This window comes from Typopeltis vanoorti, chromosome 10 (assembly GCF_054136105.1).
Source record: "Typopeltis vanoorti isolate ZY-2024b chromosome 10, IOZ_Tvanoo_1.0, whole genome shotgun sequence".
NCBI classification, from domain to species: Eukaryota; Metazoa; Arthropoda; class Arachnida; order Uropygi; family Thelyphonidae; genus Typopeltis; species Typopeltis vanoorti.
Window position 1 is genome coordinate 90127796 of NC_143558.1, and position 1153433 is coordinate 91281228.

Here is a 1153433-nt window from a genome sequence, read left to right on the forward strand (position 1 = left end):
GGCAAGACAAGATATTTAGTGGGATGTTTCTACAAACAAAGGAGCACAAAGGGTGGGGAGCAGGAGATGTTTAGGCAGTTGAGCTTGGCAAGTGCAAGAAGAATGATTGTTATGGTGGAGATTTTAACTACAGCAGTATAAGTTGGGAAGAGGCAAATGCATGTAGTAATAAGGGAATGGAATTTCTAGAATTGTTTAGGGACAAATGTCTTAGGAAACATGTAATAGAGGGAACAAAAGGTTCAAGAGTTTTGGATTTGGTCAAAGCATCAGAAGAGCTGATAATAACTGAAATGACATCTCTCCCCCCAGTTGGAGAGAGTGACCATGTGGTTTTGAAATGGAAGATGAATAGATATGCAGGAGTATCAAAGAAAAGGCAACGTATGTAGAATTATAAGGCAGGTGATTATAAGAGTCTTAGATATCAACTTGGGACAGTTCCATGGAGGGCAGAATTGGAAGGCCAGAATATCATTAGTGCTTGGGAAATTGTGAAGCAATATTTGTTAGCAGTAATAGTAAGCTGTATTCCATGAGCGAAGAAGAAGAGGACACAGTTTCGTGTAAAGTGGATGACAAACAATATCAAACAGGAACTGCTGATGAAAAAGAGGTTTATGGAAGAGAGATATAAGGAGAGCAGATGCATGAAGAATATAAGACTCAGGCCAGGAGAGTGACTAGTATGGTAAAGAAGGTGAAACTGGAATATGAGAAGAGATTGGCACTAAGATCCAAAGAAAATCCTAGGGAAATTTTTGCTAGTAGGAGGAGAAATGGTTGTTTCAGATGAAGTGGATAGCAAGGATTGTGAATGATATGCTGGCTGAAATGTGTGAGAAGATGGGAGTACAATTTGTTAATGTGTGGAATGAGTTTGAAGGAAGAAGTGAACTGTATGGGAGTGATGGACTGCATTTGAGTGGTTATGGTGTGAGTCGCTTGGAGAGACTGTTGCTGGAAGGTAGAGAAGTGAGTAGAGTGAGAGAGAATGAATCAGATCAAGCGGGAAGTGCCCTTTACTAACTTTTCCCATAATCTTAGCTGTCACTCCGGAGACTGGTGCATGTATAATTTGCATTCCCTGTCATTGAGCTTTTCTGATATACATTGAACTGGACTCTGCCAGTTCAATGTATAAGAGAGACTGCAAAACAGGGATTGCAAATTATAGACCTGCCAAAATCTCTGGAGTGATTGTTAAGAGTTTGGGAAAAGTTAGTTAAGCCAAGCATTTAGTAATATTATACTTACTCTGTGGGGGAGAAGAATATTTAACTTAGAAATAAGTTGAGTATTTACCATAACTGAGTATTCAGGAATTCATGTAGAGCGTGTAAAAATGAATTAAAAATATATGGAAAACTAATATAAAAAAATTTCTTAGCTTCTACAATACAAACGTATTATAGGTTGACACAAAAATCTTTCGAGGGTGGAAGCTAAAGAGAAAGGGCACAAATCCACTGTTTAGACAAGTGGCAAGTGAATTTTCAGTGTTGTTCTGAATGTATTCAAAATAAATTGATTTATTTTCTATACATAATTTACACTTTTTTTTTTTTTTTAAATGTTAAAGCATCACATTCATTCAAGTTATTTGATCCTGAGTGGCTTCCAATGAATATAATAAAGCAGTTGTACTTTCAGCGAGGAGATAGTATGTTTTGTAATTAATTTAAAAAGTTCATTCCTTCATAAACTATTTTTATCTGGTGTTTACCAGATTCCTTGTGAATATAGCTATTATATCTTAAGACCCCCCCCCCCACGGACTCATCTAGCAGGTCCCTTTGTCATACATACAGCTCATCAGACCGTGCCTTAAATACATTCAAATTCTCTCCAGACAACATGCCCTCAGGCATTACATTCTAATCATTTACAACTCTCCATGCAGAAAACCTGCTTCTCACTCTCTTGTTCACACCCTCCTTATACAGCTTCAGGGACCTCTTGTTCTCCCCTAATCTTCCACCATTTTATAAAAACCTCTTCAATATTAATCCTATAATAACTCCTTACCAACTTGTATGTCTCTATCGTATCATCCCTCTTCCTCCTATCCATTAGACTGCAAATTTCATCGTCTCAATCTTTCTTTATATTCAGCATTCCAGAGATCAGAAATTATTTTGATCAATCCTCTCTGAACCCTCTCCAATATCTCTCCATCCTTTTGAAGACCAGCTACTTGTCGTTGCCATAATTCATTGTGGAATTTTAACAGTTTTAACAATATGTCCTCTAAATTTTAGATCCTTATCCACCATCACTCCAAGACCTCCAACAATATATCCCTGCCAAGAGTAAATTCTACATTCCATCTCTGTTTTCCAAATTTTAAAATCTGATATTTTGCAACATTGAACTGGCATCCCCACTCCTGTGCTATTCACTCAGTTTATTCAAGTCTTCTTGTAAGGCCAGAACATCTGCAAACAACTGTATATCCCCATTCAAATATTCCTCAATATTATTAACATACAGGTTAAACAGCAATGGCCCTAAAAGAGACCCCCAAGGCACACCACTAGTGACATTCCTCTTCTAGGATATTGCTCCTCCATACACAAGTTATTGATATCTATCAGACAGCAATCTTCAATCCAATGCATTAGTCTAATATCCAACCTCCATCTGCTCTAGTTTTGACTATCAACTTACCATACGATAATATATCAAAAGCCTTTGCAAAGTCTAAGTATACTACTGTGTATCCATCTCCCACATCCAGTGCTGTTGTTACCTTATTATATTGGGTTGTCAAATAAGTTCGTTCCGTTTATGCTTTAGTCCAAGTTTACGCCGCTTTGCTGGTCGCTATTATTGTGCTACCATGCAATGCTATTTCACATAACCTTTCAGTGAATTTTCATTTGGCCTACTTCAGTTGCGTGTGTGTAACATATTTTTAGAAATGGAACGAAATAACGTACATTATGGCATATTTTGCTTTTTTTATTTCAAAAAAGGCAAATGAGATGCGGAGGCCCATAAAAAATATGCAGCATATATGGGGGATGGTGCCTTAACAGAAGTATACCAAAAGTGGTTTGCCAAATTCCGTTCTGGAGATTTCGACCTCAGTGATGCGCCGGTTGCCCGATGGAGAGATTGATTCGAGTGTTATTATTATTATTCAGGCTTCCATGGAGTCAAAAGACTCATCATGGCAGGTCCTTCCTAAGAACATAAAGTCTGTCAAGACCCATCGAGGGGAGGTCCCCCCCCAAGAAACAAAGTCTATCATACCTGCATTGCCTGATGGAGTGGTGAGAGTGAGGATCCATGGTTCAATCACCCTCCATGCAAAGAAACCACTCCTCACCCTCTTGCTCACAGTTTCCTTTCGAAACTTCCAGGGATGGCCTCTTGTCATCACTCCTTCCCGCTGTTCAACCAAGCGAAAGAAGGTTATGAAGGATATTGTCGACAAAAATCCATCACAAACAGTGCAGGAACATTGCTGCAGTACTGAACATATCCCATACAAGCATTGAAAACCATTTGCACAAGCTGGGATATGTTTCAAAACTCAATGTTTGGGTGCCGAATGAATTGACCGAGGCCAATATGACTGTTCACATATCCATCTGTGATTTGCTGCGACGTCACCAAGAAAACGCCCCATTTTTGAAGCGGATGATTACGGGAGATGAAAAATGAATCGTGTACGATAACATGGCATGTAAAAGATCATGGGGGGCACAAGAGCAAACAACCTCGAAAGCGGGATTGCACCCAAAGAAGATCATGCTCTGTATGGTGGGATTATAAAGGTGTTGTCCACTACGAGGTGTTACCATCAGGCAGAACGATTGATTCAACTGTCTATTGCTCACAGTTAAGGCGACTGGCCCATGCAATTAGCACAAAAAGTCCTGAATTGGCAAATTGGAAAGGAGTTGTCTTTCACCACGACAACGCCAGACCCCACACATCGTTAACAACTCGCAGTAAATTGTTACATCTTGGCTGGGATGTTTTGCCGCATCCTCCATATTCACCGGACCTGACACCTTTCAATTACCACTTGTTTCGATCGTTGCAGAATTCTCTGAACGGGAAAACCTTCACTAATGAGGAGCTTGTCGAAAGACACCTGGATCAGTTTTTCGCCAGTAAACCTCAGGAGTTTTATGAACGTGCCATAATGAAGTTGGTGGACAGATGGCAAGAGGTCAATGATAAAGAGGGTCAATATATAACTGAGTAGTATGTATTATATATATTATATAAAATGTGTTTCATTCCACTCTGAAAAACCAAATGAACTTATTTGCCAACCCAATAATAAGTAGATTACTAAAAATGACCTTCCTTTAGCAAATCCATGCTTTCCAACAAAGATAATATCATTGTTGTCAATCCATTTCTGGATCCTGATTCTCACTAGCTTCTCCAACATTTTAATCATAATACTGGACACACAGATTGGCCTATAATTGGTGCTTGAATTCTGTCACCTCTTTATGAAGTTATGTAGTATTGCCTTTCTTTCACTCCTTTTGAACCTGACCTAAAGTAAGACTCACATTAAACAAATGTGTCAAGGCAGATGTCAACTCCCTGGCACATTCCTTCAAAATATGCGAAGATAGATCAAGTCCCCTTATTAACATCTAGTTTGCTCAACTCCCCATATACTTTGTACTCATCACAGTCGGTGTCTCCTTATCATCCACTGCTCTTGAGCTGTCCATGATGTTACACTCACAAGAAAGAAAGACCTTTATTATTATTATTATTACCACCCCAAGACCTCATGGAGTCAAAGACTCATCTGGGAGGTCCTTTTATCTCACACACAGCTCATCATACCATGCCTTGAACACATTCAAACTCCTTGCAGACATCACACTCTCAGGCAAGGCATTCCAATCATTCACAACTCTGCACGAAAAAAACCTGCCTCTCACTCCCCTACTCACACCCTCTTTATACAGTTTCCAGGAATGACCTCTGGTTCTCCCCTGATCTCCACTATTCTCTGTAAAACTTCTCCAGCATTGATCCTATAACAACCCCTTACCAACGTGTAGGTCTCTATCATATCTCCCATCTTCCTCCTGTCCACCAGACTCTGCAAATTGCATCTTCTCAATCTTTCCTCATACTCGACATTCCAGAGGTCAGAAACTACCTTAGTCAGTGTCCTTTGGACCCTTTCCAACATCTCTTCATCCTTCTGAAAATCTGGTGACCAAATTGGGGCACAATAGTCCATGTGTGGCCTAATTAAAGCCTTATACAATCGAACAAGAATCTCCCTACTTCTACATGTCAGTGTCCTCTGCATCATTCCAAGAAGCCTTTGTGTTGTCTTCACAATTTTGGCGATGTGTCCCCCTAAATTTTAGATCCTTATCCACTATCACCCCCAGATCTCTTATTTCCTCTACCTCCAACAATATATTCTCACCAAGCATAAATTCTACATCACATCTTTGTTTTCCGATTTTTAAAACCTTACATTTTGCAACATTGAATTCACATCCCCATTTCCCTGCCCAATCACTCAATCTATTCAAGTCTTCCTGTAAGGCCACAACATCTTCACTACACTTCATGGTTCGTCCCAACTTTGCATCATCTGCAAACAACTGAATATCTCCATCCAAATCTTCACGTATATCATTAATATACAAGTTAAACAGTAATGGACCTAAACCAGACCCCTGAGGCACTCCACTAGTGACTTTCCTTTTCCTGGATATCGCTGCCCAATACACAACTTGTTGATACCTATCAGATAGCCACTCTCCAATCCAATGCACCAATCTAATATCCAACCCCCATCTGCTCTAGTTTGACTGTCAACCTATCATGAAGTACTCTATCAAAAGCCTTTGTAAAATCCAAATATATTACTGTGTATCCTTTTCCTCTGTCCAAGGAAGCAGTCACTTTATTGTAATAAATAAGTAGATTACTAAAACATGACCTCCCTTTAACAAATCCATGCTGTCCATCAACTCTAGATCCTAGTTCTCACAAGCTTCTCCAGCAACTTAACCACAACACCTGACACACAGATTGGCCTATAGTTTGATGCTTGAGTTCGATCACCTCCTTTATGAAGTGGCACAATCTTGCCCTCCTTCCACTCCTTAGGAACTTGACCGAGTGCAAGACACATATTAAAAAAATATGTCAAGCAGGTGTCAACTCCCTGGCACATTCTTTCAGAATACGTGGTGATATATTATCAAGTCCCACAGCCTTATTAACATCTAGTTTACTGAACTCCCCATACACCTCTTGCTCACCTACAGTCAATCTCTCCTCCCCAAATCAATTGCTCTGAATCCCTCCATGAAGTCACATTCACAAGATTGAAAGATCTGAACTGTTCATTAAGTATCTCCACCACACGTTCTGCATCAGCTGTCTTTATACCATTTTCTCCAATCAATGTCATCCTTCCATAATTATTCTTTCTTTTGCTGGCTACATATCGAAATAATTCCTTAGGATTCTTTTTGACTTCATTAGCCAACTGCTGTTCATACCTCTCTTTAGCTACCCTCACCAACCAAATCACCCTCCTTGCTTGGTCTTTGTAGACCTCATGGAATTGGTTATTTCCACTTCTCTTATCTTATGCTGCCTCCACAATGCCCTTTTTCTCTGTATCGCATGGTTTATCTCTTTATTCATCCATGGAATACATTTAGACATTGCATCTACTAGACAGTTTTTGAACCCCCCCACTCCAAGCTGCATTGATTTCTTTTCCAGCTAACTCCTCATTCCATGCTACACCCGCATGCTGTCTCCTGAGCTTTTCATAATCACCCCCCCCTTGTAGTCCCACGTATACCTTTTTCTCACAGAGGTCCTCGCACTGCTGGCAACTACCCAGGTAATCACTTCATGGTCACTCTCACCAATTGGTGGATTATTTGACACCTCATTTATAATTACATCCTCTGATGAGATGACCAAATCCAAGACCCTTGATCCTCATGTGCCCTCTGTTACATACTGTCTGAGGTAGTTATCCCTCAAAAACTCAAGAAACTCATTTTCTTTACTTCCAGTTGCTATCTCATCATTCCAGTCTATATTGCCATAATTAAAATCAACCATAATGATCACCCTTTTTCTTATTTACTTGGCTAATTTGATTGTACATTTCATTATCACCACCATCCACATTACCTGGTCTATAACAACATCCCACCAAGTATTTGATTCCATTGATCTGTATCTCACACCATACTGCCTCAAAATCACTGGCACTATTTCCTTCTTGCATCTCTACTTTATATGGACATAACTCCTTCTCCATCATCAATAGCACTTTCCTCTCCCTTTTTACCCCCTCTGTCCTCATGAAACACATCATACCCTTCCATCTCTATTCCTGTCAGGATGTCATCCTCTTCCAACCATGTCTCACTTGTTCTGACAATTTTTGGGTGAACAGATGCAATTAGTGCAACCATTTCATCTGCCTTGTTTCTTATACTTCTAGCATTGGTATACAAACACAACAGCTCATTTCTGGATCTACAGCTAGTTCCACTGATACTACTCACTTGATGTGATCTCTCTATGCTCGACTGGGGCCATTTCCCTTTCTGCTTCTTCATTTAGAACCCTTTTCAATTCCAACTGTTTCCTCTTGATCCCTGATCATCCCATTCCTTTTCTGCCTACACATGCTCTCACCTCCTCTTGGAGCATCCACTTTTCTCATGCTGTGTACCCCCTGTCCACCCTGAGCCTCCCCGTTTCCCTGCTCCTCTTGCACACCCATTCTCTCATTTTCTATACTCATACCACTCACTTTCCCTTTCATAACCACCTCTTCAGTCTCTCCTGGCTTACTCTCCCGCTCTTCCACATCACTTCCCACTCGATCTGATTTATTCTCTCTATTCACTTCTCTACCTTCCAGCAGCAGTCTCTCCAAGTGACTCACACCATAACCTCTCAAATGAAGTCCATCACTCCCATACAGCTCACTTCATTCCTCAAACTCATTCCACACATTAACAAACTGTACTCCCGTCTCCTCACACGTTTCAGCCTGCATATCATTCATAATCCTTGCTCTCTACCTCATTTCACCACAGTCATACCTAGGCAACACGCTAACTACCCTTCCTGTCACACTGTTCTCTTTTATCCTTCTAAGCAGCCTCCTGATATCCATTCTAACACACTCTTTATCCTCTCTCAAATCATTTGTACCTATTAATACTGTTAACTCTTTTGCTCGCTCCTGCCTCGTATCCAATGCCTCAATCACTCTACTCATTTTAGCGCCTTTAAAACATACCTTGTGCATTTTATCCTCCAGCATACCTTTAATAATGTAATCGTCATACAACACCACTCGCTCATCTTTCGTTAACTCTTTCATGCTATCGTTATTTATTTTAGTAGTTTTTACCCGAATTTTCTTAATTTCATTCCGCATCCATTTCATTTCTTGCCTCATCCAATCCATTTCAACTTCCGAATCCATTCCACCTTTATGGACTGCTTATTAAATATCTCAATGATATCCTTTGTAGCATTAGGCCTTATACCATTTTGTCCAATCAGTGCCATCCCATCATAATCATTTTTATTTTTTTCTGCAGGCTACAATCAAAAAAAACTCCCCACGATTTTTTATTGCTTCATTAGCTAAATGCTGCTCATACTTTTGCTACCCTTACCGACCAAGTCACACTTCTCATCTGTTCTTTGTATTCCTCATGGAATTGATTATTACCAGTACTCTTATATTGCCCTCGTAATGCCTTTTTTTTCTCTGTATCACATGCTTAATCTATTCATTCATGCATTTCACGCCTGCCTTATTTAACCTTCTGACCTTTGAAATACATTCAGACATTGCTTTTACTAGATAGTTCTTGAATATCACCAAAGCAGCAATGATCTTTCCACCCACCTTCTCATTCCATGCTACAACTGCAAGCTGTCTACTGAGTTTCTCATAATCACCAGCTTTATAGTTCCTTTCCTCACATGGTTGGCAGCCACTCAGGTAATCACTTCATGGTCACTCTCACCAACTGGAGGGAGATTTGACACCTCATTTATAATATCCTCTGATGAGATGCTCAAATCCAAGACATTTAATCCTGGTGTGGCCTCTGTTACACTCTGCCTGAGGTAGTTGTTCCTCAAAAACTCCAACTCATTTTCTTTACCTCTGGTTGCTATCTCGTCATTCCATTTGCTATTGCTGTAATTAAAATCATCGATAACGGTCACCCTTATCTCATTTGCTTATACATTTCCTGGTCACTACTTTCCACATTACCAGGTCTATAGCAATATCCAACATAGTATTTCATTGTATTCACCTTTATCTCGCACTATACTGCCTCAAAACTACTATTTCTCCCTTGGATCTCTACCTTGTATGGACATAACTTTTTTTTCAGTTAAATTTGACATACTTTGAGCAGAGAGATCATTCTGTGGAAAAAATAGTTAATGAAAACATTGATGCATGAAACCTCATAAGTCTGGTTTGGCATAGCATACTATTAACACTGAACACAGTATTTGGCTCTTGTTTTAATGATTGTGGAGGAGTAATAGTGGCCAATAATTACCAGAGCATTGAAGTATCTAGAAGAGGCATAAGGCAGAAACTGAATGTCTGCGAGAGAGAGAGGGATCATTAATTAGCTGGATTGCCCTCTTCTGGATAGAATTGAGCAATCTTAGAGAGGATTTTGGTGCACCACCCCAAAATTGGGAGCAGTATTCCATGGCTGGGCAGATTTGGGCTTTGTATACAGTTTATACACTTTTCATGCAACATTAAATAGTGATATTAAATTGATAAATTAAACTTGTTTTTATTATTATTATTATAATCTAATGTCCATGGAGTCAGAAACTCATTGTGGGAACTACACAACTCTCATCCAACTGTACCTTAAACTAATTCAATGTGCCTGCATTCACAACACACTCAGGCAAACCGTTGCACTCTCCATGCAAAGAACCTGCTCTTCACTCCTCCTCTCCCATTCTATGAAAAAAAAACCTCTTCCATGTCAACTTGTTAACAACCCATGACTAGCTTATATGTCTCAATCATATCTCCCCCCCCCCCTTCCTCCTATTCATGAGGCTTTGCAATTTACATTCTCTCAATCTGTCCTTGTACTCCACATTCCAAAGACCACTGACCATCTTTGTGAATCTTCTATGGAACCTTTCCAACATATCGTCACCACGAAAACCTGGCAACCAAATCTGTGCACAATAACCCATATGAAGCCTGATCAAGGCCTTATACAATGGCATCATAACCTCTCTATATTTGAATGATTTTGAGGTGAATAAACTCGATCAGTGACACCATTTCATCTCCCTTATTTCTGATATTCTGCCATTTATAAACAAAGAGTAATTCAGTTTTAGGTCTATATCCAATCCTATCCAAGCCACTTGGTTGTGATTTCTCTACCACACTTTCCCAATCACCTTTATCACCACTTATCACATATATCTGCTCAGTTTCAACTTCCCCATCCACATCGTAATATACTCCATCTTCATATACACATTCATTGCCACTTTCAACATCCACTTTCCCTATGTCTCCCTGTACACCTGGGCTCCCCCTGTTTCCCTGTTCCTCTTGCATTCCCATTCTCTCTTTGTCTCTCACACTACTACTGTTTTCACTACCAATCATTTCTGTCTCTTTAATACCACTCTCCTGATTTTTCACTTCATCTCTTGCATGCATCCTACACTGTACTTCCATGCAGCAATACTTTCTCCAGTGCACTCACTCCAAAGATGCAATCCATCACGCCTGTATAATTTCATTCTTTCCTCAGAATTTTAGACTGAATACAGCAGTAAGCATATTTTTAGTCTAAATCTGTGTACTTGCTTATGTTTGTGTATTCTGTTATGTACATATTTTTGACCAAAATAACATAGCTGCATTTGATATAGCAGTTGTTTGTGAACTGTCTTTTTTGTAAAGAGTATATATGGAATATGTTTGACTTTTAACAGGTATATTATTATTTTATTATACATGGAATCCAGAGGCTCATTGTGGGAGATCCACACTAACTTTTATACACACATAAGACTATCATACCTCTCCTTAAGCTCATTCACTGTCAGGGCACATGAAACTAATCCATTCCACTCGTTCAGCACTCTCCATGCAAAATATTTAGTCAGTACGCCAATACTAACCACACTTACACAACTTCCACAGATGACCTCTAGTTCTCTATTTGTCATATATTAAAAAGTATCCTTCGTGTCAGTTTTATAAAACCCCTTCAATATATCGTATGAGTTTTTATCGTGTTCCGTCATGTGTGTACATCAACTAAACTTTGTACTCCACGCATCTTCGACCTATCCTCATATCCACAGACCTGTCACCAGCTTGGTCACTCACTTCTGGATTGCTTTCCACTGCCTCTTGATCCCCAGGAGACCAAATCTGTGCACAGCAATCAAGACATAAGCAAAACATAGCCTTATTATCCCTATCTTTACTTGTTAGCATGTTTTTCAACATTCAAATAATTCTTTGAGTTATTTTACCAACTTCTGCATGTCATCTGAATTTCAACTCTCTGTCCACCATTAGCCCCAAACTTCCAGCCACATCAGTTTCCTGCAGTACAGCACCATCAATGTGATATATATGTACAATATTGTAACCTTTTATTTTGTAACATTAAATTAATAATCATTAACAATGGCAATTTAATTATCTTGCAAGATATTTACATCATTATCAACTTTTATCCTCCCCAGTTTTGCAACATCAGCAAACAACTAAATACCCCCCCCCCCGTAAATCTTTCCCTATATCATTGATATACAAATTAAAGAGTAGAGGCACAGAACCCTAAGGCACCCCACTAGTCACTCATTCTCCTAGATACCACTTCATCATACACTACTCCATAGTGTCTTTCTGTTAGCCACTCCTATCCATGCTACTAACTCCATATACATTCCCATTTGTTCTAAATTTTGTGATAGTGTTCCATCTGGTGTTTTGTCAAATGCCTTTGCAAAGTCTAACAGTATCGTAGTGAAGTGATTTCCTTTATCCAATTCCACTGTATCTTTATTATAAAATGTGAATAAATTACTGAGACAGGACCTACACTTTACAAAGTTGTGCTGTCCACTATTAGAGTATTGCATCCCTAACCTAACCACCTGTTGGAATTTACCTTTAACCACTCTACCGGCCAGGACGTATATATACGTCCACATTATTACCATGGATGCGAAGTGCATATTAAAATTGTAATACCATTGATATTACATTGAAATTTATGATGGATACGAAGCTTTTGAGGATGCGTATTTGATCTTTAATGGCTGGTAAGGTGGTTAACCAACTTTACAGTACTTTAACAACCAGTCCTGAGATATTAATTGGTCTGTAGTTTGCTGTCTGTCTTGGAGCCACCTTTATGTAATGAAATTATCTTACCCTCTTTCCACTCCCTTGGAACCTTGCCATATTGAACAACTTCATCAGAGTCAGTGCCAATTCTCTTGAATATTCACATAGTGCATGAGCTGAATGACATGCCATCCAGTCAAACTGCTGTATCACATTGATATTTTTCAATATATTGAACACCTTCTGTTCATCGACATCAATTTTCATGTGCTTCTTTGTCATATCAGCAACTGCAAAATCCTCAACTGGATGGTACACTTTTCAAAATGATCATTCAGCAAATTAACTATTTCTTTGGCCTTTGTCACCATCTGTATTGATTAGTCATCCTTCCATAGATGTTTTTCCTCTTACTTGCTACATAATGAAAACAATGTTTTACTTTGGTCTGCTTAGCAAATTTTCACTCATCTGATTGGCCATTCTTCCCATACTAGTTACCCTTCTTACTTGCACTTTGTATTGCTCATGAGCATGCTGATCACTTTTTTCTTTATATTCCACCACAGTGTTTTTTTCAGCTCTTGCTTTATATATACTTATCCACTTAAACCCTACCTGGTTTATATTCCTGACCTTGGATATGCTGTGTAATATGACTTCTCTCAAACAATCCCTGGCCACATCTCACACACTACTGACATTCTTTCCTTGTAGCTTCTCAACCCATGGCATTGCTCCAAGATGCCTCCTCTGTCATAATTACCAGCTTTATAGTTCAATGTGAACTCTCTTACTTGACAGAGAATTCCATGTTTAGCAACTTCCCAGAACAAGAATGCATGGTCACTGGTTACTCTCCCTAATTGGAGGTAGAGTATCTATCCACCTTGGTTATAGATATATCTTCTGATACTCTTATCAGATCCAGGCACCTTTCAAACCCCTAGTCCCCCCCCCCCTCTATAGTAAATTTTGAGTTGTCAAAGTATTGGAAAAGCTGGTCAAGAGCAAAATATAGGAATGGATAGATAGAAATGGGATACTGTATGGGTCAACATGTTTTGTGAAGGGTTTAAGTGGATGAGTAGAGTCATACCTCAGTAACTTGTTCATGTTTTATAAGACAGTCACAGCTAAATTGGTTAAAGGTAATGGGTTTACAGTGATACTGCTGGACTTTGCAAAATCTTTGACAGGATATCACATGGAATTCTAATCAGTAAACTGCACCACATGGAGATAGGGTTGGTGAGGTGAATAGGGGGGTGGTTGATGGAGAGATATCAGAGTAGTTTATTCAGGAGTATTTAGAGTCTAAAAGAAGCCTGTGACTAGTGGTGTGCCACAGGGTTTTGTTCTCAGACCACTACTGTGTAATTTGTACATTAACGATATAGGAATGGATCTGAGAAGAACTGTTCAGTTGTTTGCTGATGATGCAAAGTTGGGTAGATCAATAGTTGATACAGATGATGTCAAAATTTTGTAGGATGATTTGGATAGATTGGCAGACTGGACAAAGGAGAATGGATGTCAGTTTAATGTGGCAAAGTGTAAGGTTATGCATTTTGGGGTGAAAAGATTATCAGCAGTATACCACATTGATGGAACTGTACTCCAGGAAATTGAGGAAGCCTGAGACTTGGGTGTGTTAGTGGATAGTTATAAAATAGTTATAAAAAATGTTTTTTATAACTTCACAACTGTCAAATAATTGAGAAACCAGAATACAAACATCTAATGTGTGCGTAATTAATCGTCAGTAAGCTTTTCTTGTGTAAACCTTTTATGTACTATTATCCCTTTTATGATGTAAGTCTTACAATGCATGAAACTTGTTGGTTGTTTAATTGTTTATTTTTAATAAACTCTTTATATTACTTTGTGGTCTCGATATCAAAAACTACCTACAGAACTGCTTAACCACAAAAATCTATGTCTACAAAAAGTTAGATTGTTATTATTCACCAGTAATTACGCTTAAAAATGGGAAGCAGTTGTTAAAGACAGTATGCAGAGAGGCATACTGTAAAAATACAGTAATGTTGATGCAAACAATAGTGTGTGTTAAATAGATGGCAGTAATTTAAAAAATATATATATTTGGTTTTATCCTTTATCCAAGTGTTAGCAAACAAAGTTTGAACCTGAAGTACTTTCAGGATTGGGCAACTCGAGGTAAAGGTGGTATAACTTCTCATCACTTGCCTCAGTATACATAATGCAAAGCACATCTCCTTGTGGACATGTATATGCAAGGAGATGTGCATTGCATTATGGGAGATACTAAGGCAAGTGATGAGAACTTATACCACCTTTACCACGAGTTACCCCCAGTCCTGAAAGTATTTCAGGTGTAAACTTTGTTTGCTAACACTTGGATAAAGGATAAAACCTAATATATAATTAGTAGCATAGCCAAGTGAAAAAAACTTCCATAAATATATTAAGTGGAATTTAGGTCAATAAAGCCTTTTTTATTTTCATTTATTTATTATTATTATTATTATTTGACACTTCCACAGAGTCCAAGGACTCATCGAAGGAGGGCACCTGCTCTACAACTCTGGCTCCACTACTCAATCCACCAACCTGACCGGAACTAAATCAACGCCATCTACTGCCGGCCACCACCACTAATATTTCCACAGACACTCACAAACATTCGTGCCCACGGCGGAATTTATATTTATTTCTTTTTGAATTAAGTAGAAATTCAATCTAAGCAGCCTGCGTTCAATTCTGTACCTTAGAACACAACTTGTGAAGCTTTCTTTAATGCAGTTAAAAGTATACAGCGAAAAATTTTTGTAATAGTTTGGGATTCCTTTTTGAGTAAAGCCGTACGTTCCATCTTTCCTGCAAGACACTCAAAGTTGTGATTCTTCATTAACCTAAAAAGAAGGTTACTGCCATTTAGACATTTTATTTCTGGTTTCTTTTGTTTCATATAATTGAACTTAAAAGGTAAGTATTGATTTTTACTTACAGCCTGAATGATTACTAACTGTAAGTGCGGATTATTTTCCTATTCCGCTAGAAACAATAATAGTTACAAACAAAAGCATCCTCGTAGAACGATAAGAGTATCTTAATCATATTGAGTATTGCTTACATTTGATGAGTTGAGCAATTGAAAAAAAAAAAAAAAGCAGCAAGAGAAACGCAGGAAGCAATAAAACGAATTTAGTATAATATAATAAACGCAGTACAGACGCATGTATTTGGATTTTAGCATACATGCTGCAGTAATAAAGTTGGGAGAACGATAGACTGAGGCCGCACCACTAATCATGCTGAATAGTTTCATTTTTATGAATGGATGTCACCGTATGTTGGATGTTACTGACTGGCACGTTTCGTAACCATGTGAGTAGACTCATCGAGGGAGGGCACCTACTCTTCAACTCTCTCTCCACCAAAGAGCTAAAACTGCACCAATGCCATCTACCGCCCACCACCACCACTATTTTCATAGACGATCACAAACATCCATGTCCACGGCAGGATTCGAATACAGCCTTTTGGCTAGACAATGGATACACTGACCACATTATCAGCTAGGTCAGCGATTATTGTGCGATATCCCTATAGTGCAAACATTTAATTAATATGATGTAATCATTTTGTATTAATGTTTCTCTTGTAATAAAAACAAAATAGCAATTGGAGATTTTCTTATATTTTCGTCTTATAATCCATCAGCGGCGATATTTAATTGTTTGCCTCAGATGCGATCTAATCTGGCGACGGCCCCGTTTACGGTAGTTGTACTTTCAAAATAAAAACGCTACTCCCGTTTACTACTCGTTGTTTATTACATTATCTGGTAGTAAGCACAGAAACTACTGGTTTTGTACTTTTATAACACTGTATTAAGTTGATTATTTCTGCATAGCATTTTTTGGGTGTCAATCAGCTAACGCCTTTTATTCTCCTAAAGCAGCGTTTCTCAACCTTTCTAAGCCCAAGGACCAGTAAAGTGCTTAAAAAACTTCTACGGACCATTAAGATATGTAATTTTTTTAAAAAACCTATCTGGGGGTTACCAATATTTGGGAAAAACTTTAATTTATAACAATAAATCTAAAATCATTTTGAATACATATTCTTCTTCTTCTTCTGCAGCTTCTCCCACTTAAGTGGGGTCACTGTTTGTAATGAGTCTCCTCCACACCTTCCTGTCTTGGGCTATCACCACATCCAAGTTCTTCATCTTCAAGTCCTCTTCTACCAGCTCCCTCCTCTTCTTTGGCCGCCCACGCTTCCGCCTTCCTTGCACATCCATCTGCATGACCCTTTCCACATATTCGTCCTCCCTCCTCATCACATGACCAAACCATCTGAACCTTGCCTCCTGTATTTTCGCTCCTAAGTTCGTAACTTTCACTGTTCCCCTGACATAGTCATTTCTCAGACAATCCTTTCTGGTCACACCGCACATCCACCTAAGCATTCTCATCTCTGCTACTTTCATCCTGCTGATGTTATTTTTCCTCAGGGTCACAGTTTCTATAGCATATGTCATAGCTGGCCTCACTACTGTCCTATAAATTTTGCCTTTCAGATTGATCGGCACCCTCTTATCGCATAACATTCCAGCCATCTCCCTCCAGTTCCTCCAACCCGCTTGTATCCTGCATCCCACTTCCTTCTCAGCTCCATCTTCTTCCACTGTTGAACCTAAGTAAATAAAGTCCCACACTTTCCTGATGACATTTCCTTCCAGCTCCAGATCTGTCTCCTGGCCGCCACCGCCCACTGCGCAACACATATACTCTGTCTTATTTCTGCTCGGTCCCATACCTCTCTCTTCCAGTACTTTTCTCCATCTTTCCAGTTTAGTTCCCGCTTCTTCTCTTGAATCTACACACAGCAAGATGTCATCTGCATACAACATTGTCCAAGGCACATCTTCTCTCTCCTCCTCTGTTACCACCTCCATCACAATATTAAACAGAAACGGACTTAATGCTGACCCTTGATGCAAGCCAACTGTTACTTGAAAATTTTCTGTCTGTCACAAACAGGTCCGAACACTTGTCTTCACATTTCTGTGCATTTCCTGCACCAACCTGACATATTTCTCCGGCACCTTCTTCTCTCTCAGACACCTCCAGACTTCTTGCCTTGGCACTCTATCGTATGCTTTCTCCAGATCAATAAATACCAGATGTAGCTCCCTTTGTTTCTCTCGATATTTTTCCATCATCTGTCGTAACCCAAAGATAGCATCTGTTGTTGATCTACCAGGCATGAAGCCAAATTGTTCCTTTGCAATCTCCACCTCCTTCCTCAATCTACCATCAAGAACCCTTTCTAGGATCTTCATTGTGTGGGACATCAACTTTATTCCTCTGTAATTTTTACAGTCTTGTGCATCCCCTTTACCCTTGTAGATGGGAACAAGAGTACTCTCCCTCCATTCCTCGGGTATATTTTCCTGTTGGCAAACTTTCATGAACAGGTCCCACAGCAGGTCAATTCCCTCTTCCCCCAGTGCCTTCCATGCTTCCACTGGAATTCTGTCGGGCCCACCGATTTTCCATTCCTCATCCTCTTCATGGCCTCTGTCACTTCCATTCTACTGATGTTCTGCACCATTCCCTCAGAAGGCTGCCCATCTCCTCTGTGAGTCCTTGCATTTTCCTCATTCAAAAGTCCCTCAAAGTATATTTTCCATCTGTTTCTTATGTCTACATCCCTCCATAATACTCTTCCTTCAGCATCTTTGATCTGCCTCACGTAAAATGTCCTTTGCTGTTTTATTTCTACATTTCGCTAGTTGGTAAATTTTTCTCTGTCCTTCCTTTGTTTCTAATTGATCATACAGATCTTGATATGCCATGGCCTTTGCCTGTGCCACAACTCTCTTGGCTTCTTGCTTTCTCTCTTTGTACACCTCTCTGTCTTCTTCCACTCTTGACTCATCCCACTTCTGCTTTGCCTTCCTCTTAGCTGTCACTGCCACTTGTACATCATTATTCCACCACCAACCCTCCTTCTGCTCTCTAATCTTTGCAGATGTCTCACCAAGCACCTCGATTGCACAGCTCAGGATTACTTTTGAATTATGTTTCCACCAATCTTGTACACTTTCTAGTTCATCCGATATCCTCTCTAACACCTCCCTAAAACGGTTCCTCACACTCTCTTCTTTTGAGCGAAACATTTAATTATCTTCCTCCCATGGCCTTCAAAGATTCTTATCTTCGACCTTATTTTAAAGTCTACGCACAGCAGCCGATGTTGCTGCGCCACGTGATCTGTTGGGATTACCTTACAATTTGTCACAAACTTAAGATGTTTTCTTCTAGTCAAAATGTAGTCAATTTGTGAGCTGTTGTTACCACTCCTAAATGTTATCAAATGTTCTTCCCTCTTGTAGAAAAACGAGTTCACAATTGCCAGATCAAACGCTACTGCAAAGTCCACAACCCTCTCTCTCCTTCCTGGTTCATCGTTCCCACTCCGTGGCCACCATGCACCCTTTTACAGTCTCTATTCTGTCTCCCTATGTGTCCGTTCAATTCTCCTCCGACAATCACATCTCGTTTTCTTCCAGTTCCGTCATTTCTTCATCTAGCACCTTCCAGAACTCATCTTTTTCCACTGCTGTACAACCAACTTGCAGGGCATATACACATAATACGACCATCCGCTCTTCTCCAAAACCCAATTTCATTCGCATGATCCTGTCGTTCCTTCTACCCACGTCCAGTACTTCACCCTTCATTCTGCCACACACCACAATTCCTACACCATTTCTTCCCTCGTTATTCGCTCCAGAGTAGAACAATTTATATCCATCTCCCAGTTCCTTTGCCTTTCCCCCTTTCCACCTTGTCTCCTGCACACATAAAATGTCCAACTTCCTCTTCCTCATCATGTCTGCCACCTCTCTTCCCTTTCCAGTCATGCTTCCAACATTCAGTGTTCCCACTCGCAACATCCTCTCCACCTGCTGGGCTCACTTCTTTAACCGCACCCGCCCTTTGATGCGGTAGCCCTCGTCCACTTCTCGCAGCTGTAGGGTGATGTGGCTGCGCATCGCTTAAGGGGTACGCCCTAGCCCTTATATCATTTTCTCTTTGACTCATAATCATAGTTTGAGTTGGCACTGAAGTTTTCCGACCGGATACCCTTCCTGACATCAACCCTCGCATTTATCCGGGCTTGGGACCGGCACCTATTGAGGCTATCTTGTCTCCTTCGGTGGCTGCATAAGACGAAATGACTTAGCAAGATAGGAAAGACTCATCCCTAGCCCTCGAATACTCTAATAGCATCAGGGGGAAGGAGGAGAGGAGAAAGAAGCAAAGAAAGAAGAGGAGGGACCAGTCTACAGAATAATATAACAGATATATATTACATGAAGTAATGCATGGTCCAGCGGGTTTGCCATGCTCGTACTCACTAAAGTGAGCCCTTGAGGTTATCATTTTGAATACATATAAAAACATAATTAATTAAATTGGAAGTAAAGGATTATCATCATTGCATCAAGCGTATCATCATTGAACAAAGTTTTAAGTTTTATTAAACAAATGAATAATATGATATAATTATGTTAGTACTTTTAATGAGATGTGTGAGCTTCTCGGCCCTTGTAGAGTTGCTGGATATCAGGCTCAATATTGGTCAACTTTACTCGAAGATCGGCACACACGCACTAAGACTATTTCTGTATTTTGTTTTTATTTGAAGGAACAATGAAAATCATTTCTCACAGAGATAAGTTGTAGAAAATCGCATGATGATTTTCAGTGCTTCAGAAAATTCACTTCTCACTGAAGGCAAGATCCAGAATCCAGCCAAGATCACGGAATTGCATTTTAAGCCCACTGTCACTTGAAAGCCCAATTAACTGTTTATTTGTTTGTTTTTCTCCGATAACGAAAGGTCGTTCTCGTGACTGTAAGTCTGAAATGGATCGCGAACTCACAGAAATTTCTTATAAAAGTTATTCGAAAAATATGTTTCAATATTCTGTTTCAGAGTTTTCAGGTGGTCAAACCCTTTCCAGAAACTCAGAATCAATAAAAATATCATTTTCCACTAAAAAGGATTCCAATGTTGGAGGTGCATATTGTCTGTCTTTTACATAACTAATTCATAACACCCGTTTTATCTCGAATGCCTTTATTTTGTCGTAGGCATCAAGAACAGTTGAAGAATTTCTCTGAAGGAAGAGATTTAGTTCATTTAATATCGAAAAAATGTCTGGAAGATAGGATAGTGTTGATATGCATGCTTCGTCCACAAGGAATAATGCAAAATCAGAATCATGTTCGTTTACAAACAAAACTTCGTGTCTTAATTGAAATAATAGTTTTAGTACTTTGCCCCTGGAAAGCCAGCAAATTTTAGAATGAAATCGCATACTACTGAAAATAACTTGTTATTTAACGGTCGAACTTTAATAAAATTAATTAGGTTTACAACGTTGTATAGCACAGTTTTAAATTCTTGTGGCATTTCTTTGGATGCTAACGCTTACCTATGTATGAAACGATGTATCCAATTCATATCCGGAGCTATTTCCTTGAATTTAGAAACAACCCCATTATGCCTACCTGTAAAGGCGCGAGCTCCATCCGAACAGAAGCCCATACATTTTCCCCACTGAATCCCTTTGTGTATTATGTAATGATTGAGAGTGTGAAATATCTCTTCCCCAGTTGTTCGCGATGACAAAATTCTACAAAACAGAATATCGCCAGGAATGTTGTTATCATGCGCATATCTTATGTAGCATATTAACTGCACATCATTTATAACATGATTAGTCTCGCCTATTTGTGCATAATAAGGACTCTTAACTCTTTCGATTAACTGAGATTCTACGTCACCTGCCATAATGACACATGTCATTTGAAAGAGGAATCAAATCAACATCTTTTAGTAGCCAAACATAGTTTTTACCACATTTTTTATAACTGGAAGCAACAAAATTTTCCCCCGATAGAATGAGGTTTCCCTGTTTTAGCTATGCTCAAACTTAAGAGATAGGATGCGTCCAGTGCCTTGCTATTAATCGAACCCAGGGCCGAACAATATCTTTCCCATGATTTAATGTCCCTAAGCTTCGCTGAAAAAAAAATCAACTGGCTTATTTTTCATATCACAATGTTTAGTTTCTAAATGTCGGAATTTCGCAAGTTTCATGCACTCGTTCGACAACACTTCATGATACAAAACACATTGAGGTTTCTGTTCACTTTTATCTCCACACCAAGTCAACCCGAATTCCAAATATGAACTTTTGTGTTTCCTACTCTTTGAACTGCTTGTTTCTTTTACTTTAATAGTATCAGATTTACTCGGCGTTACAACACATGTATCGCAATTAGGGTTAGTATTACCTGTTTCATTTGATTTTCTTTTCCATGTCCTAGTTCTAAGCTACTTTTCCATTATTAAAAAACGTTTCCGCCAAATATATAAATATACTGGGGTTAACTCACGACATGCTTTGCCCAAGTCACTTAACATTTCTGAAGATATATCGAGCCTTGGTTGAAGGTGATAAACCTTTACTAATAAAAATCAATAAACAACAAGAAATTGGTTGAATTATGGATAACACATGTTTACTTCAAATTTGAGAAAACAGCAAGGGAAGGCGGAAGCAATAAAACCATATTGTTCTTCACTTCACTCCTTTTTTTATTAGTCGTCATTCTGCCGCTATTTTTATTTTAAAGTATCCATTTTATTTCAATAATTTTTACTTACGTATTCAATTTTAATTTGCTTTGTTTGGATAATTAAATATATATTTATTTTATTTAATTTAAGTCTGCCTGCAGACCATAGATTGAGAAAATTGCCATATAGGGACAGGCGAGACCGTTTTTGCCCTATTTAACTTTTGGAAACTGAGTGGAGAGTTCACTCTTCACTAGTAGCCAGTCAGAGATAGCTGGCTAAAGGCTATCATTCATTTAATCAGCACGCAGTGAGGAAACGGCTAACAAGTGGCACCATCTGGTGGATCCTATTCATATAACAATATTTTTAATGTCTGAGGTAGTGTGGGGGCCTATGGTCAAATTTTTGAGTTTTCGGGAGTAGAAAACCCGCTTGCCATCTCGAGATCGACTAATTCGGGAAGCTCTCAAAAAAGACTTAGAAAAACTCCCTCTAGTCGGTAACTGGAATCTAATTCCCAACACGCTTTCTTCGGGCAGTCAAGTGCTGGGGAGTGCAAACAGCTCTTCCACTGAGCTACCCAGGCTCTTCAGTATAACTAGTTCACAAACCCAAGAGCTCGGTTTATCTGCATTTATCAGTAACTTCAAACGAAATAACTAAGTAACTTTGACATACCCAAAACATATTCCCAATATTTTATCAAAATCGACTCTGCCTTTTGTTTTGTACCCGAACATAGTGAAATCATTTCAACTTTCTTTATATAAATTGCCTAGTTTAGCACCTTCGGAAATGTTGGTTTTTGTCACTGTGTGCTTGTGTATGCAATTTTTGGGAAAGACAGTTAAGGTTTTTTATTCAGTAACCGAGGAAAACCGACTCAGAATTTACACTTCAGATAATAACATGTTAGTCGGTGTTTAGCAATACAAGATGGAAGCAGTTGTCTGTCCGTACTCCCATCTTGATATGTTCAAATGATTAGTAGTCCTGATTTCAGCTACCAACTACGACTAATGGTGGTCCACTATTGGTGGCCAGCTCCTCGCCTACGTATTTCCAAAAGTTGGTTATGGCTAAACGAGGCCTGCTTCCTTTGAGAATAAAATATGTTGATGAATTTATTTTTATATATACAAAAGACAGCAGAAAATGAAGGGAAGTGAGCTACTAACGTATGCAAACCAGTACTTTCTAAAGTTTCTTTATCGCTCCGTAATTCTCTAACAGAAATATCAAAAACTTTGTGACACTGTTCGTTAAAAAAAAAGAAAAAAAGAAGTAAATGTATATTATAATAAATAAATAATAATTTGCTATTTTTTTTTCGATTGAAAATACAAATATCCAAATGAAATAACTGTCAGTGAGAATTTTGATCTTCAAGTGTTTTGCAGATTTATTTATATTTTTAGGTCTGAATTTTGATGAACACTTACATTTTCTTATACATTTTTAGTCAAGTCCTATTCTTTGTTTTACATATTCCCCATACTAGAAAAATATTTTTTTCCATATTTTTTTACATATACAGAGTGGACTATAAGTCATGGAAAATGCCGTAGAAAGTTTTTTTAACATCAGATTTGCTTTTTATTAGTTAAAAAATCTACAGCACGTTCTCGTGTAGATTTTCATTATCAGCTTCATGAATATGCGCACTTTATATTGATTGTTGCATGACTTATGGACCACTTGGTATATACTGTAGGAAATTATAACGAATTTTGCAAAACTTTCTTTGCTATTCTATAAAAAAATCAAAAGAAAGTATTTATTTTTGATATATTTGTTTTTGATATTTAAATTTCATAATTCCGTTATCTTCAAATCACTTAGCTTATGAGAGAAAAATCGCTAGAATCAGTAGAAATGAAATATTCTAATCTAATTATATTTTGAAATACATACATTAGGAAATTAAAGATTAAAATTTTTTTCGTCATATTTAAGTGATCACAAATTACATTTGAAATATTTTAATTTTATTTAAATAAAATTAAATTTTATTAAAGCCTTTTAATAAAATAAAATTAAATTACATTTTACTAAGCCTTTTTTTCTACCGGTTCGCGAGTTAGTCGATCTCTAGTACTGGCGAGCCGGTTTTTTCTCCCGAAAACATCGACTGTAGCATTCACACTATTTTCGGACAGTAAACTTGTCTGAAAAAAAAACGGGGGACAAAGAGATGCGGCATTTGAGGTCGTCTCTCTTCACAGGATGCCATGTATAATTACTGATAGTCTTGGGCCAGCTATCTCTGAATGGCTGTCGGTGGAGAATGAATTATGAATTGCCCCTCCTCAGTCTCCAAAAGTTAGATGGAGCTAAAACCGCCTGGGCTACTCCCTATACATACAGCAGTGTTTCTCAACGTGGGGCGTACGTTTCACGGGGAGGTTTCAATTTGAATATTTGGGGAAAATTAGAAAATGATGTTGCATTCGTCATCTCATCACTGACATACTCAAAACACTCACCATTGTCGGTGAGGGGGGGGCATCAAAATCTTTGAGGCATCGAGGTGGGGCATGATCCGAAAAACGTTGGGAAATACTGAGCTGATTTATTTATTATTTATTATTATCATTAAGAGTGAATTCCTGTCTATCATGCACATTCGTGAATTCCTTCACGCTGCTTGCACACACACCGTCCGATGAGAAAAAAATCTAGCCCTCGCCCTTTTCATAGCAAAATTCATTCTCAGCTTCCAAAGATGCACTATTGTCCTCTCCCCACCCTGCATAAAATGAAGAATTCCATTAACTAAAATCCTGCATTACCCTTTCAGTTGTTTGTACCTCAATCATATCACCTCTCTTTCTCATGTTTGCTAGTGTCTGCAGTCTACAAATTCTCAATCTGTCTTCGTAATCAGTATTCCACAAACCTGATATCATTTTTAACATTCTCCTTTGCACTCTATACTATGTCAGAATCACAATGGAAACCAGGAGATCAGACCTAGGCACAATAGTCTAAGCGAGTCTTATCAAGACCTTGTAAAGAGGAAAAATTACATCCTTATCTTACATGCTTACGTTCGGTTCAGCATTGAAATTATCTTTTGAGTTGTCATAGTCTTTGCCACATTACCCCTGAACTTCAAATTCCTATCTACTAACACTTCAAGATCCCTAGCCTCATCAGGGATCTTCTAGTTTCTTCGAGCATTATCCCACCAATATTGGATATCTAATCATATCGAAGTGAATGACTTTACATTTACTGACATTGAACTGACACCCATTTTCCCCTACCCATAATTCCAGCCTATTCAAATTATTCCGCAAGTACTACATATCAGCAGCATTCCTGATTACCCTATCTATCTTTGCATCATCAGCAAATATCTGTATGTCACTTGCCAAATCCTTCCCAATCGTATTAATGTACAAAACGGATAACAGTGGACCAAGGACTGCTCCTTGCTGTACATCAATAGTTACCTTAAATCTTGCAGATTCACATCCCTCATATACCACTTTTGATACCTATCAGTCAGCCATTCTCTTAACCCCGCTAATGTTTTGTAATGCAAGCCCACATTCTCCAATGTGAGCTTGCATTACAACTTTGACAGAACACAGCATGGAAGACTGCTGTGTTCTGTCAAAGTTCTTACCAAATTCAAAAGTATCATGGTGTATCCATTCCCTTGTCTAGTTTAATGGCAACATTACTATAGAATGTGAACAAGTTGCTAAAACATGACCTTCCCTTACTGTTCCCATGCTGTTCGTTGCAAAGTAGAGATTCACTCTCAACCCATTTCTGAATGCGAACTTGAAACAAGTTCTCCAAAACTTCATCACCAGTCCTGAGATAGTGATTGGTTGATAGCTGTATACATTAGTCTTTGAAGCACCTTTGTGCAATGGGATTACCATTCTTTTCATTTCTGCAGAATCTTCCCTATTCTGAGACTCAAATTATATAGCCTGGTCAAGGAAATAGCCATTTCAACTGAACACCCTTTTAGGCCCATTCTGATATCCCAAAACTCTATTGCGGAATTCAGTTTGTGCAACAGCTCTAAAGAATGACGAGTACCCATTTTGCTAAAAGCTGTCAACCTGGTTTATTCAAAAATAATGTCACTGTTATCTCATAAGTTTCCTGAGACGTATCAGTGACATCATTTTTGGATACACCAGGTTGATTGGACATTCAGCATTCTTTCTTTAACTTGCAGAGCCAGTTTCTTTTCATACCCAGACTTACCTTTCCATACAATAATTATCACTTCTCTGGTCTGCTGCGTGTAATTTAATAACGGACATCATCTTTCTGCAGACAGTATTCCTTCCACGTCATCCATTTCTGACGAATATCCTGCTTAATATGATTACACATCCATCTGACTCATACCCTGTTTATTCTTGGAACTCTCGGCACACATTTTGATATTGCATCAATATGTAGTTTTTAAATACTTCCGATCCAGCAACCGATACCATTCTGCTGAACTCAGTTGGTCATAATTTCTTGATTTGTAGTTCAGCATGTAACCTCTTCTGAATGGAACATTAAGAAGGAGACAGAATAGTTATGTCTTTAACTGAACTTCCTTCTGACACTATAATCAAATCTAATACTATCTGACCTCGAATGCTTGAGCAATTCGCAACAGCTCAATAAATTCAGTTTCATTCTTCTCATGAGATTTAACTTCTACCCAATCAGTATTTGAATAATTAAAGTCTCCTATTATGATTATTCTTTTCGCGCCCATCGCTTCTATTTGGTGCATTTCTTCATCACTAACAACCGATCCACCAGGTCTCTAACAACACCACTCTATGTAATTGATATTGTTTAATTCCAAATCACACTAGATGGCTTCAAATTCACTACCAGATGAAATATTGCTACTAATACAGTATTACAATTGTAATTCTCAACATTAATCGGATTCAAGTCATCCGATATCATTAGCAGCATTCCCCATCCTTTCCTATCCTGTCTATCTTTTTCTAAAAATTCTATACCCTTTACACTCGATACCAGTTAGTATGTCTGATTCTGATAGCCAGGTCTCACTAATGCCTACAGTCTGAAATCCCAACATATTGACCAAGGCACCAAACTAATACTCATAGTATTCGTACATAGACATAATAAACTACCTGCATGTTGTTTTGTATACTCTTGTCTGCAGTCGGCATGACACAGTTGGACAACTTGCTGATCTCTATTGTTCTCTATTGCTTTATACACTTAGACATCTTTGCACCTGTTTGTTGGGTCCGAACCGGACGAACACAAAGTCGAAATCGTTCTCTTCTCGTAATCATTTCCATGATAATACTCATTCCCATTTTGCACAATTATATAACATAATGTCGCTCCTAAACAATTCTCACCATTTCTGCTATTATAATTCAGTTTCCCATGTCTCTGTGTTAGTTCTCACAGGAGTTATTCGTTTTTGAAGAAACCCGATAACAAACGCATTCAGGTGTAGGCCATCCCTGTTATACAAATCTAATCTTCCCTCAAACTCACTCCACACATCCAAAAACTCGCATCCATTCCTTCTACACAGCCGATGCAGTGAATTGTTTCCCATCATAGCCATTTTAATTCATTATCATCATATTGTGATAACATACTTATTATTTTCACTTTCTCACTCTTCGCTCGCCTCTCCAGACAACCATTTCATGTCCTCTATCATACTGAACTTATCACTAGTTAAGTCATTAGTATCTAATACAATTATGGTCTCGTTTACTTTTCTTTTCTGTTTTTGAATTGTATGTGCTATATTTTTAATTTTAGCTCCTGGAAAACTTGACGTTATAACCCGTTCATCAACATCATGTTTTATGCTAGAGTTGCCATACGAAATAACACCCTTCTTTTTACAAACAATTTTACTTGATTTTCGCTTACTGACTTACCTGATTCCATGTTTTGTTGTTTCTTATTTTGATGTTTATTTTTATTTTCCTCATTCAAATGCGCCTTGACTTTCTGTAATTCCCGCGTCGTCTTTCTGATAATCTGCTTTAATTTCGCTATTTTTGAAGTTAATTCATTTTTAATAACCTGCTCAGCGGGGCAAGTCTTCTTGTATTCGACTTCGCAGCTCTTCCTAGCGTTACGTTTTTTGTGCCTCTTTGGCATTATTTTGAACTATATTTATTATAGCAATATCTTACAAAAATATGTTATAAAACACTAAATACACGAAAATTTACTCTAAAATATAAGGGGGAAACAGTGCCGCGCCGTGGGTAGGCGCCCTTGTGCAAAACCTTTTCAGCGTCCCCATAAAATAAATTTGCATGAAAAATTTTTTGAAAAAATTTTACTTTGTTAAAAGTACAAAATACTTTATGCATGCATAAAAATAAGTTTTATTTAACAATAGTAAAACATTGTAATCACTAAAATTCCTTAATAAGGAATTTTTAATAAAAAAAATTTTCAAAAATATGTATTTCGTTAATATATAAATCAAAACATATATAAATAAACAAAAATTACTTTTATTTTAATATAAAAATAAATATTATTACATAACAAAGATAATTTTGAGATATGTTTTTAACTATATAACAATTAGGATAAATGTAGATTTATTTTACACATTTATCCGTCTTACTTTAGTCGCCACAAAAATTTTAATAATATCTTTAATGTCTAATAAATCCATAATATTATTTTCAATTGATATAATTGATAAATCCGTTACACGCTCTCCAGACAATGTTGACCGCAAATAATTTTTTATTAGTTTCAGTTTTGAAAAACTTCTTTCTCCTGATGCTACGGATATTGGTAATGTTAAATAAATACGCATTACAATTTCAGTGTTGTATAACGTGTCGGTTAATTTATTTTCGTATATATAATTTAAAACATCGTGAGGAACCGACTCTTTTTTAATAAAACATTGCAAAGTTTTTAATTCCTCAAATAAAGTCATACCATCAATATCGCGATTGTGAATTTTGATTGTCGCTCAGTTTTAAGTGCAAATCTATACAATGTTTCATTAAATCTTCATCGCTCCAATCTTTTAATTTGCTAATGTCTCTTATAATTTTAAAATCCTCGCTATGTTGTTTTAAGAGTATGAATCTTTCTGTGACTGAAGTTATTGTCGTGTCTAAAATCGCGAAGAAAAATTTATTTTAAAATTTTGTTTAGGATCATGCGTTGTCTCATCTGATGCTTCGTAACCAAACAATGTTGTTTTTGTTCTTTTGTGAATGTCTGGAAAAATAGGTTCAATATTAAGATCGTTTGCTACTTCTTTTGCAGTTCTAATAATATTTTCAAAATATTGGTCTGTTTGGCGAGTATTTAATTCTTGTATAACATAATCAAGATTTTCTGTAATTTTTCCTATATCAAATGTCGGATTCCGCATTATTTTGCTTGCAACATTTACGAGACTTAAGATTTCGTACCAAACATGAACAAAGCAAATAAATTTAAACGAATAAATCTTTGAAATTAAGTTGTATGCCTGAACTCTAGAATCGATATCTTTAGTTTCTATAATAAATTTAGTTTAATTCTTTAACATTCAACATCTTTAGTTTCATCTTCCGTAATATCAAAAAGAGCCTGGTAAATTTCCTTGATATTATTTTTAAGTGGCTTTATTGCTTCTACCCTACTTTCCCACCTTGTAGCAGAAAGTGGTTTGAAATTTAAAACACGAATATGTTTTTTTAATATAGCCCAACGCTTCACAGATATTGAAAAATAATTATATAATTCCTGTATAACTCCCCCAAAAATTTACAGTTTCACAGGATATCTTAGCTGCATCATTAACTACCAAATTTAATGAATGAGCAGCACACGGAATAAAAAAAAAAGCCATTATATTTATTGCAAGGATTTTTTTTTCAATCCTTTTTCCAGTGGTGTACTACTATATTTAATTCAGGATATTAGATGTACCAGTAAACAAATTTATTCTGGAAAAGCGTGATTTGTTGGCCCCAGGGTAAAGTAAGCATTTCTCTACAATACTAGTGATTTATTTAGTTATTTATTATTTTATTCAGATATTTATTGGAAACAGATACTCTTTGAATCTATTCAATGGATTATTCTGTAAAATGTGCAATTTTTAAAAATTAAAATAATAATGAGTGAATACATAACCAAATTTTGACTAACACATATTCCTGATAGGTACTCCATTTCTCAAATAAATTTACAAGCAGTACAAGCTATAAATGTAAAATATTTTTAATTACAGAACTCACATTCTTGTTTCAGTGTGAAGATTGTGCTTGTTTAGCTAAACACAGCATCTTAATGTCTAGTTTCAATTGACTTAATTTGAATCTTAAATCGGGTTCAACATTCAATTTATTCCTGTACTTGTTTTTGATATAAATGAGAGAAGAAACCTCACATTCTCAAAGGTAAGTAGTTGCAAACAGTAATAGAAATTTTACAACTTTTTCTGAGATCATTGGGTATTCATTTCTTCTTGCCAACCAGAAGTCTGTTAAATCCATCCTCTTGATTGTTTGCCTAGACTTCCGTCGCAGGAGAGCTCGATCAGTTTAACGTTCTTGGAAGGAGTTAACGTTTCTGGCAAGGTGTCATCAATGGAAAACGGCTCTCTAATCCAAAATTCTGAAGCCAGTTTTTCAGGGAAGTATTCCTTGAAATCTGTGATTAGACTCCCAAGATGCTTCTTTATATTCACTGCCAGTTCACTATGAAGAAAAATTTCATTCTGAGTTAAGAAAGCATCCAACAATGGAAAGTTTAATGTGTTTCTAGTATCGATTTCTTTAATGATGAAGCCAAGTTTTTTCCTAAGAGCTGCAGTTTTATCCTGTACCAAGAATAAGAAAGTACGTGTTCAGATGGTTGAGGTGGGAAAATAAATCTGCCAGGTAAGCCAACCTGGAAAGCCACAGTTCATCAGTGAAATAATTCAAGCCCGAGTCTGAGAAATTGTCAGAGAGAAAAATCTGCACTTCTGAACGAAGTTCAAACAGGCGGCCTAATACATTTCCCCTCGACAGCCACCTAACTTCGGTGTGAAGTAAAAGAGAATCATGTTCAGCACCCATTTCATTCCACAAAATGGAAAATAATCGTGAATTCATAGCTCTAGACTTCATGAAGTTAACAATTCTCACACTTTCATTCAAAACTGTCTCCAGAGCAACAGGCATATTTCTTGCGGCTAAAGCCTCGCGACGAATGTTACAATGTACAAATTTTGCTTGTGGAGCTACTTCTTTAATTATTCAATGAATAATTTTCATTTTTTTAAAATAAAAATTTACCTATGTTTATTAATTTAAACATAGGTAAATTTAAAAAGAATTTATAATAGGTAAATTTATATTAAAAAAAAAATGAAAATTATTCAACTACACAACAAAAATAACAGTGATTTACACTTTATTTTATTATTATTTTTTAAATGTTATAAATGCTTTTCCTGAAAACTAAAGGTTCAATTAAAATCAAAATTTATTTTGGCTGGTAAATTTTACCGCCCTTTTCATTTTAAAGTCTCACCAAATGCTTACTGTCGAAAACAAATTAATTATGTTATAGTTTCTTACCTTCCAAATCTGAAGAACAATGTCACTGTTTCAGTCACAATCACATCCACAAAGGGCAAAGCACAGCGTAAGAATGAATTTACGGTCTGTCTTAAACTAATAATTTCCACTAAAAATATAATAAACAATCGAGAATATTTATACAATTTTCGCTGAGTCGATGCTTACTCTGTAAAATAAAATCTGTGGTAATATTGATACCGTTTCACTTCAAACAAATTATAATAAAACTGGTGATGGATTAAGTTAAAAATATTGTTAGTTTATTAAGAATTCAATAATTTAAACTGATTTTAAATTTCATTTTTATTGAATTAACTATAATTTGTTAGTATAGAATTGTGTTACTATTACTGTTACTATATAATTATGTAATTTATATAGTACGATATAATTCAAGAATAAGAAAATTTATATATATTTTGTATTATTTCCCATGGTGAAATGACACCCCTCATCTTCAAGAGCCCTTTGCTGGACACAATCTGCACAACTGCACGACGCGGCCCTGGGGGAAAAACACAATAAAACAGATAAAAACACCCTTTTACACGAGCTCTAAATTCACCAACCTATTTTATCCAGTCTAATCCAGATTTAAACCAGTTTTATTTTATTTCTCAACGGACAAATTTCCTCTCAAGATAATAAACGTTTCAAGATATTAAACGTTTCCTTATTATTACTTGAATGCTGCTATTCGTATTTCAAATACACCCGCCAGATAAGAGAGTTTTAATTAAAATTTTCCGCTACTAAGCAAATCAATCAATCAAATCTTTTTGATACAGAAACTCTTTTAAAATGATAAAATTCCATTTTTAACTTGTACCCGACCTTTTGAAAGTCAAAAAGTTTCTGTATGAAAACGATTTTCATGATGTGCAGAAACAGGGAAACTAGAGCTGTTAGGGAGGGTGTGGACATGCAGACATCAGTGAGGCAGTTGAGTGTAAGAATGTGTATAATATGCCTGAGTTAGGATGAAGGATAAGAAACCAAAATGGGATAGTTAATATAAGACGTCAAAATAGGGGTGGGGCTAGAGGACTTCTGCACTTTATGTATATCAATATCAGGAGTATTCGGAATAAGAAGGAGGAATTTTTGCCCTTGGTTAGTTCTTCCTGGCCACAGGTTATTAGCATTAGTGAGACATGGCTAATAGAAGATGATATAGTTAGTGGGATAGAATGTGAGGGATATAGTGTGTTCAGGAAAGACAGAGAGAAAATAATGGGGGGATGAGTGTTATTGATGATAGCTGATGAACTGCAGCCAAAGAGAATAGAAGATCAACTTCAGGATAGTGAAAATAACACATTTGAGACTATCTGGTGCGAGATTGAGGTCAGCAGAACAAAATTTACAGTTGGGCTGCTATAGACCATGCAATGGAATAGATGATGGAGCCAATATGCATAGGCATATAGACTCAATGAGTGGAGGACAGGTAATTATTATGGGGGATTTCAACTATGGGAACATTGATTGGAGGAAGGAGAGGATCAATGGGAGGAAGGAAATGAATTTTATGCAGTTAATAAGGGATAACTACCTGAGACAGCATGCAATGGAATATACTAGGGGTTCGAGAGTGCTTGACCTAGTAATGGCATCTGAGAAATTGACTGTTATGAATATGACCATATTGCCACTCTCACCAATTGGTGAGAGTGATCATAAGGTCTTGACCTGGGAAATGGCTAAATGTGTGGATTTTTCAATTAAGACAGGGTACATGTGGAATTACCGGACTGGTAAGTATGACAAGCTTAGGAGATTGCTTAGATCAGTGGCATGGCATGTTAAACTGCAAGTGCTGGATGGCAGTGCATGGGAAGTGGTTAAGGAGCGTTTGAGGGAGGTGATGGCTGGCTGCATACCTAGAGTCTAGAGAGTAAATCAAGTGACAGTTAAATGGATGGATAACACCATTAAGTTTGAGCTGCAAAAAAAGAAACAATTGTTGATGAAATTTAAGGAGAAAGGTGACCTGCAGGCACATGAACATACAAAGCACAGGCCAGAATGGTAACTAGTGTGGTAAGAAAAGCAAAAACAGATTATGAAAGAGATTAGAAATCCAGGCTAAAGTGAATCCCAAACAGTCTTACGATATGCTGCAAGTAAATGAAAAAATGTATATAGCGAAATGATTCTAAGGAATGCCGATGGCAGGGAGGTAACTGAATCAGCTCAAATAGTAGAATTACAAAGCGAACACTTTGCAAGAGTATATAATCTAAGCTGTGACATTCCAGGAATGAGGGAACGAATGGTTGAGTCAGGAATTGAAGTGAATGAAATGGTTGAGTCAGGAATTGAAGTGAATGAAATGGAAGTGAATAGTATATTATATATTGCAGAACCTTAATGTAAATACATCTGTGGGATTGGGTGGTATACCAGATCAAGTCTTACATGAAGTGGCAAAGAAATTGTCAGTTCCCTTCACCATATTGTTTAATTTAAGTCGCAGCTCTGGGTTAGTCCCAAGGGGGTGGAAAGAGGGGAAAATAGTTGCATTGCATAAAGGAGGTTCCAAGACTGCTGTTGCAAATTACCGACCGATCAGTAATTTGCATATCAGGAGTTGTTGTCAAGGTTTTGGAGAAAGTACTCAAGAGCAAAATACAGGAATGGATAGATGATAATGGTATACTTTATGGGGAACAGCATGGTTTTGTGAAGGGTAGATCATGCCTCAGTAACTTGCTCATGCTTTATAACACAGTGACGGCTGAACTGGATAAGGTAATGGATTTACAATGATACTGCTGGACTTTGCTAGGGCCTTTGACAGGATACCACATGTAATTCTAATCAGTAAACTGTAGCACATGGGAATGGATATAGGATTGGTGAGATGGATTGGAGGGTGGTTGATGGAGAGATATCAGAGAGTAGTTTATATTTATTCAGAAGTGGAGTAGAAAAGAAGGCCTGTTACTGGTGGTGTGCCACGGGGTTCTTTTCTTCAATCACTGCTAATCAACTTGTTCATTAATGATATAGGAAAGGATCTGAGAGAAACTGTTCATTTATTTGCTGATGATGCAAAGTTGGGTAGAGCAATAGTGAATGCACATGATGTCAAAATTTGGCAGGATGATTTGGATAGATTGGTATTCTGGGCTAATGAGGATGAATGTCAGTTTAATGTAGCAAAGTGTAAGGATATGCATTTTGGGATGAAAAAATTAGCAGCAGTATATCACATTGATGGAACTGTACTCCAGGAGGTATGCTAGTGGAAAGGAAGTTGAAGTTTAGGTGGCACATAGCAAAATTGGCTAAATTAGCTCATCAAATTACTTGGTTACAAAGAATACTTTGACGAGCAGAGATAAGCAAGTTATTGTTCCTCTTTATCGAGCCTAGATAAGACCCCATCTTGACTACTGTTCCCAGATCTGGGCCCCCCTTGGGGTTCTTCTTGATGGGGAGGAGGTTGATAGGATCCAGAGGCGACTGAACAAGATGATGGCTAGTCTATGGAATGAACCTTACAAGAACAGGTTGAAAATTTGTGGTTTACAGAAATTGGTTGATAAGTGGAAAATGGGGTGATATGATTTGGGACATTCAAATTACTGAAGGGTTCCTCTGAATTAATCTCGTAAAAAGTTTTTACAAGATTAATTCAGAGGAAAAATTTCAGAATAGGTCTGGTGATGGGAGAACTAGTGGCTATCCATGGAAACTGAGCAAAAATGTAGTTAGCAAGGGTGTTAGAACTAGTTTTTTACTTGCAGAGTGGTAAATGAGTGGAATAAGCTGCCAGAGTCTGTTGTGGGTGCCATGACTGTGAATGAGTTCAAAGCAAAGTATGATATATACTGTGCGAATACCGAATAGTTGTTCTTGGTATAATGTTTAGGGCCTCCCTCGATGAGTCTAAGGACTCCTTGGAATTGCACGTAGTTTTATTTTATTTATTTATTTTTTTTTTATTTTAACATTTTTATTATTTCTCAGATAAATTACATACATTATAGGAACACAATTATGCATAACAAATTCTTTCTCGTACATAAAGTTTTTTAAATTATTATTATTATTATTATTATTATTATTATTATTTTAACGGTGTCTCCATGGAGTCAAAAGACTCATCGCGGGAAGACCCGACATTGACACACTGACCATTATTTACACAATACCTGTCATACCTCTCCTTAAATTCATTCACAGTTGAAGCATTCACAACCACCTATGGCAAAGCATTCTACCCATTCACAACCCTCCAAGTAAAAAATCTAGTCCTAACACCTTTGTTAACCACACTCTTACACAATCTCCAGGGATGGCCCCTCGTTCTCTTACATCCTGCATTGGTCTTAAAAATATCACCAGTATCAATCCTGTAAAATCCCTTTAACAATTTAAATAACTCTATCATATCGCCTCTCCTACGTCTATCAGCTAGCTTTTGGAGCCCACAGATCATCAATCTATCCTCATAGGGAACATCCCACAGACCTGCAACAATCTTTGTAGCCCACCTCTGAATCCTCTCCACCACTTCCGCTGCACAGAAATCCTGGCGACCAGATCTGTGCACAATAGTCCAAATGCGGCCTTATTAATGCCTTATAGAGTTACAACGTACAGTATATTATTATAATATTCATAATGATGATTATTACAGATGTTTCTTTGTAATTTTGCACTCTATATATACAATATCAATGGATATAATCACTCTATATTGCATACTTTTGTTACAGTTATTACATACATTACATACATTTGATTACATATGATACTTACATTACATACATTGGTTTACATGTGATACATATATTGCATGCATTTCGTTACATGTGATACATCTTGGATGAGAATTAATTTCTCTGCTTTCATCCTCGAAGCTTATATGTAAGCTTATCTGAGGTGACACCAGTTGGTTATTATTTATTTATTTTTTTTTTTTGCTGTGTTGGGAAACTACGAAATCTATGATTGTTAATTATTAATTATATTATTATTAATTAATTATTATTATTATTATATATATTGTATAATAATAATAATAATAATAATAATAATAATAATAATAATAATAATAATAATAATAATAATATATATATTTTTTTATTTTACATTTTATTATGTCTCAGTATAAGTTACATACAATAATAATATTTACAGTATTTACAATAAGGATTATACAGAATTTTTTTTTTTTTTTTTTTTTTATGTCTCAGATGAATTGCATACATAGTTGCTGTAGTAATTATATGTATATAATATTTATAACGCATTACAAGTGTGTATAACAGATACTTGCAAGTTAGTAATTTTCTTCCTCGAAGCTTAGCAGAGCTTATCTGAGGAAGATAATAGATGACAGAGGGTGGTGGTTTCATGGTTGTGTTCCTATAGTGGTCACAAGCCAGGTGATGATTTTACTGTTTGTTGGTATGTGCTTGAAAGACTTCGTCTGCTATTACAGTTTAACTTTTTTTTTTTTTGTGCAAATAGGGTTGGATTTAGACATGGTGTGTTTGTTTCTTTGTGTTCTTGTAGTGGTAGTTTTTTGAGAGGGGGGGTTGTCGTAGGTTTGTGTGTGTGTGTGTGTATGTGTGGTGGGGGAGAGAGAAACAGGAATTGCTCTAATTTTCATTCTCGCTTTAATATTTATATAGTGTCTGTTTCACCTCTCTGTATGTTCCTAGGTTTCTGTCGTCGAACGGCAGTTTGTTTATCATGTCAGGTACGTAGAAGTTTCGGGTGGCTTTGCCGTAGTGATTGTTGCACTTATATGTTATGTAGTTTGTTGACTGTGGTCTTGTTATTTGATATGTTGTTCTGGTTACTCTATATGTTGGGCTGTAGTAGTGTTTTAACATGACTGTGTAGTGGCGTAAGTGTTTCACATTAAATATTTTGTGTTTTGTCCATGCTTCCTGCATAAGAGTGGGTTGTTCCCAGAATATCAGTTTTATCATTTTATCTTGCAACCATTGTAGCCTGTTAAGTCTGTAGTCTGCGCAGAATGCGTATGATGTGATTGCATATCTTAAAATATTTTCACATAATGCTTTATAGATTGGTATTTTTATGTGGGTTGGGGCAATGTCTTTTAATCTGTATAGTTTGCTTGCTATTATCCTAAACTTGGTATGTAGGTAGTTTGTATGGCTATTCCAACTTTGATCTGCATCGAAGTGAAGTCCAAGGTAACGTGTTGTTTTCACCTGTGTGATGGTTGTGATTTTAGGTTCTGCACTTTGTGTATAGGAGGATGAATGTTTGATAGTGAGATATTTAGTTTCTATGGGCAGGGTTTGGGGATTTTTGAATATCATTAGCTTTGTTTTTCCAGGGTTTATATATATGCCGTTTTCGGTTAACCAGTTAGTGATTTGATTGATGTCGTGTTGCATATTTTTGTAAGCGATTTTTGCAGTGTTGTGAATGGATACTATGGCAGTGTCGTCTGCATACTGGAAGATTTTACTTTTTTACTTTTTATTATTATTATTATTATTTTACAATATATATAATAATAATAATTAATTAATAACAATAACAATAACAATAATAATAATAATAATAATAATAATAATAATAATAATAATAATAATAATAATAATAATAATAATATTATTATTATTATTATTATTATTATTATTATTATTATACAATATATATAATAATAATAATTAATTAATAATGCACACCAAGACAATACACATGCAATGTCCCACAGAAGAAAAACGACAGAAAACAATAATAGACGAAGAAATAGTCAACCACGAAATAAGAAAAACAGACTGGGAACACCTGGCATCAAATTCAGCAGATATCTTATACAACAACATTAAACTCACACTGGAGGAAATATATAAGAAAGCTACAAAGAAAGTCCGAATTCGATCAAAAACAACACAAAATCCTTGGATAACACAAAACTTATTCCTAGAAATACACAGAAACGACGCTTTATGAAAAGAATTAAAGCGATATCCAAATAACACAACCTTAAAAACTGAATATAAGATAACAAGGAATCGCCTTACAACACAAATCAGAAATGCAAAAAATAAGCTACTACAGAGACAAACTAACCTCCCACAAAACAACATGAAACAAACCTTGCATCTGATTAATGAGATGCTAGATTCTGTTCCCAACACCACTGCCTCCGAAACCATAAAACACAGCTTCATGAAAGACGCAAAACCTATCCAACAACTACCAAATGACTTTAACCAATACTTTGCAGACTCCATCCAAGAACTTCACAGAAATATTCCCCCAATCACAAAACGAGACCCTCCACTTGGACCGCGATCAAAACAAACATTATGGTTCCCAGCCATAAAAGAAGCAGAACTTCTCTCAGCAATACATCAAATCAAACCAAACAAAGGCCCAGGAATAGATGGTATCAGACCTAAAGATATAAAGCAACATGCAACTAGTTTAAGTCCAATCCTGCTAAAACTAATAAATAAAATATTTAAAACAGGACAGATACCAAGTATGCTAAAGACCACCATAATTACACCCATATACAAACAAGGAAAAAGAAATTTAATAAGCAATTACAGACCCATAGCAACATTACCAATTATCAATCAAATTATGGAGCGGATCATACTGAAGAAACTCACACCATACACTGAGATCTTTAATATTATCCCCAAAACACAATATGGTTTTCAGAAAAATAAGGGAACAACATCTCTCGTGGAAGACTTTACAGACGTAATTAATACCGCCTTAGACAAAAACAAAATAGCCATGGTAGTCTTTATAGATCTAACCAAAGCATTCGATACACTTACACATCAAACCTTGTTAGAAAAGCTGAGGCATGTTGGAATAGACGGGCCTCTTCACAGGTGGTTTACAAACTACCTCCAAAATAGAAAGCATATCACACGTATCGGATCAAACCGAAGCAGAGAGCTACCAGTAACCTGTGGAGTGCCACAGGGAGCTGTACTCTCCCCAACTCTATTCAACATTTACACTCACGATATTAATCAGTTACTACTCAAAGGTAAGATATTCCAGTACGCAGACGATACAGCAATAATATCCATCCATAATAACGCAAGCATAGCCCAAACAAATATGCAACATGATATAAATCGGATCACAGACTGGCTCACGAAAAACTCCATACACCTAAACTCAGAAAAGACAAAATTAATGATATTCAGAAATCCACTGACTCGACCAGTTGATAACAAATATATAACTATCCAACATCCACTTTCCAACACAAAAAACACACAGAACAGCAAACCACTACAATCACTCAAGTTGAAACAATACGATACCTTGGAATTTACCTCGATGCAGATATGAACTGGAATAGCCATATAAAACATCTACACAACAAACTCCGAACAATAAGTGGCAAACTCTACAGATTAAAAGACATAGTTCCCATACGCCTAAAAACACTAATATACAAAGCACTATGCCAAAATATACTAAGATACGCTATAACAACGTATGCTTTCTGTGCACCCTACAAATTAAATAGACTAATGCCGTTACAGTACAAAATGACAAAACTGATCTTTTGGGAACAAAGAGAAAATCACGACCTTATAAACATTGCAATGGCAGAACACAAAATACTGACAGCAAAACATTAATGTCACTATGTAGCCTTGCTAAAACATTATTTCGATGCCAACTACAGGACAGTTAGAAATACATACCGTATAATAAGACCTCAGGCTACTAATTATATCACATATAGTTACAATAATCACTACGGAAAGGCCACGCGAAACTTCTATCACTACAGAAAGGCCACGCGAAACATCCCAGACATGATAAATAAATTACCTTTTGAATACAGAACCCTTACAAACTACAACCTGAAAAGAGCTCTAAGGACATACTACGAACAAGAAACACGCACCCAAAATACCATACAAACTTAATGAAACACAATATATTCGCTCAGGCTTCCAGTTCAGCGACGCATCAGTACATTCCAATTTATTGTGTGTGTGTGTGGGGGGGGGGCGATGTGTGTGCGTGTGAGTGCGCGCGCGCGAATTTCTCAATCATAGATTCCGTAGCATCCTAACACAGCAAAAAAAAAAAAAATACATAATAACCAACTGGTGTCATCCTCAGATAAGCTTACATTTAAGCTTCGAGGATGAAAGGAAAAAAAAAATAGTTCTCATCCAAGATGTATCATATGTAACCAAATGCATGTAATGTACATATCACAAGAAAACCAATGTATGTATTATATGTAAACCAACGTACGTAATGTAAATATCACATGTAAACAAATGTAATTAATGTATCATATGTAAACAAATGTAATTAATGTATCATATGTAAACAAATGAATGTAATGTATATAATAATTGTAACAAATGTATGTAATGTATATAATAACTGTAACAAATGTATGCAATGTAAAAAAAAAAAAAATAGTAAACCACAACATGTAATATTATACAACATATGTAACTCTGAACAATATAATTGTAAATTATTATTATGATAGTTATATAAAAAAAAAACTGTTATCATCATTACTATTTAAATCTCATTATATGTAGCAAAAAGTGCTGAACCTTGTAAAATAATATACTGAATAGATGATCATTGTACATATGTAAATATTTGAAAGAACAATAAAAAAAAAATTATTATTAATAATTCCCCCGAAGGAACACGGCCTTGTCGTGGACGTGGGGCTTGCATGCTTCAGTGATGTTGAGAGCTATTCTGCCGGTAGCATAGCTGCCAACAGGGCCACCCTTGTCAGACAGGTCTCAACTGAGGAGCCAGACTAACAGTGTTCCATCCTAATGTTCCATCTTAATGGTGAAAAGGAAGAAGAGATCTATACCGGATCAGTCGACGCCCAGGTCATCAAGGACTGCGTCAGATGTTGGGGATATCCTGGGCATCAGGCGACAAGTGTGCTACAGGACCCAGTTTTCCTTGCTGGGTAATTAGGGCACGAAGATGAAAAGCGACTGGAAGAAATCAAACGCAAAAAATGGACTGTAGAAGAAAACAGAGAAGTTATGAAATGCTCTTGCAGATCAACACCAGAAAAACGAGGCTTCAGAAAGCATATGCATTTAATTTGGAAACAAAAATTCCGAATATCTGCAATAACAGAACAAAGACTTATGGACGAAAAGAATTTCATTTTCCGTAACAAAATATTTATTGAACTTGAGCTGCAAGAGTTACGTAATAAACCGACAACTCCAGTAACAGCAAATCATCAGGAGGTAGCTATATCAAACTTTGGAATTCAACTCAGTAAACAACAAGCTGACGACATACATCAGAATGTTTTGACAGAAGTGCAGTGTAAAATGAAGTCAGGGATATTGGAACATATGAACTCCATACATGATCGTATAAGGCTATCACCATTAAAAGCTTTACAACAATCTAAGCTAAAACAGCTCCTCTTAGACGCAAATGCTGTAATTAAAACCATCATCACCAACAGTATAAAGGAAACAAATCAGCTCCTATACAGCACAGCCTATATCATTTCAGTGAAGCTTGGTTGCAAACCGAAAGAGCAAAACCCGAGGATGAAACAATCTGCACCATGGAAAATTAGAACGAAAGGTCGACAAACTTCGAGCTGATCTAAGCAATTTAAAGAGTTTTAAAGGACGGCTGAAAAATAATAACATCAAAAACAAACTGATTAACACATATAATTTGGCCAACAAAACAATTGCTGAAGTTACCGAAGAGCTAAAAACAAAGAATTACAGTGACTGCACAGAAAATTAAGAGATATGGAACAAGAATAACCCAATATGTACAAAATATGCAGTTTCGACAGAACGAACGTCAGTTCTTTCAGTCTCTTCAGAGGAATACAAGTGCAAACCATCATTCACCAGGAAAAGAAGAAACACTCAAATTTTGGAAGTCAATCTGGGATAATCCTATTGAACACAATAAAGATGATTCATGGATTAAGAAAATAGAATTAGAAATGAAACAAAAACAAATGCAAAATGTCATTATCACTAAAGAAATGGTCAGTGCTCAAGCTAGAAAATTAAAAAAACTGGAGTGCACCTGGCAAAGACGAACTACACGGATTTTGGTTAAAATATCTAACCAGTCTACATGATCGAATGGCAGAACAATTTAATTATTTGTTGCAGTCAGGCTCAGTGGAAGACTGGATGATATCTGGGCGCATTTTTCTCTTCATGAAAGATAAGGATCAGACCCCAAGTTACTATCGTCCAATAACATGCCTGCCAACTGTGATTAAGCTGTTCACTGCAATCATAGCAAATTCTATATACCACTACTTATCAGCTAATCAGATTTATCCGATTGAACAAAAAGGCAATTTTCAAATATCTAGAGGAAAAAAAGACCAGATCCTTATTAATAAAATGATTCTCAGAAACTGAAAAAGACGAAAAACCAATTTAAAAATGGCATGGATAGACTACAAGAAAGCATTTGATTCCCTCCCACACTCCTCGATCCTAAAATCACTACAAATATTTGGAATTAGCAAAAAAAACAAAACAAAAACATATGTTCGTTTCTGGCTGCTGCTATGAAATCATGGAAAACAACATTAATAGTGAACAATGAACGATATGGAGATATCAGCATTAAAAGTTGAATTTTTCAAGGTGATTCCTTGTCACCATTACTCTTCAACATTTCTTTGATACCTTTATCTATGATTCTGAACAAAACAAAACTTGGTTATGAAATTCCTAAATGTAATATTAAAATTTCACATTTGTTGTATATGGATGACTTGAAGTTTATGGAAAATCGGCCCAGCAAATAGATTCTTTATTGAACACAGTTCGTATTTTCAGTCAGGACATCAAAATGGAATTTGGATTAGATCAATGCGCAATTTTATCTATTAAACGAGGAAAAATTAATGACACTAGCACTTTTAATTTTGATCAAGAGAAATATATAAAAGTAATTTCAGCTGACGAACACTATAAATACCTAGGAATATTAAAAGCCAATGATATTCTACACTCGAAATTTAAACAATATGCAGCATCAGGATACATCAAAAGAGTTAGAAATATTCTGAAAACAAAACTAAATGGATTAAACACAATTAGAGCTGTGAATTCTTGGGCTATATCAGTGATCCCGATACACAGCTGGCATAATAGATTGGATAAAAGAAGACCTGGACAAACTGGACCGCAAAACTAGAAAACTACTGACTATGCATCATGTATTACATCCACGAAGTGATGTTGACCGGTTGTACCTACCAAGGAGAATAAGTGGACCCCCGGGGTCTGCTGCAAGTGAGACAGGCTGTGGAAGAAGAAGAAATTGATTTAAGAAATTACGTCGACAATAGCTCTGAGCCAATGCTTCAAGCAATTACACAAGAGGGCGTTATGAAAGCAACAGGAAACAAATTCGATTACATAAAGGAACAACAAAATAAGCGATATGTGCGCCTGAAAAATAAACCGCTGCATGGCCAATTTCTTCGAGATACTAAGGACAAAATTGATGTGAACAAGATATGGCAATGGCTACAACACGGATACATTAAAAAAGAAACAGAATTTATTCTAATAATAGAATAAATTCTGTTTAAAATAGAAGAATTTATTCTAGCAGCTCACGAACAGGCATTACAAACTAATGCAATCAAAGCAAACATTTTGAACATCAATAATAACAGCAAATGAGGATTATGCGATCAGAAAGATGAGACTGTAGAACATCTAATCAGTGCCTGCGACAAAATAGATCAAACGGATTACAAATACCGTTATGATCAAGTAGCCAAAATAGTTTATTGGCATGTATGCAAAAAAATATGGCTTCCCTACTTCTGATAACTGGTGGCAGCATAAAATTGAGAGTGTATTGGAAAACGAAACAGCAAAAATTCTCTGGGACTTTAGAATACAAACTGATCGGCATTTGGAACACAATAGACCTGACATCACAATTATCGAACATCGACAAGTTCGGATTATTGATATTGCAGTTCCCAGTGATAACAACATTAACAACAAAGAACTGGAAAAAATTACTAAATATCGAGATCTGGCAATCGAAGTTGGCCGACTGTGGCTTAAACACACCAATGTCATCCCAACAGTTATCGGTACACTTGGTGCAACTTCAAAGAAGCTATCCAACTATTTACGGCAATTAAACATCAATGAAGTGACCCCATATGACCTGCAAAAAACAGCAATACTTGGAACAGTCCATATTTTACGACGCTACCTGAAGGACTATTCTTATATTCTTGGGTAGAATCTGAATTGTTCTGTATCAGCAGTCAAATTTTTGTTTATATGATATCTTGTTTTGACTGTGTATCAACTATGTGAATAATAATAATAATAATAATAATAATAATAATAATAATAATAATAATAATAATAATAATAATAATAATAATAATAATAATAATATTATTATTATTATTATTATTATTATTATTATTATTATTATTATTATTATTATTATTATTATTATTCCTGATACCTCCAAGGGGTCCGAAGACTCATCGCAGGAGGACACCTACAACTGTCTCAACCACTACACCGAACCTCTACTACGAATCATCTCCATCAACGCCATCTACCGCCCACCTCCACCACCACAACTAGTATTTTTTGTCTGTAAATTGCGAGTGTTCTGAAGGGCCGATCTGTCTGTATGCAAGATGAAAAACCCGAGTTTCCGGGAGAAAAAACCCTGCTACCTCCGTATGAGATCGGCTAACTCACCTTCTAATAATGATTAGTGGACTAAATAGTCGTGAACAGTAATGATCTCGTATTTAAAAAATTTATTTCTTATAGGTTTCTACAGAACAAAGTTAAAACCATGTTAAAAGTCTTCCTGGTGAATAAAACAATGTCCTTTCATTTTGATTTAGTAGAAATCTGACGAAACCTTTTTTTTTTTTTTAACCACTGATTTTGCACCATCTGCGCAAATTAATTCCTAGCTAGTTATCAAGTTATCACATGATAACCCCATGAATTTCAGTCTTTTAAACAATTAAACATATTCACCCCTCTTGTTGTTGATGGAAAATCGTAACAACACAGAAACTAGTTCAAGAATTAAAAATTAGTCGGGTCCTCTTTAACAAAATTCAACACTCTAAACATCAGCTGATTCCTCGATTTAGATGGCAAACATCTGATTGCTTTTGCTACTTTATTTTATGTAGTTCTCGATGTTTTCTGACGCATCTTGGATGTTTCTGCAAATTGTATTGTCAGCTGAAGTTTTTTTTTTTTTTTTCATCTTGTACAAAATTCTACATTGGGTACAATATAATGACAGTACTATTTTCTTGCAGAGAAAGATTCATGTTTGTACTAACTTCGGACGCTATATATCTAACTAGCATTTTTCAGAAATTTTAAATTTTTTTAACAGAGAATTTCTTCAAGTGTAGGTAGAAACATTGCTTTCTTCTAAATGTCCTCCATGAATGATAATGTAGAAATACCTGCAGTGCTTACATATTCCTCGGTAGTTTCTGTTACTTTTGTTAATTACAATTTATCCATGGTAAAATTTATTAACTAAAAGTATATTCAATTAAAAATTAATATTGCTACTAAGGAAGGATTTCAATCTACCTGATTTCATCGTTTGTAATGTATAGAAACACAATCACAAAATTTAATTTATGACGAAGAAAAAAAATTAAATACCTCAATGAAATCGAACGTAGAACTCATGCTATATCAGACTCCCTGAAATTCAAGAGATTTGTCCTTACAATCCACATTACTTTAGTAATGTATTATGTTAGGGATCATGATGGCGGCAACCGTGAGCATAAACCTCAAAACAGGATGCCCTTTCATACTCAATGATAATTTGTGCATTCTGATTGGCTAAGGGTGAAGTATTACTGCACGTCAGTCTCAAAACGTTAAGGCTAAAACAGCTCCGCTCCATTTGTGGATTAAAAGGTGTTGGCATATATAGTTATTTATTTATTTAGCGTATGACATAATAAAAAAAGACACATGCATCAAAATATATAATACATATTTGTGCAGACAATTAAAATCAGACAGGTAGTGTACATATACAAATAGCAGGTAAAAAAATCACTGAACTTTTCAGTCTGGTTCAGCAAGTCATTCAAGAGCTTTCCAAAAATTCTCTCAAGTTACCAGGATAGGCTCTTAAGTTATAGTCCTCCACAATGTGCCGGATGGTTTGGTTTATGGTCCCACAGTCACATTGGGATGAAGGTGATCTTCCCCACTTGTGTAAGCTGCCTGCACAGATACCATGTCCTGGGCGTATCCTATTTAAGTTTTACCATAGATGACGTGGAAGCTCAATCACTTTCGAATTTTGGTTGGGAAGGATATACTATACTTGTTTAAATCTTGTGGCGAATTTTCTTTCCAAGTTTTTAGCTATTTCGAATTAACATTGAAATCGCTATTTACTAGTTCTTTAGCATGTATATATTAGTGGAGGGGCTAAGATTTAAGGCGATTTCTACTTATATGTGGGGAGTCTTCATGTATTTGTAGCAGGGGATTGCTCTTTATTATATATTTTTTTGTACTCTTTTACGAGAGCATCTTGTCTGCGCAGGTTCGGTGGTGCAATGTTGCTCAAATTTGGAAGCCAGAAAAGGGAAGTGGATTTGACACAGCCTGTTATTGTCTTCATTGCGGAATTTATTTGCGTGTCGATTTTCTCGATATGAGGACTGCTTAGACATACTGGTGAACAATATTCTGCTACAGACTAGACTAGGCTCAACGTGGAGCACATCGCATTGTAATTGCAGAAGAACCTCATGTAGAACCACACAGTTTTTTATTATGTTATTACAGGTTTTGATCTTCAAAAGATATTTTCAAGATGTCTTTTAAAGGGTAGTGTTTTATCAAAGTTAACACACAGATATTAAGGGAAATCCTCATGCCGCAGCGTTGTGCTCTTAAAGCTGATATGAAGTTTCCTATTTGCCAATTTGATGTTTAGGTGAAAAGAGCTAACTCGGTCGTATTGAGGTTTGGTGTGTGGTGTCAAGCAGATATAGTGTAAAGTACAGGGACAGCAACAGTTGCCTGTCGTACTCTTCCTAGGGTCATCATCATCATCATCATCATCATCACGAAATTCCTGATATATACCCTCAAGGAGGTGTACACGATATGATAGTGCTACATGAAAAATTTACATCATTACTACCTTCCTATCTACAATTTTTCTCCAAATCAGTCTGTTACCTGTCAAGATTCCATTGTTATCACGTCTTATATTTATGTCTTCTACGGCACTTTTAATGTATCAATCCACCTATATCTTGGTCATCCTCTGGGTCTTCTTCCTGCCAACCTGGTACAGAACACTTGTTTTGCTAATCTTTCCTCTCCCATTCTCTTTAAGTGACCATACCATCTGAGATTAGCTCTGATAATGCATTCCTGGATGCTGGCAATGTCAAGTTGTTTCGTAATATCCTCGTTTGTAAATAATGTCAATATCATAACGAAATATCCTCATTGTGATATTGACATTGATGCCATCTGTTCATGCCCATAATCTTTCTTAAGACTCTCATATCCGAGGTCTCTAGTCTTTGGTCAAGTGTTTTACTTCAAATCCAGCTCTCAGATCCATGTTAAAATTGGTTTGAACACTGTCTTGTATACAGCTCATTTGGTGTTTTGGCTAATTTCTCTCTTTTTCCATATAAATTTATTCAGTTGACTTCCTATCATGCTAGCTTTGTTGATTCTCTTGTCTGTTTCCATAATCTTTATCATCTTCACAAAAAATCGTGCCTAAATAGCTGAAATGTTTTACTTGTTCCACAGGTTCTCCATTAACAATGCAGTTGATATTTTAAATGTTTCTGCTTATTTTCACTGTCTTTGTAATGCTGACCTTTATACCATATCTATTACAAGTTATTCAATTTAGTCAAAGAAACTTGTAGACTTGCAGTGGATTTATTTAGAAGTATAACATCATCTGCTTAAAGCAAAGAGCTGAGATTAACATCTTCCATTTTGATATCAGGTTTAATACCACTTTCCTTTATGATGTGATCCATATAAATAATGAGTAACAGAAGGGATAATGTACATCCTTGTCTGACACCAGATTTAACATTAAACCACTTTCCTGTACTTCCTTCAATACTAAATTCTGACTTACAACTTAAATAAAGACCAAGTATTGACTGATATAATGCCCATTACTGTAGGTTTCTGAATAACTGCTCTCTCTCTCTCTCTCTCTCTCGGCACCTAGTGATATGCCTTTTACAGATCTACAAAACTTAAATACAGATCTTGGTTATATTCCCATGATTTCTCAACTACCTCTCGTAAAGTAAAAATCTGATACTGACAGCCTCTATTTGTCCAGAATCCGTCTTATTCTTCACCACGCTTTTCTTCCACAATCCTTCTTAGCCGTTTCTCAAGTATACTTGCATATATCTTACCAGGAACACTCAGTAATGCCTCTGTAATTCTCACATTCAGTTATATTTCCCTTCTTATATGGGTATACTATCAGAGCTGTACTCCAATCATCTGAAATTCTACCCTCTATCCAGGCCTTCTGAACTATGCAGTGCAGCCACTTTAAGACTTTTATACCACCATTCTTGAGCATTTTTGTTTGAATATTATCTACTCCTGCTGCGTTTCCACATTTCAGGGTTTTGATGGCTTTGTCTACTTCAAGTATGGATATGTATTCCTGACTGAATGCCTGTTGAGTGTTTTTTATCACTGTGTTGACATCACTGCTTGTTTCATTTAGCAATTTTTTGAAGTAATTACACCATACTTCAAGGATATCTTTTTCTCCTGTTTTCATGTCACCTTTATCATCTCTAACTCCTTTTACAGTACTCTTTCCACCATTTCTAAGATTCTTTAACAACCTCCAGAATATATTGCCACCTTCTTGATATTTATTTTCTATGTTCACACCAAAGTCTTCAAATGGCTTTTGTTTAGCCAGTTTTACACAGTGTTTTGGCTTTCTTACATTTGTCTTTTTATTCTCTAAGCGCACAGGCTGACTTATTTGTCAGGAACTTTTGATTATGCTTTCTTCTTTCCTTCACTTCCTGTTTAACTTCGTGTTTCAGCCATAGAGTTCTGATTTTTATATCCTTGGGCGGAAGCTTACCACATGCCTCTCTGGCTAAACCAATCAGTGTTTTCTTGAGGGCTTGCAACTGAATCTCCAAAGTTTGGTTGCTGTTCTCAAACTCTCTTTCATTTTTTTCTTTAATAATAATTGTGTATTTTAGTCTACATTTCACACCTGAAAGCTGCTCAACTTTTATTCGCTTTAAAACTTTCTTACATGTTCTTCTGTTCAATATGAAATTCAATTTCATCCTGCTCAAAACTAAATGGTGATCACTTTCAATTTAAAATCTTCTGTATACTCTGGTGTTCTTCACCAGGAAGAAAACATCACTATCAACAATAACACAGTCAACGAGACGTTTCTTATTCCTTGCCTCTTCTCTCCATGTGAATTTGTGCACATTTTTATGTTGGAACATTGTTATAGTAATAACCAGTCCATGTCCTGAGCAGAAATCCAAAAGGTATTTTCCATTATTATTATTAGCTTTGCTCTTTTCTCCAAATTTTCCGAAAATATTTTTGTATGTCTGACAATCATTTCCAACTCTGCTAATTAGATCCCCAACAAGGACCAACGTTTCCTTTTTCATTGTGTCAGTTGTTTTCTCTAAAGCCTCTAAAAATTTCTCCACTTCTACCTTAGTTAGAACCATCTGTGGGACCATAGGCAGAAATATGTCTCATTGTCCGGTTTCCCATTCTGATATTTGCCACATCACTCTACTTTGCCTTTCAAGAAGATTAGGCTTGTATTTAGTGTTGAATACTATGGCAACTCCTTTTCCTTGATTGTCATTGCCTGAATATAACATTTTGTATTTATTGCTCAGAAAGATCTCACTAGTTTTTGCCTTGTTTGTTTCATTCCCCCCCATTATGTTGATCTGGTACTTATCGAATTACCTTGTAATTCAGCACCTGGTACTCAGCTAACTCCGTTTTTTTTGGAGTTAGCTGAGTTCACATGTCAATATAAGAAGCCATTCAGAATTCTTATGTTGACAGTACCGATCCTGAACTCTGCTGATATTGAGTTGGGTAAGTTTTAGGATTTGTTCCAGTAGCTGACTTTTTGCTTTGCCCTGGTTCCCTGGCAAAAACAACGGGGGCGTTTTTCAACCCAGCGACGTCCCAGCAGACAACAAATTCTGTCATGTTTTACCATCATCAATTTTGGTTTAGGCCGATAAGAATTCAATTTGGTCGGCTAAATCCCAAATTGACAGCCCAACCTGAACCGTTCAGTATCCAGGTAGATACCTAACAGGGTGCACCATGAGAAAGTGAGGATTGGACGTTAGGTCTGAAGCCCTGGTCGGTTTCTCCACATTCCTTTGAAGGCTATGTGAAGTTCTCCTCTCAATTATATAACTTTGGCCATTAAGCACCCTAGGGTGCTGATTGAAATTATTGATAGTGGGTCCCATTGGCCGAGTGCTTAGTGTATCCACTCTCCAGCCATAAGACTGCGGTTCGAATCCCGTCATGGTCATTGACGATTGTAATAGTCTGTGGAAATACTAGTGGTGGTGGTGGTGGTGGGCGGTAGATGGTGTTGGAGATAGAGTTGTAGAGTAGGTACCCTTCCTCCATGAGGCCTTGGACTCCCTGCAGTTGTCACGTAATAATTATAAACTTGGGCCAGATATGATTATATAATGGTGGAATTTGGCTTTTTCCCAGTTTCTTAACCTTAATTAGGGCTAAATGTTCTCACTTACTCCATTTGAGGGACAAAAATATTGGGAATTTGGTCAAGGGAAATTACAGGAATGGATAGATGGAAACAGGATACTGTATGGGGAGCAATATGGTTTTGTGAAGGGTAGGTCTCGCCTCTAACTTGGTCACATTTTATAATACAGCTACAGCTAAGTTGGATAAACACAATGGATTTACAGTGATACTGCTGGACTTTGCAAAGGCCTTTGAGAGAATAGTGTATGGAATTCTGATCAGTAAACTTCAGCACATGGTGAGGGATATAGGACTGGCGAGGTGGATATGAGTGTAGTTGATCGAGAGATATCAAAGAGTAGTTTATTCGGAGTAGAGTCCAAAAGAAGGCCTTTGATTAGTGGCGTTGCGCACAGTTGTTTTCGGACCGCTACTGTTTAATTTGTACAATAACGATATAGGAATGGATATGAGAAGAACTGTTAAGTTGGAAATGTTGCCGATGATGCAAAGTTGGGTAGAGCACTAGTTAACAGAGACGATGGCAAAATTTTGCAGGATGATTTGGAAAGATTTGCAGACAGACTGTGCAATGAAAAACGAATATCAGTTTAATTTGGCAAAGTGTAAGGTTATGCATTTTTTGGGGGGGAAAGATTACGTTGTATACCACATCTGTGAAACTGTATTTCAGGAAATTGACGAATCCCGAGATTTGGGAGTGTTAGCGGGTAGGGAGATTATTTAATTACTGAAGACTACTTTGAAAAGTAGAGACAAGCATATTGTTGTTCCCCTTTATCTTCATCGGGCAGTGATAATGTCCCATCTTACCTACTGGGCACCAGGGTTTCTCGTCGATGTGGAGGAAGGAGTGCAGAGGATCAAGAGGCCAGTGTACAAGATGTTAGCAGGTCTATGGAATGAACCTTACGACAACAGGCTGAAGATTTATTTATGGGTTACATAAACTGGCTGATAGGCGGAATAGGGGTGATATGATTGAGAAATACAAATTACTGAGAGGTATTTACAAGGTTAAATAAGAGGAAATTTTTCAGAACAGGTCTGTTGTTTGGAGAATTAGGGACCATCCATGGAAACTAAAGAATAATGTAGTTAGCAAGGTTGTGGAAACTAGGTTTTTTTTTTTTTTTTGTTGGAGAGTATTGAATAAGTGGAATAGGTTGTTAGAGTATGTTGTGGGTATATGATTGTGAATGTGTTTGAAGCAAAATATATTGCAGATACTGGACAAACAGTTGCGTAGTTCTTGGCATTATGTGGCCTCCTTTGATTAGTCTAAAGAACTCCTTGGAATAGCGTATAAGAATAATAATAAAAGGTACTGGCAGATGTTTAGTTTAACAAACTTTTATTCCTATATGATTATGCTAGATGGTTTTAGCCACATCTAACTTTTGGCGACTGAGTGGAATTCTAATCGTCACCAGTAGCTAATCGGAGATAGCGGGCACAAGGCTATCACTGATTATACATGGCATCTGGTGAAAGAGGCGGTTGACAAATGCCGCCATCTTATGGTCCTAATACTAACAATGTGTTTACTGTCTGAAAATAGTACACATTCTACAGTCGATTTCCTTGAGTTTTAGGAACTCGCTTGCCTGTGCCCATAATCAATTCGGGAACCGGCCGAAAAAAAAAAGTTTAGTAAAAATTGGATGACACAAGCGACTTCCAATTAGCTACACATGATATTTTGTCGTATTTCTGTTAAACAGGCATGTCTAAAGTCTGCATGTTCTGCAGATTTTTAACAATCAGTAATAATGCTCATCTTCGCATTAGTTATTGATAAGCAATTTTTAACTCCAGTGTTAAATACACATATGCTATCGACCAATAACTGTCTGGTCACCCCTGTTATTGAACATTTCAGGTTTGTTAATATAAAAATCTGGCGTACAGATAGTAGGAAGCAGCATTTCATTGTAGCAATTGAATACTGGTGTATAGCAACTCGACGTTAAATCAGTGACTTTGAGAGAGAGGTGTCAGCGTGGGCTGTCACGTTGGTGGCATGTACAGTTGTGCCCTTTCCTCACAATTGGAGCATATAAAATCAACGGTTGGAGATATGATCAAGAAATGGATACGTTCTAGCATCTCTAATGCTGGAAAACATTAGTGGCTGGCAGAAATTTCTCTCACAGGGACTGGAGGGTGCTAGAATCGGTACAGACCATCCGCGATGAGTTCTAGAGCGCTAGTAACACCATGGCGAGCACCAATACTGCACAAAAAGAACTCCATTTACTAGGTTACCACGGAAGAGCACGTTGTGATGTTCAGCAGCATACAAGCTGAACATCACAACAACGAACAAGGTGGATTGTCCGGCCTGGCGCAAAGAGCGTGTGAACTGGATAATTGACTAGTGGAAAACAGTACTCTTCCACTAGTTAATTGTCCAGTTCACACGCTCTTTGCACCAGGCCAGACGAGCCACCATAAATCAAGGTTTACATGTTTTCAGTCTGATCGCAGGGTGTGAATGTGGAGGAAGTCTGGTGAGCGCTTGTTACCACAGTGTGTTGTACCCACAGTAAAGTTTGTTGGAGTAATGGTGTGAGGTGCATTCAGCTGGTTTGGAGTGGGACTACTGGTAGTTGCCCATGGTTCCATGAAGCCAGCTCGGCTACTTTGATATTCTGGATCATCAGGTATACTGCCCACGTTGTGAAGTTTTTATGGAAGGGATCCTCGTTACTATGAAAATGACAAGGTCCCATGCCACAAATCTGCAGCTGTTATGGAATTATATGAAGAGACGAACGCTAAACCACTGCCCTGGCCTGTGCAGAGTCCTCACCTCAACTACATCGGACACCTGTGCGATTGCATGGCCTCGCTCTGTCGCTGAACTCAGTGCTGCTTAGGAAGAAATGGAGACAAATTCTACCTGTCTGCCACACACACACATTGGTGAACCCGATATTGAGGTTCACCTGTTGCTATCAACTGTAAATTGCTGAAGTGTCCAGATAATTATTAGTAGATAGTCTGTCTGACTGAGAACAACACCAAAAAAAAAAAAAATGCTTTATTTATATTTCATAGAACATAAAATTGTAAAGGTAGTATTAACATTTGAGGTAGTACATTGCTTGTTTTGTGGGTTAGCTAAAAATAAGGCCGAGTTTGACGGATTCTTATTCACTGTCGTAACGACTGCCTTTTGTGTATATTAAGATACTCGTGATGGCATACTGCCATATAGTGTAACAAAATATATTTAAGTTATTAATCAGAATATTTACAAATAGCATTCAGTGATTTTCTTCTAACTTACTATGCAATTTTTAGTTCTAAATAATGTATCTTATCAGGAATAAATAATACCCGAACTTCGCAGATTGAAAAATATTTGTTTATCCATGAATACGTTAATGAATAAACAAATATTTTTCACAAAATAGGCTATATAGCCATAAAAATAATAGTTAATATTTAAATTATAAATTTGGTCACACCCCAGTTAAAGAACTCTAATATAAAACAGCTCTGTAGCTGAACCCTTTGGTTGGAAAGTCCAGGGTTCGTATCCCATCTAAATGACATGAGGAATCTTTATCAGGTATTATTATTATTATTCCTGACACCTCCAAGGAGTCTGAAGACTCATCCCGGGAGGACACCTACAACTGTCTCAACCACTACACCGAATCATCTCCATCTTCCGCCCACCTCCACCACTAGTATTTTTTGTCTGTAAATTGCATGTTCTGAAGGGTCGATTTGTCGGTATGCGGGATGAAAAACCCTGCTACCACCGTATGAGATCGGCTAACTCACCTTCGATTGAAATCGTCCAGATAAAGATTCCTCCCGTCGCGACGGGAGGAATCTTTATCTGGACGATTTCAATTAATTTTTTCAATTTCGATTGAAAATACTGTAGCGCAGTTGGAAGAACGACGGTACATTGCGCCCTTCGATTGGAATCAAATGGCGAGTCACCTAGTCGCATACGTATTTGGGGCATTTTCATCATTAAAACGGGCATCCCGCCCATGAACACAAATCTGGAGCTTTAATACACGACCTTAGGGGATGCAGCAGAGGAATGACAGACTGCATTAATTTGCCTTAATTAGAAATTAACTAATTAGTTGATCCACACCCACCCTTCCAGATTGATAACTGATGCTGATTCTTCGAGTGTCACGTACAGTGGCGACCCATACATAAGCACTGCGACACTGCAGCGCCCCCAAAGAAAAAAATGAAAAATTTAAATTTTGTTTATAAATAATAATGCTTACCACATTATATAAATGCAATACATGTTAAAGGTTACAGCTAATGTTTTGACATTGATTGAATGGCTAATAATCGGAATTGTTCGATTAACGCTTTAGATTACGAAACAGATGCACTGTGATCTAACACATATTCGTTTGCGCTTGTCGTTGCACGTAACGTTATTCCTACACTTCCCAAACGGCAGTGTATTTTTAGTATCCTTATCCTTACGCACCTTATTTTTGTGAGATATGAAACGTCTATTATTGGTGAGTTTGCGCGGCGAACTATTTTTTGTAAATCTTATTTTATTAAAATAACATTTTTATTTATTATAGATAAAAGGCTGAATTATGACGAGTGTCACTGTTGAAAATATGGAAAGAATTATATATTTTCAATTATCGTTACATGAAACAAATGCACTGCGACCTAACACCCATATTCGTTTGCGCTTGTCATTGCTATTGATACGAAACTTTTATTATTGGTGTTTGTTCTTGGTGAGGATGAAATATTTTTAATATGGAAATTTATTTATTAATAAATTCGTTACTGATTAGAAATTTTTTTTTTTGTATATGCAGTACCCCCACTTAAAATTTTCACCGGCCGCCACTGGTCACGATGTCTATTGTGGCCAATATATATGGTTTGCATTTTTTTAGAACTGTGCTATGGCTAAGTCACTGCCTCTTGCAAAAAAAAGCACTGAAGATATAAAGTTGATATAATAGTTCTATGATATTGAGTAATTCGTTGAATTCACAGTTTTTCACAATAAACAAGTTATTTGTTATTAAATAGGACTAAAAACAGGCTGTTTTAGTTGTAGCTTAACTTCTGTGTACATTGTCTGCCTGAAGAGTATAATACTGTTCCGATTACAGTTTCACTTCTTGTTTGTGCTGCTAGTTGACGTAATTTATATAACGTTTTACTTAGAGGAAGTTGGAAGTTTTTTTCACTTGGTTATACTACAAATTAAAGATACCAAGAAATTATGGTTTAAGGAAAAGTCTCCCCCAGCATTTTGCCCCCTGTAGATAATGAGTAGGTTACAAAAATATAAATACAGTCAAATCTCGATAACTCGAATTTTTAATGAAGTCCCAGCCCCTTTAAGTGAAGATTCAATGTTAAACTCTCTCGATTACTCGATCCGAAAACTAACTTTTCCGAACAAATTTTTAAAATTACATTCGTGTACAAATTGTCACGTAGCTTTTAAACTAATTTCTCCCCTTTTGTATGTCTTCAGGGTTCTCTTTCCATTGTGAAAGTATTAACTGTAACTGTTAATCCTTTCACAATGGAAAGAATACACACTCGACCAAGAGGGTGATAGTCACGTGGTTAGTGACGGACATGGGGGGAAGGGAACAGGGGACAGCCCGCTGCTGTTTTCGCCGCCTCATTATCGGCGGTGCATCGCGTGAACAAGCTGAGCGTCACAGGCAGTGCAATATCTACATATTACTTTTGCATCTTGATTAATCCTACAATGGCAAAAGGTGTTCCGTCAATAAGAGGCAAAAGAAAATTGGTAGATGATGACAACCACATTTACGTGTTTTCAAAGAGAACTGTAGATGAACAACATGGAATCTGGGTTTGGAGTTGTGAAATTCGTAACTAAACATAACTATGCACCTCAAGCTGCAAGGTCCATTGCAATTGATTGGTCAAATACGGCAACATGCAACAACCACGAACGAAGCCACAGCAAATTGTTGCATCAGTAATTATAGAGGCTCATGCCAATGTCACAGCATTACTTCCCATAAAGGATTCACTTACACGAACCATTCGTCATGTTCGATGCAACAATGGTATTTCTACTTTACCGAGCAATCTCCAGAACCTAGTAATTCCACAAAATTATTATCGATGGCAATGTACAAGTTTTTGATGTATAATTCTCAGAACGAACTGCTCCCAAGTCGCATGCTCATTTTTTCCATTAGTAACAATCTTCAGTCATTAGCGCGTAGCCAAAATGCCTAGAATCAAAACAAGTCCAAGATTTTCAAAATCGTAATGTAATCGATTACCTTATAGGCATTGCATACGAGTTTTAAACAATAATAATGTGCATTTATTCTATTAAAAAATTAGGTGTATTATTTACATTTTTGTAGCTTACTCATTATCTACAGGGGGCGAAATGTGCTGAGGGCGACTTTTCCGGATCCCAGAACTTGGTTTAATCCTTTATTATCCGAGTGTAAGCTAACCAAGTTTGCGCCTGAAGTATCTTTCCGGATCAGTTTCGACCTTTATTGAGGTCTCTTCAGTGGGAGCCAGACCCAGAGGTAATACTAAGATTAAATGGAGAAGTCATATCATATACTGAAGAGACCTCAATAAAGGTCGAAACCGGTCTTGGGTAGTGACCCTTCCCATAATGCATAGCGTTATACATATTCAAAAGGATATATGCTTTGCATTATGGGATACTAAGGCAAGTGATGTGAAGCCATCAGCTTCTTTATGAGTTGTCCCAGTCCTTAAAATAGTTCAGGTGCAAACTTGTTTGCTTACACTTGGATAAAGGATTAAACCAATATATATATAATTCCTTGGTACCTTTAATTTAACGTTTCATTTAATCGCTGATAATACGATGAAATGAATCAAATCTAAGTAAAGCACTGCCATAATTTGATTGCACATTGGCATTACTATCATCACTGGATTAATTTCAGTCAGTGAATACTCATGAATTCTTTTAATTGTCATTTCCTTTACATAGTTTTTTTTTTTTTTTAAGCTGTTGTTGCAATAATCCGCTATCGCCTTTTATTCCCTAAATCCCCAAAGGAGAATAAAAGCCGTTAGCGGACAGGAGTCTGCTTTGATCATAACTTTTCGGAGACTGATGGGGGAGAGCCAGTCGGAGAGGTTATCAAAGACTGTCACTGATTTTAACCATCAAGTTTAAAGAGAATGGAAGACAACTGTCGCAACCTCGTGGTCTCTCATGCAATATATTATCAGAAATCAGGCGGAATTTAAGGTCGATTTTCGTGAGATGAAAACCAGAAACTGGTTTTCATCTCACGAATAACCAATATAACCAATTCTCTAGTTACCAGAAATCTGCTAACTAGAGAATTGGTCGAAGAAATGCGACTAGAATCGCTCGCTCTTTCGAGAGGCACAGTATTTCCTCATGCCTCTGTTGCAAATTAAATAAAATAAATTCTCTAAATGCTTTATTGCCATAGAGGGAATAGGCAAAATACTCAAAGCATATCTAATATTTAGGCGAAATTACGAGATCGTTTTTGATAAGTGGGAAGGGTTAAAAAAAAACAAACAAACCCTCATTCTTCCTGGATAAAAAGCCTAATTAGAAATGGACGAAGTTATGAACATCGTGAAAAGAACCCAAATAAACTTCCTCTTGTTAGTAACGATTGTTTGTTTCCAACAATAGTCCGTTAATGCATCCTGGTGTAGTTTGGCACACGTTTATCATTTTGTTTGCAGTATTTGTAATTTTAAACATTTTTATGCGATTTAAGTGACAGGGTGTTACTTGCAATCACCAAGTTCGTACTGAATATCAATCGTTGGTTTATTTGGTATGAAACTCAGTTTGAGTTTATAATTGTTCAGAACTCTGAAATTGTCTTTTCAAAGTGTACGATAACTATTTCACCATCGAACAGTTACTGTCGACCATTGTAGCATTCACAAAACATAAATAGAAAAGGAAAAATGTGAGATGTGTTTGTTTTAATAAAATTTCGATTGTGAAAAACTTTTCTGTCTACAGAGTATTTTTATTTCTTGAAATCCCTGATATAATGTGATGCTTATATCAGGTACTTAAATATTCAAATGATTGAATATTTAAGCTCTAGTCAGACAACTAAGGCTGGTTAGTGATTACTGATTTTGTAAACTTCAAAATGTATTTCAGCTTCTGAGAAAAGACTGAGTGCAACCATAATCCTCTTTCAGAAGAGGGTTAAGTGTCTTTATAACTCAGATGAAGCATTTCACCCCTAAGTCTACAAGTGTAGTAACACACTAGTAGATTTAATTTTAGCTATCTGAGAAAATAAAAATATATGTTGTTACTGTTTAACATACTCTTATTCTAAAAATAGGATTAAGTGGATAGCTTAAACAACTGAATACAAAACTATGCATATTTCAATTAACAGCAATTCCAAATAACAGTTTTTGCTATTCTTTAAAAGCAGAATATTATTAAAACAAAATTGGAATTTCTTTTTATACATAAAACATAAGCAAAATAATTGCATTGAAATGTGTTCAGGGAAACAAAAGTTTTATTAAGACTTTGAGGGTGAAATATCAACTTTCCAGTGAAGCTTTTCTGATTTTTAAAAATTATAACCATTTCTTATCATAGAGCAGGAAATCAGTGAACATTAAAAAAGAAATGGTAGTTATCTTTGCAGCTTAGAAATTTAGTCTTGTTTTCTGAATAGTTTATTAAATATTCAACCATTCATAACATTACAATTACAAGAAAATAAGTTCAGTGTATGCAGATTATTACATGAATCCCCAAAGTAATCTTAAGCTGAATTATCATATTACAATAATTCAAGCATTTCAAGAAATAAAACTAATCTATACACAAGAAAGTTTCTATTCAAATTCGAAATTTTGTCAAAATGAATGCATCCCACACTCTTCCCTTTCTATTTATGTTTTTTCAGAATTTCAGTTAGAGTTCTCAATAAAACTAATAAATTGACATACCAAAGAACCGAGTTTTACATGAAACAAAACATAAGAATTGACATACCATACAACCTGGATGAATGCATATAGTGTACTATACTTTTTGAAATCCCTGAATATTGCAAGGTGATCATTAATTCGGCTTAAGATCACTTTTTTGTATGTTTACATAATAATCTGCATACAATGAACTTCTTTCATGTAATCATAATGAATGATTGAATATTTAAGAAACTCACCAGGAAATAAAACTGACTAGTGATTACTGATTTTCTAAAAATTTCCAAATATTTTTGAAAAGTAAAAACAGTAATAAGAGGAAGAAATCGCACAAGTAGTGAAAACTATTTTGTTACGTATTGAATCCATTTGTACTAATGCAATAAGGTATTTGTAAAACAACTCTGCTTGTAAATTTTATATACTATGTGGAACAGAGATTTCGTATGTTGTCAAATTTGAAAAGTAAAAACGATAGTTTTTACTTTTCAAATTCTTTCATTGTGTGGCCAGCAAGAGAAAAAATGACATTGTTGGTTAAAAATAGAAGTAGAGTGACTGATGCAAAGGACACAGTAGAGTAATTCAATGAACACTTTATTAGGATATTTTATCCTACAAAAGTAGGTTTAATACTAGAGATGAGAGCTCTAACAGTGAATGAGCTCAAAGAGTGGTTTGATGGACTTTGCTGCATTTTTCTAGGATGGGCCTCCCACGATGAGTCTTGTGACCCCATGGAGGTCCTGAATAACAACATAAGCAGCACATATCTCAAATCCAAGCTGCCCTCTCTTTCTCAATGTTCACTCTCACAGTACTTCTTTTAACCATCCTATTTGTTTCTCCTAACAGTTATTTATTTATTATTTTTTAATGCATTTGCAATCTTACATTCTAGTCATGATGAGCAGAATCTTTATATATGAACTTTTTCATACTGGAAGTGTGTGAATTTTAAATGGAGGTAAGAAACCACTCTTCTTGAAACTTGGTTTTTTTTTTTTTTTGTCCGTTTACAGCCAAATCAGCAGGGAATACAAAAAATACCATGGGATTGTGCATGGATGTAGAATTAAGTAATGGATACAGTGGGTTGTGTAGAGCAGTCCTGCAATGCGTTTCTGGAGGTTTCAGGTAAGTATAATCTATACTGCATGATTCCCTTATTGATTTCTATCCTATTGCTTCTCTTACACCTATTCTGAAGCTCTGATTAAGGATTATGGACCACCTTCTCTCAATCTGTCCTCATATGTGCAATTTCATAGAGTAGTATAAATAAATAAAAATCTAATCAAAATCCAAAAACATTAACAGTACAAAAATGTTTTCACATCCACTTCAATGTTTGTGGCCTTGACAATAGCTAAGGTTCTATTCCTAATAGAACCTTAACTAGTAATCTCAACTATTACTACCTTCCCTCTATGTTTCTGCATTAAATCAACTATAAAAGATAATCAAATACATACTACAGATTATATATATATCCATATATAAAATTTCCCACAAAAAAGCAACAAATCACAAAAACTCAGAAAGGCCAAAATACCAAATCTTTCTTTTAATGTTACCCAGTGATCAGTGTTCATTTTGATAATTTATAGAGACAAGGTTAAGAATAACTACTTTAATATCTCTACATTTTGACCTACATATTAAGATCATCATCTGGAGTATTCACATAGAGACAAGTTATTTTATCATTCAAACAGTACGTTAAATTGAGTGATTTGATCAACCATTATTCTACTGGCCTGACCTCAAGTAAGATGGAAAAAATGCTACAAAGCTATATCATATTTTTTATAATGTAGCCAGAGGGCAATTCATATCTTTTAATACAAGAAAACAGCAGTGGTCTAATCAACAACTTAAGTATATGTCAAGGCTAAGATCCTGGAGACCTACATTCCTAATTATAATTAACTCCCAGAATAAAAGGTAATGTGGCCAAAAATATGTACCATCCATATTCTTTGGATTTTTAGACCATCACTATTGCTAATACAGGGTAGTTAATTAGAATTTCACAGGGCTCCTTAAATTTACACTCATACCATGTTTTGATAAATGAACAGGTGGCTTTCCAGTCAATTCTATGTAGAGTATTCAGGACATGATCAAAGGCAAGATTTACTACAGTTATTAAGCTTCATGTGGGGGAATTTCAGGAATTGCATATCCATTTGGAGGCATCATCTATCTCATTTACAGATTCTCAAAGATTTAACTAAATCTAAAGTTCTAATATCACAAGTACGTTCCACCATGTGCTGCTTAAGGTAGGTTCTCTCTCTCAATAATTCTATAAATTACTTGCATTCATCCCCCAGTCTATATCTCTACAGTCTTTGTAATCATAAGATTTCTGTTTATGCCATTTCCAGATGATCCTGGTCTGGAGCAGCAGCACCACCCAAATGAGTATTGTGTTGTTACCCCCCCCCCCCCCAATCTCACACCAGACTAATCTATTTCCTGTATTATTCATACTATCATCATCACCCTTTACCAGGAATGACACAAATGATTTATTTGCTCTACATCAGAAATTAAATTGTTGCGAACAATTTAATTTCTGAGGTAGAGCAAATAAATCATTTCCATGTTTTTTGGATAGGCTGTAATCATTATACAGTCGATCACCAAAAACGTTCTAAAATTAAACACAAAATGGAATTTAGTTGTATGAAAATTATAACTGAAACTGGATCATCTACAAAACTTATATTAAATTTCATGATTAACAACTGAACATTTTCACAATGTTAATCTACACATTGCTAAAGAAAACCCAATGAATTTTTTCTAAAAAAAAATTCTGAGCATATATTTATGAGATGACGTCTTCTTTATAAAGGTTTCCAAACCTCACCATAATTAAATTCTAGGACTCCGCACACTCTCCTATGTCTATGGCTGGCCGATGACACCTAAGCAACTATGTACTTTGTTTCCTCTACAAAAACAATCCTGAAGCAATTTTAAATATTTTCACAATATTAATCTACATATTATTGCTAAAGAAAATCCAATGGATTTAAAAAAAAAAAAAAAAAAAAAATTCTGACCATTTATATATATATATATATAAACCAAGTAGGAATTAAGTGAATGACTAGTAATATAAAGCAGGAGCTGAAAAAAAAAAAACATGCAGAAGGAATACAAACAAGGTGATCAAGCATGCCCATGAGCAGAAGTATAAGCAAGAAGGGAAACTGTTATGGTAAAGAAAATTAGCTAAGCAGGCCAAAATAAATCCAAGTTTTTTTGTTACATAACAAGTAAAGGAAAGAATGATTATGGAAAGCTGCTAACTTTATTCAGTGCTGATGGCAGGAAAGTTACAGAAGCAGAAGAAATAGTTAAGTTACTAAGTGATCACTTTGAAAGGGTATATCATCCAAATGGTGACTTTGCAGTGGACAGACTGATGTGAACATTGAGGTAGATGAACTGGAGGTACTCAGTATATTGAAAAATATCAATGTGAATACAGAAGTAGGCTTGGATGGTATGTCTGCCATGAGAATGTGCAAGTGAACTGGCTGTGCCTCTGATGAAGTTGTTTAATCTAAGTTAGCTTTGGCAAGGTTCCAAGGGAGAGGAGAGAGAGGGTAACATAGTTCCATTACATAAAGGTGGTTCCATGACAGAAGCAGCAAATTATAGACCAATCAGCACATCCAAAGTGATGGTTAAAGTATTGGAAAAGCTGGCTAAAAGTAAAATTCAGGAATGATACTTTACTTTATAAGGGATGACATAGCTTTGTAAAAGGCAGGTCCTGCGTAAGTAATTTATTCACATTTTATAATAAGGTGACAAAACTGGATAAAGGAAATGGCTACACCATGATACTGCTGGACTTGGCAAAGGCATTTGATAAAATGCTGGATGGAAAACTATTACATATGTTGAAGCAAATGGGAATGGATATGAGGCTGGTGGCATGGATGGGGGGGGGGAAAGATAGACATCAGAGGGTTGGTTGGTTTCTAGTTTATTTGGTACAAAAACTACAAAGGTCATACTGTACCATACTAAAGGTTATAAGCATTTACAGAAAAATAATTTCATAAAACAGCATCTCTAGGTAAACACAACTGCTGCAGAGGGCACAGCAACACACAAGATCAGAAGTTATTACAGTAGTGCAAAAATAGTTAACAATATAAGTTAATACATAAAATATGAAACACTAAGCCAAGGAACACAGTATCTACATATATGTAAAATTATAATAGATGCCTTTATAGCAGTACAAAAATAGGCAAAAAGGGATTATTATACAATATGCATGTATGAAAATTAAATTTAGTAATGCAGCAGAAACAGAATTTAGAATACATATAAACAGAATTACTAGAAAGTACACAAATACGTAAGATGTCCTACAGCATTACATGATTATTCGAAAAATAAAGCAATAAATAAGATGCATACACAAAATAATTATCTATTTATGTACTGCTGAAACCCCTGCAGTACATAAATAGATAATTATAGGTTAACATATGTATATACAAAACAAGTCAAGGAAAGCAGTGTCTACATCTAAGAAGATTACAACAAACATTATTATACTAATAAAAGGAATTATTATATACAGCATTGATGCATAAAATTTAAGTTTAGCATTATGGTATTTACATATTAACAAAATTACAGCAGAGTGATACAAATATACAAGATCAAGGCCTATGATAATACATAATTGGTCAGAGGGTGGTGTATGGTAGAGTGGAATCAAGGTGACTAGCGTAGTGCTCCACGGCTCTGTACTAGGACCACTACTCTTTAATTTGTATATTAATGATATAGCAGAAGATTTGAAGGAGGAGGGATATTCAGTTGATTTCTGACGATACAAATCTAGAGAGGACAATAGTTGATAAAGGTAATGTAGATATCTTACAAGATGATTTAAATAAATTGGCAGTGCGGGCAAAGGTTGTCAGTCAATGTTGTAAACTAATGAACTATGGGATGAAAAGATTGCACACTTCGTATCATAATGATGGTACTAGTTTACAGGAAATTGAGGCTAGGGATATGGGGATGATGGTAGATAGAGATTTGAAATTCAGATAATGTATTGCAAGAGTTGGCAAAAATAGCTCAGAGGATTGGATACTGAAGAGAACATTGACAAGTAAAGATAGAGAAGGTTATTATTACTCTTTATAAGACTATGATTTGACCACATGTTGACTACGGTGAACAGATTTGCTCACCTGATTTTTTTCAGGAATCAGGAGGTTGTGAAGAGAATTCAGAGACGAGGAACCAAGCTGGTGACAGGTGAGGATGTGCTGCAGAGTTTAGCTGACAGACAGAGCAGAAGGGATATGATTTAAATAATCATAATACTGGAATTAACTCATGTAAAATATTATTTAATAAAGGAGATATGATAGTAAGTTATAAGTTACTAAAGGAATTCTATAAGACTGACACAGAAGAAAAATTTTTCAATACATGGGAAGTTAGGAGAAAACAAGGAGTCAGAAGCTAAGAGTGTACAGATTACATTCCTTTCTTTGAGAGTGGTGAATGATGACTGTAATGCAAAAGCACCCCAACAGTGATGGAGATGTATGACAGGTACCGTGTTAATGAATAGAGTGGGTCACCAGTGATGAGCTGCTTGACTCCATGGAGTGCCCATATAAATAATTATAATTTCCAAATGAATAGTTAAAAGACAAATGCACATGCATGTTTTTGGTGTTTGTTTGGTATCTATTTATTATGAATCACTCACATTTGAATATTGTATGATACCTTATCTAAGATAAATGACCGAGTACCGCATTAGCGCAAACTCCCAACAGGATACGCTTTGGTTAGTGTATCCTCTCTCCAGCCAAAAGGCTGCAGGTTCGAATCCTGCAGTGGGCATGGATGTTTGTTATTGTCTGTGAAAATACTATTGATGGTGGGAAGTAGATGACATTGGTGTAGTTGCAATTCATTGTAGTTGGTGAATTGAGTGGTAGAGACAGAGTTGTGGAGTGGGTGCTCTCCCTCGATAAGTCTTTGGACTCCCTGGAGGTGTCACATAATAATAATAATAATAAATATACCTTTTAATTACACTATGTTCTAGTTTTAGTCAGTGTCCTCTTCTGGCTTTCTCTTAATGAACCAGAAAACAATACTATTCTTATTTTTGAGGACAGCAATATAAAAATTTGTTTGGTTTGTTAAGTGATACCAAACAGATAATTTTAATAGTATGTGCTAAACTGGGATGAACGTGTTGTTAAAATTAACAATGTTTATTTCCATGTTACACTTCACTAGAATAATTTACAGCAAAAAAGAGAAATAATTAAACAAGTTTAATTGTTTCAATATTTTATCTCAGTCACAGAGATAGATAGCATCAGGAATACAATGTTAAAATTCTAACACACACACACACACACACAAAAGCATACAAGAAACAGTAAGTGAAAGAAATTAGATAGAATAAAGACCTCTGAGGAACACCCTCTGTGGGTGCTGTTGGTTAGCCTAATAATTAAAATTTCCCAAATTTTATGAAGTTTAACACAACCATATTAATTATGGATATTATTTCTGGGAAAACTCCCATGCTACTCCTCTTAACAAACTATTATATTTACAGCTATTTTGCCTGCTTCTGTTTAGGAGTGCCCCTGTTTAAATGTCATTGACTTTTTTACTCACGGATTCTTAGGGCATTGTAGACGTATATTTACCAATAAATATATGTAGCATAAAGGAAGAGAAATTTACACATGCCTTTTTCTGGGTGTTGTGTTTCTTCTTTCTGCGATGTCCAAACTACTGCGTGTGTGTGTGTGTGGTGGTGGTGGGGGGGTTAGGCAATGTGGGAGAATTAAAATAGAAATGGAAAAAAACCCGGGTCTTTTGAATAATATATATAGAGATGGGCGGAGCATTTTTTTATATTTATATAGGGTGGAAAAGGGTGAAAAACAGCAACTGATTTTTAGAGGGGATGGTTTACAGGAGAAACAGAAATAGCTGTTCATGCCCTTGAACAAAAACATACCCTGCAGATCGACAAGGCGATCATAGTAAAGACAGACAAGACAATGCTTAGAATATCAGAAACAATAGCCATAAAATGTGATGCAAACTCTATCAACGTCCACAGGCCATATATAATCTCTGAGGTTTGGAAGCTTCACAACATAAAATTGAGGTCACAACCCCGACCAATAGGCGATAACACAAACACTTCAAAAGCAGAAGCACCTACCCGACCTGACGTAGCATCCACTTCCTCCATGTGTTCAGACGACGACCAAGCATAGTTCAAACCGCACCCCCCCCCCTCTAAAAATCAGTTGCTGTTTTCAATCCCTTTCACCCTATATAAATATAAAAAAAAAAACTCCGCCCATCCCTAATAATATAATATACAGGGTGTTCGGGATAAATTTGACAGTTTCGTAAGGTAAAAGAAAATCTTCTTTGTATCTATTAAATTTAATGAATTGACAAAAAAACATTACAGGCAGAGTTAATTACAATACTATCAACAAGATTTACTCAAAATAACCACCATTAGCATCGATCACAGCTTCAATTCTGCTTCGGAACCTCGAACAAGCTGATGCTACAGTCTCCCTGGGAAGGGCCGCAAAAAATGTTTTAATTTTATCCATTAACTGGGCTTTTGTATTACTGGAAGTGCGATTGGTGTCTTTTTCAACTGCGCCCCATACAAAATAATCCATGGGGTTAAGGTCTGGGGAGTTTGGAGGCCAAACATTTGGACTGGTGAAGTTGTAGAAATTTTCAGACAACCATTTTTGACTTTTCCCAGAGGTGTGGCAAGGGGCCGAATCCTGCTGCCATACATACGGCCTACCATTGGCTACCCTTGTTATCCAGGGCTTGACTACAGTTAGCAACTCCACGAACAAAGCCCGAATTCCAATGCCAGGGTTCTTCAACACCTGTTCCTGCAGATTTGCGAGGAATTCTGCTGTACGAACGCAATCAGATCGTCTGCTAGGGATCTTTCTTCTTGCTACATCCTCGTAGTCACCATTGCAAGTCTCTAGTTCATGCCTGATTGTTTTTACTGTATTCAGGGAGCATTGGGCAGCAGTCGTAATATCCTTATTTTGATGGCGGGCACGAATCATCATGATACAAGTTATTCTCTTCCATGATTCAGGTGGGTTCCAGCTATCCATCCTTTCTGACATCTTGTATATGAATGAAGAAGGGTCCAAACTTTTAAATGAAGAGAAGTGTGTGTTAATACATGTAACTTACGGAAAAATATAATTAATTATAAATATGTCAAATTTATCCCGAACACCCTGTATATGTGTATATATATATATTATTAAAAAAAACCCAGGTTTTTTCCATTTCTATTTTAATTCTCCCACATTGCATACCCCTCCCCCAACACACACAGTAGTTTGGACATCACAGAAAGAAGAAAAGCCACAACACCCAGAAAACGGTATGTGTAAATTTCTCTTCCTTTATGCTACATATATTTATTGGTAAACATACATCTTCAATGCCCTAAGAATCCGTGAGTAAAAAGGCAATGACATTTAAACAGGGGCACTTCTAAACAGAAGCAGGCAAAATAACCGTAAATATAATACATATTAATTATGATTAGGCTAATTTTTTAAGTCTACTGAAGATTCTGAAAAGAATCTTTTAAGTTTGTATTTGCTGCAATGGAGCATAGTGGTTTTCTTCCATCTGATTCTGTGCAAGGTATCCAAGGCATGGTCTGCTATTGACCATATTTATGGTGGCAGATCTCTCAGTCTGACCATAATATGATAATTTGCAAGAACAAGGAAACTTGTAAACATCTGGAATAGAGAGGAGAGGAAGCAGATCCATAAGAGAGAAGAAAAGGAAAGCTAGCTTCAAATGAGGTTTGTAAGAAGTGCAGAGATTAATTTCTTCCCTCTCACTCCTTCCGGCCAATTTCTACATGGAGCAAACTCTTAATACTACCAGTCTCAAACCTTCTATTTGGTTAAAATATACAGATGTGTTCTCTATTTGGCAACATGGCTCAGACACATTACTCTTTCCTCCACCACCTCAACAGTCAATACCTAAGCATCACATTCACTATTGAAAAAACAGCTTGCCTTTCTTACATACTCTAATCATGCACCTGCCCAATGATACCCCCCCCTTGTCAACAGAACCTGCAACCTGTTCCACCAAAGCTTCCCTTACAACAGAACTTGTCTTTATTCATCAAATCACCCTGTCCAATGGTTACAATGCAAAAAATAAATAAAATAAAATCTACAAATGATTTCCACTTAACTTCCACCTCCCTCTCAACATAAAGATTACAGTAATGCCATTACTATTCCCTATATCTGAGGCAGTTCAGATAAAATAGCCAGAATTTTGAAAAACAATCTCTGCTGCTTTCAAATCTCATTTTAAGCTGGTTTCTCTTCTCTGCTCTCTTAAGGATCTGCTTCCTCCCCCTCTCTATTCCAGGTGTCTACATGGTTCCTCGTTCTTGCAAATTATCATATCATGGTCAGACTGGGAGATCTGCTAACATCTACCTAATCTTATTATTATTTAATGTGGTTACCACCTATGAAAGGTTATTACTAAATCTATAGTGCATTTCTACTATAGTGGTACAAGGACCCTCTCCCCATTTTTGTCAATCATATATATATTTTTGTATTTCTTTTTATTTATTTATTTTTACATGGTCTGGAAATCCTGCTCGAGGGAGCAAACATGGAATTTTTTTCAGACCTCCAATAAGCAGGGCAGTGGTCTTACACCAGGCGATGAAATTTATCTTCCACTTAAATGAATATAGTTGTATTAAATTAATGAATATTCATTTAATTTGGGATGACTTCCCAAAATTAGGAAAACTTTAATTCTTAGGGCTCCTGCCCAACATCTAAGGCTAGCTAACAGCACCTATAGAATACACTCCTATAGGACTTTCGTCTATTCTATTTCTTTAATTCACTTATTGTTTGTGTTTTTCCACATGAGTTATTACAATTTTAACATTGTATTTCTGATGATGTCTCTGCAACTGAGACAACATACTGAACAATTAAACCTGTTGTTTAATTATTTCTTCTTTGTGCTGTAAATTATTCCATTAAAGTGCAACAATGCACATCAAGTACTATACTTCAGGAAAGCATGAAATATAAGAATAACAGAGGGAAATGCAACTATAATGAAGTCAATTAGGATTAAGGAAATTAAGCAGTTTTGATATAGAGAAGTCAGTTCTTTATGTATATCTTCTTCTACTTTTAATAAAATAGAAGATATACATGGAAGACAAAACATAGCCTACAAAATATTAAAGAAATTAAACAATAAAGAAAGAGATACAGCACAAATCAACATAATAAGAGAAACAGTGGATAGAACATGTACTGATATCAATTAGATTAGAAGAATTAAAAGAAGCAATAAAGGAACCAAAAAACAGAACAACTAGATAAGATGGCATGAATACAGAGCTTTGGAAATATGGCAGAGAATATTTAATCACAGATTCTTAAAATTAATAAATAACTGTTGGAGAAAATGGAAGGTTCCATTAGAATGGTATAAAGTTATATCTATATTTAAGAAAGACAGATGATTGTGGAAATTATGGAAGAATAAGTTTATTAAATACAGATTACAAAATTTACAGTAAATTTTTTTCATAAAAGACTTAAATTTGCAAACAATCTACAATCAGAAGAGCCAAATGGTTTCAGACATGAATTCTGGGTATAGACAATATTTGTGTTAAAAAAATTATTGAAAATAAAATGAGATTTAATTTAGTCATCTAGCTTTTATAGATTATCAAAGTTTTGCCACAATAGATTTCATTACGGAATATAATGAAAAAAAAAAAAAAAAAATAGCCATTACATCTGGTACAAACTATACAAAGTTTATGTTATTATTACTACCCCAAGACTCATCTGGGATCCTTTTATCACACACACACACACACACACACAGCTCGTCATACGTGTCTTAAACACACTCAAACTCCTTGCAGACACCACACTCTCAGGAAAGGCATTCCAATCATTTACAACTCTACACGAAAAAAAACCTGCCTCTCAAGCCCTCTTTATACAGTTTCCAGAGATGACCTCTGGTTCTCCACCCTGATCTCCCACTATTTTCTGTAGAACTTCTCCAGCAATGATCCTATAACAACTCCTTGCCAATTTGTCTCTATCATATCCCCCTTCTTCCTCCTGTCCACCAGACTCTGCAAATTACATCTTCTCAATCTTTCCTCATACTCGACATTCCAGAGGTCAGTCGCCTTTGGACCCTTTCCAACATCTCTTCATCCTTCTGAAAACCAGGTGACCAAACCTGGGCACAATAGTCCATATATGGCCTAATCAAAGCCTTATACAATGGAACAAGAACCTCCCTAATTCTACACGCCAGTGTCGTTCACATCATTCCCAGAAGCCTTTGTGTTGTCTTCACAATTTTTGCTGTGCTCTAAATTTTAGATCCTTATACGATATCACCCCCAGATCTCCTATTTCCTCCACCTCCAACAATATATCCTCACAAACATAAATTCTGCATCCCATCTTTGTTTTCCAAATTTTAAAACCTTACATTTTGCAACATTGAACTAACATCCCCATTTCTGTGCCCAATCACTCAATTTATTCAAGTCTTCTTGTAAGGCCACAACATCTTCACTACTCTTCATGGTTTGTCCCAACTTTGCATCATCTGCAAACAACTGAATATCTCCATCCAAATCTTCACCAATATCATTAATATACAATTAAACAGTAATAGCCCTAAAACAGACCCCTGAGGCACTTCACTAGTGACTTTCCTTTTCCTGGATATTGCTCTCCCATACACAACTTGTTGATACCTATCAGATAGCCAGTCTCTAATCCAATGCACTAATCTAATATCCAACCACATCTGCTCTAATTTGACTGTCAACTTATCATGAGGTACTCTATCAAAAGCCTTCGCGAAATCCAAGTATATTACTGTGTATCCTTCTCCTGTCCAAGGAAGCAGTCACTTTATTGTAATAAATAAGTAGATTATAAAACATTACCTCCCTTTAGCAAATTCATGCTGTCCAAAGATAATACCACTGTTGTCAACCCAAATCTGGATTCTAGTTCTCACAAGCTTCTCCAACAACATAACCACAACACCTGACACACAGATAGGCCTATAGTTTGATGCTTGAGTTCGATCACCTCCTTTATGAAGTGGCACAATCTTGCCCTCCTTCCACTCCTTAGGAACTTGACCGAGTGAGACTCGTATTAAAAAAATATGTCAAGGCAGGTGTCAACTCCAAGGCACATTCCTTCAGAATACGTGGTGATATATTATCTAGTCCCGCAGCCTTATTAACATCTAGTTTACTCAACTCCCCATACATCCCTTGCTCATTTACAGTCAGTCTCTCCTCCCCATCATCAACTGCTCTCAATCTCTCCATGAAGTCACATTCACAAGATTGAAAGACCATATTGTTATGAACTGCTCATTAAGTATCTCCACTACACATCCCACAACAGCTGTCTTTATACCATTTTTTCCAATCAATGTCATCCTTCCATAATCATTCTTTCTTTTGCTGGCTACATATTGAAAGAACACCTTAGGATTCTTTCTGGCTTCATTAGCTAAACTGCTGTTCATACCTTTCTTTAGCTACCCTCACCAACCAAGTCACCCTCCTTGCCTGGTCCTAGTGGAATTGGTTATTTCCACTTCTCTTATGCTGCCTCCATAATGCCCTATTTCTCTGTATTGCATGCTTAATCTCTTTATTCATCCATCTCATACCCACCTTATTTAACCTTCTCACCCATGGAATACATTTAGACATTGCATCTACTAGACTGTTTTTGAACCCCCCCCCCCAAGCTGCATTGATTTCTTTTCCAGCTAACTCCTCATTCCATGCTACACCCACATGCTGTCTCCTGAGCTTTTCATAATCCCCCCCCCTTGTAGTCCCACGTATACCTTTTTCTCACAGAGGTGCTCACACTGCTGGCAACCACCCAGGTAATCACCTCATGGTCACTCTCACCAATATAAATATACCAATATGTATAAAAACATACAAAAATACAGTTAAGTAATAAATTAACAGAAGAGATTGAAATTAAGCAAGGTGTTAGAGAGGGATGTCTATAACAGAACAAGATGCATTTGAGATCTTTGAAAAAAAAAAAAAATTCTCAGAAACGTCTATGGACGCATAAGAAGACGTAACCAAGAACTACATTAACTCTATAGATCCCTACTTATAGTTGAGATTCGAGAAAGCAGGTTGTGATGGCTTGGACATGTGGAAAGAATGGCGAAACAATCATTGGGAGAATAATACCTAATAAGACTTATCTGAGATGGGAATTAGGATGAAAAAACTTAAGACAAAAGGAATGGAAGAAGCTGGTGCATGCAGCTAAGAACCTTAGAGGTTCACTTAGCTAAAGAAGAAGAAACAGAAATAAGACAGGGATGTAACTTATATCCAACTCTATTCAAGATATATATCATATTAAAATATGGAAAACAACAATGAAACAAGTCATCTAGTTAACCACAAGAACTGTTATTAATACAATGCTGTATGGAGATATTCAGATTACATTACAAGACAATGAATTGACTTTAAAAAATATCAGTTTATATATTAAAGAAAATAAGCCAACAAGACAATTTAATAATTTCACAAAAGAAAACAAAACTCATGTCATTTAAAGGTCGAGATCATGTTAGATCAAGAATAGCCATAGAAAATAAAATAATACAAAGGTGACATCTTAATTATTTAGGCTGCACAATAACACTGTCTGAAAGAAAAAGACATGAAAAAAATAAAGAAATTTCAAACAATCTGTGGAAAAATTAAAAGGACACTAAATAAATAAAAAATAAACTCAATAAAAATTTTATAAAGTAACGGCCACTCCTACTCTTATTACATGGTTCAGAAACACAGACTATTATAATGAGAGTAAACTACAAGATGCAGAAATGAGATTTTTAAGAGCAGTTAAAGGATGCACAAAACTGGATCATATCAGAAATGAAGGCATCAGAAGAGAGCTAGATAAATTATCATCCTAAAGCCCATGGAGCTTTAGGATGATAATTTGAGCTGCCACAGACTCATCTAGGAGGCCCCTTTTGTCATACACAAGCTCATCATACCATGCCTCGAATACATTCGAATTCTCTGCGCTCTCAGGCAATGTATTCCAATCATTCACAACTCTCCATGCAAAAAACCTGCTTTTCACTCTCTTGCTCACACCCTCCTTATACAGCTTCTAGGGATGACCTCTTGTTCTTCTCTGATCTTCCACCATTTTATGAAAAAGCTCTTCAATGTTAATCCTACAATAACTCCTTACCAAGTTGTACATTTATCACATCACCCCCCGCTCCTATCCACTAGACTGTAAATTGCATCGTCTCAACCTTTCTTTATATTCAGCATTCCAGAGATCAGAAACTATTTTGGTCAATCACCTCTGAGCATGCTCCAACATCTCTTCATCCTTTTGAAAAAACCAGGTGACCAAGATCTGTTATTTCCTCTCACTCCAACAATATATCCCCATCAAGAGTAAATTATACATCCCATCTTTGTTTTCCAAATTTTAAAATCTAATGTTTTGGAACATTGCATCCCCACTCCTGTGCCCATTCAAGTCTTCTTGTAAGGCCACAACATCTGCTCTACTCCTCACAGTTCATCCGAACTTTGTAACATCTGCAAAAAAACTGAATATCCCCATCTTCAATATCATTAACATACAGGTTAAACAGTAATGGCCCTAAAACAGACCCCCAGATGCACACCACTAATAACTTTCCTCTTCTGGGATATTGCTCTCCCATATAAAACTTGATATCAGATAGCCAATATCCAATCCAATGCACTAGTCTAACATCCAACCCCCATCCACTCTGTTTGACTATCAACTAATAATGCGGTAATCTATCGAAGCCATTGCAAAGTCTAAGCATACTACTATGTATCCATCTCCCACATCCAATGCTGCTGTCACCTCATTATAATACCTCCATTAAGCAAATCCGTGCTGTCCAACAAAGATCATACCATTGTTGCCGACCCAATTTTAGATCCTGATTCTCACCTGCCTTTCCAACACCTGACACACATATTGGCCCACAATTTGATGCTTGAATTTTGTCACCTCCTTTATGTAGTAGTACAAATCTTTACTTCCATTTGCTCCTTTAGAACTTGACTAAATGTAAGACTCATATTACACACATGTGAAAGCAGATGTTAGCTCCCAGGAATACTCCTTCAAAATATGCAGTGATAAATCAAGTCGCATAGCCTTATTAATATCAAGTTTGCCAAATTCGCCATATTCCTCTTTCTCTTTTACAGTCAGTCTTTTCTCCTCATCCACTGCTCTCAAACTTTCCATGATGTCACATTCACAATGATGAGACCTTTATGAATTACTCATTAAATATCTCATCTATGGCCTTGCAACAGTTGTCCTGATACCATTTTGTTCAATCAGTGCTATCTCCGATGAATATATACAACGTAAATGAAAAGATCAAGGAATATGGAGAGAAATGGAAATAGCATCTATTTAGGATAGAAAGATATTGGTTACCAAAAGAGGTGGATAAATATGGACCAAAGGAGGGGGGGGGGGAGCAAAGCCAGAACAGGCAAATGCCCAATCCTTAAAGAGATGAAGAAACAAAGATGCAGAAGCAAGTTACCTACTTTATGGAACTGGCTTTAAGCCAGGAATGAGCGCAAGTTGAAGGACTTAGTAAAGGTTATAACAGACTTAAGTGGTGAGATGATCACAGAGTAAAAAGATGTTTCCATGACTTGAAGGGACTAACCGTGTGAGTATATGGTGAGACCACCATCTCGCGAATTGAAATGAAAAGCTTGGTGGGCCAACAGACGATAAGCCTTTGAACTGATGATATTTAATTTCCTGGCTAAACTACAAGGAAGCGACTACACAACAATATCGATAAACTAGTAATTAAACATTTACTTCGTAGGTCATCCTAGTTATGCTGGAGTGGGTCAGTCAAAGTGAGTAATGCTGAAATTTTAAGTCGCGTCTTATCACGTTTTGCATAATTAAAATTTTGCAATCTAGAATTAAACTGTAGTTAAACGTATATGCAACGAAAGAACAGAAAATTAACTGGGCAAGAAATATATTCCGTCATTTTCTAAAACCACATAGGAGAGATCATTGCAGAATATTACGAAAAAATGATAAAAGAAAAATTCGATAACTAAGTACAGAAATATTATTCATCTTATCCGACTTTTTAAAATTTTTGATAAGAACAGCACTGAATTAAAAGGAATTACTTAATACAGTTAAGATGGAAACCTTTTTTTTTTGTAGCAAAACCAAGACGTTTAATTAATTGATAACATATGTCGTAACATACCGAAATTTGGACATAACCACCGAAGCCATTAGAGAAAAAATACATTTTATATTTATACATTGCAGTATATGATCAACACCAATCATGTAAACGTCGACAATACATACCTCTTAAAAACACCCAACCTATACAGCACGCGTTCTCATTTCGACTGACCACTGCAACTAGTCAGGAAACAGATGACGCATTGCAGGTACATGAGAGCCAATCATACTTGCGTTAGGAAGAATCGCTGGGGATCATAGCCCGCGCTTTCGGTAAACAGAGGTGGAGATGCCTATGTGGAATCTTTGAAAAGTTACGCAGCAAAACCTAGACCACACGTTTCTGTTCCCATAAATGATGTTTAGAGAATTTACTTATCATTTGCACTCATAGTTTTGTAACATTACTTTAACAGTTACTAATAAATAGTTCACACATCTCTGTATATATTAATCTTTATAGCAGTGTGTCTGTATACATATTATTTGCAGCGAGGATTAATACACTACAGCACGTTGCATGATTGTCCGCGTTTAGTTCAGTTGCGTCCAAACCGTTGCGGGATCAACTATTTCTAAGTGATTGTCATAATTCTTATTCCATCCACCATGGTATGTAAAAATGAAATTCTGTTTCGGTGATTTAAGCAATATAAGAGAAAACGTGAATTATGTTTTCACTTATTTTGTTTTGCAGCCGATTTATTTTATACTAATGAAAGTAAAATCTTGGTTACATTAGGGAAGCGTTATTTGAGAACCTACGTATTGTCACCTAGTTGATTTTCAAAATATTTGCCGAATAAAGATAACAGAATCTGTGTTTTGACTTATTGTCAACATTAAAGATTTGTAAATGCACACAAGAACCACTGTTGACATATCTTGTGGGTAACTGTTTGACATACGATTAGGCTTAAGCTAGTCTGTATAAAGATCTTTTCTGACCAATTCCAGACTAGGTATTTTTTTTGTTGTTTTTGTTTTTTAAACGATAATTAACAGAAGAATTTCGGCTTTGAAGTTTAATAACTTAAACTCTTCAGTAAGATATGGCATATGAATTTGAATATTAAGTTATTAATTTTTTACGATTTTGGACATGGAAATATACGGAGTTAGAGCCATTTCTTACTAAATACACATTTATTTATTTATTTATTTTACATCCGTTAATTCACGCAATTGTGTATCCCTAGTCGATGAAACTATTTGTTTTCTTTACTCAATAATTTAATCGATTACACTATAACCATGCATGTTATTAGTCCTTGTGTTGAAAAGCGCATGTATGCCGGTGTGATTATTTAAATATAAAACTCGCAGGGAACCATTTTACTAAGTCAAATTCTTTTATTTTTCATTTAACAGATTCATGTTAACTTACATTCATGAAAAAACCCCTTACTTTCTTAATTCTATTCTTTTCCTATTATGTTTTTCAGTATATGTAATGACCATTTTGCTCAGCTAAATCTGTGGATATAATCTTATGACTGATATACCATAGTTACTGTAATTGTCATTTACACTAATCATTTTATGAAAAACTATAAAGCATGAAATACCAGAATGTTACAACTAAGCAGTCAAGCCAAAAAAATGAGTGAACAAAAGGATGCTTGTTAATTTGTCCTCCTTATTAATAGGATATCAATGCAACATTCTGATAACTTGCAGTAGACTTTCATGGACAAGTGTTGCATTTGCACATTTTAATAAAGAAGTAGCTGTTGATCTGAGTATTGTAAATATTTTTAATGTCATTATTTACCACCTGAAGATATTCACAAACATTGGTGTTGTGGTGGGATTCTAACCTGTGGCATATTAGTTGGAGAATGCAGATATTGCTTTGCCTATCAGTTTGTCTAAATGCTTGTATCAATTTAATGCCAGATGAATTAAATGAAAAGAGGATTGCATTGATCAATCCATGAGCTTATTAATTTACGCAGAGAAGGTGATAAAGTAAATTTTAGTCATTAAAATTTCAACATAAAACAAGATAAAATATTAATTTTTTGAAAACTGTTATAAATGCAATGGCTACATATGCAGGATGTGTGTGTATTATTAGACATTATCATCCATTGTATCACTGGCCTGTCTTCACACATCCTTTTCAGGAGAAATTGCTCTAGCTTTGGGATATGGGGGTGTTTAATTGTGACTGGTGAAACAACACAACTAATGTAGATAATATAATTTGTCATCTCCTTTTACAGGTGGTTCCAGGTTTTTGCTTTTGGTCAAGTTAAAAATATGCAGTTAGTGAGAAGAAGCATAGCCTGATTACTCTTTTGAAGACAAGTCACTTTTTTATTGTTCTGCCCTGAGTTACTGCTATTGGACCAGTTCTAGACAGTAGATATATTTGAGAATAGAGTTTTGTTCAGAATTCTATTTCACCTCGAACTGTGCCAGTGACACACCACATCTCCTGCAACCTTCTACCAGAAAGACCAAAGAATCTTGAGGACCCATATATACCAGAAAAGCCTTCTAGGTGTAATGGTATCATCCCCACTTGTACTTAAGAGGTGTGCTCCTGAATTAACACCTGTCATTTATCATCTCAGCATGCTGTTATCCTCTGTTGGCATCAATCCCCATGGCAGGTAAGTCCATGCTGAATTCATTCAAAGAAAAAAAGTGGAGTAAACTGTCCTCCCACAAAGTACTTGGAAGTGTCATGTAATAATAATAATAAACTGTCAACCTGCCACTGGCTTGGATTCTGTGAGTTAAGAACAATAGCAGATTTTGCCTATGATATCTAACTCTGGACAAGTGCTGTGAAAGTTAGCAGAAACCTCTACTTTGCACTTGATGTTTCTAAGGCATTTGATACGGTTTATGATAGAGGACATCACAGCGAATTACCATCTTATGGTTTGCATTCCACCACTTGTAATTTGGTCAGTGAGGCAACTTCTGTTTGTGTACAATTAACCTAGTGGTTGAAGACATAAAGATGTAAAAAATCAAGAATATAATTTTTCAAATATAGTATGCTTTTCTACCCAAGGGACAATGTTATAATTTACACCAATATTTTTAGTGTTTTCCTTATTTCAAGTACTGCATTCAAATACATTAATTAATAAGTACTTTTATTTAGTATTTTTTTATTTCTTTGAGAGCTGAATGGACTTGGACCTTCTAGTTGCATATTCACCTGTGCCTTAACTTGTATTGGATTATAGCATATTAGATCTAGGATTAAAGAATTCACTCTCATCAAGTAACACAATCTCTGCCAGAATGTAAATTAAAAAAAAAAAAAAAAAAGATTATGCACTACATAAATGTTTACAAATAAAAACAAGATGCAAATTGCATTTTTAAAGGAAATTAGTTTCACATTCATACAGCTGTTAAAAATTTAAAACATTAATGTTGAAAGTTTATTTTTCACTTGGTTAGAGTATAATAAATTTAGTTTAATCCTTTATCCAAGTGTGAGCAAACAAAGTTTGCGCCTGAAAGTATCTTCAGGACTGGGGTAAGGTGGTACAACACCAGGGCACTCCTTGCAAAGGTGGAGCAAGCCACCAACACTCCTATCTCAGTATCTCCCATAATGCAAAACACATCTCCTTGCAGATATGTCTAATGTTATGCATTAAGGGAAGGGCCACAACCCAGACTAGTTTCGACCTTTATTGAGGTCTCTTTAGTGGGAGCCAGGCCCAAGTGGAGATACCAGGCAGAAGCATTAGCAGGTCATCTCTACATATAGGAGTTGCCAAATAGTGTGCCACCCTTTTTTTAATAAATTACTCTGGATTTAGAGAAAGATGTTGAAAGTTTATTTTTCACTTGGTTAGAATATAATAAATTTAGTTTAATCCTTTATCCAAGTGTGAGCAAACAAAGTTTGCACCTGAAAGTATCTTCAGGACTGGGGTAAGGTGGTACAAACCTTACCCCAGTCCTGAAGATACTTTCAGGCGCAAACTTTGTTTGCTCACACTTGGATAAAGGATTAAACTAAATTTATTAAAACATTAATATAATACCACTTATCTTTGTTTCTCAAAGTGTAGCATGTAGTGCATGTTCTGAGTACTTATAAATACACATTTTTTGCATAAATACTTGGTACAACTATTTTTCAAATCACAGTAATACAACACGATTCCCCCCCCCTCCATTGCTATTGCTAATAATCATTGCCAGATATTAGGCTTAAACACACAGTGCAGGTTGCAAATGGTTGTATGAATGCTGATGAATTAACCAGTTTGTACAGACATTTTTAATTTTAAAAATATTGTTAAATACAGAGAATAAAATCTGGTAACATTATTTATACACCAGCTCAATGTAAATGAAGCATGGCACATTGAAATGAAATGACTTACCGAACAATATTTTCTCATATAGGCACCATTTGGAGAATATAGTAAAACTACTATGCACAAAAGGAGAAAGGTGATTTAATGTGCTAGACCTGATATGTTGGCAGATTTTCCAGCTTCTTCATAATATGCCAACTTTGTAAGTACGTGAAAATTTGTATGCCTCGAATTGAGAAGAAAAAAGTTGATCTTCTGGGGAGCAGATAAGGATAATAAGCTTGATTTGGAGGTTTGGAAGTTGTTGGAGTAATTGCCTTGTTATAGCTGCCAGGATAATCCATACATTCCACTTCCATGCACATTTCTTGCTTCATTATCTAAATTATTTTATTTTGTGACACTTCCAAGGAGTCCAAAGACTCGTTGAGGGAGGGCACCTACTCTACAACTCTGTGTCCACCAACTACACCCAACTTCTATTACCATTGTCTACACCAATGCAATCTACTGCCCATCACTAGTATTTTTTGTCTGTAAATTGCATGTGTTCCCAAGGCCAATTTGTCTGTATGCAGGATGAAAAACCTGAGTTTTTGGAAGAAAAAACACTGCTACCTCCGCATGAGATTGGCTAACTCACCTTCAATTGAAAAAAACCTATATTACGATTTCTCCCATCATGACAACAATCGAACTTCAGGTGCAACTTAATGTTCTTCCAGTTGCGTTACAGAGGCACTTGAATATGAGTAGATGATACCTTAACCTTCCATCTGGCTAGGATGTATATACACATCCAGCAAAACCTGTATATGATTCAGACCACCTGTTGAAAAGACATGGATATGAAGTGCAATTTGATTGTCATGTCAATTAGAAGGTGTGATAATCCTTCATGCTGAGGAAAACACTTAACCAGATTATCTCTGGTACAAAGCTACGTTCAGTTACCTATAGCATGAAATGCAGTTGCTTGCTGTTTGCTCAGTAATTGGAAGTTATATTAGACTGAATACCCACAAGTCATATTTATTTTTTGCTACTTGTTTTATCGTGTAATTATAGTTTTTATAATCCTTTCATACTTTTGTCACTTAATGTTGTATCACTTTGGAAGATCAATGTCATTATCAGTTTGTTTGCTAATTATCTTAGTCTGCAATACATTTTATTCTCCCAAAACTTCATTCAAGATAATTATTTCTGTCAAACAATTATTTTATAAATTCATGAAAATCCGAATCTTAACATAAATGCAGCCTCCATCAGTTTCAAATTAAGTTTTTATTTTTTTATTCATAATCTTAGCTCGAAGGTTAGTTCACAGATTGCGTGATGGTTCGCAATTTTGCTTTATCATCATCATCAAATTCCTGCCATGTACACTCAAGGGGTGTACAGGATATGATAGTACTACATGAAAAATTTACATCATTGCTAACTTCCTATCTACAATTTTTCTCCAAATCAGCCTGTTACTTGTCAAGGCTCCAACATTATCAGATCTTATATTTCTATTATCTAAGGCACTTTGTACCGTATCAATCCACCTATATCTTGGTTTTCCTCTGGGTCATTTTCCTGCCAACCTGGCAGAGAACACTTGTTTTGCTAATCTTTCCTTGCCCATTCTGTTTAAGTGACCATACCACCTGAGATTAGTTCTGCTAATGCATTCCTAGATGCTGACAATGTCAAGTTTTTCCCTAATATCCCCATTTTTAATATGATATTGCCATTGATGCCATCGGTTCATCCCCCTAATTTTTCTCAGGACTCGTATCTGCAGTCTCTAGTCTTTAGTCAAGTGTTTTACTTCTGACCCAGCTCTCAGATCCATAAGTTTAAATTGGTTTGAACACTGTTTTGTGTATAGCTAATTTAGTGTTTTGGCTAATTTCTCTCTTATTCCATATAATTTATTCAGTTGACTTTCTACCATACCAGCTTTGTTGATTCTGTTGTCTATTTCCATATTTAATTACCATCTCCACTAAAAATCATACCTAAGTAGCTGAAATGTTTTACTTGTTCTATAGGTTTGATATTTTCATTGTCTTTGTCTTGTTACTGTTGACCTTCATATCACATCTATTACAACAGTTATTCAATTTAGTCAGAGAATCTTGCAGATGTGTATGTAGTGGATTTATTTAGAAGTATAACATCGTCTGCATAAAGCAAAGAGCTGACATTAACATCTCCAATTTCGATATCAGGTTTAATGCGACTTTCCTTCATAATGTGATCCATATAGATAATGAATAACAGAGGGGATAATGTACATCCTTGTCTCACACCAGATTTAACATTAAACCATCTTCCTGAACCTCCTTTTGCTTTGATTTATAGAGAATTATATGTAAATCTTGAATCATATCACATAATGTATAATCTTTATAATGTAATCTGTCATTCTTTGCACTTCAACTTTCTTGTTTTTTTTAATCACTCACTAGAAATCGAAATAAACGGTGGTTATGAAGTCAACTTATGTACATATTTTCGGCTAATTTTGATATTAAGCGGCAGTTATGAAGTAGCGAAACGTTCCCTACATTTTATCATTAATACAGAAACATGTATAAGTGCATAGGTCAAAATGAAATTTCATTTCCAAAATTTTCATAATAGAATTACAGGGTGTTCGGGATAAATTTGACAGTTTCGTAAGGAAAAAGAAAATCTTCTTTGTATCTATTAAATTTAATGAATTGACAAAAAAACATTACAGGCAGAGTTAATTACAATACTATCAACAAGATTTACTCAAAATAACCACCATTAGCATCGATCACAGCTTCAATTCTGCTTCGGAACCTCGAACAAGCTGATGCTACAGTCTCCCTGGGAAGGGCCGCAAAAACTGTTTTAATTTTATCCATTAACTGGGCTTTTGTATTACTGGAAGTGCGATTGGTGTCTTTTTCAACTGTGCCCCATACAAAATAATCCATGGGGTTAAGGTCTGGGGAGTTTGGAGGCCAAACATTTGGACTGGTGAAGTCGTAGAAATTTTCAGACAACCATTTTTGACTTTTCCCAGAGGTGTGGCAAGGGGCCGAATCCTTCTGCCATACATACGGCCTACCATTGGCTACCCTTGTTATCCAGGGCTTGACTACAGTTAGCAACTCCACGAACAAAGCCCGAATTCCAATGCCAGGGTTCTTCAACACCTGTTCCTGCAGATTTGCGAGGAATTCTGCTGTACGAACGCAATCAGATCGTCTGCTAGGGATCTTTCTTCTTGCTACATCCTCGTAGTCACCATTGCAAGTCTCTAGTTCATGCCTGAGATTGTTTTTACTGTATTCAGGGAGCATTGGGCAGCAGTCGTAATATCCTTATTTTGATGGCGGGCACGAATCATCATGATACAAGTTATTCTCTTCCATGATTCAGGTGGGTTCCAGCTATCCATCCTTTCTGACATCTTGTATATGAATGAAGAAGGGTCCAAACTTTTAAATGAAGAGAAGTGTGTGTTAATACATGTAACTTACGGAAAAATATAATTAATTATAAATATGTCAAATTTATCCCGAACACCCTGTAAAATTGTATTTTGCCTTTGGCTAACCCCATCCCCCAAAGTATCACACACATACAAATATAGCTAAGTTTCTTGTGCACTTTTTTTTTTGTTTGTTTAAATTCATTATTTTTCCAAAGTAATTGTACCACATAACTTTTAATATTCTGATACTGAAATTAAGTTCTGATTATTAGAAATTAGCAAATTTTGTATATTTTCTCATTTATATTATTTCCTGATAACTATATATCATAGAATTATGTGATATTGGGGAAATTAATGTTTAAAAAAAACATTTTCATAAAAAACAGTGTCATCCTACAAAAGCATTATCAGATTAAAATATTTCGAATGTAAATCAATCAAAAAGGTGTTAAAAAAATTTCTGTGTGTATTTGGCTGTTTTAAGGACTTTTTAGTGTGTCTACTGGATGTGTTCTTTCCTCACTTTCTCAATAATTTTCATTAGCTTACAGCTTGTTACTCAAGCAGAAAGGAATATTAGCAAGTATATCTAAGACACAATTCATTTTTGAGATGGCAAGTAGTAGCATCAGTTTTGAAGTACTGATACTTTCCCTTTTAGTGATTCACTTATCTTCTGCACAAAAACGTCTAAACTACATGCAAAATCGCTATCTTCGTAACTAGAAATATTTCCCTCACCAACATCAGTAGAGTAAGAGCTACTTGAAAGGAAAAGACTCCAACTTTTCTACATCTCCAAAACTTTTTTTACCCCATACAAACAAAATTCATGTATAAGTGCTGCGCTTCAACTGATGATGTTTTCAAAAGCAGATTGAAATGTAAGCAGTATATTCTCCCAAAGAAAGCAAAGTATGGGATAAAAAAAGAAAAGTTCTGGAGATGCAGAAAATTGTAGCTGTTGCTCTACTGATGTTGATGAGTTAAATTTTTTTAGCTGTGAAGATAGCAGTTTTGCATGTTAGACATGCCTTCATGAGAAAAATGGGTGATCGTCACTAAACATATACCAGCTTGTCCACAGTTTCCATTCATAGGTGAGCCAGGAACTACTGAAGATTTTGACATAGCAAAGTTTAGGCTTTTTCTGTCTATTTCTAAATGATGATATTCTTTCTTTCATAATGGAACAGACTTATCAACATCAGCAAGTTGAGTACAGTGAAAAAGCCAACTCTCCAAATGTATTTCTACATTTATTTGTAGAAAAAACGTCTTTTTGGTGTTCAGCCATGTGTATTTCTACAGATCTTCCTGTCTGTCCTACGTAGCAAATCCCACAAGAGCAATGGATTTTGTAGACGCCTGGTTTTTTAAGAGGATGATGAGGTGGTTTTTTCTACAAATAAATGTAGAAATACATTTGGAGAGTTGGCTTTTTCACTGTACTCAACTTGCTGATGTTGATAAGTCTGTTCGTCACTGAGTGATCGTCACTAAACATATACCAGCTTGTCCACAGTTTCCATTCATAGGTGAGCCAGGAACTACTGAAGATTTTGACATAGCAAAGTTTAGGCTTTTTCTGTCTATTTCTAAATGATGATATTCTTTCTTTCATAATGGAACAGACTTATCAACATCAGCAAGTTGAGTACAGTGAAAAAGCCAACTCTCCAAATGTATTTCTACATTTATTTGTAGAAAAAACCACGTCATCATCCTCTTAAAAAACCAGGCATCTACAAAATCCATTGCTCTTGTGGGATTTGCTACGTAGGACAGACAGGAAGATCTGTAGAAATACACATGGCTGAACACCAAAAAGACGTACAGTACAAAAGAGAACAAAAAACGGGTCTTGCTTTCCATACCACTTCCACTGGACACGATGTACTCTGGCAAAAAACGACGATGTCATACATAGAAAACAACAGTTATATAAGAAAATTTAAAGAAGCTGCTAATATGCTGAAAAACCCAACCCAATGTAATAAAAACCAAGGTTTAATTCCCCAAGTGTGGTCACCTCTAATAAAAAAATCTACCTCAATCTGAGCTCGGACTGTATGAACGAGAACAAGAGACATCGTCCAGTATTGTTCAACATCAAACGTTTTATATCTGCATTCTGCTATTTGAGTTTATGAATAGCCAGACGGTTATGATTTGTATTTATTAATTCTCTTGTTTAAACTTTAAGTTATACTATTTACCCCCCTGAAGATTTAAATCCTACGATTTACGAAACTTGTCGGGAACTATTATTTCAGTATTTTGTATAACTGAATAATAAAAAATGTGGTGTAATCACCGAAATATATCTTTTATAATAAATTTAGTTTAATCCTATCCAAGTGCAAGCAAACAAAGTTTGCGCCTGAAGTATCTTCAGGACTGAGGCAACTCGTGGTAAAGGTGGATCAAGTTCTCATCATCATCATCATCATCAAATTCCTGCCATGTACCCTCAAGGGGTGTACAGGATATGACAGTACTACATGAAAAAATTACATCATTACTAACTTCCTATCTACAATTTTCCTCCAAATCAGTCTGTTACTTGTCAAGACTCCAACATTATCAGATCTTATATTTCTATCGTCTAAGGCACTTTGTACCTTTTCAATCCACCTATATCTTGGTCTTCCTCTGGGCCGTTTTCCTGCCAACCTGGCAGAGAACACTTGTTTTGCTAATCTTTCCTCTCCCATTCTATTTAAGTGACCATACCATCTGAGATTAGCTCTGCTAATGCATTCCTGGATGCTGACAATGTCAAGTTCTTTCCTAATATCCTCATTTTTAATATGATATTGCCATCTGTTCACGCCTCTAATCTTTCTCAGGACTCTCATATCTGCGGTCTCTAGTCTTTGGTCAAGTGTTTTACTTCTGACCCAGCTCTCAGATCCATAAGTTAAAATTGGTTTGAACACTGTCTTGTATACAGCTAATTTAGTATTTAGGCTAATTTCTTTCTTATTCCATATGAATTTATTCAATTGACTTCCCACCATACCAGCTTTGCTGATTCTGTTGTCTATTTCTATATTTAGTTTACCATCTTCAGTAAAAATTGTGCCTAAGTAGCTGAAATGTTTTACTTGTTCCACAGGTTCTCCATTCACAACACAGTTGACATTTTCAATGATTCTGCCTATTTTCATTGTCTTTGTCTTTTTATTGCTGACCTTCATACCATATCTATTACAACAGCTATTCAATTTAGTCAGAGAATCTTGCAGACTTGTAGCGGATTTATTTAGAAGTATAACATCATCCGCATAAAGCAAAGAGCTGACATTAACATTTCCAATTCTGATATCAGGTTTAATACCACATTCCTTCATAATGTGATCCATATAGATAATGAATAACAGAGGGGATAATGTACATCCTTGTCTCACACCAGATTTAACATTAAACCATCTTCCTGTACTTCCTTCAATTCTAACTGCTTACTCACAACTCAAATAAAGACTAAGTATTGCTTGATATAATGCCCCATTGACACCATATAACTGCAGCGTATTGAATAGCTTCTCTCTTGGCACCTTGTCATATGCCTTTTCCAAATCGACAAAACTTAAATACAGATCTTTGTTATATTCCATGCTTTCTCGACTATTTGTCGTAAAGTGAAGATCTGATCCTGACAGCCTCTATTTGGCCTGAATCCAGCTTGTTCTTCACCAAGCTTTTCTTCTACAATTCTTCTCAACCGTTTCTCAAGTATACTTGCATAGATCTTGCCAGGAACACTCAGTAGGGAAATACCTCTGTAATTCTCACATTCAGTTTTATTTCCATTTTTTTATATGGGTACTATGAGAGATCTACTCCAATCATCGGGAATTCGTCCCTCTGTCCAGGCTTTCTGAACTATGCAGTGCAGCCACTGTAAGACTCTTATACCACCATACTTCAGCATTTTTGGTCGAATATCATCTACTCCTGCTGCCTTTCCACATTTCAAGCCTTTGATGGCTTTTTCTACTTCAAGTATGGATATGTATTCCTGACTGCATGCCTGGTCAGTGTTTTTTATCACTGTGCTGTCATCACTGCTTGTTTCATTTAGCAGTTTTTCAAAGTAATTACTCCATACTTCAAGGATATCTTTTTCTCCTGTTTTAATTTCACCTTTATCATCTCTAATTCCTTTTACAGCACTCTTTCCTCCATTCCTAAGCTTCTTCAACAACCTCCAGAATATTTTGCCACCTTCTTGATATTTATTTTCTATATTCTAGCCAAAGTCCTCCCATGACATTTATTTAGCTAGTTTTACACACTGTTTAGCTTTCTTACATTTGTCTCTGTATTCTGTAAGAGTAAAAGATGACTTATTTGCCAGGAACTTTTGATATGCTTTCTTCTTTTCCTTCACTGCCTCTTTAACTTCCTTTGTCCACCAGGGAGTTCTGATTTTTTTATCCTTGCACACAACCTCACCACATGCCTCTCTGGCAGAATCAATCAATGTTTCCTTCAGAGTTTGCCACTGAATCTCCAAGGTTTGATTCCTGTTCTCAAACTCTTTCATTTTCTTTTCAATAATATTTCTGTATTTTAGTCTACAGTTCACATCTGAGAGCTGCTCAACTTTTATTTGCTTTAAAACTTTCTTACATGTTATTCTTTTGAATATGAAATTCAATTTTATCCTGCTCAAGACTAAATAGTGATCACTTCCAATTTCAAATCCTCTGTACACTCTGGTGTCCTGCACCAGGGAGAAAACATCACTATCAACAATAACATAGTCAATGAGACTTTTCTTATTCCTAGCCTCTTCTCTCCATGTGAATTTGTGCACATTTTTATGTTCGAACATGGTGTTAGTAATAACCAGTCCATGTCCTGAGCAGAAATCCAACAGATATTTGCCATTATTATTAGCTTTGCTCTTTTCTCCAAATTTTCCCAAAATATTTTTGTATGTCTCACAATCATTTCCTACTCTACTATTTAGATCCCCAAGAAGGACCAACTTTTCCTTTTTCATTGTGTCAGTTGCTTTTTCTAAAGCCTCAAAAAATTCCTCCACTTCTACCTTAGTAGAACCTTCTGTGGGACCATAGGCACAAATAAGTCTCATTGTCCAGTTCCCCATTCTCATATTTGCCCACATTACTCTACTTGAGACTGACTGCCATTCAAGAAGATTAGCCTCGTATTTTGTGTTGAATACTATGGCTACTCCTTCTTTTCCTTGGTTGTCATTGCCTGAATATAACATTTTGTATTTATTGCTCAGAAAGATCTCACCAGTTTTGGTCTTTTTTGTTTCAGTCACCCCTATTATGTCGATCTGGTACTTGTATAATTCCTCCACTAGCTCCATTTCTTTGCCATTCAGGCTTCTTACGTTGATAGTACCGATCTTTAACTCTGGTGATGTTGAGTTGGGGTTTGTTTTCAGATTTGTTCCAGTAGCTGACTTTTCGCTGTTCACTCTGGTTCCCTGGCGAAAACAACGGGGGCCTTGTTTAACCGGGCGACGCCCCAGCCGGCATGAAATTTTGTCATGTTGTACCATCATTTTTTATTTTGGTTTAACCAATAAGAATACAATTTGCTCGGCTAAATCCCAAATTGCCAGCCCATCCTCGTTCGTTCAGTATCAAAGTAGATACCCAACAGGGTGCACCACGAGAAGGTGAGGATTGGACATTAGGTCTCATCAGTATATATTAAATTACTCTCACCAGAGTAATTTAATAATAAGGTGAGACACCTTTTGGCAACTCATATAGGTAAATATGACTTCTCCATTGCTTCCACCTTAGTATCATCACCTCTGGGTCTGGCTCCCATTGACGAAACCTCAATAAAGGTCTAAACCAATCTGGGTAGTGGCCCTTCCCTTAATGTATAGCATTATACATGTCCGCAAGGAGATGTACGTTGCATTATGGAAGATACTAAGACAAGTAGTGATGAGAGCTTGGTCCACCTTTACCAAGAGTAATGGTGGACACCTTTAACATGAGTTGCCTCAGGCCTGAAGATACTTCAGGTGCAAACTTTGTATGCTTACACTTGGATAAAGGATTAAACTAAATTTATTATAGCCTTAACAAATTTTGCATGAAAATCAGCAATATAGACCAAAACTGTGAAAATAGGCAGAAATACTGAACATATCAGCTTCGTTCTGAATAGAGAGTGTATAAACAAGTAAAATATTTCAGCTATTTAGGAACAGTGTTTTAGTTAAGATGGCAAGTTAAATCTGTAAATAGGCAACAAAATAAGCTATGCTGGTATTGTGGGTAGCCAACTGAATAAGTTTATATGGAATACAAGAGAAATTAGCCAAACACCAAACTAGCAGTACAGAAGACAGTGTTCAAACCAGTTTTAAGTTATGGATCTGGCAGTAGGGTTTGAAATAAAGCACTTGATCAAAGACTAGAGACCACAGATATGGATGTTCTGAGAAAATTAGAGGAGTGAACAGGTGGCATCAGTGACAGATGATGCCATCTCTTCACTCCTTAAAAATGAAGATAGTAGAAAGGAATTTGCCATTGTTAGCATTCAAGAATGTGTGGGCAGATTCAATAGTGTGCTTGCCTGCAAGGGTTAACAGTGTTACAGTAAGTCTTCCACCCCACAGTCTGAGGTTAGTACCCAAATCTTGCTATGGTGCATATATAGCATCTGGGGGAGCCCTATCATTCCACTCCCAGGTGCAGTCATTGCTTACTAGTCAGTGTGTGTTTATGTGTGGCTCCATGGTGGGTGAGATGGCCTGATTTGAACAAAAACCCTTTAAGCATGAATTCTTCATTCTCAAGGAGCCCTAACAAAGTCCCAACCAAATACTGATACGTCATTTACTAAAAAAGTAAGGTAAGAAAAGATGCATAATACCAGTATAAACGTACCAGTGTTTTTGATCATCCACACAACAGGTGAAAACCAATAAGGATAATGTCACCCTTTTTTTTTATTCAAAAAGGTTTAGAAGGATCCCAAAACAGTTAAGAAAGTGCGTTCTGGTGATTTCCTTGTTGAAACATCTGTCAGCAACACCCAGAAAAATAACTAAAGACTACATAAATGGGTGGTATACCAATTACAGTGACACCTAATAAAACACTAAACTTCTAAAAGAGTGATATCAGAATGGGATCTCCTTGATGTTCCAGATGAGGAGATAGGTTTACAGCTTGAAGATCGGGGAATGATAGGTATGAGGCACATTCTGCTACTTAGGATGGTCACCTCATTCTTACGAGGAACATCATCATTAATTTTGATACACTAAACCTCCAGCATCTGTAGAAGTAGTTATCTCTACCACCACATCCGTGCTGAGAAGGTGGCAGTCAAGAAAACATCAGGAGCATCTCAAACTCATGTATTCCACCATCTGATAATTTCACCGTATTTAAAATTTATGATTGTGAGTGCTTCTCTGTTGAGTGCATCAATTAGTCTCACTTTAGAAACAGTTCCAAAACTGGTTCCATTCAATGGGAACCCAATTGTAAAAAAAAAAATTCTAGCAAGGATATCACTTAAAGATAAACCACCAGACACTTCCACAGAAAAAATGGATACTTCTGTATCTACTGAAAGTCTGAACATTTACCAGCTGATCCTGACACATCAGATAATGTATTGAATATTTTTTCAGAGGAAGAGATGGACACTGGTCATTCATATTCTCAAAATCAGTTTATAAATATAAACCTGACAAAGCTAAGCCCTCAACCTCCTGGAAATCATACAAGTCCACAAAGCCAGAACAATGGGAAAGTGTTTGGAACTGTTGTGGGTTTTACCAGAACATCGATGAAATCAAGATTTAAAACCCAGCGAAGACTCCAGTTGTCCTTCATGAAATCCCTTGAGAAATTTCATGAAGGACAACTGGAGGTCCTACTCATGGTGAAGTAGCTGTCCTAGTGGGCAGTCATTCCTTTCCATCATGTCCAGTTTAATACTGCTCTCAAAGCAGTGTTTCACCTATCTGTGGGATTTCTTATTACTGTATGTTCAATTTATTTGCCCCTGGGTTCTACTGCGATTGATTTGGATGATTTTATCCCACAATTGCCTAAGACCATGCTTCTTATGGATGACTTTAATGGGTACAACACTCTGTGGGATAGTGGCGACACAAATGACGTGGTTCATTATTCGTGTTCATTGATGAAATGAATGATGTATCATTGAATGAATCCATGAAAATAATGACTTCTTCCTATTGACTCAGTACTTTCTTCCATATGCCTACACTCTCATATTCTGCAATCGATCTTTCACTCTGCTCTTGCCATTTTTCCACTGCTCACATAGAGTGATGATGAGAACATATATGGAAACTATTAATTTTACTGTCATTTGGACAATGTTTTAATAGGAACTATATTTCATAGATTCCCTCATCATATTAAACTTCTCCTACATTGATGTCTATGTGGAAAATGGACCAAGCTGACTGCAATACTTTTTCCCATCCTGCAAACTTTAATGCTGATGCAGTTGGTTATACATAGTGGTGAGCTATAAGGGGCTCAGCCTGAGCCCTTTGTTAAATTTTTCTCAAATATGCGAGCCCTTTGTTCTTCTTGTTTACTTTTTTATTTTTTCAAAAAAACAAAACAATTTTTTGAAATATATTAAACGACAAACTCATACAGTAACCTAAAAAGTGATTTTATTAAATAAAATATTATAGTTACTGTTACCACCATTTTACAAATAAGAATTCACTTTTGGTAATTGCATATAAATAAATAGGACTATAAAATAATGCCCCTTGATTGGTACCATTGATTATCACTTGAAGTATAAAAAAACAAAAGAGAAATATAACGTACTTAGATATTATTGTGTTTAGATATTTATTTATTATTTATAGATTGTCATAAAAAATGACCACAAAACTTCTATTGCAAACAAAAGAAATTTATTTTGTTTATCAAACATGCGGACTATTTCATATGTGCAATTATAAAAGATTTTATTCTTATTATATTTCGATAGTTAAATAATGTTTTTCTTATGTAAGATAAATTAACACAGATGATGTGTGCAAATATTTCATATTTAGATCATCAATCAACCTTTACAGGTTGATTGTCCCCTCATACTTTTTGATTGGCATTTATACACAAGCTGTATTAATGAACGTTTTTGTGTGAAATACGGCTTTTTTTTTTTGCTCGACGATGCGAGCCCTTTGTTAAAATTTCCATAGCTCACCACTGGTTACACCTATCAATAAAGTATGTAACAGACTGCATTGTCCAGGCAGCAACAGCCTCAGTTCTAAAAACATCTTGATTTCCACTTTATCCAAAGCTTTGGTGGAATCCAGCCAAATAAGATAGACACAGAGCATAGGAGCATATTTCATAGATCCCTCATCACATCAAACTTAACAGCTCTATGCACTTGGGCCAAAGCCTGTTATGTGATACGTTAAGTACATACAAAACACACTGTCTATCTTAAACAATAATGGATGTGTTGTTGCTGATCCTAAAGCTACTGCAGACACTTCTAGGAGAATATTTTGCCAGAATCTTAGCAACTGCTTCATATCATCACATATTTTTAATATTGAAAGAGCAAAGCTGATTAATTTTTCTACCAATGGGATTGAGCTGTACAATAATCATTTATTAAGAAGTAATTAAGAAAAGCTCTTGTTCTCATTTTATTTTCTCATTGCAATAGGTCCATCCTGATGGCATCCATCATGAAATGATAAAAGATTTTCCATCATCTTTCCATCTACCTCTCTTAATATACAACAGAATACTTAGAGGACGAGTTTCCAGATTCTTGGCATAAGTCGGTTGCCGTTGCTATCCCAAAACCAGGAAAGCATCCAACACAAGCAAACAATTATCTACCTACTGCTCTGACCAGCTGTCTTTGTAAGCTATTAGAGAAAATGGTTAATGTAAGACTTCTCTGGTATTTAGAAAACAGCGATCTTCTCTCCAATACACAGTGTGGCTTTTGTAGACATCGTTCAACTTTCGACTATTAGTTCTGTTTAGAAACTTGTATTCCTCAAACTTGAATCTGGTTTCAGTATTATTTGACAAAGGCTGGAGATATGGTATATTAAAAGACCCCTATAACCTTGCTCTTAGAGGACACTTACTGTATTTATCAAAAAGTTTGTTTAGACAATCTTCCAAATCAGACTGGGAAGTTCACTCTCTCAGCGATATCATGAGCAGGGTGTTTATGAAGTCATCTTTCTTGATGACTTCATGATTTACTATCACTCATAACATGAGGGTAATTGAAAGACAACTTCAAGCAGTTGATCTTCTCTCATGGGCTCTTAGTAATGGGTGCAAGTTCTTAGCAGAAAAAGTGTCTACACTGTTGGCAGAAATGCCTCTTGAACCAGATCCTGAGTTAAGAATTTGATAAAATGTTATTACAATAACTGCAAAAGTCAAGCTTGGGACTCACCTTTGACAGAAAACTGACATTAGTGGTGCACATTTTTCAACTAAGAGAAAAGTACAAGTGCATATAACCTGCTATGCACTCTATCCTCTACTGAATGTGGTACAGATTGATGATTTTCATTGCTTTGTGTTTATCATGCACTTTACATGCAGAACTGGATTGTGGGTCTCAAGTCTGGTTTTGCAAGGCAGAATAGCCTATAATGGTTGGACCCCATCAGAGTATATGCATAGCTACTGGCCTTTCTCAAATTGCCTACTCAAATTTTTATTTTGAAACAAATGAGCTAGCTCTGTCACTTAGATGAAAACAGTTTTCTTAACTAGACCCTAAGAATAGTCTCTTCCAGAGCATCCAATGTGGGCTAGTCTCTTTTCTCTACACTGGGAGGCTCAATATCTCACACATCAGAATACCATGTCCTTTTGGTAGGTATGCTAGAGATTATGAATGCTCCCAGTTGATTGCAGCATTCTTCATTATGTTTAATATATTTAACATAATTATATAGCAAAGTTGCCTGCTGTGCAGCTTTCATTTGTGCATATAAAAGAAAACTGCTACCAAATGTGTGTAATTTAATTGCTATACTGTTCTTGTGTTAAAGTCATGTAAGTACTATATATATATTAGCAGCATTTCTGATTGCCTTTGCCTGTCTTAACATTATCACATCTCCACTCACGTCCTTCCTAATATCATTAATATATAGGTTGAACAACAATGGTTCAAGAACTGATTACTCACCTTAAATCTGGCAGATTGGCCATATACCACTATATACCCCATATACCACTTGACCTGTCTGTCGTATTCACTTTCCTAGGTCAGTAGTTTATATTCTGATTCCATATCTTTTAAGATTATTCAACAGCCATTCATATAGTACCTTATGAATGTCACCAAGTTTTAACAGCATTGTAGTGTACTCATTCCTTTTATCCATTTCAGCTGTACCATTATTATAAAAGATGAGCAAACTGTATGCAAGTGCTTACAAACTTCTTTAAAATCCAACAGCTGTGGTGACTGGGTGGTAGTTACATCATTTTTGCACCATCCTTATACAATGGGACTATCATACGCTCTTTCCACTCCTGTGGGATCATTCCTGATCAGATACTCAAATTATACAAATATATCAAGAACCTAACCAGATTGCGTGAATATTCCTTTAACATGTATGTTGATATTCTGTCTGTCCTTATTGCTAAATTCTTATCCATCGTATGAAACAGCTCTATAATCTTCTCATGCACCAGTTTCTCTTCATCCATTCTAGTGATAGCACTGTATGCTATGTTGTCATACATCTGATAGCTATATCTTACTGAGGTGAACACTCATTTATTTGAACAGTCACATCTCCTGTCACAGGGTTGCCATATGCATTCATCGAAGTTATTCTTTCACATTCATTTAATTGCTGCATAACAATAAAACTCTTTTGGGTTGCTTTTAGCATACGCAGCCAATTTCTTTTTGTAATCCAAAAGAATAGCTTTTCTGTACAATACATGTAACTTCTGGTCTGCTCCTTGTATATTTCATAAATTCTCTCATCCTTATTTTCGTGATATTCTTTACGTATATTGTTCTTATTGAACTCTTGCTTAATAAGGTTGCACATCATATAACTTCCACTCTGTTTTTTTTTGAACTAGGAATACATTCAGATACTGCATAATTTGAAAGTTTCCCATGCACTTCTGATATCCTTTCCATTCAATAACTGTATTGAATGGAAATCCTAATTGTCTTGGCATTTGTGTATAGATATGTTACCTCCTGGTATTTTTCATTGACTTACATATGCAGTCTTGTACCAGTAGGGCAACTTTATCATTCTCTCTTTCTCTCTCTCTCACACACACACAGAGTCCAAACCCGAAACATACAGGTCCAACCCTTCACCAGATTAATAATCATGCCCATTGACATCATCAAATTCCTGTCAAGTGTCCTAATGGGATGTACAGAATATATTATGGTAGTACTAGTTAAAAATTTGTATCCTTACTAACTTTCTATCAACATTTTTTTCTTCAAATCAATCTGTTACCTGTCAAGACTCCAACATTATCAGAGCTTATATTTGTCTTCTAAGGCACTTTTTACTGTATCAGTCCACCTATATCTAGGTCTTTTTCCTGTCAACCTGGCAGAGAACTCTTGTTTTGCTAATCTTTCTCTCTCATTCTGTTTAAGTAACTATACCACCTGAGATTAGCTCTGCTAACACATTCCTGGATGCTAACAATGTCAAGTTCTTTTCTAATATCCACATTTTCAATATGATATTGCCACCTGTTCATGTCCCTATTCTTTCTCAGGAATCTCATATCTGTGGTCTCCAGTCTTTGGTCAAGTCTTTTTTTTTTCTGAATAGGCTCTCAGATCAATAAATTAAAATTTGTTTGACCACTGTCTTGTAGAATTTAGTGTTTTTACTAATTTCTCTCTTATTCCATATAAATTTATTCAGTTGACTTCCTACCATACCAGTTTTGTTGATTCTGTTGTCTATTTCCATATTTAGTTTACCATCTTCACTAAAAATATGTGCCTAAGTAGCTGAAATGCTTTACTTATTCTATAGGTTCTTCATTCATAATGCAGTTGATATTTTCACTGTTTCTGCCTATTTTCATTGTCTTATGTTATTGCTGATTTTTCATACCAAATTTATTACAACATTTATTACTTTCCTTCATAATGTGATTCATATAGATAATGAACAACAGAGGGGATAATGTACATCCTTGTGTGACACCAGATTTAACATCAAACCATCTTCCTGTACTTCTGTCAATTCTGACTGCTGACTTACAACTCAAATAAAGACTAAGTATTGCTTGATATAATGCTCCATTGATACCATATAACTGTAGCATTTTGAATAGCTTTTTTCTTGGCACCTTGTCATATGCATTTTGCAGGTCTATAAAACTTAATTCAGATCTTTGTTATATTCTCATTATTTCTCAACTATTTGTCATAAAGTGAAAATCTGATCCTGACAGCTTCTATTTGGCCTGAATCCAGCTCTTGTTCTTCACCAAGCTTCCTTTCCACAATCCTTCTCAACTCTTTCTCAAGTATACTTGCATAAATCTTTACCAGGAACACTTAGTAGAGAAATGCCTCTGTAATTCTCACATTCATTTTTATTTCCCTTTTTTGTATATGGGACATATGAGAGCTCGACTCCAATCATCTGAAAGTCGTCCTTCTGAGGCTTTTGATGGCTTTTTCTACTTCAAATGTGGATATGTATTTCTTGATTGCATGCCTGTTGAGTGGTTTAGTTACCACTGTTTTGTCACTGCTTGTTTCATTTAGCCATTTTTCGAAGTAATTACTCCGTACATCAAGGATATCTTTCTCCGGTTTTCATGTCACCTTTATCATCTCTAATTCCTTTTGCAGCACTCTTTCCTCCATTTCTGAGCCTTTTCAACAGCCTCCAGAATATTTTTCCACCTTCTTGATATTTATTTTCTATGTTCTTTGTAAAGTCCTTCCATGACTTCTGTTTAGCCAGTTTTACACAGTGTTTAGCTTTCTTACATTGTGTCTGTATTCTCTAAGAGCACAAGCTAATTTATTTGCCAGGAACTTTCGATATACTTTCTTCTTTTCCTTCACTGCCTCTATAACTTCCTGTGTCCCCTATGGAGTTGTGATTTTTCTATCCTTGCAGACAACCTCACCACATGCCTCTCTGGTTGAATCAGTGAATGTTTTCTTCAGGGCTTGCCACTGAATCTCCAAGGTTTGGTTACTGTTCTCAAGCTCTTCATTTTTTTTTTAATAATGTTTGTGGATTTTAGTCTACAGTTCTCATCTGAGAGCTATTCAACTTTTATTTGCTTTAAAACTTTATGTTCTTCTTTTCAATATGAAATTCAATTGTATCTTGCTTCAGGACTAATTGATCACTTCCAATTTCAAATCCTCTGTACTCTCTAGTATCCTGCACCAGAGAGAAAACATCACTATTAACAATTTTTTATGTTGGAACATTGAGTTAGTAATAACCAGTCCATGTCATGAGCAGAAGTCCAACAGGTATTTGCCATTATTATTATTATTAGCTTTGCTCTTTTCTCCAAATTTTCCATTAATTTTCTCTAAAGTCTTTCTCTCACTGGCAATTATACTATTATTGTGTTTGCATACTTTAGCTCAGTCCACACATTCTCACCATTCCTTTCATGAAGAACTTATTTTTCCTGACATTCTGAATTAGGTATCACCTTAGTATATAATTTCTTAAGGTTCCTGGTTCCAAGTGTACTCAATAGAAGCCACACCATCTTATACAAGCCTTCTCTACCATCAAGATGGTTACTCCACATGTCCAAAAGCTCACATTTTTTTCTACATAGCTTTTCCATTGAATAACCCTCATTAACTCTGTACTGTAATATCTTGGTAGTATCTTGTTTCTTCCAGAAATCCTTCCTCTTTCTTACTCAATTTATCACTACATAAATCATTTATTTCTATGTGAGACAGTTGATTCCACTATTTTTTTCTGTTTGATTGCTTTCATCGCATATTTTTTTTTTATGTTGAAGCAGTACACAAGAGGTCAAGGGGCGTGTTGTAGTTTGAGAATATTTCATGATGAAGGCTGTTCCAGAGGACAGAATAGAAGCAGGTTCATTATGTTTGCATTTGCATAGTAAACAGATGTAATAACAGGTGAACAGAAAGTGGAGGAATGACGGTTGCCAATTCACTGGAGTAGTGACCATGGGAGTATCTGTAGAATAGAGACAGTGCAGAAAAACTGCACCTGTGAGATAGAGGTTGAAGTGAATCTGTAAGAGAGAGATCATCTATGAGCCTAATTGTTTGCTTCTAGATGGTGTCAAGAATTTTAAAGGAATTTTTAGGTATACTTCCCCAAACATGTGACCGGTACTCTAAATATGGGCAGATTTGGAATTTGTGTATGGTTAAAAGTTGGTTGGGTGTAAGGTTCTTGAACAAAAGAGAATGACAAGTTTCTTGGATGCTGAGGAAGTTATTAATATAATGTGTTTATGCCAGGAAAGACTGGAGATAAATGTTAGTCCAGGCAGAGATCTTATATTGTCTGGTGATTTGTGTATTATTGATGGTGAGGATAGGTGAGCAAACTCACAGTTCTATGATTCCCTTTTCGGAATCTACTACTAATCTTCCAATTAGCGTTTCCTCGAATGTTCCTTTTAAAACATCTATAGCAATATTTTCTTTTATTTATCAATACTTATTCCACTTTGAAACTTCATAGTTCCACGATTCCTTTTTCGGAATATATTATTAAATTTTCCTCCGACTGTCACATAAAAAAACTAAATTTTCTCCCAATCTAAACATCTGTCGGCAGCCTGTGTTCTAATTTTCTTTCCAAATGCTCTCTTGTTTACTCCCGTTACTTCGATACCGAACACTTTCCTTGTCAGCTGTCAATCGCACATAAAACTTCCTGGCGAGCATGCGCACTCCTTGAAAGTGGCAAGCGAAAAAAAATAAGTATAATGGCTGACACGCAGATTACATTAGCGACAAGAGAATGTCTTCATAAAACACAACTTAATATTTTTAAACTACAATAAAATTGTTTAAAGTAACACAACTATTCAAATCTGGTAAGTACATAAAATTTTTAAACTTCTTTACATTTCATTTTGACAAAACAATTTCAATAACGGGCACATCGCAAGTGTCGACAATGCGTGTTATGAAACTAAAACTAATAAACATACTGTGGAAGTTACTAACAAACTAAAACCTTTTAACTCTAGACCTTCCTCCCGATTATACGGACTTCCAAAAATACATAAGCAAAATGTGCCATTACTTCCCATAGTGGATGGCATTGATTCCCCCACATATAAATTAGCCAAACATTTAGCCAAAGTGCTCATACACACTATACTGGCAACACACCATCATGCATAAAAAACTCGGCCCACTTCAAAGCTAGTATAGAAAACCTCTCACTCCAAAACACTGACATAATGGTCAGTTTTGATGTCTCCTCCCTATTCACAAACGTCCCACTCAAGGAAACCCTAGAGCTCATCCAAGCCAAATTTCCACCCAATATATCAGCTATTTCAGTTCACAATGAACTCGGGCTATTTTGTTTCACAAGGAAAATTCTACAAACAGATAGAGGGGACATCCATGGGTTCACCACTTTCCCCACCCTTGGCCAACCTCTTTGTGGAGACCTTTGAAGAGAAAGCCTTAAACTCTGCCCCACAAAAACCCACTATTTGGCTTCGGTACATGAATGATGTGTTTGCTATTTGCCCACATGACTCAGATACACTCCACTCCTTCCTAATACACTTAAACAACCAACACCCCAGGGTCTAGTTCATCTTGGAAAAAGAAGAAAACAATACCCTCCCCTTCCTAGACACTCTAATCACTCGCCAGTCTGATGGATCTTTGGTTTTTTCTGTTTATAGAAAACCCACCCATACAGGCTGGTACATTCACCAGCAAACCCTCCCCCCCCCCACAACAATATGGGGTTATTAAAACACTATATAACAGGGCAAAATTAATCTGCTCAGATGACGATGCCCTAACTAACCACTGAACTAAACTACATCCTCAACACTTTCTTAGCCAATGGCTACAACTCCCAAAAAATACTAAAACCAGTACCTCCTCCCCTTCACAATAAAGATTACACTAAATATATCACCATCCCCTATATATGGGGCACCTCTGAGAAAATAACCAATATCCTCAAAAAATGACCTAACTTCTTGTTATAGATCATATAAAAAGTTGGCATCGGCATCCCTTATCTGCTCTATCAAAGATCAACCACTTCCCCTAGACCTACCTGATGTATGCCAGATCCCTTGCAACTGTAAATTGTCCTACTTTGGCCAAACAGGCAGGACAGCGAGTATCAGGATTTCAGAACACAAAGACTACATCTGGTTTCACCAGTACGGCCACTCTGAGCTTGCAGACCATGCCATAGATACCCGCCATAAAATTTGTTGGAAGAAAACTAAAATAACACACTAATAAAGTAATGCATCATATTACGACAGCAATGCCATGACTCAACTGCATTGCATCAGCCAATGGTGCAATAGCTCCTTGGAGTGTTGTGTATGATTGGATAATGCAGTATGCTGTAATCATTAGATTGAAATACTGCATTGCCAAATGATAACTATGTGGACTGAGTCTCTCTTAAACAAGAGCCAAATTTTATCACAGATTTTATCGTCATTGTCATGTTCAGCACATCGAAATTAGTAAAGAATCGCTATTTTCATTTCAGAGGCAAATTGTGTGTTGTCCAGTGTTAATCTTTATTAAAGTTTTCCATTCGTCTTCTATATCTTCACTGATTTGGGCTTCTTTTAGGTAATCTGTTAATCGTGATTGATATAGCATTCTAATGCTTCCTTCTTGTAATACATATGCTTTGTATACTTTCTGTTGTTCTTTCTTATTTACTTCCTTTCTCCATTTTGCAAGCATTTCTATTTGAGACTATTGAGTAATGATCTAAAAAAATTTCACTTCCTCTGTAAACATGTACATCTCACACATGGATTTAGTTTCTCATTAGTAATGATATTATCAATTATAGATCTTGTTCTTCTGCCATTCCAATTATATTTATATTCTTTTTTTTTAAAAAAAAAAAAACAAGTATTGGATTTTTTAAAAATTATTGAAAGTACAGAAGTCTGATAGTTCTTGACCATTGTTATTTCTTCATAATTTCTTAAGACATTTGGGATTGGGTTATTTCCAACTCTAGCATTATGATTTGCAGGATTGGAACTTGCAGCCTTTTGGCTGCAAGTTCCAGTCCTGCGATGGGCATGGATGTTTGTGAATCTCTGTGAAAATACTAGTGATGGTGGTCAGTGGTAGATGGCATTGCTATAGATGATGAAGGTAGTTGAAGTTCGTTGTAGTTGGTGAATTGAGTGGTAGAGATTGAGAGTTGTAGAATAGCTGCCCTCTCTCGATTAGTCTTTGGACTCCCTGGAGGATGTCACATAATGATGATAATAGGAAAGGATCTGACAGGAACTGTTTCAGTTATGTGCTGATGATGCAAAGTTGAGTAGAGCAATATTTAATACAGATGATACCATAATTTTGCAGTATAATTTGGATAGATTGGCAGACTGGACAAAGGAGAATGGATATCAGATTAATTTGGCAAAGTATAAGCCTTTTGCATTTTGGAATGAAAAGATTACCAGCTGTATACCACATTGGTGGAACTATACTCCAGGAAATTGAGGAAGCCAAAGACTTAGGAATGTTAGTGGAGAGGGAGTTAAAGTTTAAGGGGCACATAGCAAAAGTGGCTAAAGCAGCTCATCAAAATCACTTGGTTTCTGAAAAATACTTTGATTTCCAAACCAGGGTTTCTTGGTGATGAGGAGGTGGAGAGGATCCAGAAGCAAGTGACTAAGATAGTAGCAGGTCTATAGAATGAACCTTACGAGTACAGGTTGAAGATTTGTGGGTTGCAGAAACTGGTTGATGAGTGGAAAATGGGGGAGGGGGGCGAGGGTGATGTGATTGAGACAAGACAATTTACGAGATTAATTCAGAGGAAATTTTTCAGAACAGATGTGTTGTTTGGAGAACTAGGGATCATCCATGGAAACTGAGTAAGAGTGTAGTTAGCAAGGGTGTTAAAAGTAGTTTTTGCTTGGAGAGTGGTGAATGAGTGGAATAGATTGCCAGAGTCTGTTGTGGATGCAAGACTGTGAATGAGTTCAAAGCAAAATATGATGGATACTGTGCAAATGTTGGATAGTTCTTGACATGATGTTTAGGGCCTCCCTTGATGAGTCTAAGGACTCCTTGGAGTTCCCCATAATGATAATAATAATAATAATAATGATCTCCTGCTATTAATATATAGTAATTTTTATTACAATTATTTAACTGTTTTTGTAGTTCCTTATAAAATTGTTTGGAATTCTCTTTTCTACCTTCTTTAGAGGCATATGCTCCTATGATATTTAAGCAGCTTTTATTTGTTTTTAATTTAACTGTTATAATTCAATCATTTATAAAATTATACTTTCGTATTCTATTTTTCCATTTATTATCGATTAAAATGGACACAACTTTAGAAGCTCTGATATGTTCATCCACTCCTGTATAAAGCTATAGTAAAACCAGAATGTTTTTAGTTGCCAATTCTAATTCCTTTGTTATGCTTCGCACATTCCACATAGCTACTTTAAAAATGTCTGAGATTTCCTAATAGTTTACCTTTATTCTTTCTTGGTCAGTTTCTATTGTTTTGGTCCAGTGAATTTTCCAGTTCAAGCATCTGAGTTATAGAAATTTTTTACTTAGTAAAGTAACTAGCCTGCACAAAACTCCCAACCTGGAGGTCCAGGGTATCTCACTTAGTCTGGCTCCTACCTCTCAACCTGTTCAGCTAGGGAGGCATGCCCATTAGCTTAGTTACAATTTGCATAGCTCTTGAGGTTATTGGTGCATGCAAGCCTCTTTTCTGTGTCAAGTTGGAGATACCATTATGGATGATAAGGAAGTCGTTTTGCCTCTTTACAAGGTCTTGATAAAACCTCACGGAACTATTGTGCACAGGTCTGGTCTCCTAGTTTCTGTAATGACCGATATGTTTAGTGGAGAGAGTGTTAAAAAATTATATCAGGATTGTGAACTACTGATTTTGAAGACAGATTGAGAATTTTTAAACTGCAAACAGTGGAAAGAGGTGTTATGATTGAGAGTTATAAACTTCTGAAAGAGTCATACAGAATTTTTCATTTTATGGATGTTGGGAAAAGGATAATAGGGCATCCTTGGAAGTTGAGAATGAATGACATCATGAAGGAGTTGAGAGCTATGTTTTTCTCTCATAGAGTGGTGAATGACTGGAATGAACTGCTATTGGATGTTTGTGTGCAAGTAGTGTGAATAAATTCCGAAACAAGTATGACAGCTGATGTTGTTAGTATGTGGCTTCCCTCAATGAGTCCCTAACTTATAGATCTCTCTCTCTCTCTCTCTCTAAATAATAATAATTAAATACATTTTTTCCCACTCTTGATGTTGTTTAGAGAAGAGATTATTAATTTCCATTTGTTTTGAGATTATCTCTATTAAGATTATTTTTATATTCCAAGTCCGATTGTTGCAATGACTTTTAACTGTTTCTTTTAGAATCCGGAAAATCAGTCTTTAGTCAGCGAGTTAAAAGTCATTGCATTAATCGGAATTGAACCCTTGTGTAATAATAAACATTCAGAATAAAGAAAATATCTTAATAGAGATAATCTCATAACAAATGGCAATTAATAATCTCTTCTCTAAACAATGTCAAGTACTTTTGGCTTTGATGCTGGCTGTGAAAATACTTTTATCACTTTTAGTTCTTGTATCTACTGCAGTTTCTGAAATTTCATGTTCTGTTCTTTTTTGTACAAAAAATGTTCTTGTATCAATACTGAAATTATTAATTTTCTTAAGTAGCTTCTCCATTTGGAGGTTAGCAATCATGATATGCCAGAGTATCCATTCCTCTGCCATCCTTTTGCTTTCTTAATAGCCCTTGTTACCTATCCATTTCTTTACATCATCAACCCAAGAAGTTCTTGGTCTACCAGGAGATCTTCTTCCCTCCAGTATTTCCAGAAATATTTTCTTTGCTGATCCTCTTAATGCATCCTGCCATCTTGCACTTTCACTTTATAAAGTCTTCCACGAGTGCTCTTTTGGTTTCATTAACTTAAATACCTCTTCATTTCTACATCCATAATTGATTGTGGACTATACATTGATAGGATTTTATTATTCCAAATTACTTCTTTTGCATTAGGTGTTCTTCATTTTATTTCCATAACTGCTGTTCCATCTTCTGTAATCATTATTCCTAAATAATTTTAAGGCTTTACGTTTTGAAGGAATCCTGTTGAAATTCTTAAATTTGTGTTTTGTTGCTGTTTTTTGCTTATTACCATATACTTAGTTTTAGCTGTATTTAATACTAAGCCATAACTTTTTTTAAAATTAGGATTTCAACTGTATTTTGTAATTCTGTTCATTGGGAACAACACATCATTAGCAAATCTAAAATTGTTAACTGTATTGCCATTTATTTTTATTCCCATTTCAATTTTGTTCATTATCATTTAACAGTATATATATTGAAAAGTATACTTATTATTAATTTTGTTTATAATTTGTGTCTTCAGATTCCAGTGTAAATCTGTTATTATTCTGAGGTCTTTTGTATCAGTTTAAATGTCTTTTAATATATCTATTAACTTTTCATGGCTTACTGTGTCAAATCCTTTTTGAAAATATTTATGATTTATTTCTGTTAATCTTCCAATAGCAATTTTTAATTCATAAATTGTATTGTACTTTTTCTTGGCATGAATCCTTTTTGTTGTTCACTTATATGGCATTAATTCTAGAAAACATTATTTTTTTATTATTTTCTGTATTTTTGAAGCATGGGATATTGATACTAATTGTTCTAAAATCTTTACATTCTGCTGCATTCTTTTTTTGGTATCAAAATACAAATAGATATATGAAGTCTTTTGGAAGTATGCATGTATCATGTATATTCTGTTTTATTTCTGTTAAAAAAAATGTTCCTCTTCCCTTATGCTGCTTAGCTTATGCTTAAACACAAAAAAATGTATAATTTACAGATTTAGCAGTTTTACATGTAGTATATTCTCTTGTTTACAATATGCATTTGGTACTTTTTTCAAATACACAGATTATTAAGGTATAGAAATATATAATAAAATAGTTTCACTAGGGAAACAATTTACATCAATAAGTTTGTTTTTACCCTGTATCACCCCCCCACCCACTGCTAGGTAAAGGCCTCTCCCATTGTGGGAGGGTTGGGTCGTCTTCTTCCATGTGATCCATTCTATCTTGGGAGAGTGTATATATATAGTTGTATGAATGATTGTATGACATTGAAAGACAATCATAAACATCCATGTCCACGGCAGGATTCGAACGTGTAGCCTTTGGCTGGAGAGTGGGTACACTAACCACTCGGCCAACCAGGCTGGCTATCAGTACATTATTTTACTATAAAATATGCCAATTCATTCGTATTCCCACTCTGACTTATTACCACAAATACAAAATCATTAACTTGTAAATATTTGGTTTTACTGACTTATCTTGATTGGCTTCTGAACCATTCATATTACATTCTTCTTTCATTTAGTCAATTTTAGAGGTACATATCTTTCAGTTTAAGGCTGTGGTTAAAAGGAATCATGGATCCATCTTAAATTATCTGTTATTCATAAAAATTGCAAAAGTGTAACAGATAAAAGAAATGAAGGGTAGATAATACCACACACACAGTCCACTGTTCTAAGAATAATGGGTTTGTAGGTACTGATCTTGATAATTCCTGACATCCTAGATGATAGCTGTGTTATAACATCAGCAGACTGCTTCATTACCACCCATATATATGTATATTTCTGAATAAGAACTCAGAGTATATTTGTCACAAATCAACAGGATATCACTTGTACAAAAAAAAAATTAAGTTGTCTAAGAACCTTGTATGGACCAGTGTTTTTGTCTGCTTCTGACTTGCATCTTTCAGCATCAAGTTAGACCGTATTGACCAAACACATTTTGGCCAAATTATTCTCCATCACCATCACAGTTAAGTAATTTTTTATTTTATTTATTTATTTATATATTTATTTTTCTTTATATATTTCTTCTGCATCTGTCAGATGGATCTGAGTCACCTACTGTATGTGCTGCTATTTGTCTTGATTGCATTTCTTTCCAACACAGTAATTACACTGCTAACTTGTACTGCTTAGCTTACACATGAACACAAAAATGCATAATTTACAGTCTTAGCAGTTTTACAAACAACATTCTCTTGTTCACAATTTCTATGTGGTATTTTTTCAAGTACATGTTATGTCATGTAAAATATCTTCATCTAGCAATTCATTGTACATCCCATTCTCCATTTACATGGTAGATTGATTCCAGAAAAAAAACAGTTTAAAAAAACGAATACAGTGCATATGAAAAAAATAAAAGAACGGTTCCAGATGTGAAAACTTGAAACAAACATAAGTTATTTGGCTTTTCATCAAACATAAGTTATTTTCAGACAAAACATGAAAATCATTCAATAAAACTATTTAATTTGAATAGAGTATTTTTTTATTTTCAATAATTAAAGTATATACATATGTATATCTTAAAGAAAATAGTGTCACTAATAAAACAAATTCGAAAAGGCCCAAATTCCAACTTGGGAATTTGGGCCTTTATAACCCCCGCATGTGGTTATTAGATAAATTTCATTCGCCGCCACTTTCTGACAGTAGCTGCTTTCTTTTGTGTGAGACTGGAATTAAATCACTTGAAAACTTTGGCCGTCCTGTTCATGCTGCAATGGCAAAACATTGCTTCAGTAAAAGGAACTAAATTAGCACTAATTTCCAATAATTCTGAAGGTTGATTTTTTTTTTTTACCACAAACTCTGTATAATCTATAAGATCTTTGTATAATTCTTCATATTGCACCATACATGACTTCAGTTCACGTTTAAACTGTTCGGTTTTTACTCTATTTGAATCGTGTGTAAGAAAATGACTTTGCAGTTTACTAGCTATTTATGTAATAATTTTTTACTACATAAATTTCATAATTTATGATATTATGCATACAAAACTTCAAAATTTAATACATACCTGTATAACTATTGCATGAACAAAACACAAGACGTGTAAACATTTTGAATTGTAAACAAGAAATTAAACAATTGTTTAGCAAACAGCGTAACTCCTAAGCAGTTTTATATAGGCGGGCTTCCCATAATGGACCAACTTAACTTTGGGGAATCGTAATTAAAAAGATCTAATTTTTTTTTGTCACCACAATGTCTTCATTCTGTAGCATAGGTATATTTAAAACATTGAGTGGGGGGGGCGGGGGTTCACCAAAATTCAAGTTTAAGTACATATGTACCATTCTAGGAAACGATAATTATAATGGAAATACCCTTTTTAACAGAACTGAATTCAAACAGAGAAATTTTAAAAATAAACACCATTTGAACTGTGTTAAATAAAATATACTGTGTAAAAATAGAATTGCTTTTGTTTTCTAAACCATGTTATTTTGAAATTGTGTTAAAAAAAAAAACGTAAAAAGAGCATGAGCTGTGTTGTTATCTTGTGGCACGTTAATAATGGACAAAATGGGATTTGGCTGTCGGGTTAGCTCCCATCTTAACTAGTTACTGCTTCTTAGTTCCCTACAGACAACCATTAAAAGAAAATTTTAGACATGATTACTCATAACTCCTCTAGCCATACTTCATATTCTAACGATTTGCCGCCACTTAAAGAATGGCATTTATTGTTCAATCAGTGTACTTTGACTAAGCCATATACACCCTCTGTACAAAAAGAAACCGAACTTTTCGAAAATAGAATAAACTAGTGGAGCCACCTGTTGTATCTTTTTGTTATCGAAAGCAGCAACCTTCATTAGTGTTATGACATTTGTTTCATTAGAAGCCGAGTTATAGTGACAGTGTGTTTTGACGGATGGTCGAAAAATAGTTTTGAACAGAGCTGCGATTGACTTGTGTTAAACTTGGTAAATGTTTTACCGAATGTGTCGCTAATAAAACAAATTCGAAAAGGCCCAAATACACCCCCGCTTGTGGTTATTAGATAAATTTCATTCGCATCAAATGCTTCAAAAAAGCATATGGTGATGAATGCTTATCCCGTACTCAAGTTTACAAGTGGTTTAAGTGATTTCAAAGTGGTTGTGAGATGCTTGAAGACGGTGATAAGCCAGACTGTCCAAAAACTGGACTGAGCGAAGTTAACATCCAAAAAGTGCACGATTTCATCAAAGAAAACCCGAAATCATCTTTGACAGAGGGACTTCTTTCTCTTCCCTCGATTTCATTTACCGATGAAAGGGTGTACATTCAGGAAAGGATTCTTTTTGGTGCATATAAGTTGTATGCAATTAACTTTTTATAGAGAATTTATATGTTACACTACCATTTCCCCCCCCCCCCCTATCCATGTATTGAAATCCTTTTAGTGACAAATCTTATGTTTTTTTATTTTTATTTATTTTGCATATATTTAGCACCATTAATTGCCTATTTATTTTACCTCGTGTACAGGTTTAATCCTTGGCTCAGTGGAATATAGCCTGTGTTGTGCACTGTACTGACATATTCAACTTACATTAACAGTATGTTATAAAAACATTAGCTAAGAGAGTCATTGATCTATTTTAATGAGGCATCTCCTGCAGGTGAACTTGAACTAGTGTTGCACCATATCTGGCTATAATTCCATCAGAATTAATAATTGAAGGCATCCTTACAAAATGCCAAATCCCACAGCTACCTTAAAATACAGATTATAGCAATGCCATCCATATTATGGATGCCTCAGAAAAATATAACTTCAAAGACATCTTTATATATTTTGAGTCCCATATTAAGGTTATTATTTTTATCCGGGGGCGTGTTGCATATATGTGAAACTAAGATATGGGAAATAGATTTCAGTCTTTACAACATCCAAGGCCATTGACTATCTGTTGAAAGAAAACCTTAGTTTTCTTTCAACAGAAAGTCTTAATAGGGTGGATGTAATTGTGACTGCATATCTAAAAGGATTCCCTTGTAATGAATTTCATTATTCTTTTATATTCAAATTCACTGTTCTTCAACATGCACTGTGTTTTGTGAGATGTAGAGTGAAATTTTTTTTTTTTATGTCTGGTCCACACATGAAAGGCTACAAGACCTATAGTACATTGATGTTGTGTTTGGACAAGAGGAATAGAAGAAAGGAGGAGACCACATATTGCTTGAACAGCTGAGGGTTTGTATACTTTTCCGCACAAGAGGAGGCAGTGAAGTTGGTTCGATGAGTTTTAAGATGGACTGTAAAAGGGTGTTGGTTAGTAGTGACTCTTGTTTTAATGATTTTGGGGAAGTGGAGCAATAATAGTGGCCAATTCAGCATACCATTGTCCATGAAAGTATCTACAGAAGAGGCACTAGGCAGAAACTGAACGTCTCTGTGAGAGCGAGATGATTAATTAGAGAGAGAGAGGATTTTGGTGCACCACCCCAAATATGGGAGCAGTATTCCATGACTGGGTGGATTTTGGCTCTGTATAGAGTTAGTAGCTATGAAGTAGTGTCTTGTGCGGAAAAGTATACCAAGTTTTTTGGTGGCTCCAGAAGCTATAATTGAAATATGGTTGTGCCAGGAAAGATTGGAGGTGCAAGTCAGTCCAAGAAGAGAAATCAGATAATGTTTGGATATCTGTATTACTGAAGGTAAGGAGAAGGATGAGCTCTTTCTTGCGAGAGATCGGACAGAATTAAGTTTTGGTGGCATTGAAGTTTGCAGAGTTGATCTTTCCCCACTGGGATCTGAGTTCAGGTCCTTGATCTTGAGGATTCTATACTTCAGCACTATAAGGTTTGTTTAATGTAAAGGAGGAATGGAGTGTACTGTCATCAGCAAAGCTATGGATAGGATTGGAAGTCTGTCGTTTATATGCAAGAGGAAGAGAGTGGGTGAAAGTACAGAACCCTAGTACTCCTGCATTGGTGGGGAAATCTGAGGAGGGTAAGCAGTCTATCATGGCAAGTAGTGAGCAGCCAGTGAGAAAGTTGGCGATCCATTTGCAGAGTGGGGAAAGCAGACCATAGGATGGCAGTTTGGTGAGTAGGCCCCCTGTGCAAACCCAATCAAATGCCTTTGAAATGTCGAGGGCAGCCATGTGAGTTTCTCCAAATTTCTCCATGATCTTCATAATTTTGGAGAGAACAGAAGTGAGAGCAATTGAACGATAGTTTGTCGGTTGACTTTTATCACCTTTCTTTGGGATGGGCTGGATGTGGGCCTGTTTCCATGTTGTCGGGGAGATGCCAGTTGTATAGGATAGATTGATGGGGAAACACAGGATAAGTGTTAGTTCTGGGGAACAATTTTTTTAACACAATAGGTGCAATACCATTAGGACCAGATGCTGTGTTTGTGTTCAGGTTATTAAAGATTCTTTGGATTTCTTTTTTGTCAGAAGACTATGGGAGACATTAAGTTATCTGTTCTTTGTGGTGGGAACTTTGCCAGGTCATCAATGCAGGAATTGGAAGAGAAGAGTGATGCAAGTAAGTTGGCTTTGTCTTTCAGTGAGGTGATGACAGTACCATCGGGATGTGAGAGCGGCGGAACCCTGGGTGGGCAGAAGTTGTGCCCAGTGACCTTCGCAAGGGACCCGAAGGAGCAACTGCCATTTGGGCAGGAGGCAAGTTTGCAACATTTAGCCTTTTCAGTCTGACTTAGATTCAGTAATGATTCTTTTACAACTGTTACGGGCTGCAGTATAGCAGAAAGGGCAGCTGGAGTTTTGGTCTTGAGCCAATTGTAGTAAGCAGAGGTTTTTTCTTTAATAGCATTGGCACACTTTTTTGAAAACCAAGGCTTGAATGGTGGCTGAGAGTTTGGACTGGAATAGGGGATGAAAGCGCCCTCTTTCTTGTGAGGATGACTTCTTTTATTTGTTCTGAGCCATTGTTTGTGATCAGAAGAACTGAATTCAGTAGTTGGACCATGAGAAGGAGGAATAGAAGTCTTGGAGGTCCTTATAGTAACACAGGACACTAGAGTGAAATGGTGGGTGTAGGTTGTTCTAGCAAAATAGACTTGTATGAGGTTGTGATCAGAGTTTCCAAGATGAGTACCAACAACCACAGTATACCTGGAAGGGGAACTTGTTAGGAAGAGGTCAAGTGTGTTAGCAAATTGGAGGGGGATTATCTGGTATTCTTTTAGGAAGATTGATGATCTGAGATAGGTCATTGCTGATGGCAAACACCTCAGCATCTCTGCCTTCTTGACCAGTGAAACTGGAGAATGGGAGCCAATATGAATTGTGGATATTGAAGTCCCCCAAGAAGAATGACCTCACTATTGGGGTACTTAGACTGCAGACAGTCGAGCTTTAGAGAGAGAAAGTTGAAAAGGTTGGAGTGGCTGAGAGTTTGGAAAGCGATAGAGGGAGCATATGAAAAGGACAAGTTGATTTAGTAGAGAAATTTTGAGCCCAAGCAGATCCAATAGTGGGGATTCAAGGATTTGCAGGTTGGTTCTCATGAATGCACAAGTGCCACCCTCATGATTGAAAGAGCTGTGTCATGTGTACAATTGCTGTTGGGGTTCTGAAAGGAATAGTAGTTCTGGTTTAGATGACTTTGGTGGTGGTGCACATCATTTATATTACTGTTTATGCTATGAATGTTGGTGAAGTGGATGTGGAAACTTTTTTTTTTGGTTAGAATTAGTATTGGTGGGTTGTCTGGTCAAATTTCTGTTGCTTTTTTATGACTTTTTTTTAGGAGTTTTGAACTATTTTTGAGATCCACAATAAAAACACGTCTTTTGGTTGTGGTTCATTGTTTGGTGTGGAAGAGATAAAAAGGAACTTGGGCATTTACAGACAAACATACTGCCCACACAGTGGAGAGTCAGTCTCCTGTCCATACATAACCTCGATAGTTCCCTTTCAGCCACATTATTTGGTCTCCCTCCAATCACGAACTGGCAAATTACGTAGTTGCAGGATTTTTCACTAGCTGATTGGGAAACTTCCAGGTTTGTTACTAGCTGGTTTGGTCCTCTGTAGTAACCAGTGACTGGCCTGCAGAACCGTTTTACTGAGGATCTGGGACCCCCCCCCCCTCTACAGTGAGATTATCTCACCAGAGCCTCGTCTGTAGAAACAGGCCATACCTCTGGAAGGTGAAGATGACTTGACTGTGACATGCTACATATTGTGCATCGACAGCCCTTTAATAGCTCATGTGATTAATAAATTAATATTTTACTGTGGCATATTTATTGTGTAAATATTTTTACATGTAAAATTGTTGATGAGAAATTATATTCTTGTTTTAATCCTTTACCCAAGCATAATCAAAGTTTGCTGCATTGATGTATGTTCGTGACTAATCTATTTGTATGCAGAATCTGTTGATTTCACATCACTTGTCTCAGTATAACTTTCCATAATGCAAAATCATGGAGGTAGTTACTGCCCAGATCAGTTTTTACCCATTATTTAGTTCTCGTCAGTGGGAGCTGGACTTGGGAAAGATAGCAAAGTTAAATCAGTGCAGGAGTCACATTTTCTATGCACAAGTTGTGAAGATACTTCACATGCAAGCTTTGTTTTCTTATTCTTTCTTTTAAGGTTACACACTTGTCAGCATGTTGGAGTAATTACTTTACTTATAATTATAGAAAATAATAATTATTAATCCATCATTCTTGTTTATCAGATGATGTTTCAGCATATCACGGGTTTCTTTGAACTTTCTTTCAAACTAGGTTTTGAAGTGCGGTGTAGGGACCTGGTGCCTTTCCAGTTGATTCTGTGACATGTTTTACCATAGTGGAAGAATTTAATGTGGTGTTTAATGTTTGTCTTTTCTTATTGGGATGGTGTGCCCTGTTTTCCTTATGTAGGGTAGGTTGCAAGTTGTATTTTAGGCAGGCCAAAAATTCTGGGAGTGCAGGCATAATGCAGTATGAACTTTTAAATTGTTTCCTCTGGCCAAGTGATCACTAACTTGAATAATTCTTTCTTTTTGATGTGGGTTGTAGTTAAACATGTAGAAAGGCTTGTGTTTGTCGTACATGCCGATTAATTTTAAAACACAGACTGATAAGAAAATTTATAAACTTTTTGCTGGTATTCTTCTATCTGGCATCTTCAGAGCACAAAAACAGTTTGTTACAGTACGCGAAACAACAACAATTCTGTATAACAATGGGGTTAGTTTGAACAATTGTAACGTGCAACACAAAGACTAAAGTCCTAATTAGGCAGCATCTATGTTGAAAAAGAAAAAAAAAACAGAGAGAGAAAGCAGGTATAGTTAGAAAAACTAAAAGAAGGGCATAGTTAGGTCTTGTCTCCCAAATCTTGGGCAAATTTCTACAGCCATACTTGTTGAGGTTGGAGTGTGTTTCAAGGCTTCTGTTGATTCCAAGAAAAATCTGACTTATAACAACTTCTATGCAGTACTTTTGTTTTTTTCCAATTGATCATGTGTGCAGGAGTATGGTCTGCTAGACCCGACTTTCTATAGCGATAGAAGAGATTCTGTTCTTCCAGGAACTGGACTCAGATGAATGGATGAGAGTTGCCAATTTGACATATGGTTTAAATATTGCGTGTAGCTGATGTTTCTTAATCCCTCTAGATATCTTTTCAGATGTGCTTGAATGTATGGGAATGCGACAATTTTGCTGTAGTCCTCTGTGGTAGACATTGGGGGGGGGATTTCTGGGGAGCATTTAGTATTTTGTCTATCTTATGGGGATTATAGCCATTGGCTAAGAAGGTGTGACGTGAATGAGTTGGGCATTGTCATTGGAAGAAATCGCTCTAGCTCTGTAGGTTAGTGTTTTTAGGATACCATACTGTTGTGGTGGGTGATGGTGTGATTGTTTGTGCAAATAAAAGCAAAAACTTCCATATTTAATGTAGCATCTCTATTTATATAGTATGTGTGAGTTTTCTATAATAAGAATATGATAATGAAACATTTGGAAGATGTGTGATTAGTGTATCAATGAAGTGCAGACAGTCAGCTTCCAGTTCCATTGTGAAGTGAATTTTTGGGTGTTGGCTATTTAAATATGCTAAGAACGTATCCAATGTGTCTGGGCTATGTGGTTAAATAGTCAGCGTAGCCAAACACTAGTTTGAGAGTGGCTGTGTTGATAGCTAACTTTTCCAAATGTTCTATGCAGAAGTTGGCTAAGGGCAGGGGTGGGTATGGGGGGCCCCATTGCTGTTCCATCTAATTGTTTGTATATTTTCCCTTTCCATGTAAAATAACCTGCCTGTACTGTGAATTTAAATAGTTGAAATGATATTATATGGGGGGGGGGGGGTAAGTAATAGTTAGACTAGTGGTTCTTAACCTTGGCGGTAGTGTCCCCCGGGGGTGCTGTCAATGCTGAGGGGGCGGTAAGCATTATAATACTACTAATATAATAAAAGCAAAAAATTCCATATTTAATGTAGCATCCCTATTTATATTGTATGTTTGATAACACTGTTCTGAATTATTTTTTTAGAATTTTTACATTGAAAGTTAAGTAATTGGGCTACTTTTTTGGTTTGAATTTTCTACATTGATAATAATTAATTTGAGCTATTTTTAGCAGAATCCACTACTTTTATAAGCTTTATGTACTACTTTTTACTAATGCCTATCTGTCAACCCTGGTTTGCAGTACATCTAGCCCTTGGTATTGTGTGGTGTACTTCATTGATATTGTGTAACACTGTAGCCCATTAAAGTGAGTGAAAAAAGAAAGTGGCATCAATATTCATTGAATATTTAAAATATGGAGTTATTCTGTCTATAAATAATGAGCAGTTGCCAATGTGTGCTTAATATGTGAAAAAACTTTCTCAAATGAAGGAATGAAACCTTGAAGAATGATTGAGCTTTTAAGAACAGAGCATGCAAATAAAGGATGCGGAGTACTTTCGCGAATTAAAGACTAAATTTAAAAATTGGACTTAAAGGGTTGGTTGCAAAACAAAGTAACCAACAAGAGGAAGGGACTTGTTGCATCTTACAAACTTTCAAAATTACTTGCCAAAAGTTGAAACCACATATTGTTGGTGAATCTCTCAAGTTAGGCCATAAATGAAGTTTTAGATATGATGATTGACCCAGGTAAAAGTTATATGATGTCAATTCCTCTTAGCAATAGTTTAGTCTCAACAAGAATTGACGAAATGGCAAAGGACATTGGAAAAAAAAAAAAAACTTTGCTGTGATTTAAAACCATAGAATTTTCTTTGCAATTCGATGAGACAACTTTACGTGATGACAATGAAGCTTTAATGGCCTACGTGCGTTATATCAGTGCTTCCCAAACTGTGGCCTGCAGCCCTCTTGGGAGCCGTGAAATAATGAAAACAAATTTAAAATGTTTTAAATTTGTTTTCATGGAGTTATTAAGACATTATTCAACAGGGCAAAAATAATCTGTTCAAATGATCAAGCCCAAACCACTGAACTAAATCACATCTGTGACACTTTCTCAGCCAATGGCTACCCCCTCCAAAAAATCCAAAAAATACTTAACCCAGTTATCCACAACCCACCACCCCCTCCCCTTCACAAAAAAGATTACTCTAAATCTATCACCATTCCCTACATCCGAGGCACCTCCGAAAAAAATCAATAAAATCTTAAAAAAACAGGACTTGACCACTTGTTACAGACCACATAGAAAACTGGCATCCCTTATCTGCTCCACTAAAGACCAACCACTTCCCCTAGACCTACCTGGTGTATACCAGGTCCCTTGCAGCTGTAAATTGTCCAACTTTGGCCAAACAGGCAGGACAGCAAATATCAGAATCTCAGAACACAAGGATTACATCCGATTTCACCAGTACAGCCACTCTGGGCTTGCAGACCACGCTCTGGATACTCGCCACAGAATAAGATGGAAGAAAGCCACAGTAATACACTGCAGCAAGTTCAAGTATGAAAGACTATTCATGGAATCAGCCTCGGCTCTTAGGGAACATGCCAAACCTCAACAAATTTGGATGCATGAGACTGTCCCAAATTTGGGAAACTCTTATCAGAAGAACTTCAGCCCAAAGGCCAAGAACTACCAATATAACCTGCCAGGGGGCACCATCAGGACTTAAGGAAAACGTTAGCTTCCTAGCTTCAGTCTCATTTGCTGTTATTAGTACTTGTGTGCACGTGTCTTTGTATTAAGTTCCCAAGAAGATGGCAACGTGATGTTTGCCGAAATATCGGAAAGTATATATTAAAGTTAATTTAATTTATATTTCTAGTATACGCTGTCAATTCCTTAAATATTAGTTATACTGCTATGTTAATTATGAGGTTGGGCTGAAAAGTTCTCATCCTAACAATGAAAAAACGAATTTATAATTTCAAATTTAATTTTATTTTTCAACATAATTTCCCTTAAGACTAATACATTTATTCCTACGATGTTCCAGCGCCATTATCCTGTCCCTATAGTGGTTCTTGGTAAGATCTGCAAAATACCCTTCTACAGCTGCAATCACCTCTTGATTCAAAGAAAAATGCTGACCAGCGAGGAAAGTTTTGGTTTTGGGAAGAGATAGAAGTCAGAGGGAGCCAAATCTGGAGAATAGAATGGATGTTCCAACAATTCATAATCCAGATCCCTTAATTTTCTCGTGGGCAGGTGCATTGACCTGATGAAAGATGATTTTTTTTTCCCTTCTGCAAACCAGGTTTTTTCTCACGAATTTTTTCATCTAGTCTGGTTATAAGATCGGAATAATATTCCCCGGTTATTGTTTTACCCTTTTCAAGATAAGTAATAAACAAAATGCCTTTAGCATCCTAAAACACTGATGCCATGACCTTTCCTGCTGATGGAACCGACTTTGTCTTCTTTGGTGCCGAACAACTGGCTTCTGTCCACTTTTTATGACTGCTGTTTGGATTCTAGCATGTAAATGGTGAATCCAAGTCTCATCCATAGTAATAAATCTACGCACAAAATCAGTTTTATTCTTGTTAAAACGCTCCAAGCACTGTTCAGAGATTTTCATGTGAGTGCTTTTTTGATCTGCAAAAAATTGCAGAGCTTTTTCATTTGCAGTTCTTCATGCAAAATATGTCCTATATGTTCTTTTGAAATGCCTATAGTCTCAGCAATTTCACTCACTTTGACTCGCCGGTCATCCAATACCATATAGTGCACTTGATCAATGATTTCTGGTGTTGTTACACCTTTTGTATATCCTTTACGTGGATCATCTACAAGGCTGGTAATGCCACATTTAAACTCAGCAGCCCATTTCTTGATTGTTGAAAACGAAGGAGAAGACTGCCCATAAACTTTTATGAATTTCTTTTGAAATTAAACCTTCTTTTGCAAAGAATTGTATAACCACACGATACTCAATTTTATCCATTTCAAGGGATACAGACAATACTTTTACTTCACACGGCTGTATAAAAACAAACTACTTGGTAGAATGACTTGCAATTTCACATGGATGTTTATGACACATGTACCAACTTAGAAAAAAAAAAAAAGATGGCAACACTTTCAAGATTTATGTTCGAGGCCAAGAACTTTTCAGAACATCCTGAAACTTCTTTGCTTCTATTTTACTGTAGCAGCAGATGTTTAATCACTTTGAATGGACACCTAGTGTATGACATTAATATAGAAGAGTGCTTTGTAACATAGTTTTAATTATTCTTTGGATGTGCCATACTTTTTTTTAAAATTAAAACAGAGTTCCAGTTTTCAAATGGTAAACTGGTTAGTTGCTGTGTATTTTATCGAATGACCTGCTAATTTGATAAATGAGCATGTCCATTGGATCTTATCTCGAATTATGTTTTCCTTATTAACCCGTTAACATACAAAGACGTCTGTGACATGTCTTTTGTTTATTGCACCAAAATTGATTTTGAATTTTGGTTTCACATATAAATACAAATATAGATGCTAGACAATCTTGTGCCTATTTCCTTTCAGGCGAGAAAAGTTGCCAACAGCGTGTATCTGCTATTTCGTTTGCATTTGCACAAATTCATCATTATTTTTCAAATAATGATGAATTTGATCCAGCAAATCACCCTCGCCCAAAACATTGGCAGAAAAACGAACGCTTTCTGATTTTTAATTGGTACGTTAAGGGGGTTAATGATTTGATTAGTCATTAATTTTTCAACATAAAGGATTATTTTCTTAATTAAAGCTTGATCCCTTAATGTGTTAATGGATCAAGTTTTATTTTAAACTGACCTTTGCTTGAAGAAATACAGAAAATTAAACAGGCTGAGTTCACTTTGGCTTAATAGAAAAATTAATGCTAGAAAAAAAACATGCTCTGTTAAAAATCAAGAATATCAGAAACTTTCTTATTCTCACAAATACACAAATTTTCTTTCACATCATTAAATGATGTGAAGGAAAATATATTAGCAATACTTTTGATTGAAGAAATGCAAAGAAAAAATATATATGATAGCAAGAAATGTTTTTGCAAGGTACTACATTCTCTTAGCAATCTTCCCAGTTTTTTCTCATGAAGTTGTTCACCATAGAATGTGAGATGTATTTTTAATTCACTGTTTTAAAAGTTAATAGATGATATGTAGAACAAGTAACACATTGTTTCTTATTAGAAATTGAGGCCCACTGATATTGCAGTCAGAGGTTAATTGGAGTAGTGGATGCCACCATCTGAAGAACCTGATTTAAAAATGAAAATTCTAAAAATGAGTTTACTTAAATATTGAAGAATGTAAGTATTGCTAATCTGCAGTGGTATGGGCATTGGAATATATCAAGAAATGAAAAGTCAAGGTGTAAATAACTGATTAATTGGATCAGTCCATTTATACATTGATTAGATGCCATGTTTGTTTTCTTAGCATAACATGAGCTTTGTTTTAAGTATAATATAAATGGTTCTAATTTATATCTATTAATACATTTTTAAAACTTTTTAGGCAGACCAGTTAACTGAAGAACAGATTGCCGGTAAGCGATATTTTGATCTTTATTCTTGAAACATATATTGTGATAGAAGTTCACAACTTGATTATCATAATTATTTATGTTAGCAACTTAAAATAACAAAATTTAATATTTCATATTTTTTGAAATATTTTCCAAATGTTATCAACTTTTCTATTTTATCTTTCTTTATTTCACTTGAAAGTAAATGTCAGAAGAAACTGAGGGTGAGAGTGTATTTACTACATTAGAGGAGATAGCAAGAATGTGCTGTGCTATATATTTTGCATATTGCCTGCTTACTTGACTGTTTTCCTTCTGAATTTGGTGGTTGATTTTTAGCAGATCATCCACATTTACAGGATGTCACAATTCTTATAAAATTTTCATCTAAAACTTTGTTTCGGTGAAACAGAGTTATGATACAAAACTAAGAATGCCGGGAAATCATGTTTTAGAGGGAGTTCTTATAGTACCCATATATAAAGCAGAATAAAACGATGTGAGAATTACTGAGCAATTTCCCTACTTAGTGTTACAGATAAGATTTTTTTGCAAGCATACTTCAGAAAAGAAAGGAAAAATTGAAATCAACTGGACAATGAAATCAAACTTGGAAATAATGTGATTTAAAAATAAAATGGCAACTAGAAATGTAACAGTGTTGAATCAAAAAGATGAACTAATTAAAAAAATGAAATAGTAGCATTTATGTTGAAAGTAAGAAGAAAGAAATACGCAAAATAGAATTTTGTAATAGCATGCAATGAACTAAGAAGGAAAGAGGAAAAGTGGGAGTAGCCAAAATATTACATGAGCACTAGTTAAATATATATATCCATTCTATATATATAAAAAGATAAGCTGAAATTTGAAACGTTTTTATGTCACGTTTTTTGTCTCTTCATTGTTTTGAGCCGAGTTAAGTTTACCAGGGCTTACCAGCCCGAAACACAGTGGGTTGGGCACACCGGGGGGGGGGGGGGCTAGTATATATATATAAAGTTAATAAATAACTTTAAAAATATTGTTAAAGAATACATATTTGAAAGAATCATTCACATATAACTAAAGATTAATGGGCATTTAACAATTTCATCAGTGTTTATAGTCCTGAAGAGGGGGAAAAATTCATTTTACAGGTAATTATAAGAAATTCTGTAGTATAATAGAAGTAGCAGAAATGGTCATTATAGCTAGAGATTTAAATTTGTGATTTCTAAAAAAACAAATAGGAGATAAATTTAAGATATTACAGTGTGAATTTAAAAAAAAAAAAGAAATAAAACAGTTCCAAACTTATGGAGGAATTAATCTAGTGCAAACCCCCTTGAAAATACTTATAAAGCTTATTCAAGAAATTATAATGGGTCTCTATTAAATGACCAAGATTTTAGATCTACAGAGAAGTATTTCATTTCTCATAGATTTGCCAAAAATATATGAAAATATTGATTTTAAAATAAAAACAAATAAACAAACATCTGAATATGTGATGAATTCTAAAAACTTAGGAATACAGATTAGCTTGAAAGAACAGAAAATGAAGTAAAAGTGCAAGTCCTTAAAATTGAAGCAATTGGCAGCCCTTTCAGTATGTGTAAGGATGTTCTTTGAAATGAATTTCTAAACTTAAGGAAGTCCTATCCTTTACAAGTGCAGATGAAAAGCAAAAAACAAGAAAAATAAATAAGATGATAAACTTGAAAGAACAAGCTGGTTTCTGGCCAAATATGGGTTGCCAAGCCATGATCAGATTTTTATTTTAAAATAAGTATAGTAATTGTGATAATTTTTTAATCTAGAAAAGACATATAATAAGAAAAGGGAATGGCATAATTACATGGTGTAAATAGAACATTGTAACATTATCAATGTATAGCCTATATTTGTGAGTTAGAATTGAAAGGATGTAGATTTGTTGTAAACAAGGGTGCATGTTAACTCCACTGTTATTCATTATGTATATTAAACTTGAAATAAGATCTTAAACTGACTGCAAATTCATGTGTTAAGGCTTAAGTGCTGGGAAGAACTCGTAAAAGTGTAATGAAGCGAAACAGCACTAGGAAACGATTAAAAATAGTATTTTATGTTACAGAGACATCATCAGGAAGTACGAAATGAGAATTGTAACACACACACACACAAAGGCAGCGCAAAACTAACTGAAACACGTGGACGAAAGACTGAGAGTCTTAACTAGGTGGGCATCCTCTGTGGACACCTGTCAGTGGCCTAAGATGTAAATTGAGATCTTGAAGTATTTGCGTTTTCCATATTTTGGGAAGTTTTATGCAATCATATTTATTTAAATTAGGCTGAATTTTAAGAACAGCAGCAGATTCTAAAAACAGCTAATGGTTGCAATTCCCATAATATCAAAACAATAATCAATGATTCTCCCAGTCTATGACCTTCTCTTCAGAAGGATTTTATTAATGCTATCACCATCCCCCGTGTCTGAGGAGGAAGAGGGAGAGTGTGAGAGAGAGTTCAAATCCTGTCTAGGATGTGAATTATTTAAAGGTAAGTTAGCTTGTCTTGTATGAAAGTGGAAAGGGTGTTTTATTCTGAAAGACAGAACTAAACTGCACAGCTGCTTTGTGAAAACCTAAACAATAATATGATAAGATAGTTAATCCTAGCTAACTATGCTTAAGGTGCTTGGCCAGGATAGGCCGTTGAAGTTGACATGTTAAGAAGATATTTTAATTGAATTTTAAGATCAGGCAGGAATTAGGAAAGTGTTCAGTTGTAGAACATGGGAAGGCCTTTTTTGTCAAGTTACACACGTAACTAAATAATTCAGATATTTATAAATTAAAAGTTTAAAATATCGTGTGTCCTTTTCTACATCTGTAGTGTGTTAGAAAAGTGCTGGTTAGAATTCATGTTGAATGTTTAATGGAATGAAAACTGCACAAGAAACGAATTAAACACCTTCCATTATTGTGTCTTTGTGACAGACAAAATATTCAAAGTATTTAACTGTTTAATTCATTCCGTTTAACATGAACCTTTAATTTATTTTGTACCACACTACCCAGATTCTAGTATATGCAGTGACAAAAGCACAAGATAAATGGTTTCTCTGCTGTTGATCATGGATTTCTTTTGTGTAATGGCAGGCAGTTCAGGAACTTAATAGTGTGAAAAGTTGTAAAATAAAACAATATTTTTTTTTAAATTTTAGTTTACTGGCTCATCTTTCATGATTTTATAACTGTTTTTAAATATGCAATTTTAATTCTTATTTTCTCAATTTTATATCTTGAATGTAATATTCTGATGAAAGAAAGAGGACTTGTTCTCAATTTTGTTAGGTTAGGTTTTGTGTAAGGCTTACATTGCAGTATTATCCTACCTTTTGCAATTAAATTGCTGTAGGGTTCAAAAAAAAAAAAAAAAAAAAAAAAAAAAAAAAAAAAAAAAAAAAAAAACCTGATTATGGTTGTCATGATTAAAGTTGGCCCAGTATGCTAATATTTTAAATATGCTGTTGACAACTATTGATGTCTGAATACTTTTCAGAGTATAGTGTGCTGTGAAAAATGCAACACTGGGACTTTTTTAAAAAAAAGTAAATAGTTTTTTTATTTATTTTTTACAGAATTTAAGGAAGCATTTTCATTGTTTGATAAAGATGGAGATGGCACAATAACAACAAAAGAATTAGGCACAGTTATGAGGTCTTTGGGTCAAAATCCAACAGAAGCTGAATTACAAGATATGATAAATGAAGTAGATGCAGATGGTAAGTAGATATTTTGTATAACTTATCAGACCAATCCTTACAGAAATTAGCATAAATGAATAAGAAGTGTTTTGAATATCATAGTAAGAAATAAATATCAAAGCTAACATTAGTAGTAGTGTCATACAAAACTTAAATACAATTTAAAAAAAAAAAAAGCACAGTTTTTGCAACTTTTCCATTAAAACCATCGAGTAACAAAGTGACATAATTCCTCTTTCCTTTTAACTTGTTAAAATGTCTACAAGTAGTCAGTTGCCCAATTAATTTGATATTCATTGGAACACAAACTTTTTGCATATTTCCTTAGTTATTTCCTGATTGATATAGCAGACATGACTTACTATGATCACAGGGACAGTCACTTTTGATAACAATAACCAGCTGATAACATTAAGCAAAGGATATAAACAATTGCATCATTTATTACAATTTATTGTTATGAACATTATTTAATTTGCTATTAACAACTTTTTAAGAAACAACAACATAAGATTTATTTTAAAAACTTATCTAATGTTGTCTGCCATATGTTTGAATCAAGTAGTTCATGCATAAATTGCTGATACTCATGATGCCTTTTGAAGTTTGTTGCTATATGTTGTACACTGCTACAAAGTATTCGTAGAGCTTCTTGCATCTGGGCATTGGTTGAAAGTGCTTCTAAAATTTGTTCTTCTATACTTGTTTTAGATTCACTTTCTTCTACCAGTTTAAAGTTCTCATCAGAAGCAGCTTGACCTATTTCTGACACTGTCATTGTAGCCACCACTTCAATGTTGTTATCAATACTCGACCAATTTTCAAATTCTTCTTTTGACATACCGTCTCGGGTTTTATCAAAAAGTTCATTTGTAAAATATTCAAATTCTTTCGAAGATGGAGTTTCAGAGTTTTTAAAAATACACCTTTTTGGAAGCAGTTTCCACTGCTCTTCTCTAAGGCTTGCTTCCATGACATTGCTACCAAATGCAATGCATCAAGAATGGAAATCTGTTTTGCAGTTGCACTTGATCAAATTAGTCTTTTATTTAATCAAGTTCAGCAATTATTCTCACACAAACTTCCCTGCAATAATAAACTTTAAAATCTCTTATGATGCCTTGGTTCACATGGTTGAATTAATGATGTAGTGTTCAAAAGCAAGAATATTACTTTGATGTTCTTTAACAATAAATTGTATGTGCAGTGCAGTTGTCTACTAACAAGACAATTTTTCACTTTAACTAAAGATCCCACTTAACCAATTGTTGAAAATGGCATTAGTCATCCATGCATTTGCACTAGAACAGTAGTCAACAGGCAAACTTTCGACACCTTTAAAACGCTGATGATTTTTACTTTTTCCAGTCACCAGGAGCTCTTGTTTCTCACCTTTCATATTAGTATAGCAAAGAACTGTTATTGGTGCTTTTGAAGATTTAAATCCTTTAGTACTTTCATTTCGTGCTCAGACATTGCACGAAAATAGTTTTGTATCGCAAGTATCCTTGGGAGAATATTCAGCAATTTTTGGCTACTTGGTCTTAATCCACACATGAATTGATAAAAATCAGCACTTTTTTCTTCACCATTAATATGCTTAAGGGTCAATGCTGTATAACTGAGAGGTGACCTCCACATAGCCGTTAAAGGAATGTGTTGAACCGACCAGGGCTTCTGACCTAATGTCCAATCCTCACCTTCTCGTGGTGCACCCTGTTGGGTATCTACTTTGATACTGAACGAACGAGGATGGGCTGGCAATTTGGGATTTAGCTGACAAAATTGTATTCTTATTGGTTAAACCAAAATAAAAAATGATGGTACAACATGACATAATTTCATGCCGGCTGGGGCGTCGTCCGGTTAAACAAGGCCCCTGTTGTTTTCGCCAGGGAACCAGGGTGAACAGCGAAAAGTCAGCTACTGGAACAAATCTGAAAACAAACCCCAACTCAACATCACCAGAGTTAAAGATCGGTACTATCAACATAAAAAGCCTGAATGGCAAAGAAATGGAGCTAGCTGAGGAATTAGATAAGTACCAGATCGACATAATAGGGGTGACTGAAACAAAAAAGACCAAAACTGGTGAGATCTTTCTGAGCAATAAATACAAAATGTTATATTCAGGCAATGACAATCAAGGAAAAGGAGTAGCCATAGTATTCAACACAAAATACGAGGCTAATCTTCTTGAATGGCAGTCAGTCTCAAGTAGAGTGATGTGGGCAATATCAAAATGGGGAACTGGACAATGAGACTTATTTGTGCATATGGTTCCACAGAAGGCTCTACTAAGGTAGAAGTGGAGGAATTTTTTGAGGCTTTAGAAAAAGCAACTGACACAATGAAAAAGGAAAAGTTGGTCCTTGTTGGGGATCTAAATAGCAGAGTAGGAAATGATTGTGAGACATACAAAAATATTTTGGGAAAATTTGGAGAAAAGAGCAAAGCTAATAATAATGGCAAATATCTGTTGGATTTCTGCTCAGGACATGGACTGGTTATTACTAACACCATGTTCCAACATAAAAATGTGCACAAATTCACATGGAGAGAAGAGGCTAGGAATAAGAAAAGTCTCATTGACTATGTTATTGTTGATAGTGATGTTTTCTCCCTGGTGCAGGACACCAGAGTGTACAGAGGATTTGAAATTGGAAGTGATCACTATTTAGTCTTGAGCAGAATAAAATTGAATTTCATATTGAAAAGAATAACATGCAAGAAAGTTTTAAAGCGAATAAAAGTTGAGCAGCTCTCAGATGTGAACTGTAGACTAAAATACAGAAAGATTATTGAAAAGAAAATGAAAGAGTTTGAGAACAGGAATCAAACCTTGGAGATTCAGTGGCAAACTCTGAAGAAAACCTATTGATTCTGCCAGAGAGGCATGTGGTGAGGTTGTGTGCAAGGATAAAAAAAATCAGAACTCCCTGGTGGACAGAGGAAGTTAAAGAGGCAGTGAAGGAAAAGAAGAAAGCATATCAAAAGTTCCTGGCAAATAAGTCAGCTTTTACTCTTACAGAATACAGAGACAAATGTAAGAAAGTTAAACAGTGTGTAAAACTAGCTAAACAACAGTCATGGGAGGACTGTTGTTTAGTTAGTTTTAAAAGCCTGAATGGCAAAGAAATGGAGCTAGCTGAGGAATTAGATAAGTACCAGATCGACATAATAGGGGTGACTGAAACAAAAAAGACCAAAACTGGTGAGATCTTTCTGAGCAATAAATACAAAATGTTATATTCAGGCAATGACAATCAAGGAAAAGGAGAAGCCATAGTATTCAACACAAAATACGAGGCTAATCTTCTTAAATGGCAGTCAGTCTCAAGTAGAGTGATGTGGGCAATATCAAAATGGGGAACTGGACAATGAGACTTATTTGTGCCTATGGTTCCACAGAAGGCTCTACTAAGGTAGAAGTGGAGGAATTTTTTGAGGCTTTAGAAAAAGCAACTGACACAATGAAAAAGGAAAAGTTGGTCCTTGTTGGGGATCTAAATAGCAGAGTAGGAAATGATTGTGAGACATACAAAAATATTTTGGGAAAATTTGGAGAAAAGAGCAAAGCTAATAATAATGGCAAATATCTGTTGGATTTCTGCTCAGGACATGGACTGGTTATTACTAACACCATGTTCCAACATAAAAATGTGCACAAATTCACATGGAGAGAAGTGGCTAGGAATAAGAAAAGTCTCATTGACTATGTTATTGTTGATAGTGATGTTTTCTCCCTGGTGCAGGACACCAGAGTGTACAGAGGATTTGAAATTGGAAGTGATCACTATTTAGTCTTGAGCAGAATAAAATTGAATTTCATATTGAAAAGAATAACATGCAAGAAAGTTTTAAAGCGAATAAAAGTTGAGCAGCTCTCAGATGTGAACTGTAGACTAAAATACAGAAAGATTATTGAAAAGAAAATGAAAGAGTTTGAGAACAGGAATCAAACCTTGGAGATTCAGTGGCAAACTCTGAAGAAAACCTATTGATTCTGCCAGAGAGGCATGTGGTGAGGTTGTGTGCAAGGATAAAAAAATCAGAACTCCCTGGTGGACAGAGGAAGTTAAAGAGGTAGTGAAGGAAAAGAAGAAAGCATATCAAAAGTTCCTGGCAAATAAGTCATCTTTTACTCTTACAGAATACAGAGACAAATGTAAGAAAGCTAAACAGTGTGTAAAACTAGCTAAACAACAGTCATGGGAGGACTTTGGCAAGAATATAGAAAATAAATATCAAGAAGGTGGCAAAATATTCTGGAGGTTGTTGAAGAAGCTTAGGAATGGAGGAAAGAGTGCTGTAAAAGGAATTAGAGATGATAAAGGTGACATGAAAACAGGAGAAAAAGATATCCTTGAAGTATGGAGTAATTACTTTGAAAAACTGCTAAATGAAACAAGCAGTGATGACAGCACAGTGATAAAAAAACACTGACCAGGCATGCAGTCAGGAATACATATCCATACTTGAAGTAGAAAAAGCCATCAAAGGCTTGAAATGTGGAAAGGCAGCAGGAGTAGATGATATTCGACCAGAAATGCTGAAGTATGGTGGTATAAAAGTCTTACAGTGGCTGCACTGCATAGTTCAGAAAGCCTGGACAGAGGGACGAATTCCTGATGATTGGAGTAGAGCTCTCATAGTACCATACATATATAAAAAGGGAAATAAAACTGAATGTGAGAATTACAGAGGTATTTCCCTACTGAGTATTCCTGGCAAGATCTATGCAAGTATACTTGAGAAACGGTTGAGAAGAATTGTGGAAGAAAAGCTTGGTGAAGAACAAGCTGGATTCAGGCCAAATAGAGGCTGTCAGAATCAGATCTTCACTTTACGACAAATAGTCGAGAAAGCATGGGAATATAACAAAGATCTGTATTTAAGTTTTGTCGATTTGGAAAAGGCATATGACAAGGTGCCAAGAGAGAAGCTATTCAATACGCTGCAGTTATATGGTGTCAATGGGGCATTATATCAAGCAATACTTAGTCTTTATTTGAGTTGTAAGTCAGCAGTTAGAATTGAAGGAAGTACAGGAAGATGGTTTAATGTTAAATCTGGTGTGAGACAAGGATGTACCTTATCCCCTCTGTTATTCATTATCTATATGGATCACATTATGAAGGAAAGTGGTATTAAACCTGATATCAAAATTGGAGACGTTAATGTCAGCTCTTTGCTTTATGCAGATGATGTTATACTTCTAAATAAATCCGCTACAAGTCTGCAAGATTCTCAGACTAAATTGAATAACTGTTGTAATAGACATGGTATGAAGGTCAGCAATAAAAAGACAAAGACAATGAAAATAGGTAGATTCATTGAAAATGTCAACTGTGTTGTGAATGGAGAACCTGTGGAACAAATGAAACATTTCAGCTACTTAGGCACGATTTTTACTGAAGATGGTAAATTAAATATATAAATAGACAACAGAATCAGCAAAGCTGGTATGGTGGAAAGTCAATTGAATAAATTCATATGGAATAAGAGAGAAATTAGTCAGAACTCTAAATTAGCTGTATACAAGACAGTGTTCAAACCAGTTTTAACTTATGGATCTGAGAGCTCAGTCAGAAGTAAAACACTTGACCAAAGACTAGTGTTAAATTGTGAATGAAGCTATGTTATGTAATTTATTATTTTTCATTCACATTTAACATTGCTTATTAAATATTAATCATGGTTCATATAAATTTATTTATTATTCTTTAATTAAGAATTACTAATTAAATATTTATTCAAAACTTGACCTATTATTAGTTTATAAAATAATATGTTTAGAATTTTGTATAACTAAATATATGTGGTGTAATGTAAAATGTTAATTTATATTTAACTGTATACGTAATCAAAAAGTTAAAGAAGTAGCTTAAATATTCTGTTGTTTTATTTTGTGAAATATTTAATGTTATGTAATCACTCATGAATAATAATAGACCATACATTACATTAGCGAAATGTTTATGTGCAGTCTGTTGTCATGGCGACGCACGCGTAAACAACCACGAGTGGAGTAGAGCGTGGCGTTCGAACGTAAGGTGGGAGTGAAGGTCAGATAGAGGTAGAGAGATATATGGAGAAGAAGGAAGGTCATAGATAAGGGGGATATAGAGAAGAATTATTATTAAGAAGGAGGAGAGAGTTTTGCGGAACCCAGATTATATAATCCTCAGGGCAGAAATTTATGAGTTTAGTGTTTGGAAGTGAACCTATAAGTAGTGAAACATAAAGTTTAATGTTATAAGCGAAATCTGCTGTTGTTATGAAGAAAGGTTGATGTCGTAATCAGATAAAAGGAAACTGGACAGTCAATGCGAAAATTCTGATTAGTTCTAGTTAATCTGGATTACGATTAAATTCTATGTTGCCCTAGGAAAAGGTTATATTGATTACTTGGAGAAAAGTGAACAGGAAAAGATATTAGTACCTAATTACTGTTGTTTGGAACAGTGAAGTGCGACTTACAGTAATACAGTTTAAACTATGGAGAATATTTGTTATGTGTGTTCCGCTAATGTTATTTAAGTTAATTCATAAGTGCTCTCTCAATAATTTGATGTATTGAAGAATTTGTCTGGTAAGAGTAGTTGTATAAGTTTGTCTATTCTAGCATTAACTGTAATATATCTCCGATGCTCAAGGTCCGGGAATATATTTGCTTGGAATATAGCTTACGTAGTTTATTGCCTGCTGTGAATATAAACATTGAGCTGATAGATTTGTGAAGACTGAATTAAATGTGAAATTGTTATATTAACTTGAGATAAGAAGATTTGTGTTTTTGAGACTGTGAATAGTATATGAAAGTTAGAACATTGAATTAGCGTCAGTGACCTAAGGAGATGTGTTAAGTTAATTGTATAGTTCCATTTCAAAATAGAGTTCTTGTATTTTCTTAACCATATCATATATTAAATATTTTATTTTGTTGATCTAAATATTGTGTTTGCCTGAATTCCTTATTATTGCACCGTTCATAAACATTCGAATCTTGCGGGAACCCCAAGTAAAAATGATAATAAATGATTCGGCCTAATGAGATGACTGTTAACTTAATTTAGAACTGATCCTACTATTTATATTGACTAATCTAAGAATAAGGTGGCGCAGTATAAATATAAATTTCCCTACTTTTGGATCGGTGATCATTTCGTAATTAGTTGTATTATTCATAAAAGTGACTTGAAACTAGATAGATTTAGAACACGACAGAAGGAGTCGTCACGACACTAGAGACCGCAGATATGAGAGTCCTGAGAAAGATTAGAGGCGTGAACAGGTGGCATCAATGGCAATATCATATTAAAAATGAGGATATTAGGAAAGAACTTGACATTGTCAGCATCCAGGAATGCATTAGCAGAGCTAATCTCAGGTGGTATGGTCACTTAAATAGAATGGGAGAGGAAAGATTAGCAAAACAAGTGTTCTCTGCCAGGTTGGCAGGTAAACGACCCAGAGGAAGACCAAGATATAGGTGGATTGATACGATACAAAGTGCCTTAGACGATAGAAATATAGGATCTGATAATGTTGGAGTCTTGACAAGTAACAGACTGATTTGGAGGAAAATTGTAGATAGGAAGTTAGTAATGATGTAAATTTTTCATGTAGTTCTGTCATATCCTGTACACCCCTTGAGGGTACATGGCAGGAATTTGATGATGATGATGATGGTCTTAATCCGCACATGAATTGATAAAAATCAGCACTTTTTTCTTCACGATTAATATGCTTGTACACAATATTCTCTCGCTTTTTCCACCTGTTAAGCCATCCATCAGTTTCATTGAAATTTTCTTTGCCCTTTGTTTTTGCAAGTTCTGTTTTTTGACTCATCATTAATCGAAGCATTCTTTTCACGAACATTACTAAACTAAATTTTTAATGCTGATTCAACTTGCATATCCTTACCAGATCGGGCTGTCTTCTGATCAGTGTTCTCATTAGTAAGAACTGAAGTTTCAATGTTTGATATGTTTTTAAAATATTACACAAGAGTGGTTGTGAAATTTTTAAATGTACAACCGAACTACGCTGACTCATTAGCACTCCAAAACTCTTTACTTTTCTTGGAAAGATAAATCTTTACGTTTTTTACTTGCTTCTGTCATAATGCTAAGGACTTTTAATGAGTACCCTAGTCAAATTCACTTACTGAAAGAGCACGAAAATAAACTTAAAATCACAATTTGACTGTATTTATACCCACCTACATTTGCATGGAAGATTTAAGATTTACAGAAGATTAAGATTAAAAAAAGATTAATACATTTCAACAAATTATCTTTGTCAAATTTTCTCCTGATTAACCATAAAAGTTCTTAAATCTGAGATGCAAAAGGCTAAACATTTGAGGATTTTGATAACTTTGATTATCATCATCATCATCAAATTCCTGCCATGTACCCTCAAGGGCTGTACAGGATATGACAGTACTACATGAAAATATTACATCATTACTAACTTCCTATCTACAATTTTCCTCCAAATCAGTCTGTTACTTGTCAAGACTCCAACATTATCAGATCCTATATTTCTATCGTCTAAGGCACTTTGTACCGTATCAATCCACCTATATCTTGGTCTTCCTCTGGGTCGTTTTCCTGCCAACCTGGCAGAGAACACTTGTTTTGCTAATCTTTCCCCCTCCCATTCTATTTAAGTGACCATACCACCTGAGATTAGCTCTGCTAATGCATTCCTGGATGCTGACAATGTCAAGTTCTTTCCTAACATCCTCATTTTTAATATGATATTGCGATTGATTTCCCACCATACCAGCTTTGCTGATTCTGTTGTCTATTTCTATATTTAATTTACCATCTTCAGTAAAAATCGTGCCTACGTAGCTGAAATGTTTTACTTGTTCCACAGGTTCTCCATTCACAACGCAGTTGACATTTTCAATGATTCTGCCTATTTTCATTGTCTTTGTCTTTTTATTGCTGACCTTCATACCATATCTATTACAACAGCTATTCAATTTAGTCAGAGAATCTTGCAGACTTGTAGCGGATTTATTTAGAAGTATAACATCATCCACATAAAGCAAAGAGCTGACATTAACATCTCCAATTTTGATATCAGGTTTAATACCACATTCCTTCATAATGTGATCCATATAGATAATGAATAACAGAGGGGATAATGTACTTCCTTGTCTCACACCAGATTTAACATTAAACCATCTTCCTGTACTCCCTTCAATTCTAACTGCTGACTTACAACTCAAATAAAGACTAAGTATTGCTTGATATAATGCCCCATTGACACCATATAACTGCAGCGTATTGAATAGCTTCTCTCTTGGCACCTTGTCATATGCCTTTTCCAAATCGACAAAACTTAAATACAGATCTTTGTTATATTCCCATGCTTTCTCGACTATTTGTCGTAAAGTGAAGATCTGATCCTGACAGCCTCTATTTGGCCTGAATCCAGCTTGTTCTTCACCAAGCTTTTCTTCCACAATTCTTCTCAACCGTTTCTCAAGTATACTTGCATAGATCTTGCCAGGAATACTCAGTAGGGAAATACCTCTGTAATTCTCACATTCAGTTTTATTTCCCTTTTTATATATGGGTACTATGAGAGCTCTACTCCAATCATCAGGAATTCGTCCTTCTGTCCAGGCTTTCTGAACTATGCAGTGCAGCCACTGTAAGACTCTTATACCACCATACTTCAGCATTTCTGGTCGAATATCATCTACTCCTGCTGCCTTTCCACATTTCAAGCCTTTGATGGCTTTTTCTACTTCAAGTATGGATATGTATTCCTGACTGCATGCCTGGTCAGTGTTTTTTATCACTGTGCTGTCATCACTGCTTGTTTCATTTAGCAGTTTTTCAAAGTAATTACTCCATACTTCAAGGATATCTTTTTCTCCTGTTTTCATGTCACCTTTATCAACTCTAATTCCTTTTACAGCACTCTTTTCTCCATTTCTAATCTTCTTCAACAACCTCCAGAATATTTTGCCACCTTCTTGATATTTATTTTCTATATTCTTGCCAAAGTCCTCCCATGACTTTTGTTTAGCTAGTTTTACACACTGTTTAGCTTTCTTACATTTGTCTCTGTATTCTGTAAGCTGACTTATTTGCCAGGAACTTTTGATATGCTTTCTTCATTTCCTTCACTGCCTCTTTAACTTCCTGTGTCCACCAAGGAGTTCTGATTTTTTTTATCCTTGCACACAACCTCACCACATGCCTCTCTGGCAGAATCAATCAATGTTTTCTTCAGAGTTTGCCACTGAATCACAAAGGTTTGATTCCTGTTCTCAAACTCTTTCATTTTCTTTTCAATAAACTTTCTATATTTTAGTCTACAGTTCACATCTGAGAGCTGCTCAACTTTTATTCGCTTTAAAACTTTCTTACATGTTATTCTTTTCAATATGAAATTCAATTTTATCCTGCTCAAGACTAAATAGTGATCACTTTCAATTTCAAATCCTCTGTACACTCTGGTGTCCTGCACCAGGGAGAAAACATCACTATCAACAATAACATAGTCAATGAGACTTTTCTTATTCCTTGCCTCTTCTCTCCATGTGAATTTGTGCACATTTTTATGTTGGAACATTGTGTTAGTAATAACCAGTCCATGTCCTGAGCAGAAATTCAACAGATATTTGCCATTATTATTAGCTTTGCTCTTTTCTCCAAATTTTCCCAAAATATTTTTGTATGTCTCACAATCATTTCCTACTCTGCTATTTAGATCCCCAACAAGGACCAACTTTTCCTTTTTCATTGTGTCAGTTGCTTTTTCTAAAGCCTCAAAAAATTCCTCCACTTCTACCTTAGTAGAACCTTTTGTGGACCATAGGCACAAATAAGTCTCATTGTCCAGTTCCCCATTCTCATATTTGCCCACATTACTCTACTTGAGACTGACTGCCATTCAAGAAGATTAGCCTCGTATTTTGTGTTGAATACTATGGCTACTCCTTCTTTTCCTTGATTGTCATTGCCTGAATATAACATTTTGTATTTATTGCTCAGAAAGATCTCACCTGTTTTGGTCTTTTTTGTTTCAGTCACCTCTATTATGTCGATCTGGTACTTATCTAATTCCTCAGCTAGCTCCATTTCTTTGCCATTCAGGCTAATAGATTATTTTTAATTAATTTTAAATGGTGTTTTGGGGTCGACTAATTTTGATGATAATAGCAGATTGATAATATTCACAATCACAATAAGCAGATTCTACTATATCTTCTTTCTTTTCAGATATCTGAAAAGATATTTAAATCTGTCATGATAAGATTCAAAGAAGAAAAATTTTAACATACACTTATAAACAAGTGTTTTTGATTATGCAGTTTACTTTTGTTGTGTCCCAATTTACGATTATTATCCTATCTAGTGAAATTATGCTTATCTATGTTCAACTATTATCTATGCACGAGATATCACCCAAAAATACAAATATTTACGTTATTTCTCCCCTTAGTGTCCCTAATATTTATATTATGCTGCGCCTTTTGGGACATTTAGTTTGAGATATTAAATACAAAAACAAGGAGCAATTACTAAAATATGTCTGAATGTGAAACAATATTGCAGCCGTGACACTTTATCTAATTTTTTAACACATTAATTTCCCACGTGATTAGGTTCATACGTTTTTCAAGTGGTGCATTGGGCAGCAATTTTAGACAACTGTTTTATCAATGAACAAAGGTTTATTAAACTCATTAGCATGGTACAATTCAATTTCTAATATAAGTCAATTCAATACTAAGAAAATATTTACAAAATAACATTAGCTTATCACAAGTAATTTGGCTATGATCCTATATGGTTATTGCGATCATGCCGCCATGACAAATTCAACACATCCAATCATATGTATAATTCTAGATCTAATTAACACCTTAGTTAACCCTATATTACTCGGAATATACGCTATATGCTGTAGCACATGGACATATGTAATCAATTCACTCTATTTAACTATCCAAAACTGTGTAGATTAAATTTTCCTTTCACTGTACTAACACATAACTTTGACATTTAAAACTTTCCTATAAGTTACAATACACCTGCATAAATATCAGGACACATAATTACTTATATAATATTAACAAGCATACTTTCATTATAATCAGTCATGCACTAAAGTCCTAGTATAACTTTCCTTAGTCTCTTCAACAGTTCAGTAATAGAATAATGATAACAATCACAGACGATTTTCAGTTAACACGAGATTTTTACAGTACCTTTTTCTCTTGAGTTTTCTATATTGGCCTCTACTCTTTTCCGATTATTCTATCCTGGTATGATCTCTCTTATAATCTGTTCTTCTAAGTTCTTTTGGCATTAAACTGTGCTTACGCGATCATAACTTTTCGTTCTTGAATTAAGGACACACTTTGAATCATCTATACAATGGCTGTGAAACTCACCATGTGGACACAGACTTCTTTACAGATTTCCTTTTTTCGTAGTTGTCACTGGATTATGAAACACATAGATAATACCTTCTTTCCTTTAGCTAAATGGCATTCCTCGTTTCTTTCCATAGGAAATACGGATTCGAAATCCCGCTCACTTTTGTTTCCTTGTTGTGACGGCAGAGATTAACTCCAATCCTGCCACTCAGGAAAACCACGTGAAACCTATACGAAGGAACTCGTGAAGAAACTATCTGGGAAAAAAAGCCCCTTTGGGGTGGGGGGTCTAACCCTTTTATACCTTGACTCCTAACGGCACCTTCTTTAATTTCTTTTCTCTGCCCCTTACTTGATTCGACTTCACCGACAATTAGGGTGGCGTTTTCCTGCCAAACATCCTTTGCTCGGCGAGCTCGTAACGATGTCTAAAATCCGGGAATTGACCCTGAGCGATAGTCTATTGTTTTTTTATTTTTGCTAGCCTCTAAATTAATCCCCCTTCCAAATTTTTAAGAATTTACTTAATATTTTAATCTCTAGCCTCTCACATACAATTTCTTATGACTAATCCTTTCTGTCTTACTTAGCTAATATTTTTTTTTTATATCAGAACACTAAAATATTCCTTCTTTCCTTTATTAGTTAGTTCAACAAACACCCTTTTTTTTTGTATATTACTTGGATGCAAGGATATTTTTCTTTCTTTTAAATAATTCATCTATTAGCTTTTATACAGGGGTTTTATTTTATTTTCTCTTCATGTTACACCATGATAGCTGGGAATTCTACATTCTTAAGGTATCAGGGTGTAACACTTTTTAATCATAGAGAGGATTAGAATTATGATATAAATTGGGAGGAAGAAATCAAAAGTGAAAAATATATTGTGAAGACTTAGGATACTTTGTTTGTTTACTTTACAACAGTACAAGATGACTGGGCTAAAATATGAACTCTCCATTGAATGTAGTGTTTACATCAAATATTTGTCTTCTAAGATATTTAGTAGTGAATTTGAGTTTTTTAACTCTGAACCACTAATGCCTTTTTGCTTATTATAGGCCTAAAGTGACATATCAAAAACTTTTTGGTTCTAGAGTAGGATTCTAGATTATTACCTAGCACACTCATGTTACAACTGATGCAAATGTTTGAGAGTACCTGTGAGTAGGTAAACAGTATATAATTTCATTTAAAATAACAGTAGCAATTCAAACAAGGCAGAATACAACAGTTGGTTAACTTATAAAGGTAGGTGGTGGTCAAGGAATAAAAAAAAAAACAGTTTCCTGGAGGGGGGGTGAGGGAGAGGGGGATGGGACAGGACCCTGCCACTACTATATACGATGGTATGTGCAGTTGCCTTAGTGAAAGGATGACATCATGCAATTGAAACTAGAATCAAAAAATATATTTGTTAAGGATGAGGATCTCCTGTACTTCAGAAATGGATAGGCTATCAATCAGATTTAAATGTATTACGGCTTCAGAGCTCTTTGGATTGATGTTAATTTTAAACTGCTTCTTTGAACTAGGCATGTATTTCATTTCATTTCATGTATTTTTCCAGAGGATTATGTTTGGTGCCATCACTGTGTTGTGTAGGTCCAGAATTGATACTGTTTTTTCTTCATTGAGCAGCTAGTTTATCAAAAATGACTTGCAAGGCCTGATAAATGCATTTATCTTCACTGATATATCATTATTTTTAATAGATGATATCTGATTACTTGTTTATGCAAATTATATTTAACAAGAAAGTATAGAAAATTGAGAAGTAGCCATGTTCTGAAGTATATCATCAGGACTAGGCTACTTTTATGGCTGACTTCACATAAACTTGCTTCAGAAGTAACCCATTATGTGCATGCACACACACTATGTTATTACATGTGTTATATCATAGGTCTGGCAGTTAAATTTTTGATGAAAGCAGACCATACTTAATGTAAACTTAAGCCTTGATTTTTATTGCACTGTGTAGGGATCCTAAGTATTTTGTTTAGGCTTCTTGCGAAACAGTTATTAATATATGACATTTTTGTTTGTTGTCAGAGTACTTGATGGCCACTAGTGGTTGTGTGGAATGCCAGGCCTGATTTATGCTCTTTTTTTTTTCTCCAACATCTTTTACATGTTCTGATCTCTCCCAACCTTCCTGTCTGACCTACCTAACAAATGCCACAAGAGCAGTGAATTTCATAGATGCTTGGTGTTTTCATGGGGTGATGTGGAGGTTTTGGTGGATGTAGGAGTCTAGATATTTTTTGTAAATGTAAAAAAAAAAAAAAAAACGTTGTACTCGTGGAGCAACGCAGCCACTTTGTCCATGGCATTTTTGATGTAAGGCGATGTGATTGAATTATTGAAATCTTTAGTAAGGGAGTTGCAGGAGATGTATTAAGAATTTTTCTGATTGTCTTGGGTTCAAAAACTATTAAGTGCGAGATTCTGTGTCAGGTAGTCAGTTCTTAATTTTTTTAATTGGTGTGCTAGATCTATTGTATACCCTGTCTCATAAAGTTTTAATTATGCCTATCTTTTGCAATGGATGGTAGTGTGAAACGGCATTTAAAAATCTTCCCATTGTGGTAGGTATTCTGTATATGGAGAAGGATAACCTTTTCCCCCTCTTTGTTTACTTTGATAAGGATATCAAGGAATGGTAATTTTTTGTGCTGTTTTAGTTCAATAGTGAATTTTATATTGGAATGCAAGTTGTTCAGATGATCTTTGAAAGTAATCAGTTCATCCACTGTTCCCGACCAAATGACGAAAATGTCATTGACGTAACATAGCCAAATGTTTTTTTTTTTTTTTTTTTTTTTTGTTTGATAGGTTTTTAATGCATTAGTTTTGAAATTTTCAATAATCAGGTTGGCTAGGGCTGGAGAAATGAGGGAACCCATGGCAAGTCCTTGTTCCCAATATTTGTCGTGAAAAATGAAAAAGGTATTTTCCATGCAGTGTTTGAATAGCCTTACAATGTTCTGTGTGAAAAGATACAAACTTCGGCCTTATTACTAAAATGTAAAGTACCATATAGAAACTTACCTAAATCAGAATTCTTGACCCTTAAAGAATTAAGATGAGATAAAAACATAGTAATAATCAAGACAGATAAAGGAAATGCGACAGTACACAGAAACCTACGTGTAATCTGTTATCTGTCAAGATTCCAGTATTATCAGATCTTATATTTCTGTCCTTTAAGGCACTTTTTACTGTATCAATCCATCTACATCTTGGTTTTCCTCTGGGTCTTTTTTCTTTTTCCTGGCAAAGAACACTCGTTTTGCTAATTTTTCCTCTCCCATTCTGTTTAAGTAACTAGACCACCATTCCTGAATGCTAATAATGATGAGTTCTTTCCTAATATTTCTCATTTTTAATGTAATACTGCTATTGGTGCCATCTGTTCACTCCACTAATCTTTCTCATAACTCTTATATCAAAGGTCTTGGATCAAGTGTTTTTTTCCTAATCCAGCTCTCAGATCCATAAGTTAAAATTGGTTTGAACACCTTCTTTGCAGCTAATTTAGTGTTTTGACTAATTTCTTTCTTATTCCATATAAATTTATTCACCTGAGTTCCTGTTATACCAGCTTTACTAATTCTGTTGTCTATTTCCATATTTAATTTGCCATCTTCACTAAATATTGTGCCTAAACAGCTGAAATATTTTACTTGTTCTGTAGGAGTTCATAATTCAGGATAAAGTTGATGTTTTAAGTGTTTCTGCTTATTTTCATTGTCTTTGTCTTTTCATTACTGATTTTCATACTAAATTTATAACAAGTTATTCAATTTAGTCAGGGAATCTGCAGACTTGTACTGGATTTATTCAGCAGTATAATATCATCTGCATAAAGTTGAGAGCTAAGATAAACATTACCAATTTGCTTCAGTGAAAAGAGGACTCAGAAACCTATTACTTTAGATTAAAAGATTAAAAAAAAGTTATTGAATTTAGTGACATTGGTGCATTGAATACTGTGATAGACTGCAGGCTCAAATTCCAAATGGATGTTTGTGGTTATATTTAAGTGGGAGATGACTTTCATGACCGAGTGCGAGGCTACTGCTCTTCTTATTGGAGGCCTGAAGTAGCTTGAAAAAGTTCTCTGTATATTCTCTATAGCAGGGTTTTTGGATTATGTAACAAAATTTAAAAAACTGTGTTTGTAATTGAAAAAAATAGAAAAGAAAATCCTTAGCTTATCCGCAGTACAAATTGTACTATAGGTTTATTATTATATGACAGTTATCCGAAAACATCATCCAATTCCTGCCATGTACCCTCAAGGGATATACAGGATATGATAGTACTACATGAAAAATTTACATCATTATCAACTTCCTATCTACAATTTCCTCCAAATCAGTCTGTTACTTGTAAAGACTCCAACATTATCAGATCTCATATTTCTATCTTCTAAGGCACTTTTTACCATATCAGTCCATCTATATCTTGGTCTTCCTCTGGTTTGTTTTCGTGGCAGAGAATACCTGTTTTGCTAATATTTCCTCGCCTATTCTGTTTAAGTGACCATACCACCTGAGATTAGCTCTGCTAATGCATTCCTGGATGCTGACAATGTCAAGTTCTTTCCTAATATCCTCATTTTTAATATGATATTGCCATTGATGCCATCTGTTCACGCCTCTAATCTTTCTCAGGACTCTAATATATCTGTGGTCTCTAGTCTTTGGTCAAGTGTTTTATTTCTGACCAAGCTCTCAGATCCATAAGTTAAAACTGGTTTGAACACTGTCTTGTATACAGCTAGTTTAGTGTTCTGACTAATTTCTCTCTTATTCCATTTGAATTTATGCAGTTAACTTTGTACCATACCAGCTTTGTTGATTCTGTTGTCTATTTCCATATTTAATTTACCATCTTCAGTAAAAATCGTGCCTAAGTAGCTGAAATGTTTTACTTGTTCCACAGATTTTCTGTTCACAATGCAGTTGACATTTTCAACGATTCTGCTCATTTTTATTGTCTTTGTCTTTTTGTTGTAGACCTTCATATCATATCTATTACAACAGTTATTCAATTTAGTCAGGGAGTCTTGCAGATTTGTAGCGGATTTATTTAGAAGTATAACATTGTCCGCATAAAGCAAAGAGCTGACATCAACATCTCCAATTTTGATATCATCTTTAATACCACTTTCCTTCATAATGCGATCCATATAGATAATGAATAACAGAGGGGATAATGTACATCCTTGGCTCACACCAGATTTAACATTAAACCATCTTCCTGTACTTCCTTCAATTCTAACTGCTGACTTACAACACAAATAAAGACTAAGAATTGCTTGATATAATTCCCCATTGATGCAATATAACCGTAGCATGTTAAATAGCTTCTCTCTTGGCGCCCTATCATATACCTTTTCCAGGTCGACAAAACTTAAATACAGATCTTTGTTATACCCCCATGATTTTTCCACTATTTGTTGTAAAGTGAAGATCTGATTCTGACAGCCTCTATTTGGCCTGAATCCAGCTTGTTCTTCACCAAGCTTTTCATCCACAATTCTTCTCAACCGTTTCTTAAGTATACTTGCATAAATCTTACCATTAACACTCAGTAGAGAAATACCTCTGTAATTCTCATGTTCAGTTTTATTTCCCTTTTTATATATGGGTACTGTGAGAGCTCTACTCCAATCATCGGGAATTCGTCCTTCTGTCCAGGCCTTCTGAACTATGCAGTGCAGCCACTGTAAAACTTTTATACCACCATACTGCAGCATTTCTGGTCAAATATCATCTACTCCTGCTGTCTTTCCACATTTCAAGCCATTGATGGCTTTTTCTACTTCAAGTATGGATATGTATTCCTGACTGTATGTCTGCTGAGTGTTTTTTACCACTGTGCTATCACTGCTTGTTTCATTTAGCAATTTTTCGAAGTAATTACTCCATACTTGAAGGATATCTTTTCTCCCGTTTTCATGTCACCTTTATCATCTCTAACTCCTTTTACAGCACTCTTTCCTCCATTTCTAAGTTTCTTCAACACCCTCCAGAATATTTTGCCACCTTGATATTTATTTTCTATGTTCTTGCCAAAGTCCTCCCATGACTCTTGTTTATCTAGTTTTACAGTGTTTAGCTTTCTAACATTTGTCTCTGTATTCTCTAAGAGCACAAGCTGAGTTATTTGCCAGGAACTTTTGATATGCTTTCTTCTTTTCCTTCACTGCCTCTATAACTTCCTGTGTCCCCTATGGAGTTCTGATTTTTCTATCCTTGCAGACAACCTCACCACATGCCTCTCTGGCTGAATCAATCAGGGTTTTCTTCAAGACTTGCCACTGAATCATCAAGGTTTGGTTCCTGTTCTCAAACTCTTTCATTTTTTCTTCAATAATCTTTGTGTATTTTAGTCTACAGTTCACATCTGAGAGCTGCTCAACTTTTATTCGTTTTAAAACTTTCTTACATGTTATTCTTTTCATTATGAAATTCAATTTTATCCTGCTCAAGGCTAAATAGTAATCACTTCCAATTTCAAATCCTCTGTACACTCTGGTGTCCTGCATCAGGGAGAAAACATCACTATCAACAATAACATAGTCAATGAGACTTTTCTTATTCCTAGCCTCTTCTCTCCATGTGAATTTGTGCACATTTTTATGTTGGAACATGGTGTTAGTAATAACCAGTCCATGTCCTGAGCAGAAATCCAACAGATATTTGCCATTATTATCAGCTTTGCTCTTTTCTCCAAATTTTCCCAAAATATTTTTGTATGTCTCACAATCATTTCCTACTCTGCTATTTAGATCCCCAACAAGGACCAACTTTTCCTTTTTCATTGTGTCAGTTGCTTTTTCTAAAGCGTCAAAAAATTCCTCCACTTCTACCTTAGTAGAACCTTCTGTGGGACCATAGGCACAAATAAGTCTCATTGTCCAGTTCCCCATTCTCATATTTTCCCACATTAGTCTACTTGAGACTGACTGCAATTCAAGAAGGTTAGCCTCATATTTTGTGTTGAATACTATGGCTACTCCTTCTTTTCCTTGATTGTCATTACCTGAATATAACATTTTGTATTTATTGCTCAGAAAGATCTCACCAGTTTTTGTCTTTTTTGTTTCAGTCATCCCTATTATGTTGATCTGGTACTTATCTAATTCCTCATCTTGCTCCATTTCTTTGTAATTCAGGCTTCTTATGTTGATAGTACCGATCTTTAACTCTGGTGATGTTGAGTTTGGGTGTGCTTTCAGATTTGTTCCAGTAGCTGACTTTTCGCTGTTCGCCCTAGTTCCCTGGCGAAAACAATGGGGGCCTTGTTTAACCGGACGACACCCTAGCCGGCATGAAATTTTGTGATGTTGTACCATCATTTTTTATTTTGGTTTAAGCCAATAAGAATACAATTTTGTCAGCTAAATCCCAAATTGCCAGCCCATCCTCGTTCGTTAAGTATCCAGGTAAATACCCAACAGGGTGCACCACGAGAAGGTGAGGATTTGATATTAGGTCAGAAGTCCTGGATGGTTCTCTGCATTCCTTTAAAGGCTATGTGGAGGTCTCCCCTCAGTTATATGGTTTTGACCCTTAAGCACCCCTTATCCGAAAACATGACATTGTTATTGCCAAATCCTAGTAGCAAGGCTTGTATGTTGGTCAGACATAACTGGTAATTAGTTTACGGAATTAACAATGCATATAAAGTATATTAATTAAAGGTAACTTTAATGAATAACTTCTGTATTTCGGCAACATCACATTGCCATCTTCAGGAAAATAAAGATATGGTATGTGCATGCAGGCACTAACACAAAGCAAATGAGGAAGAAAGCAAGAAACTAGTATTGTTCCTAAAGTCCTAATGGTGCTCTCTGGCAGGCTAATTTTGTAGTCTTGGCAGTTGGGCTGAAGTTCTCATAATGTAAGTCTCCCAAATTTGGGGTAGTTTCATGCACCCAAATTTGTTGAGGTTAGGAACGTTTTTTAGAGCTGCTGAAGATTCTTTGAATAATGTTTCGTATTTAAACTTGCTGCGATGAATTATTTTTGTTTTCTTCCAACGAATTTTGTGGTGGGTATCTAAGGCATGGTCTGCCAGCCCAGAGCAGCTGCACTGGTGAAATTTACTTAGATACCCTTAGATACCCACCATAAAATTCATTGGAAGAAAACAAAAATAATTCATCGCAGCAAGTTTAAATACGAAAGATTATTCAAAGAATCTTCAGCAGCTCTAAAAAACGTTCCTAACCTCAACAAATTTGGGTGCATGAAACTACCCCAAATTTGGGAGACTTACATTATGAGAACTTCAGCCCAACTGCCAAGACTACAAAATTAGCCCGCCAGAGGGCACCATTAGGACTTTAGGAACAATACTAGTTTCTTGCTTTCTTCCTCATTTGCTTTGTGTTAGTGCCTGCGTGCACATACCATATCTTTATGTTCCTGAAGATGGCAATGTGACGTTGCCGAAATATAGAAGTTATTCTTTAAAGTTACCTTTAATTAATATACTTTATATGCGTTGTTAATTCCGTAAACTAATTACCAGTTATTGCCAAAATAGAAACCTTACACCAGAGTAGACTACAGTGGTTGGGTGTCCATTTCGGTTGAGCATGCTGTAGTGTTTCTCATACAACCTGTGCTACAAATTTCACGTCATTTGACCATACGATTGCATTTTTATCGATGTATGAAAGTGAATAGTGCTTTATTAATAATTGTAGGATAACCTTGAATACTTTAATTTATCAATTAATGGTAACCAAATCTGCATGGAGTAGAGGACAGTGTGTTTGTTTTAAGATACATTAGAAAACCATGATGATAGAGAATGCTATACTTGGTTGGTATATTTGAATTACTCCAAGGTGTAATTTGGAAGAGGAGGACGATGCTTACCTCCTTCGACTATAATCATACAATTCGCAAAAGCTCTGGCAGAAAATGGAACATTCAGTAGATCGTTGACACTGTTTCCCATTGTAAATATGGGCAAAAAAGTTAAATTATTTATAGAAAATTATATATTAAAAACTTGTCTGTATCGGTGTGCTAAGCACGTCAGTTCACCCTTGATGCACACAAAACGTATGAAACTCAGAAAACAAAAACAGCAACTCATTACAAATTACAACATTTAATTGGATTCGTTCACACAATAATCAATCACAGACTGATTTCTTGCTGCTACTGTCTCAGTGCACACCCTACCTCGCCTTGTGGGGTAGTTTACAACCACTGGAACAGTGGTTGTAAACATTACAAATTTGACCCAGTGCGCCATCTATACATCTGTTCAACTGGCTCGAAGGTGTCCATTTTTATGACCACACATCAGGGCTATTAATATGAATGTGATGCCTTGTTTATACAAAGAGAAGAAAGTGTTCTCTTCATGAAACATTAATATATTAGGAATCATGCAAAGCCAGGAAACAATTTTATTTTATTCCATCATATGAATGTGATGGATATTTTTAGGGGAGTGTTATTAAAGATATAACAATATAACATTAACATGTAATCTCTTATTGTTGAAGCACTGAATACAGACTGATACTATCAATTAATTGCAGAATTATGTTATTAAAGTTAAATTAAAATTTAATTATTTAAAAACTGTCATCTTGGTAACCTTCACTGAACACCATCAAGTGCCCTCAGGGATATACAAGATAATTATGATTGTAATAATCTAAACTTTTCATGTGATACTAACTCAGTATCAACAGCAGTCCTTCAAATTAGTCTATTATCTGTCAGGACTGGCCTGGTTGGCCAAGCAGTTAGCTTATCTGCTCTCCAGCCAAAAGACTGCAGGTTTGAATCCTGCCATGAGCATGGATGTTTGTGATTGTCTTTTGTCTTCATACATTCATTCATACCACTGTATAAACACTCCTAAGATGGAATGGGTCACCATGGGAGCAGTAGACCCAACCTCCCACAATGTGAGAGGCCTTTACCCAACAGTGGAGAAGATATAGGCTGAGAAAAAAAAATCTGTTGGGACTCCAATATCGTGAGATCATATACAGGGTTTCCACATTGGACCTCCCCTAGTTTCAAAGAACTGTAAAAAAATCAAAATGCGAAAATATGTAAGGTTTGGGTTGTTCAAAATTCCTGGAATTGGTGAGTGTTCCCTTCTCATTTGTTCAATTTTAGCACCATGGTCCATACACTTAAGTAGTAGTAACATGTTGAAACCAGGGCAGTCCAATGTGGACACCCTGTATTTGATTTTCTAAGGCAATTTTTACTGCATCAGTCCATTTAGATCTTGTTCTTCTTCTGGGTCATTATCCTGTTTCTGTACCTGTTTTGCTAATATTTCCTCTTCCATTCTGTTTAAGTGATCACACCACTTGAGATTAGCTCATTACCACATTGCTAAATGCTAACAAAGTTTCTTCCTAATATTGTCATTTTTAATTATTCTGCTACTTATGCCATCTGTTCACACCCTTATTTTTCTCAGAATTCTTATATCTGTGGTCTCCAGTCTTTCATCAGCTACTTCATTTCTAAGATCCATAACATAAAACTGATTTGAACAGTTTTATTCTTGTATCGTGATCAATTAATGTTTTAACTGTATAGCAGTTTATTAACTTCCCACCATACTAGCTTTGCTAACGTTTACACATCAAAAGTGTCCTCTTAATGAAGCATTAGTATGTTATGTTTAATTTTAGGAATTATGCAAAGCCAGGAAATAATTAGGGGAGTCTTTAACAAGAATAAATGCAAAAATATAATATCACTGATATTGCTATTCCATGGGTATGCACTGCACACCTGATATGCCCCCTTGACTGATGACCAAACTGGTTGGCGTGTTCCCTTAAGCAGAGCTATTCATGAATAACTTTTGTATGTGAAAATAATTTTCACATACAAAAGTAAAAAGTGTCGCTAGTAAAAGTGTCATGTTACTGGAGTATGCCTCTACTATAAAATTTCCCATATTTCAGACTCAAAATACCCGGTTTAAAAATGCAGATTTTGTGTAAAGCTTCCCAATTCTTTATTTTACCTATTTATCTCATGAGATATACTTGCTAATCTTCTAGTATTAGCCATGCTTTTCTTGGGAATAAATTCTGAAACTAAAGTAATTACTTTATTGGGGTTAAAGAACAGAAGGAATGGATGTATGGTCATGAAATTCTTAGAAAAAGAAATTATTTTTCCATTAATTTTGAAATAGGTTTATAGAATATTTTACTGTATTTATTTCTATTATTCCCTATTCAGGAATAACTCATTTGCAAAAGTTATTCTAAATTTTTCTTTATTCACTATACTATTTACAGAAACTATCATTTATAAGATCACTTGTAATTCGTTCCCTATCATTGCAATTTATTTCATTATCCGATATCATTGCAATTGTAAATTGATTATTTCTTTATCTGTAACACATCCATTTGTATCCATACCTACTTTTCCTTAAACTTGACATTCTTGCACAAATGGTTCATATCTAATTTAATGCAGGTTGAAATATAATTACTAATATCTCTTAGAAATTTAAACATACCAGCCAATTATAGGCTGGCGTGTTCTGTTACTAACAGTTTTGTTAGTAACAGTGGTCAGGAAAAGGAAGTAGCTAGAATATTTGACAACAACAAAAAAAACCTTGAACGACAGGCAATTCAAGTAGAACAATCTGAGCACATTTCAGAATTGCAAACTGGACAATGAGAATTACTTAGCATAAGTAAATACATCATCAAATTCTTGATATCTACTCTCGTGGTGGTGGGGTGGGGGGTGTACAGGATAATTATGATCATACTACATGAAAAAGTTACACCATTGGTAACTTCTGATCAATTTTCCTTGAAATTAATCTTATCTTAAAACTCCAATATTATCAATAAGTAAATAGTTAATCCACATTATCAAATTCCTGACATTAATCCTTAGGGGATGTGCAGGATATTATGATAGTACTACATGACAAAGTTACATCATTACTAACCTCCAGTTGATGCTTTTTTGACTCCCACTGATGAGACTTCAGTGGTCAAAACTGTTCTAGGTAGTGACCCTTCTTGTAACATATAGCATTATACATCTCCTTAAGGAGATGTGCTCTGCATTATGGGATACTAAGGCAAGTGAAGTGAAATTAACCTCTATATACGAGTTGCCCTGTCCTGAAAATACTTCAGGTGCAAACTGTTTGCTTACACTTGGATAAAGGATGAAAACAAGAATATAATTTCTTGGCATCGTTAATTTATATTAGAACCAAGTGGAAAAACTTCCAACAATAAGGTAACCAGCTTTCTGCAAAACCCCAACCTTGGAGGACCAGGGTATATCTCTCTCTTAGTCTTGCATCTGCTTCTCGTTCTATCCAAGCTTGCTTACTGCTGGCATAGCTCTTGAGGTCATTAGTGTGTGAAAACCTCCTTACTGTATCAGACTGGAGATACCATTACGGAGGGTAAGTAGACATAATTATACTAAACTACAGATGACATATGAAAATTAATAAGATTTTCATCCATGTAGCAGCATTGTCAGTACAAAAAAAGGAACAGAATAATATACAACATAAAAAAATGGTATGCTATGAAATCTTTAGTTGGATAATAATGTTAATTCCTACATAAAAATGATTAAATAAAAAACATGCATGCTCTTTACCATAAGATGGTAAGCATAGGCTATTGGACATGTTCAAATTATGATTTAATACTGCTTCACGGCTTTCTTTATAAAGTTTCTCTTAAGAATTCTACTCTTGTGCAGTATTTTAGTGTTTTTGTTCTTGCAAAGGAACCTTTGTTTAATTTCCACTAAACAGAGGGTCCTTTGGAATTCTGCTGTGTTGATATTTGTGAATGTTGATGCACATTTTATGATCATTGCAATCTTGCAATCTTTCAAAATAACAGTCAAACCTGATAAATTTTGCACAATATTGGATTTGCATCGTCAGAGATATGAGTTGCATTAATTGGTGGGGGGAAAATATAGAGAATTTTTACAAACTTCAGCAGTTTAGTCCATATTGGATTAAACTGTGCATGCAATTGAACAAGCTAGTTATTTCTGTCATGTTATTAAACCCTTGTTTTTGTTACTCTCTCTCTCTCTCTCTCTTTCTGTGTGTGTGTGTGTGTGTGTGTGTGTGTGTGTGTGTGTGTGTGTGTGTGTGTGTGTGTGTGTGTGTGTGTGTGTGTTGAGAAGTAGTGTGGAGCATTTATCTGGCTTCTTTAAATTTTCTTATACGGCAGGTATACCAAAGTTAGACTTAAACATGCACTCCATTCAGCGAAAAGCAGATACGATATATAAATGAACAGAAATGGCTCTGGTAAAAGAAAGAATTGTAGCAACAAGAGTACAACTTTAAATATGGATCAGATTCATTCTCCTTACTCACATACAGAATTAGTAACATTGCTACAAGCAGAATTATATTTTAATAGAAAGAAATTTGGGTTAAACAAGAAGTTCATATGGGTGCAATATTATCATTATTATGCGACACCTCCAGGGAGTCCAAAGACTCATCGAGGGAGGGCACCTACTTCACAATTCTCTGTCTCCACCACTCAAATCCACACCAACTACAACTAACTGTAGCTACACCAACGCCACCTACATCCCATCATTAGTATTTCCACAGATAATCACAAACATCCATGCCCATAGCAGGATTCGAACCTGCAGCCTTTTGGCTGGAGAGCGGATACGCTAACCACTCGACCAACCAGGCCGGCATATGACAAAGAAAAACACAAAACGTCTAGATCACTCAGAAGTCATAATCCCAAATTCACCTTCAAACAAGTGCATACCATGATATATTTTTTCTTAGTTTAGGATTAAGCATTATGGAATTCCATGGCACAGGAAATGCACTGAGCATAAATCATTGTCAGACACACTTATCAAGTATGGTTTTAAATAATTTAATATATTTCACAATGTGAAATATTCATTTAATATTTCACAAAGAAAATATATTATCTTTGTGAAAACAAAAATGAATGCATTGTGCAGAAACAATGGTGAATACATTGTGAATGCACAAATGATGTATACAGGGAAAGTTTGTGTTTAGCACTAGGAGATAAAACTGGGTGTGACAGCCAGTTGTGCAAACTGTTTGAAGGATGCAGTCATTGTGTATTTACCAGATGATTTTACATTTCTGTAATTGTTGCAGAATATTTGGAAATAAATCGCTGAACTGTGGGATCACTGATAGTATGCTATCGTTATGGGATTATAAAAAACCCTATATAACAGGGAAAAATTAATCAGTTCTGATATTAGTGCTCTAACTACTGAACTTGACCATATTCAACACTTGTAGCCATTGACTACAATCTCCAAAAAATATTAAGACCCTGTAGCTCCCCTCCCCTTCAGAGTAGAGAGCACAAACTCTATCGCCATTCCATATATCTGTGGCACATATGAAAGAAAGATTAGCAAAAATCGTAAAGAAATAGAACCTTACAACCAATCGCCATTCCTTATTTGCTCCACCAAAGACCAGCCACATCTCCTAGACCTACTAGATGTCTAGCAGGTCCCTTGCAGTAGTAAATTCCTATTGTGGCCACACAGTCAAGACAGCCAATATCAGAATTTTTGAACACGACTAAATCCAGTTCCACCAATACAACACTCAGGACTTTCTGACCATGCTTTGGACACCCACCACAGGATACACTGGAAAAAGGCCATTCTACTACACCACAGCAAATGCCGTATTTACTCGAATAATAACTCGCACCCCTGATTTTACTTTACAAAAAAAAAAGAAATTAAAATATTTTGCATATATCTCGCATACTAAAAAAAATGTAAACACATTCACGTTGGGGCGATAGTAACTCGTTCCCTGTGGTAAACAACACGGCCTCCCCAACAGCCACTATATAGTTTTATTGTATCACTGAATAAGGTACAGAGACATTTGCAGTCTGTGTAATATATGTCTCAACAAATAGTGCAATTAGAAACAAGTGGGATAAAAATGGCACTAACTAATGAATCACATGTCCCCTCACAGAAACTGTGCTTATAGACTCAAATAGAACCATATGTTGCACCAGCAAACAATATATGACTGAAAACTATTATTTTTAGTTAGATGCGAGTCTGCCCAGCTCAAACGCAAAGCAGCAGTAAAATTCAACCGAATACGTTAAAATTCGTAAACATGTTAAAACTAAGAAATATATAGGAATGTTGTTATGACAGTTTCAGATATTATGAAATTATCTTTGGGTTGCATGATCTTTTGTATAGATCTTTCTACCATTGCTGTGTTTTGTGCTCTGCTTTCACTTCTCATTAATCATTTGAGAAGGATTGTTCATTACATATCTCAAGTCTTGTAAATTACTGGTAATTTTTGCTCGAAATAATGGGAAAGATGATGCTATTTGGGTTGGATGCACACAAGGAAAGTTTTTTTCCTGAAAACTTTAGTTTTCGAAAATTCCCTCATATATCTGGCACCACAATTTTTTAGCTTTAATTTTGGGGAAAAAAAAAAGTGAGAGTTATATTTGAATAAATACGGTACAAATGAGTGGCTATTCCTAAATCTGCCTCAGCCCCCTGAGAAACTGTCCAAACCGCAATAAATTTGGGTGCATGAAACTACCCCAAGTTTGGGAAGCACTCATCCTCAGATCTTCAGCCCAACTGCCAAGACTACCCAATCTCTCCTCATAGGGAATGCAATTTAGGACTCTAGGCCCAATTTTGGTTGCCTATCTTCAATCTCATGCCTGTGCACATATCATTGTTTTTGTGATCTCTAATGATAGCAATGTGACATTGCTGAAATCACAATCTCATTAGAATCACAGTACTTGTTATGTATATTAAACAAATTTGGAGATGTTGAGCAGAATAGTAACAGATGCTGTAGGAAATTTTGGATGAATATTGGATGTCTATGTTAATGGAACTTGAGGCCCACTATTTTTATTTCAAATAACACTGAAATAAATTGTGCTCAAAACCTGGACAAAATATGCAACCATAAGATAGGCAGCCAATTTCATCCTTATAGAATTATCACAAATATGTAGTAGTGTGTAATGTTAGCTAATAAAATTTCCATTCTTTCAGGAAATGGTACAATTGATTTTCCTGAGTTCTTGACAATGATGGCAAGGAAAATGAAGGATACAGATAGTGAGGAAGAAATTAGAGAAGCATTCAGGGTTTTTGATAAAGATGGTAATGGCTTTATCAGTGCAGCTGAATTACGTCATGTAATGACAAATCTTGGAGAAAAGTTGACAGATGAGGAGGTTGATGAAATGATTAGGGAAGCAGATATTGATGGTGATGGGCAAGTCAACTATGAAGGTAACTGTTTTCCTCTAACTAAAAACATTTAAATATTTTTGATGATATATGAGATTTATATTATCTTAATAAGGATTAATACTTTAAAGCCCTAATTCTTAGAGTGGCGGGGAGGCGTCTTCTTATTTTTAACGCCTTCCATACAAGTAATGAAAACTTGAGTATTACAAACGGTACAGAATAGATCGTTTCCTTAGAAATTTCACATTTCCAACCTCTGGACAATGAAAGAACAAAAACCACCAGTTTTCCTTTAAATTTATCAAACTTTGAAAATTACATTCTTTTTTAGGTGTTTGATTGGCTGTGGAAGGTGATGACTTTTTCTTCTCAGGTGGTGGTGTGCAGCACAGGTTGCCTTTCTCTTTTGGCTACAGGTGAAATGTGATGCAAAAAACTACTAGAAAGCATGCAGAATTACTAAAATTGCTATTAGAAAGTGGGGATTTGTTTTTGTTTTTTACAAGGATATGAATAGGCAAAAAAAAAAAAAAATGCAACTAGAAAATATATGAAAGTAACTTCATACTTTTATCTTAAAGCAAGAATTTAATTAAATGCCTATCCATATCTCCCTTATAAAATATATGAATTGAATTTCATACTTTCTAATAGCATATTAATAATTCTGCATAATTTCCAGTTGTATTTTCCTCTAAATGCATATTCATATCTCTTTTTTAAAAAAAAAAAGTTGGGAGTAACTGCATATTTCACATTTTTACATGATGCTGAACAGCTAATTTCATCCTCTGTGTTGTACAATGCCAGTTGAGTGGTGGAAGACGCTGCCATCCACAGGATTCTATGATAAATCAACACCTGAAAGGGTACACTTTTCAGGGTTAGGATTTCTTTACAAAGCATGCTAAGCACCAAAAAGTTTTTTCTCTTTCAGTCTATTCCAGTGGTAAAGAATTGTTTATTAAGAAAACTTTTAATTTTTTTTTGGGGGGGGGGGGCTATTCTGCACTAATATTCTGGTGGCAGCTAGCATCCTTGTCATTGTTTGATTAATACACAAGTTTCTGATTAAAAATAAAAAATGCAGTTACATTTCAAAGCATTACGAGGACTTTCAAGGATTTTCTGATGCATTTCAGAATATTTTTCTTTAAAAGTAAACAAGAAATGAAGACATTAATGTCATCACTTAGAATGTAAAGGTTTTCTGTGATGCATTGTATGGAAGTGGTTAAGTGATTGATTTCAAAATGTATGTTTGGAAATTGCATGAATATTTAAAAACTTCAGCAAAATTTGGATATATTGCGATCAATTTTCAGATATTCAGTAATAGAAGCAATTTAACACTGAAACTGAACATTGTGAAGAAACGGCAATTTATAATATGCTTGCAAAATTATAATAGAGAAACATCAAGTTATAACTAATGTTTAGTGTTGCATGCATTAAATAACATGCTGTTATAATGATATTATAATCAGTAAACCTTAATGTCAGAAGCATTTAATTCCATTTATATGCTGGTTTTATGTGACATGTCATATAGCCAAATATGGTGACACTAGGGCAAACAGAATGAAGATTGAGTGATATTCTGCCATTGATATATGATAATGTGATGAGCATTTAAATTCTCATCACATTGTCATATGTCAGTTCTTCTTATTCTTAAGACTATGATTTTCTGACAAGCTGACTTGAGAACATAGTAATTACAACGAACCACCCAAACAGTTGGGCAGGTATTGAAAACCTCCATAACTGTTGTCCACTCTAAACTTAGTATGTTTAGTCTACAGCAGAGGAACAATGAAGTTTTGTACAATTTTTGTGGTCCTTTGCATGTTTATAATGCTAGTTGTTAGTTTAGTGGTTAGATCATTTGCAATGTAGACAAACCAGTGTCAATGATCAAGAAAAGCGGACAACCTAAGGTAGCTAGTTATGTTAGTGTTTTTGGAAGATCATAGGAATTATTTTGGACTGATTTGCTGTCATTGTCAGATCATGTTGTTGTATGGTGTGACGTTTGTGTGCTACCATCCATATTTGCTTCAGGTGCATGCTTTAAGGTAGCCATAAATGTCTTAGAAGTTTTTCAAGAAAATGTAAAATTGTTTTCATACACATTTAAATGCTGTGATCCTTGGGCATCATTGATAATGAAAGATTTGGGTTTAATGAGATTCTTTAAGGTAAAATTCACCATTTCTGCAAAAGTAAGTTACGTGACGACAGAGCACATCTGGACTAAGCTAGATTGCAAGAGTGAAGTAATTGCATGTTATGATGGGGAAGGGAAAATCAAAGTTGAAACTAAAGCCAGCAAAGAATAAAGATAAAATTGCTGCTTAATTTTCAGATTCATCAATGACAGCATAAAAATGATTTTGATGGATACAGTATATTAATCCAATATTTTTCAGGATGCTTTCTTTTTAATACCACATAGCATGTTTGTGTCCATAAATAATAATTACAATTTAAGAACTTTTTATTATTGGTTGTAATTTTTTATAATGTGCTTATCAGTAGAAATATCCATCTTTTGAAATGGGGATGCTATATCAAAATTGGTTATGCAGAATACAGATAGCTAAAACCTCCAGTATAGCTTGGCTACATAAATATTTAAAAAAAAAAAAAAAATTAACTTACTGGATTTATTTTATTGGATTCAGAATTTATTAGGTTATGAAGTGTACGTTTAGCTTCATTAAAATGAATTTATTTTATTACATTTGTTTAGATATTTAAACAGTGTTATCATTATGCCAGCATATGTAGTAAATATTCAGTCACCAGTGCGTGTTCGTGTGTGTGTGTGCATGCCCAAAGCATTTCTTTACTAATTTGAGATATTGATGAGCAAGCCATCTACTATGGAATTTTTGATGTATGTTGAGCATTTGTAGTTTCTTTTCGCAGGAAATTTAACTACTCATCTCTCGATATAACAAACTTTGTTATAACACTACTCTTCAAAGTAAAATTATCAAAAATTCCTAACCAAAGGCTCAAATCTATTCTAAAGGAAACTCACAAGAATAAACTATTTCTGTGGTTCCTGCACACTTGCTATAGTGAGAGTTAACTGTATAAACAGTGATGGCAGCCTTCTTGAAAAACTATAAGGATAGTAAACTAACTGATAGAGCAGATTAACAACCTAGTTCAGAAAGTTTTTATGATTGACAAATCACATATAAACACATTCTAGTTGTGAATATGCACTTTATAAGAACTACTTCATTGTGACAAGACAATATTAAGTGAAAATAAAGACTACAAGATGTTGTGAGGGAAAGAGAAAAAAACATACACTAAAACTAATTTCTGCCAGTGGTTTATGCATGTGCGGACACTGGAAAGCAAATGTGTTAAAGGAAATAAAACAGTTAAAACAATGTGAGAATTAGAGGATTGTCCCTACTGAGATTTCCGACTAAGATCAGAACAGACTAAGAAAAATTGTGAGATAGAAACTTGGAAGAATGTGTGGAATTCAAGCCAAAATAGAAATTGCAACATCAAATTTTCACTTTAAGACAGAGTTAGAAATCATTGGATTATGAGAAGGATCTGTATTTAAGTTCAGTAGTCTGGACCAAAGTGGCAAGAGAAAAGTTATTAAACAATTTATTATGAGAGTAGTACATAGTCTGTTAAGTTGCAGTTCAACAGTTGTAATTAAAGAATGTACCAGAGGATGACTTGATGTCAAATCACATGCAAGACTTCATTAGATCACATTTTGTAAGTTAGTGGCATTAAACCTGATATTAAAACTGGAGATATTAATGTTAGCTCTATGTGTAGAAGATATTATAGTCTTAAATTAATTCATTACAAGTCTGCAGAATTCCTTAACTACATTGAATAGCTGCATGAAAGTCTGTAGTAAAATCTGACTGAAAATAGGCAGGGCATAGAAAATATAGACTACATTCTGAATAGCACATAAAATATTTCAGCTGTGTTAGGCATATTTTTTAGTGAAGACGGTGAATTAAATGTGGAAATACAACAGAATAAACAAAGTACTGTAGTGGGTAATCATTTGATGCATTTATATGGGATAAGAAAAATTAGCCAAAGTTGATAGATATGTTTGATCAGTGACTAGATTTTACAAATTATAAGAGTTCTGAGAAAAAATAGGATGAACAGAAAGACTATTTAAAATAGCCTGACAAAATCATATTAAAAAATGAAGAATTTTAGATAGGGATTTGACATTAGTAACAATCAAGAACATGTGAAGAGCTAATCTAAGATGATTATGGTCACTTAAAACACATAAAAATTTAAGCACATAAAATATTTCAGCTGTGTTAGGCATATTTTTTAGTGAAGACGGTGAATTAAATGTGGAAATACAACAGAATAAACAAAGTACTGTAGTGGGTAATCATTTGATGCATTTATATGGGATAAGAAAAATTAGCCAAAGTTGATAGATATGTTTGATCAGTGACTAGATTTTACAAATTATAAGAGTTCTGAGAAAAAATAGGATGAACAGAAAGACTATTTAGCCTGACAAAATCATATTAAAAAATCAAGAATTTTAGGTAGGGATTTGACATTAGTAACAATCAAGAACATGTGAAGAGCTAATCTAAGATGATTATGGTCACTTAAACAGAATGGGAGAGGAAATGTTAGCAAAACAGGCGTTTCAAACTAGTGTGGTATGGAAGAGCATTAAAGATCAAAATATAAGATCTGACAGTATTAGTTATGACAAATAGATCAATTTAGAGGAAAATTATCAGCAGGAAATTAGTATTGATCTTATAAACATTCAACATACATATCAGGAATTTGATCATAAACAATATATTTATATTGTATATGGGTCATTATACAGAGCAGTAGATGTAGATATATGAGGGTGGTCTGAAAAGTTCTCAGCCATGACCATAGATGGCAACACTATCGGCAAGATTTTTTATTATTTTTTTTCTAAGCTGGTACATCTGTCATAAACATCCATGTGATACTGCAAGCCATTCTATCAAGTAGTTTGTTTTTTTACAGCTGTCTGAAGTAAAAGTGTTGTCATCCATGTGATACTGCAAGTCATTCTATCAAGTAGTTTGTTTTATACAGCTGTCTGAAGTAAAAGTGTTGTCATCCATGTGATACTGCAAGTCATTCTATCAAGTAGTTTGTTTTATACAGCTGTCTGAAGTAAAAGTGTTGTCTGCATCCCTTGAAACGGATAAAATTGAGTATCGTGCAGTTATACAATTCTTTGTAAAAGAAGGTTTAATGCCAAAAGAAATTCATTCGAAGTTCATAAAAGTTTATGGACATTCTCCATAAAGACCCAAATAATACCATTATTTGGGTCTTTATGAAACCTTCGTTTTCAACAATTAAGAAATGGGCTGCCGAGCTTAATAAAGTGGCCGTACCAGCCTTTCAAGTTATCCAATACCATTGATCAAGTGCACAATATGGTATTGGATGAAACTCTTTCTTGCTGGTCAGCATTTTTCTTTGAATCAAGAGGTGAATGTAGCTATAGAGGGGTATTTTGCAGATCTTACTGAGAACCACTACAGGGACGGGATAATGGTGCTGGAGCATCACTGGAATAAATGTATTAGTCTTAAGGAAGATTATTTGAAAAATAAAAATAATTTTGAAATTATAAATTTGTTTTTTCATTGCTAGGACGAGAACTTTTCAGACCACCCTCGTAGTCTCTACTTTAGTTAGAATTGAATGAGAATAGATGGTTTGTGAAACTTTTGGGTGTAAAACCATCAGACGAAGTGACAAAGGTGCATGCTATCTCTACTGTTATTCATCTGTATAGATCACATTATGAAAGAAAGTGGCATTGAACCCTAATATTGGGGAGATATTTAATTAATTATGCAGTCTGTTCTACACTAGTGACATAGCTCTCTAGTTCAGTCATTAATGGCAGTCTCCTTTGGTTTTAAAATGAGGTTTGAATCCTATCTAGGATGCCAGAAAGGTTTTCAACTGAAGGTTAAGGTAGCCAGTCCAATACATGCATGACTACTAACTCAGTGAACTCAACTCTTTCATTTTGCAAGATTAATTGAAAAGAAACGCACACACTCAGTAATTGAAATAAACCCAGTGTCTCCTAGAATAATCACAGCCAAACTTCAAGCAAAAGAAAAAGGTCAAACAATTAAAACAATCCAAATATATGTACCAGACAGTACTCCATTCAGAAGAAGAAATAGAAAATTTCTATGAAGAACTACTACAGGAAATAGATAATCCCAAAAATAGAGAACTCATGATAGTGATGGGAGATTTTAATGTTAAAATAGGACAGCTCACAGCAGACAAAAAAGACGTGATGGGGAAATTTGGATACGGAAAGCTTAACGACAGAGGAGAACAATTATTCCACTTCTGTAAAGCAAACGATCTAATGATTACAAACACATTGTTCTATCAACGTCCTAATAATAAATATACATGGACGTCCCCAGGTGGTAATATAAATAACTGCATAGACTATATCATCATAAACACAAGTGGAAAAGATCAGTAAATAATGTACGAACATTAAGAAGTTTTGATTTCGACACTGACCACGAAACATTAACTGCCAAAGTGAAGATAAAATTCAACAGGAAAAACACTATCAGAAAAGAAGAAAACATCAACCTATCAAAACTAAAAGATAGCTCAAGCAGAAGTCGATTTTTAGAACAGAAGTGCTTGAAATTAAAACCCTACATCTTCCAGAACAGCGGAAAATACTGGATAGAAGGAAAAGAAACAGTGTTATCAATTGCAAAAGACACTCTAGGTACCAAACCCAAAATAAACAAACAGTGGATAACCCAAGAAATCGTAGCTACAATAGAATTGAAAAGAGAGACCAAGATACTTGTAAACCAACAAAACAATGAAGAGAATAGAGAAAAATACAGAGCACTAAAAAATAAAGTTGATAACCTATGCAAAAAAAAAAAAAAGCCAAAGAAAAATGGTTAGAAGAAAAAGCTAAGAAATGCGAAGAAGCATACCAACAAAACAACCTAAAAGTCTTCCATGATACTGTAAGAGAAATTACAAAGGAATTGTCAGCAAAAGCAGTAACAATGATAAACAACAAGATGACTGAAACCGTGAATACTGAAGATATAAGAAAAATCTGGTCAAACCATTTTAAGACTATCTTCCACCAAGGAAACAAAATTACAATGCCAACAATAGAAGAAAATAATGACCACCCAAAAATTTTACAAGAAGTTAGATACGCAAAACAGATGAAAAGCAATAAAGCACCAGGCATTGATACTATCCCTACTGAACTGTGGTCATATGGAGGCAGCATATCAATAGAATATTTAACAACCTTATTCAATAAAATACTACAAACAGGAGAGATCCCAGATGACTGGAGAACTGGAAAGATCATCCCAATATACAAGAAAGGAGACAAAAGAGACTGCAGAAATTACAGACCAATCAATTTACTCCCTCACACCTATAAAATATTCATAAGAATTATACAAAATAGATTAAAAAAACACATATGAAGAAATGATAGGCATAGAACAGGCTGGTTTCCGAGGAAACTATTCAACAATAGACCAAATTTTAACATTGCACCAACTAGCAGAGCTCAGCTCGGAAGAGTTTTTTTATTGCTTTGTGGACTTTAAACAAGCTTTTGATAGCATCAATAGAGAAATCCTTCTTAAAATTCTACTAGAAAAAGGAATAGATAAATATATAATAATATCTAGAAGAAGTTGTAAAGAAGGCAATAGACAGTGAGCCTGGAATCAATATCAGTGGTTTAAACATAAATAATATTAAATATGCGGATGATCTCGTCCTTCTTGCAAGAACCCCAAATGATCTGCAGAAGTTGATAAACAAGCTAAACGAAACCTGTAAAACATATGACATGACAATAAATATACAAAAGACAAAAGTGATGAAAATAGGGAGGAACGGAACTACCATCTCAGCCACCCTAAATGGAGAACAAATAGAACAAGTAGACAACTTCATATATGGATTAAAACTAACAGAAACAATAAATGAACTCAAAACAATCAAACACAGAATAGCGATAGGATGGACCACCATTGGAAAATTACAGAAAATCTGGAAAACGAACAAGATATCTAAGCAAGCCAAAATCAAATTATATGAAACAATAATTATACCAACAGTCATCTATGGAGCAGAAGCATGGACAATTAAGAAAAGAGAGGAGAAAAAACTGCTGGCATTTGAAATGAAATGCTTAAGAAAAATAAATAGAACAAGTTGGATAGAAAAGAAAACAAACATCACAGTCAGACAAGAACTATTGTATAAAAAGACAATAATAGAAAAAATTAGAAAACAACAACTGAGATGGTTTGGCCACACTGTATACGCAGACAGACTTCCTAACTTCCTAATCAATACTTTTCCAGCTGAAAAAAGACCTGGAAGAATTACCTGGCTGAAATTAATAAAGAACATCTTGGGATGCAGAACATATAGGAACGTTTTCGAACAGCAAGGAATAGAGAAGACTGGAAGATCCTGCTTAAAATGAAGACTCAACCCGTCTTAGATGGAAAAGAAGAAGAAGAGTAGCTGGAGAAGACAAACTGTGATAGGTATAGCAGACCGATAAGTGGAATAATAGCATTATTTGGGTCTTTATGAAGTCACTTGGTTTCTTTTTCATCTAGTTTTCCCCTAACATCTTAGGCTAAATAGTCTATCACAGCCAAAAGATACTAAGTCACTTGGTTGTGATAGACTATTTAGCCTAAGATGTTAGGGGAAGATTAGATGAAAAAGATGCTCTACTCCTAAATCTAGTATAGGTCTTTAGGACTAAATTTTCACAACTCTTCCAGTAATTTTTCTATTGAATATGAAGCAACATGATGCAAATCATCTGAATTTTGAATGAAGAATCTAATACTAAGGGAAACATTATTGCCATTTAGGGTCAGTGTTCAGTGTAGTCTGATAAATATGTGGCAGAGTTTTTTTTAAATTTTCATCCCACAAAACATAGGCCTAATAATTCACAGTTTTTAGGTATAATCCTGTTGCAGTTGGATTAACTCGCACTATTGTAGCATTAATGTAGTTTGACAACGTCTCTTGGTCGTGAGACCTTTGAGTATATCTAATATATGAGGGAAATTCAATTGTTTATTTATTTATTTTTTTAATGTGTCATAGTTGTAAAATTATGTATTGTAAAAATAACATGTGACATGAGTATGTAATTGTTTAAGCAATGCTGCTTTGTTACTCTGACCAGTTTTCAAGCGTTGAAATATGAGTGTGTTATCCATTGTTTTTTCATGTATACAGTGGTCAGTTGTGCATTATATCGTAGAGCTTGTGGAAATAGTTCACACATTTCCTTATATTTGGTGGTTTCATAGTGAAAAGAGGCAGCAGAGAGTGCAGAATTTTCTAAACGTGAATATTTATACATGCACCAACTATAAGCAAAAAATTTACTCTGTGTGTGTGTGTGTGTGTGTGTGGATCAGTTGAGGAAATGGGCTTTAGAGTAATTAGAAGTCCTTTTCAGTTATTTTGGTGTGTGTGTTATTCATAGTTTTTAACTTGACCATGTTTAGGCATGTTCTTTTACCGAAAAAAATGCAACTTTTCAAATGGGGTGTAGAGTTTGCTGACACATTTAATTTTTATTCGAACAAATGCAACAGTTGTTCTCGAGGAATGCCAATGTCACTTCAAACACAGTGATGTCTACTGGACTCTGAGTGGTATATGAAAATGGAATGTTAATCATCAAATTCAAAATAACGTGCTCTGTGAAACACAATACAGTCCTGTCACAAGTGCTTGGTGAATATTTACATATTCACCAAGTACTTGTGACACCTTGAAATTCACCTTGAAATTCCTGGTAGTTGTCACTGTTTGGAATTTTGGCAGAGGTTATGAGGTGTGTTAATTGTGTGTTTCTTTCTGTTTGGTTTGTCTATTTTGTAGGATTACAAACCCAAGTCTTAAAATTCCAAATCAGTCATCTGGCAGGTGCCACACACACAGAGCTTTTAATATACCTATCATTTGCAGGAAGTATAGAACATAATTTTTTGCTTAACCAATATGTAATGCTCATGCAACAAACAGAATAGATGACTTTTTATAACAGATTCTGTTTTCTATAAGGTATACTTGTTGACAACAAGTCTCTTGGTCGCGAGATCTTTGATTATATCTAATGTCTAAGAGGGAAATACAATTGTATTTTATGTCCTAGTTTTAATGTGTCATACGTATAGTTGATTGGCTTTAATACCTATACCTTCACTACCAGAATGTAATGCAATTGGCTCATTATGTTCAACTTCAGCTGCTTCTCTTTTTGCAACATCACTGACCAAGCTGGATGTTATGATGAAGTAGTTGCTATAAGCAGTGGCCTAACTCAAGTCATATATCTTCCAAAAAAAGATTCCTGATAACCCACCCCTCTCCATTCTCCTAAATACCCTTGATCTTTTCTGTTATCGCCTCTCCTTTCAGATATACTGTGAAGATGACCGTCTCTCGGTAACTAAGATTGCAATCTTTTGAAAATTTCCTCTCACAGACTGCCTTCCATCCAGTCAGTCCTAACTTCATGGCATTTAACACTACTAAGGTTTTTCAAACCCCCAACTCAACATCACCAGAGTTAAAGATCGGTACTATCAACATAAGAAGCCTGAATGGCAAAGAAATGGAGCTAGCTGAGGAATTAGATAAGTACCAGATCGACAAAATAGGGGTGACTGAAACAAAAAAGACAAAAACTGGTGAGATCTTTCTGAGCAATAAATACAAAATGTTATATTCAGGCAATGACAAGCAAAGAAAAGAAGGAGTAGCCATAGTATTCAACACAAAATACGAGGCTAACCTTCTTGAATAGCAGTCAGTCTCAAGTAGAGTAATGTGGGCAAATATGAGAATGGGGAACTGGACAATGAGACTTATTTGTGCCTATGGTCCCACAGAAGGTTCTACTAAGGTAGAAGTGGAGGAATTTTTTGAGGCTTTAGAAAAAGCAACTGACACAATGAAAAAGGAAAAGTTGGTCCTTGTTGGAGATCTAAATAGCAGAGTAGGAAATGATTGTGAGACATACAAAAATATTTTGGGAAAATTTGGAGAAAAGAGCAAAGCTAATAATAATGGCAAATATCTGTTGGATTTCTGCTCAGGACGTGGACTGGTTATTACTAACACCATGTTCGAACATAAAAATGTGCACAAATTCACATGGAGAGAAGAGGCAAGGAATAAGAAAAGTCTCATTGACTATGTTATTGTTGATAGTGATGTTTTCTCCCTGGTGCAGGACACCAGAGTGTACAGAGGATTTGAAATTGGAAGTGATCACTATTTAGTCTTGAGCAGGATAAAATTGAATTTCATAATGAAAAGAATAACATGTAAGAAAGTTTTAAAACGAATAAAAGTTGAGCAGCTCTCAGATGTGAACTGTAGACGAAAATACACAAAGATTATTGAAGAAAAAATGAAAGAGTTTGAGAACAGGAACCAAACCTTGATGATTCAGTGGCAAGTCTCGAAGAAAACCCTGATTGATTCAGCCAGAGAGGCATGTGGTGAGGTTGTCTGCAAGGATAGAAAAATCAGAACTCCATAGGGGACACAGGCAGTGAAGGAAAAGAAGAAAGCATATCAAAAGTTCCTGTCAAATAAGTCAGCTTGTGCTCTTAGAAAATACAGAGACAAATGCAAGGATGAATGAATGATATAATCACGTAATCACAAGAAAGATATTTATTTAACCAAATATTTCGGTCTGGAAATTGCAGACCATCGTCAGTGGTATTACAAGAACAGTTTAAAAAATACAAGCTAGAATACTAACAATAGATCGTTAAAATTAGAACACGCCACGTGATGTTATATCACTAAGTATGAAATGGAATATTTTGAAATAGAAACATGATTGAATTTGCTATTAAAAAAAAAAAAAAAATTAATGAGTAATCTTAATTAGACTTTCCCAGATTTGATATAGATTACGATTCAGGTTGAGGCAATGGAGCAAGGCCTCCACATTTTCCTTGAACAAAGGTTCGAACCTATAATGGGATCTATGTAAGAGGCAAGTCCTGGACCAAAGGATGCTGTGGTCAGTTTCAATCCTGTGTTAACCAATCCAGACTTTTCAGGTTTGTTGTGAAGAATGGATGATTGATGTTCTTAACGGACTCGCCTCTTACATAGATCCCGTTATAGGTTCGAACGTTTGTTCAAGGAAAGCGTGGAGGCCTTGCTCCATCGCCCCAACAACCTGAATCGTAATGACTGTATATCTATATCAAAAATCTGGGAAAGTCTAATCAAGATTACTCATTAATTAATTTTTTTTTTTAATAGCAAATTAAATCATGTTTCTACTTAAATATTCCATTTCATACTTAGTGATATAACATCGCGCAGCGTGTTCTAATTTTAATGATCTATTGTTAGTATTCTAGCTTGTATTTTTTAAACTGTTCTTGTAATACCACTGACGATGGTCTGCTATTTCCAGACCGAAATATTTGGTTAAATAAATATCTTTCTTGTGATTATATCATTCAGTCTTATGTTGCAAGTATCCTTGAAACAACAAATGCAAGAATGCTAAACACTGTGTAAAACTAGCTAAACAAAAGTCATGGGAGAACTTTGGCAAGAATATAGACAATAAATATCAAGAAGGTGGGAAAATATTCTGGAGGTTGTTGAAGAAGCTTAGGAATGGAGGAAAGAGTGCTGTAAAAGGAGTTAGAGATGATAAAGGTGACATGAAAACAGGAGAAAAAGATATCCTTGAAGTATGGAGTAATTACTTTGAAAAACTGCTAAATGAAACAAGCAGTGATGACAGCACAGTGATAAAAAAACACTGACCAGGCATGCAGTCAGGAATACATATCCATACTTGAAGTAGAAAAAGCCATCAAAGGCTTGAAATGTGGAAAGGCAGCAGGAGTAGATGATATTCGACCAGAAATGCTGAAGTATGGTGGCATAAAAGTCTTACAGTGGCTGCACTGCATAGTTCAGAAAGCCTGGACAGAGGGACGAATTCCCGATGATTGGAGTAGTGCTCTCATAGTACCCATATATAAAAAGGGAAATAAAACTGAATGTGAGAATTACAGAGGTAATTCCCTACTGAGTGTTCCTGGCAAGATCTATGCAAGTATACTTGAGAAACGGTTGAGAAGAATTGTGGAAGAAAAGCTTGGTGAAGAACAAGCTGGATTCAGGCCAAATAGAGGCTGTTAGGATCAGATCTTCACTTTACGACAAATAGTCGAGAAAGCATGGGAATATAACAAAGATCTGTATTTAAGTTTTGTCGATTTGGAAAAGGCATATGACAAAGTGCCAAGAGAGAAGCTATTTAATACGCTGCAGTTATATGGTATCAATGGGGCATTATATCAAGCAAATCTTAGTCTTTATTTGAGTTGTAAGTCAGCAGTTAGAATTGAAGGAAGTACAGGAAGATGGTTTAATGTTAAATCTGGTGTGAGACAAGGATGTACATTATCCCCTCTGTTATTCATTATCTATATGGATCACATTATGAAGGAATGTGGTATTAAACCTGATATCAAAATTGGAGATGTTAATGTCAGCTCTTTGCTTTATGCGGATGATGTTATACTTCTAAATAAATCCGCTACAAGTCTGCAAGATTCTCTGACTAAACTGAATAGCTGTTGTAATAGATATGGTATGAAGGTCAGCAATAAAAAGACAAAGACAATGAAAATAGGCAGGAGAACCTGTGGAACAAGTAAAACATTTCAGCTACTTAGGCACGATTTTTACTGAAGATGGTAAATTAAATATAGAAATAGACAACAGAATCAGCAAAGCTGGTATGGTGGGAAGTCAATTGAATAAATTCATATGGAATGAGAGAAATTAGTCGGAACACTAAATTAGCTGTATACAAGACAGTGTTCAAACCAGTTTTAACTTATGGATCTGAGAGCTGGGTCAGAAGTAAAACACTTGACCAAAGACTAGAGACTGCAGATATGAGAGTCCTGAGAAAGATTAGAGGCGTGAACAGATGGCATCAATGGCAATATCATATTAAAAATGAGGATATTAGGAAAGAACTTGACATTGTCAGCATCCAGGAATGCGTTAGCAGAGCTAATCTCAGGTGGTATGGTCACTTAAATAGAATGGGAGAGGAAAGATTAGCAAAACAAGTGTTCTCTGCCAGGTTGGCAGGAAAACGACCCAGAGGAAGACCAAGATATAGGTGGATTGATACGGTACGAAGTGCCTTAGACGATAGAAATATAAGATCTGATAATGTTGGAGTCTTGACAAGTAACACTGATTTGGAGGAAAATTGTAGATAGGAAGTTAGTAATGATGTAATTTTTTCATGTAGTACTGTCATATCCTGTACACCCCTTGAGGGTACATGGCAGGAATTTGATGATGATGATGATTTACTCCACTACGCCCACTCCCCCAGAATATACGGGGTCCCGAAAATACACAAACAAAATGTGCCCCTTCGACCAATCGTGGAAGGAATAGACAGTCCCAATTACCACTTAGCCAAGAAATTAGCTGCAACACTCAAGGAGTTGGTAGGTCATTCCCCCTCCTACATAAAAAACACACAACACTTTATAAACAAAATTAAAAATATAACACTCGACAAAGACAACTTATTAGTCAGTTTTGACGTTTCTGCCCTTTTCACTAATGTCACCATCAATGACACAATTCTACTACAGAAGAAATTTCTGCCCGACATTACGGCCCTCTTTGCCCACGTACTAAAGTCCGGGTACTTCATGTGGCAAAACAAATTCTACCTACAGAAAGAAGGTACAGCCATGGGCTCACCAGTATCCTCCCCAATCACTAACTTCTACATGGAAACCTTTGAGGAAAGGGCGCTTGATTCCGGCACGCTAAGACCGACAGTCTGGCTCAGATACGTTGACGATGTGTTCACGATCTGGCCGCACGGGCGAGAAACGCTAAACACATTCCTTAGCCACCTAAACAAACAACATGAACGCATACAATTTACCATCGAAATCGAAAATCAAAATTCGCTCCCGTTCCTAGACACACTAGTCACACGTCTTCCTTCAGGCAGTCTTTCCTTCACAGTCTACCGAAAACCGACACACACTGGTCAATGCATACATGCGAATTCATACCACCACCCATCACAAAAATATGGAGTCATTAACACCCTTAAAAACAGAGCTACAACAATTTGCTCTAACCAGCAAGCCCTGAAACAAGAACTAAAAATCATCAGCAACACATTCATAAATAATGGCTATAACAAAAATACTATTAATAAAATACTCCATAAACAACAACAAAAACGAATCTAGATTACCGTAAAACCATAGCCATCCCATACATTAAAGGGTTATCAGAAAAAATCAATAGAATCCTACAACATTATAACCTCAATGCCACCTTTAAACCACCCACCAAACTTAAAACCATATTCAACTCCTCTAAGGATCCTCTCCTCCCATTAGCACATCCTGGAGTCTATAACATCCGCTGCACCTGTAACTTACCGTACATTGGTGAAACAGGACGGACAATCCCTATACGCCAGAAAGAACACATTAAATATAACCATTATGGTGAAGCAGGCCTCTCAGACCACGCGCTCAACTCCTTACACCAAATCAACTGGAAAAGCACCCGCTCTTTACACCACACAAAAACCTGGTATGAAAGGAAATTCAAGGAAGCCTGCGAAATCTTGATAAACCATCCAAATATCAACAACAAAGAAGGCAGCATAAAAATTCCAAGGATCTGGATGGCACACATTCAGCCTACCTAATATATAAGATTCAGCATAAGTCAGGACTCTAGCCAATCTACAACTGTTATTAGAAGCCATTCCATACCAACAGGCTGGAATGTACAGGCATAACATGTTGTTATTATATGTATATAGATAGTTACTTGTTGTTGCGCCCAATGTATTTCTATAACCAACAGATAATACTAATAATAGGACTCTAGCGTTGATGTATAATTTTTTTATTTTTTTTTTTCACCAGAGGTCAGGCCAACAATTGTTGTAGCGGTTGGTCAGTATCTTTAACAGACCAGTTTGATTGTAGTGTAGCTTGTTTTCTGTGTACAGGGGTTATGCTCCAGAAGATGACTTTGACATAAAGGTCGAATTGTAGATTTTAGTTATATTAAACTAAAGTTTTCATTCAAACACGGTAGTTGTCTCCATAATTTTCAAAAATGCAAGAATAGATGACTTTGCATTGGGGAACAACAACATTGGGGAACCCTGGCATTAGTTTGAATGGTGAGAGGATAAGGAACTGCCTACCATCACATATAGTGTGTGTCCAGACAGAAAGCGGGTAATCCAATTGTAGAAGTCCTGACAGGAACCAAATGATAGTAGCCTTTATGCCAAGTGCAACCGCTTGACATTTGCCAGACTTTACCATGGCATTTGTCCAGAGATGGGTGATATATGTAACTACATCTCCTGTTGATTGGCAGCAACGGAATCCATACTGGTGGTTGTTTATTAGCTGGGTACTTTCAAGTTAGTGTAGGAGTTGGGAATTGATACTTTTGGTTTGTTTGTAGCCAATGTCCAACTGTTGTCTCTGTTTCGGTGTATTTCTTCAAGTTTTCTTCGAAGATGACACCCTTGTTGTCTTTGGGCAAATGTTAAGTCAGCTCAAGCAAGTATCTGCAGACAAAAGTGTCCTTGTACTATTAATCGCTATTATTAATTTGAATGTTCTTGTAGGTGTGTCAGATTACTTTCATGAGACATGGAAAGTTGTTGTTCCATCCTTTCTTTATTATATAGGTCCAAAAGGATGGCACCTATGATATTTCTAGAATTGAAGTTGCATTCTCCTGCTAATTTGCTGATGTCTTCTTTAAGTGATTTACCATTTTCCATCAGAAAGTTTAAAATAACAGGTTGGATCTCTTGTTTTTGGCCTTGATTAAGTCGCGGAGTTCGTTAGCAGGTAAGAGTGCACTTGCATTGTGCCGCTGATGAGTAGCTTGAGCTTAACTCCCAGTATTCAGATTTTGGAAGAGAAGGTTTCACTATAGCAGGGTTTCCCCAAACTGTGTTCCACGGAAGGTGAATAAGTGTTCCGCGAGAAGTTCTCCTGGAATTTGTTATTTTAGTTTTCTAAGCATTTTTCATGAATAAATATTTTATAGTGGAAATATTCTGAGGAGAATAATATTTGTGAATATGTCAAAGCTCAGACCCAGAACACCTAATAGCATCTGCGAATCGTTAATTTTCACACATCGAAATCTTTCAACATTTGGGAAAGGGTATACCGCCGTTTATGACCGGTCATAAAAATTACCTGCAAGCGGATTATAACAATGGGTAGCATATCCTCTGTTCTCAAAACTGAAGGAAATGACATCTGTGTAACAAATGTCAGTGACCAAGCGGCATATTTTTAAACATGGAAATATTCATGAATTGTTAATTTTCACACATCGAAATCTTTCAACAATCGGGAAAGAGAATACCACTGTTTATGACCGATCATAAAAATTGCCTGCAAGCTGATTACAACAATGGGTGGTGTATCCTCTGTTCTCAAAACTGAACGAAATAACATCTGTGTTGCAAATGTTAGTGACCAATCAGCAAGGAAGTATAAAGAAAATTTTTCCACTAAAATTGAAGATCAGGGTAGTCTGTATCCGGTTCTCAAATCTAGTAATACTGTATACTTTCTTCGCAAGTTCGTATTGTAGGTGAAAGTGTTTGTTTTGAAACTGTAGTGCTGTGATTTTTTAAAAGTAATAGGCCTGCAGATTTAAATTTTAATATGAATAAGAGACAAGGAACTTTGTTTAATTTTGGTATTAAGAAATTTCTCATTGAAGGGTTTGTGATGCAAAAGAGAATAAGTCATTCACCACCAGCATACAAAGCGATCTCCAAGATGTACAAAAGGAGGGGAAAACTTCCAGTACACAGGAGAAAGTCTGCATTCACTCATAAATTTTGGGTGATCAGAATGGGATATGTCAATGAAAATCAGCATAAATTAATTTAATGCTGTTTAATTAGTGATCAATTATTAATTAATAAAAAATCAGCTAAATTAACAATTAATTGTTAATTAATACATTAAAAAATAACCAAGGTGTTCCGTCAAAATTTCAGGATTTGTGAAGTGTTCCATCGTAGGAAAAGTTTGGGAAACGCTGCACTATAGTATTAGGTTGTTGTTCGAGGTTTTTGACTTGTTTACCTAAGTTCAGAAGCTGTTTTACGGAAGAATGGCACAGTGAACAGAAAAAGGGCTGATTGCGATCGATAAATAGCTTGTGTGGCGATTCATCTGTTTTTGCACAGGAAGCATATAGCCAGTAGCAACAGAAATCACACACTATACCCTTTTATTTATCGGTAACATCGATTTTACAGCTGTGGCACTTTATTTTGTCATTGGGTTTGTCAACGATTGATGGTGCTATGCTGACGAAACTGGGTGCTCTTTCATCATCTTTGTTGCCACTGTCTTCATGATAGGCATAGAAAGTGCTTCCATGTGACTGATTTTTAATTGTAAAGGCAACTGATTTAATGCACTATAAGTACTTACCAATTATATATTTGATTTAATCCTTTATCCAAGTATAAGCGAACAAACTTCCAGTGCGAACAAAGTTTGCACCTGAAGTATTTTCAGGACTGGGGCAACTCATGACAAAGGTGGTATAACTTCTCATCACTTGCCTTAGTATCCCATAATGCAAAACACATCTCCTTGCAGACATGTATAATGCTGTGCATTAAGGGAAGGGTCACTACCCAGACTGATTTCGGCCTTTATTGAGGTCAAAAGGGATCGAGTTGCCCCAGTCCTGAAAATACTTGGTGCAATGTTTGCTTACACTTGGATAAAGGATTAAATTTAGCCAATGAAAAAAAAAAAAAATCCATCAACTTATCTCTAACCCAGAGAATTTTAATAATAAGGTGTGACACCTTTTGGCAACTGGTATATGAAAATATGACTTCTCCATTACTTTCACCTTAGTATCACTACCTCTGGGTCTGGTTCCCACTGATGAGTCTTCAATGAAGGTCGAAACCGGTCTGGGTAGTGTGACCCTTTTCCTTAATGCATAGCATTATACATGTCTGCAAGGAGATGTGCTTTGCATTATGGTATACTAAGGCAAGTGATGAGAAGTTAATACCACCTTTGCCAGAGTTGCCCCAGTCTTGAAAATACTTCAGGTGCAAGCTTTGTTTGCCTACACTTGGATAAAGGATTAAACCAAATATAATTGGTAGCATAGCCAATTGAAAAAACTTCTGTAAGTACTTACAGGTTGTGCAGAAATAATCAGCTCCTTAGTCCACTGGTAAGATTTCCATTTATTAATTTGAATGAAAAACGCAATAACAATTAAATGTGGGAGCATAAGTTTAGAGTAGCTTATTCACAGGTGCCACCTAGCATACCCTCCAAAGGTACCAAGTGGGACGAACTCTGGAACTTCACTCTTCCCTTTCAGTCAGACTACTGCTTTTGATTTGCTGATCCAATACATGTCCTGAATGGATTCACAGAAATGATCTGAACCAGTATGAAGGCCTTCATTGCTCCATCCACTCAAAATTTCTGTCCATTTTCTAAGTTTTGGTTTAACAAAAGGTTTGCTAAATTAGTTAAAAATAAATACTCATGTAAATTCTTCCATTTTCTTCTGTTTTTTTTTTTTTTTTTTTAATGAAATAATTTCTTTTTTAAATTTTTAGAAAATGGAAAAATTTACCTTTTTACAATTTTAGATTTGGAATCCTGTTGATTCCAAAATGTCCACAGATTAACAATCTGTGGACATTTTTGATCAAACTCATCTGATTTAGGAATAAAGAATAGCACTGCATGACAGTTTTCGTAATAATGTGTTGTAGCATTACTTATAGAAATTAACCCAAGATCATTAAGAATGCCATAAAACTAACAGTGCTGGGTGTGTGTGTGTGGGGGGGGGGAATCAGTTTTATTATTAACAAAAGATGCTTTATAAAAGAATATTTATTTCCTTTAATAGTTTTCAGCTAATGAGAATTTTCTTTTCTTTTCAGAATTCGTTACTATGATGACTTCAAAGTGAAGCTACCACATCTTCTGTAATTAAAAGTTCTTTCCAATTTCATGTTTTGGTGTTTAATATTAGCTTTACAATTGGTCTGTCACCCCTGTAAAGACTTTTGTACCATATTCCAAAAATACAAGCTTGCATGATTGTGTATTGTCCTCCATACTTTGTCAGTGTTGTCACAATAGGGAATTCCTATGCTTTTGTAAATTTTCATTCTTCATTAAACTTTAGTCTCAATTGTCTTGTTTCAAAACAAAATATTAACAGCATACAACTCAGTTATTGTAGATGATACTTTAGAATAAAGAATATTTGTCTAATAAAAATTCTGAACATAAATTGCACTGTAAACATTTATTTTCCATAAATGATTAACTGATAGAGAGCTAATTTTATTTGTGCATGCATACTTTTTGTAATTAGTTATCATTGTTAATCCACTTAAGTTTCACTACCCGAAACATAATTAGGTACAGAAGCAAATATAGTGTTTTACACCTATCTATCAGCACTATAACACAGTATAAAATGTGTCTTGGAAAGTAAAATTCCCATTCATTCCATAAATACTGATACTATATATTTTATGCAAATATATATATATATATATAATATAATGTAATTTTGAGGTGGGGAAAGCAAGGAATGTTGTTTGGAAATTAAAAATATATTTCATTGTATATTGTATGTTTTAATTATTTGGTTTCTACAAAGTTTTCACTCTTTTCTTTCTTTCAATTTCATTTATAATGAAAATTAAATCTAAGCAATTCATACAGTCAAGAACAGTAATTAAAAAAAAAAAAGGTTTTGGTTCATTATTGTATCATAAGTTTGAATTCTGTGCTTTTGGTCAGATTCCAAAGAATTTAAAGTGAAACAAGCTGGATTTAAAAAAAAAAAAAAAAAAGTGTAGGTTTGGGAGGCTATTATATATTATACACTGTAGTTTTAATGGAAGATATCGTAACCACTATGCAGCCACACAAAGAACATTCATTTCATATATATAATTATCAAGTGGCTTGTGAACCTCTTTTAGAGAAATGGCAAAAGGTTATGTAAGGATGTATGCAAACCAATGTTAAACTGAACTTCAATAATCTTATTATCTAAAGGAGCAATATGCATGAAGCCCTTGGGGTCATTTTATGAACCAAAAATTTTTTTTAATATGCATGTAGATAACCGAAATCTGATAAAGAACATTATATTTACCAGTTAATGTTTAATGCTTTTTTTCATCGTGAAACCTGGTTAATCAATTGAATCATCAGTTGAAGAAAAATGTTTCCATATTTACTTCTCACTTCCCTCAGAATTTCTGAAGGAAATAAGAAAGGAAAGCTGAGCAGATTTTTGGTACCTTCATGTATGGCAAGAGACTGTCTCCATGATAAATTAAGAATTGGAGTAAATATTTATATGAAGTTTATTACATATTCTTTTGTCTATTCCTTTAATATAACTGTCTGACCTTGACCCTCTTTACAAGCTTTTGGTACTGTGTCAGAATTAAGACTTAAAAGAAACCACGACACCAGAGGTACTTCCATTACTGTATTCACATTGAGATTTTACAATATCTCTGACCTTCATCTCATCCACCTCTGTTCTTTCATCTTTTCTTTACACAGTATCAGGCATTATATCATTTCTGCTTGGATGATACATATTGATAAATAAAGTGATAAGCGAGTAACTTATCTATGAGGGGGCGTCCAGAAAGTAAGTTCTGATGGGCTGTCAAAGAAACAAAAATATACTTACAAAAAAAACTTTATTTGAAATTAAAGTAGGCATCTTTCACTACTTTTCTACTTAATTTCTGTCATTGTTCAGGCACTTATTATAATAGGGCACCAAGAGTTGTATGTATACCTTCATCATAGAAGGTTGCCGCCTATGATGTAAACCACATATTGACTGCTTCTTTGACCTCGTCGTCTTGAAACTGCAGGTCACCAAGGAAAGATTTCAGATGTTTGAACAGGTGAAAGTCGCTTGCTGTGAGGTCAGGACTATATGGAGATGATGGAATTGTTCCCAGCCAAAGGTGGCGAGAAGTTGTTGTATTATGGCGGGCATTAGTCCAAATCGTCGGTCACTAAAGATGGTTGCCTGCTCTGTTCATCATCGTGCACACTTATCCTTCATTAAAAAGGATAGGTGTGCATGATACCCATAGATTTTAAATGTGACAGATGATTCGATTTTCTTAGACATTATAAACACACACACACCAAGAAGTATACACACTGCGAGAATGTCTGAAAATGGCACCAACGCCTTGCTAACGAATCAACAAACTCAGCACACCATTGTGATCGTAGTGCTCTAGTGAAAATATTTAAAAATGGAACTTACTCTCTGGATGTCCTTCATACTTCTATTGTGGTTCCTTTTCTGTCACGTGCATAACCCAGTGTATTCATTACATAATAATGGTTTGGTTTCCAGATCTCACTAGGAATTTCTTTTAGCATGCATAGCTTCTTTCTTCCCATAATTTCACTTTTTTCACTTTTCTTATGCTGTTCATTTGTTTCTCACTTGATTAATCCTTTGCACTAGGAATAATATTGCTTCCTCTCTTCTCCCTTCAAAATATTCTTGGATTGTTTGTGACTATTGGAATTTTTTTTCTTGCATTTCATTCTGCTGTTTTACTCTAAGCTTACAATTTTCTGCGCTGTTAGAGTACTGTCTGTTAACTTGAGTGTGTTCTGTAACTGGTTTGCTGGTTTAATAGAATGAAACCTGAAATTGTGAAAGGGGAAATTCTGCTTCAACTGAAGGATAAATTTCACATTATCCTTGTAATTGCTTTGTGGAGGTAATTCACATGTAGGGGTAAAGACATGATTTAAAATAATAATAAAAAAGAAAAAAGTTCGAAGTATGAGTACTTTATTTTCAACTGAGTTTCTTAGGCATCTTCAAAACTGTAGTTACAAGTAAGTGGAATAGAAGAATCTTATAATTAATTAATAATTTCAGAAGCACAATCGGTGCACACTGGGTATGGACATTTTTGACTGTGCATTAGCTTTCTTTGTACATATACATTCTTCTAAGATAAGATGTGATTTGTTGAGATGCCTGATAGTATCTTACATAATCTTGATGTTTCTTTAAGCAGACAACCTGCCTGCTGATATTTGCCTAATGTTGGACCATACAAGTAAGGCATGTGATAAACTCCTGTCTGCAATAGCAGATCATGTTTGTCTTTAATAGAATAGGAAACAAGCTACACATTATTATCCCAAGACTTGTAATTGTTTCTGTATGTTAGAATTCTTAGTTTGTTTTGTAACCATGTATGATCAGCAGTTTCTATATGCTGGATTTGAGATTGACTAAATTAAATATTTTCTAAACTAAACTATGTTGTTTAGTTTAGAAGATTGTATTGTGGTTAATTAGATTTAAGTTAAAATTTTTATTTAAATCTAGTATTTCTGCATGATAAATTACATAGCTTACTCACACAGCACTGATGCAAAGCAGAACAATAGTGTCCAAGGCATCATTGTTTAAAGAATTCAACGAGAGGAACTCCATTCAATGCAATGTCTGTGAGATGTATGCATTACTGAAGGTGAATGGACTTTGTTTGAATGCAAATTGATAGTTGTGGGGAGAGTGCTGAAAATGCTATAAAAGTGAGGGTCAAATGGAGCAAATGCATTTTGTCTGACAAGTGGTTCAGCTGATATCAGAAAGAGAGCAAGAAAAGAGAAAGGAATGTTTGACTAAGAAGATCAAGTTAAGGAGAGAGCTTTGTATGTTGATTCTATCATAAGAGATGTGATTGGTGAGATTGTGACAAAATTGTGCTTCCCAAGTGCAAAAATTAACGATGTTAGCAAGACTATTAGAATGCAAAAGGATAAAATTAGAGTTGATTGTTTTGGCTGGGATGAATAATTTGAAAGGAGAAAAGTATGGTGTGATGGAGAACATGAGAAAGTTATTGAAAGTAGCAAACGAAAAGAGTTGTGGTATGACAGTTCAGCTGAAGAGGACAACCATTATAGCGAATGAGTCAGTGCATAGGTTATGCAGGAGGTATGATGGAATTTGTGGATATGGAGTGAGTTGATGAACAAAAGGACTTATGTAAGAAGGATGGTTTGCATCTGAATGGATTTGGTGTTAAGAGTCTGAAAAAAGTGGTGGTGCAGAATCAGGGAAGCTGTTGAGCAAGTACAGATACCAGGGAGGCAGTTGAGTGTAAGAATGTGCATAAAATGCCTAAGTTAATGCCTGCTGGTAACAAACCAGAATGGGATAGTTAGCATAAAGTGTCAGGATAGTGGTGGGCCTAAGGAGCTCTTGCAGTTTATGTACACTAATGTCAGGAGCATTTGGAACAAAGGGAAGGAGTTTTTGGCATTGGTTAGTTCATCCTTGCCAAGGCTTATTGACATTGAGACATAACTGACAGAAGATGATATATTTAGTGGAATAGAATGTGAAGAGTATAGTGTGTTCAAGGAGAATAGAGAAGAATGGGGGGGAGTATTATTCATGATTGCTGATGAACTTAAAGTAGTCTAACTGCAGGCCAGTCAAAATAGCACATTTGAAGAGCCATCTTGTGTGAGATATTGGCCAGTAGAACAAAGTAATGGGGATGGTACATCAGCAAATAAGTTCAATGAGTGAAGAGCAGGTAATTATTATGGGGACATAGATTGGAAGGAGCAAAAGACACTTAAAGTGTCTTTTGCTCATGGAAGGAAGGAAATGGTATTTACGCAGTTACTAAGGAATAATTACCAGAGGCAAAATGTGATGGAATATTTGGGGTTTGAGAGTGTAGATCTAGTAATTGCATCAGAGAATTTGTCCATAACCAATATGACAACATTGCCAACAGTTGGTGAGAGTGATGATATGATGGCTAAATGTGTAGAATTTTTTAAGAGGGGGTTGGGTGGGGTATGTGGAATTACAGGACAGGTAAGTATGACAAACTTAGGCTATTGCTTGGATCAGTCATATGAAATTACAAGGGCAGCATGTTGATAGTGCATGGGAAGTGGTAAAGGAGTGTTTCAGGAAGGCAATAGCAAATTGCATACCTATAGTCAGGAGAATACATCAACTCTGAGTTTAAATGGATGAATGCCATCATTAAGCTGGAGCTACAAAAAAAATTGTGAAGAAAATTCATGGAGAAAGGTGACAGCAGGCACATGACACAGGCCAGAAGGATAACCAGTTCAGTATGAAAGGAAATTAGCAGTACAGGCCAAAGATAATCCTCGAGAATTCTCTCAATATGTTACAGGTAAAAGGAAGAATGTTCATGGCAGAATTATTTTAATGATTGTTGATGGTAGGGAGGTAACTGAATCAAGCGGAATAGTAGAATTAGTAAGTGAACGCTTTGCAAGAGTATATCATCCAGATGGGGATGTTGCAGTGAGGAAAAGGCTTATATGGAATCTGAGGTAAATGACTTAAGTGTCTAGCATACTTAGAACCTTGATGTGAATACAGGTGTAGGATTTGATGGTATACCAGCTCGAGTTTTATGACAAGGTGCTAGAGAATTAGTGTTTTTGACAATGTTGTTTAATCGAAGTTTTGGCTCTGGGTGTGCAAAGAGAGGAAAATAGTTCCACTACATAAAGAAGACTCCAAGACTGATATAGCAAATTACCAATCAGTTTAGTCTTAAGGTATTGGAAAAGTTGGCAAAATACAGGAATGGATAGACAGAAATGGGATAATATATGGGAGGGGGGAAGCAAGATGATTTCGTGGAGTGTAGGTTGTGTTTCGGTAATTTGCCGACATTTCATAATACAGTGACAGCTGAAGTGTATAAAGGTAATACAACATGGAATTCTAATGAATAAATTGGAGCACATGCGAATGGATATAAAATTGGTGAAGTTGATAAGAGGGTAATTGGAGAGATGTCAGAGGTGTTTATTCAGGAGTACAGTCCAGTAGAAGGCCTGCGAGTAGTGGTGTGCCACAGGGATCTGTTCTTGGGCTGCTACTGTTTAATTAACAATATAGGAAGGGATCTGAGAGGAGCTATTCAGTTTGCTGATTGTGCAAACAACCTGGATTGGCTCGAGCAATAGTTAATAAAGACGATAAAAATTTGCAGAATGCTTGCTATGCAACACACATTAACCATCGAGGGTTGAAGATTGCAGATGCCCTGTTCTACATTCACCATGATTTCTAGTTTTGGAACTTGGGTGTAACGGCAAAGTTATGACCCAGACTGAGAGGATTCTTAGCTTCTTCTGTAAGCACCTGTGACGATAAATTTATGACTATGCAATCTCATCAAAGTTGTGGCTAGGTTGTAGTAAGTTGGCGCTGTTATACGAGTTTAGCTTTCTTTAGACTTTTTTTTGCCAAAACTTCCCAGATGGAAAAGACAGTCTGCAATTAAGGATTTAAAACATTAATTAGAGCAGTTATAGAACTGTTTAACTTAGTAAGTTCTATGCTAGTAGTGGCAATTTGTTCCTGTAGGATTGCTAAACTTGCCTATCGGTAAATACAATGTACCGTTGCCGAATTTAATACATCTAAAGAAAGCTAAACTGTTATACGAGTTTAGCTTTCTTTAGACTTTTTTTTTGCCCAAACTTCCCAGATGGAAAAGACAGTCTGCAATTAAGGATTTAAAACATTAATTAGAGCAGTTATAGAATTGTTTAACTTAGTAAGTTCTATGCCAGTAGTGGCAATTTGTTCCTGTAGGAGTGCTAAACTTGCCTATCGGTAAATACAATGTACCGTTGCCGAATTTAACTTTTCTTTAAATCTGAGAAAAACAGGAATAATTTCATTAATAATGGAAACACGTATAGACCATAGTAATAACTTTAATTAAATAAAGGTAGGTACAAATATTTCGTGCTGAAAGTAACAGTACATCCTCAGTACAGAACAGTCAGATCACCAAATAAATTGTTGCGTGCCAGAAGATTAATTACTAAAATATTATTAAATAATTCTTTAAAGATAATTATTTCATTGATGGTTGCATAAAATCCTCCCAAACTTTTGGGGGAGAGAGACAGTGATTTCGATTTAAATTCGGCCGATGTAAGAGGGCTTCAACTTTCTTTAAAAAGGCGTTCATATTTAAACCTGCATCTGTGGAGAAGACAAGCTTTATCCCACTGGATATTATGATTAGTGTCGATGCTATGTTGTGCTAGACCAGACTTATGAGGCTTCTTGTATTCGATATAATATTGATGTTCCTTCATTCTTTTTTTCCACAGAATGGCCTGTTTGTCCAAAATATGATAAATTGCATTCACATGGTATCTGGTAAACACCAGCCAATGATAGAGATGACAGTTTGTCGTTTGTAGATGGCAACAAGTGAGAAATTTTGTTGATAGGAAAATACGTGGGAATAAGATGATATTTCTTCAAAATTCTGCCTATACGTGTTCCATTATTAATTTATTATGCCACAGGTACCTCTAAAGATTAGGAATAATTTCACTGTTATGGCATCATTTGAGGAAGGCTAACCAATTTCAGTTTCAACTTACTGATCTGTTGCACTTTGTATGTATACAATATCATCTCTGTGGAAAATCAATCCAATACACAGCTTAAGTGTTGAATGCTATGCTATTCATAACTTACATTTTGAAAAATTATGTTGTACCATTTCCAGTGGTATTCCAGCTGAGATCATTTTATGTAGCAGTCCATAATGCCAGATTTTATCAAATGCACTGGCTATGTCAAGGAAGACAGCACCCGTGCATTGGTGCCAGTTATATCCCGTGGAGATATATTCTACTAATCTGTGTATCTGTTGGGTGGTGCTATGGTACTGGCGGAATCCAAACTGTTCTTTAGGGAGAATGTTTAGGTTGTGTACAGAGGTTTGGAGTCTGGTGGGTATAACTTTTTCTGCGATCTTACCCAAGTTTGAGATGAGGCTGATGGGCCGATAATTTTGAGGTAAGCATGGATCTTTTCCTGGTTTATGGATTGGGATTATATCTGCCACTTGATTATTTTGTTGCTGATGCCATCTGGACCAGGAGCCTTCTTGTTCTTTAATTTCTTGATTATGTCATATATTTCTGCTGGGGAAGTGGGTGTAATCTCTTTAGAGCAGCTTTCGGAGGGTTTTAATGAACATCGGATGTGTCGATATGATTGATGTCTAGATGTTCATATGAGGGTTTACACTGCTTGTCTAAGTTTTCGGCAATTGCTTCTGCTTTATCTGCATCAGAGTGGATAAGACCCAGGTCTGTCGAGAGGGGGGGGAGGGTTTTGCTTTTGATGTTTCTTATCAGTTTCCATATGGAGTGATTGTCAGGAGTGATAGAAGTCAATCTTTTTTCCCAAAGTTGATTTCTATGTGCTTTAAGGGCATCTCTCACCTCAGAGTTTAATCTGTTCGTGATACTAAGGCAGAAACAATGGAGAAGTCATATTTACCTATATGAGTTGTCAAAAGGTGTCTCACCTTATTAAATTACTCTGGATTTAGAGAAAGATATTGGAAGTTTTTTTTTTTTTTCCCACTTGGTTAGACTATAATAAATTTAGTTTAATCCTTTATCCAAGTATAAGCAAACAAAGTTTGCACTTGAAGTATCTTCAAGCTACTTTGTTTGCTTACACTTGGATAAAGGATTAAACTAAATTTATTATAGTCTAACCATGTGGGAAAAAAAACTTCCAACATCTTTCTCTAAATCCAGAGTAATTTAATAATAAGGTGGTACACCTTTTGACAACTCGTATAGGTAAATATGACTTCTCCATTGTTTCTGCCTTAGTATCACCACCTCTGGGTCTGGCTCCCACTGACGAGACCTCAATAATACTTCCGGTGCAAACTTTGTTTGCTTACACTTGGATAAAGGATTAAACTAAATTTATTATAGTCTAACCAAGTGGAAAAAAAATTTCTAAGATCTTTTGTCCATTACCATTTGAATTTAATCTAACAGATAAGCTTAGATGTTGATGATTATTCATGACTTATTTTTAACGATATTAACTACAAACAATTTTATTAAAAGATATTTTATTAGCTGCTTGTATTTCGCTGAATTTCAAATCAGTATCATCAGAGCACAACACAGAGTAAATGAAACTGCAACTGTAATGGACAAAAGATCTGAAGTCCTATTTTGGCATCCTCTAATATGTTAAAAAAAAAAACATTTACAGCTATGTGGGAGTTGATCTTAAGATAAGTCTCCCAAATTTTGGGCCAATTAATGATCATAGTTGTTCACTTTAGAATTCTGGCTGACTCAAAATAATCTTGCCAGTCCTGACTTGCCATAATAATAGTAGTGAATGTATTTTTTATGTTCTTTAAAGCAGATGTTAACTGATCTTCCTGTTTGCCCATAGTGGGCCAAGTCACAGTTACAGGGAACTTCATACACTCCAGGACATGCTAGAGGGTGAAGTTTATCCTTAGGTGAGTGGGTCATAGTTGCTAGTTTAAAATGAGGTTTGAATGTGGTACAAAGGCTATGTTTCATCAGTACTTTGGCTATTTTTTCTGCTGTACCTCTAACATAGGGAATAGAAATGGTAATGTTGTGTTCTTGTATAATAGGAGAGGGAGGGATAATGGGGCTATGTAGTATTTTATCTATTTTGTAGGAATTGTAGCCGTTGAGCAAGAATGTATGGCACAGATATTTGAGTTCTGTGGATAGAGTTGTATCATTAGAACAAATGGCTCTGTGTGTAAGTGTTTAAAATGCCATACTGTTGGACTGGATGAAGTTTATCCTTAGATGATGTAATTGTTTATGTAGGTGTTTTCTTGCATGTTTGCTTTCTGTAAATGGAAAAAGATGATGATTCTTCTGAAAGGCAGGTGATTAATGTTTTGGCTGAGGTTTAGCCTGTTCCTCTGAATGAACCTACTGCCTTTGGCACTTAATATTCTTAAAGTATCCACTTTTCATCACTGGTGGCTATGTGACTTAAAAACAGAGATTGAATTTCTCAAGAATTGAAGAGCAATGCAGATTTTATGTGCTCTATTCGATTGTTTGTCAGTTTGTGAGAAAAAACTCCTTGCCAAGCTTAGACACTATTCCAAGTTCTTGCAAATGGAAGAACTTTTGCAAGGTTGATGATGATGAATTAAGAGCTTTTGCTAAATCTTCAACAGGTTTGCAGTAAATTTTCAATAGCTGCATTGGCATTTCTTGCAATAGCGACTTCCAGCATATCATTATCATTAGAGATAAGGTGCCTAGAGCGAGGGGAGTCTTTCAAGCTAAAGTCCCCTTGTCGACATTTTTGGAACCATCACTGGCACTTTTGCATATTCAAAATTATTGCTATACACTTCTTGCACATTTTTTATAGTGTTAGCAGCATGGTGTGTCTAATGTGCTCTTCAGTGACACCTCCATAGTAATAAAGGATTATTTAAACAGTAACTTATGTATGACGTTCTTGCAAGGTGGAATTCCTTAGAATGCAGCTGCCTCAACTTAGCGATACTTATAAAGCTTAAAAAAATTCATGTTTAGATAAGCTGAGACACGTATGAACAAGTACAGTATAAAAAATGACTACTTTTGGGATGACTTGATATCAGCTAGTTTTTGAATCCCACAGACCCTCAGTCTTTCCTCATAGGAAACATTCCACAGACCTGTAACATCTTTAACTTGCCTGTGGATCCTCTCCACCATTTCTTCAACAGAAGAAATGGTGAATTTATGAATGTTTTAATCATGCTTTTCATCTTTCATTAATAAGTCGATTATCCATTTCCCTAGAGGATTATATTTTATGATTATTTTAAAAAAAATTATTTTTCAGTTGGATATTTTGATAAGCATCTCAAATGAATTCAGTTTCCAAATTCTAAGAAATGATAGATATTTAGTGATGGGCATCAGGTGGATCCCTCTAGATCTTATGTCATAAGGCAATAAATGATCAACACTTACTCAACGTATACAAACAGCAACAAAAACTGCTATAGAGTATGGTTTGAGAATCTAACAGCTGAACTATTCAGAATAACTTTTTCGTTTGTGAAAATTAGTCTCAATTTTTTGTTTGCATGTATGCGATGCTAATAAATGCTTTATTTACATCCGTTATCACATGTGACTGCTTAAAAATTATTAAACCATTATATGCATCTACAAGTGAGGTGGTGGTGGTGGGGGGGGGCAGTGATTCACTGTACTCCAGCGGTCGCTTGGAACATGCCTGTGCATGTATTTTGAACTACTGATTCATTTGTTTTTTTTCTCCCTATCAGACTGCTGAGATGAATGTAATGAGATTCTAAGCACCATTTAGTCTGTTGGTTAGCTTGATGGGTCATCTTTTGCCCTTTTTTGGTTTGAGTTGGTGCCTTCACAATTCCAGTGGCTGATAATTACTTTCAGTTGATTTTACATGACTGCTTTTTACCATTATCACATATAGGACACTGATGTTGCATCTTATGATAATGCCTTTCCCCCCCCACCACATAATATTGACATTGCATGAATGTAGAGTTCAGAGTAAGGGCTTATGTTTGCTTCATATAAAATTAATTTTGTTCCTCACAATGAATAGCTATACATCTTTTAGATTGACTAAAGGAAAATTGTTCACAGGTGCAAGGAATCGGATAAACAACGGGGATGCTAGTGAGGAATATGTCCTTTATCCTGCAGAGAACTTAAAAGTAAATCTTTGATATAGGGTGGAATGCCAAGAATTGCATTATTGCAATACATTCAGATATACTTTGAACATAGAAATGGCGACATAGGCCTCTTGTGATGGTCCAACAAACTACTTCATTAGTTCGATAAGATTTCATTGGAGTAAAGAGTGAACATGTTGCATAAAAGTCATAGTCATGGATAAGATTGAGTGAATTCAGAAATTGAGACTATAGTCCTCTCATCTGGTTGTCAAATAAAATGAGGTCCAAGTAAGGGATAGTGAGGTGAGACTGACAGTAGCCTGCCTCCTCATCGTTGAGACATAAACGAAGCCATGTGACCTAGTAGGTGAAACATTGGTGAACTCACTGGAAGTGATCACTCAGGTGACTGATGCACTTTCATGCAGAAGATTAGAAACCACTGTGCAGCAAATTTCAAAAAATCCAGACACAAAAACATGACATCATTAAAAAACATAATAGAAAAAGCAAGCAGACAAGCAACATATTTCAGTTGCTAATAAGACATAATTGGCTATACATGTAAATTACATAATGAAATACAGAATTTAATATAAATCACTAATATTTTGTGATGAGTATTTTAATCTTAATCAGAGTGAAACACATGAGCTATAGGAAGTTACCGAGAGCAGCAGAAGGGAAGCACTTTGTAACCATTACTCATTTCTGTATCTTGTATGTTTCACTGAAAATGTGATGAAATATTCATCACAAAATATTAGTGATTCACATTAAATTTTGTATTTCATTTTGTAATTTACATGTATAGTTGGTTAATTCACCAACATATCAAGATTTTTGCTTATGCATTAATGAACCTCAGGAATGCTTTGTGGTGGTAGGTGAGTTGTGTATTTTTGAGATAGGGAGCAAAAGAATTGGGGGGGGGGGGGGTACATTAGGTTAGTTCCCAAAGGCCATAGAGCAGAGGAGTTTGGTTCTTAGTACCTGCATCAGGTTTACATGGTCAGTTTAACTCTCTGAGGACCGCTAAGCCCTGAGTTTAATCTGACCATTTTAATTCAGTGAAATGAACAAATCACCACCCTAAAACATGAAAAAATCCAATACCAGAAACACAGGCATCAAGAACTGAACACCTCTGGCCTGCAGTCCTAAAGGGCTAACCTAATGTATACCCAACTTGCTCTCCTCTTAAAAATGCACTTGCCCATCTCAAAAACACTCACCCTGCTTGCCACCCCATAAAACCACAACATTACCTTCCACCTAAAAAACCACTTGTCCAATTTCATCTAAAAAAAAAAAAAAAATGCCCCACTTACAAAAATACCAACATTCACCACCATATCACAATATAAACTTATATATATCCTAATATAACATGGACACACCAACTGTAGATGAAAGAAAACTCCACAAAAATAAATATATATTACAAGAATGCAAAAATATTGCAATGATCTAATTTTCAACCCTACTAAGAAAAAGCATGTAAAAAACAACAAATGAACTTTTAAAAAAAATTACTTGCATAATTGTTTCATTTTTTCCGTATATAGTAGCTATCAGGAAGCAGGCTACCATCTCACTTTTACTGATAGTGATTACATTTCATTTGAGCATGAATTGTATGGCTGAAGAACACTGATATGGATAAATTCTTGGAGCTCAGTTATCAAATGTTGAACAGTAAAAATATCAATATGTGTACCACATTGAAAGTATTCTTCATGTAGCTTTCTCAGTGAGAGGGTGCAGCACCATGTCCTTCCAAAGTTCCAGTTCTCTCTGTTGGTGGCTTTACTTTCTGTTTCTGCATAGCCATGTGATCCTGTCCGTGATCTTATATCTTCAAGCCATGTCCTTCATTTTTTGCCTCTTGATCCTTTTCTCATAATTTTTTCTTCTAAAACTGTTAGTATCCTCTGTCCTACTGAACCTCACAGTATATGTCCTGCCAATCTCATCTTTCTCTGGATCATTTGTTGTAATAAAGATCTCTGCAGGAGAATGAGAAGGCATCTTTAGCTATGGCTGTTCTTATTTATTTATCTTGCTTTCCATCTGCAGTAAAGTAGGTGCTTAATGTTCAATTTGTCATGTTCTGTCCATGAGATTTAAGGCCATTATCTATTGTCTTACTCTACTTGAAAACTGGCCACACTAATGTTCTTATCATTCTTTTCTTTGTCTTGATACCCACAGAACTTCTGAGCAGATCTTTATTTTTCCAGAAGGTATCTTTAGCTATGGCTGTTCTTATTTTTATTTCTTTATTTGCTTTCCATCTGCAGTAGTAGGTGCCTAAATATTTGTATTCTGTTGTATGTTCAATTTTCATATTGTTTATGAATATTTCTGGCTCGGATCTGTTTTCTTTTGAGATTTTGATAAATTTGGTCTTCTTTGCATTTATATCTGATCCAAACTCTTTACTTTCTTCAGTTAATAGCTGCAGTGATTTGATTAATTTGTTTCTGTGTTCTGCTATTAGAATGGTATCATCAGCATATCTAAGATTGTTGTATTTTATACCATTCATACTAATTCCTAATTTTTGTTTTTCAATCTTTTTCATCACTGTCTCACTATAGATATAAAATAGATTTGGTGAAAGGATACAACCTTGTCTAACTCTTTATTTTCACTACAAAAGCCTCAGAGCTACACAGCTGCATGTTCTGTTTGCTGTAAATCATTTTTATAATCTTAAGTACATGATCTTTTATGTCTGATTTATCTAATATATTGAACATTTTATTATGCTTTACCTGGTCAAAGGCCTTCTGAAAGTCTATGAAGCATATGTAAATGTTCCTATTTCTTTCAAGTGATCTTTCTATTAGTATTTATAGTTCCAGGATAGCATTAATGGTTCCCATTCCTCTCTGAAGCCTTTCTGTTGTTCACTCAATTCACCGATTAAGGCTCTTTCAATTTGTTTGTTAACAATGGTTAAAATAATTTTAGATGCATGGGATATTAGGTAAATAAACTGTATCAACAGAACTGTACCAGTTCTGTTGGTACAGTTTATTTTGATAGCTAAAATAGCCAGAATGCATTCACAAAATGAAGCAGGTTAACAGTATTGATAGGGAAATCCTACATATGAGTTCATCCTTGTAAACAAAATATTACTCATAGTTATTGCTCCATTGTTTTTTTATATATATACATATTGTTTAGGAGTTGTCAGCATAACCTTAATCTGAAACCTTCATGGGTTTAAAATGGTTATATTGCAAACATGTAAAGCATAAGCATTTCAAGACTTCTTCAAAATACTAGCTTAAAGCTAGTATTTTGAAGAAGTCTTGAAATGCTAATCCATCCACAGGCATCCAAGCTGTCTGCTCTTCAAGTACTCCAAACAAAGTGTGTCCATCTTAATTAACTTTGGAAGATTAACAAGCATTGATATGTTCTACAAAAATTGACAGATAAGTTCAGCATCATGTCAACGCTTTATAGAGAATTTTACCTTGACAAACATATTTTATCAAATTAAAAAATGTTAATTTTCTTGACCATAACACTTATAAAAAGACTTCTAATGGGACTATATTGATCAAGTACGTATAATATATAATATAATAAACAACTATGCTTTACCAACTAAGGCTGTTGGCATCTTCAGGGTACATAACTGATGTAAGGCACTAAAAAGTAAAAAACTGTTACAAACTATAATCAACCGATTCAAATTATATTAGACAAAAGAACATAGCGCGTACAAAACATGCATTGAGCATGCATGATCTCACTTGTTACACTTGTTATTTAGGAACGTTCTATGGTTGGCACTGTAATTCAGTTCTAGTGAGTTAAGAGTTCTAATAAGGGTCTTCCAGATCACGCGCAAGATTAGTCCTTGGTTCCTGTTAAGGTTTTGTGCACAGCGGGCAACTGCTGTGGCTTCTTTAATCGGGAGCAGAAATCCTCCTCTATGTATACATAAGGAATTGTGCTTCTATCCCACTCTATGACATGGTTCGTTCTTGAGAAGTGAAAAGCTAACCTTGATTTTTGTTCTCTGTTATTATTGACATCACCAATGTGTCCTTTTTGCCTAATTTCAAGGCTCCTTGAAGTCTGGCCGATATAATTCAAGCCACATGAGCAGGGTATGTTGTAAACTCCAGCATATTTGAAGAAAGGATGGTTATCTTTTGGAGATCTTAAGAATTGTCTAATCGTTTCTGTAGGTTTAAAGGCCACTCTTATTTTATGTTGTCTAAGGAGTCATGCAATCTTATTTGAAACTGTCCCTAAGTATGGAATGATGATGGTAGAAATATAATGTATGTCATGTCGTCAGAGAAAAGTATCTTGTGGACGAGTCTTCGAGGAAATACATTCATGGTAAGGTTGTTAGATATCAGGGATAGTTCTTCCTGGAGGTCCTGTTGCTCTGTTTTAAGGAGAGAAGCACGGTTCTTCAGCATGTGCACAATGCTAAGTTTCTGAGAAATGTGGTGGGATTAAGTGAAATGTAAATAACATCCTGTATTGGTAGGTTTGCAGTAAACTGAGAGGTTGATACCACCATTCATTAGCTTCTTAATTAAAGTGTCCAGAAATGGTAATTGGTTATCTTTTTCAAGTTCTAGAGTAAATTTGATTGTGTGGTGTAAAGAGTTGATCTTGTTTAGGAAGTCTAACAGGTCCTTTTTTGTGTGGTTCCAAACAATAAAAATATCGTTCACATATCTCCACCATACTGTGGGTTTAGGGTCTCTCCATAAAGAGATCAGCACAAGATGGAGAGAGATGGGGGGGGGGGGCTACCCATTGAAAGGCCAGTCAATTGCTGATATATGGTTTTATTCCATGTGAAAAAGTTTGATGTTAAACAATGACGGAACAGAGAAGTAATATCTTCTGGGAGCAAACTTCCTAAAATGTTGATGGCTTCCTCCACAGGGATGTTAGTGAATAGAGATGTAACATCTAAGCTGGCAAGTAGATTAGATAGAAACCTAAGCTGCACGACCTTTCTTCCCACATACTCTTCCTCCATCCTCATCACATGACCAAACCATCTCAACCTTGCCTCCTGTATCTTTGCTCCTAAGTTTATAACTCTCACCATTCCCCATTACGTAGTCATTTCTCAGACAATCATTTCTGGTCACACCGCACATCCACCTAAGCATTCTCATCTCCGCTACCTCCATCCTGCTGATGTTATTTTTCCTCACGGCCACAGTTTACATAGCATACGTCATAGCTGATCTCACTACTGTCCTGTAGATTTTGCCTTTTAGATTGATCGGCACCCTCTTATCGCATAGCACTCCAGCCATCTCTCTCCAGTTCCTCCATCCTGCATCCCACTTCCTTCTCAGCCTCACCATCCTCTTTCATTGTTGAGCCTAAGTATCTAAAGTCACTGATCTTCCTGATGACATTTCCTTCCAGCTCCAGATCTGTCTCCTGGCTGCCATCCACTTTGCAACACTTATACTCTGTCTTATTTCTGCTCAGTCTCATACCTCTCTCTCTCTTCCAGTACTTTCCTCCAACTTTCTAGTCTAGCTGCCACTTCTTCTCTTGATTCTGCACACAGCACGATGTCATCTGCATACAACATAGTCCAAGGCACGGCTTCTCTCACCTCCTCCGTCACCCTTGATGCAAGCCAACTGTCACTGGAAAACTTTCTGTCTCTCCCAGGCAGGTACGAACTCTTGTCTTCACATTTCTGTACATCTCCTGCACCAGCCTGACATATTTCTCCGGTACCTTCTTCTCCTTCAGACACCTCCAGACTTCTTGCCTTGGCACTCTATCATACGCTTTCTCTAGATCAATAAATAGTAGATGTAGCTCCCGTTGCTTCTCTCAAAACTTTTCCATCATCGGCTGTAACCCAAAGATAGCATCTGTTGTCGTCGACCAGGCATGAAGCCAAAATGCTCCTTTGCAATCTCCACCTCCTTCCACAGTCTTCCATCAAGAACCCTCTCTAGGATTTTCATTGTGTGGGACATCAACTTTATTCCTCTGTAATTCTTAGTCTTGTGCATCCCCTTCACTCTTGTAGATGGGGACAAGAGTACTTTCCCTCCATTCCTCGGGTATATTTTCCTGTTGATAAACTTTTATTAACAGGTCCCACAGCAGGCCAATTCCCTCTTCCCCCAGTACCTTCCATGCCTCCACTGGGATCCTGTCAGGGCCCACCAATTTTCCATTCTTCATCCTCTTTATGGCCTCGTTCACTTTCACTCTACTAATGTTCTGCACCATCCCCTCATAAGGCTCTCCAACTTCTCTGTGTGTCCTTGCATTTTCTTCATTCAAAAGCCCTTCAAAGTATATTCTCCATCTGTTTCTTATATCCACATCCCTCTTTAATATCCTTCCTTCAGAGTCATTGATCTGCCTCACATGTACTCAGATGTCCTTTGATGCCTTATTTCTACATTTTGCCAATCGATAAATCTTTCTCTGTCCTTCCTTTGTTTCTAATTTATTATAAAGATCTTGATATGCCATGGCCTTCGCTTGTGCAAAAACTCTCTTGGCTTCTCACATTTTCTCTCTGTCCTCTTCCACTCTTGACTTGTCCCACTTCTGCTTTGCCTTCCTCTTAGCCGTCACTGCTTCTTGTACATTATTATTATTCCACCACCAACCCTCCTTCTGCTCTCTAATCTTTCCGGATGTTTCACCAAGCACCTCAATTGCACAGCTTAGAATTGCTTTTGAATTATGTCTCCACCAATCTTGTACACTTTCTAGTTCATCCGAAATCCTCTCTAACACCTCCCTAAAACGGTTCCTCACACTCTCTTCTTTTGAGCAAAACCATTTAATTATCTTCCTCCCATGGCTTCCAAAGATTCTTATCTTCGACCTTATTTTAAAGTCTATGCACAGCAGCCGATGTTGCTACGCCACTTGATCTGTTGGGATTACCTTACAATTTGTTACTGCCTTAAGATGTTTTCTTCTAGTAAAAATGTAGTCAATCTGTGAACTATTGTTGCCACTTCTAAATGCTATCAAATGCTCTTTTCTCTTACAAAAAAGGAGTTTACAATTGCCAGATCAAATGCTACTGCGAAGTCCAAAATCCTCCCTCCTTCCTGGTTCATCCTTCCCACTCCATGGCTGTCATGCAGCCTTTCACAGTCCCTATTCCATCTCCCTATGTGTCCTTTCAAGTCTCCTCCGACAATCACCATCTCGTTTTCTTCCAGTTCCCTCATTTCTTCATCTAGTAAGTTCCAGAATTCATCTTTCTCTTCTGCTGTACAGCCAACTTGTGGGGCGTATACACATAAGATGACCAGTTGCTCTTCTCCAAGACCCAGTTTCATTTGCATGATCCTGTCATTCCTCCTACCCACTTCCAGTACTTCGCCCTTCATTCTGCCACACACCACAATTCCGACACCATTTCTTCCCTCTTTATTCACTCCAGAGTAGAACAGTTTATACCCGTCTCCTAGTTCCTTCACCTTTTCTCCCTTCCACTCTCTCTCCTGCATGCATAAAATGTCCAACTTCCTCTTCCTCATCATGTCTGCCACCTCTCTTCCCCCTTTCTGGTCATGCTTCCATCATTCAATGTTCCCACTCACAACATTCTCTCCACTTGCTGGGCTCGCTTCTTTAACCGCACCCGCCCTTGATGCGGTAGCCCTCGTCCACCTTGCAGCTGTAGGATGATGTGGCTGCACATTGCTTAAGGGGTATGCCCTTGCCCTTGTATCACTTTCTTTTTGACTCATTTGATCATAGCTAGAGCTGGCAGTGAAGTTTTATGACCGGATGCCCTTCCTGATGTCAACCCTCGCCATTTATCCAGGCTTGGGACTGGCACCTATTGAGGCTAGCTTGCTCACTTCGGTGGCTGCATAAGGCAAAATGATATAGCAAGATAGGAAAGATTCACCCCTAGCCCTCAAATACTCATAGCATTGGGGGATAAGGAGCAAGAAGAGAAGAAAGGGGGGGGGGACCAGTCTACAGATAATATAACAGATGTATATTACATGAAGTAAGGCATGGTCCAGCATCAGGTACCTCGGAAAAAAGTATGCATTCATTATTAGTATTTCTTATTTCTAAATTTAACAATGTTCATGTTGAATTAGACACTAGGGAAATTACCAACTCTAAATTTAAACTTGCTTATCAATAATAATAAAATTAGGATTAGAAAGAATGTCAAGGAGGAATTCTTTAGGAGGAATTAAAAACAAATGAATATCACAACTGGCTGAAAACAAGAACAGTATAATTCACTGTGTTGCAATTAATAATATAAAATGTCAGAAATTTATATTCTGTTCATATTTGAAAAAAATATAGAAATAACATTATGCATGTTATCTGCCTGGGAAAAATTAAAATTATTTTATCATATGATTATAATCATAATTGTCTTATCTTTTACTGTGAGGAAATATGTCATGAATTCTTAGTTTTTGAAACTTAGTTCCAAATTTTGTAATTGATCACATTTTGAATAGGGACAGATGTACATTGGAGTTACAGCCAACAATGGAATTAAAACAACCAAGAAGTCTTTCATTAAGTTTCATCTGCTAACTCTTTGTGTTCTATAACTGGTTTGCTTGTTTTATAGGATGAAAACCTGAAGTTGTGAGTGGAAATTCTTCTATATGAGACTAACTTATCTTCATTGGAAAAGTCCTTATAGAAATGGCTTCCATTTAAAGCTGAGGTTTTTGAACTGAAGGACAGATTTTGCATTGTCCTTATGATTGTTACCTTATGAGATAACCAAAATATCTAGGGTAATGACATGAAAAAAATAAAAATAAAATCAATTCAACATATGATATAGATATTTTATTTTCAAGCAAAATTTTCAACTGAGTTTATAAGTCTAGTGAAGTACTAGCTTTATGAAAGCATTAAGTTTATACATAGGACGTTGCTATGTCCTGCATGTGAATGCGTGAAGTCCTACGTGTAAGTTCCAGTTCATTTCACAGATGATTTCCTTCGGACATAACTAGAAGGAGCGAAAACAGGAGCTGTTCTTGGTAATGTGGGAGAGTAATTTGTCATGGCTATTAATGCAGTATTTGGAAAAGGGGGATTGCCTTATTTGGGTGATGTGATGGTACATAAAAATAATAATTTATGACTGCAAATCCTTTTACAAGTGATGTTAGAATTCTTAGTTTCAGTTTTGTAACTATGTATGATCAGCACTTTGTGTGTGCGGAATTTGAGATTGGTAAATGTAATTTAACAATTTATTAAATATTATTAAATTATTATTAATTTAATAATAAATTATTAAATTTAATAATTTATTATTATTAAATTGTACTAACCAGAGATCTGATGTTATAATTTATTTATAACATCAGATTATTTCATGGAATTCATCAATACAGTTTTTTATCATGAAAACATTTTCATTTTGCTATAAACAATGTGGCAACTGTTACTTACTTTTGCTTGCTGTCTAGTTATTGAACAGTATTGCATGTGAAACAAAGATTCATTTGGAGATTGACAGCTGGGCTCAGAGAGCATCAGTATTCAAATGACAAATTAATAAGTGAGAAAATTAAGAACAGACACCACAGGATTCTGTTTTGGAGATCTGTATAAGACTCCAACTAGAATAGTTATAGGCACCTCTGAAAAGAAATTTTAAGCAGAGGTGAATTCTATAACTAACAGATTGGTAGTGTAATTAAATGAGTATTAAGAGAAATAAGACAGATGAAAAGCCAACGGCTCTTTACAGAAATAAGACACTCAACAGACACATTTCAACATTTAAAAGAATACTAAAAGGAGGGATTTTACTCTCTCAAGGATAAAAGCAATATAAATGGATTATTATTCAGAAACGTGAAGGAGGTTAGACCATCTCAACTGTCAAGTAGCAAATAAGAGCTATATTTCTCCAGTACATCCTTTTTGTAAGACATTAAGAAAAATTGTTTTTAGTGATAAAAGAAAATTTGATGATATTTCCTAATCTTACATTACTTGAGGTAGAAGATATACATTCAATGGACAAAATATTAGAGATAGGGGTGATGGGAAGTTGACAACTGACATCCCCCATGCAGAGTTAAATGTACTCAAACCAAATGCAGATGGTAAATAGGCAGAAATTGGGGCTTCCCAACAGTGTATTGCAATTGACAAACATGGGTAAATGTGGTAATCTTAGCGACTTTGATCGTGAACATATTATCAGCACAAGACAGATGGGTCATTCTATTGCCCTAGGGTTCTCAAGGTAACTGTATCAAGGGTCTACTGTGAATATACCATCAATGGACATGCCAGTGCCCAGCGAGCAAGTGGTGGTGGCCAACTACATGCCACTGATGACTGGAGTCAATGTAGACTGTCCATACTCGTACAGACCAACAGCAGCACAAATCACATCTAGTTTCAATATTGGAGGTCCAAGCAGCATAAGCAAATGGTATGGGGTATCCTGCATACCACAGGCTACAGGAGCTGATGCCTTAATCATGTACCACTGTTGACAGTTTGTTGTTGGGCATAGCACCTGAACTGGTGTCAGGACCATCAGAACTGGACCTCTGCAGAATGGACCACATTCGTGTGGTCTGTTGCATCCCATTATCAGTTGTACAGATCTAATGGGAGGGTGCAGGTGTAGCATCGACAGCATGAGGCCATGGCCTCATTGGGCCAGTCAGCTCTGTTCAAGGAAGTGGTGGCTCTGTGATGGTTTGGGGAACCTTCTCATGTGACACATTAGGTTCCTTAGTGTGTTTAGAGGGGTGCTTAAACATTGCAAGCTACCAGAATGTGCTGGCTGATCACCTATGCACTTTCACGGCCTTTGTACATCCTACAGCCAATGTCTGTTTCAGCAGGGCACATTGTCCTGCTGAAACAGACCAGCAGTCCTATCAGGCTACAACCACCAAGGCATGGTGGTTGTAGCCTGATAGGGTGCTCTCTGGGAACACTCAGCTGAGTTTGGGACAATCCAGTGACTCCCAGGATCTACAGATTTAAATCTGATCAAATCTCTCTCTCTCTGGGATGCCATAGAGCGAAACATCAGATCCATATATCTGGGATCAACGTCTAAGGTGCAGTTGTGGACAATGCTGCAACAAGCATAGCTGGAATTATCTCAGGCATCTGGCAGAATCAATCCTCAGAGAAGCATACTATTAGGTAGGTATCTCTAATGTTTTGTCCATTTAGTGTACATACACATATATATATATCATATATATGCTGGGTGAAGAATTACTGAATTATTATTATCCCAAGATCTATGGAGTTGCAGACACATCTAGGAGGTTCCCTTTGTCATAAACACAGCTCATCATTCCGTGCTTTAAACACATTCAAATTCTCTGCAGAAACCATGCTCTCAGGCAATTCATTCCAATCGTTCAGAACTCCATGCAAAGAAAATGTACTTCTCATTCCCTTGCTCACAACTTCCTTATACAGCTTCCAGGGAGACCCCCCCCCTCCCAATAATAATCCCTTACCAAAATGTATGTCTCTTTCATTTCACTCCCCTTTCTCCTATCCACTAGACTCTTGCAAATTATATCATATCAACCTTTCTTCATATTCAGCATTCCAGAGATCAGAAACTATTTTGGTCAATCACCTCTGGACCTCTCCAACATTTTTTCATTCTTTTGAAAACCAGGGAACCAAATCTGTGCACAGTAGTCAATATGTGGCCTAATCAGAGCCCCTACAAGTCAGTGTCCTCTGCCTCATTGCCAAAATTTGTTGTGTTGTCCTCACAATTTTGGCAATGTGTCTTCTAAATTTTAGATCCTATCTTCCTCTTTTTCTTTACTTTTCTTCCCATATTCTTTGCTCTACTTTTATTATTATTATTATTAACATTTGACCTCCATGGAGTCAGAGACTCATCGTGGGAGGTACTCACTATTGCATACAATGCTCATCCAACAGCGTCTTAAACTGATTCAATGTGTCCACATCCACAACACACTCAGGCAATGCATTCGACTCACCAACCACCCTCCGTGCAAAGAACCTGCTTCTCACTCCTTTGCTCACACCCTCCTTATACAGTTTTCAGCAATGGTCTCATGTTCTACTCCCCTCTCCCATTCTATGAAAAATCTCTTCCATGTCTACCTGATAACAACCCCTGACCAGCTTATATGTCTCAATCATATTCCCCCCCCCCCTCTTCCTCCTATTCACAAAGCTCTGCAACTTACATTCTCTCAATTTGTCCTCATACTCCACATTCCAAAGACCACTGACTACCTTTGTGAATCTTCTCTGTACCTTTTCCAACGTATCCTTGTCATTATTTTAGAGCAGTGATGGTAAATTTCACTTTCAGTTGTATTTTATCTTTTTTATCTGTGCTTTTATTCTCTGTACACTGTACAGAGTAACATAGCAAATTAAAATAATGGTTCTTAATGCAACATTGCTTAACCCATATTGCAATAATCTTGTTAACTTAGGTCTGGTTGGCCAAGTGGTTAGTGTATCTTCTCTCCAGCCAAAAGGCTGAGGGTTCGAATCCCACCATGGGCATGGTTGTTTGTGATTGTCTGTGAAAATACAAGTGAGGGAGAGTTTGTTGCATTGGTGTGGTTGAGTGGTGGAGATGGAGAGTTGTAGAGTAGGTGTCCTCCCTCGATGAGTCTTGGACTCCCTGGAGGTGTAAAATAATAATAATATCCCTACCAAGAGTAAATTCTACATCCCATCTTTGTTTTTCCAAATTTTACAACCTTATGTTTCACAACACTGAACAGAAATCCCCACTCCTGTGCCCATTCCCTCAGTCCATTTAAGTTTTTTTGTAAGGCCACAATATCTACTCTACTCTTTGTAGTTCATTCTGACTTTGCATCATCTGCAAACAACTGTATATCCCCATTCAAATCTTCTCCAATATCATTAACATATAGGCTAAACAGCAATAGTCCTACAAAAGATCTCCTTAGACACACCACTAGTGACTTTCCCCTTCTGGGATATTGCTTCCTCATACACAATTTGATATCTATCTGACAGGCAATGTCCAATCCATTGCACTAGTCCAGTGGTTCTCAAACTGTGGGGTGCAAATAGCTTGAAAGGGGGGGGGGCGAGGCATACTTTCCTACAGATAAAAATTAAAACTGCCCTAAATCAGTTTTAAAAATAACAACAAATAAAAATACAGAAAGAAAAACTTTTGATGATATAGGTTTTAATTATCATGAATTTCAAAATAACTAATAATTATTTTCTTCACTCTCACTTATAAAATGCATGCGCCAGAGGCAGTGTTGATAGTTCGACAGTGGCTGTATCCTCTTCCAGGCAGCACTATACATGCACAGCTGAACTTAATGACATCTCATTAAGGGGGGGGGGGGGGCTGATGGTATTTTCTCTTGTCCGGTGGAGCTCAGAGGTAAAAAGTTTGAGAACCACTTCACTAGTCTAATATCAAACCCCATCAGCTTTAATCTGACTATCAACTTATGCAGTAATCTATCAAAAGCTTTTGCAAAGTCTAAATATACTACTGAGTATCCATCTCCCAAATAAAATGCTGTTGTCACCTTATTGTAATAATTAAGTAGATTATTAAAAGATGATCTCCCTTATTATTATTATCCCAAGATCCCATGGAGTCGCAGACTCATCTAGGAGGTCCTCTTTGTCATATACACAGCTCATCATACCATGTCTTAAACACATTCAAATTCTCCCTTATTATTTTACATCATGAGAGTAACAGGTGCCCCTACAGAGAGTACCCCTTTCTGTGGGGCACCTGTTAGTGGTGGAGGGGACCACCCAATGATGGTACTGGCCCTTTTCATTCTTCCTTTTTTTCTTTAACTTTTCTTTCCATATTCTTTGCTCTACTTTTATTATTATTATTATTAACATTTGACCTCCATGGAGTCAGAGACTCATCGTGGGAGGTACTCACTATTGCATACAATGCTCATCCAACAGCGTCTTAAACTGATTCAATGTGTCCACATCCACAACACACTCAGGCAATGCATTCGACTCACCAACCACCCTCCGTGCAAAGAACCTGCTTCTCACTGCTTTGCTCATACCCTCCTTATACAGTTTTCAGCAATGGTCTCATGTTCTACTCCCCTCTCCCATTCTATAAAAAATCTCTTCCATGTCTACCTGATAACAACCCCTGACCAGCTTATATGTCTCAATCATATTCCCCCCCCCTCTTCCTCCTATTCACAAAGCTCTGCAACTTACATTCTCTCAATTTGTCCTCATACTCCACATTCCAAAGACCACTGACCACCTTTGTGAATCTTCTCTGTACCCTTTCCAACATATCCTTGTCACCATGAAAACCCAGCGACAAAATCTGTGCACAATAGTCCATATGAGGCCTTATACAATGGAATCATAACCTCTCTATTTTTGCATGTCAGGGTTCTCCGCATCATTGCCATTATTCCATGTGATGTCTTCACAACTTGTGCAATGTGGCCCCCTGAATTTCAGGTCCTTGTCCACCATCACTCCTAGATCTCTCATCTCACTGGGTTTTCATGGTGACGAGGATATGTTGGAAAGGGTACAGAGAAGAATCACAAAGGTAGTCAGTGGTCTTTGGAATGTGGAGTGTGAGGACAGATTGAGAGAATGTAAGTTGCAGAGCTTCGTGAATAGGAGGAAGGGGGGGGGTATGATTGAGACATATAAGCTGGTCAGGGGTTGTTATCAGGTTTTTTGCTTGGAGAGTGGTGAATGAGTGGAATAAGCTGCCAGACACTGGCAGCTTATTCTACTGTGTGAATGCTGAATAGTTTAATAGGCCCTAAACATCATGTTCTGGACATGATGTTTAGGGCCTCCCTCGATGATTCTAAGGACTCCTTGGAGTTGCCCGTAATAATAATAATCTCCTATACTTCTGTTAAAGTTTCCCCACCAAGTGTATACTTTGCATCCCATTCGTTGCTTACCAAATCTCAAAACCTTACACTTGGCAACAATGAACTAACAGTTCCACTTACCTGTCCATTCATGCAATCTATTCAGGTCCTCTTGTAAGGCATTAACATCAGCCTAACTGTGCATTGCTCTCCCCAGTTTTGCATCATCTGCAAATAGCTGGATATCACTAGTTAAACCCAACCCAATATCATTAACATACAAATTAAACAATGGCCCCAAAACTGACCCCTGCGGCACACCATTCGTGACCTTTCTCTTTCGAGATACTGCACCCCAATATGCAACTTTCTGATACCTATCTGACAGCTAGTCACTGGTCCAGCACAGAAGTCTGTTATCCAATCCCATCTGTTTCCATTTATTTAAGAGCTTGTCATGCAGCAGTCTATCAAAAGCCTTTGGAAAATCCAAGAACACCAGTGTATATGCATCTGCCTTGTCCAAGGTATTTGTCACCTTGTTATAGTACATAAGTAAGTTAAACATGATCTCCTCTTAACAAACTGATAACCACAAAGAATACTGCTGTTATCAACCCATTTCTGTATCCTACTTCTCGCCAATCTCTCCAGGACCTTCACCACAACTCCAAATATACAGACCGGCCTATAATTTGAAGCTATAGCCTTATCACCGCCTTTATGCAGTGAAACAATTTTACCCTCCTTCCACTCCCTTGGAACCTGTGCTGTTGCAAAACTCTTATTAAACAGGCATGCTAATGCTACTGCCAGTTCCCTGGAACATTCCCTTAAGATGTGTGGTGATATGTCATCAAATCCTATCGCCTTATTAACATCAAGGTTATTTCCTCAAATACCTCCTGCTCACTCACAATTAAGCTATCCTCTCCTTTGTCCTCTATACTTAAGTTCCTTATGATTCCACCCTGATCAGGATGAAACACCCTTATAAATCGATCACTGAATACCTCAACAATATCTTCTGCAGCAGTTACCATTCTACCACTTTCATCCCTTAACTTCATCTTTCCATGATCATTCTTCCTTCTACTTGCCACATATCTAAAAAACTCTCTAGGGTTTATCGTAGCCTGATTTGCCAATTTCTTCTCATACTCTACTTTTGTTTTCCTTACTAACCGAGTCACTCTCCCTGGCTTGTTCTTTATATTCTTCATGCGACTGATTACCATTATTCATCTTGTACTTCCTCCAAAGTACTTTCTTTTTCCAAATTTCATGCTTAAGCTCCACATTCATCCATTTTACACCTACCTTATTCAGCCTTTTGGCCTTTGGAATACATTCGTACATTGATGCTGTTATGTATTTCTTTGTAAGTTCCCATGCAGCATTTATTTCCTTACCACTCAACTCCTCGTTCCATGTTATAGCTCGAAGTTGTCTCGTAAGCTTGTCATAATCACCAGCCTTATAATTCCACATATATCCTTTCCTCGCAAAAGTCTGCATATGACTAGCCACAACACAGGTGATTACTTCATGATCACTTTCACCAACTGGAGATAAATGTGAAACTCCTCTAACAATTACATCCTCTGATAAAATGATCAGATCTAGAACTCCTGATCCTCGCATGCCTTTCTTTATGTGCTACCTGAGATAGTTATCTCTCAAGAAATTAATTTTCCTTATTCCCAGATGCTATCTCTTCATTCCAATCTATACCACCATAATTAAAATCACCCATAATAATTACCCTTCCTTTGTTGACTAATCCAAGTTGTTTGTACATTTCTTCATCACCACCTTTCACATTCCTTGGCCTATAGCAACATCCAACAAAATATGTCTTCCTCTCAATCTCCATGTTACACCACACTGCCTCATAACCATTGTCACTATATTCCCCTTTCATGTCTACCTTATGTGGACTTCATTCCCCTGCTTTCCTGAGTCTTTTTTTACTATCCTTTCTTCCAGACCACCATCAGAGGGATCCAGTGCCCTGCTGTTGTGTTTGCTGTGCATTGCTACCCATTGGCACCCAGAAAGGGAGTCTTGCACTACTTTGGCCTCTACTTCGTCAAGACAGGTCGTCCTGGATGGTCCAGCCATTATCAATTGGCTAGTGGGTTTGCCCGTTAGAGTCAACAGTGTTGCATTAAGTCTCTCACCCCATTGTCTGGGTTGGGATCTGAGGCTTGCTGTTGTGCTGGTATATCATTCAAGGTAGCCTTGGCATTTCATTCACAAGCACAGTCATTGTTTGTTTGTTGGTCAGTAGGCATCCACGTGTTGCTTCATGGTGGGTGCAGAGCTCTGGTGCTGAACCAAAAACTATTGAGCATGAATTCTTCATCCTGAAACAGTTTAGTGGCCCTAAAAAAAGTCTCAACCAAGTACTAATACTGTATATACAGCATGTGGTAACAGAAGTAAGAAACAAAAGATATATGATACTAGTATAAATGTACTGGTGTTTTTGATCACCATGCAACAGGTGAAAAGCTAATAGGGAAAATGTCGCCCTTCTTTAACATTTATAATGCTATGTATTATGGGAAGGAAGGATCACTACCCAGACTGGTTTCGACCTTTATTGAGGTGCTGTTTAAGTAAACACCTCTCTAAAAATTAGGCAGTCCCCCAGACCATTCCCTATGAGTGACCGAAGGACCATCCAACTCAGCATTGTTCCACTTAGTGACAGGCTCACCCTGTCACCGAGAACTTCTCAGTGTTGGCTCTACCCAGTGGCAGGCTCACCCCACAACCAGACAGAGCCATAATCTCAGTGGTGGCCCCACTCAGAGACAGGAGAAAACCTACCCCAAGCAGAGCCTCTCATACCTCAAGGAAAGGGACCACTTCCATGGCAAAGCACATCAGTGGGAGCCAGAACCAGAGGTGGTGATACCAAGGTTGAAGTAATGCAGAACTTATATTTACCTATACGAGTTGCCATTAGGTGCTTTGACCTTATTAAATAAAAATCTCAGAATGAGAGAAAGATATAGAAAGTTTTTTACCTTGGGTGTACTATACATTAAAGATACCAAGAAATTTTATAAACTTGGTTTTAATCCTTTTTTCCCAAGTAAGAAAACAAGCAAGTAAGCCAAGTTTATGCCTGAAATATTTTCAGGTCTTTTTTCAAAGCACCTTGTGGCAACTCGTATAGGTAAATATAAGTTCTGCATTACTTCAACCTTGGTATCACCACCTCTGGGTCTGGTTCCCACTGACGAGACCTCAATAAAGGTCAAAACCAGTTTGGGTAGTGACCCTTCCCATAATAGATAGCATTATACATGTCCATGCCACCTTTACCACGAGTAGCCTCAGACCTGAAAATACTTCAGGCACAAACTTGGCTTACTTGCTTACTTGGGAGAAAAAGGATTAAAACCAAGTTTATAAAATTTTTTGGTATCTTTAACGAGATTTTTATTTAATAAGATCAAAGCACCTTGTAACAACTCGTATAGGTAAATATAAGTTCTGCATTACTTCAACTTTGGTATCACCATCTCTGGGTCTGGCTCCCACCGACAAGACCCCTAAGGGTCTCGTGAGTGGTGCATCTGTGAGAACTGTAGTAAGTTTTGATTTACAGTGCCACGGGGATGAATGAGAGGTGGAAGCATGGAAGGTATGAAGTTACATTACAAGAAGTTAACCCTTCTCATTCCTAGAACGGATGAGAATGGTTAATTTTTATTTGACCAAGAGAAAATTTTCTGCATCTTTTTTTTTTTGGACTACTTTGGCACTTGCTGGCCAAAGCTTAGATAGTCAGGATTCTTGGTGAAATGGGAGATGAAGGCCTTCCTTTTAGTTTTTTAGAATTTCACATTTTCACAGCACTTATTTGGATCAGGAAAACATATACAGTAAATCAGACCATGAAGGAGTATAGGTCATTCCACTTGGTACAGTGGTTAAATTCTAAACGAATAAGCCTCGGGGGCCCTTAAAGTAAGGATCATAAATGTGAGGCTATTACTTGATTGCCACAACATTTTTATTTTATTTTAATTATTTATTTATTCTGGTGGAGTTAAAACCATCAGGCCTTCTCTTCCACACCACCAGAAACATTAAATACAAATACAAAATTACAAATTAATATAATACTTCTAACATATTAAAAGATAATTTAAGAAAATATTAGGTTATATGAGCAATGAAGAAACAGTAGGCCTATTCAGCTTGTTACATAAATGCAGAAAAGACAAAAATGTAAATACAATAATGACAAAATAAATAACTCAAATTCCTTAGTAAATTTCTAATTTAACTTATTTAGTCTGTAGGAACATTGAATTCATTCAAATATCAATTATTGTCTTATTGACATTTGAATAAATATGCTGTAAAATGTAAAATAATACTGAACTTTTTAAAGATAAAGTTAGACAAACATATGCGTTTATTCATATCAGTAAATTAAATTTACTTTGAAATATAAGTAGTGAAATGTACAGGAAAATGCACAAAAATATTGGGGATTACTCTTAGTTAACAGTTGCAAGAGGAGATCTACAATAGTTTCCACAAGGTTTCCTTCGATTTGCCTGTCTCTACATCGTCTCTTTTTACAATAACCAAGGGAACTGTTTCTTCCTTGGGACATCCTGCGTTATGAAAGAGGAACCCACCGGGAAATTGGTGGACCGCAAACTATTTATTGTCAGCAAAGATGAGACATTTTCAACCATGAGCGCATTTCTTGTTAACAGATCTTTCAATTCTTGTTCACCACATAGTCCACAGCAATATCATCCGACCAATACTCATGTAAAACTACTTTCATTATTTCTGAGTACTTTGTGTCCTCATCTGTCATGCACCGACTTGTCAAATTTGCAATTATACTCTTATAAAATTGTCCTTTATTTATTTCCACTGTGTTGTTCCTACCCCCAAATACTTTCAAGGGAACTCCTTTGAATGGATTTGCTTCTATAGCTTTCTGAACTTCCCTCCAGTGAACACCTCCTCTCTCTTTGTGACCTTTAAATACTTCTCTTGTTCTGTGCAGGAGTTGGTTTGCTCTAGGTAATGTCACAGTTTGTTTTTGCAAAGATCCTGAGAGGCAAGAAAGCTCAGATAATACATCCATCATTATTCCTAAATTGTTTATGAAGTACATTTCTTCAAGTTTACTAGCTAGCACTTGAAATGTTGCTCTTTCTTTACTATCTTGATTTACATCATGAGCTGCATGTAAAGAAACTGTGCAATGATGCATAATTATTCCAAATAGAATTCACAACCCGAAAACTTGATGAAACCCAACGAGTTGACAACATCTTTCCCACTTTGGTGAGACTGCAGAACAACTGTTCTGCACATTTCCTTAGTTCATGTAAGTTCTTTGGAGACATACTAAAAGTTGAATATAACTTATCAAGAAAAACCACAAAACGATTTGTTGTTGTAACATTTTTCATTGAATCGTGCACAGCAAGTTCTAAGCGATGATTTATACAGTGGCATGTTAAAATTTTTGGAAACTCTTCTTTCATCAATGTTACGAAACCTGCTCGTTTCCCTAGCATAACTGAGGCCCATTCGTATATAATCCAATTAGAATTTCCTGCAGAATTTCTTTTTTCAGACTGTGCTTTTCAAAAAACTTCACAAGTGAGTTCTTAATGTCCATTGCTTTGGTGCTTTCTAAATGAATTAAATCAAAGAATAGCGTTGTAACATCACCACCATTTATTGCGCCCTGTATGTACACTAACAGAACAGTCTGGTTAGATATGGATGTGCTTTCATTCAGAGTAGTAGAAATTTTGGTTCTATGGTTTATAATGCTATCTGCAATTTTGTGTTTCATTTGTTTTGCGATATGATTCACTATCTCAGTGCATGTCACATTACTATGTAAAGCACATCCCACATCTAGCCTATTATGAACCTGAAGATCAATTAATTTTGGGTGAGCTACAAAAGGACGATTATGCTTTGCAATATGATGCGCGGTGCAAAACACACAGCACGTGATTTCGTGAGCTAAAAGTTCTGTTCTTCTACAATGTGTCGTAATGAATTCTCACTTTTATTTCTAATAATTGCTTCTGCACTTTTGTGAGATTTGGTATTTCTATGTTTGCAAATTTTCTTTCTGAGTTGCTTTTGTTGGTTGTTTAGACCCTTCCCCTTTAATACGTGTTAATTCATTTATCCACTCTGACTCTAAGTGAATACCCTGATGTGAAGAACTTGCACCTAGGATCTGTACCTCTGCACATGTTATACACCCCAAACCTCCGTCCTTACAAAATAACCAATTGTATTTACCTTTGAATGCTATCCACTAGTTGAGTGTCCAGCAAGTCAGCAAATCTTTCCTTTCGTTCAACATATTAATATCGCAATTCAACTGATGGCAATCCTGTGTTTCTGTGGATTCGTTACAGACTTCTTTCTCTTCAGAAACTCTATTTCCATAGAATAGCATATAGCAATTCTATGGAAATAACCCAGTTAAGTATCAGCATAATGCATCATGCCATGCCACAAGTATTGTATTGCAGTGACATTTTTTTTTGGGGGGGGAGGAAATCTTAAGGTTTGCTGAAGAGGTTTTATAGAATAGCTGCAATAGTGTAGATGGAAGAGAAAAAACAAGGGATTACCCTTTAAAGTTGAATAAAAGTGTGAATTGTGATTAGGTTTTCGTTTGTACTCGAACGGGGTTGGGTTACTGGAAATGTTAAAAAATGGTGGTTGGGAGTGTGTTTTCAGTGAATGGGTTTAAAAGAGAAGTGTAATAAGCATTTGTGTGAGGTTAACATATACCTCCCACAATGATGCTTGAGACTCAGTACAAATACCTGTTTTATAATACTAATAGGCTAAAGTGTTCTAAGCACAATGTGTTTCTGCATCCAATCCTATTGAGCACTTTCAATTGATGAAGGAATTAATTTGGTGGAGGAATGAGCTAAAATATTTGTCTATACATTAGCATTCAGTTGAAAGTCTATCCAGGAGAGTGGCATTTGTATTTACATTTAAAGCTAAAAGTAAGCTCATATATTGAGACTTATGGATATAGAGAGCTGTAATACTCAGCTGTCTGCATAACTTTTGCAACACAGTGTATGTTTCATTTTCAAAGTTGATAAACTAAAGTTCCATTGCATCATTCACTCATGGAATCTTAAATCTGCTTCATTAATTATAAAAAAAACAAAAAACAAGGCCACTTTGTAAAGTGGCCATACTAGTACAGTACTGTACATGTAAGTCAAAACTAAAGAAAAGTAATCCATTTTGAAAAATTATGGAGACAATTACCAAGTTTGAGTAAGACTTTAGTTTAATATAAACCAAAATCAACGCTCGACGTTTCGACCTTCATATCAAGGTCATCTTCTGGAGCATATACACTATATACAGAGAAACAAGTTGCACTACAATCTACATGGTTTGCTAAAGTTACTGACCAACCGTTACAACAATTATTGGCCTGACCTCTGGTGGAAAAAAAAAACCTTGACTACATCAACACTAGAGTCCTATTATTATTATCTATTGGTTACAAAATTACATTGGGCTGGAGAGCAACATGTTTATATATATATATATATATATATATATATTAAAAACATGATTATACATATAAATTTCAACCAATGGGATGCTTAAGGGTTAAATCTGTATAACTGAGAGGAGACCTCCACATAGCCTTGAAAGGAATGTGGAGAACCGACCAGGGCTTCTGACCTAATGTTCAATCCTCACCTTCTTGTGATGGGTATCTACCTGAATACTCAACGAACAAAAATGGGCTGGCAATTTGGGATTTAGCCGACCAAATTGTATTCTTATTGGCTTAAACCAATATACAAAATGATGGTACAACATGACAAAATTTCATGCCTGCTGGAGTGTCGCCTGGTTAAACAAGGGCCCCTCGTTGTTTTCGCCAGGGAACCAGGGCGAACAGCGAAAAGTCAGCTACTGGAACAAATCTGAAAACACACCCCAACTCAACATCACCAGAGTTAAAGATTGGTACTATCAACATAAGAAGCCTGAATTACAAAGAAATGGAGCTAGCTGAGGAATTAGATAAGTACTAGATCGACATAATAGGGGTAACTGAAACAAAAAAAGACAAAAACTGGCAAGATCTTTCTGAGTAATAAATACAAAATGTTATATTCAGGCAATGACAATCAAGGAAAAGAAGGTATCCATAGTATTCAACACTAAATACAAGGCTAATCTTCTTGAATGGCATGCAGTCTCAAATAGAGTGATGTGGGCAAATATGAGAATGGAAAACTGGACAATGAGACTTATTTGCAAAAATACTATTAATAAAGTCCTTCATAAAACTTCATCAAAAAAGAATTTAGATTACAGTAAAACCATAGCCATCCCATACATAAAGGGTTATTAGAAAAAATCAACAGAATCCTACACCATTATAATCTCAATGCCACCTTTAAACTACCTACAAAATTAAAAAACATTCAACTCCTCTAAGGATCCTCTCCTCCCATTGGCACATCCTGGAGTTTATTGCATCTACTGTACCTGTAACATACCTTATATTGGTGAAACTGGACGTACAATCCCTATAAGGAAAAAAGAACACAAAAGACACATTAAATATAACAATTTTGGTGAAGCAGGCCTCTCAGATCATGCTCTCAACACGTTACACCAAATTGATTGGAAAAGTACCCGCACTTTACACCATACAAAAACCTGGTATGAAAGAAAATTTAAAGAAGCCTGCAAAATTCTGATTAACACCCTAATATCAACAATAATGGCCGCATGAAAATTCCAAGAATCTGGATGGCACATATTCAGCCTACTTAATACTTAGTATCCAGCATACTTTAGGACTTTAAGCAACCTTCAGCTAGTATTAGAAACTATTCCATACCAATTGGTTGAAATTTATATGTATAACCACGCTACCGGCCAAGACGTCTCTAGACGTCAAGTTTATCATGGATGCGAAGTGCATATTAAAATTGTAATACCATTGATATTACATTGAAATATATGATGGATACGAAGCATATGAGAATGCGTATGTGATCCATAATGGCCGGTGAGGTGGATAATCATGTTTTTATATATATATATATAGATAAACACGTTGCTCTCCAGCCCAATGTAATTTTGTAACCAATAGATAATAATAGGACTCTAGCGTGATGTAGTCAAGGTTTTTTTTTTTTTTTTTTCACCAGAGGTCCAATAATTGTTGTAATGGTTGGTCAGTAAACTTTAGCAAACCATTTCGATTGTAGTGCAGCTTGTTTCTCTGTATATAGTGTATATGCTCCAGAAGATGACCTTGATATGAAGTGCGAAACGTCGAGTGTTGATTTTGGTTTATATTAAACTAAAGTTTTACTCAAACATGGTAGTTGTCTCCATAATTTTCCAAAATGTATTCTAATCACCGTAAGTCTAAAAGAAAGGATAAGGAAAAGTAATACAGGTATCCCTTGCTTAACGTGGGATTTGATTACTGCACTGAAATTAATTGCGGCAATCCCTTGATATATGCGGCAAGAGTTTTGATTAACGTGCCTTTAACCCTGTAGAGCTCGCAGCTGATCTGACAGATACATGCAAAACGTTTAATATAAATATTCTTACACAATTCAGTGTATAGCTTGGAGGTCATGAGTAGCTGTGCATTCATATGTTACGAGTGATATTCCGCACTGTTTTTTTGCTGTCAGATTGGTTTAACACATGTTATGTAAAGGTTTGTGATATTTGACAGTAAATTGTATCTGAGAGATATACCGTGACTTCCGATGTCAATATAGTTTTTTTTTTTTTTAATTCTTTGTGCAATAGTTTCTAGATTGTAACTGAAAATAAATAAACCATCATGTATTACTGAAATAGAGAGCCAAAGGCTTATTTATCATACATGTCCTCTAGGAGATGTGTTTTACATTTATGGAAAATACTAAGGAAAGTGATCTGGAGCTTACTCCACCTTTTCTACGAGTTGCCCATAAGGTTGCTTATGCTTGCATCGGCCGAAACTTTTAGTTTCTATATATTCGGCACAAAACTCTTGTAGTTTCTATATTCGGCTATGAAATAATGTTTGATTCAATATCCACTTAATTTGTACCATCATGTATTATATTTGCAGTGGTTTTTCTTTATGTTTTATTGCTTGTTTGCGAAGTTCTGGAGCGTCATTTTGCTTGTTATCGTAGAATTTATGCCAATAAGAAAAAAAAACTAAAACTGTTCAGACGACTCTTGATAACTTCTTTTGATAAAAAAAAAAAAATTGCAGTAAATAATGTAGGTACAAGTATTTATTAAACATTTACTTTGCATTCATTTTTTATCTTTCCTAAAAGAGTACCATATAAAACGAATTGTTAATACAGTAATCGATCACGGACGAATTGTAATATTTACCATTGATTATTAGATTTGATTAACGCAATTTTGATATACGCGGTAACATTGAGGGATTAATTAACCACGTTATTCGAGGGATACCTGTATTTTTAACAGGCAATTCTGTGACAATATTTGATTCAAAACTGATAATTCAAATCTTGAGTGATCATATATGTTTATTGATGATTGTTAGTAAGTTTAAAATATGCTTCATGGACTCTCTGGAGGTGTCACTCAATAATAATAATGCTTCATGATAAAACTTTCATATGCTTCATGGACTCTCTAAAGGTGTCAAATAATAATAATAATGCTTCATGATAAACTTTCATGCTGAAAGAAATTAACTTATCCTGAAACTAGGTATTTCAGTTATTTCTTTATTTATAAAAGTTTTGACTATAAATTCTCTGCTACCATTCAGATGACTGAGTGCAAAATCCAAACACTTTGATATATACACAAAAACAGTGGCGTAGCTAGAGCTTTTGCCACCCCTCTCAATACACACGAAAAATACTACAAAAAGTCAAAACGACGTAGGGAAAGAAATTAAAACACTATGTTTATTTTAGTTGTAAGTATAGTTGTTGAAAACTAATTTTTATTAAGTAATAAAATTACTAAGTTAACATACATAGAATAATCGTCGAAAAATAAAATTGTCTCACATGAAAAGTGCTGCTCCCTCTGCCCCCCCCCCCCCCCCCCCCAGCTACGCCACTGCACAGAAAGCAATGCAAATGTCAAGTTTTATTTAATATTCAAATGGTAATATAACTGTATTTTCATAGGTACTGCATGATTCATGTTGAAGTTTCTGGAATAAAAAAAAACTACGTGGAACTAGAATGAATATTAATAATTTACGAACTAAAATATTTCAATGCTGACATTTCACCAGCTGAAGTTAGCATTATCAAAGTACACACTCAGTGATGACTGGGAATCAGAAACAGCCTGATTTGAGACAGGATCTGTGCTGTAGCCTGGCATTCTTCAACCTGATGAAATGCTCTTCTTTCAAGGCATGTCATGCTAGTCGGCTTTTAGGTTGCTCATACCAAATATACTTTTCAGGTTCTTTTCTTCTTACCAAGAATGGTCTATCATGTCTGTCCAAAATATTGGATCCCACATTGAGAGGAAATGCTGTAGATACCTGGAAGGAGACTATATTCTAATTTTGTATGGTTTTAGGAGGGGGTCCAATCTATCTCTTGAACTTTTAATGTTGGGCACTTATATGATTTATGGAGGTGTTTTAAGAATTTTTTTAAGGAGTATTCTTTTTAAGGATACATTTAAATGCTTTGTAACTAAGGTATCCAAGAAGGCTAGAGCCCTTCTTTTTCCTTTTCAGCAGAAAAAGTAATTTGGACCATGGGGCCAAATGGCAAAGACATTCTCTATATCTCTCAGCCATACTTTGAGTTTGAAGTATACAGAAGGAATTTAGTGCCAGAATTTCAAAAGATTCCAATTGCTACATCTTCTTTGTTTAAAGAGCTAGTTATCCTAGATAAAATACCTCAATTTAAAGCGGTGCTTAAATAGATCAAAATGCCAGGGAAAGGGGATATTTAGGAAAGGAACTTGAGTGTATCATCCACTGGAAACATTTGAGAAAAGACACAACACAATACAGCTAACTATGTGCTTATTTATAGCATCCACAATGGGAAATAATTGGAGCTCCAGGATTGGTGTGAAAATTTTTTAATTTGGAGAAAGTTTTTCATCAGACTGTAATATTATCTAACAAAAATATGGTTTTATTTTTTGTAGATGGTGTGGTGTCCTTCACTATTGGAATATATGTTGATGTATCCAATAATTCTTTTTTATCAGAGTCTTCCATATTAAGGTTCACTGTGGCCTTTGTCACAGTTAAAAGTTAGCTACCGGAACAAGCTCCAACTCAACCTCTAGAACAGTTGGCAACTTTTTTAATATGAAGAGCACAATATAAAATTTAAAAATTACAGAGGGCTCATGACATCAGGCATTTTTTCTCTCATTTCAGGCTTAGAGATTCTATTATTAGTTGTTTTTAAGAAAAAAAAATTGCACAGCTGATAAAATGGCTTTTTTTACTAAATTTATTTGAGAATTATCATTTACTTTTTGACAAACCGTCTAATAAATCCTGAAAAGTTAAAATACATTTTGATACACTCAATTTGAGAACATAATAGTTTTGAAGTTGTTTAGTTAAAATAGTTACATACACCAGCTATTATATAATAAACTTTATTATATTAAGCATAATATAATAAATAATATTATATTATTATATACAGTAATAATCCGCTTAATAAAATTTTAAGCAGATTATATATTGCTGGTATATCTACGTGAAAATCTTCAGCCCAGGATATGTATACTCTGGGTAGTGACACCCCACACACTCACTCACATACATGCATACCAGATCATATATACATATTTATTTACATATGAATAGTTACAAATTAGTTAAGAGAAAAATAAACGTATCCTACTGATATTCAACTTAATAATTTAAAAATAAAAATATTTAACAATACTCAAGTTGAATATAATGAAGTTTTGGAATATAAATATGTCTGAATTATAAGGGAAAAAACTTTATCCTGATGAGTTATTGCATCATTGCATTCCAGTTTATATCATAGAAAAAAGGATGAGATTTAATATCTTCTACACCGTGTGGTCCTGATCCAAGCCTCTCTGATGGACTGAAATGTAGCAGCTTCAAAAAAATAAAAATAAATAAAAAATAAAATAAATAAAACAGTTAAAAATAATAATACATATTTATACACACAAGAGTATTCACACTTAACATGCTTGCACCGAAAAAAAAATTCATTTGTTTATAATCTCATATATATAACGAATATGATTCATGCAGACAAATTTTACTACCATAAACCAACTGGTATCATTTGAACAAAATCCTGAAAAATAAGCTGTAATGAAATCCCAAGGTAAGAGAAATTTTGGGTCAAGTGATGTTTGACAAAAAAAACTTCTGTTTCTAATGGCATTCATTGGAATTATTATAATGTAACATTTGAGAGTTAAGCATGAATGACAAGGGAAAAGATTAAACTATGGAATGAAATAATAGAAGGCACTCTTCTATTCTATTCTATACATGTGTATTATGCTACCAGGATAACAAGAAGCCTGGGAATATTCAAATATTTTAAAAGAAAATGGTCTCACTGCATTTTTTCAGCATTCCTTCCTGTTTTACGCTTATGTGGCTTGTTGGTTGGCCTATTTTGCAGAATCATTTTGATATTACCATTTAAATTACTACAAATGAAAATATATAATCAATTTCAGTCTTTTTGGAACATTTATGTCCATTAGACTTATCCTCTGTAGAAAGGTCTTTACCAGTAATCCTTAAAATTATCCTATTCTGTCAGTGGTTTCTTAGTTCATATGTTTTTAACAGGATTGCTAATTTTATTTTCCAGTCTGCTACAACTGGCATATCAACATACTTGAACTCAATATGAATACTGCTTAATGCTATGTTGTAGCAGTATAAAAGTGAAGCACAAAGTCCAGCTTATCAACAGCAAATCTAGTGGAATAAGTTTCTTTTCTGGAGGAGAGCGAAGAAGTTTCTTAACAGATGCATTTAGCTGATTTAATCTAACATGCTCTTTTATCATCAAAAACCTCAAAATAATTTGATTGTTTCTGCATTTATTTGTGTTGCTTTGATTTAGAGTGCTCTCCAGCCATTATAAATGCTATGTGTCGGTACTAATAACATGATCAGCTACTCATACCCTCTAACTTTTCTCTTATGTAAAAATTGAAGGAAAAAAATTCTGTGTCTATACTATATGAAGTCTAAAAACAAATTCTCATTACCTAAATGAAATAGTAATTAGTAATCTTCAGATCATCCTTTAATATAATGAAATACATATATCGGCCACTGAATTAGAAACTTTTATTTAATACCACGTTGGACCTCTTTTAGCCTAAATTACAGCACATATGTGGTTTAGCATAGATTCCACAAGGTGTTGGATTGTGTCTATGATACATGTATACCATAAAAGGCAGTCCTTAAACTGGTTCATATTTGTTGGAAGAGGACTTTGCTTCCAGATCTGTTTTTCTAACATGTCCCATACATTCTCAATGGGGAGGGGGGGGTCCAGGCTTTGCAGTGGCCAGGAAAGATGGTGGAAGTTGCTGTCATGCTCGATGACACCACTAAGAACTGCTAAGTGATTCTTGCACAAAAGTCAACATTAAATGATGGAAATGATTAGCAACAATGTTCTGTATTCCTTGGAGGACACCTGACCTTCCAGCAATATCAGGGGACCCGTTTTCTACCAACAGAACATGTCCCACACCATGATATCGCCTCCAGAACCTTGAGTTGTGTTTACAAGTCAAGCTGGGTTCACTGCTTCATGGAGCTACCACCAAACCCACTGCCTACCGTTGGTAGAGAAGAAGGTGTAGTGTGACTTATTGGACTACGACTTTTTCCAGTATCCAATCACTTTGTTCCTTACACCACTGTAGACGAACTCTCTGGTTCTTTACAGAAATTAGTGGTTTCTATATAGGCATGCGACTGCCAATACGATCCTCTTCAATTTCCTGCACATAGTTCAGTGAAACATAGGTTGAGAACATACCTTGTCCATACAAGCCTTCTCAGATGATGGTGATCTCATTCCCAACAGACTGTCTTAGGACTAGAGTTATACCTCTTAGACAAGCAATGTAGGTTATTTTTAAAATGATTAAACACCTGGGATATCTCACCTTTCGAGAAACTAGTCAGCTCAGCTGTTTTCAAAATCATGGCTCCAGCCAGACAGGCACTCACAATAAGCCCTTTATTGAACTCCAAAAGATCCTTGTTTTTTTCCCATTGTGATCAATATTATTGATGATGATGACCAGCAGTATTCTTAAATGGTTGTCTAGAACACATGGTAATGCATCTGACCAAGAATTTTGCATATATGCTGTGTAAGTAATGTTTACGTACATCAGCATAAAGAGTTCTAATTCAGTGGCTGGTGTGTATACTACCTCAAAAAAAAAAAAAACCTCATGTTCCAAACAAACATTCTAAGTAGCATAGAATTTGCCATTATTCTGTAAATGACTTAAGGTTTAATGCTGCTGTCCTCCTTTTATCACCTTCTTACCAAAGAGCAACATCACTTATTATTATTATTACAACATAACACTTCTAAGGACTCATCGCAGCAGGACACTCTACTATACTCCACTACATACATCTTGCTGTCTCCCCTGCTACTTAATTCTATAATTACAACACAATTACACTACTACCACCTATGCAATCTTCTGCCCATCACCAACGGCAGTATTTTTTGTCTGTAAATTGCATGTGTTCTCATGGCTGATTGCCTGTATGCAGGATTAAAAAACCCTGCTACCTCTGAAAGATATTGGCTAACTCACCTTAATTTGAAAAAGCCCATATAAAGATTCCTCTTATTGTGATGAGCTTCACTGTTCTTCCGACTGTGCTATGGAAGTGCTTAACTGGCATATCAACAATTAGAAAAAAAATGCATTATAATAATTAATTTGAAAAGAAACCCAAGCATCATATTAGAGGTGTAATGGAGTATTAACAGTACTAAGAATGGATTAAAAACTATTTTAAAACATCTTCAAGGAGTGCAAAATGAACACTAGGTTGGGTGCCCTCTACGAGCATTTGTAAATCAAGATCTCTGAGAATTAATATTTCTCATATATTGGGAAGTTTCTTGCAACTGTATTTATTTCAATTTAGTTGATTTCTGAGTGCAGCTGCAGATTCCAAAAATAGTCTTTCTTTCTTTTTTAGATTTACTGTGATGGAACGTGGTATTTTTTTTTTTCCCCAGAAGATCCTGTGAGTGGTATCCAATACTACAAGACCAGACTGACCACAGTCATGATTGCAGATGTACGTTTTGTGTTCATCTATGTGGATGGTGGCTGATCTGTCTGTCCAAAGTATGCCAACTTGGAGGAAGAGGGCACTTTATATACTCCAGATACTGAGAGAGGAGGGTGCTAATCTTTAGTGAAATGTATAAGGGTAGCAAGTTTGTGGTGGATGTTAATCATTCTGATTCCCAGCACTTAAGCCTTAACACACAGAAACCACATCATCATTATCCTCCAGGCAGACAAAGGCAATGCAACAGTTATCGAGAACACTACTATTGTTTTTTAAAAATCTGGGCACTGAAAGAGGAGGATGCTCATCTTTAGCGGAATGGATAAGGGTAGCAAGTATCCAGTGGATAATAGTCATGCTGATTTCTAGCACTTAAGCCTTAACACACAGAAACCAAAGGATCACAATCTTCCAGGCAGACAAAGCCATTACAATAGTTATCAGGAACACTATTATGTTTCAAAGATCTCATGATTGTAAACTATTCAACCTACTCCACCTGAAGTAACAAGCAAGTTACTTCATAGCATGCCAAACTGGTCAATAGACTTAAAATGAGAACTCAAGTCTCTTCATCCTCCAGATTCAAGATCATATGGTTTGCCCAAGATTCATAAGACTGATGTTTCCTCTGCAGCATACTATTGAAGGAATAAGATCATCTACTTATTTATTATCCAATATCATATATCTTGCTGGATTATTAAAAAAAATATTAGTCACTCAGATGGGACAATAGAAAGAGTGGCTTTAGCAATAAAGAGAGGGCATGAAGCAGACAAGATGATAGTTATGGTGGGTACGAATGACCTGAGAGGTAGTATAAATCGGGTAGGAAAAGATTTAAGAACATTATTAGATATTGTGAAGAGGAAAAGTGTCAATGGGAGAATAGTGTGTGTGCTACCTCGTTTTGACAATTAAAAGTTAAGTAGACGAGCAATGATAATGAATGATATGATTGCAAGAATGTGCAGAAAAAGAGGTCTGGTGTTTGTTGATGTTTGGAGTGTGTTTGAAGGAAAAAGGCAGTTGTATGCTAGAGATGGACTGCATCTTAACATGGAAGGACATAAGCGATTGAAGAAGTTATTGTTTTCTGAACAGGTTGAAGTTAGTGGGCAGGGAAACTAATATTGAAAAGGTTGAGTGTAAGAGAGAGAAACTTTAGCACTGATTGTATATTTATTGATCCTTATAGGCAGAATAAATTGCAGAAGAGAGGGGATAAAAATCGGCATAGGACTACGGTAGTTAGTGACTTATATATCAGTTCTAAAGCCGGTACAAGATCTAGAGGGAATCTGCAATTTTTGTATACCAATGCTAGAAGCATTCGAAATAAGAGAGAAGAATTTTTGGCATTAGTCAGTGAAATCTCACCAAAAGTTGTAGGCATTAGTGAAACTTGGCTGTCAGCAGAAGATGTGGTCACTGGAATTGAATGTGATGGGTAAAGTATTTTCAGGGAGGATAGAGAAGATAGAACAGGAGGAGGAGTACTGTTGATGATAGCTGATGTGTTGCAGCCAAAGAAAGTAGTATATCATGATGATAGACATGTGAATGAGAGTTCATTTGAGGCAGTCTGGTGCGAAATAGTGACCAACGCAACCAAATATACAGTTGGATGCTGCTATAGGCCAGGGAGTACGGGGGAAGATATTGAATTCATGCATCAGCAACTTAGTGCAATGAGTGAAGGCTTAGTGATTATTATGGGGGATTTTAATTATGGTGATATCAATTGGAAGGAGGAAATATCACGTAGCAAAAAGGAAATGGAGTTCATACATCTTCTACGAGATAATTACTTGAAACAGCACGTAACTGAAGGGACACGTGGTGTGAGAGTGTTGGACCTGGTTATTGGTTCAGAGGTTATATGCATAAGTAAGGTGTCCTCGTTACCTCCAGTTGGTGAAAGCGATCATGTGGTATTGACTTGGGAGGTTGCAAAATCTGTGGATTTTTCTATTAAGAAGGGGTATGTACGGAACTACAGGTTAGGCAATTATAACAAGCTTCGGAGTGAGCTTGCAGCCATCCCATGGCAGAACATATTGCAAGGGAAAGATGTTAGCAGTGCTTGGGATAAAATCAGCGAGTATCTGAGGAAAGCAATATCAGATTGTGTCCCCATGGTCAGGAGGTCAAACAAGGCAGGCATTAGATGGATGAGCAGTAGTATCAAGCTTGAACTGCAAAAAAAGAAAATGTTATGGAGAATTTACAAGGAGAAAGGCGATCAGGACACCCATGAGCAGTACAAGGCTCAAGCTAGGAAGGTTACCAGCATAGTAAGAAAAGCTAAATCAGATTATGAGAAGACCTTAGCCAAAGAGATCAAGGGTAATCCCAAAGAGTTCTTCCACTATGTGGCAAGTAAGAGGAAGAATGACTTTGGAAGGATAACCTTAGTGGGTGCTGATGGTAATGAGGTGACAAAATCAGATGTAATAGTCGAGTTACTGAGTGATCACTTTTCAAAAGTCTATCACCCAAGTGAGGATATCTCTATACCTATAGCAATACCTAATGTGAGAATTGAAGCTAAAGAATCAGAGGTATTAAATATATTGCAAAACTTAAATGCAAACACTGCGGTAGGCTTAGATGGAATATCAGCTCGGGTGTTGCGTGAATGTGCAAATGAATTGTCAACCCCTCTTACCTGGATATTTAATTTAAGTTTGAACTCTGGTATGGTCCCTAGGGAGTGGAAGTTAGGCAAAGTGGTTCCTTTGCATAAGGGTGGCTCTAAAACAGCGGTATTGAATTACAGACCAATCACCATCTCAGGAGTAGTGGTAAAAGTATTGGAAAAGTTGGTTAAAGACAAAATTCAAGAATGGGTGGATCAGGATATGATACTCTATAGAGGCCAACATGGTTTTGTTAAAGGTAGATCCTGCCTTAGCAATCTATTAACTATTCATAATAGAATAACATCTGAGTTGGACAAAGGAACTGGCTACACAGTGGTATACTTCTGGATTTTGCTAAGGCTTTTGACAGGATACCCCATAGAACACTGTTACGCAAATTGGAGCAGATTGGAATGGATATTAAATTGGTGATATGGATAGTAGAATGGCTCAGGGAGAGATACCATAAGGTGGTGTATGGAGGAGCCGAGTCCAGAATGAAGCAGGTGACCAGTGGTGTGCCTCAGGGCTCTGTGCTTGGGCCAATGTTGTTTAATTTGTATATAAATGATATAGGAAACGGCTTAAAGGGAGATATTCAGTTGTTTGCTGATGATGCAAAGTTGTGTAGTGCATTAAAAAATCAAGCTGATGTTGAAAGTTTGCAGGAGGATTTAAATAAGCTGGTAAAATGGGCAAAAAAAATGGATGTCAGTTCAATGTGGAAAAGTGTAAAGTCATGCATTTTGGGATTAAAAGATTACCAGCTGTGTACTACATCGATGGAAAGGTACTCCAAGAGATTGATGAGGCTAGGGACTTAGGGGTATTGGTAGATAGGGAGATGAAGTTCAGAGGACACATTGCTAAGGTGTCCAAGATTGCACATAGGATTACTTGGTTGTTGAGGAACACAGTGACATCCAGAGATAAAGAGATTATTATTCCCCTTTATAAAGCATTGATACTTCCACATTTGGATTACTGTGCTCAGGTCTGGTCACCTGGATTCCTTGGAGATGAGGAGGCTGTGGAGAGGGTTCAGAGAAGAGTGACCAAGTTGGTGAGTGATATAAAAAATGCTCCCTACATTGATAGATTGAGAGCTTGTGGATTGCAGAGATTGGTTGATAGGCGAAGAAGAGGGGATATGATAGAAACATTCAAATTACTAAAAGGTTTTTATAGGATTGATGCAGGGGAAATGTTTCAGCTGTGTGATAGTGATGGAAGAACAAGAGGTCATCTCTGGAAATTAAAGAAGTGTGTGGTTAACAAAGGTGTCAGAACAAGGTTTTTTGCCTGGAGGGTGGTGAATGAGTGGAATTCATTGCCTGACTTAGTTGTGAGCTCTTCGTCTGTAAATGAATTCAAGAAGAGATATGACAGATATTGTTTTGCTAGTTTGGGTCTCCCGCGATGAGTCTACTGACTCCATGGAGATACCCGTAATAATAATAATAATAATAATAATAATAATAATAATAATAATAATAATTCCACATCAAGAATTCAGTCCATTTTGTTCAGAAACTGTCAGATGTTTCCATCTGACTGTTATGATATACAAGAGGCACAATCTTGCCCACCTTCCACTCCTTAGGAACTTGACCCAGTGCAAGATGCGTATTAAAAAAATATGTCAAGGCCAGCATCAACTCCCTGGCACATTCCTTTAGAATACATGGTGATATATTATCAAGTCCCACAGCCTTATTTACATCTAGTTTGCTCAACTCCCCATACACCTCTTGCTCACTTACAGTCAGTCTCTCTTCCCCCATCATCATTGTGAATGTGACTTCATCTCCATGAAGTCACATTCACAAGATTGAAAGACCTTTATGAACTGCTCATTAAGTATCTCCACCACACCTTCTGCAACAGCTGTCTTTATACCATTTTCTCCAATCAATGTCATCCTTCCATAATCATTCTTTCTTTTGCTGGCTACATATCGAAAGAACTCCTTAGGATTCTTTTTAGCTTCATTAGCTAATTGCTGTTCATGCTGCCTCCATAATGCCCCTTTTCTCTGAATCGCATGCTTAATCTCTTTATTCATCCATTTCACACCTATCTTATTTAACCTTCTCACCCTTGGAATACATTTAGACATTGCATCTACTAGATAGTTTTTGAAAATCCCCTAAGCTGCATTGATCTCTTTTCCAGCAAACTCCTCATTCCATGCTACACTCGCAAGCTGTCTCCTGAGGCTCTTCATAATCATCACCCTCTTTACAGTCTCTGTTTACACCAATGTACCTGCTGATAGTGTAGAGCCATACTGAAAAGCTCTTCTCATTAGATGCTGCAAGACTGTTTAAGCACTGTGACCTTGAATCCACTTCTTTAAATGGAAGAGCCTTTCCAAGCAATGGCCTGGCTATGAGGATTCTTTATCTCTTCTATCTGCTAATCTTTTCATGTAAAACTGAAAATAGTTTCTTTTTCAAGCTGACCAAAAACCAGTTATCTGGTGGAGATATGTTGAGGACATCATTACAATTTGGAAACACAGTGCATTCAATTTAAAATGTTCGTGTCAAACACATCACGCATTGTGTTGTCCTGTACTTGTCCATGGGATGGGATGACAAATCATCTTGTACTTCCAGCTTGCCATCTGTTGAGCATGGAACAAATTGTTATGTATGCTTTCTACAGATACCAAAGTTATATTAGAAGGGAAAAGACTTTTTGCTTTCTGGTTGTATAGTTCACCAATAATCAAGAGAAATTCTATAACTGTTTGTCTTTTTAAATTTATAAAAGTGTAGGTATACTATGAAGACAGTTCACAAATATGAGTTGTACACAAACATTCTACTGAAAAAAATTTGAAATTGGCATATCATACGTATTGCTGATTGTGTAACATGTCCTAAACATAGACTGGCGTGAAGGTGTTAAATAACTGCCTTCATCTATCAATTTCTTTTTTTCAATTCTGACCTCTGGAATGTTGAGTATGAGAAAAGATTGAGAAGATGTAATTTGCAGAGTCTGGTGGATAGGAGGAAGAGGGGCGATATGATAGAGACCTACGAGTTGGTAAGGGGTTGTTATAGGATCAATGTTGGAGTAGTTCTACAGAAAATAGCAGGAGATCAGGAGAGAACCAGAGGTTATCCCTGGAAACTGTATAAGGAGGGTGTGAGTAGGGGAGTGAGAGGCAGGTTTTTTTCGTGCAGAGTTGTAAATGATTGGAATGCCTTGCCTGAGAGTGTGGTGTCTGCAAGGAGTTTGAGTGTGTTTAAGACACGGTATGATGAGCTGTGTGTGTGATATAGGGAGACCTCCCAGATGAGTCTTTGACTCCATGAGGTCTTGGGGGTAATAATAATAATAATAATAATTTGTTCCATCAAAAATTTTGATTCACTTTAGAATTAAGAATGAAGGTAAACAGGTAAATTACTTTCTCTTGATGTTCTAATCTCAAAAAAAAAAAAAAAAAATCCAAGAAGGCATTTTATTGGACATTTTTTGAAAGCCCACTCAGTCTAAATATTATTTTCATGCTTCATTTCCTTCCTATATCTCCCAAAAATTAGACATAATTCAAACTCTAATATGTATATAAAAGAAGAGCATGCAATTTTCATTTTAAAAGGTGAAGTAGGCTAAGAGAAGAACTTTAGTCTCTTCTTCTCTAATTTGTTCTTAATATATATTCCAAGAACACCATCCAGAAGATACTATTTTGCGATACTCCTTCCCACTAATATCTAGCATTCAGTATAGAGACTGTTTCTATCTTCATTAGTAATCTTTCATCAAGATTGCTGCCCTACTCAAGAGTCACAACTTTACAGTAGCCTACAAAACTCTCCATTGGCTTGTTAAATTTCTGAAAGCCAACAATCCTCTTCTCTTAGTGTAAAATGAATCAGTATTCATTTTACACAAATTATGGACCCTACAACCGTGTTATAAATAATTATTTTAATTTCCCGATATTTAACCGTTGATCAGATCGTCTCTTCAGTATACTATATGAAATGTAAATTAGTATATATATATGTGTATACATATATATGTTTATATACTCTCTGTATATATATATGTGTGTATACTCAAGATGATGACCATTTTATGAAGGTAGAAATGTCGGGAAATTAAAATAATTATTTATAACATGGTTGCAGAGTCCATAATTTGTGTAAAATGAAAGTCAACAATTCTCGTTTCTACAAACATCCAAATGTTTATAGAATTCCATGTTCTTGTGGTCTACCTTATGCTAGTCAGACAAGGAGAAACTTAGAAAAGGAAGATCTTACTGACATGGAATACGGAAGTGAACATCACTGATCTGCCATAAATCACAGCACTGATTGGGATACAACTACCATGTTTTATCTAGAAGCCAACTTCCTTTCATGTTGAATCAAGGAATTCACTGCAACCATTCATTCTCTCAAGAGAAACCAGAGCCTCATCTTATATGCTGTCTGGAAATCATTATTTATATATCTCAACATGTTTGAATTCAACTTTCCGCAGTCATCTCCAAACTATCCAAAAGGACAGCTGACACATGCCATGCATCACTGGTGCCTTGTTTTGAGTTACCGTTCTAATACTGTTACTGTTCACTTTTGTTTTAATTTGTAGTCTACCATCTTAATCTACCATCCCAAAGAAGCTGCTGGTTCTTAGTATGCAAAATTAGTTGGTATATAACCTACTTACATAATACTAATGACTATTAAACTTAGACTTGTTTCACCATCAAATGAATTTTTAATTTGTTATTTATGTGTTCTCTGACCAGCTTACCTCTTTTGTGTGAGGGAAAACTTGCCGGCTTGGTTGGCTGAGTGGTTAGTGTATCTGCTCTCCAGCCAATAGGCTGTGGGTTCAAATCCCAACATGGGCATGGATGTTCATGATTGTCTGTGAAAACACCAGTGGTAGTGGTGGAGAGTAGATGCAGTTGGTGTAGATGATGCAGTTCACTGTAGTTGGTGGATTGATTGGTGGAGACGGAGAGTTGTAGAGTAGGTGCCTTCCCCTCGATGAATCTTTGAACTCCTTGGAGATGTCATGTAATAATAATAATAACGATAAAAAAAACAACACAAAAAACCACCAATCTCTCTCTTTCCAGGATTTACTTTCTATTGAAAAATCCCTAATAAAGGTTCCTAATATTATGATGAAATCAACTCCAAGATGTTTTTCAAACAAAAGAAAAATGTTGCACAGTTTATCTGAAATGACTGAGGATTACTGCAGTTTTTAACTGAATGAAGGACAAGCTGTTTTGGGGAGATGGTTTAAAAGCTAGTGTTAATTTATAAATATTAAGCATATATTTTGCCATGTAATAAAGCAGACCTGCACCAGGCCTCTGCTAGATTGGCTGGTCAAATGGATAGCACATGCATTCTCCAACCAATAGACTGCTAGGTTGGTTCAAATACCTGTAGGTATGGATGTTTGTGAATGTCTTCAGGTAGTACAAAAATTTCATGACCTGGTGTGAAATCATCATCCTGTTTATTGAATGCATGAATTGACTTGAGAGGTGCATGTTTGATCTTACAGTAGGATTTCCACACATGGTACTAATATAATGTATGTTCACAACCTTTTAAGGATGAAGATTTGTACACGTAGAAAAAAACAGGAATTGTAACTACATCATTGAAATAATTTTATTATCGAGTTTGTTTTTGTTTAGAGATTTCTGAATTTTTTTAAAATACAGTCTCTTTTGTAGCTAATATTATGGAAAGACTTGCCAGTCCCAGTCATTCAGATGATGGTCCAGTGTTTAACTAACAGACAGAGCTGGGGAGTCCCTCTTCCCACGAAAAAAAAAAAAATCTTGTTTTTGTATTATTTAAGAGTTATATAAAAACAATCTAGTTCAGTGACCTGATGAATGGAAACATGTAGGGCCTATGTGCTTCCATACTTTTGTATTTGGATAATAAGGAGAATGAGATGGTTCATGGTGGTACCTTCTGATGTGAGTGGGCTTTTTTTTTCTAAATATAAAATGATTAATTCCCAAATGGATTTCTTTGAACATCATTGTATGCTCTTTGTTTTCCATTTCTAATGGAACCTTCATATATGGGATGTTATATTATTTGAATTATAATGTATTTCCCACTATCAGACCATTGTTATACATACATAATCTTCTTATCAATGTGTCCTGTGGTAATGATACTTCAGTCTTTAATTTGCTTAACATACATTCATAAGTAAAGCTCAGAAAAGAAAAACTGAAAAAGCCAGCTAATCTTTGATATTAATATACTAAGAAATTATTTCTCAGTACATGAATTACAAAGAAATTATCATTTCCTGATAAGTACTCACAAATGCTTTACAAGATACCATGAATTACTAAGTTTATTATTACTAGTATCCTATAAACAATTTTCTTCTAAATGCATCTGTTGTTTGCCAGATCTCCAATATTGTGAAATCTTACATTTCCATCTTCTAAATCAATTTTAGATCCATTACGATTATGCATTCTTGAATGCTAAGAATGTCAAGTCCCTTTTGAATATCTTCATTTTTAATTTACCTTGATTCAGCCATTGATGCCATCTGTTTAATTCCTTGTTTTTTCTTACATCTTCCATATATGTGGTCTTTGTTCTTCAAATCTACTGTTTTATTTCTAATTCAACTTTCAGTTCCACAAGCTTAATTATTATTATTATGTGACACCTCCAGGGAGGCCAAGGACTCATCATGGGAGGACACACTACTCTACTTCACTACATCTCATCCTCTCCACTACTACTCAATTCCCCAACTACGACACTACTACCATCAACGCCATCTATCGCCTATTGTCACCAATAACAGTATTTTTTGTCTGTAAATTGCGTGTGTTCTGAAGACCGATTTGTCTGTAAGCGAGATGAAAAACCCCGAGTTTCCAGGACAAAAAAACCCTGCTACCACCATATGAGATTGGCTAACTCACCTTCAACTGAAAAAGCCCATATAAGGATTCCTCTCATCACGATGAGAATTGAATCCAAGTCTTTTCCAATCAAAGGGTGCAATGTTCGCTATTTCTTCCAATTGTGCTACGGCGGGTGAGTCACAGTTCAAACATCATTCTGTATAATACTAATTAAATGTTTTGTATAACTTTTGTCTTAATCAACTGGTTCTGCTTATTTTATTATCTATTTTTTTCTTCATAGAGAAAGCAGCGGATGTTTTCCATGTTACTACCATGTTATTTTCAAAGTGAATTTTTTTTTTTTTTTACTGTTTTCATTCTGAATTTGTTACATTATTATTCAATTTACTTGAAAAATTCTGAATTGCAGTGGATTTATTTAGGATATAACATCATCTGAATAAAGTAAAGATGTGAGTATAATATCTACAATTTTAATATATGAGTTAATGCAACATTTCCTTCATAATAAATCCATAATGAATAACAGTGTGAATAGTGTGCACTCTATCTTGGACAGCCATCAATATTACTGTTAACATACAGCTTAAGTAAAGGTTACATATTTCTCTGTATAAAAGATCCCTTTAAATCAAATAATTGTAACATTTTGAACAGCTTTTCTCTTGGCACCTTATCTTTTCCAGAGCTACAAACTTAAATGTAAATCTATAACAAGGATTGTTATATTCCAATTTTCACCTATTTCTTTTAAAGTAAAAATGTCTTAACAATCCTCTATTTGGACCTAACTTGTTTTTCTCCAATTTTCTTAACCTCTTCTCAAGCATGTCTGTATAAATTTCACCTGAAACACTAAGTAGGGAAATTTATTTCTAATTTGCATGTTTCTTATTTTCTGGACATTATGAGAGTGGTATTCCAATCATCTGAAATTCAAATTTCTGACCAGATATTCTGAACCATGTAATGTAGCCACTATAAAATTGCCATGCATCAATATTTGAATATTTCTGGTTATATATATGGGTGTCACTAGTGTCATGAGTGAACATAGTGGTAGATTTGAGGTGTGCCAAAAAAGGTGTTTTTAATCAGTGTATATTGTGGCTTTTTATCACAAACTGTGCTGCATTTTTCCAGTTTGGATACAAGTGTCCTTTAATAGTGTTGTTTATGAAATTTTTTGTACTCATATTGTATTTTGATACTTGTTTATTCGTACTGCTTCTGAAAATGGCATCCATAAAGAAAAGCATGTTGGTGCACATAAGGCTTCAGTATGAAGATCAACCTCTACCTCAGATTTTTCACAATGGATACATTGCTAAAATTGCTATATATATGCACCGTAAATTGTGAAAGATTTGTGGACTGATTAGGTAAATGAGAAGAAGGAAATCATTAACATATGTGAAAAGTGTCTTAATAGATTAGAAAGATTACAAATAGGAGCAAGTATCAGAACCATAGTAGAAGAGCTTAGGCAAGAGTTAGTGAAAATGAAAAGTAAAATTAACATGTGGAAAGAAGATATTAAACATCTAAAGAAGAGACTGGCAGATGAGAATGAGAAAGTTAGCATTATGAAGAAAGAGTCAAAAGATAGTTGTATATTATTGTATGGGGGACTTGATCATTAGAGGTGTGATGACTAATAAAGTGCATAAAACATGCTTTCCTGGTGGAACAATGAAGCAAATAACTGATGTGTTGCAGAAAGGAAAAGACTGGGAGTCAGAATTAGTGGTATTTGTGGGCACAAATGACTTAGTTGAGGAAAAAAAAAGTCGATAGAGGCTTGAGGAAGTTGTTACAGCAGGTAAGGAATAATAGTGTTGTTAGAAAAATTGTGTGTTGCTCAGATATGACAACAGTGAATTGAGAAGGAGAGCATAGATAATGAATAGCAAGATGGCCGAGTTGAGTGCAGTAAAGGGGGGTCAATTTGTAAATCTGTGGAGTGAATTTGAAGGAATGTTGGAATGGCTTAAAGTTGATGGATTGCATTTGAATGGGTTTGTATTGGGCATTTAGAAAGTCTATTGTTTTCTAAGAAGGCACAGAGCCAATAAGTTAATGTAGTAAATGATCAGAGTCTTCTTGTCAAGAAAGATAGTACAAATAAATGGATTATATGGCTGGAGAGAGATGGATATGAGGTTGAAGATGTGGTTGCAACAGCACAAGGTGATGGAATGCATAAAGGTGAGGATGAGACAGGTAGGAATGGAAAGCAGAGTCAGGATCAGAGAAACAGGGGTGGCCCGATCGAAGAGAGGTATGGTATAGCAGCTAGAATAGAGTATGTTGGGGCTGGTAGAATGGCCTGAAGGACATAGAAATTAATATGTTTGTACAAAACGTAAGGAATATTTGAAACAGGAGAGCCAAGTTTGTTGCACTGATTGAGTCAGTATGCCCAAAGATAATTGAAAGAAGTGAAACTTGGTTGTCTGAGGAAGATGTGATGTCGGGAATAAAAAAGAAGGATATACAGTTTTCCAGAAGGATAGAAATGTGAAAAGATAAAAGGGAGGGGGGGGAGAGTGCTGTTAATGATTGCAGTGGAATTAAGTCCACAAAATGTGGAAGTCGATAGTGCATGCACAGATTTTGAATCTGTGTGGTGTGAAGTTGAAATAAACAGGCTAGTATATCTGATCGGATGCTGTTATAGGCCAGGGAATGCAGAGAAAACTGATTGTGAAATATTTAGTCAAATTAGTTGGGCATGTAAAAACAAAGTGATCTGATGAGCGACATTAATTACAGGAATATAGAATGAAAGGAGGAAATAGTGTATGGGAACAAAGAGAGTGAGTTTGTTGAATTTCTGAGAGAGAAATATCTTCAGCAGCATATGACTGAAGCAACTGGAGGCTTAATATTTTGGATTTGGTGATAACTTCACAAGATGTAGTTTTTAATGAGGTGTTGACACTGCTGCAGGTTGGTGAGAGTAACCATGAGGTACCTGTTTGAGAAGTGATGAAACAGGAAAAATTTACTTCCAAAAATTGATCTATGTGGAAGTATAAAAGGAGTGATTATAGGAAGTTCTGTATTTAGCATCAGTACATTGGGTGGATGAGATGAGCAGAAAAATGTTGAATATACATGGAAAATCACAAGGCAGTATCTGACAAAATCAATGTATAACTGCAACTAAGGATTAAGTGAGTAAATAGAGTAGGAGTGAAATGGATGAACAGTGAAATCAAGCAGGCTATGGTAGAAAAGAAAATGTATGTAGGAGGTACAAGACAATTGGTGGTGATTGGATCCATGAAGAGTATAAAGTGCAAGCTAGAAAGGTGAAGAGTATGGTAAAGAAAGAGGTGCAGTATGAGAGAAGAGATTGGCTAGTAAGGCCAAGGTTAACTCAAGGAAATTTTTCTGCTATATGGCAAGCAATAGAAGGAATAAATATGGCAGATTGACACTGGTGGACAGACATGGCAGCAGAATAACAGTTGCAAAGCATATAGCAGGATTAATGAATGAGCAATTTTTATCAGCATATATCATACTGGTGTAAATGATGCAGTTCAATATATAGAAGGGAGGCAAGTATTAGGAGAATTGGAAGTGAAAGAAACAGAGGCATCAGGTGTTAGTTGGGTTAGATGTTAATACGGCTGTGGGAATGGATGATATATCATCACATATTCTTAAGGAATGTGCACCACAGTTGGCTATGCCCTTGTTTACTGCCAAAATTAGTGAAAGAATCAGAAGTGTATCAGGTGTTAGTTGGGTCAGATGTTAATAAGACTATGGGAATGGATGACATATTATCACATATTCTTAATGGAATGTGCACTGCAGTTGGCTATGCCCTTGACCTGGTTATTTAATGAAAGTCTTGCAGTGAGTAGGGTATCCACTTCTTTCCACTCCTTAGGTGGTACCTAAGGAGTGGAAAGAAGGCTAAACAGTACCACTCCACAAACATGGTTTTAGGACAGATGTGTCAATTATAGACCAGTTTATATAACTGTAGGTGTGGTCAAGGTGTTGAAGAGATTGGTTACAAATAGAATACAAAATTGGGTTGATGGACATAGCATTCTTTATCATGGTCAGCAAGAATCTGTAAAGGGTAGGTCCTGTTTTAGCAATTTACTTCCATTTTATGGTAGGGTAATGAGTGTGTTAGATAAGGGAGAATCATATATAAAGATATTCTTGGACTTTGCAAAAGCATTTGATAGATTACCACATGATAAGTTGGTGAACAAGCTGCAGAGGATGGGAATATATATTATACTGGTTAGATGGATCAGAGATTGGCTCTCTGAATGAAACCAGCAGGTTAAGAGAGCCAATCTCTGATCCATCTAAGATTGGCTCTCTGAATGATACCAGCAGGTTGTGCATGATGGAGCAGTATCTCAAAAAAGGAGGGCAACCAGTGACATGCCCCATGGTTGTGTTCTTGGGCCACTGATGTTTGGGAAGTTGGGAAGAATTATAAGTAGCACTGCTGATGTTAATTTCCTTCAGAAAGATATGAATAGACTTTTTACTTTGACAAAGGAGTGGGGTTGCAGTTTAATAGCAATAAGTACAAGGTGTTGCATTTTGAAGTGCAGAAATATAAGGTTATGTACTATATTTGACGGTGCCGTACTTTAGGAAGTGAATGAGATTAGAGATTTGACGGCGATAGTTGACAGTAGACTGAAGTTTAGAGGGCATATTGCTAGTGTTGCAAAGGCTGCACATTGTAGTGCTGCTATGATAAAAAGTGTTCTAACATGTAAGGATAAGGAAGTGGTTGTGCCACTTTATAAACCACTGGTCAGACCACACTTGGACTACTGTGCTCAAATCTAGTCACCTGGTTTTCAGTGTGATGTGGAGACATTGGAGAGGGTCCAGAGGTGAGTGACTAAGACAATATCAGGATTTTGGAATGCTGGCTATGGAGAGAAGTTGAAAAAAATGTGGATTGCAGAGTTTTGTGCCAAAGAGGAAAAGAGGTAATAGGATAGAGACATTTAAGTTAATGAGAGGATTTTATTGGGTTAATCCAGATGAGATTATAAAAAGAGTAGAAGGCAAGGGGGGGGGGAAACAGAGATCATTCCTATGCAGGGCCGCATTTATACTTTTGGAGAACCGAGGCACAACATCATTATGAGGCCCTCAAAAATAGGCTTTTTTTTTTTTTTTTTTTTTTAGTTTATTGAAAATAAAAGTTAACATTTCCATAATAACTCATTTTAATAACACAATACAACATTGGTATACATATATTTGCATTTTAAAAATGTATAAAAATAAATCAGTTCAAATTTAAATAAAAAAATTAATAAATAAAAAGCTTTTTTTTTCTGGCTTTGGTTTTAGCAAATATATCTATAATATCATCATAATCAATTGAGTCCATTACATCTGATTCAATGCATAATAACGACATGTCGCTTGTTTTTATTTTGGTGCAAGTTGCTTCTTAAATAATTTTTTATTCGTTTCAACACTGAAAATGAGCGTTCAGCACTTGCATTTGAAATAGGCATCGTCAAAAATATTTTAAAAATTGTTTGTAGGTTCGGAAAAGTAGACCTTAACCCATCGTTTATAAATTTGTACATATTTTTAATTGAAGAATTTTCTTCCTTTATCATTATTAAAAATTGCTTAACTTCATCAGTAAATTTTTCTGGATCAATATCAGTCCCATAAGTTTGTAAAATTTTATCAATACTAGTCTTGTACTTGTCTTGATCTATATCTTCCTTCAAAAAAATGTCAAACATATCTAATATGTCAAAATAGCTTTTTGTTCTTTCATTAATTTCCAAACTTAATTTCCATGTAATATTTTGGAAATAAATTTCCAAAATATTACATGGGAAATTTTCTTTCCCATGTAATATAATTTCATTGTTAGATTGTGAAACTTCGTCACTCATTTTTTCCCCGTTTTTTAACTCTTTCCTTTTCATCTTTAAATTTTGTCTCATCTGTTAATAAATTTGCTTCTTCATTTACAGCAGCAAAACTATTTCTTAGCGATGAAAGTTTTTTTTTTTTTAAAAAGAATTTAAATGCAATCAAATTAAGCTTGCTAATCAAGGTAAAAATTGGAAGTTTATGAACTGTAAAGTTCAGATATTCTCACTAAAAATAAAAATTTTGAATTTATGGTAATAAAAATTATAGCAAAAATCATCATATTTATGGAATTACAACATTTATTTATTACAAGATTTATTCAACTCCAGCTTTGATTTTTTTAAGTTGCACTAATAAGCATAATAATTCCAGCTTTAGTTAAAACATAGAGGCAATAAATAGTAACGATAACTTGCTATGCTCACTAACATCCACTTTTTTTACTCAACATTTTACCCTAAAATGACTAGAATCTTGATGCACAAAAAATGAACTGAAAAATCAATTTAATTTATTAATAATAAATATAAACTTGAAATTCAAATGCTCTATTTATGTGATATAGAAACTGCTCTTACCCAACTAATTAATACAAATAGCAGCAGCACACAAAAAAACCTCTGTTGTCTCTGGAACTTGTTTCAAAATGATCGCAAAAACTTTCTTTAACTCAAAAACTTATTTACTCAGTTTACAATTTCCACTTATTAAAGTTCTAGTATACTTGCAAAGAGGTTAGCTAACTCTCTAAGATACTTTTACAAACTGTATACAACTTCAAATATGCCAATAGTATCTCTTAATGACACTTCTTGTTACTGTTAATCTAAATCTTAATTGTCCAACTAAAACACATTATAAGAGGAATTGTACAAAGGTATATGACTTACAAAAGCTCTGTATCACACATTCAGTCAAAGGTCTTGCACAAAAAGTTCTAAGGCAATTCTCTCATCTCAGATCTTGAGCTTCCTTCAGGAAATCTGACTTCAGAAATATCTCATCGGGAAAACAGCGGACTGTGAACTGCGCCCTACGATACTCATATACAGCTCCGGCAAAAAGTTATTCTTCCATGGCGAACAGAAAAACTTCCGAGCGAAGGTGCTTCGGGTAATTTGTCTCGCCTTTTCTTCTCTGCTTGGGCTCGCCAAAAATGCCTGGATGACTGCCTCCTTTTTCTGCCACGTCCACTAACTCGAATTGCTGCCAACTGTCAACCAGGATTTCTCTATGGCCTGGAAGCTCCTCTCTGGCAACGTCTGGAAATGGTAAGCCCCCCCCTCTCTCTCTCTCTCTCTCTCTCTCTCTATAGCAACTTCTGGATCCAGGAAGCCCTATATGCTTGGCTCTGTCTCCTTTTATTATGCCTTCTCTGAGACCTCACACGAAGTTTGTAACCCCCCTGATGAATTCGGCATGATTCTTTCATTTTAAGTTTCAAGTTCGGCCCGCTCTTTGTTCTCTTCTGTGCCTTCTTTTGATTGTAAGTTGCTGACCATCAGAAAGTTGTTTGAACCTTTCTGACTGACTTTGGAGGTGTTTACATACAGAGCTTGTAAGCCTTTCTCATACACACAAAATGTAATAAACAACCTTTCTAATGCTGCCATGTAGATCTATTACATACAGCTCTGGCAAAAAGCATTGCCTTTGTTTTTAACACTGTAACATATTCTTATTAAAGAAGTATATACAGTTAATTTCCAAAGGGCTATTTACAAAAATATCTAATCCAAAATATAAGGAGACAAACAAGGTTATTTTTCACAACATTCTTATGGGACTTGACCTAAGTAAAAAATCGATGTAACATGCTTTGGAATATTTAAGCTACAATCGAGTTTTTACATTATTGATATGAACAATAGTCTAAAAGTTCAGGTAGTCCAGCGAAAACCATCTGGGATAAAATGGAACTAGTTTATTTATTTAAAAACACCAAAATACAAATTTATTAAGTATATCTTTATAGAGTTCATAATTAAAAGGACTCTAATAACAACAATAATAATAATAGTTTCTACAGATGTGTCTCATCTTGTTTTGGTATTATCAAAATTATCAAGTTATTCTGAAGCATTATGAATTTTGCTATTTTATTATTTTGTTGCTAATATTTCTTCAAATGCGGCACTTTTTACAGCAAAACTGGCTAAGTTATGTTGAATATATCTGTTCACAAATATACTCAAAAATCCCTTTGACGTAATAAAAAGTCAGAATGCTGATGAAACTTCATCAGCATTCTGACTTTTTAAAGGAGTTATTTATAACACGGTTGTAAAGTCCATAAAGTTCATTTCATTTAGAATGCATGGTAATCAGCATTCTAAAATGAATGCTGATCACCATGCAACACTAAAAGAAAGAAAAACAAATTACATAAGTTTCTGCCTTAGTTTAGATGAATTTTCACAGAAGAATTGCCAAGCTATGCTACTCAAGAAGTTGAATGCCAGTTTATCATGAACTTGTCATATTTCTATCAATGTCTGACTTTGATTTTGGAACTTTTATAGGTGTCTCAGCTGGCTAATGGTCTTGTCTTTCACATTCTGCTGTAGAGATTTTCCTTGCAATGTGCATGATTTTTTTGTTTAGCTCTTCATAACGAGGATGGGAGCAGTACATGTGAGCATGTTGTGCATCTTTTCTGCAAGCCATCTAAAGGGTGTGGTGGTATCAACACACACACACACACACACACACACACACACACACACACACACACACACACACACACACACACACACACAATGGATGTACAATAGGGATTGTACATCCAGTTTCCCCAATATAAGGTACTTTACAGGTGAAATATAATGCTACTGAATGAAAGAGATGCAATAAACTCCAGGGTGTGCCAATGGGGGGGGGAGAGGATCCTTAGAAGAGTTGAATATGTTTTCTAATTTTAAAGGTGGTTTAAAAGTGGCATTAACATTATAATAATGTAGGAATCTATTAATTTTTTCTGATAACACTTTAATGTATGGGATAGTTATGGTTTTACTGTAATCTATATTACTTTTTGATGAAGTTTTATGAAGAATTTTATTAATAGCATTTTTGCTATATCTGTTATTTATAAATGTATTGCTAATAATTTTTAATTCTTCTCCTAAGTGACACTACATGGCAAACATCTATGTGGAAGAGTTACCTATGTTATGTCACAGCTTTATAGTGTGAAAAATAATTTTATATTTGGAGAGAGTGGGAAAGAGAGAGAGAGAGAGAGAGAGAGAGAAAGAATAAAAAGACTGTTCCTTACTTTTTTCAGCAAATCCACACTTTCAGGAGACAATTTATCGGGGATGTTCAGAAGTGTGTGGCTAGTTATTCCACTTGGATAGCAAGATCCTAATGACTATTAATAAAAATAGTATTAAAGGAATGATTAAAGGAAATAATTTTTAAATATTTATTTTAAAAGAAAAAACTTTTCATCACTTTAATTCAAAAAATACAAGATATATTCACATATATAAGTTCTGCACAATTATTAACTGCATCTATTTCCAAATTAAATTTTCTAAAAAGAAAAAGTGAGCACATTTGGGTTATGATATAATGCTACTGAATGATGTAAGAGTGCCGATTTTTAAAATATCGAATAAACAATAAACTTTTGGACATTTGAAACAAAATGGATGGAACATGATGAGTTTTCTGAGCTAAAGTGCCAGAGGAGATGACAGAGAGAGAGAGATGTGAAGAAATATTGCAATACTATAAACACATTTTAAGGAATACAACTCAATAAAAAGAAGGAATTGATGTCATTAATGGATTTTGTTTTTAATAATTGCTAACAGGAAATGCAACAAAATAAAAATCTGAATAAAATGAAATAAAAATATCTGGTTATTCCCATTGTATTTGTGTTGCATTAAAGCATATGCAGCCATAGTATTGTAATAAAGTGTACTATTACTTGTTATTTATAAAGTCTGCTTATAGAGCCTGTTCGGTTACTGCGCCTTTGAAATACCATTATTCTAATTAGCAGTGCGTGCTTTCTCTCTCATAACCTTTCTTGCTTATACTATTGCGTACTATATTTATCTACCTTTCGCACTATGAGTCTTATGCCTATGGATACTAGAAAATTTATTTTTATTGAGACTGCGCCACTAATATCTTTTAATTGGCATAAAACTCAGTAATGCGGCTGGTTGATTTCTCTCTCTCTCTTTCTCTAACACAAATTCCTTCAGTAAAACTTTACACAAACAGTCATGGTCTATTTGCACTTAACTATATGCTTTGGCTAACTCACTCGGTTTCCCGCTCACACGTCCGATTTTTTTTAGGAACAGTGCATTGTAAAATAAACAATCAGGCGGCACTCTATTGACATACAATAAAAACGCATTTATTTACATTAAAAATAAAGTACATTAAATAAGCGATAGGGAGATTACTTTTCTCTCTCTACCTATCCTTTTGGTATAAAGAAACAAACTTTTCCTTTTCAATATTAAATGACTAAACAATATATTTACTCTGTTACTTCTCTGCTTAAAAAACCAAATTGCCGAGACTAATTTATTCATAAAGAGATTAACTAGCTATGGCAAGTTATCTTACAATTAATATTCCAGTTAACAACAATTCAGAGGACTCTCTTATAGATATTTCTTATTACTATTTCTTATCAGTCCATCTATGACATATCTCCTAGATTACAAAAAGAATGTACATTAAAGGTTAGACACAAAAAAAAGGTATGGAGGCTCTTTGTCATGATACCTTCCATAGGTGCTGCATCAAAGTCTCTGCGATTTTTCTTTCATCTCAGGCCTTGCTTCAGGGAGCATTTCATTGGTGTATTAGCAGTTCTTGGACTGCAATTTTCCCGGTACTCAAAAGCTCAGGCAAGAAGTTTCAGCATACAGGCTTGAAGATTGTTCTGCGGCTTTTGGCTTCAGTTGACTTACCAATTTTTTTCCTCTGGCGTGGGTTCACCGTAAAGTCTGTTTCTCTGGGTCAGTATGTTTCTGGTTCTCCACCAACTGTCTCTGGCTCTCTTCAGTAACAGCGTGTTGTTTTTCCTTCTGTCAGCAACTGGATCTCGACTGCCTCTGGTTCTCTGCCAGAGACTACCCACTGATGTTCGGCTCAGTCCTCTTTTATTTTTGCCTTCTTGGGACCTTGCACCAAGGGTTGTAAACCCCGAAGAAATCGGCAGTTCTCCTTGATCCTTTTGTTAAGGCCTGCGCCCGTTCTTTTTTCTCCTCTGTGCACTCTTTTTTTTCTTTGTCTTGTTGGGCAGCAGAAACTTCTCTAAAACTTGTGGACCTCTTTGATACTAGCTTTGAAGGTGTTCATGCACAGAGCTTACAAACAACTTTCTAACACACTTAATCGTAAACAACTTTCTTGTGCGTTATACATAGCTATTATACATTATACAAAGTTCCGATGGCAAAGCATTGCCTTTGTTTTTGACATTCTCAAAACTTCAGTTAAAACTGTAAATACAATCAATTCCCATAGGGTTATTTACATTAATATTTAACGAAAATTACATAGAGAAAGACAAGGCTATTTTTGTAACAGTTCTCATGAGACTTGACCTTAGTAAAAATTGATGTAAAGTGCTTTGGTATTTCTAAGCTACATCGAGTTTTACAGTATCAATCATCCCAACAGTATGGCATCCTCAAAACACTTACACATACAGCCAGGACTATTTGTTCTAATGACAGAGATGTTGCCACAGAACTCAGTTTTCTTTGTGACACTTTTTTTTGGGAGGGGGGGGGGGGACAATGGATCAACCCCTATAAAACAGACAAAATACTTCCATGTCCACCATCCCCTTCCACACCTAAAACCCAGGATAACAACAAAACTATTTCCATTCCCCTATATCTGGGAATGAAAGTTGCCAGTTAGGAAAGCAAAAGTTTCTTTGTAAATAAAATCTCCAAACCACTTTCAAATCATACATCTAAGTAGCAACCCTCATCCATACTCCCAAGGAACAGCTCCAACTTAGTGCTTGCAACTTAGCCTACTTTGGACAGACCAGTAAATCTGTTAACATTTGCCTTGAAGGACATAAACTATATTTGCTACCATCAATGTGACAAGATAGAAATAAGAACTATGCTCTGGATACTCCTTCACACAGGATTACATAGAAGAGACAACTGTACTGCAGAGACGTAACTACAGGTCAGAAAGACAATTTTTAGACGCGTCATCAGCAATACACTTATTCGCCATATGTTTATCAGGCTGCATTAATTTGCTGAAGATTTAGGAAACAGTCATTCTAAGACTTCCCTTAACTTGACTTCTTTGAATTAACTATGTTTTACCCAGTGCCCAGAGAATAACATGACAGTTACAATATGAAGTGTTTTTGCAACAACCTAGTTGAATGCTATGTGTTTTACAATAGTTGTAATTTGTGTTGAAGATGCTGACTGGAAATCCTGTGAAATATTTAGCAACTTAATAAATTATTTATTTTCATTATTCTGGTATTGGGAAGGGGATTGTTTATTTAATTTTATGGTTGTGTATGCGAATATTTTGTGGTTGAGCACAGTTATGGAGAAATAAATATGGTTTTAATATCTGTAAAAACAGACAAACCAGTCATTATACATGGTTTGAAGTGTTGAACTACTCAACATCTCAAGAATTAATGATGAGAATGGAATACGTCACTATCAACATAATTTTCTGATCAACTGCACTGCACAAAAGACTGTAGTACATTGGGAAATAATGTGGACTTTTCCATTATATCCATTTTTTTCTTTAATGCAAGATCTATTTATGTAAAATCCAAACTACACATAATAAGACAATCTCTGCTTTGTGCCACAAAATCATTAAAAATGTATTGTAACACTATGTTCCTTTACACCATTAGTTGCCACCAGAACGTGTTCAATGTCTCTATTTCCTTGTAGCAGGAAAGATGTAAGCTCAGCACTTTAATACAGTGCAGGAATAAGGTTCCCCCCCCCTCAGATTAAAGAGTAAGTAAGCAAGAGAGTTGGCAGTAGTCGTAGTAGGAATGAATAATTTGATTAGTTACAAAGATAATGTGAGAATGAATATCAAGAAGTTATTCAGGAGAGTAAAACTTAAAAGCATAATAGGAAATCAGTAGTCAGTGAATGTTGTCCAGGTACAATACTGATACCTGAAATGATGAGTAAAAATCATGAATGGTATGCTGGTAAAAATGCAAGAGGAGGGGAGTAAGAAGTACAGTTAGTGAATATGTGGGATGAGTTTGAGGTGCAGATGAAATTCTATAGGAGTGATGGACTGCATTTAAACAAATTTAGTGAGAGTCAACTGAAGATCTCAGGAAGTAAAAAGTGATAATGAATAATAAGACTATATAACATTCTGCCTAAACCTTATTATATGGTAGTGAAACATAAACCATAAAAAATGAATGAAAAACGGATTCAAACAGCAGAAATGAAATTACTCAGAACAATAGCTGGATATAACAAGAACATGGTGTTTGGATAAATTTTTGGATATTATTATAAATTCATTGTTTTTGTTAGCACACTGATACAACATGGAGATGACAGGCAAATGATTGCAGAGGTCAGCGCTGGATTTCTTAAAAATTGTATGATGCTGTTAATGTAGTATGTTTGTGTGGGAAGATGTTATGGTTATTTATGTAGAGAGGCTGAGTAAAAGAAAAGGACGAGTGTGGATATGTAGGAAATGCAATATTCTGATGGACCAAAGGATTTCTTAAATATGAATAGGAAACATGGCATCGTAACTGACATGGCAGGTGAAGATTATGTGAATGTTCAGAGAGTGTATGTGGAAGTGATAGTGAGGAAAAAAGTTTGATTAATGATAAAGAGGGCAAAAATGACATCGAAAAACAGTTAAATTAATGATATAAAGTGAGCAATAACGATGTTGAAAAACACAGTGCATTAACGGTAAGGTGGCGAGCGGGATTGACGGCCAAACAGTGTGTGACTGACAATAAAATAGCGAGAGTGAATGAATCCAAAAAAAGGACACAAGATTTGAAAGCTGAGTTGGTAAAGATGAGGCAAGAGATGAGGTGGATGTGGAGTGAAATGAAAGAATTGGAATATGCATGAAAGAGGAAAGAAGAAAAAACAAATCATCTCAGTATGAAAAAGCTAATGAAAGATTTGTGAATGGCATTGTATGGTGATTCGATTATTAGAAGCGAGATAAACAAAAAGATGCACAAGGTTTGTTTTCCAGGAGGTAAAATAAACAGAGTGACTGAGGTGTTGGATAAGAGGAGTAAGTAAGCAAGCAAAGAAGTTTGTAAGGACAAATAACTTGCCTGGGAACAAGGAGAATGTAAGATTGGATATCAGGAGGTTGTTGAGAAGAATAAAAGATAATAGTATGACAGGAAAAGTAGTCAGTGTGTTACCCAGGTATGGCAGTGATGAGATGAGGCTGAGAGCAAGAATTATTAATATGTTAACAGAAATATGTGAAGAGAAAAGAGTGCAAGAATTATCAACATGTTAGCACAAGAATATTTTAATATTTGGCAAATATTTCAGTCTGAAATTAACAGACTATCATCAGTGGCTTGATAGGAACAGATTTTACAAGGTGGAATACAAACAATTGATCATTCAAAAGTAGAACGAGCCATGTGATGTTACATTGCTAAGCACTAAAGAGAGGTAGATTTCATTAGAGTGATGAATAAATTAAATTATAGGTATCAATTCACGATTTCATACAACAATCTTAATTTATAAATTCAATTAAAAAAAAAACAGTGTGTTATATGGATTAAACTTTCCCATATTTTTGACAAGTATAGGCAATCATTTTGATTCAAGTTAAGGTGTTGAAGTAAGGCTTCAGCACTCTCTTTGAATAGGCATTCAAATTTATAGTGACATCTGTGCAGAAGACAAGTCTTGGACCAGAGAATGTTGTGGCTTGTCTCTCTATCTGGTGTTATGCCAATCCTGACTTATCGGATTTGTTGTGAAGAATGTACAATTGATGTTCTTGTATTCTTTTTTCTATAGAGCGTCTGGTTTGTCCAAAGTACAGATTGCAGTTACACGGAACTTGATATACACCAGGCAGCGACATTGAGCGTTTATCTTTAGAAGGGGGGAAATAGGTGGATATTTTGTTAATAGGGATAAAAGAAATAAGAGTCATATTTCTTCAGAATCATGGCTCGTTCTACTTTTGAATGATCAACTGTTTGTATTCCACTTTGTAAACACTGTTCCTATCAAGCCACTGATGATAGTCTGTTAATTTCAGACTGAAATATTTGGCAAATATTAAAATATTCTTGGCTAGCATGTTGATAATTCTTAATTTCATGTCACAAGTGTCTCTCAAGAACAGAAAGGAGTGCAGTTGGTTTATATGTGGAATGAGTTTGAAGTAAGAAATGAATTGTATAAGAGTGATGGACTGCATTTGAATAGTTTTGGTGTGAGTCATTTGGGCAGACTGCTGCTGGAAGTGGGAGAGAGAAATGAGTGCAAATAATCTGAGCAAGTAAGTAGCAACGTGAAAGAGTGGAAAAGTAAGGAAGGAAAGATTGGAGTAGTGCTTATGAAGGAAGAAGTGGGAAGTGAGAGAACACCTCTTCCTTCATATAAGGATGTAGGGAAAACAGTTGGATTTGAAAACGATTCTGGGATGAGTAAGGAGAAGATGAAATGGCTCGAGGAAAATATGGAAAAGTCACATCTAATAAGTGGTATCAGTGAAACTTGTTATAGATCCAGGAATGATTGCTATGTTTGTATATAAATGTTAGAAGTATCAGAAACAAGAGTAATTAAATGCTTGCATTGATTAAGTTTATTCACTCAAAAATTGTTGGAATAGGTGAGACATGGTTGGGTTGAATGAGGATGATATCCTGACAAGAAGAGATGGAAGGGTATGATGTATTTTGTGAAGATAGAAAGGGTAAAAAGGGAGGTGGTGTGCTACTGATGACAGAAAAAGAGTTATGTCCATACAACAAAGGAAGAAATAGTGGTAGTGGTTTTGAGGCAGTATAGTGTAAGAAAGAGGTGAACAGAATGAAATACTTCGTTGGATGTTGCTATAGACCTGGTAATGTGGAGGATAGAAACCAGAAAAAATTATAAGCAAATGGGAAAAGGGTGATCATTATGGGTGAGTTTAATCATGGCAAAATATACTGGGATGACGAGATAGCAACTGAAGTAAAAAAATTAGTTTCTCGAGTTTTCGCGGGACAACTACCTCAGGCAGTATGTAACAAAGTACCCATGAGGACTGAAGGTCTTCGATTTGATTATCTCATCAGAGGATGCTATTATAAATGAGATGGCAAATATCCCTCCAGTTGGTGAGAGTGACCATGAAGTGATTAACTAGGTGGTTGCCAACCATGTGAGGATTTCCAGGAGGAAAGGAACTACAAGGCCAGTGATTATGACAAGCTCAGGAGAGAGCTTGCAGCTGTAGCATGAAATGAGGAACTGGGATGAAAGGAGATCAGTGCTTTTTGGGTAATATTCAAAAACTATGTAGTAGAAGCAATGTCTAAGTGCAGTACAAAGGTCAGAAAGTAGGTGCGAAATGAATGAATGAATGAAGAGATTAAATATGCAATACAGAGATAAAAGGCATTATGAAGGCAACATAAGAGGAGTGGTAATAATCAATTCCATTAGGAATACAAAGAACAGGCAAGAATGGTGACTCAGTTGGTAAGGTAGCAAAAGTGCATTATGAGTAGCAGTTAGCTAATGAAGTCCCCCCCCCCAAAAAAAATCCTAAGGAGTTCTTTCAATATGTAGCCAAAAAAAAAAAAGCTTATGGTAGGATGGCAGTGATTATAGCAAATGGTATAAGGACAACTGCTGCAAAGGTTATAGTTGAGATATTTAATGAGTATTTCATAAAGGTCTTTCATCCTTCTGAATGTGACATCATGGAGAGTGGATGACGAGAAGAGACTGACTGTAAGTGAGCAAGAGATATGTAGGGAATTGAGCAAACACAATATTAATAAAGTTGTGGGATTAGATGACATATCACTGCATATTCTGAAGGGAGGCCAGTGAGTTGACATCTGCTTGTGTATTTGTTTAATATGAGTCTCACATTGGTCAAGTTCAAAAGGAATGGAAGGAAGGCCTCATAAAGGAGAAGACAGAATTCATGCATCAAATCATCTGCATGTCACATGTTGTGGTTAAAGTGTTGGAGAGGGTGGTGAGAATCAGGATCCAGAATTGGGTTGACAACAATGGTATTACCTTTGATGGACAGCATAGATTTGCTAAAGAGAGGTCATGTTTAGTAATCTGTTTACTTATTGCAATAATGTGACAGCAGCATTGAATGCTAGAGATGGATACACAGTAGTATACTTAGACGTTGCAAAGGCTTTTGATAGATTATTGCATGATAAGTTGATAGTTAGATTAGAGCAGATGGGATTGGATATTAGACTAGTGCATTGGATAAGATATTGGCTTCTGAAGGATATTAAGTTCTGTATGGGGAAGCAATTCCCAGAAGAGGAAGGTCACTAGTGGTGTGCCTAAGGGGTCTGTTTTAGAGCCATTGCTGTTTAACCTATATGTTAATGATATTGGGGAAGATTTGAATGGGGATATACAGTTGTTTGTAGATGATGCAAAGTTGGGATGAACTATGAGGAATAGAGCAGATGTGGCCTTACACCAAGACTTGAATAGATTGAGTGAATGGGAATGAGAGTGGGAATGTCAGTTCAATGTTGTGAAATGTATGGTTTTAAAATTTGGGAAACAAAGATGGGATGTAGAATTTACTCTTGGTGGGATATATTGTTGGAAGGAAGAAATAAGAACTCTTGGGGTGATGGTGGATAAGAATTTAAAATTTATAGGACACATGTCCTTACACAATTGCGAGGACAACATAATGAAGTCTGGCAATGATGCAGAGGACACTGACTTGTAGAAGTAAGGAGATTTTGGTTCCGATGTATGATGCTCTGATTAGGCCACATATGAACTACTATGCACAGATTTGGTCACCTGGTTTTCAAAAGGATGAAGATATGTTGGAGAGGGTCCAGAGGCAATTGTCCAAAACAGTTTCAGATCTCTAGAATGTTGAATATGAAGAAAGGTTGAGAAGATGCAATTTACAGAGTCTAGTGGATAGGAGGAAGAGGGGGTGATATGATAAAGGCATACCAGTTGGGAAGGGGGGTTGTTATAGGATTAATGTTGAAGAGGGGTTTTTCATAAAATGGTGGGAGATCGAGAGAGAAAAGGAGGTCATCCTTGGAAGCTGTATAAGGAAGGTTTGAGCAAGAGAATGAGAAGCAGGTGTTTTACATGGAGAGTTGTGAATGACTGGTATGAATTGCCTGAGAGTATGGTGTGTGCAGAGAATTTAAATGTGTTTAAGGCACGGCATGATGAGCTATGTGTATAACAAAGAGGACCTCCTAGATGAGTCTGTTATTCCATGGAATCTTAGGATAATAAAATTCTACCCCATATATATAAAATGAGAAGCCTTTTTATATCACAAGTTTATTTTTCACTTGGTTAGACTATAATAAGTTTAGTTTAATCCTTTATCCAAGTAGTGAGAGCAAAACAAAGTTTGTGCCTGAAAATATCTTCAGGACTGAATATGGTGTTGTACTATCTTACCTGGGTAAGTAGTACAACACCAAGCAACTCATAGCAAAGGTGGAGCAAGCTACCAACACTCCTATCCCAGTATCTCCCATAATAGAAAACACATCTCCTTGCGGATATGTATAATGTTATGCATTAAGGGATTGGTCACTACCCAGACTAGTTTTGACCTTTATTGAGGTCTCCTCAGTGGGAGCCAGGCCCAGAGTTGGAGATACCAGGCAAACTTTGTTTGCTCTCACTTGGATAAAGGATTAAACTAAACTTATTATAGTCTAACCAAGTGAAAAATAAACTTTCAACATCTTTCTCTAAATTCAGAGTAATTTAATAAAAAAAGGTGGCAAACCTTTTGGCAACTCCTATTGGTAAAGATGACCTTGCTATTGCTTCTGCCTGGTATCTCCAACTCTGGGCCTGGCTCCCACTGAAGAGACCGCAATAAAGGTCGAAACTAGTCTGGGTAGTGGTCAATTCTTTAATGCATAACATTATACATATCCGCAAGGAGATGTGTTTTCCATTATGGGAGATACTGGGATAGGAGTGTTGGTAGCTTGCTCCACCTTTGCTACGAGTTGCCTGGAGTTGTACTACCTTACCCCAGTAAGGTAGTACAACATCATATTCAGTCCTGAAGATATTTTCAGGCACAAACTTTGTTTGCTCTCACTTGGATAAAGGATTAAACTAAACTCATTATAGTCTAACCAAGTGAAAAATAAACTTTCAACATCTTTCTCTAAATACAGAGTCATTTAATAAAAAAAAGGTGGCAAACCTTTTGGCAACTCCTATAGGTAAAGATGACCTTGCTATTGCTTCTGCCTGGCATCTCCAACTCTGGGCCTGGCTCCCACTGAAGAGATCTCAATAAAGGTCGAAACTAGTCTGGGTAATGGCCAATCCCTTAATGCATAACATTATACATATCCACAAGGAGATGTGTTTTGCATTATGGGAGATACTGGGATAGGAGTGTTGGCATCTTGCTCCACCTTTGCTACGAGTTGCCTGGTGTTGTACTACTTACCCAGGTAAGATTGTACAACACCATATTCAGTCCTGAAGATATTTTCAGGCGCAAACTTTGTTTGCTCTCACTTGGATAAAGGATTAAACCAAACTTATTATACTTTTTATGTCACATTTGCATGTCACATTTTTTGAAACATTTTGAAACTCAGGGGCTACCCTGAGTGTCGAGTCTTCAAAATTCGAGTCATCAGAATTCAAGGAGAACCGGCCTACCAGTCCGGAACACAGGGGTGGGGTGGGACCACAGGCGCCGGGGGGGGGGGGGGGCGTAGTCCCCCTAGTAATACTATAAAAAAAAGTAAACTAATTATTCTAAGAAATAAATAATTAAACAGATAAAAATTAAATTTTTCACAGGGAATTAAGTAAATTTCCGTATAACGATATGTAGTTTTGAGCCCCAATGATAGCTGAACTAACCTAAAGGCTTAAGTTGTCATAATAAATTACAGAAATAAAGGCTATTAAAAAGAATAATAAAAGTTTTTGAAACTATTTAAGTTTCAAATTCAGTCATATGGCTAGAAAATTAAACATGGATTTTCAGTGTCTTATACTTCTATAATTTACTATGCCAAATTAAAGCCTTTAGTCTCTATCTTCAACTATCATAATTTGGCAGAGTTCACTTATGCAAAATATAACTTCTTGGCATGCCACTGCTACTGTAATCAAAAGACAGTTTTTGCCCTCCTAACCTGGTCTCTGATAAGAATCAACAATTCAAAATAATTGTCATCTCAGCAAAAAACCTTAACTTGTGGTTCAAGGCTACATTGTGGGTGGATGGTGTATTTAGTGCTTTTGTAAAATTGGTGATTTTTATACATTTTATTGTGTTTTTTCCTGAGAAAATTAATGTTTTATAGTATTTAGTGTTTTTTTTATAACATATTTTATTGTGATATTGCAATTAAATACAGCTATGAAATGGCACCAAAAATGCACAAGGCATGGAAGACTAACAAGAACAGCAGAGTCGAGAACAAGAAAGCTTGCCCTGCTAAAGAAAATTGAAGAGGATATCGAAAATAACTGAAACTTTGATATTGCAAGGTTAAAGCAGATTATTAGACATGACGATGCAGAATTATAGAAGGTCAAGCAGCATGCTGGCAAAGGTTGGTCGATTGGTAGAGCCTCTGCTACTAATGGCTCAGTTAAGTAAGTTTGAGCACGGTTAGTAGTTGGAAGGGGACCAATCGTTCGATGCTGTTGGCACACTCTCCCTCAATGAGTCTTTGGACTCCCTGGAGGTGTCTAATAATAATAATAATAATAATAATTTAAAGGAACACAGAGAATAAGAAAGTTAAGCAGTAAAATGAGAAAATACAAAGCATGGAATCAGATAAGTCAGTGCATAACGAAAGGGTAAGTCAGGTTGATTGTTAAAAGAAGAATGCTAATTTATATGGTGACTCAATATAAAACATGCCAATGATGAGTGGATTATAACTTCAAGTTTTCCCAGAGCAAAAATTAAATATATAGCTCATGCAACTGAAAAACAGAAAAGCAAAGCAAAAGAGATCATAATGGAAGTAGATACAAACAAGTTATAAGTTTGGTATGAAAGCGAAAATATTAAATATGAGGGTGGTCTGAAAGGTTCTCGGCCTAACAATGAAAAAACCAATTTATAATTTCAAAATCTCCCTTAAGACTAATACATTTATTCCAGCAATGCTCCAGTGCCATTATCCCATCCCTGTAGTGGTTCTCAGTAAGATCTGCAAAATACCCCTCTACAGCTGCAATCATCTCTTGATTTCTAAGCGAGGAAGAGTTTTAGTTTTGGAAAGAGATAGAAGTCAGATGGAGCCAAATCTGGGGAACAGGGTGGATGTTCCAACAATTCATAGTGCAGATCCCCTAATTTTCCCATTGCCAAAACACTTTTGTTTTGGCAATGGGAAAATTGTATTTTAGGGTTTCACGAAACCCTAAAATACAATGCACCTGCCCACTTTTGTGGGCAGGTGCATTGTCCTAATGAAAGATGATTTTTTTCTTCTGCAAACCAGGTCTTTTCTCATGAATTTTTTCGTCTAGTCTGGTTAAAAGATTGGAATAATATTCCCCAGTTATTGTTTTACCCTTTTCAAGATAATTAATCAACAAAATGCCTTTAGCATCCCAAAACACCGATGCCATGACCTTTCCTGCTGATGGAACTGACTTTGTCTTCTTTGGTGCTGAACAACCAGCTTCTGTCCACTGTTTGGATTCTGGTGTGCAATGGTGAATCCAAGTCTCATCCATAGTAATAAATTGACACACAAAATCAGTTTTATTCTTGTTAAAATGCTGCAAGCACTGTTCAGAGATTTTCATGCAAGTGCGTTTTTGATCTGCTGTGAGCAAGTGTGGCACCTATCTTACGCAAGCTTTTTCATATGCAATTCTTCATGCAAAATATATCCTACACGTTCTTTTGAAATGCCTATAGTCGCAGCAATTTCACTTTGACTCGCCAGTCATCCAATGCCATATCATGCGCTTGATTAATGATTTCTGGTGTAGTTACACTTTCTGGACATCCTTCACGTGGATCATCTTCAAGGCTGGTACGGCATGTTTAAACTCTGCAGCCCATTTCTTAATTGTTGAAAACGAAGGAGAAGAGTGCCCATAAACTTTTATGAACTTTGAATGAATTTCTTTTGGCATTAAACCTTCTTTTACAAAGAATTTTATAATCGCACTATACTCGATCTTATACATTTCAAGGGATACAGACAACACTTTTGCTTCAGACAGCTTTATAAAGCAAACTACTTGATAGAATGAGTTGCAATTTCACATGGATGCTTATGACAGATGTACCAACTTAGAAAAAAAAATCTTTCCAATAGTGTTGCCATCTATGGTCGAGGCCTAGAACATTTCAGATCACCTTCATATATTACCTAGATATGATAGCAATGGATTAAGAATGGCAAACAATTCGATGCATAGGATGTGTAGAATGAGTTTGAGAGAAGAATGGATTTGTATAAGAGGGATGGCCTACACTTGAATGTGTTTGGTATCAGGAGTCTTGAGAAATTATTATTTGGTACGAGACCTAACACAGAGAGTCAGGGTAACTAAATCATAATGGGCAGAATATTAAGAATTTGTGCGTGTTAATGAGTTAGCTGTGAATTAACTGTGTTAATGATGGGAATGGGCATTATTATGGAAATGATTATGAGGAAAGAATGGTTTTGTGTTTGTCCAGTTCAGATTTGAAAGGATGTCAGCATAAGTAAGGCACTAACTAGATAAGAACAGAGATCTGCAAGTTGGCCAACTGTGTCACGCAAGCTACAGAAAAGGATATAAAAAGCATGCAGGTAATTTATGTCTATACACAAATGCTAGAAGAAAAGCATAAGAAACAAAGGAAAGGGGATCACTGTAATGTATTAGATCAGAGTTTCCCAAATGGTGGGTCATGAAAGCTATATGCCGGGTCGCCTAAAAAAAAACTCTCGAAAACCTAGGTGTTTTGTTTTTTAGTTTTCTTTTTTTTCACGAAACCCTAAAATACAAGTAAACAGCATTTAATCGGTACTAATGAATAAATAATTTAATTAATAGAGACGAAAAATATGCTCCATCCGCATCCGTGTTGTCATTTCACAGTCTCTTTGTTCGCGGTAAAGTAAATCTATGAACATTCAAATCTGTTTTATTTTACCTATTGGCCATAAAAATTTTAGTGGGTCACGAAGATGAAGTATTAAAATAACTGGGCCACAGAAAAAAAAGTTTGTGAAACATTGAATTAGATGACTTTAATCCAGTTAAAGTTAAAACCTATGACTGCAATACCAGGAGCAGTTTTTCATGTTGTAGTGAGTTTGAAGCCACCTGGTGTGAGGTGAAGTCTAAAAAGATCAAACACATAGTGGAGGTGTTGTTACAGACATGCTGAATTGATTGCTAGTGTCAAAGAAATGCATTACCAAATAAAGATGATGGGTGAGAAATAGTAATCACAATGAGAAACTTTAATTATCTAAATCTATACTGAGTTGCTGTAAAATCCCATGAGAAGAATGAAACTGAATTTAAGGTTGTTACGGAGTCACAGAAGGAACTCGAGGTCAAAGAGTGTTAGATCTGATTATAGTGTCAGACAGGATTATAGTTCAATATGTAACTATTCTGCCTCCGAATGGTGACAGTGATCCTATAGTACTCACTTGGGAATTGGCTAAGTTTATGAATGTCCATTCAGAAAAGGTTAGATGCTGAATTAAAAAGCAGGAAATTATGACCAACTGAGGAGTAAATATGGTAAGTTCTATCCCATGGTATCTGTGGCTAGATGGGAAGGATATTGGCAGAATATATTGAATCATCTAAAAAATACTTAAATGATGTAAAATTGGAATGTGTCTCCAGAGTTTAGAGAATAAATATGGTAGGAGTAAAATGGATATGTAATCTTATTAAGCAAGAGATTCTTAAGAAAAAGAAGATTATTGCATAAGGATGATGTCAGTTATGAAAATTATAGCAGCAGGCCAGAAAAGTCACAACTGTTGTTTGGAAAGTAAAGTCTGAGTTTGAGTCTCAGGGAAGATTCCACAGGAATGGAAAGAATGTATGGTAATCCACACATGTATATATGGCACAGTGCAAAGACTGATGTATTCAAATCAGTACCAATGAAGTGGTGATGAAGATTTTGGAAAAGTCGGACAGGGCTTGCATACAGAAATGGATTGACAGAGAAACTATACTTTGCAATGAATAACATGGGTTTATTAAGGGAAAGTTATGTTTGAGCAACTTGCTTACATTCTATAATCATTAAAATAACTTTCATTGCTTACACATGTAACAATAATTATATAGAATTTTATTCAAAAATTCCAATATTTTTCATCCAACATTATGAAGACATTATAAGGAAGACAGACTGTTAACTTGATTCAAGAAATGAATCAAAAGAATGATTCATCAATCATGCATATATTAGCTAATGTCTTGGTCGCAGCTGAAGCACATAATATTACACTATTAGAGTTCATTATCAATTTTCTGATATCTACCCCCCCCCAAGGGGTATTCAGGTTACTATGGCAGCACTACATGATTACATTATTATTAATCTCCTATCAACAATTTTCCTCCATATCAATCTATTACTTGTGAGTATGCCAATATTGTCATATCTAACATTTCATGCTTCTAAGGTACTTCTGATTGAATCAATCCAACTAGACAATGGTTTTCCTCTGGGTCTCTTTCCTGCCATCCTTGCATCAAACATCTGTTTTCCTAACTTTTCCTCACCCATTCTTGAATGAATGCTAATAATGTTAAGTTCCTCTCTAATATTTTCATTTTTAATATGTTCTGCCATTGATTCCATAAGTTGACTCCCTAATTTTTCTCAGAATCCTCATATATGTGGTTTCTAGTCTTTGATCATGTGCTTTATTTCTAACCCAACTCTCAAATCCATAACTTAAAACTGGTTTGAACACTGTCTTGACTTGTATACTGCTAGTTTGGTATTTCGGCTAATTTCTCTCTCTTATTCCATATAAATTTATTCAGCTGGCTACCCACCATACCAGCTTTGCTTATTCTGTTGTCTATTTCCAGATTTAACTTGCCCTATTAGAGTTTAAAGGAAAAATTGTAAAAAGATGTGTAGATAAAAAATAATTATTAATTAAAAAAAAAAACACTTATGAACAATTACTAGTGATTACTTCGTAAAACTTGGATACTGGTATGCAGTCTGATCCATTGAGGTGCAGACAATTTGGTAGCATTTCATATATTTCAAGGAAAAGACAATGGAATTTGAACATGCTGAAATGAAGAAGTTTTGTCTGGTTCCAAAAACTTTGTGCCTAATGTCAATAATGTGAGAAGCAAGACAAGACTTCGGACAAGACAGCGGGCACTAGTGAGCCAAGCGCTGTGGACGTGTCTAAGAAGAGCTCCTGATTGAGATAAGTTATTCTAGGAATAATTATGTATATATGTATAATTGTTTGACTAAGAGCAGCTGTAAACGTTGTGTGCTACCGGTATTATTAGTGTGGGGGATTTTTCTTGCCTAAACTTAATTACGAAATCGTTATTATTAGACCTAGTAACCTGCAGGGGAAAAAAAAAAATGGTGAAGGCATTGTCATTCCATGACTTTAATTTAGATTTCAGTTGTTTCATTAAGTGTGAGGTCTGTTATATGTATTCTTTGATTACATAAATGATTTGAGGATGTTTAGAGCAGATGGAAGAAGAGTGTGTGCGAAGTGTGACCTGAACGAGGAACTGATGAATGCAAATATGAAATTGATGACAGAAAGTGTTAGTAGCGAGAATTTCATGGGAAAAATGAGTGCACGTTTGAAAGAGAAGGATGGTGAGAAAGAGATGCGAAAAAATGTTAAAAAGTCAGTAAAAAAGAAAAAGAGTGATTTGAAAACCGTAGCGGATGTTAAAAGGGACGAAAGTGAGGCGAGAGTGGTGGAAGGAAACGAAATTGAGAGAACGAATGAAATTAGAAATGGCATGACACAGAAATCGAAAGTGAAAAAAATCGAAAGAATAAATGATAGCGAAAAAAGAATGAATAATGGCGAAAGTTGGACTGAAAGTATGGAAACAAAGAAAGATAAATGAGAGTGACAGTGAGAAGAACGACAGCGAAAGTTGGACGCATGTTAGACCGAAAGTACGGAAACAAAGAAAGATAAATGAGAGTGAAAGTGAGAAGGACGATAGTGAAAGTTGGACCGAAAGTACGGAAACAAAGATGGATGAATGAGAGTGAAAGTGACAAGAGGGGGTCGAGAGTTAGAAAGATCGAATGATAGAGAGAATGTGTCGCGAGATTTGGAAGTTGAATTGGATTGGATGAGACAAGAAATGAAATGGATGAGGAATGAAATTAAGAGAATTATTAATTTTTATTAATTGAGGAATGAAATTAAGAGAATGAAATTAAAATAAATCATGATGGCATGAAAGCGTTAACGAAAGATGAGCGAGTGGCACTGTATGGCGACTTCATACATAAAGGTGTGCTAGAGGATAGAATGCACAAGGTATGTTTTCCAGGTGGTAAAATGAGTAGAGTAATTGAGGCAGTGGATATGAGGCAGGAGCGAGCAAAAGAGTTAATAATATTATTTGGTACAAATGATTTGAGAGAGGGCAAAAAGCGTGTCAGAATGGATATCAGGAGGCTGCTTGGGAGGATAAAAGAGAATAGTGTGACAGGAAGAGTCAGTGTGTTGCCTAGGTATGACTGTGGTGAAATGAGGCGGAAAGCTAGAATTATGAATGATATGCAGGCTGAAATGTGTGAGGAGATGGGAGTACAGTTTGTTAAGGTGTGGAATGAGTTTGAAGGATGACGTGAGCTGTATGGGAGCGATGGACTGCATTTGAGTGGTTATGGTGTGAGTCGCTTGGAGAGACTGCTGCTGGAAGGTAGAGAAGTGAATAGAGAGAATGAATCAGATCGAGAGGGGGAGTGATGTGGAAGAGCAGGAGAGTAAGACAGGAGAGATTGAAGAGGTGGATATGAATGGGGAAGTGAGTGGCATGAGTATAGAAAATGAGAGAATGGCTGTGCAAGAGGAGCAGGGAAACAGAGAGGCTCAGGGTGGACAGGGGTACACAGCGTGAGAAAGATGGATGCTCCAAGAGGAGGTGAGAGCATGTGTAGACAGGAAAGGAATCACCAGGGATCAAGAGGAAACAGTTGGAATTGAAAAGGGTTCTAAAATGAATAAGCAGAAAGGAAAATGGCCCCAGTCGAGCATGGAGAGATCGAGTGGAATAGCTGTAGATCCAAGAATGAGCTGTTGTGTTTGTACACAAATGCTAGAAGTATAAGAAACAAAGCAGATGAAATGGTTGCACTAATTGCGTCTGTTCACCCAAAGATTGTCGGAATAAGTAAGACATGGTTGGGAGAGGATGACATCTGACAGGAATAGAGATGGAAGGGTATGATGTGTTTCATGAGGATAGAAAGGGTAAAAAAGGGAGGAGGAGGAGTGCTATTGATGATAGAGAAAGAGTTATGTCCATACAAAGTAGAGATGCAAGACGGAAATAGTGCCAGTGGTTTTGAGGCAGTATGGTGTGAGATAGAGATGAATGGAATCAAATACTTGGTGGGATGATGTTATAGACCAGGTAATGTGGATGGTGGTGATAGTGAAATTTATAGTCAAATTAGCCAAGCAAATAAGAAAAGGGTGATCATTATGGGTGATTTTAATTATGGCAATATAGACTGGAATGATGAGATAACAACTGGAAGTAAAGAAAATGAGTTTCTTGAGTTTTTGAGGGATAACTACCTCAGACCATATTTAACAGAGGGTGCATAAGGATTGAGGGTCTTGGATTTGGTCATCTCATCAGAGGATGTAATTATAAATGAGGTGTCAAATCATCCACCAATTGGTGAGAGTGACCATGAGGTTGATTACCTGGGCGTTTGCGAGAAGCGTGAGGATCCCTGTGAGAAAAGGGTATATGTGGAACTACAAGTAGGGGTGATTATGAAGAGCTCAGGAGACAGCTTGCGGGTGTAACGTGGAATGAGGAGTTAACTGGAAAAGAGATCAATGCAGCTTGGGGGATTTTCAAAAACTATTTAGTAGATGCAATGTCTAAATGTATTCCAAGGGTGAGAAGGTTAAATAATGTAAGTGTGAGATGGATGAATAAAGAGATTAAACATACGATACAGAGAAAAAGGGCATTGTGGAGGCAGCATAAGAGAAGTGGAAATAACCAATTTCATGAGGTCTACAAAGACCAGGTAAGGAGAGTGACTTGGTTGGTGAGAGTAGCTAAAGAGAGGTATGAACAGCAGTTAGCTAATGAAGCCAAAAAGAATCCTAGGGAGTTCTTTCGATATGTAGCCAGCAAAAGAAAGAATGATTATGGAAGGATGACATTGATTGTAGAAAATGGTATAAAGACAGCTGTTGCAAAATGTGTGGTGAAGATACTTAATGAGCAGTTCATAAAGATCTTTCAATCTTGTGAATGTGACTTCATGGAGAGATAGAGAGCAGTTGATGATGGGGAGTTGAGTAAACTAGATGTAAATAAGGCTGTGGGACTTGATAATATATCACCGCATATTCTGAAGGAATGTGCCAGGGAGTTGACACCTGCCTTGACATATTTGTTTAATATGCGTCTTGCACTTGGTCAAGTTCCTAAGGAGCAGGAGGGCAAGATTGTGCCACTTCATAAAGGAGGTGATCAAATTCAAGCATCAAACTATAGGCCTATCTGTGTGTCAGGTGTTGTGGTTAAGTTGTTGGAGAAGCTTGTGAGAACTAGGATCCAGAGTTGGGTTGACAACAATGGTATTATCTTTGGTGGACAGCATGGATTTGCTAAAGGAAGGTCAAATTTTAGTAATCTACTTACTTATTACAATAAAGTGACTGCTTCCTTGGACAGAGGAGAAGGATACACAGTAATATACTTGGATTTCGCAAAGGCTTTTGATAGAGTACCTTACGATAAGTTGACAGTCAAACTAGAGCAGATGGGGTTGGATATTAGATTAATGCATTGGATTGGAGACTGGATATCTGATAGGTATCAACAAGTTGTGTATGGGGGTGCGATATCCAGGAAAAGGAAAGTCACTAGTGGAGTGCCTCAGGGGTCTGTTTTAGGGCCATTACTGTCTAACTTGTATATTAATGATATAGGTGAAGATTTGGATATAGATATTCAGTTGTTTGCAGATGATGCAAAGTTGGAACGAACCATAAAGAGTAATGAAGATGTTGTAGCCTTACAAGAAGACTTGAATAAATTTAGTGATTGGGCAAGGAAATGGGGATGTGAGTTCAATGTTGCAAAATGTAAGGTTTTAAAATTTGAAAAACAAAGATGGGATGCAGAATTTATGCTTGGTGAGAATATATTGTTGGAGGTAGAGGAAATAAGAGATCTGGGGGTGATAGTGGATAAGGATCGAAAATTTAGGGGACACATCGCCAAAATTGTGAAGACAACACAAAGGCTTCTGGGAATGATGTGGAGGACACTGACGTGTAGAAGTAGGGAAATTCTTGTTCTGCTGTATAAGGCTTTGATTAGGCCACACATGGACTATTGTGTCCAGATTTGGTCACCGGGTTTTCAGAAGGATGAAGAGATGTTGGAAAGGGTTCAAAGGCGACTAACTAAGATAGTTTCTGACCTCTGGAATGTCAAGTATGAGGAAAGATTGAGAAGATGTAATTTGCAGAGTCTGGTGGACAGGAGGAAGAGGGGAGATATGATAGAGACCTACAAGTTGGTAAAGGGTTATTACAGGATCAATGGTGAAAAAGTTCTACAGAGAATAGTGGGAGATCAGGGGAGAACCAGAGGTCATCCCTGGAAACTGTATAAAGAGGGTGTGAGTAGGGGAGTGAGAGGCAGGTTTTTTTCGTGCAGAGTTGTGAATGATTGGAATGCCTTGCCTGAGAGTGTGGTGTCTGCAAGGAGTTTGAGTGTGTTTAAGACACGGTATGATGAGATGTGTGTGTCTGATAAAAGGATCTCCCAGATGAGTCCTTGACTCCATGAGGTCTTGGGGTAATAATAATAATGACTTCTTGGATTCTAAAAATGTAATATAGTCTTGATGTTCTTCAATTCTAATCAAGACAGAATGGCCAGTCTGTCCAAAATAGCAAAGATGACATCAGCAGGGTACTTAATAGATATCAAATAATGAAAGAGGTGGTGTCGTGACGTTCTATTTTCATGTTATGTTCTAAATCCGCCATCTTGGTTCAAGTCACTCTTATCAATATAACAACTAATTGCAAATTGATCACCGATCCAAAAGTAGGGAAATTTATAATTATACTGTGCCACCCTATTTTTAGATTAGTCTATATAAAATAGTAGGATCAATTCTTAATTAAGTTAGCAGTCTCCTCATTTATTTAGGCCGAATTATTTACTATTCCACTTGGGGTTCCTGCAAGATTCGAATATTTATGAACGGTGCAATAAAAAGGAATTCAGGCAAACACAATATTTAGATTAACAAAATAAAACATTTAACATATGATATATATAACAAATACAAGAATTCTGCTTTAAAATGAAACAATACAATTAACTTAATACATCTTGCTAAGTCACTCATGCCAATTCAATGTTCTAAACTTTCACATACAATTCACGCTTCAAGATCACAAGCTTTCTTAACTCAAGTTAATAAAACGAAACTTCTTATTTAATCAGTCTCCACATATCCATCAGCTTTACTTAATGTTTAAATTCACAGGAAGCACTAATCAAGGTAGACAATATTCCAAGCAATCTTATTTCGGACTTTGAACTTCGAAGATATGTTAATGTTAGAATAAACAAACAAATATGACTACTCTTACCAGATACAATCTTCAATACATCAATTAATTGTGAGCACACTTATGAATTAACTTATTTACGTTAGCGGAACACATTAATAAAAATTCTCCAATGATTTAACTGAACTACTGTTAATTGCGCTTCACTACTCAAAAAAAACACATCAATAAGGCACTGATATCTTTCCTTGTTTACTTTTCTCAAACTAGTTAATTTCAATATAATTCTTCTCAGGGCAACATAGAATTAAGACGTAATCCTAGACTAACTGGAACTAATCAGAATTTTCCATTGAATGTCCAGTTCTTTATTTATCCGGATACGGCATTAATTTTCCTATACAACACAGCTGATTTCTCTTGCAGCTAAGTATATGATTCACTATGTTTTGGCTCACTTCTAAACACTATTCTCATGAATTTCTGCCCTAGAGAACTTATAATTTTCTTCCACTTCCTTTGCTTGTATCCTACCTTCCTTCCCGCTCCGCAAAAACTTTCTCTCTTCTCTCTAATTAAAAATCTTCTATATCTTTTCCTCTCCTTTCAGTCCGAAGGTCATGCTCTATTCGACTCGTGCTTGTTTATTTCATGCGTCTCCATGACAACAAATGAACGCAAACATTTCGCTAATGTAATACAATACTCTACTACTACATGAGTGATTACATAACGTTAAATTTTCACAAATAAGAATAAACAGAATATTCAAGCTACTTAATCAGCTTTTTCATTACGTATAGAATTAATTATAATAATACTTTTCGTTACATCTTATATATTTTAGTTATTATAAATTCTGCACATATTATTGCTTAATAAATTAATAGTAGGTTAAGTTTAGAATAAACATTTAAATAGTAATCCTAAATTAAGGAATAATAAATAATTTTTATACAAATCATGATTAATACATAATAAGCAACGTTAAATGTGAATGAAAAAAATAAATTACACAACGTAGTTTCATTCACAATTTAACAGTGGTAATGTATTCTTTGTAGATGGTAGGAAATAAGACAGTTTCCAAGCTGGTGTGAAGGAAGCATATAGATTGAATTTAAGAAGAATCCTTGCTATTTGTTCCAAAGTTCCTTTAAGGTAGGGTATTGAAATTCTTTAAAATCTGCCAGAAGGATGATAATTACCAATAACATTTTGAATGGTAGTTTTGTCAGATGTCTATCAAGTATCCTGCTCATGTCATCTTTGTTATTGTGGACAAACTGGCCATCTGCCTTGATTAGAATTGAAGAGATTTAGAAATTAGCACAATGGACCTCAACAGCATTATGTCAGAAACAGCTGAATACCAACCAAGAGAGAGACAAGTAGCATGATCCATGATCATGGGAAAAAAAAAAAAAAAAAAAAAAACCTGCCTCTCACTCCCCTACGTGCAGCATGTGAATGAGAATCTAAAATTATTGAGTGCAGTAGGGCTGAAAGATGGTGTAGTTTTGGGAGATGATGATGTTGAGAGAAAGAATGTCAAGCGAGAGTCAGTAGCTTGCAGGGAAAGATAGATGCACTGAAAGAAGTGAAAGAATGAGGTATGAGTTCGGAAGCATGAAAAAAGATATTAGTCGATTGGAAACAATGAATGTGAAGCAAATCAGAGTAGGAGTTAGAAAAAGTTATGGGAATAATAAAAGGGGAAAGAATAGGAGACAGTGCAGGAACCAGGTATAAGAAGAGGAGAGGATAGCAAGTAAGCAAGATAACAAGGAAAGAAAGTTCATATTTATGAATTTAGGGACACAAAACACACGTGTTGAAAAGATTATTTTACTGATTAATAATAAAATAATAACTTGACGTTTCGACCCCTGTATTAAGGTCATCATCAGAAGGATACATGTGTATAAGAACCTGTAATTTACCTGTATAGAGTGCAACAGTATGTTGCACTCTATACAGGTAAATTACATCTATGTTGTTAATTAATCTTTTTTCTTAGCATGCCCTCTAGTGATAAAAAAAAAGTAACATACCATACATAGGGGAAACAGGGTGCACCATCCCAATCAAGAAGGATGAACACAAACGACACATAAAATGCCTCCATTTTGGAAAAACCAGCCTATCTGACCACGCACTCCAAACATACCACATAATTGATTGGAAAGGTACCAAGTCCCTACACCTTACCAAAACCTGGCTCGAGCAGAAATTCAAGGAAGCATGTGAAATGTTCAAACATGATCCTAATCTGAATAAAAGTGATGGTCTAACCATTCCAAGAATGTGGAGGAATCATCTGCAACCTTAATAGCAACCACCAGGAAAAATCTCAATACAAGAAGCCTTGGTGAAGTGTTTTTTTTTCTCTTTTTTTTTTTTTTCTCCTGAACATTCAATAGCAACCTGTATGTACAAATCCAGAAGATAATCGTAATATAGCAATATGAACTGTATAATTCCAGAAGAATCCTAGTACGTGAGGACTTTAGCAGAGTTTAGTGTAGTTTTTATTGGTAATTTTTTATATTAAAAAAAAAAATTTTATCACTAGAGGGCAGGCTAAGAAAAAAGATTAGTTAACAACATAGATGTAATTTACCTGTATAGAGTACAACAGCATGTAGCTTGGTTCTTATACACATGTATCCTTCTGATGATGACCTCAATACAGGGGTCGAAACGTCAAGTTATTATTTTATTATTAATCAGTAAAATAATCTTTTCAACACGTATGTTTTGTGTCCCTAAATTCATAAATATGAATGCTGATCACCGTGTAACCTTAAAAGAAAGTGTCAGAGGAGAGAGTGAGTGAGGGATGCAGGTGAGCAAGGAGGAAACAGAGTGGTAAGAGGTGTGATGTATGGAAATTGTGGTGTGAAAGACAGAATACCAGAGGAGTGTTTGCCAGGAGGAACAATAGATGATGTGACTATGATAATTAAACGAGGTGAAAAGTGGATGAGAAGATTGTGGTGGGCACAAATGACTTGAGAAGCAGTGTGAATTGAGTGGAGAGAGGTTGAATCTGACGTTGTAGAAGAAGACTGAGAGCAGAGAGAGAGAGAGAGAGATAGTGAGTATGTTGCCCAGGTATGATAATGTATAGCTGCAGACAAGAGCATCAATAATAAACAGTAATGATAGCCAGAATGTGTCGAAAGAGAGGATTGGATTATGCGTGCTCGGAAGGCATTTGAGGACAGAAAGGAATAGCATGCAAGAGATGGCTTGCATTTGAACGAGAAAGGATGAAGGCATCTGAAGAGAATGTTGTTCTTCGAACAAGTCAGTGTATCGATGCAGTAAAACTAGAATTATCAGAATGGATGGTAACGGGGGGGGGGGGTTGGCCATGGTTGGCACTTCCAGACCACAGGTTATTGGTATTAGTGAATCATGGCTGACTGTAGATGATATAGCTAGTGGGATTGAATGTGATGGGTATAGTGTGTTCAGGAATGACAGGGAGAATAAAATGGGGGGAAGGAGTATTGTTGATGATAGCTGATGAGCTACAGCCAAGGAGAATAGAGTTGAATTGCAGGATAGAGAAAAGAGCACATTTGAGGCCATTTGGTGCGAGATTGTGGCTAGCAGAACTAAATATACAATTGGATGCTGCTATAGACCAGGTGATGGAAAGAGGATGGTGACAGTATGCACAAGCAAATAGAAGAAATGAGTGGAAGGATGGTAATTATTATGGGAGATTTCAACTATGGTCGCACTGATTGGAGCGAGGAGAGGACACACGGGAGGAAGGAATTGGATTTTATGCGGTTATTAAGGGATAACTATCTGCGACAGCATGTAATGGAAAATACTAGGGGTCAGAGAGTGCTTGACCTAGTAATTACATCTGAGGATTTGGCTGTAACAAATATGACCACATTGCCAATTGGTGAGAGTGATCATAGGGTCTTGACTTGGGAGGTGGCTAAAGGTGTGAAATTTTCAATTAAGACAGGGTACATGTGGAATTATCGGGCTGGAAAGTATGACAAGATTAGGAGTTTGATTGGTTCAGTGCCATGGCATGTACAACTGCAAGGACTAGAAGTTGATAGTGCATGAAAGGCAGTTAAGAAGCAATGGCTGACTGTATACCAAGAGTCCGAATAATAAATCAAGTAGGGGTTAAATGGATGAATAACACCATTAAGCTTGAGCTGCAAAATAAGAAACAACTATGGAGGGAATTTAAGGAGAAAGGTAACCGGCAGGCACATGAACGGTATAAAGAGCAGGCCAGAAGGGTAACGAGTGTGGTAAGAAAAGCAAAAAAGGATTACGAAAGAACATTGGCCATGCAGGCTAAAGAGAATTCTAAACAGTTCTTTAGATATGTAGCAAGTAAAAGGAAAAATGTACATGGCAGAATGATTTTAAAGAATGCCGATGGTAGGGAGGTAACTGAATCAGTTGATACAGTTGAGTTACTGAGTGAGCACTTTGCAAGTATATATCATCCAGGTGGTGACATTGCAGAAACGAATAAACCAGTAGATTATACGGGAATTGTGGTGAATGAAGTGGAGGTGAGTAGTCTATTGCATAACCTCAATGTCAATACATCCGTGGGATTGGATGGTATACCAGCTCGTGTCGTACGAGAAGCAGCTAAAGAATTGTCAGTACCCTTGACTATTTTGTTTAATTTGAGTCTCGGGTCTGGGTTAGTCCCGAAGGGGTGGAAAGAGGGGGAAAATAGTTCCACTGCATAAAGGTGGTTCCAAGACTGCTGTTGTACATTACCGACCGATTAGCATATCAGGAATCATTGTCAAGGCCTTAGAGAAATTAGTCAAGAAAAGAATACAGGATTGCATAGATGAAAATGGGATATTGTATGGGGGACAACATGATTTTGTGAAGGGTAGATCATGCCTCAGTAACTTGCTCACGTTTTATAACACAGTAACGGCTGAACTGGATAGGGGTAATGGGTTTACAGTGATACTACTGGACCTTGCCAAGGCCTCTGACAGGATACCACATGGAACCCTAATCAGTAAACTGGAGCAGATGGGGACAGATATAGGGTTGGTGAGATGGATAGGAGGGTGGTTGATGGAGAGATACCAGAGAGTGGTTTATGCAGGAGTGGAGTCTAAAAGATGGCTTGTGACTAGTGGTATGCCACAGGGCTCTGTTCTTGGACCACTGCTTTTCAATTTGTTCATCAATGATATAGGAAAGGATTTGAAAGGAAGTGTTCACTTGTTCAGCTGATGATGCAAAGTTGGGTAGAGCAATTGTGAGTGCACAGGATGTCAAAATTTTACAGGATGATTTGGATAGTTTGGAGGACTGGGCTAGGAAAAATGGATGTCAATTTAATGTGCCAAAGTGTAAGGTTATGCACTTTGGGGTGAAAAGAATAGCAGCAGTATATCGCATTGGTGGAACCGTACTCCAGGAGATTGACGAGGCCAGGGATTTGGGAGTGTTGGTGGATAGGGAATTGAAGTTTAGGGGGCACATTGCAAAAGTGACTAAATCAGCTCATCAAATCACTTGGCTTCTGAAAAATACTTTAACATACAGAGACAAACAAGTTGTTGTTCCTCTGTATCGAGCCTTGATAAGACCCCCATCTGGACTACTGTGCCCAATTATGGGCACCAGGGTTTCTTCGTGATGGGGAGTAAGTGGAGAGGATCCAGAGACGAGTGACCAAGATGATAGAAGGTCTGTGGAATGAACCTTATGAGAATAGGCTGAAGATTTGTGGGTTGCAGAGATTGGACGATAGGCGAAGGAGGGGTGATATGATTGAGACATTCAAATTACTGAAGGATTTCTATAAGATTGATCCAGAAGATATTTTTGAAAATATGACTGGTGGTGGGAGGACTAGGGGCCATGCATGGAAGCTGGGCAAGAGCGTGGTTGACAAGGGTGTTAGAGCTAGGTTTTTTACTTGGAGAGTGGTGAATGAGTGGAATAAGCTTCCAGAGTCTGTTGTGGGTGCTATGACCATGAATGAGTTCAAGGCAAGGTATGATAGATACCGTGTCAATGTCGAATAGTTGTTCTTGACATGATGTTAGGGCCTCCCTCGATGAGTCTGTCGACTCCTTGCGGTTGCCCGGAACAACAACAATAATAATAATAAAACTCTCAAAAACCTTCTTATTGGTCAGGCTTGAAGTCCATGGGATTCTTAATAGTCTCCTCCACATCCATAATTCAAATTAATCAATTTGCTTTCTCTCTGGCATCTTAATAATTCAGGTTTTCACATCCATATATCACTACTGAAAATACCATTGCTTTGGCAATTCTAACTTTCTTGGCTTTACTCATACCCTTATCTTTCATAATTTTTGTCAGGTTTAACAGAGATTTTTCCTCCCCATGACTATCTTTTAATTTCATCTTCACATTTATCATTATTTCTGATTCTGCACTCCAATAAATTATAACTTTTAACAATTTCTATTTTATCTCCCTCTATTTTAAGTTCATTTAAATTGCAAAAAGCCATCACTTTTGTTTTGCTGATATGTAAATTAGCCCACTTTGTTACTTTCCCTCTTAACCAGTAGAATTGACAACTCCAGATCTTCCTTAGTTTCTGCTATGAGGGTTGTATCATCTTCATGTCTTAAATTATTTCTTTTTCTGCCACCAGTCTTAATTCCAACTTGATCTTTATCTATGTTAGCCATTCTCATAATATATTCACTATAAATATTAAAAATATAGGGTAGTATACAACCTTGTTGCATCCCTTTTTCCACTTGAACACCGTCTGTTTCCCCAAAGACTGATTTTATCGAAGTTTCTTGGTTTGTCATACAGCTCTCTCAGCAAGAGAATTAGATGCACAGGAAATCCCACTGATATCATTACGATCCATAGTGTGTTGTGATCCATGCAATCTAAAACTTTTTTATAAATAAAACAGATGACTACTTCCTTCTGAAATTCTCTTGTACTTTTCATAATCCATCTCATGTTTGCTATTTGGTCTCTAGTTCCTCACCTAAAGTCTGCCTGCTCTTGGGAATTTCTCTATTCACATATATTTCCAGCCCTTGTTGGATCACTTTCAGCATAATTTTACTTGTATGGGAAATTAAAGCGATAGTTATATAATTCTCAAAATCTCTGGGATTTGAGTTTTTTGGAATTAGGATGAATACTGATGTTTTCCAATCACTAGGCCAGTATATTTTCTTCCAAACCTGATGACAAATTTCAGTTAATATATTTACTACTTCATCCCCAGCTGCTCTCAATAATTCCACTGACACTCCATCAGCTCCATTTGGCAGCAGTTCCATTGCTGATATCGCTTCACTTTTCATTATCATGGGTTCCTCAACAAATTCTCTTTCAATATTATTATCTTTCATGTACAAATCCTCTACATACCATACTCTTTCCATCTTTTTTTCGCTGTTCCTTCTTCCATCAGACATTTTCCCAAATTACTTTTCACAACTTGTAATCTAGGGATAAACTTCCATGTAACATCATTTATTTTTCTAAACGGATCTCTTGTTCTACCCATAATGTTGCTTTCTTCAATTTCCTTGCACCTTTTGTTGCAAGAACAAAACAAAAGATGATAATAATAAATTTAATTTAATCCTTTATCCAAGTGTGAGCAAGCAAAGTTTGCGCCTGAAAATATCTTCATCTTCAGAACTGAATATGGTGTTGTACTACCTTACTGGGGGTAAGGTAGTACAACTCCAGGCAACTCATAGCAAAGGTGGAGTAAGTTACCACCACTCCTATCCCAGTATCTCCCATAATGCAAAACACATCTCTATGCGGATATGTATAATGTTATGCATTAAGGGATTGGCCACTACCCAGACTAGTTTCGACCTTTATTGAGGTCTCTTCAGTGGGAGCCAGGCCCAGTGTTGGAGATACCAGGCAGAAGCAATAGTGAGGTCATCTTTACCTATAGAAGTTGCCAAAAGGTGTGCCACCTTTTTTTTTTTTTTTATTATTAAATTACTCTAGATTTAGAGAAAGATGTTGAAAGTTTATTTTTCACTTGGTTAGATTATAATAAATTTAGTTTAATCCTTTATCCAAGTGTGAACAAAGAAAGTTTGTGCCTGAAAATATCTTCAGGACTGAATATGGTGTTGTACTACCTTACTGGGGTAAGGTAGTACAACTCCGGGCAACTCGTAGCAAAGGTGGAGCAAGCTACCAACACTCCTATCCCAGTATCTCCCATAATGCAAAACACATCTCCTTGCAGATATGTATAATGTTATGCATTAAGGGATTGGCCACTACCCAGACTAGTTTTGACCTTTATTGAGCAAGTTGTACTACCTTACTGGGGTAAGGTAGTACAACTCTGGGCAACTCGTAGAAAAGGTGGAGCAAGCTACCAACACTCCTATCCCAGTATCTTCCATAATGCAAAACACATCTCCTTGCAGATATGTATAATGTTATGCATTAAGGGATTGGCCACTACCCAGACTAGTTTCGACCTTTATTGAGGCTCTTCAGTGGGAGCCAGGCCCAGTGTTGGAGATACCAGGCAGAAGCAATAGCGAGATCATCTTTACCTATAGGAGTTGCCGAAAGGTTTGCCACCTTTTTTTATTAAATTACTCTGGATTTAGAGAAAGATATTGAAAGTTTATTTTTCACTTGGTTAGATTATAATAAATTTAGTTTAATCCTTTATCCAAGTGTGAGCACACAAAAGATGTTTAGATGATTTTCCTTATCTTTACTACTTTACTTAGTCTTCTTTGCTGTTTCTATGACTGTACAGTTTGTTTCTTCCCACAGTTCTTCTAATTCTCTTCCTGTCGTCTCCAAACTTTTTACTTTCTTTCTGACTTACTTCCAATGCTTCATTTATATGATTTAATTCAAATCTGATACTGTCCTTAATTTCAATTTAACTTCAGCTATCAAACATTCATGATCTGTCCCACAGTTTGCACCATGTAATGTTTTTGCTGCTTGGATAGCACTTCTCCACCTTCTGCTGGCAACAATATAATCTATCCGATTTCTGTATTCACCATTAGGTGAAGTCCATGTGTACAATCTTCTTTTATGTTGTTGAAAGCAACTGCTCTTGACACAAAATTCCAACATCCTTTCTCCTGGTTCATTCATCCCAAAACCAAATTTTCCAGATGCCTTGTTCTTCTTTTTCTGCCACGTTTACATTCCAATCACTTAATATCAAGAGAAAATCTGTTTTCTCAATACTGTATACTAATGTTGTATGCAGCTGTAAAATTCTTCTACCTCATCTTCACTTGAATCTGCAGTGGGTGCACACCTGTATGAGTGTAACATTCACTGGATATGCCTTTATTCTGATTAGAATTAATTAGAATTATTTATGTATTCTCTTCTAACTGTGAATGCTACTTCCTTTCTTCGAAAGTTTCAAGAGTAATACATCATGAAATCATCGGTATCAAAGTGACCCATTCCTGTCCATCTCAGTTCACTAATTCCTAAAATCTTAACTCAAGTTCTTATTTCTTTCTTTACCAGTTCCAGTTTTCTTTAATACATGCTTCTTACATTTCATATTCCTATTTTATGTAAATTAGTAAAGTGGAAGCACCTTCTTCTGAGACTAACTCAACCAGAAGTTGAACTTCAGAAGACTTTGATCCACTGTCATCATTCTTGTTAACTTCATTGGAAGTTCTTCTCTGCTCTTCCCAGTATTCATTTCAATGCCTTCTAACCTGGGTATTCCATCTTCTGTCACCATATTACAATAACTTATTCCTCTGTTCATAAGGTTTCGTTAACTACAGCAGTATAAACTGGGAAGATTAAACTGCGTGTAGTAGTACTAGGGGAATGGAATTTTTGGAATTCTTGATGGAAAAATGTTTCAGGCAACATGTAATAGAAAGAACATGAGTTTAAGAGTTTGGAAATGGTCATAGCATCAGAAGATCTGATTATAACAGATGGCATCTCTGCTCCCAGTTGGAGAAAGTGACCACATAGTTTAGACTTGGAAGATGAATAGACATGCAAGAGTATCTAAGAAAAAGGGATGTATATAAGGCAGTTGATTATAATAATCTTAGAAATCAGCTTAGGTCAGTTCCATGGATGGAGGAATTGGAAGGATGAGATATCATCAATGCTTGTGAACTGGTTTAGGAATATTTATTAGCAGCAATGGCAAGTTGTATACCAAAGAGAAGTGTTAAAAATGATATCAGGATCGTGAAATACTGATTATGAAGATAGACTGAGAATTCATAGACTGCTGATACTAGCAAACAGGAGAAAGAGGGATGACATGATTGAAACTTGCAAACTTCTGAAAGGGTCATACAGGAATTCAGTAGATGGAATTTTTTATTTTATGGAGGGTGGGGAAAAGATGCGAGAACATCCTTGGAAGTTGAGAATGAATACTGTCAAAAAGAGGGTGAGGGCTAGATATTCTCTCATAGAGTTGTGTGTGATTGGAATGGATTGCAATTGGATGTGATTTGTGGCCTCCTTTGATGAATCCTTGACTCCCTGGAGGTCTCTGTTACTACTACTACTAATAATAATAATAAAAATAATAAAAGATGAAGACATGGAATCGTGGGCAGAGGCTGTGTTATTTAAGTAATGCAATACATTGGCAAGAGCCTCCATAGCTCAGTCGGTATAGATGAAGCCCTTTGGTCGGAAAGACCTGGGTTCAATTCCTGTCCAAGACGTGAGGAATCTTTATCTGGTCTGTTTTGGCTAAATGTGAGTTAGCTGGTCTAATATGGAGGTAGGGGATTTTTTCGCCCAGAAACTCGGGTTTTTCGTCCCCCAGAACAGGCAAACCGGCTCCGCGAACACACACATCTACAGACATACCAGGGGGTATAGGGCCAACCACCTTACCCTCGAGATAGTCAGGGTTGAGAAGTCTACAGCTAAGAACCTCAATGGTTCGTGAAAGCTTAAGAAGAAGAATATATTGGCAACTCTGATGCTGAAAGTTGCATATAAACTCTCTGGTCAATTCTGAAACATTTTAAGTTTCAAATTTAATTATTTGCTATGAAATAAAATTTTAAAAATGAAAAAATTTTTCATTTTTGAATTTAGGCCACAATTTCAACAATTGTTTAGTATGAACTATATAATTATATATTATATAATCTCTAGAATATGAGGTTGGTTTTCTTCATAAAAAAAAAAAAAATTGATAAAAGTAATAATTTAAAAATAGTAACATAAGATTAAAATCACTATTTAATGCAAATGATATGATACATACTCTCCCTGTAAGTAATTCAAATAGTAATGCACCAAGACTCCACCAGTCACATGCAGATGTCACTGGAAAAATGCTACCAGCCTCTGTAAGGATAAAAAATAAATGTATTACAACACGAGCCTGTTCAATTATTTATTCCAAATTAGAGGTGATTCCTTATTCAACTAATGTTATTTAATGCCGGAAAAAAAAATATAATTAGACATCCTGGTGTTTAGGCTTATACATTGATTCTCATGCATTATGTTGTTTCAAGAAATTGACAACATAGGCTAGATAACTAAAAATTTTAATTACTTTCTATATTTCAACAAAGTTGAATTGCATCTTCAGGGATTAATACATCAGTATCCAACATGTGCATGCAGGCACACTTCAGTAACAAAGACAGAACAGGAGATATTCAGGCTGGCCTAAAGTCCACTAATTATGCCACCTATTGGCTTTGTATCCTGCAGCCGCAACAGTTCCTACTGTGGCCAAACAGGCAGGACAGCCAACATCCATATATCATAACACCAAGACTAACTCAAGTTTCACCACTACAGCTACTCAGGATTAATAGACCATGCCCTGGATACCTGGCACAGAATTCATTGGAAAAAAGCCACCTTACTTCAACGATGCAAATTTAAATCTGAGGGGCCTTTCCTCAAATCTCCTGCAATTCTTAGCAAGTTTTGTTTAGGTTGGAATACTTACTAAGAATTGCAGGAGATTTGAGGCTCAAACTGCCTCTCATAGGGGGGGGGGGGCTCTCAAAGTGTGACATTTGTATTCTACCAAACACTATGCTCAGTATTTTTGGCTTTTTATTGTAGTATTAATGCAAAGTCAAAACTGTCCCTTAGATATGCTTGCTTTCTATTAAATGTTTCAATTACAATTTAAAATAATTTTCATTATTATAACTTTCTTGTAATGAATAATGAATATCAATATTAAACTGAATCAATTTCTGCTAAATATAACAAGCATAATCATGATAAAAATTCCTGATATGTACCCACAGGAGTGTACACGATAATTATAATAGTACTACATGAAAAATTAATGCCATTACTAACTTTATAACAAGCATATATTATAAAATATTGTTAATAAAATTAGTATAATTAAAATGTCAAAATCAGTTTAACTTAATATTTATTTTGATTTTTCATTTGACAAAAATAAAAATTAATTCATAAGTTCTATCAAAGTGAGTACACAAAGAAAATCATACTAATTAGGTGGCATTAATACCCACACACATAATACTAAGCATACTTCTCTTTGTATAATTGCAAGCAAGCAATTATAAAACTTTATGTTCAGGATACGGATTTAAAACAATTATTATTATTATTGCATCCTCTATGGAGTCAGCAGATTCATCATAGGAGGTTCATTGAACTCGCAACATATTTATCATATCGAATCTTAGAATCCTTAACACTCCTTGCATTAACATCACATTCTGGTAATGCATTCCATTCCCTGACAATTCTCCATGTAAAAAATCTACTCCCCACACGCTTACATAACTTTCAGGGATGACTTCTAGTTTTTTCTCCTCTCACCTTCAACTCTTTTTATAATCTCATCTGGATTAATCCAATAAAACCCTCTTCACTAAGTTAAATGTATCTATCATATCAACTCTTTTACTCCTATCCACCAAACTCTGCAATCCAAATTTTTTTTCAATCTTTCTCCATAGCTGGCAGTTGAAAGTCCTGATAATAGACCTCTATTTGACTGTGTCAAAGTCGCCTCGTCTAAAGAATATTACCGAGCTTATTAAGGTAGCAAGATTAGAAAAAGAGCTTAAAGGTAATGGACCATATACATTTTTTGCTCCAAGCCAGTGTGCTTTTGAGAAGTTGCCAGCTGAAGAATACAAAAGATTACAGAAGGATCCTAAAGCAGCAAAAGATTTTCTTTTGCGTCACTTGGTGAAAGGAACACTGTATACAACAGGAGTTGAAGATGAAATGATAGTCAAGGCAGAAGATGACAGCAATTTACTCCTAAATATTCTCCCAAACTGTGTAACAGTGAATCGTGCAAATATTCTATATGCTGATATAACTACAACCAATGGAGTCCTACATATCACAGATAAAATCCTGTAAAGTGATCTGAATTTTCTAAAGGTTACCAAGGAAAGATAAAACCTAAGAGTGGCAAAAGGAACAGATTATAAAATTTACGTGACTGAGAATTAAGTTACACTGAAATGGTACATAATGTCAAGTGAAATTCCTAGATATGCAATGTACAAAGACTTTCTTCTTAAATCTAAAAAAAGTAACTTCAGAGATGTAACAATGCCAAAGCACAGCAAGGTTTTGCCGTGGGAATGAATCCAAAGAATGGAGCCCAAAATTTTTTTATGTTGTCTTGTTTAAATCATTTGCCTTGGTGCCTACAAACTGAAATTATGCCTTGGGATTTGATAATGTTTGGCAAAGAATGTAAACAGATGTGTATTAATTTAATACTACATATTTGTTTCAATAATGTTTAAAGGTCTACAGTTCTAAACTATGGTTCCACAGATCTGCATTTTTGATACATAAAACAGCATAACATTAAATAGAGAGAGAAGAAACCTTCTAGAAAATAGGTATAATTGTTTAAATTATACTGTATTTATTGTGCCCAGTGAATAAAATTAATTAATAAACAGTGACAAAAAAAAAAAAATAAAAATATCTATTTGCTTTCCTGGACACACCAGATACAAAGGAGGAGCATACTGGATATTTAACAACAGCCTACTAAAGGATACAGAATATCTCAGAACCTCTAAAATCTATATCGAAACTCTCATCAGAGATATACCTACTTCACAATCAATTTCCGAGTGGTGGTCGCTTTTTAAATCCAAAGTTAAGGTATTCACCCAAAAATATAGTCACCGAAGAAATTTGAATAAGCATTCAGCCCTTAAAAATTTGCAACAACAACAGCAATTGCATCATCCAGAATCTGAGGAATACCAGTCCCTAGAAGCCACCATATGCTCACACCTAGAGCACTCTGCAAGAGGAGCACTAATAAGAGCACGACGCAAACATATTAACTTCGCAGATGCCCCTACAAAGTATTTCTTTTCACTAGAAAAACGCCAACAAGAGTGCACCACTATATCTGCTATTAAAACAGATAATGGAAACCCCCCCCCCCCCCCACCCCCCCCCCCCCCCACCCCCCCCCCCCCCCACCCCCCCCCCCCCCCACCCCCCCCCCCCCCCACCCCCCCCCCCCCCCACCCCCCCCCCCCCCCACCCCCCCCCCCCCCCACCCCCCCCCCCCCCCACCCCCCCCCCCCCCCACCCCCCCCCCCCCCCACCCCCCCCCCCCCCCACCCCCCCCCCCCCCCACCCCCCCCCCCCCCCACCCCCCCCCCCCCCCACCCCCCCCCCCCCCCACCCCCCCCCCCCCCCACCCCCCCCCCCCCCCACCCCCCCCCCCCCCCACCCCCCCCCCCCCCCACCCCCCCCCCCCCCCACCCCCCCCCCCCCCCACCCCCCCCCCCCCCCACCCCCCCCCCCCCCCACCCCCCCCCCCCCCCACCCCCCCCCCCCCCCACCCCCCCCCCCCCCCACCCCCCCCCCCCCCCACCCCCCCCCCCCCCCACCCCCCCCCCCCCCCACCCCCCCCCCCCCCCACCCACTCAATTTCAGAACAATAGTCCAAGTGTGGGGTCAGCCCACACTTGGACTATATAGTGCTTTATATAGTGGTACCACCACTTCTTTATCCCTATATGTTAGAGTACTTCTTATCAAAGCAGCATTACGATGTGCAGCCTTTGCGGCACCAGCAATACGCCCTCTAAATTTCAGTCTACTGTCAAAAACTTCCTGCACTATGGCACTGTCAATATAGTACACAGCCTTATATTTCTGCGCTCCAAAATGCAGCACCTTGTACTTACCGATATTAAAATTACAACTTCAGTCCTATATCCAAGTCAAAAATCTATTCAAATTAACATCAGCAGTGCTACTTATTCTTGGACTATCTATATAGATAGCAAGCATACCTAAGGGTCTATCTATCTATATAGATAGACCTTGGACTATTGTCCTCAATTTCAGAACAATAGTCCAAGTGTGGGGTCAGCCCACACTTGGACTATATAGTGCTTTATATAGTGGTACCACCACTTCTTTATCCCTATATGTTAGAGTACTTCTTATCAAAGCAGCATTACGATGTGCAGCCTTTGCGGCACCAGCAATACGCCCTCTAAATTTCAGTCTACTGTCAAAAACTTCCTGCACTATGGCACTGTCAATATAGTACACAGCCTTATATTTCTGCGCTCCAAAATGCAGCACCTTGTACTTACCGATATTAAAATTACAACTTCAGTCCTATATCCAAGTCAAAAATCTATTCAAATTAACATCAGCAGTGCTACTTATTCTTCCCAACTTTGCATCATCAGCAAATGGCTGAAAATCTCCAGTCAATAGACATGATATATCATTTACAAACAAGTTAAACATCAGGGGCCCAAGAACAGAACCCTGTGGAATAGAAGTGGTTACCCTGCTTTTCTGAGACTCTGCTTCATCATACACAACCTGCTGGTAACGTTCAGAGAACTAATCTCCGATCCATCTAATAAATAAACTATTTATTCCCATCTTCTGCAGCTTGTACATCATAGTTTATCATAAACTATCATGTACGTCATTATACATGATAGTTTACTTATCATGTGGTAAACTATCAAATGCTTTTGCAAAGTCCAAGAATATCACTGTATATAATTCTCCCTTGCCTAACACACCTGTTACCCTACCATAAAATGAATGTAAATTGCTAAAACAGGACCTACCCTTTACAAATTCATGCTGACCATTATACAGAATGCTATGTCCATCAACCTAATCCTGTATTCGTAACCAATCTCTCTAACAACAACAGTTGTTGAATAACGAAATTCAACAAACTCACTCTCCTTGACCACACCTGCCGTTATATAAACTGGTCTATAATTGACACTTTTGTCATAGAACCATGTTTGTGGAGTGATACTATTTAACATTCTTTCCACTCCTTTGATACCCTACTCACTGTAAGACTTTCATTAAATAACCAGGTCAGGGGCATAGCCAACTTCTAAATATACTGTACTGCGTTATTTACACCAGTATGATATATGCTGATAAAGTGGTTGTTCATTAATTCCACTATATCATTTGCAACTATTATTCTGCTGCCATGACTATCCACCAGGGTTCACCTGCCATAGTTATTCTTTCTCTTACTTGTCATATGGCAGAAAAATTCCACTGAGTTAATCTTGGCCTGACTAGCCAATCGCCTCTCATGCTGTACCTTTTATTTCTATACCATGCTTATCACCTTTCTAGCCTGCACTTTATACTCTTCATGGATCCTATCACCACCAACTGTCTTGTACTCCTCCATAACATTTTCTTTTCTAGCAAAGTCTACTTGATTTCACTCCTACTCTATTTATTCATTTAATCCTTAGTTGCAGTTATACATTGCTTTTGTCAGGTCTTGCCATGTGAGTTTCCATGCATTGTCAACATCTTTTCTGCTCAGCTCATCTGTCCAATGTACTGATGATAACTGACTACAGAGCTTCTTATAATCATCTGCTTTTTACTTCCACACAGATCCATTTTTGAAAGAAACCTTTTCTTGTTTCATCACTTCAAAACAAATACTTCATGATCACTCTCACCAACTGGGAGCAGTGTCAACACTTCATTAAAAACTACATCTTGTGAAGTTATCACCAATTCCAAAACAATAAAGCCTTTGGTTGCTTCAGTCGTATGCTGCTTAAGATATTTATCTCTCAGAAATTCAACAAACTCACTCTCCTTGTTCCCATACACTATCGCCTCCTTCCATTCTCTATTCTGGTAATTAAAGTCTCCCAACAGGATCGCTTTCTTTTTATATGCCCAACTAATTTGATTAAATATTTCACAATCAGTATTCTCTGCATTCCCTGGCCTATAACAGCATCCTATCAGATATATTATCCTGTTTATTTCAACTTCACACCACAGAGATTCAAAATTTGTGCATGCACTATCAAGTTATACACTTTGTGGACACAATTCCCCTGAAATCATTAACAGCACTTCTCCCCCCCCTTATCTTTTCACATTTCTATCCTTCTGGAAAACTGTACATCCTTTTTTTTATTCTCGACATCACATCCTCCTCAGACAACCAAGTTTCGCTTATTCCAATTATCTTTGGGCATACTGACTCAATCAATGCAACAAACTCAGCTCTCTTGTTCCAAATATTCCTTACTTTTGCAGAAACATAATAATTTCTATGTCCTTGTGGACATTCTACCCCCAACATACTCTATTCTAGCTGATATGCCACAGCCCTCTCTTCGATCTGACCACTCCCATTTTTCTGATCCTGACTCTGCTTTCCATTCCTACCTGTCTCATCTTCACCTTTATGCATTCCATCATCTTGAGCTGTTGCAACCACATCTTCAACCTCATATCCATCTCCCTACAGGCATACAATCCATTTATTTGTGATATCTTTCTTGACAAGAAGACTCTGATCATTTACTACATTAACTTATTGACTCTGTGCCTTCTCAGAAAACAATAGCCTTTCTAAATGCTCAATACCAAACCCAATCAAATGCAATCCATCAACTTTAATCCATTCAAACTTTCCTTCAAATTCATTCTACAAATTTATAAATTCAATTTGCTTTACTTCATGCAACTCAGTCATCTTACTATTCATTATGTGCTCTCCTTCTCATTTCACTGTTGTCATATCTGGGTAACATGCCTATAACTTTTCCAACAACACCATTATTCTTAACAGGCCATAACAATTTCCTCAAGTCTCTATCAAGATTCTTTTTTTCCCAACTAAATCATTTGTGCCCACAAATACCACTAATTTCGACGGTCTTTCCTTTTCTGCAAAGCATTAGTTATTTGCTTCATTGTTCCACCAGGAAAGCATGTTTGCACCTCTAATGATTGAGTCCCCATACAATAATATACAATTATCCTTTGACTTTTTCTTTGCAATACTAACTTCCTCCTTCTCATTAGCCAATCTTTTCTTATTCTGCAGATCAGCTTACAGTACAATGAACTGAATCTAATGAATGAATAGCACATATCGAAATTTTTAGCTCAGATAGCAAATAATCCCTATACTAGTCTGAATTCTGTACAGGAAGTAGCAATAACATATTGGAGCACCACTGAGAGACCACCATTTACTAAGGAGAGTAAGAAGAATTTTCATGAAGAATTCATCATAACATATTCTATGTCCTTTTCCACCTCAATTTATATTTATTTATTTTATTTTTTTCAGGATTCTCCATGGAGTAAGAGACTCACTGTATGAGTTCTACATAAACTACTGCTCAAACAATACCAAGCATACGTCTTCTTGTTTTTCAATGACAAAGCTTTCACAATGACAGAGGCACCACTTCAACCCATTTACTACAATCTCCAGGGATGATTCTGTTCTTTCCCTTTCTGTCATGTACTGAAAACTTTCTATTCCAACAATCCTATAAGTTAAAGATGACACGAAATTATATTCTTGGCTTCATCCTTTATCCAAGTATAAGCAAACAAAGTTTGTGTGTGAAATAACTTCATGACTGGTTTACATGTATATAGAAATGAATGACTTCACATCGATTGCCTTAGTATCTCATAATGCAAGGCACATATCCTTACAGACATGTATAATGCTTAGCATTATGGGAAGGACTACTATCCAGGTTTCAACTTTTACTGAGGTACAAAAGTAAAGGAATGCTCATCATAGGCGTAGTAGGGGGGGGGTGCAAGAGAGCCTGATAGTATTAGGGGAAAAAAAGCAGATCGATAGTATGAGAGATAGAGAAAAGGCCTCAGCTCTTTTATATCATCATCATATAGTCAAAGTCTATCAGTTTTCCTTTTTCTCCAATCTCATATAGATGAACAACCAAAAGACAAACAGAAACTAAAGCACAAAGATGACTAATACCCAGGTGGTTAGCCTTCTCTGAGTTAATCGCCTTGAGTTGGCCTTCTCTGCCTGGATTGACTATAAGACCACATTGAATTAAGAGGATGGAAACATTTAAAAAACCTTGCACAGCAAAAAAAGTCAGAATTTTATCTCTTCCTGGTGAATACTGCATAATGTGGGTGGACTACAGCACCTAGTCAAAAATATGATATCTCCTAGAATGCTTCTTTCTAAATACAAAAATCATCTGACTGAACAATAAAATTTCCACAATACAATATTATAAAGCATTCAGATGTCATATTGATGGTTTTCAAATTCATGTTTCTTTCTAACATTCCATAAATGGTATTTTAATTCATTAATTATAAAAATCAACACATTGCATAATCTGTTCCAAATAGGCAGGGGAAGAGGGCAGCTAAAGAATGCATGTTCTACTACTGTTTCCAATCTGTAACAGATGTCACAGATTGGATCTCCAATGTAAAAGTACCACCATTTGATGGCACTGACCAGAAGGCAATCATATGCGATTCTCCAAAGCAAGATCCTGCCTGTTAGGGTATCCTTGGAATTTCAATAAGTTATGAAACAAAGTGTCGTTGTCAGTACCCAACTGTGGAAGTTCACACCGGAAGATTTCTTTATACCAAATTTTACTTTTTTTAATGGAAAGAAGAATGTCAAGGCCAGAGTGTTGTAGCAGTCTTAGAGTTAAGCATAGAATGTTGTAGTATTCAGGAACAATCTCAGCTTTTGGACCTTTATAATAATTTACTCCAAACAGGAGAAGATGAAAACCCAGGTAGCACCAGAGAAGGTCTGCACATGTGATTTGTCTGCAATATTTTATGGATTTTTGAAGCTGTATTGCTTAAATAACTGAACTTTAAGACTGGAAGCCCAAATCCTCCATGCTTCTTTGATAGTTGAAGAAATTCCTTTAGCCCTTTTTAACTTCTTCATAATGGCTGGACCAAAAAAATTGCACAGGCTTACTATATAATTGCTTTTCTTCAGCTTCTGTGATGTCTGTAATATTTATTATGTATAACTGAGCAGAAAAAATTATGGTTTTGAGTACTGTGGCTTTAGAAGAAAAGGAAAGTGGCCCTATTTTCCAGACTTCTAAGGTTTCAAAGAGGTTAGTCCAAAAGGAATGCCTCCAAGAGCCAACTTTCCAAAAACTTTTCATTTTGTGTTGTCTACATTATAGTTAATCTACTGATCTTGCTGAATTTTTCCAAAATACCAAAAAAGATATATATGGAATCATTATCCTTCAAAGTGCCCACTACATCATCTGCATATGCTAATAGTTATTTTCCTTTATAGTTGAAGGAACTGTTTTTTCTCGTACAGCATGTGTATTGTTGACTTCCTGTAAGAAAGGGTTCAAGAACCAATGCAAAGAGCAATGGACTAAGAGGGTAATCTTGCTTGACTCCTTTTTGAATTTTGATTGGGTTTGACAGGAATCCATTAACTAAGCGGTGGGTAGTTGAGTTGGCAGAGGCTCCTTTGATAATGGATAGCAGTTTTTTTACCCACAACTATTTGCTGAAAGATGTGGAACAGAAAGGGATGCCGGACGTTATCAAATGCTTGAGTAAGGTCTACTGATAGCACTGCTATCGACTGTTTTTTCATATTAACTAAGCAGAGTAGATCAGATAGCAGAAACATTAAATTCTATTGCTCAGCCTGGTACTCCATATACCTGTGTGCTTTTAATTATGTATCTCATTCCCACTTTGAGGCTGTTATTGATAATGCAGAAAAATATCTTGTAGTCAATATTAGATAAAGAAATAGGTCTCCAGCTGCTGATTAAGGTGTTATCTCTATTAGGTTTAGGAATTGAGGACAGTATGGCTTGCTACAAATTCACTTGGTATGTGTATGAGAAAGGAATTAAATATTTACACTATTTAATTCCTTTCTCTGATGAGAGAAAGGAATTAAATAGTGTAACTAAAATGGGAAGGATAAAATTCCAGGCCTTGCAATAAAATTCTATCCCTAGACCATCAGGTACTGGGGATTTTCTTATCTGGCATTTGTTATAGGCTGTGATAACTTCAGATGCCGTAATGGGTCTGTCAAGCCCATCTTGGATATGAACAGAGAGCCATTAATGTTCCAAGAGTTATCATTTCACACAGTACTACTATCTTCAAACAGATTTTTGTAGTGTTTTTGAAAGGAGTTAAGGATGTCTTGAGTGGTAGACATATCTTCACCATCAATGCAGATTTAAGTGTTAGTCATTTCTTTGCAGAATTTAGCGAATTGTCTATTGGAGAATGCAGCTGAAGGACTATCTGCTAAGTGCAGCTGTATTCTTATTTTAAAATTTCTTTCTTCTACTTGTTTCTGCTTCTATTTCTCTGTTAATGTTTCTAATGATGTTGCTACATTCTGTACCATTGCCCTGATTTGTTGCAAACCAGCTTCTCTCTTTATACAGGTATTTCAATTTTTTTCTTTTGAGGAAAGTCTGTTCTTTTCCTCATTCCATCATATTCCATTTTACTGTTTGTTTGAATTTTAACCACATATTCCAATTCCAGGTAACATTATTCCAATTTGAACAGAGGGTCTGGAATTTAGTTGAAAAGATCAATGGCAAAATTTGGTGGAAGTCTCCATGGTCCAGAAGAGATCTCTACTTTTTCCATGCAGTGGAACTTAAGTAGAACTGGATTATGATCTGGCATGTTGATGTCAAGATGTTTTATCTGAATTATCCTGTTTATAAGGCGAGAATTGATATAAATTTGATCAATACGAGTACCAATACCTTCATTCATGTACATGTATGCCTGGAGATTAGGATTGTGAATCGTCCATATGTCTACTAGTTCAGCATTGTCGAGACATGTTTTTAACTGTGTATATCCCACTTTTCCACTCCTGGGGGGGGGGGGTGTCCTCCTATTTTGTCTAATGTGGGGTTTTCAATACAATTCCAGTCTCTAGCTGCTATGATGTAGTGGGCACCATATAAATATGGCTCCAATTCCTGGAAGAATTTTTATCTAACTGTTCCACTGGATGGAGCATAAACATTTAGAAACCTTATTACACATCCACAGTATTTTCAGTCTATTGTCAAGATTCTCCCTTCTGCATCCCTTTGGATATTACAGAATGACCCAAGGAGGGAGCAAGAATAAGAACTCCTACTCCAGCCCTGTTAAATATTCCAAAGCTCCAATAAGAAAGAAGTGGATATCTATCTGTTGAACTTTTTATATCTTTATATCTTCAACCTTTATTGAGGTCTCATTAGTAGGAGCCAGACCCGGAAAAGATACCCAAGTTGAAGTAATGCAGAAGTCATATAATTCCCATATACAAGTAGTTAAAAGGTGTCACACCTTATTACTGAAATATCTGGATTAGACATAGATTTGAAAGTTTTCTCACTTGGTTATACTATAAATTAAAGATGCTAAGAAATTATATTCTTAAATTTCATCCTTCATCCAAGTGTAAGAAAAGTTTGCATGTAACTTCATGAGTGGTCCAGTTATCAAAGTGCAAACTTTGATAAGTATTTCAGTAATAAGGTGTGACACTTTTTGACTACTTGTATATGGAAATATATGACTTCTGGATTACTCAACCTTGGTATCTTTTCTTAGTCTCGCTGCTACCGATGAGACCTCAATAAAGATCAAAACCAATCTGGGTAGTGGTCCTTTCCATAATGCCATTATACACGTCCATAGGGATATGTGCCTTGCATTATGGGACTCTAAGGCAATTGATGTGAAGTCATTAGCCTCTATATAAAATAGTCCAGTCATGAAGTTACTTCATGTGCAAACTTTGTTTGCTTACACTTGGATAAAGGCTGAAACCAAGAATATAATTTCTTGGCATCTTTAATTTATATATAACCAAGTGAAAAACGTTTAATATGTTGCTGTATCAGCTTTAGAAAGAAGGGATAGTAACATCCTTATCTTTACTATCAGTGTGTTTTCAGCATCCAGGTAATTCCATAAGCTGGATTACTTTTCACAGATCTTGCTGTCTGTTACTTGGAGGTGATGAGGCGATGTTGGAGAATATCCCAAGGCAATTGACTACAAAACTTCATTACCCTGTCTACAATCATTTCCAAATCCATAGTGTTAAAAATTTCTTACAATAAAATTCTGTCAATGTAGCAGACAGCTTATCTTTTTATTCTAAGCCTTAAACTTTTCAACATTAAACTGGCAATCATTATCCTTTGTTCATACTGTGAGTCTATTTAAGTCATCTTTGGGTCTCAATATCATATTTAATAACTGTTGCCATTCCTACTTTTGCATCATAAGCAAACTACTGGTTATTTCCCCAACAGACAAAATACTGAACTGTGCACACTACTCATCACTAGCCATCTATAGCAGTGCTTCCCAAACTGTGGCTGCGGCCCCCCTCCGGGGATGTAGGTTTTGTTGAGGGGGGGGGGGTGAAATAATGAAAACAAATTTAAAATCTTTTAAGACTAAGTAGATTTTTTTTTATCTTAAAAGAAACATATTTAATTTTTATTATTTGTTTTTTTGTTATTTTTTATATTTTAATGGAAAAAATCACATATTGGTGCTGGTTCACAAATTTTGCTTCCTGCGTATTTCAGCGCTTAATGAATATTAGTAAATATCTGCTTATTCATATAAGTTTCATTTCAAAGCAGAAATTTAAGAATTGCAGTTTCAAATATTTCACCTGATATTGGTGTAGCAGTATTGAAACACATCGTTCACATTAAAGTGTTATTAAACTTCTTTTATGTTTTTAATTCTTGTTTTATTACTAAGCATTTTACGTTTCATGTGCTCGTACTGCAAATGTACGATAATAATATATATATATCTATATAAAAATATAAGATAATGCGCCATGTCAAATGTGTATGCAAGATGCTAAAAATGTAATATTTGCATTTGATTTTTGCAATATTCGCTGTTTATGTTTTGTATTGAATATAAATACAATAAATATTATAATAATTTATGCGTATACTATTTTTTTTCGAGGGGTCAGTGAAATATTTTAATTTTTCCAAAGGGGGCCTGACATCCAGAAGTTTGGGAAGCACTGATCTATAGGATTCAACTACCTTGAATACTAATCTTTAAGTTCGTCCATAAGTCATCCTCTTATTGATCTCCATTTGCTTCTGCTCCAGTTTATGTAAAAGAGTTCTATGTGGCATCCTGTAAAATGCCTTTGCTAAGTTCCAACAATACCATTACATAACCATTTTCTTTATCCAACTCAATAGTCACTTTATTATAAGTGAGTAAATTAATAAGATAAACTCCCCTTCCAAAAACTGCACTCACCCCCACACAGTAGCATATCCCCATCCTTTTTTTTTTTTTTAAACAAAGTCAAGTGTCCTGTTTTGTCATCATAAACTCTCTGGTAAAATTTACAACTTAAAAGAGTTTTAAATTTTACCAAAGCATTTATAAGAATATATAACCTTTAGCACAGGAGTTGCTGCAGCTTGCAATACTTAAAAGACATACATTCTATTCAGGAGCCCACATATTTGCCTTTTATTAGTGCAGTGATTAGGTTTCACTGGCCTGATATCTGTTTTGAACCGTTGATTCTCATCAGAGACCACACATAAACTTAAGAAGCCCAAAATCCTCTATTTGATACCATGTTAGGCAGTTATATTTTATAATTATTATTATTATTATTATTATTCAGGCGTCCATGGAGTCAAAAGACTCATCGTGGGAGGTCCTTCCTAAGAAACACAAAGTCTATCAAGACTCGTCGAGGGGAGGTCCCGCCTAAGAAACACAAAGTCCATCATACCATTCCTTGAACTCATCAACTGTTCTCGCTCTCACCACTCCATCAGGCAATGCATTCCATGGTTCAACTACCCCACATGCAAAGAAACCACTCTTCACCCTCTTGCTCACAGTTTCCTTTCGTAACTTCCAGCGATGGCCTCTTCTCATCACTCCTTCCCGCTGTTCAACCAAGCGAAAGAGCTCCCCAGTGTCAGTGTCAACCCTGTAACCACCTCTCAACAGTTTAAAAGTCTCAATCATATCACCTCTCCTTCTTCTATCCACCAAACTCTGCAGTCCACATTCCCTCAGCCGATCCTCATAACTATCATTGTACAGTTCTGAAACCATCTTTGTTAACCGCCTTTGTACCCTTTCCACAGTTAATTTATCCCCTTCAAATCTTGGGGACCAAATCTGAGAACAATAGTCCAAGTGTGGTCTCCGATCAGGGTCTTATACAACGGAATGATAACTGTTTTATCTCTGCAGGTCAGCGTCCTTCTCATTATTGCAGCAATCCTCTGTGTTACCTTCACCACCTTTGCAATATGTCCCCTAAATTTCAGATTTCTATCAATCCCCAACCCCAGATCTCTTGTCTCCCCTACTTCCTCCAGTATAACTCCTCTCATAGAGTATGCAGTGTCCCATCGATGTTTTCCAAACCTCAAGACCCAACATTTTGCTGCATTAAACCGACACCCCTATCCATTTGCCCATCTATCTAGCTTATTCAATCCTCTTGCAGGGCTGCTACATTTGCACTATTACTAATAATCCTTCCCAGCTTCACATAATCCACACACAACTGAATATCCCCTTGCAATCCACTGACAATGTTATTGATATAAAGGTTAAACAATATAGGTCCCAGTACTGAGCCCTGTTGGACCCCACTTGTAACCCTCTGCTTCCTTGAAACTGCCCCGCCATACACAACTCTCTGATACCTATCGGATAGCCAATCCTGAATCCAGTTGACCAATCTGACATCCAGACCCATGTGCTGCAACTTAAATATCAGCTTATCATGTGGCACCCTGTCAAATGCCTTTGCTAAGTCTAAGAAAATGGCAGTATATACCTTTCCCATATCTAATGCTCTTGTAACTTTATCATAAAAAGCTAGCATATTGCTAAAACATGAGCGCCCCCTTCACAAATCCATGTTGACTCTCACAGATAACATTACCCTCATCTGCCCAATGCTGTATACGGTCCTTCACTACTTTCTCCAAGATCTTACTAACTACTGATGACACACAAACTGGCCTATAATTAGACATTTCCAGTCTGCTACCGCCCTTATGCAATGGCACTATCTTACCTTCCTACCATTCCATGGGCACTTTTCCCGCAGCCAGACTTTCATTGTAAAGCCAGGTCAAAGGCACTGTCAATTCCCAAGCACATTCTCTCAAAACTCGTGGTGAAATAACATCCAGTCCCACAGCTTTACTGACATCCAGAGTACTCAGTATTTGAAACACACTCTCCTCCTGTACCTCTAAACCTCGAACCTGCCCAATCCCTTTAGCATTAAAACTGACTCCTCCAGGATGAAATACTCCAATAAAGTGTTCATTGAACAATTCCACTATGTCCTCAGCATCAGTCACTCTATTCCCATTTTTATCCCACAATATCATTCTTCCACAGTCATTTCTCCTCCTACTGGCCACATATCTAAAAAATTCCTTCGGATTTTCTTTGAATCTTAGGGCCAATCTCCTCTCATATTCCAGTTTCATCTTCCTTACCATACCAGTCACTCTTCTGGCCTGTGTCTTATACTCTTCATGCATCTTCTCTTCACCTTGTCTCCTTATATCTCTTCCGTAGCCTCTTTTTCGCATGCAATTCCTGTTTAATATTGTTTGTCATCCACTTTACTCCAAATTGTGTCCTCTTGTTCACTTGTGGTATACAACTTACCATTGCTGCTAACAAATATTCTTTCATAATTTTCCATGCACTAATGATATCCTGGCCTTCCAATTCCTCCCTCCATGAAACTTCCCCAAGTTGACGTCTTAGACTATTATAATCACCTGCCTTATAATTCCACATACGTTCCCGTCTCTTTGATACTCCTACATGTCTATTCATTTTCCAAGTCAAAACCATATGGTCACTCTCTCCAACTGGTGGGAGAGATGTTATCTCAGTTATTATCAACTCTTCTGATGCTATAACCAAATCCAAAACTCTTGAACCTCATGGTCCCTCTGTTACATGTTGCCTAAGACATTTGTCCCTCAAGGATTCTAGAAATTGCATTCCCTTATTGCTACATGCATCTTCCTCTTCCCAATTTATACTACTGCAGTTAAAATCTCCCATAACAATCATGCTTCTTGCACTTGCCAAACTTAACTGTCTAAACATTTCCTGATCCCCACCCTCTGTGCTCCTGGGTCTGTAGCAACACCCCCCCACTAAATATCCTGTCTTTCCCACCTCTACCTCACACCATATGCTTTCTAAATCATTAGTGCTACTGCCTTCCAAAGTCTCCATTCTTAGAGGACATAGGTCGTCACTTATCATAAGAGGTACTCCACCACCACGCTTTCCCTTCCTATCCTGCCGAAAAATGCTGTACCCAGCGACTTCTATTCCTGTTATTATATCCTCTTCTGTCAACCACGTCTCAGTGATCCCAATAATATTTGTCCAGGCTGATGTGCCACCAATTGCTCTTCCTTATTCCGGATACTCCTGGTATTAGTATAAAGCATATAAATGCCGCTGTTTCTATACCCAGCATTATCCCCTCTAGACTCCACTGGGCTCAGTGTTAGCTGATGTCGTCCCCCTTCTCCCAAGTACCCATTCCCACAAGAGGCCACCCCTGCTATCATCCTCCCTGGGACACACTTACTTGTTCAGAACAGCAATCTCTCCAGATGCCTACGTCCTCCCTCATTCAAATGTAAGCAATCTCTTGCATACAATTTCTCTCTGTCCTCAAACGCACTCCAAGCATCCACATATTCCAGTCCTCTCTTGTCACACATTCTAGCTATTATGTCATTCAATATTACTGCCCTTCTGCTCAGCTCGCCATTATCATACCTAGGCAACACATACACTATCTTTCCTCTCTGTGTCTTCTTTCGTACCACCTCAAGCAAGAATCTCATATCTCTCGCTGCCCTATTTACACCACCATTCAAGTCATTTGTTCCCACCATCACAATAATCTCATCCACCCTTTCACCTCTCTTAACTGCCAAAGCCACACTTTCTATCGTTCCTCCTGGCAAATACTCCTCATGCATCCTATCTTGAACACTATGGATCATTGAGTCCCCATACATTATACTTCTTACCATTCCCTCTCTCCTATTGTTCCATTTTCTCCTCTTCTTTCATTCCCTCTCTCCTACTGTTTCTATTTTCTCCTCTTCTAGCACATATTTGTCCTAAGGGAACTCTCAGTAGATACATAACTAAAATACAAGGATTATACTTATGCATCTCCTATCTATTGGCACACTGGGAACTAAAATACCTCCATCTGAATGGTACATGCTTGCAGTGGTGCATCACCATATATTTACCTTATATCATCCCAATTTGTGTAAAGAGTTCTATAAAGTATCCTGTTGAATCATTTGCAAAGTGCACCGGTATCACTGAATAGCCATTAATCTTTATCCAACTCAACTGTTGCTCTATTATAAAAAGTGAGTCCTTTTTAATAATATTTTATGACTAACGTAACTATTAATTAATTGTTAAGGATTTTATTATTAATTAGAAAATTTTGAAACACCACCAATAGTTTTGGTAATACCCAAACTGGCAGTTATTCTGGTCTTTTACATAAAGCAATAATTAATAACAATGAAGTTAATACCAGAAAAATTGTTATAATCAAAACAAATTCTTTGTCCAAAACATCTTGCTCATCATATATTTACCTTATATCATCCCAATTTGTGTAACAGAGTTCTATAAAGTATAATTTTATAATTTTATAATTATATAATTTTACCAGAAATTTGGAAAACTTTTATCAGATCATTAAACATCAAAGAAATGAACTTTCATAACAATTAGGTCATGAGCCATAACGAATAAATCACGTTAACGAGACACGCACATTGTCACGCATAATACCAATTTTTTGTATGAATTAGAACCATCAATTATAACCTAGTCTGTAACCTTCATTTTAGCTTACTAGTTTGTATTCCCTGAGGATGCCAATAGAAAAAGATTGGCGAAACATGTAGGAGGATAAAATAAAGCTACTTAACAAAGATTGTATAAAAAAAGTGTAATAGTCTTATGAATAATTGTCAAGAAAAAATTCAACATAACATCTTGCTCATCTTTTATAGAATCACATCAGGAACTCTTAACTCATCATCATCAAATTCCTGCCAAGTACCCTCAAGGGGTGTACAGGATATGATAGTACTATATGAAAAATTTACATCATTACTAACTTCCTATCTACAATTTTCCTCCAAATCAGTCTGTTACCTGTCAAGACTCTAACATTATCAGATCTTATATTTCTATTTTCTAAGGCACTTTTTACCATATCAATACACCTATATCTTGGTCTTCCTCTGGGTCTTTTTTCCTGCCAACCTGGCAGAGAACACTTGTTTTCCTAATCTTTCCTTTCCTTCTGCTTAACACGTTCGCTGCCAACTACGAGTATACTCGTAGTTCATATATGAGCTTCACAAGCCAACTACGAGTATACTCGTATGTCGATTTACCAACCCCCTATGCCAAACACGAGTTATCCCTTTGTATAATTACCTTAATTTGGACCCTTGGATTCTGAATAAAGCGGAGAGCATGTCTGGGGGCTTGGTAGAAGGGAAATAATTTCAACTAAAATATAGTATATTGTGTATGTGCCTCAGATGCCAACTACGAGTATACTCGTAGTTCATATATGAGCTTCACGAGCCAACTACAAGTATACTCGTATGTCGATTACCAACCTCTTATATTCCAAGCGCGAGTTAATCCGTAGTATAACACGTAATTTGTAAATCAATTTAAAACTAGTAAAATCAATAAAAATAAAAACCAATCAATGAAATAAAAAAGCACTCAGTAAAATAAAAAAAAAAACATTTGCTGACTACAACAGGACCTCGTCTTTGCCAGACAAATTCCCCTTTCTTTAGTTTCTTCTGAATAACATCTGGTGGATTGTTTTTCCTATTATTTCTCAGCGTTCCACACACATACGTTTTTCTGTTGGTAAGCGATTCTGTCAGAGCTAGAGAATTATAAAAAATGTCCATATGCAATACATAACCCCTATCTAAATATTCTTCCATCAAATGGAATACAACATCATATGCGTGACCCATTTTCGCTAAAGAGGATTCAGATTTTCCTGTATAAATTTTTATTTTTATCACCAATCCATTTGATTCGCACAGTTCATAGAATTTCACGCCATATTTATGTTTTTTGTTTTTTATGTATTGCCGAAATGCCAGTCTACCGTGCCACAACACCATTGACTCATCAATACATACGTTTCTGTCTGGTGTGTAGCAATTTCACATTACACTATTAAAATGATCTAGGACTGGTCTTAATTTGTGCAATTTATCATTAGCTGCTTGGGAATTATCTGCGAAATGCAAATGACAATAAAATTTGAAATCGATTTCGGCTCATTTTAGAGCACCAAAATGGCAAATTGTAAAGTTGATTTGTACTCCAATAATGCTCAATAGACGGTAAATTACAAGGACCCATATGAAGTAAAAGGCCAAGAAATAATTTCATTCCAGGTATGTTGCTTTCCAGTTAGAAATTCTTCGAATTTTTTTGAACTGCGCTCGGCTTTCCTCAATATTTTGTAAAGCATATAAATTGGTTTGTTCTACTAAAATTGTGAGAAAAATCTTCAGAAAAGAAAAGTTCAACTAACCTTTTGATACTGAAATTTCCAGTGTCAATTTTAAAACCTGCAGTTTCAACAAAGTCAAATTGTGGGGGTTCTTCTTCTGAATTTTCCCAATAAGTTGATGTTGATGTATTTGGCTGGTTGCTAACTTCATCTTCAAAAGTTTCTTCATCATCGGAGTCACCACTAGAGGATCGTCTGTAGGATCATCTTCGGAATCGGAACCAAATATTTCATGAAATTCATCATCACTCATATTAGCATAAGCTTCTACTTCTATATCAGTAAGTTTTCTTTTACTGGCCATGGGGAAATTGAAGGTTCTTAGAGACTAGAAACTAAAACTGAACTAGACGCAATAAACACTGGCGTCAGCACATGTAATATATAGATGGAAGTGATACGAGATTACTCGTAGTTGGCGTATGAAACAAAATTCTATCTGATAAGCGGGCTACGAGATTACTCGTAGGTGGCGTATGAAACAAAATTCTATCTGATAAGCGGGCTACGAGATTACTCGTAGTGACCTTGAAGATGGGAGTGATACGAGATTACTCGTAGTTGGCATATGAAACAAAATTCTATCTGATAAGCCGGCTACGAGTTTACTCGTAGTGACCTTGAAGACGCAAAAGCGCTTGGCGTGCGGGAACAAACTATGACTGAGCAGCGTGGCAGCGAACATGTTAAGTGACCATACCACCTGAGATTTGCAATGCTAACACATTCCTGAATGCTGACAATGTCAAGTTCTTTCCTAATATCCACATTTTTAATATGATATTGCCATTGATGTCATCTGTTCATGCCCATAATCTTTCTCAGGACTCTCATATCTGTGGTCTCTAGTCTTTGGTCAAGTGTTTTACTTCTGACCCAGCTCTGAGATCCATAAGCTAAAATTGGTGTATGTATGTATGTATGTCTTTTATACAGCTAATGTAGTGTTTCGACTAATTTCTCTGTTATTCCATATAAATTTATTCAGTTGACTTCCTACCATACCAGCTTTGTTGATTCTGTTGTCTATTTCCATATTTAATTTACCATCTTCACTAAAAATCGTGCCTAAGTATCTGAAACGTTTCACTTGTTCTAAGGTTCTTCATTCACAATGCCGTTGATATTTTCAATGCTTCTGCCTATTTTCATTGTCTTTGACATGTTATTGCTGACCTTCATACCATATCTATTACAATAGTTATTCAATTTAGGCAGAGAATCTTGCAGACTTGTAGTGGACTTATTTAGAAGTATAATAACATCATCTGCATAAAGCAAAAAGCTGACATTAACATCTCCAATTTTAATATCACTTTCCATCATAACGTGATCCATATAGATAATGTACATCCTTGTCTAACACTAGATCTAACATTAACCACATCACCATCAATATGGATAAAATACATCACTCTTCTACACTTCATATCTTGATGGATATGTAATATATTTCAATGTAATATCAATGGTATTACAATTTTAATATGCACTTCGCATCCATTGCAACTCTGGACATGTATATACGTCTTGGCCAGTTGGGTGGTTAAACCATCTTCCTGTACTTCCTTCAATTCTAACTACTGACTTACAACTCAAATAAAGACTAAGTATTACTTGATATAATGCCCCATTGACACCATATAACTGTACCATTTTGAATAGCCTCTCTCTTGGCACCTTGTCATATGCCTTTTCCAGATCTACAAAACTTAAATACAGATCGTTGTTATAATCCCATCCTTTCTCAACTATCTGTAGCAAAGTGACAATCTGATCCTGACAGTTTCTATTTGTCCTTAATCCAGCTTGTTCTTCATCAAGCTTCCCTTCTACAACAATCCCTCTCAACTATTTCTCAAGTATACTTGCATAAATCTTACCAGGGTATTACTCAACAGAGAAATACCTCTGTAATTCCCAAATTCAGTTTTATTTCCCTTTTTTATATATGGGTACTATGAGAGCTTAACTCTAATCATCCACAATTCATCCCTCTGTCCAGACCCTCTGAACTATGCAGTGCAGTCACTATAAGATTTTTATACCTCCATACTTTTAGATCTTATCAGAGATCATTCTTTCTTTTATAATAAAATAATCTGTTCAACACGTGTGTTTTTGAGTCCCTAAATCTACAAATATGAAATATGAATTATCAGAGATCACTTCACTATTTAAACATTGCCTTCTTTCTAACTTTTTTAATTAGTACAATGGTTTTCATAAACGACAGTCTGGACTAGGAGTGGTTAGCAAAATTTACTGAATGACATCTAACATGCACCATGAGACATTACATTCATGTTAATGTGATTTGGTTTGTTTCTAATCTAATGATTTATTTAGTGTTAACATCATCTCTTATTATTTATTTCTTTATATAAAAGCCCTGAAGAAGCCAACAGTTTGGGAATGGGTGAAACTAGTTGTCATTTCATAAATTTTTAAAGGACTCATAAATTCCTTTACGATTAACAAAAATTGAGTCAATTACTAAGGCATGATCTATCCTTCAAAACCATGCTATCACAATAAAGGATGATATATTATCTATTCATTCCTGAATATTGCCTCAGAAATATTGATTGTCTATATATAAATGCAACGTGTCTTGGAACCTTTTTTATACAGTGGAACTATTATGATTTCCTTACACTTATTTAAAATCTCACTTGAGCCAAGGCTTAAGTTCAACAGCAGAGGTACTGCAGCTTCTTTGAAAAATTCTAATAACATGCTGGCCAATATCCAATTTAATCTCATAGCTGAATTCCCATTAATGATCTGCTTTATCATAAGACTTTCACAATTCACCTACATTACATGCTGCAATATCACTATTGGATGGTACTCACCCGCAAAGTGATCATCACTTAGTAACTGAACTATTTCATCTGCTTTTGTAACCTCTCTTTACATAATTAGCATTCATTAAAGTTATCTTTCCACAGTCAGTTCTTCTTTTTATTAGCCAATAGTGAAAGAACTCTGGTGTTTTCTTTGAATTGCTTGGCTAATTTTCTCTCACAATCTCATCTTGTCTTCCTTAATGAAAGGCTAATCTTCTTTGATCTGTACTGCTCATAGTTTGCTGATCACCTGTCTTCACAATACCTCTACAGAATTTTTTTATTTATTATTTTATTCTTCTTCTTCCTTTTCAGGCTTATAGGCCAAGTGGCCTATTCTGGACTCAATTCCATCTTTTTAAGGGTCTTCCTCTGCATCGGGTACCTTTTGGGTGGTAATTTAGAATTTGTTCAGGTATTCTGTTTCTATTCATTCTGAGTATGTGTTCTTTCCATTTTTCTCTGTAGCAAATAATTGTTTAATTTAGAGAGTTTATATATATATTTTTATTTCTGATTTCGTTACTTTTAACTTTGTCCATTATCGTGACTCCTTCAGTTCTGTGCAGAAATTTCATTTTGGCTGATTCAAGTCTTCTTTCATCTGCTTTTTTTTTATTGTCCATATCTCACTGTCATAAAGGTAGGTTTAGCTACTGTATTGTAGATTCTTATTCGTGTGTGTTTTTTGTACATAATTGGGTTTAAAAATTTTATTTATAATGCTTGTTACTTTTAAAAAGTTTGATAGTTTTGGTTCTATATCTGCTTCATTTTCATATGACATTGTGCATCCTAAATATTTGAATGTATTTACTTGCTCTATTATTTTGTTGTTTATTGCTATTTTGCTTCTTATTGGGTTAGCACCTTTGAAGGCCGTGACTTTGTTTTATCTGTTGATATTTCCATACCATATGTTTTTATCAGGTTATTTAGACTGCATAATGATTTTTGTAGTTCATCTTTACTGCTTATAAGGATTATTTGGTCATCAGCAAAGAGAAGAGTAGCTAATCTGTTGTTACGGTTTATCTTGAATCCTCCATCATTAGTTATCTTGCATTCTTTTATGATTTCATCTATGTATATATTAAATAAAACAGGTGAGAGAGGGCAACCCTGATGTACTCCTCGATTTATTGGTTTCCAGCTTGATGTTACTTTACAGATATTTTATTATCTTGATATATATTAAACAAGGCTCTAAAGGGTTGGTTTGGTATTTCATATTCTTCCATTTCCCATAGTTTTTCTCTAATAATTTTATCAAATTGTTTGATGTAATTTATAAAAGCTATGTGTGTTTCTATGTTGATTACACTGTGTTTTTCAATTAGTAATTTTAATGCAAATGCATTAAAGTCTATGCAAGACTTGCCTTTTCTGAATCCATTTTGGTCTTCTATTAATTTTGGATCTACTATATGTTTAAGTTTATATGCTAAGATTTTTGCATATACTTAATAACAGGTATTAAGTAAGCTGATGCCATGATAATTGTTACAATCAGATTTGTGTCCTTTTTTGTAGATGGGGATAATGATTGCTTTTGTCCAATCTTGTGGGCAATTTTCTTCTTTCCAAATCATATTATAAAAATTAAGTAGCCTGAGTGAGAATTCAAGTCCTGCATATTTGATAAGTTCCAAGTTTATACTGTCTTCTCCTGAGGCCTTTCCTGTTTTGTTATGGGTTAATACTTCTGTTAATTCTTCTAGAGTGATGATTTCCAAGTTGTCCAAGATGTTTACAAAGGGTGGTTTTCTTTTTTTGAATGCTTTCATCATACCACAGATCTTGGTAGTAATTTAGCCATGTTTCTATTTTAATGGTATTAATATTTGCTTTTTCTTTAGTTTCATTACTTAGATCTTTAAGGATTTTTCATGTGTTAGGTCTTTTAAGTGTACAGTCTCTTTCTAATTTTGTTACAAAATTGTTCAGTCTGTTTCTGTTTATTCTCCTGCATGCTGCTTTTGCTATTGCTTTTTTTTCTATTGTATTCGATTTTTGATTCCATTGTTTTCTTATTTATTATTATTATTATTATAGCTCTTGTTTAATGTTGCTACTCATCCATCAACCTTCCACTTGATTTATCCTTGTGTCTCTGTCTGGTATTCATTTCTTAAAATAATTCTTGATCATGCACTGTTAATATTCTTCCCTTGCGGATTCTTACACCACAGCAATGCTTCAAGTTGCCTCGTAAGCTTGCCCAAATCACCTACTCTGTAATTCCATATACATATCCCTTTTTAACAGAAAATTTCACATTTGGAAAACTCCCAAGTTAAAACTGTATGATCACTCTCATTAGTTGGAAACAAAGTGGCTACAATGGTATTGAAAAATCCTGTAATGCGATCACTAGATCTAACACTCTCGCTCTCTGAGTCCCTTCTATTATATGGTGAATTAGATAATTATCTCTTAATAGTTGTATAAATTCTATTTTCTTCACCCCATGACTGTTCTTACTTCAAATCTATATTCCTGTAGTTGAAGTTTCTGAATCACCTTCATTGTGCTAATTTGCTAATGCACGTCACCCACACCTGTTGCATCCCTGGCCTATAGCAATAATCGACTACAGTTATTAGCATTATTTTGTTCCTACTGGCCTCCATCACCAGATATTCTCAAATGTGCTACATTCTGCATTTCTGTCTCTTCCTGAATTCATACTCTTCTTCAGTTTCAATTCTTCTGCTCTCATTAGGAAAAACACTTCTCCCATCCTGTTCTCTCTATCCTATCTGAAAATATCATACCCCTTATATTTTATCCACATAACTGTATCATCCTCAAGTATTATGTTCAAAATATTATTTGAATAGACAGGCCAATTCTGCTGAAATTAGAATCCAAAACTCCAAGCTTATATGAAATACTTGGAGTTTGCTAAATGTTGTATAGGACAGCCACATTAAAATTCAGATATCCCTCAAAATTAAAAACAAAAATCAATGTTATGCACATTATCATATTATTATTATTATTATTAGCAATTGACCTCCATGGAGTCAGAGACCCATCGTGGGGAGGTACACACAATGCTCACCAACCGTGCCTTAAATAACTGATTCAATGAATCAGGCAATTCATTCCTCACCAACCACTTGCAAAGAACCTGCTCCTCACACCCTCCTTAGGCAGTTTCCAGCAATGACCTCTTGTTCTACCCCCTCTCCCATTCTATGAAAAATCTCTTCCATGTCGACCTGATAACAACCCCTGACTAGCTTATATTATTAAATTGTGAATGAAGGATTTTATGATTATTAATACTTCATTCATGATTTAACATGAATTCCATATCCTGAGCTAATTTTGCTCCCAAGTAAATTCTAATTTAAATACTTACTGCTATTTTTTTATTGAAATAAAAAAATTGTAATTTTTTGTTATTTATTCTGTATAAATTCTTTATATAACTTGTAAATATATCCTAAGTGAACTGTAATATATGAAAAATCAAATTCCCGATGGAACAGCCCCTTCATATTGGTGGAGAAACCTAATGGAAGTCTGAGATTTGTACTGGATTTATGTGAGGTTAACAAGGTCACCAAGCTTGATTTCCCTCTATGCAACATCGAAGAATTATTAATAGGTCTGGAGGAAGCACGATACTTCTCAAAATTAGACCTGAACTCTGGCTATTTTCACATCCCCCTTCAGGCAGGAAGACAGGAAATACTTTGCCTTCACCACACAATGGCAAAAGTATCAACTCTGTCGACTTCCTTAGGGAGCCAGAAACTCAGTCTTGACTTTTCAGTGTCTAATGAACTCTGTTCTCTCGGACATGTTAGGGAGGGGAGTCATGTGCTTCCAAGACTTGTTAATCTACTCTCCACACTTAAAAACCCACAAAGAGATCCTACTGGATGTTCTAAACAGGATAAGCAAGGCACAACTCTCTTTGAAATGCTCAAAATATCGGTTCTTCATGAAGGAAGTTGAGTATCTGGGACATGTTGTAAGTGAGGCTGGGATAGTCCCCACTCAAGAGAACGTCACTGCCATATTAAAGGCGAGAATCCCCACATCTGTAAGGCAGGTTCAGAGGTACTTAGAATGATAAATTTCTACAGAAAATTCATTCCTGAGTGCTCAATATTGATGGAACCTATTGTGAAATTAACCAAAAAGGGAGTGCAGTTTTCTTGGGGGGAGGAACAAAGGTATGCCTACCAATCCTTGAACTTGGCCCTGACTAAATCGCTTGTCCTCACTTACCCTAAACCATTCTACCTTTCAGCAGATGCCTCAAATGACACCATTGCATCCGTCGTAGAACAAGGGGAGGGGAGAAGAATTTAGACCTATTGCCTTCCTCAGCAGGAAACTCTCATCCTCCGAAAAGAATTATTCAGTCATTGAGAAAGAAACACTGGAAATTGTGCATGCCCTCAGAAAGTGTAAGTATATGTTGTTGGGACAGAAAGTCATCCTAAGATCCGATCACAAACCTCTATCTTTCCTATCCTCCATGAAGGATAAGAATCAAAGGATTATTCGATGGGCTCTAGAGATGCAGGAGTTTCAAGTCGAAATAAATTAGATCCCAGGAAAAAACAACGTAGTTGCAGATTACCTATCCAGATCATTAGACGCTGAGCCAGAGGAGAACGACTGTTCAGATAGTGGGATAATCAACCCAATACACAAGACCAAAGGGATGGAAGAAAACAAGAACAAACCCCCACATCTTCAAAATTGGGAAAAATCCATCATTGTAGAGGCCCAAAAACAAGACCCAGTATGGAAGGGAGTATATCAAAAGGCTATGAAAGGTGAGAAACTCACAGGAGAACATTCATTTCTTCATATATTACACATAGACAGTGATGGTCTTCTGTTATCAAAACAAGGTATCACTGGAAAATGGAAAGAAAAAATATTAGTTCCGACAGTCATGATCCCTTGGGTGCTACACACCTTTCATGATGCAGATTTGGCAGGTCATCAGGAGTTTTTTTGGAACCTGGAATAGAATAAAAGATAGATACATGTGGAAAGGAATGTGGGGGGGGGGGGATGTTGAGGCTTATGTGTTCTCATGCCAATTGTGTCAGAAAGGGTCAAACCGTGGTGGAAAAGCCCCCCCCCCCTCCAGCCTTTCTAGCTGTGGCAATGGACATCATTGGTCCTCTTCCAACTAGTTCGAAGGGAAATAAATATATATTAGTTGTGATTGACATGGTCTCCAGATTTCCAGCTATGAAGGACCAAACTGCACAAACCGTGGCAAACAAACTATTCAAATTAATTATCTCCAGATATGGAAACCTCCCAAACTCTCCTTTCAGACCAAGGCTCAAACTTCACAGCTGAAGTCACGCTTCAGTTGTGCAAATTGCTGAAAATAAAAAAACTGTTCATCACCACTCCTTATCACCCCCAAGGCAATGGAATGTGTGTGAGAGGATGAACAGAACCCTCAAACAGACACTCTCCAAGCTAGCTAACAGTCAAATATCGAACTGGGATGATTACCTCTCACACACCCTCTTTGCATGTAGAACTGCTCTACATGCAGCCATCAAGGAGGCCCTGGCCGTTATATTATATGGGTTTGAGCCGTTGTTCCCCAGCGATTTTCGAAGCTCGAGAGCAAACACAGGATTCCCAGACATTGATGAATATCTAAATAATCTGATAATGGAAAACAAAATTGCATATGAGTCGGTAGCAGAGTCTAGTAACAACAGTTCGCATATGCAAACAAACTAAGGAGATATAAAGGTTCTCTGGTTTTAAATCCTTATATCTACTTAGTTTGTTTGGTTGTTAGAACAACAACCTAGCAACAGGAAGGGAGGTAAACTAGGGAAGAGTGCTGCAGGACTGTATGAAATTGTCGAAAAAACATCCCCAGTGAACTTCAGAATAAGAGAAACAATGAGCTGAGGAAAAATGTTTACCTTCACTCAGATAGACTAAAGTTATTTAAGAGCAGACCAGACCAACTGGTTTGTCTTGGGGACTCGATAGAAAGGGTGTTGGGAAAAAAGGGGAAATCTCTCAGAGTAAATAACCACTGGAAAGGCACAGACAAGATTAAGCATATGACCCCGAGGCAGAGAGGGTCTAATACTCAAGAAAGGGAGGAACAACCTGTCTCGGATGAAATTCTCTAGTTATAAATATAGGACTTATGCTATCCCAGAACATAAGGATGACAGAGCTTTAAATAAAAAAAAAAAAGGGGGAAGAATGTCTAAGTAGTGATGCGACAGGGAACTTTGTCCAAACTAGATATTATTTAAGACCTCAAAAGGGAGATAAGAAGTCTGATTCCTCCACTGATGAGTATTGTGTGAAAAATTTTTCTTTGAAGAAAAATTTTTCAGAGGAAGGATAAGCCTTTGTTAATATGCGAATGAAGGATTTTATGATTATTAATACTTCATTCGTGATTTAACACGAATTCCATATCCTGAGCTAATTTTGCTCCTAAGTAAATTCTAATTTAAATACTTACTGCTATTTTTTTATTGAAATAAAAAAATTGTAGTTTTTTTGTTATTCTGTATAAATTCTTTATATAACTTGTAAATGTATCCTAAGTGAACTGTAATATATGCATTTTATTTGTTGTTATGGAAAGTGAAAGTAATTCTAATGGACTCTGCAAATGTGATTTGATTGGTTGCTGTCAGAAAACTAAGTTATTTTTAGATAGCACGTGCCTTAGCGTTGGGGAACTGTATAACGATCACGTGAGAATTTTCGTTGTAAACTGAACGAGTGAAAAAAAAAAAAACAAGTTTGGGCAGGAAAAAGGAAGGAGAGAAGTGATATAGGAAGAAACAGCCAGAAGAAAAATGGAGAGAGTGTAGGAAGGTCGTGAGATGTGATCTAACCTGGGACCGTACTACGTAACAAAGATTTGGAAACTTGTTCCTATTATAATGGATCTTACTTCGAACCCATATTTATTTATAGTTTCCTGTCATCTTGTAAAAGAATTTACCCGAGTGAAAGGATAATAATATGATTGAGATTTATCGTAAGATAAGTTATTACGAGCAAGAAAATACATTTTCCAGTCTTAACAAATAAGTTATTGTACTCAGGAATACCATAAGTTTTGTTGCCTATAGTGGAAGATTATCCAGTGCCTAGAAGTGTTGTAAGTTTTTCATAATGTGCAAGCTAATGATGATCATACCGGTAAGAATATCTATTCTATAACTAACGTGTGATAGTGTTACTTGTGTCCGGAGAACTTGGTCAAATTTTGTGTTGCTGGCGCCAGCTAGTCAAGCTTGAATGAGTGATATTATAAAACATTTCCTTGTGAAATTAATGCGAGAAACTTCATTGAAGAATTAGCTCATGTTTGAATGTGTTATCTCGCTATGTATATGTAAAATCAAGACTGAGCCTTTTAAGAACTATTTTAATCCTCAGATAAATATTGATAATGCTTGTTAAGTGTTTGATAAATTGAAGTTTACGAATATTTCACTGAGACTAAAAAGAACTAACTTTTGAATGTTTTGCTGAATATTGATATTGTTTAAATTGAAACTGAGTTGAAATCACAACAGATGAGAATTGCGAAAGCCTTATACATAGGTTCTAGCAGTAAATGATATACTCAGCTGAGTAGAATCTAATTTCTTTACATTATGTATAAATTGTTTTCTAATTGTATTGATCAACAGAGTTCTTGTTTCTTATGTAAGAATAATTTTGTGAGAGAATTAAATATCTTGTTTAACTTGATTCTTATGCTTGCCTAATTTCAGTTTCATTGCACCGCTCATTAAAATACGAATCTTGCAGAAAACCCTATATATAAGTAAGACAATTTCGGCCTGTAGTAAGGTCTCATAGCTGTAGTGCTAATTGGTACTTGATTCCCTCACAAAAATTGTGTGATTTCAAACATAGAGTGGCACAGTATAATAAAAATTTTCTTTATGTTTGAAAGTGAGGTCAAACAACAGCTAGCAAATATATAGATGGATGAAAGACAGACACAACAATATGTCTAAATCATGTACCCCCCCTTTCCTCCTATTCACGAGGTTTTGCAACTTACATTCTCTCAATCTGTCCTCGTACTGCACATTCCAAAGGCCACTGACCGCCTTTGTGAATCTTCTCTGTACCCTTTTCAATATATCCTCGTCACCATGAAAACCAAGCGACCAAATTTGTGCACAATAATCCATATGAGGCTTGATTAAAGCTTCATACAATGGTATCATAACCCTCTATTTCTGCATGTCTGGTCCTCCGCATCACTGCCATTATCTGATTTTGTGCAATCTGGCCCCTGAATTTTAGGTCCTTGTCTACCATTACTCATAGAGCTCTCATCTCTCCTATACTTCCATTAGTTTCCCTACCAAGTGTATACTTTGCACCCATCATGCTTACCAAATCTCAAAGCCTTACACTCTACAATATTGAACTGACAGTTCCACTTACCTGCCCATTCATGCAATCTATTCAAGTAATCTTGTAAGGCCATAACATCTGCTCGACTCTGCATCTCTTCCCAGTTTTGCATCATCTGCAAACAGTTGCATATCACTAGTAAAACCCATCCCAATATGATTAACATACAAATTGAACAACAATGGCCCCAAAACTGACCCTTGTGGCACACCACTAGCAACCTTACTGCACCTCCATATACAACTTTCTGATACCTATCCGACAGCCAGTCACTGATTCAACTCAGAAGTCTGTTATCCAATCCCATCTGTTTCAATTTTGTCTTGTGGCAGTCTATCAAAAGTCTTTGCAAATCTAAGTACACCACTGTATATGCATCTCCCCCATCCAAGGTATTTGTCACCAACTTCATCTTACCATGATCATTCTTCCTTCTACTTGTCACATATCTAAAAAATCTCTAGGGTTTTTCTTTTCCTGATTTGCCAATTTCTGCTCATACTCTTCTTTTGTTTTCCTTACTAAAGAGTCACTCTCCTGACTTGTTCTTTATACTATTATTTATATTATATTGATTATTACTATTATTCATCTTGTACTTCCTCCAAAGTACTTTCTTTTTCCAATTTAATACTTAAGTTCCACCAGTGGTGTGGTGCACCCAGGGAGGGAGCCTAGGGCCCTGCCCCCCCCCCTCCCAAAAAAGAAAAAGTTAAAAAAACACTAGAAAATTTTCCAAAATACTTTTCCTAATTAAAATTCATTTTTTATTTATGTTGTGTCATCTCTTCTATTTCTATACTACTTATGAATTAGGGGTCACATAATGTGAGAGAACCCTATAGCAGTGTTTCTCAACCTATGGTTCGCGACAATGGGACAGGTGGTCCACAGGCTTAAATTAACAAAATAAATCTATATATTTTAATTATCCAAACAAAACAAATTAAAATTGAATAAGTAAGTAAAAATTATTAAAATAAAATGAATACTTAAAAAAAAAAAAAATAGCGGCAGAATGACGAGTAATAAAAGAGGGGTGAAGTGAAAAACAATATGGTTTTATTGCTTCCACCTTCTCTTGCTGTTTTGTCAGATTTGAAGTGAACAATAAACAACATTCAACCAATTGCTTGTTGTTTATTGATTTTTATTGTTGAAGGTTTTCCTCCTTCAACCAAGGCTCAATATATCTTCTCTTGCTGTTTTGTCAGATTTGAAGTGAACAATAAACAACATTCAACCAATTGCTTGTTGTTTATTGATTTTTATTGTTGAAGGTTTTCCTCCTTCAACCAAGGCTCAATATATCTTCAGAAGTGCTAAGTAATACTTAGACAAAATGTGTTGTGAGTTAACTCCAGTATTTATATATTTTTTGGAAATCGCATGAAAAGCAAGCTGACAATTGAGTTGAAATGCTAATTCTCTTCAACCGAATTCCAATAATATGTGAAACTGCCATAACAGCATTCACTATATATATATATGTATCTTAGTTTTAACTGGTTTATAAATTTTAACACTTTCGGTTGAATTTTATTGCTGCCGAGCGAATTCACACAATCTAATTAATAACAATAGTTTTTAGTTAGATACTGTGTTTGCCAGTGTAACATATGGTTTTGCTTGAGTCTATATATACAGCATAGTTTCTGTATGAGGGGGGGGGCATGTGATTTATTAATTAATGTTGTTTTTATCCCAGTTGTCTCTAATTGCACTATTTGTTGAGAAATATATTACACAGACTGCTTATACCTTATTCACTGACATAATAAAAGTACTTGTTTTTCTTGCCTCTGCAATATAGTGGCTATTAGGGGATGGTGTGTTGTTTACCATGGGAGCAAGTTACTATCGTCCTGCTCTGAACGTGTTTCAGCTTTTTTTTTCATTTGCGAGGTATATGCGAAACTTTTTAATTTCTTTTTTCAAAAAGTAAAATCGGGGTGAGAGTTATAAGTGAGTAAGTACGGTATTTTAATTATGGATAAGTACATTGGTACCTTCTTTAAAAGGAAAAATAGCTCGGATGACAGTGATAATAAAAAACGAGTTTGTAATGACAGTTTGTGTGTAGTTTCTGAAGAGTAAGAGGTCTGTAACGAATCCAAAGAAACACAGAATTCCCATCAGTTGTGATACGATAATATTAATACGCTTAACGAAAGTAAAGATTTGCTGACTTGGTGGACACGCGACCAGTGGATCACATTCAAAGGTAAATACAATTGGTTGTTTTGGAGGAACATTTTTCTGTTTTGCAACTTTTCTCCCTTTACGGTAATTATGTCTACGTTATTGTGTTATTATTCAACAATTGTTTACAGTTTTGAATGTGTATATAAAGTCAATATCAAACAGTAGCCTGATTATGAATGCGCGATGAAAGGGACGGGGAGGTTTGGAGCTTCCCCGGATAGTATATACAATTGGTTATTTTGTATAGGGCCCCGAATCTTATCAGTTTAGAATTTAAAAACTGGGAAAGGGTTTGTGTCCACCTCAAAACTCTGAAACAGAATTTGGAAACATTTTCCGAATAACTTTTTATAAGAAATTTCTGTGATTTCACGATCCATTTCAGGCTCGCAGTCACGAGAATGACCTTTCATTATCGAAAAAAGAGGCTTTGCAGCTAATTGAGCTTTCAAGTGACAGTGGGGTTAAAATGCAATTCTGTGATCATGGTTTGGCTTGATTCTGCATCTCTCCTTCAGTGAAAAGTGAATTTCCCAAATTATTTGAAGAAGTTGAAAATTGTCATGCAGTTTTCTACAACCTATCTTTGCGAGAAACGATTTTCATCACTCCTTCAAATAAAAACAAAATACAGAATTCGTCTTAGTGTGTGTGCCGATCTTCGAATGAAGTTGACCAATATTGAGCCAGATATCCAGCAACTCTGCAGAGGCCGAGAAGCAGAACCATCTCATTAAAAGTAAATAGTGAAATAATTATATCATATTATTTATTTGTTTAATAAAAATTAAAACTTCGTTTTAATTTTTATCCACAAAATTTAATTTTTTATCTATATATCCGGTCTGGTTGGCCGACTCTCCAGCCAAAAGGCTGCGAGTTCGAATCCTGCAGTGGGCATGGATGTTTGTGATTGTCTGTGAAAATATTAGTGGTAGTGGTTGGAGGTAGACAGCATTGGTGTAGATGATGATTGTAATTGTGGTTGGTGAAGGAGAGTCGTAGAGTAGGTGCCCTTCCTCGATATGTCTTTGGACTACCTAGAGGTGTTATGTAATAATGATATCAACAAGCTGTATATGTTCATTGTGCATCACATAGTTTGAATTTGGCACTTGGAAATGCTATATCTGTGACAAATAAGAAATTGCACTGTCATAATTGAAAAGGTACTCAATTTCTTCAATACCCCTAAAAGACAGGACGTGTTGTTTATAATATTATAATATTAATATCTTTTAAGATTTATAATATCTTTATTTAGCTTGCAAAAAATATTTGCGTGCACCTTACCATTGTCTAAAATAATGCAAAAATCTGACAGTGACCTCTTAATTTCCCTAAATTTTGTTGATGATGTTGTGGCTCAATTAAATACCGTTCGTGAAAAGCCAGATTCTTCATTTAAAGATATTTATGATGAGCATGTATAAAAGCCAATAATTTTAATATTGACATTAAAAAGAAAAGGACTTCAGTCACTTCATCAAAACAAACATTAAGGTCCAATGTTCTAGCCGATTCTGTAGAAGTGTATTTCAGGAGAACTATTTCATTCCATTTATTGACCAAATATTGACTCAACTTCATGAATGTTTCACTCAGCACCGCAAAATTTTGAAATATATTTTTTTCTCTTCTACCAAATAGAAAAGGTGCTCCAACTGAAAGTGGAATGGAAGATTTTCGTCAATTATGTGAATTTTATGCAGTTGATATGCTTTATACAAATCCAGCAAAATTTTGAACGCCGAATTCAAGTTGTGGTATAAGAAATTTGAAAAACCGTTTGCAATAGCTGTATGCAAAAATGCTGATGCAGTTTCAAAGTGTGACAAAATTATATATCCTAACAGCTATAACTTATTAAAAACATTTGCAATGCTTCCAGTAACAACATGCGTCAGAAAGGTCATTTTCTAACTTACGCCTTTTAAAAACCTATTTAAGATCTATCATGACACAATCACGATTGAACGGACTGGCTTTGCTATATATATATACACATAGAGAGAGATTAATGTAACCACGACTGAAATAATTCAAGAGCTTTGTAAAAATAAAAGAAAACTGGATTTTATTCTTTAAATAAATTTTTATAATCACCTAATGAATTTTATTGAATGAATGAAATTTAATGAATTTTAGTTGAATGAATAAAAATATTTTTAATGCAAATTCATTGTATTAAAAATATTTTTATCCGTTTAACTCGATTACATTAAAATAAATTAATAAATTAAATTACCCCCCCCCCCCCAAGATTAAATCCTGGGTGCACCACTGAGTTCCACATTCATCCATTTTACACCTACCTTACTCAGCCTTTTGGCCTTCAGAATACATTCACACATTGATGCTATTATGTACTTCTTTGTCAGTTCCCATGCGGCATTTATTTCTTTACTGCTCAACTCCTCGTTCTATGTTATAGCTCCAAACTATCTTCTAAGCTTGTCATAATCACCAACCTTATAATTCCAGATATATCCTTTCCTCACAAAAGTCTGCATATGGATACTTCATGATCATGTTCACGAACTGGAGGAAAGTGTATATATCTCTCACAATTACACACTCTAATGAAATGATTAGATCTAGAACTCTCGATCCTTGCTTGCCCTCCTTTACATGCTGCCTGAGATAGTTATTTGTGAAGAACTTGAGAAATTCACTTTTCTTATTCTCAAATGCTATCTCTTCATTCCATTCTATACTACTATAATTAAAATCACTCATAATAATTACCCTTTTGTTCACTAATCCAAATTGTTTATACATTTCTTCATCACCACCCTCCACATTCCCAGGCCTATAACAACATCCAACTAAATATGTCTTGCTCTCAATCCCCACGTTACACCACACTGGCTCATAACCACTGCCACTATTTCCTCCCCTTTCATGCCTACCTTATGTGGGCTTAATTCCCCTGCTATCATCAGCAGCACCCCTCCCTCCTCCCTTCTTCCCCTTTCTATCCTTGTGAAAAATACTGTATCCTTCCATTTCTATCCCTGTTATGATATTATTATTATTATTATCCAGGCCTCCATGGAGTCAAAAGACTCATCGTGGGAAGTCGTTTTTAGGAAATATAAAGTCTACCATACCACTCCTTGAACCCATTAACCGTCCCCACTCCAACCACTCTCTCAGGCAATGCATTCCAAGGTTTAACCATCCTCCACGCAAAGAAACCACTCCTCACCCTCTTGAGCACAGCCTCCTTTCATAACTTCCAGGGATGGCCCCTTGTCATCGCTCCTTCCTGCCATTCCACCAAGTGAAAGAACTTTCCAATGTCTATCCTGTAACTGCCTCTCAACAGTTTAAAAGTCTCGATCATATCATCACTCCTCCTTCTATCCACCAAACTCTGCAGTCCACATTCCCTTATAACTCATATTGTACAGCCATAAAACCATCTTTGTTATCTGCCTCTGTACTCTTATCTCCTTCAAATTCTGGGGACCAAATGTGAGAACAATAATCTAAGTGATCTGATCAGGGCCTTATACAACGGAATTATAATGCTTTTATCTCTGCAGGTCAGCAGCCTTCTCAGTATTGCAGCAATCCTGAGTTACCCTCACCACCTTTGTAATATGCACCCTGAATTTCAGTTTTCTATCAATCATCACCCCCAGATCTCTTGTCTCCCCTACCTCAAGACTTTACATTTTGCTGCATTGAACCAACAACCCCATTTATTTGCCCATCTGTCTTCTTCTTTCACTACGCGTTATTCCCGCTTCCTATGCAGGGTCCGCATGTTACTTAGATGCGACTTCTTGTTAGTACCATATTATATTATATTCACTTTGTATTATATTATATTATACCACTCCCAACCAACCTGTCGCCTAGCCTGCTGCTGGGGGGATATATTTTTGACTATAGCAGCGTATGTCCCCAGGCATATGGTTGCGAAGCATAAAACCAATAGGCTACCCGCGGACATTTGCCCATCTGTCTAGTTTATTCAAATCCTCTTGCAGGGGTGCCACATCTGCACTATTACTGATAACCCTTCCCAACTTAACATCATCCGCAAACAACTGAATGTCCCCTTGCAATCCATTGATATAATAAAAATTGAACAATACAGGTCCCAGTACTGAGCCCTGTAGAACCCCCACTTGTAACCTTCTGCTTCCTTGATATTGCCCCATCATACACAACTCTCTGATACCTATCAGTCAGCCAATACCGAATCCATTTGACTAACCTGACATTTAAACCCATGTGTTGCAACTTAAATATCAGCTTATCATGTGGTACCCTGTCAAACGCCTTTGCAAAATCCCAAAAAATGGCAGTATATGCCTTTCCCTCATCAACTGCTCTTGTCACTTTATTATAAAAGACAATCGTATTACTAAAGCAAGAGTGCCCCTTAACAAATCCATGTTGATTCTCACAGATAACATTACCCTTATCTACCCAACACTGTATATAGTCCCTCACTAATTTCTCCAAGACCTTAACAACTACTGATGACACACAAACAGGCCTATAATTAGAACACTTCCAGTCTGCTGCCGCCCTTATGCAGCGGCACTATCTTACCTTCCTTTCATTCCCTAGGTACCTTTCCTTCAGCCAGACTTTTATTGAAAAACCAGGTCAAAGGAGCTGTCAGTTCTTTAGCACATTCTCTCAAAACCCATGGTGAAATACCATCCAGTCTAACAGCTTTATTGGTATCCAGAGTACTCAGTATTTGGAACACACTCTCTTCTTGCACCTCTCAACCCTGATCCTGGCCTATCCCTCTAGTATTAAAATCTCTTCCAGGATGAAATACTCCAATAAAGTGCTCATTGAATAACTCCACTATGTCCTCTGCATCAGTCACTCTATCCCCATTTTTATCCCGCAATGTCATTCTTCCACAATTGTTTCTCTGCCTACTGGCCACATATCTAAAAAATTCCCTAGGATTTTCTTTAGATCTTAGTGCCAATCTATTCTCATATTCCAGTTTTGCCTTCCTCACCATTCTGGTCACTTTCCTGGCCTGCGTCTTATATTCTTCGTGTATCTGTTCTCCACCCCTCTCCTTGTATATCTTCCATAATCTCTTTTTCAACTGCAGTTCCTGTTTGATATCGTTTATCATCCACTTTACACCAAATTGTGTCTGCTTCTTCACCCATGGAATACAGCTTACTATTGCTGCTAACAAATATTCTTTCACAATTTCCCAAGCACTAATGAATTCTGCCCTCCATGGAACTGCCCCTCCATGGAAAAGGCGGGTGATTATAGTGACTACTATAATCACCTGCCTTATAATTCCACATACTTTTTTTTGATGCACTTGAATGTCTGTTCATCTTCTAAGTCAAAACCACATGGTCACTCTCTCCAACTGGTGGGAGAAATGTCATCTCACTTATTATCAGTTTTTCTGATGCTATGACCAAATCCAAAACTCTTGAACCTCTTGTTCTCTTCATCACATGCTGCCGAAGACATTTGTCCCTGAAGAATTCCAGAACTTCTATCCCCATCTTACTACTTGCATTTTCCTCTTCCCAGTGTTATATCTCTGACTTCTCTCATTTTTTTGTGTTATTATCTTTAAGTTTTGTTTTATCCTTTTATCCTTTATCTTATGTTATTATCAGTTATTTCGTTTGCCGACAAATTTATAGTTATTTTATGACTGCGCCAGCCGGCAACTGAATTCTGATATACTATCTTAGATTACTATGAAAAAAGAATGTAGGGATCAAGAGGTTTGCAGTCGTGGTCCCGTTTCTTTAATTACTAATGGATTTCCCTCTAATGCACGGTTCGTGATTTTTCAAGCGGTAATTCAATCCACAGAAACATGACAGACTCATTTGGTTTAAATATAAGAAATACATTTATTTTGGCAAAACATAGAGAAACACTTTAGTCAAACTTTCAATTCTGAAAAAAAGAGTCTGAGCTCCCCCTTTTCTTAAATTAACACATCCAAAAGGTTCTACTCTATAATCTCATATATTATCAAAATCGTACTCTTCCTTATATACATATTCTCAGACTCTGTTAATTTCTACTTAGCTGCTCAGTTATCATACATAGAAAATACATATATATACAAGCTTATTCTACAATCCTGGCATGGATTATATCAGACGTGTTTCGTCTGGCAAATTTTTCATGAGATAACAATCCTTCTTATATTCAACTTTGTCCCCCCCCCCCAGAATTTTAGCTAGCATTCAAATCTAAACTCAACATAATAACATTAATTTCCTTCTTTCAATATAAACAGTCTGAAGCCTCGGTTTCCTATTCGGCTCGAGGCTAAGATGCCGCTTGTAGACAAAATGTCCAAAGGAAGACAGTTCTCTAAGCACAACACGGAAATTGGCTATTTTCTCAACGTTCAGTTTCTCTTTCCTCTCTGGTTACTCTATCTTAATACAAAAGGTTTCAGCTTACCATTCTTGCTTTATCTAGTAGATTTAGGACCTTCTTAGTTAGATTCTCCTCACCGTATTTTCTTCAATGGCGTCTCCGCTATTCTTTTGTTCTACTCGAAAAGAACACTCCTTCACTGACTTGTACACTGGCGTTGATTCACCAGCGGCCCTTTCTTCTAGAACTCTGGTTGCATTTTAGCTGCAGCCATGATCCACGTGGCACGTACAGCAAAGGGGAAACTCTTGCTGCGCATGGCGGCAAGCTTTCACGGCTACTCAGCTCTCCGCTCAGGAAACCAGGAACAGACGAAAAAAAGAGAGCTTGAATTCCCTGCCAAAACCTATATACCACAAAACAGCGCCCTCACTTGGTGGTGTCGTCATGCATACGGCGGCAGCCGATTGGTTACTGTGGCTCTGAACTGTCTTTGACATGGCCTAATACTTGTATCAACTTATACACATCTTTTTTAGCAATTTTACATGGATTTCCTATCTTAAAATAGTTTACAAACATTCTCTGTTCAAGTTATAGGCTTCTCTAACATTAGTTAATATCTACAAAACTGAATATACACACATTCTAGATCATAAATAGGCACATTTTCCATCTGGGGGGCATAAGTATGTCCCTATCCATCCTTTCTGACGTTACCTTATGTTGGGTCGGAAAAAAGGATGACTCATCAAAAGTGAATCAGCACTTTTTCCGACACAATACCAGCTTATACTGCTGTAGTTAAAATCTCCCACAACAATCATTCTTCTTGCACTTGCCAAGCTAAACTGCCTAAACATCTCCTGGTCTGCACCCTCTGTGCTCCCTGGTTTATAGCAACACCCCAATAAATATGCTGTCTTGGCGACTTCTACCTCACACCATATGCTTTCAAAACCATTTGTGTCACTGACTTCCAAAGCTTCTACTCTAAGAGGACATAAGTCATCACTTATCATAAGCAGTATTCCACCACCATGTTTTCCTTTCCTATCCTGCCGAAAAATGCTGTACCCTGCCACTTCAATTCCGGTTATTATATCATTGTCCGTCAATCACGTCTCAGAGATCCCAATAATCTTTGGTCAGGTTGATGCTATCAGCGCCACCAATTTATTTCCTTTATTTTGGATATTCCTGGCATTAGTATAAGCATAAAAATGTCATTGCTTCTATACCTATCATTGTCCCCCCCCCACCGGGCTCAATGTTTCCTGACATCGTCCCCCTTCCCACAAGAGGCCATCCTTGCTACCATCCGCCCTGGGAATTCAAGTTTCCCTGCATTGACACCAGTGGCAGCCAGTGAAACATTTTAAGTGGGGGTGCTGCATATACAAATAAAAAAAACTTTTTTTTTCTAATCAGTAACGAATTTATTAATAAATAAATTTATATTAATTGCTTTATTAAAAATATTCATCCTCACCACGAACAAACCCCAATAATAAAAGTTTAGTATCAATAGTAATGACAAGTGCAAACGAATATCGGCATTAGATCGCAGTGCATTTGTTTCATGTAACAATAATCGAAAAAATATAATTCTTTTCATATTTTCAACAGTGACACTCATCATAATTCAGCCTTGTATCTATAATAAATAAATAATTATATGTTATTTTAACAAAATAAAATAAGATTTACAAAAAAATAGTTCACCATGAACATGTGCCAATAATAAATGTTTCATATCTCACAGAAATAACGAGTGCAGGCATAAGATAGACTGCCCAAGCGGCAGTGTATCTAATGACGTAACGTGCAACGACAGCAAATGAATATCGGTGTTAGATCGCAGTGCATTTATTTTGTGTAACGATAATTGAAAAATATTATTCTTTTCATATTTTCAACAGTGACACTTATCATACTTCGGCCTTGTATCTATAATAAATAAATAATTATGTTATTTTAACAAAAAAGAAAATAAGATTTACGAAAAAATAGTTCACCACGTACATGTACCAATAATAAACATTTCATATGTCACAGAAAGGCGCGTAAGGATACTAAAAATACACTGACGTTTCAGCAGTTACAGTTGGGAATGGCATAATGTGCAATGACAAGAGCAAACGAATATCGGTATTAGATTGCAGTGCATTTGTTTTGTAATCTAAAGCATTAATCGAACAATTCCAATTATTAACTATTCAATCAATGTCAAAACATAAGCTGTAACCTTTAACATGTGCTGAATTTATATAATGTTGTAAGCATTGTTATTATTTATAAACACAAACAAAGTTTAATTTTTTACTTGGGGTGATGCAGTGTCACAGTGCTTATGTACGGGCCGCCACTGACTGACAAACTGACTCGTTCAGAAAACAACAATCTTTCCAGATGGCTTCGTTCTTCCTCGTTCAAATGCAAGCAGTCTCTAGCATACAGTTCCCTTCTGTCTTCAAACATTCACGTATTCCAACCCTCTCTTCTCACACATTCTAGCTATTATGTAATTCAGTATTGCTGCTCTTCTGCTCAGCTTGTCACTATCATACCCTAAGCAACACACACACAATCTTCCCTCTCTCTGTTTTCTTTTGCACAACTTCAAGCAAGAATCTCAGATCTCTCACCGCCAATTTACACTGCCTCTCAAGTTATTCGTCCCCACCATCACAATCATCTCATCCATCCTTTCACCCCTCTTAACTGCCATAGCCATCTCTATTGTTCCTCCAGACAATCACTCCTCATGCATCCTATCTTGCACACCATGGATCATTGAGTCGCCATACATTACACTTCTCACCATTCCCTCTCTCTCCTACTGTTTCCATTCTCTCCTCCACCTTCACTCCCATCTCTCTCTCTCATTCCTTCTCTTCCACTTATCCTATTCTCTTCTCTTGTGTTATTCCCATAACTCTCTCTCATTCCCTCACTTCTACTATTCCCATTCTCTCCTCTTCTATCATTCCCTCACTTCTACTATTCCCATTCTCTCCTCTTCTATCATTCCCATACATCTCTCTCATTCCATCTCCTCTACCATTCCTATTCTCTCCTCTTCTAGCATTCCCATACCCCCTCTCTCATTCCCTCTCTCCTACTGTTTCTATTCTCCCTTCTAACATTCCCATACCTCTCTCTCCTACTGTTTCCATTCTCTCCTCTTCTAGCATTCCCATACCTCTCTCTTGCTGTTTCCATTCTCTCCTCTTCTATCATTCCCAAAATGCTCTCCTCTCCTATCTTTCCCAAAACTCTCCCTCTCTCCTACTCTGATTCGCCTTGCATTTATCTCTTCCATTCTCCTCATCTCATTCACAAGACATTCCATCTCCTCTTTCAGCCCATCTGTCTCCCTCTGCAAGTCAGTCATTCTAAATTGAAATTCACTCTCCCAAACAAAACCATCTTCGAAACTTTCAGTCACTCACACCTTCCACACTATCGACTATTATTTTCTCATTCATATTTTTTTCTTCATTCTCTCCTATCACACTACTCATTTTCTGATATTCATTTCCTGTTCCTGATATATAAACTATTTCATTTATTTCCTTCCATTGCCTGCATTTCACGTACACATGCACTCCCCCCCCCCCTCACCAGGCACATATCCAACTCCCGAGACACATACATGCCGCAAGTATACTGCATGCCACAAAGTCCCTTATTATATTACTTATAATAGAGTTCTTAAATGGCAGAGGACTTGGCGACATGCCATTTGCGAATGCAGCTGAATCTGCCATCATTCCTTACTGCCGAGGAACTACTAAAGTAATTATATATAAAGGCTAAATAAACACTGTATTATATATATATATATATATATATATATATAAATGCTATATTCATCTATACCAAATAGCGAATAACTTATCTTTTCTTTCGCCACCAATACTCCCAACTGTGACCACGCATTTCGGTAACTCAAAAATACCACAATGTGTAACACGAAACTTTAAAAGCAGAACCTCTAAACAACACTTGTGTTACTGAGAAAAAAAAAATGGAGCACAATTCACAAAGGAATTCACACTATACACCTTTTAAAAAACACTTTTTTTTTAACAACAACTCAAATTCACTGCTGCATGCTTCAGTGACCATATCCTCTTCATTCAACCATGTTTCCCTTATTCCAATGATTTTGGGGCAAATAAACTCAATCACTGAAACCATTTCATCCCTCTTATTTTTGATACTTCTGGCATTTGTAAACAAACACATTTTTAGTCTACAGTTAGTCCTATCCAAGCCATGTGTTGGTTGTGATTTCTCCACCGCACTTACCAAGTCACCTTCATCACCACTTACCACATATATCTGCTCAGTCTCAACTTCCCTATCATAATATATATATATAACATAATATATCAACTATCATAATATATATATATAACATAATATATCAACTATCATAATATAACATTATTTTATAATGTAGTTATATAAATATGTTTTCATTTTGTTTACACTTGTGTGTCACAAGCAAGACCTTTTGAAAGGTGAATTTCATTTTTATTATATTTATTTAACTTAGAAATGAGAGATTAATTATATTTGCATGAGCTGTAAATTTTTTAAATGAGAAACTCATTTTTGTTGCCACTTATAAAAAATGTTACACTTTCATTGCACTTACATTTTAAAATAAAATTCTGATTGTTTTATGACAAAAAAAAAAAAACCTTTTCTGCATCACGAAAAGGCCTTTGCATTTCAAGCCAAGTGATTTAACAAGTAATGGTGGAACGCAGTGGTGGAGTGGAGAGTAAGTTGCTTTACTCAAGTGAGATATAAAAAGAGAACACAACAGAAGAAGATTGTGATGGTTTCTGTGTCTTCAATATATGAAAGCTGAACAGAAATTACATGTAAAGTTAGAAATGAAAGACTGAGAGAGGAATCCCTTTAAAAAAGAGATAAGTGTGACATATTGTCGCATTAGTCCATATAGGATTAATTCAGTAAAAACCAAAAGAAAACATAATGCTATCGAGTTCATACAGAAATGGGTTCAGTAAAGTTCATTTGTGAGGCAAGTACTATTGAAGATTCTCAGCCAGAAGAGTGATTTGAAGCTATTGATATGGTTTTTGTCATTTCCTCAACAAAGTATGCTGAGACTTTCATAGAGATTATAACAGATTTAATTTAATCCTTTATCGAAGTGTAAGCAAACAAAGTTTGCACCTGAAATATCTTCAGGATTGAGGCAGCTCATGGTAAAGGTGGACTAAGATCTCATCACTTGTCTTAGTATTTCCCATAATGCAAAAGCACATCTCCTTGCAGACATGTATAATGCTATGCATTAAGGGAAGGGCCACTACCCAGACCCAGAGGTGGTGATACTAAGGCAAAAGCAATGGAGAAGTCATATTTACCTATACGAGTTACCAAAAGGTGTCTCACCTTATTATTAAATTACTCTGGAGAGAAAGATGCTGGAAGTTTTTTTTCACTTGGTTAGACTATAATAAATTTAGTTTAATCCTTTATCCAAGTGTAAGCAAACAAAGTTTGCACCTGAAGTATCTTCAGGACCGAGGCAACTCGTGTTAAAGGTGGACTAAGCTCTCATCACTTGTCTTAGTATCTCTCATAATGCAAAGCACATCTCCTTGCGTACATGTATAATGCTATGCATTTTGGCAACTCGTATAGGTAAATATGACTTCTCCATTACTTCCATCTTAGTATCATCACCTCTGGGTCTGGCTCCCACTGACAAGACCTCAATAAAGGTTAAAACTGGTCTGAGTGGTGGCCTTTCCCTTAATGCATAGTATTATGCATGTCTGCAAGCAGATGTGCTTTGTATTATGGGAGACACTAAGACAAGTGATGAGAGTTTAGTCCACCTTTACCACACATTGCCTCAGTCCTGAAGATACTTCAGGTGCAAACTTTGTTTGCTTACACTTGGATAAAGGATTAAACTAAATTTATTATAGTCTAACCAAGTGAAAAAAACTTCCAACAACTTTCATAGAGATATAGAAAGTAAATTCATTCTAAAGATGAGAGAAAAACTTATTTAATCTATGTTGCTGTTATACAAGTAAGAGTAGTATCTGTATTAACTTTCTCCTGTATGACAGTGAAATTCTGCTGAAACTAGAGACTAAAATCTCAGAATATTGTCAAAGAAGGATAATGTTTTTACCCTTCTTGAAAAGTTTCACAACATGAAACTGTTTTCCATACAGTTTCATATTGTGAAACTGCATGAAAAGCAAGTTCTTCATACAGTTAAAAAAAAAAAAAAAAGAATTAGGAGTTAAACCACTCAGAACCAAAACAGTAATTAACAGATTATATAGTAAAGAGGATTACATGCTCCAAAAGAAAGTAAATCTTCCTAACACTAGCTTCGGTTGACATTACACTTGATTCTCCATTTAAGTAGATTTAAATTTGATCATTTCTTCCTTAAAACATGTGAAACTTGACAACATTGTCCAATTTCAGTACTGGGAAGTAATTCATGAAATCATTAAATTGTTTATAACATTTATTTTTTAATGATATACAGGTAACTCTCATATTGCATGGTAGTTAGGGTTCCTTTAAAATATTGTATAGGTATGAAAATATGTTATACAGCACTAAGAACAGTACAGTATAGTACAGGAGAGGGGTATGTTCCAGACACTAACAAAAATACACCTTTTTATTTTTATAACAATCAAAAACTTAATTTTTATTAAAAAGAGTAATAACTGATAACCCAAGTTTTTTTATCTATTTTCCAATAGTCCAATAATGCATTTTTATTTATATATTCTGTTGCATGAGGATTAGAGGATCTATAAAGTAGTGTAGGTTTTATTATGTAATCTACTGATGCATTGCTGCACATAAATTTTCACAATTTTTTGATGCATTAAAACCTGGTGCAGTTTTACTTTTTTTTTTTTTTTTTTTTTAGATAAATGTTCCATTGGACATTTTTTTTTTTAAAACCAAAGACCTGTCTCATTAGCATTAAAAACTTCATGGGGAGTGTATCCGTGTTCTTGAATAATTTTTTGAAAGTTTAGTAATACATATTAGGAAAAATTTCTAAACAATCAAATAAAACCCAAAATAACCTCACAAAAACCTTAAAAGTCATGGACTTCATGCTTCAAAGTCATAAGTTTTAATGGTCTCAAAAAGCACAAGTTCAGTAGGCACGAAACTGATATAAGGATTTCCCATTCCCTCCCCCACAGCATGTTGCTAGGGAGTCAGCAGTGAAGATTCACAAAAAAGAATAGCAGTATTGTTTAAAAAATTACATCCAGCACAATAGCAGAGTTCCCCCTCTGGTAAAAAAAAACAACTCAAAAATACATTGTTATGCAAGGTCAGCTGCAATTCTCTAACTGTGTTAGAGTGAAAAAGTGTCATATAAATACCATGTTAAAGCAAAATTGTGTTGTAGAAGTGCTGTGTTATACAGAGGTTTCCTGTATGTAACCTTTGTATCTGATTAACATATCCAATCATTACTTCCTTTGAATTTTCTTGTGCTCCCATAACTGTGATTAAGATTTGAATAGTAAATGCAATAAATATGCCGTGTCAGATTTGAATGTTATTTTACCATTTCATTTTATTCTCTCCCTGGCAATCTTCTTGGAATAAGCATGAACTATTGGAATCAATATATCTATATATTTTACATGTTAAACTATCATTCATATAAACATCTCTCTCACTCACTCACACACACACACACACACACACACACACACACACACACACACACACACACACACACACACACACACACACACACACACACACACACACACACACACACACACACACACATCCCCTTTAAGAGTTTAATCCCTGACCATTACAATAAGAAATAATGTAAAGTAATTAGAAGAGTCACTAAGTTTTATTATTAGTGAATCTTCTAATTACTCTAGTTTACAAAGCACATTCAAGTTTCTTAAATGCTGTTACAATGCTAACATTATACCTATAATAAATTTAGTTTAATCCTTTATCCAAGTGTAAGCAAATTTGCGCCTGAAGTATCTTTAAGACTGAACAACTTGTAGTAAAGGTAGAACAAGCTCTCATCACTCCTTGTCTCGGTATCTCCCATAATGCAAAGCACATCTCCTTGCAGACATGTATAATGCTATGCATTAAGGAAAGGGCCACTACCCAGACCAGTTTTGACCTTTAGTGAGGTCTCATTCAGTGGGAGCCAGACCCAGAAGTGGTGATACTAAGGCAGATGCAATGGAGAGGTCGTATTTACCTATACGAGTTGCCAAAAGGTGTACTACCTTATTATTAAATTACTCTGGATTTAGAGAAGGATGTCAAAAGTTTATTTTCCACTTGGTTAGACTATAATAAATTTAGTTTAATACTTTATCCAAGTGTAAGCAAACAAAGTTTCTGCCTGAAGTATCTTCAGGACTGAGGCAACTCATGGTAAAGATGGACCAAGCTCTCATCACTCCTTGTCTCAGTATCTCCCGTAACGCAAAGCACATCTCCTTGCGAACATGTATAATGCTATGCATTAAGGGAAGGGCCACTACCCAGACCGGTTTCGACCTTTATTGAGGTCTCGTCAGTGGGAGCCAGACTAAGAAGTGGTGATACTAAGGCAGAAGCAATGGAGAGGTCATATTTATTTATACGAGTTGCCAAAAGGTGTACTACCTTATTATTAAATTACTCTGGATTTAGAGAAAGATCCTGGAAGTTTATTTTCCACTTGGTTAGACTATTTAATCCTTTAACTAAATAAAGGTCAAAACCAGTCTGGGTAGTGGCCCTTTCCTTATTGCATAGCATTATACATATCTGCAAGGAGATGTGCTTTGCATTATGGGAGATACTGAGACAAGGAGTGTTGAGAGCTTGGTCCACCTTTACCATGAGTTGCCTCAGTCCTGAAGATACTTCAGGCAGAAACTTTGTTTGCTTACACTTGGATAAAGTATTAAACTAAATTTATTATAGTCTAACCAAGTGAAAAATAAACTTTTGACATCTTTCTCTAAATCCAGAGTAATTTAATAATAAGGTAGTACATCTTTTGGCAACTCGTATAGGTAAATACGACCTCTCCATTGCATCTGCCTTAGTATCACCACTTCTGGGTCTGGCTCCCACTGAATGAGACCTCACTAAAGGTCAAAACTGGTCTGGGTAGTGGCCCTTTCCTTAATGCATAGCAGTATACATGTCTGCAAGGAGATTATTACATTAATATTACATTATTAATATACATTAAGGGAAGGGACACTACCCACACTGGTTTCGACCTTTATTGAGGTCGAAACCAAAAAAGGTAATCACCTCATGGTCACTCTCACCAATTGGTGGATGAACTGACACTTCATTTATAATTACATCCTCTAATGAGATGACCAAATCCAAGACCCTCAATCCTCGTGTGCCCTCTGTTACATACTGTCTGAGGTAGTTATCCCTCAAAAACTCAAGAAACTCATTTTCTTTACTTCCAGTTGCTATTTCATCATTCCAGTCTATATTGTCATAATTAAAATCACTCATAATGATCACCCTTTTCTTATTTGCTTGGCTAATTTGATTATACATTTCATTATCACCACCACCCACATTTCCTGGTCTATAACAACATCCAACCAAGTATTTCATTCCATTCACCTCTATCTCACACCATACTGCCTCAAAACCACTGGCCCTATTTCCCTCTTGCATCTCTACCTTGCATGGACATAACTCTTTCTCTATCATCAACAGCACTCCCCCCTCCCGTTTTACTGCTTCTATCCTTATGAAACACATCATACGATTCTATCTCTATTCCTCTCAGGATGTCGTCCTCATCTAACCATGTTTCACTTATTCCAACAATTTTTGGATGAACAGACTCAATTAGTCTAACGATTTCATCTGCCTTGTTTCTTACACTTCTAGCATTTGTATATAAACACACCAACTCATTCCTAGATCCACAGATAGTTACACTGATACTCATTCAAAGTGATCTTTCCATGCTCGACTGGGGCCATTTCTCTTTCTGCTTATTCATTTTAGAACCCTCTTCAATTCCAACTGTTTCCTCTTGATCCAAGGTCATCCTATTCCTTTCCTGTCTTCACATGCTCTCACATCCTCTTGGAGTATCCACCATTCTCATGCTGTGTACCCCCTGTCCACCTTGAGCCTTCCTCCTGTTTCCCTGTTCATCTTGTACACCCATTCTCTCATTTTCCATACTCATGCCACTCACTTCCTCATTCATAACCACCTTTTCAATCTCTCCTGCTCTTCCACATCACTTCCCACTTGATCCGATTCATTCTCTGTGCTCACTTCTCTACCATCCAGCAACAGTCTCTCCAAGCGACTCACACCATAACCACTCAAATGCAGTCCATTGCTCCCATATAGTTGACTCCGTCCTTCAAACTCATTCCAGACATTAACAAATTGTACTCCCCTCTCCTCACACATTTCGGCCAACATATTCATAATCCTTGCTCTCAGCCTCATTTCACCACAGTCATATCTAGGCCATACGCTTACTATCCTTCCTGTCACACTATTCTCTTTTATCTGTCTAAGCAGCCTCCTGATATCTGTTCTGACATGCTAATTTTCTTCTGTCAAGTCATTCGTACCTATTAAAGCCATCAACTCCTTTGCTTGCTCCCTTCTCACATCCAATGCTTCAATCACTCTACTCATTTTATCGCCTGGAAAACATACCTTGTGCATTCTCTCATCCAGCACACCTTTAATAATGGAGTCACCATAGGACGCCACTCGTTTGTCTTTCATTAACTCTTTCGTACCTACTTGACTTATTTCAATCGTTTTCACCTGAATTTTCTTAATTTTACTCCGCATCCATTTCATCTCTTGCCTCATCCAACCGAATTCAACTTTTGAATCATGTGTCATTCTCTCTATCATTCAATCTTTCTAATTTTCGAACTCTCGACTCCTGCTTCACACTTCCACTCTCATTCATCTTTTTGAGTTTCTGTACTTCGGTCCACGCGTCCAACTTTCACTTTCATTCATTCTTTCCATTTTTCCGACTTTCGAACCGTGTGTCACACTATTTCCGGATTCATACATTCTTTCGATTTTTCCATCTTTCGATCCTTTCGTCACGCTATTTCCGGTTTCTTTCGTTCTCTCAATTTCGTCTCCTTCCACCACATTCGCATCGCTTTCGTTCTTTTTACCCTTCATTACAGTTTTCAAATCATTTTCTTTTTCATTGATTGTTTTAACAATTTTTTGCCTTTCTTTCACACCATGCTTCTGTTCCGAAAGAGCACTCATTCTTCTCGCGACCTTCTTGCTATGAACACTTTCTGTCATCAAATTCATATTAACACTCATCAAATCCTCATTTAACTCACACTTTACCCACTCTCCTTCCGTCAGTCCTAAATGTCCACAAACCATCTATGTAATCAAAAGAATACATGTAGCACACCTCGCACTTCACGAAACGACTGAAGTCTAAGTTAAAGTCATGCACTGACAAAGCTGCTGCCATCTTTCCTCTGCCAGTTACTACTCTAAGGGCCAAAACAATGAATTTGTAAATAAGTTTAAGCAAAATATCGCATTCACTAACAATACTAGTAGCGCACAACTTTTATAGCAGCTCTTACTCAAACAATCACTCATATACAATTAATTATTTCAAGAATAACTTATCTGAATCCAGAGCTCTTCTTACACACTGCCGCTACTGTTGCCTCACGAGTGCCCGCTTCGAAACCTCCCTATAGCAGAAACCAATTTTATATTTTGTCCTAATTGGGCTCAATCTCATATCAGACACATTTTTACAGTTAACTCCTAATCTCAAGTATATAAAACTATGTGCAATTTCAGATCCATAGGAACAGATTTCAGTTTGAGAAGAATCATCACTACAAATGTTTCTTGTCACTGGCATATTTTTGCTTGGTTAATCTGTAGATGCATCTTATTTGGCACTTTTTTTCTAATCTGATAAAGGTTTATATCAGTGCTTTTTTACTTGTAATATCAGTATCATCAGCATATGCCAGAATTTGTATTCACTTATAGAAGATAGTTCCTTTTATTAATACCAATATCTGATAACCTTTTCATTGTTATTAAACAACAAGCAATCTATGGCATTCACTTGTTGAACTCCATTTTTTGTGTACCGGAATGGACATTTTCTGAATTTTAATCCGACATCAAGTATTTCTCATTGTACCTTTGACTAAGGCAGTAAGTTTCTGTGGATCTGTATTTTTCCATTGCAATAAATAAATCAATTAGTCTGTCTATGCTATCATATGTGGCTCTAAAGCCTATAAAGGGATGGTGGTGTGTTTCACTTCCAAATTCATTGCATTTTTCAAGTATTTGGTATATACTGAAAATCTTATTTTGTTGATGTTCCTTGATTTCAATCTAAGCTGATAATACCCAATGACATTCTCTACTGAGGGAAAATGTCTAGAAGAGAATGTTGGAGAAGATTTTATAGGTAGTACATAATAAATTGATTCCTCTATAATTAAGAGCAGATCATCATATCTTTCTTATGGATAGAGCATATGACATCCAGATTCCACTCATGGGATGGTTTTATTAATCTAAATTTTTTGTAATAAGAGCAGAGATTCTTGAAATATTGTGTACCTGCATAATTAATTCTGTTTCATATCCAACCCTGGTGTCTTATCATTCTTCATTTTCTGATGGTTGTTTTTCGACTTAAACATTTTTTGGTATTGGGTCAGCTGCTGCTAAATTTTCTTGACTCTATTTTATCTATCATCCAATAGACATATTAATGTTCAATAGTTAATCAAAATGTTCTACCCATTTTTCTAGTATTTCATTCCTGCTGTAGTTCATTGCCCTCCTTGTCCCTACAATAAGTCTTTCTAGCCTATTTAATTTTTGATATAATCCCCTACTTTTATTTATACTTAAAAGATGTTCCAATTGCCTTAAGTACATACTTGTAGTATTTTTACTATTATGTTTTTTTTTTCCCTCTCTTTCTTTCTGGTCATGTGATGTTTCTCTATATTTACAAATTTCATTCCTTTGCTACATTCATTTATATGCTTCTTTTTTATTCATTTATATGCTTCTTTTTTCTCGGACTACTTTTCCTGGTACTATATCTACTGTTGTTGCTATGACATCCTTAAGTTTTCCAAGCTTCATTGACGCTATCAGTTAGACTAGATGCACTCATTAATTCTCTCACCATATCTGCCTTTAACTTCTGATTTCATTCCTTCAGCCTTTCAGCTAATTTTCTAGCATGGAATTCATACATCTTTGCATCTGAGAATCTTCTTATCTTTGATAATAACTAAATACGGGTTAAAGTCAATTTTCTATTGTAAGATATGATATCCATCAAATTGGCTAAATGTCTTACATCTATTAGGAAGCAGTCAATTTGGTTAAAACCGTTTTTGTCAGGACACTTCCAGATCATTTATAAATGTCTCTCTGATTAAACATTGTAGTCCCATTATCATTGAATTCATTATGAGTTTGATGGACTTTGTCTGTGTAACATTGTTTGCCTCCCGCAAAGAGTCTTTTGACTCCATGGAGGTCTGGCGTTAATAATAATAATTAGAAAAATTATGGAAACAATTACCATGTTAAAGTAAAACTTCAGTTTAATATAAACCAAAATAATCACTCAACATTTTGATCTTCACATTAAGTTCATCATCTGGAGTATGCACAAATATACAAAGAAAAAAGCTACACTACAATCTCATGATATTATAAAGTTATCGATTTGGTCAACTATTAAAACTACCTCTGACCTCTAGTCAAAAATAAAAAACTTTACTACATTATCACTAGAGTTCTGTTATTATTTGTTTGGTTACAAAAATTAAATTAAGCTAGAGAGCAACATGCTCTCACATAATTATGCATATACAGAAAGTATTTTTAACTTGGGTATGATTAATACCCAAGTTAAAATAATATAATTGCTCCACCTTTACCATGAGTTGCCTTGGTCTTGCACTACCTGTGGGATCAGCTAGTCTTGCATCAATTGCAGGTGCAAACTTGACATTTTGTCTGTTTGCTCACTTGGGAAAAATGGAGTAAAACCAGGTTTAAAATTGCTTGGTATCTTTAACATAATTATGCATATAAGTAAACATATAAATTAGAACAAAACAGTATAGATCAGCGTTTCTCAATCTGTGGGCCATGACAATGGGACAGGTGGTCTGCAGGCAGACCACCTGTCCCATTAATTAAATAAATATATATTTTTTAGTTATCCAAACAAATTAAAATTGAATAAGTAAAAATTATTGAAATCAAATGGAGACTTAAAAAAACAACAAATAGTGTCAGAATGTTCAAAGGTGGAAGCAATAAAACTATATTGTTATTCACTTCACCTTTTTTTATTATTTGCCATTCTGCCGCTAAATTTGTAGCAGCAGAATGACAATAATAAAAGAGGGGTGAAGTGAACAATAATATAGTTTTATTGCTTCTGCCTTCCCTTGCTCAAGTCAGATTTCAAGTGAACATGTGTTATCCACATTTCAACCAATTGCTTGTTGTTTATTGATTTTTATTACTGAAGGTTTTCCTCCTTCAACCAAGGCTCAGTATACCTTCAGAAGTGCTAAATGATACTTGGACAAAGTGTGTCGTGAGTAAACCCCAGTATTTATACATTTTTCGGAAACGTTTTTTAATAATGGAAAAGTGGCTTAGAACTAGGACTTTGAAAAGAAAAGCAAATGAAACAGGTGATGCTAACCCTAATTGTGATACACGTATTGTAATGGTGAGTAAATCTGATACTATTAAAGTAGAAAAAACAAGCAGTTCAAAGAAAAAATGCAGTAGGAAATATAACAGTTCATGAAATTCGGGTTTACTTGTGTGGAGATGAAAGTGAACAGAAGCCTCAATATGTTTGGTGTTATGAAGTGTTGTCGAACGAGTTCATGAAACCTGCAGAACTCCGACATTTAGAAACTAAACATTGTGATGTGAAAAATAAGCAAATTGGAAAAAAAAAAAAAGGCCAATTTCAGCGAAATTAAATCATGGGAAAGATGTAGTTTCAGCCATGGGTTCGATTAATAGCAAGGCACTGGAAGCATCTATCTCTTAAGTTTGCGCATAGTGAAATCAGTGAAACCTCATTCTATCAGGGAAAATTTACTACTTCCAACTATAAAAGACATGGTAAAAACTATGTTTGCCAACAAGTTATTAAAAGATGTTTTGACTCCTCTTTCAATGACACTGTAGGTTGCAGAATTAATGATATAGCAGGTGACATAGAACCTCAGTTAATCGAAAGAGTTAAGAAGAAGAACCCTGATTATGCGGTACAAATAGACGAGACTACTGATGTTACAGATCTTCTTCTTCTTCTTCTGTAGCTTCTCCCACTTAAGTGGAGTCACTGCTGATGATGAGTCTCCTCCTCATCCTCCTGTCTTGGGCTGTCACCACATCCAAGTTCTTCATCCTCAAGTCCTCTTCTACCAGCTCCCTCCATCTCTTCTTCAGCCGACCACACTTCCTCCTTCCTTGCACATCCATCTGTATGACCCTTCTTCCCACATATTCGTCCTCCCTCCTCATCACATGACCAAACCATCTCAATCTTGCCTCCTGTATTTTCGCTCCTAAGTTCGTAACTTTCACTGTTCCCCTAACATAGTCATTTCTCAGACGATCCTTTCTGGTCACACTGCACATCCACCTAAGCATTCTCATCTCTGCTACTTCCATCCTGCTGATGTTATTTTTCCTCAGGGCCACAGTTTCTATAGCATACGTCATAGCTGGCCTCACTACTGTCCTATAGATTTTGCCTTTCAGATTGATCGGCACCCTCTTATTGCATAACACTCCAGCCATCTCCCTCCAGTTCCTCCAACCCGCTTGTATCCTGCATCCCACTTCCTTCTCAGCTCATCCATCTTCTTCCATTGTTGAACCTAAGTATCTAAAGTCCCTTACTTCCTGATGACATTTCCTTCCAGCTCCAGATCTGTCTCCTGGCTGCTGCCCACTGTACTCTGTCTTACTACTGCTCAGTCTCATACCTCTCTCTTCCAGTACTTTTCGCCATCTTTCCAGTTTAGTTCCCGCTTCTTCTCTTGAATCTGCACACAGCAAGATGTCATCTGCATACAACATTGTCCAAGGCGCATCTTCTCTCACCTCCTCCGTCACCATCTCCATCATAGATGATGTGCAGTTAATATGATACGTAAGATATGCGAATGATAACAACATTCATGATGATATTCTGTTTTACAGAACATTGTCATCCTGAACAACTGGAGAAGATATATTTCACACTCTCAATAATTACATAATACACAAAGGGATCCAGTGGGAAAAATGCATGGACTTTTGTTCGGATGGTGCTCGAGCCCTTACAGGCAGGCATAGTTGGGGGTTGTTTCTATGGTCAAGGAAGTGGCTCCGGATATGAATTGGGTATATTGTTTATGAAACAGTATATGACATAGGGAAAGGTTGGCCTCCAAAGGAATGCCACCAGAATTTAAAACTGTGCTATACAACGCTGTAAAGCTAGCTACTTTTATTAAGGCTCGACTGTTAAATAACAGGTTATTTTCAGTACTCTACGATAAATGGGCAGTGAATATACACAACTTTTGCTTCATTCTGAAATTCGCTGGCTTTCCAGGGGCAAAGTACTAACAAGGTTATTTCAATTAAGGCACGAAGTTTTATTGTTTGTAAATGAACATAATTCTGATTTCGCATCACTCCTTGTTGACGAAGCATGGTTATCAACACTATCCCATCTTTCAGACATTTTTTTTGAAATTAAATGAATCAAATCTCTCCCTTCAGGGAAATTCTTGATGCCTAGCACAAAATAAAGGCATTCAAGAAAAAAAAAAAAAAAAACTGGTGTTGTGCATTAGTTATGTGAAGGACAGATAATTTGCACCTTTTCCAACACTGGAATCCGTTTTAGGAAAATGATCTTTTTGTTGATTCTGAGTTTCTGGAAAGGGTTTGTGACCACCTCAAAATTCTGAAACAGAATTTTGAAACATATTTTCCGAATAACTTTTGTAAGAAATTTCTGTGGGTTCGAGATCTATTTCTGGCTTATAGTCATGAGAACGACCTTTCGTTATCAAAATAAGAACAGTTAATTGAGCTTTCAAGTGACAGTGGGCTTAAAATGCAATTCTGTGATCTTGGTTTGGCTCGATTCTGGATCTTACCTTCAGTGAGAAGTGAATTTCCCGAATTATCTGAAGAAGCACTGAAAATCGTCATGCAGTTTTCTACAACCTACTTCTGTGAGAAAGGATTTTCATCGCTCCTTCAAATAAAAACAAAATACAGAAATCATCTTCGACTGAAGTTGACCAATACTGAGCCAGATATTCAGCAACTCTGCAAAGGCCGAGAAGCTGAATCATCTCATTAAAAGTAAGTAGTAACATAATTATATCGTATTATTTATTTGGACTAGAGTTTCCAATTATTTTGATTACTGGTTTTGAAATTAATCCATTTCCAAAATCGGACAAAATCGGGGATGAAACAAAAGTTATGCAAAGTGATGTTATGGTGACTCTCAGCTCTGTTGGCGAGGAAGATAGCTGCCCGCATCCTGTTTACTGAAGTTCCGTATCTCGTATGGTTGCTTGCGGGAATATGTGGAATCCGTCGCATGCAGACAGCAACATCCGTATGGTCGTGGATTATACAGAAACACACATCACAACATAACGAATACAGGCAGCACACAGGAGGAATATAAATAAAACCACCACACAATTAATGAATCTGCCAGATTTATGATGACCACTCTGGATAAAACAGGACAGATATAATTAAAACCACCATCATAACATGATTAGACATTTTGTGACTGATATCGTGGGTTGGACTGTTTATATGTGGAAGGACCTCACATAACAGGATGTCTTAATTTTTTTTGCTGGTCATGAAAAACTCATCAGGGAAATAAGGCGATTCGTATCTGCCGGAAGTGTGTGTGTGTGTGTGTGTGTGTGTGTGTGGAATGGGGGGGGTGGCACTAATGGCTTTGGGATGTTCTGAGTGAAATTTTTGGGTATATGCAGGGGATGGTTTGGACAGAACAAGGGATGTCAAGTTTGTATTCAGTATTATGATGAATGGAGTAAGATAAGAACAACATTTTTCCCTCGTCTCACAACGCACTTAGCAAATGGAACAGTTTACATGTCGCAGGTCGAATCAGAGAGTCCGGGAAGATGAAATTTGTTGTGGAGCTGGCTTCATGAGTATGGGCAGCTGAATGGGGATTACATATAAAATATAAAAGTTGCTGTGGGTAGATGAATGGGGATTAAAGATAAACATCATTGTTGTCAGATGAATGAAGGTGTCTGCCGGATGGCGTTGACATTCCCCATTCATTTGCCCATGGTACCAATGGCGTTAAAAAGGTTGTTGTTGGGTGAGCTTAATGAGTGTGGGCAGATGAATGGGGATAGCATATAAAATATAAAAGTTGATGTCGGCAGATGAATGGGGTCTCAGCGGGACGGCACTGATATAGCCATTTATTTGCCCACAGCAAATTGTAAACTGATAGCTTTTATTTGTTTAATAAAAATTAAAACTTTGTTCAGTGATGATATACTTTTAATTGTTTACTTCCAACTTAATTATGTTTCCATATGTATTCAAAACATGCTTTTAGATTTATTATGTTATAAAAGGCAGTTTTTCCAAAATACTGGTAATCCACACATACATTTTTAAAAATAATTACATAACTTCCCCAGACCTTAGTGGTCTGTGGAATTGTTTTAGGAATTTCACTGGTCCTTGGGCTTAGAAAGATTGAGAAACGCTGGTATAGATGGTGGCCAATAAGAGTTGATACTTACTTAGAGTCCTAAAGTCAGGTTTTGTTGGAAAACTTGATGAATTAAGTGGGCTGAATGCGTACCATCCAAATTCTTAGGATTTTTATGTCACCATTATTGTTAAGAATAGGATGGATGATTAAAATTTCACAGGTTTCTTTAAATTTGCATTCATACCAGGTTTTTGTATGATGTAAGTTTTTGCATGATCCAAGTTTTCGCAAAAACTTGGAGTCAATAACATCCTCAAAAACAGAGATATAACAATTTGCCCTAATAAACAAGCTCTTAAATAAGAATGACAAATTATTAGCAATACATTCATAAATAATGGCTAGAGCAAAAATATTATATTTAGCCAAGTAGAGTAGTGTACCCTCCCACGATGAGTCCTTTGATTCCATGGAGGTGTCACGTAATAATAATAATAATCAGAAAGAACAGTGTTTCCAAAACTTTCAATACCCACATACACTTCTTTTTACATTTTAGTAATAACGACGTATCTGTTTCAGGCAAGTGCAATTTGAGAGAAGTTATGATAATATTCATTCAAACACGATTAATTATAAAACATCAGGGAGGATGGTATTTCAAAAACAGCTAACTTTGGAAGTATATGATAAGATAATTAGAGAACATTAAATAGGCAACACTGTTTAAAGGAAGTGACTAATACAAAATATGGTTAATACCAAGGGACATCTTGCATTATTTAATGTGTAAATCTACCCTTAGACATAAATATCATAATAAATTTACTTCTGATGGTATCAGCTGAATGAATAATCAAGTTCTCTAAGAAATATGCTGAAAGAAAAAGCTGTTGAAAGAGTATCGATCTAATAAATCAGCTGTTAAATATTATTATTATTATTATTATTATTATTACTACCCAAGACCTCACGGAGTGAAAGACTCGTCTGGGAGGTCCTTTTATCACACACACAGCTCATCATACCATGCTTTGAACACATTCAAACTTTCTGCAGACACCACACTCTCAGGCAAGGCATTCCAATCTTTTACAACTCTGCATGAAAATAATTGCCTCTCACTCCCCTACTCACACCTTTATACAGTTTCCAGGGATGACCTCTGATTCTCCCTCAATCTCTCACTATTTTCTGTAGAACTTCTCCAGCATTCATTCTATAACAACCCCTTACCAACTTGAAGGTCTCTATCATTTCTCCCCTCTTCCTCCTGTCCACCATACTATGCAAATTGCATCTTCTCAATCTTTCCTCATACTCGACGTTCCAGAGGTGAGAAACTACCTTAGTCAGTTGCCTTTGGTCCCTTTTCTAATATCTCTTCATCCTTCTGAAAACCAGGTGACCAAATCTGGGCACAATAGTTTTGTGTGGCCTAATCAAAGCCTTATACAATGGAACAAGAATCTCCCTACTTCTACATGTCAGTGTCCTCCGCATCATTCCCACAAGCCTTTGTGTTGTCTTCACAATTTTGGCTATGTGTCTCCTAAATTTCAGATCCTTATCCACTATCACCCCCCAGATCTCTTATTTTCTCTACCTCCAACAATATATTCTCACCAAACATAAATTCTGCATCCCATCTTTGTTTTCCAAATTTTAAAACTTTACATTTTGCACCATTGAACTCACATCCGAATTTCCATGCCCAATCACTCAATTTATTCAAGTCTTTTTGTAAGGCCACAGCATCTTCACTACTCTTTATGGTTCGTCCCAACTTTGCATCATCTGCAAACAACTGAATATCTCCATCCAAATCTTTGCCAATATCATTAATATACAAGTTAAACAGTAATGGCCCTAAAACAGACCCTCTGAGGCACTCCGCTAGTGACTTTCCTTTTCCTCGACATCGCTTCCCCATACGCAACTTGTTGATACCTATCAGACAGCCAATCTCCAATCCACTGCACCAATCTAATATCCAACCCCATCCGCTCCAGTTTGACTATCAATTTATCATGAGGTACTCTATTAAAAGCCTTTGTGAAATCCAAGTATATCACTGTGTATCCTTCTCCCCTGTCCAAGGAAGCAGTCACTTTATTATAATAAGTAAGTAGATTACTAAAACATGACCTTCCTTTAGCAAATCCATGCTGTCCATCAAAGATGATACCATTGTTATCAACCCAACTCTGGATCCTAGTTCTCACAAGCTTCTCAAACAACTTAACCACAACACCTGACACACAGATAGGCCTATAGTTTAATGCTTGAGTTCGATCACCTCCTTTATGAAGCGGCACAATCTTGCCCTCCTTCCACTCCTTCAGGACTTGACCGAGTGCAAGACTTGTATTAAAAAAATATGTCAAGACAGGTGTCAACTTCCTGGCACATTCCTTCAGAATATGTGACAATATATTATCAGGTTCCACAGCCTTATTAACATCTAGTTTACTCAACTCCCCATATACCTCTTGCTCACTTACAGTCAGTCAGTCTCTCCTCCCCATCATCTACTCTCTCAATCTCTCCATGAAGTCACATTCACAAGATTGAAAGACCTGTATGAATTGCTCATTAAGTATCTCCATCACACATTCCACAACAGCTGTCTTTATACCATTTTCTCCAATCAATGTCATCCTTCATTAATCATTCTTTCTTTTGCTGGCTACATATCGAAAGAACTCCTGAGGATTCTTTTTGGCTTCATTACCCACTGCTGTTCATACCTCTCTTTAGCTACCCTCACCAACCAAGTCACCCTCCTTGCCTGGTCTTTGTAGACCTCATGGAATTGGTTATTTCCACTTTGCTTATGCTGCCTCCTCAATGCCCTCTTTCTCTGTATCGCATGCTTAATATCTTTATTCATCCATCTCACACCTACTTTATTTAACCTTCTCACCCCTGGAATATATTTAGACGTTGCATCTACTAGATAGTTTTTGAAAATCCCCCAAGCTGCATTGATCTCTTTTCCAACTAACTCCTCATTCCATGTTACATCCACAAGCTGTCTCCTGATCTCTTCATAATCACCCCCCACCCCTTGTAGTTCCACATATACCCTTTTCTCACAGGGATCCTCACACTGCTGGAAACCATCCAGGTAATCACCTCATGGTCACTCTCACCAATTGGTGGATGATTTGACACTTCATTTATAATTACATCCTCTGATGAGATGACCAAATCCAAGACCCTCAATCCTCGTGTGCCCTCTGTTACATACTGTCTGAGGTAGTTATCCCTCAAAAACTCAAGAAACTCATTTTCTTTACTTCCAGTTGCTATCTCATCATTTGAGTCTATATTGTCATAATTAAAATCACTCATAATGATCACCCTTTTCTTATTTGCTTGGCTAATTTGATTATACATTTCATTATCACCACCAGCCACATTTCCTGGTCTATAACAACATCCAACCAAGTATTTCATTCCATTCACCTCTATCTCACACCATACTGCCTCAAAACCACTGGCACTATTTCCCTCTTGCATCTCTACTTTGTATGGACATAACTCTTTCTCTATCATCAATAGCACTCCCCCCCCCTCCCTTTTTACCCTTTTTTTTTCTCACGAAACACATCATACCCTTCCATCTCTATTCCTGTCAGGATGTCGTCCTCTTCCAACCATGTCTCACTTATTCCGACAATCCTTGGGTGAACAGATGCAATTAATGCAACTATTTCATCTGCCTTGTTTCTTATACTTCTAGCATTTGTACACAAACACAACAGCTCATTTCTGGATCTACAGATAGTTCCACTGTTACCACCCACTTGATGTGATCTCTCAATACTAGACTGGGGCCATTATGAGAGATATAAGCAACAACCAGCATTAACAAAATTGTTAGGTAAGATTGAAAGGAAAATTTGAATTACAGGAATGCTGAGATTGATCGAAAAAGCTTTTGATGAGATTTCAAAAGGGGGTAATGATAAGAGAAACAAATTAAATATAATAATTTCCTCTGTAACAATTTTGGATCCAGCTGTGGTCACAGAAGAATTTAACAAGTATTTTGCAAGTAAATCTGTAAAACTGATCAGTTAAAAGAGGAAATAGTGCTTAAGGAAGAATATAGGAAGAAATGGTTGGTATCTTATATGATTTGGCAGTTGATAAGATGTTGGACACAGGGATTGTATAGATATCTCCTTCTGTGGGCAGATGTATGTTTAGGACTGTTCCATCCACTTTTCAGTCCATACAATCAATGAATCTCTGATTGCGAATAGTATCTTCTGAATGGAAATTTGCAAAAGTTAATCCACTTCACGAGGTATGTCATCGCATAAAGTAGAGAACTGTAAACCAGCAAGTCTTAATATATACAAAACAATGCGAAAATTAATTAGGAACTGTACCCTAGATCATTTATTGAACAGAGTATAGCATGCTTTCATTAAGGAGGTGGTTTCGTTTAATTTGCTTGCTTTTTATGAAAATGTCAGTTGGGAAAATAAAGATAATAGCATTCATGGATAGCTTTCTTGGTGCATTACTCCGACTGTGACAACAGTATTTCAAGGTCAAGCGGATTTGGGATTTATTAAATGCTTAGTAGTTGTTGTGTCGGTGAGAGAACGAAAGAGGATACCTAGGTTTTTTTTTTTCAGAGGTTGATGTATTGATGTGGTGGAAATCTGCATATTATCAAAACTAAAGAGAGTTTACTGAAGGAATTACATCAAAATCAACATACTTATAGTTGGGGGAAAGGCAGCGAAAAGCAAAATGAAACTGAAATTTCCTCTGGTTCCTATTCGCTAGCAGAACTGAAAGTTCCTCTAGCAACTGTACTGAAGTTTTAGTTAATCTATGAACATCACTTCACTTTGCTTCAGGAGAATATACCAAAATTATTCTTATATTGTATCGTTCACAAAATTCTTCATGTGGAAATCTTTTGTAAATGCCGTAATTCATATTTCATCTGGTTGCAGCGTCTGTATCAACAGTCACTTCAACCAGATGAGAGATTACATCCCAGGAGACTTGTGGTGAACCTCGCACCTCCTTCATTGCAGAGGTAAACAAAACACACTTTTCGCTCATGTATTGTTGGTGATTAATGCAATATACACGTTACGTGGGTTTGAAGTTAGTGTCTCCTCGCTATCAAACCAACAAACTAAGTTCGAATCCCAATATGCAATAGATTTTGGTGGCTTTAGGTAGTAGCAGTAATTGATTTTCATTTATCTAATCTAAAAACTACTATTCTGCTTACTGGAGGCTTTAAATGGTTTGAAATATTCTATTTTGACTGTAAAGAAGAGTGTCCAGATTCAAAATTGGTAAGTGTAAAGTCATGCACTTTGATGTGATGAGATTTCCAATAATGTATATTATTGGTGGGATTATGCTTGGAGAAACAATGATGAGGTTAGAGATCTTGAAGCTATGGTGGATCAAAAGTTGAAATTTAATGGCCACATAGGAAACATTACAAATACAACTCAGAGGATTATTGAGATGGTGAAACGAACATCGATGTGTAAGGCTAAGGAAGTAATTTCTATTTAAAAGACTACGACAGTGGTGTTCAACCTTTTTTTACTGTGCGAGCTACTTTTCTATACTAAGTTATTCGGCGATTTGCTCTCTTATATAGATCACGTTCATCCAACCTGATATCTGATTACGCACAACTATGCAGTTAAATGCGCTCACTCACTTCGAAGGACCCCACTCTCCCAGAACTAAAAACTTTATTTGTGTATTTAAAAATTTATTTATCACTTTTAATTATTTTAATACAACAAATAAAACAAATATATTGGAATAAAATATTTATTTCTCTATTTTGGAAAACCAAAGTTAGAAAAAACAACAGACTGATTACAAACTCACAAGTTACAGGAAATGCTGGTTGATTAAAAAAAAAAGTTAATGTGAAATTTGGCATTGTTTGGACCTCACAACATTTTCATAGTCAAGTTGATATGAAGAAGTGGCCAATCGCAGACAATCAACCAAATGATCATTTGTAATTTGGTTTCTTAATTGATTTTTTATGATGTTCATATTTGAAAAAGCAGATTCTGACAAGTATGTCGATCCGAAACACGACAGAATTTTTCGCGCAATATCAGTTAATATTGGAAATTTTTCATGTGTATACTTCCAAATGATTTCATTGTTTACTGATTTGAAATGTACACTATTCTGAATGTCTAAATCCAGAGTAATTTTTAAAAAAGGTGATAAACCTTTTGGCAACTCCCATAGGCACAGATGACTTGCTACTGCTTCTGCCTGGTATCTCCAGCTCTGGGCCTGGCTCCCACTGAAGAGACCTCAATAAAGGTCGAAACTAGTCTGGGTAGATGGCCAATCCCTTTAATGCATAACAGTATACATATCCACATAGGAAATGTGTTTTGCATTATGGGAGATACTGGGTTAGAAGTGCCTGGTAGCTTGCTCCACCTTTGCCACGAGTTGCCTTGGTGTTGCACTACTTACTGGATAAGATAGTACAACACTATATTTAGTCCTGAAGATATTTTCAGGCGCAAACTTTGTTTGCTCTCACTGGGATAAAGGATTAAACTAAATCTATTATACTATTCTGAATGTTTATTATCTCAAGTTTTACATCAGCTTGGTTAAACAGCCCACTAATTTTATTTGAAATTTCTGTGATGTTCAAGTTTTCTTGAAATGGATTACTGATAAAAGATACAATCATTTCAGTTTTATTAAAATCTTTAATTCTTGAAATTATTTCTTCCCCAACTAATTCTATTTCACAAATAAATTCTTTTAAATCATAGTGAAGCATTTGGATGTGCAAATTCAGGGAAACTAGATTTGTTAAGGGGGGGGGGGGAGTAGATATACAGTCCTTATGGAGGCAGTTGAATGTAAGAATGAATATAATATGCCAGAGCAAATAAGGACAACAAATCTGAGTGGGATAGTTAATATAAGGCATCAAGGTAGGGTTGGGGCTAATGGGGGTCTTAAATTCATGTACACTAATACTAGGAGTATTAGGAACAAGAAGGAAGATTTTTGGCCATGGTTGGCACTTCCAGACCACAGGTTATAGGTATTAGTGAAACATGGCTGACTGTAGATGATATAACTAGTGGGATTGAATGTGATGGGTATAGTGTGTTCAGGAATGACAGAGAGAATAAAATGGGGGGAGGAGTATTGTTGATGATAGCTGATGAGCTCCAGCCAAGGAGAATAGAAGTTGAATTGCAGGATAGAGAAAAGAGCACATTTGAGGCCATTTAGTGTGAGATTGTGGCTAGTAGAACTAAATATACAATTGGGTGCTGCTATAGACCAGGTGATGGAAAAGATGGTGGTGACAGTATGCACAAGCAAATAGAAGAAATGGGTGGAAGGAGGGTGATTATTATGGGAGATTTCAACTATGGTCGCATTGATTGGAGTGAGGAGAGGATACACGGAAGGAAGGAACTGGATTTTATGCAGTTATTAAGGGATAACTATCTGCGACAGCATGTAATGGAAAATACTAGGGGTCAGAGAGTGCTTGACCTAGTAATTACATCTGAGGATTTGGCTGTAACAAATATGACCACATTGCCACCAATCGGTGAGAGTGATCATAGGGTCTTAACTTGGGAGGTGGCTAAAGGTGTAGAATTTTCAATTAAGACAGGGTACATGTGGAATTATCGGGCTGGAAAGTATGACAAGCTTAGGAGTTTGATTGGTTCAGTGCCATGGCATGTACAACTGCAAGGACTAGAAGTTGATAGTGCATGGGAGGTAGTTAAGAAGTGCTTGCATGAAGCAATGGCTAACTGTATACCTAGAGTCCGAATAATAAATCAAGTAGGGGTTAAATGGATGAATAACACCATTAAGCTTGAGCTGAAAAAAAGAAACAACTATGGAGGGAATTTAAGGAGAAGGGTGACCGGCAGGCACATGAACGGTATAAAGTGCAGGCCAGAAGGGTGACGAGTGTGGTAAGAAAAGCAAAAAAGGATTACGAAAGAACATTGGCCATGCAGGCTAAAGAGAATCCTAAACAGTTTTTTAGATATGTAGCAAGTAAAAGGAAAAATGTACATGGCAGATTGATTTTAAAGAATGCCGATGGTAGGGAGGTAACTGAATCAGTTGAGATAGTTGAGTTACTGAGTGAGCACTTTGCAAGAGTATATCATCCAGGTGGTGACATTGCAGAAACGAATAAACCAGTAGATTATACGGGAATTGTGGTTAATGAAGTGGAGGTGAGTAGTCTATTGCATAACCTCAATGTCAATACATCTGTGGGATTGGATGGTATACCTAACTGGTAATTAATTTACGGAATTGACAACGCATATAAAGTAAATTGATTAACGATAACTTTAATGAATCACTTCTATATTTCGGCAATGTCACATTGCCATCTTCGGGAACATAAAGATATGGTATCTGCACTAAGGAACTAACAAAGCAAATGAGGAAGAAAATAAGAACTAATTTTGTTCCTAAAGTCCTAATGGTGCCCTCTTGCGGGCTAATTTGGTAGTCTTGGCAGTTGGGCTGAAGTTCTCAAAATGAAAGTCTCCCAAATTTGGGGCAGTTTCATGCACCCAAATTTGTTGAGGTTAGGAACGTTTTTTTGAGCTGCTGAAGATTCTTTGAATAGTCTTTCGTATTTAAACTTGCTGCGATGGATTATTTTTGTCTTCTTCCAACGAATTTTATGGTGGGTATCTAGGGCATGGTCTGCCAGCCCAGAGCAGCTGTACTGGTGAAACCGGATGTAATCTTGGTGTTCTGAAATCCTGATATTTGTTGTTCTGCCTGTTTGGCCAAAGTAGGACAATTTGCAGCTGCAAGGGACCTGGTATACACCAGGTAGGTCTAGGGGAAGTGGTTGGTCTTTGGTAGAGCGGATAAGGGATGCCAACTTTTTATATGGTCTGTAACAGGAAGTAAGGTCATATTTTTTGAGGATATTAGTTATTTTTTCAGAGGTGCCCTGGATGTAGGGGATAGTGATAGACTTCCACAATAAAGACTACACCAAGTCTATCACTATCCCCTACATCCAGGGCACCTCTGAAAAAATAACTAATATCCTCAAAAAATATGACCTTACTTCCTGTTACAGACCAAATAAAAAGTTGGCATCCCTTATCCGCTCTACCAAAGACCAACCACTTCCCCTAGACCTACCTGGTGTATACCAGGTCCCTTGCAGCTGCAAATTGTCCTACTTTGGCCAAACAGGCAGAACAACAAATATCAGGATTTCAGAACACCAAGACTACATCCAGTTTCACCAGTACAGTCACTCTGGGCTGGCAGACCATGCCCTAGATACCCACCATAAAATTCGTTGGAAGAAGACAAAAATAATTCATCGCAGCAAGTTTAAATACGAAAGACTATTCAAAGAATCTTCAGCAGCTCTAAAAAACGTTCCTAACCTCAATAAATTTGGGTGCATGAAACTGCCCCAAATTTGGGAGACTTTCATTTTGAGAACTTCAGCCCAACTGCCAAGACTACCAAATTAGCCCGCAAGAGGGCACCATTAGGACTTTAGGAACAAAATTAGTTCTTATTTTCTTCCTCATTTGCTTTGTTAGTTCCTTAGTGCACATACCATATCTTTATGTTCCCGAAGATGGCAATGTGACATTGCCGAAATATAGAAGTGATTCATTAAAGTTATCTTTAATTAATTTACTTTATATGCGTTGTCAATTCCGTAAATTAATTACCAGTTATGTCTAACCAACGTATAAGTCTTACTACTAGAATGGATGGTATACCAGCTCGTGTTGTACGAGAAGCAGCTAAAGAATTGTCAGTACCCTTGACCATTTTGTTTAATTTGAGTCTCGGGTCTGGGTTAGTCCCGAGCGGATGGAAAGAGGGGAAAATAGTTCCACTGCATAAAGGTGGTTCCAAGACTGCTGTTGTAAATTACCGACCGATTAGCATATCAGGAATCATTGTCAAGGTCTTAGAGAAATTAGTCAAGAAAAGAATACAGGATTGGATAGATGAAAATGGGATATTGTATGGTGGACAACATGGTTTTGTGAAGGGTAGATCATACCTCAGTAACTTGCTCACGTTTTATAACACAGTGACGGCTGAACTGGATAGGGGTAATGGGTTTACAGTGATACTACTGGACCTTGCCAAGGCCTTTGATAGGATACCACATGGAACCCTAATCAGTAAACTGGAGCAGATGGGTATAGATATAGGGTTGGTGGGATGGATAGGAGGGTGGTTGAAGGAGAGATATCAAAGAGTGGTTTATTCAGGAGTGGAGTCTAAAAGACGTCTTGTGACTAGTAAAGTGCCTCAGGGCTCTGTTCTTGGACCACTGCTTTTCAATTTGTTCATCAATGATATTGGAAAGGATCTGAGAGGAAGGGTTCACTTGTTTGCTGATGATGCAAAGTTGGGTAGAGCAATTGTGAGTGCACAGGATGTCAAACTTTTACAGGATGATTTGGATAGTTTGGAGGACTGGGCTAGGAAAAATGGATGTCAATTTAATGTGGCAAAGTGTAAGGTTATGCACTTTGGGGTGAAAAGAATAGCAGCAGTATATCGCATTGGTGGAACCATACTCCAGGTGATTGATGAGGCCAGGGATTTGGGAGTGTTGGTGGATAGGGAGTTGAAGTTTAGGGGGCACATTGCAAAAGTAACTAAAACAGCTCACCAAATCACTTGGCTTCTGAAAAATACTTTAACATGCAGAGACGAACAAGTTGTTGTTCCTCTGTATCGAGCCTTGATAAGACCCCATCTGGACTTCTGTGCCCAGATATGGGCGCCAGGGTTTCTTCTTGATGGGAAGGAGGGGGAGAGGATCCAGAGACGAGTGACCAAGATGATAGCAGGTCTGTGGAATGAACCTTATGAGAACAGGTTGAAGATTTGTGGGTTGCAAAAATTGGTCGATAGGTGGAAAAGGGATGATATGATTGAGACATTTCAATTACTGAAGGGTTTCTATAAGATTAATCCAGAAGATATTTTTGAGAACAGGACTGCTGGTGGGAGGACTAAGGGTCATACATGGAAGCTGGGCAAGAATGTAGTTAGCAGGGGTGTTAGAGCTAGGTTTTTTACTTGGAGAGTGGTAAATGAGTGGAATAAGCTTCCAGAGTCTGTTGTGGGTGCTACGACCGTGAATGAGTTCAAGGCAAGGTATGATAGATACTGTGTGAATGTTGAATAGTTGTTCTTGACATGATGTTAGGGCCTCCCTCGATGAGTCTGTCGACTCCTTGGAGTTTCCCGAAACAATAATAATAATAATAATTTCTTGATTTTGTTCAAAAAATTTTAATAAATATGGGAGATGTCTAAATTCGTGGTCATTTATATTTTTCTTTAATAAAAGTAAGTATTGTTGGAAACTTTTTATTGAACTTAACATGTCAATTAAATTTTTATCTCTACCTTGTAACTCTAAATTTAAATTGCTTAATTTTGTACAGAAATCTACTAAATTGAAAAGTGTAACAACCATCTTTTATCACTCAATCGTGGATAAATATCTCCTTTCTCATCAAGAAAATTTTTATATCGTTAATTAATACAAGAAATCTTTCTAAAAATTTACTTCTGCTAAGCCAGCGAACATTATTGTACAACAGAAGTTCCCTATCATCATCTGCCTATAATTTAAATAATCGCCAATGCAGGGCTTTTCCTCGTACAGAATTTACAATTTTAAATGTAATATCCAAAACATCTTTTGTGTTTAATCTTTTACTACACAGTACTTGTTGGTGGATAATACAGTGGTACATTAAAAAATCTGGATATTTGTCATCGTTTTTACATAATGAAATGAAGCCTGATTTATTACCTATCATTGCAGGAGAACCATCAGTAGTAATAGACACAAGTTTAAAAAGTGGAAGTTTGTGTTGTTTCACAAATTCATCAAATGCCAAAAAAATGTTTTCTTCCCTAGTCCTTCCCAACAATGGTACAATTTTCAAAAGTTCTTCTTTACTTGAAAAATCTTGAAATCTTGAAAGCAAATAAATATCATTAACTGAGCAGTATCAGTGAAGTCGTTTGATTCATCAAATTGTAATGAAAACGCAACACTGGTGAATGTCTGACATTAACTGAGTATTCAGATCAGCACTTAAAATTTCAACTCTTCCCATAACTGTTGTTCTGGAAAGTTGTAAATCTTTAATATTCGAAATGATTTCATTTTTATTTTTAAAATCAGAAAATAAAGATTTTGCTGCTGCAAGAAACGATTCTTTTATTAACATTCCATCAGTAAAAGGATTTTTTGCTTTTGCTAATAAATGACACACTTTCAAAGATGCAATAGTGGCTGATATTAGTTTATTTATTACTTTCAAAATCATATTTTGTTCTCCAGAAACTCCTGCCTTTAAATTTATAATTTTTGATTCACGTATTTTGGAATTTTTGGGAAAATCTTCATCATATTTTGCATGTAGCGATCGAAAATCTCTCTCAATATTACCTTTTTTTGGAAGTGCTATAGATGAATTACAAATCAAACAACAACACTTTCCATTTACCATTGTAAAGAAATAATCCATTTTCCATTCCTTGTGAAAATGATACGTCTTCGATTTCTTTGATATACTCATGATTATCCTCAAATTAAAAAAAAAAAAAACTTTTAAATATTTTATTAAAATAAACAAATTTTTATAACTTATCAATTAGCGAACAAAATAATGGTAAATCCAACGATAAATTTAGAGCAATTGGAACTCAAATGAAATTCTAACAGTGGGTAGTGGGAAGTGTGTGATGTAGTTATGCGTAAACATGATTATAAATGAAACGCATACGATGTGCTGTGCTTATAATCGTATTCACTCGGCTCGCTGTTTGACTTCCACTGATCCAAATTAATTCATTTACCCGGACTTATAAGAAAATTACTGATTTGACAATTTTTATTATTATTATTATTATTCAGGCCTCCATGGAGTCAAAAGACTCATCGTGGGAGGTCCTTCCTAAGAAACACAAAGTCTATCAAGACTCGTCGAGGGGAGGTCCCGCCTAAGAAACACAAAGTCCATCATACCATTCCTTGAACTCATCAACTGTTCTCGCTCTCACCACTCCATCAGGCAATGCATTCCATGGTTCAACTACCCCACATGCAAAGAAACCACTCTTCACCCTCTTGCTCACAGTTTCCTTTCGTAACTTCCAGGGATGGCCTCTTGTCATCACTCCTTCCCGCTGTTCAACCAAGTGAAAGAACTCCCCAGTGTCAACCCTGTAACCTCTCAACAGTTTAAAAGTCTCAATCATATCACCTCTCTTTCTTCTATCCACCAAACTCTGCAGTCCACATTGCCTCAGCCGATCCTCATAATTATCATTGTACAGTTCTGAAACCATCGTCGTTATCCACCTTTGTACCCTTTCACAGTTAATTTATCCCCTTCGAATCCTGGGGACCAAATCTGAGAACAATAGTCCAAGTGTGGTCTGATCAGGGTTTTATACAATGGAATTTTAACAAAAAATAAATAAACAATCGCAGTACACTTAAAGAGAATTAAAAAATAATACAAAATAATGATAAATAAAATATTATGTTTTCAGTTTTAATTAAATTTGTAAGTAAGGAGGAATAAACGAGATCGACCTATCGATCACGATCGACGGGTTGAACACCACTGGACTATGACTATACCTGGACTAATGTGCACAGATTTGCTGTCCTGAGTTTTGAGGATGCAAAGTTGCATGCACCAGGACAATAGCTGTTAGCCAAATAGAAACTCATTAGCTGACAATATCTTCTGCATTCAGTAGAGATTCTTTCACATCATTTTATCTTTTACTTGCAGCATAACAACAGAATTCTTTTGTGTTGTCTTTAGCTTGCAGTTTATTTTCATATTCAGATTTGGCATTCCATACACAATTGTAACTCTTCTGGCCTGCTTAACTTATAATTTTCAGAACTGATATCATCTTCATGCACATGGTATTCCTTCTGCCACATCTTTATTTTAAGAATCTCTTGCTTAATAAGAATACTCATCCATTTTATTCCTATCCTATTTATTCTTTGAACTCTAGAGACACAGTATGATATTGCAGCATTCAAGTATATTTAAATGCTTCACATGTTGATAACCTTCTCATCTAGCAAATGATACCATGGAAAAGAAACTAGGGTACTCCCCTTAGTGGATCATAATTTCCTACTTTGTAGTTCAGAATGTAACCTTTTCTGTGGAATATCCATAAACTTAGCCACTTCCTAAGTTAGTACAGTATGACCACTGTCACCAACTGGAGGCAGAAATGTCACATATTTAGCTAAAATCCCTTCTGACACTCTAATCAGATCTAACATTCTTTGACTTTGAGTTCCTTCTGTCACATGCTGCTTGAGAAAGTTGCAACAGCTCAATAACTTTGATTTCATTCTTCTCATGAAATTTCACCACTACCCAATCAATGTTTGGATAATTAAAGTAATCAAAATGTTTCACACTCATCATGCTTATCTGGTAATGCATTTCATCATCACTAGCAACTGATCTGGTAGGTCTGTAATAACACTCCACTGTGTATTAAATAGACTCTTCCCTCACATAAGATTATTTCAAAGTCACTAACACATTAAAAATTCTTACTAGTATGGTAGTCATAGCTTTTCTATCTTAAATGGACTCAAATCATCCAATATCATTAGCTGCACACTTCCTCCTCCTTCTTTCCTATCCTGTCCATCCTTCCTAAAAATACAGTATACCCTGTACATTCAACATCAGTTAGTATAGAGTAGCCAAAGAGAGGTATGAACAGCAGTTAGCTAATGAAGCCAAAAAGAATCCTAGGGAGTTCTTTCGATATGTAGGCAGCAAAAGAAAGAATGATTATGGGAGGATGATATTGATTGGAGAAAATGGTATAAAGACAGCTGTTGCAGAATGTGTGGTGGAGATATTTAATGAGCAGTTCATAAAGATCTTTCAATCTTGTGAATGTGACTTCATGGAGAGATTGAGAGCAGTAGATGATGGGGAGGAGAGACTGACTGTAAGTGAGCAATAGGTGTTTGGGGAGTTGAGTAAACTAGATGTAAACAAGGCTGTGGGACTTGATAATATATCACCGTGTATTCTGAAAGATTTTTGTGCCAGGGAGTTGACACCTGCCTTGACATATTTTTTTAATAAGAATTTTGCACTTGGTCAAGTTCCTAAGGAGTGGAAGGAGGGCAAGATCATGCCACTTCATAAAGGAGGTGATCGAACTCAAGCATCAAACTATAAGCCTATCTGTGTGTCAGGTGTTGTGGTTAAGTTGTTGGAGAAGTTGTGAGAACTAGGATCCAGAGTTGGGTTGACAACAATGGTATCATCTTTGATGGACAGCATGGATTTGCTAAAGGGAGGTCATGTTTTAGTAATCTACTTACTTATTACAATAAAGTGACTGCTTCCTTGGACAGAGGAGAAGGATACACAGTAATATACTTGGATTTCGCAAAGGCTTTTGATAGCGTACCTCATGATAAGTTGACAGTCAAACTAGAGCAGATGGGGTTGGATATTAGACTAGTGCATTGAATTGGAGACTGGATATCTGATAGTTATCAACAAGTTGTGTATGGGGGTGCGATATCCAGGAAAAGGAAAGTCACTAGTGGAGTGCCTCAGGGGTCTGTTTTAGGGCCATTACTGTTTAACTTGTATATTAATGATATTGGCAAAGATTTGGATGGAGATATTCCGTTGTTTGCAGATGGTGCAAAGTTGGGACGAACCATAAAGAGTAGTGAAGATGCTGTGGCCTTACAAGAAGACTTGAATAAATTGAGTGATTGGGTATGGAAATGGGGATGTGAGTTCAATGTTGCAAAATGTAAAGTTTTAAAATTTGGAAAACAAAGATGGGATGCAGAATTTATGTTTGGTGAGAATATATTGTTGGAGGTAGAGGAAATAAGAGATCTGGGGTTGATAGTGGATAAGGAATTGAAAATTTAGGGGACACATAGCCAAAATTGTGAAGACAACACAAAGGCTTGTGGGAATGATGCGGAGGACACTGACGTGTAGAAGTAGGGAGATTCTTGTTCTGTTGTATAAGGCTTTGATTAGGCCACATGGACTATTGTGCCCAGATTTGGTCACCAGGTTGTCAGAAGGATGAACAGATGTCGGAAAAGTCCAAAGGTGACTGACTAAGATAGTTTCTGACCTCTGGAATGTCAAGTACGAGGAAAAATTGAGAAGATGTAAGTTGCAGAGTCTGGTGGACAGGAGGAAGAGGGGAGATATGATAGAGACCAAGTTGGTAAGGGGTTGTTATAGGATCAATGGTGGAGAAGTTCTATAGAGAATAGTGGGAGATCAGGGGAGAATCAGAGGTCATCCCTGGAAACTGGATAAAGAGGGTGTGAGTAGGGGGAGTGAGAGGCAGGTTTTTTTCATGCAGAGTTGTGAATGATTGGAATGCCTTGCCTGAGAGTGTGGTGTCTGCAAGGAGTTTGAGTGTGTTTAAGACAGGGTATGATGAGATGTGTGTGTGTGTGTGTGTGTGTGTGTGTGTGTGTGTGTGTGTGTGTGTGTGTGTGTGTGTGTGTGTGTGTGATAAAAGGACCTCCCAGATGAGCCTTTAACTCCATGAGGTCTTGGGGTAATAATAATAATAATATCTGCCTCTGATAGCTAGGTCCCACTAATGTCTATAATCTGAGGTCCCAATGTAATTATCAAGGCAACAAACTCAACCCTTTGTTTCTGATATACCTGGCATCCACATATAGATATAATAAGTTACCTGTATGCTCTTTTGTATACTAACTTCTGTAGTCTGTATGAATCAGCTTGACCCCTTGCAGTCTATATTCTTATCTAATGCTTTACTTATGCTGACATCCTTGCATGTGCATAATAAGTTCAAATTGCATGAACACTCTCATCAACTGTCATTAACACAGTATTAACTGTCAGACAAATTTTAACTTTTTTTTTTTGTTTCCTTTCCATCTGTGTGTGATTCTTACTCAATTTCTCATGCTGATTCCAAATATGTTTTTAATATTTTCCTATCTCATATAGTTTTTGAGAAACAAGTCTATTCATTTTTATGATATAAACACTATTAGTAATATCACATGCAGAGAGGCAACAAAAAATAAAGTCAACTAGAATGATTGTCCCTAATGGCTTCTTCAACACCAAGTTCATTTTATAAGATGAACTTGGTGTTTTCTGTTTCAGATCCCAAGAATAATCAGGTAACATAGCATGACTCCACTTCCCCTTATACCTGCCTTCCATTCTCATAATCTGCTGACGAAACCTCTTTGTTCACCCCTTATGGATCTTAGATTTTCTGGGAAAAAGTCTAGATGTGAATCCAGAAAGTGTATTTTCAGAGACCTCTTGCATCCCATGTCATGATATGCTTTAAGCGTAGAAGAAACAATTTCTTTGTAATTTGAAGATTTGTGGTTGCCCAAAAAAGTTTTCTGCAACTAATTTAAAATGTGTCCATGCATTAGCTTGCTTTTAGTTTAGAACTTTTTCAAATTTGGGATTGTTCATTAACAATCTAATTTCTAGCACAATGAAAATGTTCTCCTGCATCACTTATTTTTGGAAATTTTTGTTTCAAATACTGAAACCCTGCTTCTTCCTGATTCACTGCTTTCACAAAGTTTTTCATGAATCCAAGTTTGATGTGAAGTGGTGGCAAATAGATTTTTTCTATCTCTACCAATAGTACATGTTTAACATTGCTAGAGATAGAAATTTATCAAATTTGTATGCAAAGGCCACTGTTTAACAACATAATGATTACTCTTGGTCCTGCTGCTCCGTTCACATAGGAAGCAATGGTACTTAATGCATCCAATTTGTTACCCAAGCAAAATGGCAATGACTTTAAGATCAGCACAGATGTTCCACTTGTAGGCATCATAATTAATGTTTCCCAGCACAATTTTCATGTTTTTGTATGTTTCCTTCATAGTAACCGAATGGGCTATTGGGATGGATGGATATAAGCTCCATTGTGAAGAAGAATAGTTTAAGACTGGATTTTGATAAATCAATTAAAACTCTCCATTCAGATGGTGTATGTGTATGTTAAATGCCATTGGACTCCATTAGACCATCTATGTTATATAAGCATGGTTGATGCAAAAACAGCAGAATGCGATTGTATCACAATAGACAATGACAGCTGATACAGGGCCTATTGTTTTCCTCCAGAATGGTACATGATGGTAAAATTTTAAAAACACATTTGAAATCAGCACAAAAAACTGATTCAGAAATACCTTTTCTTGCAAAGGAAACAGTATGTGTGTCAGACAGACAGATATATATCGTTATTGAATCTGGAAAATTTATATTTTTTTTTCCAGATTCCTCATACCATATGCATTTAGGTGTAGGCCATTCCTCTTATACAAATCCATGCTACTGTCAAACTCATCCTACGTGTCTAAATACTCACAACCATTTTTCTATGCAGCATATTTATCAAATTACTTGCTATCATAGTCTTTCTTCTTAATTCTGCATTATACTTAGGTAACATAATAACTATTTAACTTTTTCACTCTTCACTCTCACTTCTTCTTATAGTCCTTTCTTAACTCATTATATTCATTCATTCATTTTTTTTTTGTTTTAGCATCTGGAAAACTTTAAGTAGTCACAGTCACACCATCATCAATTGCACATTTTATGACTGAATCTCCATACCATATAATATCTTTTATTTTTCCCCCCCTTATAATCAATTTTACCTACCTGATTATCTATATGTAAAATCTTACCTGATTCAGTGCTTCTTTGTTTCACCTTTTGCTGCTTACCCTTCTTCTCCTTCCAATTCCTCTCTAACTGCTTTTCAACTTTTTCTAATTCCCTCATCATCCATCTAATAATTTGTTTTAGTCCAGATATGTCCAAAGTTAATTCATACTTGATAAGTTTCAAAAATAGCATAATTCTGATCAGTGGGGCAAGTCACCTTGTTAACAATTTCACTAACATTCCTCTTTGTTATTGCTGTAATGTTCTTTTGAGTCTTGGTGCTATTTTACAATACTACTTTAATATTAACAGTATTCCAACAAAATATCCAGAAATAGATCAAATACTATAAATATATGAAAATCAGCAAGAAACATTACTTTCTCTCTTCTTCTCTTCCGTCTAAGACGGGTTGAGTCTTCTCTTGAGCAGGATCTTCCAGTCTTCTCTATTCCTTGCTGTTCGAAAAAGTTCTTTATATGTTCTGCATCCCGAGATGTTCTTCATTAATTTCAACCAGGTAATTCTTGGTCTTCCAGGTCTTCTTTTTTCAGTTGGAAAAGTACTGATTAGGACGTTAGGAAGTCTGTCTGCGTCCATGTGTACAGTGTGGCCAAACCATCTCAGTTGTTGTTTTTTTCTAATTTTTTCTATTATTGCCTTTTTATACAATAATTCTTGTCTAACTATGCTGTTTGTTTTCTTTTCTATTTATTTTTCTTAAGCATTTCATTTCAAATGCCCGCAGTTTTTTCTCCTCTTTTTTCTTAGCTGTCCACGCAGAAGCCTGGACAGTTAAGAAAAGTTAAGAAAAGAGAAGAGAAAAAAGAGAGGAGATTCTGGAGATCATCTGCATATTTGATATTATTTATGTTCAAACCATTGACATTGATTTCAGGCTCATTGTCTATTGTCTTCTTTACAACTTCTTCTAGATATATGTTTAATAGGCATGGGGATAATGGGCATCCTTGTATTACTCCTTTTTGGGTCTCTATGGGTTCTGTTGTGAGAATATCCTTTTGAATTATTGCATTTGTCTTAGAGTAATATTTTATCAGAAACTGTATTATATATTTGTCTATTGCTTTTTCTAGTAGAATTTTAAGAAGGATTTCTCTGTTGATGCTATCAAAAGCTTGTTTAAATTCTATAAAACAACAATATAGTTCTTTATGGTCTTCCCAGCTGAACTCTGCTAGTTGGTGCAATGTGAAAATTTGGTCTATTGTTGAATAGTTTCCTCAGAAACCAGCTTGTTCTATGCCTATCATTTCTTCATAGGTGTTTTTTAATCTATTTTATATAATTCTTATGAATATTTTATAGGTGTAGGAGAGTAAATTGATTGGTCTGTAATTTCTGAAGTCTCTTTTGTCTCCTTTCTTGTATATTAGGATGATCTTTCCAGTTCTCCAGTCATCTGGGATCTCTCCTGTTTGTAGGATTTTATTGAATAGGGTTGTTAAATATTCTATTGATATGCTGCCTCCATATGACCACAGTTCAGTAGGGATAGTATCAATGCCTGGTGCTTTATTGTTTTTCATCTGTTTTATTGCGTATCTAACTTCTCGTAAAATTTTTGGATGGTCATTATTTTCTTCCATTGTTGGCATTGTATTTTTGTTTTGGTGGAAGATAGTCTTAAAATGGTTTGACCAGATTTTTCTTATATCTTCAATAATCCCGGTTTCAGTCATCATGTTGTTTATCATTGTTACTGCTTTTGCTGACAATTCCTTTGTAATTTCTCTTACAGTATCATGGAAGACTTTTAGGTTGTTTTGTTGGTATGCTTCTTGGCATTTCTTAGCTTTTTCTTCTAACTATTTTTCTTTGGCTTTCTTTTGCATAGGTTATCAACTTTATTTTTTAGTGCCCTGTATTTTTCTTTATTCTCTTCATTGTTTTGTTGGTTTACAAATATCTTGGTCTCTCTTTTCAATTCTATTGTAGCTACAATTTCTTGGATTATCCACTGTTTGTTTATTTTGGGTTTGGTACCTAGAGTGTCTTTTGCAATTGATAACATGTTTCTTTTCCTTTTTCCCAGTATTTTCTGCTGTTCTGGAAGATGGAGGATTTTAATTTCAAGCACATCTGTTCTAAAAATCGACTTCTGCTTGAGCTATCTTTTAGTTTTGATAGGTTGATGTTTTCTTCTTTTCTGATAGTGTTTTTCCTTGAATTTTATCTTCACTTTGGCAGTTAATATTTCATGGTCAGTGTCGAAATCAAAACTTCTTAATGTTCGTACATTATTTACTGATCTTTTCCACTGTTTTGTTTATGATGATATAGTCTATGCAGTTCTTTATATTACCATCTAGGGATGTCCCTGTATATTTATTATTAGGGCGTTTATAGAATAATATGTTTGTAATCATTAAATCGTTTGTTTTACAGAAGTGGAGTAATTGTTCTCCTCTGTCGTTAAGCTCTCCATATCCAAATTTCCCCATCACGTCTTTTTTGTCTGCTGTGAGCTGTCCTATTTTAGCATTAAAATCTCCCATCACTATCATGAGTTCTTTATTTTTGGGATTATCTATTTCCTGTTGTAGTTCTTCATAGACATTTTCTATTTCTTCCTCTGAATCGTTACTGTCTGGTGCATATATTTGGATTATTTTAATTGTTTGACCTTTTTCTTTTGCTTGAAGTTTGGCTGTGATTATTCTAGGAGACACTGGTTTTATTTCAATTACTGAGTGTGTAAGTTTCTTTTCAATTAATAATGCAACTCCTTCTCTGTGCATGTTATCTTTTCTTCCTGAGAAGTATAGTCTTCCTTCTGGTAAATATTACTATGATTTGTAATTAAATAAAAGTAATGCAGATTATGTAACACTCTTACATAAATCGTACAAGTTTGCAGATTCCTTAAGTAAACTGAATAACTGCTTTAATAAATTCGGCATGAAAATCGGCTATAAAAAGAGGCAGGACATGAAAATATCAACTGCATTATAAACTGAGGACCCAGTTTTAATATCAGGTTTAAAGAATTTTCCTTTATAATGTAATCCATGCAGATGATGAATAACAGTAGACAAAGTGAATGATCTTCTTGCACATAAGTTTACATGAAGCAAAATAATTCAGATATTTAGGTGCAATTTTTGGTCAGGATGGCAAATTAAATATGGAAATAGACAAAGATAAGTATAACTGATATCATTTTCATTATATGCTTCTACATCATTATCACTCTTCATTTGCTGGTCAGCATCCTTCTCAGTATTGAACAATCCCCTGGGTTAACTTTGCGATATGTCCCCTAAACTGCAAGTTTCTATCAATCATCACCCCAATGTTCTACACCTCCTCCACTTCCAGAGTATGAAACCTCCCATCAATGGATCCCAAACTTAAAGATCTTACATTTATTTGAATTAAACTGATACCCATTCATTTTCCCATCCATCCATCCATCCAGCTTATTCAACTCATCCTCCTGAAGAGCTACCACACCTACATCTGCACTATTACTAATAACCCTCCTCAACTTCACATATCAGCAAACAACTGAACATCTCCCTGCACTCCATTGACAATGTCATTGATATACAAGTTAAACAATACAGTTCCCAGTACTGAGTCCTGTAAAACCCCACTTGTAACTTTCTGCTTCTTTTATACCAGTTCCTCATGAACAACTCTCTGATATCTATTTGACAGCCAATCCAATTCACTAACCTAACATCAAGACCCATATGGTGTGACTTAAATATCAGCTTATCATGTGGCACCCTATTCCTTATCAACTGCTCTTGTTACTTTATCATAAAAGGTACCCCTTAACAAATCCATGCTGACCCTAAAAGATAACATTAATCTTGTCAGCCCAATGCTGTATACGATATCTCACTAATTTCTCCAAAATCTTAACTACAGAAGAAATAAATATTAGTCTACAGTTTGACACTTCCATTCTACCACCATCTTTATGCAACAGCACTATCTTACTCACCTTCCAATCCTTGGCACCTTTACTGTAGCAAGACTCTCACTGAAAAGTAATGGAACTGTCAGTTCTTTAGCACATTCTCTAAAACACATGTTGAAATCCCATCAAGTTTCATTGCTTTAGTGATACAAAGTACTCAGTATTTAAAACAGATTCTTTTCATGTACTTCTAAACCTTGAAGCCTCCCCAAACCCCCCTCTAGTAACAATACTTACATTTCCAGGATATAGTAATATCCAAATAAAGTGATTATTAAACTTCACTATGTCTTCTGCATCAGTCATGCTTCTCCCATTTTTGTCTAACAGTGTCATTCTTCCAGAATCATTTCTCCTCCTACTGGCCACATAATGAAAGAATTCCTCAAGATTTTCTTTGGATCTCAGGGCCTATCTCTTCTAATATTCAGTTTTGTCTTCCTTACCATACTAGTCACTTGTAACCTGAGTCATATTCTTCATCATCATTATTATGTGACACCCTCCAGGGAGTCCAAGAGCTCATCCTGGGAGGGCACATTACTTCGCTAAATACATCTCATCCTCTCCACTACTTAATTCTCTAACTACGACTACTACCATCAACACCATCTATCCCCATCATCATCAACAACAGTATTTTTTTGTCTGTAAATTGCGTATGTTCTGAAGGTCGATTTGTCTCTATGCGGGATGAAAAACCCGAGTTTCTGGAAGAAAAATCCCTGCTACCACCATATGAGATCGGTTAACTCACCTTCAACTGAAAAAGCCCACATAAGGATTCCTCTCGTTATAACGAGAATCGAACCCAGGAGGACAGGTCTTTTACAACTGAAGGGTGCAATGCTCCACTATTCTTCCAATTGCGCTACGGCAGCTTCATGTATCTGGTCTCCATCCCTCTCCTTATATATCTTACATAACCTCTTTTTTACCTGCAGTTCCCATTTGATATTGTTTGTCATCCATTTAACACCAAATTGTGTACCCTTTTTCATTCAACTTTGTTTTGAGTGAAACTTACTTATCTGCATCCCAATCTCTCTCTCTCTCTCTCTCTCTCTCTGCACCCCCACTTACCTGCCTTCCTGTCATCACTACATCCTTGGCTCCTGCAATATCTTGTCTTCCCCTGGTTCTCCTATTTTCTCTCCTTCTATCATTCCCATAATTCTCTCTAATTCCAACTCTTGTTCACTTCACATCAGCTAAACTTCCCAGTCTTTGCTTTCATACTCCTGACTTATTCTTCATATGTTCCACTTCTCTCCCCCCCCCCCTCTTCCAAATAACCTAGTCTTGCTTGTCATTTAACCATCCAATCATCAACTTCTCCAAATCTACTACACTCCTTAAGCTTATCTCCCTTTCCACACGACACTCATCCTCCTCAACCACAATCATGCTGTCTGTCTCTATTGGCATTCGCTCATTTCTGACACACTATTATTAAATCTATTATGCTGATGTTCATATCAATCATCTCTTTCCATTTCTTACATTTTATGCAGATGTGCACTCCCCAGTCTCATACCTGCCACATTCCTAACTGCTGGGAAGTAAACAAGCCATACAGCATTACATTAAATCAAATTATTATTACTACTAAATTTTCAACAGTGAGTTTTATAGACTGTAGTCAAAGATACGAAGGAGAAAGAAATGAAGGGATGAGGTCAAGTGAGGAGATATATTAATATGAAACAAAATAATTTAAAATTTACCTGGAGCAGTATACATATGCTTTTTAGAATTACTGCAGATATTTCTATCGACACAATTCCACTGGCTTTGATATGTCAAAAGAATATGCCCTAAAAATATAAATGTATGTATGTATATATATATATATATATATATATATATATATATATATATATATATATATATATATATATATATCTATATATCTATATACATATTTAAATCCTACAAGTTAATAATAAACTAACAATTAAAAAGCTTAGTACTGGTTGACAAAAGATCTGCATATGCAGTTGAAAATTACAAATTAAAAAAAAAAAGAAAAAAAGGGGGAATTTATGAGTGCCTCTTTGTTCTCCTAATTTTCCAACACTCCACTTTCATCAACAGTATTGCTAGCACATTAATTTCCTCCCTTTTGTCAATATTTTCAACTCTATTTTGATTAATTATTAAAAATGTTTTACACTCTCAACACAACTGGCACTTACTAATACTTCCTATATATTTGCTCATCCATCTTGCTTTCTACCATAAAATTTCACCTTTTGCAACAAATACATTTCCCACACACATTGCACTGAACAAAATTTCACATAATAAACTTGCCCAACAAAGATTTCTTAGCTACCATTGTTCTATTATGCAATGATGTCATATTGATAATATCTACTCTAATCCAAAATATACAACTTCTCTTGAAAGCTAACCAACTCAATCCATCACTCACTCATAAAAACTACAAAATATTCACATTAATAACTAAATTCAAAAAAAAAAAAAAATTACTTATCTTTTGTCACCACTCTTAATTAGGTGTTAAATAATAACCATACCACAATATATTTGTGCAATAGTGAAAATAATGAAATAATAAATAATGCAACAGAATCTTCTTGAATGACAAACCATTTCAAATAGGGACATGAAAAAATTTCAAAAAAAATTAGAAATTAAGACTAATTTGTACTCATGGTTCTATAGAGGATTCTAGTGCGGAAGTAGCAGAATTTTTGAATCATTAGAGATTGACATAAAGGGTGAGGAAATGAATACAATACATATAGAAATATTTTTGGAAAACTTTGAGAAAAGAACAAAGCTGATAACAATGATTAAACACCAACTATATTTCTGTGCAGTACATACATCTATTGTCATTATTAACAGTACCATGTTCCTTCAACATAAACATGTTCATAAACTGTTCTAAAAAATCAATACATAAGAGGAAGAATTCATCATAACATTTTATTTTTATTATTACTATTTGGTAACCTTCATGGAATCCACAGATGCCTCGTGAGAGGCCCGCTCAACCAGCAACATGTCTACCATAATGAAATTGAAGTTATTTCACTACTTGCACTCAGGCAATGCATTCCATTCACAACTCTCCACATAAAAAATCTACTCCTCACACTCTTCTTCACCACATCTTTATACAACTTCCAGGGATGACTCTCATTCTTCCCATCTTAACATCCATTCTTTTTATAGCTTCTTCTGTATTAATCTGATAAAATCCCTTAACTAACTTGAAGGTCTCTATCATGTCTTCTCTTTTCCAACTATCCACCAACCTCTGTAACCCACATTCTCTCAAATGCCTTTCATAACCAATACTCCAGCGTCCTGATTTCACTTTGGTTATTCGTCTTTGGACCCTCTCCAGTGTTTCCACATCACAATGAAAACTAGATGACCAAATGTGAGCACAATATGTGGTCTGACCAATGCCTTATATAGAGACACAATCACATCCTTATCCCTACATGTCAACGTACTTTTTATAATAGCATAAATAGAACGTGCAGTCTTTGCAACCCATGAAATATGCCCCCAGGCAACTGTCTACCATCACTCCAGGATTCCAAATCTCATCCACTTCCTGAAGTACAGCTCCACCAATATAGTACAGAGCTTTATATGATTTATATTAGGAGTAATGCTGGTGTCAATCAGCATTACTCCTGATAATTCTACCTAACTTTGCACCACTGGCAAACCTTTGAAGATCCCCAGTCAATCCACATGAAATATCATTAACAAATAAGTTAAACAACAGTGCTCAAGAACAGAACCCTGAGGCATGCCACTGGTCACCTTCCTTTCTGAGACAAGGCTCCGTCATACACAACTTGTGGGTATTATTATTATTACATGTATCTACATGGAGTCAGCACACTCATCGTGGGAGACCCAAACTATCAAAACAATATCTACCATATCTCTTCTTGAATTCATTTACAGACATAGAACTCACAACTGAGTCAGGCAATGCATTCCACTCATTCACCACCCTCCAGGTGAAAAACCTCGTTCTCACACCCTTGTTAACCATACTTTTCCTTAATTTCCAGGGATGACCTCTTGTTCTTCCATCACTATCACACAGCTGAAATATTTTCCCTGCATCAATCTTATAAAAACCTCTTAATAATTTAAATGTTTCTATCATATCCCCTCTTCTCTGCCTATCAACCAACCTCTGCAATCCACAAGCTCTCAATCTTATAATGTAGGGAGCATTTTTTACATCACTCACCAACTTAGTCATTCTTCTCTGAACCCTCTCGACAACCTCCTCATCCCCAAGGAAGCCAGGTGACCAGACTTGAGCACAGTAATCCAAATGTGGAAGTATCAATGCCTTATAAAGGGGAATAATAACCTTTTCATCTCTTGATGTTAGTGCGCTCTTCAATAACCTAGTAATCCTATGTGCAATCTTGGACACCTTAGCAATGTATCCTCTGAACTTCATCTCCCTATCCACCAACACCCCTCATCAATCTCTTGGAGTACTGTTCCATCAATGTAGTACACAGCTGGTAATCTTTTAATTCCAAAATGCATAACTTAAAGTTATGCATTTACACTTTTCCATACTGATCTGACATCCATTACCTTTTGCCCATTTTGCTAGCTTATTTAAATCATCCTGTAAACTCTCAACATCAGCTTGATTTTTTATTGCGCTATCCAACTTTCCATCATCAGCAAAGAACTGAATATCTCCCTTTAAGCCATTTCCTATATCATTTATGTACAAATTAAACAATAACGGCCCAAGCACAGAGCCCTGAGGCACACCACTGGTCACCTGCCTCATCCTGGACTCTGCTCGTCCATATACCACTTTCTGGTATCTCATCCTAAGCCATTCTCTTATCCATATCACCAGATTAGTATCCATCCCCCTCTGTTCCAATTTGTGTAACAGTATTCCATGGGGTATCCTGTCAAAAGCCTTAGCAAAATTCAGAAGTACCACTGTGTAGCCTTTGTCCAACTCAGATGTCATTCTATTATAAAAAGTTAATAAATTGCTAAGGCAGGATTGCCCTTTAACAAAACCATGTTGGCCCCTATAGAGTATCATATTCTGATCCACCCATTCTTGAATTCTGTCTTTAACCAACTTTTCCAATACTTTTACCACCACTCCTGAGATGGTGATTGGTCTGTAATTAACTACCGCAGTTTTAGGATAACCTTTATGCAAAGGAACTACTTTACTTTCCTTCCACTCCCTGAGGACCATACCAGAGTTCAAACTTAAGTTAAATAACCAAGTAAGAAGCGTTGACAATTCCTTTGCATATTCAAGCAACACACGAGCTGATATTCCATCTAAACCTACACCAGAGTTTGCACTTAAATTCTGCAATATACTAAATACCTCTAATTTATTAACTTCAATTCTCACCTTAGTTATTGCTAAGGTACAGAGATATCCTGACTTGGGTGATAGACTTTTGAAAAGTGATCACTCAGTAACTCTACTATTACATCTGAATTGGTCACCTCAATACCATCAGCACCCACTAAAGTTATCCTTCCAAAGTCATTCTTCCTTTTACTTGCCACATAGCGGAAGAACTCTTTGGGATTACCGTTGATCTTCTTGGCTAAGGTCTTCTCATAATCTGATTTAGCTTTTCTTACTATGCTGGTAACCTTCCTAGCTTGAGCCCTGTACTGCTCATGGGTGTACTGAACGCCTTTCTCCTTGTAAATTCTCGATAACATTTTCTTTTTTTGCAGATCAAGCTTGATACTACTACTCATCCATCTAATGCCTACCTTTAGAGGAAGGCTATAAATCACCCTGAGCAGTTGGGTTCTCTCCCAACCTTCCATATAAGAAAAAATTTCATCAGACATTATCCTATAATACCCACTGAAAAGTTTCTAGACCTCTATCATATCTCCTCTCTTTCTCCTGTTAACCAGCATCTGTAATCCACATACTTGCAATCTATCCTCATAATCTAAATCCCATAATCCGGATATAATCTTTGTAACTCTTCTTTGTTGGAATCCGGGAGATCAAATCTGCATACAGTAATCCAGGTGTGGTCTTATCAAAGCCTTATAAAGAGGCACAAAATGTATCCTTGACATGTATCCTTACATGTCAAGGTTTGCTTCAACATCGCAATTATGCTCTGAGTTGTATTTGCAACTTTTGCTATGTGACCTTTGAAGTGTATCCACCAATACACTAAGATCCCTTTGCCTCTTCAGTTTCTTGTACCATAACCCTGCTAACATAATATGCCGCTGGAAATCTAATCATGGCAAAATGCATAACTTTACACTTACTAACATTAAACTGACAGCCAGTTTCATTTGCCTAAATTTCCAGCCTATTCAAATCATTTTGTAACTGCTGAATATGCAAAGATAGGCAGGGCATTCCAGATTGCACTGCCTATCATTGCATCATCGGCAAACAATTCCACATCTGATGTTAGACCCTGCCTGAAGACATTGATGCATAGAATGAACAATAATGGCCCAAGAACTGAAACCTGAGGTACACCACTGGTCACCTTAAATCTGGCAGATTCACACCCACTGTATACCACTTTTTGATATCTGTCTGTCAACCATCCCATGATCCAAGTAAAGAGTTTATATTCCAATCCTATATTCTCCAGTGTATCTTGCTAAATGGCATTTGTTGGGTTCTTTAAGTGAAATGTATTCCTGATATTCTTCAAGACAAATTTGTGCAGAATGACCAGTCTGTCCATAATAACATAAGCCACAAGAGCAAGGGATTCTGCAAGCTCCAGGATAAGAAAGAGGAGGATATTTCTCTTTAAGAGGGATGAGGAAAGTATTATGTACTGGATGAAAAAAGACTTGTAAGTCAATCTGTTGAAGTAATCTTGCCAATTTTTCTGAAAGTCCTTTAACATACAGAATACAAATTCTGGTAATTTCTTCTTGAGGCAGGTTAAGACAACAGCCATAATTATTTATTATTTTATCAATAACTTTTGTATTATAACCATTAGAGATAAAGGAAGTTCTGATAGTAAATAGTTCTTTGTTTAGAAGAGAACCCGTAGAGCATATTTTATGAAGTTGACTAAAGATTTGATTACATCATATTTCTGACAAGGATGATGATGATGTGAGTTTGAATAAATGTATTTACCAGTATGAGTTAGTTTTCCATATACTGAGAACTGTAGACTACCATTTGGTTGACGTAGACTGAGAACATCCAGAAAAAAAAGGACAATGTTATCTTCTAGTTTCAGAGTAAATTTGATTCTTGGATTTATTAAGTTAATTTTTCAAGAAATTCATGAAGATTGGACAAGGAGGAGTTCTATACAGAAAAAAAACATCACTCTTTACAAATATCTCTCTGACAGAGACAATTGAATTGCTTCATAATGACTTTCCTCTTGACATTGTAAAATTATTTGGCTTTGGTATTAATTCAGGATACGTAAGCTGGCAGAACAAACTGTACAAACAGATAGAGGAAACAGCTATGGGATCCCCCTTTCCCCAACCTCTAGCTAATTACTTTATGGAACATACTGCACAACATATTTTGGATGTTTTTACACCTAAACCATCAAAAATTAACCATTAAATTAAGATATTTATGAAACATTTCAAACAACATATTCTGGACATTTTTTTAACCTAAACCATTAAATTCATTTAAGTGATTCCATTATTAATATGTTAAGATGTTCATAAATTCACAAGGTAAACACACACACACACACACACACACACACACACACACACACACACACACACACACACACACACACACACACACACACACACACAGAAGCAATAAGAAATATCTTATTGATTATATTATTATTTTGATAGTGATATCTTAAGGCTGGTTCAGGATACAGGAGCATACAGCATAATAATAAAGCATAAGAATGTGTGCTTGTGCTATGTAACTTGATAGTTGGTGGTATTATGAGTGTTAATGGCTTCCATGTGCGCTAAATGTTTTGGTGTAATATCATGCATAAGGTTTTCATGTTTGAAACAGGAAGCAATTACTATTTAGTTTTCAGTAGGATAAAAATTAGCATCCCATTCAAAAAAAAAAAAACGTACAAAAGTTTTAAAAAGAATAAGTTGAGCAGCTTCTAGAGGTGAATATAAAATCTAAAGAAAACATTGAATGACTGATGAAATTATAATTCTGATATTAAACCACATAGAACAATTTGATAGTACAAAATGTTTATTCAAATACTCAACTAGTTTCATGAAATAATTGTTTCATCATCAGGAGATATAGTGAATAAAATGAAAAATGAATCTATTAATGTAAGGGAATTCGTCCAGTGTAACATGTGTGGGATGTATGCTTTCCCGAAAGAGGCTGGAATCTGCATAGATAATGATAGTGGTGGGAGACTGTGCCGAAAATGTAAGGAAAGTGAAGAATTAAAGTGTGTGTGTCAGGTCATGAGATAATTATTGTAGAAGAAAGCCAGAATGTGAGAGAAAATGGTTTGAATGATGAAAATAATGAGAAATTAGCTGTAATCAGTGAGATCGCACGGTTACACGGAATAATACATAGGGCAAAGTGTCAGTTGGAGTGACTGCAAAACTCTTTCCAGAGTGCCTTGGCTAACAGAAATAAGCAAGTGTATGAAAGGAAAAATAAGCGTATGACTGGGAGTGTTTCAGAAATGAAGGAAAGAGTGTTGTATGGTGACTCGTTAGTAAGAGGTGTGATAGATGAGAGTTTGATTAAATCATACTTACCAGGTGCGAAAATTAAGGATGTAAGTGAGAGTATTAGAGCGCAAAAGCAGAAGGTGAAAGAAATGATAGTCGTAGTGGGAACGAATGATTTGAAAGGAGATAAATTTGATATGAGAGAGGACTTAAAGGAATTATTATAGGTAGCGAAAGAAAAGAGTGACAGAGTTAGGATAGTGAGGCTGTTGCCGCGGTATGAAAGAGAAGAGTTTAGAAGGAAGGCCATAATCATAAATGATTTTATGCGCAGGTTATGCAGACGGTGTGGTGTGGAGTTTGTGGACATGTGGAGTGAGTTTGATGGGCGAAAGGATTTGTACAAGATGGATGGCTTACATTTGAATGGATTTGGTGTGCAAAGGCTGGAAAAAGTGTTGCTGAGTGAAGTGAGAGTGGATGTGCAAAATCAGGGAAATAGAACTACCAAGGAGGGGGGGGGGAGTGGATATGCAGACATCAGTGAGACAGATGAGTGTAAGAATGTATATAATGAGCCCGAGCCAGTAAAAGACAGGAAATCAGAATGGGATAGTTAGTTATAACGCATCAAGATAAGGGTGGGACAAATGGACCACTGCATTTCATGTATACTAATGCAAGAGTATCAGTAACAAGAAGGAAGAATTTCTGGCCTTGGCTGGCTCTTCCTGGCCACAGGTTATTGGCATTAGTGAAACATGGCTGACAGAAGATGATAAAGTTATTGGGATAGAATGTGTAGGGTATAGTGTGTTCACGAGAGATAGAGAGAATAAAATGGGGAGGAGGAGTGTTATTGATGATAGCTGATGAACTGCAGCCAAGGAGAACAGAAGTTGTATTGCAGGATAGTGAAAAGAGCTCATGAGGCTATTTGGTGTGAGATTGAGACCAACAGAACAAAATCTATAGTTGGGTGCTGCTATAGACCAGGTGATGGAAGACATGGTGGAGATAGTATGCATAGACAAATTGAGTAGAAGGAGAAACAGAGAAATGAGTAGAAGGAGAGTAATTATTATGGGGGATTTCAACTATGGTAACATTGATTAAAAGGAGGAGAGGATACATGTGAGGAAGGAACTGGATTTTATTCAGTTACTAAGGGATAACTAACTGAGACAGCATGTAATGGGAAATATTAGGGGTTCGAGAGTGCTTGACCTAGTAATAGCATCTGAGAATTTGACTGTAATGAATATGACCATGTTGCCACCTATTGGTGAGAGTGATCACAGGGTATTGACCTGGGAGGTGGCTAAATGTGTGAAATTTTCGATTAAGACAGGGTACATGTAGAATTACCGTGCTGGCAAGTACGACAAGCTTAGAAGATTGCTTGGTTCAGTGCCATGGCATGTAAAACTGCAAGGGCTGGATGTTGATAGGGCATGGGAAGAGGTCAACGAGCATTTGCAGGAGGTTATGGCTGACTGTATACCTAGAGTCTGAATAGTAAATCACGTAGGAGTTAAATGGATGAATAACACCATTAAACTTGAGTTGCAAAAAAAAGAAACAACTGTGGAAGGAATTTGAGGAGAAAGGCGACCTGCAGGCACATGACCAGTATAAAGCGCAGGCCAGAAGGGTAACGAGTGTGGTAAGAAAAGCAAAAGTGGATTATGAAAGGAAATTAGCCAGACAAGCTAAAGAGAATCCCAAACAGTTCTTTCGATATGCTGCAAGTAAAAGAAAAACTGTACACGGCTGAATGATTTTAAGGAATGTCGATGGTAGGGAGGTCACTGAATCAGTCGATATAGTGGAATTACTGAGTGAGCACTTTGCAAGAGTATATCATCCAGGTGGTGACATTGAAGGAATGAAGGAACCACTAGTTTATATGGGAATTGTGGTGAATGAAGTGGAGGTGAATAGTCTATTACAGAACCTTAATGTGAATACATCTGTGGGATTGGATGGTATACCAGCACGGGTCTTACGTGAAGCGGCTAAAGAACTGTCAGTGCCCTTGACCATATTGTTTAATCTGTCTCTCGGGTGTGGTTTAATCTCGAAGGGGTGGAAAGAGGGGAGAAATAGTTCCATTGCATAAAGGAGGATCCAAGACTACCGCTGCAGATTACCGACCAATCAGCATATCAGGAGTCGTTGTCAAGGTCTTGGAGAAAGTAGTGTCAAGGGAAAAATACAGGAATTAATTGATGAAAATGAGATACCATATGGGGGACAGCATGGTTTTGTGAAGGGTAAATCATGCCTCAGTAACTTGCTCAGGTTTTATAACATAGTGACAGCTGAAATGGATAAGGATAAAAGGTTTACAGTGATACTGCTGGACCTATCTAAGGCCTTTGACAGGATACCACATGGAATTCTAATTCGTAAATTGCAACATATGGTAATGGATATAGGGTTGGTGAGATGGATAGGAGAGTGGTTGATGGAGAGATACCAAAGAGTAGTTTACTCAGGAGTAGAGCCCAAAAGACGGCCTGTGACTAGTGGTGTTCTGCAGGGTTCTGTTCTTGGACCACTACTGTTCAATTTGTTCATTAACGATATAGGAAAGGATCTGAGAGCAACTGTTCATTTGTTTGCTGATGATGTAAAGTTGGGTAGGGGCAACAGTGAATGCAGAAGATGTCAAAATTTTGCAGGATGATTTGGATAGATTGGAGGTCTGGGCTAAGGAGAATGGATGTCAATTTAATGTGGCAAAATGTGAGGTTATGGATTTTGGGGTGAAAAGATTAGCAGCAGTATATCACATTGGTGGAACTGTACTCCAAGAGATTGATGAGGCCAGGGACTTGGGAGTGTTGGTGGATAGGGAGTTGAAGTTTAGGGGGCACATTGCAAAAGTGGCTAAATCAGCTCATCAAATCACTTGGATGCTGAAGAATACTTTGACGAGCAGAGATAAGCAAGCCATTGTTCTGCTGTATCGAGCCTTGATAAGACCCCATCTCGACTACTGTGCCCAGATCTGGTCACCTAGGTTTCTTCTTGAAGGGGAGGAGGTTGAGAGGATCCAGAGGCGAGTGACCAAGATGATAGCAGGTCTATGGAATGAACCTAATGAAAACAGGTTGAAGAAATTGGTTGATAGCCGGAAAAGGGGAGATATGATTCAAATTGCTGAAGGGTTTCTATAGGATTAATTCAGAGGATATTTTTGATAACAGTATTGGTGGTGGGAGGACTAGGGGACATCCATGGAAGCTGGGCAAGAGTGTGGTTAGTAAGGGTGTTAGAGCTGGGTTTTTACTTTTAGAGTGGTGAATGAGTGGAATAAGTTGCCAGAGTCTGTTGTGGATGCAATGACAGTGAATGAGTTCAAGGCAAAGTATGATAGATACTGTGTGAATGTCGAATAATTGTGATGGACATAATGTTTAGGGCCTCCCTCAATGAGTCTAAGACTCCTTGGAGTTGCCCATAATAATAATAATAATCTACAAACAGATAATGATCACAATAAAAATATTTGAAAAAGAGAGACACTAACAATGAAATGTGTGCTTGTGCTATGTAGCTTGATGGTTGGTGGTATTATGTATGCCAATGGCTTCCATGTGCACTAAATGTTTTGATGTAATATCATGCATAAGGTTTTCATGTAGACATTATTATTATTTGACACCTCCAGGGAGTCCAAGGACTCATTGAGGAAGGGCACCTGCTCTACAGTTCTGTCTCCACTGCACACTACACAGCAACTACACCAACACCATCTACCACCAACCACCACCACTAGTATTTCCACAGATACTCACAAACATCCATGCCCACAGCGGGATTCAAACCTACAGCCTTTTGGCTGGAGAGTGGATACACTAACTACTCAGTCGGCCAGGCCGGCGATATTTTATTATCTCTGTTGACTCTTGATTAGAAACTGTAATCTATGTGAATAACCAATCATCAAGTAAAAGCAGCTAAAAAGAAGTTAAAAATGAAATCAAGATTGGCAATGGAGCCTTCACTGAAGGAGTCATGCCCGGCAGGAGAAGTAACCGGGCTTCTCAGGTTGACAGCCAACGAAATCCTGGTACTTATTCAAAAATGAAGACAAGAAATAAGCTGAATATTGGAACATGGAATGCAAGAATACTGCTAGAACCAGGTAAAATAGAAAATGTGAAAAAAGAAATGGAAAGACATGAAATAGACATTCTGGGCATTAGTGAGATGAGATGGGAGGGACAGGGTGATTTCTGGAGTGGAGAATTTTGGATAATATATTCAGGACAAAAGAAGGGCAAGTCAGGTGTTGCAATAATGCTTCATAAAAAAGTTGGAAAGTTAATCACTACAATAATTAACTATAGTGACAGAATCATGGCGATAAGCATTCAAAATGAACCAGTAAACCTCAATATTATAATGGTCTACATGCCAACATCACAACATAGCGATGAAGAAATAGAAGAAATTTATGAACAAATAGAAGAAATCTGGAGCATCTTTAAAGACAGAGACAATACAATAATAATGGGAGATTGGAATGCTATAGTGGGAGAAGCGAGCAATGATAATGTTTCAGGAAGATTTGGTCTTGGACGTAGGAATGAAAGAGGAAAGCAATTAATAGAATTTTGTACACAAAAACAGTTAGTTATAGAAAATACACTATTTCAAGTTCCAAAAAGAAGAAGATACACCTGGAAAGCACCTGTGGATTCAAATAGATATCAAATAGATTATATATATTGGTCAAGAAAAGATACAGAAATTGCAAAAAATTGCAAAAGCTATCCAGGTGCCAACATTAGTAGTGACCATAACCTTGTCTTAATGAAAACAGAACTGAAACATAGAAAACAAATCCAAAGATACAAACCAATAAGATGGAACCTTGAAAAATTAAAGAGTAAAGAAAGGATACCAAGAGGCAACTGCTCATAACATTCCAGAAAACATAAATAGTCAGAATAATATTGAAAACCAATGGAATATGATTAAAGAGTTAATTAAAAATTCATCAAATCAATTATTGAAAAATGCAGAAAAAGAAAAAAGAAAACATTGGATAATAGATGAAATACTTGGCCTTATGGATGAAAGAAGAAAATATAAACATGCTGTTAAAGAAGATGTGGCCAAATACAAATATCTTAAAAATCAAATTACAAGAAAATGTACACAAGCCAAAAAAGAATACCTGGAAGAACAGTGTAATAACATAGATGAATTATTTAAAAAAGAAAACATAGAGAAAGCCTATAAAGAAATTAACAAACTGACTTTCAAATTTAATAAGAAGCAAAAACAATGTCAAAGATGAAAACGGAAAATTACTAATAGAATCTGAGGATATATTAATGGAATGGAAGAATTATCTTGAAAATCTCTATAATGGCGACGAACTTGATGTTGATATCAGCATAGAAAATCAAAATGAAGATAATCTAGGACCCCCAATAATGTAAGAAGAATTTGATAAAAGCACTGTCCGAAATGAGTATGGGAAAAAGTCCAGGTGTAGACAATATTCCTATAGAACTGCTACAAAATCTACGTGATGAGACAAAAACCTTACTCTATCAATTAATAGCCCAAATCTATGATAGAAGAGAAATATCAAAGGAGTTTATGAAATCAACCATAATACCAATACCAAAAAAGAATAATGCAAACAAATGCAGCCAATTTAGAACAATAGCTTTAATCCCACATGTTAGCAAAATTCTGCTAAAAATTATTCAAAATAGAATTTATTCAAAAATAGATTGTCTATTGGATGAAGACCAATTTGGCTTCCGAAAGAATAAAGGAACAAGAGAGGCAATAATACTTTGTTTAAGAACAATAATAGAGAGAAGATTAGACCTTAGTCAAAATACTTACATTTGCTTCCTTGATTTAGAGAAAGCGTTTGATAAAGTAAACCAGAAAATACTCCTAAATTGTCTAACTAATATCGGCATAAGTTTGAGGGATAGGAAAATAATTTATCAAATTTGCAAAAATCAAAATGGACGGATTAAAATCAATGATAAGGAGAAAATAATAAATATCAGGAGTGGAGTAAGACAAGGATGTATACTTTCACCACTTTTATTTAATTTATATATTGAAAAGGCCATTTAGGAAACTAAAGATAAAATAAACAGTGGTATAAAGATAAATGGAGAGCAAGTGATGTGTATCAGATTTGCTGACGACATAGCCCTTGTAGCAGAAAACAGAAGAACATTAAAAACAATGCTAGAATTACTAAATAATAACCTGAAAAATATAAACTGAAAATTAACACAGATAAGACTAAAATAACTGTTACAGGCAAAATCCCTATCAACAGAGCACATAGATATCAGAGGGGAACAAATAAAACAAGTGAAAAGCTTTAAATATTTAGGTAGCCTAATAACAGGAGATGGCAGAACAAGAGAAGACATAAGATCAAGAATAAACAACGCAAAAGCCCAATTCTCTAAGATGAAAAGCATTTTAACAGGAAAACTCAACCTACAATTGAAAAAAAAATTAGTAAAGACATTGATATGGAGCATTGCACTGTATGGATGTGAAACCTGGATTCTAGGCAGAGAAGACGTAAGAAGATTGAAGGCTTTTGAAATGTGGTGCTGGCGTCGCATGAACAAAATAAAATGGACAGAAAAAAAATCAAACCAACAAGTCCTGAGCGAGATAAACGAAACAAGAACTCTAATAAAATCGATCAAAATTAGAAGGGATAGGTGGTTTGGACATATACTTCGACATGATGGACTTGTGAAAAGAATAACTGAAGGCAAAATAGAGGGGAAAAGAAGAAGAGGCAGACCAAGGAAAAGCTTTCTTGACCAAGTCAAAGACAGCATGGGTTTGAGGAGTTACCAGGAGGTTAATAAGAAAGCCAATGACAGAGTGGAATGGAGGAAATTGCTGCTGAGCTACCAGTCCCAAGACTGATGCAACTGATGAAGAAGAAGTGTTTGTATAGCACAAGTGTTCATTTCATTGTTAGTCTCTCTCTCCTTTTTAAATATTTACTCTGTGACTGTAGCTTAATTAAAATAAAATAGCTTAAAAAAAAAGAAGAAGAGGCAGACCAAGGAAAAGCTTTCTTGACCAAGCCAAAGACAGCACGGGTTTGAGGAGTTACCAGGAGGTTAAGAAGAAAGCCAATGACAGAGTGAATGGAGGAAATTGCTACTGAGCTACCAGTCCCAAGACTGATGCAACTGATGAAGTGTTTGTATAGCACAAGTGTTCATTTCTTTGTTAGTTTCTCCTTTTTAAATATTTACTCTGTGACTGTAGCTTAATTTTTTTTTATTTTATTCACTATATCTCCTGATGCTGCGACACAGTTATTTCATGATACTAGTTGAGTGTCTGAATAAATAATATTTAGTATCAGGTTATTCTCTTCTTCATTATCCTCCTTTCACAAATCTAGGTCTGGTGGCCTGTTTCAGTCTCATCCCAGTGTTTCCCCAGTCTGGCTCTATTTCTTTGAACCTTTAGTGTTCATCATTTTCTGGGGTATTCTATCATATGTCATTCGTTCTAGATGCTCTTTTCATTTTGTTCAGCATTTTTTTTTATTGTTTCAATTCATAACAATGTTTTAAGGTATAAACAACACCAATATGCTGACAGATTTGATAAGTTCTTTAACTTCATTAAGACACAATAAGACACATAACAGCCACTAGAGGGCTACATGGTGTGCAGTGTTTTCAGAGAGCTCCCGAAAGTTAAGTATTATTTTGAGTGAAAATTGGAATATTGGTTTAAATCTTAACGTAGTATTGTTTATTTTTGGTAGCATGTTGTGTCTGTGTGATTTTGGTGTGAATTCTGTTTTATTTAACTTAGTATTTTAAAGATACGTTTCATAGAGTAGCACATGGTGTGGAATTTTTGATTAAGACAAGGTATAAGTGGAATTACCATGCTGGCAAGTATGAGAAGCTTAGGAGATTGCTTAGTTCAGTGCCATGGCATGTAAAACTGCAAGGGCTGGATGTCGATAGAGCATGGGAAGTGGTCAAGGAGCATTTTTGGTGCATCTTAACAGCCAATACTAAAACTTCACCAATGAAAAAGAAAGCAACAACTCTCTTTTCTTTTTAGATACACCAGTGACACAGCTTCCAAATGGCTCATTATCCTTCTCCATTTACAGAAAACTCACTTATACAGAAAGGTATTTACATAAACAATCACACCAACACCCTTCCCAACATGATGGCATCCTCAAAATACTTGATGAGCTACGGCTATTTGTTCAAATTACACTGTCCTAGAAACTCACTTGAGGACCTTTGTTATACCTTTTTGGCAATGACTCAGTCCATATAAAATAGGAAAAATATTGCATGCACCTCCTATCCTTCTCCTTCCAACACCCAACATGCAAAATGATTCCCATCCCATATGTTAAGGGTACATCAGAAAAAATAGCCAGAGTTCTCTTCAAATATGATCTCCACCATGTCACTTTCAAACCTTTCATTCAGCTAGCTACTTTCACCCTTTCCCCAAAAGATCGACTATATCTTCTTAAACATCCCGGACTGTATAAAGTTCCTTGTGCCTGCAGTCTGGCCCACTTTGGACAGACTGGTAGATCAGTTAACATACCTTGAAGAACACAAAAATTACATCTGCAATCATCTGTATGGTAAGTTGGGATTGACAGACTCTGGATACTCCTTCATATAGGATCAGATGGAGGAAAACATTGTTATTACATAGAAGTTATTACAGGACTGGGAGACTATTTTTAAAATCAGCTATGAAGAACACTCCTAATCTCAAAAGTATGGTTGCATTAATTTACCAAAGATCTGAGAGATGGTCATTTTAAGATCTGATAGCCAGACTTCTCTAAATTAACTGTGGTTATCCAAGCCATAAGAGGGCACCATGTAAAGACATTAGTTCAGTTGTCAATTACAATTTAAATTGTTTTCCTCAATTACGTAGTTTAGTATTGTATGCTTATCACAGTTATAATTGTGCTATGATGATGCTGGTTAGAAAACCAGCAAACAGTGCATTTAACACATTTTTATATCTTAAATTTTTATCTTATAAATAAATAACTAACTAAATAAATATATATATATATTCCTCTCTTGGTAATGTTTATACAGTTTTATTTATTTATTTGTATGGAGTTTCCTCCCTTTTCTCCTCCCGTCCCTATTGGGGCTAGTTGAGCCCCCCCTCATGGAGGGTTAAGTATTTATGACTGTAGATCCGGCAAACCGGCCCTGTGTTCACAGGGCCAGTTTGCCTGCTTGTGGGATGAAAAACCCCAGATAAATTGGTGGGGGAAAAACCCTGCTGTCCACACCTAAGATCAGCTAACTTGGCTATAGCTGAGGAAGATCCTTAAGCTCCTCATGTCACCAATGAGCATCGAACCTAGGACATTCCTTCCCCAGGCATATGGTTGCGAAGCGCAAAACGACTAGGCTAACCACATGGACTGTTTATGCAGTAAAACATTATTATGAATTACCAATGACACTTAAGCCTTTCTAGTGTTAGATCCTAAATGAAGGAATCTTGGAAAGAAATCATTCGTTTGGAATTTAACATATAAAACTTGCTGACAAAGAGAAATACCTGCAGAGAAATCAGCTGTAATTAAAAGTGGAACTTCTTCACTTTATGTTAAATTTGTATTCTTTATTTCGAGTGCCTTATATTTAAGCTGATGTGATTATATTAAGATTTCATTTTAAGTATGTCTAAAAAGAGAGATAATCTGATTTAAATTTAAGCCTCACTTAAGCTATGTAAAACTTACTGTGAGACATCTAAAAAGTTGCAAAGTAATAATTCCTAAAAGGCATAAAGCTACACGTGTACAGCATAACGCTAGCGGCTATAGCTTACTCGGAAAGTTACATTGCCATGTATTCTGTGAATCCAAGTATAACAGCGTCGTAAAAGTGAAGGATGAACCCAAAGGGGGTGAAAAGATAAGGGCTGTGTGCAAAAAGAGGACTGAGAAAAGAGGGTGCTCTATAGAAAAATATAAGGGGTTGAGCATGTATCGGAAGACACTCTCTGGTCGTGACGTTTTCCTGTTTTGGTGGTTCGGAAGTTAGCGGGGAGTTTCGCGTAAAGGGGTGGGGTGGGGTGAAGTCTGTGATAAGATGTCGGACTGCAAGTGTTCTTAAAATGAAGTAGAATTCTATGCAAAGCTGAAGAAAAAAAATTCCAGTCCTAGCAGAATCAAGCCGTCGCAGAAAAGTCCCATCAAGTTGTTCCTGAAACGCAAAGATTTGAGTCCGAAGAAATTTCAGAAGAAATGAAGATAGCGTAACCCCTACGTTGGCGAATGGACAGCCAAATAGACGAGAAGCATCCAGACATACATGTGGTGCAGAACGATGCGGAAAAAGCTTGGTAAGGTGCAATTACTCCTATTTTGTGTGAAAGTTCATTAGAAGAGAGAAGATTGTTTAAGAATGTGAAATTAAGAACTCTGTAGACAATCTCTATTTAGAAAGTTAACCTCCTTTGAGAGTAAGAGGGAATTGTTTGGAAGAGATCATTTGTAAATTTTGTATGTGTTAGGATTAATTTAATGCGATAAGAATAGTAGAATTTAGTATCTCAGTAACATTAGAATGTTTGTTAGTTTTCTCTTGCGAGTAATACTACTGAAAGGTATTTAGCTTAACTTCATATCATTTGCTATCTATTCCAATATGCAGTTACTGTGCTTACTATGTTACTGTGTTTAGCATGCTTTATAAGATTTAATTAATTTAGAAAGTGTTAACCTCTTAATTCGAGTTTTATTTAGTATTGAGCATAATTGAGTGTATGAATTTTGTATTGTGTTTTAGTTCCAATAAACATGTCATATTTACCTGAGTCATGCCTGATTACGATTCCAACTTTCCACTTATAAAAATAGAACTTATTTTGGCGGGAAGGATTTAGAGAGTGAATATAATAATAGATTTAGGTCACGACTGCAATAATCTAAATCTATATGGCAGTTTATAAGATATTGTGTAAGTAATCTTCAGACTAGTATTGTCTCCCTGAGCAAGGATCTTTTCTGCTATAGGATACTGGCTGGTGCAGTAAAATATAAATTCACCAGTATCCGAAGAGGAAACAATCCTAGATATAAGAATAAGATTAAAGTAAGAGAAGAAAGAATAAATCACAAAAGATAAATATTTAACAATAGAGCAGCCGGTAGGATTTTGATTGAGTAAGGTTTTAGGTAAGAAAGGATAGATATAAACAAACAATTAAATATAGTATAAATCATATAGAAAACATCGATATAACACTAGTATTGTTTCGATTACTGTTGTTTCGTTTAGTTCTTTCAATATATCTTCATTTCTCTTTTTATCTAGTCTTGTATAACCTGCTGTTCTCATATATTTCATTTCTGTTACATTTTCTTTCCTTATCTCTTTCTGTTATTGTCCATACTTCACTGCCATATAATAATGTTGGTTTTGATAAAATATTCTACATTCTTAGTCTGCTTTTTTTTTTCTAGTAACTATTGCTGTCCATAATGATTTGTTTATTATTCCATTTACTTCTTAAAATTTGATCATTTTGTTAGGTATGTCTAAATTTTCATTGTAATCTACCCAAATAATTAAAATTGTTGACCTGATCGATATCCTTCAACACTGATGTTGAATGATATTAATATGCAGAATTTAGTTTAATACTGTGTGTTTAATGTATTCTTTGCTGAGAGTGAATGGTTTGTGATACAAGAGAGAGAGAGAGAGAGAGAATGGAGAGAATGTTTGTTTGAAATGTTTCCTTAGTGAATGCAAAAAATGCAAGTCATGTTAGGAGTGGAAGAATGAAGTGAGTGATATTAAGGATATAAAGCAGGATTGTAAAAGTGATATGGAGAATGTGGTAGAAGCAGTGAATAACAGTGCATGATTTATTTGTTTATAATTTATTTCATTTGTGAAATGATTTGAAAAGTGATAAATATGCAATGAGAGAGGCTATGAAAGCATTGTTGGAAGAAGCAAAAATGAAAAGTAAGAAAGTAAAGATTGTGAAGAGCTGGGTACAGTTTCCCAAGCTTTGAATCTCAATGGGCAGGTAATGACATTATGTAAGGATAACTGTAGGTCCAAGGGAATGAAATGCATGTACATGAATGCCTGAAGTATCAGAAATAAGGAAAGGAGTTTCTGGCATTGGTCAGCTTGACTTGGCCAAAAATTATTGGCATCAGTAAGACCTGGTTGTCAGAGAATGATATAGTTACACGAATAGAATGAAACAAATATGTATTTTAGGGAAGACAGAGGAAATAAGGCAGCAGGAGGGGTATTATTAATAACATCTGAAGGATTTCAATCAACAAATAAAGAAGTTAAGGAAGAGTGTGGATTTGAGGAAATCGATTCTTTCCTGGTTATCTGGTGTGAGATACAGGCCAATAGGAGAAATTATATTGTTGGTTGCTGCTATAGACCTAGTGGACCAGAAGATGTGGATGACATGGATCGGCAGATTAGCCAATGAGTGCAGGCCAACCAATTATCAAGGGAGGTTTCAGCTATGGGGATATAGAATGGAAGGAGGAAACAGCACATGGTGAAATGGAATTTATACAGTTACTTAGGGATAATTACTTGAAATAGCATGTGATTGAGGGGAACAGCTGTTTAAGAGTGTTAGATATGGCAATAGCATCAGAAGATCTATATAAAATTACAGTAGCAACTCTACCTCCAATCGAGGAAAGTGACCATGCAGTCTAGTCCTAGAAGGTTGCTTGTTCAACATATGGAATTTTCACTCACAAAATAACAAATAAATTGAAAATCAGCCTTGGTTTCAGGTGGTATGACAGTGGTCTGCATCATACTTGAAATGCTAGGAAAAACTGTAAGAGATGCTGATTCCATTCTTATTATCTGTGGATAGACGGAATTAATTTCTACCTGTTTTGAGAGTATTTTCTGTTGTTATTAGTTCGGTTTAACTGCTTCAGAACAGAAGGTCGCAGTCTAGTCCTAGAAGGTTGCTTGTTCAACATATGGAATTTTCACTCAAGAAAGAGTTTATGTGGAACTACAAAGCTGATGATTATGACAAACTTATGAGGCAACTCGGAGCAGTGCAATGGCATAAGAAGCTACATGAAATGAATATCATTAGCATAGGAAAGTGGTCAGGGATTGTTTGAGCGAGGCAGTATTATTATTATTATTATTATTACATCACACCTCCAGGGAATCCAAAGACTCATCAAGGGAGGGCATCTACTCTACAACTGCTCATCTCACAACTCCACCAACCTTCATCATCTAACACCAACACCATCTACCGCCAACTACCACCACTAGTACTTTCACAGACAATCACAAACATCCATGCCCACGGCAGGATTCGAACCTGCAGTCTTTTGCTGGAGAGCGGATACGCTAACCACTCGGCCAACCAGGCCTGGGTATCCAACTGCATACCCAGGGTCAGTAGGATAAATCACGTAGGGATTAAATGCCTATATAGGGATTAAATTGGTCTATATTCAGCCCATCCCCAAGAAGGGTGACAAGTCACTGCCATTCAATTACCATCCTATCTCACTTACCTCAGTCCTGTCGAAGATAATGGAAAAAATCATCAATTCCCAACTCCTACACCATCTTGAAGACACTCACCAAATAAATGACCGCCAATATGGATTCCACCAATGACGATCAACAGGAGATCTACTCACATAAGTCACCCATCTCTGGACGAAGGCTATGGAGAGGTTTGGTGAATCTCAAGTGGTTGCACTAGATATCTCCAAAGTCTTTGACCGGGTCTGGCACAAAGGCCTATTAGGCAAACTACCATCGTTCGGGTCTGACCCAGGGCTTCTATAGGTGAATCGCCAGTTTTCTGTCTGGACGCACACTTTGTGTGATGGTGGACGGCTCCCTATCCTCTCACCACTCTATTAATGCTGGGGTCCCACAAGGTTCTGTCCTCTCACCAACCCTCTTCCTGCTATATATCAATGACCTACTGCAATTGACCTCCAACCCAATACGCAGTTTTGCAGATGACAGCACACACTATATTCTTCGCTTGCATTTGATAAGCCTTACCCTATTAAAGGAATTTCTAAACATACTGCTAAAGTTTTAAGACCTCTAAATATTGCAGTGTCCTTTCATCCTGTCAAGAAGATTTCTATTTTCCTTTCCTCACCTGAAGACAAGCTTTTCCCACTCAGCTTTGCAGCTGTCTACCAGATCCCTTGCTTCTGTGGTTTGTCTTATTTTTGGACAGTCTGACAAATCTGCAGCCATCTCTCATGAGGAACATAAATCATATATCCAGTATTATGAACCTGAGAAGTCTGGTCTGGCAGAACATGTCATCTCAACTAAACATAATGTTCTTTACATAAAAGTAGATTCCTTGTAGAGCTGTTATGCAAAGAGAGCTGTGAGGCTACATTGCTTGAACATAAATAGTTCTGGTGGACTTCGGTTATACCCTTTATGAGAAGTATAACTGTATCAATCTTATGTAAATTCCTGATTATTATCATAACATATTAATTATTTTATTATTTTATTTATTTTTTAATTAGGAATTTATTAACTGTCAGCTGTCATACTCATGCTGTAGTGGCAGTTTTAAACTTAATTCTTTTATTGCATTTTATTTTGTGTTCCATTATTAATGTACTGAAGGTGCCTTCATGTTGGAGGCTTAGTGGAATATATGCAGCAGTCGGAAAGGATTAAAACTGATTTGAATGCTTCCAACATTTTGTCTCGGTCACTGAGACATCTTCAGGGATTACAAAAAAACTATTGTAACACGCACTCAAATATTGTCCTATCTAGGTGGTGTGCCCTCTATGGGTGTTTGCAGGCAGCCTAGGATGTAAGGTGGGATCTCTGATAACTAATGTTTCCCAAATTTTGGGAAGTTTTATGCAACCGCATTTATTTAAATTTGGTTGATTTCCGAGACCTTTCTACACTGACTGACCATAAATAGATTGGATGGCCTTTGGTTATCCCCTTTATGGGAAGTATTACTGTATCAATTTTATGTAAATATCTGATTATTACCTGATTATATTAATTAATTATTTTATTTATTTTTTAATTAGGAATTCAGAAAAAACCTAGAAATCAATCGAATTTAAATAAATATATACTTGCATAAAACTTCCAAAAATTTGGAAAACATTAATTATAAGAGATCCCACCTTACATCCTATAGAAATCAACCAAAAAAAAAAAAATCCGTTAACGCCTTTTTATTCCCGTATATACAGGGAGTAGGCGAGGCCTTTTTTTTAGCCCTGTCTAACTTTCTGGAGACTGAGTGGGCAGTTCAATCTCCACTGGTACCCAATCAGAGATAGCTGGCCCAAGGCTATCACAAATTAAGCAGCATGCAGTGAAGAGAGATGGCTCTACATGTGCCGCCATCTCGTGGTCCCTAACCCTAACACTCGTATTTGATGTCTGAAATAATGTGGGTTCTACGTCAATTTTCTTGAGTTTATGGGACAAAAAACCCGAGTTTCCGGGAGAAAAAACCCACTTGCCTGTGCCAGAGATCGACTAACTTGGGAGCCGGTCGAAAAAAGGCTTAGAAAAATTTCCTCTAGTCGCCGACTAGATTCGAAACCAAGTCTTCCTTCATGTGGCCAAGCACTGTGGTGTGCAAATGCCACATCCACTGAGCTACACAGGCTCAGTGGATGTGGCGTTTGCAATTTACATAAAAAAATACTAGTGGTGGTGGGCAGGAGATGGCGATGGTGTAGATGATGGAAACTGATGGAAGTGGTAGAGATGGAGAGTTATAGAGCAGGCCATCCCTCGATGAGTCTTTGGACTCCTTCGAGGTGTCAGGAAATAATAATAATAATTTACTTTGTAAATTTTTATTATTACTTCTGAATGGGGTAAAAAGTTTTCCACTTGTAACCAAGTGGAAAACTTTTTACCCCATTCATTGGATATCATCAGATGCTGTATAGTCACTCTGCACTCTGCTACTCAGGGATGTGCCACATTAATCCTTGACAGGTGGTGCTGTTGTATGCTTTTTTTGTAGACTTCAACTCTTGAAGACTAGTCACTTCAGACATACCAGCCATCCATCTCACTGATGATCTACCTCTTCCTCCTTTTCCAGAGACTTTACTTTCTATTACTGTTTTGAGAAGTCCTCCTTCCATTCTTTAAATGTGTTCAAAGTATTTCAGCCTTCTTCTGTCAATACCCTTAAAAAGTCTAAAAGTTCTGCCTCTCAAAAGCAGCTATCCTTTTCCTATTCACATTCATAAGCCACTACTGAAAAAAAAAAAAAAAAAAAAAAAAAAAAAAACATGCATCCAAAATCCTCAGCTTTGTTCCTGTGAAGATAGATTCATCCTTCCAGATTATAAACAGGTCTGACCATTGTTTTAACCATTCCTAATCTTATGCTGATGTTTTCAAACAACAATTCATGACTACTAATGAAAAAATGGAAAAAAACATTTAGTAATGTGGATATGCTAACAGGCAGGGAATCTTATCCTACAGACCCAAACATATTCTAAAGAACCCATTTCAGGTCTCCTTTGAACAATGTGATGTTACTATTTCCAATATTATTTGAATATGAATGAAATATCAAAGAATGGAGGTTATCCTATCCAATAATGAAGGAATCTAAATAGAAAATTGTTTTTTATCTAACATACCTTACTTTTTTTGCAGATGACCTAGTGATATTTGGAACAACTGAGGACACTCCACAAAAAAGCAGCATATAAATTGAATTTAATGAAAATGATATATGTCAGTCTCTCAAGAAAAAAACTAAAACGATGAAATTCAAAGGTAAAATGCCTATCCAAACTAAAATAGCAATATACAATTAAATAATCGAAAAAGTCAACAATTTTAATTATTTCGGTTTAAATCATCATTGTAACTTTAATTAAGTTACAATGATGATTTAAACGTTTCTAAGAAAATTAACAAATGCTCCAAAGTAAATAATAATAAACAAAGCATTAAGGCCAGGAAAAGTCACAAAAAAAAAAAAAAAAAAAGACTAAGAATGAAAAGTAATACCCCACTTTATGACGATCCGCTCATACAACGTTTTTCAATCATAGCCAGTGCCCATTTATATGATGCTGCATTTGCTCTTAAGACAATTATAGTCATATAATGGTCCCATGAATCAACGATGCACAGTTTTTGTGAACTGTTTGTGTACAAAAACAGTTTGTTTATCTGTGTTTTGGCAATTTGCTGTGAATTATACTCCGTTTATAACTATTTTTTTTTATTGTCATTAATGATGGCAGATAAAATTTGAAGTAAGTGTGCTGTTGCTTCCAGTGAAAAGGAGACACATAAATTTATTACATAACAAGATTAAAATTATTAAATTTAGTGATGATGGTGTATCAAACACTGAGATAGGCTAAGCTAACCTTGTACTACCGTTGCCACCTTTGTTAAAAGCAAACATAAAGTTCTTAGTGAAGTGAAAAGTGTTACACTAGTTAATATTAGAAGTAATCTGAGAAGTTATCTGTAAACATAACAATCTTATTGCTGAAAAGGAAAAACTTTTAATGGTGCTGTTTAATAATTAAACTAGTTGGTGTGTTTCCTTAAGCCAAGCTATCTTTGCTCAAGAAAACAGGTCTTTTTGTTTGCATGTGTAATGTAAATAAATGCTTTACTTACATCATTTATGCAAATATATATATATATATATATATATATATATAAATGTGGTGAAAGAAATGATAGTAGTGGCAGGAATGAATGATTTAAAAGGTGAAAAATTTGCTATGAGAGAGGACTTGAAGGAATAACTAGAGGTAGCAAAAGAAAAGAGTGAGGGAGTTAAGATAGTGAGTCTGTTGCCATGGTATGACAGAGTAGAGTTGAGAAGGAGGGCAATAATTGCAAATCACTCTATGCACAGGTTATGCAGGAGGAGTCGTGTGGAGTTTGTGGATGTGTGGAGCGAGTTTGATGGGTGAAAGGACTTATACAAGAAGGATGGTTTGCATCTGAATGGATTTGGTGTGCGGAGACTGGAAAAAGTGTTGCTGAATTAAGTGAAAGTGGATGTGCAAAATCAGGGAAACTAGAACTATTGGGGGGGGGGGGGGGGGGAAGTGAGGGAGCTGTTGAGTGGATATGCAGACATCAGTGAGGCAGTTGTATGTAAGAATGTGTATCATATGCCTGAGCTAGTACGAAGGACAACAAACCAGAATGGGATAGTTAGTATAAGGCGTCAAGATAGGGGTGGGACTAACGGGCTTCTGTACTTTATGTATACTAATGCCAGGAGCATTAGGAAAAAGGAGGAGGATTTTTTGCCTTGGTTGGCTGTTCCTGACCACAGGTTATTGGCATTAGTGAGACATGGCTGACAGAAGATGATAAAAACCCCGTTTTTACATTCCCGCAATTTACGTCATTTTTCGTTGGTCCCATCTTAAGGCCTATTCTTACGATATATTGTTTTCCCGCTATTAACAACTTGGTGTGTATGTTATTTCCTGTGATTTGCATTTCTTTCTTGGATGGCAATACTGATTTTCAAATCAATTCCTGCAGAAATCTGCGATTTCGGTTCATAGATGGCATTGCTTTCAGCTGTAGTTTCATTTCCGCCATCACGGTGACCTGCACGCTTGCAGCAGTAATGTAGTGATGAGCGATACCATGATTTTTCAATCACAGTACAAATTGATATTGCAGAATTTCTGCTACATAATTTAGAGTGTGAAAGTTGCTTTCAAGTTGCGGTGGTGGATTATCCATGTTAGTAACATGGAGAAAAAAGACAGAAAATGTATTTCGGTAGAAGAAAAGATGGAAGATTCAATTCTGCGACGTGTAGATTGGCATGCTGGAACACATGTGCATTTAGCAAAAGATCTTGGACTCTCCGTGTCCACTTTGAACACAATAATAAAAAAACAGGTCAAGCATTGAACTCAATGCAAAGCAATCTAGCACTATGTCAAAAAAAAAAAAAAAGCAAAAACAATCAACAATTAAAGATTTTTTTTAATAGATAAATGTAAGTAATTGTAAATTCATTTATTTTCAGTTATTAAACTTTGCAATCGAGTATGTAGACTCACATACTAGCAGTAAGTCATCTTTTAGTCTTTTTTTAATGTTTTTTTACATTTCCTGCTATTTGAATTCATCAGTTCCCTGAAAAGTATAAAAAAGGGGTTTTACTGTAGTTAGTGGGATAGAATGTGAAGGGTATAGTGTGTTCAAGAGGGACAGAGAGAAAAGAATGGGAGGGAGGAGTGTTACTGATGATAGCTGATGAAGTGCAGCCAAAGAGAATAGAAGTTCAACTGCAGGATAGTGAAAATAGTACATTTGAGGCTATTTGCTGTGAGATTGAGGCCAGCAAAACAAAATATACAGTTGGGTGGTGCTATAGAATAGGCAATGGAATAAATGATGAAGATAGTATGCATAGGCAAATGGACTCAATGAGTGGAGAACAGGTAATTATTATGGGGGATTTCAACTTGGTAATGTTAATTGATTGGAAGGAGGAGAGGACACATGGGAGGAAAGAAATGGATTTTATGCAGTTACTAAGGGATAACTACTTGAGACAGCATGTAATGGAATATATTAGGGGTTCGAGAGTGCTTGACTTAGTAATTACATCTGAGAATATGACCATATTGCCACCTGGAAAGTGCCTAAATATGTGGAATTTTCAATTAAGACAGGGTACACGTGGAACTACCGGGTTGGTATGACAAGCTTAGGCGATTGCTTGGTTCAGCGCCATGGCATATAAAACTGCAAGGGCTGGATGTTGGAAGTGCATGGGAAGTGGTAAAGGAGCATTTGAAAGAGGTAATGGCTGACAGCATATCTACAGTCTGGACAGTAAATCAAGTGGGGGTTAAATGGATGAATAAAATCATTAAGTGTGAGCTGCAAAAAAAGAAACAACTGTGGAGGGCATTTAAGGAGAAGGGTGACTTGCAGTTACATGAACAGTACAAAGCACAGGCCAGAAGTGTAACTAGTGTGGTAAGAAAATCAAAAGCAGATTATGAGAGGAAATTAGCAATGCAAGCTAAAGAGAATCCCAAACAGTTCTTTCGATATGCTGCAAGTAAAAGAAAAAATGTATACGGCAGAATGATTTTAAGGAATGCCAATGGTAGGGAGGTAACTGAATCAGTTGAAATAGTAGAATTATTAAGCGAGCACTTTGCAAAAGTATATCATCCAGGTGGTGATATTGCAGGAATGAGGGAACCAATAGCTTATACAGGAATTGAGGTGAATGAAATGGAAGTGAATAGTATATTACAAAACCTTAATGTGAATACATCTGTGGGATTGGATGGCATACCAGCTCAGGTCTTACGTGAAGCAGAAAAAGAATTGTCAGGGCCCTTGACCATTTTGTTTGAGTCTCGGGTCTGGGTTAGTCTCAAGGGGGTGGAAAGGGGGGAAAATAGTTCCACTGCATAAAGGAGGTTCCAAGACTGCTGTTGTAAATTACCGACCGATCAGCATATCAGGAATTGTTGTCAAGGTCTTGGAGAAAATAGTCAAGAGGAAAATACAGGATTGGATAGATGAAAATGGGATACTGTATGAGGGACAGCATGGTTTTGTGAAGGGTATATCAGTCGGTAATTTACAACAGCAGTCTTGGAACCTCCTTTATGCAGTGGAACTATTTTCCCCTCTTTCCACCCCCTTGAGATTAACCCAGACCCGAGACTCAAACAAAATGGTCAAGGGCCCTGACAATTCTTTTTCTGCTTCACGTAAGACCCGAGCTGGTATACCATCCATTCCCACAGATGTATTCACATTAAGGTTTTGTAATATACTATTCACTTCCATTTCATTCACCTCAACTCCTGTATAAGCTATTGGTTCCCTCATTCCTGCAATATCACCACCTGGATGATATATGTTTGCAAAGTGCTCAGTAACTTGCTCACGTTTTATAACACAGCAACGGCTGAACTGGATAAGGGTAATGGGTTTACAGTGATTCTACTGGACCTTGCTAAGGCCGTTGACAGGATACCACATGGAATTCTAATCAGTAAACTGCAGCATATGGGAATGGATATAAGGTTGGTGTGATGAATAGGAGGGTGGTTGATGGAGAGATATCAGAGAGTGGTTTATTCAGGAGTAGAGTCCAAAAGATGGCCTGTGACTAGGGGTGTGCTGCAGGGTTCTGTTCTTGGACCACTACTGTTCACATTAACGATATAGGAAAGGATCTGAAAGGAACTGTTCATTTGTTTGCTGATGATGCAAAGTTGGGTAGAGCAATAGTGAATGCACATATCAAAATTTTGCACGATGATTTGGATAGATTGGAGGTCTGGGCTAAGGAGAATGGATGTCAGTTGAATGTGGCAAAGTGTAAGGTTATACAATGCATTTTGGGGTGAAAAGATTAACCGCAGTATATTACATTGGTGGAACTGTGCTCCATGAGATTGATGAGGCCAGGGACTTGGGAGTGTTGGTGGATAGGGAGTTGAAGTTTAGGGGGCACATTGCAAAAGTGGCTAAATCAGCTCATCAAATCACTTGGATGCTGAAGAATACTTTGATGAGCAGAGATAAGCAAGTTATTGTTCCTCTTTATCAAGCCTTGATAAGACCCCCCCCCCCCTTCTTCACTACTGTGCCCAGATCTGGGCGCCAAGGTTTCTTCTTGATGGGAAGGAGTTAGAGAGGATCCAGAGGCGAGTGACCAAGATGATAGCTGGTCTATGGAATGAACCTTACAAGAACAGGTTGAAGATCTGTGGGTTGCAGAAATTCGTTGATAGGCAGAAAAAGGGTGATATGATTGAGACATTCAAATTTTAAGATTAATTCAGAGGAAAAATTTTTCAGAACAGGTCTGGTGGTGGGAGAACTAGGGGCCATCCATGGAATCTGAGCAAGAGTGTGGTTAGCAAGGGTGTTAGAACTAGGTTTCTTACTTGGAGAGTGGTGAATGAGTGGAATTAGCTGCCTGAGTTTGTTGTGGGTGCCATGACTGTAAATGAGTTCAAAGCAAAATATGATAGATACCGTGCGTATGCTGAATAGTTGTTCTTGACATGATGTTTAGGGCCTCGATGAGTCTAAGGACTCCTTGGAGTTGCCCATAATAATAACAACAATATATATATATATATATATAGCTACATAAAAACATTAGTAAACCATTACATGCATAAAGTGAATTAAAAAAAAAAAAAGAGAAAAAGAAAAGGTTGTGATTCGTTATATGACAGTGGTCTGGAACCTAATGTCTCGTATTACCAGGGTATGTCTTTATAATATTTTATCAAAACCAACAATATTATATGGCAGTGCATCATGAACAATAAGAGTAACAGATAAGAAAATAATCATTGCATAAGATATGAAATATATGAGAACAGTAGGTTATACAAGACCAGATAAGAGAAATGAAGATATACTGAAAGAACTAAACCAAACACCAGAAATGATAACAATAAAAAAATACAGAACCAAACAGAAAGAAAATCCAGAATGAATGGCATATGACAGAATACCCAGAAGGATGATGGAAAAACTGAAGAAACAAAAGCAGTCTAATGAAATGCTGAGATGAGACCGAAACAGGCCACCATTGGCTTTAATTGTGAAAGGAAGATGTTAAGATGTTCAAATATCCTAACATGATTTTGTTTATGGAAATTATTATTATTATTATTATTAGTTTAGCTAATTGAAAATGAATTAAAATATGTATAAAAATATTGTTATGTTAATAATTTATGTTAAAATGACTTTTATTGTAAGAGGAATATAGCAACAGTGCTTGTATTTCACTATTGGTAATTGACTAGCAAGCTGTAAAGCATAATTGCATCTCATGGCTATGTCAATGGTGGAAACAGTATGACATTCATCAGCATTAAGAAATGACAAGATATACATTCCTTCCCATGCTATTGGAATTAAAATACCTATAGACGTTTATACACACACGCACATTCTGAGTGCAATGAAATAATCACCAAGTGGAAAAGAAATTTTATTGCATTACAAATAAATGTATAGAGTCTGCTGTTAATGACAAAACTTCTCTTCGATGTTTGTGATATCTGGGTTTCGTCATATTGTGATGTCATTTCATGCAGTCGCAATTCAGAGAATACAGCAAGTATAAAATTTAAACAAATAGCTGGACATGAGAAAAAAGATATATGCATATGTAGAGAATTATGTAAAAAATGGAATGGAGGGAAGAATATAAGGGTGAGTTGGAAATAATTCCCTTTAAGGAATATGTAAAAATGTAAGGAATGAATGGCTGTATTTTGTGGATTCCTTATATGTTCAAGTTCCTGTTGAGAAGTTTATATACCTTCACTGTTGTAATTTTTGGTTTCTTGACTTAAGATTAGATGAAAAGCTATTCTCTGTTTGTGTGGAGCTGACAGTTGTGAAGGAAAATGCGGGAACGTTCCATGTACATTGTTTTCCGCTTCAGTACTGGATAGCTGAGTTTTATGAAGTAAACTCTAAATGTTTTGAATACTTGTTTTAAGTAGTAATTGAATATGCTAGAAAGCATGGAATGAATACGCAGGTATGAGTTGTCATTTTCTTGTATGATAGAAAATTTATTGCTGCTGTTTTTCATAGTGAACTTAAGGACTGATGAAAAACTTGTGTCTTAATTTCTAAGAACAAGATTGCGAAGTTTTCTATTATGTTTGTTTTAGTCTCTGACTAAAATATATTTTCTACTGCCTTTGCATTGTATTTAATGCCAGAAGACCCATTATTTAAGGTTATGAATGTTGTTTTAATATCAGTATGTAAATTGACATACTTCGAGAAATTAAACATGGAAACTAAAACTTAAGTGAAAAATTTATTAGATGTAAAATTTTTGTCTATGTATCACAGGCATCTTCAATACATTGAAAATGGAACATAATATAAAATTACGATTAAGGAATCTTTTTTTTTCAAAAATTGCTACTATAGCATTAATAGGACAACAAATGGCCAGTAAAATTCCCAATTATAAATATAATGAATTACAATATATAATAATCAGGAATTTGTATAAAAAGGATATAACAACTTCCTTCATATGAGGAATCTACTTCTATGTAAAAGCTTAGTTTTCTTCCAAAAAAAACTCTATGTTTGGTCAAAATGGCATGTTCTTCTGGCCAAACTGTTTTGGTTCATGCTAAAGGATATAAGATTTATGTTCCTCACGACAGCTTTCTGTCGTGAGGAACAAAATAAGACAAACCACAGGAGGATGGGATCGGGTAGATGCCTGGAAGATTGTAAGGAGAAAGCTTGTCTTTAGATGAAGAAAAGAAGGTAGAAATCTTCCTGACAGGAAGAAAGGACACTACAATATTAAGAGGTTTTAGAACTTGACCTATACATTCAGAAATCCCTTTAAAATATGGGAGTGGAATCTGAGTAATATCTCACACGAGATCTAGAGATTACTTGTCTAAAGCTGTTAATGGCTTTCTTAATAAAGGATTTATTAAAGCCATTTTTCATAAAAGCAGATTTGATATAATTCAATTTTTGAATTAAAAGAGTTTTCAGTGGAACAAATATCATGGACACAATGTAACAGAGTTCTAATAGTTCCAATCTTCTGACTAGGATGATGATGATGATGATGAGATTAAGCATGGATATAATGCTCAGTATGAGTTTCTTGTCTAAAAACAGAAATCTGTAAACTACCATCTGGACGACAAAAAATTAAAATATTTAAAAACGCTAGTTGATTGTTTTTTCTTCTTCTCAAGTAAACTGAATTGTTGGATGAATCATCTTTATTTTCGAAATGAATAGTTTTAAATCTGATGATGAACCTTTCTATATTGTAAATATATAATCTACCTACCTGTACCATATTTAATAAATTTAGTTTTACTTTCTGTAAGTTTTAATTTTTGTGTTTATTTTTTTGAAGGTTATGAATATGTGTGTGTGTATGAGTGAGTAAAAGGATCACTATTGATTTAATACAAATGCATTTTAAAATATATATAAAAAAAAATTTCGTTTTCATATGAGTGGCATAGTGCAACACCAAATATATAGGCCTGTGGGAAAAGAACCTGTAAACTATTAAAGCAATATATATATATATATATATATATATATATGTAGAAGGTATTTTACCTTCGGTATAGTAAATAGTAAATGTTAAAAATACCAAGCAATTTTAAACCTGGTTTTACTCCATTTCCCAAGTAAGCAAACAGACAAACAAGTCAAGTTTGCACCTGCAAGTGATGCAAGTCTAGCTGATCCTACAGGTAGTGCAAGACCATTTGTCTACCTGATCCTACAGGTAGTGCAAGACCACTTGCATCACTTGCAGGCGCAAACTTGACTTGTTTGTCTGTTTGCTTACTTGGGAAATGGAGTAAAACCAGGTTTAAAATTGCTTGGTATTTTTAACATTTACTATACCCAAGGTAAAATACCTTCTACATTTATATCTCCTCCAGAGATTTTTATTTAATAAGATTAAAACACCTTATGGCAACTTGTTCTGGTAAAATACTAATAAGCTCTGTATTACTAAATCTTGATATTTCTAGCCTAGCTCCCACTGATGAGACCTGTTTTCAGCGGCCCCGAGAGAAAGCTCCATGTTCCAGTCTTCTTTTGGTTTCCAGTTGCCAGTTACCAGATCCCGAGAGAGAGCTCCTACTCCAGTATTGCTTGGTAAGAACCCTTCTAGTTTTTTCTTTTGTTGGTTTTTATTTTTTGCGGCCTCGTTCCAATTGGTGCAGGTCTGTTTTAGAGTATTTCCTTTCGGGGACTGAAATTTGCTTTTAAACAATGGCGAAATTCTTGCCAAGAGTTCGTACTCTCGGGATCGAAATTGACCCAAACATCGACAAAGCGACGTTTGTGAGAGCTCTTCTCAAAGTCGTCAAAGCAGAAAGTATTTACGGGCTTACCCCTTACGGGGGGGGGGGGGTAGATTCCAAATAGTAACAAACAACATAGAAACAAGAGAAACGCTCCTAAAAGGCATAGAATGTGAAGGGAAAAAATACCTACCCTTTCTAGTCAGGAGTATTTTAAAATCCGTAAAAATTGACAGGTTTCCACTCGAATATCTAGAGAAAGGGGAGGAAATCATTAAAACCATTTTCTCCAAGTGCGGGACTATCCGAAACGTAACAATCAGACAAGACGCTGATATCCCAGAGTGGAAATCAGGGGAAGTGAGCATTTCAATCGAGATGAAAACCGAGGTCCCCAACTTGATTTTTTTAGGCTCAGCAAGAGTAATAGTCAATTATCCAGGCGTAAGAAAACAATGTTTTCGGTGCACCGCTTTGGGTCACCTTAGCGCTCACTGCCCGAAAAACAACACATGCCGCAACTGCTTATCGACAGATCACACATTGAATCAATGTGAGTCACCATGCCGTAAATGTGGGAACACATCCCATAAAATAGACATTTGTCCTAATAGCACCCTTGCAGAAAGAGCAGGAGGCGCCATAACACCTGCAGTAGTAGCCATTCCTAAGCTCACAACACAGGACTCTCGAGCTACCGGCCAAACAGTAAACGAACCACAAACAACTGAACCAGAAGAGTTTCCAGCCCTCCAACCGCCAGCTACCGCAACGACTACATTAGGAAATCGGGCAATAACTGGGAGGAACGCAGAAGGGAGAATTAGGAAGAAAAAGAAACAGAACACTAAGAAATCGGAAGGCAACAATGACAGCACGGAAACAGAGGAAATGGAAATCAACACCAGTACAACTAAACGACCCATCACGCCAGAAGAAGAAGGAGAAATGAAACGAAATAAACAGGACACTGAAAGCCAATTAGAAGCCTCAAGTTCAGATGAGGATGAGGAAGGAAATGAGTTAATATCGCGAAACAACACAGAAAATGAGGAAGAAACCTCTTCAGAAGAAGAAGACAGAGAGCAAGGAAACAATCCAGAAACTAAGGAAGGAACAGACTTTGTTAAAAGCAATACTCCAAACGGCTCTGTCATTTTGAAGAACTTTAAGGGATCTCCAAAAACGGCAGGAAAACTATTTCAGATAATGACCACAAAAGGAGAGCCAACTTTCTTGCTCTTTAAAAGGAGCAATAGACTCATATGGGGAGAACTCTATGTAAAGGATATAACCAAGGTCGAGCCCCAGCAACTGGACGGTCACCTGGACTTAACAGAGGAGGAAAAACAACACTTATGCGACACATTGAAGTCGCTGACACGAGGAGATCTGGAAAAGAGATACCCAGGGATAATGAAGGAATTTGAAAAAAGAACTTTACCAGTAGATGCAAACACTGGTTCTTCTCACGCCATTACAAAACCGGTAAAAAGAAAAGAACCCCGATATGAATATTCGAATGTAACAAAACGAATCCTATTCTATCTTAGGAATAAACCTGAGATAAAAAACAAAGTCCACACAGCTGTACAGGAAAACGGAGACGTGGCTTTGCAATGTGAAGGTGAGCTAGAGAGTCTTAGAATATGGCTCAAGTTTGGGAAAGTCACTTACGACCGAGCGGAATGGAATGAATGCTTGAAGAGAATATGGCAACTTAATGATGAAGAGTCAGTACACATACTCACAGTGATGGAAAACGTGGTAAAAGACTATGAGGAAGCGGCAAGAGATAGCAGGGCAAATATGACATAAAAAAAATAAAAAAAAAAGCCCCTTCTAAATTCTTGGTTCTGTTTCTGTATGTTCATGCTTAATCCACATAGGAGGGGGCAGACCTGAGAACCCGAGCGGCGAAGGCTTACAGCGAGGCGGTGCAGCTCCTTGCGGGCTGCATCACTCGGGCCAGGCTCTTCCCCTGTTCTTGCAGTACTTTTCTGTTAATTCACCGACTTTTGTTGTTCTATTTATGCGTGTTCTAGCTCCTTTGTTGTTTCTGTTTATGTGTGTCCTAGTTCTTTTGATTTTCAATTTATGTGTGTCTTCCTGCATTTGTTTTTTCACTTCTTTCATCAGCCAGACATCTGAAGAGGTGGCTGGCCGGAGAACGCGGAGGAGAACGGATGGAGGGAGATAATGTCGGAGATCTGCTTGGTGCTAGCATTTAAGTCAGGCCAGGTGGATCGACTGAGGCCTCTTTTAACTACCTACTACTATCCACTCTATCTTTCTTCTCCTCTCTCACTATCAAGCTGACTCTCAGCACAACTTTTTTTTAAATCTAAAGAGGCCAGTGATGAAAGGCATGAACTCCCATTCTACCTCAATAAAGGTCGAAACCGGTCTGGGTAGTGGCTCCTTGCCTTTAATACAAAACATCATACATCCCCTTCTTGGAGATGTGTTTTGGCATTAAGGGTAAATATCAAGATTAGTGATCAGAGCTTATGCCACCTTTACCACGAGTTGCCTTGATCTTGCACCACCTGTAGGATCAGCTAGACTTGCATCACTTGCAGGCACAAACTTGACTTGTTTGTCTGTTTGCTTACTTGGGAAATGGAGTAAAACCAGGTTTAAAATTGCTTGGTATTTTTAACGTTTACTATACCCAAGGTAAAATACCTTCTACATTTATATCTCCTCCAGAGATTTTTATTTAATAAGGTTAAAACACCTTATGGCAACTTGTTCTGGTAAAATACTAATAAGCTCTGTATTACTAAATCTTGATATTTCTAGCCTAGCTCCCACTGACGAGACCTCAATAAAGGTCGAAACCGGTTTGGGTAGTGGCTCCTTGCCTTTAATACAAAACATCATACATCCCCTTCTTGGAGATGTGTTTTGGCATTAAGGGTAAATATCAAGATTAGTGATCAGAGCTTATGCCACCTTTACCACGAGTTGCCTTGGTCTTGCACTAACTGTAGGATCAGCTAGACTTGCATCACTTGCAGGTGCAAACTTGACATGTTGGTTTGTTTGCTTACTTGGGAAATGGAGTAAAACCAGGTTTAAAATTGCTTGGTATTTTTAACATTTACTATACCCAAGGTAAAATACCTTCTACATTTATATCTCCTCCAGAGATTTTTATTTAATAAGGTTAAAACACCTTATGGCAACTTGTTCTGTTAAAATACTAATAAGCTCTGTATTACTAAATCTTGATATTTCTAGCCTAGCTCCCACTGACGAGACCTCAATAAAGGTCGAGACCGGTCTGGGTAGTGGCTCCTTGCCTTTAATACAAAACATCATACATCCCCTTCTTGGAGATGTGTTTTGGCATTAAGGGTAAATATCAAGATTAGTGATCAGAGCTTATGCCACCTTTACCACGAGTTGCCTTGGTCTTGCACTACCTGTAGGATCAGCTAGACTTGCATCACTTGCAGGCGCAAACTTGACTTGTTTGTCTGTTTGCTTACTTGGGAAATGGAGTAAAACCAGGTTTAAAATTGCTTGGTATTTTTAACATATATATATATATATATATATATATATATATATGATATAACTGATTTACTCAGGCTGAGAGACATATTTTTTAAAAATTAGATTAAATGACTCTAAGCTGAGAGAGAAAGTTTTATCTCTTATAAAGAAATAAAAGGCTTATAAGGCTTATTAAATGACTATTAAATAGATATTTAATCTATTTAATGTGTGTGTGTTGTTTATATTGTCTAATAAAATATTGTTAATTATAATAAACAAATATTTTATTACACATATTTTACATTAGAAATCATATCACAAGAATCAAATTTAAATTACAATTACTGCAGCATCTAAAATGATTAAACTTATTCTAAATGCCAGTCTAGCCTTTAACATGTTTATAAGACAGATTACAATTACATCTTACCTTTTTCTCCCAGTAAAATATTATCTGGTCCAAGGTCTCTTAAAAAAATTAAACATTTAGAAATCAAATTATTTGAATCATACTGTTTTTACATGAAAAGCAAATATATTTGAAGTTTATTTTGCATAAAGGAGATGTGCTTTGCATTATGGTAGATATTGAGACAAGGAGTGATGAGAGCATGGGCCACCTTTGCTCGGAGTTGCATTACCTTACTTCAGTCCAAGATATTTTCAGGCACAAACTTTGTTTGCTTACACTTGGATAAAGGATTAAACTAAATTTATTATAGTCTAACCAAGTGCAAAATAAACTTCGAACATCTTTCTCTAAATCCAGAGTAATTCAATAATAAGGTGGTACACCTGTTGGCAACTCCTATAGGTAAATATGACTTCTCCTATTGCTTCTGCCTTAGTATCTCCATGTTTGGGTCTGCCTCCCACTGATGAGACCTCGATAAAGGTTGAAACCGGTCTGGGTAGTGGCTCTTCCCTTAATGCATAGCAGTATACATGTCTGCAAGGAGATGTGCTTTGCATTATGGGAGATACTGAGACAAGGAGTGATGAGAGCTTGGCCCACCTTTGCTCGGAGTTGCCTGGTGTTGCACTACCTTACCTCAGTCCTGAAAATATTTTCAGGTGCAAACTTTGTTTGCTTACACTTGGATAAAGGATTAAACTAAATTTATTAAAGCAAATATATTGTTTGGAAAAAGTGAATGCCCACTGATGCAAAAATCAATACATCAAATGTAACCTTTAAATCCAAGAGTAATGAGGCTTAGAACTTGTAAAAGTAGAGTGATCTCTTGATTATACAGCCATATTAGGAAATTAATTTTCTGGATGATTAACTTAGTGTACAGTTACAAAGTTAGTTGATATGCTAATCCATTTCAGAACTAGTCAAATGAGTTTCCTGTTATTTGTGAGCCAGATAAATGGCAGTTCTCTCTCTATATATATATATAGTTTCCAATCAACTACTAAGATTAACACTTGGTATTTCATGCCCTACTACAAAGAAAGTATAATGCAATTGATCTTTAAAATTGGAGGGATTAAGAATTGACGACTTGTGTGTTCATAAAAAAGGTATGATTTCATGCACAAATTTATAGTTACTGACTTTTGTGTTTATTTGTACTTCAAAAATGAGATTTAAACTCTCAGATGTAGTTACGAAAAATGCTAACATCAGAACATGTGTAGGGCAGGGAGGGTAGTAATAATTTTATATTCAGAATTTCCAGTTAGCACTGATTATATGACTAGGATATAGTCTTGTATATTTGTACACTCTCACTGTGTGTGGTGTTAATTACTATTAAATTATTAATTTTTATGGTAATACTTCATAATTAGTGCTGTCAGTTTCACCATCACCATTTTGTACAACTTGGTTTTTCTCATCAGAGCAAGCCAAACAGATACAAACACTAATTTTGCATCATCTGTAAACAGCTGCATAACACTAATTAAACCCATTCCAATATCATTAATATGCAAATTGAACAACAATGATCCCAAAACTGACCCCTGTGGCACACTATTAGTGACCTCCCTCTTTAGGGATACTGCACCCCCACATACAGCTTTCTGATAACTATCTGACAGCCAGTCACTGGTCCAATTCAGAAGTCTGTTATCCAATCCCATCTGTTTCAATTTATTTAACAGCTTATCATGTGGCAGTCTATCAAAAGCTTTTGCAAAATCCAGGTATATCACTGTATATGCATCTCCCCTATCCAAGGTATTTTATCATCTTGTTATAGTACATAAGTTAGAAAAACATGATCTCTCTTAAACAAACCCATGCTGATAACCACAGAGAATACTGCTGTTATCAACCCATTCCTGTATCCTAGTACTCACCAATCTCTCTAATATCTTCACCACAACTCCAAATACACAACATGGCCTATAATTTGTAGCCACAACCTTATCACCACTTTATGCAGTAGAACAATTTTACCTTCTTTCCACTCCCTTGGAACCTGTGCTGTCATAAGACTCTTATTAAATAGGTATGCTTTAGTTTTAGACATCAACTTGGGGAAGTTTCATGGAGGGAGGAATTGGAAGGCTGGGATATCATTAGTGCTTGGGAAATTGTGAAGGAATATTTGTTAGCAACAATAGTAAGCTGTATTCCACAAGTGAAGAAGAGAACACAATTTGGTGTAAAGTGGATGACAAACAATATTAAACAGGAACTGCATGTGAAAAAGAGGCTATGGAAGAGATACAGGGAGACAGGTGAAGAGTAGATGCATGAAGAATATAAGACATGGGCCAGGAGAGTGACTAGTATGGTAAAAAAGGTGAAAATGGAATATGAGAAGAGATTGGCCCAAAGATTCAAAGAAAATCCTATGGAATTTTTTAGCTATGTGGCCAGTAGGAGGAGAAATGATTGTGGAAGAATGACATTGTGGGATAAAAAATGGGAATAGAGTGACCGATGCAGGTGGAATTGTACAATGAACACTTTATTGGAGTATTTCATCCTGAAGGAATAAATTTTAATAGTAGAGGGATAGGGCAGGTTTGAGGTTTAGAGGTGCATGAGGAGAGCGTGTTTCAAATACTGAGTACTCTGGATGTCAGTAAAGCTGTGGGACTGGATAGTATTTCACCATGAGTTTTGAGAGAATGTGTTAAAGAACTGACAGCACTTTGACCTGGCTTTTCAATGAAAGTCTGGCTACGGGAAAAGTGCCCAGGGAATGGAAGGAAGGTAAGATAGTGCATAAGGGTGGTAGCAGACTGGAAGTGTTTAAATATAGGCCAGTTTGTATGTCATCAGTACAGTGGAACCTCGGTTGTCAAACTTAATTCGTTCCCAAAGGCTTGAATGGTTTCAGTTTTTGAAAAATTCCTGAATTGTTCGAAAACTGAAACCATTTTCCAATAAGAATGAATGCAAAATGGATTAATCCGTTCCCGAACCCCACATGATTGTTTATTTAAATCTTTACAACAGTACTTCATGCATAAGATCGTATACAAACATAATGAAAATGCATAAAATCTTACATAAAAAGAATAAACACAATAAATAGAAAAAATATAGACGAAAATTAATCGCCTCTTTATTTTTGAGTATTGTACAGATTGTTGATTTCGCCATACCGAACTGCATAGCAAGATCCAAGACACAAACGCCATTTTCATGTTTAGATTCATAATGGTTCTAACAACTTTTCTTTTCTCTTTGCTGCTATCGCTATTCTTCTGCGGTCCCATGGTGACTTAATTAATAATAAGTTATGAAAAAAAAACAACAACAAAACATAAAGAAAATCAAGAAAGCTCACTGCAAATTCGAGCAGGTGTCTGCACTGTACGAAGGCTGCCACGTAACTGACACTTTCCTGCCTTACAGCTCAGCACGCGGAGCAGGTGGTTGCCGTTGGTCTGTTCGAGAACCGAAATTCTGTTCGGAAACTGAATTGTTTGAGAACAGAGGCATTCGACAACCAAGGTTCTTCCACTGTAGTTGTTAACATCTTGGAGAAATTAGTGAGGGATCGTATACAACATTGGGCAGATGATGGTAATGTTATCTGTGAGAGTCAACATGGATTTGTGAAGGGATGATCTTGTTTTAGTAATATGCTAGCCTTTTATAATAAAGTTACAAGAGCAGTAGATGAGGGAAAGGCATATACTGCCATTTCCTTGAATTTAGTGAAGGCATTTGACAGGGTGCCACATGATAAGCTGATATTTAAGTTGCAGCACATGGGTTTGGATGTCAGGTTGGTCAACTGGATTCAGGATTGGCTGTCTGATAGGTATCAGAGAGTTGTGTATGGTGGGGCAGTTTCAAGGAGGCAGAGGGTTACAAGTGGGGTCCCACAGGGCTCAGTACTGGGACCTATATTGTTTAACCTTTATATCAATGACATTGTCAGTGGATTGCAGGGGGATATTCAGTTGTTTGTGGATGATGTGAAGCTGGGAAGGGGTATAAGTAATAGTGCAGATGTGGTAGTCCTTCAGGAGGATTTGAATAAGCTAGGCATTGGGCAAATGAATGGTGGTATCAGTTTAATGCAGCAAAATGTAAGGTCCTGAGGTTCAGGACACATCGATGAGATGCTGCATACTCTATTGGAGGAGCTATACTGTAGGGGAGACAAGAGATTTGAGGTTGATGATTGATAGAAAGCTGAAATTCAGGGGACATATTGCAAAGGTGGTGAAGGTAACACAGAGGATTGCTGCAATAATGAGAAGGACACTGACTTGCAGAGATAAAACAGTTATCATTTCGTTGTATAAGACCCTGATCACACCACACTTAGACTATTGTTCTCAGATTTGGTCCCCAGGATTTGAAGGGGATAAATTAACTGTGGAAAGGGTACAAAGGCAGATAACAAAGACAGTTTCAGGACAATGTTAGTTATGAGGATTGGCTGAGGGAATGTGGACTGCAGAGTTTGGTGGATAGAAGAAGGAGAGGTGATATGATTGAAACTTTAAAACTGTTGAGATGTGGTTACAGGGTTGACACTGGGGAGTTCTTTTACTTGGGTGAACAGCGGGAAGGAGTGATGACAAGGGGCCATCCCTGGAAGTTACGAAAGTAAACTGTGAGCAAGAGGGTGAGGAGTGGTTTCTTTGCGTGGAGGGTGGTTGAACTGTGGAATGAATTGTCTGATAGAGTGGTGAGAGCGAGAACGGTCAATGAGTTTAAGGAGTGGTATGATAGACTTTATGTTTTCGAGGAGGGACCTCCCACGATGAGTCTTTTGACTCCTTGGAGGCCTAAATAATAATAATAATAGTATGCCAATGCTACTGCCAATTAATTCCCTGGAACATTTGTTTAAGATGTGGGGTGATATGTCATCAAATCTTATTGCTTTATTGATATCAAGGTTATTTATTCCTCAAATACCTCCTGCTCACTCACAATTAAGCCATCCTCTCCTATGTCCGCTACACTCAAGTTGCTCATGATTCCACCATGACGAGGATGAAACATCCTTATAAACTGATTACTGAATACGTCAACAATTTTGTCTGAAACAGTTACCATTCTACCATTTTCATACATTAACATCATCTTACTAATCATTCTTCCATCTACTTGCCACATATCTAAAAACCTCTGTAGGATTTTTCTTTGCCTGATTTGCCAATTTCAGTTCATACCCCACTTTTGTTTTCTTTACTAACTGTGTCACTCTCCTGGCTTGTTCTTTATACTCTTCATGTAACTGATTATTACCATTATTCTTCTTGTACTGCCTCCAAATACCTTCATCTTCCAGATTTCATGCTTAAGCATCTTATTCATCCATTTTACCCTGGAAGTTACGCCTTTTTGCTTTCAGAATACATTCCCACATTGATGCTGTTATGTATTTCTATCTCAGTTTCTGAGCAGCATTAATTTCTCTACTATTCAACTCCTCATTCTATGCTATAGCTCAAAGCTTGTCAAAGCTCAAAGCTGTCTCCTAAGCTTGCCATAATCACCAGGCCTTATAATTCCATACATATCCTTTCCTCACAGAAGTCTATATATGGCTAGCCACAACCCAGGTGATCACTTCATAATCACTCTCACCAACTGGAGGAAAGTGTGAAAACCCAATCACAATTACATTCTCTGAAGATATGATCAAATCTAAAACTCTCACTCCTCATATGCTCTCCTTTACATGCAGCCTGACAGAGTTATCTCTCAAGAACTCGAGAAATTCATTTTCCTTATTCCCAAATGCTATCTTGTCATTCGAATCTATACTGCCATAATTAAAGTCACCCATAATAATTACCTTCCTTTGTTCACTAATCCATGTTGTTTATACATTTCTTTAGCATCACCCTCCACATTCCCTGGCCTAAAGCAACATCTAATTCAATATGTATTGCTGTCAACCTCCTTTATACCACACTGGCTCATAACCATTACCACTATTGCTCTCTTTCATGTCAACCTTATGTGGACATAATTCCCCTACTATTATCATCAGCACTCCTCCTCCGCCCACCACTTCTCGTCCTTTCTTTCCTCTAAAAAAATACTGTATCCTTCTATTTTTATTCCCATTAGGCTATTATCTTTATTCAGCCATGTTTCACATATTCCAACAATTTTGAGGCGAATAAACTCAATCAGTGAAACCACTTGATCTCCCTTATTTCTGATACTTCTGGCATTTGTAAACAAACACAGTAGTTTATTTTTAGGTCTATGGCCAGTTCCATCCAAGCCACTTGTTGGCTGTGATTTCTCCACCAAACCTGCCCTTGCCCAATCACCTTTATCACCACTTAGCACATATATCCATTCAGCCTCAACTTCCCCACCTACATCTCAATATACTCCATCTCCATATACACACACACACATTCACTGCTACTTTCATCATCCACTCTCTCTCTCTCTCTCTCTATGCTATGTCTTCCTGTCCACCTGGACTCCCCCCTGTTTCCTTGTTCTTCTAACATTCCTGTTCTCTCTTCATCTCTCATGCTACTACTGTTTTCACTGCCGAGCACTTTCCTCTTCAATACCACTCTCCTGATCTTTCACTTCATCTCTTACGATCTCTTGCTTGCATCACACACTGCACTTTCATTTAGCTACAGTTTCTTCAATGCACTCACTCCAAAGCCATCATGCCTGTATAATTCCATTCTTCCTTCAAACACACACCAAACAACCACAAACTGTACTCGCTATTTCTTCATTGCTGTTTTTTGTTATTAAATTTGGGTCTAGGATTAGAATATAAATTATTGATTTGGATAAGTGGGTGGCTGGTGGAAAGGTATCAGAAAGTAACATATGGGAGAGGTGAATCTACCAGCTTTAACCTTTCCTTCAAAGTTACATGGTGATCAACATTCATTATTAAAAAAATTAGGGAAACAACTACTATGTTATAGTAAAAACCTCAGTTTAGCATAAACCAAAATAATCACCCGTCTCAATCTTCATGTCATATGTGTATACTCCAGATGATGACCTTGATATGAAGGGTGAAAACATCAGGTGATTATTTCAGTTTATATTAAACTGAAGTTTTACTATAACGTGGTAGCTGTTTTCATAATTTTTTTAATAATGAATACCAGCTTTAAGGTGAACAGTGGTGTGCTACAGGGATCATCCTTTAAACCATTTTTGTTTAATCTATACACTGGAAAACTATAATATTGGAAAGGGACTGGCAGGTGATCTTCAGTTGTTTGCTGATGATGTGAAGATAAGCAAGGAATCAGAGATGCTACTGATACACAGCCTTTACAGGGTGACTTGAATAGGCTGAAAGTGTATGCAAACAAACTTGGAGTAGCTGACAAGGCTAGAGATCTTGGAGTTATGGTGGAAAGAATGTTGAAGTTCAAAAGGTCACATAACAAAATTTGCAAATTCAACTCAGAGGATAATTGCACATGAACATTGACATGCAAGGATAAGAAAATCATAGAAGCCTCTCTACAAGGCCTTCATACAACTGCACCTCGATTACTGTGCAGATTTGGTCTCCTGGGTTCCAAAGGGATAAAGAAACTATGAAAAGACTGCAAAGAAGAGTTATAAAGATGATATTAGGATTATGGAATATAGATTACAAGGACAGACTGAAAGTATGTGAGCTGGAGACACTGGTAAACAGAAGAAAGAAGGTGATATGATAGAAGTGTATAAACTTTTGAGAGGGTGTCATAGGATATCATGATAAACTTTTTATTATAAGGAAGGTGGAGAGAGGACAAGGGGGGGGGGGGGGCACCTGTGGAAGTTAAGCTTGAGTTCAGTTAAGAAAGAGGTAAGAGTCCATGAGTGAGTGGAACAGTTTGCCTGTTGAAGTAGTAGGTGCATCTAGTGTGAATGAGTTTAAGAAAGGTATGACAGCTCATATGGGTGATGAATGGCCTATCTCGATGAGTCCTTGACTCCCTGAAGGTCCAATAATAATAATATTCTCACTAAAGCATTCCCATGACTTTTTGTTTAGCTGCTTTTACATATTGCTTTGCTTTCTTATATTTTACTCTGTATTCTTTCAAGAACATATGCTGATTTACTTGCTAGGAACTTCTGATATGTTTTCTCCTTTTCTACCAAGAAGTAATGATTTTTCTATCTTTGCAGACAACTTCAGTGCATGGTTCTGTGGCTAAATTGTTCAATGTTTTATTTAGCATGTGCCAGTGAGTCTTCAAGGTTTGATTCTTGACTTGAAAGTCGTTCATTTTTTTAAAAATAATACTTGTATATCTCAATCCACAATTTACCAGTAAAAGAGATGCTTGACTTTGATTCTTTTTAAAACTTTCTTACACACTTTTCTTTTCAGGATGATATTCAATTTCATCCTGCTCAAAACTAAATGGTGATCACTTCCTATTTCAAATCACCTCTATACTTGTATTCTGAGCCAGCATGAAGATAGTGATATCAATAGCAGCATGGTCAATGAGACTTTTCTTATTTCTTATATATTTTCTCCCTGTGAATTTGTGCAAATCTTTATGTCAGAACACAGTATCAGCAATGACTAGTCCATGTACTGAACAGGATTCCAGTAGGTGTTAAACATTATTATTAGCTTTGCTTTTTTTTTCCTAAATATTTTCCGAAAACATTTCTATATGTCTGGTATTCTGCTGTTTAGATCTCCAAAACAACATTTCCTTTTTCTTTGTTCCTTCTCTAATGACTTGAAAAATTTCTTCACTTCTTCCTGCGTAAGACTATTTATGGGACCAAAGGCACAAATAAGTTTAACTGCCTAAATCTCCATATTTGCCCACCTCACTGTATGATACTGCCTGCCATCCAAGAATACCTTCTTGTTTAGTGTTGAATGCTATAACTACTCCTTCTGTTCTTCCCTGAATCATTATTTCTAAATATAACATCAGAGGTATATTTACAGGATTAAAATTTTTCAATACATGACAGGAAGAGAGAGAGAGAGAGAGAGAGAGAATGAGGGGTCACCCCAGGAAATTGTGTAAAACATAATTACTACAGCCAGCCACAAGGATGAGACGCTTTGCATGGAGTGTGGTATATGGGTTACCAGAAATTGTAGTGAGATAGGTTATCAGAAATGGTCAAGAGAAAGAGTGATAGGATTGTGTGAATACTGTGTGGTTACTGGGAGGCTTTCATAATGAGTCTTCAACTCCACATACATTCCGAAGAAAATAATGATGATGATGATAATAATGTGTACGTGTGTGTGTGTGAGAGAGAGAGAGAGAGAGAATAATTTTTTCCCAATACTAGTTATGGTGTGACTACAGGTATATTTTTCATAGTATGTATCCTTACCTACTCATTTAGATTATGTGGATAGTTTGGGCCTCCTACGATGAGTCTTCGACTCCATGGAGATGCCTATAAAATAATAATAATTTCTTTGTCAAAAAGAAATGCAGTAGTTGGAAATGTCTCACCCCCTAATCCACTTTGTGAGAACATTACCAACTAGTTTCAGGTGACAAAAGCTAGAACTTATACAATACTATGTAAAGTCCATTACCCTTCCTAAACAGAGTGCTATTGTGCACAGCAACCATACTATACATAGCCACAATTAAAGCACAAAGCTGTATTATGCAATTCTTCATTTACCTCTCTACTCAGTTTTACAATTTTTTAATGTTTTTATTCTTCTCTCTCAACCCCACCTCTCTGTGTGTGTGTGTTAGAGAGAGAGAGAAAGTGAGTGAGACCTTCTTGAGCTTAAATAGCAATGATTGGTAATATAACATGGCTCACTGTACCACTAGAATATACCACAATCCTTCATTTATCTATTTACTCAGTTTTGTAATTTTTAGTGTTTCTGTTCTTCTCTCTCTCAAATCCTACCTGTGTGTGTGTGTGTGTGTGTGTGTGTGTGAGAGAGAGAGAGAGAGAGAGAGAGAGTGAGTGAGTGAGTGAGTGAGAGTGACTGATACTTTAAATGGCAATGATTGATAACATAAAATGGCTCACTATGCCACTAAAAAATACATATGTATTTGAATAAGTACATTAATCATTACTAATAGTAAAAACATTACTATTAGTAATGATAAAAATACATATGTATTTGAACTCACTTAGCCACATAAAAATGATATCTGCAGTCTTAATTTTGTAAAAATTAAACAGGTTAATGGATTTGCGATATTACTGAATTTCGAGTTCACTTTCCGTCATTTATATACAGAAATCAAAGCAATATCACAACAATTCCAAGCATGAAATAAACTTATGCTTCTTTGCAAAGGTGGGTATTCACTTCTGTCACGTGTCTGATAATCAATACTTTTTAATTATGACAGTATATAAATTAATAATTATACATTTTCAATGTACACCAATACTTCTATAATATGCAATTAAAGAACACACTTAAAAAATCAATCTGTAATAATACAAGTGTAAAATAAACTATATCATAATGTACATTAAATTCTAAAAAAAAAATTTTTTTTTAAATTCAGATGAACAATTAGCAGTTTGCTTCAGTTCAGGAAATCCATTCATCTGAATGCCACATTTTAATTATGATATTTTCATAAGAATAATGAGATTTTATTATAATATTTATTATATTATTATTTATCCTAAGACCTCATGGAATTAAAGACTCATTTAGAAGGTCCTTTTGTCATACACACAGCTCATCATAATGTGATGATGTCAAGTGTCTGATGGTATGCCTCACATTGGAATGCCTTGCTTGAGGGGGTGGTGTCAGCTGACACCACCCCCTCAAGCAAGGCATTCCAATTAGTCACAAATCTGAATGCAAAAAACATGATTCTCACGCTCCTGTTCATACCCTCCTTATACAGCTTCCAGGGATGACCTCTGATTCTACCCTGATCTCCCACCGTTTTCTGAAAAACTTCAACATTGATCATATACCAACCCCTTACTAACTTGTAGGTCTCTATCATATCATCCCTCTTCCTCCGATCCACTAGACTCTAAATTGCATCTTCTCAACCTTCCCTCATATTCGACATTCCAGGATCAAAAATTGTAGTTGCCTATGGATGCTTTCCAATATCTCTTCGTCCTTTTGAAAAGCAGGTGACCAAATCTGTGCACAGTAGTCCATGTGTGGCATAATCAGAGTACACTTACAATGGAACAAGAATTTTCTTACTTCTACAAGTTAGTGTCCTCTGCATCATTCCCAGAAGTCTTTGTGTTGTCCTCATAATTTTGGCAATGTGTCCTCTAAATTTTAGATCCATATCCACTATCACTGCAAGATCTCTTATTTCCTCCACCTCTAACAATATATCCTCACCAAGTGTAAATTCTACATACCATCTTTCTTTCACAAATTTTAAAACCTTACATTTTGCAACATTGAACTGGTATCTTCATTCCTGTCTCATTCACTCAATCTATTCAAGTCTTCTTGTAAGGCAGCACAACATCTTCTCTACTCTTCATAGTTCATCCCAACTTTGCATCATCAGCAAACAACTGAATATCCCCATCCAAATCTTTGCCAATATCATTACAAACAGATTAAACAGCAATGGTCTTAAAACCGACCCCTGAGGCCACCACTAGTGACTTTCATCTTCTAGGATATTGCTCCCACATACACAACTTGCTGATACCTATCATAGAGCCAGTCTCTGATCCAATGCACTACTCCAATACTGTGTATCCCTCTCCTCTGTCCAATGAAGCCATCACTTACTGCAGTGTTTCCCAACGTTTTTTGGATCATGCCCCGCCTCAAAGATTTTGATGCCCCTCCTCTAGCATAATAATCAGTCAAGTTCTGAAAAAGTATAATATAAATATGTACTTTAAATAAAAACGGAACATAGGTAAAAATTAAAAACAGTTTTACTGTTTTTAATTTGACTTTATTCAATGAATATTTAAATAAAAAAGGAACATAGGTAAAAATTAAAAACAGTTTTACTGTTTTTAATTTGACTTTATTCAATGAATATAATTTTATATTAACTTCATATATTATAAAACATAAATCGAACTGAACTCGGGAAAATAAAATCCAAGTTAATGCGATCCTTGAGCTTGATGTCTGCTGCAAAGAGTTTTTATTTGAGGTACTAATTTAGTATTTTCAATCTCAAATACCCATGGTTTGTGATATCCAGATGATTTCTTTTTTTCAGTAGCAAGTCATTTACAGCACTAAAGGCCACATTCAACTGAATATGATGACGGGAAGGGCAACAGTATTTATTTATTTTGCAAAACTAGTTGAATTTCAGTATCACGTTTCCATCTCATCAGAAAGCCATGCCATTGTTCCTTTTATGTTGAATAAAGTTCTAACATACTCATCATTTTGCTTTTCCGAGAGTTCTTCTTGATACTGTATTTATGTTGACTGCTGTACTAGTGATGTTAGCTTTTTTTCTCAGAAAGTCTCAGGTTGCAACATCGACAATTTATTGCTTACATTGGTGATGAGGTGACGAATGCAACATCATTTTCTAATTGCCCCCCTGCGGGGCGTGCACCCCACGTTGGGAAACACTGCCTTACTGTAATAAGTAGATTACTAAAACATGACCTCCCATGCTGTCCATCAAAGATAATACCATTGTTGTCAATCCTATTCTGGATCAATCCTGGTTCTCACCAGCCTCTTTAACACCTTAACCACAACATCTGACACAGATAAGCCTATAATTTGATGCTTGAACTCTATTACTTCGGGGTAAAAACCCTGCTACCTCCATATTTTCTCATTTGAAGGTGAGTGAGATCAACTAACTCACCTTCAAATGAAAAAACCCATATAAAGATTCCTTTTGTAATGACGAGAATCTAACTTAGGCCTTTTCCAATTGAAGGATGCAATATACTGCTGTTCTTCTAATTTGTGCGGAGGCACTAAGGATAAGCAGGATAGTAGCCATGCACTGGGACTTTCACAAACATTCATGATGGTTCAATACAATTAAAAACCAATATACCTGTAGGTTGGAGTGTGGATATGCTATCAGCTTTGAAATCTAATTCCATTTCAAAGATTCTACATTACCCAAATCTTAACCCTCATATATACCAAGCTTCATAGGTAAATAATCACATAAGCATATAATTGAGAAGATAAATAAATATACATAAATATTTACTTTTCTGTTTAGTGAGGACAGGAGACATAATTCAAAAAAACATACCACATTTGAGCTCTAGAGCAGGATTTCAAAATTACTAAACTCAGTTTACCTATGATTCTGAATGTATGATAGGTTAATCTTTCTTGGGTGAGATTCATATAAAAAATAATATATATATAAGAAGATAATACATAAATCAAATCCTCCTTTGATTTTGACATTTCTGATCCATCACAGTATTAAGTTGGGAATCTTAATACACAAGACAAAAAACCTATGAAACATTTATAAACTTTTTTCTTATTTTATACATATAATTTTTATGTTCAGTCAATTACACCCATGAAAGGATATAGGGCACATTAATGATGTGGATAGGCTAAGGATAAATTAATATGGAAACCAACTCTAGAGAACAGACACATAACTTTTTCATAACAACTTCAGATTTCCAATACTTATTGGAAATCTGAAGTTGTGTAAGTAAGATGGTGGTCTCATACCAGATGATGAAAATCATCTACTGCCTACAGACATTCACAAAATTTTCCATACTGTGGAATTTGAACCCACGATCTGGAGGCTGGATACTGGAAATGAAATCTCTTCAGCCAACTAAACTAGAACTGATATTCACTCATTATACCAAACTACCAAAAATTTAGATGACAAATTATTTATTATAAAATTTTTGCCCAAAGTATGAATAAGTTGGAATATAGACACAAACCATTTATACACACTGAGAATGTCCTTGAGAACCGGGTAAAAATTTTATAATAAATAAACTGCCATATAAGTTATTTGTTAATCATTATTTTCATAAAAATGTCCATTTACTTCTATTTGATAAAAAAATGCACTGAAAGAATGGAAGGAGGACTTCTCAAAAGAGTAATAGAAAATAAAGTTCCTGGAAAGAGAGGAAGTTTTAGACTCTCAATGAGATGGATGGGTGGATGATGCATCTGGATTGACTGGTCTTCAGAGTTTTGAAGCCCCTAAAGCACCCAAAAGGACCACCAGGCAAGGATTGGGTGGCACATTACTGAGTAGCAGGGTGACCATACAGTATCTGATGATGGCCAATGAATTTATGGATGGATGGATGAACATAAAAATGAAATGTGGTGAGCAGTACTGATTTTTCAAAGATGGTTCAAAAGCAAGCATGGGCATATCATATGTGCATGGGTGAATTGTGGGGGGGGGGGTATCTGTGGAGACATGGAACAAGGGAAGTAAGAGGATATGGATATTTTGATGGATTACAAGGTACTACATGAGAGTAAAGAGCAAGGAGTTGGTAGAGGATAGAAGACAGCAAGAAGCATGAGAGTGTGAGTGGTATTAGCTATAAAGATAAGTGAGAGAATGAGTGCTGATTTATAGGTTCAAAAGAACCTGAAGAACAAAAAGAAAAGTGAGTGCGACTGCAGGAAAAAAAGAAAGTATGCTGCTAGAACAAAAGTGCATGTTACGGTGGTAATAAAATAGCATATTGCTGATGGTACAAAAGCAAACATGATTTCTGATAAAAAAAAAAAAAAAAGAGAATCCAATTCCCAGAAAGCAAGACTTAAAGAAGAATGAAATGATCAAGACAAGAAAAAAGATACGGCATATGTATGGTGAAAAGAGCAGAACTCTTTCACACTGTCTGAAATAGGGAAGACTGAAGTATTTGTTAATGCAGAAACAAGTAGTGTAAGATAATGTAAGAACAGGAATGAAAGATGGAGAGGGCAATTGAGGGAATCATAGTGCAGAGGGAGACAGGTGTAAAAAAGAGTAGATAGTAAATGCTTGTATGAAAATCGTTAGCATTTGTTTCAATATAGGAATACTATGAATTGGCATAATAATAAAAACAAACTATAAAAATAGGGGAAAATAATACCTCCCTGTCAGAAAAATCCCCACTTTTCTCACATCATTCACGGATAAGCTTCTGCTTCTTAGTTTTCAAGGTGTCTACCAGATACTTTGCTCTTATGGCTTATCTTATTTTAGATCTTATGTCTTATATTAAAAATCATAAGTCTGAACAATAAATAAAGTTCAGTGGAAAGACAAGTATCCTCCATAAAAGTAATTTCCTCGTACAACAACTTTATAAAGAAATGTTTGAAACATTACTCCATTGTCTTAACTTCAACAGATTGATGGTCTACACAGGGCCGGTGGAAGCAGGCATGCAGTGCATGCGAGTGCCGCTATGAAGGAGATGCTGCAGCCGGGGCACGGTTCATAAGTTCATTTTTAAGAAACAAAATTTTTATCATAAAAACAAAAAATTCTTAGAATGATCAATATTAAAATAAATAAGGCTGGATACACCGAATAAAAATTTTAAAAAATTGTATATTGCCGCCTCTTTGATCAGCCAGCTGTTTACAATTTTTCAGCCAGAGCAGGCTAAATGCTTGCCTGCAGAATGTTGTGTCTACTGCAGTCTATCTAAAGTGAAACAGTGAACGGTTTTTATGCGCAGAAACAAATTTTCGTACAAAATATTTGTTGATAGTTAACCAGTCATATGGTACTCATCTCGGTAGGCTACTGACAGTAGTGCAGTGCGGACTATTATTTCGTGTCTGTGTCATGTTCTGTAATAATTTCTTGTGGGTATAAAATAGAAATGGAATCAAAAATTAAAAAAAACGTTATCCGGTGCACAAAATCGTGTCATGCTGCGAAAGAAGCAGATATTAAGAAACAAACTGGGGCTCTTAATAAATTTTTTAAAATATTAAAATATTCTGATGCAGATTGTGACCAACTCGATACATTAGAAATCAGAGTTGAAGAACCATGCACATCATCCAGTTTGCATGAAAGTAATATTGCAACTATTGAACAAGATAACAAGACGCATGATTTAAGTGAAAAACAGTTAGGAGACGATTTAGTTGTAGTTGACCACGAAACTAACACATTGTTAGTCTCTGTAAATTTAAAAGATCCAGGTGAATGGGGAAATATCGATGAAAAATTACGAGTTGTTTTAATTGAAATGGGGCCTGTTCAAAAGAAAAATATAATATATCCCAGAGATACATATGGTCGTAAATTTGGCGACACGTATTATAATAGAAAAATGGAAAATGGGGAACTCGTGCCAAGAACATGGCTCATTTATTCCGAAACTTTTAAATTCTGTTTTTTGCTTTTGTTACAAACTTTTCGCACCTACTGAATCAAGTAGTCATGTAGAAGGTTATAACGATTAAAGAAATGTAAGTACAACTTTGTATAGACATGAAACTAGTTTAACTCACATGAAAAATTTCTTAAAATGGAAGGAACTTGATAAATATTTAAAAAAACAAAACTATTATTGATTGCCAGACTCAAAGCATGTATGAAATGTAAAAGAAACATTGGACGAGTGTTTTAGAACACTTGATTGAAATTATAAAATTCCTTCGTAGCCAAAATTTAGTTTTTTGTGGATCATCTGATAAATTATATGAAAGGAATAACGGGAATGTTTTAAAATTAGTCGAACTATTTGCGAAGTTTGATCCCGATACGGAAAATTATGTTGAAAGGGCCCTACAATGAAACAACAGAGTACACTATTTGAGTAAAGACAGTCAAATGAAATATTGGAAACTTTAAGTAATGCAATCAGGGATACAATTTTATTATCAATTCAAAAATCTAAATATTATTCCATAATTTTAGACTGTACACCTAATACAAGTAAAACAGAACAAATGACCATTATTATTCGCTTTGTTTCATGACAATGGAATTGTGAAGATCAGGGAAAACTTTTTAGGTTTTGCAGATATATCAGATTCCATAGGAAGTGGTTTATGTGCAACAATAATGGAACTGGAATAATGGAACATTCCCATTGAAGACATGCGAGGTCAAGGGTATGACAATGGGACAAACATGCCATGTGCTGTTCATACTCTAAATTTAATCATTAACGATGCAGCCAAATTGAATGCAGATACAATTAGTTTCTTTGCAATTATTCAAGAAATATATAATTTCTTTTCATTCTCTTACAAACGTTGGGCAATACTTTTAAAGTTCGTAAAAAATTAACATTGAAACAGCCATCAGAAACGCGATGGGGAAAGTAAAATTAATGCAATCCGCCCTCTACGATATCAGTTAGGAGAAATTTACGATGCACTTTTTGAAATTTTAAATAATGAAAATTTTAATAAAGAAACTCAGCATGAAGCACAAACATTATGTGCTAAAATAAAGGACTACGAATTTATTTGCTCTCTTATAACTTGGCATGATTTACTTAACAGAATAAACCCTGTGAGTAAAATGCTTCAAGACAAAAATATTAAAATATTACACTCGCTTTAGAATCTATTGAAAACTTAAAAATATTCTTACAAGAGTATCGATCAGATACAAATTTTAAAGAAGTTCTATAAACGGGAAAAGAACTGAGTGAAGAGGTGGATGGAGAACAAGAATTTAAAACTGGTACGGAAGTTCGACGACGAAAGAAGACACGACAATTTGACTACAAGCATCATGACGAAACGCCGCAATCGCCAGAAGATAAATTTAGAGTGAATGTGTTTTATACACTTCTAGATGTTGCAATGTGTTCGTTAATAGAACGTTTTGAACAACTAAAAACATATTATGATAATTTCAATTTCTTGTATAGATTACTACAAATTAATAATGAAGATTTACGAAAAAATTGTGATGATTTAGAGCATCTCTTGAAGGACAGCGACAATAAAGACGTAAATGCAATAGAACTATATGACGAGTTATGTGCTTTCCGGCATATTTTTCTGAAGGATAATTTAAATATTCAAAACCCTTTCGATATTCTTAATTTTATTGTGTCCAATAATTTATCTTTTCCTAACTTTTCAATTGCTTTAAGAATATTATTAACCTTACCTGTTATTGTAGCGAGCGGTGAACGTTCCTTTTCCAAGTTGAAATTGATTAAAATCTCCTTAAGAACAAGTATGTCACAAAAAAGGCTTGTTAGTTTGACGTTAATAGCTATTGAAAATGATATATGTGCGGAATTAGACGTTAAGACCGTTATTTAAATTAAGGGGATAGTAAATCCCACATTGTTTTAAAACCGAATAAGAAACTCAAAGATTGGAATCAGAGAGTTTCATGCCAAATATAGTATATAGTAATGTAAACTATAAAAGTATCGCCGACTACTAGCGTGAGCAAATGTACGTAGTCCTAGTACGTAGTACAAACTCGGGCAGCTCATAGCAAAAGGTGGCAAAGTTATGATCGCTATTCTTCGTATTTTCCATAATGTAAAAACACATTTCCTAGGAAATGTATGCTGTTATTATATTATGGTGGGAGGTCACTACCCAGACCGGTTTCAGCCTTATGAATAAGTAAAGCCGTCTCTAAAAATTCGGACAATCCCTAGGCCACTCGATTGTGGGCAAAAGACCGTCCATCTCAGCGTTGGCTCCACTCAGTAATGGCCTTCCACCCACCACCACCACCGAGCAGAACCGCTCATATTCCGAAGAAAAGCATTCACCGACAAAGCCCCTCACCGGGCTGTGCCGGAAAACACTTTCCCCGGAGATTCAAATTGCTCCCTTAAGGCTAAAACCTTAAGAGAGCGAACTCATATTAGCAATCTCACTGGTTTCAGCCTTTATTGAGGCTTCATTAGTGAGTAGCTAGACCAAATAAATACCAAAAGGTATAGCGAAAAGAACTTATATACTCTGTTATAGGAGTTGTCAAAAAGGTGCACCCATTAAGTTACTTAAATATAAAGGGCCAATCGGCTTCATTTCGGCGATATAAACATTATTTAAATTAAGGGGATAGTAAATCCCACATTGTTTTAAAACCGAATAAGAAACTCAATGATTGGAATCAGAGAGTTTCATGCCGAATATAGTATAGTAAACTATAAAAGTATCGGCGACTACTAGCATGAGCAAATGCACGTAGTCCTAGTACATAGTACAAACTCAGGCAGCTCGTAGCAAGAGGTTAAGACCATTATTTCTAATTTTGTGAATATGAAATCAAAAACCCTAAAATTTTAATTTAAAAAATTTCAAGTATATTTATGTAATTTAATTTATTTTCTGTTATTCCGTAAAGATTTTATTTTTTGAATACTTATATTAAATGTTCTAATTATTTCTAAATTCTTTTCTTATTTTCTCATCTATCTTGAGTTTCTTTTATTTTCCTAAAAGAATTCCACTTTTAAAAATTATTACAAATTACTAAGAATTTAGTAACTTGTAAAATGCAAGAATTTTTTAAACTCTAGTTCAAATAAATTTTAACTTTAATTAAAATTCATTTTAATTTTGTTAGCGATTCGGGTCGGTGAGAAGGCTATAATCCCTGTATCATTATATTCAACGATTAAAGTGAAGTTGCTTTATCCAAATTTGCTTTACTTTTGAGAATTTACTTTTGAGAATAGACATGCTTCTTCAGCCATCTACAAACGCCAAGCAGTACTTAAGTAGTAGTACTAACATCGCAGGTAGAAGCAGTTGTTCATTTGAGTGTGCTGTCTAGTGCCTTCCAGATACATCTCAAAGGTTTTCAATACTTCATTATTTTCATATAAATAAAGAGGATCTCATCCACAGTCAATTAGTCGGTCATGAACAGTGTGATATTCGTGTATAAGCGCATACCGGTTCATCATGTCAGCAATAGCCTATTGTGGTTTTATATTACCAGACTTTTTTTCATTAGTGTGAGACATATTCAGTGGATAATAACTTTTACATGGCCATTTTGGATCACTTTTTTGGGTTCACCTTCTATCACTATGGCGTCTAAGAGTAAAAAGCATAAATCAAGTTATTCTTGTCGGGTTTTTAATGAAAAAATTGACCAATTTGTACTTTTTTGTGCCAATCGACGATAAGCCAGTGTGTTTAATTTGTCGTGAGTCAGTGTCAGTATCAAAAGAATACAATATAAATCGACACTATGAGACAAAGCACACATCCAATTTCGATCACCTTCAAGGGCAGCTTCGTGTGGAACCATCTCCAAACTGATTTAAAATGCCAGCAGAGCAGGAGGGTGCACCAGTAGTGTCTGGCGACCATGTGCAAAACTTTAGTTGGCACCCTTATACCCCCCCCCCCCCAATAAAAAACCTTTATAAAAACGTTATTTTAAATATTTGATGCCAACAAAGTATTTCATTTTGAATTTTATCTCCTAAATAAGAGGGCATATTTTTAAAGTCAGGATCATTAGCTACACGTTGCGTGTGTTCCGATATAAAAGGATCAAACTTTTCTAACATCTCAATGCATTTTAAAAAAATTGCCATTGTTGCAATCGTAAAGTTTATGTACTACAAAATTTATGTAGTACCAAAAACTGTACTACAAAAATTATTCTTTTTATAACTTCATGCCAACGTTTCCTTTCATTATCTATAACTGTTTGTTGCAAATGATCAATACAAGTTTTGTTTTTTAAGGATGTAATTAATTCTGACCATTTTTTGTAATTGTTCAAATGATTTAAATTTTTCTCAAGATGTTGCCTATATTCTGCTGTTATCAGCAGAATATAGAATAAAGTTAAAAACTGCAGCAGATTTTCTTATATATGTTTAGAGCAAATGCAAGTTTGAACAAGATTAAACAAATTCAAACAAGCATAATCCTGTAAACAGTAAACTCACGCAAGTTCAAGTTTTTACTTGTTTACGCTAAACTACTTGTTAGAACTAGGATCAGAATAATATAAGATCTTAAGGAATAATAACAAATAAGTGATTATAAATAATTTGTTTCAGAAAATCTATAAAAATATAATTAAAATTTAAACAAAAATGTAATTTATTTTGATATAATTAATGAATAATATATTTTTAAAGTATTTTCTCCTCACCTGAAATCTTTGGTGCCTTTACTATCCTGGCGCCTGTGTACATCACACACATTGCACATATTGCTGGCATGCCCCTGCAGCAGGGTATGTTTCAAAGGTAGAGGGATGAGAGAGAGAGAAGCGTGTGTCAAAGTTATCTAATAGCTGAAAAAATTGCTGAAAAATCAAAAGCCTTCTTGGATGGCGAGTTTATGAAAGAGTGTCTTATCGCTGCTGGGGATATTCTGTGTGCCCAAATAATAAGGAAGTGTTTAAAAAACCGAGTTTGTCTGGGGTAACTGTAGCATGACGCGTCCGAATTTACGTCATATTCACTTGCTTTAGATGAGAGCACAGATGTGAAGGATACAGCACAACTGGCTAAAAAACGCTCCAGTGTTTCGACCTCAGCTTAACCAAATTCGAGGGTGTGGTAACTGATGGTGCCCATGCTATGGTGGGAAAGAACAAAGAGTTTGTTTCACTGCTACAGAAAGAACCTGAACTAGAAGGAAAAAATTTCGTCCATTACCACTGTTTAATCCACCAGGAGAATTTGTGTAAGAAAACTATTGGATTTGAGAATGTCATGAAAGTTATTGCGACTGTCGTCAACATTATTAGGGCAAGAGGATTGAATCATCATCAATTCCAAGAGTTTTTGACCCAAGAGTGTGAAGTGGATCACGACAATGTGGTTTATTATAGTGATGTGCGTTGGTTGAGCAGAGGGAAGGTTCTTAAAAGAATCTTTGACTTAAGGAGCGAAATACAGCAGTTCATGCAAACCAAGGGGAATCCGATTGTAGAATTTAACGATCTGAAGTGGATGACAGACTTTGCCTTTGTGACTGATATCTTTCTGCGCATAGCGACTTCCAACATTGATGCCAACATCAACAAGCTGGTCAAGGAAAAACTTTGCCAAGTTGCACATTGACATTGTAAAAAATGAATGTTTTCTTCATTAAATTATCTTTTTTCAAGTACTGATTGTATTTACTCATCATGAACCCAACACCTACCTACACTTTTAAAGCTGAGTTTGTTTATTTTTATAGGATTTTATGTAAAGTATTAAATGCACAGCGTTCCTTGTGAATCTGGAAAGCATTTTATAATTCGAAATACCACAGTATAGCTTGTTGGACGTTTTTTCCCACTTGGTTAGACTATAACAAATTTAGCTTAATCCTTTATCCAAGTGTAAGCAAACAAAGTCTGAAGTATCTTCAGGACTGAGGCAACTCGTGGTAAAGGTGGACCAAGCTCTGTTTGCTTACACTTGGATAAAGGATGAAACTAAATTTATTATAGTCTAACCAAGTGGAAAAAACTTTCAACATCTTTCTCTAAATCCAGAATAATTTAATAATAAGGTGAGATACCTTTTTGTAACTCATATAGGTAAATATGACTTCTCCATTGCTTCTGCCTTAGTATCACCACCTCTATGTTTTGGTTCCCACTGACGAGACCTTAATAAAGGTCGAAACCGGTCTAGGTAGTGGCCCTTCCCTTAATGCATAGCATTATACATGTCTGCAAGGAGATGTGCTTTGCATTACGAAAGATACTAAGACAAGGAGTGATGACAGCTTGGTCCACCTTTACCACGAGTTGCCTCAGTTCTGAAGATACTTCAGGCACAAATTTTGTTTGCTTACACTTGGATAAAGGATTAAATAAATTTATTATTTATTTAATGGCCCACAGACTTCACTGAAATTTTTAATGTGGCCTGCGCTGTCTGAGAGGTTGAAGATCCCTGGTCTACATCTATCCCCCTTTATGGGAGATGGTACTTTTAACTGTGCTTAACTTCCCTAACATCAACACACACACACACACACATATATATATATATATATATTTTTTTTTTTAAGGAAAATAATGCTGACCATTTTAGTTATCTTACATTAGCTACTAAGGTGCGCTTTTTAGAATTTTCTGTTTTTGCTGTTCTGTAAATACTGAAGATTCCTATGAAACTTAGGCTAAAATTCTACAAATAAATAAGTTTTTTTTTTAATATTATTACATGACACCTCCAGGGACTCCAGAGTAGATGCCATCAAAGGAGAGCATCTACACTACTCTCTGTTTCCATCACTTAATCCACCAACCACATGTACTGCCTGCCACCACCACTAGTAGTATTTTCACCGAAACAAACATCCATGCTTACAGCGAGATTCGAACCCACAGCCTTTTGGCCAGGGAGCGGATACACTAACCACTCTCGGCAAACCATGCCAGCATTTTTATAATTTGTTTTTATTATTGATGATTAGCATATAAATAAAACAGCCTGAGATGAAAGGAGAGTAAATGAGTCATGAATGGGGTAAATTGATAAAGATGAGTGGACAGAAGCAGTTGTGGAGAAGTCACAGCTAGTTGCATAGGTTGGACGGGCTACAGACTGAATTCAGAATGAATCACTATGCCTAAGAATACCAAGAGCATCAAAAATAATGGAGATGAAATTGTTGCACTGAGTTGATTTGCTGAAAAATTGTGGGAATGAGTTAAATATGGTTGGATGAGGATGATATCTGGATGGGACAGAAACAGAAAAATCAGAAATTGGAAAATCTGAAAATAAGCTGTGAGTAATTTTAAAATCCTCTGAAATTGTAAAAATTCTTTGGACCCACTAAATGAAAATGGCCATTGTAATTAATACGATCAAAAGAAAAATCTAAAAAAAAAAAAATTCTTTCATCTAAATCAGTGGTTTCCAAAGTGGACGGTACCACCCCCCTTTGGGGTTGCTGGAATTATCCAGGGGGGGGGGGTAGTGGCCTCATGAGCAAAAGGGGGCCCTGAATTGAAGTTAAGGGGATGGTGAAAGCATAAAGGACAAAAATTAGGTGCTGAAAAAAATTTTGACGATATAACTGTTCTATAACATAAGTAAAGGTTGTAATGGATGCTATATTTTCCAAGGAAATGTAAAAAATGCCAGTTACAGCCGATTGGCATTGAAGTCAGATGACGGGTCTTAATGAGCGATGTTGGAAGGTGTGCACTTTCAGGTGATCGGGATTTTAGAAGTCCAGTACGCATCGGCAGGAACATGTACATGTTATGACTTACTCACTGCATAATATTATAAATACGTGAGATGTATGAAATCAGTTTTAGATTGTTTCTGAATTGTGTGACAAGCAGTTAGCAATTTGATGTAGTTATTATTATTATTTATTATTATTATTATTATTATTACCCAAAGACCTCATGGAGTCAAAGATTCATCTGGGAGGTCCTTTTATCACACACACACAGCTCATCATACCATGTCTTAAACACACTCAAACTAATTGCAGACACCACACTCTCAAGGCAAGGCATTCCAATCATTCACAACTCTGCATGAAAAAAACCTGCCTCTCCCTCCCCTACTCACACCCTCTTTATACAGTTTCCAGGGATGACCTCTGGTTCTTCCATTATTTTATGTAGAACATCATTACTCCTATAACAACCCCTTACCAACTTGTAGGTCTCTATCATATCTCTCATCTTCCTCCTGTCCACCAGACTCCGCAAGTTACATCTTCTCAATCTTTCCACATACTCGACATTCCAGAGGTCAGAAACAACCTTAGTCAAACGCCTTTGGACCCTTTCCAACATCTCTTCATCCTTCTGAAAACCAGGTGACCAAATCTGGACACAATAGTCCATGTGTGGCTTAATCAAAGCCTTATACAACGGAACAAGAATCTCCCTACTTCTACACGTCAGTGTCCTCCACATCATTCCCAGAAGCCTTTGTGTTGTCTTCACAATTTTGGCTATGTGTCCCCTAAATTTCATATCCTTATCCACTATCACCCCAGATCTCTTATTTCCTCCACCTTCGACAATATATCCTCACCAAGTATAAATTTTGCATCCCATCTTTGTTTTCCATATTCTAAAATCTTACATTTTGCAACATTGAACTCGCATCCCCATTTCCGTGCCCAATCACTAAATTTATTCAACTCTTCTTGTAAGGCCACAACATCTTCACTAGTCTTCATGGTTCGTCCCATCATCTACAAACAACTGAATATCTCCATCCAAATCTTTACCAATATCATTAATATACAAGTTAAACAGTAATGGCCCTAAAACAGACCCCTGAGCACTCCACTAGTGACTTTCCTTTTCCTGGATATCGCTCGCCCATACACAACTTGTTATTATTATTAATATTATTAGTGTTATTATTTAAGTAAGGTACCTAGTCAGTACCTTAGCTACACAGATTACACAATTCTTTCTTTTATGGTTACACGGTGGTCAGTATTCATAGTGAAGAAATTATGGAGACACAACACGTGTCAGAATAATTACTTTACTTAACATTAGGAAAGTAACTTTTGATGTTTTGGCCTCTGTACGAGGGTCATCATCAGGAAAAATACATATGTATAAGATACAAGCTATATGACACTGCACTATACAAAGGTAAAATGAATCTAGATGCTTGTTAATCTTTCAACTTAGCCTGATCTCTTATGGGAAAAAATAAATAAATAAATAAATAAAAAATTAAAATACAAATATATTACAAACAGAACTACATTCAAGTCCTCTTGTATTGAGATTTTCTTCTGGGCTTGTTCTGGTTGTTATAAGGGTTGCAGACGGGTCCTCCACACTCTTGGAATGATTAATCCATAATTTTTGTTCAGGTTTGGATAATGTTTTAGCATTTCACAAGCTTCTTTGAATTTTCTCTCAAATCAGGTTTTGGTGCGGTGTAGGGACTTGGTGCCTTTCCAGTCGATTCTGTGGCATGTTTGGAGTGTGTGGTCTGATAAGCCCATTTTACCATAGCAGATGTATTTAATGTGCCGTTTGTGTTCGTCTTTTCTGATTAGGATAGTGCATCCAGGGTTTTACAAAATCCAATGTACCTGCAACCTGCTTTACATAGGGGAAATTGTAAAACCCTGGGTGGGCCAGGTATGGAAGACATCTTTGGAAGAGCTAAGTAAATTTCTTTATTTTGTCGGGGGTTCGAAGGTAGTCTTAATGTTATATTTAAGTAGTGTTCTGTCTATTTTTTTGAAATGCCTTTAATATAAGTTATGGCTATGGAGGATCTTGTGAACCTTTTTTTATTGTAGCCATTTTTTACAAATATTTGGTTAATGATTTTGAATTCTCGGTCCAGAGCCTGTTCATTAGAGCAAATTGTTAGGGCTCTATGTTTGTGGGTGCTCATGACCCCCTAGTTTTTGTGTTGGATGGTGGTATTAATTTTTATGTATGTATTGGCCTGTGTGTAGGTTTGTGGTAGACTGTGAAGGAGAGACAGCCTGAGGGAAGACGTGACGAGTGTGTCTAGAAAAGTAAGATCATTGTTGTTTTCGATTTCGATGATGAATTGGATATGTTTGTGTTGTTTGTTCAGGTAGTTTAGAAAAGGATTTAATGTTTCACGGCCATGGGACCAAATGGCAAAAATATCATCAACATATCTGAGCCAGACTTTGGGCTTTAGGCTGGCCAAATCTAGAGCTTGTTGCTCAAAGTCTTCCATAAAAGTTAGCTATGGGGGGGGGGAGTGGCGAGCCCATGGCCGTACCTTCTTTTTGTAGATAAAAATTATTTTACCACACGAAATACAAGGAGCGGAGTACATGGGAAAAGAGAGTCATGATGTCAGGCAGAAATATGTTCTGTAAGAGAATAATAGTATCTTTGATAGGGACATTAGTGAAAAGGGCAGTTATGTCAAGGCTGACTAATAAATTTTCGTCACTGAGTGTGATGTTTTTAATCTTGTTTATGAGGTGTGTATTTTTTATGTAGGAGGGGGGAAATGACCTACTAACTCTTTGAGTGTGGCCACTAATTTCTGGGCTAAGTGATAATTAGGGCTGTCGATCCCTTCAACTATCGGTCATAACGGTGTGTTTGTTTTGTGTATTTTCAGCAGGAACCAAAACCGACTGCAAATAGCTGATCACAGTGATTTAAGAATGCTGCTGACAAATATAGAGCCAAATATCAATAAATTGGTAGCAGCATATCAGGCTCATCCTTCTCATTTGGATTGTTTTTAATATTACTGATTATTATTGACTATTTTATGTGCAATTTTTACATATGTGCAATTTATGTTTTTTGTTTTATTTATGTACATGTTCTTAATTTTAATAATGTTATTAAATTTTCAGCTCCAACTTGTCCTATACTTACATGCAATTTATGTTTCTTTTGTTGATTTCAATAAATAGTTTTAAAATTTCAGTTCCAAGGTGTCTTATTTCCAAACTTCAGAAATCTCTACTAGAAGTATAATAAAATGCAAATTTGTTTCTGCATCTATCTGTTTGTTCGTTAAAACTCGAGAACTGCTGATCTGATTTTCATACAATTTTTTTTTATATGTACCAGGTGGAGCTGGTCAAGTCTTACAAAGTAGTTTCCAGGGGGATGCTGAATAAATGTTTTTTTTGGAAAAGGGGATGGTAGGTCAAATAAGTTTGGAAAGCACTGATCTAAATGATAAGGTGACAAAATAACTCACTTTCATCAAAATCAAATTTTATACACCTTCATTTGGAATAACCTGTAAGTGTAAAATGGTTGAATGAATAGACTGACATGCAGCCTCAAAGACCAAAGCATTATGGAATCAATATAAGATGATAAATAATAATCAACTGCATGTGTGGACTACAAGGAGCTAGCATGGAAATGATGTGATTCAGCTGGTAAGAACAGCCAAAGGGTAGTATAAGCAGAAATTAACCAAGGAAGCCAAGAAAAATCCCAAAGAGTTTTTTTGGTACAAGGCCAGTAGAAGGAAGAATGATTATGGGAGGATGTTGATGAATAAAAATGACAGAATGGTAACTGATATAACGAATAAAGCAATTCTTCATAGGCGTGACAATGTGAAGAGCTTGACTGTAGTGGGTACAGTGGAGGAGGAGCCAATGGGGAGTGAATATGAGATATATGAGGAATTAAGCAAACTTCATGTTAATGAGACAGTAGGATTCAAGAATATATCTCCAGATATCTTCAGTGAGTGTTTGCTTGGTTAACAGACCTTTCGCATAACTGTTTAGCAAGAATCTTGCAACAGGGCAAGTCCCAAAGGGGTGTACAGGGAATAAATTGTTCAATTCACAAAGGGTGATAAGAATGATGATATGAACTACAGACCAATCTGCATCTTTAGTATTGCACTTAGTGTGTTGGAGAGGTTAGTGAGTGAGAGTCAAGATCCAGAACTAGGTAACAGCAGCACTCAATGATGAACAGCATGGGTTTGTTTAAGAAAAGCCATATTTTAGTAATCTACTTATGTACTGCAACAAAATAACAAATGCATTGGACAAGGGAGAGGCATTACAGTGGTATACTGAAAAGCCTTTGAGAGATGACAAGTTGCTAACTAAACAAGTTGTTTCTAAACTGTAATGGATGGAGTTAGATAACGAATTAGGAGTTAGACAGATGATTCGATATCAGATAGGTATCAGCAAACCGTGTATAGGGGAGTGGTATCCTGAATGAAGCAAGTTACCAGTAATGTGTGCAGCAGGCTTTGTCTTGAGACTGTAATTATTTAGCTTGTATATTAACAATATTGGGACAGGATTAATTGGATACATGCAACTGAATGCAGATGACATAAAGAGAGAACTATGGGGAGTAGAAAAGGTGTTTTTGAACTTACAGAATAATTTGAATAGACTATGTGCAAGTGGGAAGAACTGCCAGTTCAATGTTATGAAGTGCACACAGTGGAATGCAAGTATATAATTAGTGGCAAAATGGTGAAGGAGGTGGAACAGATGTGAGATTTGAGAGTGGTGGCAGACTGTGAGCTGAAGTTTAGGATTACACTGCTAAAATTGTGATTGTGAGGATATCACAATGGATTTTAGCATGATATGAATTTCCAGAAAAGGAGGATGGATATTTTGGAGAGGCTCCAAAGAATGACTAAAGCATCTGGCTGTGTCTTTGGAATGTGAGATCTAAAGACAGACTGAGGGAATGCAGTTGCTGAACTTTGTAAGCAGGAATGAGGAAGAGGAGGGAGGAGATGATTGAGATGAGAAGTTGTTAGCAGATCAATGTGAAGGAGATTTTTTTTTCACAGAATGGAAGAAGGCAAGGGGTAGCAGATGGCGAGTGGAATACATTGTCTGAGAATGTAATTTTCGCAATCAAAAATACCCCACTAGAAAAGTGGGGTATTTTAGGCATCTGCCAAAAAATATAACTCACATTTCAAGAGTTGTTGGAACCGTACAAATGTACTTTAACAATGCATCCTGGTCTGAGACATTAATTGAAAAGAGAATAAACATCGGAGCATGCCATGTGAATGTCTCACCAATCGCGCTAACTCCCACAAAAGTAACAGTGTCAAATGTTCCCACCAGAAATAAGCCATCAAATGCTTAGCGGATTACTGTCAAAATACGGCGCAGTGACAGGTAAAATCCAAATGCTATGAGCCTCTACAACTAGGCCTGAATTTGCTCACATCGAGAGCTTTAGAAGCTCTCGATGTGAGCTCTAATGCACTTTGATGACAACACAATCAGCTCCATACCTAAAATAATCAACACAGAAATAGATGGAGTACCCTACACCTTTTATATTACTGTCACTGCTCAGTGCTTTTAGTGCCACAAAGAAGGTCATGTAAGGAAGTTATGACCATATATACTACCCAAAAATGAGAAACCGGTTAACAATACTACCAACTCTAGCAGATCAGAGAAACAGAAGCAGCAAACAGCCAAACAAAAAAATAGAGCATTCCTAACAAACAACAAAAGTCTCATGGAAACAACTTTCAGTTGAATACCGAGGAGACAAAATCAAGTGGTGGCATTCGAAACCCAACTTTCGGAAGAATCTCCACCAGCATCGATTAAAAGTATCCTAGAGAAAAGGAAACAGAAAACAGACAATTAACTAACTCTGCTAAAGATAAAAATAATGAAGAGGAGCAAGAAACAAAAATGGAAAATTGCCAAAGACGAACCAGCGCAGCTGCAACAGGGAATCTTTGCCCCCAAACATTCCAGAACCCTCCCAACAGCCTGTAGAGAGGAATGAAGAGATCGAGCTTCTTGAGTCCTCAGATGATGAAGAGGAAACTGGAAATGCAGGTCTTCCTCACACTGAAGGCCCACTTACAAATGAGCAGCTTCAGAGCTTTCTTAAAAAGTTCGAGGCTCTTCACAAAAACTGCTGACAGCATATGATGACACTGCCAACATCAGTGGCCTTATCATCCAGCTGGAAGAATTAAGAACCGTTCTGGCAGGAAAAAGAAGAAGAAAAACCACCAATCTCAGGAAAAGAATATACTACCTGATTAACAGGCTTGAATCCCAGTGGCAGCATAACTATCAGTAAAGGAAGTGAGGATTACCACACTAAAAAAAAAACAAACTAAACCATAAAATAATGAATACCTCAATAAACCTTCTCTCAACTGCACACTGGATCCTGCAATGGACAGACAACAATGCCAAGAACATCGACACTCACTAGCTCAGCTTCTCCAGGATGTAATAAATGACTACGAGCTGACTGATACCTGCAGACACTTGCACCCACACGAGAAAGTGTTCTCCTGGAAGACCAAAGGTGGTCCTATACCAGGCATGGCGCTCGATAGATACTATACATCTATGCACACAATACCTTATGTAAGGAGGGTCACGTACCATCCATCTCATGCATCAGACCATGATTCCATCCTTCTGAGGATTTGCATTCCTGGACACACTGGGCACAAAGGAGGAGCATACTCGATATTTAATAACAGCCTACTACAGGATACAGAATATCTCAGAACCTCCAAAAACTATATCAAAACTCTCATCAGAGATATACCTACTTCCCAATCAATTTCCGAGTGGTCACTCTTTAAATTCAAAGTTAGGGTATTTACCCAAAAATATAGTCACCAGAGGAATTTGAATAAGCATTCAGTACTTAAAAATCTGCAACAACAACAGTCCTTAGAAGTCACCATATGCTCACACCTAGAGCACTCTGCAAGAGGAGCACTAATAAGAGCACAACCCAAACACATTAATTTTGCAGATGCACCCACAAAATATTTCTTCTCACTGGAAAAACGTCAACAAGAGTGCACCACTATATCTGCTATAACAACAGATAGTGGAAACATCATCACAGAAAATCATGATGAAATCCTCTTATATACCTTGCGGTACTACAAAAATTTATACCAAGCAAACTCAACATCTATGCATGCCATGAATATAATTCTCTCCGATGTGAAAAGATTTTCACCAGCAACTAGGTGTAACACAGAACTCCCCATTATGCTACACGATTTGACAACTGCCTGCACCTCCTTACCTAAAGATAAGCCCTTCGATTGGAATAGGCCTAAGTTCGATTCTCGTCACGACAGGAGGAATCTTTATCTGGACAATTTCAATCGAAGGTGGGTTAGCCGATCTCATATGGAGGTAGCAAGGTTTTTTCTCCCGGAAACTCGGGTTTTTCATCCCGCATACAGACAAATCGGCCCTTCAGAACCCACGCAATTTACAGGCAAAAAATACTAGTTGTGGTGGTGGTGGGCAGTAGATGGCGTTGATGGAGATGAGTCATAGTAGAGGTTCGGTGTAGTGGTTGAGGCAGTTGTAGGTGTCCTCCCACGATGAGTCTTCAGACTCCTTGGAGGTGTCAGGAATAATAATAATAATAAATCTGGTATAGACAGGCTCACCACTGAATATTACTAGTCCTTCTGGGAACAGCTTGGACCTATCCTCTACAGAGTATATGTCAATGCCAATACCAAAGGCTTCCCACTCAATATGACAACATCTGTTATTAAACTTCCCATTGAGTGGGAAGCCAATACCAATGGCTTCCCACTCAATATAAGGATATGAGACAAAATTAGGAAACTGGAGACCCATCTCATCATAAACACCGACTATAAAATTATATCAAAAGCCATTGCCAACAAACTTAAACCTGCTCTGAGCCAAAGCCGAAGGCTTTCAAGCAGCTGAACAGGTATAGGTGTTCAATGCAGTCAATAGTCGATCCCTGGACGATCTATCCATGAAAACTTACACCTCGTAAGGGATCTCATAAGCATAGCCAACAACAGTGAAACAATGGGTCTTGTAACACTAGACGAAAAAAAAGCCTTTGACTGCATTGCACACCTATACCTGTTCAGCTGCTTGAAAGCCTTCAGCTTTGGTTCAGGCATCATTCATTCTATTAAGAAGTTGTATGCCAAAGCACACTTTTGCATGAAAATAAACAACAGACATACCATAACTGTACCTTACAGCAGAGGTATTAAACAAGGCTCTCCACTTTCTGGTCCTCTTTACACAATTGCCATTGAGCTCTTTTTGTGTAGATTAAGCATGCTGCTTAGGACATCCTGTCCTAAACTTTCCTACCAAACCATAACCTTGACAGCATATGCTGATGATGTTACAATTATAGCCTGCAAAGAAGAGGATTTCCATAACATACAAACAGCATACCAATAATAACAAGCAGCCTCAGGAGCCAAACTAAATGCACATAAAAACCACAGGACTGTGGTGTGGCAAATGGAAAAACCGAATCGATTCCCCAATGTCTGGTCAATGGTCTGCAGAGGGAAACAAATACCTGGGGATTTACCTAGGAAACAAGCCCCCTTATATGGATAAGAACTGGGAAACATTAAATAAACATTTCAAGCCAGTACTAGGAGAGTGGGCAGCAATATGAGCCTCTGCCTCCACAAGAGGAAGAACAATAATTGTTAACCAAATAGTGACCAGTGTCCTTTGGCATACACTAAAGATTCTCATACTACCAGTGCAATTCATCAAACAAATAAAGTCAACCATCTATCGATTCATACGGAACAAAACAAACTGGCTTTCCTACTCCAAGCTATGTACTTCTCTCAAAGATGGAGGACAAAACTTGACCTCCATGGACAATAGGATAACAATGTTCCACACTCGATTTCTCCTTAATTCCCTACAACAGGAATTAGCACACAAATGCACCACTGAATATATTTTCACCTCTGCCACTAGAGGTCTCTCTCTCTCTCTCTCTCTCTCCACAACCTTAAGAATGACAACAGTGCACAGCCAGTGAATCTAACAAACTTCTATGAAGATTCCATTTGAAGATGGAAGAGGCTAAACCTCCTGCACACAGTGAAGACAGCATCCCTTCCTGAAATCCCCATGGAACCCATCTTCCACAACACGATGGTAAGAAACCTGATCACTCAGAAAGAGATTTTCTTTTCTCCATGGAGCTGGCGAGGCATGAAGATCTTGGGTGACATTCTTTCTACGAGCCTCACCTGGCACTTTCCAAATTTGCTTGAAAACCTGGAATATGGGAATCAGGCTGAGCAGATACACGCTGTAAAGGCCACTTTTCAACTTGCTATGCCTGATGGCATAACGGAAGAGGGGCTTAGCCCTCCTAACTCAGAAGATCCAGTGCCTATCTCTCTGATGTAAACTAATAATTCATGGGGGAAACTTACACCCAGCAACACTAACAAAATCTACAGCACTCTAATACAACAGTCGAACCAAAGCACTTTATTGGAAAATCCTGCATCATCCCACCAAACACCATTTCAATGAGATCTACCATATCACACAAGAGTCATCAAACCCGACACAGATATTCAGTGGCACAATGTATTACCTACTCCAACTATATTATGAAAATTTAATTCAGATATCTCAGATAACTGCCTGTTCTGCTACCAATCAGGAACAGTCCGGCATATCTACTTGGAATGCCCAGTCAACATCCAATTAATCAGTTTGTCTCGGGAAATGGCAGCTCTCACCTGTGGTAGTCTTCATACATAAGAGGAGTATTTCAATCTCATCCATGCAGAGTCAAATAATCATTCATTCTGCAATTACCTCTTCATCACTGTGAAAGCGGTAATATACAGCTTCTACCTCAGACATACAAGACCAGACAGCACAGCAACTTCACAGAAAGGCAGCTAACTACTCCTTGCAGCCTCCAAACAAAAGGTGAGAAGTCGGATTCTACACGAGCATCACCACTAAAGGCTAAACAACACCTTAGATCTTTTCCAACAAGACCAAGACTGGAATCCACGGAATCAACTCCTGGCTGAGCAGGGTGACTGCATCATAGTCCACTTTCCAGCATAGAAGTGACACACCCCCCCACAAAGAAAGGGGAAGAAAGGTTTTCTGTGCTTAACAGTGCAAATATTAATCAGCTGTCACTTTCATGTAAATAGATAATATTGTCCTATAGTAACTGCTATGTTCTTCCACATACATGTCAGATTTTATGTTCTTATACCGTATCATGTCAAATAACTGTTAATGGAATTAATTAAAAAAAAAAAATGTAATTCACCTTAATAACTGATATTTCGATGTAACATACCTCAACAAGAGTATGAGCATGTAACCTCTCTGCCTGACTGCAGAGAACCAAAAACTGGTCAATCCCATACATAAGATTGTTATGTTTACAATAAAAAAAATATATCTATCTATCCATATATATATACACACACACACACACGCACCCACACACATACTTGAGTGGCCACTTTATTAGGAACACCTCATTTAGGAAAATAAATTGTTCCTGAAGATTTTGAGTCATGTTGCTGCAGTTTGTAAAATAAATCAGGAAGACAGACATCCAATAGTTCTGTATTTTGTATGTGATGCATCAGAATGGGTAAAGGCCATGACTAAAGTGACTTTTCAAAAGGTGCTTTTTCCAGTATCTCACGAACATCTACTCTTTGGAAATTTTCATGCGCAACAGTATTTAGGGTGTACTAGAAGTGGTGTAATAACCACACAACTTTAAGCCAATGGCAGTCCTGTGGATGCAAACTGTTCAAGTGCAGAGAAGAATGACATGAATTGTGAAACATGACTTGAGGACCACAGCCTGTCAAATCACAGCTCACTATGACAGTGATAGTCAGAACATTATCTTGGAGTGCACAGTTCATCACATGCCATCATAGATGGAATACAGGAGTAGATAACCATCCTGGGTCACAATGCTGTCAGCTAAGAACAGAAAGATGCAGCTTCAGTGAGCACATGATCAATAGTGGACAGCTGACGAGTGGAAAAATGTTGCCTGGTCTGGATGAATCCTGGTTTGTACTGTATCATACTGATGGCAGAACCAAAATATGGCAGCAACAATGGAGACTTTTTACAATGAGTCCTTTTCACTCCATTTCATATCAAGAAAGCAGTCCCCATACCATTTCACCCCCTGCTGTCTGCCTGAGGTATTGCTACTTGGCAGGAAGGATTCATGGCCTCTTGGCACACTAGGTCCACCAGTTGAACAACATCTGAATGCCACAGCCTATCTTAACATTGTTGCTAATCATGTTCATCCATTCATGGCTGCAGTTTACCCATTGCTAAATGGGTACTTCTAGCAAGACAATGCAGCATGTCACAAAGCATATAGTATGTTGAAGTCATTTGAGGAATATGACAGCGAGTTTCCTTTACTTCAGTGGCCAGCTCAGTCTACAGATCTCAACCCAATAGAGCATCTCTGGAATGAAGTGGAATGAGCAGTTTGCTGCAGCAATGTACCACCATCCAATCTAAAACACTTCAGAGGAATATTTAGATACTTAGTTGAATCAGTGACACAAAGAATACAGGGTACTTAAAGTGGATCTTAAAGCAAAAATGGGGGGGGGGGGTCCCAATCATTATTAAATGCTGTTCCTAATATAACTCAGTGCACACACACACACACATTTATATATTTTCACTATGAGGAATTCTATTCTACTCCTCATACATATGTATTTCCCATTACCACAGCACCTTACCAAAATCACAATGGATAATGGCTGATGATAATGATATGTTAATAGAGACTCATCGATATAATACAAGATAAATGTTACATATCTTCTTTCAGTAATAAAATGAAATGCATGCAAACTTACTGCCAAATAATTCCCATTACATGTAATTCAGAAAGCGCCAGGACTATTTCAGCAGCCCAAACTTTAACACACGATTCAGGTAAAGCAATATGTGTTGCTGTTATCTGGGATGCAACAAGGTCTAGTTGCTTAAATACTTCAGACAGGTTTCGTACTTTCAAGGAAGAAGCTATCTCTAGGCTACCAGTTGAGGCTGACAGACATATCCTTCCTTCAGTATGATAAATCTTCTGCAAACTTTGCTCATCCTATAATAAAAACATGTGCTGAAATTCATCATACATTCATTGAACTGGCTTTCAAAAATGGCAACATAATTATGAATTCATTTAATTTCTCATTCCTTAAAAAGCTGGTATAGACAACAATCACAGTAAATATGAATAAAGAAGACAAACAAATATGTCTCCACTCAGCAGTAGTGTATAATATTTATCTCAATCATCCTATGACTAGATGCATTTGCAATGGCCAACAGGGATTTTTTTTTTTTTTTTTAAGGATCAAAATAGATGTATCCTGTGCATTTTAGGGTGTAGAATTTTTTTACAAAAATGTTATAAACTTTATAGAATTATTATAATTTTTTTTAAAAATGAAACGGCATAAAAATGTATTTTGGTAAAATGAATGCAAATATATACAATATTCAATAAGTAAAAAATCTTAAGTATTTTAAAAAATACAAATTTAAAAGAGCGCAAAAAGAAGCATTCCCCACCCCTTCTTCTTCTAAGCATCTTCACGTGTTGCTCTTCGAAAAAAACCAAAATTTTCATCCATACCAGCATTCCATTTAACCTTGTTTTTGGTTACTCAATTACTATGATGATCACCAGATCATTGTAGTAACAGATCATTATCATTTGAATAATAATAAAAAAAAATGAATGAAAATTATAACAAAAAATTAAATGAAAAATATTAAAATGATGTGCATAATAACCGACATTTATTTTTCCATTTTTGTGGGTGTCACATCTAGGTAAGCATTCACCAATTCATGAAATGATAGTCAATCACTGAAAATTGGCAGTAGTAGTATTATTGACCAAGACCTCCACAGAGTGACAAGATTCACTGTAGTAGATCCATTTTAGACAACACAAAGCCTATTATTATTATTACGGGCAACTCCAAGTAGTCCACAGACTTATCGAGGGTGGCCCTAAACATCATGTCCATCACAACTATTCGACATTCACACAGTATCTATCATACTTTGCCTTGAACTCATTCACTGTCATTGCATCCACAACAGACTCTGGCAACTTATTCCACTCATTCACCACTCTAAAAGTAAAAAACCCAGCTCTAACACCCTTACTAACCACACTCTTGCCCAGTTTCCATGGATGTCCCCTAGTCCTCCCACCACCAGTCCTGTTCTCAAAAATATCCTCTGAATTAATCCTATAGAAACCCTTCAGCAATTTGAATGTCTCAATCATATCTCCCCTTTTTCCGGCTATCAACCAATTTCTGCAACCCACAAATCTTCAACCTGTTTTCATTAGATTCATTCCATAGACCTGTTATCATCTTGGTCACTCGCCTCTGGATCCTCTCAACCTCCTCCCCTTCAAGATGAAACCTAGGTGACCAGATCTGGGCACAGTAGTCGAGATGGGGTCTTATCAAGGCTCGATACAGCAGAACAATGGCTTGCTTATCTCTGCTCGTCAAAGTATTCTTCAGCATCCAAGTGATTTGATGAGCTGATTTAGCCACTTTTGCAATGTGCCCCTAAACTTCAACTCCCTATCCACCAACACTCTCAAATCCTTGGCCTCATCAATCTCCTGGAGTATAGTTCCACCAATGTGATATACTGCTGCTAATCTTTTCGCCCCAAAATGCATAACCTTACATTTTGCCACATTAAATCGACATCCATTCTCCTTAGCCCAGTCCTCCAAACAACTATCCAAATCATCCTGCAAAATTTTGACATCCTGTGCACTCACTATTGCTCTACCCAACTGTGAATTGAACAGTAGTGGTCCAAGAACAGAACCCTGTGGCACACCACTAGTCACAGGTCATCTTTTGGACTCTACTCCTGAATAAACCACTCTCTGATATCTCTCCATCAACCACCCTCCTATTCATCTCACCAACCTTATATCCATCCCCATATGCTGCAATTTACTGATTAGAATTCCATGTAGTATCTAGTCAAAAGGCCTTAGCAAGGTCCAGTAAAATCACTGTAAACTCATTATCATTATCCAGTTCAGCCGTCACTGTGTTATAAAATGTGAGCAAGTTACTGAGGCATGATTTACCCTTCATAAAACCATGCTGTCCCTCATACAGTATCCTAATTTCATCTATCCAATCCTGTATTTTCCTCTTGACTATTTTCTCCAAGACCTTGACAACGGATTCCTGAAATACTGATCGGTCGGTAATTTACAACAGCAGTCTTGGAACCTCCTTTATGCAGTGGAACTATTTTCCCCTCTTTCTACCCCCTTGGGACTAACCCAGACCTGAGACTCAAATTAAACAAAATGGTCAAGGGCACTGACAATTCTTTAGTCGCTTCACGTACAACACAAGCTGGTATACCATCCAATCCCACAGATGTGTTGACATTGAGGTTTTGTAATAGACTATTCATCTCCACTTCATTCACCACAATTCCCATATAAGATGTTGGTTCTTTCATTCCTGCAATGTCACCACCTGAATGATATACTCTTGTAAAGTGCTCGCTCAGTAATTCCACTATATCATCTGATTCGTTTACCTCCCTACCATCGGCATTCTTTAAAATCATTCTACTGTATACGTTTTTTCTTTTACTTGCAACATATTGAAAAAACTGTTTGGGATTCTCTTTAGCCTGCATGGCTATTGTTCTTTCATAATCCGCTTTTTCTTTTCTTACCACATTCGTTACAGTTCTGGCCTGCGCTTTGTACCGATCATGTGCCTGCCGATCACCTTTCTCCTTAAATTCCCTCTACAGTTGTTTCTTTTTTTTGCAGCTCAAGCTTAATGGTATTATTCATCCATTTAACCCCTACTTGATTTATTATTCGGACTCTAGGTATACGGGTCAGTCATTGCTTCCTGCAAACACTTCTTAACCGCCTCCCATGCACTATTAACCCTTGCAGTTTTACATGCCATGACACTGAACCAATCAAATTCTTAGGCTTGTCATACTTACCAGCCTGATAAATCCTTTAGCCACCTCCCAAGTCAAGACCCGATGATCACTCTCACCAATTGGTGGCAATGTGGTCATATTCGTTACAGCCAAATTCTCAGCTGCAATTACTAGGTCAAGCACTCTCTGATCCCTAGTATGTTCCATTACATGCTTTTGCAGATAGTTATCCCGTAATAATCGCATAAAATCCAATTCCTTCCACTCATGTGTCCTCTCCTCCTTCCAATCAATGATACCATAGTTGAAATCTCACATAATAATTACCCTCCTTCCATTCACTTCTTCTATTTGCTTATGCATACTATCTCCAACATCTATTCCATCACCTGGTCTATAGCAGCACCCAATTGTATATTTTGTTCTCCTAGCCTCAATCTCACACCAAATAGTCTCAAATCTGATCTTTTCTCTATCCTGCAGTTAAACTTCTATTCTCCTTGGCTGAAGCTCATCAGCTATCATCAATAACACTCCTCCCCCATTTTATTCTCCCTGTCACTCCTGAACACACTATACCCCTCACATTCAATCCCACTAGCTATATCATCTTCTGTCAGCTATATTTCACTAATGCCAATAACCTGTGACCTGGAAGTGCCAACCAAGGCCAAAAATTCTTCCTTCTTGTTCCTAATACTTCTGGCATTAGTATATATGAATTGCAGAAGCCCATTTGTCCCATCTCTATTTTGATGTCTTATACTAACTATCCCATTCTAATTTTTGTCCTTCGTACTCACTCGGGCATATTACACACATTCATACACTCAACTGTCTCCCTAAAGTCTGCATATCTACGTCCCTCCCCTCTTAATAACTCTAGTTTCCCTAATTCTGCACATCCACTTCATTCAACAGCACCTTTTCAAGTCTCCGTACACCCAATCCATTCAAATGCAAACCATCCATCTTATATAAATCCTTTTGCCCATCGAACTCACTCCACACGTCCACAAATTCCACACCACTCCTTCTGCATAATCTGTGCATAAAGTCACTAGCAATTTCGGCCCTCCTTCTATACTCTTCACTGTCATACTGCAGCAACAGACTCACCATCCTAACTCTCTCATTCATTCTTCTCTTTTGCTACCTCAAGTAATTCCTTCAAATCCTCTCTCATAGCCATTTTGTCTCCTTTCAAATCATTCATTCCTGCTACTACTATCAATTCTTTCACCCTCTGCTTTTGCACTCTAATAGACCCGCTTACATCCTTAATGTTCGCACCAGATTGGTACGATTTTGTCAAACTCTCATCTATCACACCTCTTACTAAAGACGCTCACAATCATACTCTTATTTTTCTTATCATACTTTTGCTGTTTATTAGTTGGTACGCTCGGTAGACATTTTTGCCAACGCTCCAGCTGCCAATTCGCCGTATGTATCGCCCCGCACCACCGTGCGATCTCACTCATTGCATCTGTATCATCATTTTTATTATCCGTTAATCCATTCATTCGTTCTGTATTTTTACCTTCATTCTCACTTTCAACGCCGCTTTCACAGCTATCTGCTACTAATTCGCAAATATCACTATTCATACCTCTCATATCACTATTTTTTTACATTCTGACTTTCAACAACGATATCACTCTCATGACCTGAAACACACTTTAAATCCTCACATTCCTTACACTTTCTGCATACATTCACTCCACTATCATTGTCTAACCAGACTCCAACCGCTCTCCTCAAAGCATACATCTTACAAATGGTACACTGAATAAACTCCTTTATATTAAAATTTTTGAACAAAGATGGCGATCTGGACGCCATTGTATTCCTTCTTATCGCCGCCATGTGCACGCTATTAATCGTATCTATCAAATTACTAATTGAAATAACTCATAAAACACACAAAAATCACACAGACACGCTAAGATACGACAAGTAAACAATACTACGTAAGATTCAAGCAAATTTACCAATTATTACTTAAAATAATACTTATCTTTTCAGGCACTCTCTACAAACACTACATACCATGTAGCCCTTTCATACCATTCCTTAAACTAATGCCATGTCTGCACACTCACCACTCTCTCAGGCAATGCATTCCATGATCCTATAACTCTCCATACAAAACAGCTAATTTTCACCCTCTTACCACTGCTTCCTCTCAACTTTCCGGGGTGGTTCTTTGCCTTGTTCTACTATATGGAAAATCACCCCAATATCAATTTGGTAAATACCTCTCATCAGTTTGGCTATCTCAATCATATCATCCCTTCATCTTCTATTCAATTCACCAAATGTTTGCCCTTAGTTTATCTTTATAACCAGCATTCCACAGTCAATATTATTTTTGCTATCTGCCTTTCCATGGTTACTTCATTTCTTTCACAGTAACCCAGATAAAGTCTGATCTAGGCTTTATACAATAGAACCACCACCCTCCAATATCTACTGACAAGATCTTTCTCTGAACTGCAGACATCATCTATGTTGTCTTCATCACCTTCACAATGTCTCCTAAACTTTTTCCTGATTTACCAATCACCCCAAGACAAAATCAGATGACAGAAAATTAGCTAAGCAGGCAAAATGAAATCCAAAAGAAGAGTTTTTTCATTATGTAGCAAGTAAGAGATAAAATGACTAAGGAAGGATGACTTTAATCAATGCTGATGGTAGGAAGGTAACAGAGGCAAAAGGGATAGTGGAGTTGTTGAGTGATCATTTTGCAAAAGTGTATCATCCAGGTAGAGATTTCTGTTGATGATGTGACAGAAAGGGATTTGTTTATTTTTTTTTTAACAGTGCTCCTACCCACAAAAGGTTATTTCCAAATCTACAGTATATTTTGTACTGTGGGAGGACTAAGAATATTTTATTTTCTAATTTTATTAATTTTATATATTTTTTTAAAATTATTTTTACATAGTACAGAAACCCAGCTTTAGAGTCCAGACATGGCACTTTTTCAAGTCACTTCAAGCCTCTAATAATCAGAGCAGTGGTCTCACACTGTGCAATGAAATTCACCTCACACCTAAAGGCAATCACAAATATCCATGCCTACAGGGGGATTCAAACCCAATGCCTGTTGGTTGGAGAGCAGGTTTACTAACTACTCATCCAACCAGGACAGCATATTAACCAGGCATGTCAAAATTGAGATAAATGCACCAATTCAGCATATTGAAAAATATCAATCTAAATACAGCAGCGTGACTGGATGGCATATCAGCCAGTGTACTATGTGAATGTGCAAGGGAATTGGCATTGTGCAAGTGAATTGGCATTGAATCTGATGAAGTTGTTCAATCTAAGTCTCAGCTCTGGCAGTGCTCCAGGGGAGTGAAAAGAGGGTAAGATAGTTCCTTGCATAAAGGTGGCTCCAAGACAGAGGTAGCAAATTACAGATCAATTGATATATCATGTGTACTTGTTAAAGTATTGGAAAAGTTGGTTAAAGGTAAAATCCAATAGTGGGTGGATAGGGATACGATACTCTGTAGTGAACAGCATGACTTTGTCAAGTGTAGACCCTGTAGTAATTTATTCACATTTTATAATAAAGTGACAACAGAATTAGATAAAGGAAATGGCTACACCATGATACTGCTGAACTTTGCAAAAGCATTTGACAGAATACCACATGAAAAACTATTACAAAAGTTGGAACAAATGGGAATGAATACAAGGTTGATGGCATAGATGGGGTGGCATGGCGAATGAGGGTAATAAGTGGAGTGCTCTAGGACCACTGCTCTTTAATGTGTATATTAATGATATAGCAGAAGATTTGAGATGGGGGGGGGGGGTTCAGTTGTTTGCTGATGATGCAAAACCAGGCAGGGCAATAGTTGATAATGGTGATGTAGCTATCCTGCAGGATGACTTAAATAAATTGGCATTGTGGGTGAAGAATTATGATTGCCAATTTAATGTTGCCAAATATAAGGTTATGTACTTCAGGTTGAAAAGATTACATAGTGCACATCATACTGCTGGTATTTGATTGAAGGAAACTAATGAGGCAGGAAAGTTGGGGATAATGGTAGACAGTGTTGTAGTTCAGAGGCCAGATTGCAAAAGTTGGTAAAATAGTTCGAAGGATTAACAGAATGCTGAAAAACATGCTTACAAGTATAAAGATAGAGAAGTCACTGTCCCTCTTTATAGGGCTATGATTTGGCCACATCTTGACTACTATGCACAGATTGGGTACCTGGATTTCTTGGGGATCAGAAGATGGTAGAGAGGATTCAGAAATGAGTGATCAAGTTGGAGAAAGGTCTCTAGAATGCTCACTATAAGTATAGGATAATAATTTGTAGGCAGAAAAGAGGGGGGAGACATGATAGAAACCTATAACATATTAAAAAATTTAATAAAATTTTTATAAAATTGATACAAACAAAATTTTTCTATACATGACAAACAGTGAGAGAACTAGGGGGTTATCTATGGAGGTTGTGTATGAGTTGGTTAGTATGGATGTGCAGACTTTTTTGTATAGAGAGGAGTAAATGAGTGGAATAGATTGCCAGAATTAGTTGTGAGTTATCTGACAAGTGAATGAGTTTAAGGAGAGGTATGATAGGTATTAGCTGTATAAAAGTTAGATGGGTCTCACATGATGAGTCTCTGAACTCCATGGAGATACCGTATAATAATAATAATAATAACAGAATACTTACAGAGGAAGAGTTTCCAAATTCTTGGCATAAATCAGTTGTCATTGCTATCCTAAAAGCAAGAAAGAATACAATACAAGAAAACAATTATCAACTTACTGCTCTGACTAGCTATCTTGTAAGTTATTAGAGAAAATGGTAAATGTGAGACTTCTCTGGTATTTAGAAAGCAACAATCTTCTCTCCAGTACACAATGCGGCTTTGGTAGATATTGTTCAACTTTGGACCATTTGGTCCATTGAGAAACTTGTATAAGAGATGCATTCCTGAAACAAGAACAACTGGTTTCAGTGTTCTTTGACATGGAAAAAGCTTATAATACAGCCTGGAGATATGGCATATTAAAAGATCTCTGAAACCTACATCTCATTAAAAAATAGAATAGTAAAAAAGACTCAGGAGAAATTTTTTTTATACATTTTTATCACTCAGGAGAAATAGAGCAAAGAATATGGAATGAAAAGAATAAAGATGAAAAATGAAAAGAGCTAGTATAATCAGAAGAAGAAGAAGGCCCCTCCCTCCACCATGAAGTGCCCCACATGGATGGGATATTCACAGGAATACAACATTTTGATACATTGTACACATCCCTATTAAATCATGCAATCAAAATATTAAAAAAAAAAAAAACTCATTGAAATTCAAAATGTCAAATTTCAACAAAATCTGGTAAGTTTTTTTTTTTTTTTCCTCTTCCCAAGCAGAGTTCAGGAATAACTTGAGTGCATGCAGATGAACTAAACAAATATTAAAATAGATGCGAATGTAAAACATTTATAAACTTCATATAAGGATAATAATTATGGCTACAGGGAATAATTAATTTAAAAAATTATTAAATGGGGTAACAAGTAATAAAATCATATAAAATATCCATAAGAAACACAATCTGGGGATGGAACAGGATCAGAAACATGAAATGTGTAAAGGTAGCTGGAGTAGATAATATCTAAAAACTGAAATATAATAATACCCTTCTTTACGACACTTCATGATGATCTGCTCATATGGTGCTTTTCAATTATATCCAATGTCCATTTATAAGATACTGCTTTCACTCATATACTGCTTTAGAATTCTGACTAATGCCCATTTGCTCATATGATGATTTTAGTGACAGGACACTGCTCTGAACCAAATGATGTGCGATATTAGTGAACTCAGTTTATTTACAATGTTGTTGCTCACTACTTCTCTGCATATTGGTGTTTTGCTGTGAATTATAATATGTTTATAATTTTATTTATTTTATTGTTGTTAATAAGTTTCTAATTATAGACCAGTCTGTATAACTGCAGTTGTGGTCAAGGTTTTGGAGAGATTGCTTAGGAATAGAATACAAGCTTGGGTTGATGGACATAGCATTCTTTATGATGGTCAGCATGGATTTGTAAAGGGTATCCTGTTTTAGCAATTTTCTTGCATTTTATGATAGGGAAACAGGTGTGTTAGATAAGGAAGAATCATATACAGTGATATTCTTGGAATTTGCGAACATGTTTGATAGATTACCACGTGATAGGTTGGTGTACAAGCTGCAGAGGATGGGAATAGTATATTGGTTAGATGGATCCGAGATTGACTCTCTGAACGATACCAGCAGGTTGTGTATGATGGAACAATGTCTCAAAAAAGGTGGTTAATCAGTAGCATGCTCCTGGGCCCTGTTCCAGGGGCTACTGCTGTTTAACTTGTTTGTAAATTTAACCTTAAACATACACATGTGACCACAGTACTTAAATTATTTAATGAGTAAATATTTCATCCCAAGTATCTTAGGACATTGTCAGTACAGTAATTTCAAACAATACTTAGGAATAACACATAGTAGGGAACATGGCTTACAATGGAATCCCACTATGCGTGCAGTAGCATGATATAGAATTAAATTAAAATATATCTGATAAAAAATAAATTAGATTAAATTAAAATAAATAACATACATAAATTTATTTTACACAATTAAGAATGACAATTTCCCAAACTTTAGGGATAGTAAGAATGTCATTCCGGTTTAGATTGGGTCTGTGACGTAGGGCATCAGCACTTTCATATAAATGCTCATGTTTATATAAGGATCTATGTAGAAGTTTGGTGTTTTTCCACTGGATTCTATGGTTTAGGTTTTCAAATCCATGTCGTGCGAGGGCAGATTTGTGCACTTTGATAAGACAGATATGATCTTGATGTTCAGAGATGCGTTTACTAATAGATCTCCCTGTCTATCCATAGTAAGACATCTTACTATGGATTCTTGACACACGTTCGGAGATGAATTGTGAATGTAAAACGGCCTGAGAAGGACAGAAGTGGAGATAGAACCATCTTCTTTTCGTTGGATGTGTAAATCCAGAAAGGAGATACCCTGTGAAGATTCTTTTTCTAGTGTGAATTTGATGTAAGGATGAAAAATGTTATTATTATTATTATTACGAGTATCTCAATGGAGTCAGTAGACTCATCGCGGGAGACCCAAACTAGCCAAAACAATATCAGCCATATCTCTTCTTGAATTCATTTACAGACGAAGAGCTCACAACTATGTCAGGCAATGAATTCCACTCATTCACCACCCCCCAGGCAAAAAACCTTGTGCTCACACCCTTGTTAACCACACTCTTCTTTAATTTCCAGGGATGACCTCTTGTTCTTCCATCACTATCACACAGCTGAAACATTTCCCCTGCATCAATCTTATAAAAACCTCTTAATAATTTAAATGTTTCTATCATATCCCCTCTTCTCCGTCTATCAACCAACGTCTGCAATCCACAAGCTCTCAATCTATCAATGTAGGGAGCATTTTTTACATCACTCACCAACTTAGTCACTCTTCTCTGAACCCTCTCCACAGCCTCCTCATCTCCAAGGAATCCAGGTGACCAGACCTGAGCACAGTAATCCAAATGTGGAAGTATCAACACTTCATAAAGGGGAATAATAACCTCTTTATCTCTGGATGTCAGTGTGTTCCTCAACAACCAAGTAATCCTATGTGCAATCTTGGACACCTTAGCAATGTGTCCCCTGAACTTCATCTCCCTATCTACCAACACCCCTAAGTCCCTAGCCTCATCAAAAATCTTGGAGTACTGTTCCATCAATGTAGTACACAGCTGGTAATCTTTTAATCCCAAAATGCATAACTTTACACTTTTCCAGTTTACTGGAAAAGTTCTTACACTTTTCACAGAGTGTAGAATTGAACTGACATCCATTACCTTTTGCCCATTCTATCAGCTTATTTAAATCATCCTACAAACTTTCAACATCAGCTTGATTTTTTATTGTGCTACCCAACTTTGCATCATCAGCAAACAACTGAATATCTCCCTTGAAGCCATTTCCTATATCATTTATATACAAATTAAACAACAATGGCCCATGCAGAGAGCCATGAGGCACACCACTGGTCACCTGGACTCGGCTTCTCCATACACCACCTTCTGGTATCTCTCCCTGAGCCATTCTCAACTATATCAACAGATATAGTTGAAAGTTTATTTTTCACTTGGTTAGACTATAATAAATTTAGTTTAATCCTTTATCCAAGTGTGAGGAAACAAAGTCCCGGTGTTGTACTACCTTACCCCAGTCCTGAAGATATTTTCGGGCACAAACTTTGTTTGCTCACACTTGGATAAAGGATTAAACTAAATTTATTATAAACAGATATAGTCTTGTTCAGAATGACTCCCAATGGTAAATACGTCATCAACATACCATAGCCAAATTTTTGGTTTAGGTTCAAATGTGAACATTTTTTCTTCAAGGTATTCCAGAAAAAGGTTGGCTAAGTTTGGTGATAAGGGAGAGCCCATTGCTGTTCCTTCCTCTTGCTTGTAATTTTTTCTTTCCATTGAAGTATCTGGATGTAATAACAAATTTGAATAATTTAACACTATCAGATGGAAATTTTTGAGTTATCAAGTCTATTGTTTCCTTGTGGGGGATATTAGTAAAGAGGGAGAAAACTTGAAACTAATTAGCATGTCTGTTTCTGACAGTTGAATGTCTTTTATTTTTGTGTGAAACACTGTGGAATTTTTAATTGATGAGGCTGAGTGGCCTATGAGAGGATGGAGAAGGTTAGACAAAAATCTTGATAATTTGAAAGTCAGGCTGCTAATAGAATCCACAACAGGTCTGAGTGGAAAGTTGTTCTTGTGAAAAAATTTAGGTAAACCAATATTCTAGGAGGCCTAGCATTGTATGTTCTGAGTTTTTTTATGGTTTCTTGATCTAAGGAAGTCGTTTCATCTAGTAACTTGTTGAGTTTCTTGAGCTGTCTTTTTGTTGGATTATAATCAAGTTGGGAGTATGTATTTTGATCTTGAAGTAATAAATTCATTTTACAGTCATATGAATTGGTATCTAAGACAACAGTGGTATTTCCCTTGTCAGCTCTGGTGATGACTATGTTTTCATTTTGTTTTAAGGAAACAACTCAAAACATCATCAGTCACTTTCCCACACATCAACCTAGACAAGAACAAGCCCGTAGGATTCCCATACCATATGTCAAAGGCATCTCTGAATGTCTGTCAAAAATTATGAAGAAATGCAAACTTGCTGCTACCTACAAATCAATTAACCAGATCTATAATTTGTTACCTTCTCCTAAAGACAAACTCTCACCTTTCAGGCTACCTGGCATTTATGAAATTTCATGTTACTGTAAGATGTCTTACTATGGACAGACAGGGAGATCTATTAGTAAAAGCATCTCTGAACATCAAGACCATATCCATCTTATCAAACCGTACAAATCTGGCCTTGCACAACATGGAGTTGAAAACCCAAACCATAGGATCCAGTGGAAAAATACCAAAATTCTACATAGATCCTTATATAAACATGAGCGTTTATATAAAGAAAGTGCTGAAGCCCTACGTCACAGACACAATCTGAACCAGAATGACGTTCTTACTTTCCCTAAAGTTTGGTAAATTGTCATCCTTAATTATGTAAAATAAATTTATGTATGTTATTTTATTTTAATTTAATCTATTATTTTTATCAGATATATTTTAATTTAATTCTATATCATGCCACTACACACATAGTGGGATTCCATTGTAAGCATACACCCTAACTGTATGTTATTCCTAGTTTTGTTTGAAATTACTGTACTGACGATGTCCTAAGATACTTAGGATAAAATATTTACTCATTAAATAATTTAAGTACTGTTGTCATGTGTGTATGTTTAAGTTATGAATACTCCACAGGTTTCACTATATAATAAATTGTTTGTAAATGCTATATCATGTGGACTGACTGGGGATATTCAGTTGTTTGCTGATGATGCAAAGTTGGGAAGAATTATAAGTAGCACTGCTGATGTTAATTCCTTTCAGAAATATTTGAATAGACTTTTGACTTGGACAAAGGAGTGGGATTATAGTTTTAATATCAATAAGTTCAAGTTGTTGCATTTTGGAGTGCAGAAATATAAGGCTGTGTACTATATCAACAGTGGTGTATTGCAGGAAGTGGATGAAATTAGAGATTTGGGAGTGATGGATGACATATTGCTAATGTTGCAAAGGTTGAACATCATAGTGCTGCTATGATAAGAAGTACTCTAACATATAGGGATAAGGAAGTGGTTGTACTACTGTATAAAGCACTGATCAGACCACACTTGAACTACTGTGCTCTAATCTGGTCACCTGGATTTCAGTGTGATGTGTAGACACTGGAGAGGGTCCAGAGTCAAGTGACTAATACAATATTAAGACTTTGGATTGCTGGCTATGGAAAGAGAGGTTGAAAAAATGTGAGGGAAAGAAGTGATATGATAAAGCCATTTAAGTTAGAGGATTTTATCTGATTAATTCAGATGGGATTATAAAAATAGTAGAAGGTAAGAGGGGAAAAACTAAAGGCCATCCCCTGAAGTTATGTAAGAGGTGAAGAGGGGTATGAGGAGTAGATTTTTCTACATGGAGAACTGTCAGTGAATGTAACACATTACCAGAACATGTTGTTAATGCAAGGAGTGTTAAGAATTCTAAGATTTAGTATGATAAATATGTCGTCAGTTGAATGAACCTACCATGATGAGTCTGCCAACTCCATGGAAGGTGCAATAATAATAATAATAATTTCTATTAAAAAAATCATGATATTTGGCCATTAGGAACTTCTTTTATTGCACTTACTATTTCTTCTTTAAGTATACTTCAACTTGAATTATTAAGTATGCTAAGGAGTGGAGGGAAAGTACTCTTGTCCCCCTACTACAAGGGTAAAGGGGATGCACAAGACTGTAAGAATTACAGAGGAATAAATTTGATGTCCCACACAATGAAAATCCTAGAAATAGTTCTTGATGGAAGACTAAGGAAAGAGGTGGAGATTGTAAAGGAGCAATTTGAATTCATGCCTGGTTGATTGACAACAGATGCTATCATTGGGTTACGGCAGATGATGGAAAAGTTTTGAGAGAAACAACGGGAGCTACATCTGGTGTTTATTGATCTGGAGAAAGCGTACAATAGAGTGCCAAGTCAAGAAGTCTGAAGGTGTCTGAGGAAGAAGAAAGTACTGGAGAAATATGTCAGGTTGGTGCAGAAGATGTACAGAAATGGGAAGACAACAGTTCGGACCTGCCTGGAAGAGACAGAAAGTTTTCCAGTAACAGTTGGCTTGCATCAAGGGTCAGCATTAAGTCCGTTTCTGTTTAATATTGTGATGGAGGTGGTAATGGAGGAGGTGAGAAAAGACATGCCTTGGACTATGTTGCATGAAGATGATCATGCTCTGTGCTGAATCAAGACAAAAAGTGGCAGCTAAACTGGAAAGTATTGGAAGAGAGAGGTATGCGACTGAGCAGAAGTAAGACAGAGTATATGTGCTGCAAAGTGGATGGCAGCCAGGAGATAGATCTGGAGCTGGAAGGAAATGTCATCAGGAAGGTCAGTGACTTTAGATACTTAAGTTCAACAGTGAAAGAGTATGGAGAAGCTGAGAAGGAAATGGGATGGGGGATACAAGCGGGATGGAGAAACTGAAAAGAGATGGCTGGAGTACTATGCGATAAGAGGGTGCTGATCAATCTAAAAGGCAAAATCTACAGGCCAGTAGTGAGACCAGTTATGACGTATGCTACGGTACTGTGGCCCTGAGGAAAAATAACATCAGCAGGATGGAGGTAGCAGAGATGAGAATGCTTAGGTGGATATGTGGTGTGACCAGAAAGGATTGTCTGAGAAATGACTATGTAAGGGGAATGGTGAAAGTTACAAACTTAGGAGCAAAGATACGGGAGGCAAGGTTGAGATGGTTTGGCCATGTGATGAGGAGGAAGGACAAGTATGTGGGAAGAAAAGTCTGCAGATGGATGTGCAGGGGAGGAGGGAGCACAGGCAACCAGAGAGGAGATGGAGAGAGCTCGTGGAGGAGGAGGACTTGAGGATGAAAAACTTGGATGTAGTTATAGCCCTAGACAGGAGGATGTGGAGGAGACTCACTATAAACAGTGACCCTACTTAAGCAAGACAAGCTACATAAGAAGAAGACTTGTAAGTTTGCAAGCAGTCATTATACAGTTCTGTTAGGTATTCCTTTCATCTTTGTATCTTGTCTTCTGGATTTATAATAACATTCTTATCTTTTAACTGTTGGCTTGTGATTTTCTTTTGGTTATTAAGAAATTTGAATTTTCAATGTAACTGCACAATTTTATTTTCTTTATCTAATTTCTCTACTTCTAGGCAATTATTATTGATCCATCTATGGTTTACTTGTCAACTTTTATTTTTATTTGTCTATCTAACCCAGTGGTCGCGAAAGTGGTCGATATCGATCCCCCAGTGGTCGATGGAGCAAGGTCATGAAAATAGTAACGGAGGCCAATCAAGTAGGCCAAAATGACGTATTTACCAATAAACTGATGTCGGTGGTTCCCACACAGGCTGGCACGGCGGGAGCGAGATTGCAACACGTGCATGGTTGCTTATTTACTTATACTTACACATATTCGATCCCAGTCTCATTTTTGCACATCGACATACAAGTGAGCATTAATGTTCTAAAATTCATCAACATACATATTATAATTCAATCTTTATTCATTCATGAACTAAACTTCTCTATGTTGAAGAATTGAGCAGGGATGGTAGTTTTGTACATCCTATAGAAATACGTGAGTAGGAATATTATTCAGACTTATTACTTTTGCTCACTAACTTCAATTTTAATTATTTTGTTACAACCCTACCAACCACAATAGCAGCTTCAGATTCTAAAAAGAAATGCAGACAATATTCGTTAGAATATTTGAAACTTGGGTTTATTGCTTCATTAAGAAACAAAATGAGGCCTATGTGTCTTCTTTGTGAAAAAACATCTAGTAATGATGCAACGAAACCAGCAAAAATGAAAGATCATCTTCAAAGATTCCATCCCAATAAGGACTTTTTTAAAGAACTGAAAGTGAAATACACACATCGACCAACTATGAAATCATTTATGAAAGCACCTACCGAAGCTGACAATAAACAAGGATTAACAGCCTACTACAATATTTCTTTTAATATAGCAAAAAAAGGTAAACCATATACAATTGCAGAGGACATTGTTATACCCGAAATCAAAGACGTAATTGAAACCATAATGAAAAAAGATTCTGGCCCTGTTTTAAAATGCTTACCATTGAGTGCGAATACCGTGAAAAGACGTATTGGTGAAATGGCTGAAGATGTAGAAAAAACTGTAGTATCAGAACGCAAAAATAGTAAGTTCTCCATCCAACTTGATGAATCTACATTCGACAGTTCGATTTATGGGTAGCATAATGCTACCCATAAATTCCCTCTATCTACCACAGAAGACTACAACAAAACTATCACCATCCCATACATTAAAGGCACATCTGAAAAGATATCTAGGGTGCTTAAAAAACACCAGCTATGCACAGTATTTAAACTTTATGTAAAATTAGCAACTCTCATCTGTTCACCTAAGGACAAATGCACTCCTTTATCACATCCAGGAGTCTATGAAGTGCCCTGTTCTTGCCATCAAGCCTACTACGGACAGACAGGAAGAACTGTGGACATCCGCCTCAGTGAACACAAAAAATATATCCAACACTTTCACTATGGCAGGGGTATCCAGACCATGCTTTGGATACCCCTGCACACAGGATCAATTGGAAAGAAACAAAAGTAATGCACAGAAGCTTCTATAAGTCAGAGAGGTTGTTCCTGGAATCAACAGAAGCCTTAAAACATACTCCAAACCTTAACAAGTATGGCTGTATAAATCTACCAAAGATTTGGGAGACAGTCATTCTAAGACCAAATTAATATTTAAAAAAAAAAAAAAAATCAGCTAACGCCTTTTTATTCCCGTATACGGGAGTAGGCGAGGCCATTTAGCCCTATCTAACTTTTGGAGACTGAGTGGGCAGTTCAATCTCCACTGGTACCAATCAGAGATAGATGGCCCAAGGCTATCACTAATTAAGTGGTACACAGTGAAGAGAGACGGCTCGAATGTGCCGCCATCTCGTGGTCCCTAACCCTAACACAATATATTTAATGTCTGAAATAATGTGGGTTCCACGGTCGATTTTCTTGAGTTTACAGGACGAAAACCCCGAGTTTCCGGGAGGAAAAACCCGCTTGCCCGTGCCAGAGATCAACTAACTCGGAAACCGGTCGAAAAAAGGCTTAGAAAAATTTCCTCTAGTCACCGACTAGACTCGAAACCAAGTCTTTCTTCGTGCGGCCAAGCGCCGTGGTGTGCAAACGCCACATCCACTAAGCTACACTTATTACTTTTTACTTTTATTTTTTTTCAAACTTTCTAAGACTATCATTTGGACTACTATTTCAAAACTTTGAACTTTTTTTTTTTTTAACCTAGATGGCACCATATTAGGACTTTAGTCTTGTGTTGCATGCTGCAATTACTTATACTAGCCCCACTGTTACACCGGATTGTGGTTGTCTTGCATTTGTAACAAACTCTGTGTTGTGTGCTCTGACGATGCTGGATATAATACCAGCGAAATATTAGCTTTTAAGTTAATAAATAGTTATTTTCTTATCCATCCATGTTCATATCATACCGTGAAATTTATTACAACATGTCTGACGAACACATAAGCCTATCCACACGTATGTCAGGAATTTGATGATGATGTTATCTAAATTAAATTTTATACATTATTTATCTCTCCTATCATATATGTAATGTTAAGAAGGATGTCAAAAACAAAAACGTATCTCTTTGACGTTAAGCCAATATAATAATATATACTATATTATACAAACAATAAACACTGTAACTATAAAATAAACAATCTAAAAACTCACATAAGCGTCTTTTTTTTTTGCTTGTCCTATTATAATTACGTAATAGTAAAATAGAAGTGGTTGATAAAAAGTCAAGAAACTCTTGAAGGGGTCGACGGTCAAAGAAGTTTGGCGACCCGTGATCTAACACTTTATATTTTTCATTTCCTTTGGGGTTATTCTTCCAGGGGTTCTTCTTTTATTCATTAGTTATTATTATTATTATTATTATTATTGTTCCGGGAAACTCCAAGGAGTCGACAGACTCATCGAGGGAGGCCCCAACATCATGTCAAGAACAACTATTCAACATTCACACAGTATCTATCATACCTTGCCTTGAACTCATTCACGGGCATAGCACCCACAACAGACTCTGGAAGCTTATTCCACTCATTTACCACTCTCCAAGCAAAGAACCTAGCTCTAACACCCTTGTCAACCACGCTCTTGCCCAGCTTCCATGCATGGCCCCTAGTCCTCCCACCACCAGTCATATTTTCAAAAATATCTTCTGGATCAATCTTATAAAAACCCTTCAGTAATTTGAATGTCTCAATCATATCACCCCTCCTTCGCCTATCGTCCAATTTCTGCAACTCACAAATCTTCAACCTATTCTCATAAGGTTCATTCCACAGACCTGCTATCATCTTGGTCACTCGTCTCTGGACCCTCTCCACTTCCTCCCCATCACGAAGAAACCCTGGTGCCCATAACTGGGCACGGAAGTCCAGATGGGGTCTTATCAAGGCTCGATACAGAGGAACAACAACTTGTTCGTCTCTGCATGTTGAAGTATTTTTCAGAAGCCAAGTGATCTGGTGAGCTGTTTTAGTTACTTTTGCAATGTGCCCCCTAAACTTCAACTCCCTATCCACCAACACTCCCAAATCCCTGGCCTCATCAATCTCCTGGAGTATGGTTCCACCAATGCGATATACTGCTGCTATTCTTTTCACCCCAAAGTGCATAACCTTACACTTTGCCACATTAAATTGACATCCATTTTTCCTAGCCCAGTCCTCCAAACTATCCAAATCATCCTGTAAAATTTTGACATCCGTGCACTCACAATTGCTCTACCCAACTTTGCATCATCAGCAAACAAGTGAACACTTCCTCTCAGATCCTTTCCAATATCATTGATGAACAAATTGAAAAGCAGTGGTCCAAGAACAGAGCCCTGTGGCACTCCACTAGTCACAAGACGGCTTTTAGACTCCACTCCTGAATAAACCACTCTTTGATATCTCTCCTTCAACCACCCTCCTATCCATCTCACCAACCCTATATCTATACCCATCTGCTCAAGTTTACTGATTAGGGTTCCATGTGGTATCCTATCAAAAGCCGTGGCAAGGTCCAGTAGTATCACTGTATACCCATTACCCCTATCCAATTCAGCTGTCACTGTGTTATAAAACGTGAGCAAGTTACTGAGGCATGATCTACCCTTCACAAAACCATGTTGTCCCCCATACAATATCCCATTTTCATCTATCCAATCCTGTATTCTTTTCTTGACTAATTTCTCTAAGACCTTGACTATGATTCCTGATATGCTAATCGGTCGGTAATTCACAACAGCAGTCTTGGAACCACCTTTATGCAGTGGAACTATTTTCCCCTCTTTCCACCTGCTCGGGACTAACCCAGACCCGAGACTAAAATTAAACAAAATGGTCAAGGGTACTGACAATTCTTTAGCTGCTTCTCGTACAACATGAGCTGGTATACCATCCAATCCCACAGATGTATTGACATTGAGGTTATGCAATAGACTACTCACCTCCACTTCATTAACCACAATTCCCGTATAATCTACTGGTTTATTCGTTTCTGCAATGTCACCACCTGGATGATATACTCTTGCAAAGTGCTCACTCAGTAACTCAACTATCTCAACTGATTCAGTTACCTCCCTACCATCGGCATTCTTTATAATCAATCTGCCATGTACATTTTTCCTTTTACTTGCTACATATCTAAAAAACTGTTTAGGATTCTCTTTAGCCTGCATGGCCAATGTTCTTTCGTAATCCTTTTTTGCTTTTCTTACCACACTCGTCACCCTTCTGGCCTGCACTTTATACCGTTCATGTGCCTGCCGGTCACCCTTCTCCTTAAATTCCATCCATAGTTGTTTCTTTTTTTGCAGCTCAAGCTTAATGGTGTTATTCATCCATTTAACCCCTACTTGATTTATTATTCGGACTCTAGGTATACAGTCAGCCATTGCTTCATGCAAGCACTTCTTAACTACCTCCCATGCACTATCAACTTCTAGTCCTTGCAGTTGTACATGCCATGGCACTGAACCAATCAAACTCCTAAGCTTGTCATACTTTCCAGCCCGATAATTCCACATGTACCCTGTCTTAATTGAAAATTCTACACCTTTAGCCACCTTCCAAGTTAAGACCCTATGATCACTCTCACCGATTGGTGGCAATGTGGTCATATTTGTTACAGCCAAATCCTCAGATGTAATTACTAGGTCAAGCACTCTCTGACCCCTAGTATTTTCCATTACATGCTGTCGCAGATAGTTATCCCTTAATAACCGCATAAAATCCAGTTCCTTCCTTCCGTGTGTCCTCTCCTCACTCCAATCAATGCGACCATAGTTGAAATCTCCCATAATAATCACCCTCCTTCCACCCATTTCTTCTATTTGCTTGTGCATATTGTCACCACCATCTTTTCCATCACCTGGTCTATAGCAGCACCCAATTGTATATTTAGTTCTGCTAGCCACAATCTGAGGCTAGTTTTCAGAAGCCAAGTGATCTGGTGAGCTGTTTTAGTTACTTTTGCAATGTGCCCCCTAAACTTCAACTCCCTATCCACCAACACTCTCAAATCCCTGGCCTCATCAATCTCCTGGAGTATGGTTCCACCAATGCGATATACTGCTGCTATTCTTTTCACCCCAAAGTGCATAACCTTACACTTTGCCACATTAAATTGACATCCAAAGAGCACATTTGAGGCCAACCAAATGGCCTCAAATGTGCTCTTTTCTCTATCCTGCAATTCAACTTCTATTCTCCTTGGCTGGAGCTCATCAGCTATCATCAACAATACTCCTCCCCCCATTTTATTCTCTCTGTCATTCCTGAACACACTATACCCATCACATTCAATCCCACTAGTTATATCATCTACAGTCAGCCATGTTTCACTAATACCTATAACCTGTGGTCTGGAAGTGCCAACCATGGCCAAAAATCTTCCTTCTTGTTCCTAATACTCCTAGTATTAGTGTACATGAATTTAAGACCCCCATTAGCTCCAACCCTATATCAACATGTGACTACATTGTTGATATAATTGTTGTTGATATATCAACAACAACTACTGTTGTTGATATAAAACAATGTGAATGAGAAACTGCAGCCAGCTGCATTCAGATGAAAAATACTTGAACTTTGTCCATGCACAGTTTAAAAACCACCCAGTCTATAACTATCTCTTTATCACTGTGAAAGCAGCGATATATATATATACTTCTATCTCCCACACATAAGAGTAGACAGTATGACACCTTTAATGAGAGAAGCAAATGACAACCTATACACGCTTTTAAAGAAAAGGTGAGAGCATCACAGTACAGTTTCTAACATAGCAACAGCATCTCCTCCCTGTTCCCTTAAAAGGCGGAAGAGATTTTCTTACATTTTAATGGCCTAGATCCATGCAAAGAATGATCCAAAAATTGACTTTGTAGATTTCGACAATTTTGCAGTTATTACATTTAATAATCGATATCTGCCTGAATGCAGAAAAATCCATATTAATTAATCTGATTATCTTTATTTAGATAAGACTGTTATTTTTAATAAATAAATAAATATAATTTACCTTAAACTGGTACATCCTGGGTACTACTGAGTTAACATTTTTTGCAGGAAATTTTTCATGGACATTCATAATAAACGTGTTGCTATCCTTATTACAAAGAAGTCCATTTTTACATTCTTTTGACACTGTCTCTTGACAAGAAAATGAATTTGCTGCTTCAAATTGAATAACTGAGGTATTTTTTTCTTCAGTAGCTTGTAAAGTTTGTTCTACATTTTTTAGCAAAACTCTAGAATTACATATTAAATTTGCTACATTGTCGTCATCATGTAATATAGTTTCCTGCTGATCAGAAGGTAAAGAGACTGAATTTTTACTGACATTTATAACTGTTTTTGCCATATTAATGTTCATGTCTGAAGAAGGTGATTCAATAAAATGGTTTTCATCATGCAGTGTTGACTTCTGGGAAGAATAATAATTTAGAATTCTGCAACATTCACTACCATTTTTATCCACATCAATATTAGTGTTAGGAGTAACTGTAGCTTGCTTTTGGTTTGGCAATGCAATAGTCTCTTCATATTTTGTATAAGAGGGTGTACAATTTGCAGAATGCACTGATGCAGTTCGAAAGTCTATACCTGTAGAATTTTGATTGGAAGAACTTTCACAAGTTGTAATTTCATTAAAAGTTTCGACAGGTGGAAATGCACAATTGGTTTGTTGCAGTGTAGTGACAGGACTATTAAATAACTTTTTTTCACAGTTAACTGTAGATGAGGAAAACTGTTTACCTCTGTAAATTTCCTGATTATCTGATATTAAAAAAGAACAGTCTAAACATGGAGATTTAGGACTCCTTTGTATGTATGCACTCACATAATCCCATAATCTTCCACCATTTGCATGCTGAAGGACTAGAAAAATTGCATATTTTGTTTCATATACCCTATGTAATCGAACCATGTAAGGTACTTGAGGCACAATATTGGGCACACTAATGAGTTCAGGATTGGAACTTTTATATAAAGTCTGAAAAAAATAAATAAAATAAAATTTTAAAAATCATTAAAATCAAATAAATAGAACATATTAATCAACACAATAATACAGATAATAGGTATTTGAAAAGGATCAATCTTTATAATCTCCAGAACATGGTACCATCACATTCTTTTTTTTTGTGTATTAGACCTAAAGCATGTTATGGCTAAGATGGAATTCAATAATGGTTTGCAGTCAGGGAATAATGATTACTAACATAAAATATAAAGAAAGCAAGTAAAGAAGAGCTCACTTGAGTCTCTGGTGGTGGTCATTGACATGTTAGAAGATACAAAGTTGTACACCCACCCACACCCACATACACACAGACAAACAGTAGTTGGTTCGGACATGAACGGATGTGCCTGAAATCGCTCCTACTTTTACCTTGATTTGTGCGATATCTAACAGAAGGTGGATGAATCTGGTATCGACTGATGGCTTGTACAGTGCTCTATCTAACAGTGAGTAATTTACTCTACAGTTTCATAGTTCTAAGTGCGTATGAGTGAATTTTTTCTTTATGGACTGAATACTCCTGTTCATATTGTATCAATTGTCCAACTACCCTCAAAACAATGACCCGTGCATAATAGGATTAGCTGCTACAACAAGGGCTAGCACCCTCCCCCCCCTTCCAACTGCTACCACTGAGAAGTACAAAGCTCACAAGAAACAACCCTCTGAAGCCTAATTCAATGGAAGCATCACTTCTAGAGACAAGCAGGAAAACTGTAAGTACATTTTTTTTTAACTTTGTACATTAGAAATCTTAGCAGTTCAATAGGAGGATATAATACTACAACTCTGAGTAATATTAAGATGGCAGCACAGGATGAATAAGTTTTCAAAAAAGCCCTAGATTTGCTGTGTAACATTGCCAAAGTAAGCGGTAATTTAAGAAACGATTTAAAAAAGGACATAAAACTGCAGTAAGAAAATTAATGAAGGTATTCAATAAAATGAAAATGAAGCTAAAGTATCAATTGAACTACAGACTACTACAAATAACTAGGGACAGGCTAACTTAGCTCAGCCTACTCAGCAAGTCGTTAAAAACAATGCTAAAAACAAAGACGAATCTGAAAACAATCCTTGCTATAAATTAATAGTGAAACCAATAGCGCAGCTAAATAGCTAAGAAACCAAAAATATCATAAAATAAAAAATAGACCCAAGAAAAATCAAAATCGGAATCACAAAAACGAAAAGCATTAATAATGGAGAAGTCTTAATTGAATCCAAAGAAAAGACTGACATAGACTTGCTACATAATAAAATCTCTAAGGAATGTAAAGACACATTAGTGACAAATCCCAGTAAGAAACATTTTCCAAGGCTAATCATATATGACATTCCTAGTGAAATTGATATGAACAATGCAATTGACTCGATCTGCATGCAGAACAAAGAACTCTTCAGTGGCGATACAAAGATGACAGAGAAATTTATTGTGACAAACAAACAACTTGATTTAGAAGTCGATCCAACAGTGAGGACCAAATTGTTGAGAACCGGTGTAAAAATGCTGTGGAGAATTTGCCATTGTGCAGACTATGTAAGCATTCTGAGGTGCTTTAACTGCAATAAATTCCTTCACCACACATGAGACTGCAGGGGAAAAACCACCTGTCCATTCTGCTCTAAAGAACATAAATTCAGCGAGTGCCCACGAAATAAGTCCGAGATGAACTGCATAAATTGCCAAAATCACAACAAGCATGCCAAAACCAAAAACGACTGCTGCAAACACATGGCATTAAGCAAAGACTACCCAACATACGACTACTATAGACTAGGATATTTAATTTAAATCTCAGCTCTGGTAGAGTTCCAAGGGAGTGGAAAGAGGGCAAAATAATTCCTTGCATAAGGGAGGTTCTAAGACTGCAATAACAAATTAAAGGCCAAGCAGTATATCTCAGGCATGGTGTAAAAGTACTGAAAAAATTGGTCAAAAGGAGAACTTAAGAAAGAGTGGATAAGAATATGATACTCTATGAGGGGCAACATGGCCTTCTTGAAGGGTTAGTCATGCCTTAGTAATTAATTAACATTTTGTAACAGAGTGACTTCCCCCCCCCCCAAAGTCCTGCTATGCTGCCTCACCATGGCGCAGGGGAGGGGTGGCTCTGGGTAGGATGGGCAAAGCACATCGGGAGTATCATTACTCCTGGTAGGGCCTCCCAAGGTGTGAAGGCCATCCCACTAAGCCCAGCTAAATGCTAGCAGGCGAAGACAGAAGAGGAGATTGGCACCATCTGTCTTAATTTACTGCCCATTAGACATTCATGGTGAAGGATATTAAAAAAGCACACAGCACACCATGCCGGCTCAGACACCACCCAGTTCAACAAAATCCACGTTGTCATTTGGTAACAGCTCCAGGAGTGGCAATGAGAAGTTAGCGACTGGTGCCACCACCACCACCACTATCACTGACAAAAAAAATGAAAAAACTGGATCCAGATTCAGACTCTGCAACCATTTAATGACCTGAAGTTGGAATATTAGGACACTACTAATCAGGTCTGCGCGGTTAGCCTAGTGGTTTTGCACTTCACAACCATATGCCTGGGGAAGGAGTGTCCTAGGCTCGATTCCTGTCACCGACGTGAGGAGCTAAAGGATCTTCCTCAGCCACAGCCAAGTTAGCCAGTCTTGGGCATGGACAGCAGAGTTTTTCTGCCAGTTTATCTGGGGTTTTTCATCCCGCAAGCAGGCAAACTGGCACCATGAACACACAAGAATACTTAGAGGCATAGGGGTGACCATCCTATCCTCGTACTTCAGTTACGAAATCCAAGCATGTTTGGAAGGTTGTGGGCCTTAAAGGCCTGTTAAAGCTATTGGGATAAGGACAGACTAATCAGGTCAACTCAAATTACTACAGCACGAACTAAAAAGATATGAATGGACTCTTATGGGACTTTGTGAAATTTGATAGCCCAAAACAGGAGAGCTAACATCAGATGAAGGACATTTGCTTTTTTGCTCTGGATGTGACTGCAGTGGAAAAGAAGGTGTAGGGTTTTTTCATATACAAATCATCACGAAATTCTGTCATGGAATTCAATCCTATCAACAGCAGAATTGCTCTAGTCCACCTAAGAGGAACACCACTCAATATCACCAATATACAAGTCTATGCCCCAACAATAGGCCACGAGGACTCCGAAGTAGAGGAGTTTTATGGTCAACTTAATGCAACAATCACCAGAGTGAATAGAAGAGACCTTTTGATTGTTCAGGGAGATTGGAATGCCAAAATTGGAACAGACATCGGTATTGATTTTTCCCATTTGTCAGATCGTATGGCTATGGGAAGACAAACGAAAGACGTTTTGAATTGATCAATTTTGCCTCACAAAATGAACTCATCATTACTAGCACTCTATTTCCCCATAAACCTTCGAGAAGATGGACATCGACTTGATAAAACACACAATCAAATCGACTTTATCCTTGTAAGCACAAAATTTAAAAACTCCATCAACCTCACAAGAACCAGATCATTTCCTGGAGCTGACATTGGCAGCGACCACAATATGGTCATCACAACTGTGAATATGAAAATGAGGGAAATATTACCTACAAAATCAACTTGTAAAAGATATAATATAGAAAAATTAAAAGATCCCCAAATAAATACACTATATAAATACAAATTAAAACAAATTTTTGACACAAGCTTCAAAAAAATAATAATATCAAATCTAAAACTAAATACTTCTCACAAAAGATAACTGAGACAGCTGAAGAAATTCTTGGATACAAAAGGAAAGTCAATAAACCATGAATAACCAAAAAAATTTGGACCTATGTGACGAAAGAAGAAATTTGAAATCTCATATTAATAGAGGTGATAATAGAGAACAGTATAAAAATATTACTAAGATTATTAAAAAAGCAATCAAACATGCTAGAAACTTATGGATACTAGATGAATGTAAAAATAAAGAAGAGGACTTACATAAAAATAATCCTAAAAGTGCTTTTCAAATTATCAATAAGTTAACCAAACCTTTTACTGCAGTTAATTGGAGCAGAGAAGATAAAGATGGAACTCCTATCATGGATAACCAGAAAATAGTTGATAGATGGAAATGTTATTCAACCAAGCTTTTTCAAAAGGACCCTGAACTGACTGATGATATTTTGGATGGAATTTTGCCAGGAGGTTCGGAGGAAGGAGATTACCCGATATTAAAAAAAGAAGTCATTGCAGCAGTTAGCTCCTCAAAAATAGGAAAATCACCGAGAATTGATGGTGTTATAATGGAATTGATATGCAAAGGAGGTGACATCATCATAGACACCTTGCTAAATTTATCCCAATACATATGGAACACAGAGACTTGGCCTTCGGATTGGCAGACTTCTGTCCTTGTACCTATTCCTAAAAAGGAAACAGTAATAAATGTAGCAACTATAGAACAATAAGCCTTATTAGTCATCCAAGCAAAATCCTGTTAAAAATATTATTGTCAAGAATCGAAAAGAAAACAGAAAGCAGACTATCAGATGAAAAAGCAGGTTTCTGGAAGTCCAGAAGTACAATGGACCATATTTTTACAATATACATACTAGGTGAAAAATACATAGAACATAACAAAATAATCTGTCACAACTTTTTAAACTGTCAAAAATAGGGTTACCATATTCTAAAATGCCAAAATGCTGACACCCCATTGCCTGACCAACTCATTCCAGACACAAACATCTACTGCGACCACTCAACACTTTGGCTGCAATTTTTGAATCATTGAAAATTTGTTTCAACAATCCAGGAGCACAGTCCATGGAATTGTAACTGTTGTGATGAACAACAGTATGATATGCAAGGGCCCCTTCAGCAGAACTTATGCTGTCTTCCAATTCTGAATTTGGCTTGATAAAATAATCACTTAATTTTCCTGTTGAACTCTGTCCCCTAACACACTTTAAACGCTTTTCTGTTTTTGCATGTAGTTCCAAGTCTCTTATCCCATGCTGTGCACCCGAAACATAAGTACCAGGACTGCATACAATACATTCAGCTTCCCATTACTCACGTCCAAGGCTAAAACATGGAAATTTTTCCCTATGATTATCATTGAAGGAGCACTTTCTTTTAGCTTTAGACATCCTCCAGATAATCTGAAATAAATATAAGTAAGATGATATAAAATTATATCATAATGTTTAGGTAGGCCTACATAAAAGTTATGTCATAACCTAAAATGTGGTATATATTTTAATTCTAATATAACTTGATAATTTAATATCTTACTTACTTGGTAAGGTCGTTAATACTAATTAAGAACGAACAAAACTAAGGATGTGTCTTGATTTCCATGTCAAACACCACCACTATCATAGCACTAAGCATGCAGTAACGCCATTAACGTGAGAGCAGTGCCAGCGAGAAAGAGCGTAAAGTTGAAAAAAAAATTAGTGCAGATATCTAAAAGTGCAATTCGATTCGATTATTCATTCAATTGTTCTATAATATAACCAAACTTCTGCATTCTTGTTTCTGCAATGTTATCAACACAGGAGAAACGCCTGGGGCAAAAATCTAAAATGCTCCCACAGAAATGTGGACAAAACGGGGGTTTTTTGAAAATGTATACGGACAGATATTTTCATTATCAAAATGTGGACATGTCTGCATAAATGCTGACGTATGGTAACCCTATTCAAGCTTTTTAATCAATATGGCATTGAAAACAAAATCATTAGGACTATTAAATCTCTTTATTCCTCATCTGATATGAGAATTGAAATTAAAAATTACAGCAGTGAACTCTTCCGGGCAGAATGGGGGGGGGGTAATAAAGATCTTGTCCCCTCTTCTTTTTAGTTGTTTTCTGGAATATGTCATAGATGAAGCTCTTCATGAATATGACACTGGAATGGTAGTTGGAGACTAAGAATAAATAACTTACATTTTGCACGATCTTCTGGCAGAAAGTGAAGAAGAATTACAAGAGATAACCAGCTGCGTTTTTGGAACATTAAAAAAAAAACATGAATTATACATAAACCTATAAAAAACAAAAACAATGATAACCTCAAAATCAGACATTGAACTCTTAAAGATACAAATTGGCAATAAACAAATTGAGAATGTAAACAAGTTCACTTATCTAGGAAGCATGTTGAGTCAAGATGGCCACTCAAAAACCGACATTAAATATAGAATTGCTAAGGCAACTGTGGCCCTACAGAAGTCAAACCCATTGTGGGGAGATAAACAGAATAGCAATCATAACCAGACTAAGACTAATTGACACCTTGGTGAATTCTGTCCTCTTGTATGGTTGTGAAGCTTGGACTTTATTGAGGGAAGATGAAAGGAGACTCCTGTCTTTTGAAATGAAAACTTACAGAAGACTTTTGAGAATTCCCTATACCGCTCACGAAACCAATGAAAATGTCCGAAAACTGATTGATTCAATAGATGGGAGAAAAAGGGAAAATATTCTGACAGTCATCAGAAGAAGACAGATGAAATGGTTCGGACATGTGGAGACAGCTAATGGCATTCCAAAGCAAGCACTAGAAGGAATCATTCTGGGATCAAGGATTCGGGCTGACCTCGATTAAAATGGACAAATTCCTCCCTTTCTCAACTGACATCAAGAACAAGAGACTGACATGATTGGAGGAGGCTAACAAAGAATATCACCTACCAGCCTCGAGTGACCCGATGGTCCATTTAAGACTATGGGAGAGAAAGAAAGAATAGAGTGACTGCTCAACTGGATAAAGGAAATGGTTACACAATGTTTTGCTAGATTTTGCAAAGGAATTTGAGAGAATACCACATGAACCTCTGCTATGCAAATTAGAACAAATGTGGACGGATATGACATTGGTTAAGTGGATAAGAGTCAGGGCGAATGCTGGTCTTGAAATTCATGCTTGCTCTTGTTATCATTCAGGGAATGAGAGGTGTGACTGAAGTCTGATTAGCGGAATAATGAATTACTGATCATTTAAAATTATGTACAGGTAACCCTTGTATAATGCAGATGTTAGGTTCTGCAGAAATCCTGCATTATATAAATCGCGTTATGTGAATCTCAGATCACACAGAAAAAGTAGGGTTATGTTCCAAAATCGATTTTTTTTTAAAAATTATATAAACAACAATGACATATCCAACAAAAAAAATATTTTTATTTAATTCAGGTAATTCATATAAGTTAAGAAAACATATAAACTACGAAACAAATACACAGTATAAAAGTAAAAAAATTACAAATTATACTCAATCTTCATTGCACGTAATGCATAAATGTTTTAGGCAAAATAAAATAGTGCATATTTTAATCTTTCATAGCACGAGGATTTGAGGATTGCTTAATAACACTGGTTTTGTCATGTAATCACCTGATGCATTACTACAAAACAGTAGAGTAATTCTATCTTTGGAAACTTAATCCAGGAGCTGATCTTTCATTTTTCGAAATATAGATGCGTTTTTGCACTTTTTTCCAATATAACCCGGATTCATCCACATTGAACACCTGGTCTGAACTATAAATGCTTAAAAACTCTGAGAGTTTTTTGTTTAATAAGATTTCCATCCATAGAAATTTTCTTTTGAGATGCAATCTTCTATTGAAATCATTAGAAATTTCTCCATTTTTCCATTAGAATATCGTGTATACGAGCAACGTGCTTTGCACTTATCGTTGATCCTGCAATAAACACTTTCTCGGATTTTATGTTCATTCTGTATGATTGTTCGAATTGTTGATTCATTTAAATTCAAAGTCCCTACAAAAACTCATGTTTTTTCTCCATTTTTCAACTGATCCAAGATGTTCAATATTTTTCTTCGAGAGAAATTAATTTTGTTTTCAATGTTGGTTTTTCTCTTTCATTGCAGTTCATGGCCATTACTATAAAAACAATTTTTTACAGAAAAAAGCAAGCATTACATATTGTATGTAACTCACCAGAAAATAAAGTGCTCAGCTTGAGAAGAACACACTTATGATTTTTAAATGAACTTTCCTGGCAGAAACGCGGTCAATTTCAACAATGAATGTTTTATACAGTAAACAATTGAGGTACATGCGTGCTAAAGGGTATTTCCCCTAATATAAATTCACTACTTATAATTACATGCAGGATACAGGCAGACACAAATTTAACGAAGATAAAATTTGATTTTTAAGTCGCGCGGTGAAAAACATAGGAAAAGATAAAGGCTTACAACAATTTGTAGACCGTGTTTTTATCGGAATCGTGTTGTATAAGTACCGCGTTCAACAAGGGTTACTACAATTTTAGACAGTGTTATATTGAAACCGCGTTGTATAAGTACCGCATTATACGAGTGTTACCTGTATTTAGAAATTTATTTACATTTAATCATACAAATACAACATTTATTTTACAAATGATATTCTATCTTTTTCAATTTAGCTACTTGAATACAAATTCTACCCTACAGTTCTTCTTTATGAACTGGTCAATAACATCGTCATAAAAAGTTGGTTGTAACTTAATTTTCCAAAGCAACACACACACTTGTAAAGGCTGGCTGAAGCTCACTGGCTAGAGCTACTTTGATTGCGTATGGCCCATGTTTAAGCAACAGGGTGAGATGATGTGGAGAAAGTGGAAATGGCTATGTGAGCGCATGAAATCACAGTGCTGAAGCGAGGACCTGGATGCTCCCACAACCGAGCAAGCCAAGGTAGCTTGACTAGCATTGGCCTTCAATACACAATGCAAAGCTCAATTATTGCCTCACAAGCTTAAAACGTCTTCTGTCTACAAAAATAAAAGCCTAAATGGAAAGCTTATAAATGCATGCATTTATTAACAAATAAATATTACTTCTTTCTCAATTAATGAGCTTGTGCAGCAAGCATAGCAAGCATGGAGAATTCGCCACTGGATAAGAGGATGATTGCTAAACAGATATCAAAAATTGACATACGAGTATATTGACATACGAATATACTCGTATGTCAATTACACTTTGGGGAAAAAACAGGTGACTAGATTTTATGATATAGGAAATAACCTGAAAGGAAATACTTAGCTGTTTGCTGATGATGCAAAATTAAGTAGAATAATAGTTAATCAAGGCAATGTGGAGAGCTTGAAGGATGATTTAACACGTTCGCTGCCAACTACGAGTATACTCGTAGTTGGTATACGAGCATCACAAGCCAACTACGAATATACTCGTATGACGCTTACCGCCGGTAACGAGATTACCCGTACTGACCTTGAAGAAATGAAACTGCTTGGCGTGCAGAGCTAGCAGCGAAAGTGTGTATACTTGTAGATGGTATATGAGCCTCACAAGCCAACTACGAATATACTCGTATGTCAATTACCATTGGCAACGAGATTACCCATACTGACCTTGAAGAAGTGCAATTGCTTGGTGTACGGTAACAAACTATGCCCGAGTAGCGTGGCAGTGAACATGTTAAATAGGCTGTCAGTATGGGCAAAAAATATGGGTATCAGTTTAATGTGAAGAAATGTAAACTTATTCATTTTGGGATAAAAGATTACAAGCTGTGTATAACATTGATGGCACTGTTTTCCAGGGAATAGATGAACCTAGAGATTTCAGGGTGGTGGTGGTGGCAGACACAGGGTTACAGTTTAGAGGATATATTGCTAAGGTTGCTAAGGTAGCTCATAAGATTACTTGACTACTAAAGAACACAATAACAAGTAGAGATAAGGAAGTTGTTATTCCTCGATACATCCACATCTGGATTACTGTGCTCAAGTCTGGTCTCCTGAGTTTCTTGGAGATGATGAAGTGGTGTAGAAGATTCAGAGGCGAGTGGTCTGTAAATTGCAGAAGTTGGTTGAGAGAAAAAAAAAGAGGGGATATGATAGAAACATTTAAGTTGCTTAAAGGGTTTCATAGGATTGATGCAGGGGAAATGTTTCAGCACTGGCTAGAAGGGCAAGAAGGGGTTATCCCTGGAAGTTGAATAAAGGTGTGGTTAGCAGAGATGTGAGGACTAGATTTTTTGTTTGCAGAGTTGTGAATGAGTGGAATGGGTTGCTAGAGTCAGTTGTGAGTGCCTTATCTGGTAATGGGTTCAAGGAGAGGTATGACAGATTTTGTGTATAGTTTGGGTCTCCTGCGACGAGTCTTCAGACTCCATGGATGTGCCTGTACAATAATAATAATGCCGGCCTCGTTGGTTGAGCAATTAGCATATCTGCTGTCCAGTCAAAAGGCTGCGGATTTGAATCTCGCCATGGGCATGGATGTTTGTGTTTGTCTGTGAAAATACCAGTGGTGGTGGTGGGGAGTAGATGGTGCTGGTGTAGCTGATGCAGCTCGCTGTAGTTGGTGGATGGAGTGGTGGAGTCAGACAGTTGTAGAGTAGGTGCCCTCCCTCAATGAGTATTTGGACTCCTTGAAGGTGTCATGCAATAATAATAATAATAATAATAATAATTATTATTATTATTATTATTATTATATAGGTATCTCCATGGAGTTAGAAGACTCATTTCGGGAGATCCCTTATTCTCACTAGCCATTAATCACACAATACCTATCACATCTCTCTCTCTCTCTCTCCTTAAAATCATTCACTGATGAAGAACTCACATCTCTGGCAATCCAATTCATCCTGCAAGCAAAAAATCTAGTCCTAAACATCCTTGCTAACCACACTCTTACACAATTTCTATTGGTGACTGCTTGTTCTCTTTCCTCCTGCCAGGTACTAAAAAAGTCTTCAGTTTCAATCCTATAAAATCCCTTTAATAACTTATATGAGGTGTGGCTATTAAAATAACGAGACTGGTTGCAAAAATGTGGTTTATTATTACAATTGTAGAACTTAATTGTTATCCCCTTCAACATACTCCCCCCCTCCTCTATCTGTACACTGTTGCATACAATTTTCCATTGTTGGAAGCAGTGCTGCAAGTCATCAGGTTATTTGCTTCAGTAGCACTGCTGTTTCCTCCTTTACCTCATCCACTGACTGAAAATGGGTGCCCTTCAATGCGGATTTCAACTTTGGAAAAAGATAAAAGTCATATGGAGCGAAGTCCAGAAACAGAAACAAAGAGACAATCGATGCACTGGAAAACTCCCATGTCACCAAGAGTGAAAAAAGCAAGAATGAGCAAGTCAAAACTGAAGGCAGTGCAGATCGTTTTTTTTTTTTTTTTTTTTTTTTTTTTTTTTTTTTTTTTTAATATATCAGTGGCGTGGTAATGGTTGAATGAGTATCAGAGGGTCAGACAATTAACCAACATTATTACCTTGAGGTTCTGGCCAAGCTCAGAGAACGAGTGAGGAAGAAGAGACCTGATCTGTGGAAGAACAATGCTGGACTTAGCTCCATGCAACTTTTACCTTTTTCCAAAGTTGAAATCCGCACTGAAGGATACCCATTTTCAGTTAGTGCGGATTTCAACTTTGGAAAAAGGTATCTTTTTCCAAAGTTGAAATCCGCTGAAATACCCTCCTCTATCTATACACCATTGCATATGAAATCGGGAGCGCTACTGAAGCAGATAACACCTGATGACTTGCAGCACTGCTTCCAACAATGGAAAATTCATATGCAATGGTGTATAGATAGAGGAGGGAAGCATGTTGAAGAGGATAACAATTAAGTTGTACAATTGTAATAATAAATCACTCATTTTTGAAATTATGGATTCTACAACCGTGTTAAAATAACTCTTTTTATTATCCCGATGTTTCGATCTTCATATCAAGATCATCATCTGGAGCATACATAAATATACAAGACAAGCTGCGTTACATTTCAAACCGTAAGCTAGAGAAACAATTATTTGATCACATGCTACTCACTAGCATGACCTCTAGTGAAAAAAAAAAAAAAATTACATCAAGCTAGATTTCATTTATGATTACATGAATAAACATTCTTGCTTACAGATGGTTTTCATTCTAGTAACAGTGATGTCCTATTTCTATTATTACAATTGTTATTTTTGATTAAAAAAAAAAAAATTTATAAATTACAACATGAATAAACATTCATTCTTATAGATTTTTTCTTTAACAGCGATGTCCTATTTTTTAGTATTGATTCTAGTATTAATATACTAAAAAATAGGACATCACTGTTTAAGAAAAAATCTATAAGAAAGAATGTTTATTCATGTTGTAATTTATAAATATTTTTTTTTTTTTTTAATCAAAAATAACAATTGTAATAATAGAAATAGGACATCACTGTTACTGGAAAGAAAACCATCTGTAAGCAAGAATGTTTATTCATGTAATCATAAATGAAATCTAGCTTGATGTAATTTTATTTTATTTTATATTTTTTTTTTCACTGGAGGTCATGCCAGTGAGTAGCATATGATCAAATCATTGTTTCTCCAGCTTATGGTTTGAAATGTAACGCAGCTTGTCTTGTATATTTATGTATGCTCCAGATGATGATCTTGACATGAAGATCGAAACGTCGGGATAATAAAAAGAGTTATTTTAACGCAGTTGTAGAATCCATAATTTCAAAAATGAATGCTGATCACCGTGTAACACTAAAAGAAAGGTTGATGATAATAATAAATCACATTTTTGCAACCAGTTTCGTTATTTAATATCCACACCTCGTATGCTTCTATCATGTCTTCTCTTTTTCATCGATCAGCTAGTTTTTGAAGCCCACAAACTGTCAATCAATTCTCATAGGGAACAAATCATCCTCGACAACAATCTTTGTCACTCTCCTCTTGATCCTCTCCACCATTTCTTCATCCCCCACAGAATCTGGGAATGAAGAAGTCCAGATCTGCACACAATAGTCCAGTTGTTTTCCTTCTCTAACCCTACACGTTATTGTGTTCTCCAATAACCATATAATTTGATGCGCAGTTTTTGCTACCTTTACAATATGCCCTCTAAACTTCAATTCCTTGTTCACAATCACCCCCCCCCAGTCCTTGGCCTCATCAATTACCTACTGTTCAGTTCCATAAATATAGTACACAGCTCATGATCTCTTCTTCCTAAAGTGCATCACCTTACATTTGGATCTATTAAATTGGTAGCTATTGATCTTTACCCATACTGCTAGTTGATTTAAGTCTTCCTGCAGTATCTCTGCATCACCTTCATTTACAATTGCTCTTCCCAGTTTAGCATCATCAGCAAACAAGTAAATATTTCCTGCCAAATCATTTCCTATATCACTGATGTACAAATTAAATGAGAGGACCAAGTACTGAGCCCTGTGGTTCACACCACTGGTCACCTGACCTCTCCTGAATTCAATTCCTCCATAAACCACTCTTCGATATCTGTCCATCAGCCATCCTCTAATCCAAATTACCAGATTTATATCAATCCCCAATTTGCTCTAATTTATGCAACAGAGTTCTATGTGTAATCCTGTCAAATGCCTTTACAAAGTCTAGCAATATTGTCTAACTTCATAGTCTAGTCTATATAGGTAATAATATAGTCTAATCTCAAGTCTTGGTATAGTCTAACTCGACTATACTAAGCAATGAAAGATAGCATAATAAGTGGGCAGTAAATTTTGCAAACTGTGCTAATAACTTCCTTATGTCATCACCCAATAATGCATTTATATTTCTAAACATAACACAAACAGGAACAAAGTGATGTGAATTAGTGGTTCACACTAAGCACTGAGCTCTTGAAATAATGATTTCAAGAGCTCAGTGCCACAAAGAATGAATTTTTCTTGATGCATAGAAGAATGTTTATCATCAAGCAATATCTATAAAACTTCCACACATTTCGTTCATTAGAGTACTGCTAAAATAGCTTGCAGTAAGTTCCACCCTCACATCACATCACAAACTTATACTGGAAACAGGCCATGCAACAATATCTGCAAATTATGCTTCACACTTGGATTAATGACTTTCTAGAATATGGAGGTCAAAAGTGACTTAAAACAGAACCTAGCAACTGAAATTACACAGAGCAAAACAGTTGAACAAACAGCTATCTCAAAGCATTACATCATAATGCATTCTTCAAAATTATTTGTTTTCTAAAGAAGCAAAATATAACATGATTATAATTTAATTATAGGTGTGCAAGAAATATGCTTTCTGACTATGATGAATAAACACCTCTTTGTTATTTTACATATCAACTTCTATTGTCAAAATACACACAAAACAATTCCTTTGTGGTGATATAATAAGCCTCAAAATCCCATTTAAGTTATATGAGAAATGCTATTCTTATATTAGGCAGGTAGACGAGCGATTACTACAAAATAAGCTAACATATTATTCAATCACTAGAAAAAATACTGCATTTCAATTTGTTGCACTTTTTTTTTATCATTTCATTTTCTTTTCTGAACTTTAGAATACAACATTCAGCGAAGGTTTGTAGGGGTGCTGCATGATGGGCTGATGTTTAAGTTGCAGTGCATGTCAGTGGATGTCAGGTTGGTCAACTGGATTCAGGATTGGCTGTCCAATAGGTATCAGAGAGTTGTGTATGGTGGGACAGTTTCAAGGAGGCAGAGGGGTCCCACAGGGCTCCGTACTGGGACCTATATTGTTTAACCTTTATATTAATGATATTGTCAGTGGATTGCAGGGGAATATTCAGTTGTTTGTGGATGATATGAAGCTGGGAAGGGTTATTGGTAATAGTGCAGATGTGGTAAGCTAGACAAACAGGTAAATGAATGGGGGTATCGGTTTAATGCAGAAAAATGTATGGTCTTGAGGTTTGGGATACATCGATGAGACGCTGCATACTCTATTGGAGGAACTATATTGAAGGAAGTAGGAGAGACAAGAGATCTGGGATTGATGATTGATAGAAATCTGAAATTTGGGGGACATATTGCAAAGGTGGTGAAGGTAACACAGAGGATTGTTGCTATTATGAGAAGGAGCTGACCTGCAGAGATAAAAGAGTTATCATTCCATTGTATAAGACCCTGTTTAGACCACACTTAGACTACTGTGCTCAGATTTGGTCCTCAGGATTTGAAGGGGATTAATTAACTGTGGAAAGGGTACAAAGGTGGATAACAAAGATGGTTTCAGGACTACAATGTTAGTTATGAGGATCGGCTGAGGGAATGTGGCTACAGAGTTTGGTGGATAGAAGAAGGAGAGGTGATATGATTGAGACTTTTAAACTATTGAGAGGTAACAGGGTTGACACTGGGGAGTTCTTTTGCTTGGTTGAATAGCAGGAAGGAGTGATGACAAGGGGCCATCTCTGGAGGTTACGAAAGGAAACTGTGAGCAAGAGGGGTGAGGAGTGGTTTCTTTGCATGGAGGATGGTTGAACCATGGAATGCATTGCCTGATAGAGTGGTGAGGGCGAGAATGGTCATTGAGTTTAAGGAATGGTATGATACTTTGTTTCTTAGGAGGGACCTCCCATGATGAGGCTTTTGAGTCCATGGAGACCTGAATAATAATTTTTTTTTTTTTAACATTTTATTATTTCTCAGATAAATTACATACATTATATGAACACAATTATGCATAACAAACACTTTCTCGTACATAAAGTTTTTTTTAAATAATAATAATAACAATAACAGTTTACAACGTATATTCATAATATTCATAATGATAATTATTACAGATGTTTCTTTGCAATTTTACACTCTATATATACAATATCAATGGATATAATCACTCATATATATTGCATACTTTTGTTACAGTTATTACATACATTACATACATTTGATTACATATGATACATTACTTACATTTTTTTACATATGATACTTACATTACATACATTTGTTTACATATAATACATACATTACATACATTGCTTTACATGTGACACATACATTACATGCATTTGGTTACATATGATACATCTTGGATGAGAACTAATTTCTCTGCTTTCATCCTTGAAGCTTATATGTAAGCTTATCTGAGGATGACACCAGTTGGTTATTATTTATTGGTTTTTTGTTGTGTTGGGAAGCTACGAAATCTATAATTGAGAAATTCGTGCGCACACACATGCACGCACGCATAATAATAATAATAATAACATATCATGATAGTAAATGGGCAGTATGCAAAGTTATTTGCTCCAGCATGTCATACTCATGAAATAAGGCAATATGCACAATATAGTAGCAGGCACACACTTTTAAAGCAAAAATGCTACTGAATGTTAAATGGGATATTTGGACAAAACCATGAAACAGCACCTGAACAAACTGGTTGTCAAGTGGAGTAAGTTCAGTACACTGATCCATCCATAATATCAAACACAGAATCAAGACTGTCCTATTTGTTTCATCATCTTCTTAGTATATAACTGCATAAAGAATGAATTCCAGTTTTTTTTTCTTGTGACCCCACACTTGAAAGGTCACAAGCTATAACACTTCAACCCTTGTTGCAAAATGTGTGGGCAAGTGATTACAGAGAAAATGAAGCCTGTTGATATGTTTATATTTTTTGGGAGAGATTGTTCCAAAGAATAGAGAATGCTTATGAGAAGTTAGTTTGGTGTGTTTGAAGGTAGACAGTGTATGGGTGTTGGTCAGTGGCTGTTCTAGCTCTTCTATGGTTAGAAGTGGAGAAATTGTAGAAGCTAATTCAAAGGAGCAATACTCATGAAAGTACCTATAGAACAGGCACATGCTGAAACAGAGTGCTTATGATAAAGACTAAAGGGAGTCTGTAAGGGAAGGGTCATCTATTAATTAGATTGTCCTCTTCTGAATATCATCAAGAATTCTTAGAGAGGTCTCAGGTGCTCTAGCCCAAATGTGAGAATAGCACTCCAAAGTTAGACAGATCTGAGACTTATAGAGTGTTAGGAGTTGAGAGGAGAAGAAGTAATGTTTAGAAAAGAAAATAACACCAAGCTTTTTAGAGCTCATATTTCAGCAGCCATTTTTGCCAAGTTTGGAACAGTTGCTGGACATGTGTAATGTCTTTTAAAAGTCTACTGTTTTCTTTAAAATAAATTTAGTAGGATACATAATAGCATTCTGATGAATATCATTTCTGTATGAAGTATATTAGAGATATACTTAGCAATAGGTTTCAGAAGACTACTTTTCTACTAATGCCTAGCAATTAACTTTGTATTAATAGTGGTATTGCCATCTTAAAGCTGATGTGTAATTTTTATGATTTAATAAAAGTAATCACAAAACAATCATATTTAATGAAAATAAATTGAAAATCAATTCAAAATTAATTAACAAATAAAGTAAAATTTGTATTTTCAATATACTGTATGTAGAAAATTTTTAAATTTAAATGATATAAAAATAATAATAAAAGAAAGAAAGAATACCTTTATAACAAATGTTGCACTGGTATCAGTATCTAATACAAGCATTACTTTGCCTACAATTCCTAAAACCCTAAATTTTGCCATCTCATGAAGTGGGCCATATAATGATTGTATTTTGGTTTCAGGAGTTGGAGATAATCTATCATCCACCTGTGAAGTAAATATAAACCAAATCAAAAACTACACCAATTAAAAATTCTATGTAGTGATCCTTTCTGTGAAGCAAAAAGCAAATAATAAATTTATAAAAATTTATAAAATATTATATAAATTTATAAAATTTATCATTTTTATTTATAAATATATAATATAAATTTATAACCAAAACTTCCTACTGACACTGTAGTCAACCTTTCTTCAGTTAATTTGAAGACTGAAGCAGTCAATGCTCTCTCACGGGCCACAACTTCGCCATTGCTCCCAGAAAATTACCCACCGAGGATATAATGATCCAAATTGAATGCGGGATCCACCATCTTCCAAACCACATCGCTAACGATATTAGACTGTATGTAGCTTGTGTTCTCACCAAAGCAAGACCACCAAAAAACCAACATATCCAATAAGGAATATAAATCTCTGCAGGAATTGAAGAAAAACAAAGAAATAGTAATCACCAAAGCGGATAAAGGTAATGCCACAGTAGTACTTAACCAAAAGGATTACACAGGTAAGCTTAATGCTCTACTATTAGATCGAGCTACTTACCTCCCTATTGAGTACAATCCCACCAACTCACAAATTAGAAAACTCCACAGGCTCCTTAAGAAGCTTCCTTAAGAAGTCCTTCTTGGCCTGTAGAACTAACAAATTAAAATCGTTTAACACCATTCCCCCCCCCCATATATATGGACTCCCAAAAATACATAAAGAAAATGTGCCATTATGTCCCATAGTGGATGGCATTGATTCCCCCACATACAAATCAGCTAAACATTTGGCCAAAGTGCTCACACACTATACTGGCAACACACCATCACACATAAAAACTTAGCCCACTTCAAAGCCAGAATAGAAAACCTTACACTCCAACATACTGACATAATGGTCAGTTTTGATGTCTCCTCCTTATTCACAAATGTCCCACTCCAAGAAACCTTAGAGCTAAACCAAACTACATTATTATTATTATTATTATACAAGACCTCATGGAGTCAAAGACTCATCTAGGAGGTCCTTTTATCTCACACACATCTCATCATACCGGGTCTTAAACACATTCAAACTCCTTGCAGACACCACACTCTCAGGCAAGGCATTCCAATCATTCACAACTCTGCACGAAAAAAACCTGCCTCTCACTCCCCTACTCACACCCTCTTTATACAGTTTCCAGGGATGACCTCTGGTTTTCCCCTGATCTCCCACTATTCGCTGTAGAACTTCTCCACCATTGATCCTATAACAACCCCTTACCAACTTGTAGGTCTCTATCATATCTCCCCTCTTCCTTCTCTCGCCACCAGACTCTGCAAATTACATCTTCTCAATCTTTCCTCATACTCAACATTCCAGAGGTCAGAAACTACCTTAGTCAGTCGCCTTTGGACCCTTTCCAACATCTCTTCATCCTTCTGAAAACCAGGTGACCAAATCTGGGCACAATAGTCCATGTGTGGCTTAATCAAAGCCTTATACAATGGAACAAGAATCTCCCTACTTCTACACGTCAGTGTCCTCCTCATCATTCCCAGAAGTCTTTGTGTTGTCTTCACAATTTTGGCGATGTGTCCCCTAAATTTTAGATCCTTATCCACTATCACTCCCAGATCTCTTATTTCGTCTACTTCCAACAATATATTCTCACCAAGCATAAATTCTGCATCCCATCTTTGTTTTCCAAATTTTAAAACCTTACATTTTGCAACATTGAACTCACATCCCCATTTGCTTGCCCAATCACTCAATTTATTCAAGTCTTCTTGCAAGGCCACAACATCTTCACTACTCTTTATGGTTCGTCCCAACTTTGCATCATCTGCAAACAACTGAATATCTCCATCCAAATCTTCGCCAATATCATTAATATACAAGTTAAATAGTAATGGCCCTAAAACAGATCCCTGAGGCACTCCACTAGTGACTTTCCCTTTCCTGGATATTGCTCCCCCATACACAACTTGTTGATACCTATCAGATTGCCAGTCTCCAATCCAATGCACTAATCTAATATCCAACCCCATCTGCTCTAGCTTGACTGTCAACTTATCATGAGGTACTCTATCAAAAGCTTTTGCAAAATCCAAGTATATTACTGTGTATCCTTCTCCTCTGTCCAAGGAAGCAGTCACTTTATTGTAATAAGTAAGTAGATTACTAAAACAAGACCTCCCTTTAGCAAATCCATGCTGTCCATCAAAGATTATACCATTGTTGTCAACCCAACTCTGGATCCTAGTTCTCACAAGCTTCTCCAACAACTTAATCACAACACCTGACACACAGATAGGCCTATAGTTTGATGCTTGAGTTCGATCACCTCCTTTATGAAGTGGCACAATCTTGCCCTCCTTCCACTCTTTAGGGACTTGACCAAGTGCAAGACTCGTATTAAAAAAATATGTCAAGGCAGGTGTCAACTCTCTGGCACATTCCTTCAGAATACGCGGTGATATATTATCAAGTCCCACAGCCTTATTTACATCTAGTTTACTCAACTCCCCAAACACCTCTTGCTCACTTACAGTCAGTCTCTCCTCCCCATCATCAATTGCTCTCAATCTCTCCATAAAATCACATTCACAAGATTGAAAGATCTTTATGAACTGCTCATTAAGTATCTCCACCACACATTCTGCAACAGCTGTCTTTATACCATTTCCTCCAATCAATGTCATCCTTCCATAATCATTCTTTCTTTTGCTGGCTACATATCGAAAGAACTCCCTAGGATTCTTTTTAGCTTCATTAGCTAACTGCTGTTCATACCTCTCTTTAGCTACTCTCACCAACCAAGTCACTCTCCTTGCCTGGTCTTTGTAGAACTCATGAAATTGGTTACTTCCACTTCTCTTATGCTGCCTCCACAATGCCCTTTTTCTCTGTATTGCATGCTTAATCTCTTTATTCATCCATCTCACACCTAACTTATTTAACCTTCTCACCCGTGGTATACATTTAGACATTGCATCCACTAAATATTTTTTGAAAATCCCCCAAGCTGCATTGATCTCTTTTCCAGCTAACTCCTCATTCCATGCTACACCTGCAAGCTGTCTCCTGAGCTCTTCATAATCACCCCCTTGTAGTTCCACATATACCATTTTTTCACAGGGGTCCTTGCACTGCTGGCAACCACCCAAGTAATCACCTCATGGTCACTTTCACCAATTGGTGGATGATTTGATACCTCATTGATAATTACATCCTCCGATGAGATGACCAAATCCAAGACCCTTAATCCTCTTGTGCCCTCTGTTACATACTGTCTGAAGTAGTTATCCGTCAAAAACTCAAGAAACTCATTTTCTTTACTTCCAGTTGCTATCTCTTCATTCCAGTCTATATTGCCATAATTAAAATCACCCATAATGATCACCCTTTTCTTATTTGCTTGGATTATTTGACTATACATTTCACTATCACCACCATCCACATTACCAGGTCTATAACAACATCCCACCAAGTATTTGATTCTATTCACCTCTATCTCACACCATACTGCCTCAAAACCACTGGCCCCATTTCCCTCTTGCATCTCTACCTTGTATGGACATAACTCTTTCTCTATCATCAATAGCACTCCCCCCTCCCTTTTTACCCCTTCTATCCTCACGAAACACATCATACCTTTCCATCTCTATTCCTGCCAGGATGTCATCCTCATCTAACCATGTCTCACTTATTCCGACAATCTCTGGGTGCACAGACGCAATTAGTGCAACCATTTCATCCGCCTTGTTTCTTATACTTCTAGCATTGGTATACAAACACAACAACTCATTTCTGGATCTACAGCTAGTTCCACTGATACCACTCACTCGATGTGATCTCTCCATGCTGGACTGGGGCCATTTCCCTTTCTGCTTCTTCATTTAGAACCCTTTGCAATTCCATCTGTTTCCTTTTGATCCCTGATCATCCCATTACTTTCCTGCCTACACATTCTCTCACCTCCTCTTGGAGCATCCACCTTTCTCACGCTGTGTATCCCTGTCCACCCTGAGCCTCCCCGTTTCCCTGCTCCTCTTGCACACCCATTCTCTCATTTTCTATACTCATACCACTCACTTCCACATTCATTTCCACTCCTTCAATCTCTCCTGTCTTACTCTCCTGCTCTTCCACATCACTCCCATCTCGATCTGATTCATTCTCTCTATTCACTTCTCTACCTTCCAGCAGCAGTCTCTCCAAGCGACTCACACCATAACCACTCAAATGCAGTCCATCGCTCCCATACAGCTCACTTCGTCCCTCAAACTCAATCCACACATTAACAAACTGTACTCCCATCTCCTCACACATTTCAGCCAGCATATCATTCATAATCCTTGCTCTCCGCCTCATTTCACCACAATCATACCTAGGCAACACACTGACCACCCTTCCTGTCACACTATTCTCCTTTATCTTTCCAAGCAGTCTCCTGACATTCATTTTGACATGCTCTTTGTTCTCTCTCAAATCATTCGTACCAATTAATACAATTAACTCTTTTGCTCGTTCCCGGTTCATATTCAATGCCTCAATCACTCTACTCATTTTACCGCCTGGAAAACATACCTTGTGCATTTCATCCTCTAGCACACCTTTAATAATGGAGTCGCCATACAACGCCACTCGCTCATCTTTTGTTAACTCTTTCATGGCATCATGATTTATTTTAATAGTTTTGACCTGAATTCTCTTAATTTCATTCCGCATCCATTTCATTTCTTGCTTCATCCAATCCAATTCACCTTCTGAACCTAGCGACACATTCACTCTATCATTAAATCTTTCTAACTTTCTAACTCTCGACCCCCTCTTCTCACTTTCCCTCTCATTCATCCTTCTTTGTTTCCGTACTTTCGGTCCAACATACGTCCAACTTTCGCTATCATTCTTCTCACTTTTACTGTCATTCATCTTTCTTTGGTTCAGTACTTTCGTTCCAACATGCGTCCAACTTTCGCCATCAGTCATTCTTTTTTCGCTATTATTCATTCTTTCGATTTTTTTTACTTGTGATTTCTGCACGCCATTTCTACTTTCATTTGTTCTCTCAATTTCGTTTCTTTCCGCCTCACTTTCGTCCCTTTTAACATCCGTTACGGTTGTCAAATCGCTCTTTTTCTTTTTTCCTGATTTTTTAACATTTTTTCGCCTGTCTTTCTCGCCATCCTTCTCTTTCAAACGTGCACTCGCGACACAATCGGTACTAGCACTTTCTGTCATCAACTTCATATTCGCATTCATCAATTCCTCGTTCAGGTCACATTTCGCACACACCCTTCTTCCATCCGCACTAAACATCCACAAATCATTAATGTAATCGAAGGAATACATATAACAGACCTCACACTTAACGAACCGACTGAAATCCAAATTAAAATCCTGGAATGACAATGCCGCCGCCATTTTTTTTTTTTTTTTTTTTTCTCTGCAGGTTACTAGGTCTAATATTAACGTTTTCGTATTTAGTTTAAGCAAGAAAAAAAAACCCACACTAATAATATCGGTAGCGTACAACGTTTACAGCCGCTCTTACTTAAACAATTACGCATATATACTTAATTATTCCTAGTAAAACTTATCTGAATCAGGAGCTCTTCAAAACACGTTCGTAGCGCTTGACCCACTAGCGCCCTTTTTTCAACATCTCTTCATCCTTCTGAAAACCAGGTGACCAAATCTGGGCACAATAGTCCATGTGTGGCCTAATCAAAGCCTTATACAATGGAACAAGAATCTCCCTACTTCTACACGTCAGTGTCCTCCTCATCATTCCCAGAAGTCTTTGTGTTGTCTTCATTTCCTCCCAATATCTCAGCCCTATTTCAGTTCACAATGAACTCAGGTTATTTCGTTTGGCAAGGAAAATTCTACAAACAAATAGAGGGGACAGCCATGGGTTCACCACTCTCCCCACCCTTGGCCAACTTTTTTATGGAGACTTTTGAAGAGAAAGCCTTAACCTCTGCCCCACAAAAACCAACCATTTGGCTTTGCTATGTAGATGATGTATTCGCTATTTGGCCACATGGCTCTGATACACTCCTCTCCTTCCTAACACACTTAAACAACCAACACCCGAGAATCAAGTTCATCCTGGAAAAAGAGAAAAACAACAGCCTTCCTTTCTTACACACACTAGGCACCTGCCAGCCTGGTGGAACCTTGGTTTTCTCAGTTTATAGAAAACCCACCCATACAGGCAGATACATTCACCAACAATCCCTACCTCACAACAATGTGGAGTTATTAAGACATTACACAACAGAGCTAAACTTACCGTTTCAAATGACAATGCCCTAACCACAGAACTAAACCACATCCTCAACACTTTCTCAGCCAATGGCTATTCCCCCCCCCCCAAAAAAAAAAAAATCCAAAAAATATTGAAACCAATAAACCACAACCCCCCGCCCCCTCACAACAAGGATTACTCTAAATCCATCACCATACCTAAATCCGAGGCACCTCGGAAAAAATTACCAAAATCCTAAAAAAACACGACTTGACCTCTTGTTACAGACCATATAGAAAATTGGCATCCCTTATCCACTCCACTAAAGACCAACCACTTCCCCTAGACCTACCTGGTGTTTACCAGGTCCCTCGCAGCTGTAAGTTGTCCTACTTTGGCCAAACAGGCAGGACAGCGAATATCAGAATTTCAGAACACAAGGACTACATCCAGTTTCACCAGTACAGCCACTCTGGTCTTGCAAGCCATACTCTGGATACACGCCACAGAATACAGTGGAAGAAAGCCACAGTAATACACCATACTAAATTCAAATTTGAAAGGCTATTCATGGAATCAGCCTCAGCCCTAGGAAACAGTCCAAACCTCAACAAATTTGGTTACATGAGACTGCCCCAAATTTGGGAGATTTACATCAGAAGATGTAAGTCTCCCAAAGACCTTCAGCCCAATTGCCAAGAATACCTACATAGCCTGCTAGGGGACACCATCAGGACTTTTAGGAGTAACAATAGTTTCCTGCTTCGTCCTCATTTACTGTGTGTAGTACCTGCATGCACGTGTCTTTATTTTAAGTTCCTGTGAAGATGGCAACGTGACATTGCCAAAATATTGGAAATATAGATTAAAGTTTAATTTAATTACATCCTGTGTACGTTGTAAATTCCTTAAATTATTTTATAAGCATGTTTAACCAACATCTAAGCCTTTCTATGAGAATTTTATAAGCAGATTTTATTTTTATATAAAAATATAAGATCTGATAATGTTGGAGTCTTGACAAGTAACAGGCTGATTTGGAGGAAAATTGTAGATAGGAAGTTAGTAATGATGTAATTTTTCATGTGGTACTATCATATCCTGTACACCCCTTGAGTAAATATATCAGGAATTTGACGATGATGATGATAATGATGCTAAACTGGAAGGAATTCAGTTCCATCATTTAAAAAAAAAAAAAAGATTGTATCAAAGGGAAGGGATATTTTATCAAAATATCCCTTCACTTTTTCTTCTCACCTGAAAGCAGTTTATAGCACCTCATGAAAGTACGAGTTAGAAAATGATTAATGATTCATGATTATATATATGTATATTCTTTGAAGGATCTTAACAAATGTAAAGCAAAAACTCCACAACGAATGTTTATTTGGATGCTGCATCTGAAGAAATAGCAAGCTAAATGAATATTACTAAGATACCACTAATTTAAGCTATTAATTATCATCATCATTATTATTACTATTATTATCATCATTATTATTACTATTATTATTATTATCATTACTATTATTATTATTACATGACAATAATATTATATATATTATTATATGAAGAGCATCTACTCTACAACTCTCCGTCTCCACCACTCAATCCACCAACTACAGACACCCACATCATCTACTGCCCACCACCACCACCACTATTATTTTCACAGACAATCACAAACATCCATGCCCAAGGTGGGATTCGAACCCACAGCCTTTTGGCTGGACAGCAGATACGCTAACCACTTGGCCAACCAGGTTGGCCTGGTTAATGACATGCACAATGGATCCATCATAATACACATACATGAAGTATAAATAAACAGGTGTAAAATATCACATGAAAAAAAAAAAATTATCATGTTCGTTTTACAAGTTTTTTCTTTTGGAAATTACACCTAAAGAAATGTTATTGTTTGCATTACTTAATAACTCAATAACTTAAACTTAACTTTTTTAAACTAATGTGATGCATGAGGTATGATGTCACTATGTAATGATGTAAATGCATGTTCATATATGGCAATTTCGAAAGATGTAAAAATTGTGTGACGTCATCATGTCCAGATGTTCAATCCATGACCATATAGAGAAGTTTCGAGAGATGCACAAATGTATATAAAATGAAGTCTGGGCCTTTATAAGCTCTAGCATCGAGAGGGACTTCATCTTGGGGTTTTACCTTCTGTTACCTGGGTCTGCCGCCACATGAAGTCCACTGTCGGTCATTAAAAGAAAAGCATTGGTCGTCTTAAGTTTCTCCGCCTTCTCTTACTTGGGTCCACTGCCACTTGAGGTCCACTGTCAGTCATCAAAAGAGAAGTGTCTTACATCTGAAGGTCCAGTTCATTCCTTGAGTCCACCACAAGATGTTTGCTGTCTACTGTAGGAACAGCTTGTTAGAAGAGAGCTGCCCCATTGCCACCATGGAAAAGGAATCTTTGCCGGTATAGGAACCACTCGTTGTGCAGCTGTTGCTGGTACATCACTGAATTAAGGGTTTAAGAGGGTACAGAATTATCAATGACTCAGACAAAGAAGAAGTTTGGTGGGAGATCAAGAACGAGCCTGCAGAAGGAAATAACATATACAGAAGTTGCAATCTTTTGTAAAGATTGCAACTCACTGTAAGTACTTAGATATGTAATAATTTCGAGCAATTCACATCAAGCGTATCTCTGTTCGTAGGCAATTGTGATGGCAAAATAATTATGATAAGATTGTGTAAGTTAATATTGTAAGAGTAAGAAAAGTACTGTATGAGGCAGCATAAGTTAATATGTGATTTAAGCTCATTGAGGGTGTGCTTTACATTCAAATTGCATAAGAATGACTAGTAAGATGTACTAAATTGTATTTAGGTTTTAAGAGCAGAAGTCTAGGAGAACTAGAACTAATTTAGAGATATTTGTGTGTAACTATGAAATGTGATTCAATTGTATAAATATGCTAATATGGATCAAACTATGTATTAAGAATTCTTGTTTAGAATCTTATAGCCTCGCACTCAATACACAGTCTAACTGGCATAGTCGAAAAACAAATAAATTTGTTAGACTATGGAGAGTGTGAACAAAAATAAAATATAGTAGAATATAGCAAAATGGCAGCAGCTGACAATTAAGGCAGTTGACATTTTAAAGCCTATAAGAAATAAGGATTAAGACAAAGCAAGGAAGATTACACAGGTATGGAAATGATCACGATCATTGTTGTGATAATGATCGTTCATTATCACAGCAACTGAATCTATGGCCATTTTTTGGCTCATGTACTATAGATAGCTGATTATTATCATTTATAATATATTTCATTACGATTTCAATTCACTTTGTTCCTAAAAATGACCTGATTCAACCTAAAACTAAGAAAACAAAATATTTTGGCACAAATCCTAAATACCAAATTTCACCCGCCCAGAGTAAAGTACAGTTATTATTATGTATCATTTTAAATTGTTCTAACAAATTTTGACACATGAAAAGTGGTCTGATCTGAACCAAAATATCTCAAATTTTTGATAAAGATTCAGTCACTTTTGTCAAAATACATTCAATAATATAGATATGTTCAGAGAGGGGAAAAAAAATTCTAACTGAGGCACATGCATTTTGGATATAAGCTGGTGATAAGGATATGAGAAGAGATGATACATAGAAATCAAAGAATATTACAATCAATCTCACTATGGGAAAGACCATCATAACAAATTCAGTGTGCTATAATAAACTATTCCTGTAGTCCCTATTAATTCTCTATAGTGAGAATTGACTGCATATGGCTAAAGAGAATCCAAGAGAAGGAAGGAGAATAGTGGTGTGACAGGACTCTATACTTTAGCGTATACTCTATACCAGGGGTGGCCACAACGTGGCTTGTGAGCGGCATGTGGCTCGCATTCATGCATCACGAGAACTCTTCACGATCTACGAGGAAAAAATAAACAAAAAGAGGAGGCAACAAAAAAGAGGAACAAAATTAAAAAAAAAAAAAAAAAAAGAGAGAAGAGAGAGAAAAACAGGGTTAATAAAAATTACTGCAATAAAAAAGTTTAATTCGAAACACGTTAAATGAAGTTTACTTTGAACAATTAGAATAATTTTAAAGTCGAAACACAATAATTTCAGTTACTTATTTACTAGTAGAGGTCTTCCTTATATCCATTTTCTTAATAAGCTCCTTAAAATTAGGTGTATAATTAGTCAAAGCAGTTCTTACAAACTTGTTGCAACCCATGCCACACTCACTCACTCCCGTACCATCGTATCGGTCAAAGGCTGTAGCTCTTCTAAGTCTTACCGGAATTATTTTGGCTCCAAAAGGACGCGTTGTTGGCCACCCCTGGTCTATACTTTATACTTAAAGCCATTATTATCATTAATGTTAAAATTATTGAAATTGTATGGAAATGGTCTGAAGGGGATTATCCAGTTGTTTGCTAATGATGTAAAAACTGAGATGGGCAGTAGCTAATAAAGCACCTGTAGAGATTGACAGGATGATTTAAAAGACTGAGAGTGTATTCAAAGGAAAATGGTTATCACTTCAGGAAGCAAAGTGCAAGGTTATACAATGAGGAGATGAAAAGATTACATGTAGCATACTACAATGATGGAACTGGACTATAGGAAACTGATAACACAAAGGATTTGGGTATGTTTCTGGAGGAGATGAGGTTCAGAGGGAATATTACAAAAGTGGGAGGATAGCTCAAGGGATTGCTTGAATTTTTGAAGAACACACTAACAAGTGGAGATATGTAAATTATTATCCTTATTTTATAAAGTCCCTAATATAGCTACATCTAGACTACTGTTCACAGATTTGGTCTTCTAGTTTCTTGGAGATAAGAAAATTATGGGGAGAATCCAGAGATGAGTGACCAAAAAGGTAAGAAGTCTGAGGAATACTCCTTGTGAGAATAGAATGAAGGTGTGTGTATTTAAAAATTTGGCTGATAGGCAGAAACATGTAAGTTAGTAAAGGAATTTCACAGCATTGATACAGAGGAATTTTTTCATTAAATGATGATGATGAAGAAGATGGTGAGAGAGAGAGAGAGAGAATAAGGAATCACTCCTGGAATTTGCATACGAGTGGAGACGAACAGATTTTTGCCTTGAAAGTGATATACTAGAGGCAGTCATGAGTGTTATGAGTGTTAATGAATTTAATGGACAGTATGCAATTTAATCAATTTAAAGAAAGGTGTTGAGAGAATTATGGTTAGTGTGGGTCTCCACAATGAGGTTTTGGACTCCTTCTTGGAGATATCCATATAATAATAATTTTGTATACTGCACCAAAAAATCATTTTGTTATTTGTATCCCATGACAAGACTGAAACCTTGCCAAAACTATATGCAGTGAGACTTGGTTGACAGCAGATGATATAGTTACAGAGTATGTGAAGGACATAGTCTAATCTTTAAAGGTACCTGTGGCATAACTATAAACAATAAATTACACGATTATATTTTAAGATAATAAATGATCACACAAGTAACTGATGCAAAAATTTGAATCATTATACCATAAGCAAAAACTTACTTCTGACAATACTCTTACTAATAAATGGGTTATGAACATTTCTAGATGCCTGTTGTTTGATGCTGAGACCAGTTTGTTGGCTACAGGCCAAGATTTTGTTGTGGTAACTAAATCCATTCTGTATCTTGATATTTTTACATAATATTGAATGCAACCTGTCAGTACTTTCAAGTGAAAATGCTAATAAAATACACTTTTAAGTTGCTGCTTTACTCTTTAGAAGCAAATTACCTCTATGTAATTTATCTAGTACTGAAATCTGTGCACTGTTTTCATTAAGAAAAAAGAACCAAATATCTATTTTGAAAGTGGATAATGGAAAAGCTGTAGTGGTAATGAATAAGGCCAACTATGAGAGGAAGATAGACTGCCATTTATAGGATACACCTCCACCTATCAAGAAATTAGACATCAATCAAATAAGCTCCTCGATGAAGTTGTTAGCTGGGATCAAAAACTTTGGATAAATTACACATGCATTTTCAAAGGACTCATTTATATGGTCTCCCAAAAATTGATAAAGAAGGTAGAGTGCAGAAAGACCCATCGTGAATTATATTGAATCTGCCACCTATAGAATTGCTATTTTTTTTTTTTATTTTAATTAACTCCCCGTATTGGACAATCCAGATAATTCATCAAGAATTCCACACATTTTCTTGAAAGCAATCAAGAATATTCAAATACAAGAGTCGGATATGTTAGTCAGCTTTGATATTATTTCTATTTTTACAAACATTCTGTTATCTAATAGTATTAGTTTACTATATGATGAGTTACCAACTGGATGATATACCCTTGCAAAGTGATCACTTAGTAACTGAACTATTTCTTCTGCTTCTGTAACTTTCCTACTATCAACATTGAGTAAAGTTATCTTTCCATAACCATTCTTTCTTTTACGTGGTATATAGTGAAAAAGCTCTTAGATTTACTTTGGCCTGCTTAGCTAATTTTCTCTTAAAAACTGATTTAGCCTTCCTTACCATACTAGTTAACTTTCTTGCTTGTGCTTTATACTGCTCATGGGCATGCTGATCACCTTGTTGTTTATATTCCTTCCATGATGCTTTCTTTTTTCACAGCTCTCGCTTTATATTGCTAGTCATCCACTTAATTCCTACTTGGGTTATCCTCCTGACTCTGGGTATGCACTCTGATTCTGCCTTGATCAAAACACTCCTTGACCACTTCCGTTACACTAATGATATTCATTCCATGTAGCTTCTTATGCAATGGTACTGCTCAAAGTTGTCAAGTTTGTCATAACCAGCAGGTTTTTAGTTCTGCATAAACCCTTTCTTGACTGAAATTTCTATGATGAGCAAGCTCCCAGAACAAAACTGCATGGTAATTTTCCCTGATCAGAGGAAGAGTTGCTACTGCAGTTATAGCTAGATCTTCTGATGCTATTACCAGATCCAACACTCTCAAACCCCTGGTCCTTTCCATAATTTGCTGTTTCAGGTAATTATCCCTTAGTAACTGTATAAATTCCATTTCCATTTTGCTATGTGTCCTTTTCTCCTTCTAATCTATATCACCATATTTGAAGTCTCTCATGATAACTGCTCAGCCTGCAATCAATGTGCTAATCTGCTAATGCATGTTGTCCACATTTTCTTCTGGACCTCTAGGTCTATAGCAGCAACCAACAATATATTTTATCCTACTTGCTTTATCTCACACCAGACAGCCTCAACCGAACCATTTCCATCAGATCTACAATCTTCCTTAACTTCTATTTTTGTTGGCTGAGTTCTTCAGCTATCATTAATAATGACCCTCCTCCTCCTCCTGCTTGATTTCTTCTATCTTCTCTGAAAATATAATATCCATTACATTCTATCCCTGCGACTATATCATTCTCTGAAAACCAGGCCTCGCTGCCAATAATTTTTGGTCAAGTTGAACTCACAATGCTAAAAATGCCTCTCCTTTATTTCTGATACTCCAAGCATTGCAACATCACATTAGGCCCACAGCTACCCTTACATAATGTCATTACCTGACCATTCAGATTCGAAACCTGGGAAACTACACCCAGGTCTTCATAATCATTCCTGCACTCATACTCATAAACATGCTTGATTACTCCCCTCCCCCTCAATATCTCTAGTTTCTTGGTGTTTTGCACTTCCAAACTCTCAGTGAACACTTTCTCCAAGCACCTAACTCAAAACCATTTAAGTGCAGTCCATCAAGCATATACCTTATGTCTATCAAATTCACTCCACAGAAAAAAGGCTTAGAAAAAGTTCCTCTAGTCAGCCACTAGGCTCGAACTTATGGCCCTCTTTCTAAACATGCAGGTCCAACTGAGATTTGAACTCGGATCACTGGATTCGGAGTCCCGAATGCTAACCATTACACCACTGAACCTGTTAATAGGGCACATAATGGAATTAAATGGTTAAACCCTAATCAAATCCAGCAGATAACTGACTCCGGCGTTCCAACACCTAAGGATTCTTCTAGGGCACATAATGGAATTAAATGATTAAACCCTAATCAAATCCAGCAGATAACTGACTCCAACGTTCCAACACCTAAGGAGTCTTCTATAGACTGCAGGGTTCCAATCCCTTATATTTCTGGTATCGCTGAACTTATTGGTAGAATTTTGAAGAAGTATCACCTTATTCCCACATATTTTCCTATCAACAATGTCATCTGTTATTATTATTATTATTAGACACCTCCAGGGAGTCCAAAGACTCATCGAGGGAGGGCACCTGCTTTACAACTCCTTCAATCCACCAACTAACCGCAACTACACCAACACCATCTACTGCCGACTACCACCACTAGTATTTCCAAAGACAATCACAAACATCCATGCCCATGGTGGGATTCAAACCCGCAGCCTTTTGGCTGGAGAGTGGATACGCTAACCACTCGGCCAAAGGCAAACTGTCACCTTTATCATTAGCTGGTATTTACCAAATTGCTTGTGAATGTAATTTGACATACTACTTTGGTCAGACAGGTTGTTCTGCAGAAAAAGAATTAATGAACATCAATATTACATTAAATATGTGAAACCTCAAAAGTCTATTCTGGCACAGCATAGTACGGACACTAAACATAGTATCTGGTGGGCGAAGCTCATATTCTCCATAGAAGCAGTTTTAAATATGAACGGGTTTTCAAAGAAAGTTGCAAAGCCCTTTTGCATTCGCCTAACCTAAATCGGAAAGCTTGTCTCTCTCCCTCTCTCCCCCATAAGTTTGGAAGATTCTCATTTTATGTAAACATCAAAAATAGTTTTAATATTATTTATTAATATATTAGTTTGTAGATCACGGCAACTGTTTTTAATTGGTAAACTGGTGTATTTCTGTTCTTTGATCTGCTTGTTTCTATACACTGATCATGATGTAGTGATGTAAAACTCGATGTAGCTTGGAAATACCAAAGCGCTTTACATCGAATTTTATAGAGGTCAAGTCCCATGAGAATGTTACAAAAATAACCTTGTTTGTCTCTATATGTATTATGCTAAATATTACTGTAAATAATCCTATGGGAATAAACTGTATTTACTCCTTTAACAAGAATATTTTAGAATGTTAAAAACAAAGGCAATGCTTTGCCGTTGTATAATAGCTCTATATGAGGGCATAAGAAAGTTGTTTACGATTTTAGTGTATGAGAAAGTTGCTTATGAGCTCTGCGCATAAACACCTTCAAAGTCAGTGCCTGAGAGATCTGAAAGGTTCAGACAAGTTTCCGCTGCCCGACAAGATACGATCAAAGGAATGCACGGAGGAGAAGAAAGAACGGGTAGGTCTTAAAAGAAGATCAAGGAGTCGTGCCATTCTTCGGGGATTACAACCTTTCGTGCAAGGTCCCAGAGAAGGTGTAATAAAAAGGGACTGATCTGAACATCGAGAGGAGCCAGTCGGCTGCAGTTACAGTCATCGGAGGTGGCAGTTAGAGCTACTGTGGTCGGCAATCAGGGGCAGCAGTTACAGTTATCGGCAGTCGGCAGTTAGAGGCAGAAAAGGAAGCAGTTAGAAGCAGAAGAATCGGCAGTTAGAGGCAGAAAAGGAAGCAGTTAGAAGCAGAAGAATCGGCAGTTAGAAGCAGAAGTGGCAGCAGTTAGAAGCAGAGAAGTTCCCAAAGTAGGATCCAGAGGAGAATTTGCCCGTATGCTGAAACCTCTTGCATGTGCTATTCGAGTACCGCAGATTGCAGTCCAAAAGCCCGCCAATTCCCAATGAGATACTGCTAATGCAAGACACTCCTGAAGGAAGTCCAAGACCTGAGATGAAAGAAGAGCCATAGAGACTTTAGCGGCATATGACTAGTAAATGGAAAAGGTGGATAAAGGATAAACATAGTATGTAATAGAATAAGTAAGGAAGGTTACAAAAGCAAAAGGGCACTGATAATTAGAATAAAGATATTACAATAGCACGGTAACCAAGCAGGCTTATAAATAGCAATAAATAGCAACTGTTTACACTATTACTTTCAGTATGAAATATCTGTATACTTTCATTAAAGTTAATTGCTGTGGTCATTGTGTCATTTATTGATTATTGAGGGGGAGGATAAGAAAGAAAGAATGGGATGGTAGGATGGGTACTGCTGATGAAAGCAGATGAATGGTAGCCAAAATGAGTAGGAGGTAATCAGGAAGACAGAGATGTAGAGATTTGAGGCAATCTAAGCTAGGAAGTGCAAGGGAAGATGTGAAAGACATGCAATGACAAATTATTATTATTGTTATTATTATTACATGACGCCTCCAGGGAGTCCAAAGACTCATCGAGGGAGGGGCACCTACTCCACAGTTCTCTGTCTCCACCACCACAACTACTTTCATCATCTACTGCTGACTACCACCACTAGTATTTCCACAGACAATCACAAACATCCATGCCCATGGCGAGATTCGAACCCGCAGCCTTTTGGCTGGAGAGCGGATATGCTAATCACATGGCCAACCAGGCTGGCAGGCCAATTAGCAGGATAAGCACAGGCCAATAATTATTATGGGGGATTTCAACTATGGGATACGTTGTAAAGAGCAAGGATCATGTAGTGAGAAGAATGATATAATCACGTAATCACAAGAAAGATATTTATTTAACCAAATATTTCGGTCTGGAAATAGCAGACCATATTTAACCAGACCGAAATATTTGGTTAAATAAATATCTTTCTTGTGATTACGTGATTATATCATTCAGTCTTATGTCGCAAGTATCCTTGAAACAACAAATGTAGTGAGAAGGAAATGAAATTTAATTATTAATACTAATGTAATTCAGAGATATGATGAACTTATTATATGTGTAAATTACATTAAAAAATAAAGTATTACTATGATGTGCAAACATGATAAAGATGAATAGAATGGAGTGTGGTTATGCATCTAGCAAAGGGATGGAAATAGGAGCGATGGAAATAGGGAAAAGAGCAGTTTGTCCAACAAGGCTAAGCACACTGCATATCTAAGTATAAGAAAGAGCCAGGTGGTAATATGTTATGTCTATATACAAATGCTAGGGCCATCAGGAACAATGGGGTTGAGTTCATTGCTTCTTGAAAACATTGGCTGGCATCTAAGATGGTTGGCATCAGGAAAATCTGGCTATCAAAATCAGATGTTGTAACTAGAATCAAGTGTGAAGGGTATATTATTTTTAGGAACAACAGAAGAGATAGGAGAGGAGGGGAGTTCTACTAATGATATCAGACAATTTGAATTACAGTTAGGATGGAAACATATGAAAACAATAATGTTAATAATGTTTCATGTAGTAGGCTATCTGGTGTGGAGGGTAACAGGATGAAATATAAGGTGGGATGTTGGTACAGACCTGGTAGTTCAGCTGCATAGGATGATGAAAAACATCATCAAATTACCCCAACGAATAATAAATGAGTGATCATTATCAGTGACTTTAATTATCTTTTGGATATGAATGCCTCCAGTAATTCTGCAGACATCCCACCTGCAATCAATTTCTTGTTACACGCGGCAGAGCATATCTGGTGTAACTTCAGCAATGGTGGCATAAATTCTGGAACACAGCTCATCCAAATTGAATGGTAATGGTGGTACAAACACTCAATCTTTTGTAAAGCCCCACAATAAAAAATCTAATGGTATAAGGCCGATGGAACGTGGTGGCCATGCTATAGGCGCCCCTTTATCAATCCATCTGCCAGGAAAACAGGTGTTGAGTAAGACCGTACGTCTGTCAGGTAATGAGGAGGTGCTTTGTCTTGCTGGAAATATAAGCATCCGTCGTGGTCATCGTCATCTAATTGTGGTATTAGATACCCCCTTGTAGCATGACCAAATATACACCAGTAATGGTAGACTCTGCAAAAAAACGAGTCCATACACTTTCTTCTTGCTTATGGCACAAAAAAACGTTAGCCCCTGGGATGCCATAGACATGTTCTATGATGGTGTGTGGATTTTCACTTCCCCAAATTCTGAAGTAGTGAGTGTTTTCTTGCCCACTTATGTGAAAAGTGCAATCGTCACTGAAAACGATCATTTCTAAAAAGTCCTTATTTTGTTCTATCCTACTGATAATTTCCATACAGAAATCCTGGCATATCTTCTTATTGTCTTTCTTCAAATGTACAAGGGTAAATTTGTAGGGTCTTAAATGTAGATGCTGTTGTAAAACACACCTCACAGTCACATGTGGAATTCCAATTTCATGAGATGCCTGTCTGGTTGACTTTCCAAGGATTCTATGGAAACTTTCCCGAATTTTTTCCACAACAGCATCGGCAACACGTAGCCTTCCCATTGATCTTGGATGATGTACAGAACAGCCAGTTTCCACAAAATTCTTGTGTCACATGTAGATTGTGCACCTACTAGAAGGTTCTTTGCTGTATTATGTATGGAAATTACTCTGAACTTGTGTTGCAGGCTTCGTTTTCTCAAACCAAAACACACAATGTGCTCACTCTGCACCACTGAAAGTTGCCATTTTCAAATGGCGTGACATATTATGCCATCTAGTGTTGTCATTTGGTAATAAAGTTACGTGACCAAAAATTCATGTATTTCACTATATTATGATACTCCCACAGCTTCTGTACAGCTTCCAAGTTATTCTCAGTTCTCTTACAAAGTTGTGTACATCCTTTTGAAACACCCTGTATAACTTGAGTCTCAGCTAAGGAAAGATACTGAAGGAATGGAAAGAATGTATGATAGTTTCGTTGACAAAAGTGGTGCAAAAATCGACATGTCAAAATACCAATCTATCAATATCTCTGGTGATGTGGTGGAGATTTTAGAGAAGACGGTAAGAACTCGCATATAGAAATGGGTGAGAAAAAGCTATACTCTGCAAGGAACAGCATGGGTTTACTAAAGGGAGATAATCTACTTATAACTACATTGCTTGGAAAGAAGTCAATAGACACCATATTGTGAGGAACAAACAGTCATGGTGCCCATTTTAATAAGATATTGGACCTCCTTTTGTTGCAATAACTGAAGCAATCCTACAGGATATACTTTCCACGAGCTTATAATAGCACACAATGGGAATTCTGGACCATTCTTCCTGTAGATATGTAATGAGGTCTGGACTGTTGTGGGGCGAACATCCCATGATCTTACCTGGTGCTCCAGTTCATTCCACAGATGTTCAATAGAGTTGAGATCAGGGCTCTGTGGAGTCCAGTCAGGTGTGGTGACATTTGTGTCCACAAATCACAACATTACTGAAAGAGATAATGGACAGTTCTGTAGAAACGCCACAGAATAGGAAGCATTGCATTGTCCAGAATGTTCAGATATTTCTTGGAATTCAATGTTTGTGACACCACAAACAAAGGTCTGAGGCTAAACCAGAAAAAAAAAAAAAAAAGACATCCATATCATCACACTGCCACCTCCGAATTTCATAATTGGGATTATGCACTCTGGTAAGAGACATTCACTGGGCATATGCCACACCAGTCCATTTGCTCAGTACAGGATAGCATGATTCGTAACAGAGTTTTCAGGTCCACTGTACATGCTCTTTGCACCATTAAAGATGATGCTGCATGTTGGTTCGGGTAATTGCCAGCCTGGTTGGCTGAGCAGTTAGTGTATCTGCTCTCCAGACAAAAGGCTGCAGGTTCGAATCCCGCCATGGGCATGGATGTTTGTGATTGTCTGTGGAGATACTGGTGATGGTGGCAGGCAGTAGATGGCATTGGTGTAGTTGGTGGATTGAGTAGTGGAGATAGATGTAGAGTAGGTGTCCTCCCTCGATGAGTTTCTGGACTGCTTGGAGGTGTCACATAATAATAATAATGTGGGGTTTTTTATATTGTGGTTCATGAGTTGAAATATCTGGAAAAGTCATATGCCATGCCAAGAGAAAAGTTATTCAAAACACTACAGTCATATGGTAAATGGGACATTATATCAGGCAATAGAGTCTATATTTGATAAATCAGCAGTTAGAATTGAAGGAGGTCAGGAAGATAGCTTGATGTTAAATCAGGTGTGAGACAAGTGTGCACACGTTATTCATCATTTATATGGATCACATTATGAAGGAAAGCAGCTTTAAACTTGATAGAAAAACTGGAGATGTTAATCTCAGCTCAATTCTATGCAAATGATGTTATACTCACAAATGAATACAGTACAAGTCTGCAGGATTCACTGACTAAATCGAATAACTGCTGTAATAAATTGGGTATGAAAATCATCAATAAAAAGACAAAAAATAGGCACAAATACTGAAAACATTAACTACATCCTGACTGGAAAACCAATACAACAAATAAAACATTTTAGTTATTTAGACAGAATTTTTAGTAAAGATGGAAAATTAAATATGGAAAAGACAACAGAATTAGCAAATTTCATAAGGCAGGAAGTCAACTAAATAGATTTACATGGAATAAGAGAGGAACTAGTCAATACACTAAACTAGATGTATACAAGACTGTGTTCAAACAAATTTTAACTTATGGATCTGAGAGTTGGTTTGAACAGTCTTGTATACAACTAGTTTAGTGTAATGAAATAAAAATCTTAGATATATATATATATATATATATATAATACTTGATCAAAGACTGGAGACCACAGATATGAGAGTTCTGGGAAATAAATGAATGGACAGATGATATCAATGGCAATATCATATTAAAATAAGAATATTAGGAAAGAACTTGATGTTGTTAGCATTCAGAAATGTGTTAGTATGGCTTGTTGACAGTTTTTCACTTGGTCTTACAGGTGGGTATAAAGCTAAGCATTATGGGAAGGGTCATTAGCCACACCAGTTTTGACCTTTATTCAGGTATCATCAGTAGGAGCAAGATCCTACTGATGTTGCAGAAGTCATATATATTCCATATTCACTAATTGTACACTGGTGTTGTCCAAAACCTAAAGATGAACACAATGTCTAAAAATTAAATTGCAAATTCAGACAAATCACCTTGTGGCAATTTCTATAACTGACAATTTCCCTTAGAAAGTGGGTACACATTCAAATTTTCGAGCTGCATGCAAAGGGATCACATGGTAGCACTCGACAGGATAAATGGCAAAAGGCTGTGCTAAGCAAATTGTGTTTGAAGGAAGTCCTTTTCATGGAGGAATAAAGTTGCAAACTTCATTGTCTTGTAATGTCTCAAAAACATTATCCAGATGATTTCACATGGGCAAGAAACATTGGAAAGTTGAAGAAGGCTACAGAATTACTAATATTATCAGAGAGGTTGTGATCTCACATAGCATTATATCCAGGCTCTTCAAGCTAATGGAATGTGTTCCAGACATTTGCTAAGAGGTTGCCCTCTCTCTCTCTCTCTACCATGGAGCATGAAGACAGATTTTTGGTTTTAACAGCAACATGTAATCAACGTATCAAAGCAGGTTAGCTTGCATTAAAGCACAGGCATGCAGATATATCAATAAACTGTGGCAAGACATCTGCGACAAGTAGGCCTATAAGACTGAAGGCCTGTAGTCTGCATCCCTTTATCCACAGCTCATTGTATAGCACATTTTCAGTGGTGTTATATCTATAACACCACTGAAAACGTGGACCACTGAAATATTGGACAAGACACCAGATGAGAGTCGTTTTCATCTTTTCTCCAATTCTAGATGACACTTGATCTGGTGTACAAGTGGTACTGCTTACCATCACGAGAATGTTTTGAAATGGATAGTACAGCAGTGCTGGGGTCATGATGTAGAGCAGCATTATGCTTAATAGATGCACCAGGCTACAAGTGCTGGAAAAAGGGACAATGACTGGTGAATTGCATGTTTGGCCATAATAGGATAGCTTGCAACTGCATTGAATCTGGCAAGCACCTGGAAGGTCTAGGGACTGTTGCTGGTCTTTGGGGAAACAAATGAGGATTGCTATTTTTTTTTTTTTTTTTAATATGGTCTATAAATGGTTATAAGTTTGTATCTTTTTAGAATTTTTGTGAGTTTTTCAGATATGTGCCTCAGATATATGGGATAGTAATAGACTTGGTTTAGTGTGTTCAAGGAGGGAGATGGAGAGTGTGGTTTTAGGGTTTTAATATTCTTTGGATTTGGTGAGGATTATAGCCCTTGGCTAAGAGGGTATTGTGAATGTGTTCATATTCAGTAGAGAGGATATCATTATCAGTGCAAATCAGTTTTGCTCTGTTGTACAGGGTTTTAATTACCTCATATTGTAGGAAGAGGAGAATGACTGTTGGCGAATGTAGTGCGTTAGTCTTCTGTAAATTGAGAATACAAAAGGTCCATCAGATTGGAGTGCAATTAAGATTTCTAGGAAGGGGAGACTGTTTCTTTTTATTTATTTATTTATTTATTTTCTTTCTTTAAGGTGAATTGGATCCTGGGATGCTGTGTTTTTAACACGTGTTAGGAAAGTGTTGAGAGTCTCAGAGCTGTGTGGTCAAACGGTCATAAGAATAGACAGAATTTTATCTTATGGTCTACACCATCTAGGCAAAAATTTGATATATCCTAGAATGCTTCTTTCTAAATACAAAAATCATATGACTGAATAATAAAATTTCCACAATACAATATTATAAAGCATTTGGATGTAATATTGCTGGTTTTCAAATCCATGTTTCTTCCTAATCTTCTATAAATGGTATTTTAATTCATTAATTATAAAAATCAAAATTCTTTTCCCATTGCTGACAGCTGGTGGGTACCGCAAAAAAAAGAAAAAAAAAAAAAGAACCTGTTATGTTGTACCTAATGGAATGCCAACACATTACATAATCTGTTTCAAATACGCAGGACAAAAGAGCAGCTTAAGAATGCATGTTCTACTATTTCCAATCGGTAGCAGATGTCAAAGATTGGATCTCTGATATTAAAGTATCTCCATTTAATGGTGATACTGTAATATTACCATTAAATTAACTGGATGGCAGTCATATGCAATTCTTCAAGCAAGATCCTTCCAGTTAGGGTATCCTTGGAACTTCAATAAGTTATGAAACAAAGTGTTGTTGTCAGTACCTGCCTGTGGCAGTTCATGGCAAAAGAAATTAAAGATTTCTTTATATCAAATTTTACTCTTTTTTTTTAATTGCAAAAATGTCAATGCCAGAGTGTTGTAGCAATCTTGGAGTTCAGCACAGAATATTGTAGCATTCAGGAACAATCTCAGCTTTTGGACTTTATAATCATTGACTCCAAACATGGGAAGATGAAGAGAATCACACATGTGCAGACATTCCAGAGAAGGGCTGCACACGTGTGATTGGTCTGCAACATTTTATGGATTTTTGAAGCTGTATTGCTTAAATAGCAGAATTTTAAGACTGGAAAGCTCCAGACCCTGAAGAAATACCTATATTCAAGTAACACGGAAGTCATATATTTTCCATACATAAGTACTGAAAAGGTATATCACTTTATTATTTTAAAGTTGAACTGAGAGCTTACAAGAATACAATCCTTGGCATCCTTGAGTTGCCTCAGCTACTTAAGTCAAGTAGTGCAAACTAAGGCAACTTGGGGATACTGAGGATTGTATTCTTGTAAGCTCTCAGGTTAACTTACTAAACTTTCATAAGCTCTATAAATATTCAGCTTTGAAATAATGTTGGATCTAATATCTACTTTGCCTATGTAATTTTACATCGCCAAAATGATGATCTATGGCTCTTTCTTTTAGTAATATACAATTCATACGTTTTAAAGTGATTAACGGAGAAAGTGTAGGGGCACAGCACAGGTTGGTTGTGGTAGACTGTGATATAAAAGGGGAAAAGAAGAATAGATGGAAGTGACGGAAAGATAGGAAAATAAAGTGGTGGAAATTGGAAGAGGAAGGCCCAAGGAATGAGTTTAAAGAAAAGGTATTGGAAGGAATGAAGTTATCAGAGGATGTGGAAGAATGGTGGGACATAAATAGTCAGAATATTAAAAAATTGGAGAAGAGGTGCTCGGTATAACATCAGGAAAGGGGCCACTCGAGGATAAGGAGGCATCATGGTGGAACGAGGAGGTGCAGTTGGAGATCAGGGAAAAGAAAGAGGCAAAGGAAAAATGGGACATGACTGGAACCAGAGCCGACAAGAAGGCATACAGATTAGCGAAGAAAAGTGCAAAGAGAGCTGTGGCAAGGGCAGTTTAAGAGGTTTATGAAGTACTGGAGAGAAACGGTGGTGAAGCTAAGTTGTTGAGAATAGCGAAAGCTAGAGATAAGGCCTCGAAAGACATAACATCAGTTAAGCAGATAAAGGATGCCACAGGAGTAGTACTACAAGAGGAGGACAAAATCAGAGGAAGATGGGAAGAATATTTTCGTAATCTACTAAATGAGGAGAATCCAAGAGAGAGAGAGAGGTGTGAGGATGGAGAGGGAAATGAAGGATCAGTGCAGGACATAAGCAGAGAGGAAGCGTACTGGGCACTGAGAAAAACGAAGAATGGAAAGGCTGTGGGGGCAGAATACCTGGAGAAGTGTGGAGAAGCTTGGGCAGCGAGGGCATAGACATGTTATGGGATCTGATGAGGAAAATAGCCCAACAGGAAAAGATACCAGAGGAATGGAGGAAAAGCATTCTCATCCCAACCTATAAGGGAAAAGGAGATGTTCAAAATTCTGGCAACTATAAAGGGATCAAGCTGATGTCACAATCGGTGAAGATATGGGAAAGAGTAATTGAAGGAAGGATACGGCGAGAAACAAAAATTGGTGAGTAGCAGTTTGGATTTATGCCAGGAAGAGGGACAACGGATGCAATATTTGCGCTAAGGCAATTGGTAATTTGATGGAGAAATATAGGGAGATGCAGGCGGAGCTACATATGGCGTTTATAGACCTGGAAAAGGTGTACGACAGAGTGGCCAGACAGGAGGTATGGAGGTGTATGAGGAAGAAGGGGGTGTCGGAAAAGTACGTGAGGTTGGTGAAGGAGATGTATGAGGGAACGAAAACTTGGGTCAGGTCTAGTGTCGGCATGACAGAGGGGGTTCCCCATTGTCGTAGGGCTCCATCAGGGATCAACTCTGAGCCCTTACCTCTTCGATCTGGTCATGGATGTACTAGTGAAGGACGTCAAGAAGGAGGCACCAGGGAGCATGATGTTTGCTGATGATATTGTTCTCTGTGAATCATCCTGAGAGAAGTTTGAAAAGACCCTGAAGGAGTGGAGAAAGGTATTGGAGGAGAGAGGCATGAAAATTAACCGGGTAAAGACCGAATATGTCAACGGGGAGTGACAACGATATGATCATACAACTCCAGGGTGAAAGGGTAACTTCAGGGAAGAAATTCAAGTACCTTGGGTCGGTCGTCGAGAGGAATGGTGACCTGGATGAGGAAATACAGCACCAAATAAGATGCGGCTGGATGAACTGGAGGAAGATGAGCGGGGTCCTGTGCGACAAGAGAGAGTGAGTTTAAGATGAAAGGAAAGCTGTATAAGATGGTGGTGAGGCCGGCGATGCTCCATGGCACGGAGACGTGGCCTATAACAAAGACACAGGAGAGGAAGATGGAGGTGGCGAAAATGCAGATGTTGAGATGGATGAGTGTGTGTGACAAAGGACAGGATAAGGAATGACTTCATCAGGGGGATGATCAAGGTGGGAATGATTGGTAAGAAGGTACAAGAAAGCAGGCTGAGGTGGTTTGGTCATGTAGAGAGAAAAAGTGAGGAGTATGTTGGTAAATGAGTGGAGCGTATGGAGGTGGAGGGAAGGAGGAAAAGAGGCAGGTCCAAACTCAGATGGAGGGATAAGGTGGCAGAGGATCTTAGGGAGAAAGGATGGGGTTGGTAAGATGCCCTGGACCGGAAAATCTGAAAGAAGAAGATTAAAGATGGGAACACCGACCCCGTTTAACACAGGATAAGGCATAGCGAAAGAAGAAGAAAGCCGGCCTGGTTGGCTGAGTAGTTAGCATATCTGCTCTCCAGCCAAAAGGCTGCGGGTTCAAATCCCACTGTGGGCATGGATGTTTGTGATTGTCTGTGAAAAGACTAGTGGTGGTGGTCGGCAGTAGATGGCGTTGGTGTAGATGATGAAGGTAGTTGTGGTTGGTGGTAGGGTCATTGTAGAGCAGGTTCCTTCCCTTGATGAGTCTTTGGACTCCCTGGAGGTGTTATGTAATAATAAAAAAAATTGCATGCCGTTCTGAGTAGTTCTCGGGATCAGATTGACTGTTCTGGGATCGCAGTGATTGTGTTCAAGTAACACTTATTTTACTTGAATATTTAATAATGAAATTTTATAATGAAATTTTAATAATGGCCTCCCAAAGAGCAAGAGTAGTGATGCTGGCAATTCGGATATGCCAAAGAGAAACTGTAAAATGCTTCCTTTTAGGTGAAAAGCTGAAAGTTCTCAACTTCATAAAATCATAAATAAATAAACAATAATAATAAAACATATGCTGAGGTTGCTAAGATTCCATTAAAATTAGATAACTTTTATTACAGTATGTTGTTATAACTGTTCTATTTTATTATTAGTAATTGTTAATCTCTTACTGTACCTAATTTATAAATTAAACTTTATCATAAGTATGTGTGCATAGGAAAAAACATAGTATATATATAGGGTTCGGTACTATCTGCAGGATGTCTTGGAACATATTCACTGCGGATAATGAGGAGACTACACTATCTTGTTAAAAGTTTTTTCACTTGGTTGTAACATAAATTAAAGATGCCAAGAAATTATATTCTTCATTCAATCCTTTATCCAAGTGTAAGAAAATGCATAGCATTATGCATGTTTGTAAAGAGTGTGCTTTCAATTATGGGATACTAAAGCAATTTATGTGAAGTCATTAGCCTCTCTATATACAAGTAGCTCAGTCGTGAAGATATTTCATGCACAAACTTTGTTTGCTTAAACATGGATAAAGGATTAAATCAAGAATATAATTTCTTGTCATCTTTAATTTACAGTATAACCATGTGAAAAAAACTTTCAACAACTATCTCTGATCCAGAGTATTTTAATAAAATTGATACACCTTTTCATTAATTATATATAAGAAACATATGAATTCTGCATTACTTCAACCTTGCTATCTTCATTCATACAACTTCCAATATCATTAACATACAATTTAAACAGATCTCTGTGGTACACCACTAATTAGTGCACATACACAAATTGCTGATACCTATAAGATGGCCAATTTCTTATTTACCACATGAATCCATTATCCGAGCCACTCAATTTCAATTTAATTACCAACTTTTCATGTGATAAGCTATGAAAGGCCTTTGAAAAATCTAAATATACCACTGTATATTCATCTCCCTTGTTCACTGCATTTGTCTCTTGTTGTAATATTAATATACACTGCTAACACATGATCCCTCTTTTACATATCCACACACAAAAAAAAAAATTCTGCTGTTATCAACCCAATTCTGGATCCTCGTCCTCACTGATCTCTCAACACACACACATACATATTAACATAGAATTTTATGCTGCGGATTTATCATCTTCTTTGTGATATGGAGCAGTCTTGCCTATTCATTACCTCTTTCGGCCTCACTCCATTGCAAGACTCTTGTTGAACTGGTATGTCAAAGCTGTTATTAATTTATGGAAACCTTCCCTCAAAATACACAGTGCTGTAATATGTCATTAAGTCCTACCACCTTATTAATCTGAAGTTTACTTAATTCTTCATATATATTCATCCAACTTGCTCATCATCAGTTCCTCCTCTATTCCCACTGAAGTCAAACTCTACATGATGTCACATTTAAAAGAATGAAATACCTTGATGAACCACTCATTTAATATTCTCCACAGTGCTTATGTTTAGCATTCTCCAAATAATATCAAATTCCCTGAAAGACAGATCATTATTTCTTACTCAAAAAACTAATAACCACTAATAATAGGATATACAAGCCTGTCAGATTTACTGTTTTTTAAAGTTTTAAAATTTTATATTCTATTTATTATATTTTGAAATAGTATTTTATTTAACCAGGAACTGGTTGACTGAGTAAATAGCATGCTTGCTCACCAATCAACAGGCAAATGTTCAAATTTCACAGTATGCATTGTTACAAGTGTCTTTAGTAAGAGATGAATTTTTTGTCATGTGGTCTGAGACCAAAATCTGTTCCAAGACCACCATACTGCTTATTGGAGACCTGAAGTGACTTAAAAAAATTCCATGCTTGATCTAAAGAGAAGGTTTTCTGATTATCTACTCTTAGCCCACTTGCCCACCTACAGTACGAATGAACTATACACTTACAACTTTTTCCAAGCAGAATTCATATTAAAAAAAAAAAGATAATAAATAAAATATCAAAGGCAATCCACATGAAAAGTTATGAATTTCATAAACGATATTTGTGCTCTGACATTTTAAAAGTCTCCAAATGCAAATATTGCTATCTAAAGCTATCTTATTTATCTAAAAAGAACAGAAATCTTTTTAATTTTTTACAATTTACACACCACATGATAGTTACTTATGAAAAATATTACAACCATTTCAAAATGTCGAAAAAACCAGATGCATAAAGGCAAAGCTCACTCTGCTCTGGATGAATTAAAATGCTTTAATTGTTAACACCCAAATTAGATTTTATAATAAATATGGTTATGGGCACCAGGGTTTCTTCGTGATGGGGAGGAAGTGGAGAGGATCCAGACGAGTGACCAAGATGATAGCAGGTCTGTGGAATGAACCTTATGAGAATAGGTTGAAGATTTGTGGGTTGCAGAAATTGGTCAATAGGCGAAGGAGGGGTGATATGATTGAGACATTCAAATTACTGAAGGGTTTCTATAAGATTGATCCAGAAGATATTTTTGAAAATATGACTGGTGGTGGGAGGACTAGGGGCCATGAATGGAAACTGGGCAAGAGCGTGGTTGACAAGGGAGTTAGAGCTAGGTTTTTTACTTGGAGAGTAGTGAATGAGTGGAATAAGCTTCCAGAGTCTGTTGTGGGTGCTACGCCCGTGAATGAGTTCAAGGCAAGGTATGACAGATACTGTGTGAATGTCGAATAGTTGTTCTTGACATGATGTTAGGGCCTCCCTCGATGAGTCTGTCGACTCCTTGGAGTTGCCCGGAACAATAATAACAACAATAATAATCCCACATATTAAAATCACACACAAAAGCTATTTTTTAAAGAAATGAAATATGAACAGAGCAGCAAAAATCATACTTACTGCCCACCTCTTGTCATCTTGTATTTCACTGGTTAAATATTTTGAATAAATATCTTCAGCTCGGTTTAAGTAAAGGGCTGTCTTTTTTTTAACAGCTTCTCGTTGAGCAGCATCTACATCTTCTAAACAGCGAGAACAAAACATTAAGACAAAAACAATTTTAACTTTTAATCTTAAAATCATATCATTAAAAAGAATATTTGATACTACATATATAAAAATGTTTCTGAGGGATAAAAAAATATCCAATTTTAATACAAGTATGGCAAATAAGGTTATCGGAAATGCATATTGGAAATGCAAACTACAGAGTCAACTACCAAACTTATTATTGCAAAATTATAAGCCTAGAATATTAATGTCTTGAATCTTAATGTTCAGTAATTATGTACAGTATTTCAAGCAATATATTTTAAGTGTTTCATAGAATTACATATATTAAATAAGAATATAATCAATCCCACAAAAGAGAGATTTCAAGACCTCTCTATAATCAAATTAGCCAAGCAAATAAGAAAAAGTTAATCATTATGGGTGATTTTAATTATGGCAATATAGACTGGAATGATGAGATAGCAACTGGAAGTAAAGAAAATGAGTTTCTTGAGTTTTTGAGGGACAACTACCTCAGACAGTATGTCAGAGAGGGCACACAAGGATCGAATGTCTTGAATTTGATCATCTCATCTGAGGATGTGATTATAAATGAGGTGTCCAATCATCCACTGATTGGTTGAAAGTCACCATGAGGTGATTACCTGGGTGTTGCCAGTAGTGTGAGGACCTCTGTGAGAAAGTTATATGTGGAACTACAAGGGGGTGGGGGTGATTATGAAGAGCTCAGTAGACAACTTGAGGGTATAGCATGAAATGAGGAGTTAGCTGGAAAAGAGATCAATGAAGCATGGAGGATTTTCAAGAATTATTTTGTAGAAGTAATGTCTAAATGTATTCCAAGGGCTAGAAGGTTAAATAGAGAAGGTGTGAAATAGATGAATAAAGATATTAAGCTTGCAATACAGAGAAAAAATTATGGAGGCAGCATAAGAGAAGTGGTAATAACCAATTCCATGAGGATTACAAAGACCAGGCAAGACAGGTGACTTGGTTGGTAAGGGTAGCAAAAGTGATGTATGAGCAGCAGTTACTCCTAATGAAGTCAAAAAGAATCCTAAGGAGTTCTTTTGATATGTAGCCAGCAAAGAAAAGAATGATTATGGAAGGATGACATTGATTGAGGAAAATGGTATAAAGACAGTATAGTGGAGATACTTAATGAGCAGTAAATAAAGGTCTTTATTTACTGCTCATTAAGATGTTAATAAGGATGTGGGACTTGATAATATATCACCACATATTCTGAAGGAATCTGACAGGGAGTTTATTATTATTATTCAGGCCTCCAAGGAGTCAAAAGACTCATCGAGGGAGGTCCTTCCTAAGACATAAAGTCTGTCAAGACTCATCGAGGGGAGGTCCCCCCCCCTGAGAAACACAAAGTCTATCATACCACTCTTTAAACTCACTGACCGTTCTCGCTCCCACCACTCCATCAGGCAATGCATTCCATGGCTCAACCACCCTCCACACAAAGAAACCACTCCTTACCCTCTTGCTCACAGTTTCCTTTCATAACTTCCAAGGATGGCCTCTTGTCATCACTCCTTCCCGCTATTCAACCAAGCGAAAGAAATATCAATCATATCACCTCTCCTTCTTCTATCCACCAAACTCTGCAGTCCACATTCTCTCAGCCAATCCTCATAACTATCCTTGTACAGTCCTGAAACCATCTTTGTCATCCGTCTTTGTATCCTTTCCACAGTTAATTTATCCCCTTCAAATACTGGGGACCAAATCTGAGAACAATAGTCCAAGTGTGGTCTGATCAGAGACTTATACAATGGAATGATAACCCTCTTATCTCTGCAGGTCAGTGTCCTTCTCATAATAGCAACAATCCTCTGTGTTACCTTCACCACCTTTGCAATATGTCCCCTAAACTTCAGGTTTCTATCAATCATCAACCCCTGATCTCTTGTCTCCCCTACTTCCTCCAGTATAACTCCTCCCATAGAGTATGCAGCATCCCATCGATGTTTCCCAAACCTCAAGACCTTACATTTTGCTGCATTAAACTGACACCCCCATTCATTTGCCCATCTATCTAGCTTATTCAAATCCTCTTGCAGGGCTACCACATCTGCACTATTACTAATAATCCTTCCCAGCTTCGCATCATCTGCAAACAACTGAATATCCCCCTGCAATCCACTGGCTATGTCATTGATATAAAGGTTAAACAATATAGGTTCTAGTACTGAGCCCTGTGGGACCCCACTTGTAACCGTCTGCCTCCTGGAAACTGCTCCACCATACACAACTCTCTGATACCTATGAGACAGCCAATCGTGAATCCAGTTGACCAATCTGACATCCAGACCCACGTGCTGCAACTTAAATATCAGCTTATCATGTGGCACCCTGTAGTTGACACCGCCTTGACATATTTTTTTAATATGAGTCTTGCACTAGGTCAAGTTCCTAAGGAGTGGAAAGAGGGCAAGATTGTGTCACTTCATAACGGAGGTGACAGAACTCAAGTATCAAATTATAGGCCTATCTGTGTATCAGGTATTGTAGTTAAGTTGTTGGACAAGTTTGTGAGAACTAGGATCCAGAATTGGGTTCACAACAATGGTATTATCTTTGATGGACAGCATGGATTTGGTAAAGGGAGCTCATGTTTTAGTAATCTACTTACTTTAACAGATAAGCTTAGGTGTTGACATTTATTCATGAATTATTTTTCATGGTTTTAACAACACCACACAATTTTATCAAAGAGATATTTTATTAACTGCTTATATTTCGCTGATTTTCAACTCAGCATTATCAGATCAGAACACACTTCTACATGCGACACTGAGTGAGTGAAACTATACAATTGCAATGGACAAAAAAATCTAAAGTCCTATTTTTGGCACCCTCTAACGGGGAAAAAAAAAAAAAAAAAAAAAAAACTATGCAGGAGTTTCTCTTAGGATAACAGTCTCCCAAATTTTTTGCAAATTAATGCAACCATATTTGTTAAAGTTGGGAGAATTCTTCAAAGCAATTGCTGACTCAAACAATAAACTTTCAGAACTGTAACAACTCCTAAATAGCACATTCGTTTTCCTCCACCTAATCCTGTGTGAATGAGTGTCCAAAGCATGGTCTGCCAGTCCCGACTTGCCATAGTATTAGTGGCAAATGTATTTTTCATGTTCTTCCTGTTTGCCCATAATAGGCCAAGTCACAGTCAAAAGGAACTTCATACACTCCTGGGTATGCTAAAGGGTGAAGTTAGGCGAGCTGATCAGAGTTGCCAGCTTGACATGAGGTTTGAAAGTGGTGCAAAGGCCATGTTTCATTAATACTTTGGCTATCTTTTCTGATGTACCTCTGATATAGGGAATAGAAATGGTCATGTTGTATTCTTCTGTATTAGGAGAGGGAAGAGTAATGGTCCTATGCAGTATTTTATCTATTTTGTGGGGGTTATAGCCGTTGGCTAAGAATGTATGGTGTAGATATTGGAGTTCTGTGGTCAGATCTGTATTGTTAGAACAAATGGCTCTGTGTGTAAGTGTTTTTAAAATGCCATACTGTTGGACTGGATGATGATGTGATTGTTTATGTAGGTATCTTCCTGTGTGTGTAGGCTTTCTGTAAATGGAAAAAGACAGTGATCCATCTGAAAGGCAGGTGACTAATGTGTCAAGAAATGGTAAACAGTTATTTGATTCTTTTTCTACTGTGAAGTGGATTTTGGGGTGTTGGCTGTTTAGGGAGAGTGACAAACACATACAAAGTGTCTTGTCCGTGGGGCCAGATGGCAAACACATCATCTACATAGCGTAACCACACTTGTGGCTTGTATGTAGCTGTGGTAAGTACTTTGTTTTCAAAGTGTTCCATGTAAAAATTTGCTAACGGAGGGGATTGCCAAAATTTAAAAATACAATATAAAATAGCAGACTTTTATATCTATTTATTTTTAATGTTTTGTGCCCACAACCCTAGTTGTGCCCGTGGCGGGCGCCTCTTTTGCCATGCCTTCGTTACAGCATAGACCATAGCAGTACCATTAATCTGTTTGTGGAATTTTCCTCCCCATGTAAAGTAACCTGCATTCATGGTAAATTTAAATAATTCAAAAATATCAGGGGGAAATTTAAACTTCATTAAATCAAGAGTGTGTATAAGTGGTACATTGGTAAATAAAGAGGTGACATCAAAACTAACCATTATGCCTGAATTTTTTAGGATAAGATTTTTAACCAGTGTTTTTAAATGGACTGAATTTTTTACAAAAGTAGAGGAGTTGCCAGTAAGGGGGGGGGGGCAAGTGACTTGGCTAAATGCCGGGCCAGTTTACATGTGGGACTATCTATGCTATCGACTATGGAGCATAGGGGTATATTAGTTTTGTGGATTTCTGGTAATCCATAAATACGGGGTGGTTTAAAATGAATTCGTTTTATTTTTTTGATGATTTCTTTGGGCCATGACGTCACTTTTTTCAGTAATTTTCAGACTTTTTTCTTTTGAGACATCGTAGGGTCTCAATGCATAATTTGATACGTGGAACTGTCACATAGGAGATCTTGCATTTTTTTGTTATACTGTTCTCAATTAGATGGAGGAAAACGAATGTGCTATTTAGAAGTCATTACAGATCTGAAAGATTATTTTTTTGAGTCGGCAATGGCTTTGAAGAATTCTCCCAACCTTAACAAATATGGTTGCATTAATTTGCCAAAAATTTGGGAGACTGTTATCTTAAGAAGAACTCCTGCATAGCTGGTATTTTTATCCATTTGAGTGGCCCCAAAAATAGGACTTTAGATCTTTTGTCCATTGCAATTGTATAGTTTCACTCACTCACTGTCGCATGTACATGTGTGTTGTGCTCTGATGATACTAACTTGAAAATCAGTGAAATATAAGCAGTTAATAAAACATCTATTTGATAAAATTGTGTGGTGTTGTTAATACCGTGAAAAATAAGTCACGAATCTACTTACTTATTACAATAAGGTGATGGCTTCCTTGGACAGAGAAGGATACACAGTAATATACTTAGATTTCGCAAAGGCTTTGGATAGATTTCTGCATGATAAGTTGATAATCAAACTAGAGTGGATGGTGTTGGATATTAGATTAGTGCACTGGATTGGAGACTGGTTATCTGATAGGTATCAGCAACTTGTGTATGGGGAAGCAATATCCAGGAAAGTCACTAGTGGTGTGCCTCAGGGGTATGTTTTAGGGTCACTACTGTCTAACTTGTATATTAATGATATTGGCAAAGATTTGGATGGATATATTCAGTTGTTTGCAGATGATGCAAAGTTGGGACGAACCATGAAGAGTAGGGAAGATGTTGTGGCCTTACAAGAAGATTTGAATAAATTGAGTGATTGGGAATGGGGATGCGAGTTCAATGTTGCAAAAAGTAAGGTTTTAAAATTTGGAAAACAAAGATGGGATGCAGAATTTATGCTTGGTGAGGATATATTGTGGAAGAAATAAGAGATCTTCGGTGATAGTGGATAAGGATCTGAAATTTAGGGGGACACATTGCTAAAATTGTGAAGACAACACAAAAACTTGTGGGAATGATGTGGATATTGACTTATAGAAGTAGGGAGATTCTTGTTCAATTGTATAAGGCTTTGATTAGGACACACAACATGGACTACTATGCCCAGATTTGGTCACCTGGTTTTCAAAAGGACGAAGAGATGTTGTAAAGGGTCCAGAGGCACCTGACTAAGGTAGTTTCTGACTGAATATGAGGAAAGATTGAGAAGATACAATTTACAGATTCTGGTGGATAGGAGGAAGAGGGGAGATATGATAGAGACCTACAATTTAGTAAGGAGCTGCTGTGAAGTTGTTATAGGATCAATGTTGGAGAGATTCTACAGAAAACATTGGGAGATCATGGGGAGAACCTGACGTCATCCCTGGAAACCGTATAGAGGGTGTGGGCAGGGGAGTGAGAAGCAGGTTTTTTGCATGCAGAGTTGTGAATGATTGGAATGCCTTGCCAGAGTGTGGTGTCTGCAGATAATTTGAGTGAATTTAAATTGTGGTATGATGAGCTATGTGTATGATAAAAGGACCTCCTAGACGAGTCTTTGACTCCATGGGGTCTTGGGTAGTAATAATAATAATAACATGACAGTGACAAGTAGGGACAAGTGTTACAGATTAAAAATGAATCTGTTAGTGTGTTAATTGAAGACTCAAGGCACTATATTCATTAGAAAAAATAGTATGGGGGAAGACTATCAAATTACAGAGGTACATGGAATGCAGGAATAGGATAAGAAGTTAGATTGGTGAGTATGGAGCTGAACTGTATATGACCAGCTGCTTGCATTTGTATATGATTAGTGGATGTCCAGGGAAATACCAATAGAAAAGACATATTGCAGAAAATCTATGGTGAAACAATTAGAAGGAACTAATAAGGGAGGGGTCATATATTAAGATGATGGCTGTTTTCTAGATACAACTAAACATTCTGAGTGAGGTTTTTGGTGCCCCATCCAAAATCTGAGAACAACATTCTATGGTTGGGCAGATTTGGGATATAAAAAGTGTTAGAAGGTAAGCAGAAGAGAAGTAATGTTTAGAATGAAAAAGAATACCAAGTTTTTGGAGGCTGAAGAGACTATGAATGTAATGTGTTTATGCCAGGATAGGATAGCTGTGAAAGTCAACTCAAGAAGAGAAAAGTGATTTTGGTTGGTGAGCAAGATAGGATCTTTCTTCTGGATAATAAGAAATCATTGTAATCCATTAAAATTAAAATTCAGCAAATTATATTCATTGCTAGAAGATTGGTGTTTAAAGCATTGGTCATAGAAGATCTAAAAGTTTGCATAATCTGAGAACTATAATGTTTTTTAAATGAAAGATCATTAATGTATATGAGGAAGATCGTAGGTGAAAGTACAGGCAGCTAGATATGAAAGCTGCAATGCTAGTCAGATGTCTTGGAATATCATGCGCAACCATATAAATTTCTCCAAATCTTTCCAGGGCCTTACAGTTAGCAAGGATGCCATAAAATAGCAGAATCAATATTAACTGAAAGGTCTCTAGGGAGATATTTTTTGATGGTTTTTCTGGGGAAGATGATTCATGATGCCTTACATTTATCTCTCTTTTTCAGGAACAGGCTGATAAAAGCAACTCAAAGGATACCATCTGGGCTGGTGGGGTGACATTAGTATCAACATACTGAGTATTCTTCTGTTCTAGCAAAATATCAGATGAGGAGGCATACTGTGGGTGGTTTAGTCTCCTGACTCTGGATATGCCGTCTGATACATCCTTCAAACACTCCTCGATCATTTCCCATGCATTGCTAACATCCTTCTCTTGCAGATATTTTTATGCTATGGTACTGCTCAAAGTTTCTGCTTAAGCTTGTCATAACATTCCACATATACCTCCATCATGTTCCCATTTGTAACAACAAATCATTTGTTCTCACTAACAACTACCAAATTCTCTTGCTAGCTAACTTCTCATATCTAAAGCTTCAATCACCTTATACATTTTCCCTCCTGGATAGCAAAATTTATGTACTTTTTCTCCCACTACATCTCTAATAATGGAATCTCACATAGTGCCATTCTTGAATCATTTGTTACTTCATTACCTCCTTCACTCAGCCATCTTTCATTCAATTCTTCTGCACCCTTCCATATTTGCCAATGTCTTAATTTCACCTACATATACACTTCAACTCTGGCTTTTCACTAACTCAACTTTCAAGTCTTGGATAATTCACTCATGGTATGACACTGTCAGTCAGTTCACTTTCTCACTATCATACTGCTTGCTTCCAAAATTCAGTACTTGACTGGCAAAAAGTTTAATCTGATGGCCTTTTCATTGTAAAATATCACATTATTTGTTCATTCAAATAATGTGATACATTTGTATTCACTGCCTTCGTTAATTTCTGTTTGATATTTAACACTACATTTCCTCTTTCTGATAATTTTGCCAACTGATGGGAAGTCATGGTTTCAAATTTAGCCATACTTATGTAAATATTTAACAACAACAACAAAAAAAAAAAAAAATGAACATCCCTCAAAAAAAAAAGCAACATAAAAATGTGCACAACACAATCATATCAAGTAACCCAAAAGGACAATTTTTTTTTAATAAAAAACTTTTGCCCTCCATTAATAATACCAATATACAACAGTTTTAATACTTATAAACCAAAAGGTGTCTGGAATATAGATTTTTGGTATATACCCATTTCAAAAACATAACAGTTTCATAATAGTGTTTTTCCAACATGTGCACATGACATAGTCCCCTTTGTGATCAAGACAAGGAATGGGATCTTCACAAAGATTTTAGGACTTGCAATTATAGGACTGATTAATACCAAGAAGTAAAAGAAAGATTGGCGGCAAAGGTTGGTCAATTGGTAGAGCCTCTGCTACTAATGGCTCAGTTAAGTAAGTTTGAGAGCGGTTAGTAGTTGGAAGGGATTCAATCGTTCGATGCTGTTGGCACACACTCCCTCGATGAGTCTTTGGACTCCCTGGAGGTGTCAAATAATAATAATAATAATAATAAATATGGTTTGGCATTCTCGTGATGAAAAAACTGCCATAAGATGGCAGTTAGGCAGAACAATAATATATCAAGGAATTTATCATGGATTTTATTCTATTTTATTTTATTATCAAAGACTTTATTCTTAAGGAACATGCATAACAGTTACATATGCCCTTGACCTGGTTATTTAATGAAAGTCTTGAAACGGGTAGGGTTCCTAAGGGATGGAAAGAAGGCAAAACAGTACCACTCCACAGGCATGGTTCAACCAGTCTGTATAACCGCAGTTGTGGTCAAGGTTTTGGAGAGATTGGTTATGAATAGAATACAGGATTGGGTTAATGGACATAGCATTCTTTATGATGGACAGAATGGTCAGCATGGAAATGTAAAGAGTAGGTCTTGTTTTAGGAATTTACTTGCATTTTATGATAGGGTGACAAGTGTGTTAGTTAAGGGAGAATCATATACAGTAATATTCTTGGATGTTGCAGAAGTGTTTGCTAGCCACATGGTAAGTTGGTGTACACGATGCAGGGGATAGGAATAGATAGTATATTAGTTAGATGAATCAAAGATTGGCTCCTTGAATGATACCAGCATGTTGTGTATGATGGAGCAGTGTCTCAAAAAGGAAGGTAACCGGTGGCATGCCCCAGGTTTTTGTTCCTGGAATCCTGCTGTTTAACTTGTTTGTAAATGTCTGTCAGTTGTTTGTTGATGATGCAAAGTTGGGGAGAATTATAAGTAGCAATGCTGATGTTAATTCTCTTCAGGAAGATTTGAATAGACTTTGGAATTTTGGACAAAGAAGTAGGGTTGTAGTTTTAATATTAATAAGTGCAAGGTGTTGCATTTTGGAGTGCAGAAATATAAAGCTGTGTTACTATATTGATGGTGCAATATGGCAGGAAGTGGATGAGATTCAAGATTTGGGAGTAATGGTTGACAATAGACTGAAATTTAGAGGGCATATTGCAAGTTTTGCAAAGGCCGCACATCGTAATGCTGCTACGATAAGAAGTACTCTAACATATTGGGATAAAGAAGTGGTTTTGCTACTCTATAAAGCACTGGTTAGATCACACTTGCTCAGATTTGGTCATCTGGTTTTCAATGTGATGTTGAAAAACTGGAAAGGGTTCAGAGATGAGTGACTATATCAGGACTTTGGAATGATGACTATGGAGAGAATTTGAAGAGATGTGGATTGCAGTTTGGTGAATAGGAGGAAAAGAGGTGATATGGTAGAGACATTTAAGTTAGTGAGAGAATGTTATCAAATTAATCCAGAAGGGATTATAAAAAGAGTAGAAGGCAAGAGGGAGAAAACAAGAGGCTACCACTGGAAGTTACATAAGATTGTGGTAAAGAGGGGTATGAGGAATAGATTTTTTACATGGAGAAATGTCAGAGAATGGAATGCATTACCAGAATGTGTTGTTAATGCAGGAGTGGTAAGGATTTTAAGATTTGCCCACAATGAGCCTGCTGACTCCATGGAGGGTACAATAATAATAATAATCAGTACTCTTTATTTTATGTTGATATTCCAATGAAGGCAAGGGTGAGGGTTAATTAGTTTACAATAATAAAGAAAGTATAATTATTAATCAAGTGGTTTATCCAGTTCCTGTTATTCCAATCTCAATGCTTCACTAGTGACTGTCAAATATAAGAAATTTACATGAGAATTATATTTCTATAACTCAATGTAAGTTCCTTATTGCAAATTATTGTGTTTAATTCAATGTCTATCATTATCATACTGCTAATCCAAACCACCACAGTCTCTGCTGCCTAACCAATTAATTGACTCCAAGCTGCATTAAAAAATATGAATGTAAACAACAAGTGAAACTAAGTTACAACTTAGTTTCATTTGTTGGATTCCATTTCAGCAGGATTTTGTTCAATTTCTTTTCCTTCTGATTTAAATGGAGAGTCATGTGAATCCTCCAATTGTGGTTTTATTTATTACAGTGGCAGTAACCTGGACATATAAATAAACCTAATTCATTTTATTAAATACTGGCAGTTACTCTGATGGTAAACAATTTCAGAACATCACAATCTTTGTAAAAAAAATATATATATATATTATTATTATTTACGGCATCTCCATGGAGTTCGGAGACTCATCGTGGGAGACCCAAATAAACCATCCTACACACAACAAATTCTATCAAACCACTCCTTGAATCTATTCACTATCAGGGAACTCACAATCAATTCTGGCAATACATTCCACTCACTTATCACTCTCCAAGCAAAAAATATGGTCTGCACACACCCCTACTAACCATACTCTTACACAACTTCCATGGATGGCCCCTAGTTCTCTGACAATTTGTCATATATTGAAAAATTTCACTTGCATCAATTTTATAAACCCTTTAATATCTTAAAAGTTATTATCATGCCTCCCCCTTTTTTTTTTTTGCCTATTAACTAAACTTTGTAACCCACAAACCTTCAACCTCTCCTCATAGGGAGTATTCCACAGACTTGTAACCATCTTGGTCATTCGTATCTGAATCTTTTCAACCACATCCTGGTCCCCAAGAAATCTAGGTGACCAAATCTGTGCAGTAGTCAAGATATGGCCAAATCGTAGCTTTATAAAAAAAGGATAATAACCAAATAATGTGTTGAGCTATTTTTCCAACTTTTGCATTATTATTATTATTATGTAGCACCTCCATGGAGTCCAAAGACTCATCGAGGGAGGGCACCTACTCTACAATTCTATGTCTCCACCAACCGCAACTACCTTTATTACGTACATCAACGCTATCTACAGCCGACCACCACCACAAGTATTTTCACAGACAATCACAAACATTCATGCCCACGATGGGATTCGAACCCACAGCCTTTTGGTGAGCGAATACGCTAACCACTCAGCCCTCTGAACTTTAACTCTTTGTTCACCATTATTCCCAAGTCCCTAGCCTCATCAATTTCCTGCAAATACCATCAATATGATACACCACATGCAACCTTTTTCAACTTGAAGTGCATAACCTTACATTTTGCAACATTAAATTGACAATCATTATCCTTTGCCCAGAACACCAATTTATTTAAATCATCCTGCAGGATATCTGCATCATTGTTATCAACTATTACTCTCCCCAGCTTTGCATCATCAACAAAAAACTGATTATCCCCTCTTAAATCTGTCATTCATATACAAATTAAAGAGTAGTTGCCCTAGTACCAAACCCTGAGGTACTCCACTAGTCACCATCATTCTCCTAGACTCCACCCCACCGTATACTACTCTCTGGGATTTGTCCATCAGCCATCCCCCCACCCATGCTACTAGCCTCATATCCATTCCCATCCTCTCCAGTTTTTGTAATAGTTTTCCAAGTGGTATGCTGTCAAATGTCTTGGCAAAGTCAAGCAGTATCATAGCGTAGCCATTTTCTTTATCCAATTCTACTGTCACTTTATTATAAAATGAGAATAAGTTACTATAAGTTACTTTACAAAGCCATGCTGCCCACTATAGAGTATCACATCCCTATCCATCCACTATTGTATTTTACCTTTCTTCAACTTTTCCAATACTTGAACAACCACTGCCAACATATTAATTGGTCTGTAATTTGCTACCTCTGTCTTGGAGCCACCTTTATGCAATGGTACTCTCTTACCCTCTTTCACTCCCTTGGAACCCTGCCACTGATGAGACTTAGATAGAACAACTATGAAGAGGAAATGTCAATTCTCTTGCACATTCACGTAATATACGGGCTGATATGCTATCCAGCCCCACTGCTGTGTTCACATTCATATTTTTTAATATGCTGGACACCTCCTGTTCATCTACCTCAATTTTGATATGTGTCTCTGTAACATCAGCAACTGTAAAATCTCCATGTGGATGATACACCTTTGAAAAATGATCACTCAGCAACTCAATCGTTTCTTTTGGCTCAGTCACCTTCCTACCTTGAGCATTGTTTAAAGTCATTCTACCATAGTCATTTTTCCTCTTACTTGCTACATAACAAAAAAACTATTTTGGATTTACTTTGGCCTGTTTGGCTAATTCTCTCTCATAGTCTGATTTCACCATCTTTACCATACTAGTCAGCCTTCTTGCTTGCACTTTGTACTACTCATGAAACATACAATTTTTCTGTATTTGCAAATGAACAAAGTTGTGAGTCAAAACATTTTACCTAAGGCAAACTAGCTAGTAAAAGGATTTTAATCTCACAAAGTATTTGGCTAAATTGATAGGTTACAGACTACTGGAAAAGAACATCTTTCTATTTATATAGAAATCATATATAATTGTCCATATTTTTCAGATGGTTTCATTGATATAATGGAATAATGCATTATGCATAAACTACAAAACATAATCTGAATGAAGGAGACCACAGATTTATCCAAAAGATGCCTTAAGGGATTCTACTTCATAATAAAAATAAATACTGATGTCCCATTTTCTGGGAATCAACTAAATATGGGCTTGCTTTCATGCTGAGACGGATGCCAGCTGAATAAGATATAATTATAGAGATGATAAAGAGTGGATGTTAATTTAGGGATACATCTTTTCAGCACAAATGGTGGCATACCATCAGAGGCCTCTTCTGTGTCCAGGATTATTCTAATGACTTTCTGATGGAAGGCTGCAGGAAGCAAGTGATGCAATGTTTCAGATAATATTGGTGGTGATTTGTCTTAGTCATCTATGCAGGAGTTGGATGAGAAGAACGATGTCAAGAGATCAGCTTTATCTTTCAGTGAGATTACAACATTATTATTATCACCATCATCAGACCTCTATGGAGTCAAGGGACTTGTTGGAGGAGGTCCCACTCTCACATAGCTCATCACTCATCATACCTTGACTTAAATGCACTCACTGTCTCTGTACTCACTATACTATCAGGCAATGAATTCCAATCACACATCACTCTCCATGCAAAAATTCTAGTCCTCACTCCCCTGCTCACATCGTCTTTATACAACTTCCAAGGATGGTCTCTTGTCTTACCCCTTACCAACATATATGTCTCGATCATGTCCCCGTCCCCTCTCTTCCTTCTATCCACTAGGTTCTGCAATTTATATTCTTTCGATATGTTCTCATACTGCACATTGCAGGGACCAGAAACCAACTTGGTCAAATGTCTCTGAACCCTCCCCAACAACTCATCACCCTTCTGAAAACCAGATGACCAAATCGACTGTGCACAGCAATCTATATGCAGCCTGATCAAAGACCTGTAAAATGGAATCATAACATCCTTACTAAAACATGTTGTTCTCCACATCATTCCCATAAATAATTTGATGTGTTATCCTCACAATTTTAGCAAAACCTCCATAAAATTTCAAGCACCCACCCACCAGCACAGTCCTCCACAAATCCTATACTCTGCATCCCATCTTTGCTTCCCAAATTTTAAAACCTTACACCACACACACACCCATTCAGAAAGTCTATTCAAGTCCTCTTGCAAGGCTACAGCATCTGCTTCTCATAACTCTTCCTAACTTTGCATCATCTGTAAACAACTGTATATCGCGATTTAAGCTCCTTCCAATGTCATTTGCATACAAATTAAACAACAACGACCCCAAAACAGACCCCCAGGGTCTTACCACTAGTGACTCTCCTCTTCTGGGATATCACTCTCCCATACAAAACCTGCTGATACCTATCACACAGCCAATCTCCAATCCAATGCACAAATCCACTGGCCAATCCCAGCAGTTCCAATTTAACTACTAGCTTGTGATGTGGAAATCTATCAAAAGCCTTTGAAAAATCTTTATATACTACTTTATATACATCCCCTTGTCCAATATATTCATCATCTTGTTATAATAAGTAAGCAGATTACTAAAATGCTGCACACTGCACAATTGCTAAAACATTGAACCTAACAGCTTTTACAACCCTACGCCCCATAGTCGATAGCATAGATAGTCCCACATATAAACTGGACCAGCATTTAGCCAAGTCACTCCCCCCCCCCCCCTTTTACTGGCAACTCCTCTACTTTTGTAAAAAATTCAGTCCATTTCAAAACACAGGTTAAAAATCTTATCCTAAAAAATTCAGACATAATGGTTAGTTTTCATGTCACCTCTTTATTTACCAATGTACCACTCATAGACACTCTTGATTTAATCAAGTCTTAAATTTCCCCCTTGAGATTTTTGAATTATTTAAATTTACTATGAATGCAGGCTACAAACAAATTAATGGTACTGCTATGGGTTCCCCCCCCCCCACATTAGCAAATTTTTACATGGAACACTTTGAAAACAAAGTACTTACCACAGCTACATACAAGCCACAAGTGTGGTTATGCTATGTAGATGATGTGTTTGCCATATGGCCCCATGAACAAGATGTGGAAGCGTTTGTCACCTACCTAAACAGCCAACACCCCAAAATCCACTTCACAGTAGAAAAAGAATCAAATAACTGTTTACCATTTCTTGACACATTAGTCACCCACCTTTTAGATGGATCACTATCTTTTTCCATTTACAGAAAGCCTACACACACAGGAAGATATCTACATAAACAATCACATCATCATCCAGTCCAACAGTATGACATTTTAAAAACACTTACACACAGAGCCAGAGCCATTTGTTCTAACGATACAGCTCTGACCACAGAACTCCAATATCTGCGCCATACATTCTTAGCCAACGGCTATAACCCCCACAAAATAGATAAAATACTGCATAGGACCATTACTCTTCCCTCTCCTAATGCAGAAGAATACAACATGACCATTTCTATTCCCTATATCAGAGGTACATCAGAAAAGATAGCCAAAGTATTGATGAAACATGGCCTTCGCACCACTTTCAAACCTCATGTCAAGCTGGCAACTCTGATCCGCTCGTCTAATGATAAACTTCACCCTTTAGCATACCCAGGAGTGTATGAAGTTCCTTTTGACTGTGACTTGGCCTATTATGGGCAAACAGGAAGATCAGTTAACATCCACCTGGAAGAACATGAAAAATGCATTCGCTACTATTACTATGGCAAGTTGGGACTGGCAGACCATGCTTTGGACACTCCTTTACAGAGGATTAGATGAAGGAAAATGAATGTGCTATTTAGGAGTCGTTACAGTTCTGAAAGATTATTTTTTGTGTCAGCAATGGCTTTGAAGAATTCTCCTAACCTTAACAAATAAGGTTGCATTAATTTGCCAAAAATTTGGGAGACTGTTATCCTAAGAGAAACTCCTGCATAGCTTTTTTTTTACCCATTAAAGGGCACCAAAATAGGACTTTAGATCTTTTGTCCATTGCAATTATAGTGTTTCACTCACTCACTGTCGCGTGTAGAAGTGTGTTTTGCTCTGATGATGCTGAGTTGAAAATCAGAGAAATATAAGCAGTTCATAAAGCATCTCTTTGATAAAATTGTGTGGTGTTGTTAAAACCATGAAAAATAAGTCATGAATAACCATCAACACCTAAGCTTACCTGTTAGCTTTTAAAAGAGACCCAAGAGGAGGCTGCCATTGTCACAGGAGCCAAGCTTTGTACAATTAGTTCTTTCAAACTCAGACTTAGCACTTTTAAAGATCATGTTACAAATATTGGAGGTTTCAATGTAGGATGGAATAACCTATTCCATCCTACATTGAAGATAACCTATCTTCTTTCTTCTTGGACTACTGCTGCTGGCAAACTGGACTACTGCTCACTAACCAAGTCATGATTTTCCATGAGGAAAATCATGACTTAGTGAGCAGTTTTTGAACAGAATAGGGAATGAAGAAACAATAACAGGATCTGGAGAACACAAACAACAGTCTGACCGTTTAAAGGAGTAATAAAAGTATCAATGATTTTTCTCACTAGGTGCTGTTGTTGTTGCAGTGACAAAGGATATGAGGATGTGAATGACTGAGGGAAGGATGTTTTGCTAGACATAAAAATTGTATAAGACTATGATCCAAATTACCAAGAAGAAAAAGATGTCACCTCAACAGTACACCTGGAAAGAGAATTGGTTAACATATTCACACCAGATGCTGTTCCACTGCACATGGGAAAATCTCTTTATCATATGTCATGTCCCTTCAGCAATAGGTGGATGCATTTTCAGAGTTTATATGGCAGGTTTAGTTGCAATTTTGATAGAATTTTATTTGTTTCTGATGATGAAATATCATAAGATGCCTTTTTGGTATCCAGGTTATTTAAGATCATTCTGATGACTTTATGACAACTGTCATAATGATATAGAAAAATCTCAAATGTTATTCAAATAGTTCTATTCCTTTTCTGGATGGCAAACACATTTGTCAGAAAAACCGAAGATCTCTTTTTTATTATTATTATGATGATGATGATTCAGACCTCCATGGAGTCAAAATATTCAACGTGGGAGGTCCTTCCTAGAAAACACAAAGTGTATCATACCACTCTTGAACTCATTGACCGTTCGTGCTCTCACTACTCTATCAGGCAATGCATCCCACAGTTCAACCGCCCTCCATGCAAAGAAACCACTCCTCACCCTCTTGCTCACAGCTTCCTTTCGTAACTTCCAAGGATGCTTCCTTGTCCTCGCTCCTTCTCCCTGTTCCACCAAGCAAAAGAACTTCCCAGTTACCTCCTGTAACTACCTCTCAATAGTTTAAAAGTCTCAATCATGTCACCTTTCCTTCTTCTATCTACCAAACACTGCAGTCCACATTCCTTCAGCTGATCCTCATAACCAACATCGTATAGTCCTGAAATCATTTTTGATAACTGCCTCTGTACCCGTTCCACAGTTAATTTATTCCCTTCAAATCCTGGGGACCAAATTTGAGAATAACAGTCCAAGTGTGGTCTGATCAGGGCTTTATACAATGAAATGACAACTCTTTTATCTCTGAAGGTCAAAATCCTTCTCAGCATTGCAGCAATACTCTGGGTTACCTTCACCACCTTTGCAATATGTTCCCAGAATTTCAGGTTTCTATCAATCATCACTCCCAGATCTCTTGTCTCCAGCCAACATCCTTCCTCATTCAAATGCAAACGGAAATGCCCTCCAAGCACCCATGTATTCCAAGTCTCTCTTCTGATACATTCTAGCTATCATGCTATTCATTATTAATGCTCTTCTACTCAGCTTTTCATTATCATACCTGGGCAACACACACAATCTTTGCTCTCTGAGTTTTCTTCTGTACAACCTCAAGCATGAATCATAGATCTCTCACCACCCGATTTACACTGCCTCTCAAGTCATTCATGCCCACCATCACAATCATCTCACCCACCCTTTTGCCCTGCTTAATTGCCATAGACACACTTTCTATTGTCCCTCCAGGGGCAAGCACTCCTCTGGCATCCTATCTTGCATGCCACGGAACATCACACCTCTAACCACTCTGTTCCTTGATTGCTGCAATGCTGAGAAGGATTTTGACCTTCAGAGATAAAAGTGACTTTAACTTTGGTGATCTCTCCATGTTCCCCTACTTACCTGTCATCTTGGCATCTCTCTCTATCACTAGTACCAGCACTCTCTTGCATTCTTCTCATTCCCTCTCTTCTACTGTTTCTATTCTCTCCTCTTCTACCATTCCCATAACTCTCTCTCATTCCTACTCTGATTTGCCTTGCATTCATCTTTTTCATTCACTTAATCTCATCTTTCACACTTCTCAACTCATTCCCAAGACATTCCACCTTCTCTTTCAGTTCATCTATATCTCTCTCTCTGAAAGCTACCCACTCTTGTTCGCCATTTATCCTCCCAATTAAGACTATCTCCGAAGACTTCACAATTATTCAAACTTTCCACACTCCCCACTCATATTTTTTCATTTATATTTTGCTTGTTTTTCTTACCCTCTATCACACTACTCGTCTCTCTAGGTTGATATTCTCCCACCTCTGATGCAATGCTGCCAAGGTCAGTTATGGTAATCTCTAACCCAAAAAGTTCTTCCCATTTCCTACATTTGGAACCCATGCATACACTCTCATCAATGATCAAGAAGAGATCACCAGAGTTAAAGTCACTTTTATCGAATTTTAGAAAAACAATTATCACAAAGACTGCTTCTAAATTCCTCTCTAATCCACCTACATGCTGTGTTGAAGATGATGTGAAAGATTTTATTTCTCTTCCATATATCAGCTCCATTTCAACCAAGTTTGCAAAAATTCTCAAGAAATATAAGATCTGTACTTTATTCACTCCTGTAACCAACTTCAATCTCTGCTTTGCTCAGCAAAACCAAAACACAAGAGCTTAAAGCATACAGGTGTATACTGTCTTTGATGTGGCTTCAACTCCATAATACAGGCAAGCAGAGAAATCATTTGAGCTTTGTATAGAACATGTTATAGATATCACTTATAGTAGAACTAGGGCCTCATCTCTATCCAGGCATGTTGTTTATTCTGCTAATCCCAATGATGACCAATATACTACACACCCAGCGAACTGGGAGAGATCAGAAATCATATACAGATGCTATGAAGATCTTGAAAGGAAAATTTTCTTTCCTTTCAAGAAAGGTACAATTTCTGTTGATTCCAGAATCAATGGATTGTTCTTAACTGTGTCTGACTTAATGTGAACCTCAGCTATATAACTGTTGTGATTTATACTCCTCTGCTATTCAACTATGGTGTACGTGAGACCATGACCTGACCTGCTCAACAATTTCTTCAAATGATATCGATCTGATTTTAATTTAGTATTATTGCAGTTGTGCTCAAATAATGTTTTACTGTGTATCTCTGATTTTTTCCACTTCTATCTCATGCATCTGATGAAGTCTTCTAGCAAGACAAAACTAGTTGTATCATTTCAGAAATAAACAGATCTTATTCTATTTTTTGTTTTCCCTTGGCTTTACAAGCATATAAGATTTTTTTAAATTTATCTATATATGCATTTACATCTTTATTTGCTTCACATAAATCATTTGCTTTCATCGAAGGAAGAATGATCGTGGTAAGATTATGTTAATGGATGAAAGTGGTAGAATGATAACTGCTGCAGAAGACATTGTTGAGGTATTCAGTAATCAATTTATAAGGATATTTCATTATGATCATGGCAGAATCATGAGGAACTTAAATATAAAGGACATAGGAGAGGATGGCTAAACTGTGAGTGAGTAGAAAGTATTTGAGGAAATAAATAACTTTGATGTCAATAAGGCAATAGGATTTGATGACATATCAACACACATCTTAAATAAATGTTCCAGGAAATTGACAGAAGCATTGGAATATTTGTTTAATAAAAGTCTTACAACAGCAGAGATTCCAAGGGAGTGGAAGGAGGGTAAAATTGTTTCACTCCATAAAGGTGGTGATAAGGTTGTAGTCAAATTATAGGTAAATATTTATATCTGGAGTTGTGGTGAAAGTGCTGGGAAGTTTGGTGAGCAGTACGATACAGAAATGGGTTGATAACAGCAGTATTCTCTGTGGTTATCAGCATGTGTTTGTTAAAGGGAGTTCATGTTTTACTAACTTACTTATGTACTATAACAAGGTGAAAAATACCTTGGACAGGAGGGATGCATATACAGTGGTATACTTTGATTTTGCAAAAGCTTTTGATAGACTGCCACATGGCAAACTGTAAAATAAATTGAAACAGAAGGGATTGGATAACAGTCTTCTGAATTAGATCAGTGACCACTTGTCAGATAGGTATCAGAAAGTTGTATATGGGGTGCAGTATCCTGAAAGAGAAAAGTCACAAGTGGTGAGTGGTGTACCACAGGGGTGAGTTTTGGGACCACTGTTTTTCAATATGTATGTTAATGATATTGGGATAGGTTTAACTAGCAATATGCAGCTGTTTGCTGATGATGCAAAATTGGGGAGAGAGAGAGAGTGATGAAGAGTCAAGCAGATGTTATGACCTTACAGCAGGACTTAAATAAATTGCATGAATGGGCAGGTAAGTGGACTGGCAGTTCTCTGTTGCAAAGTATACACTTGGTGGGAAAACTTTAAAGGAAGTAGAAGAGATGAGAGGTCTAGGAGTGATGGTGGACAAGGAGCTGAAATTCAGGGGCCACATTGCACAAGTTGTGAAGACGTCACATCGGATAATGGCAATAATGCCACTGTAGAAGGCCTCGATCAAGTCTCATACAGATTATTGTGCAGAGATTTGGTTGCTGGGTTTTCTTGGTGATGAAGATATGCTGGAAAGGATCCACAGAAGATTCACAAATGTGGTCAGCAGTCTTTGGAATGTGGAGTATGAGGACAGATTGAGAAAATGTAAGTTGCAAAACCTTGTGAATAGGAGGAAAGGGGGGGGGTTAGGGGTTGTTATCAGGTAGACATGGAACAGATTTTTCACAGAGTAGGAGGGGGGGGGTAGAACAAGAGACCATCGCCGGAAACCGTATAAGGAGAGTGTGAGCAGAGGAGTGAGGAGAAGATTCTTTGCATGGAGAGTGGCTGGTGAATGGAATGCATTGCTTGAGTGTGTGTTGTGAATGCAGACACACTGAATCAGTTTAAGGCTCGGTTGGATAAGCACTATGTGCAATACTGTGTACCTCTCACAATGAGTCTCTAACTCCATGGAGGTCAGATGTTAATAATAATAATATTTGTATATTTGAGTGTACAGTTTGTCTCTAGAAATACAAGCCACTAGGAAAAAGAAAACCAGGATCCTCTTAAATGACTTCTAAGGCCAGAACAGGCCATATTAGGCCTAAATCCTTGATATGCATGATGATGATGAGTATGTCTCTAGAAATCTAGTGAACTCTGGTTTTTTTTAAAACTTTCAGACATAATTTTCTTTTCAATATGATATTCTTTTTTATCCTTTTCAAAACTAAATGTTATTTACTTTCCTCTGTATACTTATCCTGTACCAGTATGAAGATACCACCGTTAGCAACAACATAAGTTCATAAGACTTTTCTTATTTCCTGTGTATTCTCTTCATGTTGTTTTATGCACATCTTTTACATCATGTTGGAAGATCATGTTAATGACTAATTCAAGTCCTGAAAGAAATCCAGCTGATACTTACCATTATTATGAGCTTTGCTATTTTTTCAAAATATTTTTATATATCTGGAAATTTTCTGCTCTGTTCTTTACATCTTCCACAAGAACCAGTTTTACCCATTTCACTACACATTGGTTGTCCTCTCTAATAACTTGAAAAATTCCTCTACTTATTCATTATACAATTTCTTATTTTGAAATTTGAGAAGTTTATTGAATTTGACTGAGTAATATGACTATTTCTTCCCTATTCACTTTTGTCTGAATAGAAAATCTAACACTCATTATTTCAGCAGTATCTCTCCTGCTTCTTTGTCATGGTAAAATCAATTATGCTGGCATTGTACCTCACTAATTTTCCTTCTAGTTTCATCTAATTTCCATTGATGTTTTTTTCACTGATGGTTCCTGTCTTTATTTCTGCTGATGTTCCAGTAGCTAACTGTAAACAAATATGAATACCATATTTGTTTATAGTTTATGGTGATGGAGAATAAATTTTTGGTCAGCTAAGACCCAAACAGCTATCCCAACCTCATTGGTTCAGCATGCACATATAATTTTGTATTCCTAAATAAAATCAGTACAATTCTTCTGGACTCTTTAACTTAACTGCATAATTGCAATAATAAATTTGGTGTATGAAAATGAGCAATAAAAAAAAAACCTATGATAAGATGAAGGAACATGAAAATCATCATTTGTATTCTCTGTGCAAAACCTATAATACAAGTAAAACATTTCAGCTATTTAGGCATAATATTTACTGATGAGGGTAATTAAATATGGAAACTGATAAATAAGACAAAACAAATTGGTAAAATGGGGAACCAGCTGAATACATTTTTACAGAATAAGAGGAGAATTAGTCAAAGCACTAAACTAAGTATGCAAAATAGTGTTCAAACTAATTTTAACTTATGCATCTGAGTCAGATGTTAGAAATAAAACAGATGACCAAAGACTACAAAGACCACACATGTGACAGTTCTGAAAAAAATTTGGGGAATGAACTTAGGAAAAATGAACAGATAGCATCACATTAAAAATGAAGATATTACAAATGAACATGGCAATGTCAGCATTGAAGAATATAAACAGTGCTAATCTTAAGATGGTATAGTCACTTAAAAAGAATGAGAAAGAAAATATTAGCAAAACAGGCATCTGGATGCCAGGAAAAGACTGAGGAATATCAAGATCGAGGTGGCTTGATGTAGATAATATTGTCTCAAAAGAATGACTGATGTGTAAAATCATACAATATTGGAGATTTGACATATTATTAATTTAGAAGAAAGTTGTTGACAGCTAGCTTGGAATTAAATAAATAAAATCATTTTGTAGTATCATTGATCTTGCACATCTCTTGGGAGAACATATCAGGAACTGATAATTACAGTATATCAAAAGAAATTAAAAAATCCAGTTTTATACAGAACCCATAGCAGAAAAGAATTTGTTAAATTATAGAAGGCTTGTAATTAAAAGTTCTAGTCTTGTTAATCTGTAGGAGACTGATAATTAAGTTTATTTAGTGTTTCTGAATATTCTGAAGCATTTAATTTATAGAAAAAAGAGACTGTTTTAATTACTGTAGCTCGAAAAGGAAGATAGGAATTTGTTTACAGATTAGTGCCTACAAGTCAGTTAAAGGTGATTTTAATTAAATTGTGAATAAAAATAATATTGCAAGATATGATTTATCTTTTGGATTATTAAAGTTAAGTTTGTTGCTAAATTATAAGACTGCTGGTTGGCTGACTGTTGGAAGGAATACTGTTCAAGGCAACATTTTCAAGAAAATTGTATCTATTGTTTCAAGTTTAAGGATACATTTTCTTGCATTTTCTTATTGCTGATTCAGTCTCTAAAACAAGGAGGACTGAAATTCTTTACTTATTTCAAGTCTCAGCATGAGTGAAAAGTGTAGTGCTCAAGTATCAGAATCCTGAAGATATACCATGACCAGTGACATGAACTCAGATCTCCAAGCTATATCCCAGTAGGGCAAGGACAACCTTGTAAACTTCAATGCCACCAAAACTCAGGCTTGTCTGATCTCTCACAAGAAAGAGCTCACATCCCTCTCCCTTACCTTCAATAATACTGAGATATCAACAAGATTATATTTCTCTACTCGGACTGAACTGCACCTCTGATCTTTCCTGGCACAACCACATTTCGACTATAGTTTCCACAGCTGCCAAAAAACTTGGTGTATTTTTTTTGTACAAGACACTACTTCACAACTGTTAACTCTATATAAAGCCCAAATCCACCCACCCAAGGAATATTGCTCCCATATCCTCTCTAAGATTGCTTGAATCTATCCAGAAGAGGGCAATCCAGTTAATTAATGATCCCTCTCTCTCTCTCTCATACACACTTCAATCCCTTTCATATGTTCAGTTTCTGCCTTGTGCCTCTTCTACAGATACTTTCATGGACAGTGCTCTGCTGAATTGGGTACTATTATTCCTCCACTCTCCTCCAAATTCATTAAAACAAGAGCCACTGCTAACCAACACCCTTTTACAGTCCATTTTGAAACTCATTGCCTACTCCTTCATCCTATCTACTTCTGTCCATTGGAACAATCTCCCCAAATCTGCCTTCCCCAAAGATTACAACCCACACCTATTCAAGCAAAATGTGAACAGAGTCTGTCTTTCTTCTATTCCTCTTGTCCACACACACACAGCACTAATGTGATATAGGTCTTGTGGCCTTTCGTGTGTGAATCAGATATTTTAAAAGAAAAAAAAATTAAATAATTAATTACAAGAATTTCCACTGTAAGGAGCAACTGAGAACATTATTATTATTATTATACAGTATCTCCATGGAGACCAAACACTCATCATAAGAGATTCAAACTAATTATTATACACACAAAACCTATAATACCTTTCCTTAAACTCATTCACTGTTAGGTACTCACAAATAATTCTGGCAATCCATTCCACTCATTCACCTCTCTCACCACACATAAAATCTAGTCCTCACACCCTACTAACCACATTCTTACACAAGTTTTCCTTGTGTAAGAATGACACACAAATGACCCCCTAGATCTCAAACTGTTTATCATATATTTGTCAGCATGGTTGGCCAAGTGGTTAGCATATCTTCTCTCCAGCCAAAAGGCCGTGGGTTTGAATCCTGCTGTGGGCATGAATGTTTGAGATTGTCTTTGAAAATACTCATGGTGATGGTGAGGAGTAGATGGTGGTGTAGATGATGCAGTTTGCTGTAGTTTTCTCTGGTTTTGCACCTCCAAACTCTCACTAAACAACACGTTCTTGAAACATCTAACTCTAAAATCATATAGTCTCCATCAAACATATATAAGTCCTACCACTCATCAAATTCACTCCATACATCAATAAACTGCACACCATTCCTCGCCTTTGTCACCCACATTATTTTCAGCTCAGCCACTTCTTTCATACTCTCATTTCGTGGATTATCATTCACTACTTCCACATTTGTCAGAACACTTTTGCTACCTTTTCTTACATGGTTGATATTCATCACTTTATTTTGCCACTTTCCACACGACTCACATTTCTTGCACTGGTACTCTCTCTCTCTCTCTCTCCATTCTTGCTTTTGTACCACAACCCATTCACTCTTTGCAATGAATAAACAGAACATACATTACATGGTACAAAATCCCTCATACTGAACTCTTTTCCTTGTACACATCAGTGCCATTGTTAGATCCTGAATGGAGAACTTTACAAGTAAATTCTTTATTCAGGATTTAACATGATAAATATTACTATTTAAGGAGATACCTGCACATCAGCTAATAATTATGAGAAATTTCTTTATGTTATGTGAAAATGTGTAGTCCATATGTGCCATATATTGAAATTTATTCCTGTATAACTGAAATGAGAAGCAGAGAATTTTGTGTCAGAATAATAAGAATTATGTAAGGGAATTAAGTTATTTGTAAATCCCAATAAGCTGTCTAGTACATTATGAAATTTCGAGAAAGATTATACGTAGTAATACAGAATAATCGTGTATAATCTGTACAAGTCGAGTGTAGCGATGGAGGCTGTACCTACGCGGAAAGTGACGTCAGAATGACTACCTGGAATAGGGTAAACCTAACAGATTAGGGAGAGTGTAGGATCACCCAAGGGGCATGAAAGATAGGGTTCATGGGTAAAAACCACATCGATTAGAGGGCGCCCGATAGAGTGAATAAAAGACAATGCATGTGATATTACACGGCTTTTCCTTCTTCGGTTCAGGGATTCCAGTTTTAGGAGGTTTGTTTGGGGAATCATGAGAGAGCGGTGGGTCGACTACAGTGATGATGGACGGCGGGTTCTTTTCTTGAGAATGCTTGAAGATTTCCAAGCAGAGCTGATTGCAATATGATGGCCTATGCAGAAATCGAACCTTAGCAGAATGTCCCATTGGAGAAAATGGAGAAAGTTACCTGCGGAGTGGTAGACAACAAGCCACAGTCAGGAAAAGATTCAAAGAAAAGCGTAGTGCATCGCCAGGCGCAAAGACGGCCGATAACTACACAGTAAGGTAATCCAGATCTATATGAGATGGTGGCATGAAATCTGAAAGGATCTGGTAATGTAAAGAATTTCATTCTATGTTAAAAATCGCTTAGAAGAATAAGAAATTTGTGTACACTGTAAACTAAGGACACTAATAGAGAACTTTTAAGTGAGAATTTGATTGGATTAATTAAGACCATGTGGAACAAAGAAGAATTGTTGATAGGCAGTATTTTGATTGAGAATGGCTAGGCTTGACTAATGAAATTTAGAAATAAGATAGTTATTGATAGAGTACTAATGAAAGTGTTCAATGCGTGTACTGCGAATAACTTGTGAAGGAATTAATCCTAGTAGTGTTATGCTCAGACTTAATCTTATCCTTTTTGTAATTAAAGGATTTAGTTTACTCGAATTCATTGTTGTGATTTAGTATGAATCTTAACTTAGAGTGAGTTTTGTTCTATTGAGTAATTGAATTTTCTTAACTGTAATTGTTTTGTGTTTTTCCTATAAACATGTTTTGTACCTTATACCTGAGTTTATGCTTGATTACGAATTCAAACCACCACTTATGAAATAGAACCTTTTGGCGGGAAGGAATTAGATATTATTGCTTAAGTGAGATTCAGGTCATGACTGCTAACTGAATCTGCACAGCGCTAGCATAAGATTAATTACTGTGTGTATCCCTTTTGAATTTAGAATTGTTTCCCTGAACAAGAGTCTCTTTTGTTACAGGATTTGCTGGTGCAGCATAATAAAAATTTTGCCAATATCCGAAGAGGAAATAGATCTGAATCAATATTTTAAAGGCACAACAGTAAATTAGAAGGAGGGCTATTTAGAGGTAAAACAAGGTTGAATAAAGAGCAAAGTAACGACATAACACCATGTATAAAAACACTTTCAAAATTATATCCCATTCTAATTAATTAAACTAATTCACTCACTCTCAACATTAGCCTAAAATAAGTAACATAGAACCAAAAATAATTACTAAAATTACTTATATTCACTAAAATAAAAACTTATCTTGAGAACATGTGCAACACCATTCTGCTCTCTGATAGAAGCAGAATTTCATGGCATAATTTATGCAGTTTTATAACTGTTTGGATAATGAGGAAATTTCCAGTTTGAATTCCAGTACAATGTTTTATATGGTATTTGAAGTACTTTATTCAACTGGTCTTCAATTTATAAGTTCATTAACATAGATAAAGTCATTTTAGGTAGCTATTTTATATATATATATATATATATATATAAGTATGTTAAATATACCACGCTATTTTAAACCTAGTTTTACTCCATTTCCCAAGTAAGCAAACAGACAAACAAGTCAAGTTTGCACCTGCACGTATTGGAAGTCTAGCTGACCCTCAAAGTAGTGCAAGTCAAGGCAACTCATGGTAAAAGTAGAATAAGCTCTGGTCATTATTCTTAATATTTATCCTTAATGCACAGCCCATCTCCTTGAGGAGATGTATTATTCTATGTATTAAAGGCAAGGGGCCACTACCCAGACCAGTTTTGACCTTTACTGAGGTCTCATCAGTGGGAGCCAGGCTTAGAAATACCAAGGTTTAAGTAATACAGAGCTTATAAGTATTTTACCAAAACAAGTTACCATAAGGTGCTATGACCTTATTAAATAAAAATCTCCGGATGAGAGATAGATGTAGAAAGTTTTTTACCTTGGGTATAATATACGTTAAAGATACCAAGCTATTTTAAATATAAACCTGGTTTTAATCCATTTCCCAAGTAAGCAAACAGACAAGTAAGTTAAGTTTGCGTCTGCAAGTAGTGCAAGTCTGGGTGACCCCGCACGTAGTGTAAGCCTGCTCCCACTGATGAGACCTCAATAAAGGTCGAAACCAGTCTGGGTAGTGGTCCCCTTGCCTTTAATGTAGGGATGCACAGACTGCGGACTGCATGCAGCCCTCCGTTGATTTGCTGGCAGCCCGCCTCACCGTGTATTATTTTAACTTGAACGAGTTACACGATAGGTAATTTTTAAAAATGGTATATACACAAAGCAAAGTAGCTGTGACGTCAAGATTGCCTGTCTACTTACGATAATCGGTTAGTAATAATGTTAATAAATTTTATAATTCGTCTATTTGTCATATGAGTATTTTGTTTTCATAGGTGTGGTTGCTACAATTAATTATCACCCCTAGGAAACAGTAAAAAATAACTTCTACAATGGATAAAGCAGGGCCAAGTAGGAAATGCAAACTACAGGATGAAAAACGGCAGTTTCAGGATAGATGGACTGAAAAATATGGTTTTATGCATTCGTTTAATAATAATATCGTGTGCTTGATTTGGAAAAGTGCTGTAGCCATACCAAAAGAATACAATATAAGGAGACACTATGAAAGTCTGCATTCTACATTTTCAAATCTAACCGAAGAAATACGTAAACAAAAGATTTCATTTTTGAAACGAAAATTGACAGGTCAGCAAGTGATGTTTACAAAACCTATTCAAGATTCAGAAATCGCAACAGAAATAAGTTTTGAAATATCTTGCCTTATAGCAAAAAGGTGCCGACCATTTACAGACAGAGATTTCGTTAAAGATTGCCTTGAGATAGCTGCTAAAAAAATTTGTACCTGAATCAGCCAAACATGTTGAGAAAATTCAGTTAAATAGGATGACTGTGCAAAGAAGAATTACTGCAATGTCGGAAAATGTAAAGCACTAATTAACATCTTATTCAAAGAAATTTGCCTATTTTTCATTAGCTATTGATGAATCAACTGACATTACTTCCACAGCCCAGTTGTTAATATTTGCACGTGGAATAATGCAAGAGTTTGAGGTAAGTGAAGAGCTGATTGGAATGAGTTCATTGTCATATCAAATGAAAGGTAATGACATGTTCACCGGGCTTTTGGAACAGTGTTCCAAAATTGATTTAGATCTGACAAAATTATCAGGTATCACGACTGATGGAGCTCCTTCCATGATAGGAGCTAATTCTGGATTGGTAACATTATTGAAACAGCATTTGGGATGGCACGACGATGAGTTGATACAATTCCACTGTATAATCCACCAGGAGAGCTTGTGCCCTAAGAAACTTGGATTTGAACATGTCAAGAAAGTTGTGGTTTCAACGATTAATTTTATAAAATCCCGTGGCCTTAATCAACAACAATTTAAAAAGTTTCTTGAAGACATTGAAAGTGAATATGATGACTTCATTTTTTACACAGAAGTGAGGTGGCTAAGTTGTGGACAAACATTGGAGCAGCTCCTAAATTTAATTGATGAAATTGAAATCTTCATGACTGAAAAAAACAAAAACGTCCCTGACATAAAAAATCCGGATCGGTTATGTGACTTAGCCTTTCTGGTTGACATTACTAATCATTTAAATACACGACTTCAGGGCAAAGATCAATTGGCTAGTTAATCAACTTTACGGCCATATTTTGTCTTTTCAGTGCAAGTTAAATCTATTTCAAATCCAACTGAAGTCAGGGAATTACATCCATTTTTATAATTATAAGAAAGTTTCTGCAAAGTTCAATGTCAACTTCAAAACTGTGTATGTTGAAAAGATTGATAACTTGATGTCAGCCTTCAAGGATCGGTTTTCTGATTTTAAAAAAAGTGAAACCATTGCTAGATTTATTTAGCAATCCTTTTGATATTTTGCCCGAAAATGCACCTGAATCAGCACAGCTTGAACTCATTGACATTCAAAACGACAAAAGCCTGCGAAATAAATTTAACAAAGGCAATTTATTAAACTTCTATCGTTGTGTCGATAAAAATAATTATAAATGGTTGCTAGATAATGCATTAAAATGTGCAAGCCTCTTTGGCTCAACATATAATTGTGAACAAACTTTTTCAGTCATGAATATTAACAAATTGAAAAATAGGAACCGCTTGACTGATGAAAATTTATAATCAATTTTGCAGTTGGCTACCACAAAACTCGAATCAAATATCAAAACAATTGTCAAATCAATGCAATGTCATGCATCAAATTAAATTCACTTACTTTTTATTACCTTTTTTGTAACAATTATGATAGGTATAAATAAAATAAACAATATATGGTAGATAATTTCCAAGTTTTTTTTTGGCAGCCCTCCCATAAGTAACAGTGGAACTATGCAGCCCTCGGCCTTAACAAGTTTGTGCATCCCTGCTTTAATGCATAGCATCATACATCTCCTCAAGGAGATGTGCTTTGCATTAAGGGTAAATACGAAGAATAGTGATCAGAGCTTATTCCACCTTTACCACGAGTTGCCTAAGACTTGCACTACGTGCGGGGTCACCCAGACTTGCATTACTTGCAGGCGCAAACTTAACTTACTTGTCTGTTTGCTTACTTGGGAAATAGATTAAAACCAGGTTTATATTTAAAATAGCTTGGTATCTTTAACATATATATATATAAATCAGTTAACGCCTTTTTATTCCCATATTGGGAGATAGGGAATAGGTAAGGCCGTTTTAGCCCTATCTAACTTTTGGAGACTGAGTGTGCAGTTCAATCTCCACTAGTAGCCAATCAGAAACAGCTGGCCCAAGGCTATCACTAAGGCTATTTTATATACTATTTTAATTTATATATTTAATATATTTATACACATAATTTATATAAAATTTCTTTCTATTGACTGCCCTAATTTTAAGTTACTAAAATAAGTAACTTGACACTGACTATAAAAATTCTGCATACAATATTTTAAGTTCATGTGATAACAGAGGAATCATGACTTATTATAAATAAGATGAAAAGCCAAATTATCTCCTTTACGAATCATGACTTAGTTTCTCAATTATATTATCTTTGATTCTTGTGGAAAGGCTTAGATGTTGGTTATGCATTTTCACTATATTATTTAAGGAAATTACAACGTACTAGGATATACATTAAAATAAATTTTTAATATATTTCTATATTTCGGCAACGTCACATTGCCATTTTCAAGAACTTAAGTACAAGACAAGTGCATGCAGGCACAACAAAACAATAAGTGAGGAAGAAGTATGAAGCTATTATTTCTCCTAAAGTCCTGATGGTACCCTCTAGCAGGCAATGTTGATATTCTTGGGCGATTGGTCTGAAGGTCTTCTGATGTAGGTTTCCCAAATTTGAGGAAGTCTCAAGCAGCCAAATTTGCTGAAGTTTGGATCATTTCTTAGGGCTGAAGCTGATTCTATGAAAAGCCTTTCATATCTGTATTTGCTACGGTGTATTATCCTGGCTTTCTTCCACCGTATGCTATGGCCGGTATCCAGCGCAATGGTCAGCAAGACCAGAGTGGCTGTATTGGTGAAACCGGATGTAGTCCTTGTGTTCTGAAATTCTGATATTTGCTGTCCTGCCTGTTTGGCCAAAGTAGGACAGCTTGCAGCTGCAAGGGACCTGGTATACACCAGGTAGGTCTAGGGGGGGGGGGGGGAGGTTGGTCTTTAGTTGAGCGGATAAGGGATGCCAATTTTTTGTATGGTTTGTAACAAGAAGTTAAGTTATGTTTTTTTAGGATTTTTGTGATTTTTTCTGAGGTGCCTCGGATATAGGGTATGGTGATGGATTTAGAGTAATCTTTGTTGTGAGGGGGAGGGGGGGGGAGTTGTGGTTTACTGGTTTCAATATTTTTTGGATTTTTTTTTGGGGGGGTAGCCAATTGGCTGAGAAAGTGTTGAGAATGTGGTTTAGTTCTGTGGTTAGGGCATTGTCATTCGAGCAGATAAGTTTAGCCCTGTTGTGTGGTGTCTTAATGACTCCATATTGTTGTGAGGGGGGGTGAATGTATCTGCCTCTATGGGTGGGTTTTCTATATACTGAGAAAACCAAGGTTCCATCAGGCTGGCGGGTGACTAGTGTGTCTAAGAAAGGAATGCAGTTGTTTTTTTCTTCTTCCAGGGTGAATTTGATTCTGGGGTGTTGGTTGTTTAAGTGTGTTAAGAAGGAGAGGAGTGCATCAGAGCCATATGGCCAAATAGTGAATACATCATCTACATAGCGAAGCCAAATGGTTGGTTTTTGTGGGGCAGAGGTTAAGGCTTTCTCTTCAAAAGTCTCCATATAAAAGTTGGCCAAGGGTGGGGAGAGTGGAGAACCCATGGCTGTCCCCTCTATTTGTTTGTAGAATTTTCCTTGCCAAACAAAATGACCTGAGTTCATTGTGAACTGAAATAGGGCTGTGATATAGGGAGGAAATTTAGCTTGGATTAGCTCTAAGGATTCTTTGAGTGGGACATTTGTGAATAAGGAGGAGACATCAAAACTGACCATTATGTCAGTGTGTTTGAGTGTAAAGTTTTCTATGCTGGCTTTGAAGTGGGCTGAGTTTTTTATGTATGAAGGTGTGTTGCCAGTATAGTGTGAGAGAGCTTTGGCCAAATGTTTAGCTAGTTTGTATGTTGTGGGGGAATCAATGCCATTCACTATGGGACGTAATGGCACATTTTCCTTGTGAATTTTTGGGAGTCCATAAATATGGGGGGGGGGGGGTATGGAGTTATATGGTTTTAATTTGTTGGTGATTTCCTTTGATAATCTTTGATAATTTGATTATCTTTGATAATATATTCAAAATTTACACATATTATATGATAATTAGCTATGCAAGATATCATGACTTAATTTAAATGTACACTTTGATTGCCAAAAATTTTCTTCAATTTCTTATCTTCTCAGTTGATTGCTTTTTCTTTTTTTTTTTTTTTTACAAATTTAGTAAACAAATTGTTTACTATTGTTTCATAAACAGCAATCCTATATGAAACATACTGTTTCCTTTTTCAAAATATGTTTATTCCCAATACAGAATTTATGTTCTTATGTACTTCAAGAGCATGCCAATAAATTATTTGCAAATATTCCCCAGAATTTGCAGATTCCCCAGGATTTGAAGGGGATAAATTAACTGTGGAAAGGGCACAGAGGCAGATAACAAAGACAGTTTCAGGACTGTACGATGTTAGTTATGAGGATCGGCTGAGGGAATGTGGACTGTAGAGTTTGGTGGATAGAAGAAGGAGATGTGATATGATTGAGACTTTTAAACTGTTGAGATGTGGTTACAGGATTGACACTGGGGAATTCTTTTGTTTGGTTGAACAGCGAGAGGGAGTGATGACAAGGGGCCATCCCTGGAAGTTACGAAAGGAAACTGTAAGCAAGAGGGTGAGGAGTGGTTTCTTTGCATGGAGGGTGGTTGAACCGTGGAATGCATTGCCTGATAGAGTGGTGAGAGCGAGAACGGTCAATGAGTTTATGGAGTGGTATGATAGACTTTGTGTTTCCTAGGAGGGACCTCCCACAACGAGTCTTAACAGACTTGTGTTTCCTAGGAAGGACCTCTGACGACGAGTCTTTTGACTCCTTGGAGGACTAAATAATAACAATATCGTGGTGTCAAATCCAAACTTTCTTATTTACACTAGTGCATATTATGGGTTTGCAAATAATGTCGTAGGAAATGTTTGGTATTATAAAAACCTGAAAATGCTAAATATTGATTCTTAAAGCTTTGAGTGATTCAAGCAATTGTTTCTCTTTCTGAAGGAATCAAATTGTTACATCTATGAATGAAATCTGAATTTCTGTTGAATTTTATACATTAACTGCATTATGTTGTATACATATAATTTTCTTAATTGCGTGAATGTGTGATGAGTATATAATACATTGATTATTTTTCATTGTATATAATAAATGATTTAGTGAAATGAAATTTAATTTAATCATTTTATATATGCTTGACAAGTGAGCATTTTCTTGGAGATGAGAAGGTGGTGGAAAGGATTATTATTATGTCACACCTCCAGGGAGTCCAAAGACTCATTGAGGGAGGGCACCTCCTCTACAACTCTGTCTCCACCACTCAATCCACCAACTACAACAAACCACAACTACACCAATACCATCTACCACCACCACTACTAGTATTTTCACAGACAATCACAAATATCCATACCCACAGTAGGATTCGAACCCACAGGCTTTTAGCAGATATGCTAACCACTCAACCAACCAGGCCAACCAGGATAAGAGAAAAGCAACCAAGATAGTAAATAGTCTGAAGGATGTTTCCAACAACAAAAAATGAGTATTTGTGGGCAGCAGAAGTTGGTTAATTAGCAGAAAAGATGGGACATGATAGAATTGTTAAAGTTACTAAAAGTTTTTTTTTTTTTAAGGATTGATGTAGAGGAAATTTTTCAGCATTTGGCTAAGGAAGACAGAACAAAGAGCCATCTCTGGATATTATGTAAGAGTGTGCTTAGCAAAGGGTGTAAGGACTAGATTTTATTGCCTAGGGAGTAGTAAATAAGTAGAATGGATTGCCAGAGTCTGCTGTTAGGGCTTCATCGAATGTTTTCAAGGAGAGGTACAATAGTCTTGTACAAGACTCTCTTCTTGAAAATTCTTTATTTTGCTAACCACTAATGAATCTGTGCAGTCCTTCAGTATGATAACCTTCCATTCAACTGATATTATCTTTAATTATTCTATTACTCAAGTACACTTGATCTATATCAAGTGTATTATCAAACCACACCCCATACACAGTCTCTAGCCACATTGTATTCTGTACACCAAACACGTTTTAGTTTTGAGATGTAACTCATTTACATTTTAAAATAGGAAAACACTTTAAATTGACATTAAGTTGAATTGTTCTTTTGATTTCTCAAAGGTCAACACAGACTGGCTCCAGGAGATTACATAAGCAAGTGGTGCTATAAATGCATCTATTCAAAGAACTCTCAGAAAAGAATGAAATTTTTTTTCTTGGAATAAGTGATGCATTATGTCTGTGTCCACCTGTGTACTGGTGCGTGCATGTGTTTTTGCTATTTCCTCCCTCCCAGGAGGCATTTTATTTCCTACATGCTCCATTGTATACAATGTATACGTTACATGTAGCTTCTAAGTACTGATTAACATCTATATTTATATTTTTGTATCAATATTCATAGTTACATTTATATTTTTTACATCTATATGTACGTATTCTTCACACAATATTAGTAATTTATGTTACATTACAACAACTGGAAGTTGATCTTATTGGCAAAATTAAATAATTCTGAGTAATACTTTTGGATAAGGCTCTGTTTTGACACTAGACATTCATCTCCAGTAGTGATGACATGTTGTATTACAGGCATCCCAGTTGGAGTCCAGAAGTTGACAGTAATAATGAAAGTGATCAACAGTCTGTTGAAGGTGCATGTCCCATTAGTAGCATGGTTAAACCTGGAGAGCTGGCATGTTTTTCCAGCCAGAGTCTGCTTCTGATACTTGGCAAGAATTCTTTTCTTGTTGATCCATTTTTAGAAGTTTTCCATTCTCCCACACGTTTATGTCTTTTATGTCAATTATTACAAGGCAGCTATAGATATTAGCTGCCTTGTTAATTCTGCTATAGCAGAATTTGAGTATTATTTGAGTAGCTTGTTTCTAACCAATCGTTTAAAGCCGCTTCTTTAGCCAGCTGATCCGCTTTCTCGTTTCCTGCTACCCCAGTATGTGCTTTCACCTAGCAGAACTTGATTTCCCATCCCTCTAGAGCGAGCGTCCAAACCAGATTTTTTTGTCTGTTCAATTAATGCTATATGGTTGTTCTGGTTTTTTATGCCATCTATAGTGCTTCTACTCTTACTGTAAATTGTTGCTGTCTTCTGATGAGAGGTGAGTTCTAATGCCTGGAGATATGTAAATGAATGAACTATAGCAAGTTCTGCTTGGTTGTTGGAACAGAGGGGGGATGCAATCTAAAGCAACAATTTTGTATAATGGACTGTCTTTTGGGTTTTTTTGGCTGTTGGACTGTCTTCTGTGAACTCTTTAACCTCCATAATTGTGTCTACCATGCTTGAATGAGGTCTAAATGATACTGATTGCTGCTGAATATGTTAATCTGGATTATACAAAGCACATTATTTGGTTTATTAGAAGTTTTTCTAGTAACTTACCAGCAAAATTTATGAGACTAATTGGCCTGCATTTGTTAATTTTGTTGGATGTTTCTTTTCCTGGTTTGATTATGGGTATAATTTTAGAGCATTTCCATAATAAAGGAATCGTTCTCTTTTTAGGCATTCGTTGTAAACTGTTGTTATGAATTCAGGGAATTCAACAAATGCACTTAGGATTATATTGCTGGCTAATTCATCCTATCCAGGAGTTTTTCTTGGATCCATTGATCTTAATATTGACTTGATTTTATTAGATGTAAATAAATCATCATTAGGAGTGTCTATGTCTGTAAGCTTTGTGGATTTCTTCATCTGTTGATTCAACGTCATCAGTAATAAACTTGTTTATCATAATAGCTGCAGTTCTGCTAAGTTTTAGGGTAAGAGCTGTCTGTTTTCTTAATAGCTTATAATATAGGTGTTGCCTTATTCTTGCTTGCTGCTAATTTATATACACAGTTCCAAGGATTCGATACAGACTTTTTTCAATTATTCTGTTTTGGCATTTGTAATTTTGGACAGATTGCTGTATTTTTCTTTATAGTAGTTCTGCCTTCTACTCTTCTTGTGTAGAGGCTTAAGTGCTGTGAGGACATTATGTTGGAGTTTAATGGATTTTTTACAACACTCAAAAAGAATTAAAATAGAATTTAATACTTCCTATATTTCGTCCTAGTCACTAGGACATCTACGGGGATTACAAAAACAATTAATGTAGCATGCACATAAAAACTTACAATACTAAGCCCAACCACGTGGGTGACACTAAAGTGCTATCTAGGTGGAGCGCCCTCTAAGGGCGGTCATAGGTGGCCTGGAATGTAAGGTGGGTGATGAGTGTTTCCCAAATCTTCTGAAGCTTAATGCAACCGTATTTATTTAGATTTGGTTGGTTTCTGAGAGCTGCTGCTGCTTCTAAGAAAAGTCTCTCTTTCTTGAATTTGCTGTGGTGGAGCATGGTGGTTTTCTTCCATGATACTCTGTGGGTGGTGTCCAACACATGGTCAGCCAAGCCTGAATGGCCATAGTTGTGTTTAACAATGTACGATGTGTTCCTCCAGGCGGATGGATGCTGATCTGCCTGTCTGTCCAAAGTACGCAAGCTTACAGGAACAGGGTACTTTGTAAACTCCAGGCAGAGAGAGAGAGAGGAGGGAGCTGATCTTTCGTAGACCGGATAAGGGTAGTAAGTTTGCGGTAGGGCTTATACGCTGTGTGTAGGTTATACTTTTTTAGTATCTTGGCCATTTTTTCCAAAGTGCCACGGATGTAGGGTATGGTGATGGCATTTTTAAAATCTTGTTGATGAGAGGGATGGGGAATGGGGGAGGAATTGATTATTTTTTTGATACTGTGTTTGCTGTAGCCATTGGAGAGGAAAGTTCTGTGTATGTGGTTAAGCTCAGTAGTGAGGGCGGTTCCACTGGAACAAAGATTGTGAGCTCTCTTGGTAAGAGTTTTAATGATGCCATATTGTTGCGAGGGGTGGTGGTGGGAGAGTTTGTGAATGTATCTGCCTGTGTGTGTGTGGGATTTCTGTATACAATGAAGGCAAGTGTATCATTAGGCAGGCATGTGACTAAGGTGTCTAGGAAGGGTAAACAATTGTTCTTTTCCTTTTCCATAGTAAACTGGATTCTTGGATGTAGGCTATTGAGATGACTGAGGAAGGAGTCTAACGTGTCTGGGCCATGAGGCCAAATAGAGAACACATCATCTACATATCTTAGCCAGATAGACGGTTTGAGTGGGGCCGAGTCTAAGGCTTGTTTTTCGAAATCTTCCATATAGAAATTGGCAAGGAGGGGGGGGGGGGGGGGAACCCATGCCGGTTCCCTCTATCTGCTTGTAGATTTTGTTCTTCCAAGAGAAATACCCAGAGTTGATGGCAAAGGAAAAGAGATCTAAGATGTCAGAGGAAAAAACGTTTTCTAAGAGAGATAAAGTGTCAGTTAAGGGAATATTGGTAAACAATGAGGAGATATCAAAGCTTACTAATATGTCTGTATTATTCAAGGTTAAATTTTCTATGAGGGCTTTAAAGTGGGTCGAGTTTTTTATATAGGATGCAGAATTTCCGGTGAGGGGGGACAGAGAGTTGGCCAGCTGTTTAGACAGTCTGTAACAAGGTGCATTGGTGGCATTTACTATAGGCCTGAGTGGGGAATTGGGTTTGTGGATTTTTGGTAAACCGTATATTCAGGGGGGACGGGAGCGGAAAGGTTTAAGTTCTTTCGTGATGTCAGGGGGCCAGGAGGTTACTTTTTTAAGTAAGATTTTTAATTTCTTAACTTGTGTTTTTGTGGGGTCATGTTCTAGCGGGATGTAGGTAGCGCGATCACGGAGGATGATGTTCATTTTATGATTGTATTCGCTGGTATTAAGAATGACTGTGGCATTACCCTTATCCGCTCTAGTGATGACGATACTTTTTTCTTTGCGTAGTTTCAGGAGAGCCATGCGTTGGGCATACGATAAGTTATTTTTTGGAGGCGAAGACTTCTATTCTGTCTTAAATCTTGTGTGTGTGTGTGTGTGTGTGTGTGTGTGTTCGGGGAAAGAAAGCTTCTGAAACAAATATCCACTATATGAGACTGGTTAACTTAATGTCAGTTGGGGGAAAGCTAAAAAAGAATAAACTTCACAGATTTAAAAAAAAAATGGAGATACTGTTATACATTACACTTTAGTTATTATTTAAAAAACAAGTACTTACCTTGCACACCTTGCAATAAAACATCTATAGCTGCCTTGTAATAATTGAATGCTAACAAAAATTTTGATGCAACTTCACAATTTTGAGCCTGACATATTAAATTTGCAGCTTCAACAAGATAATTCTGTTTTTTCTGACTCCACAGTACCTTATCATTTGTGACCAACATGGGCAGAGAAAGATTTGATGTGTAAAGATTTGATAAATCTTTTTTATCTAATAAGGTATCTACAGTTTCTGTTTTTTCACTATTAAAAAGTGGATCAAACTGCTTTAAATCATCCAAACTGCACAAATCTACAGAGGGAGCAGTTGTAGTGGAGGTACTAATGTCATTCTGATTTTTGTTTTCAACATGTGATTTTTTATCACATAAACTATTAGGTATAAAGGACATTTTATGGTGAAACATTTTATTTTCACCAATATCAGAATATATTTTTGAACAATCTGAAGGCAGGTTAAGAATGTTTTCAGAAAAATTTTCTTTATAAGTATGCATATTAACACAATGGTCCAGCTCTTGTAAACTATCAGTCCAAGTTTTATAAACTTGTGCTTCTGTGGTTGATGTTGGATATTTGCTAGAATTCTTTCCATACAATGGATCAAATATTGGCATATCGACAATGGATAGTGATGTTGTCAACAAATTATTAGTAAAAGTTGTTCTTTCCTCATCTCCACTGTCATCATCATCATCTTCATCAGTAGCATGGAGACTAACACTCAAGCCATCAAAAATCTGTCTGTGTTTCCATACATTATCTATGATATTATCAGATTCAGTGACATTCCTGTTTATAAAAAAAAAAAGACCATTAGAACTTCAAGCACAAACAGAAATTTAGGTAAAAATTAACTCAATGCTACTTGATCATGAGAGTAATAACAGATAACATTTTAATGACATAGGTGCATGTGGGGAGGGGGGGGGATATAAAGTGTTATTGCTTTTTACTAAATTAGAATGTAACACTCTCACCTGATTGTGTTTGAGGCTAAACTTGTGTTAATAGAATATTAACATTATACAGAGAGAGAGATGATGATGATGATGATGAATATATGAATTCAAACGAATTGAAATGCCAAAAATTAAAGACATAAAATCCACTATTTTCAGAATGATGAAATGCAGAGGTTGGATAAATGGAACAGACCATAATTTGAATATACTGTATATCTAACACAGCATTCCATTTTATTTATTATTTGTGAGTGTGCCCTTGGGATTAGAATTGCTGGGTGGACGTAAGTTTTGTTATTTGTGTGTTAGCCTTTAAAACCTGAAAAGTTTTAGAGATGATCTAGAGCAGCGTTTCTCAGATTTTTCCTATGACGGAACACTTCACAAATCCTGAAATTTTCATGAAACACCTTGGTTATTTTGTAATGTATTAATAATTAATTATAGCATAATCATAAAGAGTATTGGTACACTTATGTATACAGTGTGACATGTTGACAAATATAAAATTACATTTAAATCAGTTATCAATCACTGGGCTAATGAAATCTTGTAGCATATTATAGTTTCTTCAGGCCAACATCATTAAATTAATTTGGGCTGATTTTCATTGACATATCCCATTCTGATCACCAAAAATGTATAATATTATTATAAGTACTTGCAAGTGAATGCAGACTTTTTTCTCCTGTGTGCTGGTAGTTTTTCCCTCTTTTTGTACATCCTGGAGATCGCTTTGTAGGCTGGAGGTGGATGAATCACTATCTGTTGCATCACAAACACCTTCAATAAGAGATTTTTTAATACCAAAATTAAACAAAGTCCCTTGTCTCTTATTCATATTAAAATTTAAATCTGTAGGCCTATTACTTTTAAAAAATCACGGTACTATGGTTTCAAAACAAGCACTATCACCCTACAATGCGAACTTGTGAAGAAAGTATTCAGTATTACTAGATTTGAGAACCGTGTACAGACTATCTTGATCTTCAATTTCAGTGGAAAAATTTTCTTTATACTTCCTTGCTGATTGGTCACTAACATTTGCAACACAGATGTTATTTCTTTCAGTTTTGAGAACAGAGGATACGCCGCCCATTGTTGTAATCGAGGTAATTTTTATGACTGATCATAAACAGCAGTATTCCCTTTCCCTAATTACTTCCATGTTTAAAAATACACGGTTTGGTCACTGACATCACGGAACACTTATTCACTTTCTGCGGAACACAATATGGAAAACCCTGATCTAGAGGTTAAAAAATTATTAGGTTTACACCAAAAAGATGTAAACTCAACCAAAGTCCATATATTTGCCATTTATTAATGCTTCTGATTAAAGAATTTACAGACCTAACAGATATTTCTAAAATATCTAAATGAAATTGTAGTCGCTGTAGGTACTAACGATTTAACTGGCGATAAGTTCAGTATGAGAGAGGACATGAAAGGGCTGTTGGAGGAGCCGAGAGTGAAGAGTGAGAAAGTGAAAATCAGCAGTATTTTACCTCACTATGCTAAAAATGAATTAAGATGAAGGGCTATGATGGCAAATAATTTGATACATAAGCCATGTAGAAGGAATGGATGCGAGTTTTTGGATGTGTGGAGTGAGTTTGAGGGAAGATTGGATTTATATAAGAGGGATGGCCTACACCTGATGCGTTTGGTATCAGGAGTCTAGAAAAACTAATAACTGGTATTTCATCATCATCATCATCATCATCAAATTCCTGCCATGTACCCTCAAGGGGTGTACAGGATATGACAGTACTACATGAAAAAATTACATCATTACTAACTTCCTATCTACAATTTTCCTCCAAATCAGTCTGTTACTTGTCAAGACTCCAACATTATCAGATCTTATATTTCTATCGTCTAAGGCACTTTGTACCGTATCAATCCACCTATATCTTGGTCTTCCTCTGGGTCGTTTTCCTGCCAACCTGGCAGAGAACACTTGTTTTGCTAATCTTTCCTCTCCCATTCTATTTAAATGACCATACCATCTGAGATTAGCTCTGCTAACACATTCCTGGATGCTGACAATGTCAAGTTCTTTCCTAATATCCTCATTTTTAATATGATATTGCCATTGATGCCATCTGTTCACGCCTCTAATCTTTCTCAGGACTCTCATATCTGCGGTCTCTAGTCTTTGGTCAAGTGTTTTACTTCTGACCCAGCTCTCAGATCCATAAGTTAAAATTGGTTTGAACACAGTCTTGTATACAGCTAATTTAGTGTTCCGACTAATTTCTTTCTTATTCCATATGAATTTATTCAATTGACTTCCCACGATACCAGCTTTGCTGATTCTGTTGTCTATTTCTATATTTAGTTTACCATCTTCAGTAAAAATTGTGCCTAAGTAGCTGAAATGTTTTACTTGTTCCACAGGTTCTCCATTCACAACACAGTTGACATTTTCAATGATTCTGCCTATTTTCATTGTCTTTGTCTTTTTATTGCTGACCTTCATACCATATCTATTACAACAGCTATTCAATTTAGTCAGAGAATCTTGCAGACTTGTAGCGGATTTATTTAGAAGTATAACATCATCCGCATAAAGTAAAGAGCTGACATTAACATCTCCAATTTTGATATCAGGTTTAATACCACATTCCTTCATAATGTGATCCATATAGATAATGAATAACAGAGGGGATAATGTACATCCTTGTCTCACACCAGATTTAACATTAAACCATCTTCCTGTACTTCCTTCAATTCTAACTGCTGACTCACAACTCAAATAAAGACTAAGTATTGCTTGATATAATGCCCCATTGACACCATATAACTGCAGCGTATTGAATAGCTTCTCTCTTGGCACCTTGTCATATGCCTTTTCCAAATCGACAAAACTTAAATACAGATCTTTGTTATATTCCCATGCTTTCTCGACTATTTGTCGTAAAGTGAAGATCTGATCCTGACAGCCTCTATTTGGCCTGAATCCAGCTTGTTCTTCACCAAGCTTTTCTTCCACAATTCTTCTCAACCGTTTCTCAAGTATACTTGCATAGATCTTGCCAGGAACACTCAGTAGGGAAATACCTCTGTAATTCTCACATTCAGTTTTATTTCCCTTTTTATATATGGGTACTATGAGAGCTCTACTCCAATCATCAGGAATTCGTCCCTCTGTCCAGGCTTTCTGAACTATGCAGTGCAGCCACTGTAAGACTCTTATACCACCATACTTCAGCATTTCTGGTCAAATATCATCTACTCCTGCTGCCTTTCCACATTTCAAGCCTTTGATGGCTTTTTCTACTTCAAGTATGGATATGTATGCCTTACTGCATGCCTGGTCAGTGTTTTTTATCACTGTCCTGTCATCACTGCTTATTTCATTTAGCAGTTTTTCAAAGTAATTACTCCATACTTCAAGGATATCTTTTTCTCCCGTTTTCATGTCACCTTTATCATCTCTAATTCCTTTTACAGCACTCTTTCCTCCATTCCTAAGCTTCTTCAACAACCTCCAGAATATTTTGCCACCTTCTTGATATTTATTTTCTATATTCTTGCCAAAGTCCTCCCACGACTTTTGTTTAGCTAGTTTTACACACTGTTCAGCTTTCTTACATTTGTCTCTGTATTCTGTAAGAGTAAAAGCTGACTTATTTGCCAGGAACTTTTGATATGCTTTCTTCTTTTCCTTCACTGCCTCTTTAACTTCCTGTGTCCACCAGGGAGTTCTGATTTTTTTATCTTTGCACACAACCTCACCACATGCCTCTCTGGCAGAATCAATCAATGTTTCCTTCAGAGTTTGCCACTGAATCTCCAAGGTTTGATTCCTGTTCTCAAACTCTTTCATTTTCTTTTGAATAATATTTTTGTATTTTAGTCTACAGTTTACATCTGAGAGCTGCTCAACTTTTATTCGCTTTAAAACTTTCTTACATGTTATTCTTTTCAATATGAAATTCAATTTTATCCTGCTCAAGACTAAATAGTGATCACTTCCAATTTCAAATCATCTGTACACTCTGGTGTCCTGCACTAGGGAGAAAACATCACTATCAACAATAACATAGTCAATGAGACTTTTCTTATTCCTAGCCTCTTCTCTCCATGTGAATTTGTGCACATTTTTATGTTGGAACATGGTGTTAGTAATAACCAGTCCATGTCCTGAGCAGAAATCCAACAGATATTTGCCATTATTATTAGCTTTGCTCTTTTCTCCAAATTTTCCCAAAATATTTTTGTATGTCTCACAATCATTTCCTACTCTACTATTTAGATCCCCAACAAGGACCAACTTTTCCTTTTTCATTGTGTCAGTTGCTTTTTCTAAAGCCTCAAAAAATTCCTCCACTTCTACCTTAGTAGAACTTTCTGTGGGACCATAGGCACAAATAAGTCTCATTGTCCAGTTCCCCATTCTCATATTTGCCCACATTACTCTACTTGAGACTGACTGCCATTCAAGAAGATTAGTCTCGTATTTTGTGTTGAATACTATGGCTACTCCTTCTTTTCCTTGATTGTTATTGCCTGAATATAACATTTTGTATTTATTGCTCAGAAAGATCTCACCAGTTTTGGTCTTTTTTGTTTCAGTCACCCCTATTATGTCGATCTGGTACTTATCTAATTCCTCAGCTAGCTCCATTTCTTTGCCATTCAGGCTTCTTATGTTGATAGTACCGATCTTTAACTCTGGTGATGTTGAGTTGGGGTTTGTTTTCAGATTTGTTCCAGTAGCTGACTTTTCGCTGTTCGCCCTGGTTCCCTGGCGAAAACAACGGGGGCCTTGTTTAACTGGGCGACGCCCCAGCCGGAATGAAATTTTGTCATGTTGTACCATCATTTTTTATTTTGGTTTAACCAATAAGAATACAATTTGGTCGGCTAAATCCCAAATTGCCAGCCCATCCTCGTTCGTTCAGTTCAGTATCAAAGTAGATACCCAACAGGGTGCACCACGAGAAGGTGAGGATTGGACATTAGGTCAGAAGCCCTGGTCGGTTCTCCGCATTCCTTTAAAGGCTATGTGGAGGTCTCCTCTCAGTTATACAGCTTTGACCCTTAAGCACCCCTAACTGGTATTTAGGGAAACTAAATTATAAAGGGAGGAATAGTGAGAATATGAGTGTAAGAGCGACAATGTTTTATATAACTGTGTTAATGACGGGAATGGGCTTTTTCATGGAAATGTTGAGGAGAGAACGACTTCAGCTTTGTGTTCATCCGGTTCGGACTCATCAAATGTATGCAAAGATGTCTACATGTGTAAGACATTAGAGAATAGAGATGAGCAAGTTGTCCAACTGTGTCAGGCAGACTGCAAACAAGACAACACAAAAGAACAAACGGGTAGATTATTATGTCTGTACACGAATGCTAGAAGTATCAGAAACAAAGGGATAGAGTTTGTTGCCTTAGTCAATAGGTTGCGACCTTGGATTGCAGGTATTAGTGAGACCGGGCTATCAGAATCACACCTACTAAATGGTATCGAGTGTCAAGGGTACAGTATTTTTAGGAAGGATATAGGTGATAGGAGAGAAGGGGGCGTGCTGCTAATGATATTGGATGACTTGAATCCAGATAGAGTTGAGACCTATGATTGTAGTACTACTACTAACAATGTTTCATGTGGCAGTGAGTTTGAAGCCATCTGGTGTGAGGTGGAATCTAACAAGATCAATTACGGGGTGTTGTTTCAGACCTGGTGGATCGGCTGCTAGTGATGAAGAAATGAATCACCAAATAGAAAATATAAGCATGAAAAGAGCAATCATAATGGGAGACTTTAACTATCCAAATAATGATTGGGTAGCAGTAGATGAGAAGAATGAAAATGCATTTATTGAGCTGTTTTTTGCTGGATTTCCAAGTTGTCCAGCATTTATTGCTGGACAACTTTTTCAAGCAGCATGTGACCGAAGCAACTTGAGGGCAAGGACTGTTAGATTTGATTATAGTGTTAGAGGGCGTTTCAGTTAAAGACGTAACTATTCTGCTTCCGGTTGGTGACAGTGATGATATGGTACTCACTTGGGAAGTGACTAAGTTTATGAAAGTTCCATTCAGAAAAGGTTACATGCTGAACTACAAAAGCAGGAAATGAACTACCAACAGCAGCATACTGAGTTCAGTGGAATGGGATTGGTTACTGGATGGAAAGAATATCGACAGTACATGGGAAGCCTTTAAACAACACTTGATTCATGCGATATCAAAATGTGTCCCGAGAGTTCAAAGAATAAATAGGATAGGAGTAAAATGGATGTGTAATCTTATTAAGCAAGAGATTCGTAAGAAAAGGTCAATGTAGAAGGAATATTTAGCATAAGTCTGTTATAAGCAGCAGGCTAGAATAGTACAGAAAGCAAAGTCTGTGTATGAAAAGAAACTGGCTCTGCATGCTAAAGACAACCAACAAGAATTCTATCGATATGCTGTAAGTAAAAGAAAAAATGAATATGAAAGAATAACTCTTCTAAACCAGATGCTGTGAGGGTTACAGATGAAGAAGAGGTTGTTCCCTGGTGAACGCAACATTGAGCTCATTGTTACCTCTTCACCTAGATGAAGAAACGCAGGTATATGAGGATGAAATATTAGAGTCATTGCACAAATTGAATAAGATTTCAGCAATAGGGACTGACGGGATATTAGCACGTGTGCTAAAAGAGTCTTCAGATTAACTGGCCATTCCTTTGACCAGGCTGTTTAATATCAGTCTCGGAACAGGGACGATTCCACAGGAATGGAAGGAATATATCGAAATTCCATTGCACATGGATGGTGCAAAGACCAATGTATCCAACAGTCGACCAGTTAGTATCTCAGGAGTGGTGGTGAAGATTTTGGAAAAATTGGTTATGGCATGCATTCAGAAATGGGTTGACAGTGATCTCTACTTTGCAATGAGTAACATGGGTTTACTAAGGGAAGGTCATATTTTAACAACTTGCTCACATTCTATAACAACGTTAACATTTAACTAGACAAGGGGAATGGATACACCATGATACTTTTGGATTTTGCTAAGGCTTTTGACAGAATATAGCATGGCAGACTTCTGCATAAGTTGGAGAAAATAGGTTTGGGTTATAGAATATTAGCATGGATAAGAAGATGGCTGACTGACAGATAACAAAAAGTGGTATATGGGGGATGTGAGTCTACAAGATTTAAGAATCCTAAGGGAATCAGAATCATTGATATCTTGGCTTGCACATCCACTGAGACATTTCACAAGTGTGGAAGTAGGCAGCCTCCTAGGGGCGAGTCCTGGACACCTTTGGGTGACTGGTTGGTCTGTTACGTTATTCCTCACTTCCAGGGTTAGCAGCCCTGCTAGGAAGTTTCCTCGCTTGCAATAACTGATCATATGAAGGCTCCCACTCTTATAGGTCTGGAGCTAGGAAACTTGTCGAGTGTGATTCCAGATGTCTGTTTCTTGTTTGGAGGTGATCCTGCCACCTGTTCCAGCAGCATCCTCAGGAGAAAAGTTAAAAGAAAGCTCTGCAAGGACTGTCATTAACCCATTTCTTCAAGTTCTCATCATGCTTGTTCCGGTGGTCAAGGAGTTCCAAATCTCAGACACTCCGTGTGTCAGGTCTGCGATCGTGCATTCTCCACCGCAGTCGGCCTTGGCGTGCAATGCACCTCAAAACATCCAGCCAACACTGCAATAAGAACGGAGTGCTTCAAAGCACGTTGGACTGCTGAAGAAGAAAAGATCCTCGCCGCTCATGTGATTGAGCTGTCAATCATTGTTAGTTGACGGGCAAATACCCCCATGCAGAGGGGGGGGGGTATTCACCAGGGTGATCATTTTCTCCCCTTTTTCTTTAACTGCATCATAGATGAGTTTCTTCACTTTCTTCCTAGCCATATAGGCTACTCTCTAGGCGCTTCTTCCTTTAATGCTATGGCCATTGCAGATGATGTTATTCTCGTAGCCTCTACTAAGGTAGGCTTACAGGAACTCCTTGATCGGGCAGTTGACTTTTTCTCTATTCGAGGCCTTTCTATTAATGTAGAGAAGTCCTGCTCTTTAGCTCTTGTCCCCTCTTGACATAACAAGAAGCTTAAGGTCAGACTATAGAGTTTTCCCCTGCACAGGAGGCCATTGCATGCTTTGACCATCCCGGAAGAGTGGAGATAGCTCGGTATCATGTTCACCCCCAAAGGGAAGGTCTTCTGTCCCTTCTATCCTAGAAGCTGGGATCACTTTTTTGAGGAAAGCTCCTCTCAAGCCTCCAGCAAAGACTGTTTCTCCTTTCCCACTATCTCCTACCTCGCTTTTACCACAAGTTGGTGCTTGGTAGGACATATATCTCGGTACTATCCCATTAATACAAGGGCTATCGGTTAAGCTGTGAGATCATGTCTCTGACTGCCACCTGACATCCATACTGCAGATTTCCACATGAGGGTGAAGGACAGCGGGCTCAGGGTTCCATCAGATGGCTGATCCCATGCCTGCGGCTGTCCAGAATCGCGAAGTTAGAACTATCTTCTTCCCTTATCTGCAGAGAGGCTTTCTATAGTCCATTAATACAAGAAGACTTTAGGAGTGCTGAAGGCTGGTTCCATTATCAAAGTACCTTAATTGAGTCAGCAGCTGCAGAATCTCTGCTGCACTGTTCTGTAGATGGTGCTCCTTTAAAAGAGTCATATTTGGTGCCTCCCCAACATGATTGGGTAAGGATGGCACCAGACTCCTCCATGGGTTCAAGTATATTGACCTTATCAGGACGAGGATCAATGCCCTACCCACACAGCTTGATGGGATAGTGACGACTCAAACTGTAGGGCTGGCTACCACTACAGTGAGACATTGTCTCATATAGCCCAGTGTTACTTCTGCACCCATGGAATCCGTGTGCAGAGGCATGACACTGTGGTCTCCATTCTGAACAACTGCTTTAAGAACAAACATTGGGAGACTGCGGTGGAACCACATTATAGGACCTCCACGAGTTTGTGTAAGCCAGACTTGGTGACATATGGGTAGCTGATGCTCAGGTGGTGGGAATAGGGTGCCCACTAGCCAATAGCCATAATAATAAGGTGAGCTATTATAAGAATAACCAAGATCTAGTTAGTAAGATATGGGAGGAGCATGGGCAACTCCAAGGTTTACCAGCGCTACCATCTCTTTACATGGCATATGGAGCGCAGATAGCTATAAGGACTTAAAACAGCTTGGGCTTACACAGAAGGATATAAAAGTTCTTTCCTTGAGGGCCCTACAGGGCACACTGGTGACATGCCGTTGCCACCAGAGAATGACTACAATGATAATGAGAATCGGCATAGGGTAAAACACTTGTAAAGGATTAGGCTAATATCAAGTTTGGACGAGATGTCTGGATGTGATGTAAGGGTAGTACTGCCCATAACTAGTACAAAGATTAATAAAAATAAAATAAAAAATAAAAAAAACTAGTGGTGCACCACAAGGATCAGTGCTTGGTCCACTGTATTCAATCTGTACGTTAATGATATTGGGAAGGATTTGAAAGCGACATACAGCTATTTGCTGATGATGAAAAGATAGGTAAGGTAATCAGAAATGCTGCTGATATGCAGTACTTGCAGAATGATTTGAATAGACTGGAATTATGGGCTTGGGAAAATAGCTGTCAATTCAATGTCAATAAATATAAAGTCATTCACTTTGGAGTGATTAGATATCCAATGCCGTATTATATTGGTGGGATTAGGCTAGAGTAAACTGATGAGGCTAGAGATTTTGGAGTGTTAATAGATAGGAATTTGAAGTTCAACTCAAAAGATAATTGCAATGCTGAAACGAACATTCACATGTAAAGATAAGGATGTTATTTTGTCTCTTTACAAGGCTTGATAAGACCTCACTTAGACTATTGTGTGCAGGTTTGGTCTCCTGGTTTCCATTGTGATTTATTGGAGAGAGTACAAAGGAGTACTTAAAAATGATATCATTTTTATGATTGTGGAATACTGATTGTGAATTTGTAGACTGCAGACACTAGCAAACAGGAGAAAGAGGGGAGATATGACTGAGACTTACAACTTCTGAAAGGGTCATACAGGATTTCAATTTTTCATAAAATGAAAAATGAAATTTTTCATTTTATGCAGGATGGGAAAAGGATGAGGAAAAGGGTATCCTTGGAATCTGAGGGCAAACTTGCTTGACTCCTTTTTGAATTTTGACTAGATCTGATAGGAACCTATTAACTAGAAGGCTGGTAGTTGAATTAGCATAGGCTCCTTTGATAATGGATAGCAGTTTTTAATACACCAATTTGCTGAAGTATGTGGAACAGAAAGGGATACATTATGTATAAAGAAAGGAAACAGAAAGGAATGATGGAATATCAAATGCTTGAGTAAGGTCTGCTGATAGCACTGCCATCGACTGTTTTTTTCGTATTAACTAAGCAGATCATGTAGCAGAAACAGATTAAATTCTACTGACCAGCCTGAAACTCCATATACCTGTGTGCTTTTAATTATGTATCTCATTCCCACTTTGAGTCTGTTATTGAAAATGTGGAAAAATATCTTATAGTCAATATTAGACAGAGAAATATAAGACAGTTGCTGATTAAAGTGCGATCTCTATTAGGTTTTGGAATGAGGACGGTATGGCTTTTTACAAATTCACTTGGTATATATCCTGATGAGAAAAAATAATTAAATAGTATAACTAAAATGGGAAGAACATCCCAGGCCTCGTGGTAAAGATCTATCCCTAAACCATCAGGTCCTGGAGATTTTCTCATCTGGCATTCTTTATAGGCTGTGATAACTTCAGATGCTATAATGGGTCTGTCAAGCCCATCTTGGATATGAACAGGAAAGCCAATAATGCTCAAAGAATTATAATTTACCACAGTACTATTGTCTTCAAATAGATTTTTGTAGCAATTTTGAAATGAGTCAAGGATATCTTGAGTGGTGGACATGTCTTCAGCATCAATGCAGAGTGACAGTCGTTTCTTTGTGGAATTTAGTGAATTGCTAATGAAGAATGCACTTAGCAGATAGTCCTTCAGTTGCATTTAAAAATTTTTTTAAATTTTAAAATGCAATTTTAAACTTATTTTAAAATTTCTTTCTTCAACTTGTTTCTGTCTTTCCACTTCTATCTCTATGTTAATGTTTCTAGTGATGTTGCTACATTCTATACCATTGTGCTGGTTTGTATGAAACGGCTTCTCTCTTTATACAGGTCTTTCAACTTTTTTCTTTTGAGGAAAGCCTGTTCCTTTCCAATCATATTCTGTTTTATTGCTTATTTGAATTTTAACCACATATCCCAGTTTCAGGTAACATTATTCCAATTTAAACAGAGGGTCTGGAATTTGGATGAAAAGATCAACAGAAAATTTGGTGGAAGTCTCCATGGTCCATAACTATCTCTCCTTGTTCCATGTAGTGGAAATGAGGAAATGAAGTAGAACTGGATCACAATCTGACATGTTGATGCCAAGATGTTTTATCTGAATGATCCTATACATAAGAGGAAGAAGAGATATAAATTAAATCAAGACGGATACCAATACCTCGATTCATGTACGTGTAAACCTGGAGATTAGGACTGCAAATCCTCCATATGTCCACTCGTTGAGCATTGTCGAGGTATGTTTTTAACTGTGCATATCCCACTTTTCCACTCTTGGTGGTGTCTTCCTAATTTGTTAAATGTGGGATTTTCAATACAATTCCAGTCTTCAGCTGCTATGATGTAGTTGGCACCATATAAATATGGCTCCAATTTCTGGAAAAAGTTTTGTCTAACTGTTCCATTGGATGGAGCATAAACATTTATAAATATTATTACACATCCACAGTATTACAGTCTATTGTCATGATTCTCTCTTCTGCATGCTTTTGGATATTACATAATACCCAAGGAGGGGGGGGGGGAGAGAATAAGAACTCCTACTCTAGCCCTGTTAAATTTTCCAAAGTTCAATAAGAAAGAAGTGGATATCAATCTGTTAAACTTTTTCTATTTTTATATCTGCAGAAGTATGTTTCTTGGAGAAACAAAAAACTGATATTATGGTGTAGCATAAGTTTTCATATAGTTTCTTGTTTAATTTGCCTTTGGAATCCTCTCACATTTAATGAGAGAATTGGTACCAGAAAGGAGATGTTAAGATTAATGAAGTGTCACTGGTAAGTTTTTAATTTCTAGATATTGGATGAACCTGATGAGGTCTTCAATCTCTGAAGGAGCAATTGTGTAGCCTGCTTCTTGTAAATTGTTTTCCAGTTTTTTACAATTGCTTTTCATTATTTCAATTTCACGCCTATCGTTCTTGATTTGGAAGCTAGTTATTTTCTTTTCATATAGATGATAATCATACTGAGAAAACTTTGAATCAGTAAACTTTATTATTTTTTCTTTAATTGTATCTCCTGCTTCTCTTTATTAGCATGAGATGGCCCTTCATAATTCATAAACTCCTCTGAGTCTGAAAAGTCTTCATTGACGATCCACAACCTTCTTCATCTTTACATTTTTTATTACTTCTTTTTTTTTTAAATGTAGTTCCTTTTTTTAACACATCTTTTAATTTTTTTTGTTTATCCTCAATTTTTTTTATTAATTCATCTTTCCTTTTTGATAATCCTGTCTGCATATTAACTGCACTACCAGAAATCTTAATATTTAATTAAAAAAAAACAGTGCTAGTAGGGGATGAAACCATCACTAGCACCAGTAAAATAAAATCAAAATGAAAAACAAACAAAAGAAAACCTAAGTATTTGTCATCAGTGGGAGCCAGACCCAGAAGTGATAGTAGAAGTAATGTAGAAGTCATATTTTGATATACAAGTAGTCAAAAGGTGTCAGACCTTATTAATAAAATACTTTGGATTATATGAGGGTGGTCTGAAAAGTTCTTGGCCTCGACCATAGATGGCAACACTGTCAGCAAGATTTTTTTTTTTTTTAAGTTGGTACATAAGCATCCATGTGAAATTGCAAGTCATTCTATCAAGTAGTTTGTTTTATACAACTGTCTGAAGGCAAAAGTGTAGTCTGTATCCCTTGAAATGGATAAAATTAAGTATCATGCAGTTATAAAATTCTTTGTAAAAGAAGGTTTGATGCCAAAAGAAATTCAGTCGAAATTTATAAAAGTTTATGGACACTCTTCTCCTTTGTTTTCGACAATTAAGAAATGGGCTGCCGAGTTTAAACATGGCCGTACCAGCCTTGAAGATGATCCACGTGAAGGAAAGGGAGTCCAAAAGTGTAACAACACCAGAAATCATTGATCAAATGCACAATATGGTATTGGATGACAGGCGATTCAAAGTGCGTAAAACTGCTGACACTATAGGCATTTCAAAAGAACATGCTGGATATATTTTGCATGCAAAATTGCATATAAAAAAGCTTTGTGCAGGATGGATGCCGCACTTGCTCACCACAGCAGTAACAAAAACGCAAAATCTCTGAACAGTGCTTGGAGCATTTTAACAAGAATAAAACTGATTTTGTGTGTAGATTTATTACTATGGATAAGACTTGGATTTACCATTACACACCAGAGAATCCAAACGCAGTGTCAAAACAGTGGAACAGAAGCCAGTTGTTCAGTGCTAAAGAAGACAAAGTTGGTTCCATCAGCAGGAAAGGTCATGGCATCAGTGTTTTGGGATGCTAAAGGCATTTTGTTTATTAATTATCTTGAAAAGGGTAAAACAATAACTGGGAAATATTATTCCGATCTTTTAACCAGACCAGATGAAAAATTTCATGAGAAAAGACTCGGTTTGCAGAAGAAAAAAAATCATCTTTCATCAGAACAATGCCCCTGCCCACAAAAGTGTTTTTTTGGCAATGGGAAAATTAAGGGATCTGCACTATGAATTGTTGGAACATCCACCCTATTCTCCAGATTTGGCTCACTCTGACTTCTATCTCTTTCCAAAACTAAAACTCTTCCTCACTGGTCAGCATCATTTTTCTTTGAATCAAGAGTGATTGCAGCTGTAGAGGGGGTATTTTGCAGATCTTACTGAGAACCACTACAGGAATGGGATAATGGTGCTAGAGCATCACTGGAATAAATGTATTAGTCTGAAGGGAGATTATGTTGAAAAATAAAAATAATTTTGAAATTCTAAATTCGTTTTTTCATTGTTAGACCGAGAACTTTTCAGACCACCCTCATATGTATTTTTGGATTAAATTTTATGTCTCAATCATATCCCCATCCCCTCCTCCTCCTCCTATCTGCTATACTCTGCAAATTGCATTTCCTCAATCTATCTTTATATTCAACATACAAGAGTCCAGAAACAATCCTAGTTAATTATCTCTGGACCTTTTCCAATATTTTTTCACCCCTTTTGAAAACTAGGTGATCAAATCTGTGCACACCAATCCATATACCGTCTCATCAAAGCATTACACAAGGAACATAAACCATAACATCCTTACTTCTACATGTAGGTGTCCTTTTATTGTAAACATAACAATCTTATATACAGGATTAACCAGTTTTTGGTTCTCTGCAGTGAGACAGAGAGGTTACATGCTCATACTCTTGTTGAGGTATGTTACATCGAAGTCACTTATAAGGCTAATTACATTTTTTTTTTTTTTAATTAAAGCCATTAAGAGTTATTTTAACATGATACTATATAAGAACATAGGAGTTACTATTGCACAATATTATCTATTTACATGAGAGTGTCGGTCGGCCCACCCGCCCGCCCGCTGGACAGGAAACCAGTGTAAGAAAAGTGAATTCTGAAAGCAGTAACAAATGCGAATGCATGTATGGGGATATTCAGCATAGAAATGAGACGACCTGGGAAGCATGGGAAGTAGTTGAATCTGGGAAATATATGAAGTAAAGCATTATGAAGGAGAGCAGGGAGGAGAAGTCACAAATGAGGGACAGCTTGATTGAGAATTATAAACCAAGACATGAATTGCTATGTTTATTTACAAATGTCAGGAGTTTCAGAAATAAAGGAGATGAAATAGTTGCATTGATTAAGTTTATTCACTCAAATATAGTTGGAAGAACAAGTGAATCATGGTTGGGTAAGAATGATATCCTGACAGAAATAGAAGGGTATCATGTTTTTTGTGAGGATAGCAAAAGCAAGACGAGAGGGGGGGGGGTGCTGCTGATGATAGTAAGGGGATTATGTCCACACAAGATTGAGATGGGAGGGGAAAATAGTGGCAGTGGTGTTGAAGTAGTATGGTGTGAGGTGGAGATTGACAGGATGAGATATTTAAGCTAGGTATTGATATAGGCAGGGAAAAGTGGATGGCAGAAACAAAGAAATGTATAGGTAAGTAATTTGGTTTAGTGAGTATGAGAAGAGTGATCATTATAGGCCATTTTAATTATAGTAATATTGATTGGAATGAAAATTAGGAATTGGGGAGAATAATTCTGAGTTCTTAAGTAACAGCTGTCTTAGATATGTGTAACAGAGGGTCAAGAGGGTTGAGAGCAACGCATGCTGGAACCAGCTCACACAAGATGATGGTTAAATTTTCAAGAATTTTGTAAACTGGTTATTAATCTAACAATAGCTAGTGGCATTTAGGCATGGAAAATCCAGCCGGAGCACATTTATTTTGAAACTCGATGTGCTTCCCCTCCCCCACTTCCCTATGCAGCAGCCTGTGTAAGGATTGGAGAGGTGGGAAAGGGGAAAAGGAAGCATGGCTGATACCATTCACATTGACTGTCTGTAAGACCATCACCTGAGCATTCTCCACTGAGGAGTACTGGCAGACTCTTGGCAAAACAACGTTGGCAAGAGAGGTGCACTGGATACTTAAAGACTGTCATCAGAAAGCATGAATCTCAAATTGAAGATCTGATTAAATCAGATAAGTTTAAAGATATTACAATGAATAAAAATAAAAACTTCAGTACTCTTCCAAGGAATACATTATTAGAAAATATAATTCATTACATGAATTTCTCTTTTGTCAGATAAAAAGTTTAAATGATTTTAAATATTTAAAAATTTTAAATAATTTAAAATGTGAAAATATTTTAAATAATTTAAAATGTGAAAATATTTTAAATTATTTCAATTTATCAGAGCCATCCACTTGGCCTTATGAAGAACTAACTTCACCATGGATAGTTGGTGAAAAAAAAACTGTACCATTTAAATGAAATTTGGATGTGATGGAAAGTCTATAATTAATGGGGAAATGCTGAAGGAGGTGGAACACATGAGAGATCTGAGAGTGATGGTGAAAAGAGACTAAGTTTAGATCTCACATTGTTAACTGATGAATTGAATGATTCTAGATTTTGTAGATAATAAGGTAGAATCAAAAATTGTTTCATCCCTGCAAGTATTAAAAAAATCTAGATTATTGCAGTCAGTTGTGATGAAGCTTAAAGAGGTTTCAGTTTAATGAATATAATTTGTATGAGGATGGGAAATAGCGTAACAACAGATTACATACTGGATTTAATTATGATAAATTTATTGGGAAAAGAGTTAGTGGATTGGGATGCAACTCTGTCAAATTATGGCTGATTGCTGATATTTCACCTGTCACAGATATTATCAGGAATACAATATTAAAATGAAATAACACAACAATAAGTTGAAAAAATTATACTATTTTAGGCCTAAAGTTCAATGAGGGGCACCCCTCTATGGGTGCTGTTTGCTAGCCTTAGTTGTTTGGTGAGAAGTCTAAATATAAGGCATATTTATTTAGATTAGGCTGGTTTTTTAAATCTGTGGCAGATTCTGAAAAGAGTCTTTCAAGTTTGTATTTGCTGTGATGATGCATAGCAGTTTTTTTTTTTTTTTTCATCTGATCCTGTATAAGGTATCCAAAGGCATGATCAGCTAGATCTGACTGACCATAGTTGTAACAGTGGATGTATTTCTTGGGCTCACCAAGGCAGAGGTTGACAGATCGTCCAGTGTGACCATAATATGATAAGTTGCAAGAACACGGAACCTTATAAACACCTAGAACAGAGAGGAGAGGAAGTGGATATTTAGGAGAGCAGAGAAAGGAAGCCAGCTTTGAAATGAGGTTTGAAAGTAGTGCAGAGATTATATTTATTTAAAGTTCTGGCTATTTTTTTTTCTGAGGTGCTTCGGATATAGGGAACAGTGCAAGAACAGACAAATGCTGCTTTCGCACTGATCAAGAGATACGTAACAGCAGCAATGCCTGAGTATATCCCAAAGGTGAAAAGACAAAATAAGGTAGGAGTAAAATCAATGAATGAAGGAATAATGCATGAAATCTGGAAGAAACAGGTACTGCTGGGGCAACCCAAGATAAATGTTGGTAATAATCAGTTGCATGAAGGGTATAAGGAGCAGGCCTAGAAGGTGACTCAGTTGGTAAAGACAGCAAATGTGAAGTATGAGCAGAAATAGAAAAATCCCAGTGAGTTATTTCAATATATGGCAAGTAAAAGAAAGAAAGAACAACTATGGGAAGACAATGTTAGCAGATGAAAATAGTAGAATGTTAATTGATACAAAGGATACAGCAGATATATTCAATGAGTGGTTAATCAGGGTATTTCATCCTCATGAATGCAACATGATGAAAAGGTTGAGTGTAGAGATTATGGTTTGGGAAAAACTGAAGCATGTGAGCAGAAGTTATATGAGAAACAGTAAATGCAATGTTAATAAGGCAGTAGGGACCTGATCATATATCACCATATTTTGAAAGAATGCTCCAGGGAATTAATGACAACCTTGGTGCACGTGTTTAACAGTGTGCCAGGGATTGTAGTTAAGGTGAGGACTAGGATTCAGAATTGGAATGATAACAGCAGTATATTCTATGATGGTCAGCATAAGTTTGTTAAGGGAAGGTCAAGTTTTAGCAGTCTGTTTACATACTATAACAAGGTGACAAACTTTGGATAAAAGGAGATGCATATAGAGTGGTGTATTTGGACTTAGACAGATTGCAGTAAAATCTGGTAAGTAACTTGAAATGGAGGAGATTGGATAAGAGACTAGTGAGCAGCATAGCTTAAGTGGAGACATGCAGATGAAGCAATGATGAGAAGAACTATGAGGAGCACAGATGTGACTTTACAGGAGGATCTCAATAGATTGACTAGGTGAGTTGAGTGGATATCAGTTTAATGTTGCAAAGTGTAAGGTCTTGAAATCTGGTAGGCAATTAATGAGGAAATTCTGAAGAAGGTGGAAGAGATGAAAGATCTGAGAGTCATGGTGGAAAAGAACTTGAAGTTTAGGGGTCATACTGCTAAAACTGTCCAACTATACAATATATACACGAAGACACAAGGTAAAAGTATTATTATACACTGTTAATTTTCAGACCACTTGATGGTCTGAAATTAACAGACCATCAAGTGGCTTAAAAAACAGTTGTTACAAGATAGAATACAATGTGAAACAGAACGAGCCACATGATGTTAAATCGCCAATAGCATTATGCTTACACTGAAGAAAAGGTTAATCATAACAGTGTAAAATAAATTGCCCATATTTTATTATTATTACATGACACCTCCAAGAAGTCCAAAGACTCATCGAGGGGAGGGCACCTACTCTACAACTTTCCATCTCTGCCACTCAATCCACCAACTACAGTGAACCATATCATCTACGGCAGTGCTTCCCAAACTTCTGGATGTCAGGGCCCCCTTTGGAAAAATTAAAATATTTCACGGCCCCCTCGAAAAAAAATCGTAATATAGACATATATTATTATAATATTTATTGTATTTATATTGAATACAAAACATACACAGTGAATATTGCAAAAATCAAATGCAAATATTACATTTTTAGCATCTTACATACACATTTGACATGCCACATTATCACATATTTTTATATAGATAGATATATTGTTATTGCACATTTGTAGTACAAGCACATGAAATGTAAAACGATTACTAATAAAGAAATAATTAAAAACATAAAAGAAGTTTAATAACAATTTAATGTGATGGATGTGTTTCAATACTGCTACACAAAAAGTCAATGTAAGGTGAAATATTTGAAACTGCAATTCTTAGATTTCTGCTTTGAAATGAAACTTATATGAATAAGCATATATTTACTAATATTCATTAAGTGCCTAAATATATACAGGAAGCAAAATTTGCGAACCCGCACCAATGTGCGATTTTTTTTCATTAAAATATAAAAAATAACAAAAAAGAAATAATAAATAATAAAAATTAAATATGTTTCTTTTAAGATAAAAAAAATCTACTTAGTCTTAAAACATTTTAAATTTGTTTTCATTATTTCACCCCCCCCCTAAACAAAACCTATGGCCTCCAAGAGGGCCGCAGCCCATAGTTTGGGAAGTGCCGACACTAATGCCATCTACTGCCCACCAACACCACTACCATTTTCACAGATAATCACAATAAGTTATATATATATATAACTTATAATATACTAAACAGATCATTAGATACATGTAGTATCTAGTTGGTTTATTAAGACATAACTTATGTCCTTATAAAAAATTGGTGTTTAAAAAAAACAAAAAAACTTTAATGATGTGTTATTTGAATCAAACTTTCCCATATTTTTGATAAGGATAGGCAGTCATTCCGATTCAAGTTAGGGCAGTGAAACATGACTTCAGCACTCTCCTTAAATAGGCATTCAAATTTGTTCCAGCATCCATGTAGAAGCCATGTTTCAGACCAAAGAATATTGCGGTCTGCCTCAATTCCATGTTCAGCTAATTCAGACTTATTGGATTTTTTGTGAAAAATATCTGATTGATATTCTTGTATTCTGTTTTCCATTGAGTGCCAAGTTTGTCTGAAGTAGGAAAGATGGCAGTCACATGGAACTTGGTATACACCTGGAAGCGAAATAGGAAAGAGTTTATTTTTAGAAGAGAGGAAATACATTGAGAGTTTATTAACAGGAATAAAAGTCATATTTCTAAATCATATTTCATATCTACTAAATCATATTTCTTCAGATTTCTTGAAATCGGTTCTGAAATGCTGGAGATGTATGGGGTTGGAATTCGAAGTATTGATTCCTTGTTGTTCAGGTTAGGTTTGTAGGAGTCATACAGATGTTGTGTAGTCCTTTCAGAGAAGCCATTTAATTTCATATATTGTTTGATAGTTGAGAGTTCTTTCTGTAAATGATGAGGAGTTGAACATCAAATTAACACTTTATGATTCCTATCTTTTGAGTTAAAAAAGTTAAAAACGTATTTTGCAAGAACACTGAGGTTCTATGGTCTACCAAAGATTCAAAAGAAAGGCATTCCTCTCTGTCTGATTGTAGACTGCATTGATTCACCTATGTATCGCATAGCCAAACATTTAGCAAACTTACTGAAATAACATATAGGCAAGTCTCGCTCTTTTTTAAATAACTCTTCAGATTTCTTAGATAAATTAAAAAAAAATGTCTCCACACAACCTACTGATCTTATGATGAGCTTCGATGTAGAATCTCTATTTATAAACATCTCTCTCGTAGAGACTTTACAATTACTTTCTTAAATATTCTCACAAGATGTAGTAGGTGTTTGAATTCGTGAAGCATTCTGGAGACTTCGTTTGTCAAAGCAAATTCTACAACCAAGTAGAAGGAGCTACCATGGGAAGTCAACACTCCCCTGCTTTAGCCAACTGTTATTTAGAGCATTTAGAAGACATCCTTTTTTCATCTATACATCTCAACTTTCATTTTGGGTTAGATATGTAGACAACATTTTTGCGGTGTGGCCTTGCGATATAGATACCTTACCAACGTTTTTAGCTAATATAAACACTTTAAATCCTTCTATCAAATTCACTATGGAAATTGAGAGAGAAAATAAATTATCATATACTAAAAAATTTCCTTTGTGTCAATATTATAGAACATCTATAATAACTTATACCTTTCTATCGTGTCCCCTTTTTTCTGCCTATCGACTAAACTTGCAACCGACACAACTTCGACCTATCCTTCTAAAATATGTAATTTTATTACATATTTTAGAAATCAGCAATAAGGACCAATAACAGTGAAGTAATAGCATCTATATGTTTTCTGAAAATTGGCATCTTCATAATATTAAGGTGACTTGTAACCTATTTAGTGTACTCTGCGACCTATCTTTCAGTTTCACATTCTGAAGATGATGCCACACATTGTAAATATCCCCTCCATACACAGAGCAATTTAATTATATCATCTTTTTAATTTTTAGCTATTTATTTCTTTTTAAATCCATATTTTATTTCATAGTAAATTTCTCCAGTCAATATCTCATGTTTTTAACTGTTCACAATTTATCATTTCTCAGTTTTAAATAATACTTAACTTATTCTTTTTATACCGATAGCTCACATTATTTTGTGAATTTTAAACATATTCATTAAAATATACTTGGCCATTTCTTTTTAACTTTCTGAAATTACTTTAATGTACATTTGATTATTTTTATGTTTTAATCACTAAGTTACAGAATTCAAGCCAACAGTTTAACAAAAGTGATACACCTAAACAGATTACGCTTGTTATGACTAATAAATAAAAGAAGCTTCACAAAGTTTTAATAAAACTAATGATATCTCAGTTTCAAGATGTGAGAGCAGAGCCAATTAAGGTAGTGCAGTAACATAAACAAAATTAAGAGAGGTAAATGACAGAAACAATTTGGAAATGAAATGCTGATAAGAAACTAATAATTAGATCTTCGCTGTGTAGTCTCTATCCACACAGCATACTGTACACCGATTCCACGATGGAATATACTAGGAAATGGTGATACTTTCTTTTTATTCATTTTTAATAATATTAATGTCTACACATACCTCAAATTGTTGGAACAACATGAAGCATTCTGGAATGATTTGGACAAATCTTTTGGTCGTAATGGTTCTACTAGTAAATCTGCTTGTCTGTGGCTTTCCAGATCAGGTGACTGACCGCTCTAAATACGAAATTATTAAAATAAGAATTATTACTCAAAAAGACTAGCATAATGGTTTGAACTTTCTCTCTCTCTCTCTCTCTCTACCCCTTCCCACATATCTACCAGCTAGTACTGCTCTGCATCCATGTCAAAATGCCACTGTGATATAGATGCACAACGATGGTTGTTTCAGTTACTAAAAATAAAGGTAAAGTTCTCATTAAAGTAAAAAAATAAAAAGTGCTACACTAGATAATTATACAGTTATCCTTAAAGGTAACAGTCTAATTACTGAAATGAAAAAAACTTTTAATGATGTCAAATGATGACAAAAACTGATTGGTGTATTTCATTAATTATTATTATTATTGCATCTCCATGGAGTCGGTAGACTCATTGTGGGATGTTCATTTGACTGAAAACATATTTATCATACAGAACCTTAAAACTCCTTGCATTAACAATACATTCTGGTAATGCATTTCATTCATTGAGAATTCTCCATGTAAAAAAAAATCTACTCCTCACATTCCTCTTCACCACACTCTTACATAACTTCCAGGAATAGCCTCTGGTTTTTCCCCTACTGCCCTCTACTATTTTTATAATCCATCTGGATTAATCTTAAAATTCTCACTAACTTAAATGTCTCTACCATATCACCTCTTTTCCTCCTATCCACCAAACTCTGGAATCCACATTTCTTCAACTTCTCTCCATAACCAGAATTCCAAAGTCCTGACATTTTGTCTTAGTCACTCATCTCTGGACCCGCTCCAATGTTTCCACATCACACTGAAAACCAAGTGAACAAATTTCAGCTTAATAGTCTAAGTGTGGTCTGACCAGTGCTTTATGCAGTGGCACAACTATTTCCTTATCCCTACATGTCAGAGTACTTCTTATCATAGCAGCACTATGATGTGCAGCCTTTGCAACACTAGCAATATGCTCCCAAATCTCTAATCTCATCTACTTCCTGCAGTATGCCACCATCGATATATTACACAGCGTTATATTTCTGCACCCCCAAAATGCAACAATTTGCACTTATTGATATTAAAACTACAACTCCACTCCTTTGTTTAAGTAAAAAGTCTATTCAAACCTTCCTGAAGGGAATTAACATGCTACTTATAATTCTCCAAAAGTTTGTCATCAGCAAACTGAAGATCCCCAGTCAGTCCACATGATATATCATTTATAAACCTTGAGGTGACCCTCCTTTTTTTGGAGCTTGCTCCATCATACACAACTTGCTGGTATCATTCAGAGAGCCAACCTCTGATCCATCTAACCAAGATACTATCCATCCTCTGCAGCTTGTACACCAACTTATCATATAGGAATCTATCAAATGCTTTTGCAAAATTCAAGAATATCATTGTATATGACACTTTGTTATCTAACACACTTGCTATGTTATCATAGAATGCAAGTAAATTGCTAAAACAGGACCTACCCTTTACAAATCCATGCTGCCCATCATAAAGAATGCTATGTCTGTCAACCCAATCCTGTATTCTATCCTAACGAATATCTCCAAGACCTTGACCACAATTACAGTTATATAGACTAGTCTATAACTAGAAGCTTCTGTCCTAGAACCATGCTTGTGGAGTGGTACTATTTTGCCTTTTTTTTCCCACTCTTGAGGAATCCCTACCTACTGCAAGACTTTCATTAAATAGCCAGGTGAAGAGCATCATGGCCAAATGTCGTGCACATTCCCTAATTCTCTGTCATCCTGGGAATGGATGACATACCCACAGTCTTATTAACATCTATTCCAATCAACACCTGATACATCTCTGATTCTTTCACTTCCAATTCTCCTAATACCTGCCTCCCTTCTATGTATGCACTGCATCATTTACATGTGTATGATATACACTGATAAAGTGCTCGTTCAATAGTTATTCTGCTGCCATAATTATTCTTTCTCTTGCTTGCCATATAGTAGAAAAATTCTCTTGCATTTATCTTGGGCTTTAAACCCCAAATTGGAAAGAATAAAATGGCTAAACAATAAAAAAATCAAGAAGTTTTGACTTAAAACCTATCGAAAACAAGAAGGATTACAAAGAAAAACTCAATCAAAAACTAGACTTAATAAATATATTTGAAGAAGAAGACATAAATAAAATAAGCAAAAACCTAACGGAAGTAATAATCTCAGCAGCCAAAGAATTCAAAAGCAACAAAATGACCATAAACTTTCAGAGGAAACCTTACAACTACTAAAAAAGAGACGAAATATGAAACAAGACAAAAACTTAATTTCTAAAATAGAATAGGCAGAACTATGCAAAACAATAAGGAAAAAGATGAGAAATGAAATAAGATCTTATAACACTAAAAAAATAAAAGAAACAATTGAAAACAATAAAAATATGAAAATACTAAGAAAATATTTATTAGTTGGTAAAAGTCAAATCACTGCAATAAAAGATAAGAATGGAATTACAATAAGAAACCAAGAACAAATGAACGAATTGTGTCACCGTATATTGGAAATTTAGCAAACTTTTCTAACAACCCTCATAGCTGTATGTTGCCTGCCAAATCTTTCCCAATGTAACTTCCCAATGTACAGATTGAGTAACACCAGATTAAGGACTGATCCTTATGGTACCCCACTAGTTACCTTAAATCTTGCAGACTCACATCCTCCATAAACAACTTTTTGATATTGTCAGTCTGCCATTCTCTTATACAATATAATATCCTATGTTCCTTGCAAAGCAGAGATTCTCTGTTAACCTTCTGAAAGCAAGCTGTAAGCAACTTTAAAGAAATCTTCATCACCACTCCAGAGATACTGATAGGCTAATAGTTGGATACATAAGTCTTTGCACTGCCCTTGTGTAATGGGATTGCATACATACATTCTTTCCACTCCTGTAGTACCGTCCCTGTTTCGAGGCTTAAATTATATAGCCTGGTCAAAGGAACAGCCAATTCATCTGAATACTCTTTTAGCATCTGTGCTGATATACCATCAGTGCCTATTGCCAAATTCTTATTCAATTTGTGCAACAGCTCTACTATCTCCTCCTTCTCGTATACCTGATTTTCTTTATTCAGTTAAGAGGTAGCAGTGAGTGCATAGTTGCTTACAACAGGTTGATAGCTTTTAGTAAACTTGGCACTTAGTTGAACAATTTCTTCTGCTTCTGTCAACTACAAGCCGTTTGCATTCAATATAGTTATTTTTTCATATTAATTCTTTCTTTTATTTGCAGTATAAAACAGGATTCTTACTGGGTTGTCCTTTAGCTTGCAGAGCTAATTTCTTTTCATACTAAGACTTTGCTTTCCATACCACAGTTGTGACTCTTATAACCAGTTCCTTATAATTTTCATAACTTACCTCATCCTTATGCACATGGTATTCCTTTCACATTATCTTTTTCTTATGAATCCCTTGCTAATTTCTTATTAATCTCCTGTGTATCCTTCCTAAAAATATTGTAGTACCCTTTACACTCAATACCAGCCAGCATGTCTGTCTCTCTCTATGGCCAGGTCTCACTAATTCCTATAATCTGAGGTCCCAAAATATTCACCTATATTTTGGCAACAAACCTCTATCCCATTGTTTCTTATACACTGGTGTCCAAAAGCTAAGGACGAAGTACATTTTTACCTGTATATGAAAAAATTTTCATGACTACAGTCAAATGTAGACATAAATTTATTGCAGCAAACTAATAATTATATTTCACAGAAAATGTGTTATAAATTTTGTACAAATTAAATTGGGTACATTTTTAGCAAAAGTTACAAATTTCCTAAGGACATAGTAAAGGAGTAAGTGTATAAGTATACAGTGCTTACAGAAAACTATGCAGAGAGCCATTTCAGTGTGAAATATGTCCACCCTGAACTGCGATGCAGCTCTCACAATGTCATAAAATGCTTAGCACCATGTGATTCTGGAGCTCTTGAAGCAAACTGCCTACTCCTCCTTCAGAACATGGATGAGGCCTCGTTTGTTTCTGGAGGGGAATTTTGAGCAGCAATGGTTTACTATTGTGTCCCAAACATGTTCTATGGGGGTTTGAGATCTGGAGAGCATACTGGCTACTCAATTCAATTAATATCCTCTGTCTTCAGAAATATCTCCACTGCTTGTGTATGATGTGGTGTAGCATTGTCATCCATAAAATTGAATTTTTCACCTACAGCACCACTGAACAATTGAACACAATGCTAAAGAACTTTGTTGCAATATCGTTCACCAGTCATAGTCCCTTTTTCCAGCATTTGTAGCTCTGTGCATCCATAAAGCATAATGCCACCCAACACCATTATCCTAGCACTGCAGAATCTATCCCTTTCAAAAACATTCTCGTGATGGTATGTAGCATCACTTTCATGCCAGATCAAGTGTCATCCAGAATCGAAAGAAATACTAAAACAAGTGTCATCTGTAAAGAGTTCATTAGCACATTGGTGTCTTGTTCAATTTTTATGGCTACAACAATACCGAAAACCTGCTCTACGATGAACTGCAGATAAAGGGACACAAACTACAGGCCTTCGGACATATAAACATACTTGTCACATGTGTCTTGCCAGATTCTGTTGAAATATCCACATACCTGTGCTTGAAGGAAGCTGAATTGCAAGCTAACCTTCTTGCGGGGTGTTGATTACATTTTACTGTTATAACCCAAAATCTGTCTTCACTCTGTAGAAGAGCAATGGTAACCTCTCTGTAAATGTCTGGATCACATCCCATTGGTTTGAAACACTGCCCAGAGCCTGGATACAATGTTATGTGAGATTCCAAACTCTCTGGCAATATCAGTAATCCTCCAGCCTTCTTCAAGCTTTCCTATAATTCTTCCCCATGTGAAATCATCTAGATCAGCGTTTCTCAACCTTTCTAAGCCCAAGGACCAGTAAAATGCCTAAAACAATTCTACAGACCACTATGTTATGTATTTTTTTTTAAATGTATGTGGGGATTACCAATATTTACATATACATTCACAACATATATATATATACATATTACATTTACATATTTACATACAACATTTTACATACATATTACATATACAACATTTTACATACATAAACATTTACAAATACGTATGGAAACATAATTAAGTTGGAAGTAAACGATTAAAAGTGTATCATCACCGAACTAAGTTTTAATTTTTATTAAACAAATAAAGGTATCAGTTTCCGATTTGCTGTGGGCAAATGAATGGGTATGTCAGCGTAGTCCCGCTAATATCCCCATTCATCTGTCCACAGCAACTTTTATATTTTATATGTATCCCCATTCATCTTCCCACACTGATTAAGCTCACATGACAACATTTTTAGCATCGTTGGTACCATGGGCAAATGAATGGGGAATGTCAGTGCCGTCCCGCTGATACCTTCATTCATCTGCCCACAACGACGTTTATCTTTAATCCCCATACCCTACAACAACTTTTATCTTCATGCACTCTCTGATTCGACACGCGACATGTAAACCGTTCAATTCGCTAAGTGCGTTGTGAGATGAGGGGAAAATGTTTTCTTATCTTACTCCATTTATCATAATACTGAATATGAACTTGACATCCATGGATTCTTCATGGATGACATCCCTTGTCCTGTCCAAAAATTTCACTCAGAACATCCCAAAGCCATTAATACCCCCCTCCCCCCCCTCACACACGGCCGATACGAATCGCCTTATTTCCCTGAAGAGTTTTCCATGACCAGCAAAAATATTAAACAGTCCAACTCACAATGTCAGTCGCAAAGTGCCATCCACGTGGTCGGGCACATTTTCCCTCCAGCAACCATATGCCATATATACTGTACACATGTGATTGTACTAATTGTGTTATGATGATGGTTTTAATTATATCCATCCTGTTTTATCCAGCGGCACAACAGTGGTCATCGTAAATCTGGCAGATTCATTAATCGTGTGGTGGTTTTATTTATATCCGTCCTGTGTGCTGCTTGTATTTGTCACGTTGTGATGTGTGTTTCTGTACAATCCATGACCATATGGATGTTGTTTTCTGCGTGTGGTGGATTCGGTGTGCTCGGTCGCATATTCCCGCAGGCAGCTATCCTCCTCACCAGAAGAGCTGAGCCTCACCATGACGTCACTTTGCAATACTGTCGTTTCATCTCCGATTTTGGAAATGGATTAATTCCAAAACCAGTAATGAGAATAATCAGAAACTGTAGTCCAAATAAATAATATGATATAATTATGTTACTACTTACTTTTAATGAGATGGTTAAGCTTCTTGGCCTTAGCAGTGTTGCTGGATATCTGGCTCAATATTGGTCAACTTCAGTCGAAGATCGGCACACACACACACACACACACACACTACAATGATTTGTGTATTTTGTTTTTATTTGAAGGAGCGATAATTCGATAATTCACTCACTGAAGGTGAGATCCAGAATCGAGCCAAACCAAGATCAAGAATTGCATTTTAAGTCCACTGTCACTTGCAAGCTCAATTAACTGTTCTTTTTTCGATAACGAAAGGTCGTTCTCGTGACTATAAGCCTGAATAGATCTCGGACCCACAAAAATTTCTTATAAAAGTTATTCGGAAAATATGTTTCCAAATTCTGTTTCACAGTTTTGAGGTGGTCACAAACCCTTTTCAGAAACTCAGAATCAACAAAAAGATCATTTTCCACTAAAACGGATTCCAATGTTGAAAAAGGTGCAAATTATCTGTCTTTTACATGACTAATGCACAACACCAGTTTTTTTTTTTTTTCCTCGAATGCCTTTATTTTGTTGTAATCATCAAGAACAGTTAAAGAATTTCCCTGAAGGGAGAGATTCAGTTCATTTAATTTTGAAAAAAATGTCTGAAAGAGAGGATAATGTTGATAACCATGCTTCGTCAACAAGGAGTGATGCAATATTAGAATTACGTTCATTTACAAACAATAAAACTTTGTGCCGTATGAAATAAGCTGGTTAGTACTTTGTCCCTGTAAATCCAGCGAATTTTAGAATGAAGCAAAATTTGTATATATTCATTGCCCATTTCATCCAGAATACTGAAAATAACCTGTTATTTAGCAGTCAAGCCTTAATAAAATTAACTAGCTTTCCAGCATTGTACAGCACAGTTTTAAATTCTGGTGGCATTCCTTTGGAAGACAACCTTTCCCTATGTATGAAACAATATACTCGATTCATATCTGGAGCCAATTCTTTGACCATAGAAACAACCTCCAACTATGCCTGCCCATAAGGGCACAAGCTCCATCCAAACAGAAGCCCATGCATTTTTCCCACTGGATCCCTTTGTGTATTATGTGAAATATTTATTCTCCAGTTGTTCAGGATGACAAAGTTCTACAAAACAGAATATCGTCATGAACGTTGTTATCATGCGTATATCTTACGTAGCATATTAACTGGCATCATCTGTAACATCAGTAGTCTCGTCTATTTGTAACGCATAATAAGGGAAGAGCCCTTATTATGCGTTACAAATACTCTTCTTAACTCTTTCGATTAACTGAGATTCTGTATCACCTGCCATATCATTAATTCTGCGACCTACAGTGCATTGAAAGAGGAGTCAAATCAACATATTTTAGTAACTTGTTGCCAAACATAGTTTTTACCACATCGTTTACAGCTGGAAGTAGTAAATTTTTCCCGAGAGAATGAGGTTTCCCTGTTTTCACTATGCGAAAACTTAAGATAGATGCTTCCAGTGCCTTGTCATTAATCAAACCCATGGCCGAAACTACATCTTTCCCATGATTTAATGTCGCTAAGCGTCGCTGAAACTGGCTTTTTTTTTTTTTCAATTTGCTTATTTTTCATATCACAATGTTTAGTTTCTAAATGTCAGAGTTTCGCAGGTTTCATGCACTCGTTCAACAACACTTCATAACACAAAACACATTGAGGTTTCTGTTCACTTTCATCTTCACACCAAGTAAACCTGAATTCCAAATATGAACTGTTATATTTCCTACTGTATTTTTTCTTTGAACTGCTTGTTTCTTCTACTTTAATAGTAACAGATTTACTCGCCGTTACAACATATGTATCACAATTAGGGTTAGCGTCACCTGTTTCATTTGCTCTTCTTTTCAAAGTCCTAGTTCTAAGCCACTTTTCCATTATTAAAAAATGTTTCCGAAAAATACTGTATATAAATACTGGGGTTAACTCACGACACACTTTGTTCAAGTATCATTTAGCACTTCTGAAGGTATACTGAGCCTTGGTTGAAGGAGAAAAACCTTCGATAATAAAAATCAATAAACAACAAGTAATTGGTTGAAATGTGGATAACACATGTTCACTTCAAATTTGACAAAACAGCAAGGGAAGGCAGAAGCAATACAACTATACTGTTGTTCACTTCACCCCTCTTATTATTCGTTATTCTACCACTGCAAATTATTGCAGTGCCAGAATGCGGAGTAATAAAAGAGGGGTGAAGTGAACAGCAATATAGTTTTATTGCTTCCACCTTTGAACATTCTGATGCTATTTATTGTTTTTTTAAATCTCCATTTGATTTCAATAATTTTTACTTATTCAATTTTAATTTGTTTGGATAATTAAAAAATATATATTTATTTAATTAATTTAAGTCTGCTGCAGACCACCTCTCCCATTGTCGCGGACCACAGGTTGAGAAACACTGATCTAGATGATGTCATTGAGACATTACAAGATATTCAAGATTTCAACTTTATTCCTTCACGAAAAGAGCTTCCTTCAAACACAATTCACTTACACAGCCTTTTGCTTTTTATCCTGTTGAGTACTACCACATGATCTCTTTGCACATGATTCAAAAAGTTGAATGTGCACCTGCTTTATACTTGAAATTGTTAGTTATACAAACTGCCACAAGCTGATTTATCTGAATTTGCAGTTGTAATCTTCAGAAATAGTGTTCATCCATCAGTTTTGGACACCAGTGTACTTCGTGTACAGACATGATAAGTTACTTGCAAAGCTTTTTTTTTTGTATACTCTTCCCTGTAGTCTGTGTAACACAGTTGGAAAACTTGCAGATCTCGGTTCTTATCCACTGCCTTAGCCTTACTTATGCAAACATCCTTACATATGCTTGATAGTCCAAACCAGAAGAACATAAATCATTCTCTTCTCATAATTATTTCCATTATAATACCCATTCCCATCATCAGAACAGTTACATAATATTGTTGCTCTTACACACAGATTCTCACCTGCTCTTTGTGTTAGATCTCTTACCACATAATAGTTTTTCAAGACTTCTGATACCAAACACATGCAAATGTAGACTGCCCTTCTTATACAAATCCATTCTTCACTCAAACTCACTCCACACATCCATACACTCTGATCCATTCCGTCTACACACCCTATGCATCAAATCATTTATCGTTATGGTCCTTCTTAATTCATTTTTATCATACCTCTGTAATATACTTTTCATTTCTCATGCTTCACTCTTGCTTCTTCCAACAACCCTTTCATATCCTCTTGCATACTGAAGTTATTGTTATTTAATGTTATTGTTATCATTATTACATGACATATATATACACACACACATGTATACACGTACACATATACGGAGGCTGTTCAATAATTTATAAGACTATATTTATACAGAAAACAGATTACCTTTAATCATCATCATTTACATGGTCTTTTTTCGAAGTAACTACCGTGAGACACAATGCATCTGTCCCAACGTTGAGTCCACTTCTTAAACACATGTGAAAGTCCGTTTTTTGAGAGTTCTTTCAAAACCGCCTCCGCAGCTTTTACACATGATTTGTTGCTTTCGAAATGGCGGCCTCTTAGTGGTTTCTTGAGCTGAGGAAACAGCCAGAAATCGCACGGGGCGAGATCAGGACTGTATGGAGGATGTGGTAGGATATCTGTGTTGTTCTTCTGCAAAACGTCCACTACACAACCAGCAACATGTGGCCTTGCATTATCGTGGTGCAATAAGAAGCCATTCTTCAACAATGGACGCTTCCTTTTGAAGTGCTGTACTATTGTCTGTAAAACATCTGCATAATATGAGCCGGTTATAGTATTCCCGGGTTCTACAATGTGTTGGTAAACAATGCCTTCGTAGTCAAAAAACATTATGGTCATAACTTTACCAGCCGATTTTACAGTTTTTGCTTTCTTGGGGGTAGGCGAAGACAGATGCTTCCATTCACTGCTTTCTTGTTTCATTGTAGGGTCATAGTGATACAACCAAGCTTAATCTGCTGTAAATGCATTTTAAGAAGGTGTCGCCTTCTTGTTCCAGTCTTCCTTTCCATTCTGTGCACACATCCACTCAATGCTACATTTGCTCCGGTGTCAAGAGTTTGGGAATCCATCGGGCGCAAACACGTTTCAGTCCCAAATGTTCAGCCATGATTGAGTGAACACTTCCCACAGAAATATTCAGGACAACATGCAGCTGGCATACTGTAATTCTGCGATCCTCCTTGATGATAATCGCTGCTGTGTTGATCATTGTCTCTGTGATGGACGTTGAAGGTCTCCCCTCACATTCAAGATATTCCACATTTTGCCTTCCTTCCTTAAAAGTTTTATGCCAGCAAAAAACACTTGCCCTCGACATTGCTTCATCATGGAATGCTTCGCGTATCATGTTAAAAGTGTCCGATGCCAATTTTTGCAAACGCACACAAAATTTAATCGCATAACACTGTTCCAAGGATGCTTCCATTTCAATGACTGGTCGCGACTCGAAGGCACGCTGAAACAAGCTTGCGTTTAGTCACGTGACACTCTGGCACATCAGCCCGTACACGCCATCTATCAACCTCTTTGGTTAATACAGACAGCAACATTTCTTTATTCCACAGAAATTAATATTGTGATGAGTGGTTTTGCGACACTAAAATTAGTCTTATTACTTATTGAACAGCCCTCATACATGTCATGTAAGTGTGCTGATAGGAGCTTATACACAGTTAAAGAATACATAAAGCCGGGCTTCAATGATGATTGTACAATTGAAAATGAGGGACATTTCAGAAAACCTTCAATGTCAATTAGCAAATTATTATATACCACAGGTATTTAATAAAACTGAATGTGAAAATTACAGAGGTATTTCCCTACTGAGTGTTCCTGGCAAGATCTATGCAAGTATACTTGAGAAACGGTTGAGAAGAATTGTGGACGAAAAGCTTGGTGAAGAACAAGCTGGATTCAGGCAAAATAGAGGCTGTCAGGTTCAGATCTTCACTTTACGACAAATAGTCGAGAAAGCATGGGAATATAACAAAGATCTGTATTTAAGTTTTGTCGATTTGGAAAAGGCATATGACAAGGTGCCAAGAGAGAAGCTATTCAATACGCTGCAGTTATATGGTGTCAATGGAGCATTATATCAAGCAATACTTAGTCTTTATTTGATTTGTAAGTCAGCAGTTAGAATTGAAGGAAGTACAGGAAGATGGCTTAATGTTAAATCTGGTGTGAGACAAGGATGTACATTATCCCCTCTGTTATTCATTATCTATATGGATGACATTATGAAGGAAAGTAGTATTAAACCTGATATCAAAATTGGAGATGTTAATGTCAGCTCTTTGCTTTATGCGGATGATGTTATACTTCTAAATAAATCCGCTACAAGTCTGCAAGATTCTCTGACTAAATTGAATAACTGTTGTAATAGATATGGTATGAAGGTCAGCAATAAAAAGACAAAGACAATGAAAACAGGCAGAATCATTGAAAATGTCAACTGTGTTGTGAATGGAGACCCTCTGGAACAAGTAAAACATTTCAGCTACTTAGGCACGATTTTTACTGAAGATGGTAAATTAAATATAGAAATAGACAACAGAATCAGCAAAGCTGGTATGGTGGGAAGTCAAATGAATAAATTCATATGGAATAAGAGAAAAATTAGTCGGAACACTAAATTAGCTGCATATAACACAGTGTTCAAACCAGTTTTAACTTATGGATCTGAGAGCTGGGTCAGAAGTAAAACACTTGACCAAAGACTAGAGACCACAGATATGAGAGTCCTGAGAAACATTAGAGGGTGAACAGATGGCATCAATGGCAATATCATGTTAAAAATGAGGATATTAGGAAAGAACTTGACATTGTCAGCATCCAGGAATGCGTTAGCAGAGCTAATCTCAGGTGGTATGGTCACTTAAATAGAATGAAATAGAATAGAAAGATTAGCAAAACAAGTGTTCTCTGCCAGGTTGGCAGGAAAACGACCCAGAGGAAGACCAAGATATAGGTGGATTGATACGGTACAAAGTGCCTTAGACGATAGAAATATAAGATCTAATAATGTTGGAGTCTTGACAAGTAACAGACTGATTTGGAGGAAAATTGTAGATAGGAAGTTAGTAATGATGTAATTTTTTCATGTAGTACTGTTATATCCTGTACACCCCCTTGAGGGTACATGGCAGTAATTTGATGATGATGATGATGAGGTATTTAATAAGTTTAAATAATTCAACCTGTATGTTGAATTATTTAAATAATACATTTTATAATACGAATGATAAATTAAAAATAATTTTATACCTATAATTCATGATATCACCGTGCAAGTTGGTGCAAGGAGAATAGAAGTTGAATTGCAGGATAGAGAAAAGAGCACATTTGATGCCATTTGGTGTGAGATTGTGGCTAGCAGAACTAAATATACAATTGGGTGCTGCTATAGACCAGGTGATGGAAAAGATGGTGGTGACAGTATGCACAAGCAAATAGAAGCAATGAGTGGAAGGAGGGTGATTATTATGGGAGATTTCAACTATGGTCGCATTGATTGGAGTGAGGAGAGGACACATGGGAGGAAGGAACTGGATTTTATGTGGTTATTAAGGGATAACTATCTGCGACAGCATGTAATGGAAAATACTACGGGTCAGAGAGTGCTTGACCTAGTAATTACATCTGTGGATTTGGCTGTAACAAATATGACCACATTGCCACCAATCAGTGAGAGTGATCATAGGGTCTTAACTTGGGAGGTGGCTAAAGGTGTAGAATTTTCAATTAAGACAGGGTACATGTGGAATTATCGGGCTGGAAAGTATGACAAGCTTAAGAGTTTGATTGGTTCAGTGCCATGGCATGTACAACTGCAAGGACTAGAAGCCGATAGTGCATGGGAGGTAGTTAAGAAGTGTTTGCATGAAGCAATGGCTGACTGTATACCTAGAGTCCGAATAATAAATCAACTAGGGGTTAAATGGATCAATAACACCATTAAGCTTGAGCTGCAAAAAAGAAACAACTATGGAGGGAATTTAAGGAGAAAGGTGACCGGCAGGCACACGAATGGTATAAAGCGCAGGCCAGAAGGGTAACGAGCGTGGTAAGAAAAGCAAAAAAGGATTACGAAAGAACATTGGCCATGCAGGCTAAAGAGAATCCTAAACAGTTTTTTAGATATGTAGCAAGTAAAAGGAAAAATGTACATGGCAGAATGATTTTAAAGAATGCCGATGGTAAGGAGGTAACTGAATCAGTTGATATAGTTGAGTTACTGAGTGAGCACTTTGCAAGAATATATCATCCAGGTGGTGATATAATCCCGTATAATCTACTGGTACATTGCAGAAACGAATGTACCAGTAGATTATACGGGAATTGTGGTGAATGAAGTGGAGGTGAGTAGTCTATTGCATAACCTCAACGTCAATACATCTGTGGGATTGGATGGTATACCAGCTCGTGTTGTACAAGAAGCAGCTAAAGAATTGTCAGTACCCTTGACCATTTTGTTTAATTTGAGTCTCGGGTCTAGGTTAGTCCCGAGGGGGTGGAAAGAGGCGAAAATAGTTCCACTGCATTAAGGTGGTTCCAAGACTGCTGTTGTAAATTACCGACCGATTAGCATATCAGGAATCATTGTCAAGGTCTTAGAGAAATTAGTCAAGAAAAATATACAGGATTGGATAGATGAAAATGGGATATTGTATGGGGGACAACATGGTTTTGTGAAGGGTAGATCATGCTTCGGTAACTTGCTCACGTTTTATAACACAGTAACAGCTGAACTGGATAGGGGTAATGGGTTTACAGTAATACTACTGGACCTTGCCAAGGCTTTTGATAGGATACCACATAGAACCCTAATCAGTAAACTGGAGCAGATGGGGATAGATATAGGGTTGGTGAGATGGATAGGAGGGTGGTTGAAGGAGAGATACCAGAGAGTGGTTTATTCAGGAGTGGAGTCTAAAAGACAGCTTGTGACTAGTGGAGTGCCACAGGGCTCTGTTCTTGGACCACTGCTTTTCAATTTGTTCATCAATGATATCGGAAAGGATTTGAGAGGAAGTGGTCACTTGTTTGCTGGTGATGTAAAGATGGGTAGAGCAATTATGAGTGCACAGGATGTCAAAATTTTACAGGATGATTTGGATAGTTTGGAGGACTGGGCTAGGAAAAATGGATGTCAATTTAATGTGCCAAAGTGTAAGGTTATGCACTTTGGGGTGAAAAGAATAGCAGCAGAATATCGCATTGGTGGAACCGTACTCCAGGAGATTGATGAGGCCAGGGATTTGGGAGTGTTGGTGGATAGGGAACTGAAGTTCAGGGGGCACATTGCAAAAGTGACTAAAACAGCTCACCAAATCACTTGGCTTCTGAAAAATACTTTAACATGCAGAGACAAAGAAGTTGTTGTTCCTCTGTATTGAGCCTTGATAAGACCCCATCTGGACTACTGTGCCCAGTTATGGGCACCAGGGTTTCTTCGTGATGGGGAGGAAGTGGAGAGGATCCAGAGACGAGTGACCAAGATGATAGTAGGTCTGTGGAATGAACCTTATGAGAATAGGCTGAAGATTTGTGGTTTGCAGAGATTGAACGATAGGCGAAGGAGGGGTGATATGATTGAGACATTCAAATTACTGAAGGGTTTCTATAAGACTGATCCAGAAGATATTTTTGAAAATATGACTGGTGGTAGGAGGACTAGGGGCCATGCATGGAAGCTGGGAAAGAGCATGGTTGACAAGGGAGTTAGAGCTAGGTTTTTTACTTGGAGAGTGGTGAATGAGTGGAATAAGCTTCCAGAGTCTGTTGTGGGTGCTACGACCGTGAATGAGTTCAAGGCAAGGTATGATAGATACTATGTGAATGTCGAATAGTTGTTCTTGACATGATGTTAGGGCCTCCCTCAATGAGTCTGTCGACTCCTTGGAGTTGCCTGGAACAATAATAATAATAATAAAAGTCAGCTGTGTGAGTCATAATGAGTGGGGATAACAAAGGCGACTTCATCCCACGACAACAACCGAGATTTTGGTGCACTTTTGCAGTCGCGTTCCATGGTCCATCTTTTAATATAATTCAATAACATCAACTATTATTTTCAGAGGATACATATTTTTTTTAAAAATAATTTCAAAAATGGGTTGAAGAAAACGTAAAATTGCAGATGAAGAAAGAAAGTTTAATGATGAATGGATAAATGATAAATACTTGAAGTATTTTTTTTCACTCACTATTTTCTTTTAATTAAATGCTTGCGTCCCGATTATTAAAAATAAAACTTGAATGTGGCCAGCGAGTCTGAAAAGGTTGCCAACCCCTGATATACTGTATTTTTCATTGTATAAAATGATACTATTTTCTAAAATTTTTAGACCAAAAATTGGGCGGAGGGGGGGTCATCTCATACACAGGGTGGGGGGAGGGGTAACTGAGAGAATTGTGGTTGCCGTAGCGAAACTGCAGGTACCTTGTCTCCGCAAACAGACTTCTGCCAATCACTAGCTTTTGTTAACTCTGTCGATTGACGTCATTAATGGCTGATTCTGAATAAACCAATCAGAACATAGAAAGCATTCATACGTCTGCAACTCGTTGGCAGCATAAGTTAATGCATTAACCATATTTTGAGTACTAGCCCATAAAAATGTCAGAAAATAAAAAAAAACAATTGTCATATTCTTCAAAATTTAAGTTAAAAGTCATCAATTATGCAAAAGAACATGGAAATAAAGCTTCAGAGAGACAGTTTGGACCTCTTCCCACTGCATGTATGATTAGACAGTGGAGAAAACAGGAAGAACACTCAAGATGCCAAAAAAGAAGAGGAAAACCAGCAAAATGGCCAAACTTGGAGCAGAGACTTAAACACTCGGATTATGGAGCAGCACCAGAGTGGGATATGTGTGTCAACCAAGCTTATTCAATATGAGGCAAAAAGGTTTGCAAGAGAAATGAACATTGTTGATTTCACAGGAAAGGCAAAATGGTGCTTCAACTTCATGAGTCGAGAAGGGTTGGCCATGAGAACACGAACCAAGTTAGCCCAGAAAATGCATCTTAAATGCATCCCTATAAATGCATCTTAGTATGTATCTTAAAAATATTACCTAATTACTAAATATACTTTGAATATTTAAAAAAATATTAAATTTATTCTGTTTTATGTTTAAAATATCGATTTCTTAATTTTGGGTTAGAAAAAGTAAGGTTCGTCTTATACACAGAAAAATATGATACTTTTCCTACTAATATGCAGTATATACACATAATATGAAATCACAAAATAGAATATACAAAAATACAATATTATATAGTTATATATATATTAAAGATACCAAGCAATTTTAAATAAAACTTGGTTTTAATCCTAATTCCCAAGAAAGCAAACAGACCAATAAGTCAAGTTTGCACCTGCAAGTAGTGCAAGTCAGTGCGACTCCGCACGTAGTGCAAGTTCAGGCAACTCGTGGTAAAGGTGGAATAAGCTTTGATCACTATCCTTGGTATTTACCAAGGATAGTGATATTTAATATATAACATAACCAAGGTAAAAAACTTGCTATATATATATATATTTGTGTCCTATGCAGTCCTGTGGAAGTAGTATTCACATTATTTGGGCTATGCAGCACAATGAAATGCCTATATTTGATTCCAATTGTAGACTAGAGGAACTTATTCTAAACTTTTCTTCAACCGGTTCCTGAGTTAGTTGTTCTTTGGGCAGGGGAAAGCAGGCTTTTTCTCCTAGATATTCAGGTTTTTCATCCTCTGAACTGAAGAAAATTAGCTATTGGACTCAAACTTTTCAGACAATAATATATAACGTTAGGGGTGAACTGTATGGTGGCACTAATTTGTTGTCTCTTCACTGTATGCCATTTGAAATTATAGATACAGCTGGCCTAAGTGTATCACTGATTAGCTAGCAGTGGAATTGACTTCCTCTCTCAGGCTCTAAAAGTTAGGACTAATATGCCCTTACCTATTCCCTATAAGAATAAATGGTGTTAGCATATTTATTTATATATAGCATACACATATATATAAGTAAGAGTTTATAAGGTAGAAAACCAGAATAAGATGACAATTATTTAAATTAAAAACATGATATTTCATCTTAATTATGTAGGATTTCTGGACGTGTAAACACACAAACTAGCAGACAAACAACGGTGAAAACTACTATGTAGTTATACAAAGAGACTGACTTTTTAAAAATATTTGACTGTACCTTGCATTGTTCAACAGGTACATGTTTATGCATTTGCATATACATGTTTGTCTAACAAATGTAAGATGTATTCAGACAAGTTCATAATTGGGTTTACATTTAGATGTTTTGGATCTGCCATTTCCAAGGATTCCCCAATTTTTCTCTCAGCTATATCATAGCATAGTGTAATAGTTCAGATTTATCACATAATGTTTGATGTATCATTGCCAAAGCATCTTATGGGTCAGCTGAAGAGAGCACATGTGAGGAACTCCTACAGTATTCAATATCTCGAATGCGTTCTTCAAATCATCGCTCAGAAGATTTTTTGTCTGTCCATAGTAAGATGACCTGCATTCGCTCCATAGCTGATAGACACTATGGATATGCAAGTGAACTATGTCACAGTTTTGTGTATCAGAATAGCGAATTCCAGTTCTTAATAAAGGGGGTGAATACTGATTTCATTTTGTGTTCTTTAAGTGTTTTTGCCAATGTTATGGAAATTGAGCTAATATATGGAAGTATGATGAAGACTTTGTTTTCCTCTTCATTAGAAATATTTTTGATTTGAAATATTCATGGGTGTGTGAACTGTGCGGTGGCACAGGAATCGTGCCACCGCACAGTTTTTATGTATTTTCTTCATAAAATAAACACCGAATTTGTCATGAAAATACATTCAAATTAAACTTATAATGGCACGTCATTCTTTCATTGGCACTGCACCTCACTACTGCTTGCCCAGTATCTCATGGCTGGAGCCATGAGATACTCGATGAAATAACATTAGGATAAACAGTAACTGGCATATTGAATAAATTTTAAGATCGTAGAGGTAGAGCGGTAGTATTTGAAACTACTCTAAAATAAATAATAACATCGTACAACATAGTGTTAAATAGGGAAAAATTCATTTTAAAACACGCATTTTTAATAATTTTAAGGAGTGTTTTTGATATTAGTTTATGATTTTATGAACAAGTAAGTATATACACGTAATGTCATGGCAATTTTTCTGTGACATTACTTGCAAAACATCTTAAAAAATATATTTTGCAAACTGGTTTTAGGTTATCCGACATCAGAATTTTTCTTCGATAGCAGTTTTCAATCTATATTAGATTTATTTATTTTCTAATATTATCTATTTTAGATCATCATCATGCATATCAAGGATTTAGGCCTAGCATGGCCTGTTCGGCCTTAGAAGTAATCATTGAATCGTTTAAGAGGACGTCCTGGTTTTCTTTTTCCTAATGGCTTGTATTTTAAGGCTTGTTTTGGTAATCTTTCTGTTTTCATTCTTTGAACGTGTTCCATCCATTTATGTTTATATTTTTTAATTTTTTCTATTACTGGTTCTTGGTTTAATTCTTTCATAATTTCTTCATTTCTTTTCTGATCAAATAGGGTATACTTTGCAGTTTTTCTCATAAATTTCATTTCTGCTGTTGTTAATCTTTGTCTTTTTGTTTTATTGTCCACATTTCGCTTCCATACATTAAGACTGGTAGGGCTAATGTATTGTATACTTTTAGCCTGGTTTGTTTTTGAACTAGGTTTGGTTTAAATATAGAGTTAATTACACCTGTTATTTTTAAATATTTTGCGATTTTTACGTTTATATCTTTTTCATTTTCATATGTGATCGTACATCCTAGGTAGTTAAATGAATTCACCTGTTCTAAGATCTTGTTATCTATTACTATTTTAGTTCTTGCTGGATCTTGTCCTTTAAAGGCCATAGTTTTTGATTTTTCTGTTGATATTATCATACCATAATTTTTGGATATCTCATTTAGATCTAAAATAGCTTTCTGTAGTTTATCTTCAGAATTTGTAATTATTATTTGGGCGTCGGCAAAGAGGAGAGTGTTTAAGTTTACTGTAGGAGAAAGTTTAATTCCTTGATGTAAATTTTTATTCCATTTTATTATTTCATTTAAGTAGATATTAAAAAGAGTTGCTGAGAGGGGACATCCCTGTCAGACCCCTTGGTTTATCTCTCTCGTATATGACAGCTCGTGATTTAATCTTATTTGTATTTGATTATTTTCATATATACTTGTGATAGCTTTTAGGATATTATTTGGTATTTGTCTTTCTTTTAATATGTTAAATAATATGTTTCTTTTAACTTTGTCAAATGCTTTTTCAAAGTCAATAAATGCAATATGTGTTTCTAAATTGTATTCTCTTTTCTCTATTACTAATTTTAGGCAAAAGGCCGGGTCTATACATGATCGTCCTTTTCTAAATCCATTCTGTACTTCTAAAATAAAGTTTTCTGAATATTTCATTACTTTGCTATTTAGGATTCTGCTATATATTTTGTAACAGGAATTTAGTATACTGATACCTCTATAGTTTTTAGGGTCATCTCTATTATCTTTTTTAAAGATAGGAATCACAATTGCTTTTTTCCATTCTATTGGGGGGATACCAGTTGAATAAATTTTATTTAAAAATAATAAGAGTCTTTCTTTGAATCTAGTTCCTGCATATTTATATAGTTCTAAAACTAGTTTATCTTCTCCAGGTGATTTTCCGTTTCTTGTTTCTTTCAGGCTGATTTCTAATTCTTCTTTAGTTATTTCCTTTTCATTTTCATTAATTGTTTGCCAGTTGTCTTTTTTAAAATATTTGTCTGTCCACAATTCTGTGTAGTAATTTAGAAATTCTTCTAATTTCAATTCAGTGTTTAATTTTATGTTTTCTTTGGTATCTGCACTTAATGTTTCAAAATTTTATATAGATTGGGTCTTATTTTATATAAATCATGTTCTAAATTAGAAACAAATTTGTTTCATGATTCTCTATGTCTTTTTCTGACTTCTCTTTTAGCTATGGCTCTTATTCTTTTATATGCTATTTCATCTTCTAATCTTTTACTGCTTAACCATTTGTGATAGGCTTCTTTTTTCTTTTTGATTATTTCTTTCATTGTATCATCCCAGATCTTCAGTTTTTTTCCTTTTATTGAATTTTTTGGTCTTTCCTAAGCTTTCATTTGCTGCTGCATTTAGTATCATTTTTATATTAAGTCATTCTATTTCTATTTCTTCATTTTGTTTTATTTTGTCTAGCTATTGGTTAATTCTTTGTTCATACAGCCATTGTACATTTGGGTCATTCAATAGTCTAGTTTTATAAACAAATGTTTCAATTTTTCTTTCTGTTCTTGTTACTTTTAGCCACTTAGGTGGTAATCTTAATTTTATTTTAACAAGGAAGTGGTCACTGTTTATTTCATATCCTCTGTGAACTCTAACATCTAGTGAAAATTTTGATGTCTTTTCATTTAGTATAAAGTAATCTAATATTGATTTCCATCCTCTTGCTGCCCAAGTATATTTATGTATGTCTTTATGTTTATAGAAGGAATTCATTATTTTTAGGTTATTATAAACTACAAAGTCAATCAATTTTTTACTATTTCTGTTTAGAGTATGTTCTCCATGTATTCCTATATTATTATTAATTTTCGTGTTTCCAATTCTTGCATTTAAGTCTCCTGCTAAAATTATGTAATCATTTTTATTTATTTTATTATATATGTTTTGCAGCTGATTATAAAAATCAATATCTTGTTCTCTTCCCTCTTCTGGGGCATATAAACCAATTATTGTTAAATAGCCTCTATCTATTTTTATTCTAGCTTCTATTATTCTTTCATTCCATAATTGATAATGTTTTAACTGTTTTGAAAGGGAGTTATGAATCCAAATCATGACTCCTGATTGTGCTCTTTGGTCTCTGTCAACTCCACTGTATATCACATTAAAATTTTCAGTTCTCATGGTTCCTTTTAATTTCTTTTTTGTTTCAGTGATTACTGCTATTTTAAAATTTCTTTCATTTAATAATTGGTCTAATTCTATTTATTTATATGCTATTCCTCTTACATTCCAGTTTGCTATGTGTATTATATTTTGTCGTTTCCATTTTTGTTTTACCTTTTCCATTCCAGGGTCGTTTCCCATAGATTCAATCTGATTATCTTTTTCTGTCAGCTTACTAATAGAGTTATGTTCTCCATGTCAGGGGACTAGCCTGATGATGGAATAATTCAGTGGTAGGGCTGCTACCTTAAGGCTTCTGAACTAGCCTTCTTCGAATTTAAACCCATAGGAGGAATAGGGTATATTGAAGTTGGAAAGAATAGATTATAGAAGAATTACAGTAAGGTTTATAGAGAGGGCATAGTTGTAAGGCCAGAAATGAAAAGACCCCATGGCCCTCGAGTACTCTAATAGCATAGGGGTCATAAAATAAGAAGAGTTGGCTAATAAGGCCTTATAGGAAAGATTAAAGTAAGTGGATCTTCCTCAAAGTAGTAGAAGGAGAGGGGATAGATCCAGCTAGGGGTCCACGGGAGTGCCACTTCCCTTACAATCAAGATGATTGCCCCTTATGGCCCTGTTGGTCCACGAGGCCTTATTCAGTATATTCGGACCATCCCACCATATACACATGCACGCATGCACACACACACACACACACATGGTGGGCTCCCCTATCCACCACCCAGGGGACGTGCTCTTTAGGGGTTACAGGGTCCCCCGAGAGATCTATTTTAGATATATTTTATTTATCATGTAAGTAATTTTGTTTTAATTTATTAACTTATTTTATAATTAAATCTATCGTATTTAATTCTAGAGTATGACTAGTCATGAGAGAGATTATTATGGAAGAAAATACCTGAGTGGGCATGAAAAACAAAAGCGAAAACAAGAAAAAGAAGCGGCTGAGGAACGTCAAAGAAATTCACTGTTTAAATTTATGAAGTCGAACTCATATATTTGTTCAGATATATCACTTGATAACGGGACTTCTGAAATAACTACAAACAGTTCTTCGGCTTCAACGTTAATTAATAATGAAAGTTCTGAAATTCTCAAAGGAAGCGGAAAACATGACGCGTTTGGTCAAACAATGAGTATTGAAGATCCTAAAACTGAGACACCAGAGGAAAGTGAACTATTTACTATTGATGATCCAGCAACATGGCCCAAAATTTTGAACAACGCAACACTAACACAAATTGTACAACGTGGACCACCGTCTCCTCCGACTGAAAATGATTTTTCAAAAGATGACAACAAGAGGTGTTTTTCCACAGCTTACTATGTTAGGACAATTGCAAATGGAGATAAGCAAAACAGAAGATGGCTTGTATATTCCAACTCTTCCAACTCTATTTTTTGTTTTTGTTGCAAATTATTTTCTTCTGATGATAATTTTTTATCTAATAATAGATTTTCTGGCTAGCGACATGTAAGTGAAAGATTAAAGTCGCACGAACGAAATCCAGTGTACGTGAAATGCATGTATTCATGGACACAAATGGAATGTAATTTAAAAATCACAATACAATTGATCAGGCAAATCAAAATGTCATAAAATTTGAAACAGAATAGTTAAGAAATGTTTTAAGACGAATAGTAGCAGCAATTCTTTATTTATCCGAACATAATTTAGCTTTTAGAGGTAATTTTGATACTCTGTACACAGCCCATAATGGTAATTTTTTAGGAATCATAGAATTAATTGCAGAATTTGATAATACTTTTAAAAGATCATTTAATGCAATGTTCAGGGAAAAAAATTATACGTAATAAACAAAATTCATATCTATCACCCATTGTGCAAAATGAATTAATTGTTGATATGGGAACCAAAATTCAACAAAATATTGTAAATATGATACGACAGGCAAAGTACTATTCAATAATTCTCGATTGTACTCCTGATGTTAGACATCAGGAGCAAATTTCAGTAATTTTTAGATTTTTACATATATTTGAAGCAGATATTGAAATTCGTGAACACTTTTTGATGTTTTTAACAACTAATGACACTATTGGTAAAGGTATATATGAAAATATAAAATCATTTTTGAATAAATTAAATCTTAAATTGTCAGATTGTAGAGGGCAAGGATATGATAACGGAGCGAATATGAAAGAAGTATATAAAGCAGTCTGTGCTTATATTTTAAATGAAAACGAAAAGGCATTTTATACTCCTTGCGCCTGTCATAATTTAAATTTGATTTTAGAGGATGTTGCAAAATCATCAATTATAGCAATAAATTTTTTTAATGTTATACAAAAAATATATACATTATTTGCTGCCTCAACTTCATGTTGGGACATATTAAAGAAATTTGTTAAACAATTAACTCCAAAACTGTTATGTGATATAAGATGGGAATGTAGAATAGAATCAGTTAGAGCTGTACGTTTTCAAATTCCATAATTTTTAAATGCACTAAAAGAATTATCTAAAACTGCATCAGATAATACTATCAAAGTAGAAGTGGTTTCAATATATGAACAAATAGATTCATTTGAGTTTATACTAAGCCTTGTAATTTGGTATGAGCTTTTGTCAAAAGTTAATTTAGTAAGTAAAGTATTACAAAATGAAAAATTCCCATAGACATAGCAACTAAGCATATTAAAGAGTTAGTGCAGTACAGAGAATATCAGGATTTGATAGCTGTTTTGAGACTGCTAAAGAACTGTCAAATCTATTAGAAATAGAAATTAAATTTAAAGAAAGTCGAATAAGTAGAAGAAAAGTATTTTTTGATTATGAAACACCTGATGAATCACACACAGGCGATAACAAAGATAATTTTAGGATAAATTTCTTTTTTGTAATTTTAGATAATGCTCTGCAATCTGTCAAAAAAAGATTTGAATTGTATGAAATTCACGAAAAATCATTTGGATTTCTTTATGATATGAAATTAATAAGAAAAATGACAGAAAATGAATTAAAATTTTGCTGCAAACAGCTGTATCAAAAATTAAATACAGATATTGATGAATCTGAATTTTACAATGAATTAATTATTTTTAGAAATATTGTTCCAGAAGATGCACCAATTAATATGTTAAATTTCATAATTGCAAATAATTTTCCGGATAGTTATCCAAATATTACTATATTTGGATAGAGCATGAAATTGCAAAAAATTTGAATTTTGATAGCGTTATAAATGATTTTATTGATAAGCACATTAGGTTAAATAAAATTTAATATATTAAGATTTCTTTTAAATCTTATAAGTTGTTATAGATATATTTCATTCTTTATAGTAAAAATTTTTAAAAAATTTTATATTTTTATATTATTATTTATATTATTAAATAAAGCATTGTTCTGGCGTATTTATATGATAATTTTATTATGTACTTACATAATAAAATAATATATCATGTACATACAAACACATTTATTTTTTAACTAATATTTTCCCTTTATTTAAATTGATGCTAAAGAGTATACTTATTTATGAGCATATATATTTTTCATATTTGGTTTAATTAATTAATTAACAAGATTTTCTTCCATTTAAAATTTCCATAAACGTTACTAACTTTCAGGGGCCCACTTTTCCATTTCGCACAGGGCTCCACAAAATGTAGAAACGGCCCTGACATGAGGCAATAGGTAACACTATTTATTTGTTAAAAGGACCAGATATTTTGGTCTAAAACTTACAGACCATCTCTGGTGACAGTTGATTACAAGGTAAAACTGCAAAGAATGGACTGATGTGAAACAGAAAGAGTTGATGTTATACTTACAACAATGTAATGTTATAACTGAGAAAACATAGGTTAATCATAACTATATATAAAAAAAAAATTATAAATGATGTGTTATTCTAATAAGACTTTCCCATATTTTAAATAAAGATAGGCAGTTCATTCCAATTAAAGTTTGGGCAATGAAGCAAGGCCTCAGCACTCTCTTTAAACAAATGTTCAAATTTGTACCAAAAATGATGTAGTAGGCACGTTTCAGACCATACAATATTATGGTCTGTGTCTATTCCATGTTGAGCCAAGCCAGATTTATCAGATTTCCTGTTGCAAACATATGACTGATGTTCTTGTATTCTCTTTTCTATTGAGCATCCAGTTTGTCCAAAGTAGAATAGATGGTAGTCACAAGGAACTTTGTGCACATCAGGGAGAGACCTCAATGAGCATTTATTTTTTAAAGAGGGGAAACACATTGATAATTTATTGATAGGTATAAAAGAAGCTACTAAATTGTATTTCTTTAGAATTCTTGAAATCAGTTCTGAAACGCTTGAAATGGTTGGAATTGGAACTCAACATGAATAAACTAGCAGCGTGTTACCCCTCTTCAAAAGATAAATGCTCACCAATGTCTCACCCCGATGTATACAAAGTTCCTTGTGACTGCCATTTATCCTACTTTGGACAAACCAGATGCTCAATAGAAAAGAGAATACAAGAAGATCAATCGTATATTTGGCTCAACATGAAATACATACAGACCACAATATTGTTTGGTCTGAAACGTGTCTACAAAATACACTGATGTTGGTACAAATTTGAACGTTTATTTAAAGAGAATGCAGAGGCCTTGTTTCATTGCCTGAAATTGAATTGGAATGACTGCCTATCTTCATCTGAAATATGGAAAGTCTTATTAGAATAACACAACATTAATTTTTTTTACAGTTCTGATTACTATGTTTCCTCAGTTATAACATTACGCTGTTGTAAGTATGATATCACACAGCTTTTTCTGTTTCAAATCAACCCATTGTTTGCACTCTACCTTGTAATCAACTGTCACTGCCAAGAAAGATGGTCTGTAAGTTTCAGATTGAAATATTTGGCCTTTTAATCAAATAAATAGTGTTAACCAATACCTCGAGTTTTTGTGTAAATAAGTAATATAACTATGGCACAAGTTTCTCTAAAAGAATGAATAATGTAGTCATTATAATCATTTTGAAGGAAAGTGGGTTTTTTTTTTTCAATGTTGGACTTGTGTAGCTAGCTCATCCTTATCAGTAATCAGTTGGTGGGCTCTTGCTCCTAGTGTGTAAAAAAATACCCAATTTTTTACACAAAGGTCATACTGCACCATAGAAAAGAAATAGAAAGTATTTTTAACTTGGGTATAGTTATGTTAAAGATACCAAGCAATTTTAAACCTGGTTTTACTCCATTTTTTCCAAGTAAGCAAACAGACAAAATGTCAAGTTTGCGCCTGCAATTTATGCAAGACTAGCTGATCCCACAGGTAGTGCAAGACCAGGTTTAAAATTGCTTGGTATCTTTAACATAGAAAAGAAAATACAGCAATACACATCAAAAGTTACAGCAGTACACAAGGTCAAAGTATACAGCAATACATAAATAGTCAAAGAAAAACTAATAAACAATATACATGTACAAAAACCAAGCAATGCAGTATATACAGATAAATAAAAGTACAACAAAGGTTACAGCAATATATAAATAGTCAAAGAGAAATTACTAAGCAATATGCATGAAAATTAAGTTTAACAATGCAGTATCTACATATGATTAAAATTACTGCAAAGGTTACAGCAATAAACAAAGTCAAAAGTTACAGCAGTACATAAACAGTCAAAGACAAATAGAAAACATTATATATGTACAAAAAGGAAGTTAAACAATGCAGTATCTACATATAAATAAAATTACAGGAAAGGTTGCACAGAACATGAACAGTCAAAAGTGAAATTAGTAAAATAGCATCATAAACCAAAACTATGGAAAATATATACTGACAATATATTCTTAGTCTAGAACCTCTACTTCTGCTTTTTCATGAGTACCTCAATCATCAATATCCTAACATAAAATTCACCTATGAATTAGAACCTAATGGTTCACTCTCATTTCTGGATCTTTGACTAACTAAGGAATTGTGTAAATTAAAAGAATATATTTCAAAAGCCTACACACAACTGATAGACATCAACATGCCTCTTCCCATCATAGACATAGACCTCGAAAAGTATGTGCTATTTCCACACCAGGAGCAAGAGCCCACCAACTGATTAATGACAAGGATGAACTAACTAAACAACTCCAACATTTAAAAAACACCTTCCTTCAACATGGCTATATTGACCACATTATTTCTAGTGTACTTATCAAACACAAGATCAAAGATATTTCCAATGAAGAGGAAAACAGAAGCTTCATCACACTTCCATATATTAGCTCGATTTCCATAAAACTGGCAAAAACACTTAAAGAACATAAAATTAAATCAGTATTTACCTTCGTTATTAAGATGATCCACAAATTCCGATCCACAAAACCTTGACATAACCCACTATGTCGAGGGTTTACCAAAATATCCATGGTATCTATCAGCTATGAAGTGAATGCAGGTCATCTCACTTGGAAAGACAGTGCAATGCATTGAAGAATTCGATACAAAATTAATAATGGAAAAAACTCACGTACAAAGATTATTTAATAGTATAATTTTCACCTGTGTGTCACAGGCATCTTTCGTAGATTAAGCTCAAATTAAACAATAACTGACAATTCCAAAAAGCGCCACCTAAGTAGCTGGTGTAAGATAACTAAAAAGGTCAATAAATTTCCTAAAAAAAAAAAAAAAAAAATACAATAAAAACTTAGGAAAGATTAGCTGATTTGTAAAGTACTATCTCCCATAAAGGGGATAGATGTAAGCCGTCAGATCTGTTTAAGTTAGGAGAAATTAAGTAGAGTTTCACATGTTTCTTTATAAAGGCATTCCATGAGAAACTGACTTTTGTGAAGAACTCTTGTCTTTCTCCAATGAACTCTGTGTCTAATGAAGATGGCATGTTCTGCAAGACCATACTTTTTAGGTTTAAAGTATTCAATATAAGATTGGTGTTCTTCTAGCCGAATAGAGGCAGATCTTCCCGTTTGTCTGAAATAAGATAATCCACAAGAGCATGGAATCTGGTAGACACCTGGATGATTATAATGTGGAAGCTTGTCCTTAGGAGAAGTGAGAAGGGTGGAGATTTTTCTAAACGGTCGAAAGGCAACAAAAGTATTTAAAACTTTTGCTATACGTTCACTGATGCCTTGTACATAAGGGATAGTAATGCACGTTATTTCTTCTGTGTTTGAAGAGGAAGACATATTAAAACTACTCGAAGTTCTCTTAATGAAGCAATTCTTATAACTATTAGATAGACATTAATTACATTGTTATAACAAATCAGCTAATCTTTCCTAGGAACTTAATTGACCTTTTTAGTTATCTTACACCAGCTACTTAGGTGGCGCTTTTTGGAATTGTCAGTTATTGTATAATTTGAGCTTAATGTACTGAAGATGCCTGTGACACACAGGTGAAAATTATACTATTAAATAATCTTTGTACGTGAGTTCTTTCCGTTATTAATTTTGTATCGATATGTCTACTCACGGTATACCGCTTTTAAAACTTATTGAAGAATTAGTCCGAGTTATTGAATACTATAGGAGTAAGGATTCACTTTGTCATCACATGTGCTCTCTTCAGCTGACCCACAAGATGCTTTGGCAATGAGACATCAAGCGTTATGGGATAAATATGAAATATTACACTATTGCTATGACATAACTAAGGGAAAATTTTGGGAATCCTTGGAAATGGCATTAGGTCCAAAAAATCTAAATATAAACCCAAGTATCAACTTATCTGAATACATCCTGCAACTGTTAGACAAATGTGCACATGCAAATACATAAACATGCACAACATGCTGAACAATGCAAGGCACAATCAGAAATATTTTTACAACATTGAACTCACATCCCCCATTTCCATGCCCAATCACTCAATTTATTCAAGTTTTCTTGTAAGGCCACAACATTTTCACCACTCTTTATGGTTCATCCCAACTTTGCATCATCTGCAAACAACTGAATATCTCCATCCAAATCTTCTCCAATATCATTAATATACAAGTTAAACAGTAATGGCCCTAAAACAGGCACTCCACTAGTGACTTTCCATTTCCTGGATATCGCTCCCCCATGCACAACTTGTTGATACCTATCAGATAGCCAGTCTCCAATCCAATGCACTAATCTAATATCCAACCCCATCTGCTCTAGTTTCACTATCAATTTATCATGAGGTACTCTCTATCAAAAGCCTTTGTGAAATCCAAGTATATTACTGTGTATCCTTCTCCTCTATCCAAGGAAGCAGTCACTTTATTGTAATAAGTAATTAGATTACTAAAACATGACCTCCCTTTAGCAAATCCATGCTGTCCATCAAAGATAATACCGTTGTTGTCAACCCAACTCTGGATCCTAGTTCTCACAAGCTTCTCCAACAACTTAACCACAATACCTGACACACAGATAGGCCTATAGTTTGATCCTTGAGTTCGATCACCTCCTTTATGAAGTGTCACAATCTTGCCCTCCTTCCACTCCTTAGGAACTTGACCAAGTGCAAGACTCGTATTAAAAAAATATGTCAAGGCAGGTGTCAATTCCCTGGCACATTCCTTCAGAATACATGGTGATATATTATCAAGTCCCACAGCCTTATTAACATATAGTTTACTCAACATAGCATATATTTATATATTTATAAATCTCTAATTGCAATACCTCAAAAAATTTCATAAAACACTGGCTAGTAAACAGTGCAGGATCTTGTGCAGCAAACTCAAGAAGAACAAGAGCACTTTTTCGTCTTTCTTCAATTACATCATCATCAAATCTCCCTGTAATAAAAATAACCTCATTAACTTAAAAGCAGTGTTCAAATTAGTAGACTGTAAGCATGAATACAGAAAACACAGTCATGCTGAAATGAAATTTTGTATAAAAATAAAAAATAAATAAATAAATAAATAAAAGCAATTCATCTGTGGGGTTTAATTTGGCCAATCCTTTAAAAATAATTCACTTTACTATTTATTTTTGAATGTCAGTAAACTTTATTGTTTAATCATGAACATCGTGTATCAATTAATTTATTAGAAAATAAATATATATAGAAGTAGGATCTAACAAATTTTGTTATGCTTTCTTCTTTTCCTTCACTGCCTCTTTAACTTCCTGTGTCCACCAGGGAGTTCTGATTTTTTATCCTTGCAGACAACCTCACCACATGCCTCTCTGGCAGAATCAATCAATATTTTCTTCAGAGTATGCCACTGAATCTCCAAGGTTTGATTCCTGTTCTCAAACTCTTTCATTTCTTCTTCAATAATCTTTGTGTATTTTAGTCTACAGTTCACATCTGAGAGCTGCTCAACTTTTATTCGCTTTAAAACTTTCTTAAATGTTATTCTTTTCAATATGAAATTCAATTTTATCCAGCTCAAGACTAAATAGTGATCACTTCCAATTTCAAATCCTCTGTACACTCTGGTGTCCTGCACCAGGGAGAAAACATCACTATCAACAATAACATAGTCAATGAGACTTTTCTTATTCCTTGCCTCTTCTTTCCATGTGAATTTGTGCACATTTTTATGTTGGAACATGGTGTTAGTAATAACCAGTCCATGTCCTGAGCAGAAATCCAACAGATATTTGCCATTATTATTAGCTTTGCTCTTTTCTCCAAATTTTCCCAAAATATTTTTGTATGTCTGATAATCATTTCCTACTCTGCTATTTAGATCCCCAACAAGGACCAAGTTTTCCTTTTTCATTGTGTCAGTTGCTTTTTCTCTTCTTCTTCTTCCTAACATGGAATATAGGCCATGTGGCCTGTTCTGGTCTCATGCCATCTCTTTCTTGGTCTTCCGATTCTTCTTTTTCCACTTATTTTGTATCTGTATAATATTTTTGGTAGTCTGCTGTTGTCCATTCGATTTAAATGTTCTAGCCATTTTTATTTATACTGTCTTATGTAGTAATTAATTGGTTTGATTTTTAGGGATTGTAAGATTTCTTCATTTGTTTTGTGGTCCCACTTGGTATATCCAGCTGTTTTTCTGAGGAACTTCATTTCTGCTGTTTGAATTCGTTTTTCATCTTTCCTTTTCATGGTCCATGTTTCGCTTCCGTATAGTAGAGTTGGTTTTGACAAGACATTATATAGTCTGATTCTAGTGTGTTTTTGTACCAGGGATGGCTTAAATATACTGTTTATTATGCCATTTACTTTGACAAAGTTTGATATTTTAGTGTCTATGTCTTTTTCTTCTTCGTATGATAGATCACATCCCAAGTATCTGAAAGTGTTTACTTGTTCTAGTATTTTATTATCTATCACTATTTTACTTCTTATTGGGTTTTCTCCTTTGAATGCCATTATTTTTGTTTTTTCTTTGGATATTGTCATATTATATTGCTTTGAGATATCATTTAATGATTTTAATGATCTTTGTAAGTCATCTTCTGATGTAGCTAATACTATTTGATCATCTGCAAATAGTAGCGTATCTCTCTTCATTTGCGGGGTCATTTGTATACCAAATGGATTATGCTGTTTCCAGATTGTTAATATTTCATTTATATATATATATTGAAAAGCAGAGGTGAGAGGGTACATCCTTGTCGTACTCCTCTTGATATATCTTTCCATTCTGAGGTGTGTTCTAATTTAACTGCTATTTTATTTCCTGTATATATTTCTTGAATAGATTGTAAAAGTTGGTTTGGTATGTTTAAATCGGTTAATATTTTAAACAATTTTTGTCGACTAATTTTGTCAAAAGCTTTTTCATAATCAATAAACGCCACGTGTTTCTTTTTGAAATTCTCTTCTCTTTTCTATTAATAATTTTAAAGTAAAAATTGGATCTATGCAGGATCGGCCTTTTCGGAAGCCATTTTGTTCTTCTAGTAATTTGTTTTCTACAATGCTGCTTAGTTTCTCTTTTAATATTCCTGCATATATTTAATATCCTGTATTCAGCAGGCTAATTCCCCTATAATTATTGCAATTGTCTTTATTTCCTTTTTTATAGATTGGGATGACCAGTGCTTTTTTCCAAGAGTTAGGGGTTTTTCCAGACATCCAAACCATATTAAAAAATTTCAAAAGTCTTTCATTAAATTTTTCACCTGCATTTTTGTATAGTTCTATATTTATATCGTCTTCTCCTGGCATTTTCCTATTTTTCACCTTCTTTATTATATTTTTCAGTTCTAACATTGTGATATTTTCTATTAGGTCATTCTTTGTCTTATAAAATTTTAATTCATTGTTCTCATCTGTCCAGAGATTTTGGAAATAGGTCACCCATTTTTCTAAATCTATTGTTTGTATTTTTATCTTTTCTTTTATTTCTTTATTCATGTATTTTATTACTTTATAGGTTTTGGGTTGTGGCTTAAATAAATCCTTTTCTAGTTCTGTTACGAAATTGTTCCATCTTTCTCTATGTTTTTTCCTTACTTCTCGTTTTGCAATTGCACTATTTCTTTATTTATCTCTATTTCTGCTTCTATTGTTTTGGAATTTAGCCATTTCTGGTAACTGTCCTTTTTGGTTTTTATTATATTTTCTATTTCTTTGTTCCAGTCTCGTAGTCCTCTTTTTCTAATCCATTTGTGCTTTATTCCTAAGGTTTCTGTTGCTGCTTTTGTGAGAATTTGTTTCAAATTTTCCCATTCATCTTCTATGTCCCTTGATTCATGTGTGGTTTCTGTTTTTAAGTTTGTGCATTTTTGATACTGTAGTCTAACTTGAGGATCCTGTAATGAAGAAATTTTGTAGCTTGGCTGGTAAGAATTTTCAATTCTATGTGTTTTTAGCCACTTTGGTTTAAAACGAAGTTTTGCTGATACCATATAATGATCAGAGTTTAATTCAAAGCCTCGATATGCTCTTATGTCTAAAATTAACTCCGCTAATTTAAAATTTGTGATAACATAGTCAATTACTGATTTGTATCCTCTGGCTGACCAAGTATATTTATGTATTTCCTTGTGTTTAAACATTGAATTCATTATTCTCATATTATTATAAATGACAAAATCGCGCAATCTGCGACCATTTTGATTACATGTATCTTCGCCAAATTTACCTATGTTTGTTTTGTATTTTTTGTTTCCTATTCTGGCATTTAAATCTCCTGCTAGCAGTAAATAGTCAGTTTTGTTTGTTTTATCTATGGCATTCTGTAATTCTTTATAAAATATATTACTGTCTTCTTCTTTTCCCTCTTCTGGTGCATATGCACCAATTATTGTTATGTGGCCTCTTAATGTCTTGAGTCTAATTTCTATTAGTCTTTCATTCAAATAGTTGTAATATACAATATTGTTCTTTAGGGATTTATGTACCATAATCATTATACCTGCTTTTGCTCTTTCTTCTTTTTTTACCCCACTGTAGATTTGTATATAGTTGTTTGTTTCTTTTGTACCTTTTTGTTTTTTCTTTGTTTCTGTTACTATACATATCTTTATGTTAGCTTGGTTTAGTTGTTTATCAAGTTCTTCTTCTTTGTGTGCAATGCTTCTCACATTCCATGTTGCAATCTTCATTATGTGTTCCTTTTTCCAATTTCGTTTACCGTTTCCTGGGTTGTGGTCTTTTCCCTGACAGTCCGTCCGGCTTTTCTTTGCATGAAACTTGAAAGTATTTTGAATTTCCCCAGGGCAGGTTACTAACCTGTCGCTGGGTAAGTCCAGTGGTAGGGCTGCTACCTAACGCCTCTGGACAGGCAGATCTAACAGCATTTACTCTGTTAGGGTGTTAAGGTTATACCGCCCATACTCGGTCGCCAGTGCCTCGTTTGTACTTTTAGAACAGGATGGACCACGGGAAGGTGAGGTTGACATTTGAGTGGGAGAGGCTATGTATTGCGCTTCACCACCCCTTCCACCCCGTTGCTTTTTCTAAAGCCTCAAAAAATTCCTCCACTTCTACCTTAGTAGAACCTTCTGTGGGACCATAGGCACAAATAAGTCTCATTGTCCAGTTCTCCATTCTGATATTTGCCCACATTACTCTACTTGAGACTGACTGACATTCAAGAAGATCAGCCTCGTATTTTGTGTTGAATACTATGGCTACTCCTTCTTTTCCTTGATTGTCATTGCCTGAATATAACATTTTGTATTTATTGCTCAGAAAGATCTCATCAGTTTTTGTCTTTTCTGTTTCAGTCACCCCTATTATGTCGATCTGGTACTTATCTAATTCCTCAGCTAGCTCCATTTCTTTGCCATTCAGGCTTCTTACGTTGATAGTACTGATCTTTAACTTTGGTGATGTTGAGTTGAGGTTTGTTTTCAGATTTGTTCCAGTAGCTGACTTTTCGCTGTTCGCCCTGGTTCCTTGGCAAAAACAACGGGGGGGGGGGGGGCTTGTTTAACCGGGCGACGTCTCAGCCGGCATGAAATTTTGTCATGTCATACCATCATTTTTTTTTTATTTTGGTTTAACCAATAAGAATACAATTTGGTCAGCTAAATCCCAAATTGCCAGCCCATCCTCGTTCATTCAGTATCCAAGTAGATACCCAACAGGGTGCACCACGAGAAGGTGAGGATTGGACATTAGGTCAGAGGCCCTGGTCGGTTCTCCACATTCCTTTAAAGACTATGTGGAGGTCTCCTCTCAGTTATACAGCTTTGACCCTTAAGCACCCCCCTCCCTTTTTTGCACTTTTAATAATGTCTAATTTCACTTCTAATGCAATAGCTTTCCTTTTCTTCGACACACTGCCATCGGAAGAGTCTGCCTTACATTTGGGAGCTATATTGAAGTAAAAAGTCACAAAAAAACACAAACACAAAAGTGAGAGAGAGCAGATGTAAACAAAGCACGTGGCACCCAAAGAGTGTATGCTAGGATCCAAGCGATGCTACCTCTCCCAAATAAACGGCGCGTAACGGCGTATTCTTCCGCTACGCTCACAAACGAGTTCACCCATGATGTTTGAATTTTAACATCATGCTGCTTCAATTCGAAATTTATTTTTTAAATTATTTATGGGATTACCGTCATAAAGTCAAAACGATGCATATCGAGGACAATGTAGGTCGAGGATCCTCTGTATATATAAAGTCAAAGCATTAAAAAAAATAACACTGTACATTTCTCTTTTTTGTTTGTTACAAGACATACTTATATTTTAATATGACATACATCATGGATATATTCTTGGAAAATAAATTACATCTGTATTTGAAATAAATGCTCTACAACTATAATATAAACTGGGTCCTATGAGTGATCTGAAAAACATTTTTTTAATTTATATTTATCCCACGCGAGAGGTGCAAGAACTTATAACACATCAGTGCCATGTGTGAAGTGCAGATAAGGATTGAGAAAGAAGAAATCTACTGACATTTTTCTTAAAGAGCTGGAGGCTGAAGTTGCTGGTAAACACATTATGAGGAAGGCTGTTCCAGAGGAGAGAGGTGTTGAATTTTGAATGAAAATATTTTTTACTAAGAAATTTCTCATTCAGAATTTAACAAGGAAAAAAAAAAAAACTAAAAGCGGAAATGCTTGTAAATAAGTGAAGATACCAATTTTGTTTAAAGAATTGTACTAATACAAATTTTGTAATATTAATTAAAGGTGAAAGATGTCATTTTTTGTAAGAAGATTATAATGTAAGAAGTTTCTCTATAAGATATATGTTAGAGCATAATAACAAAGGATCAAAGTTCATTAACGATAACTTCGGATAAATTGTGTAGCTGATGGCAATTTGCTTACGTGCGAATGGCACGCGCACAGTGTTTTTCCGGGAAGACGCGGCAATCGTACAGAGTATTCCAGGAAGATAGGAATAAAGTAGGAGCCGGGCGCAAAAAAAAAGAAAGTTTTGGGTGAAAGAGGGCGCTAGAGATACGAGGCATAAAACGGGATTGTCTGTCCCCCCCCGTTCAGGGCTTTTTAGGTTTTTCATCTGGAGTTGCTGGAGAATTTCTGGTGGAGTCAGGAAGAGTTCCAGTTCGAAATCTAGTGATGTCGAGTGGAAGGAATAGACGAAGAAATATGAGGTACTTTTCCGATTAAGCCTGAAGAAACTGGCCGCCACATACGTCCACGTGGATCGATTCAATCCATGCTGTTTCCAGTCGAGAATGCGATGAAAGGACAGAACAATGAAGGCCAAACCTAACCTGTGAGTTAATCGCCAAGGACGAGATTGAACATTCGGAGGGAAATTATAATGAAAGAATAGACGGAATAAGTTACAGGAATGTGGTAATGTAAAACCCCTTTATAATTCCTTTGTTAAGAAAGAACGGAATAATGTGTTATGGAAGAAACAAGATATGTTAGGTTATATAACTCTAAACTTGTAGGAAGGTGTATAATGAGATTTTAGATACAGGTGTTTAGAACCTGATGGCTGTTTCCTCAGTATTTGTGTGAATGAGTAGTAGTTAATTTGCTATAAGTAATGATCTATAGAATTATCGATGTGAATGTTTTAAGAATATGATGTGTAAGATAGTAAAGGTATTTAAAGGATGCTAGCTAGAATTTTGTGTAGTGAAATGAGCCTATTCTCAGATGTGATATGTGAATTACAGTTGTTATGTGTAACCTTATAACTTGGGATAACTCTATTCCTATTGAGTGTTTTATTGTAAATGTGTAATCTTTAGAATCGAATAAATATATCTTGATTATCTTAACCTGTTTTGTACCTTGATTTGAATCCAATGCACCACTTGCTAATATTTGAATCTGAGCGCGAGTGAAATATATGACAGAGACCACGACTGCAATCTAAAAGTGTTTTAAGAGAGATAGATAAAAAATTGATATGAGGAGTAATTAATAGATTGATTTACTTTGTATGTTTTCTGAGGGTTACTTCTTGGTGGAAAGCAATTTCTAACCTAGGGATCTGGCTGGTGCAGCTTGATCAAATAAATATTGCAGGAACTTGAATAGGAAGTAACTCCAGACCATTAATGCTGAGGATCAGACTCTATTCAGAAGTCAATCCTTTGTCAATTTATTTAATATACGTAATCATTCTAGGAATCGGCCAAATTGTGTGGATAGATTTAACTGAAAAAGAAAAGTAAAATCAGATCACAATATAACAGAGGTAGATGGAATAAATGAGGAACAGGCTCGATGTGTTTACAGTGGTATTTAAAAAGGGATATTGGACAGATATGGGATATAAATCCCATATTTGCCCATGTAAGGATGGGCATATATGGGATTTACATATTACTATTATTACTATTATTACGGGCAACTACAGGGAGTCATTAGACTCATCGAGGGAGGCCCCAAATCATATTCATCACAACTATTTGACATTCATACAGTACCTATCATACCTCGCCTTAAACTCATTCACTGTCACAGCATCCACCACAGACTCAGGGAGCGCATTCCACTCATTCACTACTCTAAAAGTAAAGAACCCAGCTCTAACACCTTTACTAACCACACTTTTGCCCAGTTTCCATGGATGTCCCCTAGTCCTCCCACAACCAGCCCTGTTCTCAAAAATATCTTCTGAATTAATTTTATAGAAACCCTTCAGTAATTTGAATGTCTCAATCATATCTCCCCTCCTCCGACTATCAACCAATTTTTGCAACCCACAAATCCTCAACCTGTTCTCATACGGTTCATTCCACAGACCTGCTATCATCTTGGTCACTCGCCTCTGGATCCTCTCCACCTCCTCCCCATCAAGAAGAAACCTAGGTGACCAAATCTGAGCACAGTAGTCTAGATGGGGTCTTATCAAGGCTCGATACAGAGGAACAATAACCTGCTTGTCTCTGCTTGTCAACGTATTCTTCAGCAACCAAGTGATTTGATGAGCTGATTTGGCCACTTTTGCAATGTGTCCCCTAAATTTCAATTCCTTATCTACCAACACTCCTAAATCTCGTGCCTCATCAATTTCCTGGAGCACGGTTCCACCAATGCAGTAAACTGCCTCCAATCTTTTCACCCCAAAATGCATAACCTTACATTTTGCCACATTAAACTGACATCCATTCTCCTTAGCCCAGACCTCCAATCTACCCAAATCATCCTGCAAAAATTTGACGTCATCTGCATTCACTATTGCCCTACCCAACTTTGCATCATCCGCAAACAAATGAACTGTTCCTCTCAGATCCTTTCCTATATCATTTATGAACAAATTAAACAGCAGTGGTCCAAGAACAGATCCTTGTGGCACACCACTAGTCACAGGCCGTCTTGTGGACTCTACTCCTGGGTAAACCACTCTCTGATATCTCTCCGTCAACCACCCTCCTATCCATCTCACCAACCCTATGTCCATCCCCATATGCCCCAATTTACTGATTAGAATTCCATGTGGTATCCTGTCAAAGGCCTTGGCAAGGTCCAGTAGAATCACCGTAAACCCATTACCCTTATCCAGTTCAGCCGTCACTGTGTTATAATATGTGAGCAAGTTACTGAGGCATGACCTACCCTTCACAAAACCATGCTGTCCCCGATACAGTATCCCATTTTCTTCTATCCAATCTTGTATTTTCCTCTTGACTATTTTCTCTAAGACCTTGATAATGATTCCTGTTATGCTGATTGGCCGGTAATTTTCAACAGCAGCCTTGGAACCACCTTTGTGCAGTGGAACTATTTTCCCCTCTTTCCACCCCCTTGGGACTGACCCAGTCCTCAGGCTCAAATTAAACAAAATGATCAAGGGCACTGACAATTCTTTGGCCGCTTCACGTACGACACGAGCTGGAATACCATCCAATCCCACAGATGTATTGACATTGAGGTTCTGTAATAGACTAGTTACCTCTACTTCATTCATCACAATTCCAGTATAAGCTGTTGGTTCTTCCATTCCTGCAAAGTCACCACCTGGGTGATATACTCTTGCAAAGTGCTCGCTCAGTAATTCCACAATATCAACTGATTCAGTTACCTCCCTACCCTCAGCATTTTTTAAGATCATTCTACCATGAGCATTTTTCCTTTTACTTGCAACATATTGAAAAAACTGTTTGGGATTCTCTTTAGCCTGCGTGGCCAATTTCCTTTCGTAATCTGCTTTTGCTTTTCTTACCACCCTTGTTACCATCCTGGCCTGAGCTTTATACTGTTCCTGTGCCTGATGGTCACCCTTCTCCTTAAAATTCCTCCACAATTGTTTCTTTTTTTGCAGCTCAAGCTTAATAGTGTTATTCATCCATTTAACCCCTAATTGATTTATTATTTGGACTCTTGGTATACAGTCAACCATTGCCTCCTGCAAACAGTTCTTAACCACCTCCCATGCACTATCAACATCCAGCCCTATCAACATGCACTATCAACATCCCATGCACTATCAACATCCAGTTTTACATGGCATGTAAAACTGCATGCCATGGCATTGAGCCAAGCACACACCTAAGCTTGTCATACTTACCAGCCCGGTAATTCCACATGTACCCTGTCTTAATTGTAAATTCGACTCTTTTAGCCACCTCCCAAGTCATGACTTTATGGTCACTCTCACCAATTGGTGGCAACATGGTCATGTTCATTACAGCCACATTCTCGGTTGCAATTACTAGGTCCAGCACTCTCTGCCCCCTGGTATTTTCCAATACATGTTGCCGTAGATAGTTGTCCCTTAATAACCGCATAAAATCCAATTCCTTCCTCCCGTGTGCCCTCTCCTCTTTCCAGTCAATGTTACCATAATTGAAATCACCCATAATAATTACCCTTCTTCCACTCATTTCTTCTATTTGCTTATGCATACTATCCCCACCATCCACTCCATCACCCGGTCTATAGCAGCACCCAATTGTATATTTTGTTCTGCTGGATTGTATCTCACACCAAACAGCCTCAAATGCGCTTTTTTCCCCATCATGCAGTTCAACTTCTATACTCCTTGGCTGAAGATCATCAGCAATCATCAATAACACTCCTCCCCCCTTTTTTATTCACCCTGTCACTCCTGAACACGCTATACCCGTCGCATTCAATCCCACTAGCTTTATCATCTTCTGTCAGCCATGTTTCACTAATACCGACAACCTCTGGCCTGGAAGTGCCAACCATGGCCAAAAACTCTTCCTTCTTGTTCCTAATACTCCTGGCATTAGTGTACATGAATCGCAGAAGCCCATTTGTCCCATCCTTACTTTGATGCCTTATACTAACTATCCCATTCTGATTTGTTGTCCGTCGTACTCGCTCGGGCATAATATGCTCATTCATACACTTAACTGCCCCCCTAAAGTCAGCATATCTACTCCCCCCCTCTTAATAAATCTAGTTTCCCTGAGTCTGTACATCCACTTCCACTTCATTCATCAACACTCTTTCAAGTCTCCGTACACCAACTCCATTCAAATGCAATCCATCCATCTTGTATAAGTCCTTTCGCCCATCGAACTCATTCCACACATCCACAAATTCCACACCACTCTCCATGCATAACCCACGCATAAAGTCATTGGCAATTATGGCCCTCCTTCTAAACACTTCACTGTCATACCGCGGTAAGATACTCACCATCCTAACTCTCTCACTCTTCTCTTTTGCTACCTCAAACAACTCCCTCACATCCTCTATCATTTCCATTTTGTCCTGTTTCAAATCATTCGTTCCTGCCACGATTATCATCTCTTTCACCCTCTGTTTTTGCAGTCGAATAGATTCGCTGACGTCCTTTATGATCGCACCCGGCTGGTACGACTTCGTTAAATTCTCAATTATTACGCCTCTTAATAGCGAATCCCCATACAGCACTCGCTCCTTCATTTTATTGACGTTTGCAAACATTCTATTATTTGCCGTCACAGACTTCCGCCGGTTATTTGTCGGTACGTTCAACACACATTTTTCCATACGCTCCAGTTGTCGTTTAGCTCTGTGTATGGCACCATTCAAACGGGCAATTTCGCTACTCGCATTTATCTCACCATTTTCATTATCGATCAAATCATCCATTCTTTCTGTGTTTCTACCTTCAATTACATTTTCGGCGACGCTCTCACACCTATCTGGCACTACCACGCAATTCTCTAGCACACCGCCATTTTCTACATTCTGACTATCGTTCACGATATCGCTCTCGACACACGAAACACGCTTGAAGTCCTCATTCTCTTTACACTTTTTACACATATTAACTCCACTATCACTTTCTAACCAGACTCCCACCGCTCTTCGCAAGGCATACATCTCACATATAGGATCAATGGCTGGGTGGGTGTAAAATAGCTTCTTGAGCAGAAAAGAATGCCTAGTTTTCTAGAAGCTAAGGAAGCTGTTTATGTGATGTGTTTGTGGCAGGAGAGGAGAGATGTAAATGTCAGTCCAAGAAGAGATAGTTCATCCTGTCTGATGATGTGTGTATTACTGAGGATAAGGATAGGTGAGCCGAGATCTCCTTTGCAAGAGAAAAGGCAAGACTGAGTTTTGGCAGCATCGAAGGTGACCAGATTATCCATGGCCCATTGAAAGATGGTATGAAGATCAGTGTTTGCACTGTTGCAGATGATCTTGAAGTAAGTGATGTCTGAGAACTATGTGGTTTGTCAAGGGAGTAGGTGAATGGAGAGCGCTATCATCAGCAAAGCTATGGATAGCATTTGTAGTGATTGATAGTGGGTGATTTATGCATATAGGAAAGAGGTGATAGAATGGAGCCCTGAGGTACTCCTGAAATGGTGGCAAAGCTTGAAGAAAGGGTGCTTTCCACCATGAAAAACAGTGAACAACCAAAGAACAATCTTCCCTGCTGACTTTTGAGTTCAGAACTTCTTCGGCCATGGAAAACCTTTGTGTCTCCACCGCTGATGGTTGTTTGGTCTCTGGGCCATAGTGATGAAGCCAAGTTTCATCAACAGTCACAATACGAGCCAAAAAAATTGCATCCAATTTCTCAAAATGACCCAAAATCAATCGAGATGACAGCACACATTCTCTCTCTCTTTTGGTCAGCTTCTGAGAGCTTCTGCATATCCAGATGTTGGTGGATAATAACCCCAACTTGATCCCTGGATATCCCCTGTCTTTGCAATGTTTCAGCTGTGATTGCTGTCAAAGCTCTTCCTGACCTTGGGACATCTGTTGTCTTAGGATGCCGAGTTTTAAACTTGGCCACCCAACTGACAACTGTTGGATATGCTGGGGAACAGTCCCCTAAAGTTTCACACAAAGTTTGATGAATCTCAGTTTATGGACTTTTCTTGCAGCACGAAAAACTTGATGATGGCCCACACCTCTTTGTCTTCAAAACCTCTGAGATGTCTACTTATATATCCTAAAAGAAAAAGAACAAATTACTACAATCTGATGAGAAAAAGTTAAAGGATTTTAAGATATGTTCTTTCTTGTGGTTATATCAGTTGCTTTAATATCATTTTTGTTCTTGGGGTTTATCAGAACTTTTCAGCACCCCCCCCCCCCCTTTATAGCAAAAACTTTCACCTCACATCCAGCTCGAATGGTGGTGTTGGAGAAGGGCAGCCAGTTAGAGTCATGGGCATTCAGGTCACCTAGGAAGATGGCTTCACTGTTTGAATATCTGGATTGAAAATAGTCAAGCTTTGTAGAGAGTAAGGTGAAGAGGTCTAAATTATTATTATTATTATTATTATTATTATTATTACGGGTATCTCCATGGAGTCAGTAGACTCATCGCGGGAGACCCAAGCTAGCAAAACAATATCTGTCATATCTCTTCTTGAATTCATTTACAGATGAAGAGCTCACAACAAAGTCAGGCAATGAATTCCACTCATTCACCACCCTCCAGGCAAAAAACCTTGTTCTGACACCTTTGTTAACCACACTCTTCTTTAATTTCCAGAGATGACCTCTTGTTCTTCCATCACTATCACACAGCTGAAACATTTCCCCTGCATCAATCCTATAAAAACCTTTTAGTAATTTGAATGTTTCTATCATATCCCCTCTTCTTCGCCTATCAACCAATCTCTGCAATCCACAAGCTCTCAATCTATCAATGTAGGGAGCATTTTTTATATCACTCACCAACTTGGTCACTCTTCTCTGAACCCTCTCCACAGCCTCCTCATCTCCAAGGAATCCAGGTGACCAGACCTGAGCACAGTAATCCAAATGTGGAAGTATCAATGCTTTATAAAGGGGAATAATAACCTCTTTATCTCTGGATGTCAGTGTGTTCCTCAACAACCAAGTAATCCTATGTGCAATCTTGGACACCTTAGCAATGTGTCCTCTGAACTTCATCTCCCTATCTACCAATACCCCTAAGTCCCTAGCCTCATCAATCTCTTGGAGTACCTTTCCATCTATGTAGTACACAGCTGGTAATCTTTTAATCCCAAAATGCAAGACTTTACACTTTTCCACATTGAACTGACATCCATTTTCTTTTGCCCATTTTACCAGCTTATTTAAATCCTCCTGCAAACTTTCAACATCAGCTTGATTTTTTATTGCACTACACAACTTTGCATCATCAGCAAACAACTGAATATCTCCCTTTAAGCCGTTTCCTATATCATTTATATACAAATTAAACAACATTGGCCCAAGCACAGAGCCCTGAGGCACACCACTGGTCACCTGCCTCATTCTGGACTCGGCTCCTCCATACACCACCTTATGGTATCTCTCCCTGAGCCATTCTCCTATCCATATCACCAATTTAATATCCATTCCCATCTGCTCCAATTTGCGTAACAGTGTTCTATGGGGTATCATGTCAAAAGCCTTAGCAAAATCCAGAAGTACCACTGTGTAGCCAGTTCCTTTGTCCAACTCTGATGTTATTCTATTATGGATAGTTAATAGATTGCTAAGGCAGGATCTACCTTTAACAAAACCATGTTGGCCTCTATAGAGTATCATATCCTGATCCACCCATTCTTGAATTTTGTCTTTAACCAACTTTTCCAATACTTTTACCACTACTCCTGAGATGGTGATTGGTCTGTAATTCAATACTGCAGTTTTAGAGCCACCCTTATGCAAAGGAACCACTTTGCCTAACTTCCACTCCCTAGGGACCATACCAGAGTTCAAACTTAAATTAAATATCCAGGTAAGAGGGGTTGACAATTCATTTGCACATTCACGCAACACCCGAGCTGATATTCCATCTAAGCCTACCGCAGTGTTTGCATTTAAGTTTCGCAATATATTTAATACCTCTGATTCTTTAGCTTCAATTCTCACATTAGGTATTGCTATAGGTATAGAGATATCCTCACTTGGGTGATAGACTTTTGAGAAGTGATCACTCAGTAACTCGACTATTACATCTGATTTTGTCACCTCAATACCATCAGCACCCACTAAGGTTATCCTTCCGAAGTCATTCTTCCTCTTACTTGCCACATAGCGGAAGAACTCTTTGGGATTACCCTTGATCTCTTTGGCTAAGGTCTTCTCATAATCTGATTTAGCTTTTCTTACTATGCTGGTAACCTTCCTAGCTTGAGCCTTGTACTGCTCATGGGTGTCCTGATCGCCCTTCTCCTTGTAAATTCTCCATAACATTTTCTTTTTTTGTAGTTCAAGCTTGATACTACTGCTCATCCATCTAATGCCTGCCTTGTTTGACCTCCTGACCATGGGGACACAATCTGATATTGCTTTCTTCAGATACCCGCTGATTTTATCCCAAGCACTGCTAACATCTTTCCCTTGCAATATGTTCTGCCATGGGATGGCTGCAAGCTCACTCCGAAGCTTGTTATAATTGCCTAACCTGTAGTTTCGTACATACCCCTTCTTAATAGAAAAATCCACAGATTTTGCAACCTCCCAAGTCAATACCACATGATCGCTTTCACCAACTGGAGGTAACGAGGTCACCTTACTTATGCATATAACCTCTGAACCAATAACCAGGTCCAACACTCTCACACCACGTGTCCCTTCAGTTACGTGCTGTTTCAAGTAATTATCTCGTAGCAGATGTATGAACTCCATTTCCTTTTTGCTACGTGATATTTCCTCCTTCCAATTGATATCACCATAATTAAAATCCCCCATAATAATCACTAAGCCTTCACTCATTGCACTAAGTTGCTGATGCATGAATTCAATATCTCCCCCTGTACTCCCTGGCCTATAGCAGCATCCAACTGTATATTTGGTTGCGTTGGTCACTATTTCGCACCAGACTGCCTCAAATGAACTCTCATTCACATGTCTATCATCATGATATACTACTTTCTTTGGCTGCAACACATCAGCTATCATCAACAGTACTCCTCCTCCTGTTCTATCTTCTCTATCCTCCCTGAAAATACTGTACCCATCACATTCAATTCCAGTGACCACATCTTCTGCTGACAGCCAAGTTTCACTAATGCCTACAACTTTTGGTGAGATTTCACTGACTAATGCCAAAAATTCTTCTCTCTTATTTCTAATGCTTCTAGCATTGGTATACAAAAATTGCAGATTCCCTCTAGATCTTGTACCGGCTTTAGAACTGATATATAAGTCACTAACTACCGTAGTCCTATGCCGATTTTTTTTTCCCCTCTCTTCTGCAATTTATTCTGCCTATAAGGATCAATAAATACACAATCAGTGCTAAAGTTTCTCTCTCTTACACTCAACCTTTTCAATATTAGTTTCCCTGCCCAATAACTTCAACCTGTTCAGAAAACAATAACTTCTTCAATCTCTTATGTCCTTCCATGTTAAGATGCAGTCCATCTCTAGCATACAACTGCCTTTTTCCTTCAAACACACTCCAAACATCAACAAACTCCAGACCTCTTTTTCTGCACATTCTTGCAATCATATCATTCATTATCATTGCTCGTCTACTTAACTCGTAATTGTCAAAACGAGGCAGCACACACACTATTCTCCCATTGACACTTTTCCTCTTCACAATATCCAATAATGTTCTTAAATCTTTTCCTACCCGATTTATACTACCTCTCAGGTCATTCGTACCCACCATAACTATCATCTTGTCTGTTTCATGCCCTCTCTTTATTGCTAAAGCCACTCTTTCTATTGTACCATCAGCCAAGCACTCCTCATGCATACCACTCTCCATACCCTTAATCATAGAATCACCATATATTTTACCACTATTAACTTCATTCAAGTTCACACTCATGGACTCATTCTCTACACTATTCAGCATGACTCTCCCAGCTTCATTACTCAACTCTCTATTACTTACCCCCCCACTCTCACTACATCTCATTTTTTCTTGGCCACTTGTGGTTTTATTATGTTGACTCCCAATCACTCCCATACTATTTATTACTGAATCATTCACCAAAGACTCACCCATATGTAATCCTGTTCTAGTTACTTCAGCTAAAGTAATCTCTATAGTCCTAATTTCTCTGTTTAACACATTAAACTCAGCTTTAACTTCCAGTATCTCCTTACCGATCACTTCCACTTCCTCATGAAGAAGATGAAGGTCATTTTTCATTTTCATAAACTCCCGCCGAAGTTCTTCCGCTACGGTCCCGATGTCAGCTTCCATTCCTAAACGCTCCAGCCTATCCCGACACTTCTCACATACGTCGACATTTTCTTTCTTTTCATTTTGCCAGACCGACCACAGATCCTTCACATTTTTCGGTGCATACATGTAGCAGTTTCCGCAACGCATCCATTGCGAAAAATCTAACGCTGGGCCAGCCTTTCGTGTAGTAGTAGAAGTCCTGCGTGACGCTGACGTACGTTTCTTGTTGGACGCCATCTTTACACGTTGATATAGTGATACAAACGGCAGTGAAAACACAATATATACAACACAGTTCTAAACAATAATACCACTGAAGGACACTTGTTTCTAACCGATGCACAATTTTAGCACAATTTGTGACAAAAAGCCACACTATATTTAACTTTAAAAACACGTTTTCTAGACTAGCTAAACTCGACCGGCACATTTACCAAGGACACTAGCGCCACTCAATGGTTTATGGAATTTGGAGATTGGTAAATGCAGCAGATGAATGTTACTAAGTGGGGGTAAGGAAACCTTCATTCAGAGGTGGTCAAAAACAGGGGAGTCTAAATTTGGAAAAGCTCTGGCAGGTAATGTCAGAAAGCACAAAGGCACAAGTGCCACCCCTTGTGGCAAAATGAATCATTCTTTCTTTCTTAATCTTTCCCTCTTTTACCTTTACGGTGCTGAGGGTTTCTATTCCTTATAACCGTAACCATTATATGAGGATAAGGTGGTTGGCCCTATGCCTCCCAGTGTATCCCATGTCAGTAGAAGTATTATGTTCTCAAGGCCGGTTTGCCTGCTTGCAGGAGGAAAAACCCCAGATAAACTGAGGCGAAAAATCCTGCAATCCACGTCCAAGACCAGCTAACTTGGCTGTGTCTGAGAAAGATTCTAAGCTTCTCATGTCAGCGACAGGAATCGAACCCAGGACAATCCTTTCTCAGGCATATGGTTGTGAAACACATAGCCACTCAGCTAACCGCATGGACCAAAATGAATTATGAAGGATATAATCTGAGCATTGAAGGTGATCTGTGGTTGATGTAGCTGCAATTTAGGTTTCTGTTAAGAGAAGGAAGTGATGAGGATTGTCATTTTATGTTGGATTTTATGATGTGGGTGTCAAAGTGGATGTGGAAATGATTTATTTTGTAGGATCCTGGTATGTCTGGAATATTGTGTTTGGTTTCATTTGTTTGGATGAATTGGTTATCAAGGGAGACTTATTTGGATCGTGGTGCTGCCATCATTGTTTATATATTTCATTTTTGGTTTATTGTTAGATGATAGGAAAGAGTGGGGACATGCAGTGGGAAGAGAGAGACTTATGAACATGATACACATACAGAGAGCAACTAGTCTTCTTGCCATTTACCATTATGCCAAAAACCAAAAATTAATTATGAATGGTTCTCCCCATAAACAAGGAAAAAACATGCAACTGGAGGTGCATACTAAATCTCAAAAGTTCACACCAGGAAGGCATTGAGCATCAGTGCTTTAATGTTGACAGTTATCAAGTTTAGATGAGAACTTTTTTGCTTGAGATTTTCTTTCAAAGTGAAAGCAAGCAAGATTCTTGTACACGTCATGGACCTACTCTGTAATAGAGCTTTTTTGCATGTTAGCATACATATTTTGTTTAAGTCAAATTTCATCTTTAATAGATACAGATATTGACCCCTTTAATAGATATAGACCTCTTGGCTGAAACTCGCCTTAATGCAGTGAAGGAGCTGGCATGTTTCGAGGACGTGTTGAGCTATGCCAGCAGTAGTGTATTCTACCAGCAGTGCCTCCCAGGCCGGACAAGCCAATACTGAGGAACCAGGCTAAGAGGGATTCCAACTGGGTGTGATGGTATTCCTGAGGAGCAGCTTCCAAACAGTGTCTGCTACCCATTCGAATGGAGACAGCTGACTATAGAGCTTATTTACTTGGTCATTCAAACATATTCTGAGGAAGAGAAGTATAGCCTGGTTAGGAACACAGGCAGATTACCTATCCTTTTGGATGACAAGAGTGATAATATCAATAAAGATGGCATTCCACAGCTCTAGCTAGAAGGTTTACTGCCAATTCTCTCCCAAGCTGATTCCTCATTATGGACGAAAAAGACAATTCCCTCCATTAAAATCATGAATACACTAAATACAACAATGTGCCTGAGTATCTGGATCAATGGGCCTTACACTCTCTGGAGAACCTAATTCAATAAAGAAACGAAGCTATTGGACCAGATATGCTACTCCAATACAAAATAATAAAAGTAAGTGTAAGAAAACTAAGAAACTAATCTCAACATTGCAACATACAATGTAAGAACATTAGCAGATGATAAAAAGATAGAAGAACTGGAATCTGAAATGTGATATAATAGGTCTAAGTGAAATAAAAAGAAAATCAGAAGAATGCATTACATTTCCCAATTTTGGTGTTATGCATTCTTCTTTATCATCATCATCATTCTTTACTGGAAAGAACCAGATGATTCAAGCAGAGAGGAGTAGGTGTTAGGTCCAGGGTGTGAAAAGATTGGATGACCAGAAGGATGAACATCATGTAACCTGTCATGTAAACTCATTATATACAGGGTGTTCGGGATAAATTTGACAGTTTCGTAAGGAAAAAGAAAATCTTCTTTGTATCTATTAAATTTAATGAATTGACAAAAAAATATTACAGGCAGAGTTAATTACAATACTATCAACAAGATTTACTCAAAATAACCACCATTAGCATCGATCACAGCTTCAATTCTGCTTCGGAACCTCGAACAAGCTGATGCTACAGTCTCCCTGGGAAGGGCCGCAAAAACTGTTTTAATTTTATCCATTAACTGGGCTTTTGTATTACTGGAAGTGCGATTGGTGTCTTTTTCAACTGCGCCCCATACAAAATAATCCATGGGGTTAAGGTCTGGGGAGTTTGGAGGCCAAACATTTGGACTGGTGAAGTCGTAGAAATTTTCAGACAACCATTTTTGACTTTTCCCAGAGGTGTGGCAAGGGGCCGAATCCTGCTGCCATACATACGGCCTACCATTGGCTACCCTTGTTATCCAGGGCTTGACTACAGTTAGCAACTCCACGAACAAAGCCCGAATTCCAATGCCAGGGTTCTTCAACACCTGTTCCTGCAGATTTGCGAGGAATTCTGCTGTACGAACGCAATCAGATCGTCTGCTAGGGATCTTTCTTCTTGCTACATCCTCATAGTCACCATTGCAAGTCTCTAGTTCATGCCTGATTGTTTTTACTGTATTCAGGGAGCATTGGGCAGCAGTCGTAATATCCTTATTTTGATGGCGGGCACGAATCATCATGATACAAGTTATTCTCTTCCATGATTCAGGTGGGTTCCAGCTATCCATCCTTTCTGACATCTTGTATATGAATGAAGAAGGGTCCAAACTTTTAAATGAAGAGAAGTGTGTGTTAATACATGTAACTTACGGAAAAATATAATTAATTATAAATATGTCAAATTTATCCCGAACACCCTGTATATCTCATCAGAAAGAAAATTCATCTTAAACAAAATTAAATATATTTATTCCACCATACAAGAATCTTATTTAATTAAACAAGAAAGCAAACTTTCACTTTACACTGTTGTAGTAATTATAAACAAAATTTTCATGAATTATAGAAAATTTTTCACCTGGTTATAAATTAAATTAAACTTGTCAAAAAATTATATTATTACTTAACCCTTTATCCAAGTGTAAGCAAGCAAATAGAGTTTGTGTGTGAAGTATCTTCACAACTAGCTAGCTTCCATTGATGAGACCTCGATAAAGGTTAAAACTGGTCTGGATAATGGCCCTTCCCCATAATGCATTGCATTATGCATCTGAAAGGATGTGTGTTTGGTATTATGGGATACTAAGGCAATGGCTTTAAGTCATTGGCCACTATACGTGGGTGGTCTGAAAAGTTCTCGTCCTAACAATGAAAAAACGAATTTATAATTTCAAAATTATTTTTATTTTTCAACATAATCTCCCTTAAGACTAATACATTTATTTCAGCGATGCTCCAGCACCATTATCCCATCCCTGTAGACAGTAAGATCTGCAAAATGCCCCTCTACAGCTGCAATCACCTCTTGATTCGATGAAAAATGCTGACCAGCAAGGAAGAGTTTAGTTTTGGGAAGAGATAGAAGTCAGAGGGAGCTAAATCTAGGGAATAGGGTGGATGGATGTTCCAATAATTCATAGTGCAGATCCCCCAATTTTCCCATTGCCAAAACACCTTTGTGGGCAAGTGCAATGTCCTGATGAAAGGTGATTGTTTTCTTCTGCAAACTGGATCTTTTCTCACAAATTTTTCCATCGTCTGGTTAAAAGATTAGAATAATATTCCCCAGTTACTGTTTTACCCTTTTTAAGATAATTAATAAACAAAATGCCTTTAGCATCCCAATACACCGATGCCATGACCTTGTCTTCCTTTGGCACTGAACAAGTGGCTTTTGACTGCTGTTTGGATTCTGGTGTGTACTGGTGAATCCAAGTCTCATCCATAGTAATAAATCAATGCATAAAATCAGTTTTTTATTCTTGTTAAAACACTCCTACCACTGTCCAGAGATTTTCACGCAAGTGCATTTTTGATCTGCACGGCACCCATTTTGTGCAAAGCTTTTTCATTTGCAATTCTTCATGCAAAATGTATCCTACGCGTTCTTTTGAAATGCATATAGTCTCAGCAATTTCACGCACTTTGACTTGCCAGTTATCCAATACCATATCGTGCAGTAATCAATGATTTCTGGTGTTTTTACACTTTTTGGACGTCCTTCACATGGATAATCTTCAAGGCTGGTACAGCCACGTTTAAACTCAGCAGCCCATTTCTGAATTGTGGGCAGTGCCCACAATTAAGAAATTGTGAAAATTAAGAAAATTGTGAAAATTAAGAAAATTAAGGAGAAGAGTGCCCATAAACTTTTATGAATTCGAATGAATTTCTTTTGGTGTTAAACCTTTTACAAAGAATTTTATAAATGCATGATGCTCAATTTTATCCATTTCAAGGGATACAGAGAACACTTTTGCTTCAGATAGCTGTATAAAACAAACTACTTGATAAAATGACTTGCAATTTCAAATGGATGCTTATGACAGATGTACTAACTTAGAAAAAAAAATCTTGCCGATCAATGGTCGAGACCGAGAATTTTTCAGACTATCCTCGTATACACGTGGCATAGTCATGATGATACTTCACATGCAAACTTTATTTGCTTATATTTGGATAATGGATTAAATAAGAATATAATTTCTTGACAAGTTTAATTTAATTCCATGAATTATGAGCATATTTACTTTAATGACAAAGTATAGAATTTATATTCTAGTGCACAGGAAAGAGACATCCATTTTAAGAATAAATAATTCAATTTCTAAATGTTTTGACCTCTATTGAGATCATTTCAGGAGTAAGTTAATATATATGCATAACAGGCATGTCACTGCTAAAACCCGATGATGTAAATTACAGGATTCTAAATTTTTATTTATTAACTATTACCCTGCCTTCAACTTAGTGTGAGGGAGAAGGGGGAAGCATTAAACAATAAGTTGGGAACTCCAACTGGATAACAGAAAAAAATAAACTTAGAAAGGTCTAAAGCCCTGTAAGGTATATGTCATGGATGGCCAAGTTTCCTAGGCCCAAGAGCCACAGAGGACATTTTCCAAATATTCATGAGGTGCAAGATTTTTCTAAAAAATTCAATTATTAAAACACATACAGATACATGTAATTATACTCAGTGGGTCCAAAAATACCACTTAGAACTTATTTATATACCAAGTTTTATTCATCTCTTTCATATCTCTAAAGTTTTTTATTATGTTTTCTCAGAGCAATTTATCCCATTTTAAAGGTAGCTTTACTACACAGTTTATCTAGTTTCCATACTGTTTTCATATATCTATAATTTTATACAACCAAGGCAGATCCAAGGTATTGTTATTTTCACTAATCATTGAAACAGATGTCCTCTCTTCACTACTATAGTTTCAATCACATTTCATGGCATAATCATAAATCAGCCAGAGTCAAAAACAGATAATCAAAATGGATGCTCCACAACAAAAAAACTTTCTTATACATTTTTATGTTGAATTAGAGGAGCAACATACAAATCGGCCCTTCAGAACACACGCAATTTACAGACAAAAATTACTGGTTGTGGTGGTGTTGGAGGTGGGCGGTAGATGGCGTTGATTCGTAGTAGAGGTAAGGTGTAGAGATAGTTGAAGATGTCCTCCCGCGATGAGTCTTCGGACTCCTTGGAGGTATCAGGAATAATAATAATAATAATAACATGAACCTAAAGGTTCAGGCTGTAACCTAAACCTAACCAAACACCACTCACTAACATCCTTGATCTTTGTCCCTGGGAAACATGTTTCACCACACTCTTCTTGAGCACTCCTTTTATGAAGGAATCTTCATTCAAACCCCTTTCCTTACCCTCCTGATTTTTCTCTTTCATACTCTGTTTTCTCCTCCTTCCCTCCCCTTTCACTTTTCTGCCGTAGCATGGCTTTGTAAAAGGCAGGTACTGTCTCAGTAATTTATTCACATTTTATAATAAGGTGACAGGAAAATTGGATAAAGAAATGGCTACACCATGATATTGCTGGACTTTGCAAAGGCATTTGACAGAATACTGCACGAAAAACTATTACATAAATTGGAGCAAATGGGAATGGATATGAGGCTACTGGCATGGATAGGGGTGTGGCTGATAGACAACAGAGGGTGGTGTATGGTGGAGCAGAATCAAGGCAAATGAGTGTGAATAGTGGAGTGCCCCAGGGCTCTGCACTAGGACAACTACTCTTTAATTTGTACATTAATGATATAGCAAACAATTTGAAGGAGGATATTCAGTCATTTGCCAATGAAGCAAAACAATGGTTGTCAATTCAATGTTGTAAAATGTAAGGCAATGCACTTCAGGATGAAAAGATTACACACTTCGTATCATATTGATGATACTAGTTTAAAGGAAATTGATGTGGCTAGGGATCTGGGGATGATGGATAGAGATTTGAAATTCAAAGGACGTATTGCAAGAGTTGGCAAAATAGCTCAGAGAGTGTTGAATGAATGGAATGGATTGCCAGAGGTAGTTATAAGCACCCCAACAATGAATAGGTTTAAGGAGATGTATGATCACTTGGATGCTAAAGAACATATTGACAAGTAAAGATATGGAGGTTATTATCCCTCTTTATAAGGCTAAGATTCAGCCACATGTTGATTACTTTGCACTGGTTTGGTCACCTGCATTTCTTGGGAATCGGGAGATGGGGCAGAGGATTCAGAGACAAGTGACCAATCTTGCGACATGTCTGTGGAATGTTCTCTATTAAGATAGATTGAGGGTGTGTGGGTTACAGAGTTTGGCTGACAGGCAAAACTCTGATATAGAGTAGATCTCCCACAATAAGTCTTTTGACTTCATAAAGTGCATATAAATAATAATATTATTTCAATGGAATATTTGTCTTCAAACAGAATAAAAATCGCCCAATAATAATTTCTTTGGCATCAGTCAGCAATGGTCATGAATTTTAAACTTTAGTGCAGTAGATTCTATCATGCATCACTGATACAGATGAAACTGTGTAACAGTATTGTAAACATTCTTACATAAAACTAAGAAATGTCCAAAGCAACAAACTAATTTTTATTTGCCCATTTTATTAAATTTTGTGGGGAGGGGGAGAAGGAGTATTAATTTACCATAAATAAGGAAAAATCAACATTTCAACAATTATTTTTATAAGCCTGACTAGGCTATTCAGAGTACTGTTTATAGCAGTGGTAGCTGGTGACAATAGAAACAGGAGGGGCCAGGGGCCAAAAACAACTTAATTTTTTTTTTTTATATTTATATAGTGGGTTCTATTATTGATTTATAGTTATTATTTCTATTACAATAATGTTTAGTCAGAATCTACTGATGCAGCATTGAGCTATTAATTTTTTAAAATTGTTAGGACGTAACATATACGGGCTCAACGTATTAATAACACAAAAACTCGAAAAAGACTTTCAGTTGTGGGCATAGCTCAACAGACTAGAGCAAAAAAAAAAAAAAAAAAAAGCTCAATGGACTAGAGCAGTGAACCGCAAATCCAAAGACGGTGGTTCGACTCCAGCTAGCCACCCTGCAAAATGTTTTCATTTTTCGTGTTAAAACAGAAAAGTTATTATTTATTTTATAAATCAATGTCAAAACTTCCGAGATTCCGAGAAATAACGAGAAACGTTTTTCCAATAAACTATCGATTTTGTTCATAGTTAAAATGTATTGTTTATGGACATAATAAAAATTTAAACTTTAAAATAAATTATAACAAAAAACGACAACAATAATTAAACACACTAAAAACAATAAAACAGAACAACAACGAGAATAAATAATAAGACAATGAAAGAATCGCCCGCTATTTATGTACAAACACAGTGACTGGGCCAAGATAAGCATTGCGCCCAGTAAACAAACACGATCGCTAGTGCACGTGTTTCACAATCAAAGAATCGTGCGCTATGTACGTACGTGAAAATACAGTGACTGGGCCAGACTAAACTGGCCCCAAGATAAGCGTTGTGCCCCAGTAAACAAACACGATCGCTAGTGCACTTGCCTCATACATGCCCTGTATTCTACACGTATAAAATAGGGCCAGCCGTGGCTGGCCCCAGAGACCGTACTAAGTCGCATTATACAGCATTGCCACAAAATACTAACAGTAATTTTTTTATTAAACAATAAAATGTGTTGGAAATAGATCAAAAAATAATAATTACAAGAAACATATTTTTTAAAACTACAATTATTGGGCTAGTTATACAAATATAGGTAGGGCCCGGCCCCTATAGACGAGCTGTCCCTGGTTTATAGGTATGTTCTTTAAATAACTTTAATGACAAGTAAACAACAGCATTTTATGTTAAAGTCTGGGAGCATGTTTTGTCACTGTTTCAAGTTTCACTAATTTGAGTTAAGAAACATTTTTATACTTATTATGTTGTCAAACTAAAGTAAAGCATTTCATGTGACATGTGTTGCATGACAATTTTAACTTGGGATTCCTGAAGATTCATTTTTTGTGATTTTTGGTTGACTAGTAATAATCTAGCTAAATCTATTAACAGACAACCCAGCATAATCCTACTAATTCTAACTAATAATCTACTAACATAAGTGTAAGTTTTTTGAGCTTTTTGTGTATCATAATTATAATGATTCATATTTGAAGCTAATGATTTTGTAATTCAATAAACATTACATGACTACCTACTAACAGTTTTCTTTCATTTTTATAATGTGGTTTTTCAGCTTCTGCACCAATGCTATATATCCAGCTCACTAGTTAAATTATAGGGCTTTAATTTCAAAATTTGTACAACTCTTTCCACATGAGGCTATGTTAGTAATAAACTTTAGATATAAAAAACAATTAATTAATTTAATTTAATAAATACACAAATAAGGATAATAATAATAATTAATTTTCCTCTTAACAGTTCCTTATGAACACCAACTCTGCTCAAACTTGCAACTTTCTAAAAGTGACAAAACAAATTAGAAAATCTGCCAAATTTAGCATCAGAATATTTTTATTTTTCTGAACTGGGTCAGAACTGAGTCTCTGACCCAGTTCAGAGACTAGGTCACCTATGTTGTGACCTAGTCTCTACATAGGTCACAACATCCCACATTTTTTAAGATATAAAAGTTCATAAACAAAATTTATCTAATTAATTTCATAGCTGAAATAATTTTAATCATACCAAAGAGATGTGCTTTAGCAAATGATGGAAATGTGCCCTTTAAATGGAGATTCTGATGCACTGCATGAAGAGCTTTATGAAGTTTCTTGAAGTCACTATACCTCTTCCATACAACAATCTATCAAAAAATAAATAACTAAATAAATAATAAAATAAACTGATCAATGATAATTGTGATTTAACACAAATTATAGTTACTACCAACTTGCTACTATAGAACATGCTGTATGAATTTGTTTCAATATGTGAGAAAATTAATGTAAAATTTTCAAAAGTGTCATAGACATCTTCAGTACAGAATCTAGAATGATAATTAAACAATAACCGACAATTCTAAAAAGCACCACTTAAGTAGCTAATTAACTAAATATGATCAACAATTTCCTAATTTAAATAAAATATATATACATACATATATTTGATGCAATGGATTTATTATTATTATTATTATTCGTGACACCTCCAAGGAGTCGGAAGACTCACCACGAGAGGACACCTACTATACAACTGTCTCAACCGCTACACCGAACCTCTACTACCAATCATCTCCATCAACACCATCTACTGCCCACCACCACAAACAGTATTTTTTGTCTGTAAATTGCGTGTGTTCTGAATAGCCGATTTGTCTGCATGCAGGATGAAAAATCCGAGTTTCTGGGAGAAAAAACCCTGCTACCTCCGTATAAGATCGGCTAACTCACCTTTGATTGAAAAAGTTCACATAAAGATTCCTCCCATTCACGATGAAAATCGAACTTAGGCCTACACAGTTCTGCAATAAAACAGAGACTGAAGAAACAGTTGCTAGGTTTATTACTTCAAAAGCCAAAACATTTTATAAAAGAGGAATTTACAAATTTGTATCTCATTGGGAAAAAGTTGTTGATTGTGAAAGTGCTTATTTTAATGAATAAAACATTTTATGAAAATTTTTGCAGTTGTTTAATTTTTATTATGAAAACTCACACGAACTGTTTTTGGTTACCTGATATTATCCTGTACTGATGATGCCTATAACACTTAGGCAGAACATTAAATAAGTTTTTTCCATCAGTTTTCCTATGTTTTTATATTTCTTTTGTTGCTGTATGAAAGTAGGTGGAGAATAACAATGAAATAAAATGAATGTAAGCTGGTAAAATGGGCAAAAGGAAATGGATGTCAATTCAATGTGGAAAAGTTCAAAGTTATGCATTTTGGGATTAAAAGATTACCAGCTGTGTACTACATTGATGGAACGGTACTCCAAGAGATTGATGAGGCTAGGGACTTTGGGGTGTTGGTAGATAGGGAGATGAAGTTCAGGGGACACATTGCTAAGGTGTCCAAGATTGCACATAGGATTACTTGGTTATTAAGGAACACACTAACAACCAGAGATAAAGAGGTTATTATTCCCCTTTATAAAGCATTGATACTTTCACATTTGGATTACTGTGCTCAGGTCTGGTCACCTGGATTCCTTGGAGATGAGGAGGTTGTGGAAAGGGTTCAGAGGAGAGTGACTAAGTTGGTGAGTGATGTAAAAAATGCTCCCTACATTGATAGATTGAGAGCTTGTGGATTGCAGAGGTTGGTTGATAGGCAGAGGAGAGGGGATATGATAAAAACATTTAAATTACTAAAAGGTTGATGAAGGTGAAATGTTTCAGCTGTGTGATAGTGATGGAAGAATAAGAGGTCATCCCTGGAAATTAAGGAAAAGTGTGGTTAACAAGGGTATGAAATGAGGTTTTTCACTTGGAGGGTGGTGAATGAGTGGAATGCATTGCCTGACTCAGTTGTGAGTTGTTCGTCTGTAAATGAATTCAAGAACAGATATGATAGATATTATTTTGATAGTTTGGGTCTCCCACGATGAGTCTACTGACTCCATGGAGATGCCTGTAATAACAATAAATAATAATAAATAATAAATGTCAGTATATTTAAAGCTGTGAGAAATTGGGTAAGGTGCATGGTATTTCCATGCCCTCACCTATGTCATCAAGACTAACTTAATTTACTAAAAGATTGACTAGCTGAAATGCAGAACTGCTCGGCATTATCTCAGTTATGAATAATTTAAATGACTACTGGTGTGCAGTTTCAGCTCAAAATGATTTTATCTTTAACTTTCAATTAATAAGCAAACACTAATATTATCATCTCCAATAAGCAGAGGAATATAAATAATAAAAATGTACAATCTAAAGATACTGTAAACAGTATCTATAGATTGAATTGAAATGTATTTTTACATATAACAGTAATAAATATTTTAAAATACATGATAATGAGCAAAGCTTTTGTAAATTCCAGAGATGGAAAGCACCTGTTAACTTCAATTAACTTTCACTTCAGAATTATGCCAGACAGGTTGGCTGAGTGGTTAGTATATCCACTCTCCATCCAAAAGGCAGCGGGTTAGAATCCTGCTGTGGGCATGGATGTTTGTGATTGTCTGTGAAAATACTGGTGGTGGTGGGAGGTAGATGTTGTTGGAGTAGATGATAAAGGTAGTTGTGGTTCGTTGTAGTTGGTGGATTGAGTGGTGGAGATGGAGAGTTGTAGAGTAGGTGCCCTCCCTTGATGAGTCTTTAGACTCCCTGGAGGTGTCACATAATAATAATTATTAAAGTCATAAAGAGAAAAACAGATTAAAAAAAAACAGAGATCACAATATGAAGTACAATTAGAACTCCATCATTAACTGTAGTATTAAATGAGAGAGAGACATCAGGATGGTAGCTATCTGAGTTGACATTTTGTGATATTAGCAATTTATTTGTCAATTTGAATGACATTGTGATCATTCAAGTGTGCGACTCAGTGTGACTGTTCCTTGCCTACTACTTCAACACAGTACAGTCTTGACTGCTGTAGTGCTAATCTACATCAGTTCTATGTAATTGATATAAACAACACACTGGACAAGACTTCACTATTTTGATAATTTAATAAGTAATTTTTGAAATAATTTTAATGCTAGAATGGAAGGGGGATAAGCAATCATACCGTCATTCAGCACAACAGTATTGGCATCCTCAAAACAATTACATATCTTTTAAATAGATTTTTTTTTTATTTATGGGGTTTCCCCCATTCCTCGACCATCCCTTAGGACTGGTTGAGTCCTCCTAATGAGGGATTATTATTATTATTACCCAAGACCTCATGGAGTCAAAGACTCCATGAGGTCTTGGAGGTCCTTTTATCACACACACACACATCTCATCATACCGTGTCTTAAACACACTCAAACTCCTTGCAGACACCACAATCAGGCAAGGCATTCCAATCATTCACAACACTGCATGAAAAAAACCTGCCTCTGACTCCCCTACTCACACCCTCTTTATACAGTTTCCAGGAATGACCTCTGGTTCTCCCCTGATCTTACACTATTCTCTGTAGAACTTCTCCACCACTGATCTTATAACAACCCCTTACCAACTTGTAGGTCTCTATCATATCTCCCCTCTTCCTTCTCTCGCCACCAGACTCTGCAAATTACATCTTCTCAATCTTTCCTCATACTCAACATTCCAGAGGTCAGAAACTACCTTAATCAGTCGCCTTTGGACCCTTTCCAACATCTCTTCATCCTTCTGAAAGCCCGATGACCAAATCTGGGCACAATAGTCCATGTGTGGCCTAATCAAAGCCTTATACAATGGAACAAGAATCTCCCTACTTCTATACATCAGTGTCCTCCGCATCATTCCCAGAAGTCTTTGTGTTGTCTTCACAATTTTGGCGGTGTCCCCTAAATTTTAGATCCTTATCCACTATCACCACCAGATCTCTTATTTCCTCTACCTCCAACAATATATTCTCACTAAGCATAAAGTCTGCATCCCATCTTTGTTTTCCAAATTTTAAAACCTTACATTTTGCAACATTGAACTAACATCCCCATTTGCTTGCCCAATCACTCAATTTATTCAAGTCTTTTTGCAAAGCCACAACATCTTCACTACTCTTTATGGTTCGTCCCAACTTTGCATCACCTGCAAACAACTGAATATCTCCATCCAAATCTTCGCCAATATCATTAATATACAAGTTAAATAGTAATGGCCCTAAAACAGACCCATGAGGAACTCCACTAGTGACTTTCCTTTTCCTGGATATCACACCCCCATACACAACTTGTTGATATCTATCAGATAGCCAGTCTCCAATCCAATACACTAATCTAATATCCAACCCCATTTGTCTAGTTTGACTGTCAACTTATCATGAGGTACTCTATCAAAAGCTTTTGCGAAATTCAAGTATATTACTGTGTATCCTTCTTCTCTGTCCAAGGAAACAGTCACTTTATTGTAATAAGTAGATTACTAAAACATGACCTCCCTTTAACAAATCCATGCTGTCCATCAAAGATAATACCGTTGTTGTCAACCCAACTCTGGATCCTAGTTCTCACAAGCTTCTCCAACAACTTAACCACAACACCTGACACACAGATAGGCCTATAGTTTGATGCTCGAGTTCGATCACTTCCTTTATGAAGTGGCACAATCTTGCCCTCCTTCCACTCTTTAGGAACTTGACCAAGTGCAAGACTCGTATTAAAAAAACATGTCAAGGCAGGTGTCAACTCTCTGGCACATTCCTTCAGAATACGTGGTGATATATTATCAAGTCCCACGGCCTTATTTACATCTAGTTTACTCAACTCCCCAAACACCTCTTGTTCACTTACAGTCAGTCTCTCCTCCCCATCATCAACTGCTCTCAATCTCTCCATAAAGTCACATTCACAAGATTGAAAGATCTTTATGAACTGCTCATTAAATATCTCCACCACAGATTCTGCAACAGCTGTCTTTATACCATTTCCTCCAATCAATGTCATCTTCCATAATCATTCTTTCTTTTGCTGGCTACATATCGAAAGAACTCCCTAGGATTCTTTTTGGCTTCATTAGCTAACTGCTGTTCATATCTCTGTTTAGCTACTCTCACCAACCAATTCACCCTCCTTGCCTAGTCTTTGTAGACCTCATGAAATTGGTTACTTCCACTTCTCTTATGCCGCCTCCACAATGCCCTTTTTCTCTGTATTGCATGCTTAATCTCTTTATTTATCCATCTCACACCTACCTTATTTAACCTTCTCACCCTTGGAATACATTTAGACATTGCATCTACTAGATAGTATTTGAAAATCACCCAAGCTGCATTGATCTTTTTTCCAGCTAACTCCTCATTCCATGCTACACCCGCAATCTATCTCCTGAGGTCTTCATAATCACCCCCCCTTGTAGCTCCACATACACCCTTTTCTCACAGGGTTCCTTGCACTGCTGGCAACCACCCAGGTAATCACCTCATGGTCACTTTCACCAATTGGTGGATGATTTGACACTTCATTTATAATTACATCCTCTGATGAGATGACCAAATCAAAGACCCTTAATACTCGTGTGCCCTCTGTTACATACTGTCTAACGTAGTTATCTCTCAAAAACTCAAGAAACTCATTTTCTTTACTTCCAGTTGCTATCTCTTCATTCCAGTCTATATTGCCATAATTAAAATCATCCTTTTCTTATTTGCTTGGCTAATTTGACTATACATTTCACTATCACCACCATCCACATTACCAGGTCTATAACAACATCCCATCAAGTATTTGATTCTATTCACCTCTATCTCACACCATACTGCCTCAAAACCACTGGCCCTATTTCCCTCTTACATCTCTACCTTGTATGGACATAACTCTTTCTCTATCATCAATAGCACTCCCCCTCCCTTTTTATTCCTTCTATCCTCACGAAACATATCATACCCTTCCATCTCTATTCCAGTCAGGATGTCGTCCTCATCTAACCATGTCTCACTTATTCCGACAATCTTTGGGTGAACAGATGCAATTAGTGCAACCATTTCATCAGCCTTGTTTCTTATACTTCTAGCTTCGGTATACAAACACAACAGCTCATTTCTGGATCTACAGCTAGTTCCACTGATACCACTCACTCGATGTGATCTCTCCATGCTGGACAGGGGCCATTTCCCTTTCTGCTTCTTCATTTTAGAACACTTTTAAAAGGGATTAAGTACTATATCCTATGACTGTAGCCTGTGTGTGTGTGTGTTCACGGGGCTGGTTTGCTTGCTTGAGGGATGAAAAACCCCAGATAAACTGGGGGGGGGGGGGCTGCCCATGCCCAAGACCGGCTAACTTGGCTATGGCTGAGAAAGATCCTTAAGCTCCTCACGTCATCGACAAGAATCGAACCTAGGACACTCCTTCCTCAGGCATGTGGTTGCGAAGTGCATAGCCTAGGCTAATCGCATGGACTTTTAAATAGATAAAATACTACAAATGACACATACACACATACATACATACATACATACAGGATCACAGCAAAAGTATTCCTATTTGTTATATCTAGATACAGAGATGAGGAATATGAATATATTTATAGCATATTTATGGAGAGTACATTTATGAAGAACTTTAGCTGTCTGAAAAGATAGCTAAAGTTCTTCATAAATATACCATTTTGCCAACTCATGGAATATCATGAGTTGGCATAATAATAACAAGCTATAAAAATGGAGGAAAACTCACATTAAAATTTATTTATTTCTAGAATGTGCACCTGTTTCATAGGTGTCTTCAGTACAAAATTACAGAACAGCAATCAAATAATAACAAATAATGCTAAAAAGCACCACCATAGCAGATAATATAACTAAAGCAGTCAATAACTTCCTAACTAAAAATAAATATATAAATAAATAAAATAAAATAATATAGATATATATATATATATGATGATGATGATTTAACCATGCAGTTGTGTCTGACTCTTGCTGACTTTGCAGGCAAGTGTTCTCCATGCTGTCCTGTCCTGTCAAACAACTGCTGCTTTCCGTTGTTTGATGTTCATGTTGGTATCTGCTTGAATGGTGTTGAGCCAGTGATGTTGTCTGTGATGTTTGGGAATAGTTCCACTGACTATTTCCAACATCGCAGACTTCTCTAGTGAGTTGGCACGCATGATGTGGCCAAAGTTAGTTAGTCGTTATCTACTGATTTTAACCTCTAGTGATGTCAATGGTTTTATGAGCTCCAGCACTTCCCCATTTGTCACCCTAGCTATACAAGGTATTTGTAACTGTTTCTGCAAGCCACATTTCACTACATTTCAAATGCATCAATTTTTCTTTTGTCAGCCCTTTTTATTGTCCAGCTCTCACACCCATATGTCATTATGGGAAAGACTATAGCTCTAACTTGCCTACTTTCGGTACTTAAAGTGATGTTTTTGCTTTTCCATATCTTATCCGTGTTGACCATTGCAGCACAGCCCAAAGTGATCCTACACTTGATTTCAGGGGTGAATCTGCCATCACGGTCAATTTTTGAACCAAGGAAGTGAAATCCTGAGCTGATTAAATTTCTTCAACATCAATTTTAAACTTCATTTCTCCACTAGCAGGCTGTTGTTGTGATCTTTGTTTTCTTTATGTTAAGATGTAGTCCCATTTCTTTCATTTTATTTCTTGATTTTCAAAATTAGATTTAGCAGGTCTTCTTCTCTTTCTGCCAATAAGGTTGTGTCATCTGCATATGTCAAGTTATTTATAGTTCTTCCTCCTATCTTCACTCCAATATTGGATGAGTCCATGTCTAATTTCCTCATGATCATTTCAGCATAGAGGTTGAAAAAATGCCAATGAAATTACATCCCAGTCTAAAACTCTTGCTGATCCGGAACCAATCTGTGTCACCATAAAGTGTTTGCACTGTTGCTTCCTGATCAATATACAGCAATCTAATAAGCCTGATCAGGTGAGATGGGACACCAAGGTCACGCAACCAAGAGCCACTCATAGTTTATCATGCTCTACACAGTCAAAAGCTCTGCTGTAATCAATGAAACACATATAGAGGTCTTTCTGATGTTCATGGATCTTTTCAATAATCCATCTGATGTTGGTGATGTGATCTCTCTCCTTTCCTGAAACCAGCTTGGACATCAGGTAGCGCCTGACTGATGACCTGCTGTAGCCGCTGTTGAATAATCTTCAGTAGGATCTTGCTTGCATGAGAAATCAGTGCTATTGTGCAATAACTGGAGCAACCTTTGGCATCACCTTTCTTTGGTAATGGGATGAATATTGATCTTGCCCAGTCCTTATGCCATTTGCAAGTGGACTATATCTCTTGGTTTTGGAAGTTCTGCAGGTATCCATCCTATCAATACCTGAGGCTTCTTGTTTGGAAATTTTCTCATGGCCCAAGCTACTTCTCCCTCCAAGATGTTTGGTTCTCTGTCCATAAGGCCATTTTTGTCTTCTTGGTGTTCAGCCAGGTTAGCATATAGCTCTTCTGTATATTATTTCCACCTGTTCTTGATTTTTTGCTGGTCGCTCAGTTCATTTCCATTGCAGTCCCTGACTATTCCTTGTTGTGCAGAGAAAGTGGATTATATCATCTTCACTTCAGCAAACAGGGCTCTAGTATGTCCTTTTTTGTTAGCTTCTTCTAGGTGTTGACATTGCCATTTATCTGTCTTTCCTTACTGTCCTTGTCCTTCCTGGCTTCACATTGGAAAGTTACATTCAACTTTTTGATTTCATTCTTGTCTCCCCTGGCTTTGGTCACTCTTCACTGATCAGCTATTTTGGTATTGTAAGAAAGTCATTTGTTTTCTTTGGCTTTTGGTATGGCACATGTTTTTCAGCAATTTCAATGATGGTATCTCTGATCTCACACCATTGTTCCTCTGTATCTTTTCCATCGAGGTTGATTAAGTCATGCATGTTCTTCACTTCCATGGCATATATTGGTGACATTGAACTTTTTCTGGATGATGTCTTTCTTTTTCTTGCACAGTTTGAGCTTCATTATGGCCCCTAATAGTTGATAGAAGTGTTGTGATAAGCACTAGGTATTGTCTTTGCAGAGACAATGGAGCTTTTCCAATGCTGTTGGCATAAAATGAAGTCAATCTGGTTCTGATGTTGTTCATTTGGTGAGGTCCATGTGTACAAATGTTGTTTAGGTTGGATAAACCATGTGTTCACAATGCTGAAATAATTTTCATGGAAGAAATGCATGAAACAATCACCAGCTTCATTCCTTTTGCCTACTATCCTTGCATCTTCTCCTTCACCTACTTTATGCACTGAAATCACCCATAATGTACAGTAGGTCATTCTTTTGTATTTGGTTTAGAGCAGTTTGAAGTTCATCATAGAATTGTTCTATTTCAACTTCACTTGCATCTGAAGTTGGTGCTGTTGAGTGGTTTACCATGAATTCTGATGGATATTATACGATCACTATGTGCTCTGTGATTCTCAACACATCTAGTCACCTGCTTGTTTGCAATGAAGGTAGAATGAAGAAGGGGAGTTACCTTCATCTGAAACTATCACTTCCAGAAAAGTAGTCTGTAAATTCGTCAGACTGAAATTGACCATTTCCTGTCCAGTGTAATTCACTAATACCCAGAATGTTCTGCTCATCTCACATTTCACAATTTCTAGTTTTCCAAGGGACATGCCGATGTTTCATTTTCCAATTTGGGTAAATTTTGTGCAGTGCAGGATGTTTCTTTCATCATGGGCACCCATCAACTGTTGGGCTTCCTGTAGGATTTAACCCAACTGCATCACATACTCCCTGACTACTAGGCACAAGCCCTTGCTCTTCCCTAGTCGCTTGTAGGCTACCATCCAGCCTGGAGAGTTGACTGATGGTATCCATATTTGAAGCAGATTGAGTTCGTGCCATAAAGTGTTATGATGAGATTCTTTTCTCCAACCCACTGCTTTTCCCAACCCTCTCTATTTATCTGGGGTTGGGACCAGAATATACCTGACAAATCAGGCACATGGCTGGGTTTAATGATATATATATATATATATATATATATATGATTAAAAGTCTATATTTAGAAAACCTACACACTTACACACACTGACAGATATCTACATGCCTCTTCTATCATTATAGATCGCAAAAATTGGGTGTTATTTCTACACTAGGAGCAAGAGCCCACCAACTCATTCTGACAAGGATGAATTAGCTAAAGAACTTCAACGTTTAAAAAAAAGCACTCCTTCAAAATGGCTATAATGACCACATTACCTCCAGACTACTTAATAGACATGAGATTTGAAATATTTCTAATAAAGAGGAAAACACAGGCTATATAATGCTTCCATATATTAGTTCTATTTCCAAAAACTGGCAAAAACACTTAAAGAATATAAAATCAAAGTAGTTTTTACCTCCTTTAACAAGATGAGATCACTACTCCAAACAAAACCTTGACATAGCCCACTGAAATATCTGGGTGTTTATTGGCTATGGTGCAAGTGCTGGACATCTTATTATGGACAAAGAAAAAATCGATTGAGCAAAGCATCGAAGAACATGTCCAAGATATTGAATAACTTAGGAGTGAGGCCTCAGCTTTGTCATGATGCATGCTCTCTTTGGTTGACCTGCAAGATGCTTCAGCAATGAGATATCAAGTGTTATCTCACCATATTACACCATTCCTATGACATAACCAAGAGAAAAATTTGGTTATCCAAATCCTTGGAAATGGCATTAGATCCTAAATATAAACCCAAGTATCAATATGTCAATACATTCACAGCCATCATTAGCCAAATACATTGTACAATTAGAAATTATTTAAAAAACAAGTCTCTTCTATAACTACATACTGGTTGTCACCTTTGTTAGTCTTTACTGTGTGTCTACTAGTTTGTTTGTTTACACCTGAAGAAAGCCCATGTACACAGAAATAGTGGTTATTAAAGGTCCAACATAATTTCAAAGCCGAATGTTAGTAGAAACTATGAAAGTTTCATAAATTTGAATACAAAGCTTACGAGAATATAATCCTTGGCATTGGAGTTGCCTTAGCATGCACTACTTAAAAGAACACAGCTGATGCCCAAAAGTCTACATATATTTGTCTTTTATTAGTGCATTTCATAAAGGTTTCACTGGCCTAAGGTCTTTTTCAAACTGGTTGGTTCTCTTCAAAGACCAATGTATAAGTAAAGGGTCTTCTTCAAAAACTAGGCGATCTCTCATATCACTCTAAACTCAATGAGTGATCCAAAAGATCATTTTACTCACTACTCAGCAGAGGTTATACTCAGTGACAGGCTCACCTGACTACCAAGCAGAACTGCTCATATCCCAGGGAAAGGCATTCATTGAAGTGGCCACCCTGGAAAACAACAATCCTTAGAAGCTCAAAAGCTCTCAATAAGGCAGAAACCTTAAGAGAGAGCAAAAACTCTCATTCAATACTAAAGAAATGCAATGTTAGATAAATGTATTTTTCATAAGTGAACTCTCAGTCAATGCATAAAATTAATTAATAAAGAAAGAACCACATGGATTTCCATGACGTAAATTACATAGAAATAGTAGATTTAAAGATCCAACATTATTTCAAAGCTGAATATTTGTAGAACCATGAAAGTTTTGTAAATTTGGCTAGCGAGCCTATGAGAATACAATCCTCGTATTAGAGGTGCATTAGCTTAAGCTATTTCAAAGAACATGACCATTGCCCAAGCATCTGTATATTAAATTTTTTTAATGCATTTGATAAAAGTTTTACGGGCCTGATAGCTGTTTCAGACTGGTTGGTTCTCTTCAGAGATGAGACAGAAATCTTAAGAAAGCAAAAATTAATTACTTTTACACACTGACCAAGAGTTTACTTATGAAAAATACATTTCTCCGACATTGGATTTCTTTAGTATTGAATGCAAGATTTTGCTCTCTTAAGGATTCTGCCTAGTCACTGAAGAGAACCAACTAGTTCGAAACAGTTGTCAGGTCAATGTAACCTTTATAAAATGCACTAATAAAAGATAAATATAAACCAGTGGTCATGTTCTTTTAAGCAATGTGAGCTAAGGCAATTCCAATGCCAAGGTTTGACCAGAGAGCTTGCAAGCTTCCTGGTCAAATTTACAAACTTTCTATACTTTCGACAAACATTTGGCTTTAAAATAATGTTGGATCTTTAATATCCACTATTTCTATGTAATTTACGTTACTGAAATGATGCAGTATGACTCTTTCTTTATGAAATCCTATGTAATAATGATGAGATGTTGTGTTGTTAATTAAAATAATGGTTGCTGTCTTATTTCAGTTTTCTGCCTTATAAACTCTTACTTGATATACTGGGCGGTTCAAAATTCCATGTACAAACTTTGAGGGGAGAACATCAAAATCAACCATATTCACATAGGAAAGCATGACTGGAAACACCACCCAAAAATGATAAGTGGCGCTGTTCGCCAGCGCTCCAAGTGAGCAATTGGGGCTTCCTCGTTCAAGCTTTCGATGTCATACAAACAAACGCTGAGATGGCAGAGTTCGTAAAACGATGCATGTTCTTTGTACGATGTCGAAAGCTTGAATGAGGAAGTCCCAATTGATCAACTGGAGCACTGCCTAACAGCACCACCTATCACTTTAGGGTGGCGTTTCTAGTCATGGTATCCTATGTGAATATGGTTGATTTTGATGTTCTCTACTTCCCCTCAAATTGTATGGAATCTTGAACCACCCTGTATATATATATATATTTTTTTTTATATTAGAATTTTACTGACTACTGAAATAAGTTAAAAACTTAAATTAAAACACAACTAGTTTCGTCGGAATGCCGACTTCTTCAGGTGTATATACTATCACAAAAAAACTGGAAACTTAGCAAGATAAAAAACGAACCTTCTCATATAAACAAGTCAGGAACAACAACAACAGTCAAGTATGAACTGGCGTCCGCGTGGCAGGTCTAGCATGAGGCGTTAGTGAATTGCAACTATCTCAAGAGCAGCAAAACTGAATTACTGCGCTATGTGAATCAGGTAAGTTATAACTTAAATTACTGTTCATGTGTGAGGGGTCCAGAACTATTTCTTTTGATTCTAAGATGCATCTTTCTAGTTCATCAGGGCATTTATGGATATTTGTAGTAAGATTCCAGTCTATCTGGTGTTGATGCTCTTCTAAATTAGAGTTGGCAGAGAAAAGCACACATGACTGGAGAGGGCACTTGCATGGGTTCTGTTGTAAGAGATATCACATTGATGCTCTTTGAGTCGTAGTGAGATAGACTTATCGGTTTGCCCATAATACGGCTTCCCGCAACTACAGATGATTTTATATAATTCTGGGAACTGAAGTTGGTGATGTTTTGGCTTGGGTTGACTCAGGGAAGAAAGAAGTTTTGGTAGGGTAGTGAAGTAAGTTCTAATATTAAATTTCTTCATAATTTTCGACAATTTGGGTGATAGAGAACTTACGTATGGTAATTGAATGTGTGCAATAGGGTTCGAGTTATCTTCTTGCCGAAGTTGGAGATGTGGGTATAGACAGTTAGAAATGCTTCAAGGTGAGTAGTCGTTGTTTAAGAAAATACTTTTGAGGTGGTTAAATTCGATTTGAAGATCTTCATCTTCTGAAATTAGAGATCTCGCCCAATGAGTAAGAGTGGTGATAATTCCGAGTTTCTGCAGAGGGAAGTGATGAGAGGAGTCATGTAAGTATCTGTCCATATGAGTTGTTTTTCGACAAATAGAAAATTTGAGACAATTAGGCATCCTAGTAATCTTTACATCTAAAAAGGAGAGGACACCATTCACCTCAAGTTCCGATGTGAATTTGATGTTTTGGTAATGATTCTTCATATGATCTAGGAAGGTTTGTAAGTTCTCTGGACCATATTCCCAGATGAGAAAGATGTCATCTATGTATCGAGGCCACAGTTTTGGTTTTAGTGTAGCACTAGAAATGTTGCCTAACACTGGAGACAAAGGGCTGCCCATAGTTAAGCTGCTGGTTTGTTTAAAGATTATTCCTTCAAATAAGAAATAGCCGGAGTTTGCACAATACATTAATAAGTTTTGATATTGATAACACCAGATAGACTGGAATCTTACCACAAATATCCATAAATGCCCTGGTGAACTAGAAAGACGCATCTTAGAATCAAAAGAAATAGTTCTGGACCCCTCACACATGAACAGTAATTTAAGTTATAGCTTACGTGATTCACATAGTGCAGTAATTCATTTTTACGCTCTCAAGATAGTTCCCACTCACTAACGCCTCATGCTAGACCTGTCACGCGGATGCCAGTTCAAACTTGACTGTTGTCGTTCCTAACTTGTTTATATGAGAAGTTCATTTTTTTATCTTGCTAAGTTTCCAGTTTTTTGTGATATTATTATTATTATTATTCCAGGCAACTTCAAGGAGTCGACAGACTCATCGAGGGAGGCCCTAACATCATGTCAAGAACAACTATTCGACATTCACACAGTATCTATCATACCTCACCTTGATATTCACGGTCGTAGCACCCACAACAGACTCTGGCAGCTTATTCCACTCATTCACCACTCTCCAAGTAAAAAACCTAGCTCTAACACCCCTGCTAACCACATTCTTGCCCAGCTTCCATGTATGGCCCCTAGTCTTCCCACCACCAGTCCTATTCTCAAAAATATCTTCTGGATTAATCTTATAGAAACCCTTCAGTAACTGGAATGTCTCAATCATATCACCCCTTTTCCACCTATTGACCACATTTTGCAACCCACAAATCTTCAACCTGTTCTCATAAGGTTCATTCCACAGACCTGCTATCATCTTGGTCACTCATCTCTGGATCCTCTCCACCTCCTCCCCATCAAGAAGAAACCCTGGCGCCCATATCTGGGCACAGTAGTATGTACACCTGAAGAAGTCGGCATTCCGACAAAACTAGTTGTGTTCTAATTAAAGTTTTTATCTTATCTCGGCGGTTCTAGTCAGTAAAATTCTAATATAAAAATGTCTACAATTCATGTAAATAACCCTAACAATATATATATATATATATATATATATACAGTACCAGCCCTGTCAGCCAAGTGGTTAGCATATCTGCTCTCTGGCCAAAAGGCTGCAGGCTTGAATCCCACCATGGGCATGGATATTTGTGATTGTCTGTGAAAATACTAGTGGTGGTTGTGGTGGATGGTAGATGACATTGGCATAGATGATGATGATGATAGTTTGTTGTAGATGGTGGAGAAAGCTGTAGAGTAGGTGCCCTTCCCCAATGAGTCTTTTGACTCCTTGGAGATGTCATGTAATAATAAAGTTAGAAAAAATTAATAGATTTTAAAAAAGTACTATTTCCCATAAAGGAGATAGATGTAGACCATCGGATCTGTTTAAGTTAGGACCATGGAATAATGTTTCCCACATTTCTTCACAAAGAAATTATATGAGGAAATGAAAGACTCTTGTCTTGTTCAAGTGAACTTTATGTTTAGTGCAGATAGCATGCTCAGCAAATACAATCTGTGCAGGCTCATGATATTTAATATAAGACATGTTTTTCTAGACAAATAAAAGCAGATATTCCAAGCTGCAAGAGCAAGGAATCTGATAGATGCCTGGAAAATTTATTATTATGAATGCCTATAATATTACACAGTCTCTTAATCTCAATAAGTATGGCCTTATTAATTTACCAAAAGATTTGAGAACAGTCATTTTAAGATTATTTCCAAAATTTTTTACAGAGATATTATGTTAAGACTCTAACCTAACATCTCATATCAGTATCCTATAATGAAAAGTCACACTTCCTTTCAGATGTATATGTTGCCGTGGATTATATTTCATGAGCACACTTTGTTTGCTTATGCTTGAATAACATGGATAAGAAGTGCAATTTGGTCTCACTATTTCATCCACCACGGCTGGTAAAGAGGTTAATAATATGGTGATACACCATTTTGTTACTTGTATATAAAACAATTAAAACCAACTGGATTCTGAATGAATGTGAAAAGACTGAAGAGGAACTACAAAGAAACAACTTAGTGCTTTCCAAATGATAAGGATTAACAAAACCCTTCACTAACACTAATCAATCAGTTGAGGATGAAAATGGCAGGCTTTTGACTAAAAAAGATGAAATCTTGCAGCATTGGCATGATTACTCAGCTAATCTTTTCTCAGAAGACTGTATCCTTAATAATCAAAACCTTGAAGGCATAATACAAATGACACTGGATGGAAATTTTCCTATTTTAGGAGAAGTAGAAGCTGCAATTAATTCTTTGAAGATGGGAAAATTGCCAGGCATAGATGGAATAACTTCGGAACTACTGAAAGTAGTGGAAGGACCTATGATAGATGCCCTGCTCAAAATTTGCCAAGACGTGTGGAAAAACAAATCATGGCCTAAATGTTGGTAACAATTCCTATTCATAAAAAAGGAATTGAAAAAAATGTAGCAATTATCAGTTTAATCAGTCATCCAAGCAAGATTTTCCTAAAATCTTAGTCTCTAGGATTGAGAGGAAAACAGAAAGTACACTTTCAGAGAACCAAGTAGGATTCCATAAAAACAATAGTATACAATCACTTATTTACAATACATCTCACTGGAGAAAAATATATACTGAACATAATAAAATGTCACAATTTTATAGATATACAGAAGGCCTTTGATTCAGTATGGCATGAGGCATTGTGAAGAATACTGAATCAATATGGAATAGATAATAAAATAGCACACCTAATTAAAACTGTTTACCATTCCTCAGAAATGTTAATAGAAATCAATGGCAATTATAGCAAGCCTTTCAAAATTGAAAGAGGCATCGGCATACTTTTGCTGATGCTTTTAAAATTAAAGCCAAAAAAGAGTAGAAGTACAACAGAGGGATAAAGAGGGCAGTTCATTTGAGGCTATCTGATGTGAGATAGAGGCCAACAGGACTAAATATGTAATTGGTTGCTGCTATAATCCAGGTGGTATAAGAGAGGATGTAGATGACATGCACTTGCAAATTAGAATAATGAATACAGGTCGAGTAATTATTATGGGAGAGAGAGAGAGTCAACTATGGGGACATAGATTGGTAAGAAGAATGGTCACAAACAGGGAAGGAGATAGGAATTTATACAGCTGTTGAGAGATAATTACTTCAGACAACATGTAATGGAGAGGACACGATGTTCAAGAGTACTGGAGCTGATCACTGCATCACAGAATTTAACACTAACCAATTTAGATATTCTGCTTCCACTTGGAGAAAGTGATCAGGTGGTCTTCACCTAGGAACTTTCTGTTAAGATGGAATATATGTGTAATTACAAAGCAGGTGATTATAAGCTAAGGAGTCAGCTTTTGGCAGAGCTATAGCATAAGAAGTTGGAGGAGAAAGACATTGGTGGGGCATGGAAGGTGGTCAAGAGGTATTTGAAGAAAGCAGTATTTGAATGTATACCTAAAGTCAGAAGGATAAATCAGGTGGAAATTAAATGGATGAATAGCTTCATTAAGCAGAAGTTTCACACAAAGAAAAGGTTGTGGAGAGATTATAAAGAAAAAGGTGATCAGCATGCCTGTGAGCAGTATAAAGTACAAGCAAGAAGGATAACTAGTATGGTAAAGAAGGCCAAAGCTAATCATGAGAGAAAGCTAGATGATGAGGTCAAAAGAAATTCTATTCTTTTGCTATGTGGCAAGTAAATGGAAGAATGACTATGGAAGGATGACTGTAAAAAGTGCTCATGGTGGGGAGGTAACAGAATCAAACCAAATAGGTGAATTACTAAATGAGCATGTTGCAGGGATGTACCATCAAGGTGGTGGCACTGCAATGCCAGATGTGACATTGATTGATAGGTGAATAGGGGTTGAAGAAATGGAAGTTGCTTTAAATATTGAGTGCCTCAATACAGACATAGCCATGGGATCAGATAACATAATGGCCTGTGTATTACAAGAATATGCAAGGAAATTATCAGCTCCTCTGACCAAGATGTTTAATTTAGACCTTGGTACTGGGAAAGTGCCAATGGAGTGGAAATCAGGCAAATAGTCCCATTACATAAAAGAGACTCCAAGGCATAAGTAGTAAATTATAGGCCAATCAGCATCTCAGAAGTGGTGGTGGTGATTAAGGAATTGGAAAAATTGGTGAGAGACAAAATTCAGGAGTGGGCGGATAAGAATATATATTCCATAGGGAGACAACATGGTTTTGTGAAGGATAGTCCTTGTCAAGATAATCCCAGTACCAAGGCCTAAATTACAAAGGTAATTTAGACCTTGGTACTGGGAAAGTGCCAATGGAGTGGAAATCAGGCAAAATAGTCCCACTGCATAAAATAGGCTCCAAGGCATAAGTAGCAAATTATAGGCCAATCAGCATCTCAGAAGTGGTGGTGGTGGTGGTTAAGGAATTGAAAAAATTGGTGAAAGACAAAATTCAGGTGGATAAGAATATATATTCTATAGGGGAACAACATAGTTATGTGAAGGATAGTCCTTGCCTTAGTAATTTGCTTATTTTTTATGATCAAGTGACAATGGAGTTGGATAAGGGAAATGACTACTCTGGGGTATTGCTAGACTTTGCAAAATCATTTGACAAGATTCCACATAAAACTCTATTGCATAAATTGGAACAAATGGAGATGGATATGAATCTGGTGATTTGGATTAGAAAGTGGCTGATGGACAGATATCAAAGAGTGGTTTATGGTGGAGTTGAGTCTAAGAGAAGGCGAGTGACTAGTGGTGTACCACAGGGATCAGTACTTGGTTGTTTAATTTGTATATCAATGATACAGGAAATGATCTGACAGGAAATATTTAGTTGTTTTTCTGATGATGCTAAACTGGGAAGACCAATGGTAAATTATGTAAATGGTGATGAAGAGATCCTACAAGAAGACTTAAACTAGTAGCATGGGCAAAGGTAAACAGCTATCAATTTAATGTGGCCAAGTGTAAGGCGATGCACTTTGGGAAGAGATCACAAGCTGTGTACTATACTAATGGAACTGAACTGCAAGAAACAGATGAGGTTAGGGACTTGGAGGGTGGTTGTGGACAGGGAGCTGAGGTTTGGGGGGCATATTGTGAAGGTAACTAAAACAGCACATCAGATTATGAGGTCGTTGAAGAACACACTAACAAGCAAGGATAGAGAGGTTATTGTTTCCTATATGGCTGTAATAAGGCCACAACTGGACTACTACTGCACACAGATCTGACTCTCAGACTCCACAGGGGGATGGATGTGAATGAAGAAGTTGTGGAGAGGATCTAGAGGCAAATGCGAAGATTGTGGCAGGTCGGTGGAATGCTCCCTATGAGAATAGATTGACAGTCTGGGTTAAAAATAGCTGACAGTGGAAAAAAGAGAGACATGATAGAAGCATTTAAGTTATTATATTGGTTTTATAGGATTGACACTGAAGACTTTTCTTTCAGTACATGGCAATAAGTGAGAGAATGATGGGTCACCAGTGGAAGTTGTTAAGAGTGTGGTTATCAAGGATCTTGAGACTAGATTTTTTGCGTAGAAGGTGAATAGGTGGAATGGACTGCCAGAGTTGTTGTAGGTGCTTCATCAGAGAATGAGTTTAAGGAAAGGTAAGATAGATATTGCATGAATGACAGCTAGTGTGAATAATGGATCTCCCACGATGAGTCTTCTGACTCTATGGAAATGCCTGTATAATAATAATAACATATTTATATTCACATACATTCACACTATATAATCCAAACATTATGAGTAGTTTATATTAGATACAATGATTGAAAGCTGATCTTATTGTCAAAATTAAATAATTCTGAGTAATACTTTTGGATAAGTCTCTGTTTTGATACTGGCCAGCTGTCTCCCAGAGTAAGTGATCGACGGTCTGTTGAAGGTGCAGACAACAAATGCATAATGGCAGTTCCAGAATATGGAATCTACAGTATGTACATAGTGTCTTACACCTTGCTGCAGATCACTGTAAGGGATTTTGCCACCAGAGACAAGTTTCAAGGTGAAAGACCAACTATAACAATCAGAAGACAAGTTCACAGTGAAAATCAAGAGATTCAGAGTTCACTGAGAATTCAGGTGAGACAATACACAATTTTTTTCCCAAATTGAGAACAGTTAAGAACATAAACAAGAAAGAATATCTGGAAGAGAAAGAAAGGAAATCAGGTAGCATCTATTGTAGCATAGAGATGAAACAACAGGTTGCCAATTTAGTCATTTAGTTGGCAATGACTGTGTAAGGGACACCTTTGACCATCTGGATGCAGAGTGCCCTTTTTGAAAGCTAAATGTTCTAATTCCTGGGGAAACAGGACAAATATCAGGAAAATGCTTTGGACCTTGCAGGAATGTGGATCAAGCATACATGAAATAAACACTTACAAAAACTTCTGCAGAAAAGGTTGAGATTTCTTTGGAGAATATCAAGCAAAAGAAAACACTGTTAATGAAACCACCAGTCAGGCAGCACACAAGCCAGATAATGTACCTCTTTGTACCTCTTTCAAATGATACGTCTTTCTCTATGTTTCAATCAAACCCAATTAAAACTAAGTCAGTAGAATCCTTTCCTTCAGTGTTACATAATGATCAGCATTCATTTCAGACAAATTATGGAGACAATAACGTGTTAGAAATAATTACTTTAATTTCCCAACGTTTTGACCTTCATATTAAGGATAAAATAAATAAAATAACTACACACTTTGATGTAGTTATTTTATTTATTATTTCTATTTTATTTTATTTTTTTCACTAGAAGTCAGGCCAGTAGAATAACTGTTGATCAAATCTCTTTGGCATACTGTGTGAAATGTAATATAGCTTGTCTCTGTATATATATGTGTGTATACTCCAGATGATTTCCTGATATTTAGACCTTCATATGAAGGTCGAAACATCGGGAAATTAAAGTAATTATTTCTTTAATTTCCCGATTGTAATCCCCATAATTTGTCTGAAATGAATAAGTCAGAAGAAGAATTAAAGAAAAATGAAAGAAATATAGAAGAAAAAGAAGAAATGGATTTTGTAGGTGGGTCTGCAAAAAAAATTCAGCAGATGCTAAAAATGAAACTACAAAGGCCTGAAAAACTGTGTGTGTGGAAAATAACCACCCTAAATGAAGAAATAGAAGATCCACAGTTTTGTATAGCAGAGAGCAAGATCTCAAAAATCAAAGCAGCTGACCTTAAGTGGGGAGCAGACCAGATCGCAGTCCTCAACATAAGGATGGTAGATTTTCATATTGCATTTAAAGATATCAACAAAAAAAGATAACTTTCGAAGAGCTAGTTACTTTGCAAAAGAAAATTGTTAGCACAAATACAAGTTTATAATGGTTAGCATTCAAACTCTCGGTATCAGATGATTTAAATCCAGCATGAAACAGTCTGGAAACTAATGCTACTTCATTATGTTAACTTCCTTTTTAATCAAGATACCCGGTTCTTCTGCTACTAAGACATTAATACTTATTCAAAGAAATTTCTGCTAACCTGCTTTGGATAGAAGAGAACAAGTAGTGTTGCCATCCTAATTAATTCCCCAATTCTAGATGCCTTTTACAACATACAACAAGTTTCAGACTGGAGATGGAAGAAGAAAATGATTAAGTAAAGCTGGATGAGGTGGTTACTCACCCAATAACCCATGAGAACAAATAACCTTCTTCTCATTTATAAAGTCCTATCTGCATGGTACTTCAATCATTATTATTATTATTATTATTTGCCGATGGTTCGAATTAACATTCAAGAGTTCGAATGCGAATGGTTAGCATTCGAACTCTCAGTATCAGATTATTTAAATCCATCATGAAACAGTACGGAAGCTAATGCTACTTCGCTATGTTACCTTCCTTTTTATCCAAAATACCCACTTCTTCTGCTGCCAAGAGGTCTGCTGTTTGGCTAGCGCGTTAGACTATTAACGGAAAGGTTGGTGATTCAAGCCCGCTCGGGGGTGAGGTGTTTATTTCATACATGAGATATTTCATTTGCCAGCCTGGTTGGCTGAGTGGTTAGTGTATTGCTCTCCAGCTAAAAGGCTGCAGGTTTGAATTACACCATGGGCATGGATGTTTGTGATTGTCTGTGGAAATGGAGAATGTCATGGTGGGCAATAGATGGCATTGGTGTAGTCGTAGTTGGTGGAGACAGAGAGATGTAGAGTAGGTGCCCTCCCTCGATGAGTCTTTGGATTCCCTGGAGATGTCATGTAATAATAATAATAATTATTATTATTGTTGTTGTTATTGCATGGGAACCTCTATGGAGTCCTAAGACACATTGCAGGAGACCAAACTATCAACACAATATCTCTCATACCTCTCCTTGAAACCATTAACAGACAAAGCACTCACAACTAACTCTGCACTCCAATTCCATTTATTCACCACTCTCTAAACAAAAATGCAAATTCTTCCCAACTTCCACAGATGACTTCTTGTCCTGGCCCCCCTCTAACCAAGTAATAAAATATTCCCTTTGTATTAATCTTATAAAATCCTTCAAATAACTAAAATGTTTCTATCATATCCCCCTCCCTGTTCACCTATCAACCAACATTTGCAAAGGGGAACATTCCACAGATCATTCACTGTCTTGGCCACTCAACTCTGGATCTGCTCCACCACTTCCTCATCCCCAAGAATCCCACATGACCAGACCTGAGCACAGTAATCCAGATGTGGACATATCAAGACCTTATGAAGAGGAATAACATCTTTATCTCCACTTGTTAGCATGTTCTTTAACAGCCAAGTAATCCTACAAGCTAACTTAGCAAACTTAGTGCAATATGCCCTCTAAACTTCAACTCTCTATCTACTATTCCCCCCCCCCCCGAAATCCCTGGTTCATCAATTTCCTGGAGTACAGTTCCATCAATGTAGTACACAGCTTGTAATCTTTCTATCCCAAAATACATATTGCCTCTCATTATGGCAGAATATTAGAATCATATAGAGTCTTGGTACAATACAATTTGAGGAAATCAACTGGCTAGGTATTTACCAACTTGATACAGGGAACCAACATCATCAACCACAAACTTCTCCTAAATAATCAGGATGTCAAAGATAAGGTAACAATCTACTTGGATCACTGGAAATGCCAAGTAATTTCCCTGAGCTATCCAAAAACAAACTAGGTAGTTAATGCACTGTATAGAATTCCAGACTGAAAAACCGATTTTCCTTTAAAACAGCAATTAAGTACCGTATTTGCCGGCATATAAGATGCACCGGTGCATAGGACGCACCCCCTTTTTTGTACACATTTTTTTGAAAAAAAACTTTATCACTGAATATTATAATGAATTTACAGTATTTCAAATATAAAGTAATAAGTAGGTCTACTTTAACAAATATCTAATCTAACTAGGAAAAAGTACCCACCTTTTAATCGTCAAAACCCAGAAATTCATCTCCAGAGCTAAATGAAGAGACACTTGCAACCCCCCTTCTAAATCAGAATATGAGTCATGATACAACAAATTGTCCTCTGTACCATCCAGCGCATTACTAATTCCACACTTCTTAAATGATTTAACCACTGTCTCAGTTTTCATAGCATCCCATGAAGCTTTGACTCACTCACAAACTTGCGAAATGCTAGGCCTCTTCCTTCTTTCTGATAGCGTAACCTCAAAATCTGAAGACCGCATCCAGCTGTTCCACTTCTCCTTCATAAATCCCTTAAATGGTTTATTAATACAGACATCTAAAGGTTGAAGCTGACTAGTTAGACCTCCTGGAATTACAGCTAACTGAGTTTTCAATTCCTTGAGTTTATTTGTAACATTGTCTGTTCTGTGAGAAGGAAACTGATCCCATACTAGCATAGCAAGCTACTTCAACAGTCCACCAGGGCGCCTAGACCAAATTTTATCTATCCATAACTTCATTCCTCCTCCATCCATCCAACCTTTAGCGTGAACATGTACAAACAATCCTTTAAGCAGTTTTTCTTTGGGTAGCGTCTTCTACCCAAAGAATACTCGAAGAATAGTTCTTTGAACTATTCTTCGAGGGACACACAGTTCCTATATCAATGTTTACACTTTGTAATTTCTTGCTTGTGGCATTCATTCTTAAGAGAATATCACCCCATAGGTAGGTCATGATCCCAGCCTCCAGTGACTGAAGTTGCCGTAGAATCCCACTTGCTTTACATCGCGTCACTTTCTTCTGGGTGGTGTCATTTTCAATTTCGGACAAAGCGGAAATTATTTCCTTCCATCCCTCACGAAGACTCCGACAGGCATCATCATCACAAGCTGACCAACGAATAGGTGAAGGACATTTGATTACTTTTGCAGAAGTTTCCAGGTGCTTTCTTAGAACACTCCAGCGATGTGTTGAAGATGCGAAAAATATATACAGTTTCTGAAGGACATCAAAAAATGCAGAAGAGTACCGACAGGATTCGGCAGTGCAAGTACCAATTAGAGACAGAGAATGTCCAGCACCCAGTGTGAATTCTGCCAATGAATTTATTCAAGAATTCTTGAATGAAAGAATTCAAGAATGCAAGAAAGGGATTAAATTCACTAATTAATTCTAGACACATCGTTACAATTTCATTATGCACAGAACCAAAAATATCATCCTTTCCCCTCATGATGACTTTCTCACCCATTATTTTAATAAATTCTTTATAGTGGCAAAGGAATGATAGGAAATGAAACCTTTTCCTTTTTTCATGCTTTTGGCAATGTGCTCAGCAAGAAAGGGATTAAATTCACTAATTAATTCTAGACACATCATTACAATTTCATTATGCACAGAACCAAAAATGTCATACTTTCCCCTCAAAGCAAGTCCTCTACTTGCCAATGTTTTTACAACTGCAACTACTCATTTTAACACCGCCTTCTAGTACTTAATTTTTTCTTCCAGTTGCTGAGTTATTTGTAGGTCAATTCTCCCTGCAAGATTTGCTCTTTGTTTCAGAGCTATTAGACAGTTCATATGACTAGTTGCTTTCTCATGATGGCTCACTCGTGCTCTGCATTTTTCCAGTCATTAAATCAAATCTACTGACAAAGTGACTATCGTCAGCTCCCCCTCCACCAAAAAAGCAACAAGGTGCACAGAAGATCTTTCTGGTACTAGGAGAGTAAACAAGAAAATCTCTTATTATTTTTTTGGCATTAATCAGATTCCTCTCAATGAGTTTCTTAGAAACATGTCTTACTTTGTCAGGATAAGCTCTTTGTGATTTTGAAAGATCACTGTCTAAATTTTGTGGAAACCCGTTAACTGTGATATACTCGTCTGTTACGTCATTTAGAATCCACTCAGCTGGGTCATTACTCACTATCACCTTTTCCTCCAAATTGTTGGGATTTGTTGTAGGCACGTCATTTGAAACAGACTCAATTTCCGTCTCCTCAACCACCTCTTGTTCTTTTTCCAAATCACAATTACTATTAGCAGATACCGATGATAAAAAAACTATCCAGTTTTCTTGTCTTTGATACTACTTCATTAATTTTTGCTTCCTTTTCTTTTCTCCTCTTCTTATATTCACTACCACTAAGTCGCTTTCTACCGTCACTCATGTTTTAAAATTTAAATAGTAATTTAAAACATGCAGGAAGTATCGGAATGATTTACACAATTTATAACTTTTTAAAAGCAAAACATTAAAACATTATTACCTCCACTCTGATGACAACATATGACAAGGGCACTGAAAACTAAAAATAATTTCATAGCATGTCTTAACTGCCACATATCAGGATACTGAACTAAAGAGCTGAAGGAAGGGCAACAATTAACCATCTTAATTTGAATTCAAAATAATAAAGAAGGAAAAGTTGTTACAGTTAGTAAGAATAATACTGACACAAAATTAATCAGCATCTCTCCCAACTGCGATCCCTATTGCTTTTGTGCCAAGTCACCGACAACAATACAGTAGCTTTCTGTGCACGTGTCTCGGTCTGTATAGTTATGCAGAATCCGATTACATTTCAATATGCTTGCAGACTAAACTTACAATGAGGAAAAGAAAAATATTTCTCTACTTGTGAGTAGATGTGGCATATAAGGAACATGTTATAATTACAAAAATGAGAGCCTGGAAATTTCAGCTGCCCCTCAAAATTTGCCGCACTAGGCCTGGGCCTAAATGGCCTATACCTAAATACACACTGCATGGGACTAGAATCTTTCAGCCAGTTATATAATCACACAAGCTCTGAAAACTATTTCACTAAAGAAAAGTTTGTAGTTACAGTGAAAAAATATCAACAATTACATATTTTGGAAGAGAAAATACTAACAACTTATTGACACAGGAGGCAAGTTTGCACATTACGCCCATGACATTCAGCATGTTAATACACATTCAAAGAAGAAAAGAAAAGAAACAAATTAACTGCTACTTTTTTTCTTTCAAAATTAATATATAATTATATACTGAGATACATATATCAAGAAGTAATTAATTAGACAAAAAAAAACACTTAATACTTGTATATATTGCAAACAAAAATTTAATAATAACTAGGATATAATTTCAATGTGACACCTGTGCCAAGTGCATCATCATCAAGTTATTAATTCATCATCATATAAACTGTGGATAAATACTCTTAATTCTTCTTCAACAGACACCAGTTTTTCCCTTCTTCCTTTTAATATATGTCATTACTGCTGAAAATCCCCACTCACAGAGGTAAGTAGTGGAAAACTGCAGCAATATTATCATAGCAGTCTTCCAATGTTAGGAAACTGTTTGTCAACATATACCCAAAAACAATTCAATGATAAGTAGTTGCATTTTATTTGTAAACTCCATTCATTTCTTAAATCAATAAACTCTTCTTCATCTTTCACAATGAAATTTTCTTTACAAAATTCAATTATAAATATTAAATATATATTCGATATATAAAAAAAATGTTGCAGCACCCTGGTTGGCAATCACTGGTTTAACCATGTCGCCATCAATATGGATAAAATACATCACTCCTCTAAACTTTGTATCCATCATATATTTCAATGTAATATCAATGGTGTTACAATTTTAATATGCACTTCGCGTCCATGGTAACCTGGACGTATATATGGGTGGTTAATGAAAGCTGAGGAAGCCAAGTCTTGGAACATTATTCCAAACCATTCTAACTGCATTATCAGTGTTCCATTGAGGAAATTTGCATATGTAACAAGCCTCAACTTATGCAGGGAAACAAAGTATTTTGTTTGTTTCATTTTATTATTCATTAGGAGGCAAACCGTTTTCTCTAGTTAACATGTGCAAGTTGCCTACTTGACTGAGGCGACAGTTTATATTCTTTAACCACTCTAGCAAGGAAAAAGAAAGTGTTGATTTGGAGCATTTAGTTAAAAAAACAATTTATTTTTGCCTAGAGGTTGTTTAAAGAAATGTAATATGCTAGTCATATCAGAAGATATGTTACTGATGGATCTGTACTTGGGAAAGGGGGATGGGGGCAAGAATGAGTTGAAATTCAGAGAGCATATTGCAAAAGTAGGCAAAATAGCTCAAATGATCACCTGAATGTTGAAGAGCACACTGACAAATAAAAATGCAGGTATCATTCTTCTGAATAACATGCATATTATAAATAATGGCTGATGTGTTCTTCCTACAATGAGTTTTCAGATTTCACAGAGATGTCTGTATAATAATAATTGTAACAAGAAATGAAGCCATATAAGCTGGTCTCACTTTAAACAGGAAAGCTGGTAGATAAACCAGAAGATCAGAATTGGTGATTCTATGTCTTTTTTATTGTATCACTCCTACACAAGAGATCTGTGTATGATATGAAAAACTTACAACACAACACCACTACGTGTGCAAGCTACCTTAGTTAAGGAAAAAGAAGGAACACCAAGTTGTATTTCTTGAACAGCTGGGGGTCACAATCCTTGGAGAAAAGTGCAAAGATGGATGTTCTAAAGAAACAGTGGTAGATAGAAAGAACAGGAGAAGAATGAGAAATTCAACAAGTTTGAAGTTGAACTGTGTATAGATTCTGACCAGGAGCAGCTGCTCATGTTACTACAAAGCTTAGAGAAAAGTGGAATGATGGTAGTTGGTTTGGAGGAACATCACCTGGAGAAAATACCTAATTTTCTTTGGTCTCTGCAATCTTTTATATATAGCTGGTACATCTCAATATAGAAATGACCATATATTCAACTTACTCCAAAACAAAGACTGCCATCATCTCTCTTCTTCAATATAATGGAGAATGTCATCAATAGTCAGCTTCTCTACCTAGGGGCCCAATAATTAATCAATCACAACCAGTATGGATTCTGCTACCTTAAATCCACATTAAGATCTCTTAGTCTGTATCACCTATCATTGGACACATACCATGGAAAGGACTGGAGCACATGCTATTGCCCATGACATTTTCAGAGCATTTGATTATGTTTGGTATTGAAGCTTGCCGACCTTCAGTCACACCTTCTATCCCATGTACTTGGTAGCCAGTTCTCTCTCTCTCTCTCTCTCTCTCTCTCTCTGGTCATTGATTGCATATTATGGTGAATAGCTCTTTATCTTTAAAAAAATGCATGAGTACTTTAATGACCTCCTCTCATTGAGCGATAATCTTATTCATTTCGATACAAAATTAACAACAGAAAAAAACTCACGTACAAAGATTATTTAATAGTATAATTTTCACCTGTGTATCACAGGCATCTTCAGTACATTAAGCTCAAATTAAACAATAACTGACAATTCCAAAAAGCGCCACCTAAGTAGCTGGACTTTTTGGAATTGTCAGTTATTGTTTAATTTGAGCTTAACATACTGAAGATGCCTGTGACACGGGAGAAAATTATACTATTAAATAATCTTTGTACGTGAGTTTTTTTCCGTTATTAATTTTGTATCGATATGTCTACTCATGGTATACCTCTTTTAAAACTTAATCTTAGTCATGGTTTTCTGATGCTAGGATAGAGGAAAAAAGCAGGAGCGAGAATGAAAGAAAAGATGAATGCAAAAAGTATAAAAAAACAAGAAACTGGGAGTAAGGAGAAGGTATATGGAGATTCAGTGATCAGAGGTGTACTTAATGAGAAAGTGATGAAAGCCTGTTTCCCCAGGTGCAAAGATCAAAGATATTAGTGAAGCTGCTAGTCTGCAGAAAGGAGAAGTGAAAGAATTGATTGCTTTGACAGGCACAAATAATTTGAGAGGTGAGAAATATGTAATAAAAGAGGATATTGTTGTGTCGGAAAATGTGATGAGTCATCTCCTTTTTCCGACCCAACATAGAGTTAGCTCAGAAGGAGCGGATAAGGACATACTTGTGCCTCCAAACAGAAAATGTGCTCATTAATGACCCAAGAACATGTGTATATCCAGATTAGTAAATTCTAAGCAATGTTAAAGTGTCCCATAAACTAAATAGAGAAGGTTTGTTAAATCTATTAAGGTAGAAATCATGTATAAATTCTAAAAAGATATGTGCAAGCTAATAATAGTTTTAGGCCATGTCGAAGATACTTCGTGGCCACGGTATCCAATCGGCAGCCGCCATAAGTATGACAACACCACCACGTGAGGGCGCTGTTTTGGAGTATATAGGTTTCGTCAGGGATTTGAATCGCTCTCTATTTCTTCTCGTTTCGTCGGGTACTGGTTTCCTGTGTGGAAGGCTGTATAGCTGTGAAAAGCTTGCCGTCATGCATAGCAAGAATCTCCCCTTGCTATGTGTGCTACGTGGATCAAAGCTGCAGCTATAGTGCGTCCAGATTCCTAAGAAGAAAGGGTCACTGATGAGTTAACGTCAGTGTATAATTCAGTGTAAGAGTGTTTTGTTTCGTGTGGAACAAAGGAATAGTGAAGCCACCATTAAGGAAAGTACAGTAAAGAGATCCGAATATCCAGATAAAGCAAGAACGGTAAGCAGAAATCTTTTCATATTAATATTGGAGTAACCGTGGAGTAAGAAGAACTGATCTTTAAGAACACAGCCCATTTCCGTGAAGTGTTACAAGAACTGTCTGCAGTTTGGACATTTTGCCTATATCTAAGGAAAAGGCATTTTAGGCTTGAGCCAAGTAGGAGACCGAGGCTACGAACTGTTTGTGTCTAAAGATTAATAATGTTATACTGTTAAAACCTAACTGAATGTTAACTAAAATTTTGGGGGAGGATTAAGTCTAAAATATAACAAGGAGCATTGCCTCAAGAAATTTATGTCAGAGTTACTGAATTGACTTGTATATATATGTAATTAGCATGTGCGATAGTAGATTGGTTATTTAGTATATGTTGTCAGAGTCTGAGGATAGTTATATATATATAAGTGAAGGAATTTGTGTCAGTATAGAGGATTACAGTGTAGAAATTTTGGATGTGTTAAATTAAGAAAAGGGAAGGAACCCAGACTCTTTTAATTTAAGGATTAACTAACTTGTATCATTATGTTTTGTGCTAAAATAAACGTATTTCTTTATGTGTAATCCAATGAATTTGTCATGCTTTCTGTGGATTGAATTACCGCTTGGAAAATTATGAACCGTGCATAAAAGGGGAATCCACTAATAATATAAGAAACGGGACCACAACTGCATACTTCATGATCCCTGCATTTTCTTTCTAAATAATCTTGGTTAGTGTATCAGAATTTAGTTGCCGGCTGGCACAGTCATTAAATAATATAAATTTGTCAGCAAACGAATTAACTGATAATAAGTAAAGTACTAAAATTTAATGATAACAAAAGATAAAGTTTAAGATAGGACAAATAAGAGATAAGATGCCAAATAACGCCAAAGAAGAGAGATGAAGATATAACAATATGAAAGATCTGTTGAAAGAAGTAAAAGTGAAGAGTAAGAAATAAAGTTTATGAGTCTGCTGCCTCAGTATGATAGGACAGAACTGAAGGAAAAGGGCCATGATTGTTAATGAATCAATGAGAAGATTGTGCAGGAAGAATGATGTGCAGTTTATATGGAATGAATTTGATAAAGGAAAGGACTTGTATGTCTGAATGGACTGCATTTGAAAGTTTTGGAGTTAAAGGAGTTGGAGAAAATATTCTTCAATAAGAGATTGGAAATGCAAAATCAGGAAAATTAGAGATATTGGGGAGAGGCCATGCAATCAAGTATGTGCAATGAGCACAGAAAGCCATGAACAGCTGAGTGCAGCTTACCAAGTTTTGAAGCTGAATGGGTTGGTAATGACATTATGCATGGGTAACTGAGGGCCAAAGGTATGTTGAAATGCATGGTTTTGAATGCTAGAAATATCAGAAAGAAGAAAAGGAGTTTTTGACATTGTTCAGTTCTTCTTCGTGTAGCTTCCTCAATGCAAGGATGCAGCACCATCTCCTTCCAGTCCTCTCTGTTGGCAGCTCTTCTTTTTTGTTTCAGCACAGTCACATGATCCTGTCCATGATCTTATATCATCAAACCATGTCCTTCTTTTTTTACCTCTTGATCTCTTCCCATAATCTTTCCTTCTAAAGCTGATAGTGTCCTCTGTCCTGCTGATTCCCTCAATACATGTCCTGCCAGTCTCAACTTTCAGTTTAACTTAACCAAAAATTATTGGCATCAGCAAGAGCTGGTTGACAGAGAATGTAGTTACAGGAATAGAATATAAAGGATATTGTATTTTCAGAGGATAGAATGGAAATAGTGCAGGAGGAGGGGGGGGTAATACTAATGATGGCTGAAGAACTTCAAAAGGAGGATTTTAGATTATGAGGGAGATGGTTTATTTGAGACTATCTCATGTGAGAAGTCAATAGTACAAAACAGATTGCTGGTTGCTGCTATAAACCTATAACCTAGACAATGATATGGATGCCACAAATGAGTACATTATTAACACAATGAGTATACACTGAGCAATTATCATGGAGGACTTCAACTATGGGTATGTAGAATGGAAGTAGAATAGGGCGCATGGCAAGATGGAAATGAAATTTATAAAGTTGCTGAGGGATAATTACATGGAACAGCTAGCATGTGATGGAGGGGACCAGGGGTTTGAAAGTGTTTGATCAGGTAATCGCATTAAATCTATCCATAACTGCAGTAGCAACTGTACCTCTAATTAGGGAAGTGATCATGCAGTCTTGTTCTGAGAGGTTGCTCTACATGTGGAATTCTCAGTCAATAAAGGGTTTGTGTGGAACAACAAAGCTAGCAATTATGACAAACTTGGGTAGCAGCTTGGTGTGATGCCACTGCATAAGAAGCTACAAGGAAAGATTGTCAGTGGTCAAGGATTGTTTCAGAGAGGCAGTATCAGATTGCATATACAGGGTAAGGAGGATAAACCAAGTAGGTGTTAAATGAATTAAAGCAGGAGCAGGAGGAAGAAAAAAAGAAAATTAAAAAAAAGCATTGTGGAGGGAATATAAACAAAAAGGTGATCAGCATGCTCATGAGTAATAGAAAGTACAGGCCAGAAGAATGAGTAGTATGGTAAGGAGTGTTGAATCAGATTATGAGAGAAAATTAGCTAAGTAGGACAAATTAAATCCAAAAGTTTTTTTTTTTTTTTGCTATAGGAGAAAAATTCAATCAATGTTAATGTAGGAAGATGACAAAAGCAGAAGAAATAGTTGAGCTACTAAACAGTCACTTTGCAAGCATATATCATCCAAAAGACTATGCAGTTACCAATGTGGCAGAGGTTGATGGGAAAATTGATGCAGATGAACAAGAGATACTCAACATATTGAAAAATATCAAAGTGAATACAGCACTGGAATTGGATGGTATGTCAGCCATGTGCTACAAGAATAAGAGAACAAGCAGTTCTTATGAAGTTGTTAAATCTAAGGAAAAAGGGCAAAATAGTTCTCTTACATAAAGGTGGCTCTAAGAGAGCAGTAGTAAACTGCAGACAAATTAGTATCCCAGGAGTCATGATTAAAGTATTGGAAAAGTTGGTTAAAGGTAAAATTCAAAAATGGGTGTATAGGAATATGATACCCTGTGTGTGGGGGGGGGGGGGAGAATGGCTTTGTGAAAGGTAGGTCCTGCTTTAGTAATTTATTCACATTTTATAATAAAGTGACAGGTGAATTAAATAAAAGAAATGGTACGCCATGATACTGATGAACTTTGTATAGGCATTTAACAGAATACTGCATGGAAAAATATTGCATAAAATGATGAAGCAAATGGGAATGGATGTGAGACTGATGACTTGGTTCCCCTCCTATCCATGTCAGAAGAAATAGTTGACATTGGAGGGAGGTGTATAGTGGATGGGAATCAGTGCTAATGAGAATGACTAGTGAAATTCTCCAGGGCTTTGTGCTAAAGCTACTACTCTTTGATTTGTATCAAAGGGGAAGGGAGTATTCAGTTGTTTGCTGACAATGCAAAACTGGAGGGAGCAACAGATGATAAAGGTGATATAGATGTCTAGTAGGATGATTTAAATAAATTGGCAGTGTGGGCAAAGAACAATGGTAGTCAATTTAATGTTGCAAAATGTAAGATGACAAGGGTGAATAACAGGGAGGTTATTATACCTTTTTATAAAGCACTCTTTATTCAGGCACAGGATAACTTGATGACCTTCAATGAGCATTTCAAGATGAAAAGATTGCATACTTTGTATCATATTGATGAGGCTAGGTATCTGGGGATGATGGTGTACAGAGATTTGAAGTTCAAAGAACATTTTGTAAACAGTGGCAAAATAGCTCAAAGGATTACTTGGATGTTAAAGACACTGACAAATAAAGACAGAGAGGTTATTATCCCTATTTTTAAATCTATGATTTGGCCATGTGTTGACTACTGTACACATATTTGATGACCTGCATTTCTTGGGGATCAGGAGGTGGTGAAGAGGATTTAGAGATGAGTGACCAAGCTGGTGACAGGTCTGTGGAATGTTCCTTATGAGGATAGATTGAAGGTGGTTGCAGAGTTTAACTGACAGGTGGAAAAGATGAGATATGATAAAAACTTATAATAAAACTTATGATAAAAACTTTAAGTTACTAAAAGGATTCTATAAGATCGACACTAAAGAAATATTTCCATATATGATGAACACAGAGACAAGGGATCACCTCTGGAGATTATGTAAGTGTGTGGTTAATAACTGAGTGCAGGCTAGATTTTTTTTGAATGGAGAGTGGTGAATAAATGGAGTAGGTTGCCAGAGTGGGTTGTGAGTGCCCCAATGGTGAATGAGTTTAAGTACAACAGGTGGTATGTGAATGGTTAGTGTGGGTCTACTGCAATGAATCTTTTGATTGCATGGAGATCTCCCATACAATATTAATAATAGTACACTTCATTCATCCTGCTCATTCAACAAACTATGCAATGCTCAAACATCCCAAATTTCAAGATCATCTGCAACTAGTGTCTTAATTATTTGTCTCCAGATCCACCTTCAACTGAGTGAGAATAACCTGGTGACCTTCATTGATACCAAAATACAATCTTACCTTCCCCTCCCCTCCCAAAAGGAATCTTAGCTCACCTATGCTTAACCCTCAGTAAAATACAAATCACTAGACAAGATTATTATACCTTATTATACAAAACCAGGTACTGCTGTAACCTTTGGTTTGGTGCAGTATGACATATCCTTGCACTAATATAATACAAACCAATGCTTTGGATGGTCATTTACTTCCAACCGAAACACATCATATCAATAGCTTTTCTCAGCCTCCAAAAAAGCTGACATTCTTTTCCACGGTAGACATTACTTTTCACCTATCCAACTAAACTACATAAAAATTCCAAATCTGTCTATCCTTAGAATATTGCTCATATGTATGTGTGTGTGGGGGGGGGGGGTGCACCTATAATCTCCATAAAAATTCTTGATGCTATTCAGAGGAAATTGATTCTGCTGATAAATTACTCCCTTATCATGTTTATATTCAGAGCTCCAAATGTATTTATGATTGTCTTAGCAACTATGAAAATTACTGTGAATTAAGAAGAGGTATGACAGGTATTATGTGAATGGTTGGTGCAGGTCTACCGTAATGAGTCTTTTGATTGCATGGAGATGTTACATATTATATTAATAATAGTATAGTTCATTACTTCACTCATCCTACTCATTCAACAAATTAACTCACTGTTGAAAAATAAAACGTTTCAGTTGAGCACTCTCATTATTCTTTCTTTTTTACATCATCAGAAGAAAGTGTGAAGTGGGGGTTCGAGAGTTAGAAAATTAGAAAGATTGAACGATAGAGAGAATGTGGTGCGAGATTTGAAAGTCGAATTGGGTTGGATGAGGTAAGAGATGAAATGGATGTGGAATGAAATTAAGAAAATTCGGGTAAAAATGATTAAAACAAATCATGATGGCACGAAAGACAAGGGAGTGGCGTTGTATGGCGACTCCATTATTAAAGGTGTGCTGGATGATAGGATGCATAAGGTATGTTTTCCAGGTGGTAGAATGAGTAGAGTGATCGAGGCATTGGATATGAGGAGGGAGCTAGCAAAGGAGTTGATAGTTTTAATAGGTACAAATGATCTGACAGCAGACAAAGAGCATGTTAGAATGGATATCAGGAGGCTGCTTAGAAGGAAAAAAGAGAATAATGTGACGGGGGGGTAGTCAGCGTGTTGCCTAGGTATGACTGTGGTGAGATGAGGCAGAGGGCAAGGATTATGAATGATATGCTGGCTGAAATGTGTGAGGAGACGGGAGTACATTTTGTTAATGTGTGGAATGAGTTTGAGGGACGAAGTGAGCTGTATGGGAGCAATGGACTGCATTTGAGTGGTTATGGTGTGAGTTGCTTGGAGAGACTGCTGCTGGAAGGTAGAGAAGTGAATAGAGAGAATGAATCAGATCAAGTGGGAAGTGATGTGGAAGAACAGGAGAGTAAGAAGGAGAGATTGAAGAGGTGGTTATGAATGAGGAAGTGAGTAGCATGAGTATGGAAAATGAGAGAATGGGTGTGCAAGAGGAACGGAAACGGGGAGGCTCGGGATGGATGGGGGGGTACACAGCTTGAGAAAGGTGAATGCTCCAAGAGGATGTGAGAGCTGTAGACAGGAAAGGAATGGGATGACCTGGGATCAAGAAGAAACAGTTAGAATTGAAGAGGGTTCTAAAATGAATAAGCAGAAAGGGAAATGGCCCCATTTGAGCATGCAGAGATCACATCGAATGAGTGATATCAGTGGAACTAGCTGTAGATCCAGGAATGAGCTGTTCTGTTTGTATACAAATGCTAGAAGTGTAAGAAACAAGGCAGATGAAATGGTTGCACTAATTGAGTCTGTTCACCCAAAAATTGTTGGAATAAGGGAGACATGGTTAGATGAGGACAACATTCTGACAGGAATAGAGATGGACGGGTATGATGTGTTTCATGAGGATAGGAGTAAAAAGAGAGGGAGAGTGCTATTGATGATAGAGAAAGAGTTATGTCCATACAAAGTAGAGATGCAAGAGGGAAATAGTGCCAGTGGTTTTGAGGCAGTATGGTGTGAGATAGAAGTGAATGGAATCAAATACTTGGTTGGATGTTGTTATAGACCAGGTAATGTGGATAGTAATAATAATGAAATGTATGATCAAATTAGCCAAGCAAATAAGAAAAGAGTGATCATTATGGGTGATTTTAATTATGGGAATATAGACTGGAATGATGAGATAGCAACTGGAAATAAAGAAAATGAGTTTCTTGAGTTTTTGAGGGATAACTGCCTCAGACAGTATGTAACAGAGGGCACGCGAGGATTGAGGATCTTGGATTTGGTCATCTCATCAGAGGATGTAATTATAAATGCCCTCTTCTGTATACAATCAAGAATTCTTAGGGAGGTTCTGGGTACAACTCCCAAAATATGAGACATTCTACGTTTGAATGGATTTGAGCTTTATAAAGTGTTGGTGACTGTGTTAGTAAAAGAATACCAAGATTTTGGAAGCTGAGGAAACTGTGGATGTAACATGTTTAGGCTATGATTAGCTACATGTGAAAGTCACTACAAGAAAGGAAAGTGATCTCAAATGGAAATCACAACATAATGAAAAGTAACAGGAAGTGAATATTAAGATCTGTCTTCCAAGTAAAAAAAAAAGACAGGACTGCATTCTGGGAGATCTTGAAATTTCAATCATATCTGAGTACTAACAGAGTTTCTCAAATTTCTTGAATGGTCATCATCAAAACTATGAATAAGATTTGACACTACAGAGAGAGAGAGATCATGGATGTATAGGAGAAAGAACATGGGTGAGAATGGAGAACTTCAGGTATTCCAACATTGATAAAGAAATCTGATGACAAGAAACAATACCATTGGACACAACAAACGTTCAGACAAAAGGCCAGCAATACAATCTCAGAGGATGAGAGAGAGAGAGAATAGTTCATATGGAGACTTAAAGGAGTGAAAAGAGCAAACAGCACAAAGAAAGAATTAAACACAGATTTAATCACCCCAATATTTCATTTCTGTCATGGACATCACCAGGGATATAGTGAGAATTGTCATGATGCATGCAAACAACACAAAAAAACAAGTAAAAAATATTAGACCATGAGCTTAAAGTCTTAACAGCGGGGGAACCCTTCCAGCGAGTACTGGTCGACAGTCCTGGCTTTCAGTTGGAAAGTATAAAAATTACTGTTTCCCAAATCTTGGGAAATTTCACACAACCATATTTATTAAGATTTAATTGTTTTATCTGCTGCTGATTCAAAAAAAAAAAAAAAAAAAAAAAAAAAGAAGTCTGTCAGGTTTGTGATTACTGCAGTAAAGCACAGTAGTTTTTTCCATGATCTTGCACAGTGTGTCAAATGCATGGTCTGCTAGATCTGACTCACCATAATTGTAGTGGTGAGCATACTTATGTTGGGCAAGATGGATATGATAGATCTTCCAGTATGTCCATAATCTTATTTGAAGCTAGCTTCCAATCCCAGTTCCAAGTGCACACAATGTTCCTTTTACTTGCAACCTGTCCTATTATGATCAAACTGAAAGATCAGCCAAAATCAACGGTTCAATTCAAGATAATAGTCACATGCACATCAGAACTGTCATTTTCAGAATTTTCTCAATGGGTCTCTCTAGTATGGACATTTATCTCACAAAATGAGAAACTTGAAGAGAGTCTGGACTTCAACATTAGATACAATGTGCATATCATCCCAAATCTTGAATCATCCATTGCAGAAACTGATCTTTAAATGTTATAATTTTACATTCCTTTAGTTTATTTTCTTTATCTGAAGTTTATTTTTTGTATGGATTTTCTAAGATTAAGATAACTTTATAACAACCTATGTGCTGTTTGTAGAAATTTTTACCAAACAGTTCAGAAACTGCTTCAAAATTAAGCAGCTAGTTTGTACAATCCAGCTGCAAAATTTATGATCAAGTTTGTACAGCATATTTTTTACGAGGATAGAAATGGTAACAAGGGATGGGGGGGGGGTGCTGATTATGATAGCAGGGAAATTAATTCCACATAAGGTAGACATTAAAGAGGGAAATAGTGGCAATGATTATGAGGCAGTGTGGTGTAACATGGAGGTTGAGAAGCAGATATATTTAGTTAAATGTTGCTATAGGCCTGGGAATGTGGCAGGTGGCGATGAAGAAATGTATAAACAACTTGGATTAGTGAATAAAGGAAGGGTAATTATTATGGGTGATTTTATTTATGGCAGTATAGATTGGAATGAAGACATAGCACTTGGGAATAAGGAAAATAAATTTCTTGAGTTCTTGAGATAACTATCTCAGGCAGCATGCAAAGGAGGGCATGCAAGGGTCGAGATTTCTAGATCTGATCATTTCAAAAAAGGATGTAATTGTGAGAGGGGGTTTCACACTTTCCTCCAATTGGTGAAAGATCATGAGGTGATCACCTGGGTTTTGGCTAGTCATATGCATACTTTTGTGAGGAAAGGATATATGTGGAATTATAAAGATGGTGATTATGACAAGCTTAAGAGACAGCTTGGAGCTATAACAAGAAAGGAGGAGTTGAAATGGAAACTGCCAAAGAAATACATAACAGCATCAATGTGTGAATATATTCTGAAGGCCAAAATGCTGAATAAGGTAGGAGTAAAATGAATGAATGTAGAGTTTAAGAATGAAATCTGGAAAATGAAGGTACTTTGGAGGAAGTACAAGATGAATAATGGTAATAATCAGTTACATGAATAGTATAAAGAACAAGCCAGGAAAGTTACTCAGTTACTAAGGAAAACAAAAGTGCAGTATGAGCAGAAATTGGCAGAACAGGTGAAGAAAATCCCTAGAGAGTTTTTTAGATATGCGACAAGTAGAAGGAAGAATGATCGTGGTAAGATTATGTTAATGGATGAAAGTGGTAGAATGATAACTGCTGCAGAAGACATTGTTGAGGTATTCAGTGATCAATTTATAAGGATATTTCATCCTGATCATGGCAGAATCATGAAGAACTTAAATATAAAGGACATAGGAGAGGATGGCTAAACTGTGAGTGAGTAGAAAGTATTTGAGGAAATAAATAACTTTGATGTCGATAAGGCAATAGGATTTGATGACATATCAACACACATCTTAAATAAATGTTCCAGGGAATTGGCAGTAGCATTGGAATGCTGTTTAATAAAAGTCTTACAACAGCAGAGGTTCCAAGGGAGTGGAGGAGGGTAAAATTGTTTCACTGCATAAAGGGGTGATAAGGCTGTAGCTTCAAATTATATGCCAATATTTATATCTGGAGTTGCAGTGAAGATACTGGAGAGTTTGATGAGAAGTACGATACAGAAATAGGTATGATAACTGCAGTATTCTCTATGGTTATCAGCATGGGTCTGTTAAAAGGAGATCATGTTTTACTAACTTACTTATGTACTATAACAAGGTAAAAAATACCTTGGACAGGGGAGATGATTATACAATGGAGTACTTGGATTTTGCAAAAGCTTTTGACAGATTGCCACACAACAACTAGATAAATAAATTGAAACAGATGGAATTGGATAACAGACTTCTGAGTTGAATCAGAGGACATTGTTGAGGCAGATAGGTATCAGAAAGTTGTATATGGGAGTGCAGTATCCTGAAAGAGAAAAGTCACTAGTGGTGTACTGCAGGGACCAGTTTTTATTATTATTATTATTATTTCAGGAAACTCCAAGGAGTCGACAGACTCATCGAGGGAGACCCTAACATCACGTCAAGAACAACTATTCGACATTCACACAGTATCTATCATACCTCACCTTGAACTCATTCACAGTCATAGCACCCACAACAGACTCTGGCAGCTTATTCCACTCATTCACCACTCTCCAAGTAAAATACCTAGCTCTAATACCCTTGCTAACCACATTCTTGCCCGGCTTCCATGTATGGCCCCTAGTCCTCCCACCACCAGTCCTATTCTCAAAAATATCTTCTGGATTAATCTTATAGAAACCTTTCAGTAATTTCAATGTCTCAATCATATCACCCCTTTTCTGCCTATCAACCAATTTTTGCAACCCACAAATCTTCAACCTGTTCTCATAAGGTTCATTCCATAGACCTGCTATCATCTTGGTCACTCATCTCTGGATCCTCTCCACCTCTTCCCCATCAAGAAGAAACTCTGGCGCACATATCTGGGCACAGTAGTCGAGATGGGGTCTTATCAAGGCTCGATGGGTCGATACAGAGGAAATAACTTGTGTGTCTCTGCTTGTTAAAGTATTGTTCAGCAACCAAGTGATTTGATGAGCTGATTGAGTCAATTTTGCGATGTGCCCCTTAATCTTTAACTCCCTATCCACCAACACTCCCAAATCCCTGGCCTCATCAATCTCCTGGAGTACGATTCCACCAATGTGATATACTGCTGCTAATCTTTTCACCCCAAAATGCATAACCTTACACTTTGCCATTAAATCGACATCCATTTTCTTTAGCCCAGTCCTCCAAACAATCCAAATCATCTTGCAAAATTTTGACATCCTGTGCACTCACTATTGCTCTACCCAACTTTGCATCATCAGCAAACAAGTGAACACTTCCTCTCAGATCCTTTCTTATATCGTTAATGTACAAATTGAAAAAGTAGTGGTCCAAGAACAGAACCCTGCAGCACACCACTAGTCACAAGCCGTCTTTTGGACTACTCCTGAATAAACCACTCTCTGATATCTTTCCATCAACCACCCTCCTATTCATCTCACAACCTTATATCCATCCCCATATGCTGCAGTTTACTGATTAGAATTCCATGTGGTATCTAGTCAAAAGGCCTTAGCAAGGTCCAGTAGACTGTAAACTCATTATCCTTATCCAGTTCAGCCGTCACTGTGTTATAAAACGTGAGCAAGTTATTGAGGCATGATCTACCCTTCACAAAACCATGTTGTCCCCCATACAGTATCCTAATTTCATTTATCCAATCCTGTATTTTTCTCTTGACTATTTTCTCCAAGACCTTAACAACAATTCCTGAAATGCTGATTGGTCAGTAATTTACAACAGTAGTCTTAGAACCTCCTTTATGCAGTGGAACTATTTTCCCCTCTTTCCACCCCCTAGGAACTAACCCAGACCCAAGACTCAAATTAAACAAAATGGTCAGGGGCAATGACAATTCTTTAGCCACTTCACATACGACACGAGCTGGTATACCATTCAATCCCACAGATGTATTGACATTGAGGTTTTGTAATAGACTACTCACCTCCACTTCATTCACTACAATTCCTGTATAATCGATTGGTTCATTCATTCCTGTAATGTCACCACCTGGATGATATATTCTGGCAAAGTGCTCGCTCAGTAATTCCACTATATCAACTGATTCGGTTACCTCCCTACCATCGTGCATTCTTTAAAATCATTCTGCCATATACATTTTTTCTTTTACTTGCAACATATTGAAAAAACTGTTTGGGATTCTCTTTAGCCTGCATGGGTATTGTTCTTTCATAATCCGTTTTTCCGTTTTTGCTTTTCTTACCACACTCGTTACCCTTCTGGCCTGCGCTTTATACCATTCATGTGCCTACCGGTCACCTTTCTCCTTAAATTCCCTCCATAGTTGTTTCTTTTTTTTTTGCAGCTCAAGCTTAATGGTGTTATTCATCCATTTAACCCCTACTTGATTTATTATTCAAACTCTAGGTATACAGTCAGCCATTGCTTCATGCAAACACTTCTTAACTGCCTCCCATGCACTATCAACTTCTAGTCCTTGCAGTTGTACATACCATGGCACTGAACTAATCAAACTCCTAAGCTTGTCATACTTTCCAGCCCGATAATTCCACGTGTACCCTGTCTTAATTGTAAATTCCACACCTTTAGCCACCTCCCAAGTCAAGACCCTATGATCACTCTCACCAATTGATGGCAACGTGGTCATATTAGTTATAGCCAAATTCTCAGATGCAATTACTAGGTCAAGCACTCTCTGACCCCTAGTATTTTCCATTGCATGCTGTCACAGATAGTTATCCATAATAATTGCATAAAATCCAATTCCTTCCTCCCATGTGTCCTCTCCTCCTTCCAATCAATGTTACCATAGTTGAAATCACCCATAATAATTACCCTCCTTCCACTCATTTCTTCTATTTGCTTATGCATACTATCTCCACCATCTATTCCATCACCTGGTCAATAGCAGCACCCAACTGTATATTTTGTTCTGCTAGTTTCAATCTCACACTAAAGAGCCTCAAATGTGCTCTTTTCTCTATTCTGCAGTTCCACTTCTATTCTCCTTGGCTGTAGCTCATCAGCTATCATCAATAAAACATTTGAATCATTTGATTCAAATCATTTGAAACAATTGTTGTTCAATTTGTATATTGATGATATTGGGATGGGTTTAACTAATGATATGCAGCTGTTTGCAGATGATGATGCAAAACTGGGGAGAGCAATGCAGAGTCAAATGGATATTATGGCCTTACAAGAGGACTTGAATAGATTGAATGAATAGGCAGGTAAGTGGAACCGTCAGTTCAATATTGCAAAGTGTGAGGTTTTGTGATTTGGTAAGCAACGATGGTATGTAAAGTATACACTTGGTGAGGAAACTTTAAAGGAAGTAGAAGAGATCAGAGATCTAGGAGTGGTGGTGGACAAGGACCTGAAATTCAGGGGGCACATTGTACAAATTGTGAAGACATCGCATTTGATAATGGCAATGATGCAGAGGACCCTGATGTGCAGAAATAGAGAGGTCATGATACCATTGTATAAAGCCTTGATCAGGCATCATATGGATGATTGTGCACAGATCTGATAACCAGGTTTTCATGATGGCAAAGATATGTCGGAAAAGATCCAGTGAAGATTCACAAAGGTCGGTGGTCTTTGGAATGTGAAGTACGAGGATAGATCTGGTCGCCGGGCTTTCGTGGTGATGAGGATATGTTGGAAAGGATCCACAGAAAATTCACAAAGGTAGTCAGTGGTCTTTGGAATAAAAGGACAGATAGTGTGTGTACCTCTCACAATGAGTCTCTGACTCCATGGAGGTCAGATGTTACTAATAATAATAAGTACACAGAAAAGTGAGAATTTTTTTTTTTTAATACATAACTAGTATATATGTTACTGTGAAAGACCGAAATTAGAGAATGTCAATATTCTCCGGTGAATGTCGACACATACCAAATACATCGGTATGTTACCATGAAAGACCGAAATTAGAGAATGTCAATATTCTCTGGTGAATGTCGACGCATACCAAATATGTCGGTATGTTACCATGAAAGACCGAAATTAGAGAATGTCAATATTCTCCGGTGAATGTCGACACATACCAAATACGTCGGTGAAAGACCGAATATTTGGTTATATTATTATACATTCGAACCATCGCCAGTATATGTCGACAAGCACAGATAAGCTCTGGTGGGGGTTGAAATGACAAGCCGAGAAGACACGGCCAGAGAAAACCAACAAAAACGCCATCTATTTGTTAGACTCAAACACTGTGCTGTTTGTCAGTCTTATGCAAGGTTTGCTGGTGCGTGCAATATTTAGGTTAGGTTCGAAGGAAAATATTGCAGAGGAGCTGCAACCTACCACGTCTTCATATCAAGCCCTGACTGAACAACACGAGTTTATTTCTATAAAAAGAGCAGCTGCGAAAGAGAATCTTATACTGCAAGAAACGAAAATGTTACAAATCTCAAAAAGAAAATTTCCTCCTGCTCAAATTGGTGATACCGTACGAATACAAGTCCCTAATGTCGACCATGGTTGTACAGATGTCCGAAATGTGTTGGCGGTTGTTGTTGGAATAGAAGACTGCGAATTTTATAAATTAGCAAACAAAAATCGTACCCTCAAGCAGCTTTATAATCAGTCCCGTAATCAGTTCGTAATTTGTAAAGAAAAGTTACTTTCTATAGATGAGATTTCTTCTCAAGAAATGTCACTGAGAGAAGCAGCTGCAACTAATTCGAGAAGTGGAGGGAAAGGCTATACATGCTGTAATTGCAAAAAGAAGTGTTTCACGACTAAATGCAGTTGTAAAAGCAAGGGACTCTTGTGCAATTCAAAGTGTCATAACAGATTCAGTTGTTGTAATAAATAAGTCTGTATAACGTTAATCACATAATTTATGTGTAACTTTATTATTGGTATTGTCTTAACAACAATGTAATAAAAATATTTTTATTCAGCACTCACCATCAGTTTGCCAGATATCGGTCAGTTGCATTTTTGTCTTAACGTAATAAAAATATTTTTATTTAACACTCACCATCAGTTTGCTAGATATAGGTCTTTCATAGTAACATATGTTACCATCACTGGAGAATGTCGACATTTGCCAGATATCGGTCTTTCACAGTAACATATATAGTCAAACTTTGTTATAACGGGCACCATGGAACTGACAAAATTTCCTTATTATAACCATTACTCACTATATTCAGTAATGAATTAAATCTATCTCCTATTTTTTTATAAATTCTCAATAACTCAATAAAAAATAAATTCAAAAAAAAACAAAAGAAATATTAGAGAGAAAGATGAACATAATTACATACCTAGATATTATTTGTATGACTATGCTTGTATAAACTGCAATAACACTTAATATTAAATACAAAGTATTTCCATAATTGTAATGGCATATACTTAATACTAAATACAGTTTATTTCTCCATAATGAAAAACAATACTAATTAATAATAAACACAATTTCAATTAGTCTTTTAAAAATCGACAAGACAATGTTATGCCAGTTTTTAAATAATCAATCCAGCCAACCATTGTTACATAGAAAATCATCGCTTCCAAATTGTTTAGCAAATTTTTCTGCTTGAGCCATCAAGATTGGACCATCAATTGTAAATCCACCTTCTTTGTGTAGTGAACCATTGAAGCAATACTTCATCGGCACACTTTCTAAATTTCTGTTTCAGTTATGCTGTTTTCCAGTGCTTATTTATTTCATATGGGGATTCCCCCCCCCTTTTCTCCTCCGTCCCTTAGGAAAGGTTGAGCCCTCCTAATGAGGGATTAAATATGCATTTTATGACTGTAGATCTGGGTGTGTTTTCATGGGCCTAGTTTGCCTGTTCTGAGGAACGAAAAACCCGAGTTTCTGGGGTGAAAAAAACCTTCTACCTCCATAATTAAAGATACCAAAAATTATATACTTGGTTTAATCCTTTATCCAAGTGTAAGCAAACAAAGTTTGTGCCTGAAGTATTTTCAGGACAACTCGTATATAGAAGCTAATGACTTCACATCACTTGCCTTAGTATCCCACAATTAGCTTCTATATACAAGTTGCCCCAGTTATCTCTCCATCTATATACAAGTTGCCCCAGTTATATCTCCATTTATAACAAGTTTGCACCTGAAAATAATTCAGGTGCAAACTTTGTTTGCTTACACTTGGATAAAGGATTAAATCAAGTATATGATTTCTTGTTATCTTTAATTTATACTTTAACCAAGCGGAAAAGTTTCCAACAACCCTCTACCTCCATATGAGACTGGATAACTCACCTTTAGTTGAAAGAGACTATATAAAGGTTTCTCACGTCATGAACAGGAATCGAACCCAGGTCTTTCTGACCAAAGGACTTTGTCTATACCAACTGAGCTACAGAGGCTCTCTTTCCACAAAATCAATACTGTTGAAGAGGACAAATAAAACTTTTTATACATTCATCATTAGACACATCACCTTCTAACTCAGTGTTTCCCAACCTGTGGTCCGTGGACTCCCGAGGGTCCGTGAGTAATTCAAAGGGGGTCCGCGGGATAGTTTATTTTCATTAAAATTTATCTTATCATGTTGCTCACACCTGTTGTTCACACCTGGCCTAATTGATATGTTCATATTCTTCTAAATATCTCCATTTATAACAGTATTACATTGTCATAAATTACACATCTAGTGTTGTAAAATTGTAATTTATTACTTCAACTTTATGATATGTAAAATATCATAAAGATGATTTTTACATAAAATCCAAAATGGAAAAAAATTTCCATTTTGGATTTTATGGGGGTCGCGGTGAATTAATTCGCTACAGGGGGTCCATGAAATATTAATGTTCGCTACATGGGGGGAGTCCACGACATATTAGCATTCGCTACAAGGGGTCTGTGACTTCAAAAAGGTTGGGAAACACTGTTCTAACTCATGAATAATTCTGACTTTTTTGAGAAGCAAAAGACACTTTCTTTTAGTAGACATGTTTCTGATGGGAGAATTCATTTTACTGATTTTACAATTGTGGCAGTATTCTGGTCAAGTGAGGAAGGAGGGTAGACTCACCTTTATTCAAAAGAGACCAGATAAAGGTTTCTCACATCATGGAGAGAGACAATGGAGGGGTAAGTAGTGATGAGATGGGCACATTGTCCTCCATGACAAGATTAGGTTATAAATGGCACATAATGCAATGCAGGTGGTCATAAAAGCTAAGTTACTTCTTTCATTTTTGTCTATTCCAAGAACTACCCAAGCAATTAAGAATGTCTGCATGATTACCAAAATTTGTATGGTATATCTGTGTAGTATGCTCATAATAGAAGTGAGCAACTGTATGGGAATATGGAAAAATTAAAATTATTATAGCTTTTTGCTCATTACAGCTGTGATCTTGTTATTTCTGTGCTCACTACAACAAAGTCTGACTGTATTATACTTGAAAAGAAATTATATTCTCTAACTTTAAGTATGATATGAATTTTTTTTAAGAAAAATAATTTTTAAGTATGATGTGACAAGGTCCCTGCTTTACAAAAACAGCATACGAAATTGCTAACCTGATCCTCTGCCTCCAGAGAATTCTTGGGTATTTCCTTAAAAAGAGAAAAAAAGAACAACTAGTAAATATTAAGTTATCATGAATTTTAAAAATTTTAAACTTCTTAATAATGTACATCAGAGTTATAATAAAGAGTAGGCAGAAGCCTTAACTATTTCCTCATTTCTTAAGAATACTAGTATATTAAAATAAAGTCAATTTTATATTCATTGTCTTACAGCTAACAAGAACAATGATAATTCAACTAACCTTAAACTGACAAGCTAACCTAAGTGCAGCATAGCTGATTCTCATTAGAGCAAACTCACAGGAACCACAGGAATGATTTGTTATATATACACTGGATAGTTTGCTATAGTGTATTTGTTTTAGCACAGCATTGTACCTGTAGGTTATTCATTGGTATTTTTTCAGTAATTCACTGTAGTGAGTAAGTTAGTTACAATGAGAGTTGACTGCATTTTCATAAACTAAAGAAAAGATTAAATTATGCTGTTAAAATTATATAAATTAAACTTTAATAAAAAGCAATAGTAAGACAGAGCAGAACTATGCTTAGTTTAGTTATTCCGACTCTGAGATCAAGCATTTGCACAGATTTTGGCACAGCTCAAGACAAATTTAAAAAAATAACAACCAGACAAAAAATTATGGAATGCAAAGTTTATTCCTTAATATGGAGTTCTATCACCACCTGCTTGGATTTTTTTTAGCATACTGTCAATATAACTCATTATAATATGCATATCAAGTTCATTCCACTCCATGCTTAAAAGATCCCTTAATTCCATCAAATTTACAGGGTGCTGAAGTTTCTTCTTTATGGCACTTTCTAACTTGTCCCAGATTTTTCCAATAACATTCAGATTGGGTGAATTGGCTAGCCAATTGAGATGTGGAACATCTTTCTCATGTTCTGCAAACCAATTCAGCACAATTCTAACTCGATGGATATGAGAGTCAGGGCCATTGCCACATTAGATCACGCCCTGAGGCAAATAATGGAATATTGCCCCTGATGGATTATAAGACAAAAATATAAGAAAATCTCCGATTGCTATTTTGTTTTTATTAAAGAGAAACATTAATGCAAAACAACTACATAATAATATTCATTAAATGTTTGCTCTACGGGGATATCGCACAATAAAACTGTTTATCAGCTCTTCTAAATTGAAATTATAAGCTATATCTGCCTCTATCAATATAATTGCTAGACCAACCGATCTTTCTTGGGTCACTGCTGTTCGCAAATAATTTTTAATCAGTTTAAGCTTGAAAAACTTCTTCCCACACTTGCTACGCTAACAGGAATTGTAGCGACGGCACCTAGTGCAATATGGCTGAATGATCGCCCTTATTAAGCTGCGCCGAGGCAGGATGCCTCTATGCTATGACAACATAGCATAGCAACGGTACTGACAACAGTTATCATCTTGAAACCCAGGATCCACTATGTGTCCTTCTTTTTCCAAAAACTGGACAAATGGCAATACTTCATTATTTAAAAGTATCAGATAATCCATTGATTTCATGCGATTGGATATCTTAATCAATGGGCAAACTCCAGCACTTGAAATACAGCCCTAAAACATGACACTGCCACCTCCTTTTTGCACAGCTCTTTAGACACATTCAGGGTTAAATGGCTTCTCCAGCCTTCTGCATGACTCTGGAGGAGCCATCATTGGAATACAAGCAAAATCTGGATTCATTGGACCATATTATTTGTCTCCACTGGTCAATGGTCCAGTAATGATGCTGTTTTGCCCAAGCAAGGCGATTTTTTCATCTGGATGTTGAAAGTTTAAAGGATTAAACTAAATTTATTATTTCATCTGGATGGTTGTTAACTTAGGATGTATCCAGGCAGCATGACTGAAAATGCTTAACCCATGCAGTTCTCTCCACAGTGTTCATTCTGAAACTGGTTTACTGGGTCCAGCATTGTACTATTGAAGCAGTTTTTGATGAGACTGGAAATGATCAGCTGTTGCTAGTTGTCCCAAATGCCTACGATCTAATTTGTCACCACAGAGTTTCTATTACAGTTGCTCCACCTAGGGTGATAGTGTCCATACTTCTTCCACTGTAAATGGACACTGCTGATTGTGGATTCATTCTCCAACAAACTTCATCAGATCCTGCATGGAATGTCCATGTTCTTGGCTAAAAACGATGGCATCCTTTTACCACTCAGTAACACCACCATTATGACCCATGGTTGTACCTGTCAAGGAGAATACAAAATGCTACAGATGCATTAACACACACACACACACACTCACCTCAGACATCCACAATCATATTCCAGCAGTTTTACTCTACCTATATGTCTGACTCTTTATGTTCATCAACTTTAAAATTATGTACATGTTTCAATCAGCATTCCATAATTTTTTATCTGGCATGTTTAATATGTATGTATGTCTGAGGGAATGCTGAAGCATATTAAAAGGATAAATAAAAGAAATACAAAAGTGTGGTTTTCAGGAAGTTAAATATTCCAATAAACTGTCATGTTTTTATGAATGAGAATAGTGATTAAGGAGTGAATGATGAAAGGTGAAACATAGTGAAGTGTGGAAGGTTTTGAGTAGCTGCTGACAGAAGGATGAGAAACAGAAAATGAGTGTAGTAGGCAGGATGGTTATGAATGTCAGTATGTAAGAAAGTATGAATGTAGGGAAGCAAGTAAATGGAATTAATGGAATGCAAGATATGGAAGTAGAGTTGGTAATATTGAGAAATCAGATGAAACATAAGTAGCATGGAATCAGATTACTGAGAGATAAAAATGAAAGGATGCAAAAGAATCAAATAAAACAGCGAAGGATAAAAAGAGATAATAGATGTTTCAAGAGTGGAACTGTATGAGAATTCCATTATTGGGTGAAGGAGGGGGGGGGGAATAGAGGACTGCATAAAATTTGTTGTTCAGGAAGGAGAATAAGAAGAGTGACTGAACCTGTGTATATGAAGAGTAAATGGGCAAGAGAAAGTTTGTGATAGTACCTAGTGTTAGATCCTGAATGAGGATCTTTTTATCAAAAGGGTCATTCAGTCAGGATTTAACAAGAAACAAAATTCTGAGCTAGAAAAACTTGTACTTTTAGTCAAGAAAGCAAAAAGAAAACATGTTAGAATTACCCTAGAAAGAAGTAAAATAGAAGTGAAATTTGTATGTCTAAATAAAAATGTACTGTTTAAGAAATTGTGGATATTTTAAAATGCTCTGTGTAAGAATGTATGTCTAAGTGCGAACAAAGGTACAAAGGTTGCTAGCTAGCTGCCTACGATGACGTAAAGCCCGAAGCGAAAGCATTCGTGGAAGGCGAGCTGAACTCGTGTTCCGCGAAAACAGAGCTCTTCAAGGAGCAGAAGTGTGACGCAACCACGTAGGGGCGAATAGAGAGCGCAATGAGAGATCCTCCGATATGACAAGAGGGCGCTACAAAGGGCAATAAAGGCGAGTTCACTCAGGTTTGAACCACCCGTTTTTTTTTTTCTGTTCCTGTTTCTCGTGTGGACCAGCAGTGCTGACCGATCAACAGCGCCAGACGGCAATCTCCTTCCCGGTTGCTAACTGAAGGAGTCAGGCATACTATATGTGAGATGACGGCATCCACCAACTCGGGCCATTGGTAAGAGTTTACCGATGCGAGACAGCGGAAAGTTCTCCCCCCCCCCCCCGAAGGACGGCAAAGCTGACAACAGTGACCCGCTAGACAAGCATTTGTCCGGCAAAGATGACGGAATGGCCATTTGTGTCGAGCAGAGCAAGCTACACGTGGACACGACTCGATAAAGCAGAAAGACATCTGACTACAAAGGACGGACGAAAGGAGCATCATGACCTCTCAAGACGGTGGTAATGTACAGAAATTTTCTTATTCACGTAACAATTAGTATTGGAATAAAGAGAGAAGAAAAGATTTCTAATTGAAGGGAAAGAGAACTTTTAAGTGACTTTGTGCTCAGTAACTTGAAAATTGAAAAAGACTACTAGTCCAATACCATATTGGACTAGTAGTCTGAGAGCCTGAGAGTATGCAACACTCAGTTGAATGTGAATGGATCTTTGTTAGCGAGCTTTACTTAGAATTTTGAACTAGTGTCTTATGATGAGTGTGTACTTATTTAACCTAGAGATGTAAATAGTGTATTTGATAATTAAAATATTACTTTACTGCTTAGCTAGTGAATTAGAATTTTGATATGACATACCTTTGATGTGTGTGTGGAAGTCTATTTGTATGCAATTTGATAATTAATAAACATGATTTTCTATGTAAGCCTGAGTTTGTCTGAGCATGAGAATGATTTTACCACTCGCAAAAGTTCGAGCCTATGAATACGGGGAAATTAAGGGAAGTTTAGAAAGTTAAGGCCATGACTGCATGTTGAATTTCTATAGGCACCTAATACTTTAACAAGATTAGGTAATACTTGAACTCTGGGAAGGTTTCTTTGAGCAAGAATTCTTCTGTTCTAGGACTCTGACTGGTGCAGCTAAATCAAATAAATTTTGTCAGAGTTCTGAAAGGAGAAACAGTCCCAGAGAGATGGGTTAGAGATTTCAACTTAGTAGGCACAAGAGGGATAAGGGTAGAGAATAGAATAAGTAACGACATAACACTAGTCTAGTCATAAATGCTGTTACAACTTGAACCGTGCATAAACCTTTAATCTATGCGTAAATCATTGACAGCTTTCAGCACATACAAACCACATGTATAACATGCATGTAGCAGTATTCAATATTCAAAATGTTCCCCTTTTGCCCTCATTCATGCCTGAAGTCTGTGAGGCCACATATTGATGGTGGCATGCACAACATCCAATGGAAATACTCCCACTGCTCACTCCAAATCCACCTTCAGGCTGGTGATGCTCGGGTGTCATTTCTTGCAGGCTCTCAAGCTCCAACCACAATTTGAAGTCCAACAGATTCAGATCAGGAGTTCTAGACAGCTGATCAGATGGTGATATGTGGTCGGGCACATTCACCTCCTCCCACTGTTGTGTGGTCCTCGCCTTGTGTGCAAGGACTGAGTCCTGTTGGAAGGTCCACTGCCAACCGTGAAAAATATTGTTCATGGATCATACCACATACTCCAGATTGGTGGCTCAATACACTCTGGCAGAGATTTACTTGACCCCTTTCTTGCAAATGCAACTTGGATACCCCCTGATATGTCATCCTCCACCAAACCTTCACTGATGTAGGGTGATGACCTCTCTGAATCCTGGGTGCTATGACACATCCTCTGCGACCATCTGATTAAACGACTCTTCAACAGTGGAAATCTTCTTATCTGTGAAGAAGATATCTCTATGTCTGTTGTTTGCATACTGCTGGAGAAGTGCTTTTGATTTTATCATGCTCTGCAGCATAGGCTGTGTCAGCCAGTAGAATGACAATAAGCTCTCACCCCCTAGGTCATCAGTTAGTACACGTGACATTATTCTCTGTGAAACGTTCATCTCTCACGACTTTACTTTCTGCATTCTCACAGGATTACGGTGGAGGCATGCCTTTACAGCCCTCACTAGCTGTTGCATCCTAACACAGCGTGGTTGACCTGTTCTTTGGCAGTCAGATATGTCTTTTGTATCATTATAATGGTTAACAGTCAGTAGTGTGTTTGTGTATTGGACTGTTAACCATTATAATGGTTAACAGTCCGATACACAAAGACACTACTGATCCTGAGTATTTTTAACATTCCGAAATAACAGGTGGATGCATTCCAAATCTGTGAAGTGCTATTACAGCTGCACGGTTCTCAAAATCTCGCCATTGCATGTTAATCTGTACAGCTCAAAACTCTCTCTCTCTCTCTACTATAAACATGTGAATGTTGACTTCACACAATGCCACTAAAAGAACTAGGATTGCACAATTCTGTGGGCAGTGCAGAAGTATGCAGAAGTTGTAACAGTATTTATGGCAAGACTGTGTAGATGCAAGAATCAATGATTTAGTTAGAAAGAAGAAGAATGTGAAAACAGATATCAGAAGATTATTAAGAAGAGTGAAAGATGACAGTATGATAGAAAGACAGCTTACGTGCTTCAGGATTTTGATAACACACAAGCAGACGTGATGAATGATATCAACTCTTAAGGATAGCTGTGTTTCAGACAAAATACAGAAAACATGTCAGGAGGTAAATTATTACTTAATGATCAATTCACCATCAAATAATGTTGGTAAAATAACTCAATCAATCTTCACTGAAACAACAAATACTATAAGTTGTTTAAACAAGGTAAGAACATAAGCAAGTATGTATATGCAAGAATGCATGCCAGAGATGATGTGCATAGTAGAAAGGAACTACACAAAAGGAAGTTCGACCACTGAAAACTAGTGCTAAAAAATGAATAAATGAAATAACTAATTACAGCCACTTAAAATTAAAATCTCATGCTTCTGGTATGGATAAATTATCATTGTAATAGACCTTGAATTAGCATTCATGCCTAAGATGACTTCTGGTTTAGTGTCTATGCTAGGTCTAGCCTGGGTTTAATGTCTATCCATGATGAGCCAAACCAGATATGTACAATTCACCATTAACAGATACAGTTTTGATATTTTTAATAATTCTCTTATTAGTGGAACAGAGTTTGCCCAAAATTTGTAATACATAAAGTACAAACGTGGAAGCAAACCAAAACTTCTTCCAAAAACCTAGTGAACTATTTAGAAAAGTCTGAAATATATGGAATCTTAGTCCTGCTCTCAATGGAGGTTGTACAAAAGTCCTGCAATTGTCAATGATTCTTTGGATGTTCAGGAGTTGTAACAATCTGGTTTCATCGAGACTTTGATGGAAAGTGGTCAGTTAAAGCATTATCAGACAAATGCTGTGGGCACTACTCAGCAGTGTTTTTACAATTCCATACCTGGAAATGATAAACTGAGTTTTATGCATGCAACTATAAGTGAAAGTTGGTTTACAGTATACAGTTACTGGCAAAAGGTTTGTTTCGTAAATTCTTCCATGTGCAGGATGATAAGATGAACATCCCGTGGTTTCACATAACAGAAACACATAAACACAGTATCTGATTATTTGAAGTGATCAGAAAACATTCCAAAAAGAGTAAGTTTAACATGAGAAAATAAGTGTTAAAAAATAAAATTAAAAATAACTAATTATAGCTGCTTAGGAATCAGAATAGCTCAAACTTTTAGCATGGATAAAACAATTGAAAGTTACCTTGCTTACCCATCGTACTCATGCCAGAAGTAATGTCATAAAAACGCTACTCAGCAAAGCACTACTCAGTTGTCTACCTGATACTGCTTTACAAGTTGCAATGTAATTAAACAGTTATGACCACAATAACATCCAGAGAATTAATGACAGTTACAAAACTTCTCCTAATGCAATCTAGTGAACAGATGGCATCAGTGAAAGATGAGTCCCAATTCCATTTATTTTGGCAATTTCCACACATCACCTTTTAATGTGGGGAATAGCCATCCCACCCATGCACCTACGCACAAGAGCTTTTTCGTAGGGAATTCGACTATCTGACTTCCATTGGCTTGAGTTGGGAAGAGGTGAGAGTGCCCTAAAGACTCTCGCTGCTCCCCTATGAGCATATAATGTAGGGAATCAGTCTTTCATCCCAACCTCAGTGGCATTGGGTTTCTCATTGGATTGTGGATTGTGGAACTCGATAAGTCGACTTGTCTAATAATGAAGTACTCTGTACTGAATGTAGAATCATATGCAATAATTGAATTGATTATAATATTGATGAAAATTGAGTTAGGAGGTCTTGAAGTTCACTAATAGGAGTAGGGGGAATTTAGTTTTTAGTTGTAAGCTAGATTAAGTTAGTATGTAAGTTAGTCAGTAAGTTAGTGGGTAAGATGTGAACTGAGAATTCATGTGCTTGATCAATAAATAAGAGAAAAGAAGAATAAAATTCAGAGGTGGGGAGATTTCTCCAGGGCAGCGCTTGTCCTGACATTAGCAACAGCACGAATAATAACAATAATACAGGTCTGTAGATTTAATAATAGTGGCAAGTATGGCTATGTGGAAGTCTATTTGTATGTAATTTGATATTTAATAAACATGTTTTTCTATGTAAGCCTGAGTTTGTCTGAGCATGAGACTGATTTTACCACTCGCATTTTACCAGTCATTCAGTTCATGCAATTACCACAGTATGACCTGAATGACTTTAGGTTCACATACTATGGGCAATTAAGGACTGAACGCCTTTAGGTCCTTAATGCAAGACAGGGACACATTGCCAAGAGAGTCTGAACTGATTTTATAATAGGTGAAGTTGGGGTGATGAACCTCAAGATTGATGCAATTGTATACTATAAGAGATGAAGAGAGTATGAGTGATGAAACTCAAGATTGATGCAGGTGCATATTATAGGAGACCAAGAGAGTCTAACCTGAAGATTACAGGTTAGTTTTACCCTACTGATGACTAGTAATCCTGCTCAGCATGAGAGGAACTGCAAGTTCGGACACTTGGTACATGTGCTTGGTCGAGTGACCAGTGGTGCAAAGCTACCATCCGTGGGATTATGACTGAACGCCTCTAAGTCAGAATCCCATCTAGCCACTGCAACGATACCGTTCGTGCCTTGCATGTTAAAAGGCAGTGCTAGCCAGAGTTGCTTTCGTACCGTCATGGTGCGATCGCTCTGGCAATAAGGCCACTAGAGTGGAAGCATCAAGGCAGCTGTTGAGACTATGCAGCAGCTGCTTCCTATGCTGCACCATTCAGGTGTGACGTGCGGGCACCAAATCGTCTGCAGACGACCTAGGTACTGGTTTGGGTGTCGTGCTTAGAAGAGCAGCCATCATACTGCGATCTATTGAGACTCATCCTCTGATTTTTTTTTTTTTTTTTTAAGAATTTCAGTTTTCCTTCACCTTTGTATTTTATAAAACATTTTTTGGATTTTTTGTCCACCACCAAGAAGCTGCAACCCATTTCTTTACCAATGAGAGCTGGAATTCATAGATCCCCTGTGACTATTACCTCTCATATTTTTGGAAATCTGGATATTCCATAAGAAGTGACAAGTCAGCATGCTGATGTCAGAATAGCATCAGCATAATCCTTTGGAGAAACACGAGCAACATTTTAGACATGAAAGATTATTCAAACGGTGTTCTAAGGCTTCTTGATGGATTAAATTGGAATGATGGTTTATCCATGCTAAAAGTCTGGGAGATTCTGACTTAAATGATATAATTAGGTATTTTTTTTTAAACATTAGTTTTTATTATTAGTAGTAGTAGCGGAACTCTATGAAGTCAATGACTCATACTGGGAGGTACTCCATCAACACACATAGCTCATCATGCCATGACTTGAATACATTCACTATCTCCACACTAACCACACTTCCAGGCAATGCAATCCAACAACCCACAACTCTCCATGCAAAAAAACTTACTCCTCACTCCCTTACTCACACTCTTATACAGCGTCCAAGGATGGTCTATTATTCTTCCCCTGTCTCCACCTAGTCTATGAAAAATCTGATCCACATTAATCTGGTAATAATCCCTTACCAACTTCTATGTCTCGATCATGTCCCCTCATCCTTCTATCCACTACTCTGCAATTTGAATTCCCTCAATCTGTCTTCATATTCTATGTTCCAGAGACCAGAAACCACTAAGGTGGTTTCTGGTCTCTGGAAATCATAACATTCTCACTCCTAGATGTCAGTGTTCTCCACATCATTTCCATACTGCACTGTGCTGTACTCACAATTTTAGCAAAATGTCCCTGAAATTTCAGGTTCTTATCCACCAACATCCCCAGATCCCTCATCTCCTCCAACTCCCCTAAGATATCCCCACCAATCTTATACTCTGCATCTCATCTGTCCTTTCTAAACTTTAGAGCATTACACTTTGCTAAGTTGAACTGATAGTTCCATTCATTTGCTATTTAGAAAGTATATTCAAATCTCCTTGCAAGGCTACACCATCCATTGTACGCCTTATAGTTCTTCTCAACTTTGCATCATCTGCAAACAACTGTATATCACCATTCAAGTCCTTCCAAATATCATTTACACATAGAATAAACAGCAATGGACCTAAAACAGACTCCTGGGGCACACACACTAGTGACCTTCCTCCTCTGGGATATTGCTACCCATATACAACTTGCTGATACCTATCAGACAGTCAATCTCTAATCCAGTGCACTAATCTACTATTCAACTCCATCTGTTCCAGTTTAATTACCAGCTTGTCATATGACAATCTATCCAAGACTTTAGCAAAATCTAAATATACATTAATGCTGCATATTCTTGCCCTTTATCCGATGCACCTGTCACCTTGTTATAGTAAGTAGATTACTAAAACACGACCTTCCTTTAGCAAACCAATGCTGTCCATCAAAGAGAATACTAGCCTCCCTAACATTTTTATCACAACTCCAGACAAAAAGATTGATCTGTAATTCAAAACCTTAGTCTTATCACTCCCTTTATGAAGCAGAACAATTTTGCCCTCTTTCCATTTGGAACTTGGGCAAGTCTGAGCTTCAAGTTAAAGAGGTAAGTTAAAACTATTGTTAACTCCCTAGAACATTCCATTTCCTATGGTTTTATTGACATCAAGTTTACTTAATTCCTCATATAACTCCTGCTCACTCACCATCAGTGGCTCCTCCTCCCTTCTCACTGCTCTCAAGTTCTGCATGATGTTACTTTCACAAGGATGAAATACCTTTATGAACTGCTCATTCAACATCTCTACTATATCCTCCTCAGTGGTTATCATTCCACTACTCTCTCCAACCAGTATGATCTTTCCATAATTATTCTTTCTTTCTTCTACTGGCCACACATTGAAAAAACTCCCTAGGATTCCTTTTTGCCTCATTAGCTAACTGCTGTTCATACTGCACTTTTGCCACCCTTACCATGTGAGTTACCTTTTCTTGCTTGCTCTTTGTACTCCTCATGCAACCGGCTATCACCAACACTCATCTTATACTGCCTTCATAATGCCTTTTCTTCCAAATTGCATGCTTCACCAGATCACTACTGCTTGGGACCTATTCAGGAACTGTCTGGCAGAGGAAATATCTGAATGCATTTCACACCCATCTTATTCAACCTCTTGAATTTTGGAATGCATTCAGATATTACCTCTGGCAGACAGTTCCTGAATAAGCCCTAAGCAGCACTGATCTCCTTTCATTCCAATTCTTCATTCTATGATATAGCTGCAAGCAGTCTCCCGAGCTTCTCAAAATCACCAGCCTTATAATTCCACATATATCCCTTTTATAAAGAATTCCTCATATGACTGACCACCACCCAAGCACTGACCACCACCCATGGTCACTCTCACAAACTGGAGGGATATTTAATACCTCATTTACAACATCCTCTGATGAGATAATGAAATTCAAGATCCTTGATCTGCTGTACCCTCTGTTATGTACTGCTTAAGGTAGTTGTCCTCAAAAATCCAAGAAATTCATTCTCTTTGCTCCCAGATACTACTCTTCATTCCAGTCTATATACCATAATTAAAATCCCCATAATGATCACCCTTTTCTTAGTAGATAGACTGATTTGCCTATACATTTCCTTCTCACTGCCCTCTACGCTACCAGGTCTATAGCACCACCCAACTAGATACTTCATTCTGTTCACTTCCATCTCACACCATACTGCTTGCTTCAAAACCTTAATAAGTTTTCATTTATGATGCTTCAATTTGTCTGGTTCCTTTCTGTTATACACATCATCTCTGGCATGTGGCAACTGTCCTAAATGGTTAAGAATATCACTTTCCTTAATTTGTTTAAGGAAAATGATAAATATTTGATAGGAAAGTGAAGTGATCAATAAATCACAATTTACTTGTATATATGTTTCTGAATTGTATGATAACTGGTATGATGTGTTGATATGGCAGTACAAGAAGAGGTGCAGTTTGTGAATGTGAAACTCTGATGGAAATGTATAAAAGAGAGAAAGAGGGATGGATTGCATTTGAATGTATCTGGTATGAGTCATCTGGAGGGGGGAAGTTGTTGCTGGGAAAGAGAATAATGAGAGTTAAAGATGAACAAGAGATTGCTGGAAATAAGGAAGTAAGAGAAGAAGAAGAGTGGAATAGGTGAAAGAGTGGTTGTAAATGTGTGTGTGTGTGTGTGTGCGCGACGCGCGCACGCGCGCTAGTAGTCAACATAAAATACAAAGAGTGAATGGCTTAGGATGCATAGAGATCACTAGGGTCTGGGGAAAACAGCAAAGTTGTGATAAAGAGCACGGACTGGTCAAAATCTAGTGTAGGAGAGTCACCACAGTTGAGTGGTGGCACCAGCTGGACTGCAATAATTTCTTTACAGTTGTAAAGAAATTATCACAGTCCAACTTTACAACTAAAGAAATTATCACAGACCGTCATTAAAATGGTGGACAATACCTCCAAGGACTCATCCAAAACAAAGAATCCTTGGAAATATTACACAACCCACTGCCTCCACCATGTAACCCACCATCTACACACACACATCACCATCTAACAATTTGTCAGTAAATTGTCTATATTCTTTAGCCAATTTTCCTGTATGTGGGATGAAATACTCCAGTTTCTGAGGGAAAAAACTATGCTACCTTCCATAAGAAATCAACTAACTACCCTTCAACTGAAAAAATCCATAAAAAGATTCCTCTCATAACAACAAGAACCAAATTTGGGTTTTTCCAATCGAAGGGCATAATGTCGTCATTCCTCCAACTGAGCTGTGGAGGTGCTTAACTTGCTATTCAAATTAGCATTTGTTAAGTTCAATGTCGAGCTTCCATAGCTTAGTTTATCTGGTCTCTTTTTACTAAAGGTGAGTTAGCCGGTCTCATATGGAGGTAGAGGGTTTTTCACCTGGAAACTTCGGTTTTACGTCCATTGGAACAGGTAAAACGGCCCTATGAATGAACACACACATATACATAGGACACACCAGGAGGCATAGGGATAACCACCATATCCTCGTTGCAGTTGCAATATCTAAGAATAACCTCTACACTGTAAAAGGTAGAAGAGGAAGGATTAAGTAAAGTAACTTAGCAATCAAAAATTTGGAAGAAGAGTTAATCTGTGATACAGGCAGTTAAAATGAATCATCATAGTTTATTCAGAATATGATACAATGTGAAAAGACAAAAGAGATTTACATTAAAAATTAAAGAGTGCAAATTGTGGTCTTCCAAGTTTCTCTATCTTGAGCTAACTGGTAGGTGTCAGATGGAGTTTTACAGTTTAGCCTATTGATGGTTTCACAAATGTATTGCCAAAATTGTTTGCATGTCTTCTACGTGATGGCTGTCTTCTGATTTGTACAGAATGAGGGATTCCAAAAAGGGTGAGACTTCTGGATGTCTGAGTTGATGTCCAAGCCATCTGAGTTGTAGTTTTTGACTATATTGAAAAGTGGTTCTTGCTTAGCCAGATTCAGCACAGTAGAGGTAGTGACTTTTTAGTTAGTGTTAAGTAAGGTTCTATTCTATTGAATATCATCCTACTGTAGATTTTAACTGTGGTTGATAGCAAAGTAATACCTCTGTAGTTATCCATTCTATTAAGACTGCCCTTGTTGGGTATAGGGACAATAAGGCCTTGTTTCCATTGTTGAGGTATCATTCCAGTGTTTAATGCTTGATTTGTTATTGCAAGGAGATTGGAATATGTAATACACTGTGAATTTTTTAAAGCTTCTGCTCTGATTCCAACAATCCCTAATAGAGCAGTGATTAGATGCAGATCTGCTGACTTGAATGTTGGGGTTTATCAACATTCAGTAATTCTTGAAAGTAGTTTCTCAATTCTTTCATTAAGTTTGAATTTACTGATAACTGTCTAGTGTTTTTGTCATATGTAACAATATTTCCACTTCTTTTTGTTTTGTGATGACAGATATGGTTTATTATTTGAAAAGTATTTCTAGTATCCCCAGTTTTATTATAATTTTGAAGTTTTTCTGCAGTATTTATTTATTTGATTTTTTTTGTCTCTGATCATTAGTTCATTTACCTCGTTATTTAAAATGTCTAGTTTATCTTTATTTATTTCATTCCTATTTAAACAGAAGAGTTCCCTTGCTTTATCTATTTCATCTATATATTTTTCAGTTTCAGGGTTAATCCATTTTTCCCCGAAACTTTTTTGTTGCATGTTATGTTTGTTGCTTCAATGATACTCTTTTATAATTTTCATTAACTGGATCTTTAAAAATGTTTTCCATATAGCCTTCTAATGTGCTGTGGAAAGATGCTGGATAGAACGGGAAAAATGGAAGGGGGAGTTCTATTGATGATAGAGAAAGAGTTATGTCCATACAAAGTAGAGATGCAAGAGGGAAATAGTGCCAGTGGTTTTGAGGCAGTATGGTGTGAGATAGAGGTGAACGGAATCAAATACTTGGTTGGATGTTGTTATAGACCAGGTAATGTGGATGGTGGTGATAATGAAATGTACAATCAAATTAGTCAAGCAAATAAGAAAAGGGGTGATCGTTATGGGCGATTTTAATTATGGCAATATAGACTGAAAAGATGAGATAGCAACTGGAAGTAAAGAAAATGAGTTTCTTGAGTTTTTGAGGGATAACTACCTCAGACAGTATGCAACAGAGGGCACGCGAGGATTCAGAATTTTGGATTTGGTCATCTCATCAGAGGATGTAATTATAAATGAGGTGTCAAATCATCCACCAATTGGTGAGAGTGACCAAGAGGTGATTACCTATATGGTTGCCAGCAGTGTGAGGACCTCTGTGAGAAAAGGGTACATGTGGAACTACAAGGGGGGGGGATGATTTTGCGGGTGTTGCATGGAATGAGGAGTTCTGAAAAAGAGATCAATGCAGGGGATTTTTCAAAATCCCCTGCATTGATCCCTGGATTTTTGAAAATCTCTGGCTTTTTGAAAATCCCCCTCAGGGGATTTTCAAAAACTATCTAGTAGATGCAATGTCTAAGCGTATTACAAGGGTGAGATGGTTAAATAAGGTAGGTGTGAGATGGATGAATAAAGATATTAAGCATGAGATACAGAGAAAGAGGGCATTGTGGAGGCAGCATAAGAGAAGTGGAAATAACCAATTCCATGAGGTCTACAAAGACCAGGAAAGGAGGGTGACTTGGTTGGTGAGGGTAGCTAAAGAGAAGTATGAACAGCAGTTAGCTAATGAAGCCAAAAAGAATCCTAAAAAGTTCTTTCGATATGTAGCCAGCAAAAGAAAGAATGATTATGGAAGGATGACATTGATAGGAGAAAATGGTATAAAGACAGCTGTTGCAGAATGTGTGGTGGAGATACTTAATAAGCAATTCAGAAAGGTCTTTCAATCTTGTGAATGTGACTTCATGGAGAGATTGAGAACAGTAATGATGGGGAGGAGAGACTGACTGTAAGTGAGCAAGAGGTGTATGGGGAGCTGAGTAAACTAGATGTTAATAAGGCTGTGGGACTTGATAATATATCACCACGTATTCTGAAGGAATGTGCCAGGGAGTTGACATATTTTTTTAATATGAGTCTTGCACTCGATCAAGTCCCTAAGGAGTGGAAGGAGGGAAAGATTGTGCCACTTCATAAAGGAGGTGATTCGAACTCAAGCATCAAACTATAGGCCTATCTGTGTGTCAGGTATGTGTGGAGAACTTGTGAGAACCAGGATCCAGAGTTGGGTTGACAATAATGGTATTATCTTTGATGGACAGCATGGATTTGCTAAAGGGAGGTCATGTTTTAGTAATCTACTTACTTATTACAATAATGTGACTGCTTCCTTGGACAGAGGAAAAGGATACGCAGTAATATACTTAGATTTTGCAAAGGCTTTTGATAGAGTACCTCATGATAAATTGATAGTCAAACTAGAGCAGATGGGGTTGGATATTAGATTAGTGCATTGGATTGGAGACTGGCTAGCTGATAGGTATCAACAAGTTGTGTATGGGGGAGCGATAACCAGGAAAGGTAAAGTCACTAGTGGAGTGCCTCAGGGGGGGGGTCTATTTTGGGGCCATTACTGTTTAACTTGTATATTAACGATATAAGTGAAGATATGGATGGAGATATTCAGTTGTTTGCAGATGATGCAAAGTTGGGATGAACCATGAAGAATAGTGAAGATGTTGTGGCCTTACAAGAAGACTTGAATAAATTGAGTGATTGGGCACAGAAATGGGGATGTGAGTTCAATGTTGCAAAATGTAAGATTTTAAAATTTGGAAAACAAAGATGGGATGCAGAATTTATGCTTGGTGAGAATATATTGTTGGAGGTGAAGAAATAAGAGATCTGGGGGGGAGGTGATAGTGGATAAGAATCTGAAATTTAGGGGACACATAGCCAAAATTGTGAAGACAACACAAAGGCTTCTGGGAATGATGCAGAGGATACTGATGTGTAGAAGTAGGGAGATTCTTGTTCCGTTGTATAAGGCTTTAATTAGGCCACACATAGACTATTGTGTCCAGATTTGGTCACCTGGTTTTCAGAAGGATGAAGAAATGTTGGAAAGGGTCCAAAGGCGATTCACTAAGGTAGTTTCTGACCTCTGGAATGTAGAGTATGAGGAAAGATTGAAAAGATGTATTTTGCAGAATCTGGTGGACAGGAGGAAAAGGGGAAATATGATAGAGCCCTACAAGTTGGTAACGGGTTGTTATAGGATCAATGCTGGAAAAATTCTACAGAAAATAGTGGGAGATCAGGAGAGAACCAGAAGTGATCCCTGGAAACTGTATAAAGAGGGTTTGAGTAGGGGAGTAAGAGGCAGGTTTTTTTCGTGTACAGTTGTAAATGATTGAAATGCCTTGCCTGAGGGTGTGGTGTCTACAAGAAGTTTGAATGTGTTCAAGGCACGGTATGATGAGCTGTGTGTGTGATAAAAGGACCTCCCAGATGAGTCTTTGACTCCATGAGGTCTTGGGTTAATAATAATAATAATAATAATTTGTGGGTTATTTAGTTTGTCCCAGTTGTATTGTTTCCTTGAAGGCCTATTATTTTTAGAGGCTTTTAGTGAAAATTTAATGTGGGCACTGATTATTCTGTGGTCAGAGTTTAGTTCAACAGTATTATATGTTCACAGTTAATGATCTGAATAGGAATGAATAGGATAGGAAAAGTAGTAAAATAGATGATTGTTAGCTGTTGGCAGGAAAGCTAACAATCAATAACCCAGGGAAAGAATAAAATATAGCAGGGTTTAAAATATATATATTCATCTAAAAGATTAATGGGTTCAATACAGGCTTTTACTTATAATAATAAAATATTATGTTCAATTTTAATCTCTCTCTCTACTGATATTGTCATCAGGAATACATACATACATGCTAGATGAAAGATTACAGTATTATGACCAGTAAACTGAAAGAATTCACCAACTGCAAGAGACCAACTTCTACAAGATGAGATTGGAGGGGGGGGGGGAAGAATAACAAAAGAAAGAAAATTTGGGTTGAATATTGAAATGACTATTAAAACAAATCACATCCAAGGATCCACTCCCTCCACTGGCCCACCCTGGGGTATACCGTATTCATTGCACCTGTAATTTGCCCTATATAGGGGAAACAGGATGCACAATTCCTATCAGAAAAAAGGAACATAAACAACACATTAAAAATAATAACTATGGTCAAGTTGGTCTTTCTGATCATGCTCTGAACACTACATGTAATTGACTGGAAAAGCACCTGTTATTTGCATCACACCAAAACATGGTATGAAAGTATATTTAAGAGGCCTGTGAGATTCTTATCAATCACCCTAATCTTAACAATAACGATGGTCTAAAAATTCCAAACATATGGAAGACACATATTCTACCCACTTAACCTTTCTCCCTAAGAGTTAACTAAGAGGTAAATAGAACCATAGGTAATCCAGGATCCTAAATCTAATATAACAATTGTCATGTTAAATTAGGAGATCATTTTCACTGTAACAAAACTATCTATATGAAATGTTCCTCTAATGTTGTTTTAAACAGAATATAGCTTTGATGTAGTTATTTTATTTCATTTATTTATTGTAATTTTTATTTTAATTTCACTAGAGGTCAGGCCAGTAGAATAACCGTTGATCAAATCATTGTCTCTTCAGCATACTGTGTGAAATGTAATTTAGCTTGTCTCTGTATATATGTGTGTATGCTCCAGATAGATGATGACCTTAACATGAAAGTTGAAACATCAGGAAATTAAAATAATTATTTATAACACGGTTGTAGAGTCCATAATTTGTGTAATATGAATGATCACCGTGTAACACTAAAGGAAAGGATCAAGCACAGAAGTTCTTCAAACTAATTCAGGACTCTCAGATTAATTAATTTATTTCTATATATATATATATATATATATATTATAATAGTTAATTCAATATTCAGTAATTTCTTTCTTTTGTTTAATTTCTTTTTTGTTTTTTTCCACTCAACTAGAGCAAGCTCTCCTCTGGCAGTTAATGAACAGAGTTCTTACAGTTTACTGCTCATGTCATAAGCCTGGGTGTCTCTATATATTGTATATATTAATACATACATACATATATATATATATATTATATATATATAATTCAAAAACAATTTTAATTTTTTAATAGAGACCAAAATAAAGAAAGAATCAGTAGAGTTGGATTCATGATTAACAAAAAATTGAACAATGACATAATAGAATTTGACAGTACATCTCATCGAATAGCCAAGTATTGTTGTCCAAATCTCAAAAATATATACTCTCAAGATCATCCATGTGTATACCAACAATAAGTCATACTAATAAAGAAATTGAAGACTTTTATCATGATGTATCCCATCTTTAAAACAAAGGAAAATATCATTTCAAAATTGTAACGGGAGATTTTAATGCTAGAATTGGTATACAACAATCAGATGAAATCTCAATGGGAAATTTAGGATATGTCTAAGTCTAATCAAATTTGTAGAAAAAGAAGGCCTGTACATCATGAATTCTTTTTCAAGAAAAAAAAAAACAGATAGGAAGTGGACATGGAAAAACTAGTGAAATTGACTTTATCCTCAGCAACAAAAAAATAACTTTCAGGACTGTTCTGTTTTCAACATTGGAAGTGACCATCTATGGCAATCAGTAAAATTCAAATAAATTCCCCCCCCCCCCCCAAAAAAAAGAAAGAAGAAAAATGTTTTGAAGATCAAAACAAAACATAGATATATACAAACTCAACATTTAAAAAAAAATTATTATTATTATTAAGAGAGACCTCCAGGGAGTCAGGAACTCACTGAGGGAGGCCATACTATTCGCTCCAACTGTTCTTGAATTCATTCATGTAACTTGCACACAAAACCAATGGCAATCCATTCCAGTCATGCACTACTCTATGAGAGAAAAATCTAGCTCTAACCCACTTCTTGATGGCATTCATTCTCAATTACTTAAATTAACAGGAGATTTTAATGCTAGAATTGGTATACAACAATCAGATGAAATCTCAATGGGAAATTTTGGATATGTCTAAGTCTAATCAAATTTGTAGAAAAAGAAGGCCTGTACATCATGAATTCTTTTTCAAGAAAAAAAAACAGATAGGAAGTGGACATGGAAAAACTAGTGAAATTGACTTTATCCTCAGCAACAAGAAAAATAACTTTCAGGACTGTTCTGTATGAATACAGTGAATTGTGAAAAGCTTATTAGCTCTTTATACTTAAGTATTCATTCTCAATTTCCATGGATGCCCTCGCATCCTTTCTCTAACCTCAATAAAATGAAAAATTCCATCTACTGAAATTCTGTATAACTCTTTCAAAAGTTTGTAAGTCTCAATCATATCACCCATATATTCCAACAAAAACTAAAAATAGATTTAAAAATTTTATTACAGATGACAATGCTGATCCAAAACCTAAACTTTTTACCCAAAACCTTTTACAATGTTCACTTGAAATAGCTAGTACCATAGAACAGAAATAAGACATTTTTAAAGGAACCAAACAGCTTTTGAAGAAACAAAGAGAAATGAAACAGGCAGATAACCCACAAAATAAAAATGAATACAGTGAATTGTGAAAAACAATCAGAAAACATATCACGGAAGAAATAAGAAAATTCAATTATAAATTCATACAATAAATAAAAGACAACCGTAGTCTCAAAAAAGCCAAACAACAATTGATAAACAGCAATAAACAGATGGCTGCAGTCAAACTACAAGATGGGACTATAACCAGAGATAGATATGCTATAGGAAAAAAGAATTGAAGAAAGTAGTTACTCAATATTATATCAGGATGACGAATCAAACAAAGAAGCCAACAACAATGAAATAACTGAGTGCCACGGATTCTAAAAGAAGTTATGTAGAACATCCAAAGCCTGTAAAAATGGAAAAGGTACAGGTGAGATGGAGTTATAGCTGAACCTCTTAAAGCAGGTGAAGAAATGATCTACAAAATCTTGGCAAAACTATCTACCAAATGTCCAAAGAAAAATGATGTACCAAGAACATGGAAAAAGGCTACTCTTATTCTGATACATAAAAAAAGGTGAAGTAGAAGACTTGACAAGCTATCGACCCATTGGTCTACTATTGGTAGTTTACAGTGTTTACAAAAGTTTTGGCTCATAGGTTTTGTGCAACTCTAGAACCTAACACAACCAAATGAACAAGCAGGATTTCAAAGTGTCACTTAGTACAATGGACTGTATTCAAGTTATACAACAGATTACTGAACAGTGTACTGAATATCAACTACCCTTATCTCTTGGTCAAGTTATTTAATTACAACATGACAATTAAACGACAAAGTTATTTAATCTAAGGTCATCTCTGGCAAGGTTCCATGGGAGTGGAAAGAGGGTAAGATAGTTCCACTACATAAAGGTGGCTCCAAGACAGAAGTAGAAATTACAGATTAATTAGTATCTTTAGAATGGTTGTTGAAGCATTGGAAAAGTTGGTTTAAAAGTTATATAAATTAAGTCGATATTAAATCCAACATCATTTCAAAGCTGAATACAGAAACTATAAAAGTTTCGTGCGAAAACTGACCAGAGAGCTTGCAGGAATACACCACTGCCATACTACGAGTTGTCCTAGCTGAACCTTATAGGAAGTGACGAACGTTCAAAGAGCCCATATATTCACCTCTTACTGGGTTCATTTCGATACGGTTTCACTAGTCTGACAGCTGTTTCAAACTCAGTTGGTTTAAAAGTTTGTTTGTTTGTTTTTTTAATTATCCTATGGTATTATTACACCAGATCATGGAGGTCAAATTCATGTATTTTATAAAGCACCTTTTCTGGGTTGTTATAAAGTTCACATTTAGAAATATTCATATAAGTTATTAAAGGCAGTGGTGATTTTTATGTTTTCATTTTGAGTAGCTTTAAAAAGATCAAAATCTGTGATATCACTTGATGCTGCAGCCATTTTTGCTACTTCATCTGCATTTTCATTTCCCTTTAATCCCACATGGAATGGATTCCAATGGAAAATTATTTCAGAATCCTTATATAGTTTATGTTTTTTTATATGTCTCTTTCTTGATGGCTACTGTAGCAGTTCTTAATACCTTTAAGGGCTGCTAAGGAATCTCTGAAAAATATAAATTCCTTTGGGTTTTGTTTATCCAAATGTTGCAGTACTGTGTTAATGGCTATTAATTCTGCATGGTATGAGTTACATCCTATACTGTTGGTTGTTTTTGGTTCTATATTTTGAGAGCCACAGTATGCCACTTCCAGAACTACCATTTGGATTTTTGGAGCCATCTGTGTAGATCTTTATTGAGTCAGGTCCATATTTCATTATTTTTGAAATAGCTAACGATCTCAGATTTCAGGGTTTTCTAGGCTTTTTTACTGTCTTTTTTACAGGAATTTTTACTGTCTTGATTTGGAGGAAATGCTGAGTAGTGCTATTTTATTTGGACAATCCAAGGGAATTTTATTTTCCATGATTTTATGCATTGTCAATTTTTTCTTTATTCTGTTTGTTGGTTGCCACTTTTTAAAAAGTTCACTTGTTCTATATGCAAGGTTGGCTCTTTTTTCTACAAATTTTGTAAGATTTTCATGCCATCTAATATTTAAAGGAACAGGATTGGATTCGAATTCTGCTATTTTTCGAGTTGTATTCCTTAGTTCACATATGATTCTAACTGCATTTTTCTGAATTTTTATAAGCTTGTCTAAACTGGTTTGTGATGTTTACATCCAGATGGGCAAAGCATATTCCATTATGGGTCAGATAATAGAGATTTATGTGACTTTTAAGGTTTTAACATCAGCTCCCCACTCTCTACCAGAGATACATTACATGATATTTAGTCTTCTTTTTTGCTCTGATTGCAACATTGTCGATATGTTTATTGAAGTTCAATGAAGTTTATTGAAAATCGTTCGGTGCTGTTGGCACACTCTCCCTCATTCAGATTCAAGAAGAAAATTATCGAAAACAAAAAAAAAACAGAAATACACCTATTGGAATATAGCCTGTGAGAAGTATCCACCACAAAATCATAGAACTGGACCAAGCACTAGAAGAAAGAAATGTAAAAATAGCAGAGAGGAACAGACAAAACTGAAAATTATATCTATATATACAGTGGGGTAAAAGAGAAGAGAGAGCTAAATCTGGTGTAATGATCTTTCTACATAAATCTCTTAGAAACAATATAATCCATTACAACTTTTGGAGCGATAGAATAATAGAAATGAGAATTAAAATAGAAAGAGGCTATATGACAGTAATTAAAACCTATGCACCTGAAGAAGGAAAAGAGGAGGACTCAGAAAACTTCTACACCCAACTGCAGAACATATTAAATAAGACCAATCCTAAGGATCACATTTTGATAATAGGAGATCTCAATGCAAGAATTGGCAATAAACCATATAAACCAAACATAGGACCTATCGGAGAACTTAACTGTAATAGAAATAGAAATAGATTAAGAGATTTTACTATAAGCAATAACCTTAAAATAATGAACACCTTCTTCAAACATAAAGACATCCACAGATACACATGGGAAGAAAGAGACACAAGAAGCATTATTGATTACATAATCAGCAATATCAAAATGTCAGAAATGATAATAGATACAAGAGTATACAGAGGATCTGAAATAGAATCAGATCATTACCTTTTAATTGGAAAAATAAAATGTGAACCAAGATGGAAAACAACAAAAAAGCACAAGGAAAATAGAAATTTTGAATCTTTCAAAGTTAGACTTTTGGACGACAGTAGTATTAAAGACTTGTACCAAAAAAAATAAAGAACTGGATGACAAGTATAAAACAAGATCAGAACATAGCAGAAGAATGGTCAAACCTAAAAACCATAATGACAAAAGCTGCAAAAGAAAGTTTAGGAACAAAGAAAAAGTGGAAAAGAAAAAGAGGCCTTAGGGACTGGGATGATGAAATTAAATACATTATTGAAGAAAAGAAAAAAAGCATATAAAAACTGGCTCAACCTAAAAACAATAGAATCAAAAATCGAATACAACAGAAAAAAAGCAATAGCAAAAGCAACATGCAGGAGAATAAACAGAAGGAACAATTTTGTAACAAAATTAGGGAGAGACTGTAAGCTCAAAAGACCTAATGCATATAAAATCCTCAAAGATCTAAGCAATGAAACTAGAGATAAAGCAGATATTAATACCATTAAAATAGAAACATGGCAAAATCACTACCAAGATCTATGGTATGATGAAAACATTCAAAACAGAAAACTACCCTTTGTAAACATCTCTGATAACTGGGAAAACATCACTCTAAAAGAATTAACAGAAGCATTAACCCAAAGCAAAACAGGAAAGGCTTCAGGAGAAGATAATATAAACTTGGAACTTATCAAATATGCAGGACTTGAATTCTCACTCAGGTTACTTAACTTTTATAATATGATCTGGAAAGAAGAAAAATGCCCACAAGATTGTACCAAAGCAATAGTTATTCCCATCTACAAAAAAGGACACAAATATGATTGTAACAATTATCGTGGAATCAGCTTACTTAGTACCTGTTATAAAGTATATGCAAAAATCTTAGCATATAAACTTAAACGTATAGTAGACCCAAAATTAATAGAAGAGCAAAATGGATTCAGAAAAGGCAGGTCTTGCATAGACTCTGCATTTACGTTAAAATTATTAATAGAAAAACACAGAGATATGAACATAGAAATACACATAGCTTTTATAGATTACACCAAAGCATTTGATAAAATTACCAGAGAAAAACTATGGGAAATCCTAGAAGAATATGAAATACCAAACGAACTCTTTAGAGCCTTATATAATATATATCAAGATAATAAAATATCTGTGAAGTACAATAATTCAACATCAAGCTGGAAACCAATAAATCGAGGAGTACGTCAGGGTTGCCCTCTCTCACCGGTTTTATTTAATATATACATAGATAAAATCATAAAAGAATGGAAGATAACTAATGAAGGAGGATTCGAGATAAACCGTAACACCAGATTAGCTACTCTTCTTTTTGCTGATGACCAAATAATCCTTGGAAATAATCCAATAAGAAGCAAAATAGTAATAAACAGCAAAATAATAGAACAATTAAATACATTCAAATATTTAGGTTGCACAATGTCATATGAAAATGAAGCTGATATAGAACCAAAGCTATCAAACTTTGTAAAAGTAACTTACAGGAATTATAAATAAAATTTTTAAACCCAATTATGTACAAAAACACACACGAATAAGAATCTACAATACAGTTGCTAAACCAATCTTACTTTATGGCAGTGGAGATATGGACAACAAAAAAAAGCAGATGAAAGAAGAATTGAATCATCCGAAATGAAATTTCTGCGCAGAACTGAAGGAGTCACGATAATGGACAAAATGAAAAGCAGCGAAATAAGGAAAAAAAATTGGAATTACAACCTCCCTAAATGAAACAGTGATTTGCTATAGAGAAAAATGGAAAGAACACATACTAAGAATGAATAGAAGCAGAATACCTAAACAAATTCTAAATTACCACCCAAAAAGTACTCGATGCAGAGGAAGACCCTTAAAAAGATGGAATTGAGTCCGGAACAGGCCACTTGGCCTATAAGCCTGGAAAGGAAGAAGAGAATTGTATTCTTATTGGCTTAAACCACAAAGTAAAATGATAGTATAAATGATAGAATTTCATGCCAGGTGAGGTATTGCCAGTTAAACAAGCACCTCTGTTGTTTTTGCCAGAGATCCAGGGCAAACAGCAAAAAAAAAGTCAGCTACTGGAACGAATCCTGAAACATGCCCGAACTCAACATCACCAGCGTTCAAGATCAGTACTATCAACATAAGAAGCCTGAATGGCAAAGAAATGAAGCTACCTGAGGAATTGGATAAGTACCAGATCGACATAATAGGGATGACCGAAACAAAAAAGACAAAAAACTGGTGAGATCTTTCTAAGCAATAAATACAGAATGTTATACTCAGGCAATAACAATCAGGGAAATGAAGGAGTAGCTATAGTATTCATCACTAAATATGATGCTAATCTTCATGAATGACAAGCAATATCAAGTAAAGTGGGTAAATATCAGAATGGGGGATCTAACAATAAGACTTATTTGTGCCTATGGTGCCACAAAAGGTTCTACTAAGGTAGACCTGGAGGAATTTTTTGAGGCTTCAGAGAAAGCAACTGACACAACAAAAAAGGAAAAGTTGGTCCTTGTTGGAAATCTAAATAGTAAAGTAGGAAATGATTGCCAGACATACAGAAATATTTTGGGAAAATTTGGAAAAAAAGAGCAAAGCTAATAATAATGGCAAATGCATGGATTTCTTTCTGCTCGGGACATGGACTGGTTATTACTAACTCCATGTTTCAACATAAAAATGTGCACAAATTCACACAGAGAGAAAACACAAGGAATAAGAAAAGTTTCATTGATTATTGTTGATAGTGATGTTTTCTCACTGATGCAGGACACTAAACTGTACAGAGGATTTGAAATTGGAAATGATCACCATTTAGTCTTGAGTAGGATAAAACTAAATTTCATACTGAAAAGAACATGTAAGAAAGTTTTAGAGAAAATAAAAGTTGAGCAGCTCTCAGACATGAACTGTAGACTAAAATACACAAACATTATTCAAGAAAAAAATGAAAGAGTTTGAGAACAGGAACCAAACCTTGAAGATTCGGTGGCAAGCCCTGAAGAAAATATTCATTGATTCAGCCAGAGAGGCATGTGGTGAGATTGTCTGCAAGGATAGAAATTCAGACTCCATGGTGGACACAGAAAGTTAAACAGTCAGTGAAGAAAAAAGAAGAAAGCATATTGAAGTTCCTGGTGGATAAGTCAGTGTGTGCACTTAGAGAAAACAGAGACAAATGTAAGAAAGATAATCACTATGTAAAATGAGCTAAACAAAAGTCATGGGAAGACTTTGGTAAGAATATAGAAAATAAATAAATATCAGGAAGGTGTGAAAAAATATTCTGGAGGTTGTTGCAAAAGCTCAGAAATGGAGAAAAGAGTGCTGTAAAAGGAATTAGAGATAATAAAGGTGGCATGAAAACTGGATAGAAAGATATCCATCTTTGATGTATGAAGTAATTACTTTGAAAAATTGCTAAATAAAACAATCAGTGATAGCACAATGATAAAAAGCACTCAGCAGGCATGCAATCAGGAATACATATCCATACTTGAAATAGAAAAGCCATCAAAAGCCTGAAATGTGAAAGGCAGAGGGAGTAGATGATATTCGACCAGAAATGCTCAAGTATAGAGGTATGAAAGTCTTGCAGTGGCTGCACTCATAGTTCAAAAGGTCTAGACAGAGGGATGAATTCCAGATGATTAAAGTAGAGTTCTCATAATACTCATATATAAAAAAGGGAAATAAAACTGAATGTATTTACAGAGGTATTTCCCTACTGAGTGTTCCTGGTAAGATTTATGCAAGTATACTTGAGAAAGTATACTTGAATCCAGCTTGTTCTTCAGCTTGGTGAAGAAAAATCTGGATTCAGGTGAAATAGAAGCTGTCAGGATCAGATTTTCACTTTACAACAAATAGTTCAGAAACTGTGGTAATATAACAAAGATCTGTATTTAAGTTTTGTAGACCTGCAAAAGGCACATAAAAAGTTGCCAAAAGAAAAACTATTCAAAATGCTACAGTTATATGGTGTCAATTCAATGGGACATTATATCAAGCAATACTTTGTCCTTATTTTGGTGTTGGAGCTGTAAGTCAGCAGTTTGAATTGAAGTACAGGAAATGGCTTCATGTTAAATCTGGTGTCAGACAAGGATGTACATTATCCCCTCTGTTACTCATTATCTATATGGATAATATTACAAGGAAAGTGGTATTAAATCTGATATCAAAATTGGCGATGTTAATCTCAGCTCTTTCCTTTATGCAGATGATGTTATTCTTCTGAATAAATTCACTACAAGTCTGCAAGATTCTCTAACTAATTGAATAACTGTTGTAATAAATTTACTATGAAAATCAGCAATAACAAGAAAAAGACAATGAAAATAGGCAGAAACACTGAAAACATCAACTGCATCGTGAATGGAGAACCCAAAAAACAAGTGAAACCTTTTAGCTGATTAGGCACAATTTTTAGTTAAGTTGGTAAATTAAATATGAAAACAGACGACAGAATCAACAAAGCCAGTATGGTAAGAAGTTAACTGAATAAATTTATATGCAATAGGAGAGAAATTATTAAAAACACTAAATTAATTGTATACAAGACAGTGTTCAAACCAATTTTAATTTATGGATCTGAGAGCTGGGGCATGAACAGATGGCATCAATGGCAATATCACATTAAAAACGAGGATATTAGAAAAGAAGTTGACATTGTTAGCATCCAAATAACTTGACCCTGTTAGCATAGCTAATCTCAAGTGGTATGATCACTTAAACAGAATGGGAGAGGTAAGATTAGCAAAATAAGTGTTCTCTGCCAGGTTGTCAGGAAAAAGACTCAGAGGAAGACCAAGATATAGGTGGATTGATACATGCCTTAGAAGACAGAAATATAAGCTCTGATAATGATGGAGTCTTGACAGATAACAGATTGATTTGGAGGAAAATTGTTAATAGGAAGTTAGTAATATCATAATATCCTGTATACCCCTTGAGTATACATGTTAGGAATTTCATGATGATGATAAAAAACAATTTTATTTTATTTTATATTTTATTAAAATATAAAAAACAATGCATGTTTTACTATGCTGCAAAAGTGTTAATAGTGCATTGGCCCACTACAAAGAAATAAACAAAGAAAATAAAAAATAAATAAAAATAATAATAATTGTTCCAAAGAAGTGGAAAAAAGGCAAAATAGTACCGCTTCACAAGCATGCTTCTAGGACAGAAGTCTGCAATTAAAGATCAGGCTGTATAACTGCAGTTGTGGTTAAGGTGTTGGAGAGATTGATTAGGAATAGAATACAGAATTGAGTTGATGGACATAGCATTCTTTATGATCGTCAGCATGGATTTGTAAAGGGTAGATAGTGTTTGGCAATTTACTTGCATTTTATGATAATGAAACAATTGTGTTAGATAAAGGAGAATCATTTACAGTAAGTGATATTCTTGGACTTTGCAAAAGCGTTTGACAGATCACCACATGATAAGTTGGTGTACAAGCTGGAGGATGGGAATAGATAGTATTGGTTATATTGGTTAGATGGATCAGAAACTGGCTCTCTGAACTATACCAGCAGGTTGTGTATGATGGAGCATTGTTTCAAAATGGAGGGTAACCAGTGGCATGCCCAAGGGTTCTGGTCTTGGCCCCTGCTCTTTAACTTGTTTGTAAATGATATATCATTGCTGATGACGCAAAGTTGGAAAGAATTATAAGTAGCACTGCTGATGTTAATTCTCTTCAGATAGATTTGCATAGACTTTTACTTGGACTAAGGAGTGGGGCTGTAGTTTTAATATCAATAAGTGCAAGGTGTTGTATTTGGAGTGCAGAAATATAAGGCTGTATACTATATCAACAGTGCAGTACTGCAGGAAGTGGATGAAATTAGAGATTTGGGAGTGATGGTAGACAACAGACTGAAGTTTAGAGGGTATATCGCTAGTGTTGCAAAGGCTGCAGACAATAGTGCTGCTATGGGAAGTACTCTAACATGTATAAATAAGGAAGTGGTTGTGCCACTGTATAAAGCACTGGTCAAGACCACACTAGGACTATTGTGCTCAAATCTGGTCACCTGGTTTTCTGTGTGATGCAGTGACACTGGAGAGGATCCAGAGGTGAGTAACTAAGATATTATCAGGACTTTGGACTGCTAGCTATGGAGAGAGGTTGAAAAAATATGGATTACAGAGTTTGGTATATAGGAAGAAAATAGATGATATAACATGAGACATTTAAGTTAGTGAGAGGATTTTATTGGATTAATACAGATGGGAATATAAAAAGAGTAGAAGGCGAGAGAGAAAAAACCAGAGGTAATCCCTGGAAGTTATGTAAGAGTGTGATGAAGATGGGTGTGAGGAGGAGATTTTTTACATAGAGAATTTTCAATAAATGGAAAGCATTGCCTGAATGTGTTGTTAATGCAAAGAGTGTTAAGGATTTTAAGATTCGGTATAATAAATATGTTCTTAGTTGAATGGACCTCCCACAATGGGTCTGCAGACTCCATGGAGGGTGCAATTATAATAATAATTCATGGAATGAATTATTATTTTAATTGAATGTAAAATATGATATATTTTACAATTTTTAATTGTTAAATACATAATTAATTCTTTCATATTAATTAATATGAAAATAACATTATATTAGACATACTGGAGTATAAATCCCAAGCCACACCTCCAAATCAGTGCCCCCCCATGAAAGGCAGGGTATGCTTTCAGTAGGCTAACATGGCTGTTGAAATATGTTGGGGCCAACCCCCAATAATATGGATTTTTGCTGATTATGAAACGAATAAGAGATATAGAACAATCATGCAGTGCAACATATTTTTTTTTCCTTAAAGAAAAGTTATGAAGCCTATCAGTGAAAGCTTTCAAGGAAACCCATAAGCTAAAGCCGGAAGAGGAAGGCACTCACAACATCAACTCTTGAAAAGCTCACTCATTATATCCACTTACAATGTTTGTATCTTCTTGAAAGTGGAAAATTTCATGAACTTTGTACTAGAGCAGAGTCAGCAAACCTTGATGCAGTCTGCATCCAAGATTTTATACAGGTGGAGAACAAATTTTGAATCTGTTCCCACATCAAATTGCAAAAAATAGACTTTCATTTATACATTAGCAGACAATTCTGGTAATGGAGGAATTAAAACCCTAATCAACAAAAGGATCTATAGTCATATCTCTTCTATCTCCAAAGTCACAAGAGAATAGTTTCCAGGACTCTTGTTGTTCTTCAGATGTTTTATAGCCTTATTCACCTCCTCTTCCGAGATGTCATTTTCAAAGATCTCTGCTGGTGGAGAGATTGCTTTTAGTTCTTTGATTACTTCTGTTGCAGCATTATTTAGTTGATTTAAATTCGAACCCCACAACAACAACAATCTCAACCTTTGCACCCACTAAGACTATAGATAAAAACTCTAAAAATGCTTCCTACAATCAACTCTCAGACTTTCTCTACAACGTCACAACAAAGAATCTTCCCATTGTAACTGGAGATTTCATGCATAAACAGGATCAGATGTTTCAGGAATCACAAAAATTATAGGGCCTTTTATGTACCACAATACCAGAAATGAAAATGGATATCTTCGAGATAAACTATGCAACACTCATAACCTTGTCAATCTACAGAGCAAATTTCCACATGAACCTGGAATAAAATGGACCTGGGAACATTCAAATTGAATAAGATCACACACTAATCAATGAAAAATGGATTAGATCAGTTCAAAATTGAAGAGCTTATGACAGTGCAGAACTAAACTCTGATCTCAGAATAGTGTGTGCACATATAAAACTTTGTCTCATCACTTTTAAACCTAAAATAAGAATAACAGATAACTATTAAAGAATGACCTAATTCTTCGTACCATACTCAGTATAAAGATGCACTGCAATACAAAATGGAAGGCCCAATGCCTAAAGAATCATCCCAGAGCTTTGCTCATCACAAGCAGCAAAAACTTGATCACCAAAGACTTCATCTTCTCTAAAGAAGTAGGTAACACAAAATAGTGAAGAATTGATAAACAAACGTAATGACATCAAGCAGCAATACAGAAATAAGAGGATGCATAATCTATACACTCAGCTGAAGAAACTAAATGATCAAATATATATGGCCTTTCAAAATGACAAGGAAAATAACATCAAAGCAATCTTCAAAAATTAGAATTATATCAAAATACCCATAAAACCAGAGAAATATCATCATAAACAACAACCATGGGTCAAACGCCCGAAGGTTTCTGATGCCATCTTGTTTTGATTCTTCCATTGCATTCTATTTTTTGCAAGATGACTCAGTTTGTGTATAGAGTTTCCGCACCATTTGACAATGTTATTGCCCCATTCTCTGTTTGGTCTTCCGTTTTTGTTCTTTCCTTTAATCATCCCAAACAGCAGCATTTTTATTTTCCTCTCATCGTTCATTTTACATATATGGCCAAAGAGATGTAGTTTCCTTTTGATTATTTTCTGGATCAGGTTTTCTTTTGGTTGTATTCGTCTGTAGATTTCCTCATTGTTCACTTTCTGGATCCAGCTTATTCTCAAGATCTTTCTATAACACTTCCTCTCAAATGCTAATATCCTCCTTTCAGATTCTCTCAGGAGTACCCAGGTCTCACATCCATAGAGCATGCTGCTGAAGATACAGGTTTCTACAATGTGCAGTTTAGTTTGCATCTTTATAGCTTGGCTTTCCATATTTTGTCCATGGCTCTTAAAATAGTTGTTGCCCTGGCTATTCTAATTTTTATCTCTTTTTTGGGGTCCAAGTCATGCGGCATCCAAGATATATGAAGTGTTCCACATTTTCCAGTTGAAATCTGTCTATCGTAACTCTGTTCAGTAACTCCTGTTGTCCAAATATCATTGTTTTAGTTTTTTGCTAATATCCTCCTTTCAGATTCTACAATGTCATTGCCCCATTCTCTGTTTGATCTTCCATTTTTGTTCTTTCCTTCAATCATCCCAAACATCAGCATTTTTATGTTTTTTCTTTTTTTCCATCTGTGTATAGTGTTTGTAATGTCTGTTCCAGCCTTGCTGCGTCTTCTTCAATCAGGACGATGTCATCTGCAAAGCAGAGGTAGTTTATTCTCATGCCATTTATTGAAATGTCTCCACCTACTTCTTTAATCATATCTGGTGTTCTTCCCTGATGTGTGATGAAGATGACTGGTGATATTGGGTCCCCTTGTCTTGTGCTTGACTAGTGGCAAACCAATCTCCAGTCGCACCTGCTATCCTGATTTTTGCTTGTGCTTGGCTGTTTATATCTTTCAGCAGGTGGATCAATTTATTGTTCATACCATAGGATTCCAAGACAGCCCATGTAATATTTTGGTCAATATTATCAAATGCTTTTTGAAAGTCCACGAAACAGCAGTATATCGTTTTGTTCTTTCTTCGAGCTTTCTCTGCTATTAGTCTTAATGTGAGTATTTGATGCACTGTACTTCAATCTTTTCAAAATCTGGTTTGCTCATCAGGAAGATGTGCCTCCATATGACCCTTCAGGCATTCTGTTAGTATTTTAATCAGCACTTTGTCAAGATGACTCATTAATGCAATATATTTCTGTAATTGGTGCATTCTAAATGAATGCACCTTTTCTTATGAAGAACAACCAAGACTGATTTTTTCCACTCTTTGGGGCATACCCTGATCTCCATATTTCATTACAGCTTATGCATTTCTTTTACAACTGATTCTCCCCCATATTTTAGCTCGCCTATTGTGTTGTCATCTCCAGGACTCTTGTTGTTCTTCAGATGTTTTATAGCCTTATTCACCTCCTCTTCCAAGATGTCATTTTCAAAGATCTCTGCTGGTGGAGAGATTGCTTTTAGTTCTTTGATTACTTCTGTTGCAGCATTATTTAGTTGATTTTTATATAGTTCGCTGCAATATCCTATCCATCTGTGTATGATTTCTGTCTTGTCCATCAATACTTTACCATCTTCATCTTTGACTGCTACTGATCTTGTTTGCCACTTCCTATTGACATTTCTTATAAGTTTGTAGAGCTCTCTAATTTTGTGTTCTCCATAGTACTGTTCAATGTCTTTGCACTGGTCCTCCAACCGTTTGGCTTTATCAGATCTTGCTGCTTTCCGTACTTCATTGCATTTTTGACAGTATAACTCATCTGCTGCCTCTGAATTATCTCTTTTAAGTTTCAGTTCTCTTTTCTCTTGTACCAATTTTAGGGTTTCTTGAGTTATCCATTTCTTGTTGAGCTTTTCTCTTTCAGGAATTACTTCCTCTACTGCTTTTTTTAGCACTGTTCTTAAGCTTAGTTTCCAATATGTTCTGATTTGCTGTTCTTAGCCTGTCTTCATTTAGTTTTGAGATGTCTCTATATTTTTGGAACTCTCCTTTGTACTTTGGTTTCAGTTTTAGTCTTATATTCGCAATCACTAAGCTGTAATCTGAATCAACATCAGCTCCTTTCAACAATGATCTGCACTGTTGCACTGAGGTTCTCCATTTCTAGTCTATTAATATCAGGTCGATCATATTCCTGTGTTTGTCGAAGGAGCGCCATGTCCATTTATGAGAATCTTTTTGTTGGAATTTGGTATTGCAAATCATTAGGTTGTTATCCATGGCAAATTCCAGAAGAATCTCTCCACATTCATTTCTTTCTCCATATCCAAATTTTCCCATAACCTTTTCCCATCCTGTGTTATTTTTGCCAATCTTTGCATTCCAATCCCCTCCAATGATGAGTATATCCTGCTTTGGCACTTCATCAATTTCTAGTTGTAGATCATGTAAAATCTCTCAATGTTTTCATCTGCACTCTCTCTGCAGTGGGTGCATATATGTGAATGGTCGTGATATTAAATGGTGGCACTGAGTCTTGCAACCATTATTCTTTCACTAACTGGTTTGTATCCTATCATTGCCTGACAGGCCTTGTTACTTAGCAGGAAACCTATACCTGCTTCATGCTTACTTTCATTTCCTGACCAGAGAACTCTTCCAGCATTTGATTCTCCTGACAATGTCCATCTCATTTCTGAAATACCCAATATATCACATCTGTATTTCTTCTTGAAGTAACTGCAATTTTTCAGTTGCCCAGAGTGTACAGACATTCCAATTGATATTCCATCCTTTGCAGGCCTGAGGTTGATTTTTTTGTCTTTGTTTTCAATAACTGATTTTTCGATCCAACCTTGATTACTCAATTGGGGACGTGGACCTTGTTTGACCGCGCGACATCCAAGCCAGCATGAGTCTTTTCTCTTGTTCTTTGGCATCAGATTTCAATCGTGTTTTCTTTTTACTGTCAGCACATCGACACATCTAACAAACCCTTAGTCTTTCTTCAAGAGCTTGGGAGAGAATCAAGAGAAATACAGCAGGTAGCTAATTATTTATTCACCAAAGAAAGGAAGCCCAAAAGCTAAAACCAGCAAGATATGCGAAGATGAAAATGAAGAACTCAGTGTGGAACAACTACCTTGAAAAACTGTTGAAAAATTCATCAGTGAACTTCACTATAGATGCTTTTCCAGAAATAATAATAATAAAACTTAATTATATATTAGGTTCTCGTGGAAAGGCTTAGACGTTGGTTATGCATTTTTATTAAATGGTTTAAGGAAATAACAACGTATACTAGGATATACATTAAAATAAATTTTAATACACTTCCAATATTTCGGCAATGTCACGTTGCCATTTTCACAGGAACTTAAAAACAAGACACATACATGCATGTAGGCACAATAAACAGTAAATGAGAACGAAGCAGGAAGCTATTCTTTCTCCTACAAGTTCTGATGATGCCCCCTAGCAGGCAATGTTGGTGTTCTTGGCTGATTGGACAGAAGGTCTACTGATGTAGGTTTCCCGAATTTGGGGCAGTCTCATGCAACCAAATTTGTTGAGGTTTGGATTGTTTCTTAGGACTGAGGCTGATTCCATGAAAAAGCCTTTCGTATTTAAATTTACTACGGTGTATTATCGTGGCTTTCTTCCACCGTATTCTATGGCAGGTATCCAGTGCATGATCTGCACGACCAGAGTGGATGTATTGGTGTAACCGGATGTAGTCCTTGTGTTCTGAAATTCTGATATTAGCTGTCTTGCCTGTTTGGCCAAAGTAGGACAGCTTACAGCTGTCCTACTTTGTCTGCAAGGGATCTAGTCTACTGGGTCTGCAAGGGATCTAGTATACACCAGGTAGGGCTAGGGAGGGGGAGGTTGGTCTTTAGTAGAGCAGATAAGGGATGCCAATTTTTTATAAGGTCTGTAACAAGAAGTTAAGTCATGTTTTTTTAGGATTTTTGTAATTTTTTCCGAGGTGCCTCAGATATAGGTATGGTGATGGATTTAGAGTAATCTTTGTTGTGATGGGGGGGGGGGTTGTGTTTTATTGGTTTCAATATTTTTTGGATTTTTTTTTGGGGGGGGGGGGTAGCCATTGGTTGAGAAAGTGTTGAGAATGTGGTTTAGTTCTGTGATTAGGGCATTGTCATTTGAACAGATAAGTTTAGCCCTGTTGTGTAGTGTCTTAATGACTCCATATTGTTGTGAGGGGGGGGGATTGTTGGTGAATGTATCTACCTGTATGGGTGGGTTTTCTATAGACTGAGAAAACCAAGGTTCCATCAGGCTGGTGGGTGACTAGTGTGTCTAAGAAAGGAAGGCAGTTGTTTCTTTCTTCTTCCAGGGTGAATTTCATTCTGGGGTGTTGTTTGTTTAGGTGTGTTAGGAAGGAGAGGAGTGCATCGGGGCGATGTGGCCAAATAGCGAACACATCATCAACATAGCGAAGCCATATGGTTGGTTTTTGTGGGGCAGAGTTTAAGGCAAAAGTTGGCCAAGGGTGGGGAGAGTGGAGAACCCATGGCTGTCCCCTCTATTTGTTTGTAGAATTTTCCTTGCCAAACAAAATAGCCTGAGTTCATTGTGAACTAAAATAGGGCTGTGATATCGGGAGGAAATTTAGCTTGGATTAGCTCTAAGGATTCTTTGAGTGGGACATTTGTAAATAAGGAGGAGACATCAAAACTGACCATTATGTCAGTGTGTTTGAGTGTAAGGTTTTCTATGCTGGCTTTGAAGTGGGCTGAGTTTTTTATGTGTGAAGGTGTGTTGCCAGTATAGTGTGAGATAGCTTTGGCCAAATGTTTTGCTAGTTTGTATGTGGGGGAATCAATGCCATCCACTATGGGACGTAATGGCACATTTTCCTTGTGAATTTTTGGGAGTCCATAAATACGAGGGGGGGGGTATGGAGTTATATGGTTTTTATTTGTTAGTGACTTCTACAGGCCAAGAAGTGACCTTCTTAAGGAGCCTGTGGAGTTTTCTAATTTGTGAGTTGGTGGGATTGTACTCAATCTCAATAGGGAGGTAAGTAGCCTGATCTAACAATAGAGCATTCAGCTTACCTGTGTAATCCTTTTGGTTAAGCAATACTGTGGCGTTCCCTTTATCTACTTTGGTGATTATTATTTCCTTGTTTTTCTTTAATTCTAGTAGAGATTTAATTTCCTTACTGGGCATGTTATATATTAGGTGTTATCCTTTATCCAATTGTTAGCAAACAAAGTTTGCACCTGAAATACTTTCAGGACTGGGGCAACTCATGGTAAAGGTGGTATAAGTTCTCATCACTTGCCTTAGTATCTCCCATAATGCAAAGCATATCTCCTTGCAAACATGTGTAATGCTATGCATTAAGGAAAGGGCCACTACCTAGACCAGTTTCAACCTTTATTGAGGTCTCATCAGTGGGAGCCAGACCCAGAGGTGGTGATACTAAGGTGGAAGTAATGGAGAAGTTATATTTACCTATACGAGTTGCCAAAGGGTGTCAAACCCTATTATTAAAATTCTCTGAATTAGAGATAAGTTTATGGAAGTTTTTTTCATTTGACTATGCTACTAATTATATATTGGGTTTTATCTTTTATCCAAGTGTTAGCAAACAAAGTTTGCATCTTTCAGGACTGGGGCAACTAGTGGTAAAGGTGGTATTAGTATCACCATTTCCAAAGCAGAGTCAAGTGAAAAAACTTCCATAATAATAAAACTTCTTATTATTTTATAATGCAAGAATTTGAAACTGCACTAAAAATCCAAAAGAATGAGAAAACACCTGGATCAGATGGCATAATAGCAAAGGTTATTAAACATTGAGGAGAAGTGCTTTGGAAACAACTATTAAATATCTGTAATACATCTTTAGATCCAACATTCCATCGCAATGGAGAAAATACCTAATAATACCGATATCCTCTCCCCCCCCCCAAAAAAAAAAGGCAAGCTAAACAACCCATAAAATTACAGAGAAATCACACTATTTCCTGTCACTCTGAATATCTATAACAGGATACTTCTACACTGAACTGAACCATATGTAACATCCCTTCTACTCAAAAATTAAGCATGTTTCTTGAAAAACAGAAGCCTACTGAACATATCCAATGCCTAGAAGGTTGCTAGAAGGATTAAGAGATAAAAACCTTCCCTTAATCTTAAACTTCATAGATTTCTCAAGAGCCTCTGATTCAATCAAGAGACAAAGAATGTTCAAAATTCTTAGTTATTATGGCATACCCTTGAAAATAATCAAAGCAATTGCAGACCCATACCAGAATTATCATTCAGGAGTAATGGTTAATGAAGAGCTGACTGAGAGCTTTTCTATTTTCCATTAGAGTTCTTCAGGGAGACTCTTTGGTACCATATCTTCTTTATTATTATTATCACCATTATGTATTCGGACCCAAAAGAAATGGGTACAGAATACCTCTCGAAGATTTGGCAGGACAAAACCACATAAGCAGTTTCTGTTTGGCAAATGATGTTGTGCTGATTGACTAACATTCAGACTGTGCAAAACTACCTAACTAATTTATGTAAAAATGTGACACTTATTGGGTTGGCAGTCAATAGCAGTAAAAACTATAGTCTAAAGAGCAGAACAGATGGAAATATTAGTCTAAATGACCACATTCTTGAAGAAGTAAATGATTCTTAGTACCTTGGTTCCTACACTGATACTCTGACATAGCAAAAAGAAAGCACAAAGCAATTCAATTCCACAAAAATTTAACTAATATCAGGAAATTCAATCTCATCACCACATATACCAAAATTCATCTGTACAAAACCACCACCAGTCGAGCCATAATTACATATCAATACTCAACAAGCAATTAATATCATCAATAATTTTGGGATATATTTTCCCCTCTTTCCATCCTGAGGGGGTGGAAAGAGGGGAAAATAGTTCCACTGCATAAAGGAGGTTCCAAGACTGCTGTTGTAAATTACCGACCGATTAGCATATCAGGAATCGTTGTCAAGGTCTTGGAGAAATTAGTCAAGAAAAGAATACAGGATTGCATAGATGAAAATGGGATATTGTATGGGGGACATCATGGTTTTGTGAAGGGTAGATCATGCCTCAGTAACTTGCTCACATTTTATAACACAGTGATGGCTGAACTGGATAAGGGTAATGGGTTTACAGTGATTCTACTGGACCTTGCAAAGGCCTTTGACAGGATACCACATGGAACTCTAATCAGTAAACTGGAGCAGATGGGGATGGATACAGGGTTGGTGAGATGGATAGGAGGGTGGTTGATGGAGAGATACCAGAGAGTGGTTTATTCAGGAGTTGAGTCCAAAAGATGGCTTGTGACTAGTGGTGTGCTGCAGGGCTCTGTTCTTGGACCACTACTTTTCAATTTGTTCATCAATGATATAGGAAAGGATCTGAGAGGAAGTGTTCACTTGTTTGCTGATGATGCAAAGTCGGGTAGAGCAATTGTGAGTGCACAGGATGTCAAAATTTACAGGATGATTTGGATAGTTTGGAGGACTGTGCTAGGGAAAATGGATGTCAATTTAATGTGGCAAAGTGTAAGGTTATGCATTTTGGGGTGAAAAGAATAGCAGCAGTATATCACATTGGTGGAACCGTACTCCAGGAGATTGATGAGGCCAGGGATTTGGGAGTGTTGGTGGATAGGGAATTGAAGTTTAGGGGGCACATTGCAAAAGTGGCTAAATCAGCTCATCAAATCACTTGGCTTCTGAAAAATACTTTAACAAGCAGAGACAAACAAGTTATTGTTCCTCTGTATTGAGCCTTGATAAGACCCCATCTAGACGACTGTGCCCAGATATGGGCGCCAGGGTTTCTTCTTGATGGGAAGGAGGGGGAGAGGATCCAGAGACGAGTGACCAAGATGATAGCAGGTCTGTGGAATGAACCTTATGAGAACAGGTTGAAGATTTGTGGGTTGCAAAAATTGGTCGATAGGTGGAAAAGGGATGATATGATTGAGATATTCCAATTACTGAAGGGTTTCTATAAGATTAATCCAGAAGATATTTTTGAGAATAGGACTGCTGGTGGGAGGACTAAGGGTCATACATGGAAGCTGGGCAAGAGTGTGGTTAGTAAGGGTGTTAGAGCTGGGTTTTTTACTTGGAGAGTGGTGAATGAGTGGAATAAGCTGCCAGAGTCTGTTGTGGGTGCTACGACCGTGAATGAGTTCAAGGCAAGGTATGATAGATGCTGTGTGAATGTCGAATAGTTGTTCTTGACATGATGTTAGGGCCTCCCTCGATGAGTCTGTAGACTCCTTGGAGTTGCCCGGAATAATAATAATAATAATAATATGTCTTTGAACGGTACTAGAATATACACTGATCACATTCCAGATATTGTCATTCTTGAAGAAAGTCAGCAAAGATCCCTAATAGAAAAATTCAAAAATAGTCAGCTGAGATGGTTGGGACATCAACTTAGACATCCACCTTCACTTATGTTCAGTGCTCTTGCTCTCTATACATCGACTAATGGACACAGAGGAAGATCAAGAAAACAGTTTAGGCAATACATAAGCAAACTTCTTTTGAACATGGGACTCATAAATTATCCAACATTTACCATTTGGTGCAAAACTATCATGGCTCACTTTCAACTAAGAGACTTCATCTTCAAGAGTTTTTGTCATATGAATATTTCTGTATATATTTCCCTATTCATCATCATCACGTGTCATCTCCATCCAAAAAGTTGACTACCATGATGTGACTCATATTTGACTACGGGTGTAAGGATAATGTAGTGAGGACCCTGTCTCTTCCACATTGTTGTAAGTATTCACGGCTGTAGATCAGTGTACGTGTTCATGGGGCCGGTTCGCATGTTCTGAGGGACGAAAACCCAAATTTCCAGGTGGAAAACCCTCTGCCTCCATATGAGATTGGCTAACTCACCTTTAGTTGAAAGAGACCAGATAAATGTTGCTCACATCATGGACAGGAATCAAACCCAGGTCTTTTTGAACTTACTTCCTAATTCATACATGACTAAAATGATGTCATACTAACAGTTATTAAGTATACTGTTCTTTATTTCTTTCAACAAAGAAACCAAAAAGGACATTGTGTTTAATTAATTAGTTATTTTTAAATTATTAATTTTTACTATTTTTGTATTAATGTAATTTATTCCAGAAACACATTAACAAATTTAATAATATATCTTACAAAAAAAAAAAAATAATAAATAATACAAATTAAGTGGATATTGAATCCAACATTATTTCAAAGTCGAATATAGAAACTCTAAGAGTTTCGTGCTGAATATACACTACCTATAAAAGTTTTGGCGGATCCAAGTGTAAGCCAACATAGTTCAGGCTAGGGCAACTCATAGTAAAGGTGGAGTAAGTTCTGATCACTATCCTCAGTATTTTCCATAATGTAAAGCACATCTCCTTACGGACATGTATGATGCTATATATTATGGAGGGAGGGTCACTACCCAGACCGGTTTCGACCTTTGTTGAGGTCTCGATGCAGAAGTTATTCTTTACCATACGAGTTGCCAACAGTGCACCAAGAATTAATGAGATAAATAAAGCCAAAAGGCTTCACTTAGGCGATGCAAAATTATACAAATTAAGTGGATATTGAATCCAACATTATTTCAAAGCTGAATATAGAAACTCTTAAGAGTTTCATGCCGAATATATAGAAACTATAAAAGTTTCAGCGGATCCAAACGTAAGCCAACCTAGTTCAGGTTAGGGCAACTCATATTAAAGGTGGCCTGAACTAGTTTGTAGCCTATGCAGTAGCCTGAACTAAGTTGGCTTACGCTTGGATCCACCAAAACGTTTATAGTTTCTATATATTCGGCATGAAACTCTTAGAGTTTCTATATTCGGCTTTGAAATAATGTTGAATTCAATATCCACTGAATTTGTATAATTTTGCATCGCCAAAGTAAAGCTTTTTGGTTCTTTATTTATCTCATTAATTCTTGGTGCATATTCTTTACCATACAAGTTGCCTGTTGGCAACTCGTATGGTAAAGAATAACTTCTGCATCACTTCAACCTCAGTATTTACATCTGGGTCTACCTACTCACTGATGAGACCTCAACAAAGGTCGAAATCGGTGGGAAACTTGGGTGATGAATAGCAATAATGTAGCCTATGAAGTTTTAACTAAGGCTCAGCTGTTGCTGTCAGCTAGGTCTGGGTGGAGGGTAATGAATGGTGATGCTGTAGCCCATGAAGTTAACTGAGGTTCGGTGTTGCTGTTACCCCTCCAGATGAGCAAATGAGCAGCTCTGCTCGGTGGTGGGATAGCCTGCCACGGGGTAGAGCTAACTGATTCTGAGGGTTCTTCTCAGTGACAGAGTGAGCCTGTTACTGAGGGGAACAATGCTGAGTTTTTGGAGTTTGACCTGTACTTGAACATTCAACAAAGGTTAAAACCAGTCTGGGTAGTAACCCTCCCTCCATAACATATAGCCTCATACATGTCCGTAAGGAGAAATGCTTTACATTATGGAAAATACTAAGGATAGTGAACTTACTACACCTTTACTACGAGTTGCCCTAGCCTGAACTAGGTTGGCTTACGCTAGGATCTGCTGAAACTTTTATAGTTTCTATATATTCGGCATGAAACTCTTAGAGTTTCTATATTCGGCTTTGAAATAATGTTTGATTCAATATCCACTTAATTTGTATAATTTTGCACCGCTGAAGTGAAGCCTTTTGGCTCTTTATTTATCTCATAAATAAATAAATTCAACTTACAAATATATTTCGAAGAATCAATTATGTTTGTAAGTTAGAGTTCACTTATACACTGCTTGGAAAGAAATCAACAGACATCACAGCATGAGGAACATACAGCCATGATGCCCACCTTAATAAGATGTAGGACAACCTTTCGCTATGATGATTGCAGCAATCCTACGAGGCATACCTTCCACAAGCATATGATATTAATAAATGGGAATTTTGGACCATTCTTCCTGTAGGCATGTAATGATGTCCTGGACTGTTGTGGACCTCACCCCAGAGCTCTAGTTCAAGCCACAGATGTTCAGTAGGGTTGAGATCAGGGCTTTGTGGAGGCCAGTCAAGTGTGGTGATGTTCATGTCCACAAAGCACAGTGACAGCAGCAGCCTTATGACATGGTATGCTGTCTTGCTGAAAGTGACAATGGTTAGTTTCATATGTGCCACAAAGTAGGAAGTATTGCATTGCCCAGAATGTTCAGATACCTCTTGGAGTTCAATGTTTGTGGCATCACAAACACAGATCTAAGGCCAAACCAGGAAAAATAGGTCCACATCACACTGCAACCTCCGAATTTCATAGTTGAGGTTATGCACTCTGGTAAGAGATGTTTACAGGGCATCTACCACATCCACACCTGCTTGGTCATCTATAATTCAGCTTTCCAGGCTTCTCATGTTGTGAGCCTCAGTTCTGAATGTTTTTGAACAGCTTGAGTCAACTGCAAGTGCTGTTCACAGTGGACAACCCACCACACTCACTGAATGTGAACCGTAGTGTGCTATGAAGGATAAGATGTAAACACTGCCATTTGTCAGCTGACATGTTGAATGCAGAATTCAGGGCATCAACTGGAACATGACTCCCTGCACTTCGATCTCAATATGGTATCACTGACTACTGATCTGGGATAGCCCAATTTGCCAACAATTTACCAAACAAAGATCTACAACATGGCATCTTATCACAATGCCTCTTTCAAACTCTGTCAGTTCCATTCTCGCAGCCATTTCACCTGGACACAGTTGCACTGACTTGGGAGTATCATATTCCTCCAATTTATACCAGCTATAAACACGACTTGTTACATGGCATGATGCACCTTACCCATGGAGGTGTCCAGTGACTTTTCTCCAAGCAGTGTACATATATATATATATATATATTTTTTTTTTTTTTTTTCTCAATCACTTAAACAACTTCCATCAAGACATCAAATTAATCATGGAGATGGAAGAAAATGGATCTCTATATTTCCTGGACGTTAAACTTACTAAAACACCTGAGTCCATAAAAATTTCCATCTTTAGAAAACATACACACACACACAGACAGATACCTGCATGCATCCTCACATCACTATTCAGCAAAGAAGATGAGTATCATCTCAACTCTATGCATCATGCTAGATCTGTACTGTCAGATGAAGAGGAACTAAAAAATGAGCTACAACATCTTAAAAGGACCTTCAAAAACAATGGCTACTCTTCAAAAAGTATCGATAAACAACTATACCACCGTCAACAAAACAACGTAGTAATGCAGGATGACCGTCAACAAAACAACGTAGAAATACAGGACGACCCCCAAAGACTATATCTCCTTGCCATACATCAGCATGCTTTCCAAGAAACTGAGTAGAATTTTAAGAAAGTTTAACATAAAAGTGTGCTTCCCTACTCTTCCCAAACTAAGATCAAGTTTAAGCAATCGCAAACAAGCTCACAACGATCTACAATTCCCAGGTGTGTACAAAATCACATGTGACTGTGGGAAACCATACTATGGCCAAACGGAAAAGTTGATCCTCCTACATCTTGAGGAACACCAAAGAGACATCACTTACAAAAGAACTAGAGCTATGTTTTCGGTTAACACAAATAATGAAGGCCGCCAACATGAGATAAACTGGACAACAACTTCAAACCTGCACATATACCACAACGAGGTAGAATGCCGCATAATCGAGTCTAAAGAGATTGTCATGGACCCTCTTCATTTAACACATTCATTGCCAATCACGCGATATCACGTGATGCGAGTTCTCACCGAGCGGCCGATCACGCGTTATCGCGTGGACGTCGCTATAAAAAATTTGATAAAAAAATTTGGCCACCATCATCTAACAACCACTAATACACTACATAATCTACTGTTGTGCACCATACCATCTACCATCACTTTTTCTGTCTGTTAATTGTGAGTGCTCCCTGGCTGATTTTCCTACATAAGAGAATGAAAAACCTAAGTTTTTGGGAGAAAAAACATACTGCCTCATTAACACACTAACCCACCTTCAACAGAGAAACAGCCCATATAAAAGACTCCTCTTATCTGACGAGAATCAAACTCAGATCTTTGTCAATCGAATGGCACATTATCCCATCATTCTTCCAAACTGCATTACAGAGGTTGCTATCACAGATAGAAATTTCCATGTCTAAAAATATGTTGATAAAAATTTTATTCTTTAGATGGGAGCTGATTTAATCCATGTATTTTACAATTAATGCTATACAGCATTAAGCAATTCAAGCTTTAGGAGACTAATATGTATGATCTGACAATACTGGAGACCTGATAAATAAATAAAATTGTTGGTATAAAGACAGCAATAATATAAACAGAATTATGTAGTACCTAGTACATTACTTAAGGATGCTTATTAGAAATTAATAATGGTAATGTTGTTTTACTGTTAATAACAATCAGACCTCCATGAAGTCAAGGAAAAGGAGAAAGAGTTTCTTCTTCCCCAACAAAGATTATAGAAATCATGACTTAAACTCATTCACTCTCTCCATAAAAACAACACACTCAGGAATGTCATTGAATTTCACTCACTAACCACTCTTCATGCTCTTCATCTACTCACATCCTTATACCAAATTTTGGTATAAGGGTGCAAGAAGGGATATTAAGCCCCTTAGGACATGTTTAGTGAAGATTTTGGAGGAATAAAATATGGGAGCACAAGCTAAGAGCAGCTTATTCCGATGCACCACCTATGATCTATTTTGGGTCCTTCTCTTTCATTCATTCTACTGCTGTATTCTGGAACAGTCTCCCTCTTATGTTTCTCAAGAAATACAATGCACAGGTCTTCAATTCAAATGTGAACACGTTTCTCCTTTCCCAACTCTCTACCCATCCATGGTACTAACATACTACAGGTTGACTAACTAACCTCTTGTGGATGGGATCAACATAAAAAAAATAATGTTTTGTCATTATGTCAAGTATAATTTTTTTTATTTGTTCTTTCTGGCTCAGCAAAAAAATCTGTAACTCATCTTATATAGCTTTCAGGGATGACTACTTTTCCTCCATCTCCCTCCATTCCATGAAAAATCTCTCCCAACATTAATCTAGTAATAATCCCCCGACCAACTTCTGGAAATCATATTACCTCTCCTCTTTCTATTCAAAACTCTGCAAATGGCATTCCTGCATTCTGTTGTATATCTCGTATGTGATACTCTCCTCATATTGCCATAATCCGTTGTGACATCCCTCATAATTCTAGAAATATGGATAAGAACCTAAATTTAAGGCATCCATCATCACCCATAGATCTCTTATTTCCTACCCCTTCTTTGGAATATTCCCACAACTCTGCACCTTGCATCCTATCTTTTGCATTCTATATTGTAAACATTATACTTTATAACAGTAAACTAATAGCTTCACTCCCCTGCCCCCCTCAGAGTCTCGGTAAAACCACATCTGATCAACTCCTTATAGTTCTCCCCAATTTTTCATTATATGTAAAGAACTGCATACCTATTCCCATTTAAACCTCTCCCAATATCAATAACATAAGTTAAACAATAATGTCCCCAAAACAGCCACAGACATACCACTGATGACTTTCTTTTACTGAATTACCACTCTCTTTATAAACAATGTGCAGTTTACTATCAGACAGCCAACCTCCTATCCAACTCACCAATCTGTTATCTAATCCCATCCATTCTAATTTAATTACCAATTTGGCATATTATAGTCTATTAACCACCCAACTGGACATGACACGTATACACGTCAAAATTGTAATACCATGGATTTGTATTACAATATTAAAACTGTAATACCATTGATGTAAAGTGCATATTGCAATTTTAATATGCACTTCACATCCATGGTTAAGTGTATATTAAATCATGTGGGAATGTGTCATTGAGTCCTATTGCCCTGTTAACATCAAGTTTGCTACTCAATGCTTCCAGCTCACTCATAACCACTACCTCCTCAACTATTCCCTCCATATTAAGCTCCATATGATATCACACCTATGAAGATAAAAATACCTTGATGAACTATTCATTAAATATCTCAGCTACGTTCTCAACAGTGATTAGCAGACTATCACTATCATCAACCATCATCCTCCCATAACTGTTTTTTTTTACTAACCACAAATAAATTATTATTATTATTTTATTTATTTTATTTTATTTTTATTTTTTTTGCTTTGCTTACTACCGAGACAGTTCTTTATGCTCTTGAAGTACCTGGTTATTACCCCATGCTTTATAATGCCTTCTTCTCGCCTGCATGCTTAATTGTGCTCTCATTCATTCCACTTTGTATTTCTCTTATTCATGTATTTTTTGAGAATATGCAAAAGTAATTAAATTTATTCCTGACCTGGTTGTTTAATGACAGACAGAATCTCGCAAAAGGAAAAGAGCCGAAATGATTAGATGAAAGGCAAAATATTGCCCCTGTACTACCACAGCAGTGAATGACAGAGGTTATCAATTTTATATATATATATATATTTTTTTTTTTTTTTTGTAGTTGTGGTTAAGGTAGTTAAAAGATTCAAGACCCTAGTTTTTTTTTTTTTAAGAGAAGGTTTTACTTTAGAAAATGACTTGAATTTTATGATTACATAACTTTTTATATGACAATCCCAGATATGAGAGATTCCTCATCCATAGAGTGGACAAACAGAAAGTTGGGGGGGGGGTAATATTGGATTTAAAGAGACACAGATTGTACTCTTTATGAAATCGAGTGAAGATTGTTCCAGAAGACAGTAGAAAGAATGAATGAAGAGAAAGAAAATTTTTCTTTGTGAGTTTACAAATGAACTGTTAAGAAGTACTGAATAGCTGCTCCCTGTGCATACACGAGAGTAGGGGAATTATTGATGCTAATTTTAATGAATAGTGACCATGGAAATATTTGTAAAAATGCAAGCAGTCAAGTATTTTTAAGTGCTGTTAGGGCATCACCTGAAATGTGAGAAGAGTATTCAATAATAGGATGGATTTAAGATTTGTACATAGTCAATAGCAGATCAGAGAGCCTCCATAACCTCAGTTGGTATAATTAAACATTGCTAAAGACATAGGTTTGAATCTCATCTATGATGTAAGGAACCTTTATCAGGTCTTTTCAATCAAATGGTAAGTTAGCTGGTTTCATATGGAGGTAGGAGGTTTCTTCCATAGGAAACTTGGGTTTTTCGTCCCTCAGAACAGGTAAACTGGCCAAGTAAACACACAGATCTACAGCCAAAAAATACTTGCCTTTAAAGGATGCAGCAGAGGAGTGACATGCTTGCAATATTAATTTGTTGTCAGGGCTCTACCCATCCTAAGGGAAGGATGAGTCGAAGAAGAAGAACAGCAAATCAGACTTAAAGTAACACCTTGAGCAAAAAAGAAAGCCTAATTTTTTGGATGCTGAGGAAGAAACATTTGTAATATGTTTTGAGTGAGAGATTAGAGAAGTCCCAAGAAGAGAAATCTCATCTTGTCTAGTAACTTGGGAATTGTCAAAAAGGAAAATAGAGTTCTTTTTTGAAAAAAAAAAAAAAAAGGATTGAACTTTACTGGTACTAAAAATCAACAAGAGTCAGGATTGTAAAAGTGGATATTCAGCGGTGATTTGTTAGTAGATGTGTTGTAAAATAAGAAAAAAAGAATGTAGTGTAGTTTTACAGACAAAAAAATACTGTTGTTGGCGATGATGATGGGCGATAGATGACGCCGATGCCTTAGTTGGAGAATTAAGTAGTGGTGGAGAGAATGAGATGTATTTAGCGAAGTAGAGTAGTGTGCCCTCCCATGATGAGTCCTTGGACTCCCTGGAGGTGTCACGTAATAATAAAAATAATAATAGTAGTTTCAAAGTAGCACTAAAGTTGAATGTTAATGGTTTAATAGTTCTTGATTTGATTTTTAAGGTGCAGAGATATGAAAGGTCATACTGTGCCATGACACAGGTTTACAGCAGTACATATGGTAAACGGTTAGTAGGAGAATCACAAATCCATACCATTGGTGGGACTCGAACCCCCACAGCCTCTAGGCTGGAGAGCAGATACACTAATCAACTGACCAACCAGGCCAGCTGCTCTATCAGTTTAGAAATAACTGGAGTCAATGGAATCTGATGATAATCGAAACAGTTGCTGTCCTTTTTAAGAATGGGTTGTTGTTACTATGGGCCGTAAGTTCACCACAAGTTGTTTTTGATTCTTGGAGATCTTATGAACAAAGGCTCTCATTCCCACTTGGCCACTTATCCTTTCTTTTAGCAATAGCAAGTTTGAGTTGGCAAGTTCCTTTAGGTTGTCCATCCAACTCTTTTACAGTTTTCCTCTTCTTTTCATTCAGTCAATCTTTCCAACATATATGCCTTTTCCAATGATTCATCTTTTCACATAATATGTTCAAAGTACATCAACTTCTGGTTAGTGATCATTGCCTCCAAGGAGCATTCTGTCTTTACCTCTCTAAAACCTTCTTAACAATCATTCCTGCAGTCCATGGGATTCTTAATAGTCTCCTGCATGCTCATAATTCAAATGAATCGATTTACTTTTTGTCTTTCAACTTAATAATCCAGCTTTCACATTCATACATCACTATCAGAAATACCATTGCTTTGAGAATTCTAACTTTCATGGACTTACTCGCACAATTTTTGTCAGGTTTAACATAGCTTTTTTTTCCCATGACTATCAATCTTTTAATTCTGTCTTCACATTTACCATCATTTCTGATTCTGGACACCAGTAAATCATAACTTTCAACAATCTAATATCAGATGACTTGAATCCAGTTAGAGTTGAGACCTATGACTGTAGTACTACTACTACTAACAGTATTCATGCGGCAGTAAATTTGAAGCTATCTGGTGTGAGGTGGAATCTAACGAGATCAATTATATAGTGAGGTGTTTAAATCATACATATTTGGTCATAAAATACTTAAAAAACTAGACTTTTTGTGGTTATGAGACCATAGGTTCTTTAATTAATACATATATTAGTATAATCCCGCCTACTAGTTTCGCTATCGACTGTCCAGCTTTGTCAAGGCATGAATGGTACATACAAAAAAATATGACAGAATACAGAAACGTTGCTAACTGTTAGGCAGTAAAGTTTGAACATATGCGTGACAATGCATGCATGTGTTGAGAAGCTTCAGTCAGTATCATGGATAAGTGTTGTATGTATATGCTTAACATGATTTTTTGCATATTGTAGTTCCATTAAACTGAGTGAGTTGATTAAGTTTTTCCATATATCTTTCAGTATGGCACCCTGATTTCTGTTGAGGTTGTTAGCCGTTCTTAATACCACTGCTGCTTCCTTGAAAATTCTGTAACCGTAATCATCATCTAAATATGGCATAGAGCTATTTACCCAGTCAAATGCATGGTTGGAAGTAGAAAAGTGATGTGCTAAGCCTGAGAAGACTGTCCTGTTGTGATTCACATCCCCAACATGCTCCTTCTGTCCGATTTCCAGGCTTCTTGAAGTTTGCTCAATATATTAAAGACTGCACGTACATGGAATTCTATAAACACCTGGATATTTGAAAAATGGTACACTGTCTTTAGGAGATCTTAATACTTGTCTGATGGTAGTAAATGAGGTGTTGTTACAGACATAGCGGATCGGTTGCTAGTGATGAAGAAATGAATCACCAAATAGACAAGATGAGCGCGAAAAGAGTAATCATAATGAGAGACTTTAATTATCCAAATTTTGATTGGTAAGCAGTAGAATCTCATGGGAAGAATGAAAATGCATTTATTGAGCTGTTGCGAGAAAATTTCCTCAAGCAGCATGTGACAGAAGGAACTTGAGGGCAAAGAGTGTTAGATTTGATTATAGTGTCAGAGGGCGTTTCAGTTAAAGACATAACTATTCTGCCTCTGGTTGGTGACAGTGATCATGCAGTACTCAATTGGAAAGTGACTAAGTTTATGAATGTTCCATTCAGAAAAGGTTACATACTGAACTACGAAGCAAAAAATTATGACCAAGTGAGGTGTATACTGAATTCAGTGGAATGAGATCAGTTGATGGATGGGAAGAATATTGACAGTGCATGGGAAGCATTTAAATGATACTTAAATGATGCAATATCAGAGTGTGTCCCGAGAGTTTAAAGAATAAATAGGGTAGGAGTTAAATGGATGTGTAATCTTATTAAGGAAGAGAGAGATTCATAAGAAAAGAATGATGTGGAAGGAGTACTGTGTGCATAAGGATGATGTCTGTTATGAAAATTATAAGCAGCAGGCTAGAATAGTCACAACTGTTGTACGGAAAGTCTGAGTATACTGGCTCTGCGTGATAAAGACAACCCCACAAGAATTCTATCGATATGCTGCAAGTAAAAGAAAGAATGAATAAGAAAGAATGAATAAGAAAGAATAACTGTTCTAAATGCAGATGGTGTGAGGGTTACAGATGCAGAAGTTGTTCAACTAATGAGTGCCCATTTTGTTAAAATGCCATCAAACTGGTGTATGCGACATTGAGTCACTGCTACCTCTTCACTAGATGAAGAAACTCAGGTGTATAAAGATGAGGTATAAGAGCTGTTGCACAAACTGAATAAGAATTCAGCAATAGGGACTGATGGGATATCAGCACGTGTGCTAAAAGAGTGTTCAGCTGAACTGGCCATTCCTTTGACCAGGCTGTTTAATATCAGTCTCAGAACAGGGACGATTCCGCAGGAATGGTAGGAATGTATGGTAATTCCATTGCACATGGATGGTGCAAACACCAATGTATCCAACTGTCGACCAATTAGTATCTCAGGAGTGGAGGTGAAGATTTTGGAAAAATTCGTTAGGCCACACATTCAGAAATGGGTTGACAGTGAATCTCTACTTTGCAATGAATAACATGGGTTTACTAAGGGAAGGTCATGTTTAAGCAACTTGCTCACATTCTATAACAACGTTAACATTTAACCAGACAAGGGGAATGGATACACCATGATACTTTTGGATTTTGCTAAGGCTTTTGACAGAATACAACATGGGAGACTGTTGCAAAAATTGGAGAATATGGGTTTAGATTATAGAATATTAGCATGGATAGGAGAATGACTGACAGATATCAAAAAGTGGTATATGGGGGGGGGGGGGGAGTCTGCAAGATTTAAGGTAATCAGTGGTGTGTACTACAAGGATCAGTGTTTGGTCCACACATTAATGATACTGGGAAGGATTTGACAAGCGACATACAGCTATTTGTTGATGATGATGCAAAGGTAGGTAGGGTAATCAGGAATGCTGACTACCCTACTTATCTTTGGTAGAGTAATCAGGAATGCTGCTCAGCACTTGCAGAATGATTTGAATAGGCTGGAATTATGGGCTTGGGAAAATGGGTGTCAGTTCAATGTCAGTAAATGTAAAATCATTCACTTTTGAATGATTAGTTATCCAATGTCATATTATATTGGTGGGATTAGGCTAAAAAAACTGATTTGGCTAGGGATCTTGGAGTGTTAGTAGATAGAAAGTTGAAGTTCAGGGGTCATGTAGCAAAGATTGCAAATACAACTCAAAAGATAACTGCAATGCTGTAACGAACATTCACATGTAAAGATAATGTCATTTTGTGTCATTTTGCTTCATTCACAAGGCCTTGATAAGACCTCACTTGGACTATTGTGTACAGGTCTGGTCTCTTGGAGAGAGAGAGTGTGCAAAGGAGTGTTAAAAATGATATATGGATTAAATACTAATTATGCAGACAGATTGAGAATTTGTTTACTGCGGACACTAGCAAACAGGAGAAAGAGGGGTGATATGATTGAGACTTACAATCTTCTGAGAGGGTCATACAGGATTTCAGTTGATGGAATTTTTCAATTTATTGAAAATGGGGAAAAGGACAAGAGGGCATCCTTGGAAGCTGAGAATGAATGCAGCTAAGAAGAGGATAAGGACTAGATTTTTCTCTCATGGGAGGCGGGGTGCATGATTGGAATGGACTGCCATTGGATGTTGTGAGTATAAGCAGTGTGAATGAATTCAAGAATAAGTATGATAGCTGGTGTGTGTAGTATGTGGCCTCCCTCAACGAGTCCCTAACTCCCTGGAGGTCTCTCTTAATAATAATAATAATCTCTATTTTATCTCCATTTTTTATAAATTCATCTAAATTGCCAGAGGTCATCACTTTTGCTTTGCCTATGATTAAATTAAGCTTGGCTTTGTTACTTTCTCTTAACCAATAGAAACAAATGCTCCAAATCTTCTTTAGTTTCTGCTATGAGAGCTGTATCACCTTCATATCTTAAATTATTTATTTTTGTGCCACCAACCTTAATTCCAGCTTGGTCTTTGTCTAAGTTACCATTCTCATAATAGTTATTATTATTATTAACATTTGACCTCAATGGAGTCAGAATTCATCATGAGAGGTACACACTATTGCACATAAAGCTCATCTAATCGTGCCTTAAATTCAATGCGTCTACATTTAAAACATAATCGGGCAATGCATTCCACTCACCAACCACTCTCACTGTAAAGAACCTGCTCCTCACACCTCTGCTCACACCCTCTTTATACAGTTTATAGGGATGGCCTCTTGTTCTATCCCCCCCCCCTCTCCAATTCTATGAAAAATCTCTTCTATGTCAACCTAATAACAGCCCCTGACTAGCTTATATGTCTCAATCTTATCCCCCCCCCCTCCTCTTCCTATTCAAGAGGCTAAGCAATTTAAATTCTCTCAATCTGTCCTTGTACTCCAGATTCCAAAGACCACTGACCACCTTTGTGAATCTTTTCTGGACCCTTTCTAACATATCCTCTTCACCATGAAAACCCAGTGACCAAATCTGTGCACAATAAGCCATATGAGGCCTGATCAAGGCCTTATACAATAGTATAAGGCATTGATTTCAGCACAACAGGGTCCTCTGCATCACTGCCATTATTTGATGTGACGGCCTCACAACTTTTGCAATGTGGCCTCTGAACTTCGGGTCCTTGTCTACCACCACCACTCCGAGATCTCTCATCTCCTCTACCTCCTTTAAAAGTTTCCCCACCAAGTGTATACTTTGCATCCTATCATTGCTTATGAAATCTCAAAACCTTACACCAGGGGTCGGCAACTGGCAGCCGTGGGCCACATGCAGCCCAATCGTGCATTTTTGGCAGACCATACTTACATGGCATGAGGCCCGTATGTTGAATTATTTAAATAATACATTTTATAATATCAATAATAAATTAAAAATAATTTGTGCATTTGTGGATTTTCATAAAAATAGCATCTAAATGCGATTATTTTTGAACCCTTTTAATGTCGACATTGATGACGTACCAAACCAACTACAGATGGAAGTTTTGGAATTACAACACAATGAAACATTAAAGAACATTTTTGTTTGAAAATATCCAAAAATGTTATTGTCGCTTACCAAAAAAATTTGAATGAATAATCAGTTTCGCAAAGATGATAATTGTATTTAAAAGCACATACATTTGCAAACAAGCATTTTCTGCCATCAGTTTTAGAAAAAATAAATTTTATTCTCGAATGACTGATGAACATTTGCATGCTTCGATTCAAATTTGCACCTCAGGTTATATTACGTGGATATTATTATTATGTGAACTCCAGGGAGTCCAAAGACTCATCGAGGGAGGGCACCTACTCTACAGCTCTGACTCTGCCACTCAATCCACCAGCTACAATGAATCGCAACTACACCAACACCATTTATCGCCCACAACCACCACTAGCATTTTCAAAAACACAATCACAAACATCCATACCCATGGCGGAATTCGACCCCACAGCCTTTTGGATGGAAAGCAGATACAGATAATTTGGCTAGGGGAAAACAACTACAAAAGGCACATTAAGCATGGAGACACCCATATTGTGATGCATAAACTATATTACTTTGTTTTTACATGATAATAATTTTTCATTGATTTTTCATTCATTTCATTTCATTGATTCATACTTTAAATATTTCTGTGTTTTTTAAGATTGATATAATAAAAATTGATAACTAAGTATTTTTTTCACTCACTATTTTCTCTTAATAAACGCTTGCGGCCCGATTATTAAAAATAAAATTTGAATGTGGCCCGCGAGCCTGAAAAGGTTGCCGACCCCTGCCTTACACTATGCAACATTGAACTGACAGTTCCACTTACCTGCCTATTCATGCAATCTATTCAAGTCCTCTTGTAAGGCCATAACATCTGCTTGACTCTGCATTGCTCTCCCCAACTTTGTATCATCTGCAAACAGCTGCACGTCACCAGTTAAACCCATCCCAATATCATTAATATACAAATTGAACAACAATTGGTACCAAAACTGAGCCTTATGGCAAATCACTAGTGACCTTCCTCTTTTGGGATACTGCACCCCCATATACAACTTTCTGATAGATATCTAACAGCCAGTTACTGATCCAACTCAGAGGTTCATGAGAAATCATGAACCTTCACATTCCATGCTTCACTTTTTCCAATGATTTTGGGGCAAATAAAAAGATAGGGCAAAGATAGTGCAGCACAACCCTGCTGCACTCCTTTTTCCAATTAAACACGTCTATTTCTCAAAGGACTGTTTTTACTGAAGCTTCTTGATTGTCAGACAGCTCTCTTATCAAGAGAATTAAATGTGCAGGTATTCCCATTGAACTCATTACAATCCAGTCTGTTGTGATCCACACAATCAAAAGCTTTCTTATAGGCAATAAAACAGATGAATAGTTCCTTCTTAAACTGACTTGTTCTTTTCATAATCCATTTCATGTTTGCTATCTAGTCACTAGGTCCTCTACCTCTCCTAAAGCTTGCCTGTTCGTGTGACATTTCTTTATTCACATACGGCTCCAGCCTTTGTTGGATCACTTTCAGCATAACTTTACATGCATGTGAAATTATGCAATGGTTGTATAATTCTCATAATCTCTGTGATTCAATTTTTTTTTTTTTTTTTTAAGAATTGGGATGAATACTGATTTTTTACAATCAGTGGGCATATTTTCTTCCAAACCTGTTGACAAATTTCAGTTAATATATTAACTATTTCATCCCCAGATTATCTCAATACTTCTACTGACATTCCATCAGATCCAGGAGTTTTTTCTTTTGGAAGCTGTTCCATTGCTGATATTCCAAATCAGATGCAGGGGATGGGTACCTGGAAACCAGAATAAGAGAGAATAAAAGAATTACAAACAGTAGGAGTCAACTCTGGAGATTAAAGCTTCAGAACAAGGAGACTTTTTGGAATCCACTTAGGACAAGATTCTTCTGATCTTTTTCTTAAATAAAAAATAATTTTAAAAAAATGTAATATAATAATATTAATAATAATAAACAGAATCAAAAACTGATAGTTTGTAGTGGCAAGAGAATATTTATCAAGATCATCTCTGCAAAAATTGAGATAAAGTAAGAATCCAGTGATATAATATAACCAATGGAGGGAAAAAGAGGTAAAAGCATAGGTGGACAAAAATATGGATAACACTTTATCAAGACACCAGAAAGCAAGACTGCCATCTTAATATAACATAAGCTCAGTGGCATAGCTAGAGCTTTTGCCACCTGGGGCAATCCCTGAATTTGCTGCCCCTCTCAATACAATGTTAAAAATACAACAAAAAGTCAAAATGACATATAGGGAAATAAATTAAAACACTATGTTTATTTTTGAAGTAAAACTTTAATTCCAACATCCTAAAATGTTATTTTTCTTGCTTTTCTGTTAACAAAATCATCGATGACATTGGCAAAGTCTATTTCATAGTAATGTAGGTAATTCTTAATCAATTTTAATTTAGAAAAACTCCTTTCACAACTAGCAACACTTACAGCAATTGTGAGGAAAATTCGCAGTAGTATTACAATATTTGGAACTGTGTTCTCGAGACTGTATTTTAGAATTAACTACAAAAGTTCAAAAAAGGTTCAAAGTGCCCCCCCCCCCTTCCCGACTACACCACTGCATAAGTTTCTTGCTTTTGCCCTTTCAAAATCAGTCTTGATGTGTTGATAAACTGTTTAGACTTAGGTGCTGGTTTAAACTCATAAAGTTTAATGGAATGAATATAGCACATATAAATAAACAGAAGCTTAACTGATCCTGTATTACATCTCAGTCACTGAGATATCATCCGGAAAACAATATTAAAATTGCAAAAACACACAAAAATGCACAAAACAATAAGTGGAAAAAATAGAGTGAAAGTCTAAACTGCATTTTTGTGTGTGTGTTTTTGAAATTTTAATAGTATTTCCCAGATGATGTTTCAGTGACTGAGACAAAATATAGGATCAATTAAACTTGTGTTTAATTATTTACATGTGCTGTATTTATTCCATTAAATCATATAATGTGATGCATTGATAATTCGCAGCTATTTCAAATTTCTGTATGAACAGAAAATGAAGATGGAGATTTTGATGAAAGTCGCTTATGACTGTGCAGTTTTTCTGTTATATAGCCTTGGTATATTTCTTGGGAGACCCAAGGACAAAAATTTAAAGTGGAATATTATTATTATGAGCAACTCCAAGGAGTCCTTAGTCTCATCAAGGGAGGTCCTAAACATCATGTCAAGAACTATCCACCATTTGCACAGTGTCTATCATACTTTGCTTTGAACTCATTCACAGTCATGGAACCCAAAACAGACTCTGGCAACCTATTCCACTCATTCACTACTCTCTAAGCAAAAAACCTAGTTCTAACACCCATGCTAACTACACGCTTACTCAGTTTCCATGGATGGCCGTGCAGTTCTCACCAACACACACCTGTTCTGAAAAATTTCCTCTGAATTAATCTTGTAAAAGCTACTCCGTAATTTGTATGTCTCAATAATATCACCACTTTTCCACTTATCAATCAGTTTCTGTAACCCACAAATCTTCAACCTGTTCTCATAAGGTTCATTCCAAAGACCTCTGTCTATGGAATGAACTCTGGATCCTCTCCACCTCTTCCTCATTGCCAAGAAATCCAGGTGACCAGATCTGTGTGCAGTAGTCAAGATAGGGTCTTATCAAGGCCGGATAAAGATGAATAATTAACTGCTTGCCAAATATTCTTCAGTAATCAAGTAATCTGATGAGCTGCAATAGCATAGTCACTTTTTGCTATGTACCCTCTAAACTATCCCTATCCACTAACACTCCCAAATCTCTAGCTTTAGCAATTTCCTGGAGTACAGTTCCACCAATGTGGATAACAGCTGGTAATCTTTTTGCCCCAAAATGCATAACCTTACACTTTGCCACATTACAGTAACATTTCCATTCTCCTTTGCCCAGTCTGCCTATCTATTCAAATCATCCTGCAAAATTTTGACATCATCTACATTAACTATTGCTCTACCCAATTTTGCATCATTGGCAAATAACTGAATAGTTCCTCTTAGATCCTTTCCTATATCGTTAGTGAACCAATTAAACAGTAGTGGTCCAAGAACCCTGCAGCATGCCACTAGTCATAGGAGTCTATTCCTGAATAAACTACCTTCTGATGGAAACTAGCATCAGTCCATCTTACCAACCCTATATCCATCAATATGGAATGAATGCTTCTATACCAATATAACCATGTCAGTGTTTATGTTCAAGTGCCATGTTTAGATCAGAAGAAAGACTGAAAACAATAATCCAACCAAGGAAATGAAGCATATAAGTCAAAAAGGTCATTTGACTTGGCATTCTTTTAATACCAGACAACATATATGAGAGTGGCTGTATGAATGCTGCTCAATAGGAGAAGAAATAAACACTAGACTATGATTTGAATTGGCTATAGGACAAACAACATCTACAAATATACTTAGAATGGTTACTAGCAAAGAAGACCTCAAGAATGTATGGAGAGTGTTTAGGGTTATGTTGTATTCTGGTAGGCATGCAAAAAATTTGTGTAAGATCACTAGTGATACAAAAATTTTCTAGCATCTCTACCTACTTGATCTGTTTTGTTGGAAACAGAAAGTCAGTTGGAATTGTGAATATTAAAATTTCCAAGGAGAATGATCCCACTATTATAAAAAGTTGGACCGCAGAAAATCAAAATGAAAGGAAATCATAAAAGTCATGATTGCTAGTGGTATTAGGAGAGCAACATAGACAATTAGATGAATTTTATAGAATGGGTACAGAGATATTTTGTGAAAGAAAATCAAAAAGAAAAGGTTCCAAATTGGAAACCCTCTGGCATGATACATCGGAGGAAACATACACATAAATGCCTGTTTTGGGATGCAAAACAGTCAAAGAGAGAGTGTAATTAGGAAAACAGGGAGGAAGGGTGCTGAAATAAGCTGAAATTTAAGTTTCTGTTAATAAAAGTAAACTCAATCTTCTAGGATGGAGAACAAGCAGCAGTTAAAGCTTGGGATGAGAAGAAAGAAAATGAGAGTCTGTAGTTGTGAAGAGAGAGAGAGAGAGGGGGGGGGGACAAATGATTTGTTTGGGCATTAGGAGACTATGAGAATGAATATCTGGATATTACTCATCATCATCAAATTCCTGATATCCTCAGGGAATGTACAGGATAATTATGATAGTAATATATGAAAAAGTTACACCACAACTAACTTCCAATCAATAAATTTTCCTCCAAATTAATCTGTTATCTGTCAAGACTCGAATATTATCAGATCTTATATTTCAGTTTTTTAAGGTACTTTTTACTGTATCAATCCATCTACATCTTGGTCTTCCTCTGGGTCTTTTTTCTGCCAACCTGGCAAAGAACACTTCTTTTGCTAATCTTTCCTCTGTCATTCTGTTTTTAAGTGACCATACCACCTGAATTTATGTCTACTAAACACATTCCTGAATGCTAACAATGGAGAGTTCTTTCCTACTTTTTTCATTTTTGATGTGATACTGCCATTGATGCCATCTGTTCACTCCACTAATCTTTCTCAGAACTCTCATATCAGAGGTCTCTACTCTTTGATCAAGTGTTTTATTTCTAACCCAGCTCTCGGATCCATAAGTTAAAATTGGTTTGACCATTGTCCTGTATACAACTAATTTAGTGTTTTGACTAATTTTTCTCTTATTCCATATAAATTTATTCAATTGACTTCCTACCACACCAGCTTTGCTAATTCTGTTGTCTATTTCGTTATTTAATTTGCCATCTTCACTAAATATCGTGCCTAAATAACTGAAATGTTTTACTTGTTCTATAGGTTCACCATTCAATGACTGACAGCTTCAGGATACAGTTGATGTTTTCAATGTTTCAACCTATTTTCATTGTCTTTGTCTTTTTATTGCTGATTTTCATACCAAACCTATTACAACAGTTACTCAATTTACTTAGGGTATCTTGAAGACTTAAAGTAAACAGCTGAGATTAACATCAACAATTTTGATATCAGATTTAATACTACTTTACTTCATAATGTGATCCGCATAGATAATGAATAAGTAAGTGGAGATAATGTGCACCCTTGTCACACACCTGATTTTACTTCAAAACATTTTCCTGCACCTCCTTAAATTCTAATTGCTGACTGACAGCTTAAATAGAGACTATGCATTGCTTAATAAAATGTCCCAATTAAACCATATAACTGTAGCATTTTGAAGAGCTTTCCTCTTGGTACCTTGTCATATGCCTTTTCTAGATCAACAAAACTTATATACAAATCCTTGTTATATTCCCAAGATTTCTCTCAACTATTTGTCTTCAAGTGATCCTGACAACCTCCACTGGGACTGAATCCATTTCTGGCCAAATTTCATCTACTCCAGCTACCTTTCCACATTTCTGGTTTTTGATCACTTTTTCTACAAGTATGGATATGTATTCCTGACTGCATTCCTGTTAGGAGTTTTCTACCATCATGCAGACACTGCTTGTTTCATTTTGTAGTCTTTGAAAATAATTACTCCAGATCTAGAATATCTTAACTTCAGTTTTCATGTCACCTTTATCGTATTTGATTCTTTTACAGTCCTTTTTTCTCCATTTCTAAACTTTTTCAATAGCCTTCAGAATATTTTGCCACCATCCTGATATTTCTTTTCTATGTTCTTACCAAAGTCCTCCCATGACTTCTGTTTAGCTAGTTTTACATAGTGCTTCGCTTTCTTACATTTTTCCTCTGTATTCTCTAAGAGCACAAGCTGACTTACTTGTGCTCTTAGAGAATGACTGCATTCCTGTTAGGAGTTTTCTACCATCATGCAGACACTGCTTGTTTCATTTTGTAGTCTTTGAAAATAATTACTCCAGATCTAGAATATCTTAGCTTCAGTTTTCATGTCACCTTTATCATATTTGATTCTTTTACAGTCCTTTTTTCTCCATTTCTAAACTTTTTCAATAGCCTTCAGAATATTTTGCCACCATCCTGATATTTCTTTTCTATGTTCTTACCAAAGTCCTCCCATGACTTCTGTTTAGCTAGTTTTACATAGTGCTTCGCTTTCTTACATTTTTCCTCTGTATTCTCTAAGAGCACAAGCTGACTTACTTGTCAGGAACTTTCAATATGCTTTCTTCTTGTCCTTAGCTGACCCTTTAACTTCCTGCGTCCAAACTGGAGTTCGGATTTTCTTACATACAACCTCACCACATGCCTCGCTCGCTAAATCAATCAATGTTTTCTTCAGGATTTTGCCACTGAATCTTCAAGGTTCGGTTCTTGTTTTCAAACTCTTTCATTTCTCCTTCAATGATGGTTGTGTGCAATGGTGGTCTGAAAAGTTCTCGGGCTCGACAATAGATGGCAACACTATCAGCAAGATTTTTTTTTTCTATGTTGGTACATTTGTCATAAACATCCATGTGAAAATGCAAGTCATTCTGTCAAGTAGTTTGTTTTATACAGCTGTCAAAAGTAAAAGTGTTGTCTGTATCCCTTGAAATGGATAAAATTGAGTATCGTGCAGTTATAAAATTCTCTGTAAAAGAAGGTTTTAATGCCAAAAGAAATTCATTCGAAGTTCATAAAAGTTTATGGGCACTCTTCTCCTTCATTTTCAACAATTAAGAAATGGACTGCTGAGTTTAAACATTGCTGCACCAGCCTTAAACATGATCCACGTGAAGAATGTCCAAAAAGTGTAACACCACCAGAAATCATTGATCAAGTGCACGATATGGCATTGGCTGTATGCGTGAAATTGTGACACCTTTCACATTCCTCATACCTGTAGTTCCATCCATCTAAATAATTCAAAGTGCGTGAAATTGTTGCGACTATAAAAGAACATGTAGGATATATTTTGCATGAAGAATTGCAAATGAAAAAGCTTTGTGCAAGATGGGTGCCACACTTGCTCAGCAGATGAAAAACACACTTGCATGAAAATCTCTGAACAGTGCTTGGAGCATTTTAACAAAAATAAAACTGATAAGTTTGGTAATCATTTCCTCCTCTGCTGTTTAGATCTCCAACTAGGATCAACTTTTCCTTTTTCAATGAGCCAGCTGCCCTCTCTAATGCCTCACAAAATTTCATCATTTCTTCCTTCGCAGACCCTTCTATATGACCATAAGCACAAATAAGTCTCATTGTCCAGTTCCTCATTCTGATATTTGCCCACATCACTCTACTTGATACTGCCTACCATTCAAGATTATTCTCATATTTAGTTGAATACTATAGCTATTCCCTCTTTTCCCTGATTGTCATTGCATGAATATAATATTTTGTATTTGTCACTTAGAAAGATCTCACCTGTTTTTGTCTTCTTTGTTTAAGTCACGCCTATTATGTTGATCTGGTACTTATCCAATTCTTATGCTAGTTTCATTTCCTTTCCATTAATGCTTATGTTGATACCACCAATCTTGAACTCTGTTGATGTTGAGTTTGGATGTGTTCTGGGATTTGTTCCAGTAGCTGACTTTTTGTAGTTTTCCCTGGTTCCTTGACAAAAACAATGTGGGCCTTGTGTATCTGATTGATGCCCCAGCTGGCATGAAATTCTGTTCAGTTGTACCATCATTTTACATTATGGTTTAAGCCAATAAGAATACAATTTGGTTGGCTAAATCCGAAATTGCCAGCACATCCTCATTCGTTCATTACCCAGGTAGATATTACTGAGACGAGTAAAGGATAATAGTGTTTGGAAAGATAGGTAGTATGTTGCCCAGGTCAACTCATCACTGTCATTGGGCTACTCCAAGTTGTGAGATAGTTGTTGATTGGTGAAAGGATAAGGAACTGTTCACCATCACACACAGTGTGCATCCAGATAGAAAGCTGGCAATCCAACTACAGAAGTCTTGAGAGACCAAATGATGGTAGTTTGCTTAGCAAGCCTTTGTACCAGACCTGGTCAAAAGAAGCTTTGGAGATATACAGTGAAACCACTTGAGATTCGCCAAACTTCTCCATCACATTTGTCCAGAGATGGGCAAAATATGTGAACAGATCTCCTGTTGATTGGCAGCAACGGAATCCATTCTGGTGGTCATTTATTAGGTGGGTGCATTCAAGGTAATGTAGAAGTTGGGAATTGATGATTTTTTCATTACTTTAGACAGGAATGAGGTGTGCGAGATAGGGCAGTGGTTGGATGGCAGTGACTTGTCTCCCTTCTTAGGAATGGGTTGAATATAGGCCAGTTTCCAGGTTGTGGGATAAATACAAGTGGAGTAAGAGAGTATGCATAGGTAACATAGGATAGGAGTCAGTTCTGGCATACAAACTTTCAGGACAATTGGAGAAAAGCCATAAGGCCAGGAGACTTTTTTGTGTCTAATGTGGACAGTATTTTTTGCATCTCTTCCTGGCAAAAGGATATAGGGGACATTGTACGTTGGGCATCTAGGATGGTTGGGGGGAGGACATTTACCATTGTCTGTTATGCATGCATTGGAAGCAAAGTGTGAAGCCAGAGGATTGGCTTTTTCTGTGGGTGATGATGCAATAGAGCCATCTGGGTATAATAGGGGAAGGAATAGTGTTGAGCAGAAGTTATGGCCAATTGCTTTGGCAAAAGACCAAAAGGCTCGGCTGCTGTTTGGACAAGTTGCTAGTTTCCTGCTTTTTGCTCTTTCAAACTCTGCTTTGGAAGCATTGGTTTTTTTTTTTTCCCATCTATTTCAGGCTTTAATATAAGCTCTAAAAGAGGATGGTTTTTTGATTTGAACCAGTTACGGCATGTTTGATTTCTCATTTGTACAGCCTTGGCACATCTTTTGGAGAACCAGGGTTTAGTTACGGAATGCCAGTTCAGAATAGTGTTGGGAATGTATGCTTCCATGCCAGTGAGGATTACTTTGGTGATAAGTTCAGTGTTTGAGATGAACAGGATGAAATATTTAGATGGATGAAACTACAGGTATGGGAATGTGAAGGGTGTCACTGACTTCCAAATTTGTCAGGCCAATTTGCCTAGCAAAGTGGTCCAGCAAATAAGAAAAGAGGTCATTATGGATTATTTTAATTACAGTAGTATAGATTAAGATGAAAAAATAGTATATGAAAGAAAATAAAAAAAATTTTTTCAAGTATCTGATGGAGAACTATCTTAGACAGTATGTAACATACAAGACATGATGATCGAAAATCTTCAATTTGATCATTTCATTAGAGGATGCATTTGTAAATAGAGTGATGTGGCTCCCTCCAGGTTGGTGAAAGTGTAGGACTTTTGTGAGGATTCAGATATTGCTGCTATATTTAAGCAATAGCTTAATATATTCCAAAGGTCAGAAGATTAAATATAGTAAGTGTAAAATGGCTGAATAAATAGAACAATAATGAATTCTCAAAGAAGAAAGCATTACAGAATCAGCATAAGATAAATAAAAATAATCACCTACATGAGGACCATAAGGAACTTGCCTGGATGGTGACTCAGTTACTAAGGGCAGAAAACAAGTGCAGTATGAGAAACAATTAGCCAATGAAGTCAAGAAAAATCCCAAAGAGTTCTTTCAATAAATAACAGTAAAAGGAAGAATGAGTATTTGTATGTATATATTTGAAGAATGAGTAAAAGGAAGAATTTGTATTATCATTTCACCAAATAATTTGGTGAAATGATAATACAAAATTTCTACAAAGCAAAGAATATAGTGGAGATATTTAATGAATGATTCGTCAAAGTATATTTCATAATTATAATTGTACAGTAAGACCCAGTTTAACGGTGATTCGATATAACGTGGTTTTTTCCGAACCCTAAAAAAGTGCTAAATTTACACTGATTCAATTTATTGATGTATTTCCCATGATTCGTATATAATACGATTACTCCCAAATCCGAATCAATCAGCGAAAGGTGACAATTCGTTGTAGCCCTAATTCCTCTAAACCCTAAATCTATGTTTGATTTGTGCATTTGTTTTCCCTGTACATTGTGTAGTTGTTCACTGGCAGTGAAACAGTCTACACTATCAATATGATTTGGAGTGCTTTGTAAAATGTTACTTATGCACTGTAGTCATTGATATTATTGACCAAGCACCTTCAAGAACAGGCAGAACAAGGGGTTCATGCAGAACCTGGAAAGTGATTCTGAAAATGAAGAGCCCAAAGAGCTTGCTACAGATTTCTTCAGTAAAAGTTTGGCGACGATAAACGAAATCATTGATCAATTTGTAGCAAATGATCCATCCAGATTTTGAAAGAAGTAAAAAAGCAAAATGAGGCATTCTGGATGTGATCTCTTGCTGCCGACAATTGCTTAATGAGAAAAAAAGAAAATGACACCAAAAGACTTCATCACTAAAAAATCAAGAATTACAGAAGAGCCAAAATCTTCAGCAACACAAAAATAAACTTTGTATTTCTGTGTATGTATGTATGTATATGTTATATATATTTTGCAAGTTAATATAAAAATAACTTAAAATTAAAGTAAAACTTGTTTATTCTTGGTCACGTGTTCCCCTGTCCCTATTTACTATGTGTTAAAATGAACCTGTTTAACGCTGTTTCGTTTAGTGCTTTGTCTTCTAGGAACGCATCCTGGGTATTAATCAGGGTATTACTGTAATCACTAATTGTAATAAAGGTGGTAGGTCATGACAACACAAACACGTGTGGGAGGAGAGCAAAATTATTTTGCTTCACAAACAAGGTGATAAACACATTTATGTCACTGTGGAAAGTAATAGTAATTCATAACACCACTTCAGTGTCATTATGAACTGCAGCATCTTCTACATTCACTGGCCAGCCTGATTAGTCAAGTGGTAAGCATGTCCACTCTCCAGCCAAGAAGCTACAAGCGTGAATCTCTCCAAGGGTATGAACGTTTGTGTCCTACAAACCATTTACTATATGTACTGCTGTGACCTGAGTCCTGGTGCAGCAGTATGACCCTTGATGTCTTTGCACCATTAAAATCAAAATAAAAAAAAAATTTTAATTCACTTCATTCATATGCTTATTTTCAAAGATGACATTTATCTACAATTTCAGCAAAATATATTGCTACTGTTAGATAAAGTACCTCTGATTAGATACCATCATATACACTTACAATATGGCGCTCCATCCACATTTTTTCCATGCAGCAAATATTATTTTGATAATTATTTCCATGGGTAAGGCTAGGAATCCAGTGTATTACATCGCGCAGCTCTATGTGTTCTATACAGAAGAATGGCTAAGGTTTAGATACACCTGACAAATTCACAACTATGCACTGTGTTTAGTGTGACAATTTCGAAGACTGGTAAAATATCCTGTCAATGGCATCCTTAGCAACTGTCCCAATGCTATTGCATTCCTACACCACTTGTGATGTGGCTCATTAAGCTGGATAGAAAACCTGATTCTTTCTTAGATGGCAGACTAGTTGTGATGAGTAACTAAACTAACCTCTGCCATAGTCTTCAAAGCTAAACCTTTGGAATGGGAAAAGGTAAGTTTGGGAAAAGGGGAATAAACAAGATGATATGCAACCAAAAGTAGAAACATCATCATCATCTAATTCCTGAGCCCAGATTTGGTAACCTGGTTTTCAAAAGGACAAAGAAATGTTGGAAAGGGTCCAGAGGCAACTGGCTAAGGTAGTTTCTGATCTCTGGAATGTCAAATATGAGAAAAGGTTGAGAAGATGCAATTTGCAGAGACTAGTGGATTGGAGGAGGAGGGGTGATATGATAGAGATCTACAAGTTGGTAAGGAGTTGTTATAGGATCTTTATGTTATCGTTTATGTTATTGTCTATTCGTTTTAAGACTTTCTTACATGAACTTCATTTCAACACAAAATTCAATTTTATCCTGCTGAAGACTAAATTGTGATCACTTCCAATTTCCAATCCTATGCACACTCTTGTGTCCTGCACCAGGTGGGAAAACATGACTATCAAAAATAACAGAGTCAATAAGACTTTTCTTATTCCTTGCCTCTTCTCTCCATGTGAATTTATGCACATTTTTATTATTACCCCAAGACCTCATGGCGTCAGACTCATCTGGAAGGTCCTTTTATCACACACACACACACACACACACAGCTCATCATACAGTGCCTTGAACACATTCAAACTCCTTGCAGACACCACACTCTCAGGCAAGGCATTCCAATCATTCACAACTCTGCATGAAAAAAAAACCTGCCCCTCACACCCTCTTTATACAGTTTCCAGGGATGACCTCTGGTTCTCCCCTTATCTCCCACCATTTTCTGTAAAACCTCTCCAACATTAATCCTATAACAACTCCTTACCAACTTGTAGGTCTCTATCATATCTACCCTCTTCCTCCTGTCCACCAGACTCTGCAAATTACATCTTCTCAATCTTTCCTGATACTCGACACTCCAGAGGTCAGAAACTACCTTAGTCAATTGCCTTTGGACCCTCTCCAACATCTCCTCATCCTTCTGAAAACCAGGTGACCAAATCTGGGCACAACAGTCCATGCGTGGCCTAATCAAAGCCTTATACAAAGGAACAAGAATCCCCCTACTTCTACACATCAGTGTCCTCCGCATCAGTCCCAGAAGCCTTTGTGTTGTCTTCACAATTTTGACTATGTATCCCCTAAATTTCAGATCCTTATCCACTATCACCCCCAGATCTCTTATTTCTTCCACCTCCAACAATATATCCTCACCAAGCATAAATTCTGCATCCCATCTTTGTTTTCCAAATTTTAAAACCTTACATTTTGCAACATTGAACTCACATCTCCATTTCCGTGCCCAATCACTCAATTTATTCAAGTCTTCTTGTAAGGCCACAACATCTTCACTACTCTTCATCGTTCCTCCCAACTTTGCATCATCTGCAAACACAACTGAATATCTCCATCCAAATCTTCACCTATATCATTAATATACAAGTTAAACAGTAATGGCCCCAAAACAGACTCCTGAGGCACTCCACTAGTGACTTTCCCTTTCCTGGATATTGCTCCCCCATACACAACTTGTTGATACCTATCAGATTGCCAGTCTCCAATCCAATGAACTAATCTAATATCCAACCCCATCTGCTCTAGTTTCACTATCAATTTATCATGAGGTACTCTATCAAAAGCCTTTGCAAAATCTAAGTATATTACTGTGTATCCTTTTCCTCTGTCCAAGGAAGCAGTCACTTTATTGTAATAAGTAAGTAGATTACTAAAACATAACCTCCCTTTAGCAAATCCATGCTGTCCATCAAAGATAATACCATTGTTGTTGACCCAACTCTGGATCCTAGTTCTCACAAGCTTCTCCAACAACTTAACCAAAACATCTGACACAGAGATAGGACTATAGTTTGATGCTTGAGTTCCATCACCTCCTTTATGAAGTGGCACAATCTTTCCCTCCTTCCACTCCTTAGGGACTTGATCGAGTGCAAGACTCATATTAAAAAAATATGTCAAGACAGGTGTCAACTCCCTGGCACATTCCTTCGGAATACGTGGTGATATATTATCAAGTCCCACAGCCTTATTAACATCTAGTTTACTCAGCTCCCCATAAACCTCTTGCTCACTTACAGTCAGTCTCTCCTCCCCATCATTACTGTTCTCAATCTCTCCATGAAGTCACATTCACAAGATTGAAAGACCTTTCTGAATTGCTTATTAAGTATCTCCACCACACATTCTGCAACAGCTGTCTTTATACCATTTTCTCCAATCAATGACATCCTTCCATAATCATTCTTTCTTTTGCTAGCTACATACTGAAAGAACTCCTTAGGATTCTTTTTGGCTTCATTAGCTAACTGCTGTTCATACCTCTCTTTAGCTATCCTCACCAACCAAGTCACCCTCCTTGCCTGTTCTTTGTAGACCTCATGGAATTGGTTATTTCCACTTCTCTTATGCTGCCTCCACAATGCCCTCTTTCTCTGTATCGCATGTTTAATCTCTTTATTCATCTATCTCACACCTACCTTATTTAAACCTTCTCCCCCTTGGAATACACTTAGACATTGCATCTACCAGATAGTTTTTGAAAATCCCCCAAGCTGCATTGATCTCTTTTCCAGCTAACTCCTCATTCCATTATGTTGGAACATTGTGTCAATAATAACCAGTCCATGTCCTGAGCAGAAATCTAACAGGTATTTGTCATTATTATTAGCTTTGCTCTTTTCTCCAAATTTTCTCAAAATATATTTGTATGTCTCAGAATCATTTCCTACTCTGCTATTTACATCCCAAACAAGGACCAACTTTTCATTATTCATTGTGTCAGTTGATTTCTCTAAAACTTCAAAAAATTCCTCTCGTTCTAGCTTAATAGCACCATCTGTGGGGCCATAGGCACAAATAAGTCTCATTGTCCAGTTCCTCATTCTGATATTTGTCCACATCACTCTACTTGATATTGCCTGCAATTCAAGAATATTAGCCTCGTATTTATTGTTGAATACTATCACTATTCCTTCTTTTCCCTGATGGAGTAGGTATGGTCTAGAGGGGGGGGGGGGAACCAATTGAGCAAGTATATGGATACCAGTGAGGTGGGTGATTGTAAGAATGTGCAAAACATGCCTAATCAGAATCACTGGTAACATATCAGAATGGGAGAGTCATCATAAACCATAAGGACAGTCAGAGGCCTAAAAAGCTATTGCACTTTATGCAAACTAATACCAGGAGCATAAAAAAAAAAGAGGGAGGGGGGGAGTCTTTGGCATTGGTTACTTCCTCCTAACCAAGGGTTACTGGAATTAGTGAGAAATGGCTGACAGCAGATGATATAGTTGATGGGATATAGAATGTGAAGGACATAGTGTTTTCAGGGAGGATACAGAGATATCAATGGGGGGGGGGAGGGCTACTACTGGTAATAATAGCCAATGAACTACAAGCAAAGAAAGTAGGAGTTCAACTTTAGACCAGTGAAAATAGCACATCTGAGACCATCTGTTGTCTGACAGCAGTCAACAGAATACAATATGCAGTTAGTTGCTTTTGTAGACCAGGAGATGGAAAAGATGATGGGGATAGTATGCATCAGCAAATAAGCTGAATGAGTGGAGTGTAGGTAATTATTACTTGGGAATTCAACAAAGAAACATAGATCAAAAAGAGGAGAGGACACATGGGAGAAAAGAAGGAAATGGAATTTATGCAGTTACTAAGGAATAATTATCTGAGGCAACATGTGATGGAGTGTACTAGGAGTTTGAGAGTGCTAGATTAGATCTAGTAATAACTGTATTATAGAATCTGTATGACTACATTTCTATCAAATGGTTAGAGTAATCATATGGTGTAGAATTTTCATTTAAGAGGGAATATATGTAGAACTACAAAGCTGGTACGTATGACAAACTTGAATTACCATGGCATGAGAAACTACAAGGCCTAGATGTTGATAGTGAGTAGGAGATAGTATAGGAGTGTTTGAGAGAAGTAATAGCAGGCTGCATACCAGTAGCACACTCAGGATTTAATCTTGGGAGGGGCGAGTTGAGTAGACGATTTCAGAACACACACTACGCATCGCATATGACCTCTATGACTGAGCAACTGCAATGATCAACAATTCATAAGCATAGAAATAGAAGACATGACACAACATAAATTTAAAAAATGAATTTTAATTAGGGAAAGATTTTTGGAAAATTTTTTAGTGTTTTTTTTTTCCTTTTTCTTTTGGGGATGGGGCCCTTGCCCCCCCCCCCCTCTGGGTGTGCCACTGCTGCATACCTAAAATCATGAGGATATATAAAATAGGAGTTAAATGGATGAACACTAACATTAAGCAGGAGCTATTATAAAGAAAAATTTGTGGAGGAAATTTAAAGAGAGGGGGGTGACCACCAAGCACATGAGCAAGATGCAAAGCACAGACCAGAAGGGTAATCAGTGTAGTAAGAAAAGCAAAAGCAGAGTATGAAAGGTAGTTAGCAGTAGAGGCCAAAAATAATCTCAAAGAGTTCCTTTGGTATATTATGATTATTATTTTGTGACACCTCCAAGGAGTCTAAAGATTCATCATCACCACCACTAGTATTTTTTGTCTGAAATCTGAGTGTGTCCTAAAGGTCAATGCATTGATGAAAAACCAGAGTTGCCGGGAGAAAAAAACCCTGCTACCTCAATATGAGATCGGCTAACTCACCTTCAACTGAAAAATTCCATATAAAGATTCCTCCTGTCGTAATGAGAATCGAACTTAGGCCACTACTATTTAATGATATAGGAAAAAGTTTGAGAGGAGCTATTCATTTATTTGTCGATGATGCAATATTAGGTACAGCAATAGTTAATAAAGATTATGTTCAAATTTTGCAGGATGATTTGGACAGACTGAAAGTCTGAGCAAAGAAGAATGATGTCAGTTTAATGTGGCAAAATATAAGGTTATGTATTTTTTGATCAAAAAATTACAAGCTATGTATCACACAGATGGAACTGTGCTCCAGGAAATTGAAGAAGTCAGGGATTTGAGGGTGTTAATGGATAGGGAGTTAAAGTTAAGAGGGAACATTGCAAAAGTGTTTAAAGCAGCTCATCAGATTACTTGGTTACTGAAGAATACTCTAACAAGCAGAGACCAGGAGGTTATTTTACTGTCTGACCACAGAATGCGAGACTCTTCGACACTGATCACAATTTGCCTTCTGCTCATGGCAGAAGGCAAATCCATTCCGACAATAGTGTAATCAATGCATTTCATGGGATGAATGTTTATTATTATACATCAGAAAATTAGCTTTTCTTTTATGAAAATTCTAGTTTTTAAAGTGGTAACTATTTTGCTTGTACAACAGTTGGAAAATTTTACGTATAAAGGACGCGATTTTGTGTGTTGGTGATGAATTTATACATAGCTTTACTCCTTTCTCCCCTTCAACACGAATTCACTCTTCTTGGCAATCTGGTAGCCAGTGATATGGTATCTGTGGTCAGACAGTACATCTTTATCAAGCCTTGGTAAGACCCCATCTTGACTACCGTGCACTGATCTGGTCACTTGAGTTTCTTGCTAATTAGGAGGAGATAGAGAGGATCTAGAGACGAGTGACCAAGCCTATAAAGTCTATGGAATGAACCTCATAAGGACAGGTTGAAGATTTGTGGATTACGGAAATTGGTCAATAGGCAGAAAAAGGGGTGATATGATTAACATATACAAATCATTGAAGGTTTTTACAAGATCAATACAAAGGAAATTTTTTAGAACAGGTCTGGTGGTGGGAGAACCAGGGGCCATTCTTGGAAACTGAGTAAGAGTGTAGTTAGCCGAAGCATTTGGACTCGATTTTTTGCTTAAAGAGTGGTATATGAGTGAAATGGGTTGCTAGGTGCCACAGATGTAAATGAATTCAAAGCTGAGTATGATAGATACTTGGCATGATGTTTAAGGCCTCCCTAGATGAATCTTAAAAGTCCATGGAATAGTTTTCTCTGGTACTGTTTAGTAACATTTCACATAATCACTTCTGATGAAGCACAGAAGCATTAAACTAGGAGAGTAAGTCTTATTATTATTATTATTATTTTGACACCTCCAGGGAGTCCAAAGACTCATCGAGGGAGAGTGTGCCGACAGCATCAAACGATTGGTCCCCTTCCAACTACTAACCGCGCTCAAACATACTTAACTGAGCCATTAGTAGCAGAGGCTCTACCAATCGACCAACCTTCGCCGGCAATTCTTTTCAAGTCTTTCTGATTACAAATGGCTAAAAAAATTTTTGTGCATAATCTTTGATCAGGATACAACAGTATAAAATGCAAGAATAGTTTATACTAGCTATGATTACTTTCTGCATAGATTTGCACATGCAAAATGTTACTTACTGCAGATTGCTTGCAGCAATATGATTTTTTAAATTTTCACCTTGAACCGAAAAAAAAAAAAAAAACATAAAAAATAATTCTCGAAAATCGCTTTCACTGAATTAAAACTATGTCAATTAAAACCATTAGTGAAACGGTTATTTGTTGCCCCCGTTAGTCGTAGTAATTATTTTATGAACCTTTTTCATAAATGTCACTTTCTTAAAATATGGACGAAGATTGATCAATATAATAAATAATAAGTAGCAGAATTATACTAAAACAGAAATAATGAAAAAAGTTCCAGAAGTTAATAATAAGCTGGCTCGATCATATGTAACGTACGATTATATATTGTTATACCTTTAATGTCACGCGATAAACTGTATGCCCTTTTAAGTGACGAGTTGGATGAGAAACATCGAATGTTCTCAGTACGGTATCATCGTATTTTTTTGCCATTCAGAGAACATGCAAAATGTTTAGTGATCCAAAGTTATTATAAGAAAAATCAAATGAAATTCATCAACCGATTGCATACAGCCTTAAACGCTCATACAACCACGTATAAATAATCCACGGTAACCCTAAAACGCCATCTGCGCAAGCACAGTAACGTACAAATTAATCCGAACATTCACTCTAAAGGAAAATATTTTATTATTATTATTATTATTATTTGGTAACCTCCATGGACCAACAGACTCATCGTCGGAGGCCAACACAACCAGTAACATGTCTATCATAATGAACTTTGAAGTTATTTACATCACCTGCACTCACAACGCACTCAGGCAATGCATTCCACTCACTAACAACTCTTTACCTAATATTCTACTCCTCACACCCTTCTTCCCCATATCTTTATATAACTTCCAAGGATGGCCTCTCGTTATTCCCATCTTAACATACATCTAATAACATACATACACCTAACCTGAAGTCCTCTATCATATATCCTATTTTCCTCCTGTCCACCAATCCCTGTAATCCACATTCTCTCAAACGCTACTCCAGAGTCCTGATATCACTTTGGTCATTCGTTTTTGAACTATCTCTAGTTTTTCCCCATCACAACGAAAACTGGGCGACCAAATCTTAGCACAATATGGGGTCTGACCAATATATTGGTCAATATAATAAATAATAAGTAGCAGAATTATACTAAAACAGAAATAATGAAAAAAGTGAAAAAAAAAGAAATGAGAAAAAAGCCTTATATAGAGACACCGTCACCTCCTTATCCATACATGACAATGTGCTTTTTATCATAGCAGCAGCAGCAGTACGATGTGCAGTCTTTGCAACACGTGTAATGTACCCTGAGTACTTCAGTCCACTGTATACCATCACTCCAAGGTCCCGAAACTTATTCACTTCCTGAAGTACATCTGCACCAATACACTCCACCAATGCACTCATTTGTCCAAGCTAAAAGCATATTCAAAACTTCCTGTAGAGAATTAACATCAGCACTACTCCTGATAATTCTATTTAACTTTCCATCATCGGCAAACATTTGAGGATCCCAGCCAATCCACATGATATATAATTGACAAATTTCACAGATAAAGTTACAGTAGAGGCTGAAGAACAGACACCTGAGGCACACCAGTGGTCACCTTCCTTTTCTGCTCCATCATACACAACTTGCTGGTATCGTTCAGAGAGATAATCTATGATCCATTTAAACAATATATTATGTATTCCTATCCTGTGCAGCTTGTACACCAACTTATCATGTGGTAATCTATAAAATGCTTTTGCAAAGTCCAAGAATATCACTGTATATGATTCTCCCTTATTCAACAATTTCGCAATAAAATAAGAATAAAAAGTTAACTCAAACTTTACCTAATAATTTAAATAGGCTCCTCTGTTCCTGTTAAGCTTATTTATTCGCTTAGGCGGACTCTACCAACCTAGAAACACATATTTTGTATTTCTGCATCTGGAAACCATACTTTTATAATGGATGTATTAAATTATCCTTCGTATCACAATTTAATGTTTCAAATCTCTTCTTCACTACAGCCCCCAGAATTTCTATCGAGTTAATGTCAGAAGTGTTACTTGTCCACTGATGCAATCAGATGTTGTGATTTTTAGGAGGTCTCACTTTTTTTGAAGTGTGGTATGGAGTGAGATCCTGTTGGAAGATTGGTTCGTTGTCTTTCTAGATCTCTGGGACCACACTTTTCTCCAATATTTTTTAAATATTGGTCACTTTTTATTATGCCATCAAAAGGCACAGGTGTTCCTAGACCGTCATGTGTTAAAAAAAAACTCCAGAATATCTTTTTAACTGTGTGTTTAGGAGCCTGTGGAAGAGAGGGCAAGAGAAATCTTCTCAGCCCCATCATTTGCTAACAAAGGATATGCGCTCTCCTTGGACAAAGAAATGGCTCTAATCTTAGAATAAAACCTTCTTCCACTTCTCAACAGTTCAATCTTTGTAAACTTTCGCCCACTAGAGCCTCGTTTTCCATAGGCTTCGTTAGCAGTTTTTTTTTTCTCTTCTGTGGACTGTTTTCCCTGATTCCTGCAATCTTTAACAGACTGTCATGTCAGAAACATTAATCAACCTAGCTACAAAGTTTCAATTTACGTCTAATGTAAACAATCTTGGATTCATTTTGCTTTTCCTAACTAGTAAATGATCTTGTGTAAGTGTAGTTTTCTTTTTTCTCCTACGCTTTCCTTTTCTGTCGGGAGAAAAGGTATACCATTCTCAATAAGACTCTAAAATCGCATTAAGAGTAACCGAACCAACATCACACTCATTCAATTTGCCTTTGAGTCATCGATGTCCACTGAGAAAGAGTACATATTTTCGAACGCTTTCTTGGCGATGTAACCATTTTATAGCTACACAAATGAATAAAATGAATAATGAAAAATTAATAAAACACTACGAAAGAACGAACGTCAAAATGTTTACTCTATCAAAAACGCTTAACACTATTAATAAACAGAGTAGTGATAGTTGAAACACGCAGTACTCAACCAAAATAGTGAACAAAAAACCAGAACCGAAAATAGAAAACCGAAATTATAACCAAAGTATTCCGAACTAAAACAAATTCCTAACCAAAACTATAAAAACTTGAAGAAAATTCAGCTTATCCTGATTAATTTGTCGAAACCGCAACATTCGAAAAGACAATGAAATTTAAAGGTTAAAATCTAAACTGACAATACTCCAGAGAAAAATCTACTTGGATAAACGATATTGAAGTAAATAAAGACAGATTGAATTTTTGTTAGGATTGAGAGGAATAGAAGGGAAAATAAATTCTATGCAGGGGATGATAATTTTTAAAGATGGGTTGAGTTCTCTTTTTCTTTTTCTTTCTTTTTTTTTTTTTTTTAAAGAAAAGAAACTGGTTCTAAAATCTTTACACAGATAAGTGAAATTATCAATCCGATAATTTCACTTATCTGTGAAATTATCGGATTGAAAAATTCGATCCGATAATTTCAAGCCAAATTCAAAAGATTTTAATCAGATACTAGAAAAAATTTGACAGAAGAATTTAGATTACTTCACACATATTATACCAGTTATGGTTTACAAATACAAGTTGACAGTAGTTGCCCATTACACTAAGGGTGATCAAATATCGTAGTTTTCCTGGCAAGTCCCGGAATCCATATCCTTTGACCCACTTATCGGAACATTTCTTAAACTCCCAAATTTCGTACCCAGGCATTACCATTATTATTATTATTATTATTATTATTATTATTACGTGACACCACCAAGTAGCCCAAAGACTCATCGACGGATATATTTTCACAGACAATGACAAACATTCATGCCCATGGCGGGATTCGAACCCGCTGCCTTTTGACTGGAGAGCGGACACACTAACCACTCGGCCAACCAGGAATTTCAAATTTAGAATTCAAAAAAATAGGGGGAGAGAAATACAAGAAACGTACTTTATAAATTAGGATCTTTAATAAAGCAGGGGAAAATAATCAGCAGCCTTTTATTCCCGTATAGGGAGTGGGCGAGGCCCTTTGAGTTTTGTCTAACTTTTGAAGACTGTGGGCAGTTCAATCTCCACTGGTAGCCAATCGGAGATAACTGGCCCAAAACTGTCAGTAATTTAATCTAAATGCAGTGAACAGACTGCTCACAGGTGCGTCCATCTCGTGATGCGTAACCCTAACCTAATATTTTTAATATCTGAATTTAGGTGTTCGTCGTCGAATTTTTTTGGGTTTAGGGACGAAAAACCCAATTGCCCGTGCCAGAGATCGACTAACTCGGGAATCGATAAAAAAAAAAAGACTAAAAAAGTCTTTTCGCCTCTTGTCAGTGACTAGATTTAAATCTGTCTTCCGTCATGCAGTTAAGGGAATGCAGGGTAAACGCCACTTTCATAAGCTATGCAGGTTCATCATTAAGTAACGTATAATTTCTAGTTGGAGTCATCGCTGTAACCCTCATTTCAGTTTTAACTTTTCAGCAGGAGATAGATTATTATTATTATTATTATTATTATCAGAAAATTCATGGAATATAACGAACAACATTAAGCGAACATGGGCTACACTTGACGAAATAGTAACTGCAAAAAAGAAATCTTCAGCACAAGATTTTATTGGAAAAAGCTTCGATCAGGACACAGACCAAGAAGAACCAGCAGACTCATTCAACCATGCTTTCACAAACAACATCACACAACTCAAAATAAGGCAAACTACCAACGATCAACAAAAAATTACCGACACAAAATCAACAACAAACGATGTATTTTCCACCCGTAACAAAACAGGAACTGAAAGAAGCAATCCTACAACTAAAACCAAAGACCACTCCAGGAATAGACAGAAGAAGACTCACAGACCTTATATAACACACTTTGAACAAATAAATCCAATGCTTTTGAAACTCGTGAACAGAATATTCGATACAGGCATTATTCTACAACAATTAAAAACTGCAGTAATTACACAAATATAGAAACACGGCAAAAGAAACGATACTCAGAACTACAGACTAATAGCTACGCTACCAGTCATCTCAAAAATTCTAGAAAAAATGACACACACCAGACTACAGATCTATTTACAGAAATAAAACATCATCTCACAAAACGAATACGGCTTTCAGAAAATAAAAAGCACCATTACTTTATTAGAAGACATCGCTGACACAATAAACAAAGCTCTCTACAAAAACAAGACGCCGTCCTTATACTGCTGGACCTAACTAAAGCATTTGATTCACTTGAACATGACATACTACTCACCAAGCTATACTCAATAGGTATAAGAGGAACACTGCATACATGGTTCAAGAACTACCTCTCAAACAGAATAGAAGTAACAAAAATAGGTACATGTCACAGTTGGAGTATACAAATAAAACACGGTGTACCTCAAAATGCCACATCATCACCCACTCTATTCAACATATACATTAACGATGTTCATAACATATTCATAAGAAGTTAATTATTTCAATACGCAGATCACACTGCACTACTAGCAATCCACACAGACATTAACACAGCTCTCTGCAAAGCACAACAAGACCTAAATGAAATCGCAACATACTTCCACCAAAACGCAATTCTAATCAACGGCAGCAAAACACGGATGTTGATAATACAAAACCCAAGAATCATACTCCCCGCATCGCTATCGATACATTGTCACACATACCTACATTAACAACAAAAATATCAACCAATGTTCCGAAATCAAACCTGTAATACACGCAAAATATGTCGGTCTCTATATAGATTCCCACCTTAAATGGACAAAACATATAGAATACCTACACACCAAACTCCGGATCATCGCAGCAAAACTCTTCCAAGTTAAAGACATTATTCCACACAACATAAAAAAAAAACGGCTATATCAAGATATCTGCGAATCCCTTCTCAGATACGGAATAACAGTGTATGCAAATACATCAAACAGCCACCTAAAAAAATTAGAAACATTACACAGGAAAATCGTGTCAACAGTGATCTGGACACCTTACACAACAACCAATATCCGACAAGCACATGGCGATACATAGAATTCTGAGCATTAAAAACCTGAAACACTACATGATATTAACAAGGAATTACTTCAACATCACTTATCGAAACAACAGAGACACATATCTTATAACACGACCTAAAACAACTCTTTACATCCCCACACCCTTCAACAACTCATACGGGTCTTTTGTGAGATCACATCAGATACCCACGCAACTCAACAACCTACCAAGAAATTTAAAACATGTAGATAACTACAGAACATTAAAAAACGAACTCTGGAAAATATACCAACAATGTTAAGATACCATTAACACTAATATACACATCACAAATCACTAGCATCCAATGCTTACATCCCATACATAAACAGTAACAACAACATAAATAGTGAAGGCTAAATCCCACTCTCCTCATAAAATCTAACGCAAGCTTCGAAGTAGGTGGGATTAACTTGCCTCACTCATCTACAAGTAATCCTTACAAGCAAATGCAGAAATTTGTTTGTATAATCACTCTTTCTCAAACTTTGAAAAAAAAAAAAAAATCTGTATAATCTTCATTGTTAATATTATAAGAACATGTGTTGTAAATACATAATATAAAGGCAAAAAAGTATTATTAAAAATTTTAATTGAAATCCACTGTAGAAATTCCAGCACTTAGTGCTGAACTCTGTAAAATTATAAGATGCAATATCATACAAGATGTTTATTGTATGTATAAATATTTTAGCAATCAATAAATTATCATTATTATTATTAATATATATATATATATATATATATATATATATATATATATATATATATATATATATATATATATATATATATATATATATATATATATTATTATTATTATTATTATGTGACACCTCCAGGTATTACATGAGGTGTTACATTTTTATGTGACACTTCGATGAGTCCAAAGACTCATCGAGGGAGAGTAGGCCAACAGTATCGAACGATTGATCCCCGTCCAACTACTAACTACTAATCATTTATTTTAGATTCTATATTTTCGCAGACATAGAAACCTCTGTAGTCCTGTAGAAATGGAACAAGTTGGATGGTCCTGCAACCTGTCCCTTTGGTAAGGAACCAAAAAAAAAAAACTTGAAACATGGTGAATTATTGTAAAGTAGAGGAGGGATTCTGGAGTGTTGTGAAACGATGGATGCCACAGATTCAAATGAAAGATTAAAACATACGATTTTGGAGGAATGAGAACAAATTAGATGAATGAGAACAAAGTTACATTAGCGCCTCCATAGCGCAATTGGAAGAACGACGGTACGCTGCGCCCTTCGATTAGAAAAGGCTTAAGTTCGATTCTTGTCATGACGGGAGGAATCTTTATATGGACTTTTTCAATTGAAGGTGAGTTAGCCGATCTCATACGGGGATAGCAGGGTTTTTTCTCCCGCAAACTCGGGTTTTTCATCCCGCATACAGACAAATCGGCCCTTCAGAACACATGCAATTTACAGACAAAAAATACTAAGTGATTTGTAGTAGAGATTCTGCGTAGTGGTGGAGACGAGAGTTGTGCAATGGGTGTCCTCCCGCGATGAGTCTTCGGACTCCTTGGAGATGTTACGAATAATAATAATAATAATTAATTAATTAGAGTACAAACAACTGTGATTATTCTCTTAGTAGATGAAATTCTGTGTGTGTGTGTGTGTGTGCGCGCGCGCGCGTTCCTTAGACCGTTTCCCCAGTTAGTCAATTTCTGGCATGGCAACAGGGTTTTTCCTGCCTTAAACTCAAGAAAAGCGATTGTAGAATCCACATTATTTCAGATAGTAACACATCCCGTTAGTGTTAGGTACCAAGAGATAGCAGCACCATTTGCCAGTCTCTTCATCTGTGGCCGCCTATAATTAGTGACAGTCATGGACCAGTTATTTCTGATTAGCTACTTGTGGTGATTCAACTGTCCACTGTCTCCAAAAGCTGGATAGGGTTAAAATGTCTCAGCTACTTCCTATAAGGAAAAAAAAAAACTTATTTTATTTATTTATTTATCGTGTTTGGCTTAATTTGGAAGTGCGTGACGATTAGTTACACTGACATTAAAGATATGAGAATCTGTTACTAAGACATTAGTTGTTCTATTTTTTAACTTTATTTATTATTATTATTATTATTATTATTATTATTATTATTATTATTATTATTATTATTATTATTATTATTATTATTATTATTATTATTATTATTATTATTATTATTATTCACAAAATTGAAGCACAGCTAAAACCAGATAATTAGACTGGTGATACAAAGCAATTCAAATTCTATCGAAGAGTCTAAGAATAGTCTGTCACGGAGTGTGTAAAATCTGTTTAACTATAAACATTATTTTTTTTAAAAAAATCAGCTATCAAGCTTGTACAGATTGAGTGGACAGTTCAGTCTCAACCAGTAACCAATCAGAGAGAACTGGCCAAGACTATCACTAATTATAAGCGGCAAGTGAAGACGAGACAGGCAATATTATTATTGTTTAAAGACCACTATGGAGTCAAAACAAGGGAGGCCACTTTGTCAAGCACGCACGCACGCACGCACACACACACACACACACACACACACACACACACACACACACACACACACACACACACACACACACACACACACACACACACACACACACACACACACACACACACACACACACACACACACACACACACACACACACACACACACACACACACACACACACACACACACACACACACACACACACACACACACACACACACACACAGCTCATGATATCGTGCCTCAAATACATTCAAATTCTCTGCACTGCACTCTAATTCAAAACATTCCAACCTTCACAACTATCCATGCAAAACACCTGCTTCTCATTCTCGCTCACATACTTCTTATAGGATTTCCAAGGATGACCTCTCGTTCACCCCAAAATCTCCCGCTATTTTATAAAAAAAACCTCTTAAACATTAATCCTATAATTCTTTCTATTAAGGTTACACTGTGGCACTATTCATCTGAAGAACGTATGGAAGCACAACACGCGTGTTAGAATAATTAATCATTATTTATAATTAAGAAAGTAACAATCGACGTTTCGATCTCGTATACATACATATATACAGGATATAAGCTACATGACAATACACTATACACAAGTAAGATGAATCTAAATGTTTGTTAATTATTTAACCTAGAGTGGCCTCTGCTGGAAAAAAACAGAAACATATTAAACAATTCCTAGAGTATTAAGATTTTTTCTATTTAGGATTGTTGAGGATGTTATACGAGTTGAAAATCAGTCCTCCAAATTCTTGGAGTAATTAATTCATCATTCTTGTTTAGAATTGGAAGATGTGTCATTATTTCACAGGCTTCTTTGAATTTTCTTTCCAACCAGTGTTTGGTGACATTATTTCACAGGCTTCTTTGAAACACCAGGATTTGGTTTGATGTAGAGGCTTAGGGCCTTTGCAGTCAATTCTATGACATGTTTGGAGTGCATGAGCTGACAACCTGTTGTTCCAGAGTGGATGTATTTATTGTGGAGTTTGTGTTCATCTTTTCTAATGGAATGGTGCGTCCTGTTTCTCCAATATAAGGTAGGTTAGAGGTACATTGGATTTTGCAAACCCCAGGATGGGCAAGGTATGGAAGAGGATCTTTGGAAGAGCTATTAAATTTCTTAATTTTGCAGGGTGTTTGAAGGTTGTTTTAATATTGTATTTAAGTAATGTTCTATTTTTTTTTCGAAATTTCTCTACTATTATATGCGGTCTGTCTATGGCAATCGTATAATCTCTTTTGCTTTTAATGGCATTTCTCTAGGGGATTTTGAAAACTTTTTTTTTTATTGTAGCCATTATTTTACAAAAGTTTCTATCAAATAAGTAAGAAAATGTCTAAAAGAATACAGAGAAAATTTTATGAGAGCTAAGATTTTTGTAAAAGTAATTAAACAAAAGCCATGGAAAGACTGGTAAGAATATTATTATTTTATTTATTTATTTATTTTTATTATCATTACCGTAAGAACCATTGGTCTTACGGTAATAATAATATATTATTATTTTTTTTTTGACACCTCCAAGGAGTCTAAAGATTCATCATCACCACCACTAGTATTTTTGTCTGAAAACTGAGTGTGTCCTAAAGGTCAATGTATTGATGAAAAACCAGAGTTTCCGGGAGAAAAAACCCTGCTGACGTGCCAAGCAGTTTTTAATAGGGGAAAAATTGATAGAAAATTAATTTAACTTAATTAATTTAATAAATTAATTTAACAAATATAGAAGTACGTTTAAATTAGTTAGCAATCACTGGACTGATGAAATCTTAGCGTATTGTAGTTTCCTCGGGTCAACATCATTAAAGTAATTTGTGCTAATTTTCATTCACATATCTTCTGATCGCCAAAAATTTATGATATTATTCAGTGTAAAATTGATTATTGTATTATTAAATTGATTTTAAAGATTGGTTTGAAAAAAAAAAAGCGGTAGTGAGAAATATATTTTATACATTGTTAGTTACCATAGAAGTCAGCTGAACAGGGGAAGCAGCAGAAGGATGTCAACTTATCGGCGAAACACTTACCATATTTACTCGAATATAACTTGTCCTTGCATATAACTCGCACCCCTGATTTTACTTTATGAAAAAAGACAATAAAAAGTTTTGCATATAGCTCGCACACAAAACTTTTTTAAACATGTTCACGTCGAGGCGATAGTAACTCGCTCCCTGCAGTCAAAAACATGCCCTTCCCAACAGCAATTATACTGCAGATGCAAGAAAAACAAGTAGTTTTATTGCATCCCTGAATAAGGTACCGAAGCTTTTGCAGTCTGTGTAATATATTTCATAACAAATAGTGCAATTAGAGAGAGTATAAAAAATAAGCGTATAAAACCTGTAAATCGTTGACATGCCAGTTAAATTCTCGGACGTGCCACCTTTGGCACGCGTGCCATAGGTTTGCCAACTGGGATCTAGAAGATCCTTTAGTCATAGACACAGTTTATCATACTGCACTTTAAACACATTCAAATTCTATGCAGATACCCCACTCTCAGGCAAGGCATCCCAATCATTCATAACTCTGCATGCAAAAAATCTGCTTCTCACTTCCTTTTTCATACCCTCCTAATAGAACTTCCACGGATAACCTCCTGCTCTTCCCTGAACTTTCACTGTTTTCTGTAAATCCTCTTCAATATTGATCCTATATCAATCCCTTACTATCATGTAGGTCTCTACCATATTACCCTTCTTCCTTCTATCCACTAGACTCTGTAGATTGCATTTTCTTAACCTTCCCTCATATTCGACATTCTAGAGATCAGAAACTGCATTTCTCAGTCAACTCTGGTCCCTTTCTAACAACTCTTAATTCTTTTGAAAACCGGGTGACCAAATCTCTGCACAGTAGTTCATGTTTAGCTTAATCAGAGCCTTATACAATGGAACAAGAATCTCTTTCCATCTACAAGTCAGTGATCTCTGTATCATTCCCAGAATTTGTTGTCGTCCTCACTATTTTGACAATAGGTCCTCTAAATTTTAGATCCTTATCTACCATCATTCCAAGATCTCTTATTTCTTCTACATCCAAGAAAATATCCCAATCAAGCGTAAATTCTACATCTTATCTTCGTTTCCCATATATTAAAATCTACATTTCGCAACATTCACTCAATATATTCAGGTCTTCTTTTAAGGCGAGAACATCTGCTGTACTCTTCATAGTTCGTCCCAACTTTGCATTATCAGAAAACAACTTAATATCCTCATCCGAATCATCGCCAATAAGGAAAATAAATATCAGGAAGGCGGAAAATATTCCAGAGCCTATTGAAAAAGAGTAGAAAGAATAATGTAAAATGAATTAAAGATGTGAAATGTGAGATGAAATCTAAAATTATATGGATATCCTACCCATCTGGACTGATTACTTTGAAAGACTATTAAACAAAACAAGCACTGATAGATCAGTAATAGAAAATTTTATTTTAATATTGTTATCAATATTGAAGTAGAAAAAGCCATCAAAATCTTGAAATGTGGAAAAGCAGTTAAAGCTGATGATATTCGACCAGAAACGCTCAAATACCGCATTTACTCGAATATAACGTGCACCACAGATTTTACCTTGCGAAAAAATAAATGAAAGAGTTTCGCATATACCACGGAAAAAAGTGCAAACACGTTCATGTTGGAGCGATGGTAACTCACTCACAACAGTGAACAACACACGCCCTCCCTAACAGCCACTATACTGCTGATGCAAGAAAACTATTCTTGCTGTTGTGCTAGTAATATAATTATTCTTATTGTGTCATTACTGTTAAGGTGACAACCTTAACATATTAGTAAAGCTATTTAATAAGATCTACGATACAGGCATAATCCCTCAAGACTGGTTACAGTCGACCTTCATCATGCTACCTAAAAAAGTAAATGCGAAAACTTGTAATGACTATAGAATGATCAGCCTAATGAGTCACGTTCTCAAAATGTTTCTGAAAATAATTCAAAAAAGAATATACAGAAAATGTGAAGACACCATCAGTGATACCCAATTCGGCTTTAGAAACGGCTTGGGAACAAGAGAGGCCCTTTTCTGTTCTCAGATCTTATTTCAAAAATGTATAGACCAAAACAAGGTAATATTCATTTGCTTCATCGACTTCGAGAAAGCATTTGACAAAGTCCAACATGCTAAAATGATTGTACTATTAAAAAGAATTGGATTAGATGGTAAAGACATCAGGATCATTGAAAACTTATATTGGAACCAAAAGGCATCTGTTCAAGTTGATGACATTATTACAGACTCCATTAACATCAAACGAGGAGTAAGGCAATGATGTGTGCTGTCACCTCTTCTTTTTAACATCTACTCAGAAGCCATATTTCAAAAAGTCTTGGAAGGAAGAAAGGAAGAGATTAGTGTAAATGGTGAAATCATCAGTAACATCCGATATGCCGATGATACAGCTCATCTGGCTGACAATATTCAGGATCTTCAAAATCTTTTGGAACTAATAAATGCAGAGAGTGAAAAAATGGGATTAAAAATAAATATCACCAAAACTAAATTCATGGTCATAAGTAAGAAACCAATTCTTAATTTAGCACTTTCTTTAAATAGGAAACAAATAGAAAGAGTGGCAAAGTTTAAATATCTTGGATGCTGGTTAAATGAAGATTGCAATCCAGAAATGGAAATAAAAGTTAGAATTGAAATGGCAAGAAAAAAATTTCTCTTGATGAAATCAACACTGTGTAACTGCAGTTTAAACTTAGAGCTTAGAGAACGCATGGTTAAATGCTATGTATGGTCTGTACTGCTATACGGTGCAGAAACTTGGACTTTGAAGACAACATCAATAAAAAGACTTGAAGCCTTAGAGATGTGGTTATACAGACGAATGTTAAAAATCCCATGGACAGCAAAAACGTCCAATCAGGAAGTACTGGAACAAATGGGGAAATCACGTGAACTTTTAGATACCATAAAAAGAAGGAAAACTGCATATCTTGGTCACCTACTTCGTAATGAAAAATATAAGATACTTCAATTGATTATAAAAGGGAAGATAAATGGAAGAAGAGGACAAGGAAGACGAAGAAAATCTTGGCTGGCAGATATCTGACAGCGGACTGGTATGAACTCTGAGAGACTGCTCAGAATAGCTGAGAATCGCTCAAAATTTGCCAAGGTGGTCGTCGACCTCCGATAGGAGATGGCACTCAAAGAAGAAGATTGTGTCATTGATCAATAATGTATTTTTTAAGAAATAGTGCAATTAGAGACAACTGGGATAAAAACAGCGCTAACTAATGAGACGCATGTCCCCTCCCAATGAAACTATGCTGTATAGACTCAAACAAAATCATTGTACCCTCGAACACAGTATCTAACTGAAACTATTGTCTAAATATTTGTCCAAATTTTCAGTTACATGAAATAAATGTTTGTTTGTTAATTTGCATTTGAAATTTTTGATGTCATTAAGACAGAATCACAAAGGCTAATTTCAAATTGAATTCTACCGCGAATTGTAGCTAACATGCCGATTATGTGTGTGTGTGTGTCATCAGCCAGCCAGCAATATGCCGAGGTGGCAGGCAAACAAGTAGCAATATAATTCAGCAGAAGGGTGAAAGTTTGTGTTAATTGAGTCCGCCCGCTTGACGCAGAAGTGGTATACAAATGGTAATATGAAGTCCCGTCATAAAGATAAACGGGTGAAACACCAATCGGACGTGAACGTGTTAAAACTAAGAAATTATAGTGAATGTTGTTATGGCGGCTTCAGATATTTTGGAAGAAAATCAGCATTTCAACTCAACAATTGTCGGCTTGCCTTTGTCGTTGGATCGCGGGATCATTTGTTAATACCACACAACATATGCACATCTTCATAGCTGCTCTATCTCTACCAGCGTACTTGTCCGTTTCGCGCTCTGCATTCAGTCATTCGTGAAGGATTCTTCGTTATGTATCTCAAGTCTTGTAAATTACTAGTAATTTTTGATTTAAACATATAGAAACCTTCAAGTTATAGTGCTGATTTTAAAATCAAAGTTATGTTAAACTCAAAGATCTTATGCTTCTGAAATGTCAAAAAGGACGAGGCAGGAAGTGTTTTAAGCAGTGGTGAGCTATGGAAATTTTAACAATGGGCCTCACATCGTCGAGCAAAAAAAAAAAAAAAAAAAGCCATATTTCACACAAAAACGTTTATTAATACAGCTTGTATACAAATGCCAATCAAAAAGTATGAGGGGACAATCATCCTGTAAAGACTCCCATTTTCAAACAAATATTTCATGATCTAAACATGAAATATTTGCACACAATCATCTGTGTTAATTTATCTTACATAAGAAAAACATTTTTTAACTACAAAATATTATAAGAATAAAATCTTTTATACTTGCAGATAAGCTTATACATTGGTGATAAATAACTGTTAATTTTAAGGAAAGAACGACGTATATTATTATATTAACTAAATAACTTTAATTAATACTTCCAATATTTTGGTAATGTTACATTACCATCTTTAGGGAACATAAAAATCAATGAAATGTGCACGCAGGCAATAACACTGAGCAAAAATCGCTGGAGAAAACAACTGAAGTCAGTTCTAGAGTCCTAAAGGGTGCCTCCTAGTGGGCCAAATTTAGTACTAATCTTGGCTGTTTCGGCTGGTGTTCTAAGAATGCAAGCCTCCCATATTTGGGGTAGTCTCATGCATCCAAATTTGTTGAGGTTTGGGGAGTTTTTTAAGGCTGAGACTGACTCTAAGAATAATCTCTCATATTTAAACTTGCTGCGGTGTAGTAAGGAAGCTTTCTATCAACGTATTTTTTGGCATGTGTCCAAGGCATGGTCAGCAAGTCCTGAGTGGCTATAACGGTGGAAACGGATATAATTCTTATGTTCAGAAATCCTGATATTAGCAGTTCTGCCTGTTTGGCCATAGTAAGACAGTATAAAAATCTTTTATAATCGCAGATATGAAATACTCCGGATTTTTTTATAAACAAAATAAATTTGTTTTCTTGTGATAGAAGTTTTTATGACAAACAATCTATAAATAACAAATAAATATTATCTAAACGCAATCAGGGCTGGCTCTACCGACGGAGCAAGGCGTGCATTTGCACGTGGCGAAAATTTTTTTTTGGGGGGGGGGGCGGCCAAAATGAAAGTGAATAAAATGAAGATGTGGATTTATAATAATAATAATAATAATAATAATAATAATAATAATAATAATAATAATAATATTGCGTAAGATCGCAGTTTTTAAAATAAGTTGACCAGTGACTTATTATGCCCATGATACTGTTTCTATTTCCGACAATCCGTCGACTAATGATACTCGCGTAATGCTCTTCGGTAATCAAAGCTATGTGAGTCATTCTGCGCTTACTTTCTTTCCCTCTCGCCTCTCCTCTCTATTCCTTGCATATGCAACAATGGAGTCTGCGATAAAACTGCATTTAAAAGTTCATTATGCGATATTATATTTCCATCTTGTGCTTGTTAACTTACTATGAATCGAATTTCCCACTGTTAGCTGGTGTTAAATTCTGAAAGAGAAGAATTATAATATAATAGTATCTCATTCAGAGTTTAATATAATCTTCCATTCCCAGGGCCAATTTTGTTCATCAGAATAAATGTTAAAATATTACCTACTGTTGTGTGTCACTGTTTTGTATAATATATTGTAATATATTTGTAAAAACCTGTAGTTGTTAGTTGTATTAATCATGCTAATTCTTAATATTGAGTATGCATACATTGTGAGCTAAACACGGGAACTTGGAACTTAATCCGATTATATGAATTACTGCCTAAGGCAAGACACGTGTACTGGAAAGCGAGTCATATACGAAGTAATTGAAATTTTCACTCGAGTCCTTCTCTTAGAGTAACGGCTGTTGATACTGTAATCTCCAAAACGTTTCACTTGGTTTTGAGCGTGTATTAAGGAAAGTTGATTTTGCTCAGTGTTAGTGACTGTTACAGTGATAAGATTTTTTTTTATGTAAATTAGTAGTTAGTACAGTGTTTCAACCTCCATTAATTACTAAATAATACCATACTAATAATAATATTTTATTGTAGGGTTTAAAACAATTTTAATATTCAAATAGATTACAATGTCCAATAAAAGAAAAAACTATCAGGTGCAGAATATCGAAAACGGAAACTGAAAAAAGAATGATATTCAAAAACATAGCGGGACTTTACTTAAATATCTAAAAACTGAATCAGCTGATGTAGGACAGGAGGAAATAAATAAATGTACCGAAACCAATGATTCTGAGCTCATGACAAGTACTTCTAACTCGGATCCCACTAACATAGACATTGCAAGGAATCTCGAAAATGAGACTGATATGACAATTTTCGAATCTAGAGATATAAGTGAAGAACTTGATAGGTACACTGATCCAGCTAGATGGCATCCTTCTTTAAGCGATGCCGAAAGACTGGAAATCGTAAAAAAGGGCCGCCAGAGAAACCAAACAGCGATTTCATTTTTCCGCGCAGCACTAATGGTAGGAAATTTTCATTAAATTTTTACACCAGGGAACTAAGCAATGGAGAACATATTAATCGATCATGGTTAGTGTATTCAAAAGAAAAAGATTCTGTATTTTGTTTCTACTGTAAGTTGTTTTCCTGTAATATAATGTCATTCACTACTCATAGGTATAATGATTGGGGTCATTTGTATGTGTATCTTAATGAACACGAGAAATCCAAAAACCATTTGGAGTTCCATAAAAAGTGTATTGAATTATCGTCCAGGCTTAAATTAGAACAGACAATTGATTCTATGCAGCAAAAATTATTAAATTCAGAAATGCGGCACTGGAGGAGCATAATAGAATGCCTGATTGCTGTTGTCCAGTTCTTGGATCAACAATGCTTACCATTTCGTGGAACATCTGATAATTTATATGACCCAAATAATGGAAATTTTTTACAGCTTGTTGAACTGATTGCCAGATTTGACAGTGCTATGTCTCTACATTTGCTTAATATCTGCTCAACATTATCTTGGGAAAAATATTCAAAATGAATCGATTGCTCTCTTCTCTGGAACCATAAAAAACAAGTAATTTCTATGGTTGAGAAAGCTAAATATTACAGCATAGTTGCAAACTGTACTCTCGATGTAAGCCACATTGAACAATTAACATTAATTGTAAGATTTGTTAATACGGATCCAACTGATATCAACATTCATGAACATTTTCTTGGTTTCATTCCTGTAGAAGCCACTACAGGCTCATCGTTAACCGAATGTATCGTACGAAAATTATCAGACATGAATATTCCAATCGCAAACATGCGTGGCCAGGGTAATGACAATGGATCGAACATTAAAGGAAAGCATTCAGGAGTTCAACAACGCATTAGGGACTTGAACCCAAGAGCTTTTTATATCCCTTGCTGTTCTCATTCTCTCAACTTGGTGGTCAATGATGCCGCAATGTCATTTAGAGAATAGATTTAATTTTTGAAACGGTTCAGAAATTGTATGTGTTTTTCTCAGCGTCAACGCTGCGTTGGGGACTCCTTAAGACACAATTACAACCGTAACCCCCAAGCCATTAAGTACAACTCGCTGGGAATCTAGAATCGACGCTATTTGTCCTTTAAGATACTATATTGAGGAGTTTTATTATGTACTGATAGAAATTGCTGATGATGAGTCAGTAGACAAAATGGCGAGACACGAAGCTGAAACCCTTGTTCTAAAACTTAGAGACTTTAAATTTTTATGTTGTCTGGTTATATGGCACTATGTTTTAAATGAAATTAATGTTGCAAGTAAACTGTTGCAAAATATTAAGATGAAATTGTCTAGCGCCATAACAATATTGGGTAATGTTCTCAAAACTCTTAAGAATCTGAAATGATAAACCATTTCAAAATTTTCTTGTCGATGTTACAACATTAGCTGAGAAAGTCGAAGCTGATGCTGATTTGCAACCAACATTCGAAAGTACCAGATTGCGTCAGCCGAAAAAGCAGCATGAGATGAACCTATTCTAGATCCCAAAACAAAATTCAAAGTTGAGTTTTTCTTTTTTATTATTGATGTCGCAACTAATTCTATTGAAGAAAGGTTCGAGCAATTGGAACATCACAGTTCACATTTTTCACTTTTATATAACATCTCTAAATTAAAATCTGAGACGACAAATGAGCTCTTAGACAATTGTAAAAACCTAGAAGCCGTTTTAACACATGAAGAAAATAGAGACATCGATGCAATTGAGCTATGTGATGAACTGAAAGTAGTGTCCAAATTAGTACCAGAAAATATGCCGCCAATTGAAGTTTTTCGTTTTATTGTTCAAAATAACTTTGCTCTGAATGTCGCTGTCGCCTTAGAATATTACTAACATTGCCTGTGACGGTTGCAAGTGGTGAGCGGAGTTTCTCAAAACTGAATCTTATTAAAACTTACTTACTTACTTACGCTCAACAATGGCCGAAACTAGATTGAAAGGTCTTGCCATGATTTCAATTGAACATGAAATCGGCCAGAAATTAGACTATGCAGACCTAATTTCTGATTTTGCAAATATGAAAGCAAGAAAAGTGTATTTTTAATCAGTAGATACTAAAAACAATATAAATTCTAATTAAAATAATTAGAAAATAGTGCTAAAACTATGACGTGTACATTCTATAGTTAAGTGTAACTCAACAGTTCACCATTGTACAAGTGAAGATCATTCCATATATGTAAGTAATAAATTATTACTACATTTCATTTAATTGTCAATTGATGAAGTCGATGGGTTATTTTATATATATGCAGTATTTTAATCACGTTATCAGTGCATTATTATTAATGTTACTATATTTAAAATTAATGATCATGAAGCCAATGTTGAACATAATCGTTTTCAAAATTCCAAAAGTTAATTTGAGGTTCGTTCTGGGGCGGCAAGTAATGGATTGAATGGGGTGACCAAAATTCTAGAGCCGGCACTGAACGCAATAATATTGATATACGTTATATTTCTCTTTTGTTTTTATACTTCAAGTGATAATCAATGGTATCACTTGAATGGTATCACTTCAAGTGATAATCAATGGTATCCAATCAAGAGATTTATTTATATGTGATTACCAAAAATGAATTCTTATTTGTAAAGTGTTAGTAACAGTAACTATAGCATTTTATTTAATAAAATCACTTTAGAGACGATGAGACAATTTTACATGAAAAAAAAAAAAAAAATTCACTGTCCGGTGAACATTTACCCAGAAAAAACTTACTCCTTTACAGGTTAACATTTACAAAAAATTGCTTTAAGGAAATACTTATGATAACAGCTGCCACACCTTATTTCCTTCCTCCTACATGTCTTGTGTTCTTCTAGGTGGATCTATAGCCGAGCGATGATGTTCTAGAAAAGATTTGACCTAGGGACTTGCATTAAATTCATTCAAGAGTTTCCCATTTATACATATTGTCGTTAAATCCGAAATATGCTTTATAGTGAGAGAAGATCTCTTCGTCGTTATGATATTATTCATTACACTAAGAGCTCGTTCGGCTTCAGAGCTACAAACTGCAATTGTTGCCAAAATCACTTTGGATTTTTCCACCGTGCTGGGAATTTCGTTACTTTCCAGTCAAAGTCATTTCCACTAAATCTCTAAAATCATTAATTTTAATTTCATATTTCAAAATAAAATTTAAAGATTTATTCTATTTTCTCCTTTTAACCATGGACAGTAACTTCTTCCACATTCCATGTTTCAGGATAACATACATTTAAAATGCTTTTCAGTTCTTCATCTTTCAAATCCTCAAAATTTTCATTTTTAAGTTTAAAATTACTTTGCTGTATTAATCTATCCTTTGAAAACATTATAAGAGAGTTTAGTTATTTGTGAAATTTGATTTTGCTTTCAATTGCTATTCCTTCAAATTCTTTTGATTTTAACATAGACTGACCATAAGTACTGTTTTGAACGGGACGGTACCCGTTTTTTCATATTTCCCGGCCGTCCCGTCATTTTAATAAAAATGTCAATTTTGTCCCTTTTTTAATAAAACCTATAAATATACTTTCATATTGGTGAAACATAAATTATTATTCATAACCTATAATCGTATATCGATATCATGGATACCAATAATTTGTATAACCATGGAGTCGCATTGTTCGATACTAAACATCTGCACTGATTTATTCAGAGAAAATAATAAATACATGTTGGCCAAGTTTGCGCGTGTCAGACACGGCGTCTGTTCTGCTGTAGCGTTAGTTTTTGTATGCTAACCGGTGGCTTTGTTATTCAATGCCGGTGGTTTAAATTTCGTATTTTTTAAAGTTTTAAGATTTATTTTTAAAAGCTTTAAGTCTATACTTGCAATGTCAAAGAGGCTAAACTGCAGTTTTAATTACGATCTCTAGAAAGAATTCAAATTTATTAAACTGGACAAGCTGTGTAGTGATGGAACAAAAGTGGTATGCCAGCATTGTAATGTCCATTTTCCCGCTGCTCATGGAGACCGAAGCGACATCAACATCTACATAACCAGAAACATAAGGATGCTTAAAACACTCCGGCTTCAGTTACGAAAATAAAATAAAAATAAAAATAAAAAAAAACAGCTCGTTTGTGGTGAGATGTGATGGTGACAGTGAAAGTGATAAAATTGCTGCAAGTGAAGCTCTTGTTGCTTATCATTCTGTGGGTCACGGCCAAAGTTTTCGCGCAAATGACAGCTTGTCGACATTGATCAATAAAATTTATGAACCAAAATTTTCTTCAACATATACCAAATCAGAAGCAATAATTACCAACGTTTTATCACCAAACATATTGGGCAAAATAAAACTTTTTTATAGTCTTACTTTTTCATGAATACAGAATAATACATAACCCCCGTCCCATTTTTGCCATCCCAATGTCCCCGTTGTTGTCTCAAGGAAATATGGTCAGCCTATTTTAACATGGTATCAATTTTAGATTCATAAGAACCCACAGAATTTTTAAAATCATTAATTGCATTAATTGTTCGCATGATTAAGGAGAAGTGGCAGCCCATATATAAGCACTGTGACTCTGCAGCACCCCCAAGGAAAAAATGAAAAATTTAAATTTTGTTTGTGTTTATAAATAATAACAATGCTTACAACATTATATAAATGCAATACAACATGTTAAAGGTTACAGCTTATGTTTTGACATTGATTGAATAGTTGACTCTGTAGAACAATCGGAAGGACCATTGTACATTGCGCCCTTCGATTGAAATAGGCCTAAGTTCGATTCTCGTCGCGACGGGAGGAATCTTTATGTAGACGATTTTCAATCGAAGGTGTGTTAGCCGATCTCATGCAGTGGAAGCAGGGTTTTTTCTCCTGGAAACTCGGGTGTTTCATCCCGCATAGAGACAAATCGGCCCTTCAGAACACACGCAATTTACAGACAAAAAATACTAGTTGTGTGGAGGTGGGCGATAGATGGCGTTCATGGAGATGATTAGTAGTAGAGGTTCGGTGTATTGGTAAAGACAGTTGTATAATAGTAGGTGTCCTCCCGCGATGAGTCTTCGGACTCCTTGGAGGTATCACGAATAATAATAATAATAATAATTGGAATTGTTCGATTAATGCTTTAGATTACGCAACAAATGCACTGCGCTCTAACACCGATATTCGTTTGCGCTTGTCACTGCACGTTACGTCATTCCCACACTGCCCAAACGGCAGTGTATCTTTAGTATGCTTACGCACGTTATTTCTGTGAGATATGAAACGTTTGTTATTGGTGCGTGTGCCTGGTGAACTATTTTTTGTCAATCTTATTTTATTTTGTTAAAATAACATATAATTATTTATTTATTATAGATACAAGGCTGAATTATGACGAGTGTCACTGTTGGAAACATGAAAAGAATTATATTTTTTCAATTATCGTTACACGAAACAAATGCTGTGATCTAACGCTGATATTCGTTTGCGCTTGTCATTGCTTTTGATACGAAACTTTTATTATCGGTGTTTGTTTGTGGTGAGGATGAAATATTTTTAATAAAGCAATTTTTAATATGTAAATTTATTTATTAATAAATTCGTTACTGATTAGGAAAAAAAAGTTTTTTGTGGGTAATCTCCGCACAGCAAGAGCCGTTAGTAAACTGCAAGCTGCCCATCGTAGTCTAAACACACTGCCGATCTTTAAAATGTCGATACCAAGGTCTTTTGCAATAGTATTTAATTCTTGTTGATTTTTTGGTGATTGATGATAAAAAGCATATAGTTTATCCATAAATGTTTCAAAATGATATATTTCTTTAATGTTTTTTTTATCGAAACATCTAATGCTAATTGTACACAATGAGCTACGCAATGCCAAAGCACACTGTTTGGAAATTTTTGTAGAAGTTTGATTGTAACACCTGATTTGTTTCATAACATTACACTAGCTGTATCAGAACAAAATGCAATGAGATGATTTTTTAAATAGTTATCAGAAAAATCCATATGAATTTAAAGTACAATTACAGTAGCATGTATACATTCTGCAGTGGTATTTTATAGATCTACAAGATCTACAAAAATCATACATGGTTCAGTGAGCTCAACTTGTATGTGAATAACTAAAACACTTATTTTCGATAATGTTGTCGATTCGTCTGCTATTAGGCCTGTGTAGCTCAGTGGAAGTGGCGCTTGCGTCTCTGCGCTTGGTCGCTCGAAGTCAGACTTAAGTTCAACTGGTCACCGACTGGAGGAACTTTTTCTAAGCCCTTCTTCGGCCGATTCCCGAGTTAGTCGATTTCTGGCACGGGCAAGCGGGTTTTCCCTCCGGGAAACTGGGGAGTTTCATTCCATAAACTCAAAAAAATCGACCGTAGTACCCACATTATTTCAGACAGTAACATATCTTGTTAGGGTTAGGTACCAAGAGATGGCAGCACTTGTCTGCCAGCCTCTTCATCGGTGGCTGCTGTAATTAGTGATAGACATGAGCCAGCTATCTCTCATTGGCTACCGGTGGAGATTGTATTGCCCACTCAATCTCCAAAAGCTAGATAGGGTATAAAGGTCTCGCCTACTCCCTATAAGGGAATAATAATAAAAAAAGGCGTTAGCTGATTTTTTTTTTTTTCGTCTGCTATTATAGAAATTTTGCAATTTTTTTTCTATTATTTTGGAGAATATTTCTAATTTTAGTTGTTTAGAAATATATTCAACTATTCTAATTCCTGATAATCTAGAATGCAATGCTAATCGTAGATCAATACCATTTTTAATTTGCAGTTCTATTAAATCTCATAAATCAGACTGTGGTCGGTTTCTCTTCACCAAACTCTAAACAATATTTAGCATTTTTGAAGTTATCAAAATTTCAATTTCATTTAGTTTGTCAATTAACTCTGGCAATATAGGTTTGCTAATTCTTCATTTATTTTTATGATTTTATTATGAGCAAATGATTCATTATGTTTGAATAACGTTTTACACAGATATGCGATTCTTGAGTCTGTAGTGTTTCCATTCGGTTTTATTTTCATTTCTACCCATTCCTTTGATAGGTGGCAACTTTTTTCTCCTTTAACATCTACGTTTTTCTATTTTGAGCAAACATGACATGCTAATTAACAATTTTTAACTTCTAACTACTTATACTGTGTTTTAAAATGCGATGCTTGCTTCTCGTTACAGCAATCAGGTAAATGGTTTTCATTTTCTCCTCCAACTAGTTGCATGTTCATTGAATCAATGTGCGTATTACCTTCAACTTCATTTTCGCGTTCGACTTAGCCACCAAAGTTTGGGTCGATTGGTAGAGCCTTTGCTTCTAATGGTACCAAAAAGTTAATAAGTTTGAATGTGGTTAGTAGTTGGAAGGGGCTCAATCGTTCGATGCTGTTGGCACACTCTCCCTGGACGCGTGTTTGAACTCCTTGGCGGTGGCACATAATAATAATAATGCTTTATTTCCAACTGTAGTAGATTTAGCAGAATCAATTTTCGTTATTTTTTCTTTCAAAAAAGTTTCATAAATTTCACTGTCTTTTCATGTTTCACGGGAAAAATAATTTTACAGCATCATCATCATCATTATAATCATGCCTAAATTGAATTCTCGTCGCGAAGGGAGGAATCTTTATGTGGACTTTTTCTATCGAAGGTGAGTTAGCCGATCTCATACTGAGGTAGCAGGGTTTTCTCTCCCGGAAACGCGGGTTTTTCATCCCGCATACAACATTTCCTCAAGGGCTCACTTTAGTGAGTACGGGCATGGCAAACTCGAGGTACCAGATGCTGGACCATGCCTTACTTCATGTAATATATATCTGTTATATTATTTTGTAGATTGGTTCCTCCTCTTCTTTCTTTGCTTCTTTCTCCTCTCCTTGCTCCTTCCCCCCGATGCTAGTAGAGTATTCGATGGCTAGGGGTGAGTCTTTCCTATCTTGCTAAGTCATTTCGTCTTATGCTGCCACCGAAGGAGGCAAGCTAGCCTCAATAGGTGCCGGTCCCAAGCCCGGATAAATGCGAGGGTTGATGTCAGGAAAGGCATCCGGTCGGAAAGAACTTTAATGCCAGCTGAAACTAGGATAAGAGTCAAAGAGAAAATTATATACGGGCTAGGGCCCGTATATAATTTTAATGTGTGTGTGTGTGTGTGTGTGTGTGTGTGTGTGTGTGTGTGTGTGTGTGTGTGTGTGTGTGTGTGTGTGTGTGTGTGTGTGTGTGTGTGTGTGTGTGTGTGTGTGTGTGAAATGATTACTATGGTTACTAATTATATGAAGAGCCAAAGGCTTCAATTCGGCGGCATGAACTAATTTAAGTTATAAGGGATATTACCGAAACCAAGACTTCCTTCGTGCGGTCAAGCGCAGTGGTGTGCAAATGCCACATCCAATGAGCTTCACAGGCTCCTTTATCGATACATTAGTATATTTAAATATTTTTATGACCCATGGGTTCTGCGAGTACAGACAGAACTATACGAATGCGTTTAAGCATAGTGTGATTGAGTACGCAAAAAAGAATGGCAATAGATGAGCGGAGCGGCAATTTGGGCATCTGCCTACAGAAACAAATGGAACGAACTTGGTGGAAACAAGAGCAGCAATTAATAGAAGACAATTCCAATAAACACAATATGAATACTTGTGATGGGCATGATGTTTAGGGCCTCCCTCGATGAGTCTAAGGACTCCTTGGAGTCTCTCGTAATAATAATAATAATAATAATAATAATAATAATAATAATAATAATAATAATAATAATAATAATAATAATAATAATATTTGCAGAAAACTGAAAAATAACCAGAAATTAAAATGAATTAAAACTTGGATAATGGATTAAAGAAAACCAGGTTGCTGAGCATCCAGAAAAGTGATTATTCAACAAGCAAAATTATTGGCAACTGAAAGAAAGAAAGGAATATAATGGATTTTACAGGGTGTCCATAACGGTGCTTTAGATTTATGAAGATAAATGATTTATGCATCCGTACAAACACGTAAATATCGCAAAAAATGCCAGATGAATTACAGTAAAATTATTGAGTTTCATAGATTCATCATAAATGCAAGAAAACGAGACAATTTTGAACTTTCACAGATAGCTAATATGGATGAAGTGCTTTTGAATTTTAATGCGTCCTCGAACAAGACTGTTGACTCCAAATGGAAAAAAAATATTATTGTTAAAACTTCTGGTCACGAAAAAACCCACTCTAATATTGATTTGTTGTGCTGCTCGGATGGAACAAAATTACTACCTTTTTAACGAAAAAAAAAATACCCAAAGAAAAATTCACATTCATCCAAAAGGATGAATGAATAAGAAAGGGATACAGTTATGGAAAAAGAAAGTGTGTGGTCCGGACGTCCTGGCAGTTTAATCCAGACACCTGCTTTGTTAGTATGGGATCAGCTTAGATGCCAGAAATTCAAAGCTGTTGAGAATGAACCTCGCAAAATGAACACAAAAATAGCTGCAACCCCAGAAGGACTCACCTCTGTGCTTCAAATTTAGATATATCTATAAACAAACAATTTAAATGATTTATGAAGGGAAAATGGGTCAAATGGATGCAATCTTCAAATTTTGAGGAAACATCAACAGATAGAAGAAAGAAGGCCACAATTTCTGAGGTGTGCAAATAGTAAAGAGATCATGGAATGAAACCGGAAATTATTATAAAATCTTTTCAAAAGTGTGGCATTAGTAATTCTCTTGACGGTACAGAGAATGACATATTTCAAGATAGCAATAATTCGTTTTCTAATGAAGAACCAAGTTGATGATTTTTAAGAATAATTGTTTTTTTTTTTGTTTGTTTTTTTATCGAATAAACGGATAATACATGTATTAAAATTTAAAATAAAATAAAATTAATATTTACATGTAAAATTTGATGCATAATTCCTGCGTCTAATCTTGCGAATACTTTTTTCCCCAAAAATTCGACATGAAAAATGTAATGCATTTAATACAACATTGCGTCTTATAAGGTGAAAAATACGATATATTTAATAATTTTTGCAGAACATCCACATTGCATTGTATTTCAAATTACAGTAACCCCATTTTACGACGCTCTGCTCATACGACGCTTCTCATTTATGTGCAGTGCCAATCATAGGCGTAGATAGGCAGGGGCAGAGGGGGGAATCCTCCCCAGGGGCATTTTGAACCTTTTTGAACTTTTGCAGTTAATTCAAAAATACACTCTAGAGAACTCATTGTATTGTAATACTTCTGCGAATTTTCCTCACAACTGCTGTAAGTGTTGCTAGTTGTGAGAGGAGTTTTTCTAAATAAAATTGATTAAGAATTACCTACTTTACTATGAAATAGACTTCGCCATGTCATCGTCGATTTTGATAACAGAAAAGCAAGAAAAATAACATTTTAGAATGTTAAATTAAGTTTTACTTCAAAAATAAACAATATGTTATAATTTATTTCCCTATAGGTCGTTTTGACTCTTTGTGGTATTTTTGGTGTGTATTGAGAGGGGCGTGAAAACCAGGGACCTCCATGAGAGGCAAAAGCTCTAGCTACACTACTTGTGCCCATTTATACTACAGTGCTTTCGCTCAAATGACGCTTTTGGGGATAAGGCACTCCAATGAATCAACTGATGCACAGATTTGTTGAAGTGTTTGTTTACGGTGTTGTGGCTCGCTACAGTTCTTTTCGTTTTGGTGTTTCTCTGTGAATTATACAGTGTTTATAACTATTATTTTATTATATTATCTTTAATAATGGCAGATAAAATTCAAAGTAAGATGCTGTTCCTTCCAGTGAAAAGAAAATGTATTTCCACACGGTACCTTCCGCAATATGGCTGAACGAAAGCCCTTATTAAGCCGCCTCATGAGGTAGGCTGCCTCTTTGCTACACCCTGTCGACGGTACTGCGCTCTTCTGATAAGTAGCCTACATAGCTCAATGAAAGTGGTATTTGTACTCCAAGGCGTTTGCTAGTCCAAAGAAAGTCCTTAATTTTATTCTACTCGCCAACTAAAGGAACTTTCTCTAAGCCTTTCCTCGACATATTCCCTAGTTATTTGGTCTCCGGCAAAGGCAGCGGGCTTTTTCTCCCCAAAACGCGGGTTTTTGGTCCTGTAAACTCAAGAAAATCGACTGTAGAACCCATACGATTTCAAACAATAAATATATAGTGTTAGGATTAGGGAAGAAGAGGCGACACTTGTCAGTAGTCTCTTCATCGGATGTCAGTTACAATTAGTGATAGTTATGGGCTAGAGATCTCTGGCTACTTGTGGAGATTGAACTACATCAGTTTCCAAATGTTAGATAGGGCTAAAAGTCTTTGCTTATTCCCTATAAAAGAATAAAAGGAGTTAGCGTATTCCCCCCCCTTCCGTTATGATTGTTTATCATGTTCCCTTTTAGAGTTTCATGAGGTATGATCGTATTAGTTTTCACTGAAAAACAACTGTCAGTTCTGCAGCAATCAGTTCATAGAAAAGGTTCTCTCCTTTCTGTCTGTCCGAACCTAATGGCGTTCAAGGATACTTGACGAAATATTGCTATTCTAATTATTAAATTTAATTATAAACTGTGTGTGTGTGTGTGTGTGTGTGTGTGTGTGTGTGTGTGTGTGTGTGTGTGTGTGTGTGTGTGTGTGTGTGTGTGTGTGTGTGTGTGTTATTCATATTACTACATATGCAAAAATTTAGAATCGAGTTTGATAGTCTTTCCTACATGCTACTTATATAGGCAAATAGTCCACATTGCTAATATAGCGACTACGATTTAAACCTTCTGGAAAAAATAACCACTAGGTTCCTCGCTCATGGTGAACCCCCTTTACTGTATGAAAAAATAATGGTAGAACGATGATACATTGGAATAGGCCTAACTTCGATTCTCCTCGTGACGGGAGAAATCTTTATATGGACTTTTTCAATCGAAGGTGAGTTAGCCAATCTCATACGAAGGTAGCAGGGTTTTCTCTCCCGGAAACTCGGGTTTTTCATCCCGCATAGAGACAAATCGTCCCTTCAGAACACACGCAATTTACAGACAAAAAGTACTGGTTGTGGTGGGGGCGGTGGATGGCGTTGATGGAGATGATTGGTAGTAGAGGTTCGATGTAGTGGCGGAGATGGTTGAATTGTAGGTGTCCTTCCGCGATGAGTCTTTGGACTCCTTAGAGATGTCACGAATAATAATAATAATAATACGAGGCTTGGAGAGAGCATCGTGGGCTGTGCTTGGCTGTGCGGAGTTATTTTTAGGTCACTGCTGAGACGATAATTATTGCCGAAGATTTGTGTGTGTGTGTGTGTGTGTGTGTGTGTGTGTGTGTGTGTGTGTGTGTGTGTGTGTGTGTGTGTGTGTGTGTGTGTGTGTGTGTGTGTGTGTGTGTGTGTGTGTGTGTGTGTGTGTGTGTGTGTGTGAAATGATTACTATAGTTACTAATTATATGAAGAGCCAAAGCCTTCAATTCGGCGACATGAACTTAATTAAGTTAAGGGATATATTATATTCCATATTGTTTCTTAACCGAATAAGAAACTCAAAGAGTTTCATGCCGAATATAGAAACTATATAAAGTTCGGCGATTCCAAGCGTAAGCAAATACCTGGATAGTTGCAACACTTGACCCATTTGGTAGTGCAAACTGAGGCAACTCATAGTAAGGGTGGAGCAAGCTCCGATCACTATTCTTGGTATTTACCCATAATGTAAAGTTAGCTCCTAGGAGCTGTATTACTGTTCTACATTTTGAGAGTAGGTCACTACCCAGACCGGTTTCAACCTTATGTATTGGTGAAGCGGGCTCTAAAAATAAGACGATCCCGAAAGATCGCCCAACTCAGCGTTGTTCCACTCGATGACAGGCTCTCTCCATCACCGAGAAGAACTTCTCAGCATTGGCTCTACCCAGTGGCAGGCTTACCCCACCACCAAGCAGAGCCATAATCTCAGTGGTAGCCCCCACTCAGAGACAGGTAAAAACCTACCTTCAAGTGGAGCCTCTCAAAGCCAGATCAGCCCCACACTGGTTTCCACCCTCATTGGGGTCTCATTCATTATTTAAGTTAAGGGATATTACATCCCATATTGTTTCTTAACCTCAATAAAGGTTGAAACCGGTCTGAATACCTTCTCTCATAATGTAGAACAGTAATACAGCTCCTAGGAGCTAAGTTCACATTATGGGTAAATACCAAGAATAGTGATCGGACCTTGCTCCACCCTTACTATGAGTTGCCTCAGTTTGCACTACCAAATGGGTCAGGTGTTGCAACTATCCAGGTATTTGCTTACGCTTGGAATCGCCGAACTTTATATAGTTTCTATATTCAGCATGAAACTCTTTGAGTTTCTTATTCGGCTAATTAACAATATGGGATGTAATATCCCTTAACTTAAATAAGATTACTATAGTGTATTATCGTTATAGGCGTTAGCTGATGATTTTGATTAGTGTATTATCGCGTTCTAGATTGAAAGAAAGAGGTAGGGCGCCCTCTGAAAATAACAAATCCTGATATATTATTCAGTTGCCGCGTTATTGAAATCTTTCTGTTCTGATTAGTTATAATGACAGCCACAGAAACGATCTGCATTGATGCCAATGGAATTTAGGTGAGATGGATATCAATCTGATTTCGTTATCAAGGATTACCGTTAAGAGAAAAAAATAAATGGTACCGGTTACGCAGTTATATTCAGCAGTTTTACATTGTTATTTTTTACTTGTAAGTTGGTAGAAACACGGTTTACTAGCCAAAGCAGTAATCACTGTGGAAAATTTAACTATATATTAAATTACTTCGCAATCAAAAAAAAATAATAAATCGTTAACGATACAAACAGAAAACAACAGGACCTCCCAGATGAGTCTTTGACTCCATGAGATCTTGGGATAATAATAATAATAATAAAAGAAACGCAATGCATATTGTCGTCTGCTAGTGCAGATGGGATGTGTTGTCATACCTGTTGGATATATGCTCAGTCTTTCTTTACTGACAGGAAATTAGGATTAAGTTTACTTAAGCGGCGTCTGGCTAAAAGTGAACAAAAATTATTTTTGTTAAATAAGAAATAACAATTTCTAAAAAAGTAACATGCCAAAAGGATTAATAAATTAAAGACTTAATTCTGTATGTTAGTCAAGTAAATATTAGTTTAATATCCAACGTTTCACTGACTAATATCTGTCAGCATTTTCAAAGGATACACTGGTAAGCAATAGAAAGTAACAAAAACTAGGAAACTAACCGACAATTCTAAAAACTATATGAAGTTATCACTGCGTGATACAATGATATAATACTCGTGTCGCAACGTTTTATTTGTTGAGATATTTAATCTAATTTTCATGAAAGTTCATTTATTTTTGGTTAAATGATCTGATTAGAGTTTTCCATATAACTGGTAAGATTAGGCCTTGATTCTTATTTAAGCTACCTGTTGAACGGGCCACTGTAGCAGCTTTTTTAAATGTTCTGGAATGGTAGTTGTCTTCTATGTAGGGCATATTTTATGGTTATATTCAATATTATGGTTGGTAGAGACAAAGTGTGAAGAAAGGCCTGATATATCCTGTCTGTTATTCTTTACATAGCCTATGTGTTCTTTCTTTCTTGTATCAGAACTTCTAGATGTCTGTCTGATGTAATTAATACCGCAAGAACAAGGTATGCTATAAACTCCAGAATATTTGTAGAAAGGATGGCTATCTTTCGGTGATCTTATAAACTTTTGAATGGTCTCAATAGGTTTGAAGGTTATTCTGATATTATATAGTTTTAGAAGAAGAGCCAATTTTCTGGATATGGCACTAACAAATGGAATTTTATAGCGCTGATGTATTGGTTTTCATCTCGTTGTCTTTGCTGTATGTCACTAAAGAGAATCTTGTTGATGATTCTTGTAGGGTAGCCATTTAGAGATAGATCTTTGAATATTATAATTAATTATTCTTGTAGGTTGCCAGGGTCTGTGGTACACTGTATAGCTCTTTTTTTTTTTGAGCATATGGATAACGCTGAATTTCTGGGATATGTGGTGAGACGAGTCGAAATGGAGGTAGCGTCCAGTGTTAGTAGGTTTTCTATATACTGACAGGTTGATGCTATTGTCAGGTTGTTTCTTAATAAGGACGTCTAAGAATAGAAGTTTATTATCTTTTTCTAGTTCCAATGTGAACTTGATGGTGTTGTGGAAGCAATTAATTTTGTTTACATAATCTATTAATTCTTCTTTTTTGTGATTCCAAATGATGAAGATGTCGTCAACGTACCTAAACCATGTTGTTGGTTTAGGGGTAATTTGGGATAAAATTTGAGTTTCTAGATTTTCTAAGAATAGGTCGGCACAAGAAGCAGAGAGAGGGCTACCCATGGCTAATCCAGTGAGTTGTTTGTAGTAGGTTTTTTGCCATGTAAAATAATTTGAAGTTAAGCAATGTTTGAACAACTTGGTGATGTTTGGTTGTTTAGTGGGAACAAGTTTTCTAAGATGTCGATGACTTCTGAAACTGGGATATTTGTGAACAGAGATGTGACATCCAGGCTAGCCATAATATTATCTTCAGAGAAACTGATGTTTTTTAATTTCTCCAAGAAATGTTGGGAGTTCTTGATATAAGAATCCGTGTTGTGAATGTGTTCTTGTAACATTTTGGCTAGATATTTTGATAGTCTGTAAGTAGGGGAATGAATACCATCTACTATTGGATGTAATGGTGTGCCTTCTTTATGGATTTTTGGAACACCATGTAGTCTTGGAGTTAACGGATAGCCCTCTCTCTCCTTCTTGTTCCGACCTATTCTTAGAAAATCTAGAAACTCAAATTTTATCCCAAATTACCCCTAAATCACCCACATGGTTTAGGTATGTTGACGACATCTTCATCATTTGGAATCACAAAAAAGAAGAATTAATAGATTATGTAAACAAAATTAATTGCTTCTACAACACCATCAAGTTCACATTGGAACTAGAAAAAGATAATAAACTTCCATTCTTAGACGTCCTTATTAAGAAACAACCTGACAATAGCATCAACCTGTCAGTATATAGTAAACCTACTAACACTGGACGCTACCTCCATTTCGACTCGTCTCACCACATATCCCAGAAACTCAGCATTATCCATATGCTCAAAAAAAAAAAACTATACAGTGTACCACAGACCCTGGCAACCTACAAGAATAATTAATTAAAATATTCAAAGATCTATCCCTAAATAGCTACCCTACAAGAATCATCAACAAGATTCTCTTTAGTGACATACCGCAAAGACAACGAGGTGAAAACCAATACATCAGCGCTATAACAATTCTATTTGTTAGTGCCATATCCAGAAAATTAGCTCCTCTTCTAAAACCATATAATATCAGAGTAACCTTCAAACCTATTGAGACCATTCAAAAGTTTATAAGATCACCTAAAGATAGCCATCCTTTTTACAAATACTCTGGAGTTTATAGCATACCTTGTTCTTGCGGTATTAATTACATTGGGCAGACATTTAGAAGTTTTGATAAAAGAAAGAAAGAACACATAGGCTATGTAAAGAATAACAGACAGGATATATCAGGCCTTTCTTCACACTTTGTCTCTACCAACCATAATATTGAATAGGATATGAGTAATATTCCCTACATAGAAGCCAACTACCATTCCAGAACATTTAAAGAAGCTGCTACAGTCACCCGTTCAACAGGTAACTTAAATAAGAATCAAGTCCTAATCTTACCAGATATATGGAAAACTCTAATCAGATCATTTAACCAAAAAGAAATGAACTTTCATGAAAATTACATTAAATATCTCAACAAATAAAACGTTGCGACATGCATATTATATCATTGTATCACGCACAGTGATAACTTCATATAATTTTTAGAATTGTCGGTTAGTTTCCTAGTTTTTGTTACTTTCTATTGCTTACCAGTGTATCCTTTAAAAATGCTGACAGATATTAGTCAGTGAAACGTTGGATATTAACCTAATATTTACTTGGCTAACATACAGAATTAAGTCTTTAATTTATTAATACTAGTAGTCAAGAAAAAGGTCATAATAATGCCAAAAGGATATTTGTGTAGAATAGATGCATTTCCTGTAATTGCTTACCTTTAGAATGACTCAGAACGGTTCATGAAACTTGGCGTTCGTGATTTTTTTGGAGAAGCTGGACCTTGAACACTGCACTCTTTCTAGCCCAATAGTTGATCGTTTTTGCATGGAAGTCTATGGATGGAACAGCACGCACATGCGTGCCTACGTGAACCATTAAACCCTGCAAATCTCTTTGTCCGTAATGTTTTTCTGCCATCAGAAGTGAATTTTTAGGATGATGTTGTGTGTCGTCAGACTAATGCATGCAGTCACATCTTCTCTTCATCTTCCAAGGAAGGAGGAAAACAAGGACTTGGCAGTAGTTTTAACCTTGTAAAGAAAGGAGAAAAAAAGAAAATGCAGAAGAAATTGAAGAAAGATTATCCCACTAACAGGTCATAATGATAGCATGAGTGAAAACACATTAAGTCAGAAAATCATACATAGTCAGAAAGGAGAGAGAAAAACACAAGAATTCGAAGAAACCTCTACACCCTACTGATGACCAGTTTTTTAGAATAGCGTCTACCCCACAGCATTGTTCTACTGTTCCCACTTTATATCCATAGAGATTATTTGTTGTACATTTTATAATTATCTGCTTTCAATCTAAAACTTTCAAACATCAATCTAAAGCAATTCTCAGATGTATATGTCATCCTCTTTCGGGGGAACCCTGTAACAGCTAGAGAGTGCTTTCCCTAGGTGGCAGATAGGGGAGCCCATCATGTGTGTGTGCGTGTGCGCATGCGCGTGCGTGCATGCATGCGTGTGTGTATATATATGGTGAGGTGGTAAGAATATACCGAATAAGGACTTGTGGACCAACAGGGCCGTAAGAGGCAATCATCTTGATTTAACGGAAGCGGCACTCCCATGGACCCCTAGCTGGATCTATCCTCTCCTTCTTGTACTTTGAGGAAGCTCCACTTACTTTAACCTTTCCTATAAGGCCTTATCAGCCAACTCTTCTTATTTTATGACCCTTATGCTATTAGAGTACTCGAGGGCCATGGGATCTTTTCATTTCTGGCCTTACAACTATGCTCTGTCTATAAACCTTACTATAATTCTTCTATAATCTACTCTTTCTCCTCCAATATACCCTATTCCTCCTATGGGTTTAAATTCGGAAGAAGGCTAGTTCAGAAGCCTTAAGGTAGCAGCCCTACCACTGAACTATTCCATCGTCAGGCTCTTCCCCTGACATGGAGAACATAATCCTACTTGTAAGCTGACAGAAAAAGATAATCGGATTGAATCTATGGGAAATGACCCTGGAATGGAAAAGGTAAAACAAAAATGGAAACGACAAAATATAATACACATAGCAAACTGGAATGTAAGAGGAATAGCATATAAAGAAATAGAATTAGACCAGTTATTAAATGAAAGAAACTTTAAAATAGCAGTAATCACTGAAACAAAAAAGAAAATAAAAGGAACTATGAGAACCGAAAATTTTAATGTGATATACAGTGGAGTCGACAGAGACCAAAGAGCACAAGCAGGAGTCATGATTTGGATTCATAACTCCCTTTCAAAACAGTTAAAACATTATCAATTATGGAATGAAAGAATAATAGAAGCTAGAATAAAAATAGATAGAGGCTATTTAACAATAATTGGTTTATATGCCCCAGAAGAAGGAAGAGAACAGGATAATATTGATTTTTATAATCAGCTACAGAATATATATAATAAAATAAATAAAAATGATTACATAATTTTAGCAGGTGACTTAATTGCAAGAAGTGGAAACACGAAAATTAATAATAATATAGGAATACATGGAGAACATACTCTAAACAGAAATGGTAAAAAATTGATCGACTTTGTAGTAGTTTATAATAACCTAAAATTAATGAATTCCTTCTATAAACATAAAGACATACATAAATATACTTGGGCAGCAAGAGGATGGAAATCAATATTAGATTGCTTCATATTAAATGAAAAGACATCAAAATTTTCACTAGATGTTAGAGTCCACAGAGGATATGAAATGAGCAGTAACCACTTCTTAATAGAAAATTAAGATTACCACCCAAATGGCTACAAGCAACAAGAACAGAAAGAAAAATTGAAACATTTGTTTATAAAACTAGACTAATGAATGACACAGATGTACAATGGCTATATGAACAAAGAATTAACCAATATCTAGATAAAATGAAACGAAGAAATAGAAATAGAATGGCTTAATATAAAAACGATACTAAATGCAGCAGCAAATGAAAGCTTAGGAAAGACCAAAAAATTCAATAAAAAAAAGCTGAAGATCTGGGATGATACAACCAAAGAAATAATCAAAAAGAAAAAAGAAGCCTATCACAAATAGTTAAGCAGTAAAAGATTAGAAGATGAAATAGCATATAAAAGAATAAGAGCCATAGCTAAAAGAGAAGTCAGAAAAAGACATAGAGAATCATGCAATAAATTTGTTTTTAATTTAGAACATGATTTATATAAAATAAGACCCAATGTACTGAAACACTTAAATGCAGATACCAAAGAAAACATAAAATTAAACACTGAATTGAAATTAGAAGAATTTCTAAATTACTACACAGAACTGTGGATAGACAAATATTTTAAAAAAGACAACTGGCAAACAATTAACGAAAATGAAAAGGAAATAACTAAAGAAGAATTAGAAATCAGCCTGAAAGAAACAAGAAACGGAAAACCACCTGGAGAAGATAAGCTAGCTTCAGAACTATATAAATACACAGGAATAAGATTCAAAGAAAGACATTATTTTTAAATAAAATTTACTTAACTGGTATCCTCTCAATAGAATGGAAAAAAGCAATTGTGATTCCCATCTTTAAAAAAGATAATAGAGATGATCCTAAAAACTATAGAGGTATCAGTATACTAAATTCCTGTTACAAAATATATAGCAGAATCTTAAATAACAAACTAATGAAATATTCCGAAAACTTTATTCTAGAAGTACAGAATGGATTTAGAAAAGGACGATCATGTATAGACCCGGCGTTTTGCCTAAAATTAATAATAGAGAAAAGAAGAGAATACAATTTAGAAACACATATTGCATTTATTGACTTTGAAAAAGCATTTGACAAAGTTAAAAGTAACATTATTTAACATATTAAAAGAAAGACAAATACCAAATAATATCCTAAAAGCTATCACAAGTATATATGAAAATAATCAAATACAAATAAGATTAAATCATGAGCTATCATATATGAGCGAGATAAACCAAGGGGTCCGACAGGGATGTCCCCTCTCAGCAACTCTTTTTAATATCTACTTAAATGGAATAATAATAAAATGGAATAAAAATTTACATCAAGGAATTAAACTTTCTCCTACATTTAACTTAAACACTCTCCTCTTTGCCAACGACCAAATAATAATTACAAATTCTGAAGATAACTTACAGAAAGCTATTTTAGATCTAAATGAGATATCTAAAGATTATGGTATGATAATATCAACAGAAAAATCAAAAACTATGGCCTTTAAAGGACAAGATCCAGCAAGAACTAAAATAGTAATAGATAACAAGATCTTAGAACAGGTGAATTCATTTAACTACCTAGGATGTATGATCACATATGAAAAAGATATAAACATAAAAATTGCAAAATATTTTGAAATAACAGGTGTAATTAACTCTATATTTAAACCAAACCTAGTTCAAAAACAAACCAGGCTAAAAGTATACAATACATTAACCCTACCAGTCTTAATGTATGGAAGCGAAATCTGGACAATAAAACAAAAAGACAAAGATTAACAACAGCAGAAATGAAGTTTATGAGAAAAACTGTAAAGTATACCCTATTTGATCACAAAAGAAACAAAGATATTATGAAAGAATTAAACCAAGAACCAGTAATAGAAAAAATTAAAAAATATAAACATAAATGGATGGAACATGTTCAAAGAATGAAAACAGAAAGATTGCCAAAACAAACCTTAAAGTACAAGCCATTAGGGAAAAAGAAAACCAGGACGTCCTCTTAAACGATTCAACAATGACTTCTAAGGTTGGAACAGGCCATGCTAGGCCTAAATCCTTGATATGCATGATGGTGATCCTGTGTCATTCTCCAAACAAGCAGTTTTCAAATATATATTTTATCCTGTTATGCTCTACTTATCACCAGGTCGATTTCAAAATTCTCATCACTTCTGGTACTCTCATTTTTGGATCATCACCCATGCAGTATTCAGTTCTAATTATTAGCAAAGCTTCCTATCCTTCTGTCTTCTCCATCTTTTCTGAAAACACTGCATACCTTACATTTTATTATACAAGTCAGCATATAATTTTTAACTACTATGTACCCACCAAAACAACAACAAATTATTCTATCCCCCCCAAGTTTTAGATATTTCTAGGAATTGTGAACAGGCATAACAATCAACTTTCCAACATATATCCATTCATTATTCATGGTCCTGTTTGGTTTCATCAGCAGTCTGCAGTTCACTGTTCATCTTCCCATATTTCTTAACCCACTGAAATTGCCTCTGCCTACACATGATTTATTCAGATCCATTGTATTCTCGTTTTTTTCTGTTCTGTCTCCTCTTGGCTTGTTCCCATTTTTCACATTCACTCACCACAAGAGATCCTGTACACACACATTTCACTAGCTGCTATAGTTTCTCCACGTTTTCATTCTCCCACTGGCATGCACTTTCTCCATACCTCAGACTCCATATCTATTTAAGGGTAAGGTACCTTTATATATTATTACTATTGTTATTAACACCAAACTCCATGGAGTCTAAAGACTATCAAGGGAGGCAAATGCTGTTATATACAAAGTCCATCAGACTATGCTTTAAACTCATTCAGTGTATTTGTATTCACAATGTCAAGCAAAGCATTCCAGTAACCAACCACTCACCATGCAAACCTACTTCCCTGCTCATATCCTCCTTATACAACTTCTGTTGTTCTCCTTCCTTCTCCTCATTCTATGAAATATTTCTTCCACATTAACCTGCTAACAACTCTTTACCAATTTGAATGTCTCAATCATATTCCCTCTCTTCTTATTCACAGGGCTTGGGAAACTGCATTTAAGGGTAATGTACCTTTATATATTATTACTATTGTTATTAATACCAAACCTCCATGGAGTCTGACTATCAAGGGAGGCAAACGCTGTTACATACAAAGTCCATCAGACTATGCTTTAAACTCATTCAGTGTATTTGTATTCACAATGTCAAGCAAAGCATTCCAGTAACCAACCACTCACCATGCAAACCTACTTCCCTGCTCATATCCTCCTTATACAACTTCCCTTGTTCTCCTTCTTTCTCCTCATTCTATGAAAAATTACTTCTACATTAACCTGCTAACAACTCTTTACCAACTCGAATGTCTCAATCATATTTCCTCTCTTCTTCCTATTCACAGGGCTTTGCAAACTGCATTCCCTCAATCTCTCTTTGTACCCCACTTCCCAAAGACCAGATACAACCTTAGTCAGTCTTCTCTGGACCCTTTCCAAAATATCTTCATCACCAGAAAAACCAGGGTCCAAATCTTTGCACAGTAATCCATACGAGACCTGATCAAGGCATTATACAATGGAATGGAACCTCTTTATTTCTACAAATTAAGGTCCTCCTCATCGTTGCCATAATCTGATGTGATGTCTTCAAAACTCATCCAGTGTGACCTCTAAACTACAGATCTTGTCCATCACCACTCTAAGATCCTTTATCTCCTCAACTTCTTCCAAAATTTCCCTGCCAACTGTATACTTTGCATCATGTTGTTGTCTACCAAATTTCAGAACCTTAAACTTGGCAACATTGAATTGACAGTTCCATACTGTTGTCCACTCATACAATCTATTCAAGTCCTCTTGTAAGGCCACCTGATCTGCTTGATTCCTCATCACTCTCTCCATTTTTTTTATCTGTAATTCTGTTCACTGTAAATAATACTGTAATTCTTTTCACCCATCAAAATCATTCTTTGCATCTACAAACTGGGAACCACTTCTTCTACACAACTGACATATGGTCACATTTGCTATGATGGCTGTACTTAATCCACTCCTGTACTGCAACAACTGAACTGACTTAACAGTCTTGTCTCTCTCTCACTTTTTTTTCTGCTTCTTCCTATAGATCTTGTATTTTTTTATCATTTTGTATTTGTCAATTTTCCAATCACTCACAATTCCCAAAAACTGTTCCCTCTCCCTCAAGATTATGAAGCATTTGCACAACAGATGAAGCAACTACTCTTCTCAATAGCAATCAGAACATATATGGCATCAAAAAATTGGTACACACTTTTATACGTTGCAGTCAAACATATATATTAGCTTGCAATATATAAAAGTGTGACAAATAAAATAAATGCTGTGTGCTTTTTTTTTTTTTTAATGTGTGATTCCTGCCCATGAAAAGTTATTATAAATCTATTTTTTTATCAATTATATATATATATATATATATATATATATATATATATAATTACTGGAGATCGCCGACCTCCAGTAAGCAGGTCGGTGATCTCACACTAGGCAATAAAATTCATCTCCCACCTAAAGACAATCACAAACAATTCTCATGGTGGGTGGGTCAAACCCATGATCTGTTGGGTGGAGAGCTGGTACGCCATCCAGGCTGGTACAGGATAAATACCTTGTATATATGCTTTGGTCCGCGCGGTTAGCCGAGTGGCTTTGTTCTTCGCAGCTGGGGAAGGAGTGTTCTAGGTTCGATTCCCGTCGACGACGTGAGGAGCTTAAGGATCTTCCTCAGCCATAGCCAAGTTAGCCAGTCTTGGACATGGACAGCAGGGTTTTTTCTGTCAGTTTATCTGGGGTTTGTCATCTTGCAAGCAGGCAAACTGGACCCTTGAACACACAGGCTACAGTCATAAAAATATGGCAAGGAAGGTAACGGGAAACCACCTTGTGTCACTATCTCCCTAGTGATCAGCTGCAACCCTCTCAAAGAGAGGAAGCCACGGGATCAGATCAGATATATGCTTTGATCAGGACACATAATGGGTTGCTAGGCAAAAAAAATTTCATCTGCATTTTGGGTGGAATGGGGAAATTTAAGCTACAGAAATTTATAAATAGAATAAAATTAAGAGGGGGATACGATAGAAATATAGAACCAGGTTACAGGAGCTGATTGGATAGATGTGATGGAGATTTTTCTTAGTGGAATATAGAAGAGTGAATAAATGGGTCCAGTGGTGATAGGCAGGAATGAGAATTTCATTCAATCATATATTGGTGTGGACAATGATGCAATAAATGAATGGAATGTATTGTTAGATAGGATAGCGAGCTTGATGTTGAATGAATTTAAGTCAAGGTCAGTGTACCTTATGATGAAGCTTGTTATTCTGTGGAAGTCAGGCAACAATGATACAGGAATCCTTCACTTTATGTGGTTTAGAATAAGATGCTTTTGAAATTAGTATGGTTAATAAATTTATACCACAATTTATTTAGCACAGGTTAAATGTTCACATGTTCTCTTCACGCTGCTCTAGATTAAATTTTTTGGACTTCCTTTGACCTTGAGGCAAAGCATAGCTTCATCATACCACTGAATATACTATAGACACAATTAGTCTGTGAACAGTTACAACTTTTATGTCTGTAATAAAGTTAGCCATGCCATCTGAATGAAAAAAGGTAAGTTGAAGGAAATGATTGTCTTGGTTGGTATAAATGATTTCAGAGGCAGTAAGTAGTCTATGAGGGAGGATGTAAAGGAGTTGTTAGAAGAGGCAAAACTGAAGAGTGAGAAGGTGAAGAGTGTAAGTTTCCTACCATGCTATGATAGAAGTGAACTGAGGAGGAGGGCATTGATAGCCAATGTGTCTATATGTAGATTGTGCAGAAGGATTGAAAAGAAGGAATTGTGCAATGCCGATGGACTTCATCTAAATGGCTTCGGTGTTAGGTGTCTGGAGAGAGAGCATTGATCACCAAGCATGCTGAAGTGCAAATTCGGGGAAACTTAAGCAATTAGGGTGGAAGCAAGTGAGTTTGTTTGAAGGCACCTATGAAGCGAGTGAGTGTGAGAATGACCAACTGAGGAATCTAGTCTCTCAAGCAAATATATTAAATAGGATAGTTTATTCAGAAAGTAAAGATGGGTGAGGGACTAAAGGGATACTGCAATTTCTATATGCTAATGCCAGAAGTATCAGGAACAAGAAGGATGAGTTTTTAAGATTGGTTAGTGCAACCTGGCCAAAATTTATAGGCATTTGAGAGACTTGGCTAACAGCAGATAATGTAGTTACAGGGATTGAATGTGAAGGGTATAGTATTTTCAGGGAAGATACAAAAGATAGGATGGGGTGGGGGGGGGGGGGTAGGAGTACTGCTGATGATAGCAGATGAATTGCAGCCGAAAAGAATAGGAGACAGGCAGGAGGGTGGCTGTTCATTTCAAGCAATCTAGTGTGAGATTAAAGTCAGTAGGATAAAATATACAGTTAGTTGTTGCTATAGGTCAGGGAGTTCCACACATAATCAGGAAGACATGCATCACGAAATTACTACAATGAGTACAGGTCGAGTGATTATTGTGGGGGGACTTCAACTATGGAGATATAGACTAGAAGGAAGAAAGATCACATTGCAGGAACAAAATAGAATTTATACACCTACTGAGAGACAATTATTTAAGGCAGCATGTGATGGGGGGACTGGAGGGGAGAGAGTAATGGACCTGGTCATAGGATCAGAAGTGCTATCCATTACCAAGGTGACAACATTGTCTCCAATTAGTGAAAGTGACTATGCAATCTTGACTTAGCAGATTGTAAAACATGAATATTCTGTCAAGAAGAAGTATTTGTGGAGCTACAAGGCAGGTGATTAGGACATGCTTAGGAAGAAGCTTAAATCAGTACTGTGGCATAAAACACTGCAGGGTAAGGATGGTAGTAGTGCATGGGATAAAGTTAATGGTCATCTAGAGAAAGCAGTATTAAATTGTATACCTAGGCTAACAAGGGCTAATCGGGTAGGAGTTAGATAGATGAGTAATATCATTAAGCATGAGCTGCAGAAGAAGAAAATGCAGTGAAAAGCATATAAAGAGATAGTTGACCATCAAACTCATGACACAGTACAAGGCTCATGCAAGAAAGGTGAGCAGCATGGCAATGAAGGTGAAATCAGATTATGAGAAGAATCTAGCCGAGCAGACGAAAGGAAATCCCAAACAGGTCTTTCATTATGTGGCAAGTAAGAGGAAAAATGATTATCAACCTTAATGAGTAATGGTTATGAGGAGAACAGAAGCGGATAAAATAATTGAGTTACTGGGTGACTACTTTTGCAAGGGTGTATCATCCTAGTGAGGTTACTGCTTTATACGTGACAGACACTAATGTGGGAAAAGGTGGATGAATTGGAGGTTCTTAGAATATTGCAGAATCTCAATGTAAATATTGCTGTGGGATTAGATGTGATATCAGCTAGGGTATTTGTGAGAATGTTCAAGGGAACTGGCAGTGCCTTTGGCTAGGCTCTTTAAGTCTCAGCTCTGGTAGAGTTTGAAGGGAGTGGAAAGAGGGAAAATAACTCCGTTGCATAAGAGAGGTTCTAAGACTGCAGTAACAAATTATAGACAATCAGTATCTCAGACTTGTTAAAAGTACTAGAAAAATTGTTAAAAATGATAATTCAAGATGTACAGATAAAAATATACGCTGAGGGTCAATATGGGTTTTTTGAAGGGTCGGTCATGCCTTAGTAATTTACTAACTTTTTATAATAAAGTAACAGCTCAGTTGGATAAAGGAAATGGCTGCATGATGATTTTACAATGCAATTTGAAAGAATACCACTCTGTTATACAAATTAAAACAAATGGGGATGGATATGACACTGGTTAAGTAGATAAAAAGAATGGCTGCTGGACAGATATCAAAAAGTGGTATATGGAGCTAATGAATCGAGGTAAAAATAGGTGACTAGTGGTGTGCTGCAAGGTTCAGTGTTGGGACCATTGCGGTTTAATTTATACATAAATGATATAGCAAATAATCTGAAATGAAGTATTCATTTGCTTGCTGATGATACAAAATTAAGTAGAGTAACTTAATCAAGGTGATGTGGAGAGCTTGCAGGATGATTTAAATTGGCTGTCAGTATGACCAAAAGTTAATGGGTATCAGTTTAATGTCGAGAAATGTAAAGTTATGCATTTTGGGATAAATAGATTATAAGCTGTGTATCACGTTGATGGTACTGTACTCCAGGAAATGGATGAAGCTAGAGATTTAGAGCTGGTGGTAGACAGAGAGTTAAAGTTTAGAGGACATATTGCTACAGTAGCCAATAAGATTACTTGGCTGTTGAAGAACAATTAACAAGTACAGATAAGGAAGTTGTTATTCCTCTTTATAAGGCCTTGATACACTCACATCTGGATTATTGTGCTCAAGTCTGGTCCCCTTGGTTTCTTGAGGATGAGGAAGCAGTGGAGAGGATTCAGAGGCGAGTCACCAAGATGGCAAATGGCCTGTGGAATGCTTCCTATGAAGATAGATTGAAGGTTTGCAGATTGCAGAAATTGGTTGATAGGAGAAAAAGAGGGGATACGATAGAAACATTTAATTTGCTTAAAGGGTTTTACAGGATAGATGCAGGGGAAATGTTTCAGCACTTGGCTAGAGGGACCAGAACAAGAGGTCATCCCTGGAAGGTGAATAAAGGTGTGGTTAGTTGGGGTGTGTGAGGACTTGATTTTTTGCTTATAGAGTTGTGAATGAGTTGAATGGGTTGCCAGAGTCAGTTGTTGTGCGTTGTCTGTTAATGGGTTCAAGATGATGTATGATAGATTGGGTCTCCTGTGATGAGTCTTCAAACTCCATGGAGCTGCCCGTATAAAATAAAAATAAAAATCACTAATGCCTTTTATTCCTGTATAGTTGTAGTTGGCGAGGTCATTTTAGCACTATCTAACTTTTGGAATCTAAGTGGGCAGTTCAGTCTTCACTGGTAACTAATCAGAGATAGCTGTCCTGAGGCCGTTACCAATTTAATTGGCACGCGATGAAGAGATGGCTCAACAAGTGCCATCTTCATTTTATCACAATATTTTGAATGTCTGAAACCAGTGTGGGTTCAACGGTCAATTTTCTTGAGTTAATGAGACGAAAAACCTTAGTTTCCAGAAGGGGAAAAAACCCACTTGTCTGCGCCAGAGATCGGCTAACTCGGGAACCTGTCGAAAAAAGGCTTAGAAAATGTTCCTCTAGTTGGCGACTAGATTTGAACCCAAGTCTTTATTCATGCTGTCAAACACCGTGGAGTGCAAACGCCACTTCCATTGAGCTACACAGGCTTAGTAATAGTAATACACTAACTGCTTAAAGTTAGTAATTCCTGTAGTTATTACTTTTTTAAATATAAATTAGATTGCAATGTTAGAATTTTTATAATACTTTTCCCCTTATATTAATGTTTGTCTGGATTAAATCTTTCTTTTATCTGTAAACATATATTGCAATGAGATCATTAATTAGAAGAATTTTTTTTTTAAAATGCTTTTCTGAGGATCTTCATATTTCTTAACTTTTAAATTTCACTTTTCAGCCATGCAGGCAAGCAGACAGAAGAGACCCAATTCCTAAATACATCAAATTAACAATGGATCTTCAGCTTTTGCAGAATTTTCCTCGTATAGTTTCTCTCAATTGTGAAAATACTGAATTTAGTGGTTATATTACAGTTTTGGTAAGTGTATCAGTGTATTGAATAATCAAGTGAAATTGGAATTTATTATGAATGAAATATGTTAATGAAAAAAATGTTTTTAGATATAAATTAATTTGTATTTTTTTGTATAAGCAGTACTTTTTATAAGAAGGAGAAATAAAAAAAAATATCTTGTAGCCATCAAATTTAATATAGATAATAAAATGTAGAGCAGTGTGTCTCAAACTCTTGAAATCACAAAATATTTTGAAATTGAAAAATTGCTTGATACTTGTCATGATATTTAAAAAAATTATGAACTAATAAGGCTATTCTTTACTTAATAGATCTCATAATCGTTGGAAGTTTTTCCACTTCGTTATACTATAAATTAAAAATACCAAGAAATTATATACTTGATTTAATCCTTTACCCAAGTGTAAGCAAACAAAGTTTGTTCCTGAAGTATTTTCAGGACTGGGGTAACTTGTGTGTAGAAGCTGATGACTTCACATCGCTTGCCTTAATATCCCATAATGCAAAGTATTATGAAAATACCTCAGGCACAAACTTTGTTTGCTTACACTTGGATAAAGGATTAAACCAAGTATATAATTTCTTGGTATCTTTAATTTATAGATTTCATAATCCTTGTTGAGATTGGAGTTACTCTTTAAATCAAGTATAGCTGTTGATTCATCATAATACACTAATGAACAACACCTAATACAAAAAGTATACATACAATATCAAAAATGTTGTGAATTATTATTAACAGAGACCTCCAGAAAATCAGGGACTTGTCGAGGGAGGTCACATATCACCTGCACCAGCTGTTATACGTTTTCTTGAATTCATTCACACTACTTGCACACAGACATCGAACTTTGCATTTGCATTACTAACAATGAACCGATAATCATTTTCACATGTCCATAGTTCCAGCCTATTAAAATTATTCTGCAGGTATTGCAAATATGCCACATTTGCATCATCAGCAAACAGCTGTATGTCATCTGTCAAATCTTTCCCAATGTCATTAATGTATAAATTGAGTAAGAGTGTACCCAGGACTGATCCCTGTGGTACACTGCTAATTATCTTAATTCTTGTCGATTTACCCCCCCCCCCATGTTCCACTTTTTGATATCTGTCAGTCAGTCATCCTCTTGTCCTAGTTAATAGTTCATAACCCAGTCCCAATATCCTCCAATTTATGCAATAATCTTCCATGCTGTATCCTGCGAAAAGGATTAGAGAGTCTAAAAGCATCATGGTATATAGATTCCACTAGTCTAACTAAAAGTAACAATATTATAAAATGTGAGGAAGTTGCTCAAACATGACCTTCCCTTAGTACACCCATGCTGTTTGTTGTGAAGTATAGATTATTCACCATTTCTATATTCTTTTACTAACACTTCCAAAATTGTCACTAATACTCAAGAGATACTGATTAGTCAATAGCCAGACATATCACTCTTTGCACCATCCTTGTGCAATGGAATTATCATACATTCTTTCGACTCCTGTGAAATCGTCTCTGTTTCAAAGCTCAAATTTTGTAGCCCAGTGAAAGGATCAACCAGTTTATCTGAACACTCTTTTAGTATCCTTGCTGATATGCCAAATTCTTATTCAGTTTATGCAACAGCTCTAATCTCCTGTCTATAGACACATGAAATTACAAGCTATGCAATCACCAAACAGTCCTTTTCAGGACCACAAGAAGAGAAGACAAGAAAAGAAAACTAGGTGCTAATATCCGGATTTGCCAACTCAACATTGAAGGAATCAGCTTTGCTAAAAGTCAATATCTCCCAAAAATCCTTTGAGAAAATGATATAGACATAGCTGTCATTCACGAGACGCACAGATCTAATGAACAACAATTGAAATCTAGAGGAAAAATTGCAGGGTACGATATACTAGGAACTACACATCACCAAGTTCATGGCTGTGCAACTTATGTATGCAATAATATAGAGAATGCCCACTTAATATCAGCAAATATTAATCAGAATATACACACTATCATAGCCAAAATTGAAGATCTCACAGTGATTAACATCTATAAGCCTGCCCTGGTAGAATGGCCACCTGAAGTAATTCCCATATTTCCACATTCTACTATTTACATAGGAGATTTTAACAGCCATCACACCATGTTGAATTACAATAATAATGATGAAAATGGTGAAGCATTAACAAACTGGGCTGAGCAAAACAATCTTAGCTTAATATTTGATGCAAAGGACAAAGAACCTTTATGGCTGCAGCATGGAAGAGGGAATACAACCCAGACCTCTGCTTTGTTACCCAAAATTTGCAAAATCAACGATAAACACAACAAGACAAGTCCTTGAAGATTTTTCAACATCGCCCAGTATTGGTAGAAGTAAGAATACAAATACCAATAATACAGTCTATTCCAGGACCAAGATGGAATTTTAGAAAAGCAAACTGGCAGGATTTTTCACAAGAACTGGATAAAATAGTAAGATGGATACCTCATGTGAGCGAAAACTACAACAGATTTATTGGAGCAGTCATATCAACAGCAAAGAAGTATATTCCAAGGGGTTTATGAAAGGAATACATACCTGGCTGATATAAAGACTGCAAAGAGCTATACCAAGTCTACTTAGAATCTGGTGACTGTGACATAGCTGACGAATTACTCCAGAAGCTTGATAATGAGCACAGAGAAAAATGGATAAAAACTACAGAGGCCTTAGACTTTAAAAAATCAAGTAGGAAACCATGGAGCCTATTAAAGAAGTTAGGAGGAAGTAACCCAATCACTCGTAAAGATCCTTTGGTGACTCCAGATCAAATTGCCTGTCGAATAACCTCGCTGTCTAGAGCCCTCGAAATCATCAACACACACACGGGAAGTTAAACGAACACTCAAAAACTTATGACAAAGTGCAGATGGCAGTCCCCAATTTTCAAAAGAATTTACTACAGACGAAATAACTGAGGCCTTGAAGGAGGTGAAAACTGGCAAAGCACCAGGCTTTGATGGTGTTCACCCTGAATTCTTGGTAAACTGTGGAAAAAAATGCTCATCAATGGCTATCAGGATTCTTTTCTCACATTTTAAGGACCGGAAACCTTCCAATAGCCTTTAAGAGAACCAAAATAATAGCCATATTAAAACCCAACAAGCCTCAAAATCAAGTAGAGCTATCGCCCAATTGCGCTCCTCAGTTGCTGTTATAAGCTCCTCGAGAGACTCCTCCTTAACAGAATTGGGCCAAAAATATCTGAAGTTATTCCTGTTGAGAAAGCAGGCTTTAGGACTCGATGTGGTTGTACGGACCAAGTACTAAGCCTTACTACCCATATCGAAGCAGGCTTCCAGAGATGTTTGAAAATCTGTGTTGTGTTTGTTGACCTTACTGCAGCATACGACACGGTATGGAAAGAGGGGATGCTCTACAAGCTGATACAAGTCATACCATGCCAATCCATCATAAGACTTATTGGTAACATGCTTTCTGACAGGTTCTTCCATGTGGTACTGGGAAACAAAATGAGCAAACAGAGAAAGCTGAACAATGGGCTCCCACAGGGCTCAGAATTAGCACCAATTTTATTCAACTTATATACATCTGATCTACCGACAACTAGGTCAAAAAAATTTGCTTATGCTGATGACATAACCCTCGCCATCCAACACAAGAGCATTGAAGTAAAAGAAGATATTCTCACAAATTACCTTAGAACCATTGGGGAATACGTTCATAAATGGAGACTAACACCAAACCTCAATAAGACCGAGGTTAGCTCTTTTCACTTAAACACCAAATTGGCAAATAGGAAACTTCAGGTCAGCTTTAACAACGCAATGCTACAGCACCAAGATTTCCCTAAATATCTGGGTGTTACCCTGGACAGAACACTATCTTTCAAAAGACGTGGAGAATCTTTCTTTAAAGATCAGAGCCCGTAATAACATCATACAAAAACTGTGTGATTCTACATGGGGTTCTTCTGCTATTACACTGCGATACTCCACGTTGACCTTAGTGTACTCTGCGGCAGAATATTGTTCACCAGTATGGCTAAACAGTCCTCATATCAAGAAAATCGACACACAAATAAATGCAGCGATGAGGACAATAACAGGTTATGTCAAACCCCCCCCCCCCCAATGGCTTTCAACTTTGAGCAATATTGCACCACCGAACTTATGCAGACAAAATGCTCTAGTAAAAGAATACAAAAAAAAAAAAAAATAAACAGTAATCCCCTGTTGCTGATACATGAAGACCTCCCATATATAAACATGAATCGCCTTAAATCCCAACAGTCTCCACTAATACTGGCTGAAGAACTAGTCAATAGCAATTTCAATGTTAATTCAAAATGGCTAGAAACTTGGAAAGAAAAATCGCCACCAGACTTAAACAAGTATATCTTTCCCAACCAAAATCCGAAAGGGATTGAGCTTCCACATCATCATCGGAAAAGCCTAAATAGGATATGCACAGGACATGGTATCTGTGCAGACAGCTTATACAAGTGGGGGAGGATCACCTACACCCCAATATGACTGTGGGGCCATAAATCAAACCATCTGGCACATTGTGGAGAACTGCAGCATAAGAGCCTACCCTGGTGACCTGAGAGACTTTTTTGAGGCAGATCCTTCAGCTCTTGATTGGCTATCTGAACTAGACTTAAAATTTTAGACTTTTTTTTTTTACCTGATATTTGTATACGTGCATTACTTGTTTCATTTTTATTGTCTGCACAAATATGTCTTTATATATTCTGATGTCATGTATCTTTATTATGCCATATGCTAAATAAATAAATAACCTCGTCATACATCTGAGTTTTTTCATCCATGGAAGAAATAGCAGTGAAATCAATGTTGTATACACCAGGTTGATAGCTTTTAGCAAAATGGGAACTCATTAGCTGAACAATCTCTTCTGCATCTATCACATGCTATACTATCTACATTCAGCAGAATTATTCCCTCATACTTATTCTTTCTTTCAGCATAATGATAGAATTCTTCTCGGTTGTTTGTAGCTTGCAGTGCTAGTTTCTATTCATACTCGGACTTTGCTTTCAATAAATAGTTGTAACTCTTCTGGCTGGCCTACTGCTTGTGATTTTCATAACTGACATCATAATTTTGCTCATGAAAATCAGTCAAGATTTTCATATCATCAACTCAGTTGCAATAAGACATTCTAGCATGTGGTTCATGACACCTTCTTATGATTCATGTTTTGAGTAGTTACCAGTCTTTCTCCCTGATGTCTAAGTTACATTGGATGAAATATATATAGGAGATTTTGAACGAACTTTTATATTTTTCTACATGTGTAAGCTGTATAGGTATCTATACATTTGATTTTTTTAATAGTAGTAATTACATTGTAATTACTACTATTAAAATGGTAGTAATTGCACTCGGTATTTACATCGATTTTGCAAGTGCTATTTATCATATCAATGACAAAATTACACTATTTGTAAAAAAAATATGAAGTGGTGGTGGTGCATTCATAACTGTTATTTGCTATTTCTTGATGTTGATGTTAACATAATCATTCAAACATAATCGTGTGTGCATTATCATTAATCTCCTATCCACAATTTTCCTCCAAATTAGTCTTTTGCCTCTCAACACTCCAATATTGTCATATCTAACATTTCGTGCTTCTCAGGCACTTCTGATCGAATCAATCCACATAGGCTTTTTCTTCCTCTGGGTTTCTTTCCTTCCATCTTGGCATCAAACACCTGTTTTGCTAACCTTTCCCCATCCATTCTGTTGAAGTGGCCATCCTTCAGATTAGCTCTGCTTACACATTCTTGAATGTTTACAATGTTAAGGTCCTTTATATTATCATTTTTAATATGATTCTGCCATTGGTTCACTCCTAATTTTTCTCAGAACCCTCATATCTGTGGTCTCTAGTCTTTGATCAAGTGCTTTATTTCTAACCCAACTTTCAGATCCATAACTTAAAACTGGTTTGAACACTATCTTATATACTGATAGTTTAGTATTATGGCTAATTTCTCTCTTATTCCATATAACTTTATTCAGTTGGCTACCCTCCATACCAGCTTTGCTTATTCTGTTGTGTATTCCCAGATTTAACTTGCCATCTTTACCAAAAACCTTAATAGTTGAAATATTTTACTTGTTCTATAGGCTCTCCATTGAGAATGCAGTTGATGTGTTATTTCGGACTTTTTTCCATAATTTTGTTCTTTTTATTACTGATTTTCATGCCAAATTTGTTACAACTGTTATAGTATAACATCATCTGCATAAAGCAAAGATCTCTGATTCTTATATATCAGGTGTAATGCCACTTTCATAATGCAAACTATAGATGAAGAATAAGATTGAAGATAATGTGCATTCTTGTTTTGTCCCTGATTTTACATCAAACCATCTTTCTCCATTTCCTTCAGTTTTAACTGCTGACTTAGAATTTAAATATAGACTATGTATGGCCCTGTATTATGTTCTATTTACCTTGTATAATTGTAGTATTTTAAATAGCTTTTCTCTAGAGCACCATATCATGTGCCTTTTTTTTCAGATCTACAAAAATAAGTACAGGTCCTTGTCATATTCCCATGATTTCTCAACTATTTGTCATAAAGTGAAAATCTGATCATGACAATCTCCATTTAGCCTTATTCTTAAGTTTTTCTTCACACAATCTTTATCAATCTGTTTTCAAGTATGCTTGCATAAATCTTACCTGGGATATATAATTCTGACATTCAGTTATATTCCCTTTTTTATAGATGGGTACTATGATAGCTCTTCTCCAATCATCAGAAATTTGACTTTCTGACCAGGCCCTCTGAATAATGTAGCCACTGCAAAACTTTTACACTTCTATACTGTATTTACTTGAATATAAAGTGAAAATCTGATCTTGACAACCCTAACCCATCTGGTTCTTCTCCAAGTTTCTCTTCTACAATCTTTATTGATCTCTATCTCTTTTCATGTATGCTTCCATAAATATTACTAGGAACACTTAGCGGAGAAATTCCTAATTCTCACATTCAGCTTTATTCTCTTTTTTAGAGATGGGAACTATCAAAGCTCTACTCTAATCTTTTGGAATTCGACCTGTTAACCAGGTCCTCTGAATTATGCAATGAAGCCACTGCAAAACTTTTATACCTCTGTATTTGAGCGTTTCTTGTCATATATCATCTGCTCCAGCTGCCTTTCCACATTCAAGTTTTTGATGGCTGTATCTACCTCAAGTATTGATATATACTCCTGTTTGCATTCCTTTTGAAAATTTTCTACTACTGTTCTGTCACTGCTTGTTTTGTTTAATAGTCTTTCAAAGTAATTACTCCAGATATCTAGAATATCCTTATCTTTAGTTTTCATGTCACCTTTATCATATTTGATTCCTTTTACAGTACTCTTTCCTCCATTTCTGAGCTTTTTCAATATGCTCCATAACATTTTTCCACCTTCCTGATATTATTATTATTATTTGACACCTCCAGGGAGTCAAGACTGATTGAGAGAAGGTATCTACTCTACAACTCTCTGTCTTCACCACTTAACTTCATCCACCAATCGCTTCATCTAAACCAATGCCATCTACTACCTACCACCACCACTAGTATTTTCACAGACAATCACAAATCTCCATGCCCATGGCCAGATTCTAACCAGCAGCCTTTTGGCTAGAGAGCAGATATGCTAACCACTTGGCCAACCAATCTTCCATGACTTTTGTTTAAATGCTTTTACACATAGCTTAGCCCTCTCACATTTTTTGCTATATTCTTTTAGCTCATCTGCCAGCTTATTTTCTGGGAACTTCTGGTTGGTATGTTTTCTTCTTTTCCAAAACTGCTTTTTTAACTTCTTGTGTCCACCATGGGGTTCTTATTTTTGTATCCTTACAGACAACTTCACATACCTCCCAGCTCAACCAGTTAATGTCTTCTTCAGAGTTTGCCACTGAGACTCCTTCAAGGTTTGATTCTTGTTTTCAAACTGCTTCAAATTTTCTTCAATAATATTTATATAGTCGAGTCTATAGTTTCCCTTTAAAAGCTGCTCAGCTTTACTTCTTTTTAAAACTATGTTACATATTATTCCTTTCAGTGTAATATCTATTTTTATCCCACTCAGCACTAAGTAATGGTCATTTTTAATTTCAGATCCTCTGTACTTTCTTGTATCTTGAAAAAGCATGAAGATATTACTATTAACAATGACATTGTCAATGAGGCTTTTCTTATTTCTTTTGTCTTCTCTTCACATGAACTTGTGCACATCTTTATGTTGGAACATGGTATTAGTAGTGACCAGTTCTATAGAATTAATTCAGAGGATATTTTTGAGAATAAGACTGGTGGTGGGAGGACTAGGGGCCCATACATGGAAGCTGGGCAAGAGTGTGGTTAGCAAGGGTGTTAGAGCTAAGTTTTTTACTTGGAGAGTGGTGAATGAGTGGAAGCTGCCAGAGTCTCTTGTGGGTGCCATGACTGTGAATGAGTTCAAGGCGAGGTATGATAAATACTGTGTGAATGTCGAATAGTTGTTCTTGACATGATGTTAGGGCCTCCCTTGATGAGTCAATCGACTCCTTGGAGTTGCCTGCAATAATAATAATAATAAGCCTTAAACACTGCAAGGAATCCCTGATCCATCGATTGGATCAACGAAATAATGTTTGGAGGAAGAAACATGACCTTGAACTTGCTGAAGATCACCGATATAAGCCAGATGACTTGGAGCATTATCTAGAATTAATAAAATTTTAAATTCTACACTTTTTTTCACACAATTGCTTTCCATTTCAGTTGCATGACAGTTGATTAAGGCAACTGCAAACAATTTTTGAGTCATCCACGACTTCTTATTACTCCGATAATGAACTGAAAGAGTATGCTTCCTAATGTTTTTGAAGCCTCGTGGATTCTCACTGTGCCATATCACAAATGGTTTCAGTTTATATCCAGCCACATCGTAATACGGTCTTTAAAAGCTTTGAAACCAGGCATAGATTTTAGCCTTTTGTGGATGAATGACCTCTCAGGCATTTTTTTCCAAAACAAGGTCTCAGCCATATTAAATATTTGCTGTGGCAAATAATTTTCCTCCATAATAATTTTATCCAATTTCTTTACAAACTCCTTGGGAGCCTTCTCATCAGCAATTGCAGATTCACCATACATTTTCATATTATGCAGCACAAAATGCTGCTTGAATCTCATGAACCAACCAGAAGAAGATGAAGCATTGAATTCGTAGTCGTAATTGGGTCTTGCTTTCTCCTTCAACATGTTGAAGAGACTAAGTGGTTATGGTCATAGTGCTAAGGGATATGTACTTCTAGTTCAGATCCTCTATCCATGATGCAAGTAGCTTTTTTCCATATCACCAATAGGACCTTGTCGTTGCTTCGTCACTATCGTCGATTTAATGGAAGCTGATCCTTTCACAGCCTGTACAATTTATTCTTATTTTTCAAAATGGTTGTCCCTGTAGAATGAGACCATCTGAAATCATGTGCGATCATTGATGGGCCTAATCAGCAGAGGAACTGTTGAAGATACGTGCCAACTGCCGAGGGAGGTTACTGCTGAATGCACTGTTGCCACTGCATATGATGCATTGTTGCTAAATAGAAAGCTTTTTACTTTGTGCTCGCTTGCATCTCGTTAGAAAGTATAGCCATAAATGTTATTTATTCCCATATGGAATCATGGATGTATCTTCAAATGGATGTAAGTCAAGGGATGACTGTATATTACGAAATCCCTGGAAGCCAAATTTTGAAATTAAATAATAGGGACATTAAATAATTAAAAAAAACAAACAAACAGAGGAACACCTTGAAAATCTGGTTAACTGTGAAATCGAAAATGGTACATGTACAAAACATTTTCCTTAATCTTGTTTTTTAGTGCTTTCAAAGTTTTAGAGGTGGAAGGCAGACTATAAAAGTGGATAATTGCAAAGGAATGTACAAACAATAGAAATGGAATATCATGGTTTTGCTTCAGTGAAATGAAGTGGTTAAGAACTAAGGTGATCATTTGGAATTAATAAAATAAAAAATTTTATTGAATAAGATTAAAATAGAGTTCAATTAGATAAACATTAAAAGAAATACAAAAAATAGATAAAAAAACATGGAAATAATGTTGTAAAATTGGTGATTTTTGTCTGTTTTAGTGTGTTTTTCCCTTTAGAAAATTAGTGTTTTATAGTATATTAGTGTAGATTTTAGTGTTTGTGGTGTACTTAATATTTTATAGCATACTTTTATTAAGATATATCAACAATAAGTATAAGTTTAAAATGCACCAAAAACACACAAGAAACATAATGCTAAAAAGAACACTGCAGGCGATTACAAGAAGGCTAGCCTAGCTAACGAGGTTATTGTGGATATGGATGAGGTTCATGAAAATGAATTAACCTTCAGAACTACAAAATTAAAGCAGATCATCAGAGAAATGACGCAGGAATTACAAATGTTGAGAGGCGTTTAAATGAGTATAGGGAGGAAAAGAAAATTAAGCAGCAAAATAAGAAACAACAAAGCACAGAAACAGATAAGTCAGGAAGTAACGGAAATCAGGTAAGTGACATTTGTAAATAGAAAGATGTTATTTGGTAGGGTGACTCTATAATAAAACATGCTATTGATGAGTGAGTTATAACTTTGAGTTTTCCTGGAGTAAAAATTAAGAATATGAAGGAAGCAATTCAAAAACAGAAAAGAAAAGTAACCAAAATTGTAATTGTAGTAGGTACTAACAACTTAACTAGTGATAAGTTCAGTATGAGAGAGGACATGAAAGGATTGTTGGAAAAGGCAAGAGTGAGAAAGTGAAAATTGTCAGTATTTTACCTTGATATAATAAAAATGAATTAAGAAGAAGGGCTATGATAGCAAATGATTCAGTGCATAGGTTATGCAGAAGGAATGGATAAGAGTTTTTCAATGTGTGGAGTGAGTTTGAGGAAAGATTGCATTTGTATGAGTGGGATGGCTTACACCTGAATGCGTTTGGTATCAGGAGTCTAGAAAAGCTAATAACTGGTATGAGACCTAACGCAGAGAGTCAGGGAAACTAAATTATAAAGGCGAGAATGCAAGTTTTTTTTTTTTTTTTTTCACTATATTATTTCAGGAAATTACAACGTACTAGGATATACATTAAAATAAATTTTAATATATTTCTATATTTCGGCAACGTCACGCTGCCATTTTCAAGAACTTAGGTACAAGATACATGCACGCAGGCACAGCAAAACAATAAATGAGCAAGAAGTATGAAGCTATTATTACTCCTAAAGTCCTGATGGTGCCCTCTAGCAGGCAATGTTGGTATTCTTGGGCGATTAGGCTGGAGGTCTTCTGATGTAGGTTTCCCAAATTTGAGGAAGTCTCATGCAGCCAAATTTGTTGAGGTTTGGCTCGTTTCTTAGGACTGAAGCTGATTCTATGAAAAGCCTTTCATATCTGTATTTACTACGGTGTATTATCCTGGCTTTTTTCCACCGTATTCTATGGCAGGTATCCAGAGCATGGTCAGCAAGACCAGAGTGGCTGTATTGGTGAAACCGGATGTAGTCCTTGTGTTCTGAAATTCTGATATTTACTGTCCTGCCTGTTTGGCCGAAGTAGGACAGCTTACAGCTGAAAGGGACCTGGTACACAGCAGGTAGGTCTAGGGGGGGGAGGTTGGTCTTTTGTTGAGCGGATAAGGGATGCCAATTTTTTATATGGTTTGTAACAAGAAGTTATGTTTTTTTTTAAGATTTTTATGATTTTTTCTGAGGTGCCTCGGATATAGGGTATGGTCATGGATTTAGAGTAATCCTTATTGTGTGGGGGAGGGGGGGGGTTGTGGTTTACTGGTTTTAATATTTTTTGGATTTTTTTTGTGGGGGGTAGCCATTGGCCGAGAACGTGTTGAGAATGTGGTTTAGTTCTGTGGTTAGGGCATTGTCATTCGAGCAGATAAGTTTAGCCCTGTTGTGTAGTGTCTTAATGACTCCATATTGTTGTGGGGGGGGGATTGTTGGTGAATGTATCTGCCTGTATGGGTGGGTTTTCTATATACTGAGAAAACCAAGGTTCCATCAGACTGGCGGGTAACTAGTGTGTCTAAGAAAGGAATGCAGTTGTTTTTTTCTTCTTCCAGGGTGAATTTGATTCTGGGGTGTTGGTTGTTTAAGTGTGTTAAGATGGAGAGGAGTGCATCGGAGCCATGTGGCCAAATAGCAAATACATCATCTACATAGCGAAGCCAAATGGTTGGTTTTTGTGGGGCAGAGTTCAAGGCTTGCTCTTCAAAAGTCTCTCCATATAAAAGTTTGCCAAGGGTGGGGAGAGTGGAGAACCCATGGCTGTCCCCTCTATTTGTTTGTAGAATTTTCCTTGCCAAACAAAATAGCCTGAGTTCATTGTGAACTAAAATAGGGCTGTGATATCGGGAGGAAATTTAGCTTGGATTAGCTCTAAGGATTCTTTGAGTGGGACATTTGTAAATAAGGAGGAGACATCAAAACTGACCATTATGTCAGTGTGTTTGAGTGTAAGGTTTTCTATGCTGGCTTTGAAGTGGGCTGAGTTTTTTATGTATGAAGGTGTGTTGCCAGTATAGTGTGAGATAGCTTTGGCCAAATGTTTTGCTAGTTTGTATGTGGGGGAATCAATGCCATCCACTATGGGACGTAATGGCACATTTTCCTTGTGAATTTTTGGGAGTCCATAAATACGGGGGGGGGGGTATGGAGTTATATGGTTTTAGTTTGTTGGTGATTTCTACAGGCCAAGAAGTGACCTTCTTAAGGAGCCTGTGGAGTTTTCTAATTTGTGAGTTGGTGGGATTGTATTCGATAGGGAGATAAGTGGCACGATCTAACAATAGAGATTTCAGCTTACCTGTGTAATCTTTTTGGTTCAGCAATACTGTGGCATTCCCTTTGTCAGCTTTGGTGATTATTATTTTCTTGTTTTTCTTTAATTCTAATAGAGATTTAATTTCTTTACTGGGCATGTTGGTTTTAGGTGGTTTGGCTTTGGTCAAAACACATGCTACATCCAGTCTAATATCGTTGGCGACGTGGCTTGGGCGGTGTCGGATCCCGTGTTCAATCCGTATCATGATATCCTCAGCAGGTATTCTTTTGGGCGCAATGGCGAAGTTGTGGCCACGTGCGAGGGCGTCGAGTGCTTCAGGTTTCACACTTAGTGACGACAGATTCACTACTGTATTGGTAGGAAGTTGCGGTTTCGAGATCGCAACCTTTTTTAAATTTTCGAATTTTTTGATGTGTCGATCTCGTACTAATCTAAACTCTTTCTCTGCTGCAGTGCACGAGATGTCGCGTAAAATCGACCAAATTTCATGGCTTAAGGTGCTAGAAAGGTCATCTTCGAGTGCCTTTATAGCTGAGTTAGCTTCACTCAGGAAACGGCGAGTGGCGGTAATTTGTTCTCTGAGTAAGGCTTGGCTGGCACGGTTATAGATACGAAGTGCCTTTTGCGAAGAGAAACGGTGCTTGAATTTCACACAGTTAGGGATTACCTGGTTATCCCGGCAGCGCTTCAGGAAGGCGAGACGATTCAGTTGTCTTGCTAGCTTCAACTTCAATTTAGCGTAATGGCGTGCTTTACGTGCGGTAACATCTCCGTGGATTATCGTAATTCTCGTGGAAAGGCTTAGACGTTGGTTATGCATTTTCACTATGTTATTTCAGGAAATTACAACGTACTAGGATATACATTAAAATAAATTTTAATATATTTCTATATTTGCAAGTGTGAGAGTGACAATATTATATAATTGTGTTACTGACGGGAATGGACTTTTTCATGGAAATGTTGACGAGGAGAGAACGATTTCGACTTTGTGTTTGCCGGTTTGGACCCATCAAACATGTGCAAACATTTTTGCACATGTTTGATGGGTCAAAAGGGTCATGTAAAAGGTACTAGAGAAGAATAGAGATCTGCAAGTTGTCCAACTGTGTCATGCAGACTGCAGACAAGAGTATACTAAAGAAAACATGCAGGTAGATTATTATGTCTGTACACGAATGCTAAAGAGGTAGAGATTGTAGGCATTAGTGAGACCTGGCTTTCAGAATTAGACATACTAACTGATATCAAGTGTAAAGGGTACACTATTTTTAGGAAGGATAGAGAGGATAGAAGAGGAGGGGGGCATGCTACTGATGATATCAGATGATTTGAATCCAGTTAGAGTTGAGACCTATGATTGTAGTACTACTACTACTAACAGTATATCATGTAACAGTGAGTTTGAAGCCATCTGGTGTGAGGTGGAATCTAACAAGATCAATTATATAGCGTGTTGGATTGGTTGCTAGTGATGAAGAAATGCATCACCAAATAGACAAGATGAGCTCGAAAGGAGTAATCATAATGGGAGACAATTATCCAAATATTGATTGGGTAGCACTGGAATCTCATGAGAAGAATAAAAATGCATTTATTGAGCTGTTACGGGACAACTTCCTCAAGCAGCATGTGACAGAAGGAACTCGAGGTCAAAGAGTGTTAGACTTGATTATAGTGTCAGAGGGCATTTCAGTTAAAGACATAACTATTCTACCTCCAGTTGGTGACAGAGATCATGCGGTACTCAATTGGGAAGTGGACCAAGTTTATAAATGTTCCATTCAGAAAAGGTTACATGCTGAACTACAATGCAGGAAATTATGACCAACTGAGGAGTATACTGAGTTCAGTGGAATGGGATCGGCTGATGGATGGGAAGAATATCGACAGTGCATGGGAGGCATTTAAACAATACTTAAACGACGCGATATCAGAATGTGTTCCAAGAGTTCGAAGAATAAATAGGCTAAGAGTCATATGGATGTGCAATCTTGTTAAGCAAGAGATTCATAAGAAAAGGACGATGTGAAAGGAATACCGTGTACATAAGGATGATGTCCGTTATGAAAATTATAAGCAGCAGGCTAGAATAGTTACAACTATTGTGTGGAAAACAAAGTATGAGTATGAAAAGAAACTGGCTCAGTGTGATAAAGACAACCTACAAGAATTTTAACGATAAGCTGCAAGTAAAGAATGAATATGAAAGAATGATGCAGAAGAGGTTGTTCAACTAATGAGTGCCCATTTTGTAAAATGTTATCAACCTGGTGCACACGACACTGAGTCACTGCTACCTCTTCACTGGATGAAGAAGCTCAGGTGTATGAGGACGAGTTATTAGAGCTGTTGCACAAACTGAATAAGAATTCAGCAATAGGGACTGAAGGGATATCAGCACTTGTGCTAAAAGAGTGTTCAGCTGAACTGATGGTTATTTCTTTGACTACGCTGTTTAATATGAGTCTCAGAACAAAGAAATAACCATCAGTTCAGCTGAACACTCTTTTAGCACAAGTGCTGATATCCCTTCAGTCTCTATTGCTGAATTCTTATTCAGCAATAGGGACTGAAGTCATTGAAAATACTGAAAATCACTGAAATCATTCAGTGATTTCAGTAATTTCATCACCCAAAAGGCTTCTTTCTAGACAGTAGTAACCTGATAATGGAATTGAACATGTGCCCTTCAACACTTCTTCAGATGCTATTAATGTTGGTTAGTTTCTCTTGTTTCTGAACTTTCCATATATGATAGTGCTAATTAGAAATATGTAAGTTCTTTGCTCTAAAAATATAAAACTTGTTCCAGTGTGAAAAGAGGAACCTGTAAGGAACTAGTAGTCACTCATAGCCAAAGGTATTGAGCTGATGGACATTAGTAGAAAAATTAGGTTCAACTGTTTCAAACTAGTCGCACACTTTACAGAATGGATTGTCAAAATTGTAGCTTTGGCATTTTGCCCATTTGACTGGGAGGGAACAAGTAATAATAAGTTGGATATCCTTTGCTGTTATTATGACGTTTAAATACAATTCCAGTGTTAGTTATACCTCGGAGTGTTTGATAGAATATAAGTTAAAAGCAAATCCAAGAAATCTTTTGTAGATTGTGAATTGTATTTTAATGCTCTTTTGCTATACAGATGATTATAATGCATTGGCACAACTTCTTCATTTGGATCTATTTGGCTGGCAAACAAGAGTAGAAAGAAATCAAGAAAATAGTTGATTAGTATGCTAAAAAGATGCAAGTGAATGTCAGTGCTTTACAGATAACTTGGAACATGTTGACAAGATATTTCACCTTAAAGGATTCTCAAGACAAACCTCATTTAGTTGTAAGTAGAAGATCCTTATCTATTTCCTATCTCTGGAAGTTCCAGAAATAGTTCAGAAGTGTTTTTATACAGTACTGCTTTCTGTTTTCCTTCATTATCAGTGATGCTGATTATTGCAATACTGCATGAAGGATTATAGTTTTAAGACTGTGGCTATACTGCAAAAGGATATATCTCCTACTCTTCAAGGCCTGAGAGAGAGAGTTTGAACTTTCCTGAATGGTATAATGGTGTGTTTGCAGCTCAGCTTTTTCTCTAACAGGAATCCTTGAATTGTTATGAGCTTCCCAAACATTCCTTTTTTTTTTTTCCACAATGATGTTCAGAACACTTGCACTGTTAAACTTTTTTTTTTGTTAGATTAGAAAAGCAGTGAATGGAATCTGAATGTTAAAATATCATCAGCATAGGTGATAGTTTTTATTTCTTGCAATAATACAATAGAAGAATAATTCCTCTGATGGCTGAACGTTCTTGGATTTTTTTTGTATTAAAGGTTATAAAAGTTTGTTATAAACGTTCTGAATTTCTATTAGCCTGCTTTGGTAATATTTTTTTGGTAATATTTGGTAATAATCTTATATTTGTTCTTTACTTAAATTTGTATAAATGGACTTCCTTAACTAACGACTACCTTCATTTATTTATTTCTACTAGATCTTATTTCTCATGCTCTATAGTCTAACAAATTTATTTCTTTTACGACTGCGCCATTTAGACTATGTATTGAGTGTGAATTTATAAGATATTGTTAGCATTCTGGCTTATGTTAATCTTTATCTTTAATTAGTCATGGCTAGATTATACTTAAACTTTATCTTATGCAGTTTTGAATTTTTCAGGATAGTGCATTAATGGACTCATTCCAATGAGTCGTTCACAAACCATTTAATTAAATCAAAAAGGAATATTTACAGTTTGATTCACATGTATATATTCATATCTATGTATATATATATATATATATATATATATATATATATATATATATATATTAATAGGGTGCTTAAGGGTCAAAGCTGTATAACTGAGAGGAGACCTCCACACCAAGCTATTATAAACCTGGGTAAAAAACTTTCTACATCTATCTCTCATCCTGAGACCTCAAAGGAATACAGAGAACCGACCAGGGCTTCTGACCTAATGTCCAATCCTCACCTTCTCGTGGTGCACCCTGTTGGGTATCTACTTTGATACTGAACGAACGAGGATGGGCTGGCAATTTGGGATTTAGCCGACCAAATTGTATTCTTATTGGTTAAACTAAAATAAAAAATGATGGTACAACATGACAAAATTTCATGCCGGCTGGGGCGTCACCCGGTTAAACAAGGCCCCCGTTGTTTTCGCCAGGGAACCAGGGCGAACAGCGAAAAGTCAGCTACTGGAACAAATCTGAAAACAAACCCCAACTCAACATCACCAGAGTTAAAGATCGGTACTATCAACGTAAGAAGCCTGAATGGCAAAGAAATGGAGCTAGCTGAGGAATTAGATAAGTACCAGATCGACATAATAGGGGTGACTGAAACAAAAAAGACCAAAACTGGTGAGATCTTTCTGAGCAATAAATACAAAATGTTATATTCAGGCAATAACAATCAAGGAAAAGAAGGAGTAGCCATAGTATTCAACACAAAATACGAGGCTAATCTTCTTGAATGGCAGTCAGTCTCAAGTAGAGTAATGTGGGCAAATATGAGAATGGGGAACTGGACAATGAGATTTATTTGTGCCTATGGTCCCACAGAAGGTTCTACTAAGGTAGAAGTGGAGGAATTTATTGAGGCTTTAGAAAAAGCAACTGACACAATGAAAAAGGAAAAGTTGGTCCTTGTTGGGGATCTAAATAGTAGAGTAGGAAATGATTGTGAGACATACAAAAATATTTTGGGAAAATTTGGAGAAAAGAGCAAAGCTAATAATAATGGTAAATATCTGTTGGATTTCTGCTCAGGACATGGACTGGTTATTACTGACACCATGTTCCAACATAAAAATGTGCACAAATTCACATGGAGAGAAGAGGCTAGGAATAAGAAAAGTCTCATTGACTATGTTATTGTTGATAGTGATGTTTTCTCCCTGGTGCAGGACACCAGAGTGTACAGAGGATTTGAAATTGGAAGTGATCACTATTTAGTCTTGAGCAGGATAAAATTGAATTTCATATTGAAAAGAATAACATGTAAGAAAGTTTTAAAGCGAATAAAAGTTGAGCAGCTCTCAGATGTGAACTGTAGACTAAAATACAGAAATATTATTGAAAATAAAATGAAAGAGTTTGAGAACAGGAATCAAACCTTGGAGATTCAGTGGCAAACTCTGAAGGAAACATTGATTGATTCTGCCAGAGAGGCATGTGGTGAGGTTGTGTGCAAAGATAAAAAAATCAGAACTCCCTGGTGGACACAGGAAGTTAAAGAGGCAGTGAAGGAAAAGAAGAAAGCATATCAAAAGTTCCTGGCAAATAAGTCAGCTTTTACTCTTACAGAATACAGAGACAAATGTAAGAAAGCTAAACAGTGTGTAAAACTAGCTAAACAAAAGTCATGGGAGGATTTTGGCAAGAATATAGAAAATAAATATCAAGAAGGTGGCAAAATATTCTGGAGGTTGTTGAAGAAGCTTAGGAATGGAGGAAAGAGTGCTGTAAAAGGAATTAGAGATGATAAAGGTGAAATGAAAACAGGAGAAAAAGATATCCTTGAAGTATGGAGTAATTACTTTGAAAAACTGCTAAATGAAACAAGCAGTGATGACAGCACAGTAATAAAAAACACTGACCAGGCATGCAGTCAGGAATACATATCCATACTTGAAGTAGAAAAAGCCATCAAAGGCTTGAAATGTGGAAAGGCAGCAGGAGTAGATGATATTCGACCAGAAATGCTGAAGTATGGTGGTATAAGAGTCTTACAGTGGCTGCACTGCATAGTTCAGAAAGCCTGGACAGAGGGACGAATTCCTGATGATTGGAGTAGAGCTCTCATAGTACCCATATATAAAAAGGGAAATAAAACTGAATGTGAGAATTACAGAGGTATTTCCCTACTGAGTGTTCCTGGCAAGATCTATGCAAGTATACTTGAGAAACGGTTGAGAAGAATTGTGGAAGAAAAGCTTGGTGAAGAACAAGCTGGATTCAGGCCAAATAGAGGCTGTCAGAATCAGATCTTCACTTTACGACAAATAGTCGAGAAAGCATGGGAATATAACAAAGATCTGTATTTAAGTTTTGTCGATTTGGAAAAGGCATATGACAAGGTGCCAAGAGAGAAGCTATTCAATACGCTGCAGTTATATGGTGTCAATGGGGCATTATATCAAGCAATAATTAGTCTTTATTTGAGTTGTGAGTCAGCAGTTAGAATTGAAGGAAGTACAGGAAGATGGTTTAATGTTAAATCTGGTGTGAGACAAGGATGTACATTATCCCCTCTGTTATTCATTATCTATATGGATCACATTATGAAGGAATGTGGTATTAAACCTGATATCAAAATTGGAGATGTTAATGTCAGCTCTTTGCTTTATGCGGATGATGTTATACTTCTAAATAAATCCGCTACAAGTCTGCAAGATTCTCTGACTAAATTGAATAGCTGTTGTAATAGATATGGTATGAAAGTCAGCAATAAAAAGACAAAGACAATGAAAATAGGCAGAATCATTGAAAATGTCAACTGTGTTGTGAATGGAGAACCTGTGGAACAAGTAAAACATTTCAGCTACTTAGGCACAATTTTTACTGAAGATGGTAAACTAAATATAGAAATAGACAACAGAATCAGCAAAGCTGGTATCGTGGGAAGTCAATTGAATAAATTCATATGGAATAAGAAAGAAATTAGTCGGAACACTAAATTAGCTGTATACAAGACTGTGTTCAAACCAATTTTAACTTATGGATCTGAGAGCTGGGTCAGAAGTAAAACACTTGACCAAAGACTAGAGACCGCAGATATGAGAGTCCTGAGAAAGATTAGAGGCGTGAACAGATGGCATCAATGGCAATATCATATTAAAAATGAGGATATTAGGAAAGAACTTGACATTGTCAGCATCCAGGAATGCGTTATCAGAGCTAATCTCAGATGGTATGGTCACTTAAATAGAATGGGAGAGGAAAGATTAGCAAAAGAAGTGTTCTCTGCTAGGTTGGCAGGAAAACGACCCAGAGGAAGACCAAGATATAGGTGGATTGATACGGTACAAAGTGCCTTAGACGATAGAAATATAAGATCTGATAATGTTGGAGTCTTGACAAGTAACAGACTGATTTGGAGGAAAATTGTAGATAGGAAGTTAGTAATGATGTAATTTTTTCATGTAGTACTGTCATATCCTGTACACCCCTTGAGGGTACATGGCAGGAATTTGATGATGATGATGATGATGATGATATATATTAATATATATGTTAAAGATACCAAGCAATTATAAACCTGGTTTTAATCCATTTCCCAAGTAAGCAAACAGACAAGTAAGTCAAGTTTGCACTTGCAAGTAGTGCAAGTCGTAGGCAACTTGTGGTAAAAGTGGAATAAGCTCTGATCACTATTCTTCGTATTTACTCTTAATGCAAAGCTCATCTCCTTGAGAAGATGTATGATGCTTGCATTAAAGGCAAGAGGCCACTACCCAGACCGGTTTCGACTTTTATTGAGGTCTCATCGGTGGGAGCCAGGCTTAGAGAAATACCAAGGTTTAAATAATACAGAGCTTATAAATATTTTACCAAAACAAGTTACCATAAGGTGCTTTGACCTTATTAAATAAATATCTCAGGATGAGAGATAGATGTAGAAAGTTTTTTACCTTGTGTATAATATACGTTAAAGGTACCAAGCTATTATAAACCTGGGTAAAAAACTTTCTACATCTATCTCTCATCCTGAGATTTTTATTTAATAAGGTCAAAGAACGTGGTAAAATATTTATAAGCTCTGTATTACTTAAACCTTGGCATTTCTAAGCCTTGCTCCCACTGATGAGACCTCAATAAAGGTCGAAACCAGTCTGGGTAGTGACCCCCTTGCCTTTAATGCATAGCATCATACATCTCCTCAAGGAGATGTGCTTTGCATTAAGGGTAAATATGAAGAATAGTGATCAGAGCTTATTCCACTTTTACCACGAGTTGCCTAAGACTTGCACTACTTGCAGGCCAAACTTGACTTACTTGTCTGTTTGCTTACTTGGGAAATGGATTAAAACCAGGTTTATAATAGCTTAGTATCTTTAACGTATATTATACCCAAGCTAAAAAAACTTTCTACATTAATATATATGTGTATGTATGTATGTGTATATATATATACAGGGTGTTCGGGATAAATTTGACATATTTATAATTAATTATATTTTTCCGTAAGTTACATGTATTAACACACACTTCTCTTCATTTAAAAGTTTGGACCCTTCTTCATTCATATACAAGATGTCAGAAAGGATGGATAGCTGGAACCCACCTGAATCATGGAAGAGAATAACTTGTATCATGATGATTCGTGCCCGCCATCAAAATAAGGATATTACGACTGCTGCCCAATGCTCCCTGAATACAGTAAAAACAATCAGGCATGAACTAGAGACTTGCAATGGTGACTACGAGGATGTAGCAAGAAGAAAGATCCCTAGCAGACGATCTGATTGCGTTCGTACAGCAGAATTCCTCGCAAATCTGCAGGAACAGGTGTTGAAGAACCCTGGCATTGGAATTCGGGCTTTGTTCGTGGAGTTGCTAACTGTAGTCAAGCCCTGGATAACAAGGGTAGCCAATGGTAGGCCGTATGTATGGCAGCAGGATTCGGCCCCTTGCCACACCTCTGGGAAAAGTCAAAAATGGTTGTCTGAAAATTTCTACGACTTCACCAGTCCAAATGTTTGGCCTCCAAACTCCCCAGACCTTAACCCCATGGATTATTTTGTATGGGGCGCAGTTGAAAAAGACACCAATCGCACTTCCAGTAATACAAAAGCCCAGTTAATGGATAAAATTAAAACAGTTTTTGCGGCCCTTCCCAGGGAGACTGTAGCATCAGCTTGTTCGAGGTTCCGAAGCAGAATTGAAGCTGTGATCGATGCTAATGGTGGTTATTTTGAGTAAATCTTGTTGATAGTATTGTAATTAACTCTGCCTGTAATGTTTTTTTGTCAATTCATTAAATTTAATAGATACAAAGAAGATTTTCTTTTTCCTTACGAAACTGTCAAATTTATCCCGAACACCCTGTATATATATATATATATATATATATATACACACACACACACATACATACACACACACACAGTTGCATTACAGTTCTTTCAAACTTAGTTCTAATTTACATCCTTTAAAGCTAATTCAAAATCTGGAATATTATTCCAGTCATATATATGTACACAAACTGGCTATAAAGCATACTTTGAGTAATCTCAATTCATTATCGATTTATATTATATTATTGTACTCATAAACAGACACACTTGTACATTCTTATTTGGAATTGTCACATATATAACTACTTACAATTCTCGTTCAGCACTGCCTTTTACATAAATCTTTTGTTCACTTGTAAATGCTCCTTCTTTGCTTTCTTTCCTTCTGCTGACTCATTCTTGATTTCCTGCTAAATTTCTTCCTTGTTCGGGTCATTGATTATTCCATGCCCTACCCTTAATATGGCAGCAATGTGCAGCTCTTTCCTTTTGATTCCTAACATTGGACCCAGGTAAGAGAAGGTGAAAACCCTAAGACCTACAACACTTCTCTTTCGATTACTGACAATGTACCTCACTTGATTCCGGATCTAGGTAAGAGAAAGTGAGAACCCTAAGACAAAGCCCTTCTCAACGTCTCAACTTATATAGGCCTGGACTTCCGTTGTACGCATACACGCATCTTTTGAAATTGCCATATGTGAAACTTAGAATTCTTCACTATTCTTAGAATTAGACTTATTAATCTGACATGAGTTAACAGCATTACATGATGATGTCATGTGCCACATTATTTTAACAAAGAGTCATGGTTAATTTATTACAAATAAAAGATTTATTATTGATTTGACAAAATTTGACATTTCTTTAAGTGCAGTCTCCCTAGAAAAATATGTAAACGTGAACATGATAAGTTACATATCATGAGAGATTTTACAGGTTCTACTACCAGTGCAAAAAGCAGAAACTGAAAGGACATCCCTGTTTGACTCCTCTGCTTACTGGGATGTCAGATCAAACAAGAAATCATTAGCTAATAATGTTGTTATTGCTTCTTACAGATTAAAGTGTGACCTTGGTGAGTTCAGTTCTTATTTACAAAAACCATAGTTTGTTCAGAGCTGTTTGTGCCACATGCTGTCAGAGGCTTTGTTAAGGTTGATTGGCAGTAGTCTGCAATGAAGCATTTACTGGTCAGGGGTGTAACATCTCTGATAAGGAATGAATAAAATCAATCATTCTCCCTGGAACTCAATATCTTTGTGTGCTTTGGATATTTAGATAGATAAGTCATTTAGATAGTGTTTTATTCTGGTGGCAATTAATTCCATTTCCCAGATGCATCCCAAATGTGGGAACAGTATTCTAAGGCTGGTAGATTTGAGCTTTATAAAGTGTCAGGAGAGTACTGTTTAGAATACCAAGTCAACACAAGAAGAGGAAACCATTCTGGTAAGCAGGATATTGTCAAAAGTGAGCCAGAGAGAGAGAAGCATAGTCTGGGAATTGAGATGGGATTGCATTTTGGCCATTAAACTTCACCAGGTTATCCTCACCCCCCACTTGAGAATGGCAAGAAGATCAGTGAAAGTTTAAGGCATTGGATAAAGAAGATCTTCAAGCACAAATTACCTGAGCACTACAAGGTTTTTGAAAATGAAAAGAAAAGTGTGGAGAGTATTGTCATCATCAAAGCTGTGAATAGGATTAGATGTTAGAGAGAGGAGATTACATCATAGATGTAAAGGAGAAAGAGCGTAAGTGAAAACACAGAGTCCTGAGACACACCAGCATTGATTGAAAAAATCTGATGAAAGGAAACCATCCATTCCATCATGACTTGCAATGAACTTGTGATGAGGAAGCTGGAAATCCATTCACAGAGGTATGGAGGAATGCTATAAGATAGTAGCTTGGTAAGAAGGCCTCAGTGCTAGATTTTATCATAAAAGCCTAGGAAATATCAAGAGCAACTTTGAGTTTTTCCAAACTTTTCCATAGCTTGTGTTCAAAGGTGGGTGAGGCTAGCTAAGAAATTTACTGTAGAACAAGAAGGATGGAATCCATGCTATTGAGTCTCCCAGTGGTGAAACAGTTGGCTATGGATGATCTTTTTCATTATTTTTGAGAGTATTAAAGTTAGAGCAGTAGGAAGGAAGTGCATGTTAATTTTACTCTCCATTGGGAAAAAAAAAAAGTAGTTCTGTTGGCCTAATAAGAAATCTTGTAATGAGTTCCATAATGAGGTGAATTCCATGCAACAAGAAGAACTTGCAAAGTAAGGGAAAGATAGTTCTGCACTGTAATAGGACAGGAGATCCAACACTGAAATACTAGTGCTTACAGAAGAAGAAAAATATTTTCTTTCAGAGAATGATCTCACAAGTACAGAGAATAGGAAATTAACACCGAGAATCTATGCACAGAAAGTGAGCGGAAATGAAAGTCACTGCTGTGATCAGGCAACCTTGACGGCTGAAGTAAGAGGACGACAAAACATCCAAAAGACACTCAGTTTGTGACCCCACAGCCACATAAGTCACAATCAAGTGAGGGAGGGGGGGGGCTTACTAAGCTGATGTTTTGAGAAAGTAAAGAGGAAAGCTGTGATAAAGAAGCTGAAATTGGAAAAAAAAAACTGAAAAAAAAAGTAAAGGGGATCACATCATTGGCCTAAGAGTAATAAAAAAACAAGAGGCCAGAGAGTTCATTAATAGTAAAAGAGAGAGAAAGTAATGGGAGGGAGATCCGAGCTCATCGTTTTATCTTTGGTGTTTCTCTTTTTTATTCTTTTATCTACCATTTATAGTACCATGATTGAACCTTCAAAATGAATGACAGGACTATAGAGGTGACTGGCACTCAGGTGATCAGCCCTTTCTTGGCCTGCTGCCTCATGTTAGCTTGCACTGCCAAGATTTGTCTCTGATGGACCAAAAAAGAAATTTATGATAGTCATAAAGGATATTAACTTGGTGCTAATTAATGGCCAGAAAGAAGTTAATTGGCATGTAGTATTATACATGAAAGAAGCAGAACTTAATGGTTCTGTTTCTCACAGTGCACAGGATGAGTGGACTGCATAGAACTTAAATAGGATGATTTGGTACACATTTAAATGATTAGTGTTGTTTGCATGTTTTCTTTTCTAACATTCCAGATTTGAATTCTATTTTAATTCAGTGATAATAAAAATAAGAATTTTCTGTCTGTTGTTTACAGGCAGTGGAAACAACAAATAATGGATTTACCCTTATGTCGGGAGAGGAATATGCTGTGCATTGCATAGACATTTCTACGTTTTAGAGATATTTGGCATTCTCAGTACTCTCAACCATGCATCGGCACCACAAACCAACAGAATTCTGGTGTTAAGGAATTTTCGAATACTGATGGAAGGTTGCCATATGCAATTCTTCATGTCAGGTCTTTTCTCATTAGTTATCCTCCCTTCTTGATTAGGTTCCAAATGTCCCTATTTGTTCCTGAGTCTGGGACATCGGTATGTAAGATGTTAAAAACAAGCTTGTACCAAATTATATTGTTCCAGACATTTGATATCACTACTCAGACAGTTGTAGAAGCTAGCAAAGCTGGTTGTACTATTCTGAAAATTTCTGTGTAGGACCATTGTAGTGCTATGATCCCAAACAGTGGAAGCTTGAAGCCTGAGAAGTTGCAGAAGAGATGGCTACTTAGGTGGTCAGCATACAGTATCTCTTTTATTTTGAGAGCTGTGTTGCTTAGATACTGTAGTTTTAGTACTCAGAGGCTTCACCCTCCCAGAAGAACTAGTCTATTATTTTTGATTCTTTCTTGGTAGGTAGTAGTGGAATTCCTCTCACAGAACATGAGTAGTTAATTTCCTGAATGAAAAAGAAAGGGGGGGGGGACTTAGGCATCCAGAAAGGGGTCTCCATAAACATCCCTTTCTGGATGTTTATGGAGAGGAGGCCTTCACTAACCCTGACCATTTGAGGATATAAAATAAAAAGGAATGATGGACACCATCAAAAGCTCAGTTTATATCAGTTGAAAGCTTTGTGCATTCTGTTTGATTTGTATTGCATGACATGGGATGACATACATTTTCATGCACTGCATGACATATCTCATCCCTAACTTTAGCCAGTTATTTATAACATGAGTGATTATCCTGTATCTTATATTATTAGATTGATAGAACTCCTGCTATCATTAGGGAGGGGTTCCTGTTGGCTTTAGGGGTAAACATTGAAGCATTCCATGAATTTGCTTGCTATATTTCTAGTGGACAGGGAAAGTGTTGAATAGTACCACGAGAATGGGAAGATAAAAATCCAATGCCTAACGATAAAATTTTGTTCCTAGACCTCTGGCTCTATTGTTTTTCTAGTGCAGCATGTATGCTGTTCTGATTTCAGCCACAATCATATAGGGAATGCAATGATTTTCCAAGAGCAGTAGTCTTGGGAGATAATGTTGTTCTGTAGAGATGTTCATAGTACCAAAGACATATAAAATTTCAGATGTTATGGTCTTCTCTTGGCTGCTTTTGTTGCTGGTGATGGGGTCTTTCCTCCCAGAACTTCTTGAAATGTTTATTGAAAGATGGCCATGGGTTTGTCTTCCATTAAGGTGGAGTTTGATCATAAAATTTCTTTCCTGATTTGCATTTGTTTTTCAGTCTGTTTTCAGATTCATTTCTTTAATGATGTTATCACATTGTATTCCTTGATGTTGTTTGGTAGGTTGGTTGGTTAATAGAAATTAACCTCTATCCATGTCAAGTTCTTGGAGTTGAGGTCTGTGGCTGAAGGCCTATTTTATCATATTTGATCAAAGATTGATATTGAATATCAATCTTTGCTTACAAATTTCAGTCCTAGATAGCATTACTCTAATTGGAGCAGAGGTAATGAAGCTTAGCTAAGAAGAGGAACAAGAAGACTAGTGTATTCTTCTGAACCCCAGAGAGGGAAAGTACAGCAACCCCTGTTGCTGTACTTTTTGCCTCTCTCTCTCTCTTTCATCTTGTCTTTTCATTGGCTCACAATTGTTGTTATAAACCTTATGAAATTATTATTATTATCATTATTATACAGGCACCTCCATGAGGTCCAAACATTCATCTCTAGAGACCCACTCTTTTCACACAATCTATCATACCTCTCCTTGAATTCTGTTCCTAGCATTCACAACTGACTCTGTGCAACCAATTCCATTCATATATAACTCTCCAAGCAAAAAATCCAGTCCTCACACACCCCAACTAACCACACCTTTATTCAACTTCCAGGGATGACATCTTGTTCTGGTCCCTCTAGCCAAGTGCTGAAACATTTCCCCTGCATCTATCCTGTAAAACCCTTTAAGCAAATTAAATGTTTCTATCGTATCCCCTCTTTTTCTCCTATCAACCAACTTCTGCAATCTGCAAACCTTCAATCTATCCTCATAGGAAGCATTCCACAGGCCATTTGCCATCTTGGTGACTCGCCTCTGAATCCTCTCCACTGCTTCCTCATCCTCAAGAAACCAAGGGGACCAGGCTTGAGCACAATAATCCAGATGTGAGTGTATCAAGGCCTTATAAAGAGGAATAACAACTTCCTTATCTGTACTTGTTAATGTGTTCTTCAACAGCCAAGTAATCTTATTGGCTACCGTAGCAATATGTCCTCTAAACTTTAACTCTCTGTCTACCACCAACTCTAAATCTCTAGCTTCATCCATTTCCTGGAGTACAGTACCATCAATGTGATACACAGCTTATAATCTATTTATCCCAAAATGCATAACTTTACATTTCTCGACATTAAACTGATACCCATTAGCTTTTGGTCATACTGACAAGCAATTTAAATCATCCTGCAAGCTCTCCACATCACCTTGATTAAGTTACTCTACTTAATTTTGTATCATCAGCAAGCAACCGAACATTTCCTTTCAGATTATTTCGTATATCATTCATGTCAGTAGTGCACTCAGGATTTAATCTGCAATGATCACTAATTTATAAGTAGTATAGAAATAAAAGACACAACATAAATAAAAAAAATGAATTTTAATTAGGAAAAGATTTCTAGAAAATTTTCTAGAGTTTTTTTTTTCCTTTTTCTTTGGGGGTGGGGGGCAGGACCCCTGTTCCCCCTCTGGGGGCACCACTGATTTATGTACAAAATAAACAGCAATGATCCCATCACCGATCCTTGTGGCACATCACTAGTCACATGTTTTCACCTCGATTCAGTCCCGCCATATACCACTTTTTGATATCTCTCCAGCAGCTACTGTCTTATCCACTTACCAGTGTCATATCCATCCCCATTTGTTCTAATTTTCATAACAGAGTTCCATGTGGTATTTTGTCAAATGACATTGCAAAATCATCATATAGCCATTTCCTTTATCCAACTGAGCTGTTACTCTATTATAAAAAGTTAGTAAATTACTACGGTATGACTGACCCTTCACAAACCCATGTTGACCCTCATAGAGTATATTTTTATCTATACATTCTTGAATTATCTTTTTTACCAATTTTTCTAGTACTTTTAACAAGTCTGAGATACTGATTGGTCTATAATTTGTTACTGCAGTCTTAGAACCTCCCTTATGCAACGGAGTTATTTTACATTCTTTCCACTAGCTTCAAACTCTATCATAGCTGAGACTTAAAGAGCCTAGCCAAAGGCACTACCAGTTCCCTTGAACATTCTCGCAAAACCCTAGCTGATATCGCATCTAATCCCACAGTTGTATTTACATTGAGATTCTGCAATATACACACATGGACAAAGAAATTAGCGCTCCAAGAAGGAAGCATAGAATTCAACTGAAATTTTATTGGTGTAATGATACAGGTGAGTGATGCACATGAAGGCAAAAACAGAGCTGAAGGACAATTACAAAGGGATCTGTGGTACACAATCTGGTCATCATCAATAGCACGTTGCACTGCCTCGTGTGGTGTTACATGCTGCGATACTGTCCGGCATGGTGGCGAATAGATGCCTGATGTTGTCCTGTGGCAGACTGGCCCACATGTGTTGGATGCTGTGCTCCAAATTCTGGATATTGCGGCACGGTGGGAGCTGGTGTTTCAGCTGCTCCCAAACATGCTTGATAGGGGGACAAGTCCGGGGAGCGGGCAGGCCATGGAAGTGTCTGTACACGATGTAGGCAGACTTGGGCAACTCGAGCCGTGTGCGGACGGGCATTATCCTGCTGGTATAGCTCTCCTGGTATCCCGGCCAGGAATGGGAGAACTTGGGGGCCGTAGGATGTCGTCCACATACCGCTGCCCCGTCAATGCGCCACGTACCACTATGAGGGGATGATCGGCTATCGTAGGCTACGGGTCCCCACACCATAATGCCTGCAGTGCGGGAGGTGTGGTGCATGATAGCAAGGTCGGGACACATCGTCGTGTCCACACCCGGACATGATGATCATCTGTCCCTAAGACGTAGCAGCACTCATCGCTGAAGACCACACGTCGCCATTCTGTGGCGTTCCACGTCGCTCTTGCCTGGCACCACTGAAAATGGAGTCGGCGATGTTGCAGTGTTAATGGGAGCACACGTAAGGGGCGCTGGGATCATAGATTTGCCTCCACAAGGCGTTGTGAAATGGTTCGTGGGCACACAGGAGACCCCACATCTGCCTGTATAGTGGACCGGGTCACCGTGGGATCCCTCTGTGCTTGCGCACAATCCGTCGATCCTCTCTAGCGTTGGTCCTGATCCGACTGGTGCCGCTCTGCCATGTGACAGTGCCTGAACGTGTCCACAGCTCCCAACACTGTCGGATGGTATGGTCAGAATGGTTCATGTGCATGCCTATATGGCATGCCGACCACTCTCCAGTTTTCAGGCCGATGATCATGCCTATGTCAAAGTCCATAAGTTGCTTAAATCGACATTTCTGGCATCTACCCAGCATTATTGTCACTCTGTACTCTAGCTTGCATCGGCTGGTGCTTTTCGCTTTAATCGGCTATTGACTACAAGTCGGCTTTATAGCTGCCAGTTTGTGCTTGCAGCGCCACCGCAGGGAGCATGGGCATGCACAATCGCACCAAACTTGGATCATTTGCATACCACCCCGCACTCTAGCTATTTGCTTAGTTTCGCCATTGTATACCATGTTTTCTTCCAGGTGCACTGATTTCTTTGCCCGTGTGTGTATTTAGAACCTCCAATTCATTCACCTCTGATCCCACATTAGTGTCTGTCATATCAGTTAAAGCAGTAACCTCAATAGGATGATATACCCTTGCAAAAGTGGTCACTCTGTAACTCAATTATCTTTTTCTGCTTCTGTCTCCTCGTAACTATCATCACTCATTAAGGTTAATCTTTGATAGTCATTCTTCCTCTTACTTGCTACATAATGAAAGAACTGTTTGGGAGTTCCTTTTGCCTGCTTGGCTAGATTCTTCTCATAATCTGATTTTGCCTTGTACTGTGTCATGAGTTTGATGGTCAACTTTCTCTTTATATGCTTTTCACTGCATTTTCTTCTTCTGCAGCACGTGCTTAATGATATTACTCATCTATCTAACTCCTACCCAAATTAACCCTTGTTACCCTAGGGTAACAAGGGTTAATCGGGTTACAGCATTAAATTTTATACCTAGGTTAACCCATGTTACCCTAGGTATACAATTTAATGCTGCTTTCTCTAGATGACCTTTAACTTTATCCCATGCACTACTACCATCCTTACCCTGCAGTGTTTTATGCTATGGTACTGATTTAAGCTTCTTCCTAAGCATGTCCTAATCACCTGCCTTGTAGCTCCACAAATACCCCTTCTTAGTAGAATATTCCTCATGTTTTACAATCTGCTAAGTCAAGATTGCATAGTCACTTTTACTAATTGTAGGCAATGTTGTCACCTTAGTTATGGATGACTCTTCGGATCCTATGACCAGGTCACCCCCACAGTCCCCCCCATCACATGCTGCCTTAAGTAATTGTCTCTTAGCAGGTGTATAAATTCTATTTTGTTCCTGCCATGTGATCATTCTTCCTTCCAGTCTATATCTCCATAGTAAGTCCCTCACAATGATCAGTCGACTGGTATTCATTGTACTAATTTGGTGATGCATGTCTTCCAGATCATGTGTGGAACTCTGACCTATAGCAACAACCAACTGTATATTTTATTTTACTGGCTTTAATCTCACACCAGATTGTTTCAAATGAACAGCAACATTCCTGCTCGTCTCCTATTCTTTTTGGCTGCAATTCATCTGCTATCATCAGCAGACCCCCCCCCCCCATCCTATCTTTTCTATCTTCCCTGAAAATACTAAACCTGTCACATTCAATCCCTGTAAATACACCATCTGCTCTTGGCCAAGTTTCACTAATGCCTGTAACTTTTGGTAAGGTTGCACTAACCAATGCTAAAAACTCCTCCCTCTTGTTCCTGATACTTCAGATATTAGCATATAGAAATTGCAGCATCCCTTTAGTTCCCCCCCACCCACCTGTATTTTCTTAATTGACTACCCTATTCGATATCTTTGCTTCAGAGAGAGACTAGATTCCTCAGTTGGTCATTTTCACACTTGATTGCTTTAGCCTGAATTTGCACTTCAGTGTGCTTGGCAAACCCTTGTTGTTATCCCCCAAACCATTTAGATGCAGTCAATCAGCATTGTACAAATCCTTCTTTCTATTAAACACAGACCACAGATCCACAAATGCTACATCAATCCTTCTGCACAATCTACATATAGATTCGTTGGCTATCAACGCCGCTCTCTTCGTTTTACCTATATCATAGCATGGTAAGAGGCTTACAATCTTCACCCTCTCACTCCTCAGTTTTGCCTCTTCTGACAACTCCTTTAAATCCTTCCTCACAGAATACTTCTCACCTCTGAAATCATTCGTACCAACCAAAACAATCATTTCCTTCAACTTACCTTTTTGCATTCGGATTGTGTGGCTAATATCGTTTATTTTTGTGCCTGGAAAACACGATTTTCTCACACCTTCATTAAGTACACTCCTGATCATTGAGTCTCTGTACTTAATTTTCTCCTTAACTCATTTTTCTTGTTTGTTCAGTCAGTCTTTATTATTTTTTTGGATGCCTGCTTCTTTCTCTTTTAAGTATGCAGTTTATCAGTTTCGTGCTTTGTCCTATGAAGGATAACATTCAAGGACACAATTTCTTTATTAATGTCCATTTCATTCTCCTCTATTTATTGGCTGTGCATTCGACATTAATAACATCATTTTCCATACTACCATCGGTACTGTTCACTCTACTAATATTTGCTACGTTCTTTTTACCTAACAGACATTCACTTTTGAAACACTTAATACACATTCTCTCTCTCTCTAGTTTCAATTTTCTTGCTCATATCCTTTTAATTTTCTAGATGAATACATTTCACACACACTGCACTGAATAAAATCCCCCAAATTCAAATTATCCTACAATGTAGTCTTTGCTGCCATTGTTCATCCATGCATTAGTGGCAAGCCAGCAATACTGTATTGCTAACAAAAAAATACAACATTTAGAAATTAATTAACTCAGTCAATCCCACACCCATTTAAAACAAATGACAATAACTTAACCTAATTTCTAAAATAAAGAGCCAAAAGGCTTCAGTTTGGCAATGCAAAATTATATAAGTCAAATGATATTAGATCCAGCATTATTTCAAAGCCAAATGTAGAAACTATGAAAGTTTCGTATGGTAAGTTGATCAGAGAGCTTATGGGAATGCACTCCCTGGCATTCATGAGTTGTCTTACTATGGACTACTTAGAAGACATAGGTGCTGCCCAGGCTTTTATATATTTGCCTTTTATTAGTCCATTTTGATAAGGTTTCATTGACCTGACAGTTGTTTCAAACTGGTTGGTTCTCCTCAAAGATCAGGTAGAAACCTTAAGAAACCTTAACTATGAACTACTTAGAAGACATAGGCACCCAAGCTTTTATATATTTGCCTTTTATTAGTCCATTTTGATAAGGTTTCACTGACCTGACAGTTGTTTCAAACTAGTTGGTTCTCCTCAAAGATCAGGTAGAAACCTTAAGAGAGCAAAAAAAACTCATTCATTACTAAGGAACTTGAAATGTCAGAGGAATGTATTTTTCATAAGCAAACTCTCGGTTGTTGCATAAAAGTAATTTCTAAAATAAAGAACCAAAAATCTTCAGTTCAGCAATGCAAAATTATATCAAGTGGATATTAGATCCAGCATTATTTTAAAGCTGAATGTAGAAACTATGAATGTTTCGTAAGGTAAGTCGATCAGAGAGTTTATGGGAATGCACTCCCTGGCATTCACGAGTTGCCTTACTATGGACTACTTAGAAGACATAGGTGCCTGGCTTTGAAATAAAGTTGGATCTAATATCCACTTGACTTATATAGCTTAACCTAATATTTTCAAATAAATTAAGAAAAAGTTACTTATCTTTCAGGAGTGATAATTCCACTCTACACACACACACACAATATGCCACCCCAAAATTCAAGCCAGCAGCACCCCAATTTGTAGACTTAAACGTTAGTGTTCTAATAGTTTCTACTTTTCTAAGCAACTTAATATGAATAGTTAGTTTATAGTCTAAGATGTTTCTATTAAGTGTCATACCTTGTTAACTCTGGAAACAGGGGATGATGACACAGAAATGGTCTAGCCTTGTAGCAGTGCCCTATGTCATACAAGTATAGTGTATTCTATAAGGTTGTTAGCTCTCAAAATGTCTCTGAGTGCAAAGTACTAGATCCTTGTAGCTAGTTATTTCTGTTCTGGGATTTCCCCTTACTTTATCCAAAGCTGGATTTGCATGCTGTTAAGATCTCCCATCAACGACACGGACACCATTGAGGTCATTTTGAGCACCTGGAAAAATGCAGGTTTTCGTTTGCTTGGGCCAGGACATATTTCCAGTTTATGGTTACAACTCTCCCTTCTAAATCCTTATGAATGTTATGGACAACTCCTTTGGCAGAGGTGGGGGTTTTCATTAGTACCTTGACTCAGATGCAAGGTGCTGTGCCAAGCTCCAGAAGAATGTGAGTGGATACTTACTCATACTCTTTCTTTAGACAAAGCAGAAATTCTAAATAAGGGTTAGAATTTTATGATTCCCACCATCAAAAAAAAATTCTATAGGTACAATTTTTATGTAATTTTTTATGCAGTTTTTCATAATACACATCATTTTTGTTTTGTCCCAAATTTTCTCATATCTTGAAAATGAAAAATCTGTCTTAAAAAAGTATATCATTTTTTATTAGGATGAAGAATTCTTTGTTCATATTATTTTGCAGCAGAGGAATTATTTTAAGAATGTGAAACTTAAAGGGGAATGGAAACTAAAGAAAATTTTGAGTTCTGTTCAGGATGCTTTAGGACAAGTAAGAATAACATTAATGACATTATTTAAATGAAATAATTAGGTTCTTGGCTTATTATTCATATTTTAATTTACTATTATCCTGGAAAAGTCATATATTTGCACACTAGTGTCCAAAATCCAAAGGTGAACACTATTTCTGAAAGTTACAACCACAAATTCAGATCAATCAACTAGTGGCAATTTGTATAACGATTGCATGAAAAGGGGTCATGTCGTAGCACTCACAAATAAAAGACAAAAGGCTGCACCAAGTGAATTGTGTCTGATGGAAGCTCTTTTTGTGAAGGAATAAATTTGCAAACTTGGATGTCTTGTAATGTCTCAAAGACATCATCTAGATCAGTGATGGCGAACCTTTTTATGTGGGCATGCGAAAAATTTACAAATTGGTTGCTCACGTGCCAAAAATTTACCAATCGAGTTGATGACGTGCTAGGCAGTTTTTAATAGGGAAAAAATTAATAGAAAATTAATCTAACTTAATTTATTTATAATATATATATTTATTTATAATATTTTATAAATAATTGTAAATTTATAATTTTATAAATATAATTTTATTTATGTTTATTTATATATAAATTTATAATATTGTTCAGTAAAATTGATTATTGTTGTGAGTTTTGGGGAGAAACTCCCAAATTTTTGGCAAATTAATGCAACCATATTTGTTAAGGTTGGGAGAATTCTTCAAAACCATTGCTGACTCAAAAAATAATCTTTCAGATCTGTAATGACTGCTAAATAGCACATTCATTTTCTTCCATCTGATCCTGTGTGAAGGAGTGTCTGACACGTGGTCTGCCAGTCCTGACTTACTATAAATTTTAAGGAAAGTTTTAGGTGCACCACCCCAAACATGTGAGCAGTATTCTAAGCATTGTCAGATTTAGGATTTGTATATAGTTAAGAGTTGGCTGTAAAATAGCATCTTGAATGAAAGAGAATGCCTGGCTTCTTGGATGCTGAGGAGGTTGTTGATGTGATGTGTTTATGCCAGGAGAGACTGGAGGTAAACATTAGTCTAAGTAGAGATCTGATCTTGTCTGGTGATTTGAATATTACTGAGGGAAAGGGTACATGATCTGAGATCTGTTTTCTGAGAGAAAAGACAAGATTGTTTTGGTGCATTAAACATGACAATGCTATCCTCGCCCCATTGAAGGATAGTATGTAGATCAAACTTTAAGGTACTACTTGTAGATGATCCACCATGGGATGTCAAAGGTTTGTGAGATAAATGGAACGTATTGTCATTTGCAAAACTGAAAGAAAGTAAGTGATAGAACAGACAGATCTCCTTGAGGCATTTCAGCATTGGTGGCGAAGTTTGAAGAGAGGAAGCCATCTACCATGACTTGCAGAGAATGACCAGAGAAAAAGTTAGCTACTCAGTTGCAGTGGGTGGTGGTAGGGAGAGCAAAGAATGGCAATTTGTTTAGTAGACCTCAATACCACACATGTTAGAAAGCTTTGGAAATGTCCAGAGCGACAGCACGTCTCTCTGAACTTTCCATGGCACGTGTCCAGTAATGGCACTAAGGCACATTGTGCCGCATCAATCCACCTATATCTTGGTCTTCCTCTGGGTCGTTTTGCTGCCAACCTGGCAGAGAACACTTGTTTTGCTAATCTTTCTTAGCCCATTCTGTTTAAGTGACCATACCACCTGAGATTAGCTCTGCTAACGCATTCCTGGATGCTGACAATGTCAAGTTCTTTTCTAATATCCTCGTTTTTAATATGATATTGCCATTGATGCCATCTGTTCACGCCTCTAATCTTTCTCAGGACTCTCATATCTGCGGTCTCTAGTCTTTGGTCAAGTGTTTTACTTCTGACCCAGCTCTCAGATCCATAAGTTAAAACTGGTTTGAACACTGTCTTGTATACAGCTAATTTAGTGTTCCGACTAATTTCTCTCTTATTCCATATGAATTTATTCAATTGACTTCCCACCATACCAGCTTTGCTGATTCTGTTGTCTATTACTATATTTAATTTACCATCTTCACTAAAAATCGTGCCTATGTAGCTGAAATGTATTACTTGTTCCACAGGTTCTCCATTCACAACACAGTTGACATTTTCAACTGTGTGCACAATGAACAATGTGTGAACAGACAAAGACGATGAAAATAGGCAGAATCATTTTCAATGATTCTGCCTATTTTCATCGTCTGTCTTTTTATTGCTGACCTTCATACCATATCTATTACAACAGCAATTCAATTTAGCCAGAGAATCTTGCAGACTTGTAGCGGATTTATTTAGAAGTATAACATCATCCGCATAAAACAAAGAGCTGACATTAACATCTCCAATTTTGATATCATGTTTAATACCACTTTCCTTCATAATGTGAGCCATATAGATAATGAATAACAGAGGGGATAATGTACAGCCTTGTCTCACACCAGATTTAACATTAAACCATCTTCCTGTACTCCCTTCAATTCTGACTGCTGACTTACAACTCAAAAAAAGACTAAGTATTGCTTGATATAATGCCCCATCGACACCATATAACTGCAGTGTATTGAATAGCTTCTCTCTTGGCACCTTGTCATATGCCTTTTCCAAATCGACAAAACTTAAATACAGGTCTTTGTTATATTCCCATGCTTTCTCGACTATTTGTCGTAAAGTGAAGATCTGATCCTGACAGCCTCTGTTTGGCCTGAATCCAGTTTGTTCTTCATCAAGCTTTTCTTCCACAACTTCTCAACCGTTTCTTAAGTATACTTGCATAGATCTTGCCAGGAACACTCAGTAGGGAAATACCTCTAATTCTCACATTCAGTTTTATTTCCCTTTTTATATATTGGTACTATGAGAGCTCTACTCCAATCATCGGGAATTCGTCCCTCTGGCCAGGCTTTCTGAACTATGCAGTGCAGCCACTGTAAGACTCTTATAAGACCCTTAAGACCCATACTTCAGCATTTTTGGTCGAATATCATCTACTCCTGCTGCCTTTCCACATTTCAAGCCTTTGTTGGCTTTTTCTACTTCAAGTATGGATATGTATTCCTGACTGCATGCCTGGTCAGTGTTTTTTACCACTGTGCTATCATCACTGCTTGTTTCATTTAGCAGTTTTTCGAAGTAATTACTCCATACTTCAAGGATATCTTTTTCTCCCGTTTTCATGTCACCTTTATCATCTCTAACTCCTTTTACCGCACTCTTTCTTCCATTCCTAAGCTTCTTCAACAACCTCCAGAATATTTTGCCACCTTCTTGATACTTATTTTCTATATTCTTGCCAAAGTCCTCCCATGAGTTTTGTTTAGCTGGTTTTACACAGTGTTTAGCATTCTTGCATTTGTCTCTATATTCTCTAAGAGCACAAGCTAACTTATTTGACAGGAACTTTTGATATGCTTTCTTCTTTTCCTTCACTGCCTCTTTAACTTCCTGTGTCCACAGGGAGTTCTGATTTTTTTATCCTTGTAGATAACCTCACCACATGCCTCTCTGGCAGAATCAATCAATGTTTTCTTCAGAGTTTGCCACTGAATCTCCAAGGTTTGATTCTTGTTCTCAAACTCTTTCACTTTTTCTTCAATAATGTTTGTGTATTTTAGTCTACAGTTCACATCTGAGAGCTGCTCAACTTTTATTCGCTTTAAAACTTTCTTACATGTTATTCTTTTCAATATGAAATTCAATTTTATCCTGCTCATGACTAAATAGTGATCACTTCCAATTTCAAATCCTCTGTACACTCTGGTGTCCTGCACCAGGGAGAAAACATCACTATCAACAATAACATAGTCAATGAGGCTTTTCTTATTCCTAGCCTCTTCTCTCCATGTGAATTTGTGCACGTTTTTATGTTGGAACATGGTGTTAGTAATAACCAGTCCATGTCCTGAGCAGAAATCCAACAGATATTTGCCATTATTATTAGCTTTGCTCTTTTCTCCAAATTTTCCCAAAATATTTTTGTATGTCTCACAATCATTTCCTACTCTGCTATTTAGATCCCCAACAAGGACCAACTTTTCCTTTTTCATTGTGTCAGTTGCTTTTTCTAAAGCCTCAAAAATTCCTCCACTTCTACCTTAGTAGAACCTTCTGTGGGACTGTAGGCACAAATAAGTCTCATTGTCCAGTTCCCCATTCTCATATTTGCCCACATTACTCTACTTGAGACTGACTGCCATTCAAGAAGATTAGCCTCGTATTTTGTGTTGAATACTATGGCTATTCCTTCTTTTCCTTGATTGTCATTGCCTGAATATAACATTTTGTATTTATTGATCAGAAAGATCTCGCCAGTTTTCGTCTTTTTTGTTTCAGTCACCCCTATTATGTCGATCTGGTACTTATCTAATTCCTCAGCTAGCTCCATTTCTTTACCATTCAGGCTTCTTACATTGATGGTACCGATATTTAACTGTGGTGATGTTGAGTTGGGGTTTGTTTTCAGATTTGTTCCAGTAGCTGACTTTTCGCTGTTCGCCCTGGTTCCCTGGCAAAAACAACGGGGACCTTGTTTAACATGGCGAAGCCTCAGCCGGCATGAAATTTTGTCATGTTGTACCATCATTTTTTATTTTGGTTTAACCAATAAGAATACAATTTGGTCGGCTAAATTCCAAATTGCCAGCCCATCCTCGTTCGTTCAGTACCAGGTAGATACCCGACAGGGTACACCACGAGAAGGTGAGGATTGGACATTAGGTGAGAAGCCCTGGTCGGTTCTCCGCATTCCTTTAAAGGCTATGTGGAGGTCTCCTCTCAGTTATACAGCTTTGACCCTTGAGCACCCTGAAGAAGACTTTAGTATCTAAGTTATTTAGTAGTTTTCTGATGGTTTTTTTTTTTTTATCAAAAAAACTACAGAAAGCATATGGTGCTTGGATTCTGGTATGGTAAGAGGCGATTTCCTTTGGTCATCTGTGCATGAGTTTGAGGAAAAGAGTAATGCCAGGAGGTTAATTCTGTCTTTGTGTGAAGTAACAGTAGTGGTATTAGAATGACGGATAGGTGCGAGGGCAGAAGTTGTGTCCATTGTCCTCAAGGAACCAGAAGGCACTGCTTTCATTTTGACAGGAGGCAAGTTTTCTGCTGTTAGCCTTTATGAAATCAGATTTGAATCTGTTGATGACTGATTTGTATATGTCGTGTGTATCGGTATAGGCAGAGTATGAAGCTGGAGTTTTTGATGTAAGCCACATGCAGCAAGCTGAATTTTTTTTTTCTTTAACTGTTTTGATGCACTTTTGATTGAACCAGCACTTGGAAAGCAGGTGAGGATTATGGGACCCAATGAGAATAATTTCTGTGACTTATTTGACTTATTTTGCAGCAGGTATTACGGTCAGATGAGTGGAAGCAAATAGTCAGACCAAGGAAATGAAGAGTAGAAATTTCATCCCAGTTGGTTCCTTTCTACTGCTACAGGATGTGAGGTTGGAGTGGGTTGGAGGAGCTCTCTGTGATCGAGGAGACTTGTTTAAGATTGTAGTCTGAGTTTCTGAGAGGAGAGGTAACCTGTGTGGCTTATCTGGAAGGCAAATTGGTTAAAAAAGCAATCCAGAGTATTTGGAAAGTGAAAAGGATTATCAGAAATTTGAGTATGTAGATGTATGAGTTTTGTTAGGTTACTACTTATAGTAATCACTCCTGCTTCTCATCCAGCTTAATTGGTAATGCTTGAATAGGGGAACCATTTGGAATTGTGGGTGTTGAGGTCATCCAGGAAGATGACTTCACTTGGATAGCTGGATTGCGGGTGGTTGGAGGTTCATGGAAAGGAATGTGAAGAGATCTAAGTGGTTATCAGTGTTTGAAGACTAGTAAATGCAACAAATGAATGTTACTAAATGGGGCAAGGAAAGTTTGATTCAGAGAAGGTCAAAAGCAAGGGATTCTAAACTCATGATTCTTTTCACTACAATGGATATTGTGGTGAAAAGAATCATGAGTCGTATAGTTTGGGCACTGAAGGTGGGCAGTAATAGATGTAGCTGCGATCTGGGTTTCTGTCAGGAATGTGATGTCTGTTCTGGAGACTGCAGGTGATGTTGAACATCTTTTATGTTTGTGTTAATATCACGTATGTTAGTAAAATGGATGTGAAAGTGAGTTTAAGAGATTCTGGCTGATTTGTATGATTGTGATTGGCTGTGGTGTGACTTTTTGATGCCATTAGTTTATGAAGGAGATTCACTTTAGTTACATTGTCACTGTGATTGTTTGCAAGAGTCTTCATAAGTTTAATAATGTTAGATGGAAGGATATACACTATATCCTTCCATGTGTGTGTGTGTGTGGGGGGAAACACTGTCAAGGCCATATCATGGCACAGAAACTGGTTTTTCTCTCTGTACAGTGTCCCCCCCACACCACAACTCAGACTCCCTCTCCAGACACAGCCTGACAGAGGGAGTCCGAACACTCCTGGCTCATTACTGACAGGTTCAGGCATGTGCACTAACTGGCAACTGACCTGCAGCACCACCATTTTAACTGATTTACCTTAGAATTGGAGTAGGTTATGGATCCCTAAATATGTCTTCATGGCCTTGAAGGGAGGGTATCACTCATACTGTATGGAGAAGAGAATGGTGGGGGGGGGGGCCCAGAATCACCGATCTGAAGACAAATCATGGCATTTGCCACTTCAGACCTCCAGTAAAATGGATGGTGTATTTCACCAGGTGAAATACACCATCCATTTTAACCACACTAGGTGAAGAACATCTACACCTAGTGTGGTTAGTAAGGGTGTGTGGACTAGATTATTTGATTGGAGAGTGTTGCATGGGTGGAATAGATTGCCAGAATTATTTTTCAGTATCCTGACCATGAATGTGTTTAAGGATAGGCATGATAGTTTCTTTTCTCTGCTTTCAGTGACTCTGCAGGGATTTTATCTCTTCCTTGGGATTTATTGTTCCTGAATGAATGCATAATATTGTTAAGCTCTTGCCTTGATGTAACTATAGAATCATCTTCATCAGTAGTTGTAGTTGGTATATAATTTTGAGTTACATAAATAATGTTATTATTCATTAATTCATGGAAATATTATCTTCATCTGTTTTTACTTTTTCTTTGTTTGTTAGGTATCATTTCCTTGTTAGGTATCATATCAATGAGACTTATTTGTGCCTATGGTCCCACAGAAGGTTCTACTAAGGTAGAAGTGGAGGAATTTTTTGACGCTTTAGAAAAAGCAACTGACACAACGAAAAAGGAAAAGTTGGTCCTTGTTGGGGATCTAAATAGCAGAGTAGGAAATGATTGTGAGACATACAAAAATATTTTGGGAAAATTTGGAGAAAAGAGCAAAGCTAATAATAATGGCAAATATCTGTTGGATTTCTGCTCAGGACATGGACTGGTTATTACTAACACCATGTTCCAACATAAAAATGTGCACAAATTCACATGGAGAGAAGAGGTTAGGAATAAGAAAAGTCTCATTGACTATGTTATTGTTGATAGTGATGTTTTCTCCCTGGTGCAGGACACCGGAGTGTACAGAGGATTTGAAATTGGAAGTGATCACTATTTAGTCTTGAGCAGGATAAAATTGAATTTCATATTGAAAAGAATAACATGTAAGAAAGTTTTAAAGCGAATAAAAGTTGAGCAGCTCTCAGATGTGAACTGTAGACTAAAATACACAAAGATTATTGAAAAGAAAATGAAAGAGTTTGAGAACAGGAATCAAGCCTTGGAGATTCAGTGGCAAACTCTGAAGAAAACGTTGATTGATTCTGCCGGAGACGCATGTGGTGAGGTTGTGTGCAAGGATAAAAAAATCAGAACTCCCTGGTGGACACAGGAAGTTAAAGAGGCAGTGAAGGAAGAGAAGAAAGCATATCAAAAGTTCCTGGCAAATAAGTCTGCTTTTACTCTTACAGAATACAGAGACAAATGTAAGAAAGCTAAACAGTGTGTAAAACTAGCTAAACAAAAGTCATGGGAGGACTTTGTCAAGAATATAGAAAATAAATATCAAGAAGGTGGCAAAATATTCTGGAGGTTGTTGAAGAAGCTTAGGAATGGAGGAAAGAGTGCTGTAAAAGGAGTTAGAGATGATAAAGGTGACATGAAAACAGGAGAAAAAGAAATCCTTGAAGTATGGAGTAATTACTTTGAAAAAGTGCTAAATGAAACAAGCAGTGATGACAACACAGTGATAAAAAACACTGACCAGGCATGCAGTCAGGAATACTGATCCATACTTGAAGTAGAAAAAGCCATCAAAGGCTTGAAATGTGGAAAGACAGCAGGAGTAGATGATATTCGACCAGAAATTCTGAAGTATGGTGGTATAAAAGTCTTACAGTGGCTGCACTGCATAGTTCAGAAAGCCTGGACAGAGGGACGAATTCCCGATGATTGGAGTAGAGCTCTCATAGTACCCATATATAAAAAGGGAAATAAAACTGAATGTGAGAATTACAGAGGTATTTCCCTACTGACTGTTCCTGGCAAGATTTATGCAAGTATACTTGAGAAACAGTTGAGAAGAATTGTGGAAGAAAAGCTTGGTGAAGAACAAGCTGGATTCAGGCCAAATAGAGGCTGTCAGGATCAGATCTTCACTTTACGAGAAATAATCGAGAAAGCATGGGAATATAACAAAGTTTTGTCGATTTGGAAAAGGCGCCAAGAGATATGACAAGGTGCCAAAAGAGAAGCGATTCAAAACGCTGCAGTTATATGGTGTCAATGGGGCAATATATCAAGCAATACTTAGTCTTTATTTGAGTTGTAAGTCAGCAGTCAGTATTGAAGGAAGTACAGGAAGATGGTTTAATGTTAAATCTGGTGTGAGACAAGGATGTACATTATCCCCTCTGTTATTCATTATCTATATGGATCACATTATGAAGGAAAGGAGTATTAAACCTGATATCAAAATTGGAGATGTTAATGTCAGCTCTTTGCTTTATGCGGATGATGTTATACTTCTAAATAAATCCACTACAAGTCTGCAAGATTCTCTGACTAAATTGAATAGCTGTTGTAATAGATATGGTATGAAGGTCAGCAATAAAAAGACAAAGACAATGAAAATAGGCTGATTCATTGAAAATGTCAACTGTGTTGTGAATGGAGAACCTGTGGGACAAGTAAAACATTTCAGCTACTTAGGCACGATTTTTAGTGAAGATGGTAAATTAAATATAGTAATAGACAACAGAATCAGTAAAGCTGGTATGGTGGGAAGTCAGTTGAATAAATTCATATGGAATAAGAGAGAAATTAGTCACAACACTAAATTAGATGTATACAAGACAGTGTTCAAACCAGTTTTAACTTATGGATCTGAGAGCTGGGTCAGATGTAAAACACTTGACCAAAGACTAGAGACCGCAGATATGAGAGTCCTGAGAAAGAGGCGTGAATAGATGGTATCAATGACAATATCATATTAAAAATGAGGATATTAGGAAAGAATTTGACATTGTCAGCATCCAGGAATGCGTTAGCAGATCTAATCTCAGGTGGTATGGTCACTTAAATAGAATGGGAGAGGAAAGATTAGCAAAACAAGTGTTCTCTGCCAGGTTGGCAGGAAAACGACCCAGAGGAAGACCAAGACATGGCTGGATTGATACGGTACAAAGTGCCTTTGAAGATAGAAATATAAGATCTGATAATGTTGGAGTCTTGATAAGCAACAGACTGATTTGGAGGAAAATTGTAGATAGGAAGTTAGTAATGATGTAAATTTTTCATGTAGTACTGTCATATCCTGTACACCCCTTGAGGGTACATGGCAGGAATTTGATGATGATGATTTCCTAACATACCAGCTTTGTTGATTCCGTTATCTATTTCCATATTCAATTTACCATCTTCACTAAAAATCATGCTTAAGTAGCTGAAATGTTTTACTTTTTTCTATAGGTTCTCCATTCACAATGCAGTTGATATTTTCAATGCTTCTGCCTATTTTCATTTTCTTGCTGACCTACATACCATATCTGTTATGACAGTTATTCAATTTAGTCAGGGAATCTTGTAGACTTCTAGCAGATTTATTTAGAAATATAACATCATCTGCATAAAGCAAAGAACTGAGATTAACATCTCCAATTTTGATATCAAGTTAACATCACTTTCCTTCATAATGTGATCCATATAGATAATGAATATCAGAGGGGATAATGTAAATCTTTGTCTGCCACCTGATTTAATATTAAACCATCTTCCTGTACTTCTTTCAATGCTAACTGCTGACTTACAACTCAAATAAAGACTTAGTATTGCTTCATAGAATGTTTGCATTTTTGGAAATTATGGAGACAACTACCGTGTTTGAATAAAAACTTTAGTTTAATATTTCTAAAATTTTACAATTCGACGTTTTGACCTTTATGTCAAGGTCATCTTCTGGAGCGTACAAATATACACAAGAAACAAGCTATACTACAATCATACTGTTTCGTTAAAGACACTGACTAATCGCTACCACAATTGTTAGCCTGACCCCTGGTGAAAAAAAAAAAAAATTATACATCAACGCTAGAGTCCTATTATTTGTGTTGTCTGCTATATACATATATTAACATTATTCCAGCCAGTTGGAGTGGAATGGTTTCTAATACTAGCGGATTGGCTAGAGTCCTGATTTATGTTGAATCTTTCATATTAGGTTGGCTGAATGTGTGCCATCCAGATCCTTGGAATTTTCATACCATCTTTATTGTTGATATTTGGGTGGTTTATGAGGATTTCGCAGGATTCTTTAAATTTTCTTTAGTACCATGTTTTTGTGCGGTGTAAGGAGCAGGTACTTTTCCAGTTGATTTTGTGTAAGATGTTAAGTGCATGGTCTGAGAGGCCTGCTTCACCATAATGGTTATATTTAATGTGTCTAATGTGTTCTTTCTTGCGTATAGGGATTGTCCGTCCTGTTTCACCAGTGTACGGTAAGTTACAGGTGCAGCGGATGCAATAGACTCCAGGATGTGCTAATGGGAGGAGAGGATCCTTAGAGGAGCTGAATATGGTTTTAAGTTTAGTGGGTGGTTTAAAGGTGGCATTGATGTTATAATGTTGTAGGATTCTGTTGATTTTTTCTGATAACCCTTTAATGTATGGGATGGCTATGGTTTTACTGTAATCTAGATTCGTTTTTGTTGTGGTTTTATAGAGTATTTTATTGACAGTATTTTTGTTATAGCCATTGTTTATGAATGTGTCACTAATGATTTTTAGTTCTTGTTTCAGGGCTTGCTGGTTAGAGCAAATAGTTGTGGCTCTGTTTTTAAGGGTGTTTACGACTCCATATTTTTGTGCTGGGTGGTGGTATGAATTCGCAGGTATGTATTGGCCTGTGTGTGTGTGTCGGTTTTTGGTAGAGCGTGAAGGATAGACTGCCTGAAGGAAGACGTGTAACTAGTGTGTCTAGGAACGGGAGCGAATTTTGGTTTTTGATTTCGATGGTAAATTGTATGCGTTCGTGTTGTTTGTTTAGGTGGCTGAGGAATGTGTTTAGCGTTTGTCGCCCGTCAGAAAAAAGTCCGAAAATTACTGAAAAAAGTGACATCATGGCCCAAAGAAATCATCAGGAAAATAAAACCAATTCGTGTTAAACCACCCCGTATTTATGGATTACCAAAAATCCACAAAACTAATATTCCCCTATGCCCCATAGTTGATAGCATAGATAGTCCCACATATAAACTGGCCCAGCATTTAGCTAAGTCGCTTGCCCCTCTTACTGGCAACTCCTCTACTTTTGTAAAAAATTCAATCCATTTCAAAACACTGGTTAAAAATCTAATCCTAAAAAATTCAGACATAATGGTTAGTTTCGATGTCACCTCCCTATTTACCAATGTACCACTTATAGACATTCTTGATTTAATCAAGTCTAAATTTCTCCCAGATATTTTTGAATTATTTCAATTTACCATGAATGCAGGTTACTTTACATGGGGGGGGGAATTATACAAACAGATTAATGGTACTGCTATGGGTTCCCCCCCTCTCTCCCCCGTTAGCAAATTTTTACATGGAACGCTTTGAAAACAAAGTACTTACCACAGCTACATACAAGCCACAAGTGTGGTTGCGCTATGTAGATGATGTGTTTGCCATCTGGCCCCATGGACAAGACACTTTAGATGCTTTTGTCACCTACCTAAACAGCCAACACCCCAAAATTCACTTCACAGTAGAAAAAAGAATCAAATAACTGTTTACCATTTCTTGACACATTAGTCACCTGACTTTCAGATGGATCACTATCTTTTTCTATTTACAGAAAGCCTACACACACAGGAAGATACCTACATAAACAATCACATCATCATCCAGTCCAACAGTACGGCATTTTAAAAACACTTACACACAGAGCCAGAGCCATTTGTTCTAACGATACAGCTCTGACCACTGAACTCCAGTACCTGCGCCATACGTTCTTAGCCAACGGCTACAATCCCTACAAAATAGGTAAAATACTACATAGGCCCATTACTCTGCCCTCCCCTAATACACAAGAATACAACATGACCATTTCTATTCCTTATATCAGAGGTACATCGGAAAAGATAGCCAAAGTATTGTTGAAACGTGGCCTTCGCACCACCTTCAAACCTCGTGTCAAGCTGGCAACTCTGATCCGCTCGCCTAAGGATAAACTTCACTCTTTAGCACACCCAGGAGTGTATGAAGTTCCATGTGACTGTGACTTGGCCTATTATGGGCAAACAGGAGGATCAGTGAACATCCGCCTGGAAGAACATGAACGATACATTCGCTACTATTATTATGGCAAGTCGGGACTGGCAGACCACGCTTTGGACACTCCTTCACACAGGATTAGATGGAGGAAAACGAATTTGCTATTTAGGAGTCGTTATAGATCTGAAAGATTATTTTTTGAGTCAGCAATGGCTTTGAAGAATTCTCCCAACCTTAACAAATAAGGTTGCATTAATTTGCCAAAAATTTGGGAGACGGTTATCCTAAGAAAAACACCTGGATAACTGCTGTTTTTTTCCCGTTAGAGGGCGCCAAAAATAGGACTTTAGGTCTTTTGTCTTTTGCAATTATATTGTTTCACTCACTCACTGTCGCGTTTACATGTGTGTTGTGCTCTGATGATGCTGAGTTGAAAATCAGTGAAATATTAGCGTTAATAAAACATCTTTGTTGATAAAAGTGTTTGTGGTGTTGTTAATACCGTGAAAAATAAGTCATGAATAACCATCAACGCCTAAGCTTATCTGTTAGATAGTCAGTTTTGAAGTTTCTGCCCTTTTCACTAATGTCCCCATCAATTACACAATTCTCCTACTACAGAATTTCCGCCCAACATTACGGCCCTCTTTGCCCACGTACTAAAGTCTGGTTACTTCGTATGGCATAAACAAATTCTACCTACAAAAGGAAGGTACTCCATGGGCTCAACATTATCCCCCCAATCGCGAACTTCTACATGGAAACCTTTGAGCAAAGGGCTCTTGATTCCACCACGCTTCGACCGACAATCTGGCTCAGATACGTTGACGACGTGTTCGCGATCTGGCTGCACGGGCGACAAACGCTAAACACATTCCTCAGCCACCTAAACAAACAACACGAACGCATACAATTTACCATCGAAATCGAAAACCAAAATTCGCTCCCGTTCCTAGACACACTAGTTACACGTCTTCCTTCAGGCAGTCTATCCTTCAAGGTCTACCGAAAACCGACACACACGGGCCAATACATACATGCGAATTCAAACCACCACCCAGCACAAAAATATGGAGTCATAATCACCCTTAAAAACAGAGCCACAACTATTTGCTCTAACCAGCAAGCCCTGAAACAAGAACTAAAAATCATTAGTTACACATTCATAAACAATGGCTATAACAAAAATACTGTCAATAAAATACTCTATAAAACCACAACAAAAACGAATCTAGATTACAGTAAAACCATAGCCATCCCATACATTAAAGGGTTATCAGAAAAAATCAACAGAATCCTACACCATTATAACCTCAATGCCACTTTTAAACCACCCACTAAACTTAACCATATTCAGCTCCTCTAACGATCCTCTCCTCCCATTAGCACATCCTGGAGTCTATTGCATCCGCTGCACCTGTAACTTACCGTACATTGGTGAAACAGGTCGGACAATCCCTATACGCAAGAAAGAACACATTAGACACATTAAATATAACCATTATGGTGAAGCAGGCCTCTCAGACCATGCACTTAACACCTTACACCAAATCAACTGGAAAAGTACCTGTTCCTTACACTGCACAAAACCATGGTACTAAAGAAAATTTAAAGAATCCTGCGAAATCCTGATAAACCACCCAAATATCAACAATAAAGATGGTATGAAAATTCCAAGGATCTGGATGGCACACATTCAGCCAACCTAATATGAAAGATTCAACATAAATCAGGACTCTAGCCAATCCGCTAGTATTAGAAACCATTCCACTCCAACTGGCTGGAATGATGTTAATATATGTATATAGTAGACAACACAAATAATAGGACTCTAGTGTTGATGTATAATTTTTTTTTTTTTTTTTCTCTACCAGAGGTCAGGCCAACAATTGTGGTAGCGATTGGTCAGTGTCTTTAACAAACCGGTATGATTGTAGTATAGCTTGTTTCTTGTGTATATTTGTACGCTCCAGAAGATGACCTTGACATAAAGGTCGAAACGTTGAATTGTAAAATTTTAGTAATATTAAACTAAAGTTTTTATTCAAACACGGTAGTTGTCTCCATAATTTCCAAAAATGCATTCGGATCACCGTGCCAGCCTAAAAGAAAGGAGTCATAGAATGTTCTATTGACACCATACAACTGTGCATTTTGAATAGCTTTTCTCTTGTCACCTTGTCATATGCCGTTTCCAGATCTACAAAACTTAAATACAGATTTTTGTTATATTTCCGTGGTTTCTCAACTAAACTGCTCAAAACAATTAGGAGATATTCTTGTTGTCATTCTTGTTAAAGTTATTTCACACTGAAATGTATAATTTTTAAATTTGTAATAAATATCGATTATTTAAACAATATCTCATCAATAAGTAAGAAATATTTATTCTTGTATAAAGTATCCAATAGTTAATTATTTGCAGAAATTTATAATTATCCGACAGAAACTAAAATATCCCTAATTGTTTTGAGCAGTATATTTGTTGTAAAGTGAAAATTTGATCCTGACAGCCTCTATTTGGCCTGAATCCAGCTTCTTCACCCAGCTTCCCCTTCTACTATTTTTCTTAGCTGTTTCTTAAGCATACTTGCATAAATCTTACCAGGAACACTCAGTATGGATATACCTCTGTAATCCTCACATTCAGTTTTATTTCCCTTTTTAGATGTGTATACTATGAGAGCTGTACTCCATTCATCTGGAATTTGTCCCTCTGTCCAACCCTTCTGAACTATGCAGCCACTGTAAGACTTTCATACCTCCATACCAGTCTGAGTCCTGAGCACAAATACAACAGGTATTTGCCATTATTATTAGCTTTGCTCTTTTCTCCAAATTTCCCCAAAATATTTTTGTGTGTCTGAAAATCATTTCTTACTCTGCTATTTAGATCCCCAACGAGGACCAAGTTTAACTTTTTTTTATTGTGTCAGTTGCTTTCTCTAAAGCTTCAAAAAATTTCTTCACTTCTACCTTAGTAGAACCTTCTGTGGGACCATAGGCACAAATAAGTCTCATTGTCCTGTTCTCCATTCTGATATTTGCCCACATCACTCTACTTGATATTGCTTGTCATTCAAGAAGATTAGCCTCATATTTAGTATTGAACACTATAGCTACTCCTTCTTTTCCCTGATTGTTATTGCCTGAATATAACATTTTGGTGGTAGGAATTTAAGGAGAAAGGTGACCTGCAGGCACATGAATGGTATAAAGCGCAGGCCAGAAGAGTGATGAGAAAAGCAAAAACGGATTATGAAAAGAAATTAGCCATGCAAGCTAAAGAGAATCCCAAACAGTCCTTTCAATATGCTGCTAGTAAAAGAAAAACTGTACACGTTGAAGGAATGAAGGAACCATTAGTTTATATGGGAATTGTGGTGAATGAAGTGGAGGTGAATAGTCTATTACAGAACCTTAATGTGAATACATCTGTGGGATTGGATGGTATATCAGCATGGGTCTTACGTGAAGCGGCTAAAGAATTGTCAGTGCCCTTGACCTTATTGTTTAATATGAGTCTCAGGTCTGGTTTAGTCCCGAAGGGGTGGAAAGAGGGGAAAATAGTTCCACTGCATCAAGGAGGATTCAAGACTGCTGATGCAAATTACCGACCGATCAGCATATCAGGAGTCGTTGTCAAGGTCTTGGAGAAAGTAGTCAAGGAAAAAATACAGGAATGGATTGATGAAAATGAGATACTGTATGGCGACAGCATGGTTTTGTGAAGGGTAGATCATGCCTCAGTAACTTGCTCAGGTTTTATAACACAGTGACGACTGAACTGGATAAGGGCAATGCGTTTACAGTGATACCGTGAAATGGTATAAAAGTGTGGTGAGTGAAATGGTGTACAAGTGGGTCTGTTTTCTGCAAGGTAGAATGAGCAGGGTGATTGAAGTATTGGATAAGAGGAATACATGCAAAAAAGAATTGGTAGTGGTATTTGACACAAATGATTTGATTGGTAACAAGAAGAATGTAAGGGATGTCACGAGGATATTAAGGAAAGTGAAAGAAAACTGTGTGGTAAATAAGGTAGTCAGCGTGTTGCCCAGATATGATAATGATGAGTTGAGAAGGCAGGTGAAGATTATGAATGGTATGCTAGCAGAGCTGTGTGAGGAGAAAGGAGTTCAGTATGTGAATGTTTGGGATGAGTTTGAGGGGGTGGATAGAGCTGTATAAAAGAGATGGGCTACATTTGAATGGATTTGGTACGAGTCATTTGGAGAAACTGTTGCTGCGAGAGAGACTGAAGTGAATGCAAGATTTGAAGAAGCAAGAGGTGTTGTGGAAGAGCAGAAGAGTAAGGTAGGCAAGTTTGTGAATGGAGAGGTGAGTGGCACGAGTGAAGAGAATGAGTAAGAAGGAACATGGTGGACAAGGGGACATTGTGTGAAAAGTGTACATGATGGTTTCAGGAGTAGATGTGTGAGAGTGCAAGAAAGGATTAAGATAGTCAATGATGTGGGGGTAACATTTAGGTCTGGGGAGGGATGTAATATCAGTGATGATAGACAGGAATGGATGGGGGGGGGGAATTGTGTGGAGGAGTCATATCCAAGAAGTGGGGTCAGTGGGATTTGTTATAGAAACAGAAATGAGCTAGTGCATATGTTTACAAATGCTAGAAATATTCAAAACAAAGGTAATGAAATTGTAGCATTAATAGAGTTCATTCACCCAAACCCAAACATTGTTAGTTTGGGTTTGGGTGAATTAGTATAAGTGAGGCATGGTTGAAAGAGGACAACATTCTGACAGAAAGAGGGGACAAAAAGAGGGGGATATGTAGTCTTTCGTGAAGATAGACAAAGCAAAAAAGGGAGGGATGTTATAGATGATGACAGAGGAGTTGGGCCCAACTAGTGTGGAGATGCGAGGAGCAAATACCGACAGGTTTTGAAGCAGTATGGTGTGAAGTGGAGGTGGACAGAATGAAATGCTTAGTAGGGTGTTACTATACATACACTTTGTAGTATGGAAGGCAGTGAGAAGGAATTGTTTAGACAAATTGGTCTGACCTAATAAGAAAATGAAGGTCAAGAGAATGAATTTCTTGAGTTTTTAAGTTGTAATTACCTTAAACCGTTTGTAACAAGGGTCAACACATTGATCGAGGGTCTTGGATTTGATTATCTCATCAGAAGATATTGTTGTAAATGAAGTGCACATCTTCCTCCAGTTGATGAAAGTGACCATGAAGTGATCACTTTCAAAGGCCAGGAGATTAAATAAGGTAGGTGTAAAATGGATGACTGAAGAGGTAAAGCATGCAGTCTGGAAGAAAAAGGTGTGGAGGCGGCTGCACAAGATGAGTGAAGATAATCAATTACATGAGGAGTACAAAGAGCAAGCAAGGAAGATGACTCAGTAAGGGTAGTAAAAGTGCGATATGAGCAGTAGTTAGCAAATGATGCTAAAAGAAATCCTCGAGAGTTTGTTCAATATATGGCCAGTAGAAGAACGAATGATTATGGGAGAATGATAAACACTGAGGAGGAGGATATAGTAGAGGTTACTTAAGTATAGAGAGCTAATAAGCTTCATTTCGGCAACTGATTCCAATCTTTGAGTTTCTTATTCGGTTTTAAAACTATGCGGGATTTAATATCCCCTTAATTTAAGTAATGTTTTCATTGCCGAAATGAAGCTTATTAGCTCTTTATACTTAAGTAACTTAATGGTTGCACCTGTTTGGAAAACTCGTTCACAGAGTATATAAGTTCTTTTCGCTATACACTTTGGTATTAGGTCTAGCTACTCACTGATGAAGCCTCAAAAAAGGCTGAAACCGGTCTGGGTAGTGACCTTCCTCCATAATGTAATAACAGCATAAATTTCCTAGGAAATGTGTTTTTGCATTATGGAAAATACCTAAGAATAGCGATCTGAACTTCCCTACCTTTGCAACGAGTCGTCCGGTATTGTACTACGTACTAGGATCACTTGCATTGGCTAACGCTAGTGTCGCCGATACTTTATAGTTTACTATATTCAGAAACTCTCCGATTCCAATCTTTGAGTTTCTTATTCCGTTTTAAAACTATGTGGGATTTAATATCCCCTTAATTTAAGTAATGTTTTCATTGACGAAATGAAGCTTATTAGCTCTTTATACTTAAGTAACTTAATGGTTGCACCTGTTTGGAAAACTCATTCGCAGAGTATATAAGTTCTTTTCGCTATACACTTTGGTATTAGGTCTAGCTACTCATTGATGAAGCCTCAAAAAAGGCTGAAACCGGTCTGGGTAGTGACCTCCCTCCATAATGTAATAACAGCATACATTTCCTAGGAAATGTGTTTTTGCATTATGGAAAATACCTAAGAATAGCGATCTGAACTTCCCCCACCTTTGCAACGAGTCGTCCAGTATTGTACTACGTACTAGGATCACTTGCATTGGCTAATGCTAGTGTCGCCGATACTTTATAGTTTACTATATTCGGCAAGAAACTCTCTGATTCCAATCTTTGAGTTTCTTATTCGGTTTTAAAACTATGTGGGATTTAATATCCCCTTAATTTAAGCAATATAGTAGAGGTGTTTAATGAGCAGGTCATTAAAGTGTTCCATTCTTGTTATTGCAATATAATGCACAACTTGAGAGCAGTGGAAATCAGGGAGGAACCAATGCTGGTGAGTGATCAGGAGGGGTATATGAGAAATTAATTGAACCTAATCCAGGTATAGAAATTTCCCGTAATAACAAAATAAATACGCTGTTGTTTGCAGATGATCAGGTAATAACATCAGAAAAGGAAGACAATTCACAAAGAGCAATATGTAATTGAAACGTTATAGTAGAACAGTTTGGAATGAAAATTTCCATAGATAAAACTAAAACAGTGGCATTTTGTGGACAAACTCCAGTTAGAAGTAAAATAGTTTTTACTTCTAACCTAGGAAAGTTTTTGTTGGCATATGCTTCCAAAAGAGACCAATTGCGTCGACATTGAATATTTGCCAGTCATCATAATTACCCTCCTGAATTATGCTATGCAATTCTTCAGGAAACTTGGCCTCAGAATCTTTATCGGTACTAGCAGATCCCCCAGTTATTCATACGTTATGCAGTCCAGTTTGATTTTTAAAACTGTCAAATCATCCTAAACTCGCAGTAAAACTTTCACATTCCTCTTGAAATTTAGTCTCTTTCAATGAGGTCAAAATATTGAGAGCATTTGCCTGAATATTCCCTGTACTAAGAGGTATTCTTTTTTTGGTTATAATCCTCAATCCAGAGTGATAGGAGACGTTCCATCTCGATCATTAAATTGCTTCTATTTCAGGTGATCTGCATGCTTAAAGAGGCAGTAGGAACTTTTCCTTGTTCTTTGTATTGTTTGCTCTTATGTATTATAGTCCAAACTGTAGACTCGCTGTATCCCAGGTCTTGTGCAATCATGGCTTTTCCGCTCGCTGCAGATTGGCGACAAAAAATTTCAATTAATCTAAAAAAATTGCATTCATTGATTAATCACCTGCTTAAAGTGGGAAATAATATCATTTCATTAAATTGTGCATATCGAATTTGCGTTAAGCAAGGTCTTCATATTTGGTAATAATTATTTTCTATGCAATAAATTAGAATTGCAAATCCTTCAACACATTTTCTTTGATTATTCTAATTTTTTGATTCGGAGTTATACAAATGGATTTTATTGTATTATAAATTGTGTGAAATAAATATAAATAACTTAACAGCAAAATTATTTTTACAGTGTCAGGCATGCACTTCAATATGTATGTTTCTTTTTGAACTACAAAATATTATGGTAAGTCGTAATAACATATGTAATTTTTTTCCCTTCTGTCTTATTGTTGTTTTTGCTATTATTATTACTATTATTAATACTCCTATATATAATCTCCATGGAATCCAGAAACTCAGCACAGGAGATCCAGTTTAATATGGAACATAGATGATGAGTTATGATATCTGCCCTCCTAATAGCTGTTTTTTTTTTGTTGAAATTTAGATGTCCCTTTAAGTTGAGGAGATCGTTTTTTATAATAATTACACCCACCAAAAGTTGGAATCCTGTGACATATTGGGTGCCACTGTTCTTCCTTTTTTTTTTTCTTATTTTTTTCATCTCATCATATGACTATTTTATATAGATTACAATATAAACAACACAAGAGAAAAATAAATAATTCATTGAACATACTAATATTTCTCTGCATTTCAACCAGCATACTCAAAGCACAGAATTACAGAATCTGGAAGAAATGTGCACTAAATTCAATTGTTGTAGAAACAGTTCAAATTGTAACTGAAAAGGAACTAATGTCTCAAAATAGACCACACTTCAAGATGTGTAAGAGGATGAAGTTGGATGAAGGTATTTGAATGGATAGTTTGGTATGAAATTATTGTTTAAGGCAGGGGTCTTCAATGCATGGCCCACGGGCCACAGGTGGCCCACGGAGCTCTTTGCTGTGACCCACCGGCCATTTTAAAAACATTACTACTTAACGTTAAAACGCAATTAAATAAAAAATAATTTCAATGAAGCCCGTTGGTCACCAAGCTATACTGCAGTATTTAGAATTGTAAGCTGCTTTCCGGATTCACAATGAATGCTGTGCATTTGATACTTTACATAAAATCCTATAAAAATAAATATTAAATAGACATGCTTCTTCAGCCATCTACCAGCTCCAAGTGATACTTAAGTACTAGTACTAATGTCGCAGGTAGATGGCTGAAGCAGTATGCCGTCTAGTGCCTTCCAGAAAAATCTCGAAGGTTCTCGATATTTTTCAAAAGTCTCGAAGGTCTTTGTTATTTTCATATAAATACAAGAGGATCTCATCCACATTCAGTCAGTCGTGAACATGTGATATTTGTGTATAAGCACACGCAGGTTCGTTGTGTCAGCCATAGCCTATTGTGGTTTTATATTGTCAGACTTTTTTCTTTAGTGTGAGACATATTCAGTGGATAATAACCATTACATGGCCATTTTGGATCATTTTTTGAGTTCACCTTCTATCACTATGGCATCTACTAGTAAAATGCGTAAATCAAGTGATTCTTGTCGGGTTTTTAATGAAAAGTGGATCAATTTGTACTTTTCTTTGTCAATCGACGATAAGCCAGTGTGTTTAATTTGTCATGAGTCAGTATCAAAAGAATACAATATAAAACTACCTATGAGACAAAGCATGCATCCAATTTCGATCATCTTCAAGGGCAGTTTTGTGTGTGGACAAAGTGAACCATCTCCAAATTGATTTAAAATGCCAGCAGGGTATATATGTTTAAAAGGCAGAGGGTAGAGAGCAAAGCATGCATCAAAGTAAGTTATGTAATAGCTGAAAAAATAGCTAAAAAATCAAAAGCCTTCTTGGATGGCAAGTTTGTGAAAGAGTGTCTCATCGCTGCTGGGGAAATTCTGTGCCCAAATAATCAGGAAGTGTTTGAAAAACCGAGTTTGTCTGGGGTAACTGTGCACGACATGTCGAAGAACTTGCCAATGACATTGAAGTAACTTTAAAAAAATGGTTGACCAAATTTACATCATATTCGCTTACTTTAGATGAGATCACAGATGTGATCAACAATTCACTGTGACAGAAGAACTACTAGCACTCGTACCTATGAAGGGAACAACGAAAGGCACTGATATTCTTGAAGCCGCCAAGAAAACGCTCCAGTATTTCGACCTCAGCTTAACCAACCTCGAGGGTGTGGTAACTGATGGTGTCCCTGCTGTGGTGGGAAAGAATAAAGGGTTTGTTGCGCTGCTACAGAAAGAACCAGAACTAGAAGGAAAAGATTTCTTCCATTACCACTGTTTAATCCACCAGGAGAAAACTATTGGATTTGAGAATGTCATGAAAGTTATTGTGACTGTCGTCAACATTATTAGGGCAAGAGGATTGAATCATCAATTCCAAGAGTTTTTGACCCAAGAGTGCAAAGCGTCCTTAGAAATGACTACATTTCTGAGGACGCATTCCCTAATCTTCGCTGGCATGCTTTGAAGATGTGCACTTTGTTAGGAAGCACATACTTATGTGAGCAGTTCTTCTGCAGTATGAAGCATGTGAAGTCCAAGACAAGAACTAAGATTACGGACCAACATCTCGAGAATACTTGTGCATAGCAACTTCCAACATTGACAAGCTGGTCAAGGAAAAGCATTGCCAAGTTTCCCGTTGACATTGCAAAAAATGAATGTTTTCTTCATTAGCTGAGTTTGTTTATTTTTATAGAATTTTATGTAAAGTATCAAATGCACAACGTTCCTTGTGAATCTGAAAAGCATCTTACAATTGTAAATACTGCAGTATAGATTAGTGGCCTGTGGGCTTCATTGAAATTTTTAATGCAGCCTGCACCGTCTGAAAGGTTGAAGACCCCTGATTTAAGGAGAACTTTACCTGTCTTCTCTGATGAATCTTGAATATAAAAGATGACAGTAGCCTTGTTTTGATCTTTTGTGTGTTTTGATTGTAGAAGAGGTGGGGAGGCATGCAGTATTTTATCTGCTTGGCTATGAAAGTGTTGCAAAGACACATGCGGTTCATTTATGTGTAGCTGTGTTGTTGCATGATTTTCCAGAAATTCCATTTAGAAATTGGCATTGGGAAGTGGGGAGAAGAGAGGAACTCATAGCAGTCCCATCAGTTGTTTATATATTTTTCCTTTTTGTGAAAAATAACCTTAATAAAACGATAAATTTGAATAATTTATATATGTCAGATAGGAAATGTGACTTGATAAGGACTAGTGACTCTGTCAATGATATTTTAGTAAACAAAGAAATAAGATCAAATTGCACTTTAATGGAATAATTTTCAGCATAAAGAGAAGTAATTAAACAACAGGTTTCATCGATTCAGTATTTCATCTCAGTCACAGAGATATCATATTGGGATTACAATGTTAAAATTGTAATAATGCACACAAAAGCACACAAGAAATAATAAGTGGAAGAAATAATATAGAATAAATAAAGTAAGGAATGAAGTCCTATAAGGGGTGGCTTCTGTGGGTGTGTTGGCTAGCCATAGATGTTGGGCAGCAGGCCTAAGAATAACCATTTTCCAAATTTTAGGAAGTTAAATACATTATCATCATCATCAATTTCCTGATATATACCTGCAAGAGGTGTTCAGGTTACTATGACACCACGACATGATTAAGTTTACGTTATTATTAATTTCCTATCCGCAGTTTCTCTCCAAATTAGTCTATTACTTGTAAGCACTCTGTTATTGTCATACTTCGCATTTTGTTCTTCTAGGACAGTTCTAACTGATTCAATTCATCCACTTCCAGACAGAGGAAGACCTTGGTCTTCCTCTGTCTCTCTTTCTCACCATTATGACATCAAACACCTGTTTTGCTAACCATTCCTCACCCATTCTATTTAAGTGGCCATACCACCTTAGATTAGTGCTGTTGACACATTAATAGTAATAATAATAAGTAATAATGTCAAGTTCCTTTCTAATATCTTCATTTTTGATATGATTCTGCCATTGATGCCATTGGTTTGCTCCTTAATTCTTCTCAGAACCCCTCATACCTGTGGTCTCTAGTCTTTGATCAAGTGCTCGTTATTTCTAACCCAACTCTCTGATTCCTAACTTCAAACTGGTTTGAACACGGTCTTGCATGCTGCTAGTTTGGTGTTTTGGCTAATTTCTTTTTTATTCCATGTAAATTTATTCAGCTGGCTACCCACCATACCAGCTTTGTTTATTCTGTTGTCTATTTCCAGATTTAACCTGCCATTTTCACTAAAAACTGTGCATAAATAGCTGAAATATTTTACTTGTTCTATAGGATCCCTATTCAGAATGCAGCTGAAGTTTTCTTTGTTCTTGTCTATTTTCATAGTTTTGGTTTTTTTTTTTTTTTTAATTGCTGATTTTCATTCCAAATTTGTTACAGCTGTTATTCAGTTTATTTAGAGAATCCTGTAGACTTGCACTAGATGTGCTTAGGATTACAACATCATCTGCATAAAGCAAAGAGCTAAGTTTGACATCTCCAATTCTAATATCAGGCCTAACGCCACTTTTTTTTTTTAATAATGTGATCCATATAGATGGTGAATAAGAGTGGAGATAATATGCATCCTTGTCTTACCCCTTGTTTTACATCAAACCATCTTCCTGTATTTCCTTCAATTCTAACTGCTGACTGACAACTTAAATATAGACTGTGGATTGCTTTGCATAACGTTCCATTTACCCCATGTAATTATAGTGTTTTGAAAAGCTTTTCTTTGCACAATTGTATTCCTTTTCCAGATCTACAAAACTTAAGTATATATCTTTGTCATATTCCCATTTCTTAACTATTTGTCTTAAAGTGAATATCTGATTTTCACAACCTCTATTTGCCTGAACCCAGCTTGTTCTTCTCCAAGTTTCTCTTCCACAGTCTTTCTCAACATCTTTTTAAGTATGCTTGCATAAATCTTATCTGGAACACTCAGTAGGGATATATCTCTCTAATTCTCACATTCAGCTTTATTCCATTTTTTATAGATGGGTACTACGAGAGCTCTTTTCCAATCATAGGGAATTCAACTTTCTGTCCAAGCCCTCTGAATTATGCAGTGTACTCATTGCAAAACTTTTATGCCTCCATACATAGCATTTCTGGTTGAATATCATCTACTCCCACTGCTTTTCCACATTTCAAGTTTTTGACTGCTTTCTTTACCTCAAGTAACGACATGTACTAATCTTTGCATTCCTCTTGAAAACTTTCTACTGTGGTTCTGTCACTGCTTGGTTCATTTAACAGTCTTTCTAAGTGATTACTTCAGACACCTAGGATATCCTTGTCTTCAGTTTTCAAGTCACCTTTGCCATCTTTGATTACTTTTATAGTATTCTTTTCTCCATTTCTAAGCTTTTTCAAAGCCTCCAGAACATTTTGCCACCTTCCTGATATTTATTTTCCATACTCTTATCATTCTTCCCATGACTTTTGTTTAGCTACTTTTACACATTAGCTTTTTTACACATATTAGCTTTTTATCTGAAGAAGGCATTCATTGATTTACCTAAGGGAGGTATCTGGTGAAGTTGTATGCAAGGATAGAAAAATGAAAATACCATAGTGGATACAAGAAGTTAAAGAAGCAGTCTGGGAAAAGAAGAAAGCGTACCAAGTTTCTAGCAAATAAGTTAGCAGATGCCCTAAAAGAATATAGAGAAAAATGTAAGCGAGTTAGCCAATGAGACTCCAATGTTTGGGTCTTGTTTTCAGTTTGTTTCATTTTTTCTTCAATAATGTTTGTATAGTTGGGTCTACAATTTACCTTTTAAAGCTGCTCAACTTTAATTCTTTTTAATTTAAAACTTTCTTACTGTCTTACTGCTTTTTTCAGTATGATATCCATTTTTATCCTGCTTAGTATTAAGTAATGGTCATTTCCTTCGAATCCTATGTACACTCTTGTATCCTGAAACAGCATGATATCAATATCAGCAATGACATAGTCAATGAGGCTTTTCTTATTTCTTGTGTATTCTCCTCATGTGAACTTGGGCACATCTTTATGTTGAAAGATGGTGTTAGTAATGACTAGTCCGTGTCCTGACTAGAAGTCCAACAAATGACAACATTATTATTATTAGCTTTGCCCTTTTCTTCAAATTTACCCAAAATGTTCCTATATGCCTCTTGAGATTCATTTCCTACTCTCCTGTTCAGGTCTCCAACACGGACCACTTTTTCCATTTTTTTTATATCATCTGTCTATTCTAATGACTCAAACAACTACGCTGCATCTTCCTTAGAAGAACCTTCTGTAGGGTCATAGGCACAAATAGAACATATTTATTAAAATTAGGCTGGTTTTTAAAGTCTGCTACAGGTTCTAAAAAGAGTCTTTCAAGTTTGTATTTGCTTCAATGGAGCATGGGCTTTTCTTCGATCTGATTCTATTCTGTATAAGGTCTCCAAGGCATTGTCTGCTATGTCTGATTAGCTATAATTGTGGTGATAGATGTATTTTTTGTGTTCTAGGTGGATGTTAGCAGATCTCCTGGTCTGATATTGATATGATAATTTGTAAGAACAAGAAACTTTGTGAACATTTGGAATTTGAAACCAGCTTCAAATGAGATTTGAAAGCAGTACAGAGATTATATTTCTTCAAAGTTCTGGTTATTTCTTCTGAACCGCCCAGATATAGGGAATAGTAATGGCATTACTGTAGTCTTTATGTTAAGAGAGAGTGTAATGTCGAGGAAGGGACTAACCCTTGTTAACTTGTCCAACCTCTGTTCCAGTCAAAGTGCTGTTGCAGCAGAACTTGCCTTTATTCACCAAATATTCACCAAAAAAAAAAAAATCTAAAAATCTACAAATTATGACACCTAATGGACATAATCCTAATTTGTAGGAAGTTTTCGGTATTGAGACCACATTATTATGTAATTAAAGAGCTTAATAAAAATAAGCAGTTGAAACCTGACAAGTTTCGTGAATCATATGACTTTCATCATCATCAGGGGCACTGGTGCCTAAAAGTTTTACACAACAGTTAAATGATGCCTGGCATTCCAGACACCCACTATCACTATTGGCCATCAGGTAATTTGGCAACAAACAAAAATGTCATATGTTGATCGTAAATGTTTTACAAGAAAATTCCAACCTACATACAATAATGAATATGCCATTTGTATTCTGGTTTGTCAATTATATGTTACAGTTGTGAAATTATCAAAAAACATTTGTGTAATTAATTGTTAATAGGCTTTTGTTGTGTAAAACTTTTAGGTACGAGTAGCTTTGATGATGCAAGTCATACGATTTACGAAATTTGTCACGTTTTAATTGCTTATTTTTATTAAACTCTTTAATTACATAATAATGTGGTCTCAATACCGAAAACTTCCTACAGAACTACTAAACCACAGAAACTTACATTTGCATAATCTGGATTTATATATGTGGTTTCTTGTTTGCATTTACTTAGCTATGGCCATATCGGCGTTTATTCTTCGTTTTACCAATTACTATTTTATAGTGCAGAGTCTCATGTTTGTATTTAGTTGGCTAAGAAATATTAATGATTATTCTGATTTCCTAAATTTAATAAGAACAAAGATTGTAACCATTCACAAGGAGAGAGGTAAAAGTCCTGATAAACTCCCAGAACAAAATGATATTAAAGCAACTGATATAACCACAGGAAAGAACATACCAGTAGCCGAGTTATGAAGGTAACTTATGTTCTTATATTCTTATATCCTCATATGTTCTTTCTTGTGGTTATATCAGTTGTGTTAATATAATTTTTGTTCCAGATGTTTATCAGAACTCCCCCCGCCCCCTCCATATATGCTATTTGTGTGCTGTACTACATGAAAAAATTACATAGTGCACACCGAGCTTGCGGATGTTAAAATCTGGCTGTTATTCCTTTCTAAATTGATTTCGTTAATTTCAGTAATGCAAAATTGAGGCATCAATGCTTACTGCTGATTTCTGTCATTTGTGTACTACCGAACTAAAAATCCTATTTCTTAGCATAAAGTTTTATTTCTGTTAACTGTCTATGGGGAAATTTGTATTTACAGTTACTTTGTAAATTTGTAAGCGGTATATTTTTTTAAAATGCTTGGAAACAAAACAATTTTTCCAGACCTGATTTTTACTCATTTACTCATCATTTAATCCCACAAGTAAATGCACACATAGAAGCAATATACACTGCTCTAAGTAATTAAACCATTTCCTGGCCACTTTTATATTATCAGGCATCATAATACATTATACTGTACACATTACATTACAATAATACATGTCAGAAACATTTAGACATTAAAATTATATCACCTAAGAATTAGTTTTTTATTATTATTGATAATAATTCTAGCATTCATGATCATTTAGCAGAATTATGTAGTTTTACTTAAAAGCTAAATAATATAAATTAGGTTTTACAAAATTAAGGCAGTGTGTATTTTTTTTATTTGTATAAATATTCAATAAATACACCCTACCCAGAATAGAGTCAAACATTTTTACAAATGCAAAGTTATAACATGAAACCATTTTACTCATTGCAGATTTTTAGTGTCTACTTCTGCCTATTTAACAATCAGAAATTAGTACTGTGTTTTTCGAGAAATAAAACTGCTAATTAAAGCATTCAAGATGCATTATTGTGGATGTTTAGAAATTTGCTGACAGAATTTGAGGATTTCAATCACAGCTAATTAAACTCATGACAGTGTTTTTGTACCTTCCTTGTCAGCATAACATCTGGGTTGAAATTCACACATTTTCATATAATAAATGGTGTTTAAGTATGATATATAATTGAGGGAAAGTGAAATTCATTGCTAATAACTTTAAACATAAGGAATGATGAACTCCTTTAATTCTCTTTATGCTTAATCACACCCACACCCACCCACACTGTCTCTGCCTGAAAAACAATAAATATTAGTTGCACATTGGCTTTGATATAAATTACACAGACTTAAAATTATTTAATGGCATCTTATTTCTACTTGCAGTACCATGACAAATACTTTCATTTCATTAATTAAAATATTAATGCAGAATATTCTGTGCATTATTATTATTATTAAGAGAGACCTCCAGGGAATCAAGGACTCATCGAGGGAGGCCACATACTACATGCACCAGCTATTATACTTGTTCTGGAATTCATTCACATAGCTTGCACGCGCAAAATTCAATGGCAATCCATTTCATTCATTCACCACTCTATGAGAAAAATCTAGATCTCGCCCCTTTCATAGCAGCATTCATTCTCAGCTTCCAAGGATGCCCTCTTGTTCTTTCTCCATCCTCCATAAAATAAAAAATTCCCATCAATTGAAATCCTGTATGACCCTTTCAGAAGTTTGTAAGTCTCAATCATATCATCCCTCTTTCTCCTGTTTGCTAGTGTCTGCAGTCTACACAAATTCTCAACGTGTCTTCATGATCAGTATTCCACAATCCTGATATCATTTTTAACACACTCCTTTGTACTCTCTCCACGATATCGGAATCACAACAGAAACCAGGAGACTAGACTTGCACACAATAATCCAACTGAGGTCTTATCAAGGCCTTGTAAAGAGTCAAAAGGACATCCTTATCTTTACATGTCAAAGTTGTTTCAGAATTGCAATTAGCTTTTGAGTTGTATTTGAAATCTTTGCTAGCTACATGACCCCTGAACTTCAGCTATTTACTAACACTCCATGATCCCTAGCCTGATCGGTTTCTTCTAGCATAATCTCACCAATATAATACAGCATTGGATATCTAATCACACCAAAGCGCATGCATGACTTTCTTTTACTGACATTGAACTGATTTTCCCATGCCCACAATTCCAGCCTATTCAAATCATTCTGCAAGTACTGCATATCAGCTGCATTCCTGATTACTCTGACTACATCAGCAAATAGCTGTATGTCGCCTGTAAAATCCATCCCAATGTCATGAATGTACAGATTGAATAACAATGGACCAAGGACTAAACCTTGTGGTTCACCACTGGTTACCTTAAATCTTGCAGATTGACATCTCCCATACACCACTTTTTGATATCTGTCAGTCAACTATCCTCTTTATCTATGCTAATATTTTGTAATCCACAACCCATATTTTCAATTTATGCAACAGTTTTCCATGCTGTATTCTGTCAAAAAGCCTTAGTAAAATCCAAAATTATCATGGTGTATCCATTCCCCTTGGATAACTCAATGGTAACATTGTTATAGAATGTGAGCAAGTTGCTAAAACATGACCTTCCCTTAGTAAACCCATGCTGTTCCTTGCAAAGTAAAGATTCTCTGTTAACCCATTTCTGAATGCAAGCCCTAACCAACTTTTCCAAAATCTTCACCGCCACTTCTGACATGTTGATTGGTTGATAGTGAATACATTGGTGTTTACACCATCCTTGTGCAATGGGATTACTATACATTCTTTTCACTCTTGCAGATCTTCCCAATTCTGAGACTCAAATTATATACCCTGGTTAAAGGAATAGCCAGTTCATCTAGATAGGATTTAAATTATGGTCTTTCCAACCAAAGGGCTCATCTATACCAGCTGAGTTATGGAAGATTGATAGAGAGTCAAGCACACACACAAAAAAAAAACAAGATCTAAATCTTGGTGACTCACTGGTAGACTGAAAAAAATAGATTCTCATGATTAAACTAATGAGGCATGTGCTGAAGTTGTTTGCAAAGAGAAAAATCAAAACTCCATGGTGAACACAAGAAGTTAAAGAGATGGTTGTGGAAAAAAAAAAGAAAGCATATCAAAAGTTCCTAGCAAGTAAGTCAGCAGATGCTTTAAAAGAGTACAAATAAAAATGTAAGAGAATTCTGTGGCTAAGTAAAAGTAGTAGGTAAAAGTAAAAATAATAGGAAGATTTTGGTGAGAATATTGAAGTATGCCTTCCACAGTGAAAGAAATATGGAAGTATTCCTTTCATAGTATTCTTTCTTCATCATGGAAGAAAGAGTATTCTGAAAGGAATTACAGATAATAAAAGTGATATAAAAACTGAAGATGAAGATATTCTGGATGTTTGGAGCAATCACTTTGAAAGGCTGTTAAAATAAAACACTGTGATTATTGAAGCACAAAAAATTGACACAGTGTATTGTCTGAAGCAATTGCACAGTTTTGAAATACTTCATTATCAAATCCTGATATATATCATTTGAGCAAAGGGCTCTTGATTCCGCCACGCTACGACCGACAGTCTGGCTCAGATACGTTGATGACGTGTTCGCGATCTGGCCGCACGGGCGACAAACGCTAAACACATTTCTCAGCCACCTAAACAAACAACACGAACGCATACAATTTACCATCGAAATCGAAAACCAAAATTCGCTCCCGTTCCTAGACACACTAGTTACACATCTTCCTTCAGGCAGTCTGTCCTTCACGGTCTACTGAAAACTGACACACACACACACGGGCCAATACATACATGCGAATTCATACCACCACCAGCACAAAAATATGGAGTCATTAACACCCTTAAAAACAGAGCCACAACTATTTGCTCTAACCAGCAAGCCCTGAAACAAGAACTAAAAATCATTAGTGACACATTCATAAATAATGGCTATAACAAAATTACTGTCAATAAAATACTCTATAAAACCACAACAAAAATGAATCTAGATTACAGTAAAACCATAGCCATCCCATACATTAAAGGGTTATCAGAAAAAATCAACAGAATCCTACAACATTATAACCTCAATGCCACCTTTAAACCACCCACTAAACTTAAAACCATATTCAGCTTCTCTAAGGATCATCTCCTCCCATTAGCACATCCTGGAGTCTATTGCATCCGCTGCACCTGTAACTTACCGTACATTGGTGAAACAGGACGGACAATCTCTACACGCAAGAAAGAACACATTAGACACATTAAATATAACCATTATGGTGAAACAGGCTTCTCAGACCACGCACTTAACACCTTACACCAAATCGACTGGAAAAGCACCTGCTCCTTACACCGCACAAAAACCTGGTACGAAAGAAAATTTAAGGAATCCTGCGAAATCCTGATAAACCACCCAAATATCAACAATAAAGATGGTATGAAAATTCCAAGGATCTGGATGGCACACATTCAGCCAACCTAATATGAAAGATTCAACATAAAAGTCAGGACTCTAGCCACATCCGCTAGTATTAGAAACCATTCCACTCCAACTGGCTGGAATAATGTTAATATATGTATATAGTAGACAACACAAATAATAGGACTCTAGCGTTGATGTATAATTTTTTATTTTTAATTTGTATTTTTTTTTTTTCCCACCAGAGGTCAGGCCAACAATTGTGGTAGCGGTTGGTCAGTGTCTTTAACGAACCAGTTTGATTGTAGTATAACTTGTTTCTTGTGTATATTTGTACGCTCCAGAAGATGACCTTGACATAAAGGTCGAAACGTCGAATTGTAGATTTTAGTTATATTAAACTAAAGTTTTTATTCAAACACAGTAGTTGTCTCCATAATTTTCAAAAATGCATTCGGATCACTGTGCAAGCCTAAAAGAAAAGATTGTCTATTACACGTCATCTGTACTGTGTATGGTTAATATCTAAATAACTGTATTGATTTGCTTAAAAATAATATAATTATTGTTATAATTTCCAATAAATAAATATTATTTATTGGAAATTATAACTATAATTTAATTTAAATGTATTCGTGATATGAAAAACTTATGGTTTCTCGAACACTTCGAATTTGTGAGATTTACTGTTTCAAGTAAAGTGCTGTAGCTATAACATGTAATGGCAGCTCATTTTTATCGCTTGATGAATGAAACACAAACTGGAAGTGTCATGTAGTGGAACATATGTGGAGTGAAAAGAACTCTATGATATTACAATAAGAAAAATGAGATTTTTGGATTGAAAGCAGATATTTACAGAGCCTTTCATATAGAAAGAAAAGTGTTTAAAAATTATCAGTTATGTTGCAACATTGACAACAGAATAACTGTTGTCAGTGTTATAACATAATTTTCCTTGGTGAGAAGATACAGTAGGTTGAGTTTCTAACTACTACGAAAAATCCAGGAATTTTTTATATAGAAAGGAAAATAAGTTCCGAGTCTTATTGTTATTATTACGTGACACCTCCAAGGAGTCCAAAGACTCGTCGAGGAAGGGCATCCACTCCATAACTCTCCGTCTCCATCGCTCAAATCCACTTACAGCGAAATGCACCATCTACTCTCCACAACCAATACTAGTAATTTCACAGACAATCACAAACATCCATGCCCACTGCGGGATTCGAACCCACAGACTTCTGGTTCGAGAGTGGATACGCTAACCACTTGGCCAACCAGGCAGACAAGAAATTGAAGTTTGACTTATGACTTTTACAGAAAACTGGGCAAATAAAATTACAACAATTCCTGAAAATATTTATTCGAATTAAGGATTTTCAGATCCAGAGTTTTATTTTCAACTCTCTGGAAATAAAAACTTTTCTAGTGAATTCATTGGCTGTCACCCATGATCAGATGACTTGAGTGAATGAGATGTTTAAAAAAAAAAAAAGTGTAAACTATACAAAAAAATATAATATATTTTAAATGCATTTACAATGAGGCCAAAAATTCATTTGCCACTTGTCTCTTTCTCTCTGTGGCAAATGGATTTCTAGAGCTGTGCTTACTTATAATGATATCTTCTTTTCCCAGACTGCACCTTTAATTTCTTAAATCCACTATAAAAGTCTGACTTTTCTCTTCTTGCAGACAACATTGGAAACCTGTCAAATAGAAGATTTATTTGGAAGAAAATTATTGTTAGAAAGCTAGTAATCATATAAACTCTTAATTATGTGGTACAGTCAGTGGTATTTCTAATTAAGTATACTGCTCCTTGATGGTACATATCAGGAAGTTCATGGAAAATTGCCAACAATTCATCACAGGGAAAATTCATTGTTAGAAAATTCATCACGGAAAATATTCTTTGCAGGGAAAATAATTTTCCAGAACATTCATTGCAGTGAATATTCTTCTTTGCAGGGAGAGAATAATAGCCTTCAAAATCTCATTATGATGCAGGAAAAGTGGAGTCAGTTCGAAAATACAAGAGGATTCTATAATTGAAAGCACTTCATCTTCTGAATTAATTCAGTAAAAAAAAATATATCAAATTGCATGATTTTCTTAAGCAATGTAGAAAAATAATGAAAGATACAAAAATAAATAGACATGCTTAAATTTGGTGCTCTTACTCCCTTACTACCATATGTTTTTGTAAAATATTAGTATCCCATCTACAGAGTCTATAGTATCTAAGTAAGAAAATAAGGAATAATATTTTAAAAAATAAACATAAATTAGGGAACTTACTTCTCAGTAAAATGCAAAATATTAATTTCAGTTTGTACGCAATAAAGTATATACAGAATACAAATCAAAAAACAAAAGTTAAATAAAATCTAATTAAATAATAAAGAAATACAGAAAGAAATTATATTTTCTAAAGCGTCTTGCTTTGCATTTGTTTTTCATATATGTGTGTCATTACAATATTATTTCAGTTTTCTCGCGATGAATTTTCTGGTGAAGAATTTTCCCACAATGAATTGTTGCAAGATGAACTGCAAACAAAGAATTGTGTGGAAATGATATCAGGAAATGTCAATAATGATGAGTCAGTAGCTGGTGTTGGATCGTCCTTCCTGTCTTTTGATCCGCCATCTTGCTTCAACGTTGTTCTTATTAAAGTTAATTAATTGTATGTTGATTACTAATCCAAATATAGGGAAATTTCTATTATACTGCGCCACCCTATATTCAGATTAGTCTATGCAAAATAGTGTAATCAAATATTAATTAACTTTAGCAGTCTAATGTTTATATATAGGCCGAATTTTACATTAACATTTGAGGTTCCCACTAGGTCCGATAATTTTATGAATGGTGCAGTGGAAAAGAATCAGGCTAACAATAAATTGAAATCAATAAAACAAAACATTTAATGCAAGGTTATATAATATATACATAAGCATACTTTGGCTACAAGATAATGCAAAATTAACTCAGTTCAACTACACATAACATTCACTTAACTTTTGGTATTAAACACTGAGCTTCAAAATCTAATTTCTCCTTAATAAGCAAAGATAGTTCTAAAGTTCTTTAACACTGAAATTCACAGCAAATATTTTAACAATAGTATTCTTTATCTCTCCCTTAGTCAGAAATCACATAGCTCAGTCAAGAGATAGCTATCACCTTAAGGGGGGGAAGACTGTTAATCTTCTAGCTTCGGCTAATTTTAGCATAAACACCACAGTTAATGTTAGGATTTAACAGAAGGAGATAACTCTTATAACTTCACTCTAAAATGCTATAAAATACAACTGTTCTTACCGGAATAAATCTTTGCACATATTATTCACTGAGGCACACTTAAAACTTTAGATAATTATCACACTGGAGCTACACATTTCAAAAGTAATCTTCTTTAAATTAACTTAATCTTTAATTTCAGCACATCACATATGCAGACACACTAGCACTAGAAAATTCACTTATTCCTCATATACTACTTTGCTATAGAATCAGCTTTCCATTAATCTTCCTTTAAAGCACTGGAATACAACATTAACTTCAGAATTTCATCAGTATTCGGAGTTGTCAATTTACATTTCGATCCTTTGTAATCTGATCACAGCTTAATTCTTTGTACTACAGCCTCTTATTTAACTCCGTGCTGCCAAGAAATTATTTCCTCATCTCTATTGTACTGTTCTCAGAGCCGTTACTGTGCTGAGTGCTCCAATTGTACTCAGTCCCTGGTTCCCTAGTTCTAGTGCTAACTCTGCCAACCAATAACTACTCACTGCTCTTGTTTACTCTCGCTTTTTGTTTATATATTTTCACTCCGTTTTCCCGCCAAAACTTGTTCTCACCATCTAGCTCATATCAATTCCATCTCACGTCCATAACTCACGTGCTACATGCTCGCGCCTTCTATTTTTAACTCCGTCTCCATGACAACAATTAGAGCAGTACATAAACATAAGCATTACATAACATTTTACCTTTACATACAGAAATAAAATAAAAGGATATTTTTCAATTCAAATAATATATAATTAAATATGATGAACTCAAATTCTTTTACTATTAATATAGGAATAAATAAAATAATCTGAATGTTATTTTTATACAGTGTCCTTTCCATTATTAATACATATCCTAGATTAATTAATTAAATAAAAAAAACTCAAATGTAATTATATGAATAATAGTTTACAATAAGAGATTTACATTAAATAATATCTACAAATGTAGCCTTTGATGGTGGATTATGTTGGATTCTGAAAGGAGTATTAATAATTTTAATTTCTCTTCATTCAGAATCTAACACTGGTATCAGTTGGAAAGACCCAAGTGTGAATCCAATTGTCTAGAAATAGTTATAAGCACTTCCTAGCTGAGGAGGTGGGCTAATGCATTACATATAGAAATGTCATGATTCCTCCTCCTGAAAACCCAAGTTTTCCAGGAGGAGGAATGCAAAAGAGATATATGGTTAGAGAATACACACACACATTGACAGATACCGAAGACTATGATTTTACTCTCCTTTATTAGCATAAATTAGACTTGGGAAACACATACCAAGTTACTTTCGCCATGACAAGTAACTTGGTCCTGAATACAGTAATGGAAGATGGAATATTAATTAATTTTGTGAATCACAGAGTAGGTAAGTTTGGTTTATATGTATTATAAAAATTAGTAAATGCAAAAATTATAAAAATCAAGTGGATATTAAATCCAGAATTATTACAAAGCCGAATACAGAAACTCTGAAAGTTTCGTATGAAATTTGACCAGAGAGAGCTTACAGACATTATAGAAGACATGATCACTATGTCCAAGCAGCCGTATATTCGCCTCCTATATTCGTTTCTCCTATAAGGTCTGGCAAGGGCAACTTGTAAATGCCAGCAAATGTATTCCTGTAAGCTCTCTGGTCAAATTTCATACAAAACTTTTATAGTTTCTGTATTCAGCTTTGAAATAATTTCGGATTTAATATCCACTTGATTTTTATAATTTTTGCATCGCTGAACTGAATCCTTTTGGCTCTTTATTTTAGTTAGTAAATGCAGTTTCATGATTCTGGTAACTGTTGAATATTATGGTGGTTTCCTCATTAAATTATTCAACTGTTATCTGATCAGTGACAACTGCATTATAAATTGAACAAGCAGTTTTATGATGTTACCTTAAATACATTAGATACATTAAATACTTCTAATATTAACATATTAGAAGATAGAGCCTAAAATACTTCATTCTGGCAAGTTAAGTTATGATGTAAAGCATATTATTAATTGATCATTGTTATTGCCAGATAGAACTGAAACTTAAATGTTTTAGAAATTACCAGAGAGCTTATTATTATTACGGGCGACTCCAAGTAGTCCTTAGACTCATCGAGGGAGGCCCTAAACATCATGTCCATCACAACTATTTGACATTCACACAGTATCTATCATACTTTGCCTTGAACTCATTCACTGTCATAGCACCCACAACAGACTTCAGCAGCTTATTTCATTCATTCACTGCTCTAAAAGTAAAAAACCTAGCTCTAACACCCTTACTAACCACACTCTTGCCCAGCTTCCATGGATGTCCCCTAGTCCTCCCATCACCAATACTGTTATCAGTATTGGTGGTGGGAAGACTAGGGGACTGTTATCAAAAATATCCTCTGAATTAATCCTATAGAAACCCCTTCAGCAATTTGAATGTCTCAATCATACTCCCCTTTTCTGCCTATAAACAATTTCTGCAAACCACAAATCTTCAACCTGCTTTCATAAGGTTCATTCCATAGACCTGTTATCATCTTGGTCACTCACCTCTGGATCCTCTCAACCTCCTCCCCATCAAGAAGAAACCTAGGTGACCAAATCTGGGTACAGTAGTCGAGATGGGGTCTTATCAAGGCTCGATACAGTGGAACAATAACTTGCTTGTCTCTGCTCGTCAAAGTATTCTTCAGCATCCAAGTGATTTGATGAGCTGATTTAGCCACTTTTGCGATGTGCACCCTGAACTTCAACTCCCTATCCACCAACACTCCCAAGTCCCTGTTGGTAATTTGCAACAGTAGTCTTGGATCCTCCTTCATGCAGTGGAACTATTTTCCCCTCTTTCCACCCCTTTGGGACTAAACCAGACCCGAGACTCAGATTAAACAATATGGTCAAGGGCACTGACAATTCTTTAGCCGCTTCACGTAAGATCTGTGCTGGTATACCATCCAATCCCACAGATGTATTCACATTAAGGTTCTGTAATAGACTATTCACCTCCACTTCATTCACCACAATTCCTGTATAAACTAATCGTTCCTTCATTCCTTCAATGTCACCACCTGGATGATATACTCTTGCAAAGTGCTCGCTCAGTAATTCCACTATATTGACTGATTCAGTGACCTCCCTACCATCGGCATTCCTTAAAATCATTCTGCCATGTACGGTTTTTCTTTTACTTGCAGCATGTTGAAAGAACTGTTTGGGATTCCCTTTAGCTTGCATGGCTAATTTCCTATCATAATATGCTTTTGCTTTTCTTACCACATTTGTTACCCTTCTGGCCTGCACTTTATACTGTTCGTGTGTCTGAAGGTCACTTTTCTCCTTAAATTCCCTCCACAGTTGTTTCTTTTTTTTCAACTCAAGCTTAATGGTGTTATTCATCAATTTAACCCCTACTTGATTTACTATTCGGATTCTAAGTATACAGTCAGCCATAACCTCCTGCAAACTCCTTGACCACTTCCCATGCACTATCAGCATCCATCCCTTGCAGTTTTACATGCCATGGCACTGAACCAAGCAATCTCCTAAGCTTGTCATACTTGCCAGCACGGTAATTCCACATATACCCTTTCTTAATTGAAAATTTCACACAATTAGTCACCTCCCAGGTCAAGACCTTATGATCACTCTCACCAATAGGTGGCAACATGGTCATATTCATTACAGTCAAATTCTCAGATGCTATTACTAGGTCAAGCACTCTCGAACCCCTAGTATTTTCCATTACATGCTGTCACAGATAGTTATCCCTTAATAACTGAATAAAATCCACTTCCTTCCTCACATGTGTCCTCTCCTCCTTCCAATCAATGTTACCATAGTTGAAATCCCCCATAATAATTACCCTTCTTCCACTCATTTCATCAGTTTGTTTCTGCATACTATCTCCACCATCTCTTCCATCATCTGGTCTATAGCAGCACCCAACTGTATATTTTATTCTGCTAGTCTCAATCTCACACCAGATAGCCCCAAATGAGCTCTTTTCACTATCTTGCAATACAACTTTTATTTTCCTTGGCTGCAGTTCATCAGCTATCATCAATAACACCCCTCCCCCCATTTTATTCTCTCTATCCCTCCCTGAACACACTATGCCCTACACATTCAATCCCACTAACTATATCATCTTCTGTCAACTATGTTTTACTAATGCCAATAACCTGTGGTCAGGAAGAGCTGACCAAGGCTAAAAAATTCTTCCTTCTTGTTCCTAATACTACTGGCATTAATTAGTATGCATGAAATGCAGAGGTCCATTTGTCCCATCCCCATCTTGATGCGTTATACTAACTATCCCATTCTGATTTCTTGTCCTTCGTACTGGCTCGGGCACATTATGTACATTCTTACACTCAACTACCTCACTGATATCTGCATATCCACCCCCCCCTTCTTAATAGTTCTAGTTTCCCTGATTTTGCACATCCACTTTCACTTCATTCAGCAACACTTTTTCCAGTCTTTGCACACCAAATCCATTCAAATGCAAGCTATCTGTCTTGTACAAATCTTTTCGCCCATCAAACTCACTCCACATGTCCACAAACTCCATACCACACCGTCTGCATAACCTGCGCATAAAGTCATTTGTGATTATGGCCCTCCTAAACTCTTCTCTGTCATACTGCTGCAACAGACTCACTATCCTAACTCTGTCGCTCTTTTATCTCCCTACCTCTAATAATTCCTTCAAGTCCTCTCTCATATCAAATTTATCTCCTTTCAAATCATTCATTCCCGCCTCAACTATCATTTCTTTCACCCTCTGCTTTTGCGCTCTAATACTCTCACTTACATCCTTAATTTTCGCACCCGGTAAGTATGATTTAGTCAAACTCTCATCTGTTAAAGGTTATGATATCTACTTGCACTACTTTAAAGACATGCTCTGTCCAGGAGCCTGTATATTTATCCTGATTAGTGTTTTAGGTTTCACTTGCCTGCAGTTGTTTTGAACTATTGATTCTCATCAGAAATCAGTCAGAAAACTTTACCTGTTCAATACCATAACAATCTCATGTCAGAAAGTTATATTTTTTCATAAGTGAAATTTATCACCAACTCTCAGTTAGATGCATAACTAATATATTAAAATATAGAGACTAAAAGGCTTCACAATTTATCAGAGAAGCTTTTTATGCTCTCAGAGAACTCAACACTATCTAGCTATAACAATCATGGATTAATAATATCCTTTTATATCTATAATTAATATTACTAATTTGAACTTGAAGATGAATATAAAATCGAAAGAGTGAACATTGTCCTGTTTTTATCCTTTTTGTGTACATAAGATGATTAAATCTCCCTTACACATTTATATGGCAGATGATAAACTACAATATTTGGAAAACACTTACTATTCATAACAAATATTTCACTTGAATGTATGCTTATTTTTGAGTGTTTTGATATGATTGGTATTATTGGATTTAGAAACACTTAATGCTTGAAGATGAAGTGGTTGAGATTCATGACAAGTTCTTATGATGGATCACCCATGAGTTTTTGCATACATGGAGATCCTAATTTGCTGTTTTTAAAATTCTTTCATTCTTCATATTTATCACGATATTTTTTATATATTAGGAACAGCAGTTGAAACTTCAAAAGAATTCAAGTAATTCTATTCCACTTTCACCTGAATATTACAAGACACTTCTGGCTCAGTTAGATGAATGTGGATGGAATAAGTATGTAAGACTTAATTTTTGTTCATTACTGTTAACTGTCACTAAAGCAAATGCATGTAATAGTACCCTTATTGGTAATGACCCTTGTTATAATGGAAGGTTTGCCATAATGAAATTCCTTTAAATTAACATTCATATTTTGGTTGGACTTTTTTTTTTGTAGTATCACAAGTTTGCTATAGTGAAAGATGATTGTAGTCAATATGTAAAATTTATTCCAATACTTATTTTGCACATGCATTATTTTATTAGGTGATTAGTTTTTGAAATTTATTATTTCTGGCAAGGGTCACTATCCAGACTGGTTTTGACCTTTATTGAGATCTCATTCTTATCAGTGGGAGCCAAACCCAGAAGAGATAAAGGTCAGAGCTGGTCTGTGATAGTGACCCTTGCCATAATGCAAAGTATGCTTTGCATTATGGAATACTACACTATGAAATTGACGTGTAGTCATCAGCCTCTATATACAAGTAGCCTAATCATGAAGATACTTAAAATGCCAATTTTGTTTGCTTCTGCTTAGATAATGGATTAAACAAGAATATAATTTCTTGGCTGGTTTAATTTAATTTCTAACCAAGGGGAAAAACTTTCTACAACTCACAAGTAATAAATGATCATTTTGCCACAGATGATTAGCAGGATTTCCTCTTCTTCTTTCACCTGCCTTTGGGGTTAATGTTCATTTTTATGAGCATGAAGAACTCAAGTAGTTGCTCCAGGCATCTCTGTGGTATTTAATTATGTTAGACACAAAGGCCTATGGGGATGCTTAAGGGTCAAAGCTGTATAACTGAGAGGAGACCTCAACATACCCTTTAAAGGAATGCAGAGAACCGACCAGGGCTTCTGACCTAATGTCCAACCCTCACCTTCTCGTGGTGTACCCTGTTGGGTATCTACCTGGGTACTGAACGAACGAGGATGGGCTGGCAATTTGGGATTTAGCCAACCAAATTGTATTCTTATTGGCTTAAATCAGTATACAAAATGATGGTACAACATGACAATTTCATGCCGGCTGGGGCATCGCCTGGTTAAACAATGGCCCCGTTGTTTTCGCCAGGGAACCAGGGCGAACAGCGGAAAGTCAGCTACTGGAACAAATCTGAAAGCACACCCCAACTCAACATCATCCGAGTTAAAGATCGGTACTATCAACATAAAAAGGCCTGAATGGCAAAGAAATGGAGCTAGCTGAGGAATTGGATAACTAACAGATTCGACATAATAGGGGTGACTGAAACAAAAAAGACAAAAACTGGTGAGATCTTTCTGAGCAATAAATACAAAATGTTATATTCAGGAAATGACAATCAAGGAAAAGAAGGAATAGCCATAGTATTCAACACAAAATCCGAGGCTAATCTTCTTGAATGGCAGTCAGTCTCAAGTAGAGTGATGTGGGGTAATATCAGAATGGGGAACTGGACAATGAGACTTATTTGTGCCTACAGTCCCACAGAAGGTTCTACTAAAGTAGAATTGGAGGAACTTTGATGCTTTAGAAAAAGCAACTGACACAATTAAAAAGGAAAAGTTGGTCCTTGTTGGGAATCTAAATAGCAGAGTAGGAGATGATTGTCAGACATACAAAAATATTTTGGGAAAATTTGGAGAAAAGAGCAAAGCTAATAATAATGGCAAATACCTGTTGGGTTTCTGCTCAGGACATGGACTGGTTATTACTAACACCATGTTCCAATATAAAAATGTGCACAAATTCACATGGAAAGAAGAGGCAAGGAATAAGAAAAGTCTCATTGACTATGTTATTGTTGCTAGTGATGTTTTCTCCCTGGTGCAGGACACCAGATTGTACAGAGGATTTGAAATTGGAAGTGATCACTATTTAGTCTTGAGCAGGATAAAATTGAATTTCATATTGAAAAGAATAACATGTAAGAAAGTTTAAAGTGAATAAAAGTTGAGCAGCTCTCAGATGTGAACTGTAGACAAAAATACACAAAGATTATTGAAGAAAAAATGAAAGAGTTTGAGAACAGGAACCAAACCTTGGAGATTTAGTGGCAAGCCTTGAAGAAAACCCTGATTGATTCAGCTAGAGAGGCATGTGGTGAGGTTGTGTGCAAGGATAGAAAAATCAGAACTCCATGGTGGACACAGGAAGTTAAAGAGGCAGTGAAGGAAAAGAAGAAAGCATATCAAATGTTCCTGGCAAATAAGTCAGCTTGTGCTCTTAGAGAATACAGAGACAAATGCAAGAATGCTAAACACTGTGTAAAATTAGCTAAACAAAAGTCATGGGAAGACTTTGGCAAGAACATTGAAAATAAATATCAAGAAGGCTACAACATATTCTGGAGGTTGTTCAAGAAGCTTAGAAATGTAGGAGAGAGTGCTGTAAAAGGAGTTAGAGATGATAAAGATGACATGAAAACTGGAGAAAAAGATATCCTTGAAGTATGGAATAATTACTTCGAGAAATTGTTAAATGAAACAAGCAGTGATAGCACAGTGGTAAAAAACACTTAACAGGCATACAGTCAGGAATACATATTCATACTTGAAGTAGAAAAAGTCATCGAAGGCTTGAAATGTGGAATGGCAACAGGAGTAGATGATATTCGACCAGAAATACTGAAGTATGGTGGTATAAAAGTCTTACAATGGCTGCACTGCATAGCTCAGAAAGCCTGGACAGAGGGACGAATTCCCAATGATTGGAGTAGAGCTCTAATAGTACCCATATATAAAAAGAGAAATAAAACTGAATGTGAGAATTACAGAGGTATTTCCCTACTGAGTGTTCCCGGCAATATGGTATGAAGGTCAGCATTAAAAAGACAAAGACAATGAAAATAGGTAGAATTGTTGAAAATGTCAACTGTGTTGTGAATGGGAAATTTGTGGAACAAGTAAAACATTTCAGCTACTTAGGCATGATTTTTAGTGAAGATGGTAAATTAAATATGGAAATAGACAACAGAATCAACAAAGCTGGTACGGTATGGTAGGAAGTCAATTGAATAAATTCATATGGAATAAGAGAAAAATTAGTCGGAACACTAAATTAGCTATATACGAGACAGTGTTCAAACCAGTTTTAACTTATGGATCTGAGAGCTGGATCAGAACTAAAACACTTGACCAAAGACTAGAGGCTGCAGATATGAGAGTCCTGAGAAAGATTAGCGGCGTGAACAGATGGCATCAATGGCAATATCATATTAAAAATGAGGATATTAGGAAAGAACTTGACATTGTCAGCATCCAGGAATGCGTTAGCAGAGCTAATCTCAGGTGGTGTGGTCACTTAAACAGAATGGGCAAGGAAAGATTACCAAAATAAGTGTTCTCTGCCAAGTTGGCAGGAAAACGACCCAGAGGAAGACCAAGATATAGGTGGATTGATACGGTACAAAGTGCCTTAGACGATAGAAATATAAGATCTGATAATGTTGGAGTCTTGACAAGTAACAGACTGATTTGGAGGAAAATTATAGATAGGAAGTTAGTAATGATGTAAATTTTTCATGTAGTACTATCATATCCTGTACACCCCTTGAGGGTACATGTCAGGAATTTGATGATGATGATGACAAAGGCCTATGTAGACTCTGTTCATATATGGTCTGCCTTCTAACTTATTAAAGTGGGCTGCTAATGTTTTCTTTAATTGCATTGTGTGCGTGTATGTGTGATGAATGGAAATTTATCATCAGACTTTGCAACTAACAGTGGAAATCAGGACTCTTCTTTTAGATTTTGCACCTGACTGCATATTGAGTGCGCCATTTTGCTGATGATACTACCCTGCAGTCTTCTTTCTCATTTCTCAGAATATCCACTTCTACAACACACAGTTTCTGACTTCCAAATCATTCTTCATTGGAGTTCTGATACTTTTTATTTCATTGCTAGCAAACTCCCTCCTCTTTCTTCAATTAAAAAAAAAAGCCCTTTTCTTCTAATCTTATATATGATAATACCAAATCTGGAAAATATGAAAATTGTCTTTTTCAGTCTTCTTTTAGCATGAGCATATTAGAAATATTGTCTGTTCACCATCCAAGAAATTTGTTTTTTTCTCTTTTGCTCTGCTTTAACCACTGAACATTTTTTAACTTGTACAAGTCAAAAAACTGTGTGTGCATTGAAAACTGCTCTCATATTTGAAACATACATTGTTTCACCTAAGAGCTCCCTAAATAGAAGAGAGAAGTTAATGATCTATTTCTCACCAATTCATCCCACTGTCTTTTATACAGCCATTCAGTTTGTACTGCATGCATTTTCTGCATACATTTCCATAAATGTGTGGTGGCCTTTCAACATTTCTTTACAGTTCAACTCAGTGGTAATCCCACACAAGTGTGTTTACCATAAAAAAAAAAGTATTAATTATTGGTACAATATAATTATGTATTTTAAGCAGTAACTCTTATTTATAAAATTTTAGCAAGTAACATTGTGTTTTTTTTTTTTCTTCTTCTCATATTTATGTTATTTGTTATAGTCTGCACAGCTTGGATGCTAATATGGGCAAACTTGAAATGAAAGCACTTGATAGATTTGGTAGAGAGCATCTGCTGCATATTACATTTCCACATGAGGTAATAACTTATTTCACATATTGAATGTTATGAGTGAGTGAAATTTTCTATATCTATACAAGTCAGAGCTATATGCAAAAATGGTTAAATTCAGCTTTCTGTCCAAAATTAACTAGAAAAAAGAAGTGTGTTATAATCTAGAAACATATATCACATTTAATGATTTTGGAGACACATTCAGTAAGGTAAAAAAAGAAACAATTTATTTAACATATAACCACAAAGACAAATACCAAATATATATGAGAATAATGAAATATAGATACAACTGAACTTTGGACTATCACCTTGGAGAGAAATAAACCATTGAATAGCTAGGGATCTCCCCTATTTCCATCTGTATTTAATACATACTTAAATAAAATAATAATGAAAAAAAAAAAAGGATTTAAACTATCCTTTAATGTGAATTTCAACACACTCCTTTTTGCTGATGATCAGGATAATTACATATTCTGAAAACAGTCCTCTGGAAGGTCAAGATCTGACGAAGTAAAATAGTAATAATTTATTGCTGTTTTAACTTTTTCCAAAATTTTGTTATTTCTTTGAGATAAATAAATTTTGGAACAAGTTAGTTATTTTACTTATTTGAGGATACATGACTTCCAGTCAAGATAAAAAAAAAAAAAAAAAAGGACACAAACATATGAAAACAGTGATAATAAATTCTGTGCTTAAATCTAGCATGGTAGTACAAAGATACAAAGCTGTAGTATTCAGCACTAATCACAAGGATAATCTTGAATTCAGCCAATATCAAGTAGGGTAATGTGGACAAACATCAAAATGTGGAATTGGACACTTCTAAATATCTGATATTCATTTCTTACTCTGAAACAACAGAGTAAGAAATGAATATCACACATATAGAAATGTGATTGGAAAATTTGGAGAAAAGAGGAAAGCTAATAACAATGGTATGTATTGGATTTCTGTTCAGCCATAGACTAGTCATTACTTACACAGTGTTAGTAATGAGTCTTGATAGATTATACCTGCTTTGGAGGTAAATTGTTAGTATAAAGTCAGCAAATATATAAACTTATTGTCATATTTTAATGTGAGCTTGATTTGCTCCAAGTATGTTATTCTTCACCTATATCCAACCTATATATTAAAGTCGGTTGTGGAGTAAGATAGCAATATATTTTTAGTTGTTTAGAATGTTTCAGATTCGTATCCATGATGTTACATTGACTTCAGGATCAACATATTGCATTCTAAAGAATGAAGTTCAATTATAAAAAAAAAAAACTTAATTATTTACGGTAAACATATAATTATATATAACAGATATTACATCTGTATGTAATATACAGATGATTAATTGGCCATTCTAGAAATTACATAAACGAGCTCAATAATATTCTCTCATACTTTGACTTTCACAGTTATTTTCAATACTGAGAGATAACAAGAAATATTTTATAAAACAAACTAAACATCACATTCAGCTAAAAGTTCTGTAGTCTCACTTGACCGTATAGAAATTGACTTAATGCATCTGTTTTTCAATTTTCAGAAATAGACATGAAGAATAATCTCTCAAACAATAGGAATACATTAATCGAGCAGTTCCAAATGCATTTCCAATCTGGGGACTTTTTACCGCAGATTCCACGTTACTCCTTATAACGTATACTTGCGTTTCATTAAGCTCAAAATATTCTCATATACAAGGCTTGATATATTATACTGTACTTCAGCTATTAGCTTCACAGTTCCGTATCCTTGGAGAGTACATTCAAGATGCATATATAAACTTTTAAGAAATTGGAAAGCTTAACTCAGTAATTTATTAGGCCTCTACGTTTATTGTTGAGCATTATTTTCGTTCATATGGAGTGGGTACCTTTTTATTCATCATTCAGGTGGGTCAGTGTTTAACAGCAATGAATTACATGGGAATACTGTGCACACATGCTGGCCAATATCTGTGAAGATCCATCCTTCCTCCATAATGTCTGGGTCTTGGATGAAGCGCATTTCCATCTAAGTGGTCATGTAAACAGATGAACCTACAGGTTTCTTGGTTTCTCGAGACCTGAATTTGTCCAAGAAAAACCTGTTCACAGTGAGATCACCTCATGTGTGTAATGGCTGGAAACTGAAGGTGTGCAGTTTCCAGACATAACATATTGGGCCCTACTTCATTGAAGAGGGTGGTGTAATCATGACTTTGAATAGCGAATACTACATTGAAAATGTGTTGGTTCTGTTCACCCAGGATTTGTATAGGATGTGTCATACAAAAAAATTCCATTTCATGCACAGGTATTCCAACAGGATGGAGCAACCTGTCACACATCACATGGTTCTAGGGCCTATTTATCAAAACACTTATAAGAGGCTCATTTTGAGGTTCACAGAATTCCTGTACCCTTTCTCCTGATCTCACATTGCTTGATGCCTTCATTTGGGATGTGTTGAAGGAATGCATATTCCACCATGACCTGACTTCAGACCTTATTGAACTAGGGGATAAAATTACAATATATATCCAGCAGATAACCCATCCCTTGTTCTACAAGATGTAAGAGAACCTTTGCATGCATTACGAACATGTCTTGAAAGGTAAGGTGCCCATTTCAAGTAAATAATCTCTCATCGTTAATGCTTTATTCGACAAGGATCCCATTGATAATGTGGATGTGCATATCATCATGTGTAAACGTATTTCATTGTTAATAAATCTGTTTACTCCATATCATATAACATTTTAATTATTCAGTACTGTTTTTTTTTTGCACCATACTGTAGTTATAGATAAAAATATGAACAAGTTAATAATTTTAATTATTTCAGCTATAAAATAAGTTGCAATAAAGATTTAGATATATATAACAAAATTGTGGGATACCTAAACTATCAACACAATATCTATTATACCTCTCCTTGAAACCATTAGCTGATAAAGCACTGACAACTGACTCAGGCAGCCCATTCCATTCATTCAGTACTCTCCAAGCAAAAAATCTAGTCCTCATGTCCTTGCTAACCACACCATTCTAGGGATGACCCCTTGTGCTGCTCCCTCTAGCCAAGTGCTGAAACATTTCCCCTGCATCAATTCTATAAAATCTTTTAAGTAACTTAAATGTTTCTATCATTTCCCCCCTTTTTTTTGCCTATCAATCAACTTTTACAATCCACAAATTCTCAATCGGTCCTCATAAAGAGTATTCCACAGATTATTCACTTGCTTCCAAGAAACTCAGGTGACCAGACCTGAGCACATTAACCATGCTACCGGCCAAGACGTCTATAGACGTCAAAGTTATCATGGATGCGAAGTACATATTAAAATTATAATACCATTGATATTACATTGAAATATATGATGGATACGAAGCATATGAGGATGCGTATTTGATCCATAACGGCCGGTGGTTAATCCTGATATGGTCATATTAAGGCTTTGTAAAAAGGAATGATAACTCCCTTATCTCTGCTTGTTAGTGTGTTCTTCAATAACCAAGTAATCCTGTGAGGTATTATGGCTACTTTAGCAATCTAAACTTCAGCTCTCTATCTACTGCTATCCCCAAATGCCTGGCTTCTTCAATTTTGTGGAGGTATAGTTCCTTCAATGTGGTACACAGCTTATAATCTTTGTGTCACAAAATTCATAACTTTATACTTTTCCATATTAAATTGACATTCATTATGTTTTTCCCATGCTGTCAGCCTATTCAAATCATCCAACAAGCTCTCTATATCACCTTGATTAGCTATTATCCTATCCAATTTTACATCATCAGCAAACAACTGAATATTATTATTGTTATTATTATTATTATTATCATTAAGATTGACCTCCAGGGAGTCATAGACTCATTGAGGGAGGCTACGTACTCTACATACCAGCTATCATACTTATTCTTGAATTCATTCACACTGCTTGCACTCACAACATCCAATGGCAAACCATGTATAAATTGAACAGCAGTGGTCCAAGCACATATCCCTACAGCACACTACTAATCATCTTCTTTCTCCTGAATTCTGCTCCTCCATATATTACTTTTTGGTGTCTGTCCATCAGCCACCCTTTTATACATATTACCAGTTTAATATTCATCCCCATTTGTGGCAGTTTGCATAACAGAATTCTATATGATATCTTTTCACATACCTTTGCAAAATCGATCAGTAATAATTGTGTAGCCATTCCCTTTATCCAACTTAGCTGTCACCCTATTGTAAGAAGTTAATGGATTAATACGGCATGACCCACCCTTCACAAAGCCATGCTGTCCCTCATAGGGTATCACATTCTTATCTGCCCATTCCTGAATTCTCTTTTTATCCAACTTTTCCATTACTTTTACCACCACTCCTGAAATACTGATTGGTCTACAATAGACTTAGATCCCCCTTTATATAAAGGAATTATTTTGCCCTCCTTCTACTTTCTTGGGACTTTACTAAATTAAACAGTCTTGCCAAGCCATTACCAGTTTCCCTTCATACTCTCTTAATATGTGAGCCAGTATCCTATCAAATCCCAGAGCTGTATTTGTATTCAGATTCTGCAATATCTAAGTACCTCCAATTCATCAACCTCTGTTTTCATATCAGTCCTTATCACCTCTGATGATATATCCTTGCAAAATGGTCACTCATTAGCTCAACAAGTTTGTCTGCCTCCATTACCTCTCTACCATCTGTACTCATTAAAGTTATCCTTCCATAGTCATTCTTCTTCTTACTTGCCACAAACTTAAAAACTCTTTGGGATTTCCTTTCATCTGTTCAGCTAATTTCTTCTAATAATCTGATTTTGCCTTTTTTTTACGATGCTAGTCATTGCTCGATCCTTGTGCAGTTCATGATTTAGCTTGTCACCTTTCTCCTTATATACTTTCCACAACATTTTCTTTTCTTGCAGATGTTGCTTAATTATACTACTCATCCATCTTTCTTCTACCCCATGTACCCTCCTGACGTTGGGTATACACTATGAGTGTGATATTGCTTCCAGCTATCCCTTGATTATCCCTCATGCATTGTGAACATCCTTCCCTTGTAGAACTTATGTCATGGTACTGCTTTAATTTGCCTCCTATGCGTATCATAATCACCTTCCTTGTAGTCCCACATATACCACCTTAACTGAATTTTTCACATTTTGCTACTTCCCCATGTCAAGAACACATGATCGCTTTCTCTAGTTGGAAGCAATGTAGCCACCTTAGTTATGGACAGGTCTGATCCTGTAACAAGATCCAACACTCTCATACCCCAAATACTCCTCCACCACATTCTGCTTCAAATAATTATTTCGAAGTAAGTGTATAAATTCCATTACCATGTGATCTTTCCTCCTTCTAATCTATGTCTCTGATTGAAATCCCCCATGATAATTACTTGACTTGCCCTCTTTGTACTAATCTGCTGCATGTTTTCCACATCATCCGTGGCCTGTAGCAACAATCAATTTTATATTTTGTCCTGTTTGCCTTGATCTCACTTTAGATTGACTCAAAAAGAACTGCCATCTTCCCGACTGACTTCTACTCTTGTTGGCTGCATTTCATTCATTATCATCAGCAGTACCCTATTTCCTGACCTCTTTACTCTATCCTCTCTCTCTCTCTGAAAATACTAAATCCATCACATTCTATTCCTGTAATACTGCATCATCTGCTGTTAACCAATTCTCATTAATGCCTATGACTTTTGGCAGAATGCACACCAATGCCAAAACTCTTCATCTTATTTCTGATGCTTCTTTCTAGCATTAGTATATAGAAACTGTAGCATCTTCTTAGACCCCCAACCATCTTTACATCCTTAATTGACTATCCCATTCAAGATTGTTGTGGGTGAAAGATTAGATTCTGCATTTCTTGTTCATTCACACACTCATTCGCTTCATGGGTGCCTTTTCTGAATCCATCTCCAAAGACACCTAACTCTGAATCCATTTAAGTGCAATCCATCAGCATTGTACAAATCTTTCCATCCATCAAACTTAGGCCATAGGTCCACAAACACTACATTATTCATTCTGCACAACCTATGTATTGATTCATTAGCTATCGTTCTCCTTCTCTGTTCACCTCTATCATAGCGTGGCAGCAGACTAACAAACTGCATCCTCTTGCTCTTCTTTTTCACTTCTTCCAGCAACTCTTTCACATCCTCCCTCATACAATCTCGCCTCTCAGGTCATTGATTCCTGCTAGAACAATCAATTCTTTCACTTTTCCTTTCTGCATTCTGGCAGTGTTACAAATATTATTGATTTTTGCACTAGTAAAACAAAATTTGTAGCACTTCATTTGCTCTTCATTCTACGTTCATTCTCTCTATTGTTCTTACAGTTTTCTTCTTGGCTTCAGACCTCTTTAATAATCTCTTTTAAATAAAGGGAATATTAAACAGCATATTAAGGCCAGCAATAATCTGTCTAAAAAAAAGCAAAGGATGTATAATTTTTCCAAACCAACATTGTTATATGGAAGTGAGGTATGAACAGTGAGAAGAAGATTAGAAAAAAATTATGGAAGTGCACTGGAAAAAAAGCAGCACATTATCGAAAGAACGCTAATTTCTGAAAAAAATACAAACTATAGTTAAAACCACTTTACTCTTATTTTCCATCCTTCTCAGTGCAATCCACACATGTTAATATCTAGCCATTAGTAACTGGCTGGCACTCTGCATTACCTCTAGTGCTGATGTTCAATTTTGCCTCTACATATTACATCTGTTAATTACCATGCAGCTGTCTGAGCACACACATATATATATATATATATATATATATATATATATATATATATATGAAGATGGTTCCATAAGTTTCCAGCCTGACTAACTTTTAGAGGTGATAGAAAGAAAATAACTGTGTCACTTTTCAGCATAGTCTCCCTTTACTTCAACACACTTTTCACATCGTGGAATTAACATTTCTGTGCCCTTGAAAAAAAAAAATAGTCTATTTTTGTCTGCAAAATGACCTAAAACTGCATCTTTCACCGCATTGTCATCTGCAAATTTTCTTCCTTGAAGGTCTTCAGTTTTGAGAAGAGGTAGTAGTCACTGAGTACTAGATCTGGGCATAAGAGTTGGTGTTCAATCCCCTGGAAGCCACAGTCCTTCACTGCTTTGCAGTGAAGGACTGTGGACCTTATTGTTGCCTTCACAACAATAGTTGTATGGACTGGAGCATTGTCATGAAACAGGTGAACACCATGACTCAGCTTCTCTCATCTCTTCTCCTTTATGGTGTCACGCAGTTTGTGCAGGAGTGAAGCATAATATTCTGCATTCATGGAGGTATTCCTTTCCTTGAAGTCAATCAAGAGAATTCCCCGGCAATCCCAAAAGATTGTTGCCATAATCTTCTTGGTGGACTGAGTGACCTTGGCTTTTCTCAGCAGTGCTTCACCTAGTTTGTGCCACTCCATAGATTCCCTTTTGGAAAGAGGATCATAATAAAGGACCACAGTTTCATCCCAAGCAACAATGGATTCCAGCAATTCTTTCTGATTCTCTTGGCAAAGCTCTAAAAACTTGCTGGAACAGGTCACAATGCTCCTGAATTGAAGAGAGAAGTTGAGGCACTTACCTTGCACAGACCTTCATGTGAAGAAGGTCAGTTGAGCAGTTCCTTCTCAGCAAGAGAGACATTTTCCTCAGTTATTACTTCCATAGGCCAACCATCATGAGGATCATCTTCAGTGCTCTCTCTTCCTAAGCGAAACTGTTTAGCCCATTTCTTCATCTTGGAAATATGAAGGAGAAGCTTCCCATAAATATCATCCAATCACTGTTTGATTGGATGCACTTGGAGACAGCTCTTCTTTGGTATAAAACTTTATCAGAGTGGGGTACTCAGTTTTTAACATTACAGCCACTTAGCATGCCACTTGTTAGTTAAACAAGTGCCTCCACTCGTTTGACTAAATGATGCTAGTAGAGTTGAAACTGGTACACTTACCTCTGCATAGATAGTGCTATCTGTTATGCACAGCATTTTAAAATTGGTATGAATTTTGTATGTCAGGCCACAAACTTTTGGAACCTACCTCTTACACCACTGGAACTGACAAACAGGTAATTAAGATGGGTGTCATATGCATTTCATAGTTAACTTAGTAGGTAGGTTTTGCATTACACAATTTTTTGACATAATCCTTATAATTCTTCCAACCCCCATGGACTTTTCTTAACCAGCTCTCTTTCTAAATACACAATAGATGACTGCTCTCTTCTTGTCAACTCTGATCATAATGTTATCCATGTCTACTTTACTACAGATTGATTTCTTTCAAACCAGTCTTAGCCTAATATCCTATGACACTACAACAGTTCCTAGTGGGATGACCTCTAGGATTTCTCCACTTCTTTTCCATTGCCAGATTACTGTTTACACTCTTTTGATCCTATTCTGACCAAAAAGCCAAAATAATCCTTATTGGAATACAGGCTTCCATTCCTCAATCCACTGCAAATACCTGACCTCTATCATGGTTCTCTAAAAATGTGCTTTTACCATTCATAATAAAAATACAATATGTATTCAGTGGCTCAAGTCAAAAACTTCATCTTCTTACTTACAGTCCAAAACAAGTGTAAGAAAATTTTAAATAAATTTAAAGCAAACTCTGTTAAGGGCCAAATGTAATAAGCTTGCCTCCTGCTCATCTGGCAGTCAAGCCGTCTGGTCACTTGCTAAATGCTATTGGACATAACTCCTGTCCTTTCTTGTTTCCACCTTTCTCATATCCTGATGGTGCTGTGGTAACATCATCAAAGGTGAGGCAGTCCTCTTGGCATTATTTTTTCCATTCAACTGTTGTATAAGCTGCCAAGGCACATCACCACATGGTTAGACTGATGTGGCAAAAATTGTTTTGGAAATCTGAAATATCTGATGTCTGGAGTCCTAATAAATAACATTAATTTGGAGAAAAATTGTTGATAGAAAGTTAATAATTATGGAAATTTAATCATGTAATACTGCATTATTTGGTATATCTCTTTGAGGTTGAATATCAGGAATTTGATGGTAATGATGATAAAGAAATAACAAATTGTCACACTGTATACAGAATCCATCTGCATCATTTGATGATTTATAACTTCAAGGAGGCATACCGATATAATAGTTCAATACTCTTAATATTTGAGAATTAGTTTTCTGTCATCAACTTTCTTCCATATTGCTGAGTCCATGCCCAAACTGTGAGCTCTCTGGATCACACTTTGGGCACAGACTTGACATTTTGATCAAAAAAGGACTCTAAACTGCATCAACCTATCCATATCTTCTTCTTCTAGACCTTCTGCTTTTTCCAGCCTTTTTTTTTTGCTAATCTCTGTTTTTAGTGACCATACCATCTTAGATTAGTTATGCTTACACATTCTTGAATATTAAGAATGATGTCTTCCTGATATATTCATTTTAATATGTTCTTGCCAGTGATGTTATATATTCACTCCCTAATTTTCCTCAAAATTCTCATATCTGTAGTTTCTAGTTTTTCATCAGCACAGAATCTACTCCCACCCTCTTTTCCCCCAAAAAATGACCTTAAGTAATTATTAAAATAATTCCTTATATTTATTGATTTGTTGAAAGTGAGCTTACTTTTTTAACAGTGATGATAAAGTGTTTCATCCCTTAAATGGTTGGGTTAACAATGACAATTTGATGTATCCCTACTGATAAATAGGCAATTTGGCATTCAGTATGTCACTGGCACAGTGAAAAATATGTTTTAGTCTTCAGGTGAAGTGACAGTTATTACTATAATTTCAATCCTCTCCCTCCTAAAATACAGTAACCTCTCGATTAAAAGGGCCCCGATTAGTGCGCCTCTGAAATTCGATTAGTGCGCCTATATACATCTTAAAAATGTTACAGATTTTAAAAATTTTCTATCTATACATTTTTATGGCTAATTATTTTAAAAAATCACTCACCAGGATGAAATAATTTAGTTACCGATTTAAAACATTTTACAAAGTTATTTTTAATGGTATACTACACTACTTCCATGTACACTATGTTCCAAATTTTTACAGTCAAAATTTATGTCGTCTGCTATAGTACGCCCACAGATTCGAGACCCTTCGACACTTCTGCTCATGTCACAAAAAGGAGAATCCATTCCAATAATAGGGTAATCAATCCGTCTTATGGGATGAGTTGTTTATTATTACATGTCAGAAAATTTACTTCTCTTTTATGATCATTGTAGTTTTTAAAGTGGTAACTATTTTGCTTGTATAACAGTTGGGAAATTTTATCTATAAAGCACGTGATTTCGCGTGTTGGCAACCAATTTGTATGTCCTTAATTTCTTTCTCCCCCTTCAATGATAATGTCCAAGAGTTAATTAAATCTTATTCTGAAGAATTGAGTGATCCGACCTGCTCAATTTAGATGCACAGTGGGAAGATCCCAAAGAATATGAAGAAAATTTAACCACCGATAGTCAGCCAAAAGAGATTTCCGTACAATCGAAGTTTTTAAGCAGCAATGCTTAGAGGCTGACTCTGATGAAGAGAGAAGCAGTAAAATTTGCAGAAAAATAGAAGAGGTAATAAGGCCACACCATCGGTTGTATGAAAAAAAAAGCAACAAAATGCCTGCCAAACTGCGTTAGCTCAATTCTTTGTTAAGAAGTAGAATAATAAATTTATATTCTGAATATGTTTTATTGTCTTTCAGCTTCATAGTTTTCCTTTAATTAGATCCTGAGACATAGCCTAATTCTTTTATAAAAAAAATTAGGGGTCAAAAAAGAAATCTGAGGAACGAATTATACATTTTCCCATAGGTTATTATACTTGATTAGTGCATTTTCGATTAATGCACTTGTTTTAAAGAACTCATTAGGCACACTAATCGAGGGATTGCTGTATTATTTCATTTAAATCAGTTCATCCATTCTAAGTTGTTTCATGTGTGTAAACAATAACAAAGCTAATTGTAGTGTTCTCTTGTGAATATACCTGAAAATTGTACAATGAATTCTCTGTATAGAGAATTTCTAGGAATTAAAGGATTAGTTTGTTATAGGAAATTCCTTTGGAATTGTATTCTGCCTGGGGCTTTGGTCACACCTTTTTGGCACTTTGTTATAACAGTTTTTGCTATTGTGAGAGTTGACTGTGTTCCACCAGACATTTTCCTATATAGAAATTAACCTTTGAAAAAAGCTCATAGTTTCATATACATCTTCAAAACAACTATACAGAAAAGAAACAGACAATAACTCGCCATTACAATTATTGCTTTGTGTGTATTAGGCATTTTGTATTAGTATTGTATTGGTATAAAAGTCTTACAGGGGCTGCACTGCATAGTTCAGAAAGCCTGGACACAGGGACGAATTCCCGATGATTGGAGTAGAGCTCTCATAGTACCCATATATAAAAAGGGAAATAAAACTTCATGTGAGAATTACAGAGGTATTTCCCTACTGAGTGTTCCTGGCAAGATCTATGCAAGTATACTTGAGAAACGGTTGAGAAGAATAGTGGAAGAAAAGCTTGGTGAAGAACAAGCTGGATTCAGGCCAAATAGAGGCTGTCAGGATCAGATCTTTACTTTACGACAAATAGTCGAGAAAGCATGGGAATACAACAAAGATCTGTATTTAAGTTTTGTCGATTTGGAAAAGGCATATGACAAGGTGCCAAGAGAGAAGCTATTCAATACGCTGCAGTTATATGGTGTCAATGGGGCATTATATCAAGCAATACTTAGTCTTTATTTGAGTTGTAAGTCAGCAGTTAGAATTGAAGGAAGTACAGGAAGATGGTTTAATGTTAAATCTGGTGTGAGACAAGGATGTACATTATCCCCTCTGTTATTCATTATCTATATGGATCACATTATGAAGGAATGTGGTATTAAACCTGATATCAAAATTGGAGATGTTAATGTCAGCTCTTTGCTTTATGCGGATGATGTTATACTTCTAAATAAATCTGCTACAAGTCTGCAAGATTCTCTGACTAAATTGAATAGCTGTTGTAATCGATATGGTATGAAGGTCAGCAATAAAAAGACAATGAAAATAGGCAGAATCATTGAAAATGTCAACTGTGTTGTGAATGGAGAACCTGTGGAACAAGTAAAACATTTCAGCTACTTAGGCACGATTTTTACTGAAGATGGTAAATTAAATATAGAAATAGACAACAGAATCAGCAAAGCTGGTATGGTGGGAAGTCAATTGAATAAATTCATATGGAATAAGAAAGAAATTAGTCGGAACACTAAATTAGCTGTATACAAGACAGTGTTCAAACCAGTTTTAACTTATGGATCTGAGAGCTGGGTCAGAAGTAAAACACTTGACCAAAGACTAGAGACCGCAGATATGAGAGTCCTGAGAATGATTATAGGTGTGAACAGATGGCATCAATGGCAATATCATATTAAAAATGAGGATATTAGGTAAGAACTTGACATTGTCAGCATCCAGGAATGCATTAGCAGAGCTAATCTCAGGTGGTATGGTCACTTAAATAGAATGGGAGAGGAAAGATTAGCAAAACAAGTGTTCTCTGCCAGGTTGGCAGGAAAACGACCCAGAGGAAGACCAAGATATAGGTGGATTGATACGGTACAAAGTGCCTTAGACGATAGAAATATAAGATCTGATAATGTTGGAATCTTGAAAAGTAACAGACTGATTTGGAGGAAAATTGTAGATAGGAAGTTAGTAATGATGTAATTTTTTCATGTAGTACTGTCATATCCTGTACACCCCTTGAGGGTACGTGGCAGGAATTTGATCATGATGATGATGATGCTTTGTGTGTAATTTTCTTTTCTTGTGTAAGATTTTTCTGAAGATAAAATATGTGAATTTTGTCTTCTACTCAATACATTATTATTTCTCAATGTGTACGTTTCATAGCACCATGCATTTTTCTTAGTTTAATTGGAAATTGGAAAAATGGAACTTGTGACATAATAAGTGGAACATATTAGGTCCAGTACTTAACTTTATTAAAAATTTGTAAACAAATATTTTATACCATAACAGTGCAACATCAGTGTAGAACAAACAAGCAGTGCAAAGAGAGAGACAGAATACAAGGTAAGTACAATCAGTTAATTTATAGTAGTAAGTGCTGTGCACTAGAAGTTTCATATCAAATAGATAACTGATCATTTCTGATATTTATGTAGAATGATAATATCCCATACTTTTGGGATAGAGATACAGTCATTCTGCTTTAAATTCACATGGTGTAACAGAACAACCTCAACTTTTTTGAAAAAATGTTCATATTTAAAAGTGCTTCTGTGGAGAAGCCTAGCATGAGGATACTGTCGAGGTTTAAGATTATAGCACTGATTATACTACAATGATTATAGCACTTACTGCTATAATCATCGTAGCAATGATGTTGGCTAAACTTTTTCCACAGAAAAATGCTGATTTATTATTCTTCGTGGAGAGGATTTTACTAAACTAACATGCAAATTAGGGAGATTATCAGTTTCAAGGTAAGCTTCATTCTCAGATTGCTTTCCTTAAGATTGCCATAATTTGAATGTCATTCATGCACTTGCTAGATATTAGACCATTAAATCACTGGGAGCTGTTGATTTATATATGTGCAAGCCATGCTTTGGTATGGAACCACCTTTGGGCAGCTAAGAAAGATTATTTATCATCTAATGTAATCAGTTTCTTATCTTAAACTGGTCATTTCTACTACTCCGAATGAAGCCTTGGTGTTGTTTTACATGTCTTTGACCAATCATTAACTCACGCATTTGATAAGCATTCACCTAGGCTTGAGCAAAAATATGAATTATTATATCGTTGCTGAAAATCTATCTACCTTTGGAAACCTTCCCATTGATGACTTGGATGCTTGCTTAAGGCCACAGTTTTGCTGCTGTCTCTAAAACCATTCTGTATCTTGAATTTTTGCATAATATTAGTATGGTCTTTCTGATCTTTCAAGCGACTGTGCTAACAGACTTCAATTTGAAGTTTCTGCTTTGTTATTTGAAACCAAGTTATCCTCTTTCTAATTATGTTATTGAATTTTAAGAACCATATATTTATTTCAAAAGTGGGTATTAAGGTTTAGTGCTGGTTTAGATTCATTAAGTTTAATGAATGAATTCATCACAGAGAAATGAATAAACACAGGTTTAATATTCCTGTATAATGTCTCTGTCACAGAAACATCATTATGGATTCAGTATTAAAATTGTAATACCCACACAAAACAAGAAATGGCCAAACACCACCCTCTGTGGCTGCTGTTTGGCCTCTAGTCATAATCTTGCACTTTATAAGTAGTGCTTTCTCTGTGCATTACATTCATTTTCTGAATATAATCGCTGGTATTGAGAACCACAGTAGCATTACTCTTATCAGCTCTATTAATTACAGGTATCCCTTGCTTAACGCAGTTTTGCTTAATGCGGCAAGAGTTTTAATTGACGCACCTTTAAATTTACCACTCAAAACCATAAACTTCGAGGAGTGTTTCCTAGCCGAGAGAAAGAAGGCCATGAGCATGATGATGTCATTTCTCCCATTAAGCATTAAGAGTGGGTGTATTACAAGCTACAATTGTTGAAGATTGGTTTAAGTTTATTTTTGTCCGGCAGTTGAAGCTTGCAAGAGAAATGACTTAGCTTTCAAAGCTCTTTTGCTTTTAGCTAATGCACCTGGTCATCCAAATTCTCTTAATGATCTGTGTGAGAACATGAAAGTTTTATTTTTTCCACTAAATATGGCATCATTGCAACTTTTGAAAGCCTATTTTCTTAAAAAGACATTCTCAAAGGCCGTAGAAACAACAATGGGAAAAATGCGATTACTCCAAGAATTTTTGAAAAATTTTAGCATTAAACATGCGATTGAAAACATTCATGACTCGTGGGAGCAAGTGTCTTCTAGCTGCATGAAAGCTGTTTGGAAAAACCTTTTGACAGAATGCACTAATGACTTATGTGGTTTTCAAATCCTGTGAACAATGTGGTTGAAGAAATCGTTGCAATTAGTGAAGACCTTGTTTTGATGGTGTTGATGCAGAAGATGTTAAAGAATCACTGGATTCAAATTCAAAAGATTTCAGTGACAACAATCTTCTTGAAATTGAACAACAATGTGCATATGAAGACAACGAACAAATGGAATGTGAAGATGAGGTTCCAAAGGAGATAACATTCAAAGAACCGGATGGAATATTTCGCAGTTTAGAATTGCTTAAGCAGCAAGTAATAGATATGGATCTAGGTGTTAATCGAAGAATGCTTGTTTGCCGAGGTCTACAGGAAAATCAGCATAAATCTATGCTGATAAGAAAAAACTAAAACTTCAAACAACTCTTGATAACTTTTTTTGATAAGAAATTGCATAACTAATGTAGGTACAAACATTTGTTAAGCATTTATTTTAATTCATTTTTTTGTCTTTCCTAAAAGAGTACCATATAAAACAAATTATTAATACGGTATTCGATCATGGATACATTGTAATTTTTACCATTGATTATTATATTTGATTAGCGTGATTTTGATATACGTGGTAACATCGATTGATTAATTGATCGTGTTAATCAAGAGATACCTGTATTATGTTTTTGCCTTTGCGCAATTTATGGAGAGCATTGAACTAATTGTTGGAGAGGTTTCTTTTAGATGGAGATGCTTGTGATAGGATGTTAGCTACCTTGAGCCTGATGTTGTTGGCAGTATTTGGAGGCAAGTTGCAAATGCTGTGCTCTCTATACAACATGAGATCTAAAACAGGAACTTGAACCTTTTGTGAACCTTTCATCAAAAAGACTTGATGAAACAATCACAACAATTTCAAGAAGCTGACTCTGCAGCTGAAAAGAGAAAAAAAGATGTTCAAAAGTTGTAATATTTTTTATATGTTTATCCATTATTTTTTATTGGCAGATTTATTACTGTTGAGTAATAAATAGTCTTTGAATCTACTGACATGCTAGCTTTGCATTGCTTCAAGAAAAGATTGCCAGCACTTGTAGTAACTTATCTGCTATTAACATGAGCATTAACTCTGTATGAAGTGAACTTTCTTCATTTCTCAACCTTGAACGATGGATTATTCTCTCGGATATGGTAGATAAATCTACATTTTTAATGGAGATTTATCAACCATACCATATCATAAATATTTAAAAAAATAAAGTTTGTTTCTCTCCTCTCTATTAAATGCAATGATTTATGAAGAATTTTACACATTGCTAGAAACAGTAAAATATATTTCCTTATAAATTTTTGATATTTTGGTCATTTTGTTTATTTACATTATTTTATTTACACATTACATTATTGACATTATTTACCTTCTGTGTGAAGATTTTTTTTCTGGATGTTGTGAAGATATTTGAATCTCTAACACAATTTGGATATTTTAACTGGAAAAATAAGTCTGTAAACAGATTGAGGGTACAACCATGAGGAGCCTTTGCTAATTATTATTAGCCGAGTTGCTTGTTTTTTCCACACTGATTATGTACTGTTAGTTTTGATGCAAATATTTGTTTCCTGATTTTCATTAAATTATTGTGTCCAGTGTGCTTCATCCTTGCCTGTGTATTTTTGCAGTATTTTTCTTTGTTTATTTATTTATTTATTTTTTTAGTTTACATGTAAATTGGTTACTTGTTGTATTGTAAATTATAATTGAAAAAAAAATTATGTTCTTAATTACATCCTGTACATAAGTATGTGCAAATGAAAGTTTGCCTGCAAAGTATTTTCATGGTTGCTCTTGTATATCGAGACATTTGACATCACATCAGTTTGCTTCAGTATCCCATAAACAGAACACTTCCTTTCAGATTGTGTGTGTTGCCATTATGGTTTTGACCTTTATCAGTGTCTCATCAACAAAAGCGAGATCTGTGTTAATACTGAGCATTTAAAATAATGGCAGGAGTAATTTTCCATATACAGAAAGTACAGGGTGATAAAAAATTGAAGTATCCTTGTTTAAAGCCTTATGGAGAGCCATCCAGTGATCCAAAATGCTGCAAAACTTTGCAAGAATATATTGTGGAAGCAATATTGGAGAAAAAAAAAAGTTCCAAAATTCACCACCACCACCACCACCATGTGGTACTGTATGATGTACCAATATAGATGCAGTAATTTTTCTGTGTGTGTAAGAAGGAGAAAAGCTACACAAGCATAAATAACACATTTTTATTCTCTTCCATTATGCATTCACCATTGTACTGTTCAATGTGCTGCCTTTCCCAGTTGCCACAAACTGCATCCTTTGCACAGTGTGTTAAACAGCAGAATACTGCTGGTTGACTGATGTTGCGTACATGCTGCATTATGCTGTCGTTCAGTGCTGGTAAGTTATCAGGATGATCCTAATAAATCCTATTTTTGAGAAATACCCCAGAGCCAGAAGTCAGGGGGGGTGGGGGGTCAGATCAGGTGAACGAGGAGGCCATACAGTGGGAAATGCACAGCTTCTTGCTCTGGATTCAGTGAAATGTTCTCAAAGAATCTTCTGTGCACATCAAGCATTGTGTGGTGGGATCCCATCCAGCATTAATGAATGAATGAATTCACAGGCACTGCTGTAGCTGTGGCACAACAAAATTGTTTATCATATTACAGGACATGAGCAAAAGAATGGTCCAATGATAAATGAAGCTGTAAACCCACATCAGACAGTAACTTTGGGTGACTGCAAAAGAATTTGTTGGATACCTGGCAATTGTAGGTATTCACAGCTCTACTCAGGTGAAAGTGAGCCTCATCTCTCCACAAAATTATCCACGGACATGCAGCATCTAACTCCACTCAAGTTAGGAATGTTAAAGTGAATGTCAGACCTGCACATGCAACTCCTATGTCAGGTTATCTTGAATGGGTAGAAATGTAGAATCTTCTGTAGAATTTTCCTGAAAGTTGTGTAAGTCACATCCATTTCTTGATATGCAGCACTTGCACTTCAGGAACCAATGCGGTTATTCATGGCCCGCTCTACAACAGCAGTAGCAACTTCATTCACTTGTGATTGAATTCACTGATTGGTTTGCAACTGCTATCAGGTCTAACTCCCAACAATCCCATTTCTTCAAAACAACCAATTATTCATCGCATAGCACATGGAGTTAGTGGATCTCTTTGACATTTGTTCAGGAGACGAAATTCGCAGAGTGCAGCAGCATTGTTGTAGTACAACTTCACAAGGTTAGTGCCATCACTGTGGACTGTATTAACATCAAGAATGAAGGGAAAAAATCCTGTGTCCATGTTTTGAAATCCTGGCACCTGTTGAGTTGTGTGATATGCAAATTCCATGCATTTGATGTTTACAATGCCCCTGATGGAAAATTTTGGAACTTTTTTTTCTCTCAGATATTGTTTTTGAATGATGCTCAATGTATCCCTACAAAGTAGCATTTGAATCACTGGATGGCGCACCACAAGGTGTTAAATAGGGATACTTTAATTTTGATCACCCTGTAGATGGTGTAATACCACATTATTACAGTACTTTGTAACAGGTTTTTTCCCCTCAATGAGAAAGTAAATTATACTTGACATTTCATAACAGTATATCATGATATAAATAACATCAGAGGGAAAATAAATAGTTAATTTACTGAACTTCTTAATATTTCACTGAATTTCTAATTACTATCTTCAGTGCACAATTTAGAATATAGTAGAAACAGATTCATATTGAATCTGAATGGGAACTAATATCTCTCAAGATGCTCTCTAGGGGCCTAGTAATAATGAAGTTCATTCAGAGAAGTCAGGCTAAATGTGGTCAGAATGACCATCTCCCAGATCATGTTAGGACATTAGTTGATTTTCAGTTACCGTTTGAATTGTTTCTATGAAAATTGAGTGCTGTATGTTGTTGTTGTTTTAAAGATTCTGGTTAGTAATCCAGTAAAATATTATTAAATTCAATAAATTATTTTCCTGCGATGTTTACTGTGAAGCACTGTTACGAATAACCACCAATGCCTAAACCTACCTATACATATACTTGATAAAACATTATATTCTTTTTTATATCATGAAATCTGAACAATCTTTATTCTTTGGTATTGGTTGAAACAAGAATATAATTTCATGTAAAGTGTAATTAATTTTCTGACCCTGCAAAACACATTTGCTTCCCTCATCCTCTCTCCCAGAGTATTGTAAAAATATGGTGTTATACCATTTTGCTACTTGTTTATGGAAATATGACATCTGCCATTGATTTAGTAATCAGTATTTCAACAGGTCTGGCTTCCACTGATGAGATGTCATTAAATATCAAAACTAGTCTGGATAATAACCTTTTCCTGTAATGTATGTTTATTAATATACAGACATCTGAAAGGAAGTGTGTATTAATTATTAGTACCACAGCCTTGACATGCTTCCTTTCAAAAATGTGTGAGTGATCTGGTAAATTGAGGTGAAGTCAACTTTCTCTCTGTACAAGTAGCCTAGTAGCGAAGATATATATAATATCCAAACTTTTATTTGCTCACACTTATAAAGGATGAAAACAAGAATATAATTTCTTGTCAGGTCATTTACTTTTTGACTCAGTGATAAAATTTGCTGGAATCTACTTTACTTGAATAAGCAGTGGTTTGATTACTTTTAAGTATTGCATTTTATATAAAATTTTCAAATGAATGATTTACTTAATCTGGTTTGATTTTGAATTTAAAGTATCCTGCCAGAGCACCACTGTATTCTGCAGATATACCATACATGTCTTCTCCAAGTTCATTCAAGGTAAGTTGGATGTTTATGATGCTATGGACATAAGCATTTTATTTTATTATACTTTTTTAAAATAATTGAAATATTGTCTGTTGTATCCCTCCTTGTGTGTTGCTAAAAACATAAAGGATGTAAGATTCATGATATAATAAACTATATGGCAGAAAGAGTAATATGTTAGAGAGGGGGATGGGGGAAAATTTTATTTGGAAGTCATGTATATCATTTTGAATTACTCTGTTAATTTCAGTAGTGGTTTAAAAGATATAGCATGGATAGTGTAAAAATAATCATAATTTAAAATTCTGAATATTTTTACATATTGTTTATGTTAGTATGTTTATTAGTTTTGGCTTCATAACATGCATTGTCAGCACTTGCGATGTGCCCGTTATTGAAATTATTTTGTCAAAGTGATATGTCAAGAAGTTAAAAAATTGATGTACTTACCAGATTTATTTGTATTAGTTACAGAAATTTTATTATAGTTTAAAATATTAAGTTGTGTTTTGAAGAGACATAATCTACGTGTCAGCCATTGTATTTAGTTTCTCGCTTGCCACTTTCAAGGAGTGCGGATGCTCACCGAGAAGTTTGATGTGTGACTGACAGCTGACAAGTTCAATATCGAAGCAGCGGGAGAGTAAACAAGAGCGCGTTCAGGAGGAAATAAGAACACAGGCCGGAAGATGTTTAGATTCAGAGTAAATTATGTTTTTTTATGTGACAGTTGGAAGAAAATTAATGGTATATTCGAAAAAGGAATCGTGGAACTATGAAGTTTAAAGTGGAATAAGTATTGATAAATAAAAGGGAAATATTGCTATAGGCATTTTAAAAGGAATATTGGAGGAAACACTAATTGAAAGATTTATAGTAGGTTCGAAAAAAGGGAATCGTAGAACTGTGAATTCTTTTAAAGTGGAAGAGTTAAGACCGTCAATAAGCATTAGTGAATAAAAGAAGTTGCTATTTATGTTCTAAAGCAGTGGTTCTCAAATTGGGTGCCGCAAGTATGCCATAAGGATGCCGCGAAATTTTGAATTGTTTATTTGAAAAAAAGCAAAATATTCAATTGCCACAAATAACTAAATCAAAAACAAAAAAAATTATATATTTTGATTTTAATGGATGAAGCGTATTTTTTGTATCACTCTTATATTATATCCTGGGATTTCATTAGATCACCGCGTGTCATAGTAACTAGATATGTGACGGCACATAAATACTGGGGAAAATGAACTAATGAATGGTTAGTTGTCCTGCTGTCTGTTTTAGTATTTCTCTTTTCAGTGTGACAAGTATTATACATGATCATTTCCTCTAAACAAAAATCATGAATTTTTGTCATCGGTGAGAATAAACGAAGTACGATATTAAAGTCGTTAAATTCAGTGAGTGGAGGTTTTTCTTATTGTTAATATATTCCAACTATAACGAGAGAGAGACATCGTAAACAAATATTTTTCCTTTTTCCATCCGGAAAAAAAATTATTTACTTGAAATACATTTTAAAATAAAATATTAAAGTTACATATGCCCTTCAAAATAATGAATAATTTTTTCCTTAAAAAAAGAAGTGAAGATTCTGATGATCAAGAAATGTCTACTTGTAGCAAAGCTAACGAACCAATTCGCACTAATAAATTATCAAAAACTGATACTTGCATTAATGAAGATTTGACTATTTTTAACATTCAGCAACAAAAAAGCACTAATGAAACAACAGAAAGAATAAGTTCATGTAAAAAGGGAACAATGAAAAAGAATGTAAAAACTCGTTTATATCAAGAGAGCTATCTAAAAATGGGATTTACGTGGCGTGGTGATAAATTAATTCCCAGACCTAAGTGTATTTTGTGTGGTTTGGTTCTATCAAATGAGGTTATGGTTCCTAGCGAATTATTGCAACATTTCTTCACAAAACATGACAACTTGTCGAATAAAAATCCTGAATATTTCAAAAAGTTAATAAGATTACAAGAAAAACAAAGTAAAAGTTTTGTAAGAAAGTTTACAATTTCCAACCAAGTTCAAGAAGCAAGTTATTTAGTCGCTGAAATAATTGCAAAGGAAATGAAGCCTCATACTATCGGCGAAACCTTGATTCGTCCGGCCTGTTCAGCAATTGTGAGAACAATTTTTGGTACTGAGGCAGAAGAAGAAATAAAGAAGATTCCATTATCAAATGATACTATGAGTAGACATATTAATGATCTGTCAGTCGATATTGAAAAGTCAGTTATAACCAAAATAATCGAATCAAAATTTTTCAGTTTGCAGTTAGATGAGTCAACTGATATCGGTGGTAAAGCACGCTTACTTGTTTTTACTCGATTCATTGAAGATGATAAAATTATCGAAGAATTTCTATGCTGCAAGGAATTCGAAAAAACTACGACGAGAAAAGATGTTTTTGATATAATGAACACATATTTTAATACAAATGGTCTATCTTGGAAAACTTGTGTGGGTATATGTACAGATCGTGCACCTTCTATGGTTGGAATTACAAAAGGGTTTGTTTCCTTTGCTAGAAAAGAAAATGAGAACATTATAACAACTCATTGCTTCATTCATCATGAATCATTGGTGGCAAAGACAACAGGCTTGGAATTAAAAAAGTGTATTAGAAGAAATCATTCAGATGGTTAATTATATCAAGGCCAGACCATTAAAATCTAGAATATTTGCAGGACTATGTGAAGAGATGCAATCTCATTACAAGAATCTTCTTCTTCATACTGAAGTAAGATGGCTTTCAAAAGGTCGCGTATTAGATCATTTTTTTGAACTTAAAGAAGAAATATTAATGTTTTTCCAAAATGAAGACAAGCCAGAATTCTATAAATTATTACAAGATGATTTTGGTGTTCCAAACTAGCCTATTTAGCAGACATATTCGATAGTCTGAACAAGCTGAACTCCAACATGCAAGGAAGAAATGAGAATATTTACATCTACAGATAAAATTAAAGCTTTTAAAGATAAAATAAAAATGTGGAAGATAAAATTAAGTACCAACAATGTAGAAATGTTCCTTAAAGTTGCCTCCAGGAAATGTAAGAACATTGATCTGCAAAAGCTTATTTACAGTCATTTAATATCGTTAGAAGAAAAAATTGACCATTATTTTCCAGACATTTCAGTCAATTTATACGATTGAATTCGAAATCCATTTGTAGAGTCAACATCAGCAATAAGTGAGTTAAGTCTTATAGAAGCCGAAGAATTAATTGATATAAGTAACGATCGTACGTTGAGATTGAAGCATTCAGTCTCTGAAGAGTGTCTGAATTCATTTTGGATAACAACTATGAAGGAGTACCCCAATATAGGATTCAAAGCACTTAACATCTTATTGCAATTTTCTACATCTTATTTGTGTGAACTGAGTTTTTCTGCACTCATAAATATTAAAACAAAGAAGAGAGAAAGACTAAAGGCCCTTGTAAATGAGATGAGAATATGTCTCTCCAAAACAAGGCCTAATATCAAAGAAATATGCAAACAACACCAGGCACATATTTCACATTATCTGAACCTTTATAATAGCTTTTGTTTTGTATGTTTTTGGAGTTGTTTGAAAATAAACCAATTTAGTTTAAATAAAATCTGTTTTCTTTTAAACACTCTTTCCTTCATATCTTTAGTATCTGTAATATCAATTTATTTATGGGTTATATATGCGAGTCTTTCAGAATCAATTAATCAGCACTTTACTCTCTATAAAAAGCAAATAATACTAGGGGTGCCATGAAATTTATTTATTGATTTTAGTGTGCCGCCAGACAAAAAAGTTTGAGAACCACTGTTTTAAAGGAATGTTCGAGAAAACTCTGATTAGGAAGTTTCATCTGTATTAAGGATGCCGGATCTAACTATTATTTTTACTAAAAAGGAGACAGAATTAAGTCAGGAAGAATTAATGTGTGCTTCATGAGTGATGAGAAAGGATCCTGTGAAAATGAAGAAAAAAGTCATAAATCTTCGGGAAAGGGCCTTGACAGAGAAAGAAACTGGCTATGAATATTTTGTGATTGTGCAAACAAAGTGTTTAGTCTAGTCTTAAGTGTAAATTTATTTTATAAAAAGGCCTTGGATCCAATTAAATTTGTAGTTAGTTATGTAATATTGTTTGAAGTGTATATATATTGTTTTTGTTTTATTAAATGTGTTTTTGTATTTTGGTCTTGAGTTAGTGATTTTTAGATTCTGAAAGAAATAGTAAAAAAGAGGTTATTACACCAATCGGAGTGAACCCTTGTGCAATAAATAAATATATTGGTACACTCGGAAATTAAAAATAATTGTTGAACAGAGATCATCTCTATATACAGGATTAAATAAATAAAAATCCTATATTTAAACAATGGCGTAGCCGATAGGATTAATATTATGATAATATCCTCTATATAAACATCTCTAAATAAAAACAAATCTCTAAATATATCATTTTGAATTACTCTGTTAATTTCGGTAGTGGTTTAAAAGATATAGCATGGATAGCTTCCAAGATTGGAAGCAGATGAGATAAATTTTCATTATCCCAAATTTGATATTGTCCTTTCAGCCGGCTGACATTTCAGTGATACTTGTGCTATAAGGTTTAATAAATTAACATGATAACAAGAAAATGAATGAATAATAATTTAATGGTTATGGGAACTAATATCTCTCTATATATGGCCAAATATTTCAGCCTAAAAATTACAGGTCATACAATTAATTATTTAAAATAGTAAAAGCCACGTGATGTTATACATAGAACAACACAACGGATGGTAGAGGAAATGTATTCTTTTAAAAAAAATCGTTTCTATTGTTATTAAAATTATTATAATATTATTGGTAATAATGTTTGATTACAATACGACTCTCCCATATCTTTGATAGAGAGTAGCAGTCATTTGAATTCTGGTTTGGCTGGTGGAACAAGGCTTCCACCAGCCAACTCATGTTCAAATGTGTAACATTTGAACATGAGTTCAAATGTGTAACAAACATCTGAACTCATGGCAGCAATGATGGAGTAAACATGTTTCAGACCTAGGATATTGTGGTTGGTGACAGGTCTATATTGTGCTAGGCCAGATTTCTCAGATTTCTGGCAATATAGGATAAGTGTTTTTGCAACCTTTTCTCCACTGAACGTCTAATTTGTCTGAAATAAGAAAAGTGACAGTCACACAGAACTTGGTTGATGCCAGGAAGAAATGGGGAGAGCGAGATCATTTATCTTTATGAAATAGGGACCACAATGATAGTTTGTTGAAAGGAGTATGAATGTAGTAGCCAGTAGATTATATTTTTTAAGGATTCTTGAGATTGGCTCTGAGATGCCAAAAATATCTAGGATATGAATCCTTTTCATTGTTTCATTATGGTTTGAACTAGGCTTATAGAAATCAAAAATATGTCGTATAGTCCATTCTGAGAAGGTTGATCAGATGTATATAACATTTGATGTCCAGAAGTTCCCATTGTAGCTGTTTTGGATCAGAGCATACAATGTGAGTCCATTGTAACAGAGTTTTGAGAATAGTGAGTAGATTGCTGTTGAATTTAGCATCCAATAAAGATAAGGTTTTCAATAAATGAAAGTGATTAGCCCATCCACTGATGTGCCTCTTGAAGATTTCCTAGATCTGCACTCACAAGCCTTCCCATGAGATATAGTCAAATTATTTATATTATATAATTTGAAGGGGTGCTTAAAGGTCAAAGCTGTATAACTGAGAGGAGACCTCAACATAGCCTTTAAAGGAATGCGGAGAACCGACCAGGGCTTCTGACCTAATGTCCAATCCTCACCTTCTCGTTGTGCACCCTGTTGGGTATCTACCTGGATACTGAACGAACAAGGGATGGGCTGGCGCAATTTGGGATTTAGCCGACCAAATTGTATTCTTATTGGTTTAAACCAATATACAAAATGATGGTACAACATGACAAAATTTCATGCCGACTGGGGTGTTGCCCTTTTAAATAAGGTCCAAATTGTTTTTGCCAGGGAACCAGGGTGAACAGTGAAAAGTCATCTACTGGAACAAATCTGAAAGCACACCCAACTCAATATCACCAGAGTTAAAGATTGGTACTATCAACATAAGAAGCCTGAATGGAGTTAGCTGAGGAATTAGATAAGTACCAGATTGACAAAATAGGGGTGACTGAAACAAAAAAGACAAAAACTGGTGAGATCTTTCTGAGCAATAAATACAAAATGTTATATTCAGGCAATGACAATCAAGGAAAAGAAGGAGTAGCCATGGTATTCAACACAAAATACGATGCTAATCTTCTTGAATGGTAGGCAGTCTCATGTAGAATGATGTGGGCAAATATCAGAATGGGAGGATTGGACAATGAAACTTATTTATGCCTATGGTTCCACAGAAGGTTCTACTAAGGTATAATTGGAGGAATTTTTTGATGCTTTAGAGAAAGCAACTGACACAATGAAAAAGGAAAAGTTGGTCCTTGTTGGGGATCTAAATAGCAGAGTAGGAAATGATTGTCAGACATACAAAAATATTTTGGGAAAATTTGGAGAAAAGAGCAAAGCTAATAATAATGGCAAATATCTGTTGGATTTCTGCTCAGGACATGGACAGGTTATTACTTAAACCATGTTCCAACATAAAAATGTGCACAAATTCACATGGAAAGAAGAGGCAAGGAATAGGAAAAGTCTTATTGACTATGTTATTGTTGATAGTGATGTTTTCTTCCTGGTGCAGGACACCAGAGTGTACAGAGGATATGAAATTGGAATTGGAAGAAAAAATGAAAGAGTTTGAGAACAGGAACCAAACCTTGGAGATTTAGTGGCAAGCCTTGAAGAAAACCCTGATTATTTCAGCTAGAGAGGCATGTGGTGAGGTTGTGTGCAAGGATAGAAAAATCAGAACTCCATGGTGGACACAGGAAGTTAAAGAGGCAGTGAAGGAAAAGAAAAAAGCATATCAAATGTTCCTGGCAAATAAGTCAGCTTGTGCTCTTAGAGAATACAGAGACAAATGCAAGAATGCTAAACACTGTAAAACTAGCTAAACAAAAGTCATGGGAGAACTTTGGCAAGAACATAGAAAATAATTATCAAGAAGGTGGCAAAATATTCTGGAGGTTGTTCAAGAAGTTTAGAAATGGAGGAGAGAGTGCTATAAAAGGAGTTAGAGATGATAAAGATGACATGAAAACTGGAGAAAAAGATATCCTTGAAGTATGGAATAATTACTTCGAGAAATTGCTAAATGAAACAAGCAATGATAACACAGTGGTAAAAAAACACTTAACAGGCATACAGTCAGGAATACATATCCATACTTGAAGTAGAAAAAGTCATCGAAGGCTTGAAATATGGAATGGCAACTGGAATAGATGATATTCGACCAGAAATGCTGAAGTATGGTGGTATAAAAGTCATATAGTGTCTGCACTGCATAGTTCAGAAGGCCTGGACAGAGGGACGAATTCCTGATGATTGGAGTAGAGCTCCACATAGTACCCATATATAAAAAGGGAAATAAAACTGAATGTGAGAATTACAGAGGTATTTCTCTACTGAGTGTTCCTGGCAAGATTTATGCCAGTATACTTGAGAAACGGTTGAGAAGAATTGTGGAAGAAAAGCTTGGTGAAGAACAAGCTGGATTCAGGCCAAATAGAGGCTGTCAGGATCAGATCTTCACTTTACGAAAAATAGTTGAGAAAGCATGGGAACATAACAAAGATCTGTATTTAAGTTTTGTTGATCTGGAAAAGGCATATGACAAAAGGTGCAACAAGAAGCTATTCAATACGCTACGGTTATATGGTGTCAATGGGGCATTATATCAAGCAATACTTAGTCTTTATTTGAGTTGTAAGTCAGCAGTTAGAATTGAAGGAAGTACAGGAAGATGGTTTAATGTTAAATCTGGTGTGAGATAAGGATGTACATTATCCCCTCTGTTATTCATTATCTATATGGATCACATGATGAAGGAAAGTGGTATTAAACATGATATCAGAATTGGAGATGTTAATATCAGCTCTTTGCTTTATGTGGACGATGTTATACTTCTAAATAAATCCACTACAGGTTTGCAAGATTCCCTGACTAAATTGAATAACTGTTGTAATAGATATGGTATGAAGGTCAGCAACAAAAAGACAAAGACAATGAAAATAGGTATCATTGAAAATGTCAACTGTGTTGTGAACAGAGAACCTGTGGAACAAGTAAGACATTTCAGCTACTTAGGCATGATTTTTAGTGAAGATGGTAAATTAAATATGGAAATAGACAACAGAATCAACAAAGCTGGTATGGTAGGAAGTCAGTATTAATTCATGTGGAATAAGAGCGAAATTAGTCGGAACACTAAATTAGCTATATATAAGACAGTGTTCAAACCAGTTTTAACTTGTGGATCTGAGAGCTGGATCAGAAGTAAAACACTTGACCAAAGACTAGACACTTCAGATATGAGAGTCCTGAGAAAGATTAGAGGCGTGAACAGATGGCATCAGTGGCAATATCATATTAAAAACCAGGATATTAGGAGACATTGTCGGCATCCAGGAATGCATTAGCAGAGCTAATCTCAAGTGGTATGGTCACTTAAATAGAATGGGCGAGGTAAGATTTGCAAAAGAAGTGTTCTCTGCTAGGTTGGCAAGAAAACGACCTAGTGGAAGACCAAGATATAGGTGGATTGATACGGTACAAAGTGCCTTAGACATCAGAAATATAAGTTTTAAAAGAGGTAAACCATGAGTAGACATATCGGTACACAATAAATAACGGAAAAAACTCGCGTAAAAAGATTATTTATTAGTATAATTTTCGCCTGTGTGTCACAGGCATCCTCAGTACATTAAGCTCAAAATTAAACACTAACTGACAATTCCAAAAAGCGCCACCTAAGTAGCTGGTGTAAGATAACTAAAAAGGTCAATAATAACTTTCCTTCTTTTCTTTTTTTAAGTAAAGTTATTATTGACCTTTTTAGTTATCTTACACCATCTACTTAGGTGGCGCTTTTTGGAATTGTCAGTTAGTGTTTAATTTTGAGCTTACTGTACTGAGGATGCCTGTGACACACAGGCAAAAATTATACTAATAAATAATCTTTCTACGCGAGTTTTTTCCGTTATTTATTGTGTACCAATAGAAATATAAGATCTGATAATGTTGGAGTCTTGTCAAGTAACCGACTAATTTGGAGGAAAATTGTAGATAGGAAGATAGTAATGATGTAAATTTTCCATGTAGTACTATCATATCCTGTACACCCCTTGAGGATACATGTCAGGAATTTGATGATGATGATATAATTTGAAGAGTTGCTGGAGAGTAAGACATCTAGGAAAGTTATAGTTTGTTTTCTTTTTATATTTCCATTGTAAAATTAACTGAAGTTGCAGATTGCTTATATTTGCTAGAAAGGCAGGTAATGTATTCAAATTAAGTGTATATTGAATCCAACATTATTTCAAAGCCAAATATAGAAATTACTAGAGTTTCGTGCCAAATATAGAAATTATAAAAGTTTCGGCGGATCCAAGCATTAGCAAACCTTTCATGACAGGGGCAACTCGTAATAAAGGTGGAATGAGCTCTGATCACTATCCTTCTATTTCCCATAATGTAAAACGCATCTCCTAGCGGACATGTATGATGTTATACATTATGGGGGGGGGGGTCACTACCCAGACCAGTTTTTGACCTTTGTTAAGGTCTCGTCAGTGGAAACCAGAACCAGATGTAAATACTCAGGTTGAAGTGATGCAGAACTTATACTTTACCATACGAGTTGCCAAAAAAGATGTCACATCACAAAAGGCACAAGAATTACTGAAAAAAAGAGCCAAAAGGCTTCACTTTGTCGATGCAAAATTATTCAAATTAAGTGAATATTGAATCCAACATTATTTTTTGCGAAAAGAGAGAGAAAAAAAAAGAGAGCCTTTTGTGATGTGACACTTTTTTTGGCAACTCGTATGGTAAAGTGTAAGTTCTGCATCACTTCAACCTGAGTATTTACATCTGGGTCTGGCTCCCACTGACGAGACTTCAACAAAGGTCGAAACCTGTGTGGTAGTGATTCCCTCTCCATAATGTACAGGGTGTTCGGGATAAATTTGACAGTTTCGTAAGGAAAAAGAAAATCTTCTTTGTATCTATTAAATTTAATGAATTGACAAAAAAACATTACAGGCAGAGTTAATTACAATACTATCAACAAGATTTACTCAAAATAACCACCATTAGCATCGATCACAGCTTCAATTCTGCTTCGGAACCTCGAACAAGCTGATGCTACAGTCTCCCTGGGAAGGGCCGCAAAAACTGTTTTAATTTTATCCATTAACTGGGCTTTTGTATTACTGGAAGTGCGATTGGTGTCTTTTTCAACTGCGCCCCATACAAAATAATCCATGGGGTTAAGGTCTGGGGAGTTTGGAGGCCAAACATTTGGACTGGTGAAGTCGTAGAAATTTTCAGACAACCATTTTTGACTTTTCCCAGAGGTGTGGCAAGGGGCCGAATCCTGCTGCCATACATACGGCCTACCATTGGCTACCCTTGTTATCCAGGGCTTGACTACAGTTAGCAACTCCACGAACAAAGCCCGAATTCCAATGCCAGGGTTCTTCAACACCTGTTCCTGCAGATTTGCGAGGAATTCTGCTGTACGAACGCAATCAGATCGTCTGCTAGGGATCTTTCTTCTTGCTACATCCTCGTAGTCACCATTGCAAGTCTCTAGTTCATGCCTGATTGTTTTTACTTTATTCAGGGAGCATTGGGCAGCAGTCGTAATATCCTTATTTTGATGGCGGGCACGAATCATCATGATACAAGTTATTCTCTTCCATGATTCAGGTGGGTTCCAGCTATCCATCCTTTCTGATGTATATGAATGAAGAAGGGTCCAAACTTTTAAATGAAGAGAAGTGTGTGTTAATACATGTAACTTACGGAAAAATATAATTAATTATAAATATGTCAAATTTATCCCGAACACCCTGTATAACATCATACATCTCTGCTAGGAGATGTGTTTTACATTATGGGAAATACTATGGATAGTGATCAGATCTTACCCCACCTTTACTACGAGTTGCCTCTGTCATGAACGGTTTGGTTACGCTTGGATCCGCTGAAACTTTTATAGTTTCTATATTCAGCACAAAACGCTTGTAGTTTCTCTATTTGGCTTTGAAATAATGTTGGATTCAATATCCACTTAATTTGAATAATTTTGCATTGCTGAAGTGAAGCCTTTTGGCTCTCTTTTTTTCAGGTAATGTATTTTTGTTGTGGGACCAGATTATAAAGACATCATCGATGTAATGTACCCAAAACAAAGGCTGAGGGTTTATGGATGAAGCAGGATTTCTTTTAGATGTTCTAGATAAAAGTTGGCAAGAGTAGGAGGGAGTGGACTCCCCATGGCAGTTCTTTCAACTTGTCTGTAAATTCTGTTCTGACAAACAAATTAACCTGAGTAGATGACAAAGTTGAATAATTTAGCTATATCTCATGAGAAGGCTTGTGAGTTATAGATTTAGGAAATCTTCCAGAGGCACATTAGTGGATAGAGATTCAGTATTGAAGCTGACTATTAAGTCTGTACATTGAAAGGTAGGAAATTAGAAGAATTTTTTTGAAAGAACTGGTGTCGCCAGTTTAAGACTTCAGTGAACAGGCTAAAAACTTGGCTATATGATATGTGGGAGAATCTACGCCATTCACATAATTGGACGAAGCAGAATGCCATCCTTGTGGATCTTGTGAATAGGCAAACCATAGAAGTGTGTGGTCCTGGCAAAATACGTTTTAAGTTTCTCTACAGCATCTCCATCAAGACTGGTGACTTCATTTACTAGTGAGTTTAGTTTTCTGCATTGGCTATTGGTAGGATTGTGGTCAAGTTCCTGGTAAGTGGATCTGTCATGTAGTAAGAGATATATTTTCCTTTTGTATTCTGCAGATTCCATGATAACAGTAACATTCCCTTTGTCTGCTTTTGTAATAATGAGATAATTTGCATTTTTACAATTGTATAGCTTTAATTTCTGCTAAAAGAATGTTTGAAAGAGGAAGGTTGCCTTTCATTAGTATAGAGGAGATTTACAGATGAGTTTGTTGGCATTTACTAGAGGGAGTGGATCCATTATGTTAAATGTTATACAGGAAATCTGAATAAGGTATTTTTTTGTAACTATAGCAAGTGCATGTCCTTTTTAAATGAAAACAAGAATTTCATTTTCTTTTAAAGGGCATCCTGAGATATTTACTACTCGATTATCTGGTACTGAAGGAGATGGACTTTTTTAAATAATACAATGCTTCTCTGTTATCCATTGCATTCTTCTGTGTAGTATAACATCACACAGCTTTTACTATTTTAAATATGTTGTTTGCATTCCACTCTGTATCTAAACTGCCTGATGCAACTGATGATGACCTGTAGTTTTTCAAATATTTGACCTGAAGCCAAGTATTTCAACCTGAAATATTTGGCTTCAGATTTATTATTCACTCTTTTCCTTATGTTATCAAGTTAATTTTGTTCAACAGGATCATCTAGAGCAGACTTAAGAAAGATATTGGCTGTTGATTTCATTTGAATTGATTTCTGTTGCTACAGTGTTTACTAACAAAAGTCTTTTTCTTTTTCTCAGTGTTGTATGTTTATAATAAAACTGCAATCATCTCTCCTTCGTCGTCATCATTGTCAGTTTCCTAATATGTACCCCCAGGTTACTATGACAGCACTACATGAGTAAGTTTACATTATTATTATTCTTCTATCCACAATTTTCCTCCAAATGTCTTATTACTTGTAAGCACTCCAATATTGTCATATCTAACATTTCATTAGATGGACAGTAATGGGCCATTTTCAGTCAGGGGACTATGTGGTGTATTACTCAGGACATGAAACAAGTCATAAAAATGAAGTATCTTTCTTACTCAGGAAAAAGATGGCTAGGTATGTATTAGATTATAATCCAGTGAATGACAGAATCATTTCTCTCAGAGTCAGTGGATATCCGATGAATATGACATAATACAGATTTATGCACTCACTACAGAGGCACCAGAAGATGACATATAATAATTTTATGACAAGTTACAATGATAGATGCAACACCAAAGCGAGATTTTTGGCTACTTATCAGAGATTGGAATGCAAAAGTGGGAGAAACCGAGAAACAAGGAATAACAGGTCGTTTTGGTTTAGGTATTCATAACACTGCAGGGAAGAGACTAGTTGAGTTTTGTGCAGAGAATTCTTTGTTTGTTGCTAACACCTGCTTTAAACAGCACAAACGGAAATTGTATACACATGGATATCACCTGATGGACAATACAGAAATCAAATTGACTATATACTTGTACAAAAATTTCAGTCTGTCAAGACTTTTCCAGGTGCAGACTGGGGAACAGACCATGAATTATTAGTGGCAAAGATACATGTGAAATTACAGAAACTGAAAACATCACAAATGTTGATCAGATATGATCTTGTAAACATACCGGCCGAATACAGTATTAGTATACAGAACAGATTCAATACACTCAATTTGTGTGAAAGAGAACCAGATGAACTATGGGAAGAGATTAAAGATATAATTAAAACAGAAGCAAAGAAGAATATTCCAACAGTTTGTAAGAAGAAGTTTAAATTGCTGTCAGAAGATGCCATCAAAACTGCTCAGGAAAGGAGAAAAATGAAGGCCACAGGAATTTTGCAGGAAGTGCAGCATTTGAATACAGAGTGGCAATGACAAGCCATGAAAAATGCTTTAATCAGGAATGCCAACAAATAGAAGACCAAAACAGGAAAGGATAAACAAGAGATCTTTTCAAAAAGATCAGGAAACTGACAGGGAAGTTTAGTGCCAAGGTGACAATTTTGAAAAGTGAACACAAAGGATATCTTACAGAAGCTGCAGACATCAAAGAAAGATGGAAAGAGTATACAGAAGCCATTTACAGAAAGGACTCAAAAATTACTGAGAAATTTGAAGAGCAGGATTATACACAGGAGCCAGTACCACTGGAGAGTGAAGTGAGGTGGGCACTGCAACAGTTATCCAGTAAGAAAGCACCAGGAGGGGTTGGAATACTCATTGAGCTGCTCAAAGCCCTGGGAGATGAGGCAGTTAAAATTTTAACAGTTCTATGTCAGCAAATTTGGATCACAACTACATGGCCTAGGGAATGGAAAAAATCAGTTCCATATACCTTTATTGAAGAAAGGTGATGCAAGAGAGTGTGAAAATTACAGAACTATACCACTGATTTCTCATGCGAGTAACGTTTTACTTAAGATCATTCAGAAAAGACTGGAACCAGTCATGAAGAGAGAAATGTCAGATGAACAGGCAGGATTTCGAAAAGGCAGAAAAACAAGAGAACTGATCACCAATGTGACATGGATAATAGAAAAAGCACAGGAATATCAAAAGAATGTCTAACCCTTGTTTCCTTGACTATTATAGTAAGGAATTTATTATCCTTCTGAGGAATCTTTATTATGAACAAGAAGCTACTGTCCGAACAGATCCTGGAGAAACTGAAATTTTTCACAATAGGTAAAGGAGTGCAACAAGGATGTATTTTATCTCCATACCTGTTTAACTTGTACAGCGAATACATTTTAAGAATGGCAGGGCTGGAGGAGTCTTCAGTTGAAATTAAAATTGGTGGAAGAAATATTAACAATTTGAGTTATGTAGATGATACCACCTTGCTAGCAGAATGTAAAGAAGATTTGGAAGAACTTATTATGAAAGTTAAAGAAGAATATGGCCTTAAACTTAACCTCAAAAAGACAAACATTATGGCAACATGTGAACTTAATGATTTTGAAGTAGATGGGGAGAAAATGGAAGTAGTTAACAATTTTGTGTTCCTAGGATCCCGAATTGATAAAGATGGGTATTGTACTGAAGAAGTTAGAAGATTATTACTTGAAAAGAAAGCAATGACAAATTTAAGCAAGATCTTTAAAGATATTAGCCTCGCAACAAAAATCAGAATCATGAAAGCAATGGTATTCTCTGTGGTACTGTATGGATATGAAAGTTGGACCCTAAGAAAGAGTGAAAGAAGGAAGATAGATACATTTGAATTATGGGGTTGGAGATGCTTACTAAGAATATCATGGACTTTTTTTTACTAAATAATTTAAGGAAATTACAACGTCCACTGGGATATACTAAAATAAATTTTAATATACTTCAATATTTCGGCAACGTCACGTTGCCATTTTCAAGAAACTTAAGAACAAGACACGTGCACGCAGGCACAACAAAACAGTAAGTGAAGAAGCAGGAAGCTATTATTTCTCCTAAAGTCCTGATGGTGCCCCTAGCGGGCAATGTTGGTATTCCTGGCGATTGGGCTGAAGGTCTTCTGATGTAGGTTTCCCAAATTTGAGGCAGTCTCATGCAGCCAAATTTGTTGAGGTTTGAATTGTTTTTTAGGGCTGAAGCTGATTCCATGAAAAGCTTTTCAAATTTGTATTTACTACGGTGTATTATCGTGGTTTTCTTCCACCGTATTCTATGGCAGGTATCCAGCGTATGGTCAGCAAGACCAAAGTGGCTGTATTGGTGAAACTGGATGTAGTCCTTGTGTTCTGAAATTCTGATATTTGCTGTCCTGCATGTTTGGCCAAAGTAGGACAGCTTACAGCTGCAAGGGACCTGGTAAACACCAGGTAGGTCTGGGGGGGGGGGGGGGGAGGTTGGTCTTTAGTAGAGCTGATATGGGATGCCAATTTTTTATATGGTCTGTAACAAGAAGTTAAGTCATGTTTTTTTAGGATTTTTGTAATTTTTTCCGAGGTGCCTCGGATATAGGGTACAGTGATGGATTTAGAGCAATCCTTGTTGTGGGGGGGGGGTTGTGGTTTACTGGTTTCAATATTTTTTTGGATTTTTTTTTTTTTGGGGGGGGGGTAGCCATTGGCTGAGAAAGTGTTGAGAATGTGGTTTAGTTCTGTGGTTAGGGCATTTTCATTTGAACAGATAAGTTTAGCCCTGTTGTGTAGTGTCTTAATGACTCCATATTGTTGTGAGGAGGGGTGGTGGGATAGATGAATGTATCTGCCTGTATGGGTGGGTTTTCTATAACGAGAAAACCAAGGTTCCATCAGGTTGGTGGGTGACTAGTGTGTCTAAGAAAGGAAGGCAGTTGTTTTTTTCTTCTTCCAGGGTGAATTTGATTCTGGGGTGTTGGTTGTTTAACTGTGTTAGGAAGGAGAGGAGTGCATCGGAGCCGTGTGGCCAAATAGCAAACACATCATCAACATAGCGAAGCCAAATGGTTGGTTTTTGTTGGGTGGAGTTTAAGGCTTTCTCTTCAAAAGTCTCCATATAAAAGTTGGCCAGCTGTGGGGAGAGTGGAGAACCAATGGCTGTCTCCTCTATTTGTTTGTAGAATTTTCCTTGCCAAACAAAATAGCCTGAGTTCATTGTGAACTGAAATAGGGCTGTGATATCGGGAGGAAATTTAGCTTGGATTAGCTCTAAGGATTCTTTGAGTGAGACATTTGTGAATAAGGAGGAGAGACATCAAAACTGACCATTATGTCAGTGTGTTTGAGTGTAAGGTTTTCTATGCTGGCTTTGAAGTGGGCTGAGCTTCTTATGTGTGAAGGTGTGTTGCCAGTATAGTGTAAAAGAGCTTTGGCCAAATGTTTAGCTAGTTTGTATGTGGGGAATCAATGCCATCCACTATGGGATGTAATGGCACATTTTCCTTATGTATTTTTGGGAGTCCATAAATTCGTTATCTTTATTTGGTCTTGTTTGGCAATGAATGTGTATCATTGTCAAACAAGAACAGTGATACATTCTCCAACCAATAGGCTGTGGGTTCAGATTTCATTGTGTCATAGATTACTGCAAAAGTCTGTAGTGGTTGTCAGTTTTTGTTATCCTGGGTGAGGTTACCACCCTGCCTCTTGGAGGATCTGAAATGACTTGAAAAATCTGTTTTTGGTCAGCAAGATTATGATTCCTGGATTACCTGACCTTAGCTTACTATTAGTACTAAATATGGTATACATTTCTAAAATTTTGTATAGGGGATTGACAATTTTTTTTTTTTTTAACTATGAATATCTTTCTTAAATTCTAAGTTTTTTTGAATTTGAAATGTATGTCAATTTGTATACCTAAAATCTAAACTTGATTCAATTATAGTTTCTGATTTGTTTTTAGAGGAAACTTTGTTTATTTGGGCAGAGGGCAATGGTTTACATTGGCTGGTTATGCAGGCATTTGAGTTTAATTAAATTACATGTTTCTTGCTTCATGTCTGTTTGCATGCTGATAGGTGATCCCTTCTCACTGAGCACTTTTCTGTAATGAATTTTGAAATATTCCAGTTTTTGCCTACATTTTTCACATTGCCTGATTCCTGCATGATATAAAAACTTGCAGTCACTAATGATATCAGCAAGGTTTATTGAATGAATTACTGCTTTCAGTATCTTCACTCAGTAATCGACCACAAATATTCTTCCTGCAAATATTATATCTGCTGTGTATTGTATAAGCACCACAACTAACCACTGTTGCAATAAGTAATTAATTGAGAATCAGTTTTGTCATTCTGGAGAAATTATATGTTGATACTTGCTAGTTTGGTATCTTATATAATATGCAACAAACATTCCAGAAGATATTCAAGATATTCCACTTATCAGTACATGTGAGTGATTTCAGACTTAGTTGGCTGCCAATATGCACTTTCTGAAACTGTTTATTATGATGGTTCAGCATAATCAAATGTCATACTACCTAGTTAAAAAAAACACTGCCATTTTCATCAGGGAATGGATGAACATTAATGTCAGCTTCTGGAATAACTACAACAGAATTAAAGATAAGACTATCAGTGGAAAAGAGATGTGGAAAAAAGTGAACATATGTTGAAAAAATACTATATTGGCATAATTGGTTTTGCTCAGACATTGAGAAATGTCTGAGTAAAACATTGGTTTTACTCAGACAGCATGTTTTTTGTTTTCTTTAGGTATGAAGAATAACTGTCTTGTTTAAATGGGAAGGTAAACTTCTAGTACAGGAGTCCATTTGAAGTAGTGATTTGTGCACATTTCAAAGTAAGGAATTAATTAAGATGACATAGCTATGCTGATGGTCACATTGAAGATGCCAACTAGTGAAGAACAAATTTTTAAAGTCATTATAAAGATTAACCAACAAATAAAATCTAGTTCTTCCTGGAGACCTCTATATCATTGCAGAAGTTGAATCCCACACTTGCAAAAGTGTTTGGCATAGATTTGAAGAAATTGATTGGGGCTAATAATAATTGCAAATTCTTATTGGATTTTTGTTCAGGATACTGAGTAGTGATTTCTTATACCGGATGTCAAAATAAATATGTTCAGCAGTTCACATGGAATGAATGTGAGAAGTTTTATTGATTACTTTTTTGTGAGAGTGAATTTTCAGGCTGATCCATTATACAAGAGTGTACTACAGATGTAAAATAGAAAGTGATCACCATGTAAGTTTTCAGCAGGATAAAAATGAATATTAGTTTAAAAGAACAAATATGTAAGAAAATTTTAAAAATAATCAAATTTGAAAAAGTTTTAAATTGTAGAGCCAAAAAAAACCAGTATTCACTTACCTCTAACAAGCTAAAATATCCTGACCAAAATCCTGTAGGTACACTGCTATTCTAAAAGAAATTATCTAATTCAAATTGTCCTATAACAAACCACTACTATAGTGAAAGTTAACTGTAGGATTCCATGCAAAATCATTAAATTAAAAATTAAATTGAAGCTGCATAATTTTTCACATTGATAAGGCAAGTTATTTGGCTATCATATCCTTTAGATGAATAAAAAAAAAAAAGAAGAAAGAAATTCTCAAAATTTGCAAAAAATTAAAAATTGCTGACTTTCATGCCCAAAAATATTGTCAGGGAACAAATAAATATTTGAAATGAGAGATACTCTTGAAGTGGCTATAAAGTAAAATAGATTCCAATCTGTTATTTTCATGTTTTCAGCCAAATAGTCTTTTGAAAATGAATAAAACTGTGATTTTTTTTTTCACCTGTTAAGCCTTTTTTAGTATCATGAGTGATGTGCCATGTAACAATAGTAAATTAGAGAATAAAAATTGAGTGAAACTAAAGTCTAGAGGCTAGAGTTGCTGAAGAACGTGGCAGTGGATTTGAGCTGTGGTAGAAAAAAAAGTGTTTTTAAACAGTGTATAGTACTTCTGTTGCAAATTGTGCTACATATTTTTCAGTAATACAAGTGGAGCTACTTTTGGAGTTTAGTTGCTGTTTATATTGTGTTATTTTTAGATTACCGAGAAGGTCAGAGTCGGATGCATATATGGTGGAAGAGAAGAAGAGAAGTTTTCGTATTTAGTTATTTAGTATAGTTAAATATAGTTTATACTTATAGTATCACTTAAGTAAACTAGCTTACAGTAAAGCGTATAACATAGTATAGTAGAGCATTTAGTTGTAGTATTTCCTCGGTTTATTTGAATGATGGTGGCAGCCACAGCTCCAATTACAAATGGTGTGTTGCCAAGTTCTCCCCCATTTAAGGACTCTATTTTGCATAACATAATACAGGATTTTGTGGTATGTATGCTTCCCAGCAGTTGATATGTGACGGGTGAGAGAAGGGGGAATGCATATATGTGCAAAATGTAGGCAATGGGAGAACTTAGTGAGTTAGATACTACAATAACTGACCTCATTGCATCTGGGCCAGGAGAATCTCAACCTAGGGAGTCAAGTAGTGTGATAGAGGGTGAGAATAACGAGCGGAATATGAATGAAAAAAATTAGAGTGGTGAGTGTGGAAGGCTTGAATGAATGTGAAGTTTTCGGAGATTGTCTTGATTGGGAGAATGAATGGCAATGGCTAACTTGCAGAGAGAGAGAGAGAGAGAGAGATGAACTGAAAGAGAAGGTGGAATGTCTCGCGAATGAGATGAAAAGTATCAAAGATGACCTTAGGCGAATCAGAGTAGGAGTGAGAGAGAGAGTTATGGGAATGATAGAAGAGGAGAGAATGGAAACAGTCGGAGAGAGGGAATAAGAAGAATGTGAGGGAGTGCTGGAACCAGGGATGGAGTGATGCCAGGACAGCAGGTAAGTAGGGAAATACAGAGAAAAAGGGTTAGAGGGGGGAGAGAGAGAGAGAGAGAGAGAGTGAGGGATGCAGGTGAACAATCAAGGAACGGAGTGGTAAGAGGTATGATGTAAGGAGACTCGATGATCCATGGTGTGCAAGATAGGATGCCAGAGGAGTGTTTGCCTGGAGAAACTATATAAAGTGTGGCTATTGCAATTAAGCAGGCTGAAAGGGTGGATGAGATGATTGTGATGGTGGGCACGAATGACTTGAGAAGCAGTGTAAATCAGGTGGTGAGAGATCTGAGATTCATGCTTGAGGTTGTACAAAAGAAAACACAGAGAGGAAAGATTCTGTGTGTGTGTGTGTGTGTGTGTGTGTGTGTGTGTGTGTGTGTGTGTGTGTGTGTGTGTGTGTTACCCAGATATGATAATGATGATCTGAGCAGAAAAGCAGTAATAATTAATGGCATAATAGCTAGAATGTGTCAGAAGAGAGAGGATTGGAATATGTGGATGCTTGGAGGGCATTTGAGGACAGAAAGGAGCTGTATGCGAGAGACCGCTTGCATTTGAATGAGGAAGGACGTAGGTATCTGGCGAGATTGCTGTTTTCTGAACAAGTCAGTGTGTCAACGTAGGGAAACTAGAATTCTCATGGTGGATGGTAGCAGGGGTGGCCTCTTGTGGGGAAGGGGGAACGACATCAGGTAGCACTGAGTCCAGTGGAGTCTGGAGGGGACAATGATAGATATAGAAGCCACTTTCTGGCAACTCAGACCACAATCATGTGCAAGTCTCTCTCATGGAATGCCCTTCCTCAATCTACTCCCGACCACCCATCCTCTGGCACATTGCAATAGTCTGATGCATCCATGATCAGACTATTGCTTCAGTTCATCAGACACTAATACCTGCTCTGAATGAGACACAGAAATTATCCTCACCTACATGAAGGTCTTCATCCCCCATTCTACTCACAGTCCTCATCTGCTATCCTAGCTGAGGCTCAGAAAATGTATCAGAGTGGTAGAAGAAAAAATTCAGCTTACCAAAGGTGGCTTGTATCAAGGGCTTCAGCTTCATACATTACCTATACCAAAGCATGCAACAAATGCAAAGCAGTCATTAGCAGATCCAAATCCAATTTCATAAAGGCAAAGCAGAAAACTTGTCTCCTGTCCAAATGGAAGCTATGCCTTCTAGTCCTTGCTAAGGCCACTGGATGCAACTTTTTCTCACCTTCACCTCTCTCTCTCTCTCTCTCTCATCCTGATGGCACCACTTGATGACAAGGGAAATTGCCACCTACCATACCTGAATCTAAGTGCCATATGCCTCCTATAGTTTTTCGATAGAAAGACATCAGAAACTTACTAAATAACTTGGGCACAAAAATGGCATCTCTCCATTTGTTCTCAAACGTTGTGCTCCAGAGCTAACACCCATCCTGTATTGTCTCTACAATCTATTATACATATCAATCTCACATTCAACCTATTCCAAAAAATGGGAGATAGAAGTCTATTGTCAAACTACCAACCAATTACCATCACCTATGTCCTCTACAAAATAATGAAGAAAGTCATCAATAGCTAACTTTCCACCACTTAGAGGCCTGCCAATTAATTAGCCACCACCATATGGATTCTGCCATTCAAGATCCACAGCTGGCCTTGTACCCTCCACTGGACATGTGCTATGGATAGGTTTCAAGAAACTTGTGCTGTCATTCTTGACATTTCCAGAGCTTCTGATTGTGTCTGATATCAGAGGCTGCTAAACAAACTACTATCCTTTGGTCTACTCACCATCCTCTGTAATTCAGTTGCTAGTTTCCTCTCTGGTCATTAACTGTGTGTCATTGTTTTGAGCTTCACCACCAATGCAGGAGTACCTCAGGGCTCTATCCTATCACCTGTCCTCTTTCTCATATAAATAAATGACCTAACCTCAATCACCATTAATCCTATCCACAGCTTTGAAGACAATAGTACCCTCCATTCATCCTTCTCATTTGACAAACCATGCAGTCTTCAGATCCCAAGCATGAAGATTATCTACAACTAGTGCCTTTGGAGATAATCGGGCCACATTCAATAATACACAAATCACTAGAGAAGACTAGATCTCTCTGCTTGGCCTAACATTCACCTCTGGCCTCTCCTTGCACAAACACATCTCAACAATAAAGCTTCCTCGGCTTCCAAAAACTAGAACTTTCTCTTTCATTTAAGATGCTGTTTTTCACCCGACCAACTCTTAACAATATACAAATCCCAAATATGCCTACACTTAGAATACTGCTCACGTTTGGGGTAGAGTACCTAAAACTTCTCTACAAATTCTTGATGCTGTCGAAAGGAGAGCAGTTTGGTTCATAGATGATCCCTCTCTTATAGGTTCCATTACATCTTTATCTCATAAATGCAGTATTTCAGCTTCAACGGTCATTGCTCTACTGAACTGGCATCTATCATTCCTCCACTTCCTGTTGCATCTACTAATATAAGACTAGCAGCTGCCAATCACCCCTATACTATAATTAGAAGAAACACACGTATAAACCACAGTGAAAATTATTTAATTGTAAATATTTCATCCTAAGTATCTTAGGACATCATCAGTACAGTATTTAAACAAAAATTAGGAATAACATACAGTTAGGGCGCATGATTAAATAATTTTCACTGTGGTTTATATGTGTGTTTCTTTTAATTATGAACGCACCACAGGTTTCGTTATTTAAAAAAAACCCTATACTATGTAACTGCGAAAACACTGAGCATGCTCTTCTTCCTCTTTCATTCCATCCTCTGGAACAATCTACCACAAGAAGTATTTCCAAACAGCTACTACAACCTACAACTCTTAAAAAATGTCAATAAACTGACTCCTCACCTGCACACCCAGACACAGCACTGATGTGCATATAAGTCCTTTGACCTCTTGTGTATGGAATCAATAAAAAAAAAAAAAAAAAAAAAAAAATTATTTTTATTACTAGGCTAAGTAAAATTGATTACAATAGAACAGTTTTTGTCTTTAAGCATTTCAAACTTCAGTGTACCTGCTCTTTGCAAACCCGAACAGTATGAAATTTATTGCCTATATAACTGAGTTACTCACATAACAGTAAAGAGTTGTATTAATGCTTGAAATTCTTATAAATCATGTTATTCCTACACTTTGATATTAAACAGAAAAGCAAAGCAGTTTTTGATAATGGAGCAACCCCCCCCCCTTTTTTTTTTATCCAACCAGATTAGAGATACTAATTAAATGGAACTATATTAAAGAATTAATGAATTGGCATACTTGTGTGCATGTTTTAGGGTAAGGGTGACATAGCACTTGAACCAGGAATTGATCAGAGCTGTGTTTGTATGTAATTAGGATGTGTTGGAGATGATAAACTGATAATTTGAGTGTGGAGATACTTATTAGCTAGTTAAAAAATATGAATCAACCAATAACAAATATATATATACAGGGTGTTCGGGATAAATTTGACAGTTTCGTAAGGAAAAAGAAAATCTTCTTTGTATCTATTAAATTTAATGAATTGACAAAAAACATTACAGGCAGAGTTAATTACAATACTATCAACAAGATTTACTCAAAATAACCACCATTAGCATCGATCACAGCTTCAATTCTGCTTCGGAACCTCGAACAAGCTGATGCTACAGTCTCCCTGGGAAGGGCCGCAAAAACTGTTTTAATTTTATCCATTAACTGGGCTTTTGTATTACTGGAAGTGCGATTGGTGTCTTTTTCAACTGCGCCCCATACAAAATAATCCATGGGGTTAAGGTCTGAGGAGTTTGGAGGCCAAACATTTGGACTGGTGAAGTCGTAGAAATTTTCAGACAACCATTTTTGACTTTTCCCAGAGGTGTGGCAAGGGGCCGAATCCTGCTGCCATACATACGGCCTACCATTGGCTACCCTTGTTATCCAGGGCTTGACTACAGTTAGCAACTCCACGAACAAAGCCCGAATTCCAATGCCAGGGTTCTTCAACACCTGTTCCTGCAGATTTGCGAGGAATTCTGCTGTACGAACGCAATCAGATCGTCTGCTAGGGATCTTTCTTCTTGCTACATCCTCGTAGTCACCATTGCAAGTCTCTAGTTCATGCCTGATTGTTTTTACTGTATTCAGGGAGCATTGGGCAGCAGTCGTAATATCCATATTTTGATGGCGGGCACGAATCATCATGATACAAGTTATTCTCTTCCATGATTCAGGTGGGTTCCAGCTATCCATCCTTTCTGACATCTTGTATATGAATGAAGAAGGGTCCAAACTTTTAAATGAAGAGAAGTGTGTGTTAATACATGTAACTTACGGAAAAATATAATTAATTATAAATATGTCAAATTTATCCCGAACACCCTGTATATATATAGCTTTGATCATAGGCTTTTACTCGGTTGTTGTGATACATTTTAAAAACATAGATTTAATGACTTAAAAACTGAGATAATTTATAAAGATTTTAATGAGAATAATACAACTAGTTTCGGCTTATAACAGCCTTCCTCAGGTATTCATAAAGGAAAATAATAGTAATAAACATTGAAGTATCTAAAAAAAAAAAAAAAAAAAAAAAAAAATGGAAATTACAGGTAAAAACTGCCACACATAATTGATACATAAAAAACGTTGTATGGGTGTGCCATTGTTTATTGCAAGTGTGCGTGCAGGCTCACGTGAACGCCAATATTGAATAACTGCAGCATGGCTATCTGGGATGTTATAAACTCAAATTGTTGTTTAAGTGGACAGGGTTCAGCAGGATTTTCCCTTGATTCTACAATTTTTCTCTCAAACTCATCATCACAGCGAAAGATATTTTCTGATCTATCCCAGCAAACGGAGTGGCTTTGTTGATCATCATTAGAATTATTTGAAAAAAGAACATGACTGGATAACGCAGTTGCATGAGATCTTCTGTAAGAGATGTCTCTCTTATGCTCTTCTATATGTTGTTCAATAGATTTGTTAGTTTGTCCAAAATAAGGGATATTGCAATCGCACCATAATTTATATACACCTGGATATTTTAGGTTGTGATGAGTAGGCTTTGGATGGCTGATTAGAGAATGGATTTTAGGAAGGACTTTAGCTAATTTTTTAGAGACTGTGCTGATGTATGGAATGGAGATGCTACCTTTAAAATTAATAATCTCTGTTGTGTACTGCCGAGGAGGATCCAGAAGAAATTTCTTGATCATTTTTTCAGAGTATTCATTTTGTTTAAAGATAAGATTGAAGTGATTTATTTCTTTTTGTAGTTCATCTGGTTCATTCAAGAGAGAGCATGCTCTGTATCCTAAGGTAGATATAGTTCCAAGTTTTTGTGGTGGAAAATGATGAGAAAGATTATGCTGATATCTATTGGTATGAGTAGGTTTTCTGTATATAGAGATTTTTAATCTTTCAAAGCATTGTGTAAGCATGACATCCAGGAAAGGTAAGGAGTTATTTTCTAGATCAGCAGTAAATTTTATATTAGGATGTTGGATGTTTAGATGATGAAGAAAATCTATTAGAGATATGTGCCCATGATTCCAAATAATGAAAATATCATCAACATATTGTTTTCAAACTTTTGGTTTGAATGAGAAAGAAGATATGGCTTTTGTTTCAAAATCTTCAAGGAAGACGTTAGCTAGAACTGGGGACAAAGGATTGACCATTGCCAGACTTTGTTTTTGTTGGTAAACGGAGTCCTGATATCTGAAGTAACCAGAATGAATGCAATGTTTTAATAAAGCAAACATTTTTTTGAATAATTTGTCCTTTATTTTATTTATTTTATTTTATTATATATATATATATATATATATATATATATATATATATATATATATTAAAAAAAAAAGGTTTAATGACTATTACCGAGAGAAAAGATGACAAGATATATTTAACAAGATGCTACTAGTTTACTAGTTTCGTTACATGAACATCCTCAGGTATCATAATCAAAGAAGTATATAAAAAATTACAGAGACTTAAAATTGTACTAACAGAACAAGTATAAAAAAACAGTAGCGTGTTTGAAAAAAATGCAAGTATGAGTTCCAAACAAACGAATACTACGTGCTGTCATGAGTGCGCCAGTACTGAACAGAAGCAACGTGTGCGTCAGAGAGATTGTAACTCAGGCTGTTGTTGATATGAGAGGAATCTAGAGAAATTTCCCTAGATTCAACAATCTTTCTTTCGAGTTCATCGTAGCACACATGGATGTTAGCAGTTTGAGTCCAGTTTACAGTGTGCTGGCAGCCTTCGTCTGAGTTAGCTGAAAAGAGAACGTGGCTAGAGAGAGCGCTAGCTCTAGTCCTGTTATAGGAGATACCTCTACGGTGTTCATCCAAACATAGAAGGATGGATTTAGCAGTCTGTCCATAGTATGGCTTTCCACAATCACACAAAATCTTGTATACTCCTGGAAACTGAGTAGGAAGATGTTTCTGTTTATGTTTGCAAAGTAATGAACGAAGTTTTGGAAGCGTAGTGAAGCACGGTTGAATTTCTTGAGAATCTTTGCCAGTTTTGGTGAAAGAGAGCTGATGTAGGGCAAGGAGATGAAGGCTCTTGGGGAAGAAGGATCTTCAGAAGTAGTTGAGTGCCTGGGGGAAAGATTTTTGACAAAGAAATTTGTCAATTTTCTTTGGAGAGAAACCATTGTTAATAAATGCATTTTTTGCATTTTTTTCAAACACGCTACTGTTTTTTATACTTGTTCTGTTAGTACAATTTTAAGTCTCTGTAATTTTTTATATACTTCTTTGATTATGATACCTGAGGATGTTCATGTAACGAAACTAGTAAACTAGTAGTATCTTTGTTAAATATATCTTGTCATCTTTTCTCTCGGTAATAGTCATTAAACCTTTTTTTTTAATAATATTCCAACCGAGTAAAAATGAATTTCGAAAATATATATATAATAAAATAAAATAAATAAAAACAAACTATGAATTTAAAAGAGCTGAAAATAAAGAATAAAGGAAACAAAAACCTATTCTATACACAGTTTGCCAGCAACATGATATTGTGCTGGTTGTTTCGTTTAAAATATCATCAGATGTAGAATCGAGATAACTGTGAGCTTGCCACATGGAGTAATGAGATGATGTATTAAGAGGAGTTAGACTGGCATGAGAGCATTAGGGATTTGACTGGTTTGAAACAACTGGAGAGTTGAATTGATTAGAGGGTCATGGGCAGGGGGTAATTTGTTTATTTTATTTAGTTGCCATGAGTAGAGAGGTTTTTTTTGTGTTCATGATGTATTGGGTGGTTCTTATGGCTAGAGATTCAGAGCAACATAATTTGGTTTCTTTTTCATGGAAATCGATAATGATAACCTTTTCGATCTCACAGATGTGTTTGCATTGTATTGTGTTAATTAAATTAGCTTTTAATCCTTTCCCAGTGCTTTTTATACTCCAATAAACTTCCAACAGGATGTTCTTCCTACACTTAATTTTTACACATGGAACATGCATAATGATAAATTAATGTAGCAATTAGTTATATGGATATATGTCTAATTCCAAAAATATGAACAGAATGAATCTTTGAGCCAGAGTTTATCGTTGCTTTTATTGGTCTTGTATCAATTATTTTATATTTATGCAACATGCTTTTAATCCTACTTTTAACTACAGATTCATTCCATAGTGCATAAGCATATTGACTATCACCAACATGAGAGAATTTCATGAGAGCTGGGGTGTTGCCCAGTTAAACAAAGTCCTCATTGTTATCATCAGGAAATCAGGGCAAACAATGTAAAATCAGCTACTTGAATAAATCCCAGAACACATCCCAACTCAACACCAGCAGAGTTCAAGATACTATTAATGCAATGGAAAAGAAATGGAACTAGCAGAAGAATTGGATAAGACCAGATCGACTTAATAGGCATGACTGAAACAAAGATGACAAAAACGGGTGAGATCTTTCTGAATAACAAATACAAAATGTTTTATTCAGACAATGACAATCAGGGGAAAAGAGGTAGCAGCTATGGTATTCAACACTAAATATTAGCATAATCTTCTTGAATGGTAGGCAATATCAAGTCCAGTAATATGGACAACTATCAGAATGGGGAAGTGGACAATGAGACTTATTTGTGCTTATGGTTTCATAGGAGGAAGGGAAATAAAATTGACTGTGAGAATTACAGAGGTATTTCCCTACTGAGTGTTCCTGGATGAAGAGCAAGTTGGATTCACGCCAAATAGAGGTGGTGAGGATCAGATTTTTGCTTTAAGACAAATTGTTGAAAAATCTTGGGAATATAACATGGATTTCTATTTAAGTTTTGTAGATTTGGAAACACATATGACAGGTGCCAAGAAGTAAGCTCTTCATAACTATAGTTATATGGTGTAAATGGGACACTATATCGAGCAATACATAGTCTGTATTTAAGCTGTAAGTCAGCAGTTAGAATTGAAGGTAGTACAGGATGATGGTTTGATGTTAAATCAGATATGTGACAAGGGTGCACATTATCTTCTCCACTGTTATTCATTATCTATATGGATCATTATGAAGGAAAGTGGTATTAAATCTGATATGAAAGTTGCCGATGTTTATCTTAGCTCTTTATGCAGATGATGTTATGCTTCTGAATAATTCCAGCACAAGTCTACAAGATTCCCTGAGTAAATTGAATAACTGTTGCAATAAATTTGATAGGAAAATGAGCAATAAAAAGACAAAGACAATGAAAATAGGCAGAAACATTCAAAACATTGACTGCATCCTGAATGGTGAACCTATAGAACAAGTAAAACATTTGAGCTGTTTAGCCACAATTTTTAGTAAAGCTGGTATGGTAGTAAATCAGCTGAATAAATTTATATGGAACAAGAAAGAAATTAATCAAAACACTAAATTAGATATATACAAGACAGTGTTCAAACCAATTTTCACTTAATGATTTGAGAGCTGGGGTAAAAATAAAACACTTGTCAAAGACTAGGGACCTCAGATATAAGAGTTCTGAGAAAAATTAGTATAGAATTAAGTGGAAAAATTAATGAGAGTGCTGAGAAAAATTAGCGAAGTGAACAGATGGCATCAATGGTAGTGTCAGTTACATTAAAAATGAGGATATTCAGAAAGAATTTGCCATTGTTGACATTCAGGAATGTATTCGTAGAGCTACTCAAATGGTATGGTCACTTAAACAGAATGTGAAAGTAAAGATTAGCAAACGAAATGCTCTTTGCAAGGTTGGCTGGAAAAAGTCCCAGAGGAAGACCATGATGTAGTTGGATTGATATTGCAAAAAGTGCCTTAAAAGAATGAAACATAAGATTTGATAATGTTGGAGTCCTGACAGATAACAGATTAAATTAGAGGAAAATTGTTGATCGAGAGTTAGTAATGGAATAAATTTTTCATGTAGTACTATCATAATCATTGACTTTTATTACTATTATCAACCATTTTACTAGTAATATTGACCATTACTATCAACTAGTTTCAAGGTTACATTGTGATTGGTCAATGAATTTAGTGCTCTTGTAAAATTGATGATTTTTATCTCTTTTATTGTGTTTTTCCTTTGGAAAATTAGTGTCTTATAGTATATTAGTGTACATTTTTGTATTTTTAATATTTTATAACATATTTTTGTTAAGATATTGCATTATTAAATATAGTTTAAAATGGCAGAAAAAAAATGCACAAGTAATGCTAAGAAGAGCAGCAAAGTCAAGAATAAAAAGGCTTGCCCAGCTAAAGAGGATATTGAAGATATTGAGGAGGTTATTGTTGAAAATGAATTAGAGATGATGTGGGAATTACAGAAAGTAGTGGCATTGAATGAACATAGGGAGGATAAAGAGGACTCCATGGAGGCTACCAAATAATAATAATCATAAAAATTAAGCAGCAAAATGAGAAACAACAAAGCACAGAATAAAGCACTTACCTGTGTCACATAGGTAAGTTAGTAAGTGACAAAAATCAAGTAACTATTGTTGATTATAAAAAGAAGGATATTATTTGGCATGGTAACTCTATCATAAAGCATGCTATTGATAAGCAGGTTATAACTCCAAGTTTTCCTGCAGCAAAAGAAGACAAGTTCATAATTGTAGTAGGTTATAACAACTTAACCAGCAATAAGTTCAGTATTAGAGAGGATATGAAAAGGTTGTTTGAAGAAACGAGAGTGAAGAGTGAGAAAATCATAAGTATATTACTTCGATATGCTAAAAATGAATTAAGAAGAAGGGCTACGATGGCATGCTATTCGATGCATAGGCTATGTAGAAGGAATGGATATGAATTTTTTGATGTGTAGAGTTGTGAATGTTTTGATTATTTTGAGGGAAGATTGGATTTGTATAAGAGGGACGACCTACATTTGAATGCATTTGGTAAAACTAATAATTGGTATTAGACCAAACACAGAGAGTCAGGAAACTAAATTATATTCGGGAGAATCTGTGTGTAAGAGTGACAGTGTTATGTAACTGTGTTAATGACAGGAATGGACATTATCATCAAAATTATTACAAGGAGAGAACGATTTGGATTTTGTGTTCATCCAGTTCGGACCTATCAAACATGTGCAAAAATGTCTGCATATATAAGGCACTAGGAAAGAACACAGAACTACATGAAGTCCAGCTGTGCCACACACACACACTACAAACAAGAGTATACCAAAGAACATGCAGGTAGCTTATGTCTGAACATGAATGCTGGGAGTATCACAAAGGAATAGAGTTTATTGACTTGATCAGCATATTGGGATTTCAGATTATAGGCATTAGTGAGACCTGGCTATCAGAATCAGACATAATAACTGGTATCGAGTGTTAAGGTTACAGTATTTTTAGAAAGGATAGACAAGATACAGGAGGAGGAGATGTGCTACTAATGATGTTAGATGACTTAAATCCAGTTAGAGTTGAGACCTATGACTTCAATACAGGTAACAGTTTTTCATGTGGCAGTGAGTTTAAAGCTTTCTGGTTTAAGGTGGAGTCTAACTAGCTCAAATACATAGTGGTGTAAAAATAATCATAATTTAAAATTATGAATATTTCTACGAATTGTTTATATTAGTACATTATTAGTTTTGGTTTCATAACACATGTTGACGGCACTTGTGATGTGCCTGTTATTGATGTTATTTTGTCAAAATGAAATGTAAAGCATTTTAAAAAAGTATGCACTTACTGGATTTGAATAGTTATGTTACTTTCAGAAGTAACATAATTTTAAGTGTTGTGTTTTATAAAGACATTCTCATTATGCTAACGGAGACATGTCAGCCATTATACCTAACTTCTTGCTTGCCACTTTCACGGAGTGCGCATGCTTGCCGAGGAGTTTGATGCTTGATTGAAAGCCGACAAGGAGAGCATTCGGTATCAAAGTAACAGAGAAACAAGAGAGAGTTAATGGAAGTTTAAGAATGCAGACCAGAGGAATTTTGTTCTTATGAAGTTTATTTCATTTTATGCGACAGTTCGAAGAATATTTAAACACGTGGATAGGCTTATGTGTTCGTCAGACATGTTGTAATAGATTTAATGGTATTTATATGAACACAGATGGATAAGAAAATAACTATTTATTAACTTAAAAGCTAATATTTTGCTGGTATTATATCCAGCATCTTCAGAGCACACAACACAAAGTTGTTACAAATGCAAGCCAACCACAATCCGGTGAAACAGTGGTGATAGTTTAAGTAATTGCAGCATGCAACACAAGACTAAAGTCCTAATAGGGAGCCATCTAGGTTAAAAAAAAAAAAAAAAGTTCCAAGTTTTGAAATAGTAGTCCAAATAATAGTCTGAAATAGTTTGAAAAAAATAAAATAAAATAAAAGTAATATATATTCATTTGGTTTTAAGATGACTGTCTCCAAAATCTTTGGTAGATTTATACAGCCATACTTGTTAAGGTTTGGAGTATGTTTTAAGGCTTCTGTTGATTCCAGGGACAACCCCTCTGGTTTGTAGAAGCTTCTGTGCATTACTTTTGTTTTTATCCAATTGATCCTGTGTGCTGGGGTATTCAAAGCATGGTCTACTAGACCCGACTTGCCATAGCGAAAGTGTCGGATATATTTTTTGTGTTCACTGAGGCGGATGTCCACAGTTCTTCCTGTCTGTCCGTAGTAGGCTTGATGGCAAGAACAGGGCACTTCATAGACTCCTGGATGTGATAAAGGAGTGCATTTGTCCTTAGGTGAATGGATGAGAGTTGCTAATTTTACATAAGGTTTAAATACTGTGCGTAGTTGGTGTTTTCAAAAGCATCCTAGATATCTTTTCAGATGTGCTTTTAATGTATGGGATGGTGATAGTTTTGTTGTAGTCTTCTGTGGTAGATAGAGGGGATTTTTGGGTAGCATTTAGTATATTATCTATCTTATGGGGATTATAACCATTGGCTAAGAAGGTGTGATGCAGGTGAGAAAGTTCAGCAGTGAGAGCAATGTCATTGGAACAGATTACTCTAGCTCTATGGGTTAGTGTTTTTAAGATAATACCATATTGTTGAGAAGGATGATGGTGTGATTGTTTGTATAAGTATCTCATACTTATACAAACATACCTGTATATGTGTGGGTTTTCTATAAACTGAAAATGATAAGGAACCTTCTGGTAGATGTGTGATCAGTGTGTCCAGGAAGGGCAGGCAGTCATTGGTTTCTAGTTCCATTGTAAAATGGATTTTAGGGTGCTGGCTATTTAGATGCACTAAAAATGTATTCAATGTGTCTGGGCCATGTGGCCGTATGGCCTAAGGGAAAGAGAAATTATAAGGAAAGCAAGCGAGAACGCATTCTCGGAAGAACGGCATGCGCACATGGATGAGTGCCGTGCGGTAAAAAACATAGCTAAGCGCGAGAATCGCCGAGAAAGAAAAGGGAAGAATATAAGGATCAAGCTCCCTCCCCCCCCACTTGGGACTTTTTTGGGTTCCTGTTTACTGCGTTTGTGGACGTTGGCTCGTGTTCTTCGCCAACGTGAAGATTCTGGGTCGGCCGTAGAAGTTGTGAGAGGCCTATCGATGTTTGCGAGGCAAGGCTAGCTATCTCTTCATAACAGAGTAGCCAAGCCATATCGAGTGTCCGGTAATCCAGATATGTGCCTGCGGTACCAGAGAAAGTCCAGAGCGGCACATCGCCTTATCAACTCGGGGAACCAGGCCGTGCTGTTGTTGTCGTAAGTGATCCAGAGAATCACAGAACAAAGGTGCCTTGATGTCCAGAACAAGGCTGATGATAGAACAGGAAGTCATTCCATGGGATGGTAATGTAGAATGTTAAAGTATCTGATTTCCAATTGAAGATTTGAGTGAACTCTTAATTTGTGTATGGACATGCTGTAGAGAACTTTAGAGATTATCCCAATTTAACAGTGGCCTGTCCCTGTTTTGAAGAATGTCTCCCTAGAAGGGATCAGTGTGTGAGATAACTGAGATATTGTGAGATATGAGTAGGGATCAGAGAGCGATTGAAGATAATGTTAAATTAAGCCAGAAGTTTGTATGTTTATAGAAAACTCTGTGGATCTAGTTATTATGCATGTATTCTTGTGTTTAGTAATGATATCAGAATTTTACTAGGAAAGTGATTATGTTAACCATGTACTTAAATTCATGTATATCTTTTAAACCTAAATAAATATGTTTTATAGCATTCGCCTGAATCTAGTCTGTCTTGTGAATTCAAATAGCCACTCATAAAATTATTATCGAACCTAGCGGGAGGGTTATATGAACATAGTTTGATTTTCCAGACCACGACTACATGCAAAGACAAAGTGAATTGAGATAAGTTGAATTAGTGTTAGAAAGTTCATCACTGTGTAATACTCTGAGAGAGCCACCTTGGATAAGAGTACCATCTATCCTATGTATTAGCTGGCACAGCAAAATATAAATTCATCAAAATTTAACAGGGGGACTGTCTCAGAGGTTATATTTTAAGGCTTTGTCCCATACTTAGACAAAGCCCGTATGAATGAAAGAATTACAAGTGACTGAATTTAAGAGCGGCCTGAATTTTAGTTTGTTTAAGGATAGGAGGGTGATAGCTGATTTGCTAGATTTATTGGAAAGCTATTACAGAAGCTAGAAGGGAAATAACTGTGTATGAGTGAGTAGTGAAGCATACAAATATATATAGATAGTAAAGGTAATAAAAAAGGGTATATAACACTGGATTGTGGTTGTATTGCATTTGTAACAAACTTTGTGTTGTGTGCTCTGAAGATGCTGGATATAATACCAGTGAAATATTAGCTTTTGAGTTAATAAATAGTTATTTTCTTATCCATCTGTGTTCATATAAATACCGTTAAATCTATTACAACAAGTTGGAAGAATGTTAATAGTAGATTCAAAAAAAGGGATAGTAAAACTGAATCTTTAAACCACAGGAGTTGAGACTGAAAAAAAAAAAAAAAAAAAATCTGCTAATGCCTTTTTATTCCCGTATACGGGAGTAGGCGAGGCCATTTAGCCCTATCTAACTTTTGGAGACTGAGTAGGCAGTTCAATCTCCACTGGTACCAATCAGAGATAGATGGCCCAAGGCTATCACTAATTAAGCGGTACACAGTGAAGAGAGATGGCTCAAATGTGCCGCCATCTCGTGGTCCCTAACACAATATATTTAATGTCTGAAATATTGTGGGTTCTATGGTCGATTTTCTTGAGTTTACGGGACGAAAAACCTGAGTTTCCTGGAGGAAAAACCCGCTTGCCTGTGCCAGAGATCGACTAATTCGGGAACCGGTCGAAAAAAGGCTTAGAAAAATTTCCTCTAGTCACCGACTAGACTCGAAACCAAGTCTTCCTTCGTGCGGCCAAGCGCCATGGTGTGCACACACCACATCCACTGAGCTACACAGGCTTGGAGTTGAGACCGTCAACAAGTAATTAGTAAATAAAAGAAGATATTGCAGTCAAAGTTCTAAAGGAATGTTTGAGTAAACACTGATTGGAAAGTTTCATCTGTCTTAAGGATGCCGGATATATTTGTTATTTCTACTGGAAAGGGCAACGGAATTAGCTCAACTTAGATATGTTGTTTAGAAGAAGAAACTTACTTTCTCCGGTACAAAAATTAGTAAATTGTTCACTAAACTGAACTGCAAGAAGTAAGAAGTATTTATACTTTAATGAGACAGGAGAAATAATATTGTGTGCTATGTAAAGGGGGAATAAAGGATCCTATGGAAAAGAAGAAAATGTTTATATCTTCAGAAAAAAGGCCTTAACAAAGAAACCGACTATGAACATTTTGTTGTTGTGAAAACAAAGTGTTTAGTGTGGTGGATGTGATTAAGTATGTGCTAAACAAACCAGTAGTAGAATGAGTCAGAGAATGGGTGATCTCTAAAATTTAGGTTTATTTTAGAAGGCCTTGGATCCAGTTAATTTTATAATTAGTTATCTAATTTTATCTGAAGTTTATATATTGCATTATTTTTATTATATTTTTGTATTTGGTCTTGAATCAGTGATTTTCTGGATTCTGAAAGAAAAAGTTAAGTCATTGCACCTATCGGAATTGAACCTTCGTAATAATAAACACTCGGAATTCGAAATAATCATTACAGAGATAATCTCATAACAAATGAGGATAAATAATTATCAAAACAAATGGTGCAACCAACAGGATTGATAATTATCAAAACAAATAATTCTCTTAACAAATGGCTACAGAAATTTAATTATATAATAATGAATTAAATAATCTCTCTTCTTATAACAGTGGGGTGTTGTTACAGACCTAGTAGATTGGTTGCTAGCCACAAAGAAATACATTAATAAATAAAGATGGTGGGTGCAAAATGAGTAATCATAATAGTGGACTTTAATTATCTGAATATTGATTGGATAGTATTAAAATCCCATGAGATAAATGAACTTGAATTTATTGAGCTGTTGTGAGACAGCTTCGTCGAGCAACTCGATAGAAGGAACTTGAGGTCAGAGAGTGTTAGATTTTATTATTGTGTCAGAGAGTGTTTCAGTTAAAGACATAACTAGTCTGCCTCTGGTTGGTGCAGTATTCATTGGTAAGTGGCTAAGTTCATGTATGTTCTATTCAGAAAAGGTTACATGCTGAACTACAAAGCAGTAAATTATGACCAACTGAGGAGGAGTACACAGTTCAAAGCAATGGTATTGGTTGCTGGATGAGAAGTGTTTAAAAAATACTTAGATGATGTACATCAGAATGTGTCATGAGAGTTCAAAGAATAAATAGGATAGGAGTCACATGGATGTATAATCCTGTAAAGCAAGAGATCTGTAAGAAAAGGATGATTTGGAAGGAATATCATGTGCATAAGGATGATGTTCATTATGAAAATTATAAGCAGTAGGCCAGAAGAGTCACATCTGTTGTATGAAAAGCTAAGTCTGAGTATGAAAAGAAACTGGCTCTGCAATAAACTGGATACGGGAGACAACCCAATAAGAATTCTATCAATATGCTGTAAGTAAAAGAAAGAATGAATAACAAAGAATAACTGGTATCGATTGCAGATGGTGTGAGGGTTACAGATGCAGAGGAGGTTGCTCAACTAATGAGTGCCCATTTTGCTAATAGTTATCAACCTAATGTATGCAATGTTGAGCTTACTGCTACCTCTTCACTGGATGAAGAAACTAAGTTGTATGAGGAGCAGGTATTAGAGCTATTGCGCAAACTGAATAACAATTCAGCAATAGATACTGATGGAATATCAGCATGGATGCTAAAAGAGTGATATTCCTTTCACCAGGCTATATAATTTGAGTCTCAGAACAGGAAAGATTCCACAGGAGTGGAAAGAATGTATTGTAAATCCATTGCACAAGGGTGGTGCAAAGTATGATGTATCCAACTTTCTACCAATCAGTATCTCAGAAGTGAAAATTTTGGAAAAGTTGGTTAGGGCTCACATTCAGAAATGAGTTAACAGAGAATCTCTACTTTGCAATGAACAGCATGGGTTTACTAAGGGAAGGTCATGTTTTTGCGACTTGCTCACATTCTGTAACAATGTTGCCATTGAGCTAGACAAAGGGAATGGATACACCATGATAATTTTGCTAAGGCTTTTGACATGGAAGACTGTTGCAGAAATTGGAGAATATGGATTGGATTATATTGGATTATAATGGGTAAGAGGATGGTGGTGGACAGATATCAAAAAGTGGTATGTAGGGGATGTGAGACTGCAATATTTAAGGTAACTGGTGGTGTACCACAAGGATCAGTCCTTGGTTCACTGTTATTTAATGTGTACATTAATGACATTCAGAAGGATTTGACAGGTGACATATAGCTATTTGCTGATGATCCAAAGATAGGTATGGTAATCAGGAATATGACTTATATGCAGTCCTTGCAAAATGATTTGAATAGGCTTAAATTGTGGGCATGGGAAAATGGATGCCAATTCAATGTCAGTAAATGTAAAGTCATGTACTTGGGTGTGGTTATATATGCAATCTCGTATTACATTGGTAGATTTATGCTAGAAGAAACCAATCAGGCTAGGGATCTTGGAGTGTTAGTAGATAGGAAGTTGAAATTTATGGCCCATGTAGCAAAGATTGCAAATAGAACTCAAAAGATAATTGCAATTCTGAAACCAACTTTGACATATATAGATATGATGTCATTTTGCCTCTTTATAAGGCCTTGGATAAGACCTCACTTGGACTACTGTGTGTGCAGCTCTGGTTTCCATTCTGATATACTGGAGAGAGTGCAAAGGAGAGTGTTAAAAATGATATCATTTTTAACACTGATTATAGAGAGAGAGAGAGATTGAAAATTTGTAGATTGCAGACACTAGCAAACAGGAAAAAGAGGGGTGATATGATTGAGACTTACAAACTTCTGAAAGGCTCATACACGATTTCAGTTGATGGAATTTTTTATGTTATGGAGGGTGGGGAAAGGAGAAGAGGGCATCCTTGGGAGCTGAGAATGAATGCTGCCAAGTGAGATCTTGATTTTTCTCTCATAGAGTGGGTGTGTGATTGGAATGGATTGCCATGGGATGTTGTGTGTGCAAGCAGTGTGAATGAATTCAAGAATAAGTATGATAGCAGGTGCATGTAGTATGTGGCCTCCCTCGTTGAGTCTCTGACTCCTTGGAGGTCTCTCCTAATAATGATGATGATGATAATCCTATGCATCCCTAAGGGTAAATATCAGGAATTTGATGATGATAATGAACAAATACTATTATAACAAACTACTGAAAAGTTCCAAAAAAGTAAATTATTAGGATTTAAATTATTGTAGAACTTCTAGTAATTCCTTTGAGTAGTAGTTTAAAGCATTGAATTTTCTTTAGAATATAATTGTACATATCATATTTTGTTCAGGAATTTTCAGTAGTTGGTTACAATGATGTTTGCTGGTGTGAAAGCTGTACAAATACTTTGATTCTTTTTAAAATATTTTATGTTTTTCTTTTATTCTTAGTTTTTTATACAATCAACCATTATTCCATTCACTATTCTAACTTCATTTTTTTGTTCTTGTGTCAAATCATAGACTTTTGTTTTTGACATATATAGTAAGCTTTTGAACTATCGCTCCATGTTACTGGGAGACCTTCATTTGTTACAAATAGTTGTTCCATTTGCTCTCATTAGTATGTTTGACTATTTTTCAGAATAGTATTGTGTCTATGGAACTTCACTTGGGACTTTTAGGCAGGTTTTTATAAGGGGTGAGTTTTATATACATGCAAAAGTATATAAAAAAAAAATTTTTTTTTGCATATACATGCAAAAGCTGGTGTAATGATTTGAATCCATAAATCAATTAAAGCAAAAATAACTCATTATACATACTGGAATGTAAGAATATTACAAGTGCGATTAAAATTAATAAAGAAAATTTAACAGTTATTGGAGTGTATGCCCCTGAAGAAGGAAAAGAAGAAGAAAATGATTACTTTTGCAAAGAGTTATGAGGAATATATGAAAAATTAAATAAAACAGACCATATAATTATAGCCAGAGATCTTAATGTGAATAGGAATGAAAAAAATGAACAACAATATACAAAAATTTGGAGAACCAACAGTAAACAAAAATGGAAAGCGACTCATTGATTATACAATATATAATAATTTAAAAATAATGAATACATTTTACAAGCATAAAAATATACATAAATATACATGGTGTGCAAGAGGACAAAAATCAATAATAGACTACTTTATAGCAAATGAAAAAACAGCAAACCTCTTCCTAGATGTTAAAGTTAGAAGAGGGCTAGAAATCGACATAGATCACTATTTAGTGCCGAAATAAGGTTTCCACCAAACTGGCTACAAAAAATACAAAAAAATAAACAAACTAGAGTAACAAAATCTAATTACAAAGTGAGACTAATAAATGATTCAAGTATAAGAACTTTATACCAACAGAGGATTAATAGCTACTTAGAAAAAATACACGAAAATGAAGACATTGAGAAGAATGGAATAATATAAAAGAAATTATTGCATCAGCAGCATATGAAAGTCTAGGAACACACAAAAAATCATAAAAATAAAAAATTACATATATGGGACAATGAAATAAAAAACAATAAATAAAAAGCTTGCTTTTAAAAGATGGTTAAGTAGTAAAAAACAAGAAGATGAAATTGAAAGAAAATAAAGACAATAAAGACAAGCAATAGACAAAAGAGAAACCAGAGAAAGCTGGGAAAAATTTGCATCATATCTAGAAAATGACATATACAAAATAAGACCCAATATGTACAAAATACTAAAACACATGAATGCAGATATAAAAAAAACTGCAAATATAAATTGTGAAATAGATGTAAAAAAATTCTTGGATTACTTTACGGATCTTTGGATGGATAATACTGGCATCAAAAATAATTACACCAGAAATTTACAAAATACTTTAAATGATATAATAACAATGAAAGAATTAAAGGACAACCTAAATAAAATAAAAAAAAATGGCAAATCAGCAGGAGAAGATGGGATAAACACCGAACTGTATAAATTTGCTGGGAAAAAATTTCATCAAAGATTATTAAAATTTTTAAATAAAATATATACAAATGGACAAATACCTAATAGAATGGAATGCAAGTATAGTAATACCTATATTTAAAAAAGGGGATAAAACAAAATCTGCTAACTACAGAGGTATTAGTTTATTGAATACATGCTACAAAATATACAGTGAAAAAATATTATTAGAATGTGAAAATGGATTTAGAAAAGGATGCTCTACAATGGATGCAGCTTTCTGTTTAAAACTGCTTAGAAAAAAGAAGAGAATTTAATTTAGAAACTCATCTTTTGTTTATAGATTATGAAAAACATTTGACAAAGTAAAAAGATATATACTGTTTGATATATTACAAAGAATAAATATACCTAATATTTTACTACATGCAATATTGAATATATACAAAGATAATAAAATAAAAATAAATGAAAAAATGTCTAAAAAAACAACATATAAACCAAGCAGTAAGACAGGGATGCCCTCTGTCTTCAACACTTTTCAATATTTACATTAATGAAATATTAATACAGTGGAACACCTTAAACAATTCAGGTATAGAAATTTCCAGGAATAACAAAATAAATATTATTTTGTTATTCCTATTTGTTATAAATAAATATAATTATTATTATTAGGCCATTGTTGTTTAATTTGTATATAAATGATATAGGAAATGGCTTAAAGGGAGATATTCGGTTGTTTGCTGATGATGCAAAGTTGGGTAGCGCAATAAAAAATCAAGCTGATGTTGAAAGTTTGCAGGATGATTTAAATAAGCTGGTAAAATGGGCAAAAGATAATGGATGTCAGTTCAATGTGGAAAAGTGTAAAGTCATGCATTTTGGGATTAAAAGATTACCAGCTGTGTACTACATTGATGGAAAGGTACTCCAAGAGATTGATGAGGCTAGGGACTTAGGGGTGTTGGTAGATAGGGAGATGAAGTTCAGAGGACACATTGCTAAGGTGTCCAAGATTGCACATTGGATTACTTGGTTGTTTAGAAACACACTGACATCCAGAGATAAAGAGGTTATTATTCCCCTTTATAAAGCGTTGATACTTCCACATTTGGATTACTGTGCTCAGGTCTGGTCACCTGGATTCCTTGGAGATGAGGAGGTTGTGGAGAGGGTTCAAAGAAGAGTGACCAAGTTGGTGAGTGATGTAAAAAATGCTCTCTACATTGATAGATTGAGAGCTTGTGGATTGCAGAGATTGGTTGATAGGCGAAGAAGAGGGGATATGATAGAAACATTTAAATTACTGAAAGATTTTTATAGGATTGATGCAGGGGAAATGTTTCAGCTGTGTGATAGTGATGGAAGAACAAGAGGTCATCCCTGGAAATTAAAGAAGAGTGTGGTTAACAAAGGTGTCAGGACAAGGTTTTTTGCCTGGAGGGTGGTGAATGAGTGGAATTCATTGCCTGACGTAGTTGTGAGCTCTTCGTCTGTAAATGAATTCAAGAAGAGATATGACAGATATTGTTTTGCTAGTTTGGGTCTCCCGCGATGAGTCTACTGACTCCATGGAGATACCCATAATAATAATAATAATAATAATAATAATATGCTATTATTTGCAGATGATCAAGTAATAATATCAGATAAGGAAGACAATTTACAAAGAGCAATATATAATTTAAACTTTGTAGTAGAACAGTTTGGAGTGAAAATTTCCATAGATAACTAAAACAATGGCATTTTGTGGACAAACTCCAGTTAGAAGTAAAATAGTTATTAATAATAAAATAACATAATTAATAAGAACATAATAAGATAAATACTTTCAGTTATCTTGGATCTGAAATATCATATTAAGCAGAAAAAGACATGAAATTTAAAACATTTCGTTCTAGGTGTTTATCAGAACTTTTCAGCCTTCCCCATAGTTATTCAGTTATTCATGGTGTCCAGTACAGTCATCCTATTCTTAATATTATACATTAAAATGGTGGTGGTCAACAAAAAGTCATTGTATATGAAATTAGAATTCCTAGATATCCACAGAGTCACTGCAATGTTTTTGGCTGGTATTCATCTATCATCAGGGTTCCAGGGTATGCACTCATTGATGTTTTCAGGTGTGATTGCTGTGGAAGGTCTTCCTGATATGGAGGCATCTGTTGTCTCAGGATGCCCAGTTTTAAACTTGGCCACCCATCTGACAACTGTTGGATATGCTGAGGCTTAGTCCCCTAAAGTCTGACACAAAGTTTGGTGAATCTCAGTTTCAGATTTTTGTTGCAGCACAAAAAACTTGATGACAGCCCACACTTCTGTTTCTTTGAATTTCTTTAAAACTCTGACATGTCTTCTTATACAGGGTGTTCGGGATAAATTTGACATATTTATAATTAATTATATTTTTCCGTAAGTTACATGTATTAACACACACTTCTCTTCATTTAAAAGTTTGGACCCTTCTTCATTCATATACAAGATGTCAGAAAGGATGGATAGCTGGAACCCACCTGAATCATGGAAGAGAATAACTTGTATCATGATGATTCGTGCCCGCCATCAAAATAAGGATATTACGACTGCTGCCCAATGCTCCCTGAATACAGTAAAAACAATCAGGCATGAACTAGAGACTTGCAATGGTGACTACGAGGATGTAGCAAGAAGAAAGATCCCTAGCAGACGATCTGATTGCGTTCGTACAGCAGAATTCCTCGCAAATCTGCAGGAACAGGTGTTGAAGAACCCTGGCATTGGAATTCGGGCTTTGTTCGTGGAGTTGCTAACTGTAGTCAAGCCCTGGATAACAAGGGTAGCCAATGGTAGGCCGTATGTATGGCAGCAGGATTCGGCCCCTTGCCACACCTCTGGGAAAAGTCAAAAATGGTTGTCTGAAAATTTCTACGACTTCACCAGTCCAAATGTTTGGCCTCCAAACTCCCCAGACCTTAACCCCATGGATTATTTTGTATGGGGCGCAGTTGAAAAAGACACCAATCGCACTTCCAGTAATACAAAAGCCCAGTTAATGGATAAAATTAAAACAGTTTTTGCGGCCCTTCCCAGGGAGACTGTAGCATCAGCTTGTTCGAGGTTCCGAAGCAGAATTGAAGCTGTGATCGATGCTAATGGTGGTTATTTTGAGTAAATCTTGTTGATAGTATTGTAATTAACTCTGCCTGTAATGTTTTTTTGTCAATTCATTAAATTTAATAGATACAAAGAAGATTTTCTTTTTCCTTACGAAACTGTCAAATTTATCCCGAACACCCTGTATATTATAAAAGATAAAGAAACAAATTATTACAATTTGATGAAACATGGGGGTTAAAGGGTTTTAAAATATGCTCTTTTTTGTGGTATATCAGTTGCTTTAATATCATTTTTGTTCTAGGTGTTCAGAACTTTTCATCCCCCCCCCCCTTCCCTAGTATTAGTTGCATATTGCTTGAGTTGATTCATTTAATAGAAAATGCAAGGAAATAATCTCTGGTGTTAACTAAAGAACTTTTTACAAGATTATCAAAAATTTATGTCTATAAACACATTATGGACAGAAATTCCTATTGGACAGAAATATTCATGAACAACTATTCATCTATTCATGAACAGGATCAACTGTAACTTATCGTCAGTTGCCACATTTACTAAGTTTATTAGTCTTCTTTCCCTTTCGTAAATACACCAATCTATAAAAAAAAAAAAAAAGTCTTAACTCAAAACTAACTTAACATGTTAGCCAATTTTAAAGTTTTTTTTTTTTTTTTTTTAAACAAATGGAATCTGAGATGCTCCAGTGTGTAACCACTGTCATATTTGGTGGAGTGTATCAGCATTAAAAATAAACCTATGTGATTTAGGTATTGTTTAAAAATATATGTTTGCAGAAACTTAATTTCTCTGCATTAAGTTTTCTTAGTTTCTGCAATGGAAGAATAGTTTTTTTTTTTTTTTTACATGAGGGGTGTAGAGTACAGGGCAAGTTGAATGCGTATTATGTTGTAGACAGCAGAAAGGAATCCACTGATGCTGATTAAATTGAAAGTAAAATAACTTTTTAATGTTATTTATATGTCATTAAATTAACTTTACTATTTCATGTATCATTCATGAAATAGTAAAGTTTATTAAATATTAACAACAATAAATAAAAATGTTTGAACTTTTGTCTTCTAAATGAAACTAATGCAATTAATTATATATATATATATATATATATTAATTTGTATGGCTATTTTTGTTTAGGAGTACCCCTTTTTATAATGTCATTGGCTTTTTACTAAATTTTTAGGTCATTACTGATGTTTTAAAGACAGATACATGAAGAATAATTTTGGACATACCTTTGTAGGATGTTCCTGGTTGTCTTCTTATTCAGTGGCATCTAGCATATGGCGACATACATTTGTATTACTGCTGAAGTATGACTGAAAGGTGGGGGGGGGGAATTGCAGGTGAGATATGGGAAAATTGCAGGTGAGGCAAGAGGTATGCCAGTTTTAAAACCCGGGTTTTTAAAATTGGCATTCCAGTACCATGGGAATGCCGTTTCTGATATTCTAAGCCAGTGTTTCTCAAAGTTTGGTATGTGTACCTGGTAACGGGTACGCGAAAGGTCGTTAGGGGGTACGTGGCAATTTTCGTCTATGCATAATTAAAGGAGTCATATTTTTCAACAAACAGTGCAATTAGAGATAACTGGAATAAAACGGCACTAACTAATGAATCACATCTCCTCTCCAACAGAAACTGCTATATAGACCAAGAAAACCATATGTTGCCAGTGGAACATATGGTTTTGCTTGACACCACCCCAGTCGTTAACGTGTTAAAACTAAGAAGTATATAATGAATGTGTTTCAGATATTATGGAATTCGGTTGAAGGCAATTAGCATTTCAACTCAACTTTTGAAATACTAATTTGTCTTTGGTTCGCATGATCTTTTGTTAATACTGCACCAATCATATGCAGTTCTTCACTGCTCTACGTATCTCACGTTTTGTAAATTAGTGGTAATTTTTGCTTGAAATAATGGAAAAGAAGATGACGCTATTTGGGTAGAAGACGTTGATGATGCACACAAAGAAATTGTTCTCGATGTCAAAAGTAGTGATAGCCAGTAGGAGTTTCTTGGTAAGTCGTACCATTTTCAGTTTTTTCCTTTAATTTTTTTAGCTTTAATTTGGGGAAAAAGTGCGAGTTATATTCGACTAAATACGGTATTTTTTTTAGCTTTCAAATTCTTACGTATGGATCATTGGTTGAAGATTGGATTTATAAAACCCCCAAAACAGAGCAATATAGCAAATACAAGTAGCTGTAAGCAACAAAAAAAGTTGATATTGCATCTGGATCAAATGAAATTGATAAGAGTGTGTCGTCTGACATCTCTAGAGAACCAAAATTTAAAAATAAATCATATTTTTTGTTTACATGAACATATAAATTCAAATAAAATAGATATTTAATTTTAATTAATATTTTTAATGAATTTATTAATGTTTTAATTAATTTATTTATTTAGTTTTAATTAATGAATTTATCTTTAATTAATTAATTAGGGTACTTGGTACCCTACTTAATTAATTAAAATTTAAGAAGGGGTACGTGGATATCTGAAGTTTGAGAAACACTGTTCTAAGCATATGCTTAGAATATCTAAGCTAAGCAAATGCATACTATATCGGAAACAATAGCCATAAAATGTGGCAAAAACTCAATAAATGTTCACCATCCCTATATAATCTCTGAGAGTTGGAAGCTCCTAAACTTAAAAATTAGGTCATGACTCTGGCCAATAGAAAACAATACAGATACATCCAAGAGAAAAACACCAAGCCAACATGACATACCCTCTGCTTTTCCCCTCAGCTCCAAAGATGATGCACTGTCGAAACAGCTCACACCCAGTTAGTCTGACTCCTAATCTTGTTCCACTATACTCTATCTTCTCCCTTCCTCAAAAGAATTTTCTGTTTTTCACCAAATAATTCTCATTCTACCCTTAAAAACCAGGGTTTTAAAATCGGCATACCTCTTGCCTCACCTGCAATTCTCCCACATCTCTCTCTATCTATCTATCTCCACATTTCCAACCCCCCCCCCTCCCCCTTCCTTTCAGTCATACTTCAGCAGTGATACAAATAAAAATATACAGGGTGTTCGGGATAAATTTGACATATTTATAATTAATTATATTTTTCCGTAAGTTACATGTATTAACACACACTTCTCTTCATTTAAAAGTTTGGACCCTTCTTCATTCATATACAAGATGTCAGAAAGGATGGATAGCTGGAACCCACCTGAATCATGGAAGAGAATAACTTGTATCATGATGATTCGTGCCCGCCATCAAAATAAGGATATTACGACTGCTGCCCAATGCTCCCTGAATACAGTAAAAACAATCAGGCATGAACTAGAGACTTGCAATGGTGACTACGAGGATGTAGCAAGAAGAAAGATCCCTAGCAGACGATCTGATTGCGTTCGTACAGCAGAATTCCTCGCAAATCTGCAGGAACAGGTGTTGAAGAACCCTGGCATTGGAATTCGGGCTTTGTTCGTGGAGTTGCTAACTGTAGTCAAGCCCTGGATAACAAGGGTAGCCAATGGTAGGCCGTATGTATGGCAGCAGGATTCGGCCCCTTGCCACACCTCTGGGAAAAGTCAAAAATGGTTGTCTGAAAATTTCTACGACTTCACCAGTCCAAATGTTTGGCCTCCAAACTCCCCAGACCTTAACCCCATGGATTATTTTGTATGGGGCGCAGTTGAAAAAGACACCAATCGCACTTCCAGTAATACAAAAGCCCAGTTAATGGATAAAATTAAAACAGTTTTTGCGGCCCTTCCCAGGGAGACTGTAGCATCAGCTTGTTCGAGGTTCCGAAGCAGAATTGAAGCTGTGATCGATGCTAATGGTGGTTATTTTGAGTAAATCTTGTTGATAGTATTGTAATTAACTCTGCCTGTAATGTTTTTTTGTCAATTCATTAAATTTAATAGATACAAAGAAGATTTTCTTTTTCCTTACGAAACTGTCAAATTTATCCCGAACACCCTGTAGATGCCACTGAATAACAAGACATCCAGGAACATCCTAGAAAGGTATGTCCAAAATTATTCTTCCCATATATTCTTTATGTATCTGCCTTTAAAACATCAATAATGCCCTAAAAATGAGTAAAAAGCCTATGACATAAAATGGGGTACTCCTAAACAAAAATAGCCATAAAAATGAATATTTATTTAGAGGAGTAACATGCAAATTTTTCCAGAAATAATACTTTTATTTTTTATTTTAGAGTGGTACAATTTCTGATATATACAATCACTTTTCTGCTCGAATAGCATATTTTCAATCCTTTTGGAATTATTTGGAAGAGTTTGATAACCAGACTTGGGTTTTAGAGCCTGAAAAACCATCCAGAAAAGAATGTAAAAGAAGAATAGCAGTTAGTAAGTGATTTTTTTTACAGTTTTCTTGAAGATTGTTATAATAATATTTACTGAATTTGTCTCCTCTTGTTTTGTCTTTAAGAAGTAAAATTAGATTTTTTTCAGATTCAATTGTTCTCGTCCTTGCATTCTGTACTGGCTGCACAACTGTACACATATTAATATACAAATTAAGGAGTAATTGCCCTAGTACAGAGTCTTGGGGGCACTCTACTAGTCACTCTCATTTGCCTTGAGGGTGGTGTAGCCATTTCCTTTATCTAATTCCTCTGTCACCTTATTATAGAATGTGAATAAATTACTAAGGCAAAAGATTCCTTTTACAGTGATGCTATCCCCTATAGAGTATTATGCTCCTGTCTATACATTCCAGAATTTTACCTTTAACCAGTTTTTCCAATACTTTTAACTACCACTCCAGAGATACTAATTGGTCTAATTTGCTACTTCAGTCTTACCCTTTTTCCACTCCCTTGGAACCTTGCCAGGACTGAGAATTAAACAAAAAAGGGGTTGTCAGAGCCCCTACCAGTTCTCTTGCACATTCTCATAGTAAATGAGCTGATATACAGTCCATTCCCACTATTATATTCACATTCATATTTTTCAATATGTTTAGTACCTCCAGCTCATCTACCTCACATTAGCATCTGTCACATCAGTAACTGCTGACACCTTGTTGATATATCTTGGAAGTTTATTTTCCACTTGGTTAGACTATAATAAATTTAGTTTAATCCTTTATCCAAGTGTAAGCAAACAAAGTTTGCACCTGAAGTATCTTCAGGACTGAGGCAACTCATGGTAAAGATGGACCAAGCTCTCATCACTCCTTGTCTCAGTATCTCCCGTAATGCAAAGCACATCTCCTTGCGAACATGTATAATGCTATGCATTAAGGGAAGGGCCACTACCCAGACCGGTTTCAACCTTTATTGAGGTCTCGTCAGTGGGAGCCAGACTAAGAAGTGGTGATACTAAGGCAGAAGCAATGGAGAGGTCATATTTATTTATACGAGTTGCCAAAAGGTGTACTACCTTATTATTAAATTACTCTGAATTTAGAGAAAGATCCTGGAAGTTTATTTTCCACTTGGTTAGACTATTTAATCCTTTAACTAAATAAAGGTCAAAACCGGTCTGGGTAGTGGCCCTTTCCTTAATGCATAGCATTATACATATCTGCAAGGAGATGTGCTTTGCATTATGGGAGATACTGAGACAAGGAGTGTTGAGAGCTTGGTCCACCTTTACCATGAGTTGCCTCAGTCCTGAAGATACTTCAGGCAGAAACTTTGTTTGCTTACACTTGGATAAAGTATTAAACTAAATTTATTATAGTCTAACCAAGTGGAAAATAAACTTTTGACATCTTTCTCTAAATCCAGAGTAATTTAATAATAAGGTAGTACACCTTTTGGCAACTCGTATAGGTAAATACGACCTCTCCATTGCATCTGCCTTAGTATCACCACTTCTGGGTCTGGCTCCCACTGAATGAGACCTCACTAAAGGTCAAAACTGGTCTGGGTAGTGGCCCTTTCCTTAATGCATAGCAGTACATGTCTGCAAGGAGATGTGCTTTGCATTATGGGAGATACTGAGACAAGGAGTGATGAGAGCATGGTCCACCTTTACTATGAGTTGCCTCAGTCCTGAAGTTACTTCATGCGCAAACTTTGTTTGTTTACACTTGGATAAGATTAAACTAAATTTATTATTGTTGATATATCCTTGCAAAGTGATCATTTAGTAACTCAACTATTTCTGCTTCTGTCACTTTCCTACTATAAGCATTGAGTAAAGCTTCCATAATCATTCTTTCTCTTACTTGTTACATAGTGGGGGGGAAAAAGCTCTTTTGGATTTACTTTTGCCTGCTTAGCTAATTTTGTCTATTAATCTGATTTAGACTTTCTTACCATACTAATTACCCTTTTTTGCCTGTGCTTTGTATTGCTGATGGGCATGTTGATCAGTTATTAGTTTATTTTCCTTCCACAATACTTTCTTTTTTATTGCATCTCCTGCTTTATATTGCTACTCGTCCATTGAATCCCTACTTCGTTTATCCTCCTGACCCCAGGTATGTAGTTTGATACTGCTTCTCTCCCTGACCACTTCTCATGCAATACTGATGTTCATTCCTTGTATCTTCTTATGGTATAGCACTGCTCCAAGCTGCCACCTAAGTTTGACTGAGAATTCCACACGTTGAGCAAACCCAAAACAGGATTGCATGGTCACTTTCCCCTGATTGGAGGTAGAGTTGTTATTGTAGTTAGACCTTCTGATTCTAGTACTAGATCCATCACTCTCACTCAAACCTCTGGTCCCTTCCATCGCATGCTGTTTCGGGTAATTATCTCTTAGTAATGTACAAATATCATTTTCATCTTGCCATGTATCCTTTCCTCCTTTCAGTCTATATCTCCATAGTTGAAGTCTTCCATGATAATTGCTTGGTCTGCACACATTGTGCTAATCTGCTGCTGATGTATGACATCCACATCTTCCCCTGGACCTCCATCCAAGATTTTTAGCAGCAACCAGCAACATATTTCGTCCTATTTGCCTCTATCTCACACCAGACAGCCTCAAACAAACCATCCCCTGAGATGTAAAATCCTCCTTAGCATCTAGTTTTGTTGTTGAAGTTCTGCAGCTATTATTAGTGAAACCCTTCCTCCTGCCCTATTTCCTCTATCTTCTCTGAAAATACAACATCCCTTGTATTCTATCCTTGTAACTGCATCATTCTCTGTCAATCAGATCTTGCTGATAATTTTTGGCTAAGTTGAGTTGACTAATTCCAACAACTTTTCTCCTTTATTTCTGATACTAAGTTTGACTGAGATTTGATACATCCATTTCAACACCCCCTTAGGCCCATAGTTGCTCTTGCATAATATCGTTACCCACCCATTCAGATTTGAAACTGATAAACTGCATCTGGCTGTTCACAGTCATTCCTATACTCAAACTTATTTATCTCAGTTGTGGCTATTTCCACATCATTCCTACACTTATACTCATTTATCCGAGGTGTAGCTAGATACATGATTTCATCCCCCCCCTAATATCTCTAGTTATCAAGAAGTCAGTAATAAGACCTTGCTTACCACTATGCTGCAATTTTTTTATTAAGCTCATAATATTGAGCTAAACAAATATCGAATTGTCTCGTGAATTTTCCAGAGCGCTCCATTGAGGGATCATTATCTGTGAAATAACTTCCTAACTTTCTTGCCAAGTCCAATCCTTCTGCTAATTTCTTTAAGCTGAATTCTTTAATGGATTCATCACAAATCAAATCGGCGGAACTTTCCCTGCCTTTGGTTCGAAATCATCTATTAATTGTACCAGTTTCTCCTTTAAATCTGTTTCCCCATCAATTAATTCACTAATTTCGTTTTCAACCATATCGCAAAAGTCCTCTAAGTGGGCATTACTATAAAAATAAAATTTTTACATAAAAAAGCATTACATATTGTATGTAACTGACCACAAAATAAAGTGCTCAGGTTGAGATTAATACACTTATGATTTTTAATGCACTTTCCAAGCAAAAAAAAAACGAAGACAATTTTCAATCATAAACACTTTATATGGTAAACAATTGACGTACATGTGTGCTAAAGGGTATTTCCCCTAATATAAATTCGCTACTTATAACTACATGCACGATATGGGCAGACGCAAATTTAATGAAGGTAAAATTGGATTTTTAATTTGCTGGATGAAAAATATATGATAAGATAAAGGGTTACTACAATTTGTAGATCATGTTTTTATAGAAACCAAGTTGTATAAGTACTGCGCTGAACAAGGGTTACTACAATTTGTAGACTGTGTTATATCAAAACTGCGTTGTACAAGGGTTACCTGTATATACACACACATATGATACATCAGCATTGTATGTGTGTATGTATGCACCACACATGTGCATGCACTTGATTAAGTTTTACTTTGGTTGACAATTATGTTGTCAGCCAGATATGAAAGATAAAAATGCTTAATGTAAAATTTAGATTTAAACTATATTTAATTTAGATTTACTCGAGGTTGAAGCCAGCTAAATAGAATACAGAGATCGGAGTGCAGTTTCTGCCTTAATGTTTTCACCCACCATGTTCCTGTGGTAAACCTGACTACTGGATATCCATTTGGATCTTGAAGAAACTAGGATGGTCTTGTTCCTTTCCTTTAGTGTTATATGGTGATCAGCATTCATTTCAGACAAATTATGGAGACTACAAGCGTGTTAGAAATAATTACTTTTAATTTCCCGATGTTTCGAACCTTCATATTAAACTCATCATCTGGAGTATACGCATATATGTACAGAGACAAGCTATATTGCATTTCAAACAGTATGCCAAAAAGACAATGATTTGATCAAAGATTATTCTACTGGCCTGACCTCTAGTGGAATCTAGAGGTCCATTAGTGTTCGGGAAATTAAAATAGTTATTTTTAACACGGTTGTAGTCTCCATAATTTGTCTGAAATGAAGGATGGTCTTGACAATTTTGGACTTAGCCAAAAAAATTATATTTTATTATAATAAAATATAATTTTATTATATTTTATTATAATAAAATATAATAAATGGTTATTATATTTTATATAATATAATAACTAGAGCTGCTTGTAGATTATGATGCTATAACATAATCAAATATAATGGCATCAGGAGTGTCACCTAGTTATACAAACCCCCCTTTCCCTTACACAATTTTTGTCAGAAAACAAGAACAAACAGTGAAAAGTCAGCCTACTAAACAGCATTGAAGATAAGTACAACAAAATTAAGAATCATTAACAGAAAATAAGTGTCAAAGGAGTAAGGGAAATATCATATTGACATAAGTGGTGTTACTGAAACTAAAGAAACCAAACCAGGTGGATTATTCCAAATAATAAATATTTATTTAGGTTTCATAAAATGATTTATTCAGGCACTGAGGATTAGGGAAAGGAGGAGGAAATTATACTATTTAACATCCTATATTAAAACAGGCTTCTTGAATAGGAGTCAATTTCAAGTGCTGTGGTGAGAACAAATTTCAGAATGAGAAGACAGTGAGACTTATTTGTGCCTCCATGGAAAATTATGGCAGGCAAGAAATAGAGGAATTTTTCAGGTCATTAGAGTGAGGCATCTTTTATATATATACTTGGTTCTCCTTGAGCACAGGATGGGGAAATCATTCCTGAGATGCAGAAATTTTTTGGGAAAATTCGAGCATCTGGAAAAAAGAAGAAAATGAAAGAAAGAGAAGGTGATCAACAAGCTCACCGACATTACAAGACTCAGGCAAGAAAGGTGACACCACATGCTGCAGAAGGCTGGAGATTATGAGAAGAAATTAGCCAAGTAGACAAAAGGAAATCTCAAAGTGTGTTTTTTTTTTTTTTTTTTGCTGTGTGATAAAGTAAAAGGAAGAGTGATTATGGAAGAATAAAGAATGCTGATGGTAACAAGGTGACAGAAGCAGACAAAATAGTTGAGTTACTGAGTGACCCTCTGCAATGGTCTTATCTCTCATCTAAGGATACTGCTTTGACAGGAACTGATGTGAGAACAGAAGTTGATGAATGGAAGTACTTAGGATATTGTACAATCTCATTGCAGTTATGGCCATAGTATTAGATGGGATATCAGTATTCATATTAAAGGAATGCGCAAAGGAATTGGCATTGCCTTTGATAAGGCTGTTTAACTTAGGTCTCAGTTTTGGTAAATTCCCAAGGGAGTAGAAAGGGAACAGAATTGTTCTGTTGCATAAAGAAGGCTCCAAGGAAAAACTTTTGCTACCACCATCCAACACATAGTCAAAGTGCCAACTTGATTGGCTAAGTGGGTAGCATACCCACTCTCCAACCAACACTTTATGAGTTCAAACCCCACCACGGGCATGGATTTTTGTAAATGCCTCGTGTGGACAATCTTATACAGTGGAATAGATGGATAAGAATATGGTACTCTGTGGGGATGGGAGCATGTTTTGTGAAAGGTAGGTCATGCTTTAGTATTAAAAAAAAAGGGCTAACTTTTTTATAATAAAGTAATGCTGAGTTGAATAAAGGGAATGGCTACATGATAATACTGCTGTAGTTTACAAAGGTGTTTAACAAAATATCTCATGGAACTCTGTTATGTGAACTGGAATAAATGGGAATGAATATGAAACTGGTGATATGGATAATACAAGGACAGCTAATGAACAGACCAAAGAGTAGTACATGGAGGAGCAGAATCCGGGAGAAAGCAGCTGACTAACAGTGTGCTGCAAGGTTCTGTTCTTGACCACTACTGTTTAAGTTTTAAAAGAGGTATACCGTGAGTAGACATATCGATACAAAATTAATAACGGAAAAAACTCGCGTACAAAGATTACTTAATAGTAATTTAATTATTTAATTTAATTATTTAATATTTAATTTAATATTACTATTAAATAATCTTTGTACGTGAGTTTTTTCCATTATTAATTTTGTATCACTACTGTTTAATTTGTACATAAATGATATAGGAAATGATTTGAAGGGAAATATTCAGTTATTTTCTGATTATGCAAAATTCTTTAGCATAATAGTTAATCATAGTCATATAAACTATACAGGATGATTTTAAGAGGCTGATACTGTGGGCAAAAGATAATGGATGCCAGTTTAATCTGGAAAAGTGTAAAGTTGTGCATTTTTTGGGATGAAAAGATTACAAGCTGTGTAACACATTGATAGAACTGTATACTCCAGGAAATTGATGAATCTAGAGATATTGGGGATATTTGGTAGATGGAGCATTGAAGTTCAGAAAGCGCATTGCTAAGGTACCCAAGATAGCTTATAGGATTACTTGGTTATTGAAGAGCACACTAACAGTGAGAGATAAGGAAGTTAACATTTCCCTTTGTAAAGCTTTGATATGGCTTTATCTGATGCACAGGTATAGTCACCAAATTGGAATGTCTCACAGGAAACATCCCAATGCCACTCATCAAGATGATGAGTGGCCATTGGGATGTTTCCTGTGAGAACAGATTAAGGGTTTATAGTTTTCAAAAGTTGGTTAATGGGTGGAAAAGAAGGAATATGATAGAAATGTTTAAGTTACCAAAAGGATTTTTAAAGATTGATGCAGAGAAAGTACTTCAACATTTACTCATCATTCATCCCTGGAAATTTAGTAACAGAGGGTGTGAGGACTAGATTTTTTGCTTGAAGATTAGTGAACAAGTCGCCAGAATCTGTTCTGAGGTACCCAATTGTCTGTTGTCAGTGAGTTCAAGAAGAAATATAATAGATATTGTATGGTTAGTTTGGGTCTCCCTCTTTGAGTCTTCAAACTTGACAAAAGTATCCATGGTACTATCAACATAAGAAGCCTGAATGGCAAAGAAATGGAGCTAGCTGAGGAATTAGATAAGTACCAGATCGACATAATAAGGGTGACTGAAACAAAAAAGACAAAATCTGGTGAGATCTTTCTGAGCAATAAATACAAAATGTTATATTCAGGCAATGACAATCAAGGAAAAGAAGGAGTAGCCATAGTATTCAACACAAAATACAAGGCAAATCTTCTTGAATGGCAGGCAGTCTCAAGTAGAGTAATGTGGGCAAATATGAGAATGGGGAACTGGAAAATGAGACTTATTTGTGCCTATGGTCCCACAGAAGGTTCTACTAAAGTAGAAGTGAAGGAATTTTTTGAGGCTTTAGAAAAAGCAACTGACACAATGAAAAAGGAAAATTTGGTCCTTGTTGGGGATCTAAATAGCAGAGTAGGAAATGATTGTGAGACATACAAAAATAGTTTGGAAAAATTTGGAGAAAAGAGCAAAGCTAATAATAATGCAAATATCTGTTGGATTTCTGTTCAGGTCATGGACTGGTTATTACTAACACCATGTTCCAACATAAAAATGTGCACAAATTCACATGGAGAGAAGAGGCAAGAAATAAGAAAAGTCTCATTGACTATGTTATTGTTGATAGTGATGTTTTCTCCCTGCTGCAGGACACCAGAGTGTACAGAGGATTTGAAATTGGAAGTGATCACTATTTAGTCTTGAGCAGGATAAAATTGAATTTCATATTGAAAAGAATAACATTTAAGAAAGTTTTAAAGCAAATAAAAGTTGAGCAGCTCTCAGATGTGAACTGTAGACTAAAATACACAAAGATTATTGAAGAAAAAATGAAAGAGTTTGAGAACAGGAATCAAACCTTGGAGATTCAGTGGCAAACTCTAAAGAAAACATTGATTGATTCTGCCAGAGAGGCATGTGGTGAGGTTGTGTGCAAGGATAAAAAAAATCAGAACTCCCTGGTGGACACAGGAAGTTAAAGAGGCAGTGAAGAAAAAGAAGAAAGCATATCAAAAGTTCCTGTCAAATAAATCAGCTTGTACTCTTAGAGAATACAGAGACAAATGCAAGAATGCTAAACATTGTGTAAAATTAGCTAAACAAAAGTCATGGGAGGATTTTGGCAAGAATATAGAAAATAAATATCAAAAAGGTGGCAAAATATTCTGGAGGTTATGTTGAATTTTTTCTTGACAATTATTCATAAGACTATTACATTTTTTTTATAATTTTTGTCAAGTAGCTTTATTTTATCCTCCTACATGTTTCGCCAATCTTTTTCTATTGGCATTCTCAGGGAATACAAACTAGTAAGCTAAAATGAAGGTTACAGACTAGGTTATAACTGATAGTTCTAATTCATACAAAAAATTGGTATTGTGCGTGTCTCGTTAACGTGATTTATTCGTTATGGCTCATTACGTAATTGTTATGAAAGTTCATTTCTTTGATGTTTAATGATCTGATAAAAGTTTTCCAAATTTCTGTTAAAATTAGACCTTGATTCTTGTTTAGGTTTTCAGTTTTACGGGCGACTGTAGCTGCTTCTTTAAAGGTTCTTGAATGGTAGTTATCTTCTATGTATGGCATAAGGCTCTTATCCCACTCAATGTGATGGTTAGTAGAGGCAAAGTGGCATGAAAGGCCTGAAATGTCTTGTCTGTTATAAAATATTATAAAACTAGACAAGCCAACTTGATTTACCAACGAACTTCGTATGCTCTTCTTAGAGAAAGAATTCGCCATACGAGATTCATGCTTAGCAAAATAGAATCACAGTGCTATAATTTATTCACCGATATCTCTAATAATCTTGACGCTGAGACATGGCAACTATTAGACAATATGATTAGCAACAATTTTACCAAAACATTTAATCACAGCAAAAAGACACAAATTGATAAATTCAATATACTGTATGATAATCATAGCAACTGCAAACCTACCAGATAACCAAGTGATAATTAACCTATCTAAACACGTTTTAAGTAAACCTGAGATCTCTATCCTCAAAAAAGGATTCAATTTTGTAAAACCCACTGTCATTCCTAAAATAGAGTTCATCTGCAACTTAGAAAAAGCCTTCTCATTACTACCAGTTCCAATAGCTAATGACTTACGATTAAAAAGCAGCATAATGCTTTCAGCTCAGTCAAGATCTCCTAACACCAATTCTAACCAAATGGAAAGAAGAACGCTTCTCAAATTAAGGAATAATAAAGATATCATCATACTCAAAGCCGACAAAGGTAATAATACAGTTATATTAAATACTTCAGATTATGAAGAAAAAATTAAAAATCTATTATCTGACAGGTCTGTATATGAAGTTCTCAGTAGAGATCCTACCACAAAAAACCATAATGATACCAATGAATTATTACGTGGAATGAATAACTGGCCTATAGAAATTATAAAAAAATTAAAATCTATGCACCCACTTACTCCTAGATTGTATGGCCTTCCAAAAATTCATAAAGAAGGTATACCATTCCGTCCAATAGTTGATGGAATCTATTCTCCCACTTACCAACTGTCAAAGTATCTTGCGAAGATTTTACAACAACACATTCACGTCTCGAATACTTATATTAAAAACTCAAAACATTTTATAGATAAAATAAAAAACATCCCTATTTTTGAAGAGGATATACTAGCAAGCCTGGACATTACATCTCTGTTTACTAACATTCCAGTGGTTGAAGTCATCAACATCTTAGACAACTTGTTCCCAAAAAACATCACTACTTTGTTCAATCACTGTTTAACTTCTAACTATTTTATTTGGAAAAATCGATCTACAAACAACTCACTGGATTAGCTATGGGTAGCCCCCTATCACCTCCTTGTGCTGACTTATTCATGGAAGATCTAGAGAAAAAAATCTTAACCCAGATCATTCCAAAACCGAAAATTTGGTACAGATATGTAGATGACATCTTTATCATTTGGGATCATACGAAAGAAGAACTAATGAATTACCTCAACCAAATCAATAGTTTCCACAATACCATCAAATTCACATTAGAAATGGAAAAAGATAAAAAACTGCCATTCCTTGACATTTTAATAAAGAAACAATCCAATAATAGTATCAACCTATCTGTATACAGAAAACCTACAAATATTGGACGTTACCTCCATTTCAACTCAGCTCATCACATACCTCAGAAACTTAGCATTATCCATAGTCTCAAGAAAAGAGCTATACAGTATACGACAGACAAGGATGACCTACTAACGGAATTAACCACAATATCCAGAGAACTTTCTTTAAATGGTTACCCAAAAAGACTCTATAACAAGATTCTCTTTACTGATATACCACATCGACAACGTGATGACGTCCAATACATCAGTACAATTATGATTCCTTTTGTCAGCAACCTTTCCAAAAAATTAGCTAACCTTTTAAAACCACATAAGATCAGAGTCGCTTTCAAACCAATCAACACTATTCGGAAATTTTTAAGATCACCGAAAGATCCTCACCCATTCTACAAGTACTGTAGAGTATATAATATACCTTGCTCATGTGGTATTAGTTACGTAGGTCAGACCTCTACAAGCTTTGAAACGAGAAGGAAAGAACACATAGGATATGTCAGAAATAACAGACAAGACATTTCAGGCCTTTCATGCCACTTTGCCTCTACTAACCATCACATTGAGTGGGATAAGTAGGTCAGACCTCTACAAGCGTTGAAACGAGAAGGAAAGAACACATAGGATATGTCAGAAATAACAGACAAGACATTTCAGGCCTTTCATGCCACTTTGCCTCTACTAACCATCACATTGAGTGGGATAAGAGCCTTATGCCATACATAGAAGATAACTACCATTCAAGAACCTTTAAAGAAGCAGCTACAGTCGCCCGTAAAACTGAAAACCTAAACAAGAATCAAGGTCTAATTTTAACAGAAATTTGGAAAACTTTTATCAGATCATTAAACATCAAAGAAATGAACTTTCATAACAATTACGTAATGAGCCATAACGAATAAATCACATTAACGAGACACGCACATTGTCACGCACAATACCAATTTTTTGTATGAATTAGAACTATTAGTTATAACCTAGTCTGTAACCTTCATTTTAGCTTACTAGTTTGTATTCCCTGAGAATGCCAATAGAAAAAGATTGGCGAAACATGTAGGAGGATAAAATAAAGCTACTTGACAAAAATTATAAAAAAAGTGTAATAGTCATATTCTGGAGGTTGTTGAAGAAACTTAGGAATGGAGGAAAGAGTGCTGTAAAAGAAGTTAGAGATGATAAAGGTGACATGAAAACGGGAGAAAAAGATATCCTTGAAGTATGGAGTAATTACTTTGAAAAACTGCTAAATGAAACAAGCAGTGATGACAGCATAGTGGTAAAAAACACTGACCAGGCATGCATTCAGGAATACATATCCATACTTGAAGTTGAAAAAGCCATCAAAGGCTTGAAATGTGGAAAGGCAGCAGGAGTAGATGATATTCGACCAGAAATGCTGAAGTATGGTGGTATAAGAGTCTTACAGTGGCTGCACTGCATAGTTCAGAAAGCCTGGACAGAGGGACGAATTCCCAACGATTGGAGTAGAGCTCTCATAGTACTCATATATAAAAAGGGAAATAAAACTGAATGTGAGAATTACAGAGGTATTTCCCTGCTGAGTGTTCCTGGCAAGATCTATGCAAGTATACTTGAGAAATGGTTGAGAAGAATAGTGGAAAAAAAGCTTGGTGAAGAACAAGCTGGATTCAGGCCAAATAGAGGCTGTCAGGATCAGATCTTCACTTTATGACAAATAGTCGAAAAAGCATGGGAATATAACAGAGATCTGTATTTAAGTTTTGTCGATTTGAAAAAAGCATATGACAAGGTGCCAAGAGAGAAGCTATTCAATACAGTGCAGTTATATGGTGTCAATGGGGCATTATATCAAGCAATACTTAGTCTTTATTTGAGTTGTAAGTCAGCAGTTAGAATTGATGGAAGTACAGGAAGATGGTTTAATGTTAAATCTGGTGTGAGACAAGGATGTACATTATCCCCTCTGTTATTCATTATCTATATGGATCGCATTATGAAGGAAAGTGGTATTAAACATATCAAAATTGGAGATGTTAATGTCAGCTCTTTGCTTTATGCAGATGATGTTATACTTCTAAATAAATCTGCTACAAGTCTGCAAGATTCTCTGACTAAATTGAATAGCTGTTGTAATAGATATGGTATGAAGGTCAGCAATAAAAAGACAAAGACAATGAAAATAGGCAGAATTATTGAAAATGTCTACTGTGTTGTGAATGGAGAACCTGTGGAACAAGTGAAACATTTCAGCTACTTAGGCACGATTTTTGGTGAAGATGGTAAATTAAATATAGGAATAGACAACAGAATCAACAAAGCTGGTATGGTAGGAAGTCAACTGAATAAATTCATATGGAATAAGAGAGAAATTAGTCACAACACTAAATTAGCTGTATACAAGACAGTGTTCAAACCAGTTTTAACTTATGGATCTGAGAGCTGGGTCAGAAATAAAACACTTGACCAAACATTAGAGACCGCAGATATGAGAGTCCTGAGAAAGTTTAGAGGCATAAACAGATGGCATCAATGGCAATATCATATTAAAAATGAGAATATTAGGAAAGAACTTGACATTGTCAACATCCAGGAATGTGTTAGCAGAGCTAATCTCAGGTGGTATGGTCACTTGAACAGAATGGGCAAAGAAAGATTAGCAAAACAAGTGTTCTCTGCCAGGTTGGCAGGAAAACGACTCAGAGGAAAATCAAGATATAGGTGGATTGATACGGTACAAAGTGCCTTAGACGATAGAAATATAAGATCTGATAATATTGGAGTCTTGACAAGTAACAGACTGATTTGGAGGAAAATTGTAGATAGGAAGTTAGTAATGGTTTAATTTTTTTCATGTAGTACTATCATATCCTGTACACCCCTTGAGGGTACATGGCAGGAATTTGATGATGATGATGAATTTTTTAGAAAGAGTAAAATATTTACTCCTCACTAATTTTTGGATATAAAAACTCAAAGTATGATGATACAACATGACAAAATTTCATGCTGGCTGGGGCATTGCCCAGTTCAACAAGGCCGCCGTTGTTTTTGACAGGGATGACAAAGAAATAGAGCTAGCTGAGAAACTAGATAAGTACCAGATCGACATAATAGAAGTGACTGAAACAAAAAAGACAAAAACTGGTGAGATCTTTCTGAGCAATAAATGCAAAATGTATTCATGCAATGACAGTTACGAGGCTAATCTTCTTGAATGGCAGGAAGTCTCAAATAGAGTGATGTGGGCAAATATCAGAATGGGGAACTGGACAATGAGACTTATTTGTGTCTATGGTCCCACAGAAGGATCTACTAAGGTAGAAGTGGAGGAATTTTTTGAGACTTTGGAGAAAGCAACTGACACAATAAAAAAAAGAAAAGGTTGTCCTTGTTGGGGATCTAAATAGCAGGAAATGATCGTCAGACATACAGAAATATTTTGGAAAAATTTGGAGAAAAGAGCAAAGCTTTTAATAATGGCAAATACCTGTTGGATTTCTTCTCAGGGCATGGACTGGTTATTACTAAAACAATGTTCCAACATAAAAATGTGCACAAATTCACATGGAGAGAAGAGGTAAGGAATAAGAAAAGTCTCATTGACTATGTTATTGTTGATAGTGATGTTTTCCTCACTGGTGCAGGACACCACAGTGTACAGATGATTTGAAATTGGAAGTGATTACCATTTAGTCTTGAGCAGGATAAAATTGAATTTCATATTGAAAAGAAGAACATATAAAAAAGTTTTAAAGTGAATAAAAGTTGAGTAGCTCTTAGGTGTGAACTGTAGACTAAAATACACAAACATTATTCAAGAAAAAATGAAAGAGTTTGAGAACAAGAACCAAACCTTGGAGATTCAGTGGTAAATCCTGAAGAAAACATCGATTGATTCAGCCAGGAATGCATGTGGTGAGGTTGGCAGAGTTCTGATTTTTCTATCCTGCAAGGATAGAAAAATCAGAACTCTGTGATGGACACAAGAAGTTAAAGAGGCAGTGAAGGAAAAGAAGAAAGCATATCAAAAGGTCCTGGCAAATAAGTCAGCTTGTGCTCTTAGAGAATGCAGTGGCAAATGTAAGAAAGCTAAACAATGTGTAAAACTAGCTAAATAAAAGTCATGGGAAGACTTTGGTAAGTATATAGAAAATAAATATCAAGAAGGCGGCAAAATATTCCGGGGTGACATAAAGGTGACATGAAAACTGAGGAAAAAAAGATATCCTTGAAGTATGGAGTAATTACTTCAAAAAATTGCTAAATGAAACAAGCAGTGATAGTAAAGTGGTAGGAAACACTCAACAGGCATACAGTCAGGAATATATATCCATACTTGAAGTAGAAAACGCCGTCAAAGGTTTGAAATGTTGAAAGGCAGCAGGAATAGATGATATTCGAACAGAAACGTCCTAGTATGGAGGCATACGAATTCCGGATGGTTTTATAATATCCATATATAAAAAGGGAAATAAAGCTGAATGTTAGAATTACAGAGGTATTTCTCTACTAAGTATTCCTATAAGATTTGTGTAAGTATATCTGAGAAACGGTTAAGATGGATTGTGGAAGAAAAGCTTGATGAAGAACAAGCTGGATTCAGGATAAATAGAAGGATCAGATTTTCAATTTACCTCAAAAAGTTGAGAAATCAGTGGAATATAACAAAGATTTGTAGTTAAGCTTTGTAGATCTGGAAAAGGTCTATGACAAGGTGCCAAGAGAGAGAAGTTATTCAAAATGCTACAGTTATATGGTGTCAATGGGGCATTATATCAAGCAATACTTAGTCTTTGTTTGAGTTGTAAGTCAGCAGTTAGAATTGAAGGAAGTACAGGAAGATGGTTTAATGTTAAATCTGGTGTGAGACAAGGATGTACATTATCCCCTCTGTTATTCATTATCTATATGGATCACATTATGAAAGAAAGTGGTATTAAACCTCATATCAAAATTGGAGATGTTAATGTCAGCACTTTGCTTTATGTGGATGGTGTTATACTTCTAAATAAATCCACTACAAGTCTGCAAGATTCCCTGACTAAATTGAATAACTGTTGTAAAAGATATGGTATGAAGGTCAGCATTAAAAAGACAAAGACAATGAAAATAGGCAGAAACATTGAAAATATCAACTGCATTGTGAATGGAGAACCTATAGAACAAGTAAAACATTTCAGCTACTTAGGCACGAATTCTAGTTAAGATGGTAAATTAAATATGGAAATAGACAACAGAATCAACAAAGATAATATAGTAGGAAGTCAACTGAATAAATTTATATGGAATAAGAGAGAAATTAGCCTAAATACTAAATTAGCTGTATGCAAGACAGTGTTCAAACCAATTTTAACTTATGGATCTGAGAGCTGGGTCAGAAGTAAAACACTTGACCAAAGACTAGAGACTGGATATAAGAGTCCTGAGAAAGATTAGGGATATGAACAGATGGCATCACTGGCAATATCATATTAAAAACGAGGATTTTAGGAAAGAACTTGACATTGTGAGCATCCAGGAATTGCATTAGCAGAGCTAATCTCAGGTGTTATGGTCATTTAAACAGAATGGGAGAGGAAAGATTAGCAAAACAAGTGCCATGTTAGCAGGGGAAAAAATCCAGTGGAAGACCAAGATATAGGTGGATTGATACAGTAAAAAGTGTTTTAATGATAGAAATATGAGATCTGATAATGTGGAGTTTTGACAGGTAACAGACTGATTTGGAGGAAAATTGTAGATAGAAAATTATTAATGATGTAAATTTTTCATGTAGTACTATCATATCCTGTACACCCCTTGGGAGTATATATATCAGGAATTTGATGATGATTCCTTTTCAAACAGTTAAAATATCCTAAATTTTGGAATGAATGAATAATAGAAGCTAGAATAAAAATAGAAGTTATTTAACAATAATTGGTTTATATGCCCCAGAAGAAGGATGAGAAGAGGATAATATTAAATTTTATAAACAATTACAAAATATTATTATTATTATTATCCTGACATCTCCAAGGAGTACGAAGACTCATTGTGGGAGGGCACCTACAACTGTCTCAACCACTCACTGAACCTCTACTACGAATCATCTCCATGAACGCCATCTACCGCCCACCAACTAGTATTCTATGTCTGTAAATTGCGTGTGTTCTGAAGGGCCAATTTGTCTGTATGCAGGATGAAAAACCCGAGTTTCTGGGAGAAAAAACCCTGCTACCTCCGTATGAAATCGGCTAACTCAACTTCGACTGAAAATCGTCCAGATAAAGATTCTTCCCGTCGCGACGAGAATCGAACTTAGGCCTATTCCAATCAAAACATATATAATAAAATAAATAAAAGTGATTATGTAATATTAATAGGAGACTTAAATGCAAAAATTGTTAACAAATAATCAATAATAATATAGGAATGAATGGAAAACATAGTCTAAACAGGAATGGTAAAAAATTGATCGACTTTGTAGTTTATAATAACCTTAAAATAATGAATTGTTTCTATATATATAAATATACTTGGACAGCAAGAGGATGGTAATCAATATTAGATTACTTTATCTTAAATGAAAAGACATTCAAGTTCTCTTTAGATGTATGAGTTCACATAGGATATGAAATAAGTAGTGACCACTTTGTTGTTGAAATAAAATTAAGTTTACCACCTAAATGGCTACAAATAACACAGAACAGAAAGAAAATTTAAAACATTTATTTATAAAACTAGACTATTAAATGACACAAATATACAATGGCTATATGAACAAAGAATTAACCAATATTTAGATAAAAAAAAATGAAATGGAGAAATAGAAATAGAATGGCTTAATATAAAAACAGCAGCAAAGAAAGCTTAGGAAAGACCAAAAAATTCAATGAAAATAAAAAACTGACCATATGGGATGATACAATCAAAGAAATAATCAAAATGAAAAAAGAAGCATATCAAAATGGTTAAGCAGTAAAAGATTAGACAATGAAATAGAATATAAAAGAATAAGAGCCATAGCTAAAAGAGAAGTTAAAAAAAAAACAGAGAATCATGGAACAAATCTGGTTCTAATTTAGAACATGCTTTATATAAAATAAGACCCAGTGTCTATAAGATTTTGAAACATTTAACTACAGATAATAAAAGAGTAAAATTAAACACCGAAATGAAATTAGAAGAATTGTGGACAGATAAATGTTTTAAAAAAGATAACTGGCAAACATTTAATGAAAATGAAATAATTGAAGAAGAATTAGAAATCAGCCTGAAAGCAACAAGAAAAAAATCACCTGGAGAAGATAAGAAATTTTTCCAAATGAAAAAAAAAAAAAAACAATAGTGATCCCTATCTTTAAAAAAGGTAGTAGAGATGATCCTATAAATTATAGAGGTATAAGTATTCTAAATTCCTGTTACAAAATATATAGCAGAATTTTAAATAACAAGCTAATAAAATATTCTGAAAGATTTTATTTTAGAAGTACAAAATGGATTTAGAAAAGGATGATCATGTATAAACCCAGCCTTTTGCCTAAAATTAATAATAGAGATAGAATATCATATTCGAGAGAGAGAAACCAAGGAGTCTGACAAGGATATCCCCTTTCAGCAACTCTTTTTAATATTTATTTATATGAAATAATAATAAAATGGAATAAAAATTCCCATCAAGGGATTAAACTTTCTCATACTATAAACTTAAACACTCTACTTTTTGCTGATGACCAAGTAATAATTACGAATTCTTAAGATAATGTCAACAGAAAAATCAAGTGATAGCCTTTAAAGAACTGTATTCAATAAGAACTAAAATAGTAATAGATAAGATTTTAGAGCAAGTGAATTCATTTAACTACCTAGGTTGTATGATTAAATATGAAAATGACATAAACCTAAAAATTGTGAAATATTTAAAAATAACAGATGTAATTAACTACAGGGTGTTTCAAAAAGAATGTCCCGATTTGAAAATTGTATATCTCTGCAACCACGAACCACAAATGAATGTACCATTTGTAATTGTGGTGAGTGAAACTTTAGGCCTTACTTCATACTTGGTAATTTATTTTGTAACTGTACCACATTTTCATTATTAAATATAATTATTTGAAATCGGGTCACTCTTTTTGAAACACCTTGTATATTTAAACCTAACCTAGTTCAAAAACAAACCAGACTAAAAGGATATAATACATTAGCCCTATCAGCCCTATTGTATGGAAGTGAAATCTGGACAATAAAACAAAAAGACAAAGGAAGATTAATAACAGCTGAAATGAAGTTTAAGAGAAAAACTGCAAAATATACTCTATTCTATCCTAAAAGAAATGAAGAAATTATAAAAGAATTAAACCCAGAATCAGTAATAAATATAAACATAAATGGATGGAACACATTGAAAGAATGAAAACAGAAAGACTACCAAAAACAAGACTTAAATTACAAACCAGTAGGGGGGAACCAGGACGTCCTCTAAAAAGATTCATCGATGTCTTCTAAGGCCAGAACAGGCCACTCTAGGACTAAATCCTTGAAATGCATGATGATGAACTTCAAACACTTTGTCATCCATTAAAGAAAACAGGAATATATGATATACAGGGTGTTCGGGATAAATTTGACATATTTATAATTAATTATATTTTTCCGTAAGTTACATGTATTAACACACACTTCTCTTCATTTAAAAGGTTGGACCCTTCTTCATTCATATACAAGATGTCAGAAAGGATGGATAGCTGGAACCCACCTGAATCATGGAAGAGAATAACTTGTATCATGATGATTCGTGCCGGCCATCAAAATAAGGATATTTCGACTGCTGCCCAATGCTCCCTGAATACAGTAAAAACAATCAGGCATGAACTAGAGACTTGCAATGGTGACTACGAGGATGTAGCAAGAAGAAAGATCCCTAGCAGACGATCTGATTGCGTTCGTACAGCAGAATTCCTCGCAAATCTGCAGGAACAGGTGTTGAAGAACCCTGGCATTGGAATTCGGGCTTTGTCACGTGAAATGAATGTTGCAGCCTCTACTATGAAGCTTGCACTCAATGAAGACCTCCGCTACTACTCATACAAGCGCCGCAAAGGTCAGCTGCTTACAGAAAAGGCCCGTGAAAAACGTTTGATAAACGCGAAGAAACTTCTAAGCAAAGTGAAACATCCTGCGGAACCACAAACAATCTGGTTCTTTTCCGATGAGAAAAACTTTTGCCAGGATCAAAAACACAACACGCAGAATAACAGATGGCTTGCATACAGTACAAAGGACATTCCTCGTGTAATGCAGACTAAATTTCCCCAAACTGTGATGGTTTTCGGATGTGTATCCTCTGAAGGCAATGTGATGCCTCCGCATTTTTTCCAAGAGGGCCTCAGGTTGACTTCAGATGGCTACGTGGAGTTGCTAAACACTGTAGTCAAGCCCTGGATAACAAGGGTAGCCAATGGTAGGCCGTATGTATGGCAGCAGGATTCGGCCCCTTGCCACACCTCTGGGAAAAGTCAAAAATGGTTGTCTGAAAATTTCTACGACTTCACCAGTCCAAATGTTTGGCCTCCAAACTCCCCAGACCTTAACCCCATGGATTATTTTGTATGGGGCGCAGTTGAAAAAGACACCAATCGCACTTCCAGTAATACAAAAGCCCAGTTAATGGATAAAATTAAAACAGTTTTTGCGGCCCTTCCCAGGGAGACTGTAGCATCAGCTTGTTCGAGGTTCCGAAGCAGGATTGAAGCTGTGATCGATGCTAATGGTGGTTATTTTGAGTAAATCTTGTTGATAGTATTGTAATTAACTCTGCCTGTAATGTTTTTTGTCAATTCATTAAATTTAATAGATACAAAGAAGATTTTCTTTTTCCTTACGAAACTGTCAAATTTATCCCGAACACCCTGTATATACTATGTTTACAGAATTTGATATAATTATGGGCATGAGTTAATTTTATCACCTGCAATTAGCCGTAACTCAAAATTTTCTCTATTATCTCTAATTAATTTAGCTACTTGATGTAAATTGAAATATATCTATTAACAGCTGATTTATCAAACTGCTTTTTCTTACAACATATTTCTTTGACAACTTGATTATTCAATTCAGCTGACTACAAACTTATGAAATTTACAAGGTGTGACATTTCAATTCCTGGAATGCACCTTTAAAAAAACTATGTTCAGAACTATACATTAGTGGCTACTGTCGCCTTCGAAGTAGTCTCATACATTTATACACTGGTTTAGACGGTGTTCCTATTTTTGGAAACAGGCCTGGAACTCTTTTTCAGAATACTCTCGAGTTCCTTTATCTCATTATGCTGGATATCAGTGATGTCAGAAAATCTTCGTCCTTTTAGCACAGTCTTTAATTTTGGAAACAGCCAAAAATTATAGGGAGAAGTAAGGTGAATAAGCAGAATGACCTAATTCGATAATCGATTTTTTGCTCAGAAACTCTCATGATGAGCGCACTGTGGCTTTCCGCATTGTCATGATGGATGATCCACTTCTCACACCACAATTCAGGTCTTTTTCTCCAAACAGAATCTTATAATCTTTTCATCACCTGTAAATGACATTGTTGGTTGACTGTCTGTCCCTGTTCAATGAATTCATAGCGGACTATCCCCTTGTGATCACAGAAACACACCAGCATGGTCTTGAACTGCAAACATGATGTGTGTTTTTTTCGGATGCGGCAAACTCAGGGTGGTCCACTGCATCTCTGGCATTTTGTTTCAGGATCGTACTGGAAGCACTAGATTTCGTCACCCGTAATTACTCTTGGAAACATATGCTTATTTGCAGAAAGTTCATTTGCAACTTGAACCCACCGCTGCTTCTGTTCGTCTGTCAAGATCTGAAGCACAAACTTCACAGAAATATTTCACATACCCAATTCTTCAGTTAAAATTACCTTGATTGTTTCTCAATTCATAAGCCATTAAGTGCACACTTAATGTCTGCAGACCGTAGCAAATCTCCTTGTATTAGTGTTGAATACTATGGCTACTCCTTTTCCTTGATTGCCATTGCCTGAATATAACATTTTGTATTTATTGCTCAGAAAGATCTCACCAGTTTTTGCATTTTTTGTTTCAGTCATCCCTATTATGTCAATCTGGTACTTATCTAATTCTCAGCTAGCTCCATTTCTTTGCCATTCAGGCTTCTTATGTTGATAGTACCGATCTTGAACAATGGTGATGTTAAGTTCGGGGTGGATTTTAGGATTTGTTTCAGTAGCTGACTTTTTGCTGTTTGCCCTGGTTCCCTGGCGGCGAAAACAAAAGGGGCCTTGTTTAAATGGGCGACACCCCAGACGACATGAAATTCTGTCATGTTATACCATCATTTGATATTTTGGTTTAAGCCAATAAGAATACAATTTGGTCGGCTAAATCCCAAATTGCCAGCCCATCCTCGTTCATTCAGTATCCAGGTATATACCTAACAGGGTGCACCATGAGAAGGTGAGGTTTGGACGTTAGATCAGAAGCCCTGGTTATTTCTCTGCATTCCTTTAAAGGCTATGTGGAGGTCTCCTCTCAGTTATATAGCTTTGACCCTTGAGCTCCCCCCCCCCCCTTGAAAGGGGGGAATTATGAATCCAAACACCTGCTTGTGCTCTTTGGTCTCTGTTAACTCCACTATATATTACATTAAAATTTTCAGTTCTCATGGTTCCTTTTAATTTCTTTTTTTTTCAGTGATTACTGAAATAAATTAATATTTGGTCTAATTCTATTTCTTTATATGCTATTCCTCTTAGGTTCCAGTTTTTGCTAAATTTATTATATTTTGTCATTTCCATTTTTGTTTTACCTTTTCCATTCCAGGGTCGTTTTCCATACAGTCATTTTGATTACCTTTCTCTGTTTGCTTAAAAGTAGATTAATGTTATCCATGTTAGGTTACTAGCCTAGTGATGGATATTCCAGTGGTAGGGCTGCTACCTTAAGGCTTGTGAACTAAATTTTTTCCAAATTTAAACCTGTAGGAGCAATAGGGTATTTGAAGGGGAAATAGTAGATTTTAGAAGGAACATAGATATAGGCCAGTAATGGAAAGACCCTATAACTCTTGAGTATTCTGATAGCATAGGGTTCATAAAATAAGATGAGTTGGATGATAAAGCCTTATAGGAAATATTAAAGTGAGTGGATCTTCCTCAGAGTAGAGAAAGAAGAGGATAGATTTATTTAGTGGCGACCATGGGAGTCCACTTCTTTTACAATCAAGATGATTGCCCCTTGAAATTTGATTACTGTAGTTAATGTTCCATTATCTAGGCTGTTGTGGTAATGTTTTTTATGTAAGTAGAATGGTAAAATCCCTTGGTTATGATTTTTATGACTACTAAACAATTGACTGGGTTATTGTGTTATATGTTAATACAGTTGTTTTTGTATTGTATTTGTTTTTATTCAAGGTGTACTTCAGCTATTTAAGCTCTTGGTCATTTCATATTGCATATGAGCTGTCCCTCAGATGCTGATGATGGTGGTGCACAATTGCATGTATTTTTCTCTGTGTTTTGTATACTGTTTAAATAGGAGGAAGTAAATTCAACAAGTTATTTCTTGGATCCTGGCCACATATGGTCATCAATATGTTTAATCTACTTTTATTATTTTTTTCCCTTGCATATAAATGTTAGAAAGCCATGGAATTTATGATTCCATTACTATGCATCCTTTCTATTTATATATTTGATTCTCATATAGGAAAATTGCTATCTGAACAATTCTGAAAAAGTCTCCGCAACCTGCAGTATAACTTGCAGTGGATTAAGCTGAACTACCATGCTACTAACAAGGGAAGGTAATAAGGCACTCAAACATGAACAATTAGAAGGTCTTGCTTGCACTATGCTATAAAATATAGAATAGAAAAATATAAAATAGCTGTTATCAGTTGCTGTATGTGTATGCCTATGAGAGAGAGAGAAATATAACAAATGCATGCATATATATATTTGGACTTTGCTTGGTGCTTATTCATGGCAGGGTTGCCTTGAAGATCTTTGTATTAATTATTAATGATCTATAATCTGTTACATTTTCTGAAGTTCTGAGCTTTTAATTATCTACAAGCTTGGAATATTTATGCAGTAGATTTGCACTATAACAAACTATGGAAAAAGTCTTGGCTGAAGTCTCATAGTAGCAAGCTAGGGATCCCATTTTTTGAAAACAAAAAACCGGGACACAATAAATTTTGTAGAATTAAGGGTTGAGAGAAATAAATTTTATTCGTTAACATTATGTATTTTAAAATAAAAAAAATTAAATATTTATTTGAATTTGATTTATTAATGTAGATAACATAAATGTTTATACATACGTCAAATAAATAGAATTCTAATAACAACACTTAAACATAGATGACAATACTTAAACAGGTAACACTTAAATCAAACATTAATAAGTATATGAAATAAAAAGACATAGAATAAAGATATAAAATGTTAATATGTCACTAAAACGGGAACTACAATGTAAATACAATAAAATATAAACAACACGAGCCTTATGCGTGTTGTGTAGATACAAACTAAGCTTGAGACAAAAGATTGCTAAAAATTTATGGCCGACCAGATGAACGAAATAGATTCCGTGGTTGCGATTAGTTAAACATACAGTTGGGTGACTGTCTCCCTCATTCTGACATTCTTTTCTCCACCTGAATGAAATGTATGGAACTAAATCGTTTTCCCAAAATTGTAACATTCTGGTAATTCACCGAACTACAAAATAAATATGTCTCTGCTTTTTTGTTTTGTAAACATACATTTTTAAAAGCACCCAAAAATATTATGACTTGTACTTATTCTTATTAGAAATGTTAATATTTTTATATTCTAAAAAATCCAGGACATTTAGCATCCCAAACTAAATATATCGGGATGCCGGGACAGAAGTAATAAAACCGGAAGTGTCCCGGGCAAACCAGGACGTATGGGATCCCTAATTGAAGCTCACGATTAATAGTGAATAACAAAATATTCACTGTGGCAAACTGAGCTTAGCATACATGATATCTCCAATCCAATGGATCCTAAAGAAATTAAAAATAACTTCAAAATCTCTGGTCATTCCAAAGATCTACGGAAACCAAAAGATCACAAATCACAAGTATTGAGTATTATGATAAATTCACAACTTATCAAAGATAATTATGATGTTTATAGTTAGTGTTGCCAAATGAAATTACTAAAAGCAGCTAAAGCTTAAAAAAAAAAAAAGCTAAAAAGGAGTTAAAAATAAAAATTTGAAGCTAAAATTTTAAAAGTATTAGCTGATACTTTTAAGTTACTTACTTTATTCAAGTTGAAGTGATTCTTGCATATAAGTGGCTAAATACATCTTCCACGTGGTCTTCTGCGCTTAATTCACCCACGTTTTCACTTAGATTTTCAGCTTTATTATATGTGCCCATCATTCCAATATTACTCAATGTAGATGCTGGTAAATGATAGTCTGTACAGCACTTGTTTTTACGCCTGAAGCCATAGTTGACTGACAAAATAGCTGTCAGCATTGGCAATTCCATCTTGTTTCTTAATTTAGTTTTAACTACATTCATGGAACTAAAAATTCGTTCAATTTCTGCATTAGAATTTGGCAGTATTAATAAATTTATTGCACACCGAGCAATTTCTTTAATTGGATTCATTCCAGATGTATCGTTATATTCTCGTACTTCAGTCCAGAATAGCTCAGTTTCTATACTTGTCCATTTATTTAAGTGGATAGTATTGTACTGGTATTCAGCAGCAGCAGCAACATCTTTTTCTGTTTTCAGCATTATTTCTAAGATAGGAGTAACAGGTTCTTTTATATGTTTTAGGGTATTGTCAACAGAAAAAGAAGACATCATTCTTAAAATATTCAAGTTTTCTGGCAATTAAGTTGTTTGAAGAGACCAAGAAGAAACTGTCTTGCTCTACTTCTAAGATTTCACTCATCATTTTGCGTTATTTTCTTTTGTATCATCAACTCTGAAATTTTTCTTTCAAAAATCTGTAACCAAGATTTGGATTGGGATCTAAACAATCATCAATCTCTTACTCTAGAGCAGTGGTTCTTAACCTTTTCGAAGTCACGGAACACTTTTGATTATAAGAAAAATTTGGGGAACACTGAAAGCATTAGGGTCATAAAACTAACAATAAAAATATGCATGGGCTTGCCTTTTATGAAAATAAAACTTATTTTAATGCGATACTTGAGCTTGTGCGCTCTTGCAGATTTCAGATATTAGACCTGAGATATAGCTACCCTCACCTCTTTGTCTATATATTAGTAAGTCTTTCACACTTTTTAGTTTTTATATTGGTTAATATCGAGAAACCGAGCTCACACAAATATGATGTCGAAAACTGTAACAAAATTTCAGAGCCCTTGTAGAGTGAGCTCGGGATTCGTCCTGGACAAAAATCAAAAATTCCTCAAGAGTTATTTCAGAGAATTTCATTTTTAGAGTATGATCTGTTCACAAGGTAATTAATTGTTCTTCTTTTAACGAAAATTCACAACCTGATGTATTAACGGTGCCAAATGGATTTCGAAACCAGTCATACTTGTGTGTATTTAAGGAAGGAAAGTAACTTGAAATCTTTTATTCCCATATTGTTAAATGGTCTGTTATAATGTCGACATCTTTATTATGGAGCGAAGGAAACATATCTACTGTATTTTTTTCTGATATGCAGTTTTTCCCAAGAGATACTTTTTCTGAGACGTTGACAATTTGTCAGTGGATGTCAAAATATTTTCATTTTTCCCTTGGGTACTTGTATTAACGCTATTTAAGTAATTAAAAATATCAGCTAAATATGCCATTTCAGCACACCAATATCATTTTGAAGACATTTTACAAAAAGATCTCTACCTTCATTTTGAAAAAAAGGTCAATAATTCATTCTTAAGTTGTAATATTCGGAATAGCACTTTACCCCTGGATAACCATCTTATTTCAGTGTGCAAAAGCAAAGATTCGTACTTGGCTTTCATAGATTATGCAAAGTTTTTTTAAAAAAGGCGTGCTTTTAAAGGTCTTGATTTGATGTAATTTACCATATTTACAACTTGGTCTAACACAGGTTTTAATGTTGCCAGTAATGTTTTTGAAAATAGGGATTCTCTGTGCAAAAAACAGTGCATAGATATAATGTTTGGGTTTATTTTCTTTGCAAGGGTAACAAATCCTTTAATAGAGCCTACCATCGATGGAACATCACCCGTACAAATTCCTACACACAGCTCCCATGAAATTTAAAAATTTTCTAAATATGACGTAATAGAGTTAAAAATATCTTGTCCTGTTGTACGTTCCATAAGTTCTCTGCAGCATAGAAATTGATTCACTATTTCATTTTCATTAATGAGACGAATGAATCCTAGTATATAAGATTTATGTCTAATGTCAGTGGACTCGTCAATTTGTAAAGCAAAATGTTGTTTGGAAAGTTTATTGGTAACTGTTTTCTCAATATCATCTGACATATCTTTAATTTTATTTTTTATCGTATCGTCCAAATGAAGAATTTTCATAATTTCCGTTTTTTTTTTTCCGTTGCCAAACATAATGTTTACTATTACACAACATGATGGTAAAATAAGAGACTCTATTATAATACCTCTCCATGTGGGGCACCTGTTCATGGTGGAGGGGACCTCCCAGTGATGGTACTGGCCCTTTTCATTCTTCCTCTTTTTCTTTGCTTTTCTTCTCGTATTCTTTGCTCTACTTCTCCTGAGTCTTTTTCACTATCCTTTTTCCAGACCACCATTACCGGGATCCAATGCCTTGCCACTGTATTTGCCATGCGGTGCGACCCATGGACATCTGGAAAGGGGGGGGGGGATCCTGGTAGTCTTGCACTACTTTGGCCTCTTCTTCGGCAAGACGGGTGGTCCTGGATGGCCCAGCCAGGATCAATCGGCTAGTGGGCTTGCCTGCAAGGGTCAACGGTGTTGCAGTAAGTCTCTCACCCTATGGTCCAGGGTCGGGATCCTAGACCTGTTGCAGTGCCGGTATAGCGTCCAGGGTAGTCCTGGCGTTCCGTTCCTGAGCGCATTCTTTGCTTGCCAGGTAGTGGGCATCCATGTGTGGCTCCATACTGGGTGGGGAGCTCTGCCGCCGAATTAAAAATTCCTTAAATATGAATTCTTCATCCTCAAATGTTTCAGGGACCCTAACAAAGTCCCAACCAAGTACTGATAATATAGACACAGCATATGGAAACAGAAGTAAGAAACAAAAGATATCGGATACTAACAAAAATCTACCGACCTTTTTAATCATTCATGCAACAGGTGAAAAACCAATTGGGAAAATGTCACCCTTCTTTATCCAAAAAGTTTAGAAGGACTGGCAGGACCTCCCAAAACTGTCAAGAAATTGCATTCTGGTGATATCCGTGGAAACAATGTGCAAACAACATTCCGAGAAACTACCGAGAGCAACGACAATGGTTGGAATACAAATTGCAGTAACACCTCACAGAACACTCAATTCCAGTAGAGGAGTGATATCAGAATGGGATCTCCTTGAGGTTCCTGATGAGGAGAATGTTTAGAGCTTAAAGATCAAGGAGTGATGGGTGTGAGGCGCATCCTGATATGCAGGGATGGTCACCTGGTCTCAACCAAGAACATCTTCCTTACTTTTGATACACCTAGGCGTCCGACATCTGTCATGGTTCTACTACCTGTGCTCGATGTGGTATTAAAGAACATGAAAATAAATCTTACTGTGAAAAAAAAAAGCTAAATGTGTCAACTGTCAGGGAGATCATCCAGCATACTCTCGTGCATGTCAGAAATGGAAAGATGAAAAAGAGATACAAAAAATAAAAACAGAACAAAACATAACATATCAGGATGCAAAAAGAAAGCTAACCACCATTACACCTGTTCTACGATCCTCTTATGCTGAAAAAGTAACAATTAAAAAAGTGCCAACAGCATCTCAAACATGTATGTCTATTCCACCATTTGATAATTTCACCATATCTGAACTTTACGATCATAAGTGCTTCTCTGTTGAGTGTATTAATCACAAGACCTATAGCTTTACTCCAGAGATAACTTCAAAAATGATCCCATTTAATGAAAACTCATCTGTCAAAAAAATTATGGTGGAGACTTCACTCAAAGATAAACCACCAGACACTCGCACAGAAAAAATGGATAACTCGATACCCACTGAAAGCAAACTAAGCATACCAACTGACCCTAACACATTTGATGTTTTGAACACTATACCAGAGAAAGAGATGGACACTGGCCGTCCATACTTCCCTAAAACAGTGGATAAATATAAATCTGACAAAGGTAAGCCCTCAACCTTTCGAAAACCAGACAAGTCAATAAAATCAAAACAATAGGAAAATTTTTACCATGGAACTGTCGTGGGATCTGCCAGAATATTGATGATATCAAGATGTTGTTGCAGAAATACAAATCTTTCTGTTTCTGTCTACAGGAAACTTAAGACCCAATGAGGACCGTACCTTTAGGAATTTCACTGTTGTACGTAAGGATAGAACTGGAGATGGTCCTACTCATGGAGGAGTAGCTATCCTAGTGGGCAGTCATACTCCTTTCCATCAGGTCCAACTTAATACTTCTCTGGAAGCGGTAGCGATTTGCTTCTCTGTGGGATTCCTTATTACAGTATGTTGATTTAAATGAAATTGATCTTGATAACTCATACTTTTGATGGGTGACTTTAACGGTCACAATACTCTATGGGGTAGTGCTGACACTAATAGACGAGGTCGAAGCATCGAAAGAAATTCTTGATAATAATAACCTTTTCCTTCTAAATAATAAACTGATGGCATCAGCATTAAATTTTGCAAGATGAGAGAAAATGTTCCAGTCAGCCAGGTCCATATGCCTACCCGCTCATATTCTGCAATTGATCTAAAAATTTGTTCCCCTTCCATTCTTCCACTGCTCATATGGAACGTTGAAGAGAACATATCTGGAAGTGATCATTTTCCTGTTTGTACAATGTCTTCACAGGAACCATGTTCACCCACACGGATACCTATATGGAAAATGGACCTGGTCGACTGGAACATTTTCTCTCAACTTGCAAAACTTAATGCTGATGCCATCAGTCAAACTCCTATCAATGAAGCTATAAAATATATAATAGAATGCATTGTCCAGGCTGCAACAACCTCCATCCCAAAAACATCATCTCGATTTCCAGTCTATCCAAAGCCTTGGTGGAACCCAGAATGTCAGGCAGCCAAAAAAGATCAACACAGAGCATGGAGCATATTTCGTAGATACCCCACCACATCAAATTTAATAACTTTCAAGCATGCTCGAGCCAAAGCACGTTTTGTAAGACGTCAGAGTCAAAAACAATCATTGATCCAATTTACTATAGCAATTAATCAAATGACCAGTCCAAAAATTGTATGGGATAATCCGGAAAATGAAAGGCAGATACTTTTGTCTGTTTCTCCTAAAGCTATTGCAGATACTTTAGGAGAAACGTTTGCTAAAATCTCAGCAACAGCTTCATATTCTCTGGAATTTTTAATACTGAAAGAGCAGCAAGAGAAACAAAGGCTTAATTTTCTCACCAACATTCTTCAGCCATATAATTAGCCATTTGTCAAGGAGGAACTAAAAAGAGCTCTCTTACAATCTCACCCTAGTGCAGTAGGACCTGATGACATCCATTATGAAATGATAAAACATCTACCATCATCTTCTATGGATCTTCTTCTCTTATTATACAATAGAATACTTGCAGAGGAAGAGTTTCCAAATTCTTGACATAAGTCAATTGTCATTACTATCCCAAAACCAGGAAAAGATCCAACACAAGCAAATAATTATCGACCCATTGCTCTGACCAGCTGTCTTTGTAAGATACTAGAGAAAATGGTTAATGCCAGACTTCTCTGGTATTTAGAAAGCAACAGTCTTCTTTCCAATACACAGTGTGGTTTCCATAGACATCGATCAACTTTAGACCATTTAGTTCGGTTGGAAACTTGTATAAGAGATGCATTTCTGAAGCGAGAACATCTTGTCTCTGTTTTTTTTTTGACATGGAAAAAGCTTATGATACAACCTGGAGATATGGCATATTAAAAGACTTCTATAACCTAGGTCTCAAAGGACACCTCCCTATATTTATTAAAAACTTTCTGTCCAGGCGAACTTTCCAAGTCAGAGTGGGAAGTACACTATCTCGACCATATCTTCAAGAACAAGGTGTTCCCCAAGGCTCTGTCTTAAGTGTAACCCTTTTTGCTATTAAAATCAACTCAATCATTGAACAGCTTCCTCCCAGTGTAGACAATGCTCTATATGTTGATGACTTCACAATTTACTATCACTCACGTAACATGAGGTAATTGAAAGACAACTTCAGCAAGCAATTGATCATCTCTCTGTGGGCTCTTAATAATGGGTTTAGGTTTTCAATGGAAAAAAGTGTCTGTGTACACTTCTGTTGAAAACGCACTCATCACCCAGATCCTGAACTAAGAATGGGACCTACTGTTATTCCAGTAACTACAGAAACCAAGTTCTTGGGACTCATTTTTGACAGAAAACTCACATTTCTAGCACGCATTCGTCAACTAAGAAAAAAGTGCAAAAGAACTTTGAACCTCCTTTGCACTGTATCCTCTACTGGGTGGGGTGCTGATCGAGCTTCATTGCTCCATCTTTATCGTGCACTTATACATTCAAAGCTGGATTATGGGTCCCAAGTCTATGGTTCGTCAAGACAGAGTAACCTACGATGGTTGAATTCCATCCATCATCAGGGTATACGGATAGCTACTGGTGCCTTTCGTACCTCACCTACTCCAAGTCTCTATGTAGAAGCAAATGAACCGGCTCTATTACTTCGACGAATATAGTTGTCTCTTAATTACGCCCTAAAAATTAAATCTCTCTCAGATCACCCTACATGGAATGGTATCTTCTCTCTGCATTGGGAAGCTCAATATCACACACATCAAACTGTTATACATCCTTTTGGTATGCGTATTAAAGAAACTATGCAAGATGTTAGTATAAATGTTGACAACATTAGCTACACTAAACATAACAGCATTCCTCCATGGCAGGTTTGCACACCATCCTGCAACCTCTCACTTTGTCAGCTACAGAAATCTTATACTCCATCATCCATCTACCTGCAATTGTTTAATGCACACAGATCAGCACACGCTGATTTCTTACCCATCTGTACTGATGGTTCAAGAACTAATACCTCTGTTGGCTGTGCTGCTGTGTTTCCTGACATTATTATCTCAAATCAGATCCCACCTGACTGCAGTAATTATACAGCAGAGTTACATGCCATTCAGCTTGCACTTGTGCATATAAAAGAAAACTGCTACCAAAAGTGTATAAAGCTTGCACTTGTGCATATAAAAGAAAACTGCTACCAAAAGTGTATAATTTATACAGACTCATTGAGCTCTTTACAGGCTATCTCTTCTCCTATGTATAATCCTCATCCAGTACTTTATGAAGTGCTACACCTGCTTCACAAAATGAAAATCCTTAATTTTGATGTTCAGTTCTGCTGGATTCCCAGCCACATCGGAATCAAAGGAAATGAGGCTGCAGATGCAGCCTCATTTCCTTTGCTAAATCAGCTAAATTTCCATCTGCTAAATCAGCCCAAACCTTCTCCACATACTACTTGACAGTTCCATATACAGACTACAGACAACTTATAAGATCAAAGCTAATTGCTCAGTGGGAGCTAACATGGCAAGAAACATCAACAAACCAATTATATAACATTAAACCTGAAATTAAACACTGGCATTCTAGTCAACGTACAAAGAGAAGGGAGGAGGTTGTCCTTGCTAGGCTCCCATAGGTCAGTCACCTTACGCCTTCTCATTTACTGAGAGCTGATGACCCTCCCATAGTGAAAAATGCAACACACATCTTACTATTCATCATATTCTGGTAGATTGTCAAAAATTTACACGAGAGAGGAATGAAATTTTCACCTATCTAACCAAGCCATATACACTCAGGGAAATGCTAGCAGACTCAGGCAAATTGCATGATGTTTTTAATTTTTTAGAAAGAATTAATTTGTACAAACCATAAATTGACCATAAATTTGTTTATATGTAAATACTTTTATGCTTAACTTAACTTTTATACATACATATTATTCGTTATGTTAAATGTGGCCAATCATGTATTACCATAGGCCTTGATCTTGTATATTTGTATCACCCTGCTGTAATTTTGTTAATATATAAATACCATAATGCTAAACTTAAATTTTATGCATCCATACTGTATAATAATTCCTTTCTGACTCTTTAAGTATTAGTATAATAATGTTTGTTGTAATCTTACTAGATGTAGACACTGCTTTCCTTGACTTGTTTTGTATATACATATGTTAAACTATAGTTATCTATTTATGTACTATTATTATTATTATTACCACCCCAAGATCTCATGGAGTCAAAGACTCATCTGGGAGGTCCTTTTATTACACACACACACACACACACACACACACACACACACACACACACAGCTCATCATACCGTGTTTAAAACACATTCAAACTCTTTGCAGACACCACATTCTCAGGCAAGGCATTCAAATCATTCACAACTCTGCACGAAAAAAACCTACCTCTCACTCCCCTACTCACCCTCTAACTATCAAGTCCCACAGCCTTATTAACATCTAGTTTACTCAACTCCCCCATACACCTCTTGCTCACCTACAGTCAGTCTCTCTCTCCACCCCATCATCAACTGCTCTCATTCCTTCCATGAAGTCACATTCACAAGATTGAAAGATCTTTATGAACTGCTCATTAAGTATCTCCACCACACATTCTGCATCAGCTGTCTTTATACCATTTTCTCCAATCAGTGTCATCCTTCCATAATTATTCTTTCTTTTGCTGGCTACATATTGAAGGAACTCCTTAGGATTCTTTTTGGCTTCATTTGCAACTGCTGTTCATACCTCTCTTTAGCTACCCTCACCAACCAAGTCACCCTCTTTGCTTGGTCTTTGTGGACTTCATGGAATTGGTTATTTCCACTTTGCTTATGCTGCCTCCTCAATGCCCTCTTTCTCTGTATCGCTTAATATCTTTATTCATCCATTTCACACCTACTTTATTTAACCTTCTCACCCCTGGAATATATTTAGACGTTGCATCTATTAGATAGTTTTTGAAAATCCCCCAAGCTGCATTGATCTCTTTTCCAACTAACTCCTCATTCCATGTTACATCCACAAGCTGTCTCCTGATCTCTTCATAATCACCCCCCCCCCCCTTGTAGTTCCACATATACCCTATTCTCACAGAGGTCCTCACACTGCTGGCAACCACCCAGGTAATCACCTCATGGTCACTCTCACCAATTGGTGGATGATTTGACACTTCATTTATAATTACATCCTCTGATGAGATGACCAAATCCAAGACCCTCAATCCTCATGTGCCCTCTGTTACATACTGTCTGAGGTAGTTATCCCTCAAAAACTCAAGAAACTCATTTTCTTTACTTCCAGTTGCTATCTCATCATTCCAATCTATATTGTCATAATTAAAATCACTCATAATGATCACCCTTTTCTTATTTGCTTGGCTAATTTGATTACACATTTCATTATCACCACCACCCACATTTCCTGGTCTATAATAACATCCAACCAAGTATTTAATTCCATTCACCTCTATCTCACACCATACTGCCTCAAAACCACTGGCACTATTTCCCTCTTGCATCTCTACTTTGTATGGACATAACTCTTTCTCTATCATCAATAGCACTTCCCCCCCTCCCTTTTTACCCTTTTTTTTTCCCTCACAAAACACATCATACCCTTCCATGTCTATTCCTGTCAGGATGTCGTCCTCTTCCAACCATGTCTCACTTATTCCGACAATCTTTGGGTGCACAGAAGCAATTAGTGCAACCATTTCATCGGCCTTGTTTCTTATACTTCTAGCATTTGTATACAAACACAACAGCTCATTTCTGGATCTATAGCTAGTTCCACTGATACTACCACTCACTCGATGTGATTTCTCGATGCTTGACCATTTCCTTTTCTGCTTCTTCATTTTAAAACTCTTTTCAATTCCAACTATTTCCTCTTGATCCCTGGTCATCCTATTCCTTTCCTGCCTACACATGCTCACCTCCTCTTGGAGCATCCACCTTTCTCATGCTGTGTACCCCCCCCTGTCCACCCTGAGCCTCCCCAGTTTCCCTGCTCCTCTTGCACATCCATTCTCTCATTTTCTATACTCATACCACTCACTTCCACATTCATAACCATCTCTTCAATCTCTCCTATCTTACTCTCCCGCTCTTCCACATCACTTCCCACTCGATCTGATTCATTCTCTCTATTCACTTCTCTACCTTCCAGCAGCAGTCTCTCCAAGCGACTCACACCATAACCACTCAAATACAGTCCATCGCTCCCAATAGCTTACTTCGTCCCTCAAACTCATTCCACACATTAACAAACTGTACTCCCATCTCCTCACACATTTCAGCCAGCATATCATTCATAATCCTTGCTCTCCGCCTCATTTCACCACAGTCATACCAAGGCAACATTCTAACTACCCTTCCTGTCACATTATTCTCTTTTATCTTTCTAAGCAGCCTCCTGATATCCATTCTGACACACTCTTTGTCCTCTCTCAAATCATTCGTACCTATTAATACTATTAACTCTTTTGCTCGCTCCTGCCTCATATCCAATGCCTCAATCACTCTACTCATTTTAGCGCCTGGAAAACATACCTTGTGCATTCTATCCTCCAGCACACCTTTAATAATGGAGTCGCCATACAATGCCACTCTGCTGAAACCTCTGCAGTAATTTTGTTTATATGTAGATACTGTATCACTTAACATGCATTGTGTGTATGCATCTTATTTACTGCTTTATTTTTCGAATAATCATGTAGTGCTGTAGGACATCTTACCTATTTGTGTACTTTCTAGTAATTTTGTTTATATGTATTCTAAATTCTCTTTTTTCCATTGCATTGCTAAATTTAATTTTCATCCATGCATATTGTTTGATAATCCCTTTTTGCCTATTTTTGTACTGCTATAAAGGCATCTATTATAATCTTACATATATGTAGATACTGCATTCCTTGGCTTAGTGTTTCATATATTATGTATTAACTTATATTGTTAACTATTTTTGCACCACTGTAATAACCTCTGACCTTGTGTGTTGCTGTGCCTTCTGCAGCAGTTCTGTTTACCTAGAGATGCTACTTTGTGAAACTATTTTTCTGTAAATGCTAATGTTGTAACCTTTAGTATGGCACAGTATGACCTTTGTAGTTTTTGTGCCAAATAAACTGTAAACCAACCAACCAATCTACTATAATATGTGGTTTTAATTATACAGCAATTAATTCAGGTACCTTATGTGATGCAAGTTGTGCCTTATCGGAAATTTTAACAGTCTCTTCAAAATATTTTACCTGTTTAACTTGCATGTCCAACAATCTCTTGAAATAATCTTCAGTTTTTGAAGCAAGATTGGCATGCTTTCTAGTAAAGTGGTGTTTCAAATTAGCAGGAATCATTGCGCTTTTGGATAGTTTTCCCCCACATACAAGACACTGGGGAATAGGACATTCTTCCTCACTGGTCCATGTAAAACTGCAACTTAAATATTCGTCTGAATATTTTCTATTAATTTTTCTTATTTTGCTACGTATAATGCTGTCTTCTGTATAAGATGTATTTGCAGCAACATTATTACTAATACTTCCAGTTGTACTTGCCCCATCATTAATATTTGCCTCAGAATCACGTTTTAGTTTAATAATAAATTTATCCATTGTGTGCTACTATGATGTTAGACAACACAAAAACCAAACACACATCACTGAATGACTGTAAAAGAGATGCTACCCACACCCCCTCCTGCAAACACATGACCTATAAATGATATTCTATCTGTTTAGAAGTCAACGTGCACAGCAACCTTCAGTTGTTAGGATCACAATAGACAATTAAACTCAGAACTATGTCATGTGACATCTTTCACTAGCAGAACACAAGTGTTCCGAGGAACACCGGTTAAGAACCACTGCCCTAGAGGGTCGACTGTGGATGATGGTAGCACTAACATCATCCACAGTCGACCATCATCCACAGTGGATGATGTTAGTGCTACCATCATCCACAGTCGACCCTGGATGATGGTAGCACTAACATATTAGCAATAGAGTGAATCAAACGAGAAAGGTCTTCAAATAATCTCCTCTTATCTGCACTGTTAGATTCGAAAATTTTGTTAACTTGCTGACTTGAACTAGAACAGGATGCAAAAATAAAAGGTACAATAGATTCCTTTCATCTTTGTACATCTCCCACAAAATTTGAGCTTTGTAACATTTCTCAGTCACACTCATGACTTCGAAGTGAGTTTTTAATTCCAACCACTGGCTGAGAATTCTGTCTACTATAGGTTTAGTGGAGAGCCACCTTGTTGCACAATTGCTTACAATTCAATTTTCAGAGGAGCATCATCTTCGTTGATAGTTTGATACAGCTCTTTGTGTGCTGCTTGTCTTGAAGAAGAATGTGAAAACCATTTATACATTTCGGCAACTAAAAATTCAAATTTTCTTGGGAGAGATTCTGCACACATGTGAGATATTGCCAGTTGTAATGAATGGCATACACATCTAATTAAAATTAAGGAGGGAATATATGCCTTCATTTGTTCATAAATGCCATTATTGACAGCAACCATAACACTGGCATTGTCTGTACCAATTGCAATGAGATTTTTAATGTCAAGTTTCTTGGGCAAGAGCTCTTTTTTCAGTGCAGCCACAATACCACTAGCATCACACTTTTCTAGAACCACCATGCTCAGAAATGTATGCATAATTTTGACTTGCTATAATAAATGATTGCCATTCCTAAAATCTTATTCACTGTGATATCATTCAATTCATCTATTAGCAAGCTGAAATTTTCATCTCCAATGTCAGCAATTAAATCTTCTTCTTCTTCAAAACACTCACTTAGAATATTCTTTACAATTGCAGAGCACTTAGTTCGGTGCATTTTTACCTTTGGCATAATTTGACTGTCTGGGATGATATTTTTGCAAAGATCTACTAGATGATCGCAACCATTGAATGATGAGCAACAAAGAAATAATGCTAACCCACCTTCAAAGTTCGGGGTCTCATCAGACTTTTTCACAAGCATATTTGTAATAGGAACAGCCTTATATGAAACTGCAGCAAGATGTTTGTTAGTTATGCTATGCTTTACAAGCTGACAATATTTAGCAGCTATATCACATCTGCAAAATTTACAGTGACCTTTTGTAGCATCACCAGGAACTTCACACAACCATTTACTAAACATTCCCATTTTAACCACTCCCTCCTAAATTTTTGCTTGTAAGCTTTATTTTTCTCTTTGCTCATTTTTGAAGAAGTATACAACTCTTTACTGCAACGAATTACAATCATTCTTTGAAACCTACTCGGTATCATAACTACCAACCAGAACACTGTACGCAGACTAACTTGTAGTGGTGCTATCAACTTCGAGGTGACAAAATGGCAGACTTGGGCCACGTGACTGAATGATGTCATCATGCGTTTGAAACGTGTACGATGCTCGCAAAAACGTACAAGACAATTCCTTATCAAATGCGAACATCTGGAAAACTTTCAAAACAATTTCTTTAACAGTGAGTTATAAAAACAACTAAAAAGAGCAGAAATTAGTTCTGAGGAAGCTAGATTAAAATTTTTGGAGCTAGGGAAGAAAAAAAAAGAGCTAGATCCAAAGTTAGCTCCAAAAGAGCTAAATTGACAACACTGTTTATAGTTTCCAATAAATTAATGCTCAGAGTTTTATTTCTGACAATTTTTCATAGTTTATACACCAATATGTTGAAAGATTAAGATGTAAATAATAGATATTATGATAATCTTAGTGTGTGAAATTGTAACATACTAATTTTAATTATAGCTTTAAAAGTATTTATTAACAAACACCAATGGATCTTGGGGTGATGATTGAGAGAATCTTGAAGTTTAAGGGACATATTGCAAAGATGTTGAAGGTAAGCCCAGAAGATTGCTGTGGTACTGAGAAAGATGATGACAAGTAAAGATAGAAGAGGTGATTCCATTGTATAAAGTCCTGATCAGATCATATCTGGATTATTTTGCTCAGATTTGATTGCCAGTATTTGAAGGGAATAAATTAACATTAGATAGGGTACAAAGACAGATAACAACACTGTTATCAGGACTCTACACTGTTAGCTATGAAAATAGACTGAGGGCACGGGTTGTAGAGTTTGGTAGAAAGGAGGACAAGTGATATGATTGAGAAATTTAAACTATTGGAGATAGTGACAGAGTTGACACTGGGGAGTTGACATGGTAGAACAAAAGGAAGGAGCACTGACAAAGGACCATCCCTGGAAGTTATGAATCTAAGTGGTGAGTAAGTGATTAAGGAGTGGCTTTTTTTTGCATGGCAGATGGTTGGACTTTGAAATACATCCGCTGATAGGCTATTGAGAGCACAAACAGTGAATGAGTTTAAGGAATGGAATTCACAAAGTCTTATGACTCCATAGAGATCCTAATTAATAATAATTGTGAAGATCAGGCACCCCATAACTCATGTTATCCCTCATGTGTTCTATACCTGTATCTGTCTCATAAATTGTTAGCATGACATAGATGATAATGATGAAAAGAATTAAGAAACTTAGGCAGCATAGAGTAGATATGCAGTGATAATTTTTGACTCTAAGATCTTTACTAAGTTATAATGATATATGCAAATACTTCTATTAAAAAAATAATAATAAATAAATAAAAATGACAAATAGAGAATTAACTTAGTTGTGCCACTCAATGTTAGAGAATGTGATAAATGGTAGAAGGAAAGAAGGAGAGAACAGTGCAACAGTAGTTAATCGAGAAAGCAGAATACAGACAGTCCCCGTGTTACGGATAAAATGCATTCCTGTGAACATCTTTAGGTTGGATTTGTATGTAACTCGGATCCATATGTGGCAATAATAATACAGTGTAATACTTTAATAATAATAATACTTCTGTACTGTAATGATAAGTTACAGAAACTATTGTGCTCTTTCTTTTAATTCAAACAAACAGAACATAAACAGAATGTAGGGTAACATTAATCAGAAGATGATGGAGTCGGTGCTGGAGAATTAGGATCAAATTCTGGTGCTAGACAGGATGGAGCTGGAGAATCAGGATTTGATTCTGTTGCTGGATGAGGGGAGCTTACCACTGAAGTTGGTTTCTTGTAAAAGGTATCTAGGGTTGTTTGCATAGCATTTTCTTATTTTTATTTTTTTTTCATCATAAATGGCCTTGTAGCAGCTGATGTTCTCACTAACTGCACGGTAAACCTTTGTAAACTGCGCAGTGTTAGGATCTTGTCCTCAAGCTTAGCAAATTCTGCTTAAATGAGACAAAAGGCTTCAGTTAATTCTTTTGTCGTAAACTTTCTTGACTCTGGAGCTTCTGATTCTTCATGTTCTTGTTTTTCTATCAGCTGCTTCTCTATCTACATAAGGTCTTCATCGGTTAATTCATGTGAATAGAACTCTAGTGAGTCAGTGACATAATTTTCATTGATATCCAATTGCAGTGCATTGCCACTATCCACCACAGCTTTTCTGACTTTGGCAATCTCTTCTTCTATGGAGCCACGAAAATCATCACAGGATTGAGGGCACAGTTTGTTCCACACCCTTTCATTGTTGATTGCTTCACTTCCTCCTAAGGAAGTGAACTCTCTCAAGGTCATCACATCATCTTCCATAGCCCTGACTGCTTGCTGGAATGTATGCCTTAAGTAATAAGCCTTAAATGCAGAAATGACTCCCTGATCCATTGGCTGTAGTAACGATGTATTGTAGTGTTGGGTGGTAAAAATATGACCTTTTCATTAGTGTGAAGGTCATCTAAAGATGTTGGATGTCCAGGAGCATTGTCCAGCCTAAGCAGAAAAGGGAATTTTCTTTTCCAAACAATAACGTTCCCTAGCAGGAAAAAAATAGTTCAAGAACCAATCTTCAAATATGGCAAATGTGACCCAGGCTCTTAAATTTGACTTTAAATAATGGAGAGAGATGCTTTAATAATGCAGCGAAGTGCTCTTGAATTTTGGGAGTGGTAAACAAGCAAATGCTTGAGCATAAAATCTCCAGATGCATTACCCCCAAGCAGTAAGGTTAGTCTGTCCTTTGCTGCTTTATTCCCTGGTGCACTTTTTTCTTCTTTTAAGATTTAAGTTTTTTCAGGCATTTTTTCCGAACAATCCATTTTTATCTACATTAAATATTTGTCCTGGCAAATAAATCCCCTCCTCAATAATTTTCTTCAACATTTCAGGAAATTCAGTTGCTGCAGCTACATCAGCACTGGCTGCCTTCCCTTGCACTTGAATATTATGCATAATTACCCTATTTTTGAAATGATTAAACTACAATTTACTCGCAACAAATTCTTCATCACAACTACCTTCACTTTCTATGTGTTCAGCTTTTAAACTGTTGAAAATGCGTTGGGCCTTTTCCTGAACTAATGCTAAGCTAATAGGAATGTTATGTTTATTTTAATCTTCTACCCAAATCAATAATAACCTTTCTATTTCAATAATTAATCCACTATGCTGCTTAGTGATAATTGACCTTTCATTGGAGTACTGCCTTTCACATGTTCCATTATTCTCACTTTATTAATTCATAATTATTCTGATAGTCGAGCGACTCAAGCCTAATGCTTTGCCAACGAATGATGACATCTGATCTCTCTCTCCGAACATTTACTTATTTCTACTTTGGTTTCATTGTAATCACCTTTCTCTTCGCTGCAGATTCACCTGGACTTGCAGTGGACTTTTGCTTTAGCGACATGTTCGTAAGGGTAATCACAGACTCACAAAATTGAATAAAAAAGTTAATACGAAAGTGATGATGTGCGTAAGCGACCATATAAATGAGTCTAGCCACTAGCATAAAGATGATGTGCCAACGAACCGCTTACGCCTTGTGGGTTTGTTTATATGTGCAGAGGAAACTAGTTCCTGAATTATTAATTTAATTATTAATTATCCTTATGGGGAGCCTTGGGAGCCCGTTTGTAAGTACAGAACACCGCAAGTCAGGTCATCCGTAACCTGGGAACTGCCTGTAATAAAAAAAAGAACGAGTGTTCTTTTGAACCCTTATATCCCCCCCAAAAAAAAAAAAAAAAAATATTTATTTAGATAAACCTAAAGATAAGATTAATTTCATATATAATACAGTGATAACTCGGCTAACGAAGATAATTCGTTCCGGAATCACAATCATTAGCCAAAATGTGATTTCTCGTAGGTTTCTATAGAAAATCGTTTAATTCGTTCTAGATGCTGCCTACTCTTTAAAGATAAGTTTTATAAAATAGTAAAAAGCACACTATAAAAGAGCAAAAACTCACCGAAGGTTGAGATGAACAGCTACCCAATTAGATGAAGAAGAATGGAAAGTAGAATGAAAAACTGATGATCTTTACACTATTATATACACTTTATTAAACTGAAAATATGTACACAACGTTTTTACTATTCTTCTTCCAAATTTTCAAAGTTTATTCAAGGTTTCTTCTTCTCCTCTTCTTCAGTAGCTGGCCTCTGTCTCTTTGCTAAAGGAGAAGGTCAAAAATCTGTCCAAAGTTGATTGAACTTCTCTTTTTTTCAGAATGTTTTTAAAGTGATTCAGACACTTGTCTTCAACCAAGGCACAAAGTCTGTTCATTTCAGCTTTGTTGGGATGCCACTTTGTAGCCAAAGACTGAAACTCTTCCCAGTAGTGCAGCATTTTTTTAATGTCACCTGTTGGCATTCTTCTTTTTCAACTCTTCAAGATCTTCTGTTGTCAGATCTTTTGAGTGTTCTTCTTCTACATCTTTCATTTACCTCCAAATGTAATGCTTTGCCCAAGGAGACTATCTTATCTACAATGTCAGCATTTTCAGCAGCATCTTGAACTCTGGAAACAGCACTTCTTATCTTGCAGCAGTCTGGCCATAACTTTTTCCAGGCAGCATTTAGTGTCCTAACTGACACTTCGTCCCATGCCATGGCAATGACTTGAATAGCATGAAGGATATGATAATGATCCTTCCAGAATTCCCTCAGAGTCAGACTGGTAAATGAAGTTGCATCAAAACGTCTTTGGAACATGTGTTTTGTATACAATTTCTTAAAGTTTGATATGACCTGTTGGCCCATGGGGTTGCAAAATAGATATGGTGTTTGCAGGAAGAAATTTTATCTTGATGAAGTTAAATTCTGCCTCCAAATCTTCCAAGCCAGGTGGATGCCCTGGAGCATTGTGCAGAAGCACAGGCAAGTTTTCTTCTCTCAGGTACTTTTTCACCGTGGGCCCAAACACCTCCACGATCCACTCTGTGAATATGCTTCTTGTTACCCATGCCTTGGTGTTTGACTTCCAATAAACATGGGCTTGCAAACATTCTCCTTGAAAATTCTTGGTGTCTCAGAGTGGTAGACCAACATTGGTTTAATTTTGAGATCACCATTTGCATTAGCACAAAATAAAAGAGTTATTCTATCTTTCATACGTTTGTACTCTGGCATACACTTCTCTTCTTTTGTGATGAAAGTTCTTTTGGGCATTTGCTTCCAGAACAATCCAGTTTCGTCACAATTAAATCTTGTTCTGGCTTGTATCCATGAACGATGGTCTACTCCTGAAATTCTCTAACAAACTTCTCAGCCTCCTCTTTATTTGCACTGGCTCCTCCATGTCGAATTACACTATGGATTCCTGACCTTCTCTTGAACTTCTCAAACCATCCTCTGCTTCCTTTGAATTCTTCCTCTGCCTCTGCTGTACTGTGTCCTGCCACATTTTTCTTCAGATTTTCATAAATCATTCTGGCTTTGCTGCAGATCATCTCTTGAGTCACAGTGTCACCAGCCATTTGACACTCATTTATCCAGATCATCAGAAGCTTTTCCATTTCTTTGGGATTGAGAGGACAAGGTCTTCACACCAGCTGCAACTAAAGCTGCTTAATCTCCTCCTCCTCCTTCAAAATTGTAGCTATTGATGATGATGCTATGCCATGCTTGAGTGCTAAATCCACAATTCTGACTCCTCTTTCATATGCTGAAATTATTTCTTTTTTTGCTCAATTGTGAGCAACTTTCTGCTTCCCTTGGGTTTGTCGCTTACTTTTTTTGGACCCATTGTCAAGAAAATTTTTTTCTGAAAAATATAAAAGAAATATGACATATAGCGTATTATTTATTTAATTAGATAAGAATAGAATTTACTAATTATATATTAATCCCCCATAGTAGAATTTAGCCAAGTAAAGAATAAATGCTATCACACTTACCTCTCGCATTCACAGCCACACAGAGTGTGCACCATACTGACACTGGTATGTGCCATCTCACTTCTCGCTGTCTCGAACGTAAACAACCCAGTCAGGTTGGTGGGTCTCCCCTATGTGATGTGGTCAGCTCATTTCTTTGTCACACACATACAGATGGAAAAGGTAAGCTCCTGGAATGGCCCGACCGTTTATGTTAGCACGTGCATCTACTAAAACATTCGTTATCAGAGTCCGAAAAACAGCGAAAAAAATCTTCGTTAGCAGAGTCACTTGTTAGCTGAGGTATACTGTATTTTAAAATATGAATTGAACTGTCACATAAAAAAGAACAACTAATCTTTACACAAGTATATACTAAGGCAATTTCTCTAGGGTTATTTCTACAGTTATTTCTTTTTTCTCCTAGGTTTAAAGAATGGGAAGCAAATAAATGTGAAAAAGCTAAATAAGTTAGCTATTGAAATAAAATTTACACTTGCATTATATATATACAGTGGTACCTTGGATTGCAAGTAACATCTGCGAGTGTTTTGCAAGACGAGCAAAAATTTTTAATAAATTTTAACTTGATAAACGAGCGAGGTCTTGCAATATGAGTATTACCTATATGCTTTGTCTGCCGAGCATCACGTGATCCCAAGCCTTTTGGGATTATGGGTAATCGTCTCGCATGCTCAGTCTCAGTCGGCATACCTCATTCGTATAGTCAACATTCGTGCTAGTGTTGTGACCATGTGTAAAGCATTTTGTGTCCAAATGTAGTGACTGTTCTTTATTAACTGTACTACGCAATGGCCCCAATGAAGAAAAGGGTTGAAAAGGAAGGCGGTAAGAAGAAGGAGATGATTACAGTGAAAGTTAAGGAAATCATCGGGAAGCATGAACAAGGTATGCAAGCGGCCGCCATCACAAGATTTTATAAGAAGTCTATGTCAACGATTTGCACAGTATTAAAGAAAAAAGAACTAAGGGGGCTAGATGTAGCAAAAGGAGTCACGAGAGTATCAAAGCAACGGCCACGTATTCTGGAAGATGTAGAAAAATTGCTTATGGTGTGGATAAACAAGAAGCAACTAGCAGGTGATACTGTGACCGAGAACTTGATCTGTGAGAAGGCAAAGGCCTTGTATGCCGACCTCGTAAGTAAACTGCCAGGTACGTCTACAGAAAATGAAAAATTTTGTAGAAAAGCACCACCCAGATAAGGCTGTGGCAGTGCGAGCGATGAATCTGTTAACGACAATGCAATGTCGTATTTCTGTGAAATCCTCAAAAGGAGGCAAAAGCAAGTGTCATTAGATAGGTTCCTTGTTAAAGTCGCACAAAAAGAAAAAGAGTCAACAGATAGTAGTGATTCCGTTAGTGACAATGAAAGTTGTCGTACCCAATACAATTACTGTAATATGTAATTGTAATGTAATTAATAAATTTGATTACTTTATGTATACAGTATTACATTTAAATACATAATAAAAATATAAAAAGGTATACGAAGGTATATGTATTTTGTATTAATCATTTTTATAATATTTTTGAGTTTCGGAACGAATCATCTGAGTTTCCATTATTTCTTATGGGGAAATTCGCTTTGATATACGAGTGCTTTGGATTACAAGCACGTTTCCGGAACGAATTATGCTCGCAAACCAGGGTACCACTGTATATATATATATATATATATATATATATATATATATATATATATATATATATATATATATATGTGTGTGTGTGTGGAAAGTTTTTTAACTTGGGTATATTATGTATTCAAGATACCAAGTAATTTTATATAAACTTAGTTTTTTAATCCTATTTCCCAAGTAAGTAAACAGACAAAGTCAAGTTTGCGCCTGCATGTAGTGCAAGTCCAAGGCAACTCTAGGTAGTGCCAGTTGAGGCAACTCGTGGTAAAGATGGGTAAAGCTCTGATCACTTTCTTTAGTATTTTTCCCTTAATGTAAAGCACATCTCCTTGTGGAGATGTATGATGCTAAACATTAAAGGCAATGGTCACTACCCATACCGGTTTTGACCTTTATTGAGGTCTCGTCAGTGGGAGCCGACCTGAAAATGCTAAGGTTGAAGTAATGCAGAGATCATTATGAATTTTACCTAAACAAGTTGCCACAAGGTGCTTTGACCTTATAAATAAAATCTCAGGATGAGAGATAGATGTAAAAAGTTTTTTAACCTGGGTATATTATGTATTCAAGATACCAAGTAATTTTATATAAACTTATATATATATATATATGAGATGGTGATTCATAGTTATGATATTTGGGGTTGTTAAATTATTTAATCATAATTCCTCACAATCACAATAATTATGTAATATAATAATTATGTGAATGTATAATTTTTTAACATCAAAATGCTTTTATTATTTATAGCAATGAATTCATCTATACAGATCATTGTCAATCCAGATGCCCCAACTTCATTTCCAGCTTGCCACTTTTTGGGTCCAGAACATGGTAATATGTCCCTTTACTGCAGGAAAATTCTGTCTAGAAATTTCTTCCTTTTTATTCCAGTTTTAATAATAATATTCTAATAGAATAAAAATATTAGCAAACCTGTATTTATCATTTCTCATTGTTGCAAACTCATAGGAACTTCAGAAACAGATTTGGTTTGTTATAGTGGATGGTGAATAGCTTGCAATAGTGAAATTTCTTTAAAATAGCATTATGCCTGTAGAAGTTTCGTCAGGACTTTTCACTGTTTTGTTCTACTGACTGAATTTGTTACAGTGGGGTTTATTATAGTGATAATTGAGTGTATTATGTGCTATGGAATGAATTTGTATTAATATTACTTGTGAATCGCAAACAGTTATCATCGACATATGACTCCTACTTGTAATAAACTATTTAACATGTTTGATAAAAGTACAATAATCAACTTGCCCAAAACAATCGTTCTGTTTATATTTCTGGAATTAGCTCTATAGATAAGAATGTATACCAAATTAATTTATTGTCAACTTTATATATAACTTGCTGATATTTTACAAGAATTATACTCATTGCATATTACAGTAGATTTTGAATATTGCAAATTTCTGATAGATTTGATGTATAAATGAAGTGAATTTTTTCATCAGGCAACCTTCTTTCACATGGCACTGAGGTGCCATAGATTTTTGCAACCTCTTGTGTGTGTGTTGGAGGGGGGGGGGATATTTCAAAAATGCAGTTTTGAATGCTTTTCTTATCTAAATTGTCCCCCTTATGACTATTAGCTGTAATATACTTTGCATTTCGATAAAGTCTAAAGGCTCAAATTGGCCAAAATGATCTAAAATTTTTAGATCCAGTGATCTAAAAAGTTAGAGATTTCTGGATATTATATTTAAGTTCTTTAATTTAATTGCTACTGTTCCACCCAGTCTGTCCAAAACAAGAATATCACAGGATATGCTAAGTTTTGCAAGTTTCAAAGAATAAATAATCAAATTTAAATTTATTGTAGTTTACTGGAATCAAATCATGATTTAGCATTAGAGTAAATTTAAATTTGATTGTCTACTCTTTGAAATTTACAAAACCCTGCATCATTGTCCGGATTTTAACTGATTTGGATTGCATGCCTATCTCAAAGTTTTGGGAAGTAATTGTCATAGGTTTAATATTATTATTGTTATTATTATTATTTAGGTAACATTTGGGTGAACAACCAGTTCATCAAAACAATTCACAATTCAAATCAAACACAATATTTCAAACTTACCAGAATTCCTACCAAAAAAAAAAAAATCATTTCCACTTCACAAACATCCACAGCATAAACAATATTCATTGCTACTTACAGACATCTAAACCAGATCTCCTTCTCTTAATAGAGAAGGAGATCTGGTTTAGAAACCTAAATTACAGCTACATCAACCATACTTCACCTTCGATGCCCAGATTATGCTCTTCGCGATTCATTTTCCCACAAAGGTGGCACCTGTGCCTTTGTACGTTCTAACATTAACTGCCAGAGAATTCCATGCTTTTGACCTACTCTGGCTGAAGGTTTCCTTGTCCCATTTAGTAACATTAATCTGTTGCATTTATCGGTCTCCGAACTTTGAAATCCACAGAGACCTCTTCATCTTTCTTTCCATGAAACTCGACCATCTACAATTTAACTACCCAAACAATGAAGTCATCATCCTAGGTGACCTGAATATCAGCAACTCTAACTGGCTTCCATTCTCTAACACTGTAGATCAAGCCAGATGTAATGTGGAAGTTTTTACTTATAAGAAATAATCTAACGCAAATCGTGCAGCTAACTATCCGAATTCCAGATAATTCCTCTACCGTTGATTTTTTTTAAACTAGTTCTCCTTCTAGACACACTCTAGGAGTTACCTCTTCTCTCGCAGCTGAGACCACAATCTAGTGCAAGTGTCCAGTCTCACAGAGTGCATCTCCTCTAAACACCTCAACCTCATATCCTCTGGCACTACATTAGTACAAAGTGCGATGATCTCCTAACTACTACTCTTCTTTCCCATGGCATGATTATTGCTTCCACTCTTCTAACCCAGACACCTGTGCTGAGCTCGTCACAGAAATCACCTCAGGCATTCATTTTCTAAGCCTTGGTTCAACGGAAGATATATGAAAGCAGTTGAAGAAAAAAACTCAGTTTACCCTATGTAACTTGCATCAAGACCCCAAGCTTCATACTCAGCCTATGTGGAAGCATGCAGTAATATAAATCAAACTTCATAAAAGCCACTAGCAGAAAACTCATCTCTTGTCCAAATGATAGTTATAACTTCTGGTTCCTTGCAGAAACCATCAGATGCAACTTCTTCTCACCTGTACTTCCACCTCTCTTTCTCCCATACAGATGGCACTACTGGTACAGCACCCAAAGAAAAAGCCGACCTCCTAGCATCACTCTTTTCCTCTAACTCCTGTAGATGATGAAGGCAAATCACCTCCTTTCATACAGCAACTCAGCACCATGTGCTTCCTGTGGCCTTTTCGCAAAAAGACATAGAAGAATATTAAATACCCTGAACACTACAAAATTGTCTGGTCACAATGGCATTTCTCCTATTGTATTTAAACGTTGCACTCTAAAGCTAACACCTATCCTCTATTGTCCCTTCAATCTTCTGTACTCAGCTGGCACTTATCCTATCTCATGGGAACTAACATATATCCAAACTATTTTAAAATAGAAGCTCACCATTTAATCAGCAACTACCAGTATGGATTCCACCACTGGACACTGGCTGTAGAAAGGTTAGGAGAAATGTGTGTTGTTGTCCTAGATATTTCCAAGGCTTATAATCATGTTTTGCATCAAGACCTGCTTTGCAAACTGCCTTCCTTTGGTCTGCCTGCCACCCTCTGTAACTGGATAGCTAGCTTTCTCTCTCTGGTCATTCACTGCATGTCATAGTGGACCTCGCCCTCTCTCCGAGCTTTACACCAATGCAGGAGTACTTCAGGGTTCCATTCTTTCACCTTTCACCTACCCTCTTTTTCTTAGATGTAAATGATCTACTCTCAATCACTACAAATCTTATCCATAGCTTTGCTGACAATAGCACTCTCCATTCGTCCTACTCCTTTAACAAACCATGTGGTTCCTTCCTAGGTATCCCTTACATGAAAATCATCTGCAACCAGTGCCTTAAATGCTAGTTTCCATATCATCCTTCATTGAGGCAAGAATAACCTAGTCACATTTAATGCTACCAAAATGCAGTCCTGTGTTTTTTTTTCTTACAAAAGGGATCTCAGCTAACCTTTCCCCACTCTCAGTAATATACACATCACCAGACAGGATGAACTATTAACCTCTAACCTCTTTTGGCACAAACACATCACATGAGTAGCTTCTTCAGATTCTAAAAAACTAGGTGAAGCTATTTTACACCCACCCAGTACTAATCCTGTATAAATTCCAAATCCACTCATCCATAGAATACTGTTCACACATTTTGGGTGGTGCACCTAAAACATCCTTAAAAATTCTTGATGCTGTCCAGAGGAAAGCAATTTTGCTTATAATGACCCTGTCCTCACAGGCTTGTGTCAATCTTTATCTCACAGATGCAGTGTTTCAGCTTTTTGTCTCTTCTATAGATACCTCCATGATCACTTCTCCAGTGAATTGGCAGACATCATTCCTTCACTTTCTGTTAGGCCTATTAAAACAAGAGCAGCTGCTGTTCAACACCCTTTTACAGTACAATAGCACACTCATCAAACCTGCTTCTCCTCTTCCTAATTTATTCCATCTGCCTCTGTTCTCTGGAACAGTCTTCCTCATAATGTGTTTCCCAACAATTTCGACCTATAGATCATTAAGAAGAATGGTCAATATGTTTAGTCTTTCTCAACCCTCATCTACATTTCACACATCACTAATGTGCTATAGGTTCTTGTACCTCTCGTGTGTGGAATAAATATAAGTGAGAGAAAGAAAGAATAAAACCTTGAATTACAGAGCTATACTTAGTTCCCTGGAACTTTGGTTGTGTTTTCTTCTGTTCACTCAGTTGTGACCAAGACATGAGGAAGTATACTCATGCTACATGATTCATTCTTGTGTTTCTTATTTTGAATGTAACCAGTGTTTTATATTCTCCCTGAATGATGCCCTTGTTGCAGTGGGCAAAATATATAGGAGTTACATTAAATTTAATTTCCTTTACATGTGTTAACCATTTTTTAAAATACATATTACTATGTCCACCACACATTTCTATAAAACATCTAATAACTCCAGATGTGTAATATGCTAAACATTGAGCAGATTAAGTAGTTTTGTTGTTCCAAAAAATAGCATTTTCTGAAATAGGTCTCTAGGAATGGAATGTGAAAGAGAGTATAAATGAAGTGGTTGAAGGTAGCAGTAGCATATGGGAAAGTTGGGAGCCAGTGGACCATAAGATAGAAAGTGTGATAGGTAGTGAGGAAGAGAGTGCAACCAACTGGGTAGAGAATGAAGAGCAAGAGAAAATAAATTCAGGATATTAAAGCAGAGTTGAAGATGAGGCAACAGATGAAGCCTATTGTGGAGTGAAATGAGGGGAACAGATATGTATGGAAATGAGAAGAATGCTAAATTTAAAAAAAAATGGCAATGTAAAAGAAGTGTTGAATGATTTGAGAGTGTTCATGTATGAGGATTCAATTATTAGAGGTGTAGTTGATGAGAAAGTGCATAAGATTTGCTTTCCTGTGAGTAGAATAAACAGAGCAAGTGTAGGCATGAATAATTTTGTTGGTAACAAGGAGAATGTAAGAATGGACATCAGGAGATTGCTGATGGGAGTAAAAGACAACAGTGTGATATGAAAGGTAGCCAGTATGTTGCCCGGGTATGATAGTGATGATTTGAGATGGTAAACAAAGATTCTGCATGGGATGCTAACAGAGTTGTGTGAGGAGAAAGGAATTCATTTAATGAAATCTGAAGGATGCTTGGAGCTATATAATAGAGACGTTCTACATTTAAATGGATTTAGTGTGAATCAGCTGGAAAATCTGTTGCTCCAAGAGAAAGTAATGACGAGGTTGAATTGAAGACCCAAGGAAGCAAGAGGTGGTAGAGGTGATGTAGAAAAGCAGGAAAGTAAGGTAGGAGAGCTTGTGAATGAAGAAGTGTGAGTATTATGAGTGAAGAGAATGAGAAAGAAGGAACACAAGACAGAGAAATGGAGGGGAGGGTGAGATTATGTGTGAGTGTACAAGATGGATTGAGATGACTAGGGAGGATTTGGGGGCAACAGTTCTGAGGAGAGAGATCTAAGATCAGTATTGATGGAATGGATGGGAGGGTATGGAGTAGTCACATCTGAGAAATTGGATTGAGAGACATTATAGACCCAGAAGCTTGCTATATGTATATGTATCTGTATGTATATATAGTATTCAGAATAATGGAAATGAAAATGTAGTGTTGATAGAGTTTATTTGCTGAAAAATTATTTGTTGGAATAAGTAAGACAACATAGTTGGATGAGAATGATATTTTGACAGGAATAGAGATGAATGATATGATATTTTTCTGCCCTGTCCATATTCATGGACAGGGCAGAAAGAAAGGAGGAGTTGTTATTGGTAGTAGAACAGTTATGCCCTTCTAAGGTAGAGATGCAAGTAGTGGCAGTGGTTTTGAAGGAGTGTGGTTTGAGGTGAAAGTGACAAGATGAAATATCTAGTGGGTGTTGCTATACACTTGATAATGTGGAAGGCAGTGGCAAAGAAATGTATATGCAAATTGGTCTAGCTAATAAGAAAAGGGTGATGTGGACTGGAATGAAGAGACAACATCTGGAGACAAAGAGAATGAATTTCTTGAGTTTTTGAGTGGTTAGTATATCTGCTCTCCAGCCAAAAGGCTGCTGGTTCGAATCACGTCGTGGACATGGATGTTTCTGATTGTCTGTGAAAGTGGTGGTGGTGGTGGGCAGTGGATGGTGTTGGTGCAGTTGCAGTTTGTTATAGTTGGTGTACTGAGTGAGTGGTGGAGGCAGAGAGTTTTAGAGTAGATGCCCTCCCTCAATGAGTCTGTGGACTCCCTGTAGGTGTCACATAATAATAATAACTACCTTGAACAGTGCATTGTGATCAAGGGTTATGGATTTGATACTGCTTCATAAATGGAGTAATAAGACTATGGCTTCAAGTTAGGCCATGTTTGTCTGGAGTTGTAGTCAGTGTGTTAGAGAAGTTAGTAAGGCTCAGGATTCAGAATTGGGGGACAACAGAAGCATTATCTTTGATGAGAAGCATGGGTTTGTTAAAGGAAGATTATGTTTTGCTAAAACATAATCTTCCTTTAGCATAATCTTCCTTTGTAAGGAAGATTATGTTCTGGAGTTTTAGTCAATGTGTTAGAGAGGCTAGCAAGGCTCGGGATTCAGAATTGGGTGGACAGCAGAAGCATGGGTTTGCTAAAGGAAGATTATGTTTTAGCAAACATAATCTTCCTTTGACAAATGCATTGGACAAGGGATATGCATACACAATGGTATATTTAGATTTTGGAAAAGCCTTGGATAGATTGCCATATGACAAGTTAGTAATTAAATTGGAACAGATGGAGTCTGATAGTAGATCAGGGCACTTGATTGGAGATGATGCCCAGATGATACAGAGCTGGGAAGAATTATGAGGAGTAGAATGGATGTTGCAGTCAGGTGTGGAATTGCCTTTTCATTTTAGCAAAGTGTTTTAAAATTTGGGATGGAATATAATATTGGTGGAGATATTTTAGAGGAGGTAGAGGAGAGATCTGTGGGAGATGATGGATAAGGATCTGAAATTTCTGGGACATTTTGATAAAATTTTGAGAGCAGGACTGCAGATTATAGCAGTGGTGTTGGGGCACTGACATGTATAAGGCTTTGATCAGACCACATATGCATTACTGTATGCAGATCTGGTCATCTGGTATTTGTAGTACTTGTAAATACTACAATGACTAGTAAACTATTAATAACAAGTGAGATTATTAAGGCTAACTGTGCCTCATGGTTAATCACTGGAAGAATTAGTTTTTTTAATTTAGCAGCAACAAGAAGAATTGGCAAGAAGTGAAAAAGAAACTTCATCACACCTCTAATAAATGTATCCAGTCTGCCATTACTGAATACTTATCTTTTTTGTTTGTAACACCCAGCTGTCGTGCCGTCATTTACACATTCGTAAATCATTTAGTACAGTGTATCATGATATGAAACAAACAGCTGATAGACATGAAAAAGATAAAAGATAGAGAGAGAGAGATGTAAAAAAAAAAAAAAAATGGTTTGGATAGAAAAAGAAGAAAAGGGAGAATTGTAAATCATTCCCTTAAGAAATAAGGAAAATAAGTATAAGGAACAATTGATGATTTTCATTGGGTTTCTTATTTGTTTAAGTTCCTGTTGAGAAGTTAACGTATCTTCCGTTGTGATTTTTATTTTTGATTGATGATTGCAGGGCTGCCCCTAGGAATTTTGCCGCCCCGTGCAGTAGCATAGTTTGCCGCCCCTTCTCCCTTATTTTTTGTATAGTCGCCTCGTGCAGTAGCATATTTTGCCGCCACTTCTCCCTTATTTTTCGTATAGTTTATGCCAACTTTGCCGTCCCAAAAAAACTTGCCGCCCCGTGCAAATGATGTCTTGCATCATTGGTAGAGCTGGCCCTGGATGATTGGATAGAAAGCTATTCTCTGTATTTATGGAACTGAAAGTTATCAAGTAAAAATACATTAACATTTCAAAATAATTTTATTCTGTTTCATTGCTGGATAATTGAAGCTTATGAAGTAAACTGTTAATGTTTTGGTACTTGCCTCAAATAGAAAATGAATATACTTGCAGTAAGGTATATAAATTGAAGATACAGGTGTGAATTTCTTGTGCAGTTGTGTGCAGGGAAATTTGCTGCTACTGTTAGAGAATTTCCATTAACTCAGTGCTTGGTTAATGTGGGAGAAATGTGTTTTCATCTTCTATTACTTAACCAAGTTTTTTGTTTTTCTGCATGAGTCTTAAATATGTTAACTTCTGCCTTTGCAGATACTTTTATTTGACCCAATGATTTTAAGGTTATGAATCTAGTAGTAAGACTTATACGTTGGTTAGACATAACTGGTAATTAATTTACGGAATTAACAACGCATATAAAGTATATTAATTAAAGATAACTTTAATGAATCACTTCTATATTTCGGCAATGTCACATTGCCATCTTCAGGAACATAAAGATATGGTATGTGCACTAAGGAACTAACAAAGCAAATGAGGAAGAAAGTAAGAAACTAATTTTGTTCCTAAAGTCCTAATGGTGCCCTCTTGTAGTCTTGGCAGTTGGGCTGAAGTTCTCATAATGAAAGTCTCCCAAATTTGGGGCAGTTTCATGCACCCAAATTTGTTGAGGTTAGGAACGTTTTTTAGAGCTGCTGAAGATTCTTTGAATAATCTTTCGTATTTAAACTTGCTGCGATGGATTATTTTTGTTTTCTTCCAACGAATTTTATGGTGGGTATCTAAGGCATGGTCTGCCAGCCCAGAGCGGCTGTACTGGTGAAACTTGATGTAGTCTTGGTGTTCTGAAATCCTGATATTTGTTGTTCTGCCTGTTTGGCCAAAGTAGGACAATTTGCAGCTGCAAGGGACCTGGTATACACCAGGTAGGTCTAGGGGAAGTGGTTGGTCTTTGGTAGAGTGGATAAGGGATGCCAACTTTTTATACGGTCTGTAACAGGAAGTAAGGTCATATTTTTTGAAGATATTAGTTATTTTTTCAGAGGTGCCCTGGATGTAGGGGATAGTGATAGACTTGGTGTAGTCTTTATTGTGGAGGGGGTTGTGGTTTACAGGTTTTAGTATTTTTTGGATTTTTTTGGGGTTATAGCCATTGGCTAAGAAAGTGTTGAGGATGTGGTTTAGTTCCATAGTCAGGGCCTTGTCATCTGAGCAGATTAATTTTGCCCTGTTATATAGTGTTTTTATCACCCCATATTGTTGTGAGGGGGGGGGGATTGCTGGTGAATGTATCTGCCAGTGTGGGTGGGTTTTCTGTAAAAAGAGAAAACCAAAGATCCATCAAGCTGGCAGGTGATTAAAGTGTCTAGGAAGGGGAGGGTGTTGTTTTCCTCTTTTTCGAAGGTGAACTGGACTCTGGGATGTTGGTTGTTTAAGTGTGTTAGGAAGGAGTGGAGTGTGTCTGAGCCATGTGGCCAAATAGCAAACACATCATCCACATAACGAAGCCAAATAGTGGGTTTTTGTGGGGTGGAGTTTAAGGCTTTCTCTTCAAATGTCTCCATAAAGAAATTGGCCAAGGGTGGGGAAAGTGGTGAACCCATGGCCGTCCCCTCTATCTGTTTGTAGAACTTTCCTTGCCAAAGGAAATAGCCTGAGTTCATTGTGAACTGAAATAGGGCTGAGATATCGGGAGGAAACTTGGCTTGGATGAGCTCAAGAGTTTCTTTGAGTGGGACATTAGTGAATAGGGAGGAGACGTCAAAACTGACCATTATGTCAGTGTGTTGGAGTGTGAGGTTTTCTATATTGGCTTTAAAGTGGGCCAAGTTTTTTATGTGTGATGGTGTGTTGCCAGTGTAGTGTGTGAGCATTTTGGCTAAATGTTTGGCTAATTTATATGTGGGGGAATCAATGCCATCCACTATGGGATGCAATGGCACATTTTGTTTATGTGTTTTTGGGAGTCCATATAATCGGGAGGGTCTAGAGTTATAAGGTTTAAGTTTGTTGGTGACTTCCACAGGCCAAGAAGTGACTTTCTTAAGGAGTCTGTGGATAGTTCTAATCTGAGAGCTGGTCGGATTATATTCAATGGGGAGGTAAGTAGTACGGTCTCGTATTAAAGAATTTAGCTTACCTTTGTAGTCTTTTTGATTGAGTACCACAGTGGCGCTTCCCTTATCAGCTTTGGTGATTACTATTTTTTTTTTGTTTTTTAATTCTTGTAGGGCTGTATATTCGTTTTTGGATAAGTTGGATTTTGGAGGTTTGATTTAGTGAGAACACCGACTACATCCAGTCTCACGTTGTTGGCGATATGGTTAGGCAGGTTGCGAATTCCACGCTCTATTTGGATCATGATTTCTTCAGCAGGTATCCTTTTAGGAGCTAGGGCGAAATTGTGACCACGTGAAAGTGCGGTGAGTGCTTCAGGCTTTAAAACTGCCGACGAGAGGTTGACTACCGTGTTAAGTGGTGGCTGGGGTACAGAAGTAGAAGTCTTTGTCAGGTTTTCGTATTTTTTCACGTGCCAACTACGTATTTTTTCGAATTCCTTTCTTGCCGATGTGCATGAGATGTCATGAAGTATAGACCATAGATCAAGGCCGAGTGTGTTAGAAAGCTCTTCCTCTAGCGCCCGTAAGGTTTTGTTTTCGTCGGCAAGGAGAACGCGCATCGCGGTAATTTGTTCTCTTAACAGGGCGAAGCTAGTGCGGTTATAAATGCGTAGAGCTTTCTCGGAAGTAAAACGGTGCTTCAATTTGACACAGTTGGGGATCACTTTGTTATCCCGGCAGCGTTTTAGGAACGTCAGACGATTTATTTGCCTCGATATCTTCAACCTCAATTTGCCGTATTGATGGGCCTTTCGTGCGATTGCATCTCCGTGGATGATCATGATTCTAGTAGTAAGACTTATACGTTGGTTAGACATAACTGGTAATTAATTTACGGAATTAACAACGCATATAAAGTATATTAATTAAAGATAACTTTAATGAATCACTTCTATATTTCGGCAATGTCACATTGCCATCTTCAGGAACATAAAGATATGGTATGTACACTAAGGAAATAACAAAGCAAATGAGGAAGAAAGTAAGAAACTAATTTTGTTCCTAAAGTCCTAATGGTGCCCTCTTGCGGGCTAATTTGGTAGTCTTGGCAGTTGGGCTGAAGTTCTCATAATGAAAGTCTCCCAAATTTGGGGCAGTTTCATGCACCCAAATTTGTTGAGGTTAGGAACGTTTTTTAGAGCTGCTGAAGATTCTTTGAATAATCTTTCGTATTTAAACTTGCTGCGATGGATTATTTTTGTTCTTGGCCTGTGGAAGTCACCAACAAACTTAAACCTTATAACTCTAGACCCTCCTGATTATATGGACTCCCAAAAATACATAAACAAAATGTGCCATTGCATCCCATAGTGGATGGCATTGATTCCCCCACATATAAATTAGCCAAACATTTAGCCAAAACGCTCACACACTACACTGGCAACACACCATCACACATAAAAAACTCGGCCCACTTTAAAGCCAGTATAGAAAACCTCACACTCCAACACACTGACATAATGGTCAGTTTTGACGTCTCCTCCCTATTCACTAATGTCCCACTCAAAGAAACCCTTGAGCTCATCCAAGCCAAGTTTCCTCCCGATATCTCAGCCCTATTTCAGTTCACAATGAACTCAGGCTATTTCGTTTGGCAAGGAAAGTTCTACAAACAGATAGAGGGGACGGCCATGGGTTCACCACTTTCCCCACCCTTGGCCAATTTCTTTATGGAGACATTTGAAGAGAAAGCCTTAAACTCCGCCCCACAAAAAACCACTATTTGGCTTCGTTATGTGGATGATGTGTTTGCTATTTGGCCACATGGCTCAGACACACTCCACTCCTTCCTAACACACTTAAACAACCAACATCCCAGAGTCCAGTTCACCTTAGAAAAAGAGGAAAAGAACACCCTCCCCTTCCTAGACACTTTAATCACCCGCCAGCTTGATGGATCTTTGGTTTTCTCTGTTTACAGAAAACCCACCCACACTGGCAGATACATTCACCAGCAATACCCCCCCCCCCTCACAACAATATGGGGTGATAAAAACACTATATAACAGGGCAAAATTAATCTGCTCAGATGACAAGGCCCTGATTATGGAACTAAACCACATCCTCAACACTTTCTTAGCCAATGGCTATAACCCCAAAAAATACTAAAACCTGTAAACCACAACCCCCCTCCACAATAAAGACTACACCAAGTCTATCACTATCCCCTACATCCAGGGCACCTCTGAAAAAATAACTAATATCCTCAAAAAATATGACCTTACTTCCTGTTACAGACCGTATAAAAAGTTGGCATCCCTTATCCGCTCTACCAAAGACCAACCACTTCCCCTAGACCTACCTAGTGTATACCAGGTCCCTTGCAGCTGCAAATTGTGCTACTTTGGCCAAACAGGCAGAACAACAAATATCAGGATTTCAGAACACCAAGACTACATCCGGTTTCACCAGTATAGCCGCTCTGGGCTGGCAGACCATGCCTTAGATACCCACCATAAAATTCGTTGGAAGAAAACAAAAATAATCCATCGCAGCAAGTTTAAATACGAAAGATTATTCAAAGAATCTTCAGCAGCTCTAAAAAACGTTCCTTACCTCAACAAATTTGGGTGCATGAAACTGCCCCAAATTTGGGAGACTTTCATTATGAGAACTTCAGCCCAACTGCCAAGACTACCAAATTAGCCCGCAAGAGGGCACCATTAGGACTTTAGGAACAAAATTAGTTTCTTACTTTCTTCCTCATTTGCTTTGTTAGTTCCTTAGTGCATATACCATATCTTTATGTTCCTGAAGATGGCAATGTGACATTGCCGAAATATAGAAGTGATTCATTAAAGTTATCTTTAATTAATATACTTTATATGCGTTGTTCATTCCGTAAATTAATTACCAGTTAAGGTTATGAATGTTGTGTGTGTGTGTGTGTGTTTTCCTTCCAATAGTAACCCTACCAGGAGGTAATTTATTTTCTACATGCTCCATTGCATACAATGCTTAAAAATAACTGATTAATATTTATATATTTGTGTCAAATTCATATTTATATTTTTATATCTACATGTATGTACAAGGGGGGGGGGAGTCTGGAAAGCTCTGATAAACATCTAGAAAAAAAATTATATTAAAGCAACCGATATAACCACAAGAAAGAACAGAAGTACTATTGATGGCTTAAAAAAACCAGAACAACTACCTAGTGTTAACAAAGGAGACACAAAATCTGATAAGGAATCTTACTCTGAGGGATTGGACATTAAGTTCTACTGGGTGAGGGTGCATACTGTGGTAACAGGAAACAAGAAAGGTGATCACCTGGCTAAAGAAGCAGCTATAAATGAACGGTCAAAAATAAGTTATCAAAAGTACCGAAAATCAGCCATAAAAACACTGGCAGAAGAAGTAAGCCAAAGCTTGTGGGAAGAAGAATGGGAAAGATCTAAAAATGGATCAACAACAAAAGAATTTGTGCCTATAATGAGAAGCAGTGATAAGACTATGACTTCAAGTTAGGCCATGTTTGTCTGGAGTTGTAGTAAACATGTTAGAGAGGCTAGTCCTTCATAACCCTGCTACTAATATGTTCTTTCTTTCTTTCTTGTGGTTATATCAGTTGCTTTAATGTCATTTTTGTTCTGGGTGTTTATCAGAACTTTCCAGATCCCCTCGTATTTGCACATTAACATCCATATTTACATTTATATTTTTATATCTACATATTTTATACTATATAATCCAAACATTATGGGTACTTTATATTACATTACAATGATTGGAAGTTGATCCTATTAGCAAAATTAAATCATTTGGATAAGTCTTTCTATATGATAAATCACTCTATAGCTTTTGGATAAGTCTGTTTTGACACTGCCACTTGTCTCCTGAAGTGATGATGTGTTGTTAGGGGCATCTGGATGGAGTCATACAGTAAGTGTAAGTGTATTGACAGTTTGTTGAAGGTGTGGACAACAGATGCAAAATGGTGATTCCAGAATATGGAATCTATTTAGATGATGTCTTAATTTTCCATGTACTGTTAGTAGCATGGTTAAACCTGGAGAGATTGCACCTAATTTTCAGCTGGAGTCTGCTTCTCATACTAGGCACAAATTCTTTTGTTGTTGATCCATTTTTAGATCTTTCCCATTCTTCTTCCCACAAGCTTAGGCTTACTTCTTCTGCCAGTGTTTTTATGGCTGATTTTGGGTACTTTTGATAACTTATTTCTGACCGTTCATTTATAGCTGCTTCTTTAGCCAGGTGATTGCCTTTCTTGTTTCCTGTTACCACAGTATGCACTCTCACCCAGTAGAACTTGATGTCCCATCCCTCAGAGTAAGATTCCTTATCAGATTTTGTATCTCTTTTGTTAACACTAGGTAGTTGTTCTGGTTTTTCATGCCATCAATAGTGTTTCTGTTGCCACTCTAAATTGTTGCAGCTTATTGATCAGAGTTCTTGAGTACCAATTCCCAGAGATATGTGAGTGAATAAACTATAGCAAGTTGTTCTTCTTGGTTGTTTGAACAGAGGAGATGCAGTCTAAAACAGATTCTTTTATAATGGACTGTCTGTAATATATTATGAGGGAACAACTAACATTTCCTTCCGTTTTGCTCACGTCAATGTATATGTGGTATTCGTCACTTTCTGTGATTTCCATCTCTTTAATATATGTTTTCTTTGCTGGGTGAGGCCATTTACTGTAGTGAAGTGGAAGTTCGTAGTTTGAATCAATGTTGGCATTCCTATTATATCTTCTGGAAACTATTTCATATATAAAACAGAACTCTTGCATTTTCAGGTAGATCAGTGTTAGACCAGTAATAATGCAATCTGGCTCAAAAGATATTATCCAGTATCCTTTAATTATTGATATGGCTATAACACATTGAACTGTGTTTAATTTTTGTTGGTTTTTCTTAGATTTTAGTGCATCTTTGCAAGTGAGTACACTGCATGATATCAATGGTAGTATAACTCTGATATGTACTTTTTGTGATTGTTAAGATATTTCCCAGTTTTCCCTTGCCGACTTAGAAGATTTACAGTTTGTAAGCTTTTTCTGGCAACATATGAGATGTGCTTGTTGAAGTTAAATTTGTTGTCTGTTGTTACTCCTAGGTATTTTAGTTGCTGGCTGCCTTTAGAACTTTCCTGTTTAGGAAGGCCATTATAGGTTGGTTGATTGCCTGTGAGATGTGGAGCACTTTAGACTTGGGGCTATTGAAAGTAACTTTTTTCTCACATGCGCACTCATAATTTTAAAAAGTTCTTTGTTGACCATTACTTCTAAGTATAAGCAGTCATTTCCCCCAAATCATTATCATCACATCATCAGCAAAAAGCTGGCTCTGGTTTCAATTGTGAAAGAAAATCTTAATAAGGAGTTGTACTGGATATTCTTGAAACCTTTTCCACAGCAAGAACCTCGCAGGCTGCATCATTTGACTTTCATTGCAGTTTTGGTTTTCAATGTCATGGTTGTTCTTCTGTCTGTGAAATAATTTTTTGTAAGGTAGAATAGGTTTTTTGGACATCACTTAATTGAGTAATTACAAGTGGGGGGGGGGACTGAAAAGTTCTGATAAACACCTAAAACAAAAATGATATTAAAAACAACTGATATAACCACTTGAAATAGCATATCTTAAAACCCTTTAACCCCCATGTTTCATCAAATTTTAATAATTTGTTCTTTTTCTTTTAGGATATATAAGAAGGCATGTCAGAGGTTTTGAAGAAATTCGAGGACACAGAGGTGCAGTTCTGATAAACATTTAAAACAAAAATGATATCAAAGCAACTGATATAACCACACTGCGGGAAACTGAGCAGAGGCATGTTGCTTTTGTAGGACAACACACTTGCTCACACTGCTCATGAAACCAAACCGACAATACACAACAACTTGGGTTTTCAATGTCTGCCTCATCTACCCTATTCGCCAGACCTGGCTCTACTGACTATTTCCAGATTTAAAGAAACACTTGAAAGGAACAAAATTTACCATAGATGCTGAAGTCATATCTGTAGCTGAGGACTAGTTTGTGCAACAAGGGAAAGACTTTTTTCTCAGAGGATTGCAAATAATGCAGCAGCGTTGTAAGAAGTGTATAACACCTCTCTTAGGGAATATATAGAATAATGTGTAAGATACATGGTTCTATCTCAATTCCTTCATGATGATTATCACAACTTTTCAGTGCCATCTGATATAGCTGGCCACCATGCAGCATCGAAAGTGCCTTGTACATCGAGTGAGTCAATAATATGCTATTTTTTTGCTGTAGACGCTCTCGTGTGAACTTTTTAACCTCCATAATAGTATCTACAGTGCTCGATTGAGGTCTAAATGCATACTGATTGCTTCTTAATAGGTCTCTTGAATAGACAAAGTGCATTATTCATTCAGTTTATCAGAAGTTTTTCTAGTACCTTACCAGCGACATTAATAAGACTAATTGGCCTGTATTTACTAATTTCGTCAGATGCATCTTTTCCTGGTTTGGTTATCAGTATAATTTTAGAGCGTTTCCATAATAAGAGAAATCGTCCTTTCTTAAGGCATCCATGTAATTATAAATTCAGGATATTCAAGAAATGTTCTCAGGAGTATGTCTGTAGTTATCCTGTCCTTTCCAGTGGTTTCTTGGATCCATTGATCTTAATATTGATTTCATTTCATTAGTATCATAAGTTGCTGTAGGCATATCTATATCCATTCTTTGTCTGTATGTTTTGTAAATTTCCTCATCTGTGATCAGGCATCATCAGGAATCATCTTGATGTTTCTACTATGAGATCCATATGTTTTTTTTAATAGTTGATAATATGGGTGTTTTATTTTTACTTGCTGCTAATTTATATATATATATATATAGTTTTAAAGATTCAATGCAGAATTTTTTCAATCATTGAAAAAATTTTGCACTATGTTAATAGTGCAAAATTTTTTCAATGATTCTGTGTTCCTATTTGTAATTTTGGATTGATAGCTATATTTAGATTTATGATAATTCTTTCATCTACTCTGCCTTAAATCTTTATTGTTGTAGGTTCTTTGATATAGTCATCTGAGTACATTAACACATGTTCTTAAGACTTAACACCTTGGTTCATCATCACACCAAGGTGCTGATTTTTTGCCATCGATCTTTAGCTTCTTGGATATTCTAAGTGATTGGTCACATGATTTTTCAGACATGAAGTTCAGAAACAAGGTCTATATCTGTCTGCTTGTGCTGATGCCCAGATAGTTAATTTCTTGTCTAGGTTAAGCTGTTGTTCACTTGTGACAGCAAAGTGAAGTGATGCTCTGAGATTAGACTTGCAAATTCTACTTCCAATGCTTTTGCGAATGTATCTAGGTTGGTTTTTTCGTGAGGTACTGCATTGGTTTGACTCATGTATTCCATTTATATTTTTGCTGCTAATGATGAAACTGAATATGCAATGATCAGAACAACTTTCTTCTTCCTCACATCTCCTTTCAGAAATCCAGTATAAAATATCATTGTTAAAGCCCATGTAACTCAGTGGAGATGGCATGTGCCTTTGACAGCGCTAAATCGCCCGAAGATAGAGCCTCATAAGTTCAATTCTAGTCGCGACTAGAGGAACTTTTACTAACCCTTTTTTTGACTGATTCCCAAGTTAGTCAATCTCTGGCACGGGCAAGCGGGTTTCTTCCCCCTGAAACTCAGGTTTTTCGTCCCGTAAACTCAAGAAAATCGACTGTTGAACCCACCCTATTTTCAGACACAAACATGGTGTTAGGGACCACGAGATGGCAGCATTCGTCAGTCGCTTCTCTTCACCGGACACCATGATATTAGTGATAGTCTGGGGCAAGCTATTTCTGATTGGCTACTGGTGGAGATTAAACTTCCCCCTCAGTCTCCAAAAGTTAGATAGGACTAAAACGGCCTCATCTACTCCCTGTACGTGAATATTTAGCTGAATATCATTGTTTGCCATTGTGTGTGTGTGTGTAAGTGTGAGGGAGTAGAAGCATCAGTGAAACACCTGGGGATAGAACCTGTAAAGTATAGGAAAAGAATAGATGGCATAATCCATAACAGAATTATTTAACAACATAAACAACTTACATTGTTAAAAAACTACTGATTTCTCAACAATAAATAGCAAACAGTGAGTGCCCCCAGTTTTTACTGAAGTTACAAGTGATTAGTTCTCTATATGTAAGTTTTTGCATGCATGTTATCTGTGTTTGTAGTGTGTTTCTTGCCTTATAGTTAAATTGTTTCATCAAATGAATCCCAAAGCAGTGGAGAAACAAAATGATTTAAAAAAAAAATAGTATATATATAGTATTTGGTATTATATCAATACATTTTTCTTATTAAATCTATTCCAGTATTTTAAATTGTGTTTAGATAGTTTTCTCGTCTTAAAAATTAATTTGACTTTAGGAATAGAATATTCAAAAATGTTTTACTCCACAGTGTTCCTCAATACATTTTTTTTTCTTTCTAGTTATAGGTCCTTTAAGAGAGAAGTTGAATGAAAATGTTGCTTTATGGTAAGCCCTCAAAATAACCATATGGGGTTTCCATCTATTGTTTATTGTTTCAACTAACACGCATCTTTAACCCAGGGATGGCAAACTTTTCCAGCTCATGTACTAACATTATAAAGATAAAAAGAAAAAAGGGGAAAAAAATATATGGGTGCAAGGTTGAAATATCTCTTTCCAACAAAATTTGTGGGAAATGGATATCCAAAGCATAATGCTCAGTGTTTCCAAAATATTGGAGTGGAAGGCATCTCACTGTAAAATAATATTAGAACAACATATTACATGTGACCAAGTGGAATAAATAAACATTGGCATTTGATTTTGTATACGAATTGAAGAAAGAGGAGTTGTTCTTGCTACAGTTCTCATACAGCAGTCATCTTATATATTCTTTCTTACTGAGGGATGTTGATCCACTTATGTGTGAGTGCTGTAACACTCATTTAACTGAAGGCCATATCCTTCCACTTTATTAATCATGAATGGTATTTATCCGTTGTCAGTTTTACTGATTTAGCTGAGCCATATATATATGCACACACACACCGATGCTGATGTGACTAGATTGCTTGAAGTTTTTCATTTTTGCATAGAAGCAATTTGAATACTTATATCTCGGTCTCAGCAATTTAATATTATTATTTTTATATCTTTATTTAGAATCATTCATTTATTTATATGTTTATGCTTACTGAACAATTTATTGTATTTATTCTTATCTTGCTGTGTATAGAGCTTTAACTTTAGACATGTGTATACACTTAGTATTCCATTTTCCAGTAAAGCCCAAATCAATCAACTAACAAGATTTGGAAGAAAATATTTTCTAGCATATCAAAATATATATATAATAAAAAAGAAATATAAAATAAATTAGATATAAATAATAAAATACATAAATATAAGAGCAACTAAAAGTGTGACACTTTCAGGTGAAAGAATCTCTTTTAATGTCTAGATATTCATTACATAAACATAAACCACAATTTGAAAGTTGTTCCTTTTTTACATTCCATCAAATGTTGTTTCATTATCTGAAAACATATCCAGCAGTTTCATCCTTAATCTAAAGATTAAGGATGAAACTATAATTTCTGTAACTTATTGAAAATTTATTTTTAAAATTATAATTTTATTATATATTTTAACTTTCTTGAAGTGATATATGAACAGTAAATAAACCAAGGAACACCAAACTCCATACTTGCATGAATAGTTGACATGGATAGATTCCATTAAATGACTTAGCACTCGCCATCTTCTTCAGCAGTTGTCAAGCCCACTCACTTAATTTTCTCAACATTGTCAGTTATATAATTAATTCCTTAAACTAATTATATCACTGCTTGATACATGGCATCAGGTGGATTAACTGATAGACTGCAAAAATTCTTATTAACATGAATCACTGATTCTAATTTCATATACAATGATCTTTCTGTCGACTGTCACCATCTTAATGCCTAATATTTAGAATAGGATGTTTGTACAGGACACCACGAATAACTAAATAACTATGGGAAGGGGGGGGCTGAAAAGTTATGATAAACACCTAGAACAAAAATTATATTAAAGCAACTGATATAACTACAAGAAAGAGCATATTTTAAAATTCTTTTATCCTCATGTTTCATCAAATTGTAATAATTTGTTCTTTTTCTTTTAAGATATATAAGTAGACATGTCAGAGGGTTTTGAAGAAATTCGAAGACACAGTGGTGCAGGCCATCATCAAGTTTTTCATGCTGCAAGAAAAGTATGCAACTTAGATTTACCAAACTTTGTGCAAGACTTTAGGGGATTGCACCCTAGAATATCCAACAGATGCCCCCAGATCAGGAAGACCTTCCACAGCAGTCACACCTGAAAACATCAGTGCATGCCATGATCCTTGCTGAAAGACGAATACTAGCCAAAAACATTACATACACTCTGGGGATATCCAGGGAACGAGGTGGGGTTGTTATCCACCAACATCTGGACATGCAAAGGCCTCAGCAAAGTGTGTAAATCATGTGCAAATTTTTTGGCTCGTATTGTGACTGTTGATGAAACATGGCTTCATCACTATGGTCCAGAGACCAAACAACAGTCAATGGAGTGGAGACACAAAGGTTCTCCATGGCCAAAGAAGTTACAAACTAAAAGTCAGTAGGAAAGGTTCTTGCATTATCTTTTGGGATATGGATGGATGATGTAATCCGGTGGCGTCGTGTGCTCATTTCGGTTGGGTGTGGGTTATGCAACCTGCGCAACAAATTTCACGTCAATTTGACTGTATGCATCGCCGTGCGTCTGCAGAAAATTTTTTTGCACGGGGGGGGACAAATAATTACTTCAGTACATTTTTATAATTATTGATTTAATTAAATAATTACATCAAATAAATGTCTTTTAACTTTTTTTATGTAATTATTTGTCGATGTAAACTATAAATACATTATTTTCATTTTACATCGATGAAATACACATATTCAGAATTGATAGTTTTTAGCACAATTTCATAATTGACCGGCATATTTAATTAAAAATCAACTAATTAATTAATCCTAATTAAATTATTTCAGTTTAAAAGCAAAAAAAATCATAAAACTAACAAGTAAAATAATATTAAATTACATATACTTACCTTTTAAAAATGTGTTCTTCTGTTTAAATTTGTTTTGCTATAAATTTACAATTCACACTTCACTCAGTAACTTACTAGACACAGAGGGCAAACTAACTGGTCACTGTTCACAAATCAGAAAAAGATGAACCAAAAACAGGAACACATGTTTTATTGCTGCAATAAAACACGTGTTCTATGGCTACCCTGCCATGGGCCGAAACAGGCCAACCCATAATAAAATTTTAAGACAAAGTTCCCAGGGTCGAGGGTGTAAGATTACATATCTCAATCAATTTTACGATTATAATTCGTGGAATTTTTTAATCGTTCCTGGGGGGAACGTTCCTTGTCCCCCCCCCCCACACCACACACACACACACTGCGGACTCCCATCACCTTGTGATTGCATTTTATCGATGTATGAAAGTTTTGATAGGGCATAGCACATCAGCGCTCATCTTAATTGGTCCAGTGCAATTAATTGCAAGATAACTTTGAATATTATCTCTATAGAGTGGGGATACAATCTGTTTTAGGATTTATTAGAAAACAACAATGAAGGAGAGTGCTATATTTGGTTGGTATATTTGAAATGCTTAAAGATTTAAATATGTGAACCATCATTTATAAGACATGTGAGAATAGGAAAGAATAAGTGTGAGTAGAAACACTTTCATTAATGGTAAACAAATAATTAATAATTATCATTTGTGATATCTGTATCCTATAAGTTGCTGGGTGGAGCGAATAGCACAATCCTATAAAGGATCGTGCTATTTGCTCAATCCTTTAAAAATTTGATGGAGCAGCAAATCATCTCGTAAAATTTGTTGCACATGTTATGTGTATTTCTCTGGTTTGTGTATATTTCGCTCCATTTTCCAAGAATTTTATTTTGTTTACTGATACTCGGTATACATAACATTATCATTTAAGTATCAGCGGTTCTTCTGTCTTATCAATCTCACATATGCTGGTATTTTGTTGTTGATCAACAACGTCTTATAATACACAGAATATTCATTTTTATTCAGGAATAGATATTTTTACTGTCTGTTGTTTCTGAAGACTAGAATAAAAATGTCTCTATACTGTTAAAAAACTTTGCGACCTCAACAGATGCTATACTGCATATGTAAAAGAAAAAACTATTAGCTTTTTTCCCCTAACATCCACTTTCAAATTTTCAGTTCCAGAAAACGTGTAACAACTGTTTGTAATATACAGCCATTGGATACGAAAAGTGCTCAACTCATGACAAGTGACAACGTTCAATTGGATTGGTTGATACAATAACCAATCACAGATGCTAGGTGCTGGATGAGCTCAAAATTTTAGCTCACCCAGCTGCGCCTTTTCAGCAGTTTAAAAATATTAGAAAGCTAAGAATTTGACCTGCTGCTTCCTCTTTACATCTTTTTGAAAGGTTCAATGGTGTATGCATTTCGAAAGTACACCCGGGCTATTAAGCGAATGTGACGCAATGTTGACGCACAAAAAGTGCCTTCTTCATGAAGCACTAATGCCTTATTACCCTCCTGAAGAGGACAATGAAGCATTAGTATATTGTGTTCAATTTTAAGTCTGTAAACAATTGGGGGAGTCTTAAAGGGAATAAATGCAAAAATATAATATCAGTGGTACTGATATTTTGTGGATGAGCACCGTACACCCGGAATATTTACCCCTAGTGTAATCTTTACCAAATACCTTAAAACAGTGAAACTGTTTTGAGGCACTTGGTAAAGATTACACCATCCATCCATCTTACTTACCTGCAGTTTCAGCAGTATATTCAACAGCTCTGAAGGAGGTACTGAAGAAAAAATGCCATGAGAAACTGAGCAGAGGTGTGTTGCTATTGCAAGTCAGTGCACCTGCTCACACTGCTCATGAAACCCAACAGACAATACACAACTTGGACTTTCTCTGTCTACCTCATCCACCCTATTCTCCAGACATGGTTCCATCTATTTCCTGTTACCGAATTTAAAGAAAGAGTTGAAAGGAACAAAATTTCCCTCAGATGATGAAGTCATATCTGCAGCTAAGACTGGTTTTTGCAACAAGGGAAAGACTTTTTTTCTCAGAGGATTGCAAATGATGTAGCAGCATTGTAACAAGTATATAACACTTTGTGGGAAATATGTAAGTTACTTGATTGCACCTCAATTCCTTCATGGTGATTATCACAACTTTTCAACACACCTTCTTATGTTAGGTTTGGTAATTCAACAGTTTGATTTGAAAAAGGCTTCCATTTGAATTGGTAATATTTTGTGGAAACACAACTAAGGATGTATTAATCAATGCATTCCACTTTTTATTTATAACTCACATACTAATTATTTTTAATTTAACTATTAATATTTTAGGTTGGATATGACCAGTACAAATAGATTTTCATTCAGGAGAACATGACTTGCCAAATGGTTGCCAAACCATTCTTTGTTTACAAACAGTAACAGAATATATCCATCCATCGATATGTTAATTAAACATCAGCAGATGCCGTATGGTCACTCAGATGCTCAGTGATGTGCTACACAATTCCTTGCCATGTGGTCATCCTGTATACTTTTTTGCAGGCTTCAACTCTCTGAAGATCAGTCACTTCAGACACACCATCTCACTGACAGTCTATCCCTTCCTCTTTTTCCCAGGAAGAACTTTACCTTCTAATACTGTTCTGAGAAGTCGTACCTCCATCCTTTCAGTGTGTCCAAAGTATTTCAACTTTCTTCTCTTAATATCCTTAAGGAGCTTAAAGTTCTACTGATCCTTTCTAGCACCAATATAATAAACCTCATATAGTCAAAATAGGCTTGGCTTTTCATATCATTTTGAGCGAGCAAATGGAGTAAGTGAGTGGGTGGGTGGATTGGGTTTCAATGAATTTGGTTACAGTTCTTGTTTCTTTGTGATAATCATATTCCAGCAAAAGCCTGCTTTGTAGCACCAATCAATCACCAAACTGGTGATTGATGAGTGCTGGTTATTTCTTGTGTGCTTAAGGTAGAAGTTGTAGATGACAGCTTTGGTGCAGATAAAGAGGAAGTTGCATGTTCTGTGTCTGTTTCTTCTGTATGGACTAAATACCATTAGTCATCTTGGCTGTATGTGTGTAGATGATGATTGCTTTGTTTGCAAGACAGCTTAGACATGTGTGTTCCAAGGTGCCTGGAACTTTGTCAAAGAGACACAAATCCGATTCACTAAGTTGAAATTTGTGGAGCTTAGTAGTAGTTAGCAAAATGTTGTACCATAACCTCCACCATATGTCAGAATCTGGTTTGGTACACTTTGATTTGTATGGGAGATCCTACTGAAAACTGGTTGGCGTGTGCAGGTTTTGTAGATGAGAAGATATGGATGAAAATGTAAAGAACAAAGTTGGAGGCATTGACATGAGGAAGTGGTATATTTTCTTCTAGTTAGAAAAATAGGAAGTGAGGCTTCAGATGACACATGATGAAAGGTGTGATACCTGCAGTTTCTAGAAGGAATTTCGATTCTCTGAGGCATAGCAATATCTGGAAAGGCTTTTATAATAGCAGCTGTTCAGTTTGGGCATTTTTCTATGATTGGCATATGAATGTTTTCCACATTAAGGTCTGTATGATTCTTATTCCTGCCCAGTTCCATTTTGGGAAAAGAAAGTGCTGGTCGGTTGTGAGACTATGTTTCTGTTTGAAAACAGTGGTTCTATAAGTACAGCTGACTCTATTGATCCTGTCAGTGTGTGAGATGAAGTTATTTATTTTTCCACTGCTGTAAAGCATCTCTGTAAAAATAAGGTAGTTTAGAAGGTGATGGTGCAGAATTAGCCATTCGGAGAATTGTGGGCTCTGTTGAATGATTTCATAATGTAATTGTTTTCAAGGGAAATCAGGCTTTGACCTGGCTTATTAAGTAGCTTCCAGAGTGCAGAGAAAGTTGTCTAGTTAGTGTTGTTCCAGAGGAAACATGTGATTGCCTTTTGATTGTGATGATGAAAGTCTTCAGGGGGATGTCAGTACTTTGAGAGTATGCCATAGCACACTCACAGTCATCTGATTGATGATTTGGACTCTTCCTCTAAGTGAAGATGTTGTACGTATGCTTTTTCCATTTTCCTAGCATCTGTTTAAAGTAGTTGTATCCAGTTCAGCGTATTATATATTTTGGTGTTGCCAAGATGTACACCTAAGTATATTTGTCTTTCATTTGGCCTTCAATCAGAGAATCAGTTCTAGCCTCACCAAAACTAATGGTTTTTTGCACAGTTTAATTTGGCCCCTGAGATTTGTGCATATAATTGTGTGCTTCATCATTACATATTATTATGGTGACATTATCATCATATATTTGGTTAACCCTTTAACCAAGTGTAAGCAAACAAAGTTTGCTCCTGAAGTAATTTCAGGACTGGGGGCAACTCGTGGCAAAGGTGGTATGACTTCACATCAGTTGCCTTAGTATCCCACAATGCAAAGCACATCTCCTTGCAGACATGTATAATGCTGTGCATTAAGGGAAGGGTCACTACCCAGACCGATTTTGACCTTTATTGAGGTCTCATCAGTGGGAGCCAGACCCAGAGGTGGTGATACCAAGGTGGAAGTAATGCAGAAGTCATATTTCCATATACAAGTTGCCAAAAGGTGTCACACCTTATTATTAAAATTCTCTTGATTAGAGATAGTTACTGGAAGTTTTTTCCATTAACTATCTCTAATCAAGTTTTTTCCATTAACTTGGTTATGCTACAAATTATATATTTGGTTTAATCCTTTATTTAAGTGTAAGCAAACAAAGTTTACTCCTGAAGTTATTTCAGGACTGGGATAACTCGTGGCAAAGGTGGTATGACTTCACATCACTTGCCTTAGTATCCCACAATGCAAAGCATATCTCGAGGCCAGGAGATTTGTTCTTTGCAAGAACGTACATGCAGTTTTGAGTTCATCTGAAGCAGTGGTTCCCAAAGTGGGCTGTACTGCCCCCCTTGGGGTGTTGGAATGATACAGGGGGGGGGGGGGGGGCGGTAGTGGCTTCATGAGTAAAAGGGAACGGTGAATTGAATTAAAGGGAGCAGTGAAAGCATAAAGGACAAACATTAGGTGCTGAAAAAATTTATCATCAAAAATTTTGATGATATCACTGTTGTATAATGTAAGTAAAGGTTGTAATGGTTGTTTTATTTTCCAAGGAACCGTACAAAATACAAGTTACAGCTGATCGGCATTGGAGTCCGATGACATGTCTCAACAAGGAAAGTGTTGACATGTGCACACTTTCAAGTGATTAGGATTTTACAAGTCCAGTACACATCACATCGACAGGAACATATGTATGTTATGACTTGTTCACTGTATAATACCATAAATATGTGAGATGTATGAAATCAGTTTTAGATTGTTTCTGAATTCTGTGACAAGCAGTTAGCAATTTTAATGTAGTGCATATTTGATACTTAGTCACTACCTTACTTACATGGATTACACACAAAGCAAATTATTGTTATTGCAATAAAACACAGGTTTCACGTGAGTATTTTTATACTGTTTCTTGTAGAAATCATTTGGTTTAGGTACGTGAGAAATTGCATTCTAGCAGTTTTGTAAATTTAGCTGTTTTTTACAGATAATATCATGGCTGAACCCAAGAAGAAATGTAGGCAATATAATATCGAATATTTGAAATATGGCTTTATTCAGTCACCTACAAACAAAACATTTGCGAAAAAGTTTTTTTCAAATGAATCTATGATGTCTTCAAGACTAGATGAACATTTGCCAAAAGTTCATGCTGATAAAAAAAAAAAAAAAAAAAAAAAAAAAGGATTTATCGTATTTTCATGCACTTAAAGAAAAATTTTTGAAACAACCAACATTGGCAGGTATGTTCTCAGCAGCATCCAAATTAGATGATGATGGGTTGCACTCCTCTTACAGTATTTTCTTACTGATTGCTAAATCCTACCAGCTGTTAGTGAGGTCATACACACACTATACTGCACAAGCCAGCCTCTGATATTATCAAGAAAATTCCTTTGAGCAATAATACAGTGCAATGAAGAATTGATAAAATGGCCCAGGATGTTGAAGACTCATTATGTAAGTATTTAAAAACAGTTCTCTATACAACTTCATGAGTCTACTTTACCAGGAAATGAACCCTTACTTTTAGCATATGTACGATGCATAAAAGAAGAAAAAATTTGCAAAGAATTATTATTTGCTAACTGACACTAAAGGAGAATTGATATTTCATGCACTGGAAGATGGTAGGGCGCTATCGCAGTTTTATTGCATATTTCAAAGAGGTGGTGCCAAATGTATTCACTGTGCACTGTGTGATTCATCGTCAACATTTAGTTGCCAAATACCTGAGTGTTTGCCTACACAGGTCATTACATTATGTAATTACAGCAATCAACTTAATCAAGTCATTCATTGAATAACAGATTGTTTGGAAAACTTCGTATTGAAAATGATGAAGAATTCATTCGCTTGCTGCTCCATACAGAAGTTCGTTGGCTTTCAAAGGGTGCCTGTTTGAATCAATTTTATAAACTCTTTGACTCAATACTACAGTTTTTAGAAAAAGAGATGATTCTTTACAAGCCAACTTGATTAATTTTAAAAGTGATATAGCTTGTTTAACAAATTTAATGAAACAAATCTACAGCTCCAAGGAGATGAGCTGAATTTAATAAAAACACAAGCTGTTATTTTTGTGTTTGTGTCAAAACTTGTCCTGTACAAACAGAACTAAGGACGAGGAGAATTCAACCAGTTTCCAAATCTATCAAGAGTGGAAAAATGTGATCAAGATGTGCTCAGCACTTGAAGGCTCTCCATTGTGATTTCAACCAACAATTTAAAGATATTCTTGACAAGATATCCAATTGGGTTTTGGTCCTATTTTCAAGTACAAACAAATGAATCTTTACAATTACAAGAAGAACTGAAAGAAGTAACAACAAATGAGGAATTGAAATTAAAATTCAAAAATGGGTACCAGCAGTTCTGGTTGCAAAAGCAGAAGCCCATACCTTATCATGGATTGTAGGCTATAGTAAATAAGTTTTTAATTGCATTTCCACACGATTTGTGAACATGCTGAACCCACATTCCACTAAATATGGGTTCAGCATGTTCACAAATCTTTTAACTATAAAAGGAAACTGACTGCAAATAGCTGATCGTGGCAATTTAAGAATGCTGCTGACAAATATAGAGCCAAATATCGATAAATTGGTAGCGGCACACCAGGCTCATCCTTCTCAGGATTGTTTTTAATATTACTGATTATTATTTGCTATTTTATGTGCAATTTTTACATATGTATAATTTATGTTTGTTTTCTTAATTTTAATAGTGTTATTAAATTTTCAGCTCCAACTTGTCCTATGTTTACGTACAATTTGTTTCTTTTGTTGATTTCAATAAATAGTTTTAAAATTTTAGTTCCAAGGTGTCTTATTTCCAAACTTCAAAAATCTCTACTAGATGCATTATAAAACACAAATTTGTTTCTGTATCTATATGTTTTTTCGCTTAAAACTTGAGAACTGATGATCCTATTTTCTTTTATATGTATCAGATAGAGCTGGTCAGGTATTAGAAAATAGTTTCCAGGGAGGGTGATGAATAAATTTTTTTTGGAAAAGGGGCTGTAATCCAAATAAGTTTGAGAACCACTGATCTAGAGTGATTGTTTTTATTTTCTAAGTGGTTCTGATCTCTTTGCAGAAATTATTTTTGTTTTCAGTATTTCATGAATGGCATGAATAGATATTCCTGTATTGCTGTATGCATTCTTGAAGTATTTCAGAAGTGATTTTATTTGGATCTTCTTTGATGCTGCCATCTTGTAGTGTAATTGCAGAGATGCAATTTGCTGCCTGGTGTTTTTTTTTTTTTTTTCAGAGAGAAAAATATTTTGTGACTTTACAACTGGGCTACTTGTATATAGAGGCTAATGACCACATCAATTGCCTTACTATCCAATAATGCAATCCTTCCAGAAATGTATAATGCTATGCATTGTTTGCTTACACTTGGAAATAGGATTAAACCAAGCATGTAATTTCCTGGCCTCTTTAATTTATAGTATAACCAGATGAAAAAAAATCTTTAGACATCTTTCTCTAATCCAGAGTATTTTAGTAATGACATGTAACACCTTTCGGATTTTGGCTACTTGTATATGGAAATATGACTTTTGCATTACTTCAATCTTGGTATCGCTTCTGGGTAGTGGCCTTTCCTGTAATGCATAGCATTATACATGTCTGTAAGGATATGTGCATTGCATTATGGGATACTAAAGCAATTGATGTGAAGTCATTAGCCTCTGTATACAAGTAGCCCAGTCGTGAAGTGACTTCACACACAAATTTTGTTTGCTTGGAAAAAGGATTAAACCAAGAATATAATTTCTTTGTCTCTTTAATTTTAATTATAAGACCTTAGAGTAAGATTAGTTTTTGTGTGCATGTGTACATACACACACACACACACACATATATATATATATATATATATATATATATATAATAAAGGCACACTGTCTAACAAATTTAAAGAAATCTAGTATTTGAGATCTTTATTAACCATCTTGAGACAACAGCAATTTTGGCTCCAGTTTAAGTTTATCTATCCTGTAATAATCATGAACCTCCATAGCTCAGTCAGTATAGACGAAGGCCTTTGGTCGGAAAGACCTGGGTTCAATTCCCATCAGTGATGTGAGGAACCTTTGTCTGGTATCTTTCGACTAAAGGTGAGTTAGCCAGTCTCATATGGAGGTGGGGGGGGGGATTTCACCTGGAAACTCGGGTTTTTTGTCCCCAGAACAGGCAAACTGGCCCCATGAACACACACTTCTACAGACATAGGACACCTCCAGGAATAAGGAGTAACCAACCTATTCCCTAGGATTTCAGTTCTGAATACCTACTTTGTAAAATGTGTAGGTCTGTGCATGAGCGTAAATTAGGATAGGATGATAATCACATGCAGATGAAAAGCTACTTGTGAACCATGCACATTATAGCATGCATCTAAAGAGCATGGAATACTGAAGGAGGTGTGTGGTGTCCTGAGTAAAATTCAAATACAGCCATGCAATAGGCAGATTTTGTATGCTGTATGGTGAGCACATGCAAATTGTTAACAGCATTTCAAATGAGAATGGTAGTTGAACATCATTTGGAGATGATGAAAGGTAAGCCTACAATAAAGTCCATAATACTGAATGATAAGCCAATATTCCTCGAGAATGCCAGTAACTTCATCTTGTCAGATCCTAGGGTATCTGTATTTGGAGATGCAAGTACAGAACTGAACCTGTTGGTAACACTATAATGCACATTATAGCATGCATCTAAAGAGCATGGAATACTGAAGGAGGTGTGTGGTGTCCTGAGTAAAATTCAAATACAGCCATGCAATAGGCAGATTTTGTATGCTGTGTGGTGAGCACATGCAAATTGTTAACAGCATTTCAAATGAGAATGGTAGTTGAACATCATTTGGAGATGATGAAAGGTAAGCCTACAATAAAGTCCATAATACTGAATGATAAGCCAATATTCCTCGAGAATGCCAGTAACTTCATCTTGTCAGATCCTAGGGTATCTGTATTCGGAGATGCAAGTACAGAACTGAACCTGTTGGTAACACTAAGAAGACTTCCAGATGATACGCTGGCAAATAATCCTGCTACTACTTATTCTGCCATGTTGTGCCAGGAGTATGAGTATAGCAACTTGTAGGGTGTGCTGTCAAGGTCATGCTTGGATTAGACACTCCTGTTTTTGGGGGTCATGTCCACAAACCCTTTGCTTGTACTCTAGATTTCCCAATATACCACCACCATGAAAGTTAGCATAACAAATTATAGTCACTCCAATTAAAATAAAAACTTCTATAAAAATCAGCAAAATTTCAAAAATGCAAAAGAAAACTTCTGCATCCATTTTACCAACATGTGATGTCTCAATAGTAATTTCAGTGGCATGCACCACTACCATCTGTAGCCGTCTGGTTAGCCAAGTGATTAATGTGCCCACTCTCCGACCATGAGGCTGTGGTAGGAGAGTGGGATACATTAACACCACTATGGGCATCAGTGTTAGTAATTATGTTTAAGTAGGAGATGAATTTCATCAGTCAGTGTGAGACTACCACCCTACTTATTGGAGGCTTGAAGTAGCTTGAAAAAGTTCCAATTTTGTCTCCAGAGCAGAATTTTCTGGACTATGTCAAAATAAGTAAAAAATAATAATAAAAATCATTAGCTCACCAGTGATACTGATGCACTATAGGTTGACAATTTTTTGTGGGTGGGGGAGATATTTCAAAAAAATATAGAAATTAAACGCAGTCTGTTATTCTTCACTGAACTCATCTTGCATCCTCTGCAACTATAGCTTACCTAAACTTTTTGCATTATATCATGAATGCAGCCTTCCATAAAAAAAAAGTAAGAACATATCCTTTTTTCAAGCCTGATATTCCATCCAAATATTTTCAGATCTGGTATCCCTTTTATATGATCTGCTTTGGTTTAAGATTTCTTTGCCTCATTTTATTGTATTCATTTGCTGCCTATCCTGTACCAACTCTGTAATTGTGATGACTATATTGACCTTAAATTTGCCAAGAATTATATTCTTGTGTAATCTTTATTCAAATATAAGCAAACAAAGTTTGTATGTGAAGTATTTTCATGACTAGGCTATGTGTATATATAGAGGATAATGACTTCACATCAATTTCCTTAGTATTCCATAATTCAAAGCACACATCCTTTTCAATGTGTATAATGCCAGGTCAGACACATTCCACTAGATTGGATGTTAGAGTAATTCCTAATGGATTCACAGAAGAAACATCAACTCAGTTGGATAATTTTTTGGAGACCAATGAAGAGAACTCACCAGAAATGCTTTGGGAAGGAGTCAAGGTGATAATACAGGATACAGCAAAGAAGTATCTTGAAGTATCGGCCCAATAAGAAGACCAAGAAACCCGTGGATATCAGATTCAACATGGGAACTAATCAAAAGGAGGTGACACAGGGACTGAAGAATATAAAAGATTACATAGAGAAGTCAGAAGAGCCATCAAGCAGGACAAGGAAAAGTTCTATACTAATAAATGTCAAGAGATGGAGTTCCAGATGAGGAGGCACAATTATAAAAGGAAGTTTTATTTAGTTCGTGACTTAAAGCACAAGTTTAAGCCCAAATTGAATGTCATCAAACACAGGAATGGAGCATTACTAGCAGAAGAGTTGGAAATCAAAAAACAGATGGAAAGGATACTGTGAGAAACTGTACAGCAGAGTGGATTAAAAAAATGTGGAGCCCTCTCACTAGGAAAATTTTGATTTGGAACTCCTCCACTTAGGCATGAAATTGAAAGAGCAGTTAAGCAGCTTAACAGCAATAAGGCCCCAGGTGCAGATGAAATCCCAGTAGAGTTAATTAAGGCCACAGGGGATGGAGGGATAAGAGTGTTTCATAGATTGATTACAATGATATGGGAGACAGGATCATGGCCTAGAGACTGGAAGAAGTTAGTTTTCATACAATTACATAAGAAAGGTGATATGAAGGCATGCAAGAACTATAGAACTATTAGTTTAATATTTCATGCAAGAAAAATTTTATTGAAGATCATGCTAAATAGGATTAAGGCAGAGATTCCCAAAGAACAAGCAGGTTTTAGGAAAGGTAAAAGCGCCAGAGATCAGATCTTTTGCCTTAGACAGACATAAAAATATAAAGAATTCACGCTCCCTCTGGTAATGTGTTTCTTAGACTATTCTAAAGCTTTTGACTGTATCGAGCATCTGAAACTGTGGGAAGTAATGAAAAGAATGGGTTTTCCTCAACACACTATCAGGTTGATAGCCAACTTGTACAGGAAGCAAGAAGCCGCGGAAAGAACAGGTGTTGGATTGACTGACTGGCTTCAAGTTGGATAAGGAGTTAGGCAAGGATATTTACTTTCTCCTCACTTGTTTAGTATATATGCAGAGGACATCATGCATGAAGCATTGGATGAGCTCAAGACAGGAATTAGGATAAGAGGTAGATTGATCAGTAATCTGAGGTATTCTAGCTTGCCTCCTTGTGGTGCACCCTCGGTTATGCATGCTAAAGAGCTAGAGCGATTGGCGGCCAGACCATTGTGCAATCTCCTTACCATACTTACACATGGAAACCCAAAACTTTCACAATGGTTCTTCTTCGAACCAGCTGATAAGGAATATTAGACATAATATCCATATCTTCAAGTTAAATGCTGAGGTATTAGCGCATCAAAATTCAATGTCTTTCTAAACTTCTACGAGAAAAAAATGTTGATCTACTTCTCATTCAAGAATCACATATCGAAACTGAAGATCAAGTTAAATCTAGAGCAATAATCCCTGGCTACGACATTCTCAGGATTACTTACAGTCGTCGCTACGGTAACATAACATATGTTCGAAATGGTATTGAGAATGCTGTGCTGATATCTTCTTCGACTGATGACGAAATCCATAGATCACTGTTAAAATAGCGGACATTACGATTGTGGATGTATATAAACCACCTGCAACTGTTTGGCCAAATGATGTTCTACAGACATACTCCCACCCAACGGTGTACTCTGGGGACTTCAACAGTCATCATACTTCTTGGAAATACGATCGGAATGATCAAAACTGGGAAATATTAGCTGAATGGGCAGATCAACACCGTCTTCACTTGGTTTTTGATGCCAAGGAAAAAGGCACCTTTAAATCAAGAGTCTGGAATAAGGAATATAACCCAGATTTGACATCCATCTCCACTGATAGTGAAAATCAGCCTCTACAGACTTTCAGACATATTCTTGAGGTTTTTCCAAATAGCCAGCACCGTCCCATCTTTATGGAATTAGGAGCCCAAATTCCAGTGATAACATCATTTCCTAGACCAAGATGGAATTTCCAAAAAGCCGACTGGGAAAACTTCACTGCGGATCTAGACACATGCCTTAGAAGAATTTCCCCCAACTTACAAAAACTATACACGGTTCACTGGAGTAGTTATAGCGGTGGCTAAAATACACATTCCTCGAGGCTACCGAAAAGAATACGTGCCTGAATGGACCAATGAAAGTGAATCATGTATCGGGAATTCTTTGAAAGTAAGATCCTGAGATAGGAGAAGAACTGCTCCATAGTCTCAACGCTGCTCATAGGGAAAAGTGGATTCAAATAACCGAAAACATAGATTTCAAAAACTCTAGTAGAAAAGCCTGGTCGCTACTTAAAAAGCTTGGTCCAAGCCCCTCTGTACCAAAGAAATCTCCTCTTGTCGATCCAAATCAGATATCTGCTCATATTGTTTCGCTTTCTAGAGCTCCGATAGATAAAGAACATACTAAAGAGGTAAAACGCAAACTGAAGACTATGAAGTCTGTAACTCAAAAGAATTAACAATTCTCTTTGCCTTTTTCATGGGAAAAAGGCAAAGATCCTTGGCGCTTCAAAATAGGGAAGGCTCCTGGATTTGACAATGTTCATAATGAATTCCTGACGCACTGTGGACCTTATGCAAGATCGTGGCTGGCTAAGTTCTTTGATGATATACTTGAAAGTGGCTGCGTTCCTAAAGAATTTAAAAGGACAAAAATCATTGCTGTGTTAAAACCAGGTAAGCCAGCAGACAGAACTGAAAGCTATCGCCCTTTTTAAGTGCAACCTACAAATTGTTGGAGACACTAATATTGAACAGGATCAGTGATAAAATTTTGGAACATGTTCCAATAGAACAATAGGGTTCGGAAGAGATTGCAGCTGCACAGATCAAGTTCTCAGCTTAACAACCTACATTGAAGCAGGATTTCAAAGATGCCTAAAGACTACTGCAGTCTTTATTGACTTAACAGCGGCTTATGATACTGTTTGGAGGAGGGACTCGTATATAAATTTCTTAAGGTCATCCCATGTAAAATATTGGGTCATCTCCTAAACAACTTACTGTGTGATCGATATTTCAGGGTAGTCACCAGAGGAAGCATCAGTAAACAGAGAGTGCTTAAGAATGGATTACCTCAGGGCCCAGTGCTCGCACCACTGCTTTTTAGCCTTTACATCACAGATATTCCTGAAACATCCAGCAGGAAGTTTGTTTATGCAGATGATCTAGCTTTGGCGATCAACGACAAGTCTATCAAAAGAACTGAAGAAATATTGACATATGATCTGTCCGCTTTATGGCAGTTCTATAAAAAATGGAGATTAACACCAGATTCTGGTAAAACCGAATGTTGTTGCTTTCACCTGAACAATAGTCGTGTAAATCAAAAACCAGAGATATATTTTGATGGGACATTAATTTCGTTTAATCCAACACCTAAATATCTGGGAATAACTCTGGATAGAACTCTGACATATAAACATATGATTAATATCGCTGCTAAAGTTCGTACCAGAAATAACATAGTTCAGAAGCTTTGTGGTACTATATGGGGCTCAAGTGCCACAACTCTGCGGTGCACTGCAATGGGACTAGCTTACAGTGCAGCAGAGTATGGTGCTCCTGTCTGGCTCAATAGTTACCATATCAATAAATTAGATACTCAACTTAACTTCACTCTGCGTTTAATAACAGGTTGCATTAGGAGTACACCCTTACAATGGCTCCCCATTTTGAGTCATATTGCTCCTCCGGAACTGCGATCACAGGAAGCCTTGCTTCGTGAATATAAAAGAATTTTAAATAACCAAAATCTCCCAATACATGAATTTATTCCAGATGCTTTATCCAATAGACTAAAATCCAGAAGACCTGCTATAAAAATCGCCCGTAATCTTCTTAACCAGAATGACAGTATGGTGAGTAGGTGGGATGTACTGTGGTCCCAAGCAGTATCACCTGAAGTTTGCAATCATATAAACATCTTCCAAAAACCATCTGGATTTGACCTACCCAGGAATATATGGACGACAGCTAACACGATTCGTACAGGCCCTGGTGTATGTGGAGACTTACTTTCAAAGTGGGGTAAGATACCAAATCCCCACTGTCTCTGTGGAGCCGAGACCCAAACCATTTACCATATAGTACAGGAATGCGAGCTGACAGCATATCCAAGTGACTTTTAGGATATCTTTGACCTATCCCAAGAGGTGATCAACTGGATTAAAAACCTAAATGTTAAAATATGACTAATCTTCTGTCTGATGCTTGTCATAAATTTCATATTTGTATTTGCCTGAATGTAGACTTTTTTTTAAATCATATATGTGTATCTTATCTATACTCATGTGTATTATATCTTATTGTCTTTTAACCATGTGTACAAGTCATACGATAAATAAATAAGTACTCCTTTGTAATGACATGGAAGAACTAGGACTAATTCTTGACAAAGTTAACAAGATCAGTAATAATAGAGGACTTCAACTCAATACTAGCAAGACAAAGATTATGGTTCTCAAAGGAAATAGACATGCAGGAGTATCAAAGAGACGGGAACTTATGTGGAATTATAATGCAGGTGATTATAGTAGTCTTAGACATCAACTTCGGGAAGTTTCATGGAGGGAGGAATTGGAAGGCCGGGATATCGTTATTGCATGGGAAATTGTGAAAGAATATTTGTTAGCAGCAATGGTAAGTTGTATACCACAAGTGAAGAAGAGGACACAATTTGGAGTAAAGTGGATGACAAACAATATTAAACAGGAATTGCATGTGAAAAAGAGGCTATGGAAGAGATATAGGGAGACAGGTGAAGAGAGGATGCGTGAAGAATATAAGACACAGGCCAGAAGAGTGACTAGTGTGGTAAGGAAAGCGAAACTGGAATATGAGAGGAGATTGGCCCTAAGATCCAAAGAAAATCCTAGGGAATTTTTTAGCTATGTGGCCAGTAGGAGGAGAAATGACTGTGGAAGAATGATATTGTGGGATAAAAATGGGAATAGAGTGACTGATGCAGAGGACATAGTGGAATTGTTCAATGACCACTTTATTGGAGTATTTCATCCTGGAGGAGTCAGTTTTAATGCTAGAGGGATAGGGCAGGTTCAAGGTTTAGAGGTACAGGAGGAGAGTGTGTTTCAGATACTGAGAACTCTGGATGTCAATAAAGCTTTGGGACTGGATGGTATTTCACCACGAGTTTTGAGAGAATGTGCTAGGGAACTGACAGTGCCTTTAACTTGGCTTTTCAATGAAAGTCTGGCTTCGGCAAAGGTGCCCAGGGAATGGAAGGAAGGTAAGATAGTGCCATTGCATAAGGGTGGTAACAGACTGGAAGTGTCTAATTATAGACCAGTCTGTGTGTCATCAGTAGTTGTTAAGATCTTGGAGAAAGTAGTGAGGGACCGTATACAGCACTGGGCAGATGAGGGTAATGTTATCTGTGAGAGTCAACATGGATTTGTGAAAGGGTGCTCTTGTTTTAGCAATATGCTAACCTTTTATAATAAAGTTACAAGAACATTAGATGAGGGAAAGGCATATACTGCAATTTTCTTAGACTTAGCAAAGGCATTTGACAGGGTGCCACATGATAAGCTGATATTTAAGTTGCAACACATAGGTCTGGATGTCAGATTGGTCAACTGGATACAGGATTGGCTGTCTGATAGGTATCAGAGAGTTGTGTACAGTGGAGCAGTTTCAAGGAGACAGAAGGTTACAAGTGGGGTCCCACAGGGCTCAGTACTAGGACCTATATTGTTTAACCTTTATATCAATGACATTGCCAGTGGATTGCAAGGGGATATTCAGTTGTTTGCGGATGATGCGAAGCTGGGAAGGATTATTAGTAATAGTGCAGATGTGGTAGCCCTACTAGAGGATTTGAATAAGCTAAATAGATGGGCAAATGAATGGGGGTGTCATTTTAATGCAGCAAAATGTAAGGTCTTGAGGTTTGGGAAACATCGATGGGATGCTGCACACTCTATGGGAGGAGTTATACTGGAGGAAGTTGGGGAGACAAGAGATCTGGGGTTGATGATTGATAGAAACCTGAAGTTTAGGGGACATATTGCAAAGGTGGTGAAGGTAACACAGAGGATTGCTGCAATTATGAGAAGGACACTGACCTGCAGAGATAAGAGGGTTATCATTCCGTTGTATAAGTCTCTGATCAGACCACACTCGGATTATTGTTCTCAGATTTGGTCCCCAGGATTTGAAGGGGATAAATTAACTGTGAAAAAGATACAAAGACAGATGACAAAGATGGTCTCAGGACTGTACAAGGATAGTTATGAGAATCGGCTGAGGGAATGTGGACTGCAGAGTTTGGCGGATAGAAGAAGGAGAGGTGATATGCTTGAGACTTTTAAACTGTTGAGAGGTGGTTACACGGTTGACACTGGAGAGTTCTTTCACTTGGAAGGAGTGATGACAAGAGGCCATCCCTGGAAGTTACGAAAGGAAACTGTGAGCAAGAGGGTGAGGAGTGGTTTCTTTGCATGGAGGGTGGTTGAGCCATAGAATGCATTGCCTGATAGAGTGGTGAGGGCGAGAACGGTCAATGAGTTTAAGGAGTGGTATGATAGACTTTGTGTTTCTTAGGGGGAACCTCCCCTCGATGAGTCTTGACAGACTTTGGAAGGACCTCCCACGGTGAGTCTTTTGACTCCATGGAGGCCTGAATAATAATGATAATAATAGTACAAACATTTCTAAATAACTTAGGGAATTGAAACAACGTAGATCCGAATATAAATTAAATTATATTTTAATAGATATTTCCGATATTTCGCCAATGTCACATTGCCATTTTCTAAAGGAACTTACAAAAAGGCAGGTGCACACAAGGCAATAACAATACAGTAACTGAGAATGAAGATTTGAAGCTATCGTTCTCCTAGAAGTCCTGATGGTGCCCTCTGGCGGGCTAAGTAGGTGTTCTTGGCCGTTGGGCTGAAGGTCTGCTGATGTATGCCTCCCAAATTTGGGGCAGTTGCATACAACCAAATTTGTTGAGGTTTGGAGAGTTTCTTAGGGCAGAGGCTGATTCCATAAATAATCTTTCGAATTTATATTTGCTCCGGTGTATAATTGTTGCTTTCTTCCACCGTATTCTGTGGCGAGTATCCAGAGCATGGTCTGCAAGACCAGAATGGCTATACTTGTAAAACCGGATGTAGTCCTTGTGTTCAGAAATTCTGATATTCGCTTTCCTGCCTGTTTGGCGAAAGTACGACAGTTTACAACTGCAAGGGACCTGGTATACACCATGTAGGTCTAGGGGAAGTGGTTGGTCTTTGGTAGAGCGGATAAGGGATGCCAAGTTTCTGTAAGGCCTGTAACAGGAGGTGAGGTCATGTTTTTTTAGAATTTTGGTAATTTTTTCTGAGGTGCCTCGGATGTAGGGAATGGTGATGGATTTAGAATAATCTTTTTGTGGACGGGGGAGGAGGGGGGGGCTGTGGTTTGTAGGTTTTAATATTTTTTTGGGGGGGGGTAGCCATTGGCTGAGAAAGTGTTGAGGATGTGATTTAGTTCAGTGTTAAGGGCTATGTCGTTAGAACAGATTAGTTTAGCCCTATTGTATAGTGTTTTTACCACTCAGTGGGTTTTCTGTAAACTGAGAAAACCAAAGTTCCATCAGGCTGGCGGGTGACTAGTGTGTCTAGGAAAGGGAGGCAGTTGTTTTCCTCTTTTTCCAGGGTGAACTTGATTCTGGCGTGTTGGTTGTTTAAGTGTATAAGGAAGGAGAGGAGTGTTTCAGAGCCATGTGGCCAAATAGCGAACACGTCATCAACGTAGCGAAGCCATATGGTTGGTTTTTGTGGGGCAGAGGCTAAGGCTTTTTCCTCAAAGGTCTCCATAAAGAAATTGGCCAAGGTTGGTGAGAGTGGTGAGCCCATGGCTGTCCCCTCTATTTGTTTGGTTTTCTCAGTTTACAGAAAACCCACCCATACAGGCAGATACATCCACCAACAATCCCCCCCCCCCCTCACAACAATATGGAGTGGTAAAAACACTATACAACAGGGCTAAACTAATCTGTTCTAACGACATAGCCCTTAACACTGAACTAAATCACATCCTCAACACTTTCTCAGCCAATGGCTACCCCCCAAAAAAATCCAAAAAATATTAAAACCTACAAACCACAGCCCCCCCTTCTCCCCCCTCCACATAAAGATTACTCTAAATCCATCACCATTCCCTACATCCGAGGCACCTCAGAAAAAATTACCAAAATTCTAAAAAAAACATGACCTCACCTCCTGTTACAGACCTTACAGAAACTTGGCATCCCTTATCCGCTCTACCAAAGACCAACCACTTCCCCTAGACCTACATGGTGTATACCAGGTCCCTTGCAGTTGTAAACTGTCGTACTTTCGCCAAACAGGCAGGAAAGCGAATATCAGAATTTCTGAACACAAGGACTACATCCGGTTTTACAAGTATAGCCATTCTGGTCTTGCAGACCATGCTCTAGATACTCGCCACAGAATACGGTGGAAGAAAGCAACAATTATACACCGGAGCAAATATAAATTCGAAAGATTATTTATGGAATCAGCCTCTGCCCTAAGAAACTCTCCAAACCTCAACAAATTTGGTTGTATGCGACTGCCCCAAATTTGGGAGGCATACATCAGCAGACCTTCAGCCCAATGGCCAAGAACGCCTACTTAGCCCGCCAGAGGGCACCATCAGGACTTCTAGGAGAACGATAGCTTCAAATCTTCATTCTCAGTTACTGTATTGTTATTGCCTTGTGTGCACCTGCCTTTTTGTAAGTTCCTTTAGAAAATGGCAATGTGACATTGGCGAAATATCGGAAATATCTATTAAAATATAATTTAATTTATATTCGGATCTACGTTGTTTCAATTCCCTAAGTTATTTAGAAATGTATAACCAACGTATAAGCCTGTCTACGAGAATAGTACAAACAGGGAATCTCTTGAGAAATAAGTATACCTTAACCATGCTACTGGCCAAGACGTCTATAGACGTCAAGATTATCATGGATGCGAAGTGCATATTAAATTGTAATACCATTGATATTACATTGAAATATATGATGGATACGAAGCGTATGAGGATGCCTATTTAATCCATAATGGCCGGTAAGGTGGTTAATGGAGAAAGAATTGAAGTCAGCAAGTTTGAGTACCTGGGATCATTATTAATATGAAGAATTGCTGTTCATAAGATGTCAGAAGAAGGTTAGGGATGGCTTAAACAAGTCAGAGACTTGTCTAAAATCTGGAAGGGTAGATGTGAAACTTGGAACCTAAAGAAGTCAGATTAGAAACAGATATTTGCTTTTGAGATGAGATATTCTCAACAGCCTTCTGTAAGGCTGTTGAGGATATCATATACTGAAAATCATACAAATGAATGGGTGTTAGAAAAGATCAATAGAACTTTAAGGCTCCTTAAGAGTATTGACAGAAGAAAGTTAAAATATTTTGAACACATTGAAAGGATGGAAGGTGGGACTTCTGAGAACAGTAATAGAAGGTAAAGTTCCTGGAAAAAGAGGAAGGGATAGACCATCAATTAGATGGATGGTGTGACTAATCCTTCATCCAAGTGTAAGCAAACAAAGTTTGTGTATGAAGCATCTTCACAACTGCCAACTTGTATATAGTTAATCATAAGGTGAACCTTTTTGCTACTTATATATGGGAAATATGATGTCTGCATTAATTCAACCTTGGTATCTCTTCTGGGTCTAGCTTCCACTGATAAGACCTCAATAAAGATCAAAAGCAGTCTAGATAGTGACCTTTCCCATAATGCATAGCACTCTACCTATATGTTCACTGGGCATCTACAGATGCTGTATGGTCACTCTGATGCTCGGTGATGTGCCACACCAGCAGTCCCGTTGTTTGCTTTCCTGAAGATAGAGAGTTAAAATCTCCAGGAAAACAAACAACAGGACTGCTGGTGTGGCACATCACCGAGCATCAGAGTGACCATACAGCATGTAAATGTCCAGTGAACATATAGATAGAGTGCTATGCATTATGGGAAAGGTCACTATCTAGACTGCTTTTGATCTTTATTGAGGTCTTATCAGTGGAAGCCAGACCCAGAAGAGATACCAAGGTTGAATTAATGCAGACATCATATTTCCCATATATAAGTAGCAAAAAGGTTCACCTTATGATTAACTATATACAAGTTGGCAGTTGTGAAGATGCTTCATACACAAACTTTGTTTGCTTACACTTGGATGAAGGACTAAATTAATTTCTTGCAGGTTTAATTAAATTGAATCCAAGTGAAACGACGTTATGTAACTCTCTCTGATCCAGAGTATTTCACTAATAAGGTGATATACCTTTTCCCAACTTGTATATGGGAAATATTTGACTTCTGCATTAATTCAACCGTAGTATCTGATCTCTGTGCCTGGCTCCCTTTGATGACACTTTAATAATGTTTGGCTTTGGGCATGATTCCAGGGAGCAGAGCAGTTTTGCTTGGTAGCAGGTTTCTGCCTGTCACTGAGTAGAGCTACTAAGAGTTTGTGTTTAGGAGTGATGCTTTGAGTTACTGAGTGAGGTTTGGAGAGAAATACTCCCACACCTTAACAGTACTTCAATAAAGGTTGAAACTGCTCTGTGAAGGTAAGGATCTTGATGTTAAGGATGCCTAAATCAGTGGTCCAATGGTAAAACAGAAGCCAGAGGAATTAGCTGAGAAGCTGGATCATGATGATTTTTAAATAGGATTACATTGAAGGACAGGCCATTCTCTGTTGATATTAACAATGAGGGAAATTTAAATATGTACATATTTTTGCTGTTATAATTAATTTAAATAAATAATGTTTTTTATATATTTTACATTAGATTTCACATAATTGGGACAGAGGCTTAATTCTGGTCCCGATGTGTCCCAATTAACCGAAATAGATTGTGCACGTACACAAAAAGTCTTTCTACAACACATAAAACACTTCATGCTTTCATGGAAGGAAATTCATGGAATGTAATTATACCACTTGTCCCAAGAATTTTGATAAGATTGACATATACCAAGATACATAGAATGTGGACCACAGAGCAATAGGTGCCTTTAAATTGGAGCATGTCTCATGCTTTCTACCTGACTGCATTTTCCCTACAGTGAATTTTGGAAATTGCACTATAATAATGTATAATAATGTAGAATTGGTTATGGTAATATTGATTGTGTCCACTAGTCATTGTGCATAGAATAAGTAGAATATCAGAAATGAGTAGAGACACATTTTTAAATGTGTGTGTGTCCATATAAATATACACACACACACACAAAATAGCACACTATTATGTATATACAATGCATATACTGTTTTAAATTTATGATTTAGGCAAATATGTAATTATAAATTTCTTTTATTTCAGTTTAAATTATTTTCTGTTTTTTGGAATTTTAGGAATGAAACAATTTCACCCATGCAAAATTTGAAAAACATTTTGAGTATAGACTTTCCATCTCGATCAGCCATTGTGAAGGTAAGATGAATTGCTATTTAATAATAGTCATCTTTTACTTCACTTCCTTAGACTAACTGAACTATCTGGATAAAAAAGATACTACTGCTTGAAAAAAAAAATAATAGTATTACTCTTGTTGGGAATTTGTAACAGAAACAAGAAATATTGTAGAAGGGTTTAAGTTACAAAAAGCATCTTATAGGAGTGATAATGTACTATAATGGTAGATAAAATATGATAGTCAGTGGTTGGGGGGGGGGGGTTATGGCTTGGTAAAATGTAGATTACACCTTGTAATTTATTTACTTTTTATAACAGAGTGATGCTAATTTGAATGAAGAGAGTGACTATATCATACTGCTAGTTTTGTAAAAGGCATTTGACAGAATTGCATGGAATTCTGTTACACAAATTGGAATAAATAGAGATTTATAAGAAGCTGGTGATATGGAAGGTGCTAATGGACTGATAGCGAAGAGAGTAGTGTGTGGACAAGCAAAATCCAGGAGACAGCAAGTGACTAGCAGTATGTCACAGGCTCTATGCTTGGACGACAACTGCTGAATTTGTACATGATATAGGAAATGATTAGAAGGGGGAGATATTCAGTTGTTTATTGATGATGAAAAATTAGGTGATGTAATAGTTAATCACTGTGTAGAGAGCTTAAAGGATGATCTAGATTGACTAACAGTATATGCAAAAGATAACGGGAAGCCAGTTTAATGTGGAAAAATGTCAAGTTATGCATATTGGGAGAAAAGACTACAAGCTGGTGTAGTACATTGATGAAACTAGGGATATTGGGGATGTCAGTGTATAAGGAGTTGAAGATCAAAGAACATATTTCAAAGTGGCATAAGATTACTTGGTTATTGAAGAAGATGTTAACAAGCAGAGATAAGGAAGTTATCATTCCTCTTTATAAGGCCTCGATACAGCTACAGATTACTGTGCACACGTTTAGTAACATAGGTTTCCTGGTGGAGAGGATCAGGAGGTGAGTAACCAACATGGTGAGTGGTTTGTGGAATATGTTGTTGCAGAAGTTGATAGGTGGAAAACGTGGGATATTATAGAAACATTTAGGCTACTAAAAGGATTTTATAGAAGTGATACAGAGAAAATTTTTCAGCATTTGTTTAGAAAAGGCAGAATAAGGGATCATTCCTGAAAACTGAGTAAGAATGCAGTTAGCAGTGGTGTGAGGACTGCATTTTTCACTTGGAGAGAGTGGTGAATAAGTAGAATGGGTTGCCAGTGTCTATTGTGAGGGGTTTTTCAGTCAAGGAGAATTATAATAGATTTTATGTAGATGGTGCTGTTCTCTTGTAATGAGTCTTCAGACTCAGTTGATGTTCTTCTGCATTAATTATAACTATAAATATGGATGTCTATGAATGTCATTGGGCAGATGAATTTGATAGCCCAGGAGGAGACCACTGCACTGCTTACTGGAAAAACTTTCATGTTGGTCATCAGATTTCTGGATTATCGGGGGGGGGGACCTGCAGAAAAAATAATAATAAAAATTGTAAAAAAAAAAAAAATCCTTAATCCATTCACAGTATTAATGTTCTATAGGTTTTTGAAATCTCTAGTGGGGGAAATTACATATATAAAATAAAATCAATGAAACTGTCAGTCAGAATTATTTTTTTAATATTAAAAAATAAATTACAAAAATATTTTTTGATATTGTTATGCAGCTCTTTAAGCTTATCAAATGTCTTAAATGCATCTCAGAGTATAATATGTTTATCGTGTCTCCATTATACAAGATGAATAAATTTATTATATGTAATTAAATTTATAATTAAAAGATCTGTAACTGACATTCGCCCATTGAAGATACATGAGAACATTTTTCTTTAATCAATTAATTCTAAATTATAGTAAAAGACCGTATCATCATCATCATGCGTATCAAGGATTTAGGCGTAGCATGGCCTGTTCCGGTCTTGGAAGTCATCGTTTATGAGGACGTCCTGGTTTTCTTTTTCCTAATGGCTTGTACTTTAAGGCTTGTTTTGCTAATCTTTCTGTTTTCATTCTTTGAACGTGTTCCAACCATTTATGTTTATATTTTTTAATTTTTTCTATTACTGGTTCTTGGTTTAATTCTTTCATATCTTTGCTTCTTTTGTGATCAAATAGGGTATACTTTGCAGTTTTTCTCATAAACTTCATTTCTGCTGTTATTAATCTTTAAAGTTGAACGTTTATTTTTCACTTGGTTAGACTATAATAAATTTAGTTTAATCCTTTATCCAAGTGTGAGCAAACAAAGTTTGGACCTGAAAATATCTTCAGGACTGAATATGGTGTTGTACTACCTTACTGAGGTAAGGTAGTACAACAGAGGTGGAGTAAGGCCCAGAGGTGGAGATACCAGGCTTCTGCCTGGTATCTCCACCTCTGGGCCTTCCTCCACCTCTCCCCACCTCTGGGCCTGACTCCAATAGCAAGGTCATCTTTACCTATAGGAGTTGCCAAAAGGTGTGCCACCTTTTTTTATTAAATTACTCTGGATTTAGAGAAAGATGTTGAAAGTTTATTTTTCACTTGGTTAGACTATAATAAATTTAGTTTAATCCTTTATCCAAGTGTGAGCAAACAAAGTTTGTGCCTGAAAATATCTTCAGGACTGAATATGGTGTTGTACTACCTTACCCCAGTAAGGTAGTACAACACCAAGCACCTTTTGGCAACTCCTATACGTAAAGATGACCTCGCTATTGCTTCTGCCTGGTATCTCCACCTCTGGGTCTGGCTCCCACTGAAGAGACCTCAGTAAAGGTCGAAACTAGTCTGGGTAGTAGCCAATCCCTTAATGCATAACATTATACATATCCACAAGGAGATGTGTTTTGCATTATGGGAGATACTGGGATAGGAGTGTTGTTAGCTTGGTCCACATTTGCTACGAGTTTCCTGGTGTTGTACTACCTTACTGGGGTAAGGTAGTACAACACCATATTCAGTCCTGAAGATATTTTCAGGCGCAAACTTTGTTTGCTCACACTTGGATAAAGGATTAAACTAAATTTATTATAGTTATTAATCCTTGTTTGTCTTTTTGTTTTATTTTCCAGATTTCGCTTCCATACATTAACACGTTCGCTGCCATGCTACTTCGGCGTAGTAGCCTGACAGCGAACGTGTGACTCTTCTTGGCACCAAGCCAACTGAGGTTCTCGTATCTGTGATCGGAGTAAATATTGACCATGTATTGCTCTGTATAATGTTCCATTCACCCCGTATAATTGAAGTAATTTATAAAGCTTTTCTATTGGGTACTTTGTTCTATGCCTTTTCCAGATCTACAAAATTGAAGTACAGATCCTTGTCATATTCCAACAATTAATCAACTGTTTCTCTTAAATTCTTGTGTAGAGGCTTAAGTGCTGTGAGGACATTATGTTGGAGGTTTAATGGATTTTTTACAACACTCAGAAAGAATTAAATTAGAATTTAATACTCCTATATTTCGTCCTAGTCACCAGGACATCTACGGGGATTACAAAAACAATTAATATAACATGCACACAAAAACTTACAATACTAAGCCCAACCACGTGGGTGACACTAAAGTCCTATCTAGGTGGAGTGCCCTCTAAGGGCAGTAAGGTGGCCTGGAATGTAAGGTGGGACCTCTGGTGATGAGTGTTTCCCAAATCTTCGGAAGCTTAATGCAACCGTATTTGTTAAGATTTGGTTGGTTTCTGAGAGCTGCTGCTGCTTCTAAGAAAAGTCTCTCTTTCTTGAATTTGCTGTGGTGGAGCATGGTGGTTTTCTTCCATGATACTCTGTGGGTGGTGTCCAAAACATGGTCAGCCAAGCCTGAATGGCCATAGTTGTGTTTAACGATGTACGACTTGTGTTCCTCCAGGTGGATGGATGCTGATCTGCCTGTCTGTCCAAAGTATGCAAGCTTACAGGAACAGGGTACTTTGTAAACTCCAGGCAGAGAGAGAGGGGGGAGCTGATCTTTCGTAGAACGGATAAGGGTAGCAAGTTTGCAGTGGGGCTTATATGCTGTGTGTAGGTTATACTTTTTTAGTATCTTGGCTATTTTTTCCGAAGTGCCTCGGATGTAGGGTATGGTGATGGCATTTTTAAATTCTTGTTGACGAGAGGGACATGGAATGGGGGAGGAATTGATTATTTTTTTGATACTGTGTTCACTGTAGCCATTGGAGAGGAAAGTTCTGTGTATGTGGTTAAGCTCAGTGGTGAGGGCGGTTCCACTGGAACAAAGATTGTGGGCTCTCTTGATAAGGGTTTTAAAGATGCCATATTGTTGTGAGGGGTGGTGGTGGGAGAGTTTGTGAATGTATCTGCCTGTGTGTGTGTGGGTTTTCTGTATACAGTGAAGGCAAGTGTATCATTGGGCAGGCGCGTGACTAAGGTGTCCAGGAAGGGTAAACAATTGTTCTTTTCCTTTTCCATAGTAAACTGGATTCTTGGATGTAGGCTATTGAGATGACCGAGGAAGGAGTCTAACGTGTCTGGGCCATGAGGCCAAATGGAGAACACATCATCTACATACCTTAGCCAGATAGAAGGTTTGAGTGGGGCTGAGTCTACGGCTCGTTTTTCGAAATCTTCCATATAGAAATTGGCAAGGGTGAGAGGGGAGAACCCATGGCGGTTCCTTCTATCTGCTTGTAGATTTTGTTATTCCAAGAGAAATACCCAGAGTTGATGGCAAAGGAAAAGAGATCTAAGATGTCAGAGGGGAAAACGTTTTCTAAGAGAGATAAAGTGTCAGTTAAGGGAATATTGGTAAACAAAGAGGAGATATCAAAGCTTACCAATATGTCTGTATTGTTCAAGGTTAAATTTTCTGTGAGGGCTTTAAAGTGGGTCGAGTTTTTTATATAGGAAGCTGAATTTCCGGTGAGGGGGGACAGAGAGTTGGCCAGCTGTTTAGACAGTCTGTAACAAGGTGCATTGGTGGCATCTACTATAGGTCTGAGTGGGGAATTGGGTTTGTGGATTTTTGGTAAACCGTATATTCGGGGGGGACGGGAGCGGAAAGGTTTAAGTTTTTTCGTGACGTCAGGGGGCCAGGAGGTTACTTTTTTAAGTAAGATTTTTAATTTCTTAACTTGTGTTTTTGTGGGGTCGTGTTCTAGCGGGATGTAGGTAGCGCGATCGCGGAGGATAGTGTTCATTTTATGATTGTATTCGCTGGTATTAAGAACAACTGTGGCATTACCCTTATCCGCTCTGGTGATGACGATACTTTTTTCTTTGCGTAATTTCTGGAGAGCCGTGCGTTGGGCATAAGATAAGTTACTTTTTGGAGGCGAAGAGTGAGTGAGGATGTTGGCTACGTCGAGTCTGATGTTGTTGGCTACCTCCGACGGTAAGCGACCGATCCCCCGTTCGACGTTAACCATTACATCGAGCACCAGCACTTCTTTCGGGGCGACGGGAAAATTACGGCCGAGGCCAAGGGCGCTGATGGCATCCTCGTTGAGCCTTTTGGAAGAGAGGTTAATTACTGTCTGGAGCGGTTGAATTTGTGGTTGTGGTTTGTCTTTAACCAGGTTGCTGTATTTCTTGACGTGTTTGTTTTTTATTTTTTGAAATTCTCTCTGTGCGGAAGTTTCCGAAATGTCAGAGAGAATCGACCAAAGTTCAGGGTTAAGAACAGTGGAGAGCTCTGTATGTAGGGAGCCAATGGCGGCGTTCGTCACTGCGAGGGCGGCACGAGTAGAGGCGATTTGCTTGCGTAGTAATGCTAGGCTGGCACGTTTATATATACGGAGTGCTTTTTTGGAATGGAAATTGGTCTTCATTTTAACGCATTTCGGTATCACTCTTGTATCCTGACATCTTTTTAAAAAGGCCAGCCTATTTAGTTGTCTAGATAGTCGTAGTTTTGACTTACCGTATTGCTTGGATTTACGTGCTAAATCTTCTCCATGGATGATTAGAATTCTTGTGTAGAGGCTTAAGTGCTGTGAGGACATTATGTTGGAGGTTTAATGGATTTTTTACAACACTCAGAAAGAATTAAATTAGAATTTAATACTCCTATATTTCGTCCTAGTCACTAGGACATCTACGGGGATTACAAAAACAATTAATGTAACATGCACACAAAAACTTACAATACTAAGCCCAACCACGTGGGTGACACTAAAGTCCTATCTAGGTGGAGCACCCTCTAAGGGCGGTAAGGTGGGACCTCTGGTGATGAGTGTTTCCCAAATCTTCGGAAGCTTAATGCAACACGTGGTTGTTGCATTAAGCTTCCGACATGACACACATTATGTCAGCTTCCTGTTCTAATTGACACTCAAAAATTTCCTCCACTTCTTCTTTAGAAAAAAACCTTCTGTGGGAGACCATAGGCACAAATAAGTTTCATTGTCCAGTTCCACTTTTGAAGCTTGCCTACATGACTCTACTAACTGAAACTGCCTTCCAATCAAGAAATCTCTACTCCTTTCTTTCCGTGATCATTATTGCCTGAAAATAACATTCTATACTTATTATTTACTAAGGTCTTCTTTGTCTCAGTAATTCCAATTATGTCCACATGGTACTTTTCCAATTCTTCTGCAAGTTCAAATTCTTTTAGATTTCTTTCTTTCTTCATGTAGCTTCCTCAGTGAGAGGGTTCAACACCATGTCCTTCCAGTTCTCTCTCTGTTGGTGGCTTTTCTTTTTGTTTCTGCATAGCCATGTGATCCTGTCCATGATCTTATCTTCAATCCGTGTCCTTCGTTTTTTTGCCTCTTGATCCTTTTCCCATAATTTTTCCTTCTAAAACTGTTAGTATCCTCTGTCCTGCTGAACTTCTCAGTACATGTCCTGCATCTTTTCTGGATCATTTCCTGTAATAAAGATCTCCGTGTTCTCATTCTCTGTAGGACATCTGTATTTGTCATATGTTCTGTCCAACAGGGATTTTCAGAACTCTCATATAGCACCACATTTCAAAGGCCATTATCTGTTGCCTTACTCTCTTCTTGAATATCCAGGTCTCACTTCCATATGTGAAAATTAGCCACACTAATGTTCTTATCATTCTTTTCTCTGTCTCGATTCTCACAGAACTTCTGAGCAGATCTTTATTTTTCCAGAATGCATCTTTAGCTATGGCTGTTCTTATTTTTATTTCTTTACTTGCTTTCCATCTGCAGTAGTAGGTGCCTAAATATTTGTATTCTGTTGTATGTTCAATTTTCATATTGTTTATGAATATTTCTGGCTCGGATCTGCTTTCTTTTGAGATTTTCATAAATTTGGTCATTTTTGCATTTATATCTAATCCAAATTCTTTACCCTCTTCAATTAGTAGCTGCAGTAATTTGATTAATTTGTTTCTGTTTTCTGCTATTAGAATGATATTATCAGCATATCTAAGATTGTTGTATTTTATACCATTGATACTAATTCCTATTTTTTGTTTTTCAATCTTTTTCATCACTGTCTCACTATAGATATTAAATAGATTTGGTGAAAGGATACAACCTTGTCTAACTCCTTTTTATTTTCACTACAGAAGTCTCATTGTTAAACAGCTGCATTTTCTGTTTGTTGTAAATCATTTTTATAATCTTAAGTACATGAACTTCTATGTCTAATTTATCTAATATATTGAACATTTTATTATGTTTTACCCGGTCAAAAGCCTTCTGAAAGTCTATGAAGCATATGTAAATGTTCTTATTTCTTTCGAGTGATCTTTCTATTAATATTTTTAGTTCCAGGATAGCATTAATGGTTCCCATTCCTCTTCGGAAGCCTTTCTGTTGTTCACTCAATTCACTGCTTATGGCTCTTTCAGTTTGCTTGTTAACAAAATTTGCTGGTTAAAATAATTTTAGATGCATGGGATAGTAGGCTCACAGTTCTGTAATCCTCACAATTTTGTGCATTATGTTTCTTTGGAATTGGTATGCAGATAGATGTTGTAAAAACTTCAGGTAATTGTATTGTTTTATAGATGTCCTGAATGGATTCCACTAAATAGTTATTATTGCCATTCAAAGCTTTCAGCAGCTCAGCCAGAATATTATCACATCCAGGGGATTTATTATTAGGAAGATTCTTGATTGCTTGTTCTACCTCCTTTCTTGTGGGTAGAGTGGTATCTGTTGTTACATTTAACTTAAGGTGTCGTGAATCATCTAACATGTTACCATTATCATCATCATAGAGGTCTGATAAGTACTCCACCCATCTTCCATTTATCTTTTCCCTTATCAATGAGTATGTTTCCATCTTTGTCCTTGATGTTATTAGACTGTGTATGTTTTGCTTTTCCATTAAGTTCTTTCACTTTCAGGAATGCTTCTCTGGTTTTGTTCCTATTTTGTAATTCTTCTATCTCAGTGCACTGCCTATTTATCCAGTTTTCTTTCGGTCTTTTACATAACTGTTTGATTCTTTTATCCAGAGTTTTATTATTATTATTATTTGACATCTCCAGGTAGTCCAAAGACTCATCGAGGGAGAGTGTGCCAACAGCATCGAACGATTGGTCCCTTCAAACTACTAACAGCGCTCAAATTAACTGAGCCATTAGTAGCAGAGGCTCTACCAATCGACCAGCGTTTGTGATGCAACAAATATTGATTCATCCACCTCAAGCCTACAGAATGATCTCCAGGATGTGCAAAAGGAGGTAAGGGGGGGGAAGAAAAAGTCTGCATTCACTCGCAAACCTTTCTTCTTCATTTGCTCCTCTTTTCCATGTTCTTCTTTCATCAATAAGGTTTCCTCTTGAGTTATTCATGGTTTTTTTTCTTTCTTTCTTCTTGTTTATTGATGTGGTTTTTAACAGATGTTATGATAACTGCTTGTAGTCTATTCCACTGAGAGGGTTCAATTTCGTTTTGCAATTGTGCAGACAGCAGTTCTGAAATATTTTCATTGAATTTTGATTAATACTTTTCTTTTCTATTAATACTCCTAATATTGATGGTTCCTATCTTCAGTTCTTCTGATGTTGGGTTTATTCTTCTAGATTTTGAGTTGGAGCTTGTTCCAGTAGTTGATATTTCACTGTTTGCTCTGGTTCCCTGATGAAAACATTGGGGCCTTGTTTAATGAGGTGACGCCCCAGCCGGCATGAAATCTGATCATGTTGTACCATCATACATGTTTGTGGTTTAATCCAATAGAGAGTACAGTTTGGTCAGCTAAGTCCCAAATTTTCATCCCATCCTCATTTGTTCACTACCCAGTACATACCTATTAACTGGGCACACTGCGTGAAGGTGAAGATTGGACATTACGTCAAAAGTTCCAGTTAGTTCTCCACATTCCTGAAAGGCAATGTGGAGGTCTCCTCCCAGTTGATGAAATATAAAAAATAAAATTATGCTTCATTTTCTCAAGTACCAGAGAATGAAATTCTAATGTTCGCCATGACCACTTCACAAGTCTTAAGATTTACTGTTATACAGTTTTAAAAAACTTTTAAAAAAGTAGTTAAAAATAGTTCATGTTAAAAATGGAATAGACCCAATAATTTTAAACAGTTACTGCATGTAATTGAAATAACTAATGGATAAGAGATAGTTTGTAGCAAGGTGTTTTGTTCATTATCTTAGTAAAGTTTGAAACTGATCTGAGCAGTGACCCTTCCTACGATGCATGACACGTATAATACACACTTCTGAAAGAAAGTTGGATATGCTTTTTTAAGGTATTAGAGCAATTTGATGTGAAGTGTTCTGTTTCTGTATAGGAGTAGCCTATCATAATGTAACTTGTCATCAAATTCCTGACATGTACCCTTAAGGGATATACAAAATATTATTATGATAGTAATACATGAAAAGTTACATCATTACTAACTGCCTATCGACTAACTTGGAATAAATCTGTTATATGACAAGATTCCACTATTATCAGTTCTTATATTTTTGTCATCTAAGGCAAATTTGTATCAATAGATCTTTTTCCTTACAGCCTGGCAAAGAAGACTTGCTTTCCTATCCCATTCTGTTTAAGTGACCATCACATGATATTTGCTCTGTTGACACATTCCTGAATGCTAACAATATCAGGTTCTTTCCTAATATCCACATTTTAAATATGATATTGCCTTTGATGCCATCTGTTCACTTCAGTGATCGTTCTCAGAACTCTCATGTCTTTGGTCTTTGATCAAATGTTTTAGTTCTAACCAAGCTCTCAGATCCATATGTTAAAATTGGCTTGAACACTGTCTTGTATACAGCTAGTATAGTGTTTTGATTAATTTCTCTCTTATGCCTTATAAATTTATTCAGTTGACTTCCTACAATACCAGCTTTGTTAATTCTCTGGTCTATTTTCATATTTAATTTGCCATCTTCACTAAAAATTGTGCCTATGTAGCTGAAATGTTTTACTTATTATATAGATACTCCATTCAAGATGCAGTTGATATTTTCAATGTTTCTACCAATTTTCATTTTCTTTTTATCACTGATTTTCATAGCAAATTTATTACAATAGTTATTCAATTTAATCATAGAATCTTGCAGACTTGTATTGAATTCATTTAGAAGTACAGCATCATCTGCAGAAAGTAATGAATTGAGATTAACATCTCCAATTTTGACATCAGGATTAAAAATACCACTTTGCTCCATAATATGATTCATATAGATGATGAATAACAGAGGGGATAAGGTATATCCTTGTCTCACACCTGATTTAATATTAAGCCATCTTCCTCAACCTGTTTCAATCCTAATTGCTGACTTACAACTTAAATAAAGACTAAGTATTGCTTGATATAATCTCCCATTTGCAGCATATGAGCATAAGAGCATTTTTTGAACAACTTTTTTCTTGGCACTTTTTCATATGCCTTTTCCAAATCTACAAAACTTAAATACAGATCCTTGTTATATTCCATATTTTCTCAACTATTTGCCTTAAAGTGAAAATCTGACCTGACAACCGCTATTTGGCCTGAATCCAGCTTCTTCTTCACCAATCTTCCCTTCCATACATTTTCTTAGTCCTTTTGTAAATTGCATAAATCTTACCAGAAAACTCAGTAGGGAAATACCTCCATAATTCTCACAATCAGTTTTATTTCCCTTTTTTATAGATGAATACTATGGGAGCTCTACTTCAGTCATCCTGAATTCAACCATCTGGCTAGGTCCTTGGAATTATACAGTGAATTATGCACTGTAAAACTTTTATACCTTCATATTTGAGCATCTGTGGTGTAATATCATCTACTCCAGCTGCATTTCCACGTTTCAGTTTTTTGATGACTTTTTCTACTTTAAGTATTGCCATGTATTCATGATTGCATGCCTGTTGTGTGTTTTACCACTGTGCCAGCACCACTTCACCAATTTTTTTTCATTTAGCAGTCTTTCAAAGTAATTACTCCGAACATCTAGAGTATCTTCGGTATTCATGTCACCTTTATTATCTCTGATTCCTTTTACAGTAACTCTTTCTTCAGTTTCTAAGTTTTTTCAATATCCTCCAAAAGATTTTGTCACCTGCCTGATATTTATTTTCTATATTCTTAACAAAGTTAAGATTATAGAAAATATTATTTTGGTGAGCAAGTTTTACACAGTGCTATGCTTTCTTACATTTTTCTCTGCATTCTGTAAAAGCACCAGCTGACTTACTTGTCAGGAACCTTCAATGTGCTTTCTTCTTCTTTTCCTTTACTACCTCTTGGATCTTCATGAATGTGCTGTGGAGTTCTGATTTTTCTATCCTTGCAGACAACTCACCACATGCCTCTCTGGCAATCAGTCAGTGTTTTCTTCAGAGTTTGCCACTGAATCTCCAAGGTTTGGTTCTTATTTTCAAACTTTTCACTTTTCCTGTAGACTCAAATACACAAACATTAAGTCTACACTTTATCTCTGAAAGCTGCTCAACTTTGATTCGTTTTAAAACTTTCTTGCACACAGACTGTCTTCTTTTTAATATGAAATTCAGTTTTATGCTGCTCATGGCTATCACTTTCAATTTCAAATCCTCTGTATACTCTTGTGTCCTGATCCAGTGGGGAAACATTGCTATCACCAATGACATAGTGATACTGTTTCTTATATTTTGCCTCTTCTCTCCATGAGAATTTGTGCATATTTTCATTTTTGAAGATGGTATTAGTAATATCTAGTCCATGTCCGCAACAGAAATCCCTCTGGTACTTGCCATTATTATTAGCTTTTGTTATTTTCTCCAAATTTTCCCAAAACATTTCTATATATCTAGTAATCATGTCAATCTTCAATGGAACAATGTTATGATAATACTCAACTTTTGGTTAGGACCATGGTGAGACATTACTTCAATGTATTCTTTTATTGTTTTTCTCTCTGTAAACAGAAATTAGACTACCATTGGTTTTTAAATATGAGAGTGCTAGGAAGGGAAAACAGATCAACTCCACTCAGAAAGATACTCTGGTTAGTCTTGTGTGGAAATGCTTGAATTTCTTTTTAAGAATAATTCCAGATAACAAAAACATCATTCGCATAATAATTTGTATAGATATTTGACTAGTGTGTGAGATGTATTAAGGATAGGATATAGCACTTGGCAAGAATAGATGAGATAGGAAAACCAATAGCCATTCTTTCAAGTTGTTTATATAATTTACCTTGAATTCAAAGTATCATGCAATGATAGTAAATTCAATACAGTGAACGCTCACTATAACAAACACTGTTATAACAGACTCACTCACTCAGTGTAATAAACTCTGAAAAGTCCAAACCAAAGCCATATATATATATATGTGGCTTTGGTTTGGACTTTTCAGAGTTTTATATATATATATATATATATATATATAAATAAGAACATTGCTGTGCTAAAGAAAATTTAGCATAGCTGAAACCATCTGCTATAACAAACTACTCCTGTGGATCCTGGTTCTCTGTAATGAGAGAGAACTAGAGTCCATAGGTTCACTGTAATGAGTATCCATCAGTGGAATGCTTGTGAAGAGAAAAATAATGTTTAAACTGATCAGAATATTGGAAAAAGATAGTGAAGATTTGCTATCTTGTTTCTGAAACCCTCTGCATTTTTGATATTGAGTAGAGAAATTGCCTGATAAGGCTGATGATAGTTGTTTTGTCAGCTTGTTTAATACAGCCAGTGCATTTTGCTCGTCTAAGTGGCATTATTGCTTTAGATGCTTTATTTTTGGTAATCCATATATCTAAGCAGTTTTGGCAAAGTATGTCTTAATGTTATCTTTTTAACTTGTTATTTTCGTTATTAACTTGTTATTTAACTTTTTATCATACTGTGAAATCTATTACTTGTGTAATAGATTTCACAGTATGATATGAACACAGATGTATAAGAAAATAACTATTTATTAACTTAAAAGCTAATATTTCGCTAGTATTATATCCTGCATCTTCAGAGCACACAACACAAAGTTTGTTACAAATGCAAGACAACCACAATCCGGTGTGACAGTGGGGTTAGTATAAGTAATTGCAGCATGCAACACAAGACTCAAGTCATAATATGGCGCCATCTAGGTTCAAAAAAAAAAAAGTTCAAAGTTTTGAAGTAGTTCAAATGATTGTCTTAGAAAGTTTGAAAAAATAAAATAAAATAAAAAATAAATAAAATACAATAAAAGTAATAAATATTAATTTGGTCTTAGGATGACTGTCTCCCAAATCTTTGGTAGATTTATGCAGCCATACTTGTTAAGGTTTGGAGTGTTGGATTCTGATTATGTAGAGATTAGAATAATTATTATTTGCTTCAGAATCCAGCATGATCTTCCATCACAAAGGCTAGACTTGTAAATATTATTTAATGTAAACAACTTATTTTACAATTTAATATTCATATAACTATTTTAATTTTGTCTAATATTTAATTATTTAATCAAGATATATGTATTAATAATAAAAAGACTGTATTAAATATTATTAAGCTATTTTAATTATTACTATGTTAATATTATAAGAACTTGTATTTGATAATTTAACTGCGCATTATTTGAAATGTAAATATTCCTTATTTATTCCTATTTGTAGAAGTTTAGCGTTATGCAATACCTCGATTTTATTATATTTTGTTTGGTTGTCATGGAAACGTATGTAAGTGAACGAGCACGTTTTTGGAACAGAACGTGGGGAGAAAGCTGAAAGTTTACTATAAAGGAATTAAAGAGACCACGGGAAGAATTTAGGCGGGAAAACTGATATAAAAAGCGAGGAACGCTGGAAAAGAAGAAGCATTAGAGAGGGATTGGCATTAGGTTGGAATCGGGGCATTCGAAAATCACAGTGCGATAATAGCGAGACAGCAAGTCACTCAAGCAGCTAAATAAAGTCTACTAGTCGAGAAGCGGTTAGGTTATAAGTTTCGGAATAACAAATAAAGCTATGGAAGATAACTAAGTGATTACAGATAGACTAGCGATTACTTGAGTTGAGATTTAATTTCAGGGCCGACCTGTCAAGGACACACAGAATCTTGAAATAAAGCACGGAGTTACTAGAATAGTAGAGGCTGTAAAAATTGAAGTTTACCGTTAGCTGTGCTTAGAATTATAGTGCCTAAAGAATTAATCGAATGCCGGAGGAATGAACAACTGTGCATATAAAACCTAAAGTTAAGGAATTATTGTGTATTGCCTTATTTCATGAGTGATCAGTAGTACTTTATGCAACAACGTTTGTTTATGTGTATTGTGACAGAAGATTAATTCAGTTATTGCTTAGAAGAATTTATTTAATGAGTGCCGTTTACTGTTTAAAGTGATTACAGTTGTAAAAGGTGTAAATGTATAAGTAGATGAAGATAGAAGATTATCGGTAAGATTATTCCAACCATTAATACGCGTGGATTAATATTCCTATACAGAGAAGTGTGTGAGTTTCATCCTAGAATATCCCTATACTAACAGTAACTATTTCAGAAATTAGCTGAAGTGTAAATTTAAAGGTGTTTGCTTGTAAAGTGGTGTTACTACGATTTTATTGTATTTAGAACTTAAAGAACTGTGAGAAGACTGTATTACAGATAACAGAATTACCATTGTCTGAGTTTGCATGACTTTATTATCAGAAAGGCTGAAGTGTTTATAATAACTTATTTAGTATTTTGATCTTAAGTGTATAATTTGTGATTTTAAAATTAAATGTTTGTTAATATAATTAACGGCTATTTTAGCCTGTTTTTGTTTAGGTGTGTTCCTTATATTTAATACATTGGCTAACATAACTCAAATGGGGTATATATATATAATTTAGGACATTACGGGCGAGTGTAGAAGGCAATTATGGCAGAATAAAAAATGTTGAAAAATTATGTACATACCTTGATTTTGGTTTAAAGATGCCTTCTAAATCCAAGCTCTTGTGGAAGGGGGGGGGAAGAGAGGGAAAAGACATGGGGATGTACTTGGGACACGGGAAAAAAGTTTGGGAACCCGGGTTACTATTAATAATATATATATAAATATATATATATATTATTTTGTTGTGGGGAGAGGGGGGAAAGGAAGGGGAAGGGTATCCTTATGTGGAAACTGGGGCAAGGGTTTACGGGGTGTGGACCGTTTCGGTCATCGTCGGAACTTTTGGGAATGACTGTAGGGCTATGTCAAGGCTGCAAGATGTGTCTGCCAAATTTGGGCATTTGTTGTTGCTAAATGGCCGGAGGCGTGGCTTAATTTGTAAGTTTTGGATCGTCCAACATTCGGAAATTAGGTAGGGGCGGTGGACGTTGATAGAATTACCATCACATTTTATGGCAATAGTTTCGGATATTCTAAGCATCGTTTCATTTTCTTGTTTGTCAATGATTATGGCTTTGTCAATTTGGGGGATGTGTTTTAGTTCAAGGGCGTGAGCTGCAATTTCAGTCTTCCCTGTATTCTGTGGTTTGTTTTTCTTTTTGATGTTGCGATGTTTTTTCGTGTTCAGATATTCTGGAATGGGAATATTGCAGTCCCTGAAGTGCTCTTGTAGTCTAGTCCATAACGACCTAATTGTAGAGCCCGTGTAGGTGACGTCACAGTCTTTTTGACAAGGGAATTTGTAGACTACGTTGTGGTGTTCGAATAATTCTTTATGAGTGAGAGATTTAGTAGGTTTTAGGAAAGTTCCTAATTTATGGTTTGTGGTGAATACTAGCTTATAGTTCGTGTTTTTGAAAATGTATTTGTAAGCCTTGTATGTGTTTTGGATGTATGGCAATTTGATGACCATGCGTGTCAGGAAGTCTGCTTTTGTTGTATTATTGTTAAGACGGCATTTTGCTGTAAAGTTCGCGTAATTTATTAGATGTGTGGGGAAGTTTCGATTTTTGAAAACCTGTGTTAAATACTTGAGTTCAGTGTTAAGAAAATTGCTGTTGGTGGAGAATTTGTAAGCATTGATAAATTGTGATAGGATGACTGAATTTTTAACGGAATATGGGTGGTATGAATTGAAATGGAGGTAGTTTCCGACATGTGTGGGCTTGTGAAATATCTTCGTGGCAATTCTGTTATGGCTTCTGATTAATGTAAGATTTAAGAAATTGATGGATTTGTTCTGTTCTGTTTCCATGGTGAATTGTAGTCTGTTGCTCAAATTGTTGAGGGATGTTTGTAAGGCGGAGATGTGTGAGGGTTTGCCAATGCATAGAATATCGTCTACGTATCTGCCATAGAAGGTGATGCTGGGGGGGGTTAAGGGTGGAGTAGAAGTGATTCAATGTGCGGCAGGAATAACTCCGCTAATTGTCCACTGATGTTTTGGCTCATTGGGAGACCGAAAATTTGAACATATAAGGAGTTGTTGAATTTAAAGAAGTTGGCGGATATTGTGAGTTTAATCAACCTAATGATGTCATTTGGTGTCACCCCCCCCCCCCCCCACCCCCCCCCCCCCCCACCCCCCCCCCCCCCCACCCCCCCCCCCCCCCACCCCCCCCCCCCCCCACCCCCCCCCCCCCCCACCCCCCCCCCCCCCCACCCCCCCCCCCCCCCACCCCCCCCCCCCCCCACCCCCCCCCCCCCCCACCCCCCCCCCCCCCCACCCCCCCCCCCCCCCACCCCCCCCCCCCCCCACCCCCCCCCCCCCCCACCCCCCCCCCCCCCCACCCCCCCCCCCCCCCACCCCCCCCCCCCCCCACCCCCCCCCCCCCCCACCCCCCCCCCCCCCCACCCCCCCCCCCCCCCACCCCCCCCCCCCCCCACCCCCCCCCCCCCCCACCCCCCCCCCCCCCCACCCCCCCCCCCCCCCACCCCCCCCCCCCCCCACCCCCCCCCCCCCCCACCCCCCCCCCCCCCCACCCCCCCCCCCCCCCACCCCCCCCCCCCCCCACCCCCCCCCCCCCCCACCCCCCCCCCCCCCCACAATTCCAGGAACAACCTCTCTGACTTTTAGAAGCTTCTCTGCATTACATTTGTTTCTTTCCAATTGATCCTGTCTGCAGGGGTATCCAAAGCATGGTCTGCCAGACCCGACTTGCCATAGCGAAAGTGTCGGATATATCTTTTGTGTTCACTGAGGCGGATGTCCACAGTTCTTCCTGTCTGCCTGTAGTAGGCTTGATGGCAAGAACAAGGCACTTCATAGACTCCTGGATGTGATAAAGGAGTGCTGAGATATCAATTTGATAAAAATTAGGAACAGGTTTCACTTGTCCAAAGCCCAATGTATTTATAAAAGAGCGAGTTTAGCACTATTACGAGAACAGGTATACGCTACTCGCCAAGAACTTTCAAAAATAAATTCCTCCATCAGTGTACTACATGATATATTATCTGACATTTTGAACCCAGAGCTATGGGATATCTTGGATAGAATCTCCGACTCGACAGCCAATAAAGAATTTGCTAAAGTTAAAAACTGACACCGGAAAATATTTGAAATCCTCCAGCAACGCAATGTTACGCAGCGGCCGCAATTTCATCAAGATGGCATCGTTGTGAACCTATCATCGACAACCTTATCCAAAGAGGCCACGAGTGCATTAAGTCTTGGACACAATTTTGCCGTTACTCCTAAAGATGTGCCTAAAACCAAAATAATGGCTTCCATTGAACGCGGGATTTACCACTTGCCTCCAGCTATAGCCAATAAATTAGGTTAGACGTGGCCAATATCCTTATCCATTCTAAGCCTCCCAAAAATAATATCGCACATAAAGAAATAATAGCTCTAAAAGAACTATGCAATAATAACCACATTACAATAACCAAATCAGACAAAGGAAACGCCACCACTGTAGTATTGGATACAACAGAATATGAAAGCAAAATGCATGCACTGCTCCAAGACTGGTCTACATATCAAATCATAGATCGAGATCCCACCAACTCACAAAAGAATAAGGTGTGCAAGTTACTGAACAAAATCACTCCCTGGCCAAAAGAAATTGTCAAAAAACTCAAACCCTTGCACGTTAAAACACCCAGAATATATGGTGCTCCTAAAATACACAAACAAGGTACACCTTTGCTTCCTATTGTATATAGTATAAACAGTCCTACATATAAACTAGCTAAACATTTAGCCAAATTACTAACCACTTACACAAACAATTCTCCTCTTTTGTTAAAAATTCTACCCACCTAAAAAGTATTTCAGAAAACCACACCTTAAATAGTTCAGACTTAATGGTGAGGTTTGATATCACCTCATTATTCACTAAGGTACCACTGATTGAAACACTTAACTTACTAAGTTCACAATTTCCCCCAGATATATTTCAGCTATTTAAATTCACAGTACAGGCAGGTTATTTTACATGGAAAGGGAAAGTATACAAACAATTAGATGGGATAGCTATGGGTTCACCCCTTTCTCACCCCTTAGCCAACTTCTACATAGAACATCTGGAAAAATTAGCTACCAACACAGCCTCTCTTAAACCTAGTATCTGGCTACGCTATGTTGATGATGTGTTTGCTATTTGGCCACATGGCCCAGACACATTGAATACATTTTTAGTGCATCTAAATAGCCAGCACCCTAAAATCCACTTTACAGTGGAACTAGAAGCCAATGACTGCCTTCCCTTCCAGGACACACTGATCACACGTCTTCCAGAAGGTTCCCTATCATTTTCGGTTTATAGAAAACCCACATACACAGGGAGATACGTACACAAACAATCACACCATCACCCTTCTCACCAATATGGTATCTTAAAAACACTAACCCATAGAGCTAGAGCAATCTGTTCCAAAGATGTTACTCTCACTGCTGAACTTTCTCACCTACGTCACACCTTCTTAACCAGTGCTACCCAGAAATCCCCTCTATCTACCACAGAAGACTACAACAAAACTATCACCATCCCATACATTAAAGGGATTTTTTTGAAAAGATATCTAGGGTGCTTAGCAAACACCAACTATGCACAGTATTTAAACCTTATGTAAAATTAGCAACTCTCATCTGTTCACCTAAGGACAAATGCACTCCTTTATCACATCCAGGAGTCTATGAAGTGCCCTGTTCTTGCCATCAAACCTGCTACGGACAGACAGGAAGAACTGTGGACATCCGCCTCAGTGAACACAAAAAATATATCCGACACTTTCACTATGGCAGGGGTATCCAGACCATGCTTTGGATACCCCTGCACACAGGATCAATTGGAAAGAAACAAAAGTAATGCACAGAAGCTTCTATAAGTCAGAGAGGTTGTTCCTGGAATCAACAGAAGCCTTAAAACATACTCCAAACCTTAACAAGTATGGCTGTATAAATCTACCAAAGATTTGTGAGACAGTCATCCTAAGACCAAATTAATATTTATTACTTTTATTTTATTTTATTATATTATTTCAAAACTTTGAATTTTTTTTTTTTTTTTTTTTTTTTTTTTTTTTTTTTTTTTTGAACCTACATGGCACCATATTAGGACTTTAGTCTTGTGTTGCATGCTGCAATTACTTATACTAGCCCCACTGTTACACCGGATTGTGTTGTCTTGCATTTGTAACAAACTTTGTGTTGTGTGCTCTGAAGATGCTGGATATAATACCAGCGAAATATTAGCTTTTAAGTTAATAAATAGTTATTTTCTTATCCATCTGTGTTCATATCATACCGTGAAATCTATTACAACATGTCTGATGAACACATAAGCCTATCCACACGTTGTTATTTTTGATTTGTCTGATAGTCTGCTTAATTTCTTGATCTGTGATTATGTCCTCATGTGATTGAGTAAGGTCTCTTGAGATACAGTAAGTAGAATGTCTTAGTAATAATGAATGTTTTCTGTATTATTCATTACAGAAAACTTGCATAACTGCTGCTTTTTCTTTATTTGCATGAGTTATGTTATTGTTCCTTTTAAAAGAGGAAAATGCTTTGGATTCATACTGAGATAATTTGGGGGGGGGCATCTTTATATAAAATTTGGGCAACTTCAAGACATATTTTACTTGCATTATTAAATGGCATTTTGTGTAATCTTAATCAATCCTATGAAGGACAACTGTAATAGGAACCTGCTTTGATATAACTGCATAATCATAATCTTTAACTAAAAAATTACTAAATTCATCTTTAGTAATAGCATGACTTGAGATAAGATAAACAGCTTTTTCTGTATCTAATGTAAATTTCGAATGAATAGTTCTTTTTCTCATTCAGTCATTAAAATTTTGTATAATATTGAAAATTTGTTGTGCTGATTCTTTAGACATTTGGCTTCATGCAATTAGTTAATAAGAAATATTTCCTGACAGGTACCTATACTTTTGTTTTGACTTCAAAACATGTTTATTTCTTTATTTCCTGTCAGGCTAATGGCATGTCAGACCTGTCTTATATCTGTAATGTGATACAAATAAGTCACAAGTTTTATTGTTACACATGTAACTTGAAATATGACATTCATCTCTGCTCATTTTGATACCTTTGAAACTGTGTTTGTTTGAACTGGTGATTGCCTTTTACTTGACCAAAAATTTTGCATGAAATAAAGTTCATGTGAATGATATTCATTAAACAGTTTCATTATGCCCTCATTTTATTTCATCGCCGTGGCTTTTTGCTTGATAGTAAGGATCAAATACCAGATTTCTTTAAATTTGTCAGTCACTGTGCATCTATTACATGCATCTACAATAATTATACTAAGCTCTATGGTTTGTGAAACACTTGAAAAAATAATTATCAATTAAACTTTTTTTTTTTTAAAAAGAAAAAGAAAGCTCTAAAAATTATTATCATGCCTATTACAGAATATCTGTGGGCGAATTTTCTTTCGTGCATTAAATTTAGTTTTAATTCTTTTCGTAAGTCATACTAATTCTTAACTTAAAGTGAGAGATGTTCCAAGATGTGTTTCTTAAAAAAAAATGTCATATTAAGTAAATATAATTTATCCATATCAGCCAAATAATTCAATACAACTATATTTATAACATGGTAATATGAAATATCATTGTATATAATAATATATCATGTGAGTTCATATCCTCCATAGGACATAATGAATATTTATAGGGAATTTTAACTGAAGGTTAGTTGCTCTCATTGGTAGTGTCAAGATTTCCTCTCCCACAAACTCATGTTTTTTATTCACAAAACAGATAAAAACACATTGGAACATATAACATAGCTTGGAAATAGATTTAACTCCTTCAGTACAGAAAATTCATGTTATATTGCCATAATGAGCAGTTCAGTCTGATCCATTGTTATCTCTTACAATTTGATAGAAGAAAAGTATTCATAATTCTCAAGAAATAGGCAAAATTAAAATTTGCCCTTAAAAACTTCACATTTGTGTAATCATAGTTACAAAGGTTTTATGAAGCATATATGACTCTCATTGTGAATGACCTTGTGTCACATAGTCCCAAAGAGGTACTGTAATTTTGTCTTTCTCAATCTTTTTTTAATTTTGATGATGGATTTTTCAGTTATGATCCATTTTAGAAACTGAATTTTTTGTGCAAACCACAATTTGCCTGTAGTTACATAAGAATTATAGATATTTTATCCTTCTTCTCTATAATTTGACTGCCAAGATTTTTTTTTTTTAAGCTCTCACCTATAATATCAAATAGTATGATAGTTTCCAATGCCAATTTAACATTTGCTTTATTTCTTTTTTAGAATTTCATTATCGAATGTGGTATATGCTACTCTTATCAGTTAGCAGGTGCTGTTCCAGATACAGCTTGTGAAGATTCAAGATGTGGTCAACAGTATCATATTACCTGCCTTTATGAGGTAATTATCTTCATAGTTTGATGAAATTAAAAATGTATCAGGAACAGGGGGAGAGTAATGCATATCCAAAAAGTCTGGTTTGCTCTATCATTTACTATTTTTTTTGCATACTTTCCTTAGGAATAAATGAAAAGCAAAGACTATATATTAAATATGTACGCAGTGACAAAATGAATAACTGATATCAAACATTCAGCTTTGATGGTTTTAACCAGCTAGCCAGTGCATTTGATTTTTTATGTCATGTCTTGTATTTGATAGACCTTCATATGTGCTGTAGTATAAATTCACTGCCTTTAATGAGCTCGATGTTGAATTCCAAATAAGGAAAGTTCATCAGAGTATGATTCAACATTCTGTGGCGTCTTTTCACAAGGATGGACAGCTACTTTGAAGAGACACTCATGTTTACAGTTATAAGAGAATGAAATTCCTACAAGGCCTCAGGCTATATTTCTTTTCATTTTTTTTTTTTTTTTTATACTAATAAACTATATATGCAGTTGAAAAGAAACACACAGTAGCTAAAGATTTGGTTGTCATGTTATTTTTTTAGAATTGCAAATATAACTTCCCTTAAAAAATAAATTAAAAGAAATTAGCCATGCACAAAAACAAAATCTTGAATCATAACATGAGAGCTTTCCTGAAGCAGCATTTGGACTTCTACTTTAGGATGCATTAAAGACACTGAATTTATATGTGTGCCATAGTGCACATGCAGGTTACAACAATTAAACAGGAATACTACAGCATCAAACATGAGACCACATACCCAAGAATGAACTGCACAGTAGTATGGAGTTTGGGTATTTATTAGCAGTTGGTTATAAGTTTTATCTCTTCTGTGCATCTTTTAATTTACAATCTTTACATTTTAGTTACTCTTGAGAACGATTGCTGGATACAGCAGCAATCATCCTCAACCAAAACTTGAGACTATGAAATAATACTTATAACAAAAACTTCTTTATCTGAACATACACAGTAAGCATTCCTGTTGATTATCCCGCCCCCCATTTTCTGCTCTCTTTTGTCATTTCTTAGAAACTTGAGAATGAAATATATTCCTTTAAACTAATAATTTAATTTCTCCTGGGTCATAAATGCATGGTCTTCTGCCTTGAATTCTCCCACGAAAAGCTACTGATGGATATCTTTTGACATATATTGAACATACACAGTAAGCATATTCCTGTTGATTATTCCCCCCCCCCATTTTCTGCTCTCTTTTGTCATTTCTTAGAAACTTAGAATGAAATATATTCCTTTAAACTAATAATTTAATTTCTCCTGGGTCATAAATGCATGGTCTTCTGCCTTGAATTCTCCCACGAAAAGCTACTGATGGATATCTTTTGACATATATTGAACATGTCCATACATTGGTGGGGGGGATTTTTTTTTTTTTTTTTTTTGGTATTGCATCAGCATAATATACTCAAAAGGTATGATTTTTCTCAGCCATTTCAAAAGTCATCAGTTTCTCTTTTTTTTATTTTTATTTTATTTTTATTTTTATACGACACCTCCAGGGAGTCCAAAGACTTATTGAGGGAGGGCACCTGCTCTACAACTGTCTCCACCACTCATCCACCAACTGACCACAACTACACCAATGCCATCTACTGCCGACCACCACCACTAGTATTTCCACAGACAATCACAAACTTCCATGCCCACTGCGTTGATTTTCCCTTGTTGATTCTCTATATTTCATCTGAATAGGTTGGGATAATGATGCTCTAGTAGAGTTTGATTTTTAGTTTTGATGAAATATTTTTACTTCTGTATTTAATTAATTTTTTTTAATATTAAACCCACACATAAGAGGTTATAAGACCTATAACACAAAGTGCCAAGTGTGTGCATGTGGATTGAAAGAAAGAAAGAACTTGCTAGTATGTTTTTAAAAAACTGGGAGTTGAGTCACTGGGAGGAAACAATGTGAGGAAGATATTCCAAAGAACAGATAGAGTGAAAAGGAAGTGGATAAAAAATTGGTTTCATAAGTTTGGAGCTTGAATTGTTTATATATGGATGTTGACTAGTGGCTGCTTCTGTTCTTACATGATTGGTTAGGTAAGAATGTGCTGAAAAATAGTGGTGGTCAGTATGGTGGAAAAGTACCCATGAACAATACCTAGAAGAAAAGACATAAATGCAGAAACAGTGTTTGTCAGAAAAATTGATTCATGGAACTACCATAATATACAGTGAATGACCAGAGAAGAAGCTGGCAATTCAGTCTCAAAGGCAGGGAAGAGAGAGAGAGAGAGGGAAAAAAAACAACAACAACAGATGGCATTGCTAGGAAGGTCTTGATACCTGACTTCATAATATTCTTTGGAAATACCACGAAGAACCATGAGAATTTCTCTAAACTTGGTTTGTGTTCAAAGGTGGATAAGGTTAGCTAGGAGATCTGCCATGGAATAAGAATGGCAGAATCCATATTGGGGATCACTAATTAACTGCTAAGCTTCTAGGTAGTGAAACAATTGGACATTAGTGACCTTTTCTATTACTTTCAAAATTATTGAGGTGAGAGCAATAGGATGATAAGTAATGACTGACTTTTATTTCCTGGTTTTGCAATAAACTAGATAAAGGCTTGATTCCATGTGCTGCAAGGTAGTATGACATCAGATGAGGATGAGCTTGCATAGGCAATACAGGATGATTATTAATTCTGGATCTAAAGTTTTTAGAAAGTTGGAGAAATGCCATTTGGATCAGAAGACTTATTAGTATCTGGATTACTGAGAATTTTTTTTGTTGTTTTGTTTTGTGAAAGATCAGAGAAAACATGTTGTGCACAGTTTGTAGTATAGTGGGAGCAGATTTATCTGATCATTTATAGAAGAGTTAGAGGAAAGACTGACTCCAAGAAATCTGTCTTACCTTCACCATTGTACCATCATGATGTGAGAACAGAGGGAAACAAAGAAGAGCAGAGTTGTGTCCAACAACCTAAGAAAGGGACCAGAAGGCTTGACTGCCGTTTGCTTTTATGTATTTGGTCCTTATGAAGTTTGCTTTGGATTTGGCGATGATTTTTTATAGTTATTATGGGTTGTAGTGAAGGCTGAGCAAGAAGCTGGGGATTTTGCCTTGTGCCTTGAATGTATGCTTAAATTTGTTCAGCCAATTCAGTTCTATATTTGATAGATTCTAAGTTGCAGTCTCAGATCTGTAATACATTCAGCTCTCATTACAGCCGACATATTCATATCAAACTCCCCCACTATAACAAACTACTGAAAACTCCATAATTTTTTTTTTTTTTTTTGTTTGGTCTGTAGTGTAGCACATTGTACAAATAGTAAAATGACAAGTTACAAGAACAAGGAACCTTGTACATACCTGAACAAAGAGGGTAGGGAGTTGTTCCTTAGGATGCTAGCTGCCTTATCCACCCACTCATTTGTGGTATTTGTGCATATGTTTATACCATGTTAGTGAGTTTCCTAATTTAAATCGACTCTTGTTGATCTTCTTGGACTGAAAATCTATTTTCCCCATTCTATCAAATTCATTTGTTGGCTCTGTTACTCTCCTAATACCACCAACCATTAGTGAGCCCCTTTAGTAAGTATCAATCGGATACTGAACAAACAAAGATGGGCTGGCAATTTGGGACTTAGCCAACCAAGTTGTACTCTCTATTGGCTTAAACCACAAATGCATAAGATGGTACAACATGATGAGATTTCATTCGAGCTCAGGTGTTGCCTGGTTAAAAAGTCTCCTTCTGTTTTTGTCTAGGAATGAGGGCAAACAGTGAAAAGTCAGCTACTGGAACAAGCTCCAACTCAATGAAGAAGTATTAGGAGTATTAATAGAAAGGGAATCAAACGTGTAGAAAAATTGGAAAAGTACCATGTAAACATAATTGGCATCACTGAAACAAAGAAAACAAAAACAGGTGAGATCTTACTAAATAAGTATAGAATGTTATTTCAGGCAATAATCATCAAGGAAAGGAAGAAGTAGAGATTTCTTGATTGGAAGGCAGTTTCAAGTAGAGTTATGTGAGCAAGCTTCAAAAGTGGAACTGGACAATGAAACTTATTTCTGCCTGTGGTCCCACAGAATGTTCTTCTAAAGAAGAAGTGGAGGAAATTTTCAAGAAGATGACATAAAGAAAATGGAAAAAGTGGTCCTTGTTGGAGATCTGAATAGCAGAGAAGGAAATAAATCCCACCAGTCATATAGGTAGATTTTTGGAAAATTTGGAGAAAAAGGCAAAGCTAATAATAATGGTGTTTATTGGACTTATGCTCAGGACATGAACTAGTCATTATTAACACCATATTTCAACATAAAGATGTGCACAAGTTCACATGGAGAGAAGACACAATAAATAAGAAAAGCCACATTGACTACATCATTGTTGATAGTGATATGATCATACTTTTTCAGGATACAAGAGTGTATACAGAGGATTTGAAATTGGAAGTGACGATTACTTAGTACTAAGCTGGATAAAAAATGGATATCACATTGAAAAGAACAGTATTTAAGAAAGTTTTAAAAAGAATGAAAGTTGAGTAGCTTTTACAGGTAAATTGTAGACTCAACTATACAAATATTATTGAAGAAAAAATGAAACAAAATGAAAACAAGAACCAAACCTTGGAGTCTCATTGGAAAATTCTGAAGAAAACATTGATTCATTCAGCTAGAGAGGTATGTGGTGAAGTTGTCTGCAAGGATAGACAAATAAGAACACCATGTTGGACACAGAAGTTAAAGAAGTAGTCCTGGAAAAGAAGAAAACATACCAAAAGTTCATAGCAAATAAGTCGGTAGATACCTTACGAGAATACAAAGAAAAATGTAAGAGAGCTAAGTTATGTGTAAAAGTAGCTACACGATAGTCATGGAAAGAATTTTGGTAAGAGCATGGAAAATAAATATCAAGAAGGCTGCAAAATGTTCTAGAGGCTAGTAAAGAAGCTTAGAAATGAATGAAAGAGTAAAAGGAATCAATGATGATAAAGGTGACATGAAAACTGTAGAAGATGTCTGGAGTAATTATTGGAGTAATTAAAGACTGTTAAATGAATGAAACAGTGACAGAACTGTACTAGAAAATTTCCAGTAGCAGCGCAAAGAGGAGTACTTATCAATACTTGAGATAGAAAAAGCTGTCAAAAAACTTGAAATGTATAAATGCAGCTGTAGTAGATGATATTCAACCAAAAATGCCAAAATATGGAGGTATAAAAGTTCTGCTGTGGCTATACTGAATAATTCAGAATGCCTGGTCAGAAGGTCGAATTTCCAATAATTGGAGTAGAGTTCTCAGAGTACCTATCTATAAAAAAAAAAAAAAAAAAAGGAATAAACTGAATGTGAGTGTTACAAGTAAGATTGATGCAAGCACATTTGAAAAGAGGTTGAGAAAGATTATGGAAGATATAAACTTGGAGAAGAACATGCTGGGTTAAGGCTAAATAGAGGTTGTCAAGATCAGATTTTCACTTTAAGACAAATAGTTGATTATTCGTGGGAACATGACAAGAATCTGGAAAAGGCATATGACAAGGTGCCCAGAGAAAAGCTTTTCAATACACTACAATTATATGGGGTAAATGGAATTATTTAGTCTGTATTTAAGTTGTCAGTTAGCAGTTAGAATTGAAGGATATACCAGAAGATAGTTTGATGTAAAATTAGGGATAAGACAAGGATTCACATTATCTTCACTCTTATTCATTATCTGTATGGATCACATTGTGAAAGAGATTGCCAAACTTAGCTCTTTGCTTTATGCAGATGAAGTTGTACTCCTAAACACATCCAAAGCAAGTCTCCAGGATTCTTTAACTAAATTGAATGACAGCAGTAACAAATTTGGCATGAAAACAGCAATTAAAAGACCAAAACTATGAAAAGGCAAGAGCACAGAAAATTTCAGCTGCCTTCTGAATGGAGAAATTATATAGAACAAGTAAAATAAGCTATTTAAGCACAGATTTGAGTTAAGATGGCAAGTTAAATCCGGAAATAGACAACAGAATGAGCAAAGCTGGTATGTTTTATAGCAGCTGAATAAATTCATATGGAATAAGAGAGGAAATTATCCAAAACACCAAATCTTGTATACTGCTGGTTTGGTGTTTTGGCTAATTTCTCTTATTGGGTTAGAAATAAAGCACTTGAGTCAAAGACTAGAGACCACAGATATGAGGGTTCTGAAAAAAAATTAGGGGAGTAAGCTGATGGCATCAGTGGCAGAATCATATTAAAAATGAAGATATTAGAAAGGAACTTGACATTATTAGCATTCAAGAATGGGTGAGGAAATGTTAGCAAAATAGATGTTTGATTCCAAGTTTGCAGAACAAGACCCAGAGGAAGACAAATGCCTATGATTGATTCAATCAGAAGTGCCTTAGTAGCACGAAATGTTAGATATGACAATATTGAAGTGCTCACAAATAATATAGTATTATTGATTTGGAAATAAATTGTTGATAAGAAATTAATAATAATGTAAACTTTATCATTCAATACTGTCATAGTAACCTGAACATCCCTTGGGGATACATAGCAAGAAATTGATGATGATATCGTAATTACTGAAGACATTCGAATATCTTATCTTTATCATCTCTAATTCCTTTATAGTAATCTCTTTTATATTTCTCATATTTTCAAACCCTGCAGAACATTTTGCTACCTTTGTGGTATTTATCTGCTGTTGTCTTACCTGCCCTCCATGACTTTCAGTTACTTTTATTATTATTATTATTATTATTAGACACCTCCAGGGAGTCCAAAGACTCATAGTGCAGTTATAGAGCACCTGCTCTATAACTCCTGTCTCTGCCACTCAATCCACCAACTGACTACAACTACACCAGTGCCATCTACCGCCGACCACCACCGCTGGTATTTCCGAGGACAATCACAAACATCCATGCCTATGCTTGGATTCGACCCCACAGCCTTTTGGCTGGAGAGCAGATACGCTAACCACTGGCATACTTTTACACATAATTTTGCTTTCTTACTTTTGTGTTTGTATTCTCTAAGAGCATTCAGACCTACTAGGAACTTTTGATACACTTTCTTTCACCTACTACTGGGGCACCCCATGAGAAAGTGAGGATTGGATTTCCAGTTATTAAACTTTAGCCCTTAAACAATTCCCCCCCCAGGTCAGACCTATCAGTTTGAAACATTTTGCCTCTTAAAACGATTCGGTTGTAACCAACATTGAACTTCATGATATATATCAGTGTATATGCTAAATCCCAAATCATTGTAAAGTCATTGCAGTATGTAATTTTTAGGCATTTTTTAACTTTTGGTTCATCTACAAATGGTATTGAAATAGAAGTTTAGATAGTTTGACAAATTTTTGTATGGATATAAAATACGAAATTATTTCAATAAAATCCATTTTAGCCAGAAAACGAATAACTTATCTACAGAGACAAAACAAATCAAGTAAGTTTCACATTTTACAAAATGAGAAGAAAAGAAGAAAAAAAGTATTATTCAATGTGATCAAAGAAATAGTTTGTTATAATTAGTTTTCTTTGTATTCGTTTGAATAGTATTGATGCTGCTGTTGCTGTGGAGCTTTAGATGGGTATTTTTGTTAAAGTTGAGTATGGTGTTGGCTGCATACAGGCTGATTTGTCTGTATCTGGGATCAAAAACCTGTGATTTGGGGGGGGGGATACCTGTGCATGAGATCAGCTAACCCACCTTTATTTGAAAAGCCCATTCTGCTATCTTTATCTAGGTCTTCCTGCTTCTCTTCTCCTTTTTTAACCAGTTCTTCACTTTCCTTTGCTCATCTCTTATCCTGCATTCTTTCTGTATAAGTTTTCTATTCTTATTTTCATTTTTTTCTTTTTTGTTTTATGTTTTAAGTTTCAAAAATGCAAATATGTAAACTAAAAGCATTAACAGTAATTAGATTTTTTTAAAAATTATTTTATTTTATTTATTTATTTTTATGGTGTAAAGCCATCACAGGTCATACTGCACCAGGACACAGGTCACAGCAGTACATATGGTAATTGGTTAGTAGGACAATTACAAACATCCATGCCTTTGGCAGGATTCAAACCTGCAGCCTCTTGTCTTGGCTGGAGAGGAGATATGCAAACCACTCGGCCAATAATTTGTTTGCAGATGTTGAAATTTGGATTTTTTCCCCCTCCGCTATATATTACTTATCTAAATTTAATATGCTTTACTTATCTAAATATGAAACCATATTCCTCAAGTTAATCTGAAAATCTTGTAAACAAGTGATAAACAGTTTCCAATTTCTGAGTAGGATAATTATTATTCTGTTCAGCCATCTAAAAATGTTACAAGATAGTTGTTATTTCTTCTGATGATAAAGATCAGAAGATTATTATTATTAGTAGTAGTAGTAGTAGTAGCATTGCACAAGAACCTCTATGGAGTCTTAATACTCATCATAGGAAACCCAAACTATCAACATCATATCTATCTTACCTCTCCTTGAAACCACTAACAGACAAAGCACTCACAACTGACTCAGGCTATCGATTCCATTCATTCACCACTCTCCAAGTAAAAAATCTAGTCCTCACACCCTCTACTGACCCCACTTCCAAGAATAACCTCTTATGCTGCTACTTTCACCACTTGGCTAGAGTGCTGAAAACACTTTCCCTGCATCAGTCCTATAAAATATTTTAAGTAACTTAAATATTTCTGTCAAGTCCATAAACCCTTAGTCTATCCTCATACGAAGCATTCCACAGACTATTCACCATCTTTGTCACTTGCCTCTGGATCCTCTCCACCAGTTCCTCATCCCCAGGTGACCAAACCTGAGCAGAGCAGTCCAGATGTGGGTGTTTGAAAAAGAGGAATGATAATTCCTTTATCTCTGCTTGTTAGTGTGTTCCTCAATTACCAAGTTCTAAACTTCAACTCTCTATCTACTTACTTAATCCTCTTCACTCCACCTGGGAGCATAGTTCAATATCTACTATCTGTATCTACTACTACTACTACCCGCAAATTCCTTGGTTCATTAGTTTTCTAGAGTACAGTTCCCTCAATGTGGTACTCAGCTTATAATCTTTGTATCCCAAAATGCATAACTTTACACTTTTCCACATTAAATTGGCATCCATTATGTTTTGTCCATGTCAGTCTATTCAAATCATCCTCCCTTCAAATTATTTCCTATTATTTATGTACAAATTAAACAGCAGTGGTCCAAGCACACAGCTCTGCTGCACACCACTACCATCTTCTTTCTCCTGGATTCTGCTCCTCCATATATACTACTTTTTGGTATTTGCCCATCATCCACTCTTTTTTGCTTATCACCATTTTCATATTCATCCCCATTTGTGGCAGTTTGCATAACAGAGTTCCATGTGATACCCTGTCAAATACCTTTGCAAAATCCGGCAGTATCATTGTGTAGCCATTCCCTTTATCCATTTCAGATGTCACTCTGTTATAAAAACTTACTAGGTTGCTAAAATATGACTGACCCTTCACGAGCCATACTGCTCCTCAGACTATCATATTCTTATCTGCCCATTCCTGAATTCTTTTCATTCAACTTTTCCAGTACTTTTATCACTACTGCTGAGATACTGATTGGTCTATAATTTTACTGCCACAGACTTAGATCCTCCTTTATGCAAAGGAATTATTTTGCCCTCCTTCCATTCTCTTGAGACTCTTAGACTTAAAGAGCCACGTCAAAGGCATCACTAGTTCCTCTGCACATTCTCTTAAAAATGTGAGCCAATATCTCATCCAATCCCACAGCTGCATTTACATTTGGATTCTGTAATATTCTAAGTACCTCCAATTCATCATCCTCTGTTCTCACATTACTCCCTGTCACCTCCATCATAACAATGTCTTCACTTAGATGATATAACCTTGCAAAATTGTCACTCATTAGCTCAACAATTCTTCCTTTGTTACCACTCTACCATCTGCACTCATTAAAGTTATCCTTTTATTGTCATTCTTCCTCCTGCTTGTCACATAATGAAAAAACTCTTTGGGATTTCCTTTTGCCTGCTCAGCTGATTTCTTCTCATGATCTGATTTTGCCTTCCTTACCCTGCTGGTCACCTCTTTTGCCTGTTTCTTGTTCTGTTCTTGAGTTAGCTGGTCACCTTCCTTTTTATATATCCTCCATATCTTTTTTTTTTTTTAATTATATTATATTGCTTAATTATATTACTCATCCATCTGACTTCCTCTTGATCCTGAGTGTACAATATCTGCTTCTCCACATATCCCTTGACTATCCCCCACCCCTCCTGTCTGCTCTATCCTCCCTGAAAATACTAAATCCGTCACATTCTATCCCTGTAACTACATCATCTGCTGTTAACCAAGTGTCACTAATGCCTATAACGTTTGGAAAGGGTGCATTAACCAGTGACAAACACTGTTCTTCTTACTCCTGATGCTTCTAATTATTATATAGAAACTGTAGCGTCCCTTTTAGGCACCCCAACCACCTTTACATTCTGAAATTGACTATCCCATTCGATATTATTGTCTGAACAAAGATGAGAGACTAGATTCTGCATTTTTTTTTTGTTCATTCACACACTTACTTGCTTCATTGGTGCCTTCACACACTCATCTACATCTGCTTTAATTTCTTTAGTTTTCCTGGACACCAACTCCAAATCCATTTTAATACAGTCTATCAGCATTGTACAAATCTTTCTGTCCATCAAACTCAGGCTATAGGTTCACAAACTACATCATTCCTTCTTTGCAACCTGCACATTGATTCATTAGTTATCATTGCCCTTCTTTTCAGTTTGCATCTGTCATTGTGTGACAGCAGACTCACATCCTCTCTCACACAATACTTTTCACCTCTCAGGTTGTTAGTTCCAGCCAAAATAATTAATTTTTTCACCTTCCCTTTCTACATTCTAATAGCATTACTAATATTATTAATTTTCACACCAGGGATGTATGTGTTAGAATATATGATGTTATATTTAAACATTTTTACACATTGTCAGTATAGAAATTTAATTTTAATTTTATTTGTGTGTATGTGCACTCTTATATCTGATTTTATTCTTTCAGTGGTTGAGAACAGTACCATCTACAAGGCATGTGTTTAATACATTGTTTGGGGAATGTCCATATTGTTCAAAGGTATGTCATATTTTTAACTACTTGTTTCATTTCTGTTTTTAAATTTACTGCAGACAAAATAGGAACAAAAGGCTGATATGTAATTAGAGCTAATGATTGTTATTTAAAATGTGTATTTTAACCTTTCTCATTTCTCAAAAAGTTTATCTATCTAAATATAAAGAAGCAGTTTTAGGAATCCAGTATCTTTAATATTTTCTTTGTGACTGAGTGAAAAAAAAAGAAGAAGCAAACTGCTTTATGTGTTTAATGGATTTAATAAAATTAGTCATATATTGGATTAAAAGTTGGAACCAATCAATTTAAATAGAATGTAGAATTGACATGATTTAATCTGTTGCCACAACAGCTCCAGATATTTCTCACAAAACATTGCTGCTATTCATCTATAACAGGAGTATGGAATTATTTGCATTTGCTGAAGAACATGAAATATCTACAACTAATATCTTGATAACAATACCTGAACAACTTAATGTGGTTGTTGTGAAATAGCTTTGTCCATCACCATCATAATGAGATGCCATATCATGATCAGTATGATTTGAACAGTGAAGGTTAATTCACAAATGACATTAGTGGTTATCATCCTTAAATTTATCTAGGAATATATTTGAGTTGTGGGTTAAATTACATTGAAAAATAGTATTTTGAACAATTATGTTTCGTTCAAGGCAAATGCAAAATTTAAAAATACCCAATTTTTTGTTTTGCTTTGTATAGCTATATATGTGTTGATAGCATGCTAACCTTGGGCAAATGATTAGCATATCTGATCTTCGCCCAGGGGTGCTTAAAGATCAAAGCTATATAACTGAGAGGAGACCTCTGCATAGCCATTAAAGGAATGCAGAGAACCGACCAGGGCTTCTGACCTAATGTCCAATCCTCACCTTCTCATGGTGCACCCTGTTGGGTATCTACCTGGATACTGAATGAACAAGGATGGGCTGGCAATTTGGGATTTAGCCGACCAAATTGTATTCTTATTGGCTTAAACCAAAATAAAAACTGATAGTGCACCATGACAAAATTTCATGCCAGCTGGGGCGTCACCTGGTTAAACAAGGCCCCTGTTGTTTTCGCCAGGGAACCAGGGCGAACAGCAAAAAGTCAGCTACCGGAACAAATCTGAAAACACACCCCAACTCAACATCACCAGAGTTAAAGATTGGTACTATCAACATAAGAAGCCTGAATGGCAAAGAAATGGAGCTAGCTGAGGAATTAGATAAGTACCAGATCGACATAATAGGGGTGACTGAAACAAAAAAGACAAAAACTGGTGAGATCTTTCTGAGCAATAAATACAAAATGTTATATTCAGGGAATGGCAATCAAGGAAAAGAAGGAGTAGCCATAGTATTCAACACAAAAATACGAGGCTAATCTTCTTGAATGGCAGTCAGTCTCGAGTAGAGTGATGTGGGCAAATATGAGAATGGGGAACTGGACAATGAGACTTATTTGTGCCTATGGTCCTACATAAGGTTCTACTAAGGTAGAAGTGAAGGAATTTTTTGAGGCTTTAGAAAAAGCAACTGACACAATGAAAAAGGAAAAGTTGGTCCTTGTTGGGGATCTAAATAGCAAAGTAGGAAATGATTGTCAGACATATAAAAATATTTTGGGAAAATTTGGAGAAAAAAGCAAAGCTAATAATAATGGCAAATACCTGTTGAGTTTCTGCTCAGGACATGGACTGGTTATTACTAACACCATGTTTCAACATAAAAATGTGCACAAATTCACATGGAGAGAAGAGGCTAGGAATAAGAAAAGTCTCATTGACTATGTTATTGTTGATAGTGATGTTTTCTCCCTGGTGCAGAACACCAGAGTGTACAGAGGATTTGAAATTGTAAGCTATCACTATTTAGTCTTGAGCAGGATAAAATTGAATTTCATATTAAAAAGAATAACATGTAAGAAAGTTTTAAAGCAAATAAAAGTTGAGCAGCTCTCAGATGTGAACTGTAGGCTAACATACACAAAGATTATTGAATTAAAAATGAAAGAGTTAGAGAACAGGAACCAAACCTTGGAGATTCAGTGGCAAGCCTTGAAGAAAACCCTGATTGATTCAGCCAGAAAGGCATGTGGTGAGGTTGTCTGCAAGGATAGAAAAATCAGGACTCCATGGTGGACACAGGAAGTTAAAGAGGCAGTGAAGGAAAAGAAGAAATCATATCAAAAGTTCCTGCCAAATAAGTCAGCTTTTGCTCTTAGAGAATACAGAGACAAATGTAAGAAAGCAAAACACTGTAAAACTAGCTAAACAAACATCATGGGAAGACTTTGGTAAGAACATAGAAAATAAATATCAAGAATGTGGTAAGATATTCTGGAGGTTGTTGAAAAACCTTAGAAATGGAGGAAAGAGTGCTATAAAAGGAATAAGAGATGATAAAGGTGACATGAAAACTAGAGAAAAAAGATATCCTTGAAGTATGGAGTAATTACTTTGAAAAATTGCTAAATGAAACAAGCAGTGATAGCAAAGTGCTAAAAAACACTCAACAGGCATACAGTCAGGAATACATATCCATATACTTGAAGTAGAAAAAGCCATCAAAGGCTTGAAATGTGGAAAGGCAACAGGAATATATGTATTCAACCTGAAATGCTGAAGTATGAAGGTATTAAAATTCTACAGTGACTGCACTGCATAGTTCAAAAGGCCTGGACAGAGGGAGGAATTCCTGATGATTGGAGTAGAGCTCACATAGTACCCATATATAAAAAGGGAAATAAAACTGAATGTGAGAATTAAATTACAGAGGTATATCCCTGCTGAGTGTTCCTGGTAAGATTTATGCAAGTATTCTTGAGAAATGGTTGAGAAGAATTGTGAAAGAAAAGCTTGGTGAAGAACGAGCTGGATTCAGGCCATATAGAGGCAGTCAGGATCAGATCTTCACTTTACGACAAGTAGTTGAGAAAGCATGGGAATATAACCAAGATCTGTATTTAAGTTTTGTCAATCTGGAAAAGGCCTACTACAAGGTGCCAAGAGAGAAGCTAATCAATACACTACAGTTATATGGTGTCAATGGGGCATTATATCAAGCAATACTTGTCTTTATTTGAGTTGTAAATCAGCAGTTAGAATTGAAGGAAGTACAAGAAGATGGTTTAATGTTAAATCTGGTGTGAGACAAGGATGTACATTATCCTCTCTGTTATTCCTTATCTATATGGATCATATTATGAAGGAAAATGGTATTAAACCTGATATCAAAATTGGAGATGTTAATGTCTCTTTGCTTTATGCAGACGATGTTATACTTCTAAATAAATCTGCTACAAGTCTGCAAGATTTCCCTGACTAAATTGAATAACTGTTGTAATAGATATGGTACGAAGGTCGGCAATAAAAAGACAAAGACAACGAAAATAGGCAGAATCGTTGAAAATGTCAACTGCATTGTGAATGGAGAACCTATAGAACAAGTAAAACGTTTCAGCTATTTAGGCATGATTTTTAGTGAAGATGGTAAATTAAATATGGAAATAGACAACAGAATCAACAAAGATAATATGGTAGGAAGTCAACTGAATAAATTTATATGGAATAAGAAAGAAATTAGCCTAAATACTAAATTAGCTGTATACAAGACAGTGTTCAAACCAATTTTAACTTATGGATCTGAGAGCTGGGTCAGAAGTAAAACACTTGACCAAAGACTAGAGACTGCAGATATAAGAGTCCTGAGAAAGATTAGGGGAATGAACAGATGGCATCAATGGCAATATCATATTAAAAATAAGGATATTAGGAAAGAACTTGACATTGTGAGCTTCCAGGAATGCATTAGCAGAGCTAATCTCAGGTGGTATGGTCATTTAAACAGAATGGGCAAGGAAAGATTAGCAAAACAGGTGTTCTCTGTCATGTTGGCAGGAAAACAGCCCAGAGGAAGACCAAGATGTAGTTGGATTGATACAGTAAAAAGTGCCTTAGACAATAGAAATGTAAGACCTGATAATGTTGGAGTCTTGACAAGTAACAGACTGATTTGGAGGAAAATTGTAGATAGGAAGTTAGTAATGATGTAAATTTTTCATCTAGTACTATCATATCCTGTATACCCCTTGAGGATACATACCAGGAATTTGATGATGATGATGATGATGAAATAACATATATTGAAATATGATTTGAAAATTATTTCTCTTTCCCCATCTTTTTTTTTTGTTTTTTTCTTGCAAGAGTCCATTATATAGTTAAATGCTTATTGTCATGCATACAGTTTTAGATACATTTATCCTAGTTTTAAGTACTACAGAATATGTACACATAGGTTTCTGTGGTTAATCATTTCTGCAGGAAGTTTTCAGTATTGAGACCACATTGTTATATAAATTAACAGTTGTGAAGTTATCAAAAACATCTAATATGTGTAATTAATTGTTAACAGGCTTTTGTTTGTAAAACTAATGTACCACTACCCCATAATATAAGTCTTGCAAAGCATGAAACTTGTCGGATTTTTATTGCTTATTTTTAATAAACTCCATATTTATATCACAATGTCTGAATATCTTAAACATATTCATATATAAAGTAATTAAACACTTATCTTTCTTGTGAAGCTTTCCATAATGACTAAGTTATTATTCTTTTACCAATTTTGTATTTTCTCAGTCTGCCATGTTTCAGAATCTAAAATTCATTACTTCATGTTAACATATCAAATTAGAAGTTAAATACAAATATATTGTCATCTCACTTGATCATTCCAGCAACTACCTTTTTTAATCCCTGAGCACTTGGGGAATATGATATAGCTTAAATTGTTTTAATTCTATTTTATTATAAATAGATATTTCTGTTTAGATATATTCTGTTATAGATATTTCTGACAAATTAAAGGTGTTTGAACTGGCTTGCTCTCAATTCATGCAATTTTCCTGAAATTCCCTTGGGTGTCTCGGATACATTTATCATATGGCTATATGATTTGGATGCTTGAGATATCATCCCTAAATTAAATTTTCCTCTCCATATTAATCATCCTAATGGTACCATCACCCAGAGATAAGGCAGACTTCCTGGCATCATTCTCCTCACATTCCACAGAGATGTTACCTCTTACATTATCAAAAACAGCTCATTCTTTTCCTCTCTAGTATTTCATGAGAAAGAAATCAGAATTGCCATGATATCTTAAACTTGAATGACTACTTTGTTTCTGATGGATAGTATTCCACTTATCACATAAAACTCCAACATTAATCCCTATCCTATATTATCTTTTCAGTCTTCCCTAGTTGTCCAACATTTACTTTACAGAATGAAAACAAACCTATATTTAGCTATTCAAAAAAAAAAAAAAATAATAATAATAAAAGTCAGCCACCCAACTATCATTCAGTTTGCTCTCATTTTAATTTTTACAAAAGCCATAATCTGCCACCCTATTCATCATCTGGAGACCATACCAGCTAATTAGTGACCAGCAATATGAATTTCACCATCTCAATATGTAATTCCTAATATTCACTACCCACACTACAGAAAATTTGGAGAAACTTGTGGTTGCTCTTGACATTTTCAAGTAATTGACTTTGTATCTATCATCTTGTGGTCTACCAGTTTCCTTTCTGGTTGTTTGCTGTGAGTAATGGCAGATGGTTTCCTCTCTGTGATTTTCCCCATCATTGCTAAAATACCCTGGGAAGATCTGTACATTTAGCCATTTCTTTCCTCATATATGTACATCATATTTTAATTCATTTCAGATCTTATTCACAGCTTAGCTGACAACAGTATATTCTGTTCTTCAATTGAAAAATTCTATAGTGCATAATCATTTGAAACTAAAAGATTTTCCATAACCAGTGGCTTTAACTCTAATCCTTTCTATTCTTCTGTGAAGTGAGGATAACATTGTGATCTTTAGGACTACAAAAACACAGCCCTGTTTTATTTCTCTTTGGACTGACTTAACAAAACATTTCAAACATAGCCACTTTAGACTTCAAAAATGATATCCTTTCCTTCTCAGGATGCTGTTTCTCACCTCTGCAACTCTTGATACTGTATAAATCCCAAATCCACTGAACCTTGGAATACTGCTCACATACACTTCAGGTGGTTCATCAAAAATCTTCCTAAGAATGCTTAATGATTTCTGTTTCATTCTCTGCTTGTTCTGTTTCTTCCTTATGTCTTTTCTGTGCATATTTTCATGGACAATGTTCTGCTTAACCTTACCACCATCATTCCTCTATGACCATTTGAACACAAGCAGCTGTTGTTGATCAACATCCGTTTATTGTCCAGCTTCAAACCTGCCAAACAAACGTCTCTCTTCCTCTTTCTATCTGTCTTTGTTTTCTAGAAACAGCTCTCCTTGCACCTCATCTTAATAACCTTCACTTTCTCAGGAAACAAAAACACATCAGCAGACTTTCTTTCCTCGTAATCTCATGCACATAGTAGATGTGCTATATGTTTTGGAATTTTGTGCATGGGATTGATATTAAAAAAAAAAAAACATTAACAATAATTTCTACATGATTTTCATTCTAAATATTTTTTTAAACATGAAATACGGTGAATATGAATCTAGTGCAGCTACTAGAATTTGAGAACTGGAATAGGAGATGGGATGGAAAGGTTTAATTTGAATAAATCTGGTATTTATTCCCTCAGCTATGGTAATTAATTTTTTTGTGTATGTTGTAGCATGACATCTTAAGATAAAGTAAATTTGTTTGTACTTAATACCTGAAAATAACTTCTGTCAGTCATATATTTGTAGTACTTTTCAATAACATGTGCATACTGCACGTACATGATGTAGAGCAGCATTTCTCAACCTTTCTAAGCCCAAGGGTAAGTAAAATGCCTAATACAATTCTGCGGGCCAGTAAGTTATGTAATTTTTTTAAAAACCTATGTGTGGATTACCAACATTTGGGAAAAACTGTGCCATTTATAATGTAATAAATCTAAAAGCATGTTTTAAATACATATGGAAACATAATTAATTAAATTGGAATTCAACGATTAAAAGTATCATCACTGAACAGAGTTTTAATTTTTATTAAACAAATAAATACTGTAATATGACATAATTATGTTACTACTTACTTTTAATGAGATGGTTTAGCTTCTCGGCCCTTGCAGAGTTGCTTTATATCTGGCTCAATATTGGTCAACTTTAGTCGTAGATCGGCACACACACTAAGACGATTTCTGTATTTTGTTTTTATTTGAAGGAGTGATGAAAATCCTTTCTCACAAAGATAGGTTGTAGAAAACTGTATGACGATTTTCAGTGCTTAAGATAATTCAGCAAATTCACTTCTCACTGAAGGCAAGATCCAGAATTGAGCCAAACCAAGATCATGCAATTGCATTTTAAGCCCACTGACACTTGAAAGCTCACTTAACTATTCTTTTATTATTGTTACTATTATTATTATTATCATTATTATCATCTGAGACCTCCAGGGAGTCAATGACTCATCGAGGGAGGCTGTAAAATTACCCAACCCAGCTATCATACCTTCCCTTAAATTCATTTACACTAGATGCACTCACCGCCTATAAGGGCAAATTATTCCACTCACTCACTCACTGCTCTCTGGGAGGAAAACCTAGCTCTTAATCCTTTCTTGACTGAGAACAACCTTAACTTCCATGGATACCCCCTGGTGTTCTCTCCCCACCTTTCATATAACGAAAAATTTCATCATTTGAAATGCTATAACATCCATTTAAAAGTTTATAGATCTCTATCATATCACCCCCTCTTTCTCTTGTTAACCAGAGTCTGTAATCCACAGCAATCTGCCCTCATAATCTAAATCCCATAATCCGGATATAATCTTTGTAACTCTTCTTTGCACCCTTTCCACAGCTTCTTTATCCTCTTGGAAGTGGGGAGACCAAATCTGCGCACAGTAATCCAAGTGTAGTCTTATCAAAACTATAAAGAGGCAAAATTACTTCCTTATCCTTACATGTCATGGTTTGCTTCAACATAGCAATTATCCTCTGAGTTGTATTTGCAACTTTTGTTATGTGACCTTTGATCTTTAAATTCTTATCCACCAATATGCCATGATCCCATGCCTCTTGAGTTTCTTGTAGCATAACCCTGCTAAATATGAGCAAATTGCCAAAACATGACCTTCCTTTAGTAAACCCATGCTGTTCCCTACAGAGTATAGAATGCTTGTCTACCTATTTCTGTATGCAAGTTCTTACCACCTTTCGATAACAAAAGGTCATTCTCGTGACTGTAAGCCTGAAATGGATCGCAAACCCACAGAAATTTCTTATAAAAGTTATTCAGAAAATATTTTTCAAAGTTCTGTTTCAGAGTTTTGAGGTGGTCACAAGCCCTTTCCAGAAACTCAGACTCAACAAAAATATCGTTTTCCACTAAAAAATGATTCCAAAGTTGGAATAGGGGCAAATTGTTTATCTTTTACATAACTAATCCAAAACACCTGTTTTTTTTCTCTCTTGAATACCTTTATTTTGTTGTAGGCATCAAGAACAGAATTTTTCTGAAGGGAGAAATTTAGTACAATTAATTTTGAAAAAATGTCTGAAAGATAGGATAGTGTTGATAACCATGCTTTGTCAAAAAGGAGTGATGCAAAATCAGAATTATGTTCATTTACAAACAGTAAAATTTCGTGCCTTAATTGAAATAACTTCTTAGTGCTTTGCTCCTGGAAAGTCAGTGAATTTCAGAATGAATCAATAGTTGTATATATTCACTGCCCATTTCATCGCAAAGTACTGAAAATAACCTGTTATTTAAAGGTCGAGCCTTAATAAAATTAACTAGCTTTACAGCATTGTATAGCACAGTTTTAAATTCTGTGGCATTTCTTTGGAGGCTAACGCTTCCCTATATATGAAACAACATACTCAATTCATATCCAGAGCTACTTCCTTGACCTTAGAAACAACCAGCGGCAAATGGTGGTCTTGAAATTCACACTTGCTCTTGTTATCATTCAGGGAGTGAGAGGTGTGATTGAAGTCTGATTAGCGGAATAATGAATTGCTGACCATTTAAAACTATGTATTTAGAAATTTATGTACATTTAATTATACAAATAGGGTCAAAGCTGTGTAACTGAGAGGAGACCTCCACATAACCTTTAAAGGAATGCGGAGAACCGACCAGGGCTTCTGACCTAATGTCCAATCCTCACCTTCTCGTGGTGCACCCTGTTGGGTATCTACTTGGATACTGAACAGACGAGGATGGGCTGGCAATTTGGGATTTAGCCGACCAAATTGTATTCTTATTGGTTAAACCAAAATATAGAATGATGGTACAACATGACAAAATTTCATGCTGGCTGGGGCGTCGCCCGGTTAAACGAAAACAAGGCCCCCGTTGTTTTCGCCAGGGAACCAGGGCGAACAGCGAAAAGTCAGCTACTGGAACAAATCTGAAAATAAACCCCAACTCAACATCACCAGAATTAAAGATCGGTACTATCAACGTAAGAAGCCTGAATGGCAAAGAAATGGAGCTAGCTGAGGAATTAGATAAGTACCAGATCGACATAATAGGGGTGACTGAAACAAAAAAGACAAAAACTGGTGAGATCTTTCTGAGCAATAAATACAAAATGTTATATTCAGGCAATGACAATCAAGGAAAAGAAGGAGTAGCCATAGTATTCAACACAAAATACGAGGCTAATCTTCTTGAATGGCAGTCAGTCTCAAGTAGAGTAATGTGGGCAAATATGAGAATGGGGAACTGGAAAATGAGACTTATTTGTGCCTATGGTCCCACAGAAGGTTCTACTAAAGTAGAAGTGAAGGAATTTTTTGAGGCTTTAGAAAAAGCAACTGACACAATGAAAAAGGAAAATTTGGTCCTTGTTGGGGATCTAAATAGCAGAGTAGGAAATGATTGTGAGACATACAAAAATATTTTGGGAAAATTTGGAGAAAAGAGCAAAGCTAATAATAATGGCAAATATCTGTTGGATTTCTGCTCAGGACATGGACTGGTTATTACTAACACCATGTTCCAACATAAAAATGTGCACAAATTCACATGGAGAGAAGAGGCTAGGAATAAGAAAAGTCTCATTGACTATGTTATTGTTGATAGTGATGTTTTCTCCCTGGTGCAGGACACCAGAGTGTACAGAGGATTTGAAATTGGAAGTGATCACTATTTAGTCTTGAGCAGGATAAAATTGAATTTCATATTGAAAAGAACAACATGTAAGAAAGTTTTAAAGCGAATAAAAGTTGAGCAGCTCTCAGATGTAAACTGTAGACTAAAATACACAAAGATTATTGAAGAAAAAATGAAAGAGTTTGAGAACAGGAATCAAACCTTGGATATTCAGTGGCAAACTCTGAAGAAAACATTGATTGATTCTGCCAGAGAGGCATGTGGTGAGGTTGTCTGTAAGGATAAAAAAATCAGAACTCCCTGGTGGACACAGGAAGTTAAAGAGGCAGTGAAGGAAAAGAAGAAAGCATACCAAAAGTTCCTGTCAATAAGTCATCTTGTTTTCTTAGAGAATATAGAGACAAATGCAAGAATGCTAAACACTGTGTAAAACTAGCTAAACAAAAGTCATGGGAGGACTTTGGCAAGAATATAGAAAATAAATATCAAGAAGGTGGCAAAATATTCTGGAGGTTGTTGAAGAAGCTTAAGAATGGAGGAAAGAGTGCTATAAAAGGAATTAGAGACGATAAAGGTGATATGAAGACGGGAGAAAAAGATATCCTTGAAGTATGGAGTAATTACTTTGAAAAACTGCGAAATGAAACAAGCAGTGATGACAGCACAGTGGTAAAAAACACTGACCAGGCATGCAGTCAGGAATACATATCCATACTTGAAGTAGAAAAAGCCATCAAAGGCTTGAAATGTGGAAAGGCAGCAGGAGTAGATGATATTCGACCAGAAATGCTGAAGTATGGTGGTATAAGAGTCTTACAGTGGCTGCACTGCATAGTTCAGAAAGCCTGGACAGAGGGACGAATTCCCGATGATTGGAGTAGAGCTCTCATAGTACCCATATATAAAAAGGGAAATAAAACTGCATGTGAGAATTACAGAGGTATTTCCCTACTGAGTGTTCCTGGCAAGATCTATGCAAGTATACTTGAGAAACGGTTGAGAAGAATTGTGGAAGAAAAGCTTGGTGAAGAACAAGCTGGATTCAGGCCAAATAGAGGCTGTCAGGATCAGATCTTCATTTTACGACAAATAGTCGAGAAAGCATGGGAATATAACAAAGATCTGTATTTAAGTTTTGTCGATCTGGAAAAGGCATATGACAAGGTGCCAAGAGAGAAGCTATTCAATACGCTGCAGTTATATGGTGTCAATGGGGCATTATATCAAGCAATACTTTGTCTTTATTTGAGTTGTAAGTCAGCAGTTAGAATTGAAGGAAGTACAGGAAGATGGTTTAATGTTAAATCTGGTGTGAGACAAGGATGTACATTATCCCCTCTGTTATTCATTATCTATATGGATCACATTATGAAGGAAAGTAGTATTAAACATGATATCAAAATTGAAGATGTTAATGTCAGCTCTTTGCTTTATGCGGATGATGTTATACTTCTAAATAAATCTGCTACAAGTGTGCAAGATTCTCTGACTAAATTGAATAGCTGTTGTAATAGATATGGTATGAAGGTCAGCAATAAAAAGACAAAGACAATGATAATAGGCAGAATCATTGAAAATGTCAACTGTGCTGTGAATGGAGAACCTGTGGAACAAGTAAAACATTTCAGCTATTTAGGCACGATTTTTACTGAAGATGGTAAATTAAATATAGAAATAGACAACAGAATCAGCAAAGCTGGTATGGTGGGAAGTCAATTGAATAAATTCATATGGAGTAAGAGAGAAATTAGTCGGAACATTAATTAGCTGTATACAAGACAGTGTTCAAACCAGTTTTAACTTATGGATCTGAGAGCTGGGTCAGAAGTAAAACACTTGACCATAGACTAGAGACCACAGATATGAGAGCCCTGAGAAAGATTATAGGCGTGAATAGATGGCATCAATAGCAGTATCATATAAAAAATGAGGATATTAGGAAAGAACTTGACATTGTCAGCATCCAGGAATGCGTTAGCAGAGCTAATCTCAGGTGGTATGGTCACTTTAACAGAATGGGCGAGGAAAGATTAGCAAAACAAGTGTTCTCTGCCAGGTTGGCAGCAAAACGACCCAGAGGAAGACCAAGATATAGGTGGATTGATACGGTACAAAGTGCTTTAGATGATAGAAATATAAGATCTAATAATGTCGGAGTGTTGACAAGTAACAGACTGATTTGGAGGAAAATTGTAGATAGGAAATTAATAATGATGTAATTTTTTTGATGTAGTACTATCATATCCTGTACACCCCTTGAGGGTAGGTACATGGCAGGAATTTGATGATGATGATGAACATTTATTTTACAAGTGATATTCTGTCTTTTTCGATTTAGCTACTTGAATACAAATTCTACCCTACGGTTCTTTATGAACTGGTCAATAACATCATCATAAAAAGTTGGTTGTAACTTAATTTTCCCAAGCAACACGCACACTTGTAAAGGCTGGCTGAAGCTCACTGGCTAGAGCTACTTTCACTGTGTATGGCCCGTGTTTAAGACGACGTGAAGGGAGCTGAAATGGCTATGCACGCGCATGAAATCATAGTGCTGTAGCGAGGACTTGGAGGTTCACACAACCGAGCAAGCCAAGGTAGCTTTGACTAGATGAGCAAGCATCAGCCTTCAATACAATGCAAAGCTCAATTATTGCCATGCAAGCTTAAGAAGTCTTCTGTCTACAAAATAAAATCCTAATGAAATGCTTATAAATGTATGCATTTATTAACAAATAAATATTACTTCTTTCTCAATTAATGAGCTTGCGCAGCAAGCATGGAGAATTTGCCCTTGGAAACAATCCCAATAGGCCTGCCTGTAAAGTTGCGAGCTCCATCCAAATAGAAGCCCATACATTTTTCCCACTTGATCAATTCAGATATTATGTAATTATTGAGAGTGCGAAATATTTCTTCTCCAGTTGTTCAAGATGACAAAGTTCTACAAAACAGAATATCGTCATGAATATTGTTAACATGCGCATATCATACGTTGCATATTAACTACACATCGTTTGTAACATCAGTAGTCTCGTCTATTTGTAAGACATAATAAGGGTTCTTCTTAACTCTTTCGATTAACTGAGATTCTACGTCACCTGCCATATCATTAATTCTGCAAATGACAGTGTCATTTGATAGAGGAATCAAATCAACATCTTTTAGTATCTTGTTGCCAAAAATAGTTTTTACCACATATTTTATAGCTGGAAGTAGTAAATTTTCCCCGATAGAATGAGGTTTCCCTGTTTTCGCTATGCACATACTTATGACATAGGATGCTTCTACTGCCTTGCTATTGATCGAATCCATGGCCGAAACCATATCTTTCCCATGATTTAATGTCCCCAAGCGTCGTTGAAAAAATTCAATTGGCTTATTTTTCACATTGCAATGTTTAGTTTCTAAATGTCATCGGAGTTTCGCAGGTTTCATGCACTTGTTCAACAACACTTCATAACATAAAACACATTGAGGTTTCTGTTCACTTTCATCTCCACACCAAGTAAACCCGAATTCCAAATATGAACTGTTATATTTCCTACTGTATTTTTTTCTTTGAACTGCTTGTTTCTTCTACTTTAATAGTATCAGATTTACTCTCCATTACAACACGTGTACCACAATTAGGGTTAGCATCACTTGTTTCATTTGCTTTTCTTTTCAAAGTCCTAGTTCTAAGCCACTTTTCCATTATTAACAAACACTTACCAAAAATATATAAATATTGGGGTTAACTCACGACACACTTTGTCCAAGTATCACTTAGCACTTCTGGAGATATACTGAGACTTGGTTAAAGGAGGAAAACCTTCAATAATAAAAATCAATAAACAACAAACAATTGGTTGAAATGTGGATAACACGTTTACTTCAAATCTGACAAAACAGCAAGGGAAGACAGAAGCAATAAAACCAGATTGTTCACTTCACTCCTCTTTTATTAAATTATTGTAGTGGCAGAATGTTCATGGAATGAACATCCTGCTGCTATTTGTTGGTTTTTTTAAGTATCCATTTTATTTCAATAATTTTTACTTACTTATTCAATTTTAATTGCTTTTGGTTGGATAATTAAAATATATATATACACCTAAACCTCTTTTTATGCGAATTTTTTTTACTCTAATTGGGATATCAAAAATTTTTTTTTACGCGATTTTTATTTACTTTTACGCGACCAACCTAATGTCTAAGTTGGGAAAAAATCCATAATTCAAGAAAATTCTGAGAATTTTGTAGAATTGCATTCTCGTTTCAATTAAGAAAATTCTAAATTCTTATGAATTTCATTTATTGGGAATTCCCCGAATTACATAATTGACTGCATAAAAATGCAGTTCTTAGCAGTTTGAATTTGGTGTTTGAGTAGACAACACAATTACCGCATTTTTTAAGTGAAATCAAAATGAAAATCGCGATATAAAATAATAATTTTGCCAAGAAATAATAAATGGTAAGCTATATGTAATTTTCAAACTTTCATTTCATTACCAAAGATTTTAATCCAGCCCTCACATGATGTTGCCGATAACAAAAAAAAAGGAAAGCCATTTCCTTGGATATAAAAATTCAAATTTTAGATTGTCTTCAAACTGAGGAAGGTGCAACGGCTGTGGGTAAGCATTTTGGAGTCCGTGAATCAACTGTGAGATTTATAAAGAAAAAATGAAGAGGCTATTAGAAAAGTGGTATGTTATGGTACAAAATTGAGTGTGAAATTATCATCATACACGAGATGTTCTAGAAAAGGCCGAAAAAGCTTTAGTGATGTGGATAGAAGATAATGTACAAAAAGGAATGCCAGTTGACGGAAATTCCATCAAGCAATCAGCATTGAGATACTTCATCTCAATCGAGGAAAAAATATGAATTTCATGCAAGCAATTGTTGGCTGGCTAAGTTTATTAAAAGACATGCTCTTCATAATATAAAAATTAAAAGTGAAACGGCTTCTGCTGATGAAACAGCTGCTAAAGCATTTCCACAAAAACTTGCTAAAATAATTGAAGATGGAGTTACAATCGTGAACAAATTTGGAATATGGATGAAACCGACCTTTTCTGGAAAAAAATGCCAAACAGAACTTACGTATCAAAAATGCTAAAAACTGTTGGTGGGTTCAAAGCAGCAAAGGATCACATAACACTCCTATTTTGTTCAAACGCTTTAGGAGATCGGATGTTAAAACCACTGCTTAAATCGATCATTAAGACCACGGCCAATGAAAGGCATAAATTTTCAAAAATTGCCAGTTCATTTGATGGCCAACAAAAAAGCTTGGGTGACCATTGATATTTTCACTGAGTGGTTCCACAAGCATTTTGTGTAAGAAGTTAGACGCTATTTGAATGACAAGGGTCTTGAATTTAAAGTGCTTTTGATTCTTGATAATGCATCCTGCCATAGAACACCCAAATGTGCAATTTTTTTTTTCTGCCTTCCAATACCACATCATTGCTACAACCTCTAGATCAGGGTATAATTGCGACTTTTAAAACATGTTATGCCAGACCAACATTTCAGTACGTTTTGAACAAGCTAAATGATGATGAAACACTGTCAGTTATGGATGTCAGGAAAAATTTTCAATTATGGATTGTATTGACCAGGTTCGATTATCGTTATCTGAATTGAGACCAGAAACTATGAATGCATGCTGGAAAGCTATTTAGCCTGCATGTGTTAAAGAGAATGCCCCTGTTCCCTTCAATCATACTGCAGAATTCCCCAATATAATAAGTTTGGCATGTGAAATTGGCAGAGAAGGATTCGATGATCTTACTTCGGCAGATATCCAAGAATTATTAATTGACAAACCTCTTATCGAAGACAAAATAGTGGAGATTGTTTCTGAGACTCCTAAAAGCGAAAAAGTTAATGATAATGATCAAGATAATCCTACTTTTACTGCTGATATTATTAAAGAACGTGTTAAACTGACCAGTAATTTAGGCACTTATTTTGGCCGACATGATCGAAATGAAGAACATGCTGGGAAGTTTTCACGTGAGCTTAAGTTGTTAATGTCTTCATACAGAGAATTATATCGTGACTTATCTAAAGCATCAACACAGTGATTAATAACTGAGTTCATGTCTAAAACTATTGAAACAACCAGTGGTACTTTTGTTCAAGACATGACAAGAAGAATTTCACAAGTTGAGGCGGAAGTCAATGACGATGATACCATATCTAGTAGTTTTAGTGATATTACAGTCTCACAAAAACGAAAACTTTCACATTTGTCAGAAACTGATAGTGAATAACATAAATTTTTTTATAGAATCCTTAGCAAACAACTGAAATGAATATGTTTTTTTTTAAAGCTATAAAAATTCATTATATGTATGTGTGTTCTCCATGAAATGTAAATAAAAATCTTATGATCCTAATGAATTTAATGTTTGTTTTTTTCATTGTTTTGATTATATTTCAGGTTTGGAACCAATCTTCCCTTTTTCTATGGAGTCAGTAGTTTTTTTACGCGAATTCTATTTGCGCATAATTTTTAGGAATGTATCTATCGCATAAAAAGAGGTTTAGGTGTACTCAGTGGTGAGCTATAAGGGGCTCGCGCAAGCCCTTTGTTAAATTTTTCTCAAATTTGCGAGCTCCTTGTTTTTCTTGTTTCCTTTTTTATTTTAAAAAAAAAAAAAAAATTTTTTTAAACATATTAAGCGACAAACTCATGCAGTAACCTAACAAAAATTAGTCTATTTGGCAGCATATAGATTATTTGGAATTATTGTTTCAACTGCTCTATAACGAATGCACCCTAGTTTGAAAATAAAATAAGCACATGCGCTATCTTTACCCTTCTCCTTTCTGGTAGCCAATCATATGGTAAAACCAGTGGCCAATCAAATGTTTTATAAAAGATTTCATTCTTATTATATTTTGATAGTTAAAATATGTTTTTCTTATGTAAGATAAATTGACATAGTTGATTGTGTGCAAATATTTAATGTTTAGATCATGAAATATTGGTTTAAAAATGATAGCCTTCAGAGGTTGATTGTCCTCTCATACTTTTTGATTGAAATTTGTACACAAATGTATTAATAAAAGTTTTTTTGTGTGAAATAATTTTTTTTTTTTTTTTCTCGACGATGCAAGCCCTTTGTTAAAATTTCCATAGCTCACCACTGTATATACTGTATTTATTTATTCAAGTCTGCCTGCAGACCACCTGTCCCATCATCGCTGACCACAGGTTGAGAAACACTGATGTAGAGCATTGTGGTCTAATTATATTAAGGTTCTAGTAAAAATAACTTTAACAAGATTTTATAATAAATAAATAAATGTTAAGTTAATTCTGGAATTTGTGAAGAACTATTTCCCACAAGAAGGATCATTTTATTCCATTGTTTTTATTTAGATTTGGTCTTTGTTACAAGGTTTTACAACTCTTTGTGAGAGTAAACATTCCAATTAATTTTTTTGTGTGTATGGTAGCATGACATCTTAAGATAAAGAAAGTAAAGTAAATTGTGGAGAACCTTAATTTTCTTCCAAAGAACTTGGTGTCTAGTGGTGATAGTGTGCTTTGCAGGTCCCGATTGTTCTGGCTCATGGAACTTAATGTAGTCTAAATGTTAATCACATTGTAGGACTGCAAATCTACCAGTTTGGCTAAAATACAATAATCCACACACTGTCAAGGATTTGATACACTCCAGGATGGACTGAAGGCAGAAGTTTATCTTTAGCTGAGCCAGAGCAATCGGACAAAATCCATTTTATGTTATTTATCAATTAACATCCCTTACTTTCCTCTATGTCAAGTACTTTTTGATTAACTAGCTAATATGCAACTAACAGTGTGTTTCCCTTGAATTCAACAATGATATTCAAATGTTTTCACCTTTGCTGTATGGAAAGTGTAAAAGAGAAAATATTCCTTGATTTGTTAAAAAAATGAAAAACCATTATTTGTTTTAAAAAAAATTCTTCTTCTTTCAGCCCATTACATGTTCCATACCATAAAGATGCCTCCATTCTATTTTGTCAACTTTCTGAATACAGCATGTTTGATGATGCATTCTTCCTAGATATTTCATGATGTCATATTTTTACTAGTTTAGCAAGTATGACAACCATTCAAATACATTCACAAAAAAAAAAAATAAATAAATGTGTTTTCATATGAAAAAAAAAAAGAATTAGCTCTACTATTCCTTTTTTAGTCCATGAAGTCTGTCAAACTAAATGGAGTTCAGTTCTTAAATAACTAGCTTAAAAAATAAATAAATAAACTTGTTACTAATGATTAATCATTTGTAAAGATTAAGAGAAATGATACTGCCTTTGTACCAACATAAAAAGGCATGCTATTGCTGTATAGAAAATAAAATTAGATAATAACTTTTATTAACTGTTATGATGTATGATGGATTTTTGTTAATAGCTCAGAACTAAATCATAAAGTTTATGACTGAAACTAATATTGTTTTGTATTAATAAAAATTTCTCTTGTTGAAACAAAAGTCATATTAAGTATAGTTGACTCTTACTATAACAAAGCTTTTCTAAAATAAATTCACTATACTGGATTGTTTATTATAACAAACTGTTCCTGTGGACCTTGCATGTTTGTCGTACTTAGAGTTGACTGTATAATCTGAATTTACAAAAAGTTGACTGAAGAATAAAGTATAAAATATTATTTTGTAAAACAAAGTAAGAATTAACTAAACTTGTGATTTAAACATATATTTAATAATAATATAATAATCAGGTAATGTCTTTTAGGGAGTAGGCGAGGTCTTTTAACGCTATGTAGCTTTTTGGAGACTGAATGGGCAGTTCAATCTCTACCATTAGCCAATCAGAGAAAGCTAGTCCATGATTATCACTAATTATAAGTGACAACAGATGATGAGATGTGCAAACAAGTGCTGTTTACTCTTCATACCTAACTCTAGCAGGATATATTACTGTATGGCATAATGTGAGTTCCACGGTCAATTTTGTTGAGTTTTATGGGATGAAAACCCAGAGTTTACAGGAGATAAAATCCGCTTGCCTTTGCCAGCTGGTTCCCCCCCCCCCCCCCGGAATAAGTGAATATGTATTAAGATAATACTGACATTTCATTATATTTGTAATGAAGAATAATGGTCATTACTTATTGAATTAAAAACCAGTGGTTCTGTGCATTGATAATGTATATCAGCTTGTAGTATGTTTGAGTTAAATGTTGCAATAAACAAAGTGTATCGGTTCTCAGTTATAGTGCTGAGAGGGTTGCCAAGATTTGCAGTCTAAAAGGAGTATATACTCTGATGTATAATATATGAGGGTTGCCTGAAAAGTTCTCGGCCTAACAATGAAAAAACAAATTTATAATTTCAAAATTATTTTTATTTTTCAACACAATCTCCCTTGATACTAATATATTTATTCCAGTACCATTATCCCATCCCTGTAGTGGTTCTCAGTAAGATCTGCAAAATACCCCTCTACAGCTGCAATCACCTCTTGATTCGAAGAAAAACACTGACAGTGAAGAAAAGTTTTAGTTTTGGGAAGAGTTGGAAGTCAGAGGGAGCCAAATCTGGGGAATAGGGTGGATGTTCCAACAATTCATAGTGCAGATCCCTGAATTTTCCCATTACCAAAACACTTTTGTGGGCAGGTGCATTGTCCTGATGAAAGATGATTTTTTCTTCTGCAAAGCTGGTCTTTTCTCACAAAATCAGAATAATATTCCCCGGTTATTGTTTTACCTTTTTCAAGATAATTAATAATCAAAATGCTTTTAACATCCCAAAACACCATTGCCATGACCTTTCCTGCTGATGGAATCTGTCCGCTGTTTTGACTGCTGTTTGGATTCTGGTGTGTTATGGTGAATCAAGTCTCATCCATAGTAATAAATTGATGCACAAAATCAGTTTTATTCTTGTTAAAATGCTCCAACCACTGTTCAGAGATTTTCATGCGAGTGCATTTTTGATCTGCTGTGAGCAAGCGCGGCACCCATCTTGCGCAAAGCTTTTTGATTTGCAATTCTTCATGCAAAATATATCCTACATGTTCTTTTGAAATGCTTATAGTCTTAGCAATTACATGCACTTTGACTCGCCAGTCATCCAATACCATATTGTGCACTTGATCAATGATTTCTGGTGGTGTTACACTTTTTGGACGTCCTTCACGTGGATCATCTGCAAGGCTGGTACAGCTAAGTTTCAACTCGGCAGCCCATTTCTTAATTATCAAAAACGAAGGAGAAGAGTGCCCATAAACTTTTATGAACTTCTAATGAATTTCTTTTGGCATTAAACGTCCCTTTACAAAGAATTTTATAACTGCACGATACTCAATTTTATCCATTTCAAGGAATACAGACAAAACTTTCGCTTCAGACAGCTGTATAGAACAGACTACTTGATAGAATGACTTGCAATTTCACATGAATGCTTTTGACAGATGTACCAACTTAGAAAAAAAAATCTTGCCGATAGTGTTGCCATCTATGGTTGAGGCCAAGAACTTTTTGCACCACCCTCATATAACTATTTAAAAAAAGGTAGCAGTAAAAAATTAGTTAAGATTTAATAAGAAAAATGAGCAAACTAAGAACTGTAAATGACATTGCTTAGTTTAAATGAATATATTTACAATAAACCATAGAAAATTCCTTAGAAAAACAATGAGAATAACATGTGCTTAAGGCCAGTGTTTAAATGTTAAATAAAAATAAACAGCTGAAGATTTTTATTACTACAGTAGACAGAAAGTGATGAACCATACAAAAGAAGTTGATAGTTGATTCACATTAAAGTGCTGAGTGATAAATATAAGGAAGGAAAGAAGGGAGACATTTTAACACCCACATTATTTCTGAATCCATGGTATTTATGACACCATTATAATTTTTATGTCAGGCCCATCCACAAAAGGTTGTAAACTTATAATACATTTGGTACTGTGGTGGCTAAGGATGAGATAATCCCCACCAAACACTATGGTTTGTTTCAAGCCCTCATTCAAGTTTCCAATAAACAATGGTCCTCTCACATCAGACATTGAAAGTATCTACCATTCAAATCATAGTTACAGTTATATTTTATTCTGGTGTAAGCAAAAAAAGCAAGTAATGCCATGCACACTCTTAGGACATGCATATTGCCCTGCATTATGAATACCCCCCCCCCAATACTAGTTTGACCTTTATTGAGGTCTAACAAGTTAACTGCAGTGTCCACTAGTCCAGCTTTCCACTGATGACATTTCAGTAAACATTGAAACTAATTGAAGCGACTTGTAGCTTGAGATACCTAGGATAACTGCTGTCATTATGTAGCTTGCTGATTGTGAAAGCACTTTATGTGCCAACTTTTGTGTACATGGCAAACAGATACAGTAGTTACGGTAGTCCCCAGTTTTATGACAATGTTCGTATCACAGGACTGGGGATTTGCCATCTTCAATCACCATACCCTAAATTCTATTTAGGATTATGCTATTGTAAATTGAAGATATTTTCAGAAATTCAGCTGCTGTTTTAACTTCTGTTCAAGTCTTCTCTTTCAGTAGAAATGAAGTTATGTATCTTCATAAATGGCATTTTGTTTGTCACTGAGCATCACCGTAAGTTAGATTTTGCTCTCTTCATTAATCCTTTCAGTTATGAGACCAGCTTTGGCTGTTTCTTCTTTGTTTAACCCTTTTTATAGTCACTTTTGGCTATAGGTTTCTCTCAATTCTCTCCATCTGTTCTATCCTGAGCTTCTTCCTGGTGCCAAAGACTTCCAATTGTTTTTCTTATAACATCTGACCATCTTCTTTCAAGTCTTCCAGCTGATATTTTACCTTTATATGGCTGCCACTCCAGTGAAACTTTTGTCCATCCTTGACTCTTGTTGGCTGTATTCTGTGAAATATTGGAAAGCTTCAAAACTGCTAACAGAGTGAGAACCATTATTCCTTACTACCCCCTAATATCCAGGGAAGAAAGAGGATGCACATAAAGGAAGTAAGATGATATATACATCATATCTTACATTCCAATGTCATGTTTATTGTGATCACTTTTGTAATTGCAAGCTTAGTTGTTTGTGGGGTGGTTCAAATCCCCTGCAGCATGAACAGCTGCAAAATTCAACTCAAAAGTAAAATAGCTGCAAAATTCATTTGCAGATGATTTTCGTTCCTTAGTGTTATATCTCTTACTCATTCGAGGTTTCAGATGGCGTGATAAACACTGTATATAATCTATTGCAGGATTCCTAGTATGTATCTAATCACTGACCCAGATAATGCTGATATGTTTTAGATTTTCAAACCTTTCCAGGGTGTATTTTTTTAAAAAAAAAAGTGATAGTAATACAGTTTTTTTTTAATTGTGCTGATATTTTGACTAGGGTTCCATATGCATGGATATCACTAGTAGTATCAGTGATACTACTAGTGATATTCTTCTTGGGTGTAACATGATTTTTATGACACAGTAACATGGAATCCAATGATAGTCTCACTTTTACTGTCTATCATAAGTTTACCCATACTAATACCCACATCAGTTCACAGTCCATAAATTCCAATTTGTTTTTTCATGACTTCTTAAGTAAGAATTTAACATCATCCAGTTAAGATTTGTAGATTTCAGCACTAAATTTGTTAAACAAGTGGTCAGGTGATTCCAAATCCTCATACAAACCAGCGTCTCGTATTCTCACATGGAGACATCTATCTTCGAAAAAATTGTCATTACTGCATAAGGTTGATTTGTACACCATACTTCATCCTGTTTAGAAAACGTGTGTGTGTACTTTATGCCAAAGACTAATTACATCCTTAATGATTTGTGTCTGGTTGCAAAAGATCAAAAGCATGGAAGCAAATTTTGCTGTGAATGATTTAAAACACTTGCGATGGCTTTGTTTATAAAACAGAAACAATAGTGCCAACAGTATTCCCGACTAACAAAGTATCTAGGATTCATCATCGGTAGTTTCTTGATAGTCACCCTTGAGGGGTATACAGGATGCTATGACAGTATTACATGATTCAGTTTACGTTGTCACTAATATCCTATCAACAATATTTTCATCCAAATTAGTTTATCACTTGTCAGCACCCCAGTGTTTGCGAGATCTTATTTTTCTATATTGTAGAGCATTTCTGAGTGCATCAATTCACAAGATCTTGGTTTTCCTCCTCTTTTTTTTTTTTTCTTTCTGCCATCTTGGGATCAGACACCTGTTTTACTAACCTTTCCTCTCTCATTCTGTTTAAGTAGGCTTACTACACCCCAGTCCTGAAGATATTTTCAGGTGCAAACTTTGTTTGCTCACACTTGGATAAAGGATTAAACTAAATTTATTATAGCCTAACCAAGTGAAGAATAAACTTTCAATATCTTAGATTAGCTCTACTCACATAAGCTTGAATACTAACAATTTCAAGTACCATCATTGATGTTATCTTGTCAATCCTCCAGTGAATTTTTCTAGTGTCATATCTGTATTATCTTGTCTTTGATCAGCTGTTTTACTTCTCTCACATCTATAAGTTAAAATTGATTTAAACACTGTCTCATATATTGCTAATTTAGTGTTTTGGATAATTTCTCTTATTCCATATAAAATTATTTAGCTGTCTCCCCATACTGATTTTGCTTATTCTGTTGTCTATTTTCATATTTAATTTGCCATTGTCACTAAAAATTTTGCCTAAATAGCTGAAATATTTTACATGATATATAAGTTCTCTATTAAGAATATGGTTGAAGTTTCCCATTTTCCTATCATATTCATAGTTTCATAGTTTGCTCTTTTTATCTAATTTTCATGCTAAATTTGTTAGCTTTTATTCATCAAGTTAAAGAATCCTGTTTAGGAGTACATCTGCATAAAGCAAAGAATTAAGTATGATATCTCCAATTCTGATATCAGGTTTAATGCTACTTTTTTTTTTTTTTCATAGTGTGATCCTTATAATTGATAAATAGCAGTAGAGACAAGAATGTACCCTTATCTCACAGCTGATTATACATCAAACCACTGTCTGTACTTTCTTCAGTTTTCACTGCTGACTTAACTTAAATATAGATTATGTATTGCTCTGTATAATGTTCCATTTCGTCTCTGTAACTGTAGTATTCTGAAGAGCTTTTTTCTTGGCACATGGTCATATGTCTTTCTTAACTCTGCAAATCTTAAATACAAATCCTTGTGATATTCCCATGATTTCTCAACTGTTTGTCTTAAAGTGAAATAAAAATCTGATCTTGCCAATCTGTATTTGTTTTTGAACTCAACTTGCTGTTCTCCAAGAATCTCTGCCACAATTTTTTGTGGATTCTTCTCAAGTATGCTAGCATAAACCTTACCCGGAACACTTAGTAGGGAAATTCCTCTGTAATTCTCATTAAGTTTCATTTTCTTGGTTTATAAATGGGACTATCAGAGTTCTACTCCAATCATCTGGAATTCAACCTTCTGATGAGGTCTTCTCAATTATGCAGTGTAGCTACCTTAAAACTTAAAGAAATTTCAGTGACTGAATTATTGTAATTTCTGGATGAAATAAACTCTGTATATTCCTGTATGAAGTTCGCTGTTGAATGTGAATCTGATTGCAGCCTTACCTTTTTGGACAGTTTAATAATCCACACCTCTGCAGGCAATATTCAATTTTCTGTTTATCGAAAATAGTCTTTCACTGACCTCCATCCATACCATCTCACACTATCATCCATCACAAAACATAGTTATCGAAACTCATATGTTTGCTCATTACATCTGTTCAACTATTTGTTCTGTTGAAAGTTGATGTGTTTTGTTGTAGATGGTTATGTGGGTGGCAGATGTAGAAGAGATTGTTCAACTAATGAGTGCTCATTTTGCTAAGTCAACCTGGTGTGTGTGTGTGTGCAACATGAATGCTACCCTTACACAGGATGAAGAAATCCAGGCATGTGAGGAGCAGGTATTACAGCTATTGCATAAACTGAATAAGAATTTGGTAATAGAGTCTGATAAAATATCATCATGAATGCTAAAAATGTTCATCTGAATCAGCTCTGCCTTTAACCTGGCTGTATAATTTGAGTCTTAGCAAAGGGAAAAATTCCACCTGATCTGAAAGGATGTATGATTCCATTGCACATTAATGGTGCAAAGACTGATGTGTGTAACTATTGACCTACTAGTATCTCTTGTGGTGAAGATTTTGGAAAAGTTCATAAGAGCTTGCATATAGAAATGGATTAACAGAGAATCTATACTTTGCAGTGAACAGCATGGGTTTATTATGGGAAGGCCATGTTTGAGGAACTTACATTTCATAGTAATGTTACCGTTTAGTTAGACAAGGGGAATGGTTACACTATGATACTTTTTGGACTTTATTAAAGCTTTTGACAGTACAATTTGGAGGATATGGGATTGGATTATAAACTATTAGCTTGGATAAGAGAATAATGGCTGACTGATGTATCAAAAAAAGTGACGTATGGGGATGTGAGTTTGCAAGATTTAGGGATCAATCCTTATTCAATCTTTACATTAATGACATTAGGGAGGATCTGACAGAATAATTTGAATAGGCTGGAATTGTGAGCATGTGAAAATGGCTGTCAGTTCAGATATAGTCAAGTTATGTACTCTGGGATGATGCATGGAATCTCTGGAATCTTAGTCAATAGGAAGTTGAAGTTTAGAGGATATTGCAATGCTGAAACGAACGCTGACACAAGGATAAGGAAGTCATTTTGCCTCTTTACAAGGCCTTGATATGACATCTTGTGGATGGACTATTGCATGCAGCTCTTGTTTCCAAGGGTAATTCAGATACAGTAGAGAGGGTGCAAAGGAGGTTGTCAAAGATGATGCTGGGACTGTAGAATGTAGAGTATTAGAACAGATTGTGAATTTGTCAAATGCAGGCACTAACAGAACAAACAGAAGGAGGGATATGAGATCGAAACCTACAGACCTCTTAAAGGATTATCCAGGATACCAGCAGATAGAATTTTTCATTTTATGGAGGATGAGAGAGTATCCATAAAAGTTGAGAATGAATGCATTCAAGAAATGGGTGAGAGCTAGATTTTTCTCATAGAATGGTGCATGATTGGAATGGCTTGCCTTTGGAAGTGGTGAATGCAAATAGTGCGAGTAAATTCAAGAAAAGGCATGACACAAGTATGAGTGATATATAGAGCCTCCCTTGTCTCTAATAATAATAATAATAAATCACAATGACTGCTAATGGGTATAACCAGGTCTCCATTCAAACAATTATCAGTATCTCTCTCACCGAACCAAACTACAATCTAGTGATCAGCAGTGAGCACACAGGTTTGTCCTTTGAGATGTATTTTAATTTCACTCTTTACACATCACAAATTATACCCTGGAGTTACATAACTGATTAAACTTGTAAAGTCATGTCTGCTGATAAATGATGATGGAAGATAGTCCTTAATTACCATTATTATTATCATCATCATCATCATCAGGTCTCCATGGAGTCAAGAGACTCATCACGGAAGATTCAACTCTTACATGCACAGTTCATCATACCTTGAATGAAACAGATTCAATGTCTCTGCATCCACCATTTCAGGTAGTGCATTCCAATCATCCACCACTCTCCGTGCAAAAAAAGTCTACTCCTCTTCCCCTTGCTCACACCCTCCTTATATAGCTTCTAGGGATGGCATTTTGTTCTTCCTTTGTCTCCATCCTTCTGTGTAAAATCTCATCCACATTAATCTGGTAATTACTCCTTACCAACTTATATGTCTCGATCATGTCCCCCTCCTCCTCCTGTCCACTAGGCTCTGTACTGTGCATTCTCCCAGTCTGCCATCATATTCCACAGATCCAAAAGTGACTAGTTGTCTATGAACCCTCTTCAACAATTTATCATCCTTTTTGAAAATCAGGCAACCAGATCCATGCAAAGTAATCCATATTGTACAATGAAATATAACATCCTTCTACATGTCAGTGTTCTTTGCATTATTGCCATAATCCATTGTGCTGTTCTCACAACTTTAGCAAAAATGCCCTCAAAATTGCAGGTCTCTATGTATCCCCCCCCCACACACACACATCTTTCATTTTCCCTAGTTCCTCTAAGATCTTATACTCTGCATCCCATATCTGCTTCCAAATTTTAAAACCTTACTTTGCTACATTGAATGTACATCCCTGCACACTCACCCAGTCCTCTTACAAGGCTACATAGCTCTCCCCAACTTTGCATCATCTGCAAACAACTGTATATCACCATTCAAGCCCTTTCTAATGTCATTTGCAAAGAAATTAAAAAACAATGGCCTCAAAAAAAGACCCCTAGGGCACACCACTACTTTACGTTACTACTTATCTGGGATATTAATCCCCCCCCCCTCTCCATACACAACCTGCTGATACCTATCAAACAGCCAATCTCCAATCTGGTGTATAATTCTGGTGCCTCATTTATAATCCATTCCCATCTGTTCCAATTTAATTACCAGTTTGTTATGTAGCAATCTATTGAAAACCTTTGCATATTAAAAATATACTACTTATGCATCCTCCTTGTCCAATGCATTTGTAACCTTGTTATAATAAGTAAGCAGATTGCTAAAACATGATCTTCCTTTAGCAGATCCATGTGGTCCGTCAAAGAATTCTGCTGCTGTCAACCCAGTTCTAAATCCTGGTGCTCATTATCTTCTCTAACATCTTGATCACAACTCCAGACAAGCAGATTGGTCTATAATTTGAAGCCTTAGTCTTATCACCCCCTTTGTGAAGCAGAACAATTTTGCCATCTTTCCACTCCTTTGAACTTGGGCCAATCTAATTCATGTTAAAAAAGGTAAGTTAAAGCTGTCATTAACTCTGGAACATTTCCTCAAGACGTGGTGATATACTATCTAGCCCTATATCCTTATTAACATCAAGTTTACTCAATTCCTATTATACCTCCTGCTCAGTCACCATCATTTGCACCTCCTCCCTTCCCACTGCTCTCAACTTCTGTATGATGTTACTTGAGGATGAAATACCTTTATGAACTGCTCATTTAAGATCCACTATATGCTCCTCAGTGGTTATCATTCTACCATTATCACTAACTAGCATCATTCTTCCTTCTACTGGCCACATATTGAAAAAACTCATGGATTTCTTTTAGCTTAATTTCCTAACTGCTGCTCACACTGTAGTTTTGTTACCCTTACCAGGTAAGTCACTTTCCTGGCTTGCTCTTTGTACTCCTCATGTAACTGATTATTGCCAGTCATCTTGTACTGTCTCCACAATGCCTTTTTCTTCCAGATACATGCTTCACCTCTTCAGTCACTCATTTTACACCTACCTTATTTAATCTCCTGAGCTTTGAAATACACTGTCTTTGCCTGTGCCAGATAGTTCCTGAGAAAGGAACTATCTGGCAACAGTTCCCATCCAGTTACTCATTCCATGATATAGCTGCAAGCCATCTCTGAATTTGTCATAACAACCACCTTATAGTTCTACATATAGCATGGTAATGTTTGGTACAATATCTGATACTTTTTCATGGTGCAAATTACCACATTCTGTTGAAACAAAATAAACTATCTTTTGTTGTTTGGTTTGTGTGTCTTTTACAAGTGCTATAGTTTTATGCACACTTGTGATATGTTTTAGCAAGTTACTTGTAGAGCTTTCATTATATGCAAAAATTTCATCAAATAATTTACATTTAACACTATCATTTGTATCCAAGATATTTTCAAAATATTGTCACTTTGATCTTCTTTTGAGTACCTATATTGCTTCATCATTTACAAACAACTAAAAAAAAGATTATTAGATTTTTTTATGTGGATTAAAGAAAAAAGGAAATAAATTAAGCCACACATATATAAAATCTGGCACATTTAAAATATCTACAAGATCAAAGAGTGCAATAAGTTTTAAAGCAAATGATATGAGTGATTCATAAAAAAAAATAAAAATTATACAGTAACCATAACCATTATAAATATGACATCCCACTTTTAAACCACCAATCCCACATATGAAAATTAAAGCAATATATGTTTTGCACAGATAAAAAATGATTCCTCTTGGCATGCAAATTGGAATTGCTGGAATTGTAATTTTTAAATAATTACAATTATAATTTAAAATAATTATGTAATATGTTGTGAGCAACAACATCATATTGCGTTATTATAATTGTTTGATTTCCTTTTCCTTCCCATCCATGATATAGCTACGAGCCATCTCCTGAGTTTATTATAACAACTACCTTATAGTTCTACATATAACCCTTTTCTTACAAAAGTTCTGACATGGCTGGCCACCACCCAGGTGATGACTTCATGGTTATTTTCACCAGCTGGAAGATTAGAACAAGCATGGTAATGCTTGGTACAGTATTGTTTACCTTTTCAATATAACATCACATTACAGTTTCCAAATTTGTAGCAGCAAACTCCTGGACAAGACAGGGCAGGAAATAATAAATTGGAGGCTGGGGCTTGAATTTGGGAAGACAATTATTTTTGATACTTCTCCCCTCTGATCTGATATAAAATCTAATTTTAAAATGTTTATTGTAAACAGCATTTCAAAGAGCAACATTTCTAGGAGATCATTTCATTTAACTTAAACTGTGCTTTTGGATTTTTTCTTGGGATTTTGTAATATGAAAACACTGATTTTAACCCTCTTGTTAAATAAATGTTGCACTACAACATGTGCACATAAACACACAAATGCAGTCTCGTTTAACATTATTAACTGCCAATAAAACAGCAGTGCATCTACTTAATACATCCTAGACATGCTCAATAAGATTATAGTTGTGGGATCTGGCTGACTAGTCCACACATGATAGTCTCTTTTTGCAGATGTTGGTCCACCAGTTTTGATCGTTGAGGACGAGCATTATCTTGTAGGCTAAATGTCTCCACTAACACACCTTCATACTGACAAACATAGCATTCCAGGACCGTGTCTTTATAAGTTGCAGCATTCATAGTTCCACTAGGAAGCACATACAAGGTGTGAATGCATCTAACGAAATGCTTTTCCAAACCATTGCACTCAGCCATAAGTTTCCCTTTCACAGATATTATCATGGGATAATATCTGTGAAAGGAATATGTCCCTGGTTCTCTCTCCAAGATTAGAGTGCCTGATATTCGCTTTGTAGAGCAAATTGGAACTCATCTGTAAACAGGACTGACCCTATTAATCTTGGATGGGTTGACATAGAGCCTGGCCCATTTTGAACATTCTCTCAGGCATGGAAATAGGGACACACAGACTACTGTTTGCCTAGCATATAGACCACCTTCATGAGGCCATCTGCAGAAACATACCTTTGTTCCTGTAGCCAATTTCAGGTAGCACCCCTGTTTTGGCAAGCTGGTAATTGAAGATATCAGTCACCAACAGCAGTTGTAGCTTTCCTTCTCTGGGATGTTAATTGCGGCTGTTGCAATTGGTTCCACAGTCTGAAAACCATGGAATGACTCACGTGCACCATCTGGCTACCTCCACATGACTTTGGCCAGCCTCTAGTTTTTCAGTGGCTTACCAAGTGAATTCATCAGTTAAATGATGTCTTGCAGCCATATCCAAGATATTTTTTCCCCATTTCTTCTCCCAGTGATAGGAGAAGAAGAAATGGAAAAAAGTGGAAAGAGTAGAACAGGCAAAGAAAGGCCACAGTTCATAATTCTCATCTTTTTAGCCATATGACATCTGTCACTCTTCCCATTCATGCTTGGTAACACGACTTATAGAGTCTTGTTAGACGGGATTTGAAGGTTATCGGTACCTAGATGTTCTGCCCCCTTTCAAGTGGATTGCCTGGGGTTGACCTACCCTGTTCAGAGTTGTCATTCAGACATCCCAGAAAAAAACTAAAAAAAATCCCATGTACATTCTGCAAGAATTAAAATTCATATTTCTTTTCTGGGGTTATGGGCTTTCAGCAATGTTACTGTGAGAAAATCATCTCTATAACAAAGGTAAAATTTGGTTGCTACATCCCTCAAGACACATAAGATGAGTGGAGTAACCATGTTTTCTTAAATTTTAGTTTGCTTAAGATTTCTCTATGTTCAGAAAGCGGTTAAGGGAGTTGTAGAATTTATACAATAGAATCCGGTACAGTGCAAACAGACTTGAAGGATAGGAATTTAATGCATATCTTTATTGGACTTTCATGTGTGGTATTTCAGCTCATTTATTGCAAATAACGGGATTCTCTGACTGTTTTTTTACTGGTGTAGAAAACTAGAAAAAGAATCTGTGTCTTAGTGGGTAGCAATGTATGTAGTCTTATGCACTGGTGTTCAAAACCTAAGGACGAACATTATTTCTCATGATTAGACCCACAAATTCCGACGAATCAGCTTGTGGCAATTTGTATAACTGACGATTTCGAGTAGACGACCAAATAATAATTACAAATTCTGAAGATAAACTACAGAAAGCTATTTTAGATCTAAATGAGATATCCAAAGATTATGGTATGATAATATCAACAGAAAAATCAAAAACTATAGCCTTTAAAGGGCAAGAACTAAAATAGTAATAGATAACAAGATCTTAGAACAGGTGAATTCATTCAACTACCTAGGATGTACGATCACATATGAAAATGAAAAAGATATAAACGTAAAAATTGCAAAATATTTAAAAATAACAGGTGTAATTAACTCTATATATTTAAACCAAACCTAGTTCAAAAACAAACCAGACTATAAGTATACAATACATTAGTCCTACCAGTCTTAATGTATGGAAGCGAAATCTGGACAATAAAACAAAAAGACTAACAACAGCAGAAATGAAGTTTATGAGAAAAACTGCAAAATATACCCTATTTGATCACAAAAGAAATGAAGAAATTATGAAAGAATTAAACCAAGAACCAGTTATTGAAAAAATTAAAAAATATAAACATAAATGGATGGAACGTGTTCAAAGAATGAAAACAGAAAGATTACCAAAACAAGCCTTAAAATACAAACCATTAGATAAAAGAAAACCAGAACGCCCTCTTAAACGATTCAACGATGACTTCTAAGGCCGGAAGGCCATGCTAGGCCTAAATCTTTGATATGTATGTATGGCGATGACGATTTCGAGTAGAAAGCGGTTTTCGAATCGAGCGCGGAGGAGTCACGTGGTAGCACTCAGGATATTGAAAGTTTATTTTTCACTTGGTTAGACTATAATAAATTTAGTTTAATCCTTTATCCAAGTGTGAGAAAACAAAGTTTGCGCCTGAAAGTATCTTCAGGACTGGGGTAAGGTGGTAGAACACCGGGCAACTCGTTGCAAAGGTGGAGCAAGCTAACATCGCAGTATCTCCCATAATGCAAAACATCTCCTTGCGGATATGTATAATGTTATGCATTAAGGGAAGGGCCACTACCCAGACTAGTTTCGACCTTTATTGAGGTCTCTTCAGTGGGAGCCAGGCCCAAGTGGAGATACGAGGCAGAAGTATTAGCAAGGTCATCTCTACCCATAGGAGTTCCCAAACGGTGTGCCACCTTTTTATTAAATTACTCTGGATTTAGAGAAAGATGTTGAAAGTTTATTTTTCACTTGGTTCAGGCACAAACTTTCTTTGCTCACACTTGGATAAAGGATTAAACTAAATTTATTATAGTCTAACCAAGTGAAAAATAAACTTTCAACATCTTTCTCTAAATCCAGAGTAATTTAATGAAAAGGTGGCACACCGTTTGGCAACTCCTATAGGTAGAGATGACCTTGCTAATGCTGCCTCGCATCTCCACTTGGGTCTGGCTCCCACTGAAGAGACCTCAATAAAGGTGTCGAAACTAGTCTGGGTAGTGGCCCTTCCCTTAATGCATAACATTATACGTATCCGCAAGGAGACGTGTTTTGCATTATGGGAGATACTGAAATAGGAGTGATGTTAGCTTGCTTCACCTTTGGAACGAGTTGCCTGGTGTTGTACCACCTTACCCGAGTCCTGAAGATACTTTCAGGCGCAAACTTTGTTTGTTCACACTTGGATAAAAGGAAAAAGGCTGCGCTAAGCGAATTGTGTTTGAAGGAAACGCTTTTCATGAAGGAATAAAGTTGCAAACTTGGATGTCTTGTAATGTCACAAAGACATCTAGATCATTTCACGGGGGGAAGAATTATTGGAAAGCTTGAAGGCCGCAGAAGTACTGATATATTGCCAGCCAGAGAGAGAGAGTTCGGACACTTCCCAGAGTCTGGACACAATGCTCTGTAAGATCTGTCTTCATGCTCGCTACCATCAAGCATGAAGACAGATTTTTCGTTATAACAAGCAAAACGTAATCGATGCACCACAGCAACTCAGTTTATTATACTTGTAATGTCATGTCAGCATTCAAGCACGGGTATGGAGATATCTCAACAAAATGTGGAAAGACAAGTAGGCCTGTAGACTGCGTCCATTTATTCACAGCTCATCGTAGAGCACGTGTTCAGTGGTGGTGTATCCATTGGACAAGACACCAGTGAGCTAATGTACTCTACAGGTGACAGTCTTTCCTCCAATTCTAGACAACACTTGATCTGGCACAAAAGTGTTCTTGAAAGGGATATGTACGGTGGTGCTGGGGTCATGGTGTGGTGTGCGTCCCTTTATTCACAGCTCATCGTAGAGCACGTTTTCAGTGGTGGTGTATCCATAAAAATTAGACAAGACACCAATGGACTAAGTGGTACTGCTTACCATTGCAAGAATGTTCTTGAAAGGGATAGATACGGCGGCGCTGGGGGACATGGTATGGGGAGGAATTAGGCTTAGTGAATGCTACAACTGCTAGAAAAAGGGATTATGGTGAACAATATTATAACGAAGTTCTTCAGCGTCACGTTCTATTGTTTCGTGGTTCTTTAGGCGAATTTATTTTTATGGATGACAATGTCGCACCACCTCGTACAAGAACAGTAGAGATATTTCTGGAAACGGAGGGTATTAATTGAATCGAGTGGCCAGCACGCTTCCCAGACCTCATCCTGACAGAGCATGTTTGTTACACAATAGTGAGACGCATTGCCTCTTAGAAATTCCCCTCCAGAAAACAAACAAGGCCTTATCCTTGCTCTGAAGGAGGAGTGGGATAGTTGGCCTCAAGTACTGAATCACTCGGTTCTAAGCATGGTACGATGTTATGAAAACTACATTGCATTTCGGAGTGGATATATTCCATGCGGAAATGTCTCTTCGCATAGTTTTCTGTAAGCACTGTACACTGTTCTTTCCTACGTCCTTAGGAAATTTGTTACGCTTGCCAAAAACTATTGCAATTTAATTTGTGCAAAACGTATAACGCGTTTATTGTGTTATAGAATTTATTAGTATGCTGACAAAAAATTTGTCTACATTTCACTATAGGGATGAAAATTTTCATATACAGGTAAAAATGTAGTCTGTTCTTTGGCTTTTGGACACCCATGTATAACTGCATCCATACTCTGTGTGAGATGGGGGGGGGAGAGTAGAAAGGGTGGGTGACTGTATTCAGATTGTAACAGACATTACAGAATGGAGTGCTAGTTATGTACGTCAGCTTGTTGATGTTCACTGGAATTTGCGTAAAGCTAAAATCGATGAAAGGCACTGGAGAGCAAGACCGCTATCGCTTTTCTCCAAAGTTTTCTCTCCGAGCAGCTGATGGACACGAGAGAGAGAAGTAAAAAATTGAAACGGATGGAAGAATATAAGGGAGCGTTAGAAATAATTTACTTTAAGAAATAAGGAATGAATGACTGTATTTTGCGGAGACCATATATGTTCAAATTCTTACTGCAGTGAATTTATATAAACTACTGTAATGTAATTTTTATATATTTTGTGTGAAGATTAGATGAAAAGCTATTCTTTGTGTGGAATTGACAGTTGTCAAGTAAAAATGCTCTAACGTTCCATACACGGTGTTTTCTGTTTTATCCAGTGCTAAAACAATGCAACGTTCCGTGTACGTTGTTTTCTGTTTTTAGTACTGCATAGCTGAGTTTTATGAAGTAAACTGTTAATGTTTTGAAACTATAGAATAACACGGATGCCACAGTAAATAACTTTTTTATTATATAAATATTTCGTCTTCTGTATCATAAGACTTAGTACAACTAACGAACAACAATAGAAATTGAATTCAATAACAGTAGTGCGCATGCTTAAATGGAATCCCTCTACATGTTTATGGTTTAAAAACTACTGGGCTTAAATTAAAATATAGCAGATAAATTATTGAATACAGTTGAGGATAACAATTTTCTAAACTTTTGGAATAGTGAGACTAACATTTCGATTAATATTAGGTCTGTTAAGTAAGGCTTCGGCACTTTCTTTATATAAACGTTCATGTTTATGTGTGGATCTATGTAGTAGCTTGGCGTTTTGCCATTGGATCCTATGATTAGCATTTTCGATTCCATGTTGTCAAGGCCAGATTTGTGAGGTTTGATAAGGCGGATGTGGTCTTGATGTTCGGTGATATGTTTATTTATAGATCTGCCATAAGAAGACAAGTTACAGGAACATGGAACTTGGCATACGCCAGGTAGCATCATTGGTGAGAGTTTGTGTTTTGCAGAAGGTAGCAAGTTGTGGATTTGGTGTTGATGGGTTTGTAGGTAGCAATGGGTTGATATTTTTTCATAATTTTTGCCACATGTTCAGAGATGCCTTTAATATATGGTATACGAGTTCTCTGGGATGATTTGTAGGAGAGTGGTTAATTATTTTTTGGGTTGTTATTGGATTATATCCATTTAATAAGGCTGTTTCTTTGATAATTTCCAATTGTTGATTTGGGATTCTTCAGAAGAATAAATCTTGTGCGCTCTTGATACTAAATATTTTATGATGATATTTTTTGAGATGGGTGGTGAGCTGATGTATTTTGGATATAACGACCTGAAAAGGTGGGTTTTCAGTAGAAAGTAGAAATGGATCCATCTTGTTTGCGCTGGATGTGTACATCAAGAAAGGAAGTACCTTTTGATGATTCCTTTTCTAGGTCCAGGTATGCAGTGTGTTGATCTTTTGTAGAAATCAGGTTTTGTGTAACTCCAAAGTGCAAAGACTTCTTCAATGTAGAGTAGCCACATTATTGGTTTTGGGTCAAGAGCAAATATCCTGTTTTCTACATGTTCAAGAAAAAAGGTTGGCTAAGTTAGGTGATAAGGGTGAGCCCACTGCTGTTACTTCCTGTTGCGTATATATTTTATCTTTCCATGTGAAGTAACCTGATGTGATTGCAAATTTGATTAATTCCACTATGTCCGGTGGAAATTTTTCTGTTAACAATTCTATTGTTTCTTTGTGAGGGATATTAGTGAAGAGAGAGACTATCAAAGTTTACATGCTAGTTTAATGTCTTTTGTCCATGTATGAAATTCTATGGAATTTTTTTCGAATAGGTTGAGTGGGGCGGGAACGGAGAAGATTACACAAGATTCCTGATGCTTTATATGTGGGGCTGCCTATAGAATAATCCACAATAAGTCTGAGTGGACAGTTACTTTTATGTAATTTTTGGTGACCCATATATTCTAGGAGGTCTTGCATGGTACGTTTGGAGTCTTTTGATGATCTCTTGATCTATTAACATAATAACAATAATATATATATATATATATAGAATATTTTTTTACCTTGGGTATATACTAGGTTAAAGATACCAAGCAATTTTATAAACTAGGTTTTAATCCTTTTTCCCGAGTAAGCAAACAGACAAGTAAGTCAAGTTTGCACTTGAGCATAGTTCAGGTGTCTGAGACAACTCGTAGTAAAGGTGGGATTTTTGGATCTGGCTTCTGCTGACAAGACCTGAATAAAGGTGGAAACCGGTCTGGGTAGTGGTCCTTACCTTTAATGCATCTCTGCAAGGGGGTGTGCTTTGCATTAGGGGAAATACTAAGGAAAGTGATCAGAGCTCACTCCACCTTTACTACGAGTTGCCTCAGACTTGAACTATATTCAGGCGCAAACTTGACTTACTTGTCTGTTTGCTTACTTGGGAAAAAGGATTAAAACCTATCTTATAAAATGGCTTGGTATCTTTAACATATATATACCGGGTGATTATAAAATAACGTCAAGTGTTCAGAGCCCTCTAGCGAGTAATGTATTGGACGACACACACCAATATTCGGTAGACGTACACAGTGGAACATGGGGATTCGATTTAAGGAAAAAAAATAGTACCAAAAGTCGCCAACAGGGGAAAATTAATTTTGGCACTGCCAAATTAATTTTAGTAGGTGTGACTAATGAATGACTAAATGAGAGACAGCACACATCAATTTCATGACGTTTATTGTTAATTACAAATGAGGTTGAATATGACCACCATTCTGATGTTCCATGAACTGCATACAGTACACGCATTTTCCATAATGGCTCGCAACATATCAGAATTGATTTGTCTCACGTGTAACGTTATTCGAACTTTCAAAGTTGGAATATCGAGTACATATCCTTGATACACAATGCTTTTAAGAAATCCCCGCAGCCAAAAGTCACAAGGATTGAGATCAGGCGATCTCGGTGGCTGTGGCATCGGAAATGCACAACTAATGATTCTTCTGTCAGAGAAATGTTGTCGCAAAACACGCTGAAGTCCGATGTGGGCTGGTGCACCATCCTGCATGAAGATGGTCGAATGGAGACATCGTCTTTGCTTCAGTTGTGGAACCACAAAGTTCTGTAGCATATTGGCATCCCTATTAGCATTGACGGAACAGGTCACTGGTACATTTTGGCGATTTTCCTCGTAAAAGTATGGACCGATGATAAAAGATGCCGTAATTCCGCACCACACTGCGACTTTGGGCGAGAGGATAAGCATCTGCAGACACACGTGCGGATTAATTGCAGCCCAAATGCGACAGTTGCGTGTGTTAATATCGCCGTTGAAATAAAAGTGCGCTTCGTCACTCGATAAAATCTGCCACGGCCATGCATCATCCACTTCCATGCGCGCTAAGAATCTCAAAGATAAGTCGATTCGTGTGGTCGCATCACCAGGGCGCAATTCTTGAACATGACTGATTTTATAGGGGTAAAACTTCAACATCTGATGTAGGATTTTCCACACCGTTGTGTATGCGATATCCGTTTGCCGGGATACTGCTCGTGCACTGCTGGTACCCTGCACATTCGTCATCTCCTGTTCCACAATGGCAGTTGCAACTTGTTCAGCTTGTTGGTGATTGATTAGTTTACATCCCCTGGCTTACTGCACTGCTAGAATTCCAGTAGTTTCAAATCGCGGAATCAGTTTTCGTAAGTTTGTTACGCTAATCGGTCCTTTTCGTAAATTTTTCATACGCCGAATTTCACGAAGACAAGCACTGGCATTATTGTTCCGCTGATAATAGAGTTTGACTAACAAAGCACGCTGACGTAAGGTAAGGTTTGCATGATCGCTCATAAGAAACGCGATAATGCAAATTAATGCATTTTACTCGGTAAACAGCGCCAAAATTTCCCCTGTTGGCGACTTTTGGTACTTTTCTTTTTTCGTTAAATCGAATCCCCATATTCCACTGTGTACGTCTACCGAATATTGGTGTGTTTCGTCCAATACATTACTCGCTAGAGGGTTCTGAACACTTGACGTTATTTTATAATCACCCGGTATATTATTATTATTTGACACCTCCAGGGAGTCCAAAGACTCATCGAGGGAGAGTGTGCAAACAGCATCGAACGATTGGTCCCCTATATATATATGCACACACACACATAATAAAACGTTATTTACTGTGACACTGAAAATGACAACTTAATTAATATGCTAGAAGTAAAATATGTATTGATTATACTGGTATGAGTTGTCATTTTATTGTGTGCAAGAAAATTTTGCTGAACTTAAGGATTCACGAGGGAACTTGTGTCTTGACTTTCCAGAGCAAGTTTGCAAAGTTTTCTATTATGTTTGAGTCTCTGCGTTTCTTTGTTTGAGTTAATAAAATATATAAAAAGAAAAAAAAAACTTAGTTTTCATGTAATTAGTATAGTGGAACACCAAATATAGGCCTCGGGAAAGAACCTGTTAAACGTAGGGAAAATATATATACCTATGAAGAAGCGCTAAATGGCCATCCCCGTCCGCATAGGCAATTTATCTTAACCTCTTCGGTGGTCACGGAACTGGAATACACCTTACAGCACGGTTGTTGTTGATTGCCTATAGAAAATGCTTAAGAACTAAAGCGAAGAGGTAGATAAGGGGACACCCTTGTTTCATTCCCCTGTATCTTTAAAGGATAGGATGCCGTTTATAAGAAAGCGAGTAAAAAAGGCTCCTTCGGTGATAGAGTAGAGACCGCCCCTTACCACAATTTGAAAAAAAAAAAAAAAATTAATACCGGAATCTATCAAAACTTCGCTTAGGTCTACCGTAAACAATGCCATTCACAGTTGCTTAATGTTACCTAAGCGAATCTCTCAGCAGGAACAGATTGAATTCCATTGCTCGGCCTGGGACACTATAAACCTGTGTGAATTGGATGACATATCCAGATCTGGAGCTGGCTATTAACAGGCAAGAATCTTATAACCTGTAGTGGCTAATATAACTGGCTGCCAGCTCCCGATCAGGTAAAGATAGACTTTGAAATCATCGCAGTACGGCATTCTACTAATTCATTTGGTATTTCCCCAGTAATGTGTTAAAGAGTATCAGAATGGGAAGAATAAAGTCCGGTGCATTGCGATAAAAGTCTATTCCTCCATCTGGTTCGGGTGACTTTCGGGCACATGCAATGCTTGTAGGCCGATATTATTTCCGCTGTGTGTATAGTCCTGTTTGTATATGCGCAGAAAATTCACTTATGATCCATGAAGAGCAGTCAAGAGAAGCTCTGCTGTCTGTTGATAGTGCTTCAAAAGGCCGCATTCTTTGGTGTTAGTGATTGTCGCTCTTCCCGGAACTTGGCGAAATACCAATAGTAAAAAGCTGATGATGATGATTTATCCGCCGAGCATAGTTGCAAGTGAATTTTAATGTTTCTTTCCTATGTATGTTTTGTTATTTCTGCATCTTATGTATGAGTTCATTTCTCGTAATATATTTCACTTTGTATGTCAGTGTGTTGGTTGGCATGGAATCAAATTCGTTCCTTGTAGAGATCACGGAGCCACTGTCTTCTTTCAAAAGTGTATTCATTGCCCTTTAATCATATTCTCTCTGACCTCTGCCCTAAACTTGACCCACATATCCCAATTTCAACAAAGATGTTGACGTTTAGCTGAGAAGAGCGAAATATGGTGAAAGTCTCCAAGGGTCAGGGCTAGTACCTACATTTTCGAGACATTGTAGTGTAAGGATATCGTTCTGAGATCCAATATGTTGTTATTAAAGTTGGCAAGCTGTTCTCTCATTCTATGAAGATGGGATTAATACATAAAAGTGGCCCAGCCGCTTTTATGTTTTTCTATGTTTTTTTTTTTAATTTTTTAACTGCTAACTCTCCCTTCTTTTTGCTTACCCAGGTAGGTTGCTGTTATCCGCTTTTTTGTAGGGCTTTTAGCTTTGCTGGAGATATGCTCTGTGGCAGTTAACTTACAGGTAGCTAATAGAGCCACAGCTCAAACATTGCCTCTGGACTCCTGTATAATTAATTAGTACTCTTTCAGTTCCTATGATAACGGTTTGGTACTGGTGTCTTCATGTTTGTTGTGAACGTAATAGCTCCTGAATACTAATTTAGTTCTTGAGTGGAACACTTTAATGCTGGAGATTATTCCTCGTTTTCAAAATGTTTGTATATAAGGATTTCGTCTCACACATTCTAGGTATTCCATAGAAAATCTTTATTCTTATTGTTTTAATCTGACTTTCCATCATGCACCATACATTGGTCTTACTATGTAACCTTGCACCGGAAAACCTTCCAGCAGCTGGTCCTTCGTTTGCATGTCTGAGATACTTCCGCTTTCCCCATACGGGATGAAAGAGTAAATTTTTGTTGCTCCAACCGCTTCTTTTAGCACTTTAGTCACTGTACTCGCTTCTTCACAACCGGCAATTTCTATACCGAAAGTTCGCACGTAACCTTGAAGGGACGAGAATCATTTTACTTATTTTGCCTCTATAAAATAACCAAAAATAAAGAAATAAGAACGGTTGAAAGTAACGATATTGTGATACTTAGCGCTAATGAATCCCGTAGTACAATACCAGCAGCAAATCCTGTAATGTTAAAAGATTAGCAAGTAAGTTTTAGAAGAAATCCCTATAGTTGGCCTATTTAAATAAAAGGAGGAAAGAGAGCCCCTTAGTGACAATGAAAAGAAAGGATAGGGAGAAAGGGGAGGAACAGGAAATAGGCCTCAGCTCATTTTGTCTTTTAACTTAGTGCTATCTGGTTTAACGTTTTCACGTTCTTGATTTAACTGCAAACGAATCAATTTAGACGACAGTGGTATCTGGCGCCCTGATGATCGGCCTTCTCGGAGCTATCCACCTCCAGTTTGAATGAGTTCATAGCCTCCAAGTTACTATTGTGGCAGACCAAGGGAGAACCTTATGATGAGCCATGAAAACAATGTTAACAAGCATAAATAAAGATGTTACTGCAATAGAAGAAGGCAGAATGTAAGAGATTTAAGAATTTAATGAGTTTGTTTCTCAAGGTGCACACGATGGGTGATGGGTCTGCATCATATTTTTTTTTTAATTTGAACTCACCTAGATTTTCTTTTTCGAGCTGTAGGAAGCGCCGTTCCGACTAGAAACTGAGTACTCCTATACGTCCACCATTGTTGGAGGATTGATGTCATGTGCATATTTTGCCTAAGCTTCCAGATGTGATATTTGAATTTGTTCATTATTGAATTGAAAAACCTGATCTTAGGTCAGTTGATATGGGCGATGTCGTTGGGTTGGAAAGATCACGGTTCTCATCCCGTCAAGGACGCGAACTTCTTAAAGACCTTTCTTAACTGCAGATACGTTAGCAGTTCTCATACGGAGGTTGAAGAGTTTCTGTCCTCTGGGGACTCCGTTTTTTGCCTGCCTAGTTGGCCGAGCGGTTAGCGTATCCGCTCTCCAGCCAAAAGGCTACGGGTTCGAATCCCGCTGTGGACATGGATTTTTGTGATTGTCTGTGGAAATAGTACTGGTGGTGACGGGCGGTAGATGGTTAGTGTAGTTGTAGTTGGTGGATTGAATGGTGGAGACGGAAAGTTGTAGAATAGGTGTCCTCCCTCAATGAATCTTTGAACCCCCCCTGGAGCTGTCATGTAATAATAATAATAATTATTATTATGAAGATAATAATTGCTAATAATAATCTATTTATTGCTTAAGGACGGTGGATACTATAGAAAGAATCTGTTCTTAAGTAAGGAGCGGAATGCTTTCTGCTGTTGCACGGCCGTTGCCATACATTTCGGAAAATTGGACACTGAAGAAAAACATGACTGTTTCAAAGTTGTGACAGAAATGACATCAGTCTCTGGAAATTCCACTTGACTAGAAATTTAATACTTTTTTTGGCTTAAGCGTAAAGCCTCAGCTAAGCACTTAAGCTTCTGCTGTTTGGTATCAGCGGAAGCTTAAGGAGATTCCACTTAACTAGAAATTAGTACAGAAAAATGGCTGCTAGGCAATTAGTCTGCAGCATCCTTTTATTTGAAAAAACGTTGTGACAGGGATACTGCACTTTTAAGGCTGGGAGGCTGAAACCTCCAAATTTCGCTGGAAGCTGTAGGATGTTTAAGTTGATTTCTAGGCTGACTGCCCCGTGAAAATTTCGGAGGTTTTCTGAGCCGATTCCCTTCCTCTTCCGAGATGTTTTTGATATTTACAATAAACTGATAGGCTGGGCAAATGATCGTTCTCATGACCGAAGCCTGGAAGCAAAGTGAGTCGTCCGACTTTCCAGTCCTTTAGTCTGTTGACAGTTTGTTTTTTGACTAGTATTTCGTCGATGTGAAGCTCCGGATATGCTGGAAAACCGACTCCTAGGAGTATTTGGTCTTCCTTAGGGACTATCCCTAAGGGGATGACCCTAGAGTTTCATTCTCCATATTGTTTCAGTTGCTTTTTATTGGCATTTGTAGTTGAGTCGGATACTTCAAATTTCTTTAGGATCTTGAAGAAGTTGTAAATGGAATCACTGTCCCTAAGGGTACCCACCACATCATCCGCATAAACTGTAACCTTGGATTCCTTCGTGGTGGGTGGTAGTGGGATTCCTCTTACAGCAAGTGCGATGTTGATTTCATGAAGAAAAGGCTAGTATGCAAAAAGAAGGGAATCAAGAGGGCATCCTTGTTTTACCCCTCTTTGGATGTCGATGAGGCTAACAATGTTCCGTTTATTTGGAAGCGGGTGGAACTGTTGTTATATGCTCCCGGAATTACAGAGAGAATGCCTTCACTCACCCTAACTTTGGTTGAGTTTAGTTAGCTAAGGATGTGAAATAAAAAACGAATGACGGACGTTGTCAAATGCTCGGTTTAGATTGATGGAGAGAGCAATGCCATTTAATGACGTTTGATGTTTACCAGGCGGAGATCTCTCAAGAGGAACTGATTAAATTAACTCGACTGATCTGGAAAACCATACACTCCATTCTCTGGATGGCATACCCCATCTCCAACTTGCGCCAGTTATTTAGCATGCGAAAGAGGATCTTGTATCAGTTTTGGATAAGCTGATCGGTATCCAGGTTTTGACGAGGGAGAGAGAGATCCCTGTTGAGTTTAGGTATAAAGATGGTATGGTATATTTGTGGATAGGAAGGTGTTAAATAGTACCACGAGAATGAAATCCCATGCCACACGATAGAGCTCTCCGCTATCTGTAGTAGTGGTTAAGTTCGGAAATTCACTTACGTTGATGTTAGGCTGTGCGGCGTTGATTGGCTCAACTGCTGTCTCTGCGCTTTCGGCAAAGGTACCTAACGGACAGGTGGTGATTTTATGGTCCTGATTGTTGCATTTGCGATGGGTTCAAGTACTGGCTGGAGATGTGCCAATATTTAGGTAGTTGAAACACTTGGCTCTGGAGCAACCACTGCCTAGGTGGTCTGTAGAACCACAACGCAAACACTCTCTGTACTCCGGAATAATTAACCATTACTCTAGGATGTTCCATGGTTGTTAGGCTTGGCAGAAATGTTTCCATGTCCATGGTAAATGTAACCTCTCCAGAGTACCACGATGGATCTTCACTGGAGGTGCTTTTTTTTTAAAGTTGCTCACTTTGCTCCATTTTGAGAACGCCTGAATCAGAATGTCGTTGCTGGTTTCTAAATACTCAATGGGGAACCTCTCAATTTTTACACTTGTTACTTGGCTCCCGACCATTAGTGGTGTTATTTGGTTCCCATGGAAAGAAAAATCTTCTAAAAGTTTGTCTCTTGAATCTAAATCTTTTAGGAGCTTTGTAACCGGCTCTTGGCTCATTACTCCCTGGCACCTCAATACCAATTGTACCCCCCCCCCGGGGGTGTCAGAACTACTTTATTTGAATTGCTTATTTTACTAGACTGTGTTTAAATGAAAAGGAAGTAAATAAGTCGGAAGACTTTAATGATCCCGCAGCGTGCAAGCGCACTGCCTGCAATGAAGTGTTAGAAGGTCAATAAAAAAGTGAAGTCTACTATAGGACCTACGTTAGCAAGTTAGTAAATATAACACGTTAGTAGCTAACGACAAATCAAAAATAGGAAGATCTGAACTGGCATGTGGCACTGAGAATGAAAGAGTAAAGGAATCTCATCATCGGTCTATTTAAATAAAAGAGGCAAGAGAGCCCTGGAAAGTAGAGAAGGGGTGAGGAAGAGGAAAGGTAAGGGAGAAGAGGAAAATACGAAAGTGAAGGGAGGAAGTAAGGGGAAAAGGCCTCAGCTCTAATTTTAATCTTTCTAGCTCTTTAGTATCAGATGCTTAACTCTGTCACGGATAGCCTCACGGATCTGCTGGATGACTCCCGACCAAGGGGGTTACCGGCGCTCAGGTGATCAACCCGTTCTGGGTGGACCGCCTAGAGCTAGCTTTTGCTGTCTGGGTTCGCATCCGAGTTAACCCCGTGGAAGACCTGGAACTAGAACTTGGAATAAACTGACAGATGTTGGGAATGCTTAGTGTTATTATAGTAAAAGGAAAGTGAATTTGAACACTTCTTCCTTTAAGGTGTACAGTATGGGAAGAGAGCACTAGATGGACTGGAATTTCGGCTCACCCTGACTCTTTTTCTCGATCATCAGGAAACGTCGTGTAGGTTCGTAAAAGCAGTAGAGCACTACCCGAAAGATGTCTGTCCAGCTGGTCTGATGTCTCAAATATCTGTCCTCGCCTTCGAGATGTGATACTTGATTTCATTGATCAGGAAAATCAGTAACCTCTGCTTGTTGTCAATGGAAACTGCAAGAAGATGACTTGACCCTGCATTAGGAGTGGGAAGTGGAGCATGTCACTCAGCCTTCTCCAGATGTTTTGGGAGACTGGGCACTCGTAGAAGACGTGCTCTACGTTATTCACACTCCGGCAGAACCAGTGGCGGCCCGTACGTAAGCACTGCGACACTGCAGCACCTCCAAGGAAAAAATGAAAAAATTAAATTTTGTTTGTGTTTATAAATAATAACAATGCTTACAACATTATATAAATGCAATACAAATGTTAAAGGTTACAGCTTATGTTTTGACATTGATTGAATAGTTAATAATTGGAATTGTTCGATTAAAGCTTTAGATTACGAAACAAATGCACTGCGATCTAACGCCGATATTTGTTTGCGCTTGTCATTGCACGTTAAGTCATTACCACACTGCTCAAACGGCAGTGTATCTTTAGTATGCTTACGTGCGTTATTTCTGTGAGATATGAAATTTATTATTGGTGCGTGTTCGTGGTGAACTATTTTTTGTAAATCTTATTTTATTTTGTTAAAATAACATATAATTATTTATTTATTAATACAAGGCTGAATTATGACGAGTGTCACTGTTGAAAATATGAAAAGAATTATATTTTTTTCAATTATCGTTACACGAAACAAATGCACTGCCATCTATCGCCGATATTCGTTTGCGCTTGTCATTGCTATTGATACGAAGCTTTTATTATTGGTGTTTGTTCGTGGTGAGGATGAATTATTTTTAATAAAGCAATTTTTAATATGTAAATTTATTTATTAATAAATTCGTTACTGATTATGAAAAAAAAAAGTTTTTTTTTATTTTTATTTTTTTATATATGCAGCACCCCCACTTAAAATGTTTGGCGGTCGCCACTGGGCAGAACTCACAAAAGGGATTCGCGTTCATATAGAACCGCCAGATGTTGAAATTGAAATGTCTTGGTAATGACCAAATAGGATCTTGTTGGTCCCTAGATCTGGGACGTCGGCACGTAGATGGTTAAAGATGACATTTTATGCTGTTCCAGATATTGTTGATGTTTGTACCCGAAGAGTGGAATTGTTCTATAATCTGACAAAGCTGGTTGTAGTACTTTGGGACACTTTAGATCCTCGGTGAGCTGTAATTTCAAAGAGGGGGGGGAACTTGAAACCCAGGTAATGCAGAAAATAGATAACTGCTAAGATGGTTGGATTACACTATTGTGGTTTGAAATTTGGGAGGCCGAAGTTCCCCAGTTTCCCTGAGAATTGAAGGATCTTGATGTCGACTTCTCGACCTAAACTGCCCAGAAAAACTTTGAGGGTTTCCTATACAGCTGGTTCTCTTGATGTTCTGAGATATCTGTGATACTCGTATTAATGACATATTGGTAAGCTGGGAACACGGTCTTGATTACTGTCGCCCAGGAGGAAAGTGAAGTGGTCCGATTTTACAAAGGGGGGGGGGGACTTGAAACCCAGGTAATGCAGAAAAAGATAACTGCTAAGATGGTTGGATTACGCTATTGTGGTTTGAAATCTGGGTTGAGGTTGTCGACGGTCTTGGCGATAAGCTGTTCTTCTTTAACTTCAGGCTGTGCCGAAAAAGGCACATTCCTTTGGATGGAAATGGGATCTTCCTTTGGGTCCGAAACTCCATATATTTTGAGCTGTTTTCTTGGGATTTAGTTTTAGTTCCGACACTTAAAATCTCTCTAGGATATGTAAGAGATTGTTGATGGAGTGGTTGTCCCTAAAGGTTCCCACTACGTCATCCACATAGGCTGTTATTTTGGATCCATCCATGATGAGCGGAATAGGTATTCTTCTAACGGCACGAGAGTTGTTGACTGCCTGTAAGAAAGGCTCAAGAACTAGAGCAAAAAGAAGGGAGTTGAGAAGACATCATTGTTTTACCACTTTTCGGATGGTAATGGGATCGTATAAGTATCCGCTAATTTGGAGGCGAGTATAGCTGTTGTTGTAGCCTCCCCAGAGAATAGAAAGGATGCCCCCTGCTGATCCTGACTTCCCGACAGTCCATCACACATTCCTGAAACAGGAATGTGTGTTGGACTGTCAAATGTCAGGTTAAGATCCGTTGAAACTAATGCCATTTGGAGTTTCTTGATGGCTACCAGACGGAGCAGATCTCTGACGAAGAACAGATTAAATTCTATTGATAGGCCCGGGATGCGATACACTTGGGTGCATTTGATGAAGTATCTGATCCCCACTTTAAGTCTTTTGTTGATGACTCAAGTGAGGATTTTGTAGTCTATGTTGGAGAGACTAATAGGCTGCCATTTCTTGAATAGGGAGGAATACCTGTTGGCCTTGGGGATGAACACCGTATGAAACTCTACGAACTCACCTGGCACTTTTCCGGTGGTAAGGTATATGTTGTAAAGTGCCAGGTGAAATGGGAGTATAAAGTCCCACTCGTCTCAATAAAACTCTGCCCCAGTCGGTCTGAACCAGGCGCTTTCTTAGCTCGGCATTGCTTGAAGGCTGTTGTTATTTCGGCTTCCGTGAAGAGGGCAATCCAACTTTGCTTGGATGTGCACAGGGAAAGTAGCAACGTTCCAGGGGTTCTTTATAGTGGTGCCTCTGGAAGTCTTCAAGGATGTCAGAAGTAATGATGATGTTTCCGCCTTCCGTGATGTTGGTTATGTTTCGCTCCTCTCTGAACTTTGAAAAGTGCCTATTGTAAAAGGTGGCTGACGGCCTATCTTCCGAGCGCAAGTGTGTTCGGATCTTGATATTTCCCCCCCCCCTCCACTTACCTTTTCTTTTCTGCATTGAATTCAATATTGATTTCAGCAATGATTTTATCACATGGTATTCTTTGGCGTTGTCTGGCTATGAACCAGCTCCTTTCTTTATAAAGGTCTCGGAGCCGAGATTTGTAGAAGTAGGCAATTCTTGACCCCATTCTATATTTTCTGCTTAATGGTAAGCTTGAAATATGCCCGAGTGTCCCAATTCCAGCCAGCGTTGGTCCACTTAGAACAAAGATCGTGAAGCTTGACTGAGGAATGAGAGGAAATCTGATGATAGCTTATAGGGGCACAGTCCAATTTCTACTTTTTCAAAATGGTGGTAACTTGAACACAATCATTTTATGGTCCGAAATGTTGCTGCTGATGTGACTTACCTTCTCGACTCTAGAAAGGAGCGACAGTATTATGTAAAACTGTCTACGCGAGTACCAACTCATTGGCAAAACCGTGTGTTGCCACTGGTGTAGGGATTACGATCTCGCCAAACATCTGTGTGCTGAGCATTTCCAAGTCTCTGTAGCCAGATGTTCCTGATTGTTGGATTCCCTCATTCTTTGTCTACGACCGGATTTGCCAGATAGAAGTCAACCATCAAGATGACGCGATGGGTGCCATAGAGATAGTTGTTGAGACTGGAAGAATGCTGGTATTGCAGGTGCGTTAACAGGGGCGTATATGTTAAGAAACCTCGTGGTATATCCCCGGTACTTCCAGTCTCTGCTGAGAATTCTTCCTTCTGCATCCCTTTGGATGTTATGAAAGGTCCCTGGTAGGAGGTAGGGACAGCATAAGTAACCCAACTCTGGCACTGAATGGTGTTGAGCCGAAGCTCCAGTATGATTTCTAGGGGTACTTATGGCTAAGTTCCTGCATATCTCTGTAGTGATAATAGTGTGTTTCTTGCAGGAACAATAACCTGATGATATATGCAAGCGTCAATTTCCACACCTCCTCCTGTTTGAATTGTGATCGGAGACCTCCGATGTTAAGCGAGGCGATGCAAAAGATTGTTGGCGTCATTGATTGTTTATACCTGATCGGAGTCCTTGCTTCTAAATTCTTTAGCAAATCTGAGCAATGATTCTATTCATAGAGGGGTAGTGGAATACTGGCCCCCCTGCAGGCTTGACTCAAGTGTGGAACACAAATTAGCTAGGACTTCGAACTCGTGTCCGCTGTTCTTTATCTTGAAGCTAACTACTTTATCTTCAGAGGTCTTATATGGATAGTTGTTGAATTGTGATACCGCACCTCTTTATTTTATCTTTGATATTTTCTTCTTTTGAAGCGGGTGAGAATTCATTTCCATTTCCGATTTTGATATTTCACTTGTTTTTCTTGTACTGGATTTTTGCTTCGTCTCTTGCTTCGGAGCCGGTTCCTTTTTACGTTTTGCCGCCATTGATGGTTCACTTGTGCGAATATCCCCCTCAAGTTGCGTTTCCTTTGCAGGGGAGGGGACACTGACTACAGATGGGAGAGTCTTGTCCTCGGTTTTACTCGGCTGTTATTGTTGTTGCCGATAAGACAAGGGCTTCTGTAGAAGTTGCTGGTTGGGATGGTGTTTCTCGAATAGTAGCCGGCTCAACTTCAAGTGTCTGTTTTGGTGGTTTCTCTAAGGTAGTGTCCGGCTGAATGGCAGTTGCTGGTGCGTCGTAGCTACTTTCTTAATCTGAGGACCTGTCTGTGAAAAGGTTTCTCCGTTGTTCTTAGAGAGTTGCGGAAATTGACTTTGATCAGTGGTCATGGTAGGTTGTTGTGACAACCTACTGTAAGCCGTTGACTAAGTTAGCGAAGGTACATAGCGGGCAGCTCGTTATCCGATGTTCAGGATTGCTGCACTTTCGACAGGTATGTATATATATATATATATATATATATATATATATACACACACACACACACACACACACACACACACACACACACACACACACTAAAACTATATGATCAAAAATCACAAATTTAAGTTTAAATTGTCTCTAATCCATTGGATTGCATCCTGGTTAGCCTGGAACAGGTCCGTTAATGTGCCCTGAAAACTCCGCACTGGGAAGTCTTGAATAATATGATTGACGGTCTGTTGATCATCCCAGCCATGTTTAGTGAAAACGTAGCGTGCCGGGCCCAAGCCCGGATAAATAGGGAGGGTTGAGCGCAGGGCTAGCAATCCAGTCTCAGAAAAAATTTTTGCTATGCAAACTGAAACCTTCCAAAATGCGATACCGGGTGAAGAAAATAGAACACGAGCTGCCCCAAACATAAGGCACCTCTGTGAAAGCCCTTCTGGGGAAGCAGAGGTGCGGTCCCAGTCTAAGCTTGTCAAAAGACAAGCTTAGACTGGGATGTTGGAATGTTAGAATCATGTTCGAAACTGGGAAGACATACCAAGTCTCGAGAGTGCTAGAAAACTACAGATTAGAAATAATGGGATTAAGCGAAACAAGATGGATAGGAACTGGAAAAATCAAATTAATCTGGTCACTACTTAATCTACTCTGTGAGCCAAAATACGAATGACCACACAAAAGGATTTGTAGTAATGATCACAAAGAAAGTTCATGGTGCACTAATGGAGCAGAACCCAATATCCGAAAGAATACTAAACGCCTGATTTAAAGCCGGCAAGCAGAACATCATAATAACTGCTGTATATGCACCAACAAATGATGCGATCCAGGATGAAAAGGATAATTTTTATAACATGCTATAGAGAAGTATAGAAACAACAAATAAAAAAGATATACAACTTATAATTAGAGACTTTAATGCTAAGGTTGGAAATGATAATACTAATAAAGAAACTGTTATGGGATAGAATTCAGAAGGAGAAATAAATGAAAATGGAGAGTTAGTTATAGACTTTTTTATGTTCAATCAGCTTGTAATAGGAGGGAGTCTCTTCCAACATAAAAAAATACACAAGTGGACATGGATAGCACCAGATAGAAAGACAAAGAACCAAATAGACCATGTCCTTATATCAAGGAATAGGAGGAAACACTCCTGGATATCAGATTTAAAAGAGGAGCCGAGGCATATTCAGATCACTTTCTCCTAACATATACCATAAAAGTAAAAATATTTAAAAAATAAACAAACATTGCATAATTGGAAGAGGTTTAGAATTGAAAAAATCAAAAAGAAAGATATTAGAAATAAATTTATAACAACTCTACGGGATAAATGTGATAAATTCGAAAAAAGAGAAGGAGATTACATAGAGGGAAAATGGACTAAGATTAAAGACATACTAATAAGCACATCAGAAAAGATATTGGGATTTCGAACTAATACAGACAAAGAATGGATATCAGAAAACACCAAATTAAAAATAGAAGAGAGAGAGAGAGAATAAAAGAGAAACTGTTACAGATTGGCAGAAATGTTGAACAAGAACAAGCAGAAAGATATAGAGCAATTAACAAAGAAATAAAAAGAAGTGTAAGAAATGATAAAAGAAAATACATAGAGAATCTAGCACAAGAGGCAGAGGATGATGCATATATAAATGATACTAGAAAGTCGTATGATATTACAAGGAAATTAAGTGGAAAAGAAACAAATGAATAGTTCCTATATACAATAAAGAAGGATAACTATTATTAAATGATAGATAAATAGATGGGTGGAATTATTCTCGGAGAAATTTCAAGAAATGACTGATGGTGACTAGAGCCTAGAATTAAATGAACAAAATGCATCATTAGATATAAATTTGAACGAAATAACAAAAATAGAAATTACAAAAGCAATAACTCAGATCAAAACAGGTAAAGCACCGGGAGCAGACAACATACCAGGGGATATACTAAAAGTAAATCTAAAACTTATAGCAGAGATATTATATCCCTTACTAAATGAGATATGGCAGAAAGAACAGTGGCCTAAGGAATGGAATACTAGATTACTGGTTAAATTACCCAAAAAAGGGAACCCATTTGAATGCAAAAATTGGAGAGGTATAACATTGCTGAGTGTTATAAGTAAAATACTAGCAAGGATAATACTAGAAAGAATCAAAATTGAAATAGAAAAACAACTAAGACCAGAACAGGCAGGATTTAGAGCCAATTGATCATTCACCGACCAAGAAAAGCATTCTCCGACAAAGCCCCTCACCGGGCTGTGCCGGAAAACACTTTCCCTGGAGACTCAAATTGCTCCTTTAAGGCAAAAACCTTAAGAGAGCGAACTGATATTAGCATCTCACCGGTTTCAACCTGTTTTGAGGTCTCATCAGTGAGTAGGTAGACCTACTTAATGCAAAGTTTGTAGCGAACAGAACTTACATCTCGTCTATGAGAATTGGCATGAAGGTGTCTTAATAAATTATTAATTATATGAAGAGCCAAAGGCTTCAATTCAATTAAATACCAAGAATAGTGATTGGAGCTTCCTCCACCCTTTCTATGAGTTGCCTCAGTTTGCACTACCTAAATGGATCAGGTGCTGCTTTCCGGGTATTTGCTTACGCTTGGAATCGCCGAACTTTATATGGTTTCTATATATTCGGCATGAAACTCTTTGAGTTTCTCATTCGGCTAAGAACAATGTGGGATGCAATATACCTTAACTTAAATAAGTTCATGTCGCCGAATTGAAGCCTTTGGCTCTTCATATAATTAATAATTTATTAAGACACCTTCATGGCAATTCTCATAGAAGGGATGTAACTTCTGTTCGCTACACAATTTGCATTAACTTGGTCTACCTACTCACTGATGAGACCTCAAAAAAGGCTGAAACCGGTGGGGACTATTATGAGCTCGCTCTCTTAAGGTTTTTGCCTTAAGGGAGCAAATTGAGTCTCCGGGGAAAGTGTTTTCCGGCAGAGCCCGGTGAGGGGCTTTGTCGGAGAATGCTTTTCTTCGGAATATGAACGGTTCTGCTCGGTGGTGGTGGTGGTGGATGTGATGGCCATCACTGAGCGGAGCCAACGCTGAGATCGACGGTCTTTCGCCCACAATTGAGTGGCCTAGGGATCGTCTGAATTTGTAGAAATGGCTTTACTTATTCATAAGGTTGAAACCGGTGGGGATTATTATGAGTTCGCTCTCTTAAGGTTTTTGCCTTAAGGGAGCAATTTGAGTCTCTGGGGAAAGTGTTCTCCCGCACGGCCCGGTGAGGGGCTTTGTCGGTGAATGCTTTTCTTCTGAATATGAGCAGTTCTGCTCGGTGGTGGTGGTGGGTGGAAGGCCATCACTGAGTGGAGCCAAAGCTGAGATGGATGGTCTTTCGCCCATAATTGAGTGGCCTAGGAATCGTCTGAATTTTTAGAGACGGCTTTACTTATTCATAAGGTCGAAACCGATGAGGCTATTAGGAGTTCGCTCTCTTAAGGTTTTTTCCTTAAGGGAGCAATTTGAGTCTCTGGGGAAAGTTTTTTCCGGCACGGTCCGGTATGGGGCTTTGTCGGTGAATGCTTTTCTCCGGAATATGAGCGGTTCTGCTCGGTGGTGGTGGTGGTGGGTGGAAGGCCATCACTGAGTGGAGCCAACGCTGAGATGGACGGTCTTTCGCCCACTATTGAGTGGCCTAGGGATCGTCCGATTTTTTTAGAGACGGCTTTACTTATTCATAAGGTTGAAACCGGTCTGGGTAGTGACCTCCTCTCATAATGTTGAACAGTAATACATCTCCTAGGAGCTAAGTTCACATTATGGGTAAATACCAAGAATAGTGATTGGAGCTTCTTCCACCCTTTCTATGAGTTGCCTCAGTTTGCACTACCTAAATGGATCAGGTGCTGCTTTCCAGGTATTTGCTTACGCTTGGAATCGCCGAACTTTATATAGTTTCTATATTCGGCATGAAACTCTTTGAATTTCTTATTCGTCTAAGAAACAATATGGGATGCAATATCCCTTAACTTAAATAAAATGAGAATATTTAACTCAAATGTAAAGGCAATTCTAATGTATGGATCAGAAACGTGAATGTTAAACAAAAAGATAGTTAATAATGTTCAGGTCTTCCTAAATAAGTGTTTAAGAATGATACTGGGAATATATTGACCAAAACAAATATCAAACGAAGAACTATTGCAGGAAACAAAACAGAAACCCACGTTGCAACAGATACGTGAAAGGAAATGGAGATGGTTGGGCATGTGTTGACGAAAGAAGATAAAATAATAGTATAACAGGCTCTAGATTGGAACCCACAGGGTAAAAGAAGACGAGGAAGGCCAAACGAAACATGGAAAAGAACAGTACTGAAAGAAATAACAAATATTGATAAAACCTGGAACCAAATAAAAGCAGAAGCAAAAAAGAGTCCGGTGGCAAATGGTAGTGGTGGAAGACCTATGCTCCCAGGTGGAGTGAACAGGATTAAGTAAGTTAAGTATGCGATTATCCCCCTCAAGTTGCATATCTTCTGCAGGGAAGGGGACACTGAATACAGATGGGAGAGTCTTGTCCTCGATTTTACTGGCTGCTGTTGTTGCCGATAAGACAAGGGCTTCTGTAGCAGTTGCTGGTTGGGATGGTGTTTCTCGAGTAGTAGATTGAATCGAGGCGATAACAAGTGACAAGTGGTGTGCCACAAGGTTCAATGCTGGGACCATTGCTGTTTAATTTGTACATAAATGATATAGGAAATAACCTGATAGGAAATATTCAGTTTGCTGATGATGCGAAATTAGGTAGAGTGATATTTAATCAAGGCAATGTGAGGAGCTGTGGAGAAATGTAGAGTTACATTTTAGGATAAATAGATTAAGCTTTTTATCACATTGATGGCACTCATTAGTATACCAGCCACTTCTGACCAGATCAAGATTAAGATAAGATAAGGAATCGTGACGTGATTGGTTGACGTCATGAGATTGGAATGTTAGGGATTTCCCTGGGGGCATATGTGTCAATGGCTTCAGTTATTCTGTTTTGGTCCGCGTAAGGTATTGTGGGTTTTTGTTTGGTTCGGGTATGGAATTGTGGGTGATGGTAGAGATAAGGATTGGTGTTGTGATTGGTGGGACACTTCTGACCAGATCAAGATCAAGATAAGATAAGGAATCGTGACGTGATGTTTGTTGTTATCAGATGAAGATCAGTGACGTCATTTGTTATTTGTAAATAAGTGACGTCATTTGTTAGTTGTAAATAGTGACGTTGTTTTGAATGGAAAAGGGAGATATATTAGAGATAAGGGTTCGTGTATGATTGGTGGGACACTTTTAACCAGATCAAGATAAGATAAGAATCGTGACGTGAATGTTTGTTGTTATCAGATGGAGATAAGTGACGTCATTTGTTAGTTGTAAATAAGTGACGTTATTGTTATGAATGGAAAAGGGAGATATATTAGTGGATAAGGAATCGTGTCGTGATTGGTGGGACACTTTTGACCAGATCAAGATCAAGATAAGATAAGGAATCGTGACGTGAATGTTTGTTGGTATAGAGTTTTTTTACGTGTTTTTACGCTGATCCTACGTACGAGATGTTAGCTTATAATACATGAATATCGTGAATTCCTGTTTAAAAATCCTTCTACTCGTACTATCTACCTTACGAATGTACTATAAGTCGAATAACCACCTCTCGTATGTATGGGATTATCATACTTGAGATGAATGGTAATCCAATACATGACCCAGCGAGAACTCCACCACGTGAAATAGTAATAAATTCCATTTACGAAGACGGAAGCAATTTCATTCCTTTTATTTGTTTTGTGCGTGCATGATTTTCCAGAGACTACATACCGTACGCCCACAGATACGAGACCTTTCGACACGTCTACGCATGTCAAAAGAAGGAGAATCCATTCCGATAATCAGTGCGTTTCGTGGGATGAGTGTTTATAATTATACGTCGGGATTTTCTTTTCTTTTATGAAAATTCTAGTTCTTAAAGTGGTAGCTATTTTGTTTGTACAATAGTTGGAAAATTTATATATAAAAGCACGTGATTTCGCGTATTTCTGACCAATTCGTACATCCTTTATTTCTTTCTCTCCTTCAGCATGAATTGACTATTCTTGGCAGATAGCCAAACTCGGTTGTATGAAGTGTGGGCGTACAATAAATATCAAGAATTGTGGATTGTTTTCTGAGCTGATAATATTAATGCTGAAGGATTACCTTAAATGTTAATGCAGCTCTGTTTTCCATTATTCCAATAAAGGCGCTCTTCGGAATGTTTAATCACCGTCTGTGGACTGTTTCATGGGTCGAGCTGGCCACCCTAGTTCTCTCCCTAGCAGGGGCGACTCATGCATAGGCACTACGGAACTGTAGCACCCCCAATTTTTCTCGATATATAAATATATTTATTAATTTATTTATATTTGCTTGTAATATTTATTTTTATCATCAACAATCGTATACAATTCTCTTATTTTGTATAAAAAATAATAAATATCCATCTTGTAACACTTAGGAGGCCGAAGGACGCTAGCAGCACTGTATTTACCACAATGTCATATTGCTACGCGCGCAAGCATATACACGTCATAGTGAGATGTGAGCTATTTAGCGTAATGCGACACTGCCCGTCGCGCAGTTCCACTGTTGTTTATATGCAGTTTGCGCCAGTAGTAGAGTGTTCGTAGTGCTTATCTTGTTTACTCCGTCTCTTTAAATATTTGGACATTACAATTAAAGGATTTAATTGTAATGTCCAAAAATTGTAAATCCATCCCTTTAATTACAATTAAAGGAATGGATTTTATTTTTAAGTAATTTTGAATTATACTAAACAGTATAATTTTGTCGATACTAAACAATATTTTTTCATGTTTAATTTTTTTTTTATTATATTTTTGATATTTTATCCAAACACGTATACACTGTACTTGCAGTGTGTATGTATATTTCGAAAGTTGCAGCATCCCCACAATTTCAAGCCACGAGCTGCCACTGCTCCCTAGTGACTTCGAGCCTTAATTCTCAGCGGTCTATAATGTTTTGGAAGCAGAGAAAACTTCGCTGAATAGCTGTTATGATTGCAGTTCGGCGAAGGCTCTTTTCTGTATCCGCACGATAAATTCGTGTTAACAAAGCAATATCTGTGCACAGGAATGGTTTGATAAGATGAGTATTGAAGAACTTCACTGGCCTACATAGAGTCTTGATCTCAACCTCATTAAAATACCTGTGGGATGAATTGGAATACCCACTGCGAGCCAGGGCAAATTGCTCAACATGAATTACCAACTTGACTAATGCTTTTCTTGAAGAATAGAAGGGAATTGCTGCAGGAACGTATAAAAATCGAGTGGAAATCCTTCCCAGAAGACAGAAGGCTATTATAGCAGCAAAGGATGGACCAACTCCGTGTTAATGTCCTTCATACTTCCTACTGGATGAGCAGGCATTCGGATATTTTAATCATGTAGTGTATCTGCTGTCTTTCCTGTTCTCCCATTTGCGAAAATCATTCTGATCTCTTTGATTTCTTATCTTTTAAGTTAGATTTTCTGCACTGTACCCTAACAGTGAAGGTATTTTCCTTGGTAACTTTAACGTCCACAACTCCAACTCTCCATTTTTCCAACTCCACTGGGATCTGAGGAGTTATTTGTTATAAGCACTCACCTAAAACATATTGTTCATCTGCTAACCAGAATACCAAACAAAAATCCCCACGCACACAACATTCCAGATCTTTTATTAACCAGTTCTTCTTCCAGGTAAGTTGTTGAGACATTCACAACTCGCAACTCTTTGGAATTTAGATCACAGTTTTCATCCAAGTTTTATCTCTTCTGGAATGCCCTTTCCTCAAGAATTCATAATCATCTGTTTTGGCACTGTAATAACGCCAAGTGGGAAGATCTGTCATTTATTCCTCCTTTCCATAATCTGCCTACTGTTCCGTTCTCCAGATCCATACTGTGACTGTGACTGCTTTACAGAAATTAATCATGTTGGAATGGAGACCTTCGTTCCCCAATCTTCAAATTTTCACCCAGTTTCCAAGCCATGGATTGCCAAAAATGTAAAACCCAAAAAAACTTGCCGTTGTGCCAGTAGTAGTAGTTGTGCTTTCTGGTCACTCGCAAATTCTGTTGGCGCGCAGTTTGTCCATCTGTGATCCCGCCTTTCTCTCACCAAGATAATGCAATATCATCTACCTGCCTACTGTCCTCATTATTCCTGTCATCCAGTTACTACATAGATGATCAAGACAAATCCTTCTTTACCTGGAACACTGCATCGACCTCCTGTGGTTTCTGACCGTGTGGTTCCCACCAACTGTGCTCAAGAAATGTGCTCCTTACTAACACCTGTTTTTATCATCTCTACACCATATTATACTCAGCTGCATTCACCCCACCTCATGTAGAGCAATGCCTAAGAAAGGTGATAGGTGTTTACCATCAAATTATCGATCGCTCTTGCATGTTTAAAGTAATGGAAAGGTTTGTTAACAGTCAACTAATTTACACCTTGAGAACTATTAACCAATCACTGACCACTAGAATGGATTTCACCAAGATCCACAACGCATCTCCTCTCCTGGATAACCCGCCTCTGGACAACGTGCCACGGAAACGTTTAAAGAAACCTGTGCTGTTGCGCCTCCAATTTTCAGAAAAGTTTCTTAGGGTTTAACTTCAAGGGCTCAGCAGATTGCTATGTTATGGTTTGCCTTCTTCCCCTTTTTTACTTGGATTTCCACTGTTCTCTAGGGAAGTTCATTGTGTGTGATAGTGAAGAATGTTCTCTCTCTCTTGAGATTTCTCGATTAATGCAGATGTTCTCAGTGCTCTCAGATGTTTCACCTCCCTTTTTGTCATATACGTAAACCACCTTCTGTCACTGACTCAAACCCCATCCACAGCATTGATGATGATGATATCACTCTCCACTCATCCTACTCATACAACCAACTTTGCAGTACTCAAACATCTCAGACTTCATCGAGATCAACGACAATAATTGTCGTTGATCTGACACCATCTTTCAATGGGCGATATAAGAACCTGATCGCCATCAGTGCTTCTAAAACACACTCTTGTCTTTTTTTTTTTTTTTCTCTCTCAATAAAGACTTGTTTTTTGTTCTTCGTTTTCCTTCGATTCCTCTCAACATGACTCTCTTACTCCTAGCCTTTTCTAATGATGACATCACTTCTAGTATCCTGGGCTTTTTTTTTTTTTTTAAACTGGTCCCAAATCTGTCAATTCTTGAAATGCTACTCACACTCACATTTGGGATAGGATCTGCCTAGGACTTCTCTAAAAAGTCTGGTTGCTGTACTGGGGTAGATAATTATATGCTAATCGGTCATGCTCAAGTGCAGAGGATTACACAAATATTTGAATATAAATAATATTAAGAACTGTTTGGTATCGTCTGGAGGGTTTCACTGAAATATAAAGTCTGACGCGTTACCTGACAACGTTGACTGGGACATTTGTTATTATTAATGCCCAACGTAGCCTTTGTTGAGTGTTTTGCCATTAATTGAGATCACTGTACAGTCGAACTGTTATTTAAAAATTTCCACAATCCTCCTAAGTACTACTTTTCATTTGTTTATATATATACATACACACGTTTTTTTTTTTTTTTAATGCGCCACTTATACATGATCCGTGTATACATATTTATTAGTCTTTAAAAGCAAACAATACACAGACTACTGCACCAGTTAAAGTTTGAAATATGTACAGTATATTTTTGTTTCAAAGAAGCTCCGGGTTTTAAAACACGATTAGAAGTCGTTGAAATGGGACACTTACGCTGACAAATTGAATAATTCAGATAATCCAAATTCAAACCATCGAATTTGGATTATCTGTTTAGTATGATTTTGGGCCAGCTTTAGCACTGATAACAGCCTGCATTGCCTGGGTATTGATTTCATTAAATGTCTAATGACGTCGATATGAATCTGTAGCTGTTATATCTGCAAAACATCCCACTGCGCCACCTCCCCGAATCTAGGAAACTGCAATGTCTGTACCCCCTCATACTCCGTTTGGAAAAAAAAAAAAAAAAAAAAATTCATCACTTCAGAATGCTATGTGGTTTATGGGTCTTCTTCGAACTTCCCGTAATTCACGCTGGTCGTACACAATAGGAGTCTTAATTCTGACTAACAAAAAATATCTCACACCATGATCCATCAGTTTGGATATTTAAAAAATGCACCGAGGTGAGGGATCGACTTGTATTGTTTGTGCCTTTCATTGTATAGCAAGAGCCGTGTACTGCTGACATTAAGAAGCTGCTTTCCACGATAGCTATGTAAGAAGATGTCTTGTTGAAGACCTGGGTTTCAGACTTGGAAAGGCTAGAACTTTGAATCTCCCGTTAAATTGTCTTACGTTGTGAGTAGTTACATCAGTCCGATTATATTTTGAACAGGTCGAACTTATGTAACTGCACAATAAATAAACACATTCGAATTTGTAAGTACTTAAGGCCTGTAAAAAAAGGCTGTGAAAAAAGTATATATTATTTCTCAATATATTATAATAAAATAATTTCGCCTGTTTTGTTCGACTAATATTGCTTCCATATTCTTCTCGCATGGCAAGTGGAGAAATGGTCAGTGCGTATTTCCTCGTCAGGAGTGAAATAGGAGAGGCATTCGCAGCTCAATGGTAAGATACTTGACACTACCTCTAAAGGTTTCGTATTCAGTTACACGTCTATATTTGCATACCGTATTTTCACGGCACGTTAGGCGAAACTATGGAAGATAAAAATGAAATCGTGAAATTTTAACAAGTTCAAGATTAAGAAAACGTCCTCAAGTAGCATATGCACATAATTAGAAGCTTCTTATATTTTATTTTATTTATTGACCCTTTTTATCGACTGATTTAGTCACCCCTCTAGGTTAGGGTTCATGCATAAGAATGGATTATTGCCATTATTTTTGTGCACTTGACACGCCAAAGATTATCAAATTTTAAGAAAATATTGGTTCTCTCAGAATATTAAAGTGAATGGTAATCTCTCTCTCAACAGGTTATGCTACATGCGAAGCATGTAGATAACCTGTTGAGAGAGGTATACAGTATATGAGTATGCACCATAGCGATTGCGTTGAAGTGTTGCTTATGTTTTGAAGTCCATTGTGGCATCATGAAATTTATCCTTAAATTGTGACATACCCTCAGAGAATTGCATATTCATCTCTCCATACCATTGAGAGGTGGTCTGGAGAGATGTTACAGAATCGTAACACTTATCTGGGTAAGAACAAACCTGCAAGAGTAATGAAAATTCGGGAATATTCTGCAGCGTACGTGACGCTACCTTCAGAAAGTTAGGTTACACCGTTTATAAGTGCAGGGCATGCATGGCCGGCATAAGACAATTTTGTGCCCCGAGCAAACTCCTTCTTTGGTGCACCAAGGTTTTTTTTTTTTTTTTTTTTAATATTTAATACTTCCTGATTGTAAGTAAGTATAGGTTTTCTCAAATGGTTAATAATTTCATACTTCAAGATTTCTACTTATCATTTCTATTCACTAACAAAAAAATAAAATAGTACATACAAAAAAATATTAAATTATTGGTTATTAAAAATATGGGTTTTGCACTTTTGATTTTATCAATTATAATTTTTTTTTCTTGATTTTAAATCTGCAAAAGTTTTTATTCTTTCAGTAATGTCTATTTTCTGAACAACTGCATTTTCAATAGATAGTAAGGCTAAAGAATTTAATCTCTCACTCCCCATTGTTGATCGCAAATATGTTTTGATAAGTTTCAATTTGCTGAAACTTCTCTCAGCTGTTGCTACTGTAATAGGAATCGTCAGCAGAATTCTCAATGCAACCCACTTATTTGGAATTTTTTTTGCAAATTATTTGCTTTTAAAATTGTAAAGTTTTCAATGGCGAATTGATGTTTTCCGGAAGTAAACTGTTTAGAGATTTAATTTCTTCAAAGAGCTCGTTCCCGTCAATGTCACTATTATTTTCATGATGAAGAATTTAATGCAAATCCATACATTGTTTTTTTTAATTCATTTAAATCGCCTATTTTAGTTATATTAAAAAGAAAACCCCAATTTCGCTCAAACGTTTTTATTTGTTCAAATCTTTCTTCAAGAGATGCTAATATCGTGTCCAAAATGATGTTGAATATCGTTATTCTAAACTTTGTTCTCTCATCAACAGTAACAAGAGTGTCTTCAGATTCATAACTAAATAATTTCTTCCTACGAATTATTCTTTTTTCAGTAAATATTGGCTCCGTTCCTAAAAGCTTTGCTAATTCCTCAGCTTGAGTCAAAGCATTTTCAAATTCTAGTGTACGGTATTGTCTGATGAATTCCGTACATGATTTTAATAAATTTATAACCGTTTTTAAATCCATACTTTTTGTTTGCATTGATTTGCTATGTTAATCCGATGAAGTATGTCATACCACGTCACTAACATAACTAAAAAGGAATAATCTCAAAGTTTTTCTGCTAGTGTTAAAGATTCAGATTTGGTGGCTGCATCGGTTGAATTTTCACTAAGTATTATCAGTGCATCATGAATTTCGACAATCTGATACCTAACTGACTTTATGCATTTAATACGAATCTCCCAACGAGTTTCACATACTGCTTTAACAGTGAAATTTGGTATATTATCAGTTAAAATTTTCCATCTAGCAACGGATGCTGAAAATAATGTATAAAGCCGTTGAATAACACCAAAAAATGAAACAGATTTTGGGCAAGACATTGCTGCATCTCCTATAACTAAATTTAAAGAATGGCAGCCACAAGGTATGTAAAATGCTCGGGGATTTACTTTCCGTAAACGAGCTTGAACACCTTTATTTTTCCCTCGCATATTGGACCCATTGTCATAGCCCTGTCCTTTAATATCAGTGATATTTAATTTTAAATCTAAAAGCAACTTAATGATCTTATCATATAATTATTCTCCTGTAGATTCATTGATTTCATAGAATGAAACAAAATGTTCTTGAATAATGAAAATCGACTCGGTTAAATCTACGAATCGTAAAGTAAAAGAAAGTTGTTCTTTGTGACTAATATCTGGGGTGCAATCTATAAAATAATTGAAAAGTATTTTGCTTCTTTGGCACGCTTAACAATATCATCGCAAACAGCTGCTGTCAAAAGAGAAATTATTTCGTTTTGAATAGTTTTGCTGCAATATGTTACATGGGTTTCCTTCGACAAAATGCGATGAACCGCGGAAAGCCAAATTATGGGTTGATAAAAATAATATATCTTTTCAATACATTTTTTCACATACACAGCCTTTTCAATACATTTTTCCAATGCTCTCGTTCTTTAACAATGACTGGCTGCATTTCTTCGTCTATTGTTTTACTTTTCTGTTTTCTGAAATCTCGTATTTGTTTTAACCCATTTGAAATCATTTTTTACATGTTCTGATGAATTTTCATGACTCTTTAAGTAATCATTTATATGTTTCCACTACAATGACCAACTGATCCTAAGGCTGAAATTACTTTATTAGAGTAAAATAATTTGCAGCAAATACAAAATACTTTGTTGGCACTCATTAAATAAATAAGCCATTTTCGTAAATATTTTTCACCATTTGGAGTTATTTCACCATTTGGAGATACATTGATGCTGAAAAACATCGAATTTCTGTGTCTCTGGGACAAACGAAATCAGTGCTTTCATTTCTGGTATATTCTAATAAACCTGAAGATAAAATATAATCTCGAACTGCATTAATGGAAAAGGCCATGTAGCAGGATCGTTATACTGAAAAGTATTTTCAGAAATGTTCTGCAGGTTTTCTTTGAAATTTGTCACTTTTGAATTTGAAATTTGCAAATCATTATTTTCATTTTTTTGATCTTTTTCATTTAGGCTTATATCATCAGAGTTTAATTCTCTAGAATTTTCATCACGTGATGCATCTTCTTTTATTGAAATATTAAAAGAAGTAGATTCAGGTGAAGATGAATTTGTTGATTTTAGGAAGTTAGTTTAATATTTTGCACTTTTAGAAATATTTCTTTCTTTTTCTAATTTTCTTTTACGGTTTTCTGCTCCAGATAATTTTTTAGAAAACATTTTGAAGGGTTAGAAATTCCAAATTTCTACGATTAAAAAAAAATTGAATTAACAATAAAAGGGGATTTACTAGTAAAAATAATAAAATGTAAAACTTACTAACTTAATCACCAGTATTATTATAAATTTCAAGGACAAGCAAAATAAAACAAAAAGAAATATTATTATTATTATTATTATTATTATTATTGCGGGCAACTCCAGGGAGTCCTTAGACTCATCGAGGGAGGGCCCAAATCATATTCATCACAACTATTCGACATTCATACAGTATACAGGGTGTTCGGGATAAATTTGACATATTTATAATTAATTATATTTTTCCGTAAGTTACATGTATTAACACACACTTCTCTTCATTTAAAAGTTTGGACCCTTCTTCATTCATATACAAGATGTCAGAAAGGATGGATAGCTGGAACCCACCTGAATCATGGAAGAGAATAACTTGTATCATGATGATTCGTGCCCGCCATCAAAATAAGGATATTACGACTGCTGCCCAATGCTCCCTGAATACAGTAAAAACAACCAGGCATGAACTAGAGACTTGCAATGGTGACTACGAGGATGTAGCAAGAAGAAAGATCCCTAGCAGACGATCTGATTGCGTTCGTACAGCAGAATTCCTCGCAAATCTGCAGGAACAGGTGTTGAAGAACCCTGGCATTGGAATTCGGGCTTTGTTCGTGGAGTTGCTAACTGTAGTCAAGCCCTGGATAACAAGGGTAGCCAATGGTAGGCCGTATGTATGGCAGCAGGATTCGGCCCCTTGCCACACCTCTGGGAAAAGTCAAAAATGGTTGTCTGAAAATTTCTACGACTTCACCAGTCCAAATGTTTGGCCTCCAAACTCCCCAGACCTTAACCCCATGGATTATTTTGTATGGGGCGCAGTTGAAAAAGACACCAATCGCACTTCCAGTAATACAAAAGCCCAGTTAATGGATAAAATTAAAACAGTTTTTGCGGCCCTTCCCAGGGAGACTGTAGCATCAGCTTGTTCGAGGTTCCGAAGCAGAATTGAAGCTGTGATCGATGCTAATGGTGGTTATTTTGAGTAAATCTTGTTGATAGTATTGTAATTAACTCTGCCTGTAATGTTTTTTTTGTCAATTCATTAAATTTAATAGATACAAAGAAGATTTTCTTTTTCCTTACGAAACTGTCAAATTTATCACGAACACCCTGTATATATCATACCTCGCCTTAAATTCATTCACTGTCACAGCATCCACCACAAACTCTGGCAGCCCATTCCACTCATTCACCACTCTAAAAGTAAAGAACCCAGCTCTAACACCCTTACTAACCACACTTTTGCCCAGTTTCCATGGATGTCCCCTAGTCCTGCCACAACCAGCCCTGTTCTAAAAATTACTTCTGAATTAATTTTATAGAAACCCTTCAGTAATTTGAATGTCTCAATCATATCTCCCCTCCTCTGCCTATCAACCAATTTTTGCAACCCACAAATCCTCAACCTGTTTTCATAATATTCATTCCACAGACCTGCTATCATCTTGGTCACTCGCCTCTGGATCCTCTCAACCTCCTCCTCATCAAGAAGAAACCTAGGTGACCAAATCTGGGCACAGTAGTCGAGATGGGGTCTTATAGGCTCGATACAGAGGAACAACAACTTGTTTGTCTCTGCATGTTAAAGTATTTTTCAGAAGCCAAGTGATTTGATGAGCTGATTTAGTCACTTTTGCAATGTGCCCCCTAAACTTCAACTTCTTATCCACCAACACTCCTAAATCTCGTGCCTCATCAATTTCCTAGAGTACAGTTCCACCAATGTAGTAAACTGCTGCTAATCTTTTCACCCCAAAATGTATAACCTTACATTTTGCCACATTAAATTCACATCCATTCTCCTTAGCCCAGACCTCCAATCTATCCAAATCATCCTGCAAAATTTTGACATCATCTGCATTCACTATTGCCCTACCCAACTTTGCATCATCCGCAAACAAATGAACTGTTCCTCTCAGATCCTTTCCTATATCATTAATGAACAAATTAAACAGCAGTGGTCCAAGAACAGATCCTTGTGGCACGCCACTAGTCACAAGCCGTCTTGTGGGCTCTACTCCTGAATAAACCACTCTCTGATATCTCCGTCAACCACCCTCCTATCCATCTCACCAACCCTATATCCATCCCCATATGCTGCAATTTACTGATTAGAATTCCATGTAGTATCCTGTCAAAGGCCTTAGCAAGGTCCAGTAGAATCACTGTAAACCCATTACCCTTATCTAGTTCAGCCGTCACTGTGTTATAATACGTGAGCAAGTTACTGAGGCATGACCTACCCTTCACAAAACCATGCTGTCCCCGATACAGTATCCCATCTTCATCTATCCAATCTTGTATTTTCCTCTTGACTATTTTCTCCAAGACCTTGATAACGATTCCTGTTATGCTGATTGGCCGGTAATTTTCAACAGCAGCCTTGGACCCACCTTTATGCAGCGGAACTATTTTCCCCTCTTTCCACCCCCCTTGGGACTGACCCAGACCCGAGGCTCAAATTAAACAAAATGGTCAAGGGCACTGACAATTCTTTAGCTGCTTCACGTACGACACGAACTGGTATACCATCCAATTCCACAGATGTATTGACATTGAGGTTCTGTAATAGACTATTTACCTCTACTTCATTCATCTCAATTCCAGTATAAGCTGTTGGTTCTTCCATTCCTGCAATGTCACCACCTGGATGATATACTCTTGCCTAGTGCTCGCTCAGTAATTCCACTATATCGACTAATTCGGTTACCTCCCTACCCTCAGCATTTTTTAAAATCATTCTGCCATGAACATTTTTCCTTTTACTTGCAATATACTGAAAAAACTGTTTGGGAGTCTCTTTAGCCTGCATGGCCAATTTTCTTTCGTAGTCCGCTTTTGCTTTTCTTACCACCCTTGTTACCATCCTGGCCTGAGCTTTATACTGTTCCTGCACCTGCTGGTTACCTTTCTCCTTAAATTCCCTCCACAATTGTTTCTTTTTTTTTTTTGCAGCTCAAGCTTAATAGTGTTATTCGTCAATTTAACCCCTACTTGATTAGTATTCGGACTTTTGGTATACAGTGAACCATTGCCTCCTGCAAACACTTCTTAACCACTTCCCATGCACTATCAATATCCAGCCCTTGCAGTTTTACATGCCATGGCACTGAGCCAAACACACTCCTAAGCTTGTCATACTTATCAGCCCGGTAATTCCACATGTACCCTGTCTTAATTGTAAATTCCACTCCTTTAGCCACCTCCCAAGTCATGACCTTATGATCACTCTCACCAGTTGGTGGCAACATGGTCATGTTCGTTACAGCCACATTCTCAGATGCAATTACTAGGTCAAGCACTCTCTTCCCCCTAGTATTTTCTACTACATGCTGTCGCAGATAGTTGTCCCTTAATAACCGCATAAAATCCAATTCCTTCCTCCCATGTGCCCTCTCCTCTTTCCAGTCAATGTTACCATAATTGAAATCACCCATAATAATTACCCTCCTTCCACTCATTTCTTCTATTTGCTTATGCATACTATCCCCACCATCTATTCCATCAGTCTATAGCAGCACCCAATTGTATATTTTGTTCTACTAGACTCTATCTCACACCAAATAGCCTCAAATATGCTCTTTTCTCTATCCTGCAGTTCAACTTCTATACTCCTTGGCTGCAACTCATCAGCTATCATCAATAACACTCCTTCCCCCTTTTTATTCTCCCTGTCACTCCTGTACACGCTATACCAGTCGCATTCAATCCCACTAGCTTTATCATCTGTCAGCCTTGTTTCACTAATACCAACAACCTGTGGCCTGGAAGTGCCAACCAAGGCCAAAAATTCTTCCTTCTTGTTCCTAATACTCCTGGCATTAGTGTACATGAATTGCAGAAGCCCATTAGTCCCATCCCTACTTTGATGCCTTATACTAACTATCCCATTCTGATCTGTTGTCCTTCGTACTCGCGCGGGCATATTATACTCATTCATACACTCAACTGCTTCCCTAAAGTCTGCATATCTACTCCCCCCCTTAATAAATCTAGTTTCCCTGAGTCTGTACATCCACTTCCACTTCATTCATCAACACTTTTTCAAGCCTCTGTACACTAAATCCATTCAAATGTAACCCATCCATCTTATATAAATCCTTTCGCCCATCGAACTCATTCCACACATCCACAAATTCCACATCACTCTCCATGCATAACCCATGCATAAAGTCATTGGCAACTATGGCCCTCCTTCTAAACACTTCACTGTCATGCCACGGAAAAATACTCACCATTCTAATTCTCTCACTCTTCTCTTTTGCTACCTGAAGTAATTCCCTCACATCCTCTATCATTTCCATTTTGTCTTCTTTCAAATCATTTGTTCCTGCCACGATTATCATCTCTTTCACCCTCTGTTTTTGCACTCGAATAGATTCGCTGACGTCCTTTATGTTCTCACCGGGCTGGTACGATTTCGTCAAACTCTCAACTATCACACCTCTTAATAGCGAATCTCCATACAGCACTCGCTCCTTCATTTTATTTATGTTTACGAACATTCTATTATTTTTCGTAACAGACTTTCGCCGTTTATTAGTCGGTACATTCAGCACACATTTTTCCATGAGCTCCAGTTGCCGCTTTGCTCTGTGTATCGCTCCGCTCAACCGAGCGATTTCACTACTTGCATCTATCTCACCATTTTCATTATCAATTAACTCATCCATTCGTTCTATATTTCTACCTTCATTTACACTTTCAACGACACTCTCACACCTATCTGGTACTACCTCGCAATTCCTTATCACATTGCTAATTTCTATATTCTGACTATCTTTAACGATATCACTCTCGTCACCCGAAACGCGCTTGAGATCTTCATTCTCCTTACACTTTCTGCACATATTAACTCCACAAATACAGTACTTAATAATTTCAAAACACGTAACACATACAAAAACACAGAACGGACAAAGACGATCTTGTATAATTCTAATTTAATGAACTAACACCTAAAATTAGAATCAAATCAATATGGAGAAAGCCTTTGTTTGTCAACTTTTACGAGAGAGTTTTAAATTAGTTAATTGGTTTAGTATTGGTAAAGGTTGAATATTGGTACGCCGCGTCGTACCAATATTCAACCTTTTGCGCACGCTTCCACCTCACCTACTGAATATTATGTACATTTTTGATTTGTTTACTAAACTTTTATAATTCGAGCTTCAATTAAAACAACTTTATAGTACATGGTATTTTTAATTTAATTTCTTTGCGATCCATCCTATCTTAAATATTAAAAAAAAAAATCACGCATAATGAATAGTGATGATGACTGTTATAAAATGAAGTCCCTGCTATCTAGCAGTGGTTTATTTTACTGTTACCGTTTATTGTTGCTATCAATACATTATTCACTCTCCCTATGGACTTTTATTAAGAAATAAGACCCTACTTCGCCTTTTCAAAGTTGCATAGATATAAGGCTCTATTGCTGGCCTTAGTTTTGGCGCCCCGGGAAGCTGCACGGTCAGTCCGCCCCTTAATCCGGTACTGAGGGCATGCTTTTCTCTTGGTTGCATTGTAAAATTAATGTGCTGAAGAAGCAATGCTTCTTCTGCAAACTTGTAAGATGGGAACCGAAACATGTGTTACAACAAGCATTTAGAGAAGAAAAAAAAAAGGCAACTGCTATTAAATGACAAGGCAATAGTGATTGCATTTTTTGAAGCGGAGTATCAGGTAAATAAATCCTCCAAAGCTTTTTATTCCCCAGGAGAGCACAAGACCGTTTTAGTGTCCTAATTAATTATCTGAAGATCCTTTGGCAGCCAGTCTCCATCCTTTGCCGTCAATGATAATTGATTCAAGGCTATTAGTGATTTCATAGACATCTGGGGACAGAGTTTTTATTTCAGTCCTATATGTTCCAATTTATTCAGCAGTATTTCTTATGGTATTCTGCTAAATGCCCAAAGTCCAGCAATAAGATAATATGCTCATTCCCATTATCCAGCTCAGCTGTAGCATTATGATAAAATATGAGTAAATTTCTCATACGTGATCCCCTTTAGTAAACCTGTGCTGTTCCTAGGAGAGTATAGCTTGCCTGTCAACCCATTTCTGTATATGAATTTGCCACCTTCTCTAAAAATCTTCACCACCACTCCAAAGAGATTCTGACAGGTCCGTAGTTAAACACATCGGTTTTTGCCCTTGTACAACGGAACTGTTATACATTCTTTTCATTCCTATGATATCTTTCATTAGCTGAGGCTCAAGTTATATAATACAAGCATGCCAATTCGGCTGAATATTCCTTTATCGTACGTGCGATTATTCCACCTGTCCCTGTTGACGAATTCTTATAGGTTGTGCAATAGCTCTTCGCCCTCATTCTCATGCATTTCTATATCTTCATCAGTGTAACAGTAGCACTGTGCACCATGTTACATGCACCTGGTTGATATATCTTAGCAAAGTGAGCACTCATTAACCGAACAATCTCATTAGCTTCTGACAAACGAGTACTGTCTGCATTCAGTAAAGTTGTTCTTCCGCATTCATTTTTTCTTTCTTTTACTAGCGGCGTAGCAATAAAATTCTTTCTGATTGCCTTTGGCTGCACAGTAAATTTATTTTCGTACTCCGATTTAGTTTTCTGCACAATATTCGTGATTTTTCTGGCCTGCGTTTTATATATTTCATAACTCCTCTCGCCCTTATTTTTACGATATTTCCTCCACATCATCTTCTTCTTATGGATCTCTTGCTTAAAAAAGCTGCACATCCATTTCACTTCCACCCTATTTGTTCTTCGAACTCTAGGGCTACATTCAGATGCTGTTTCCTTTTAGTACTTTTTTGAAGCTTCCCACGAATTGCTGATATCTTTTCCATTCAGTAACTGATACCATGGAATCAAAGATAGTATTTTCCTGAGTTGGTGCTAATTTCAGCTTTGTGGTTCAGCATGTAATCTATCTTAATTAGAACATCCGTATTGTTAGCTACTTCCGGTGAGAGTACGTCATGATTACTGACACCAACTAGTCGTAAAACAGTCACATTCTTAACTGAGAACCCCTTCTGAGGCTGTGATTAAATCTAACACACTCTTTGTTCTCGAGTTTCTCATTTTCTCATGCTGGTTGAGGAAGCTGTGTCGCAACAACTCAATAAATTGTCCCCAATTCAATTAATGAGATTTCTTTTCTATCCAACCAGCTTTTGGATGATAATTTAAGTCGCGCATAATGAAATTCTCGTTTAGTACTCATCAGGGTAATTTGGCGATGCATTTCATAGTCCCCAGCAGCTGAGCTGCCAGGTACGAACAAAACACTCTACCATATATTTTATCCTGTTAGCCTCCACTTCATACCAGATAGCCTTAAACTTACTGATATATGAGATATTATTACCATTCTTGCTTTCATGAGTTTACATCTGACTTTGATAGCTAAGTTTTATTAATGCCAACAATTTTAGGCCACAACGTCTTCACCAAGGAAATGAACTCAGCCCTTTGTTCCTGATGTCCTGGCATTTGTGTATAGACATAACAAATTACCACCTGGCTTTTCCTTATATTTATATCTACAGTCTGCTTGGCCCAGTTGGACAACTTTCTCTTTTCCCTCCCAGATACACTCAAAACGTCCGAACCCAAAGCATATATTTCCATCCCTTCGGCAGATGCAAAACTATGCTCAGTGACATTCATATCATTATCACATTCACATACCATAGCTGAAGTTACACACATATCTCACCATTTCTCCACGATGATCTACTTTCTCTGACTCTATGCATTATATCTCACCCCAGTAAATAATTTCCCCAGGCTTGTGATGCCAAATCCATTCAAATACAGGACGTCACTCTTATAACAGTATTTTCTATCATCAGACTCACTCTACACGTCCAAAAACTCACATCCATTTCTCCTACACAACCCGCTCATTGAGTAATTTGCTATGATAGCTCTCCTTTATAGCAAATCAACAATTTTTGCTCTCTCTCTCTCTCTCTCTCTCTCTCTCTCTGTCCCTTTTCTTTCTCGTTTCTTCCAACACTCCTTTCGTATCCTCTCTCATACATTTATCACTACTTAAACCACTGGTTCCAACAAGAACTAAAATCTCTTTTACTTTTTTTGGAGTTTTTGGAGCCATTTTTAAGACTATTAAAAACTGACAATATTTATGCAATTATATTACTAAATGCTCTAATACATTATCCGCTAAAAACTACAATGATACACTAAAGATACACCAATTAATATAAGAAAACACTCAATCAATAAATAATAAAAAAAAATTCTTACAAGAGTTTCGTATTAGCACGTCTGGACTCAAGATAGCTTTGAATCAGTATCCATAATATTAATATTTACAAGTGATTTTAAGTGTTTTATTTTGATACTGCCATAAATTATAACTAATTTATTCGCTACAGCTACAAAAGCTTATACGTGCACTCCGCTCCCACAGACACAGCCTTGTCATGCAGTTTTAGTTATTACAACTGTTACTGTTCTTTTAGAACTTACATACCTATGGTAAATAAACAAAAGTAAATGACATAGTTGCAACAAGCTAATATAAGAAAACGTGTAACTATTGCAACAGAAACTTTATTTTTATGCACAGTAGACAGTAGATTTTAATTCTTAACAGTATCCCCCTACAATCTTGGTAATGACAAAATCTCTCTCTCTCTCTCTCTGTTTCACCTCAAAAACATTCCATAATTCAACGACTGAACGCAACAATTCAATTCATTGCGACAAAAATCTACGGTGTAAAGTTATATCAATGCGTAATTGAAATGCCTTATCAATCAAAATATAAATTATATGATAAAATATAAATTTAAAATTTGTATAATTTTATTTCAAATATCTTTACAAAATTAGAACTACCTCTACTGTTTTGAGTAATATATATAATTTATAATAAAAAAACGGGGGGGGAAATAGACAGCGTGATTTAGTATTAACAGATTATTAACACACACACACACACACACACACACACACACACACACACACACACACACACACACACAGAATTATATGATCTACATCTACTGTTAAAAACATAAAAGAAAATGTTTAAGTTAAGGGATGTTACATCCCATATCGTTTCTCAGCCGAATAAGAAACTCGAAGAGTTTCGTGCCGAATATAGTAAAAACTATATAAAGTTCGGCGATTCCAAGCGTAAGCAAATACCTGGATACTGCAGCAACTGACCCTTAAGGTAGTGCAAGCTGAGACAACTCATGTCAAAGGTGGAGCAAGCTCCGATCACTATTCTTGATATTTACTCATAATGTGAACTTAGCTCCTAGGAGCTGTATTACTGTTCTAAATTATGAGAGAAGGTCACTATCCAGACCGGTTTCAACCTTATGTATAGGTGAAGCGGGCTCTTAAATTAAGACGATCCCAAAAGATCGCCCATCTCAGCGTTGTTCCACTCGATGACAGGCTCACCCCGTCACCGAGAAGAACTTCTCAGCATTGGTTCTACCCAGTGGCAGGCTCACCCCCACCACCAAGCAGAGCCATAATCTCAGCGGTGGCCCCACTCAGAGACAGGCAAAAACCTACCTCCAAGTGGAGCCTCTCAAAGCCAGATCCGCCCCACATCGGTTTCCACCTTCATTGGGGTCTCATCAGTGAGTAGGTAGACCAAGTTAATATCAAGTTTGTAGCGAACAGAACTTACAACCCTTCTATGAGTATTGCCGAGAGGTGTCCTAATAAATTATTAGATATATGAAGAGCCAAAGGCTTCAATTCGGCGACATATGACTTATTTAAGTTAAGGGATGTTACATCCCATATCGTTTCTCAGCCGAATAAGAAACTCAAAGAGTTTCGTGCCGAATATAGTAAAAACTATATAAAGTTCGGCGATTCCAAGCGTAAGCAAATAACTGGATACTGCAGCAACTGACCTTTAAGGTAGTGCAAGCTGAGGCAACTCATGTCAAAGGTGGAGCAATCTCCGATCACTATTCTTGATATTTACCCATAATGTGAACTTAGCTCCTAGGAGCTGTATTACTGTTCTCCATTATGAGAAAAGGTCACTACCCAGACCGGTTTCAACCTTATGTATAGGTGAAGCGGGCTCTAAAAATAAGACGATCCCGAAAGATCGCCCAACTCAGCGTTGTTCCACTCGATGACAGGCTCGCCCCGTCACCGAGAACTTCTCAGCATTGGCTCTACCCAGTGGCAGGCTCGCCCCACCACCAAGCAGAGCCATAATCTCAGCGGTGGCCCCACTCAGAGACAGGCAAAAACCTACCTCCAAGTGGAGCCTCTCAAAGCCAGATCCGCCCCGCACCGGTTTCAACCGTATGTATAGGTGAAGCGGGCTCTAAAAATAAGACGATCCCGAAAGATCGCCCAACTCAGCGTTGTTCCACTCGATGACAGGCTCGCCCCGTCACCGAGAACTTCTCAGCATTGGCTCTACCCAGTGGCAGGCTCGCCCCACCACCAAGCAGAGCCATAATCTCAGCGGTGGCCCCACTCAGAGACAGGCAAAAACCTACCTCTAAGTGGAGCCTCTCAAAGCCAGATCCGCCCCGCACCGGTTTCCACCCTCATTGGGGTCTCATCAGTGAGTAGGTAGACCAAGTTAATCATATCAAGTTTGTAGCGAACAACTTACAACCCTTCTATGAGTATTGCCGAGAGGTGTCCTAATAAATTATTAGATATATGAAGAGCCAAAGGCTTCATTTCGGCGACATATGACTTGTTTAAGTTAAGGGATATTACATCCCATACCGTTTCTCAGCCGAATAAGAAACTCAAAGAGTTTCGTGCCGAATATAGTAAAAACTATATAAAGTTCGGCGATTCCAAGCGCAAGCAAATACCTGAGAAACGATATGGGATGTAATATCCCTTAACTTAAACAAGTCATATGTCGCCGAATTGAAGCCTTTGGCTCTTCGTATATCTAATAAAAGAAAATAGTGAAACATGTCCGCAATAACATTCCTGTTGTGGATATTTTAATGATATATTACAACTTCATGTTTCTTAATGAAACAGTTTAAATTTTTATCGAAACGAACGGGAAAACGGCTTTGCTAGTAAATATTATTACGTCACAAAACATCATGAACAGTTAGATTTTTGGCAGTGTTCAATGTTCCATCCATCCGAGACCTGTTGAGTCTCGTAATTAGGGTTTTATGACAATTTAATGCAGCCGGCCTGCCTCCTCTGCTACATCCCACTAAGGGTAACTATTTTGTCTTTAGATTTTGCTTGTGTGTTCACGGGGCCAGTTTGCATGTTTGCGGGGTGAAAAATCCCAGCTGCTGGCTGCTGGAAAGAAAAACTTCCAATCTCCGTATGAGACCAGCTAAGTCACCTTTAGTTGAAAGCCCTGATAAAGGTTCTTCGCATCATAGACAGGATTCTACACCAAGTTTTTCCAACTAAAGTGCTTCGTCTATACCGCTTTAGTTACAGAGGTCCGTGTTCTATTAAAAAAAAAATGCTGATTTGTTCCTTTTTTAATAACAGCAAATTTCACGAAGCATTTAAAATTATAAGAGGAATAGCAGCTTCTCTCAAGATTATCTAGATTTGCTTGCCATGCATGGATTCGAACAATATATGTTAATGTCCCCAAGCGAGAATTCAATGGTGGTAGGTCGTGCCTAGATCATGTATTCAGGAGAACTTGAAGTAAAAACAAAATCCAAGCAACAGTTCTGCGCCAGCCTCTTGCGGATCACTTCCCAATCAATATTAAAATACACTTGCAAGTACAGCGCATAGACAGTACAACAGGAAACTCCCCTACACAACAATTGACTACATAATATTAAAATATAACTTGAGCACTGTCTCTTGGGAAGAGATAACAACGGAAGCAAATATTGATACCTCGTATCGTACATTTATTGAGATATTAAACAGTAAAATACAATACTCAACTAAAATGAAAATAATAGACAAAATGAAAGATACTAAGTCGTGGATTACACAGGAAATCAGACAATACATAAAAATTATGAACACAGTTTCAAGTACTATAGAAATCTAATACACTATAAATTAAAAGAAATTAAAAACGATACTACAGAATGAATTCCAAAAATGCCAAGGAAACTCCGGAAAACATGGAAACTAGTGAATAAATAAATCGGCAAAGATATACATAAACAAACTCTCCCCATACTTAAAGATATCGATAAAAATAGAGAAAATGGAGACGGAGGATTAGCTGAAGAATTCAATAATCACTTTGCCACGGTCAGTCAAAGCATTCTGAAAATTGCTAAACCCACCCCCTCTCAATTGCACTCCCAAGAGAATTAATAACTTCATATACGAGGGTGGTCCGAAAAGTTCTCGACCTAAAATGAAAAAATGAATTTATAATTTTAAAATTATTTTTATTTTTCAACATAATCTCCCTTAAGAAATATATTTATTCCATTGCCATTATCTTTTGGTTCTCAGTAAGATCTGCAAAATACCCCTCTACAGCTGCAATCACCTCTTGATTCGAATCAAAACGCTGACCAGCGAGGAACAGTTTTAGTTTTGGGAAGAGATACGAGTCAAAGGGAGCCAAATCTGGGGAATAGGGTGGATATTCCTAGTGCAGATCCCTTAATTTTCCAATTGCCAAAACGTCTTTGTGGACAGGTGCATTGTCCTGATGAAAGATGATTTTTTTCTTCTGCAAATTTTTCTCACGAAAAATTTGCAGAAGAAAAAATTTTCTCACGAATTTTTTCGTCTGTCTTGTTAAGAGATCGGAATAATATTCCCACTTAATTGTTTTACCCTTTTCAAGATAATTAATAAAGAAAATGCCTTTAGCATCCCAAAACACCGATGCTGTGACCTTTCCTACTGATGGAACCGGCTTTGTCTTCTTTGGTGTTGAACAACCGGCTTCTGTCCACTGTTTTGACTGCTGTTTGGATTCTGGTGTGTAATGGTGAATCCAAGTCTCATCCACAGTAATAAATCGGTGCACAAAATCAGTTTTATTCTTGTTAAAACGCTCCAAGCACTGTTCAGAGATTTCATGCGAGTGCGTTTTTGATCAACTGTGGGCAAGCGCGGCACCCATCTTGCGCAAAGCTTTGTCATTTGCAATTCTTCATGCAAAATATATCCTACACGTTCTTTTGAAATGCCTCTAGTCTCAGCAACTTCACCCACTTTGACTCGACGGCCAACCAATACCATATCGTGCACTTGATCAATGATTTCTGGTGTTCTTACACTTTTTGGACGTCCTTACCTTCACGTGGATCATTTTCAAGGCTGGTACGGTCACGTTAATCTCGGCAGCCCATCTCTTAATTATCGAAAACGAAGGAGAAGAGTGCCCATAAACTTATGAACTTCAAATGAATTTCTTTTGGCGTTAAACCTTCTTTTACAAAGAATTTTATAATCGTACGATACTCAATTTTATCTATTTCAAGGGATACTGACAACACGTTTGCTTCAGACAGCTGAATAAAACAAACTACTTGATAGAATGACTTGCAATTTCACATGGATACTTATGACATATGTACCAACTTAGGAAAAAAATCTCTTGCCGATAGTATTGCCATCTATGGTATAAGCCAAGAAATTTTCAGACCACCTTCGTATCTTTTTCCCCCACCTGTGAAAACGAAATCAAAAGTGTTATAACTAGCCTAAAAACAACCAAAATTTCAGGATACGATGGTATTATCACTAGTATTGTGAAAGAATGCCAAATGTACATTGTGGAACCCCTAATATACATTTTTAACTTATCACTGATGACAGGCACGTTTCCGTCGGATTTTAAGAAGGCATAGTAGTAGCGATTTACAAAACAAAGGGAAACAAAAAGGACTCATGAACTTTTTGGAGAAACACAACTGCTTTTCAAAGAATCAATTTGGGTTCAGCAAATATGCCCTAAATTGGTTCATGCTAGATCACAAATTGTAAAAATAAACGATAGTTGTAGCAATTCCAAAAATGGTAGACAGTGTTGTACCACAAGGATTTGTCTTGTGGCCAATTTTATTTAGTATTTATATCAATGACTTCTGTAATATTAAAGTAAACAGTAAAATAAACCCTTTTGAAAATGATACCGTCCTAATTTTCTCTACGGACACAGCCGAACAAATACAACCCATGAATGATGACCTTTTAAAAGTAACAAATTGGTTCCAGTCAAATAAACTCAGTATGAATATTTCAAAAACTAAATATGTAAATTTTAATGTTACATCAGGTAAAATGAATTTCGCTGCACAATTATTTTTGCTTGATTGATTGGAATTACAGAACAAATTCAAATTGCAACTGTGCAGAAATAGAAAAATGTCAATGTAATAACTTACTTGGGATTAAAAATTGATAGTAATTTAAGTTGGAAACCGCACATCACCGATGTCGTAAATAAAGTAAGGATAATATGAAACAGACGTGAACACTTAAATCAGGGGGTCTTCAACGCATGGCCCGCGGGACATCTGTGATACGCGGAGCTCTTTGAAAAAATAACTGTGTTATGTCCCATCGAGTCGTTTTCGACTCCTGGTGATCCCATGAACATACATTCTCCATTCAGATCTGTCCCCGACCATGTCTTTCAGAATTTCCAAGCGCACACTCCAGTTGCTTCTTTAACTCCATCCACCCATCTAATTCTTGGTCTTCCTCTTCTCCTGCTTCCAACAACTTTAGCAAGCATCATCATCTTCTCTAGACTGTCATTTGCTCGCATAATAAATCCGAAGTATGACAATTTTTGCTTGATGATCATAGCTTCGAGGGAGCAATCTGGCTTTATTCTGTCTATCACTGATTTATTGGTTTGCTTTGCAGTCCATGGTATTCTTAGAAAAAATAACTACGTAACATTAAAACGCGATTAAATAAAAAATAATTCCAATAAACCCCGCGGCCCACTAAGCTATACTGCGGTATTTAGAATTGTAAGATGCTTTCCAGATTCACAAGGAACGCTGTGCATTTGATACTTTACATAAAATCCCATAAAAATAAATAATAGACATGCTTCTTCAGCCATCTACCAGCGCCAAGCGGTACTTAAGTACTAGTACTAACGTCGCAGATAGGTGGCTGAAGCAGTAGCTCGTTCGAGTGCGCTGTCTGGTGCCTTCCAGACACATCTCGAAGGTTTTCGATACTTCTTATTTTCATATAAATGCAAGAGGATCTCATCCACAGTCAGTCAGTCAGTCGTGAACAGTGTGATATTCGTGTATAAGCGCATGCAGGTTCGTCGTGTCAGCCATAGCCTATTGTGGTTTTATATTGCCAGACTTTTTTCATTAGTGTGAAACATATTCAGTGGATAATAACCATTACACGGCCATTTAGGATCATTTTTTGGTTTCACCTTCCATCACTATGATGTCTACAAGTAAAAAGCGTAAATCAAGTGATTCTTGTCTGGTTTTTAATGAACAGTTTACCAATTTGTACTTTTTTGTGCCGATCGACGATAAGCCAGTGTGTTTATTTGTCGTAAGTCAGTGTCAGTATCAAAAGAATACAGTATAAAACGACACTAGGAGACAAAGCATGTGTCCAATTTCGATTACCTTCAAGGGCGGCTTCGTGTGGACAAAGTGAACCGTCTCCAAATTGATTTAAAATGCCAGCAGGGTACGTTTAAAAAGGCAGAGGGAAGAGAGCGAAGCGTGCATCAAAGTAAGTTATGCAATAGCTGAAAAAATTGCTAAAACAATCAAAAGCCTTCTTGGACAGCGGGTTTGTGAAAGAGTGTCTCATCGCTGCTGGGAAATTCTGTGCCCAAATAATAAGGAAGTGTTTAAAAAACCGAGTTTGTCTGGGGTAACTGTAGCACGACGTGTCGAAGAACTTGCCAATGACATTGAAGGAACTTTAAAAAAACGGTCGTCCGAATTTACTTCATATTCACTTGCTTTAGATGAGAGCACAGATGTGAAGGATACAGCACAACTGGCTATTTTTGTCCGTGGCATTGATCAATAATTCATTGTGACACAAGAACTGCTAGCGCTCGTACCTATGAAGGGAACGACGAAAGGCACTGATATTCTTGAAGCCGCCAAGAAACGCTCCAGCCCAAATAATAAAAAATAATAAGTTTCGACCTCAGCTTAACCAACCTCGAGGGTGTGGTAACTGATGGTGCCCCTGCTATGGTGGGAAAGAACAAAAGGTTTGTTGCGCTGCTACGGAAAGAACCGGAACTAGAAGGAAAAGATTTCGTCCATTACCACTGTTTAATCCACCAGGAGAATTTGTGCGCGAAAACTATTGGATTTGAGAATGTCGTGAAAGTTATTGTGACGGTCGTCAACATTATTAGGGCAAGAAGATTGAATCATCGTCAATTCCAAGAGCTTTTGACCCAAGGGTGCGAAGCGGATCACGGAGATGTGGTTTATTATAGCGATATGCGTTGGTTGAGCAGAGGGAAGGTTCTTAAAAGAATCTTTGACTTAAGGAGCGAAATACAGCAGTTCTTACAAATCAAGGGGAAGCCGATTGCCGAATTCAACGATCCGAAGTGGATGACAGACTTTGCCTTTGTGACCAACCATCGCGTAGCATATGAATGACCTAAATGCGCTGCTGCAATCCAAAGATTAAACTGAGTGGTGCACACTGTGTTTGATCACATCAAAGCTTTTGTGGCCCAGCTCAAACTTTGGGAGGCACAACTGACAAAAAAAGACTTAACTCATTTTCAGCTTCTCGCTGAGTCCAATTGTTCGTCTCTTGATGAATACGCTACAAAATTAGCCGTGTTGCGAAGTGAGTTCGAAGAGAGATTTAGTGATTTTCGTAACCAACAGTCTTCTTTATATTTATTCTCAATGCCATTCCGTTTCAATGCTGCCGAAATACCAGGCTTAGTCCAAATGGAGCTGCTTGAACTCCAAAACGACGCTTCTTTGAGAGAAAAATTATTCAACGTACCCCTGCTTACATTTTACGAAGACTACATTTCTGAGGACGCATTCTCTAATCTTCGCCGGCATGCTTTGAAGATGTGCGCTTTGTTAGGAAGCACATACTTATGTGAGCAGTTCTCCAGAATGAAGCATGTGAAGCCCAAGACAAGAACTCAAATTACGGACCAACATCTCGAGAATACTCTGCGCATAGCGACTTCCAACATTGATGCCAATATCGACAAGCTTGTCAAGGAAAAGCATTGCCAAGTTTCCCATTGACATTGTAAAAAAAATGAATGTTTTCTTCATTAAGTTATCTTTTTTCATGTATTGAGTATTGATCGTATTTACTTATCATGAATCCGACTCCTACCTACGCTCTTAAAGCTGAGTTTGTTTATTTTTATAGGATTTTATGTAAAGTATCAAATGCACAGCGCTCCTTGTGAATCTGGAAAGCATCTTACAATTCTAAATACGGCAGTATAGCTAGTGGTGAGCTATAAGGAGCTCGCGCTAGCCCTTTGTTTAATTTTTCTCAAATTTGCGAGTCCCTTTTTCTTCTTGTTTAATAATCTTGTAGAACTAGAAAATACTACAGTGGAATGTATACATGCTACTATAATTGCTACTTTAAATTCATAGTGTGTTAGGAAACAAATCAGGTGTTACAATCAAACTTCTACAAAAATTTCACAAACATTGTGATTTGGTATTGCGTAGCTCATCGATTACAATTAGCATTAGACGATTTGATAAAAAAAAAAAAACATTAAGGAAATAAATCATTTTGAAATATTTATGGATAAATTATATGCTTTTTATCATCAAGCATCAAAAAATCAACGAGAATTAAATACGATTGCAAAAGACCTTGGTATCGAAATTTTAAAGATCGGCCATGTGTTTGGACCACGATGGGCTTCTTGCAGTTTATGAACGGCTCTTGCTTTGTGGAGAAATTACCCAGCTTGATGCAAGCATTTTGCATCGAACGATAAGTATAAGTGCTTTTTAAACCGACTTCTCAATTTGGAATTTTTAAAAGATCCAGCATTAATGATTGATATCCTACAGGAATTATCATATCTGTCAGTGGCGCTGCAAAGTCTCAATATAAGTATTATAAAGACTAAGTTAGGCCTTTTTTTTTTTTTTTGCTCGACGATGCGAGCCCTTTGTGAAAATTTTCATAGCTCACCACTGAGTATAGCTTAATGGCCCGCGGGATTCATTGAAATTTTTAAGGCGGCCCGCACTGTCTGAAAGGTTGAAGACCCCTGCCTTAAATAGATTCTTAAATTTAAATGCGTTAAAAATATTATATTCTGCATGGATTAAAAGTACGCTACAATATGGTGTTTTAAGTTGGGGAGGAATCTATCGCACTACGCTGAAATCTCTACTTTCGACTCAGAATAAAGTAATTCAAATCTTAACTAGAAACAAATACAAGGATACTGCAATGTACAATAAATACACCATACTAAATATACTACCCCGTAGATATTTATATGCTTATGGGATACTGCTATTCAAAAAAACGATAACAAATACGTAAATATCAAACAAGATGCTTTCCTTAGTAGACATAAGCGTATAAAATATATAGTTCCCAAAGCAAATAAAGAAGCATTTCACAAACATATATAACCCTCAATTCCTGGGTTTTTTTTTTTTTTTTACCTTGAGTATGTTATATATTAAAGATACCAAGCAATTTTAAATAAAACTTGGTTTTAATCCTATTTCCCAAGTAAGCAAACAGTCTGTTTGCTTACTTGGGAAATAGGATTAAAATCTAGTTTTATTTAAAATTGCTTGGTATCTTTAATATGTATATATATATATGTATGTGTGTGTGTGTGTGTGTGTGTGTAATCATGATTCATTACATAACTTTTTATAACTTTATGCATATCGTAACCTGGACGAGCTGTTACTGTTTGGTTACGCATATGATTATTCAAAATTTTGTACTATAATATGAAGTTAAGAAAAAAAAAAGTTCTAATTTTGCTTTTGAAAAAAATCACGGAGGTCATCCACTAGTTTTCCGCTGTCATTATCTTATAATATGTCGTATTATCAGTTAAGGTTAGAATCATAAAGTATTCGTAATTTTGCTTTGCTTTCTCACACGATGTCAAGAAAGGTGTGACGTTTTTGAAAGGAATTACACATCGATAACATTGACGATAAATGGAATACAATCTACTATTAAGATGTTATCTTGTGACTGCACCTAGGAAAATACTTTTATCTCGATACCGTGTTTACCTGACTCTTGTGATCTCAAGAAGTGGGGGAAAAGTTACAATAGGAAGAATAGCTGGAGTGATATGGCTGCAAAAAGAACTTCTTCACGGCTTTATACCTTTACAGTAGTCTTTAAATGAGATAGTATGGAAAATTCCTTCAGGTAGCGACTGTACCTTTCAAACTATGCCGACCTGGTTGTCCGAGTGGTTAGTGTACCTGTTCTCAAACCCACAGTTTGCGGGTTTTGAATCCCGCCTTGGGCATGAATCTTTTTTTTTTTTTTTTTGGTTGGGGGATGAATTTCGTCGCTCGATGTGAGACCACTGCCACGGCTTATTGGAAGCCTGAATTTCAATTTTAAAAGGCTAAATAAAACTCCATTGCAAAATAGCTTTGAATTTAGCATTCAGTCAACCTCCCACGTTTCTCATTAAAGTGTAAACATTGCACAAAGCTGCGAAAAAATTAACGTTAGATTTTCTTATTAATATGTATATTCTGAATTGACAACCTTTGGTGCCACAAGTTGGAACTGTTTCGGTATTATCAACTTTCATAAGTGGTTCACAAACCCAGGAATTGAAGGTCCAGCGAGCCCATATATGAAAATAGTAAAAGGGTCTAACGAATTCTTGTTGCAGGTGAACCAAAAATTGGCAATTTCTCACAAAAGAGAAGATTTTGATTAAGGAGTACTTCAGCTACGTAAAATATTATGCAACCGACTGCACTTTCTGCATGCCTATGAAGCATATTCAAAAGTGCAAAGTCCTCTTTCCCACATCATTTTTGCCTGCTATTGATTTAATAGCTGAAGAGCTACATTTGTTGTTACAGTAACTGTAGACTTGTGCCTCCACTTTGCAGCACTGACAAGATTGTAGGAAAGAGCATTTACTGTCTTTCTTGCAGATTGATGAGCCGCTGTAAAGTAGCTCATTACCAGATTAAGCGTTTCACACACAAACATTCCATTCCATTTGACATTTCATTAAACGTGTGTTCATTGATGTACCCAGAATAGTTTCTGAGTGCATCACTTATGCCTGAATTCCTTCGGTAAACACGGTATTATCTTGAAATTACATTTAATGTACGTTTTAAGATAAGATTTTGTATGACAGTTAACGGAACAGGATTTCTAGGACTGTAGGATGCATCACCCGTGGGACTAATTACTTGGTGACACTTGACCCTTCTCGGATTAGCTGTTTTTGGTTTGACAGTGTATTAAATAATATGCAAATAACAAATTATAGCATTGTAGTACTTGTATTTTACCAAACCTTACATTATTAATTAATGTCTTTATCATGCCTAATATTCCACAGTTCTGCCACATTTGAATATGTCTATTATTCTGCCAGCATATATATATATATATATATATATATATATATATATATATATATATATATATATATATATATATATATATACTAGAGGGGACTCCTCCTCCTGACGCCTATGGCGCCCCCCCCCCCCCCCCCGAGTTCCGGACTGGTAGGCCGGTTCTCCTTGAATTCTGATGACTCGCATTTTGAAGACTCGACACTCAGGGTAGCCCCTGAGTTTCAAAACGTTTCAAATAACTTGACAAAAAAACGTTACATAAAAGGGCTTATCATTTTATATCTATAGGGTAAATATATAATAAACCGTATCCCACAACAAAAGTATATACTGATATACTATTGATTTACAACCTTTCACAGCTGGGAATCACATTAAAAATTAGCATATTCTAAGCATAGCATTTTTTTTTTTCATGATGATAATTACCTGCACATAGTTGCTGTTTGTTATCCGAGTTCTTTAGTATCTTCTTCATCATGCAGTTTAGATATACTTCACATTCCTGGACAATCCAGTAATGTGCAAATTCTGTTATGCAATGCAAAATGCGCAATTTTATTTACATTTGTACGATATCAGCCAATGTTTTGTTTTAAAAGGTCAGCGCTTGCCGGATATTAACCGACCGTTATGTTATTCTGTGCATTTATTTTCATTTCCTCTTGAAAAATGTTGTGATAATTAAAAAAAATTTTTCTTTTTTTTTTTTCATTTTTCTTGCACAAGATAGCGTTGGTCTTATTTCTCTATTCTCCCTAACTTGTTTGTTCTGCAAATGGGGGGGGGGGGGAAACAATCTGTGACTATCAGTCATTTCAGTTCCATTTTCTTTACATCTTTAAAATCGATCAACCCCCCCCCCTGCATCTTTTTTATCTGAAAAAAACAAACAAAAATTTTTTCACTTTGCAAAGTGAACCCTGCTGTCGAATTATATGGAGAACAAAAATGAATGCTTTCCTCCAAATTAGTAGTAGTAGTAATTCTTTTGGTCTTATTTTTATTCTTATTGTTATCATTCAAAATTGCTCTTAAGACGTTATAGAAAAGAGGAGATATAGAAAAATAAATAGGAAAATTAAAACGGTAAAAACACTAACAACAGGATAGTAATTTGGGTATTTTGGTTTTTGGAAGAACTTTAGATGGAAATTAGAGCTATAAATCAACAAATTATTAACATGTATTCATAAAAAAGTGCATTTTATATGGCCGTCATTTTTTTTCATAAAAAATTGAAAAGTAAATGCGAATTAATGGTCTCAGTTAATAAAAAAAATCATTTTATCATAATTTACTCTTTTCGCATGGGAGTTGATATTGTACTTTAAAGTCTTATCACCAATGGTGATAAGGGACATTAAAGCTTTATCCATATTTCGTGAAAAAAATTTTTCATTCTTTAAATCCTGTTAAAATGTGAGTTCTGTAAAATAACCCCGACCGGATAGTGATAGCTGGAGATCATACGCCTGCGCAGCATGTGCAACTATATGAGAAGCACCAAAATTTAATATCGGTTAATGGTTACATTGTGTTTGAATGTAGTTAATTGTATATATATATATATATAATTAATTATCATTGTATACTGATTTGGAAGAAATACATCTAAGAACGAACTGATACAAGTCAAGTATTTTAAATCAAAATTAAAATGTCATATGTTATTAATAGTCAGCTGTTCATGTTTATCTAACGCGACGCGAGGCGCTCTTTTGCGCGGCAGTTTACCGTGTAATCGAACTGAAGCGTATCATTTGAGACACTGTTTTCTTAAGAAGTGAAAAATTGCGTCTCATCGTGCGCCCGCCTTTGAAGCGCAACTTCTGGAGCCCCATACACTTTAAATGAAATAAGAGGTAGTCACTGATTGGCCCAAGGTTCAGGTGTAGCGAGGACATACCTGTTGGTAGCGTCATTGTCGTCATGTGACCACACTTTCCACGATTATCAGTAAGCACTGCCGTCCAGCACTCCATTATTTTATCGGCTACTCGAAGAGTTAACGTTCGTTAACCTTAAGAGATGGACAAGACGATTTCAACCCGGACTTTTAGGCCACAGTCTCCCTCACATGTAGAAGCACGGAACGAAATATCTTCACTGGCGGCCCAGTGAGTATTCCCCGCCCAGGGTAGGAGCTAAGCCTCTTCGTTACACTCGCTCAGGTGAGAGCTTTCAAACACAACGGTCATCATGGCGAGTAGACTGCTGGGAAATCGGTGGACTCTGTTTGTGGGTGTGATTTTGTATTGCAGTGTCGCTAGCGGGCTGGCCGTAAACTTGGACGGCAAGATTTACGGAGCGCGTGTATTATACTCCTCCGACAGCCCTGTGGAAATTCTTAGTGACGTCACAATCGAGAAATCGGGAGTGTTGACCATTAAAGAAGGTGTCCTATTGAAGTTTGCACCTGGAACTGGACTGACAGTACGAGGAGCTCTTATCGCTCAGGTAAGGGGGAAACTCCCGCTTCTTTTTCGTTTTCAGTGTGTCGTCTTCCTTAAAGTAAAGTATTCATTTACAAAAGATTTAAAATGTACACCATGAATGTAAAGGTATGCGAAGTTAGAATTACAAAACACTTATGATGGCATAAAAGTAATTAATTGACACACGTATGAACTAGCATTCGAAAGGAAGTCTTATGCGAACTTTTCCAAATGGAACCGTAATTGAAAAAATCGGAATCCTATTTCCCACCGAGTGAATAATGATCTCTACAAATTATTTGCACCCCTTTTTCAACCAGGATGTGGAAAGTAACACGTTACGGTTTGTAACCGTTCATTCTGGTTTCGTGCCTGTTTTGTGTGGCAGAGAGGAGAGAAGGCAAAAGGGGCAGTTTGTCCTGCCCTTATTATAAAAGAGAAGCCCGCTCTTTTGTGTGTTAGAAGGGGCCTACAATAGGTTTGTGAACTAGCCGAATACGAAACCCCAGGTGGCATTTTGATTCTGCCCCCAGGAATCTCTAGGAGGCCTTGCTCTTTAAAGTCGAAGCTGGAGGCTCGTAGAAAGACTAAAGGTGTTGCAACTCCGTTAATATTTACACTAGGCGATATGTGTAGTGTATATGTGTCAGAAAAAGAAATATCAAGAAAAGAGAAAATTGGTAAGTCGAGACTAGTGCCGTTTCTTGCTGAAAGCTAAGTATAAGTGATGTAGAAGATTTGTAAACATGCCGTTCGTTATCGTTCAATTCAGGCTGTTAGCTATTGAATAAAAAATTTAAAATCGTAGTCTCCATCCCATTATAGTTTCTTAATAAACGTTTCATAATCTAGTGTATATCAGAGTTCGCTTACAAACATCGGACAATCTTCAAACTACAGTACTTGAAAAAATTTAAGTAAAATGAAACTTCTTGAGTTTGTTACAAGGTTTGTTGCAAACTGTAACAAGGTTCCTTTTTCTACTTGTATTAGCTCGTAATAATTTAAACCAACTGGGCTACTTTATACCTGGTTTATTAGAAAAATTGATAATTTTAAGAGAATTATACAGTTATGTTCGTTTAGACTTCAAGAGAATAACATTATCATCGTCTCTCCGTCCTGACAATTTGTATGTTTTCTAATGGCGAGTTTGTTTAGTGCAGAGAATATCCTACGTCTTCAGACCAACTAACTTAGCTTCAGACGAAGATATATATACATTAATGAGGTATCAGATGCCTTCAATTGATGTATCAGATATCAATTCCAAAACTGTGTATATCGCAGGTGGGTTTTTATTGTCAAATCAGTTATATTAATGTACATTCCAAATGTCACCAAATCCTCCCCCCCCCCCCCGTCGTTATAGCATGCAGATTTACTAGTCTTGAAGAACAATTAATGGTTTCTTATCGGACGCCTGGATCTGAACTGTTGTGAAATATTCGGTAGCAACAATCATTGAACTTGCATTGGATATCTTTAGTATTCCAAATCGTGAGTGCATTCATAATTGTTATATGTAAAATGCGGAATGGCTTTCCAATCTCTCAAATCGTGGCACACCCAGTCAATTCACACTCACGCGATACGCCATTTGGAAAGAGACATTCTATAATAACACACACACACACACAGTACGTTCGTCTCTCCGTCCTGATAATTTGCATGTTTTCTATTGGCGAGTTTGTTTAGTGCAGAGAATATCCTACGTCTTCAGACCAACTAACTTAGCTTCAGACGAAGATTATATATATATATATATATATATATATATATATATATATATATATATATTTATGATGTATCAGAGGGCTTCTATTGATGTATCAGGTATCAATTCCAAAATTGTGTATATCGCAGGTGGGTTTTTATTGTCAAATCAGTTAGTAACAGTGAATCATTAATTTTGATAGAATCAGTTCACACATGTACTACTATCTGGATCTTTTTTTTTACCTGAGAGACATTTTAAAGCAAAAATATTTTTGTTTGTAATGCTAAAAAAATTATATGTACTGCATGTTTATTCTAAAGATGCACTTGCTGTTATCATCTCACGTAATTTAGTATTTCTTGTTTTTTTAAAAATTATTACATGCACATTTGTCAAAGGATCAAATTGGCTTAAAGGATCATAATTAGCTTTGGCTTTGACTCAGAAATTCTGCTTCATTAATTATACACATTTACTGTGTGTTCATTCATTTTCATTCTTTTCGCATATGACTCTAGAACTCCCTCTTCCTCCTCTCCCCGCCAAAAAAAAAAAAAAAAAAAAAAAATCGTTCAAGTTTTTCCGTGATTTTTGGGGATGTTTTCCTAGGGCGTTTTCTTTCTGTGTCAGGATTTTCTAGCCTCGAATACTATCTGCAATGTTAATTACTGAATTGATCGTAATCGACTCTGTGGGATTACTTTACTGAATTCACTAGATATAGTCAACTCGCACTCTCGGAATGAGTACTTCAAATTTTAAATTGTGATCTTCGCTTTAATTTAATTTGCAGTTATTGTTATTGCAGAAATTTCTTTGTACTTTCTATCCATGGCTCAGATATGTCATTTCTTTTTTGTGTCATCTGCTTCTTTATGTATTGGGAAGTTCAGTAATTATATTTGTATGTATACTTCAGACATAATTCATCATAATAATTTACGTAAATCGGCATATGTGAAAAATTCGGCAGCAAGGTGTTTCAAGTTACCCAACGAACCAAGAAATTCTATTTGTGAATAGAATAAAAAGATTGGCAGGAAAATGACGATCTCCTACTAAGTGGCATAAATATAAGTGCATAGCACTTGTCAGTGGAAAGTATAAGGAAGTAGGGCGAGAACTATACAAATATATTGTGTATATACTCTCAAGCACAACTATGTATGGCGTTTATAATCTATGTGGTCTTAGGTGCTTCAAATTTTGTATTATCTCTTGCTGCTTTATCAGTTTCCAAACAAAAAAGTGAAAAGCTTTTTGAAGTACCCAACAGTCTGTAGACATTCCCAGTGTGTTCACTGACAGGCGAGCAAGGTTTGTAGTGCCCTTGTGAGTGGATCGTATGTACAGGAACAATACAATTTTCCCTGAATATTCACCGAAGCTGCCAGGTCGTGATACCATTTTCTTTTATTTGTGTCATCTTATCTTTTATGTCTTAGGATATACTCACATTTTTTCCCCTGGAAGATAAAAATGCTGTTACAATGAAAGTAATCCAATCTTTAAAATTATAAACGCATATATCATAGAGAAAGCAATAACGGCTTTTCATATGTTTCCTTGCCATCTTAGAGGAAAGAAATTTTAACAGTTTCTCTTTACGTAAGTGATGAAGTAAAAACGGGGTATGGTATTTAACAAAAATAAATAAATAAATAAATAAAAATAAGTAAAAATAACGTTTCGCAAATTTAACAGCGATTTCAACAAAAACAATTCGCTGGATTTCATTTAGCGATCTCACGTCATTCATTTCCTGTCAACAATGACGGTTGTGGTGGTGTGTTAGTCATTAGAAGTGCATACCGAATGGCTTCCGGACGTACAGTAAGTTCGTGAGATTGAATATATTGCAGGAAGTGAGAGATACCACAGCTGATAATAGATTGGCTAGTGATGACTTCTCGATGTAACGAAGTTTTCGACGCAGAAGACGAATAAGGTGAATGGCCCTTGTTTCTTTTCTCTTCAGAAAATAAATGGCTCGTGCTGTTCATCAAAGCGTGAAAGTAGTCTTATGCACACCACGTTTCTCAGGTCATTTCTGTGTCTCAGTTCTTTTCATTATATCTGTTCCTTCGGGAAAGATAGAAAGATTCCAAACTAGGTTATAACGGCGCTTAATTTGTGGGTGTGAGTGTTCTTTGCATGGGAGATTATGAAATTTCTAAGAATAAATATTTCGATTTTTGTTCAGAAATTGTGCAACACTGTTTAGTAAAATTGTTCTTGTTGTTTGCATAGTAGCAGGTTTATTTGCACTATGATTTATAAAAAGAATTTCCGCAACACAATATGAAATGAAACGATAAATGGTCATCATCGTTATCGCACTGCTTTTGTTTGTGTGTTGGGTGTGTGTGTGGGGGGGGGGGGGGGTGTACGCCTCAACACGAATGCGAAAAGTGACCTTAGTAACTTCGCGGGTTTTAGTTCTGGTTTTAGCGTCATTTGGACGCTTTTTTTATTATTGTTTATTTGTTTGTTTAAGCAGTAGTGTCTTCCCGTTCTTGGTTCAACCTCCTTTTTCCGCAACGACTGCTGTATATCGTGAGACTTCTATGAATACGAGGCCTTCTATCAATGCAACGAAAGCAGTTTTCAAATTACTTCGTGTAATTTGAAAATTGCATTCACAATTAAATTGTGAATCACTTAATGCAGCTGAAAGCTGCTTACCCTAATAACACAGTTATCCTTTCTCGAGTCAGCTGCAAGTTCATTCTTAGGTCAAGTCGTTTATCCTGTTCTAAACAACCAAAGGAAATGTATTTCCAAAATGAGAAATGTTAGGGAGTGGGGGGGGGGAGGAAGAGAAACCACTACCGTATTTAGATTTCAGGTTTTCAAATATGTACTGGAGATGAAATGACGTATAAGAAAGCGAGGCGCGTTCGTTGTGGGAAACGTTGACTTCCGTCAAGGCCATGACATTTTTAATGTTTTATTATTTTTTTTTTTTAACAACAAAATAAAATGCTGGTTTCATATAACAAACGTCACATCATCCAAATGAAGAGGGAGACGAAGGAAGGGCGTAGTAGTACATTGTAGCCTTTTATATATATTTATATTAATCAGGGGGTAGGGATGCTTATCGTGCTATGGTAACCTTTTAAATCCTTCAAAAGCTTGCCATGGCACTGATCCAAGCAATCTCCTAAGCTCGTCATACTTACCAGCCCGGTAATTCCACATGTACTCTGTCTTAATTGAAAAATCCACACATTTAGCCATTTCCCAGGTCAAGCTTATGATCTTATGACCAAGTGACCTTATTATCACTCTCACCAATTGGTGGCAATATGGTCATATTCATAATAGTCAATTTCTCAGATGCCATTACTAAGTCAAGCACTCTCGAACCCCTAGTATATTCCATTGCATGCTGTCTCAGGTAGTTATCCCTTAGTAACTGCATAAAATTCATTTCCTTCCTCCCATTTGTCCTCTCCTCCCTCCAATCAATGTTACCATAGTTGAAATCCCCCCATAATAATTACCTATCCTCCACTCATTGAGTCTATATGCCTATGCATATTGTCTCCATCATCTATTCCATCGCCTGGTCTATAGCAGCACCCAACTGTAAATTTTGTTCTCTGACCTCAATCTCACACCAGATAGCCTCAAATGTGCTATTTTCACTATCCTGAAATTGAACTTCTATTCTCTTTTGGTTGCAGTTCATCGGCTACCATCAATAACACTCCTCCCTCCATTTTTTTTCTCTGTCTCTCCTGAATACACTATATCCCTCACATTCTATCCCACTAACTATATCATCTTCTGTCAGCCATGTCTCACTAATGTCAACAACCTGTTGCCAGGAAGACCTGACCAAGGCCAAAAATTCCTCCTTCTTATTCCGAATATTCCTGGCATTAGTGTACATAAAGTGCATAAGTCCCCTAGCCCCACCCCTATTTTGACGTCTTATACTAACTATCCCATTTTGGTTATCCTTCGTCCTAACTCAGGCATATTATACACATTATTACACTCAACTGCCTCACTGATGTCTGCATGTCACTTAACAGCATCCCCACCCTCCCTAAAAGCTCTAGTTTCCCTGATTCTGCACATCCACTTCATTCAGCAACAATTTTTCCAGTCTCCGAACACTGGAAATCCATTCAGATGCAAACCATCCTTCTTGTATAAGTCCTTTCGCCCGTCAAACTCACTCCACAAATTCCACACCACTCCTCCTGCATATCCTACGCATAAAGTCATTCGCAATTATGGCCCTCCTTCTCAACTCTACTCTGTCATACCGCGGCAACAGACTAACTATCTTAACTCTCTCACTCTTTTCTTTTGCGACCACTAGTAATTCTTTCAAGTCCTTTCATAGCAAATTTTTCACCTTTTAAATCATTCGTTTCGGCCACTACTATCCTTTCTTTCACGTTATGCTTCTGTGCTCTAATAGCCTCACTTACATTATTAATTTTCGCTCCCGGAAAGCACGATTTTGTCAAACTCTCATCTGTTACACCTTTTACTACTGAATCACCATATAACACTCGCTCCTTAATTTTTCTTTCACTCTCGATCATGTTCTCGTTTATCTTATCACGCACTTGCTTCTTTTTGTTAGTTGATCCACCCGGTAGACATTTTTATAATCGCTCCAGCTGCCGCTTCGCCCTATGTATCACTCCTATGTATTTTACTTTCACCATCAACTGTATCACTTTTAAAGTCACTCTCTATACTATCTGGCGTTACATCAAAATTTTCTGTCACACATTCACAATTTTCTATCGCATTCTGACTTTCATCCACCACGTCAATCTTGCGACCTAAGACACACTTCAGATCCTCCCTTTCATGACACTTTCCCACTACTATCGCTCTCAAACCAAACTCCAGCCGCTCTCGGCAAAGCATACATTCCACAGACCTTACACTAGACGAATTCTCTTTGGTTAAATTCTTCAAGCAAATACGGTGCCATTGCTTTTCTTCGCTTTGGTGCCATGCGCTACGCTACGTATCTAACGTGTCTTATCAAAATACTAAATAACTCTATTAAAAACAAACTTTTTAACCTAAACTAATTAACTCCGCAATACATTCTAATTCTAGCACAATTTTTAAAGTAATAACGTATTTTTTTTAAAAAAAACTAAACTTAACTTTCAGAGCTCTTCAAATGCAGTACTACCATCAATGCCTCCTCCTACTTCATGTCCAAAATTTTCATACATTTTCATGTATGAAAAGCGGTTCGTTTCATCCATCATATCGGTAGCGTTGTTGTTGTTGTTGTTATTGTAAGTTTATGATAGATTTTCTGCTTTTTTTTTTTTTTTCCCTGTCACTGGGTGGAGTTACTGTTGAGTGTCCTGTTATGTTTCAGGTTAGGAGTGAGGAGTTTAGAGTGAACCTTTCGATCACTCAGTTGAGATTTAGAGTGATCTTTCAGATCACTGAGAGATGTGGGAGATACTTTAATAAAAGGTCGAAACCAGTCTAGTAGGTAGTGACCTTTCATAATGTATTTGTATTATGTGATATTGAGGCACTTGATGTGAAGTCAGCAGCCACTGTATACAAGTAGATTAGTTGTGAAGATTCTTCTGGCGCAAATATGTTTTCTTGTGCTTGGATAATGGATTAAAGTTATAAATGACCATCTTGTCCTAAAAGTATTGACAGGGCGTGGATTTTAAGCGTCTGTAAGTACTGTAGATTATTATTATTATAATAATACATTCTTGATTGCTAAGAACGCCAGTTTCCTTTCTAATATCTTCATGTTTAATATGATTTTTGTTTCATTCTCTTAATTTTCCCCAGAAGTCTCATATCTGTGGTCTTCTTTAATCAGCTGTTTTCTTTTGAACCCGACTTTCATATTCATAACTTTAAACTGATTTGAGCACTTTCTTGTAAACTGATAATTTAGTTTTGTGGCTCTTTCTTATTCCATATAAATTTATTCCTTCCCATTCCGGCTTTTCACATTTAATTTGCCATCGTCAGTAAAAATTGTGCCTATAGCCTAATTCTTATACTTGTTTTATAGGTTCACTATTGAGAAAGCAATAGTGAACCTATTGTCTCTTTATTCGTGATGTTCATACCAAAGTTGTTATAGAATTTATTCAGTTTACTTAATACAGAAAAGATGGCTTAGTGTAAAATGGAGTGGAGTCACGGCTCAGTGGCGTCGATGATTCAGATTAGGAGTGGAGTGATAAGTTTAGAGTGAACCTGAGTGATGGAATGAACTCCGACTCCAGTGTTATTTATCCATATGGATCACATTATGAAAGAAGTTGACTTGAATTTCATTCAACTAATTAACTTCTTTCATAAGGTGTTGAATATCTCCGATTTTGATATCAGGTTTAATGCCACTTTCCGTCGTGATTAATCATATCAGATGAATAATATTTGAGACAGCGTGCATTTCTTGTCTTGCACCAAATTTTTACATAAATGTCTTTTGTGCCTCGACCATTTCTGACTATTGAATTGAGTAGCGGCTATATATATATATATATTGCTCTGTATATATTGCTCTGTATAATGTCCCATTTACGCCATATGATTGTAGCATTTTGATCTTTAGACAAAAACGCTACAATTATAGTTAGACCTTCGGATTTAAAATTTCAATAAAGAACCTTGTTTTATTTCTATGATTTCTCGACTATTTGTCTTAAAGTAAAAATGTAGTCCTCATAACCCCTCTTTGGCCTGAACACTAGCTTAATAAGTTTTTTTTTGTTTTATCTGGAACACTCAATACACTGAAATCTTGGTGCTTTCCGTTTTTATAGATGGGTAATATAGAACTCTATTCCAGTCACCAGGAATTCCATATTCTGAATTATACAATGTAGCCACTGTAACATACTATACAGGGTGTCTACATTGGACCTCCCTAGTTTCAAAGAACGGTAAAAAATCGAAGTGAGGAAATATATAAGGTTTGGGGTGTTCAAACGTTCCAGAGAGTCTACAAATTTCATCAAGAATTTTTTTTACACAAACTTGGTGAGTGTTCCTTCTCATTTGTACAATTTCAACACCATGGTCCATACACTTAAGTAGTAGTACCACGTTGAAACTAGGGAGGTCCAATGTGAACACCCTGCACTATGTATCCTTAGCATATAGCATTTCTTGTCGGATATCATCTTTCTGCTCCAGCTACCTTTCCACATTTCTGATTTCTGATAGAGCTTTTTATCTGTTATAAAAGTATATTCATAAAAATGTTAAAATTATCCAAATAAGTATTTTTCAATAATAATTAGACTAATATGCCAGCCTCTGTAGTACAGTATGAGTCTACGACGAGTTTTTTCGCACGAGAACTTCCCTTCAACTGATGACCAGAGGATGTATTTTATTCTATTTTAATTTTAAGGGAGAGTTGGAATTTGTATGGTTGGTGAAGAAGGTTCTCCAATGCATAGGAATCTTGGAGTGTTAATAGATAGTAAGTTGAAGTTTAAGCCGTGTTGCAAAGATTGCAAATAGAACTCAAAAGATAATTGCAATGCTGAAACGAACGTTCACATGTAAAGATAAGGATGTCATTTTGCCTGTTTATAAGGCCTTGATAAGACCTCACTTAGACTATTGTGCGCAGGTCTGGTATCCTGGTTTCCGTTGTGATTTTGATATATTGGAGAGAGTACAAGGGAGAGTGTTAAAAATGATATCAGGATTGTGGAATACTGATTATGAAGACAGATTGAGAATTTGTAGACTGTAGACACTAGCAAACAGGAGAAAAAGGGTGATATGATTGAGACTTACAAACTTGTGAAAGGGACATACAGGATTTCAATTGATGGAATTTTCCAATTTATGGAGGGTGGGGAAAGGACGAGAGGGCATCCTTGGAAGCTGAAATGAAGGCCACTAAGAAGGGGATGAGGGCTAGATTTTTCTCTCATAGGATGGTGCGTGATCGGGATGGATTGCCATTGGTTGTTGTGAGTGCAGGGAGTGTGAATGAATTCAAGAATAAGTATGATAGCTGGTGTGTGTAGTATGTGGCCTCCCTCGATAAGTCCCTGACTTCCTGGAGGTCTCGCTTAATAATAATAATAATAATATTTTTGATATCCGTGAATCAGACAACGTTAATATGCAGAAATATTTTCGCAGACATTTTAACATACTTTATTTGATTTTCTGCCATTGTGTTCATCACGTAGTTATGTCGGCATTCTAAATGTTGGTGTGTCACCCTAAAACTGATTGAATATGTTTTGATATTCCCATCGATTTCATTTATGTACCTAATATTCCAGTAGTTGAATGTTCTCTTATATGATACAAAGATAATAAATAGCTTTTTAAATAGTTTTAATACAAATCACCGGAATTCCCTATCAACCCAGTTTTATTTATATATGAAGTCACATAGAAGGGAATCGTCATTATCATAAAGGAAGGGCGACAGATCTTCTTAGATGATGGGTTAACCCAAATTTTCAAAGAGAGAAAAAGTGGTTAATTTCCTAAAATAAATAAAGATTATTCAGATATACTTAGAAAGCAAGGTTTGATGCAATTTAGAAACAGCTACTTGGCTGACACTTTCATTATTATTTTATTATTACGTTATTTTTTATATTTTTATTAATTTTTACATAGGAAGTCTTGTCCTAGGTCATCTTTTTAATCTTTTATCAAGCCACTTCAGACCTCCACTAAGAAGGACGGTGGCTCACACCAGGCCATGAAATTCATTTCCCACCTAAAGACAATTACAAACATTCATGCCCACGGTGGGATTCAAACCCCAAACCTGTTGGCTGAAGAGCGGATAAGCTAACCACTCGGCCAACAAAGCCAGAAAATTCTTAATATCCATTGAAAACTTGGGCGAATGCACTTTGTGAACCATAATCCAGTATTGGAATCGCCGGTATCATAACTTTCGTTTTTCCCGAACGTGCAACATATCGCATTTCTGACCTTAAATTCCCTACCAACCCAGATATTTATTATTATTCATTAACTTTTAAAAGCCTGTCCATTCGTCTTATATCCATCTAATATTGTTATCTTACCAACTCGCATATGCTTACATTTGTTCACATAAATTTTAATCTTCACTTCCCTGTCCGCTCTTATAGTCTTTTATGTCATCCTATAAAGATTAAAGAACTAGGATTATCCAAACAGTGGACTGCTCCGCCCAGCTTCACATCATCAGCAAAGAGATTTTTTAAGACACTTTAATATTTAAACAAAAATCAGTAATGAATATATTAATCAGTAAGCGCTCTATTGATTCGCAAATGCCTTGTTATACTAGAAATTACCATGAATACGTAGATTATATAAAATCGGTTACGTGTAATTTTTGTATTTTCCAACTTACATTATTTGTAATCGTTTAATATCTTTATAACTGTATTGCAGTTATGTAGTCGCATATTTCATTATCTCTATAAGGCAAAAATATTTAAATTTGTCCAGGACACCAACATCTGCAATCAACACTGAAATTCATTGAATGTCGCTAACCAACGGAAAATCACGCTGCGTTATCGAGTTTATCACAGCCAGAAACCTGTTTAATCATCGTATAACGATTCGGCTTTTGCTGTTGTGAAATAAGTGCTTGTGAACTGCAAGACATCGAAAGAGGTTTCTTGGGGCAGGGAGGGGAGATTTCCTTCACGTTGTGGTAATTGGTCATTGAACTTTCTAATTTGACCATATTAATCATGCACGTATCCCGCACACACACACACATCAGGGACAATACATTCGTTATTCTGTTAACGTTGGTGAACTTGTTTTCAGATTTATTAAGACATCATGACATTTAAAATATTGAGTACTGTTCAAATTATTACGGAACAATATAATATCGTTCAAAAAAAAAAAAGACAGAAGACTTATTTTATGTGAGCTATTTCATATTTGCGATTTCTTTTTCGCTGTTGCAATATATTTTCAGATATTAATGTGTTACATTTGTACAATTTCAACACCATGGTCCATACACTTAAGTAGTAGTAACACGTTGAAACTAGGAAGGTCCTACACCTTCGATATTTTGTCACCGAAATCTATGGTTAGTCTGTATACTGAGATGAAGTAATGAGCGTTGAAAATTTGAACTGAATACTATCAACCTCTCTCTCTCTTGTCCCTCCCACATATATTCTCCTTCTTATTATAACATGCATAGGAAGTGCAAATCATCTATGAATAAACCATTGCTATCCAGACTAGAACAATAAATTAGAGTGATTCATTTAATTGTAGTGTTAGAGCAAAGCAAACCTTTCAAATATGACTAGTCTGTATGTAAACCAATCCAGTCACTTGCATAATATAAAAAAAACGCCCTGTGATTGTAAGGTCACAGACTCGAATTCCCTTCCTGGACATCGATATTTTTGCAAACTTTACAAAGAAGCTGAATTACAACTTGGATGCTATTGAATAAATAAATAAAATACTATATGATACTGCGTCTCTGTCGCGCACTCGGAAAAACAATTATACCATCGGTTGGAATTGAATCCCGTCTAGAATTCGGATAGTCTTTACGTATATGAGCTTCTTTCAAACGTAAGTTAGCCGATTGCATACTCTGAACCTATTTTATTTTGATGCTTGAATAAAGCATGAAAAAATTCCGTGTTCGTTAAATTCTTTATTATTATTTTTTCGTTGTTGATAATCTCAGTGATGTTTTTCTAGATCAGTGGTTCTCAATTCCTGTGCCGAGAAAAATAATGGTGGGGAAAAAATAAATTAAAAATATTGTTTAACAAGAATTTCTTGGCTGATAACTACTCGCTTTTCTTAGTAAACTAAAAGCATTATACAGCAAAGGGTAAGGATGTGGTTATGTTTAATTTTCAGTCACAATATTTTCTTAACCATAGTAATCTGGTTAATCTTTTATAAGGGTTTCAGGATGCTTTGATTTTCTTACTGTTTTTATCGAATTAATAAAAGAACTAACAATGCTGTACTTCATTTAAAAAAAAAATCAAAATTTCCTATCCAAATTTATGTAATCGTTTTCTTCACAGTCATTATTCTCTTAAACTTTCCGTAAAGGGCATGAAGAAGGGGAGGCGTTGACTAATTTATGAATCTGCCAGAACACTGAACTCTGATACACGATGGTCTAGATAATCTATTGTACGCCTATTGCAAAAGAGGCACTCATTTAATATTTTAATTCATACTACTTTGTTCAAATTCGCCATTAAAATTTTAGAAACTGAAACGTTAGAAATAAAACTTTGGAGCAAGAGCATAGGCGTCTCTTTCTCTCTCTCTCTCTCTCTCTGAAACATTACTCCTGCAGGCCTGATTACGGAGGTGATCTAACCCAGCCGATAAAGGTGGTATCTACTTCATGCTGTAGAGTCTACAAATAGGTAGGCTTTTTGCATTACAAACGAGTTGTCAACAATGGCTGGTTACCAAGGTCACCTTAGTAAATAGAGCAAAAGAAAAGTAATATGCCGATCTTCTTCTTCTTATATGCGTTGTTTTCTATTGGTAAGTTTTATTTCTAATGTTTTAATTTCTAAACTGCATTTTAATGAGGAAATTGCACAATGTAATAAGCATTAAAATAATGAGATATCTCTTTATAATAGGTTTACCCATTTTTATTTATTTCTTAAAATACTGAATAAGGAGTGCAAATGAAAATATAAGAAATGCAGCAAGTATTTAGAATAATACAAGTATTAATAACAGATTAGTAAAAAGCAATACTACATATGTTATAAACACTCCTACAATTATTTTCCAAGTGGTAATATAGAGATTGATAGTAAGAGAAAAGACTTAGGAACAGTGGCGCCGGTGAAATTTTAAGTTATTATTATTTTGTGTAGGCAGCACCCTCGTTTAAAGTTTCACACTGCTTAGGAATAAAGAACAGAAAATAGAAATAGATTAGAAAGAGCTGTACAAAATGTGTAACCAAGGGCCCAGCCATACCTGTTGCTATAAAAATGTAGTGTAGGCAATACAGTCACTAAAAAATATAAATGTCTGAAAAAAATTACAAAAAAATTTACAGTGTTATTTCTTACATATAATATACAATTATATAGATAAAGTTTCTGTAATAGCAAAATATTAAGAATGGCAAATAGGTAATTAGTTGAATATGCGAAGATATTAGTAATGGCTTTAACTCTGATTATTCTATTTTGTATTTGAATCAAAGGAAGCAGATTGCTATAGTAATCTCCACCCCAACAGGTGATATCATATTGCAGTGAAGAATTTTCCCATGAGTAATAATAAGCTTCTTAAAAATGTCGAATTGACATATTTTTAACATAAAATACTGTATTCTGTTAATTACGAATATCAACTTAGTTGTTAAAAATGTGACATGGGAATTCCATTTCAGGTTGCTGTCAATATGGAGGCCCAACTACTTTATTTATTTATTTATTAAACTACAGTTGCAATTTTGATTATCAGTACAATTTGTTTCGTTCCATTTCATAATTATATCGTGATCTAGCTTATCTGTTAATGTTAAATATATGTATTTAGCTTTATCAGTATTAAATTTTTAAGGCCATTATTACTAACTACTTAGTTTTAACATGTCATGATTAAGCCCTGTGTTCTAAATCCTCAGGACTAGTTCCAGTGTATATTAATGCTGTGTATGTATATATATAATATATATATATATTAATTATCTATGTAAGAGTAATACTTACAAAATAGTACGTAAAGTCTCATTGGTTTGATTTACAATCCGGTATACTATTAACACAGTTATCTTCGCCATTTGGTTTATTTCAATTATTTAGACAAACCTATAATATATTTATGTCCGCGCGGTTAGCCTAGTTGCTTTGCGCTTCGCAACCATATGCCTGGGGAAGGAGTGTCCTAGGTTCGATTCCCGTCGGAGACGTGAAGAGCTGAAGGATTTTCCTCAGCCATAGCCAAGTTAGCCGGTCTTGGGCGCGGGAAGTAGGGTTTTTTCTGGCAGTTTATCTGGTGTTTTTCATCCCGCAAGCAGGCAAACCGCCCCCGTGAACACACAGGGATACAGCCAAGAATACCTTGAGGCATAGGAGTGACCATTCTATCCTCGTATTTCGGGTACGAAATCCAAGCATGCTTGGAAGGTTGTGGGCCTTAAAGGCCTGTTAAAGCCATTGGGATAGATAGATATAATATATTTATAGGTTTAAAATGCTATGAAACCATTTCAGCAAATCAATTTCTTTACTTCTGTCCAGTGCTTTTTTTTTTCTTTTCTGAATTTTATAAAACAGCATATTTACTCCTTGTAATGAACTCGTGCTGTAGGATTTCACCTGCATAATATAATCATGGTTACTAAAAACTGTTCTTCATAGTTATCTTTGTTTTATATCCTGAGGTGTACTTTTTTCTCAAATATAAAACAAAGATAACTGGGAAAGTCCACAGATTGTCGAGAGCAACCTATCTGCATTTATCCAATACATTTGTTCATATTTGGTATGCATGTTTTTTTTTTTTATGTGTGTGATTCCTGAAGTATTCTGTATATTGTGAAGTAACACGACGAGGGAAGCAAGATACTTGCATTAGATAATTAATGTAAAATTTTGATTTAAAAACTCCCTTTCTAGAATGGGAAAATGCTATAGCATCGCTCTTGGGGCAAAGATCAAGTGTTTCCCATCTCATGAGCACATGGTTGTGGGAGTTAGTTGCTAACCGTCGGGACGCTTTTAGGGCAAAACAGGTTCACCGTGCCGGACAGGTGGCAGCATTCCCAGACGGCAAACTGACTGCAGATGCACGATGGTTGAGTTACAGCCGCAGTAGGGAGATCAACTCGTGGCCTGAACAATAGCTGACTAGTTTTGCAAAATGACCTCCCTTCCTCTCACACACATATACACCATTTCACTTATGAAAGTAGGGTGAATGACTCTATCTCTGTGAGAAGTTAAATACATATCTTAACTCTCGTTATACCTTAATTAGAGACGACAGTGCTGTGAGATTATTTGAAAAGGCCCACCAATACGCGATCACTTATGAGCTTACAAAAATTACAGGAAACATTTTTAATGTTGTTTAAAATATTTAAATATTTAAATATATTTAAATGTGTTCATCAGGATTTTTCCCTATTTAACTTTTTGAATTAATGAAGTGCTTTTTAAAATGGCTTCTGAAACAGTGGAGTTTATCATAACATTGTTATCCGGAAAATAATTATGTGAACAGTTGTAAGTGGATGATTTCTGATAAGCTGATATCTTTCTATACTGCGCACAAAGTCTGTAAAATTAGTTTATATGTATATGAGTAGAGCGTAATAGGACTGATTTGTAGGAATGCTGCATTTCGGAATTTTTTAAAGAATAGGGAGGGGAAAATACTCGATGTTTTTTTTTGTATTGTGGTATTGTGGGATTTTCTATAATGAGTTAATATAATATGAGTTTGTCCCTTTTTACATGAGTCAAGACTAACATCCCTAAATTCTCCCCCCCCCATCCATAAATTAACTCAATTTGAAAAAAAAAAAAATCAAATTTACTGTGTTATGAAGTTTTTTTGTTTTTTTTTCATCTCAATATTTTTATGTTCTGTGTTTGATTTACAATGAATATAATTTTTCCATGCTCCGCTTTGTTTATACAAGGGGGTCATTGCCTGAGCGCGACAACAGCGGTGCGTGAGCAGCTAAACACACGCATGGTTATTGATGTATTGATTTCATAGTTAGCTCTTTGCTATCGACGCTGTTATATTCTTATTCCACTCAACGTTTCACTCATGAATGCTTGGTCAACCGGTCTAGAACTGCTCTCTCTGCACTGGAAAAGAAGTTGGCTACTAGAGAGACATTTATTTTTAAGCAGACGTTGCTAGAAACTAGCGTTCGACGACTTTGAATGGAAAGAAAAGAAAATGATTTTATTTTTTTCTGTTCCTTTCCTTTAATGTGATCTACTGTTGAATCATCTTATCGATGTCATCTTCGTTAGTTTATGAATTAGTTGTGAATTTTAAGTACAGTACTTTAAGACAGGATGAGTTAATAAACTATCAGTGTAGTTGACATCTAAAAAATTATTAAAGATAGAAATGAT

At 36.3% G+C, this 1153433-nt stretch overlaps 4 protein-coding genes across 7 annotated transcripts in view; 3 read left to right on the forward strand and 1 right to left on the reverse strand.

Annotated features, from left to right (window-relative positions):
* The first annotated feature begins 77302 nt into the window (after nucleotides 1–77302).
* On the forward strand, nucleotides 77303–173762 carry LOC150102583 (calmodulin). Its single transcript, XM_090399405.1, has 5 exons — nucleotides 77303–77545; nucleotides 120814–120844; nucleotides 124434–124577; nucleotides 153123–153365; nucleotides 173509–173762. The coding sequence occupies exons 1-5, from the start codon at nucleotides 77543–77545 to the stop codon at nucleotides 173535–173537; spliced, it is 450 nt and encodes a 149-aa protein (XP_090255531.1). The 5' UTR covers nucleotides 77303–77542; the 3' UTR covers nucleotides 173538–173762.
* A 38906-nt stretch (nucleotides 173763–212668) lies between these two features.
* LOC150102584 (inactive ribosomal protein S6 kinase delta-1) lies at nucleotides 212669–732635 on the reverse strand. Of its 2 annotated transcripts, XM_090399211.1 has the most exons (15): nucleotides 732441–732635; nucleotides 659273–659308; nucleotides 612157–612274; nucleotides 585594–585709; nucleotides 555567–555685; nucleotides 532797–533593; nucleotides 493896–494017; nucleotides 464292–464441; nucleotides 446027–447001; nucleotides 424013–424260; nucleotides 388019–388056; nucleotides 351194–351283; nucleotides 268239–268321; nucleotides 235214–235309; nucleotides 212669–213240 (listed from the first exon to the last, which is right to left on the reverse strand). In XM_090399211.1, the coding sequence occupies exons 1-15, from the start codon at nucleotides 732537–732539 to the stop codon at nucleotides 213130–213132; spliced, it is 3198 nt and encodes a 1065-aa protein (XP_090255337.1). In that variant the 5' UTR covers nucleotides 732540–732635; the 3' UTR covers nucleotides 212669–213129. The 2 variants fall into 2 exon arrangements, 1 of the variants encoding a protein (XP_090255337.1); XR_016548936.1 differs by lacking the exons at nucleotides 212669–213240; nucleotides 235214–235309; nucleotides 268239–268321 and adding an exon at nucleotides 397343–397408 and having other exon boundaries at nucleotides 351261–351283.
* Nucleotides 732636–762647: 30012 nt separating this feature from the next.
* Nucleotides 762648–1067926, forward strand: Fancl (E3 ubiquitin-protein ligase Fancl). Of its 3 annotated transcripts, none has more exons than XM_090399196.1 (14): nucleotides 762648–762774; nucleotides 777861–778001; nucleotides 812699–812818; nucleotides 833223–833276; nucleotides 853983–854086; nucleotides 858570–858666; nucleotides 878357–878422; nucleotides 925917–926070; nucleotides 972412–972495; nucleotides 990818–990863; nucleotides 1015878–1015956; nucleotides 1038000–1038116; nucleotides 1049211–1049282; nucleotides 1067393–1067926. In XM_090399196.1, the coding sequence occupies exons 2-14, from the start codon at nucleotides 777915–777917 to the stop codon at nucleotides 1067414–1067416; spliced, it is 1104 nt and encodes a 367-aa protein (XP_090255322.1). In that variant the 5' UTR covers nucleotides 762648–762774; nucleotides 777861–777914; the 3' UTR covers nucleotides 1067417–1067926. The 3 variants fall into 3 exon arrangements, with proteins under 3 accessions (XP_090255322.1, XP_090255324.1, XP_090255323.1); XM_090399198.1 differs by having other exon boundaries at nucleotides 812732–812818; XM_090399197.1 differs by lacking the exon at nucleotides 762648–762774 and adding an exon at nucleotides 763283–763376.
* A 68133-nt stretch (nucleotides 1067927–1136059) lies between these two features.
* The window catches only part of bark (C-type lectin domain-containing protein bark beetle), a 143757-nt gene continuing 126383 nt past the window's right edge, over nucleotides 1136060–1153433 (forward strand). Inside the window, exon 1 of the mRNA XM_090398629.1 lies at nucleotides 1136060–1136631. Within this exon, the coding sequence (XP_090254755.1) occupies nucleotides 1136374–1136631 (258 nt within the window). The 5' untranslated portion in view covers nucleotides 1136060–1136373. The remainder of the gene's footprint in view (nucleotides 1136632–1153433) is intronic.

What these genes read in the sequence shown, in the direction of transcription:
- LOC150102583 (XM_090399405.1), top strand. An exon ending in AACTGAAGAACAGATTGCCG is followed by an intron (nt 120,845 to 124,433) that starts GTAAGCGATATT and finishes TATTTTTTACAG; the next exon opens with AATTTAAGGAAGCATTTTCA. An exon ending in TGGGCAAGTCAACTATGAAG is followed by an intron (nt 153,366 to 173,508) that starts GTAACTGTTTTC and finishes TTTTCTTTTCAG; the next exon opens with AATTCGTTACTATGATGACT.
- LOC150102584 (XM_090399211.1), bottom strand. Translation starts at nt 732,539, where the DNA reads ATGGCAAAAAAATACGATGATACCGTACTGAGAACATTCGATGTTTCT. An exon ending in AAGATGACAAGAGGTGGGCA is followed by an intron (nt 464,442 to 493,895) that starts GTAAGTATGATT and finishes TTTACTTCACAG; the next exon opens with GTGGATGATAGATTATCTCC. An exon ending in CCAGGATGTACCAGTTTAAG is followed by an intron (nt 424,261 to 446,026) that starts GTAAATTATATT and finishes TTTTTATTATAG; the next exon opens with GATGAGCAAAGTTTGCAGAA.
- Fancl (XM_090399196.1), top strand. Translation starts at nt 777,915, where the DNA reads ATGGATCTTCAGCTTTTGCAGAATTTTCCTCGTATAGTTTCTCTCAAT. An exon ending in TTGAACTACAAAATATTATG is followed by an intron (nt 833,277 to 853,982) that starts GTAAGTCGTAAT and finishes TTTATATATTAG; the next exon opens with GAACAGCAGTTGAAACTTCA. An exon ending in ATATTACCTGCCTTTATGAG is followed by an intron (nt 1,038,117 to 1,049,210) that starts GTAATTATCTTC and finishes TTATTCTTTCAG; the next exon opens with TGGTTGAGAACAGTACCATC.